The following is a 978,896-nucleotide window of genomic DNA, read 5'->3' as shown; positions in this document are numbered from 1 at the left end:
AGAATCAGGCCCTAAAAATTACATCCCATCTCAGCGGAACTAGTGCTACTGAAAAGATTTGTCTCCATTTCAGTTTGGCCACAGGGTCTTTTATTCATCTGTGGAATCCCACTTGCATACCTAGGTGTACTGAGGCATGCAAGCGTTCCAGTTCCTATGGTGAAGCAAAGGTCTGGCCTTTGCCTAGCAATGCACACCTGCCCCAGAGTGAAACAGAGCGGAGATCACCGTGATCTCCTGCTCACATTGCAGTGAGAACAGAGACCAATTTAGGATTAGCCTCTTATTTACAGCGCTTGTCCTGAGAGATTACCTTCACCGATGGTTTTTAATCTATAAATATAACAGAAAGGGGTGGCTATAGTGCCAGGATCTGAACATAAAGTCATTATACCTGAGTTTTACTAAATATATACATGTTTTTTCAAAGTTGCTCCACACGTTTTTTTAGTATGATTACCCAGGATATAATTAGCGTATACCAACAACACTAGTAATAATCCATGGATTGATTGCATATGCTTTACTGCCAATTCAAGCCTTTCAGATGCAAGTAAGCTGAAGGCTGATTCACGAAGATTGATAGGGTCTGAAAGCTGATAAGCTTTGTGTTCCAGCCAAGGCATTTAAAGCTGAGCGTGGCTGACCCCAAGCACCCATGCTGACACCCCCATCTGTCATGGTGCACAGCAGAGGTAGTTGGACCTTACTCTAGGCCTCATGAAAACATCACTTCTAACTCGTAAAACACTGCTTTGTGATTTCAGGGAAGCAAAGAAGAAAATATCCTATTAAAGTCAGTGCCTTTAGAAGAGATAAGTGCTGGCAAAAGTCTCAGTTCTCTTCATCTCCTTTCAGTACTCCACAGCAATAGTTCTGCTATCTGCCTGTTTCTCAGATTCTGGCCCTGCCCGTGCCATCTCTCCCAGCCCAATTCAAATACAAGTGTACTCTGAATCCAACACTTACCCGACTGTAATTAGTTAGGTGAGGGATGAGATCATTTCCACATATTCTCCCTTGCCCTTTCCCCCCTCCCCTTTGGCTTTTATTAATTGACAAAAATAATCAGGAAGTAGCCACTGCTGTAGTGATTAAAGTATTAAGATACTTGAAAAGCCCCCTAAGAGTGCATTTAATTCAATGTGGGGAAAAAAAAAAAGGATTTAAATTCATACATAGATTTGCATGCAGACTTCACTGGTAATTAACTTTAACACTGAACCTCATTCTGCCTGTTAAGAAGAGCGAGTTTTATCAGCCCTTTACACAAAAAGCATCATTTGCTGGGAGCATCTAAGAAAAAAAATACTTCATAATAACTTCTTGCTACCAGTAACATCTGCTACACATAAAGGGGTGTGTGTATGTTTTTGTAATCAACCAGCCTGTAACATACAATCATAAATGACACAGGAGCAAGAAAAATAGGATAGCTACTTTGTGAAGAGTTGTATGTATCATTAATTGGCTAACGGGCAGGGCCCAAAGGGTTATGGTAAATGGGGCTGCGTCAGGCTGGCGGGCGGTCACCAGTGGGGTCCCTCAAGGCTCCATTTTAGGGCCGGTACTTTTCAATATTTTTATAAACGATCTGGATGTAGGAATAGAAGGTATTTTGAGCACGTTTGCTGATGACACCAAACTTGGAGGAGTTGTGGACTCTGTTGAGGGTGGAAAGGCCTTGCAGAGGGATCTGGATAGGTTGGAGAGCTGGGCGATCACCGACCGCATGAAGTTCAATAAGAGCAAGTGCCGGGTCCTGCACCTGGGACGGGGAAACCCTGGCTGCACGTACAGACTGGGCGATGAGACGCTGGAGAGCAGCCTAGAAGAGAGGGATCTGGGGGTCGTGGTAGACAACAAGTTGAATATGAGCCGGCAGTGTGCCCTGGCAGCCAGGAGGGCCAACCGTGTCCTGGGGTGCATCAAGCACGGCATCGCTAGTAGGTCAAGGGAGGTGATTGTCCCGCTCTACTCTGCGCTGGTGCGGCCTCACCTCGAGTACTGTGTGCAGTTCTGGGCACCACAGTATAAAAAGGACATGAAACTGTTGGAGAGTGTCCAGAGGAGGGCTACGAAGATGGTGAAAGGCCTGGAGGGGAAGACGTACGAGGAACGTCTGAGGGCACTGGGCCTCTTCAGCCTGGAAAAGAGGAGGCTGAGGGGAGACCTCATCGCAGTCTACAACTTCCTCGTAAGGGGGTGTCGAGAGGCAGGAGACCTTTTCTCCATTAACACCAGCGACAGGACCCGCGGGAACGGGGTTAAGCTGAGGCAGGGGAAATTTAGGCTTGACATCAGGAGGAAGTTCTTCACAGAGAGGGTCGTTGCACACTGGAACAGGCTCCCCAGGGAAGTGGTCACTGCACCGAGCCTGACTGAATTTAAGAAGAGATTGGACTGTGCACTTAGTCACATGGTCTGAACTTTTGGGTAGACCTGTGCGGTGTCAAGAGTTGGACTTGATGATCCTTAAGGGTCCCTTCCAACTCAGGATATTCTATGATTCTATGATTAATTATTATAAAAAGATGGATGTAGAAAAGTCAAGCTTTACACAGTCACCGTACAGCTAGGGCAGAGTTCTCTCTGATGTTTCCACAGATTTAGGGGTGAGGGAAAGTTGTTCTTCTGTTTATTTCGTATTTATTTTTTAAAATTTGTTTACAATCTTGAAATACAATTTGGAAACTCAAAACAACAGTGCTTATCTCTTCCCTACTGCCATTGTTATGTCATCTGCTGGTAACAGCTGGAAAAGCGTTTGTGGTCTCTGCTTACTCCCATTGCAAAGACTTCCCCTACAAAGAAGGGCTCTGATACCTCACTTGATATTTTCATTCATTAAAAAAAAAAAAAAAAAAAAAAAAAAGACGTTGGTGCAATTGATGCATACTCATCCAGAACTTTTTCTCTCAGAAAGAAATGCATATGTTGTTACAAGAAAACTTAAATAGCTCACACCAGAAGCAGAAGTCCCTTCCAGCTGTCTGTGCCTGTTAGGAAGCCATGCTAAATGCTATGCATGTGCATCTCCTGTCTTTTCAGCTCTCACTGAAGCATCTCCTGAAGATGCAATGCAACTGAAGCAAGAACACACAGAAACAAAACAACCAGACCAAGCAAAATCCCATTGAAGTAGACCTTTTTTTTTTTTTTGGCTGACTTAGGTTTATTTAGTCCTGACCCTTTAATACATTGCAGAAAGCATTAAACCTTCCATAAACAAACACTTTGAACATCTCTCAGAAACCCAACTGCATATATATGGCAATCATAAAACACAAATATTGAATGACCAAACTCTGCGTGGACAAATAAGCAAAGAGCATAAAAAAAAAAATCTTAGAGTTGCCATTTGTTTTTCCGCAAGGCCGTGTTTTGGTGCAAGACCATCAATTACCCAGTCCAATCTTTTAAAAAGTTGTTTCAGTAGCAGCTGGAAAAACACATATAGGTCTTTCTCAGATCTGTTATTTGAAGCCCAAGGCTTCAGCCTTTGCAGATTTATTTCAAAAGCCATTCTTACCATTGTCTTACAGAAAGATTCGTTGTGACAGAGCAGATCAAAAAGGCAAGTATATTGGTGATAACCATTTCTGCATGCAGCAGCTGCATTATCCAGGTAAAAGGGAATCAATGACAAGATACAAAGTACATCTTTTTGATTTCTTCCAGACCCAACAGCATGAAGCATGCCTGAAGATTGGACAGACTGATCTGATTCTCTAGGTAATAGGGTGGGGGGCATGGGCTAAAGGGCCTCAAAAAGGTACAGGCAAGACAGTCTGAAAAATCAAGAGCGATTCTGGTCAGAGTGGTCCTTGCCCCTTGCATGAAGATGTTCAATGCCAACAGGTAACTTTCTGGCTGTACTTCATAATAGAAGTAATTGACAATGTGTATTTGTACCCTAGATGCCATTTGTTGTGGGATGGTGGGTGTCTGTCCCCCCCCACCCCCAATTATCAGACTGGAGTTTTGTTCCATTATCAATGCAGTTCCATCCTCCCACCCATTCAAACTCCTTCCTAACCTTACCTCTAACAGAAGAAAAAAGCTACTGCCAGCTTGTGCTTTTTGATCAACGTGTCAACATTTTCAAAGAAAAGTGATAGACTACAGTCTTCTGCATCTAAAGGGGACTCGGACGTTCAAGAAAATATTGTTTGGGCACACAGCACTGGACAATCAGTGGTATCACCTGAAATAAGCAGGAGGGAACGGGAGCAATATACTTTTAGAAGTTCTTGCGTCAGTGGAATGAGAAGTGAGCGAGTGGTGACTTGGAAAGTTCCTCCACATTCTGGCTCTTGTGCAAGCAGCGAGAGTGAAGCTACCATGGCACTGGCATCAACATCACCATCTGCTTTGAGGGTTTAATCTGGTATTGAGCATTCTTCAGGACAAGACATGAAGGGTGAAGGTACCCTTCCTAAATTTAATATAGCTTCATACAAAACACGATTGATTCTGTCTACCAAGCTGGCAGCCATACTGCAAGAAACATACAACATTACAGCTGTTATTCCAGTTTTCTTACATGTATCAAAAGTTTTTCCTCGCTGCAATAAAGGGATCTGTTTGTAAATATTTCATGAGCTCCTCAGTGGTTTTGTCAGCCAAGTTTCTCTCACAATGTGTTGCAAAAAGACAAGACAAACGTCTAGAAGTATGTCACTTTTCAAGTAGGAAATTCTGTGAGTATGATGTAAGAAGAGATTTTTCCAGTCTTTTGACATTTGAACAAGTGCCTTCAAAGCTGCTGCACAGCCTGCTCCAGAGCCCTAGTTTTCTATGATTTCATGAATTACATTTTCATATTAAGGTCTAACATTTTAAAAATCATAATTAAGGTGCAACTATTTACAAATCTGAAACAATTTCAGTTCATGTCATTTTTGCAGATTGGCATTAATTCAACATGTACTCAGCGTACTTTATGTGAGCATCTGAGTGCTCAGGTTGCTTACCCTGTGGCATTCACAGGGCTGTGGTCACAGTAGCTGGATGAGGAGTGCAAGTCATCAACCCAATAGGACAAATAAGGCAATTCTGAAACTGAATTAAGTGCTACTATGGGATTATTTTTTCTAAGGATATGAGGGGAAAAAGAAGTTATGCCAAGAAAGTCATCATTGTCATCTGACCTCACCAGTGACAGGAGTTATAATGGAAAAGTTGCACAAACAATGAAGGAAACAAGCAATCCAACACTGGCCAAGTACTGGGCTGAATGACATCGTGGTTTGCAGGCAGAGGGAGAGACATACATTTTGTGGCTGTCAGCAGAGTTTCACTGAGTCTAAAATGCTGATTGACTGAGACGAAACCCTGTGGAACTAATCCAGCTGCTGAAATGACACTGGGGATCAATGAGGTTTCCTTTGCTAGAAAGGAGAACACATACACCACCCCCAGCCCCAAAAAAGAAAAAAAAAAAAAAGAGAGGGAGGGGTGGGATTTTGTTTACTGAATGGGTCTGTTTCCAATTGCAGACTTCTACTGCTACAGAAGGTTAATCTCAACCCCTGCTTTATAGCAGAGGACAGAAAAACCTCTCACAAAGGTCTCAGAAATTTTTAGATAGCACGTACGCTGTATGAAAGAGCCCCTAGATAAGCAAGAGTTAAACATACCACTGGCCAAGCAGGGCAAGTTCTAACGTTTGTTGTTCTTTTTCTGTGCCACTTTTGCCCTTCCTCCTGGATCCCAGTGCAGGGACCATGCCTTCCTTGCTACATGTCACTTGCACATGCATTACACTATGCTCAAGATTTTTTCCAGCAATCTGTGAACCCTTAGCAGTTCCAACAACATTCAGGCTGGATGGATAAAATGGAATCCTATGAATTGTAACAAAAAATCCATTTGGTTGGAAGGACCCAGTCTAAATACAGTACAATAGTGGGTGACATTAAATATTTAAACAGTGACTAAGTCTTTCATAAACAAAGTAGTGAAAATGAAAAAGGCCATTACACTTCTATCTTTCCACTCTGTAAGGTAGTTTTTAAGCAGCATTGTGTTTCTTTCATCCCAAATCCACTTGAGTAGCTGATGCAGCACAGAAGGCCATTTTGCAGGAAGTAAAGACCTGCTGCAGATGGGCCCAAGGAAGCAGATCAGAACTGGATATTGTGCATTAAGAAAATGCTCAGGGATGATGTTAAAAGAAAAAAAAAAAAAATCACACTGTTGAGATGCTTTTTGAGCTGTTCTCAAGCTCCATATTAGTTTAAAATAACCAAGCAGATCTTTGGTGTTGCTGCCACTTGGATGCAGTCTTGGATACAGTCTAGTTTTCCACTGTCAGCAGCATACCGACTTAGGTTTTTTTGTTTGGTTTTGCCTTTATTTCAAAACAAACAAACAAACAAAAAAAAAAACACAGATGGGGATGAAGGGATGGTATAATGTTTAATCAACTTAGAGATCTCACCTTTACACCTGCTGTTCTAATTCCCTACAAGAAAAGTCAGGGGTAAGAAAAAAGTTTATGAACAATTAGCCAACTACTTCTTTTCTTACAAGGAATTTTCAGCAGCCCTTTTGCCTGGCAAATGAGGTGTGAGTCCTCATGAAGCACATGCCCAAGTTATACTTCATGAGCTTTCTGAAGACACAGACATTGGGCACAAAGCAAGAAATTTACAGCACACACTAATTTTAGCTTCCTGTTTGCACCCAAGAGGTATATCTAGGATCACATGCAATGTGAATGATTTCCCTCCTGTGTATTTTGAGTCACTTTATTTGCAATATGACCCCCCACAAGATGACCATAAGCAAGCAGCAATAGAAGATGAAATCACGTGTAGAGAGGTCACCAGGGGAAACAGCCTTGGCCTGCCTGCACTGAATCAAGCAGAACTGATCAGGAGCTTCGCAACTTCTTTAGTGCCTTCTGCCGGTAAAGCCATTGCTGCTGCTACTTCTGATAAACCTTAACTAAGGACCAGACTGCCTTGCACCTTTTCCTGAAAAAACCCACAGTGGTAGGAAATAACCTCTCCCAGAAGATGAACTGACAGATCTCCAGCTGAAAGCAAGCAAAGTCTGAATTTCTGGTGCCACTGCTAACACAGCAGTCACTCACATACACTTAGTTACAGGGCTGAGCAGGACAGAAAAAACAGTTTAGTGGAGATTTGCTTTTAAAAAGAGAAACGTTAGGAAGCTACAAATAGGAAAAGGTTGGCAATGTGCTACCGCTGAGTGGTAGCGAGTGTCTGGTCTCTCTCAAGAGGCAGTAATAAGCTGTATGACTGCAGCGTGCTGTTTTCTCTGCAGACAGACACAGAATACTGCCTCAGTGAAAGTGCTCTGCAGCAAGCAGCGTTATCCATCAAAGAGAGGAGAGAATTAGATAAAAAAACTAGCAGTCTAGTAAAAGAACTGATGCTGAAGATACGGCAACATTTTACATACACGTAAAAGGGAAAGAGCCTTTATTTTAACTAACAGGATGGCCAAACTCTCTCCTACTCAGGAAGAGGGTGTGGAAACAGGGGGACAGCAAGAGAGATTAAACTGATATAAACTCTCTAGAAGACTTGAGAGAGAATATTGGCTGTAAAAGATAAGGATACCCCACCAAAAAGGAGAAAAACAAAGGCTAAGTCCTTAAGTAGCTCTTCTCAGATGGGGAAAAGAGCCAAGACGCTTAATGCACAAATTGAGAGCTTTCTCCCCTAGCGTAAATGCAACTAGACTAAACATGGGGGTTGGTTTGTTAGTTATTTCTACACCTATGACTTTTTAAAGAAAGCAAACTGCTTACTCTGAGCACTATGGTTAAACACTGTATTCACAATCTAAATCACACTTAACTCTGGCTAGATAAAGTAATCTGGATAACAGCAAGGCATCCCTTGTCCTAACACGCGGTGGATCTATGAACTGGGACTTCAGCAAGTGGCCTGGTTCCCCAGTACTTCACCCACTTACTTAACAGTAACAAAGTGTGTTCCCATTCAAGCAGCACTGCCCGGAGAAGAGTTGACAGCACAAGGGCCACAGGCACAAAAATAACTTCCAGTAACTACTGGCCACACTGGAGGCTCTGTGCTGGGAGCATATTGAACCCCATAGCTCACAGGATACAGAACATCACAGAGTTGAATAAGCTTTAGTAAAATGAACAAAGAGGTCTTAGGATTTGCTAATTTTTCAGTATCACTGTAACTTAGCTTGTTTTAAAAAACACTTTGCAATATCAATTATTTCAAATACATGCAGAAAATGCATGTAAGTCACCAAGGAGACAACCATCACTAAGGTAGATTGCAGCAAGTGTTTAATAGTAACCACAGGAAGTCAAGAGATTAAGAAATATAATTTCTTCTAGCTGAAATACCAATGAGTCTCAGGTAGGTGCTACATAATTACCTGAGTTTGTGCAGACCACTAAGGTAAATGCGTTCTTAAGTAGCATCAAGCAATCACCATTTGAACTCCATCAAGTTATTTTCTGCTGCGTCCCACTGAGATAGCATAAAATCTCTTAAGTACCGATCCCCACTTCCAAGAACTCGATATTTGGTTGACAGTTCAGGTCATGTATTTAAAGCATTTTGGAGCCTCATCAGTTATGACGAACACCTTTTACAGTCTCAGAAGTTGTCAGCATACCGCATATCGATCATGAGCTGTTTCATCATAAACCTTTCCCGTAACTCAAACTTCTAAACCACTGACCGTTTTATCAAGGGTGTCCCTCCCCATCCTAGATAGATTCGCCATTTAAAGTCAGTCTAAAACTAGAGGAAATTTAAGGTACTAATGAAAGGATAATCACTTCTCATGCCACATAGTGAATTCATACCAGATTCCCCTCAGGAGACGAAGAAAAGGACCAGTGACATGCAGATCCTCCCAGTTAGGAACCCTAACCCAGGAGCCAGCATTAGACAGGTTAGGACGAGGCACTGGCCACAAGTCCCCAGCCCTCCCTGTACTCACAAGGGAAGTAAGCTGCTAAGCAGCAAATGTGTGGGGATGACTAAGCTGGGGGCAGGATAGGGCTATTCAAGTACTTCTGTTATCTGCGGCATAAATCTACAATGGCACTAATGTCTGCAGTTAGAGCTGTTTGTGTTATCTCACTCCATTCTGTTGCTGTTATTTCATGTTTACAGTCATCTTCTTCGGCTCTTTTTTTTTTTTTTTTTTTTTTGCTGTTACCAAAAGATACTCAGGTTCATCTAATGCCTTATTTATATCCCACCAGCAAATTCACTGAAGTAACAGATGGTGGTTGATGAACCCTAGACATTTTTAACATGTGTTGTTCTCGTGTTGGTTTCATTAATTTAAAACCAATCAATAATTTATATATAAACAATTGATTCAATGTTCCTGCAACAGTACAGAACCATCCGAACCACACGAAAGGACTGCCTCAAACACGGGGCCTGCTTAAATAACTTCTCAGAGAGTCCTCAGTCTCGCCCTGCCAGAAGAGGTCCTACCTGAAAGGCCGCATTGCACAACTGGCTGTTTGCACAAAAAAAAAGCAGACAACTAGAGGAAAGACCACATGAAGGTGCATTTATGAAAGACAACATTAAATCTTTCAGAATTGCCAGATTCCTGGCATCCCAAGATTTACCACAAAACAGGTCTCACGAAAAAATAAAAAATAAAGCAAGCCCATAGGAACCTCAACAGCCTCTTAGTACAGAATTTTGCATGGAGAAACCTCCCTTTTTAAGAAAAAAAGGGGCTGGACTTGGAGGCACAACCAGGTACAACTGGTGATTAAGTGATGACTATCAACAAGAGAAGCCATTCTGAAAGGAAAAAAAAAAATAAACTTGTCCTTCAGGAATAGGGTTTCCTGCTTTCATAGGGTTAAGAGGAAATCCTTGTTTGCTCGGTGTTGGGAACGTTTAAATTATTTTCTCTAAAAAGTCTGCATAATTAAGGCTGGCCTCGGTTGGCCTTCCAGCAACTACTGTAGCCACTCTGCTGGTTTCACACAGCTGGAGCAATGTTTACAAGAGCTGAAGAGCTGAGCTCTTCTCAGAACATGGTGGGTGGGCTGGGAACAGTGGGCACAAAGTGTGCTCACACCGCACAGCAGCAAACTGTGTACTCACCAACATCAACACCCCACTCTCTGCTCGGAGCTGGTAAGAAATACTTAAAAGCCAAACCACGCACCTCAGTTTGTCAGGCATCCCTTGATACTTCCTATAAATATCTTCCCATCAGCATGTCCTCCCAGAAATGCCCATTAAATTACTCTTACTGCAGTGCAGAAAGGATTATTTATAAAGCTCCACATTAGCAATCCTTTAGTGAATGCTACAGCAAGATAAATGTAAAGGCACTTTTTGAAAGGGAGGAATGTTTTCCCATCATGAAATATTATCAAGAGAACATTATCTTCAATACTTTAATACATTTGAGTCAAAAGGCTACATGTGTGGTTTGACCATTTGGTCTGAAATGGACTGCATTTACTGTATTCATGTAGAAAACATTTTTAAGAGAGTTATTTCTTTGTGCCTGTAAACGAAAGTCAATTTATGCAGGGGGAAAAATTCAAGAAATTGAGAAAAATCACAGGTTACCGATCTTATTCAGTGTTGAGATACCTTGTGAATAAACTCTTGATGTGCATGTAAACAAAGGTAACTCTAACCTAAATGTTAATGTGATGCTTCAAACATACCAGACTGCTGAAGTGAGAACTAGATGAGCTCCTTTTACAAATGAAGCTCAGATGTGGGGAATATCAGAGGAAACCAGGGCCATGATGTCTCTCTTGCTTTGGGCTGAAACCTGGCCCAGACTGCTTGCGCAATCCCTTCCGAGAAAGGTTCGAGAAAATCACGCAGCAGATAACCTGATATAAAACTGCTTGCTGTGCAGAGGTTACCAAGCATCCACCGCACAGAAGTGGGACGTATTCTAAAGAGGGAATATACAAAGAACAGGTCAGAGAAACACAAGACCCTTAGATCTGAAACATAGTCTAGGCTGTGCCACAAGGAAGTTCTGCAAACACAATTTGAGGAGCTACTCATGAGCATCAAAGGTAGAACAAAAGCTTTCCCTTTGCAATGATTGTATTATATTATCCTTGGTATAAACTGCCACTTCCATTTTCTTTTCCAAACAAACAAACCCCCCACCATCTTTACTCCTTTTAGCACTGAAAAGCTACCCCAGTGAGAGGGAGTAGTTCGGACTGTCATCCAAATCATTCATGCCAACTACTTGCAAACCTTACCACTGGTGAGGAAGAAGAGAGGTCAAGTTCCAGATCCTAAGATTTCATTTATGATTTGTGAAAAACACCTTGTCATAAACATATCAGACTTGAAGTGATTGAAGGGCAGCAACCATGAAACTTTATATAATTTCTGTAGGATATCAGCAGAACCCATTTAAGAGAGAAGAGTGGATAACTGGTATTCTAACTGCACCTTCCAGCAAAGCAGATTCTCATACTGGTTACCCTTCCATGTAGCACAGCTACTCACTCACAACAACAACATGCATCTGAAGAGCACTATTTGTTACTTATATCACAAAATTGCTGAAAAGCTGATCTCTTTGGTATCAATGCTCACCAGTTGATTTGGGGCACTAAGGATGGAGTGTTTCTAATAAAAACACTGAAAAACACCCCATGGTTTATTGTGTGTAAAAAATAAAAACGAATGATAAACCACAGAGTCTTATTTTTCCTGGGTACACTGAACAATAGAGAAAAACATTCAAGTGTGTGGGGGGAGGGCAGTGGTTTTGAGCATTCAGGAAAAAATGCAAGTCCTCTTACACAAAGAGTTCATAGAGTTTGATTTTTAGTGGTATAGTCTGTTAAACTGCAGTCAAGTTCATCCTATGTGCTTCACACAGTTGATACCTATACCTAATATGATGCTGAATATTTCTGAAATCAGTAACAATAGGTAGGAACAAGAAGAATTTCTGGAAAGACATGTTGTGCTTGCTAAATAGAATTCAAAACTTACTTGTTAATTGCGGTAGCATTTCTAAGGAATTTCCAACTCCAATGCCAGCATTAGAAATTCAAGGGTGCTTAAGGGTGTCTTGTTTTGTGTTTTTTTTTTTGTTTTGTTTTGTTTCTTTTTACCAACTCCATAATTATACCTCAAGCAAAACTACGTGCTTTTACAGTGACATCAATACAAATATTAAATGCTCCCTCTTACTAGATAAACATTGTCTGACAGGGATGAAAGCCGAGGTGCTGGCACAAGCAAAGTGATTCCTTGTCCCTTTCTTCAGATCCCAAATCCAGTTTCCTATCCTATATCTAAAGGCTAAACCTTCTTTTATGCTCAATAACATACATGCAACCAACAAACTGTAATTGTATTCAGCAAACTATTTTACACTCTGTTGTGACTGCAGGTCATGAGACCAGCAACACGAGCAGAATGGCCGCTGTCCTGTACCTGTCTCCCTGTCTGTCCAGCTTTTTGACATAATCAGTGCTGCTAAGGCCCGGAGCTAGCAGTTCCAGAGCTACCTGGCTCAAAGCTACATTAGTTACACCTATCACCTATCAACTGCTTTGATGAATTTGTCTCCTCACCTTCCTGCTCCACCTTCCTCTTCTGGCCTGTCCGGAATTATCCCAAGAACAGCCTCCTAGCAGTAATGCACTTTGCCTCCACCTCAACCCATCCTACCCAGAGTATCGTCTAACACCACCGACTGCCTCTTCAGCATATTTCCAACCTGCTTTTCCTGTTCAAAACAGGTCAGGAAATCATACCACCTTCTCAATCCTTAGCAGAGCGATATTAATCTCTATACCACTAGCCAAACTGGTCTAGTCATTGCAAACCTTCTGAAAGCCACAAGAGCCAAAACTGAACTTCCCCTGTAGCTGAAAGGTCTTGAGGTCCACTTCAGTTGCAAGCCAGCATTCTTGTTTCTCAAACTTGCTACATTTAAGAAAGAACAATTAGATCCTCTTGTGGTGCAATGAACAGAGTAGGAAAAAACCCTCTATCTTGCTTTTACTGTATTCTGAATTTCCCTTTGTTAGCAAACTGACTATGGGATTACACGAGCAGCATCTAGGCCCATGGCACTGCGATATAACTTTCTTCTCTGTACCAGCCTCAAAACCGTCCCCATAATATGAAAATTCAGAGACCCTTATTTTCCAGGGATTTACTTCTTACCCAGTAAAATCAGGTGAATGCTCTAAGGAAAACATCACCATGCTGTAATCTCTCAGTTGCCAATATCTTTTAACTGAACAAAGAGAGATTAAACTTAAAGATAAGCAGAAGTTGCATTTCACTGAACACCTGGAAGCTGCCATCACTGCAAGACTTCTACTTACAAGTGAGAGAAATGGTCTGTTATTCACAGGAGCATAAACTGGCATAATTCTACCTTTTTACTGCTTGTTCAGGTCATGTCTGCTTACGTCCTGCAGGTCATCATTTAACCTCCTCTCCAGACTGCATCACCAGTACAATGTACTTGACTTGATGAGTCATTTTAAAAGGATTTAAGAGGTAAATAACACACATAATTAATAAGATTGATAATAAGATTTAAGATGTAAATACCATGTGTAAAACATGCAGCATTGTAAGTGATCACGCAACTTTATCCTCATCAGGCATGGATTATTTCACTCTAAAGTAAAAACTGAGCAAAATCATCAAGGCCATTGTAATGCTTTTGCTAGAATTAATATTAGATGTAACGTGTGGATTTTCACAGTAAAATTTTGATTGCTGAAGGACTTCATTGCAACAAACAGAAGAGAGAGACACTTAATCCAACAGGAATAAGGCCCATGCTCTCAGAGCACATTTAAAGATCTCCGTGGGTTAAGCTGTAGCAACAAGTGGTACACGTGAGCTGAGGCTGAGTCTGTCCTGCCCTGCCAAGAGACAGGAAGCACCTTCTGCAGCCTGCCTCTTGCTTCTGTTCAGTTACACCACACCTTTACTTTCCTCCCCACAGCTGGTCTTTGTGTTTATCTGCCCTCCACACTGAAGGCAGTGCACACCTGGGCCTAGGAAGACACATCCCTAACAGTGACATAGTACAAAAACTTTAGGAACAGCTCTTCCTCTTTCTGACACGCATGCTAGTGCTAGCTTTCAATGCATCAAAGTCAAATTTTAATGCTACTCCGTGACATGGAAATAGTTTTCCTTCATTTTACCCTTGGTTACTTTTAAATATTTCTCATTTAAAAGCATCCAGACTAAAGATTCTGAAGCTTTTTGCACATAAAGATGTAGTCCAAAAGCTACAGTTGCAAGTATCCTAAATTACTTTAAAAGGGAATATACACTTACAAGTGACTCATGGCAATAGCAAATTGGCTTCACTCACTCCCAGAAAGCAGAAAATTAAGTGTTGATAACAGATGATCATTAAAGCAAACAAACATACAGCAACAAAACTTTCAAAAGTTACACTGCTTTAACAGTTGAGGCAGAAGTCAGGTACAAGTAGAAGAAATTGATATAAAACTGGAATAACTGCACATTAAGCAGGTCTATTATAAAAGATGCTCTACCAAAATAAAAACAATGCAACATGTTGTTGTTGCCATTGCTTCTTATTGCAAAATTATTGAGAAAAAATAAATATATATACATTGTAAAAGCAGTAAAATGCCCTGCTGAACATTCCCAGGCTTTGGACACAACGTGAGTTGCATTCTCCTAAGTCTAAATTTGTGTTACAGTGGTATAGACTCAACCCGGCTAAGTTGTCTCTAAACTCTGTTACTAACAATTCCTTTGTATTTTCTGCTGACTCAACATCCTTAGTTCACAATCAGAAATTTGAGTAAAGTACATACTAATTATATTTACAGAGGGGCTTGGGGAAGGTGACACAGAACTGGACACCTCAGCACTTTAAAACTAGAATTTCTAATGACAAAGATTATGGCTTTCTATGCTTTTACTTAAAAACACACCTGGCAAATGAGTTTACTGTAGTTTTCTTAAAAATTAAACACAAGGTTCTTTATAAACTTCCCACTCCAAGAGCTAATGTTTTCTTTCTAGTTCTATTGCTATATTCACAACTGAAAAGCATTTAAAATACCTCATTTATTCTGAAGCTCTGCAGAAAACAATCTTTCCATCATGACAAGGATATTCCTAAATACATGGAGTGTTTCAAAACAACAAAAGAGTCTAGACAACTCAGGTGTTAAAAGGTTAAGGGATGTGGGAAAGGGTGTTTGCCTTTTTTATTTTTTATTTTTAGCAGAACTATTGTTATACAACTGCCCTTTCTCCCCCCCTTCCCCATGATTCCTGTTTTCACAAAATTCTCTCTTGAACAAGTGAGGCAGTCCCAAAGTGCTGGAGCAAGGATATCCAACACTAAAACCCCTTCTGATGTTTATGAACCCTCTTTCTACACTATGTACACACTGCACTGAGTGATTACTGTGCACAAGGTCCTCTACAAAGACAATTTCTGAAGACTGTCAGTTCGTGGTGCTCAACCAAAGGAAACAACTGGAGATGTATTTGTACATTTCAAAGCAGCTCTAACAAATACCAATAAACAAACCATTGTAGGCAGAAAGCATTTAAATTTGAAGATCATGGACAAAATAATAATTTTAAAAGTTAACTGCTTTTTTTTTTTTTTTTTTTGAGAGGTAATTACCTCCGATTTTAAGACACTAAATTATTTAACAAGATTTGCACGCCTCTTCTACTGCAGTTGCTAACATCGAAGCTCTGTCCCGAAGTATTTGTATTTCGTTTGCTATTTGCAACCCCTGGTCGAAAGGGGACATCTACTGGTATCAAGGATTAGTGCAGGCATGAAACACCAAACTGCCAGTTTAATAAAATTACAGTACCAACCTAGAACCCACTGAGGCACTTAAGAAATCTAGAAGCTTCTGCTCCTATCACTTAAGTAAAGGTCTTTAAAAAACTGTCAAAGACACAGACAACATTAAAGACAAATTATAACTACACTTTAGTAGTGTTTGCAGAAAAGAAGACATTTTAATTAAACTGTAATTTTTATGATTAGCAGAAACAAATAGCTTTTTTTTTTGGACTCATATAGATAAAATGAAATATGATCGCAATAATATACACCAATGTAAGAAACAGCAATTGACTGGGTTATTCAAAACAAGCCTAGATGAACCTGTCATCATTTTTATCTGAATAGTTACATTGTCCACCTGGATATCCATCTAAATAATACAGTGGCCATCACCTAATTCTATAGGAAGAAGAAAATTATGCTCCTGTTTCATTTTAGTTTTGCATTTTGTCTTTCTTTTTTAATATATGTATCTATATGACAAGTAAATCTAAATAGCCGAAGTTTTAGATTGGCCTCAGACAAACCTTGGCACGCATGAGGAGAGATTTCTGCTTTATACTATTTCAAGCCAACTTTAGATGCAATCAGTTTTTAGATGACACTAAGCGTGAGCCTCAAAACCTATCAGCATGGACTCTGGCAAACGTATGTCTATACAACACAGAATGCAACTGGTTAAACCATAACACTTGAAACTTATTTTAATGGACCAAGGAGATACAGATGGACCAAAGAAGATACAAATACCATTTCAAAAGTCAGGAAGGTTTTTTTCTTAAAAATATATAAATAAAAAATCAGGAATTGATAACCACTGACAAAAGTTTGTTGAAAATATTTTACTTCACATAAACAAGCAAAACTTATCAACCTGTCTAGGGTGAGAATTAGGTCTGCTGATGAAGCAATTCCAACACTAAACACCTGATCCAAAAGCACAGCTGTAACTATTAAAACAGGGAACAAGAGGCTTTTGCAAGCTTTTAAGTCTCATCTCACCCCAATCTCAAGTAACAAAAATAAACTACCTTATTTTAGAACTGGGAAGAAACACAACATGAGATAAACAACACAGAAATAATTCCTAGGTAAAATTATCAATGTCAAGAGAATGGGAAGAGGGATGGTCCAGTTGAGGGGCTATTGCAAAGCCACCACCATCAGAAGTATTAAACCAAGAGACAAATAAATACAAACAATGTTAATTCCATACTTCAGTTATATAATAATTTTTGAGAAACACTTCTTGTGGCTGAACACAGAGGGCAAGGACTCTTTCTCAAACAACAGTAACAGTCTAATCACAGTTCTTTCCCAAGCTTCACATCTTTCTCTTTGGTGAAACAATTCACGTTTAACATTTTCTGTACTTATTTTTCTTATTACAACAGTAATCCACTTCAAAGTCCTCCACAACACAGCAGGTCTAGAAGTTCAATTACAAAAAAATAAACACATGCATCAAATAGAAGAAAACAGATTTAGGCCTTACCCTAAGTTCCCAGCCTTCTCCAGTGACATAGGCCATTTGAAGGTATGATGAAGGCATTTGGGGATCAAGTCTGAGCTGAGATAAAGACCTTTTTCCACAGTCCTGACACTACTTCTGGTGCATGCTGCTTCCAGAAGCACAGCCAAACCATGAGCCCACCTCAGCTTCTAGCAGTTACCTGCTATACTTGAGGTCTCCAGCACCCAAATTACACGACCCCTCCCTCCCCTTCCACAGGTGAGGCACATAAACCCTCAGGGGCAGCCTGCTGGGTGGCATCCACCAGGCCAGGAAGGGAGGCCTTAGTCACACGGGGGTTTTATTCCTAAACGTGTCACAAGAACACTTCAAATGACAGAGGCAAATGTGCAGTCTTGTTGGGCGTACGGCGGGAGGGGGCACACGACGACCACCAGACGGGGACACGGCTGAAGGAGGCTGACATGGCTGAGGAAGGCTCCCCGCACTCTCCCACCACTCCTCTGCCTCCCCCAGCCCTACAGTCAACCCCTCCAGCAAAAAAATCATTCTTCATTAATTTCATTTCGGTGGCCGCCGAGAAGGAGTCGGGCACAGCGGGGCGCCACAGGGGCCTGAGGGGACCAAACGCTCCCAGGGCCCGCCCTGAGGGGGCGGTGGCGGGAGCCCTGCCGGGGCAGCCCGCAGCAAGGCCCCGAGCACAGCGCTGCTGGCCCTGAGGGGTGAAGGAGCGTGAGGCCACAGGGGGGAACCAAAGTTTGTTAGCATCTTTATATTAACCGCTGGATGAAGATACGTTTTACTCAAATGCACCATTGTTAATTCCTTTGTTGCTTTCTGCTACACGACCAACAAGGCTCCAGGGTGGGGCTGGTGTCAGGCCCCTCGTGAGGGTGTCTGTGCTGGCAGCGCCCCGGTATTCAGTGTAGCTTATAAAAGTGAAAAATGTATAGAATATTTTCCTAAATTTATACAACTCCAAGCCCCCATGTTATGTTTTATGCATACACACAGCCACAAAGCATGAAACAGCTGAGTTCAATTTTGGTAACTTGTTTCTAGCATCTCCTTCTAAACAGGGATTAGAACAACAGCATTATCTAAATCTCCTTTTTTTCTTATTTTTAATAATTTTTATTTTTAAAAAGCTCAATACAGCCTTTAGGGCTGTAACTTCTGTTCAGGTAAGCACAGGACTGCAGACTTCCAAATCTTGCAGCCTGCCAAGGAAGGAAGAGAGCATGTATAAACAACAGTAGAAGGAGCTATAAAAAAAATTAAAAAATAAAAATAAATAAGTGATGTTTTAAAGTAGATTGGTAGATTAAGCATCGTTTTAGCTAACAGACAAGCACAAGTCCTAGACAGGCTGGCTGTTATAAGAAAAATAAGACTTTTCAACTCAACACAAAGCCACAAGCAAGCTATCATCAACTAGATGGTGGCAGAACATAACAGTGTAAAAAATGGCCTGGTAGGTCCCTCTGTATTGCTCAAAATAGGGATTCCCAAAATTTTTTTTAGGAGGGAGAACTGAGAACTATTCTCCACAAAGGCACAAAGACTGCACCATTGTAATTAACATTCTCCTGTCTAGCGTGCAGGATACTTTAACAGTAATATTTTTGTAGACTTAAGACAAATCTTGGAAACAGATTAATGCATTCCCACATTAAAATTCCAAAGTAAAATATCTTTGTAGTCCCAACCAACTGCAGTAACACTTCAAGCAGGAGATTTTAGTGATGAAGTGGCATCTGCCATGGGATGGTTCTTACCAGAAACAAACCCAATTATCTTAGTCAGATATCCCCATCCATTTTTGCTACAGAAAGGTTATCTGGCTCTGCCATGACAGAAATGTAGCATTTCGGGTTCTGCAGAGAAGAGAGAATGACCCATTTAGTCAATGAAATTTTGAAGTGAACACAATTTCAAGTTCAATACTCATTTTTCTCTGGCACCAGAATGAGAGCGCTAAGCATATAACAGTTGCATTGCTCTGCCTGAGAAGTGTTCCACTGCAAGGGAAATATTTATCATGTACATTTCAGGCTTGCCAGAACATACAAAAAAAAAGAAAAACCATACCATCTCACAAGACATATGTGCCCATCTAAGTCTATGGGGAAGAAAAAAATAGGTAAAACTTACTTAGCAGAAAGTGATTGCCCATGAAATTGCATTAAAACAAAGTATAAGTTGCTCTCAAAAGCCAATACACATCGTAAGCATCTCTTTTATTTGTTGTAATATAAAGAAGCATACATCATTCAGTTCTTTTAAGTACAACTCAAATTGTACACTAACAAAAAAGATCAATCCAGACATCCATGAACATGTCACAACAGGATTCATTACATTTTGCTCTGCTGGTATTGCACTTGGAATAGTTTTGAAGTAAGGCACAGTAAAAACAAAGTCATTTAGTGCTTCTACAGCAGATGTCTTTTTTTAAACACATGCTACATGACGTAAAAGTACTTCTAGCTTATGTATATACACACAGGGAAAAAGAAAGAAGCATGCACTAGAGGATTTAGATTTCAACATATCTTGTTGTTTCATAATATACAAATAAAGTAGTTTAAAGATGTAAACAAATTGCATGCACATAAACTAGAGCAAAATCTTTAATACAGTATCTGAAAGCTATTATGCTTAAATAAAAAAATATAACTTATTAGTACTCCGGTTTATGTGCCATTTTTGTCCTGTAGAGATTAAAAATTTGTGTTGGGGTCAGGGAGTTATGGTTGGGAAGAGAGCATTTTGCTGGTTTTGCCTTTGTTTTTATTTTTTTGCTGTACACATTGGCAGCAGTACACTGGTAGGAAAGACAAATATGGCTTTTGCAAAACATAATGAAAACATGAGAAAGCACAATTGCATTTGGGGTCCAGTATCCTGGTATTTTCCAGTCCAGAACAACAACAACAAAAAACAATTGGATCTATGCTTTGAATTGGGAATGCTACACATTCCAAAAGCCCTATCTAAAGACTTTTAAACTCTACAAAAACCAGACACTTTGCCAAGTGTAAACTCCTAAAAACTAAACAAAGAAGAATCTGAATGACTTGAGCTTCGCTTTCCACTTCAAATGCTACTAAACAGGCAATAGGTTTCTCCCATGGCTGTGATAGCTGAAGTGCTATTAGATTGTCTTCAGAATTAACTAGATGCCAAGAGGGGGGTTGCCTATTTTCAAACAAGTACATTAGAGATTAAGTAAATTAACTGCATAATTTTTCTTTTCACTTTATCTTTGGCATACATTATGCCATTTTTCTAATTAAATACAGGACATGTACCACTCTACATTCCAACATATCATGCTGAAAAGGCACATTTGCTGCTGCGTGGGTGGCAAGGGAAGACTCCTTATTTTGTAAAGGGCACGGTGTTCAGTGCGACATTCTTTCCCATCCCCCAGAGAGTGTTTGGTTAGACCAGGTACAGTTCTACACAGTGGCCTCCCAGAAGCTGTCCATTTTTCTCAGCCACTGCTTTCTTAGCTAGATCCAGGCTTGGAAAAGTCACCAGTGCCTCTCCGCTGGGCTGGCCACTGAAGTTGTAAAGCACGAGGATGGAATCTGTGTGGAGCTGCAAAGGTACAAGAAGACAAAAGGAAATAAACTATTAAGGCCGAAGATGACACCTGGAAATGCAGTTTTTAAATGCTGTGCACCAGGTTCACTCCGCTCCTGTGTTTGTGGAAAGAGATTCCGGATGCAAGAACAGTAAAGAAGATGGACCAAAGATCAACAGAATCAGCAGCTCTTATTCTGCTGGAACAAAATGATGTAGACAATTCCATGCAGAGATTTTGCTAGACAAGTAACTGAGTTTAGAGGTTGACCAGAAAGAACTTAGTTGTTAATAAAGGGTAAATTGAGCAAGAAAGACCAGGCATTCAGTGAATAATTCTTGTACTATGGGGACTACCAGCAAGTGACAAAGGCTATGAACGCATGCAGATACTCGCATGCAAAGTTTAAAAAAAAAAAAAATGGATAGAGATGTATTAGAGTTCTGTGTTGGGAGGATTATCTGAACTTAAAACACAGATATACAGAGCAAGAAAGATTGCTCAGTGAAAGTCGAAGCACTACACCAGGTCTTACTGAATCAAAGAAATGTTTATTATAATTTCAAGGATGATAAGAAAAACAAGATAGAAAATTAGATTATTTAGTCATTGGATTTGATTTACTGTGGAGAGCATTTGCCCTCCTAAATTCTTAAAAGACAGTTTCAAAATACTGAGTTTAAAGCAGATGTGTCTGTATTCCCTATGGTACCCCAGCCATTTCTTACAACATACTGGAAGTCCTTCCAGGCTAAGCTTAGAAGTGCCATTTGTACGTTGGATAGAAATGAATCTGCGTGTAATTCCAAAATCAAAAGGTTGGAGGATCAAAAAAGCTCAGCATACAAGATTAGTACCAGACAAAACAAAATCTTTGCTGGAAAACCAACTATTTTATGAGTAGCAGCCTGATTCGAGTTAAGTTCATGTGACATATGTCCTCATGAGTTTATGAAGTTCTAAAATATTTAAGATTTTTAAAATAGAATTTGTGCATGCCTAGTATACCACAATACTAGACTTAGTTATTATCAGTAGTAGTTTCTGATCAGCTTTGCATTCAAACATACAAAAATAAAGCAATACATGCCAGAGCTTCAACCACCCAAACACTTAGCATGCAGTAGAGGTATTCTTAAGATATAAGCATCAGTACACTTTAGAAACTAGAAGAATGTATAGAGACATTTAGCACTGGCTTCACACAGAATTAAAGTTAATCAAGCATGCAGAAAGAAATTCATAGACAAATAAATACATCATGTCTGAAGCCCAGTTCAGGTTTAGAAATAAATTTAGTTTATTTCAGAAAAACGCTGTGCTCAAAGAGAAAGTTGTACGCAGTTCAGTTTGGGCCACAATCTGAGCAAAAAGACAGCCTGCTCTAAAATAGCTCTTTAATGTTAATCTTTATAATATCAGTCATGAATTAAGTTCAATATTGAAGTTCAAAGTTGAAAACACACACGAAGCACAATCAGCCTGTTGAGCACATATGACCGCTTTAAAAACTAGTTTAAAAAGCAGCATTAGTATAACGCTAGTGCCAGGACCCAGAAATTAATTTTATTTTAGTAAATCAGAGTTGTATAGAAAGCTAACAGAGAAGACCACATATTCCAGAAGCAACATAGGCATTAAACAAAAAAACCTTCATGTTCTTTAATACCTATGTAACAGCTTTATATTCTGATTTACATTGAGAGAAACGTGATTTCTTTATGTACCTATATTAAAAAAATAGATTCAAATCTGTACAAATCCTTTTTTTTTCCTGAATAGTTTGCTAGTAGAAGAGTGGTATCTATAATGCTACTTTGGACTGCACAGAGTTGAGCTACTCCATGAATTACTTTCTAGCCAAAGCCTGTTTCCAACTAATACATTGTAGAACCCTGTAGCTGAACTGGATTTCCAGATAATCTGAGTAAAACAAGAGAGACAAACAGATTGTCCAACGCCACATAAATGTAAAAATGCTCAGAATATTGCCAGGTATTATTCTGTGCACCACCAGGCCATGCAGCCTCTACTCTATATTCTCCTTAGTAGATCTAATAGTGGCATGAGAACCCAACTAATTTGAAAACAACTGAGTGGATGTTGATTTTGTGCAAGTTGTCTATGCTATCTATGAAGATACTGCTGTTAACATGTATTATTTGGTTATCTTTTTATTTTTTTATTTTTTGAAAAAAGTTTCAGTACAAAAAAATGGTAAAAAAAAAAAAACACAGTACTTAATCAGTAGCATTTTGAATGGAATACAATAGCATCTGGAAGTGATGAACTCCACCTAGGTCACAATGATATGCCTTTAAGAAGTATATGGTAGTGCTATCAGCAATTTTAGTTTGTTGTATTAGAAAGCCACTATACTAAAGAAGCCTCTCCTAAAAAAGAAAGTATGTAGTTCACTTTTTACTAGTGAGATCAAGAAACAGAAAAAAATAACCTCTACACAGCTATACAGTATAGAAAAGAAAGCCAGAAGTCTGTTGTTTGTTTTGTGCACACATTTTGTAGCTGTAGCAAGAAAAACGTATCTTCCACTGACATGTTAAAAGAAAAATACTGAACTGAAAGCTTCACATGAAAATAAGCACTAATCAGCTCTTCTGGAAGTCTAGCACACCATCTGAGCAAAACCAGGCACACTACCTCCACCACCACTATCCCAACAACTACAGATCACACTTGACCTATTTGCTTAGGTTAGTTGATTTTTTAATAGGACAAAAGCAGAAAGATTAAAGCAAAGATCCCAATGCAAGCTAAGAAGGGAAAAAAAAAAAAAAAAAAAAACACCAAGAAAGCTCTGCATCAACAAGCCCTTCTTTCCCTTCCCATTCACCACTGGAGGTCCAGTTTCTGCCAGTTGCATCTTACCTTCTTCGGAAGTTACAAAGAGTTACAAACAGACCCACTCTTTCGGTGCTTGTAACACACTCCTTGCTTGATCGCTCAGCTGAATAAGGCCATTGTAGTCATCGGGTGCATACTACAGTACAAGTGTGATATATGATAAATCAACAAGAGAAGGAACAGTTCTGGTACAGCAAGCCACACAGACCATCATTTGCAACCAAAATTAAGAGCATCAGCTACAACAACTGGCAGGAGACAGTGAGTTTGACAGACACCATTTTTAAGCAAGATGAAAAAAAAAATACATCAAATGAATTGGTTGTAGGAATAGATTTACAGTAAAGGCACGTGGGGAATATTCTGAACTGTGTATTTGAGCAGCTCCTATTTAAGGATGGAAACAGTTTAGACCATGAAGTATTCCTTTTTTTTTGTTGTACTTATGACTCTTAAGTATCAGCTAACAAAACTCTTAAGTTTGCATGATCTTGCTTCCAGTAATGACTCATTGGGACAGCTGACCATCTTCCAGCATGCACACTGAAGTGGAGGATTAGAAGAAGTATACAGATCTCATTGAGATTTTTTTTTTTTTTTTTTGCAGTCATGGAAATAAACTGCATCTTCTCTAGCATAGAGTGATATGCGTTTCAGCTGCATACAATACTTGCATTACAACTATACTGTAAAGTCTATAAAGAAAAACAATGTCCCAGCATGAATGCACTTGAAATATAAAAGCATTTATACTAATATAGCTTATTTCCATACTGAATAGAAAAAGGAATAAACTATACAGTATAACTGCATCATGACAGGTTTGTGGTAGAATATTTCAAATAAAAACAGTGACTGTACAGTACAGTTGCACCAATGAAACAAGACAAAACCCTCCTCACTTGTGGGTTAGATCTAACAAAAATTTGAGATCCTGCATCTGAACAGTAATCATGTATACTATTGGAGGGCCTATTACAAATATGAAATCTATACTCAGAAAATAGATCGTGAGGAATACAACACACTGTTTTTTATCTATATCTTATCGCTCCAAAATGACATATCCCAGAAGGGGACTGAGCATATTCACACATGCTACAAACACATGCTACTGCAACAGTTCCTGTAATCCAGAAGACAAAAAGTCTAGTATGACTCAAGCTCTAGAATATCCTTTCAGTTCTCCCATCTCCCTAAAATGGCTGTTTTGCATTAACATTTTAGAGGATTGCCAGAAGCATACAATGTACACATACTATGCTGGCTTCTTTGATATTCCTATAGTACAAAGAAGTCTCCTGCCAGCTTGGGGAAAAATTATATCATATTTGGGTGTACAGGACACATTGTATCCATCCAAAGTGAAGTTGAAAAGGAGATAAAAAAAAAGAAAAGCCACAACAAAACCACCATCACAGTACACACCTTCCACAGAGAGCAACCAAGAGCCCAGAGAACATTAAAGAAAAGAACCTCCCAGAATTTTTACTACTGGATTCTAGCCACCTTCACATCTAGACCCATGCCATTAAGTAAAAGACAAATATAAGAAGTATTTTCTAGATAACCTCTGCCAGGGCAACCAGACCGTGCAAATATTAGATTTATCAGTTCCCAGACCTGCCCTTGAAACAAGTCTACAAAATGTAAGTTTACTCTTTGGAAGGAATGTCTCAAGATAGTACATACTTTAGATTATCAATAGATGTACAGTATGTAAAGGTCTATAGTCTCTAGTAAGGGAGAGTGTTCAAACACATAAGCAATGAGGAAAACATGAAAGTGGGAAAATTACCCTGCACAGAAATGTCAAAGTTGTCGGACCTTAGGCCTAGGCCTAAAAAAGAAACAGAAAAAGGAATAATAATAAAAACTAGAAGTCAGTTCCAATCACAAGAAAAAAAAAAAAAGTAAGAGACAAAATGTAATTAAAACAGAAGTTGCAGGATAGTAAAGTCTTCAGACTTACGGATTACAAAGAGTAGTACTGTAGACCAAGATAGGAAATAAAAGTGGGGGAATTCTTATTCCCTGTGAATGAAATAGGAACTACCCTACCTTGCCTGAGGAAATACACCAACATGAATACTTCCAGTTCTGTCTGCTTTTTATAAATCCATAGAAACAAAACAAAATTAAATGACCCAGGGTAAACAGTGTAAAGTCAAGGGTGATTCTACAATCCCATTGCTCAGAACGGAGATACTGTTCTGGTGGTGGGCTCAATTCTGTTTCCATTTAGATATGAAAAACGCCACCTAGTGATTTAACTCCCTATATGACCAGTTACAAGTTCACCGAGCTAGATTTTGGCTGTTTCTGGTATAAATGTTGCTGAGCCCTGAGACAACACACAGCTTCATACTGTACTTCAAAGTTCCACCCTTAACAGACAAGTAACTGGTAAGAAGCTACCATCCACTGCAATAGTTCCCCCGTTAACTTAAATTCAAATAAAATTAAAAGCAGACCTCCCTGTTCCTACCTCCACTACCCTCATCATCACCTTATTCCCATCTTCCTTGCTTCTCTGAGCTGAAACACAGCCTCTTTCCTCAGACCTGCTGCTTTCTCACCTCCCCTCCTTCTGAGTTCACAGCTCTTGGAGGGCTGGACTAGATGGTCCAAAGAGGTCCTTTTGAGCCTGAAAGATTCTGTGATTCAGAAGCTTTTACTCAAACATTCTTTACTCTGAGGGTGGTGAGGCACTGGCACAGGCTGCCCAGAGAAGCTATGGATGGTGGTGTTCAGGGCCAGGCTGGATGGGGCTTGGAGCAGCCTGGGCTGGTGGGAGGTGTCCCTGCCCATGGCAGGGGGTTGGAGCTGGATGGGCTTTAAGGTCCCTTTCAACTCAAACTGTTCTGTGATTCTATGTCAAATGCAGTGTTAAATCTAGTGGTCTACTGGAATGATACAGTAGCAAAACTAAGTTTTTAAGCCATTACTTTTATCTATGAAATACATGTCTACCAAAGTTTTCTTCATCATACCCTATTAAACTGGATATTCTCATATGTTCACAGAAGATGAACAGGAGTGACCTATTTCCTAGAATTACTTAAGGAGAATGCAGAAACAAATTGAGACAAACTGAAGAAAATTTTCTTTCCTTCCCCCCCCCCTTTTTTTTCTTTTTTTTTTTTTTTTGCTTAGTCTAGTAAGGAAGAATACACAGAATACCACTGTTAAATAAAATGCTCCATTACAAAGGTCAACTTCAGATGCTAAGGACATCAACACTGAGTTACCAGAATGTGCCTGGTGCTATACTGACCCCTTTCAGTGGTTTTTAGAGATGTGAGCTAAGATAAAGAAAGATGAAAGCTACATAGGGAAGCCAGGTGTAGGAAACTAACCTAGGAGAAAGAAACAGAACAGAACCTTTGTAAGCAGTTAGCAAATAAGGTCCTGGGGTCAATAATTAATTCTACAGCAAGATGCCAGAAGGAATATGCATACATAACAACCAAAAAAAATGCAGCAGACTAGGAGAGATACTGCTGAATAGCAAAGACTGTTTCCCCATTTCCTACATTTTTCCCTTGTCAGCTCCCCTGTGGCCGTAGGGATTTTCATAGCTTAAGACATACAGTGACAAGACCATTATTGACAGACATACAGTGTCACAGCTAAAGCAAAATATTTTTTCCTGAAGGACATGGCGCTTCTTCATAGAGCCAGTGATTTACTTTACAAATGTCAAATATTAAAGTCTTCACTCGGAGGGTGGTAAGGCACTAGAACAAGTTGCCCAGAGAAGTTGTAAATGCCCTATCCCTGGAGGTGTTCAAGACCAGGTTGGATGGGGTCCTGGGCAATCCGATCTAGTAGGTGGCATCCCTTGCCATGGCAGGAGGGTTGGAAATAGATGATCCTTAAGGTCCCTTCCAACCCAAGCCATTCTCTGATTCTATATCTACCCTTCTAGGTGTTAACATTTGAAATGGCAGAGAGTTTTCAACTCATGTATATTAAATAACACCATTATTTTAATATTAAATAGTATGTATTTCAACAGACTAAAATTATACTAAATGACAGATGTATATTAAAAAACACTAACTCCTCTTTTACTAGAGTAGATGACCAACCAATACAGAAATACCAGAAAGACTATCTGCTATGCTTTCTGTAGTGCAAAGCTTTTTCAGATAAGAACCAAGGATACATTGGCTAACAAAGAAATAGAATACTACACTTTCTCCTTGCATACACTTTTTTAGTACAGCCATTTTTCCAAGGCTTTGGAAAAAAAATCTAGAAAAAATAAATCTAGATACAGTAAGTCTGGAACATAAAGAATCCAATCTGATGGCTAGGTGTTTGCAACCTTTGGCAAAAAAGTTGGCAGAAATAGCAAGAAATACCAGGCAGAAGAACTATAACTGCTAATTTACTAGTCCCGTTCTGACAGATGCTTTCTCCATACAGACAGTATTTCCAGATGGAAGACTTTTAGGAACAAAGTAAAACAAGTAACACTCTATATTCCAGCTGCATGGGAGTGACCATAACACATCTGTGTTGTCAGCTGACTTAAAGAATTCCCACTTACTATTATTTTATCACATCCTCTTTCTTTTCCCTTCCCTAGGCAGAAGGTTCTACACTAAGAATTGGCACACAGACAATGGGGTATCCCTCTCAGACTGTGAAGCATCAGATTTCAAAAGGAACCCACTGGAAAGAGAACACCTCTTTGTTCAAGCATGCATTTCATAGGGGGAGAAAAAAAAAAACTAATCCTTAAACAAGTCCATACCAAAGAAGCCTGCTATTCTAATACAAGGGAGAAAGGTTAATGCTCTTGGAACTTAGTGATCTACCTGTTCCCCTACACCTCCTTATTCCTGTTTTAAGCACAGCTCCCCACCCCAGCAAGCTTTGAATTTGGGGTCTCCAAAGATTTGGAGGATTAATATACTGCAAATATTTTATTTTTTTTTAGCCAAACATAAAAGGCACTTAGGTCTACTACAGGTTTAAATATTGATTTTAAGCCTGTTCTACACAAAAATACTTTCACAAAGGAGTCCTTACGTTTCCAGCCTAGCCTTTTCTTCAGCAAATTCAGAAGGCTTTAAATAATGTCCATATGGTGATCAGCTTTGTTCTGACAAATGACTTCACATAAAACCATCACCCAACACTTAGTTCCTTCCTTAGGTGCTCAATTTTTCTCGCTGCACTTACTGATGTGCAGAGTGATGGCCAAAACCAACACTGATGAGTCCTTTGCATGTTATTACTATTCTGCCCCACATTTTCCTCAAGCTTTTCCCAATAGGATCTGAAAGACAAATTATTTTTTTCTCAACTTTAAAATAGTGTCTACACAATTAAAGCCTTTGAACAATAAAGGAAGTTTCTGGTAAACATCCATAAATCCCTTATTTCAAATTAATGCCCAAAGACCAGCAAACCTGCTGAGAAGCTGGTGTTTTAGGACTTGTCAGGGCAACAGCTACTGTTATGTCCTATTTCGATTTTAAGGGTTGTGTGGTTGTGTGTTTTTTTTGTCCCCCACTCCACCCCGGAGTATCCTTTAGCTACGCAATCAGTCAAATAATTGACCCAGTTACATTACAATATAACTAAAAAGCAGTTTAAACATGGAAAAATTACTAAATGAGAAAGTATTATTAGCAATTTTGAATGTTACAGTGCGCTACAACATTATGAAAGGTGATGGGGAAAATACCCATCTCCAAGATTAACTATTAAAATTTCACAGATTTTTCAAGGTTGTTTAATGCTAGATACATTACACACATACAAACTGGAAGTGATTTTTAACAATAAAAATAAGAATGCATAACTTCAAGAAGAAAACAAGCTCCTGGATCACTAAACAAGAGCCTACTGCTGATAAAATAAATGAAAATTAAAATAAGTGATAAAGTGCTGATCTGCAGATTCTTAAATAATTTAAGATTAGAAGCATGTACTAATATTGAGACCAGCTTGTTGAAGCCCATAATAAGCAAACTCTCTCTCTTAACAGGCAGGTCTGGTATGAAAAGTGTTTTCACTTAAATAACAACATGTGAATACATGCAATATATGGAGCCCATGAAGACTGAAGGAAGAACACAGAAGAGCATAAAGCAGGAACTGAAACTTAAAACTTGCTCCTTTCAGACAAGGACATACAAAGACAAAAAAAATCACCCTTTAATCTCAGATTTTCCGATCTATTTCCCAAGCCCATTGAATACCAACATCAATTAGTTATGCAGAGATTAAAACCATGCCCAAAACCACTGACGATTATTAAGGGCTCACTTTATAAATGACCAGAAGCATCGTGCAATGCATCCTTGGGCAGCAGCAGAAAATGAAAAAATAATGTGAGGAGAGAGGGAAGGGGGGAAAAAAGAAAAAAAAAAAGATTAGTTATTCCTCCAGAGACATAATATTGTCCCAGTACAGTAAGTCACCACCTCTGTTTTCCCCTAAAGGAATGAGGGAGTATAAAACCAGTATTACCACATGCGGGATTCCAAGAACAATTCAAAATAATTCCTTGGCTCCTTTATAAGATATTGAACCCGATCTCATTTGGACAACATCTTCTGAAGAAATCAAAGAGGTGACCAATTTAATCACAGTAACTAATGATGTCAAGAGGCTGCAGCAGAAGAATATGAATAGCTTTCACACTGTGGTAAAATTTCCATTCATTTGAAACATTTAACCGCTTAACACAAAGGCTAGAAACTACTCTTTAAATTCAGAAAATAAGGAAAAGCTCTAATTTAACACCAGACCCGGAGTCCCGCTTCGCTAAATTGAAGATCTAGTGGATGCCAGGGCTACTAGATGTTGGAAGTCACTGACCTGCTCCATGCATAGACAGACTCATGTAATTTTTCAACAGCACACTTACACTTATAGCTGAATTTCAGTTTAGGAAGTAAGCTATCCCCACACTTAAGGTTTTAATACAACCACCATCCATACATCCATCCACCAAAAAGCAGTCAGTTAGAAAAAGGTAAACTGTAAATGGTTAAGAAATGGATCATTACTGCTGCAACGTTTGGGGGGAAAAAAATTGCTTCTTTGCATGAAAAAAAAAAAAAAGAAAAAAAATCTGCATCTCAGCCTTCAGCAATACCACTGTTAACCAACTTATATAAGTTTGAAGAACAAACTCATGCAAAAATTGCCTTCTTTTCACTTGAAGAGTGGTTTGAGACCCACCAAGAAATTCTAAATAAAGGCTTCTGAGTAGTACTAGGACAGATTTGGTATTCATGTAAATGCTGTTATCCAAAGAGGTTAAATACTCACCAGAACACACCATACTCAATTATCTTTCCTTTTAGCAAATATGTGATGGCAAAACATGGATATAGATACAGTATCTTCTGAGATGAAAGGAAGAAGACATGGAAAGACCCATCCATGAATTCAAATATGTGCTGCTGAATTCAAATATGGTGCTTTTCTTTCTTTAAATGTTCCTCTAGAAGATAAGTTTCTATGTGTTTGCCTACTGATAGAGTATCAAATCAGTAGATACTGACCAAAGTTATCTATAAGCACTTAACATACTTGCTATCAGTATCCCATGGATTGGAGAATACATTTTTTTCTTTAGGTTACAGCATAATGCAAAATGTTCCTTCCTGTAACCAAAATAAATAGTCCATGCAAGAGTGTCTGACACCAGTGTCTCTCTCCTTTTGTAACGTAGGTGTGGTGAGTTGCACTGCAGCCTACTGTACTAGAACTTTGTTCTCAGCAGTCTTTAACACGTCTTATATCCACGCATTAGATCACTGCTTTCAAATTTGGACATGCTTATTATAAGTATGAAGGCAAATGTTAATTCTAAACTACAGTGTGCTGTGAATATGTTCATCAATTTCCAAGAGCATAGGCTTGTTCAGTTTGATCTCTGCTGATCAAATAAATTCAAATAAAACATCAGGGAGAGAGACTGCATACTAACCTGGTATCCCTGGAAGAAACTGAGAATCTCCTTCATTCCTGTGTTATATGGCAAGCCCTGCATACGGACTAATGCTCCAGGCTGGGGCAGAATTGGAGTGTGGGTGGCAGTGGCAGCAGCAGCTACAGCTCCTGGAGGAGCTGCGATATACCCCACTGTGGTAGGGGATACTGGAGGACTGAAAGAGAAACAGGGGCAAAATTGTTATGAAAACCAGTAACTGATTTTAGTAGCTGGAACACACAAAGATGAAACTGAAAAAATTGAGAATAAGACGAAAAAGGCATGCGCGCACAAAAAAAAACAAAACATGAGGAAACAGCCTTGATATGGACTGCTCTGCTGACTTCCCTTATTTTTCTTCAGCGTTTGACAATTTTTGGGGAAGAGATGTAGAGGAAAATAGCTAGCATTTGCAGTCGAAGAGGTTAAGAGTGGTACTTGTTACTTCACTGTGGAGGAGAAAACCAGAAGCTACAAATGACTTGTTCTAAGATCATTAATAAAACCATACAGACAGGAGGAAATCATAGTAAGAAAAGCAGCCAAGAGCCCAAATATGGTGCTTTTAGGCCACAAAAGACGTAATATCTCCAGTCAAGACCTGTCTAGCAATTTACTATGTAGTCAGGTTAGTGTCACAAGCCTAGGAAATGTCAATGAACAAACTCTTCCCCCACAGACTCAAGCACCAGACTTCAGTAAGCCATGTTGATAATATCAATGGGAAGGGAAAAGGTAGAGATACCTGCTTTGCTTATACATGTTAAGAAGTTCTTTGGTCTCACTGATACAAGATATCTAGCAGACTTACCAGAGGTACTAAGCGTAGTATTAGTATAGAAACGGTACTGTAAGTACAAGATCAAACCAAGAGGAGGACAGAGGCATGTATTTACACAGTTTCTCATTTGGTCAAGAAATAGAATTGCCTTGATATCACCCCAATGCCAAAAATGCTGTTAAACAATACACCAACATTATCACGAGATGCAACCAAATCCTATAGAAAAGCTGAACTTCATTATAAGGCCACAGAAAAGTAGTCAAAAGGGTTACTTTCCCCGCTTATTAATGTCAACAAATTCCTAAGACTGTCTACACCTTAAGTACAAATTTCAGACCAAATGCACAGTTGCTTACTCCACTGAGATAAAATGGCAAGAGAAGCAGTTAAGTCTAGAGGGTACCTGGGATAGTAAGCTGTGTAATTCATATAAAGCTGAGCTGCCTGAGCTGGGTAGTAGGTAACAGTTGGAGGAGCAGCAGCTGATGCCTGGGGAGTCCTGGCGGCTGGCAAGAGGGCTTGTGGCTGGTAGAGCGCTGCTTCTGCTGGGATCACAGCTGCTGTTTGGAAAGCAGCATAAGCTGGTGGAGAAAGACCTAAAAACAAATGAGGACACAAGAACAACAACAACAAAACAAAACAAAAAAAAAACAATTAGAATGGAGATCTCTGCAGTAGGAAAGGAACTGTTCATCCTAATGTGACTGACTGCTCTCTAACCCCTCTCCAGGATACCCCTGTGCATTACCCTGAATGACAACTGGTGCATTTGAAATGAGCAATTCCTAAGAGATCACAACTCCTCAAGCTGAGCAGCCGTGTCCATATGTATATGGAAAGCAGGTAACTTCAGAGTTATTTAAAGAAAGCATAAAGCCATATGCATAGAGAAAGCAGGCGTGCACACCAACACACCCCTTTTTTCTTTCTAACAGAAGTTGTACTCTGTGGGACAAAAGAACCATAACATTAGCTACATGTGGGCATCTACAACTGCTGACCACAAGTTTTCATATGTAAGCCTACTGCAGCTTCAAAAAGTATTTTTAGGATACGGCAAAAGTTTTTAAGAAACACAACAGGGAAAAAAAACACTAAATCACTAGTCTGAGGCATTCTGACACAAATACCTGACTTGCATAAGAACACGAAGCTTAGTGTGCAGTCAAATTGTTTTTAAATAGTACATTTGGCTGCTTTTTACCATTTTGCAAATACACATCGTTATCTGCTTTGTGATTTGGTAGTGAGACTAATTAGAATGGTACAGTGAAGTTCCATTATAGTTCCACAATAAAGTTCACTACAATTTAATAAAAAGAAAAATAGAAAAACTAAATATCCTTCCAACTAACATATCATCCCAGTGGGTGCTTTCCTTCAAAAATAAGCCCAAAGAGTACCTTCTCAATGCTCTAAGGCAAGATAGCAGGAGCACTCATTGGCAGCTAGAATATAAAATTTCTCCCCCTTTTAAAAAATGCCTCTAATTCCAAGTAGGTTTCACTACAGGCGAGTCTACTGCAGAGCTCAGAAGAACAGTACACCCATAAAAAGCAAAGTGTGCAACAATTTCACTGGCAAGGCCTTGCTGCCCTCTATTCACCACCGAAAATACAATAAAAATGGCTCCAATCAGTCCCATTATTGCCCAAAGGGAACAATTCCAATCTCAGCATGTATACAGATGAATGATTATTGATCATGGCAAAACCCAAGTCAAAAGGTGAAAGGCCACAAAGCTTCAGCACCTACCACATATCAGCCTTTAGCAGCAGAGAGCAGAAGAATTGCAGACTTACATGGTAACTTACATGGCGGTGGGGATAAGCCACTACGATTTAAAGTGCCACCCATTAAAACAAAGTTCATCTCCTCTCCCGAACACTGGAATACTTCCACATAACGGTCCTTCATCATTTTTTTGTGACATTTTTGAGCCACCATAAAGGCTTTGTCAGCAGATTTCATTTGGATAAAAGCATCACCTGATGGTCGTCCCTATGAAAAAGAAAAATCTTAAATCAAAGTGCTTTTAGAACAACAAGAGCAAAAGAAACATAGAAAGTATTAAGATTTTGTTCTTAGAGAAGCAAATTAGTGTTCTTCCTCATGTCAACAATTATTTTTAGAAGCAAAGGCAAGACTTGTGTAGCCAACACCCTTAACTTAATACTACTTCCTTTTTCCAGAAGGAAACGTAGAATAATTTGGTATGGAAACAGAATTTGAAGGCCTCTTATCCAAACCAAAGCAGAGCTAGCTAACATATTCAGGTTACATCAGGCCAATCGTGGTCTTCTCCATTTGAATTTTAAGCATCTTCAGAGGGTAGAGAGGTACATGTAGTAGATCTCCCTCATTTGTTTCCTTTAAGGATAATACCTCAATGTTTCTGTGACCAATAGTATATTTTTTACACAAGATGACAAGAACAAAAGAAATCCTCATGGTTACATCATTAAAATATATCCAAAACATAACTTTAATTATCAGATTCCTTTAAACTCTGATAAGTCTCTAATGAAGTTAGAAAAAAAATGATTTTTCCACAAATGGGCTTATAGAACACAGCTGTGATTGAGCACAAACTGTGAACAAGGCAGATATGCCATCTTACTTGAGCCATTTCCATCTTGTGTATTTCTAGAATTTGACTGAAACACAAGGGAATATTTAAGGCAGCCTCAAGGACAAAGCTATTAGTCAAAGAAAACATGCCACAAGCTTCAACCTCCTCCCATTTTAGGCATACGGATGTTATAGAAAGAAAAGCAAGCATGTATGGGGGAAGGTAGGGAGAAGTGCTGGGGAAGAAAGGAAAAAGTCAAGCAGAAGATAGTATTTTGTCAAGGTTATGGAAGACCTAAAGCATAGCAAATAAGATACCATGACTTCTAATTTGGTTCAGTAACTGGAAAGTCAGCTCTCCTGTGCAAAATGCTGTTACCTGTTGATTAAGGACCATGTGAACCCCATGGGGCTTGATATCAGCTGTGGCATCTCCCATAAATTCCAGGATGTCATCAATGCCAGCAGTGTAAGGAAGGCCTCTGAGCCGGACACAGTCACGTATGCTACCCGTGGCAATTGTGTATGGTGGGGGTATGACAGGAATGATGGGAGTTGGGAGGGTGGGAATAAGAGGTGTTGACATGTATCGATTGAGTACCTGTAGGGAATAAAAAAAAAGACACTGATAGAGATTTACACATCATCTGGTTGAGCACAAATCAGTTCTCACAATAGTATTTCATATGTTTAAATAAATCCATTTCCAATACCAGAGAAAATGCCTTCTTGAACCAAATTACTGTGGACAGCTTCCCAGAAAGGAACATCTGAAAACAATGTTCACACTAATACACCAGTCTTGTCACTTACACTTCATACTTAAATTACAGTAAATTAAAAACATCTAGTTTAAAAGAACTGAGATCTGAAATAAATAATAAGTAAAAAGACTAATTCATAGACCTGATAGGTCAATAAACAAACACCTTAATTAATCAAAACAACCATGCTGAAGTACAGGGCTTCTGGAAAAAAAAAAAAAAAAAGAAAAAAAGAAAAGCTACAGGAGACCTTGGTCTCAACATTTTATTTTCTCTTGACTCATCCCCTTGTGACAGAGGGAACATAACTTGCTGTTGGGGTTTATTGCTGAAAGACATATTTAGCAGTGATTATCAGAAATAAACACTTTCCACTGAAAGAAGCACCAATGCAAAGATAATAAAGCTTTAGTATTGTCAATAACGATCAAGCCTATTGAGTTTGTCTTGATAGAAGCTTTTTTTCAAGAATCTATTCTTGTAGCACATTTCAGGCCAGAAATCTCCCCTCATTGCGTATAGAATATTGCAATCACTTTGTGTTAATTTAAATAGATGAAAGCTGTCTTTACACAAACAAGTTGCCTTTAATTCCCTAAGAATCATCTCTTGCTCAAGCAGTAAAAAACTAGGGTGTCACCTTAGAAAACTGACCTAGAGGAAGAAGTAATGACATATTGAAAGAGCATGGGTTTTACCCAGGTCTCCCTAACAGAAACAAGAACAAAGATCCGGTCACTGTGAACACAGTGGCTTTGTTCCTTTGAGGACTTTGCCTCATTTTTTCAGCAAAGCAGAATTGAGAAAATAAGTTTCACCATGGCATTTTGCTTAGTCTTCATAATATTCATTATCAGATTCTTGACTGTTGTATTCTCCATGCAACAGTACTATAGGTAAATGGCAGGTCTGCGTGTGTGGATATTTATTCCCATGCCCCATCACTTTTATGGAAAAAGCTTCTCATTTCAGATAGTAACAAACAGTAACTGTATGCAAGCTTTATAGCCAATGTTTATGCAAAGGCCAGATGAAATCTCATAATGGTTCCCACAATTTTGGCATTATCAGTATAGAAATATTATGTCACGAAGAAAAATTTAGTATGTGATGTTTTATAAGGGTTCAAGTTGCGGGTGCCAAAACGAAATGGTGGTTTACCAGTTTAAGAAGATGATCATGATTAAGAACTGGTCAAGAAAAGGAGAAAAAAAATGAAATACATTATCTTAGGAAGAGAGATATCTCACTTCCCTTCACCAAATATCAGATACATCCTAGTAATTCTTAGTGTCCAACAAAAGAACTGTAGGAAAAGCTCTTTTGATGTAGCCAGATTTGAATTTCATGTTAAATTCTGTGCATAGGAAACAGATTTTAAAGACATTACTGCAGACTACAAATCAGTATTACTGAAATACTATTAATCTAGTACATTTTTAGAATTATTTTTGAGATTTCAGTCAATCTTTAAGTGGAAGAAAATTATCCAATGGTTTTTACTTCATGATCTGGGGAATGTTAAAAAAAAAAAAGTGGCAGTAAATGCAAAAAAAAAAAAAACACACACACACAAAACAATGCTGTACCCTTTTCCATGCCAAGCAGTAAGCACATGTTGCCCTATCTAGAGCTTGACATCTTTAATATAGACAACTTACATGATTGTCTACAATATGTGCATGTGATCATTTAAATAAATATTTAACTGTTTTGAGTTTCACAGCCAATAGTTACAACCTGCTGGACTTCTGCTGCTGTGCTCCGGAAGAGTTCAATGTAACGTTTTCCAAGGATTTCTTTGTGCTTTTTAAGTGCATTCTGTGCATATTCTTCACAGGAAAACAATACAAATGCATCTCCTGTGGGCCTGCCATCTGGGTACTTGACAAAGAGAAGTCCCTCTTTCCCTCCTGTGACCGGGCACTCTGGCCCCAGGAACCCCAACACATCCTCCTGAGTAGCAGTGAATGGAAGGCCTCTCATCCGGATGATAACTTGATTCTCTTTAGATAAAAACTGGGCAACTTCATTGGAGGTACCTGGTAGGAAGGTATTAACATACAGTCAGCCAATTCCATATGACAGAGGAACAGAAAAGCATTAAGGAGCAACACAGGGGGTAAGTAGCTAGCAACAAACACACACAAGACCTGAGACAATATGAACTCACAGTAATTTATTTTGAAGTGAGACCCCCCTTACCCTTAAAGTCTTACACATTTTAATGAAATTGTAACAAAGAAGAGATTAGTGAGGTACATAGACACTTCTGCCGCAAAGGTTCCCCTTCCTCCCAAACACCAAGCCCAGCCTACAAACATCACAGCTCAAATGCAACCACATGAAACCAAAACTTCACAGGGTCAAGGATTCTTAGAAAGCAAAACAGGAAAAGCTACTTCATTAGTTGTGTCCTCAGCCAAGAGAGTGTCCTGGTTTCAGTTAGGACAGAGTTAATTTTCTTCCTAGTAGTTGGTAGGGTGCTATGTTTTGGCTTAGGATGAGAAGAGTGTTGATAACATGCTGATGTTTTAATTGTTGCAGAGCAGTGCTTACACCAAGCCAAGGACATTTCAGCTTCTCACTCTGTCCTGCCAGTGGGCAGGCTGGGGGTGCAGCAGGAGCTGGGAGGGGACAGACCCAGGACAGCTGACCCAAACTGGCCAAAGGGGTATTCCATACCATATGTCATGCTGCTGAACTATCTATAGGGGTGGCTAGCTGGGGTCGGGGGGCTGGACTGCTCAGGGATAGGCTGGGCATCGGTCAGCAGGTGGTGAGCAATTGCATTGTGCATCACTTGTTTGTATGCATTATTAGTAGCAGTACTATTATCATCATTGTTATTATTATTATTGTTGTTATTATTTTTCTGTCTTAATAAACTGACTTTATCTCAACTCAAAGGCTTCACTTTCCCTTTTCTCCCCTATCCCAGAGAGGGAGGGGGGAGCGTGAGTGAATGGCTGTGTGGTGTTTAGCTGCCAGCTGGGTTAAACCACAACAGAGAGGTATCAGAACTAGAACGTGCCTATGAACTTGAATAATTATACTGAACTCCAGCATCACTTACCTCCTGCAATTTTTAAGAATTCTTCCCCAGTTGCTTTGTAAACCTTAAAGAAAACAAAATCCATACATGAAAATTACAGTATTCAACTATTTCACGTATGAGCGTATTTTTGTTATTTAGAGCAATACAGGAGCATGCATAGTTCTCATTCAAAACCATACTCTTTGCTCTCCAAAGATTTGCTTCAAGTCATTACTTTTTACCTCAATGTATCTGCTACCCATGTGATGCTTATGTCTTTCCAGTGCCAAATCTCTCTGTTCAGAATTGACAAACCGAACTAATGCTTCACCATTTCTTCTTCCTTGAGCATTCAGACAAAGGGCCACACCACCTCTGGAATGTAAAGCCAATAAAATAAAAAGTGAGATGTTGGATCTCATGCTGTTTGTCACTTTCTCAATGTCCATGCAGGTGTATTTCTGTAACCCCTTCCTATCATCTCAGATTCAGGTTTGAATTTCCTCATACACCTACAGGAACAAATCAATCATATTTACTCTGCATTGAATACCTGGAATATATATTGGCAGGTACGTTACATTAGAATCACTTCACATGTACACACCCACACAAAACAATCATATGAAAATTTCTTCTGAAGAACACTTGGAAGTTTCTGAATCTGGCCTGCTTAGGAGTTATACTAGAATACTGATATGTTAGCACAAAACTAAAGCTTCTGTTATGCCTTGGACTCTTCCTTGACTGACGCAGTAGGAGTTTCTCTCTGTAGTTACTAGCAATAAATGAATGTATCCTGGTTTTCAAATCATATCTCCTTTCTTTTTCACACACTTCAAAAAACATTTATTTGGCTTTTAAGTCTTGCAAGTAGGCAACAAGATTATTCTAGAAAATATTCATATTAAAAAAAAGAAAACTTACAACAGGCTTCTGAAACCCCTCCAAGCCTTAGTGTACTCATTTGTAAATCAAAAAAAAAATTATCTTCTACCCTCTCTGACACAGAAATTTCACAGAGAAATCAATTTTTATCTGAGGTTCTAAGGATCAAAAGAGCTGATATCATCCTAAAATGCAATGTTAGCAAGCTAGAAATAACATACAATAGAAACACAGGAACATCTTTTTCCAGAACTGGCAGGACTGAATTTGGGGGGGGGGGTGCATAATAAGAGGTCTTTTTGTACAGTTGTCATTGTATGTATGATAGAGCATTATCTAAATAGTAAGGTATTTTGCATGCACATCTTCCTAAAAGTAACATGGGACAAATACAGTCTCAAAGCTTGAATCATCTTTCAACATGTTACTATCTGACTGATTGGTTCTAACTATTTTATTTTTTAAATAAGCTAAGGCCATCACATCTCCAGCCTTAGTTTACCCAGGAACTGTGAACTGCACAGCTAAGAGCCTGAGAACCTTTGTTCTCAATTCAATTCTTTCTTGCACAGTTAAGCTGGTAAACCTACTCAGTTATCATGAACATGAGGTGGGAAGGTGCTGGAGGTGGGAAAGATATAAGAAAGCACTTCTGTGCATGCATGTGTGTGAGAGAGAATGCACACACTAAATATTAAACACATTTGATGTTAAACACCAAGCGATAAAGGCAAGACAAATTCTTATTCTCTTACTTAGCAATATTCAGTCCTTTGAAAAATCGGGCAATATCTTGGTCTGAAGACTGCCATGGCAAACCTCTGGCACGTATTACTGTCTCATTGTCCACTGTTTCAGATTTACTACTGCACAGAAAGAAAAAAAGAAGCAAAATTAAGCTTTAATCTAGGTTTTCCATTATCTTTCCAAGTTTCAATTTACAAGTCATTTAACTTGAAAAAACAGAGCATATTTGTAGTTGAGACTCTTCTAATTCTGCTACTCATTTCAGTAAAGAAAAGAAAGATAACTAGGGTAATTCCTTTATATACACAATACCTAAGATGCAGTGTATTATCATCACATAGCAGTTCCTTAAGAAAAATAAGAAGGTTGTTTCAAAGTGAAGAAATAAGGAACTTCCAAATTTAATCTAATCTAATGTAGATGATTACAAGGAAGCCTTAAATATGAATATACATTACTTATGCTTCAGATGTGTAATTCTCCAGTTCCTGAAATGTATTTGAAAATAAAGAACTATTCTGTTTCTTGTCTCCCAAAATCCAAAGTCAATTTAGATTAGAAGAAAAAAAAAAAAAAAAAAGAAAAAAAACATGGAAAAACTGAGCTTCTCTCTGTTAAATATGAGAAATCTACTTCATGTGAGGAATAGTTCCCATCTATCTAAAAACCAAGTTCTCAGCAAGAAATCTGTATAAAATCAAAGTGTCTCCTAAATTGTAATACAGATCAAGATAGGGTAGAGACATGCCCATTTTAATGAGCACACTGAAAAGACAAAACACCTGCAGTTGGGTAAGGAACATGTCTGCTAATCAACAGCTTCCATTTTGTCACTTGCACAAAGCAGAAACCTAGGAATCTGTTTAAAAAGATGTCCAACTACACTTTGTCTAGACAGCAAATAATTAACATCAAGACTTTCACAGAAGCATAAGGGATCCACTTGTGTAATACAAAAAGATCCCTTAAGCAGGATCTCAAAACAATTAAAAAAAATAATTTGCTTCAACCACAGCCTTGTAAGACAGTCTGCAATACAGCATATTAGACAACTCTTCAAAAGCACCATGTAATGTAGTTCAGCTCCATATAGGGTGTGCCAGCCATTACCCCTGTTGACTTAGGGAAAGTTCACAAATATTTCTTCACCATTGGGTAAGATAAGTCAGCCTCACTGCCATTCAAAACAGAAGCTAGTGAGCAAAGAGCGTTTTACTTGCAGTGACTTTTAAGACAGACTAACGTACAGCATTCAATGTACCAGCTACGGTCTGTCTGCACTAGACCTCCAAACATGCTGTAATTGTTCTCAGGAATCAACCTAGTTTCACAGAGATGGAAGGAAGGATTTGGAATCTTTCCTTGCTATAGACAAAACTCAGCTTTGGTTGTAATGAACTATAACAACAGCACTTACCATGGACCTGTTTCGTATTTGTATTTCACAGTTTCAGGCTCAGTAAATATGTGATCTGCAACAAAACAGGACATTGAAATATAACCAGGGTCACAGATTACTTAAGAATGACAGTACCACTGTCGATTCACACAGAAAGGAATAATTTCAACATTCTGAATAAACAGGTCACTTACTACAACTTTCAGAGAGCATGCTGAAAATGATAGCCACCATTGTTTTCACTTGCCACACGCCGAAGTCCTCCTCTGTTTCATCTGTCCCTAAGCCTAGATCTAAATAGGTGATTATAGAAAATAACAGACTTGCACAATCATTTGTAAACAAGCCATAAGGCTTCCCTGTTATTAACATGGAATTGGTAATCAAATCACCCTGGTCTTAGCAGGGACACGTGACCATTAGGCATTTGTAACTCTGCTCATAAACTGGTTAATATTCACTTTAACAGTCAACATTCTGAAAACTATCGATAGCTTACATCATTTAAGCTTTAACAGTTTTAAAAAAAAAAAAAAAAACAGAATAAATTCCTATTACTTCAAACATAACTGAACTTTAACCAAATTCTTCTGGGCCATAGCAATACTCCTAAAATTTAGATGTAGAGGTGGGTTTTGTTTTGTTTAGATCAGAGAACAATTGTCTGCAAACAGTGGAAACTTGCAGGCTACTTGACCCTGAAGAAGCTCACTGATAGCCAAGCCTTTCCTTTAAGGATCAAATATAAATAAAAACGCTGTGTGTTTTTTTTTCCTCTTGTTTTGTAATGGATTTATTACATATGGTTTAGATCTCATTATTAGAGTCAAAATAGAAAAATATTACAAACAGACACTCCTCCCTCCCCCCCACATACACTCACTTGAATAATTTTACCTAGGAGATTTTTAAAATTCACATCATAGCTCAGTAGAATAAAACCCATAACAATCACAGGGGTAAAACCTAAAAAATCATAACTGCTTCAGTTGCAAAAGCTGCAGCAAAAGGATACATTCTGCCATGGTCTTGATAGTCTGGTCCTTCACGGCGGCTGAACTAGGGTAGCATGTGTGAAATTCTTTGCGCAGATCATAAAAGGAATAGAAGCAGTCTGATAGCAGGAAGTTCTACAAAGAAGGCAAAATGATTTTGTATACATTCCTTTAAAATTCCAATTAATACTTTTGGACTGAATGAGGTTATCTCAAGAACTACATAGTTGCATGTCATCATCATCTGTCTATGATAGACCAGTGTTTTTTTTTCCTTTTTAATAGCTCAAATTCCATAGTCTTCCAAAATTACTGCTTTCATGGTATTATAGGGTTGCTCTATTTTGTTTGTTTCAGTCCATTTTTTTCAAGTGGGAAGGAGAAAGAGTTACCCACACAACCCATATTGCAGGATGGCAGCATGTGGCCTGATTTAAAAACAAAATCAAATAAAAAATAGTACTATCACATTTGAATGCTAAACACCATTGTTTCCTTTCTTGCTTCATCCCTACATAAGTATTTGCTTTTATTAAAAGTCACAGAGCTAAATTTTAACACAACCCAAATGCCAGATGAATATTTGTAGAAACTCAGCATGACTACCGCCCTTATATAGAAAAGAAAAAAAATACAATTGATCCGTCAACTCCTTAAATGTCAGCAGCTCCCATTCCTGCAGGGTTCCTCCAGACCCTGCCAAGCAGGCTAACTCGGGAGCCACCACCCTGCACAAAGGCAAGATTCTTCTCCCTGCGCAAGACAGGCCTGAGAGGAAATTGCTGCTTCATATGGGAGTAGCAAATAAGCTGTAGTACTGCTTCCTGCTGAATAAATGCAGATGGGAAACAACTGCCATTCTCCAGGGCAAGTCATTGCATGTTTACTCTCTATAGGACACTGACACGTGGCTTCTACCAATTTTAGGTTTTGGTACAAACCCATAGCTCTGCACAGAACCAATGACTTAAGCCTAAACAAAGCAGCACTTCTCTACCACCTCTGCTGAGGTTAGACCTTTTCCCTATGACACTGAATTCAAACAACTTGTATTGTTCTTTATCCTGCCTTTCTTTATTTTCCTCATTATGCTTATCTGGGGGTCCTCAAGTACTGCATCTGACTTCCAAGAGCAATCGCCAGGGACTATTTCCGATGATGCCTTCCCTTTTACATCCCTTAGAAGCACAGAGCTGTTCTTGGAGCACTACAGTTGCCAAGGTTGAATTGTGTTGCTCATCTCAAACTCAGGTAAACCGTTCTCCTTCTTCATCAGTTCTGATCTCGTACCTTCTTAGATGTTTCTGGGTGGAGGACTTGTCGAATGAGTAACTGGCCATCACTGCAGAGTGTGTAAGAACTCCTTCCAAGTACTTTCAAATCACTGGATACCAGCTGAATAAACTAGAGAAGAAAAAAAACATTTGACTGACTAATACACATACGCCAAAAAAAATGAGCATTTACCATTAAAAATAAAATTAGTAAAGAGAAAAAAATTGACACTTCATAACAGATGTGGGCTTCTGATAAAAGGCAGGAATAGAAATGGTATGCTTTTACAGAATAAAATATAAGATGACCAGCAGTACGGCAAAAAGAACTAGGACAGAATGGCAGAATTATGACTTCATATGAAAGGCAATGGTATTGTAATGGTAAGGTTCAAAATCTGAAGTAATTACTAAAAAAAATGCTGTGAAATATTTTAAATAAAAAAACCACAATGTTTCAAGATAAACCACAGTACCGATTGCGCAATAGTCTTTCTTCACCTATGCCACCTTTGACCTCAGTTCTGTCCTTAAAATTTCATTTTGATTTCTACTTCTAAAAGGAAAAAAAAAACACCTACCCATCTGGATTTACTAATGTTTTGGAAGCTGTATGTCAAGAAAAGCCAAACAAATTGTGGTCTGATACCTTCAAAAGTGAAATTATAATGAAGTCAGATCTAGGAAAATGAAAGTCTTTGCAGCGATACAGCATTACTAACATTAGCTAAAACAAAGTTATTCCCTGCCTGTAGGATAGATAATCCCCAACAGATTAATTCTCAAGAGAAAAGGGCTCCACCTGTATCTTGCCCAAAGTTGTTTTCCATCCTTGGACAACAGTTTCTAGTCTTTTATTAGCCCATAACAGTTGACTATTATAAGCAGAGAATTTAACACTAATACAGTATAGTAGCTACACTTTTCAAATCAGTAAATAGCAACTTGTTAGCTAACCTTCAAGGGGACAAATATAATTATTCTAAGCTTCTCTCTTGATGCTACTCCCTCCCAGGAAAGCATCTGATCACAAACAAAGCAACAATTAACAACATGATGCAGTAGACATCCATTGAAAAATAACCTCCCCTCATCTCCTCCTAACAAATTAGAACAAATTTGCAATTCCTAAGATATGTTTCTACCTTTTAACCTGTATATGAGGAAAAATAGAGTTGTTTTTTTTTTTCCCCGCTATCAACACATGCAACATGTTAACATTCCCTGCTTAGAGAGGCAACATCCTAATGACCTGCTCCCACAGCTACACAGCTTTAACTCTGAACAACTGTTGTAGCATTTATGTCTCAAAGGTAAGGTTCACAAGGGAGCAATCTTGCATTGGACACGGATTAGCAGCAGAGACAAGACTACCCAGGCTTTAATTCAAAGTAACTACTCAAATCCAATTCTGGCCCTTGTTAATGCTAACAGCATTCCACTGCCGCTTGGGGTAATGTTGTAGTAGTGGTTCCTAAATCCCCCTAGACAGAGAACTGAGGGGGCAACACTGAATAAGGAGAGGCACTTCCATCAGCATCTTGTGCGAGTCGCTTAATTTGCATATATTACATTAAACTATATTAAACTTCATTTTATATAGGAACAGAAGGTATTTGATACTTTTAAAGGGATGAAATATTCCCCCTGATCCTTTTTAATGCAGTTCTTTGCACACTATCAAAGCACACAAACCCACCAAAATAAATAATTATATACGTATATTTATATTTTCTCATTCTTGCAGATTCAGAAAGCCAGTTTCCTCCCAGTTGCTCCTTCAGGTTCCTACCACAAGCTGAAGGCTTGGAGAACCTGAGGCCATAAAGCAAGTCATTGTTTAGGAATAATTAAAAAAAAAAAAAAAATCAGAAAATTGAGATCTGAGAGTGCTCCAAATACCTCAGCTGATGTGTAAACACCACAAAAAGAAGAAAATTCCACATGAACCACTTCAGAAAAGCAGTTACAGGGCCTTCCACAGTCACAGAGCAGCAACAAATATTCTCACCATAACAGACAGGAGGAGAACTGTCTTTTTACTAAATGCAACACCTTCATGCTTTAACTTCTGGGCACAATAAAAAGCAAATATTTGTAAGAAGGGATTGGAAATAGGTATAGGCATTAATTAGCCTCCCAAAGGTGTACAGGGATTCTTGCCAAAAGGAAGCAGAGCCTTACTGATGAGCAGTAATAAAACACTCCACAAACCTTCAACTTTGTACCCTGTGCTTCTGAAGATGTGGAAGAGCCCACATAACAAAAGTGCAATTAGAGAGCTGTTTTAATAAGATGCAAGAAGAAATCCCCCATACACATTTCGAGAGATGCAGGAAATGCATGCAGCCTCATTTGATTTGTACAGCATAACAACTGTAGTTCAAAAAGCCTTCAAATTAGAAAACAAAAGCAGAAAAAAATGTTTGAACAAGAGAGGGAGTGCTCAGGCCAAATGGCATCAGATAAACCGGCAAAAAAAAAATCAAGACTGCTGCACTGAAATATTCACATTATTTTCTTCAGATCATTTCCCATACAATGTACAGCTGAAAAGACAGATATACAGCACAACTATTTTCAGAAGCCCCTGGTGAGAAGACATCAAGTGTAACATTACACAAGTACACAGATAAACCAAATACTCAAGGTGTACTAAGTTTTAAAAAAAACATGAGGCAGCAGTTGTTTTTATTTTTAACTGAGCCAGATTATTTGCACTGCATATGTAACAAGTGTTAGTGATAAATTTCAACATTGCAAACTCCTAATATGGGACAATCTACTTGTGAAAACAATTATCTACTCTTATTAGTAGATGTTAACGTTTTAGAGTGCCCCAGATAAAATGCCATAGGACTGGCAGGCCTTGCTGAATGCTTATTTAGAAACTTCTATTTTGAAAACAATCTTTTCCAAACTTTGGGGTATGCTCCTCAAACTAGGCCAAAAGGAATATGGGAAGAATAGTTAGGAGTCACGATCAACCCTTCCCATCCAAACCAGCCTCGCTATCACACAGGTTAACCACGAAGAGGAATGAGGCAGAGGATTGTGAAAGGGAAAATTCACCTAGGAAAAAAGCACGAGGCAAAATAGCAGGCATAATTCTACCACTGAGGAACGAGAGATTTTTCAGATTAGTCTGAACTGGCTTCTTTCATCTACATGAGATGTCTTTAATTCTGGAAAGGTTTAGTATAAAAGCATAGCTGGAGACCAGCTCTCGTTACTATAGGTTACACCAGACCCCTAAGGCTTTCAGGCAGCAGATACATGTACAGCCTATCACATATGCTCAGAAGGAGTTAAAGCAACCAGTGCACATGCATTCATAAAGCTGTGTTAAAATGTAACTTCAGTGATTACAAGTTCCTGCTGAAAAGCCATCTTCAGCTTTTTTTTTTTTTTTTTTTGCACACCATAAATACAAGGCAGTACCTCAGAAGGCAACCCAGAACAGTCATACACCAACATATAGCAAGCTCAGGACAAGTTAAGACCAGTGCCAGATTTACATTACAGTTTTCTGTCTCACACGTTCAGCAACCTGTCCACAAGTCTGTCACTTTATAAATTCCATCCACGTCTCCTTAACTCCACTAATAAAACCCATCTCAGCTATTTACCTCCCGTCATTCACCTTCATGCTGTTCTCCATAGAGCTGCCCCACTTTAGCATGCAAAGCTGCCCCACCTTAAGGCTTCCTCCACCAAGCTCACACACCCTATGGCTCCTGTTGATCTAGTCATTTCATAGGAACTGAGTTATACAGCGTTAATTACCACTCTTTGCATCTTGCAGCCAGCCCTCATTTAGCCTGCAAGAGCCACAGTGCAGAGGCATCACCCTGTGCTGCTTATTCCAGCAGGTCAGCCTCTGCTAGGGCTCTGATGAATCATTCCACGTTTAAAGGAACACGTTCAATAATTCACCACGCAGATTAAAAACTGAACAAAGAAGAAAGAATCGAGCAGGCTGCTCTGTACGTTTACCTCCCTGAAAGCTAAAACAGTTCTTAGGGAAAAGGTGGTGAGAGGGAAGGAGAGAGTCAGAGCACTGTCTGAAAAACTGGCTCTACAGGATTTGGGGCTTGTAGCTGGGAGTACAAAGAGAGCAAAGAGACATGTTTCGCCAGCAGCAAAGCTGGAGGAAAGCCAGCACAAGCTGCTGTGTTTTCTGCAAATGAATCCCCAGTGGCTGAAACGACACGGCCCCCTTCTCCGTGTAGCCTTAACTGAACAAAGCTGGGGATGGCAGGGAAACTTTAAGATTCCTCAGTAAGCTCTTTCAATAGCTATGATGCACGAAGCACTAAAATAAACCGCTGGCTATTTGGATATTCCCATTTCCCTAACTAAAAATAGCTCTCATCCTTGAGAAAGGCCGCTGCCTCTGAGCTGTGGCTGGCATGGCAGTGAAGCAGGGAGCAGGCAGCTGCAGAACCCAGCCATGCTGTCAGCTAAGCCGTATCTGAACCCAAGATACCCTGGGGGGCTCTCTCTTTCGTCCACCTCTGAGAAATAACAGAAAACTTGGCTGCTTCTTACTCATCTGACCTGCTCCTAGTGCTTCTTCAGAACTGGATCCTCTGTTAATAAGGCACAAAAGTTTCTCTGTTTTGCTTCTGTTAGCCCTGCTAACCCGTCACAGCTATAACAGCACCAGGCTACACACAAAATCATTCACAAAGCCTCAGAATTAAAGGCATCTTTGCAATTTAACTCTGGACAGAAACAGCTTCCAGATAGTAGCTTAGCTTTTGTGCCATGCTCAGGCTAGACATGCCTCTATATCCCCACACAGGTATTACATGGTGCTCGCTGTGTGGGGACATGGGTTCAGATCAGTGATATCAACAGGCATGCTAGTGAATTACCCAGAGGTTACATTTTGGTTACACGTGGATACACAATCAAGTTTCTGCCAAATTAATTTCCAACAAATGACCAAACAGGTCATTTGTGATTCTGTATAAAGCCTGTCAAAAAAAAAAAAACTGTAACCATGTCTTCTAGATCAGTCCTTTGCAAAACAGGCGTGGAGCCTTGTTTTTATACACACGTACATTCTACTGTCAGGGCTTTCTATTTGTAGAGGAGATTAACTTCTGCTTTGCAAGAATGTCTAATGAAAAAAAAAAAAACTTATGCAGGAGTGACATCTTTTGGTCATTATTAAAAGGAACAGTTTCAGAAATTACTTAGAAAAGTTATTTTGGCTCACCTAAGTTCATATATTCCAATATACTCCCTGGAGCTTAAGAAATTCACATGACTGATATGCAATGGTCCTAGAGAAACAGCAAAGATATAATCCACAGATTTTTAAAATACACTGTTTGAAATAAAAACTTCTATCTTAGGTACACACATTTGAGCTGTTCCCTTTTGCTAAAACCTGGAAAGTTAGCTAAGCATGTTACAACCACCCCCCATTCATTTGAAGGAATTAAGAATAAGTTTCCACTCTGATAAGCATGCATCTCTATGCAAAGCTGAATCTAGAGAACTACTTTAGATCTCTTTCACAAACAAATTATTTTACCTACATAAGAGACCTCCTCCAGCAATGAATTACTAGGGAGTGTAGGACAGCAAGGACTCCATTACAGATAGGTGACTCCTATATACAGATGTATGCACCTGCATGTGGTTATGTACAGAATTATGCAGTGACACAAGTTATAATATAAAAGTCAGATCAGCTGAACTTTTGTGTTTGCATGTCTAATCATTCAGGCAGTCTAAAGTTATGAAGTTATAATGTTTCTAAATTCTAGTTCACAATATCTCTCAAGGCTTCGCTTTAGGTCCTGAAAATAGTTGCATTTTCATTTTATTAGTATAATGAATTCTGAGAACTACAGTTCAGTCTATCAGACAGATTCCCAAATGGAATTTGTCTACCAGAACATGCCATTAACACTAAAATCCCCAGACTCACACACATATAGCATTTTTACAGAAACAACTTCAGTAGCGACTACACAAAGCATTTTTCTCAATTCAGAAGCACAAGTTCACTTCCATGCATACCCTCCCTACTTTGCAATCAATGAATTGTCAGTTGAAGGTATTCAAGTTGCTTCCTAATTGTAGCTCTCCTAGCAAAGAAACCACATGCCTTGCATATTAAGACTACATACCGGCACTTCGCAATAAGCATCCCAGATGCCTCAACTAAAGCCATACTATTTACCACCACGTTTGATATCCAAATTCATTTATATCCAAAAAAAATCATTACTTATTACACATCACTGAAAGTCATTACATTAGAGCTTTACACTGTCTTTTAGGCTTTGGCATGGATTGTTCTTTGCTTGCAGCACAGACCATATAGCAATGAACTGTCTTTCTGCTGGTAAGAGAAGCATAAAACACCAATGGCAACTCAAAACACACATCACCTCTCTGAAGATGCTCTGCTTCAACAGGCAAAGATATTTCAAGTCTTACCTCAGAGCCTGATTTTACTGACAGCCCTCTACAATTCATTGCTAGAGAACAGACAAAAAAAAAAGCATATAGTTGCAGAGGTGCTGTTCCTGAAAAAAAGGATTGAAAGTGTCTGAAAACTGAAACAGGCTGCCCAGAGTAGTTGCAGAGTCTCCATCTCTGGAGATATACAAGACCCAACTGGACATGGTCCTGGGCAACCTGCTCTAACTGCATCTGCTTTAAGGGGTTGCACTGGGAACCATCCATAGGTACCTTCCAACTGCAGCCGTTCTGTGATTCTCCCATCTCTTTGCACTCTTTGTATTGCCCATTCCACAGCTGCACTAAGGCCACCACAGTGTATAAATGGAGGTTTGTGTGTCTTGAGGGCAGGGGTGAGATGCAACCAAATTTGATGAAAAGAAATTTTCTGCCACCAAAAAAAAGCAAGATTGGAGCACCACTGAAAAACAAATATCCAGCAGCCCTGAAGCCTCCCTTAAACTTATGGGCATAAGAAATTTCAAGAGTAACAAATCATTGGTTTGGTATACAAAGCTTGGACACACACACAACATACCCCAACAATGGCAACTTTGGAAAATAATTTCACCTCAACATTGTGCCTCAGATCCTACACCTTCAAGAGTTTCACATTTATTTACAATAGTCTCCATGGGCAGTTTTCTGCTCCTTCCCTCTTCAAGCCCTATTGATAATGCCAGCCTTACCCATGCAATGGTGGAATTTAAAGCATGTCAATACTACTGGGGAAGTGTGTAGACTGCATTTCAGCACTATTTACAAGTATGATAACCCTTTATTGTTCTAGGTAACTTTTTAAACAGAGAATCCTATAGTAAGCCCTTGCCTTTGTTGACCTGTTAGCTGCTATTCCACATGGCTGATAATGGATACATGGTGACCTTGTACTGAAACCGCTGGAAGAAAAAAAAAAAGTGTAAGCCAACAAGCTCCAGGTAAGTTTTTTCTTTTCTTTTTCTTTTTTTTTTTTCCCCTCCTCCCCTAGAAACATAGGAAAAGGTACTGTGCTTAGACACTATTCAAACACAAAAAAGAAGTTGCGCCTTGTCTTATTTCTCTGCAGAGGAAACTTGCATAAGTGACACAGGCAGCTCAGGCCCACTCACTAAAAATGCTAGAAAACAATATTGCCAGTTTGATTTCTTCTATTAGAAGAAAAGCAATTTTTTGCTCTGCTGAACACTAATGCCTGAGATTACTTAGTGAGTTAAAACTACCCTGGACAAAGGCATGGGTTTCATTTCCAGCATGCCAAAGACGGTATAACAGTGCTCAGTATGATCAGTCAAGTAACACATCACCAACAGTATAAAGGTACTCGAACTGCATTTAATAACGGAGTAATCAATCAGAATGGCCACAGTAAGTGTACCTGAGATAGTCCAGTATATTTACACGTGACCAATCCAGCAGTTTCCATCCACCTTTGGAATTTGAAAGCGTAAGAACAGATTTGCTCACCTTGATCTCAAGGAGCTGCAGGATACAGCACTTCTCACTACCTACTATCTTGTCATTTTATATCCTTTCCTGCAAAAAGCTTCAAGAGCAAGCCAGGCACCACATATCCTGCTGCTTCTGATGTTCTCTCAAAACAGTTTCATCTACATTAGGTGGCTGCATAGACACAAACTCGTATCTTACAAAGAAACTGGTTAACCACAAATGGCACAAGCTTGGTAGCAACAAAAATAGCCAAGTCAGTCTCAAATATCATCTGACTGTGGAGTTCTGCCATAAAATTCCAAACATTACAAACCTTCAAAACAACCAGAACAGAAAAAGACAGGATATATATTTTTAAAGCTATTCGAAGACATCCATTTTTTATCTTTTGCTTTGGTGCTGGGAAGTTGAAATTTCAGGAAATAACTGTCCTCATTGCCATCATACCGGTCACCACAGAGTGGTGAGGGAGATGTGCAGCTCATATATAGTTCTTATAATGGCAGTTCAGGTTCAAGGGAGAAAACCAGAAGGTACTCAAGTTTATTACATCCTTCCCATTCAACGAGTACTTTAAAATAGGTCTTCCCCCCTCCCTTCCCCCCTCTCCCCATACATGAAGGGGCCGTACATTCAGCTTAGATGAGGCTAACCTACCATTAATTTTCTACATGAAAGCTTTTTTTTTTCCCAAGCATGGTTCAGCAACAGGTAGAATATGAAAGACAAGCAATGGTTGTCATGCTTTGTCCATTGCCAGTCTGTAGAGCATAGAAAACACTATTATAGTTTTGAGTAACAAAGTGTGTTAAGTGTGGAGTTGCTCCATTATTTACATGTATTTCTTTGAGTCATTTTAATTGGGCCTGGGTCTCTCTACTACAACAGAAACAGCTGCTTAAAAGTTTTAGTTTTTCCTTGGAAAGAATACAAAAACCTAACCTTCTGTCAAGACAAAGATCTGTCCAAAGCCATGCCACTTGAGCATTTTGTGACCATTTTTGATTAATTATTTCTGACATAGAAGTTTGCGACACCAGATTATTTGCATGCTTTTCAGCTATCATATCTACAGCATCTCATTCAGGTAATGCATTAAGCCTAAAAAGTAAGACCATGGTTCAGGCCACCTAAATGTCACAGCAATCAGGTCACAGCTTTTATCTTCAAAAGCACAATCTGTTTTAATAAGAGAGTGCTGAAATGTGCACAGAACTCCACAAACAAGCTACTAGAAGTCAGCCTTGTTTGAGACAAAAGAAGCCCATTCCTGCAGTATAGGAACTGCACAGTTTCTATACTTACTTTACTTCTGCATTATGTGTCAGGGAACTGAACAACAAGGAAACACTGAGAAAAAGTAAGCAGTTTTCAAGTTTAAATTAACCTGTAAGAAAGAGGCAATTAGGCAGCGAAAACAAACAACATGCAAAAAAGATGTATATCTTACAAATCACACATTTGTTTGTGTAGGTTATTCACAAGTCTGTCTTTAAACGAAAGATAACTCTTACAGGAAACTTCTAATATTTGCAAAAAAAATCCATATTCTGTCAACCTTTTACCTATATTTCAAGTAGGACTACAATGGCCTCACACTCCTCATTGGCTGCTTGCTATCAGTTCAACTCCCAGAGCAAGTCACTGCAGCCTGAAATAAAAGGTTGAACAGACTTTCCTAACTCTAGGTTTTAATTCATATACTCTGACTGTAATATTTCCTAAAATCTTAGTTTAAACACGAGTTTTCTCTGCGTTCTATACCTCCCCCACTCCCTCTTACCTCTGTTTCAAGGACAAACTTTCATTAGCAATGTGATCTTTAGCACCGGCTCTATTGACTGTAATGCATGGTACCGCTCTATTTACTCAACACTACCTCATTGTTTGTAGTGCAAGCTTAACCAGTTGTAGGAGAACTGACAATGCCTTAAAAATTAAAACTTCTTCCCTCACTCCCCCTTTTTCTTTGGTTTTGTTTTTCGGGTTGTTTTTGCAGTAATGTCCATGGAAACAGGAATTATAAGACGGTATACATACTATCCACATTTCTGTTTCCTTTGAATGAGATTCTCTCTCATTCCTTTAACTGAATACAGTAAAATACCATAAGCATGGACCGCCCTGAATGGACTTGAGATCCAGTAAGCATCTTATCTTATAATGGAATCCAAGTGATCCTTGCTCGTGCCCTTATACATATCAGCAGAAAAGGCAAGCTTTCATAAAAGTGCTCTGAGTTTTCCCTTTCTTGTTCAACATGCTTTCGTGGAAATAAAATAAGTGGATCCCTAGGCCAACTTGCCTTTAAACTCTGAAATTTGAAGTCACAGATTAGAGCAGCAACCCCACACATCAAGAACTGGTTGTTTGAGAAAAGGAAAAATGAAAGTTAGTGAAGTGATTATCTGTAATTGTAGTAGTCTACTACTGAGTAGGATCAGAACTTCCATTTGGCCTTCCAAGGGATTCAGACCCGCCCAATACAGAACTAGAACACTATCAGAGGCATTATTTAGGTGTTGCTTCCTCTTAGAGAATTGCATTCTCTTTTCCGCAGTGCCTTGTTTTCAAAGCATTATGACTGACAAAGCATCATGTGAGCTGCATAGAATACAAAGTAAAGCAAATCACATGGTTCCTTGTGATCAATTCTTTGTGTCTGATATTTGAAGGGAGGAGCGGGAGGTGATTCATAGTTTCTTTTGTTTCTGTAAGTATGCCACAGGAGCAGCAGTTCTCTTCTGACGTGCACATTTACCTGGTGTCCTTTCACGAGCCTTACAATAAGCAAGAGTTCATCCTGTCACAGTTTGTGCTGTAAGGAGTGACAGTGGCTAGCACACTAAACACAAGGAAACTCCCAAGCTCTTTCATTGTTTCAGTCATTCTTGCAACTGTAACATATTTTCCAGTTCTCAAACTTGTGCATCTTCTCCCAGTCTGATAGTTACTTCATTCGAGATATTTGATGTATTATACACTGTTTTGTGATTCTCTTCACCTCGAATGACTCCTAAACTAACTTTTAGGTATTCAGGAACACACTTACAACATTATCTACTTACAAAGAAAAACCTCCACGATGTTTTTTGCACTTTTACTTTCCTGGTTGCATAACTTAGCTCTACTTCAGTTTTAGTGGAATTCACTGCAGAGTTACTTGTCAGGGAAGTAATTGTGTCTTAATTTATGTAAACACATTTGTTTTCACACACTACAAATGTCTATACAATTCATTTAAATGATAAAGAACATGCTTAAATTTCTCTGGAATTAGAACCAGAGAAGGAAAACACCACTACTTAGCTTTGGTTTCAACTCAGTAAGAATGATAATACAGACAAGTTCAGCACCCCAGAAAGACTGAAGGATAGAAAACCCACTCACGTTCATAAACTTTGGATGCCACAGATACCATTGTAGGGGAGAGAGACATTACTATATTTCTAACTGAAAGATACGGAAGTTCCAATTTTAACCACAGGAAGCATAAAATGAAACAGGGCTGGCATTATTTAAGTTGTTGGTTACAAATAAATCAAATTCCAATCAGCATTTTTATAGCTTTGGCCACAACACTGCTTTGCTGGCAATATCAGTTCCTGTCAGCATCCGTGTGTCACTCTTAAACCAGGCTGTTCAGCAAAGAAGTGCTGCAACATATTGACAGAGGTGTTGTCCTCGTTGGGCAGCACTTACCTATGCAAGACCTTCTGCATATAACTTAAGGGTGTTTTGTTTTTCTTGTTTGTTTTTTTGTTTTTGAAACTCTGAGCAAAACAACGCACTGATGCAAGAACTGTGCAGCCCTTTCAAAAACTGACAAGAATCAGATTAATTGTTACCAAAGGAAGAGAGAAACAGTGAAGGTTTGCAGGCAACACAGCATCCGCACCAAATTTTGTAAACTGCTTCCCTGCTAACATGTAAGAACTGGTGGAGGCATCGCATGCATTTTTATTATTAAAATGGTAGAATCCAAATCCTTTATTCCTCATTATAATTCCTTATTATTGCTTAGCCACTTTTGAAACCCCCAAAACACTTCATTAACACGTTTCCAGGGACTTTTTCCAGTAACTATTTACAACAAGTCATAAGAAAAAAGTTCAAAAACTTTGAGGATCATGTATTCACCAGCAGCAATCTTTGTAGTAAAAGGCTTCTACCCTTTGTTTTACCATCTTCCAGTGACTTATATAAAAAGTATTTTAAGTTCAATTTCAAGAGAAATTAAAGTATTCAGGTATAATAGCATAGCAGTGAGAACACTGCAATGTGTCAGCGACACAGCTTTAAACACTGCACAACCTCACATTGTATGAAGACAGGTATTTCAAGCTTTCAAGCTGTTCTGAACATGTCATAGGAACGTTTATTTTTCTATGTATGCTAGTCCATCCAGCCTTAGTAAGAGGCTTCATGCTAATGTTTTAACTTCACCGGAAGAAGCAGCAGCATCCACTACCATAAAAAGCCTACTCCAGCTCATCCTCAAACCACTGGGCCAAATTATTCACTTCTAATGAATATAGTGCTTCCCTTAAAATTAAGAGGAGAAAAAAGTAGCACAGATAAATGGGAATACCACATTTTTATGCTTTCAGAGAAAGTAATATGCAGCTTTAGACAAATGCCTTTAATTCTCTAGTGATTGTAAAGAGAAATGTACCTAAATATAGGAACAAAGCAAGGTTTAAATAAATACTTAAGGAGTTCTGACGAAAGCACTGCAGCCTTCAGAGAAACTACAGTTATATTGTTTTTCCATAAAAGCTAACAGAACATAAATGCTGCCCAAAACAAATGCATTCATATTATACATAAGTATGTATAATATAACAGAGGGACTGTTTCTGGTATTAACTCTATAGTTTTTGAGAACAGATGTGTGTTATCATCATTACATAGGGGGAGCTGAGTAGCACAGAGGATTTGTAATGGTTAAAAAAAAATCCTATGCTATCATCAACAGAATTACAACTAGAGCTTTTAGTGAGAGTTTGCCATCCATTTTCATTGCTAAACAGAAAAATTCCATATTGCAACATCCTGCAGTTACAGGAGGCATTACCATACCCTTGCTTCCCTACCATATAGACTGACAATAATCCAATATTAGGTATCAAACATTTTAACTGGTGTTAAGCTAGGTTTATTAATGGAAACGGGAAGTTATTAGATGCTTATAATAAGAACCCTGAATAAGACAGCTCACAGCCCTCTCAGCCCTCCTGTAAGTGGTGTTTATGTCTCACCTGCCCTGACAACCTGAAGGCCACCTTGTGTGTGCCAGGGGATCCTCATCACTTACTTGGTGCCAAACCAAGGCCACAGTTTCACAATACAAGCTGTTTGGTAGCCAGGCTGCCTTAAAACACTTCTCTCATTTCAAACGCAGTGCATGTCCACACCTTGGTGCCACGGCTGCCCTCAGCAGCTAACCACCTAATCTGCCTTGCTGCACATCAAACAGAACTGCTCCAGACCAGAGCTCTTTTTGAACTCAGCACTGGGCCTTGCTCCAGTTTAACGTGCAGCCCCCAAAACCTTTGTATTGGCAGAAAGCAGGGGAAGGAGGTCCATGTAAGCACCACCTTAGTGAAAGGTGCTACTGAAAAGTTTTTGTTTTTTTTTCCACATCTGCAGCTTGAGAGCATGATGTGGGGGCAGAAATACTTTAAGCTGGTATCACCATCAAACATGTTGGATCATGAAAACACAACCAAAGGGTGTAGTTTCATGGGACGTGAGCTTGGACAGCGAAGCAGCTTACAAGTTCCCACCCTACCTGCTCATTTCAGCGATCCTGTTTACAGCACAGCCTCACAAAGAACTTTACTGAGGCAACAGAAAGAATGATAAAGCATGGTGCAGGGGCAAGAAGCTGGCTTCGCTGCTGAAGCCAAATCTTGTGAAACTACACCCTAAATATTTGCTGTGGAAAGAACAGCCTGCTCAGTAACACTTGCCAAAGGTTTGCCAAACACCTGCTCCAAAACTTCAGAACTCAGACCCAGCCAACACTCCAAAACTCCAAACAGACTCTGCCAAGAGTTATATTGGGCTGATCTAGTCACCAAACAACCTCAGACTGGAAGACCAACCACAGTCCCAATAAATAAATAAAATTCAGGTTGTGATCAGTTTCAATAAATGCCTTTGACCAAAGATAATTTACATGCTGCTTAGTTCCCTTGAGTTAGGGAAACTTAAGTCAGTAACTAAAGTAACAAAACAGTAAGAATTAGCTTTCTGTTCCAGGAAAAAAGCCCAGCATTACCACTAATATACATTTGAACATCCTTTTCTACATTTTTGGGGGGTTGCATTTGTCTGTCTTATGATTAACAGCTCGAGACAAAAAAGAAATCAGCGTGTGTTTTTAGGCTTTTTTTCCTCCAGTCTGAAAATTCAGAAGTATATTAAAAAAACCATTTCAGAAGTCATTTACCCAAAATGAAGGTGTGACAGCTGGAAAGGGAGAGCCAAGAAAACTTTCTGCTAGCACTTTGTGAAGAGGAGGCTGCAGAACAAGTTTCTCTTTAAAAAAAAAAAAAGGTTGCAACCGGTTTATCAGGTTAGAGGAATTCACTGGTTCTTCCACCTCTTCCCTGCCCGCCCCCCTTTCTTTCCAAATGCTCATCTAATCAGCTTGTTTCTTGCCGAATTTGTTGATACCTGAGGAAATAAACTGCTCTTGCAGCTCACATAAACAATCAATAGGCATTTGAACATGCTTTAGAGAAGTGGTAATCTGCTATCACCTGAAGAAGTGGCAACCTCTCAGTATTTTCAATTTGAGCATGGTTTAGCCAAGAGGGAAAACTCTTGGCTAAACCTGCCTAACCTAAAAATGCCTGGGTTAGCCTATGAAGAATATGAATTAAATTTATCACTAATGTATTGCATCCAATGTAAAGTTTGATGAAAGACCAGCAAGACTAGGACAGTCTTACAAACAGGTTTTTCATACTTATATGTCACTCCACAGACAAAATTTGGGTGCTTTCAATAGGTCCAGAAGCAGACCCAGCTCTCATGAGAACCTCTCCCTTTTCATGTACATCGTTCAAAGAAGGATGGTAATTACAGCTAAACACTGCAGACACCTCTCCAAAGTTATTAGCTCTTCTTAGACTGCATCTTTTGTCAGGGAGACATGCAAATATTGCCTTGCAAAAGGAAAGCAACATGTCTCAAGGCAAATCATACTGATTTAGCCAGGTTTTCTGTATGGGAAGGATTAAGAAATCCACAACACTTTCAACTTAGCATTAGATCTTTAGCTTAAGAATCCCTATGGCTATAATCAAAGAAGCACATGAAGATGTCAGCTTTTTAATGACAGTGTAATGGGGATGAAAGAAAGGTAAAGTTCATTCTGCTCTTTTAAAACAAGCTTCCATTCCTGCAAGGTTTCAGATAGCAACTTGAAAACATTTTTTCCCTTAAAAGTTTGGAAACTGGGAAACCATAAAGCTCTAAAAAGAAAAGGAAACTCTGGAAAAGAAAACACTAAATCACATGCTAAATAAGGCAGTCCCATGATTTGAGGATCTGACCAAAGAAACGTATCGAGGATGTCCTAGTGCTGTAGGAAGAAATGCAGGACGCTGTTCCCTTTAGTAAGTATTACAGGTAATGCATGCTTAGAGGCTTACATCACAGGTTCAAAACAGTTCCAAACATACACTTGAACTTGAGATTTCCTGCTTGTTTTGTTTAAAAAAAAAAAAAAAAAAAAAAAAGCCCTCACATGTTTTCTACTCAGTAGCATTCTTCAATTACAACACTACATCTCAGTCAGCAGTTTTATGTTCATCATTAATGGCCCTACAACAGAGACAAGTTATTACTGCCATTTTGAACTAAATACATTAAGCAAACTGCTTCCAAAAGGCATACACTTTATGACTTGTGGTAGTTATTTCCCTAATATTTGTACATGTACAGGATCTTTCCTACCCACCCAAAACATAGCCAGCAAAACATTGCACATCAGCTACAGGAAAATCCAGCCGGATCCCATAAATGAACTAGAACATGTGGAATCGGATGCTTGTTAGCCTAGACAAATACAGTAAGAAAAACCTTGTAAAAAAATGTACTAAACATACACTACAACAAAATAAGCTTGATTACTTAGGGGACACTGTACTTCAGAACCTCTCTTTGTAAAAATCACACAGCAAAAATATATTAGGGAAAACAGAAGTGTTTTAGAATACTTGAGACAAACCCAAGTAATGAGTCGTCTGAGGTGCAATGCTATGAGAATATGAAGTACAATTGAAATGATGCAACATCGGTTGAAGAGTTTTGTTACAAGCATAGTGAAGATTTATCCACAGACTATAGGTTTTTGGTAGAATATCATTCCTAGAAAGTGACCCTAAAAGTAACAGGAGGTTTTCTGCTGTCAGTGGGAAAACTCCAGGCCCACAGCTGCTGATCTACCATGTATCAGTTATGAATTGCCAAATCAAAATCAAAGAACGGTTGATGTTGGAAGAGACCTCTGAAGCACAGGTAAAACTTACAACGGCTTTATGGTTGGGGATTTTCACTTCCCTCTACGTGTAGAGACTGAGAACCCAAGGCAAAAGCCAGAAGCAGGTACTGAAACTTTCATTTATAAGATTAAGATGAGTGCTAAAGTGAGCAATTTTCAGCTGCATCATCAGATTCTCTACCACAATCCAAGCAGGGTGGGGAAAGCTAATTTCACATACTCTACAACATTATCTCAAATCAAGGTACACGTCTACTTCCTTTTCAAATAACCACTTCGCCCACCAGTACTTTTGCTAATCAAAATACTTTACTGAGGGAAAAACATCTGTATGTGTCAATAAGTACCTGACATCCTTAAAATATACAATACACTTAAATCGTTTAATGGATTTATCTTTAAAAATGCAGAAAAAGAGTCTACTGTAAAAGAATACAGACTTCTACCTTTTGCTGACATTGCAAGTAAGAGGGTGAATTAATTCTCCCCAACTCCCATGGAATCAGGAAGTATGGAGGCGCAGGGAGACAAGCTTAGGTAAAGGGTGTTCCAGCACATCTATGACAGAATTGGCCACATCACAACTGGCATCCAACAATTAACAGCAAAATCATTATTTGGTTGCATAGATATGTCAAACAAAAAGGGTAAAATTGTTGTTTTTCAAGAGTCTCTACCACACCTACACACAAAGGTAGTATTTCCTTTTATTTGCTAAATCAGACCCACCTACAGTGCAATTTACAGCAATAAGATACAATCTCTCATAAAGTATTGAGTGTAATTAAAGTGTGTCTGTTATAAAGGTAAACAGAGTGTACTAGGCTAAGCTGTTCCAGATGTCTTTAGTGCAAGATCTGGGACAAGATCAAACCTGCAGCTGCACATTTTCTCAGGGGTTATTCTGAAGCATTAAAAAAAAAAAAAAAAAAAAAAAAAAAAAAAAAAAGCCTCTTGGTCTTAGAGTCTAGCAAAACTTGTGCAAGTAGAATAAATGCCATCCACAGCTGATGTTGAGAGATTTTAAAACACAAGTTACATATTTCTGTTTTTAAAGGTACCCACTCCAGAGTAAAATGTTAACCATTCAATATCAAAGAGGGTTAGGACCTAGTCTGCCAAGTTATCTCTGTGTCACCAGAAGTTACAGCAACATGAACCTGTTCTACTGCCTAAGCAAGTTTCTTGCTGAAACACACCTACAAGTGATTCAGACAAGGTGTGGAAAGCCAGTTTTATATGTTCCACAAAAACGCACTATTGTATTTTTCCACTCAAGCACATTTTGCATGCATAAAAGAGAAATAAAGCAAAATTTCATGAACTGAGTACATATACAGTACTTGCATTAGAAGTTTTAAAGTAATTTATGACATCTTGAAGTGCAAGAATCATATAAATTTACAGATTTATTGTTAGTGCAATACTAAATTAGTCAAATAGTATAATACAAAAGTTGTAGAAACAATCACTTCATTATCCACTGAATCTACTATTTGGAAGAATGATATATGACAAACACAGCTGATGTTTTATGTAAGCATAGTTTTGAAGAATTCAACTGATTTCAAGAAAAACAACCAAGAAAAGGTTAATATTTTAATACACATCATAGCAGAGAACCCGTGGATTAAAACATGACACCTATATTTTGAAAGTTTGATCAGTACTGCATTTATCATGTTTATCACCCTATTTATTTATAAATATATATATAAGTCTGGAGTAAGAGAAACTTGGAATAAAGGGAGGCCTACCAACATAATCAGAAGCCAAAACTTTCAAGAGCCATAGCACGAGCTCACATACTCTGGTGCTGTACATAACTTTCAGAATTACATGGCTCCCAGTTCAAATGCTTCAGGTCTCTTTTTGGTCAGTTTTAAACACAAGAACTTGCTAGTGATTTCACAGTGAAAGACAAAATGAAAGTGTATTTCTTTTATAGGACAGTTGAGTCTTGCCCCCAGATCCCCCTACATTGCCCCTGTTGCAAAGAGCAGTGCCTCACCTGTTGAAGAACCCGGTCCAGAGGCTCTGCTTTGCCCAGTCCCTCTGGTGTTAAACCACTCACTTCACGACATTGATCACTTAACTCCAAATTGTCTGCTTTCACCAGGGATTTGTGCAGTGTCCCTACCTAAAAACATTGAAGAAATGATGGACAGAATGAGGAGCGATCGAAAACAAGCTCTGTTTAACAACGCGTTTACAATGCAGAAAAAAATCAGGAAGGTGCAGTATCACTACCTCAATGACTATCGTGATGAACAAAAAAAAGGCATTTTTTGGTAAAGGTTTCAGAAATGGAGACCCTTGGCCTAGGTTTCCTTCCCTCCCACCCGGGAGAGCCGCAGGAGAGCCGTGCTCTCTGCTGAGGGCCACAGGAGCGGCTTCAGGCCTCGCCGCTTGGGCTTGGAGCTGTGTTTCGGGGGAATTTTTTGTTGAAAAAGGAAGACCACCAAAAGTTAAGGCGCTTTCCCGAATCTGTTCACGAAATTGATAGCCACATTTGTTTTGTTACAGCCCTTCATTTCTGAGGGATTATTATTCACGAGAGGGCTTTGGGAGGGAGGTCAAAAAAAAAAAAACAAAACAACTTTTTTTCAGATCAGCCTCAAAATTAGAGGAATTTAAGATTCTCTGAAAAGTTATCCAAACAGTGGGCTATTTTTCTGTATAAAAGAAGAATAAAGGCGCCCAGCGTGTGCCGTGAGGCGGCTGAGGAGGGGCACCCAGCCCCAGCCTGCCCCGGGCACCTCCAGGAGCCCCGAGGAACCCTCAGGTTTAGGGCCACCGATGGTCCAAGGGGGCCGGGGAGGTGAAGGGGGTGGGAAGAGGCCTGGCTTTCTTTCAAAGTTGCTTCTGCCCTTCAAACAGAAGGGAAATAACTTAAAGAAACAAAAAGGCTGCGCCCGGGGAACGCGCCCTCGGACCGGGTGTCGAAGCCATACCTTCTTGCCGGGGAGATCCACAACTTGCCACACCAAGAGAATTAGTTCCCTCTCATCCGAACCCAGTTTAGCCCCATATGCACCAGCTGTTGCCCCAAACAACACCACCAAAGAGTCACTGCGCGAAGCCGTCATGACCACAGGGGGGAAACAACTACAATCAAAAGCAGAGGTCAAAAAAAAAGAGGAAAAAAAAAGAAAAAAAAGACACACAAACAGACAAAAAAAAAAAGGAACAACAAAAAAATCCCGCAAAGGTTCACCCCCTACCTCCAAGTGATCAAAGGGGAAAGGAGAGAACGAGGAGTCACAATATTAAAAGGAGAAGAAAGAGCTACTTAGGAGGTAGGGTTTCTGAGAGAAAAATGAAAAAAATAACTAAAATGGAGAAAACTTGCATCTCTACCTGTTCCCGGTGATCTCCTTCTTCCCGGGGCTGATTGGGAGGTAAAATTAGCAAGCTGTGGGGTTCTTTCCCTCTGACATCATGGCAGAAGCCCAGCCTGAGCTTGGCCTTTTTTTTTTTTTCTTTTTTTTTTTTTTTTCCTCCCCTTCCCCTTCTCCTCTCCTGAGTTACCTGCCCTTGGTGCAGCTCATGTGACTCTAGTCAATCTCCCGGAGGGACAAGGCCATTGGGTCTCTGGGAAAGGTGTAGGAGGGACGGAGGGCGCCTCAACGCCTGGCTGATCCGGCCTGATTGGTTTTTGAGGGAGATGAGAGGCAAACTCCCTTTCTCTCCCTTTCTCCACCCCGCAGGAAGTGTCCCTCTACCTGCTTTCGGTTCGGCGGGGGCGCTGGGGGCTTGAACCGGCCCCCTGCTCGCACCGACTTTTTGGGTTTGGGGGCTTCTTTTTTTTTTTTTTGCTTTTTAAATCTGAAGAGTGTGCACGTGCGGTTAGGAAAACAGAGCCTTGGGTCTGAAAGGCACAAAACGAAAGCCTTCACCTGCTCCGAATTAATGGCATTTGCCGAGGTCGCCGTGCACGGCCCGGGCCGGCGGTGCCAGAGCTCACCTGTACGAGGAGGGCGGTGTAACCTGCGGGATAGCTGGCAGGTTTAGGCCCTGTTCTCCACGAGGTTTCAAAGGTGAAATAACTTGTGAAATAACTTTCGGTTTTGAGAAAGAGTGGATCTAGGACGTTTTCCAAAGCAGGCATGTGAAGCCCTGCGTTTTCTGTCCTGTACGTACTCAGTAAAGAACTATCGCCCCGGCATTAACCACCGTGCAGATGAGCAGTTTTTCTCTGTACCTCCTCCCTTTTCTGTCTCACAGGTGAGACTGCACTGGCAAAACACTGTCTGGTTCACAAAAACCCTCCTCTAAGCGTTTCTGCTGGATGGCAGCAGTAGGGAAATCTATAACATCGTGGCTCCAGACATTTTTAGAGACGCTGTCAAACTCAAATCTATTTTCAAGCAGAAGTAATAATAAAAAAGCTAAAAAAAAAATGCTTTGACCACCTTACTATTTATTCCTGTTACCACAATTAATAAGTTACTCATGATTTTTAAAGGGCAAATATTGCAAATTAGATCGATCATATGTATATTTATTTTATTAGATCTTAAACTTGCAATTCAATAACAGTGCTGAGTTGAAATATAGTTTTCACTGACTGAAAAAGGGTGCTGCTTTTTAGCTGCTGATGCCTACCGTGGGGAAACTGCAGAGGTGGACATTTAACTGTGAATATCTGAAGGGTTTAAATATTAACATCCCATTTTCTTTATTCTTTTAACATGCTAATTTTTTTAATTGGTTATTTTTTTATGCTCTTTTTAAAGTCTTATGAAACAGCAGTTACTAAGGACTTAGTTCAGCAAACACCAATTCACAAGCTAACAGCATCACCAAAACTATTTCTATTTATTTCAATGAAAGTAACCTACAGTTCAAGGATACCATCTCATAGGAAGATGGTAGAGTTCTTAGAGTTCACAAATTGCAAGTATTTACCTGGCAGGGACTGCAGAGAAGTCACAGTACGGAGGTGTAGCTCACTGAGCGTTACAAGATAGCTGTTAAATGCCTTTCAGCTGTCATCTCTGCTGCTCACGTGTGCAGCTGCCTGAAAAGTAGTCCTGACGATACATCATCGTTATAGAAAGGGCAAATTCCCAAACACTTCAGATGACAACTTTATTCTGTAACATACATGGATTTACATATTCAAAATGTTTTCAGTAGTTTATTTTCTGGCACTGTTGCTACAATATAGCTACCTTCATGAGGGTGCCATTTCATAGCCCTAATATGTACCTATTACATATAAAATTCTGATTATAATTATCAGATTTGTATAAGGGACCATACACTTGATATATTCTTGTCCAGCCTGACAGATATGCTCATAGGCCTTTGTGAACTGTCACAAAGAACGCCAATCCCCCTGCACCTGTCTTTCAGGATCTAATATGAAAGAGTCGAGCATTACAATTTACTTTAACAACATGCCAAGTTAATGAAATCCTACTCGTGTCAATGCCAAAGACCCTTGATACATTTTCAGGTTTTGTAATTGTCTTCCTATTCCCCTTCTACCCACAAACTTTCATCTCTCTGTATGCAATCCTTAATTACACCAGTCCCTGCAATGTTATGGATTTAAAAAATGCGAAGGAATGACATCGCATGTCTCCAGAGAACAGCACCAGGATCCACTTCCTGAAACACTGTGTGGGATAAGCCCATGTACACTGAGCATTAGCAAAGTTAATTTGTAACCAAGATCTTGCTGAAATAAAGACTTTATTGCTCACCTTTAGCTTTAATCCTGGCAGTCATGTTTACAGAGGTTCTTGTTTGTTTGTAGGCTCCATACAAGAATAATGTCTTGCAAATTTAACTGGATGGAGACTAGAAGTTCTAAAGATGCACATTAATTGTTATCCGAGTTTAGTATTGTGATTATCTTGTTCACTTCTGTTTTTAATCAAACAAAACTGGAAAATAAAACTGTCTTATAGTTAGATCACATAAGAATGCTGAAGAAGCTAATTAAATGCATTGTGCTTGAAATGGATAAATCTGTGGTGCCAATTTAATTTTTCCTATACATACTCCACAGACCACTAAATCAAGACACACTAAGATAAAACAAAAACAAAACTCCCTTTTACTACAGCATTATTAAAAACACCACTGACTGAATGTCCTGATCACAGAAGTCCTTTTGCAATAGCCAATAAAAGGAGTGTGAAAAATGGGGACACAAGATCCAGAGCGATGTCCTTACCACATTCAGAGCTACAGCAAAACTTTGATCATCTTTCAGAGAAACTAAAAGATTATTTGCTGTTCCAAACTTGTAGAATACCAAAAAGTTGTTTGTCTTCCTTATTGGTACTTTAATCATCAGTTAGAAGGAAGACAATGATCTTGTAAAACAGTTTGAAATACCCTGAGCAACGTGAACTAACTTTGAAGTTGGGTCTAACTTCAAAATTGGCCATGCTGGTGTGTGGAAAGGACAAAATGTCCTCCAGCAGTCTCTTCTAGCCAAAACTGGTCTGTTTCTGAGAAACAGAGATGCTAAATTAAGTAAGTACGGAGCCTTGTTGTTTACCTGCACAATACGGATAGAAGCATTTTTTTTTCTCTATGCCTCTGCCTCTCCAAAATAAATTGGCACAGAAAATAACATGTGATTTATAAGTAAATGTGAAAAGACACTTAGGTTTCATACCCATTCAGTCCTTGGCTCCTGGATGGAACTATAAGCAACTGTGACAATGTCTTCTGAAGGAGGAGCTTACTGTAACTACTGAAACATAAATGCATATGTAAAGAATTTTTTGGCATCTTTTCTTTAACAGCAAATGAGTGGGAAAGGGCATGGGAACAACTGCTTAGCAGTGTTCTTTGATTGCTGTCCAGATGTTTTCAGAGATCTGATTTTTTGGTCTGCCAGGTAGGTCTTGTCATGATTATAATGCAGTGTAGAGGCCTCAAAATAATTTCCATTGGGATATTCACAAAAGCTTGGCAATATGCAAAATTGCTTCAGAAAGGTGGTTTCCGACGGATTGTTGCCTTGCAGATACTAGCCCCACCAAGCCCTACGGAAATCGGTCACCCAGAATCCTGCACCAGCTGGAATTCCAATTCTACTGACTCAAAGGTAAACTAAAACATAAAAACAGTGACTAGGCTAAATAAATAAAAATGAAGTTGCTTTCACTGTTATGTTACATAGCTTCTCTCCTTTATGGGATGACAATCAATCTGGTGTCTTAATCCTACAAAAGTTTTATACATGCTCAGCTCCTCCCCCTGAATCCCAGTGAATATATGCATGTTGTTCAGTAGAAGTTCTCCAAAAAACAGGTATCAGGCTTCTGAAGATAAAAGACTTTATTTTTCTATGAAATTTATGGACAGATCAAATGTGTATGCACATTAATGTCCTTCATTAATATTCTAGATTTACACTAAGGTTAGCAATTTAAGCAAATATTAAGTGAATTTAGATTTTTGGATATCATGCTCTTCTTTAAATAAATCTCTAAACAGGTTTTTTTGGAATTAGAATTGTTGAAATGCTAGCTGGTGGGCAGCTCTCTAAGTCCTCTTGTCCAAAACCATGGTCAGAGATGGACTACTGCCAACACCAAACTGAGCCTGCCAATGATTTGTCTTGGTGAGACTTTAAGACCTCTGAGGACAGCAATTCCAAACCTCCACAGATAACCTGCTCCAATGCTGCACTACGTTGCTGATGAGAAATATTTTCCTAGGAAACTTTTTCCTAGTATCCAATCTGATCTCTCTGCTAAGCTTTCAAATAATTCACTGAAACTAGTTGAGACAGGATCTTTAAGCTGTGGTAAACTAGACAAGCCATGTGATATGATTTGTTACCTAATGAGATGAATATGCAAGTACTTCCTAAACCTTTCAATCTACCTTACCTGTGACTGAAAATTCACTTTCTGTGGAGCTTTATTGCCCCTAAAATCTGCCAAATAAATTCTCATTGCAATTGGTAACATTCTTGATAGTCTCGGGTACAATATGCAAATGGAAATTCAACAGGATATATTATTTCTGTGGCAGTTCTTAAGCAAACTAATGGTTGGTCTTAGATTAAAACACACTGGTAATCCATTCTCTCTTTGTCTATTGAAAGTATATAGCAGTTTACAAGTCCATCAGTGTGACAACGTAACTAACAGTAAAAAAAAACCTGCTTTATAATGATTAAATTTAGTATAATGAGTCATTTGTTACTTCAGCTATAATGCCAAGAAATACACTACCGCCTTCCTTGGTACCACCACCACCACACTTTAGTGAAAAGAGGAAGTACATACACTGATAATTCAATTCACTGTAATGGCTAAAAGCCAAAAAAAAAAAAAAAAAAGCTAAAAAAAAAAAAGTTGCTTTCATTCACTACCATATAAATACAATGCAACAGAATCATCCTATTATCTTTATAAGGAATAAAATATTTAATGACTTCATGTGTTTGATTTCAACAGGACAAACTTTATATCCTGTTGCAAAAAGATCAAGTTGTTAGCTCCTCTTAACAGAAAATGAGAATGACCTGATGTCTCCATTAAACATTTAGCATGGGGGTATTTTATGCTTTATTTTTCATGGATCAGCTCAAAGACTTCCAGCCATGGGAAAAGCAAGACAGGAAATCCAGTAGCCCTCTAACTTTTTGAAAGAAATTTTTCATAGTCACTCCTTCAATGAATTGGTGTTCAACCCACCATATGCCTCATGTAAATACAATCACACTGTAGGTCTAGAAAGTTCTCAGAAGTTCACTGAAAAATGAAATCACTGATGTTTCAAAGTGGGACAGCCAAAGCCACCTGGAACTTTGTATATCCAACTCCAATTGCCTTGCATGCAAAAAAAAAAAAAATATTTAGACAACGTATGAAATGTAAATGTTACTACCTACATCAAAACACCTGCATGCTATACACTACTCTCACATACTGAGATTTGCTTATCAATTCTGCAAGATAGCGGTGATGAAAGAATTGATCACCAACAGAATACAAAAGACTGTATACTGAAAGTCCAAATTGCTTAATGAAAAACTGACCAAATTACACAACTAACAATGACTTCATGCAAGTTACACTTTCTGAAGCTTTACTGACTGATACCAGCCTTACGAAAGTATCTTGGCAGAGATTAGTAAGGTGTATAGCTTTGGCTTTTTATTCAGATTATACCACAAGAACTCAGTTGACTTAAAAACCCTGATAAACGAGGGTGTGTCCCTATAATGTTTCATTCCCATTTGATTTAGCTGCTCTGACACTTGTTTCTTCATTATAATTTAATTAAACTTATTCCACAAAAAGATATGCTAATACACACCTTTTTCTCACCATAGTATAAATAGAAGTAAAATATAAATGCAAAACTTAGGCAAAGCTTAACCAGATGTTGAAGCACTTAAATTTTAAAAACATTTCATCAATGAATTCTGTATAATAAACTGATAAATGCAATTATGTGCATCCAAAGTAAACATGATAGGAGACCTATCATTCAATGATTTCTTCATCTTTCATCTTCTTTATGTTTACTTTATTTCATTCAACTCCACCACCAATTACTACATATTCAGGAAGTGACACTGGGATTTCATACACACTCCATGTCTTATTACATCCAATTACAAGGACAGAACAATTTCCCCAGAGAAATAGGTCTCTGAAATAACTTTTGCATTTTTGTTTTTACTGTCTTTGTGTTGAGCATGGGTGAGTAAATACCTTTGCCCCTTTGGCTTGATCATGGATTTTATATCCTGTAGAACATACAGTGGAAGTAGATAGTAGTGTCCTTACTGATACATCTGGTTGATATTAGAGTGATGTGAATTTCTGAGAAGAAACATTGTGAATGAAACATATTGCACAGTCAGTAAGTGTATTCAAGTAAAAGGCAACAGTAACAAAAGAATATGTATGTACATGTATATAGGCACACATATATGAAGGATAGCTCTAAATAGACTCTTCCCTTTGGCACACTGCAGAAATTTTAAATTTAAGATGACATCTGATGCAATTCAGTCCATTTTATCACTTAATAACCACAGAATTGCTTTATAAACATAGATAATATGTAAGTACACGGCAAGCAGGTGCTATGAGTTCTGCCCTTTCCCTTCCCAATACTTTGGAGTTGTGATAAAGTACTATGACAGAGCTGTTTTTATAAGTGCCAATACTACCACACCTCCTTTCCAATGCAGTCTGTTAATGTGGCACACACCCTTGTTTGACAGGAAATACCACCTTATGTTCAGTCGTTCTTCAGTTTTCTTGAGTAACTATTTCAATCAGTGTGACATAGTTACCATATATTAAGATTTTGTCCTTTTTACACAGAACTATACTGCGGTGAGGAAAAGGGAAGGAGCCCTAGAACACACACAAGAGAAACTTGCCTGGCACAAACTGGGAGTGGCTACGCAGTGAGTAGAGTCGATGTGCTGATAATGCTCTGGGTGAAGTAGTAACATTTACTTACCATCATTCAACTGCTGTTTTCTGTGGTCTATTGCTTTGCTTTGTGTGAACAGGGAAGCAGAGGAGGCTGACCTCCTCCTTCACTATTTTTTCAGATAGATTAAATCCTAATATGCACTATAAGCAAACATGCCCTCACTGAAGAAGTGGGAATAGTTAGGAGCTGGTTGGTCTGCCATAATATGTGACAAATTGTACTCTTAAGCTGTGGGTTTTATAATAAAAGATGTTTGACATAAATACCAATTTCAGGCACACTTTACTCATCCAGTCTCAGCTCTTCATTCACAGGCTGCCATTGGCTTGTTGTCCTCTCTAACCCTTCAGCACTACTATTTGTGAGGCTACACTCTGAATCAGCTTTGAAATATTGATCCTGATTTAGAAAGTCGGATCTGATTCAGTTAAAACCTAACAGAATGCCACAAAACCTCATTTTTGCAGTGCATTCCTTAAGATCAATCCATTCCTTCATTTTGTTCAGAGGTTGGTCCCACACATAGTTATCCTGGCAAAAACAGTGACTCATGGGAATAGGAAAACAACAAGGATACCGATGTCTTATAGTATCATGAATCCATAGCCTTAAGGCACATCAAGCGTTTTCGTGGCCAGTTGCTACTGAACACCTGCAGCTGTCACTAAAGGTGGCCAGACTGGCTATCACTGTTACAGATGAGTCACAGGTTGGGTAGCATTTTACACCTACTTTGCACAGACATAAATTGGAAGGCTCTGAAGATCAGATCTTCTTGTCTCTTCAGATCTCTGAATTACTTTCTATCTATGCAGGAATCCATGCCTGAGAATGTATCTACAGTAGGCAAAAGTGTATTTTCGCTGTGTAGATTTCTGTAGAAGGGAACATCGTAAAGCAAATTTTTGTCAGCAACATGCCTCACCTGTAAGATTTAAGCTTATGCTGGTCAGCTCCTGGTAAGAACACATCTATTCTCCTGGGGAGCAAGGCAAAAAGACTCAATAAAAGAGGGTGTCGATCTTGTTTAGTACGCAGGGTTCTGTTCTGTACCTCTCACTGTCAGATGAGCCATTCTGTACAGGATGAGATTTTTAGTAAATAATATAGGGCTTTTCCCTTCATTTAACCATATTTTTGTAGTTGTATAAATGTAACCTATTTTTCCTCACAACTTATCTTACAAAAGTGACTTTAAAAAACATTCCTTTGCATTAGTATTGAAAGCGCAAGACTCAGTGCATCCAACCCCTGTGAACCTTCCGGGCGCAGGGAAACAAGGTGGAGCCCACCGCCTACAATCAAAGATTAGCTGCTTTAATCAAAGAGACAGCTTGCATTCTCAGCTTTTGATTTCCACAAAGCCTGTTTGTTTTACTTAAGGCTAGTTTACTACGCCCCTGTTACCATGGAATTGCTAGGGAGCTAAGCCACACCTTTATGAACATACTTAGCACTTCCTGCACAGGGCAGCCTTAAGAGCAGTCTCCTATACACCAAAGAGATAATTGGAAGCAAGAGAGCATAAACAGCTAGATCTTAAGATCTTGGCTGGCTGGCTGGCTAAGCCACTGCATGTCGCCTGTGTGCTCTTGTTACATAGTTCACATAAGGTTTTGGGGAAGTGTTTACCAGGAGATGTATTTTTCAAAAGGATTCCATGCTCATTGATAATATGTTTCCTACCCTTTCATCAGTTTGAATCCAGCTCTTCTGTTGGTGGCTGCTTTGTGACTAGAAGAAAATGAATGGTGGGTTCCTCTCAAATCCCTCTGGGCTGATGTATATTCTGTATTAACAGTAATGGTAGGTTGACTGGCAGTTCCAACCGACAGGATGAGGGTTCATTATATGTAAACAACCCTCCTTCTCTGTCCTTTGAGGCAGCATGGTGTAATTGCTAGATCGCTTACATCCTCCTTTTTCTGGTTCACCTGTAATTTAAATATCAAAATATTTGCCACTTCTGACTGATGCTTAGTATTTATGAGTCTCAGGATTGTTTATTACATAGAAAACTTACAGAAACAATTTTTAAACACTTCTTCAGTATGATAACAATCAACACACAACGAACATTCATATTAGAAACCTCTGCTTACTGATTAATCATTCCAGTAGTTTCACTGATTCTTCCTTTCTCCTTCCTTCTGATTCACGATATAAAACCATATTTTATTATTATTATTATATAATATTTATTTATTTATTTCCACTCTGTACTGCAAATGGGCTAGCAGTAGAGTTTGTGTGACAGTAAAGAAAAAAATAACACCATATAAAAGACCGGGATGTCAGGTTACCATTATGTCTTTCTTAGAGTTCTTGTGACACGCTACAAATTACAGTAGCTTCTAATGCTTGGGTGGATAGCATGATGATTAATAAGATAGTTACTAGCATAGCAGTAAGGTGGAATAGGTGTGAGTAATTGTGTTCTGTGGGAACTTGATCAACATCCTCCAGCTCATGGGCATGAAAGTATTTCGTAATCACAACAGCTAAAAGAACTGACAGAAAATCAACAGTATTTTAATGCAAGATTCCTTCAGTATTTCTTAAAGCTTAGAATATTTACAGGTGGACAGCTACAGAAACTTAAGAGCTGGGAAACAGTTGCTTTGCTATCTTAAGGATGAAACTTGCAGTATATGTTACCATGATACAGGATCAAATGTAATGGGGAAAGATTCATACTTTAACAGTTAAAATTATGTTGTGCAGGTATATATCACATTGTATGCCTAAAGGCATACAATGCATCTTGGGATGCATCTTCACTGCCTCAAAGCAACAGCACTCTCTACAACATATAGTCACAATATACTACTGAGAAGTGGCAAGGGAAGGGATTGTGAACATATACATACTGGAATGAGACTAGTAGGTGTAAAATATCAGCCAGTTTCATTTATTTGCGCAGTTTATCTGTAGCAGCACAGCCAAAACCCTGTATGCAAACAGCCTTGGCAGTTGGGGGTGGAGGTATATACTCTGCAAAGACTTCATATGAAGCAATACCCTTTTACTGGGATTAGTTGCCTTTCTCAAGTCTAGGCTCAAAGGGATTTACAAAACCACTATATACACACAGTCATAGAGCAACTTCTTCATTGTTGTATGGACAATATGCTGTGTAAGGTAGAAAGTTTTTTGTTGTTGTACTCGTTTGTTGTTTTTTTCTTTCTCAGAGGTAGAATATAAAACATCCCTTTCTTAGAAGAATTCTGTGGGACTGGTAACACACAGATTAAGCAGGCAAGATTAAACAGTCTCAGTTAAATCATATGATCACTAACAAAAAAGTTAAGTGTGTTTCAGGAAAAGGGATAATAAAGTCAACAGTTCTGCAAGTCAGGACCACAGGTTCCTTGTTCTTGGGCAACAAATATTCATTGCCAAGTGCTGTTATTGAATATCAGATTTGCTTTTCAGTCTTCTTGTCTTTCCACAATGCAATCAAGGCTAGATTACAAGCTTGTCACATTTAAACAGTGACCTTCGTTTAGCATTGGGTGTGGTGGTTTACACAATGTATGAGAAATACTGAGGCAAAGGATATGTAGTGAAATGTTCTCAAACTTATAAAGCCTCAGTTGGTGCCCTCATTTATTTAAGTTGAAACAACTTTTAGAATGTATCAAGAAGAAGTAGTATGGAGATGAAATACTGAGCAGCTTATTGAGACAAAAAACAGTAATTTTAACAGCATGTTTCATATATGCAGGAAAAAAAAATCAGAATCGTGTATCTTCTATAGAGCTAAAAGGATAGAAAAAGACATGCAAAGCTAACTAATTTTTGTTTCAAACACTTCAATAGCTTTAACACTGAATTTCAGAAAGACAAAATACAGCAACGGTTCAGTTTTCTAACCTATTTCCTAGATCAAAAAACATTATTTCAAACAATGTAATGTTAACATTTGGATAACAAGCTCACCAAAATGCACAATCCTGTATTATATACAAATATGTATGTATATCTACATGCACATAAACATGGAGTCTTTGTTATATATTTGTTTACATTCCTCACCTTTGCACTCTGTCAGAGTCTGAGGGAGAACTGAGGGATCTGTCTCCTTTTAGCCTTTTTGGCTTCCTAAGATCTTCCTTTAGTTTATATTTCTCTATACTTCCTCTCAAGCATCTGCAAATGCTAAATATAAGCTAAGCATAAAGAAACACAAAGATTAAATGTACAGAGCACAACTTTCCCATCCGAGTACTACAACTATAATTACAAGTATAAATTGAATACATATTTAATACATTAAGACATATAGTCAGTACTGCCTGTCCCTCCCCTCCAGTGAAGGGAAATGACACTTCAAAGAAAAACTGTTTTAATGGGGTGAAATTCACTCCTGCTACAATGCCATTATATACTTAATATTTTTACATTTGATTTGAACATGGCTTTTCTACCAGCAGTGCATAGAAACTTATTTATTTCTTTAGAATGATTGCCTAGAAGAGAAACACTCCTTCCACAAAAAATGCTTCTGTAGGGTACATTTCCTCCTTTCCTTCTAGCAATACCTTCATCTTTAAGCAGTATCACTCAAAAGTTGTTATTCCTTTGCAACAGTTGCTCCTTACATAGCCCTTAATAATTGTTTTCCTTTTAGATTGGGCTATTGTTATGTACTCAACACAAAGCTGTTGTGTTCAACTCAACCTTAGATCACCACCACAGTCATAGTCAGTATGCCTCACTTTGGTATCCTTGCTATAACAAAAGGAGTGACTAGCAGAATATCATCTGTGAGATCTGGGAACTCAGGATATCTGTTGCTACTTTGAAAGAACCTAGAATTGTATTTTAGCCACAATCCAAGAGGCATCTGCTTGACAGGACCTTTGGAAGCAGATAGAGATATGCTGTTGTTAAGAGTATAAAGGAACTCTATGGCAGGCTTTAGTCCAAAGTTGGATCATGACTGATTATTTTCCATGGACTTCAAAGATGCCAAATGTGATACAATTCACATTCCTACTAAATATTTTTTTTTCTTACCATTGACTCAGTTTCTCAAGAAGTTTGGGTGATGTGACAGATGTCAGTTGTGAGGGCAGCATTCTGCACAGAGCTAGCTTGTTGTGTTGGAATCCCACTATTGCTTCCTGCTGAGTAAACTCAGTAGAAGTTAAAAGATAAAAGACTTCAGCAGGCCTTACAACAATTCATTTCACAATCCTGAACAGTAAAAGGGTGATTTCCTGTTGAAATGTAAATCAAAAAATGAAAAGCTTTATTGCTAGTTTTATATATATATTAGCTATATTCTAGTTACTGGACTCTGGATCCATCTGAATAGAGAATGCATTGTTACTGTTGCACTTGCTCGTTGTTCCCTATTCCTATGCACTATTCGGATGCCTTTATTCTGCCACTGAAGACGCAATGAATGCAGATTTTAGGGTTATTCATAATAATGATCATCATCTTGAAGATTCCAAACTTTGTCCTTTGCCCATTGCTGAGGAGCAGAATTATATTAATGGAACATAACTGTCATTTAACCTCTACAAGGCCACACATTGGTTTAGGCAGGCAGAGAATTACGCCCTATAAAGCTGAAATTAATGGGGAAGGCCTTTAGGCAAACACAGTATGGTAATGCATTTGTTTCCTCATGAAAAAAATAATGTCTCATGAGAAATTCACTGAAAGATGGTAGTGGCATAGTATCCTACACTAGTGCTCTGCAGTTACTGTCTCACCTTCTAATCAAATAGTAGGTGCTATCATCTGAACCAAAACCTCAACATGGATTTTCTCCTATGGCTTCATATTTAAATATGAATTTGCATTAATTTGCATGAAATAAACATGTGACATTAAGCTGCACTTAGACTACTTCTGCTTTTGGACCACTCTACTGACTAACACCTTCAGATTAGCAAAGTCAACCTTAAATGACTCACTTGACATAAAAACATTCTTGTTTTTGTTTGGAAGAAAACTGTTCAACACTTGTGTGCACAGTTTAGCCTTCTGTTTCTCATGCTTCCCTCATCTTAATTCTAACAATTCTCCTTAATGTCTTGGGAAGATGACAATTGAATACCTCCCAATGATCAGACTTTTCCCCCCAGGTTTATATGGTCTCTGGCTTTGATTTTTTTTTTTTTTTTACCTTGAAGAAGTGTATCAAAACATGTAGCTGTATCTAAAAACATACAGGAGGCATGTTCAAACAGTAATAAGTCTCACACTTCATATGCACTACAAAGAAAACCACAGGATAATAGACATATCCAATTTTAAATACAAAATAGGTATGTTTATATACATATAAAATGACGTGGGAATCAGATATGAGACTTTCATAACATAAGGGTGATAGACACAAACCTTGAAGAGGCCATGGATATTCTCTTTCCTGTTTTAAACAAGTGTTTTTGTTTATAGCCCACCCAGAATTAGGTCACCTTTGAAAGTGTTCTTAGGCAGTGCATGCACAATACACCCAAGCCAAGAGGACAAATGTACTTCTGCTGCTGTAGCACTGCTGAATAGCTTGTCTCAAGGAGGAAGGAGGCAAAAAGGAGAATTTAAACTTCTTAGAAAAAAAATGAATCTTTTATCTTGAGTTGTAGTTCTGGAAAGAATTTATAGTCCATAGGAACAATCAGTAGTAGCAGTGTTTGTTAATAGAAACACTGCATCACATATGGTAAATGGCAAATGTCCATTTGTTTGCTCAGTTTAACTTTCATCGTCAGGGCATTAACCCTCACAGCTGAGTAACATGGCATCCTCTGCTTGAATGTGTTCTACTAATGTAGGTCAGGGTAGTCAAGCTATGACCCAGAAGGTGAACACAATTCACAACTTAATCCAGTTCTTGTGGGACCTACAGCCAATCACTTTTTCATAGCGCAAATTGTTACTAGTTAATACAGAAGTATGTACTAATATTTGGCCTGCCAAAAGCATTTTGAAGATCTATTCAGCCTTAGAGTAAGGCATAGGTTTCCTGACCTGCTATAGATTACTTTGAACAGTTTTGTCAGCTGAAACCAATAAATCCCATTTGCTTATCTGAGCTTCCACAGAAGAAAGTACAGTCCTATGGGTTTGTCAGACCAGGGCATGTACATCCCATCTAATTTCCTTCAAAGTCATCTGCTTTACTTTCAACAGCCAACAAAAGTGTTTTAAGACATTTGAGATGATTTTTCCTGTACAGTGCTGGGGAGCATTCACATGATCTTTTCTGCTGTTCAGAAGTACTCCAGATGACAGGACACAAACAGGTTATAGGTGGTAGCATATTTAAAAGTGTCAGCAGCGTTGCAAAGAGAATACTGGGCTACAGTTTACTATGATCTTAGCAGTTCCTTAAACTGATACACTGCTCTGTGACTTTTCATCTTAGTGTACATGGTAAGATTACTGCGTACTTGACTGAGGGCATTTGCATTTTGTATGTATTGTTTCATTGCATGATATTAGCAAGAGAAACTTTAAGATAGGTATTCATACCTAAATCTGAAACTTTAATGGTTTGAACAGGCTCACATAACCTGTTCAATGTTATGAACACCATCTGCAAGCTTGAATTGAATTCTGAACTTAAACTCTGATCAGGAAGTTTTAGTTTGACATTTACCTTTTCAAGCAAAACTTTTCTAAGCAATTTTTGAAATTACCACCAGCAAAAGTGGGAAGTCCTTCTTGTTTCCCCATTCTTTTCTTTCCCAGCTTCACATATCCCATTTCTGTATACCTGCTGTGGTCAGACTCAAGCTCAGCCAGTGCAACTTGTTAAATCACCAGTAAAACACCTTTTGGTCACCAACTTGACTTTGTTCTACAGTGATGCAACATCCCTTTCATTACCTGTTTAAAAAAAAAAAAAAAAAAGGATGATTTTGTCTTTGTAACCACGAGTATAAAACTGTTTTATTAAGACTTCGAGACTCCCAAACTATCTTTTAGTTAAATTAAGTTGCAGTTTCACATCCTTTTTCTTTTTTTGGGGGGGCAGGCTGCGTTTAGAAATGCTGCTGCTTTTGCAAGTACTGCTGCCCAGAAGAACGATCATGGAATTGTGCCCTTATAGGGTCCTTCAAACAAATATGTTAGTATGAGAGGTGCCATAAAGAACAGACTTCCTTAAGATTTCCTAACTAGAATATTATGGCACACATCCTAATCAGTGCCTCCTACAGACTATGCCTCCATACTGGTCTAAAGACGTAAAAGTTACTTTATAGATGCATGTAGGGAAGGAGGCAAAGCAATAAAATGAGATTAAGCAGTAAGAAGCCAACTCTCCATTAATGAGTCATGCACTCATAGCTGCTTAGCAGTATTATTTTAAATATCCATAGCAACCAATTAGCCTCTGTGTAGTCTTTACATTACTTTTTGAATCTTACATTTTCAAATCTTTTTAGAGTGAGAACACACACATGTAACAGCTGGAGAAGTAGAACAGAACAGCACTGTCCTTAAACTTTCTATAAAAATCAAAATATGAGAAAGAAAATGATCTTGGACAAGACTGTCAGTGTTTGTTTCCCAGAATATCACAAAAGCTTGATGGTATGGAGACAGATCTTTTCAACACATCAGATGCACAAGCACATGCATTCTGCTTGTCCTCCTTAGGTACTTCCAAACAGATTTATTTATAGCAGTGTGCATAGACAAACCCTTTAAACAGTTGCTGTAAGCATAATTTTAGTCTGCTATAAAGAAATTCAGGTTTTTGAGAAGGGGCTCCAATCTGACGACTGCTATAGTCATTTTAGGAACATCCTGTCCCTATTTGCTAGCAAGCTTTGCTCATGAATAAATACTGTGCAGCCAGGATTTTTCTTCCCCATCCCACCTTTTAATAACAAAAGCAGCCTCAGGCCATTAAGCCTTCCCCATCACCCGTTAATCTCCAGGAAACAGCTTCTTTCTCAATTGTTGCTTAACTGATGCAACATTTAACACCCCAGATGAATCAGCACTGTGCTACTAGTAAGCTTCTGACTTCACCGTTCTTTCGACTCCACAGTACTAAATTTGCTGATGTGTATTTCGGGATATTCAGATTACCACCGTTTTGGGAGGCCATTTTAGAGCCCACATTTGCCTCTGATACTTTCTTTGTTCTTCCATTGTATCTGTCTCTAGATTCTGGTACATGCAACTTACTCCTATTGTCTGATCCATTCTGGTTAACAGAACTCATGTCTACATTGTTTTAGATGTTTTTCTGATGTATATATATAATTTAAGTTCAGGGATTCAGGCTTTTTTTTTTTCCTTTTTCTTTTTTTTCCCCCAATTTAATTAAGCAGAGTAGCCTATGAGTAATAGAAATAGCATTAGTCAGCAAGATCTTGTCTTCAGCTTTTAAAGCTCATAGCTAGCAAATAAAATAACCCAGAAATCAAAAACGGAAATCTCCACTTTTTTTTTTTTCTTCTTCTATTCCTGTAACTCCTTACTGTCCCAATGGGAAGAATACATTGTCTTTCAGGCAACTTCTCTAGTAATATTTTTTTCCTCAGTTGTACCCATGATCTCATCCGTCTTCCTTAAGGACTGAGGCTGTGGGCTGCGTTTATTTAGCAGCCTCTAGCGGTTCGCCACAGCAGTTACCAAAGGCTGTATCTTCGTGTGCTGTAGCTGCAGCACATACCTGCTCATACCTTGCACAGAGCTTTCCAGGATGCTCTTTCCAGGATGATGTAGTTACATGCTGGTCTATGAACACGGATGAAAAATACAGTAGAAAGATAAGACAATATTATTCAGCTCTGTGCCACACAAGTTGATTTGACCCTGAAATATTTACATTGGGGTAGTGACTTAAAGGAACTGCATACAATCAAAGAGAAGAAAGAGAAGCAATAACCACAGGATGCCTGATTTGTCCCAAGTGCACTATGTTCGGGGATGTTTCTTACAGTGATTTATCTTGTACTTTATGTAGCTGTTCTTAAAAGATGCTACAAATTTCACATGCTAAATAGGTGTAAGATTTCCAAGATACCTCACATTTTAATGACAGTCTTCTAGGAGAAGATTGTCACAACACTAGGAGATGACTTTCACAACTGCAAAAAAAATGTCTACAATTTGTGAACTTTCAACAACACTCTAGTAAACACAGCGATTGGTGGTTCATGACATATTTGACATACAGAGGCAATATAAGAATTTTGCTGGCCTCACTGTGAGAGCTAACTTGGGGTCTGAAGGAGGTGATGCACTTAACAATATCTGCCTTTTTACCTTTGTCATCACATAGCTTAAGAGAGCAAGAGACCACAGAAATGCTCTGAAAGAGACGTCTTGCCTGGAATATTGAAAAGACTTGAAAGACTTTCTTTAGCCTTCTCCAATTCAACAGAGAATTTCTTCTGGCAATGAAAAATCATTATTAGAAATCAATAATTGAAATAACACTTCGTGCTTCAAAATAACAAATTTGGTGCATGAAAAGAATTACTTAATAAAGTGAACTGGACCTTCATCAATGACTGGAGTGGAGGGAAAGCTTCAAATGTGTTTATAGTCAAGGTGCCAAATATATCTATGTTACTTTAACTACAAAGAAAGGCTTCAACTGTAGCTAGATAAATAATCACTTCAGAAAGACAGGGATTTCAATTAGTGCCTTATATAAGTCACACACTTTATAAAACACAGTTAATCATTTACAAAATACATTCAACACGTAAAATACATTAATATATATGAATCATGTAAAAATATAATTATAAATTTAATTATAAGGACCTTTTAATTGTTGCCATTGTTTATAATCACAAAATTAATTATAATGACCTTTTAGTTGTTGCCATTGTTTATGTTTCCTTATGTAAACCTGGTAATCTTTTTGTTATATTAAGTTGGTAATCTAATATAAGGACTTCATGTTTACAAAGAAATTTTGGGTTCTGAAACTCACAAAACCACGACACTTGATTATTGTGTGACAGATAGACATTAATATGACTCAATTTTTCACACTAAGTTTTTCCACTGAAGAGCAAAAAAACAAGGGTCATGGACAGCAGGGCTTTGGGTTCAAGGACAGCCTTTACATTTTGTTCTGCACTGCTTGAGGATGTGTTGATCCCCACATATCGCTAAAAGAATAAGGATCTTGTCCTTCAGTGGACAAATTCAACTGATTTGTTTATTTACTAGTTACTTTGCAATATACAAAATGTCATTATTTGCTTACAAAAAAAAAAAAAAAAACAGTTATGAAAGTAGAGAGCTTGTGGGGCAGTATCTGTAATGCTGCGGTTTGGAATCCAACACTCTGAAGATAAATATCACAGATTTTGATGTCAACACTGCAGACTGTAAATGGAAAAATATTCCAAAAAACAACATCAAACAAAACACCCAGCAACTGCAGCATGAACAACTGCAGCATCCCCAAAGAGCAGCAAGTGGGACAGCAGGGGTGTGAACCACTGCAGTTATTCAAAGTGAAGTGTCCCTGCTTGTGAATCCGAGTTCAGACATCCTATTCAAGGATGTCCAAGGACAGACAGTAGCAGGTACACAAGTCTAGAGATGTCAGGAGCCAGCCTAAGCTTGGACCAACTCATTAATCCACCTCCTGAGGCAAAACTAAAAACAGAACTAAGTTATTTTCTTTTCATTTTATGCCCAAATGCACTAGTTCACATGTAAAAACTAGTGATTGTGACAGTGAAAACGGTACCTACTTAAGGCATTTAAGGTACCTACTTAATAATTTCTCTGGTGACCTGAAACTTTAAACTCTCAAAGTTCTAAACATTCTGCTCAGTCTGTTTAGGATCCTTAATTTTTTTTTTTTTCAGTTGATTCTTTCAATTTTCATCAGAAACAGATACAAAGGGAAGAGCCAGCTTCACTGTCAGCCTGGCTAAAAAAGACTATTGAAGCAAGCTCTTCCCAGCAGCAATTACTCAGCGCAACAGACATGTTTTTACCTACTACTGAAGATCTACCAACCCTGCCCCAAGGGGAGAATAGCTACCCCACCTGTCAGCATGCAAGTATGTTTGGTATGTTTGGTCACATTCAATGGAAAACCTGTGAACCCACTTACAAGAAGATGAAGGTTTCTCATTACATTGAGAGGCATGTGTTTTCAAGAGATCAAAACAGTTGGCTAAAGAGATGCTTTAATACTGGGAAACAAAATGTGCAAGGTTTTACACTTCTATAAAAGATACTAGGAACACCCAAGAAAACTTCTGTGAGCTCTGGTGTAATCTCAGTGCAGCCTCAGGCTGTTAACTCTCCCTCATCCAAAACGCAAAATTGTTTTTGGGTGACACAAGCTTCATTATTTTTAGATCACTTCATAATGCTCTGAGATAATTTCTCATAAATCCAGAATCATTAAACCATTTGAAGGTATTATTTGTGGTACATTAAAGAATATTTCTTTTGTCATTATTGCTGTGTGCTTCAAATTTCCTGATATCCCAGGCTGGTAAGGCTGGGACACTCTAGCAAGGCAGGAAGTGCTAAAAAAGTCTGCTGTACCAGGTCTGTGAAACCAAAGTCTTAAATATCTGGACTCATATAAAATTGTGCAAATGTAACCATGGAAGAAAACTGTTTCATTGCTTTTTCAACAAAGCTGTGTTACCAAGGTGTTGTATCTTTCTAGTTTTCTAGTTCAGGCAATGCAAGAGTTTATGCACCAGAGCTGTGTGTCCTGGCATACCAAACAAATAAGCTTGTGTCCTTTTTTTATTATTATTTTTTTATTTATTTTTTATTTTTTTTTAATAAGTATTTTTGGGATTTATCCCCAGTAAAAGAGTACATCTGTTTCCATTCTTCTCCCTTTTTTCCCCAGTAAAGATGACTGGGTAGAGCAGTGGGGTAAGACAATTCACACTGTGCCTGCATCCATTAGTGTTTTTTGTACTTTAACATAGTAATCCTGCCTCCCAGATACTGCAAAGCTTTGTGAGTGTGTATTCATAACCATCACTATCAAAAGAATACAATGTAACTGAGTTTTATAATACATATTTTCCATCCTATCCTGGACACCTAAATAATACAGTTATTTTAAAAGATATAAAATTACAGCCTTGTAGGCTGAAACTGTCTACAGAGGAAATGAAACAATCTATAATAGTCTAGGCTAGATTTAACTTCCACATCACTGAAGCTCTATTTCTCTGCTGGTGCTGAAAATCAGGGGGATGGTTCAAACAGAGATATGTTTTTCAATGAGAGCACTTAGGGATAAGCAAAATCTATGAAAAATCAGAGAGACACAAAACAAATTGTAATCTACTTCCTATTTTAAGATGGACTGACAAATTTCCAATTACATCAACTTTTGCACTAGCAATGATTTGTTCTTAGGCCTCCTGCCTTTTAAACCAGTGACATGTTATTTGTGATGACACTTAAGCATTACTTAAATTTGTGAATGACCTAGCTATAATTCTGGTGGTCACAGAAAAGAAATAACCTGCAGAACTACACCTGAAAATGTGTACTGTCTATTTGCAATTACACCAAGAAAACAAACAGCATGTATCTGTAGGAAAATCAGGCAAGTAGTGTCCCATTCTGCTTCTTTTAGTATAATTACCAGACTGATGATCTTGATGTCAATTCTCCAGTTACATTTACAACTGACCACTCTAGAGGTTCTCTAGTGGCTTCCATAGAAACAATGAGGCACATCTGTATTCTGAAAAAGAAAAAAAAAAAAAAAAAAGTGAAAATGAAAACTTACTTTTCAAGTGCTTGAAGGAAGGGACTGTCTTGACATTTTGTGTTTTCTGTAGCTAAGTCCGTTTAAAGAGTTCCCTGCCCCTCTTCTGGGGTTTGGTACAATGGTTTGTACACTTATGGGGCTGCACGATGAAATGAATCAAGGAACTGATCTGAGAGAAAATGAATAACCCTGAGAGACAGGGTTATTTTTAACACTGATCCCTTCCTCAAACATAGTCCCACAGACAGTAGTACTCTCAACACCAAGGAGCATTCATGAGGATACAGGTGCAAAGTGAGCAAGTGCTGTAAAAGTGCCTTTGCCACTGAGAGAAAAAAAGTGCCTCTGTGCTCCAAATTCCTGATTTCCAAAACATTTCTGTGGACTGACTGTGCACAATCAGCTCTTGCTTTGGAAATAAACAGAGTGCTACTAAAACTAATTAGAACTTGTGCAAAATAGTATATACATTAGTCATACAGGTTATGTTTTACATTGTGTCTTACCAAAATGATGTTAAAATCAGCCTTTTCTTTTTTTTTGTCCCCAACTCATCATTGTATTTATAGGCCTCAATCAGGTTTATCCTTCACAATGGTTTTCATCTGTTATCCCAATATTTCCAGCCAGATGCCACTTTTTGCTCCTTGTTTATTTACATCAAAACTGTCTTTGACATTATCCCTTAAACGTAGAAAACCCTGCCCAAATTAATTAGCATTCAGCTTAAAACTCACCTTGAAGACACGTTTTTACTTTGATGTTTACAGTAAACTGCCAATTAACAGTGGATAGGAAGATTGCAGACAGGGAATTTTGATACTGTAAACATTGTTTACTTCCAGCTTCAGGAAGTCTACTAGGTACGCAAATAACTAATCTTGTTGTTCTGTCTTCTTTCATATTTTTTCCATTAAGTCGCTTTGCTACAGCTATTAAAATATAATAAATGAAACCTATGTGTACTGTATTAATAGCATCAGAAAGCTGACTATTGCTATATGTCTTCTGTTTGATACTGTGGTTGTATTGAGTGATATCAGTGTGTCAAGAGCAACGTTGCTTAATTTACATTTTTATGCATGGTAGCATTGTTTTTTTTTTTTCAAGATCCATACTGATTTTTAATTAAATTTATTTAAATTTAGAAGCAAAATGTTTCTTTCTTTAAAGCTGTTACTGAGATATAATAAATTTTACTTTTATCTTGCCTTACTTTGGAGAAGGAGTTGAGGGACCAAAGCCAGCTCTCTTACTTCAATCCTTGCCCCATATCCCAAGGGAAAAATTCAGTTATCTGTAAAACAGGAAAAGGAATGCAATAGACTAAACTGGATCAGATCAACTTAGCTTCACCACAATAAACTAATCTAGTTCTCTATTACACTATTCAAGAATTAAAAAATAGATAAATCAATTACCAGTCCCTGAATCCCTGAAAGCTGAAATTCAGTTTATTCCTAACTTCTGACATATTTTGTGTGTGTACACATATACACGTGCACTGGAAAAGTGCTGCTCCTTATCTTGTAAATGCATGCTGTTTTTACTATAGATTCAGAGGAATCTATAGATCTGCAGAGTGTAGCATGTTCATGCATTAAAACTCTTCTAAACGTCAACAGATCAAAACAATTTATTTAATACTATCTTGGCAATGATTAACAATGGAAGCATTACCTATGTACACAGGCCTAGAAAACACTGGCACAAAAAAAAAGCTAACACTTTATGCTTTGTTATGTGAATACATAGCTCATTATGAGGTCCTCTGGAATTCTGGTCTTACTATGTCAGGGATATAAAGGGTATACATTTAAAAAGTCAATAGATATGAAAGCTTCCATAAAACAACAACAACAAAAGAACTTTTCCAAAAGCAGTTTTGTTATGGTCTACTCAGCAATATGGAGAGAGATTAAAACTTCATTATTACAGCAGTAGCTCACACAGTGTTAAAGGGTGATTCACAGTCAGTCACAAAGCCAATTCATTTTGTAGTTAGAAAGTCTTTTCCATCTGTGCATGATGTCATGCATTTATGAGGACAAGAGGCAAGAAAATAGACATACAAAATACTGAGCAGAATTAATCAGCTCTGTGTCATAGTGTAGCCTCTGTTTTCAAATACTGTGTGAATCTGCTTTCATTTACACATTCAAGTTCTGACAGAAGGAAAATTTATGGTATAGCTTTATAAGAGACAGGCTTAACAGTACTTATATTATTGCGCCACTGACTCAACAGTTCAAACTGATCCTTTTTATCCCTCTTCCAATATTTTATATTGTGAGCATCCTTCTTTTAGCACCAACATGATGAAGGTAGTGTAAAACAGTTGGTAGAATGGACTTGAATGACTCAAAGATGCAGCTACAGAAACAAAGGAGAGAGGAAATGAGAATGGATGCAGGAGAATCAAGGTAAAAAAAAAAATGTTATAACTGACAGGAGAGAGATATAAAAAGAACATGTGGATACAAATAGCAAGTATAATGAGAGTACCAGCAGAGTAGCATGATGTATGTAAGAAAGATAATCTAAAAGGAAAAGCAGCTGTTATAGAATCAGAAAGTCTTGACTCTATTTCCAAGTTCCTATTATGGTTCTAAGAAATCCTAAAGAGGATATGTGATCCACTAGGTTCTCTGTCAGTAAAATCAAGAAGAGTACTTATCTGATAGGAAACACAGGAATATAAAAATCTATAAGTAACTTTCAGACCTATTAAGTTTCATGCAATGAAAATGAAATTTACACAATTGCTACCAAACGCATTTTCTCCTAAAGCCAGGCCACCATGTATTTGCTGTGCTGTGCTCCTGCTTCTCTTCCCTTCTAGCACTGGAAGAGAGATGCTTCTCAGCACAGTCCTACCCTGAAATCCTCCAGACTACAGTTCCATCACTTTCCCACAACATGTGAACTGGAACACCTGTGCTACCTGACCTATGGCTTCAGGACATGCCGCTGTTTGTTGGAGAGGGTCTCCTGTTTATGGAAAAGAGCTGAGAAGTCTGATCTGTAAGATGCTACAGAGCTGGAGAAATTAAAATCCTTAGGTTGATGGAAGTAGCTTTTGAATCAGATATTTGACTAGACTGGTAACATCAGGAAAAAGTAAAATCCCTGACTCATCCTTTTTGACAGAGGTTAAACAAATACGAGAACAAGTTTGGCGTATTAGGAAGTATTATCTCTTACTTTTCCTAAGGCTTTTTTCCTATTTGCTAGTGATGTCTTGCTCTGTTACAACTTACTGCATTTTTATGGAAAAGTAAGACTGAAAGAGAAAAAAAAATCATTGAAAGAATAATACAAATTAAATATTATACAGAACATAAGCAAATGTAGAGACAACTATGCTATGAAATAGTAAACAATATTAACAGCAGAAAATTCAAATGGATGTAGCCAGAGCAACTGCAGAAGAATGCAAACACTAAGCAATTACATAGCCAGAAGTGGAGTAATAATGAGAACAAAAGATACAAATGATGGAGTAGGAAGAACTATAAACAAACTCACATCGTGAAAGAAAACATTAAAATGAGTACACAGTGAATGAGTTCAATATGAAAAAAGAAAAGAAAAGAAAAGAAAAGAAAAGAAAAGAAAAGAAAAGAAAAGAAAAGAAAAGAAAAGAAAAGAAAAGAAAAGAAAAGAAAAGAAAAGAAAAGAAAAGAAAAGAAAAGAAAAGAAAAGAAAAGAAAAGAAAAGAAAAGCCCCATATCTGGAAATGTAAACAAGGAGTATTGAGAGGAGAAAATATCACCAGAAAGATGAAAGAGATGTCAAGTAGAAAAGATTAACAATGGAAAAAAAAAAAAGTCATTGGGGTCCAAAGAGTATTTTCCAGCTTGCTTTGGAGGTTGAATTTGGAACAGGGAAGATGAAGGTGGGGTATTTATATCACATAAAATTGAACCTCTCATTTAAGAAGATAATTTGGAATGCTTATTCCCCCCCCCCCCCCCCTTTTTTTTAATAAATAGTTGATAGTGGAATACAATCCTTCTCTAAGCTGTTTCAGAAGGTACTTACTTCTTTCTACAAGGTAAACAGGGAGTCCAGAGGTTGACAAGTGGCTGAGCCACACTGACAGCTCTCAGAGGGAGGGCATTCAGTTCCTTTACCTCTTTCCAGCTTCTTTTACTTTTCTCCCACATTTTTCTGCATTGCATCTGGAGCTTATCTGGTTGTTCTCAAGGTCAGGCAACTAAACTCAGTAACATTGTAAAAACATACACTTTTGGGTAAAACAGTTTCTGCTGTTTTATTCTGCTGTTCTGCAGTCAAATGAGTTCCGGGGTGGCACACGGTAAGTAGTGGGATCACACACAAGAGCAGACAGAGTTATGGAAGGACAGGGAGGGAACAGAGAAGGCCTTTTTGTCAGTATTAAACTTTTAATTTAACCCAAAGCATCTCCTGAAGCCACAGTTTCATGACATAACCACCTCAGTTAAATACCCTAAGTTAGATGATGAGAACGGTGCCACTGCCAGCACTTAGGTACAGAGAAAAGGGACTATGAGGAGTCTTGCATGCTTTTCAAACAGGTAGCTTCAGATTCTCATGTCTTTTGTACCTACGTTAACCAATTCATCCTGCAAAAGTTTGAGGAAAGTAACATTTGTAATGTCTCCAATTTCCAGCCTCTACTTTCCTATATGGCTCCATAGCACTGATGTTTTATGATAGTACCCAAAGTACTGCATGCTTTGAAGAGGAAGGCAGCAATAGATTTGCGTACTTGTGGTTTTTATTGCAAATCTCATTATGCCTGATGGGTTTCATTTTTAGCCTTATAGACTTACGTTATGCAAATCAATCAGAATCTCAGTTTTCAAATTTTTGTTTCTCAGTGATGTTCACCTTTTTTTTTTTTTTTATTACTTACAGAAATTTTCATTATGTATAAAATAATTCCCTGCTTTTTTGATAGTTCTCTATATACTTGGTATACACAAGTCAGGAAGGCTTTGTATAGTATTCAGACTAAATTTAGCCTAATTTAATTCTTAATTATTTCTTTCTACTATCCTGGCTGCTTGCACCTACTAAATTAAGTTTGAGCAAAAGGTGAAACAAGGCTTCTACTGCCTGTAGGTAGATGTACAAACAAGCCACTACAGGGTGAGCTAGGGTGTGAACACACAGCACATCACATGTTCTACAGAAACTGTCTGCAACCTGTTCTTTCTTTAGTTTATTACGTGCTATTACTACACAAAAGCTGACTTTATGACAGTTTGTTAGCCAATACAAACTTTACAACTTTTAAGTATCTTTAGATAATAAATGGATTTTTTTAACTTCACTTTGTAAATATATGAATATTTCATTTATTTTAGTATTTTGTTAAAATTGCCAAATCCTCATCTCAAAAATTGAATCTTTTCTAGGAAAAGGAGTTATCTTCTACATTGCTTTTGACTGTCAACATATTCCTACTGGTATGGTAGTCAAAACCAGTCCTTGACAAAAGATCTCATTTCAAACACACATACACATAGCAATAGACTGCAGGTGATGGAACTAGCAGATATCAGAAAAAACCATCAGGCAAAGTAGATACATCCTAGGAATATTCTTCCAAAACAACAAAAACAAAAGAAAACAAAACTTGGAACTAGTTTTCTGTAAAAAAACATTTTTACATTCTGGTTCCTCTGAAAACCTAAGCATTGAACACATACTTAGTTTTAAGCTTTGGAATGCTCATATGAAAGCCAATAAGAGTAAATAGTGCATGCAACATTATGCAGGAACAAACTCGTTGTACAATTAGGGATTTTCCTTGCTTTTGTAACATATATATAGTTGGTAGGCTCCATATGTATTTTATACACTTACAGCTTTTCTAAGAAGAATTTATTTATCCAGTGAAAAAACATGGCTCTGCATATGCACCCTCTGTATATAGAGCCGTATATGTGTACACATACAGATGTGCACATACAAACACAAACTTCATTGATTGTTACTGTTATTGATTGCTACTTACTGGTTCTTTGTGCTACTTATTGCATTCCTTGTGAGCAAAGGGTAAAATGACAATTCATTAGCTCATTAAAACTGCTAAATATTTATCATCTTCCCTGTATTCTAGTGAATATGCGAATAATGCAGGTTATAAAAGAAATAAGAGCCAGAGGCCATGAGATAGGTGTGTTACATAAAACTAAAAGCTGAGGGCTGTGTGTCATCTGCAGTATCCACCCAGTTCAACATACTGAGCAACAGGGTGAAAAATGGAGAGCTGTGAAGGCATGAATAATACGTCAGCTAAATTAGCTTCCCACCAAATTTTTTTTTTTTCTAAATGGAGTGATTCATACTAGGAAAATCAACTTGGAGACAATGCTTACAATCCTGAAGAAAGCTGTAATACCTAAGATAAATACCTTGTAATCTAAGCTGAGAAGGAAATCCATTATAGACAGATGTATAAAGAGATGCAGCCTTCTTGTTCTCTGGCTTTTCTGAAGTGTAAACTGCCCCAAATTAAATTAATCTACAAAAAAATCTGACCTGTACTACAGAGATTATTAGGTCTAAACAGAAAATACGTACCTAACTTGAAATAGAATTTCAGAGGTTTGATATTAAAACAGCACATCACCTTACAGCACAACAGAAAAGATGATTTCAGAACGTAACAGTCAGGGATGATACAAAAAAGGTCATTGATATATTCTTAATTTTAAAAAACAAAGCTTGTATTATTACTGAATATCATTAGGCTTTAAAGTGCTTTTCTAATTTGTTACATGTCTGAGTCTACAGTACTTGGAAAAAAGAACAAAAACAATCCCTTTTGTTCCACAGGCTTCTAAGACATCTTCATTTAGCCTCTGGGTTCATTTCTAAAAGGAGGGATTGTTCATGATGGACATAAACATCTATTTATGTATAATCTTCTCTGTAAGTGCAAGAAGTAATAACCTAGGATTCCACCCTATGCTCTGAGACATAATGAAATCAAATGTCTAAAGAGTAGCTGTTCATTCTGAAGAGTTCTTTTTAGTTGTTGTTTGAGATTGCTTTGTGACTATGTATTCCTTGCTATTGTTAAAACTTTATTAGAGACTTTTGCAATCAAAAGTTAAAATTTTTGCATTAATTAGTTTTAGATGTGGGAAACTTTGTCTGTAAGGGCATTTTTTTATGGACTTAATATATACTTTATATACTTAACTCTTTGTTCATCCTAACCATACCCTGAGAAAATTTTAACTTTTAATGTATCACTTTAATGTAACTTTCACCATTATTATTTTTCCCTTATTCTTGATCCAGGAAGCTGCATGCAGAACCTTATTACGTTTAATTTCATGTTAGCTTAAACAGTCTACCTTCTTGACATACCAACTCCATAAAAAAACAGCAGTCTTATTAACAGTAAAAGTTTTGAAATATTTTGCCTACCTGTGCTGTTGATACTTTTCCTTGACCTATACTTAACACATAGTAATATATTATTACACTTTTCTAACTCTTACCCTGCTACTTCTGTAACCTTAGGTACCTCCACTTACCTTCTATTTTCATATCTTTAAACTGGGAGTAATAATAGCGCAGACTAGTATCACAAATAGCACAGCTTCTGTCAGCTGTATGGACGACTTCTGCCTGCACTCAGGTCATCAAGGCAGCATCTCTTCTTACTTTTGGCTTGCTTTTGAGGCATGATGAAATTTCTGCAGAAACATCCTACATTAAAAACAGAACTCTTTGTCCAGAGTCATCAGGAAATCATCTTTTAAAACTGGTCATAAAATTACAGCATCTTAAAACTCCTGCCACACCAGTTGTTCCTATGACCACCTGCAGCCCTGTTTCCATAGGCCAGTTATAAATTGAAAGGTATTTCTTTACTTTCACCGCCTTTTTTAGTATGACATCCCCCTATTTTCTTTTTGATAGAATGGATTGTCCTGAGTTCTAATTCTTACAGCTGTAAAGATGGAATTTTTCCGTTTCCTGAGCCTCTTTTTATACAAGTTAAAATCCTTCTTCCTTAGAGGAAAAAATATTATGGTTGTAATGGATTATTTGGTATCACGTAAGCATTAATTACACATCCTGAGTTAGTGTTTAAACCACGTATTTTAGAGAGAGATAATTAACTGTTTGAAGCAGTTAAGGTACTATAGAAATGAGATAAATCTTTAGGTTTTCCTGTCATTAAATTCTTTATTAATTACTATTCCTTTAACAGATCTCTTTGAAGAACTGAGTAAATTATAATGTTAATCAAAATATGGGAAGTTGCTACTTAAGGGGCTAATCTTTTATCTTCTGATTCAAACAAATCAAATTGGTGTGTCACCCCCTCCTCCTTTTTTTTTGTGGCCCACTTTACAAAAAAATGCTAACTCAGGCATGTTTCAACACCACAGTTGGAGCCTATAGCCAGGGATCAGAGACGCCATTGTACTTATCCTCAACCAACAATGATGGTGAGTGTGTGGAAAAGGGGAGAAGTTAAAAGAAGAAGTAGTGGTTTGGGCTAAAGCAGCAAAGGTGAAAAGCAAGCCTATTTTTACACTTAGCCTACAAGTATGGAAATTCACTTACCCAACTTAAACCATTGCATAAAATAGCAATTGAGGATAAACAAATATTAATCAATGAATAATTTGAATTATTCTGTGTTTGTTCTTTGGTGTTTTAACTATTGCTGAGAATCAATTGGGTTTGCACTTACAGCCCTTAATGACCTTAATTAGCCCAACCTGAGAGCTCAAGCCCACAGGCCCAAGAGTCCATATAAACTCAGTCTTGGGCATTAATTTGTAGAGCTTGAGCTCTGTTGTTGGGTTGCTTGTTTCCAGGTTTGTTTGTAGTTAGCCATGTAACTTGTTGATCAGGGATCTGACCTGGGGCCTGACTACCTGGTTTTACCTTGGCCCTGACTAATTGCTACAGTCCTGCTGTGTGATTGTTGGACTGTATTTGACCCTGGTTACACTTGGTAGACCCCACCCTGAACCTTATGTGCAAGCTGACTTTCCAGCTTGGCCCTCGAACTGACCCTGTTTATGTAACAGTGAACTACAGGAGCACTGAGTGAATCTGCAGAGATAGAAAATCTCAATTTCATATTTTCCTTTGGCTTTCACAGTACAGGTGAACTAAGTTGCCTAATATAAAATGGTAATGGTAGCAATGCTATTTCTTTAGTGTAATGTACAATGCAAGTCTTGGGATGATCTAATATTTAAGGAAAGACATTCCTCAGAATGCTAGAAGTTCTTTAGCAAAACCTGTTTCTTCTGATTCTGATCTTTGTAAGAGAAGGATTAGTCAATTAGTGCAATGCTATTCAATGTGACAAATGTAAGAGGATTAAGCTGAGCCTTGTTCATAGACTCTAAAAGCATTACATACAGAAACCAAGCATTACAACAAAGAAAAAAGGAATTTAGAACCAAATCTTTGTTTTCCACTTCATTCTTAGTGCTTCTCCTTTCTTCTGAAAGGTAAAAATGTTGTGGTTTTCTTATTGTGGGTATCTTCAAGAATGCAAAAACTATTCCTGCATTTATCACAATGAACTCAAGGCCTTACAAAACTTCTTGGGAGCATCTCAAAATAATAAAAAACACTGAAAGTCAATACACTCACTTGGGATGAAATGTGAGCTACTCAAGTTCAAGTGTCAGCATCTAGCTCAACGTGCTTAATAATGGTTTTGTTGAAAATAAGTTGTTTTCAACATCGTTTTTTCAAAATAGCATTTTTTGAGGAAATTGTATTCTGTCAAAAACTCTCAGGCAACTTAACGTGTTCAATGCTTAAACAAATAAATGTGGGCTTGGGTTCCTAAAGGAGTAAGAGAAGAAAAAACTCAACCACTAAGAAATGAATGGGACTTGGATCCTTAATGTATTGTTGTGCTTTCTGTGAGCCTTTCTGCCTCAAAGATTTGAGTTGTAAAATATGGTTCATAACTGAAACAATGGGCAAAGTACCTAACTAGTTCTTTCAGTGACTTTATGAGTATTGAAATTAGTCCCAACTTTCAAAATGAGAGCCACATGGTGGCAGGAGAGAACAAGGGATGTAAGAAGATTACTGTGACAAATGTTTCCTTCAGTTTTAACTACGTAATACTTCTCAGTCCTACAGCACTGCTGAAGGTTCATGGCTATGTTTTAAAATCAAATGGACATAAACCTAATTCATTAGTTACGATGTTTTAAAGAAGTCCACAGCTTTTCTAATATTACTCACTGAACTCAATAGGGAATTCTACAGTGAATGTTAATATTGCAATAACAGCTTAAGTTAGGTAGTATAGTTAGGATATGAAACCTGCAAGATGTTGGTAGATAGATTGTATTGCATCCCCTTATCATAATATGAGGTGTCTATGACTAGAAGTGATTTTCTGATAGCTCTTTTCCTATTGCTACTCTTCTGGTGGCATACGTAGAATGCTACTGAGTGATACGACTGGCTAGAAATGGTAGTTCAAATTCATAATTCTCTGAAAGAAATATTTAGCCCTTCAATTTTTCATGTAATGTGTTACATTGTGAATATATCTGCTATTCAAATAAATAAAAATCTAGAACTTTCACTTTAAGTTCTACTAAGAACAGTCCAAAATACTAATCCTCTGGTTTAAGACCATCTAGGCATGTTACTTCATGGACATCCATAATTACATTACATTAACGTTTCTAGATATCTCAATGAAGTTAACACAATTATCTAGTTAATTGCCAATGGTAACAGTGATGTATTTAGTTGTAAGCTCTCTTAGTACTTACATAACTGCAGCCCAAACTGGGATGTGACCAGTCACTTTTCCGATCAAGATGCAGTTCAGGCAGCTGACTTCTATTAAATTAAGAATATTGTAAATTTGGCAGTTCTCGAAGAGTATAATCTTACTAACTCTTACAGACTTGTGACTGTTTAATTTACACTGTAAGACCTTACAGTATCCTTTCCATTAATTCTATCACTTAAATCACTTAAACTTTGCATATTCCATAAAAATAGCTTTCCTTTAATCTGAATCTTTAATTTATTTTAACCTAAATCGATAGAGTTAAAAATATTGAATTCTTACTAAGAACCACCAGCATGACTTCTAAAATAACTGATTTAAGGCGAAAGAAGACATGAAGTAATCAAACAGGATATGGAGTCTATTATCTCTAAACCTATCGGTACAAGAATTTTTAGTACTTTTCTTAGCAATAGTGTTGTAAAGCTTCTGAGATCTCAGAGGCCATCATTGCAGCACTGGTCACACCCAAATCTTCATGCTAACAGGAGCAGCATAAACTACTCATCCTCTCAAAAGACAGGGTTATGACTTCAAACTGTATTTTATTGGGATATTTTTCTTTAACCTATTAACAAACAGTGGAGCTCAAACATGAATTTTCTGATAATGCACAATTTTAGTGATTAATTGAACTGACAAACATTTACGAAAACCTGAAACTGCCTTACAATGCTTATTTCAATTACTTCTCTATTCTTGCTGTGCACTCTTGAACTTCTCAATTTCATTCTACGATCATATGCTTCTTTATAATCCAAATTGACTTATTTCTCTTGTTCTCCCACTCCAGTCAATTATAAACCTTCACTTATTCTTCCCCCCTTCGTCATACATGCAGGAAAAGGAGTCCTAGAACAGTTGTAGGGTATAAAGCCAGAGGAAAACTTCACCACTGTTAATAGTCTCTAATTATGTATCTTCTAAAGTATTTATTATTGATCAGACAGTTTCTTGAATGTGAGAACATTTGCACACCTATGTAGTCTCCATGCCATCTGTTAGCTTCCAGGTTCCTTAATTCCTTTCATTCCACACCTGCATACAATTCCTTCTCTTTTAGTCATGTTAATAGTAATCCTAATAGAGATCCATAACTGCACTCTCAACTGTCTTTCAAATGTCTCTTAACTTTTGTTCTACTTCTTTCTTCCCAGTCAGTGTTCTGCCAATTTCATTAAATAAACAATTTTGTTTCTTTAGTACAATGCAGTTGCCTGATTTTTACCTGAATACAAGGATCTTTGATTTCTTGTGTCACCTCTTAAATTGTGTTGCCTCTGAATATCCACAAAGCTCCACTGTTTTAATGCAGGCCTCTAGAACTATTTTACCATAATGCTTAGAAAAAAACTTTTGATGTCAGCAGGCAATAAAAGTAAGACCTGTTAGACTGATATTTTCCTTTTTTTTTTTTTTTTTTTTTTTATCCTTATTGTATACTGGCTATGCATGAATTAAAAATGCTTCACTGTCTCCTTCAATTCTGCTAATACATAATGAATTCCCTTTATGCAGCACAATCCTACTGCAGTATAAGTAATAAATTCCTGCTGTATACCCATGGAATGTTTACACCATGTTTCAGGCTGGGTAAAACTTTCAAGTTAGAGATTAATGTTAAAAGATTATTAATTTTGACAAACAAATGAGAAACTCAAAGCATCTGGAATCTTTTTGTGCCTCCCAGCACACAATGTTCTGAGCAGTGTTGCATTGATTCCACATAATGTTCCCTGTATCTCAGGGTAATTTGAGGTGATTTGACTCAGGTGACTGAAGTGGCCCTCTCTTAGCACAGCCTTCCCCCTTGCTGTGTCATGAGAAATAACTGGACGCTGAAATCACAGTGACAGACTTCAAAAACACAGAATTGGGAAGTAAGAAAACAACGAGGAACTCAAGTGAGATGAAACCTCATTTTTCTCAGATGGAACCAGAACTGCGTATTGCAAGATTTTACCAGTACCCCAGCTATATTTGGAGACTGCTTCAAGTCACTACTTAGAACTCTCTTAAGCAATCAAAGAAAGCATTTTCTATCAACCTTCCAATACAATTTCCAGCATGGATATGTAATGTAGTTGACAGGAGTCATGAGGTATCACTATCATAAGATGTAGTGTTTCAGACCAAATCTATGCCAGGTCTTAGGGTTTGGCTGGAATTCAGTGTTTTAGGAGTCAAGAATATCCAATGTTTGTTGGCTGAATGGGCCTGTTGGAATCCCTGTAGTTCTGTGATAGCGCATGTTAGCATAGATGGAGTGGTAAATATTGCTGCATAGACAGACCTGTTGTGTATCTGTTAAAGAATGAAGCAGTCAGCCAGGTCATCACCTTATATATCTACACCAACTCATGGATCTAGTTACAGCATTCTATTTAGAACTGTCTTACCTAATCATCTCCCTAGAATGCATTTACTGATCTGGGGATGTTACTTGTTCCCTTTATAAGATTTACAGATGTTGTGGAGGATGCAGCTTGAGCAATAAAGTTCACTTGTGTGAGTGACAAGTAAAAAAAACAACCAACCAAACAACCAAAAAACACTCTAAGCCATACCTCTTGATTAAAAAATAAGCCCACTGCAGTAGGTAGCGTTGCACAGATTATGTGATCTCCTTATAGTTTGTCCTGGGTAAGGCATAGTTGGCATTAGGCACTTGATATGCAGTGAATGCTCCTGGAAGGCTTATTTAAGAGGAAATGGCACTAAAATAAATGACTTCATTCATGAGACGGATGATGCACACACACAGATAACTAAAGGTTTTGCCCATTTCCTAAGATTTATGATAACTAGATGTAGGACAATCTGAGAGAAAGTTCCAGTCAAGTAGCTTGTACTGAAGCTTGTCTGGGCCTTTTCCCATCTCTAAGTTGCAAAGTGCTTGGTTTCTTGTGGCCTAGGACTCTAGCTCAGTTATGTTATTTGTGTGCTTATTACCTCTTCACTTGTTCGGTGCTATTATGAAATAGTGGGTGACTGTTCAAGAACATACTGGGAAATATAGCTTTGCTTTTTTATACAGTAGTTAACTAAAGTTATTGTTTTTATTGTGAGATACTCTTACTTTGCTATATTTAATATGCTAACAGCAATTAAGGAGTCATTATTAGGGTGAAAAAGTGGCAGGTGGGTGGGGTATAGTTCTAAGGGATTTCACCTTCTTACTCTTCTGTAAACAAGGTCTTGCTAAAGTTTTTATTTCCTTTTACTTCAGTGAAGGAGCCCTATTAATGAGAAGTCCTCTGTGGTGTGGACTTTCCTTCTACTGAGAAGAAGACAAGACTTTTTCATAACAAGCAGGAATAATAAATACATATGCATAGTGTCAGGAAACATTTTAATAATAGCAGGTAAGGATTTTTACTTCCCTGTCTTTATTCCTGTTTACAAACAGAAGTAATACAACTCACGTATCCTTGATTGTTATGAAATCAGTTCTTGAAAATGAAGTTCTAGTTAGTCTCTTGTATTTTCTTTGTAAATATGAGTTACAATAGCTATTAGCAACTGTTCATAACACAATGTACAGGATATTACAATAGTAATACAGTAAGTCTTAGTAATCAGTAGTTATATTCATCTTATTACAAATCATTGATTTAAAAATAAGCAAAAGTAAGTATAAAAAATGTCAAGCATGATTGAAATTAAAACAAAACAAAAAAACAGCAAAACTTCAAAAGCAAATACTTGGTGTCATGCAATTTTTTCACAGTGAGTTTGCATGCATTCACAAAACTAAAACAAGTTCCTTGCAAGCCCTAATTTTTTCTTTGTTTATTAAAAGAAAAATACGCTATTCCAAAAGAGAAGACAAAATAATGCTTTTATGTGCAAGATGAAATTCTTAAGATACTAGGCACTTTGTACTGCTCCCGTAACTTTCTCACAGGTTACAAAAATATCAAGGATCTCTACTTCCCTTCCCCTGGGATCTGATCCAATTCATCCATAATTTAATAGACATATTGGGAGCTTAACTAAATCAGACACTTTGAGGATACGTGAGTATGTATGTTTGATATATCAGTAGTTGCCAGTAACATATGCAATATATTTGAAATCAAATATAGCATGAGGTCTCCATTTGTCATAAACCACAGAATTCTTGTACCTTTTTTTCTGAAAGGGAACGTCACACTTCATATTTTACTTCAGATCCATTAGCATAAGATATTTCAGTAAATGAGTTTTTGTAAACAACCCTTGCTATTCTCAAATCTAAATAAAGTCCTGAATAAAAATAGTTTTGTTTTCCATCTACACAAAAGTTTTTATGTGCTGTAAATATTCTTAAAATCCATGCTTCCCCATATCAAGAATCTAAGCATGCTCATTTAGAACTTTGGGTTATATTTATGGATTTTTTGAGCATTTCAAATCTTCTTCCAGACAAACTTTTTAAGTTTTAAATTTCCAAATCTTGTTTTCCACATAAATGTCTTTTCTAGAAATCACAAATAATTGTAATGGAAAATAAAAATGTTGTATTCCCTATACTTTAAGCTTCTAGCCATCTTGCTTCTCAGCACCGGTGAAACTGATTTGGTGACATGGATACAAGGTCAGGAGCCAAACAAGGTTGTCACTGCCGATTGTTTTGTAACACACACAACCTGAATTGTCTCTAGCATCCGCTGGACTACTTGGAAAACCAAACTGACTACTAGGTGAAAGGACTACTGAATGAATGCCCCAGAAATCCATTGCTCACTAAGTCTATGCTCTTTGTTAGAGAATCTCTGTGCCTGCTACAGTAGTTTCTTGCTTGGTAACAGGAGAAATCTTTTTCTTGTCTTCCTCTGTTACAGTCTGACTCAACTGTTCAAACAGTTTTGATATCTTGGTAAATCTCAGGTGATTCTGGAATTTTCGTGCAGCAAAAGCATAAAGTAGAGGGTTAATACAGCTACTGATAAATACAAGTGCTCCGGAGACGTACTCTCCTTTGTCTATAATCTTTTCCAGTGTCTCATTAGAGTCTTCTATCTGAACTGAAATAATATCTAAGATGTTAAAGAGATGATGTGGGAACCAGCATAAAATGAATGCCACCACGATGCTGGTAATGAGCCGTTCTGATCGCTGCTTTGATCGGTAAGTCATTTGTCTTATTCTTTTTGCAACACACACATAGCAAGTGCATATAATTAAAAAAGGAATTACAAAACCTGCAAGAGTCTCCAACAAAAGATATGACACTCTCTGTCCAGTAGTAGAGTAGTTGCGACATGTGCACTGTAGTCCACCGTTGATTTCATCTGTCTCTTGGAATGGAATAATAGTAACGCCAAAAGCAATGGACAGGAACCAAATGAGGAACATGATTACAAAAATATTTTCTTTTTTTTTGTACCTTTGCATTGTGAAAGGGTAAAACACAGCCATTAGTCTCTCCAAGCTCAGTGCTGTAATTAGAAATATACTTGCATACATGCTGCAGTAAATCATGAAGACCAGTATTTTGCAGAACACAATTCCAAAAACCCATGAGTCAGCAAAGGAGTAAATCCAGATTGGCAAAGTGATCAGTACGAGGATATCCGCAATGGCCAGGTTCAAGATCAGCAGGACTGAAGGAGATACTTGCTTCATTTTTGTACAAACAGTCCAGATGACAACGCAATTTCCAGGGGTCCCAATAATAAATGACAAGCTCAGTATCATGCAGACTACAAACTTCACAGCGTTCCATGTCAAGTCGGTGCTGACTTCCTCAGCTTCACTCATTCCAGAAATTTTTCAGTTCTTTTCAGGTGCTAATATCCTTGGTGCTTTGCACTCTGAAAGTTTTGATTCTGAAACTGTCAGCAAACAACTTGAGAGAAACTTCCCTAACTGATATTCTGCAGACTTGTCTGGCATGTGACCTCACATCCTAATGCTCACAAACGTCTGACCGCATGTGTTCTTCCTGTTGTTTAGGAAAACAGTGTCTTTTTGCATGCAGAGCACAGATAAAAATAGTATTGTCCCTGACTTTGCTCTTAATTACATATGCATCACAGCAGATTTTAAAGCATGGAGGTGATCTTTCAAAAGTCTCCCTCTTTTAAGAAGCCTGCTACTTGGTTAAAGCTACTGGTCTAACCAACAGCTATGAGGAGGAAAAAAGTTGTCCTTTTGCTACTTCACTTTTGTTTGTGTGAATATGTCAACATTCTATTTTAAGTATTTTAAAACAAAAAGATAGAAGGGTGGCAGATAAACCAAAAGTGTGCATTAAATGTTTGACATGACATTGCATTCTAGAGCATGAAACATTATTATACTCTCTACCTTCATATAATCTTTTTTTTGGTTGTTGTTGTTGTTAATTCAGCAGAAGACAGTTGATCTTGAACATGCTTTAGAAATATGCTGGCACAGAGGAAATCATCTTTTGTAGTGAGATTGTACCAGTACAATGAAGTTGGATAGAGTTGTAATTCTAATCATAGAATCATTCAGGTTGGAAAAGACCTTCATGGTTATCTGGTTCAATCATCACCCTACTACCAATATCACCCAATGCTCTGGGAAAATGCAGTTCTTTAGCTAAACAACCACCATCAGAATAGTCTGGGTGTAATGTTGGGAGGAAATGGTCTGTGTCTCAGAAAATATATGATTAGGTTGTCCTGCTGTGACAGCAATGTGCTATGACTTTATCTCCTAGGAAACCCAGTAGTTAGTGCAGTATTCAAATCCTGTGTGAATCAAAAGTTCTTAAAATAAATAAATAAATAAATCTTTGTCTGGCCAAAGATTATGGAAGCACTGTTTTACTCTAGTGTCAGAACATTTTAAGTCTGGTTCCAAATAATTAAAGGAGGAACCAAAACAGCAGCACCAACAAAAATTATTAAGAGTCACAGAAGTGAAACTAGAAGAGTATTTTTATGTAAAATAAGCACAGATTATGCATAATGCATAGCACAATCTATTAAATTTTAAATCGTGGTACAGATTATTTCATTAAATGTTGAGGTAGATTTTTTACAAACCTGGCAAATGTAGTACATAACGTTAAGAAGTATCTTCCAAAATGGGAAAAGGATTGCAACACCTATTCCCAACCCCAAATCGGCTTAGCCGTTTTTGATCTCGTAAGAGTATAATGAGATCAACTGCAAATCCAGAATAACTCCACTGAAGTCAAGAATATTTTTTTCAAAACGCTCTTTGTGTAATTGATATTTTAATTTGGGTTTCATCGTATGATTCCAGTTCCTTTTATTTTTTACTGCATTTAGTACCAATTGGGTAGGGGAAAACCCAAATCAATTGTGTATATTCTAAAGGGAATTTCTGAAAATCCACTAATAAAAGGAAGTGGTGGGCAATGTCTCTTCTTCTAATGAAATCACCTTCGTACACATTATTTGCCCAGAAGTAACTTTGGGAGGGCTTTTTATTTACTTATTGCCAGTGGTACATCCAGACTGAACTACATTGCAGATACTTAAAAAAAAAAATAAAAAAAAAAATCAAGGAGAGATGCTCAGTACCTCTGTAAGATTTTCTTCTTCAAAACTTTATTTTTGGTGGCAAAAAAACAATTGTCTATAAAAATAGATTGGAATCAGAATTAGTATAGTTCTAATCCAGTGACATGTGGATCTGGTTGTACTTCTGAAGCACCTGTCCTTATGTTTTTCAGAAACATATTTCCCCCACTTCAGTTGAAGCTTGCTTGCCAGATGGTCTCTGCCTCAGGCTGTATCTTTCATTTAAACAAGAAACCAGATGAATCTCAACATTGCAGGAACAGTCTGGGATTTTTCTCTCCAAACAGATCCCAGACAGGTATTGAAATTCTGAGATTGCCTGAGTAACATTCTGAAGACAGGCTTTTAGATTTAATAATACAGATATTGGGGATAACATTAGCTAAGGACTGTGTTTTTGAAGTGCTCTATGTGGTTGTTGGATCACTGCAAAAAGTTCAGACTCATTTTAGGAGGTCTTTAATGATCTCTAAAAGTGACTGCTATTTGTTGAATTTACCCTAGTAGGACACAAACCTTATGGGAAATTTAACAGGTACTTCCATTAGCAATACAGTATGTTCAACAACATGCTGAACACAACAGTGATTAAACAAGTCAGTATCTCAGTCATTCTAGTGACCACGTGTGGTGGAGTTTGTCATGTATAAACATGCTGCTGGAATTCCGCCCAATTCTGCCCTCATAAACACTGGCCCAATTGTATTAACAGTAGTGAAGTTAGGCTGCATTTCTGTGTTTAAAAGATAAAAGTCTAAATATGAAAGTTTTGTGTACATGTATGTTATATATGCTTTCCATATGTAATGCAATAGTGCAGTCATGAACATGAGAAACTTTCTGTTAAGTGTGTTACCTTTAGATTGGCATATAATTTCTGAAAACATTCCAAAATTGAGAAAGTCTGTGCTATTGCTAAGGAACATTCTGAACTGAATTTGCTGTGGTTTAAGTACAAGGGAGGTGTTTCATTCATCCACGTTATGTTTCTTCATATGCATGAGCTTCCCTCTGGTGGATAGTCTGTAGTTTGCACCACCATTGAGCATTTTTAGACTGCTAATGTGTTTGGGCTGCTACACTGAAATGATAATTGATACTTCCAGCTTTTGCTGAGAATTATACTGAGAATCAGAATTATACTGAGAATTATACTGAGAATCAGAATTTCACTCTGAGATGCTGAATCTTTGGGTTAACATCCTTTGCTCAAAGCACTGCCACCATTCCATGCATTAAGAGCATGTCTGTAACAATTTACAGAATAGCTGATGCATGGGAAATCCATATTATGAGTAACTTGTATGAAGAACAGTCCCAAAAATGCTTTTAAAATTCTTTCCAACTGTTGTCTTCAGAAAGATCCAGCGGATGTTTGGCGATAAAGCAATTGCTGGTGAAAGCATAGCAAGTATCATGTTTCTGCTGAGAGGCAGGAAACCAATGCCAGCAACCTTGTTTGCCTGATGATTCTGAAAGAAGTTCCTAGTCTAAACCCTTTAGTTCTTCAGCCACTGAAAGAAGATAGCATTTGCAGGATAGATACAGTTGCCCTACAACTACTGCAGTTCAATGCTGTTATAAATGACAGTGGGGAAGTCACACGATGCCTTGATCAGAAACTTATGGGCTACTCCATTCTCTAAGCTAGGGTAAATTGATATGGTTTGCCAGTGCAAAGCTGATCTACATGTTGCTTTCCTGATTACAGGAGGGTCTTCTATATAAATGGGATCCCATGGTGCGCAGCATGTCTCCACTCTGTAATTACTATAAAGGAAAGCGTAATGCAGTAAAAGACACTTTTTAGACATTTCTAAGCTCTTGCAAACAGTGCTTGCAATAGCAGTCCATGATGCAGCAAGTACAAATGAGAACACTCTCAGTGCTTCATCACCAGGCAAAATACCTTAATGAAGAGCTACCCTGGGATCAGCTCCAGAATGTAATGAAAGATATGTACCTTGCACTATAAATAGAGAGTTTGTTACATTCTGTGCTGTGTTGTTAACTGGTCTTTTAATAACGATATTACAAAATGATAACTCCTACCCAGCTCTGTAGCAAATAACAATGGTTTAATACAACTGGCCAGAGAAAAGAATTCCTGCGCATTGTATTCAGGAAAACTGCTGTAGAGCTCGTGATAAGAGGAGTGGTTATTGAGGCACACTGTACGTGCATTCACACATGCTTACATATTAGTACCTTTCTTACTGTAACAGAACAATCATGAACAATCTGAATATGTTGCCAACGATTGTGAAACTATCAAATTAAATGCTGAAATATTATCCTTGTACAACCAGACATACTAGGCTCATGAGAGTAGAGGCCCTAATTAAGGAGGTAGTGAAGGTCTATATTTATAAGTCTGAGTACAAGCAGGAATATGAATAAACAATTATGTAGAGGTTTTGGAAAAACGTAGAGTATCTTTTCTCAGTATTATGAATGTATATTCTTTAATTTTCTATTATTCAGAGTACAAGCTCTCAAACAGTAAAAGTACGGTTTCGCTATACTCAAAGGTAAGACTTTGGTCTGCGTTTACATCAGCAGTCATTAAATTGCTATGTACGTAAAATGTTGCTATCCAAAATCCTTATCTATCTGAGCGTATATAGCACCACAATTGCTACCGAGTAAATCAAATGCAAATGCATTCTTTACACAATCCTCCTTTTATGAGTAATAAATTACCGATTACAAATACTGCTTAGATGACTTGCTACCAAAGTTACTTGATTTTTCTCTATCTAAATGTACGGTAATTTCTAACTTGTTTGGGGTTTCATGTAAATGTTGCATTACTGTAGCATTCATGTCTCTGAAATTCAGCAATGCAATTAAAGTGCTCAGAGCATCTTAGTTAATTTTAACAATGCCGTATTTTGCTGTACATGTGGTGCAGCAACAGATGGTAGCTGTTGTTCTGCATGCAGGCTAGGTATATATTATTTCATACAGTATACTCTTTTGTAAAGGGATCTGTCCATGTAGTTATGTATTTTCAACAGAGGGTGGCATTGAAGAACCATTTATTGTTTCATTGCCTAATACTGCAGATGTGGAGGGTGTAGCCATTGTCTGTAAACAGGGCAGACAACGTACAAGTTCAAGGCTGAGACCCGTAGAACTGACTCCGGCATGAAAAAGTTAGATGATTGCAACTTAACATTTTCTAGATAAGCTTCCTACTTGTTTCTATCTCGCAGATGTTTTTTATATATATTCTTAAAATTCTAGCTCTTAGTGCTGTTTTGAACTACATGACCATTTCCAATTGTGTAATATGTAACAAATACCAGGTCAGCTCTGCCATGAAAATAACTTGGCATCTTATTTAATTTTCTATGTCTCTGAAGCAACAAACTTGCAAAGTTTAGCAATGATTTAAACAATACTGTCTTTAGTGTAATTTACATTAGCGTGTTCCTTGTCTTTTTGAAAAGCAGTCCAAACTGTGTTCTCTCATGTTGTGAAACAACCCTGCTCAGCAGATCTGAACAGCTTAAGAGCCTTAACTCCTTTAATACATTAAGCGTTGAGCCATTACCTCTAGTACGATACAAAGCCCTGGTTTTGTGGCCTTTTGTCAGGAATCTGGTCAACTGTGCTGAAAGTGTAAAGACGACACTCATTTTATGAGAAACACAAGAATTTTCTCCTGCCCTGTAGCAGCTGCCATAGGTGTATTAGACACTTGTAGAGCAATACTTAAACCCTAAGTCACTTAGTAATTAACATACCTGGCATGTTGTTCTGCATGGCCAGAGAGAAGCTAGTGCATTGTACTGTGCTACTGTTCAGAATGATCTTGTCCAAGCATTCTTATTCTGAAATAAAAAGCAGCAAGGATTGATTCTGAGATGTTACACACAGCTACAGTTACAGATATTTACTAAGCTTACACATCATATATTGAATGGAAAACATATAAAATATGCCATGTTTAGGCACTGGCAACTTGCTATCATTCTGCAATGTGATCTATTCCCCCTGTAGGACTTTAATTTAATATTAGAAATGTCTGTGAATAACGATGGCTTTTCCAGTGTTTTCACTGGCAGAAAGTGCTGGCGTTCTGGCACTTATAATAAAGCTATTCACTCAGAGTTATGATCAGTAGAACAGAGGGTATTTTCTTGGTTAAAAATCTAATTATTCATAGATTTTAATAGAACGTAAGGCTATATTAGACTCCAAAGTCATCTGACCTCATATTTGACTTGAGCCTAATAACATGATCTTGATTTAGGTATGCATATTATGTTCTAGTGTTGAGTTAGATCAAAAAGTCCTTTTAGCCCAGTGCTTTGTCTCTGACAGCAGCAAAAAGGAGGTATGCGGGGAAGCCTCTAAGAACAAGCCAAGTTTGACTATACTTGTCCCACACTCTCTTGCTTTTAGCTGATTAGAGTTGAGAAATTTCCTGAGCCAGATATGGTTTTTACGCATTTAAAAGCTTTGTGGTCAACTCCTCTGTAGACTTGCAAAGTGTATGCTTGAACTCGTGTACTTTTAGCATCAACAATATACAGCAGCAAGAAATTCTGCAGTTTTGATATACTTCGTGAAGAATAACCTCCTTTTATTTGCTAGTCTCCTGTTAGCTTCATCTGGTTTCCCACATTTTATGTCAGAAGAAACAGCCAATAGCTGATCCCATTCATCCTCTCTATAGCCCTTATTTGACTGAACCCCCAAATCTACCATTTCTTCCAGATTGAAGAGTTATTTCATACACAATAAAGCCCTACATAGAAACCATTCCATACTTTTCATTGTCTCTGTTGCTTTCCTCCCTTAATCCAGGTGTTTTATATTCCCTTTGAAACAGGTGAACAGACTAGTTCTGAAATGTAAGAGTTTAGCAGACTGAACTCCAGTGTGTAGAAGAATGAGAGAAACCAAGCTATGCAGGGGTCCCAGATCCCTCTTCTCAACCCTGTTGTTTTCACCGTTACTCTGTAAAAAGGAATCTAGTTTGGCTGTCTATACTTAAACTGTCAACGTTTTCTTTTTCTTTCCTTTTTTTTTTTTTTAAAAAAATTTGCATTTAGTTTAGTTCATGGGAATCTCAGACACGATCACTGTCTTTTTGTTTTTCCCCAGTGCCAGTCTGTACTCCAGCATTTAGAAAACTTCATTCCAAAGGTCACTGTCATTCTCTCTTCAGTTACTCCAGATGCTCCATGGTCATACAGGTCCTGGTGCGATACAATTACCTTGTCATCTGTAAACCATTGACTGTCCCCTGTCTAGCAGATCTTTGTACCTTGCTTTGCTGTGTGTTCTAGTCTGTACTTAAACCAGTAAAGGTCAAGTATTTTTTAAATGTGCCATTATTCTGCACTGCATGAAAGATGCTTTTAACTTTGTATGCTAGTTTTCTTGTCAGCTCTGTGTTTTGAGTCATGCCTGTATAGGACGCATTTAGTCCTCTATGGTATTGAATAGTATCTCTTTAAAATCTGTTTTTTTTTTTGTTTTTTTTTTTTTTCTCCCCACAGCAACTTACATGTGACTACTTTTATCATGATTGCTGTTTTCCTGTCTTTTGAGTTGCTGCGTATTTACCACATTGTGTGGTATCTGACCACATAATTGCTCAAACTATTGCTATAGCTCTGCTGTATTGGTTCCCCTCTGTATTAGCTCGATGTTCTTCATGCTGGTATAGCGACATATCCCCATACAGAGTTCTGGTCCTTGGCATGTTCTGAGGTCTGTTACTGAGTGAACAACAGAGCACGTTATAGGGACACCACGGCTATGGATCTTGCTAGACTGCTAGACTTGCTAGCTCTGGCTTCAGGGGGGTTGTCCCCCATCAGCTTCCATTTGCAATTTAAATTGCAAATCACAGATACAGTCAGAAACATCCAAGTTCTAGTCCTCAGATTCAAGTTTTGAATAATGTTAGGCTGAATTCCTAGTTTAGTAGATTGGCTAGGCTATCACTGATAATAATGTAATCCTATATTCTATATGAGGTTACACAGACATCAAGAAATTGACTCTCCAAAGAAAATAAAAACAGAATTTAAACAGACATTTGAACAGAACTTACATTTTGAAAATTGATAACCCATGTTATTTGAGAACAGTCATCTTCTGTGAGCACAGAAGAAAAAAATCAGTACTGTTTAGCAACTTGCCATAATGAGGAAATATCTAAGACACAAAGATAGAAGCTTTGAGAGAATTGTTTTCCTCAGCTAATCAAGGCATCTTTGCAGCCTGCAAACACAGCAAAGCTTAAAGCTTTTTTCAGAAGCTATGCTAGGATGAGACTCAAGTAGAAGAGTTCACATTCCCTCATAATGCTCTATCTTTTAACAGGAAATCATGAGGCCAACTTATCTGCCACATGAAAGCTCAGATATTTTTTGCTTTCAGTAGAAAAATTGTTTTTATGTCACATGATAGCAGTATCCATTTTCTACCACTTCTTCAGCTTGTAATTTGAATTCTCTGGCTTCTCTGCTTTCAGCTGCCAAACATTGATAGTCAAATGACTTCCACCATACCATGAAGAAACTCTTTGGAGTGTTTGTTATTCTAGTGACATATTTAAAACTTAGTATGGTAGCAACATTTAAAGCATCTCAAGCTGTTTATAGTATATTCATTAAAACGTTGTCCTAGCACATCTATTTTCTCAAAGTCCTATGACAAGGCAGTCTTTGGCAAGCTTCTCCTTTCTTTTTAACACGTCCACAAATGGCTCTAAAATACCATTTGAAGCTTAAAACATGACAGGTTAGTTCCCTGACCCCTGCTCAAAATGCACTTCATTCACTGTTAATCTCCCTTAAAAGGGGGATTAAATGTAATGGTGGAATTTTATTAAAATTGTCTGCTGTTGAAGTCTTGAAGTTTGAGATACTGAACAGCCCTGTAAAACTCAAGCTTGAAATTGGAATTGTGCATTATTGGCTATAATCTTTCCTACATTGAGGGTATTGTTGAGAAGAGAGAATGTTATTCTGTGGATGGACCAGCATTGTGATGTGAAGTATCAGCACTTTGGCTTCTAAGGTTTATGCATATAGAGCATTCCATGATAGAAGTTTAACCTATGTTTGTGTTTGATGCTAACTAACACCTGTGACCAAAAATCCAGAGAAGTGAAGTTTTCATGGGACAGGAGACTGTAAGATTGGGTCATTTTTTATTCTTTGATCATTGATCTTGACCATTTGATTAAGAGAACTATCAAGATAACTGTCCTGATATGATTTTGATAATAATTATGGTCTGAGCTGGATTAGAATAACCTTCCCCAGTCCCTCCAACCTTAATTTTCCTACGATTGTATTTTTTGCAATGACACAGACAAAGCCTGTCACACAATGCTACTCACAATGCTGTTGATTAAACCAGTTTCCCATGATTAATCATTCCCAATTCCTCTGTCCCTCCGTCCAGAAGGGAACTACGCTCTTACACGAATCAACAGGCAATACTTTTTAACTTAGCATGCCAAGGGATGGGAGAGTAAGTGTCTGTGCATAATTTAGATGCATTTGTAGGTTGTTATCTCCTGGGAAAGTGGCATCAGCCAAACATATCAGGCATTTATTTTTACAGGCTGATAATACAAAGTCACATCTGAACAGCTCATTTTGTTATTCCTGTTAGTTTTGTTTGTTTTAATATTACTTAAAGAAGTATTGTGTCCAGTTCTGGGCTCCCCAGTACAAAACAGACAGGGATCTCCTGGAAAGAGTCCAGTGAAGGGCCACAAAGATGATGTGGGGCCTTGAGCATCTTCCCTGTGAAGAAAGGCTGAGAGACCTGGGTCTGTTCAGCATGGAGAAAAGAAGACTGAGAGGGGATCTCATCAATGTGTATAAATACCTGAGGTGTTTACACAGAGGGATTTGGCCAACCTCTTTTCAGTGGTTTGCGAGGACTGGACAAGGGGCAATGGCCACAAAATGGAGCACAGGAAGTTCCGCACCAACACGTGAAAGAACTTCTTCACGGTGAGGGTGACGGAGCACTGGAACAGGCTGCCCAGGGAGGTTGTGGAGTCTCCTTCTCTGGAGATATTCAAGGCCTGTCTGGATGCCTACCTGGGCAGCCTGCTCTAAGGAACCTGCTTTGACAGGGGGGTTGGACCCAATGATCTTTCGAGGTCCCTTCCAACCCCTTCAATTCTGTGATTCTGTGAAAGAACCTTGGTAAAATTTGGATCTTTTTTATTTGGTTCCTAACTGTAGTCAGTTTTCCTACTCATATCTTATTTTTAAGGTGCTAATCTGGATTTAAAGAATAGGAAATAAGTGGGTAGTCTACACACCTTGCGTCTCATATCTAAAACTGTTTTATAGATTCATCTTTTACTGGTAGTATGTCTTTCAGACCCAAATAGCTGTAATATAAAATGAAGAGGAAAAGATATCTTTAAAATAGCTCTTAAAATCTGAGTTACAAAATACCCTCTTCAGTACATTTTTTAAATACCCACTAAAGAGGAACTCTCAAACTGTTTCCTAGAGGAAATATTGAAGTCTCAACAAATGTGATCAGTCAGATGTTTTTCCATCCTTCACTGGTTTTACAATTTAGCACTGAAAATGAGTAAATGAAACCTTAGTGAGGTCAGATAAAAACCAGCATATCCCTCATTAAGTTACTAAATGACTAATGGACACCAGTTTCAATTCTTCTGGATACACTTGTGTTCCAGAACTGGATTCACTTCTGTCAGGAGTCAGTTGGATGTAATAGTAGCATTGTTTTTTCTTCTTAGAAGTAACTTCAAGCTAGCAAATTTCCTGAGCCCTGTATTTCTTAGCAACTTCCATGACTCCCAGCCCAACTGGGCCACCAAACAATGTGTGACACTGGATGAGATTGCTTATTAAATACAAGAACAATGGTCCCCAAGCCTTTTCATTATGTGTGTGCTAGAATCCTGAAGTGTTCCTGCTTGACTCATGCCACATGACAAACAAGATTTCTTTTGCTTTCTTTGGCAGGTATGTCACTATGCCCTAGCCAATCTTACAGCCTTTAAAAACATGCTAGCCCTTAAAATAGCAGCATGCTGAACTTCTGCTTTGTCTTTCTCCAAATCCTCTCTTCATCTAAAAGTATCTTACCTGCAGATCAAAACTGCTTTGTTAAACTTTTTAGCTTTTTCCTCAGAGCACAAAGAGTTTCTCTGCACAGCAAAAAATTTCAGGCTCTATCATTCATGCAACATGTGCTGGGAAGTTGCTGAAATTTATGAGAACTTGTGCAAGACATAAGCTGTCCCTGAGGGTTCAACCTACTCAGTTTTCATCACAACATAGATCATATTTAAACTTTTTCTCATATATTCCTCCTACACTTAGCTGTACCTCCAATTTCAAAATTCTACAGTGGTTCAATCTGAAGCAACAACTGAGTAAATCTCAAGTAAAGCTCCCAGTATCTTAAATCCCAGCATTCTTGATAAGAATTTCTCACTCTTTGATTCTAACAAAATTCTCTTTGACTCAGCAAGTATTTTACCATTCAGTATCTTTGGGTTTCTTTTGCTGTCTTGACTGGAATGAAGAATTTAGCAACCAAAGGACTGAACTGTAAAAGTCATCCACACTTTATGATGGAATGAATATAATCTATGCATTTATTGGATCTTAGCAAATTTTAAAAATCATTTAAATCATTAAATGGGTGTTTTTGTAGAAAGTATAATCTCTAGGTCCTGTACTAACATCTTATAGCCTAAAACACTGAAAGATTCAAAGACCAAGAAGGTGGGCATGCATTATGCGTCCGTATTGTAAAACTATTTTATAGATATGGTTTTCCAGGACAGCAATTTCTTGGTGGTCCCAAAGGCGAGTGAAATCAGATTAGAATACAAGCCTAGTTTTTGTTTGTGTTGTTGTTTTTAAACTGGTGTGTGTGTGTGTTCCCCCAGGTATTTACTAGAAATAGAAGTTCTGAAGTTCTTTGGCTTTCACTGGTACATACATGTCTGCGAATATTAATTTTCCTTACTGCTAAAATTTAGTAAGGAAGTTTGTGGATTAGAACACCAAAAGATGATCTGTTTCTTGCACTTCACCTGATATAATGGCATAGATCTTTAGATCTCTCCATAACAGGTACACAAATCAATAATATTTATTTTTCTTCCGAAAGAAAACATACTGTTTGATTCTAAATATGGAGAATGAGTATTTCAAGTTAAAATGTTTCTATTTTAAATGTTGGTTTTTTTTTTTTTTTTTTTAGTCGAACAACTGTTTTAGAGTACCTGCTACACTGGGCCAAACACTAGGGTTAGATTGGGAAATCCAAAAATCAACCTTAAAAGTGGAAGACGAGTATAATAGGAGTAGACTACAGAATGTATTAATCAAGTTCTCTACCACCTTCTACCTTAAAACTTCAAATCGTTTATAACTTTTCCAGACCAGTAACATATAGTCCATTCAGTCCTAAATCACTTGTGTTGTTATAGACATAATGGACAGAATTACTACTGACACGATCATGCTGTTTTTGTCCCTGCTTAAGAGGAATGTTGGCTTATTTTATATACAACTTCTCAAACTTATTCTCCCTGGTCTGTGCATGTCCTTACACTGTCTTATTGCAGGCTGCTCAGAACTTGAGATCTTTGCAGGCTTATTAGTCATTGGGTGCTCACAACTTACTGTGAAGCTCGATTACGTGGATCATTTACAAGCAGTAATTGATTCACTTTAGCGAAACGTGAGCCAAAAGAGCAATATGATCTCCTTTATACAGATTAAAGGCTTGAAGATAGGAGAGATGATAGTGACAGGCTCTATTAATTGCGGATATCCTACCATGGCAGATGGCTAGGCTCTCATGTTCTAGATTGATATCCATGTAAGCCTGCATTGTGCAACTGCACCGTCCAATTGCCCCCTGTCCTTCTTTCTGGCCCTGTTCTGCACCATAAACAAATTCAGCTTGAAGGAGACTGAGGAACTGACCTCAGGTCTTGTCTTCTGTCCTGACACCAGCAAGCAGCAGCATGGGGTACAATACAGAAGTGAATGTGAAGTGCTGAGGAAGCAGGAGAGAGGAGAAGGAAGGGAAAGCAACTTTGCAGCCTGGGTTCAAATGCATGTCACACTGTTCTGGGACTATGTGTCTGTGCTTATATTTACTGCATGAGTTTAAAAAGTGTTGTATTTAGTTGGGAGGGGGCTTTCTAAAATGCGTGAACCTGTCTAACAATGAATTAAAAAAAAAACTTTGTTAAAGGCAAGAAACCAATGTCTTCTCCAGGCAGATGAGAAATTGAACTCTACTCTGGCAGATTTAATAAAAAAGGGCTACAAATTGAACTGAATGTCTGAGATATTTATGGGATCTTGTAGATGTAAAGTTTCATTCTGAAGAAATGTTACTGAAAAACCCTGTGTTACTATAATAATAATAATTAAATAACACAGAGGCAGCCTCTTTCCAGTGCACACTGAGCTCTTCAGAAAATGTATGCTTATGACTGTCCCCCATTCAGGTCAGCTGCAACACGTAAGTATTATTACAGGTCAGTCACACCTGTGCTAAAAGCAGAAAACATTGTACAGGTATGACTGACTTCAACTAGACCTCAAAGTATTCTTGAGAAGGAAAGGATTAAGCTTGCTTTTTTACCTCCTGAGCTGAGCTCTAAGGGCTGATATTTGTTTAAAGAAAAAGACTATTACCTTGCTCCACAGACAGTGAAGAAAGAGCATATCAATGTTGTGTAATGCTATTTTTTGCGCTGCTTTTTCAAAATAAAGTCACATTCAAGCAAGGGTGAGGATTCCTACCAATGCAGAAAAAATTAGGAGGGTAAATCTTGTGCCAAGGAGCACTGGAAAACTTGGTACTACAGAGAGTATTACTGGGGGAAAAATCCTTGGCAGCTTCTTAAAAAAAAACAGCATATGTATTCTCTAATGAAACTTAAAGTTGAACATGTGTGCTGTTCCAAAATTGAACTTTATGGAATATAACTACTTGTGGCAAACTATTGCAAAATTTACCATCCTAATCTTCATATGTTCCTTATACCAGTGTAAATGTTAGGTTCTATCAATGTGTACGTTTCAGGTCTCACTTCTCAATACTGATCTCGGTTCCTTCCTGGCCTTAGGCATGAATTCAGATTGTGCGTACGAATATAACTAATTTAAAGCTGAATACCTGGTCTGGTGTGTGATGTTTGTGGGGCACTGAAAAAGAAATGCCAGAGATCATATTACAATACAAAGAAAATTTTTGGGAATTCAGGAGATGTCACAGTGATTTCTGCAGGAAAAAATGAAATAAGCAGATGTTGTTTGTACATTCAATAACAAGGAATATGATTAAAATTCCTATAAATCAAATATTGGTTGTTTATGTATGTGATAATAGACATCTTACTCACTACATCTTTTGTCTTCTTTCTTGTCTAAGAGGCTTCCGTGAGTGTCTATGTTCCACTACTATCATTTTCATTGAGGTTATATTCTGGATCTTGGGGTAATTCTTATTGTTGAAAATCTTGTGAGGCAGTAGAGATCAGAATAGCAAGTTTCTAAAAGATATGAATGGTGAACATTGTGTTAACATATTCTGAACTTGGTAATTCCCTGAATGAAAAAGAGCAACAATGGGGCAATCACTGCATGGGCCTCTGCCTACAGTGCAGACCTGTGCCAATGCTTTGGTTGTCATCACATCTTTCTTTTAAACTTGCCTCAGCTGTGAAACATGTACTGCTACTACAAACACCAGTGCTTAATCAGTAGTCAGTATATGATACAGTTGCTTAAACGTTTATTAAACGTTTGTTCCACATACTGTTTTTTCTCCTGTTGTGTATTATCCTTATTTGCTAAGAATGCACATCTTTGGGACAAAGCTGCTTTTCTAGTAGTGTGTCTAGCTCAGCACAATCATGTTTGGGGATATTTGAGCCAATACAAACACTACTTAAATGGCAAGGATCGGAGGCAAACAGAGAATTCTGTTCAACCAACTAAAAGATGTTTAAGCAAATACTAGATTTCTGGAAAGGATCATTTATTTTAAATAACAAGTCTGCATACTCATGTCTAATTCATGGTTTTTGTCAAGTTGCCAGTGCAAGCCCTCAAGGAGTCTTAAACAAAGATAATGCTACTGATATTCTAATTTCTGCTGTTTAATATAGTTTAGTTCTGATGCTTGTTTGGAAAGAAGTAAAGAATATTTACCTCGGATACTGATTATACACATTAAAAAAATATCTCTACAATGGTAACAAAGTGGACTTCTTATTTTTTTATTATTATTATTATTATTATTTTCTTCTTCTCATATATAACCATGAAAAAGGCATGGTACTGCTTTCATCAGTAGTTTCAACTGTAACAAATTCCTTTTTCTTGTCCAGATAGTTTTTGATATGAAGCACGTGAAGGGAAGTAGCACATAGCATTGTACCTTTTACAGAAATAAGCTTTTTACTGGCAGTTTCAGACTTGTAGTTGGTTCTGCTATTTCTTGGATTTTCCCTGGATGATGACAAGTACAATTCTGTCAAGAGGATGTACATGATCATGGTCCTGAACTAAGGGTAATCTGTAAATGCCCTGCTGTCAAAAGTCATTCTTTGTAGAGACAGAGGTGGATTGCCTTTCTAACAGCACACTACTTGGAAATACATTGTATTGAGTTGGTTATTTGCAGAGCAACAACTGGAAAACAGTGCCAAGGGGCTCCACAGTGTCACGGTTCCTCTTGTTTTTCAGTGTAAATGGTACCAGGCACTCAATAAGAAAACAGAAATTTGCTGTTAATATTTAAACAACCTTACAAAGGCAAAGAGCTTAGTTTACTTTGTTTTCTAGTATGAATAGTCCTGATCTCCCAAAAGGAGGCAACAAAAGAAAGAACTAATAGACACAACTTGATTCATCAGCTGAAAGACTTATCTAAAGAACCAGGACTTGCATAGCAGAAGGAATAGGAATTATGTGCTTAACAGGCTTTATCTGGAGAAGAATAAGAGGAAAAGGTGTTTATGAAGAGTGAAGATATTCCCAACTGTCAGAATAGTGCAGAGATTCATAACAGAAATATTAAGATTGGTCTGACTGAGTATGGAAATGTGTGTGTGATATCATGAGAAGAAATAAAAAAGTAAAGGTTACAAAAATGACACACATTTGATAACCAAAGACATAAATAATAGCAAACTGGCAAACACTGAGGAATACGGTGTTTACATCTGTACAGACCAAAAGGCCTTTGTGGTCAGAGGCCTATAGCAGAAATGTCTTACCAGCAGAAAAGCAACCCCCAGTAAAAGGAAGATGGTAGCAAGGTTACAGTAAGTCATATGTCCCATTCCTCTGTTGGTTAGCTCAGCAATGAAAAGGATAATTCATAAAGACATTTTAAAAGAAAAAAACAAAGACAGCAAACAGTGAGCTTGCCTAAAATTTAGAGGGTGAAATAAAAGACTAAGACAAAAAAAAAAAAAGACAAAAAAATAAACCCAAACCAAAACAGCTCAATAAAAAACCCACATCATAATAACAGTACTACTAAAAAGCACAGAAAATATGTTCAAAAACTGCTTTGCTGCTGTCCAAGGGAATCCAAGAGGCATAGCAATGACTTGATAGTTGGTATTCCTTGAACCTCATATCGCAAAACAAGTGATCTTGGCCTGTCTACTTGGGCATGAACATTTTGGTGCTTTTTAGTATATAGCGGTATGAGAGAATGACTGAGTGACTGATTTTTTTTTTTTTTAAACATAGCTTTACCCTTCCATAAGGTCTTTCACTGCATTTTGTAACATTTAATTCCTACACAAGGATCAGTGTTGCAACCACTTTTACAGACAGTCATACTTGCACACCCTGTCGTTTGCTTTAGTAGGAGGTCATTTCAAGTCAACACTTGTGTGGTGACTAAGCACCTGTCTTTGGGACGGAGGCAGGCCTTTGGTTTTGCTGGATGTTGTCACCTTTCCACTTAGTGTAAATATAACAGGTGTGGCACCTGCCTGGAGAAAGACAATCCTAGATTTAGACTTAGGGTTGCCTGCCTTGAGTGCTTTGTTACATTTTCTTCTTCTAATTTCAGAAGGATACATCCTCCTCCTTCCATATTAATGCCACAACATCCCCCTCACATTTTTCTGAATTCCAGTCAACAGGTTGTGTGCCTGTTTTTCCAGATTCTGCTTTCATGTGTAAATATTTTTATGTGCCTTTCTGCAGAACTACAAATCTTGAATAATGAAGTCAGTGTGGCAATAACAGCTACATTTTTATATCTTATGGTGTATACATAGCTGGTTGAAACACGTAAATCAATGAAAAGTAGTTTTCTCCTTTTAGCATCTCACTCTGATGTTGAGATACTGTTTGTGCTGGTGTGTAACCCATTCAAGGCAGGCATATTTCTGCAAATTAGCAGGCACGCCAAAGGACGTAGGAAGCTCTAAAGCAGATAGAAAGGTACCCTTGTTGCAAAGTAAACCCATCAGAAATAGTTTTACCCTGAGCATGAAGCAGTAACACCTGGCTCAGTGTATGTTCTCAGTAGGACTGGATGCAGAAGTGAACCAAGGAAGCCTTGCTTTGCCCATTGACGTGATCATGGCTAGTCACGAGATGGGATTACACTGGTTCCAAGTACCATTTTATCTTCCCCCTTGTAGTTCATGCTTCTATGGATACCTTTCCTTGGCCCCTCTGCAACTCCCCACCACGCTTCAGGCTGAGCAAACCACTTCTAGTAACCAGCACTGCCAAAGCATGAAGGTTCATGTCCCTTTGGGTTTTAAAATCTTGTCATTACACGTCTACCTGTTCCTGTTATGTGGATAAAGATCTTTTTTTTTTTTTTTTTTGAATATTGCCAAACACCCGGCCTCAATGATACCGTGTACCAACTAGCTGTCACACTAGTCAGTACACCAGAGTAACATGAAGTACGGCATCGCCTGTAACCTTTGATACTGGATGTGTTTGCGAATTTGTAATATGAAAATTCACAGCTGTGGGACGGTGCGTTTCTCCCTAACCTACCCAGACCTCACCCCTCATGCGCTACCTGCCTTTCCGCCCTACTTTTACACGCAAACACCCCTTACTTCGGCTTCGGGCCCCGTCACGATCTCACGACCGTGGCTGCAGCCGCGTGAGGCGCTCCCCTCCTCACGGCGCGGCTGAGGCGACGGCCGGGAGCCGCCACCGGAGCCCGGGGAGGGGGAAAGGAGGAGCTCGGCAATCCGCGCTCGGGCTCTCCGCGCTCGGCTGGTGACTCCTCGCGGGGGCGGGCACCGTGCCGGGGCCGGGCCGGGGCGGAGCGAGCCCTTTTCAGCCCGGGCGGCCCCGCTGGGCGAGAGGGACGGGACGGGACCGGGAGGGGGACGGGGCGCCGCCGGCTCCCGGCCGCGGGGTTATGCGCTGGGGTAATGGTGCCGCCGGCCGGCGCTAGGCTCCTCCCGCGCTCGGGAGGGAGCTTTGTCCTCAGCATCCTCCTCCTGCTGCTGCTCTGCCCCGGTGGCGACTGCCTGCCGAGACGCCGGCCCGTGGGGCCGCCCGTGGTGCTGGGTAAGAGCCGGGCTGGGTCCCCTGGGGGGTGGTGGTGGGGGTTTTGGGGTCCTCGCCGTGAGCCGGGGCTGGGGCCCGGCCCTGCGCTGCTCCCCGCCTGGCCGCTGGCTCCTGGGGGCTGCTTTGTGCCCATGGCTCCCCTCGGGGTTTGACAGGAGCGAGAGGTGGGGCTGGGGGCAGCCGTGTTGCGTCTGGTGGCACAGAGACTGGTGGGGAGTGCTGGCCTGGGGGTGCCAAGTCGCTGCTAACAGATACGTAGAAAGCCTTCTTGTAAGTCTGGAGTAATTACGTTAGCTGCCCTCTGTGTCCATTGGTAAGAATTGTGAGTAAACGTTAGAGTAATTTGCCTACTGATAGTGCAGTTCCTAAACATCCCCACTGATCAGGTGCATGTGGTGATATTAATGGCAGTAGTCAGTCCTGTAAGCGGATGGTCTGATGATGATAAGGAGGAGAAGAAAATGGGAAAACATTGAGAGACAGAGGCATCCTGTTTGGTTTAACCTCTATTTACACACAATGGCTTAGGTCCTATTGACTTTTTTTTTTTTTTTTTTTAACTACTGTTACAAATTCCTGATGGAAAAGGGTAAATGCTGAACAAGAACTTCAGAAGGCATTGTTTATCTGCCAAGCCCATCACGTACAAACTCACAGTTCTTCACAGGCAGGCGGCTGAGCTAACTGAGAGGATGCAGAGTTGCCGCAAGAAGAAGCGGCAAAAGGATTTCATAAGAGTCTGGAGTTAAAATCTGAACACAAGTCCTCTGACTGCTGTTTCTGAAGGCTAGAAGCAATCTTCTGTCTCTAGAAGCAATCTTCAATGCTGTCTCTCCACTCTGTAACACTGGGTTTCAGCAATAAGCTTTGGCACTTCAGTGCAAGCTTCCTGATGAAGAGGACAATTTTAGTTGCCCAATATTCAACTCTAGGTATGAAGGAATCAAGGAAGATTTAAAAGTGGTTGGGATAAGGGATACTGAACATAGTAGCGTCAAGTTCTAGCTGATGGATCTATCATATGCATATACATTACCTAAGAATGTTTAAAAAAAAAAAAAATGGTTGACCTATTTTTCTCTTCATAAGAGCAACTCTGGGTAAACTATGTGTGGCTGACCATGGACTTATCAGTGAGTCCAGATTTTCTTGCTGTTAATTTTTATCAAACATTATAGAACTTTTATATTTTACTATTCTAGTGTCTGTTCTAAAATTTACGCTTTTCTGCTGTCCAGTCCTTATCTGTCCACAAAGTGAAGATTCAGTTGGTGTTAACGTAATTTTTCAGGCTTGTTGGTATGTTTGGGAAGATAGGTGCTCTTAGGCAATCGCTTGCTGTAACTTATGTTTGCAAAATACCATGGGGTTTTTGATGCATATAAATCAACATCTTTGTGAAAACACCTGCACCAAGAGCTTAGCTTCAATTAGACATGACATGGCAAGTGAAGGTCAAGCAAATAAAGGAGGAGAGGAAGGAGTGACTCTCGGTCACTCGCTGGCCCCGTATGAAATGTTGCCATCCTGATTCTAGTTAACTTTTCATGACCTTTTCTTCACCCTTCTTGTGTATGTGACATGTTAAGATAAGCTTTTTAGGAATTACTGCCATGAGGATGGTAGGGAGATTTAGGACAGTCATTTAGGGAGGCGTTCTAAGTGCTGGCTTAGCAGAGGTGTTTGGGAGAAAGAAGGGTGGAACAAAAAACACACATTGCCCTGGAATCACAAATGCAGGAGACTAAGGTGTATGCAGGCTGCATTATATGGGTTGTACAAACCCGGGGTGGTTTTGGAATCTCTATAAGATGATTCTTCTGATTTATTAGGCTGGTATCTAGACCCTCAATTCTTCACATGCCTTCAATTTTGAACGTATTTTTATTTCGTAGTAAGTGTGGTGTCATGATCTGCACGTTCGCTCTTGGTCTGTTTTTATTTATTTATTTATTTTATTTTTTAAGTCCTCTAAGCAGAAAAAGGAGTTGGAAGTTTTGTCTTATTCTGTTCATGGCAAGTTGACCATCTGGTCTGAAGGAATGCGTTTAAAGGAAGGTTGTTAACATAATGATCGTTTCATAAATGTTTTAGACCAGTGGTGGTCATAAGACCCAGTGTAACTTGTTTTCAAAACTTTCCGGTAATGACCAAACTTGCTGCAGCAGCTTGAGCTTACTCAAGTAATGGAGAAGGAAGCAGAGCAGTAGTCTGCAAATATGGGACATTGCTTTTATGTGGGTAATGTCATTCTGCTCCCCAAAAAATAGCAAATAACTCTTCAGGAAATCTCTCAAATCTTCAAATAGATTAGCTGCTTGGATACAACCTTGTAGATACCCTCAGATGGCTGCTAAGATTTTCTTTCTGCGTTGATGACAGATCTCAAATTTGTGGAGCTACCCAACTGGCCTAAGTGTGGGTCTGAGAAACAGCCAAGCCAATCTAATAGGTTCATTAGTGTTCTTTCTGCTTTTATTGTGCCAATGTATTGGCCACTTTGTAGAGTCATTTGTCTGCTAAAGCAGGAGAACACTAACCTGTTGAGGAAGAAATGAGTAATTTTTGTAGCTGAATTGCCTTAATGAAGGAGCTAGCACAAGGAATGGGGAGAGTGGCAACTCTCTTTTTAGATTAAGATGTTTTCTAAAGCTGGTCTGTGCAGCATCAAATGGTGTCTTGGTAGCAGGAGTTATTGTCTGAACATGAAATATGTCTTAAGATCATGTTTGTACATATGAAAGAAGTAAGACTAGGAACCAAACAGATGTTGGTAGTAATTGATTGCAAAAAATCTCCAATGCAATTGGCTCAGCTTTCCCTGAGATTTAAAATAACACACCAAAGTGTATTCATATTGTAGTGAAACCAGGGAAGAATAAGGTAAAAGTCAAAACTCAAAACTTTACTTCCCAAACCCTGCCTGAAAGTGTGGTATCAAAGACAATGTTTGCTAAAATCTAAGACGACTGTCTTGGAGTTACTCCCTCAAGTGTTTTGGGGGAAGAGAGATCTACTTAGGCTACTGAATTCTTTTTTCTTTTTCCCAAGTGTTCCTATTCAGCCAGGCCGATATATTCATCCACAAAAATCTCCTGTAACAATGAGGACAGCCTACTTAATACCTTTGCTGTATTGACAACATCGATCTCTGAAAATAATAATTTATTCTGTGCCAATGTTTCTAGATACCTGCTTCATGTTCACACACAATTATAATAATCTTGCACTCTTTTATCAGCTGGGTTATGTATTCAACCCGCTTGTCTTCTAGTAAGACGTTCCTTTTTTTCTTTATTACTGTTCTTCCCACCTCATTTTCTCACATAGTCTATCCACAGTCACTATGTACTATGCCTTATCAATTTTGGGGTCGATAACCTGTCCTTATAAGATCAGCAGTGGATTCACTGAACTCTTTACCTTTTACAGCTGACTCAACACAATTACTATATCAATGTTCTGATACCTTCTGCAAACAATTTGTTAGGTACTTGGCTAAAGTTTTCTAGAAAGATGCCTAAATGAAGTTCGTTAATAATTGATTTACATGCAAAAGAGGTTTGTCTGAATTTCTGCTGACTGCTAATTAAGGGGCGTGTGTTTGTATGGTCAGCTGCCTAATGTCAAGAGTGATTTAACTGTTCATGCCTCATGTGATCTGAGGTATCTAGAAGTATCATGTGAGATCTTGTTTGCTTTCTTGTTCCTAATTTTAAACACAAGCCTTTTTTTTGTGGAAGTCTATCACTGAGTCTATAAGCAACTTTGAGGCATTCTCCCTAGAGAACTGTAGTCAGTTTCAAACGAGTTTTCCAGATAACTTGTTTTGAAGGAAGGCTAATTTCTGGAACTAAAAACTTCTCAGTTATTTGAGGAAATATTAGCTAGTAAGTTCTGGTATTTATCCAAAGGCATATCCACTTAGCTAAATGCAGTAAAAAAAAAAAAAAGTACCAGCTGATAGCCTCTTTGTTCAAAGCTGACTTCTCAAATTTTTCAAATTTTCTAGTTACCAGATTGGAAAATTTGGGGAAAAAGAAGTATCAAGGAAATTTAAAATCATAAAGGATTATTCCTTTTCTTTATGGTTTTGTTGACTGTTCTGTTTCCTGAGGGGTACTGAGGCACATCACTTTCCAGAGTGCAATTTATTTATTGCCTTCTACTGGGAAGTCATTTAGCACTAACTCTTTAGCAGTGTTATAGATGGGAGTATCAATATTTCCTAAGGTGGTTGTTAGAATTCTCAGATTTGGAGAAGTTGTATCCTCTTAAGCTCTCGTATTTGTGAATGTGCTTTCCATAAAACTTAAACAAATACACATCACGGAAGGAGATCTACTAGTTTCCTCAAGGAAGTTGAGGCAAAAATCAATGAAGGATATCATAACATTGGAAGTTAATTAGATTCATAAATGTATTAGAATGAGTTCTGTTGGGATTATAGCCTTTGCGAAAAGTGAGAGTAATGCTAAACCTTACAGATCATCAAATCTAATGGAAACTTTTTTTCTGCCCAATGTGAAATCCCTGTTTGTTTCCAAGTGTTGCAGTTTATTAGTTAATACCTGCAAATTAGGGAAGCAGTGGTACTGCTTGAGATCTTTTTCCGAATGTTCAGTTTTAACTAGTGCCAATGTATTTTGCAGGACTTCACTTGCCAGTTACCTTATAAATTTATGGAGTCGGTCTGTGGGCCTTAAAAAGTAAGAACAGTCAGCAATAATTCTAGCTAAAAGGCCTGGAAATGCTACTTATTGGTAGGTACGAGGATGATGACAAAAAAAAATACTTATTCTGCCCACAGTATTTTGTGTATGATCTGAAAGCAAAGGGGATTATTTTTTTTTTCTTTCCTCTGACTGCTTTCAAATTCCATTTCAGAAAAATCAGAAAGGTATGTCCTTATCCTACAGAATTTGCCTTGTGTGAGCTTTCCAACCTGTTACTTATCAAAAAGTCATGAAGTGGTTTTCCAGCCAACTGTAAATCATTAACACTGTTAAATTGTGTGGGGTGAAGACTGAAGGTATTATACACTTCTCTTCGTAATTTGGAAAGTCAGAATTTGTCTTCTGTTCCCCATAGCTTTACTACAAACCCTTTTTAGCTTGCAGGATATACTTTTGAAAACAAAACACCAGTTGTGAATGTAGTGATTAGCAGATCGACAATATGAAAGCATAAACCTGAAAGGAGACTGTGTTAATACCTGCTTTATAAAAAAACAGACATCATACCTTCGTGTGATACTTCAGCTGCAGTACTGTAGCCTGGCACACATAGAACATGTCCATTAGCTTTTGTTTAGGATTACATAAAATTACCATGTCTGTTAACTCATCTGTTCCCTGCCATCTTGTGAGCAAAAACCAGTATGTAATGATTCTCATCTTTGTGGTGGACACAAGAGCGCAGCCTGTTTCATCAAGAAGCTCGAGGATAAAATATTCTAACCAAATTAAACTTGCAGTTAATCTAAAAGCACTCTGATAACTCCAAGGGAGACTTTATGCAGTTTACTGCTTTCAGTATTCGTGTTTGTAAATGTATCTCTATTTTAATCTTTGGAGTTGTGAGTCTTGCTACTCCAAATGGGTGCACTTATGACTATTTAAGTGCTGTTTGGAAAAGTTCTTAAAACTCTAAATAACATTCCAGGTGTTTGCCTAAGCTTTTGAAAGGTATCTTTGCTGGAAGAACTTGATTTTTACTAAAGGAAAGGAGGTTCCAGGATAGAACAGAATGTGACTCGTGTACTTTGTTTTGCTTCAGAACTGAACACAAAATCAACCTGTTTTGTCCTTGGCAGGTTTGCTGGTGAAACTGGCCAGCCATGAACGATTGATTATAAATAGAACTACATTCCATTCTGTTTGTAATTGAGAGCACTGATACAGCAGCCAGAACAGGCACGAGATTGTTGAACTGGCTGTTGCCTTATACTTCTATAAGTAATAACTAGACAGTGTTTTGTGAGGTTACAAGACTGAACTGCAGTAAACTTTTTCTAGGGTGTGATGCAATGCTACAATCTTCCTTATTATGCTTTCCAGTAAATCAGTGTCCTTGAAATATGACCTAAATATAACTGTAGTCAGTTACTGGATTTTTTAACATTTCACTTAAGAGTACAGAAATAAAGACACAAAACACCTAATGAGAAAGCGGGGGCAGGCAATAAAGAAATCCTTACGTATATATTGTGGTGGGCCACAACCTGTGGTGGCTGAAGGTAGGAAGAGTGTGGTTGTCACCGTCTGTACTTAACCTGAAGTTCCATTCTTTTTCAGTTTTGCAGTGAATGTCATTGAAACCATATCTTGCTTTCTAGCTAACCTGAATGTTCCCCTAAGAGATACAAAGCCCTGGCTAAATATCAGTGTTCTGTAAGCCTTAATTGTTTTTGATAAAATTCCTTACTAAAGGAGAGAGAGGAGGGAGAGCAACTGTATGGATAGACCTGTATATAAATCATCAAAATGAAATATTGACATGTACATAGGATCCTGCTGTGTAAACCCACAAAAGGTACATGTTGGGGGAGGGGTGGGAGAGGGGAAGAAAGGAGCTGAAAAGGTGGAAAAAATCGTAAGAAGTACCCAGCTTTTCAGTTAATGCAGTATTTTCCCCTTCCCAGTCGGGGGGTGGCGGTGGGGCGGGGTTTATCATAAAATATATGTTTATCTCTGGGGACTGGTTGCTGAAATTTTCAGCGGTACTTTTAAGCTTAGGAAATTCTTACTTTAAAATTAGAACTGTATTTATTTTGTGTTTAAAATAAAGGAAAACAAAACTTCAAGGAGTATGGGCATTTAGCATATGCTAAATTAAGAATAGTGTACTTTGGAGAAGGTGCAAATATAAGATCCTTCCCTCCAAGTATTCCTCCCTTACATCAGTAGTGCTTTGAAACACTTAAAAAGACCAAAACTGTGGCATCCAAACCTGACTCATAACAACATGTAACTACACATTTGGATTAGCATACTAGCCAACTAAATTTAGTGTAATAGAAGTGCTGTAGGAGGTGATAATTCCATTTAAGTTTTACTTTCGCTTTTGTGTCAAATTCAGTTTGCAGACAACTCATTAGAAAGAACAGAAAGATGTTCAATTGTATTACCTGCAGGAAAAAAAATCCTTCTGACTCAGTTTTCATTTTTAAACATGGACAATTCTGGCGATGTCTGAGATAATGTGTTTTTCATACCTGTGGCTTAAGCTAACCTGTTCCTATACTGTCTGTTCTTTGAAGTTAGGAACTATTCATCCAGAGTTATCGTACATGGTGGCTCCCCGGCTCATGTTTTCATGCTTTTATTTTTTGTGTGAGAAACTAAATTTCTTCTGTGGAAAATATGTATGCAATACTTCCTTTAACTGAATAAAAATAATTACGTAACTGTTACATCAGAATGCAGTGACATTGGATGTGAGGACTGCAGCATTACAATGTTATAACCAAAAATGTTATACCCTTTCATTTTACTGTCTCCTTATATCTTTCAGTTCCGGGGGACTTAGGTAATCAGCTGGAGGCAAAATTAGATAAGCCATCAGTAGTGCACTATCTCTGCTCTAAGAAGACCGACAGCTATTTTACACTGTGGCTGAATTTAGAATTGCTCCTGCCTGTCATCATTGACTGCTGGATTGATAATATCAGGTAAGGCCAGATCTGTTGCTCTTTGCAGTTATCCCCTTTCCCTAAGCTGATCTGCTTTGTACAGAACTGCCACCGTAAGTTTCTTTCATTGATTCAGTGAGAGAAATGACTTGGATTTCTGCTAGGCAGAGTAACAGGCTGAACTGGAGGATGTGGCTCTGCATGTGCAGTAACTCATCATCCCTGAAAGAAAATGAGGTTCTCTTAGTTTCTGCCACCTCCCTGTACTACCAGTTACCACATGTTGGCTTGGGCACTTACCGGGCTTCTGTAGGCTTATCTAAAGCAGAACATTTGCTGCTGATTTGATGAGTTACTTAAGTTTTGATGAGTAAGTGGGAAGGAGGTTCATCGGGCAGCTGAGAGAGGCAAGATAGGAATGTGAGCTTGCACTTTTCCTGGCAGTATGTCATCAGAGCAGTTTTGTGGGCAGCTGAGATGCCTGGGATCCTTTAAGTGCAGTCTAGAAGTTTTACCAGAATTACTTTAAGTATTGACAATTTGTAGAGCCAAAGTTTATGGGATATTTTATCATTTATTGCTTCATTAATGTTAATGTAAAAATCATAAATATCTATAAGGAAAAGAAATATTTAGCTTGTGCAATTAAAAAATACTATATTGGCATGTTCCTCTTACGTGAATGTATTGAGCTTGTTGGCAGTATAACTTTAACATAGCTTTATAGGGTTGATCACTGTAACTATAAGTTATGGATTTGACAGAAACTCATTGCATGTGAAAGGCCCTGACATGGGACTGAAATCCAAAATCCCTTTCTCCTTTTTGGGATGATGAAAATCACAGTATTGCAACTAGCGATTAAATCTTTCTCCATAATGAAATTACTGCAACTTCTTATGCTATGGAAAGACAGCTTTGCAGTGCCTCCTCAATAAATATTTTTTGCTTCTCTTGGCTAGGCAGAATACCCTGTCTTTTCTATGGTTTTATGGGTGGTAACACTGGGTATTCAAGGAAAGAGGAGTATGAAAAATGTGAAGGCTTCCAAGAGTAGTGTATGAATGCATTCAAGAATGCAACACCATGTGAATGTGTATCAGCACTTTAAGTTGCAATTAGGAATTCAGGAGCCAAAGCATGACTGCATTTGTTTGGAGTGTGCTAAAACTGATAAGCTAGAGTACTTGCTGGAGGTCCCGGGTTGTGTACATTGCAGTATTAACTTTGACATAAAAGGACATAAATTTTTTAAAGATGCAGAGCAGAAATTGACATAGAGGCTCAGTTTCTATCTTCTGTTTTGAAATCCATTTGCAAGAATGGGAGGAAGGGCATCTTGCCACTGTGTTGTGACATCTTAAAAATAATCTGTTGCTCATTTTCCATTTTGAACTTTGTGTGGCTTCAGAGTAATTTTTGATCTTAGCCTCTTCCAAGTAATGTTATGTCTCCAGCAAATCTCTGCCTGTAGCTTTGTGAGTACTATAAACATATGGACCCAAATATATTCTATAATGTAAATACAATGCCAGAGGGATAAGTCACTTGGTTTCTTAGCTGAAAACTTGGATTTAAAAATCTTTCTAAACTCAATGTTCCTTCTGTCAAAAATAACACTTTGTATCTTTCCTAACTAGCTTTCATCATGTTACTTGTACATAGAAAATTGATTCTGCATAGCTAATTAGTAGCAGCTTAGCACTTTCTTTTGAAAGACTAAACAGATCTACCACACAAAGCAACAAAGGGGAAAAACAAGAACAGTGATTGCAGAATTTCAATTTTTGTGGGCCACTGGAAAATCAATGTGAAGTTTTAAATTTGATGCTTTACATTCTGTAGCCTGGGGAGAGGGAATTATCTAAAAACCACTTCGTGCCTACATGTGTTACCTGAGTTATCAATCGTTGTTAGTCAAAAAATATCAAATGCTTCCTTATGTTGGTAATTAAACACAATGAATTATTTTTAACTAGGGGAATTCTTGTTATCTGATTTTTTTTAAAGGTATTTTATCTTCTACTGCCGCACCTTTTGTTCTTACATTCTTGACAAGTTTTCTCCATTTTGTGGCTTGATGCAAGGTGAAATGGTATAGAGCTATACTAAGAAGCTTATGTTGTTCTGAAATAGAAGTCTAGGCATAATTCTGTATTCCAAGATTAAAAGAGAAGATATGCCTTATATGCTGAATCTAAAACTAAAAACTAATTAGAATAATTGTTTACATTGTAAAACCACTTAGCCATTAGAGTACTCTTATGTTTGCCTGTGTTTTTTTTTTTTTTTTTTTACTTCTGGGTAATAGCACTTAAAGTTCTTGTTACTGCACTCAGTGAAAGACCTAACGTAGCTGAGAGCTGTCATGTGGTAATACGACATGCTTCATGTTTCTGTTTTTTTTTTTTTCTTCCAGGCTGGTGTATAACAGAACGAGTAAGGTAACGGAACCACCAGATGGAGTGGATATCAGAGTCCCAGGCTTTGGGCAGACGTTTTCTTTGGAATTTCTTGACCCAAGTAAAAGGAGTGTTGGTATGTAGAAGCATATTTGAAATGCTTTGTCACTTGTAGGATTTCTAGTATGTCTTTATATAACAAACCACTGAAATTTGACTTCAAATTGAGTTCTATTTACAGGTAGAAATACTTTTTTTTTTTTTTTTTTTTTTGTAGTAGAGTAGCACATGGTTCACTTGGCTTTTCAATGTTTTTGTCTACTGTTTGGTCTGATGGGTTGAGACAAGAAAACTTATTTAGTCTTGTGCCAGATTGAAGATCTCTGGATAAAACTTGAGTAGGCATCTTGAAGACACTTTTAGAAAATGAGATGGATTGATTAGAAAATTTTGGGAGTGAAGCTTGACAAGCAAGCAAAATACAAAATAAACATTTCTTCAGCTTGGTTTTGAGCATAGTGTTCTTCTTGTATCAAGAATGAGATAATGGACTTGGGGGAGGTGGGATTACTTTGCAGCTCCCTGTCTCTTGTCAGTGCCAGAATAACTAAAGTCATGCTGCAAAAGATTGCTGCATTACTGTGTTTGGTTGCAGTTTCTTTTTTTTTTTTCCCAGGACTCTTTCAGAAAATACTGGTAACATTATGTGAGAAGTTGTTAGCTGTGGCTAATGGCTTAAGTAATTTAATAGCCAGTAATGTACTGAGCTTCACTGTAGAATGGTCCCTGTTAAATTGCATGCATTTCTTTTTCTTTTCCATAGTGAGCTGTCTCCAAAAGGGCACTACTGTGCTTGGTGATCGTCACTTCATAAACCTTATAACTAGAACAGGACCATATTTAAAACTGCCTCTGTCTGTTTCAGGGACAATCAAGCATTCCAGACTAAGGATTGAGGCATTGCTCAAAATGTAAATATGGCTGTGATATTCAACAGGATGTTTTGACATATCACTTCCTAAAGTGTTACTAGGTTCCCTTAATTGTGGTAATACTTGCATCCTATGTTTCAAAACCTGTAATACATAACATCTTAACACAGATACTTGCAGGCAGTCTGCGAGTGTTTCCCTTCTTTGCTTTTGAAGCTTTATGTTCTGTCTCAGTCTGCTAACTGATGGATAGGAAAATAACTTTGGGTAGTTTCTAGTTTTGCCCTGGGGTATGCTGTGAGCTTTTTGTTTCTAATAATAAAAATTGATACAGAATTTGCCAACATTTATGAACGTATTATATGCCATAACTGAAGTCCATCTGCAATCAACATAAGATAGAACTGTAATGTAGTAATTTCCCTTCTAAACAGTTCAAGGGCCAGTTATGCTGAGGGAAAAGTTGTCCCTGCTGTGTATGACATCTTTTGCTGTGGCCAACTACGAAGAATTTTTTAAGAAGAGTAGTTTTTCTTTTGGGGGACAGTAAGCATAAATCATTTTGCTTAATATGCAGCTTTTTAGATTGTCAGCTTGATTAAAGTTAGGGTTTTAATGTCTATCAGTCTATAGAGTCGTAGGTAATGCATCCAGAACTCACATTGTAATTGTATGATGGCTGCTTCTGATGCTGATCTCTTCACTGTTACATTTCCCTGATTTTATGTCTACAGGCAGCTACTTCTATATGCTGGTGCAGAGTTTAGTAGACTGGGGCTACACACGTGATGAAGATGTAAGAGGAGCACCTTACGACTGGCGAAAGGCACCAAGTAAATTTCTTGTTTGTTCAAACTTTCTTGACTCTCCAAGCAAGCAAAGAGTTTTGGGTCGTGTCCCCCCATGATAGTTATAGTATTATACTTAAAACCTTATTTTTAACTAGTTCTTAGGGCCTTAGTACCCCTAGACTCCGATGAAAGCTCTGTGGTATGGTCTTTTTTTTTTCCTCTAAATGATTTGCTACTTAAGATTTGCCTAAAAAAAAATGAACAACCAAAACCCACCAAATTCCACAAAACCACCCCTCCCCATGGTGCATTAATAGTGGAATTTCTAAACTCTACATTATCAGTCTTCAGAAAGAACTTTGCTAAGGGTATCACTTTGCTGATGCTGGTGTCATACCAAAACTAGCAGAACTGCCTTAACTATATCCTGAGGAATAAATTGTATTTAGTGTCCTTAAAACTGAACAATGAGGGGTGCTGCCTACATTTTAAAGTTTGTTTTTATGTAAGTGTTAGAACATAGTACTTTTCATCTTATTCTGTTCCACATTAGCACAAGTGGTTTGTAGATTTCTTCACAGCTTGTGAAGCATATTGAAGAAATAGTATATATGTTTTATTAATACTAATATTCTAGTATCAAGTTCACTTTGGCCCACAAAACTGAAGCATGTAACCCTGGCATCCAGGAATACTGCCTGAAGGAAAATCAATAACAATGACTTTTGTTTCTGATGTGACTGCTTTAAATTTCTGTTGCAATTGACACATAGAATTGGTATCTTATTACAAGGTTATAGAAAGGTATTATTGATTTTTTTTTTTCCCTCTTCATTTTAAAGCTCGTTTAATTACATCTAATAGAAATCAAGTATACTGTGCCAGCAGGAATCTGCAAGGACTCTTATTTAGGGATAACTTTGCTTATAGAAGATGTGTTGTTAAAAGGTTCATGCATACTTTAAAAGACTGATCTGACCTTTATTTGTACTTTCATGAAATGATGAATCTTCCTGGACCTACAAAACTGTTACATTTTTGGGGAAGAAAAAAAATATAATTCATAGGAACTTCAGATTTTTTTTCCAAAACTCTGCATTAGCACAATTATTTTAGACTCCAAATGAATTCCACTGTTGATTTTTTGTGGGAGGAAAATTAGCATTCCATCAGCATGGGATATTTCCCAGAAAATCTCATCTTAAATGTATTTTAAAGGTAGGAAAAAATGGAGTAATGTTCTAAAATATATTAGTTTCTTCCTACTTCTATGAAACAGTCTTAAAGCATCAGCCTTTCATAAAATACTGATGTAAAGATGCACTGGTTTTGATTTGCTTCAAAATATTACCTTTTAAATAATTGTGGCAACGACAATTAGTGATTATAACTGTGTGACCTGTGTATTTCTCATTTAGATGAGAATGGAGACTATTTTGTGGCCCTTCGCAAGATGATAGAGTTAATGTATGAGCAGTATGGAAGTCCTGTTGTTTTAATTGCCCACAGTATGGGTAACATGTACACCCTGTACTTCCTAAACCATCAGACTCAGGAATGGAAAGACAAGTACATAAAGGACTACGTGTCATTAGGTGCTCCCTGGGGAGGAGTGGCTAAAACTCTCCGTGTGCTGGCTTCAGGTAGGTAATTTGAGGGTTTGCGGTGCATTTCGTAAGTAGCATGAAATACACTAAATAGTTTACTGTAAGACGAGAGGATGAAAGTAGAAGGTACTATGAAGTTAAAATATTTTTTGTAAGTGGTGGCAAGTTGATGTCTCAAGTTCTGTGGCCAGACTGTCTTTCCATTCATGGGAATAGACCAAGTTTGTACATCTCTTAACTAGGAGCTGCATCCCCTCTTAACTTTTCAGCAGATGACACAAGCAGCTGCTGTTTGACCTGCTGCCTGTTATTTCTGTCACTTCTGCCCGCAGCCTGCCTGTTCTCTGTCCAGTATTGCTAAGCCAACATGGACTCTAGAGCATTCAGTAGTTGCCTTTGATTAAATATCATACAGCTGCTTGATATGAACATGAAGGGGAACTGGTACTTGCAATGAAGTGGTGTGGTGCCCGGAGCACAGATGCCTGCTGAAGTTATAGCTTGGTTTAAAAAAAAAAGTCTTTCACTATGCAACTGCAAACAACTGAGAGAAAGCTCAGTTACCACATCATGTTACACCATTACTATTTCACAGCAAAACAACATTATTGTGTTTTTAGCATTTAATTTGTGGTGTTTCTGTCCTGCTGTTTCCTTGCTTTTGTTTGGCTAGCTTTGGTTATTAGCTGCTTCCCAAACAAAGCTGACGTCAGAAATGGGCTTCATCAAAATGCAGAGCACACAGCAACTGCCAGCCATGCATGGACAAATCAAAAGAATTCTTTGCTTAGCAAAGGAATTTGATTCTGAACAGGAATGCACAACTCAGTTATTTAAAATATATATGTATAGATATATTAAATCAGATGTTCGTATTGAGTTGTACATTGTTTACTCTATTGCAGTGGCACTGTAAGATATGATAAAAAAATAAATCGACTTCCTTCTTTCCACAGGCTTTGTCTGACAAGTTTGTATGCTATAGAAAGGGCAGAAAGTGAGCAATGTTAAGAATAGCTTCATAAAATTTGAAAAGACTACACAATTTGTCTTGGATTCCCTTTGAATTAAATTTCAGTGCTTCATATTTTGTCTATCCATTATAATGCATCTAATCCAAATTACCTAGCTACATACATCTAATGAATAGATTCTTACTAAAACATAATCATCTCTTAATTTGTATGTCTGTAGTATTGAACTTCATGGTTTGGAGCAGAAAAGTCAAGATGTAGGAAACTTAAGAGGCATAGTATAGTATCATACTATACTATCAGTATAGCCCATTCTTAGGCTAGTTCTGTCTCCTAAACATTTGTAGGTAAAAAAAAAAATCACCATCAGGTGTTAATGTTTTGATTACATTAGTCTGGCTTGTTTCTGAAACTATCAGGATACTGGCATGCAGAAGAATTGTTGCTTTAGCAGAAATACTGCATTCCTGGAGGAAACATCAGGCAAGCTTTCTTCAAGCAAAAATGCATTCTGTCTGTTCCCATTCCTGTTTATAGTATGTTAATGCCTAGGACTAGATATTAAATCCATGGTTGTTATCCAAGTGGCAAGCAGCACTCGAGTGGAAATTTACTGTCTCTAGATCTTCTGTGTTGCTTACTGCTACATATTTAAGTGCTTCACAGGATCGGTATTTTTATTATAACAATTATATTGCCAATAAAATGAGGATGCTCTTCCTGTTTTACATATGGCAAGCATAGATGCAAAGTTCACTTGTTCTTTTTTCTGATTGTCAGCTTGAAATGCTGACAACGTTGTCTTTAGACCTAATATTTTATATACCATAATGTCGGCGCCTGCTCTGGTGTTAAGTGTGGTCTTGACCTTATAGTACTTCTGCACTTCAGGAAAAAGTGTAAGATTTGATAAGCAGTTCTGAAAGAAAAGGCTGGAGTAGAGTGTCAGGTTCTGTACTTGTTTATTTCAAGTAGAATAAACAACTTGGTAGACTTGTCTAATTTTTAGGTTTGGAACTCAGGATTTCATTGCTGAAAACTTACAAGTAGTATTTGGTATCTTAGTGGTGAGTGTGCACAGCTAAGTATTTACAGCACACAGTAATGTGAAATGCATTTAAGGACTTCTGTAATTCTTGCTGTGCTCTCTTGAGTTTCCTTTCTATCTGTTTCCCAGGATTATTCTCGTAATGTCTCCATGCAATCCTCCTGAAAATGGCTGTAAATACTGTGCTTTAGCTTGTCTTCCTGAACTGACAGTGCCACCTTATGGAATTGAAAAATACATGCTTTGGTGCTGTTTCAGGAACAGCAGTTGGGTATTTCGCTTTTTAAGGTTCTGTTGACATGAATAACAACACGCTGTAACTACTTGAACCTAATAATAAAAAATCAGATTCAAGTTTCAGCTGACAAAAGAATTGAGATGTGCTAGCAACTGTGATAGAAAATAGGTCAGAACAGTCACCATAAAAAAAAACAAACAACTCTGATCTCAGAACTGTTTCAAAAAAAAAAATTCCAAAAATAAATGCATACTATTTATTAAGTGGCTTTTAATTTGGGGGGAAAAAGACACAAGTAGTGGTTACAATCTGAAGAAAGCACATAAGTTATAACTTAATCCCATGTTAATTTGATCCATCTTTAGAACAGACTGCCAAGAAAAATGTATAGTCTTGATGTCAACAACAAAAAAATTATTCTTCAAATGTTTTGATCAAACACTAATATACTGTATTAAACCTAAATGGGATAAAATGGAATCATTTTGAGGCTTATTGGGTGTATGATAATTTAAGACCTTTAAGGTAGCAGTGCTCTTGGTTTGTCAGTCATTCATAGTCATTAACTTGTATGTGAATCTGTAAGTTATTGGAAGTTTGCAGAAGTTGATTGCTGAGACAATCAAAAAATGAAAAACTTCTTCAATTTTCAGTGTATGCAAAGGGAATATTTTTTGATTTATCACTGAGTGGTACTAATTGCTTCTGGTTATGAGATCATGCACTGTCTTATGTATAATGTAATTTTACCTCTTTTTATTTTAAGGCGACAACAACAGAATACCTGTCATCAGTTCACTCAAGATTAGAGATCAGCAGCGATCAGCGGTTTCCACAAATTGGATGCTCCCCTACAACTACACATGGCCTCCAGATAAGGTCTTCGTAACCACACCTACGGCCAACTATACCCTTCGGGATTACCAAAAATTCTACAGGGACATCAATTTTGAAGATGGCTGGCTCATGAGACAAGACACTGAACCCTTGGTCTACCAGATGAAACCACCTGGTGTGCGCATACACTGTCTTTATGGTACTGGCGTAGAAACACCGGATTCCTTCCATTATGAAAGTTTTCCTGACAAAGAGCCCAAGATCATTTACAGCGATGGGGATGGTACAGTAAACTTGCAGAGTGCCTTGCAATGTCAAAAGTGGGTGGACATGCAAAAACAGGAAGTGGTGGTATTTGAGCTTTCAGGAAATGAGCACATTCAAATGCTATCAAATGATACTACTATCTCTTATGTGAAAAAGCTGCTTTTTAATTTGTGATACCTTGTGTTGACAATTATTTTCCTCACCTGTGATGCCTTCCCTTAAGTAAGGGAAATGCCTTTTAATCCCTTGGTATTTAGTTATTTGAATTATTTATTTTGTTTTTTTTTTAAGGTTGTGTTCAAGAAGTTGGTTCGTGTCCTAAATGGTTGTCTCTGATGTATGTTCATGATGCTTCATGGTGTTTTCATATTCTGAAAACCTGGTCAAATATGCATTTTGGTGCCTCCAGTATTGTGTCCAGTATTCATACAGACCTTCATTTGGAGATTGTGCAGCCCCTTGCACGTACTACATGATTTCTCCTTTGTGTGGCCTTCTAGGGTTAGGAGTAGGAGGGCTGGGAAGGATTGCAATCTGACTCCCATGAAACAAGGAAAGGATATTAATAACTTGAGAAGCACAGCAAATTCCTTCTAAAGGGTCTTGCATATTCTGATCCATAGTTCCCACTGCCTTAGTTTGTAAATGTACATATCTACTAGGTAAGATAGACAAGAGGTCTGCCAGGTACTGGATGACCTTTTGTCATATCCAGCCTTTCTTTTGTTACAGCTTCTTGGGGAAAGATAATGTGTTAATTATTTTAAGGTTCTCATCAGGTACCTTTTTTCTTAAGAAAGAGGAAAAAGTTGTTTGCTTATTGAGTTCTAGAGCCTAATGATTTAATCAGGAATCTGAGGATTATTATCCTGGTGCATTATTATCCATGAAGGAAAGAAGTTCAGCTGTGGCTGGGGCTTGCAATACCCTTCTTTAGCTGTGTAAATTCTTTAGCATGTAAAGTAAAGCTAATACAATTGAGTGCAGGCAAACAATACATACAGTGCAGAATTGCACTTCAGGTTGCAAAAGATCTCCAGTAGTGGAAATGATAATGGATGGTGGGCATTCATTAAAATGGAAGATGAAATAGGGCATGGAGTGGAAGCCAGTGTAGCACTAGTATAAAATACAAGACTTGTTCTCAAATACTTAAGCTCCTATTCAGTTACTGGACAAGCAGTGGTTGGATCAATGTTGCCCTCAGTTGAAAAGGAACTTCAAACTTCAAAACACAATCTATGGGAACTGAATTTGAGTTATATAATTGCTGTTTTAAGAAGTTGAGATCTCAATTTCTGTTCCTTAACTGTTTAGATAATTGCCAAACATGCAACTCTGTTACTACAGTACTGTTTTATTCAGTGTTTAGAAAAAATATTTCAGCTTTGAACTACACAAATGATGGCGTAAAGGCCATGGTATTTATAACCTTGGTTATAGAAGTCCCACTGGAAAAATGTCACTGGAAGATTCTTCTTGCTTGCTTTAAAACTAGCCACCCAGTTAGACTCTATTTAGTTCTCAGAAAACAACTTTGAATGCTTTCAAAATGCTACGTCTTCCAGGAAAAAGGAGTTCTAAAAACTCATGAGAAGCATTAAGGATTCACTACTTATGAAACTGAAGTTCTCTGAAGGGTAAACTTTAACTATTTTTGTAGCATGCATAAAATGCTTACTACCATCAAATATAAGAAGGTATGTTGAAATGACAGGTTTGAACTCTTATTACCGTAGGAAATATTTTTGGCACAGGAAATAGGTTTAAAGCTTTAAATTTAATTTCTGAAATGATTTGTAAATCCAGAACAACTCCAGCTAGGGTCATGGATAAGCTAAATATCTTCCTAGGTTTCTAACTTGCTTCTGTAGCTTCACTTTTCCCCTGCGTTTTTCCCTATTACTTTGGTTGAGGGAGAAGACACTTTTCTGATGTTAAAAATGGAACGTGTATCTTGTCATCAGTTGCCTGGGAACCTATATTTCAGCAGCTATATTGTCTGGACTTCTCCAGAGAAACTACTGTGCTGTCCCGAGCCACTTAAAATTGGTTACTGCTGAAATGAGGAGGGGTGGGAAGCAGGCAGCACACAAGTCCTTCAGCCAAGTGTTCTACTTTGTGCAGGGCTGTCAGCTGGTTAAGCTTCAGGCTTGTGTTCCAAGACTGCTCAAAGATGAAGCTCTTCCTTGTGGTCTGACTCAATTTGTGAATAAATTGATATGTTACTGATTTGCAACAGAAAGAAATTAGGCAACAGTTTTTCACAATTTATTTCTTGCTGAAGTAGAATGCCTGTCAATAAGCACTTGAATGAGTGGAGCTGGAGGCTGTATTGCAGGCCACCAACATCAGCATCAAGGGCTGAGAAATGAGAAAGGAACGTAGGCAGACAGTTCTTAACCTCATCTGGAGAATGTATCTAAGTTTCATTTAGCTCCTTACCTGTTTAGTTAATCACACTCTCAGTCTCATACGAAGAGTTTAGCTTGAAGTTCCAAAATATGTTGTTCTAGAAGATGCTTTTCAAATTTTAATTTCCCTTTTGGGTACAAAATTCTTTTCTAGTTTTTGGGATCTAGTATTGTTTCTGAAATCAGTTGACTACATCTCTTGACCTGAAGACTTGTAAACCATTGATCTATATCCTTAGCTTTCCATTAGTGGACAAGTCCAATAGTGTCTGTGCTTGTGTCTTGTTAGCTATTCTGGTAAAAATGATAAATATGAAAGTTTTTCAGGCCTTGGTTTTGGCTTTCTATTTGTTACTATGAAATATTGTCTGAGAATGTGCAGACTTAGCACAAGCACAGTGCTTCTGAGTTTGATCTGATGGTTCTGCAGACTGTAGCTCCGTCTTACGTTCAGAACCTCTGATTTTTTTCTGCCAAACTATCTTCAGCCCTTTAATTTTCTGTTTCTTGCATATTGGGATAGACTTGTGGCTGTGAAATTAATGCAGCAAGCTACATTACTCTAATCACTGAAACTGAACAACTTCACTCAGCCCTTTGAGAAGTGCTTACTCAGGCATATTCCTCTACAAGGCAAGAGTATTCAGCATTCTTCATAGGCTTGCTACCGCCATGTAGCACTTGAGCATTCTAGATTTTTGTAAGAAGAATTACATCTTAAAGGGAAGAGGGGAATGTGAAAGTTCCTTAAGAGGAGTAATTCTGGTGCTTTGCCACATTGCACAGTTGAAAACTTTGATTCTATTGACATGTCTTTGTTATACTGAACACATATGGATCATGTCTCTCTCTTTCCATAACTTCTACTAGGTTTTATTCTTCCAGAATATTTTCAGAAACCAAAAATAGTCTTGAGGACCAAATGTGTTTATTTTTGACAATGTATAGAAAATGCTGAAGGGACTTTCAGCTGTCGTTGTAATACTTCTGAAGTGGCTCAGAGTCACTATGTGATTCTGTTTAAAACACAGAAGGCTTCAACAACTAGCAATAATTGCAAAGGACTTGCAGACCAAAGGAAGGAATGTTTGATATTAAGGTAGTTCTTGGAGCACAGTGTGTTCGAGGCCCTTGTAAATTCAGGGAATGTTTGGCAATGACTTTGCTGCTCTACATTTAACAGTATTTTGTATGGAACATATTCTGAGACCTAATATTTTATATGCCCTTTTTGTGTATGAATGCGGTCAATAGATTTTGAATATTTTACTGTTATACTTTGATAACATAATAAAGTTGATCTAATACAGCCTGTGTTCTGTTGTGAATGTCTCGCCTCTCAGATGCAAGGTTAAATTGCTGTAGTTCTTTTATTCAAGAGATTCTCCAGGTGTCTCACTTTCTCACAATTGTTTCTTGGCTCGTCTTCCAAATACACCTATTGTCTTCTGATGTTATGTCTTCCCCCCAGTACATTTAAAGCTCTCTTGTTAATTGTTCTTTTGAGATATGGGGCTGAAATTACTCAATTCCTTTTTGCTTGCTTCTTTCTTGTTCATCTTCTAAGCAATAGAAGTTCTCAGGATGCTCCATGCTTCTTTTCAGGTCACCATTTTGAGCTTAGTCCCTCAAACTTGAAATGTCCTAGATGCTAGCAATTGTCTTTATACTGTTGGCTTCCAAACTGATGCACAAATCCATGCAAATTGCCCACATGGCTTCACAGTTGCATAAAACCTTTTTTTGCAATTAAAAGAAGCGCACTGTGGTTCAGTTGTTAAGTTTTAAGCATAGGGAATAATTCAGCAGGGCAAAAACAAAAATAATCAGAAGTTAATTATCTATGTTGTTGAAGTGTTCTAAAAGTTTGTTGGGCAAGCATAAGTCTGCTGCTGGCTTGTCAGGATGCCTCACTGCCCTGTGGTATAAGGAGATGGGGGAAAAAAGATAGTCCTAAAATTTGCCTTATTAGGGCTTTTTTCATGTGGTAAAGCCTAGTACGAGATGAATATTAGGAAGTGATGCTCCTCTCAGTGCCCTAGTCCCTGGGAATTGGACATCTCATCCCATTCCAATTTGTTTGTTTATGCCTATGTTATCTTCAAGATAAGGTGATGTCACATGACTTCAGGAGGAAGGGGAATGTGGCCTTCTTCCAGCTCCCCATTAAAATGTGGAAAATCCTGTATTACAGCACTTCGTTAATTCTTAGAAGCTGGAAAGTAGAAGCAGAGGCTGAACCTACGGGGGGTGGTAACAGAATATTGATGCAAGACCAGTGCTAGGTTGTCACACATCTTTTAAATCAAAACCTTGTATTTACAGATTACCTGATGCTATTCTGTTGTGCAATCTCACAATCTCAAATACTTGCTTTGAGGGAAAAACAGTTTTCAAAATTATGCTGAATTTCTCATTTGCTTCACCTAGTTTAATGAGAATTAAATCAAAATGTTCTGCTCCTGAATCAGCATCCTTCAGGCAAAAGTGCAATGCAGTATGAGCCAAGGAAATCAAAGAAGTCTGTAAGTTATGTTTGACCTAAAATAATGGTGTTAAGCTTGTCTTAATGATTTGTCTACATTTAAGTCACTTGCCAAGGTGTAACACCAGAGTTCCTGAGGAGAATCTTCTAATACTGATCCTCCACTACTGTTCACACTTTGTGACCACTTAAAGGTACTCAATGTAGCTCAGTTTTACCTCCAGCTAGCAATCATAGAATATAATTTGTTATTTTTAGAAGTGTTTCTGAGTATGGTGGCAAATTCCTAAATTTAGGGTTTTAACTGAAGACTGCATAATAAGTTATAGGGGCTATGAAGAGCTACTGCTAAAAACAAAACAATAAAAAAAAAAGGTCACTTTAAATGTAAGGGTTCTAGAAAGCTAAACTATAAATAAAATATTCCTGTGGCTTTGTAAGATGTTAGTGGCTATTGTTATTTTACTGAATTAATCCATTTTTGCACTTTGTTATGCGGGTGCATAAATACTTGACCCAGTTTAAAGAAAAAAGTCAAGAAAAGCAAGTGGAAGAAAAAGTGAGCAGTCTCCTTGTGGAGAAAGGATGTTTAGCATGAAATAGTATGTGTGTTAATCAGGGCTCAGAAGCTGCGTAAGTGGAAAAGTACACTAAGATATAACACGACAAATAGCATTAACAAAACCAAGTCCTTAAAGAAACTTGAAAAATAAAATCTATCCACTGAAATGAATTCAAAATGCAAACAAAATACATTTTATTGCCTTAAAGGCAATCCAACTAGAAATTTAACTGTTTCTCTTGCTGGTTAAATATTCCAACAGCCCAATTTATGCAATGACTATTAGTTTTGATAGAGTTAATGAATTTGAGGAAGTTGCATGTTATGCATATCCTTGTCCAGTCTTTACAACCACCGTTAAATGGCCTATTCCTGCAGTGCAGCTACAGATGGTTGAACCTGTTTAATTGTGCCTTTTCTTTACGCTCAGCTATTTCAGTTTCTCATTCTGCTTTTGACTTACTCCTCAACAGTAACGTGCTCTTTGTCAAAGATGAACATGGATTTTACTAATGCAATGGCCATCCAAAAACAGACTTTAAAGGCAAACAGACAGATTTCAAGGCAAATTACCTTTTCTCAAAAAAGTGATAAATATTAAAGTTTGGGTGCATGTTCTGAGCCTATGAATCTCTTAGCTAACTAAGACTTGAAACAAATAAGTAAAAAAGTAACTATTCTGAACAGTAAAGCTAAATCACAATCTATTTTGTCTGTAATCAAAGCTTGCAGGGAAAAAGGCTGAGAGGCTGCTTCTAGTCATTTCCACAACAGTCATAATCCTGTCTTTGCTGGTAACTTGCTACAGTGCTTTGAGAAGAACCTGACGGTCAGTTTTATTTTTTTTTGGTTTTCTGTTTGTTTCAGGTCTACATTAAATTTAGGTGATGTTTATACAATGCTTTAGAACATGCTACTATACTGACTCCTAAATGTTCAAAAACTACTCTGTATTTCTTTCTCTAACCGCATGCAATTGTGAAGCTTGCTTACAAAGGCTGAATTTGTAACAGAAGAAAATGGGATGTTCTCAGTAGACAATAGCTTTTGAGCCTTTTGTTTGTTCATTTAAATCTGTTTTAACTACAAGGACATAGAAACATAATGGATTTTAATTGGGGAGCAGGAGGGGGATTTACAGAATACTCAATGATACCGTGATTCTGAGGCTGTAGCTGCTTTAATGAAGTCTCATGGAAATTTTTAGAAAACAGTTCTACTTTGTATGGAAATACCTGGGAAACTTGGTGTTCAAACACTGTATGTAGAATCACAGCTTTCCTCCTGGGATATGCTGCTGCCTCAGTTAAAATTCTGTGTGCCAGGGATTCTTAGGCCATCAAAATCAGTATTTATTTCATTCCTGGGGAATAACAATAGGATTTAAAGATGAATGGAATGCTGTCTGGAATGCAAACCTTGGCTATGGCTTTGCAGTACAGATATTAATGGAGCCACTAGAGGGAGGAGTATCTCAAAGAATGGTCAGTGGGGTGTCCTGGCTATGGATGGCAAAGCTTGGTCACGGCAGTGAAAGTGAAGGAAGTAAAACATTACCTTCTCAAGCATGATGGAACCAAGGAACTTATCACTTATCACCTGACCTGAATCTATTTTATTTAATGACAGATTTATAGCATTTTGTCTTGCTTCTTCAATTTCCCTGTTCTCTGTTAGAAAGGGGTGATGTAGGATATGCAGAAAACTTTGTAATATTGGGGGATGTAAGCAGAGCTGAAGTGTCTTATGTCCTGCAGAAATCTTTCCTATACTGAAAAAAAAATCGGTTCCTAAGAAACTGTATTAGGAGGATTAATGCTTAATTTGTTCTAATGTCATTTCTTTCAAGACTGGATGTAAGTGAGGTTCGCTAATAAGACACACACAGTTCTTTTCCATGAACTGAGGGTACAGCTTGAAGGCAGCAATACTTGGTTCATTTCACATCTGCTAGTTGTTTGCTAGAAGTGACTAGAGTGTGCTTTTAAGTCTGAGCGTGACGTGATGATGTTTTTTGAAGTAGTTGGGAGCTAAAATATGGGAGAATTCATGCATACAGATGCTTGGCTTTCTGGTGTTCTGGCTCAGATATATTGTGATTTTCTTCCAGAGACTTTTGAATACCTTTTGTTTTATAGTTTTGCTGTACAGATGGGCTGTTTTAAAGATAAAAATAAATGATCCTCATAAACATAAGAAGAATTAGGACTTTACAGTTTGGGTTGAATTTACTTGCTTTTGGGTGGCTTTCTGGTAGACCTGTGGGCAAATTACTTAAAAATGAAACCATGACTCGGCTTGGGAAATATGTCATTATATGCAGAAAAGTTCAAATTATCCAGTTTTTCTGCATGAATATCAACTCTTTCCAATTTACATTTTTGTCTGTGAAAGCTCTGCAGATTTCTCAGGATGACATAATGCAGCCTTTAATGGCTTATATTAAAAATTCAGTAGAGGGCACTAGTATATAACAGTTACAGGATTTGTTGGTGGTAATGTTGAAGAGCATGTGTGCTACTTTCACCTGAGAAGTCCAGGCAGGATTACATTGAAGATCTGAGATCTGTAAAATATGTCCTGGTTTTGAGCATTTCTATGCAGATTCTACTTTTAGAAGAACTCCAAATAGACAAGGATTGTTCTATCTAGATGTAAAAGGCAAGAAACTTCAGCTTGATTCAAACTCTGAGTGAAAGAACCTGAGACAACAACTATATGTCCACTCCACTCTACATGCTTGGATTAAATCTGAAATTGAACGTTGCTGCTGGAAGTCCAAGCAGAAGCATGGCAGCTGTTCACCAACAACAGAACATACATCTAAGCTGTTAAATTTTAAAGATTTGTTATCTATCTATTGGGCACATACTTCTCTATCAACATATATTCTTTTTTCAACAACTAGACAGAGTATCTATATAAAGGTATTTCACAGTACTGTATACTGAGTATAAGGGAAAATATTAAATCTGTGAATGCAGCTGGATCTGTTTTCTTACTGCACAGCTGAACAATGGATAAATCTCAAGTACCTCTAAGTTTTCACTTAACTTTTTACCACTGACTCATACTTAGTAACATTTCTGGGAAGGCAGAATTATTGACCATACTGTAATTGTGTATATAACTAAAAATGACACCTTATGTGAGTAAAGTGTAAGGATCCACAAAGTCATCAAGCCAGATGGCAAATTGAGCTGCATGAAAATGCTCTGCCTACAGGCTAGGTATTTTCATTGCTATCTTTGAAACTCTGTTTTGTCTGAGATGGTCAAACAAGAATTCTTGTATAGGTCTAAGCAGTTTGAATAAGCTGAGCCAGGAAGAGGAAGACTGCTATTATATCTTTGCTTGCCAGCAGATTCTTTGTACCTGTATAAAAAAGACAGGATGGAATATAGAAAGTTTCATTAAATACTTAACCTTAGCCCAAATGAGAAGACATTTTTCTTCTAGCGAGTAACTTGGTATTTTTCTTTTCTCTTTTTTTTCCTAAGATAATGGCAGCCAAAAACTAGCCAGTCTTTTACTGTGTACATATTTCAACAGGTAGCCTTCATTCTAGGTAAGTCACATCAGCTCTTCTGCTGTAAAGTGCATGAGGCACATAAACTGAGGCGAGTGCTTTTTTTTTTTTTTTTTAAAGCATCTGGATGTACATGTAGATCCAAATCTGTGTCCACATGATGTTTTGGAAGGTTTATTAATTCGGTTGTGGATGTAACAATGTTTATTATAACTTAGTAAGGCTCCTTTCTAAAGAAAATAATTTTTTTTTTCCCCTCCCACCGTTCTTGGCCCAGAGAATGGAGGAACTTCCTGAATCTGTGGTTCTTTGGCCTTTGAGTGCAATTTTCATAATTCAGTGGTAACAGATCTTGTCTTCTGCAGGTGCCATTCTTAAGCTTTGGCCAACTCAATGGATGTTTTTCCTATGCTGCTTTGTATTTCAGTCACACCTTTGGTGTTTCTGCTAGTAAATCTCATCCTCAACCTCATTCTCATATTGGAGATTGAATTCTCATTTGCTTTAGTTTTGGTGATCTTAGAAATCTAGTATTTGAGCCTTTTAACATTATGGCATATTGGTGCTTTTTTACTAGCTGTTTCCTTGATCCACATCCTGCCTCCAGCTTAAGACACTGAAATGCCTCCAAACCACAACAAAGGGTGGCAACATTGCTGCTGTTGCTAGTATTTTTTTTTAAAATGCTATTTGAGGCTGGCTTTGAGGTGTTATGTGTGCAAATCTATGTGGATAATAAATGAAGAGGAAGAAATGGCTGTAAAGACATCAAAACAAGAACCAGCAAGATTCACAGCCATTACTTGTAACAGATTTTATGTGCCTGATATATTTCCTTGTGCCCCACTGAAGAAACTGTAGGGAGTATATTAAGTGTGCTAATGAAATTAGAAGAACTATAATTCCAATGGAAGGCTAAGAAATACTTTAGAGCTGAAATATGATTCTCACTGAACTGAGCATGTGCCTTCACTCTTCAGAGACTTCTTGTTAATATCTCCTATGTCTCTTATTTAAATAAGTACTAGTAGTTATCTTTTTCATTGACATCATGACCCAGCAGACTAAAGATGACAGCACAATCTGAAAACAGATCTGAGAGAGAACGTGGGCAAGGGGCAATGATAAAGGGTCCCTGCCTATCCACATGACCAGGACATAGTTTCATGGACCAAATATGCACAAAACAGAAACACGCACCTGTAGGTCCCCAGACACGGATTGGCACCCCCTTTACACAATTCAGGTATTTGTAAGGACCTTTGGAAGGTGAGATTGTGTAGTGAAATGTTAAAGAGGTTTGAGTGAGGGCAAAATGATAAAGCAAAGAATGCCGTAATCTGCCCCGTGTGTGAGATCCTCACTTCTGTTGTACCTGCTTAAGTTTTGAGCTCTTGTAACATCTCTAGATGCAGGACAGTATTGTTCAAAATCCTTTAGTCAGAATCTAGTTGTGTACCTTTAACTCCAAAGTTACTGTCTTATAATTGATCTACAGAATAAATCACCCACAAAAAGACAAAGCTAGCATACTATTTCTTTTACAAGAAAGAATACTTGAGAAAAATGTAGCGTGTGAACAAATGCATTTTCTGTATAGCATTCCTTGTTGGTAATTCTGTCCTGTTCAACTAACTAATCCTAGTTAAAGATACTGCATTTTTTTTTTTTCATCTATTTGTAGCTATTGCAGTATATGCCACATCACACTTTCACAGAAACATAGAATGGTTTGTCTAGTCCAACCACCCTGACACAGGGTGATTCATTAGATCAGCTTGCTCAAAGCCCCATCCAGCCTGGCCTTGAATCACTTTCAGGGATGGGGCATCCACAAACTCTTTGGGTAACCTGTTCCAGTGCCTCACCACACTCATAGTAAAGGATTTCTTCTTTATATCTATCTAATCTACATCTACCTTTTTAAAATTTAAAACCATTAGCCCTTGCCCTATCGGTACAGGCCCTAGTAAAAAAATATTTCCCCAGCTTTGTTTTAAGCTACCTTTAATAATTGAAAGGCTGCCATCAGACATCCCCAGAGCCTTCATTTCTCCAAGCTAAACACCCCCAGCTTTCTCAGCAGTTTTTCATAACAGGTGTTCACACATTTTGTATGTTACTATACGTAGTTGTATGTTTCATTTGTACCTCTATTACAGACTAGAAACAATGAAGAAAAATATAACTAAAATATGTCATCTGGAATATAAGTAACAAAGCTAAAAAAAAAAATACACCCCCAATTTTTAAATCCTTCAATTTAAGGATTTTTAAGGATTTATCGGAAGGATTTAAAAATCCTTCAATCTAGTTTTGACTCCCCTAAGCCAGTCATCCAAACCCTCCTCCCTGCCGTTGAATCTAGCCTTTCCAACCTGGTTCCTGTCATCGAGCCCTAGCTTTTTTCCCCCCTACTTAAATGGTTAATGATATTTCAACACTTTAAGCTTAAATAAGCCTTCCAAAGCCAAATGCTGCATGAAAATCTTCCATACAGACAGAAGCAAATTGATAGCAATTAAATGTTATGCACAGTTTCTTTTTGGAAAGAAACCAAATGCTTCAATAATGGCAAACTGAGTTCAAGAAGCCTATTCTTTCTTAGCAGGGAAAAATAGAAATACGAAAGAAAAACATATAGAAAGACAGAATTTAGCTTGGATCTGAAGGGTGTAAGGCAATCAGAAGAGAAAGAAATGAAATGTTATTTCATGTCAGAAAGGCAGGAGGAGGAAGTGGGAGGCTGGGCTGGTAGAATGATGTCTGTCAGGGTACAATGCATTTACATTTGCTTTTAAAATGTACTTCATCAAAGCCAAAAAATTCTGACTCTGGGTGAGATAAGGAAAAAACTAGTAGCTAGCTGGACTGCAGTTACTGGAATTTGACTAAACTACATCAAAATCTGCCTAGCAAGTGCTAATTTAAAGCTCTCTGGACTCTCAACTAGAAAGCCCTGGCAAGCAGAGACTCATGTTGGATTGATGAACAGTAAGGAAACCTTGAGTTATCAAATACTTTGATATAAATCAAAATGAAGCTGAAACTTCATTCTGGAATTTTGGTTACCTTCAGAGCTTGCAGTTTTAAAAATACTGGCTTTTTTTTTTTTAATAAAGTTGCCTTAAGATCTGAATTCTAACAAGTTGCTGTCCACAGCTCTGCAGTGGCCAGACTATTGACGGTCTCTGTGCAGGAGATCAAAGTCTTCCAGCTCAATGGCTTATTAAATTCACTATGTAACGGTGTTTTGAAAGAATTCATCTTTGAGACTATCTTTTCTGGACACAAGAAGAGCTTCTCCTAACTTTTGAGAACAGAGCTCAACCATAAACCACTGTTCCTGTTGTCTTCTCAAAAGTTACCAAAATGACAAATATTTTAATGGATGTAGTATTATTTTCTATTAGAATCGTTGCAAATCAGTAGCTGGATACTTGTAGCTGTGCTACAGGGCTGTAAAAACCATTCCAAATTGCCATTTGCTATTCAACAAGCATTTGCAGAGAAATCACTGTTTTCTACTAAGCCGTGTGTAACCTATGCAGGCAGTGAATCAGCACAGAACACGTTTAACTTCACTGGGCAGCCTCCTTTGCAAGGTACTTGTTTCAACACATAGCATCCATCTTTCCAGTCCTCTCTGCACAATATCACCTTTCTGTAAGTAACTGACTACTTGTAATCGGTGAAAACTTGTCTCAGTAACAAAGTTAAAAAACATAATTATGAAATGCCAAGTAATTTTAAATGGCTGTAACAGGTAATTGTCAACCCACTGCATTTGCAGTTCAGGACAGATCTATAATACTCATTAACTTTTCTAAATAAGGGACCCTATTTCAAAAGGTATGTGGGAAGCTATGCACAAATGCAGTCAGTAGGAATTTGTATGCTAACCTCCCACATTGCATTAAAATGTCCTGGACCACAGGAGGTGGCATGTAGGAGTGGGTGGGCAAACTTCAGAATAGAGGAAGGTACTGAATCACTTGAAAATTCTCCTTGCTCTTTATTTATGTATTCAATTACTTGTTCCATTTTTTACCTCCCAAGCATTCATACTTCACAGAGTTATTTCAAGGCTGAATAAAAGTGCTACATTCTTGATGTAAACCTGTCTTTACTCCCACTTCCTCTTCACTTTAAATTTAACAAACAAAATTGTGCTGAAAAATGATGAACCAAATCCCAAAACAAGGCAACTCAAAGGCTGCGGTTGTCAGTTGGGATCCAGGATTCAAAAAAATGTACAATTCTGCTACAGCTGAATTGGAAGACATCTGTATTTTATGGTACACCAACATGTGCTGTTGTGCTACAGATCACAGAACAGGAGAGAGAATCAAGAGCATGAAGGGCTTATATATCTGAAAGAAAAGCAAAAATGAGAAGGTAGGGGCCAGCACAGAAAATGTAATTAAAGGTGGAAAAATGGGTATGCCTTTAGTGTTTTAAAGCAAGCTGTAATAACTATAATTGGAAAAGCTTTGGTTCTGATAAAGAGAGTAGAAAAGAGCACCATAGGATTGGAGTCTTGAGGCGGTACCAATGACTTAGATTTTATCAGGGAGATTTACCTATGCATAAAGGCAGACATGCCATGCAGAGCTTTAAAATCACACCTCTCTCCTAGAAATGCAGCAGCAACCTATCATTTTCACTAATGTACAAAAAAGATTGCTTCATACAAGGAGCATTATTACAGCCCCTTTTGCCTGCTTATCTCAACTAATTGCTATTCATATTAATTTATAATGTAATCTATAGATCATGTGTAATACATACTGTCATATAAGCTTTCAGTGGATGAGGCAAAAGGCACAACTCTTCCTCATTCAGACAGGTGTTAGAGAGACTTGCCTGAGAATCTGCAAGTGAATTACTTGTTGGTTAAAAGCCCATCCTATTAAAAAAGGATGTGTTTTTTAACAAAGGTCAGCTATAAAAGAGGAAAACAGCTATGTGGCTGCATGATCCTAGAGCAACAAAGCATCAGGGCTAGCTCTTTGGACAGACTGTATTCATACTCCGACTAGTGACTGTAATTTTAAGCAGTCACAATTGACTGCAAACTTTGGTGTTTATGCATTTTTATGCATATTTTACACAAAATTCAAACTTCATTTAAGTCTTCTCATTAGCTTTACTGTCAATTCTACTCACTGTGTTAGACTTGCATTGAAATAATAGCCCAAATATTGAAGAAAACATATCTTATCATTTGTTACTGAATTGTCTATTTCTAGTAATCTGCAAAATTCTGCCTTAGAAAATTACATTTATCTCAGAGACTTATTAGATAATGTTTTAAAATTAGCTTGTGTCTTTAAATTGCAGTTCCAGAATGGCGCTGTCTAGTTATAGATGTTTCCCAAACTAGTACTTATCCTCTTAATGAGCCTTGATGATAGTGTATAATTAGATGTACAGGGGCGGCTCAATTACTACAAATACATTTGGGTGCGTGGATGCAGTCAATTGATTTGAACGTCCAGTCAGATGCAACTGCCTTTTATCAAAGACCACTGAGAATCAGCTTCTTACAGTCTACAAAGCTAATGAGACTATCACAGCTTTTCATATTCCACCAGAAAAAAAGTTCATCCCTGCCAGAGGAAAAAATATTATTATTTATTTATTTATTTATTTTAAATCGAGCTGTCTTTCATTTGTGTTGCTTCTCAGCTCAAGAATATTTTTGATTAGTTGGGATTCTGGGGAAAGGGGTTGTCTCTACTTGGAAAACAGCTGACCAAGTTGCTGACACACAAGGAAGAAACAAGACAGGGGTCTTCCCATCCCTGTTCCTTCATTCAGAGCTGCTGAAACCAGCGTATGAGCCCATGAACTGACAGAAACTTTCTAACCCTACACCTGATTTCCAGTGTTTTATTTCCATGTTACTAATAACAAGCAATGTCTTGACTCTTCATGGATAAAACCCAAAGAGGTTAAGAATAGAGAAACATTTACCTACCTGACAAGGCTGACATGAGGATAACTTGACTTTTATCTATCTGTATTTACCTGTGAAGAGCTAAATGCTAAGTATTCTTTATTGTTTAATTTTTCTTCTCTAAAATGTTTTCATACAGCCTTTCCCCTTCCCATTTATTTCAGTGCTGCTTTTGCTAACTATAGTACAGTTCTAACCTACAACACATCCATGAAGACCTGAGCAGCTCCATGGAAACTAAAATATGCCTTCTGAGACTGACATTTTTTTCTTCATCTAACTGCCAGTTACCAGATGATCTGGAATAGCTAAAGCATTGACTCAGGCTGAGTATGCAGACATGAATGTATTTTGCTAGTTTGTTTTACAAATTATTTTCCATATTTAAGTGCTACTATTATCTTCTGCAGTTGGAAAATAGGAAAGCTGCCAATTATATATTTTTTCTATTACAGCAAAACATGCTCATGAAGCAAACATGCTCACTGTTTTTGCTGCAGAACAGAATGCAGAGTGATAAAATTCTTAATATTCTTATTTACTCTAGAAGTTAACATAGGACTCCTAAGGCTGACTTATGATCAGATTCTTCCCTTCGTCTTTAGATAAAAATAATTTATGTACTGGAAAAATTAAAAATTGCTTCCCACCATGAAACCCCCAAAGACAAAAATGACTAATAAAGCATCTGAGATTGACCTAAACAATACCACCTGGTACTCACATCCAAATTCAAAACATCACACAAAAGACTTCAATCAGACACAGGCAAGGCTTGTCTTAAGAAAGCTTGTATTCTTAAGTAGTAATATTATCACACAAATACCACTTAAGTGAAGAAATTAATTTAGTTACTTAAAATAGATTCCTATAAAAAGGTTTTGCATGTGGAAGATATCAGTTCTGCATACCGTGTAATTAATTGTTTATTATGCAAATATTTTTTGGAATATCCATTTAAAAACACTGCAAACAAAAAATATTTATGAAAAATTTAAAGAGCAAGGAGGGAAATTTTCTTTCATTTACAAAGCCACTTCCAGTTCAGCAGTGGTCTAAACATTGAAAGCAGAAAATGTAAATATTTTAATGTATATCTTATAAAATTATTCAATTAATTTTTCAGTATGACATTGAACTTCTATCACTGAGAGACATCAAAACAGTATTAGACATTATTGTGGTAAAGCCCTTTGAGATTTAGGAATACATTATTTTTGCAGAAGAAATATTTAAACAAATGCTCTAAAGGAAAACTAGAAAATCATCAGTTTGTAAAGTACTCTTGCAGTACAGTCATATCTGGGGTGCAGGTGGGGGAATGGAATGCCTTCTGAAACCAGTGGGTATATCAGGTGTAAACCCAGGTAAAAAAACAAACAAACAAACAAACAAAATTTTTTGTTAGATAATGGAATTACTCCATATCATACACTTCATGTTATGTCAGTATAAAGCCTGTAGAAATTACCACTAAATTCTATACATCTAAGCATGGTCCTTCTTAATTAATGTCCTCTTTGGGTCAAAAAGCCCACCTGTTTACATCTTTAGTTGTCCTAGATTAGCTCTGACAGTAAGCTCGTGGTAACTAATGTCACTGTGGCCTTTGCACTTGCTGGTTTACAAAGCAATTCCTGAGAACACAAATGAAAAACTGATCTTTAACCCAGCTGTCAAAGATTTATGACACACAGTGAGGTTAAACTTAAATAAATACTGATGTACAAATATAACTCTGATAAGAACTGAAAACCTGCCTAGATGTTCTTGGGCCTTTTGAGGCACATCCTCTCACTGGGGCATGCATAGCAGTTATAGGAGCAGATGTTTTATTTGTGCATGTTTATTGTACAGTTATCAGGTTTCAGGGAAATTATATTGATGAAGGCTAGTGCCCAAAACTTCCTGCCTTTCTAGACATGTGCAGCAATATCAGACAAGCGAAGTGGAAAAACCTGAAGTATGTGTTTTGTTTATACAAAGGTAATTCTATCTTTTTCACTATGAATACTCGTATTTTCTGATTCAGCAGTGAATCATTTATCAAGACACGCAAAAAGTGAAAGGTGAATAAGCTAACTCGAACCAGCTTTCATTCTCCTGAAAGTTAAAACCACATCAACAGTAAACACAAACAGGTTACATTTTTTTTTTTGAACACCAGAAATCATTACTGCAAAGCCAACTTTGCTGCCTCTTAGCATCAGTTATGCAAAGGATTCTATTAAAACAATTCATGAGAGTATTAGAGCTTCCTGTATCTAGTAGGAACATCACTACAGCATCCTGTAAGATACAGTGATTTTCTTTTTTTATTCTTAAACACATTGTAGGCAGGTTTGAAGCTTGCTAAAGAGAGCTTGCAACTCCTGAAAATATAGAAGTAAAAAAAAATGGTTCTTTACCATCAAATATTTAAGGGAAAGTATAGCAGATACATGCTTTGACAAATGAAACTGCGTATCACAGATTTTAGACTTTATACTTGTCACATAGCTGAAGCAGTGCGTTAACATTCAATAGACTCCATTACTATAGCAACATGTGCTTGTTAGATCAGAGCTGATTTCATGCAGACACCTCCCATGCAGAAACAATGTGCTAACCCATTAATACAAATCTCCACAATTCAACAGGATTTTCATCTATTTTCTTGTACTGAGCAATAACATTAACTTTCTAAAAAGTATCTAGCTCAAGGTAAGCTCTCTGACCTGGATCTGTGCATCTTGCTCTTTACTAAAGCAATGTTCTGAGGCATTTAATGCAACTAGACACAGAAGAGGATGATCGTGGATACAAGTTTTTCATATGGGAATTTTTAAGTGAAATAATCAGATACTGACACCTAATTAGTGTTTATACAACAGTACAGAAACACTGGATATTATTCTGTTTCCACTGGGGTCAACAGAGACCCCCTTGTCCACCCCCCTTTATTTCAGCAAGAACAAAAGTTTGTTTAATTTTGACTTACAGTCACAGTCTTAAGACACTGAAGTAGTATTATGTTAATATACAGATGGATTAAGTGAGGGAGGGGTGCAGAGCTAAGTGATCTGAGCATGTTTACATATAAATTGGCATGAGAAATATTGCTTTGCAGCTTTAAGTTATTAATACATTATTATTACTATATTTGCAATCATTTACATTTTCCTTATTATTTGATTAAAAGAAAAAAATGGCAATACAAAAATCTCAGTTACTGTGGCACACTAACTGTTTCCAGGAATTCATCACATGCACCTAAGCCTGGTTTTCCACTGCAGGATGCTGTGGTTTGGAACCTTTGCATATTTTTAGTTAGTCACATGTTGCTACATTCAAAAACGTACGCAGATTGAAATATTAATGGCTCTAGAAAGTGTAAGTTAAGTTATACTCAATACTGCATTATTCATAATTTTAGATTTTACTTTCTTTTTCCTACCAAAGTTAGCTCATTCCTTTACTGCAGGACAGAGAGAGAACTATGGCTCAGAAACACAACAGTATCTTCAAAAGTTGCTAGAATCAACTTATACATACTTGTTTATTTTGTAGAATAATCTCTGTTAGAGCAGATTACTCAAAGGACCAGGTCATTTCTAACAATTTATGGAATAAAAGCTTCCTGCAGTTAGAGTTCTTTAAATTTATCCCATACAGCATCTAGTTTACAATGACATTAAGATTCAAAAAATTATGCTGATTTATTACCGATCTTCAAACATGAATAGTCACTGTTGTTTGTTTGAAATAAAGCATCCTTAAAAAATTATCCTTCTTGCAAATACAGTTAAATACTTGTTACTATGTTCAAACCTCTTTGGTGGGCTCAAAAAACCTCCCTGTAGCATTTTTGCTGAAAGACTTATCTATGCATCAGGTTAAGTCACTAGCAATACACATTTCTTATGAGACACTTACACAGACACATATCCCACAGAGAACAGCAAACGAGGTAACTTAGTAAGTTATCGTAGGCTCTTTTCACTTTATATAAAGTGGCACAACTCATTTTATTGTTACTTATTGATATAAAGACTCATGATATGCTTAGATTCCGAATGACTTAAAATATTTTACAATGTTTATTCATATCAGGTAGTTTGCAGAGTCTGGTGAGTATTGGTTGCTCGGGGCAATATGAAAGCAAAAAGGTTCTAGTGAGATGACTGTAATTTTCCACATCCAATGTTTTCTGGATTCTTTTCAATAAAACCTGCCAGCCACATCATTTTTTTTTTAAAGTGAGGCATTAGACAGGTGTAGAATTCAAACTAACCATGCTCTTTAATCACAGTTGACTTTTTAAAAAATCTAAGCTGTTATTTAGAACAGTAATTCCTTATACATTTCAATTTGTAGCCCAATTGCAATTAGGTTTGTAACCATGAATAAATTAAAATCTGTTGGATTTATGAATATAAAAGTATGTTCACTGTATTCTTTCATCTTGGAAACAAGTTTTTATGAGAGGAATCTCATACCATAGTCAACGTGCTTTTTTAGAAATGTGAAGTTACCTTGAAATGTCAAGTTATCTTGAAAATGCTTTGCAACACATCAATCACCACTTCTTCCTTTATTCGTAACTCTGATACACTCCACCTCATGTTTTCTTTTTCTTGGTCAATGTCTAAAAAATGAACATATGTACAGTTAAAAAAACAAAAACAAACAAAAAACACAACACAACCATCACCACATAATGCTCTTGACTCACGTAAATTTTTTTCCTCAAAAATAGAAATTCATGAAAAAATTATTAACTCACTACTTCAAGAAAAGCACCCAGATAGAGAATAGTATTGCACCAGCATTATTAAGTACTACAGCTAGTGTGGCTGGCATTAAAAAGTGGTGGTTAGAACCAGTCTAAAGCTGCATTTTGGAAAATATGTCAGAACAACAAAAAATCAGAGCTAAGAAAATGACAGGAAATATGCATCTACTGCATCCCCCAGCAACGCAGCTAGATCACATATACCTAAAGCATCTTCAGCAGTTACTTATATGATTTTTTTTTTTAAGGTCTCTATCAATAGGGATTCCAGTTCTTTCAAGAGCCTAATGTTTAGTTACAAAGAAAGAAGCAGCCTTATACCCAACCCATAGCTATCTGCTACAGAAGTACACAGAAGTCTATCTTCTCTTCAGTAGATATATGAAAACAATTTATCACCCTTGCCTGGTACATACCGAAAGAATGTTACCACATCATCTGAAGCTTGAAGCAAAGAACAATTGATTCCTATTCTTGCTAGTTTTCTTTGTGAGAGTGCAGTTTCTTAAATGATACTGATGACAGCAGGAGGGAAAAGAGTAACAGCAGTACTAGTCACAAAGCCATTTAATCTGCTAAATATGTATTAGCATGACTGCTATCAATCGTAACAGTCAGCACTGATTAGATGCAGAAAGCCCTAATAAACTCATATATACTGTGATTTTGTAATTTTACCCTATCTTTCTACAAATGTAATACCATGTACATTTCAAAGTACTGTAAGGAGTATAGAGCATTTAAAACATCCAAAACTGTTATTTAAGATCACATACAAGGCAAGAAATTGAAAAGCCACATTAAAGATTAGTTGATTACTCCCCTGATTCACCTGGGAGAAAATAACTTTTTATTTTTATTTATTTTTTTTTTCCCCTCTGCAGCCGCTGAAAAACAACTGTCTATTTTGCATGGTAAAACTGAGAATTAGCAGAAACAAGCTGTTTCTGGGCAGCTGCTACACTTGCAGGAAAACACTCAGCTTTTTGAAAGAGCTGGAAAAAAATGTAAAACTACAGCTGCACTGTATTCAAGTGAATTCAAGTATGAGGTGACTGCAGCATACAACATTTCCCATAAATACACGAAGGAAAGAGAGCTGAAAGCTGGTATAATTCCTCCCCCCCCCCCCCCCCAACATACTGTGTATATTATTTTATTACTTCTTATTTGCTGATTTTGCACCCTAGTATTTGGACCAGGAATTGTTAAACACACTTGTATTTGCAGTAACACCAGACCCTCTCATCAGAATTCTGCTTCCAAAATCTAGTCGTTGTAATTACCTTTTAAAATACCCAATTTAACTCTCTCGACTAGGTACAATGACAAAGGTCTCTATACCTACCATAGAGAGAACCGTGATTAGATTATTTAGAAGTAAACATAATTATAATGTTTACAAGGCATGATCACAGAACAGCTTAGTCCTCCATTAAAGCAATCCAATGTGCGGAATAATGTGTCGCAACATTTACTCTCAGATGTAGCTTATACCTATACAAGTTATATGTAAATTTTTAAAACAGGAAGAATTTCAGGTTTTCAGTAGAATAGAATCATAGAATCTCCTGAGTTGGAAGGGACCCTTAAGGATCATCAAGTCCAACTCTTGACACCGCACAGGTCTACCCAAAAGTTCAGACCATGTGACTAAGTGCACAGTCCAATCTCTTCTTAAATTCAGTCAGGCTCGGTGCAGTGACCACTTCCCTGGGGAGCCTGTTCCAGTGTGCAACCACCCTCTCTGTGAAGAACCCCCTCCTGATGTCAAGCCTAAATTTCCCCTGCCTCAGCTTAACCCCGTTCCCGCGGGTCCTGTCACTGGTGTGACGTAATCTACTTCTACAGAATACCACTTCTTTTCAAAAATATGTTTCAAAAATATTTCAAAATATATAAAATTAACCTATAGTTTTAGATCTTCCAACATTAAGGTCCGTGGTATTACTTCAGTGCATTTCTGCATTAAACTATAGAACACACTTATTTTGGGGTGAGAAAAGATTCCAACCAAGTGTCCTGCACTCCAAAAGCTACTTACAGTATGCAATCCAAATACCCACATAACATGTGTGCGTGTTTATTCAGACGATGGAAGTACGTACACACACACAAATGTAATTGTAACTTGCTATACTTCTGCACCTAGGCTATAATAGGATAGCAATGTTGCCATGGGAACAGGTTCCCAACAGGAGTAGATCAGTAAGCGATGACACATGACAAGCAGCATATTTCTGGATCCTTTCTGTATGTTGTGCCAGGGTGGATAGCAAACACGTCAGTGCTTAAGGCTACCTGACCTACAATGAGATTCCATTGATCATTTTGCATTACACTTGAAGGCTTCTATAAAGCACTACTTGCTCCCAGTACAGCCTTCCAGGTGTGTACGAACTCTTTTCCCTCATCTTTATATTTACCTTTCATCCATAGTCTCCTGCCTTATTATCAAGTCCTCCCTTTTTGCTTTGTTTTCCCATAAGGGTACTTACAATGCTCATACATTCTTTCCGTCCACAGAAATTCCTCCTTTTCTTTCCTTCTCTTTCTCTCTATGTGTAAGATTTTTTCAGGACCAATCCCCCTTTGTGCATCATGCAACCTACCTTTCCTCCTAGTGTTGTCCCCTGACAAAACACACAGCACTACACATGGCTCCTCCAATGAGGAGACCTACATACATGCAGAGCCACAGCAGTAACACTGGAGCAGTATTTTCATTCAACAAAACTGAATGCGGATCTCTTCCTCCCATCTCCTCATGTACTTCTCCCAACAAAAGGGCATCTACAGACAAAGTGAGACTGGGTATTTGAAGAAGATAACCTAATGCAAGTTTGGTTTGGGATACATTTATATCTATTATTAACTAGTTCTGTCAGCTCAATTTGTGTGTCAATTGAAAAAAAAAAGTGAAAATCTGCCCTGGACATCATCCCAAACCCTTAAAACATGCATTTACTGAAGGCTGTAGACAAGGCTTCAGCCTTCTTAGCAGCATATTACAAAGCTATATTCAACACTATACATTTTTCCAAATAGATACCATCACTGCTTCTTGTCCTATACAATAAACGAACTATAGCAAAATGAGGTACGTTTTCATTTGTTCTTTCAAAAATCCTCAACAGACCCTTTCCACATTTTTTTCCCCACTGTGTGTGGTAGCAGGTATTTTTACATAAACTGATATGACTTAACCTTTACATCCTAGTATAGTGTTTCAAAAGCTTACATCCCCATAGGCTTTTAAACTGAAAGGTACACAGACACACAAGATGTTAATAGCTAAAACACAGCACCAGCGCAGCAGTGTTAGAGAAATCTGCTTGCTCAATTCCTTCTTTTTATATGTCCGTTAACATTTTACTATAGACTTCTGTAGGTCTTGACATAAGAGATTTCATGCCTTTTTTTTTTTTTCTTTTGAAGACTCAATATGTATTGAAGAAGTCTGTAAACTACTAACTTGCAGGAATAGCATTCCGTCCTCAGGTCTAGAAGCCTTACTGTGCACTGCTGGACATACCAAACCATTAGTCAGGCATTGGCAGTGTCAAGAAAACTTCAGCTGAACTGGAAGGCAATATATGCAGTTGAGTTTTACTTTTCCAGTTTTCTGATTACTTCTTGTTCCATGATTATTTCTCTGCATCAACGTTTGCAGGAATTTCTAAGTCAAATATAGAATTTGTAAATTGCCAGCAGTTCAAGTTCCATCTGGGATCTGAACAGTCAAGCTGAGCTCCGTCTGCTCCACACTATGCTTACACTGCCATTACCAATAAATATTGTGAAATTAAAATTCTACAGACAGATTTCCTAATGATGTACAGGCAGAACAGAACAATTTGCTCTTTCACACTTCTACTATTATTCCAATTATAAATCTAATAAAAACTAATTTTGTAAGGTCATTTTTAAGTCTCAGTGAAGCAAAATTATACTGAGATTACTAAATTCAAATGCATACACAATAATTATTTAATAACTCTGAGTATAATGGCATGTCTATAGGAATATCCACTGAACAGGCACATAAGAGTATTGGTAGAGTGATAGCCACCAGCATTTATGATTCACTTTTTGGCTTTGTACTATGAAGCAAATAATAGCTTCTGGAAAGGTGTCCCTGCAGTTTGCAAAATTCACTTTTCTATGACTTAGGGACAGTAATGCAGTGGCCCCTAGCTAGACTGGAGTACATTACAAGTGAAACAGCCTTCCGCTGTGAGGAAGTGTCAAATTCTTTTTATTAAACAGAGGTAAAGTTGATGCCTCCCAACAAGGTCAGCACTACCTTCAGCCTAAAATTATGAAGGATCTAAACTGGATCAGTCACATCTGATATCCACATACCCACATTCAGCTGTGGTCAAAAGTCTACTAATGGGTATAGCTTTTTCCACAAACTCCAGCACAGTTTACAGAAATCCAGAAGACAACTTTTTTTTTTTCCCCACAAAATTTATCACGTGACAAGAGTTACACTGTTTACGCTTAACACGTTCAATTACCAGAAAAAGCAAGATCTGCAGTTTTCTACTGCATTTTAAGTGACATTCATTTTCAAATAAAATAGAGAAATGAAATGCATTTTTGTAAGAGATACCATTTAATCTTTTTTCATTTATACTCTAGTACTTCAGCTGCTGCTAACTCGTAAATATAGTGATGCTGAAGTTTGCCATCATAGTAAGATTTCTCAGTGTAAGAGTCGTTTCCTTTCTCCAACTATACTCAAGATAAAGTTATATTTGTCTGACAAGTACTTTAAATAGTTCCCATTTCACATTGAGATGGGTGCCAGACCACAAACCAAGCTGTTTCTACACTGCTTCTCCTGGAACTGTTAAAAAAAACTAGGCTAATTTAGAAAAAAATGATGCAACACAGGAAAAAGAAAACATCAGAAAGGCAAAGAACTTGGACATACAGAGTTTCCTCATATCTCCCTGCTTGTTTTGATAAATAAAATGTCATATCCTCGTGTCAGTTATCATGTGAGGAGGGGAAAAAATAACAGGTATTACTGAAAAATCAGTTTAAAGGACTCAAGCACCAAACAGCTTTTAAGGATGTTCCAAGATGCTAACAGCCTGACATACCTGTCTACCTATGAAAATAGGGAATGTCCTTTCCTGCTATGAATTCAGATTCTTTGAAAAGTGTTTTGGTTTTTTTTTTTTCTTCTGAAGTATATATTTGCGAAGCAGCAAGACTTTTTTTAAGATTTTTTTGAAAGCTTTTTAATTTATGAATCTTAACAGTTGCCTCAGAAGCTCATATGAATGAAAAGTAGTTTTCAACCTAGAGTCTAGCTTAACATTACTTGCACACTGGAGCTGCCCTTAGAATAAAAATGGAGGGATTTAGAAAGAAGATTCTCTTTTCTTTTCAAGGAAACAAGATTTATAAGATGGAGGTAACTGGGGAGTGTTTCCAAGTTTATTCAGAATTTCAAAACTACTGCAGAACATGGGGGTATATTTAAATCCATCTGTTTTGAATATGTCAATCTGTAATCTCCTCAACCTGTTACCATTGTTACTTATAACTGAAAATTCTATGTAATTTGAAATGGATGCTTATCAAATTACTATTTTTTAAAATAAAAATTCATGATGTGGGTAGGTGACAAAAATCTGTACGTTACTCATTTACTGACCACTTTTGAGGATACATGGCATAGCATGCAATAATGGAAAAGACACTTCATGACTCTGATTCAGCAAATAAAATGATTTTTTAAAAAATTACTGAAATAGGACTCCTGAAATCTTATATTTGAATGAATTTTGCTCTTGGTTCTATCCCCCAGTTGAGATGTAAGCATGTCCCTCAATTTCTATTACCTTAATCAGAGAGAATCAATTCATCTGCTCAATTTGCTCTCAAGTATGAAAAGTTAATTTCCAAACATTGGAATAATATTTTGGACATTCAAGAAAATTCCATTCAACAAATAAAGGAAATAAAATTGCTCACTATGGCACTATTAGCCTTAGTTTTTCAAATTTTTGAAAAAGACAAATACAGGAGCTTTTTTTTTTTTTCTTTTCCCTCAGAACACACTTTCTAAACAAGTCTCACCTCTGTATGACAGAGTAAGAGTAAGTCAGTATTGTCATATTTGGCTTATTACAAGGGTATTCCTCTGCATTATATAACATTTTCTATGACCACTCCCCAGAAAATCTCTGGGGTTATTTCATTTTTTTCCTTACTGTATTAGATGCATTTAGAACCAATTAGAAAACTGCTTCTTTCTACAATTTATCTTTTGTAAATATAACATAAATCTTGCACTCTTACAAAGGACAGTGCAGGTATCAACACCACCTGAGGCATAGACATCGAACTGCACTGTTGTACATGGGAAGAGTTTGTGAACAGACAGGTATCCACAAACAACAAGTTACTGAACAGAGTACTAGATGGAAAATACTGAAGAGAAATAAACATTGTCTCTCTGCTCCACTGTAAATACACAGTATGTCCTGAGCAATTAATATTTCTGAAAGTTAGTACTAACTATCAAGCGTACCGTTGAGAAAACTAGTGTAATAATTTTGCAGTGTTTTGCTGCATTTGGGGGACTTAACACTAGATGGCATATCACACCACAAAATGTGTAACAAAGTATAAGCAGATGTACTAGACCAGACTTGTCATTTAAAGAGCTCCTTATACCAACAGAATAAAACTTCCATATCTGCTCCTTCTCTTATTTTTTATAAGGTATGCTTCAATTGTGTTTTTCACCTGTGGCTGAAGGGTACAGAGGCAATACAATACGCTAGGTCAGTTTCTGAAAAAGGTCCTTGAAGAATAAGTTTCATACAATATTCACACATTTCTCTTCAGCTTACTACTGAATGAATTCTACCGGGTTTTATCATGGATTAAACATCTACTACATAAGCTGATACTAAAATATAGGTCGATATCCACAGGAGAGTCATACGTTTAAAAGTTATGCTTTGCCTTCACAACTTCTCCCAAAATAATACCACTGTGCTATAGTTTTACTGCTGATGTATCCCTATATAAAACACTATTTTAACTCAGCTTATAACATTGAACGTAATTATGAAGTTGGGAACTCAGAACTGATAGCTACACAGTGCTTTTTTCATACTAAAAATAAGACCATAACGTTAAGCTGTAGTTCTCCAGATTTTTTTTTTTTTTCATAAATACCGTGAGGTTGCTTACAGACCAAATGAACCACAAAGCTCAGAAGCTAAGCATGCATTATTTTCAACTGATGCTGCAACCAATTCATGTAATGTAAGTTTTCATATACTTACTATCGGTAAAGGCGTGCAAACCAAGTAAAATGTTATATAAATTAGAAGCACATTAATTTTGGCATACTAAGTAAGATTTTGACTTTATTAAATAGAAAACACATCAGAAACTATCTGTATTTAATGAACCTGTAATAAACATATTGTTTTCCTCACTTACAGCAATAGAATTTTTTCTAAAGATATTTATTATTTAAGAGAGATTTTACTGCAGTGGAGCTACTTCCCTCATACCTCACATGACTTGGTCTTAATTTTTTGATTCTGCAAGAACCTTTTCCTTAAAATAAAACTGCTGGTAGAATTCCTATATTTTTTTTTGTGTGTGTGTATGTGTGAGATAGCCAGTTATCAAAGAATTTACACAAAGATAAGCCTTCATCCTATCACTCAGCCTTCATTCACAAGCTTCTCCCACAGTCCTTGACAGAACAGCTGGATTTCATGAATATGGCAAAAAAAAAAACAAACATAATAATGAACTCTGGTTTAAGGATATATTAATAACTATTTTTACTTTACCATGAGTAGTCCTTAGCCATTCTCAAGCCTGTTTTATGCTCCAGGCAAGACTACCATGCCAAACAATGTAGGTAAGGAAGAGAGTTAAGGGTTCAACTTAACTAGCATTATGTAGAACTTCAACATCAGTCCAACAAGATATCAATATCCTTTCAAAGTTCAGAATTCATAGACTACAAACCCACTAAGATCTACTCAAACACTTTGATATCTTACTGTACTTTGTCCTTTACACGATTCATATTTCTGTATGCTATACCATTGAATCTGCAGTGCAGGATACAATTTAGGTATTCAAGCATCTATCTAAGAAATGTTATGATCAGATGTATCCATTAAATGCATCAGATGTATCATGAGAGACACACAGTGATTTCCTCTACCAAATTATCATCTGATGCAAACTCCTTAACTAACTGGTCTCTTCTAACCTTCTTTCTCCATGAAAGAGCTGAGATTTCACCTAAAAATGCAAATTTATTTGTGCAGTTACACTCCAGACGTTGTGGCTGTGCACTGCAAGCATAACTTTTAACAGTAACTTTTTCAAATCACAATGGTTCCTATGGTGAAAGCTTTACTGCTCAAGATTTGGAGCTTTCTAGGCAACCAGTATGTTTTATTCACAAGGCAACCACTAAGTGTATTTTTAGATCTCTAAATAAATATCTATGATTCACCTACGTATTGTATTTGTGATACATGCTTGCATCACAAGAAATTTTAAATTAGACCTGTATTTCATATGCTCTGCAACAGCTTGGAATCATTAAAGCAGGAATCTAGCGGGTGGAGTATTTTTAAGCTACGCTGGTGTCTGATGCGTGAATCCTGCAATAAAATGCAGGATAATCCTGACTAAGAATTTACATGTATTTCTTTTAAAAATCTACCCCAAGGAATAAAAGAGAGTCACTCTCCTTTCAAAATGGGCACAGGATCAAGATCCAGTCAGTAGAAAACAATCCTTACAGATGCCTTCATATAAAGTCAAGGAAATGAGATTCGGGATATAAAACAAAATGTAACTTTTTTTCCGGAGAAGAAGAATAAATTTTGAGAGCTCAATTCCATGTAAACTGAGATTGAAGCCTAAAATGTTTTAAATAACATTGTAATTGCAAGAGAGAGAAGTTATATTGTTGCCATGACTGCCTTCCAATGCCTTTATATGCCTTCATTTCTTTATACTTAATTGTAACTCTGAACTAACTCTGAATTTATCTGTGTTACTGCCATATCAGCCATTTTTCTTCAGAAGTCTATTCTTCTTAATCTTCTACACTGGTAAAGCCTGATAATCTTGTTATAATAAATCTCACTGATCAACATTTCAATTCAACATTTTACTCTTTTCCAGCCTGGTTTTTAACATGTACTTTAACACCTCCATTTGCTATGCAAAAATAACTGTGGTTAAACAATTACAGCTCTATTGATTTACCTAGCTTGTTTTTTCTTCTCTCTGGGTAGTTACGCAGCCAAGGCTCTAGCTGTATAAAAGTTTTCTCCACTAACATAGGCAAAAAAATAAGCCCATGGTGTTCAAAGTACAGTTAGGCAACCAACATGCTAACCATAGCTATTTTGGTAGCAGCAGCATCTTACAGAGACGTAAACTCCGCAAACATAATGTGGTTAAAATTGTATCACTCAAGGAGGTCAGACAGTCAAGAATAACTTACCCTCAAACACAATAATCAGGCTTGTATTTGATGTTGAAATTACAGGTGGTTTTGCATTGCAACCAACTTTGTGGCAAACAGAAAATACAGGCTTTTCCCCTCCAATACACACATGCTGATTTATGTTGTTTTGGAATAAGGGTTTTCCTATGTATTTAAAACAAAATGATTCCTTATTAAAGTGTACCAAGACTTTGAAATGACAAAGCAGTAGCTGGGATAATGTCATCTAAAGACAACCTTAGTCCTGTCATACTTCTGTGGCTATAACCAGTGTAATCACTTGAGTTCCACTATTTTTAAAGAAAGATGCTTGGTTTGTACTACCCATTTCCAACATAATTACACCTTTGTTCAGACAGATTAGTGTAGGCTATTTTCCCCTTGTAACATAAAAGGCAAAATGGAATTTTTGAGGACTGGTCAGGTTCTTCATGTGTATCTGATGCTTAAAAGGTTATTAATGGAAGAGCAACGTTCGCTGTTGTGTCGTCACAGTGTTACAGTGCTTTTAGCATATTTTACATATAAATCATGTTTCAATTGTAGCTTTATGTCCTAGGATTGCTTACAAGAAATCATGAATAAATAATAGTTATTAGGGAGATCTACCTCTAATCTTAGCCAGCATCCATAAGGAGCCATACATATGGCTCCATAAACTGACAGCAGTCACTCAGTTTGGGACGTCTTCATTTTACTTGTGTTATTCTAGTTAGTGATCAAGTTAAATGTATAGCACTGTGACAGTATCATGAAGCATGAAATATAAGGATGCAGAAAGATTCAGAAATAAAACCATAGCCCTGGGTTACTGACACACTCCTCTACTATAAGGACAGCAGTCTAGATTTAGAGAATAACTACTGTTAACTGTTCTAAGGTCGCTACAGTATCCTACAGTGCAACCGTATGTGCAAACTTTAAATAGCTAAGAACAAAGAACATGAAATCAAGCATGACCAACTGAAAAACAGACTTTCAAATATCACCGAAATTGTGTGCTTTGTACTTCACCGTTTCAAGCCCAGATTTTCAGCCTTCTGTTAGCAATCAAAGTATACAATTATATGGGGAGATTTCTCAAAGAAGTCAACAGTTTCCATTTAGGATAGAAAAAAAAGTAGCTACATTTCCTAAAGTGCTGATCAACCAGCAAGTACAAATCAGTTTAAGCATTTAAAAAAAAACACTGTTTAAGTTCAGGGTCTAAACATGAATTAAGCTATTATGAAATATGCTCCTTGATGCAGTGTGGAGAATAGCTAACTTAATATATTTTCCTTTAAAACAGTTGCAAAAAACAAACAAACAAACAAAAAAACAGGACTAATTTGAGCAAGTAGTCATCTCGTCTCTTACTGCAACTACTGTATTGCAATCCCTGTACTGCACTACATTATTTGTAGCAACAAAAGCCCTACAGATTTGCCAACTTAAAAACAGAGATTTGTGGCATGCAAATTACATGCAATCATTACTTTGCACCCTTAATAAAATACTAGTTAGCTAAAAAGCTGGTGGATTTATTCTGACAATGCTGATTTATGACTTACATTTTCAATATAAAGGGTGTATTTCTCTTTAACATTCCAAGTGTATAAATCAGCAAAAAGCAAAAGCTAGAAAGTTGAATCACAGCGCAAAGCTGATTAATGAGGGAATAAAAGAAGGCAATGTACTTGACTGGTGAGGAACCTGTTCACAGTAGTAGAATGATTTTCATTGAATAAACTCCAGTTGAACAAAGCTGACATGCCTGAAGTCTTTTCTTTCCTAATAATTAAGTAATCCTTCTTTGCAAAATGCTATGGAACCAAAGAGCAGATCTTAGGTGAATATATTTTCAGCAGGTATATGCATGAACAGATGAACAAACAGTATTTGGATTGTACAGGAATATGGAGAAAATGAGCTCCTAACCAGCCTTTTGCTATATCACATCCTAGGGATAATGCTGCCCTGAAAATTTTGTCTAGATCAAAGTATCTCAAACTCGTGGCATTAGTTCAAGCTTCCTACCATGCTGAAGCTTCTTACTATCCTATGCTGAACAACACAGTTTTAATTTCAACAGGTCTCCTCTATCCTATACAAATTTATTGTAGTCTTCTAAAGAAATAAAACCAGGAGCAGATAGTTGCTATCACTCAAGAGTATACTCCATGCAGCTATAAAATTACTATTTGCTTTTAGTGTGCTTCAGTTTAACGTTACAAATGGTGTTCTTGATTTCTGCACGCATTGCACACTATGTATTTAAAACACATTATACCCTCGCACTAAAGAATAATTTGTTCTCCTTTCTTGTAAAATAAATTCAAACTAAAGTACATTGTTATTAGGAATGTCTAGAAAAGTACAATGTGCAGATCTAGAACTTTAAAGCACTCTTTTCCTATTTAGGTTATTCACAGTAAGTTAAAAAAAATTCACTAAGGAATTTGCTGAACAAGAATTTTATGGCAACATTAGAGAATTTAGTCATTTTTTTGGAAAGTTTCCATTATCCAGACTTTCTGCAGTATGACAAGCTAGCAGTTCAGTTCTGAGACAGGGTGTTGCTTATTACAATCAGAAAGGATTAAAAGAACTATGCAAGGCTCTCTGCTGGGCACTGTGGATGTTCACAGACTGAATACTGGCCTAGAAACAAAAGAAAAATCAAAGCTAACACTTCATATCACAATGAGCAAACTGCCAATACCTTTTCAAAAACAGATGTCTGTGAACTCCCTTAGTTTATAACAGCATGCAGTAGCAGCAGAGGATGGGAACACTGAAGAAAGGAAGTCAGACTGGATTTCAGTTGATTGCAAATTGAGTTCATTGGCAATAGTAGAGATCTGGGATTTTCATTCTGCATAGCAAAAATTTTCTAGTAACTCTCTCTTAAGGTTTAAGTATAGAAAATCCATTAGCTAAGGAAGAAAGATATCTAGGTGCCATAAATGCCCAGTATCATCTTATCCTCCGCAAAACGCAAATGAATAAATTTAAATATAAAATACCAGAAGGATAGTTTACTTAAACATATGTCAAATATGACAGGCTTAACTGCATAGCATATGCCATGAAGACATGCTTTGCATTCATACGCATGTGCAAGTAGTGTGATATTTTGTTTTTACATCAAATTAATATTTTTAAAGGATGTTGCAGAAATGGTGGAGTAAGGCTGAAAATTCAGATTATTAATTAGTATTTGGCATTCTCATTACTTACCATTTAAAAATCTTTACTACTTTTATAGGTCTTTAAATACAATTTAAAGAATAGAAGGCAGAACTGTAGATAAACAAAGTTACCAGGGAGATTTATAAATGGCATCTATTTCAAAAAATCCTGCCAGAACAAAGCTAACCTAGCCTTCATCTGAAATTCATGTTTAAAACCACAGAATGGAAACTTCCAGTTATATTGAAAGCCATGATATCCCATGGCTACTGGGACTCAAAGGAGGCTGTAAATCTCTACTCCTACATGTACATTTTAGAAGTTGGCACAGCTGTCTTGCATATAGACTTCCCCTCCTACACTTTGAGAAACAGGAACCACAATCTTGCACTTTATTTACTGAACTTTCACTGTACTTACTCATCACTGAAGGCTGTTGTTACAGACTCTCCCTGCACAGGTCCATGCCAAAAGGCAGAACTATTTATGAACCTTCATAGAAGCAGAGGTCAAACAGGGATACCAAAAGGAATTCAAGGTGTCTCAGAATTCATGATTTTAAGCAGAATTTATTAGACAGGCTGGTAAACATACTGTGTATGTTAGTCCTACATGATCACATCCAGCAGAATAAAATAAGCTGTGATTCATTCACTTTAATTTTTTGTTTTCTTTCCCAAGCGTACATCTGGTTTAAAAGCAGATCCCATTCTCTGATCCCCTTTTTTTCCACAACTAACAGACCTGCTTGAGGTCTTTCAAGAAGAAAAGCATAGCTTAATTTTTCCCTGATGTTTCTTTTTGAAGGATCAGCAAGTAAAAGATAACGTATTTGCTTATCTACCAATATGGAAAGAAATCTCTGGAGTATCTATTTATGATGGTATTGTAGCTGTGATGATATCGGGATTAAGGAAGAATGATTTTATGTGACAATTATTTAACTAGATGACCTGACAGCTGGAGAGAAAAAAAACACAACCAAGTTAAGATTTCATGTAGTGCAGACATGCATTTGTTGGCCTGTTATGATTTTTCCTATTATGGACCTTCTACTTCCCTAGATCCACTGTTGTCTGCTTAGACATATATGGTGTCCCACTCTAGCCTCCTTCCTTACAGGACTGCAGTCCCACTGTTCCACTTGCAATCTACCTTTACCTTTAAATTCAACTGATTCCGTACTTAGGTAAACTCTGAGCAACTTCTATCTGTCTTTGTTTTGTATCTGAGGTACCACACCCAAACCCCGTCTTTTTCCCTAATCATAAATATTTCCATATAATATTTATGTATAAAATATATAATAGATATATTTTCTGAGTATATACTTTTAATAAATATTTTGGTAGCAGTATACTGCAGATTTGTGAGGTTTTTTAGTATCTTCTGAGAAGCTACTTGGTCCAGGTTTTCTGTTAGAGCCTTGTTTTGCCCAAAGATAGGATACACTGACAAGGCAAAAGACTAAGAAATTTACCAGAAGTGTTGACTTGGTGAACAGTTCAGTAGCAAGCAAAAACTGCTCCTGTGGTGAACTGCATTCACAGGTTAGAGCTCTCCTTCTTCGTACTCTGGGCAGATTATGAGAAGACTAGATTACAAACCTGCAAAGATAAATGCAATTCTGCATGGATGCAATAACAAACTTGTAAAATATGTAATTAAAATCACATTAAGTTTCCCCTTATAAATTTAATTCTGTAAAATGTGCTTAACATGACAATATATACTTCATTAGAATGTTGCCTTTACATAGTCAAACATTAAACGAACAAAAAGATGCTCAACAAATAGAGAACACTAAAATATAAAGCAGACCTGGCATGCAAGTATGATCTACAATCAGACATAACTAGCTATTAATTTTGCATTCATAAAACACAAGAATTACCTATCCTTACCATGACTTCTCTTCTTCAGCTTACTGCTCCTTACTACACACTGCTTGTTAACGCAAAGCAATAAATCTCTCTACAATATTGTATTGATGCATAGCAGTATGTGGGAACAGAATCTACTGGTTAACCCATCAGTATGATCTTTCAGTGTTAGGAAAATATCTGGCTTAAAATGCAAAGTGTACTCATGAGTATTTGCAACTTAACTGTATTTAATCTGATATATTCTTTTAAGGATCTAATTATTAGCTGCATTATGATGTGCTAAATTCTAAATTTAATTGGAATTTGGAAGACTTATATCATGCTTGCATGCCAGCTGTAGCCTTTTCTTTCAAAAAGTTCTTCTTTTGGTCTCTCGTGCCTTTTCATTAGGCAGCCAATTCAAGAAATCAAACACCAAACTAACTGGGAAAGACATGGTTTGAGCAGAATATATCAGATTTTGTAATTACAAAAAGGCAGAAGTACAAATGAACATTCCTACAGGTTTTCTACAAACAATCAATCTAATATAACTAAAATAATAAGTAACTATGAAAACATAATCCCATCACTGGAATTTTGAGAACAGCATAAGCTACCAGTATTTCTATTTTTCTCCCCTCCACGCAGATCATCTTGCTAATCTTCCATGATCCTCCCATCTCGAGAGGAATTCTCACAGCAATACAGGGCATGCACGGTAATCTTCAAAATCAGAATGAAGAATGTACAGGTAGCATAATGAGATTTCTCCATTTTTCTGACCATCAGATCTCACCAAGTTACAAACTGAAGTGTCATTCTGTCCCTTAAAGAAGGTTCTTCAACTTATGCTTCAGAAAAGGATCTGTGTTATGTGAATTTAAATTATTGATCTTTTTTACATGAAAAAAACAGCTTTCTCCTTTCTTCCTGTTCTGTTTAAGCAGTTTCCTTTCTTACTTTGCTGAAAGTCAAATAACCTCCCATTTCATATACAGTGTATGATCTGGTTCATAAACTACGAGATTTATTTTGATATAACTGACTATATATTTAACGTGTAAATCTAGATGTAAGAAATACTTAGCATTTTTGCTCTTACTTAACTTTTCTGATAAGCTCAGTTGGATCCTCTTAGAAATCGAGATAATATTACTTGCATATTTCACACTTTGAATGAAGTATTTACTTTGTTGATTAAAATTAATTTATTTCCTTTTTTTAAAGTAGAATGTCTGTGTTTATTACTGTAACAGCAGGTACAGAAGACCTATTTCTAAGTTTGGCATGCATAATATCAAAAAATTTAAATCATCCATACATTTTAGAAAATACAGTTAAATCAGCAGACTAAGCCTGGGCTTAGAAAGGGATGTTAAGATATAGTCCGATGTCATGTTTTGTCCTCTAAAGCAGTGAAATACATTTTGAAAAAGAGATGGAGGTTAAAAACTTTTCTAAAAGGCATTGATATAGATGCCCTGGAATTACAATCAATGATGATCATTAACTTTATGAAAAAATTACTCTGAATTCAGGATAGTCATTAATTACTACATCTAAAGAAAGAATATCATGTGACTGAATATGATTTTTTAACACTGAGTTAGAATTAAGTTCTTCCTTCTTTATCTGATTATGTCTGCCACATGCAAGGAAAGGCCAATAGGCAGTGGATTACTGTCACACATTGAAGCGTTAGGTAACTTAAAGAGAGATTCTATAATCCTTTACTTGTAGCAGAGATGATCCTAGCTTCAGCATTGCTCATAGGAGCGCTCTTTATGCAGCACGTATTGAAGAAAAAAGTTTTGGGGAAGACGAATATGTGGGGAGGAGAAAGGCTGTGAATTATTAAATGCTTCTGGATATTCTGGTCTCTTACTGAATAACAGCACAATTAAACGTGCCATACCTTTTGTATAGGGAGGTACGCTGGAAGTAAAGCAACATTCAAACAGAATGTCTAAATCAGTCTGAAGAACTCAGGAACTCTATTCCCTTGATCAATCTATAAAGTAATAGTCTACTTCATTAGTATCCATAAAGACACATCCTCCAAATCCCAGAAGGGACTGCTCAAAATTTTGCCAGAGCTTTCTTACTAATAAACACACTAACTAGACTAATATTAGTTTGGATAGGCCTAAAAGTGCTTCAGTATAATAACAGCATCCACTGAGCAATCTTTTGCAGTTTCATCAGTGTAAGTGCTGAAGTGTTCTGAGGATATCTCAACTCTGAGGATATCTCTTCTGAAGACAAAAGCTCAGAATGTAAGACTGTTTTTCATACAGTACTATAAAAACAATTTTAAAATTTTGACTTGCTTAAGCCCTCACACGTTTTCTCACTCCTGTTTTTTTGTTTTGTTTGTTTTTGTTAAGGTTCTATTAAAAGATTATCTGTAATAAACAGAAAAAGAATCTACTTCAAACAGCACTGAACTGGATATGCTTCTGTGTAACAATACTTAAAAGTCAAAAGCAACACTCCAACTTGAATCTATATTGTGCATTTTTTTGCTTCTCATCACACATCTTACTTTTGTCAGTTATGTGACATCATCTCAAATGCTATTTTCTGTGAATTGCTGCTCCTTGTAAAACTGTAAAAAATAATAAAAAAATAAATGGTCACATTCTACTTTCTTAAGGTCATAGTATAAATTGTCACTCATGTTACTATAGAAACAGAGTGGATTTCGTCATTATAATGCATGCGGCGATAATTGTTTTTATTTTAGTCCATGGATAGGTAGTTAATGGTGCCAGCTGCAGTTAGCACAGACACAGACTCTTGTCATCTAAGCACAAAGCTGCTGTCTCCTGTCACTGTGAGCTTCCCTAACCATCAGCAATTCATAGGAGAACTTTCACACAGAAAGAAGAGCCTTTCACATGCCTTAGTTCTGTGTCTGAAACAGAATTCCCTGCAGGAATTATGTTTTCATATGAAAAAGAAATAAACAAGCTACAGCACAGAGTGCTTCTTCACATTGTCTTGTCAGGTCATTGCAGAAAATCTGGTTTCTATGTGGCAGCTTATAAAATTTGGATTGTATTGAAAAGAGGTTCAGCTGCCATCCTATCCTCAATACAAGCTTTCTCTAGAAAGTACAGCAGGATATTATGAGCTTGAGATTAACACAGATCCCTGTGAAACTGCATATTTTAACCTTGATATTATAAACAGATCAACAGGTATTAAATGAAAATATTGCAGTTCTGTCAGATTAAAGTTATTAGATGCATGCTCAAATTTAGGCTCATTTAAAATACAAAAGTGGATACTAACATACAACAAAATCATAAATGAAAGCAATATAGGAAAAGGGATAATATAGGATATGGGATAATCCAGGGTCATCCAAACTCTATTCAAAATCAGGTGTAAATCAGTTCTAAAACAGATGCATCTAAAATAAGCAGTTAATGGCCCCACTGAACATTACAACAGGTACCACATCCAAGGCAAAGATGTGAGAACAGGATCTGTTCAGCTTTAAGAAGGGAAGGCTCGGGGAGAGTTCAGCTACTCTGTGGCAAGGTACAGAGAAAACGAAACCAGACTCTTCTTGGAGGTGTACATGATAGGTGGACAAGGGGCAATGGGCCCAGCCTGGTATGCGCAAAGTTTCAAGCAGATCAGAATGGTTTTTTTCACCACAAAGGTGGTCAAACAGTGGGGGACAGGGACACTTTACTGAGAATATGACAGAACACTGGAACAGGTTGCCTAGAAAGGCTGGGCAATCTCCGTACACGAAGCTCTTCAAAACTCTTCTGACTGTGATCCTGGGCAACAAGCTCTGGGTGACCGTGCTTGAGTAGGGGTGGTTGGACAAGAAGACCTCCAATGGTCCCTTCCAACCTCAACCATCTGTTTTGCCCAAACATAAGCTAAGCATCATGAAAAACAACAGTAAAACAAGGTCTATTGTAATCTGTGCTTTATGAGAAAAACTGCTTTTCATAATATATGAAAGTTAATTCTCTAAACTGGCTTATGTCATTTTCAAGATTATTTGAAGAATAGAAAGTCACATGTGAATGGATATTACGCAGGTCTTGACATTGTACCAATTTGCTTTTACTTCAGTTATGTTCAACACAATTTGCTGAGCTGATCAACATATAGAGTGCTCTTTCCTACTGTACAGTTATTGTGGAACACCTATCAAAGCTGTTATTTTATATTAAAACTACCTTTATTACATTTGCTCAGATTTGGCTTGAACTACAGAAGATTTATTACCAGTTATTCTCAGTTCATGTTAATTTGGTTATAATTAATAATAGTTGTGTGGAATATTATCCTTGTAAGAGATGCAGCTAATGTGTAGTTTAAATATTAATAAGCTTATTCTTTAAAAGGATAACTGCAAAGCTTAATGTAGATTATTAGCCAAGCAGACCATTGCTTTTCCTAAAGTGCAGATGCTTCAAATCAATAGGTTTACAGGTTAACTATGAAGCACCATTTTCTGTACTTCCTTCCCTTGCTCAACATCATGAAGTGCATAAATTGTACACAGAATTGTATTTCCCTCCGATGTATGCCTGTGCAACTTGGTTCTGAAAAGTCTCCTAGAATCCAATAATACTGTATGAAAAGCAACTGTTTTTTCTGTCAAATTTCCCAATTTAGAACTGACAAAATGCTGTAATAAATTAGAGCAGAGCTTCATCAAAAATAGACATTTATGCAAGGCATTCTGAAAACTGAATTAGGGCTAGAATTATACTTGGAAATGTCTGCTTAGAGGTCCCATCTGTGAACACAGCAAATTATAACAGACAAAATGTTGATGGTGGTATAATTTGTGAATACCAATAATGACATTAGACGTTGCTGGACAGATAATATACAGCAGTCACTGTGTTAATGCAGTTCTTCCACTAATCACTTCTCCTAAGATCCTAGGAGTGCTAATACATGTTTTCTTAGTCATAAAGTTTTATGTAGCATATCCCTGCATGCTTCCAACCAGTGAGGTTTTCCCAGCTCCTTCGGGATTCCTCACTCTGTACATACGTACCCTACTTATTTTGTATTTAGGTCACATCAACTATGCACACAACAGCAAACAGGTCACCATATGTCCAATAATTCCAGATATGTTTGTTATAGATGTACATTCTGAAGCATGTTTGATGTACCACAAATGAGTATACGCATGTTCAGAAATACAGCAATCATAATTATAACTGTAACGATACATCTGACACACAATACAACCTGTTTTGGGGAAACATTAGGCTTACTTCATGTACACTCCACAGTGTGTATATGCATACAGCTTCCTAGTAAATCTCAGGCAAAAGTGACAGCCCTATATTTTCTGAACCTTTTCCAGGCGGACAGCCAGGCTGGAAAGATTCTGCTGCAGCCCTCTAAGCTATATTTGGTAATAACTTACTTCCCCGCAAGTATATATAACAACTATGTGAGAGGAAAAACAAGGTTCTAATACCCACCCATTTGAAAAGAACCCAGTGGAAAGAAAACAGAGTTCTGTGCAAACTTGGGTTGCTGTATGAAGCTGGAAAGTGCTCTGACTACGATCCCTGTTCTTCTGACCTTGGCACATTTGCCCACAACCTGGCTCTTTTGCTCGGGCCCAACGCTGAGCTGTGACTTGGAACAGAAACAAAATATGATCAGTGAAGTGGTGTTGGCTTGTTTTATTTTTACATGTATGCTTTGAGCAAGCATAGCTCAAGTAAATGGACCATAACAAGAAAAGAGCAATTTAGACATATTTCAGCAGTCAGCTTGACACCCATTATATTTTGTTATGGGTAGCTCTTAAGTACTTCACCTTCTGTAATAATTCTGTAGTGTGACACAGCATACTGTTTCCTAAGCTGAACTTAATCAGCATGCATAGAGTGGTAAATACACATATGAAAGCTTGGTAAGAACAGACAATGTACAGTGATATGAAGCACAGTAGTACAATAAGAATTTGGACAGCAATAGGTATCAAAAATGGTATTATTTTTCTTTTTACATTCCAAACACTTAGTAGTGAGTTTCCCTCATGTTTCCTTAGGACTCTGCTTCACTACAGTTGTAACCAAGCATGCATATTTTACAACTAACAATACAAGAACAGCAGGAAAAGCAACCTTTCTCCCCAAAGCAACAGAACTGAAATGTAAAAAAAAAACAAACAAACACCAAAACCCAAGTAATCTATATAATTAAAGGTATTTTTTGATGAATATATATTTTTTTTTCAATCATGTAAGGCTGAATGAACTCAAAGACAAGGCACTTGGAAAAGAGTCCCTAAAAAATACTTTTGTAGCTCATTTCTGAACTGCTTACATTAGGCTTCATGTCTTAATTCCAGAGAAAGAAGGCGAGAGGGTCTTGGTCTCTAACAGGGTTAATCAAGTAACTTGAGAGATTATCCAGACATATGTTACTGGCTCCCTTCTGCTACATGGAACATGTCTAACAGGTAGGGAGAATTGTTATGCTCTATCTTTTATGTTCATAACAGCACAGAGTAATGATTTAAGGTCCTGACTGGGATAGAATTAGAAGTAACTAAATCACTCTTGTTAAGTCAAACAACTATTCAACAAATTTATGGTATTTACATACAGATTACTTTATGAACAGTGACAACTTGAATTCCTTCTTGAACCTTCTTAGGACTCGTGAGTAAGCCCTTCACACAGCAATGCAGATGATTATCAGCAAAGTCAGTTCTCTGTGAAATCCAGAAAACCAGACAAAAATCTTGCATGTAAAAAAGTTTGATTTCTTCCATGTGCCTTTTCTTGATAGCTGCTAGTTTTCTTGACAGCTTTTGTGCTTTCACTGAATTTCACTATTCTTTGCAGGGTAGTGAATCACAACCATGAACAGAAAGAGCCCCACATGCATCAAATTCATCCAGCTGTGCAGAAAAACTGCCAGCCTTTTATTTAGGACCTGCTATATGGTACAGCCCTGTCCCTTAGATCTCTGCCACCTTAATTTCAAGCTGTTTTCTTTTTTCACTCATCCTCCTACCAATGTTAGCAATAGATGAGCTTTGGTTACCAGCACATTTATACTTTATCACTAAGCATGCAAGAGCAACCATGAGCAATTGCCTGTGACTTCGGTACAGTTACTACATTAATCTGCCAATACCTGGAAATTGATCTGGAAAATTGCACTTATGACCAGAGTGATCGATTTTCATGGGCTCCTGAAATAAATAAAAATGCAACATCTGCAAAAATATCCAAGGATTTGGGGGGTTGCAGGGGGGAGTATGAAGGATAGGGAGATAACCATACACTTCACTCATCAAGATAAAATACAGAACAGCCAGGCTGTTTCAAGTTTTATTGTTTAAATCAATCTAGTTCTTCTGAGCAGTTCTTCTGTATTTTATATGCAATGAATTTCTAAAAATAAAAATAAAAAAATCCACAAAAACAAAAAAAGCAGTAATCTATAAAGTTACAGATTTAAATAAGATCCACCAAAAATAATTATTCTTTATTTCAAGCTTTTCTGCTACATTTTTAGTCATCAATAGCTTAGTGAATAAACATTAAAAACTATTGTACGTAAGTAAAACAGAACCAGGAATGTAATAGAGCTTCAAATGGAAAGCTAAACGCAGAGCATTTGGATAAGATCTTTTTCCATTAAGTTGGTACAAACAGATTAAGACCACAAGTACACCTGTTTATATGATCAGCCTGCAGTTCAACATGCCGATGTACATTTTTCCACACCACAAATGTAACTGCACAAAGATATTTTACATCTCTAAACAAGGTCAAACAATTTCATATTTGTCCACAGCTACCCCAAAATTATGGTCAATATATTCAGAGTTCTACTAATAAATACCCTATGTGGTATTAAAAATCAAATTTGGGTATCACTAAAGGCAGAATCTGAAAAACACTCAGCACACATTTGTTGTAGGAGACATAGATAATCAGATTTTTAGTCTTGAGTAATTTTTTTTGACAAGAAAAATTTTTCTATAATTGTACACAAGAACTGATCGGGATTACTGTGTTGCTGCATCAGGTACTTTTGTACACTTCCTATGCCAAACTTCTGTTCTCTCTGCATCATAAAGCTCAATGAGACATGGTGCAGTACAGACAATGTAAAGAAGTCTCACCAGATAATGAAATAAGGATGCCTGATGTACTGAGGATGACAGGCTGTCAGCTTAAAAGAGCATGCACCATTACCTGCAACAATCCTAACAGAGTGCAGAGAGAAACCTTTCTCTTACAGAATCACAGAACGTTTGAGGTTGGAAAAGGTTTCTGGAGGCATCTGGTCCAACCCCCTGCTCAAGCAGGGTGACAGAGAGCAGGCCGCCCAGGACCACATCCAGACAAGATTTGAGTGTCTTCATGCATGGAGATTCCACTGCTTCCCTGGCCAACCTGTGCCGGTGCTCAGTCACCATCACAGTAAAAAACAAACAAACAAACAAGCTACTGTTTCCTAATTTTCAGAGGAAGCCTCCCATGCTTCTGTCTGTGCCCTCTTCCTCCTGTTACTTGACACCAGTGAAGGGAGCCTGGCTCCATCTTTACACCTTCCCTTTATGTACTTACACCAACTGATGAGATCCCCTTGAGCCTTCTACGCTGGACAGTCCCAGTTTTCACAGGAGCCCTTCCTCACAGGAAGAGATGCTCCAGCCCTGTAACCATCTTTGAAGCCTTTTGCTGGACTCTCCTGTATCTCCACCTCTCTTGTACTGGGCAGCCCTTAACAGCACATAGTACTCGAGGTGGGGCGTCACCAGCCCTGAGTACAGAAACTCAGTAATCATTATTAAATTCCCAACATACAGTTCAATGTGGGATAAAATAATCTATATACTCCTCTTTTCCATTCTATAAGTAAACTTCGAGGGCTCACAGTACACTCAATAGAAAATTTTCAACACTAATATGGAATACTTCCAAGCCACTCTCCCTTAGGACATAAGTGCTGCTATTAAAGATGGTTTGGAGAGACAGGGTATTATTTATTAACAACATTTTAATGTAGGCTGCCTCAGTCAGCAAAGCAAATTTGGTGTGAGGAATAGAAAATCTCTCCCATCAGCTCTTAAAATGATTCAGGTAATATACTGTCTGATCAAAAGACTAGCCAATTTCCTCCTGACCACATTCTTCTCTGTTCTGACAGAGAATGCAATGAAATACAAGCCTGCAGGCACGTGCTGGAGTAAAAATATTTTTAGATTTTTAATCCCCTGGCTGGATACAGACATATTAAATATAGATTACCTTTTATGACTACAGATAAAACTGAATGAAAGAAGGGAAAAAGTCACTGAGTAAGAGAAAAGATTAGCAATGTAGGTATATGACGCGCTATAAATACAGTACAGAGAAAGCTAAGGTATACGTTCATCCTATGAAGCAGAAAAATGAAGGCTCTATTGCTGGTATATATAATTCAGTGTAAGAATACATTTATAAATGAATAATACTAATCACATTAATGAACCATCCTTGACTTTACAAGGACTTGTTTGTAAAAGTCCTCTATAAAAAAGAAGTTTAAACCCAGCAACTTAAACTTATATAGCTGTGTCTTGAGATATAGAGAATACCTAACGCATTTTTCAGTTAGAAGTTGTTATATTCCTAATTTTGAGAACTCAATGGTATTTTCACTAAATATGCAAAGCTTTGGTTCCCTTCGGTCGCCTTGTAAAATGAAATCATACTATTTTGATAGAGGATTCTGAACACAGACTATTATTTTAAGCAGTATGACAAGCCGATGTTTCAATTCAGTTTTCATTGCATTGGTATGATCAATAAATTAAGAGTCTCCCTGTTATGATTTTACATATGTTTATTTGACTTTTCATTGAGACCTTTTCATGACACCTTCCTTTGCTACGGATAAGATTTGTATTTTTAGCAGTGCATTTGCCTTTAGTATGGAACTACATATCAAGCTAACAACGCAACTTTCACTGGGAAGTAGTTAGTCATATGCCATGAAATAAGTGAGATGAAACTGTTCTGCTTTAGTGAGTAAGTGATTGCTAGGAAGGACTAGAGTGCAATTTGTTGGACTATACACTGAACAGTTCAGCAGGAAGCAGGAAAAAAGCAAAATCCTATGTTTTAAAAGACTACCTTCAGCTTTTCCCACTTAAACCAAGATTAATACAGCCAAACATTTCTGTCCAGAGCTGACTGCATGTAGGACGGAGCGAGGAAAATGAAACTGTGCCAAGCAATGGGTCACAACATTCATGTCACTCTTAATAGAAGTAGCAAGCCTTCCCTGTGAAAATGCTTGTTTGACTAGTCCAGAATCCAAATTTACTGAGGTAATCTGGAAGCTTCCTTTCGTTTATAAATCCAAATCACTTCTTGGAATGTATTAATGACACAAATTTAAACGAAAGGGCAGAGAAAAAAAAGAAAATAGACTCCGCACCCTTTACACAATTCATCTGCAATACAGACATCAAGCATCTCTTACAGAAAGAAAAAGAACTATGGCTTTTACTTCCAACACAGCAGTAATAACAAGGTGCTAACTAGACAGCTATAAGGATGACAAAAGTATTGTACATGGGAAAAAAAAAAAAAAAGAAATATATAAAGAAATTACCTTTTTTTTTTTTTTTTTTTTTTTAAATAGATTTAAAAACAAACACAAATAGATCTTTCCCCAAAATGGCATGGCTACTCAGATGGCATGGCCATCTGAAACACAGATCAACTGGGAAACTGGTAAAGTTCCCAGTGGACACAGCACTAGCTAGAATTTTCTACAGAATCAATGCCATCATTTAGCAGTTACTGAAAGAATTTAAGGGCTCTGCTCCAAAAATAATGCAGTTTATATATTACATAGAAGCAAAAAAAACATTCATGTTCAACATCCTTTTGCTGATGGAGAAGCGTTGTTCGGGTTGAAACTCCTTATTAAAGTGCAATGATCATTATTATAAAGTAAGAGTCATTAAACAGTACTAACATCTACTGCTGAAGTCACTAGCACCACAGTGTTTAAAGTACTTTTAACTCATGGTTCTAATTCTGGCTACTTTTTTTTTTTTTCTTTCCCCTTGCATGAAAATTTGGAACTGTTCACAACCAAACGAGGAACTGAAGTAAGTTTTTAAATTATCTGCTTAGAAGAGAGATGGCTAACTTCTGAAGATCTAAGGAGTTAAGAGCGTCGTAAGCATACAAAGCCCGTTTGATTACAGAGGGCCCGAACTTCCTGTGATTGATCAAGTGTTATACTTTTTCTAAAAATAAAAAGACACACAACAACTCTCAAACTTATGGAAACTTTCAGTGCTTTATAGCTTTACAGTATATAGCACAGAGCATAATTCTTCAGTTCTTTTATAAAGCTGCCTTTGCAGTATTCCTCACTCAGAATGTCTGAAGACTGCACATTGGCTAAACGAGCATGTCAGAAGCATTCCCCCAGCTTTATCACTCTTCCTAAGAAACGGGTCTCAGCATAGTAAAATCCTGTTTGCAGCGGTTCCTGCCCAGCTCTGAGCTCTTGGTTTTTGTTTTGCTCCCCTCACTGATAAGTTGTCCCTTCTCTTACTGTTAGAGGATCTTCCACCAATGTCTGGTGGAAGGAAGGTTCATCTGAAAACCTTGCTGATTATAGGGGATGATCCTGCTCATCTTCAACGCTGGTATAAACCACCTGGAGTCAGTACATAGGCACTGGCTCCTTCCAGAACTGAATTTGTTATGTTTACATTAATTGTTTCACCATTTGAAACAAATGTTTATTTAAAGCTGATCAAGGTAAGAGCTGACCAGTGTGCCATTTATATCATCAGCGACTTTGCCACTCCATCACAGCAGGTTTTACTTTGAAGAAGCAAAAATAGCTTCATCAGACACAGAAGGAAAATTTTAAAGCTGCGGCTAATCAGCAGCAGTCTGTGGAGAAAACAGCGAAGTAATGAAATCTCCACTTCTGAATAATTTTACTTGGGAAGCAGTCAGACTTCAGCATAAATTAACTCTGAGCATCCAGCTCTGTTTTCAGCTAGAATGAGTCAATCAAGTGCTGAAGCTAAATTCACGGCTTTTCATGCCATACTCTTTAGGGGAGGGTACAGTGAGATCATTTTTTTAGGCACTAAATATTTTTCCCACTACATAGGAGATCCATTACTTGTAAAATACAAGTCACAGTTACCGACATATGGTCTTTCATTAACTTTATGCTCTCAATATTCCACATACTAGTAATCAATAACACTGGAATGCTTAAACAGACACTTGGCCTGTAAACACACACAGACATATTTTTTTTTTCTTTTTTTACTTCCTCCCTCTTTACTTATTTAGTATACATTATAGACTTTGGTCTAGTTTTTATCACTTTCTTTTTATCACTTTTTTATCACTTAATTACAGTTTTAATTACATCTCATGTCTCTAGTACTACCTTAAAGGGTTATGTCTGAGCAGATAATTAAGTCTGTTTCACAAATCTTTTTAAAGTTTTCGCTAACTTTTTTTTATTACAGCAACTTATTTATTTATTTTTACCAGATAGGCAGCATATGGCTTCAGTATGGACTAATATTTAATGAATGCTTTTAAATTAATTTGATCCTTTTCCTACTCTGTCATGATCACATCATTTTTTCTTTAAATAATCCGTTATTCAAAATTAATTTGAGGATCTAAAGTTAAAATTTTAAAGTTACATTTTGACTAGGAACTTGTATGCAAAATATTTATGGCAATAATTCAATCTTAAACTAGCTTGACTTACAAAGCATTCTGAAACCTCCCAACCTGGATTTCCAGAAGTAGGTAGAGTGATCTATACTTGGGTACCTCAATTAATGGTCTGTTTTTTCAAAGATGCTAAGTAAAATTATTTTATTCCCTACTAAGATTTAACTAGTTACAGTCTGCACATATTTAGTACTTTTGAAGGGCTATAAGAGTGGCAAATACTACGTTTTCATTTCCCAAACAGTTTACAAAAAGAATGGTATTTTAATATTCTTCTGTTAAGTAGTAATACAGTAAGTGGCCTTGTACTCCAAAATAAACAAACATTAAATAAAAAACAGAAGCTCTTTTGCTCTACCCATAACAATGAAGTTTTCTCCTAAAAATAAATAAATAAATAAATAAATAATATCCAATTCAAATGAATAATGGAAGACTGCAGTTTTTATGCTGTCAGTATTTACTTACTGATCATTAAATTTCCTACTAGAGCTAATGTGGAAGCTACTACCATACACAATCAATAATCTTCCTAGAAGATCAAGACTCAGACATTGGTAATAGTCAGCCAGAAATTAAATACTTTTTTTTTTTTGGTGGTCATGGTATGGAGAAAGCAATACAAACATTCCCAGCAACCCTTATTTAGCTTACTGACTTCCTGCTGAAGGATGATGTTCTAATCTTCAGAAGCTTTGTTTGACTGGACAAGTTTGACTGGCTGAAACTTATTAGCACACTTCAACTTGGAAAAGAAGCAACAAAATTTACTATTTTTATCAAGTTTTATGAAGTGCTTGTCACAACAGATAGGGCAAGTTTGGATAATCAGTTCTTATTACTATTAAATATGTTTTGCTCCCAGAAGAAGGATGAGTCATTTTGTCCAAGTGGTAAAAAAAAAATTATCTGGTTGCTTTAGCAAGTGGAATTCCAATAAAAGATGGCACTTGATAGGAGGAACACACATTCTTACTAGGAACAGCAAGAACCAGAAACATGAAATTCAGATATACAAGATGTTGCACATTTTAACTAGCGCTGTTCTTTGATGACATGACAAGCATCAATGAATCAATCAATTTAACTTGACCTCTGTGAAATATTAACTGTGGAGTCCAGCCAATATTTTCCAGTTTGCGTTCAAGTCAAGCTTAGAGTTATTCTGGAAGTGATCCAGCCTGACCCCTTAAAAAAGGCTGATCCTTTAGCAAAAAATCAGCCCCACCCCCCAAAAAAGTTGCTCTAAGACATGAGGCACCCCCAACAATTAAAGCATCCAAAATCTTGAAATTACAACTGGAAATTTAGCTCTAAGTCCATTTTAGGTACACAAACACAACTGGTTTAGGCATCCATCCAAATAAAAACAGTTTTCAGATGTAAAAAGTTTGGACTAGATGATCTCAGAGGCCTTTTCCAACTTAAGTGATTCTATGATTTTGGTCTTCATACGCAACTAGAGCATTGTTGGTATCTGATGGATAAATTAAATTTTAGTGATAATTATTTTCCTGTTATTCTATGGATTAGTTCAGTTCATCCATATTAAATATTTGCCCCCCTTAAGGCTACTAGCAGATTAAAAATTCTCCTTGGTACATTTACAAGTTGCCTGAAAATCTTTAAACATTCTCTTTGGATCTCTTTTTTATGCAGTATTTCCCTACTATGCTCCCATTCTGTTCTCTGACAGCCAAGTCTCTTCGGACACAGTCATTGCCTAGATTTTATTCTGCCCCTCAAAGTGTTTTTGCATTCTAGGCATTTTGCCTTATTTATTCTTACCTGTTTAAATAATGGTTTTCCCTCCTGTGTTCTATAACATAACTTACGTCTGTCCAGCATGGACAGCACTGTGCAACAAACATAGGACTGTTTCTCTGCTTCGCCTGCCTGTCTGCTCTCCTTTTCTCTTTCTCTTGAAAGCAGCCCTGCTGCACAACACTATCTGCTACACAGCTCCAAACACAAAGAAAAAGGTAAACCACCACAGAAATTTTGGGTATATATGAAGGGAGGTAAAAGTTATTCCACAATCAGATGACAGGGAAGGGACACGTCTTTCAAATGGTTTTGATGACGAGTCACAAACTCTATCTCAGTATTCTTCAGTTTTCTGAGCAAAAGTCTTTTAGAAGTCATATGTCTTTCATACTGTTCAGATATCCACACCATGAAAAAACCTTTCTGAAATTGGTCATTCACCCAGTATAACTTTGAAAAGCTTCCCATCCGGTTACTCATGTTACAGGACATTAATCGTATCAAACTATGATACAATTTAAATATTTCCTCTCTATGATATCATCTTAAATAAAAGATCTGGGCAGACTTGAATAAAAAAGGAAATTTTTAATTCAGCCATGCTTTCTCACTAACTTCTTGGAACTGAGTAACTTTCATGAAGGTTTTTAATGGAGATTTTGCTGAACCACCTAAGAAAAATCACCTCAAAATGAACACTCGTCATTTAAATGCTTACCCAGAGAAGTATTTTAAACTGGACCAAGTACTAACATATTTTAACTGGATCTTTTATCAATGAATGAGGGAGGACTAGTTGGAGATGTGAGAGTAGGGGGCAGCCTTGGCTGCAGTGGCCATGATATGGTGGAGTTGAGGATCCTGCAAGGAAGAAGCAGGGCAGAAAGTAGGATTGTGACCCTGGACTTCAGGAGAGCAGACTTTGTCTTCTTCAGGGATTTACTCGGAAGAATTCCCTGAGTTCGGGCCCTAGAAGGAAGAGGGGTCCAAAACAGCTGGTCAGTATGCAAGTATCACTTCCTCCAAGCTCAAGATCAGTGTATCCCTATGAGCAAGAAGGCAAGCAAAGGGGGCAGGAGACCTGCACGGATGAACAAGGGAGCTCCTGGAGAAGCTCAGACAGAAGGAAGTTTACAGCATGTGGAAAAAGGGACGGGTCACTTGGAAGGAATTTAGGGACACTGTCAGAGTATGCAGGGATGCAACAAGGAAGGCCAAGGCCCAACTGGAATTAGATCTGGGAAGGAATTAGATCTGGGAAGAAGGGTTTCTTCAAATACATCAGTAGAAAAGGGAAGACTGGGGAAAATATTGACCCACTGCTGAATGGGGTGGGTGCCCTGGTGACAAAGGATATGGAGAAGGCAGAGTTCCTGAATGCCTTTTTTGCTTCTGTATGTGAAATGTGTTCATCTGATTCGTCTCAGTATGGAACAATGCCATGGCCGCATGGTATGATGAATGTGACCTTCTGTCTTACATACCCTTGTATAACCACAAGTCTAAGAAAAACAGAGTTGTTAATGTATATAGTTCTTGTATCTTGCAAAGGAATAGTCCAGCAATTTGTGTCAATAAGGGATAAGAGAACAAAGAGGTTTCAGTATAACTGCTAACTATTATGACTATTGCATGGGACACTATGCAAGTCTCTGATATCTGGCCAAGAGATTAAGGAGAAGGGGAAAGCTGAAGGATGACTAAAAGACAAAGCTTGCAGGGGACACTGTACAAGTCTCTGACATCCAGCCAAGATGGACAAAGGAGAAAGACAAGAAAAAAAGCCTGGGAGGAAGACTACGAGCCTTCAGCTCGAGAGACCCCCAAAGGACCACCAGAGACTGATACGCATGCACCAGTAGGAGGGTTTGGATTCCGGAAACTAATTACAATAACTCTGCCTTTTCTAGAAGTAATAATGAGTATGTAGGAGCCTAGGAGCATAAAAACCAGCCACCTGATGTAACTTGTGTGCGTCTTGGTGGAGCAGAGACTCCCGGTGCACCCAGCGCTGTTTGCTTACCTCTATTCATTTAATAAATTGTAAACTTTGATTGTAACCCTATTTGGGACTTAGCCATTTATTACATGTATTTACTGCTAAGATCAGCCCTCAGGAATCTCAGATGCTGAAGACAAGAGAGGAAGTCCAGATAAAGGACGGCTTTCCCTTGGTCAAAGAAGATCAGGTCAGAGATCAGCTAAGCAAACTTGATATCCACAAATCCATTGGCCCCGATAAGAATGCACCCATGGGTGCTGAAGGAGCCGGCCAATATTAGCCCGATTAAATGTTGAGCCCAAAATGCTAGAACAGGTAGGCAATTTAAAGAACCATCCTAAACTAATAAACATTCAGAAGTAGAAAAATCCCTAGGTTTTGTAACTGAGCTGTAAGCAACTGTTTGTGGTACCAGGCATGTGCTGATTCTGCTTTTTATTTGTTTAATAAAGAGGAAGGCCTGAACTGTTATTTAAATCCAAAAATGAAGAACCTGTCTGTATCCCAAAAATGGACAGTGAACAAGAAGGAATACAGATGAGTGTATGCAGTTCAGAATAGGAGGGCAAAAGACCTGAAAATGATAAAAAGGTCATGGTAGCATTTATTCCTATAGTTGTTCTCTAGCTGTCTCCAATAAATATTCTTGCCACCTTTATGCAAATAACTTAATTCATCTCATCCTAAAAAAATATTAATAGAAGAAATATTCACTTATGCATAGAACTTAGTCAAACAATTTGTATGTAAAAAGGTTTTGACTTAAGCCATTTTTATTTAGCCAGTGAAACCAGGTTTGTAGTACCTATTACAATTCATTAAAGCTGTTCACAGGAAAAGGCCATGAGATGCCTGCTGTTTCTGATTATCAGAACAGAGCTAAAAGCTATCTACCTCTTCTGTTGCTCCCTTGGATGCTACAATTATCCTGGCCAATTGGACATGAAAAAGAACATCCATTCTTTCAGAAATCCGAAGCATAATCTACTAGCCTGGATAACTACACTGCTTAAAAACACTGTAGACAGATTCAACTGTAACTGTTCATCGGACAGTTTGCTGAGCAGCAAAATGTCAAAAATGGTCTCAGATAACTATTTCTTTTTTCTTTCCTGCCAAAGAAAAATAATTCTCATCCATAGACAGAAAAAAAAATAAAAATCTCCCCATAAATTATAGGTAGCCTCAAGCTAACTTCATGTAACAGGAACACTAAATAAGAATACTAACTGTTAAGCTCTAGATGTCTTCATGTCTTAATCTACAGTTATTTGCCTTCAGGTTGTACAATCCAGTAAGTGATTTGGAATCAGTGTAACAAGGCTACAATAGTGCCTTCGTAAACTACAAGCTTTCAGTTCTTGATGACAACTGCTATTCTGTTGCCATTCAAATTTAAGTTATATTGAAATAATCAAGGTTTACTAGCATTATTTTGACTGCATACTTAAACTATATTAAAATAAATTTTTTATTCTTACTAATTTGGCATTTAATTGGCACTTTTTTTTTAACTAAGCTTAATTATAGGGTCATATTTGCTTGCCTTTCAGACTGAGATGTCGCTCCACTAAAGTTAAACTAAACATGGAACAGAAGACTACGTAGATTTACTATTTTGGACTTTGACAGTAAAATACTCGTTTATCAGTGCAACGCTATGAATGGAAAAAGTAACCCCACTTTATTCACTTGATCAACTTTTACCTCCTAATAATTGCAAATATTGTTTAGTCATTATGAGTCATCCTATCCTTCCTTACCACCAGCAGGACGGTTAGCGTAATCAATTTTTTTTTATTTACACACAGGACAGCTCCTATATCATGAACAAGGCACAGGCTTTTCTTGACTATCAAAAATATTTCTGACTTGAGTTTTGCATTCTTCATGCAAGGCTCCACAATAAGGGTATCAGAAGCCATGGCATAAAGATAAACAGGGACGTTAGTTTCCCACTGTGGGTACTAGTTACTAATATATGAAAGGATACGTTTAAATCATACTATTAGTAAAAAAATCTCTATAGCGATGACAGAACCCACAGGCAATAATTCCAATACCTACTCCAGGGCCTTAGTCTTCAGTATACACTGCTTTCCCTGCTTCTTCCATTTTCTGTTTTCTTGAATTCCCTTACCTGCCTGCTTTCCAACAATATGGCACAATTAGAGGTAACACATCATGCTCTGTTTTATTTCTGGTAACACAACAGCTGAAGTCTCTTTCTGTGAAGCGCCAACCTGATCATCTTCCTGGATTCCCTGTAGCTTTGAGGATTACCAGAAAAGGGTGGACCGTCTAATTAACACCTCTAAGCATTGTCTAACACAACCCCTATAATAGTTGTGAAATCTCCCACACCTACAACTATTTTGCACATTTTTTTGCTCATTTGTTAACAGTCCCCCATAAAAAAAACACATCTCTAGATATTCTAAAATGACCTGCTTTCTCAGTTCAGCCTACTTTTTCTGTGCATTTAATATCTATCCTTGAACAGTTATAAACAGACTGTTACAATGACATACAGAGTACCATGCCGTGGAATCTCTTAGTGATAAATCATTTACCTTCAAATGAAGAATCATGAAAAAGTTATGCAGGACATCTCAAAGCAATTTTCAGTACTCTATGTGAACTAGAAGGTCTAAAAATAGTTTCAAAAATGTATTTAGATAGTGACTATTTAAGGGCAGATCAAGGCTGCCTCTAAGAAGCACTTATTAGAGAGTTTATTGCATTTTTGAATACTTAAATACTTTATATTTATTTCATATATCCTTTCAATTATACAAGACTTAACTGTACCTGGCTGCGTCATGTATTTTAGCTACACCATTTGGCACAAGCTCTGCTTTTCTATTCCAGTATCAATGAAACAGAACTTCTTCCTCTATTTTAATTTTTAGTCTATTTCTTTGCAAGGCAAAGGAAGCATTGATGCTACATGGTTATAATTTAATGAGGATGAGAAAATGGAGGTAGTGAGGAGGAATCATGACATCTGCTGTTCTTTAACATAGTAAGAGAAAACCTTTGGAAGCATAGCTGGGTAAACCCTTAGATAGAACGATCAGTGATCCTTCAGTAATGTCTGATTAAATGTTTGCTAAGCCCATCAATAAGAATTTGGACATACAACAAACTGAAAACAAGTAATACATTGAGGTATCCTTAGAAAATAAAATTAGTAATCTTTTTCTTCCTTTCTTTCCTAAGATTTCTTCTTCCAGTCCTTCTGCTGAGATAAATGCAGGGATGCCACTGAAATTGGAAAGAAATTTGTTCTCCTATCTGGCTTTCCCTGAATTCATTTTACTTGTGCAGGAAAATGGGAGTCTCTGTCTGCAGGGTAAGCAGGCTGGTTGCTGCTGACAACAGCACACTACAGCTGCTGTTAGCAGAAAGCAGGATCCATGAATCCAGTTATTCAGCTGTACTCAAATGGTTGAAGATTGCCTATGCAAGACCTTAAAGAACTTTTCATACTTGATATGATAAAGTCATTCTACTTTTACTTCTGTCCAAAACTATTTGGAACTCTAATAAACTTACTTAATATAGGCAGAGCTAATTCCAGCTTCAAAAGTAGTGCTCAAGAATTTTTATGTGAATTTGGGAGCAAAGTGATGCTTATTCTTCTTCCATTTCAGTGCCCAAAAAGTTAGAATAAGGACTAGGTGTATGAAATAAAAAATGAGAGTAAGAAAGATGTGAGATCTGGGACATGAATTATTGTTATCTGCATTTTATAAAGAACTGTTGTTCTCACTAAGTCCTTTAATTGAATGATAATGTGTGTTAATAATAATCTGTGAGTTTGAATTATCATATTTAGATTATTCACAAGTATTTTGACTATATTTTGGTTGCGTCTCATTTTTTTTTCCAAAGCAGAAAATGGCTACTGGTGTGCTTTCAGCTAAAAAAAGAACTTGGCCTCATCGTGATTATGGGGTGAGGACAAAATGCAAAGAGAAGGGAGTTGTGACTCTTCCACACAAGCAAACCCTGTGCTAATTTCTGGTTTTGTAATTTGGGATACCCCACAGCTATATATACTCCTGAAAGCTTTTCTCAACTACACCATTTACCTCAGCTAGGCTCTCTATCATTTCAAGTTCCCTGCTATTTCAGATGTAGAATCCCTCTACCCCACACTACCACACCAAAGTTCCAATTTTGAGGATGTACATTCTATTGTTACTTGAACGTGTAGGAAATGACAAAAGGAAGAAATTCTGTTTTTCATTATTTGTTTTTGACTATACCCAGAACTCATTTTTAATAACTCTGAGTCATTATTCAGAGAACAGCATTTGCCTTGTAGTCTCATAAACATGTAGTCTTCCTACACCTACAATTTCAGTCAAATAAAAATTCGAATGTAGTAAATACTATTGTAAGCTTCTCTACTGTAGTTTGCTCAAACTGTATAATGATGAAAAGTTCAGGTATGGCACTAAGAATACAGAATTCTGACTTAAGTAAGCTGTGAAATACTCTGGGGAAGGTACTTTAGGAAGTGATTTGATGGTTGTCATGTAGCCAGGATTAGAATAACTATAAGACAGCTGTATGTATTCCACAGACTTCACTTACACTGTGATCAAGTTAGTATGCTGGTGGCATATAATGTAGAATCAGAGCAGGAACCTTTTGAATCAACACAAATCCAATAGTGGATAAAACCAAAAATCACTACGCAGTATGTAATATCAGAATCTGTGTCATTTTCTCACCTTTTCAGGAGAGCTGCAGAAGTGAGCTTGCTCAGTAGAGTGTGGCTGCATGATCCAGCTGCTATCAAGGAAGCCTGTTACGCTGACATTTAAGAACTATCCAAAAAACATCTGAAAGAGGAAGAGAAACCATTGCAATATCAACCTATTGAAAAAGTAACAGTAAGCCTTACTTCTTCTGCATCATTAGTATAGATAAACCATGCAGGGATAAGGATGATCCAAATGAAAGATTTGCTAACATCATGTAAATAAAATATTCTGCTTAGTTTAATTTGGTTGTCCAGGTTTCCCTGTAATGTTACTTGCTAGCTTGCAGTGCAATTGCTAGAAAACATCTCCTGGGCACTGGGGTTCCAAAGCAGCAACACCAGGGCCATGCATAGGATCCTAACATAGAATCTAAGTTCCTCTCTACAAAGAGAAAGCTAAAGCACCATTTAACACTCACCATCTAACAATACGAAATTCCAGAAGGAAAACAAAAAGCTTGCAGAGCAGAAACACACAGCTTTTCAATATCCTGAATACCACGTATCTCACAGGGAGAGATGGCATAGTGCTCAAACTTCTGAATTAAGTTGCAAGCATTTAGCTCCTTGTATTAAACAACTCTTGAGAAACCTTCCTTTAATGGTCGTTACCAAAATCATAAGTTTACTTATACACTGAAAAAAAAAACACAATTCTTTTGACAAGGAGCTACATAGAATTAGTTTGGAAATACTGTGTCAGTTCATTTGTAAGGTAAATAATGACACTCTGCTTCATAATTATCTGAAGAGCCCCGCAGAGACATTGGTATGTCTTTGATTTACCCTTGCAACAAGAAGGACATAGAGGTGCTTGAAAGAGTCCAGAGAAGGGCAACGAAACTGGTGAGGGGTCTGGAGAACAAGTGCTATGAGGAATGGCTGAGGGAGCTGGGCTTGTTCAGCCTGGAGAAAAGGAGGCTCAGGGGCGACCTTACTGCTCTCTACAGGTACCTTAAAGGAAGCTGTAGTGAGGTGGGGGTTGGTCTGTTCTCCCACGTGCCTGGTGACAGGACGAGGGGGAATGGGCTGAAGTTGCACTAGGGGAGTTTTAGGTTGGATGTTAGGAAGAACTTCTTTACAGAAAAGGTTGTTAGACATTGGAATGGGCTGCCCAGGGAAGTGGTGGAGTCACCATCCCTGGAGGTCTTTAAAAGACGTTTAGATGTAGAGCTTAGTGATATGGTTTAGTGGAGGACTGTTAGTGTTAGGTCAGAGGTTGGACTCGATGATCTTGAGGTCTCTTCCAACCTAGAAATTCTGTGATTCTGTGATTTATGTCTGATGCCTTTTTGAAAGGCAGCTGCAATCGGGCTACAGCATTTTTTTGCAGTGCTTTGCTTTTCATTAGGAAGGTGGCGTCCTGACTTCATTTAGTTGCTTTTATGTATGTTTTATCTTCTAAATCTCGGTGACAGGGAGGAAGGGTGCACAGGGACAGGGCACACCTTTCAGGACTTTCTCCAAGACCTTAACAACTGTATCATCTCTTTGTCTCTAATTACGCCCACAAAATTACGGAAGAACTGCAGGATCTTAGCCTTTTGTTAATAAATAAATAAATTAATTAAAAATGTTGACTCCTCCACCCCAAGCAAAAGGCGCAAGCCACCCCCTGACAACACCCCAGCGAGGGGGGATCATCCGAGCACGGCGCCCAGCGGGGCGGGAGGAGGCAGCGACCTCCAGCGCCTCTCCCCACAGCGGGGCCGGGTCCCCAGGGGGCAGCACCACCCAGCCCCGCGCCCCGCGCCTACAACTCCCGGCGTGCAGCAGGAGCAGAGCCTCGCCCCCCCCAGGCCGCGGGGAGGACCGGGAAGGGCGCTCGGTCCCCCGCGGGGCGGGGCGCGGCGGCGGGGCCCTCCCGCGCCCAGGGGCGGGGAGCGCGGCTCGGCCCCGCCCGCGGCGCCCGGCGGAGCTGTTCAGCGCCCGGTGCTGAGCCTGAGCCTGCCCCCGGCGCACGGAGCCTCCGGCGCCGCTCCCTGCCCGCCGCTCGCATGGCTCCGGGGCTTTGAGCTCCCCACCCGCCCGCCGTGGATGCTGCAGCTGCAGGCGGCCCCGGCTCCGCGGCAGGTAAAGCTCCCGTCCACCTCCTCCTCCTCCCCGCCCAGCCCCAGCCCCGCGAGGGGAGCACGAGGAACAAAGCGGGGCAGAGCGCCTGCTGCTGAAGGAGTTTCGGGATTTTAATTGCCGGGAGGTGGGGAAGGGAAAGGGCTGGTTGATCGCAAAGAGCTCTGCCTCGTTGTTCAGGGAGAAAAGGGAGGCGTGATGCTGCCCCGGGAATCGTGTTCTCGTGGTTCAGCAGGGTTTGGCGTACAGGTAGTGCTATAGGCAAGACTGCAAAATGGTTTCCTTGAATACCCTCCTTAGCTGTGGTGCTCAGATGGGTTTTGCACAGCACTAATTTCTTGCTCATTTCTGTATGGATTACTACTGCCCCAGCAGAGCCGGGGCGCACAGCTGAAGGTTAGAGACACAGCAGCGTGGAGAGGGGTCCTGTGGCAGAAGTGGGAGGAAAAAATGCCTCTGTATTTAAGGCCAAATGACAAGTTACATTCTAAATGAAGTCGGTTACAGCCACGCATGGTGCTGCTATGCCTGATGCTCCAGGCTTCCTCTTAGTGCTGGGTGATGAGTAAGGACTGGAGCAAGCAGATTAAACATGCACAATCAAGCAGCAAGTGTTCTCAGCTGTGCCTATGTGGAGTAGCTTCCCTTGTCAGTGGAGTGGTGAGTATTTCTTAACTACCCAGGAACCGCGTGTCTTACTCTAGAGTAGGCTGCAGTTGTATTTGTTGTTGTATTTTTTGTGCTGGTAACTGACCAGCTTAAAGTGTTTAAGTGGCATGGGAAAGGAGAGGCTGGAAAAAGAACAGTCTGCATTCTTCTCAGGTGTAGATGGTAAGAAGTTTAACCTGGGAGATCTCAGGAACCTGCATAGGTTGTGCTGATTTCAACAAGAAACCAGGGAATCAAACTAAGGTAAAAAAAACTACTTCCTTTAGAGAACCAAATACAATCTAATTGGCATATTCTGCACATTTTACTTCTGCCCTGTATCAAGATTTTCTTTGTTTAAGGTAACCACCGCTCCCCACATTACCATATCAGGTATTAAACCAGAAAGGAATTGCTGGGTTCAGTAAGACAGGCATTTAAAAGCAAGTTGATGAGACATCAGTTCCCATGTTAAAGATTTTCTCAGTCTGGATTGAAACTTAACACTTCTCATTTTTCATTACTTTTCCTTGAATCAATGATTTTAATAGGTCCAGGTGTGTAATTAATTTTCAGGAGATAATGCATTTGATTCATCTTATCTAGGCTGCAGTTTCAATTTTTGTGCTTTATCTTACTAAGAAGATTTGAACAGATTGGGTACTATCTCTCAGTCCTCACATATCCAGAAAAACTCTCCTCCCAGTAAGAATCCTGGATACACAGGGCAGAACATCAGGCCCTTAAAGGTAGCCTTTCAAGTTAACAATTACAACAGCACATTACTGTAAAATTAAAAAATCAATTTGTGCTTATGACAAGGCAGGCTTCCCCCCAGCAGAAATAAAATGTTTCCTGACATGGCTCCTCCCTACTTCTGGCTTTTAGTCTCAGTGCCACAGAAGCCTCAGAGCATGTGATCAGCTATATGTGACTTAAGCTATGCTATTGATTTTTTCTTACAATGAACGATTACTATGGAGTGACAAGTCAACCATTTTGATGTTAACAGATCTAGCTCTGTTCAGTGCTGGTAACCATAGCACACAGCCTAACCCACTCTGTACACCTCACTGTAGCAGCTTGCTTTAAATTAAAGGACACAAACCTTAAAATAGGTTCTCTTTTTGGGTAGGAATGAAAGAGGCTTAATACTAGAATGGCACTGTAGACATTTCAGTTGCTGCCTGCAATAGTCCTTGAGGAGCCACTGAAATCTCAGAGGGGCTAAGCTGCATGCTCTGACCACACCCCTACATTGCCATAATTCATAAACCGAGACTGCTTGCTGCCACATCGGCATTTGTACCTGGTCAGTTAGGACAAAGACAAAGCTCTTTTGTGGTAATAAAGCTCGTACAGCATGCCTTTAATAAGATCTATGATCTTAGTCTTCAAGATATTTTAAAAAGTACATTTCTGTTACCCCAACATTACTTATACTAAAGGCTATTGCAATTAGAACATTTTTTAATTGCTTACATGGCAGCTTGGACAATAAAGTAGTATTTTTCTAATATAGATCCACAGTGACTTTCCCTGTCCAGTTATCATGAATTCGGCACAGTACAATAAATCTCAAGTTGCAAGCTCTTCATGGAAATGTTTATCCTCTATAGTAGACTGCTGAAGTCATGGAAATATTTCCATTACACTTAAGCAAAAGTCTATTTTTCAGGAAGACTTGTGCAAAAACAGTATTTGAGAGCCACTGCTATGATCCCACTATGCAGCAAGACTTTTTTAAAAATCAAAATCCTTATAAGCATAATTGGTATAAAAATGCTAAAGTTAAAAATCAACATGTCATTGAAAAGCAGAGTCACATTTTTTCCTGCTAATTATATGTGGGAGTGAAGAGACATACTTTCATGAAAGAGAGACCAAGTACCCTACATCACGATAAAATCTTTTAACATGCTGTTTTGTTCCCTGGATTGCGGCCGAGACTGTCTATGTACTTTATAGAACCTAAAGAAAAAAAATGTACCATATAGTGCCAGTTTTCTGCTCAAATTCTAGCAACGTTTGCCATTACCTATAACTAATTGTACTTATCCCCATGAATGGCATTAAATTGTTGGTATGACGCCCCCAACTCTGCTCTTTGAAAGCTATTTAAACACACAGTGCATTAAAGTCACTGAACTGCTTCATTTAAGAGGGTCTGCAAGCTTTAAGCAAGTCACCAGGATTATGCCTTTCAAATAGCAAGTAATGGTCTCAGTAATTTTTGAAGGTATAGCTCCTAACTTGAAGACTTACCTGTGGATTCTAAATATTTGTAGTAAATTTTCCACAACGCTCAACAGTAAAGAAAATTACATCTGCTCTCCAAGCATGACTGCTAAAATCATGTACTTTTATGTACTGCAGTTCAAAGTCACTGTAAAAAACCTGTGAAAACAGACTACAGTTGAACTGTGACACTGTGCAGAGGAACAGTACAAGGTGACTACATAATGCTGGCAAGATTTTGCACGGGAATACTCATTTCCATTTTATTTTGAATTACACAAAAAATTTGGGCATTAGCTTGCAGACAAGTATCCATGCTGAATTGCAGTCAGGAAGAAAATGTTGTACTCACTAAGTTCTACTGAACTTTTTTTCTAGTACTTGGGGTGGGAGTAAGAAACGAAGCTGGGTTAGAGGACAAGCCCTGCATGTTACAGTTGTATTTATCCAAATCACCAGATTTCAGCAATTCCTGACTTAGTCATGACAGTTCTGCCCTTTGATGGCCATCCTGTCATGGTCACCACAGCAGCAGGCAGAATGCTGCCATACCTTAATAAGAGGATGTTTGCTGGTCACTTTAAGCAGGAAGAGATAGCTTCATGATTACAGAGAATCTCAGTGAAGATGAAGGAGACAGAAATTTCTCAGTCTTGATTCTTGTGCTACAAGTCTGAGGTTTAGCAAGTATATTTGAAGAACTCAACGGAAGCACTCGTGTGAACTGAGCCCCATCTCCTCGCTGGGAATGGATGCCTGGGCAGCATGCCTGCTGCTCCTGTCTGTACGATCATTCCCTCTGGCTGCTGGCCTACTGAGCTTCAGGTTAAATGGCACTTCATAGTTTATGCTCTCCATTCACCTGCTATTCTACAGCTAGCATAGATGTGCTTGGACGAGCATCAATTCATAAGAACTGCATGAAATAGAAACCCGAAGGATGACAGAATAAGCCATTTCATTTTAAGACTTGTTTGATACTGATATCAAAGAGTTAGATTTTTGTTTTAAACTCCTGCTACTCAAGCAAATTTGCCCCTCTCCCCCCCAGTTTTCCTTAAACAATACAACTTGACAAAGTTTGCAAATACAGCCATCTTAAGCATCCCAATGAAACATACAGGACTGAAATCTTTAAAGCTTTTGAAACAGCCGTAGTTCTCATTAGCTTCAGTTTGAAATAGTTACACAGTCCTCTACAGATTTGGACCCAAGACATCTCTCATATTACAACCAGAAGATCCATCCATGAATCTTCCACCCCTTAGAAGTTTAACCTCAGCCTGTCTGCTTATTTTTTTGCCTGTAAACAGGGACTATTCTTGCTTAGATTTGCAGGTAGACAGCAACTCAGTCGACATTGTTATTTTTGCTTTGGAAGTGCATTCATTTACTGCACCTCAAATACAGAGCAGGCAAACATTTATCTGGCATTCTTAAAATGTGGGGAAACTGAAAAGTGCCCTACCATCACAACTTCTATGTTACCTTGCACTTTAGAAACTAGCATGTGACCTATGAAAGAGCTCTACCATAGAACAAGGCTTGTCTTACAAGACTATACAGTTTTGAGGTCATCCAAAACGCATATACTTCAAATAATTAAAAGCATATGTTATCCAGTGATACATTGCCAGAGAACAGGTTACAGTTGGACAACATAAACCAGGAGATTCTGACTTAAATATGAAGAACATCAAGGCTTAGACTTGTATCGCTGTCTCATAGGAAATATACCACAAGAAGTACTACAAACAAGTTCAGCACAAGCTTCACAGAGCACATCCTAAGCATTGCTTTGGGTAGCTAGGCATTGTCTTGAAAAACACACTTAGGAAAAGGTATAGCAGGTGATTAGCATACAGTGACACCACTTCCCCTCTACTCCGAAATCCTTTGTTACTAAAGGACATCAACTTGAACAGTATTCTATTACTGTTTAAACTATGAAGTGATGCAACATACACAGCTCCTTGCATCTGAAATAATAAATGCAAGACAAGTACAAGACAACTATTTTCTCTGTGGTACTTGACTTCTGTCAACTACTGTAAATCAAGCACGATCTATTTTGGTATTAACAATAGCAAAAATAACCTCAAAAGTGACAAGCCATATCTGCCACTTGAAAGTATACAAGCTTTTAATATATTTAAAACTTGACTCAGGGTGAAGAGATAGCATCACAGGATTCCATCTGTCCCTCGACTATTTCTAAACAGGTTAACATTTGATTCCCCCTTCTACACGCTGACAAAGGAACAGTTTGCTGCTAATATTAGAAATGTACAGTTTCTTCTATTCCTTAAGATGAAGTTTGCTTCCAAAAATCACGTTTCAGAACCAAGTCTTACTTGTCTCTTTGTTTTTTTAAGCTGTCAGTGGGAAAAGGGCCCGCTTTAATGCTTCTTGAGAGAAAAGGAAGCATTGTGGAGCAGGTGGTAAGATCCACTGGTAGAGGAGAAAAACAAATGAAGTCTACATACGAATGAAGGGGAAAGCTGCTTGGTGCCTGGATGACACTTGGGAAGCTTAGAAATTAAGAGCAAAATAAAGGAGAAAATACAGGACAAATGGGAACACAGGACTCTAACGGAGACAAATCAATACAGAACACAGGGTAAATAGGGAGTTAAGTTTGCAAGGACTAAAGATCCTGTGTGGTCCATAATCAAGATGATCCTCGCTATACGAAGACCATGTCTGACCCCCTATTGCTAAACTCCAACACATGCACATACCTGTGGAGGAATGTGAAATCTTTCCTCATTGAAGCATCATAGCACATTACACCCCAGGCCAAAAGTGAAAGACTATTCAGCTGGAGCATAGCAACATTTGATTAGGCAAAAAGTATATTTAACCTAGGAGACTGGTTTGAACTCCGCTACTCTCATGTGCCTTACTTTGCACTGTACCATAGGAAGGTGCAAAGGTTGTTGTCAGAAAGGTACTGACCCTGCATCAAAATAACTTCGATAACTAAGAAAAAACTAATCATTTTTCCTCCTAATATTTTAAGTCACCATTACCATGTTACAATAGTATTACAGTTAACCCCCAGCCTTTCAAATCAGACTTTCACATAACAGTTGAATCCATGAATGACCCTAGCCTTCCTTATCTCTTCAATTGTCCATCTGATCACAAATAAGAATGGCCAATGCAGTTATTCCAGAGACAATGTGGTTCACTGAGTGGGCACCCAACTCAATGCCCCCAGTACATTTTCTAACTTGCCATGCACCTCTGGAAGGACACTTCAAGCTCTAACTACTCACTATTACCAAAGTCATTCTACTCCAGTCAACAGCACAAGTCCCCAGCTGGCCAAGTTAAGCCCCACAGAGCCTTATGTTGTATCATCAAATAAAGAAATGGCAAAAAAAGGGCCATGAATCCCACTGCATTGCTGGACCCTTGTTCCATTTCCTCCCTGCTGTTACCTCCTTTATAGGGAATGTACATTATTTATTAAACTGTCAAGACTAATGATATTAATTCCTTTCATCAGCTTTAACTAGGTCAACATTTTGTCTACTTTTTGACCCCAGACGTTCATTAATCAAGTGACCTTTTACAACATTTAAAACTTCTTTTAATATAGGTTTTTAGGTTAGACTTCAGTAGTTTATCTAATAAGCCAAAGTATGATTCATTGAACTTATCTGTTGAGGAAACTTCCCAGCAAGAGTGGTTGAGTTTTATTGCTATTACCTTGTATTTCACAAAGAAGTTTCCTTATTTCTTTGAAGCTAATTTCACACAGAGCCAGAAACCCAGAGATGAGAGTAGAAGAGACTTCTTATCAAGATGCAACTACCATAGTACCACAACATGCACATTTTAAAGTCACTGTAAATTCATAGTGTAGCCTAATAGTGGAGAACAGCTAGCCATCAGTTGTGTCAATGTAGTTTCACATTTGCACCAATGCAGGGTAAATCTGACACAGTACATCAGAAGTCAAGTCAATACTAAGTTCTTAAGTTAATTGACACACCTGCTCTGGGTTTGGGATCTACATTTCATTCATTGTCTGAACTTCACTTCAGCCATTTCTATAAACTAAAACAAAAAAAAACTAATGGAGTGTTCAGTATTTGATCTTTAGAATACACCTTCTGAAAAAGTACTGGTAGCTTGTAACACTTGTTCCTAAAACAGAAAGATGTCTGAACAGCATGATCACTAGTGCCTGCGGATCTTCTACCTCTTTGAAATGCCTCTTGAAAGGAGTATACTGTTTCACCATAGGAAGCCATTTTCTTCCCCTTATTCTGCTTTTCTTCCCTAAAGGCTGGTAAGAGTCAGCCTTTCACCTGGCTAGAAATTAATGAAGTTTCAATGACAGAAGGGAGCAAATGCAAGGACTCAATATATATCTGAATCATGGCTTTTGACACTACCGTTCACCTTCATTGAGTAGTTGCTAAGTATTAAGCAGAGAATAAGATTCAGTGTCACTGTGAACCAGACTTCTGTATGCTTCAAGTGTGCCTACATTAACTAGTACAGCCTATATGCAAACAGTGAATCTGCATGCTTCTTTTTGTTGAGTACCCTACCCAAAGTCAGAAGTCTGATTCCAGCTTCTTGCACTTGAGAATACTGCCCTCAAAAAGTTATCCTTCAAATTTTAACTGCTTGTCTTTTACAATTTGCATTTTCCCCACATTTATGCAGTATTACATATCCTTAGGATACTTATAACATGCTGTAATATAATGTAGGAGACTTTGTTATTACACAAGTTACTGTTTTATGTACCTCTGAGCACTGCATCCATGTCCAAAGTCGGAAGATTTTTACACATACAAAGTCACCTTATGAAATTGCAAAAAATTTTTGAGATGACATGAACATTTGCAGTGTCTAGACCAATCTTGCTCTAACTGTTTATATCTACACATCTTCCATAACTTAGTTGTCCTTTATCACAAATTTTGAAGAGCTTCCTATCACATCATGTATCTGAATAACCCAATGTGTACCTTTCCATATCTACATGCAAACTGAAGCTGAAGATAAGCAGACAGAGTTCTTCCTCCCTCCTCACAACATCAGCAAGAATTCCAATTATTTATGAGGGTAAGATTTTTGATTGTTTCTACAGATAACATTTTCTTGACTTTTCCAAGAAAACTGCTTGATAGCAAGCCTGCATTCAAGTTCACATTTATCATCACTATCCAATCAACATGAAAGTTTTCTAGTTGTTATGTACTAATTACTACTATCAACTAAAGAAATTGCGGTTAACATCAAAATAACCCACAGTTTATAAACACTCAGGTCTGAATTTGGAGAGCTTGTACACATGAAGATGTTAAGATTTGTTTTGGTCATGCATTAAGTTCACCTAAATTGAGAGCATTTTTTCCAGATCTACAGAATTAGAATAAGTCACATAAAACTGTTATAGAACTATTCAAGAAATCCATATCTGAACCAGTCCTTTATTGAATTACTTTATGCTTTTGAAGGAAACATGAACCACAGCTTTGCAATAGTTTCAGTCACAGGTCTGCTTCCAAACACTGTAACCAACTCGGCTCAGTGAGTTAGCCTAGAAAGCCAATTCCTCTTTCATTAAAGAACAAAGTAGTAAAACAACCGAAACTTGTGTTGAAATAAAACTGTTACTTTGTTCTTTACCACTTACACTACACTTCCAGTACAGTGAAAGGAATTCACTTTTAAACAGAGTAACTTGCTTTAATCTTTGTCAAACATAGTCACTTTACTCCAATTACCCATTCCAATATTCAGAAAGGTGTGGTGGAAAGAGGGCTAAAAAAAAAAACAACAAAAAAAACAAACACATAAAATCCTTTAATGTCACCAAAAAGTAGCTAATAGAAAGATGCCTGATCCCACTCCTCAGCAAATAGTACAACTTTGTCTTTTATTTACTTTTCTAGATGGAAAAGAGACAGTATAACCCTACCAGGGAAGAGATCTATGAGTTCAAAAGAATTAGCAGCTAGCAGTTGAGTGGTTGTAGTTTTCCTTATAGACTACTCCACCGTTCACATATTGCTAAGCAAAACCGTTTCTTGTTGCTATTGGAAGTGGTAATAAAATCTTAATGAAAAATAAGTGAAGAGAAGATACATTAAAATATGAGTGCACCTTAAAACATTTCAAAATTTCAGAGGCTGAAGAAAAACAATTTAGTTCCTGGCCCCTCTGCACAGTTATGTGAAATCCATACTGCTTTGCCACACAGATGAGAGAACAGTTTCAGAACAACTTCTACTTGTGTCTAATCCAACACAAAGCTGAATGCTACCACAGATGACAGTACCAGCAGCAGGGCAAGACAGGGAGACTCTAGACAACAGATAGGATTCTCTTATGCAAGCTAAGAAACTGGCAGAGACCAGTGAAGAAAGATAAGAATCTTGATCATTTAAAATTTCTCCGCGGGCTGGGATATGTCAGCAAACCTAGTCTAAGGTTAAAGACAAATTTAATGGGGCAACATAGTTAAGTATTATGTCCTCTTATCACTGAGAGTGAGAGGAAAGAAGGACACAGGTCATGCTGTGCCTCCCTTAGGGCCTGAGACAGAAGAGAAACCCTGACAATTAGCACCTGTAATTCAATCCTGAGCATAAAGACAAGTGTTTTGCTGTATACACACCAGAGATGAAAATTCTCACTGGCCAAAGGATGCACACACCCATCACTTTTTTGTAATAACAGGTAAAGCTCAGAGCTTTGTTTCATCTTTTAACACAGAAGTTAAAGATGACAATATAATCCAAAAATAGCACTCCATTGTTTCTAAATCTGGGGAAACTTTTCTTATGCCCACACCAAAGGTGGAAAAATTACTGAAAAGAGGCCTGTCCTGATAAGGTGCAATTATGCAGATGATTTCATTTGCTGCCAGGGTATCAGCTATGTGATAAGCATTCCTTTGCAAGAGCGATGTACAATAGAAGTGAAGCATGAGAAGTTGGCTACCACAGACTGGCAGACAATTCCAAATCCAGACTGCTGCAAATGGACAGGCATATCTTAGGTATGAAATGATTTTTATTCACCACAAGGGCACTGAATTAGTCATTTCAGGTTCTTGTCAATCTTCAGATAACGCAAGTAACAGAAATAATTGGAACTTTTTAAAAGCCTGTCTTCTCATCACTCCTCAGAACCTCCAGCCTTTTACTGCCCTATTATAGCTGTTCACCACAAAACAGAAACATAATCAAGATAAGGTGAAAAGGTACAGGCATAGCTAAGTCTTTACTGAACAGAAGTACATTGAAACTGTTACTGAAAGTTCCTCCAACAGCACACAAGCTGATAATGCACACAAATATAGCACCTAATACATTACTCTGCATTTTGCTCCTGCACTCATGTGTCCTATAGGTACAGAACGCTACCTTGCTAGATCACTAAGGCACCATGACATATTCCTCCACATTAACCTATACTTATACTTACCAGCTTTCCCATAGTCTCTAAAAGTAGAGTGTTACAGTTATTAAGAGTTCTTCTGGCAGCTGTACTTGTGGCAGATTGAGAGGCACAGACTCTGATATGCAGGACCAAAATCCAAATTTATTAGGCAAGTATGCTGCTTATGTACGCTAGGCACAGAGGCCGGTAATTTTCTGCTTGTCCTTGCAGCAGGTTTCCCAGTACTCCTCCTTCTCCTTCTTATCTCATACTTAACTTCTCTTTACACTTCCCATGGCTTTTGTCCCACGGTTAACCCTTCATATGCTTCAGTCCCTACACCTAACTTTTTACTTCCTTGCAGTAGAATGTTCTCAATGAAAGCTTGAGGGCAGCATTCCATGTTATTGCCCCTCCAACAGCTAAAGGCAACAAGTCCCCAAAATCCTGTGCTTTCTGCAGAGCAAGCCCGCACTGAGGAGTGCTGGGAAGCAATCTTCCAGCTGTGCTCCATCGCTTCAACACATACCACCTGCTTGTTTTTGTCACCACCCCCACAGTAATGATGCACAATTGCATTACTTCACAGTGGTCCTTCAAGTTTAGTTTATACATTGACCATGCAGAATTTACATACCAAATAACACCCTCAAAGAAAAAGCAAAAAACAGTCCTAAAGGAAAACAGCAACAAAAAATCTAAGCTTCCATTCAGCCCTACTACCTCCCTCAAGTCTTAATGCTTTCCACTATTATTTTCCCTCATGCAAGCAAGTTTCAAGCATCACAACAAAATGGAGTTTTTAATTTCTGTAAATAACTTTCCATTACATCCATTTACTCCTTCATTTGGTGGTCTGCCAGCAGCTCCTGAGTACCTACAACTCCTAAAAGGGATCTATTAGGTAGCCACAAAGAAAGGCTTCCTCTGTGCAGTCAGGTTTTCAAACATATGCATGGCTTTCCCAAAGCCCAGAAAATCCTGACAGATGGAAGAACCAGTAGGCAGCTTCATCCCTGGAAAGGCTACACATCAACTCTGTCAAGCAGAGATTATATTTCAGATTCCATAATCTGCTTCTGAATAGCTACTTCTGGCAATGCTATAGGGCCCAGCTCCATGTGTCTCCATTCAGACCTTACCGATACAGTCTCTGCACCTGTGCCACAACAGAATTTCCATCATATAATTCATTTCAACAGAATGTGAAAAGTTACTTGACCTAACTTCTTACTGAACCCATTATAATTAAATAGAACAGCCTCGTTTTAGTAAGTGTGAAAAAGATTAATAGGCTCTATGCAGTGATTTTTCTATTACCTTAGGATGTTGCAAAGGAGTACTTAATGTTTTTGCAAATAGAAATATTACTTATTCAGATGATTTTAACATTGTATTCTAATACATTTAGGTTAAAAACTGAACCAAAAGCTTCTATACCTTTCACAATGGAAAGATTTTTATCAACCAAATGCAAAAGTTTAGTTCGTACTTCTTTCATTTTATCAAATTTATTTAACTATATTATTCAAGTTTTGACTGGTTTGTTGACAGGAATTTTCTTTGGTAACCGAGGTTAAAGCCCTAAATTTATAAGTCTTCTGAGGTCTAACTTTTTTTTTTTTTCCAGTGGGTATGGAGAGATTCCTTTGAGTTTATTGGGTGCTAAGTAACAGCTAACACTTTATAGCCTAGCATGTAAGTGGATTTTGTCTGCTCTTAAAATACCCTTCAAAACCACACCCTACTGAATAGTTTTATTTCAGTGTAGTAAGTTTACTGGTTATTTTCAGTTCAATAAGTAAATGCAGGCATGATGTTTACCTAACAGTGTTTCTTAATACCAATCAGACTATGATCGGTTTGAACCCAGGCTACAGAACACAGCCTGCCCAGTAACAAGGAGGGAAGATGAACCACAGTTCACTAGCTCCTGTCTACAGCTTTCTTTAGTTTGACTGCTCGTTCTTTTTAGAATTAGATATCTGCACCTTCACTAAATGAGAGGAAAAGCTTATTAGTTACCAACTCACAGGTGCAGACCACTGGGCATCTTCAATTTTCCTCTGCCTCTCATGGTCATACTTAAACGTAAGGCTTGTCTTGAGAAACTCATTTAATGGTGTTCTGGAGAGAGCTTTTATGCCTCAAATGCCACCTCCAATTTGAAAGTCAGACCCTGGGGCAGGAAGCTGCCTGACAGAAAGACATACAAGAAATTAATTATATACCCTTACTATCTGCCATGTTGCTGTCTTACTTGGTTATTTTTTACTTTCTATAATACTGTACAAGAAAGACCCAGTCAGTGCCAGAAATACAATACTATCCATCTTTTACATAGCCTAAGAGCTTTTCTATACCACCGGAATTAAACTGAATTCCATTACCAATATAGTGCTACAGCTTCAGCTTCCCAGCCCAGAAAAGACTAATCTATTAAACATATCCTGCATGTTGTCATACAGGTAGAGGTAACACTGTTGTAGCTGCAATGGTTTAGTTTGGAAGCGAGTCTTCCTAGTACAACCTGTCCCTCAGCAGAGGTGTAGTACATGACAGACCTACGTTTATCCTGGGGATCACAGGTACAGAGGAGATACAAAACCCAAGTTTACTAATTATTAGTCTTGCAAGCACACTTGGTTTTCCTTACCATTAGAGAAACAACATGTAAGGAAGATCCTTAGAAGATGACAAACTAACATCTAATCTGCAAGTCACCATCCCAGGAGTTTTAATCTTCTGGGGCCTTCTTCATGAGGACAGCTGCCAGCTACGGATGCTTGGCTGACTAATTGGCATTAGCAATAAACAATATTTGTATTTGTCCAGGAAAATATCAGAGAATCCGTGAAAGGCTTAACATACATTAAAAAATCTGATAAGCCTCCATCTTTATTGAAATTACCGTGCAGTTCATTTTACCTATGAAAATTGCATTGATACCAAGTAGTGGTTTATAATGCTTTAGACACAATCTAGATGAACCTTAGCTATTGACAGATTATGAAACAAGTGTAGTGTACAAAAAGAGGATCTGCTACTATAATAAGTAAGGGTACTATGCACTTGGGGCTTCATAAAGCAATTTTGTATCCAGGCTTGACTGGCTTACAAGCAAATAAAAATTACAAAAAAGTCTGCTAGATTGTTTAGCAATATGCCAGTCCCCGAGCTACAATACAATCTATCCTACCTTTAACACAGATACTACTACAGAGAAATTGTTCTCTAAGTTCTTGACAATAAAGGCATCATCAATCTTAAGTTTTCTGGAGCTATAACTTGACTTGTATAATATCTGAAAGTATTTAGATGCTTCTTTCCGGGTTTTTAAAGAATGCAGTTGCTGGAAAACAATGAACAAAAAGCAGACTAGACTGTCCTTGCATTCTGACATGCACTTTCCAGACTGAATTCAGAGACAAGCTAGGCTGTCAAGGTGAAGAGAATTAACATAAGAATTTCAGGAAAATAAATGAAGTGGTAGACAACAAGCAAAAGAACTGGGACGAAGGCTGGAGGCTGAAGAAAGCAACTGTAAATGATACACATGAAATAGAAGATTGAAATATAGGATGTGTGTGTGCAGCAGCAGTTCTGAAACCTTCTGAATAAAGAATTAACAGCTGATGCTGTACTCAGTAGGACTTCAATCTAGCCTGAGAAAGGGAGCTGAGCCAGCAAGACAGATGGCTGGTGAAGGAACTGACATTGCAAGAGCTGGAACATTCAGTAGAGAGGAAAAACAACAGCTATACCCATAAATGAACTGCTGCCAAGCATGTAACTGAGGTGAGAGGAATCATGCGATTTCAACAGTTCTGGAGAACTGTGGATGATGCACTGAACTGCAGGCAACAGACAAGGTCCTGAGCTGGGCAGTCCAGCATCAATGCAGAAAGCAAAGAGACAATGCAGTGATTAAAAGGTCAAGCAGTACTTGAAAAACAGCTGCAAATAGTAATATTGCATAAGCGATTTCAAAAGCAAGTACTGAAAATGCTCTATCAACATAAACACTGTAAAGATAAATCTATCACCTAGAATTAATTTGCAAAAAGACAGCTCATTATTCAGATGATAAGATGTGTGAAAAAGAAACCAGATTTAAAGCCTGGCTACTAAGAAGAAAATAATTTCCACAAACCTTTAGTTTCTCACAGCTACTCACAGGTGTTCAAACACTTAATACAATTCTCTTTCCTTTATACTTACCAGAAAAAAACACTTCTGAATATTTGACCATACAAATTCTCAGAAATAGAGCAACTAAGATGTATAGGGGGTGTGGGCTGCAGGAACAAGAAGTTCAATAATTTTACAGTTTAGCAATACAAAGGGAGGTGTCCTGAGGTCTCATGAAAATTGCAATCAAATTTATTAACACTTGTTGCTAATCAGAAGTAAGAGTTCTGATAGAAATGGGAAGTATAATAATATCCCAAATGGGCATCTAATAAAAACATTTCTACTGATTAGACGATTTACTTTTTAATTACTTTTCCAACTCATTACAAGCTGCCAATCACTGATGACAAGCAAAACTGCATCTTCCTTTTGATTTCTGTGAAGGTGTTTATGGATTTAATATTACTAGAGATATACACTTCAGTAAATGTTGTTTTCATTAAATGCATTTGTACTGCATAACATTACAACTGTTTAAGACATACAGTTAAAGAAAGTCCGCTGTTGAAAACAGCTCTTCCAAAATTCTTAGTTTTGCTGAAATTTTAACTACGATCGCAGAATGGCTGTGGCATGGACAAAGAGTATTAGAAATCCCGTCAAATTTATTATAGAATAAGATTATCTTTCTGGTATTCAGAAAATTAAATTACTTTCCAAGATGCAGAAAGATTTTTAATACACAGGCCAGGCAACCTAATTAAATAACAGTATGGGATGGCTCCAAAACATTATAGATCACACGTTAATGCAAAAAGCCAACATAATTATCAAGTTACCCATCCCAGACTTTTGGGTACATAAAACAGATTTAAATGAGTTGCTAATGTAATTATGAGCATAAAAATCAACATCTGAATGACAGAAATAAGTCAATGCAACTGATAAAGCTAATTAATATGCTTACAGTTCAGAGAAAAAAATTGCAGTACTGGAGTCATCATCAGTAAGACTCCATAAGTCTTTAAAGAAGCAGGTAGTATGAGCCTTACATGAAACTGTTCTTTCTGAAAAATAGAACACTTGAGTATTCAAGGGAAGCCTCTTCCACTGAGTGGAAATAGGCCTACAGTGAGGTCAACCACAACACTCTCTCCCCCCAAAATACCTACATCCAAACAAACAAAAAAGGTTCTATTTAGTGATAAATCAGAAGTTAAAATACTCTTCTGTTGAATCTTCCTTCTTCAGCCCATCTTAAGTTCTATTTCCCTACACTTTTGTTGCACCCCAATTATTCAGGAAAGCATTAACATGAGTCTGCAGTAAGAAAGCCATCTCTGTTACAAAGTGATGCCAGGAGGCTCCACATAAAAATGCCAGAAGTTCAATCAGGTAACATGAACTTCTGTATCCCAGAGAGGATTACTCACTTAATGCAGTCAAGTTCTGCCAGGCTTACCCTCAACCCACTTACTCCACACCTCAGACACTTGCAACTTTGAGAAATGGGAAGAGCAGGGTAGCAGTTAGTACACCAGGCAAGCAGTTGGCCTGCAATAGAGATGGCAAGATTTACTCATCATCATCAGTTAAAACACCAAGGCTAATATGCTTTTTTTCCTGATTTAAAAACCGACTAGGATACTAACAGGCTTGCTACATAACATTGGAAAGATATATAAGGTAAAACAAGACTAATCCTCCAGAGGGCACTGATATTTTACTTCAGAAACTAACATTAAACACCTGCAAACAAATATAACGTAGTGAAGAGCAACATGTGGTTTATACCTTATCTGGAGAGCACAGGTGATACACAACTCTTCACTAAAGCGAGGCAAAGGGCACAGATATGCACAGCAGCTGTTTATCTAACCCCCAGCCTTGCCTTCTTGTTGAGGAAAGGGGCCAGGGCCTGCTCCACCTCGCTTTTACCACCAGAACATGCCCATCAATTCTCCAGTTGACTTTACAACACCCAACTAGGCCAAAGTGACTTTACCGAGAACAAAACATGTAGGGATAACAACCGAAATCCAGCAGCCACAAACTCACTTGCCCCTCAGGAACAGGGCACCCTCCGCATGCCGCCTCCCGCCGCCCCTCCGCCATTTTGTGCTCCTCTCAGCCTCGCAGCCCCTTCAGCGCTGCCCTCGCCGCCGCGGGCACCTTTCCCTCGTGCGGGCGCCTCTGCCGCCCAGCAGCCAATCAGGGCGCGGGTGGCGGGAAAACTGCTCCCTCATCGCCTCACCTGGTGGAGGGCGGCCGCCATTACAGCTTCGTGTGAGGGCTGTGGTCGTTGGTACATCAGAAGGCTTGAGGTCGTAGGCAGTAACCCAAAGCTGCCTTCTCTCGTTTCTACCGTTTTTTTTTAAGCTTGTCTTGTAAAAGGAGGGAAAAAGTAAGGGAGAACTAAAGCCTCAACAACTATGGGAGCAGTGGCAGCTGAAGGAGAGGCAGCTGACAGGACTGGGAGGTGTGAGGAGGGGAGGAGCCGGGAAGGTGAGGGCTGCGGCTGCTGAGGTTTATGGGGTGTCCTGCCTGTCAGAGGGGCAGGTTTCTCTTCCTTAAGCTCTGTTGGTTCTCTTTCTCCAGTGTCATCTGTGCAATTACCTGTGCTGGGCAGCATAGAGCAAAGGTATTTCAGTGGCAGGTGCTTTATCATTGTTATAATTAAAATATAAACATGTTTGCTCCTTTACTAAGTAACTAAGTGTTGTTTCAGGTGAGAGGTTCTGTAGAACATGAAGGCTTTGTTTTTATCCACGAGCAGCTCCCCATCTAGCTGTACAAAGCTGAGGTCGGTTACTGCTATGCTAGCAAGAGAAAGTCTGAGGCTAGAAGCAGGGCAGGTGTGCCTGCCTGCAGTGCACCTCTTGAATGAACAGCCTATCTCACAGAACATGAGTAAGTCTTACAGGGCGATTTCTTTCTGCAGAATTCACTGAAAAAATAAAGAAGCACAGCTTATCTGTCCTTCCCCTGTAAGTGGTCAACCTGTAAGTCAAGTAAGTACCTTGAATCTTGAGGGAGGGCTGGGGTGGAGCTCTCCCATATGAGTTTCTGTTGGAGATTTTGCCCAGACAGTGGAATTTAGGGGCTTGGGATCAAATTGATTAATTATTCTGTGTTTTGTTTGCTCAAGGGGCAGGAAGGAAATGTTAAATTACACCCACTTGAAGTTACTTGCTAATGAATAAGTTAATTATACGCTAGGGTGTTAGAAAGATTTTACATTAAGTCCCTGATGTTTTTGTTGTCTCATAAGGATCACCTTTGTTTAAATAAGCTAGAATTAACATCTCTTCTTTAAAAGCCTATATTTAAAGCGGAGCAAAGAGAGGATTTCTTAAGAAAATAACATGTTTAAATTTGGGGGGCAAGGGATAGCAGTAAAAATTCAAACATCTATACATCGGTTTTCACGCACATCTTTTAAAGGCCAGAGTTTCTTCAACCAATGCTTGTAGACTTTTTATAATGTTATGCAAAGACATCTGATGTTTCTGCTTTTTCTGTAGAGTAGTTCAGAGAACTAATGGAAATATAACTTTCCAGTTTAGTAACTGTGAATTAGACAAAACTGTCATTTCAGTTTTTCATTTGAATGCAACTATAAGCCATCGCTGTAAGTTCAAGTATCCTCAGTCTGAAACAAAGAAACAATGAAGGCAACTGCAGTAATGAAGCAACTTTTATTGATGTCTTTGGGACTAAGAGTTTTGCTGAAGGCAGAACTTGAGCCTTGGTATTCCATATTTGATGTGAAATTTCAAAAGTGTAAAAGCTTCAACATGTACAACTCAATCTCATTTTGCATAACAATTTATTTTAGGAAGTGAATCCTGGAGTGTGCATTAAAGATAAGTGATACCAGCCTAGTGCACTTAAATTGCAAATGGCTGTGTTCTTTGGCAAGACATTGTATAAATTATCGGTTGGATGAGTATTCTATTGTTGTACCTATTGCCAGTGTCTTGTAAGCTCAACTCCTTTACGTTGATTCAACCTGGTTTGATTACAAAAGGAGAAAGGTGTGAGGAAATGCTGCATTTTCTTTCAAGCCAGCTCACTGTTCTCTCACTGTTCAGCTCATTGTCTAGCAACATGCTAGGCTGACATCAGTGAGGAACTAGCAAAAGGAAAAGGTGCTCAGTACTGGCCCAGAAACAATAATATGCAAATAAAACGGTCTAAAGCCAAATCTGTCTAACGGACAGAGTCATTAAACACAGCAGTAGTGAACTTTGTAATTTAAAGTAGGCTTATTCTGTTAAAGATTGCCTCTTGCTTAGCTCCATCCCGGGTAGAAACAGCATCCCCGGAAGTCCCCAAAACCTTCAGTGCCTGCAGTGTTGTTTTTGAGTGTATGACATCAGATTTTTAAAGGAAGCACACAGGATTTTGAGTACTTGGCATCTATAATTGGGGACAGATTTTCCAAAGAGGCTATCACTGATTGTGCTGAGCTCTAGTGAAGATTTGTCCATTTTGATTTTGTGCCTAACTGAGCTGATCTGTTGAAAATCTGCTCCCTATATCTAAGCATGACATTCTTAGAATGCTGTGAGGGCAGTAATAACAGGTAAACAACAAACAGAAAAAAAAAAAAAATAAAACAGACAAAAAAATTTCAACTGCCATCCATTTCAGTAGCTCAGTGCTGCCCCCCTTCCCAGAATAGGACAGGGATTTGGGTTTTGTTCTCTGGCAAAAGAGAAAACAGAAAAAAAAGAGAAAAAGTTTTGTTTTCTGTGTTGAGACCAAATTTAACACTGAATGTATCTTTACTGTTTTGCCACCGCCACTCTGGCTGTGCATTTATCTAAAGTATAAGCTATTGTGAAAGGAAAGCTGCTGGTTATAAGAGTGTGAAATGTCTTATGTTATTGGGATAGCACAGGAATGAAATGCTTTAATGAAAATTTACCTAAGTAAGCATTAATACTGTGCGTTTTGAGATACCACCACTATTTCTAGAGCTGTACTGCCTTCTGGCCTATAAAATATTTTATAAATATTTTATCTTAGATTCTTTTTCTCTGTAATCAACAGTGCAATTTCTTCTGAGTTTGATTTAGACTGTTTGATTTAGCAGTATTGAGCCCTGTATAAAAATAGTTGCATCACTGGTAAAATTCATGTTTCATGTTGGAAAAAAATTGCTTCAATTGTTCAACATTTCTACTGGCAGAGCAGCTACAGGGTCTTGATATTGAATTGTGTGGTCTTTTTGGCTTACTGCAGATTCAAGCACTTTAAAAGATTTCTAGTTCCACTTTTGAATAATTCCCTTCGTTCAAAAACTAATTTAGTTGTCCGTTCACACGTTTTTTTGGCCTTGTCTGTTAAAAAATCGCTGTCTGATATATATATTGAATAGTTAAATAAATTTTACATGTTTGATGGTTAGTTTGTATTTATGACAAATAGTGTCTGCAGTCATTGTGATTTGCATGAAAGGATTTAATATTTTACTTAATATTATGACATGACTGATAATTATGAATTTACAAAGCTTTTTGTAAGTAATTTCTGTGCCAATTTGAGCCACAGAAAGATAGCTCCTTGAAGTTTAGGTATATTTTTATTCTTTACTTTGCAGTCCCGTGCACCTTGCAATGCCTAATTAGTGAATAGAAGCTGTGTGCAATGTGCTTATTTCCCAAGTGGGAATGTAATATGAAATTTCTTGTAAAATTTTCTAGTCTTGCTTGCTTGGAAGCATAAAAATACTGATCAAATTTATTTGATAGAAAATAATTTGTTACGGAAAAAGTAAATCCTCTGTGTTTTAAATGCAGAGGAACTTAGCACGGCTTTTTAGTTATAATTTAATGTGCCTTTAGACAGAACTTTTTTATACACAGTCTCTATCACTTGATGCTTGCATAAACCCTGAGAAAATGAATTATTATTTGTTGCAATGGTAGAAACAAACCAATATTTTTTTTTTCTGTGGACTTCTGAGAGGCAAAAAAAATTTCTTGCAATGAATTAAGATGTTTTCCTTCATTATAGTGTGGTAGTATAAAAGACAAAACAAATCAAAGTTCCACTGTGTTTTCACCTATATTGTAGTTGTTTTGTGCTGTGCTTGCACAGTTTAAAAATGGACTCTAAATAACCTAGATTAAGCAGTCTATAATACCATAATTCTTGTGGATGGGATACCTGCATGTATGCTGTTGTTGTGCTGATAGAGTAGCTGAGAGAATCCTTAGAAAAACATGAAAATGAACACAAAATGGCTACACTTTAGTCAATAACTGTCAGAGATTCCGAAACATACAAATAAAGGGTAATAAGGTTAAAGAAAGGGTGATAAGCGTAAATAAATTAATTGTTGAGATAACTGTTTTACAAACTTTTCATTAAATTGAACTAGAAATCTAGGATATCTAACCTGTCCGTGTTAGCTGGAACAAATAGTAGGCTTTTATTAAAACTTGGTAAATTAGAATAGTATGATGGCAGTACAGATTGAGAAAACTAGCATGAAGAGAACTGCCCATGAAAACTGTCACCTTTGAGCTCCAGGAACAGGTCCTTCTGTTTTGCTTTGGGAGAGTCTATTCAACTTGTAACTTCTTAACTGAGATGATACAATGTTATCCTGTTTAATTAGTGTCAAGAACAAACAAATTTAATTTACGTCTTTTGATAGGGCTTGGAGGAATATTCTTGTGTTCATTGTTAGCATGGACACAAAGTTCTGGAATTTTAGTGTTGTATCCTAATAAACAAAAGTAATATGTGCCATGGAGTCAATATGAAATGCAGAGTCTAAAATTTTCATTATCAATTTCATATAGCTAGTGCTAATGCTTTTCTTTCTTTTTTCTTTCTTCCTTTCTTTCTGCGTAGAACTTGAACATTAAACTGTTCTTTCATGTAGAACTTCAAAATTAAACTCTCTAGACTCTTGCATAGCTAAGTTCACAGCAGTCACAAGCCTTATTTTGTACAAAGAATTCTTCATGTACTTCTGATGAGATGCAGCTTCCTTTGTCACGCTTTTGGGAGGGGGGATAATTTAGCTTTATTCTACATCTGTAGTTTATTCTCTTGAATGTCTTTCTGCACATGAAGATTTAATTTGCTGAGGCTAATACCGTGAATCTGATTCAACTCGCACCTCACTGACATTGTGAGCCTATTATGGCATTATTAGTCTCCAGTTTTAGACATGAAGGTAAGAAGTGACCTAGTAATGAAGGGTACGTGCCCAGCATGGTGTGACAAGAATTTTAAATGAGGCAAAACGACAAAAATATATATTTATGATGCTGATATCGGAAGGCCGCTTTTGTAAGTGGCTACTCTGAAAGCGTCCCCAAGAAGTAGTAAGTTCCCAAGAAATACTGTGCCATCACCTGTTCATCCAGGCTGCAGGCCAGAACTTGTTACAAAAGCAGACGTGTACAATGTGTGTAGTTCGATGTACTACATAACATTTGTACTGAAGTAATGTAAAGCAGTTTGATATTACAATGTTTATTTCATTTGTCAGAATAATGTGTAAGTTACACTTTACAAAAAAAATCACCATGGAAGCTTATTTTCTTCTTTGGTGTTTGATGTGCTTTCAGTTTTGAAAATCAAATATTGCTTATTAGATGGTTTATTTGTGATCTAGAAATCTCAAATATTTACTATCATTAGTATAAAATCAATGTAAATGTCTTCTGTGATTTAAGATATTAGAAACTATCTTTGTGCATTTCCAAAACATCTTTCTCTGGTATGAGTAGAATTTTGTGAGACTGATTGTTACAGGATCCTATAGGATTTACTTTTAGAGAAGCTCCTGCCTGCTTTAGGATCACTTCACTGTGAGACTACTGAATGTGCCCCAGTAAACTAAAAGGATTAGAGGAAGCAGGGGGGTAATAACTGTCAATAGGAGGCAGAGTCCATATAAATTACATGTGTAGTATCAAATGTTTTAATCAGTTGCTTTAAAAGTACAAGTATTTATAATCTGAAGGAAAAAACAGACCCACAGTGGACTGGTGGCCCAAGAAATGGAATGAACCTCAGAAGCAAGGAAATATCTCTTTTGGTTGAGTAAATAGTGAAATCTAAGAAAAATATCAGAAATAGAGGCAGAAACTGCACATTCTCTTCAGATAATGCATATTAAACTTGAAATATGCTGAGTAAGTTGTTTTGACAGAGGAAAGGATCCAGTGCAAAGCGAATAGTAAAACTGTTGACTTGCAGAATAGCAAGTAATAGCCAGTCTCATCTTAGATACCATTTTTGTGCTTTTTCCTAGTTTATCTTCAAATATTCACATAAACCTTTTAAAGCTGTCAGCTGTAGTAATGTGCCATGACACAAAATAGTATTTGGGGGATGCAGATCGTACTCAGTTTTAAGATGATGTGAATCAGTGCTGCTACACAGATTTTAGAGGGTTGATTCCTTGGCTTAGTTGACAGTGCAGGGCTGCTTGAGGTGCAAGTATCAGTGCAAGGGGTACAGGGAAAAAGCATGAAATGAGGGAGGAAGTGCAAGACAATCCTTTCTGGTGGCTGTGCAAGTTCACATTGGCTGAGTTAAACTTTCTGCAAACATGTGAAAAATGGACTTGCACAGAGTTACTCCTTGCCATTTGGAGTAGTTTATTAAATTATTAAATGTCATGATGCATTTAAATCTGTCCAGTTTTCTGCTCTGGTTTGCTTTAAAACCGGAAAAAAAAATCCCTTAAGTGTTCTAGGTGCTATGGAGACAGTGCTGATGTCAGAAATGTTTGCAGTAGGGGCCTGGAAAAGGGAAACAGATGTCTGCAGTTACAGTGGTTGGCTGCTGGTGCATAATATAGAGCATTGGACTGCAGTTCAGAAGTGCTGAGCTAGTGATGGATGTGATAGACTGTTGGGAAGTAGTAGAGCTTGTGGAGAGACAGCGGTTGTTAGCTTACCCCAGTGCTGTGTCACTGAAACTGCTGCGTGGTGTCATGCTGTGTCCACACAGAGCTGAGCAGCACCATATGGCTGCATTAGCTTGAATTGGTGCCAGCTCAGGTGTCTGTATTATTTGCAGACCTGGGCCAGATTAAACTGCCTGTTCAACTCATTCCTTGTGTCCTACTATATGATGAAGTACCTTTCTAGTACTTTGCTTATCTTGACCTTTAGAAATCTTTTTCTAGGTGGCCCATCAACTCACGGGGCTTTTCAGAAACCTGAGGAGTCTGGGGGTAAAGAGAAGGGATGGAGGTGGCTTGAAGTGCCACTTTTGATAGAGGGGGGGAAAAACAGGATGTTTTATCTTAAGCATTGAATTCTATGGGAAATTCTACGTTGTTGCCATTAATATCTTGCCACGGTATCTTACACTGAACTGGGCCAAAACCAGGAACAGAACCCCCCAAAAGCTTTCCAAACCCCAGACTTTAAAATCTCTGTCACTCAGAGAAATCCCCTCCTCTACACACCCTGAATCCTGTTTTGTGTAGATAAAATCAGTGCAGAACTCTGTCACAAAGGTCATTAGCTTGGATATTGAGTTAGCCACCCTGCATGATTTCTCTACATGTCTCTTTAAGTACAGCTGTGACAGAACCTTTCCTGCCAAAACCAAGCTGCTTAGTTGTGGTCTGCTCTGCCGTATCTATTGCCTCACTTGGTGTTAGTTTTTATTCTGAACAATAAATGAGCAAAGTGTCTTTATTGCTTATTTGTCAAGCTTTCTAACAAGCCTTTTCTGTTTCACTTTCCCTTGTGGTTAGGAGAAGCTGCCTCTAAAAATCCCTTGAGTCATCTTCCTTCCTTTCAAATCCATCTTTTAAAGCTTTCATTTGCTGTGATATCTATAAAGTTTTTACAGCAATTAAACAGTGCTTGTCATAATGTTCAAAATTATCTTGTTTCATGTACTTTCCAGTCAGTCTGTGCTGTTCTCTAAAAAATAAAATGATAGATTCTATAAGCTCCCTTCTAAAAGCAGCGTCCAGGCATTGAGGCAGAGGCCTGTAGTATCAGCTCACTTTTAAATAATGAATGAGATTTTAGAGTCGTTTATATGTCAATCTCATTTCCATATTGTCTTCTGCATATATTTGTCCATATTCACGTACACAAGAAGTATCTGCGTGAGACCTGTGCTCATTGTCCTAACAGTATTTCTGCATCTGGACTTTTTTCACCCGTCAATATTCTAGTTATTTTACTGTAAAAAGGGAATATACTTTAAAAAAAAAAAAAAAGTAGGTAGACTTTTTATAGACTGTCAAGTACAAATAGGTTCAAGGCAAAACCAATAATAATTTGCATGTAGTATAAGCTCATCTAAATATGTAGTATGGAAATCACATGCTGCTAAGTGAATGTGAAAGTACAACCCTGATTAGAATTATACTGAACTGTTGAAAAGAAAAGCTGATGGAGAGGAGGGTGAGAGAGAAGGAAGAAAGGTTTCTAGTTGTAAATTATCCTTTGATAGGAAGGTAAGAGTAAGGTGCCTTCAGGGATCATTTCTTCATAATGAAATGTGCATTAACATTAAAAATATGCAATCATTTTTAATTAGGCTGACGTGTCTACACTGCAAAGTACAAGTGTGGTTGGGGTTTTTTGTTGTTGTTAATGGTATTTAGAGCACCAGTAGCATTTACCTAGGGTGGAATGGGTTGTGTGACAAAATGATTCTGTGCTCAAAAGCTGCAATTATTCTGTAAAATTCAAAATCCAGAATTCAAGATTAGAAGAGGCCGAGAATTTCTGCATTTGATTGGCTCAGTTTGAAAGCTAGAGGAAAAAGTGGTTTGCCTTTTATGCATTCTGTCAGCTACAACAATGCTAACCAAGGAAAGTGTCATCTCCCTAGAGTCTCTTTTCAGACTGAAGTACTGTAGGGCAATAATGAATCTCATAAGAAATTCACGATTGGAAAAAGCAGTGTTTTGCATATAAATGTTTCTAATGGAGCTATGAACATCAGACTTCTGCTGTATTACTTTGAAAAATACCATGTGAATCCCTGTAGCTTTTAGTGATTCAAGATATGAAAGGTGTTATTTATTTTAATTTTTATTATATTCCTTATAAAATATTAAATAATTCCTTGGCATCAAAATGTACTGTTAGGTCTTTAAGGCTGTACAGAAATAGTTTTTATAACTTCAAAAGCTTAAGTTGCTAATAGATAACGTAGAAACCATCATTAGTGGAGAACAATGCCTACTGGTTTCCTGCACAGAAGCATCTACAGGTTAAGTAGGTTAAAATGCGAGAAATACATACTTCTAGCAGTAATGTCGAACTGATTAAATTTTCAAAACCAAAATCATACGTTAGAGCCCCAAGTGCATGCATGGCAATTTTGTGTTTTGTTTTTAGTTTACTCTTATTTTTTCCCAATTTATCCTGTGTCACTATCATTTGGTCCTATACCACACATAAATCCAAGCATCTCTGCAGCCATCAGGAGTACTCTCTGACTATTTGTTACTTGAAGAGAATTGAGATTCATATAACTGCTGGAGCTTTATAAGATAAGTGTTTCAGGGCTTTGTAATGGTAAGTCTCCAAACTTTGTTCACAAAGTTTACTCTTACAAAGTCAAAGCTGGGCTGAGATTCTAAGACTACATAAAACTGAAACAAAATGTTTATGTTCTGTGGAAATTTCAGGAGCTGAGTTTGTGCATAGATTTTTTTCAAATCAAGGAAATGTTTTTAGTGTTTATATATACATATATATATTTTTTTCAAATCCTACTATTACAAAAAGCTACTATAATACTTGGTTTAGTAAAGCAGGAATAAATGGTAACGTGTACCTGTGTGTTTTTGTTCATTGTGTCTGTGTGACCCTGTCCCTCAGCCTGGAAAATCAGCCTTGGTGATACAAAAAAGGATTGCTATCTGCTGCAGGGAAAGACTACTGAGAATAAAAGAACTGACTGTGGAAAAGCCTGTTGTGTTCCATTAGAGCATTGGTAGAATTAGCAATCCAACCTATTTTGCAAATAGAAACATCATCCCAGCATGTTGTCTTAATGTTCCAGTGATGTTGCCTGAGTAACTTATGACAAAATACAGTGGGATTTGCATTCTCATAAATGGACGTATTGTCTATAGGCTGTTTTCTATGGTTCTGTCAAATATTGGCAACAAAAAGTTTCTCATCTTCTCGGGCATAACTGTATATCATGCATTTTGCATAATTTTTTTTTTCGGTTAGTTTTTCATTGGAAATCGACTGTCAGTTGAAATGTCAGTTGCTTAGGAGTCCATGGCACTTGTTGCAACAGCAAGGGGCTGAGGACCTCAAGTGAAAAGCACTAATTGCTTTCTGCAGCATATTTTCATTTGCTATTAGAAAGTACTGTAGTGATGTCTGCATTTTACTAAATGCTGTAGTTGGCTTTTTTTTCCCTTTTTCCTTAGATAGCTGGGCTCCATCAGAGACTGAAAATGTTTTTGCCTCAAGTCAGAACAGATTCTGACATGGCTTGCGTTAGTTAGCACTTATTTTACTAGTATTTGGTGGCAAATAGAACCTAGTTACTAGTTAAAAATAGTGTAGAATTCTTTGAGGTGATATTGTTGCTTTAAAACTAAGAAGATTGTGATTTCAAGGTTTGATGCAAGTCTGAAACTGGAGGAAGTGGTAAATGGATAAGATGGGCAGGTAGCCCTGAATTTCTGAAGTGTGCAGGTGTCATCTGTTTTGCCATATGCAACACATTTATCAGAGATCTGGATTCCAAAATAGAGTTTCTTTTGGGTTTTTCTCCTGGACTGTTTTGATGACTTCTTTATATGAAGTTCTAAATAAGGGAAATGATAAAGTCACATCTGACCTAAATCTGCCTTTTTCTTTCAAACTGTCAATGGCAAATAGTCAGCTAAAGAAAACCTGTGCGTAAGCTGGAGTAGCGCTTTGGCTTTCAGAACCAGAAGAATTTACAAAAGGTTAAAGGTCACAAATACTCATAAAAACGTTTACTGTTAGGCTCTACTTGTTGCTGCTAAGATTTAAGTGTTCTTTGAAATGGCTGTGGTACAATTGGGAGCTCCCCTTTGCATGATAAATCTCTTTCATGCTTTTATCAGAAAAATTGGTGGAGATTACCAAGTACTCATGTGGAGGTGTGGAGAGAACACATAGAGAAACAAGATACATACTTAGCTTGAAAGACCGTTGTTGGTGTTGTGGGTGGGTTTTTGTTTGTTTTTGGCATATAAGGAAGTTTAGTTACGACTCTGTCTCAAGCATAACCAGCATGTCACATTATTTCATTTTTGGCCACTGATGCTCATCATTGTATCCTTCACTCTTCACTGATGAAAACTGAAAGAGAAACAAACGAGATGGAGTTAAAACTGTCCTTACTAGTTTTAGTGACTTTAGTGTCCTGTTTATCAACTAGAGAAGTCAGGTGTTTCCAAGTGTCAGATCACCAGCTTAGTGTTCTTCTGTGTGACAGTATACTTTTTCTCCCTGTAATGGTGACATCTCTTGAAACTAGCAGACTTCTAGTTACTGTTCCTTCCATCTGTCTGGGAAGAAAAGGGAAATTTACATGAGAGCTTCCTATTTCTAATTGCTATTTCAGATAGCATTCTGTGTATTATGCATTCTTTTCCTTATTAAATCCCATTTAAAAGATGTTGCTGGTTTCAGAAATTATTTCTGTTCTACCGTTCACTTCACAGTCCCTCGCTTTGCTTTTATATAAATCTGACTTCTGAAAAAGTCTGTTGTTTTTCAGACTGAGGCAAAATAAATTTTTAATCTCTGCAGCTTTTTCCCCCTCATATCTGTCTGGAGTCTTAATTCTTCGTCTTAATCCTTGGTGTAAAGAAATAGTGATATTTTATTTTAATTAATGAGAATGGTTGAAATTCACATAATTTACACTGTCATTATATTTAGATGTGGTTCCAGGAAACACAGAAGAGGCTTAATGGACTGAATGTAAGATTTAGGAGTTGAGAGATCTGGGTTCTTTCCCTGATGTTACCACACATTTTCTTTGTGTGACATTTTGCAAGCTTGTTCTTTGCTGCCTTTAGAAATGCTCAAGAATTATCTGTGGAAAATGTACCAATTTATAGAGGATAATTAGAAAGCATATCTATTGTTTAGCTTTATTTTCAAGTATATCTGAGTTATGTGAGGCCTTGTGCTATCCTTCTGTATGAAAACTTCATGTTCTTAACTTCTATTGCTTGCTGTGAATATGAAGTTCTTTAAATACCATCATAGTATTTTTCTACAGTTGAACTACAGTTAAAATGTTAAAACTAGCATGGATTAATTAGGAGAGCTGACATTTTCTGCTAATATCTTCAAGAGGACAAGGACAAAGAAACAGGTGTTCTGGCAAGGCAAAAGGTTCAAAATAAAGTAGTTCAAAGTAGTTTCAAAGGCCAGAGAAAACACAGAGGTTATATTTTGGGTGGAAGTGATGTTATTATTCAACTTATCTAGCTTTATCAAACTACAGTATAAAGACATCGTCTACATAGCACTTGAGTTAATCATCTGAGCAACCTTTATGGTGAATGGAAAGACATAAGCACTTCTGTGTGCAGTTCATTTAAGCTTTGTAAATCTGAGTGAAAAATCCTACTTTATTGAGATCAGACCAGTCTGCCCTACTATGCTCATAAAACTTCCTGGGTATATTTGTAGGGGAAAAAGAGCACAATGCATTTGGCTGTGGCTTACATCACTTCAGTCAGTGTTTAAACTACGTACTTGTGTCCTGAGTATGCTTAAACATAGAACGGGTTCACTTTGACTAAGTTCTGTCCAAAAATGAATTGTTTGTAACAGCCTGCAGTAACTAACATATAGCATAGCTAAATAAATGGCTGTCACTTTATCGTAATCAAGGATTTGTGGTACTGGCAGGATAGGGTTGTTTTATCAAGTATGTAATGTAATTCTTTGATTATTAAAGGTGAAGCACTTGGTTAGTGATTTGCTGTATTTACACTTTCTTCTTTGCTGTCAGATGGATGTTGATGTGTTGTGTTGTTAATTCTAATGCTTGTGCTAAAGGCAACAATTAATCAAAGTAAATCAGGACTAAAAAAAAAAAAAAGAAGAAACAAAATGTCTAGGGAAAGAGGGCTTTATAGCAGTACTTAAAAGCTATAGCAGACATATGATTTCTGCAACTATTTTATATCAGTTTCCAAACAGTTGGTTACTCTTGTCTTGTTCTGCTGAGCTGAACTTTGATAGGAAGTGTAAAATACTAAAGGAATCAATGGTTTCTGAATCTTTAAAGACAGGTACCTGTCAGGTTATGAATACTGAAAATTTGGAATGATGGTTATGAATAATTTCCAATTCATGGGTCCAGTTTGTATCATCAACATTAAATCCTTTTTGTAGATTTCTTTAGCCCTAATCCAAAAGCAGCGCTACGTGGGACTGAGATAGCTCTTGTCCCACAACAAATCATGTTCACTTTGCAGAAGGGAAATAAATGTATGAGCCCTTTATTTATTATGGTCTCTCCTCCTCCACAAGTTGTTGTTAAACCTGTTAATATGAGTAATGTCCAATGATGGTGAAACCTTAAAGAAACCTTAAAGACATTAATTTCCTACCTCTGTTTTTCAGCTGGCATAACATTAAGATCTTCTCATAAAAATAAATACAAATTGCTGTGTTCTGTCTGCTAAGTGTTAGGGAAATAAAATAACTTCATATTTAACTCAGTTTGCATAAACACCGAAAATGATAAATGGCTGGATCTTCAAGCACTTTTTTTTTTTTTAACTGATATTAATGTGATATTACAAATGTGGCCTCACTAAGGACAGGTGAAACTCAACATTTAGTGTTGGATCGAATGAAGGGAAAATATTCTGTGAAGGGCCACGCACATGTGCAGTTACAGAGAAGTACTCTAGATTGGCAAAGCAACACTGTCCCGCTGGTACTAATGTGATGCTGAAGATGATTACAGTGCTGTGTATTTGTGTACGTGTACAGAATTACTCAGTAAGGTCTGACTACACCCCAAAAAAATGTCAGGTATCTCTGTATCTGACATGACTTAAAAGCTACTTCAGCAAGCTGGTTTAAAACAAACAAACAGAAAGGTGTGATCTAGCTACACCTCTAGAATTCTGCTGTCACATGCCAAATGATGACTCAGTGAAATTAGTGTGCTATGGAAATGTGCTCTGATACGTGGTCATCCATCACTATGAGCCTTGTCTTTTATTGTCTTTTTTTATGGGATCACATCCCATAATAATAAGTACAGATTAAATTTTTATTAAAGCAAGGTAGCTTTTACCATTACATATGTAATGGGAGACGGAGCAGGTTGATTGAAAAGCTTCCATCTTTCTGTAATTAATATGGAATTCAAATGACCTAAAAATGAAGAACATTATCATCCTGGAAAAATTAGCTGTCTTAAGTTTCATTCTTCCCCCTGTCATGGTTCGTTAATGAGGAAAATCCTTCCCATTGCTATTTTCTGCAAAATGATATTCAGCAAGAACAGAGAGTGCTCATTATCTCCTGGATGGTACTTAACCATACTAACAACCATACAGAACAATTTTATCTCTGCAGTGAAATATAATGTATGTAGTGTACACTATGGCTTATAATAATGAGATATCACCTTTAAGTAGATGTTAGAATACAAACAAAGAGCCAACCTACTCTTGGGAAATGACTTGCAAGTTGTGAAGAATAACACTAGGTCTGCTTGGCTTTGCTCTCTGTCCTGTTCTTGCCCTTTCCAAAATCTACTTCGAGAAACATACAGCTTCACGAGCATGGTCTGGTATAGCAGATGATGACTCCAAAGAATGTTACTGTTCTCTTTTGTAGTTTGCAGTTAAGACTGGTGGGCAAGATGTATTGTCATCTACATGTTCATTCTCTCAAATTTATCACAGTAAAAACAGTTTTGATCTGAATATTAGAGAAGAGCAAGGTAAGAAACTGTACCCATAGTGACTGGAGTCATTCTGTTGTCTGCTTCTAATCCAGCATCGGTTCCTCATGTTGTGATGGCTCAGAAAAGGAGCCACGGATTTAACAGTGTATACTTCACAACGGGGTAATGGTTATGTAAAGCTACAAGATGGAATTATGTATCTGATTATGTTTGATTTAGACAGTAACACAATCATCAATTTCTGGAGATGCAATAAGAGAACTAACAGCCTGCTACCCATTCTGTAGTTGTCTCCTGAAATGGTAAAAGATCAATAGGTGTGTAAGGGCAGGGGGTGGGGAAATTGAAAAACACAAGAACAACTTGTATTGAAAAGGGGTGATGGAAAGGAAGGAGAAGATGATGAGCTAGCTAGCATCCCAGCTTATCAAGGACACAATACTAATGCAGCTGATCCATGTAAACCTATTATAGCTAGCAACTAGCAATGGGGGGAAAAGCCATGCTCCTGAAACCTGAGAATAAGGAGAAATCCACCTAGTACATTCATTATGAATGGTGCTTATGGATGTGTGCACACCTCAGTCGGGTTGAAGGCAGGTCTTAAGTTATTGCTGACTTCCTTTAAGGGTTAGAATGGGGGGATGGGGGAGGGGGAGGGGGAGAAAGGCAAAACAGAAAATAAAGTAAATCCTAAGAATGCTATACTTGCAAAAAATACTCCATACAAAAGTCAATATAAGTAAAGAAAGAAGATAGGCATGATGTGTTCTCATCGGATTGGACCACAAATAAGGAATTAAATACTATCGTGAAAGACCTTTAATATTCATCGCTAATATTTACCAACCCAAAGAGAAAACAATGATTAACTTCTGGCAGCAAAACAAACTTTTGTTTTTCTGAGCATCTTTATTTACATGCTTCCCTTTTGCCTTGCTTTACAGCATTACTAGAACATTACCTTCTGTAGACTTTACCATGTTAGAAAACAGAATCCACATCTGTTGGATAACTGGATGGGTACTTTGCTGGTTTTATATCTAGCCATTAGGAACTGGGCACAGCAGCAGTAATGCTACTGTCTGTTGTGTGTAATTTGTTCAGGAAAAGTGTTGACCTCTTCTCGTGAAGTATTGTGCAGTGTAATAGGAATATGATTTAGAGAACAGTCCTAAACTTACTGAGATTGATAGGTATGTTGTCCATCTGCTAATTTGCACTCACGGTAAGAGTCCTATTTTGTAAAGCAATAAAACATTCTTTAGCTGTCTTCAAGCTTGTTGTCTTCCTCCATTTGACCACTTGTCAGGAAAAAAAAAAAAAAAAACACCAACCTAGTGTATGTTTCTCATTGGCAGAATTAATAAAACAGAATGCTGACAGGATACAGAACGATCATAATTTCAGAACTGCTGTTCTGCATCGTTCTTCAGCAGCAACACAGGAGACAAGTACAAGCTGATATCCTGCAACACCCTCAAGGTGAATTCCTTTGAGTAAAGCTGTCAATTTGTTCTTATATGTCAAGTTTGTATCAAAAGTTCTAACAAAACTTTAAGCATCTTTTGTTAACTGTTACCTCACTTTAAGAAAAGAAAGAATTGCTGGAGTGGTGTCAGTTACCTGTTTTAGTTCAGAGATTTGGTTACTTGGTTTCCTGCCTGCCCTTACGCTTAACTGAGCTTTGCAAAGCTTTAAAGTGTTAAATTCTGGAGATGGACTTGTAGGTTTTATAGCATTATTTTATCCTTTTTTTTACCATTGTTTTGCTGTATGCTAATAGGTAAAGTACGTAGGTGCCTAGCTTGAACCATCTGTTAAATGGGCTTAATGTTAAGTTACAGAGCTAACTGAACAAATGTTCAAATTAACAGATAATCTTTTGAATGGAGGCAAAAAACATTTCCAGGCCCAGGAGTAAGAACTGAAGGATGTATGGGTTAGAGACTTGAGTTTCTGTCTTTTATTTAAAACAAAACACGTAATTTTAAAATTAAGCCAGCTAACATTAGTTATTGTCTTACCATTAAATCAGTTTTCTTGAGTCAGAATCAAACTCTATGGGAGCTGGATATGAAGCATTTCAATTTCCACTTGAAATTCTGCTTTAGTAGAGATTTTAAGGTAATGATTTTAAAATAACTGGAGATATTTAGGGGAATAGTTCCATAAAAAGCATAACTGGACTTTCTGCTTTTTTATTAATAAAATTTAATTATTGTCTTACCATCATAAAATGTATTAAAATATTACTTAAAATATCTCAGTAACATCTGAGCAATCCTACTTATTTTTATGCAGAGAAATTGACGTTGGTTGAGAGTAAATATAATCCTCAAGTCAGAAAGAGCTTATAGAGAGTTAAAGCCATGCATGATCGTTTTTCATCCAGTTTTCTTTTTTACCACAGTAATTAGGCACAATGCCAGGCAGCAGAATAGAAAAGAAAGTTTCTTTAACAGAGCTTTTTTTTTTTTCTTTTTTTTTTTTTTGACAAGCATTGCTGAAGACATTCTGAGATTATTTTACTTTCTTGTGAAGCTCTCTTCATGGTCATTTCTTCTAAGGGGAAAACTTCTGGTCATGAGAGTTAATATATTTCAAAGGTATTTTCATGTTGTTTGAGCTTGGAGCCATTTCAGTTAGGAAAGTGATTGCTCATGCTTGCCATAATGTTTTTGTTTGTTTGTTTGTTTTGTTTGTATGGTGTTTGTGTGTAGATTTTTTTATTTTATTTTATTTTTTTTTGTCTTCAGGAAACGTTGAGGGTGTTTGATGTGGAGTAATGCTGAGTAATATGCTGCACAAAGAATGTTTGGAAAGTAACGTCAGTCAGTCATGCATTTTTTTAGTAGAATTATCTGGGGAGTAGAAAGCTGGAAACAAAATTTTCAGTCCTTTACATTACTATAAGAATGATTCTGCTGCTTAGACACTTAGTAATCAGACACTCTGTAGCTTCTGATTTCCAGCATGATCCTATGTAAAGAAAAATATGCTTTACTGCAGTAGCTCCTTGAGTTAGTATTTGGGTTTTATGATGGTTTTTGTGTGTCTGTAGGAGTGACTGTGCTTGGCAGAAAATTTTCTTTGGCTGAAGTTTTAAGAGTCATTTGCAGATATCCAAGCTGTAGAGAGTGGATTTTTTGAGCTCTCTCTGAACTGGAAGGCAGTATCACAATTTCATTCCAGTTACTGGCTTGTGGTATATGAGACTTCTAAACCCTTCAATTTGATTTTCTGGCTTTTCAGATTTTATTTAAATCTAGTCTACATGTTGTGTTGGTCTGGTAGTGTCTGTTTTTCATTCTACTGCTGTAATCCAACTATTAGAGTATGAATAATCAAGACTGGAGTTGATTTGAAAATGAAAGAATCACTGCCTCTCAGTATTAGCAATTCACTCATGAATTGGAGGTATACCTGTTTTCCTTTAAATACTACTCAAGGTCTAAATTAAAGCTTTCATCTATAAAATTTGAGGTGTTTGGAACTAAAATGATAATAAATAGATAAAGTTTAGCCAGATTGCTTTTCATGGGTTTGAAATGCATGACCTTGAAGGGATTTTTATACTCTGTTTTAGGTTTGTATAAACCCTAGTGTGCTATATAGCAAGAGGGGACCTCCTCTCTTCCCAAATGTATTGTGAAGTCAAAAGGCAGTCCTCTTTTCAGTGCTGTAAATTTTTTTAGTACAGCTTAGTGAGTTACTTAACAAAAATATACTTCTTTTATTGCCGAGGCATCTATCTTTTTAAGTTTATTGTGGCTGTTAATAATAAACTTCAGTCCCAGTTTATGTTAATTTAGCCTTTTGAGGAGCATAAAATACTGAATTTAAATATTATTGTGTTAGGTTTTAAGACTTAACGCGCTTATTTTGGACTGAGCAAATTTGGTAGCTGCCTTGAGATACTAATTGCATCCATAGAAACTGTGAGAGAGCTAGAGAGCTCCTTCTTTACCTTCTGTTTCTACAAGTAAAATGCAGAAATTGCCTTTTTATTGTTGTTGTTGTTGGGTGAGTTGAGTGGTTTTGACTGTTTTACAAAAGCTATAAAGCATTTCAAATCTTTTAGGCATAGCACAGTAATAACTGCATGTTAGATTCAACTTCTGTACAGTCTCTCTCTCTGAATTAAATTGTATAATTGGTGCCTGAACGATATAAGGAGTGCGTATCTATATGTTATGCACTAATACATGTCATTGTAATAATATATGAATAATAAGTTATGTAGCTTGGTCTCTAAACTAAGGGGAACTAATTTAAGGAAAATAAGGGGACCGCTTTCCCATGTTTCTAAATTTATATTCAATTGATACCTTGACTAATGTGCTTACATCTGTTTTACTATGAGAGTGCCATGGCCTCATAAAAGATTCACAAAATTAGAATAACAAAATGTAATGAGAGGGAAGGGAGTGCCTCCCTTACAGAGATGGTACTGCTTCTGCCCAGTGCTTCCAAGGCAATCTTAACCCTTATGCATGTTGCATCAATAAAGACTTCTGGGAAAAAAGGGAATCTGTAATTCCAGATTGTGTTCTCACACTGTTCCTTTCTACTTACATTCTGATTTCAGCTGGTAGACTTAGATCTGGGAGAATGGAATCAAATATTTTTTTTTTCACAATTACGTAATTCCATAATTTTGGATTCATGTCATAGTTTTCCTTGCATGAATTTATGATGTATATTAGAATTCAAAGCCACTGAATGGTGAAATTTAGGGCACTTCTGTGTGCTAAAGGAAGTGACTTCAGTATCATTGTTTCTAAGAGGAGGAAAAGACGTACAGTCCCAAATGAATTTCATATAGAAAGAAAACTACACTTGAAGGTGCAAGTAAAGATATATTTAAGGTTTTGGTCATGGAAAATATAGTACATCTTGCACTACTTAGCCTCATGTGTATAATATACAATCTCACTTGAAGTTCTGTGTTGGGGTGGAACAATTTCTCTTAGAGTATACAAAGCTTAATGTTATTGTCTGGCATGCATCCTGCTGAAGGACCTGGGGAGTGTCAGAAGTCTGGTTTCTCAGGCTAAAGTTTCTTCTGCTTCTTGCTTTGTTTGTATGAGCACGTTATATACCTATATGCATTTTCGTACATGCTATATATTTGCAGACATCATTCTTTAATGTATTGTCTCTTCATTTCTCTAAAGTGATCCTCGTGGTTACAGAAAAGTAAAATATAGCCCATGAGTCATGTTACTTCAGTGAAAGAACATTTGATATATGTTCATTGTGCACATATTGTAATCACAAAGGTTTGCCTTTACTGAAAAATAGGACTAATGTTTGAACACTTGTTACATCTCAATTCTTCCCTCCCATCTTTATCAAATTTATGAATGTGTGTTTTGCAGTGTGAATATGAGTTTTTAATCAAGTTCGGTGATCCCATAACGAAGCTGTTCAAGAATCTTGAATGTCTGACTTCTGTTTGTGTGGTTGGTAATTGGGTGGAAGCCACTGTAAGTTTGAGCAGAAACTGCCTAATTTTCTTTGCTGGTTTCTTCTCAGAAGTGGGCCAAGAACTAACCACTGAAGAGATACAACAGTAGTAACAGCTATTGTTCTTGCATTCATTAGTACCGATGGAAATCGTGTGAGGCTCCCTCAATGGGAAAAAGACTGACTAATAACATGGTAATAAGCTTTTTAATTTGAAGCGACGGAATGCATGTAGATGTCTTAAAAAGTAATCAGAAATTGAAATTAAAGACAGAGGTGAGTACTCAGTCCTTGATAGGCAGCTGATGCTCTGCTTCTTTGCTGTTTCTGTCTTCCTCTGCCTCTGGCTAAAAAAAATGCTGCAGAGAAAGTTCAGAGGCCAGTTTTACTTCAGACGGTAGGCTGAAGTAGTAGCTGCACTGAAACAGTTCCTTAGCTGTAGTGTCTGAACTATATGGTTCAGGGTTGTTGGATTCTCTTGTTTTGCTGTTAGGTAGAAGTTGGTTGCTCAGACTTGGTACAAATAGGAGGGAACTATCTAGCATGGGTGCTTTATTATGTAACTTTTTATAACTTTTTCTCTCTAAAATAGGCAGTCAACTAAAAATTATATACAGGAGAACTTTGTTATTTTAACATGTAATATACAGTTGGATTATTTCAGTCAGACATATAAACCAATTTAAAATAGAAAGCTAAGAACTGCTTTCCTCCCTATATAAATATCTATTAATATTTATTGACTGATAACTGTGAATTCTTGCATTTAAAGTAGATTTTTTTATGCTTTCATTTATTAAAAAGACATTTAATAGTCTCCATTTGTTCAACACAAAGTTGGCTCTATTTTTATCAGAGATTTGCTGTCTTATTTTTATGAAGCCCATTGTTTGCCTTTGAAAGGTTCTGAATAGAGCTTTAACAGGAGACTAAATTTGAACAGCCAGAAAGATTTGAATATAAACTTCTCTTATTCTCTCTCTGGATTGCTTAGATTTTAATTTTGTGAACTGCAGCAAGAAATTTAAAGACCTTTCCCTATCTTCTGCAACTTTAGCCACTGAATTTATTCACTACTGGCAAAATCCTGTATGTTTGCTGGTTCTCTATCAGCATCACTATAATTTGTCTTACAGACATCAGAGTTTACTTCTACATCTGTTTAAGGAAATCTAATATCTTTTGACCTATAGGGAGAAAAAGATTGTCTTTTTCTACAAAAGTCTACAAATAGACTGATTAAAAAACAGATTCAATTTTTATGATTCTTTTATTTAATAAAGATAACTTTTTGATGAGTTACTTAAAATTATGTAGCTGGAACAGTGTATAAAAATGAAATTGAGTGAGACATTTGAATATTGTTGTGTATTTAAATAGATGTGGACAATTTGAATGCCTCCATTATGAGCAGTTACAACAAGTTTATTTACCTGGTAATTGTTCTTGTAAAAGATGCTCATACCAAGTTAAGCTGTATAGTATTGTTTGCAAATTCTCACTGTGTAGTAGTTTAACTCACAAGTACTCATAACTTCTGCTTAAAAAAAAATTGCTATGTTATTACTTATTCATGTCATTTTGAGTGATATCAATCAGGTTAGGAAACTGTAATCTTATTTATGCAGAAACAGGGAGGACTGAAAGTTAAGGAAGTTTGAAACATCAGTCAGTAATCTACGTCTTATTTAGGTCTATTTTTTTTCTTCTCCTTTTCCTGGTCTTTCAGTGTTAACAGTGCATTAAGAACTGGTCTTGGAAGCAGGCTTGGTTAACTGTTTTTTTTTTTTTTTTTTTTTTTTTTTTTTTTTTTTTTTAAATAAATTGTACTTTCATTTTGTTTGTAAATAATAATAAAAAACAACAACAAAGATAAGTACTTTTCTTGGCAGCCCTTGCTCAAAGGACAGGGAGCAAATGCCAAAGGACAGTGCATGCTTCTTAGTTTTATGCTCCAGCAGGAATATAGTCATTTCATTGTGAATTGAAACTAATCAGCTCAGCCCACAGCAGTTTTTCTGAATGAACCTGGGTCATGCGGATCCAGCTCAGATTTCTCTGCACTACACTCCTGGTACTGGGATTTGCTTCTACTGTGCTAGCTCAGAGTGGCTACGTGGGCTAAATACACTGGTGTTTATCCTTGTTTTCATTAATGAAAGAAGAACTTGAGACTAGATAAAGCCCTGGGTAACCTGGTCTGACCTCATGGCTGACCCTACATTGTACAGGAGATTGGACTACAGAGCATGTGAGGTCCCTTCCAACCTGAATTCCCCATGATCCTATGAGTATAGAGAAGGAAATAAGGCCTTTGACATGTTAATGTGTGGTGAAACCTATTTGGGGGTCAATTCTTTGCTTAATCTTAAAATGAGTTAAGCTTTTTTAACTGAATAATTCAAGTGTGGCATATGCAAAGTAAATTAGGTTACTTAATTCAGGCGGGTGCAGTATCTTCTGAACAGAGTCGGTGCTGAACAGTCCTCTTGCTCAACCTAAATGAAGGTAAATGGTTCTGAATAATCAAATTCTGAGAACTGCCAGCAGTAATGTGGCTCATTAGTATGCTACAATCACTGTTTCGTGGAGGTGGCTCGATGCATGGACAGTACAACCAGAGTCCCCATCCATAAAAATGATGATTCGATAACTGTTCAGTACTAATCCAAGGGGCTGGCAGCTGTCATCATACCAAGTAACAAGTGGACTGCATAGCCTATACATCTTTAAAGAAATGAAATTTGTTATTGCTTACTAAGTTAAATTGAATGTGCAAGGAACTTCCACGCTGTACAAACCAGTGATAACAGTTAAAACAATGTAATCAATATCCATGTAAAATAAAAATGTGGTTGTATGGCTAATTGTATGTTTGAAGTATAAATCCCGACTGGATCTGTTGGTCCAAATATTTGACTGTTCACCTGCTGATAATGACCAGGTACTTCATAGCTGTGTCTTCCTAGCCTTTGTTTAGTTGAGTGTCAGTTGAGAAAAGTAACAATTACCATTTCTTCCTAAATCCAGTTCTTATTTTTTTTTCCTGAAGAGTTTGAAGTCTCTGTAAATTAAAGATCTGAGTGTGCAAACGGTGAATCATCATCAGTTCCTACTGAACAATACTGCAGACAGAAAATAGGCCTTCCTGGTGAATTTTTCTGCATAGTTCTTGTATGTCAAAAATGGAGTAATTGAAAACAAAATATATTTCCAAATAGGATTGTTTACTCTTACTCTACTACCTTAAGAAAAAAGAATTTTGAATAAAAGTGAATGTAATTTAGCACTTTCGTATTTTCGAAGTGAAGCGTTTAGGTTTTTATTGAAAACTAATTTTAAAATTATTTTCTGGAGAACAGAAAATATCATAAAATCAACCTACAATTATTTAAAATTAAGCAAATGATTTTTAAACAAGATTAAGATCTGAAGGGTGTTCAGTTGAAGATTTTTCACTTTTGAGGAAAATATTTCACTATTTTGAGCTTATTACTGACATAGGAAAACAATTTCATACATAGCTTTTTGCAGGAGTAAACCCAGATGTATTTTCAGATGACTGTATTCATGACGAAAGTGAGATCAGTGTCCACAGTAATACTGAACGGTGCCAAATACTTGGTACTGAACATTCTGTTAGTATTAAGATCTTTATAGTTCTAGTAATTTTGGCCATATATTGTAGGAAAAACAACAACAACAACAACAACAACAACAACAACAACAAAAAAAAAAAAAAAAAGAAGATGGTGCCTGCTCCCCAAAATTCTCTTTTCTGTTCAGATTTGTAAGAACACGTGGCAAAGCAGAAGGAGAGGGGAAAATGACCTGCCAAAATCTCGGAGAGGGCCATGAGCAAGAGGCACAGACAGAACTAGAATCTAGGCATCAGTCTAGGCATGTCAGCAAGCAGTTCTATCTGAGCAATAGCAAGACTCAAAGTGGGGAGGGGGGAGCAGATTTCTTTCCCACAGGCTTTACGCTGCATGTTTTAGCTCTCCTGTCACTTATGTGGAGAATTCTCTCATCTTTCTTGCATCACTTTTTTGTGCTTTATTTAGTACAGCCTGTCTTCTGAATCTAGTAGTGCAGTGGTTTTTTTTTTTTGTTTTGTTTTTTTTTTTTGGGGGGGGGGGAAGGGATATGCATATTCTACTTCTTTTGGAAAATGCTGTCTTTTTATAATGATTTTTTTTTTTTTTTTTTGCATTTCATTTCTCTTACAGTTCCTACTGTTCTTTACCTGGTACTTTCTAGCTGCTGCTGGGCCAGTATAATTCCTGATAACTTTTATGAAGCCATTTACGGATGTGCTAAAGACAGGATATGTTGCAAAGACTTCACAGTTTGATGAGGCGCTTTCCAAGGGGACAGAGATCAAAATGGTCCAAACAGCAAACTTGGAGGCCAAAACCTGATCTTATATCAGTGTTGTGTCCCAGCAGCTGTACACAACCAGGCACACAGAAAAGAAAAAAATGTACTTAGAGGCATACCTTGTCCTGAATAGGGTGCTTATGGTGGGGCATAGAGGCACTGTCACCAGAGAGTAGAGAGTACATAATGAGGATCAGTCTCTGGACAAGTCTGATCCCTTCTGAAATAAAACCTGGAAAGGAAATCTAGTCTTCTCAATGAAGCGCTGTGATGATGCTTTTAGGACTATAATAACATAGAGCTACTATTTTTCCCTTTATTAGCATGAAAGGGAGAGAAGTTTGAAGCTAGTTTCCAGAAAATATAGAAAAAGATTAAAGCAATTTCTAGATATTTCTGTAAATAACGTAATCGATTTAGCATGTAAATTTCCTTTATATTGTTGGGGGAGATTACCACTAGGTTGCTTTCTTTTTCTTTTGTGTTGAAGTTTTCCAGAGAGCTTTCCAGTGATCCTCACAGTAGGCTTACAGTTTTTGTTTGTAAAATTTTGTTTTGCAAAACGTAACATTTGAGTGTATGGGATTTTTGTTTGAATCTTTCAAGAACTCACAGACAGTGTGGGTTCAAGTAAAAATAAGCAGCTCAGTCATACTCACAGTCATGCTGTAAAATTTGTACTTGCAGGTATTGCTCATACAAAGCCAAATGTAATTGCTAGAGAAGGCAGCAGGGGATCAGACTTGCTTGTATGTGAACCAGGTTCACAAACGGCTGCAGCGATTATCAGCATGACTTTTGTATGTACCACTGTTCCACTGCAGAAAGCCTTAGAATGATTCTAGAACCTGTCATCAAAAATTTGTCCTTCTATTACAGAGATTGAACTTGTCTTATGTAGAATGGTACTTAAATCACAGTTAGTAGTTCCAAGCTTCTTATTTTCTTTAAAGTCAGGTTTGACCAAAATATTAGCAACCAGCAGGTCTTTTTCCTTTACTAACCACAGGGTACAAATCTGAGGTTTTTAACTGCTGCTAATCTGTTGTTGAATCCCACTGAGGAGAAAAGGTTGCTGCATAATGATTTGCAGATAGGTCTTTTAAAATTGGAAAGCAATGTTTATTGGAAAATACACAAAGTTCTTGTTGGTTTATATTAAATTATACAAGTTTTTCATTTGAAATAGTTTGTAGAGCACAAGGATGAATATGCAGTACCAATTAGCATCTGAAATTTATTGTTTTGGGGGACCAAAGCAATATTTATTTATTTATTTATTTTTTCTTCAGGTAGTACCCAAGTATTAGGTTTGAGATTGTCATTTGATTTTGATTTGTTTCTTAAATCTTCTCAAGCATTTGATAATGGAAGGTGTTCTGGAATGTTTACGGTTATTGCAAAATAAAAGTAGGCTACCAGGAAGACTTTTTCCTGTTTTGTTTTTGTTTTCATGAAAGCTGTTTACAGCTCTGTTTACAAAGGTTTGTGCATATGACCTACTAAAGTGGAGATGGGTACTTGTAAGAAAAAAGTCAGTATTAACAGTTGATCATTATATATGATTTCTCCTTCCACACTTTGATTAGGAAACTATTCTTATCTTTGACATGTTAGTATCAGATGTTACAATCAGAAATGTATGGATGCAGGACTTGATGTGAGAGTTCATCTTTGTTTCCTATTGGCATTAATAGAATAATGTAGGAAACTTTTTACGTTGCACATTAGGAGCCACATTCTTCAGTCCAGGAAAGCTGGTATATGGTGTTCCTTGGTACCCTGGGAAGATTCTGGTTTTGATGTAATCAGTGTTCATCGAGAGTTGTATGTAATCTGTCTCCATCAGTATAGCAGGAACTGGTTACAGTCAAGATCTCTCTGCAAAGCTGCAGTAATTATCTGCAGGTTTTCCACCAGTGTCATGATTATACCGTGTGCTGAACACAGCTGCTGAGAAAAGAAGGTGCTGAGCCCAATGCTGGAAAACAGCCATAGTTGGCTGCTGAATGCAGGAGGACAAAATGGATATTATTTAATTACAAAAAAAGGCCTGAAACTTCTGATGTGTTGTAGTACATTAAACATCTATTACAGATATTCATATAAAGTAAACTTTGGAAGCAAAGGGTATTAATATTGTAAATAAATTGAACTTCCCAGAGGCTTCCAAATATTATGTGTTCTACTGATACCTGCAGGTTTCAAATGCAGCTGCAGTTAACTTTTTTCTATATGCTCATACAAAAAGTTGAATCAGTGTCTCTGAAAAATTATAAGAGAACAGTATGTCTGTCTTTCTGGCTGGCTGCTTCAGAATGAAGTAGTTCAGAGACACAAGAAAGCAGTCATTGTTTTGTCTTATCACTTCTTCACCGTATGTTCAGTTACACAATTCAAATGGTGACTGTAAGGCATCCAGTATTCAGTAAAGGGTGCTGTGGAACCATGTGGAGGGTGTTAGACAGGAGTTTCTAAGTGTTTAACTTGCAGTTCATTCTGTTTTGCTTATCCCTTTCCCCCTCCCCCTCCTTTTTTTTTTTTTTTTTTTTTTTTTTTTTTTTTTTTACAAGTTACTCAAGTAATTAGAGCAAATTTTGTTTTGGAAATAGTCATTGTAAAGCCATGATTACCACAGAATGTGCATGCAGTACTTAGTAATTCCTTCTAGGATTTGTGGAACTTGGTGGAAGAACAAAACCATAGAGGTAAACATCAAGACTGATGCATTAATATAAAGTAAAACCCTTGATTAACTGGTTACTGAAAACTAATTTAACGACTCTGCTTTACCGCATACATCTCTGATGTTTTGTTTAGCAAATATAAATAACAATGCAGAAAATACCATGCTTGTTTTATTGTTCTTTACCAGCAAAAATCTGTTGTGTGTTTTTTTTTTAATCTTTCCTCTTCAGCAGGCATTGCTAGAATTTGTGAAAGGGTAATAAGTAGGTTATGATAACAAGGGAAAAGTATTGTTGGTTAAAATGTGTTTTTTGTTTGATTGTTTGGTGGTGTTTTAGTTTGTGAGGTTTGTTTGTTTTAAGAATATTGTACCTGGGAAGCGTGAAATGTCTCAGTCGTGACAGCAATGAATGGCAGTGTTGAATGAGCAATGCAGATGGAAGTACAAAAGAAATGTAATACAATTTATTTAGCTGTTGTCACTCATCAGCAAAATGTAAGATAGTGTTCTGTATGACAAATGTGCTGGTGAATCCAGGACTGAAACATAACTTCTGATTATTGGTGGGAATACTGTGCTTGATGTGATAGAGGAGATTTGCTAAGAGCATGCTGAGAATTGCAATGCCATTTAATAGATACTTAGAAGATGCAGTGGGTTATGTTGAGAAGTGAGGGAACTCTATTAGGGAAGTGGTTACTGAGAGCCTCAGTGCTGCTAGACTGCTAATACCATCTGCCTCTTTATCACGGGATTGTCTTATTTGCACGATTTCTGTTTACATAGCTTTAGAAACTGCAGTGCTTCAATGTGCAGGATTCTGTAGCTATAATAGGCTTTTACAGTATGGATGGGAAAATTATCTGTGTAAAGTTAGCCAGATGACTTTAAAACATCATAAAAACTGACAATTATTTTTTCCAGTACAGAAGGTAGTAGAAGTCTCTTACAGTGCATCTGATGTATGTTTACCAACTGGTATCAGTGGCAGCATTTTCTGATTATGTGCATCCCTTCTGAGGCTGTGTGATGAAAAGGCATCAGATATTAGAGCTACTGATGGAGCATGTATGCAGAAGATATTAAATAAGTTTTCTATGTCAAATTCTGAAGCTTGTTATTGGATTTCTTTTAATTATAGTGCTGGATTTGCTGTTTATTCTTATTTACAGTATACTCTGTTGTATCTATGGCAGCTACCCATATTTTTTCTGGTAGCATCTGATGCACTGTCAGGAAGAGTTATAACCTCCAGTCCTAAGTGCCATCTTGATATTAAGGCTGCAAAACCGGCACTTTGAATCCCGAAGAGATCACCTCTATTTCTTTACCTGATTCTCTGCAACAGTTATTGCCTTAGTAGAAGAGGATTTTGTCCCCCATTGTAATTAAAGTAAAAAAAAAAAAAGTAAAATTTGGATATTGTGTTCCAATTGAAAGGGAAGTGCGACGTTAGAAGGCAGGAGAGCATTTCTCAAAGTGAAAGTAACTATCTATAAAGAAGACTGGCAAATTGCCAAAGAGCAGCATGTACAGAGGCGACAAATAATAACTAAAAGACTTAATAAAATATTTAATTAAGCAAGATTAAAGGGATAAAATACCTAATGTGAGGGACTGGTGGTTTCTTTTAGCCATGTTGGCAATAATAACAACAACAAATTTCTCATGGGAATCTCAGTCAAATTTAGACATAGACATTGCTGTTCTTTAAGTAGAATTTGTTAGGTACAGGAACAAATCAGATTATTATTGTAAGCCTGAAGGTCTACAGATATGTAAATGAGATATTTTTAATTCTAAGGAATTTCATATCTAGGATGCTCTATCTTAGAATTCTCTGGTTTGAGAATAAACAAGTGAATTCAGCATTTGCTCATGAGTGAGAAGCATTCTCTCTGTTCTTGAAGCAGTCAGTAGGCTGACTACAACTATTATGGCCTATCAACTTTCACAGCAAATATTCCTCTGAAGCAGAAGGGAAGAGGGACTGGGGACACAGGACTTCTTATCTTGCTCTGGCAGTTTAGTTATGGGTGATTACAGACAGACACGGTACTGGATGATATACTTTATGGAGCTGATGTATACTCCATTTCCTTGGTTGGAAAATACATTTTATTTTTATAAACTTGACATTCCTATAGATAAATACAGTGCATTCACATTTGAAAATAAAACCAAGTAGTTTGCTGAGAATTCAATTAGAAGGGAATTACTTTCCACCGTGAGGGTGATCAAATACATGGAACAGGAGTCCAGAGAAGTTCAGGCATCTCCGTGCATGGGGGATATTCAAAGCTTCAACTGAAGAAGGCCCCGAGCAACCTGCTGAAAATTGCCCTTGCTTTGAGCAGTAGTTGTGTGTGGGTGTTGGACTAAATCGATCTAGAGTTCCCCTCTCAACAATTTTTTTCTGCAGTTGTATATCCTTCTTCCACTTCCTTGCTGAATGCAAGGCTCCCCACAGTGACTTCATATTCGTGCCATCTCTGTTCTGTCATTTTCTGGGAGGACAGGAAGAGTACTGCCAATTGTGAGGCTGGGAATAGGAATGTTCTCTCTTTCCAGTTCCTTCCCGTCTCTGCTACAGAAGTAAAAAGGCAAACCAGAAGGTAACTGTTAGTAAAGAGGGGAAGAAGAGGCAGAGGAACAATTTTGAGCCAGGTGCAAATCTGACATTATGCCTGTTGCTCTGCTGCAATGGTGTTTCGATGCTGATTATTTGACACTAATTTCAGAATGATGTGTTTACCTATTTCAATATCCCACTCTTTTTGCTTTGGCACTTTGTTACCCACTTGTGAGGATGGGCTTCCTCGTAACTTTGTTTGAGGCACAGAAATAAGTTCTGGAAAAGAGCACCCCTTTCCAGCTTGTTGCATTTGACCTTTCTGAAGTTGAGTTTCCAATTTCCTGATCCAGATGGTTGAGGAAATCTTTCTAATAGAGCAAATCTCTACAGATGCAAACAGTTCATTAATAATTCAAATTGCCTGAATTAAGACAGTCATTCCATTCTTTATTCAGTGTTTGAATTAGTGTAATCCTATTTCCTTTATTTCCTGTACTGCCTTTACTAAATCTTATTTTGATATAGCATATGATTAGGTCATTCTATGAAATAACATGTTGTAAGGGGCTCTATGGAATGATTTGGGTCATATTAATTTAGACAGTAAAGACAAGAATTTATATGAAAAAAAATCTTTTCATGTAAAGACCAGAAATGCTTCACATGAAAAGTAGCTCATGGCATTGTATGATTACATCCAGTCATTTGTACTGAAATCTGTGTGAGGATAAAACTGCTCTAACTGTAATTTGGATAAGAAACTTCCAGAGAAGTTAGGTCTTCTATTTGGTATATTCTCTGTATCTACTTTTATGTAATTTGAGCACTTCCTGAATATCAACAGTAAGGATTCAGTATGAGAAGGGTACATCTTAAAAATGAGGTGAAGTTACTGTTTCAGAGATTAGGGTTTTTTTTCTTAGTTATAGAAATAAATGGTTTTATATGAGAAAGATGAGAACACTCTGTCCAGTTCCCTACATGTGGTAGAAATATCTGGATTTTCTAATGATTCAGAGGAAGGAAATAAAAAAGCAATGCAGGTAACAGAGCCAATGATATGCAGAACGGGATCTTTGTTTTGAATTTTTTTAAGTATGTGGCTATGTAGTACAAGCTTCGTTACTTGACTGGTCCCAGGCTTCCTTCATAACAAGAGGACAGTTTTATGTTGCTAGTCAGAATCTTAGCATGGGCAATAAGCTGATGAATATGCCTGGTGAATATGCCTGAACAAGGTTTGATTTTTTTTTTTTATAGTAGTTTTTGGAAGTTTATGGATCATCTTGCATTAAAACATGGATTCTGTACTTACTTGACATTCTGTCATTCAGATGTTTCAGTGACTGTTCCAAAGTGAATCTGAAGAAATTGTATCTTATTTATGATTCATGCTCACTTGCCATTGTGTATTTTTTATTAACACTGATTTTCAGATTTATCTTATTACTCCTCATGTGTGACTACAGTAGCTATGGAAGCGAGTGAACACTTAAACGTTGTGCAAAAGTAATTCTAATTTGTTTTTTCATTCCCAATGCCTGTATAAGAGATTACATTTTTTAGAAGTTAAATTTGTTCCAAAGCTGCCATGCAGAACTTGGTACCAGTGAGTCACAAGTATTGCTTAACCCACACTGAACAAGTCTGGACTTTAACACTAGGAGAAACAGCAGAGTCCTGCAGAGCGAAGCTTATGAAGCTGAACTGAGCTGAAGTGGAGGTGAAGGACCTTATTGTTCAATCAGGAAGAAAAGCTCTTAAGTAGTAGGTTGGATTCCTAGCTGGCTTTTGGCCGTACCTGCTGACTCAGTATTTTGACAAAAAACCTTCACTAGTGCGAATTGGGCTCTTCAGGAAAGTGGGGATTGTAGGTACTAATCAGAATGAGTTTGCACATTTTTTTTCCTGCTAGTAGAAGTGTATTTGTTGCACTGAGCCACTTCAGTTGTTTCTCTCATAAATGCTGCTTTGAAACACAGATAGTGTCCCTCTCCTTCTTAGGTTTTCTTTGGGAGGGGGAGAATTATTTGTTTTAAAGTATGTATTGTTCTAGTGGACAGGAAGTGTAATACTTAACTGCTTCCATTGGTTTACAATTGGTTGCATTTTCTTTGAGTTTTATAAAGTTGACCAGTGAAGTAACAGTATTATAGCATGAAAACTCCAGACCCAGCCCTCCTCCTCCCTCGCTTGCAATAAATACTATTTCTGCAAATATTAGGCACATAGCAGTATGGATAACCAGACATCATGGCTTCTCCTTTGTCAGAGAGCAATTCTTACGTTGGGTGAACCCAAACAAGGAGGTATATCCACAACCACTTGTGCCCAGTGGTATTGGCCAAAGCACCCAGAATTATCTGGGGGAGACCAATTTTACTGCTGCATAACATTTGAGAGAATGGGGGAGGTAAAGTGGAAGCAATGAGAACTGGGAGAGATCTTAAAGGCAGCCAAGACTAAGATACTTCTTTTAATTATATTGCTTCCCTTTTTTTTTTTTTTTATGTAAGGAGCTGGGAAAGAATGAAGCTGAGATGTGATTAATGGTCTCCTAGACTGCAATATGAAAGAAACGGATAAAATGCTTTTGAAATAGATTTGACTTTTTTAAAAGAAAGAGAATCTGTTATTGCTCTGTTTCTTACATCATCATCTGGAGAAAGAGATACACTTTGGCAGAACAAACTGTAGTTGAGATACTGCTGTGACAGCACATCTAACTCACGGTGACAGAAATTTCCAGAAGGTGTCAGAGCCATGTTCTCCATTTGCTTCTGCAAGAAGAGGTGGGGGTATTACTACAGGGTGGTGCAAAGAGGCTTCACATCTTATAGGTGCCTGGAACGCCTAGAGAGTAATTTTAGTCAGCATATTTTCGAATTACTGAATAAATCCTGGCATGTATAAATTACAGTTATATAAACCTTTGGATTGACAAGATTACTTGATTCACTTGATGCTTGCCACAAGGATGCATTGCAGCCCCTTACCAGCAGGGTGTTCTCTGCAGGCATTGTTTCATGAATTCTTACATTGTTTCTTACACAGCATGGGCCATTGGGTCGAACTGGTGCATGTGGTACAAGCAGAGTAGAAAAGAACAGCACTGGCAGTCATTGGGGGAATCTTTCAGACCGTTATGGATAAGGTTAAGCTGTATGCATTGTGATTTCCAGGCCTTTCTTTCTGATAATCTTCTAATATGTCATGTTTTGTTAGTCTGTAAACTCCTCTGTGATAAAATAGTGGGAGCCTGGTTTGACGCACTCTTTGTTTTAAAAATATTAAAATTGATTGGCATACATTTTTGTCCTGTACATGTTTCATCTACAAATACAATGGCTATTAAAGTCACTTAAGGTCAAACTTATTTGAGAAGCCTCTTCATTTTACACAAAGAATTTTTAAGTGTACTTGTAGATCTTTAAAAGGCTTTTTGTAATTTTGCCTGATCTTCCGATTTTCTACTAAAATGGATAGTGAAGTCACCCAAGTAAAACTGAAATTCTGTCCTTAATGTGACTGTTGTCAGACTGACAAAATTTTTGATGCTTTCTTTTGACATTATTTTGAGGAGTATGGCCACATGTAACTTTTCATGATTTATTTATTTAGTTAGTTTAATCTAAGCTGTGTTATGTATCTTCCTCCTGCAAGGTTGCTTTTGTTTCCAGACAAACCCCATCTTCTCCTTTTTTGCCCCCAATAAACAGTGCTATCATTCTGAATTTATGTGAATTTGAAGCTAACAAAATCCATGTGTGACTGCTAATAGGAGAAGAAAGACAGCCGTAGAGCCTGCAGTTACCATGCCAACAATGTTCCCTGGGGTGTAGCCACACAGAGATGAATGCTGTGAAATTAAGCTTTGTGTGATAGGTAGGGAGGTACCTTCCCATGCGGCTGTGCTCTATTTGAAGCTTTTGAATATGTTATCTTCTACCATTTGTATGTTTTAATGTTATGTGTTAATCTGGTCTTTCTGTTGTTCCCTTCTCCCTCTGTGCACCTTCAGTTTCTTTCTTTTATGTAGCATGGAGGAACCTGACATTTCAAAATGTCTATAGTAACTTCCCTGAAAAGGGGATTACAAAATGGTTGTGGTACTATGAAGAACGAGGGTATTCCAAACCAAATTCTGCCTGCCAGTTGCCCCTGTAAAGTTGCTAGAGTTGTACTGTGCTTTCATTTACTTTATACTTGCAGTCTGTTTGTGGTGGCAACCAAGGAACAAACAAAATGTTTCACAAGAGGCCACTAGCAAAACTCATGGATGAGATGTTGGTGCAAGACAAAATTTTCTTTAAGAAACTTTTGTGTTGCATGTGATTTTTCTACGTTTGCCAGAAGCTGGTCCTAGATACTTGACAAACGCCAAAGACAGACATCCTTTTTCTTAGTATTCTAGAGATGCTTACCTAATGCTTCATCCCCCTTTGGAGTCACTGCTTACTCTTACACCACAAACACACCTTCCATAAATTCAGGCAAAGGGGCACTGTTCCATATTCTTTTTTCCCACCTTGTGTTTGTGCTTTCTGTGGTTGGGAGAGATGACAAGATTAGGATTCCTCATTCTCAGTAGATTTTTAAGCAGGTCATAAATTTCTAAGGCCATCACAGAGCTTGATTAGAATTATATGCTAAAATTTTAATGTTGGCCCCTTGAATGTTTTGAAATGGTGACTGTGCTTTGGAAAGCACCTGTTAATACCTTCACCAGCTTACTCAGTTCTTGAAACAAATCCTGTTAATGAGTTGAGCAGGTCAATTTTCTAATGCTTTATTTTTTCCCTAAATGCTCCACTCACAAATACATGCAAAGTACAGACAGAGCTGTTTATAACATGGTGAGCTTGCCAGGTTTACTTACTTGAACTTTCCTGGAAACCATGGATTGGTTATGTAAGTGGAAATTCTGTGGGATATTTTACTAAGTTTTTCAACTCCCTGAGAGGTTAACTTTGTGCACTAGAAATGCCAGTCCAGGAGATTTGGAATGAAAGCATCATGAAGCTTGTGCAGCTCCAAAATTCAGTAGTCTGTTTAGATTTTTTTTGAGTCATGTTAAAGAAAGCAGTCTTCAGCTCAATTGCAGCTAATTTAAATATCTAGATTGCCATGTTTCTACATATCACTTTTGGTAAGGGAATAAAGCAACAGAGTGGAATTAATGTTAACTGCACTTATATAAGATCCCAGTGAGGTGTCCTTACTTCTGAACCACAGTTGCACTAAGGAATATTCAACACAGCAGCAAATGCACTTAGTGTTTAATAATAAACACTGCAAATGCATCTAAAACATAAAATCTCAGCCAAAGAGGTAACTAAATGTATTACTGTTAGTTATGTGGAATTATAAAAGGATTAATGCATAATGTAACTGAGTTCAAAAAGTTGTTCTGCTAGTAGATATTCAGCAACTTATCAAACCAAAGCAAGTGGAACATGGTTTAGGTCTACTGGGTGCAGCTGTGTAAACTGGAGACTTACAAATTAAAGTTTAAAGATAGCTAAGATGCTAACACATCTGAGTCTTTCCTGTCAACCAGTGATTTCTTCTGAGTGTTCTTCTGAGGCTGCAGACAGAACTTCAAGTATTTAAGTCTTTATATTGTACCAGGCTCAACAAGGTTATTCTTGACATCCATAAACATCGTGTTAATGAGGCCTGAACTATAGAAAGAGGGATGAGTGCAGAACGTCTAATTAGGAGCTGCTGCCTAACAGCTGTTATGTTGAGACATAGTCCATGCAGAGATGATGGACTCTAATTTTGTATGATATACATATATTTTATGTGATACGCATAATTGTCTGTCTTGTATATATATCTGATAGCTACCATCTGTTATGGATTGCCTCATTTGTACGGTAAGCTATCTTCCTGTGACTCAGTACAATGCATGAATCCTCGAGCAGTTGAGGCTGGCTCCTTATTAATCTACAAAACTTTACTGTGAAAACACAGAAGTTGTAATTCTGGCTTAACAAAGATTTTCATAGCCCCAGTCCTTTCCTGTAAAACTATAAATTAATTAAGCTGAAGGGAAGGATCTGGAGCTATAACTTAATAAAACTTGCCTTTTTCATATTTTTATAGAATCCCCTTGGACAGATTATATTTTTTAGGTGGTAGGCTGTAGGGCTTGTGTGCTGACCAACTCTGTAGATGTAATGAACTTTTCATTTGATAAAAACATCCATAAGCACATCCAAACTTTGCAGGATTTTTCCTTTAAGTAAAGAAGACTGTCGCTAATACTATGTCATCAACTTTGGATTTCTGTTGGTCTTTTAAGTGCTGAACTGCTGCTTTTAAGGCCAAATTCTGCAGCTGATTCACAAATTAAACTTTTGTTATCCAATGGAATGACCACATGACACTATTCTTGGATGCCTGCTGTTACTCTATTAAAAAATTCTGATATTATGTTTGTAGCTTAAAGGAAGGCTGCTTTTTGGAAAACATTCATTTGGTCATATTAGCTAATGAACTGAGCAGGCCTCAAATGTAATAATTTTGTAAAATACATTGTGTAAATTTACTTACTGCAAAAAGTAATACATCTACACTTGCAGTTACTTAAATGGGAGAAACCAGGCAGTAGCAAGACATGACAGCTAGATGAGTTGTGTGTTCCTGAAATTTATCAGAAATATTTCACCCTAACTAGCGGCTAGCGCAAAGCCTTTAATTATGAAACATGGGAAATAAGCTCACAGAAAATGCTTTAATCTTTGCATCATGCATTATCAGACAGAACACCTGAAAACATGATTTAAGAAGTAACCCTATGCACTGCATCTGTCTACCTTCCACTATGCAGGAAATGAACTTGGTATTCTGATGCATAAGCAAAGCCATGCCTCTGAATTAAAACACGTTGGATTGTCTGAATGCGGAAATTAACCACCTGATTGAAAGTGTGTCTCATAAATATTAACTCTAACTGCACTGTAAAAATAGTAAGTGTATTACAACATCTGGTTAATAAACAGACTCCTTTTTAGTGTGTCTTACCCTTTATCCACTCCTGCTTTCTTCAGGAATGCTTTCAGAAGATTGTCACTTGACTTTTCCTGTAGTGGATTCATTTGTCAAAAACCAGAGCTGTGGAGCTAGCAGCTTGATCATAGGGTTTGCTCATGTGCTAATCTTTATGTGCTGAGCTGCTTTCAAGCTTAAATCCTGAAAGATGTACTTAAAATGGAGATTGTGTATTGCTAAATAAGCCTTCGTTTGTGAAGGAAGAGTGAAGGAGAAAACCAAAGTCAAAGAATGGGCTAAAATGGAGCAGGACACAGTTAATTCTAATCCTGTGCTGGCAGTAGAAATTATAATAAAAATGTTAGCAGTCATATTAAACTGGCAGTGGGTTGCTCTCAGAGGAATCTCTCTGAATATTTAAAGCCAGTGCAGCAGAGTTCTGTGATTAGAACTTCCCAGGACGATAGTAAAGTCTGTTGAGTATCCCCCTGCAATTCTAAAATCTAAGAATAAAATTTACCTCACTTAATTACTGCCCAAGCAAAATAGCTTGTGTTGAACTATATATCTGAGAAAATAATTAAGACCTCTATAATGTGCTTGTAATTGCTGATATTAGAAGAAAGTAGTTCCAGGTTTTCCTATGATACTGCCTGGCAGGTCTCAGTGCTGCTTGATTCCTTTCATTGGCTGTTAGGAAAGCTGGCTGCTACATGCCTGCTAGCAGATCTTGCTAGCTATTGACATAATGAAAGAAAAGAAACACTAAATTGCCTAAATAGCTTATGTTGATAAGGGTAATAAGATAGGAGTACTTAAAAACAGACAAACAACAACAACCAAACACACCAAATTCGTCAAAAGAATGATCTATTTTTTCTTTTGGGGGTTTTGTCTTAATGCGGATAGTTAAAATTTCATTTTGGTAACATTAGTTGTCAGAGTACTTCAAAATTGTATGTTTTTGTCACTCTTCAATGTGTTTTACAGTAATGCTGCTAAACATACTTAGCTATGAAGAGTGTACAGCACGTAGGAGTTAGAATACAGGATGTTTATACAGCTCATCTTGGGAAAAAATGAATATACATCAATATCAGCATAATCCATTGACATGTTGGGCAGGGTTGCTATTAATATATCTGTAATTTTTAGCATGTTAGCTATTCACTAAATGTTTATATACTAGACTTATTAAACTGGAGCTTTATGTAACAGTCCATCAAAATATTCAGGATTATTAAATATGAGTTGTAACAGAGAGAAGGAACAATATAAATAATGAAAATTAGTGGAAGTAATAGTAATATTAAATTTGAATGGGAGAGCTGATGAGATAAAAGGATACAGTGTAGAAGGTGGTCGGTGTAAAGAGATGAGCAATTCAAGTGCATTTTACGTCTTTATCATAAAAAGACTACCAGAAATGTGCGAGATGTTATTAAACATTTGCCATTTTGTTTAGGAATTCTCCACTGCAAAACAATTCAATATGAATGGATAGCAACTAGGGAGTCTATGCTGGTGACTTCTTAAATGAAAGACAAAAATTGAGCTGGAAACTCTATTCCAGATTCGTATTTCCTTGTATTTCTGTTGTATTCTAAGCTACCAAGGAGAGCAGATGCTGTGAAGTTTTTTGTTATTTGTTTGTTTATGCATTTATGTTATAGTTTATGCTTATGCTTTTGTAGTTACATTTTTCTTAAAGCTTATGCTGTGCGTGTGTTTGCTTGCGCAAAGAGGCACCCAAGCATGCGGAGTTTAGTAATAACAAATAATAATAGTGTTCACCTCCTTTGTCTGTACGCTGATGGCAACCTGTGCTCCATTAGCGCTCTGATTGCAGTGCTCTTGTCAAGATTCCTGGTTTTTGCTGCTGGATTCTGAAAGCACTTGATCAATTGATCTTGGAAACGTGCTGAGCTTTTTCCTAAAGCCTTTCAGACTCACTATCAGCAGGGGAAATTTTTAACAGTTTTATTCTATCAGTAAATCACTGAAGTAGAGAGATGGGGGAATCTATAAATGTTTAACAATTTTTGTTGAACCAAGAACCTATATGTAAACAGAAATTTCCTCTTTCTGCACTATTTGTTTTCAAAACTAGGTGAAAAATACAAGAATCTCAATAGGACACTATATGTTTTTCCTTGCAGCCAGTGAATGAAGGTATCTTTCTTATTTTCTGGAAAACTCCCTCTATCATATGCCCTTAACCCATCAAATTTTTTAACTTTTTATTTTACTTGGTGTATTTTACAACATTCTGTGATGACTGTAGCTGTCTAAATGGATTCTGATGGGCAATGTTATTACTGTAGGATACTAGACTGTTTGTGGCTTGTAATGATGTGTGTAAGCAGGACAGTGTGTCATACAAAGACATTTGTTGTTTACTGCTGTTTTCAAAAACTCGAATCCAGATTGTTGTTTCTGCAGTGCTATATTGTCCCCTAGGTACCTATGTCAGACTTCATTGTTTTATTTTTATTTTTAAAACTCTTCTGTACTTATCAATGTGTTTGAATAATTACATGATCTGAAGTTCAAGCTTTGCTGCATGTTTGATAAGTCATGAACTACAGCATTGAGAGAATAAATAGGAAGCTTTGTGGTGAGAGAAACTTGCTAACTTCCAGCTAGGTTTTGAGTCTTCGGCTGTTATGCACATCGGTGTATGTTCTATGCCAACATATGTCATGCAGGACCTGAACAAGACCTTGACTTCTTGGGACTGCTCGTTGTGATTTCTTTTACATCGTTTTTCTTGTAAGTCTTCCCTCCTTTTAACAACACTGCTCAGAGAAAAATTATAAAAGTTAGTCTTTTTTGCAACACACCTTCATCCCTTCACAAATGTGTTTTCTTTCCAAGTATACATGTAAATAGCAGACTTGTACTACATGAATCACCTTTTATTTCATGTTTTTACATTTTAATAAGTTATATCGTAGAGGTGCTTGTAAACACACAAACATACATTCTATATAACCACTTTCTTCTATATAACCATTTGCACTTTTGTATTTATGGTATCAACGTAGCAGAAAATATTAAAAAGGAGAACAAATATGACAGGAAAGTATAGTAAATATTAGAAAGTTGGAACTAAACACATGAAAGGTTCGTAGTAAAGACAGATCCAACTCTGTATCTGTAGTTGAACGTGACAGTTCCAAACTTAGCATCTGGTGCTTATCTGTATGGTTGACAGAGCAAAGTTTTTACTTCGGTAATACATATTCCAATAATTCAAATATTACTTAGTTTATATATGCATTAGGAAAGGCTCTTTGCAGTCAAAGTCATGACTTTGTAATCCTTCGAAGGCAAACTGTGTACTTGTTGGTCCTCTAACCTTTATCCTAGGCTATTGGAGCAAGTGTGGTTGGGTAAATGACAGCAAAAGCTTGCTAGCAGCTTTAGGAAAATCTCTACTGTTTCCAAAACCAGGGATTTTGCTTTCCCTTTGCATATTTCTTGAAGGGATTTTGCTGTCTTCTGCTGTAGCTTGGAGGAGTTTGTGCTAGTATTGTCTACACACGGTGCTGTATACTGGAGCAGTTTGACCTAGTATTTCCCAGACTGTGGCATGAACACCTACCTTCATGTCTAAATGGCATGGTAGCCATTGATTCTATCAAGTACTGACTGTGCTGATAAATCTATGGGAAAAGTGGATAAACCGTTAGTTAGATGGGCTGATACTAGAAGATTTAAACATGAAATGCATAAAAGATTGTTTGAAAATACAGTGGTAGAAACTAGCTGAAGTTGCTTAAAGAAAGTAAATGCTGTACGCGAACATCGTACTGGCATTATAGCCCTGACCAATACTACTTTTTGGGTAGTGTTTCTGCTCTGTTTTCTCCCACTGATTCTTCAGAGAGTGTTTAAGACCTATGGTGGGAACAGCGCAATGTCTTGAAGACAGAGAACAGGACTCTCGTCTGTCTTCCAATTCCTACTTCCAGCACTATTTTTTATTTATTACTTATTCTCAACTGTACAGTTTCTGAACTAGCCTGCTAGGTGAGTGTTTCTGAAAAGCCTTTGGCTGAGCTCTGCTCAGTTCCGTTGAAAGTAAGTATATCAACGCCTGCCTGCATTGGAAAACGAAGCCTGTGGAGGCCAACAGGCTGACCAGGTTTGTGCAGACTTGTGAGACAATTGTCAGAGTTTTAACCAAGTAATGGAATATCTTTAAGCCTCTTTCCAGGTTATTTCTTGCTCACATTTCCTGCTCAGTTATTTTGAGTTCTAAATTGTAAAGGTAGCTCTCAGTATGAACTGCCTTGGAAACCTAGGTGTCTAGTTCAGAGCTTTCCTTTCTGCTTCACATTCAGACACCTGGACTTCAATGAGATGGATTTTAGGTGTCTGTTAGAATGGAATATTTCCCTTAGATCACAGTCAGGTGCTTTACTTGTCCTAGGACATCCTCAGAAAGTAGCCTTTCATCTCTCTTCCTTTCCCCATAGTCCCTTACCATGCATTGCTTTAGGTGGTAGAATAATACAGCTTTAAAGCCTTTCAAATTAGATACCCTTCTGAGAGCACATGTAAGAGACTAAGATATGAAAATGAATCACAACTCATTGCATTCCTATAATTAGGCATAAGAGAGCACAGTGTGTCTCAGAACACGGAAAGATTGGTGAACGTGATGATTTCTTCCCCCTCCCCCCCCCTTTTTTTCTTTCTTTTTTTAAGGGAAGATGTGGCAACAATATGATAATGATCTTGTATTCAGATATGCTGCAAGAACTGCCATTGTAAAGGAGATTAATGTCACAAAAAGGTAGTGTCAAACGCATTACCTCTCTCTTTTCATACCTGTTTAAAAAACTGATTTCACCCAAGCTTGTGTACTTTTTGTAATTGTTATTCTGTGCAAACTTCATTTTAATGAAGTGTAAAGTTGAGGAATAGTTCACGCTTTCGTTTGAATGAAAGCTGATCTTTAATGCAGCTGGAATGCCCATTTAAAAAACATTCAGAATGTGTAGTCTTTGATTGTTGCAAATTAAACACTCCTTCAGTAGATATGGTTCTCTACAGGATCCAGTAGGCTTTACCTTAACAGTAAAGCAAAATTTTTCTTATGTTTTGTTTCAGGATCCTACTTGAAAAGTAATCTACTGCTTATTGCTGTAGAGTCAGTTTATAGAATAACCTCAGCCTATGTAAAAGGGTTGCATTATCAGGCTTAAATCAGAAGAAAATCAAAAATGAAAAAGTATCTTCCTGTGTGTATATGTATACACGTGTGTTTGTATTTAAGTTTATATAAAATCCATTTAAAAGGTAAAAACCTACATGTAAAACTTTTATTTGCACACATGAAAACTGAACTGCAAGTGCTTCTCCTGTCTCTTTATTGAAGCCTCCTGAGATTCCAAAAAAAAACAACTGTTGGTCATGCTTTTTCTTCATATTTGTATCACATGGTATTTAGCAGAAGCTATATTCCTAGCACCCTGTGAGGATCCTCCAGAAACTGATTTCAGCAAATAATTGTGAAAATGGTTTTACTTAACAAAGCTCAGCTGGCAAGTGATGACTGGTAAGAATGGAACAGATTTTTGACAGAGGTGATTGCTGTAAAATGTTTCCAGCTCTGTAGTTACCTCAAAGAATAAAGTGGATCAGTTTTCAAAGGCTGATACTGAAAATGGATTTTGGGATGCTGTCCATATCTCTTGCAAATTATGTTTGGTCTCCATACAAAGGGGATATTAAACCTTGAAAATAAATTCCAGACTACTAATATAGATTATATAAAACTATTATATAAAACTTGCATTACTGTTTTATATAAAATCTGTTTCCCCAAAGATAGAACTGGCACGCAGAAACGTGAATTCTGATGTATGCTTACGTACACACACCCCTCTAGTGGAAAGATCCATACTTCAGATCCTTAAGGCTTGCATATTATTGCCCCCCTAGTTGGAAACACTTATTTTAAAATTGAATATTCTCTTGAAAAATGTTGATTCTGCTGAAAATTTCTTGAAGGTAGTAAAATGCTTGGGAATTTTTTAAGCTTATATTTAATGAGATTTTTTTTTTTTCAGAAATACTTTTTTTTTTTTTTTTATGAGAACTTTAATTTCCAGATTTTTAGCTAAATCGACAATGGTACTAACTTGGAAAAATCAAACCAGCATGTTTGTATAAAACGTTGGTAGTTTAATTCCTCATTGTCTTGCTGTTTACTCACTTAAGTGTGCACAGCCAGTGGATTCAAGACCATTAAAAAGGAGTCATGTTCATAAATAGTTGTTTTGCTGTATCTTTTTAAAATTATTTGGCTTTTAATCATAATTCTCCAGCATTTGTGCTTTTGTTCTTGTGATGACAGGAAAATAATTTTACTGTAAAAGTAATTCGCTAGACTGTTCAATGCATTTCGGCATGTATAAGATGAATGCTTCATCTTGATCTTTCTTTAGTTAGCAGAAGCAGTTGAAATGCTTTCTTTTGGTTGTCATTTTCAGTGGCTTGTGTAGCAGTAGCATTTTGATGTAAGTGATATTGATTGTTTTACCATAAGTTACTTACTGAGTTATAAACAGACAACCTAATTATTCTCTTGTAAATCCCATCCTGGACCAGTCACTGAATTTCACAACAGGCAGTATTCTAGTGAGCAAATTTGGGAAAAAAAGTGACCCAACCGCTACCTAATTATTATTCTTCAGCAGCTGTTCCCAGTGGGTGTGACAGCCTGTTAATTTCTTTGCTATATAAGCTTGCAAAGAATTCTCTTATTGGTGCAAAGTTTTCTTTTGCTGATTCCCATGTTTTCACCTTTCACTGCCAGTTATTACATATACTTTTCAAGATTTTTTTCATTTTCCTTTTGATTATTTCTCTTGGTCTTGCTGAACTTGCTGAATTGGAGCTGTCTGCATCTGGACAGGAGGGATAGGTTGTTACTTTTGCTGCAAACTGTCATTGAGTAGAGTTCTCTGAACACTACGAAGTAAGATGGAGGCTTAGTGATTTGAGATGCTGAATTCTAAGGAGGCCAGAAAATCCCCCCTTTGATGCTTTGTGTGTGAGGAGGGTTACGTTTCATTCTTAATTCTGAGAAACTGCATAAATCTGTGTTGCTGTTTTTGTAGAGGGGAAACAAAGCACTGATTTGTAGTGATGGAAAATGAGCTGTAACACTGAATGACTTCCCTGGTGGCATTCCGTCAAAGACATTTTTAAAGGTATTTGGGCACCAAAGTGTTCTTTGTGGCTTTCAAAAATCCCTTAAGCGAAAACAAAGGTGGTTTAGAAAGGCTTTTCAATAGGAAAGTCTTTTTGATAAGACTTCATACTGGTTTCACGTGTTCAGGACAAACATTCTTAATCTAATAGCTACTTGCTTACAAACAAAATCCTGCTCTCCGAAATGCATTTTTAGTAATAAAGAAACCATATTCAACGTTTGGATACCTGAAAAGGATGAGTTGTGGGCAGTGTATTCTGAAAGAGATGTGTAACAGACAGTGGAGCTTTAGTTCCGTGTTGACTACTATGTAAATGCATATTAAATTTTTCAGTCTGCATCTCCATTCTTATTGCAAATGGGATTTGATGATGCTTCCTTACTAGTTTATTCTTAGCTTCTCAACCCTGCTGGCTTGGGACATATGGAATTTAGTTACGTTTTGTTGATACCATTCATGTGAATGGTGTTCTTAGTGGTCAGGGTTATCTGTCTGAAAGTTCTTAGCAGTCTTGAGCTAACCATGAACAATTAAAGCATGCAGAGGAACAAATGCTACTCTTGGGCCTACCACCTTTCCTTCCTAATTTTTAAAATAAGTTATGTTGATCATTTATGTTGCGCACTTTGCAAGGGGTTCCCATGATGTCAGAACGTCATAATAACACCATAATAACAGTGATGGAAGGTTGAGTTTTCTGTATTTGTCAAATATACCATATAAAAATACATCTCAGTGAGTATTTTAGTATTGTCATGTCAAAAACAAACAAACAAACAAAACTTGCTTTCTTGTATTGTCAGGGTTGCATTATTTTCAATAATCATATTACTTCTCCTGCAGATCTGGGGGAAGAGAGAGGCTATATTCATATTTTTGTTGCTTAATTGTTAGAGGTAGCTTTTCTGATATTTTTTTTTTCTGATTTCAGAGCTTACCTTATTAATGCAAACTTCATACAGAAATGGTGTTTTTCACCTACTGATGCATTAATGGGTCTAAGGCTTGCACAATAACTGCATGACATTTAAAAAAAAAAAACAACATAGTGATTTCTTTGTGCCATTTGGCATCAGTGTACAGTACTTGGAGTCCTTTCTAAGGAATGTAAGACTAGAAGGGACCATCTGGGTTATCGAATACAAAGCCTTCGCGGTTACAAGCAACAGATCGAGAAACAGTGCAAAAAGTTCCCCAGAGTACCCTTGCTCACTAAAGGCAATAAAGATAAAGCACTTCCCAAAGCCTTAAAACAAAGTCAAAAATACTTTTAATTGAGAAGAAAATGAAGTAAGGGACTGTTTGAGGTTTTCTCGTGGCCAAGAAGAAAGGCTGAAGTGTACTAAATTCTGTACAAATGGTGAGAAAAAGAAAGTGCTCGCAATTAACTGAGAACAGGATTCAGCAGACTGAGGCTCATCACCAACTACATTTCTGAAGGCAAAATGAGCCATGAGTTGGCACATAGACTGCATGCAAACCTCCTACCAATTTTTGGAAGAGATTGATAGACTGTTGAAGAACAGCTATCCAAAGCACACCTCTTATCTTTGTGAGCTGCAAGCAATGTCTCTTTGCATATTATAATTTATCTTTACCATGGATAAAAACTGACAATTATGAAAAGATAGCCTAGTAATGCAACTATACATTGTGAGCAACATTCACTGGGCAGATCTCAGTTAATTTTGGAAAAACAGCATCTTTTGTTCAGAGAAAGAAACTGTGTGTTTCTATAACATTATGTAGATAGCACCCATTACATGTAAGCTGATTTTAGTAGGAGAAGGATTTTCAGAGCCATAAAGGGGGCAGTCAGTTGTTTATTTCCTTCATGTGTTGAAAAAAGTGAGGTTTTTGTTTCTGTCCTAGTGTATGTGTGTCTTTTTTCATATGTGGGAGAAAATGACCAGGGAAATACATACTTACATGTATTGGAGTTTCTTAATCCACAGGGGTGCACGCTATATCGTATTCAGCACCAGAAGAGGGAATTACTCATGAGGGAATTTCCTCTTCCCCTGGCCCTTTCTCCCTTGGCATCTCTACACACAGTAGATAGATTCCTACTGATTCTGTGTGTATTATCTGTGATTATTTTTAATTCCTTTCTGTTGTTTTTAGGATTATTTTATATCATTAAGTAAAAATAATTTGCTAGTGTCTGAATGAAGAAGTCACTCACAGGAACATTTAATATGATGGAAAAGGATGGACTGGCAGTATTAACATGCACAACTATGCAAAAATAAAGCCACCAGTTCTTTCCTACTGCTATTATCTGCACGATTATAAAACACCTTAATAGTTTTTCTAGTCAACGTTAATATATGCAAGTACATAAATGAAAGTTCATGCACGCCTACGCACTTATTGCTTCATATAGATGAAGTCTTAGGTGAGGAAAGTCACGAGCATGGTTAGCATGGTACAGAGTAAGTTCTTTCTTGAAGACAAAAACTTGTGCTCCTGCCTGTTCTGTGACAAGTGTCCCAGCTCCTGCCCTCAGTCCTCTTGGTTTCATTAGTGTATGGTCTAGGTGTCATGATCTGCTCCTGTGGAAAATGTAGTTAGGACTAGCGGACAAATTCTGTCTTTGGATTTATACAGCTGCTGCTTGCTCAAATGTGAGCTGCTCACAGAAATGGATGGATAAAAGCTGGTCTACAAGAGTTAAACAGCACAAGGAAAGACTCAAACTGTGGCTGTTGGTCTGCAGTTGGCTAGAACTGTGTACTTGCCAGTAAGGATGCCAGATCTACTGAGGTGTGAGCATATTGTGCTCAAGTAATAGAAAATTTATAAGTCAATTTAGGTTGTTTATCATAAATATAATCTTAACACTCTTAAGCATATTAATTTTAAGTACTTAAATTTCTTGCTGTGTTCTTGCTTGCTCTATAGATTATTCAGCTAGTACTGGTACATCTTCAAGTGAATCTAAGTGTTACCTTCAAATGGTTTTCAGTGATGCCTAGAGAAGTTAGTTGATCCTGGCAGTAAAAAAGGGTATATGCATTAGAAGAACATGGTATTTATTTATTTCTAGTTATTATTTATTGTTAAGGATCTCTGGCTGGTAACTTACTGTTTTCTCTAGCTCTTATTTAGATATAGCTCGGGTAAAGCTTTATTAATTTGTTTGGGAATTTGGGAATGTAGTAGTTTTGGCTGGGACAGAGTTAATTTTCTTTGTAGAGGCTGCGTGTGTGCGTGTATTGTCAGAAAAATGTTTTGGTGGGTGGCAAAATTTAATGTAAAATTAAGTAGATACCAGCATACGACTTGAATGCTAAATAGTTGTGGCTACCTTTGGTATGAGCTTTCTCCGTGAGCCAAGTATAGCACATATATATTTCATGTACTCCGCATTTGTACTGACATAGTGATTCTGAACGTGGAATCAATAAGCTGAGAGTGTATTAGTCATTATGTATGAGTATCGTGTCCTTTCCCAGTGAATTTAATCAGTAACACCGTATGCAATTAATTTGAGCAAATCTAAACAGGATACAACAGGACCAGGAGCAAGCATATATTCATAACAATCAGGCAACACCTATATTAACTGTTCAGATTAAAATTGTAACTTGAATTAAAATTCAAGTGAGGCCCATTTGCCTTTAACCAGTTTCTTGGAAATAATCGCTGCTGAAGTACATATTGAGCCATTTCATTAACCTTTAAAAGAATGCCTTTAAGTGTTGCTCCTTGGCTGAGATGTTAATATGCTAGTCAGGCTGATGACCTGTTCACAAAAGCTGAATTACCAGCTGCATTTGCATTGATCTGCAGATGAAGAGGGCTATTTTAGAGCTGAGTGTTGTTCTCAAATCACAACTGTATGTACTTATTTGAGTGATAATACAACAAACATTAATTATGTTGATGAAAATGTGTCAGTTTTTAATGTGATCAGTATGAAATAGAACTTTGTATGTATATGATGGCAAATCTTATATAAGGAGTAATAGTTCGTACATCAAAGACACCAAGATAGATGGTTACTGCCCTCCTAAAAGCTTGTGGTGCTAGTGGGTGAGACAGAGGGCACGAGATTAAGTGATCTCAGTGGAGAAAGTTGCTGAATAGCATTTCACATTTGATTATTATCTTAAAGAATAACATTCTTGGCTGTTTTCAGAGGGCAACTTGTCTTCTGATATGCTGACTGGCTGTGGGTTTACTAGCTAATGGAGCTTCTGATCAGTGAGGTGCCTGTCTAAGAAGCCTAAATTCAAGGATTAATACAGCACAGAACTCAAGCAAGTAAATCAGCTTGGACTGGGTAACTGGGCAGCAGATGAGGTGGTTCACACAGAGGTTCAAAAGCTCACTTAAGGACAGGTGACATATACAAGCAGGAGTGCTCTTTGTTTTGTGTTTCTGCACCAGCTCAGCAGTTTCTGGATCATACTGGCTCAGCTGCTTACGTTGTGCACTGGGAAGGAGGCAGAGGCAGGGCTGCATTTGTGTTGGGACCATGGATGTTGCAGAGAAGTCAGAAACAGTGAAACATGTCTAGAGGTTTGTGAGTCAGTGCTTTGTCCTATATCGGTCATAACCTGGTCCTTGTCCTGGTCATCAACTTTTTTCCTACTGATGCACTAAAGAAATATAATGAAAGTTATTTCGAGTTTCAATATTAGGATGTTGCAGAGGTCATCCTTCAGTCCTGGCCTGACAGTTCAGTTAATTTTTAATTCTGCCATTATCACTATCTCTTTGAGATGAAAACTGGTGACAAGACACCCCTCTGGTTCACTGCTGTGATGGTTCTCTTTATTTTAGCAAGTCTTGAAGGTAGGGCTTAAAATCTAGAAGTAGGTAAAGTACTACCTTGAAAGCTCTAGTATGCTGTATAACTACAAATGGATGGCAAAAAGATGGATTAGCAGTACTTACACGTCAGTCTGCATTAAAGGAAAACTAAAAAAAAAAAAAAAAAAAAAAAGGAATAAAAAACAAGGTACACTGTAAAATTCATGTTTTCTACTGCGTAAATGGCAAAGTCTTTTGTTGATGATGATCTTCCTGGATAGTAGGTGCACCTAATCTATTTTGGGAATTTTCTTGATGTAATAATAGTAACAGTTACACTCCCAAAATAAGAAGAAATAGAAGTGATTATTAATTTTTCTGAAGGGAAGAAAGATACGGTTAGAGACCCCGGGAAAAAAAAAAAAGGGGAACAAATATGTCCAATAGCAGCTAGTAAATCAGCAAATGAGGGCTAAAGGGTTCTTATCGGAAAGCAAAACAGAAAGTTAAGTCACACATCTTCTATTATATTTATTTTGAATATTCAATAGGAACTTTGCCTGGATTATCCATTCATAAATAATTTTTTTTTTTATTGAATTAAGTCTGTCCTAGCCTCACCATGTGCAACTGAAATTACGATAGTTAAACCTCATCAGCTTGCAAGCCTCCTTATATGAGGCACAATATCAAATAATCCTCAGCTGTTTTCCCTGTGGTTGCTAGAGTTACGGCTGATGATTGTTCTTGTATGTTGTGCTTCCTGCGAAGTCTCAAGTGTGTTGCTTCAGACAGAGACCAGCTCTTTTATAGGTAACTGGAGAGTTCAGACCGAGGGTATTCAGAATACAAATAAATGTTAATAAATGTTTTGTTTTTGAAAATGAGCGTGTATGCTGATGGCAGTGGATTTTGATGTGGGAAGGCTTGACTGCTGAGTGCCTGTCTGGGAAATTTGCTGTAGTCTGTATCAGCTTGTAGAGAAATACGATTTTTCTTTATTGTAAAAATTATTTAATGGTCACAGATTTCTTTTTGATCCTCCTGTTGTGATGGCATTTTAACGTGAGGTGTTGTGTGTTTTGTAAAAGAAAGCAAATATATAGTTAGAGAACTCACTGAAGCTCCCTTCTCTTTACACTGTAGTGTGAACAGATGACTGAATTTAAAAGAAAAAAAAAAAAAAGGAAAGAAAAAAAGTCCAGTAAAGTGCCAAACAACCAAGCTATCAGTACAGTTGGTATCCAAAGTATGTGTGGTTTATTGATTATTCTGTTTGCTCTAGAGATTATTCTCTTTTGAAAAAATGTATTTTTTTTCTGGTAACTATTTAAAGAATTTTGGTCACTGGTCACTTACACAGCAAGCTCACAGAGCATGGTCAGTGGCATTCTAAACTTTCTTTTAACTGTGCAATCACTCAGTGCTCCAAATAACGCCGGAGGTTTTGTATGTTTGTAGTAACAAGTGGTTCTTTGAGCCAAATGTATGCATACAGATGTCGTTTGTTTTCAGATGTCCTGTTTCCATTGAGGAGTCTGCCCAGAATGATAAACACAGTGTATAAAATAGATGACCAGTCTTTGGATTGGTCTCTTTTGAAATCTAACACTGAGATCTGTTAGTGTCAGCAAGCGGATGTCCGTGTAGATGATTGCCACAGCGACGGGATCTAAGAAAGGGTCATTCAATGCAATGGAATACAGTCACTAAAGTTATCTCTAATGCCTTTCAAGTGCCTTGCTGAGGACAACCTTTATTTCTTTCTGTTTGCAGTACTTCACATTAAAACCTAGATTTTTATAGGAGAATACTTCAGATTCATCCTAGTTGTCCCTGTACTTCAAAACTCCAGTGAAGTAAGGATTGAATCATTCACCTCAATGCTTCCTTGTGTTTGGGCCTGCAGGTGCTATGTGCAGGCTGTCATAACTGAATCTTTTTTTTTAAGTTCTCTGCATGCTACTCTGCTAACCTTTTCAATATTGCTTTTTACAGTGGTGGTTGTTGTTGTTTGTTTTTGTTTGTTTGTTTTGAAAAGTTATGAAATTAAGGAAAAAAAAAAAGGACAGTAATAGAAGATCTCCCTTGGAGGAGTTCATGGCGTCTGACACCCGTGTCCAGATCCTTTGTGTGCCAGTGACAGAAGCTGGCATTCAGCTGCTGTGGTACTAATATATATATATAGTGTGCAGGTAGTGATATCTTTTGTGTTTGGTAATAAAAGGGAAAATGAGCGTTGTGCTTTCAGCATTATTCAACTCCTTGACTCTGACATGTATTTTCAAATATAGCACAGGTACTGATGAAGTATGTTTCTAGAAGATAATCTATCCCTAGATTACAAAAGAAGGTATCATTCTGAGCCCTAGTGGGGAGTTGCTTAGATTCTCATGTGGGTAGACGGTCAGAAATTTGTTTTTGTTTTGTTTAGTCCCCTAGAAAGCCCAGCAAGCCACCTGTTATATTTCAGCTTTCCAAATATTCCACTGGCAGCAACACATTAGAGAAATGTTTTGGGCTGAACTCTGTCCTATAAGATAATCAGAGGCTGTGCTGTTTGAGGTTCCTCATCTTTTTTCCTCTACCAAGTTTTACATCAGACTCCTTTGTCACATGGCTCCTGCTACAAGTGTGTGAATTTCTTCCAAGACACTGACTGGAAAGTAAGTGCTTGGAATGGCATGCTTAAAAAGACACAGCTACAGTTTGAAGAAGGTTTAGACCTGACTGAATTATTTGCTTCACTGTGTGCATTTATAACTGTGAGCCAGGGTAGGTGGGCTGACTGAAGGACTTTAAAAACTGGATCTTAAAACAAATATTTAATAGTTCCCAGTGTGTAGTTGTTATATAAGTGTAACATTATAAATGTGTGTGTTACAAATCTACAACAGGTAGCCTAAATGTAGCTGGTGAATGTAAATAGCTTACCAGAGGCTTAAGATGTAGTGAACAGACATACAAATTGCCTTTAGAAATGAATGTTGATAATAAAAGCAGTTATTGGAACAGGCTCCCCAGGGAAGTGGTCACTGCACCGAGCCTCACTGAATTTAAGAAGAGATTGGACTGTGCACTTAGTCACATGGTCTGAACTTGGGTAGACCTGTGCGGTGTCAAGAGTTGGACTTGATGATCCTTAAGGGTCCCTTCCAACTCAGGATATTCTATGATTCTATGATTCTATTTCCCCGAAACTTGTTTGTCAGAGTGCTTGCAATTGAAGAGGGAAGAATGTGATAAAGAAATTTACCTGTTTGGCGTCTGAGAAATACTCACAAACATAGGAATAGTGCTTTTGTTTGTTGTTGTTCTGTTCATTTTTAGATAATGCTGCAGCACAGAAAACCCTGTGTTGTAGGACAACAACAACAACAAAATCAGTAGACCTGCATTTAAATATCTAACTTGACTTCAGAGATGATCTTTTGTACTGGAGAGGTGGCTTTGGAACTTAGACAAATTTGCTTTGAATTAACCTAGATTGTATTCATACCTTCCTTCTAACAATTCTTTGTAATTTCATTGATATATGCATCAATTATACATTTAAAAATGTGGTATAATTATGGCATAATATGCCAAGAAGTCTGTCGAAGAACCTTGACAAGTTTGTGGTTTACTAATGACAGCTTTACTAGCTTTGGCAGGAGGTCAAAACTGACCTGTGTGAGTTGTTCACGTAGGTCTTAATGCTGAGGTCCATAGGAATGTAAATGAACACATTTCTCTTAATGCTGGAAGTTGGGTTGTAATTCCAGAAGGGTGGAGCTGCTTCACTGCTTGCCGCTTGGGCCTCTCTGTCTTGCTGGAATCAGTCACAATTGTCAGTTAATTCAGGATAACAACTTAGTAATTTTAGTATTATCTCAGCCACAGAATGACTTGTTTGAATGCATAAGACAGTCTAAGATACAAAGAAAAACATTGTCATTAAGAAAAACAAAACATAAAACAACAACAAAAACAGCACAAAGACTTTTTTTTTTTTTTAGTAGAAGTGTTTCTTGTCTTTGGGAGGATGCAATGCGTTCATCTTCCATATATCAGCCATATGGCTTTCCACCTGTAATTATTCCTACTGAAGCACATTAATAATCCTTTTAATGAGGATGAAGAGTGTAAGCAGCTGGTACCTGCTTTCACCAGGTATCGTGTGTGAGTTCAGTGGTCTCAGCCCTGACCCTGACCCAGACCCATCTGACAACACGTAGTACAGAACACATCAACATACTTCCTGGTTGATTTGGCCATAAGGCATCAGGAATTTCCTGGTGGTTTTGGCCATAGGGCTCAAAAGTGAATGAATGGGGCTTGTAGGTAAATGCCTTCTCTTCCCTAGGGAAAGGTCATCCACATCGGGGTAACTGTGTAGCTTGTCGATTATGCTGGTCCATTGGTATCTCTGTGATAGCAGTCTGCTATTCATAGCTAAGGTAGTTATTTCTCTAATCATATTACAATAAGTTCTCCTTTTAGTATGGAAAGTTTGACACATAATTCCATAGACACAAGTGGTTCCTTGTTATCTGTAACCAAGGCACACTGGAATTTGAAATTCTGCTTCCTGTGCTCTACTGTATAGCTCTGTGTCAATACATGAGGCTTTAGTCTCTCATCTCCTGATTTATCAGTCTAACACCTGTCTGATTCATATAATAAATTGAGAATAAAAATGAAAGTTCTCTTTTGTGAATTTCCTTCTCTAGAGGTAATCCTGAATTTCACCAGTTTTACTGGTGCATTTACTGCACATAGCAATAATTACCTGAGATAAAAATCTACTGTACTTTGACTCCTGTTGATAGTGAAGCTCATTACACCCCCATTATAATTATTACCCTCTTTATGTATACCTCATGAAATTTCAAAAGCTGGTATCCAGGGGATGCTGTTTAAAGAAACTATTTAAGTTATCAGGATGAATTATGTAAGACACTAACAGTATGTTCCCGCTACATCACTTCAAATCTTATAAAATTCAGGATGCATAATGATCAGAATTTTATAAATAATATTATTCTGTCTAACAGGGTTCTGATACTTCCCCAGGATGCTTTTTTTTTTTTTTTTCTTCTTCCCTCCACTAATGCAAATTTATCTCAGGGGTTAGCCATATTAAAGGCAACATAGGCTTGCGACACATGGCCAACAAACACATGGCATCTCTACCAGCGGTACTCAGGTAAGTGCATGTCCTGCAGAAGGTAGCATAGGCAAGGGGCAGTTTGCAGAGGTGGAAATGCAACTCATAGCTAATAAAGATCACTTTGTCTTTCAAGTTATGATAGTTGCTGTTTGGTCACTGAAGGTGTACCATTCCTAACAGTCAGATATCAATCAGTATGGGACAATTCAGGTCTGTAGTGGTGATGAGGTAGCTCAGAGCCAAGGAGGTGCAATGTATCATAAATGTAGCATCCTGGGACTTCCACCTTTTTCTTTGGCACCATCCTGTTGCATGCGGGAGATAATATAAACTAAGGCTAGATTATGAATCTCATTTTAGTGCTGAAGAGCTTCACCTCTAAGATAACAACATTCAACATACAAAAGCCTGCTTTTCTAGGGAAGACAACTGAAATTTTTAGGGATGTATTTCCGGCCATAGGAATGTATTTCTACAAAATACAATCTTAAAATAAAATACTGGATCCTGAAGTGAATCACAGCTCAAAATTGAGTTTATTTAATGGCAGGACAAGATTCTTTTCAGCTGTAGGCATCCATTTTTACAGAAATTGTGCTGTGAAAATCACAGAATGGTTGAGGTTGTAAGGGACCTCTGGAGATCATCTAGTCCAGTGTCCCTGCTCAAGCAGGATCCCTTAAAGCACATTACCCAGCATTGTGGCCAGTCAGATTTTGAGTGCCTCTAGGGAAGGAAACTCCACAACTTCTCTGGGCAACCTGTTCCAGTGCTCTGTCACTCTCATGGTAGAGAAGTTTTTCCTTATGTTCAGACTCCTCCCTCAGCCTGCTGGCAGTGCTCTTAATGATGTACCCCAGGATCCCATTGGCCTTCACAGCCACAAAGGCACAATGCTGCCTCACGGTCAACTTGTGCATCGGGACCACCAGGTCCTTCCCCACACAGCTGCTTTCCAGCCCCCTGCCTGTGCTGGTGCTTGGGGTTATTCCTCCTCGGGTGCAGGACCCCAAATGATGTACTTTGCACTATTACAACCCTAATAATTTAAATAGGAATTGCACATGGCTGAGGGTGCTCTTCAAAAATAACACACCGCACAGTTGGTCCAGGAAGTGGAACAAACTTGACAAATACATTGATGCAGATCTTATAAAACCAGAACTCCATTTACATGTAACTTGCAGTGGTAGAACTGGCTGTATAGAGGCTGCTAAAAGCAAATTTTTGGAAGTTAAAATGAGTTGCTTGCGTTCTGATCATGCCTCAGAGACCTGGTGAGGACAAAAGTATTTCGACCAGATTTTAATGCACTCAGGTTGTTTGTTTGTTACACTCCCCTCTTCCCCCCCCGCACCCGCACAGCAGCATTTATGTGTGGCGTCTTGCCCTCTTGCTCAGCAGTGAGAACAGTAACGCCCATCTGCCTGAGTGAAGGCAGGAGGGAGGATCTGGGATGCTTGCTTTGCATCTGAAATGGGCTACTGAGCTCAAGTTGTTTGTAGGGCGATAGGCCCAGGCCTACTTAGCAGTCAAGACTTCTGATTCTCAAAAGTTTTATTACATGTACAAACTGGAAATATTGTGCATTTGTGCACACAGCCTCTGGTGATTTATTAAGTAACAAATATTTCAATTAGGCACTTAAGGACTTTCATTGTTCCTGAAAGTAAAATGTTTGTGATAGTTCGCCTCAGCAGAAATTTTTAGAAAGCCTATTAAATATTTAAACTTTTTTTTCCTTCTACTGATGGCTGAGAGAGGCATCTAGTGCGCATCGTCTGCTGGTGATCATACAAGAACACTGCAGGGATTCCTCTTAAATATGTAAATAAAGCACCCTGTCCCTCCTGCTCATTCTGGGTGGAGAAAAAATGTTGATTTCATCGTTGCAAGAGTAATTTTAAAAAAATGGCAGTGGGAAGTGTAAAATGAAATATCGGTAGGTTGTCCTGGTCTTTACAACTGCATTTAATAACAGAAAAAACATAAACAGTTACCATGTTGTTCAGGAAAATGTAAAAGTCCATAGAAAGTAAGGTGAGCTTTGTATGCAGACATGTATAAACAAGTAGAGTACCTGTTCAGTCTCACTAGTTCATTACCCTTTGCTTTTAAAATCTTGTGTGTTTTTTTGTTTTGTTTTGTTTTGTGTTTTTAACTCTTTCATGCTAATCTCCAGTTAGAGGTAGAAGTGATATGACATTTCATATGTAGTACAGATTCTCATTTCTATTCTAAACGTATAAACACAGACCTGTTTAACAACAGCACAGTTTTGATGTTTTAGGGTGTGGTATGGATTAAGCATCATTTTGCCTATGCTCCAAAAATTAGATTTCCCTTAATTCTTAAAATATTTTTGCTCCAAAATAAGATCCACACCCCCTTAAGTGTTACTTCCATTTTCTTCTACCAGATCCTCACCAACCAGTACACACAAGCATGCCGAAGCATGCAAGTAGGAATCTCAGAAACGTGGATCCTGCAAGGTTGGGAGCATCCTGGCATGAGCTGGGATGTGTTCTACCAGCAGAAAACATGGGAGAGTTTTAGACAATTCAGTGGAGAGTGCCAGGAGCCCACTTCTTGTCAGTCAGCGTTAGGAGTCTTTAAAGGCTGATGACTGAACACGGCTTCCTGTGTTGTACCAGTAGGGTGTCCAGGACGTGCTGAGCGTGTTTCCTGGTTTGTTAAGATGTCTCAGAAGGCAAAGAGGAGGCATAAGCATCTTCTGTATAACCCAATGATTAATAAAAAGTAAATAAGTTTTAGGATTAGTGGGAAACATACTGGAATCCTTCTGTTTTGCCTTCCTGTGAGCCTAGAATATTTTATTTTCAAAAAATAACATTGCGGTGACAAATAACATTTAAAAATTGCTGTGGAGTGTCTCTACAATTGTGTAGAAGCAGAGTTATCTAGGTGGACACTAAGTGGATTCTTGGCATGTGTCCTACCTAGGTACAACTTACTGTTCTTTCCCCAGTTACCCAGTGTGACGTACAGTGGTGTATTACTCTGCTGTAGGCAGGGAACAATTGAACCAGCTCTGTGCTACTATTCTGTGATGTGTTTTGTAGCTATAACAGGGAGTGAAGCTTCCTCCAATAAACTTGTGAAAAATCCTCTCACTGCTTAGGAATGGCTTTAACGCAAATCACCAAATAGATCTTGTGGATTTAAATATTTTATTCATAAGTGCTTGAGAGATGAATAGCTTTGGAATATCTGAACCAAATTTATTCGTGCTTTACGTAAAGGCAACAAGAAATGAACGTGTTCTCTTAGACAAAGTACAAACTTATTGGATGGGATATTTAAAAACAATCATGAATTGCTAACAGTCTTTACTTCTTACTCTATAACATGAAATGAAAAGTATGAGAGGATTGGTGCACCTCAGTCTTAACATTATATTACAGAGAAGTAGATTTACAGAGAAGTAAAAATATTTTTTGCTTCATTTTGGACCATATTCAGAAAGTCAGGTATAGAGTCCTGTTTTTATTTATTTTTATTTTTTTATTAATTTTGTTTGGAAGCAGAATTTTAATAGATTTGTATTTAACATTTATATTCAATTGCTTGAGAAAGGTTGGTACTTTTTGTTATGTATCTCAAAACTATTTAAGCTTAAAAACCCCTTGTGTTGGAATTCTTGTGCAGTAATTCTTGCATTTTGTCAGAAAGGCTGATACAGTAACAGGTTTTTGGAGGACAATTTAGTATTTGTTGAGTTTTGACCAATGCTGATTCTTTTTATGACCATCCACCATACAATTAGATCTCTGTGAATCCTGAGGAAATACAACTTTGTCAGTAGAGCGGGAAAGCAAGCATTAGTTAAGGAGTCTAATCTCAGGCTTTTTGTGAAAATTTGCTTACCATAGAAATACTGTTTTTTCAATTTTCCATATGTAGAACATGAACAAATAAACTTAAATTTTTCTTCATAGGGATGTCTGTGTTTTAATTTAGTTGTATTGTATTTTAATTTTCTTTATAAACTATTCTGACAATTCTAGGTGAGCTTTTTTTTAGAACAGATATTTATTAGCATGGATTCGTGTTGGACTTACTGTAGGCTAAAGTAACTTTTCTTTGCCAGCTGGTAAGAACAACTTAGACAGTATAAAAATATCCACTCAGGGGGAAATTGATTACTTTATAATTCTATCTGATGAGCCATATTTAACTAACCAGAAGCCTGAAGGCTTAAAGTGCTGCTTGAGAAAGAACAGCTTTTCATTTTCAAGGCAGCACATACCCCCTGACAATTTATGCACACTAGACACTGCTGTAGTTAGGCCTCTGTAGGTTTTAGATGGTGAAAGATGAGTAGGAAAAATTTTATCTCCAATTTTTTCTTGGGCAGCCAAAGCTAATATTGTTTCATCTCACTAAGAATTGTTAAACAAACCATCTACAAAGATCAGATTTATTTAGCCATTATTGAATTATGCCAACTCCTATAAAATACAAGGATAAAGCACACCAAAAGGTGATTTTGTAAATAGAGCCCATTCCATTTCTATTGTATAAACAGAGCTTAGTGTCACAGATTCATGCATTTGTATGCTGCAGTTGTCTCACTACCAAAGTACACCAAATAAGGGCTCAAAATAGAGAGTGTTTAGCTTTCCAGGTACTGAGTGAGATCACCAGTGGTCAGATGAATTTATTTGTCTAATTCTTGCCTGATAACAAGGCTTTCCGGAAAACTTCAAGCCGTAGGAAGTGTTCACTGTTACTTTTCAACCGTTAGTGGATATGCTGTGGATTCGAATTCTTACTGGCTCCTAAGGCCATAAATACGAATCGGTAATTTGGAAACAGGTGATTGTCTCCTATATGAAAAGAGGCGGTTTTGCTGGTTATGATTTTGTGTGTGCGTGAAGTCCTGAGTTACTTGAATGACTTAAATTTGCATTTCAAAGTAATGTCCTTGCTGGTTGCAGCTGGCACTAGTTACTGCCTTAGGCAACTGGGTCCGTTGGTGGCATTGGCCCTTTCAAAATGCTGCATAAAAGGTGTGTTTGCTGAAACCAAAATAACTGTCAAAAGTTTCTGCAGTCCAGCTTTTAAGAAGAACCTCTCTGCTTGCAGAGAAGCAGAACTGAGTGCCCTATGACAAAGTTCCCACACAGCACCTCACGAGTCAGCCTGTGCTCAGTCTGGTATTGGCGCACTCACCTTCAAGTAGCAGAATGCACAGGGGTCTGGAGGTGTAACTTAGAATTCGGAATTGGATTGCTGAGGTTTTCTGGCTTTGGGTCAGGCCTGCTGGGATTCATTAGTGAAGTCGGTGTATAGCTTTGTGTAGACACCCTGATTGTCTCTTCATTGGTGGGACTGCAGTTTATCCACATAAAGGAAAAAAAAAAAAAAAAAAAAAAACAGAAACAACAAACATTTCTTACATGTTTGTAAGATATGATGCGTCCTATCTGCATTTTTTGACTCCAAAAGGAAGTTTTAAGCAAGTAACATCTGTTGGGGTAAGTGGGAATCCAGGTTGCTCTCAGGAATGTAAATGCTGGTTGTCTTCTACAATATCCAGTTCAGCTCCAATTTTCTACCTATTTTGAGTTAAAAAAGAGATAAAAATGTAATGTTTCTCAATCAGCTATATTTGTTTAGGTATGTAATGTGTTCCCATACACTGATGTAGTTGATTTTCTATTTTAAGTATAAAGCCTAATCCCATTTAATTTAGGTAGCAGAAGGTGTGTGGGTATGCTTTTTGGCCTGGCAATGTGATCTGGGACTACCACACTGAGATGATTTGCTTTTGGAGAAAGAATGTATTTCCATGCCGCACTACAGAGCAAGTTTTGCAGTCTGATCACAAGCAGATCTTCAGCTCAGCGGTAGAGAAACTCCTGTTTGGGCTGAGGAGGTACACAGGACACCACGCCAGTAAGAAGCTTGGTTTCTCTGCTGAGGTCTCTAAGCAGGAGGCCAGCCACAGTCAATCTGTCAAGTGAGCAGGATTATTTCCTCCCACTGGTTGTATGCAGGTAACTGTTGACAAGAGCTACTTCTGTTGCTGCCGGTTCAGGTTGGCTGCTACACAAGAGCTGATTTGCTCTGAGAAGGCCATTGGCTTCCCAAGCCTTTTTCAGGTCCCATAAACCACTAAGGCTGTGATTAACAGCTCCTTAGATGCTTAAATGTACAGCTCCTATGTCTTTCACTGAATTTCAGCAAATGTTCCAAAAGCTCCATTTGAAAACTCAGCCCCAGTATTTGGTCTTTTTTATTTTTATTTTTTTTTATTTTTTTGGGGAATAGATCTTGCATCGTACCCTGCTCCTAAGTATGCTGGAGGCTGTAGGTTCTGTGAACTGTTGGGGATCGTTGATTTCTTTTTCTTGCAAACACATACTTAACTGCTGACACCGCTGGCATTCGATGAGACATTTAAAATCACACTTCTTAATACTTTATTTTTTACAGGTTATTTCAATTAAGCTAGACGCCTTGTTTGTAGTGGCTTTTTGCCTGATGGCAGCTTTTAGATACAAAAGAGATAAGGTGCAGAGTAGCCAGGAAATGTTTGAATACCTTCTTTAGAAAGAAGGAAGAAAGTTCAGGCAAAAACTATTATATATCAATGTTGCAATGGCAAGCCTGCTAAAATACCTTCTTCCCTTCTCCTTCTCCTGACAAATCCTTGGGTTGAGTGGATACTGCATCAGCAATGGACCAAGTTCGGATTCTCATGTCAAAGCAAATCCACATTTTCACTAAGTTTTTACTAAGAGTTTCATAAGCTGTAACATTATATTGATTTAAGTTGAAGTTAAGGTGAGCCAGTAAGTGCTGCTAAAATTCCTTGTAATGTACATCTTGAACTGCATCAGAGTGAGGACTTCTGTTAAAATCCTGTTAAATCAACAGGATTTTAGTTAAAACATCAGGCTGTGAAGTGACCACAAGGGAAAAAGAAAGCATCTCCATTAGAGCCATTAGCACCTTGAGATAGCTGCATCTCTAATTACAGTTATGCAATCAAGCATGGACAATTCAGGTGTATTTTGCTTTATTTTTTTTTCCAAAAAGGAAGTTAGTCGTTAAACTAGACCCCACGTAAAAGCATGCATAATAATTAGAAAGAGAATGTAAATGAAGAGAGAGTATTTATGAAGTCTGGGGAGAGCAAAAGCAGACAAGACCATGGAGGAAAGTACAGATGAGGCTGTGGTGGGTCTAATAAGGAACAACAAGAGCCTGAGTGGAGATCACTCAGTTCTCTGTTTTGGTCTGTTCCCTCAAAGCTGTGTGGGAGTTCTGATTTTGACTTCCCTATGACCTGTGTTTGCTGTGATACTGAAGAGATGTGGAAAAGCAAACAGGCACAGGTCTTACCTTGCCTATTCTCACTGTCAAACACTGAATTTTGCAGTTTTGTGTGGTGTAGCAGTAGCATTGTTGTAAGCTGTATTTCTCTACTTCAAATAACAACCAATTGACAATAATGAAGTAAAACTAAAAAAAAAAAAAAAAAAAGTTAACACATTCTAAACAATCTGTTTTTCTATAATCCAATTTTAGAAATGTATTTGTACAGCTTTCACTGAAGATCAAGCAATTGTCATGATTCCAGAAAAACAAGTTTAAATGAATTTATGTAAACATTTCATGAATAAAAACAGCACCCACAGAGCAACTTTCCAAATCAGTTACACAGTTCAGCCATTTATTTTTTTAAAGCTATGTTCTTGCAGTGATTCAAGTGTATTTTAAAACTAGTTGAGATATTAATAGCAAATTTGAAGAAATTTGAATTATCTGAATTTGAAAGTGTTAATTTTCTAAGAAAAAGGAGTTAAAAACTTTCCGCCCATTTCTAGACTGTCCGCATAACCTCATTATTGCAGCTTTTGTTTTTCTTCTCGTTCTCTGTCATTTGATGACTTGTATTGTCCTTCATCTAGTTTGTAAGCTACGTTGGAGCTAGGAACATCTTTTGATCTATGATGTCTCTAGTGCACTTCTGGGCATAATTATAATCGTAAAAATCTTTGAAACCTTTCCACTTGTTGTCTTTATCACTAAAGTTGAAATGTTCTATATTGGCATCATAAAAAAAATTAAATAAAGTCTTTTTTTAGCCTTCAAACACTTAGAAAATAATAAAAACAATGAAGCAAGACTGCTGTTTACCTCTTTGTAGCATATAAAAATATCTGTTTCATTGCAGTATCTTAAATTCTCCCTTAATCTCTCAAGCCCCTATGAATAAAGCATTGGATTACCAAGTAATACCCATCATCACAAGGAATTAGGCGCTTTAGCTCTGGGCTCCATCTAAACCATTGCATTAGGAGAGATGTTACTGACGTCATGTTTTCCAAATTGCAGCTGACTTGCGTGGTGCCTTCCCACCGGCCTTTAAGATCTTGCAAGAGATGAAAAATGTCTCTTATGCCTCTTCCTTTCTCTTTTTGGGTTGCTTCGGGGCACTAGCACACATATGGTTTTGCAGCTAAGAGACGAGTAGGAAACTAAGTTCCTGTTTGTGTGTGCCAGTAAGTCTGTAACAGAGCCTTGACAAATTGTGCGATTTCCTTCATCTATAAAATTAATAAATTAGAATACTATTCTACTTCCAAGCAGAGTGTTTTTTAATTAGGGCCCTGATGTGCTAATGTCGTCTGTCTGCAATATGTAAAAATGAAAGGACATCCAGATCACGATTCCCTCCTTCCTTTTCTCCAACTATCTCCAACTATCATGTTTTAAAATTTGCTGTGGTGCCAGAGTTTTTATAGTTCTGTACCGTTAGCTGTGAGAATACTACTAGAATTCAGAGAAGAAAATCGATGGAATGCATCCATGCACTCAGCTCCCCGTTGCCTCCCCACTTCAACTGGGCCAGCAGTGAATGTAGCTGGCACCTGTTAAAAAACCATCCAGCCAATCTTCGTGATTTTCAAAGGTACCATCCTTGTTTAGGGCACGGGAAGGGTAGGAGTCACCACGCTGTCTTAAGCCATCATTCAGTCCTTACTGTTTACAAGAAATTACATTCTTGCTAAATGTTTTTGAAACAGACTTCAGTCTTAACCAGTTTTCTTTATGGTACTTGCTGCATGATTTCAGCCGGTAAAAGGATTTCTGATTACATTCATTTTTCTTCCTTTTTAACTAATACTTATGATAGTATGTGTTATCTGCAGGAAACGCGAATCCCTTAGATCTACTATGTTCCCATAATGTGGATAATTGCTTTTGTGAAGCCATTTTAGTTGAACATTTTATGGGTTGCTGGACAGCTGTTTATCTTGTAACTTACTGATGCTGCAGTCCGTGATAGAACCTGCCTGAGTTATCTGGGCTTGATCTCTACTTCACCACACTGTAGCGCAGGTGTTGACTGCTCTATTTACAAAACTGTCGCTTGGCATCATGTCTCCCGAGGAGCTATAACACCCTGTCATCATACACTTAAGAAAATATTTATCTGTAGAAGACCTAATTAGACAAATTGTTATGAATCTGTTGTACTTCTGCACTTCCTTCTGGCATGTGATTTTAGAATAGTAAAGGTCAAATTGCAGTGGGGTTGCAGAGTATAATGTCACTTTTTACCATAAATATGGTTCATTAGCCTTGAAAGTTGAAATGTCGTGTACCAGGTTGGCAGTCCATCCTTACTTCACATACCCTAAACCACAGTGTTCTCTTTATCCTTGGGACTGCTGTAAAGAAGAATCTTTCTATCTGTGATTATGTAAATCAATGTGGATTTTATAAAGCATTTTAAGCATCAAGAAAAAGAGAATAACTTCTTCACAGTTTTTCTTGTCTAACAGTAATAATGTAATTGGACAGGGTTAAAGTTATCTTTTAATTTATGATTTGTAGATGCCAGAGTGTCTTTCGAGAGAGTCATACTGAAGAGTCCTAAAAATCCTTCAGGAAAACTAATCTGCTAGGCTTCTCCCCATTATCAACATCCCAAAATGCCTCTGGCAAGTAGTAAATGCCAAGTGTTTGTTATTTGGCACTTGACTAGTCACTCATTTATTTAAACTCAAACATTATGTGTAAGATTGTATAAGTTTTGCTAAGCTAACTATTAAAAATTTCCATGGAAATTGCACCATCAGGGGAAAAAAAAAAAAAAAAAACAAACAAAAAACACACACACAAAAAAAAACAGGACCATGTATTGCAGTAAACATAGCTGACTGCCCTACTCCTAGCAGTTGCAATTGGCTGTGAGCTATTATTTTGCTTCTCTGTAAGAACTAGTATTTGGGTACCAGTTACTTACTTGGTTTTACTTTCAAAGTCTTTCATAATCTTGTTCCCACACAACCTGATTTTTCTCATTATATTTTAGGATTGATTCCTGTCTCCAATTAGTTTTTGTTATGAGCTATCTCATCTGCTTCTTTAATAAAATTCTCTTTTTACCCAAGCTGTCTACTAAAAATGTATGTCTGCAGATCTGATGTGCCATGACTACGCTCAGTGCTGCTGATCAGGAATTTAGGTTGAAGAAAGAATTTTCTTATCATTAATAAACAAAAATGTGTGTGGTAAAAAGAGAGCTAGCTAAGCTATGTATTTTAATACCTTATTTATCACTTCTGACCTCTATAGTATACTCTGAGTAGGCAGTGTGGTATTGCATGTGTGCCACAATTAAAAACATGCTGCCAGGAGGAATGTAAATCAGTTGCAAGGGCTTGGTTTGTAGGAGCAAAAATCTAAATGGTGATAGAAAATTGAAGAATTGCATTTTTATTTTGGTATTGAGGCACTGTTGCTTTGTAAAACTCTTTCTCTCTTCTGTGCTCCATATATTGTTTTACTTGCTGTTAAATAGAAATAGAAATGTCCACCTGTCTGTGTGTGCCCTGCAGAATATTTAAAATATGCATCAACGTACTATTTCCCTAAGTTTGGCTTTCCAGGAATCACAAATTTTAATTGAATTTATGCCAATAAATATTCTTCTGTAATTTTTATCAGAGATATCAAAATTAGAGTTTTGAAGCATGGTCCAACATACATCCTCTCTCTTACGTGTTGAATGTTTTTTATTCAGTACTGCTCAATATTATTTACATTCTAGGTTTAAACTTGAAATATTATAAATGGGAATTCTGCCTTCATCAGTTAGATAGCTTTGCTGATGAAGAGATTAATTGTAAAACTCCCTTTCTAACCTTCTCACTTTCTTTTATTACTTCTTCAGAGTGCTTGATAAGTGACATGATTGCTTTGCTTTACTTATTTCCATTCTTTCCATTTCTTGTTCTTCTTATTGGGTAGTATCAAAATTTCAGTTTGAAGAGAGTGATATCACATCCATTGGTGATACCATTGCCAAGGCTGATAAAGTTTGATTTACAGGAGTGTTTATTAAAAAATCATTTACATTTCCTATTATCAAAACCTGTGATAAAACCTGAACTTACTATAAATTGTTAAGATTAAATGACTTTAAAAAGATATGTAAGCTGTACATACCATATCTCTACCAATTTGTGTCTTTTTTTAATGATGACATTTGATAAATTCCTCAGATGTGAATTTCACAACTGGTAAGACAACGTTTCAAAGATATGCTCTGTCTTCAGAGGAAATTTCTTATTTTATATATTCTATTAGTGTTGTTTTATTCAAAGCTGAAAATTGAAATGTATAAATAATAATATTAACTACGATGACTTCATGTTTTGCTTAAGCATGCACCATATAGAATCATAGAATATATAAGAAGTCTTTTATAGAAAATCTTAAGATTTTTTTGTGGGCTGTTGCAATGAAATTGATCTACAGCTTGAATTAAATTATGAGTACTAAATACCTTAATATTAAAGCAAAGCAGTTTGATTTACTGTTTTTAATAAAGTGAAAATTAAAAATTTGAAGCCATTTTTAACCATAAGAAGGGTGTTGTAATTAATGTAAGTCAACCCATTTTGTTTTGAAGTGCAGCAAAGCAAACCATTTTTTAGTAAGCACGGGTTTTGCTCTGAATACAAGGTGCCTTTGCCATTATACTTTCATTGCACTGCTTTTTTTTTTCCTTCTGTTAAAAGCCTTGGCAATTCAAGTTTAACTTCAGTGATAAAATATTAGATGCCTAGAGGTAGCTGCTTCACGCTGTTTGTGAAGATTTGAAAGCAGCTAATATAAATAAATGAATATTAAAGTGTCCAACATGTATTTCTGAATGTAAGGCTTGAACTTTGTAGTAGAAATGTCTTCCATGACAACATTTGTCACGTGCATTAAGTGGCTGATGTTCTGAATTAATTTGCCGAAATACCAGTCTCTTGTAGTTGGAGTTGATCTAGATGCATGATCTGTAAAAGACTGTCAAAAATATTAAATTAAACAGAACAGGGAAATATTATGAAGGCAAAATCAGCATGAGCAAACCTGCTTTAAACTTCTAGTAACTGTTATATGTGTTTTGTGTCTTCTGTTTTTACAGATTTTCTCTTTGCCTCTGGAGTGTTTCGTTATGGCAGCCTCCAGTGAACAATGACATCCTTTGACAAATACAAATGCCAAAAAGCCAAATGAAAACAGTGGCCTTCTTTTCTTTTTACTCCAACACAGTGAAATGGTGCTCTTACAGTTTTCTTATTGACTCTTACTGGAAGAAACAAACTCCTGATTGGACCTTTTTTCCCCAACCCCCTGCCAGTGTTATTATGGATGCTTGACACAGTGACATCATGTAGTAGGCCCTGAAGTGTTGTCATAATTAAGTTGCAATGGTTTTATACACTTCCCCATTTCCCAACAGCTTTCTGTCAGTCCTGCATTCCTTTTCCTGGGGCCTAATTTTCCCATGTTATTGGTTTGCAGATAGGCTTGTGGCCTCTTTTGTTCCAACCACCTATGAAAAACGTCAAAGAGCAGATGATCCGTGCTACTTTCATGCACTTTGCATCATTATTACCACTCCCATCTACTTGGCGCTGCTGGTAGCCTCTCTTCCTTTTGCTCTGATAGGCTTCTTGTTGTGGTCCCCGCTCCAGTCAGCCAGGAGGCCATACATCTACTCCAGACTAGAAGACAAGAGCCATGCCAATGGAGCCACGCTGCTCACTGAATGGAAGGCTGCAGGGAATGGGAAAAGCTTCTGCTTTGGCAGTGCCAATGTTTGCCTGCTGCCAGATTCTCTGGCAAGATTTAATAATGTTTTCAATACACAGGCTAGGGCTAAGGAGATTGGCCGGAGGATCCGAAATGGGGCAAGCAGACCACAGATCAAAATATATATAGATTCTCCTACCAACACGTCCATCAGTGCAGCAAGTTTTAGCAGCTTGGTTTCCCCACAGGGTGGAGATAGCACTAATCGTACTGTTAATGTTGGCATCAAAAGGACAACATCAATGGAGTATAAAGGAGACAACTCTGGCTCGAACAACAGTGAGGACAGCAGAGAAGATAAGGGTGGAAATGGAGAGCCAAATGAAGGAGAGGAAAACACCTGCATCGTCCGCATAAACGGAGAGGATAACGGCCACATGTCAGACATAGAAACAGATACCGTCAATGGGCAGGCTAATGCTAGTGGCCCCGCAGAGCACTCGCTGGAAGGTGACGCAGAGATCTCAAAAACACCTAACCACAAACAGAAGGAAGGAGATTCTGGGAGCTTAGACAGCTACTCGGCCTCAAGAGAGTCATTAGTTAAGGTTCGTGTAGGAGATGGCACAGTGGACCAAAGCACTGTTAACAACAAGCTCCTCTACAAGGCTTCGGTCATGAAGAAGACTTCAGTGCGGAAAAAGAAACATACGGATGAGACCTTTGATCATGAGATCTCTGCTTTCTTCCCTGCCAACTTGGACTTTCTGTGTTTGCAGGAAGTGTTTGACAAAAGAGCTGCAGAGAAATTGAAAGAGCAGCTTCATCACTATTTTGAATACATTGTCTATGATGTTGGGGTCTACAGTTGCCATGCCTGCTGTAGCTTTAAGTTTGTGAACAGTGGTCTCCTTTTTGCCAGCCGCTATCCTGTTATGGATGCTGCCTATCACTGTTACCCTAATGGAAAAGGAACAGACTCCTTGGCTTCCAAGGGAGCCTTGTTTCTCAAGGTAAGAGCCTTTCTTTTTGAACCTGTAAATATTGACAAGTTATAAAATTAAGCTATTCACTATGTCATTTCTGTTAAGAATTCAGAGAAGCAATTTTTGAGTCTATATTAGCTGATCTAACTTTTTTATATATATTTGTGTGTGTGTGTGTGTATATAAATATATATTGGTTTTGTGGCCTAGATAATGTGTTGAAGTGTTGGATGTGCATGAATTAATAAGGAATTTTTGGAGGTAAGACAACTATAATTTTAAGTGCTGAAATGTGAAGTTGTTTACGTGGAATTTTAGTTTCTTTTTACAGAAATCTCATTAATAAAAGGCATACATTCTAAACTTCTTAACACAAGTACAGTACTATGGCCATTACAGTTGGACACCAGCTTATTCAGGCTACATGTTTATAAAGGAATCGAAAGACAATCAAGTCTAAATGCCAGTAAAATAAAACTGAAAGGATTGCAATGAACTGTGTGGCTATTCCTCTCTCTTATTTGCAAAACAATCGCTATGGAGAGATATGAAGAAGAGCAAACAAAAATGCATGGGACACTGGGGAGCACAGAGTTTTTTCCCTTTATTAACACAGTTTACTTAAATTAGCTAATGGTAGTGGGAACAGGAAGCCTGGGGTTACACTTCTGTAAATCACAAACAGCAGAAATACAAGTCTGCATGCAATGATTTGCTTTTCCAAGACTAATAGCTGTTCATGCTGAATTCTCAGGAGAATCTGGCAGTGCTCTTCATGAACTGGAATGTGGGCCCTTTTAATTTGGAATTAACTACAAACAAAAACTTCGTGCAGAGGTCCACATCTGTGGACCCAAACCTACATGGATCTGAAAATCTCCTAGGATACTGGATTTCAGGTTTTTCTGTCACAGCTTTTAGTTAATGAAATGCATTACAAATGGATTTTTTTTTCCTAATGCTAGCAAAATATATCAACTGAAATTTTAGGTATTTTCTAGTGCAAATTGGTCACTAGTCCTCTGAATGAGCTATTATTAACCATTAAAAATATGGACCCTTAATAAGAATCAATAGTGTTTCATACTTGTTTGTAAACAAAGAGAAAATTGATACTGCGTTGCATAAAGAAGCAAATATTAGATCTTGCAGTCTGATAATACTCCAGTATTTCAAATATATTTGGCAAAAACAAAAATTCCATATTTGCATACAGGTTTTTCAAAAAATGCATCTGTATATTCTTATGTGTACTCTTAAGTGTTTATTAACAGCTGGAGTTTATTCTTTCATCATAAAGTGCTGTTTGCAAAAAAATGAACATGCATATTGTTCAACATAAAAATTACCAGGGTCACAAAGACTGCCCTTCAGCATATGCGTATATTAGGGACTAAGAGATTAAAAACAATCTGCTTTCAACTGCCTATTGCTGAGTCATTGATTTGTTACCTTGCTAGGAACACAGCAATGTCTCCATTTCTCTTGCAGAAAATTAAACCTCCTTTCAAATTTCCACTGGGATGATGAACTTAATTATGGATTCAAGTTGTTAAATAATGTTACAGTTGAGCAGGGAATAGGGACCAATTAATATGAAGATTCAAAGATGACTACATTCTTTTAAATATTACAGAACTCTGGCCCAACTAAAAGACCCTTTTACCTCACATCTGTGTCATTCTGACATACTGCATGTTATACCTAAAATGTTTTTAATTTGAAGTCTACTTTGATAATGAAATGACTTTGTCCCGCTTCTGCATTAAGTGGTCAATGCTCAGTTCTTTCTTAGACCAAAAAAGTGTGGGAATGATCTATTTAATTTGAGCACTGAAACAAAATAGGTTTGAAGGTTGATTACTTAATTAGTAACTGCATGCGTGTGGAGTCCTGTGACAAAAGCTATAGTAAGTAAAAAGCCTGGTGTGGTTTTGAAGTCATTGAGAATCAATTTGTTCACTTCAGAATTCTTCAGGTCTTATGCTGGAGTAGCAGCAAGTAACAAAGCGTACAGTAACTGGTTAGAAGGGGTCTTTCTAGCCAATTTGAACGGCACAGTACTACTTACATCTTAATTAGTACTTATATCTCTGGTTTTACATCATTTCTTTTACTGATTGAGGGCAGCTCTTGTTTTACTTTCTGTGCATACGACATAATCCAATCTGACGTTAGAGTTTATCTCCGCATGATTTCAAAGACAGCAATAATACACCCTTGCAGAAGTGTCCTCCTAACGGCCTCGCATCCAGTGCTGCCGTGGACTTAGGAAGAAAGTGTCTCTGTCCTGTGCAAATTCTTTTTAAGTTTATGACTCCTGTGAAAAGCACAGTGCTCCTATTTTTGGAGTTGGAAACATGTCGCTTAAGTTTTGTTTTTGAAGTTTGCTTTAGAAGCTTGTTCCCCTTGCATAGATTCCATCTCTGAGTAAAGGGCCAATAGCTTTCCATGCCGTTAAAAAAAAAAAAGTAAAAAAAAAAAAGTGTGAAAAGCAAGTGAAGGGAGAAGACTTGCAAATTCTAACAATACAGATAAAATCACTGTAGTTTCACTCACTGGGAGGATGAAGCCTTTATTGAAATCTTTCAGATCCATGGGGAAGACCCAATATCCAAATGCCGAGGAACATTTGGAGAAGGAAATCAGTTCTCATTCAAAGAGCACTATTTGTCTCCTTGCTACAAACTTAACTATTGAGATAAACTGAAGGTCTCAGAACTAAACCTTTAATGCAAGTTAAATTATTTGGAATCAAAAGGCAAAACTGTTCTGGGGGAGTTGTGTCACATGACAGATCCCTGCTGTCAGGGTGAAGCATTTCATGCATTTTGTTTTTGTTTCTGTTTAAAGTGAATTGGAAATTTTCTATTGCCTCTTTCCTCCACTGCCTTCACCATCTAGATTGTAAAGTTCAGGTGGAGATTTGGAAGGATTTGAAAGATTTGCTTAGTTACACAGAATTATTTTACCTGAGAGACTTAGACAGCTCAAGGGTTATTATTAGTAGCTATAACAATAATCAGCTCTTACATACAGCTTTTCATTTGTGTGTCTCAAAGTGCATAATAAAGGAAGGTCAACATCTGCTTAATAGAAGGAGAAACTAGAGCACAAGAAGGTAATGGGATTTGATTGTGGTTTTAACACCTGGGGTGTCACAGCTAAAGAAAGAAGATGTAAGTAAATTATAGGGACTTTTAACACAGCCTCATGCTACCTAAGCTACCTGGAGACCTGTGCAAAGGAATTTGGCTAGTCTTGGTCTGTTTTCTTCCTGAAGTTGTCTGCCACAAAAGGTGCTGCTGCTGGCATTTTGCTGACAAAGATCACAGGCAATTCTCATCTGGATAGGCTGGTGCTTTCCAGCTCAGGATGAAGGCATGAGGATGAGAGTTGTGAGAAGCTATTGTGTAAGTCCGTTTTCTGCATTAGTGGAGAACTAATTTACATTCAGCACTTCGATCTCTTCAAACTCTAGCAGTGTTTTTGTGTCCAGTGTAATAGGCCCTCATTGGGACATAAGAGAGACGCAGTCACGGAAAAAAATAGTGCATAGGGAGGGGGGAAATGTCACCTGCATCTAAGTGACAATTTCTTGTCTGAAGTGTTAAACCACTGTTCTTTGCTGCTGGTAAGGACTCAGAGGAGAAGTTAGCAAATATATAAATCAGACGATCCATTTTCATACTTTGACAGTCAGAACCCTTGGGAGACTCTGCCGTGACTCTGTGTTCTGGTGTTGCATTTCACATTAATTTAAAATGCCTAAGAAAAGAACCCTTGAGTCTGCTTTGTAGGTTTTATATCTCTGTTGTCTCTTATTGCTGCTCTGCTCCAGATAGAGGAGGAAAGTGTAACTGACACAGGTGCTATCCTGTGCTGGTGATTCTAGCTAATAAGCTAGCTTGCATGTACTTGTACATAACACGATGCAGTTTTCTCAGGTGTTCTGCAGCTGTTGGTTTGACAAGTACATAATTTCAATTCATAGTATTTTTAATGAATTTAAAGGGAGTTAAAAAATGCAAGTCCCTTGCAGAAACTGGATTATAATACTGCAGGCAAATCAATTTTAAAAGTTACCAGTGAGGGCACCAGTTTGTAAATTACTAGAAGGCTTCAAAAATCATTCATCTTTAGATATAGGGGTATTAGTATATATCAATATGCTTAGTTGTACTGTTTTTCTTTTTTTTTTTTTTGTTTTCTGTTCAAATTTTGGACACTAGTGTAGTAAAACCAGAAAACTCACCCTTAACTTGACCTGATGAGTTCCTGAGTTGGAGAGTCTGTCCAGCTCTGTTGGCAAATTATGCCCTTCTAGCCTTAAAATGTAATAGCTATAACTGTAATGTGAACCTAAGCCAACAAGATATGTAAATGCAAAGTTAGGGTAGGGAGGTCAATGAAAGAGGTACTCTCAAACTGGTTATTTACTGAGCAGAGCTTTTGGAGTGGTTTTCTTCCCACTGAGACTGGGAGAAGTGGAATTACACTGAATCAATGCTATTCTTCGTAGTGTTCTTGGTAGTAGGCTTCTACTCTTTGGCATCTTCTAAGAGAGATACTTTCAGCAAAAATAAGAATTCTTGTTTAAAACGCAGTATTTGAACATAAAGCAAAAGCAAAACCACAGTCTGATGTGGGTAGTTTGAACGGATAATACTACTCTAACACAAAGACTGTAGGAATTAAAAAGAAAAAATTATAAGTCTTGTGGGTTTTGCTAAATTTCTGAAAGAACCTGTGTTTAATTAGCATTAATTCCTAAGCTTATTAACAGATTTACTTTTCAAATTCTCTGAAAATTAATGCTGTTCTCAGGAAGTACAGTAATTGTGCAGAGAACATGTTATTATTCATTGTTTTAAAGGAAACCTAGCAACCTTTGCTTTAAGTGCAAACCTAACCTTGTTCTCAGAAGAGCTGGAGTGGTTGTAACAGATGGTATAAGAGCACTAGCTCCAACTGCAAAACTGCTTCCAAGCAGTTTCTACTTATTTGCTACTCTCTGAGTGTCTGCTTTTTATGATAAAATGAGGGTCCCCTGAATTACCTTCTCTCATTCTTTTTTGTATTACAGATGCAGTTAAATTTTGCTTGGGTAATTTAAGCTGTCTTTATGGCTGAGAATGAAGGGGTAACTTACGCTATGCAGTTGGACAACATATTGGGAACCTTTTTTACCTAAGGATTACAGAGAAAAGCAGAATGGCTGCTTTCTGAGGCCAGTAAGAGATTTCAGACTCTTTTCCTTGATCAGTTGTCCCGTACCTACGTTATCCCAAAATGTTAAAAGAAACGTCTAGTGCTGCTCATGATTTTGTTTAGATAACTCTAAAGCTGTCCTGTTTAACTCAGGAGGGTAACCTAAACATTTTCCACATGTTCAGTTTCTGCTTTAAAATGTTAATGTAAGAATTGGACAGAGTCCAGTAAACTGGCTGAGGCTTTTTTCTTTTTTTTTTTTTTTAAAGGACAACCCTACCCATGAAACTTTACCATGTTTACTTCACCTTGATATAATTGAAGTTATTAATCCCAACCTTTTTCTCCTTCATTAGTGGGACACATTACAACTGTTGTGGAGGATGAAATACAGGACTGAGATCAAATTGTGGGCTTTATCCTTTTCAGAAAACAGAGAGCCCTTCATTCATGGCACCAATTTACAGTCAAACACTTTCCCTCACATATAAACTTAATGAAGCTTTCCCAAATAACTAATTCTCTGAGCTCATGAAGCAGCAGTCGTTGTCACATGGTAGGTGCAGAGAAATAGAATTCTGAAAAAATCACATGCTATTGTGGCTAAAAAGAATCGCATAGCACCAAAAAGAATTTTGTGCTGATCTCTAACATTTAAAACTTTCAAATTTTATTTAATATGCTTAGATTAAATTACTAATTTATTACAAATATATTAACTAATGCCTCTTCTTTAGCAGCTGTTACATATCCCTGTACTAGCATAAGATGCCTGTTTTTAAAATGGGTCTAACCAAAAAACTGCTACAAAGAAATCAATGTACAGGAATAAAATAAATCGTTCTTGGAAGTTACCTCTACTCTAAATCATCTGTGTGAGACAGGAATGTTTGAACTGTGTGAGTCACAGCAAGTCTTTGGCATCATCTCTTACCAGGAACAGGAATTAGCACTTGGGTACACAGTTTGATTGGTTCTTCCATTAGTTTCTTGGTGCTGACTCTCCCGCTAGCCTTGGAAAACAGATAAAATGGAGGGGGGAAAAAAAAGTCCATGAGGAATTGATAAAATTTCAGACTACAGAAAAGTTGAAAGAGAGAATCTGTATCGTACATTTGTTTCTTTTCTTGTCCTTCACTGTTATTGTCTTCTCATTGTACTAAAGTAGACAGGATGTCTACATGATACTCTCCTAGTGCTTGAAATAGGGAGGAGGTACAAACTGTGTGCTGTTACCAGGATCTGAGAGCATCAAAGCCGGTGCAAACCATGAGCGTGTGGAGATACCGCTAGTGGGGTGTCATGCAGCTCTTTGTCTTGTGCTCACGGATTTTGAGCTCCCTTGAACTTCATCGGCTACACAAAGCAGGATGAGTATTTCTGTGGGAGCAAGATGCTACCACTTCTCCTGTCACCCTGTCTATGTACCTTGCTCCTATTGTCTGTCTGGAATGTTTTATTTCAAAGACAAACAGTAACTCCAGCCCTTTGCTGAGATGATGTTCTTTGCAAATGCAATCCTCATGCTTTTGTTTTTAGGGAAAGGGCCTTTTTGTTGTTGTTTTTCTTCCCCACAGAGCGTGCAGGTGTGCTTTTCAGCTTGGCTAGTTTTCCTTCATAGTGTAATCATTAGCTTGGTTCTTGTCATGAAAATTTGTTTGCCACGGAGCTATATTGTACTTCGGATGCATACCTTCTTCAAAGAGTAATGCAGGCACCACTACAACTCGTATTTACTCCAGTGACAAAACTGACACCTTAATGATAATTAATCTGATGAAATGAATGGTTTGACTCATTTACAGTCTAAGATGTAATTAAGCCATAATGGTGGAAGTTACAACTATTCTGTGTAATATCCCATCTCCCTGAAGGATTCTTAATGTTACATTGAGATTATTTACCTTCCCCAGCTTTGGGTTTATTGCCTGCATGCAGACTGTGGGGTGATGAATTCTGTGGAGCTCCTTCTTCAGGAGTATGACAAAATTTTATCTCTTTTCTGGTTTGCACACCTGGATTTCCTTCCCACGGAAGAGAAGGCAATGGCATATCCTTTGAACTTGTGTGTATTTGAACACTTCGTACTAGAGAGTGCACATTTCAGTTGAGAAATTGTCTACCTTGCTTAGGATTTTTTTAGAATAGCTACCTCCAGGCAATAAGAAGCTTCTACAAAATACCACTAAAGATTAAATTTTCCTCTTAATAATCTTTTTGTTTCTGTCTACACATTATTGGTCAGTTGGTTTGATTCTTTAACTGAGTGTCATTTGTTATGAATGGCACAGCCCAAATTTTTAAACATAATAGAATGTTTCTTTCCAAGTAGTTGATTTTCTAACATAACAAAGGACAGACTTGAAGCTGTTTATTGAGGTGGTATTGAAATACCCCTGGTATTTAGGCAGTATTTCTGGTTTTTTGTTTATGTATCTATTGATGCTTTTCTTGAGATCCAGATAGAACAGAACTGTTTTGCACTACTGGGACAAATGTGTGTAAATATAAACTGTTAAAGACAAGATATTTGTCATGTTTACAGCTTTGTATACTTACTGTACTGGAGTATGATAAACATGTGATGTGCAAGATTTTCCAGTTAGCTCTGAAAATTCCCATGATAGCAAGTAATGTGATTGAATTTAAAGTTATTTCTTTCACTCTAGCTGTAAAATTTCAACTCTTGCTACTTGTGAATTTTTTTACTTGTCAACAGGAATCTTTCCACTGTAGCCCTGTTGGCTTGATTTCTTTCATGCTCATTGTTTATTATCTGATACGCGTCTAACTGTACTACTTAGTCTGTATTGGACAAGCTTTTGATACACAATTTAGCACTGTATAGCCTAATGCCAGCATGGTATTTCCAATATATTCTAGTAATGTTCTGGGACATAAGGTGAGAAGGAATCTTTTAAAAGAAAGTACCTGATGTCAGTCTCCTGTGCTTGAAAATAAAAAATTGGAGCTGTCAGTTTTGCACTTACTAAATTCACAGGTAGGTGATGAATGTAAATATGTAGTGGTAGCAACTGCCATTTTGATTTCCAAGCAAAAATCGCTTGAGCAAACTTTCCTCTTTATAAAAAAAGCTTTTTTTTTTTTTTTATCTCCAACAAGCTTCCCTTCTCCCCCAACACATAACAAAATGTAGATGTTTAATGTTGTAGCAGGGATCAGAATGCTCTCCTAGCTTTTACTTTTCCAGATGTTTGACTAGTTTGATTACTTAACCTTTGCAAATGTACTAAGAGTTGGAATATATTTTGCATATTTCAGCATAATAATGAAAAAAGTAACTTTGTTTCTATCAACTTAGAATTATATAACAGGGACACTTTGTGAAACAACAAGTTATGTTCTCTCCACTGTAATTTTACCTCTAGATAACATACGACTTTTTCCTCATGCCATGATTATTCTATTTTACAAGATTGGGAACTTATATTTGGATACCGCTTTTCTACGTCTACAGAAATTTTTAGTAAAGTGGTCCGTAATACATGTAAGACTTCAGAATGCAGTATCTGAAGGAACTTCCCTATAAAAGTAATTCAATGGCTGTTATTGATTCACAGAGCTAATAGACCATCTGAAATGAACATAAGTCAGGCTTATGATGAAGCCTGGCTTATTTACCTACATACATTTATGTGATTACATTACTTACATGCGTCACTTACATTAAGTGATTGTCCCCCTGTACTCGGCTCTGGTGAGGCCGCACCTTGAGTACAGTTTTGGGCCCCTCGCTAAAAGAAGGACATGGAGGTGCTTGAGCAAGTCCAGAGAAGGGCGACGAAGCTGGTGAGGGGTCTGGAGAACAAGTCCTACGAGGAGCGGCTGAGCTGGGCTTGTTCAGCCTGGAGAAGAGCAGGCTCAGGTGAAACCTTATCGCTCTTTATAAGTGCATTAAAGGAGGCTGTAGCGAGGTGGGGGTTGGTCTGTTCTCCCACGTGCCTGGTGACAGGATGAGGGGGAACAGGTTAAAGTTGCGCCAGGGGTGTTTTACGTTGAATATTAGGAAGAACTCCTTTACTGAGAGGGTTGTGAGGCATTGGAATGGGCTGCCCAGGGAAGTGGTGGAGTCACCATTCCTGGAGGTCTTTAAAAGATGTTTAGATGTTGAACTTAGTGTTATGGTTTAGTGGAGGACTTGTTAGTGTTAGGTCAGAGGTTGGACTTGATGATCTTGAGGTCTCTTCCAACCTAGACAATTCTGTGATTTTCTGGATAAATGTGAATTTAAATGTTTTTTTTTTCTGTTCTAAGCAGCAAGAAGTACATTTTACTTGTGAAGTGCTCACTTGGTTTGGTGGAAGTGGAACCTTTCTGCCAAGATCCACGTTGCAGGCTGAAATGAACATTCCGAGTTCTCTTCCTGCAGCAGTGCCACTAAACTGGTCAGGCTCAGTCACCACAGTGTAATATAGCCTTGAAAATGGAACAGTCTAAAAGTAGCTACAGTATTTGACCACACAAAGGAACGTTTCTGTGCAGAATTACAGGGCTTGTAATATTTGGGAGGTCAAGTAGTTTTCCTCTCTGCACATCCCATAGTTCTTTTCCATCTGTGAAATACCAAATTAGACTGAATAATCAGATTTATTTTTTTTTTAATATACTAGTGCTTTTCTGTAGCTGGAAAATACACCAAGAGGCTGGAAGGATATTTATTTTCTCTCTTAGTAGTTGTCACAGTTTGTATTTATTTTCTCTCCTAGTAGTTGTCACGTATATGACAGAAATCAAAAAAGTTGGAGGAAACGTGAACTCTGGGAGATGATCTGCTTTGGATGTACTTCCATGCTGGCACTTTCCAAAGAAATTCCGATTATGTTAATGTCTTCGGCTCTTGCTTTGGGCTTCTTCCTTTTTTGGGAGCTATGGGGGCACTATCCCACTGTAGTGGCAACCTGGGGTGGCATTTGTTGTGCAGCACATAGCAGCAGTCAGTGTTTCCTCTAGGCCACTTCTTGTCATTCTTTGAGAGCTAGAGATCCCAAGTCCATTACAGTACAGATATGTGCATGCAGGGACAGTATGATAAATATTTATTTCTGATTAATGGGTGTGAGTGTGATCCTATGTATAAATTAGTTTATGAGGTCTTGTCAGGCACTCCATTAAGGCTGCACAGGAAATTCTAAAGCAAATTTGAGCTCACTTTTTTTTCTCAACTGACTATAACTTGTATTTGGATGTTTAGCTTTTAGATTTAATCTTTTGTGCTTTTTTAGATAATGATTCCATCTGTTTTAGGCAATAAGAGGATTATAAGAAGCACATTCTTGCTATAAGAAAGAAAACTTTTTGTGCAGTATTTTCAGCATGATTATGGTAGGTATGGTCTTATTTTATGATTAGGTAGGTATGGTTTATGGTAGGTATGGTCTTATTTTATGATTATATTGATTATTGGAAGATGGATCACATGCATGCTTTTGCACTGCAGCAGGAGTAACTGAAAATTTGTAATTCTATAAAAAATATATATTGTAAACTTTAAAATATATAGTTTTTGGTGTTGAAGTCAAAATCTGATTCTGAATTCAGAAAATATTATTCATCCACCTGCCGCCCTAGATAGTACAGGATTTAAACTAATGGTTTCCCAGTTTTCTCTTGGAACTGCATATGTTATGTAAGAAATTTGAGAGAACACCCCTTTTAGTTTACCTGTGACCCTGGGATACATTCAGACCAAGGCAGTCTGAGGGAGGAAGAAAGAGGTCTGCATACCTAAACTCCTGCAGTAGTCGGCATCCATCCAGCAGATCGCCATATCTTTAGAGACCCTGCTACAGTCTCGTGTGTTTAGGAGAATCCTCTGGTGTGGGGTAAAATCAACAGTGATGTATTTTCCTCATCTTCCTCTGCCTTCAGGCTCCCTGGAGGAGGTAACTGTTTGGGAACAGCAGTAAGAACCCCATCAATATTCATTTGAAATCTGTCTAAAAGAGGACTGAAGAGACTGAGGACAAAATAATGCAAGATAGTTATTGTATGCTCTTCTAGCTGGAACAAAAACTGGAAGTTAACAAGGTGTTGTTGAGTGCAAGTGACATAAATTCATTTACTGCAAATATGAGACGGTCAATTATTGGAACAGGATCTTGGAGAGGTGGTAAATCTTCATCCTTGGAGCTAACGCAAAACTTGACAAAGGTCTTTGCAACCTCATCTAGTTGGGCCTGTTTGAGCAGGGGGTACGCTAGAGGACCCCCAGATGTCCTCTCCATTCTATGATGGTATGACTGATGCAAGTTGAGTCTTATGACAGAAACCTGAATTAATTCTTCTCTAAATGAGCTTGGACAGAATGATCTTGCAGTAGTATGCAAATAACATCACACTGCCTGAAAATTTCCAGATACTTTGGCAAGAGGGGTGCTGTATGATGATGGGATACAGTGTGCAGTAATGGCCTCATTCTGTACTAAGAGAGAATCCTGCCTCAAGAGCAAACTAAAAACATGATCTGCTTCTCTAATTATTTACTTTTTATTTTAAATTTTGTCACCATTGCTAAGCAACTGCGGAAAGCCTGAACTGCCTGAATCTTCAATAAAATTGAAAACCTGAACTAGAACTTGATTTTCATTTGCTTGTGTGTCCACCAGCAAATACATTTTTTAAAAAATGCTGTAGTATATGATACACAGGAGCAGTTACATTACATTCCAGTTTCCCTGGAAGCCCTGCTTCTTCTGTGCATAAAAGCAGGGGTGCATGTCATATTTTAATCTGGTTGACAGACATGGGGGCTGCCGCTGTGAAATTATGGAATGGAGGAATGTAAATCCTTTGCTGAGACACAGCAAAAATCCCCCAAACTTTTGCATAAGAATGTAAAAGAATAACCAATCAAAATCCAAAATGTGCTAGAGATTGGAGGAAATGTGGTCAAAACCAGTATTTATTTCATGTTTCATCCTTTTTCCCAGGGTCTCTTGCCATTTTTCCTTCTCCATTCTAACCTTACATAGAGATGTAGAATTTAGACTGCTGATAATGTAAGTGTCAGATGGCACGAGTGGTGGGATTTAACTGGTATATGAACAAGAGCTGGGATACAAAATGGTGGCAAATAACCAGCACTGAGAACCAGCAAGACTGTGAGGAGCTGGAGAAAGTCAGAATCATCAGAATCTTTGATGTAGTGGTGAGCAGGAAGGAGCGAGTGTGCTAGCAGCAAGGTGGGACCCTGCGAAGGCCAAACGTGACGATCAGGTGTCTCCAATGGAAGCGTGTGTGTATTCAAAATGGAGCTAGATAGAAAGAATGGTAAAAAAGGCTAATGGTGAGCACAAAGACTGCACAGCTGGGGTTGGAAGCGGGACTGTGTGAGCTCCTCTACTAATGACCGTTAATGAAATAAAGTATTTCTTCCTTTCTTTCCAGGTGCAAGTGGGAAGTACACCTCAGGACCAAAGAATTGTGGGATACATTTCCTGCACTCACTTGCAAGCTATTGCAGGTACTGTCCATGTTTGCTTCTCTTAATTTCTCACTGTTTCTAAGTGTGGGAATTCTCGTGCAAAAGTTGGCCAGCATTGCTCCTCCAGTGTTTCTCACACAGTGCAGTGTGCATTGCAAATAGCAGTGAAATAGTGAAGAAAGGGGTAGACAAATACATCACAAAGTCTTTCCATTTTCAGTCTTAGAATAATTAAGCATTATAAGATATGCAGTATTAAAAATCCCTTGAGAACTCTTCTTCCCTTTGCTCCCTCTTAAGTAAATACTCTTATTTTAGCAAATACATTACTATCAGCATTATTTGCACTTGTGGATCCATACTGTATCAGCTTATGAACTAAAATTTTACAAGTTGGACCAGTTTTTCCCATCGGAAATCAGTGGCTGGAGTAAGCCTAAATTCTCTGCATTTACTTGCCAACTTTGTGCATAAATGGTTGGCAAATTAATACTACCGCTTAAAAATTTCCTAGGTCATGTATTAAAAACAGTCCCACAGCTATGTTTACAACAGCATGAAACAGCATACTGTGTGTCCTTTTTCAACAGTACCTTCTAAGACCATTAGAGATAAATGAAATACAAAAACTCTTATCAGGGTGTAGAAGGATTTGTTTTAAATTTTCTCTGAATTATCAAAAACAGAATGAGGAGATGTTCTCTAATAGTGTGTGCTGTGTCTGTGAGATGCATGGACTCTACTGTCCACTATAACTAGACTGGAATTCCAGGTAGGTCTGTCATGTTGTGTCTGGGTTTTTTCCTCCTCAACAATCATAGGAACTTTCATGACTTTTTTTTTTTTTTTTTTTTTAATTTTTTATGATAGTAACTCAACATTCAGCTCTCCTTTTAATATCAGTATTCAGAACCAGACTGGGTGGTCTTATCTCCATTTTAGAAATCAACTCCAGAAATGGCGGGGAAGAAAAGCTAGTAACTTGAAGTCATTCTGTTTTAGCGTTCCTATGTATACGTCTTGGAATCATGAAGTTTCTCCATTTTAGCTGCTAGCCTGAACGCTCCTCAATTAAAATTGACAAATACTAGAAATACTTGGAGATGTCTATGGAAATGTCTGTCTCCTATCTTTTGCATCAAAACTACCAGTTCTAGATTTAAAATAGGTATAGTAATAAAGTGAAAGTCAAATCTACAAACCTTTACTTTGTGTAAGCTCAAAATTTAGTTTAGCCAGAGGGGTACACATCCTTAGTTTGTTTTACTTGATGTGACTGTGACTCCTGGGCTCCTGAGAGCTGGAGAGCACCACACAGCTGTCCTAGACTCGTTGAAGACAGCATGTGTGCTGCAGGCTGAGGCAAGACAGAAATGCAATGTAAACAGCAAAACTCTGAACCTATGCTGTACAGCATGTCTAGGTTAACCCAGTCAGACAGCTAGCATTCCTTTTACTTTGCCAGTGCTTCAATTGCAGAGACAGAATTGGGAACAAAACTGCCAGTCCCTAAAGTACATTAGAGAGACTGGATAGTTCTAAAGAAGGTTCATGAATTTTTCAAATGCATTTTAACAGTGTAACATTCTTTAGTTTTCTATTTCTAACTCTGGAATTATATAGTAATGTACTGTGTGATTGCTGCTGTGGAGCTGACATTTCTTGCTGTTCCAGTTCAGGTTATAAACCTCTGGTTTTAGTCCTTTTCCTTTTTAATCACCTAGTCATGTATTCTCCAAGGGTAAAAACACAACCTTCCATTTTCCTATTTATGTTCTTGCTTCATATTTTTAGGCTTATCTGGTTCAAGCAACATTCAAATAGAGCAGACAAGGATCTAAGAGTCTAAATGTCTTTTGATAAATTATATTAGTTAATGTAATGAAATAGAAAACTAAACTTCATAACAGTATGGCAGTGCTGTGCTTTCTGATTTGTATCATCTGATTCAAACCATTTCACACATTTAAAAAACTGACAAAAAACAGTATGAGTGTGTAAAGATGTGTTATCTATAAAAACAAGCACTGTTTAAAAGGTTAACCATTTAAACCATCTTGTCATTCATGGCTAAGTGCAATTTGGCTTCTCTTCTAGGATACACAAACTTGCACTTGATAGTTCTGGTACTTACATGAGTATAAAATGAAGGGATCCAACTGTTTACGGTCAATGAACTCCTAATACTTTTTTCAAGAGATGTGCTAGCTAAATTCCATTCTGAGCTTTTTTTTTTTTTTTTTTCAGAGCTAACTTTCACTTTTTTTCAGTATCACTTCAGAAATAGATGCGGATTATTCTCTCAATAGCTATTCCTGAATCTTGATACCTGTTTAAGAAATGTTGCTATGAAGCAAGTTTCCATTATGGAAGTAGCTGCATTTTCTGTGACAAATGAGGGGGTCCTCTAATGAGACCTGAATGTAATTGTTTTTCAGGGGGCTGTTAAGTTTACATGTTTCTTTTATGTCTGTCAGTTAGTCAGTGATTGATGTTCTGGAAAAGCTTTGCTTTGTAGAATCCACGTACTTCCCAAGTCCCCCCCCCCCCCTTTAAGACACCCAACCAAGCCACCAAAACAGAGTAAGCCTCAAGCTGTTCCAGCCCAGGTCCAGATGATGTAGTATGCTGGATGCTGTCTCATAACCCAGTCATGCCCCTTTTTTTTTGCATTTATTGTGAATCTGGTCATCAGTAATCAAGGTACCAGCAACTCCCGAGCTCACCAGCACTTCTTTCAAGCTCTACCAACAAACACACAGCTTAAGTAGAATTTACTTTGGGAGTGAGAGAGATCCCCCAGTGTCTAAAATCCCAGCTGTAAAATCAGGAGTATCTTTGGTGTTCAGCATCCTCCAGCAGTAATTCTACATAAATTGCTGAAGTAGCAAAGCTAGCTTATCCACACCACGGCAGTCTGCCCTTGCCCCCTCCTCTCAGCTATGCTAACACAGCTGTTGTAAGCTGCGTTGTGCTTGACTGGGGACCTGACCTAGCTGAAAAGTAACTCAGCAGAACCCAGCAAAAGGTTTTTTTGTTGGTGGTGTTTGGTGTGGTAGTCCTTTTTTTTTTTTCCTTTGTTTTGCTCCAGCCTACCCTTGCTTAGATATATTACACAGGTCTGCTTAATCCATCACCTAGTCAGGCATGACACTCAGGGCTGAACTGGATCCTTTGGTTGTGACTTGGAAGCAATGTTCCCTTTTGACTAGGCTTTATCCCTTACACTTTAGTTTTTGCTCATCTTCCCTAGGTTCCTTCCAATATATCCCCTAGCACAGATCAGCGCTGAGAACTCTGGCTTTAAGAACTTCCACTGCAAGTGTTTCTTTCCAGCCCCTGACAAGGCCTGTGAGCTGCTTTGTTTGATACCTAGCACTCCTCTTAACAGCTTTCCGGGGAGAACAAAGCAGTCCTCCTATCGTACCTACCTGCAGTTCTAACTAAAGCCAGGATTTCACTTAAGCATTTCAAAAGTGAATGAAAAGGGTGGCTCTGACTACCCTATAATGAACAGAGGTGAAGTATTTGTTTATGTTGGCAGAGGCTTCCCATAATACCTTTTCATCCTTGTATGAAATTTGAAGCTGAAGGGAACCACACAGAACTTGGAAATGCTGACTGCAGGAACCAGTCACAACATGATTACTTGCAGTTTTCCAGCCCAGTTACTGAGGAAAAGAGTGCAAAGCAATTAGCACAAATCTGTATTTTCTGGTTAATCACTGGTGGCAGTCAATCAGATCAGTGATTCTATCTGAACATTTAGTTAGAGCTGCAGGCTGGAAGAAGATGTTGAACGTTATAGTTGGGAGTTATTACCTAGCTCCCTTCTGTTAATATCAACTGATGTTATTTCGTTTCAGCAGCAGACAGCTGAAATGTCTGCTTCACTGGTTGCTCTGGATTCAGGCTTAGGTTCCCCTCTACTTTGATGTCTAATTAGTTCAGTTACCTTCACCTCCAACGCTATGGATCACTGGGAGGTGCTAAAACTATGCATTGCTAAGAACTTTTGCATCCAGTTGCATACAGTACCTGCTGTGTAGCTACAGGAAGCTGCATAACAATAATATTAATCTCAGAAAACAGTTACATCTAGGTTGCGTTAGAGGATTTCTTTGTCATGGAAATGTAGCTCACTTGATTGCACACACTCCATTTAGTGTGCAATTGCTTCCATGACCTCTAGTGGGGAGAACCAGAGATGCCAGACTACCACAGGTTCTGCACCTTTTCTAAAAGGAAGTGACAGGTACCTGCTTCTCAAGCTCCAAGGCTCCTATTTTTCTGAGATTTTCTGCTGTGCAGTGCTGCTACAAAGGCTCACAATTCTCACTGAGGGAGATGTATATCACTATGTAGTTAATGCTTTTTTAATAGTGGCAATGCATGTTACCCATCACTTTTTAAAACATCCTCCTAAAAGCTTTTGCCCATCTTTTTTTTTTTTTTTTTTTAATGTTTTTATAAGTAGTTTTCTGTTTTTGGAGAATTTTACCTTTGTGCGTTTAGTTAGTGGGTTTGCTGTGTTGTTTCAGGTTGCTGTCAGAGTTTTATGTTCTCACAGGTAATGGCTGTATTATATTATCACTCATCCTAACTGAAACCATGCCAGATACATACTTCCCAGAAAACACATACAGTATCTTGACACTTCAAGGATAAATAAGTCTGTCTTAGACAGTTAAGCAATAATCCGGACTTTGTGGGGAGCAAGATAAATTACTTGACAATAGGCACCATGCTAAAAGTTGCAAGGAAACAAAGGCAGGCCAGAAGAATGTGGTGGCCTAAGGTGATAAGCCAGGATAGAAAGATACAGATAATGCAAAAGGAGGAGGCTCTGAAAGGATCTTTGACCAAAGTGTATAAATACCTGATGGGAGGCTGTACGGAAGTTAGAGGCAGACTCTCCTTGGTGGTGCTCAGTAACAGAACAAGAGGCAATGGGCACAAACTGAAATGCATGAAGTGGTATTTTAACAAAGAAGGTTTTGTTTTGTTTCTAATAGAAAGGGTGACTGAGCACTGGAGCAGGTTGCCCAGAGGCTGTGGACTCTCCATCCATGGAGACAGTCAAAGCCCAACTGGACATGGTCAACAGCAACCTGCATGAGGTGACCTTGCTTGAGCAAAGGGGATGAACCAGATGATTGCCAGAGGCCCCCTGGAACGTCATGCTTTCCCTGATGCTGTAATTTCATCCGTGTCTTTAGTTAAGCAGAATGTATATGTTAGTCACACACCGTTTGTAGTTAGTATCACCTGCTCCAGGCTGTATTTATTCCATGTGACCTATTTCTTGTGCTTTTCTCTAACTGCAAAGCTTTCTTGTGCTGTCTAGTATATCAGTATGCATAATCAGTAAATACGTGCAGTGCACTTCTGCACTTCACGTGCACTGTGGTAGTGAGGGTTTTTTCCAAGAATACAGGACTGGATTTGTGTCAAGCTGTGTGATTAGGGTATTATCTAAACGTGACGTACAAGCACTAGAAACTGTAGATTTGGGAAGAGATTCAAAGAGCACTTGTACAAGCTTGTATATTACAGCCCAACTGTTACAGAGTTGTGGGGAATAACTGATGAGTAGAAGAAAAAAAATCAGTTTACTTGCAGTTTGAATTAACAGTCTGAAGAGATGAGTCAGTGTCAGGACCTACTTAAAGGTCTCTTTTCCTGGTCATGTTCTTTTCAATATTTCATTTAATTGTTTAGGATTGTAGCAAATCACGCATGGTTGAACATTTCTGATTCAGTTTCTATTTAGCTGGAGCTTTCTTGGGCTAAGCATTATGTACTGAGCATGCTATTATCCGTGCCATTTCTTAATTTTGCACCCTTTTTTCAAGATGTCTAGTAATAGCATAGCTAATAATATGACTACATTTTATTTATGACAGTAATTATTCCACATTTAAACAACTACAGAAGTTCACCCCTTAGTATTAATTTCAAAATTTTGCCATTTTTGCCAGAGCATTTACAAAGGCTTTTAATGACTTTTATCCACTCATTCTGTATCAGGTATCCCATAGAAAAAAATGGTTAAAACCATGCCACTAAAGAAACTTTCTTCTGTATATACAACTTGAGATGCAGTATTTCTTAACTGAAAAGCTGGACTTTCACCTAGTGTCATTCTATGTATGAATTTTTAATATAGCTAATTATCTAGATGAAATTTCTCCATGTGCAGTCAAGGCCGCATAAGACTAAGGTACCACTTAGAGCTCTTATAAATCTGGCTTCAAGGCTTAATTTGGCCTTGTGCAGACTTAGCACTGTGTGTGCTAAGGGTTTTTTTTTTTCATTGTTATTTTAAAGAAATGGTAGGCCTTTAATTTTGTTGCCTGCATGTGCTCTGTTGAAGGGATTATGTTTGATGGATAAGGGGAAAGAAAATGAGATTGGAATGGCTCTTATTTTTTATTTGATTTTTATAAATTTTATTTATTCCTAGTTTGCTTTAATCTCTACATTCTCTGACTGAAACAACTGAGGTGCAGACGCAGCTCTACAGAGACCTCGCACCAATGGAACAGCACTGGCACTAGTGATTTTGCTGGACTCACGCCGGCATGCAGTGATCTGAACATCATCCTAAAACAAGATCTTATTTCTTGGTATTTCTTTTTTTCTGTGCTACAGGAGACACTACTGTTCGGTGTGAGCAACTGGATATGCTTCAAGATTGGCTGTCTGAATTCAGAAAATCTACCTCCTCCTCCAGCACAGCCAATCCAGAGGAGCTGGTGGCTTTTGATGTAATCTGTGGAGATCTCAATTTCGATAACTGCTCCTCTGGTAAGACAAACTTTGTCTTTTCCTAGTGTGTACTGACTTGAACAAGAAATAGGAAAGTTCTTGATCTGTTCATCTTGCGGGTTATAGTAGTATACGAAATTGTGACTGACTTGTGCAAGGGAGGACTTGATACAGAAAATTCTAAACTAGGTACCAGCCTTGTGATGAGCCAAGGATACGCAACCTCAGGCTCTACGTAAATATGATGTTTTTTTAAGGCACAGAGAGCAGTAGTTAGTGCTGTGCAGTAATAACAAGGAAGATGAATCCAGTGGTTTTACTTGAGTGAATTTACTTAATATTACTATAGTGTGCTAAAAGACACCTATTGTCATAGAATTTTATTTACTCACTTAAGAGGCGTATGCTATGGGATTATAGTGGAGAAAAAGTACTGAATTCATGCAGTTATAAAAGTAATTTGATAGTGCATATACATATGCATGGGAGATTAATGCTACAGAGAGAACTCAACATTGCTAAATCAATCTTGGAAAAAAATAACTGATGCTGTGTAATTTTTTTTTTTTTTAAACGTTAATGAGTTTATTTTTCTGTATTTGGGTGCTGTGGACACTAGAAGAATTCCACAGAATCATAACTAATGAGTGATAGATTTACAAATGGTAGCCTTTTCCAAACATAGATATTTTGCTCTGTTAAGAGTTACACTGCCAACTCAGAGTGCAGGGCTGTGTTTTTGTATCATCTCTGCCTTCCCACTTGGTACAGTTCATGCATCCAGCAGAGATCCTTGCTGGCTTTATATGATGCTCACCAGCTCTGCTGGTTTGGAGCTGGCAAATGGATCAGCAGTGTCTAGCAACCAACCTCCTGCAAAGCTGATGGCTGAGAGGCCTTTTGTGTGACTGGGCCAAAACTGCAGTACTGGGATAAAGTGCACAAGCCAGGTACAATGAGGGGTGAGTTTAATTATAGGGATTTCACCTCTGCTGTGTTACCAGAGAGAATGTGTGAAGTGCAGGTGAGTTCAAGCTGCAGCATTCAAACTGGGATTCAGCAATTCAGACCAGTGAGTTTGTGGATTTAACAGGTAAACGTGTGAAGAATATCACATGTGAATTCTGTAGTCTTCGTAAGAAGCCTAAGTAATTGAGACTGACAGCAACAACTGCACCAATAATAAAGCAAAGCAAAGCAAAACAAGCATTGTCTGATCTCAAAAAAAAATCGCATTCTCTAATCTCATGGTTTGTATCAGACACTTGTAATGGAAGATTATAGCAAAGCTAGAGAAACATTTAATTGAGTAGAAAAGACCAGCAACCCAAAACAGCCCTTCTCTTCATTTCTAGCTCATTTCTACAAAAGGTAAAATCTATCAACTACGTGATCTGAAGTAAACTCAGAAGGGCCAGAAAAGGTGCTGGCAAGTGCTCTGCCTGGTAGAAGAATCCATTATGCACTGAGGAGATGAACAGTAAGCAGTAATGACTACATAATACTGTAGTGAAAAAAAAAACAAATTAGGACAAAATACAAGGGTGGTAGTGGTAGTGAGTTTTTAGGGAAGGAAAGACGGATGTGTAGTTAATAGCAGGTCTTGAGCTGCTACACAAACAGGCTGAGGCAATTCCAGCAGTCCCAGTGAAGGGAGGAGACAGGAGCTGGGGGATCCAGACAGACACATCCATTGCTAGGTGACTGTTCACTGTTGGATGGATGGAGTGGCCTGAAGGCAAGTATGCCCTTCAAGGAAATAAGTAATTCACTACATGCCAAAGGGGAGACTGCCCCATCAGGGTGTGCAGCTGAATGGGTTTACGCAGCATGAACACACACAGGAGTGAAGCTCTGAGGTAGCACATACAGTCAGCATTCTCTGTCTGGGAGGTTTTGGCACTCTAACCAGTATATTGAACGAAAAGTACAGAGTATAATTAATGCTGTTGTGACCTGTCTTTTTAAAGCAAACCCAACTATTTGCTTTCTTAAGTAATAGATGCAAATGCTGCAACTAATACTAAAGATGATTAAAAAGTAGGTTATAAAAATACATTTTATTCTTGCTATCTCTGTAACTTATTTACACTCTACTCCCTTTTAAAATTCACTCAGCCTAGGAACTGCAATTAAGCTGACTATTTGTTATGTGTAGATTGCTTTGTTTTCTTATGCACTAAGCAAGATTAATGCACTGTTTTAAAGTTGTCAAGTTGTCTTGTCCATTTTACATTACTCATTGTTTTAGGGACATTTGTTAGGATTGCAACAATTTAACTGGTTTGGCCCACCCCCCTCAATAATCAGCTTTCTATAATTCTTTGTACATTTTTTTGTGTTCTTTCCTATTCCACAGACTGATACAGCAAATAATTAATATTGTGGCAGTAAATACCAAGCTTCTATTCTTAGATGTATTTACAGTACAGTTTTCAAAGATCTCCTGGTCCATGAGTAACCTTATGCTTATGACAGATTTTCTGAAACTCAGCTCCCTCCCTCCCCGCTTTAGAGAACATTAACCCAACATTAACACAGTAAATTCTCACCATGGGCAACATCATTAGAAAGTTGTCTTACTGTCAAGTTGATTTGGACTCAGTTGTGTAAAACGTGATTGTTTTTAAACCTTTTGGTATAACGTAAAAAGCATTCCGATCAGATGGGTTGAAGTTTGCCTCATCAGCTCTGAACTGTAAACTACCAGCACCACAGTGGCAAATTAATCATGACAAATTTTGATCTGTCTTGGTTTTGAGGTAAGTTTTGTAGCCATATGACATACCAAGGGAAAGCCTGAAGAAATGGAGAACTGCACAGATTACATCTTAGACTCTACCACAAACATTAAAGAATCCAGCTGGATGTTCAGACAAAGAGCAATTCTCTGCATTGCATACCTGGCAAATTTTAGGGAGCTCAGTCCTCCAGTCCTCTGCCACAGCCCCAGGATACCCTGGAAAATTCATTTTTCAGTCTCCTTGCTATTATGAAGATGTTCTCAAGGTAAAGGGCTGGTTAGAGAGTGGGGATAAAGCTGAAATCACATAGTGAGGTAGATCAGCTGGTGCAGATGCAGTAGCTGAAAGAAAATTGGCTTTATTAATCACTATTAATGACAAAATGGCCAGGTGCCCTGGTCTCTTATAACTACTGTACTCCACATTACCGTTTATGTTGTGCTTCCTCCATAACAGGGAGAGGTTAACAACTCCTTTACTCAGCAAGAACACTATTTTGCACTAGGAGAATCAGTTCAATCCCTACAGTGCGTGAGCTGCATTGTCACGCATACAGCTTACAGTTCAAAGTTTGGCTTCTGACTTTAGAGAAGTCCATTTTCATGCCTACTTACATATTCTGTTGCCTTGACAATAGACAGTGATAAATAACAGCAGCAGGTCCAAATGCAGGTGAATATTCCATTGATCCCAAGAGAAAAGTTCAAGTGTTGCTAAGAAGTTTTACCCTTGTAAAAGGTACAAGTGCTGCAAGAAAGAAAGTTATCAGGAGCTATTGCCAGTTTCCTTGCCATTTAACGAAAAGGGAACTGGAGCAGCTGGTATTTTCAAGTTCTAATTGTACTCGCTCCTACATAAAATGATCGCTATGTTAAGCGGCGTGCACAGAACTAGAATTTGCTTATTTGTGTGTTCTGCATCTGAAACTGTGATGTATATGTTTTTGTAGGATATCTGTTATAATAAATAATCCTAGGAGCTTGATGCACTGTTAGGCTTTAAATGCAAGGAGAACAGTAACAATTAGGAAGAAATTAATTTGAAAGCTGAGAGATCATGACAATTATATTTAGAATGTCTGTAATGCTGTAGATAATATCTCAAACAAATTACCAATTGCCTGTCCTTTGTCTTACCTATTACAGCTTGAAAAGCATTCAGTGAATTCTTCTGAAACAAAGTACTAGCTCTTATCTTCAAATTCACTGCAATGTGTATATATGCCCCCAAACAGCCATTTCTGGTGCCATTTTGAAGTCAGTCCAAATCTCCATCATGTGATCTCAACAAAAGTTTTGTCTAAGTGTAAGCAATGCCAACGTGAATGGCAGGGTAAGTCAGTATGTTAGAAAACCTTCAGTTTACAGCTAGAAACTTCCCCATCTGTCTTTCATAGAAACACTTTGTAGGAAAAAGCACTGTTATTAGCAAGCATTAGTTGGAATTTCTGGTTAAGACATGATACAGCTGTGCAGTAAAACCACTGAACCAGTTCGCATCAGTCCTCTAAAAAATACATGAACACTGAGTAGGAAGGAGGAGTTTACCTTTTCTTTTTGTGGCAGAACATACAGTTATCCACAGGTTTAACAATGTATGGCTGATGTGCTTTTTCTTGGCCTTGTTCTTTCCCTGCAGAGGACAAGCTGGAGCAACAGCATTCTCTGTTTACACACTACAAAGACCCATGTCGAATTGGTCCTGGAGAGGATAAACCATGGGCAATCGGTAAGACCCTCTCTGGCCATCATTGTATGAACATGTTCTTGTCTGTCACTCAGAGAACACCCACAAGCAGCTAACTGGCAGTGACAGTCTGTGGAGACCAAATATTTGCAAGGGGTATTTCTCTAATGTAGTAACAATATTGTTTGTGAATCTTAACAATGTTTTGAATTTTAATCAAGAAGCAGACATCTCAAACTCAGGTCCATATTCTAGAGTTTATGCATTAAGCTATTGAATGCCTTTCCACACTTAACTGTACTTCTTAAATAACCTCTAGATTACTTTGCAAAAAAAGAGAGCCAAGTTATTGTTTCTGTGCTTTCTTCCTGCAACAAAAACATGCAGCTTTTAATCAGTGTTCCATTTGGCATTACAGAAATACTGTAAGTGAGGATTTACCAGTATTTTAACGTTATTGTGAATTTGCGGAGTTCATCTTATATCAGATTTCACAGAACTCAGATCTGATGAAACTCATTTGAGCTCAGTAAAGTTCTAGATCAGGAACTAGTTTTTCTTCAGAGGAGCAGTTACAACGGTGAAGATGCTAAATTTAAGAATTTTGAACTACTTAAGAATGTGGCTTTACTCTGTCATAGCAGGGGAAAAAACGTTTCTCTGCTCCTGAGGAAAATCAAAGGGCAGAGACAACATTTTGAAAGGTGGTTTTAGGGAGGCTGGGATAGAGGAGTTGCTTGTGAAGACTAAACGAAGGTTGCTCATCTAGACCGGCAGGAACACACGGGCTAGTTCCCTGCCACTAGAAGAACCTACTACCTTTTGCTAATATCCTGTGCATATAGGTTGAAAATGAAAGAAACGGTTAAGTCAAGAATTATTAAGGAACAAGAGAGCATTCAGAGTATAGAAAAGAGAAGCAACAGAAAACACGAAGCTCAAATTTAGGTTGGAACATCTGCTGGGAAAACCTAAGAGGCTTAGGGTAGGGACTGTGCTTAGGTAAAATGGAACAGAAATCATATGGAGGGAGACAGCAAAGGAACAGCTGAGGTACTAAGGCCACGTATCCTCATCAGCACTGTTACCATTATACCATTATGTTACTACATTTGTTCTGAAAATAAAGAATCCCTCAGACTAAAAGCCTCACTTAGTCAGGTGTGAGATGCAGGCACTGTAAGAAGTACTCCCATGGTTACTATTTCTGTGAATTCACAGAAGTGAGTATCAAGAGCTTTCAAATCAGAACAGCGGCGTGTCCCACCCCTGCCACGTACGCAGTCTTCACATACCTGTGTCCCAAGAAGTTTTCTGAGAGGCCAGTAACAGACTGCATGCTGGGACAGTCACATTTCCCTTTCTGTTCACAGGTACCTTGCTGGATCCTGAAGGATTATATGATGATGAAGTGTGCACTCCAGATAACCTACAGAAGTATGCAACTCCTGATCCTCCCACATGCTCTAAGTGATTCTTTAAAAAGCCAGTTAATTGCTTGCTATTTAACATTTCACAAATTGAGAGGTGTTTCAAGGACTGTAAAAAACAAATTATTTTTTCCTCGGGGTGTCTTGGGGCAGAGGGAAAAACGGGAAGGAAAAGCGTCTGTTTCTCAACAGTCTGTTGAAATTGGCTTCAGTGGGTGAAAAGTTGAGAGCAACTGCAGTCAGTGTTTTTGCCTCTAGAGTTGGTCCTACCTGGACAGGCTCCCAGGCCAAGAACTCTGAGCATGACTGAAAAGGGTACGCAGTCTGAAAACCCCTCGCCAGGCAGCCAGTTCCACAGTGATGGCTCTGCAAAGGACAGAAACAAAAGGAAACATACTTTTATTCAAATGAAAAAAATCATGAGGTTTAAAACACACCCCCCAACCAAACAACCCATGCTAGAAAGCTTGCAAAACTTGATGAATATGAAAAAAGCAAACTCACAAGTAGAGGAATTAATTAAAATAGCACATCACACATAACTAGGAATGGCTGATCATCGTTCAGTGATGCTAGTATGGCAATGATTGAAAGAGGATTTGATACTGAGAAACAGTATTTTTGTTTTGAGCTAGTGGACTTATGGCAAATACAAAAGTTATTAATTTGTAAGAGCATTTTTACTCACCAAGTGCAGTACAGGCTACCCCTGGTGGTCTTGGTATGTTTTGAACACATCTACGATCTTAATCTAAGGTCTAGGACGTTCAGCATTTAGGATCTTACTTAAACTCTAAGGTCTAGGTTTAGTTTATATTCAAAATATAAGGATTTGTTGCAGCAAGTCACACTTTGCACATTCAAAAGCCTGCAAATTTTCTAGGCATTTCTATTCACGTGTTGAAAAACATGAATTTAGTACATGTGAAGAGGATTTTTGGGAAGCAAAAGTAAGGTAATTTGGCCTCTGCAATCAAGTTTGCAAATGCAAATCTGTATGTGGGTGTAACATTCTATTTTATGGTTCCAAGAGCAAGCTTGGAGCTCTTTAAAAAATAAAATCTGTGTTTTCAAGCAGCCTTTTGAGACAATCTGTCACCAAATTAATTTGGGGGGTATCGTTTTATTCCCTGAAGAGTTGCTTGTATTTAGCAATTAACTTCCACTGACAAATAACATGAATGATAAATAGCCATTAAATGATCAATTGTTAGAATATTACTCATGCTACCTATGTATATGCACAGCACCTCAGTTATGAGGTAACTCAAGAATATTCTTGAATTTTGGTAGCAGAATATACACAAGAATTTTTTGCCTATTAAAAGTGGCTTACATTTTCTCCAATGTGTTTTTCTTTTAAACCAATGAAAAAAATACTTAACAGGAATTTCAACTAGCTTTTTATACACATCTGCAGGGAAGCTAGGAGCTGAACATGTAAATTATGTAAAGGTGCTTTTATATTAGAGAAACCATCACTTCCACAAGAGGCCAGGAGAGCCAATCCTCCCACCTCTGCAAGGGACTGGTAAACGTAATTGTAGAAATTACCAATCAATTCAGTAAAATTCAAAGTCGTTAATGGCATCTGGGCTTTAAAGATTTTTTGAAGCATTTTTAAAAAGCATTTTTCCTAACATACATAAGTGAAGTATTGAGGGACTATGGAGGGCTATTGAGCACTTTCCAGCTCACAAGGGTTGTCCATATATGCAGCAAAACAGAGTACAGCCTAAAATCGAATAGCTCTTAAATTTTTCAGTAAAACTTTGATCAGGCTTTACAGATATTTAAAGCAGACATTGAAATTGGCAACGTAAGCTCTTCAGAGAATTATTTCTCCATCAGCACTCTTCTGTAGTTTATAAATAAAATTAAGTAGTTCACATTATCAAACTAATTAGGCCATGAAAGCACTAGAACAACTAGTTCTTAAGTATCTCTTTAATGTTAAGTACAGCATACGTAAAACATTGGAATAGACAAACCTACTTGATACAAATAATGAGCAAGCCATTTATAATTATAGAACAATTAATAAGCTAGATGTAATCATCTGGGGCCCTCCAGCAATGCTGGGAGCTGCACAAGGTTCTATTCAGAGAGGCTTCGTGAAATGTACGCAACTGATCGTGTGTCACAAAGATAACGCTCACCTTCAGGCAAGGACTGGAATAAGCCACTTGTCTCTAAACTCTGAACGGTCTGGCACAGAAGAGCACCTTACAAGACAGCTAAGAAACATGATTTAAAAGCAAATTTTTCTAGACTCCACAAAACTGCCTGTCTCCGCTGCCAGGTAGTGGCTCCCCATCCTGGGCTACAGGCAGAACCACCACTAAGAGCTATCCTTAACTCGGGCGCTGCCCACCTGGCTGAGAGATGCTCCCTTACGGAGTAAGTTTATGGCTCCCTTACAAACACCACTCTTCATGTTCCTCTGTTCATGGCAGCTGCAGGCAGTACTACAAAACCAGTGTCCAGAGAAATACAACTTTCACATTTAAACTGAAGAGCTTCAGTCCCAAGTAACTCCAAAAAGGAAAAACTGAAGTTCCAACTACCTTTCTAGCTTGCCTTTCTTTGTGTCCTAGGAGATAAGGCAATTGTTCTGAAAAAAGTAAAATAAATCAGATTTAGTTGTGCAACAGTCATAATTAGTTATGTTCACTTAAGTTGTTAGTACTTAACCATTAGTATGGCATAGATGAATGTTTGGCAGATACAAAAAGTAAACTGTTATGTGTACGTGATAGCAGTTTTAGTCAGAAGCACGTGCATGCCCAAGTATAATAAATTCTCCCCAGGTATTTGAGATTAACATTTCTCTTCCATGAGCAATTGTGAAAGTTAAGTGAATACCTAGTGTTCACAGACATTCAAAGAGAAAGAGATGAAGCTAAAACAAATTCATCTTTCAAATTAATGCATGCACATTTTTGTGCACAGTACTGCAGCAGTAATCAGCAGTTTCTTCTACTTTGTTTCTTAATTGGCTTTGCCAAATATAAATACAATTTTTGAAAGAGGTCAGTTCCATCAAAGAGCTTGCTTTCTTGGATCAAGAAAAAGGATTTCAGGAAGTCAATCATTTGCAGTAGCTCTTTGTAAAATCAGCTTGCAATTGGGGTGCAGGGAGTAAGCTAATTTAACATGAGTTATTAGATGACAGTCTGAAATTGAATAATACATAAAAGGAAGCTTACTTTTATAAATTGGTTACAATAAACTCTAAGAACCTTCAATACTTCACTAAGTCCAAAGGGAGTTAGAAACACTGTGATTAAATAACCAGCTATATGACCGTAATTTTGTCACTGTTATTTTCTGAAGGCACATAAAGTACTAGCAGGCATCAATTGACCCAATCTTACTGATTATAACGTTAATGAGACCTAATCAACTGTAACAAGTGCTATGTTCCCTGTCACCATCCGGAGCTTTCCAAAGAGACAAAGCTTGACAAAGAAACCATGTGAATCTAAACCACTAAGACATCATGACAATCTCACATTTTTTCTCTTGTTTTTCCTTCGTTCTGTACGCTCACATGCATAAAAAAAACAACCAAAGAAAAACAATCATCAAAAAGTCATCCAAAGTCAGAAACCTGGTGACCAAAAATATTTTATTTTTTTTTCCCCAAGGTGAAATTAAAGGCTTTACACCTGCTAGAACCCAAGTTCATGGCTCAGTGGTTCTCCTGCAACAGTTGATGATGTAGCCTAATGGCATCATCAACTCTTACACAGGAAATCACAGAACCTTGAGCTCAGGGCTTGGCAGGTAAATAAAGGAAAATGATTTTCAGGGAAGAGACTTTGAAAAACATTTGCGTTCTTATTTTGAAACAGAAGAAACACGACCTCATCTGGCTCTCTCTTTGGCACAGTTACCATGCAAAACAGCTGTGATTGTACTTGATATAAACTATTGGCATGTTACCCTGTGCATGCAGTTACTGCATGCAGCTCCACTTTCACGTGCACAACTGTCTGTTGTCTAGTGCTACTTCGGAAGATCTTTTAAATAGAACACGAGATAGTAACATGAGTTTTCTTTTACATCCAATAAAACAGCAAAAATATACTGCAAACATACTGCATAGCACCACAGAATTATTGTACAAGACAAAGGGGGACCTTCAGGCGTTTCTACTCTTTACTACAGGATACTACACACAGCGGGCGGACAGGTGCCTGCTCTCACATTTTTATTCTCCTGGCTATAAGGGTAGGTGTGCAGGCCCACTGTATGGCATCAGCGATGCCAAACCCACCACGAGGCTGTAAGAGCACTGTTAGCAGAGGTACAACATCATATTGAGACACACCTGGGAGGTGTGCTTCACGTTGTGTATTTAGCAGTTCTGGACAGGCATTCTTGCCCTTACCAGGGATTCAGCAAGCTAGCGTAATGCACTAAGGGACAGAACAAGCCAATATCTAATGCCTTTTTTTTATGTAATAGGGTGCTGGAAAGTGAAGAAGGAAGGAAAGGATACTTAGTCTATCCCACCAGCAAGAACCACAATTCCAGTCAAAAGGGGAGGAAGGCATCATTGAAAGGAAACGGGAGGAGGATTGATTATATGCTTTATACAGAAGAAGGTCTCTACCTGGAATGGAAAGTGGTGAGTTTTACAGCTAACAAAAACAACCATAACTCACAAAACAAACTTGTCTGGATAGTTCTACAGCCCCTTCTGGGTGGGTTCCAGTTTATATTCCAAGCAGAACCTGGTGCTTTGCTATCTTCTACAGTTTGCATGCAAGTACTGAATGTGAAAGCCTATTAGATAAATTTTAGATAGAGTTGTAGCAATCCTTATAGATGTGCTGCCCTCTATAAAGAACAAGTTTTTTTGTTTTGTTAATCTTTTGCCAGAGTAAGTGTTTCCACTGACGTTTTCCATACCAGCAGACTGAATACTTTTTAATCCTTTCAACCATCTGGATGTGCTTTTGTTATGCCTATGAAAATCAACCTAAGTTACAAGTCTCCAGTACAAAGGCAGAACTTGACACGGGCCAACTACAACAAGAACTTGCCTTGCACTGTCTGCTGCTTCACACAGGACATTACCTTAAACGGAATTCCACGATGAAAAAAAAAGTAGTCCACCATAACCCACTGCAATTACCACAGAAGGGCAGGCAGTCAAGCATTTCAGTACAGCTTAGCAGATCATACCTCGATCTGTCTGTGCACTCTGTGAACATGGCTGCTGAGCAGCTAAATTCTGAGGCTTCCTGTTTCAGATGCAAAAATGCCTGTGGTGCATCTGTATAGTAAACCCATCTAATATTCACACAAGCAGCAAGTCAAACCAATATCTGAATAGTTTTGACCCAGATTAGGTCCTTGATAAGTCTCATGCTGACAGTAAAATGAGAAATGAGTGGCTAGGAAGAGACTCTTTCCCCTCAGGCCATGCTAGTTAATGCTAGCCAGAAAGCAGAACTACAGCATCCACACTTCCTGCAAGCAATTCCCAAAGTACTGGCAAAGTAAGTAATTGGCCCACAGGAGGGGGCAAACAAATCGTGTGAAGAGAACATTAAGGTTGCTACATCCAGCTTTTGGAAGCTGGGAAGCAAGCAGTATTTCCTACAGAAATTTAATTTGGTCCCACACAATCTTGCCAGGACAAAGGCTGGAATTGTGACACAAGGAGCAGGGCTCCTGATCACTTGTTAGCATCTCAGTCTAATGAAAGCAAACTTTCTTTTAAGCTGCATGCCATGCCTTGTACAGTACAGACCCCCAAATGTCTTTTTACTTTTGTTTCCTTCTGCAGGAAGTGGAAGAGTTCAGCTTTATTACCCAGCTAGCAGGCTTGACAGACCACCTACCAGTAGCAATGCGTCTCATGGTGTCTACAGGAGAAGATGACCCTTAAAACTGACCAGCTTTGAGAGCTTAGAAGAGGGAAATGTTAATGATATTAAGAAAATATCGCAAGTTAAGGACGAACTATTCTGGTGCCACGTTAGGAAAGATGACCAGATCTGACCCAGGCTACTCCCCAGAACGTACCAACAATGCAGGATACAAAAAGGGAAGAAATTGAAGGGGTTGTGGCCAAAAGCCACTGTCACAAGTTGCTCAGGCAACAGGGCAGGCCTGTACTACAATGCTTTCACTGTGGACTGAACGGAACCAAGATGGAAGTCCTAATTCCTTCTGAACCAGTGCCATTCTTACTAAAACATGTTTTTATACTAATATATAGCACAATTTAGTTTGTAATTAGTCTGTGAGTTAGTGCTGCTCAATGGTTTTTTGCATAATTTCTTTGTATAACTACGAAGCTAACGCTTTTTTTCTTTTCTTTAGCCTGTTGAAGTTGTAGTAGCGTGCTTGCATCAGTAGCATGCGCCCGCACTGCATGCCACTCTGAGATAAACTAGTCAGTAAGATACCATGGGGAATATCAGAATGGAAGCTAATTCAAAAATCAGATACCAGCCAAAGCAAGGCATTCTGGGACTGGCAAACCCTTCTGTCATAACACAAAGATCTTAAAGAAAACAAAAACTGATTTGCAGAACAGTAGTCTCCTCTCCAATTTAAGGGTATTTAAAAAAAACAAAAAACAAAACTGAATCAAGGCATTAAGAACACAGCTGTACTACCCTTCTTCCAGCTGTGATGCCACTGAAATTGTGAAGTGTTTTATCTGAATAACGACTCCAGAATTGGACTGTTAGTTTTCTAAGAGCAAGTTATTCCCTTAAGAAATATAGTTCCCCTGTAATGTCTTTTCTTTATCTCCCACATGTGGGGCAGTTCTGAATTATGGTATGGGATGATGTATGTGTTACAGTAGAGTGAATAGATTTCTGTAGTACCAGAGGTAACACCAGAGCCAACATTCTGCCTTAGCTAGAAAGAGTAAAATGGGCAATAGCTTGTAAAATGCATGCTAGATATAGGGTTAACATAAACATAAGTGACATTTGGGAGAAAAAGTGTAGACCAGCTTATGACTGGTAAGGCAGGATTCACTTAATTTTCCGAAGGAATCAGTACACTTAAAGGGAAAGCACAGCATGGGCAGCTAGAGTAACTACAGAACTGTGACTCTCAGTGTTCAGTAACTACTTCTTTGAGCAGACCGTAGATGCACGTCTGTGAGACACAACTCTTCATTTGTTACATGCTCACAGACTTAATAGGGGTCTTGCCATCTAATTAATATGTTCTTTCCACTGCAACTCTTTCAAAGTGGGACTACCCCCACTTTGCCATCTTATCCCCATGACCTGACTTCCTTAGCCTCTGTAACCTTAATGGGAAAAATAATAATAATAATAAAAAGACAAAAGAAAAGCTGAGAATCGGGTCTATAACTGGGTTTCTTGGCTTTTCTAGGGCTTTAAATTCAGAAGGGTTTATGTTGCTGGAAGAACAATTAGACCCCTTACATTTTAACCAATACTTAGTTTCTTCTGCCTAATTCCTCTTCAGTATTAGAGGTATTTCCTCTACATTGCAAATTCCCTGTGTTGAGAAGAATTAATCTAATAGTTATACTTACTCCATTAAGTAAGCTTTTTTAGTTCTGCTGGCCACAAACTCCTGAAGATCTTGTTATAGTTTAGTTTCTACCTACTAGGAATCAGCTTGAGCTAAATCAGAATAAACTAGACTTACATTAGAAATCCTAGTCTGCGCAGCCTCTTGTACTGGCTTTACTACAGCAAACAGCAGAATTTATACTTAGATCAGCCTGATTTTGCAAGTGGAGAAACTTCATAGTAAATGAAAGTAATGGACTGACAGTATTGGCTAATTCCCAGTAGGCGTTAGGCCACTGCTCACACTCCCAATGCACCCGATGTTGACACGTTTTATGCCTCACTCCCAGTCCTGGCATCCCTTCAGCAGAGACTGCCTCTTGCAAGTGTACTGTGCCAAACCATGTGGTAATCTGCAAACTGTAACCCATGGGGACTCAAAAATGGAACCAGACTCAAATCCCCTTTTTGATAAAATTAGGAATTCAAGTTTACAGCATCAGAGACTTCAGTGTACTACCCCAGTGCACCATCAGTTTCCCACTTTGTATGTTTCTCTTTATACAGAGGGTGCACGTAAGTGCAATGTGTTTTTCTTGTTTCTTATCTTTCCATCCAATTCAGAAAGACTTGTACCTGAAACAATGCTTTTAATCCTATTTTCTACCTTGCTTGTATTTTATTAACCTTTTTAAAAAAGAAAAAACAAACAGTATCAATAGCAATTTGTGTGCTGTCCAGCAGCTATTTCTCAGTAGTAAGATTAAATATAAGGTACAGTATTTTTAATAGCTTTCCTAACAATGTAAATTACAATTTGATATCAGTTTCACTAAGCATCAGTTGCAGGAGCTGAATTTGACACTGTGTGGGATATAATTATAAAACTACTGCCAAACAATGTTACCTTATTTACAGTAAAACTAACATTGTCTAAATTACTTCTAAATTAGTTCCATGGCTTTGTGCTGACTTAAAACAAGGCACTTTTGTCAACTTTTTGAGATACGTTGAGGAATATTTTTTCAAATTTCAGGTGAACTGTTTTAGATTTTGATGTTCTGAAGTTTTTCAGTGATCAAGAAAAGGACAGTTGTAAAATGTTCTCTTTAAACTGTACACATACATTTAGCTAGTCTAGGTAGGTCTTACCGATTTACTGTCTTACAGATCTAACTTTGCAAGAGACTGATGGTGGGAGGTACAGCTTCATGGCACCACTGTACAGATGCTCCTTGCTTTTTTTGCATTGATCCTGTGCCTTCTGATGCCTTGATATGCTTGCAGGAGTTAGAGAGCATATGTACCAGTAAACTGTAAAGAACAGACCTTTTTTTTCCAGAAGAGTAACATCCTGGAGAAAAATGAGTTTGTCTACACAACTACTACAGTTCCATATCCTATCTCACAAAGAATCATTCAGACAATGACTGTGCTGGCAGGATATCAATCATTACAAGCCTTAGACAGATATTATGTAATAGCATATTTGCATACAAAAAAAGAAAAAAGAAAAAAAAAGGCAGAACATGCCCAGGAAATTAAAGCCTGGACAGCTTTTTTAGATGTCAATCCTACCTTGCTGAAGGACAGCATGACCCAATTTATTAGTAGGATGTTATTTATAAGAAATTTGAGTTAAGCTTACTCTACTGCTGCTTACCCCACTTTGTACAGGAGTTTTAGGTATCTTCAAGAAGTGGGTGATAATGCTGTAATTGGTTTAATAACTGCCACTCAACATGGATACTGTAGATGATGTGTCATCTGTTTTTATAAAAGCTAGGTAACATCTTCTGTTTCTCATGTTCAATTTGCATTTTACAACAGCAGTTCTAGAACAAGTGAACAAAAGACATGAACGAGGACAGCTGAAAACTAAGAACTTCCAGAAGATTCAAGGATGTCAGGTCGTTACAAAGTTGGTACCTTTAGATTACTTCAAAAACCCAAGGAACAGAAAACACTCCATACGTAGCCTTTCAGGCTTTCAGATCCAGCTGTTTGTCTGAGGGCCTGAAAGGGATACACAGTCCACCTGCTTTGCACCACAGCTCAGCCACTCAGGACTAGGATAGTAATGTTTATGTACAGCTTCATGCTACGTGAAAAAGTGTTTACTATAAACAATTCAGCTGGTGGCCAGCTAGTTGTTATCACCACAAACCGGATGCTTAATAGAAGCAATCTAAAGCAACTAAACATAAACTGTACCACAAAATGGCTCCGACAAGCCTGAAGGCCTCAGAGGTGTGGCCTGCTTTAAGAAACCCTTGAGGAAGCTGTCTTGTGTAATGAGTTTACCTGTTCTGTGCTAGAATTATTACAAGGTTTTGTCCCAGAAGCATTCTCAGCTAGTCTGGCTAGACCCTCAGTCCTACATGTTGGACAAGACAGTAAGAAACTTCTAATTCCAGTAAAGATTTTTTTTTAAACGGCCTTTGTTTGGTGGTCCAGATTAAGCAGATCTTACTGTCTCCAGTTTGGTCTCCGAGCCACCCTCAGATCACAGCAGCACATCAGTGTCAGCACATATCATCAGCTCCAAAACAGTGTTTTTACCTACTCCTGGCACTACAGGATGAGAACAGAAATAACTACCATCCAAGCACTTTGAAAAAATCCCAATTTTACCATTCATTATGATGAGGGTCAAATTGTTACTGAAGGTCTCATTTTTCCATGCCATCTTGTTTTAAATATAACCTTGATGCTTTTAAAAACTTGTATTATTGCTGAGGTTTAGAAATCCTTTAACAAGAATAACCTTTTTTATTTCGATAATTTTTCGGTATTGTATCCTTCTGGGACCTAATGTTTTTATATGGTAAGCACACACCTTCTGACATTTTGTTATAAATGTATTAAAAAAATAAAAAATTAAGTATTTTCATTGGTTTCTTTGCCTGTAAGAAAACCACAATCTTGGACCTGATAAAAACAAGGTATTTTGAACAACAGGGAGAGGTTTTTTTGTCCTTTATTGGTGCTGAAAGGAATAACTGGTTGATGCAAACAAGATAATAAAATTTCAAGGCTCAAATGTTTCTTTGCAGTCCCCTTCTTCTGGTTTTGTGGTGTAGAGTCTGATATCACTAACGGAAATGTGACTCTAACATGCAGTGGCATTATTACACATTTGCCTGCTTTCTCATGCGGGTATTGAGCATGGTCTCACTGTGCTACGCCTGTTCTAGAGAAGCTGCAGAAAATAACAGGTGAAAGACCCAAGTGCTTTTAACTCGGCAGCCACTCTAGCTTCTGCAGCTCAGCTATCCCCAGCGCTTACCCCACTGTTTTCAAGCCGTGCAGCATTCACACACGCATGCACAGCGCCTGCCACAGGCTGCAAAACCGAACCCTGCACCTCACAAGTTCACACTTTGAGTACAAGGACACGCATTCTACATTGTGTTCCTCTCATGTTTCATGGAACACTTCATGAGAACAGCCTATTCTGCAGTTGTACATCTCGCCATCTCAACAGTTATCTAGTCCCTGAACTAACTGAAGCATATATTGAAATCTATACACTGTATGAAGTTAATCACAAAACAAAACCAAGATGTGTACATGTTCTTAAGAAATCTAGTGATTTCACAGAACAGCATCAAGGGAAAAGAATCCTTCCTAGGATTCTTAGTAATTCTGGCTTTTTGAACAGCCCCCAAAGTCTTTTATAAAGCTGGCAGGGAATCCCACCCCAAAGGATTATTCCCTCCACAAGCAGAAAGGAGGAAGTAAGTAGAATGCAAGTGATTAAGGAAGGAGACAGCGCACACCCATCTTGTTACTAGCTCAGGAAGGAACCACTCCATCTTGCGAGACAGGATGTTAGAGGGATCTCTGCAACTTTACTGCTGTGCAGTTGAGTGTCTGCACCTGACGCCACCACCGCATTACAATTTTGCAGCAGCAGACTCCTAGCATGTGGCTCTCCTGCAACACCGAATCCGTTTTTCCATCGAACGAGTTTGCATTATTATGTCAGCACCTTCCGAGTGGGCTCCCCTGTGCCAAGTGCTACAGAACCACGAAGCTTACAGAACACAGTCATTTCTGAGCGTTTGCACCTTCCAGACGTTTCACTAAGAACAAGTACGGAAAGGCATAGGTCTTTCTCCCTGCTCCTCCTGCCCTGTGAGTTTTAGTGTAGTTTATTATGGACCGCCGCCTGCAGCTGCCTGTTGGTCAGCCCTGTAACTCCAATGCCATCTGCCTCTTTGGCTATCATACAGATTATCTTGGCAGAGCACCCATTAAAATACAAACCTCCCCATCCCACTGAAAATTCTGCTCAGAGTGCTGCTGAAACCATTATTTTCCTAGCCCTTTTCTTTGATGATTTAATACTTTGATGTACTAATCCTCCTTCCCCGTTGCAAATAATTCAAGTTGCTCATCCACATTTTCATGGCCTTTCAAAACACACGCTCTTACCCTCTCCTGTTGTTTATGACTAACCCAGATCTACCACCTCCTATGTTTGTAAGCCCTCCACATTTCCTTCCATACTTTCCCTGACATTTAGGGAAGGTTCCAGGCAGCCATTAGAGAAATCAGTGAACTGGGCTTGTGGGGATGACTGGCAGGAAAACAGCAATTCTGATTCCCATCTTCTACATAATATCAGATTTAATAACTGTTCCTTATAACTGTGAGATGTGGACAAGGATAAATATGCCTTAATTGCAGCTAAAAGTAGAAGGAAGAGAGCAGAGGAAAAAGTATGTGAGGGCAGTTAGACTTTGGATCACGGAATCACCGTCAACATTTAATCTGAGCCTTAAATTCATTCCTCTTCTTTCCCTCCCCAACCCTTTACATGTCTGAGAAATGTGTCATACTACTGCAAGTAGCATGAGCTCCTGAAGTTGTGCTCAGCCCTACGCGCCTCAGTGCCTATGCCAATACTGTTGCCTCTCACAATGACGCTTTTCCCATCTTTGGACTCAACTCAACTGCCTTCCCCTGTTCATTACGTCCTGCCCCCTCTTTCTGTCTCGCTCACAGACCCTTTGGGTCAGAAGACCACGTCACTGCCCGTTTACACAGCACCCTGCATTACCTTGTCAAGGAAAGCACCAAGAAACATCAAAACATTAAAGAATAATCAAAAGAGGGAATTAACTGTAGTAGAAATGTTTCAGCCTTCCTGTGTGCTTTAAATGATCATATTAATTGAAAATGATTCCATACACAGACATTTCCCTCTACCTTCCTATTAACATACTAGTTTTTAGCTTCCTGGCTGTCAATACTCAACTGTACATTGCATAATTCTTAGAGAACAACACCTGCTTACTCTGGTTCTCTGGCATTGTTCATAAACAAGCTGGCACGTCACCTTCCCTCAGTTCCCACATGAGAACGTCAGTCACCAACACACGCCTGCAGTTTTTCCTCTGCTGCCAAGGTCTCCCTTTCCCTTCTGTAAGCAAACCTTTGATGTCTGCAAAGCCCAACCTGGCAGAACAACTCCAACTGCTTGAAGTGCTGAGGCACACTTAGTAGGCCATGTGTGTCAGAATACCCTTTATCCTTACAAACACTGCAATAAAAGCCTACAGCTTCACACATCAAGTGGTTGCCACTGTTATACTATATTTTTAAGAGCATCTCCATCTTTGTCGAATTTTAAAAAATACTTTGAGCCTCTCCAACCTCATACAAATCAAAAAAGGTTAAAATAAAGTTAACTTCACTCACTTTATTGTTACAGAGTTGTTGAGTAACACTGGCAGAGGCTTCGGTAGCTTTGAACAGATCTCAGTCTCACATTGGGCATAATGTCACCATACACAAACCTAAAACATTATTTCTTTCACTGTCTTTATTTAGGAGACAAGACACCTGCTGCAGTTCCTGATTCCAATACTTTACATACAATTACACATGGCTGTGCTATTATTGGATCTCAAGAGCAAAAATAACACAAAAAAGCCATCATTTACGAAGCTCTGATCCCTACCGTTCAAATTCTTATTTTTTAAAACGTGTTTTTAAAGTAATCTGCTCACACCTTCAATATTAAAATTCCCCACCCAACATAAAGATGTGGAAGTACATAGTTATGCCAGTATTTAAAATAAAATCATCGCTGTCCATCCCCTATCCCAGACAGATATATATAGATACCTATTAAACTGAAGGAACCTAACTCACCCACAAAACCCAAACAGAAACGCCAACAGAAACCCAGTTAGCTCAAACCAAACCCAGAAGAATTCAAACATAAAACCCTCCAACTATCACAATGATTTTATTATTGCACTTCATAATTGTCTGATAAAAGCTCCGCGTGACCATTGCTTAGAATACATCAGATTTTTTGCAAAGCTCTGATGAAGCTCCTCAAGCCATAGCAATGTGTGTCAAAAGCAGCCAGAAGCCTTTTAAGTCCCACTCCTATTTGCAAATGTTTGCAATGTTTCAAATCACAACAACGCTGCCATGAGTAGACTGAAAATTGATCTCTGACCACTTTTCACCCAGCTAAAATGGAATTTGCCTCTCAGATACACACATGAAACACTGTATTAGCCAGTAATTGATATAAAGTCTTCTGCCTTAATGATATAAAATGCAGGACAATTACTAAGGCACTGCGGTGTTATGCCAGAGAAACACAGCTGTTTGGAGAACGGACAGTAACATCTCAAACTCAAGGGCAGGGGAGGGGGGCCCTGCCCATTTACCTGTGAGCTGTGATTCTCACAGAGGCCTGGCATAAGGACTCGCACAGTGGAGGTTGGGATAAAGCTAAGAGCTGCCCTATTCCACAATAATACTGCTGCAATTCTAAGATTTGGGCAAATGCAGTAAAAACAAACAACGGGATTTTCAGCACTGCACACTAGAGCAGACAGCTCTGCATGGGCAGCCTCCAAAGAACCCTGCTTCTTTCCAGTGCCGAGACATGGGAGTTTGTGACCTGAAGTCACCCAAAGGCAGGATATTCTGAATGGATCCCACTGCACTGAGGGGGTAGAGATGGCCATGCAGAGGGGGAAGGTGGTGTCTTTCCACATCAGATGTAATTAGGAACCCTTGTTCTCGTCAAAGAGGTTTTAAATTAGCAGAAGACTTAGCTTCAACACTCTGGCCCTGCTGCAGTTTGGGTAGGTTCCTCACTCCTTCTAATCTAACTAGGTATAACCCAAAACATTCTTTGTCTTTGCATGCAACAGGTTCTTAAATACCTTTCAAATGCCAATCCCAAGTTTTGAATACCCAGCAAAATCCAGCTAGGTCTTCCTCTACAATTAAAAATTTATCCTGAAGTCAATAGCAATGTTGTCAGCGACTGCAAAGCCAACATTTACTGTTATGTTTGGCTCGGTAAGGACCTGCAGGCTATCAAGGAACAACAGGCAGTTGCAAGTCCTGCAAGGTGGCAAATGTAAAAAAATTCCTAGGCCTAGTACAGTGCCAAGCACTATGCTAAATATATTTCTAATGAAAGGTGTATCACACAAGACAAACTGATCCTCAGTATGCAGCCTAGTCCATTATCTCAGCCCCAAATTAAGGGGCTGTTATGAAACAGGTATTTAAACTCTATTTGCTGTTTCTCCTTAGTTACATATAATTTCCCTTTTCCACATTTGCTGAGAAAGCTATTTATAGCTGCCACAAACTCAGACTTTTAACAAACTGTGTCTTTTATCTCAAAATAAGCACATAAGAAGGACTTCATGCTGTAGCTACTTCATTAATTATGAGATTGGTGTTCTTGGAACTCTGCGGCACACACAAACTATCGGTGCTTACACTGGTGAGATCCCTCTTACCCACAGCTGACCTCGCGTGTGCTTCCACTTCAAGGCAGAACCCTCGGGTTACCATTCTGCAGCTGTTTGTTCCAGGGTTAGGGCAAATTAGAAGCTGTAAACATAGCATTTATGATACACCGACAGAAACAAATGCTGAGTCTGGTGAAATGCTGAGCAATGGCCCCCTGTCCAGGATAAAAAGCCCTTGTCCATGACTGGACGCCCAGAGGCTGACAATTAGAAGGTTTCTGACCACAAGACCAGTGAAGTTCAAAAGCAGCTTCCAAATGACCACAGTGGAATGCAAAAAAAAAAAAAAAAAAAAAAAAAAGTAACTGCTTGCTTTTAAAACAAGAGGGTGGTGTATCTGTAAAGAGAAGAAAGATTATATGCATGAGGCTTACCCCAGGCAGGGACCAGACAGAGCAAACCAGAAGGTCCCACTCAGTCCTGCGTTTGGTTTAAGGACAGGAGAAAATTACAGAATTTCTTTTGCTTCTGGGCAGTCATTATTTACAAGTGTATGCATAATTATCTGTTTGGGACCTTGCTTGTTCCCAAAAAAATAAAAAATAAAAAATCATGTTTTAAACATAAGCAGAACTGCCTTTTGCTACCAGAAACTCTTCAGCTATGAATAACTCCCTGTCAAGGCGCTGGGTAAGAAGATCATACTTCTAGCTCCCCTCCAGCATGGGGAAGGCAGAGGGCAAGGGGATGGGAGAGGGGGACACTGGCTCGGCAGGTGTACTACAGAGACACAGGAGCATCACAAAAGGAAAAAAATGTTAAGAACATGAAAAAATATTAAATGGCCCTTAGTTTTTGATGGCATTCCATCAGAATATACAGTTGTGGATAGTTTTATTTCTAAGAAGCAAGGTTATACACCAAGCTTGCCTTTAGTTTTATGTAAGCTTTTATATTAAACCTTATTTGAAATGTAATTCTATGATTAGCTGTTGCCCAGCCAACCTAGGGAATGCAAATACAGACTGTGTCAAAAAGAGTCTCATAGCTCTCAGCTTTCAAGGGAAGGTAAAGAATGGAGCAGTGTATCTTAGTTCTCAGCTAGAGGCTGAGACACAAGCAGAATATTCTTCCTTTCAGCAAAGGGATATAGGCAGCAGCATCCAAGAAAGCAGCAGGAAGCTGGCAGTGGATATAAGGCATTGCATCGATCTGAACAGATGATCTCCTGTGAGAAAATACCTTTATTTATTCAGGCAGACTACACGACTTGGCTGACTGGCACCATGACAAACACAAAAATGGCAGCATTCTAAATGGGACATGTTCTCCCATTGAGTGAGGCTTCAAAGGAGGGAAAGAAAAAAAAGAGAGAAAAAAAAGGGCTAAACAGCACTTAGAAGCACCGCATCGTTTCCTTATCACAAAACTCCTGTTGATAACTCAGTGACTTCCACTGTGGAACAAGGAACCTGCTGCCAACCACATCTGTACATTAGCATAGCTACAAGGGATAATTAGAGGAGTTCTCCCTCCTCAGAACAACCCTGACACTAACCTGTTGTGGGAAGAATTGCTTGGATCATGCAAGGTGCTGGTGCCCTTTTGGAAGGCAAATGCTACTTATAGCCCCATGCTGCTGTTTCATTCACATGATCTTTAAACCTCAAAAAAAAACATAGCCCAACAGCACAGGCAGTGCATACGAACACAACAGGAAACTGACCTTGAAGGGAGCCCTCTCTGTGACAAGCACAAAAGAAAACAGAGAAATTGTATGTATTGTCAATACATACCCATGAAACCTGTGGAGTTGAGTGCCCTAGTGAACTAGGCAAAGAGACTGTTTTATACTGAAATATGAAGACACAATCCTTCCTAGATCTTTTCCTGCTTTTTTCCCTTTTTTGGAGACTTATTCGATGCATCTTGCAGAGTGTGTGTCAAGGTAATGCAAGTGAGGGTGAAAAATCATTTAACATGGAAGTTGACCTTACTATTCTTTTAGTCTGCTGTGCAACATAAAGGGAACTGCTAGTTTTTGCTGAACACTAGTCATGTACTATGCAAAAAGAGAAAGGAGGATAGGTAATAGAAGAGAGACAACTTCCCTGCCAAGTTTCGTGCAAAGCAGAACATGTAAGAAGCACTGATCTGTAAACAGAAGTACAGTTAGAATCACCCTTGATCTACCATGGAAACAAACAGATGTCACTGTGCTTTCCAAGGACCTTTCTCTACGTATCCCTTGTGTCCTGTGAAGATAAAATTGAGTCAATTAAATAAACTAACAGAATGCAGAAACTTTTAATAGAAAATAACCTAAAAATACGAACACCAGGACACATGCAGTTAAACCTAAAAAAAATGAGCTTCTGATGTCCTCTTGAGAAAACGGCTGCAAAGACACATCCTAGCTTAATACATTAGCACAGTTTTCAGCACAAGACCATAGAACATTAACATGCCTCCACAAGACCTTCATCCTTCCGTACGCTATGTCTAGAGCCTCAGGAATAATGCTCCCTAATGCAACAGAGGCCAAATGAGATACATTTTGTTGTCATCTTACCACATTTTCCACACGCCTTGTCAGTCAGTACCTTCAGATAAAGTTTTTTTTGGTTCTTTTTCCTAGCCTGGCACAGCTTCAGAAGCATAAACTTTAGATGAGACCTTACTGAAGGGAGAAACACCTTTTGATTAAGAGAAGTCCCCCTAACTCTGGGAGACTTTTGGCTTGCTTTTGTGTTAGCCTCTTGAAACCTCTGCATTGCTCTCAGGACGGACAGACTGGTCCTCATGGCACAAAGGAGGCAGGAGGAATGAGAGTTTTGCCATTGATTTTGGCAAGGCCAAGTCTCAATGAGAAGTGAGCCATCAAGTGAACTCTGTGAACTTTACGACACTGACAGATTGACAGTCCAAAGGCCATTCTAATCACTAGGATGGGAGCACATTACCTGAGATGCCTCATCACAGAGACAGGTAGGCACCTGAGGTTAATCTGTATCAGCTCCTTCACTTAACACAGGTGCTATGATAAATATGTATTTTTTTTAATGGCAAGCGATTTTCTGTTTTAAAAGAAGCAGGGATGACTAGCTTTTAGCATAACGAACCCTCCCCTGAGCGTTCAGCCTTGCTTGTATAAACTACGACAAAATTAGGACTGAAGTTAATCCAAACCTGAAATCTGTGACCAACGTTTTCTTTTGATGCTTTCCACCCTCCCACCTCTTTCACCTACAGTAAGGAAAGGTATGATGTAAATGCAAGCCGTAACACAGAAAGGGTCCTTAAAGGGGAGCAGAAACACAAAACAAACAAACAAACAAAAAAAACTACTGCCTTCTGCTTTTTTGTCAGCATGTCTTGAAAAATTGCTGTTTGGCGATATTTTATTACTCGTAAAGAAAAATGAAAGTTTCTCAGCAAACTGGACATAAAAGCATCTAAGTCTAGTGATAAAGGAATTAAGCCTTTTGCTTTATATCTCTACAGAGAGAGTTCAAAGTATTTTTTCCTCTTCAAAAGATTTCCACTAAAAGGCCATAGGACAGAGGCTTCACTCAACGAGAAGTATCATGGAGAACTCTTGGACATCAACTAAGGAGATAAAGAGACCCTAATTGCTACTGCTGTTTTAAAAGACCAGAGGCAAAAGCATGCAATACTAAAGCCACTGTCTTGTCGTCAGCTGACTTGGTACAAAGTCCCAGCATGCCAGGACACACATGTGGCAAGAGAGCAAGCAAAATTATATGGTAGGAGTATTTTTGTCGCACCAGTTTATTAGCCATATGTGTGCTTGGTTTTCTGAGTCTCCAAGTCTCACAGACGGCACTCGACACGTAAAGTTTCACTTCTGAAGTCCCACTGTTCTCCTAACGCCAAGAAACCAGGCCTCTGACCTACCACCCCACCACAGCCGCCCCCTCGGCGGTTTTACGCCTCAGGACCAGACCTGTCCCCATCCCCCCTCCTCCCCTCCCTGTCCCGTCAGCACAAACGCCTCCCCGGCCCTGCTTACGGCTGCCTCGCCCAGCCGCCGTCCCTCGCCGCCTCGTCTGCCACAGCGGGGAGAGCCGGGGGGTGCGAGGAGAAAATGGCCACCCCCTGCCCTCAGGCGGCAGGAGGCCAAAATGGCGGCCGGCCTGAGGAGGGGGCTCGGCCAATCAGGAGCGGGCCCGGGCCCGGGCAGGTGCTGGGGCTGAGGGGAGCGGGAACGCGGCTGAGGCGGCCCCAATGCGACGCCCCCCGACCCCAAACCGGCGGCCCTGCGGGGTCAGCACAGTGAAATTCCAGTGGGATCCCAAGCTAAACTTGCTCCTGGCTGCCTCTCCCATCCCCTTTCCCGGCTGGAGGCTCCGGGAGAGTCGCTTCGTTGCTAATTAGTTCCGCATGCTTTCACAGCCCTTTCTGACTAGAGACAGGGCTGATCATCAATCCTTCAGTGTAAATGACTTTGCAGTTGTCTGCAAAGTGGTTATGAGATTATGTATGTAGGCCTACAGCACAGTCACTTCAATGTTTCCTAGAAATATTACAGTTGAGGAGAAATATGACACATTCAAGTGCTGTAACGAATGCTGTTTGTCTCTCTCCCAACGCCATTCATCGCAGCAGCTTGATTTATTTGCTGATTCTCAGGGTTGTGAATAATTGGTTTCTTAGATACTCTTTAACATGAAGCAAGTAGTTGCTTTATTGGAGTACATATATAGCAGGATCCATCAGCCTTGAGAAGCAGGAGCCCAATAAATTGCAGTGCCCATTATTTCTTCCACTGCACAACTGCCACTCTCCACCTCGGAGAGTGATGTACAAGGCATGAAAAAGCAGAGGTTGCAGAAAATGAGAGGAACAAGAGACAACATCCACAAAAAACACACTGCTGCTGCAGTACATTAGGCAGTTGCACTTGAGCAAAACCCTTAGGAAGGAGAAAAGGCTGCTTGTCCAGTCTCCAGGGTGCACGTCAGAGCTAACATACCCCAGGACCCACACAACTGCGAAGAATACCCTCCAGTGTAGGGCTTTCCCTTCCCATACATGAAGATAATCAGCTCTCATTCTTTCATTAGTGCCCTTGTCCACGAAAGAGGCATCCTTAGGGTTCTCAAATCCTAGATAAGAATCCTGCTGGGGAAAAAAAAAAACTGGGTCAGCTTTGTGACAGCCTTTCAAAACAAAAACAAAACCCTATGGCCTTATATGTATATACACTTTTTTTTTTTTTAAAACCATGGTTTTAATTACTGAAGTATCCAAGGATTTGCTGCCTCTGAGCCTTTATCTGCTGTATCTCGGTCAAACCTCATAAGGCTGCACTTGAAATCACACTGCACTAAGAAAACAAATGATTAAAGCAGAGCAAGGGAGTCAGGGGATTAGTTTACTCTGCATGGCCTTGAGCAAGACATTTTTAGCTCTCGAGGCCCTAATCTTACAGTGATCTCTGGGCAGATGAAACACTTTAACGCCTCCACAAAGCACTCTTGCTTTTTCCTCATCTGAAAAATGTGGATAATTATACATACCTCTCTCTGAGAAAAAGCGTCTTAATCATTAATCCACATTAAATGACTGGACACATTGAGTTTGAAAACAAGTACCAAACCAAATTAACAGTTTGCAATGTCTCCAGAGTCAATAAGGTAAAATGGTGTTGCAAGCTCACAATCATCACTAGAAAAAAATATCTAACATTAAGAAGCTGTAAGTCTCTTCCCCTCCTAACAACCAGCTGTAACTACAAATAGAATACAAAAGATGAGTGCCTAAATGAATTAGTCTTGAACTGCATCCTCTATCTTGTTAAATGCAGGAAGCCTACACAGAGCAGTTTCAAAGGGACTAATGAAGGAGAAAAGCAAGCTCCTTGATCCCAGTTCTTGAACTGTCCAGCCCTTAGACAAAAAGTAACCTTTCTGCAAACACAGGAAGAAAACTTGCAGCTGCCATGGCTTAAAATACCCTTTAAATAAAATGCAAGACTTGTCCTTCATCAGGACTAAGACAATCTCACTTCCATAAAGTATTATTCATTCGGTGTACTTAACATGAGACATCTCACCTGCCTTTTTATTGTAGGTGCAAGTCCGTATTAGTCTTACTAGCAGTTATCACTGGTTTTGTACTAGTTTTCTATTTCAGTACATGTATGTGTATGTATCTTATAAAATCACAAGCATTTTATTTGTACAGAAAATGAGATAGCTGCACTGAAAGTCTGTGCACCTTTCCTTGTAGGATGTAAATAGGTATGAACTGAAAATACATTAAAAAAATAAAAGTGGGTTTTCAGCACCCTCTTGTGGATTAGTGGTGTGATAACCACACAGTAACAACCACCCAAGTTTTACTAAAACTTTCATCACAATTCAATGCTACAGAAAAGTTACTGTTGCAGCAGAACCACAATAGGGAATTTAAACGTGAATGGCAAAACTTTCTGATTGATGATCATTCTTAATACCTAAATAAAACCTGTGTCTTCATTGCAAGCATCTCTTGTGCCACAAAAAAAAAAAAAAATCATGCAGATACACACTGGCTCTCATGTAATATACAAGCTATAATACTATTAGTTCAGTGGTGGCAGGGGGATTGTGTTTCTTTTAAAACATGCATCTATGCCTGCAGGCCTAGTCAGGATCAAACCTGTTGTCATTTAGCGAAAAAAAAATGCCTCTGGTGGCAGCACAGAGTAAGTTTCCTTCCAAGAGTAAACAGGATGTTCTGCTTAGCAAGATGCCAACAGCCAGAAGCTCTTCAACTCAGAACATCATGGCAATGCTTCTGTCGGGTCTGGGAACAAATAGAAGTCTAAATGTTGCTGCTGGGTAGATGTGTTTTTCTGATAAAATGGCTTTTTTTTTTCTTCCTGTGTGCCTGCAGTAAAATGCCTTGTGGAAGAGGACAGATGAAAGTATTTTGTTTTGTTTTGCTTTAAAAGCACACATATGTAAAGAATGCCAGTATCCCCTATAAGAAGCTGTTTTCCACACAATTTACATATCACACTAGATTTTAAATTTTACCCTGAAGAATTTACAAAAGCCAAGGAATACTGATACATATGCTAACTCCTCCTAATTACAGGTGAACAAAGCTTCCCCTCATTCACCCAGATTCTTATCAACACAATCATCTTTTGTATGTACCAGAATTTGATGAATGATGTGACCTTTGTGAAAATGTTCCAACTGTAAGGGTTTGCTTCAACATAACAGCTTCCAGCATGTTCTAATCAAATCCCCAAAGCAGTTTCAGTGCCTGTCTGAATGCATAACTGTAACCAGAAACCATTCACAATGTTGATAGCCCTCACAGAGGATTAATACATGCACAAGGTTTCCCAAGCACATCTATCAGACAGTTTTTCCCTCTAAGGAACCCACAGGTGCTAAAATATGCACAGTGCTCCAGCTTTCCAGCTTTGCCTTCCCCCCCCTTTTGGACAGCAGCAGTGTAATACTGCTCCAGGCATTTTGAAGCTTAAGATGTTTTTCATCACATGAAGATAATGTGATTCATACTAATTGCCATAGTTCAGTTCTGGAAGCAGAATTCTGCAGATATGCCACTTATGGCTCCTTATGGCTTTCGCTTTCACTACACCAACCTATGAGTCTCAATAATGTCAAGTCTCTCATTATCAAGGTGGTTTAAGAATACCTCTAGGTCACCATGCCTAATATCTACTGCAGTGACCACACATCTCCCACATATAATACTAATAACAAACTACAAATTCCCATCAACACGGATTTCTTCCATTTTGCACATCAGCAAATTATGTTGATTTTTTTTTTCCTTAAGTAGTATGATTCAGGCACATATGTACACAGTTATCTTTGAGAAGGTTAACATGGTGAACATTAGACATTAAAATACTGTAACCTCAGTTGTGGTTTTAATTTTGTTTTTTTTTTAAACATATAAATTCTCATATATTTCTGTCTTTTCATTCTGTGTTCCCTTCAGAATACTGTAAGCTTCTGTTACAACCTGCATCATTTGAGAAGTAAGTGTAAAGCACCTTCAGAAGCCTTTTGTACAGCAGAACAGCAGTTCAAGCTTTCTGTGTCAGGCCACAGGAGGCAGTATCTAGCTGTTTTCTGCTGCATTCTCCCCCAAGAGACTAGAAGCTACACAATACATTCAGATTTGCACAACTGTCTTTTATTGATGTTACATATAAATATGATATTAATATAAAAATGCAGAATTTTCGAAAGTATGGTAATAACTACTGGGTCTAAAATGTCTGTCAGGAAAACAGTTCTGAAAAATTTAGCAATATTTTAGATGGCTTCCAGGTCTATAAATATGATCACGCTCTTAGGAATTAAAATTCTTACTCACCAGAATTACATTTCTTGGTGACAAGGCAAAGTAGAGTAGGCTCCTGCTCCCTCATGGCTTCTTTCCACCATTCCTATCACTTGACAGAAGTTGCTGTGCAGAGGAAACAGGAGTAGCTCTGGCAAGCAGTTATCCCTGCAGCTGGCTGACATAATTTAGGACAGAGAGTACATTGATTTTCTATTTCACTTAATAGATCACACGCACAAAACAGATACAGCAATTGATTGTCCATCTAAATCAAAATTAATTGCACACACGTGGTCACACACTGCAACCTCTGCCAATATGATTTAGAATGGAACTAAGAAAACCTCAGCTGTGGAAAACATCTATTGCAGAACAACACACAACTTACCTGAACTTGCAGATATCATTCAGACCACTGAGAGAATGAGTATAAGCCAAAACTTTGATCATGTACACGAATTACATATATCCTACAATATGCAAGTTTTGAGACTCTGGCTCTTTTTCTTTTGTTTCTGGTCAGACGATTATCAGTTTGTCATTTTGAAATAACCTGATTATGTACATATTCTAATCTCCAGGTATATCCTTCCAAACTTGGGCCACTGTCTCTTCAGAAATGCAGCATATCAGACTCTAGCAGAATGTCAGTCCAACATACTTCAATTTACCAAACATTTCAATCTAATACTAACCACAATGTACATTGCTTTTCCTTAATATGTGTACTAACACGTACTGCTACACCTGTGTAGCTTGACTTGGGGTTTCTTTTTGTGCATTCTCACAATTAGTTTCCATTTTACAGTGGCAAAAGCAAGCCTAGAAACAGGTGTGTTTAACTTATTTCTATCTAATGTCAGTGTAAAGATTAGTGTCTTCATCCACTGATACACCATGTAATAGCCAGTACATCCATTGTTTTTTATCCCCTTAACATTTAAAACCCCGAAATACCACGTAGTTTCACAATGAAACAGATGGCAATAACTAGGTGTACAGATATAATATAAATCCTGTTGGGAATACAGGTCCTTAAAACATTTCTCTCTGCCTCCCCAGCTATACATTTTGAAAACAAGAAAGTTTTAAAAATATTTTTCAGAATGGTTTGTTTGCTTTCTGAGCACAAAACCAACCAACCAAACAAACAAAAACCCTCTGCCATACAAAGAATACTGTATCAGTTTATTATAATTTAGAAATAAAAGGAAAGTACTTTATAATAGTTTAAAATCCATTGCAATATCTCCTGTCTTTGTGTCAAAATTTATAGCATACGTGACAGCACTAGGAAGGTCTGCCAGAGTTTCTGATTCAATAACAGAACTGAAGAAATAGACAGCTTGCTTGCAGTGGGGATTCCATTCACAGTTTCCCTACAGAAAAGAGTTAAAAGTGAAAGTAGTTACAACCGTAGGATATTATTACTGGACTATTAGTGGATATTAGTATTATTATTATAATGCAATGAGAGCACAAGAGTTCTTGTTCTCAGTTCAGTATAAAAAGACCAGATAAAAGTTATCACTTTCATTGCCAACCATTCATTACAGGAGTGCATAACTTGCAATCTAAAATGCCACACTCTGCACTGAAGTTGTAGACAACAGACAGACTTGGTCAAAGAACATTTACATAGAGTACCAAAAATACTCCTTCCCCTCCATTTTTTTGCTTTTGTTAAACTGAGAAAAGAAAGTTGTATAAAAGGAGTTGTATGTAACTTGTAAAAATGCTACGTTGAACTAGCATCCTGAGTTCTGCATGTAGTTCCAAACTACAGCTCAGACTCTCTTAAAGTTCATCTCCCGCTCCCCCCAAAAGTATAAACACATAGCTCTACTAGTTCTGCCTATATAATATTCAAAGAGTGTAACAAAGAGCACTATATAAACCAAGCATAGCCAGCAGAGACCCATTTTTTAGCACTGTAATCCTACAGACTCTGAGAGATAATAAAAGTAGATTGAAGGAGTACCTTTTCATTTGAAATCTGCGTCAGTCCTGTACTAACTGAGATGTCAGCAGTAAGATGATATTCCATCCACAAAACTGCTCCATGGCTTTTTCCCTTCCTGAGGAGAGGTAGGGGATCAAAACCCATCATCATAACATTATCTTTATATAATACTGTATCTTAAACACTGAACCTATTCCTCACACAGCCTGGGTGAGAGCATGAATAACTTGTTTCTGTGTATAAAAGTTGAAGAGCAGAATAAATAAAATAGATAAATAGGTACATCTGGTAAATAGGTAGCAACTTTTTAAATACTTGCAGATAAGAAATCTAAAAAATAAAATGAAGAGGAACATAAGTCATAACTAATCTTTTAAGAAACACGGTCATTTAACAAGCAGTCAAGATTACACAGCATATATTATACAGTGTATTTGGGGAGTACATCCTTCAGAGACCCCGGTTTATATTGTTTTTGCATTCTGGGGAAAACCACACATCCCGTCTCACTTAAAGTCTCTGCTCCACAAGGGGCAAAGGTCATGCTAGCATGTTGCCTCTAAAATACAACCAGTGCAAAGGCACAGATACCCTATATGCAGATGGTTCTGGAGTTTGTGAAATCGTTCATTTGGTTTCACAAAGAGAAACATACAACTGCAATAGTGTTTAAGTTATGTAAACTAGATAGACAAAAGTACCTTCTTCCTATTTTTTAATTCTTAACTGCATTTCATTCTTAAATAGAAATAACTACAAACTGTAGTTAGATTATAGTTAAAAGTATCTCAGATGATGTAAAAAATATCAAGATTGTTAAAATATTGTTAAAGGGAAAGATAATGGACACTTCAAAGCTGTTAAACAGAGTAATATGGAAAGGTAAGTAGAAGCCTTATCTGCAAGAACTCAGCAACAAGGAACAAATTTCATAATTAAAACCTTCTAGACAATAGTTTGTTTTCTATAAACTATACATTAACCTGCTTATGTTTTAAATCATGGTAAAAGCTGACAAAATGTTATTTATGAAATAAGGGTATATTATCTGAGAAACTACCCTTACTGTTACAGCCCATTGTGAGTAACCATAGGAAATTCATGTCAGAGTGAATTCCACAACTTTAGGTTACATTTTTAAAAACTGTAAAGTACAATCCCGGTAGCTAACCATAACAAACACACAGTTTAAAGATGAGGTTAAAAAAAAAAAAAAAAAGAATTATGGTGAGAACATTTATTGCAATGAGAAAACTCACCGTAAAAGATTTACAGAACCCTCTGTGCTGAGACAGTGTTGTGGTACAGTCTCTCTGAAGTCGAACACCAAAACTTCCAGGGGGTCAGAGAGTGATTTGCAAGGATATTCCCACAGAGGGTGAGGTTCTGCTTCCTTAGATTCTCTAAAATCGAGAGAACTCTGAAGGAAAAAAAAAAGTAAAAAAAACTATCTGAAAACAACTCAAAGGCAACTAGTCCTTGTTTTCAAGTTAACTTTGTATCCCGAACCCAGAATATTTAAACAATAAAGTTCCAAGAGAACAGGACTGTACTTCTTAAGCACAAGGGAAAAAATATAGTACATATATGAATTAATTGCTAGGACTACAGTTCTCAGTAGTCAGACAAAAACATGCACTTTGAAGATATAATGCATTTAAGCTTCTCTTCTCCCTTGAGATAACTCTACTCTAGAACAACCTGTACTCCTCCACAAAGACTAGAAAGGCAATCTAAATGGCTACCTCAAATATGGAGATAAAAATCTTGTCCATCATACCTGTTTCTTGGACACCAAAGAGCCTTTTTTTCTCAAAAGTACCTGCAAGGGCAAGTAAGTCCTGCAGGATTCATTTACAAACAACTCCCACCTGATTTTATTTCAAGCACAGGATTTTTCTTTTTGTATAATGGAAGCATTTTCAAAGCAAACTGAAAACCGAACAGCTTGACAAATGACAAGAAATGCACAATCCCAACACCCTTTTTACAAGAACTAAAGAGCCACAATATTTATGAGAAACTGAAACAATGCTATTCTGTCTAACATTCATGGTTTTAAACAGTCACTAGATACATTTCTCCTTAAGCCAAGGTTAGTTTTGTTCTCTTTTGCTAAGACTTGTGCTGAAATTATTTTCAGTCTTCTTACTTTAATCATATCATCCATAGTCCGGACATCAAAACCTTCACAGATGCCACAAGGGCTCCGGATTCTCCATAAGTCCTAAAAAGGAAAATAGGATATACTTCAGCTCTGTTACTGGAAATAGCTTTATCTGTGAACTCAGAACAACTGTTAGTAAACTGCATACACCTACTTAAAAACATTGATTGATTTGTCCTTAAACACCTGCTTCCTATTATATGATGATTCAGATTTACATTATTTTCTCATTTCATATTCTCTACACTTCTGCAGAAAACCGTGACAGGCATGTAAATGTACTCCGTGTGGGTGATTAGTCCCCCAGGAAAAAAGAACATACATGTTCTGAGATGCACAAATTAAAGGTGAAAGTGAGGCAACAAGGCTAAAGAGTACTAGAACAAGGAAACTACTAAGAGAAACAAGGCTCAGACACAAAACTACACAGTTGATGAAATCAGAAGGAAGAAAAGAGAGATTAAAGAGCTGGAATCTTGAAAAGATTAACTGAAGATTATGTTTATGTGAATATACCATGTTTTGTTTCATATTTTAGTGAATTTCAGACTAAATAATTCCCTCGCTTTTGCTATTGGACAGAAAATTTGCATATTAAGTACTTCTGTAATTTCCATTGTCATTGTAAGCAAACTCTCAATAACCTTTACTGACCATCTTAGGGCCCTTAATAAAAAAAAAGTGTACCTTTGTAAAACTTCTGAAAGATTACTTTTCAAAGTAGTATGACCCCTATTATGCCCAAGTTTAGAACTGTGTGCAGTCTCCAGTCATTCAAAGAAAATGAACATGCAATTATGAATCCTGCTTACAGTCTTACACTAAAAAAAAATCATTTTAAAAATTGTTATTTTACGGAATGTAACATTTTATGAATAACCACAGTTCTGACACGCTTCAGTGATAACCTAAAGAACTACTTTAAAACGTTCAGTCTTTTCAATGAAAATGGCAAAAAAATTCAAGGTAATTTTCTGATAAGGGATTGTTGATTTGGCAAAACTTATTTTTTCAAGATGTTCCTTATTCTTTCCTCAGGTGGTAAGTGCAAAGCATATCAAAGTGAACAGTATGAAGATAAGATAAACTTGGCATTAAAAACCCCTGAAAGAGTACTCAGTTTTAAGTGAATTCATATTAATATCAAGTGGTTCTGAACAACCTCACCTGAAACTCCACAATCATCATGTGTAAAGAGGCAGACTGAGGGAGGATGGTGACATTGCTGGCAAGATGCTTGGACACAGCTGTCCTAGCATACCAGAAATACAGGTTATGCCACGGCAACAAACTTGTAGTGAAAAACGGCTCTCCAACAAGAACGGAAATCTTGGCAAACAAAGGAAGAGATAAAAAGCATTATCATAAAGAACAACAGCTCCAACAACAACACAGGCTGTTTATAACTTCACTAGATGACAATGCTATACAGCAAGCACAGACACCTAGATAAAAACTTCTCCAAACAGATTTAATTACTGCATACACTGCATAACATAAATCTTTTTAGGGTTCTAGTCAGTGAATTCTGAAATGAAATTTCATGCAACAAAGTCCAATAAAAAAAAAGTTGCAGTTTTCAGTTGGAAAGCTTTGGAAGAAGAGTCAGAGAGCTCTGAAAATTTTCATTTAAGGATGCTGGTACATCCTGATTGCGATCTATTGATTGGCTTCAGGAAGAACTACAGACTAGCAACACATACACAGTTAAACTGGTTTAACTGCTGTTAAAACTGGTATAGATTATGCAAGAAAGCAAAGTCATATCCTTTGGAAAACAAAGCAAAAAAATGAAAACCAACCCAAAGCCTTTAGATTAAGCTTTATTTAGTTTCAGTAAGACAAAGTCTTAACTGTCAGCTCGCTACACTTAGTATGAACTGTGGTTCATTGTGGTTACAGTAGCACACAAGGAAAATAAAAGTCATTTTCACTCTCCCCTCCCTGCCAGGCCACTGAAATTCAGTACAGGACAACTATTACATACCTTTTTATCTTCCAAATGAGATGACGTCAGTGACTCAGGACGTGCTTCTAGTATTTTAATTTTATCTTCAAGATGATTTGCCTTAAAAAACTAAAATAAAAGTAATATTCTGTCTTTATCAAAATCTACACTTGAAATTCAAACCTGTATCAAAATAATAATTTAACAAAGAAAAAAATAAACAAGAAAGAAATACCTATAAGAAATTTTAAGAAAATGCCTTCCTTAACTCAGCCCTGAGGATGATACAAGCCTGTTCCTGAAGGGTGCACACTTAGTGCCAAAATGTCACACCTAGTGAGCTAAAGTACATGACTCTCCTATTCCTTCAGTTAAGTACATAAAAGGCAGATGTTGCAACATTTGCCTCACCTTCACTCAGAAGCATATAGGAAGGACAGTCAAGAAAGAGAAATATTACTGGAACTATGAATACACTGAATAATTGGCTTGCGATTGAAACCAGATTTGCATCCTAAATTGCCTACGTTTTTATAATCTTTAGGACTATATAGTGCCATCTGAAACAGACACAGATGACCAGGCACTTCAAGAAACTGTTTCTAATCATTTCTTAGATATTAGCTGCCTCTTCTGAATAGTCTGCACTTCACCAGAGGTGCTCTACCTGAACTCTACCTGAAGGAGCAGCTGAAAAATCACCTGCAGTTTGGACTCACTGTCTACTTTCTCTTAAAAGCAGTACAGATTGGACTGGTACAAACTACATGATGCCCTCACAATCCACTAAACTTCAGAAACAAACAGCTTGGTTTTTATCAGCAACACAATGAGAGCAGCAGAGCAGAAGCTCAGGCAGGTATCTGCAAGGAGAGATCAAGCACTTGCAGCTTTAACTCCCTCTGCTCGGGTTGACATACCCAGTGACCTATTCGGCTTGTTATAGCTGTGAGATCAGACATCTCTCAGATGGGATACATGTATATTCCCCCAAGTATTTGCACACAGCTCTGTACAACTTATTAAAAAACATGAACAACACCTCCCCCCCAGTATCCTTTTGCCTCCCACTGTTGTGTCAAACTGTATGATCAAACACATTCACTTATCTTATTTAACTCCCAAGCAATTATGTAAGGACAATCCAAATCATCAGCTTTGTCATTAGAAATGCCAAGAGCTCATTTACCACTTCAAGACAAAATTGAAACTCACTTTCTCCATGACAGAACGGGACACAGCAGAGTTTTCTACTGTAAATACCTAAAGAAAATACATAACAGTTAAAAGATTACATAGTAAACAGCAAGGGAAATATTTTGTTGCCCTAATGATCTACATGTCCATTCTACAGCCCATTGTCACATGCTTCTTAAACAGTAACAAAATACACTCAATAGCTACAGGTTAAATAATGTGTTTTCACAGTTGCACAAGAAAAAAAAAACATACACAATAGACTGCAACTATTTATTTTCCATTTTCAAGATGCACATAACATTGTTTGCTCTAGGCACGTATTACCCCTGCATAAATACAAGGATATTGCTAAAAAGGAAGCTCTTACAGCAAAATCCTCAAACCCAGGCTGCAGTCAGTTAGATGTTCAAATTTTTCTGACAGCAGTTTGGGGATTTAGGCTCATCCTGATGGGATCTTTAGGAAGAACTGATTTCTGCCTAGAAGTATGTGTATAAGGAGTGCATCACCCTGACTTCAGCTCAGCAGAGAAAGAAAACAGGTCACTTACAACTGACCCCATCACCAGTGTAACAAATCAACCCCCATCAGGTTCTTACCAGTTTTAAGTGTGGTTTAACACGATCTGATCATGCTAGCTGGAGAGAGCTCTGATGTGCACTGCAGACACCAGCCTTTTGAAGCAGCTAGTATCTCTATCCTTTATTCTATTTGATCTTTTAAAGCTCCTTTACCCACACTGTATTTTACAGTGTCAGTTCTACTGGTACCTTTCTGCCGAGAGAAGCTTTCCCAAAGCTAAGTATTTCAGAGGTTATCCAGAGTATATCCATTCATCTGCTCTTTCAAACGCAGAATAGATTTTTACTTCAAACTATGTATCAGACATTAGATATTCCTGTATATTCAGTCCAATTGATTTTTCAGATTTTAGTCTGAAGGCCCTCTGCAAGCCCACATCACGTAAGGTATGTATGTAAGGGAGCCAGCCAGGCAATGCTCAGTCTTACATCTACACAGATTCAGTATTCTTAAAGCCTCTTATCTTGCTGTTACAGCCCTTTCACTTCAGAGTAGATAATAAATGTAATTATAGAATGGTGAACAGAAAAGAAAAAAACTGCCAGACATTTTGGTCGGTAGAAAGAGTATTTTTGAAAGCACCAAGATATAAGAAGGTAAACAGCAATCAACGAGAAATGAAAAACAGCACTTCCATTCAAGGCTATGCACTGGTAAACATCAAAATTGGTTACTGTTATCTCCCTAGACTTCAGCTTGAACAGACAAATTTAGCCTGCATTTCAACACAATTGGAGCCTCCTTCCCATTTTGCACTGAAGAGGCTCTGGAAATAATTAAATAATGGGCCGTGGTATGACAGAACCCAAAACACCAAGCTAAAATGAAAAGATCAGGAAAAAAATAAACAGGAGGAAGTAATATACCTGCTTTGCTCCAAGATAGTGAGCCAGCACAGGCAGCAGACTGCCATCACTGATGCAAAGGCAAACACTATCTGTTCTCAGAACCTACAGGAAAATAAATTGCCATTGTTATTCCTATTCCAGATGAAAGAGTTCGAGTTCTAGACATTTTGAAGACATTCTTCCCCACTTCACACAGTTCCATAGGAAATAAGGACTAAGGGACACAATGATTAATACAAGCACTTCAACCAGAACAGATTACTCTAAGAAATGTTCATATAACCCCTTGCTTTAGGTCTGAAAAAGTCTGCACAAACACATAATGGGCGTTTAGAAGAATGTATGTTCTGACTTCCACATGTGATCATAAAAAGCCTGACTTCATCCAACCACCGATGCTGCTTTTCACAAGTAGACAGAGCTGCTACAAATTCCTCTCCAAAAATGGCTGCTTGATATTAAAGCAAAAAACGAATAATGAAAAAAAAAAAACCACCACTGAAAGGTCATACCATGACAAAATCCAACTTACATTTGGTGATGTAAATAAAATATACTTTATGAGCAAACTCCTTAGCAAGGGAGAAAGAGATTACAAAAATAATCAGCACAAACAAAATAATACACGCATCTGTCACAGAAGCCAGAAAACCTACAGGTAACATGCACTCACATTCATCAAAGACTTGATGTACTGGCGTGTTCTGTTCTGATCATTTAATTCTCCAAATCGTGGTCTATTCCAAAGAAGGTGAGCCTGACATCTACAAATTGGACTCTCAACACAAACATCTGCTTTATTGTCTTCTCCTCTGGAAGTACGTGTGGGGGAAGCAGAAATTAAATGAAAGATTAACTACAGCATCAGAGATTTGTTTTCCCAAACAGGTAAATTCATGCATTTTAACTAGCATGCACATTAATGCATATAGACTCCACTGGTACTTGTCCAAATTTACTAGCTCCCCAGTGACACTTTTTTAGACTTTGCATTTCAAAATAAAAGGAAGCAAAAAGGCCAATTTTTGCCTTTACAGAAAAAAATAAAATCCCACTGGACTGGTCTCTGGTAGTTAAATATTTTACGCTTTGAACTTCTAGAAAAATAGTTGCTTGTTTGGACTCCTAATTGAACCCTTTTTTTTTTTTAAAAAAAAAAAAAAGTTAAAAAAAAAAAGTCTTAGCTGCTACTGTCATCACAACCAACACGATTAAGCTCCTTTTGAGAGCTTAATCCTTATGCCTTTTTCTCAAGTTAAAAAGACGATGCTGACTGGGAATATAGGAAATGAAAAGATAAAATGGCAATTCCTTCACTCTCCTACCTACATTCCAGCTCAGCTAAGTTACATTTTAGGAGTTCCAGGAACCAACTACAAGTAGTTTTTATTTCTCTGCTACACACCACCTCCAGGGATAATGCTGCAGTCCAAAGCTCAATTGTGTTTCTATGAATCACTTTTTTATTTTTTTCACTCGTTCATTTAAACAAGTTTTAGTTCATTTAGATTTTTAGTAATTTTTGTAGTCTCTTGTTTTTTGTCTTCCTCTTCCACAAAACAGCACAGCTCTAAGAGCAAATAGTGCAGCTTAGAATAAGGTGTCACCCTTTTTTTTTTCCTACATATCTTTACCTGGCTTTCTGCAGCTTATACCACACAGAGTACTCATCACGACAGGCAGTCAGGTACACCTTCTCACCCTGGAGAATTGGCTCCTCGTTTGGCAGAAAATACACACACTGCATCCAATGATCTCTCCACTGAAAAGGAGTTGAGAGACAAAACATTAGGGATTAACTCATAAATAGTACATGAGAAGCAAACAAATGACAGGAAATCAATCAGTAAGAATGCGCTTGACTTCAAAGCACTGATATATGACTAGTTGAAAGAACCCTGTTTATGTTAGCAGGGCTGACTAAGGCCTAATACTGGGTACTGAAGGCACTTGATACAGATTTCTTACAACAGAATAAGCCAGAGACCACAAGCTTACTGAGTGACTAAGTTCGTGTTTTATGAAATGAAAAACAAATTAAAAAAAATAATTTATTAATGCTGGTTTGCCTACACAGTTCACTTACATTAGAAACCCATATTGAATTAAAGACAGCGACCAATGTCTGCAGCTTCACGTATCAAATGAGCTCAGTTAGTGTCATTTTGATATGACATCACCACTGTTTTGTGTTTCAAGAAGTTGTTTTCTGCACTGCAAGTGTTTTAAGCTGAAGTTTGATAGTCTTGAATTTTATTCTCAAACACAGTAAGTGCAAGTGTAGTTTCTGTTTGACTAAGTTTATCCTACATGTCAATACAAAAACACAGGAGTCTGATTTAATAGTGATCTCCCATTCCTCTAAATATCCAGTATCAACTCATCATTTTTCCACACCAGCCTTCTTCTTTATGGAAATATAAATATATTACCATAAAGCTAACACATATTTGGAAATTTAATACAATAACTACATGAAAGCACAACCCAAACTAACATTTTGACTAGGGATGGAGACTATTTAATGAAAAATATGTGGAAGTCTTTGTTTTATTTCTTGGAAGTAACAGAAAGAAATTAAGAATTGTACATCTAGAAGATAGCTTCAGTTTTTAAGTTCTACATTAAAGCAAACCTAAAATGGGTGAATAATAAAGTTAGCATTTCTGTGTTTTATTTATCATTTTCCAATATGTAAAATAGTAGCAAAGTTCCTATACAGTTTACAAGACAGCTGCTTAAATCACCCAGTATGACCTTTACTTAAAATAATTACTGCAAGTCATTTGCTGAAAGTATCTGAAGGCTCAGCATTACCTGGAAAGCAGAAGTGGATTTTACCCAGTATGGAGCCATTGTGCAATTTATCGTCCCGGAGGGGTCCATGTCAATATCCCACCAAGAAAGGACGATTTGTGCCTTGCCAGATTTTACAGGCTCCAGCTGCACTCTGTAGTAGGTAGAAGCACTCCTTACGGGCTTACTGAAATCCACACTGCAGAGAAGCATCGAAATTATAAAAATAAATACTCAGCACTCTTCAGAAATTCTCACCTGCTTCCTAAGCCAAATGCACAATTTATATCAAAAGCACAACAGGAAAATTTTGCTTTGAACAGAACAATGCCTAGCTTACCTGAACATTGTCACCACATCACTAAGGATAGTGAAGTCACTTGAAGGCATCTGGTTCAGTTGGATATCACAAACAGAAGGAACACCTGGACAGTTCTCCATTTCTGAAGGGGAAACAACAATTTTTTCACCGTCCTCTGCTTCAACACGAACAGGAAACAGTTTGTTCCAGGACCACATTCTTTTGGATTCCACTAACTGGACATACACTGTTGCCCTGTGAGGCACTGCCTCACATCCTTCCTGAGTGTTCAAAACAAAGGGTAGAAGCATTCAGTAAACTGACTTCTTAACACACACGAGAATTAGATCAGCTGAAACATGAAACAATTTAAAGAAAAAGTAGTTGGACTGGAAACTCTGAAATCTTAAACTCCAAATATTTCAGAGACATTTCTCTTTACCTCTCTGTGAAATTTTATACTTATCCATCCTGTCAGATGTCTTTCAGAAGGCCAGATCACTTTGTTATATTAATGACACAATAGAACGGTTTATTTGCTGAGTTAAACTTGCATTGCAGTTCTCATACTGAGATGAGGAATCTATTTGGAGCTTCTCCAGGCACATAATTTTTAAGCTATCAACATTAACACAGAATTTGTGTTTTCAATGAGTAAATCAGAAAAATAATGGCTTAAATATTTATTTAATGACAACTTTTTGACCTTGATTAAAGGGCAAAAAACATAACAATTGTTCTAGGAAAAACAATGTGAACTATGAGCTAACTGAATTGCAAGAACAATGCTTTTGCAAAACACACTAATTACAATTTAGAGTTAAACATGGGAAGCTGTACAGAGTTATGGAGTGACATTGTCTTTATATGTAAAACACGTGAAATGAAGTCTAGACAGCTAAATTGTCATCTACCTTTTAACTAAAGGGAAAAATTGAAAAGGGTAGAGGAGAAAGCCATAAAATTATACCCACGGATTACATGTCAAACAAAAAAACACTGGCTGTTAATTTAAATACACTGTTTAAACTACCTCCACGGGCAAAAAAACACTGGGCAGCAAGTGCCTCCTCTTACAAGGAAAATGAATGCCTAGGACGTGAAGTCCATCAAATTTATGAGGAGAAAAAAATTGCTTTTGAAAACATCTTGGAACCTATTTGCCATTGGAACCAACTACTAAGGAAAGCTCCAAAGTAGAACTAGATACCTTTCTGAAAGACATTTGCTAAGCAGCAAGTTATTAGTTTTAATATAAAATTAGGCATAATTTCACAGATGGTAATTTATGATACGTAGCCCAACAGCTTTATTCTAGGAATGAAGGTAGTGAATTATTATCTGAATAAGAAATTAGCACAGCTGCTGCATTATTTACAAACGCTACAGAAGCCTAAATAAAATATAACCTCCATCCTACTCCAAAAAAGACAAGAGTTTCCCTAGGAATAAATAACAGACTGTATTTTCTTACCTGTACAAGGTATTTGTGCGCATGCTCATATGTTGGTAAGGCACCTTCTCCTATCAGCTCTGTGTCAAATAATTCTGTTACCAGGATATTCGCACGACACTGCATATCTCCATCTAAAAGACATAATTTAATATTGTAATACTAAGACCGTATAAGCCTTTCAAGATGTTATGCTGAAAAGACAAGTCATTCAAAAATTTATTCCTGCCAGAGAACCTGCTGAAGAATGCAAAGTAATTCCCTATGGAAGTTTACTAAGAAATTAAAATGACTACTTAAATATTACTAAAAACACTTCCTTTCGAAGTAACCTCTCAATATTACTTTATAGCGAAAAAAGAATTTCCTTTTTTATAAATTAATAACATTCAGAAAATAAGAAAAAGTCATATTCCTTCACAGTTTTGAGGTAGTTGCCAATGATTTTTAACCTAGCCTTGTATTTCTCACCTGGTCCAACTGTGACTTCAGTGGAGTGCTTGTTGATTACCTTGATCTTGTCACGAAAACCATTTTTCTCCACTATCTTCACAGCTGCATTAGCCATGGGCTTGAAAACCTGTAAATAGCAAGAGTATAACAAACCGGTAAGCTGACATTAGCTTTCAAAAGTACAACACAAAATACAGCATGTTTAGCCCTGCAAAAATTCAACTGTATATTTTCCTGCAGTTGAAGTTCATTACCATGAAACAAGACAGCAAGCCTCATTTGAAAAGTTCATAGACTTCCAGTGTCACCGTTACCAACCCAGTTATCAGCTGTCCCCAAAAGCTACACCAATTTAGCTTTTGAAAACCAAAAAAAAAAATCTTACGATTTTTTAACATTTACATTAAACAGACTCATTATTTTTAAAAATTAAGATGCATATGCCTTATAAAAGGCTCTGTCTCAATAATAATAATAAAAGTAAAAAAAGCAACCAGCACTCAAATGGTCACTAGAACATTCCAAAAATGTGCTCTTACTGACACTGAAGAGAAGTTCTCTTTCCTTCAGAGTGAAGAGAATAATAAAGAAAGGAGATAGCTTGCAATCATAATGATGAAGAGTGTGTTGGAAGGGCTTAATGACCAGATTGTTTTTAAACTAAAAAAAATTAAATATTCTACCCAGCCACACAATTTGACTACTTAGGATAAGAAATTTGTGACCACCTTGGAACCTAACCCAAGTTCCAAAGCAGGAATAATACATTGCTATTAGAACTTATGCACCAACAGCTCTAAAGACTGTGACCTAGGGACAAGCGAATGCTCTCTGTTTCTTCATATACATTAAAAAAAAAAAGAGAACTTAAACTGGTCAAAATGTTCCTGTTGTTATCCTTAACATAAGTAAGAGCATCGTAGTCCGTAACAGCCATATCTAATCACAGAAATGGTATGATCAGTTTGTGAGACAGTTATTTTATTAAGATGTCATCCACATTTTAGTGGCCTTAGAAGCTACCTACAAGAGTTGAAACTTACAAAGATCAGCAATATGGTTTGAAAATACTCAAAATTTTCAAAAACATTAATCAGCGTTGAGGCTTGTTAAGTAGAAAAGTCAGAACACTGTAAAATTTGACTTAGATGATCTCTACATTTACAAAAGCTGTCCCAAAAATGAAAAATGTTTTATGCCTTTCCAACTACATTCTTGTAAGATTTACCTTTTTCACACACATAAAAAGGCATCAAATTTGCACTTCAGAAAGCAAAGTACAGAAAAGCAAATGCACCCATGACTGATCATGAAGACACAACAACTGTAGTTAGACGTTATAAACATGGATGCAAGCACGTGTAGCCAGTAACAACTGCTTACCTCAATTGCATAGCAGAAATCTGCACCTGCTGAAGCTGCCATCATAGACAGGAGTCCTGTGCCAGTCCCTATGTCGAGAACAATTGCTTTTTCACCTCTTTCTTTTACTCGGCTCACTGCAGCACGAATACCTTGGTAATATTTCATGTTCTGTGGAAATAAAATTTTAAAAAAAAGGGGGGGGGGTGTCAGCGACCTCTCAGCTTCATATTTTTGTGCAGAAATTTTGACTTCTCAGACTATATGAGTTTACAATCAGAAAAAGGCCTACAGACATTCTTTATGCTATACAGTCGTACCATCATACCAAAGCCATTGTCAGCACAGGCAAGCGTTTTTGGAGGGAGAAGTTCATTTACAGCAAAACAATCTTATCATACCATTCTCCTCATCACCAATCAGTCATACATTTACACTGCATGCATAATTTACAAATTCATACAATTCATTTTTTGAAGGCAATAATAATAATACCCAAGTAAGATGCTACTGGTTTTGGTTTTGATTTTTTTTTCCCCTGAAGAATCACTAAAATACTCATATAGGGCCTACACCAGGGCAAGAGCTGAAGTATCTTGGATTTAGATTCCTCTCTACATCTACTGGAAGACATTTGTACATGAGAAACAACATATCTAAATAGCAGCTTTTGGTTATGTGCCATTAAGAGGGGTTACAAACACAGCAGTGTAAAACAGCTACTGAGTTTACACAGCTACTGAGTGTAAATATCATATTCTGCAGTAAACAGCAGTGTACTAGAGTCAGACATAAGAAGGCACCTCCTGATCCAGCAGCAGGTCTTGAAGAGTACAAATCCGAACACTTCATCTTTCAAAGAAACCTGTACAGTCATGCAGTGACAGCTTCTCAAGAAAAGAAAAATTAGTATTTTCTCACCGTTCAATAGTTTCTTGCTTCTATACTTACTCTGTCTTTATCATGAAGCATGTCTGCATAGCGTGATCTACAATAAATAAAATTGCAATCAAAATACTACATAGTGCAAAACACTACAGAACTGCACATATAACCTCCTTGGTTTTCACCTACTAATGCAAATAGACTCAGGGCCCATGAGCATGTAGATAACCATGACACACACTTTAAGGACTCAAGTGATTTCTCAGATCTAAGGAATTAAGTCTGTTCACTGGTCTGGTCATCAGCATATAAGTGAACTAATTAACTGCTGGCATGGCTCTTCAGCATTGGATCCAGTACATAGATCAGACAGCTGTGAAATAACAGCTGGGACACATGCAAGTTCATACAAAGCCAAACAAAGCAATGAAAGGCTGTCTAATAATGGTCTATCATTTGTTACCAAGATCCTCTCACTAAAGCTAGTATTTGTTGTAACTTAGGCCACAATGCAATGTAATTCTCAAGCTAAATTAATAACCACTTGAGCCAGGAACAGGTGATCATCAATTATTTGTTGTGTTATGTATTTTAAATAAATTTAGCCAACACACTTTGCCACAATTGGGTGAGTATTGGTATAAAAATCAGAACCTCAGAAAGTGTTTTTAAAAAATTTAAACTATTTGGGGAATACTTTACAAAAATCTACATCTATAGTTCTGCACCATAAAACCCTGGGCACTGTAACATTTAGACTGTTGTACAGTCTGCTCATCTCATGCCCCTGGAATTTCTGCAGAGATAAAACAAAAAACTGACAGCAAAGCAAGTGGTGTGGTTATTTGCCAGCATACCTTGCAATTTCCTGATGGTAGTCATAGTTCTCATCCTCTTCTAACCACTCCATGGCACCAGTGGTCGGGTTAGCTCTTCCACAAAAGGTCTTCATGATCAACCTCTATTTAGATATCATGCAGTTTTGCTGAACTGGCTTCAATATAACACTCAAAATAGCGTCTGTAAACAAGGAAACAAACAAACCCAGTGAAAACAGACATTACTTTCACTCTGGGTGCAAACACACACTTTCCCTCATACACCCGCTTCTGCCAGCACGCTGATCGCTGCTTCGAAGAGGATAAACGCTTTTTAAGCTCAAACTTAGATTCAGCACAGAAAAATATGCGATCAAACGGCGTTGTCTGAAAGCAAAACGCCTCCCCACGCGGCGAAGCACCTCATGCCGGGGGAACCCCACAGCCTGAGGGCGGGCCCACAAGCTGACAGCAAACCGCTCCAGCGAGAAAGCAGCGTTTACCCACCTCAGAAATGAGCTGCGGGGGGAGACGACGACCCTCCTTTCCCTCCTCCCCGTCCTCAACCAGCCTCGGGCTCGCCTCCCCTCAACGCACCGAGCAGCCGCCACCACGGCTCCCCCTCAGCCCGCCCCTTCCCGCCGTGCCCCGCGCGGTGCCATGGAGCCCGCGGCCAGCGGCCGCCCTCTTCCCGGCCTGCCCCGCGCGGCGCCATGGAGGCGGCCGCTGTGCTGCGCGTCCAGAGGAAGCGCGGCGGCCCCGAGCCGGCCGAGGCGCTGCTGCTCGCCTGCAAGCGGCCCCGCACCGAGCCCGGCGGGGCCCCCGAGGTGGAGAGGAGCCTCTTCAAGCTGGTGGCCACCGTCTCCTCCAAGGTAGAGGCGCGGCTGATGCGAGGGGCTCTGGCGGGCGCCCTGAGCGGGGCTGCCGTGAGGAGCTGTGGGAGGGCTGGGGCTGGGGGCTGCCAGCTCGCTGTGCCGGGGGTCAGCTACGCAGCATGAGCCACCCACAGCTTGTTTTTTTCTTTTTTTTTTTTTTTTTTTTTTTTTTTTGTTTGTTTGTTTGTTTGTTTTTTTTCTTGGAGCTGTTTTTCACAGGCGAGGGTGTAAAGGATGTTGTGGTTTAAAGTTAGGGCCGTCACAGTTTTTTAAAGGCAGGTGTTTTCATTTGCAGAGTTCTTCTATACCATAAAGTATATGTGTCCTTAAATAATATAAGAACAGGCTTACAGATTGCAAATATCTTGTATCTTCTTCCTATATCTGGAGAACAGGCTGGCAGTTCCATTACTTGAAGCAGTAGGAGTGACCTGGATGTTGTGATGAGCACTAGCACTGCAGCCCTCAGATAGGATGTGCCAGCAATAGCTGCTGCTCGCCTCCAGTGAGGGGCACGAGGGGTGTGCCTTACTGTGTTGACCGTGTCATTGCATCTATTCCTTCTCCTTCTTGTTCCTCTACCCAGAACGAGCCAGTTCAGAAGTACGTTCAAGAAGTGATCGCTCGAGACAAAGCAGCGCAAAGCCTGCGGCCCTCCTTAGGAAGCACTCAGCGGATCGCTCAGGAGCTCCGTTCTTCCAAGGAAGCGAAGAGGAAGGAAAATCGGTACCGTGTAATAGCCAGCCATCGGCCCAACGCACCCACTGCAGATGGCAAGGCATCGACTGACGGTGACAGACCAGGCTCTGAAGCTACAGAAGATGCTTCGCAAAAGGAAACGAGTGCTGTTGATGAGAGTTCAGACTGTGGTGGGAAATTCCAGCTGTTTGATATTGTACAAGAAGATGAGGTGATAGAAGACCCCAGTGCAACTGCAGCAAACCCACAGGTCAGCAGATAGACTTAAGTGTACTTGGAGTACTTTTATGTCGCTGTTGACTGGTACATGTGGGCAAACTGACGGTTGTGGAAGTTTTTTTGCATAGTAAGTATTCCAGTGTTTAACAGGAGCTTTAACTAGGTATTTGTAAGTTGGAATAGTTAATACATTGTACGAGAAGCAACTTCTATGAGGACCCTAAAGTGCAGTAATGTTGTTGAAGAAGCCATATGGAGTTGGCCTCTACAGGAAAGACTTGTACTACTGTTTTTTCTGCACTCTGTTCAGATGCATTAATGCTCATGTTCATCTGTTAGGTGGATTAATGAGTGTGTGTTTTTTTTTTTTTTAACTTTTGTACTTGCTAGAAAAGAAAAAAAAAAACACAACAACCACCTAATTCAATGTATTCTTATCCATCCAGATGCCTAGGAATGTCACTTATAGGCAAGATTTACCAAAGAAAAAATAGCTTTGAATGTCCCCTTCTTGTAATTCCAATATACTTTTTTTTCTTTAGTATATGTTGTTTCTAGCAGTATTCCAGGTGTTTGATAGGCTACTTAGCCCCTGTTTTCATCAGTTAAGTATGTCTTTGGTTGGACAAATATCTAGCTCAGTATCTACAATGGCTTCAAGTATGCAGAAGCTCTGCCTTCTGTGTAATGTTTCCATGTATACAGAATATTAAGATTTTGTATTTAAAAGACTCTTCTCCATACAGAAAAGGAGGTAAAAGGGCTGTGTATGCATTCTTTAGTAGTTGTTCCACTGTAAGTGAAGGATGGTTGCTTGACTTATGCAGCCCATCACAGCTCTGAGGAAAACACAAATGCTTTGTTTTAAAGTAGAAAATATTCTGGTGAGCCAGTGCAGAACCAGCTATCATCCTTTAGCATTTCTTGTAGATCATTTTAGAGCTTTGCCATCAAATTTCAGTATGAATTCTTGCTTTAGACGCCTGAGATTTGTTAGTTGAACTGTTACTTATCACTCTGCTGTTCAGAAAACCACAGTTAAAATTGAGTAGCATCAGAGCTTTGTTCTTACTCTGTTAGAGCTAGCAGTAAGTGTTGAAAGGAAGAAGAAAAGCTTTCTCTTTGATTCTGTAAGTATTTGGAAGTGAATGAAAGGCCAGTCTGTAGCTCCTCCTCGAAATACTTAAGCAGTTTGGGGGATACCACTGGTGTGGCAAAAAATATTCTGAAAAAGTTCTAGCAGAGAAAAAATGGCAGCAAACATCAGCCTGTAGACTTTTAAAGGCAGGTCGCTAAAGCAAAGATATTGCAAATGATTTGTTAGGAAGGAGAAGGCATGAATAAATTTCTTCTGTTTTAATGAGGAGATAAAGGAAATAAAAGGCCTCTCTGCAGGGCCTGTCAGTCTTTTCCTGTTGATTTGTCACATCTTCATTATTCATCCTATAGACTTGCATTGTGTCAGTGCTGCTGTATGCACACCTTTCCTGCAGTGTTGCAAGCATAATGCTCTACAAAGCACAGGCTATCTTAAGGCATGGGTTTTCAACCCATACATCTTCAGAAGCAGATTAACAGTTGTACAGGATTATTCATATTCCTTCAGCAGCTTCTGATGAACTTGTCCCCGTTTTTCCTATTATCTGAAATGAGGCATAGCTGCACAGTACTACAGTAACTCGAAATTTCTTTGGGGTCTTTCTGTTTTAAATTGCTAATGTTCGAAATATCAGTGTTCCAATGGGAAAATGTTTCGGTGTAAGATTTCAGAATGTCATCCTTAGCTAGCTGTTGGCTACAGTAACAAACACAGAAGTAAAAATATATTAAAAATAAAGATTTTGTGTTTGGCTTCAGGAGAAATCTGCTTCTTTTTTTTTCCAGCAGAAAAGTGGTGATCCAGATGTGATTCTCTGCAATGCAGTAGAGATGATCCGTGAGCGTTTACATGTTTCTGAAGATGATAAAAAAGTGGAACACCGTGAGAAAGAAGATGAGTACGTTTATGACATCTACTGCATGGAAACATCAGTTCCTGTCTGGATCCATAATATCCTCTCTGTACAGCCTTATAAAGAAGAATATGAACTGGTAAGGGTATGAAAAATAGACCCTTCTTAAGTAGAAAGGTTGTGAATAAATGTACTTAAGAGTCCTACGACAAAAAGTTGCTGTGCCAACAAAGATAGTTTGAGATACTACGCTTATGCTCAGTGACTTGTGTAGTAGTGTTTCTGGAATTGCCACTTTTGTGCTCATTCATGTTACTGTCAACAAGCAAATAATATGACAATGAAAACTGAAGGGATGAAGCTCAGGTACTAAGAAGAATTCAGCAGGCTTCAAAGTGCCAAATTTTGACATGGAAACATAAACTTAAGTAATTCACATCTCATTTTTAAGTAGGAGGCAGTAATTGGTGTGTTGTTGGAGACACATTTGGGTGGGAAAAGGAGCAAGGGAGGATGTTTTCAATTTTTGAGGACCTGACTTTATAATATTAATACAAACTATTTTCTTGTGATAAAGAAATGTCCTTCAGTGACTGGAGTTACTTAGTTAAATATAAGCTTTATTTTTTCAATTCATGGATACTGTAATCAGACTTGCATATCAGGAGCCTGCAGCTGCTTTTTCTTGACCTATTAAAGAACTGTTGAAGTGAGTATGAATAATTTAATGTCTAAGTTTAGCATTTAAATGCTGAAAAAGAACACTGAAATGCATGACTTAACTGACTTTTCACCTAAAGCAAATCGCCATTGCAACACATTTTTCTACAGTGTGCTTTATGCAACTGTTGAATAATTGCTTGCAATAGATAAGTATCTCCTGGCTCTTTAAAATTGTTGTAGAGGTAGATGAAAAACTGCTCACTTCAAAGTAGCTGTATTAATAATGAATGTTGTGTTCTGTGTTGATATGCAGGTAGATGATGATCATGTTCCAGGGGAAATATATGAAGACGAAGATGATGAGAACGATGAAAATAACTGGCGTAACGATTATCCTGATGAAGATGAATTCTTAGCAGAGGAAGATGATGATGATGGAGAAAAAGGTATGCCTCTCTTAAATATTGGGGTGCATGCTGAAGGAAGACGGTAGGGGGAGCTGAGGCGAACAGTTAAATTGTTCCATTGTGTTTTGCAGAGCTAACGTGTAAGATAGTACCTGGCTTTAAAATATATAAATCTTACTTTTCTGGATGCACAGGATTTAAGATCAGAGGTTTTGGAAACTTTTTTTTTTTTTTTTTTTTATAAACAGAGATTTATCTTTCTTTGAACTACAATGGATCTTGGTGTTTTTGCAGTCAGAATTAAGAAGTCCATTTCAGGCTGCTGCAATTGCAAAGGATTGCTTATTTCGAGAAGGAACAGATGACTTGGTTCCACACGCTTGTGAAACGGTCTTCGCTTTCTTAACTCCCCATTGCAGCACACAAGTAGAATCAAATCTCACCTAATACACATTAATACAAAGTTTGAACAACTTCTGTATCACTTAAGAAGTTCCAGTAGCCTGATAAACCTAATTGTTGAACTGAAACCAAGAAATAACATAAATGTGTTGATGCACTTTTCCTTAGAGTCTGAAGACAGTTCCAGTGATGACGACCAATGTTACAGACGAAGAACATGGAGCAAATACCGTCAGGAAGTCCTACAGGAATTTGGATACGATGAGATCCAGGATGTGGATTCAGACTAATAGCGTTTTTTTGAAGATGAGATGTACAGAACTGGTGCAGTAGGACTGAAAATCCAGACAGCTGCTGATGGCTATTCATAAACATTTTGAAGGGAAAAAAAACCAAAACACCTGGGAACGCACTTTCTGCTAGAAGTTGTGCTTGTTGGGACAGTAGGAAACCAGTCTTCATGTAGATGAGCTAAATTTTTGTGTGGCTGGCTTTAAGATAACATCGTGAAACAACTGGTGACTGGCATGGTTCACCCTGATACTTACTGCCTAGGTATGACTATTAGATTCTAAAAGCTTTTTTTTTTTTTTTTTTTTACACTATCTGAGCTGTCACCAATGTTCAGTCAGCATCAGCTGATAGATACTAAATAAGTGGGTATAAATTGGGACACTTGATAATACAAACTTTCTTTCCAAGCAGAAGATACTACGTGATTTAAAAGAGATTGTTCCACCAATGCTGCGATGCTGGGGTTGTGACAGGAAGGAAGCCTTCCTGTCATGACTAATCATGCGGATATGAACAGATCTGCCACGAGGGCACGTAGGAGTGCCAGAAAAGGCACTCTCTCCTATTGCTTTCTACTGTACTTGTTCCTACGTTTCAAGTAACCTTATTTACTTGAGCATGCAAAATGCCTTTGAGTGTCTGTTTTATTGCTGGATCTCTCCGAAACCCAGTAACTAGGGTAGAAAAATAGATGTGCATTTGGATTGTAAAATAAAGAATCTTTGACTAAGTTTTCTTCACTTATTTAAAGATCAGGGAAGCTGGTTCAGCTGAAGCAATATTAGCATTAGAACAGGTTCATCTTTCTTTAACTTTGCACAGGTCTTATTTTCTGTAACCTGGGTTTTGACTGCTGATACTGACCGATGTTGTGATGTTGCCTAGCAGAATCAACACCTCTCAAGCTTTTGGTTTTTACCTTTGTAAGAGAAACAGACTGCAGATTATTTTTTTTAGTCTGGATAGCTGAATTTTTATGTTGACTTCTTAGTGTACCTGCTCCAGTCCGTAATAAATCTGAGACTATTTCTTACCTTAATCATACATCTACTTAAATTAGATGATTGACATAAACCTCTATCTTACTCCATTTTCTTTGCTTCTAGCAAGAAGTTTCAGGAATTGCATTTGCCCTTTTTTTCAGCATTACATTGTCTTAGTGCCTTTGCAAAGGGAAAGCCTCCAACCATCTTCTTCGGAGACAAGTGATCACTGTCTGGCATCTGAATCTTAATACACAGAACAAGCAAAATCTAAGCCACAGCAACCACCAAAGCCTACCGAAACCGTACTGAGTGCCATGTTCTGTTGTGTAACAGTTATTGAAAATGCAGGTATTGTCATTCCTTGTTGATGTGTGCAGAATTAAAGCCTGCAAGAATTCTTATTATCTTACGCTGCTTCCAGGCATAGTTAAACTTCCTTTGAGTCCAGAAGAAAGCAGGATACTGAATGCTAGTCTCTCTTTGGTTTAAGTTTCTGGAAAGGTACAGCTTGTTTCCTTTGTTAGATCCGCAGTACAGCTTTTGCTATACTGCAGATACCAGCTGATAACCTGGTACCATCACCTTTGTAATTTTACATGCAGAGTGTATAAAAATGTAACTTGTCCATCTGGCTGGTCTTTAAATATTTGAGGACTCTTACAATACTGAATCTCTCCTCCAGTATTGAGTCACTTCTGCAAGAAGGATCCCCCTGCCCTGACAGTTACCCACTGAGGCACTAAAACTATTTCAACACCCTCCTACTTAAGTCTGTAATAAATGGCTCATAGCATGTTAAATTAACATCTGTCATGAGCTGTAGGTTGTAGCCGGGACTTTAAGGTCAATTAATTCTGACTGGTGATGTTGAGGTAGTGGAGGCAAGTTTGTTTGTTTTCTTGTCAGGAAGGTTACTATGACTATTAACCTATACCCCAACCCTAGCCTGTTAAAGCTATGCTGCTCCCTGGACAGATGTCTCAACCTAGTTACTGTGAATTAACTCTAGTTATATCCAAGGCTAAAAAGCTGCAGTAGAATAGCTGAATGCTTATATTAAATAGCAAGAAGTTCTTACATGTTTATATTCCAACTGTGCACAACTCCTCAGCTCACATTTAACAATTAAATTCCAACGCTGCTTCATAAGCGTAGCTCAAGACTCCATTATGTGTCAGTTTTTAACATCTTCTGCAACTTCCAATTATCTGCAGTTTTTTGTTCAAGATAACCTTGGTCAAGAAGTCAGTACAAGATTTCACATATTCCGTTATTCAAATGAACAATGCAAACATGCAGCACTTAAAGCATGCATGGATTCAGCCATAATCTTGTGGTTATGAGATTTAGTTCACCTTAAATGCACACATTTACTAACTGCCCTACATTAAACTAAGCTCAGCTGAGATCAACATTCTGAATTAAGTTAAAAATCCAAGGAATGCTTTTGAAGTTGAAGTTGAGTGTTTTCTTGGTTTGTGGGCCGAAGAGGCTGGCTTCATGTTACCTTTTGCTACACTAAGATTCAGTATCAGAGCGTCCTGCTGTTAGCATTACAGCTTTGGAATTCCAAATACTACTAATTAGCATCAGTCCATATGGCAGTATTATTTATTCTCGGTTTTATTGTTATCTTCTCTCCCTGCTACTTAGCTTTCAGGATAGAAGTGCTGCCATGGATCATTACTTCTGCTGAAGAAGAAAAAAAGTGGTTTGTTCTGTGAGTTTATGGATGTCATTTTCAAATAAAAAGCAAATTCAGAAAGGAAAGCTTCTGCCTGTTGAAGAAATACTGCTGTGTTCACTGAAACAGTTGAAAAACAAATGCTTACAAGCTTCAGACTGAACATTTTAATTTTTGAAACGTATGTAAACTGTCAGAGGATGACCAAGTACTAACAAGATAGCAGGAAAGAATTAGCACATAATCATTAAATCCTAAATCAAATCTTCAGTGCCAAGGAATCCAGATGTTGTGAAAGGTGCTTTGTTGATTAAATCCTTGCCAGAGACACATACTACATTTCTATGAAGCATATAGAAATAATATGTTCCTCTTCAAGGGAGAAAGTCTTTAAATAATGTAGCATAACTTTATTAATTTTTCTGCTACTAATGACAAATTATGGGGGTTGTGACCAGTTGTCTTCTGGGATAAGAACTGAGCACAGCAAATCATTTCATGCAAACAACCATCAGAATTAAGTTGGAAACAGCCTTCAGTCTTTTGCCTCAAAGTGGTTTTCAGTTTAACTTAAAAATGCATTACTGGCTGGTTCTGCAGACATCTGATTTGATCCATTAGCTCTTACCATTGTACTACCAATTCTGAAGAAAATTCAGAACGAACAGTATTGACGCATAGCTTGTGTGCTTGAAATGAGCAGGTAATTATCTAATGAAAACAGGCCATGAAAATATGCCACAGTTGAGGAGGATGACATGAGGACAAGATCTATGCAGGAATCCAATTGCAAATAAGTACACTTTCAGTATTTCTGAAAGACCACTGGAAATAGTTTTCATGTTTTCTCCGGTTCCATTCTCTTCCCTTTCTTGTTGTAATTGCTTTAGCCTCCCTCCTGTTCTTGTAATGGCTTTGAGATTTTAGTTAGATTTGATTTCTAGTTTCTTTTCTTCACTTGTGTCCATCTCTGTTAAAACACAGCAACAGAGCAGCTGCATGTTTCGCGTGACTGTACCTGTATAGGAAATCAAAGATAAATCAGAAAAATAACCACTTCCCTCAACTTACACAAAATATATCTGACTAACAAAAGTTAATTGTCAAGACTGCTGGCTCACTTCTATTACGGGAAACACTAACCAGAAAAATTAGCACAGAAAATATTTTCCACTCAGTATTTTTAAACAATGTTTAAAGCTGTTATGGTAATTTTGCTGATCTCTTGCCTAGGGTGTTTTTCCTCCCAAAAGCTCTGCCAAATAACTGAAGGAAAATCCTTTTTCTCCTTAACTAAGAGTGTAGAATTGGTAGAATAAAAAAAATTAAAACCACAAGAACTTGAAATAGCACACAGTAGTGACAATATTACTGTGTATTTATATATTCACTAACTGCTACAGCACCACATCCTGTTGCATTCTAAGATTATGCTATAAATCTTCGTTTCCACATCCCTTAGCAGGGTTTTCTCAGCAATGATGACAACAGTACACTGCTAGGGAGAAATGGATAATTTAGCTGTGGACATTCAATGGAAGGAAAATTCAACCTGTGACTGACATAAGATCTAAATTCAAACAGCTGATTCAGTACAGTAAGACAGCTCACTTGCATTGCCAAGAATGCCTGGCCCTTTTACAAAGATCAACCTTGGTTAAGAAAAAGACTTTTCAGCTGCTAGTCTAGAGAGAAATGTAGAAAAAAAATAGGACAGTATCTGTAGAAAGCAAGTAGTATTTTAAATATATAGTGAATAAAAATTGGGTGCATAGGCATGTATAAAATCAGTATGCCCTTCCACTGGGTCTTCCTGGGATACAGTTAATATTCTTCACAGCAGCCCGTATGGTGCAAGTGCTTTGGATGCATGGCTAAAATAGTGTTGGTGACAACCAGTTAGTTTTCTCACTTCTGTTCTTCCTATCCTTTCCCCCATCTTGCTGGGGGTGGAGAGGTAGGGAACGAATGAGTGGCTCTGTGGGTGCTTAGCTACTGAGTGCTGCTGCAGTGTTCAGTCCACCACAATCCTTTCCACCAAAAACCAGAATCACCTTATTTTCAGCTTTTTTTTTTTTTTTAAACAACATCTACATCTTCAAACAGACTTACCTAAAATCTTGTTGATAAACTGAGGTCTCCTTGACGCAGGTAAATAGACTCCCAAGAAAAAGACTGGAATTCCAGATAAAGCGATGGCAATTCCAATCAATGAATTTATGGTGTCACTATAGAGTGGCACTACCACCAGAAATACTGAACATATACAGAATATTATCGGGAAAACCACACTCAGCTGGAGAAAAAAAAAAGAACAAAATGTTACTGAGAGACTGATTTTCTACAGTTGCATATATTCTGGTGAGAATTACAGCCTCTTCTCTCTGAACCCCAATTTGTGAAGTTATCTGCTCTTTTTCTTATGCATCTGACTATTTAGCTCTGTAAGGATAGTAGAATTACTCTTCAATAGAACTACTACTAAAAATTACAAGACCAATGAAATATGGTAGGTCTGCCGTGTTGAAAGAAACTGTAGCAGAATGAAGTGTTTTTAGACAAATCCAATTAATCTCAGGAAACATGAATGACATTTTCATGAAGCTTATCCACTTAAAGTAAGAGAAAGTGATAAGAGGATAAGATATTGAACTGAAAACACCAGCAGAGCTAAATGTGTTCTACTGTAACAGAATTAACGTAAGCATTCCTAACTTCAGATTTCTAATCCAAAAAAAAAAAAAAAAAAGTTCACTACTATGTTAACCTATTGAGCTCCCTAGCTGACAGAGAGCTCACTAAACTCACATTAAAAAAAAGGAATATGCTATTATAATACTCACGTCTTCTCTAGTACACAAACTAGCTTTCATGGGACACCATGGAATGGAAGCCATGTTTTATGTCCTTATCAATTTGTAAGCTTCAGGAATAACATGTATGGTCCAGATTTCAGGTAGTTAATTGTAGGGAAGAGGGATTTTAAGTAATGTATTAAGTAAATTTTACCTTAAGAGGTCTGGGTCGGTCTGGTTCCTTCCACCGTAGATATAATTGGCCAGCAATAGACAGACCAACAAAAAACCAGTAACTGAAACTGAAGTAATTAATAAGCTTGAAGACATCTTCCACAGCCAGGTAAATAAGGGTCATAGCACACTGTCAGAAAAGAACATGACTGCGATGAACAACAAATTTACTGTTTATGTGGCTTTTTTCATTACAGCAACACCATCTTTCACTCCCTGGTGGTTTGGTGTAACTTTTTGCCGATCTCAAAATTCACTCTCTCAGAACTCACCCTGATAATAGTAAATCTGAAGTTCTTATGTTATCAACTAAACAACTACTTCCACTGTAGAGATTTACTGATACTTCCCATGGAGACAGGAGTACAAGCATAATGCTTCTTACAATTTGGCAATAAGTAAGAAATAATTTCCTTTAGTTAAGTCTTTAGTAATTCTTCAATATCCATTAAGGGTTTGTGTCAGTATGCAAGTTTATATAATAGCTGGATTTTAACTATTCATAGTGCCACCATACTAATTTTATTTAGCATACAGAAGCCATATACAGATTTTATGAATTGTTTTAATCTGCATTTAACTTAGAGGAAACAAAAGTCTGATAACCGATCTTACACAGCAGTAGCCCAATAGAATAATTCAATCATCTTAATTCAGCTTCAACTTTCTTTATTGTTAGGAGTGTAGCAGGTTGTTTCCATAGGTGGGTGTTCATGAATTCAGCCAACGAAACTCTTTGGAGACTGTTCTATGTTTTAAACAGAATTTCCTCTACTACCTCCTTCCAGCCTCTTTAAAGTTTTCCTTTAAATAATTCATATAGTCACATCTGGACAGCCTAAAAGAAAAGGAAAAATAACTTACATTGAAAAGCAGTGCTGGCACAGGTGTAAACCTCTCTATGTGGATCATAGACAACAGATCAGGAAGGTGACCTTCTCGAGATCCTACAAAAAATAGCCTGAAAAAAATTGCAAAGCAGACGTTGATGCCACAGGTGAAAGAGAATGCATTTAAAAACAAAACAAAACAAAACACTACCTGTCAGAATAACTGTTTATATCACTGAATTTTGATCCTTTGAAGATCCTTTAAACTAGAACATGGATTCAAGACTCTACAAAGATATACTTTACTACAACCATTTAGAAGACATATAAGCTTTTAGAAACATGCTGTTAACAACTATTCTTTAGAAAACAACCCTATGGGCAAAATAGAAAACTTCTACAGCAATTGAAATACATTTCTATCAATATAAAAAAAATATCTAAAAGCTAGTACTGGAAACATTGCAGCTTTCAGTGACAGTTTTCAACAACAACCAGAAGAAATTGCCATATGCTCAAAGAACAAGCACTTACAATTTTGTTATCAACTGTAACTTGTTCTGTATCGCCTAGTTCACCAGATCACATTCATTTTTGTTCTCAGTAGAGACACTGTGCATACATTCAATGAACAGGAAGCACGGCTGAATAAACCTACTTATAATTTTCACTAGTCAGGTCTCTAATCAATGCTCAGAGGAAAGGTTCTATACCATATTCTGATTTTTTTTTTTTTGACTGAAGCTTAATAGCAGCAGCTTTTAAAACTTTGTACTTGGAGAAAAAAAAAGCTTATGATTCACAATTAAGTTCTAAGTAAATGCATTAAAACAAGAACTTGCTATAATTATTGTATCAACTAAAATAGACGGTAACTCAATCCAAATAATCAGAAGGCGTGAAGACTCACAAGACAGACAACATTCATTTTATCTTTAATTGTATTTTGCATGCAGCTAGGACAGTTGTGGGGAAGTAAGGCAGTGTGTAGGATGAGGTTTATTTAGATCTGTTATTTTAGTATGGCTATTTGTTATAGGTTCAGATACAGAAGTGCTTTTGCCTCTCTCCTAACAGATGACCGTAATACTAACACCTAAGTACACTTATGAACAATTTTTAAACAGGATGATACCTTGATGATGCTAGAATTGAAGCATTAAGTCCACCGAAACAAGAAAAGGCTACAGCAATGGGAATTGTCCAACTGAAGATGCCAAATACCTCGTCAGCAAATGTCTGATGAAAGGAAAAAGAAAAAAACACACATGAAAATAACTGCAACAAAGCTTATGCAAAACAATGATATCAAAATTTTTGTAGTAAGTTTATATGGAAAAATTAAAACATAGTGGGGATATGCAGCACAAAGCAGCACACAGCATTTCTAATTATTTATTGATTCTAAACAAGAGCAGGCTTCTAAACCCAAGTGCCTAGACTCACATTTTCTGCTCACAAAATAATTCTCACAAAAGACAAATTGTTTTTAGAATTTTCTTACCAATCCCATTACATTTCATTATGTGTAACATAGTCTGTTACACTTGAATTCATAAATATTGACTACAAAGACTAAATGATAAAAATATCATTACATATCCAAAAAGAAAGTGCCGTAATGCAGATAATAACCACAGCCACTATCACACCCACCATTTATGGACACTACACTAGCAATGTATTCTATTTTCCTTCTTTTCTAACTTCCAAAGCAAATCCTTTTTGCCCTTTAGCTCCACCAGCAGAGCCTCTGGGCTCTAGCCTGACAACATGGCAACTGACAGAGGAAGCTTTTTTTCAGGCAGTCATTTGTTAGTGTTCCTAGACAATACTGTACACCAGCTGTGGCGTGACCTCCCACAAGAGTTCTGAAAACAAGAAGTCAGGAGCCTCAATGTTTCACAGCAAGGGATAAGAGTAATTGAATACCATTAATTGTTTAAAAATGTAAATGGATAATAATTTGCAAGGTACTGGTCAATTCTGTTCCTGTGTAGAAAAAAAAGGATAGACTCTTAGAATACCAAGTAAAATGTTTGAAAAAAAAAAAAATAATAAATCAAGAAGTTTTAATACTTGAAGACTGACAGCTATTCAAAAACTCATCTCAGTCTGAGCAGTGTACCTTTTCCAAGCTTGAAGTTAAGCAGAAATCTGCTTGTGCTGCATTCAGAGGATGCTGGCAGAAGCCTTCCTGTCCCAGTCCTACCTACTAACACTCGTTACTTCTACAGTTTCTTTTACTGGTGTAAACTAACAGTCATGGTAGCACAAGTATCATGTCTGCATTAGCACAAAATTGTTATTTATAGAAGCAGGAAGTATTACTTGTGTGTAAGTGGTATCCAAAGAAACTACAAAAATTTTGTTACAAAGATTTTGTGGGTATTGGAAAACACAGAATAAACATTTTACATCTTAATCATCTGAATGTTTTATGGACCTTTCTCTAAATCACCTTCTGAGCTTTCTCTTGCTTCACCATTTTCAAGATAATCAGACACAAAAAGCATCTAAGCTCTTTCAGCTTTCCGTAGGTCTGTCTTTTCTACTACAAAATCTTTAAATCAGTTTTCAATACCCTGATATTTTGAACTACCTCCCCCTTGACTTCCCCTTTTAACTACCAGTCTTCATCATAACTTTTATGAAGTTCAATCAAAGTGGATTAACATTGAGAGCTGGCCCTTGTTTGTAGAATGGCCTTAACAGCAGCCAAATTTTGATTTAACTACTCCAGGAAGAAGATCACCAAAAGCAGTGCATTGAGCTCTAATTTCTGAATGTTTGTAGGTTCAATAAAGCCTACACGAATTTTAATTGATTTTTTCAGGAAATGAGTGATTGATTTTTATGAGGCAAAACCCTGGATATAGCTTCAATCTTTAAATCATAAAACATGGAAAATTTTAGTGACATAATACAAATCATGGCTGGTTTCCCATTCTGGGTTGACAAAGTACTTTGTCCAGCACATAATCCGGGTTAAGGCTCACTATCCAACTGTGCTTAGCTGTACAACATAATCTATGTTAAAAAGCAAAATTTATTGCATCCTTTTGTGTAAGTTAGTTGAGCCTGAGCAACAGCAGATGGGATTTCCTGATGCTAAGATACAGAGCAGAAAAGTGTATAATTACTTCAATGGGAATCTTACTAAAAGGTTCAAAAGTAACACATCAACTCTGTTAGTCACCCTGATTCTTACTAAACTGCGTCTTTTAAGGTCTTTCTTTCTACGTGTTAGTAAAGGTTCCTGCAAAATGAAGCATCAACACAGGGTGGGAGGGAAAAAAATGTGCACACACAAACACCCACGTTAGTTATAAAAACTAATAGGAGAAAAGTATAAAAGAACTAAACCATGTAAAAATTCTGTTTTTGTGTTTAAGCAGAATATCAAATTGGCAAAAAAGAGCATGCCATAAGAAATGTGTTTTATGTACCATGGATGATCCATTTTCAGTCCATTGAAACTGAAAAAGCAATGAATAATTTACATTACTGTATATAAAAGATTTTTGCTGCTCAAGAACATTTACCAGAACTCACAGTGCTTTAAGATCTTTATCACATCTAAATGCAGCTTTGAGGAAACTCATCACCCAAAGCAGAATACAATTTGTAATGACCCAGGGAAAGAATTATGACTTTTCCAGAACAAGTAAAAGCGAAGACAAGATGAAAGTTCTAGTAGACAACTGTTATAAATTTTAAAAGATGATTTAAGCCTGGAGTGTCTCATTTCCAAAGCCAAACAGCAAATGAAATTAGACACCAAACTTAAAACTCTCAGAGGATTTCTTTACAAATGCAAAGCTATGATACAGAACTCACTGAACAAGAAGTTAGAGAATTAAGATGTTTAGTAAGGTTTCTTAAACAATAAGCGTTTAGATAAGTAATATTAACAGCTCAAAGTTATAGAAGAGAAGGGAAATACACGGATTTAATCTTATGCTGCAAGATGCAAATTAGCTAGCATGTCATTTGGAGAATCTTCTTCCCCATAGGACAGGTTTGTGTTTGTTTTCTGTAACCATTTTCCAATTCCTTTTGAAACATCTAATAATGGGCCCCTGCGGAATGCCAGATGTGAAACTAACTCAACGCCCATTTCCATCCTATCACATATATCTAAGATATGCTAATGTTCCACTCATCCTGAAAAACAGAAATCAGTCACGTGAGCAGTAAAATATAGAAAGAGTTAAGGCAAAGCCATGGTATCACTTCCACAAATTACATACAGATGAAGATGTTATAGATTCAATGTATTCTGGATGCAGGCCTGTGACTCTAAGATGTGTAACACTACTGATCCTGCTCAAATACAACAATTCATTTTCCTAGATCTGTACCACTCAGCCCTTTGAAAGACAGAGTAACCTAGTAAGAGCCTTTACCAAACACTGTCATTTCTGGTGTGCTTTCTAATCCTGTAGTCAGGATTCCTGAGAGAGCAAAGGGTGCAGCATTAACTTCAAGAGCTTAACTTTACCCTAGTAAGATACAACATAACAGTATTTTAATTTGGAATGATCTATTAAGTTCAGCTTGGTAGACCTGTCTGCAAAACGATCTGTCAGCAAAACAGTTAACAGTTGAAAGGTACCTGAAGTTCAGTTAAACTTTCTAGTCACATTACCTAGCTTCATATGACAAGTATTGACCCAAAGCCTTTGTGCAAGTGTTTTCTAACTGGGTTTCACCCTCACTTCCAAAGTAAAAAATAAAAAAAATCAGCCAGGTTCTTGTATTACTATTAAGACAAAAAACACACTTTTATCCTTCAGAGTCCATATTAGTAAATCCTCCAAAACTCTCATTTTGACAGATGTGAAGAAACGTCTTCTCCAAGGCTATGCTCTAATATTTCTTTTACAGGAAGTGTTACTGAAGTGTAAGTAAAAGTGGCCACGATAAGCATTCAAGTGTGCATGTGTCAGAGGGTTATCTAGCATAAGAAAGAAGGGCAGAGAAAAATATAAAAAGCAAGTCAAGTTATCAAGCATATACCTCGTGCACTGTACCAAGAGAAAATAAAAGGGGAGGGAGAAGAGTTAGTGGCTGCCTTCTGTTCAAACTGTAATTGTACAACCACGAATCCTCCACAAACAAGCTAGACCTGGGCTCTGACCTAAGCACCTGACCAATTCCACTTTAACTACCACTACTTCTGGGAGCAGTGAAGTGCATTTATAAAAACAAATCAGCTGGCAACAGGGGAAAGAATGGAGCATTTGCAGGGGTATGCGGAGGATGACAGAGGAGCCTACCTGGAGGCAGCTATAGCAGAAGCATTTAGTCCACCATAACAGGAGAAAGCCACCACTAGGGGGATGGATTTCTTCTCAGGTTTCTTCTGAGAAAGTCTAAAGAGCAAGAAGGATTAAGAGATTAAATTGTCATCTCTGCTACAGTCTGTCAAGTCCTGTAGTCCAGACTTGAACTACAACTGCTTCTAATAGCTAGGAAACAGTAAAAGAATTCAGTGGCTTATACAGCACTTGCAATTTTAAGTCCTTTTATGCCCTCCCATCCACTGGACACATAAGATACACACATATACACGCACACTGTAGAAAGACATGCACCTGGAATCATTTCCCTCCGTTCTGATTTATTTCCAAACCATCAATGGGGAACAGTTACGGAAGACATCAGGAGCTTCCAGCCTTGCACTTCTCAGCTGAACTGCCCTTCTTTCTCCACAACTAAATGTTACATTACTCCCAGAAGAAGGATCAAAAACTGAATGACAGCTTTGTTTCAAGACATGAATGACTAATTTAACTACATTTTTGTTTTTGTCCTGGCTTAGTTTGATCTCATGATCACCAGCTGGTACTTTGTGAATGAACAAGAATGTGTAAGAACACTTTTTGTTCTTTGAAATATCCAGGCAACAGTTTTGTATGAATACGTTGAACTAAATGCAGCAGGAATTATCCCATATGAAGAGCTGCCACAACAAAATACACAGGATACATCTCACACCGAGTAATTCAGGCATACCAGACAATCAGAAAGACCCACATTTATTTTATGAACCACAAGATGAGAACTCTTTCATCACACTTGCTGCACATAAAAAGTGAATGTAGAGGCATGTGAAAAATGTCAGACTACACTGAGAGCATATGGAACTGCAAACAATGCTGGCAAAGCAGACAACCAGTATTGATCAGATGCATAAATGCAAAGAGAATGTACTGTAACGTGAGCCATAAACTTAAACAAAGCTATGCCCAAAGATTAGGATGTATTTTGATTAGGAAGTCATCCACAGAGCCTCTTTAAATAGTTCATTTCAAGATCCTATCACACACATGAGCTTTTCCAGTTTCAGTTCTACAACATTCTTACACTGAAAGACATATAAAGTGGTAAAGAGATTATGATATGAGAGCAATCTCACTAGTATTTAGGAAGTGCAATTAATTTCTCTGAAGTATAAAAACATTCCTACATTACAAGAAGATCTGTCAGTCTGAACTACAGCCTGTTTTTTTTGTTTGTTTTTTTCTTCCCCTTTAAGCTTCTCAGGCCTTTAAGGAGCTACTTCCTAAAGGAAACAAAGACAGAAGGATTTATGGCAATCATGGAGCTGCACAAGCAAAAAAGCTAGTGAGTACATGAAGTTTCTTCTACTACCATAGCTCCCATTCATCAAGACACTGTATGACATATGTTTATTTTGACCAAATAAGATTTAATGTCACATATATTAAAGACAGGACAGAGGGTAAACATCAACTGAAAACAGAGCCAGAAAATTGTAAAGGTGAAATAGAAAGCAGTGTAAGAAAACTGTTCAGGTCTTCTGTAATTCTTGTTTCATCTGCTATTCTGTTGATTGATTTATTCAAACAGGCAAAATTATCTCCTTGTATTATTGGCAATGCCTTTCCTTACAGGGAGAAAAGTGTACTAGTGCAGTGCAAGGTCCAACATGAAACTCTCTCCATCTTCAGGTCACTCAATCCAATCATATGGTAGCAGAAACCATCACTATTCATTGCATTAATATATTACAAGTATACTGGATGTATAAAGATGTCTCTTCTGTATGGCCCACGTTAAGAATACCCCTGCCAGCTCCAACAGTAGAAATTTAGTTTGTGTCTTCATGGTAGTGCCGAAGATACTTGACCTAAACCTACCCTGGTGTTTATCCTGTTCTGAACCCTTTTTGTTTGTGTGTTTGTTTACTAGCTAGCTGTAGAATAAGGTTTCAACACTTTCCAAAAAAGTCCCTTGCTTTTCTCGTATTGAAAATATTATGCAGCACTCTTCCAAGTTCTGGCTCAACTTTCCAGCTTGACCTCCAAAGCCAGAGAACTCGTACCACACTTGGCAGTAAAAGTGCTGCATTGGTAATGAATTATGGCTAGCTACAAGAAAAGAAGGCAAATGAATTGTACTCAACAGCCCTAGTCCAAAAGTACCTGCCTGTCTCTAATGAAGAGTTTGGCCATTTTAAGGTACAGAACGTATATTTCATCCAAAGAAACTCTACTAGGAGGTGTCAGTGCAGCAAGAGAAGGTAGACGTGATACCGGCAGGCGAAGACAAGCGGATTTCCCTGTTCAGGAAAGAAGCCAGTGACTGGCAGATGAAGAATGACAAGCAATATCCAAAGCTCTAAGAGTAACTTAAGAATTTTTGGCTGAATTCAGTTAGAAGTAAAGTGTTTCATAATTTGTACAACTATACACCAAAGAAGCATAAAACAGCTAAGACATACGGACTCCCACATTCTTGTATCACTGGAGGGGAGAGCATGCCTAACCAGAGCTAGGCTCTTCTAGAATATGAGCACACCAGGGTAAATTGGATTCATCAATGCTGGATGTGTAAGATGAGATTCAAAGCTGCTTAAGTGATCATCTTTATCCCAAATCTACAGACAAAGCTGTACGTACAGCTCCAGGAAAGATGACAGCCAGCTATGGAGGGCAACCAACTGCTTGCTTCCATCAGAAAGCATTTTTAGCTCTTCTGAGCAAAAGCAAGCTGCCAAGTATTAACCATTGAATGACTTCAACCAACTAGACAAAAAAAAAACAAAAAAACGTGACCACACACAGGAAGCAGGTAACAGGCTATGCATTAACAGGTAGTATGCTCTTTCCTGCTGGAAGACAAAGTAACCAAGAAAGATCAAGTGCTTGTGGAGCCAGCTGCCAACTTCACAAACATGAGGGCACTCTCAGATGCAAAAAATAGTTGTTCGGGGACAGCGGAAGCTGAAAAAAAGTTGTGCTTTTTTTTTTTTTTTTTTTGGTAAAGTGTTGGTGCTACAAAGTAACTGCTTCACACCCATAAAACTTAACAGCAAGGGTTGCGATGGTTTGCATGCAGAAGAAAAACAGCAGTGAGAACTGTAAAACACTGAAGGAATCTATGGGAAAGGAAGTGAGTTTTACATGATCAGTGAATGACTGAAGAGCATTTGCAGAATTTCTAAGCTAGCTGTTGCTGCATTACTTCAATTATTTCAACAAAATAAAAAACAGCACTTAAGAAACAGTTTCATAGTCCTGACAGTGGGGTTATACGAGAAGTGAAGCTAATACTGAACTGAAGGAAGGACATCAGCACTTAAGTTTCATATAAACCCTTGTTGAGATCTTTTTCACCTTTCAGCCACTAAGAAAAACAGTATGCAAGGTGATGTGCAAAGATACAGTACTGCTAATATTTCTTTTACTTACAACTTTTCCTCTCCTCACTTGGAAATGGCATGCTGCTCCCCCCCAGGCCCTCCTTCCAGCTCAAAGCTACTTGCCTGAAATGAACAGGAGAAAGCCACTCCTTCCCAAAATAGACACCGGCAGAGATTAAATTTAGCTGCTGCTTTAGTGCACAAAGGGCTCTGAGATGCAGCAACATTACTGCTTTGTTTCTTTAAAAATTCATTATTGTAATTTTCATCTTCTAAGAAATCAATAAGGAAATTTCAGAAGTCCCTATCACAAATTGCATGTAGAATATGTGAGCAGACCAAAGCAGCTCATTTTCACCAGGTTACTTTTTGGGCTGGCTTAATTCTTGTCTCTTCTTCATTCAGATGTTGACCACAGTCTTGTGGTGGAAGTCTCACAAAAGATTCCACTGAGGATACAATTCTCTTCCACCCCTCAGAGGAACTTCTCTACCATGAAGATTTTTCAATTTCTGCATTATAGGAGGGTTTTCACATTCAGGCTATTACAGACTATTACCTTTTTTTTTTCTCCTTCTCTATTTACTAGAAAACTATAGATGCATTGCATTACACGAGTGTTTTCAATTGGACCACAAGTGCACTTGTGCAGCAATTCTCCTAGTTACTGCCACTTATGCTTTATGGTTCATGCTGTTCAGCAATCTCAGAGCTAAGGGGAAGTTCCCTGTTAGAACGGGCTAAATTGGACAGTACACTCCAAGAGCATACCTACTGTATTTGTCTACCATGTATATATATGTGTGTATTATATATAACGTGCACGTCAGATCATCAGCATCAACTGCTGCACCCTACTACAGTTCTTCCAGAGATCCACATTAATTGCTAACATATTAGTAGATCAAGCTTAAAGCTGGTTTCTTAAAACTGGACAATTAAATTCTTATCAGCGACAAGAAGGATTTTTTTAATGAGTCATGTGTCAAGTAATAATCTTCAGCTGACCTTCCACCTTTTCATCCTAAAATGGTTATAAGCAGTAGCACTCAGCAAAACGTTGTCTGACAGCTGATATGGCTTGGCAAGAACACCGTTACAGAGAATGTTAGCTAAACTTTGAAGTACAAGTTTTTGACAGTCCTGAAATCTAGTGAAAAAGCATAATGTTAGACTTCTAAAGTTGATTATTAAGTTCCATTAAAATTAAACCAGACATAAACCCCCTAAAAACCCCGGGAATCTCAAGCATTTTCTCATTCACATCCTGTTCAGCCAATATTACTGCAAGCAGTTACATTGGCTAAGGATTTATGTTGCAGCTAGGCCTTTCTTTACATCCCATGAGAGAGAAAGACCTGATCTGTCCAGTTCTGCGTGTTGCAGTTTCATGTAAAATTACAAAGAAATGTATACACACACAACTAAATACATACCTTCAATCCAGAACCACATCAAATAACTAAGTGAAGTATAGATAAAATCATACAAGATTTGGCTTGGGTTTCACCTGTATAGTAAGGTTCAGGCATCCCTGATCCCTTCTTTATCCAGGTACCCGTGCCTGCTGCAGTGCAACACATGCTGCAGTACCACCACAAAGACTATACAGGACCCTGAGTGAATTACTTCCCCCAAATCCCAAGGTGAACCAGTCTGCCTGATCCCCTTTACCAAATGGCCATGTACACCTGTGATGAGAATAGCCAGGAGCTGTGGAGTAGGCACAGTGTACTCCTGGGGGATAGGCTGGACTGGAGAATGTCACTGCTGTCAAAGGAAAGTATTTTCCAAGCCTGCTAGAAAAAACAATAGTGTATTGCTTTCCAGAAGTCAAGATGGACAACAGACTTTGTACTGTCTTTTAGTTTTGTCTGGACAAGAATTAAAAATACCATTGTGAGTCATTTGAAGGTAATACACATGGGATACCATAGCCTACAACAGAAATACGTATTCCTGCAGACCCCACTGCATATGCTGATTCAAAATTAAAATATTTTCCATCCTTGTCTTCTTGTGTTTAATTCTGAAGTGTTTTATCAAGCTTTCAACAACATAATGACAACTTTGCATTTCCATGTTCCAGCTAAAAAGAGGCCAAGAATTAAAATGTATATTTACTTTCAATACACTTTGAAATAAACATCTGCATAATTACTTTTCGAATAACAAGTTACAGCTCACATTTACCATACGCTATTTTGAAAGCTTACGTTAAATACAAATATTTATCTAGTTTGAAAGAAAGTCAAATAAGTGTTCTTGCTGATTCGTCTGCCTAAATACTTGAAAAAAAGACTTCATTGATTGGCTAAGCCAGTTTTTATCATAGCAAACCTTTCCTGGAACAGAATGGAGATTTCCTTCATTTTGATGTATTTAACTCTCTCTGTTCATTGCTTGGTTCCTTAAATTTTAGAAGCCAATTGGAAATCTAAACGGGAAGAAAGCTACTTCTTTTCCTCCAATTTAAATAACCAAAAAGAGGAAGAGATTCTGTGTCTCAAATCTAAATGACATAGTAATCAGAACCATCCCATTAAGCTACAGGGAAAAAAAAGGCACAAAAAACAACAACAAAAAACTTCACTTTTGTTTATTGACTAACTTTAAGTATTATGCATATTTTGACCAGCTTTTGTTTTAAGAAGGTTATGTATTTTAACTGGATTTGAACTCTCAGTGCATATAAAAAATAATGCATTTAAAAATACTTCAAGTTGTTGGAGTTAATATATTGTTAGGAAGACTGATGTAAGTTGCTGAATAGGGGACAGAAAGCTAAATTTTGTCATAGCTAAGATGCAACATATCGCTCTATAGATATGCATCACACCAATGACTACCTCAACAGAACACTGAACTTACCAAATACTGTAGCATGAAGGAACAGAGTCAACTATTACACACTAGTAAGTCTAATTTATAATCAGCTCTAAGTGCACAAGTTTAGTTAATGTATTATGCAAACAATCTAACAAGTCATATCTGTGCTATTTTAATAAATCTGATAATACATTATTATTATATATAATTTCATTAGCTACTTTTCTATTTAAAATTAAATTATTTATGGTGAGTCTCTGTTCTTCTGTATTTGGTGAAGTACTATAAGAAATTAAGGATTTTTTCCCTGCTTTGTTCCTCTTTGAGGAACACATCTCTAAAATAGGAAAAGTGAATTATATAGCAAAATGCTACATGCTCAACTTACCACTGCCACAGCATCACTAGAAAGAACAGCTCGAACATCCAGCACTGTATAGTAAGCAACATTGGTCATGATGTAGATAACAGTCACAATTGGCATAGACACTGCAATGGCCAGCGGCAAGTTCCTGTAAAACACGTAAGAAAAGAAAACCCACAACCCAGGAAAAATATCCATTAATAATAGAACTGCCTTATTTACTTGCTTCCTTTATCTCAGAGATGAAATATACGAAGACAGAATAAAGATTTCAAAATAGGTATCTCGGGAAGGCTTGGGTTTCTTTCAAAACTGGAAATTCTAATACAGAATACCAGAACAAAATAGAAATCTATTGCAATAACTCTAAACCTAAGTTATCTGTAAAAGGGGATTCTAAATAAATGCTCTTCAAGGCCCTGTCTTCAGAGTTTCCAGATCAGTGACTATTGCCTTCAGATTCACATGCCTTACATTATTTCCTATACTGTTAATCACCATAGCACCACAGAACCCAAAGGCTCAGAGCTTCAAGCCTCTGCCCTTATTCACCCTGGAGAATGCTGCTCTTGTTCTACCAGGGAGACCTAAAATCAGAGCATAACCATGATCATCTCATCTGCACTCATCACAACAGAAAATAAATGAATTGGGATGCTTATTATTGGTGCAAAGGTACATGGTTTAGCAGTGGACTTGTAGTGTCCGGTGAATGGTTAGTTAATGATCTTGAAGGTCTTCTCCGACCTAAATGATTCTATCATTACCTGCAGAAGGCTGAGATCCAAAATTGCTGCAGTGTTGTGAATCTCTATATGTGGTATATTTTTCTATGTTTGCTAGTAATATAAAAAAAAAAACTACAGAGTGATGTGAAAACCAAACTTTAGCTGTAAATAGGTAAGGTTTAATCCAAAGCTGGGAGTTTATAAATCACAGGCAAATCTCTGAGAACACCCAGATATTTCCTGAGAAATGAGAGTTCTTGAAAGAACATACTTTAAACTTTTGCTTAAATTTGTTTGAATTTCTCTTCCAAAAAGCCATCTGGTCTCTTCCTGCATGCTCATTCCTCCCTTGTATGAAAAACCACTTCCCTTTCTTTTGAACCTGGCTCTTGCTAGCTTCACGCAACAGCTTCAGTTTGTGTGGGATGGGTTGGGGTGATTTTTTCATACTTTCTCTGTGCCTCTCTTGTTTTGCTTGTTTTTGTTTGTTCTAAATACCTCTATCATGCTCCTCTTTCCCCAATTAATCTCTTTCCCAGGCTGAAGATCACTGCCTGTTCAGTTTTTCCTCATGGAAAAGACATCAATTTTTTCTGTGGAAACAGTAAAGTCCTCCTCCCCCTATCACCACCACCATCACCCCCAACAAATAAACCTGTAAATTTGTAATAGGGAGTTCTGGACAATTTCAGATTTAACCTGTGGATTACAGCTTTGACAGGACAAGCATGAGGAGACTATGGATCAATGGGAGAAAGCGGTGGTTTTGAAAATATTTCCACCGAAGTCTGGAATATCTCATTATTCCCAAAAATACAAGAGTAACGTAGAAAGCTGGAATTTGAACTTCACTGTTACGAAGAATGAAGGTTGTGTAAGGAACTAATGCTTATAAATAGCAAATGGGAATGGGAAGCCCTTTCTGCAGAGAAAACAAACAAGCAAACATTTTAAGGACTAAATGACTGATGCAAACAACACGTACATATATCTTCTGATTACAAGTACAACAAACCTTTACATGGCAATCAGAGGGAACACCATCAACCTGAAATTCAGTCTGACTAAAAATTGCTATTTTTGGAGTGAAAAATACTTGAATTTTATCTTTTTAATAGACAACCATACTGGTTAAATAAATGTATAGCACAGAAGAAAATGCAAAAGCCAAATCACAGGGGAGAATTAAAAAAACACTCTCTTCCATCCTTTATCTTTCTCTTGTAGCAATCTGAGCTGTTGCTTATAATAGGAAGCAAAAATAATCAAATGGGATTCTATTTTTAACATAAAGGTGTCTGCTTACAGGCTCACTACTGAAGAAGATAAGTGTAGTCAGTCACACTTTTACAGCATAAATTCATGGAAAAGATAACCTTCTTAAATATGAGACAGAGTTATTCCACCGATAAGCACTGCACGGACTACATTTATGGAAATGCTACACGGCAATATTAACACCTTTTGCAATGGGTAGTATGCAATAACTTGAACTGAAAGCTTATCAAGCACTGAACATGGCATCCTGCAATCAGCTAGACTCGTCTATTCTTACAACTTTTTTTAATCTCTTAATGGAGTTTAAAGCTATTAATTCTTGACTGATGATCGTTCATGGCCTTGCCATCTGAGTATGGAGTACTTTTAATTATTTCTGTGTAGGTTCAGAACTCACTAGCAAAAGACAAAGACAAAATGAGCAACTGGGAACTATCCAAGTTCAGAAAGCTCACATCTTTTACCTTTCTGGGTTTTTGATCTCTTCAGTTACAAAATTGAGCGTATCCCAACCAGAGTAAGAGAACAATGCAGAATAGAGTGCGAGGGAAATGTCCCCGATATCAAAAGAGGATCCTTCAAAAGAGTTCTCGAAGTGCGATGAATATCCTGTATGTGGAGGAGACACAATGAAATACAGGAAAATAAAACAGAGCAAGTAATTCTTTCCAGTGTGACACACAAACACAAGAACCCAGAAGCCTTAAATCCTACAAAGCTGCTTATTAATCCCTTTTTCTGTTTCTGCTCTGTGCTTCAGCGATGACAATAAGCACAGTACTTAAACTACTAAAAGTTACGCTCTCTGGATGATACTGATCTACCTAAACACCTTTCCGCCAATAATGGCACAAAAATTCAGGAACATTAAGTTCAGACTGAGCTACAAACAGCTGGCAGCGACTATCCTCACGCTAAGGATGGTTTTGAGTAACATTCATGAAATAATCCTTTCATTCCTGCTATATAGCCATCTAAGTTTTCAATCATTTAGCTTATGCATAGAAAAAAGATTATAGTGGATTTTAGATAACTATGACTAAATACACATAAAAGCAGGTATCTAAGCTTTAGCTACCGAAAATAGACAATAAACAGAACATAAAGTATTGTTGAGATTAAATTTTGCCAAGCTAGGAGGGAAAGTGTATTTTTTGCACCGGTATTTGTGAGAATGTATGTTATCTTTTGACTACAGGTACCTTAAAGGTACCTTTTACAGGTACCTTAAAGGAGGCTGTAGTGAGGTGGGGGTTGGTCTGTTCTCCCACGTGCCTGGTGACAGGACGAGGGGGAATGGGCTTAAGTTGTGCCAGGGGAGTTTTAGGTTGGATCTTAGGAAGAACTTCTTTACCGAAAGGGTTGTTAGACATTGGAACGGGCTGCCCAGGGAGGTGGTGGAGTTACCATCCCTGGAGGTATTTAAAAGACATTTAGATGTAGAGCTTAGGGATATGGTTTAGTGAGGACTGTTAGTGTTAGGTCAGAGCTTGGACTCAATGATCTTGAGGTCTCTTCCAACCTAGAAATTCTGTGATTCTGTGACTATTAGCAAGTCAATCTGTTGACTTCAAGCAGGTCAAAATATACTCATTGAGGCAGTTTTATACATTCAGTTTATTTTACATAATAAGGTGACTTATTAAGCAATTCGAAAATGTGCCCTGCGCTATGCATCCTGAAATGTTTAGACTTCATCAAAGCTGAAGAGGCAAGTATTTGAGGCCTCTAGCCTATCTTTTCATCTTTCTCTTCCCTGCTTTTTATCCTAACTGGACATTGCTATTCCCTTGGCACAGATGTAGGCAGAGTAACTGCTGACTCAGGAACAGAGAATGGTGACACTGTCAAGGAAGTAGGCAGGGAAACAAGCTCAGTATCTAGAAAACAAGAGATGGGGCAGACCTGCTGAGGGATGAGGTGCTCACGTATGCATGTTCTTGTTCCATTCACAGTAATTACTTTGTTCGTGGACTTTCAACAATAACTGCTTAGAGCAAAGGACACAAATTGCCAGATAGACAGGAAAAATAAAAGCGTGGCAGCTTTAAAAGCAGGATAATTTTTATTTTTAAGCTAGCACACCAATAAATCCTCCCCAAAGAAAAGGGTAAGAATAAAACTTAGTATTCTGAACTCTTCTCCTTGAACGTGAAGGCACAATGCCTAACACACAAAATCCTCAACGACAGCAACTTTTTAATTTTCAAAAGCTGTAACAGAGCTCAGGATTTGAGGAGGAAGAAGAAAAAGGGGGGGTGGGGCAGCTCCTGTTACACAAATCTGCTTACACCTTCTTAAAAATCTATTTTTACTTTAGGTTCAATCACTTTCAGACGTGCACAAAATTCATTTTGCAAAAACAACGCTCAGTTGACCTTAGAGATTTCTTTCATAGGAATTTACAGCTCTCTCCTCACATGTCTTATTTTGCTAGCGCTGTGCTTTGCTGCTTTCATTTCCCTTATTATTCCATACTCTGGGCAATAAATTGCACAACATGGCTGAGCAATCACTTTTCTTTTACTTAGCTCAAAGTCAACTGAGATAGGATTGCTACCTGTGATATAAAATCAGGATAATACTTAACATTAATGGTTTCATAGTGGCTGTATTATGCTTGTACTAAGACATCTGATAACACATATAAAGAGGTGTTTTACAGTCTCTAGACCCCTGTTTCAGTTTAACTGATAAGCACGAACCTTTGCTTTAAGTTTAGATGCTTACCCTGGCATATTTTAACAACTCCAGTTACGATGATGGCAATAAGAGCAGCAACTTTAGCGTAAGTAAATATATCCTGCACTCGTGTTCCCCATTTAACGTAGGCACAGTTTATAAACGTTAGAAGACCTAGAGGGAAGGTGGGGGGAGGGGAGGAGGGTGGAAAAGAAAAAAAGAGAAAAATGAGAAGACAATTGGAACAATATTCAATTTAATTCATTTTCCAGAGATTTTCAAGGATAATCCTAATGTGCACTTACCTGTTACACTAATAGTTTGGTTAACCTAAGCAGTGTCACGGTACACTGGTAGTGAAAACTGGTTCAAACAGAACAGCAGGAAATTGATATGCTGAAGGCTCATAATACATACCATTTCAAAAGAGGGAAGGAAAGACCTCCCCCACATCAGTGGTCCTCTGATTACAAAAACATTTTCTCATGTTACCCCTCAACAGATGCATTCTGCAGCTATACCAAAGCTAAAGAAACTACTAATATGAAACTATTAGGTTCAATTTACCAATACTGTTCTGCTAAATGAAAGATTACCTAGAAATCTCTTTAGGTAAACATTTTAAATAGTGCTTTAAAAGGTTTTTTCCTCTTCCTTGTTAGTCTGGGGATCAGTTCAACATCCACAGATTATTTAAAATACTGCACAGGGTCCCAAACAACTCATTATTCTTGTCCAGTTCGATTATACTGTATTAACACGAGGCTAGAACGGATCTGACCAGACAACATGGCCTAAATCTAACGCAACATTATGGCAGGGGTTTGGAACTAGATGTTCCTTTAATTTCAACCCAAACCATGCTAGGATTCTATGATTTTTAAAAATTGGTGGTAACATGTATTTAAAGTACATTCCTCCCTCTAGCCCCAAATAGATCAGTGTCAGACCTATTTCACAAGACTGAAATGGGAACTGAAGGGAGACTACCAGATTTCACAAGCATTTGCCTAATGGGCTGACTAAACTTACTCATATGATCAACTTCCCCTAGAAAGACTTTTCAAGCTACTGTTCAAATACATTGTTCCTGTGACTCTCAACACTTTGCATTATCAAGTGGAGAGGCAGCCAGACAATCTTTGCCTGTACTCAAATACTGAATATTCACCAGGATTCAGTACCTTCAGCGTCATTTATTCTATGAAACACTTAGTGAAGGAATATTTCTCTTATCTAGATTATCATTACAGTATTGATTTCAATCCCAAAGCTTAACTATTTTCTCCAATTCTCAATGCTTCCACTAGCTAGTAAAAGTGTGGTTATCTTGCACTGTAGTTTTCATTTCTGTACAAGTTTCTTGTACTATGTATTATTAAAGTGCATACACGTAAAAATTCAACTTGAGTAAGAAGATATTAGCAAATCAAAATTAAATGAAGAGACGTGATGAATTATTTCCTCTCCCATAATCCAAGAAAAATGTGGTACTATTAAGATATAAATGCACTTAACACAGTTACCAAAAAAAAGAGTAATCATTTAAACGATAACAAAAGGAAGGTAATGATCTCATTACTGCTACTAGCATACTAGAAAATCTGGCTAAGTCGAACGGCTGAACAAGATTCCACAGACCTTGGCAAGATGAGGGGAACAAAAACAGTTGTATCAAATTTCAAAAGTCAGGACTGCCAGCTCCCAAAGAACCCTTGGGAAAAAAACAACTCTGCTTGGTCTCTGCTGTTCAGTGGTAATGACCGGTATTATCCATGGAGTAGTTGCTCACAGGGTGTATCTGAACATTAAAATAATTTTAAGCAACTTTCAATTGGGAGCAACTGTTATTAACTCTTACTTCACTGAGTTAGTGTTTGGTCTCCAGGTGAAATGCTATGCTGTCTCTGGTATCTTTGAAAATGAAATCAACAAAAGAAGACAAACAAGAATCTGAATAAGCGATGTCCTCTCTCTTACTAAAAATATACTTTCATGTTTCCCTCAATTTTTTAGAATATCAAATTAAAATATAAATTTATTATTAATCCTCAAAAATTACGTAATTTAGCTTCTTGAAGTTGCTGAGAACTCCCAAGTTTAGGTCTGCAGTGCCAGGTGCTACCCCTGTTTCCAAAATGAATGACAAAGCCGTGCTGTGTAACACCAAGATGGATCTCACGTAAGATCTAGTATTATCACTACAGTTAAAAACAACAACAAAAAAATAACACCACAACAATCCCGGGTTTGGTATATAAGCTATACCTAACCAGTGTTCAGGTTTCTACTCCCAGCAGCTTCATTAATAAAGTTTTAACCTTATCCATGGGTGAGGACTGACACAGCCCTGCCAGGGAGAAGCGTAGGTTTTAGCAGCAACAGCTACATGAAGTTGAAGAGCAGGGGTGAGTCTCAGCACTGAAGCCTAAAGAGGGCAGAACAGGCATTTAAACCACAAAACAAACTGTTGAAGTCAGTCTTTCATCCCCATGGTGGTGACCTTGCCTCCACTTAGAAAAAAAAAAAAAAAGTGCTAAATTTCCTCTATTAGCAACAAACCTGTGCCAGGACACCTTGGGACAGTATCTGGTTAAGGAATGTGAACATGATGTTACAGGTCCCTCATTTCTGCCCTGAAGCTGTCACAACAAAATGTGGTCCACATTTGGGACGGGGGGAGGAGAGCAAAGGAGTAGAGCTGAGTAAGCTCACACATATTTTTGGAAGAAGTCTGTGACTGTTCTCCCCGCTACTTGGACCCTTTTGCCCACATTAGTGCTTTCCCAACAATAACAAATTAATCCACAAAATTGAAAGGGGAGCTATAGTGTTTACAACTAATTATAGAGGTCAAATATTTGAAGCACACACAGACAACTGCACAAGGAACATTACAGCTACTTTACAGGCTCCCTGTTGCCTCAGAAAGGAGGCAAGTAGGAGCAGCACATCACCCTTCTGTAGCATGTAAGTGACCTATTAGCTTTATAATAATAACTCCTCAAGTTGACAGCGTGGGCAGGCTCCACAGCACATGATGAGACTGCACAATACCTGATGAAGGACTGCCTTGTAGACTTGCTGAAAGATATTTTTGACTGTGTACTGGAAATTAAAAATATGTATAGAAACACTCTCGATAGAAATACCTAAAATCAAGACACACGCAGCACAATCATAGATTTTCATTCCTTCAATGGAGAACAGTCCTGATCTGAAGCACACGGACAGTTTGATGTTGTTCGTCTTTGTTGACAGCCCAAGAAGGTATCTGATTACAAACATTTCCTCCTCAAAACTCTTCACAACAGGTACAGCTTCTTGGTGCTATTGTTAATCACAGGCATGAAGAATAATCTTGACCTAATGATCTCCTGAAACCCTATGAGAGTAATTACTTCAGCATGTCTACATTGAGGAGTTATTGAAAAATACGTTACAGCAGAATTCATAGCATAAGAGCTATTCTGCAACAACTCTTAGACCACACCAAGAGTACCTTGGGGTTGGATTTAACCTACCTCTCGAAGGAAAACCAACTTTTTTTCTTTGTTTTTCCCATGTTAAGTCAACTTGGAAGAGTTAAACACTGGTTCTGAATGAGAAAATGTCAATTCACAGAATAATACTTTTAAATTATTCATCGACTGGAAATTGTTGTTTTCGTTACTGTAACTCAAATTGTTTCAGTATGTAACAAAATAAAGCTCAACTGTAGATAAAAAAAATAGCATAATAAGTTTCAAGAAATACTTACATTCACAAGCAGCTGCTATGAGCCGACAAGCAATGTACGGAGGATCACAAGATGGGAAGAAAGGTTGAACTATGTAGTTAGCAAAAGTGATTGCAATAACCGCCTGGCTCGTTGGCTCAACAATTAGGAGTGAGGTCCACAAACGAATAAAAGCAATGAAGCTCCCAAAAGACTCCAAGATGTATGCATAGCTGGCTCCTGACTTTGTAATAGTGGTTCCAAGTTCAGCATAGCAGAGAGCTCCAAAGACTGAAAAGATCCCTCCAATTGCCCAAATTACTAGAGACAATCCATAAGATTTGCTGTAGATGAGAACTCCTTTGGGAGAGACAAAGATACCTGAACCAATCATGTTGCCTACTATAAGGCTTATCCCATTTATCAGAGATATTTCTTTCTTCAGTTGCATTGTATTTTGGTTTCCATCCTGCATTTCAGAGTTGTCATTGGGATCGGTCTTGTCTGATTTATTGATGGGGCTGTATTCAGCCAGTGAGCTATGAGACTTAGCACAATCTGTCCTTTCTCCCATTGTGGAAAGGCTATGAATTCTCCACCACTCCAAATCACAATCTAAAGCAAAACAGACAGATGAAATCATTATAAATTTTTTTATCCTATAACTTTATCATCAAAGCTTCTTTTCACCTTTTACCCGATGTGAAACCCCCTTTTGTTATTTCATATGTTTTTCCACAAAGGGAAATCCATGCATAGTTAAACAAACAAACAAAAAAAAACAATATACAGACAGTAAGACACAAATTCCAGTATAACTTAAACAAAGAAAGGAATTTCTGCCTTTCAGAAAAACAGAGGGGGAAAAAAGGTAGGAAGAACAGAATTTGGGAACTGTGAGGTTGAAAAAGGACAAAAGAACAGACAGAACCAAAATGAGGTAACATAAAAAAGAAAAAGCATTTTAAGACCAAGCTGGAAGTTTGAAGCATGAACATAGGTTTGCTGCAGTACTAACAAACTAATCAAATCATTATTCCTCCACAGGTAAGTTATGAGTGATCCGGTAACATGACTGCATGTTCTATTAACACACTGTGGACTCTTAACCAAGGGCAATACGAAGACATACTTACTCCAAAATCCCCTTCATCTAACTGCTGGTTTATATTTCATAATACAGTTTGACTTCCCACCCATCTGCTCCAAGAAACTCTGTTCCCATTTCCCACTGCCTCATTTCTTGGCATTATCTAAGAGTGCAAGCTGTCCATGAAAAAACACAGTAGTTCCAGTCCAAATTTCTCCACTAGTGAGTGTATTTAGGAGTACCTAAGAGAACAGAAGCAAAGCAAACATTCTCCTTTGCTTCAGAATTGACTTTTTGGAAAAGAACCACCTGCTTCTCAAGGGTCCAGGAAGTTCTCCCATGCCTCTCAAAAAGTTACTGCTCATAACATTTACTAGTACAAGAATAAACTGTTAATAGCAGTAATTCAGGATGAGGCACGTTATATAGCGTATATTATTATACAGTGTATATTATAAGAAATCTATTCACAGAGCAGTCCTATATGGAAGCCAACCTACACTGCAAACTCATTAAACCTCCAGCGTATGCTTCAGCCATTTATGATAGAACAGTATGCAATTAATGTATCTCTGCATCTAGTAACATACAAACACACAAAGTTTTGTTCATGCAGTTAGAGGAACACTCTCCTGGATGGAAAACTTAATAATCATACTCCTCCTTTATTAATTAGCTGACATCCGTATACTGCAGTATAGGAAACCTGGCTTGACACTGCCTAACTTCAATAGTTTTAAATATTTTAAAAGGATAAAGGTTATTTTCAACCAATAGAAAAGTATCTTCTACAGAAATGGCACACAAATCATTTACCAAACCGTATTACATCATTTACCTCCAACTCCTATTAATGTTTTAGCTTTTTTCATACTGAAATAGAGACTGTGTTCTTTTAAATAATATGAGATCCTCAATCCATTTAGCTGAATGCCTTCTGATTTATTTTCCCCTCAGTATTTCAGAAAAAACACACTCTAAAGATGTTTAGCCACTATGTATTTTATCAAGTTTATACATGAGCCAACATCTTATCTCGTGTCATATCACATGCCCTCAAATTTCACACTTCTAGTTGGACTAAAACTTTCCAACTTTCTAGAAACTGCTATTTCTGAGCTTAACTGGAGTGCTATGAGGCATCCCCACCTGAATTAAAGTAATTAGCAGAGAGGGATCCACACAGTTTTCACAGATGAGCGTGCCCCAAACTGCAAGGAAAAATGAAAGCAAGTTCAGCTCCCCAGTTGTTGCCGGTCCTCCTTGTTATTTACTCTTCTACTTGGTTACTCTCCATACCTACCCACCTACCTTCCACTGCTTCCGCCAAACACATTCGCAACCACAGGCTGATTGTTTTTCTGTTACTGGTGTAACAGTTAAGCCTTCAAAAAGCCATGTGGCCTGTAAACCGGTGAGATTATTTGGTTTGCTTTAAAAGAGAAGGTTCAGTTATAACTGTGTAACGCAAATTATTAGTATCATAACCAAATACAAATCTGACTCAATCATCAGAAAGTATAAATTTGTAAAACAGCAAGGCGAGTAATCAAAGCAGGTGTCTTGATGACTAACTTGACCAGAAGCAGATTTAACAAGCACTTGTCACCAGCAAAAATAGCATTTCACTTGAGGCTTTTCATTTCTGCTTTGACTCACACAGGACACTAGCTGCGAATGTATTCCCGAAGGCAAATCACTGGAGAAATCCTGGTGGGAAAAATAAAAGTACTATAGCTATTGTTACGGTATCTGACTGCTATTTTGAAAATTTTCCAGTCATCACCAAGCTATCCAGCTAGAGAATAAAATCAAGAATTACGTTAAGAACTGACTCACTGATATAAAATCTCATCTTGGTGATAAGTGCACAGCTTTATGGTTTCTTACACCACATACCCTAATCATCACTCTCATATCTTCCCGGAATACCTTTCACAGTACAACTTGTTCAGGAGCAGACACTACTCTGAATTCTCAGACATTCTGAGGATTTGATTCTAACGCATCCATCTCAATTAGCAGCACATGACTGCAGTTCTATACAGTTTTGTTACTGATGACCTTGACAGTTGTTTGTCCTATTTTACCCTACCCATGAAGGAGCAACCACAATATCCTCCCAGTTTTACATACTTTTCCCCCCAAGTACTCCCTCTCCCTCTCTGAATCTGCTTTTGTTATTCCTAGCTTTGGGTCTCTGCCAACAACAACTCAGGTTTTTATGAAGGTGTGCACAACAGCTCACTTAGGATTTGGCATTTCATTCTCTTCTCTAACCTTGCTTGTTTTAGCCTTAAAGCCTTCAGGGCAGGAATTGCTTATTTGCCTGAGTCACATGTCTTATTGCACTACCTCTATGACAGAAACAGAACTACTGGCAGGGTTTTTGTTTGTTTGTTTTGTTTTCCTCTACAAATACTTCACTTAACTGGAACTAAAACCACCTAAAAAGAAGAGAGAGGGCAGAAGAAACTGGAGAAAACTGAAGTTACATCAAGATTTGAAACTTTAAAAACAACTACAGAAAAACTGAATCCATGATTCTGGCAAAAGGCTGATGGTTTTGTGCAAACAGAAGATAGGCTTGGAAGTGAAGAACCAGGGAGGAATAGCATAATATCTTTTCACATGCAACAATTCTGAAATATTCCAGCTCGAAACAGTTAGAACTCTAATGCTGCCAAAGCCCTGCCATAGGACTGCTAAGGCTAATGCGAGCTTATGACTTCACACAAGCTAACACGTGTGTTTCCTCATCACTCACCCTTGTGCAATACAAAGTCTTAACCTCTTGTTTTTGCTGATGGTTGCAGCTGTGAGGAATCTTTTTGCTGATATGCATAGGATTTCTACTGAAATGACACTGCTGTTGATATAGACAGCTTCAGTATAAGACCAGGACAGAGTGACCTGAAGCTAAGATCACTTCATTGTCTCACCAAAAATACATACACTGATAAGGTCTACACCACATGGCCCACATAGCAAAGGAACTACTGAAAGTTAATGTGCGCTTATAATGAAATACTAACACTGCATTACAAGGTGGCCTTCCTTTAAGTAGAGGGAAAGAGGAAGATCCCCTCTCCTTTCCTCAGCAAGGACAGCAGCTGGTCTGGCATTTGCTCAGCAGGGACTGAACCTGTGAGCAGATGTCAAATACCAAATACTCACATACAACATCTGCTCATTAGCAGAAATTTCCAGTATTCCTGCCTCTGTCTTCTGCAGTAGTCTTGTCTGCATGCAGCAACCCTTGTTATAACACAACCTCACATAAATACTTTGACTATTCACTTATCCCAGCTGTAAAACTCCTTTTTCTTAACGATTGGTCCTTTGAGTAAGAGTCAAGACTGCCCTACACAGGCAAACAGCATAAATGTCTTCAGAGAGTTAAGCACCAACAGAGCAAAGGTTGTAAGTACCAGAAATGCCTATTCCTTGCAGTGTATGTATTTAGGCACCTCATAGTCTAACAATCTAGATGGGAAAGGTTTAGTCTGTCTAGTATGGCTCTTGTTTCTGGTGAGAGAAAAATCACTTCCCTGTCACACATAGTTAGCAGACAGGAAGCCCTTGCACCAAAAGCAGTTCCCAATGCAAAGATTTAACCTGTTCAGCCAAGTCTTGCATGCTCCCCTATGCAAATCATCTTTATCACTGTAAAAAACAGCATAAACCTTTGATCAAATGAAACTGCCTGTAACATCCATTTGTAAGAAAGGTTGAGGTGTGTTTATCATATGAACAGATATGAAAGAGAAGTTTCTAGGTCAATTATCCACTTAACCTTCTATCAGTGATGGCAGTAAGTCCTGACTGTACGCACGTGAGACACACCTGCACAGGAGAAATTCAGCAACACTGCACACATGTTCTGACAAATCCTGAAAAAGGCTTCAAACATTATATGAGGGTAAACTCACAACCTGCTCGCAAGCAGGTATCCTTGTACAACATCTTAGCAACTTTTCAAAATTTACTGAAGTACTATTAATCCTAGTCAAATCCACCTCAGTAATAGACTTTAAGCCAAGTTACTTTGAAGGTAAGGAACTGTGCTAGCTACAAGTGAAAAATAACATGCCACTATATCCCTCACACACTTCTAGTTTATTTGATATTTCCAAGGGAAAAATTAGAATTAAGCTTACAAGTAGGGACTTTCTGGTAAACTGTCTTCAGATAGAAGTGAGCACTCAAGGCAGCTACAACTGGAGAAAGATCTAGAGAAACGCATAGAATCAGCCTCAGGTAAAGCCAGGCCATGACCGAGCCTGTTTGAATCATTTATCTGATTTTTATGGTGGTGCACAAAAGTGGAAACCTCTCAAAACAGGGAGAGTAAAGTCAGATGGCACACAACTACGCATCTACACACACACTCTTTAGCTGTAACTTAGTCACCTAAGGCATTTCTTAATTCACACCTTAAAGCACTTTTCTTCAAAAATAATAATTTCAAAAATAATAACAATAATCACACAAACAAGCAAACCCAGTACCTTACACATGCTTGCCCGGGGGCATTACACTATGACACCTAAGTTCCTGTGGCGGCTGGCTGCAGAGCAGCCATTATCACATGTGCCTGTCCCAAAAACACCCTATTCTGACCCAACCTGAGCTCTGAGCCCGGTGTTCGCCTGCAGCCAAACGAAATATAAAAATAAAACCAACTCGGGGCTCGGCAAAGCCACCTCGGGGGCTGTCCACGGCTGGCGTGACGAGCCCGGCTCAGAGCCGCTTCGTCTCGGTCGCTCCTTCCTCCCCCAGCAGCTGTTTTTTTGATAAAATAAGACAAATTCTTTTTTATTTATTTATTTTTCCTTCTTCCCGCGGCCACGCGCCTCAGGGCAGAGGCGCCTCATGACAGAGGCGCCGGCCGGCTCCGGAACCGGAGGCCAAGCGGAGCTGAGGGCACCCCTCACACACACGCACACCCCTCAGGTGCTGCCGTTAAAAATAATTATAATTAATAACAAGAAACACGGGGCAGCTTCCCACCACCACACACCTGCAGCCGACCGCGGGTGCTGCCAGCGAGGCCCCCACCCTCACCACGCTGCCTCCCAAGGCGGGAGGGAGCCGGCGCCTCCCCACCGTGCCTACCCCGGGGGTCTCCCGGCTCGTCCCCCGCCGGCTCCGGGCGGCTGTAGCGGTGCTGCTGCCCCCGTTACCTCCTCTCCTGCCGGCCCCGCTGCGGCGTGCCCCGGGGATGCTCGCTCCTTGCCACACTCCGCTTGATGGCGGCCGCTCCGCCCCGCGGCCCCGCGCCCTCCGCCGCCGCCACCGCCTTCCTCCCCTCCCCGGCAGGAAACCGCGGCTGCTTCCCTCCCTCTTCACTTCGCCTCCCCTCGCCTCGCCTCGCCCAGGGGAGCCGCCGGAGGGCCCGGCCTCCCCCTCCGACCCCTTTCAGCAGCGCCGCGCCCTGCGGCTGAGGAGCGTGGCGAGCCCTCCTCGCCCCCGCGCGAAATGGGCGACGGCTTCTCCTTGCCTCGGGGCTGGAAGCCATCCTTCCTTCCCCTCAGGCGCAAGATGGAGAAGAGGTTTAGGGCTGACGCTGTGAAAGCGGTGCTTTTTGCAAACCCCGGGGCTCGCTGGAGGAGCCTTGCGGCTGCCGCCTCTCCCCCCGGGCAGGTGGAGGTGGGCCCGGGCCCGCCCCGCAGCCCCTGAGGTGACACAGCACCGGGGCGCAGTCTCGTGAGATTGACCCAAAATGAGGCGCCTGCGGCAGCCGAAGGTTTTAAACCTGGCATTAGTTTGGGGGACAGCTGCTACGAGCCATTGTGGCTCTGGGTATAAGAAGGAAAACATTAAAATTATGCCGTTTACGTGTTGGTGTCCTCAAGTGGAGCACAGCCGCACCTAAAATTTGTCTCCAGTGAAGTACATCTAGGTGGATCTCTCAAAATTGTCATTAAATAATGCCCCGCAGCTTCTGAAAATGACAGTAAGTAAGCGATTTGCCATTTAGCAGACTTATCTAGGTTCGTGTAATGAAATCTTTGCCTTCCTCTATCAGGTTAATAGTTTTAGCATGTCTGAGTCCGTGAACTCCAGGCTACTGCCCCCTCCTGATGTCCTTCGCTGCCCCTTCAGCTGTTCCTTGCCAGGCAAGGAGAAGGTCAGTGCCTGAAAAGACAACAGGGCTCTGGAGACGTGATGGTCTTTGTCTCCATCATAACAATCTCATTATCCCTCCCCCAGCCGATGATTATTATCTGCAATCTCAAGCAGATGAGTCAGAGGTAGATTTTTTTCAGTCGAACATACCAGGATAAAAACTGTTCAGCCAAATAAAAATTACAAGGCTGTAAAAGGACTGGGAAAAGCAAGCTATGTACTGCAATATCCATAAGCAGTAAATGCAATGGTGGAGTCCAGCTCAGTTACCATGAGGCTTACGTTTCTAATTTTCATGCTACTTCCTCTCAAGGCTCCCTTGTTTGACAGAGGCGTTTTTTTTTTTCTTTTTTGTCACATATATAATTAGCATACAAAGGCACTGCTGCCCTCTTATATCTCCAGATATTCATTACATTGTGTTTCAACAGCAATGAACAAAGAAAATCTCTTCCTAGTTGGCTTTTTATGTGCGCATATTGGTGAAAAGCTTCTTGGTTGCTACAGTAGACTTGATTTCCAAACTATACAGCACTATGGCAAAGCAAACTCTCATTTGCAGGTTGTAATCTGAAGGAGTTTGATAATCTCAACTCTTTCATTACCTTTGATTCAACTCTTTGTTTGGCTTTTGTTGGTTTTTGATCTTGTGCGAGTACATGTAGAGATAGCTACACTAAATGGGTTACCTCCTAAACTACTGACAATGTTGTAAAGCAGCAAACAAAACCAGTCTACCTTCTTCTGAAGTTTAACAGCCCTGATAAATGACTTCTTTGTTTTCAATCCTCTTATACAGAACTGATATAAAACAAGAAGTCCTAGAAGCCATCCCTGGAATATAACTGAAATTTGTACAATATGAAACTTAATAATTACAGTTAGAAAGATAATATGACCCTGAAAGCAATTCTTAGCTTTAAATAGTGTTTAGTCATTAATTACAAATATTGATAGTGCTCTATTTGTAGTACTAACAATATCTTCCAGGTAGACATACTTGACGTCAGTCTTGCACATTAATCAGCAATGAACTGTGAGAATGTAAAAGATGCAGCTGATTTCAATTGATGCTAGACTGCATTTTAAAGCTCTCTCGTAAATTGAATCTGCTGGAGACAACATTCATTCCTTCAGAAAATGGACTTAAAGTGTTGGCTAATTAGAATGTTGCCTTTGCCTTTAGGAACAAGAAGTAGAAGGGAGCTGAAAATACATAGAAAATAAATTATTAGACATTTGCTGGCAACACAGAGGATGACATTTTATTCTATAATTGTGAAAAAAAAATATTGGAAAACTTGCCCATTTAAGGATTTCAAATTAGAACTACACCCTTTGAATTGTGAAAACTTGTAATAACTGTAGAGGTTGGTATCAGAGACCTAAGGACACTATTTTCAGTGAAGACCATTGCAAGTACTCCTGAAGTGTTTGCAAGTGACCAGAAGCAAACTTCACAATAATCATAGAATGGCTTGGGTTGGAAGGGACCTTAAAGATCATCAAATTCTAACCCCCCTGCCATGGGCAGAGACACCTTCCACCAGACCAGGTTGCTCAAAGCCCCATCCAACCTGGCTGTAAACACTTCCAGGGATGGAGCATCCACAGCTTCTCCGGGCAACCTGTTCCAATGCCTCACCACCCTGGCATTAAATAATTTCTTCTTCATATGTAATCTAAATCTACCTTCTTTTAGTTTAAAGGCATTACTCCTTGTATTACCACTAAACTCCCTGATAAAGAGTCCCTCTCCAACTTCCTTTCAGGCCCTCCTTGGGTACTGAAATCTGCTATAATCAAATAAGTATAATCAAATATTTGATTTTCCATTTTGGCAAAGTAGGTTCATAATTTTATAAATTAGTCCTTCAATGTTACTGTATAAGCCAAATGTAAATCTGGACTCTTTACTTTATACGTTCTTCTCTTCTTGCTACAGATTACATCTACAGTGTGCCTGATTCTTGATCCTCCATAAACAGCCTTTGGTAAGTTATATCTGTATCTGCACATTCTTTAAGTGCTAGCAGAGAAAACCTGAAACAAACAAAAAAAAAAACAAACACAACCAAACCTACTTTGTTTTCACTGTGATTTTTATCTGATATCAATTTACTAAAGATCACATCTCTTAGCTAGTGAGGATTAAATCAAACAGTTTTTTTATGTCTGTGAGTTTTGCCATGTCTGCTTTTTTTTGTCTAACTAATATTGCCATTAAATGTGATGTAGGAAATGTAATTCAACCACCCCAAAAAACTTGAAGAATGAACAGATTAAATATCCCTAAACAAACCAAAATTGAATTTGCATCAGACTAAAGAAAACCCAATCTACAGGATAATCATTAAATGGTTTTAGAACATGACAGAGACAAGTTAAAAACTGCTGTTAAATCTAATTGATCTGAAGTCTGATCGTCGGCTTTCTGCTTATTATGAAATTAATCCTGGAGCACAGAGTGAATTTAAGCACGTCCATACTGTATAAGTCCCCCAAAAATGTTTTCCTGGTGCACTTCATTCATGGAAGGACAAGTGTGAACAAGCATGTACTGAGCTTTAAGGTCAGTGTTGAAACTGTTGTCTGAGTAAGTAGTACTTACATGGAATTTATGCTGTTAACTTTCATTAAGGTATTGTATCTAGCCACACATTTTAAGGCTTATGATGGTTCCTTTTAACTTTTGCCATACCAAATGAGACTTGAGACCACATCTGTGCTTCCTTTGAAATGTACATTCTGTGGATATCTGAGTTATCTGTAGGGATCATAAAATGATTTGTGACAGTAAATCTGTGGCTTCAGCCAGAGCCTAAGAAATGGCAATGTTTGTAAGTGCTAAAAGGAAGTATTCTTTTTAATCTCCATCAGCACAGGGTCAGCCATATACTCTGTATTCTTTCAGGAGAGCAACAGAAACAGTTCCAAAAATGAATTTAATCGCCTCTGTTTCTTTTCTTTGGTTAAAGTTGAATAACTTTGTTCACAAAATCAAATTAGCTGATCCTTTGCCACTTTCTTCTTCCATCACACAAACTTTTTCTATAGGTGTTTTAAGCAAAGTGACTATTGTTTACAAATCAGAGGGACCAAATCAGAAGTACCAAAATGCTAGGCAATTAAAAAAAAAAAAAGTCTAAATTTAGGCTTCTAAATTTATCTTTCCATGCTCCCAACAGCATAGCTCCTCCTACTCATTTCACTGTCTTTTAGCATTTGACTGGCTCTGGCACTTGTCTGGCCCCTTTGGTGAGGCTCTTCTGCTCACTAAACTGGTAAAATCCAATACTTTTTTGGGTTATTTTTTTGCTGGCATAATCACAAGGGTACAATTGTGGAGTAGAGGAGCAGAGAGAAAAGGAAGTGACACAGATAATGGAAAATGTCCCTTCTAGCAACAGAAGCAGAGAGATGGCTCAGATGGCTTTGTCTTAACCAACTGTACTCTGATTTAAATACTTTAAAGATTTACATTAGGCCTTCTTTTACGGAAATCTTGTGTTCTCAATATTGCAATTTCTATAAACAGATTTTAACATAAGGGTCAACATCTCTCTCTCTCTCTTTTTTTTTTTTTTTTTTTTAAATAATTTCTGTCTGCTTCCATTGCCTTACAGGTACCTTGTCTTTTTGACTGCCTCATCTGCTCTCATCAAAATTTTAGTGCTTACTTAAGTTACATTTTTATTTTATTATTTGGTCATACACATCATTGTTGCACATAATTGCAAGCTCTTTTTCTTTAGTGCTTTCCATGCTGTGAGGCAGAAGTAGAGATGGATATCTTCTAAAGTATGGACATTTTTTCAAATGTTATCGATAAAACCTTACAAGGAGAAAAAAGAAACAAACAAACAAAAAAATCCGAATCATCAGAAAAAGAAGGATTCCATTATTTACTGAACATTCTTTAGATCAATGCCCCAAGCTATTTTTTTTTTCTTTGCTACTATAATCTTCTCTATAATAAATGGAATGTTCAGTATTTCCTGTTTTCCCCAGTTAATTTGGGGGATTTATTTGGAAAAAGTGATCCTTCATAGTTATATATATTTTTGAAGAAGTAGATTGACTTTATTTGTTAGACAACTAAAGCATTCAAATCTGAGACCCTAGCCAGATTGTCTCATCTATGCTAAAATGCATTTTTAAAGATCTGGCTATTTACTGGAGTAAGTGGGTGAATCACTGGCTTCATTTTCTTAGAAAATAACATCGGTGTTAGAATCACAGTTTCACTAGGATTTAAAAAGCTGTAAGGATTTTTAAAGGTAATGTTCTTTGTCCTTGTCTGTTTTAAAGGCTAGTAAAAATAATTATTTATAAAAACAAGCTACAGGGGATTTGTAGCCTTGCGAAGTTTCTTAAAAATAAATACTTATTTCTTGTTTTAGGACCCAAATTGCCGTGTGATTATGTTTGGTTTATGAAGCCCTAAGTGGTAGCATTTATAACCCAATTGCACAGTGTTTAGGTAATTTTTTTTTTTGGATATGAGTTTGAAGAAATCTGTGGTTTATATCAAATGCAACTTTTACCCTTCTAATATGTGCGCTCAGTCTTTCTTCAAACAGCAAAATTTCTCGGTGTTACAACCTCCCTTGTGTTATTGCCAATCCTTTTCTAACGTACTTTCTTCCCTTGTGGTATCTGCCTATCTCTCTGATAAAAAGGAGGACACTATGGAGGCTTGGAAGAGTCTAATAGTAGTAGTTAAATTGATAGCCTGTTTGCAGGCAGCTTGTTACTAGTGTCTGAAGCCAAAGTCATCATTTTGTTTGTCTTAACATGCTGAGTACAAACTTCGCAATTTAAATTCAACCAGATGTTCCTTAGCAGAGCTACTCTGAATTCACTATTCTACAGTACAACTCCATCAGTTCTGAGCCTACTGGCGCATCTTTGCTTTCAGTTTTACTCTTCTCCTTATTACTGAATTATCTTGAAATGTTTGTATAATACAAATAATTTTGTATGTTTTATAAAATGTTCCCTCTCGTTTTATTTAGAGAAGTTAAAGTAGCACACACCCAGCATACTTTTCAGCACTGGGAAAAATTCTTGAGTGAACTGATCGTAAGGAAGGCACTTATTCCCAAGACTTTTCTGAAGGATCGTGTAGTTAGATTTGCTCCAAATTTGGTCTGTATTTAAAAGTAAAGTTTCCTAAAAAGTAAATCCAAAGACTTTTCTGTATAGATTTCCATGCAATTTGTACAAATTAACTATTATGCCTATGCATACGGACCTGGATTAAGTACATTTTATATGTAAACACAAGTGAACAGACTAAAGTGTGCTCCTTTAAATATCTGGAAACAGTGACAACTATACAAGTTCTAATTCATAAGTTTACATAGTATAGGCTTTCCTTGTAAAATAAACAAAACCCTGTTGTTTCACAAATATGAGATCAGAGCCCCTTTGAAGTTTTACTGAGTACTTGTCCAAGACTGCATGCTCCATGAGATTTTCAGAATATGCCTCGATATTCAAAAGTAAGCCTTAAAAATTGAATGCAAACCATTTAAACATTAAGAGAGTCTTGAAGATTAAGGAAATTGCATTTTATTGAAACACAGGAGGATTTATTGCCCGTCCATTTGCCTTTGCAATAAGTAGGATAGTCCTATTAATGGGTTTAGTCTTTTGTCTGCCAGCACAGTTCCAATTTCTAATTTGTTCTTTGATAATATTAGAAGGTATTCAGCCCTAAAGTTAAAATTATGGTTGGCTTTGCTAACTTCTCAGAAATGATTTCTCAGCAGTCTATTTGTGTGTGTTTTGCACTTTGCTCCTTTGTTCTACGCTTGGCTCTTGACTACTTGATGCATAGTGTCCCACTGAGCAAATTGTAGTGGACTAATTAAGAACTACCAAGACTTTCCCAAGTTATGCAAGATCCCCACAGCTACGAAAAGCCTTTTCAGCCCCCCTGATCACCTACTGCAGTCTGTTAAACTTTACTGCTGTTTTTTTTTTTTTTTTTCTCCAGCATTTTTCAGTATGTTTTTTCTTAGCGTAAATCCCACAAGCTAAGAGCACGTTGAATACCAGTAACCTTGATTTAATGAGACATGATCACTGATAACGCAGCATTGGTGATGTGCTCTTTACTTTGACATGAATCTGTAAAAAGTGAAATGAGAGCAAGCACTTGGTCGTATATGTCAGAGCTCAGGCTGGATGATAACAGAGACTGAAACTCCTGGTCCTGGGTGTCACGTTACTGCTTGTGGCGTCAGGCAGATATTTTTACCTCAGTGTCACTGGTGTGGGAAAACTTGGAAGACCTCAGCTTGTGTTGAAAGTACAAGAGGTGGCCAGGTTAATTGTTAGGATGGGTCATTGGTGTCATCTCGTGCAACAAACTTTATGGTTAGAGTCCTGTAAGCGTCCTCACTTCACACTTAGATTGATCATGTAGGTTGCTCAGTGTCACACTACATCAACAGCTCTCTGTTTGTCCTTATTGCAGTTTGTTGCTGACATGTTGTAGCACTGGAGAAATTGTTCTTCTGGGTTATCCTATACTGGAACAATGCATAGCATGAATGCCCATAAAGTTTTGTCATTAGAAAAAAAAAAAAGTTTTGCATTTGGTGGTTGTACTGAAACAAGCAGAAGACAGCTGTATCGTATGCTCTTGCAGTCGAATCCAGGATATACTGCATAGTAAGATTACAGCTGTGAAATCCTGATAGTTATATTTTATTTTGTTCTTTAAACAGACTTCCTTTGTTCAACAGAAAATGCCTGTCTATTAAATAGCAAGTCTGTGAAAACCAAAGCCAAGTATACCTCAAAGCAACAAATCCTCAGTGACCTCTGCAGATATCAGTGTGCACAGTGACTGGTACAGCTGATTGGCACTGTCAGAAGCTGGAGAGGCCCAGCTGCCCTGTGTGTATCTTCTCGTGATGAATCTGTGGATTACCAGGCAAGAAAGGACAGCTTTTATTTCTTGTGGCCAGTCTGGGCAAAGAGAACAAGAGTTGCTATCAGATTTTAAAAGAGAAATGCCCTAGCCCAGCTAAAAGTGAATGAAATTGCTGCACTGACATAGTAATGATGAAATAACCCAAACTGTCCTTACTAAACACATTAAGATAAAGTATACCAGCTGAGCTCATCACACTTTTAACCCTATTATTTATTTCATACAGAAAATGAAATCGAAGACTATCTAGTTTTGATTTTGAATGACGTGATAAATGAAAACAGAATCCATATCTCTCTTCTCTTGAATACTTAGAGGATGGGAATAAGTTCAGGGCTCTTTCTTTGTTATTGCTTAAAAAATGCAAGACAAAACTAGCTTTTCCGTATTCCGACTTCCTGATAGATGAGTTGCAAAGAGGCATGTGAATTCCCGGGTAGGTTGTAGTGAAGTCAATGCTGATTGAGTTACAGTGTAGTTGTGAATATTCATGTTATATAGCTCCCAGCAAAAAGACCTTCGCTTCTTCTGAAATCACTTTAGTTAAGCACTTGTGATTTGCGTAAATAGGTCCCTAAATAACTAATGGGCACATGGAGGGAAAATGCTTAGCATGTCATTGTTGTTTATGTTAAGTCCATCTAGGGAAGAGCTCTTGTGTGGATTAAAAAAAAAAATGATCCCCGAATATTGCTGACTGTGCTGGGTGTGGGAGGGGAGGAGATTGTCTTCCTTCCCAATGTCCTTTAAATCTGCCTGAATACCAGCTCGAGAACCGCTCCTGCATCATAAAGCCATAAGAACAGAGGAGTGCGTTGGTGCCAGCCCTGCTGTTGCATTACTGGATGTTCGCTACCTCTGCTCCAGACTGTTCTGGCTTCTCTGGTCTCCTCTTTGCTAGACCAAACAAACACAATTTTATCAACTTGTCCTTACATGTCAGGTTTCCTCACTGCTTATCAATCTTCCTCTCCTGTCTGGGCTCTCCTCAGCCCATGCTTGGAGCTGAATACTGTTTTGCAGATTAAATGTTGCCAGCATGGAATGGAAAACACTGCCTAGTTCAGTGACTTACACAAGTAAATGTGGCAGGCTATTAAAAAACAGCATTTTCCTTCTTGTTTCCTGTTGTTTTGTGACAGGACGCTATCACAACATGTGTAAGTGGCATACAGACAATTCTGTTGGGAACATATTTTGCAGCTAGTCCAAGGTCAAAAGTCTCATACGTTTGTTTTTTAGTTTCCAGATGTGTTCCTTAGTTACTTATCTCAGCATTTTTCCCCAGGTAACATTCTACTGATTTTTCTAGATGAAAAAAAAATACATAGTGCCCTTTTGGTCAACAAAGGAAAACAAATATAATTTTGGTAGTCATTCTGTTACCTAATATGAATACTTTTATTTGAAACCTAAAGAAAGAACGAACTGTACAGAACTTCCTGGAGCACAGCCAGATCACTTCTGAAAGGGTGAAATTCAGCTGTGTTTTCTGCTCATGTGGGCATTGCTTTTGCTACGTGGAAAGTTCAAGACCAACAGTTGGAAATATGTGTTGAAATACTTCAGAAGGCTATCATATTTCAAAGGGTGAAGTTTTTGTTCTTCATTTAATTCAGCCTGCTTGAAAGAGCCCACAGTTCCTTCAACTGATGTGTCTCTTCTGTGGAACAGGAAAGGTCAACAGAAAAGCATGATCAAGATGTCAGTTTGGGAATATAGATCTCTCTAAATCTTATGTGACACGTATTCTTGTGTAGAGAAGGGAAGTAAAGGTAGGAAGTAGTAAAATACTGATCACAAATTGTTTCCTATCAGCACAGGAGCTGGAAATAGTACATCTGAGGGTCTTGTTCACCATTTTTCTTGCACTGTGATTAAGCAAAATGCAATTCTGCAATTACCAGATTCCCTTTTTTAATACATACTGAATTTACAGTTAATGCATTCTTGCAGCTACACTAACTTAAATTTAACACAACTCATTACATATGTTCTTTGCAGACCCTGGCAGGTAGTTTAATTCATGGTGGACTTCAAAATCCAGGAGTTTTAACTTGGCTGACAAACCACCTGTCAAGCCAACCGTGTGCTCAGTAAAGGGTATATCAGGCAAGGCAAGCAAAGGATTACTTCTTTTGATGAGGAACAAAATCAAAACTCCACTAAGACCTCTTGAGCTCCAATATAATATTTTGCAGAGAAGGCAGGGGGGTAGGAAAAAAAGAGAGGAAATATAGCACAATACAAGATTTCTTCATGCATAAAAAATGCAGCAGTCTTAGAGACAACATATACTACTAGGGGAAAGCACAGTTAATAGCTGCATAGTATCATAATCAAAAAAGTGGTAGTGAAGAAACCTAAATTCTCTATAGCAGCCTTGAAGATGGTTGAGTCTTTTCCAAAGAAAGCAGTCCCACGAGTATTTATGTATGTACTTAAAATCACACAGATAGCTCAAGATACTAAAGTTGTGCAAACATGAAAATGTTTGCAAGACCACGCGGAATTCAAACTCGAAATGATATCATAAAAATACTTGAGGTTAGTACTTTAGTTTTTGTACATTTTATACTACCTAACTGGTGTAAAATTATTTGGTGTACACTACTAGTCCATTAATGCATTATTAAAAATTTTTTAGACAAGTATTTTACGGGTACATACTTGCCTTTGTCGGTTGTTCTCTGGAACTCTGTTTTTAGCAGGTACTGGTGACAACTATCAAGTGGTATTTATAGCTTTGTTTTGCTCCCTACTGGAAGGACTAATCTCTTAGAAGCTTCATTCCAGTATCTCAGATTAATTTTCCACAAATTAACCTCAACAAATTCTAGTGCAGATGTTCTTTCATTGCAGGAAGTATCCCAGCTGAGATAAAGGTGCTGTATAGATAGGAAAAAGGGCAAGGGACAGTCATCTTTTTACCAGTCAGCAAAAGATAGGTGCAGCCAGCTTCAAGAAAAATAGATTCCGATTAATGATTCCAATTCCAATAAATTTAAGTCCAAAAAAAATAAACATTTGCCTACTTCAGTTACTTTTCCTTTAATAAAACTAAATGGAATTTAAATGTGGTTCATCAGTTTTAAGATCTATTAGTTGTAGTTTTGTCTTTTTTGAGTAACTGCAAAAGGGAGTTTTACTAATCATTTTGTATGTTCACTCCCGAAATGCCTTTTTTGATCCCTTTGCTCTTTTCCAGTTACCTACGTTGTATTTCCTTATACACGTATATTTCTTTTCTAGGACACTAAACATTCATCAGGTTCAAGCTTTGTTTCTTCCCACAGATATTAAAGAACAGTTTGACTCTGCTCTCTTTTCTCTTGCTCAGTGTTATTAATTCTATATTTTTTGTGATATAAAAACTGTGGAAAAGAGGGGCAAGGACAGTAGAAATCTTTGCTAATAAACGTAGTTTAGGTAGAAGGATAGTGATCACAAAATCAGTGATCAACCCATCAATATTAATGTCTTTGTTATATCACCAAATAGTACAGGCCTTATAAGTAGTATCTGGTGAGACAAAATAAAAGTATTCTAATTTCAGGTTTCTATGTCAACAGCAGTTTGATTTCAGTGAAGTAAAAGCATCCCTCCAAAACACCGTGCTTAGGAAAAAAAATATTCCCAACAGCTTCAACCGTCAACAAACCCAAAAGTTTAATCGTTTATATTGCACAGGGAAGATTTATGAGGCAGTCTATGCATTTGCCTATATTAAGACAAAACTGCATTAGCTTATGTGTGTCAATAACAAGGCTTGGGCAGTGGCACAGTTGGTTTATGGCAATGCTTTTAGCCAAGGTTATCAATTCAAAAGGCTCAGTAAAGCCACATACTGATTTCAGCTGAGTAGGTGTCAAAAATCTGAATATGGATTAGACTTCATTATTGAATAACATACTTAAAGAATTCTGTTCAGGCTCAGTTGAAGATGAAATAACAGATTTGCCTTTGGTTTGTAATTAGTTACAAACTGTCTTTTTGGATTATCTTGACAAAAATCTGTGTAAACACAATGGTAATAGATCAGTAATTCTGCAAGGTCACATCCTATTACAGATACTTAAATTGGAAAGCCAAATATGAGAGCAAAAATTTGTCTGTAAAAACAGATAACTTCTGCTCCAACTTGTTTCATGCCAATTCTGCAATTAAAAATTAAGACTGAGATTAAGTCTGACATCAAATGATATTCTCAAGTAGAAAGCTGTTTCAGAGTAAGAAAGCCAGAGAGCCAAAAAACTGTTTCTATGTCAAAAAAAATAATGACAAGAAAATTAAGTCTGCCAGCTGGCACACATCAGAATTATAAAAACATCCAGCAGGAGAACTGAATGGAATGACTTTTTGAAAGCTGGTAACTAAGTTTCAATAATATTGTTACCTTCCCTCTTAAAAGTCTATAAATAATTCACAAATGATTATCTCTTTTACTCTGATTATCTTATGCCTTCTAAACAAGGCAAACACCATGGCAGCAGTAGTTTTCCCTCAGGAAAAAGACATCCTTACCTAGTAAAAGAAAATCTGGTCTGTTGAGGGTTCCCATTTAAAGCGTGGATTGAAAAAAAAACAAAACAAAAAACAACACAGCAGCAAAGGTAGTGTTTAGTTCCTTTAATAGACAAAATTATTTTCAACACTCGACATTGATTTTAAGTGTAACAATATAGCATCTCAAGGCTGTCTTAAAGCTTAATGAATGTGCATAAAAAATGATAGCTAAAGTTTACGGTTCCAGCAGTATTATAGTCTGATGTAACAAGTCTCTTATTTGAAGCATGCCTAGAAAACACATTATTACTAAATTTAATATTACAACCTGCCAAACTACTGAAGTAGATCAGCAGTTTGAAACTGCAGAGAGAACAAATGCAATGTAGGGAAACAGAGTTTTGCATCTGAAATACTTGTAGAACGTATAACAAGTTCTCATGTTAATCTAGTGCCTTGCAGTTTGAAGGAGTCCCATTGTGCCTTCAAAAACCAGCACCTTTTACAATCTCATTTTCATTATAATTTCATTATAGTTTTCTACTTTCCTTTACAGTTCAACAGAACCACCATTTCAGAAGTGATCAGCTTGGTACCTCTTCTGCTTGGTTTAATTTTGCATTTGAGCTATAGTCATAGAGAGAACAACATGGATGTAAGGCATTAACATTTTTCTATTTACCAAATGCTTTAGGCCCACCTCTCTGAAGCACTACTATCAGTGCCCTGTTTTCAGACCATATGACCATTTGTGAGTGAAAATAATTTATATGCACGATGTAAGTTTTCCTAGAGTTACTTAAGGTGCTATGTAGTATTTCTTAATTCTCTTAAGACTTTCACAGTAACACCTGTCCTTCACAGAGCTTCACTTTTCTCTTCATCCAGTACTCTGTTCTTCAGTGTGCTTAGCTGGAAGGATTTAGTAATAGCTGTTCTTCTATAGTGTGATCTCCAAAAAACTCATAATCCATTTTCCAGTCTTCCAAAATCAACGAAATAAGGTGTCATCTGACTTGAACAATATTTTCTCTGGCACACATTACACTCCTCCAGTCTCTGAGGTCCAAATTAGAATTTGTTATACCAGTCTCGTTAATTTCTGCAGACAGTTGGTTGACTTGACCTTTTAATCCAGCTAGCTTTTTCCATTAGAGGACTAAAATCATGGGCTGCAGGCAGAATTGACTTCAGTCAACAGGTTGTGAGGAATGAATGTGAATCATTACCATTCCAAATTACCAGTGCTCTGATCCATGTAACAAACCTCAAAAAAGTCACAGCAGCAGCCTATTTTTCTCAGCAGGACAGTCTGTGCAATGTCCTCGTCCCAGAGGACGGCATTTGGTCTCTGTAAGTACAGTCACTACAGCCTGTGCTGCCCTCTCTCCAAGGCAAAGGCAAACATCTAACAATGCCCGAGCACGGCCAGTCACTGTGGGGTAAGAGACGATTGTTTCATAATCCATTCGAGACAGCATTTGCTGTGAGCGAAGGACATCAAGGATGTGGTTGAGGCGTCCTTCTGTCATGCAGCTCAGTATGGTTCCTCTCTGGCAGGTTAATATTTGACAGCAGTTTCCTTTGCAGCAAGGACCTTGAGTAAAAAAAGGAAACAAAACAAGATCCACTAAGTGCTCATTTCTTCCAGAAGTTGTTAGCAAGTGGTAGTATCAACACCGATAAATGTAGCTACTAGAAATATAAACTTAGTAGAGAAAGAAAGGAAGAGTTAGTTTGTGTTCTTTGTTTATAACAACTACAATGTATTTCCATCTTTTGTTTAAAACTCATGAAGAACATATTACAGAAGATAAGCATTTTTAAAGATTGTTTGGATTGTGTGAAGGGAGGAGATTTTCAGGTCTGGCCCTATTCTAGATCAAAATTTGCACAATGCAGTTTGGCTGAAAACTTTCCTGTAGAAAGTAGAAGAACAGCCAATAGGTAGTTCAGGACAGCAGTGCTATTTGAAATGTATTGTGGAAGTGGGAAATCAAATATATATCTCCAAGCTGAACTAGTAGCAAAACTAATACTTCTTGCAAAAATGATCAAGAGCACTATGCTCTGCCTCCTCACAGACAGTTTAGGCTTATGCCTATTAAAATACTCCGTACCAACATTAAGGTTTTTGATGTCCAGTAAATACCATACACCAAGAGAAAATTAATAGCTGCAGGCCACTGTTATTTGGAAAACATGCCTCTGTCCTCCTTATTTCTGAGTCTGGACAGTAGAGTTATGCAATGAACTTTTCCTGTATGGACAAGTCTGCTGCTTTATCCTGAATTTATGCCATCTCTCAGTAATAAATGGAAGTGGAGAAGAATGGCCAGCCAGACGTAGGAGCTATCATAGGCCAATTTGAAAGCAAAAAAAACACGGAACAGCTTTTCACCTATAAGTAGAACAGGCTTCACAAGTCAGAAGCTTTCCTACTAGGCAGTTTCCAGCTCAGTAGGAAAGTCCCAAACCACATAAGAAAGGAAATGAATGTTTCCTCCCCCTTCTCTGTAGTCACCCCCCCCCTTTTTTTTTTTGTCAATATCTACTTTTGTAGCACTGTAGAACACCTTAAAACTCCCCCCCAATTGTTTTTTTTTCCTGACTTTAACAAACAATGTATTTCATATCTTATGTGCTATATTTTCTGTGGTTTTTTTTTTTTTTTTTTTTACTATTTTTTTTTTCAAGCCTGTTCTCAGCCTGAATATGAACCTGGAAAACAATAAGTTAATGTTCACAGTAGCCAATGCCTGAACTTCTGAGGACAGGAGTAGCCATGTACCAATAGCTTCATTAGACATTTGTGTTGTTTTTGGCAGTTATTACTCTAAAAATACTGGCAAGTGTGCAAGAGAATTCAGGAAAAAAAAACAACCTGTTTCTACCAATCTCTAAACAATCTGATCATCAATTAAAGTCTGATCTGGGAGAATATTGTCCTCTCAACTGGAAATGGAGTCTTACCTGTCACTGCTTGTTCAGGGTGCATAGTTTGTTGTTTTTGCTTAAGTGCCAGTGGTGGGTCCTTATGCTGACTGTTTTCTTTGCCTGCCATTGGACCAGATAATGGAGGAGTACCAAAAGATTTTCTACAGTCAGAGCCTGGGTGAGCTAGAAAAAAAAAAAAAAAAGAATAAGATGCAACCCTTGGATTGCAACAGCAATTGAACAGTAACAGGAACCTAACTAACTCCTTTTCTGATTAGCTGATAAGAAAATATGGTTATTCCTTCTAACACAGGGCAATGGATTCCAGAACGTACTTGTTCTGGAAAATTTGACAGGCAATATTTGATGTGTCAAGGAATTGCAGATGTATGTTATGGGTCAGGTTTCTGAAGTTTTTCAGAGAGGCTTTATGATCTACACACTTAACCAAAAGATACTCACAAAAGTGTCTCTGCTTTTCTGCAGTGAGCTCATGCTTCAGATGATACCAGTAGGTGGCAAAGCTCTGAGAATGGACAATTGTACTTGGAAAATGCATGTGTCTATGGAACAACTAGTAATGTTTATCCTTTTCTTAGAATAGTTGGAGCTGAATATGTACATTAAGGTAAAGACCTTTCTTTGTTGTGTTCCGTGGGGTGAAGTTGGCTGGATCCATCTCGAGAATATTTTCTCTTCCTGCATGATTTATATTGCTATCAAGTAGAATAGTTGACAAGCTTGGTAGTACAAGAGGGATTTTCTTGCTCATTTCTTTGTTGTTCTTTTGTGGACATATGACCTGAAAGAGATAGGGAAGAATTATCCTCTTGGAAGCTCTTCCAAAACCTTTTCTAAACAGTTTCCTCTTGAAATCTAAGGCTGTTTCACAGGGCAGAGTAAGGTAGTTATGAACCTGTAGACATGCTTAACTCGACTTCAGCTAGTTGCCTGTGATGCTGTGGCAGCACAGATCTGTCGGCTACCTGTCCTGGATTTTACTTCTGTCCTATCCAGTTCTTTTGGTATTGGCAAGCCTGCAACAAGTGCCAAAATCACTTTGAAAATGGGAGTTAACAGTATTTTGGAGTGATCACAGAACTGTTGTCATTGCTCTTTAAGAAAATTAGTTGCAGATGCTAGAGTTCAGCCTCAGGCTTTTTTCCCAGTTGACATTTTGAAAACACCACAAGAAAGGCTAGATTTTTGCCATTTCATTAGGACATTTTCAAGGAGTGGTTCAAAGTAACTCTTAAGTGGATAAGGTTGTTTTTGCAAGAGCAGAGTCTGCTGCTTAAAAAGGTAAAACAGGGTTTTGTTGGTTAACTGGATGTAGTTGTCCTGGCTAGGGATAGGGTTAGGACATTTAGCTGTAGAGTGTTTTTATTATGTGGTGTCAGCACTGTCAGGAGAAACAAGAAGCTCATGAAGCACTCTTGTAAAACTATCAGATGCATGCCACGTACTCACCTCCGAATTGCGTATGCCTGTCTGCAATGTGTAGATTTCTGAACCTTTGCATGCATTAAGTGCTGTCTCCTAGAAAAAGTAGTACAAGAATGCCAATAAGAATACCCAATGTTTGCTCAATTCACAGTTGTCAGGAGCAGGAATTTACATTGACACTATATATTATGTTCTTGGGTATGCTGATACATGGTGATAGTGAACTGCATAGAGCAGCTTCACATTTTAACACATGTAGAGTTGAATTGTGGAATCTGACTTAAATCTACTCTGTTACTCTTTCTACTTTAAAATCCAGTTCGGGATCATGCAGGAAAAGGTGAGAATAGCCCTATAGTGAAATACTTATATTGGGCTAGCTATAACATGTCCTTCAAGTATCCAAACAGCAGGACCATCTTGTGTTTCATATGCCAAACTGTCTGCAATAAGGATGTGTTTACACTTGTAACTTTTTTCAGTGTTGTATGTCTGCAACAGATTTGTTCCAGCTCTTCACAATTCACCAGTTAATGAATCGAGCCGTTTTCAAGAATTTCCAGTAGCTTTTTCCCAGTCATTTTGGATATATTATTTGTTTAGTTACTTGAACAATAAATAATGCTCATTGCTAATTTAGCAAAGAGAAAAGCAGTCTTGCTCAATGGAGACTGAAGTATTATTTAGGAACATGTTGCCAAGTATTCCATAAATATAAATGGTAATAAAGTGACGTGAAGTATAGCTATGCCACTTATTAAAGCATTGATCAAGTCTGTTTTATAATCCCAGTATGTGATTGCAACACATAGAAATAATTTAGCATGCAGTAACGTAGGTAGCTCACATAAACACAGCAACAAAATCAGTGATACAGAACGGGTTTTGTAAGTCCAGATGGAGTTGGAATACTTGGTCAAGGGCTGAAATGTGCCAGTGTAGTTTCTCTACTGTACCTAAGTTAACTAGATAGGCTATAGCAATTCTTGTGGCAGTCAGATTTGTGCCAGATTTCCTATGGCAGCATAAGCAAACATGGAGTTAGCTGTGTCCCTCAGTTGTTTCCCCATTCCCCTTCCATTCAGGAGGTATCAGAGAACCCTCTTAGACCTGAGGACATGCAGTGTTTTACATTTGAAACATGCCAACTTAGAAACAGTGAAGCAGACAGAAGAGTGTATTGCTGGAACAGGTATTAACACTGTCCAGGTTTTGGAATAAGTATCTTTAACCAGTACATACAAGAAAAATTGGCCTTGATCCTAGACTTAGTGTGTTCTGCTTGAAGCTGATATTTGATCTCACTCATGTTTTCCAGTCTGATTACAGCTGGTGACTGGCAAGAAGCTATCATTTTTATAATCTCTGTAGCAATTGACAGTAAGGCTTTCTGGCTGGTCTTCTCTATAAACTTTTTTTTTTTTTTACAAAACAAACAAATAAAAAAAACAATTCCCAAATGAACTTGAAGTGCCAAAAGGTGGTCTCTGGCATGTCCAGTAAAGCACTAAAGATAAAGCCTTTTTCCATTTTGGACCACAAAGACTAATTGAAGAATCAAGTAACATCCTTATACAGGAACGAAACGTAATTTTGCACTAACCTTTGCATCCATCAGATTGTAGATTGCATTAGAAATTGCCTCCTTATTTATAGTAGTCAAAATTCCATTTAGAAGGGCTATGCATTCTGCAGGAAGAATAAAGCATTTAAAAATAGCATGTTGCATATTAAAGTGTATATATATTTAGGCAGCGTATTGCAACTAACCTCACTAAGCATGCTATTGAGCATTAATTTCATTATGTTGAGCAGCTAGATGAACTAAGTGAAATCAGTTCAAATACAGCTTGTACCTCATGCATCCTTTACTTTCCTTTTAGAACTGATTCTAAGGAACTGTCAGAGAATCTATTTTTCTTAACTGTTTATACAGATGTGCCCTTGCAGAAGGCTTAGACACAAATATATAAATTTAACACAGTAAAGCTATATGCAAGTGCTGAGGAAACAATTTGCATTATGTCTAGCTTTGAAAATTTGCTTAATAGTCCTCAAGTACCACAGTCTTAATATTTCTTGGCTTTTTTCCCCCCCCAATAGAGACAGGGTAAACATAACAGTTCAACTAACAAACAACAGTAGCACACCTCATAGGGAACTGTTTAAACACTGGAAATAAGCAGTGCTTAAGACAGGTCAGTCTGTTAGAATAATGCATTTAGCTAATATCCCCTTCTTTAGCTCCCCCCCCCCCACGCATTATACTAAAATACAATCTCAGATCAGTAAGCCACCTCTGGTAGGAAGCTTCAGATAGAAATCAACAGGACTGTGAGGGTGATGTAAAGGCTGCTTTGCCCTCCACTTCTGTCACTAATTTGGAGTGCCAGAGCAATGTTCCCAGCGAGACCATCTCAAGTACAGACCCTGTAAAGAAAGCCAACCCTGAACGTTACCTGCAGTATGTGGTCTGTAATCTGGTTCTTGATGCCAGCAAAGAGTGATAAAGTGCAACAGCATGTTCCTCTGGGGAAAATTGCTTGGTATAAACTCCTCCGAAATTCCAGGCCGCAAGCCGTTGCCAATTCCCATCAGAACTTCCAGCAGGGTTGTTTGACCTGCAATGGATAGGAAAGTGTCACCACAAAAAGACATTAAAGAAATCAGAACTTTTAAAGTGATATTCAGCATAAACTATATCAGGTATATTAAAACAAAGGCTACTTTTAGAAGCAAAAATAAATATTTACTCTGCAGTTAATGGATGTTAGCCTTTAACAATAACTGTAACTAGTTATTGCAACAGGACATTTCAGGAGAGAGAACTGTCCTAACAGGAAATGACAGATGAATGTACCCATGCATTGTAAACTACATGCACAGACCCCTCAGATATACATCTAATTATTTAGGGTATATCCTAAGCACACAGTTTATATAAAGCTTTACACCTTATAAGAACATCTATCCTACTGTACAGAAAAAATACTTCGGGCAACCACAAGATGGCAGGCATAAGTGAAAGCTGGGTGAATGAATACTAACCTACTATTCCTATACAATATTTTTGAAAGGTTCTTCTCAGCCTACTAAATGTAGGAGTCCGTTAATCAGCAAGCCATGCAGAACTGAGCCCATAGCAAAGAGGTCACTTTGGCATCAACCTGCATAAAATAGGGATCATCCTTCTCCACTGACCATTATTGCATAGTGCTTTACAAACCATGTTCTTTAAAACTGCTTGCTATTGTCTAAGAAGGTAAGATTCTCTCCTTTAAGAGAATTTAGCACAAACTGGCATTTCTTGATCAGGGATTTGAAATTCATGGCAACTCTAAAATGAGCATACTGCACATTCTGTTAACTACTTGTCACCAAAACATTGTCTGGTTTTGAAGTGACAGTGAAAAATAAGGGTATTATTTGTGTTTCCTGATTACCTTTAGGGAGAAACGAGTAACAGAGTGCTTCAACAAGCACAGAGAAATGCCACAAGTTGCGTAAGAAGCTACAGTTTTCACCTGCAGAAAAGGTCATCCTCCTGGAGACACAGAGGATCTGCTGAGGGATTCTGATCTTTAGCTCTAACAGTAATAGAAGGCAAAGGGACATCCAAAAAAACAATGCTGTTTGTGATAAAATGATACACAAACAATAGAAATGACTACCTTCAAAAGGTTTCCGTCTGCTTAGGCTCTCCCAACACATTATTCCAAAACTGAAAAACATGAAGGAACATTCATTAACTTGGAATCCATATTTATGTTCTCATTACTCCCAAGAGCAAGTTTATTGGTTTAAGACAGGAATTTTCTAAGACAAAGCCTATAAAAGTTTTTCCTAATTTGAAGAGATATTTCTCTGCATTAAGCTTTGATTTTCAAACAAGCAGTTCTTACAATAAATCTAGTTGGAACTATATACACACACACGTTTTTTGAATAGGATCAGTTAGAATCACATTTCAGGTTAGTACCTTCAATACATTTACTCTTGAAGATTTCAGAACCTTCTGTTGCCCTCTGTCACTTTTGTTTTGTTTTCAAGTAATTTAAATAGCAAGAAGGGGACATAATAGCAGGTACTGACAGGCTTGTCAGTTAGCCTACCAAAAACTTGATCTTCATCCCCTGCATGTCTGTTTTCTTCAGCAAGTTTTGCTGGAGATCCATATACTTTTTTCCTTTTCTAATGAACTAGGAAGTATTCCAGTGATACCACGGCTCTGCATGTACAACCCACATCTAAGGTGGTCTAAAATACAGTTAAACCCTCAATCTGAAAAATTAGAGGCAGAAGCAAGAAGCCTGCAGGAGGAGAAAAAGCAGGCTACAGTGGAGGAAGCAATTCTAGAATAAACTTAATTGTATATTCATATATCTTGCTGTACTGCTAAATTACATGTGTAAGAGAATCCCCTATTCTGTTGTATTTCCACAAAGTCTGAAAGTGCTTTTACTTAAATACCCCTTAATAAAATACAGTGTAACATGGATGTGCATGTAGCTTACATGCAACTAAGCCATACTTCATATGACACTCTTTTCTGTATTACACCACTATCTAGATGTGCACTTCTCATGCACCGAGTTATATCTGACCATCTAAAATTAAATAAGAATGACATGTTGGAAATTAATTATGGCACTTGAAATAAGCCTTCTCTCTTCCTGCGCAAAAGTCTTGTGTTTATGAAAAATCGGATCAGTTGCATCATTTATAGGTCTCAAGCATATGTGTTGTTTGACTCATCTTAGAGCCTGTCTCTGTGGCAATAAAGCAGGAGTTTTATCTGCTTAAAAGTTACCTGTAGCGTTAGTTCACAGGCTCCATAATATAAGGATGCATGTCCATACAGAAAATAGTTGCAGTCTGAGGTTGTCTCATTTTTCAGGACAGCTACAAAATATTTTACAGTTCCAAAACAGATGTGAAAATAGATAGTCTTCCTCGTTTGCATAAACTACTAAAGTTAAGAAGAATGAATGTTTGAGTGGCTCAGTGAATTATCTGAGCAGGTTGCTTGGGACCTTAGTGGGACACTTAAGGTCTGGATTTTTATCTGGGCATGAACAGTTCTTCCTGAAATTAAGTCCAGTAACAGTTCACACTTAGAAAACACATGAATTGTGGTCACTAGGTTCCTGAAGGTGTCGGAAAATATTCTGGCAGCTACATTACTCTTAAAAATTTGGGTCCATTTGTAAGTACTTTACTTAAGAACTTGTAGAACAGTTTTTAACTATAGGATATTATTCACCAAATGTGGGGAATTTCACATTTAATTCACTGCTGTAATCAGCCTCACATGGAATACTGTCTGATTGCATTATATAAATCTGGCATTTTTATTGTAGTGTCTTTGCAAAGAAGTATTTCAACAACATTATAGAATCTAGTAAGGACCAGGTATGACCTGCCCTTAGAAATCCCATTTACCTGTAAATATCGCCTTCCTGTGAAGGAAGGCCACCTCTGAGTATTTCAGGAGGGATATACACTAAATCCTGGCATTTTCTCTGATTGCAGTTCTGCAGGTCTGACCTCAGCTGCTGTTTCCTCCAGTTTGTTAGACCATAATCTGCTATCTACAGAGACAGGAGAAAAGATTTTATAACAATTACTTCCATCTCAGAGCTAAGTGTTGGTTGTTAGAATAAATACATGCAACTATAGGGCAGTCACTGGACTTCACACAAACAGGCTATAGGCTAGAAGTTCCCACCTTGGCTCTGTACTGCATATCCAAAAGGACATTGGAAGGTTTAAGGCTGCAGTGGCAAAAAGCAGGCTCGAGGCTGTGAAGATGATGCAACCCTTCAGCCACGTCTGACAAGATCCTTATGAGCAAGGGAAACGGAAGATCTGGGTATAGCTGATGCTAAAGAACACAAAGTACAGGTTTTGCTAGAGTGAAACTTCTACTATTCACATTTTCATTTTGACAGTAAACAAAAGTACAATGCAGAAGTTGAATAGCAGACATGACTACTGTCCATAATTTACATGCCGGTTGCTCCCTTTTGGCTTAGCTTGTAATTAGCTTTGTCACAAAAGATTACTTCTCCTACGTACCTCATGGATGAGCGAGTGGAGGGATCCATTGCTCATCCACTCAGTCACTATCCCCACAAGTCCATGGTACTGGTAAATCCCAAGAGCAGGCAGGAGACGTTCAGACTTACAGCACCTGACAATTGCTATATCTTGAAGCAGCAGCTTCCTCTCCCTGTAAAAAGAGAGCTAAGGTTAGAGGCCGGGTAGACTGAAGGGAATTTCAGCAAGACATCAGATCATGTATATGATGGAAATGAGAAAGAACCATATAGTTGACATAAGACTGGTTTTATTGGTAGAATTACATTGGCTTGTGCCATCTTCCGAACTACTGTAAGAAAATTAAGCAATATCTTGTGTAGTGTATTTTTCTAACTTAGTGTCAAAGAACCCTGGATAGATTAGCATGAACACAGGAGCACAGTTTGAAGCAGCATTTGAAATGCTAAAACGGGAAAAAGCTGATACATGAGGTGCTAGATTATGAAAAATCAAGTTTTCCCTCGTGAACTTGTATCCTTTTGCTTTTAGCGAGACCCACGTATACAAGGAAATTAAGAGCTTCCATGTATATCTGATGGCCATGTCAAAGCATGACATAAACTGAATTCATATCTGATAAAAGCAATATTACTCTAATAACTTTGTCATATTTAAGTTCAGCTTCAGTTGGATTGCATACCTGAATTCAAGTAGCCTGCATTTACAGGATGTAATGAAGCCTTGCTTTGATCATGAGAAGAGTAAGATTTTGCCAGGAACTCCAGGCAGTTAGTTCCTTGTGCACAAGAAACACTGCATTGTTGATTAAATTGGGCATTCTTAGGGAAAAGAACTCCTGCCACACTTTCAGCTTTTGTTGTATATTTGTTTGTAATTATCTGATTATGTTACTTTTGAGCTGAAAATCCATTGGAATTCATTCAAAATTCAGTTGATTTCAACAGACCTGGAGCTCATTCTCATTATCCTAAGTCATCAGACTTCAGTTTCTGTTTCTCATATTTGCAGTACTGATTCACAAGCCTGTAAGCCAATCTCTGTTAGTAATTTATGGCCCCACCTGTTTTAGCACTTATTTCCACAAATCTAAGCATTTATCATCAGCACACAGTTGAAAGTTTTACGGGCAGAGTAGACTGTAATTTATTCTCCTAGTTTTCCTATACGTAGTGTGATGTAAACAAGGGATCAGAATGGTAGCAGAGAGAAAAGCAGGGCACAGGCTTTAGTCTTAGGGAAAAAGTTTAAGTGACAAAATGCCACCAAATCAGCATAGCATGTTAAATTCAAAGAGGAGCAAGATGTTGATTACTGTGAGTTGATTTAATTACAGCTTATGTTTTAAAGAAAATGTGAACAGGACATGGAGAGTTGTTATTTGTTTAGTAGCTAGTTTAAAGAATAATCATTAGATCAGATTACAAAATTGCTAGACTTCTACTGCCTAAAAACCAAGCAGCTCCCTAGAAACAAAACAAAACCTTACATATTTAAGTTTTCAGTTTAAATTGACAGTGATACTGTCAAAATGGCAGTAAATGCTGCCAGAATTCAGGAACAAATAATTTTATTTTTTTAAATCTAAAATACTGTTTTTCCTCCCGTCTTCATAATGGAAGAAGTTAAACACTATATATTCCACTAATACATCTGAATTTTACTTTTAACAAAAGTTACCTCAGTTGCGATGTTCTCAGTTAACAAATGAGTTGTACCTAGTCCATTGTTGCACATCAGACTCTTTTCCTGATAAATAATCAGGTCAGTGATTTCCCCTAAAATGCTTGTGTCTTGCTTCATCCAAAATATCTTGGAATTATTCTCAGAAACTTTCTGTGCCTTTGTCACCCCACTGGAATTTTGTGGCAGATAGACGGATGCCCATCAGCTACTAGTGGTGTGGTTTTGTAATTGGGACATATATACACATCTCACTGCTCCGCAACCCTGACCCTTATCCTTCCCTCCTTCCACTGCTCTATTTCCTCACATGTACTTGCTGGTTTAGATGAAAATCAGCTGAGGTCTCTTTCTCCAGAAAACGTAATGCCATACATGGCATGCTCAATATTACTGGTCAGGGTCTGAAGACATTATTGTAATAGAGATAATGAATGATTTCAGGATTAATCTCTACTTTTCTAAAACTCATAAAAGGAAAAAAAAAAGAAGTAGAGCTTGTTTTTTAGTATTATTGCGTCTGATTTGCCTCTTGGCAAGTTGGGATTTCTAGGAACGGAGAGATGTTTGGGGATCAGATGATGTGGGCATGCCATGATTCATTCCAGTACTATCAGTGCAGTTTTGTGTTGCCAGACTGCATGGATAATAGACCAAAGACACGTACCTCTCTGTAGCATTCTGGCTGGTCAGCAGCCTCACGGAGATCTGTGTGTTCCATGAAACATGGAAGGCTTTCAGTGCAAAGCCTGAGCCTGCCCTGGTCAAGGTAAAGCTATCCAAATCCTCCTGGGCTACTACAGGCAATGGATTGGCCATTTCTAGATGGCTGCCTTGGGAGAAAAAATAGCAGAAATAAGTTTTTAGGCCTACTTTTTGTCACTACCAATAAAGCATGGTGAAGTTGCACCACCCCTTCCCAAATAACCACTATCCTAATCCTAAAAGGTAATTCCTTTTACCACTCTGTATCAGACTTTCCTTAAAAGGACAGTGAAAATGTGCTAATTGCAGAGGACTGTCCAGACCATAACTTACCATCCCAGGCCACAGGGTGCTAATTAATTTTTTTTTTTTTTCATATTTCCATCTGATCACTTGGAAATGCAGGGCCATTATTTATAATATAAAATGTGGCTTTAAAGTGATACTGATTTATGTAGACAACAAGTCAGTATCCATCAGTTGTATGCTGGATAGAAATGTAGTTTCATGGAATATCTTGAGTTGGAAGGGACCCACAAGTACCATGTATATAATAACGCAAACAAACATTTAAGTAATCAAAATGATTTATTCAGAACTCCAAAGATAGTACAAAGAGGCTAAAATAATGAATATGGGATCTAAACTGTTCTTGAACTTATGTATTTCTATTTAAAATGGAATTAAGTACAGCTATAACACTTCTTTAAACTCTCGCTAGTTTGCTATTTCGATTAAAAGGAAGAGATAGCAACCAGCTCCTTTTTGGATTTGCAAAACCTTGTTTAACTAGAGATTCTGTAAAAATAAATGAAAAACAATTCAGTTGTTCTGTTACAAACCATGACATGCTGAGGAGTATTGTCCCTATATTCAGGTTTCTACTTCTTTTTCCACACCTGGACTTAGAGTTGTTAGCTGGTAGTCTCCAAAAGAATTTGACCCTAAAATGAGAGATCTTATTTAGGCAGCACTTCACCAAGGCTGCTAAAGTTGTTGGAAGTACTAATCACAGAAAATGACATGGTTTAATGAAATTACAGAGAAAGTTTCCCTAACTTGGAAGTATGGTACTAAAGCCATTTTTCCAATAGATCTACTCTTTTTAATGCTTTTCCTCCTACACCCATTTCAAAGCTCACTGAAAAGTCACAAAATCAGTGTTTCTTCAGCAACTTCTGCAATAAAGGACATTAAAAGCCTCAGCCAAGTTTGTCATCTTCCCCTAGCTGGGGTGGGCAGGAGGGAGATTGTTATAAAGCTATTCATTTCACGTTCCTAATTTTAAAGGCAATTTTTCAGAGCAATTTGTAGCAAAGATGTTTTCCTTGGGACAAGAGAAACTTTTCTAAGTTAAGCTAATATTCAAATGTCCAAGTAAAAGAAATTGCAAGCTAGAGTTCACTTACCTCCAAAAATACAGGCATAAAAACTACAAACACCGTAGTGAAACTGCTGCAGATACCCGGTGCGAGTCTGTTTCATACAGCACTCAAAGACAGCTGGAGCTTTGCTGCCTGTGAGTCAGCTGCATTGTTTATCTCTCCTTTTATTGGCTGCCTGCAAACATCTAAAATTTCCTGGTAGGTTATCTACGCTGTAACTCTTTAGTGACCACAGCTGTGTTTTCACAGGCTGATTTGTTAGTTGCCTATAATCGAGAGAGATTATGGAAAAATATTATGGATAACTGCTTTTTTCCCCACACACAATGAAGAATCCCAACAGGGAAAGAAAGCTCGGACAACACTGAAAAACACTGTATTGGATCCAAGCCAAATATAGATGTGTTTGGAGCTGTACACAGATTTTGTAGCCGGTACTTATCTCTGCAGTACATCAACCCTACAGCCCAAGTACAAAAACCCCTTAAACTTTGTAAGTCAAGTAGAGCTTAAAACAGGCTTCAAATTGTCATTTGTTTGGTTAGAAGGGAGGTAAGCATGGGGGTTATGTTAGTCTGCAAAGAAATCAGGATCCATTCGCTGACAGTAGTCTAGCTGAAAGGGATATGGGGGTTATGGTGGGTTACGGTTGATGATGAACCCACAGCATGCTCTCATTGCAGATGGGGAAATTGTGGACCAGGCTGTGTTAGAAGTACAGTTAAAGTGAGAGAACTCGTTATGCCTCTACAATGGTGTAAAAAAAATTGTGCCTCAGCAATGGTGTGGCAGCATCTAGAATCCTACAGTCAGTTTGAGGGCCTTTGGTTCAAAGAAAAATGTTGAGAAACTGGAGAGGATGCGGTAGATAACAACCAAGATTGTCTGGGCCCTAGGGCACATAACTTAGAAGCAGAGATTGAGGGAGCTAGGCTTATTTAGTCAGGCAAAGAAGGAGGTTAAGGGATGGTCTTCTAGAGGTCTGCAACCACTTAGAAACCCGCTATGAAAATAGAGCCAAGGGGCAGGTAACAGCCAGCGGCATAGGGACATGTTTCAATTTCTGAGGTTGAGGCCAGATGCTAGAAAAATCTTTTCCACCAGGTGGGTAATGCAGCAATGGGCCACTCAGGCTGTGGGGTCTCCGTCCTGTAAGATTTTCTAGATTTAGCTGGGCAAAGCCACAACTGACCTGATCCAGCACTGCCACTGGTCCTGCTTTGAGCAGGAGACTGGGCTAGAAATCACCAGAGGAATACAATATCTGTAGCTTTGTGACAACTTTGCAAGGCCTAATAGTGTTCCTGCTAGGCTTATACTTTCACTCTGAAGGGTGGGATTGCTGGATGCAGGGCAGAGACTCTAGGAAAAAGCAGTCATTTGGGTTGATCAGGTTTATTCAGCTTTCCACTCCTTGCAGTGTGTCTTTATTTATAGTCCAACTCCAAAACCAGCTTCAGTCAATGAAATTGTCCACAGACTTCTGTGGGTTTGGGGTCAAATTCTAACCCCAAGCAGGGAGGGAACAAGTGGTAGGACAGTTACCTAATCCTCCTATGATGCTGGGAAAGCCCCGTGTATCTAAAAATCATGTGGCTGGGGCTCTGCAGCTTGAGAGGAAGCATGCAGCAAGCAGGAAGCGTGGAGTGCACCTTCATGCGCAGTGAGTTATTTCCTGAAAGCTATCTAAACAGCTTCAGCTTTCCCTGCTCAGCACACCACTCCAAAAGTGAAATTAGTACAAGGGAGATGAGCCAGCAAGGTTAAACAAGTGGGCAGTAACAGTCCTGCAGAAAGCAGGAAATGGGGTAAGTTGCTGGAGCTCCAGGATCCACTTTGTCTTTGACTTCAATTTATCAACAGTGCATTCATTGTTGTCTACAGTTCTACAAAACACACACTGTTAATGTTTTCCCTTCTTTAAGGTACTAGCCTGTCAGGCAGGCTCTACTACAGGAGAATCACTGCTGCTAGGAGTCCTTACAACTAGTTAAAGAAGCTTCATAGAGGAATCTTTGTAGAGAATTTAAAGGACTTAATTTTTACAAGTTCTTTGACAGAAGTAGTGTGAGTTACTTCTGTATTTTTAGAGGGTCACGTGCTGGGGAAGCTGAGTACTGGAACAATCCCACATTTGATTACCCCTCTTGACTATTGTTTTCAGCTTAAAAAAAAATAAGCTTCTAAAGCTTACTTTTAATCCATGTTTGCAGAAACCAGAAACAGGCAGGCCAATTTTTAGTGTGGGTCTGAACTAACTAAATATTTATTACTGATTAACATGTTCAGTAATAGCAAGAAAATTGATTGGTGTTTTAGCTACACATCGTTTATTCAGGGAAATATAAAGCCTCTCACTTACTATGGAAATGTATAAATACTTAGCAAGGAAAAAAAAATCCCTGTAGGGCCATCACACAAGGGCCACAAGGGCCATCTTATACAGTAAATAGACAAATTTAACAAAAAATAAAGATTGGTTTGACTGTCAGAAGTAGTTTCTAGTTTATTTTATTTTTTTATTTTCAGTTAAGGAAAATAGCCAGAATAAAGCATTCCAGAAAGGATTAATGTATACAACAGACTTACTGAACCTTTCTAACCTATGCATCTCTCAATGCAAACTGTTTTTTTCATCATTTGCAAGCTAATGCAGTACAGGGGAAATGCAAACACGTGGATGGTCTTAACATCCTGAAAGTAGAAATAATGGTGATGCCTAAAGGATATCACGGTTTAAGACAGGAGTGGTTTGTAGGCCTCCACCCCTATAATAAGAGTGAACCCAGTTCCATTCAAATGTAAAATTAAGTGGGAACTTGACAAGTAGCAGCATTAAAGGAGGACCACAGCATAAGACAAAGCATTAATAGAGCAAGGATGCACAATGAAAGAATGACACAGTATCAGAAGACTAAAGCATTCAGATGACCCAAATACCAAGACGTCTGACACATGTTCAGTAAATACTGCACTTTGATATTTGATGGGAGAGTTCCCATCATCATTTCTCAATCTGGTTATTCCAGTTGAGCATCCGTACAGGATAACTTGTGGAAAGATGGGTTCTAAGGTGCTATTTCTTTTTTGCTCCTAGTGTATTTCATGAGCTCTTGCAAGAAGTGAATATTAAACTGTTTGTTACGCTTCAGATGTGTAGGATTCAAATGCTCTTTATTTCACTTTTATAAAAAGTAAGCTGAAGTGCATGAGTGCAGCCAATGATATAATCGTACTGCTTTAGAAGATAGGACTCCAAACAGGCACAAATTTTACCTGCTGTAATGCAAGGTACCTCTTCAAGGTGCAAAATTATGCTGTCCATTCCATGGATTTGCAGTTGAACTTACGCTTCCAGTTTCTTCTACTGTTTTTTTTTTTTTTTTTTTTAAAGAAAGTTTCTTCAACCACCCATCCCATGCTATTTTGGAAAACAGTCATAAATTCACCCTGACAGTAATGATATGACTAAACAAAAGTATCACGGCTGCTGGCCTTAGGCAGTTTCCATAACATAAAGATTGCCAAGCACCCCTGCTAATTAATGGCACCATAGAAATTTATTAATGCTTTACCCAACTATTTTAAATAGTGGAATCTTAAACGGGTGTGCCATAATTTATCTTATTCACAATTACAGGAATTACGAAGTTTTCCTAGACTACAGAAAACTATCGTCTTAGGGTACCATATAGGAATCTGTTAAATGCTTTGTAAAACAAAAGGCACACTAGTCCACATCCCAAGAGTTTGTGATCTGTTTTGGAACATGGTGTACTAAGCAGTGTTAAGACAGGGTGGAGAAATGCTAAACCTCCAGATCAATTACGTACCTGCAGATAAATAGTTCCAGTAAGGCTAATGGTGAAATGGCAGAGCCCTAGATCGGGTGACCTTTCCGTGAATGTGTAGCACTGGTATGCAAGAAAACATAAGCAGACTTTCAAAGCCTTTACAAATACTAAGCAAAACAAGCCCTTTAATTTGCTTGACCCTAAGTGTTTTGGTTTTCTACCTGAAAAGCCTGAAATATGAAAATGTGAGCACAAATAATCAATTAAAAAAAAATCTCTACCAAATTAGTACCAACTCTTTTTTTTTTTTTTTTTTAAATCAGCATAAGGCATAAGTAAATTTCAAGTCAGAATTAGATTCATTATGGTCCCAAAGTAGGAGATGATTCTACATTTAATGGAAAGGTTAGAATATTGCACTATATGCCCTTCACCTTTAGTAAATAGTCAAGGGTTTGGTGTCTGAGGGAGGATTAGCAGTCAGCAGCTTTAAACAAATGGGCACAGCGCACAAACCATTTGAATGGAAACTGAGACTTGGGCTTGAGGGATGAGGGAACAGGATGAAGCTTGAGGAGACCTGGTTGTGCTCTCTGCTTTCTTACTGACCTACTGCCCTATCTTAGTCACTTTGTGCCTTTCTTTCCTGCTTTATTCTCCCATTTTTGCTTGTATGGCAATTAGCATATTATGTTTGGGTCTCAAGGCAATGATAGAATCTAGTTGGAAAACTAGATTTTATCCTTGTCCTTTCACCTCTTTCTTTCCCCCTCATTTCTTCCTTCACTTTCTCCTCTTCAAACCTTCATTTCATTCATATTCCTATACCTTTTTCTACCCATTTCTTTTTATATCAGTCTGTCCGTTAACCTACTTGTCCTGTCAGGATAAGTCAGCTCCTCACACAATTTTTTCTATCATTAGATGCATCTCCACGTGGAGTTCAGCAGGAGAAACAATTTGTCAGTAGGCCAGGTTTTTCTTATCTTCCCTATATCTTCTACCTTCTCCTTTGCCCGGTGAATGCATCACAACTAAAGTACTTTCTCTGGAGAGATGTTGGCTTTCATTTGTATTTTTCCATTTTGGGGCTTTGCTTCCCCTCCCTTTCAAGTTATCACCAATAGATACATTAAAGGCATCTGAAAAATGCAAATTGCTATTGACTTCCTTTTAAATGTTTATATAATCAAGTCTACTTGCATTCGCTATTTGCGGTGCCATAGAGAGAGAATTGTGAAAGTCCACTGACGTTTGCTGGAGCAATTCATTCATCTAGCAAAACACCCTGCTTATAGTGAAACTCTGCCCTACTGAAATGGACTTCTGTTGAGTTCACACTGTTTGAATTTGGTTATTAACATACTAAAATGGAATCTAGTCCCACGCTCCAGGAGATGAGTACTTCCTCCTCTCCTGTGGAAGTCAGCCCAAGTATGTAAAAAAAAGAATTTACCTTGGTTTCCCAACAGTCTTTCGAACCACAAGTGTCACTGCCCTGTGCAGATCAAAGCCGCCTTTGTCAACGTGTGAAATTTTTAACTGGGCTAGAATTCATCAGTTGCATAAGTAGTGAGATGAGACAGTGCTTAAAGGAGGAGAAAAGCAGCTCTTCTGTGGCAAAAATCTACTTAAGGGACTTCAATCCTGTTAAAAAAAAAATTACTTAAAACATCAGTTCTTTGCAGTTCTGACAGATCTTGCAATGATCATTTGGAAATTGCCAAAGCAAAACCCTCTGAAACCATTTTTGTTACAGACCCAGGAGTTTGGAAGAAAATTAAGAGCACAAGGCTGCTTTTTTTTTTTTTAATTTTCTTTTTTTATTAATAACAGTTCCATAGCAGACAAGTAGTTTGAGGGGCTGAATTTGAGTGTTTGAGATGCAACATTGCATATGAACTCCTCCACTCTTGCTAAACATTATAATCTTTAGCTTTTATTTAGCACTTTCCACATGTTAACTTTTATTTGCTTAGTCCATAGAAATCACTGTAATTTCTCCCATGGAAGTGGTAACAGGCACAGTGAGAGACATGTAGGCAGCTTCCAGACAGGCTGGAGAACCCAAGCACTGTCTGTCCTTGCTACCGTGTCACCTGTTCAGCAGTCTTGCTAGCTCTCTTCAGAAGGCAGCATTGATCTACAAAGATGCTTGGGCCAAAAATAGTACTGAATAGTCAGATGCTTTAGAAAATCCATATTTGCATTAATCCATATATGCTTTACTGTGTTGATATCATGGTAATGCAGCATAATCTTCTTTTGGGACTGGTATCCTGACTTTTCATCCTCTCAGTTATTTAACTATCCACTTCAATATGGCAGATAACTGAAGAGTAGACTGTTCTTGTAATATAACCTTTAATTACTTGGTCTTCTGATTTTTAAGCTGAAAATATGTGGCATGAGTGAAAAGTGGGATTGTTATGGTGGGCTTTTTTGTGTTATGTTCCTTTCAGGAAGTAGCAACAAAAGTGACCCATCTCAAATTCCCCCTTTGTATTGTGAGACAAAAAAAACACTGAGGCTTATCAATTTCAACTGACTTACTCACCCACTTCCTCTTGGCTTCCATTGTACATGAAAACAGGTAGCAAAAAAAACCATTTGTTTGGAAAAAAAAAAAAAAAAAGAGAAGCATTTAGAAATTGTGAAAGAGAATCTGCAGACAGGCTCTGGGAAAAACTGGGATTTTTCCAGGTTACGTAGATGCTAGACGTAAGCTCAGATTCATAACAAAGAAGCAGTTGGCATTAAATGAATATTGCCACAGCAGTATACACATCTCCAGACAATATTTTAAAGCAAAATGCAACAGTATGCACTTAGTAGTCTGTACACCAAATTTAGCGAGTCACTGGATTAATGGGTAGTGGTTGTACAGCCAGGCAGAAGCAAAACAAACAGGTAAAGTGAGCAAAGAGGATCCCATGAAGTTCAAAGGAAAACACCAGGTTCCACACACAGCAGGAATAACCTTGTACCAGCACATGCTGGGGCCAACCAGCTGGAAAGCAGCACTGCGGAAGAGACCTTGGGGTACCTGGTAGATAAGCAGCTGAATGTGATCCAGCAATGTGCCCTTGTGGCAGAGCAGGACCAGAAGCATCCCAGGCTGCATCAGGAAGAGTATTGCCACCAGGTCAAGAGACGTCTCCCACAGTACTGAGGAGACCACATCTGGAGTTGTATCCCCGCTTCTGGGCTTCCCAGAACCAGAAAGACACGGACGTGTTGTGGTGAGTCTGGCAAAGGGTCAGGAAGATGTTTAAGGAATTGGATTATCTGGCATAGGAGGAGAAGGTGAGAGAGTCAGGTCTGTTCAGCTTCAAGATAGATCTCAGAGGGATCTTATTGATGTATAGCCCTGTGCCTACTGGTGGCACAGACATCATTGTTACTCAGTGAAAGGACAAGAGGCAATGAGCAGAAAACAAAATACAGGCAACAATTTCTCGATTCCCAGTCTATTGAGGGAATAAAATATAGCATTTAACTCTGTACCATAAAACATGAGACACTTTCAACAAAAGTAGCCAGTCATCCATGTGGATATGACCCTGCTAATGAATATAAATATTTTAAAACATTTCCCTTGAACTGGTCTCTTGACTAATTGCTTAACTGCATGAGCTGTAGTCATATGTAGCAATATTCTTTGATGTTAGGGTACACAGAAAAGGCTGTTTTACATCAAGCTGATTAAACAAAGTCAAAACTGACAGGCTGTATAAGCACAGCTCTCGGGTTTTTGGAAAAAACCTTTCTGAACAATAATTGAGCTGTAGTTCTGAGAATGGAGGTGACATGGTAAATAGTTTCAACTGTTTAACACTGTTATTAGCTTTGAATTGTTGAAAAAAATTATGAGAAAACTTCACTAAGAAGAATGAGCCACAGGATTTGCTCCCTCCCCTTTGCTAGGGCTGCCACAAAGCTGTCAAGTATGTTAAAACTTCACATGGAAAACATTTACTACAATCTAGTGCATCTTATTATATAAATGAGGGACTTCTAGCAAGTCTGGTTAGCTACCTACACATTCGGGTAAGAAAGTCAGTGGAGATGAAACTCATCTTGAAGCATCAAGAGGAGACAAGGCCTGTTTGAGATTTTCTCTATGGAAATTTTTATCGTGTAGCTTTCAAATAGTAGGGAGAGTAGCATTGCCTAAGTTGTTTGTGTTTTTGCTCAGGCTGCCTATTTTCAGAGACCTGTCATTGCTTCCTGAGTGGGAAGTGAGACAAGGAAACAACATTATAATAAAAATAATAAAAAACAAATATGGAGATATTCATGGTTGAGCAACTATGTTTTTGCTTTGCCTTCTAGCCACAACTCTAAAGGCTTAACATCATCTAAAATGGGGATTTCCACAGTTTGCTAAGGATTGCATATGCACTTGTATCACTAGAAGCTGGCTTAATTTAAGAAGGCAGAGTCCTCAAAAAGACCCCACAAATACCATATCATATACTAAATATTATATGTTATGTTCACATATTTAAAGAAATATTATACTAGTATCCTGAAGTGTGTCTAGTTTCGTGCTTTTGACTCTAGGGATGTGGTGTTGTCCAGAACAGAGATAAAAATTCTTTTCCAGTGCCTGTTTTCTCCAGACTCTAGAGTAAGATGCAGAGAGCCAGCATGGAAATCTTCAGCTAAACTTTGACATTGTCAGATGTTAAATGTTTAAGTTTTAAGTTATATACAATAGCTGTTGTCATAACTATAATAGGTAAATTAAGCCTGGCAGCCTGTTGTGGTTTACCTCCAACAGGTAGCTCAGTACCATCCTCCCCAGGTAGGAAGGAGAGAATCAGAAAGGTAAAAGTGTGAGAACTTGTGGGTTGAGATGAAGACAGTTCACCAGGTAAAGCAAAAGCTGTGCGTGCAAGCAAATGAATTTGCTGCTTCCCATCAGTAGGCAGGTGTTCAGCCACTTCCAGGAAAGCAGGGCTCATCACACGCAACAGTTTCTTGGGAAGAAACAACATCACTCCAAACATCCCCCCTTCCTCCTTCTTTACCCCAGCTTTTTTTACTGAGCATGGTATCACACGGCATGGAGTATCTCTTTGGCCAGGTGTTCCCTCCCAGCCCCTTGTGCACCCCCAGCTTCATCACTGGCAGGACAGCATGAGAAGCTAAGAAGTCCTGGCCTCTGCGTAAGCAAGCACTGCTCTGCAACAACTAAAACATCAGTGTGTTATCATCCCTATTTTCATCAAATATCCAAAACACTGCATCATATGAGCCTCTATGAAGAAAAATAACTCTTATCCCAACCAAAACCATGATACAGTCCAATTTGTGTTGTTACATGTGGCTTCCAAAAATTAAAGTTATCTAATTTTGTATGTTTTTTCCCCTGTAGGTCCCTCCTTCCCCCTTCCCCTCTCCCCCCCCCAAATGTAATCAAGAAGATGAAGTCAGAAGTTCATGTGCTTTTTCGAAGAGCAATTGCTCAACTTTCCTGTCCTACATCTTATATGGAATCAATCAATAAATAAATAAATAAATAAGGAACTGTGTTCTTACTCAGATCAGGTATAGCACAACTCAAAACCTCACCATGCTCCTGTAGTTGTGGTGAAGACTCAGTTCCTGATGCTTTCAGAAAGCATGGTAGAGTCTCTTTGTGGTATCATGTTGTGATGCCTGTGTTGCTAGCACACAACAGATGGAAATAAAAGTAAGTGAAGCAATCAGACAGGCTGACAGCAGTGAAAGACAACATTAACTACAACCATTATGTCACAGTTTATTAATAACAATTCTAAGTCTAATTGAATTTAAGACTTTACAAGCAAAGGTTTATGAGCTTCCTAAAGCTTGGTGTACAAGGAACACAGTGCTGAGCCATCATTACACACTTAGTCCATACCCTTTCTATTGTATTGTAATAACTTCAAAAGTCTGAACTATGTTTTATTCAGGAAGAAGATTCCCAAAGAAAGTGACTTCTCAGAAGCTGTTTGGAAATAAGGAGCTCAGCAGAGGAGAGAGAGTGCATATACATGTATGAAGATGAAAGAGTGGTGCAATAGGAAGAGGTAAGTTCTTTTGAGACACTAAAGAACTGTCTTGTCATTAGGTTCAAGTTTCATGCTGCAGCTGTAATACACTTGAGTTTAAAATGCTAGATGCAAGTCAAAATTCTTTAAGAAGTCATACTCTTTTAGTTTCATCACTGCTGGAGCTACTTATAATTCAAATAAGCTTTTAATCCAATATATCCCAGCTGTTCTTTGTCTTACCTAAGTTCAGCTGTGCTTGACTCCACTTTTTTTGTTTACAGAGCAAAACCAAACAATAAGAGAAAGTCTGCCATAATGATTTAACCTATATTCCCATTCTTCTTTGCCAAAAAGATTATCTATTTAACCAAAAAATGTACTACGTTCCTTCTTTTTGTCAGTGTTCACAATTACCAATATCAGAGCGCAGCAAGAACAGGTTACTCTGCAAGGGAAGGTGAGCAGGGATCCACAGGGGACAGGGTGCAGGCAGGAGCAGTGCACTTACCAGCAAAGGCTGCTGTACCTGAACACGGGGAGCAGAGCAGGCTTGGGGTTTACCATGCAAGTTCTGAGCAAAGAGGCAGGTCTGAGGGCAAATCCAGATCAGCTCAGCACAAATAAGCCAACAATGTAGTACAGAGGAGCAAGAAGAAAACAAACCAAAACAAAAAACACCAAAGCCATAAGCTTAAACATGGTTCCTGGGCCAGTGGACCAACAGCACATGGGTGGAGGCCCCAGATAGTGCTGATAAGGATAATTGGGGGGCTGTTGGTGTTCTCAGGGCCCTGACAGAAGATAAATTCATGTAGCCATAACTTTTCTTAATAGGTTGGTCCTTTAAAAGTAGTGGTTATATAAAGGGGTTTAACCTGGATTTGTTAGGTTGGAATGAGTTTTCTATTTGTAGTTGTTTGGTAGGATCTACTTCTGAATGTTTAATACTCTAAGCTTAAGAATAATAGGTTTAATAACATTGTGTTGCTTTTACATTTCTGACTGGCAATTGGTCAGAGTAACCTATAGAGTTTAATATCATTGTCTCTTCTTAAAAGTCTCTAATTTTAATACTCAGCTTATCTTCTCCTTTATCTTTTTGGTGGTAGTACCCAAAAATTGTGTTATGATATACTGGTAAATAGTGTTTGTTCCCTCCCCCCAGTACAGGGACTATTTTTGCAGATTCTGCATGTTTCCTGTCTGTGATATCTTCCTAGAGGAAACACTCATAAGTTATTTAGAGGAACTTCATCAGCATGTGAAAAGCCATGAGGGAAGAACCAGATGAAAACAGGCTTCTTTAAATGGTTTCTAATAGGTTTCATATGACTTATATTCTTCGTAAACTAGGAGTTAATGTGTTGCAGTCTGCTAGAGACTTCTGAAGATGGAGGCTTTGTTCTTGTGTAACAGTAAGTCTGATCAGTGTGTAGAATCACAAAAAGGATGAATGGAATCAGGTTTGACGTGAGAATGGTGTTCAGACAACACCGTGTCTTCCTACAAAACTGTCTACAGGCCTCTGTGCTGGTTGGCAGATGGAGGAGATTAATCCTGTTCAAGAAGCTTCCTATTCAGTGAGTTAAACAGTGACCCCTCACAAGTCTGCTGACTACTGCTTGATTTGCGGTGGTAGAAGCTAATACTCCATGCACAGGGTGAGTGTAATGAAATGAGCAGAAATATATAAAGCAAATGAAGATGTCAAAAAATAACTTATTTCTCTTATGAATTCGTATATTGATATTGTAACACATTACATACCATTTGGAAAACACAATCTTTCAAGGAAATACTAAACATATTTTGAAAAATCAGTGTGTATGCTGAATCACATAGACAATGATGCTTGGTTTCCTGAGGTCACATGCTAGTTTGAGCATTCTAATCTAGGAACTGAAAAACTTATCTTATTTTTAAATAAATGAAGTTCATGGTACTATATGCAAAAAAATAAAAAGGTACTAGAGAAAAACTATTTTTGTTTTACTTCCCTGTATCCCATCATTACTCTAATTTTGTCCAGCTCACCACATTACCACTACTCTCTCTCATCTTTCCCATATTGTGAAAAATGTCCTTGAATTTTCTTCCTGCTGTCTCATCAGTGGGGTTTTCTGGTAAATTTTTGTAGCCTTACTTGCAAAACATCCACTTTCATTCTGAGAACGTGGGACCTATTTTTAGATTTAGCTAACAGGGAAAACCGTCCGTTTCAGCATTAATTAAGAGTGTGTACTGTAGCAACTGTTTTTCTTTTATATAGGTTCTTCTTACGAGTTTAAACGCGAGAGGCTTGGTAGTATTTCATACATATGGCAGAAAATAAGGTATAATACAGATTAAAAAATAGGGTGGAAAACTCTTTCTGGCCCTAGCCTTGCTGGGCTGTATCGTGTAGCTGCTATTTTCTCTTGCTGCCTTTTCTGCAAGTTTGTTCTCTCTTCCCTTGTATTACCTCATTGCTCGGAAGAACTGTTAACTGTGGCTGAAGCAAAGCTGAGGTGCAGTTACAGTGCTTAGTGCGAAAAGATTCTGCTGGTAGGTTAGGGATTCTCTGTAGCAGCGGAGAACAGATTGGTATAAAGTGAAATGATACAGAGAAATACAAAAGTTTGAAGTAAAAAGTGCTACCAAACCAGTGGTAACAACAGTGATATAGTAGGGCAACAGTAGCAGGTGAGTAGCAGTAGCATAGTGAGTAAGAAGATAGCATTTCCTAGAATTATCTATGGCAAGTTTCAAACACTTGATCTGGATTTTGAGATTACTTCAGCATTGTAAGCTGAGGAAGGGAACAGAAACCCTTGGTTCTAGGACCAGAAGAAGTTTTTTAAGGCCATAGGAGGCAGAAAGGTTAGAGGATGCCAGCAGGCATCTGGGAATGTGATGGACAAAGCATCAGGATCCTTACAGAACTGCAAAACTGTGGGACCAGCTTACAGGAAGGGTCAGTTCTTTAGTTTATGTGTTTACAGATGATTCTCTTCAGCTTTCTATCAGATACAGCTTTCGTTGATGTATTTATGCAAATCTCACAAGTGAAGTGCACTGTTCAATGAAAGGCTGGGAATTATCTGAGTGTGCCTGCAGTAGAGATAATAATTGTCTTGAGGACTCGGCTGTGACTTGAACTGAAAGGACTACAGTCAGGTTGGTTAAAATAAACCCGATGGGCTGGAGAGTTGGATGGGACTACTGGAGAGGGCAGTTTGAACCTGAATGGATATGGTGGGAACTGTAGATGAAGGTGGTGTATTTGTGTTGTCCAGCATATAAAACTGGGGAGAAAAAAAAAAAAAAGTGGATAAATGGTAGGAGCAGGAGAACATGCCTCTCATTTTAACAATGGTAATGACCCATTCTCAGATGGTGATAGTAAAATTATTTGTGACTCAGAAATCAATACTAGAACTTCAGTACAAATCAATAATTTGACAAAACAATTTTGTCAAGTTATTTTGACAAAAACAGGTTTCGGAATGCTTGCATAAACTGTGGATTAAAATACTTTCTAACCCTAAAGTAACCAATGAGACTCTTAAATATATTTCATTCAACTGTGAATTGTTTGCAACCAAAAGTTCTCAAAAAGCAGCTGAAGAGATCTCTTGTCTTTGCCAAGTACTTTTTTTAGAGTACTGGTGGTAATCCATTCTTTGGATCCAGAAAGATTTTTTTTTTTTTTTTTTTCCAAAAAGTCAACTAGACAAAACTTACTGAATTTATCAACTAAAGATAAAATAAGTTGAAAATGTAGCAACTTCCATATTGCTTCTAGAGGGGGGGATGATATCACACCAGTCACGATAGGCAAATGTTCCATGGATCTAGTAAGTTTGAATCCCATTTAAAGGAAAACATTCAGGAATGCTAAGTGAATGTATGTACTTACTGGTACGGAGTATGCATTTGCTGGGTGTTGGTAAGGTAATCTATTTATCCCAGCTTTCTGGAATATTTTTACACTTAGCTTTACACTTAGCTCTGAGGAATGTTATGAATATAGTGCCAAGATGGCAGAAGTACAAAGTGTTGTACAAGTATAAATTTGGATTATATTACTTGGCTCAAACATGAAATATTTTGCAGGCATTAAATGTTTTGTAAAACTTGCAGAATTCTGTGAAACCAAAACAGCATTGGTCTTTGTGCCAGGTTTCAAAGAGCAAATGAAGATGTAACTACAGATGAGTCTGCTTGACATAAGTTTTGAGTTAAATCATTGGAAAGTGTGGAAAAGGTTCAGCTGAGAAAGAATCAGAATATATTGTCAGCTGACATTTTGACAGAAAATATTTATTTAGGAGAAAATTAACTTCATTCTTGGAGATTGTAGTGTCGGGGGCAGCTGCATAGCTAGAACAGTTTTGTGAAAACCTTTAGTTTGACATGGCATTTCGAATAAGAAGTTTTAAAAAGGTAAACATATTTTACAAATGTTAAGCAGAGATGAAGTTGATCTTTATGGAAAAATCTAAGAACATAGCTGGAGAGAACTGCCATTTATTAGATGCTTCTCTAGTAGGGCCTCATAGGGCTTGTAGAAGACCTAAGACCCTTACCATAATCCGAGAGTAAATGTGAAATATAATAAATTTGTGACTGATGCAAAGAATGGTGGATTATTAAAGGGCAACACAGAAGAAATCTGGATTGTTTGCTTGCTGGGCTCATTCCAGCAAAGTGAATTTTTCGTAAAGGTAGGGCTGAATGAAACTAATGTACCATGGAGCAAAACATGAGCCAGCCCAGAAAATGAGACTTCTGGAGAGCAGTACCTCCAAAAATGAAATGCAGGAAAGGGAGATAGAAATAGGGCAGTGATGTTTGTACAAAGAGCACTAGTGAGATGGGATTTTGCACACAGCTCCAGCAGGTCTCCTAAAGAATGCTGAAAAATTGGCAAGAGCTAAGTAATTCACGGGAAAGCTTGAGCACCGCAGAAAATACCTTGCAGCAGGAAAGTAGGGAGTGTTGTATGTTTCACTTATCAAAAAGAGACAGAGAAATTACTTCTTTGCAGGCCAACAGTTCTTCAATGAGGGGGGAGGATGGGCAGATGTGCTTTTATGAAAAAAGGGACACTGTAATGAACAGATGGCTGGAGACAGAAAGAGGCAATGTGGGACAGAGGTGCACCTTTTAAACACCAGGTGTGATCAGTCAGGGGAGAAAACAATCAGGCATGGGAGTTCAGTGTCTGCCATTTGATTTATTCAGACAATAACTAGATGCCTTTTAGAAGAGGTACTTTACTTAGGTGAAGTTTTCAAATGCAATATAGGAAACAGGAGAAGAAGCTCGAAGATATACAGAGGTCTCAACCTAAAACACCACAGATACGTGTGTATACACAGCACCAATGAAAATACAGCTAGATTATGCAAAAATGAGCTGTTGAGATAAGTTTTACTACATCTGGTTCTTTTTAAATTGTCATAACTAAGTAGCCCGTAGTCATCCCATCTGATTAGACACTTCTACATACCTTTACTCCATGGTAGGGTGACTGAGCTTTTTTGCTTGTCACTCAGTATATCTTGTAGTTCTTCTTTCTTTCTTTCAGCAAAGCCTGGTTTGGGGACAGAGCAGTTTGTGACATTCTTCTCAACAGAACTTCTGGAATTTGTGTGTTAAGTATTTTGAGAACAACTGCATCTGGTCAGCAAAACAGTATATTCTAGCCTTCATTTTTACATTCTTTAAAAAAAATTGTATTTTTTTTTTTTTCCATAATGTCCTGATAGAGAAGAATATATAGGGATCATAGCATTCCTGGATGCTCAGTAATAAAATTTTAGAGGTCCAAACCCTCAGAATTTATAAGTCATACCCTCCCATGCTCTTCTGAGGAGATCCGTAGCTGCAGTGTCAATCCACAGCTGGCTTCAGTGTTCCACTGACACTACCAGCAAAGCAGCTTGCCACATTCACGCACTGTCTCTGCACAGCTGAGACTGAAATTTGATTTCAGAGCATTTTATCTATTTTTATTTCTCCTTTAGAAATGTTTTTACTCCTGTTATTACAAGCTGAACTGAAGTCACTGGCAGTGGTAAATGACTAATTACTTCACTACGCTGCAGAAAACTTTTGCTTATGGCTGGAGGGATTGAGTGAAAGTTTGCAGCTTGCTCCAGCCTTGTCTCACCACGCTGCGGCAGTGTGGGATCGCACAGCAACACCCTGTGCCCCCTTTAACCTGTTTGGTTGCTGGGCTGTTACAGGAGCCAGGCACAAATTGCTCCTCTGTGCAGCACAGGGACAGGTCCCGTGGAGGACTGAATGGAAAGAGAAGAGTTAGAGGTGCGAGGGAAGGGCAAGGACAGAGGTTTTTACATGTTGCTGCTGTTGACTTGGCAGAATTTTTGGTTGCTTAGTGCTTCAGTGAGATCAAACCCAGAAGCTTAGGAGTGTCCTACGGGCTTTGTGCTCTCCTGTAATCAAAGAGGCAGTAGCTGAAAACAAGTGTCGTGTCTTTGTTCTAGTTTGCGTTGCTTTTCCATGTCACATAGATGGTGTGGAGAATAACATACCGGCGTGACAAGTACCACTTATAGCTGGTTGATATTCTGCTGATGCCGCAGAGGGAGGGATGATCTTGTGATTAAAGAGCAGGGCTTGAAATCCTGAGTTCCTCTAACCTCGATTCCTCTGCCAGTGATTTTGGGTGTGACTTTGGGCAAGTCACCCAGTGGCTTATGCCTCAGGTTCCTTCCTAGTCAAATTACAAGAATAATTTTATGAGGGTGGTTCAAGGGTCATTTAATGCTAATAATGGTTTTGATATCTAGCGAAAGCATTAAAACTAGGTTGTGATATGTTCGTGCCAGTAACTTGAAAAATGTTCTGTGGTTTGAATCTCTCCTATTAGTATAAAGAGGAATGCTCTTCCCTTGAGGCAAATATTCTTACTCTTGAAAGAATTCTTGTTTTGACTTATCTGTAAGGATATTATCAGCAAATTTAATGTAGCAGAACAAATACAAAGCAGCAGCAGCAGCTGTACAGCAGAGGTCACTGTTGCATTAGCTGGGTAAATGTTGCTCAGTGGCTGACAGGTCTGACCAAAAGGATTTCTCATTCACAGGAATTATTGGGATTTCAAGCAAATAAACATTTTTCCTGACTTTTTTTGTTCCTTGCAAACAGAGAAGAAGCACCAGGTGAGCTATATACACACAGCTTGTACTCCAAACAGCTGCAGAATCTTAGAAAAACTTAGTCTTGACAGTTTCATGGGAAACTCACAGAGATAGAGGGAGCTATTTTCACATCATGTCTTTCACTCAACACCTGGAGAGTTGACAAAAATTGATTTTACAGAGAAGTCAGACCAGGTTTGTGTGTTTCGTTGAAAACAGGGAACCCAAAAAGCTCAGGCTCCCAGTTCCTTGCTGGAGATCCTCAGATGTGCCCTGGGGGTGTGCCTATAACTGCCCTGCACAGGATGGGGCTGCTTCATCTGCTAAGGCACTAAAGGGAGTCACGTGCATACCTGGTGCCTGATCCTGGAGCACTTCAGGTCATAATGTTGGGGAGAGTCCAGCTGACAGGTCTGTTTTGGAGAAGTCTAGAAGTCTGTCGGGGAAGTGTATGCTTCAGAGGGTTAAAAATGATGCTGGTGAGAGCTGCTTAGAGGGAAAGAGATCCAGATCTGGAGTACTGGATGAGGAACAAAGGCAGATTTCAGGCAGACCTTTCTTGGATTTGATGGAAATTCATCTTATCACAGGTGCTTGAATCATTTTAGGTTTAACATCAGCATTTTCAGGTATAGCCAAACTACATGTTCTATATAGAAAGCTACACTTTGTGCAAAACAGCAAATATAATCTGGAAGAGCAACAGTCTTCTAGGGTTTCCAACAAGAGGGTTCTATTCACATACAAATTTTTTGCTCTATCCTATTTAAAAATGCACAGCAGCAGCAGTAGTAAATGGGACATGTAAAGAATGTTCAGGACAAATTAGTGATACCCTTTTGAGCATTTTGAAAAAATATTAATAAGGGAAAAAACTATGCGCACAACGTCTTGCCTTTCAAATCAAATAATTCTGGCTATGCAAATTGCATATTGTAAATGAATAATGCAAAAAAGCCCTTCTTCTCTTTGTACACACTATATATTAAATAATACATTAATAGCAAAGAGCTCAGGTGCCATAAATTCACAGTTCAGTTACTCCCTACATATTAGGCCTTTTAAGGGTACTTATCCATTTCACCCCACTGGTCAGCTTACAGATTGCTGCAATATCTCAGCACCTTTCTGAAATGAGGTGGGATAGAGCAAGCCCAAAATGGGAAGTCAGATCTGGTGATGTTGACTCAATATCTGAAAGTTTTTCAGGATGCTTGTCAAGATAACAAATAATTTCACCCAGTGCAAATTATTGAACAATGAAGAAACGTGGCTTTTTGTCTGGACTTTTTTTTTTTTCCTATTTAAACAGAAGGATTCATTAGTAACTTTAGATTCAACTCTGTAAATCAGTATTTTTATTCTGTCCTAAAAAAGTGAACCCTTTGTGCTTCAGTAATTTTGGAGTATTATCAAGGTTATTTATCAGTTTAATCATGGTTTTAGAAGGCTTTTGGAATTGTCGTGATCTTCCTCAATAGAAAAGTGCAATGAATGGCCTTTATCCATTAAAAGGAACAATAATGAAAACACAGAACCAGATCTCTCTGTTCCCAGGCATAATCCTGTAAGAACAGTGATCAAGGGATAAGCAAAGGAAAAGAACAGGGACCCAGTGATTATAATTTTTAAAATGTTAAAGACTGCACTTAGGTCAGTCAGGATGCCATAGACCTAGGAGAGAGGGTGGGGTGGAAGGCAGGGCAAAACTCCAGTGACCTGAAAAAACATGCCAAAAGCAGAGCACAGGTGCAAATAGAAGAGTTTTGTTACCCTCCTTTGTTCCTAGAGAACAATGCAAAAAGGATTTAAAACCAGAATTTGGGCTGCAAGACACAAGTGGTGGAGCCTCTCTAAAACAGATGGGGTGTTGTCTAGAGAAGCATTTCACCTCCCAAACAGCTAGCAGGGCCCAAATCCATTTTTATGCAGAGGTTATCTCCAATCATAACTGAGCCAGGTTAGCATTGAAATACATTTCTGGGTTTGATTATATAGTGCTGAGCACTCTGGCTCCAACCCAGTACATGTGTCCTGAACCTCATTTGCCTTAGGAGGGCTGTAGAATTAATTGCCTGCCCCAGATTTGGGAGGTACATTGCGAGACCAATCTCTTCTGAGATTCAGCTACTCTGAATTCAGCTACTCTTGGCACCCCATGCTCAGCCCACCAAGCAAGGCAGCCTTCACATGACTGATTAGATTAATTGCTACTTCAGATTTTTAGGTCATATTTTGCAACAGGGACTTCTGGATTCTTACATCCTTAGCTCTTCATTTCAAAGCAAGTCACAAGTTCACTCTTCTCTTTGTAGGTAACTGTTTTCATCTCTGTTAGGTGTCGTGAGCCCTCAGGCTGTCTGAAAAGCCAATGCAATCTATTTATCAAGCTGAGATACAAGCAAAAGTGCAGAAAAATATAAAAGCAAAGCTTTAGCAAACATCTGTCTATACTGGCTGCAGTTCTCCGATGGATACTGAGGGTAAACTCCAGTCATTCCAGACCCTGCTGAATTCAGTGCTAGCTGAACATTTTTAAAGACAGACTGAATATTGGTTCCATCAATAAGAACTTTATACACAGAGCTTGTACAACTCTTTCCTGGAACTTTACCAAATTTTTAGATCGTAGATTTTTGCATATTATGATCACACGTCAGTGTTGGCATGAGAAAAAAAATCCTGCAGTTAATAAATAAAACCAAACTGTCTGAGAAAATCTTAACATGAGCACTCTTCGTGCTCATATTAAAAGCGCAGAGGGGTTTTGGCACTCTTCCCTGGCATTGAAGTCCTTTATATTGTTCCATTATAGTCTGTTCTGTTCCTAATTATTTAAGAAACTAAGCACCTTGGATAAATTCCCACCTGATGCTATCAGGCAAGAGCTGTGGAATCCTTTATATAACTTATGTAAGTTATGAAAGACAGCACACCATTAATAACACAGGCTGGAGAGCAGCAGTAACAGAGCAAGATTTAGTCAGGAATGGAAAAATGCACAAAAACCTGCCAGTGTTTTCAAGTGAGGTGCACCTGAGAAGTGCCACAGTTGTGGTTTCTATTAGCCAGGAATGTCTGGATGAGATTAAGTGTTCAGCTGTCTGCAGTACTGACGATACATGCAATGGAGAGATGAGCTTTGGGAAAGCATCCAAGTGACTTACATGCTTTCAGAAACTTTACCCAAAAACTTGCATGTAGGAATAATTTGAGTTACAAAAGATCAGTGATCTTTATTTATTTTTTTTTCTAATAAATAAAGCATTGTTTTAATATTTTAGTCACTGCTTAAGTAAGGCAAAAAATGTGAGCTATTTTTTCAGTTGATAGTTGTTCCTGCCAAAGTTTGCAATGAACTCTCGGTCAAGAGTAGTACTTCATCCTCAAGATCCCTGACCATGCTGACACTGTTTGGAAACCTCCAGCTTCTTTGACTCCAGTGACTTTCTGGTTGTCCACCCTCCTGATCATTCTCCATGGTGCATCTTCAGAAGTTCTTCCAAATCTTCTCTCCAGTGGTGTGTACGTGGGAGGCCCAAATGCGTCTATTTTCTGCTGCATTTTTTGCTATGATTCCTGTACAAAATTATCTACCACCATTTCTTAGGGAATAAAAGTCTACTTTTTTTTTATTTCTGTCTTCTATCCAGATGAGAGCCTGGCTGAAATTTACTTGTGGATAATTTAATATTGTGTTCAATTCAGTGTGATTTAAAAGTATAGTTGAGGTGGAAAGGGACCTCTGGAGAGCATCTAGTCCAATCCCCCTTTCTTCCCCCCTTAAAGCATGGTCAGCTAGAGCAGGTTGCTCTGAGCCGTGTCTGGTTAGGTTTTAAACCTATCCAAGGATGGAGACTTCACAACTTTTCTGCACAACCTGTTCTGTTCCACTGCTCAACCACCTTCACAGTAAAACCAGGGCTCGATGTTCTCCCTACTTCTGCAAGGCATTTTATCCACATCCCTGTGGAGATCTTTCTGTTCTGCTTGTCACAGAACTGCCTTTACGTTTAGACATGTCTCTAGGTTCTCAGTTTCTAATTCTTGTTGCAGAATGAATACAATAGCTCAGCTGTTACTAAGACTTATCTTGTCATTGAGTTTTCCCAGCCTGAAAGATTTTCTTCCTTTACCCTCCCAAGATAACTCTTACCAATTCAGACATTTATGGAAGGGTATTTCTTTTAGGTCTTCCTAGCCTGCTGTGTTGACTCGTCTCACTTAGATCATTATGGTAATTCTACAGCACCACATCCTGCCTCATAACGCACTGCGCAGAGCTCTGCAGCAGCCTTTTATGTTTTTAAGTTCATTATCATGCTTCAACGCCTTCTTTTCTGGAATAAGCAATCTTAATTCCTTCAACCATTGTGTGGGTCACAGTGTTCAGTTTCTCCGATTTTCTATGGACTGTACAATTTTCTCTATATTCATTACCTAGGAACAGTATGTGGGATGGTTCTTGGAACTGGGAATGAATCACTGTTTGATTCCTCTTCTGGTTTCTGGGTAGGCTCTGGGCAGGATCTGAAAGCAACTTTTAGAAACCATAAGAAATTGTGGTAGAGAAGTCTTGGGGTGAAGTTTGATACATCATTACGTTATTTTTCAATCCACAGTAAGCATACTGGGACTACTCAACTAAGTGATGTTATTTAGCACAGAAATGACCTTTTTATTGCTGTTGGGAGCTTGTGGTGTTTTGCTTTGAAACCAGCCTATATTGCAGTCTTTGTGGTATCCTGTGCATATCGTATCGGATGGGAAAAAGTCTGCACTGGCATTGTGGTTAAGGTCACATGTGTATTTAACATGCTACGTTCATGTTGTGAGCTGTAAGCACTAGTAACAAAGTGCATCTATGGACAGCCTTATTTAAGCTACTTTGGACAGGGTTTTTTAGTTTAGCTGTTGTCTGCAAGTTGCTACATGCCTAAATTATAAACTAGAATGATTTTTTATTTTTATTTTTATATATATATATTTTTTACAGGACAACATCCCTTTATATCCTTTATGTTCTGGCTTGCAGAAAGCAATCAAATTCTGGTGATAAAGCCTACGTGCTGGAAGGTGATTTTTGGAGACTGCTTAAAAGGATGGCAGTTAAAGAACAATACATACAGTGAAAGATTGCATCTTTCATGTTTGTTAGTGACATTTTACACATACATATGGAACTAACAGTGTGTCCTGACCTATTACAGGTAAGTAAATGCAGTGACATTAGAAAAGCACTTTAAAATTTACATTGTGCATTAGTGGAAAAGAGGGCCAAACTGAGTAACACAGAACCATAGTAAAATAACAGTTGCCTAATGGATCGAGAAACTCTGCTGTTCAGATTCAGGTGTTTTATTAAGCAACTGCTTCCTCTCATAATATAGCAGCAGGTATGTCTTGGATAGCTGGAATTGTGATTGCATAGAGCAGAGCCTGCTGAAGGACTCTACATCTGGCTTTAGTTCCACCAACAAGCAAATTGGTGGCCCTGGGTAGGTTCTTCCTGTTCTCATTGTTCAAGTTACACAGAGAAATCTGTGGTTACATCTTTTCCTCAGCTCCCTTTCCTTTGGGAGACCTCCATTATTTTTCCCCTCAGTCCCTTTGTAACAACTTATGTTGCTTATCATTTATTCACCAGCTTGCTATCACAGAGGAGTAAGAGTGAGCTGTTCTGCAAGGGAAGGTAAGAAGGCAGGAGAAGTGTCCTCACCAACAAAGGTAACAGTCCTGCAGCATCTGAATGAGGTTCACAGAGCAGGTCTGGTGATCATCAGACAAGCCATAAGCAAGGTGGTAGGTCTGAGGTCTGAGATAGAGCCAGTAAGGCACTAAAACAAGCACAGTTCAGACAAAGACCAGCAACAAGGCCTGGAGCTTAAATGCAGTTCCTGGGCCAGTGGGGTGATGTGGGGTGGAGGCTCCAGATGAAGCTGATGAGGGCAATTAGGGTCTCTTGGTGTTCTCAATGTCCTGATGCATTCCAGCAGGTAGAAAAAATCACAAAGATTTTGCTTTTGTAAATGTAAGTCAGATGTTTAGCAATGTGAGGGGCTAGAAGAATGTAAGTCACGAAAGAGCTGTCAGTCGAAGCTGAGAGAGCAGAAGCAGATCTGGACCAGGATGCCAGAAAAATTTTGTACAAGGGGGATTTGTTATTTGGACTGTTCCAAGGATGAATGGTTTTGGAATGCCTTGGAACAAGAAAACTGTTTTTTTGTTTTATTTTTCTCCTTTTTTCCCCAATCACTTGCCTCCAGTTACCTAACACTGGCATGGATAGACAGACTTAAGTTACCTTTTTCATTATCTAAATTTCTGCAGGAAGCTTTTTGCTCCACATTTCCTTCATCCACGTTGTTATTAGTATGTCTTCAACTTAATTCTGAAGTACTTGCATTTGGACACTGATCTTTGAAAACAATGAGGACATTGACTGTTATTTAGCTCAGCACACTAATCTGGGAGTATTTTAGCTTCCAGTACAGTAAATATTTATTGGGCAGTAAATGCAATTCCTAAATAAATGGATATTTGCTAAGAGGAGGATGGAGAAAGAAAGAGGAGCCAATCTGAGCAGAGATAGGAATTTCAGTTAGTTATTTAAATGTTTGCGTGATGTGGGAAAACAGCTTTTTCACCTAATGGCTTTTATGTTTACAAATATCTTTGCATCTTCTTTAAAGGGACTGTCTCACAAAGAATGAAGGCTTAAAACTCTTCTATATCAAAAATTTGTGATTTCACCAGTCACTGGCAGGTACAAATACATCTCCATATAATACTGTGTTCAAGTTAGTAGACTAGAAGTTTAAGAAGCTGGTTACTGATTTTCCCTAAATTAAAGGCAGAGGTCATTATAAAGCTACCCTTTGAAGAAAAGTCACTTAAGCTTATTTGAACCCAGAACAGACACAGCCATTCTCAGGCTAACTTGTTTTCCATTTTTATTAAAACATGTGCCTGGCAGCAGTACTGTCATATGAATCATGGTTAAAGAATCCAGTGGAAATAAGATATCTCTTGAAGCCTTTTCTGCCTGTAACACTTACACTGGAATATAAACGACAGAGTGAAAATTTTTTCCTTTTCTCTCTAATGAGATGAAGTGAGTGTTTAAGTGTTGATTAATGAACTTTTTCTATCTCCTGTAAATACAAATTAATAAAGTTTTTGGTCTCTCTAGGAATATGGACTTCTGTATGCTCTTCCATTTCCCTTTCAAAGGCAAGCAAGTATCTTGGCCCTCCTGAGGGTATTCTGATGGAGGTGGAGGAGTATTCTCCTTGAGAGCAGAGAATTGCCAACCAGTGTTACACTGTGTGTCTTCACAAAGAGTTAACATTGTCCCTTGGATTTACACCCTATTTAAAGGTTCAGAAGAGCAAAAGAAAAGTCCCAGAAAGTACAGAAATGAATCTGGGACATTCTGAAATGATTGGGTCTCAGAGTCAATGCCTGTGGGAAGATTTTGCTCTGGGACTCCAAGCTGTGCATCCCATGGCACTGCTGCTACCACCACTAACTTGCACACCCTGTATATTGCTACTAGAAAAGGGAGATTATTTGAGGCACCAGTGGCATAACAGAGCCATAGGAATTCATCGTGCCAGAAGTGGTGCAGAGGGTCAGCCAAAGTGATAGGGAACAGTTCATTCTCACAAGAGGCTTGAGGCATTTTCTCTCATTTTTTCTCTCTTGAGAATGATTGAGAGATTAGTGTTTGGTAGCCTTGTCATGTGCTCTCTGCAACTGCTTTGCCTAAAGGACACATCAATGAGAAACTTGTGGGAACTTCGTTTTCTATGTTTTATTACAGGAAGCTACACAACTAAAGTCAGTCTCCCCTTGCCCAGAGAAAGATCAAATGTTCTGCAACAAGAGGCCAGTTTCTGCTTAACTCTTATGAGTGTGGTGTAATGAAGTGGTCAATGCTAACCTGCTGTTTACAGCAAATGGGATCTAGCTCCTGTGATTCAGGTAACTCTTCTACCTGTAACTTGAGTCCATATTTCAGAGCTGCCAGTGTCCAATTTCTATTTTAATTTTTTTAAAAACAAAAATAACAGATTACACTGGTCAGTGCACTGGCAGGAGAGCAGAAAGGACCAAACAGAGATCCTATTCCATGCAAAAGAAAACTGTCTCTGAGTGACATGGGATGAACACGGGATAAACTGATCTTGATGCATACTGTCATAGCCAAATTTTTCCATTAGATCCAGAGCTGTTCTGGAGGCGGTTTGGTTTGGCTGAATTAAATGTTAAATATCACAAGTTGTTCCTGAAGCCACCTCCAGCATGCTCTATTCCCCGGTGTAGTCATTCCTTTAATAATTCCTACTAATTTCTTCCATTTTCTCCTTTTAGCTGTGTTTAGTATATTGGGGTATGAGACTATCAAATTGAGTGAAAAGACTGCTGATTTCACTGTCCCTTCAATTAGGGTATGAGATGCCAGTTATTTTGTATACATATATGTATGTATAAAATGACTACCAAAAGCTTAGAGTGAACAGTAGTGCTTACAAGCAATTCAGGCTAATAACCACAGAGATGGAATTCACTTATTTATCCATAAAGGAAGCAGGAAGAGGAGCAAAGGAGCCTTGTTTTCCTGAATTTTTGATGTAGAGACATGAGTTTCAGTATTAGGGTAGTCGTACTGATGTGCTTTAGTTCTTTGTCTCCCTGGACATTCCTCTCTCAACCTTGGACCTTCCTCGTCACCATGAGCTTGCGGGGTGGTCTGGACTCTCAGCTGACCCTGGCTGTGCTTCCTGGCCTGCCCTGCTCCATCGTTTGGTGGCGGTGAAATGAGTCAAGTCTGCTCATAGGAGCCTTCAGACAAAGCTTCAAGGCTGTTTTTTCAATATAACTATTGATTTTCTTGAGCTGTCTTGCTCTTTCACTATTCTTAATCAAATTGGAAGCAATGAAATATTAATCAGGAGATAAAAAAGAAGAGCGAGAACCTAATTTGTGCTATGATGACTGATACCATGATTGGAGCCACAAGGCAAAGTGGATTAGCAGGCAAAGCAGATTGGATTGAGGAAGAAGCCAGTTTTTATGGCATTTTAAAAGTTTTTCTTTCTCAAAAGTGTTTTGATCCTATTTGACCATCACCACAGTGTGTTGGCACAGCTGAGGGGCAGGGAGCGGGTAGGATGAGCAAGCAGTGGAGGGAAGGTGGGCAGAAGGAACTGGGCTGTTTGTGCTGCTTATGGTTTATCTTCCAGCCCTGTTCTGAGTTTCCTAGGACCAGGCAGTGGAAAGCAGTCTATAGTAATGGTCATTGTGTTGAGATTGTTCAAAGTGGGTCCAGACATGTGCAATGAGATTTAATACGCTGAACAAGCACAAAGGCGATGTTAAGCTTGCTTCCCCTCCACGCCAAGGCTTCTTCACTTTAACTGCAGTGCTGACTTAATTTTAAAATAAATTAATTGAATATTTCTTGATTTTGATTCTGATAGGTTTACAGTACAAGATCAAATATGGGTTAAATGATTCTTGAAACTAACCTGGAATATATATATTAGTGATGTTTGTGAGAGTGTACTTGGATCTGAATCTTCTGCTGAGTGTTCCTCTTTCTTTATTTCAGTTCTCTGGCTCGTGGTGGGCATCTAGCATGCATAACCCTTTTCTATAGAGCTGCCAAAGAGGGAACTCACAGGAGCTGAAATCACTTAGGTAACAGTGTTTGGTACAGTAACGTCTAATCCTCCTGCAGTAAACGTTGTGCAATTCTATAGGTTGAGACAAAACCTTTCTTTCTGTGGCAACATTTGAGGCAATAATCTTCAAAGTAATGCTAAGCAGCTGTTGTGAAAAAGGTTTTGATTTTCTTGGTGTTATCATTCTGATGTAAAATTTGGAAGTTTGAAATATTAGCAATTTCTGCCTCTTGGACTGGGAATGCCTTATGACAGGCTCTTAAGTTGGGTTTGGGGTCATTTTGAAAAAAACATTTAGTGGTTCTCCAGGTACAGATTCTACTGATATACATGCCAGCAAGCCCTCTGAAATTAGGGCTTCATGGTTAAGTCACCTGTTTGTAAAAATACTGCTGTTGAATTGTTTTTATGCATTTACAAACAATACAAAGACAAGCATTTCTAGCATTTGAGAAGTAAAATGCTAGTAACAAATGCTGTAATGTAAAGTGTACTTTGGACTTTCTAATAAGTGCTTTAATATCAGTAATAAACTAGTTAGATATGTTTGGAATAACTTGTGGTATATATATTTTGAAATCAATAGAGGATGCCTTATCATGCTGCATAAACAGTACTGGTATCAGTTACCTGACCAGTTTTGATATCGGAACTGGAATGTTGTAGGGTTTCTGTAAGCTCAGTCTTGTAGTAGGGAAAAGTGGGTGTGATATGTAAAATAGAAAAATATTAACTTTTTTGCTGGAATTTTCTTACTTTCTTTGCAGCGTGTAGCTTTTTAATTGTAAATGTAACTGTTATTGTCTTCCTGAGACAGTATTAGCTAGGGGTTTTCTCCTTGTCTCAAAGTGCATCATATTAAACGTGTGAAAGTTTAAGCTCAGATAATATTTCTGCTATGTAATGCCTGATGGTATTTATTAGCTGTGTAATAATAGTGTTCTTTCCTCTCCACCTTCTGCAGGAGCAGCAGTGTTTAGTGCAGCCACTGGTAGAACACAGTGTGCTGTGCCACCAAGAGTTTGGTGGTATCTTGTTCTGTTTTGTTGCCTCCTTGAAAAGAAAGTACTTAATCTCAAAACATAATTCTGCACTTCAAATATGGGAAGAAGCATACATGCTTCAGGATATCAGGGGAGAACAAATCTACAAACTTTCTAAATGAAAACTGATCAAAATGCCAATATGGTAAGTGACAATGGCATATATTTGAGTACTGTTAAAAATAAAAGTTTGTATAGTTCTGTGGTGAACAACTCTTGGCGTTTCATGAGGCCAGTTTTATCCTAACTTATCTTGGCTTATGCTGCGTGACTATATTATATCTTGTTACAGGGCCAAAACCTGTATCTTTCTTGTTGACTTGGGGGTGAGGGGAGTGTTAGCACAGGATTCATTCCATCATTGTAATTTACAGCTACTTTATTTCAGAAGCAAAGTCTCCTATTTAGTACCTCACTTCCAGAAAGTAGTTCAAACATATATAGAACCACTTTTTCCTCTTTTTTCCACACCAACTATTGTTTCTTTAGTGTTTTGTCTACAGTGGAAGGGTTTCTGATCAAGCCATACACTACTTTCACAATATTCATATTGTGAAATAATATATTATTTGCGTAATGCAAATAATAGCAGACTAAGAGCCAGCATCTTGTTGAATGCTATTACCTTGCTAATTCCACAGTGGACAAGCTCTAATGATAAAACCTGAATTGGACCACAATCTGCAACTAGACTTAATGTTTTCGGTGTTGTTCATTTACTGATATTGCTCAGTAGTTCAGGCTGACCTTCCACAAGATGGCACTTCAAGTATCCTGATGGAATCTGTTCAGTACTAACGTCCAGGAAAACATACTGCATTGTTTATCTCCATTTGTAACATGCTGCCTTTGATTTGTTTATTTTTTTCAGCATCTTAAGACTGGTATCAGAATGGAGACCTGTATCTCCAGGTACAGACCCTCTGAAGGCACTCACATTAAATGTTCCCACTTCACCTTAATGCTTGTTCAGCTGTTTTCCTTGGACATCTCCATCTAAATCTAGCAGGTCAGTCCTGTTGTGAAGCTGTACCAGATCAAAGCTGTAGGAGGTATGGCTGCAGGCCATTTAGTACAGACTTGTGGCCAGAAATTTTCTGAGCATGTCAGTTGGAGTTCACAAGGACCATGCTTGGTTTAGAGACATGACAATGAAATACCCACAGGAAGACAGGCAGTGTTTTTATGGAGAGGAACATATTTTATTGATTCAATACAAATGTAACTGTATACAACTTTAAAAGCCCTCAGGAAACCATGAAAATATAATACCGGAATATGTTAAATTTCTATTCTGGTGTTAATATACCAAGTGCTGGGATTTTCAGATTACTCATCTGGAGTCATGAAAGGTATACTTACGTATTTGGAAAAGAAGGTCTCTAATTATGTGGTAAAAAAATCACATGTTAATCATTACAGGTCTCTAGAAATGATCTGTTTAAACTGTTTGTATTAGCTTTTGAAGATGTAAAAGGGATTGCAATCTGTTTTTTTTTCAATACTGTATAAACATACTTTGAAAAGTATTCCATGCCCATGCAATATAACTACAATCAGAGCAGAAGTTCAGAGAACTCAAGTGACCTATCAAATGTCACTCAAGTCTGGAGATAACCCAAGTATCTGAGTTGCTTTTTATCTATCAGGTCATGTTTTTGTTAAACAACAATGTAAACTTTGTTTCAAATAGATGTGCTCTTCTGTTATTCTACTGTATCTTTCCCACTTTTCATAGAAAGACCAGGAAAAGAGACTTATTTTAGAATTATTGTGTTAAGACACAACTTCTAAATCTTTCTACCCATTGCTTTTAAAATCAGATGTCAAATTTAAATTAACACTTTTAATATATAGGCATGGCTGAAAAGTGCTCTGAGAGGCATGGCCTGACTGAAGTAAAGCTCTGTGTGCTACTGTAAGGTGACGATGGTGCTGCCATGAGTTGACAAACGGTGCTTTTGGGACTGTTGGACAGTAAACAGAGAACATTTAGGGAGCTATAAACAAAGTTTATAACTGAGTTCATCCATGACAAGAATGAAAGCTTTTTAATTCCTCCTAGGATTCCCTGCTTACAACTGATCTTGCTGGGGAATGAGTAGATCAATGAGAGATCATGTCCCTGGGCAGATCAGGTGCCAATGCTTTCTGAACTAGTATAAATCATTATTTCAGGAAGCTTGGATGTCTTTGCAGAGTAACAGGTTTCTGGCTTCTCTGGGAGTCTTTAACAGCATCTCAGACTTGTTCAGATTGGGTGTTTCCTTCTACTTCAGCAAAATATTGGAACACCTTCTACTCAGATCAGAGTCTTTGTTATTCTTTGAACAGGCAGTGCAACTAACTCAAACGTAATTTGGAAGTGAGGGGAGTGTGCTTGTTATCCTGTGGGTGCTACTGTCCTGATTCCTGTACTTCTTGCAGCTGAGCTTCATATTGAGAGTCATCTTGAACAAGTTCTTGGGCGACGTGAATTGTAGGAAATAGCAGACTGTTACTTACCCATGACAAGGAGACTTTCATCTGCATATTCCTTGTCTGATCACTGTGTGTGAGATGCAGTTAAAATCTGCCTTATAATATAAACATGATTTTTCAGACACTGCTTGGTATTTTGAAGTCTAATAAAACACCCTGAATGGGGCAGTTAGAATAAGGGCAAAGGTAAAGTGAACATGCTGGTAGACTAATAAGATGAGTCAGGGAGAAGGAAGTTGAGGCAAGTGATCAGTGTGGCCTTGTCACCATGGATAAGGGCAGCACAGTGGCTTTGTCAGCATGAACAGGAGTAATCTAAAACCTCAGAGCTGAAAGGTTAAAAATGTACCTGACAGTCTTCTGGCACTTCAGGAGTAGCCTGCCCATCTTTTGTAAGGGGCTAAAAATGTGCAGATGTTTGACTGGAGAAACTAGAGCCCATCTGTGTTGCTCTCAGCAGCACTTAGGGAATTGAAAGAGCAGCTGAAAATGTTTTGAAAGGAATCTCTGAACTCCTCTTTTCACATATATGGAAGCAGCTTGAAGCAGACTTGTCTCAGGATTAACTCTTGATTATTTATGCAGGCTACTGCTGTGAGCCAGGTGAAGAAGTTATACTTGTGAGTATAATTTAAAGAAACTACTACCATAAATACAACTGCAAGCAAGTTAAGGTTTGTAGAGTCTGTTTACATTTATTAACTCAATGTTTTGCACAAACATTTAATGCTCATAAACTAATTGCATCACATGGGATTAATTACTGTATGAGTAGTCATGCACCTTCTTTCAGGTCTCTTGTCTGAATAAATGTCTTTGGTGTAGTGATTGGCCCAGACACTAGTTAGGAACACATCCCCAGGAAATGGAGAGAGATGGACAGCCCACAGAGCCATAAGCTTATATTTACATATTTAACAGGTTAGTGCTAATTGTGTTTTACTTCAGTACATGAATTGGAAGACAAGTTTCTGGGCTTTCCTTTGATAGGAGAATGGCGGGAGATTGGTCTAATGCAAAGCTCTAGAAAAACCTTGCATGCTCACTTGTAATTTAGTATTAATTTGTCTTTTTCCACACTTACAACAAATGTTTTCTAGGAAAATACAAAAGCCTCCTAGAAAGGAAGCAAATCTGATCTTAGTTTGATTAATATTCTCTTTGCCAGGTTTGTTCCTGAGACTTTGAGATTACTGCCTTGGTGTATGAAAAGCCTTTTCCTATATTACAAACATCAGAATATACCAATTACAGACAAAGGCTGTTCCAAATGTCCTTGGAATTAATTGGAGCACTTACCTATGCTTCAACAGGCCTTCCCATTTAATGTGGTATGATTTGGTTCAGACCTCCCTTAAAAACAAAACACAAGATGTTCCAAAAGTAAGTTTTCAGGAATGCTGGCAGGCATCTTTTCCACCAACAGCCTCATTCTTGGTAATGTTTCAGATGAGGAGATTGAACTGGGTAATTAACATGTTAGAGCTGTATTTACAAGTTGAAAAAAATCTTTTATTCCTTAAAGACTGCCTTGCTGAACATTATACAGAGAAAAACAAGAAGGAAAACAATACTAGTTTTCATGAAAAATGTGAAAGTAAGGAACTAACTGGCTGTGGCTGTATGCAATTGTGGCAGCTATCTTTTGGTATCACAGCTACCAAATTCCCTTTCATCCATCACTGATACTGAGCCACTCCACATTCTTTCGAACTCCTTCATGTTACCTGATACAAGACTTTGTTATAATGAAGCTCTATAAACCTGAATTTCAGGCTTGTTTTAATGTATTACTCTTTAAGCAGGTCTTGGGCCTCTTTCAAAACAGGAGTTTAAAAAAACAAAGCTGCTAGGTTTTGTTTTGGAGTTAGATGGATGTGAGGGTCCTGCTGACTTCCCAACAGGCAACTTCATTGAATGTAATGCACTGTGATCTACATTCCTGGCTGGTTTAGAGCAATTCCGTAGAGAGCAATGTCTAGCAGAATAGGATGTGTTGTGACACCTCCCTCCACCAGCTGAAGCTGGTTGCTGCTGAAGCTAGCAAGTTTCCTCTGAAGAGTTGCTGCATCTAATCAACTAGAGTTGGAGTTACTTTCCTCTTTTTTCTCCCTCTGCCAGCTGTAACTGGTGAGCCTGCCTTCCTTCGCTAGGCACGTTCTTACAATGCACCAAACACTCAGCTGCAGGCTGCTTGAAGTATCTGCTCTGCTCCAATGAATATACCGGTATTATTCCCAAAGTGTGGTATTAGGCAATTGATTTCCAAAGACTTTGGCTAAATCTTTAAAGGATTGGAGTCGATATTAAGCCAAAGAGGTTTGGCATGGAGTTCTGCCTGACTCAGTTGTTCTCTTTCCCAATGGAGTCCTAAATGTAAGCTCTCTGCTTTGTGGCATGTTGCTTTTGACGGGCTCATACCTGCACAAGAGCACAAAGCCTGCTTTTGCAAGTTTTAGAAATGTATATTGCTCCTTTGCTGAAGAAATAAGTTGGTAAGTTTGAGTAAGGATTTTTGTAGGGGAAAAACTCTTGGAGGCAGCATAGTAGCAGCATATGAGTCATCTGAAATATATAACGTGAATTGGATAGTAAAGTCACCATCCCCTTCCCAGCAAATTCAGTTAATTATTATTTCTAGATGATTAGGAGGAGTGGGGGAGAGTGGATAGATGTTTAACAAGATGACCTTCTAAAGTTCATGGAAGTCATTTCTCAGTACAGGCTAAAGATAAGATCAGAACCGGTGGGACAAACATGCCTCCGGAATAAATGCAGCATACAAATAGTTTTAACACAAAGTTCAACCAACTTGCTTTGATAGACTGCTTGTTTTAGTTATCCACATACATTCTGAGAAATAAATACTTGTATATTGGAAAAATATGCAGAGTTTCTGGTGAAACTGCTGAAGAGAATTGCAACATTCAGAAGAGGTGTGAAACTGAAAAGTAAGGTATCTATACAGGTGCAGGAATACCCAGGTGATAGGTTGTTCCCATATTGTCCTATTACATAGCAGTAAAGGTTTTTGTTTGTTTGTTTGTTTTTGTTTTGTTGATTTTTATTTTTATTTTTTTTAGCAAGAATGACTGATACAAGATGTACTCTATCCTGGTGATCCTGGAGGGTTTAGCAGCTGTAGTAGAAGAGATGCCTGTTTACTACAGAACATGCCCGAGCAGTGCTTTGGTATATTGCAGGATGCTGCATGGCTGAGGAGGCATCTTGGGTCAAAACCAAACCAAACCAAAAGCAAACAAACAAACAAAACCAAAACCAACCAAACAAAAAAACACCACTCAGTGTACAAATGTGAATTTATTCCTGGGGGGATCATGTTCTATAGCTAAGAATGAGCTGGGATTTCAAATAAATATGAAATCAATTAACTTGCTGTATTAGAAAGCTTTTACACTTAATAAGCTGCTCAGTATTTATGATCAGGCACAGAAAGGCATGACACAAGTTGTTCTCGAATCCTAGCAGAGTACCAGTTCTGAATAATTTTTGTGCTGGTGACCCAGTAGCTGAAGCACAAGCCAGGACATCCAGGTTCACTCCTTGGCTCTGTTTAAGAGCTTTTAAGAACTTTAATAACTTCTCTTTAAGAACTTTTTGGGTTCTTAAATGATTAAAAGCATTAATTTCATACGTAGTCACACACATGATACTTATGACAGACTTGGCACCATCTTAAGATTAGAATTTTTCCTTATATGTGAAATTCTCCTATTGTCTTGTAAGAAGATTTCTGCTATTATTCATTCACTTGGTTGCCACTTGTTTATTTGATTGGACTTTTTTTCTTTTCTGCTACATATTTATGTATTTGTGATGAACTGTACAATCTTTGAGTGCTCTCTCAGGACAAAGCTTAATAATGACATTTATTTTAAAGATGTTTCAAGGCTAACAGCAGTACTGTGACAGCAGGACAAGTTTGCTACCTTTTGTCAAATGACAGAAAATGGAGAGAAAGATCAAGACCTCATACCGGATGCGTTTTACTTTCAAGGTATGAAAGCATTCCAAGGCTGAGTGGTACTCAGAATCCTGTAGCAAAGTTTTGTGGTGAGAAAAAACATGATTTTCTGAAATTGTTTCATTATAATGACTTTCATTAATAATACAGGTGGAAAACCTCATATAGTAGCAGGGAATTTGGCAAGCTTGCATGATTCTGTAGTTGCATGTAAGTCAAAACATTTTGCTAAAGCTACTGTTGTCTCACTATATTTTAAGGTCACAGAGCACTCTGACATTTGACCTAAAGTATGAAGCTTTGATTCAGCAATGAACTTGAGGAAATTCTCAATACTAAGCATTGTAACAAATCTTTTCCTCAGCAGAAGTACTTGATCACATGCTTACCCTTAAACATGAGCTCTTTTGTAATCACATGTACACTTGAATTAAAATTAAAGTCCTTAAAGCAGAAAAGGAATGTAATTCAAGATAACTTTTCAAGATTAATAGTGGTAGTTCTTGTTACTTTGCTTCTGCGAAGTGCACTTTTTTATTTTCTGTAGCTGTGCTCATAGTTGATATTTATATTCACAGGCTGGTTTGAACAGTTAAATATAAAAAATATAAAGTGTCGGATATATTTTTGTACACTAATGGTAGTGGTTTTGTTACAGGATCTGAGAAAATGAAATTTCCTTTTAGAAACAAAGCATATTTCTTTGCTTTTTAATTGTAAGTTTAAATGCTTAGCATTTTTAAAAAAAAAAAAAAAAGTTATTTTAGTGTTTAAATATCATAATATTTGGATGTATCTGAAATTGTTGCATATTTTCCACTGAATTTATAAATTCTCTCAATGGTATTTTCAGTAGGAAACACTTGCCAAGAATTTAATTTCTCAACTCTGAAATCTTAATCCTTTTCTACTACAAATAAAAAGCCTCTGGTGAAACTTTAAGTCTCAGCTGTTGTTTAGAGATGCATTTTTGTAGAGCCAGTCAGCACTCTGGTGTGATTCTGGGCCAGAAGCTGAACTCCTAACCACCACAGGACATGCTGATTGCATGGGTGTGCAACTTGATTTTCACAGGCACTGACTTTGTAATGCAATTTTATGCTGGGCACCAAAAATCTAGGAGTTAAGGCTTCTATTATAGTGTTCCTTATCTGGGGTATCAAACACAAACAAGCTGACAACTGCCACAGGGCTTATTTTTGCTGCTGAGACATTTATATATGTGTCTGGCTGGCCCTTTTTCCACGGTCACAAGCAGAAAAGCCTTTAATGTAGCTCAGTGGGCTTTATAGAGGTGAGAAGAAGGTAGGGAAAGACTGTAAGGAGAGCAGAAGGAAAACATAATGTAGTCCACAATGGAAGACGTGATAAAAGGCAATAGGTGGAGACTGATGCAGAACCCCAGTGACTTAGCCATATGTTGTCATTGTTGGCTTGAAATGGAGAAGCAAGACTCAGCGGAAGGTCATTAGAAAATATTACTTTTCTAGGGAGCCTGCATACAAAATGGGGTTAACATTTAACATGAACTGCAGCACATCAGCTGCTGTGTGGGCAGCAGATGTGGAAAATTTGTCACTCTCAGGCTCAACAGCTTTGGCTGCATTTTGCCAGTTGCAGTAAGGGTAGAGAGTATTTCAGAGGTCCTGTGTGTTACCTTGGTGCTGTTTAGTATCTATTGTGTCTATTCTGGATAAGCTCAGGGTTCAGTACATTCACTGGATGTGTGTGTGTTTCATCTCTTTCAAATGTGCATAAAAAACAGCCACTGATGCAAACCTAGGAGTGACCTTGCATAAGCTCTTCTTACTGTCTGCTTTATTCCAGGTGAGAGAATGAGAGCAGATCAAGATCAGACCAGGGCATGGAGTGCAGTATTAGCTCTCTGGGCTTTTCTGCTGTGTTTACCTAAGGCCACCTCCCTCTTGAGGTTTAAGGTGAGAACATGCTTCCTCCCACACACTAGCCCTTCAATTTTGTTGAGGTTTCTTTGTGAACAAGAAGGATCCAGAAAGTCTCCAAGGCTTTCCACTCTGCTTTTTATTAGGCATATGGGTGAATGCATTGGTTTGAAGAACAAGCTGTACGCTTCTTTTGTATTATCATATTACTTCATACTTTTGCACAATTCCTATGTGATGTCTCACACTATGGCACAAATCCAGGTAAGTAAGCTCAGTCAGAGCTATCTTGAACTTGAATCTGAGGTCATGGTAGATAGTCCTATGGAAACATCAGCCCAGTGCTTGCAGGTAGCAAAGCAAATCAAGTGCTAGGAAAGGTTGGAGGCCAAACCAGAAGGCTGCTGCATAACCCTAGGGCTCATCTATGCCTAGAGTACCACTGTATGATGTGCTCTTTCTCTCATATCAGGATATGATAGATCTGGAAAAGGTCTCCAGGAAGCAAACCAGGTTGATATAAGGTATAGAACAGTTTCTGTGTTGGGAATAAGTCAGAAAACTGAGAGCAATATAATAAAGTCTATAGAGCTGAGTGGCATAGAAAGGGATCAGTTGTGTAATCTCCCTTCTGATACAAGGAGTATAGGCCATGTGAAATTACTAGGAGCCAGATGAAAATAACCTCAAGAAAGGGGCTAGCAAGTGAACAAAGCTCATCAGGTTTCAGCTGGTTGTCCAGCTGCAAATAGTTGAAGGCAAGGGAAGATAAAAGACAAGCATCACATGCTTGTCCAATTCTTTATCTTCAGCAGGTGTCAGATAATGCCTGATGCTGAGGATGGGATACTAGGCTGGTTGGGCCCTCGTGCCTGTCTGGCCTGGTTACCAGTTGAAAACTCACGTGCGTATACAGGCACAGCTAGCTAAGATGGCAGTAATAGGACATAAGCTGCCTGTTACTTGATCTGTGGTTACTGCTGATAGCCTTGAAGGTTAACCTTCAGAGTGTCAGGAGTGCAAAAGAAAGCTTTAGATAAAACACTGGTCAGTGCTCCCAGGGAACTGATATCAAACTGATAGCCTATGCTACTGGTCATCTTGGTGCCATGCTATTCTGCCCTCATGCCACATCCCTCTGCCCTACTGAGCATGTTATCAGTCTGCATTGTTGAACTGTGCAAGTCAGGTGCTTCAATGCTGCGTGGCTTCAGCCTTGAGGTAAGGGGTCACCTAATTACAGGGTTCATTTTTTTTGGTAGAGGTTTTACTCAATGATTCAAACTTAGTATTTTCACAATCAAGATAAATATTGACAGGGGAATCAGAAATACCTCCATTTCATGCCTGCTTGGGGCAATTTCTCTGTAGACAAGCAGAAAAATTGGGCATGCTGCAGCCAGTCAGGCAGCTGACAAAAACATGAGTGGATCATTAAGTTATTTTCTCTAGAATCATTGTTGACAAGGGTGTAGGACTAATCTAGTGTGTCTCATCTCTAGTAAGGAAAAGTAAAAAAAGAAAAGTAAAATAGCTTTGGAGGAGAAACAAGAATACCTTTATTGAGATCTCCTAGGAAAACAACTTCAATGAGATTTTTAGGGGATTGTGGTTCATATTGTGCTAGGGGCTGGATACATACATAGATAATTCTTGCTACAGAAGATTTTTTTTTTTCATTGACTTATTTTCATCGTTGAGCTTTGACATATGTGGAAATGGATGACTATCAGATAAATGTGGAATTACACAGATCATTAAGTATTTCTAACACACATGCATTGGAGAATTAGTTACTGAATAGCTTTATTCTTGTGCAGTAATCCTGCCTTTTTCCTGCAAATTCACTGTGCCAAATCTTTTCAGAGTTCATAGTGGATATTTCATGTTTCTGAAGCACAGAAATGACTCCAGAATACATGCAGGTATTTCAAAACAGCACATGCTATTTTACAGGAAATGGCAGCTCCTTTCACATTCCAGCTTCCTTAAACTAGTCTAGAGACAGAGCTGTCAATTACAGTGAGAAGCCTTGACCTATGAAATATTTTTGTTACACTTTAATGCATTACTGTTATACTGTGACTAAGTGATAAGATTCTCTTTGGAAAAGATACTGGTTCATCCAGTTTTATGCAGAGCAGTTCCAATGGACTTTAAATTTCACTCCTGGCAGTCAGTGTTGCAGTAAGTGGTGCTATTGTAAGAGGGAAATTGGGGTCTAAAACTTAATTTGAGTGTATCACTTCAGCTGATCGTTCAGTTTGCCTCAGAGCCATGTTTAAAGGAAGGGGCTTGCATGCTAAAGGCTCTTCGAATTTCCCTCAGACTTTTAAAAAGTTACAGGGGAAGGAAAATGCTGCAAGTCAAGAACATCAGAATTAGTGAACTGGATCTGACTAGCTTCAACCTATGAGCCAGTATCAGCTGCTTTAGAGGATGAGGAAAATAAACCCTGAGGCTAGTTGTGGGATCACTCTAACACAGTCCTTTTCTAATCCTCGCCATCCCCCCCCCCCCCCCCCCCCCCCCCAACTAAAGACTAGTGTGTTCTGCTGCAGAAATGCTTATTTTAATTTATGGAAACCCTACCCCTGTTGGGTATATTAGCTCTGGATAACCTTAGCTGTGCACATTTCTAAGCCCTTCAGGAAAGCTACTAAATTCTTTGTCTTGATTAAGTAATTCTTGATGTTGATAAAGAATCTTGATGTTGTTAAGAATTTTATTAAGTCAGGCTAAAGAACTACAGAATGGCTTAAGCTGTGGCAAAGAAACAAATCCAAGAATCTTTGAAGGCTTTCTGCAGCCCTGTTTATGAACTGCGTAATGGAGTTAAATGCATTTTAATACACACTCCTTTTCTAGTTCTGAATTGCCCACTTGTATTTGATAATCATTGTTTTTGCCTTAAGAGAAAATGTACAGCAAAGATGCCCAGTGCTCACAGGCTGCATCTGTGTCCCCTGTACTTTGAGGGTTCTTCTCTGTTGGTTATTCCAGTAAGGAAATCATGAATGTTAGCTTCTGTGGGATGTTTTGTGCTTTGGGGCATTTGCTTTCCAAGTTGCTCAGTCTGGCACATCATAATATAATGCAACAGTTATTTTATTAAGCTATTAGTTGCCAAGTGCCAGTAGAGATAGAAAAAGCATAGCTGAATACTGACTACAGGACTGTAGAAATTAGAGGCTATGTCTTCCGATCATTCTCTTATCCTGAACTCTTGTAAATATTTATGATTATATTGACATTAAGATAAGAAGAGGAAAATTCCCTACCAGGTTCTTTTGCAGTTTAATCTTTGACTAGGTCATAGCTGCTGTTTGTTAGAAGTGAAAGTGCACAACTTTACTTTTTCCCCAAAACCACATCAATGTTGAGATCATCACGGAGGCCCGAGGGCAGTGAATGTGTGCTGAGGTTTCCTCTGCATCTTGTATCTGGAGGACAAGGAACACACAAAGGCCTGGTCCTGGGAAACATGCATGGCCATAGCCCCTTGAGCCAAAGGCCAAAGGATTGCACCTCTTTGCATCATACTAGTTTTTGGAAGGAGCTTATGTGCTGGCAAGTATAAAATGCACTGGATTTGGCTATCGTCCCCATACACTGATCTGAGGAGGGGATCCTGGCCCCTTTCATAAGGTGGGCCAGGAAAAATGCATGTGCAGCCGTCTCCTTCTCTGCATGGACACTTTGTATGTGAACTCAGTGCCTGTATTTTTGTGAGATACCCGCTGCTATTTCACAGTATAGTAGGCTACTTTGTATGTAATGGGAATGTATTTTTCAGGGAGTTTATATGGACTAGCTATATCTCTGCTAACACTCTCTATTATTGCTCCCTTAATTAGCTTGGAGAGAGAAGATGTACAAGATGTCCCAATAAGGCGTTCTCAGTCAGCACTGGAGTGCCCATACAAGGTTTTACTGCAGATTAGCTGAAGATACAGCTCTGTGAATGCAGTGGAGCTCCATAGTCCTCCTGGGTGGTATGATTGGTTCTCACTTCCCCAAGTTTATTTCTTAACAGATGTTAAGAGGCATTGGTGGAAGTGGCGAATGCCTCTGGTCAGTAAAAATTGGTGAAAATCTTTGCTTTGACCTCATGGTTTTAGGAAGACCACCCTCTGAGAACAGACAGGGAGAGAATGACTTCAAGGTAATGAGATAAGGGTGGGAGAAAACAAAAGTCATTATTTTTTTTATAATAGTTCCAGCAAAATATAAGGTTTTGTTCTCTATTTTCCTCAAACAATATTCAAGGGCACTAAAAAAAACACATTTCAATCATTTATCAGACTGGGAGGTCAATGTCCTTTTGAATAACAAGTGAATTGGGTGAACCTTTACTTCTCTCCTCTTGGATGCAGCTGCCTAAATGCTGAAAAAAAAAGTATGAACACGGGACACATGTGGCCTTGGCAGGGACACAGGGAAGTAGGACACAAGCTCTGGGCCAAATTTTTCTTTAGAGGAAGCCATGTGAATGCACAAACACATGTAGGAAGTCATGAGCAGAACTTGGTCTCTCACTTGTAAAGTTTCCTAAGCAGCTTTTTTTTTTTTTTTTTTTTTTTTTTTTGTCAAGCCAAGCAATCCTTTGGCTTCCTCAAGGCTTCCTTACTCTAGTTATTTAGCAAAGCAGTGTACTTGAGGGATCCAGTTGCTGTCAGAAGTGGTGTGGCCACAGCCTGCCCCTTCTGATTTGGAGAGTGCCACGACATCTTCAGGGAACGTCTTGCTGACATGATTTTTTAAAGTTCCAAACTGGGGTCCATGTTGTGGTGTTGGTGCCAAATGTGGGTTTTGTTTGATTGGAGCTTAAAAAAAATGGCAAGTAAAATATTTCAGTGTTGATTTTGAACCATTTATTTTCATTAAATATACAGGTTCTAATTTGGTGGATAAGTTAACATACGGTTTCTTCACAGAGAGAGTGGTTGCACACTGGAACAGGCTCCCCAGGGAAGTGGTCACTGCACCGAGCCTGACTGAATTTAAGAAGAGATTGGACTGTGCACTTAGTCACATGGTCTGAACTTTTGGGTAGACCTGTGCGTTGTCAAGAGTTGGACTTGATGATCCTTAAGGGTCCCTTCCAACTCAGGATATTCTATGATTCTATGATTCTATGATACGGTTATGTAAGTGGAAACTTGCCTGTGTAAAAAGGTGAATATCATTTTGGCAGCAGCAAAGCTGGATTTCAGATTCTGAACAGACATAATATAGATAGATGGTCAAATGTTTTAATGCTTATTTGAGACTTTGCCTTAGATTAAATGATCTGCACTAGAGGAACTAGTGGGAGATACTGAAGCACTTAGAAAGATCCCCTAGATGGAAAACATGCAGAATTTATTTATTTTTGTTGTAATTGAAAGAAATAACTAAGTGTCAAAGCACTATTGTGGCCCACGAGATCATACTGGGAGTGTTCCTCTGATTATTAATACCCAGCAGAACATGAAGTTTTAATGTCTGAAACAATGCAGTGTGCTGTGATAAACTGGCATGGCGTGATGGTGTACCTTAACATCTGGCTAGTGGAGAGGATGGGTGTGAGAGCAACTGAGACAAGTGTCACAAGTGAGCTGTCAGAATCACAGGTAAGAGCAAAGAATTCTGACACTGGGCAGGCATTGTTCTTTAGGCTCCCCCTGGATGAGAAGACAGCAGAAACAGGGCTATCTAACAGGTTTCACAAGTAGGATATGGGTGGGTATAACTTCTCAGTGACATGAAGTGTTGAGTCATTTGACAGAAGGAAATTTCTTGCAATGGGGAATGGTTCAGGTGCAAAATGTTCATTCTGAACAGTGCTACAGTCTGTCCGTGCTTTTTGGCATATTCTTCAGATTTTACCTTGGTAAAACACGATATTGACTTGTTTAATTTCTGGGAACTGTATCATGGCTGACCAAAAGGAAAACAAATAGACCTTGGCAACAAATGCACCCGGAATTGCCAATACCATGAACTATAGGGTATGACTTGAAGGTGAAGTGAGTGGCTACCAGCGAAGTCTGTCCCTCTTTTCTGCAGCCCCAAACCTTCTCCGGTTGGGATTGATACACGAGGTGGTGTGTTTTGAATTCCCCTCTGCACGTCAATAGGGAATGGTTTGCCTTGCTGCTGTTATAGTATGCACAAGGCTTGTTGGTATGAAAGCAAATTTAGCCCTCTACTGCTGTGTCCTGTGTTTCTGCCAGTACAAGGGAAGGTGGAATTGATCCTTTACATTATCTGAAGGCAATTTGTAATGTCATGAGTTCTCTTTCCCAAAAAATGACTTTAAGAAGCTTTTCACAAAGTGTAGCATAAGCATTATATTGGTCTTGCCAGATCACTTCACGTTTTAATCTGGATTAGTATATTTCCTGGATTGTTTGCTAGAAGCTAAGCTTTTCTATTTTATTTTTTGAAAGGGAAGAAGAGAAGCCCGTGCAAAATAAGCTTTGAGTTTCTACTTTTCTGATAAATCTATATGTACCTTGTGATACAGAGATATGAAATCCTCATATCTCAGCTGCCTAGAGTGCAATGCACCTCAGTGAAAGAGCCTACAGACTAGTAGCTTGGAAGAGGTTTTTCCCTGGAAGCCTTCTAAAGACCTCTAAGTCTGTGCACCAAATGTTTGTCAGTTTGTGCAAAGGAGTTAGTACCACTGATGAGTACATACTCATAGACAGCTTATGTATAGAGATAATGCAAAGCCATGCTGGAGACCCATATGTAAACTTAATTCTTGGGCACTTTTTTATCTGGATGAAACTGCTTGCAGTGAATCAAGAAGAAAAGACAACTGAATCACATACCTTTGCCAGTCAGAGGCTGGCTGCCAGGTAAAGTACAGATTACACAATTACTTCCTCTTCTGGAAAGTTTGAGCAGACAGTGCATTAGGCTGAATTATTTGTTTCCAAACAAAGTACACAAGGAGAAACAGAAACACTGATACATAGGCTATGTAGTGTTTGTTAGGATAGTTTTAAAAAAAAAGTCTCTAACTTGCTAGATTTAATGGTCCTATTGTACAAGCAAAGAAAGGACAGTGAAATGTCATATTTGAACACATTCCTGTGAAGAACTCTATTGTGTGCAACAATGAGGTAGAACTGGTGGCTTTGGAAAGACATCCTGGCCTTTCTTGCACAGTGGTAATATTAAAGAAATTCTAATTTTCCTAAACCTAGTGGGAAATTAAGAGAGGACCTCATCTTGTACATAGAGGTCAATTTTTATTTCTGCAGATGTGTACACTGTTTTTCCTGTTGATAAAGCCTGCTAAGCCATCGTATGGTTTCCTATTGTGTCTATGCCATAAGCAAGTGTTGACTAGAACATCTTTCTTCTAAAATGTTTGATGTGCAATATTGCATTATATTAAAGATAGCTTTTGAAAAACCTACAAACAGGACAGTTTTAAGTCACCTAACCAAGCAAATGCCTTAATTTCTCTGGAAGTTTAATTTTTCTTGACTGATACTGATCACGTTTGTTACCAGCCAACAAACATATATCTAGGTAATACATCTGAAAGCCTTTGCTCATGTCTAAAAATTAGTATGAGTTACATAAGTGCACTGTGAAAATATTACCTTGGATAAAGGCCCAGACAACTTGAAAGAAACCTTAAAAACAAATAAAAACCCCCTTCATTTTGACATATGGATTTAGTGATTTGGATTTCTAGAGGGATCATTTGGTTAAAATTTAAATGAAACAATAGTTTTATTTAAAATGTGATTCTGGTGTAATTAAAATAGATTGCACTCTATCCTACTTTGATGTGGATCTTGAGAGTGTAGAATTTTCTCAAGAGCTGTTTTCTTCTTTTGTATCATATGTTGAAAGTACCTCTTAACTGAGTACCAGCAGTCCTCCTGGCTCCCTGGAGATCATAGCTTCAAAATAGATGGTCTCAGAGATAAAGATACACAGTACTTACTACTTGAAGTGAGCTACCTACTTCAGCACAAACTTGTTTAATTTGTACTTCAAATTTAGCGAGCTTGATTATTCCACTGAATTGACTACGACGCCTCAGATGAAAATCCTAGTATGTTGTGGTTTTGTAGTCTTTGCTGTAGTTTTACTCAGGAGGCTCTTAGCCATTTTACTGCTATTATAACTATTATAAACTGCAGGCTTATAAGAATATGTCACTGAAGGAAAAAATATACACACACCTGAGCTCTATATTTTCAGGCCCAATATATCTACAAGGTATAGGAGAAACTTCTTAGGAGTAAGGCAATTTAATTCCCATATTTACATGAAAAATAAAAGTTATGATTAGGGATTTCTGTTATAGAAGAGGTCATGGTTGGAGGACCAAGAACAGGAGATACTCTTCTGTTGAATAAACAACTCTTGCATGTCTGTCCTTATTTAGCACTTTATACTTAAGCTCAATATGTGTTGAGTGTGAAATGAATTTTGAATTCTATAAGGTGATACAGTTTTAATTCTGTGTAGAGCTAAGCAGTGACTCCTCATTTTAAGAGCCACTGATGGATAGGAATCCTTAGAATAAGATCTAGTCTCTAAACTTGTTTTCTTTGAACTAGAAGAACTTAAGCAATTCTATTTTGCTTTCAAGATGGTAATTTGCAGCTGGATTTTTACCAGATCACAATTTACAGCAAGGCCTCTTGTGTGTCCAGTTCAAGTTCTTCTTGTCCTGGTCCTGTCAGCAGCTGGCTTTTTTTCTTCCCATAGAAGTTAGCACAAAAAAAAAAAAAAAAAAAAAAAAAAAAAAAAAAAAAAAAAATGAACAACCCTGTGGGAAGTTGATGATTGGCAGTATGTAGGATCAGGTTCCCCAGAGATGCTGATGAAGTTACCTTGGTTGTAATTTTATTTCCACTAAAAACCTTGGAGGGAGAATAACTGCTATTTAGAAACTTGTCTGATACAGGAAATGCATTGTGACATTAAATACTAGAGAAAAATGGAAAAAGTAGAAGGAATTGAGTAAGAAATTTACTGTGCCATTTAATCTCCTTGATTTTGGTTGGTGTGACTGAATACAGCAGTGCCTGGTGGCTCTGGGTGACTTAACACTGCTGAGCACAGCCATCCAGGTGACAGGATCTCTACAGAGACACCCTGCTCTGCCAGTGCTCTCAGGGGTCTCATACATGTCCCCGGGTGTGTTAACTGTTTTGTGTTGATAAGGTGAAACTAAAACCCCAAACACTGTCTAAAGTGGGTAGAAAGTAATCACAGAAGTTCTTTCAATTTATTTCCAGTTCTAAAGCAAGCACTCAGTGGTATCCTATCGCTCCTGTTCCCTCCATGAGCTGCCACTCTAGCAGCTTTCTTTTTTGCTATAAAGGAAAAACCTAGTTCTGCCATAGGAAGTGTTGCATTTTATGAAATGTCAGATTTTCATTTGCCCTGAGGATTAAAAATGAGTGCATTTGTTCATTGTAGTGCTTCCACCATACATGGCTCCTATAAACCTGCATTTCCTGTGGTCATGGAATCAGCTGAGCATCACTAAGGAAAGTTACTCTGCATCATTCATTCACAAGCCGGGAAGGGAACTATTCCTGCTGACTCATGCTTATAAGTATTTTCCTTGCTCCGCCTCCATTCATTTCGGCTCCACCTCTCATTTAGTACTGGTAGCCTACTATATTTAAGCAGCTGTCTTAGAGCAGAGGCAGTATTCAAGGCTTGGAGTCTGGTTGGCTTTCCTGGCTGTACAGGCATTTTCACAAAGATCTCACTTCTCATCAGACCTGCTGCTAAAGGTAAGAAGGCTATAAGTGAATACAGAGAGTTCTGTTTGTCCTGCATATTGTAACATTGCTTTCAGAATATCACAGGGGTGTTTGTAGAAAGAGGTACAATTTTTATGTACCGTAAAGTTGAATTTTTCCACAGACATTGCTTTTATGGGGTACTCTGGCTTTGCATATGAGAGTGATAGCACAAGTGGTGGGAAAAAAACTCCTGAAACTTGTGGGAAAGTGAACAACTTAAAAGCTATTGGGAAAGTGTAAACTTCAAAAACTATTAGGATTTCTGTTTCTTAAAAGCACTAATGAATTAAGTTTAAATAGTTGCTGATGAAGTGGATGGGTTGATGAAGAAATCAAGCTGAAGGAAACTGTTGCATTTCTACATTAGCATTGTTCTTGTTTAAACCCAAGTGTCACAGTAGCACTTTCAGTCTCTTCTATTATTTATGTGCTGACTGCACTGCTCTTTTGAACTCTCCCCATGTACTATAGAGGCCCTGCTTAGTGGTCCTTACTTGAGCAAAAGTCCCACTGATGTTCTAGGGAGAGCTGCTTGCAAATGACTGATGTAACTTGGCCTTTTACTTCTACTAAAGATTATTTAGCTTCATTGCCTTGTTAATTCGTCTTTGCTTTTTTTCTGCTTGCTTAAAACCTGTTTCAATTGTGCAGCCTGGAGCCAGTAGGGGCCATACTGACCGGCTTTGTGAGTTATAGTCCCTCCAGGCTTAAGGCTGTGTCAGGAAGGTATGCGGAGTCTGGTCCAGGATGAGCTGGGTGCTTTTCCAAGCCAGAATGATTATGTAACATCACATCATTGCTGAAATGCTTTGGAAGCAGTGAGGAGTTGAATTGTGGAGCTTGCAGCATGCTCTCAAATGAAGAGGAGGAAAGATTCAGCCATTTAAAGTAGGAAACCTAAAGCAGGAGCCAAAGCAGTGATCAATGTCACTAAACTGACTAAACGTGAGTGCCCAGCAGCCTGCCGTACATGAAAGAAGCATGAGGAGATGAGTCTTGGGTTCCATCCTAGGCTTTCTCTTGTTGCATTTAGTTAACCACCTCTCTCTGAATGTGAAATGAACTTCAGCCTTCTGTACACTTTCCAGTAGTCTCTGCAAGAGCAGGCTGTCATATGCTGCACTGAATTAACTGTGTGGTGATTGAGGTGTATGTGATCTCTTGATTCTGCAACTGAAAAAATAATCCACTTGTACTTATAATGGCAGGGAAAGCGAACACTTGGCCTGAAACTGAAAAGCCTGTGACACTCTGAGCACAGTTTTGCCCCCTGAAGTCAAACAGCTAGCCTACAGGATGGGAACAGCTGTTAACAGGTTTAGCATCTGGTTCATTTTCTCCTAAGCAGTGGATTAATTAATTACAAATTATAGAAATGCCAGCTTTGGGATGTGGATGGGGCTTTTCATTTATAGAGACATGCTAGGATAAACAGAAGCATCTGACAGTTAATCTTGTGTTGATAGAATTGTCTGGTGTCAAAACTTGGGGAAACAAAGCATGTAGCATTGAAATGGTCACAATGGGGTTTTGTGAACCCAGATCTTGAGTAAAACCATGGCTAAAAAGTGTCATGTATGTGCACAGAACTAAGAATTTTCTCAGAGTAACAATTGTGCTCCTCTAGCCATTACTGTTCAGTTTAATTGCAGCGAATGCTCCCTTTTCATGCATCAAAAGGTACAGAAGGAGGAGGAGGGTGGGAGTTATCGCTCAGCCTGAGGCTGCTGGCTTTGTACTCTATCAGGGTGGGGTAGGGTGGCATGGAGCAGTGGCCGGGAGCCAAGGCAACCTTTCGGCACTGCAAACAAGGCTGCCAGACTGACTTCTACTGCCTTGTGCCTCTTTTGTCCCCTTTGGGATCCCCCAGGAAAGCACTGGCATGCAACAGCATGACCTTGTGCCCAGGTTTTACGAAGAGGCTCACAGGCTCGTTCTCTCTCATATTGGCTTTGCTCTCCTGGACCTGTTTCCTTGTGCAGGATTGGGTTGGCTCCGCAGCCCTTGCTTCCAGCAAAAATCCCACGGATGTTGCTGGGTTACCGCTGCCTGCAGCGTGCATGTAAACTTTCTGTGCATGCTGCTGCAGCCTGCTACGGAGCAGAGACATGGAACAGCCCTTCCAGAGATCTTTCTTCTTGCTTTCAGGTTCCCAGTAGTTTCACAGAGATAAAAGTTGTTGGGAAAAATTAATAAAAACTTGTCTTATGTAGTGCAGCTGTGGAGAGGGAATTATTTGTTACCATGGAAAAGTAAGATAAGTACTGTGATTTATGCTGGTTTGAGTGGGTGCCTTACTGGTCGCACTGGTAAGTGATCTGTACCTTTGATGTCGTAGGACATCATGGGTGCTAGTGCTGAATTCTGGAGCTTTGTGGTGGGGAACTATTTGCAGGCAGATTTACACCTCAATCTGCTGATGGTAGTGCAGGTTTTGGCTCATATGGCAGAACTTAACCCAAAAGGCTGGGGAAATACTTGGCCAGTTAGGCTGGGCTCCTGCTGCTATTGGGGTTGGGGTAAGTATGCCTTAAGGCGTGGATGCCTGCCTCCACATGGATGCAACATATGGAAGAGTTCGTCTTCTGCGTGTGTGCATCTACCTTTGGGTCACAGCTAACCTGGGAAATGAAATTTCCAACTCTCCTTAAAGCTAGATGCCCGAAATGACTTGAATTAAAGACATGGCTATTATGTCTTTTATGTGGTTCACGCAAAACACATGAGAAAGATTTAGTGAAGTGGTAGTAGGCAACTAGTAGGTGGTATTAAACTGTAATACACACTTTGGACAAAGCTGCTAGTTTTAAATTCCACATGTAGGCCTTATTATGTGCCTCTCTACTAAAATGAACCCAGTTTGAAGTAGTTCTCAGTCTAGCCCAGTGCCCCTTTGTCTTGGTGCACAAAGGAGGTGTCACATCCTTGCAGGTGAATGCACTCAGAAGTCTCCTCCTGGAATTCTTCAAATCCTAAATTTAACTGTGGTCCTGCCTGCTCATTCAATCACTGGGGTCTTACGGCATTAACGTAACTGCTGGGGATATAAATGTCAGGCTTAAAGGGGAGCATTGCGCTCGTAGGATGGCATCTGCTTGTGTCAGAGGCGGTGATGTGCCAGACCTTATGGGAGTGTGCGGTGCGTTTGCCAAATATTTTGCTGTGCTTAGGAAGGGTGTGGAGAGCATGCCCTGCTGAGCAAAGTCGTACCATTCAGTGGATTCTGACTTAACTTTCCCAGCTGAGAATAATATTTCTAAAGGCTGTATTCTCAGTAGAATAACATAAAAGCTTCTGGTGGATTTTGAAAATCTCCATTTTACTGTGGTAGAAGTAACTTTTGACTTCCATGGACTGGTGACAGTGTAGTTTAATTCCCTGGAAAACTGAAGTAGTTATTTAACATGGTGGGATCCCTGCAGGAGTGGCAAAAACAACAACAAAGAAGAAAACCATCAAGAACAAAACCACAACAAACCTTTGATTCACTACTCATTGAATATTTGCATGACAAAATCAGGTGTTTTGTAGGTTCTCTAATGACAACCTAGCCTCTAAGATAATGTTACATATTTTGTTTAAAGAATTGTTGCTATTTACTTATTCAAACTTAGAACTCTGTGTTCTGGAAGACAAATAAAGAGGGCATCCTCAGGTTCAGGAACTGTATTAGCACTTCTCCAAAAGCCCTCTAGCCATTGAGCAGCACGCGTTTGAAAATGCAGCCAAGAGATTTCCAGCCTTTGGGCAGAAGTCTTGAGTGAGATTTGCTTACCCTCATAATAAATGCACAAGCTACTTTAAAAAATAAAAAGCACTCACAAATGGGTTTACGATAATTTTTTTGGCAAGCTGCAACATGTCAGTTACTGTAGTCAGAGGGTTACCGATGTTGCCAGCTGTTCTGAAGGGACCGAAACTCGTGTGGTAGGGAAAGATAAGGGCCCTTTCCTTTTCCTGTGATATAATCAGGGAATCATCCTTCAGCTTCTAGGGAGGGAAAAGGGTGAAAAGAAGAGTAGGCCTGTCCTGAGGGTGGAAGTATAACGTGACGGTGTACAGTGCAAGGAAATAATTTGGATCAGCCCTCTTCTGTGGGCTATAGACAGTAATGTAGTTTTGTCAAGCGAATGTTTCAGAACTTCTTTGTTTTAACAGGTTTGATTCCTGGGCCTAAATGCTTTCAAACAGGAAGATGTATTCAATATTGAACAGGCATCAGAAAAAGACTGGGTTCAAGCCGCTTCCTGTGGTGATCATAGGTAAGTTTTCTCCTGTCTGCGTTCTCTGATGCTGTTGTTGCTTTGGGCTTGCTGTCTTCAGCTTTTGTTCCGTGTGTTGGACGTTCAAACCAGAAATTTCTGGCTAATATTTCTGCCTCCTTTGCCTGACAGTCAAACTTCCTGTAGTACCAAAAATGAACGGTAGGAAGTAGGGAACCAGATATTCAATAACCTGAAGCACACCCTTTTTTAAAAAAATAAAAGGAAAAGGTAGCCTTTTGGATATGAGTTCAGTGGGTCTGGTTTTTCTGTTGGGTGTTTAGAGGGGTTAGCAACCATTCCACTGAGATAACCATTTCACAGAAAGTTGATTAATGTTCTGTAGTGATTGATTTGGGGGATGAGTGTGATCTTTCTTGTTGTGCCTGATTTACTTAGGAAGTGCTCCAGATGCTGTTAATGTTTCTGTAAACTTTTTTTTAGATTTTTTTTTTTAATGCATGAGAAATCTCTTGGCATGTATAAGTCAGGTACATCGACTTTATGCAGAATTGAATAGAATGGTGTCTTTTCACCAGTTTAGAAAGCAAGTTATGTAGTAACTTTACTATGTCCTTTGTGAGAGGGGAGGTCCCTAGTGTGGCTAAACAGGGACCCAGTGTGGAGATGTCCCTAAAGCCTCTGAAGAACTGGTGTGAAGATGTGCAGGACGGGGAGGCTGTCGGACTGAAGCAGCACAGCTATTTCACTGCAGCTGGACATTACATACAGGTTCCAGCTGCTTCCCCAGAGCCCTCTCTGCGAAACCCATAGGCTCCTGCTGCTGCACTGGCAGGCTCACAAAAGCAGTTGCTTTCTGGAATAGCAGCTCTGCTTGTGACCATCCATGTCAAACTTAACTGGGGTTCAGAAAATAAATTCTCTGCATCAATTGCTCAATGTTGTGCACTTGAGTGCTTAATCTCGGTTCAGGAACCTCCTCGTACATTCCAAAGCAAAGGAGTAAGTTCAAAAGTGTTATGTTCTACCACAGCTGCAGCTTAGTTTTTGTTTAATTTCCGTGGGTTTTGGAAAACTTTCCTGTGAGTGGAATATTCCGAATGCTGACCCACAGCTGCCGGTCCTCACTCAGTACAGCAGACTTTGTCCCCAGCTGTGGCACATGCTGCCCTTCACATAGCTCAGCTCGTTGTTAGCTTTCCAGCCCGAGCCTCCTTCTATCTCAAATGTCCCAAGTGGCCTTTGCTCCAGTGATTCATGCACGCAGCACGGGCACTGTGTCAACACAACCTGCTGCAGGCTGCTCTGTCACTTCAGCTCTCCTCCCCAACATCGTCACTGCATTATGTAATGGTGGTTAGTCACATAGCGAGCAGCAGAGCTGAGCCAGAGAGGCTGACGGCTAGTTATGCAGACACTGTAAACTATTAAACATACTGGAGAACGGCCATGTGAAATCTTTCCACAGGCTACTCTTGCTGGGCTTTGGAGTCGCACAGATCAAGTCTTTCCACTGTCTGTCGGGTGGCTGGCAAGAGGAGTTCAGCTCTCCAGCAATCTGTTCAAAGTCCTGTATTCTGAGAGGCTGTCTTGGCATGGCAGAGAGACTTTTCTTCCTTAACACACTGCCTGCAATACCACGGTAGAGCTGGTTCCAATCTGCAAGTGTCCTCAAGATCTGTCAGTCAAATCACTATTGCCAGCTATCCCTTATTATACGGCTTTTCACACTGAACAGAGCAGAGCTGTTTTAGTCACTGTTTCTGGACATCCTGTATATCCTGTCCACAGTGAACCACTCTACACAGATGGGAAATGTATATCCAGGACAGCTGAGGCCCCCAGTCAGTATGTGACCAGTTTGCAGACCCTTAAAGAAGTCGATGAGCAGTAACTCAATTTGTCAGCAGGACAGAGACCTCAGCCTTCAGGTGAGGTTAGCCTGTGGCTTGTGTAAGCAAATTCATAACCTTGCAATGCAAATGTATGTAATTAAAGAGTAAAAGGGGACACGAGGGTAAAATGATTTCCCCAACTGCATCCAGTAGGTCAGTCACTGGTATTCTGACAATAGAAAATATCCTGTATACATAGCAGTGATTTTGATGTGATCTGGATATTAGAAACACTTTTTAAAGGGCTGCTCTGTCTGCAGGACTAAAAAATCTCCTCTATTTTGTCTTTTTAGGGAATGGACCTTCAGGAATCTGTCTCTCGTATTTGCTGTCAGGCTACACCCCTTATTTCAAAAGAGAGTCTCTTCATCCTCATCCTATTCTTCAGAAGAAACTAGAAGAGGCTCCACATGTCTCCATTTTGGACCAGGTTTGTGTAAAGAAAATACTTTTTTTAGCAGAAGCTTTCAGTGTATCATTATAGTGAAGCACCCTAGGGGTAAATTACAAGTGATGAACTCATTTGAGTTTTTGAAGTACATAGGCAGAAATTTCAAAGTACGCAGACAGAATAAGCCTTAAACAAAGTATTAAAAGATTATTAAAAGATTTATCCAAATCTCCCTTGTATGGAGTGCCTGCATTGCTAAGATCCTCGAGGTAGTCCTCAGGCAGTAACAGGCTGCACGCAAGTAAATGAACTTCACAGAACACCGAAAGCACTAACTGGAAGTGCTGCAGTTACAGGCAGTCTGCTGCCTGCCAGGACACTTGTTCTGAGCGTGTGATTTGTCTCTCTTCAGGATTTGGAGTATCTGTCTGAAGGTCTGGAGGGACGATCCCACAGCCCTGTGTCTCTTCTGTTTGATACTCTTCTGCGTCCAGACACAGACTTTGGTGGAACAGCAGAATCTGTCCTCACTTGGTGGCACGAGACTGACAGAGCCATTCCCCACCTGGTCCTTGGCAGAAACCCTCCTGGAGGTGCCTGGCATGTAAGTGAATCAAAGCCTAACTGCTTAGGTCTGCATGCTATAGGTCTGCATGCTATAGGATAGCCAGAGGTGTTGACTGGGGAGTCAAAAGGTGCTCCAATGTGCTGGTCACCCACGTTTGACTCTTATGTGCACAAGGAAATGAGTTTAAAAGGGGTAAGAGGGAATGAGAGTTTTTTCTCTTTGGAGAACATGGATGGCTTCATCCATGCTAGTGGATCAGATGAAATCACTGGCTTCTCATGTTCTGAGATTATTGAAACTTGAGTTACATTTCACTTTGTACATTAAATAACTGAAAGCTGTTTAACTCTCTTGTTCCAGTCTATTGAGGGCTCTATGGTTACCCTGAGCAGAGGGGAATGGATGGGACTCCCAGATCTCCAGTTCAAAGACTGGCTGAGGCAAAAGAAAAGGTGAGATATCTATGGCCTGTTTATTTTTTCCCCTCAAACATCCAGAGGTTATTTGGGAACCTAGAGCGGACTCCTCGAATGCAACTGCCCATCTGTCATGGGTGATTCTGCTAACAGAAAGGTCACTCTCCCCATCAAAAGTCCATTCTGCATTAAGTGACTCCAGATAAAGCTGGAGTGCTGGTTGCCATGTGTCCTCAACACACACTGGCATGATGTGTGACCATGAGGTTGTCTGAAAACATTTGCAAAAGGCATGGTTCTCTGACTTCTGTGACTACTACTGCTGTCCCTTATGACAAGCATAATCATCTGAGCTGCTTCACAGTCTCTCAGGTGCTTCTGCTCTTGATAAGTAACAGTTGAAACCTTAAAGGAGTTTAAAATGGAATAAAAGTGAAACACGTGAGAGGAAGACACAATTGAGTGACTGTGCTTTTAGAGATGGGGACTTTTTGGAATGGGATTCATGTTAGTAATTTGCCTCTATCCAACAGCTTGCAGATTTGACTGCTAGCTCCATGTACCAGAAAAAACTTTGCTGAAGTCAGGGAAACTAGATAAGTGTCCTCCGATACTGCCAGGATAGATGGCTCTAGGATACATTCAGTGGAAGAGGGGAGAAATTCCAGGCTCTTAGTTAACTGCTGCTTGACCTTTGCTTGCAATATATTACAGAGGCCTCAGAAACAACAGAGCCACAGCAGAAGACATTGCTCAATACTACCAACATTATGTGATGAAGAAAGGGCTGCAGAAGAACTTTAGAAGTGGGACTGTTGTAACCTCTGTGAGGAAAGTGAGTGCAGAGAGCATCTCCAACCACGTGCAGGAAGATCTGCAGAAGAGCGACTCCCTCTGGAACTTCACTGAGGAGGGTATGGAGGTCTTTCAGGTGGATGGATTTGTCAAAACTGTCCAAGGTGATAAGGAGCCCTTCTCTATCTATGCAGAAAATGTAGTCTTGGCTACTGGAACATATGATAGCCCCACTTGGCTGGGGGTCAAGGGAGAGAACCTTTCCTATGTCCATCACCAGCTCTCTGCCCTAGAGGAAGCAGTGAAGAACAACAGTATTGGTATCACATCAGACCCAGTCTTGATTGTAGGTGCTGGTTTGACAGCTGCTGATGCGATTCTCTTTGCTCACCACTGCAATATTCCAGTAATTCATGTTTTCCGGAGGCGAGTCAGTGATCCAGGTCTTATTTTTAACCAGCTACCCAAAATGATGTATCCTGAATACCACAAAGTCCATCAGATGATGAAAGAACAGTCAGCTGCATGTGCTGGGCCATATGAGTGTTACGTTAGCCTACCTGAACATCATGTACTGTCTTTTGGCAAGGACAAGAAATGCATCTTTCAAGACAAGAATGGCTACCAGAAAGCTTATAAAGTTTCCATGGCTCTTGTTCTAACTGGTTCAAACCCCAACCTCTCGTTTCTGCCAAATAATGGCATTGATTTGGCAATGGACAGCGACCAACCAGTCAATCCCAAGAGGAATCCCATAGATGTTGACCCATTCACCTATGAATGCACTCAGGAGAAAGGGCTTTATGCCCTAGGACCTCTAGCTGGGGATAATTTTGTACGCTTTGTGCAGGGAGGGGCTCTGGCTGCTGCCAGCTCTCTCTTAAAGAAAGCAAACAAAAATCCTCCCTAACAAAAAAGCCCCCCTGTGCTAACAGTGTGAATGGGTTACTGCTGTTTTCGTAGAGAATCTGATATGTACATCCTCAAATGTGAAGCCCACTCCTGGTATTCTCCAAGGTCCTGTGGAGAGTTACTAAGTTCTTGCTGAGTTATTTGGGAAGCCCAAGTCACCAAATGGACTTGGGAAGGTTAAGTCCCCAAATGGAGTGGGTTTCGTGGCAGTATCTTCAGTCTGTGGGGATTCAGCTCCTTTCCTGCACAGCTGTGCAGGGAGGCAGCAGGGGCATTGAATCTTGTGCCTGGAGAAGCAGGGGGCAAGCTAGTGATTGCTCTTCTATGTTAACACCTTCCAGGTAGCTGAAAATTGAATTGGGAAACAATCAAAGTCAATTATTTCCAGCCAGCCTGCTGACAGCCCTGAGTCTGTCAGTCTTGCTGTGTTTGTGATGAAACAAAACAAGCCAATGTGGTTCTGGTTGCTCCTGTGGCTCAGCTATATGTTCTTATTAGACCAGAATTCACTGAAAGAAGTGGTATTCTGCAAATAAACTGGCACAGAAACACAGTCAAAACTGTATTATCTCACTGACAACACCAGCAAAATGTAATATCTAGTATCTTTTTATTCAAAAGATTCCTGTGATTTTTTTTTTTTTTTTTTTCCTTCGGCGAAGTGATGGTACTGAATTACAAAAATCCAGTTTGCCATCTTGCAGCTTTTTACTAACTCCTAAAATGCGATGGCCAAATTCCTGGCAGCTGCTGTAGGGTCAGCAGGACTGAAGGAGAGCTACTGCTCTGCTGAGGTGCTTGTGTGGGGCTTCTGCTGCACAGAAGATTTCAGAGAGAAGCAATAAGTTGTGTACTGTAATGTGAATTTCTAACGTAATGTCATCTTCTAATAATGTTGTGTATTAAGGGGAAACGGCACAGTCACTTTTTGTTGGTTTATGGTAAATAGTATGATTTTTATACTGATTTTATAATAGATTTTTCTAGCAAAGCATCTTGCTACAGGCTTTCAGTCAGTGTTTTGAATGAGCAGGGATGGGTGGAAATGATGCCTTATGTTGCCAGCAGCATTCTCAACAGACCTACAAGGCCTTGTGTACCTCTCCTAGGAGTTACAGCTAATCTTATTCAATGTAAAGACACTCTGCTCCTTGTGTTGTACTGAAACTTGCTGATGTGACAGGATACTGCACATATCTCTGGAGAGCTTTGTATGTGGCTGTTCTTAAAAGAATCCTCTTCAAATTGTGCAGGGAGATGTGCAAGGAGCTTGTCTGTAGTGTTGCTGTATCGCACCTAAATGTTGTTGCCACTGACTTGTATGAAATGTTTTTCAATAAAGTGATTTCAGACTTATTAAAGCTTGTTTGTTTTTAACTCTGACTTTAAAACTCCGACCAAGACAAAATCTAATGAACTATTCCTCATCAGCTTCCTGGCAGACACCAGAATGTGGTTTGTGCCTGTTGAACCTTGCCTCATTCCCCTCCCTCAGAGCTCAACACGGGATTTGTTTTCTGTGTATCTTTGCCCAACAGGTTGGAGTACCTTTGTAGACACTACCCTAAAGCATCCTCTCCCTCTTTGTGAGTCTAAACGATGCTACAAAAGCAAGCTATTTGCCAAGCAATTTGTTCTTGCCAAGGAGATTTCAGATCTTTCCTGTTACCTAGTATCTTCTCTTGGGAGAGATCCCAAATCATGGCCTAGTCAAGTAAGTTATGATTGTTTAGGTTGGAAGGGACATTTAAAGGGCTCACTTCCAACCCTACTAACACAGGCTAAGGTTTGGAGTTGGACACATTTGCTCAGTGCCTCATCAGGGAAAGGTTTCCATGTCTCCCAGGATGGAGACTCCATCTCTTTGGGTCCCCCATTCAACATTTGACTACTTTTTTTGAGATATTTTTTATTTATTTAAATATGTTAGCACCATTTATTTTAATGGTGCTAATCTAATTGCCTCATCCTACTGCGGTTAAAGGAGAGGTGCCCTCATGGTCCTCCTGAGCCATGTGGGAAGCTGCCCATCTTCCTCACCTTGTACTTGTACTTCATGATGCTAGGGCACTGAGCTTCCAGGATTGTGCTATTCCTTCCCAGCAGCTGACCTTTGCTCCTTTGCTAGGAAAAAAAAAAAATCAATAAACAATCAATGTCCACCTTTCTAAAAATAACATTTGGGGTCAGGCCTCAAATTCCTGCATCAGAAGTGAATGAACCAGAGAACAGAAGCCAAAGGGCAGCTTAAAACCATCAAGGGGCATCAGAGCATACTGGGAATAAGGGAGTTAAGGCTGGTTTTGAGTGTGTTGCTGCTCTTCCCATCACTGGAGTCAAAGTCAGTGCTCATGCTGATCGTTCCTGTACCCAGCATCGTGTTACTGTGATCTAATTTGCCCGCACAGGGGAACTCCTATCTAGGGCAGCAGCCAGTGCCTACGTCAGGGGACTTGGGTTACCGTGTCTTAAATAGCTGGCTCTCTTGCCCTGTGTAGGACTGGAAAGGGAAGTGGTTTTTCATAACTGGTGCTTAGAAAATATCCTATGTTCTGCCCTGGAGGGCTGTCAGAGCAGCAGAACTCAGGAATGAAGTAGTGGTTCACTCATCAGCCATAAAAAGATGTCAGGGCAGGAGTGCACGGTGCTAATCCGGGCTGCCATTCAGCTCCCTGTAGCCAGGGAGACAAATATGAATTATTGTTCCAAAACACCAGCCATGAGAGTCAATAGATAGCTGCTTTGTTATGTGTGGCCTTCATCCGTGCGTTATAACCTTGACCTGCAGCATGTGACAGGACCAGAAAAATAAAAGTGTCTTCCTGGGCCTCCTGCACATCTCGCTCCTCCTGCAGCAGTGGCACAGCTTTGTGAGGTGCTAAATGCTTTCAGTGCTGTTTCCATTGCTGCATGCACAGCCCAGCCTGGAGGTTACCTCGGTGAGTTATCTGAAGTTGGAGACTGCTCTGCTTGTCCTTCAGTGTCCTCTCTGTGCTGCCCAGCAGAAGCCTGCTGGAGCTGGTCAGGCTGGGAAGCCTCAAGTAGCTCCCTCGCTCAGCTCAGACAGAGCAGGTTTCTGGGGCTTTATTCACACCTCTGGTTGCCACCAAGAGGGGATCTCAAGAAAACCCAGGCCATCAGAAAGCCCTCAATGTCAGGCACACATTTTCTGTCCTTTGGGGCTGCTCAGCTTCCTTTAGTTCCTTCCACAATCCTACTCCATCCCCAGCTTTTGTCCCTGCAGAGCAAGCTCTGGAGACCCACTGGAACAATGGAAACTTCTGTTGCCAGAACAGAAACAAGGATTTGAAGACTTTATCAACACGATAAAAAAGAGAACTGTGGGGTTTTTGTTTATTTTTTGTTTATTTTTTATTTATTATTATTATTTTTTAATAATTGTGCTGGTGAGCCCTTGTAGTCAAGGCTGGTGTGTTTTAAACAAACACACTTGCGGGTGTGGCAGAAATGACTGTACAAGTCTGAACCCAGGTACCTCATTGTGCAATTTGCTTTGTACTAACAAACTGACTGCTTCGACTTCTTGCTTTGGTGGAGGACTTAGGAGATGTTGGAGCATGTTCATTGTGAGCTTTTGCTTTTGAGAAGGGCCCATTTCTTTAAAAAGAGCCACCTTATATGTACATGGATTGAAATTATTTCAGTGGAATAGTCTTAGGGAAAAAATGGGTTGTTCAGCCTTCACTTTTTGGCCACATTTCTGTCTTTCGTTGAGTACAGGACTAAATCCAGCCAAGTCCTGGCCAGACCACTCTGTTTAAAAGGTCTTTAGAGCATTAGGACAGATGGCAAGCCCGACGACTGCGTAAGTCTCAGACTTACCGAGAGCCTTAGGGAGCTGTTGGACTATTGCAGATCGTGGTGGCTTGGAAGAAGCTGAGTTATTTCCCAGCTGGGCAGGCCACCAGCCAGAGCACTGCTGATCACTGCAGCTCAGCTGACAGCTGCTGGGGTTGTGCTAAGCTATGTGCCATGGGGGGGACATGGGGACAGAGCATGGGGGGCTATGCTAGCATGAGGGGTTTCAAGCTGGAACCAAGCCTGCCTCTACCTTGCAGGGCTCTGAAGCAAGCCATGAGGGTAAAAGCAAGCTCCTGGCTAGAGAGTGGCCAAGTGAGGAATAACAGAAGGGAAAGCAAATTTTGTTATTATTATTATTTTGCTGTTGAGCAAGTCCTGCCTCCTGCCAGAGCCACGAAATCTGCACAGATCTGCTGTGCAGGAAGGGTCACTTTGCTCTGGGAACAAGCCCCGAGGACCAAACCTGGGTCCTTGCAGAGCTCAGAGGCAGAGAAATTCTTCTCCAAGTGAGAAGCAAAACGCCTCAGGGCATTTTGCCACATGAACATGCCCTCCTGCTCCATACAGACACCCCTCCAGCACCTTGCCCAAAGCCCCACTAGCACAGAGGAGAGGGGCTGCACAGACAGCGTCCCTGCCTTTCTGCAAAAGAAGCAGCATGGATTTCGTTTTCCAGCCCAATTTCTGCAGTCACGACTTGGAAGCGCTGCTGTTGGCTCTGTCTGATTTTACGGCCACGCTGGAGCAGAGGGAAAGGGGGGGAAATCCTGAGTCAGGCAGCACGCACGGGGAGTGTGACCCTGCTCAGTAACCAGCACCACCGCCAGCCGGGGAACCCTGCCTGCGAGGTGAAAGCACTGTTTATTTAAGATATTTCCCCTGCAGGTGAATTTCCACATCTCGGGCTCACTGGAAAGGGGCTGGTGAAATAACCGCAGGAGCCACTTTTGGGAAGCGGGACGCATCCAGGCCGCTTGGTTGCAGCCCAGCGACCTGCGGCAGGTAAATACAGGCTGCGGTGTCAGAGCAGGGCCAGGTCAGGGGGATTTGCGGGGTGAAATAGTGGTTAAAGGCGAGCTGGGGGTGGCGAGGTGCTGCAATAGGTCTGGAAAGGGGTTGCGAGGGTGTAAAGTTACTGCTGGCGGCAAGCTGTGGATTTTGGGGTATTAATATTGGGTAAGGCTCCAAGCTGGAGATGCACTTTTATAGCCCACTGAGCGCTTTGCCAGGGAGGCAAACACAGAGCAGAGGACGAGCAAAGGGCAGGACGAAATCACTCCTTTAATGGCAACGAAATAGAAAACTGGTGAACCAGGAGAGCCGCGCTTTTTTATGAGACCACAGGCACAGTTTCAGGCCTAAAACACACATTTCTTCTGGAGAGCTGGCCCAGCAGAGCAAACCTCATTTGCAACTTGGCATTAATACCCCAGTATCCAGTGTTACCGTAACTCGAAGTCAGCAGAGGTCTCAGAGGGAGGGATAGCTTTCAAGGCTAGTGAACTGACCCATATATCTTTCAACTGGAAAAGCCAGGAACTTGTAAGTCAGGAAAAAAAAAATAAAAAAAAATCCTGGCTGTTCTTCTGGGGTAATAAATGGACTTTACAGTTTAAACGTGCTGGGAGTACCAGACTCAGCCCGTCCCTTGCAGCCCCTGGGGCATCCACCTTCAGCATCCCCTTGCTTTTATTAGATCCTAATGTTTAAATTGAAACATATATTACCATTTATTACCCCAGAAAAAACACCAAATTCAGCCCATCCCTTGCAGGACCATCCTGTCTGGGGACCAAAGACGACACAGGGGCTATGCTCCCTCATCCAGCAAGGAGAAAATGGCAAGAAAAGGTGCATGAGGGGCATCATGACAGGCCAGAGAGGGGTGGAGAAGGTGGGGGGAGAAGTTTGTCTTCCCATTTGCTCTGAAATTTGGCTGGGCCAGGTGGTAACGCTCCACTCTGCCTGGAAGCTGGAGGTCTTTGGAAATAGAGGCAAAAAGCAAAAGGCAGCAACTGCCCTCCTGCCTCGGGACTGGTGGCATGCAGGGGGAGGATTTGCCTTTTGGCCTCACAGGTGCAGAGCGTCTTTCATGCTCCTTTGGGCTGAAAAAATCCTGATGTTGCATCTCAAAGGCAGCAAAAGAGGTTTCGCCTCGCTCCACCAGGCAGGGGCATTGCCCCCAGTGCAAGGTGCTCAGGGCTGCACGTGGGATGCTGCCGCCCTCGCAGGGCTGCAAAAAGAAGGGACAGCGAGCCAAGCTGCACAAAGGTAACTTATCAGTGTTGTTTCTAAGCAAATATGAACTGGTGGCAAGTTTATACCATGTGAATCCCTTGTGCTGTGCAGCTGCGTTTTATTTTCTTTTTGGTAATTATTTATTTTAATCTGCTCATTGGGATGCCAGGGCTGGATTTGCTGCTCTATCAAACCACAGCCTGGGAAACAAGGTGGCTGCAGCAGATGTTGATGTGCTGTAGCTCGAGGCTAAGGGGATTTTGTGGCTGATGCTTGATGCTTTCTGCACAGCTTGGCAGGGCGATGCCCACCCCGGGCACCGCTTGCGTGCTCCTCTGTGCCTGATCGCCCCTTTGGGGCTGAACCTTGCACAGCCACCATGGAGTGTGCCATTTCTGTACAGCCTCTAGCCAGAAGTCACTTAAAAATAGCTCATGTCCACAAGCTTCCCCTAATTGTAAGCCCAAATGTTGCAATCAAAGTTTTCCTTGAGCCCTTTCCAGCACCTGTTTGCCAAACTCCTCTTCACAGGGGCTGCTCTATCAGCTTTCCTGTAAAGGCTGCTCTCATCACAGCATCTCTGGCAGCTGCCCAGGGAATTAAGGTGACTAACGAGCAATGAGGCACAGGAGCTGGGAGAGGGAATTGTTTGATATGAATGGATTACACGTGATTCACACCATCCCAAGTGACCTGACTGCAAAAATGCCGCATCCCCCATACCGTACTTTTGCAAAGTTTGAGCAAAGGGAAATTTCTCACGAGTGTGAACAACTTGGCAGCAGTTTTGCTGGCTGGAATACAACTGAGCTGGCTTAGGAAGCTGAATTAAGGCAACATGTTAAACCAGGCACCAGGCAATACAGTGACCTGATCAAATGCATTATAGTAAGAAGTATACAGCTCAGTGCTTTCCCACCTGGAAAATACAGCTTTAAAGTACTCCCTCTGTCATACACAGAGATGGAAGTAAGAAATTTCAGAAACTTTCCAGTAGAAATGGAGGAAATTTCCAATAAAAATAGAAAACCGGTGTTTGATCTGGGATTTATGCCAGAGTCTCAGTCTCAGTGTTCTGACACCGTGGGAAATGCTGTGACCTCTGGGATTTTGGAGCAGACTTTTGGTTCCCTTTTTTTGGCTAACGTTTCCCCTTCCAGATTTGTGTTTTGCTAGATCTGGTTTCTTGCCTGCATAATCCTGGTTTTGATGAAACCATGTTTTTAAGAAGCAAAGAAAGTCCCCAGTGAGTGGTGCTGAGTCCGCTCATGGCTGTGGTTCCCCAGGGGCACGCCGAGCAGCAGGTGGCCGCATGGGAATGGCAAAGCCTCCATCTGATCTTCTGCCTCTCTCCAACAACAGACCTGGTGAGCGAATTTGAGAAAGCATTTCCCCTTTTTCAATAAAATTTTCAGCAAACTTCCCCAAATTTGGCTGGCATTGTCCCCCAAGGGAAAATGGAAATCCCAAATTTATAATGCTTCAAATGGATGCTGTGAAGCAGGTGGCTGACTTCTGCTCCTGATTTCCCAGGGCACTGCATAGAGGTGGTGGGTTTTAGGTACAGGGGTGAGCTGCTATGAGCCAGCCCTTTCATCACCCCTTGGTTTCTATCCTTTTAACACAAACCCTTATTCTTTTAAAGAAAGGAGCACAGAGAGCGATGTGGGTCTCCAGCACTCCCCATGCGTGATCCTCTCAGCTTTGCAAAAGGCAGCCCAAGGCCACTCCAAGGAGCTCTGGACGGATGGACATGCCATTATGTACGTCGTGTGGCTGTCATCTGGAGGCTAACATAAGTAAGTTCCTGTTCCTGAAAATATAAATACACATAAATAAACTGTTTTCAGGAAGATGCAGAAGCAGGTGTCTGAGAAAAAGATAAAGCTATATAAACAAACACTGCCTGCTGTAGTACTCCAAAGGTCTCATCTACTGAATAATCTGGATATGACATCACTGGAGAGCTGGACGAGACCTGGCAAAAAGAAATGTTCTCACCTCGAAACAAAGGCGAGCAAATCCAAGGGCTTGGAACCAGTTCGTTCCCAGGCTGCCTGGCCCTTGTGACCTTCCTTGCTCTCTGTTACATCCATTTCCAACAAAACTTTTTTTTTTTCTTTTTTTTTTTCTTTCTTCCCTTGCCTTTAAACAATATAATGGATTCCCCTCCATCCGAATTTCAGGAAATGGCTCACTGGAGAGGAAGCGCCACGGCTCTGCTGGAGCAGATTCCTGCCTGCAAGCCGAGCGTGCGCGAGAAAATCATTGGGCTTTGAAAGCAACCCCCCAGCTGGAACAACACGTTGCTGCTCCGGTCGAATGTCATCATGGATGAACTGTCTTTCCCCCTGAAATCATGTGAGTAGTCCCAATGGTCCTCAGATAGTGCACTGATAAAGGAAATGGAAAAGCACAGGACAAAAAGTGCTCATTCTGCTAGGAGCTGAGTGTTTGAGCCCCAGACCCTCCCTCTTCCCAGGGCCAGGAAGGACCGATGGCTCCTGCCTGCTGAAGGACCTAACGTTAAGCACTTTCCATACAGAAATGTAATTTCCATTTTCCTCTGATCCCCTAACACTCAGATTTATTGGGATAATATTTCATAAATCGTTTACTTTGAGGATTATATTAGATGGAAAAAGCCCAGCAAGAATGGTGGTGGCTAGAGATGTGAGTTCAAGAAAACACATGGAAGAGGTGAATGGGAATGTCACTGCTGAGATGGGATATTTATTTTTTTAAGGTCGTCTTGGTCCCCATAAACCAGGGCTGGTCCAAGGCAGCAGATGATGGGGACATTTTATCAGGGATAAAAGTGATAGGACAAGGAGTACTGGCTTTAAACTAAAGGAGGGTAGATTTAGATTAGATATAAGGAAGAAATTCTTTACTCTGAGGGTGGTGAGGCACTGGCACAGGTTGCCCAGAGAAGCTGTGGATGCCCCATCCCTGAAGACGTTCAGGACCAGGCGGGATGGGGCTGTGGGCAGCCTGGTGTGGCAGGAGGTGTCCCTGCCCATGGCAGGGAGTTGGAATTAGATGATCCTTAAGGTCCCTTCCAACCTAAACCATTCTGTGATTCTATTATGGGATGGATCCTGCAAATCATACAACTATTTCATAATGGGTAGCAGCAGGTTCTTGCTGATGGAAATTCAGCATCACTCAGGTTTGAGGTCAGAGCATAGCTATTCATGCACAGAGACGTGGTTTGCCGGTGATGGTTACCTCATGCTGACAGCCTTTAATTTAATAAATTCAAACCAGGCTGACTGAACACATAATGGTGGAGACTCAACAGGCTCACTTTCTCAATGCCATTTCTCAGCTCAGATCTTCTTGTTCCTCCCTAGCTCTCACAGGGCTCTTGTCTTCAACTGTGGTTTGCAACAACTTTGAATCTGTATCAAGTCATTCCCCTTGCCGTCCCCAAATATCTTTCTCCTGAGGCATTTGATCACGCCCCGAAACCACTATCTGAACATGGTTTATTTATTTTTGTTTCTTTTCTGATTGCTCTTAAAATAATAAATGGGAATTACATTTTCAATCAACAGTCCACCCTAGGAAATCTGGCTGCCGGACAAGTTTGGCTTTGAAATCCTTACAGAGGCAGCAGGTAGCAGCCACCCTGCCCGATAAGAAGGCTCTGACGTATTGTAGAGCAGCTCAGCAAACAGGAGGCTCAGAGTGGGGAGATGAAGGAAAGCCTTCAAAAGTGTAAAAGGCCAAAAGAGGATGAGCCTGGATCTAATGAGCTGTTTGAGCAAATGTCCTCGGGGGTTCATCATAGGTGGGCTGGGGGATTTTAGGGGTGCTGGTGTGTCCCATGTGGTCCTGCAGCAGCTGAACACACTCTGAGGGCTGTTTCCATTCTACAGGTCTTGTTCTCCTTTATATAGGGTGTTCAGCACATTCATGAGTGAGATTATTACAGTGAGCTGGGAAAAGACCTCGCTTTTTGTTAAAAATGCATTTTCCTACAGCTGCCCAACCTCTCCTCTCCAGCCCCAGGGGAAGGGCTCGGGCTGGTCCCTGCTGAATTTTCAGCCTTTTTTCACACACCTTTTTTCTTTCCAGCTCTTCTCTCCATTTCCCTTACTGTGAACTTTACTTCTGTGGTGCTTTTACTCAGGTGGGCAGCCAAGCTCCACCTCAGCTGCTCTCTCACTCCCCCTCCTCAAAGGGAAAGGGGGAGAAAAATACAATGCAAAAGGCTCGAGGGTTGAGATGAGGATGGGGAGATAGCTCAACAATTATTGTGACAGGCAAAACAGACTCAGAGTAGGGAGATAGAAAGATTTATTGCTTATTACTAACAAGCTAGAGAAGTGAGAAACAAAGGAAAGAAACTCAAAACGCCTTCCCCTCATCCACCCTTTTCCACCTCCTCCCCCCGAGCGGTGCAGGGAAATGGGGGAATGGGGGCTATGGTCATTCTATAGCGCTTCATCTCCACTGCTCCTTCTCTGTCACTCTCATCCCCTGTGCCGTGGGGTCCCTCCCACAGGATGCCATCCTTGCTGAACTGATCCGCGTGGGCTGCCCACAGGCAGCAGCTCTTCAAGAACTGCTCCCACACGGCTCCGTACCACAGGGTCCATCCCCCAGGAGCAAACTGCTCCAACCTGCGTCCCCCTCAGGCAGCAGCTCCCCCTAAAACCCCCTGCTCCTGCGTGGGCTCCTCATGGGCTGCAGCTCCGGTCTGGGGCCTGCTCCAGCGGGGATCCTCCACAGGCGGCAGCCTCCGTCGGTGCAGGGCCACCTGCTCCACCGTGGTCTCCTCCATGGGCTGCAGCGTGGAACCCTGCTCCTCCGTGGTACTCCATGGGCTGCAGGGGGACAGCCTGCTTCACCATGGTCCTCACCACAGGCCGCAGGGGACTTCTGCTCTGAGGTCTGGAGCACCTCTCCCCCTCCTTCTGCACTGACCTTGGCACCTGCAGAGCTGTTTCTCACTCCTCTCACTCTCCCAGCTGCTGTGTAGCAGCGTTTCTTTTTTTTTTTTTTTTTTTCCCTTTCTTAACTCTGTTCTCACAGAGGCGCAAACAGCATCACTTACTGGCTCGGCTCTGGTCCTTACCTAACACGGGGCAGCTTCTAGATTCTTCTCACAGAAGTCACCGGTATAGCCCCCTGCTACCAAAACCTTGCCATGTAAACCCACTACAACTTCCATAATGGTTATTCAGCACAGGGCATAGGCGAAAAGCCTTGAGCTAATTCAGGCTGGGTGTTTATTGATCCCCTGCCCAGGGCAGTGGAGGAGTCCCCATCCCTGGACGTATTTAAGAGACGTGTGGATGTGGCAGTGGGGGACATGGTTTAGTGCTGGGTCTCGGTAGACCAGGTTGGCCTGATGATCTAGAAGGTCTTTTGCAACCTCTCTGATGCTGTAATTCTGTGTTTCTATTGCTGCCTATTTACACAGGCTGGGACCGTGCACCCCAGGCCTGCCAGCTTACCTCAGTGGCACAGCTGGAAACTGAAAAACTTCCTGAAGTGAGCTCATACTTTTATTTCAGCAAAGATTAAAAGAAAACTTGGTTTATTTATTGAAGGAACAGACCCAATCACAGCGTCCTGGCCACTGTATCTAATCTGCCTGTCAGTGGCGGAGGGCACTGCCCATGCTTCTAGAAAGGTTGCTGCTGGTCCTGGGCCAGACTCTGACTGAAACGTGTTGTATGGGGAGCTGGGTTCAGGACATTGCCGTGTGAGCCTCCACGACAGGCTGAGCACACGTAGCCATTCTTTCAGAAGGAGGGTGGACATATGATGACTTTATGCTGTCATAACCCCAGAAGTCATCCAGAGAACCTCTTCTTGGCAGGTGGACCTAGAAAAGCACCAGGCTATTCTGTCAGCTAAGGTTTTTGTATTCTGTTTTTAAAATGGACGATTCAGTACTTTCTGCAGCCTGCTAGAGCACTGGTGTCTCCAGCAGGGGTTGTAGGAGACAGTTTTGCTATCAGGGTTATTGTGATTGCCAGCCTGGAGGTTGCCAGCACCAAAGAACATGAATAAGAGCCATAAACAAGGGCTGGAAAAGGGAATAAGGGAATGGTTTAGTAGGACAGCACTACCCCTATGGCTATCCCCCCCAAAAAAAAGAAAAAAAAAGCCTCAAAAGAAATGACCAACTTTGCCGGTACAAAAGGGAGCCACCTCCCTTGAAAGCATCAAGTCTGTCCCATTTTGTTTTTACAAGTTTGAGACAAATAGCTAGAAATGCTTCACAGGCATGAAGGACACACGGTGAGATGGGGAGTGTTGCACCGAGAATTTGTGTGCTGGAGGTCAAATGGGTTTTAAGGTTATGATGAGCTTCTGGAGTCGCTTGCTATAAACCTAGAGACAAAGGTGAAATATTACATCTTCTGTGCATTGGGGAATTCCCTCTGAAATTCCCCAGAGATGAAGGGAATCCCTTTATCCCTTTGGAGTTATAAAAATGTTTATTTATTTATTTTTATGGTTTGTTTTGTTTTTCCATGATCTTCCAGAAGCTTTGCAGAGCTGATGGCTGCACACAGTGACCCTGCAGCAGGAACAGCCAGCGGGGCTTTGCCAAGATGCACTCAGTGTTTGCAGTGAGGTGATGTGGAGATGTTCACTGCCAGGTTTTTTGGGCATCACATTATGTAATTACCTGGGCATGGGCTGTGCAGACACGTCTTCAAGGAGATTACCAGATGTCTTGCAAAAACCAAAGCACCAATCTAGACTTGCACGGGGTGGGAACGCTGTCAGGGCAGGTTTTTGCCAGGAAATAGTTTGGGGCTTCTGAAGGTGTGACTCAAACCCTAATTAAAAGCATAAAAACCTGTGTGCTTGATATGGGGTGGATCTGGCAGTGAGGTTAGAGTTGGGATCCTGCGTTTTGGCCAACAGAGGGGGACAGCAGTGGGATGGGAGCAGGGGCAGGTAACAGCATATAATTTTCGTGGAGTTATTTAGAAACTTGTAACAATTTTGTCAATACCTATGCTTTTAATAAGTTTCCAAAAAGAGAAGGAAAGACAACTTTAAAAATACTGTTTTATTTAATTAAAAACTCCTTAAATCAACGTTTGTTTTTTGAAACATAAATGTACTTTTCCTTGTTTTTTTTCTTTTTTTTTTTTAAGTATTTTGACTTTTCCTTTTGATAAGTTGGACCTGCCCTCAAACAGAAGCAAAAAGAGCACTAGAAGCATAAGCAGTCTGCAAAGAGAAGTGAAGCGTTTGGCTGTGGGTTGCACAAAGTGCCTGGGGCCAGCCCAGAAGCACTGGAAGGACTGGGTCACCCCAACCCGCACCTATACACGTTTTTATCTTGGTTTTAAGCCCGGCCATATTTTGTTGCTGTTGTTGCTGATTCCTGCCCTCCTCGCCCCCCTCAAACCAAAAAATGGGCTCTTTGCCCAAATCCCATGCAGCCTAAGTGGGCTCCTGAAGCACCGAGAGCTGCAGAGCAGTTTCACTGCTGCCCAGCTTGGTGGGTTCCCGTCCATGTGTCCGTCCTGAGCAGCCCAGCACCGCAGGGATGGACACACAGCCTCTGCAGGAGCACAGCTCCCTCTCATGACTGCAGAGCACACCAGCACTGCAATGAATATTATACTAAATCTGAGTGGGGTTGACTGATACACCTGTGTGTCAGCCACCAAGACTCTGACTTTATATCGCTGCAAGATGGTTTTGAAATCTTCATTGTCCACCTGCCCCAGCTGCAGGTGTCTCAGATTAACCTCAGAAATACCTTATTTCTCAGGAATAGCCCCACTTGCATTGCCCAAGCAGCTTTAATATGTGAGTTTGGGTACAGACAGATTGTATGGAAGCACAATCAGATGAATTTCTTCTGCTCTGTGGTCACCTCCAACCTCAGAAGTCACTTTCAGCTGCTGCTGGATTTGTGCTGGGCTTTGGGATGATCCCAAAACACCTCCAGAAAGAGGAAGGTGGGCACTGCAAGCAGGTGAGGACACAGATCTCCCATTGCCATCAGCCCCACTGCATCGCCCCATGTGCGATTTAGGCTGGGGAAAGATCCTAAAACTGCCCCCATGGAGACTTTGTGTTGCTGCATGGACATAAAAATCCAAGAAAAGGTTCCTCACCCCAACCCAGTGTGTCTGTGCAGCATCAGCGCTCAGCACTAGATGTCCTTGCGGTGCCGTGCAAGGATGTGACAGAGGGGATCCTTATCGACGGATTGAGGGTCACTTAGTGGGGATGCTGCTAAAAATATCCAGAGCTGCCCTTTGGGGTGGGAAAGCCAAAGCTGCCACACAGGCCTGTTGATGTCTTGTGGTGAAACACATTAAGTTACAGGGATTATATTAAAATGGTGTAAATTAACGGGTTTATGTTGCACTAAGGACAGGCTAGAAAACAGATGAGGTCAGTTATAAAAAGGTAGTAATTTATTTGGATGTAATAACTCCAATGGGTTGTTTAATTAGTGTTTGTGACCACACACAGGCTTATGTAAAGCTATCAATTTTAAAGTCCACCATCCTTCTTTCTTTGCTTTTTCTACTGTTATATATGATCCCATATCAGGTGTAACAGACATGAGAAGCAGGGGGGAACTGAAAGATCATCAAGAATGGATTCATTTTTTCCAAGGGTTTTTGATAGTTCTGGCATAAATTACATGTTGATGGGAAAATATTTTGCTCTGCTTTATGTGAATGTTATCATAAGTAATAAACTTGCAGAAACAATGCTGAAATATTTATTGCCTACAACGAAGCAATTACAAGCTCTAGCAAGTCAGTGGCCTGCAACTTTAAGCAAGGGCAATTAGTTTTGCTGTTAAATGCTAATTTTCTCAATTACCAATGTAACAAAGCTGTGTAATGCTCCCTTAATACTCAAAGCAGTGTGGGAAAAAAAAAAGACTAATTTATTTCACAGCCCCCAGTAGGAGAATTTTCCCTACTGTTCAGCTGCAGGCTTTTTGCCTTCCTGCTAGAAATCCTCTTTGTTTGCCTCCATCCCTTCTCCTTGAAATAACAAAACAAAATAAAACAAAAAAAGCAACTTATTTTGAAATATAATGTACAAATATATTTGAAATTTAAATGAATTTTTACTTTTTTTTACTTTTTTATTTTTTCTTATGACGGTAATTATTTGTACTGCTCTGGAGAAACACCCCAGAGCTCTGAGGGAGTCTGGGATATGAGAAGTAGGATCTCCTGGTGCTGCAGGAATTTTGTTCAGCCATGAGGTTAGTCCAGCTAATCTATGTATTTTATATAATTTAAGAAGCTTCAGAGAGGTCTGTGGGTTGCCTTTAGGAATAACACCAGCACAACCTGAGCTCCTGCACTGTGTTTGGGCTCCACCTGCAGCAACCTGGTGCCTTGGGTGGGCTGAGCAAATTCTCAAAAAAACTTCTTTGGAGTTATCCCACATCTTGGGATAAATCCAGCTGCTTCCCATCTCAGCTGCTGCACTGGTCCTGTTGCAGGAGGTGATATCTGAGTGAGAGCAGTGCTTTGGAAGAGTTTATTGGGTTGTTTGGTTTCTTTGGTCATGAGCATAACCGTGTCATAAACGTTCACCTTTCCATTGCACTGTAGTCTTATCGATGCTCTGCACTCACCATAAATCAGTTCAGGGGCTAAAGGAGCACCTCGGGCTCCAGCTTCGTGCCTGGACCTTTGCAGGGTGGGCAGTGCTGCTCTGCTGAGCTCCCCCCACTGCCCCAAGCAGCAGGGTCACTCCTTCCCCCTCCCTCCATTGAGCAGCCAGATCAAGCCCACTCCAGCAGTCATTAGGACATTTTGCACCAAGCGAGGTCGTGGGACCTGCCTGCTGGAAGATTTTAATTAACTAAAACTCCCAGTGGTGCAGAGAGGGGCAGGGGGAAAGGCAAAATCCAAAGCGGGGATGAAAGCTGCCCGTGCACAGGGGTCTGGCACGGCCTCTGCTCTGCCTTGGACCTTCTTTTAGAGGAGTCCCTGCATATGCCAGGTGGCCTCTAGTCTGGAGCTTTGCCAGCACCCTCTGCCAGGATTTATTGGTGCTTTCTGCCCTCGCTTCTCTCCACCTGTTCCTCTGCCCCCTGCCAGCTCCTCCAGCCCTTGAGTGCCCGGGCTTGGGGCTGACTTCCCCCTGCTCTGAGTGTCTGAGAAGTCTCCTGTCTAGATCCACTTAAGAAGAAAAATGAGAATTTAAATGAGGTAGAGCTGGGTTTGACATTAATGAGAAATGATTTGGGTGAAAGGAGAGAAACAGCCCCGGACTTCCAAGCCAAGTTATGAATCTTCATGGCAAGGAGCAGTCTGCTGCTGGGTCCCAGCTCAAACTGGGGGGAACCTGAGCGTGGAGGGGGAGATGAAGTGGTCGAGTGGCATTTGGGCAAAGTGGTTTCTTGGCTGAAAGAAGGGATCTTGACCTGTGCAGGTTAACACACGCCTATCACTATCACAGTGAATATCTTCCCAGCATGGAGTTGTGGGGTTAACATCTTTGTCCAGCTGAGTGCCGTGGGTAGCTCTGTAGCCATAAATGCTGCAGTAGCCAAGCTGATTCATCCTATAGGGGCTTTTGGGGGTATGGGGTTGGGGCCACATTTTATTTACCAGCAAGACTTCTTCGGTCTGCTGTCCTTACAAAGAGCTGCTAAAATTTAGGCGGGCTACAGCCATGCTGTGAGAACACTCCTTTTAGTCTAATAATATTATTATTAATAATAATAATAAAAACTGAAAGGATGCTTTGCGTTGGGGAAGGGGTGAGGGCTGTAGGGGGATGGGGTGACCTCCCCCACCCCCAAATTCCCCCCCTCTTCGGGCAGGGCAGGGAAAGGAGCGGGGAGCCCGCCCCCGCCCGCGGTGCGGAGGAGGAGGAAGAGGAGGAGGAGGAGGAGGAGGAGGAGGGAGTCCCAGCTCCGGCATGAGGCCGGGCTGAGCGATGTGCGAGCAGGCAGCGCGGTCGTGCCGGGCCGGCGTGCACAGGCTGCTGCGCAAACCTCCGCCGGCGCTGCGCGGGCTGGACGGGCTCCTGCGCTGGGTGGTGGCCAGGATGAGCGACAAGGGCGTCGCCGACAGGGAGCTGCTCACCCCCGGAGCCTCTTCGCAGAGGAAGGGCACCTCCGTCATCCTCGATGTGAGTGCTCCTGCAGCCCCTCGGCTCGGGGGAGGGGGTATTTGCCCAGCCACCCGCATCCCACATCGCCGCCGCTGTCCCTTACCCCAAGTCCCGCTGCATCCCTCCCCGGCTCCGGAGTCCCCTTTGCATGGGTCCTGCAACCCCAAGCTCGGTTTGGGCGTGGGAGTGCACATCCCCCTGCATCCCCCCACATCCTCCCCGACCGGATCCTGCACCCCAAAGACCGGTTTGGCATCAGGGCTTTTCCCCGGGTCCCACATCCCCGGTTGGTTGGAGATTTGGGGTGCATCCCGCATCGCTTTGCCCTGTACACCTCGGGATGATTAGGGGTAGGGAGAGCCTCGGTCCTGCATTTCCTGGACCAGCTGGGCAAGGGGTCCTGCACCCCACCTCCCGGGTCCTGCATCTCATTACCTGGGTCCTGCACTCCCGATCTGTCTGGGCTTGGGGTCCTGCATCCATTTCCTTGGATCCTGCACTCTGTGAACAGTTTGGGATTGGGGATCAGGATTATTCCCCGCGTCCTGCACCCCGTGGGCTGGCTGAGGATGGGGGTGAAGCTCGAATCCTGTAACTCCTTGCTGTGCATCCCTCACATTAACGGGGTCTGGGGGTGCATGCTGGGTCCTGCACCCTCCCTTTTCTCTGAGCGTGGGGGTGCACCCCAGGTCTTGCATCCTCTTTCACCAGTCCTACAGCCCCTGGGCCACCTGGGGATGCACCTTGGGTCCTTAATCCTGGTGTCAGCTCAACGTGATGGGGATGCAGGACTCAGATCCTACAAATGCCCCTAGTCTTGCAGCAGGGATCCCCCAGGCTCCCTGGGCATGGGGTGCACCTCAGCCCCTGCACCCTAATGCCCAGCGGGGCTGCAGCATGGTCCCACCTGCCTGCAAGGGACTCGGACCCAGGGCTCCACTTCCCAGGTCTGGGGGTACACAGGGGGGTGCCTGGTGCCTCTACTGTGATATTTATGGACTTTCTGATTTGGGGGCTAATGAGGCTATTTGCACACAAATGAATTAGGAGACTGGGGGGGAATCAGCCAGAGCGCAATGGAGTAATTACACAGCCTTTCCGAATGCAGCATCTAGTAATTAAACACAGGCATCCTCGGCTTTACTGTCCCCTAGCTTTAACAATAAAATGTAGTAAATGCAAAAATAAGCCACCGAGGCATGGGCTGTAGTAAAGGACAGCTTGTGCTCTCCCCCAACCCCTCTTAGGCAGGTGTAGCTCTGCCAGGTGAGCCCTTGGTGCTTTCTCAGCAATTCACTGAGTCCTTTTCTGCATCCCCAGCATGGGCTAGTGAGGCTGAACCTTGTTACACATGTGACAGGCATCTCGGTTCCCTGAATGAACCAATTTGAGTGTTTCTTGAGCTGCCAAAAGCAGCTCGGAGAGCAGAGCCTGATGGATGGCCGTGCTGGTGAAGCGGGGCTGGGCAGCTGCAGAGAAATGCTGCTGCAAGGAGAAGCTGAAAGAAGATATGTAACTAATATCCTTGGGTCTTCTATGGGAGCTTTTTTCCCCTCCTGTCCTGAGATTGCTGAAATCCTACACCACTCTGGGCTCCAGAGCATGAATGCAATGGGGAAGCAACGTTAGCTTTATACTTAAAGAGTCCCGAGTTAGAACTGTATTTCCAGCAAAATGGTACTTTAGCTGTTCAACTTTACTTTTTTTAAATAGATTTTTGTTTGTTTGTTTTGCTTGCTTTACATTTTGAGGTTTGAGCTGGGAAAATGAGCCATAAACTCTCAGGATGGTTTAACCATTAGCAATGTTAGTTCAATAAGCTCCTGAGCCTTTTTCTTGTTCACAGCAGGACTCAGAGCCCCTTTACACCTGCTGAAAGTAGAAATGGCTGCTGGGAGTGTTAGGTTTGAGGTTTCTTTCTTTTTCCTTCTCCTCCCTTAGATCCCGTTTCTCCCTTTTCTTCTGTTACAATAGAAACTGCAATTTAAGCAGTGGCTTTATTGTAACAGGCTCCTCAAACACACCGTGAGAGCCTGCTTTAATACATAGAGTGAACAACCTGGGGAATGTGCATTTAGGTTAATTTTCACACATTAACAGGAAAGTAACAAAGATCATGCTCGAACCATCAGGGATGAGAGCAGATTTTTCCAATTAACCCATTCCTGCTCCTGTGCTATGTGGATGTGCTCGGGAGGCAGCAGGTCCCAGCTCCAGGGCTGTGCCACTCCTCGAGGGCTGGAGTAAAGACCTGGGAGATTTTATGGTTTAATCAGTATCCACATCAGCTGGGGGTGCTCTGCAGGTAGTTCATCAAGGCTGGGGAAGGTGGATTAAGCTTGGTTTTGGTTATGGAGTGGGTAAGATGGATCTGGTGCTTGTGGTACCTTTGTTACTTCTTCCTCATCTGTTCCGGCTTTCTTCTGACTTGAGTAACCCCAAAGAATTTGTTCTGATTCCTCTGGACCATGGGGGAGACTGATGCTCAGTGGAAGTTTCCTTCTCCCTTTGCACCAAAGAAACAGAACTGGGATGCTGTGGGGTGAAAGCAAGGGCTGAGGAAGAAGGAGATAGAAGAAGAGGGTCTGATGTCTTCTGCCACCAGCTTGGAATGTGAATCCTAGCTTAGGGTTACTTCAACATTTTTCTTTTGCTTGTGTCCTTTCAGGTGAATGTTTAAAAAATAAAAATAAAAAAGGTTTAATAGTTCAGCTCAAAGTCATAGATTTCCAAGTGCAAAAATAGATAAAACTGCAGACTAACAAAAGCCTAGTAACAAACTAATGGAGAAGATAATTTAAGTCCTCAGCACTTCCTAAAGCAGGCAGCAAGTAAAACCAGGAGTGGCAGATGTTCTTCAAGGGTGGTGGTGGATAAAGCTGAGGTTGTGTTTAGTGGAGAGCTCATAGTGTCCCTGGGTCCGTCCCCATCCCAATCTCACCCACGGGTGATTTTCACTGGTGTTTGCATCCCACGTCGGGATCACACGTAGCTGCCCCATCCACAAGAACCAAACGCTCTGGATTTGCAGCGTGCAGTTTGCTGTGGGTTACTGGGGTCTGTCCCCAGCTTCTGAGACAAGACCACAGTGATGCTGTGGTCTGCACCAGCTTTCTGGGCTGCTTGAAGACGTTCTCCATGGGCTTGGAGCTTCTGTCCTGCTTCACGAGGACAAAACCCCTTTTGAGAGGAAGCTGACTTTGCCACGGTGCTACTCGTGCCGCCGTGACCACGCATGGGTTTTTCTAGTCCAGAACAAATCTGCAAATATCCTAAGACTGATAAAATGGAAAACATGGGTTGGAGGTTGGAAAAACCTATATCAGATCTTATTTGCTGTGTGTGAATAAGTATACATGTACATGCAATATAGGGCTGAGGTTTTTGGCTCCCAAGGCGTGGGAAACATCTAGACAGGTATTGCTCTGCCTGGGAGTACTTCGGTTCTTATTTACAGACTGCTCTTACTCATCTCTTCCTGCCTTTCCAGTGGAAACCAGCACTGGTAACACTGTGACCCACAGCGGGTGTCAGGGCTGGGCGGCATCACTGAGCTGCCCCTTCTGATTTCTGCTGGAAAGAGCTTGTGTCTCCCCCTGGCTTCGCCAGCGGTGACTGAATGTCTTGTGGCCAGCAGTTTTAGGTTTTAATTTAAAAGCCCCTGAGGAAAGCAACGCCATTGCTTTCAGGTCAGGTGAAGCTATTTCTTGGAGAGGTTCACTGAGAACTAATTCTGACCCTCATCTGTCCCCTTCTTTCTCCAGCAAGGTCATAAAGACTGCTTCAAACCCAGCTCTCCTCTTCTGCCCTCACTTACGTAGCCAGAGCTGATTTACACTTTGGCCCCATTCGAGGTGTTTGGATAGTACATACCAAGATAATACATACCAGGCTTGTGCCAGGTGTGTGTTTCCAGATGTAGACCCCCAAATTGGCATCGTTTTCCAACTGTTTTGTCAATGGTGCAGAAGTAGCATCCAGTGCTGGATATCTGATAACATCAGCCGCAGCTCCTGCCCCTCTCTTGTAACCTTGATTTATGAAGCTAGGTGGTAAACACAAAGGAGGAGGTAAGAGGGAGAAGTGAAAATGGTGTTAGCTGCCCTTCTTGTGGATGTAAAAAAGCCTGTGAGCAACACAGAGGCTGTTGGAGAGGAATTTCCTTCCATGAGGATGTAAAACCTTGCCTCAGCTTCGAATGAGGAGTCAAGACCTGTAGGGAAGGGAAAAGAAAGGAAGAACAGGGGTGTGGGAGCACGGTGAAAAAATTAATCAGGCTTTTACATCTCTCTGGGTGTCTGGATGCTCTCTCATCCGTAGGTTTACCTCTCCAAGGAGGCTTGGATTCTGTTTGTGCTCGATTCTGCACTGAGATTATCAGGGAAAACAGAATTCTAGCTCAGCTGCACTCTTTATTTTAAATCAACAGCATATTAACCTGCTGAAGGAATAATAAACTCTACAAACCCTGTAATAATTCCTGGGCTTGTTAGGGGAGTGCCTGTGTGTGAATTTAATAAAATTGCCAAGAAAACCTCCCTCAAGTAGCCTCCAGTGTAGCTTTTTCTAATCCAAGAGCTCAGAGAAGGCAGAGCTGAATGTTTAAATTTGAAACCATCAATTTTACTTCAAGTTTATTATTACCACCAGCAGCTTGAATTGCTTACTTCTGCCAGATATCTGCAGTAACCAGTTGAGAGCACAGCAGAAATAAAGACAGCCATAGGAACTCCTGAAAGATGCTGCTGCCTCAAAATCTTGTAGGGTTTTTATCCATCTAAACAGCTCGGAAATGGACCAAGCATGCTGCAGACAGAGCTCTGCGTGCACTGCAGGAGTAAATCCTATAACATGGGCTAATCTGGCCCATGCTATGGGATTCCTCACCGTGCAATGTAGCTTGTGTTCCAGAAACCTTGTTTAATAGATCTAAAGCACGGCTGATGGGGAGATGCCTGGTGTAGTAGATTTGGGACTGGATCATTTCTTGTAGTGCATTACCCCGGCGATGGGAGAACTGGGGGTGATGGAGCAGAAAGAGCATCCCAGGCCAGGCTTGGTGGTGTTGCTGCTCCTCCACTGACTCTGAGCAACTTCATTGCTGGGCAAAAAACAGCACCAATGGGGTCACTGGGTGCTGCTGCTTGCTTTAGTTTTGCCCTTTAGTGTAAATCTGGCGTCTTCACAGAAGCAGCATTTTTGGCAGCACCAGCAAGCTATCACAGAGCGTGTTATATCTTTATCAGCCTCCCGATGCTCATTCATACCTTGATGCTGCCTGCCTGTGTTGACAGATGGCTTTGTCTTAAATTGCTTTCTCTCCTCGTGTCCTATTTTAATTTTTGTGCGTGTAAAATTTTCGTAGTCCAATTAAGCTGGAAGAATAAATCTTGTTCATTAACAGTAAAAGCTGAACAGTTTGATCCTGTAGATAAAGCTTGGTAGCTGATGTGGTCTTCCCTTAACAGGTTTGGCCATGAAATCTTGGTGCTTTTGCCTTAGATGTAGTTTAGCACATCAACTTACCGCCAGGCTGATTCCCTATTAGTAGACAACTTATATATATATATTTTTTCCCCCTCTTTCTCCAAGAGTTCGTTGTGAGGTTGGTGGCTCCACAGGACACAGCACCATGGGTTGAGCTGTTCTCCCACTTTAAGCCATGTTTTACTTTTGTTCTTGCTTTCCTTTTCTCCCTCTGACTGTTGTGCTTAGCGGGGTGGTGATCTCCCACAGCACCTTAAAATAGACGTTGCTGCTTCTGTGTTAGAATTTATGTAATGCCTTTGTCTCCGAACAGTGGGAGCAGTAACAAAAGGATGTGGCGATGAAATAGAAAACCCTGAAATAATCAGCATCCAGAAAGCAAAGTGCCGTGTCTGGAGGTGTTCACTGGGAGTGAGGAAATGGGGTGTCCAAGCCTGGAAAAGAGGAATGTTTCACAGTCCAGGCAGGGCATAGTGCTCATGGCCGAGTGAGGTGTGCCAAAACCCTGGGAATGCGTGAGGTCCTGCTTGCCCAGCCCTAAAGAAGGATTCTTTATTCTTCCATCTCATAGACAAGCCATGACTGATCCTACAAATCCCATATCTAATCTCAATGAGGCCCATAAGCGTGGGGACAGGTAGGATTTTCCCCCTGGACTTCTCAGAAATGGGCAGCCCAAGAGCTGTGGTGACAAGCCCTAATCCTTGTAGGGCCCTTAGGGCTCTCCTGAAGGCTGGCACCCAGCTGCTTCCACCACATGCCTCAAGCAGAGGGCATCTGCTCCTGCCCAAGTGTGCCAGAAAGTACAGCTTCGACTTTGCCCTGTCCAGCCTAGGACTTCTGGCAAAAGAATGATTAATGTTGCTTAATTAAACCATACTCGTTTAACTAGCACATTCTGCAATGCAATTTGTCTCTTGGGTTTCTTGTGCACAGCAGTTTCTTCTCTGGCTTTTTTTTTTTTTTTTTTTTTGGAGTGATTCTATGACCCAGAAAAGAAGAGATTGCATTTTACGGCTGCCTCTGATCTGTCCTGCTGGTGCTTTTATTCCCTCTGCAGGGAATTTTCTTTGTGCAGCCAAAAATCTCTGCTCTGGCTCAAATTAATAGGGTCAGGTCTGAAGAGATGATAATAAAGTTTTTCCTTTTCTGTCCAATTTATGAGCATCTTAATTTTTCGGTAATTTATGGCCAAGCTTGCACTAGCAGCCATTTTTAGCAGCAGCCTGTAAGATCTCAGCCCTTGCACAAGGCTTTTGCTGTTAATCGTGTTGTGTCAGGGGACTTGTCCTAAGATTAGACTAGTCAGAAATGCAGCAGTTGTTTTTGCTGCCTTCTTCCCTGGCAAATTCCACTGTACTACACCTTCTTGCAGTTTTTCCTTCTGAAAAGTCTATCTCCTTCCTCTCTCTGGGCTGTTCCTCCACACAGGAGTTTTAAGCCAAAGTATAATCTCCTTCTCATGCAGGAAACTTGCTTAAAAAAATAAAATAAATAAAAGCCAGTTAAATAATTTGACAAGTGCAGAACTGTGACACTTGGTTTAAGTGATATTATTGATGCTAGAGAAATTGGCTGCGCTGCTGGTGTCGCTGTGTGTGTGTGTGTTGGACCCATGCTTTTGGCTTTCTTCTGCACAGGGGATGGGAAATGAATGAACTGCTGGAGCACTCACTGATTATTTCCAAAGCTGACCATGCCGATACTGTCCCCAGGTGGTGGTTGACCATTTTATAGGGCCAGGGGCTGGGTCTTGAAAGGGGTGGGCTCCACAAGGAATCTGAGATGGCTTGGGGGGGAGTGGGGCTTAACTGCAACCCCAAACCCTTCCAGCTGACCCACATAGTAAACACTCCTCTCTTTCTCTTTCAATTCTAGATTTTCAGAAGAGCTGACAAAAATGGTAAGTCTGAACGTTCATGTTTTGCTTTTTTTTTTTTTTCCATTTAACTTCTGTCATTATTACTTTTTTTTTTTTTTTTTTTTCCCAGATGGTAACATCCAACTGTTTAAATGCCGTTTGGTTTCCTGGGTCTGACACTGATGCTGTTTAAGCTTTGGAAGAGATTTTGTCATTTCTTTGGCTGAGGTATTCTTAGAGCAGACGTGATACTAGTGTGCAAGTCTGCGTGGCGATATCTGCCAAATTTGGGGCAGCTTTACAAGCCTGAAAAGAACATTTAAAAAACTAAACCACAGCTAAGTGATAAGCGAGGATCCTTCTCTTTGTAATCTTGGAGTAGCTTTGTAAAACGGGCCTAACCTGTGAATATTTGTAGTTTGGTTCTTGTTGGACTGGCCACACACATCAAGGGACAATATGCATTTATGTTTTTGGTTTATGCCTGTTGAAACCTGAACAACTTAGCCGAAGCCTGGTCTTGCCCTAGGGTGGGGAGTAGCACAGAGATGTCTCCATTAAATGGTTTGGGATCAAGAAAGAAGAGAGTGGGTCTGCTGTGAGATAACACGGTTACAAGAAAAACAGGCAGTGGGGTCCCATTCAGCCCTGCTCCTAGCTAAATCCCAAGGGCCTAACTTTATTCTTTCCCTTTTGCACAAAGAGAAAATCAGATATACATTGAGACCGTGTGTGTTTGCAGAGGGATGTGTGGGAGGCTGTGCAAGGAGCACGGAGGGGAGCAGGGTTTTTCCCCTACCAGATTTAAACAGGAGACTCTCGATTTCAGAAAGAGCTGGTGAGGATTATCACTGCCACTGGCCTGTAAGCAATGTCCCGACACCACAATAAGATCCTGAAATGTATTACTCGACTAAGCTGAGCAATAACACAGTACAAGGAGATGCTGAGGGGGCTGACATGGGGGGAGCACCCTAAGTGATGCTTGCAGGGAAAAATGAACTCCTGCTCTTGCCACCCACGCTGCCATACTTCACGGCCTCCTGAGCACTTAACTGTTGCAGTGATTTATTACTGGAATAAAAAATAATAAAAATGTTACTCTGCTGAACACAGCTCAAAAGGATGCATCTTAACATACCGGTCTTGATGCAGTTATTTCCAGTGGCTGCTTTTCAAACTCAGCCAAACGAGGCTGTGCGTTTATTTTAGACACAGTTCAATTTATAACAGCTGTGATAGGACTGGAGAACCAGAACTCAGAGTGCAATGTTTTGTCTTGGCTCTTTTACCAAGGCAAAGAAGGACGAGGTACCCGGATGCTTCTCCCTTTGTAAGGTTCGAGCAAGTGAACCACAGATAACAGGCGGGATTGCTCGGGCTGTGTGGGGAAGGCAGACAGCGAGCTGCTCAGATGCAGCCTAGTGCTTAAAAGCATTTTCTTGTCCTGCTCATCTGACCGGAGGGAGTCTAGGTTTGGGCAAAGAGGCAGAGATTAGCACCCCAGAGCCGACCCTGGGGAGTCCATCAGCTACCCTCAGTACTGAAATGCCCCTCCATGGTGACTTGCATGGGCTGCCCTGCCCAGCAGATGTACCCAATGCTGCTTTTCAGCAGGTTTTCCCCATGTAAACCCATGTGCGGAGTGAGGGAGCCTGCACACGTGGCGAGACAGCTTTCGTAATAAGCGTTTCACACAACAGGAGAAAAAAACCAACTGTTAATACTTCCCTTGATTTCCAGCTTATTGCTTGCCATCTGCAACATCTGCTGCAGAAATATGGGGCACACCGTGTAGTGGAGAAGAACTTCTGGCTCAGCAGGGAGATGCAGTTTTGGGGATGCTGAGCATCCAAGCATCTGTTCACCCCAACACGGGTGCTCCCCTGGGTGCTGTTTGCCTTAGCATTGGACAGGGATGATTGCGTGGCTCAGAAATGGAGCGTTTCTTGTCTAGATCGCAAAATATTAAAACAAATGTGGGTCTCCAGTGACGTATCTGCCACCTGGTCACTGTTAGTGCTGTGGGTGTAATGGGGGTGGGATGATGTCCCAGCACCCAGTCGCTTTGCTGAGATCTGCAGCCTTCTCTTGCTGCCATTGTAAGTCCCCCTAGGGCTGGCTGATGCCAGAGGCATCTCCCACCTTAGTATATTTTAAAAAATCACTGAGCTCAGAGGTGCATTAGGCATTGCAATATGGTCTGGGGAGGTAGCTGAGGCTCTGGGGAGCCCACCTCGTGCTCCATCAGCTCCAGCATCACAGCTGGATGCAGAGTCAGTGTCTAGAAGACAAAGACATGCAAACAGCTAGTAGGAAAGAAGAAACTGGTGTTAAAATGAATAATTCAAATGTGTAATATTAGTGTGTGACATGTCCCCACCTTACAAGGGTGCTTCAAGGAGAGAGATGCTAAACGTGGTACATTCCTGTGCTGTTCACAAAGCCAGGAGATCTCTGAGGAAGGAGTTTTCTGTATCTTGGCTTCTATTCCCATTCCTTTCAGTGCAGTCGGCCTCCAGCTTCATTGCTGGCCAACAGAGCGTGGTTCTCCCCGTGGAGAGAGGCCAACGGGATGTATCTTTTCTTTTCCATGACCTGCTGTCACCACGTAGTCTCAATTCAGCTGGCAGCCCTATCCCTCTGCTGGCTCCTCGAGGTGAGGGGCCAGCACCTGCCACTCCTGGTGCCCTGCTTTGGCAGCTATTCATATTTGCCTACCTCTTGGCAATGGGGCTTGCTTCACTCCGTAATTAGCCCAGCATCTTCCTCTGCAGCCTTCGGGGGTCACGGCTCCCCGCAGACACCCCTCCAGCACCCCATGGCTCACAGCAGCTGCTGCAGGAGGCGTGCAGGGATATTTCTCTCCCTGTGCCTTCCCTGCAAACCCTGGCTCAGAGGTTTCCAGAGGTAGCAGTAATTTCTCTGTGTTTTGTATCCCAAGGGATAGCCTTTTCATAACTTCCTCTGACATCCTGGCCTTTAATTTATTGATTTGTTGAAACTCAGCTTTCTTTTTCAGCAACTTCATTGCTTTATCATTTACAGCTCCAAGGATCAATGGGAGCATCAGCTGACTGCTTTCATGTCCCACCAAGGGCTGCCCATGTGACATACACAGACTTCTGCTGAAAAAATGAAAGTCTTGCATTTTAGGTTTTTCTCTGAATCCCAGGAAGGGGTCCTGAGCTCTAGACAGGCTGCAAAAAACAAAAGCTCCCAGGTTCTTGAAATATCATACCCTGTTACCAGGCTTTGGCTGCCTCCACACCTGCGGAGGCTCTTGTCTAGCAAGGACTTTGCTCCCTTTAATTAACCATCTGTGACAAATCATTAGCAAGCACCATGTGACAGCAGCACCCCAGGGATGGAACTCCCAGGGTAGGCAGTGCTGGCAGCTCCATCCTAAAGCAGCAGCTTTTGCTTTCCTCAGTTGTGCTAAAGCTACTCTTGGAGATGAGACCTATAGAAACAGCAGGGAAGAGCTCAACTTTTGCCTTCTGCTTTAACTGCAGCAACTCATTTAACTCTTTCCATTCAGAGATTAGGTGCGTAAAGGGTTGGCTCAAGTTCAAAGTTGTTGTGGTGCCCACAGGTGATGATCTTTGCAGAGTTATGGCCCTGCTGGTGCATGCCTGCTGGTCCTGACAGCAGTGTGAGATGAGTTTTGGGTGCTCAGCTATGCTGCTGAGTTTGTTCCCATCTGCAGAATGTAAAAGATTTGCTCCATAACTGCCTCTCCAATTGAAATTGCAATATAGAAGTTCCCATGCTACTTCTTTGTGTTATAGGCTTAAGGAGTTGTTTTATTTAATGTGCAGCCTCCGACAGTCAGGAGGTCTTGCATTTGGAAGTCTTTTCGGTGTCTTGACACTTTTCAGCCTGGTAAAAGCGGTGTGTGTGTGGTGTTAATGCAACATGGCTAGTTCAGGCATGGTAATTATGGAGCCTGGCCATGTGAACCCAGAGCTTCTCCTCCCTCTTCTTCCTTCCAAAGCTCCTCGGCATAAATTATTAATTTGTGTGAAATAGGATGTTCTTGGTGCAAGACGCTAAAACATATTATTGTTCCTGCCATGTTTAGGTACTTGTACAAAGGTGATTTCACCCAGTGCCTACATGTACTGGGAGACCTCTAAGGAAGCAGCTCTTGCTCACTGAAGGACATCTTGGTCTCCTGCCCCAGAGGAGGACTGAGACTGTGATGAATACGAGTTGTCCCCGACCTTTTCCCCATCAACAATACCAAGCAGCTGAATTTGCAGCTTATCTGTGTGATAAACTGAGCAGTCTGGGTAGCACACCTTGAAACAATGAACACATTGGAGATGTCTGGATAAACTGGCAAACGGCCTGACAAAAGGGAGAAGGGCTGGGACGTAACCTTCTGACTGAATAATTTAGCTATCTCCAGTCGTGCTTTGCAGGGGCATGGCTGTCAGTCACTCGAAATAATCTTTTTTCTTCCATGTAGGAGTGTTTTTCCTTTCCCTGCTAATAAATCCACCTACTGTCTTGTAATCCTTCTAGTCCCAGTAAACAATACTTAATCATTTAATTGGCATGTGGTGGGAAAAAGGAGGCAACTTGTTTTAGGCTCGTGAAGCTGAGCTGTCCATCATCTGAGGTATCTACTGTGTACTTTAATCCTCTCTTCCGAAAGCTGTTAATCAATTATAAGTTAAATAGCCCAGCATTCACTTTGAAAGATTAAGATGGTTTTATTTTGACAGACCAGCCTAATTGCTAACGATCAGTTATAAAAATGTTCCTCCACGGAAGCAGGAGTTTTGTTATCTGGAAATCTCCAGTCCCTGCAGCTACCCAGATCCCGTGGCTGGGGTAACTGAACGTGACGTGCATCCCATACAAGGTTTTAAATGCTGGCTATGTAGCAGCTGGCTGAGAAGATGTTGAGAGGGCAAGAAGCTGCCATTAGCCATGGTAATCAGAACTGCTGATCAATGAGCTGACTGGACGTTTTGCTGCAAATAAGGCCAAGGCTATGTCACCCTTAGCAAATAAATCCTGTCCCCAGTAGCTCTGCTGGAAAGCACCTTTTCCTCAGAACGTGCAATCTGTTATGTTCACAGCATATTCAGCGTGTAATTTGGCAAAGCTACGGTTGTGAATCATCAAGCCATTTTCCAAAGGGCGTTGTTACCTGTATTGGATGCGTTGTCAGTGTAATTATCTGTAACCATGGTCTTGGAAAGTGGCTCAGATATTGACCCTGATAAGGGACATGGCACTACAGTGTGGATCAAGATGTTGTCATTCTAGGGACACAGCCACAACACGGCATTAATTCCTTGTAATGACAGGTAATTCTTTGTAATGACAGGTAAGATTGCTGCCTCCACCCAGCTGCTCTTGGCTGTAAATAGGATAAGGCCAGCAAGGAACGATGTGAAGCTGGAGTGTGCTCAGTTGTGTGTTTGAAGGTGTGGATAGGAACGAAACCATTCAACGTGTACTCTCTTGGATAGCTTCTGCTCCTGTTGGTAATTAAATACAAAAAAAAAAAAGTCTGAATGTGAATTAAAATAATTTCATTTATCAGTTGAACACAGACATCTGGCGTTCAAGTGCTGGGGGAAGGGTTCAGAGTTGAGCTGATCTGGATGATCAGCTCGGGGCCTCAAGGGGACGTAGCAAACTAATAAAAGAAGAGCAGAAGCATGATTGCACCAGGAGTGGTGGCTGGAAAGGGCTTCTTGGTTAAGAGCCACTGAGGGCAATGGAGTTGTGCCCATTCCTGTCCCAGGAGGGCTCATCCTTTAAACAGTTGCGCACAGATATCTGTTAGAGTCACTTAGGAGCTCATAAAAGCTGATTTATGCTGTTGGACAGACCTTTGCTTACAAAGAATATCCCAGTGTTACAAATTTGCACTTTAAATGATGGTGGCATGTATACAGCTCACAAGCAGGGAATGTAAATTGCTTTGGACATCAGACTGACTGAGGAGCCCAGTTATCTGGCAGTAGGATCGTGCCCTTGTGGATGCAGTGAGCTCCTCTTCTCACCAGCAGAGCAGCAGCATTGCTCTGTCTGATGGCTTTGTGATGGTGCCAGTAATGCCCCTTGTCACCGCTGTCCCCTTGGTCTGTGGAGATACCAAGCTTTAAAGGCTGGAAAAAGGCAGAGAAAGAGAAAAGAGCAGGTAAAAGAAAAGCACCAACTTCATCTCTCAGCCCCAGTTTGATATATTAAAGAACTGAGGCATATCATAAATGTCAGGTTAGAGAAAGGATTTCTTGGTCAAGAAAATGGGATGGAGGTCCCAGCACAACACTGCACTTTCCCTGACATGTGCCAAATGTCCTGTATTGCTAGCTTGATGTCCTGCCTGCCGTGGTGGTTGTACCTTAGTCCTTTCTGTATTTCAGAAATCCAAGGAACTGTCACCTTTCAGCTTGCTTGCCCTGCCTGGACCCACCCCTTTTTATGGCATCTAACTGCTGGGCAGTTCGATAACATTTTTTCTGGCACTGTTCTGAGTTTAAAAATAGCAGGCATCTATTACTTATTACCTTGTTAATTTATTGAAATGCTTTTAGAAAATTACTCAATGGGAATTTAGCATGGTAATCATCCACAATGTTGTTACAGGACTTGGAGTGCTTATCTCTCCACCCTTCCCCATCAGCTTCAGGCCCTTTAGGAAAATGCATTAGCACAGGGCTTGAATGGTGGTAAGCAGCTGGAACTTCAGTAGCATGGCACCTGAGACATCGAGGAAGGAAAATGAAGACATCGTGGCTTTGGCTTTGGCTGCTTTTGTCAGATCTTAAAAAGATGCCAGGCTAGGGTTGCAATACCTCCATGTTTCATATCAGAACAAATAACCAGCAGCACCTACCTAATAAGCCTCCTGTTGCACACCCAGCTCTTCCTTCCACAGCCATAACTGTGTGCCTATTTTTGAAATTTGCTCTTACTGTGAGCTCCCAGGAGCCTCGTGGTCCATGTTCCTAATGAGTTACTCATCAAAAGCCACTTATCTTCCAGACCAGGGTAATTACCTTCTGCTTGGCTACTGCTCCTCACACACAGGGAAAACCTTGAGCTATTCATATCTCTCTGGTGCGTCCAAAGTAATTCATTAGTTTGAAGTGAGAATATTTATAATTCTTGCATAACAAAAACAGTGTTAGCAGCCACCCACATCTAAGTGGAAAAATGCAATGATGAATCAGGTTTTAAAAGTATGGATAAATCTGTTAGGTTCTTCCATGACCAAGCAAACAGCCTAAATTTATTTATCTTTTTTAAAAATAAAAAACACTTTTGTATTTAGATGGTCTAGATTTCATGTGACAGTCAAAAAGCATCTTGTAAAACTGTGTGATGGCCTTTATTTCCAAGGGGAAAGTTTGGATCTGTTTTCAGTTATTCAGATTCCTGTATATTATAATTTTTTCCTTGTTCTCTCTCTTGTATACTCAGTTATCCTTCCAAGTCCTTGTTGAGTTCACAGCACAGGGCTTTGAAGAGATGACATCTGTTTAAATTGGAACATGCTGTTCCCAAAATAATAAACAAACCTATCAACAGATGAATTTTGAGATGATGCAGAAATTGTGAAAGATGGTGGCTGTCCTTCCCTACAAGCTGTCATTAGATGCATCTAGCTCTTCTGTCCACCCTTTATACCCTTGAAATTAGTGTACTGAATCAAGGTTTGACTTCTGTTGTTGATTAGGTTGGTGTAGGTATCTGTGGGGCTCGTTTCTATTCTCTCATCACCTCTGCTTAGCAAATGCATGTTAGAATCATGTTGGTTTTTGTTTGTTTGTTTTTAATACTTTTTTAGCTGGACCACCTTCACTTTGCAAAACAGGCGTTGAATTGGGTGCACAGGATTAGAACATTAACTGCTATATCCTCCTATGGTATTAGCTGCCAATTATGTAGCAGTCCAGCTTTAACCTGGGCCTATGTGTGGTTTATCTAGTGAGAGGTTTGTGCTGCACAAGGCTTGGATCCAGCCCAGAAACTCCCCCAAGAACTGAAGCCAATGGAGTGGCCAGCACAAGAAATTTAATTTCTGCAACAGAAACATTTCTATCCTGCCTATTTCTGCAGAGCAAAATTTTACAGCCCATCGCTCTCTTAAATTCTTCCTCCTGTCCTATTCCTAAAGCTGCTCCCTGCTGAGAGAGGCAGGCTACCAAAATGGAAGATACCATGAAAGCCTGTGAAGCAAAAGCTGCTCTATTTAGAAAGAGCACTTGGCCTTCCAGGCAACTGGCTTGCTGGCACTCCAGTTAATATCTGACAGCTCAGGTGCCTAATTGGTGTCACGCAGAGCGCCCTTTCTCATTACTCAAGGTACAAATCAGCTGAGAGGATGTTTTCTGTTAATTGCCAGGTGGACTTTTTTTTTTTTTTTTTTTTTAATGAATGATCCACAGAAATGAGTCTGTGTGTCTTTCTGGTGCCCACTGCCCTGCACATCCATGAAACAAGAGAGCAGAGAAGTTTGGCATCGTAGCGGGGTTGGTAGCAGTCACCTGTGTCATCATCCTTTTGCTGTAAAGCCTGCAGCTAGAACATCAAACCAGATGCAAAGAAAAAAATATCATCATCCCCTGATGCTCTGGGTAGATCTGCTTGGGCAGGGGGGACTTGGTTGAGGTGACCTCCAAAAGTCCCTGCCATACTCAGCCATTGTGTGAGGCCTGCCAGCCCGCAGTACAGGCTGCCCAGTGGCCTGAAAGCCGTGTCCATGTCCCTTCGTGCTGGCCACCCAAGCACCTTCCCTCCTCATGACTGCCAAAATTTCCTCTCCGCCCTCTCTAAAATCCATCTGCTTTGCAAAACCCATGGTAAAATCAGTAACTGCTGTAACCTTCAAGGCTTCCTGACATTTCTATATTGACAGCAAATGGGTTAGAACCTCAGAGACAGTCAGATACCTCACCTCGTGGCCTCACGCTTTCTTACTAGGCTAAGTCTCTGTCCACTGAAGGCTCAGGTGGTGATGCTGACCCCAAAAGCCGTCTTCCTGCGAGTGTTGCCTGGGCAGAAGCACCAGCCCTTGGGCCATTGTTGCTCTCTGCTCCTGGCCGAGCCGCCCCTGACAGACCAGGCATGGGGGAGCAGGCTGGAGAAAAGCTTCTGCCTTGGAAACCTCTCTCTAATCTCCACAATACCCAGGTTTTTGTCCTGCCCCATTGATCCAGCCTTCTTGCTGCTGGTATTTATCGCTGGTGGAGGTTCAGAGTGGTCTAAAACCTCCCTGCCCAGTTGCTCCCCATGCTGTGAAGCATCTTTGCTTGGGCTCCAACCAGTTTGTGCAATCGTATTGCTTAGGGGAGTGGGGCAAGGCAGCTGTATTCAGCCTGTAAGGTCTTTGTGTGTGTGATGTGTTTCTGTGCATGATGTAGTTTTTATGTGGCACCATATCTCTTGATTGGCTCCTCTTTGTCCTTTTCTGGCTCCTGCTGGTATTTCTTTGGTCTTTTGGGGGTTGAACAGGAACTAAGTATGAAAGATCTTGCAGAGAGAGGCAAGGAGCCTTGAATGTTGCTGAGTTTCAGTCTCTGCTGCTCTGGTTGGTGTTTCAATTCCTTTAATACACAAACGCCAGCGTTTGGGTGTCTGTGACAGATGCAGACAGAAGACGTTGAGCAGGGGTTACTGTTTCATCCTACCATTTCGGGGCAGAATATTACATCTGGAGGCCAGTGTTTTCCAACACTCCCTGCCTGCTTTGAAGCACACCAATTACGGTCTGACACACCGTGCAACCCAGAGAAGACGGGCTTTATTTTCCTCTTCTCTCCATGGGCTGGGAGTTGTGGGTTTTCTTCTGTAACCCTCATTAGAGACTTCAGGCTGAAAAGAAGTGAATGGGATACATTATGGTGACAGATTTAATGGCCTTGTTACAGGTTGTGAAAGGTGGGAATAAGAGATTGTGGTTTCTGAAGCAGGCTTTGAAAAGCTGCTCAATTAGTCAGGAGGACTTTTAAAAGAATTTTATTTTATTTTTTTTTTCTGGAGCCAAAGTTGAGAAATTTAATTGGGCACTGCATAGCAAATATAGCTACATGGCCTGATGACAGCCAGCAAAGGGCACTATGAAACATTTACAGAGCTATTACGTCCTTGCCATCTCTCTAGCTAAAACCCACAAGTTATATTGTCAGTGTCTTAAAAGTGGTGGATTTTGTGCTGAATTTTGCAGAGTGTGGGCATCCCTGGATGCTGTAGCTACCTTACTGGTCATTTCAGCTGAAACAATATTCCTGTGTTCAGATGGGTCAGTCTTTGTGCAAAACTGCCCTGACATCTCACCTCACAGAGTTTATGACACAAGTCCTAGACCTGCTCCAGGAGGGAGGGTATTTATACGAAGGTCTTTTTGGCTTAGAAACAGCAGCACAAGGTAGGGCAAAGGCTCCAGCTACAGCAGAAAGTGGGGGCATTGGACATCAGTAGCTTAGCACCTCAGGCACTTTTTGATCTGTCTCATTAATATCTCATGTTGCTGTATCCAGGAAGCTTTTCAGGGTAGATCCAGCAAATCAATATTCCTACTGCTAAAATTTTCATGTTGTGGTGATGTTTTTTAATTATTACTTTTTGGCAGGAATGAAATTTTAAAATGCCTAGAAAGGACTTTTTCTACTTGGATGGCTGATAGTGGTCTGGCAGATGAAGTGGGTGGTGCAGGCTTTGGGGACCTGGCTGGTGCGTGGCCCTGAGACACGTCTGTCCCAGCAGATACTGCCCAGGTGCTGGAGTGGGGCTGGCCTGGGTGCAGGAACAAGCTCCCAGGATGAGTGTTCTCATTTTTAATGTCTGGAGTCAAACCCTGCAAAGCAGGGGGCTCTGGCTGCCATGTAGCTCATGTCTTCTTTGCCAAACAGTGTGTTTATCCATCATGCAGGAGAACCAAAGAGCTTTCTGTCTTCTGGTGCTTCAAAACCACTTTGGAAGCATGCCTTTAACAGGCTCAGCGATGTGGTTTGTGAGTGCTCCTGGTGTATTACGAGTGAGTGACAGTTTTTGGGGTGCCAATGGCAAGATGCACCCCAGTAGAGGTGACTGGCACATAGGAACCCCTTAAAATGCATTCACCACTTTAGTAGGCACCTTGTTGTCCCCCAGCCTGTGTTGTTCCTCTTGCCATCCCACCCAAATCCCACTTACAGCTTCCAACGCTTCTTTCTCTTGGTAGCTGGGCTTTCCTCCACCTGCCTCCCAGTTTCATCCCAGTTTGGGGGGCTCTGCCTTCTCTTTTCATTAGCTTCTGTTGCAGATCCACCATGTTTATCGAAGGTGTCGATCATAGCTGTTAGAATTAAATAAGGTAAAAATGGAATCCAGAGCAAATACACTGCTGCAAATAATCCTTATAATTCCCAAGCAAATTTTGCCAGACAATTGTGAGAAAATATGTTCTGGCAGCCTACGTTCAGGCAATTGGCCAGGAACAACTATAAATCACGGGGATCTGTTTTTTCCTATTATCTTTCTGACTCTTTTAAGATTACTAGGGTTACTAGATAATAAAGATCAGAGAGAGGGGAATAACTACCTCACTGCTTGCAGTGGAGAGAGAAATCTCTGAAGGTAAAACAATGATATGTCTAGATCTGTAATTTCCAGCCAGGGAGACCTGGGGATCAGGAATCGCTGGATTTCTCCCTGGAAAGCTGTGATAGCAAAGAGTGAAAAGTGATTTTTGTGGAAATGCAGGAGCCCAAGTGCCTCTGGCTTTGTGCTTGGTGCCTGCATTTGCATGGTAGCATTTCACTCTGGAGAAAGCCTTCAGTGCTTTCAGGGACTTTCACAGGTGGGCATTTGTTTTAGAGTGGAAATTTCTCTTCCGTGACCCTGCTGCAGCCTCAGGAAGTATTTTTGTGTGCGGGCTTGAGCTCAGTGGCGAGGGAAGATGCTCTGGCTGCAGCCCAGCTGCACAGGAGGGCCGGTGCAGGCTGCGCTCTGGGGTTGGACCCAAGCTCGGTTCCTGCTGCCAAGATTTTGCCTTAATTAGATGCTGATACACAGACACCCAGCCTGATACAGTGCAGACGCAGATGCTTTCAGCCCTGCTGTTATTCATCGCCTCCATCTGTGAAAGGAGCCAGATTTTAGGGCGCTGCTCTCTGTAATGATTTGAGTGGGTGGCTTTTGGGGCACTTCTGGTGCCGGGCCTGTAAACACGGGATTTCTTTTCCTTGAGCCAAAATAATTAGCTGCAGAAGGCCACAGCGCCTGCATGTTGTTTCGGCACGTGGTTGCTCAGTTAAGTGATGCTCGGTTGTCTCAGCACACAGACGCAGCTTTGCACCTAGCCTGCTAACAGACGTATGCTGAGACTTGTTTTCCTTTCCAGAGGGCTTTCTGCTCATCACGGAGATGTTACTTTTCCAGCTGACTGCTTTGCTGGCTTTCAAACATGCTACCCTCCATTAAACAAAGCTGATTTTCCTTCCTTACCTTTTTAGGCTGAATTTATAAGAGCAAACAGTCCTAAATTAACCAAAATCAGTGTAGTTACCCCCAACAAGCTCCTTAATATAATACATATTTTGCTTTTTATATTAGGAACAAACACCTGTTTGCTGTGGTTTGCTGTTCTTAACAGAGACCAGGAGTCAGGTCCTTGTGCCTGGGCATTGTGGAACCCAGCTCCTGGCTCCGTGCAAGCTCAGCCACATGCCCAGTGGGTCTTTTTAGTGCTTTTGTAGCCAGAGTAATAGTAATATTAATTAATATGCTTGGTACGTGTTAAACAGGGGCGGGAGTGTGTACTATAATTGGAAGTACTTGCACAAGACAGTAAAAACAAGCTGAAATATTTATGATTTTCAGAGAAAGGAGCCAGACTTGTTTTCTCTCCCCTGCATCCTCTCATTTAGTTGTCGGAGAACTGCAGCATGCAGATCTTGCAGGAGGAATTTCCAAGTTGGAAACCAGAGGGGGAAACGTTTTTTTAGCATTTAACTGGAAGAATAGTTAAGAGAAAGAAGTTATAAAAGGGCTGTACATAGCAGGGAATACTAAAATTGTGTATAATGAGGACTGTGAGCAGATGATAAATTCTGAGACTCCTGGGGAAAAGAGGGGAAAGGAAAACTGAGCAGGGGGAGATGTTCATGCAACATACCACCTGCAAATATAACTCAGGCAAGACACGGACACTTGAAGCTCTTCAGAACCAGTTGTTACTTCCTAAATGAGGAGCCTGACATTTTGCAGGTCAGCAGCCGGGGAGAAGGTTGCCCCCTGTGAAACAAACACCTTCAGAGGCTGTGCTGACCAGGCTGGAGCATGCTTCATGCCAGGGCACCTTGCTGCCTAATCAGCTTGGGAAGACCATTTCTGCAGGTATTTTTTTCCTAAAAGGATAGATTTGCAATACATTGAATTTGGATACCTGACATTTTCCCTTCTCTTTTCCCTCTTAATGAACTGGTAAGGGGGAAGCGGGCAAAGAGAGACCCCATGGGAGCTGGAGCACAGGTTTGGGTAGATGAAAAGGGTGCAACCAGTAGCACTGGGGGCCTGACCCTGCCTTGCTGGCAGTGGTGTCTCCCATGGTGGCTTCCCCACATGTCCCTGTCCTGTCCCAGTCCTCTGCAGCTGTGTCTTCTCTTGACTGGAGGCTGGGGATCTTCAGCTAGGGGCTGACTACAAAAATTAGCTGAGCAAAGAGATTTACCTTTGTTTAAAGACACCATGCCATAAATTATGGGTAGCTGGAGCCGGTGTCTTCCTTTCCATGTGCTTTCTCTGAGAGCCCTGCACCGAGACAAGCAAATTTATTCATACAGCGAATGACTGGATAACCAAGGCAACATAAAAGCAAGCAGCTTTCTTATACCGTAAATCACTACAGAGAAAGACTGGCCCCTTGTAGAATAGCATGAGCATTTTTATATTTTTTTTTACCTCCTGCCTTCTACAATTTTAATATTCAAGTTTAAGCCCTCAGCGTGTATTTTATTTTATTTTTTGCTCTGATATGTGGAGGTTGGAGGCTAAACCTTTGAATTACCAACCTGCTGAGCATTTTGATCCTTTTATACAAGAATGGGGATTAAGTGCTGCTTGCAGCTCTGCTCAGCTCAGGTTTGTGCAGGCTGACCTGGCATAGGAGTGGGGCTGTTCTGTGGCACAAGCAGCCCATGGGATGGCCACAGGTAGGAAACCAGTGGGCTGAGCATCTGCAAGTGCCTTTCTGCAGAAAAATGCCAGTGTGCTCTGTGAGAGAGGTAGATGACTTTTGGAATCAACATCTCTTTAATTAGGGTGGAAATATGTTATGACCTGTGGTAGAATGTCATCTGAGCCCCCCATCAAAGGTTTCCTGTGGAGGAGTGGTACCAAACCCTGCAGTCACCAGACCTCAGCTTGCCTCATGTCTTCCCTGGGAGGTTTGCTGAGGTTTCCCTAAAATGGAAAAGATCCCAAAAGCACCAAAAAGCATCCTCAAAAGTGCTTGGTGGGGGCTTGCTGAGACAAACAGGCAGTGGAACATCAGTGGTCTACTTGGCCAGTGCTTGAGGTCTTGCCATGGGTCTGTACAGAACCATGGCCCTCTATAACACCAACATTTTTGTAAAGATTGTTGTGTTTGCTATACCCTAGCTTATTCTTACGTTATTTTCTTCATATATAAATAAGACACAAATATTTCAAGCTCAGGTATGTGCAACTCGGTCACTGAGGTCAGTGGAGGGAGAGGGGCTGGCTCCCAAATCCTGCCAACATCACCCATAGCTCTACGCGTTGAACCAATCTAGAAATGCAATCTTTGCTAACAGTTTGGAAATATGTCTAGGTTTAAAGGGTTTCCTGCAGGCAGAGGCGAGAGCTGTGCTCCTTGGAGGCTGTGATGAGGTCTGTCTTGCTTTTGAAAAGCTTTCCCATGATGGGTTTGGTGGCAACATGTGAGCTGTTAATGCTGCTTTACTCAGGACAGAAAACATCCATGCAAATTGCTCCTTTGATGAAGCGTAGCTGAGCCTTCTCCTGCACCAAGGAGCTGATTTCTTCAAGCGGGTCTGATCTCTGTTAATAAATCACCTCCTCCACAGGAGTGTTTGATCTAACATCACAGGAGATGTCATCAGGGCTGAATCTAGCTTTTCTATTTCATTAGCTAAAGCTAGTAGCGTTGAGTATTTCGAAGAAATACAACATTCCCAGAAACTTGGGTAACCCGTATAACACTGCCAGCTGAACAGCAGCACAGCTGGTCCAGCTGTGGTGCTCCAGGGCATGGATCACCACAGATTTGTGTGTCCTGATGTTGTGAAGCCCGTGAGTGAGTTTTGCAGCAGGTCTGTGCAGCACTGTGACCCTCCACAATGGCAATGTTTTTGAGAAAGCAGCATTCTGTTTGCTCTAGCCTAAATTATTCTACTATCCTCATTTTTTATGTGAATAAGATGCACACACAAGCAATCGAAGCCCCTGTCTTCACTATTACTTGCTTTTAGGTGGAGCCATTCCTGGTCTCTGCTGAAAACCCCTGGGATCACATTTTTGTGAATTGCTGCTGGCTTTTTCTTTGCTGTTTGTTTGCTTTTGTTTAACTACAAAGAGCCTAATGATTTTCTTAGCAGAGCTGGAGGAAAGAGAAGAAAGCTCAAACAAGTGTTTTTATCTTGTAAACTACCCAGCATCACAGTGCTGGAGGCCCTCGGTGCCACCACGCTCCTGTGATAATTCAGTTCTGCTGAAAGCAGAGGTGGTTCACGCTTCACCCTTCTACCAAATAAGCCACCAGCCTTGACTTTCATGTTCCGTGCTCCCCCTTTTCTCCTAATTCAGTGCAATAGAGTACATCTCCTGCCCTGCTTGGGTGTGCTCCTGTGGGACCTGCTGGCCTTGGGTGACCGGTCACACCAGGACGGGCTGCGGGGTGCGTGGCCGCAGGGGACGGGAGAGATGCTGCCGGTTCTGAGGAGATGGCACAGAGGAAATGTGGATTCAGCAAAAGCGAAGTAGCACAGGGCATTAAAAATTCACGAAGGCTTCGCTGAAACTCGTTCTCCAGGAGAAGCATTTTAACGAGCAGCAGCAGATAACCGAGTGCTCAAAAAGCAGGGTGGGGAGGGACCTGTGCTAGCGCAGGAGTTGTGCTGGAGGTTTGGGGAAAAAAAGCACATTTTTTTGTTCTTTTTGCATTTTCTTTGGAGCTGGCAGGAAATTTATTGGGGTTTGCTGTGGAAAAAAAAAATAAAAGTGGAGAGGCTGTTGTGAGTCTTCAGGGGAATATGATAGGATTAAAATGGAGCAAAACTGAAATGCTTTGGGCTTGCAATTTTCAGAGATTCTTTTCCAAAGCCTTGTTTAATTAAGGAAGGCAGCAAGGTGACCCTGTTTGCTGCTGGAAGGAAAGCTCGTGGGCACTTTTCCAATGGCTTGGTCCTTCATATGCTTTTTTCCCTCTCATTTTAGATTTACCCAAATTAAAGAGCTGGATGCTGGGGACTCAGGAGGTGAGCTGGCATGTGCTGGGGGTGTTTCAAACCAAGAGCAGTGAGCTGGTCTGCTACTCCCCTGTGCCTTTTGTGCTGGCACTGAGGGCTTTCGGTTGCTTTTGCATTTAAACCTAAGTGTAGATCACGTTGGCAGACCTGCACCGTGACCTACTTGTTACCCCAGCACCAGTTTGGGGTGGTTTGGGGTTTTCTAGCACAGTTTGATGCTGTGCTGATTCTTGCTCATTGATGTGGCATGCCATTTTATGTGTAATTGTGGAAAACACACCAAAACACTTTTCCGTGTCCTTAAAACTGAAAAGCCTGACAATAGTCCTGTTTTTTTCCTTTACCTACTTTGAAATGGACAGCTAGAAAAATAAAGGGAAAAGATACAAATGCTGCAGTTTTGTTAAAAGCTTGTTACAAAAGTGTGTGATTAAAGATGCGCTTGTTTAATTTGCTGGAGCAAATACATATTTGTTTTCTTTCTATTTTTTTTTTCTTTGCAATCTTTCCAGAGCAGATGCGCCTTCCCTGCAGGGATGCTCTACTTCTGTGGTGCTCAGCTGTTTTGCAAAGCAAACAGATGAAAGAGCATGGCAAAGATCTGCACTGCTTGGTTCAGAGACATTAAATACCTCTGGCAGGGCTGAGACACCCACCCTGCCCTGGACGAATCGCAGGAGACACTGAGCATAGGGCTGACATTTTCCTGTGAAAATAAACAGGAGGGGTGGAAGCTTTATTAAGCAGGAGCATAAAATTATGAGCGAGTTCCCTGGAAACCCATGGGACCATGGGAGGGAGCTCTGCTGAGTCCTAGAGCAAAGAAAACTCCCCCAAAGATGCTTCTGAAGAAGATCCAACCATTGAGACAGAAGTTTCTGGGAGAGGGACCATCGAACAGGAGCAGTAGTTTGGGTTAGAGTCTGGAACAATTTTAATGGGAATTTTGGGACCATTGACTTTCAAGAGATGAAGTGTTCCTGTTGGAGGTTTGCAGCTGGACTTCATGCTTCAGGGGTTAAGAGGTGGAAGCAAGTTATTAATTATGCAAGTTGCAATTTGCTATTCGAGCAATTCCTTCTTGCCAGCACTGGCACAAGGAGCTGGATGTCCTATCTGCTGCAAACTGTAACACAGGAGGGTAGCTTCTGCCTTCTGAGCATGCAAATGAGATATCTGCTTTTTGGCTTAGTTTAATTCACTGTCTTCATCTCTGCACCGCTTGTTAGCTGGGTAGAAAACTGGAGATGCTGCCAATGCAATCTGGATATTGTTTCATGGGGCCATGGGAAGTGATGAGTTTGTAGCTCTCTAATCCTCAGTAATTTGCTGCTAATTTGTCAACAGCCAACAGCTCCAGCATTTCATCTGCACGTTCGAGAAGACAAAACACGTGAGGGCGGCCAGTTAATGAGGAGCAGGGTGAGGCACTGGGGGCCCACGTGGTGTCCGTGCTGAGCTTTCGGAGAAATCTGGATTTAAAAAGATATAGGGGTGCTGGGATCGGAGGTGTTGGCCTCTTCTTCAGGCTGGGTGACACATCTGGGGATGCCACAGGTCTGGGCTGGGTCTTCTTCCTTGTGCAGCTGAGCAAACTGCAGGGAAATGGTGTTGGCAAATGGTGAGTGTGGTGCCCTGGTGTAGAGCTGGAGGGCTCCTCGTCCTTCTCTGTTCCCCAAACCATCACGTCCAACACGTCCCATGTGGTAAAGGCAGAGAGGTTTTTGAGGACCTGAGCAGAAAGAAGTTGGCAGCACACCACATCTGCTGGAGGTCTCTGGCACCATCGCGGGTACCTTCCTCCGGCCATCCTACACCAGGGCCCTGCAACAGCCTGAAAGCACTTGCAGGTTTTGATATGTATGGGGGGGAATGGCTAAAAAGCCCCCCAGATAAACCCAATCCTCTGCCTTGAGCTCAGGACCAATTTTAAATGTGTCCTTGTGATTCCCAGACCACCTCCTTCACAAATATAAAGCAATACTTAGCCTTGCAGAGAATTCCTTACAACACCCAGGTTTGCCAAGGCATAAAAATGAACCATTAGTTGAATAAGTAAAAAAAACTAGTTACTTAACATTTTAATACATGTATCCAAATATTAGTTCTCCCACTGTTTATTTTTAGTATATTTTGAATGGTTTGCAGAGCACCTTTTTCAGGTGTGGCAGGGGCAACAGAGTGTGGGGCAACAGAAATTTGGGGCCGGGTAGGGGTGGAGAAAATGAGGCAGATGTTGGAATACGTAGAGAATCCAGCCTTTGGGAGAGGGATGGGATGCTGAAAGCCCTGCACAGAAACCTGCTGCTTTGCCACGGAGGCTCGTGCTTGTGTATCTCACGGGGGAAACAGCTTGAACGGACAACTAATAAAATCAGAGGTGATGAAAAGCTGTGCTTGTCCAAAGTCACTCAGCCTTTTAATAGCACCCAATATAAAGGAGACAGGCCGAGGACAAATAAGATGAAAAATAACTCGGAGAAAGAGGCAGTGGTGTGTCTGGAGCTAAGCTGTGTCTGCAGCAGCTGTCCTGGGGGCCAGCTCACCTGCAGTTTTCCCAAATTATTACAAAGCAGCAGCACATGGAGGGGCTGGCACCATCTTTTTCTCGTGCCACCCAACGTGTGGGGCAAATGTTGACATTAATTTCCTTTTTTTTTTTTTTTTTTTTTTTTAATTGAAAGAAAAGCATTCAAATAACTGAAAAGAGAACTGAAATAGGTTACCTCTTGTTTCTCTATAGGAAAATGGTAAAGGCAGCTTTGTAGATTACTGGTATCTTTGTCTGCATCCTCTTCTAAATGCTTGGGTAGCATTTGTCATGGGCTCAGGTAAGCAGCAATTGCATCGTGCCTGGCCAGGCTATTTATACCCTGGAAAAGTCTGATCCCAGCACAGAGTTTATGAAGGAGTGGGAATTGCTGGGGAAGACGTTCAGAAATAGCCTTGATGTGAGACCCAAAGCCAATGTACTGGGGTGGGGGAGAGAAGAAAAAATAAATAAATAAATAAATATATATATATATATATATAAGGCTTGACATCAGGAGGGGGTTCTTCACAGAGAGAGTGGTTGCACACTGGAACAGGCTCCCCAGGGAAGTGGTCACTGCACCGAGCCTGACTGAATTTAAGAAGAGATTGGACTGTGCACTTAGTCACATGGTCTGAACTTTTGGGTAGACCTGTGCGGTGTCAAGAGTTGGACTTGATGATCCTTAAGGGTCCCTTCCAACTCAGGATATTCTATGATTCTATAACAGCTCATTACAGCAGGACAAGGATTATCTGGAAAACTGAAAGAAGTAAAACCTTCAGAAAAGGCAGTGGGAGAAAATGTGCTGAATCCCTCCTGAAAGTCTCCCTGCCTACCAGCCTACATTTGATATCTATGTATAGCTGCTAAAATAATTTCAGAATTACTTCTAATTCTAGGATGACAAAAGGCTTGATTTGAAGACAAAAGCTGAGCAGCTTAGTGACAATTCTGGCATGCTAATGGACGTTGCTGGATGCCAGGCTATTTCTGGTGAGGACAAGGTCCAGGTTTCTGACTACAGCAGCAATCCTCATTTTTCCCCAAGCCAAGTCCCAAAGGGACGATGGCCAGACATAGACTGTGGGGTGAGTGCAGCATTACTTGTCATCCTGGATAAGAATTGGGCTTTAAGTTATGGCTCAATCTTTTCTGCTGATTGCTGCAGTCATTTTGAAGTGGCGGTCACTTTTCTCCATTTTTAATGGAAAATGAAAGGGTTAAGCCTTGTACAAAATTTGTACATGCACCTCTTCCAGTCTCAGCACAAAACTGCATCATTGGCTGCCAGGCAGAAAGAAAAAGTAAAACTGTTTGAATGTGGGTTATGATTTTATATATATATATATATATATATATATATATATATATATATATATTTATATTTATATTTATATTTATATTTATATATATTTTTATATATATATATATGTATGTATGTATTTGAATGTGGGTTTTGATTTTTTATTTTTTTATGAAGTCTGTTTTGATACAGAGAGAAATACCTTGAATTACTGAAGAAGAGCTGATCTTTGCTGTTGGGATAAATGACCTGGGAGGGTACGCGCTGACTATTTAGGGGATGTCCTTTAATGTGCTATGTGCAACTTACATCTCTGTATGGTCTGGTGTGAGTGTGGGATGAGAAGATGTGATGTAGGAAGATAAAAATCCCAAATTTGAGGGATTTTGTATGGCATTAACCTGTCGGTCCATCAGCAGCCACAGCTGGTGTTAGGAAATGCAATGAGTGCTTCAGACAGACTCAGCCGTGATGGAAGCGCTGTTTGTCTGCAGGTCATCGGGGTGGATCACTTGGCACCACACCAACCCTTGCTAAGACATCTGGGCTGGGTGTTAGTTAACTTCCATGAAAAAAAAAGGCGATTTTGGAGTCATTCAGTGCAGTTGGGTGATGCTGGGGATGTGGCCTGTGAGCTTGCTGGGATGTCCCCACTGGGGACAGCTCAAATCAGGCCCAACTGCCTGAACTTGGAGGGCGTCTGGCTCTCGAGGCAGGTTTCCCAGTGCAAAAACTCTGTAGAAAGACATCATTTGGGGTCCCACGTTTAGTGTCCTATCTACGTCTTTCGCATCCGTGGCAGATCTGGAGGTCATTTTTCATAACAGCTCAGTCTGTAAGCCCAGGTCCGTACCCAGCTTCGTCTACATGAGTAAAGCCACTCCTGCTGACCTCACACGGACCAAGGGTCTGCGACTGAAGCCAGACCACATTCTCCCTGGCCCCTGTATCTGCACATACCCCAGAGACAAATAAAAATCTGGTTGTTATTTTTATTCACAGGCCACAATAATCCGATTTGCTTACCCATAGCTCTGTCGGTGCTTGGACACTAGGCAGGGCTAGAAGTATTTCAGAGCTCAGACAGTAATGACAGTAAGTAACAAAATATGCCCCTAATGTACCCAGGTAATATATGAGCAGCCCCAACCTGAGGTAATTCAAATTGGGCTTAGCAAACAGACTCAGGACAATGACTTTATTTTGTAGATGCTTTAAGCTGTTTGTATCTCTGAGTAAATTTCCAAATACTCAGCCTTCAGATTTATCAGATTTCCTATACTTTGGGTGATTTAGGGCCCTGTCTTGATGTTCCCTCTTGCATTAGCAGGTGGGAAGAGCCTGATTGCAGGAGTTAGGAGGCATCAAAGCCTCCTCCAGACTCATCAGATTGTTACAGTGGCAAATGGAGTGATAATAAAATCCCAGTCGAGGCTGACCAATGTTCTCCATCACATCCTCCCCTCCTTGGTTCGCTTTAACTTTGACAGCTCTGTTTGGCAGGAAATTCTCTTTGGTTTTTGCCTGTGATTGAATTATTTTGAAAAGCTGGACTGAGATGAAGATGATGCTCTCAGGAAGGAATGATTGTGGGATAGCAGCAGCCTGATTATCTCTTTTTTCAGCCCATCGGCGACTGTGCAGGCAGTTGCACTTGGTGACATTTGTCTTGGCTGCCAGCTTGGGTGTTTACTTAAAGTACTGGGTTTAACCCTTTGAAGCCATCGAGTTTAAAGGGGTGGTGAGTAGGTGAGCACAAATTGCCTGCCTTTAACACACTGCTCCAGAAGAAAAAGTTTTGGTGGCTTCTCTAAGATCTTAAAACAGCTGGAAGCTTTATTTAATGAGATTTGGTACAGAATCTCAGGGTTTTTTTTCCTATTATCCTTCGTATCCAAAGCAGGAGCAGGGACATAAGACTGAAATGTCTCCAAGGGAGCTCCTTGGAGGGTGGGCTGTGGGTGAGGCTGAGCTGGGATCAACGATGCCCCTTGATAAGGTGAGTGGCACTTCATTGGGAGAGTTTGTATCTCTCACACCCAGCAGCTGTCAGCAAAAAGAAGGTTTCTGGAAGTCTTATCCATCCCTTGACGGGTGCGGACACTTCAGGAAAATCTTACTTTTCTGTGACTTTACTGATAAGGCTGTTCCTGGAGCGCAGCATCTCCATCTGCTCTTATCAGGACGCACACGGGCTGCAGAACTCGTGTGTCCGTAATGCTGTGGACAATCCTCTCCTCTTCACCACCCAAGATTTTTCTATCATTTTAATTTTAACTTCCACATCCCAGCCTGGTCTGCTTCCTCTTATCGCTCGAGTTCCCTGAAGCCTGCCCTGCCTGCAGGGCTCCAGCAGCGTGCCGCTTTCAGGCTGTTGTACAATTATAGATACGAAGCCCCAGGATTATCTCGTTACTCTGCCATGCTTTTACTTTGTGTGTTTGCAGGCAAGTCAGTCAGGCTGGTATTAAATAGCGATCAGCTTTAAGCTGACTGCTGCTTTATGGTGATATCTAGTGGGGAACGAAGGTCTCAAGCACTGCTTGCCAGTAAAAATTGCACCTCTCGCTATTCAAATTATAGCCAGGAACCAACCAGTTCTGTGAAGTCTCAAATAAATAAAATTAATTGTGATCTCCTCCTTCAGCTAGATCCTTCACTCATCCTTTATTACTCTGTGCTCTTAAATGCTACAGGACTATTCCTACACCAGGTGCACCTGCAAGCCTTCTGCACATGAATTTGTGCCGAGTTTCTTATAATGTGTCACCAGAATGTTGCCGTTTGGTGCTGGTGGAGGTCTGTGCTGTTCTGTGTCTCCTCCTCATAGATCTGTTTTTGCAGCCAGATGAAGCATAGAATCACAGACTAACAGAATAAGTAAAGAAGTTAAGCAAGAGTAAAGTGACAGAGGCAAGCTATAAGGTGCAAGCGAGGTAAAGGAAAATGCCTTTTCCGTAATCCTCTAAACACCTTTTGCAGTTTCTTTCAGAGGAGAGTGAACTGGAAACTCAGCTTAAAGTACTTTACTGAAAATACTCGCTTGTTTCTCTAGTTTTTCTTTCCAAGTAAGTTGATTTAACTGATGTCCCTAGGAAATTAATTCCTCCATGTGGAAGGACAACCTTGCGGTGAGCAAGCACTGACTTTAGGTTTGCAGAAAAAGTGCATCAGAGATACAGGAGTGTTCAGACCTAGTGCAACAGAAATGCTATCATTAAACAAAGTATTTTTCTCTTGGCACTCACAATTCTGAGTCTTTTCTTGACGATGAGCATCCTAGGGTTGGAATGAAGCCGATCACCCAGTGCTGTGGGGCATGACTTGGTTGCAGTCGTGAGCCCTGATCCCGTGGGATGTGTTAGGGGATGGTGCTTTGTTATTCCACAACCTTTCAGCAGAGAAGGGCTCCTGTTCTGGGGAAGTAACACAGGAAAACAATACGGACAGCTGGGCGCTCTCTATAGCCACTGTGCTGCTCTGAAAATTATACCCTTTTCACCCATTGTTGTCTGCGATTTTGTTCTCCTGCTGCGTTCCTTTTGTAATTGCCAATTAAATAGATATCTGAGACTCCATTCATCACTGCTCTAACTTCATCTCTGTCAGGCAGGGGAAACTGGGTTAGCATTTGGCAATGCAGATATGTTTTAGGAGCAGCAGACTGATTTAGTTCAAGGAAGAAATATTGATGTTCATGTGGTACGTTGGCTAATTTTGTCCTCTAGCATCATTTCCTGAAAGAGAAGCAACCAGGGTTTATAATTGATTTGATTAAATAATAAATAATACGTTCGCCTGCTGCAAAGTTGGCAGCGTTTCCAGTCTGCAAACTTCTCTTGTGTGGCTGTGGAGCCTCGGCATCCACAGCCTCCGATGCAGCAGCAATGGGCTGAGGCAGATATTTCCACCCAAGGCACTGCCATCCGCCACAGCACAATGGCAGTGCCTTGAACAAGAAACTTCAGGTAAATCACAATTTCTTTCAAGTTTCTTTTGCCTCTTGCCTGTTGCTTTATGGCTGAAATTCTTTGTAAGAGCTTCCTCCAGCTGTGGCTTTGAAGCCTTTATGTGCTTGTCCACAGCACACAATCAGAGGCTCCCAAGTCAACAATTAAATGCAATTAGTTTTGGGTGGAATTGCTGTGAGCTTGTCTCTTTGTGCCAAGAACGTGGTTAAACCTCTGCCTTGTGATCCCTCCACGTGCTGCTAGACTTGCCAAGAGGCACCCGGCAAGCTGTGTCCCGTATGGCCGGGCAGATGGGCTCTGTGCCTCCTCATGTCCCTCTCGAAGCAGAGGCACAACATTGAGGTGACACACTCCTTGTGCATTTAAACGCTTGGCAGCTGAAGCAAAATGCGTCTCTTGTTGCCTCGTGGCTGCTTCCTTACATTTCTGTCCAGCACTGGGAGACGCGTGGTGGTGGGGAAGATGGAGATGGCAAAGGGCACTGCGGGGTCTGTTGTTAGCTCCAGCCCTGAGACATTTTGTGTGTGTTCAATGTCCCTTAATGAGCATCCTGCATCACTTGAGCATACGGTAGACAAAATGCTCCTTAATTTCTTCAAAGTAATTAGTTTTTATGATGGAGCTTGCAGGCTGTTCCTCTTCAGGCTTCAGGCTTGCTTTGGTTTAATTAACCCAATTAGTTGCTAATGGTCAGTGTGTCTGCACCCAGGAGCAATGCTGCTTGGCCTGGCGAGCCACCAGATCCCACCGGTGTAGCTGGCATCACTTGCAGGGCTGGTCCTACAGCAGCACTTGGGGTTTTGGTCCAAACCTTAGGAACCCAACTCCTAGTTTTCTGGTTGCTCTGCCCCCGCTTTGCCCTAACACCAGCCGTGTTGCTCTTTGCAGATGACGGGAAGCTGTCCCTGGAGGAGTTCCAGGCCTTTTTTTCAGATGGGACACTCAACGAGGAAGAACTTGAGAAGCTTTTCCACACCATTGATTCAGACAACACCAAGTAAGTTCCTCCCGTTTGGCAGAGCCAGGAGCTGTGGCGCTCAGGTGCAGCACTGCTTGGGGAGCTGAGACCCCTAGGACATGGCCGTGCAGCTCCTTTTGCCAAACTTTGCCAAAAAAAAAAAACAACCCACTTGTGCTGGGTTTATGTCTTGATGTGGTGGCTGCTGTGAGTCCTTTTCTCTCTCTGTTTTTTTGTTCAGGCTGTTTTCTTTCGTGCAACCTGATCTTTACGATGTCTGAAGTGATGCTTAATTTTACCCGTGAGGGCATTTAAATAGCTCTTTAGCTTTTCCACTCTACCTAAAAGCTTCGCTGTGCTATAAATGGTAACTGTGTGAATCTGTGAGTGTTGTCCTATCCAGCTATTTCACAGACAGCAACCTGGGGAGGATTTGTGCTTCGTGCTGCTTGCTTTGCCTCCCTCCCCAAACGTCCCCTGGCAAGCACTCATTGCTCCAGAGCTTGCTAGAAAGGAGCCCCCTTCTCTCCAAGGGGAAATGCGGCTGCTGGAGGCAAGCCTAAGCCCTGAAGCCCTTGCTGTGGGTGCTTTGTCTCTGCTCTGTCCCCAGCAGACGGATGTGGCTGTACTTCTGTCTGTAAAAAGCCCAGGCAAGGCAGCAATAGCAAGGGGCCGGAGCCAGAAGCAGCACCGTGACGTCTGCATCCTGCTGGAACAGCAGCAGGGGAAAACGATGGGAGAGGAGGCATCAAGGCACACCTCAGTTTCCTGGTGTAACAAAGGTGAAGCTAAATGTAGCACCTGAATGCTCTCACCGGGGCACAGAGGATGTGCCCCGCCGGGTTTTTTTCCCCTTCCAAGGGGAAAGAGTTTTCAGAAGCCTGCCTGGTTGAGGCTGTTGGAAATGGAAATGAAAGGCAGCATTGAGTCATATTTCAGTGTGACTCCTGTTCCTCCAGAGAGAAAAAAATCCAGCCAAAAAAGCAGATGAAAAGAGAATCCAATTTAAAATGAGGAGTTGAGCAGCAAATGCTTAAAAAAATAATAATAGTCTGGTTAATTATAAAGCCTTTGGAGCTGCAAAATCCCACCTTTCCAATATGTGGAGTGGCCACCGTTTATCCTGAGATCAGAAATGTCAGATACCAGCTTGGTACCTACTATTCATCCAATAATTAATCAAAGGATCTGAAGTGGCTTCGTTACCAAGATCCGCTGGGAACGCTCCATCCTTTCCCACGCTTCCCCCTCAGTGGGAAGCTGCTATGAGAGGGGCCGGGTGCCTTGGGGTTAAAATCAAAAATAAAAAAATAACAGGAGAGTCGTGGGAATGGAAAGGGAATTGCTGAAAGGAAGATGGGATGTGCTGCCTTGTGCTTTGTGGGGATATTTATCGAGCTGCAGGTGGTGTATGGATGAGCTCTCCGTGGACCCTGGGAGCCAGGAGCTCACCTGCCCCTCTTCTGAAATACTTTAGAGCATTGTCCTGAAATACCAGATGTGTTGTCTTTAATATTTTTCCATTTTGCACTGAAATGTAGGGACAATATGAAATTTATCTTTCCCAAAGGCAATTTAAATTAAAGTTATTAGCTATTTGACAGGACAATGTAATTTATTTTTAAAGCTGTTTTTTAAATTTTCCATTTTATCCATGTTTATCTTATATCGCCCATCGAATTTGCTTAGCGTGCAAAGCAAAGTTTGCTATTGAAATTACATTACAGCTAGAGTAGAAAATGAAGAAAGTTATGTTCCTGCTGATTATTAGTAATTGCTGTTACCGGCTAAATTGCAAAATGTTGATTCGATTTTCCGGAGTATTTTTAGGAGCAGGGGAACCGCCTCACATATGCATAGACAAAATTAATGTCTGTATTGGTCTCTTGGCTTGCTTTAGCTGGGAAGGTGGTGGAAAGGAGAGAAGTTGGGTGGCTGGGTGGAGGGATGAGGTTGGTCGATGATGCTGGAGCACCCATTCTGCTGCGGGGAGCTGGTGGCATCGTGCCACGGGGTGGAGGAGTGTGGGCTCCTGTTTGGGGAACCACAGCCCCTGGCAAAAGCCATGGTTGGCAGCAAGGTGTGGTTAGAAGTCTGAACTGGGATGGGAAACACACCAAAAAAAAAGGGGTGGGGGGGCTTTATTGAGGTTTCTTTCTTCCTGACTACCTAGATTGCTATTGCACTCTTGGTGCTCAGTGTTTGCAGAGGGTGAAAAGTCCCACACCTGCCCCAAAGCCAGGACGTCCCCTTTCTGTGCGGGGGAGCTGGTGGATGCTCGTCCCCTCCTGCTGTCCCCATCCTTGCTGGTTATTTCAGCTGGCAGCAAAATATGTTGTGTATTTCAATTGCTTTTGGCAACATTACATTCAAAAACCTGCTGCTGCTGAGAAGTGGTGATCAAGTGACATTTTCCTCTCCGTGGCTAACAAAAGCAAGATGCTGCTCGGTGCTTTTCCATCGCTGGTGTTGGCTGCTGTTCCAGGACTCAGCAGTGCTTTACGGGGAGCTGCCTGAAGATTAATGGGACTGTAATGACACGGTACTGCTGATATCAATGCTACCTGAATTGCACAAATTATGTGTATAATATGTAAACTTGTGCACACATATTTAAATATATATTCATATGTGTATATATATATATGATTTAGTGGCAAAATAGGGCTTTAGAAAACATTGGATTAGTTCTCATATGAGAAACCCTGTTAGATTTGCAGTTATTTAGGCCTTTTGGTGCTCCCTGAGCTGCAGGGTGGTTGTAGGGCCAAGCCTCCAGGACAACAGCGTGTCCGTGCTGCATCGCACGCCTCTCATTGACCTGGCTCTGAGCAAGATGCCCTCAGCATCCCCTCGGAGCTGCCTGCCAGCCCTTGCGGAAGGGGAGCTCAGACATGGCTGTTGACCAAACTCATTTAGTCGTCCTGGCAGGGGATTTTAAAAATTCCTTTTGTATCTCATATATTTTTCATCGCTGCAGAGGGCAATCCTTTGGGGAGAGATCTGCTCGCTGGAGCAGGACGTCTCTGATGAGCTGTACGCGTCCATTCACAAGGAGCCAGAACATGGCATTAGCATTCTGCTGCACTGTCATTTATTATCTCCTCGCTAGGCTTATAGCTATTCTTTTAATTGCTATATTCCCCACTTCCCCCAAATGAGCTCTTCTCTCCAGTGGCAGGCACTAGAGAAGATGGGAGCGTGCATGCAGTGTAATTAACAGAAGCGCTGTCTCTTCTCACAAGCCCTTAGCAGCTTCCCCAGACTGCCGCTTTTCCTGGAGGGCTGGGACAGATGCAGAACCCAAACCGGTTGGGTTTTCCAGCATGTACCAAATTCCAGGTGTGGAACAGATGGGAAAATGCAATTGCACAGAGAGCAGCAAGATTTGGTGGAATGGGGAGGCACCTTCCTCCTGCAGCCCCCGCTGCCCCATAAACTGACCCCACACCTGCAGGACCTCCAGAAACCCCACCACAAGGTACCAGGAGGAACCTGGAGAGCCAAAGCCACCTGAGATATGGTCAGGCCCAGCTGGGCAGCTGCTCCACAACTCATTTCAGGCTGAGTTATGCAGAGCAAACGAGGAGGAACAAGTCTGTATCTCACTCACGGGTAATTGTGCAGGAGCTGATAGCATTGTGTTAGTGCTAATGAGCAGGAGCTGGCTGCCTCATGCACCTGTGACTTTCTGGTTACAGCTGTGTGCATGTAGCAGGTCACCACAGCTGTGTCCTGCAAGACACGGAGGAGCAGGGGTGCCAGGCGCTGGCTGGGCAGCTCCCTGAGCTCTGAAAACTCCCAGTTTTGGGATGCATATGAGAAATATGGTGTCTGGTGGGGACAGAGACGAAGGCAAAGGAGCCCAAAATGTGTTCCTGAGTGTTAAGCAGGGAACACCTTGCAAGGGAGTTTGGTGTGCACAAGGTAAAGCTGTGCTTGTGCTTCAGCCGATGGACAACCAGGGCAGAAATAGAGCTTGGCATCACCACAGGGGCAATCCTCATGTGAACGTGAAGTTCCTGACGTATCCTTCCAGCACACAACCCTGGCCCGGACCTGGACAACCCCAGTACCGTTGATAATCCTGCAGCCTGCATTGCAGGATTATCTTCTGCTCCAGGAATTATTTTCCTCTGGTGGAAAGGGTCTGTTGTCACCACTTTGTTACCCATGTCTGGATGCCACAGTGCCCTCCCATGCTCCCTGAGATGCTTTGCCTTCCCAAATCCTACATCAGGTCTGGTGTCCACTCAATAGAGTCCATCGTGGGCAGGGAAGGGTTAGCAGCAGTGCTCTGCTGCTGCTGGTTTTCTCCAGTCCTCTCAAATCTGAACAGAAAGTACTTCTTGGGCAAGGAACAATGATGATTATGATTAAGTGTTTTTTCCTTTTTTTTTTTTTTTTTTTTTTTCCCTCCCTAATCTTGGTTGTTTGCATTGCAAACCTGATTCAGTGTGGTGGCAGCTTCATCTGGGAGCCGAAGCCCACATTACGGAGATGGATGTGCCCATTGGAAGCAATGTAATTTCTGAATTTTGAATGTTCTCAATTAGCTCTCTGGGAAACAAACTACGGATCATGTAATCAGCTGAGATTTTGATTAACCTATTCAAGAGACAGTTCTAGTCCCTTCTGAAAGGGATGGAATGATTGCATGAAAATTATATGTCTGGCTCTAATTTCTGGCTCTCAGGAGCATGGACACTTAGAGAGGGTTGTGGAAAATGTTTTCTGAGCCCCAGGTTGTTCTTCTCTGTGTCTACATCTTGCTTAGGCTACATGATGCTGCACTTTTCCTTGAAGCAAAGAAACACTTGGTGCCAAAGCTGGTGCTCAGCAGCTGTGCTGGTGGAGCTACAAAGCATCTCGGTCTGTTGCTGTGGCTCTCTGGTGTTATCTTTTCATTTATGGCTCCGCGAGCACACATCTCAGATTGGCTCCAAGCTCCAGCAAAGAAAAAGTGTTCTTAGGAAAAAAAATAAATCTCACTGGGAAGGTCATCAGGAGGAAGGGGAAAGCTGGAAAAAATGCACAGAAGCTCATGTAAGCAAACATCTGAGGAGGTGTTCCCAGATGCTGTCCCCTGGTGCTTCCCTGCCAGCCTTTGTGCGGGATCCCCGAGGCAGGGGGGAGCTGGGCGCAGCAGGAGTGATGTGGCTGCAAAGGGTAAGGGCTGGGGAAGGTTTTTCTGAGCCAGCACCATGAGGATTGTCACGGCCCAGGGGTTCCCAGCTGGAGCTGGGTCTTGGCTTCTTATTTCTTATATTGTGCAGGGTTGCTTTGCATCAGGCTTTTTCTTTCCCAGGGAACAGAACACCACCGGGATCTTGCATTAAAAACACAAGTGACGGAGATACCTAATTCCAACCAGCTGCTTCTGTCTGAGTCACGGAGGCATTCAAAGAGATTGTAGCTTTTTGGTGTAAGCTTCAGCCTCACAAACGTATCCATGTGCTTTTTCTGAATGAGTAAACGTGCCCTGTGCACCACGATCAAGCAGTGAAGGCACCAGCTGCTGCCGGGTGGGCAGCACAAGCTTTCTGTCCTGAGGCTGAATTAGGGGAGAGGGGTTTCAGATCACTGATAAGCAGCAGGAGAACACATGAGAAATAAAGGTATGAGTAAAAAGCAAGCAGCAGAGAGAAGGAATTTTTGCTTTGCTCTTCCTCTGTTAGCTCCCCACCAGCAGCTATCACCGACCCTGCACCCTGAAGCTTTGAGTCCTTCCCCTCCTTTTTGGTGGGGACCAAGACGTGCACGAAACCTCCCAGGAGAGGGGAGCTGATTTCATTTTACCTCATGCTCTCAGTGCCTTAGCATTTACTTCTGGCGATTAGCACATCACTCGGCTTTGCTTACAGCAATTAGTTTTTCTGGTCTCTGGTGCAGCCAAGGATTACAGAGCAGCCAAATCCATCCCAAGCTGCTGTAAAGCAGAACCTTCCTCCAGCGTGGGCAGTGAGCTGGGTGCGAGAGAGAAAGAGCTGAAAGATTCAGGACAGTTGTGTTTTATTATGAGCACAAGGCTGGAGACAGCCCAGCCGAGGAGAAGGTAGGGTGTTGGTGATGGACTGCTCGGGTGGCTGGCACTGAGTTAGTTACTTGACGAGACTTATATTTTACTCACCCAAATAAAACAAATCAGGTGAGCCCAGGCTTACATATCAATCAGACACAGGCAAAGTGTTGTATGTTCCTTCATCCAAAAAAGCTGTTTCTGAATGACTAATACCATTGGCAGTTTATGGGGGGGGGGAAAGAAAGAGAGAGACCCTCTTTCCCCAAAAAGGGAAGAGTATTTTATTGCTTTTCTTTTAATGGCTTGGTTGGAAAATTGAGCTAAAATAAATAATGAGAAGATAAAAACATAAATAAGTAACCTGCTGTCATGGTGGGCACATTGTGGGTGCCCTCGGGTTCCCTGAAGCAGTGTGTGGTGGGGCAGTGATGGGGATGGTGAGACTTTCTCTTTCCTTCCTGATGCTTTTTGGGAGGTGAAGGGCTTGGTTTACAAGCAGGTTGAAATGCAGGACACAGACTGAAGCTCTCTGTGGCACTGGGGTGCCAAAATGAAGGAATTCAATGTCTCTGTGTGACATTTGGGAACTGTCACAAAATTCATGCTGTGATCCAGAAGCAGAGCTGGAGGGAATACCCTGCGAGCACACGGGTCCCTGCTTCATGTCTGCCCTGGCCAGGCTCCTGTGCCCAATGCTCTGCCAAAAAAATTGGAGAATAATCAATGACTTAATCAATTTGGAAGTGCCACCCCTCGTAGAAGGTACTTGTAGGCTGTGATTAAACCTGCCTCTTAGCTTTGATCTACTGGTGGGCAGAGTGATATTTTCAAGATCAAGTCATCCAGAAAAAAAAAAAAAAAAAAAGTAAAAAAAAGTTGAGGGTTTAGATGCAATTTATTAGGGATTTGGCACACAGCGAGACTTGGAAAGGTTTAGTACTGTACTAAATGTCTGTTTTATTTAAGGTGATGACTGTGCTCAGGAACCAACTGTTGGATCAGGCTCAGTAAATCAGCGTGCGGTATTGATCTGTTTTTTCATGCTATCAATTGCACGGTAAGCAGGCGTTTTATTGTGTTGCCTTCCTCTTGCGCAGAGTTTTTATGAGCTCTTTGAGAGATTTTCTTTTGCAAGTGGGTGGTTAGAGGTTCTGGCCACCTGTGGCAAAGCGGAGACAGAAGTTGTTGGTTATTTTTAAGAGACCATGAAAAGACCTCGCGAAGAAACTACTAAAACCCCGAGATGAGCAGCACACTGTGGTTCCGTACAGGATGGTCTCTGCTTGGGCTTCACAGACTTTGGGGGGGGTCAGATTCATGATTGACACTTTCCAGAACATCCCACCTTTTGGCTGAGTTCTTGATGTTCATTTATAGAAGCAACAGGGAGGGAAGAGCGGATCCTTACAGCCCTGCAGCACCCAGCCCCTGTCTCCGGAGCTGTGCATCCGAGCACGGCTGGCAGCCTGACGTGCCATATTGCACTTGCTGATGAATGAACAAACAAATGTCTGCTGCTCTGCAGGTGCCAGCTTGTTGCCCCTGCCTTTTTGTAAAAGTGACATTTATTTCTCTTTCAACCAAAGAGAACTCAAAGGCGTGCTTTCCGACAGCATCCAGAACATTTGTTTCATTTGCATCCGTGCTTCGGTCTCTTTTCTTGGTGCCCTTGATGCCTGGAGCTGGGTGTTTTGTTCTGTCACATAATTCACAGCTGAACCAGCCTGGAAATGCACCAGCAGGTAGGAGTCCTTAAAAATGACGTGGCCATGGACAGGGAACAGGGCCTGTGGTCTGCATGGACCCCAGGAAGGCACCAGCAATCCTCATAGAAGACTTTTCCCTTTCCAGACCCAGGAAAACCCAAATCACACCCAGCCGTGATGGTTTTGAACTTCGGAGAGCCTCTTTAAAAAGTTTAATAGCCTCGTCACTTCATTTTTACGAGGTTTATTACTGCTACAAGCGAAATGTAATTGCACGGCGGGTTGTTGTCTGCAGGAGATATCTTCCCGTCACATCCGCAATTACTGCTGGCAGCAAGTGCTATGGCAACTGCCTCCGGGTGCTGTGCTGCGAGGTAGGACACCTGCACATCACTCTATCAGGCTTTCTGGGCCAGGTCCGGGCATTTTGGACCTGTTGCTCTCCTAAGAGTGCTGCCTAACTGTGGATTCAGCATCACCAAGAGTCCTTTACTGGTTTGTATTCAATACTAACCATCCCCCTATTTTCCCCCCTCTGTTTTTTCCCTCTCTCTTCTTTCCCATCAAAGCTGAAGTAGCCTTCATAACACAAATTTTAATGCTCTGAGGCATTAACACTGCCCCAAACATATCTCACCAACTTATGGATGCTGGTGAGCAGCTCTGCTTGTCCAGCCTCCCCCCTTGGCTGCTCAGTGGCCACAAACCAGGTGGGACTTTGCTGTGTGCCTGTCCCCACCAACAACACCCATGGGCAGGAGGAGGAGAAGTGCTGGTGGGCTGATCTTCCTCATCGTGCCAGAAGGTCCCCTCCAGGAGCATCTTTGTTGGTGCTGAAACAGGGTACGTGCAATGCTTTTAGATGGATTTCAGCAGCAAGAGCCCTCTTTGCTCGGCAGGGGAGGTTTTCAGCATGAGTTAGGTTGTTCAAGGTGAGTGGGCAGGTGAAGAGAGTACTTTAACAGGTCTCGGGAAGGATTTAGCAGAGTTCTCCAGAAGTGTCAGACGATGGGCTTGGAAAGTTGCTGGGAATTAAAGTCATTTAGCTCCTGGCTGGCGTCCAGAATTTGGTATTTCTGTTGCTCTGCCTGGAATAACTTCAATTTCTTCGGGGTTTGTGTAAATATGTTTCTTTGCGTTCAGAAACTCATGGCCAAAGGTGGCCATCTGTGACCTCTTACATCTGGATGTACCTTTTCTACTTCTGAGGTGTTGAGACAGCTCAGTGCTGCTGGGACTAGGAGGTGTATCATCGGATGTAGCAATACTTTCCTGCTGCACATGTTGTTCTTTGGGCTCTCCTAAATGCGAATCGGATTTGCAGGTGGCAAACACTAGAGGATAATTTGTTTCCACGCTCGTTTGAAGCCTTGCAGCACACCCAAAGCTGGGAATTGAAGATGGAAATAAAAGCAGGCTGTGATTTCAGCAAATCTCCATTGTCAGTACCGGTGAAGCAGCTAAGCCATGTGGCTGCTGATGCAACCCTTTCATCTGCCCAAGCAAAAGGGTTTTTATCTTCAGCAGAAGATGCTCAGGTGTTGAGAGGAGCTTGAGCAGCCTATCCCTGTGGCTATTTGCATGAGAAATGCACTGGGAAGATGAGACTTTGATGTATTTGCAACTTATGATTTCCCATTCTGCTTCTGATTGTGCTGCCTGTTCGGGTAGCCTGGCACATCTTTCTGCTGGCTGAGCTGAAAGTGAGGAAGGGAGGAGTATCACAGTTTGGGGACTTTTCCTTTTCTTTGAAACAGCAGCAGGGAAAACTCTCTCCTTACTGCCAGTACATTCATCTGGTCAAATTATCACAGCATGTTTAAGTGGAGGCGTGTGGGGAGCAATAAACACTCCCTTTTGTGGCCAAATTAGTTTACAGCTTGGATTTTTTTCAGGAGATGCTCAAGGCTGGCATCTGAGCTCTCAGGTTTGCTTCCTATTTCCATTGGAGAAATTAGGTCCCACGGACACGGAGCTTCTCCCAGGTACAGCTTTGCTTTGGAAAGAGACCTCAAAGGGTGGACATCCCCCTGAGCTTGGGGGTGCAAGGCTGTTCCGCTCCTGGCTGCAGATTTTCTGGTTGGAAAATGAAGGGAAAAGCCTGAAACCAGACTTAGGTTTTCCTGACTTTTCTGTTGCAAAGAAAGGAAGACTTTTGTTTTGGAAAGGAACCAGATAGAGGTGGCCAACAGTGTGGGGGAAAAGCTGTGTGACACAGAAGTTTTTAATGATTTCATTTGAAGCTCTACTTGAACGTTATTATATTTGGCTTATTTAGTTGGGTTATGGCTTCAATAAGTCTTTAATTAGTCATACCATTAATGTCAGAAGGCTTAAAATTCAAAGCAGATTCCCAGCCAAGTGTTCTGGTAGCTGAGAAAGATTATTATTTTTTTCTTCTGTAAAGAATGAGAACAACTTGTTGTGGTTTTTATCTTTTTAGCTTATTGGGGTTTCACCAGGCTTCAAACCCAGATCCTGAGTATTTGCATCCTAAAACATCCCCGTGGCATAGCTGGGGGACTTAATACTGAAGCACTAAACTACAGGAGCACCTTGTAAATCTGCAGAGCTGTGCAGGGCTCATGTTGGTGATAAACCCCCCAAAACAGCAACCAGGATGTGGCTGTGATGGTCCTGGTGTGTGCGCTGCTGGGGGATGGAAATGCCCTGGGAAATGCCATGGGCCATGCTCAAGCATCCATTAATTTCTCCTTCATTGAAGCATTACCATATTTTTAAAGTCTGCAGTAATTTCTTTAATTAGGCTTATTCTTAATACGAGATTGCTTAAAATTAAAAGCAGCATCTTGGCCGACTTAACATTGAAGCGCAATTAAGTTAAATAAAATGATGGCAGGAGGCAAGGAAGTAAAAGGCCATTTTTGGAAGCAGGAGATAATTATTGCAATGCAAAACAGTGGGGGATGGAATAATAGATTATTTTTTTTCACAGTAACGTGCTCCAGTTTGGGACATGTGGTTTGTGGGGGTGAGCCTGAGGCCACAGAGGGTAGGAAGAGCCCAGACACATCGCTCCAGGAGGATTTTGGGAGGCTGTGGTTAACAAGAGCAGGATTTAGAGCATCTCTTTCCATAATCCACTTATGTTGACAGGTCAGAGCAGGGATGAGTTAGAGCTAGCTTCCCAGGATGTAAATGGATTGATAAAATATAATTCTATTATGAGATCGTTCCAGGCACCTCTGCAGCCTGAGTGGCATAAATAATTGTGTGGGAATCGGAGGCGCAAATAGATTGCAGCTAATCTTTATTTCCCAAGGAGGCTGTCTGTTGAGATGTCATTAAGTGAGCTAAATGCTCTGATATTAAGTAACTGTGCCCTGGATGGGAGCTGGGCACTGCCCCGCCGCTGCTCTGTAGGGGCAGGACCAGGAGAATAGATCACTTAGAAAAGTAAAATTGGTGATTTTTCTTTCCAAGCACATGGGACTGCAGGACCAGTCTGCTACCGGTGGCTTTAGTTTAGCAGACTGGGGCCAGGTTACGTTGCTCCATTTCTATGCTCAACCCAAAAGAAATCCCGAGTGCATCCCTTGTCTGTCCTGTATCTTAAATTCTTCTCTCTCTTTTTTCCTGCTTCCTCCCCTGCCTCATCCTCCCCTCCTCCAGCAACGTGGACACCAAGGAGCTGTGTGGTGAGTACAGCCCTTCACGTGGGCACAGTGTTTTGGAAGGATGCTTGACAAATCATAAAAAGCAGCATTAACTCCTGTCTCAGTGGGATAAACAGCTTCTTAGGCTGGACCACAAGTTTAAAAAATAAAAAGTAACTATGTTTTTGTGTGAGAGTTGCAAATAATGGAGAAATTGGGACTCAGCACAGCCTCTGCCACCTCCCTTATTCAGCAGGAAAGTTGGGAATGCTTCCCTTTGCTTTCTTGCAGCATAAATGGGGTCAGAGCTGAGCACAGCACCTGGATCAACTCAATAACGAGATAGGTTTCATTTCTGGCAATGTCACGGCTTCCAGCTCCACTCCCAACTTCAATAAACCAGTGTCCTTTCATAGCAGCAATAAGGTGTTTATCCTTAGGCAAACTTCTGCATTTCACAGCAGGCTGCCAAATGCATCGAGCATCTCTGGTGCACCTCCCACGGCTCACAAATTAAAGACTAAAAAGAAAACCTGTAATAAGATTTTGTCCCACACCTCCGTTGGAAGGGGGTCATTTCCCAGAGGGATTGCTCAGGGGTCATTGCCTGCTATTTCAGATTCACTAACTATTATTCTAAGAATTATTTTAAGTATAAAACCTCTTTTTGTTGACAAGGGAAGCTGTGGGCTCTCTCTTGGAGTTGGTTGTGAGTCGTGTATCTCGTGTAGCTCCTTACCCCAACAGAGCTCCTTGGTCACAGGGCAGCTTGTAGAACTGAATGTGCCTAGAAAACACAAATGGAGTTACCAAACTACATGACACTCTCCAATTTAAATAAAATACACTGATACTGGGTGCAACAAGTTGACCAGCAACCTGAACTGGGCTTTGGGAAGGGGAGAAGCACCTTGGCTACTGGTGGGCTTTGCTGGAGAGAGGTGGGCTGAGGAACTGGGGTCCCCTCGCTGCCCACAGATGGGTGGGAGCCATGAGCAGCAAGGTGGAAGATGGAAAGAGCTGACCTCAGGCGTTCATGCCAATAAATAAAGCTAAAGCTGTATAATTGCATATTGGGAGGTTGCAAAAGTCAACACCCTTCTCCTCGCACAGTGGTGGTGGTCTCAAGAGCCCTGATCTGCCCACAGAACCTCATTTCTCCCAAAATGTATGGGCCCAGCTTTTTATTTCAGGACTTTTGGAAAGGGTTTTCCTCTGCCTCTAAAGTCTATTTTTTTTTCCCCGAGTAAACTACTAATAAGAGGAACAACAAAAATAAACACACTGCAGTGAGAATGAGCTGTTTGGCTTGCAGAGAAACAGCAAACAGCTGCTGTCAGTCAAGTTGTGACATTCCTGTCTCTGCCAAAATCTCCTTCCCCTCGGATATGTTCTAGGGCTGTAAATAGCTATAAGCACTGCTAATTAAGCCAAGAGAACCTAATTAGTGGGATCGTTTTCTGCAGTTTATTTCTTGTTGCCTTCAGGAGAGATGTCACCTCAGCCTGAATCTTCAGTCTGGGTGCCAAGGAGCAGCTCTGGTGGCTTCTAAGGAACAGCTTTTAGCTGTATTTGTGTCAATCACACCAAAAGTGGTTAACTCGGCAGCCACGCTGCCAGCTCACTGCACACCTCGCTGCACTGCTCACCATTTCCATCACAAATATTGGTTTTTGGCACCCTAGCTTGCCCACAAAACCACGCCAGGGCTAAAATGCGTATTGGAAACACTGCCTGCATGGGGACACACCATGCAGCCTGTGGTCGTGGGCTAAGATGCGCACAGGTGGGGATGTAGGGGAAGACGTAAGGCTAGAGGCTGAGCTGGGGTGAATCTGGCTGATATTTGGCCTGAAATCAGTCTTTGATTTCCCCTTCCACCAATAATGCCACACAGCCCTGAAACGTTGTTACCTCAGCTATTCTCATTGTGTCCTTCTTGGTTTCCCCAGACTATTTTGCTGATCATATGGGAGACTACGAAGATGTCTTGGCCTCGCTGGAGACCCTGAACCTCTCCATCCTGAAGGCGATGGACTACACCAAGCGGGTGAGTCCTAACTCTGCCTCGTGCCCCATGGGCTCAGAGCAGTCAGTGCAAATACTACACGAACAGAGCAAATAAATCCGGATGTCTGCAGCCTGTTCAGCAGTCTCCTCGTGCTGTTGCATTTCCGTGGTAAGTAGATCATTGCAGCAACATGATGACAGTGGAAATTTTGCATTAACTGTGGGAAAAGTCTTGAGAGCCTTGTCCAGATTGTGAAAACCAGGTGCAAAGTGCACATGCAGCAGATGGTGGCAGAGAGGCGTTGTGGCAGAGCTCTGGATGGTCTCAGCACACTTCCTAAGCCTGGAAAATGGTCTTGGCTGTGTCAGGGATTATAAAGCTGCTATTAAGTAGACCTTCTGGGTTAGGAGGCATCCTGAGTTCCAGAAATATGGTTGTTCAGATATTCATATACAAATGAAAGTAATGTTCATGTATATTCATATATGAATAACTTAGATTAGAAACTAGAAGGCTGTATGTTTGAAGGAGCAGGGGTTAAAGAACAAGGGCTGCTTGTACATGCAAACACAAAACCAGAGACAAAATGACATGTACACTCTGATCACCATGGCTTCATAAAAAAAGCCACCATATACCTTAATGATACTGTAAATAATGGACTACTAGAAAACAGCACACAACAGGAAGCATATTGAAGTTTGTTTATCTGAGCTGCTGTGCCAGGTAAACATCCTCACTGAGAAGTGAACCATTAATTTTGTGTCTTTCACTGAGGAGAAATGTATTTACGGAGCCCCCATTCCTCTGAAACAACTTTCCTGTGCTTTCCCTATCATTTAATAAAATAACTGGGATGTATCAGTGATATTTTGCTGCCTCCGAATCATTAGTTCTTCCTCTCCTTCCACTCCCAAGCATATTTGCATCATTCATTAGTGCCACCACCAGAGACAAGCAGCATTCCTCTTCACCGATGAGTGGTAATTCAGAGCACTGAGAATTGAGCCAAGTGATGAGGATTTGCTTTTTCCAAGCATCTTTCAGTGCTTCCAGATTCAATTCCAGGCTTCCTCCAAGCAATCCAGATTGAAATCTCCCTTCCATTTATCTCTGAAGCTCAAGAAAAAAGCTCAGATTGCTCCACTGTAAAGATGTGGTAATGATAAGAAGTTTTAGGAGTTAATGACCAGAGGGGAGAGAAATTTTCTGTTTCTCATTCGGAGTAAAGAATCTGATTTCCTTGCTTTATTGAAATCCATCTATTTGGGGGGCAGAATAGGAAAGGAAGATCCGTATTTCATTTGTTAATATATTTCTATAATAAACTGAAGACAAAAGTTTTTGACCAAGCACTGATCTGTCCAAAATGTTTGTGAATTTTTATCAGACATCATGAGAAAATTAAAAAAAAAAAAAAAAAAAAAAAAAAAAAAAAGAGAGAGAGAAACAGCTTTAACAGTTCTTTACCTTTTTTTTTTTTTTCCTAATTAAGTTACTAACTCTGCTCACGCATCATTTATATTCATTATTAGCAAATTTTCTGGCAGTCGGATCTGATACAATATTTTAAATACATGTTAACATGCTAATAGAAATCTCAGTAATTCATGATGCTTTCCACCATCACTTTTGAATGAGTTTAATATATATGACTAATCCTTCCAAGCCTTTTCCAACAGGAGAATGTCTCATCCTCTCTTTATAAATTAGGATCCGAGCATAAGTGTATCAACTTGCTTAAGAGATCTGTAACAGAACCTTATTCATAATCCTGGTCCACTGCTTTCATAAGATTCATCCTTCTCCCTCCTTGACTCAGTAACTTGTGGCAGGATTCATCTGCCTTAATTTGTGATGTTTGGTGGTTATCTGCCTTAACCTGAGCTGGACATCTCCATCATGGTCTTGTAGATTGGGAGAGAGAAATGGGGAGGTCTCTGAGTCTGGCGTGAAGCCTCCTTGGAGGTGTTTTCCTCCTGTGGCTCTGAAGGATGCTGCTCTCAGATGCAGACATCTCACTTCTCGATGTCTAAAGCCAGGGGAGAGGAGTGCTGCCCCCGCACCTCGTCATCACCTTTAGTTAATCAAGCCATGAGCTCTGCTGTTCCTCACTGCCCAGCAGGCTTCTGGCAAGGAAGCAAATGAAGCGAGAACCCTTCAGAAAAAGGAGCTGGCAAATCAGGACTTCACTGAAAGGATCAGTCCCTGCTGTGGTTTTGTGAACAAAGTGGTACAAAGTTTATCAATGAATTATTTAGAAAACAGGCGCTTTGTTCAAAGAAAGAACTGAATAAAAATAAAAATAAAAGGAAAATAAAAGGAAAATAAACTCTTTCAGGTGGTTGTGAAACTCATCTTCAGTATTCAGATCGGATAGACTTCCAGGCAGCATCAGTGCATCCTGACAACTTTAATTACATACATCACCTTAATTCTGGAGGCCTATTTATAGAAACATTCAAGACTGTAGGGACTTTTTAACAGCCCCCACCTGCCTCTAAAGCCCTTTAGTTGCAAATTTCTCAGGGTAACTCTTTCACAAGCGTGCAGCCTGACCCCTGCAAGCAGCAGACGCCTGCTGGAGCCATGCCCAAGAGGTGCTTGCGTGTGGGTGGTGACTGCACGCAGCTCAGCGTGCAGGTTTGTTCCTGTAGATATGTGGTTTCTCGGCACTTAGTGCCTGAGGACCAGCAAATTCCAGCTGTAAATCCCTGTCGTGCTGTCAGGCAGTCTCCAGGTTGGTGCTGTAGAGGGATGGAGCTGGTACAACATGCTCCTGCTCCTCCAAATGAAAATAAACATTTATTTAGCTGAAGAAAATGACTGATCTTTTGGGAATGGTCCTTATTCCCTCCCTCTCTCTCCCTGTTAAAAAAAAAAAAAAAAAAAAAAAAGTACTTTGCAAATGATAAATGAAACCTGGCTGCCTTTTGTGTTGCCTTTCTGACAAGAGGTGCCTTGTGCTCTCTGGAGGGGCCGGATAACCGTGGCATTTAATTGCTGTTTGTATTTCTCACCTTAAAAGACAACTGATTATTTCTTGTTCATAAAAAGAAAAAGCAGCAATTATCTTGTGCTGGAGGAGCTCATAAAGTATCAGCAGTAATTAGATTCGGTAGTGGAAGGTCTCGTATGGCAAAACAAAATCTGTCATCGTAATTATTTTCCAATACAGCGCTGCCCGTGCTGCCTTCAAATGACTGCCAATGACTGTGCGAAATACAGTTAAATTGGAAAGAAGGGAAATGAACTTTCTGTGTCTAAAAAAAGCCGGTGGTAGGATATGTTCTCATATAACCCCCAGTGAACGTTTCATTGTGCAGTCGGTAAATAGGAAAACCAGTGCGACCAGGGAGGAGGCAGTTTCGTGTGGGATGGGGCACGGGACTGGAGCTGGGGTGATTTAATGCACCAGGGCTGGAAATATGGCCAAGCATTGATACATCACGCACCTCTCTTGTCAGGGTGGCACGTATTTTGTGGACAGGCATTGTACCCAAATGAGCTGCAAACACCTTTTTCCCACAAGAATCCTTATTTAGATGGGAGAATTTGTGAATCATAAAGGGAAAACTGAAGCTGCTCTGAGCATGCTGGCTGCAGTACCAGCTGATGATGCTCCAGTAGCTATAGGGACCGCAGGTATATATATATATGTGAGGGTGAAGAGGTTCCCATACATTATTTATGAGTTAAATTATTTCACCCTTCTTGCCTCTGCCTTGGGACGTGTCAGCACAGCAGCCATCATGTGCCAAACCCTGCTGCCTTTCTGCTGGATATTTCCACCTTTGAAGGTCACGCTGGTGTTTCCCCACTTCTTTTGGGCAGCTTTTCCTTGGACAGGTTTTAATGCTGTGTGTTGGATGCAGTCAGTAAGTTCAGGAGCAGTGCTTAAAGAGATGTGCTCATTGACCTAGGTGGTCCAGGGGAATGATGCCTTCCAGGCTCGCTCCTCTCTACCTCCGCGTGGTATTTGCTGCTCTGGTGTCCATCCCACAGCAATTTCTCACCTCTGCTTTATCTAGCAGATAGCATTCATCAACAGCAGATTGCAATGTTGATAGACTGGCCAACAGGACTTAGACTAAATTATGTTAATTTATTCAAATGCAATGCATTCTCTGTCCAGCCCCAATTACTGCAATTGATCGGTGTGGTATTTATTGTGATTCTGTGAGAAATGAGACTTTCCACTCTTCGTTTTTCTTCATGTTCCTTGTTAAAGTAGTAGCGTTTGCCTGATTTCTACCAGTCTTTCAGCAGACAGAGGCTCTCCAGCAGCCTTCCACCTAGGACAGAGAAGCTTTTCTCACCTCCTGCACTAAGACCCATCTCCAAAGCCAGCAGGCTCACAGCCCCAATTAATGCCTCCTTCTGCCTCGCAAATTGAGTTCAATACCTAGAAAAGAAACAGTGCTCAGCAGCTGTGGTGGCTCACCCTTATTGCTTTCTGTAGCAGGTGGTAAAGGTGAGGGTAATGAGATAAACGGGTGGAAAGGAGGTGGAAAAGCCGAGCAGCTGCCTGCTGGGTTACACCACCGAGTGGGGCTGTCACACGTTCTTTTTTTTTCGGTGATGACACCCCTTAAAACGATCCTTTCCCTCCCACCCTCATTTCTGAAGAGGCTTCACCCTATGTGGTTTCTCAGGGGGTGAACAGGATGGTTTCCCCGTTGGTGTATGTTAGCCAAATCCTGGGTTTATGTTCTGTGTAAAACACGGCCCGGCAAATGACATCTGGTGAATGGTTTGGGCTGAAAAAAGCCCAAAGTCATCTGTCCACGTAAAACACTTTTGGTCAGGAATACTGAAAGATTTCAATATCAATTTTTATAGCAAGGCCGATAACCGATGTGGATTTCTGTAAAAGTCACACGACTGTATTTTTTCAGGAATAACCTAAGAAGTTTTGTCGCCAGCCCCACGGGGCTGAGTGTGACATCCAGCCAGGCTGCCAGGAGCACAGCGGGGAGGCACAGCCTGAGAAGGTCTCTCTTGGAGCTTATTTTTAGACAGAGATGTTTATTCACTGCTCTTCTGCCAGTCTGTCACTGCAAAATTCATGTTCCCCCCCCTCTTGCTGTGAGAGGGAAGAGCAGCTTCCCCAGAGATCCTGCTCACGGTGCCCTTCTCCAGCTCCTGCAGACCTCCTGTGGGGTCAGGTCTTCTCCTTCCCTCCCCTCCCAGCTCAAGGCTGTTGCTCCTGGCATTAAAAGGAAGAGATTGTGGAGCTGAGAGCAGCTTGGAAGGGAAAGGCAAGTTGGCAGGAATGGGTTGACACAACTGGGCTGAGCCTTCAGCAGCTGGAGCCCGTCCACCCCTCGTCCCTCCATCTGCGGGGCCGTGCGAGTACGTCCTGCTTGGAAAACAGAAGCTGCACCACTTTCCTTGGGAAAATAAATAAATAAATAAATAAAGCCTATATTAATTGACTGTCTTGTGGGTAGCAAATAATGCTAATTAGGGATTTGTGTGAAGACAAACGCTAATTATAGTCAGGGTGTTCAGGAGTGGGAGGCCACATTTTGCTTTCCGAGTCTGTTCCTTCCCTACCAAGTGGACAGGGCATAAAAATGCCAGTTTTCCATTCCCCATGGACTGAGGGGGGCATGCTGCGTGCAGGAGGATTTTCCAGCATGCGAAGAAGGAAGTCCTGCAATAATTTGCCTGGGAAGGGCACTGCAGGAGGACTTGGGGACCAGATAAAGCAAACATGGGTCAGAAAGGGCCGACCCTGAGCTGTCTTCACAAGGGTCCTGCCTCCATCTGGGAGCCCTCTTCCCTCCCAGACTGCTGTGGTGGCCCCAAAATGCAGCTGAGGAGAGAAACTTGTGCAGTTTGAAAGCAGTCCCGAGCAACATTTGATGGGATTTATAGAGGAGGAATGTATAATGAAAGATTTTTAAAATCCATGTGGTGCCGTAGTTCTTCTTTTTATCCGAACAGGTGCCTCATTTGTGTTTTTTTTTTGTTTTTTTTTTTTTCCGAGACGTTTCAGGAAGGCTGAGGGTCTTTCATATGGTAATGCTCTCATTTATCAAATATTTAAGTGTCTGTTCTCCTCAGGTTTCGGCTGCTGATTGCGTGCCAGGCAATCAGTTGTGGGCCGCCGCTTCTGGAGGGATTTAAGAGCGTGGAGCGGGGAAGGAGCAAGGGGAAGGTCTGGGTGCTATTCTAATTATAAGGAAAGATCTCTCGGAAGAAAACAGGCAATTATGAGCAAGGGATTTGAATCAGCCCCTCCAAGGCAACACCGCAGCACATGCCTGAGCCGTAAAGTGTTGAGGGGGTGGAAGTGGGCACTGCCGGGGCTGCGGGGGGCCTGTCCTCATTTATATCTCACGTCCTGTAGTCCTAATGAGCTGAATAGTGACCTTTAAAAATGCCAGCAGAGAAGCTCTGAGATGCTGATCAGAGTCAAAAAAAATCTCCTTTTTCAGTCTTTCAGTACTCACAGAAGCGCAGTGATGAGAGCCCACTTTTAGGTGCTGGCACCAGGCACAGCCTCGGTTTCCACAGGCAAAGCGTGGGAAAGTGTTTTCTTTAACCTGAATTTCAAGCTCCTGAGGAAATGTGCTTTAATGGTGAGTCTCAGGAGACACTGAAACCTGTGGCACACCCATCATCACACGAAGCAGAGCTCCTGGAAGTCTTTTGCCTCTTAAATTCGCTCCTCTAATACAAACACCGATTTTTTTTTTTGGTTAATTAGCATGATCAAACCAGGCTCGCTAGTGAAATGCTCTGTGGCAGGGTAGCAGCTGCGGTGTCAAAGTCTTTCTAGTGTTGAACTAATGAACTAGCTGGATGAAAAAGGGAAGCCTTTCGAGATACACCCCTCCAAGGTCTGCTGTCACAGAGCGACTTCAATGAGCAGCAATTATTATATTATCCCCATAAATATTTTAACTTCTCAAGCACAACAAGGAGGAAATATCTCTTTGGGGTGGAATTAATAAGACCAAACCTCATTAAATCTCCCTAGGACAGGCTGACAAATGTTTTAATAAGAGCATGGGAAGGATTCCTCTGGAGCTGGTCCTCTTAATGACTTGTTTTTGCAACGCCAAAGGAGACATTTGCTACAGCAGGGCCTGGGGGATTGCTGAAGAGCATCTGAGCACACACATTTCTGATGCTGCTCCTGAGTGCAAATGTCATGGGCTGGCTGGCAAACAGCCACACTTAGTTAAGCAGGGAGGAAAAAAAAAATCATTTATTTTCGTTGCAGAACAATTGGGCTCAAGCCGTCCGAGGCTCCTGCTTGCATTTGTGGTGACCTTAAAAAAAAAAGAAAAGCACTGAGATGTTATCAGAGGGGATGGATTGATTTTTGGGGAGGAAACAAGGATGGTGGTGAAGGAATTTGTGCAGATCTATCTGTGCACATGACCATGTGCGAGCTCTTATCAGGACCTTCCAGCTCTGCTTTCTGAGCCCTTTACCCCTTGTATCAGGGCCAGCTGGAAGGAGGCAATACTGCACCAGCTGAAGGAGGGCTGCTGTTCAGTTATTCAGGCTGCTTTTTTACAGGCAGTAACTGGAGCTTTATAATTATATATCAGGTTTTCAAAAACACAGTTCGAGAAAGTAATCTTGAAGTGGCTTTCAGTGCACGGGGTTTTTAATAGCTCTGCAATCAGCTGTTTACATCAGCATCAAGCATCGCCTTTTTCAAGCTCTTCGATTTTAACCTGATGGCTTGCCTGTATCCATGGGCTGCCTGAAAGTGGTCAAAATTAAAAAATAATATAAAAATAAGTTGGGACCCTGAGCAGGAGCCTGCTAGCTCTCATGGCCAGCCCCACAAAAGCCCCTTTGTTTCTTGCTTGTGCCTGTGCCATGGGGAGCAGCAGCATCACACGGCATCTCACAGAATTATAGGAGAGGAGCGAGAGGCTTTTCAGGATGAACACTGCCACAAGCAAAACCTATAAAAACTCTGCAGCAAGGCGATTTATGTCCCAATACGAACTGAGCATTACTTTTGTACTTCTACACTGGACAATAAAGTTCACCCGATGTCCCAGGGCAGAGAACAAAAGTGTATGCATGGCCTGCCTCTTCATAAATACATTTTATTTTCTGAAAGGAGCAGGCTCATCTGCCTGGGCTGATCAGAAATCATGTGCAGACGTTGGTAGGAGGTAGGTGATGGAGTCCTGGAGAGCCTCAGTGAATGGGGCAAACAACAGCATGTCACCCCATTTATTTCATTGATTCCCTCCCAACCTCATCTAACACACTGGATAACACTGCAGCGGTGCTCGTCGCTGCTCCGCTGATGCCCTGGCACCAGCAATCAGAGCAGGGGTGGGAGCCAGGGCTTAATCAAAACCTGTCTGTAATTACAGCCGAGCCTGTTCCAGCACCTGATTAATGTATTTACGCCTCGGTTTTGTGCAGGCTCTGGTGCACGGGGCCCTGGGGAGGCAAGCAGCGAGGGGGGGGGAGTGCTGAAGAAATGGGTTCAGATCCCAAATGTAATTATACGCCTTTGCCGAGGAGATTTATCGGTGTAATACCCGCTCCTTATCAAGAGTGCAACCAGTGGGAGATCATCCAGATATTCAGGAATATTTGGGAATGCAGCCCTGTTTCCCCAGCCTGAATAATCAGTGAATGTGCTCACGGCATGTCCTTGCTGGTCCCACACCAGTGCAAGGTGGTGTTGGGCAAGGTGGTGTTGGACTGGTGTCACCAGTTGGGCTGGGGTAAGCCCAGTTGGACTGGTGTGGGATTGGTTAGGGTGGTGTTGGACTGGTGGACAGGTTGTATTGGTGTTGCTCTGGTTGTGCTGGTATTGGTCTGGTTGTGCTGGTGTGGGTCTGGTTGTGCCAGTGCTGGTCTGGTTGTGCTGGTCACTCATGGGAGGTGGAAGGAGCCGGACATGCCATGGGCAAGGGAGCAGTAAGGCTGTCCTGGGAAAGACGACCCGAGTGCATTAAGCAGATCAGTTCTGCTGGTAAAGCATTATTTTTAATTATCGCCTCTCTCAAGAGAGGTTTGCACTACCCCAGGAGCTTCTACACAAAAATACAACAATAACACAACCTGCTCATTCGACCCAAAGGGGACAAACCTCTTTGAAAACTACTCTGAGGCTGCCCAAGGTGAGGTCAAACTCCGTTTGGAGTAGGGATGAAGTAAAGCTAGCCTCGTTACCCCACCTGGGTTAATTTAACAGCAATTACCACAGGACTGGCACTGTCTCTCACCACGCTGTCCCCACCCACAGGTCTACGAGAGCGGCAGCAACGTGGACCAGTTCGTCACCCGCTTCCTGCTGAAGGAGACGGCCAACCAGACCCAGTCGCTGCTCAGCTCGGTGGAGAGCGCCGTGGATGCCATCGACGAGCAGACCAACCCTGCCAGGTCCTCAGAGCCTTCCTTCTCACCGTCTGCTTCAGGGCTGACCCCACTGCGAGGGGTGGAGGGGAAGGAGGATGCTGTTGTATGGCTTGTGTGGATGTTGTGTCCCCATCCCTGTCCCTGTCCCCGTCCCTGCATCCCAGTACTGGGGGGAGCCTGCGGAAGGTGGAGGAGATGACTTTGAGGTAGATGGCTTTGAGGTTTTTATTTTCTGAAGCACAGCCAGGGCTACAGCACCGGGGGTCTCCGCAGCAATGCCCAAACCGCAGCGCAGCCGTGGCGGTGTCACAGTGTCACCCGTGTCCCCAGCGTGCAGGAACAAGGACAGGTTGCCACGGAAACCATTTCGGGACACTATCGGCTGCTCACAAAGCGAATCTGCCTCTGACCATATCTAAAACCAGAAAGCCCCGGGTGCTGGGGTGACATCCCACTGGGTGTCCTCCACCCTCCCCCCCAACATAATCGGCTCCTTCGCCCCAATTTTGAAGGCTCCCACCAGCCTGTGAGTGCGTGGGGAGAACAGGGAGGGCAGGAGCTCGTCAGGAATGCCGAGGAGGAAACGAGCCCAGCTTCATGCAGAGCTCAGGAAAGGCTTCCCTCTCTGTTACGTGCTGGTGTGTGGGCACAGCTCATAATGAAAAAGTATTGTGGCTGTTTTCTCATGGTGATAATAGCAAGAAAAAAAAAAAAAAAAAGAACCCAACAAAACTATGATTTCTTGCATTAGCATTAATACAAAGCGGTGGCCTGAAAAGCAGAAGAATAGAGGGCTGTAAAACAACATCAGAGCAGAGCATCCAAACCGAAGACTCCTTAATAAATTGGGATTAAAAGGCAGCGACCCCCTGCCCCTTCTCAATTCCCACCTGCCGACGGGGCCACTCGCTGCCCACCGGAGTCACTGCAGCACCTTCACCGTGCGGGGTGGCTCCCACCCACCGAGGGCAAGAAAAGGGTGGGGAGAAGCAGCCCTTAGCTCTGAGACGCTCTGCTCTCTGCAGGCACTACCCCAGCCAGGCTGGCCACGCACTGGTGGAGCCCTGGTACGACAGCCCCGTGCCCAGCTACGCGCCCCCTGCCCGCATGGTGCCCAGGGACCACGGGAAGGGCAGCCAGACCGGTAAGCAGGGGACCTGTCCCGTCCTCTCCAGCTGCCCAGAGACACCCTGGCACGTTCCCAGCTCCCTGCCAGGCTCCCACAGGTGCCCCTTGTTGTGTTTTTTTCTTCAATATCCCTGCAGGTCCCTCTGACCCCAAGGAGGATGGGCTGGAGGGGCAGATCAGCAGGCTGGCCGCGCTCATCGGCAGGCTGGAGGACAAGGTGAGGGGTCCTGCACACCTACCCCAGTGCAGTGGTGGCAGTGAGGGATGCCATGAGCCTTAATTAAGCAAGGAATAAACCTATAAAGAAGGCAAAGCCTCTTGCAGAGGCAGCCTTACTCCGTCTAGGGACTGACAGCTATCGAGGTGCTGGAGATGTTTCCAAAATCCTCATGGTTTGTCATCCTCATGGTTTTGTGTTTTGTTTTTTTTTTTTTTTCCAGACCCTCTGGTTCGACCTGCACCAGCGGCTGTCAGACAGCGAGAGCACGGCATGCACGGTGAGCGTGTGGCCATGCTGGCCTCACCATCATCCCTGGGGTGTCCCTGCATGGGGACAGGGGTGTCACCGCATGTGTTGGGTCTCACATGCCCTCTGCTCCCCTCTCCAGTACCTCCTCCTGGTGCGGGACGAGATGACGGTGTCGCACAAGCACCTGGGCGAGTTCTGCAGCTCCCTGAAGCAGTATCTGAAGAGCGTGGCCGGGGAGAGGGACTGCTTCCAGTGGGTGCCCCGTGGGGGATATTTGGGGACAGGGCTGCGGGAAGGGGGTCACCAGGAGGCTTGGGTGCCAGGAGGTGGGCTGCTGGGGCCACCACGCAGAGGACAAGGGCTGGGGGTGCTCTATGGGGTGCCCCCAGTGCAGCCCCCCCCCAGGGGCTCACCCCTCTCCCCACCACCACCAGTGTCACCGCGGTCAAGCTGCCCGACGGGGTCACCTTCATCGTCTACGAGTTTTGGGAGACTGAGGAGGACTGGAAGAGGTAGGACGGGGTGGGGAGGTGATGCTTTCGGGGTTGGGTGGGAAATCTGGCTGAGGGGGTGTGGGATGGCTGGCGGGGAGGGGGCTGGGGTCAGGAGAGTGATTTGGGGCTGTCACCCCCCCACCCTCCCCTGGACACAGGCACCTGCAGAGTGCCACCTGCAAGGGCTTCCAGCACGTCAAGGTGGACACCCTGAGCCAGCCGGAGGCCATCTCCAGCGTGGCTGTGCCAGGTACGACATGGACACCCCTCAGGGTGTCCCCTTGGGACAGCCAGCACCCATCATGGGGCTGGGGTGTCCATCAGAGGGGGGGTGACATCGAGTGACATTCCCCTGCAGCCGCCTGGTGCACCCTGAGCCGAGAGTGACAGCGCCGAGGGCCTGGCCGTGTCCCCCCCCCTCCTGACAGCCCCGGGAGGGTGGGAGGTGTGAGTGTCACCTGCCTGCGCTGAAGGAACCCGCTGTGACCCCCCCCAGAACCCCTAAACCTCCCGCATCCCACCCCTGGCTACCCCATCCCTGGGGGCACCCCTCCAAGGGGGTGGGGGCATGATGAGGATGGGGTGGGTATGAGGGGGGGCTGACCCCCCCCAAAATGGGTGTTGGGATCCCTGTAGGGCCCTGATGGGGTCTACAGGAGAGGGAGTGGGGCTGTGGGGTGGCAGGGATGGAAATCTCGGGTTGCGGGGGTCCCCAGGGTTTTCCTTCACCTATCGGGGCGGCAGTGGGTGCCCCGCAGGCTTGGGGGGTGGCTGTGTCCTGCCCCCTCTTCCCCAAACCCTGGGGTCTGTCCGTCCATGCGTGCCTGTCTGTCTGTCTGTCTGTGCACACCCTGCCCGACCCCATGGGCTGCCCGAGGGGGGATTGGTGGGGTGTGTGTGGGGGGGGCCCTCACCAGGTCCCTTCCTCACCCAAATGTTTATTAACAGTAGAGCAATGGAGACAACGATACCGAATAAAATCGTGATGGGAGACAGCGGTGGTGTGGCTGTGTTCGGGGTTGGGGTGGTGGGACCGAGTGGTTCTTTTTGGGGGGGGGGGGGCACAGAACAGGGGTGGAGGGACGGCCCCTCAGTGCAGCAGCCCCATCACGGCCAGGGCAGCGCTCTGCCCGCACACGAAGGTGCCCCCCAGCACCGAGAGGATGCCCCAGGCGACGAGAGCGGCCCTGCGGGGACATGAGTTTGGGGGGGACCTGGTGGGACACAGCCCTCTCCATGCAGGGGGGGGTCTCTGTGGGGTCCTCCGTGCTGCTCCTGGGTCTGGGGGATCCCTTCCAGCCCCTGTGGCAATGACACAAGGTGTCCAGTAAAAAGCCACCCCCCATGGCACGTTGTCCCCCCTACCCTACTGCCATCATCCCCCCCGCCCCACCACTGGGGCACAGCCCCACAGCTCCTTCTGCCACCCCCGTCCCTCCTACCTATGGGTCTGTGCCCCCAATTCCTCATCACCCCACCCCATTCTCACCTCCCCAATGCCCCCTCAAGCCCCCCAGATGTGTCACTCACCCCCAAACCATGCCACTGCTCCATTGCGGGGTCGCCAGCACCTCCCCAAACCATCCCAGACACCAACGAGGCACAACAATCAATAGGGACACACCACCCCAGTGATGGACACCAAGCAAACAACAGCACCCAGTCCCCCCACCTCCAAACCCCAAGGCTCTGGGGTCACAGCCCCATGGTCCCCTCCTTCCTTCCCTCCCAGCCACCCCACCTGGGAAGGGTCCTGGTACTCGGGCACCTCCCCAGAGCCTGGGCACAACCCTGGGACATGGGACCTGGACACATCCCTGGGATATGGTACCTGAGCACATCCCCGATACCTGTTTACATCCCTCCTCACTCCCCCATCCACATCCCCCCCTCATCCCACAGCATCCCATTCCTTGCAGCCCCCACCATGCCCCAAATCCCCCTCCCACCTCACAGGGCTCCCCACACACCCCCTGGGGACCCGGTGCCCTCACACACTCACTTTTTGCGCGGCCCGATGCTTTGGCTCCCCGTCATGCACACCAGGCACAGCCCTGCCACCAGCGCGGATGCTTAGCACCACCACGGGCACCAAACCCACAGGAACGGGTCCAAAATTAACCCCACAACCCACCCCCTTCCTCCCTCCCCGCCTCCTCCTCCTGCCTGGGAAGATGAAGATGAAGAAGGCGCTGATGCCACCGATGAGCTCGATGACCTTGCCGATGTCGGGGACGAACAAGGCGATGGCGAGCGTGGCGGCCATCCAGGAGATGGTCAGCGCCACCCGGCTCCGCCGCTCAGGGCCATCAGCCAGTGGGGCCGCCCCGCGCTTGGGGTGCGCCCACAGGTCCCGCACCACCGACCTGCAGGCGGGGATGGCTCAGGGACTGGGGACACGGGATTTTGGGGAGGGGACAGGACAAGGATGCTGCCGTGGTGCCCCCTCACCTGCCCAGCAGCACCACGATGGGGTAGATGGTGACGATGGAGACGCCGAAGAGCAGGCGGGCGACAATGACGACGGGGTCATTCCCTGGGTAGGACATGAGGACATCGGCCGCCACGGCATCGCCGAAGGTGAGGTAGCCGTACAGCCCTGCAGGCGGGGAGGTGACAACAGGCTGTCCCCAGGGAGGGGACAGGGCATAGGGACGGGGAGGAGCCCCCCTGCCTAACCCCACAAGGACTGGAGGGGACAGGAGGCTCCGGCGTTACCCGTGAGGGAGTAGATGAGGAGGCAGATGAGCATGGACAGCACGGAGACGGCAACCCAGTGGGAGAAGCTCTGGTTGCGCATGCTGCTGTAGATGGCCACGCAGGCCTCGTGGCACTGCAAGGGGGACAACGCTGGCCACCTGCCCTCCTCCAACAGCCCAGAGCCCATGACAGCCCCAGGGCCTCATGTCCGGCCCCATCCCCTCAGAGCCTCCAGGCGGGGCCGTGGGGGACGTACCTGGAAGCCGAAGCAGATGGTGGGGATGACGCTGAACATGGAGGCCCAGGAGGAGGCCCTGCGACATTAGAAGGGGAAGGGGGAGAGGAAGAGCAAAGGCCATGAGGCCCCTGGTGACCCTGTGAAGCACGGATGCCACTGCAGGGACCTCCCGCCACATGATTTTGGGGCTGGAGGCTGCCACCCCTCACCCCGGGCTGTCCCCACCTCACCCCCTGCACCCATCCCTGTGTCACCACAGGGGACATGGTGCTGGCCTTACCTGGGGGGCCAGGGAGGCCGGGGTGAGCTGAGGCTCCCTTCCTGCAGGTGGTACTTGAGGACGATGACCAGGGTGAGGTAGCAGGCAGCCAGCGTGCCCAGGATGCTGCCAGGACATGGGGTGGGGGCTGTGAGTGGGCAGACGTGGGGGTCCCATAGTCCCTAAGGGGACACTGGTGGAAGGGACAAGCCCGGTTCCCCCAGAGAGAGACCTTGGGGCTAACACGGGGTGACCATGGGGGTACCTGGAGTACTTCTGGAAGCCGATCTCCCTGGGGACGGAGAGTGGGAAGATGACGAGGACGCAGAGAGCCGGGAGGGTGAAGCGCTGGTCCGCGTACCAGGGGGGGCCCCCGCTCAGCGTGCCGGCAGGGTACAGGGAGTCACACACTGCGTGGTGGGTGGCAGGCGGTCAGAGGTACCCACCCCAAAAAAAACAACAAAATAACACCCCACCAGGCTGAGAGCTTCACCTCCCTGGAGGGGGGGACACAGGAACACATCCCCTCACCCCCAACACTGGGGACACTCACGTTTCTCCAGCTGGTCGCCCACCACCCTGAGGAGGGCCACGGCGATCATGAAGAGGTTGAGGAGGAAGCAGAGCTCGCAGAGCTTCCCCGCTGCCGGCCCGCACACTGCCCGCACGACCCCCTGGTAGGTGGGCTGGGCGCTGAGCGCCGCCGCGTAGCCCAGCACCGCCAGCCCGCTCACCAGGAACACCAGCGAGCCCTGTGGGGACAGGAGCCGGCGAGGTGCACCCTGTCCCCTCTTCTGGGGACACCAGCTCAGCCCACCAGGTCCTCTTTGTGGTGGCCCCAGGGAAAAGGAAGGGGGAGAAACACTTCTACGCGAGCCTTTGGGTTTAGATTTGGGTTGTGGGGGCACGCAGGAGAGCAGCAGCCAAAACTATTCTTTAGGTTGAGATTAAAAGCTTGAAGTCTAAAGGATGTTAAAGGCAATTTTTGCAGCCGGTGTCCTGGCTGGTTTTAGCATCGGTCAGGACATGGGCTCTGCATGCCTTGCATTGGGAAGGGTCCTGGAGCCCCAGTGCCAAATGCTGCATGAAAGGCAAAGCCCCTGCACCTCCCACCCCAATTCAACTACAGCCTCAGTTCCATTTTGGGAAACTGCTGCCAAGACTGGAGCAGAGCCAGGGGATGCCTGGGGGGGGCTCTGCCACCACTTCAACCTCCCCATCCCCATCCCTGCCCGTTTGGGCACCCCATTCCCCCTTACCAGCTCCACCAGGATGGCAGGCACGGCCCCCCCGGCCTTGCTGAACGCCCAGGGGAAGCTGAGCAGCCCGGCACCCAGCGCCGACTTGAGCATGATGAAGACGGCACCGGCGGAGGAGAGCCCAGCACTGCCCGTGCTCGGTGGTCCCAGCAGTGGCCGCCCCTCACCCCCCTCCATCTCCCAGTGGCCCGGCAGGAGACTGGGCTGGGGCTGTGGTCAGGGAGCGCGTCCCCCTCTGGTGGTCCCCACCCCCATGGGAGGCACCGTGGGAGCCCCCCGAGCCCACCCAAGGGCTGAATGGGCATCGCCCTGAAGCTGGGGACCTGGGGGCAAGGGGCCCATCCCCTATGGGGAGGGGGGAACACGCTGAGGCTCCACACAAATGATCCCCTGGGACTGGCGCATGTCAGCGTCCGTGGACTCAACGCATGGGGCCCCCAGCCCCAGCTGACAGCCCCTAATGCATTTTTGATTTCCCAAATATGTGCCCTTCTGATCTCAGTAAGGCGGATAAAGAGACTTTAATCAGCTGCTCGGAGGAATTAGGGATGGCTAATTGTGCCTGCCACCTCCATTACATCTCTGCTGCCTGCGGGGCTTATAACCATTTAAAAGGGCCCTCCCAGGCCTTCATTAGCTGCACACCAAAGGCTCTGGGAATAATTGGCCTCTATGATTTAGAAATTGGCCACTGGGCTGTAAAATACCAGCCACTGGGAAAGGCTCTTAATTCGGAATGGCGCTTTGATACAAGTTGACTCTGGTTTCAAGGCTGCACTGGGGCTGTAATCTCTCATTAGCGCTGTGACGAGAGGAGTGAGACTCCTCATTAGCACCGGCCAGAGCAGAGGCACCAAAGCTTTCCAGGCTCCCTCCAAGAAGACAGCTACAAACCAAAGGCCCTGTTAGGGTGCTTCCCTGGGGGCTTTGGGTCTTCCTCACTGGCATTTTTCTGCCTTTCTCCCATTTACTGGGGTGTTCAGCCCCCAGGCTGCAAGTCCCTGTGGGCTGGCTGCTTTACCCACTGCTGAGCCCTATAGCTCATCCCCTCCCCCTTTTTTGATGGAAGAAGGGCTGTTGATATATTTTCTGCAGTTAGCTTTTTTTGAAGACAGTCAAACACACAAATAGAGAGCCCTTACTGTGGATTGTCAAAGCCCCATTTCCCTGGTAAGTGAACATTTGTTTTAAGGATAAAGATATGGGGGGAGAAGTGGACACAAGAAAGTTTTCTCTACTCACCAGCCTGTTCCCTCTGACTGGCAGCGGAAAGAAAAGCCACGTAGCACGTTGTCTCAGCTTCATATAGATAACATATTTATTGAAAATCTGCTTCACCAACAATGGTGAAATCATGACCAAAAATTACAAAACATCATGGTAGTTGGCTTTATAAAAATAAACTGCAGGACTATGTCTCACCGATTTGTACTAGTCCCTCCTGCCCCCTCCCTCCTTTACCAATGTAAGTTGCACTCTTCAGCGTTAGAGCATTCTAGAAAATTGCATCCCATCCAAAAAATGCACTTGCGTTCCCTTAGCAGAGGTTCTTAAAGTGACTCTTCCCCCCGCCCTCCCCAACAATAAATATAGAAAATAGCCTCTAAACAAATAAATTTTAGTTTGGTCAGCTTACAAAAAAAAGGTCCATTTTCCCCTTCGTGGGTTATGTAGTGACTAAGCAGCCTTCTGAACAGTATTCAAGTCTTTGGTGGGTTTGGCTGCTTAAAGCTGCAGTTTTATGTACAGATGATCAACTGAGGTCCTGTTATTTTCTCTCCAGAAACCAAAGACTATGAGATGATGTCAGATGCGTAGCGCCAGCACGATCACCGCATTCGCTGCTCCTTCACTGGGAGTGACCGACCATCCAGGAAAGCAACTGGTAGAAGGAGGTCATCTTTGGCAAGCGAGAGCTCTCACACAGAAGGCGTCTTTGGTGGATGAACCTGTTGCATAAGCTGCGGTCGCTTCACTCGCGGTTTCCGTCTCTTTGGCCTGCTCTTCGCTTTGTTGATCTGCACCACAAAGAACGCCAGAACCACCATGGCACCAAGGAAAGCAAAGACTGGAATGGTCTGTCCCACATCCTGGTTGTACCGTCCGGGCATTATACCTGGAAAGGCAGAGCAGGGAGGTTTGGAAGTGACAAGCGACCACAGGAGCTGCAACTTCTTAGCAGCATTAACGCTATCTAGCAAAGTGATCCGATGGCAGTTCTTATTCCGAGACAAAACAGCCATAATCAGATTACATTTCAGACAGGAAGATTAACAACTGCAGACCAATTAACGAAAATAAGACAGGATGCTAACTAACTTCACAGAAAAGCACCAGCATTTCCACCTTGACCTACTTCGGAACATCAAAGCATAACCCAGATTTCCCCTGCAACAGCCACCTTCTGTTCTGCATTACAAGTGAAGAGATGCAAGCACTTGATCGTAACTTTACCACTAAATGTTTTCTATAAATGCCAACAAACCCTCACGCCATGAGAAAAGGGATTTTGTTTTGCTCCAGAGACTGCACGTGCACGCAGCGAGGATGAGCTGCACAGCCCTTCCTTTTTAAAGGCACCATTTGGTCGCACAGCTCGGCTGGGAAAAGAGCATGCGTGAGGCTTTTAGACAGCTTCCAGCTGGGCTCACGGTGCCGAGCTGACAAGAAGAGCACCATTACACTAAAGCTGTTTCAAGTGCTCTACATCATTTGTTAGCCTAACACCTTCCCCAAAGCACCGTTCAGGAAAAACCCTTCTGGACTCTGCTTTTACATCTGTGCACTCACAGAAGGAATTTTAATTAGGAGGTTTTGCATTACCAGGCCACAGCGCCCAAGGACAGAGCTGCTGCTGCTGCCTACCACAGGTCTGAACAGCGCCAAAATAAGCCTGGACTGGCCAAAAAAGCACCCAGCAAAAAACTTACTCCCTGTATGCCATATGACTCCTTCTGAATAAACTATTCATATGTAAATATATTTATCTTTGGCCCCATCAGTCTCTTACAACACAACCCTACTTGTATTTGCATGATTTTCACAACTGAAAGGAAACACGTGTCCTCCCTCGGTCTGCTCGGTGTTTGTTTGTTTTGAAGACTGTATAAAAAGCAAGCAAGACAATATCGTTCCAGCTTTTCAACCCTTACCTCCAGGAATGTCCCATGCTCCGCTTTCGCCAGGGGACAAAGGTCTCACTTGGGGTCGGTTCTGTCGAAAACTGGGCAGGGCCACTTTATCAAGGTCAATTGATAGTAATTTCTGATGTTTCCAAAGGTTGCTAGAAGAAATGCAAAGACAAACGTCCGCCCATGTACTTCAGTAACACAAGGAACTTTGTAGAAACATCCGTAGAAACCTTGCTGAAACCTGCATCTTACTCACTAATTCAGACCCAAACCACAATCCTGTCCATTCTTTATGTTTTGCAGCTTGCAGGCCTCCAAAGTTCACTGCAGATGTCACAGGGACACTTTTAGACCAACAACTATTTACCAGCAATTCTTTCTTGCACGCAGACTACCAAAAGCTACCATTAGGAGCTTAACAGACAAGCATGCTGACGCATTTGCTTTTGAGTGACTGACAAAAAATACACCACAAGGCAGAGTTGGGCTAGCTATCCAAGAAAGTGCTTCAGAAAAGTATTTCAAAAGCACGTGGTGATGATGTATTTACGCAAGCCCTTTAAGTTGGGATCACTCAATCATAACAGTGTGTTGACCTGTGAAGCTATTTTTAAAATCAGCCGGTTTCGTACAATACAGTGTAACCATCAGGTGAGTCAGAATTACTCACTGAGGAGGCATTCATCATCATTTCCTCTCTACAATCTGGTGTTTCTCTAGGAAAAGAATTCCAGCTGTCCATTGTAAAAGCAGACGGAACAAATGACTCTTCTGCCGAACTTAGAAGCAAGACTCCGTACAGAAATGAGAGACAAACCTGGGAGCAGTTTCATTCAAAGGCTGTGGTTTGGCCCAGGAGAGGTGAGGACAAGCAGGAAGGGAACGGGGTTTAGGGTCTCCCAAGTGAGCCTCGAGCACCTTTGAGTATCGATGCAGATGGTTACCTGCGATTCACAGTAGAGACAGACTGGGTTACCAAGAGACTGGGAGGATAAGAGAGTTCCCAACATCTCCCTCTGCCTAACCAGAGCTGCTGTAAAACCAGGAGCTTGTTACGGTACTGACTCACCACTAACTCTCCCGGTTAGAATTACAGAGCTCACCCCAAGCTGGCCCTAGTGGCATGTAATTCAAGGGTCTGCCTTGGTCTGCCTCAAATTCTACCCTGACAGCCCATTGGGTGCTGGCTCTGCTCGGTAAGTGAGGCTCTCACCTTCCATCCGCTCCGGGAGAGAGGCGCCCACTCCTGACGGCGGTCGCTGGCGGTTTTCGGAATGGCTGAGACTTGGCGGCGTCACCCCGTAGGAGGTGTACTGCAGGAGGGAATCCAGGAGCCAGAAGCAATCTGTGGATTTCACAGCCCCGGGCCCCAGCACAAAATAGGCATTATGCTACACTTCAAATGGCTTATCTTTCTGTTAAACAGGATATGGCGGCATTCAGAAGCACAAGGAATTTCTCACTGTTGTTATTCTCCTTTTGAAGTCCTAAGCCTGATTTTGGAAAGATGCAACTTTCAACCCCTCCTCCTCCAACTCTACACAAACACAAAATTAATATGTTCAGTCTGAAAATTTCTTGTCTTGTGTACCAAATCAGGCTCTTTTGGGGGAGGAAGTCATAAAATCACATCTTAAATATGGGAATTCCAGTTTGGACAGAACCAGTCAAGCTCCTGCAAAAAATTACCATTTTTTTTCACAGGGAGCTCTAGGCTTCTGATATTATTTCTATGAGGGAAAGAGAAGCAACTATTTATTTATTTATTTATTTTTAAGATGACATAATAAATACGTTGCAAATAAAATTAAAAACAAGGTAGTTCCCCCCCCCCCCAGTGGAAAGCTCTGACTCATTTGCTTTCCCAAGCTTAAAAAAAAACCAAAAAAGCACATAACAAAGGAACGGGAGAGGTTCTGGCTACATCCCAGCTGAAGGAAAAGGAGTACCGACAAAAGCTGTTGGTCCCCAGCCTGTTGTGGACCACACCACAACATACTTCATCATGGTTTTCCTTTGCACTTCAACAACATACAAAACCTTGTGTTGATTCTCTCCTGATTTACTGCTGCCTTAAGCCGGAGCTACCTCTAACGCACGTGCACTCCACCTGGTTAACACCACAGTCCCCCGAAATTTCCATTTTCAGGAGTGGGACAGTGTCTTTCCAGCCATTTCCACCATACAGCAAAACTACTTTTCTCAGAACTTCTCAACCCAGGGAAAAGTTGGCTGGGAATGGGGATTAATCTTCATAATCCTGGTGTCCCTTAAACCTTCACCTTTGATTGTTAAAGAGGTCAATCAGATTTTAAGGATTTATATTCACAAATGCTAGGAATTTACCTCAGTTAAAGCTACTGATGTCTCTGCGGGAGACACAGCTGCTGATTCGCAACTCAAAAGCTAACTTTAAAGGATTTTTTAGGAGCCTTCCACTTTTTCCTTGCTTCATAGGTCACAATGAATTTGCCAGCATTAGGAGGTCACAGAGCATTACTCTATTACTTAATTTAAAGCTGCACAAAAGGCACCAATCTGTTAGTGTTACAGCAAGTCACTGGAACCCATCCAAAGACAGACAAGGAGAAACCAGAAAAACTTTAAAGATGATGTTTGGAAAAGACAGAAATCAGCTAAAGATGGAAAGCTCACTTTGGCAGTAAGTTCCTTTAAACTCAAATAAATTAGGCAAGGGATGGAAGCCCAACATTTTAAAGTATCAGTGACAAAGACCTAAATAAATAAATAAATAGATATCTTAGGTCTCATATATACATATATATATATATATATATATATATATATATATATATATATAAATATAAAATTTATGGGGCACACTCTAGTTACAACTGCACCTGACAGCATTTTCAATAGAGTTCCACAGAAATGAAGCTAAATCTCACACAGGAATTTTTAGAGTTTCCCTAGAAAGCAGCTGTTTCTAGGGGGAGCTGTAAGAAACCCAGAGGACATTTGCTAAGAGAGTAATTCTTTCTGCGTGTCAAATGTACACACCTTTCTGTCGATGGCTGTCATCCAAGCAATTAGAGTCACCATACAGAACAATTCTGCCACCACCTTCAGAAGGAACTTGGTAAAGTCCCAAAATAGGGACATTTTCAATTACAGCAGTCTCCTGTTTTAAAACTTCAAGACCTAAAAGAAAGCACAAAAATTTCAGAGCCTGCAAAACGTCAGGTTTTCTACAGATCAACACAGTCTACATTGCAAACTTACAAACGCAGCTATGCCAGTCTTTGTGTCACAGATATAGGCAAAATGTTTAAAAAAAAAAAAAAAAAAACAACAGACATGGTGTTAAGATAAAAATCAAACTGCTCCAAGACCCTGATTGTGAAGTTTTCTGCTGACATTAATGTTTTCCTTCTTTCGCACAGAAGCAAATAAGAGACATCAAATCCTGGATGAACTTCAACATTCCAAAATCAAAAATCCTAATATTTTCAGCACCAAGTTTTAAATCAAGCTGATCTACCTTAAAAATCACATTACGTTGTTTTAGTCCTGCAAAAGTCTACAGAACAAGGTAACTTAAAAATCAGCCATCACAACGCATACTGCTCTTTGCCAACATACTGCTGTCATGCCTACCTTCTCCTACAAGAAAGCTTACTATGGAACAAAAAAGAGAATAGGGAAGTTCCATGAAACAACATCTGTCTCTCTGCAAGCAGCAGCTGCAAGACAAGGACTTTGACTTAAATCAGTCAAAGCCTATCTTGAAGACTGCTGGGCTTGCATCTCTCTGCAACTCTGCAGTACCCACTTCCCTTGTACTTCACCTGCTCAGCTTTCAATTTAGGAACAAATAGAAGTATTGTTTAGTGAGGATACATATGCCAAAAGGAAAAAAAAAAAAAAGTAACATGAATTTTCCCACCTTTGCCTCTACAGCAACCTTTGGCAAACTGCACTCCCTCTTTACCCCAGCTGCTCTTTGAATTGGCAGGTAGAGCCAGGTTTTGTTACATCCAGCCCTGCCACGGTTCAGAGATAAGCCTTTTCTGAAACACTTGCACCAGTATCACAAAGAGCAATTTGGAAGTATCATTTAAAAGCCTGCATCCAAAAGCACTGCGCATGACTGAATAAACTGGCAACTTCAAACACATTTCCAAAATATTTACAATTTTAATCAGTGAATGAAAAACATGGAAAAAGCAACCAAAGGAAGGTCTCGTGGCATAAATGGGTACGTGCAGCAAAACCCAGTGGACACGTGGCTGTAAATCTGCCCTTTGCATCTGACAAATCTATCCAATTGCTTTTATCTCCAGTAAACTTGAAGGCTGCCATAAACAGCAAGAAAGAAAACACCCCAATTCATTAAGATACTAAAATGAGTTCTGTAGAAAACTGATTTTTAGTTTAGCTTCCCACCTCTAACACCCATTTCGAAAAACAAAGTAAGATGACCAACCTCAGAGTATTTGAGTCAAGTATTTAGTCTCCTTTACTTTAGATGCTGCCTTCAGAGAACAGAAGCAAAACATCGAGCTCTTTTGTTTCATGAATTGAAATGAAAAGGATTCAGAGAAAGCAGGTGCAGCAGGCTACTTGTCAAATGCTGTCTCCCTCCCTCTCTCACACAGAAATACCTAAGCCATCAGCACATAGCTTTTCAGGGGTACCACCTGGTCTCCCAAAGGCTGACATGGATGAGCTCCTTACTGCTCCAGAACATTTCTCTATTAAGTAATCACATGTGCCTATTGCACACTAAGTCACACAAAACTCCAGTGCACTTCATCTCCTCTGACAGCTTCTGGCTCGTAGCAGAAGCTATGCACGCAGTTCTGCTCCCACATTCAAATCCTCTACATCCATAGACACAAACCTGACCCATGATAGCTTTAAGAGTACTGGTCAGCTAGTCCTACACAGCATTTCCTAAAGGCTCTTAAAAACAGGTCTTTGTTGCCTGCTGCTCTTACAGCTCTGAATCAGTACCTCAAACTCAAAGGTATTGAGTTTGAGTACCTCATCAACTCAAAGGTATTACGATAAAACTTAAGGGAATGGATGTGCACAGGGAACAGATCACTCCTGTCTGAAAGCTCAGGCTTCCTGTGTGCCTAAAATGCTTCCCTTGTGAGAATCTAGTAAGTAGTAGGCAAAACTTTGTCTAACAAAATCCTTACCTACACCCTTAGATCACAGCTACCATAACACTTAAACCAATTTTGTCAATGATTAGAGTAATTCTGTGTACAAATATATTTTGGTATCACTTGCAAGGTGTGAGAAGCATGGACATGGAACACAATCTCCTCCCCTAAAGCCACACACATCTGCAGATGTGTTGACATACAGCAAACAACAGAAGACTGCACATATACACTTGAATATTGCTGTACTATATAAAAACTGTGTATACAGTCACACTGCAGCTTCCTCTAGATATCCAACTGCACATTTTACACAAAATGAAAAAATACCCAGCCTTTTAATGCATTTTTCACTCCAGTTTTTGCACCTTTAGGCTTTGTAACTTTGCTTTGCACTAACAGGTTCTACTTAAAACGCAAAGAAGAAAAAGCATACCTTGATCCTTAAAGGTCTGTGCAATGACGATGCCATCTTCTGGAAACTTTGCAATACTGCATCCCGATGCGTAATTCACTGAAAGACATCACAGAATTGCATTTACAGACTGAAAGTGATGCTTCCCCCTTCCCACCTAATCCAGTGAGCTGGCAAAACAAGCACAGAAGAAAATATTCCCAGGAACATTTAACATTTATCTGAATTTGTGTATTTTGACCAGTACATATAGATTAGGCGTTTATTTTTAAGTGCACGTTTTCCAGGTTCACCTCTATGTACTGCTTTTAAGCTTTTCCATTTATGAGACTGACACTGCCTTTTTTAAGCTGAAAAGTTTCATCAAAGGCAGTAGCTTGCACTAAGAGTCATTATTTATAGAGAGAACCTGTCTCCTTCGGTCAGTGCTGGGGAGCGTACAGAGCCCCCCCTGTGCCTTCTCTTTTCACATACACATTCCAAACGAACCAGTCGGAAGGCAGAGATTTAGAAACAAAGCATTAAAACATCAAGTGACTCAGTCAGAAAAAAATATAATAAAGACTGGCTAGACCTAGACAGTCTGAAAGCAATCAGGTCATGGACCTGTGCCCTAACCACAAAGTCTGAACTTGAAACTAGTAAAACACACTCATTTCAGGGAAATCGATTCAAAAGATCACAAGAACAGGGATTTACAAAGCTTCTTAGGATGCTTTGATGTACATCTAAATTGGAGTATCCCAAGGAAAGACTCCCAATCGATTTTCTTTCTTCAAAATCTAAGATTTCCACTTAACTGCAAAACTAAGATTAACCCAAGGCTTCATCTCGGCAAGCAGTATTTATAGTACAGACAAATACGGACGCCCCAAGAATATCCTTCACCTGGAATTCAACCATAAACTCAGGACATTTGTTACCTTGTCTGAAAATTTATTGGATGCAGGAAACAATCACATAAGCATGCTTATCACTCTCTTCACTCAATTTCAGAGCAGTTCCCTCGACTCTCACTCAAGCTGATCCTCACAGAAACTATTTTCCAAACAAGCAACCTGCTGTTCACAGCCTGTTTTAGGCAAGGGACTCCAGTACTCACTTTCATGGTTTGCCAGGGTGAAGTCGCCTTCGTAGAGCCCGTCACTAAAGGCCATGTTCCAGACAGACAGCAAGTCGTTCAGAGCCGGTATGTTCGCACCTCCAGTATCAGGCATCCACCACTGTCTATAAAAGTAAGTGTAACATAGTGAATTAGTATAAAAAAGGTACTCCTAGTCTGTATTATGAAAAATCAGGTCTCTCCACACACGAACTTTTTCAAGTCACTAAAATAATGAACTCAAAACTCTCAAAGCCTCATTTAACTCCGGGGCACGTGAGCAGCTGTCTCTCTGACACCTATCCTTCTGAGCAGAAGTAACATAATATTAATGTTGTAAAGTTCTCACTACATTCCAGTTCCATAGAAAACTTTGTTTTGCTACAAAGAAATTCAGTCTTTGGTTTGGTGTTTGGCTATGATGAGGCCAAAGTCACAGTCATGTCATTTGCTTCTAGCTTTTTCTAATGAAGCAGCGTTACTTGCTCCCAAGTTGCAGAAAGATCTTTCTAGCTTAACATAAAACAGGCTGAAACTACAGTAATTAGAAAGGTCTTTACCATTACCATTGGTATTAATTTATTTTCCCTTTATAAAGCACACTGGAATAATTTCAACATTGGCTGCACATCCCAGTGATACAGTCTGCAAGCTACATTTCTTTTTTATTCTGCTGTCCAAAGTAAAAACGTCTCAATTTTTCTTTGCCAGTCTCCAATTTTTTACTTCTTTCTATTGTAAACATTTTCCTGGGCTTTAAAAACAAGATTACATTACCAAGGGTGGTTTCAAGATCACGGGAAAATAGGAAGCTATTCTCCTTAAGCTCTGCAGCTTAAGGTCAGTTTTGCTCTTGAGGTACTCCCTTCTTAGAGGCAGCTTGAGAAGTGCCGCAGGTACTAAGGCACACTGTATCCCCTTTGGGGTTTTTAGGACAGTCATGTCCATAAAACACCAGTTCTATGACATTGTATTTCCTACAGAAACTAAAGAAACAGCTACCTTGTGTTTTCATCATAGAACTTGACCTTTCTCATCACAGATGTGTTGTACCAGTCACTGAACACTATAAGCGACAGGCCGTTATCAACATCCCTCCTCAGTTTGGTGATCTCCTCTGGAAAATACTCTTCCTCGCTGTCCACCATCAGTAAAGTCCCTGCATGTAAAAGCAAAAGCAGAGCTCACCAGCCTGTTCATTGTCACGTTATCAGTATTAACACAACCCATGCAAAAATTAACACAAGTGGGTATTTTGCACAACTGTCTCTGCACGACTCATGACTGAAAAGCACGAACAGGAAAAGAAATACTTTATTCCCTAAAAATATGGTTGTGCTTTTAGATTACTCCTAAATATTAACCCATCTTGCTTCTTCACTTTCTGATTGCTCGGTGGGGTGGTGGAATCTCCATCCTCAGAGGTGGCACAAACCTCAGCAGGACGATACCCTGAGCAATCTGATTAAGTCCTGTGGTCCTTGCAACCCAGCCAATTCTGTAACAGTCAGTGTTTATGAAGTTTAGAAAGCCTTCTGATAAATGTCCTGCAGAAACCAGGTTAAAGATCTGGATGACAGGACAGTGTGCACCCTCAGCAAGTTTGCACACAAAAGAAATTGAAGAGAAGTGGGCCACGGTGTTAAGCTGCTCCACGGAGGGACCTTGACAGGCTGGAGAAATGGGATGGCAGGAACCCTGCACAGCTCAATGCAGGGAAATGCAAAGTCCTGCACCTGGGAAGGAATGATCCCATACACCAGTACCTGTATGGGCTGACCCTCTGGGATGCTGCTGTGCAGAGAAGGACCTGGGAGACCTGCTGGGTAACAAATGGGAGCGTGAGCCACTGATGCACCTTTGTGGCAAAGGCCAACAGCACTGTAAGCTGAATTAGGAAGAACACCACCAGCAGGGTGTGGGAGGTTCTTCGGTTCTTCCCTCTGCCCAGCAGTGGTCAGACAGTTCTGTGGTGCTGTATCCAGTACAACAACCGTGGACATGTGGAGGAAGACAGAGCTGGGATCGTTTAGGCTTGAGAAAAGAAGGCTGCTGAAGAATCTTACTGACGCATATAAATAAATGTCTGATGGGAGGGAGCAAAGATGATAAAGCCAGGCTATTCTCAGTGGAGACCAGTGAAAGGCAAGTGGCGATGGGTGCAAACTAGAATACAGGAAACGCCATTTAGACTTAAGACAAAACCGGAATGGGTTGCCCAGAGAAGTCACGAGGTCTCCATCCTCGGAGATGCTCAAAACCTGGCTGGACACAGTCCTCAGAAACCTGCTTTGAGTAAGGGATGGGACTAGATATCTCTACTGAACCCTTGCAACCTCAGCCATCCTGCCACTGTGCACTACCAACAACACATCTATGTTCAGAGGTGCCAGCAAATGCCAGGATCACATGAAGTCCTGCTACCTCTTCCAATTCCAAAGCAACTTCATTCAACGTGGGTTGCAAGATTGGAAGAGATGTCTCTGCTTCAAGTCTATTCCCCTGAAAGCACACCTGTCATGTAGCTATTTATAAACAGATTTAGACTGTTTCTGAGCCACATTATTTGCCCCCCACTGCTTCTACTGCAGAGCTTCACCAGAGTTATTAGAAGACTATTTCAGCCATTTCCTCATTTCATGTACCAAATTTATTCCACTTGCATATTTCTGTTCCATTCCCTCCTTAAGTGCTTTCTCCTTCACCTCTACCTACTTGCATTTTTCAGGCGCAGAAAGCACTCATCTCCCACCTTAATCTATTTTGGCAATCTAAAAGCCAATCTCCAAGCTTTTCCATCTTCCTAAGGAGAAACACGAGCTGTAGCTGACAAATCTGTGCACGCAAAGCAGACCTGCCCTTGTAATAAATCTAGAGGTCTCAGAGCAAACTATTTTATTATGCTTTTAAGGGCTACCACTTCTGTCTCCAGTTGCACATCTGCTGAGCTCAAAAAACAGCAGTGCGATATTTACTGAAGAATCAAGAAAAACAGAAGATGACTAGAGACCACATTTCCAGAACTACAAAACTGTCAAGAAAACACACCCTCTTCTCTTTACAATCCACTGGAGAAATGAGAAACACCCCAGACCAAAGAAGAAGAGGGCCTTGTCGGAGCCTGTCAGGGTTAACTAGAAGGGCATACTGAAGCAGAAAAGACCATGGACAGCTCAGTTTGCCTCCTGACTAGCAAATCTATCAAACCCCCAAATCCAACACAGAAGAAACGAACCACACTGGTCTGCAAGCATGCAGGGCTGTAGAGAATACTTTGCCCCGTTTTATCTATCCACAAAGACCAAAGTTTCAAAAACACCACTGCTGAGAAAACAGAATGGACACTTTCAATTCGAGTCTGCAGTTCACCCGTGCTTCATTCTGACTGTGCAAAAACCCGGCAAATTCAGTTCTACCTCTGTGGGACTGAATGCAGAGGGGCTTTTAACCTACTCTGAGGTGTTTTCCTTCTCGTTTTTTCAAGATCAGGATACAGAACTGCACTAATTCTACTAGACTTTGCACAATTTAGTATTAGCATATAAATAACAGATACACCCACTGCTGTAATATTTTTCTATCTAGCATTCTATTTCAGTTCCCCACAACATTTTCGGTCTTCTAAAACACAGGCCATTTTAGGAAGAAGTTAACAGTGCTGAGAACAAGGCAATTAGCACGTGCTTACCATACTGACTTGCATCGAAACATGTAAACGGGGAACCAAGAACTTCAACAAAGTAACCCATGCTTCTTAGGTGCTGGTACATGTCCCTGAAGTTTGTGTGGATGTGGTCTCCATTCCTTAGGACAAGAGAAAAGATTGTTGAAAACATTTTAATTTGGCATAGAGGAATAGGATTTGCATCCTGTAATTACAGATTAGTTCCTAGTTTAGCTTCTGAACGGTCCATTTGTTTCAAATGATAACCAGTGGTTTTCCAACTACCATCCCTTCTTTGCAAACTTTTTCCACAAATGAGACTGGTTCTGAGCGCTACAAAGCTGGGTAATACAGTCAAAGCCAGAGGCTGAGAACATCCCTTACAAAGCACAGTTCTGTATATTTACAGCACGTCACGGAGAAGCACTGCTGCATTAAAACCAGATCCTCTTCACAGGACTTCCTCCTCCATGAAGAACCAGTAAGAGCAGTTTTAACCACTAACTAGAAGAAGTGCACAGGAAAACCTGCAAATAATTGCTGAACCTCAGCAGAGAAGTTCCTAGACAACTGGTCAGCCATTCCTTGCTTCAATCTTTCCAATTTCTCTTTTTTTTTTTTTATTTTAAATAAGTGAAAAAAAAAAAAAAAAAAAGCAAGTAATAAAGTGTCTCCCTCAGTTCCATGGGAGAAATCTCAGAATCATCATAGATTCAGGGCAGAAAGGAACTATGCCTTGAAAACAAACCAAAAAAAACACAAAACAAAAAAAAAAAAAAAAAAAGGGGAAAAAAACAACAAAGTGTCTTAAATGGGTATTTAAAAAGGTTTTCATTTCATATGAAACAAAAACCAGATAGAATAACAACAAAAACCTGCACAAAAAAAGCATGCAGAATCTAAGAGATTTTCTTGGCATGCTGAAAAGGGCCAGGGACCTCTGGCATTCAGTGAAGTTATTCTCTATCGTTAATACACAATCAAGAAATACTGATTTAATAGAAGCTGAGATAAATACCAATCCAACGGATCATTCTTCATCCTCAAATTATCCCTGGGGAAGTATCCTGGTGGATAACGGAGATTATGATATTGATCCCAAAGGACTCGCTTGCTACGAGGCGGAGTAGGAATAATCTTCACTTTTATTGGAAGCTTCACCGTTGACGTCTGCTCTGCACCGTTCTTAGACTGAAGGACAGAACAAACCACAGTGAAATTCATTTCCCCCACTTAAACATTCACCAGTTAACTGTGGAGTGTAAAAGACTGAAAAAACAGAAGTATCAAGTCTATTTTTAGTAACCAGTACCAGCTTTGGAAACCAAGAGCTGACATTTGCTTTGTATTACCGTTGTGTTTTCTGCACTCAACAGCTTATATTTCTGCTCAGAATGTAAAGTACTTGAAATACATTACAACTGTTATTTGATTTAAACATTCAAAACCTTAAAATTTTCTCGGGAAGTTCTCAGGAACTTAAGGATGGTTCTGTGAGAAAGACACTTAAATTGTCTCTTTTTCAAAACATGTTACGTAGAATTCATAATAAAAAAAATAACATTAAGAAGATCATTATTTGTACTCCTCAATTCCTTGACCCCAATTTAACTCATGCATCAAATTACAGGACCAGACTAATCCCATAAAAGTAAGTTATCTGTATACTGTGAAGCAGTTTTAATAATTAACACCACTTCACACACACACACAAACAAAACATAGAACTCACTTTATTTTCTGCAGGAGATGATACTGTGATCATGACGTGACCTTGAGCGATGCCTTCCCACGATGCTGCTTTCTTCGCTACCGAGATAGAAATTGCTAAGTATCCAGACCAAGGCCACAACACAGGGGAATAGGAGAAAGCCACTTCAATATTATCCCCATTTTGCGGGAGGTAGGGCTGCCAGTCTGGCTGTGAAATGAAGACAGGACATTGGTAAGACAGAACTTGAAGTTACTAATTTTTGTGCACACAGCCCTCCTCCTCTGCCCACAGGAATAACCCATCTTAGCTTTTCTGAAGATAATGCCAAATTACAAAAAGTCCAAAAAGATACATGTTGTGCCAACAAATTAACGTAACCATGACAGCCTTAATGATCCAAAGCGTACACTTTTCAGAGGCAGGACTCTAGGCAGCTCTATGGACAGCATGCTAAGTGCACCCAATTTAATGTTTTGGGGTCCTATGCAAAAATGTATTGGCAAAGACATTAGATTTCCTTTCTGTAACAAAACAGGTTATGGCTCTAAGAGATTCAAGCAGATCACACTAGGTGTGTCTGAACATTATAATTAGCTAACAATATTGGATAAGAGCTTCTATACCCTTTAGTGTAAAGCTCAAATACAAAACAGGCTTTGGGATTCACACTACCATATTGAAATTAAGCTCATTTATACTGGCTAAATTTTTGAGATATGGGCCTTATGTAACTTGGGACAAGTTACCTATCTGTTCTATATTTAACCTTACTTAAAGCTTAATAAAAAAAAAAAAAAGTTTAATCCTCTCTTTTCAACAAAGATGTTCAGCATTACTGGTATAAAATAACAGATCTTGCAACAGGCCTTGATAACCCAACACATTCAGGTTGTTTTGACCACATAAGAGGCACAATTAGTAACACCAGGATCCTTTACTGAGATTTCTTATGCTCCAGACCAAAGAGATGAGGAAAGAATATCCAGAAGATCTTAAATGCTATCAGAACACAAAGAAATCTCTAAGTGGAATCAATCCAAACTGGTTTTACGAAGACAAAGTACTACACGCCCCTGAAACCAGCACACTGTTGGAAAATCTGCAGATAGTTCATGGTGACAAGTCTTACTAATCTGGGTGCGTCCTTTAAAACCAAACACTCCGCATCTCTTGCTCTCACCAGTAAAAAAGTTTATTTGTTCTATCAAATGTATAGCTAAAATAATCCTTTCTGGGAAACTTGTAGTGATGTTAATAGTCAGGACTTGGAACAATGTTGACTCTTACCTTGTCCACAATTCTCCCAGTGACTCCCATGCCATTAAGGATAGTAACATTAACAATGGTTGGCATCCCTCCGTAATATATGGGCTGAGAACAATAGGGCCACATGTAGGGACATTCTGTCAAGTCAATATAGCTTGGACTCAAACTAAAAGCAAAGAGACAGGAGGCAAAATTAAAAAAAAATACAGTAGGGGTACAGGCTGCTATACAAAACTGATGTATGAAAAAATTATAGCTAAAACATGCCAGTCATAGTTACTGTTTCAAGCACTTCCCAAATATGTCCGAATCTTCCTTTCCCCTCTATTTTTTATTTTATTTTTTTTAAAGTTTCGTGGTGTTTTTTTCTCCACAAAGCAAAAGAAACTTTTCAGCACAGTGAGAACATTCTCATTCTGGTAAACTAAAATTGGACTACTGTCCCATTTTGTTCTAGGTGGCATTATTCATAACATCTGAGAGCTTAAATTGAGCCTAGAAGAGAAAGTAAATTCATCTTTCAAAGACACTTCAAGCCCCTACACTACTCTACCCTGAGTAGAATACAATGACTTTTTATCCCCTCTCCTGTCAAAATCCATGCTTCAGGATTACGTAAGATCTATGCAAGTTCTTTGTTGCATAAGCATGGGTTGCTTAACTGAATTTCTGGCATATCACCTGCTCTCTTAACAGAAATATAGCAGATTATAGTACGTAGTTGATTAATTGAGGATTAAAATTAACCTGGCCTGTGGTTTATAGCTGTTGAGGATCTGATAAGCTCTCAGGAGATCCAACTTGCCATGTCCTTGTTCAAACATGTTGACTCCGGGAAGTCTCCGTGCCGATGCAATAAGTGCCTGCTTCATACTTGCTGGATTCACCATTTCACGCTTCTGAACTGTGCTGAAATAGGAAACAATAGATCACATTAGGTGGCCTTTATTATTCTAATTTCTTGCTTGTCTTGCTTACTGTTCTGCCTGAAGTTGTCATTTCATTTAAAGCAAATGCAAACAAAAATTAGGTCGTTGTGAACATCTACAGTTCCTACTTGTCCATTATTAATTGATTTCTCACTGGCATTGCTGAAGATGAAAATAGAAGTGACAATTTTCTGACAAATTTCTCTTGAAAACCAGTATTATTACATCAATTACATCCTTACAATGTGCTCTATAACCAGCTGTCATTATAACCAGGGTAGTATTTTCACATGCTAAATAGAATATTCTGAAAATCCAACCCTTTGTAACTGGCAACTTGCTGGGATGTTCCTCTGCATAGCTCTTTCAGGGGTGGGAGGTGGGCAGAAATAGCTTTGTTGTCCAAAGAAAAATGCATCATTTTACAGAGGAAATACAACGATTACTTCAAATTTTGGACATAGGAGTTCCGTATTTGAAAAACTCTTCTCTCATCTTTAGGTAGTCACAGTGACAAGTATAAAGTAGAGACTTGCAACTCCTATCTTCCTCTTAAATTCTTCCACGTGCAACAGATAACTTACGCAACCGGATAATAATCATAAAAGCCCACACAATAAAATTTACGAGTATTTAGATAGCTACCTGCTGTAGGTGCCTCTTCTGAGTAGCTGTTCTTCTACACAAGCAACAAAAGCAATTCAAAATGATCAAACACTTAATGAATTCACTTTGTAAAGTGAATTTTTGTTCCTAACTATATTTTCCTAACCTAACCCTAACTATATTTTCAAATACATAATTATTCAAAACAGTCCCAGAAAGGTTAGAGCCAATCAGACAAAGTAATGCCTCAGGTAGGAGAAAACCAGTTCTATGCTTTGAGATCGTTTTTGTAAATGTAAACACCATTTAGTTTCATTTGGAGGGTTCCTTCAAGGTTGTTTGTGGTTTGTTTTTGTTTGGTTGTGTGTTTTTTTGTTGTTGTTGTTGTTTTGTTTTTTAAATGACCCTCCTGTATTGGAATCTTTTAAGGGACTCTTATTTAAGCCTTACCTTACTAACAAGGTAACAGCTCCTGCTACGACAGGAGATGCTACACTTGTCCCAGAGAGAGAGCGGCATCCGCCTTTCATACCAGACCCTCTCACGCCAGAGCCGTAGGTAACAATATCAGGCTTCACTCTACCATAACCTCCAGGCAGCTCCTGTGAAAAGAGAACGAATGGATTGGTGCCCTAATACATTTGGAACACTGCTTGCTTCATTTGGACATTTAAACTAACTAATGCAGGTAATTCAGCAGTAAAATGATTTACTAAATCAGCTATGGTTCAACTAAGAGAATGTCATCTAACACTTAAAGAAGGGCTCAAACTGCGTATGGCAAATCCTCAATTCAGGAAAGGGACATCAACATTACTGCCAGATCCTCCAGTATCTGAGCTGAGCATGAAACTACCAACTAAACAATAACCACTTTGCTACCTGGCTAATGATAAGCGGTACAAACAGAAAATAGTACATAATAGTGTCCTTAATCAAGATCACAAAGCAACCTAATCTGAAATCACGTGTGTGGTACCAGTCACCCCAGTTCAACGGTCAACTGCAAACGGAAAGGATATGAAGTAAGCACAATGTTACACATAGCACCCGGGAAGCCTAGGATTTAAGGAAAAGTGCTGGCTTCATTTCTGCAGTGATTTGTCCTCACAAGAAACTCCACACTGTGATTCAGAAGGCACTGGGCATTTTAGAAATACCTCAGAAATGTCAAAAGCAGCCAACATTAATGATGAGTACTCCCAGATAGAGTATTAAGCTTCTTGCTTCAGGTCTTACATCATTCTCTTACAAGTCCTAGCTTCCATGAAATCTTCTATCACTGTTCACTCCACACAAACCAGCTGCACGAGATTACCCCTCTAAAAAAGGCTCCCTTTTGAAAGCACTTATTTTGGTTGCACATGTGGCTGGCCACAATTAAAGTATCTTACCCAAGTGGTCATTCCCCGAGATGAAAAGCGAGCTATATTGTCTTCAAAGTCAATGCCGCCTACTCCAATCACATCCATCTGGTCAGCCGGGTTATTCAGAGTCCTAGAACAAGATGGGAGTTAGCAAGACAATAAAAAGAAAAAAAAAACACACACACATTACCATAGCCATAAGTTTATACAGATAGAGGGCACGTTGCCATCAGATTTTTGTCAGGCCTTCTTTCTATCTAAACTGCACAGAAACAAGTTTTGGTCCTGCCTAAGACAGTTATGCTCTATGACTAAAAGCAACTTCGCAAGCACTTAATAACTCACATGTAACTTACACCAAACCATGTATCTTCAAGACAAAAAAAATAAAATCAAATCTGTTCTTAGGCATCTATTTTACAAATACTCTGCAAATAATTCTTGCTTGATCCTTCTGTGTTCTTCAAGTCTGAGATCTGTTCTCAAAGATGTCTGCTTCTACTACTGCGGCAGTATCAGTTGGAAGCCCTGCTGTTCTTTTACTAACTTTTCACTGTCTGAATGAAAAATATTCACCTAAGTAATTCGCAAATGTATTACTAAGGCAAATGATAGAGACAGAGGTGGGAGTCTAATTTTGGTCACTTTCTATAAACACATTACAGCAAAAAGGAGGAGACAAAACCCTCCAGTACAAGCACAACTACTTCCAAAACCATGTAAGAACTTATTTGCCTTTTTTTCCTCTTGCCATGGGCAGGGCTGTCACCCACTAACTCAAGTTGCCAAGAGTCCCGTCCAACCTGGCTTTGAACACCTCCAGGGATGGGGCATCCACAACCCTTCTGGGCAGCCTGTTGCAGTGCCTCACCACTCCCTGAGATACGAATTTCCTAACATCTAATTTTTAGTTTAAAACCATTCCCCCTTGTCCTACCACCATCTGGCCATGTAAAAAGTTGTTCTCCATCTTTTTTATAAGCCTCCTTTAAGTACTGAAAGGCTGCAGTGAGGTCTCTCCAGAGCCTTCTCTCCTCCAAGCTAAACAACCTTATCTCTCTCTGCCTTTCTTCATAGCACAGATGCTCCAGCCCTCTGATCATTTTCATTGTCCCGCCCCTGGACCAGCTCTAACAAATCCTTGTCCACCAGAACCCAAGAGATCACCAGAACTTACCCATACAGAGGGCCGTCATTGCCAATAGCAGAGACCATGATCACGTTGTTGGCAGTCAGCTCCCATACCTACACACAAACAGCATTTACAACAAGGCTCTGCCACCAAAAACCATTTTGAACAAACAAGAAGACTATTTCCTCATATTAACCTTGTCAACAAATGGATGATCCATGAAGTCTGGCCCACCAATACTTAGATTCAGTACGTCTATCTTCTTTAAAATTGCGTAATTAAAGGCATCCAGAAACCAAGATGTATATGAGACCTGTATAAGACAGCAGAAAACAAAAGCTATCAATGGAAAAATCTAGTGATTCCATGACAACACAGACTTCAGAAAGATGATGTGAAACAACACAAATAGAAAGCACGAAACTAACAGCAGTTTCCTAGTATTTCTAGTGCTCAATATGCGTTTTTATTTTCAACATTATACAGATAAAACTTTAACACATTATTTCTGAAAAATATACCAGATTTGGAAATTAAGACATCTTGTACTAAGCTTCTTTTAACTAGAAATATGTTTCCTTCTCACTTAAAGAACATATATCAACATTTACAAGTACTTGCAGTATTCCCAAAGAAAAGGATTAAAACAGCATTAATCTTAAAAGGCAGAAATTAAAACACCTGTAAAGATGCTACCTGGTTATTGGTGAACACTCTGAAGATGTGCAGTTCTGCATTTGGAGCAAATCCCTGGCACTCTCTCATGCTGGCTATCACACCTGCTACAAAAGTCCCGTGGCCTAAACCTATCACAGACAGAAGGGAACAAAATAAGATGTTAGAAGACAAAACATTTCATTGTTAAGGATTTTCATTGTTAAACAACACCTATACTATAAATCACATTGATCCAACAGACTTCACAACAAACTGCTAACACTGGGTTCACTCCTCATCTTCTTAAATTGCATTTTGCTATTGAATTCAGAGGGGCCAGAATTTCCAGCTGATGAAACCTGGAGCAACGCACACTCCACAGTCTGTTCCTAGACCTAATTGCTATCAACGACACCAAGAGCCACACAAGGGAATCACAACAGATTATTTTGGGAAATGCAAGTCACCAGGCTAGCATATGCATATGTAAACTTCTTAAAAGAGGTTTATCCTGCCTCTGCAAGAATCATATTTGGTTAAGGGTGAAAAATATGACAAGAAAACATTTTTTTCCTCTCCTCACAAAATAATGTGTTTTTTTCTTTAGGGGACTGCCTGCTCTATATTTACACGCTCAAAATCTGCCTGTGCAGCAACCATCTGGCCACAGCACTAAGAGGAAGTGTGACCAAAAGCAGGTGCCACAATGCAAAGAAATACTGTGCTTAATAAAACCATGGAGGTGCACAGAACACTGAGCAAGACACATATACACATTGAATTCTGATTGCATTAAATTGCCAGCTGACTCACTGACCCAGACCGTATGAAATGAGTAACTGTGAAAGCACACGGTCAGAGCAAGTTAGGGCCAACACATGAAAAAGGAACACAAATACACTGCAGAAAATAAAATGTTCTTTGGAATGTCAACGGCTATGAGCCAGCATTGACAAATGCTGTGAAAACTATATAGACTAGAAAAAAAATACAGAAAGCTCGCGAATCTTGAATTAGTTTCAGACTGCACAGTAAAGAAGGAACATACTCCCCCTCCTAAGTATGGAAACACACATGCACTGTGAAACGGCAGAACACAATGTTTTCGTCCCCTGACATTTTCCAAAACCTATGATGAAACACCACATATGATTAAAGGAGGCACACGCAACACCTTCTTGGAATCTTAATGCTATTTGTTGAATTTGGCAAGAGTACAAAGCACTCAGGATACTGAAAAATTAAGCATAAAATCTCAAGACATGTAGTTTCAACAGATGTTAACAGATGTGTTGCCACCACAGCAGCAACAGCAGCTTTGCAACACAAAATAGCACTCATCACCTTCAGAAAGGGTCTCCCAGCTGTGCACAGTAACTCACCGTCATCCAAGGTTCTCTCATTTGTCCAGTTTGTTCTCTCCTTTACATTTTTGAAATGGGGATGTTTCTCACTCAGCCCGGTGTCAAATACAGCTACTCTTACGCCAGCACCTAATAAAAGAAAAGGATTGTTTTTTATTCAGCTTCATAACAAATGTGTTCTGCCAAGTGAATGAATACTTTCATGTTTAATCTGCACGTTCACTAAGTTGTGGATTTAAAACAAAACTCTTACTCCATTACAGAAATTGAGCCACAGATCAGAAACCACGACTACTTCCTCGTAAGAACAGTACACACACACACACACACACACACAAGTGCTCTGTAAGCATACAGGGCACCTCAAAACAAAGCATTGCTCAACCTTTCCGGAACTGGCATCCAACGAGATTAATACTTATCAGCCAATTGACATTTCCTTGCGCTTCACTTGCTTCTCAAAGGAAGTTATTCTAAATCAACAAACGGCATACCCGTGTAACCCATTTGCCAGAGGACATCCGCCTGCAGAGTCTGAGCAACTTGGCGTGGGATAGCTCTCAACAAACGCCTGCTCGAATGGCGACCTGTGGCATGCCAGAAGCCAGAACCTAAAGAAAGACTTGCTCTTCTCAAGGGACGAGACGACTGCCATTTTTGAGTCCATCTGGTTTCATTGCAGTGCAACATAGGATCAGCTATGTAGGATTCAGACAAGAAAAAAAAAGTATGAGGAAAAACAAAAGATTTGCTGTTTATGCAAATATCCACATCACATCATTACAGATCTCTTTTTTTCTAGATATGTTAATGGTGTCAAAGTGAAAGCTTCCATTTTATCCACTAGGGATACACTGGTCCACAATGTTTGTTAACTGACTGCTGCAAAAGAAACGTTTCTACGTTGGAGATGGATTCACTGCCATGCTTTAGGAAAGTTATGGCAAGACCCCGATAATTCATAGGCAAACACACAGATTGCTCTAAGTTAAAGAAAAACCATAAGACACTTCTCATTTATGCAACAGTCCTAATTTTTCCCAAAGCAGATCTCATGCAATCACACATAGCATTACTTACAGTCTGAATATTTGAGTGATCGGAAGACCTTCCGCTGAGGTGTTACTCGCTTGATGTTTGGATGATCTTCTAGTGTCAGTACTCCATCCTTCTGTTTCTCGTTGATCTGGATCACTTCAAAATCACTGGGATAGTCACTGGCTGGGTTGTTGCGGGGTACAATCCTCCAGTTCTCGATATCACTGCTTTTTAGTGCACTTGAAATAAACTTACTTCTAGCTTTAGCTGTGAAGTATCCATTAAAAGCCACAATATACTCTGGAACAAGAACACAGATCATCAGAACTGATGTTTAAAGTAGCTTACTTATGCATGCACTTCTTAAAGATCTCAACATTTCTTTATCCAGAATTAATAATCACAACTTGAGGCACTTTTTTTTTTTTTTTTGCTTTTACAGGTCTGCAATTTATTTGTGCACTACGTAAAATTTTTGCATGATGAGATCTGTAAAATATTATAAAGACCTTTGAAAGGAAGGCAGAATTGTAAATAGCATGGAAAGGTGAAACAAGTGGGGTAAGCAGGGGAGAAGGAACAAGTTTGCTGTCACATCCAGCAGTACAAGTTGACGTTTATATCGGCATATCTACTCATATATACGTCAATTTGATACGCCAATTCAATATGCTTCCTCACATGCATGAATTAAAATCATCCAGCCTCCACACAGTATTGAGTTTTAGAGGAAATTACTGGCACCATCTATGACTCACACAAAAAACAAAGCTGTCCCCAAGAGCCCAGTCCTTGACCTGGATTAGGGACTCGTGGGTGCACTGCAGCGCCAGCATGCACAGCCACATTTACCTCAGTAAGCCCCTGGCTAACAAACGCACAAGATGTCATTGCTGGTCTCTTGTGCATGTGTAGGTACATAGCTTTGCTGGGGGCACATTATGGGCACCCAAGGGAATAACCAGACACAGGGTCGAGGGATAAATTAAGGACAACTCAGCTACTGACTTCTGATACTGAATCAGGTGAGTCAGCACATTACGTGACCCCACAGTTTCAGATACAGCAGAGATGCTGTCCTAAATGGCAGCTGTGCACCCTGCAAGCACTGCAAACGATATGAGCTCATTGCTCATCCTTCCTCCACAACCTGTTGCCATTCATAGACCACACGTTCATTAAATTCATCCTGCAGTTCTGCAGGCACAGAGCTGCCCATGCCAACAGACCGCATTCTGCACCCTGTTACTGTTTGTTCCCCCTGCCTCTTCACTGGCTGGCTTTGTCCAGCCTCACAGACCTTCCCCAATTCAGCACCCACCTTTGCTCTGCTGCTCCCCTTTGCCATTTCAGGAGCGGTATCAGCCTTAGTTTGCCTTTCATCAGCTCCCTTTGCACTTATCTTTCTTATTTCTTCACAAACATACTATCACTTTCAATCTTTTTCTTGACAAACCCACATATTTCTCGTCTTTCTCATTCCTTTGTGGCCCTCTTACAGACATGAGAGCCTTAACCATACCACCAAGCAGGTCAGTGAACAACTACTAAGCACACCAAAGTGACTAGACCAGACCTGCCCATCAGAGCCTTCACACTCTGTTTTCACTTTTAACCTACTCTTTACTTCCCCCCTCTTCCTCTTCATGTTCAAATTTTGTGCCAGGTTAAACCAAGAACCTTCGAAAAAAAATTCTCAATTTAAATGCAGATAAGTTAGCAGATCTACTCATATAGTCTCTGAATATTACAACTGCACAAACACCACAGCCCAGTAACATGCCCCTGAACTTCACATGGATTTTTTTTTAATGCTTAACTCTATTACCATGTTCCACGACTGTTGAAGTGAATTCCACTTTTAGAGTAAGGCGAGAACATCCAGGACATATGTGAGCCTCATGGGAAGAATTCCCTAGCCTGGTACTGAAGTGTTGTTTGCCACAGAGTAAAATAACAACCAGAACAAACCAGATGTTTGCAAACTTCATGGTCATAGAAGAAAATGGTCTCATTCCAAAAATTCCATATAATCAAATCACACTTTTCTTCTTTATAAACTAGTTCATTTTTGTTTCAGTAAACGCTGCTTTCACTGTGCTGCTCAACTGGATATTCTTAAAGCTGTGTCCAAAGTATCGATTTCATGGTCTTTTGAGGTAAAGCCTAATAAACAGGCTCATTTCTTTCTACGCTTCTTCTCCATTTTGTCCTGAAAGATGTGGTCACTCGGGATATGGTAGCTGAGTCCTGTACTCCATTGCTGATGGCAAAGTTAACTCCCTAGAAGAACTGGCAAAGTTGTTTACAAGCCAACCTGCAAGGCAAGATAGAAAATAGTTAGCTTCAAGTTTGTGTAAACATATAGCACGGAAATCACAAAAGATCATTTGTCAGCTAGCATTAGAAATAGCAAGGAAAAAGTCGCGTGCGTGTTTCAGTTAGCAATTTTTCAAGAATGCTCGAGTCTCTTCCTGGCTCACACCAGAGCATCTGTGAAATACACAGGTATTAACCTGGCAACAGAACAGACAGCAGTGACAACCAAACTCTACCACCCTTTGCGTAGGTGGAATACGAAGAACAAAATGACACGTAAGGCCTATTAAAACAAAAAAAAATAAAAAGCAAAATAAAGTACTAGCATGATAAAAAGCATCCATAGACACCCAAAATAAGCGTGGCTTTTTTTTCCCTTCGCATCAGGAATGTTGTTGATGGAAGTACTGCTACAGTACATAATTTGACACAAGGAGAATCAGGTTTAAACACTATTTCAGGAGCTGGTGAGGACAAGAAATACTGTTATAGGAAGCAAATCTGCAGTCCCTATACTTGAAAAGAGATTACCAGCATGAAAGAATCCTTTCACGTTTTCTTGAGGTGCATTACCACAACCTGAGAACATCACGGCAGAGCTTAGAAACGTAGTAATGTGAAGTTAAACATTTAAAGTGTTTTCCAAATGGAAGGGAAGCTGCCTCCCTTTGCGCTCCAAAGCAGAATAAATAATCAAGAAAAAAAAAAAATCCTAATGTTTAACCACCAACAGATAATTAAAAAGCCATTAAAATATGAAGGAAGAGAAACATTTTTGTCTGGTCTGCCAGACCACATGGAAAAGCCACAGAGAACAACACAGCCCCACGGCGACCGGGACTGAAAAGCAGGAGCCTTATTAAGGACCTCACACCGTTTAGGAGAATGTGGGACCAATCCCAGAGCAAATCCTTGCACAAAATGCATCAAGTCTCCATGTGACAGCTGCCGCTTCCCTCTTTCTTAAAACCCTGAAGTGTTTCTTTGTCACAGCAGCAGCATTTCCCTCTCTTTCCACCTGAGGGATAACACCAAGCTGCGCTTACAAACTTTTCTCTTCATCCCGAAGCTGAAGGCGGTCATGGGACTCTACCAGCTGATCTCTGCACACCTTATCGCCTCACGGGCTAACAACCCAGGCGGCAATAAAAACAAAAACCAACTGCAGGAATTAATAAAATAAAATAAACACAACTATGGCATCTGAGGGAGAGCCGAGCGAAGGAGCAGCGCGCTGACAACCCGGAGCGTGTGACTCCCTCGTAACACACAGGGAGATGGGGACATGTCCGTGCCCCCAAAAGCAGCCCCCGGAGCCGCCCTCCCCCCCCAAAATTTTTGGGACCCCCAGCGGAGCCCGGAGGTGCCGGCCGGCCCCGGGGGCGCTCTGCCCGCGGCTCTCTCCGCTATTTACAGCCCGTTACCGCCTGCCCGAGGCCTCGCAGGGAGCCCCCGGCCGCTGCAGGGGGGCAGCTGCCGGCCTGAGGTGCGGAAGACCCCGGGAGAGCCCCGGGTAGCAGCCCCCGGAGCGCGGCTGCGGGCTCCGCAGCGAAGCAGGGGTGCAAACACCGAGGGGTGCAGACACCGGGAGCGCAAGCAGCAGCTACCCCCGGCCCGGTTACCGCTCGCTCTGAGGGCGCGGCGCTCCCCACACGCACGGAGGGAGCGCAGAGTACGCGAGAGCCCCGCAGGGAGCGACCGCCGCCCGCCCGCCGCCCTCACCGTGCCTCCGCCGCCGCCCCGAGCCCCGCCGCCGCCATTTTGTGCCCTGTTTACCCCCCAGCTCTCGCGAGAGCCCGGCGCATGCGCGGCGCGGGGCCGCTGAGGCGATCCCGCTCCGCCCTCAGGGCTGGGGAGATTTCCATCAGTTTTGGTTAAAAATCGCTGGGGGGAAAGGGAAAGACGGGTCCTACCGCCCACCTGCTCCTGAAATACCAAGAGTACAGTTTGAGAGGGAAATACGTTCGATTAGCTGAAGAATTTTTTGTTCTTCTGATCCGTTTTTCAGTGGGTCAGAGCTTCAGATGGTTACATTACAAATAGCTGCTGGGCGATTATTTAACAGTGTGCGCGTTTAATACCCCTGTAGCTGACTAACTGCTCTTAGCTGTATAACATGATTGCTTTTGGGAAGAGTAATTTTAAATACATAGGCTGTGTTCTCCTGCATGCTTAAAAATGAAAGGAGTTGCTGCTCTGCATTACTCCGGAGAACAGTTCTTTGAAAAGTAGATTACTTAGATATAACTGAATGGACTTTAACTCCTGTGAGGAAATGTGAAGATACAATACCGTTAATAGGGAGTGACAAAGCCAAACACAAAGTACAGCAATAGAAGTGTTATCCAGTTTCATAGCAGTATTTAAGCCTTTGCTAAAAATAAATGCATTTTTCACCCAGCCTCTTTTAAATCCCCTTTCTGAATGCATGTAAGTCATTCTTACACACACCTAATGCATAATTTTGAAACAAACAGCTGTCAGGGCCAGCTGAGTGTGGTCTGCTAACCAGAGATCACGCAAACCAAACACACTAACGAGTTCCTGCCCTGATCCCTCCTTGCCTGCTCCGCTCCCTCCTTCCCCCCAGAAATGAGTACTCTGGGTTGCAGGAGCACAACAGGAACAAATGTCAAGGGAGAGAGCTCCCTTGACACAAAAAATTGCAGTTGTACAGTAAACCAACAATCATTTTTCTTCCTTTGCAACCCAGCAGCTATACTAGGCATTTTCACCCTCATGAAAGGGGGGGGGGGGGCTGGTTTCACTGTATTAAGAATCAAGATTTTTAAGAGTTTTAGTCAAGATTTCATATGGCACAACTTCAAATCAATTATTTAGAAACTGAGTCACCTCAGCTGAGAATATCTCACTGGATAGGAAAAAGTATTAGATTATTCTGTATTAAATCACACCCTTCTTTTAGATAGGACAGCTCTCAGATTTAGAGACAAGCAGTGTAATACCAGATAACTTGTAACAAATATATATACACACACACTTTTTTTTAATATATAAATAAGAAGTCATACAGCATCAAAACAAGTGTTTTTTATTATCATAGGAAACCAACCACTGTTTTTAAATCAAAGCATTTATTTCCTCATTATTTTGCTTTAGCTAATATGGTTTTACATTCTTTATTCTCCAGCCACACTTCAGCTTGCTGAAGGAACACTTGATGCATGACCCAGATCATTCACGCTTAAAATAAGAAAGAAAACCAAGCTTATTTTCCAATTCATTTACAGCTCTGTATGACCTTCTTAGTCATTTAAACAACTCACTACGACCTTTCCATATGTTTCAATTTTGAGAAGTACCTCAAATAACATCATTCAAAACCAACAACATTTGCACTTAAAACACACATATCTGCCAATTAAAAAAAAAAAGTTCCACAAAACTGTGTATTAATGAGACTTAATTCAGTGACTGTTCATCTTTTGATGAACTAAAAAGATCATCTTTTTAGATGGCATCATTTGTTTGGGCCCATTTCTGCCACAGCTGGAGAATTCTCAAATCCTTTCACCATTAACAGTTGATGTTATGTAGCACTATACAAAAGGCAGTTATTTACTGGCAGAATGACAGTTATACCCACTCCTATACAATTACCTTAAAGACAAAGTGATCTGAGCTTAACCACCACAAGATCAGCCCTTTGTCCTGGAGGAATGCAGAGGAGGAGCTATTTAACACCAAGGTGCAGGGAGGATCCAGACTTCTGATGTCTAGGTTACACACTACTTGTTTAACAAGGTATTGATATATTACAGTAAATACATGGTTCAAGTAAGATTTTTGCAGCACTCTGATCAGAATATAGTACTCATCTATGCTGGACATCTAGATATTCCTATTTCAGTTTGCACGTTAAAGCTTCCTTGCGTATTATTCTTAAGAAGTACTGTGCAAACCACGCCCAGATCCATTCTGGTATACGCTCACCCACTGCGAACTGTGAAGAGAAACAGGGAGACAAGAAGAAAAAAAAAGAGGAAGGAGCTGGTTAAGATATATTCTATTAAACAGTTTCTCAAATTCTTAATGATGTGTTTCTCGAAGCACAACAGTACCTGTTCAAACATGAGCAACTAAACCTTAAATTCCACCCCACGCTCCCCTCCCCCACCAAAGTTTATTCAGCCCTTTTGGAAGGAGTGAATACAGCACAATAGTTAAGTTCTTCAAATAAATATCAGAGTGGTTGGTTTGTTCAATAGCAATGCTGTCTACTTCCTTTAATTTCCACATCTTGCCAGAATCCCTCCCCTTTCTGGTCTTTGCTTTGGAGTAATCCACATTTCTTCAGCTCCTTCTTCTCTACTTGATGCTATAGAGCTAATAGTTTTGACACATGACATGCAAGCAGCAAGTACAATAAGGTGGCCTTCTTTTGAATAAAACGTTGTCTCTTTCCCATTTCTGTTGCATATTTCAACTAGGAATTGGATTCACTGTCTCATTCTACAAACAAGCATGGCTGAGCATTTTTTTAAAAGCAGAATTAGTGAGATAAGATGGCACAATGCCTTTAAATCTTATGGTATATGCTGTACTCTTTCAGAATACTGAGATGTTTTTTGTTTGGACTCTTGAGGAAGTAAACAGCTTGCTTTTTTTCTACTGACAAGCACTAAATAGTTGGATGAATTTTCTTACCTTTATTGAATGCTTCCAGTAACCAGGAGTCCTTTTGGATAACCCAAGGGTAGAAATAGCTTGACTTGCATATTCTTCAGCAGAAGGAAAAAAGAAAGATCTCTTTGATGTAACGCTACTGCACGATACCATTTTTGTAGCGATGACAAATGGGGTTAAGCTCTGAACAAAAATTCCTTTTGAGGCATATTCGTAATACAGCGCTCTACTGAAATAGTCCAAGTAGGTCTAGGAAGACAAAAGCAGAAGACATTCAATGTTGTTTGTTTTTACAATCAAGTTTCACTGCAAAGTTTTAGTAAAATCATAGAAAAGTTGTAGCATACTTGGAACATTAGCTTTAAAAGATGAGACCATCAAATATACATTTCTAAAGCTTGACCAATATTTCTATTTGCTGCTGTTTGTTTGCTGGGACCTAAAACAATACAGTACCTTGCAGGAGAAAGTGACAGCTTAGCTTTCTGATGTGAATTTAGCAATCCATGAATTTCTGCCTAAAACCAATACAGAAAGTACAGAAGTTTTTATATAACTTTCATATTGTTCAGTCTGAGGGCACTGAAGAAGACATTCCTAAGCTAACTACTGTCAAAAGGACAAAAAAAAAAGTCCTATTCTTTAAAACATTTACAGGTGAACAACACACTCAACCGATCTTCCACAAGTTAATTACTTGCTGGGACTCCCTTGTGCAAAATTAAGCATGCATTTGTTCATATGCATCTGCATCATCTCCTTTAGCTTATTTTACTTTTACCAAATTGCAGGAGAAAGCACAAGCCTGAAAACCAAAGTTACAGGAATCAGAATGAAAAATGAGCATGACTTAGTCTTATCACGGGAGCACGCCTGATGCCATGCTGAAGCTGCGGCTGTGCTGCCTGGCTAGTTAAATCGGAGAGAACATTTTAGACTCTGCTTGTGAGTGAAGGGATTTTTTTTTTTTTTAATTCCCAATGGCCTTCCAAAAGCATGGCTCCCAAACAACTGTTGGAACAGCATCTTCTACTGATGCTCTTACACCTGCTTTAGGAAAACAAACAAACCAAACCCAAGCAAACCAACCACTCTAACACTCCATGCTGCTAGTGCACAAGGAAGCTTAAGATGCCAGAACAGCTTGTTCCCACTTTCATGCCAAACCAGAGACCATGCTTTAAACTGGATTGCTCATCTAGGATCCAGATTAATTATGTTGGTTAAAGCAAGAAGTTTTAGTAGACCTTTGGTTTCATTCTGTTCTTTTTCATTCAGGCCATTTCACTGATACAGCTCAGAGTGCAGTTCCACATACACTTAGCATAACCAAGAGACAGATGCTCTGCAACAAGAATCTTGAACCAGTTTCCACACTGAAGACAACCTACAAGGAGTTATACTTTGGGGTAATATAGTTGGTTTTGCTCCAGGCAGAAGGAACGACTTGCAAGAGCTATCCTGCAACAAGGCTGTGTGGAGGTTAGGCTCCAGCAGAGGGCAGCAACCAACAGCCAGAAGCAATCAACACTTTGGGTTTAGACAACTGGGTCTGGAAGAGATCTTTCTACTTTCTCGGTTGCTTCTCAGTGGGATTAAGCAGCAAATTATCCAGCACAAATCTGCATCCCTGCATGCTTCAGGGGTAACTTCAGCATCATCTAGTTATCCCATCCAATTCAGCAATGTCAGGATCTCCTGAGGAAGAAAAATTATGGGGAAGTTCTTTTTGCTTCTAAGTGTGGTACAGGACAGAGGTGTAAGAAGCCCTCTACTCCACCTAGCCCCTTGGTGTTTGCTGAAGCACCATGTTGGTTTTTTTTGTTTGTTTGTTTGTTTGTTTTGCCACAGCTCTTGTTGCAGTGACTGCTTGTGCACGACTGTAATACCTTTTTCTACCAAATAACCAGCCTGCAAGTACCATGAGATGTCCCTGCACACTTTTCAGCTACAGAAAAGAAATTCCTCTGCCTTTCAATGGGTCATAGAATTGCCACTATTGGTTTGAACATCATTCCTCTGAGGAAGATGACACTTCTGCTAGGAGTACTCTTATGCTGCAGTTCACACGAAATCCACATAGCAGACCTTGTCCCAAAGCCCATTAATGGGGAGGAAAAAAAGCGCAGCATAATACGTGAAACATGAACAAATCCCTAGAAAACTTTCAAGTGATTTGATATCTTTGCTGAACATGTTAAAAAACCACCTATAATGCTTTTACTTTTCAGTGCATACCATCAAATACCACATCCTAACTTACTTTAGAGGCTCCATAGATTGTTAACATCGGTGTGGGCTGACAGCAGGATGCAGACGAGACGTTCACAATTGCACCTCTCTTCTTCTCTACCATGCCTGGCAGCACAATGTGCACCATCATGTTAGCAGAAGCAATATTTATGTTGATCATGTCCCACAGCATATCCTCAGACAGGTTAGTGAAATAGTCTGGGTAGGTGTAAAACAGTCCTACATTATTCACCAAGATCCCAATTTCTCTGTCTTTCAGGCCCTCCTTAATGGCTTGGTAAGCCTCACGCCCCTTACTGAAGTCAGCTACTATGAAATCTGTTTCCACTTTGTATGTTTCAGATATGCTTCGAGATACAGCCTGCAGCTTCTCCTTGCTTCGGCTGATTAAGATGATGTTGACACCACGCTTTGCCAGTTCTTCAGCATACGCCTTCCCGATACCATCGGTGCTACCTGTTATTAATAGAAAATAGAACAGCAGTGTGAAAATCAGAACAGGTGCCGTCTTCTATTTCGACAGTTGTTTTAATTGCAGCTTTATTCCCTTCTCTGAATATGACGTGGCACTGAATATGCTGATCTCAAAACCGTAACACTAAAGATAACAATGTCAGTAGCAACCTTCTGCAATGGCACCTCACACAAGTTTCTTATTTCTGTGACAACAGCAGAGAGCTTAGAGTAGAACCTTTATAAGAGGATGTTAAAGGTGCATGACTTAAACCTTACTGAAGAACTTGAGCACATGTGAAAATCCCACAGCAAAAATATGTTGGCTGCACCTCTCTCTGAGGTTGCTTATGGAGTCTCATGCTCCCTTACACATGCCTGGGGTGGAGCTTACAATTTCTGGGAAAAGTTGTTCTGGGATTCTTTTTCAGTCAGTCAACTGAGGACTTGAATTACTAAGGCACTGTACAAGTATTGCTGTCCGTGACTGACTACAGTATCACTGCTCAAGCAATTTAACTTGTATTCACCAACCCAAGTCAATACAGGCCCCAGCTTGTGCCACAAGGCTCACCCAGTGATGTACGCCAGCAAGTTTTTACAGGACTGGTACAACACATTATATAAGCACAAGCAAACACGCTGCTCCAGTCTCTTACCAGTGACCACTGCCCATCTTCCATACCGCTTGACAAGATCAATCTCACCAACCAGCTTTGGAACAACGTGAAGCCTGAGGATGCTGTAGGTGTTGAAGGCAAGAGTCATGCACTTCCTGACTGTGTACCAAGCTCCAATTAAAGCCAGGGCCTCTACATAAGAGCTGCAAGAACGACTGATCTCTCTGTATAGGAGGTAGAAACAATCCACTGCAGCCATGGTGACCAAAAGCCTAAGGAAAACAAGAAAAAGCAGGCAATTATAATCTCTTCAGCCACATAAACTGTTCAAACCTTTGAGATTTGGCAGCTTCAGTTACGTGCTACATCAGGGAGTGGTAACTGGAAAATGTCTTTCCACATATTCCCACTAAAAGTGATGCAACACTAGAAACAATAGAAGCAGTGCATCTTTAGGAACCTATCTGCAATATGTTCCAGAAAAGCAAACAAAAACCTTGGTAATTAAAATAACACCAAATCGTGTAGGTATGAGAATATAACAAAGTTTCCATGGAGGACATCAACAGCAGCTGTTTAGCCTATGCTCAAGGCTTACTCATCCGTTGGGCTGTAAAGACCTGGGTCTACGATCCTGTGAACAACACTATCCAAGCCCAAGCAGAAAAGGGAAACTCAACGTGCAAAAACTGCCCTTGGACGCCTAAAATCACCTATGAAAGCGGGGATAAGCAGCAGGGGAGGGCTCAGCACACGGCAACAAGCTCCCTCCAGCACAGCCAGCCAGGCTGAGGGCCCTTCCCTCCTCCTCCAGCCTCCCAAACGCCTCAGGAGCCTTTCCTGGCCTTTCACGCACCTCTCGGCGCTTTTAGCAGTTAAATACACTTTAAAACACGCACCCGCAGCCTGCCACCGCCGTACCCACACACGCACCGCGCTCCCCCCCGCAGCACCCCGGACCCCCACGCTCCCCTCCCGACCCTAACGGGCTGCACCGGAGGGAAACCAACTCCCAGACCGCGGCCTGCCCGCCGGGGCCGCCTCCCTTAGGAGCCGCCTCCCTCAGGGGCCGCCTCTCGCCCTGCCTCTCCCTCAGGCGCCGCCGCCGCCATTACCGGGCTCAGGCCGCGGGGCCGTGTGGGCCTGCGCGGCGTCGCCATGGCGACAGCGGCGGTTGGGGCGGGGAGCGCGCGGCCGCCCGTTCCTCAGCGGCCCCCCAGGGTCCCCGGTTCGAATCCCCGGCCCGGAACCCCAAGCCGGGCTTTGGGGTCAGGTAAAGGGAATCGGGGGGGTAATTTGGGGTCTTCTCTGACCTCAGGGACTTTGGGGGTGAAGTGTAACAGCACCCGCAGTCCTCGCCAGGTGACAGCTCGCTGGCAGGCAGCGGAATGCAGTGTGGTGGAGGAGCAGCATCCCTGCCCCCTTGCGCTGCCAGCCCTGAGGGGAAAAAAGCGACTTGCTCCACTTTCGGGGTCTTCACTGTGTGCTTCAGTGCTCTGAGGGAGATCTGCAATGGGCAGGATGTGTTGCATGTCCCCCCCACACACCTTTCAGGGTCTCCACAGTGAGAGGTTGCCACAGGGCAGGCTGGATAATCTTGTCCTGTCTTTTATCTGCAACAGGTTCTCCTGCTAAAGCCGTTAGACAGCTTGTCTGGCAGTTGGATTTTAAGTCAAACACCGACTTGAGTTGATTTTGTCTAAATCACATCTCATAAAATGCAAGCGCAAAATGGAGATTCGGACGCAGGCCTCGGAGGGGAGGTCGTTGCCCAAGGCGTGGTGGGAGAGTCCCCAAACAGCACAGGGCACGACACGACCCACACAGAACATGAAGGAAATGCTGTCAGCACAGGTCAGCTCTTCCACTTGGCTTGCTAGGGTAAATTTTGGGATTTTTTTTTTTTTCCAGTTTCTTTAATTTTCTTTTTCTGGAGGTGTACCTTTTGTATTGGAGTCATACATCTAGCCTGACCTCTAGAAGTTTTAATTACAGCTATATGTAAATGACCTGGTACAATCATTTTGTTGGCACTGTCTCTTTCACTGTCAGGACTACAAGCACAACTAGACGGTGAAGAGCAAGAATCTGAAAAGACGATTGGAAATGCAATTACTCAAACACAGTCTAAAGACAATTTGAATGAGTATAGCACTGGAGACACCCTCGAAAGAGTGCAAAAAGGTAACTTTGTGGGAGCTAGACAAAAAAAACAGTGTTTGCCATGACTCAGATAAGCCCACTATCATGGTCTCTTTATATGCAAATTTAGCAGTCATCTTAAAGTCAAATTATTGTAAATTAAATGTAATATTCTGTAGACGTCTAAGACCATAAGAGCACTGGTGCCAGTACTTTATTATCATTGTACATTGCAATAATCCTTCTTAAGAATAGTGGGTACTACCTCACTTCCAGATTTAAACAAACGCAATACTTTAACAGTTTATTTTGCTACTAGTTGTTTTACTACTTTTGTTCTATAGAAAATTAAGCCTCCCCCCATCAAAAAGGTCATCAAATGTTGTGGTTAGAAAACATCTTTTCTTGAAATTCACATTCAAGTGTTCTTTGGTATTTCTCTGAAGTAATTGGAAACATGACACTTTTTCCCCAACTTATATTCTTAACTGCAACTTTTTTTTTTTTTTTTTTTTTTTTTACTTACAATAAAGATGTTAAAACTCAAGAGAAAGCCTTCAACTGTATGTCCAGAGCAGATCAACAGAATGAACAAAAATCAGATGGTGATCACAAGTCAGTAACCAGTTCATTCAGTCAAAGGGCAGAAGAAAAGGGGGGCTGTGTAAGGTAATATATTGGTTAGTGATTTTTTTTTTTTTTTTAATTTTAAATCATGGCATCATTGAAGTCAATAGAGTTTCACTATTTTACATATTAATCTTACCTCAGGAGAATGATTTCTTTGAAGATGAACTTGAGACTAATTGATAAATCAGGAATTGTTGGTATTGCTAGTATCTGTACTGCTTTTTTATGGCTGCAGTAGCAAACTGCCTTTTAAATACATGATGTAATCTATTTAATGGATCCGAAAAAAATTGTGCAAACTCTTCTGGGGGTCTTTTGTCAGATTTGACCACTTCTCAATATGAATTCAGACAGTGCATTGTATTAATTCATCTCAATGTAAATATTATAGTTGTCAAGATAATTTTTAGCAGAGGGAATTCAGATACCTGAACATGCCTGTTCTGTTTAACATGCTTGTTCTATAGGAGACAATTACAGTCCTTTAAAGCCAAGGGAAAGACTCTCTCTGAGTTATCAGGAAGTAGATCAGACTGTGCAGACATAGAAAACTTCATCATCACTGGCTAATCAGGTTACCATGCTTCAAAATTAAATTTTTATGAAGAATGATGTCAGAGAGCAACAAGTGCACATAAGATAATTAGTATTCTTATGGAATATATTTTATGATCCTATAATTGCCTGAGGATGCTGATCATTTGATTAAGTGCTACTGTAAATAGCACAATGAAAGTCATTGTAATACATTGCAGCTACATAGCATTCAATAATGTTCCTGGGCTCACAATGCAAGAAAATGGTACATATTTAGAGATTTGGTTTAAAGTTTATAAACTCCAAGATTTATGGAGCAGTAACTGGCTGACAATCATATTTTATATTGCCCCAAGAACTCAATTGACTAGTTAGATGACTGTATTAGAGTTTTGGTTACTCAGCAGTATCAAGGTTTTCAGTGTGGTAAGCAACAATATTTAAAAGAAAATAAATTAAATTAAAAAAAAAAAAAAAGGTACACCTTCACTGCTTTTATTCATTATTTTTTTTCTTGTCCATTTTGAAAATATTTTCTTGCCAAGAAAATCTTGCAGTTGTAAGTCTTAGTCCGATAAATATTTATGGCCGCAAATGCAAAGTTCATTTCATTAATATGAGATTGAGAAATGGAAAGTAATCTGGGGTCATATAACAGCAAAGAGTGGAGAAAAGAGAATAGGCGAGGAAGGAACCAGAATCTTAACAAAAATCATACTGATTTTTTCAGGAAGATTCCCTACCTATTTTATTTTTTTATAGTAGAAATAGAAAGAACCTGGTAACATACTTCTGACAGGCAGAAATGGAAAGACACTAAAAAAAATCAACAGCTTTTTTGCTCTGAGTATAGTCCTGAAAGCTGTAGCTATTATTCTTGCATAAAAGAGCTATTAACTATGTTGCATTAGAATGTGTTTAAAAAACAAAGATTTCAGAATGTGCACTGAAATACATTTTGTTCGTTTCTGCTTCCTATTTTTATTTTAGAATGACAAAAAAGATTCTGCGAGACATTTGTAAGCAGCAGAAATTGTACTTGACCCCATCCTTAAATGATATACTTTACTTGCATTATAAAGGTAAGGTGTGGACAAGAGTGTATAGATTTATTATTCTTAGTTTTCTAGCATATTCTAATATCTAGTTTATGGCTAACCGAGGTAAGGTATAAAACATTCTTTTAAATTACAAACATAATTTAATTTGATAAAACAATGTAATTTAGAAAAAAAAATAATTCAATATGAAGGTGGATAAGTGAACTGATTATACATGTAGACTTAATTCATTTTGGGGACTCATTCAAAGGATTAATAGGAGTCAAGAAAGACTATTTTTTCAAAACAGAAGCCTCTGAAAAAATTATATATTAACGTGCTGGTCTAGGTTGCATTCAGAAGAAAATATATGCATTTTTTCTTTTTAAATATGCTTGCATAAAAAAGTTTTTAATTAGCTTTTGAGACATAAAAGTGGTCAGGAAGAAAACAAACAGTAAACAAACTGCATGTTCTCAAATACTACTGAAAGAAAGAGCAGTTGCTAGAATGAACATGGATCATCCAGTTTTGATCTTTGAGCAGTTTTTTTGCTTTATACTGCTAGATCATAGAATATCCTGAGTTGGAAGGGACCCATAAGGATCATCGAGTCCAAATCCTGATTATTCATGATAGCATTAAAAATGTTTTAAATAAATACAGCATGCTAGACCTACCTTCTACATTTGGCCTTGTGTTTACTATTTTCTCATTATTTATTGAGAATCTAGAGGGTTGCACAAGGTACAGACCAAAATAGGTACCTTGTAGGTACATTTTCTTCCTTTATGGACCAATTGGATCAGCAGATATATTGCCATCAATTTGAATATAACAGTTCAGAGGCTGTTTCAGCAGCACTGGTTTAAATATATTAAATAAATGTATTTTTCCAAAGACTTATTTTTAGCCAATATAGTTCATTTTGAAATATCTTTCTCTGTAGGATTTGACCGACTGGAGAACCTTGAAGAGTATACTGGATTGAGGTGTTTATGGCTGGAATGCAATGGCTTAAGAAAAATAGAGAATTTGGAGGCTCTGACAGAGTTGCGCTGCCTCTATTTGCAACTCAATTTAATTAACAGAATTGAAAATCTCGAATCCTTAGAAAAGCTGGATTCCCTCAACATCAGTAACAACTATGTCAAGACCATTGAGAATCTCTGTAAGAACTGTTGGTGCAAGATATTTTAACTTATAAGGAGCTAATATTTAAATTATAAGCAGCTAAGCTTTGACAGTTACTATTAGTGGCAGTAGATTTAAGATTTTTTTAAAATCATGTTAAAATGTTGTACACTATCCAATACCAAAGTCCACAAGGTTTCCACTGAAGTCAAACCTATGTATTATGCAGTGTAAATAGATGAGAAGACATATAATAACTACTTAAATGCAGATACCCAGAACAATATAGTATTTCCTCACTTCATAATACCATCTCAGTACTGAGCTGTTTTGCAGAGAGGCTGACGATCCAGTTTTCACTATTTACTTTACAGTTGGGATGTGCTGGCAGTTGCAGACATGATTACCAAATCTTTTGTCTGTTGAAAGGATTTATTCCATCTTCAGCAGAAAATTAAATAAAAATATCCTCTATATTATCATTTGTGTACATTAAGGGTAATTTGAAACATAAGCTCTTGCTCTTGTGTAACTGACTAGTTCAAAAGGTGAATTGAAAACAACCAACCATCCTTAAAACAAACAATTATGTCTTGAGGTGAAGAAAGGATCTGTGGAGGCATAGCCAAAAAGCACATATAAGCAAAACAACAAATACAGAAAAAAGGTCTCCAGAATTCAATATAAACAATAGTGTTGAAAGTGCAGTATTCTACTTGCTCCAGAAAATCATTGTGAAGCAGTGACTCTTACCTTTCCTTTCATTGCACTGTTCTTGTCTGACAGCTTGTCTGAAAGTCCTGAACACTCTGCAGATTGCTCACAACAAGTTAGAAACAGTGGAAGACATACAGCACTTGCAAGAATGCCCAAGTATTTCTGTTCTCGATCTTTCCCACAACAACTTAAGTGATCCAAATATTATAACTGTTCTGGAGGCAATGCCTAATTTGGTAAGCTGAATACAGCTGAGGGTTTGTATCATGTGTATGGGTGAATACTATTAAAAAGCTTTGTCAGGTAGTCCAGTGCATAATGGCTGCTGGTGTAAAATGTTATTAAACGTGATTAATTTTTTAGTAGATTGCCTGTAACAACCAGGATGTTTTATTTACCACTGATTTTTGAAATGATAGGGAAACTGCATATCCAAATTGTTGTGTGTATTTTTGTTATTTTTTTTAATCTGAACTTTGGAATTTGTTTCCCTTGTTTCTCTAGCGTGTGCTGAATTTAATGGGAAACCAAGTGATCAAGAAAATCACTAATTATAGAAAAACACTTACTGTTCGACTGAAACAGCTAACATATCTGGATGACAGACCAGTTTTCCCAAAGGATAGGTAAGAAACAGAGACATCTTTACACAGCAGCAAGCCTCAAATACTAATGATCTTACATGCAGTTTTTAGCAATACTGTCATGCAAGGAAAGGAAGATTGACTGGTAAAATTTATTGAGGGTGGGTAACTTTCATTACAATAGAATTACACTACAGAGGTCTACATACCTAAAAGAAACTAAGCCTTTTTTTTTTTTTTTTTCCTCAAGATAATTAATTATTGACCAGAATTGTTTTATGCAAAGTCCGTAGGCCACAGAAGCAAATCCTGATTTCAACAGAAACTGAACAGGTGTCAGGGAAAGCAGAGCCACGATCAGCAGTCCTGATGGATCTTTGGTGTTGTAATCACTGGCATTTGGATATCTTTGTTTTTTTTTGTTGCAGTTCCACATGCAAGATAAGATAGATGTGCAGCCCTGTTGCATAAGGGATTGGTATTGCTATATGATGGTTTGTTGTGGTTTTTTGTTTGTTTGTTTCTGTTGATGATACTTTATGCTGCTGTGAATTATTTCAAACTTCTCTTTTGTTAGAGAAATAACATTTATGACTATATTGCAGTGAGCTCTTTTGTTTTCATTAGAGCCTGTGCAGAAGCCTGGGCTGTTGGAGGGCTTGAAGCTGAGAAAGCAGAAAGGGAAAAATGGGAAACCAGAGAGAGAAAAAAAATCCAAGATAGCATCGATGCTTTAGCAGCAATCAGACAAAAAGCAGAGGAAAAGAAAAGACAGAAGTATATGGAAGAAAGAGACACAGGTGCAAAATGTGAAAACGAAGACGCAACAGCCACCCTAGAAGGTTTGTGGTTAATATTTTGGAAAAGTTTGTGTCTGCTTTGATTTGAATGTTTACAATACATTAATAGTTCCCAAGCATTCAGAAACAATTTTTGAAATGTACTTATGAATCTTCTTTTCCCATACTAACTGCTTTATTTATCTTACTGCATTTTAGACTAACCAGCAAGCTTTTAAGCAATCATCACCTTTCTCACTGCTGATAAAATAAACAAAACAATAGCAAAACACGTACTGTCTCAGCTTTTCAAGCTGTTGTGCTCTACACCAGAGCAACCAGGTGCTAATCAGGGCAGTAGTGGTTCCAGCACGTATTCACGCCCTGACTTACTGCTCTATTTTATGCCAGAAATTCTTCTGTCACAGTATTCAAGATGACATAAAGTCCTGAGCAATAGTAATCCCCAGCCTAGCCTTTTCTAGAACAGTATGCATGTTTTAGGATAAACAAGACTGAAGCCAATAACAAAGAAGTACTGCAGTGCAGAAGAGTATTTGTGTGGTGTGTTTTGGCTTTTCAGAGGCTCTGAAGTCAAACAGTTGACTAGCAAGTAAAACTTTTCCAGCAACGCAGTAGATTGCATAAAGTAGAGGATAACTTTGGCAATTGATCCGTCAAAATACTCAAGCATCTATTTAAATGTAGTCACTTGTGAGTCCCCTAAAGGTTAACTATAGATACCAGACAATTATTTACTACAGTGTGTTCTCTAGATGAGATTTTGCTGGGGAACTATAGATGCTGGGGAGTTGAGATGGGAAAACATCGCTGCACTGCTAGGAGGACTGCCGAATCCTGAATAGCTGCTTAAACGAAGTAGGAGCTTTTGATGCATATTTTGGGATAAGCTACTAAGGCTTTGTACAGTTTGGATATCTAGAATAAGTGATGGCAGGTTAACTCAGTAGGTTAAATGAATTCATTTCTTCTGTAGGAGGATCTGCAAATTCAGATAACAACGATGGAAATTATAATACATCAGAGACATCAGATCTATCAGAAGAGCAAGAAACTCAAGAGAAGACTGAGAAATTTAGAAAGGAAAGTTTTGATGCTCATGATGAAGTGATAACACTTATACCAGACAGGGGAGATAACACAGACTTCCCACCTGAAAGTATTCCTGCAAGAATTCAAGAGGATTCATGCAAGACAAGTTCTTACAAACACTTAAACTTCAACAAGGAGCTAGATGGTAACGTACCCAGCAAAGAATGAAACCAAACTGGGGAAGTACAGACGATATGCCAAACTCTGTCTCAGTGTAGCTCCCCTCTGCTGTGATTCAAAACTGCTAATTCATAGCTGAAAATGTCCCATTAAATTTCCATAGCAGTGAGTTGAAAAGCAAGTAATTCTGGATAAAATATTCTTTTAATACAAGAACAAAAAACAAATCTGAATGTCCAGCTTGCAGCTTCTGACATGTAAAAGTGGAATTCCACTTCTCAAACATGCTAGGTTCAGTGACAGCACAGTATAGCTTACAGGCTTCCCGTGCTCCCACAAACTGTGTGTTCTGTCTGGCAGCAAAAGCTGGATGTAACACAAGAAGCAGTTCTGTGCCTTCACACATGGAAGAATGTTTTTCTTTTGTAGATACATGGAATATAGTATTAAAAAGTGCAAATATTAATTTATAAATTTTAAGGGAGACAAAGGTTATGATGGATAGATAAAGCACTGGATTCAGCAGTGAATTCTGCAACAGTAGTCAGATCCCTAGCAATCTGGTTCTACAGTGTTGCAACATACAAAGCCTTTTATGCAGTTAGTTTTCTGCAACTACCTATTTTTTATTCTTCAGATTTACCAAGAGAGAATACAGTTGCTGAAAGGACTGTGGTTCCTGAACTGGATGAATATGCTGAAATCAAACAGATCAAGCCAGAGACACCAGAAAAACTTCGTCTTGATGTATGTATTAGATTCAGATTTTGAGAAACTAAGATTTGGGTATTGTCTACTCCCAAATTAATTCCTGTAACATCCTGGCTGAATAAAGCATACGGCTAGACTTATAATAAAGGTCCATGATTAGGAAAAGTAGAAGGAAACAAAGGAAAAATAACAATAAAGTTATAGGGTATTAATTCTTTCCAGCATGTGGAAAGGATTTACCACTGCTACCAAATTCTGGTTTGTCCTTTGGCCATAGATCACCTGAAGCTGACCTTTTAGCTCTGTGATTTCTCTGTGGAGAGAGTTAATGGGGGCTTTTATTTGAAAAATAGAAATCACAATAAAAAGAATCCAGTGAATAAATGTGTCCCTTTAGGTAAAACTCAAGTGAAATATTCATTGGAAAAGGTAAATGATTGTGGAAAAAGCATAAGGAAGAAATAGCCAGCCACTTATTGTAAATGCTCACTAGCAATATTAGATAATATAATTAGTTCTCAAGATAAAACTTTCAGGCATATTTTCAAGAAATGCTGAATTTTCGTTTTCCACATATATATTAAGTGATTAACATTTTTAATATATTCATCTATTTTCTGAGATTTCAATCTGATGATTTAAACATTTAAGCATGAGGGCATGTGTAATACCACTGAAAAATACAATATGAGTGCAAAGGAATACTATTTGATATGTTCTAATTGCAACCCTACTGCTAAACAAACAGGGTCAGATTATGACACAACTAGCAACAGCAAACTTTTGAGCTTATGATTTTCCAGAGCATTTAATGTACTGTTTAATCCCTTATACAGAGACAGTTAACTAAATTCTTTCTGGAATGTTTTAGAAAGGTCAGTTATATCTATGCCCTTAATTTCCCAGGAAAAAAAATCCATCCTATTATTGAAGGACCCAACTCACTGCTTTAGTAGAGGGCTTATTGCATTGCTGCATCTTCCTGTTCAGCTATTTTTAATAATCAGTTTAACAAGGACAGTGGAGAGAACTGGCAGCAACTCTAAGTACATACAATATTATGTTTCAAAGAAGATCTTGCAGGGCTGAAACAAAAGCTTTAAATACATAGCAATACTGTAGGTCCCCATGAGGTGAAGATCTCAAAGATTCAGTGGAACTTTTCTTCTTCATGCTGTATGGCACCACTGTGTAACATGGTATAAAAAGAACTCTTCACCATACATGTATGTACATGGGATTTCTTTCAACACTTAAGACCTGCAAATATTCTAAGGATAAAATTAAGGATAAAATTAAACAAATTGCATACTAATACACATTTCAGTGTTCTGTGCTACTCTGTTCTCCAACTGATGTTTAGTAATGGCAAGAGCTGCTGGCAACAGCCTCCAATACTTACGCTACTACAGATTTTCCAGAGACAGCTAGCATTGACATGGTGGAGAATGGCTGAGAAGATGCTGTGAGTGAGAAGCTTGGAAGCAGCACTGTAGACAGTGTTCGTATCCTCGAGCCTGTAGATGGTCTCAGTAGTAATATAAGGGAGAAGAGTGGAGGAGGATTTGTAATGCAGTGGTTATGACATCCCTCTGTCAAGCAGAAGCAAGCCAAACGTGCAAGAACTGGTCTTTGTGCATAATCCTTGGCAGTGGTTGAGCTACATACCATGTACCTAAACCAGGATAACTTTCACCAACAAAATGAATAGCTATTTCATGTCCCTATTTACATCAAATTCTGCTCATTAATCTTGGTGTGCAAATCTTAATTTGTACACTTTTCATCACATTCTTCTAACACTAATTGAATTCAGGACATGCTGCACTAGCCACAGCCACATCAGGAAACACATTTTATTTGTTGATTTTAATTCTGTAATAGTCTTCACACACCAAACATACAGATTAGATGTTCCCGATGCTGCTATGCCAAGCAACTTGCTACACAAAACCAGTGAGCCCTAAAAACACCTTCCTAAAGGAGATGCTTTTACCAGTATTAGCCTGCATTAAAAATTTGGTGAAGAGGTATTACATTCTACTTGTAATTTTGTATTTCCACCCCCCATTTTTGCTTTCATGTCAGTAATTTACATTTGTCTTAGATAATATTTTTTTAATATAAATATGAAATTATTGGGCTTGTCTGAGGAAAAATAATTCTCTGCAAGTTTACCATTCCACTTCCTTGATTACAAGGCTTCCACAGTAAAACACTATTTTATTAGTTGTGTTTAGATTATCAGAATTTACTGATAAATGGTTTCAAATAGACGGCAGATTTTATTTTGGCTGTTACCCATAAAGATGGATTACAGTTGAGATTAAGTATACTGAATGAGTAAGAAACAGCTAAGAGACATAAACCACATCTCCTCTAAAAATCTTTGTAGTGTCATTTTGTTTACCCATTTTCCTTCCTTCCTTTTTGTTTTTGTTCTTGTTTTTGTTTTTAACCTCCTAGTCACACAGCAGAGTAGAAAAGACCATTCCAATGACATTTAGGTTATTGCCTTCCCATCTGCTACATGTATTTCTGGAGACAGATGAATTGTACTTTTCCCACATATGCTTAACAGAGAAAGATGTCATCCTGGAGAAGATGACAGCCCAGTATTTCTAGTTGTGGCCTCTTATCTGGAAAAGCATCGTGTTGATTCCCAATGAGATAGGGATGACATATTTTATTGATTAGAGCTAACTTTTCCCACTGGTTTTGTGACTCTCTTCAGGAACTGCCTGATTTAGAAGACATAGATGTAAATGAATTTCCCCCAGAAGAGGAAATCTTTGTTCAAAAGGTAAGATTCTTAATTAATTCCAGTGACGAAGCTTCCCTTATGAATGTTTTGCAAAATAAGAGCAATCTGAGTTGTGAAATGCTGTCTTGGAAGATACAATCAGTTCTGCACTTATAAACTAAAATGGATGTTTCGTCAGATCTTGTATATCCATTTGTAAATCTTCTTTCAATTTGATTTTTTTATATATATTTTTGCATTGTAAAAATAGGAAAATGAAAAACTAAGGTCAAATAATGCAACAGTTACATAAAATTAACTTCTTAGTGGTATACAGCTTTTCAATGAAGATTACTGATAAAATATACTTTACTAGTACTAATATGCTGCAAAGGACTGAGTAGATAGCACAATAGCCTACTACTGAATAAAATCAGACTTTTCAACTGAAAATACAGAGACCAAAACTCCTCTGCTTCACTTAATACTACTGATATACAACGCATTCCAGCCCCACTGGTTCGTGCTCCCAACAGCATCATGCTATGCTCAGACTAAGCTGCTAGACAAGACTATAAACAGAAACAAAAGAGGAAAAAGAAAAAAAAAAAAAAGAGAGAGAGAGATTAAAAGGACAGCTTTGATTCTAGTGTTGCTGATGGCTCATTCTTGCCCTGCTGGAGACAGGCTGATACAGTACACATTTTTGCAACAGCTTGGAGGAACTTGTAAAGTTTTCCTACAGTCCATTTGTGTAAGGCATGGGTTTTATTTGCTCATCTTGTCACATCATCACAAAAATGTTGCAAAATGTCTTGGCCAACAAATCCTCCACTTAGAAGATAAGAGAAGGAATAGGACAGGGAACAAAAAGGATTAATAAAGGAACATGTGTTAGCAACTCTCACGCTCCTAAGGGTGTTCGGTTCTTAAATGAAGTCAGATTAGATGTTATATGAGACACTGGGTAGAGTCTATTAAGTAATATTTTTAAAAAAGCACTAGTAAGACTCAGTGTATTGTGAGAGATCCTGGAAGATGAGAACGTGTCAGTCACAGTGGTGAAATGTCAACCTCTCAGTCATGGTCGTGTTGCATCACTGCCCAAACCTTCCACTTTATATGAAATACCATTGGTTCTTTAGCAGAAATGCAGCCTTGAATTCCTGTAGCCTCCTAGTTAAGGATATTTCTTGAACAGTGGAAGAGTCGAGGTTAAATTCCTGCTGTGACAAAGGTAAAATAATACATCTGAGCCCATGAATCCTCTTGCTCTTGTCAGTGGCTTGCTCTTGAGGCATGCGGTTTCGGGAAACTGGGGCTTTGTTTTTATTTTGTCTGATATAAAAATAAATTTATTTTCAGGTTGGATCGAAACTAACCAGTAAGTTGTAAATCAAAGAGCCAGACTACTCTGATCTAGTCTACACAATTATGATGGCTGTCATTTTTTTAAATGTGTTTGTACTCATTTTGATAAAATGATCAAAAAAAAAAGTATTAGAGGCTATACGTTGCTGAATTGCTGAAATATTCCCTTTTTTTCTTTTTTGAACTGTTAGTAGTTCATGGTCAGCTCATGGTTTATGTCTGCCATGCAGTTAACCCAAGATCAATCTGCAAAGGAGAAGAGCTGTGGGTGTGAAGCAGCTCTTCCATACATTTGAGGAGAAAAGCACATCAAGGATGACAATTGTACCGATTCAGGAGATAGTTACCTATCTTTCATTTGTTATATCTAGAAGGATATATTTTCAATTACATTTTCTGCCTTTACAGCAACGTCACCCAAATATTGAAATAATTTCTGAAATGACAAACGACAGCGATTCTGCCTTAGAGGAAAACACTAAAACCACATTTGAGCATTCAGTAGGAGAAGTTCCAACAACAATTTTTTCAAATGTGTCTAAGACACATAGAGCACAAGAAAATGAGCGCCTAAGACCCTTTGTTGAAGGTTTCTTTATGGAGCCCTCTAATTCAGGAAGATACTTGGAGACCAAAGACAAACAAGCTAACCCCCAGAAAGCCTTGATACAAGAGGTTATCTCTGAACCTACTGATAAGCTACTCTTGTCATCAGCCTGCAATCAACCAGATGACCCAAGCCTGTGGGAAGGGGACAGCAAGATTACAGTTGCTTGCCCTGGTAAGATTACAGCATACATTTAATCACAGAGTAAAAGGCAGGTGGCTTACATACACTAACATTAAGGATTTGTTGAGATCTTGTCAAAAAGCTGTAAAATCCACCATGTTAGTTAACAACCACCTTTTCCTTTTATTTATGTGGGAAGCCTAATAAATTAAGAATTAAACGCTTCTCTCTTTTTTACACAGAATTCCTTGTTTTGTATCACTTAAATTGGGCTCTACATTTCTTTTTCCAGTATTAAAGACTATCAGTGAGTTTCACTTGCCTTTTACTTGCTTTTTAACAGGGAATGGCAGTGATGGAGAAGTACAGACCCTGGCTGAAGGAAAAGAGTGTCCTCGTGAACCACAAGATGACAATGACAGTAAGAGGGGATTAGATTAATCACTTTGAATAAAACAAACCAAATCTGGAACACTGTGCCTGCCTGACTGCTTAGAGTTGTTCTCCAAATGCAAAGTTCAGCAGTGGGACCATCAGTTAAAACTGACCTAACACTTTGTGGTATAAAAAATCACTGCCTTCACCATGAGGATTTCCGTGTTTCAGTCAGAGGCAATGCAGCCTCCAATGTACGACCTTCAGGGTAGAACATACGGTGATGCCAACATGAAAGCAGCACATAACCCTCTGTAACCTGCAGGTAGCAAGTGCCTTGTGTTCCCACTGACAGAAGTGCTAGAAATCCCTCATTTCTTCAGGGCAGCTGGGAACGTTTACTACCACAAAAAATGAGGGCACTAGTGTTTTAAGGTTAAATTCCACTCTCCCACATCCTTTCTTTTTCCTTGCCTCTTTCTAGAAATGTTTGTATCTTATGGTTTCATTACCTACATAGTTTCAATTCATAATGTAATACGTTTCTGTCACTTTAACTAAATAAAGATTCTACTTGTAACCCGATATATTTTTAACTTTTATCAGCTCACAAATATTTGTCATACCACATAGACCTCAATGACAGATCACAATTGCTTCTAATGACATTTTAAGAATCTAATATTCATAGACGTAATGGCTTATGCAAAAATAGATGTGTAAATAGCATCCATGAATGAAAAACGTTTTTACCTTTTAGGGCAATCTGTGGTGAAGCATCTACTTATGTCTGGCATTTTCCTTATTTTTCTGTGTGATACACGTCTCAGGATCTGGATTTCAAATATAAAAATAGCCGGCCAGTCAGTAGTAGACAGTTTTGCTATTAATAAGCAGACCAAAGGAATTCGCTTTCATTAGCTTCTCTTTTATTTTCCCATGGCAGTTTTGTGCCAAAGTGAAATGGAAGATGACAGCAGTGACTCCTGAACTGGCTTCCTTCTCCTTGCTCCCCCACCTTTTTGTTCTTTCCTTCTGCCCCTTCTGAAGTAGAGAACAGGTTTGTCTTAAAGTGTCTTCACAAGAATCTTTTCTTTATAAAGCTGTAAATTATTCCAACAAAATTTGTGATCGCAGTCCTCAAAAATTTCTGCTTCCCTTCTCTGACAGAAGGATGGATAAACTCTACTCTGAGGCCGTTGCCTTGTGTATTTTTGTGCTGTTTCCACAGTGCTTTCAAAATGTATTTGTACATTGTGCGTGCACAGAGGATTTCACATCACAGTGTGAACTGCAAGGTCAGCACGTGCAGGATGCAATTTCACTAAGCATGATGATCACCTTCTGCATTGCCTGCACGTGCAGCAGCCTGGGGGAGGCTCCTGACTGCCTGTGCTGGTGCCGAGCCCCCTCAAACATGGGGCCTCAGCTCCAGGGCTTGTGCCTTTGACACCTCTGTCAGCACAGGCTGAAATCATGCCAGGCATCACACAGGGGACCTGTCGCAGCCTGCCTCATCGCCAGGTCAGGATGGGAGAAGAGCACGGTGACCCATTTTCAGATACCGCTCCAACAGCGCCACATTGCTGAGCCCAAGAGAGCAGAGCAGTGAACTGCGGACTCACAGTGCGATGAGGAAACCCATCTTCTTGTTGAGCTGTCACATCAAGTTTGTGTCTTTTACTGCCTGTCTTGACATTCCCTGCTTTACTAAGATGAAATAAGCAGGAAGGAGCCTATTGTCAAAACACACTGAAACAAACAAATGAACAAAAAAGGTAAGTTTGAGCTTTTACTATCACTGAAATCAAGACAAAAAAATATTCAAAATTGCTGGTCAGATTTCAGGAACTACAGATTTCTTTACTCTGAGCCTGACCTTATGTCAAATATACCCACACTGACCAGCGTTTTTGACTAAAAACTTCATCTGCTTGCTCATTTGACATGCTAGGTCTCTCCAGCTCCTGTTTTTTAACATAGGCGATCTCAGTCCATCAGTGGGCCCTACTTTATCTCACAAATGAATCTCTTCCATTTCTGGAAGTTGTTATCACTTACCAGTGAGGACTTGGGAAGGAGGAGAGGAGTAAGGGGTAGGGAGAAAGTAGTGAGAGAAATGCCAGAACAGGACTAAATGAGAAAAAGGAAACATATTTAATTAGTGTTTTCTGTAAAACTTTACAAATGTACAGCATAGTGCAAAAACACAGTCTCAGCACATCACCTTCAAGTAAAATTAACAATGTAAAAAGCCAAGGAACACAAGCCTGCTTCTTCACAGGAGTGGTTCTTGAATGCTGCTCCTGGAGGTTACCCTCACTCCACCAATCTCCGATCTCATGTTTATAGCAGAGCAAAAAGCTTAAAGAAAAACCCAGGAACCATCCAGGAGTGGCTGCTCGCAGTGAGTACAGCCTGCCACTTACCCCTATAAAAATGCTGCAGTCTAAGATGGTGCCAGGCCCCCTCGTTGACTGAGCTTTGCCTTTGTCTACTCACAAGTAGCTCTCCTAAATGGTTCATTTTTCACCCACAACTAGACAATCCAGTAAGACACCCAAGCACATGTCCAACTTCAGGCATATGACAGACTTGATAAAAATGAGGAAAACTGCTCAAAAGCTTGAAGTTATACATCTGCTCAAAATACCTTATGGAATCAATACATTCAGCATTAACATTAAGGCAATCTAGTGTCTGAAGGTTCAAAGAAGGATGTAAAACTGAACAGGGATAACATACTCCATCTGGCGATAAGAGACACCAGAGAGTTTTCAATTTCCTTTGAGAAAAGAAGCAAACAGACTGCAACTGAACACGTTTCCATTGCTGGAAATGACAAAATACAGTGGCAAATGGGCTGATCTAGATGAGCTTCCTAAGCAAAATCTGTCAAAAAGGAAACCTTGTCCATGCTACACTCAAGAACATCATCTAAATACTAGGCCAATGGGGCTGCCAGAATTTTCCCTTAGTCCTGAACACAAAAACAGTGGATGGAATTAATTCAGAAGCTCTCACAACATCACTTCTGCAAAGTCTGTCCCACTACAGTGGTGACAGAGCTCCCAGCACACAGTAGCTAGCTGGGAAGAAATGGGCTCAGAAGTGAGTGTTTCTGAACTTTTCACACACTGAGAAATGGATGGAGAAATGGGCTGTGACAGGGAAGTCTATTTAAAACATGCATCTCTTATTAAGGAGAATTTGAGCTTGCATTCATCCTACATTTTTGCGTGGATGCTGCTTGACCATTCTAGATGCTCAGAAATACGATTTAGTACCAAGAATCACCATGGCAATGGAAGTTAGCAGAACATTTATTCAAATGACATTGGCATGGTTTATACTTCCCTGTCCAAGCCCTTAGAAGGCCTGAGTTAGGTGAATTTCCTGGGTCTAACTGCATTTGGGTGGCTTTCTTAAGGAAAAGCAACTCAATTAGAGGATACTGAGATAAATAATATGTTCTCATTAGAACTACAGCATAAAAAAACAAAGCTCTGCTTTGTTGAGAAACTCAGTCGTCAGAAACCACATGGAAGAGGAAGATTCATTCAACCTTTGGAGGCTGGTCTCAAATGCACAAAGGCCAGAAGAAAAGGTAGTGGGACGTGGTGGACTAACCCTTCTGCCTCTGTCCTACACTAAGCAGGTACCTGCAGCTGAGAGTCCTCCTAAAAAGGGGCTCCAATCAATTAAACTGCTTCATCAGATTTCAAACGTTAATAAACCAACAGGCACATCTTCAGGGGAAATAGAACAGGTCAAGGCCAAGGAAAAATGTCATCAGACTGGACATGAAATACTCAGCCATCATTAAACCAGGACTGCGCCCTCTCAGTCCTGTTTGAAAATGGAAAACTGCATGTACAGAAGAGTCTACCCCTTATTCTGTCTTAAAGAATGGAGTGCCCTGCCTTTATGTTAGAGAAAATAAACTGGGGGAAAAACAACCCTCTCAACTCAGGATGGGATGTTTGTGGGGTCTGCAATGGTCTGTAGCTCCCCTAGGGCCAGAGACACGTTCTTGCAGAGGTCACTCACAAAACTATCTTCTGCACACCCTGAGGGATCTTCATTTTCCTAGCTCATCCCAGGAAGATAAGGGAGAGGCACAAGCACATCCCATCAAAAACTGAAAATGGATAATAAGAGAATAATTTCAGAGCATTGATCTGGCACATAGAATTAATTTCCTACTTATAAAAAAACACATTCAGAAGGGTCATGCATCTCTTAGCTGATCTGTGCTGCCGCAGTAAAATCCAACAGTATGCCATTGCAGACACTAATAGGGATTACTTTATTATAGGATTTCCTCGATGGACTTTCAAGCTACTTGTCACCCAAATTTTCGTAGAAGGTTTGAAATTTGTAAAAGCATTTTCAAGAAAAACAGCTCCTACCGAGTTCTCGCCCCAAATAGGAGCAAGCACCAGGAGCAGCATTTTGTTTCAAAATCATTATCCCGGACAAACACTGAAGTCCAGGGGCAGAGCAGGTAATGCAACAACTACTGACCATTTCCATCTACTCAAAAAGAAAGGTCACAATAACTCTCTTGTGGGTTTCTGAGTCACTTTTGTTTCTTTACATTCAAACCTGTGGATGCTTGGATGGGTGGGAGGGAGATGATGTCTTGGAAGCTACGTCACTGGTTGTTGTCAGTGGAAGAGCTCAGGTTTAAGGGGATATCCCCTTGGACGCCCACAGAGGACAGGTAGGAAGCCATATTTTCAGGTGGAACATAAAGTGATGAATTTTCAGGCAAACTGATGATGTCACTTCCAAAGACGGACTGACGATCAGTGAGAAACTGCTGGGCACTTTCCAGAACGACATCTTTCCCTAGGAATGCAAACAGATAACAAAAAGCTCAGTTTCTGGAAGGCATACTACCAGCTCTTATGGAAGGAGAACCGAAAAGTGGCAAACCACAGCTGCAAGAGGAGGTGAGGGACCTCATTCAAGGCAAAAAGTGCTTGGAAACATTTGAGTCAAAGACAGACTCACTCTGAAGCCCATGGAAATCAGTGGGAGTCCCTGTGGGTCACCTAGCTGGGTTCTGCCTGAATAGTGAGGTGCCTCACAAGAGGTGAAAGAGGTGTGACCAAATAGCTGGAGGCATGGAGAAGTGGGCAAAAGCAGCTTCTCTTCGCCTTCACTCAAGAACTGTCTGGTTTTCCTCACCTCTGCAGAAGGAGACACCTGCTGATTGCTCCATTATTCCAGCACTGTACCACTGCATGGAAAAGAAAGGCTTTGCAAAGAGGGGATGCACCCCTTGTGCATTTCAGCCCCAACATGCTGAATAATTCCCTCCAGTATTGCTGGGCTTTAAAGCCTTTGTTGCTCATGCGAGATGCTGAGCTTAAGGCAGAGACTGGAAGTCCCTGAACTATACTTTAAAACTCTGGGGTGGGATCAGGTGGCTATGCATAAGAATAAGGCTCTCAAAAGCTTCTCTTCCAGGTCTAGTCCAGATTAATACACGTGAAAATAATAATATATCACTATTCCAAGACCAGGCAAACACTTCTAGGTTCATACTTAAGGTCACTGACACACTTCATCAGTCACTAAGGGGGAAAAAGATCAGCTGAACGTTTCCCTTCAGGCCTGGTGAAACTGAGAAATAAGCATTCCTCTGGCTGCTGGCAGCTCTGAGATCACCTCTGCATCAGAAGCTAGAGGAAATACAGGACCCGTACAGCTACTGGCATGTTTAACACCCTAATTACATCCCTATTCCCGCCTCTGCAAGAGCTGCCAGTGCTCCTACCTGTGCAGGTGTTGTTAAAGGATGGGTTGAACACTTTTGATGACAGCTCAGTCGCATTCTTCTCCAGATCCACCGTGAGTCGCTGCATCTTGATGCAAAAATATAAACTACAATGTACAATTATACAAAGACAGGGGAGCTTGTTAGAACTAGGCCACTTCTGAAAATCAGCACTTCATCAATGCTGCATCACATCCACCAGCAATGCCAGTTGTCCTCCCAAACTCATCTGCACGTTGTAGAAACAGTCAGCAGCACGTGCTCAAAGGCAGATACATCTGACAGGGAGAGAGCTAATGGAGATGTAATCCTAGGGGCAGACTGCACCACATGCTGTGAAATTCAGTGGACTCAGTGATTGAACTATTCAGCGCTGCAGCAGCCTCTCAGCCTTTTTTGTTTTCATTTTAAAAGAGACCTATCCATGCTTCCAAGACTTGCAAATATTATCTGACCCTTTAGAGAATCTCCTTCCTAACCCTCAGGAAATGCAACAGCCTATTAAAATCAAAATTATTAAATCAAAACCTAAAAAGGAGAGTGTTATCGTGAGGAATGTTCATAGAAATTTGGCACTTCATTAGAATAGAGTGCACTTGGCTTGCACTTCTGTAAAAGTGGCAGAAACATCCAAGTCTTTATCCCACACAGTTAGCAGTGAGGGCTTTGAAAAATCACCCCCAGTCAAGCCAGGAAAAAGAAAAAAAATCCTTTTTTATCTAATCATTATATGCTCCTTAGAAGTGCCTGTTTCAATGTCAATTCCAAACAAAACCCATCAAACTGAATTCCTCCTAGTTTCTTCTGTGTGGGTGCGTAGGAGCTTCTGTTCTAATGATGTGTGGTTTTCCTGCTCCTGAAACGTTCGGGGATGGCTTTGCTTTGTAAAGGCACAGTCCATAAAGGACTTCAGCAAAAGGCACTTTATGAATCTGTGATATTATTAGGAAGTAACATCCAGACTGAGAGGGCCTGGAGCAGCCAGCTTCAATCAAGGACTCCAGGACATCATCAACACACGTCTCTTAAACCAGCTCTCTGGCTGAGTGGGAAAGACAGGTGAGAAGTACAAGGCAGCACCCTCAGCCTAACCCCAGGGGATGCTTTACTCACACTGCTTTACCACACTCTGCCCTCTGGCTATAAAGAAATGAGCTTTCTTCAGTTAAGTTCAAGCTCTGCCTACAGGAAACACTGCTTCAGATTTACATAACTATTATCTCAGAAATACGTGTCTCTTACCGGGGACAGACTGGCTTCCATTTCAGCCAAATTCCACTCACTCATAGATAAATTGGGATTAAAGACCTGTTGGGAGAAAAACACAATTAGGGCACTGAAAGGACCACCAATTTCGTGAGAAGCCCAAGCAATCTGGGAAAAACAGCTCTTGAGCTGGGGTACAGTTTTATGATTCATTCTCGCTCTTGTGGCGTTCAGTTGCACAGAGAGAGAAAAGTGTGTCAGTGACAGGAAAACACCTCCTAATAAGAAATAAGAAACAGAAAGCAGCAGAGCCAGTGACAGAGCAGGCCATTAGGAAAGCTTTCTGTAAGCTCAAAATCAATCACAGGTGCTTTAGAACTGGCTTTAAGCAAGTTAGATTGATTTTTTTTAGGATTTTTCATCCCTGTTTATCCATGCAAGTTTGCCGTGTGCCTGCATCTGAAGCGTCTTCTCAATGGATAGATTCTTTCACTACATACAGAGTTATTTGATTACTGGCAAAAACCTTTCATATGCTAACTGTATGTACAAGAGATAGAGTGAAAGAGAATTAAATCTTTACGTATCTGCATACACACTTCAGAAAAAAAGTCACCATCCATTTCTAGACAAAATTGACCTGAGAACTGCAGACAGAAGAAGATCTTAGCAGAGAGAACTTGACACTGGCTGCGTTTCCCAGAATGTGAGGAAAAGGGGAATGTAGTAAAGATGAGCACGATCTAGAAGTATCTAAGATGCAGAATATGTAAAAAATAAACTAACCCAGCCAAAGCAATTACCAATTGGATTGGATGTGGGTCTCATGATGTTACCTTTACCAAATGCACCATTTCGTGCTCCTAAAAGTTCAAATATATGCATTTCCACAAGAAATTTCCAAAGTATCATTTAAAGCCTGAAATCCTGCCATTTCCTATGAGCAGCTCAAAGAAGAGCTCTGTTTCTTTGGCAGCCTGGGACAGTTAGAGTGCCACCCAAGGCTGCGCAAGACTAAGCCTCACGGTCCATCTGTTTTACAGCCTGAAGGTACCGCTGGGTACTGCGAAGGTACCGCTGGCTCCCTCCCAACTCTTCTCGTTGCTGCCCGGGCAGAGGGGCTGGCACTCACGTCCAGGAGGCTGGCAGGCTCCAGGCCGTACTGCTGGCTCCGTAGCAGCAGCTGCACCCCTTCCAAACTCCAGTCGGTGCCCTCCAAGGGGTCTGAAATATCTGTTCTGAGAAAAGACAAGGGAAAACATTGCCACGCATGAGTCTTGCATAGATACATAGAGAAAGCAGGACTGAGAAGCCTTCCTACGTGAGGTTTATGTTTAAACCACAGTTAGAAAAACAAGAGCCCACTGTCAGCCTGGGTTTATGCCATTTCACTTGGATTAATCTCAGAAATATAACCCAAAAGAGCATGCAGGAGACTGGGCTGATGGTCAATGAGTGAGACTACTCCTGTCCTGGGTGATGTATGTGGTTTGGGGACGGGCAGTCTGCACAAATCTCCTTAAGATTAGGAAAACTAAAGCTTTCCTTAGAGGAAATCCCTCGAGAGAGGTGGTTGGGATCCAGAACCAGCTACATGCCCATCATCCTGGGTCCAAGATGGCTAAATTATTGTTAACTAAAGGCTTTTAACGGAGTGACTTCTACCAGCAGGCATGTACCTGAGACATTCAGCTAAAGGAGCAACCATGAGACCCCGCTGTGTTTAATCCCCCAAAACTATAAACATTTCTCTTCAAATCCAGACTCTTTAAAATAAAAAAGAAGTGATTTTTCTTCTAATAAAATGTTTTTAAGCGGCCAATGGGGTTCAGAAAGAGGAATTTGGTTCTCTGTAGGTCCCAAAGGAAAGCAGACACCTTTCTGATAACTTTTGTTTTGTTTTGTTTTGCTTTTTCCTCCCAATTCTCCTTACACCGTATGCAGATGCTATCAGGAACATATTCTGTAGTTAACTAATTTCATCCACCACGGTGCTAATCCCCCTTGCAAGAGGGCATCATTCTCTCCGCTCTTCATATGCAAGATACGTACATGCCCTGGCTTCAAAATAACAAAACTTCTGTCCCTTTGTAACAGACTTCTGCACTCAGTGAACACAAGCTCCCAGCTCTCCATCCCTGTGTGTGACCTCACTTGCTATTTCCTGATTTTATTATTTTTATGATTTTTTTATTATTTTTTTTCCTGAATAAAGGCATGCCTTGGAATGCCTAGCACTTTACTGAGCCTCTCCACCTCAAGCAGACAAGCCCAGAAAACCCAGCTAAATTTCACAGGTTTTTACTCTCAGTCAGAGATGGGGAAGCTGCAGTTTCTCACAGTGTCAGCCTTCCAGTACCTCCCCAGAACCACATGGCCCATGGGATGGTGCCAAAAGGACTGGCTGCCCCCTTAAGGCAGATCTAGCACTGACTGAGGAAAGGCACCTTGGAAAGGTGACAGGAGATGCAAAGGGAGAGCAGACTAAAAAGAAGAGCCCCTATCTGGTTGCCCAGCATAGAATAGGAAAAGAAAGGGTGCAAGGGAGCAAAGGATTTCCTTCTTAAGCCCACATCTGGGGCAAATTCTTTGCTGCTTTATCACCTATACACCCTACGATAGTATAGGTGATGGTGAACTGTACCCTAACATCGCTGCCTGTGTATCGGTATGCCAGACACAAATATTTCTGTGAGAGTTTCCATAACTGAAGACTCAGCAAGGCAAACGAGAGGCATCGTGAGCTGTTGGGGATGTCATGGGGCCCAGTGGCCTGCAATTCAGCAGACATGGATGCTGGTCTGGGCTCCAGTTTTCACACAGACCTGGGGCAAATGCCCCTCACTGCAGAAAGCCTCTTCCTGTTCCCGTGGCTGATGTGCATGCTCTGACAGCTCTCACTCTCCTGGGGCCTTCAAGCAAGCCATCCACAGGCCCCCTATCCCTGTGAACTGTCCCCTGGGCTTCAAGAGCCCCCTAAGCAGGTGCCATGGGGCCAGGAAGGAGCTCACAAGGTTGCACGAGGTGACAAAATCAACCTCCTTAGAATTTCGTTGATTTACCCAACTCCCTGGTAATGGGAAGAGGGGGCCACGAAACACCCAGGGCCACAGCTCTCCCTCGCTCCCCTCACCTGTCCAGCAGTGCTCTTCTGCCTCTTCTCTCCGGTGGCTGCGAGGTCCCTGGGGGCACTGCCCCACAGCTGCCTTTGCCTTCCAGCACAGACTGAACCATGGCGACTGGGAGCACAGGGGGCTCGGGGCAGGCCCTGCAGCCTGGCACGTCAGGCTCGGTGCTGGCTTTCACTCCAGGGCTCACTGGCTCTTCCTTGATCAGCATGAGGCACTTCTCCCTGCATCAGAGACAAGACAGCACCGCACACGTCTGCTCCACAAAGGCCTCGCTCTACTGGGAAGGGCAACAGCACGAGGGCTTGTCTCCCCTTCTCAAACTGCCCCGTGAAGTCTTTCCATTCCTCAGACAGACAAATAAACTCTCCCAGCAACCCTGTTTTCCCTTTTGCAATCTCCAAGGCAGGTCAGTGTTGGTGGAAAATCTCCAAGGAGCATGGGATCAGCAGCTATATTTTACCAAGCTTCCAGCATGTGCATGCACAGGGCTCTGTTGGAGTGAAGCAGGTTTTTGGGGCACAGCCAGAAGCAGCAGACAAACACAAGCTTGGAAGACTAAAACTACCAGATCAAGGCTGGGCATCCACCCACAGAAGTGCTAGAAGGGGCCCATCCTGGGGTCCGTTTTACAGCAGAGCTGTAAAGAGGCATATCAGAAAGATGCTCAGCTGGAATACTTTCACTCATTTCATCCGTCATGGTTATAATCAATTTACTCAATTAGACTGTCTTGAAAATATGGAAAATACACTTTCATGTGTTCATCATTCCTCAGGTAAGTGTTAGACTTGATACAGGTAAATGGTCACTGGGCTACAGAGTGACCCAAGAAAAGCAGAAGCCTTCACCCTAAAGACAGGAATGGGATCAGAAAGACCTCCCCATGCTGGGGTTGGTACTGGACCAGAAAGCTCCCTAAAGATCCTAGTGACACAGGAGAGGATCTTGTGGCCTGGAAGCATTTGGGACAGAGGCTATCAAAATCTGACAGTCCCAGCCAGATCATTTACTTGTTTGGAAGCAGAGGTTTGCCTTCTTTCAGTGGGAGAAGCACTCTATGTTATTCCTAGAAGGTCATGTTATATCAAAGGTTTGAACATTCCAATTTTGTGTGTAAAAATCTACCCTGTGCCACCTGCAGGAAACTTTACAGCTCCCTATGAAGCTGCACAACTGGAGCCAAAATGACAATGGCATGCAGATAAAGAGGCGCTGTGCACAGGAAGCCACATTGAGAAAATATTTTACAGCACTTATGGACTAGCTTTGCTGTAAGACAACACGTGGACATGTCCCACATGTGGGAGGTATGTGACACTACAAAGCCCTCCTGGGATTTTTTTTTAGATCATCTTTTCATCTTATGAATCCTAAACTCCTACCAGAAGCTCATATTGATTTAGCAAGTACCACACTCCTGAACTCATTATGGCTCAGATTCTCTTCACGAGCCTCGCAGACAGCACAGATCAGAGGCCACCAGGTGGCACTCAGTAATTAGCTGAAATAAGCAAATTGAAGATTATATTAAAAAAAAATCTGCTTTAGAAATGGCTTTCGGCATGCTCTTTTTTCTTTTTTTCTTTTTTTTTTTTTCTTTTTATCTGGAGCTCCTTATATGCTTCAAGCTAATTTTATGACTGTGGTTTCAATTATTAGGTAGATTTACAGACAATTTCTACGGTATAGCTGCCTTGCCTCTACGCCTGAGAAACTGTTTCCATGATTCATCTGTCTACTTACTTTCCACTGACATAGTTGTAGCTATTCTGCTACTAGCCCTAAGTACACTGAATGTGCGTGGCAGGAAGAGATAAGCACTAAAATACCTCTGCATTCAATTCTTAAGTTACTGGGACCTTTTCACAGAAAAGTTGTCAAACATCGGAAGTTGTGATGCAACCTTTCTGTTCTCATTAGCAGAAAGATGTACAGTTTGATTCTGTTTCTTTGTCAAAGAAAAGAGAAAACTTCCTCCCTCTCTTTCTCTCAACAAACCCAACAAATTTGGTATCTCATTCTTTGAGAAAGTCCAGACAGTCACTGTCTTGAGAACAAAAATATAAAGAAACATGGAATACTTCCCAAGGAAGGGAGTAGAAGTTCTCAGAATGAAACCCATCAGCATGAAACCCATGACTTTGTTTTAAACGTCATGCTGTTATTAAGCCTACCTAGTTCTGAAAATCTGATTCACATTCCGAACTGGAGGTCATTAAAAGACATTTAGATGTAGAGCTTAGTGATGTGGTTTAGTACAGGACTTGTTAATGTTAGGTCAGAGGTTGGACTAGGTGATCTTGGAGGTCTCTTCCAACCTAGATGATTCTGTGATTCTGTTTAAAGTATTCCATTCCATCACATCCACAGAATTTTGCACCTTAGACACAATCTTGTAGAATTAGAGCCAGGAAACACTCTTCTGAAGTTACTCTTGTCCACACCCAATTCTGCCCGTTTTAAAACCCAAAGATGTTTACCTGTCGTTATCAGAAGGGGACTGCATATTTATGATGTTGGATGGTGATGTTTCCGTAACATCAGATATGATGGGTCCTCCAACAATTGCAGGGCTGTTTAAGCAAGAGGCAGGTTCTGTCGATGGCTAAGAGGAAAGCAAAAATAATACAGACTTATCCTTCTGTGGTGGTAAAGAGCACTAATAAGTCAGCTGGTTCTCCGCTTGCCCAAGAAGGAAGAGAGGCAGCTTACTGATTTGTAAGAGAAAACTTTTCACCCAGCCCTGTCCTCCAAAAGTCTTGGCCAAGAGCTCTGGATGGTAGTATGCACCCTGTCCTGGAACCCTGTCTGAAAGCAGTGCCATTCCCTTGCTTGCTACAGGGCTGCAGCTCACTGGAAAAAAAAGCAGCCCAAGTTATCACTGATTTCTGTGGCAACAGGCAAAATACAGGGCCCTATCTCAGGGAGAGTTCACGCCTTTGCTTTTGAGCCCTCCCTGTACAGGAACGCAGAAAGCTCTTACCCACTGTACAACCTTATAAGTTCCTCTGGTCTCTCCTCCAACTACACAGAGGTGCAGGTGTAAAACAAGCACTGTGACTGAAATGTCAGCTACTGAGAGGTTCTGCCATGCCTGACATTTTGCCTAGACTGCTCTGCTCTCATACTGCACCAGCCACAGAATATGGCAGCATGAGCATGTGCAAGCACCCTTCTCTCCCTGGAAATGAGGAGCTAAAGGAATAATAAATGTCACTGCACCTTGCAGACCTCTTCTCTCCTCTTCTTCACTGCCAGACTCTTGCAAACTCTTTACTCTGAAGTCTTTATTACTGCCTCATACATTTTCCCATCCTTGGCCAAAGAAATTCCCTGAAGCCTGGAGGTTGGAATAAACCTACCGACTGTATGAAATAGGGGTCGTGGAGGGGGTCCGTAGGCAAATGTCGGCTGAACTTGGACACTTGTGGAGCTGCCAACCCATTGTCGAGCATCAGAGGCCTGCAAAGAGAAACAAGAGGTTTGTTTTCCCAGCTTGTACTGACTGACTGGTCAATGACTGCCCAGACAAGAAACATCTTTCAGCCAAGGGCTGTTTCCCCCTGGGTACTGTGTTTTTCCTCAGGTGTAAGGTATGCTCTTGTTCAGTGTTACAGTGAAGGAAGGGAAGCAGCGGTCTTGGAGGAGGTCACCATTAAAAAGGGTCTTTAACAGCCATGCAGAGAAGAGAAGATCTGGGTTTTTTAGACCTTACTTGAAAGAGGCAAGTCCAATAACATACATTGAGCACTACTTGTTTCCCAGATAAGGTGGCAATACCTGGACCCACAATCCAAAAAAAAAAAAAAAAAGTTTTAGTAAAAATCTGAAACCAGGAGAAGCCTCAAAATGGCACCGCCCTTCCTCATACTTGTTATTGTGATAGAGATGTTACCAGCACTGCAAGATGGTCCCAGAGAAACTGGGAACTGGTGGATTTTGCTTCACACCCACTGTTGTTACTGCTGTGCTGATCCTATAAAGCAGCCCAGCACATCCCTCTCCTCCTCCCACTGACCCACAGTCAGGAAAAGCACCCTCAGCGCCCATTTAGAAGACAGCACTTTGGCTGAGGGCATCAGGGAAAGTCAGCAGGTTTTTTCTATAGTCACGTCTAACAGGTGTGATGGAAAAACATCCTAATTCTCTTCATCCTACAGACACTGGAACCAGGTACGTTGGGAGAAATTACGGGTTTGCTCAGACTGCAATTAGATCCCACAGCAAAGGGATTATACATTACACAGCAGGACTCAGTGCTGATTAACAGCGTTCTTCTATCCCATAACATTAACCAAAGATAAAGAATGAGAAAGAATATTTGAATCATCCTGACACTGACCTTGTTATGGCATAAGCTACTCTTCAGCACAAACCAAGGTATCGTAGCCAGCTCTGTGACAATTACTTCGCAAGTGCCCAGCTCTCTGCTCCATGCGCAGCAAATGAACCTCCCTGTCCAACATTTGTTACCAAAATACTTTGGTGCCTAACCCAGCTAACAGCCTCCCAGGTCAGGAGTGCCTGTAGGACCTACTGACCAAGCCATCTTGTCCAAAGCTACCAGCTGGCACTCCTCTGGTCTGTGCCCAGCTGCTCTGGGCTGCATGATACAACTTCCTGGTGGCATTTAAAAGAGAAGCAGGAAAGCAAGACTGTGAAAGATAAAGCACTAACGGTGCAGATATAGACATAAGAACTAAGGTGCCTTGAGGACAGCCCTTCACGCTTCCAAGGAAGCAGAAACTCAATTAACAGGCACAACACTGTGCAAATTGCAGCGGGGTTGTATCAGCAGGATCCCTCTTTATAAGGAGGCCAATGTATTTGCTGTGCAAGTAGTTCTGTGCTCTTCTGCTCCTTTCAGCCCAGTCTCTCACTAATGATTTACTTTTTTTCCTCACAGCAGTGGTCTATGATGTTTCTTGGGCTGCAAAGCTCTTGCATGGCACTGACCATGGAAATCAGAGATCAGATCTAGCATCTCATTTCTCTGCTCTCCCCATTCTACAGGACGAAAATCTCTTCACTCATGAACCTCAGCGAGCCAGAGCAGTTGATGTTCTCCCCTTGACCCTCCTTCTTTGCTACCATTCTCTGAGCAGTGTATATTCCTTCCAGAAGGCTTGGTAGAGTGCACAGGCAGAGGTGAGTGTATCCAGCTTACTTGTACAGACAGACTACAGGCTCCTTCATCAAATCCTTTGTTTCCTTTACAATCCTGACATGAAATTTCAGCAAAGAATGAGGACACTGATTAAAGAAAAGCAACCCCCTAGAGCAGCAATTCTTGGGATGTCTCCTTTGGGGCATGGAGAAGTTTCTGACTTGCCTAAGGCCACAAAGTAATAAAGGTGGAACTGGAGGCAGGTTCCTGAAGGTCACCAAGCCTGTGTCAGATACACACCTCATTCAGTGACTGTGGGCCAAACTAAAGGTGCCTGTGGTCTGGCCAGGCCCAGCCCTGCTCCTGCTGATGACAAGTGGCAAAACTGGTGCCTGTGGGACCAGCACTGGGGTCCTGCCCTTTCTTCCCCCACTAATGAGTGTTCCCATCTCCCATCCCACACTGTATTCCCCAAAGAAAGGTCACGAGCTGACACGGTGCTTCTCTAAAGACCACTGAATGGGGCATGTCAGCAGGTCTGACTCGGCAGTTCAGCCCATTCATTCCCCATTACCATGGTGCCCTGGTCCGGTGACCGCCTGCCTGGCCGAGCTGAGCTTGTGCTTTTAGCGAGGGGGCAGCATTATGCACCCGTGAGCGTGTGCGCACCACACAAGGGTACTTACAGCTTCCTCTTTATCCCAGCGCCGCTAGGGTTTGATTGGAGCTGGCCAAACAGAAACTGAATCAGCTGTCAGGAGAGATCACAGTCCGGTGTTAATCAGCAGAGTGATTCAGCACTCCTCGCTCTCATCTCACACATTCCTCCCTCCTGACACCACCCCAAAGCTGGGAGCAGCCACGAAATATGGGAGCCAAACTGCAGGAGGTACCGGAGCCTGAAACAGGACTCTCGAATGAGCACAGCCCCTTGTGTGAAGGCAGCTAGATGCACATGATCAGCGCTTGCTCTCTCCACTCTTGTGCGTGCAGAACACCAACAAGCACTATCCAACCTGGGAACACGTCTGTAAAGTACCCAACCAAACATTCCTAGGCCTGGATTTAGACTTGGCCTTCGTAAAAGTTTTCAGAGCCTTTTATAAAAAGCTTTAGAAAATGTAATAAAGACTTTGCAAGTTAAAACAGAAACTTCTAGGGGAGACCCTGGATGGGGGTCTCAGCTCTTTTGCTTGAGTTTTTCAGCCCTGTGAAGGTCAGTGCTGATAAAACCAGACAACAAACACGATGCAGGATGGCTTTGGAGAGGAATCACTTAGCAACATATTCCTGGGTCAGCTTGAACTCTGCTTTGACCTCCTAACAAAGAGAGCATTAATATAATATACCACAGCTGCCTCTTACTCACTGCTAAATGTAACAAAATAGAGTTGCATAAATGCCTCTGCAATGAGTGGTGTGGCTGGTCCAGCCTCAGAGCTGGAGGAAGCTTTGATAGCCTCATGCATTTCTATCCAGTCCTATGACTGTGATGCCACGTGAAGGTCAGGACATGGCTCTCAGAGGGACTGGGAAATGTGACGTGCTCAGTCACATCAGCACCATCTGGGAATCACTGGAGAGGCCTCTTCTGTGCAGGTCATGCTAGAGATCAAGGGAGATGGCTCCCTTAAAATGCCACAGTTGCTGGAGGTTCCCCCTGGGGAAATGGCTAGCCAGTTCTGCGGCCTGCAGCCTCAGTGCTGGCAGCACAGGGAGGCTCCTCTGTTGTACAAAAGGTTAGAGAAAGGTTAGGGAAGCCAAAAGGCATTGGTACCACCACAACAAGGGTGGTCTCATACAGGATAAACAGTGAGAGCTGTGCTCTCTTGCTCAGGGCTTGGACAGAGAAGTGATTACTAACATCACAGCATGGTCTGACAGGGAAATTAAAATCTTTTGCTCTAGGGTGTAATTTATGCTTTGTGACCCATGGGACAAGCAGGAGCATCATGCAATTAGAAAAAGGGAAAACACATATACTGCAGTATCAGAGCATGGAGAAGACTACGGGACAAGACGAATCAGAGGAGGACATATATTGTGCAGTACAAGTGAGTTTTGAATTTATACAACCACTACCTTGTTGATCACCTTCTGCTGCTGTGAGTGGTTCTGCCGGAGAGAAACAACTTCTCGCCAAAGAACTTCATTTTGCCTGAAAGTGAAACAGAAACTTTATCTGAGCACAGAAACCGCCCAACAGCCCATGGTGCTGCCATGATACACGGTAGGCCCAACTCGGCAAAGTTGGTCTCAAGTTGGTCTCACTTTGGGACCATTGCAGCACTTGGCAGCACTTTCCAGATATCCCACCCAGGGTCACAGGATTGCTTTCCTTGTTCTTCCTCCATTTCAGAACTACAGAGCAAAGCTTGGAGGAGAAACAAATAAAGAGAAGTCAGCATAAATAGGGGAGGGTAACGGGAGGACGCATGTTGGGTGGAACGTTTAGGCCAAACTCAGAATTTCAACAGGGCCAAATTTGTGATTTTGGATGATTTGGATCATCACAACTGTTCTTCCTAGTGGGGCAAAGAAAGCCCAGCCTCTCTGCTATTGTTCCCAAAGACCAAGAGATCCTACACATAGAGAATGTGTATTCTGTGTATTCTGCCTGCTCGGACCTCATGCATGTGGAGGTACAAAGGCACGTCTGGGTGTCACCAGAGTAGCTAAAGGGATGCTTCCATATCTAAGAGCCTTGAACTAGGACGCATGTAGTGACTTTATCAATGGGAGTCACCAATTTCCTCTAGCACATTTTATGTCCAGTTTGCAATTGCACAGAGCATATACAGGCCCAGGTTTCTGTCTGCAAATGCAGCACCCATGGGAGTTATGGGCTGCCTTGAACGTTTAGTCCCAGGAGGTGGGATGAGGGAGATGCAGCATTTATTTGCTGTGCTGCCTCTAAACCTGGATTCCAGCCAAGTCTGTGCTGCAAAAGGTTTTGCCAGTGAATTTATCTCAAGAGTGTATGGATGTACCAAAACTGACAGGTCAGCAAAACCTCCCATATACGTGCAATTTATAAAGCCTTTTGCTACATATCTGTTAGGTGGTAATACTCTTTATTGCCGCTGTACCTGGATTTCACAATGTGATTTCACACATATGCTAAGTGTGGAATGCATCTGTCCTGGTTTCAGCTAGCATAGTTAATTTTCCTCCTAGTAGCTGGTAGGGTGCTATGTTTTGGCTTAGAATGAGAAGAGTGTTGATAACAAGCTGATGTTTTAATTGTTGCAGAGCAGTGCTTACACTAAGTGGAGGACAGGCTGGGGGTGCAGCGGGAGCTGGGTGGGGACAGACCCAGGACAGCTGACCCAAACTGGCCAAAAAGGTATTCCATACCATCTGGGGTCAGGCTGAACAATATATAGGGTTGGCTGGCTGGGATGGGGGGGCCAGCTGCTCGGGGATAGGCTGGGCATCGGTCAGCGGGTGGTGAGCAACTGCATTGTGCATCACTTGTTTCATACACATTATTATTAGTAGTACTATTATCGATATTATTATTATCATTATTATTATTATTATCATTATTATTTTCCCATCTTAATAAACTGTCTTTATCTCAACCCAGAGGCTTCACTGTCCCGTTTCTCTCCCCCATCCCAAAGAGGGAGAGGGGAGGGTGAGCGAACGGCTGTGTGGTGCTTAGCTGCCAGCTGGGTTAAACTACAACAGCATTAAAAACTGAGGAAGGATTAAAATATTTAGCTATTGCACTTAAGGTGCTGGACTGCAATGAAGTTTTGCAGTATCTGATGTTCTCTCAAGGTCTGGGATGTTGGGTTCATCTAACAACACACAAATCTCAGATTTCATTATAAAAAAACACTTCTGAACCCTGTTGTTTAAATTCTTTTTTTTTGAAAAAAAAAAAAAAATCTAAGTGTTTTATAAGAATTAAAATTCTCGATGCAAACAAAAACCTCTCCAGATGTATGATTTATAAATCGCTATCCATTTCATAAATTCCTAGTGACCGTGTCTGACTCAGAAAATCCCAGCCTCAGACAGCTGGAGGGTCAGGTGACTGCATGCTAGAAGTACTGCATATGCCTGGTCTTGCTCTTACACAACAATTTTGGCCTTGTCAGAAGATGCAGTCTTCAGAGAGAGAGGGGTCCAGTGATCTAAACTACAACCACTCTAGTATTCTTATATTCTTTAGGTCAGGCCTATATTTTGGATGTTGAGGATGACAGATAGATTTCTGCCTTTTAAACAGTTGAATAGAGCACCACTGCAAATCTGCCACTGCTCTCTCTCCTAGGGGTGAGAAAGAGTTATATATCTCTTTTTACCATCATTTCTATCTGGAGGAAACACAGTTATCTAAGTCCCCAGAATATGCATATACTTCCTGTATGGCCTTCTCTGTGCTCACCTCATCTATAAAGGGAAAATATGGATGTCTACCTTCCACAGAAGACAGAGAGGCTGAGGATGAATTTGCATTTTGTACCTCGTTGGGAACTCTGCACTGAAATCCTACATGTTGTCGTGTCAACAGATCTAGTCCCTATGACTAAAACGAAGGTCAGCTGTTTAGATACATCAGGCGCTAGCACAACAGTCTTAAGATATATGCCTGCGTCAGCATTTGCTCTGTTCATGCTTACTGCTAAGAGGATACATAAATAACAAAAACTCATGTTTTCAAAGTTAGGACGAAGCAAAGAGGAGATTCTTAGTTAAAGATTGTTCTGACTCAGTATATGCTCTGTGGGAGGGAGGTGTGTAAGGCTCCTCCTTTCAAGCATTCCCCAAGACCAACATCTCTCGAGAAGCAAATGCCCAAAAAGAAGCAGCCTGAGTAGGATTCAACTCACTGCTTCATGTCCTGCACTTGACACTCCATGTTCTCCTGCTGACTTCTCAGTATCTGTACCTCATATAGCAACCTGCTGAGGTCCTCCTGGCGCATCTTGGTCTCCTCACTTTTCACTACTGACACCTGAGGAAGAAACAGTCCAAAGTGAATTTTACCAACACAGGAAGGGCTGTGGACAGACACAGTCATTGCTGTGGCTTGAGTGCAGGACTTCTACCAGCCAGGCTCTGATGTGCTGAAACACTGGGACAAGCAATACATTCACAAGTGTCTGGGTATTACTGCACGGGCCAATGGAATAAAACACAGAAAAGAGCAGGAAAAATGCTTTCATATGGAGAGTTGGAAGCAGGATATTCTCCACTAGGGATGTATTTCAAGTCAACTCGGAAAAAATGGCATTATGGGGAACAGGGAAAAATTGAACTAGGTCATTTGATTAATTATTTCCTTTTAATCTATAGAGATCCTGAATTCAGTCTTGTGCTTTATAGGAATAAACAGGAGAAACTGTTTCAAACTGGTATATTATGGTTGGATTACCAGAATGCTTTTTCTGAAGTTCCTTTCTGAAGTCAATGTGCTAATTCAGTAAGAGAACAGTTCCTTAGGAGAGGGTTAATAACCTGTTAAAAGGCAGCAAGCAGATGGCAGAAGTAGATTACTGCTTCTAAAACAACAAGAGATGGGTGTTGGGAGACCCAGGAGATACGTTGTACTTATCTAGAAAAGAGGATAATGATTCAAATCCAGAGAGTGGTGCAAAGCAAGCCTGTCTGGAGCACTACACAAAGATCTCGTGACACTAAGCAATGCAGAGAAAAATCCAACAAACAAACCAAAACCAAAACCATAACCAACCAAAAGAAAAACTGATGAAAATCACGTTAGAAACCAGATCACAAGGTGATCTTGCAGTTGTGCTGAGCAGTCTACAGCATGCCGGCCCGTGGTGCAAGAGCAAACAAGTATTTTAGGTATCATCAAGAGAGCAAAGCAGTTGTGGTAATAGAAATCCATGTAATGACCACGTGTTAATTATAGCATGCTGTTCTGGTCAATCTCCCCCAAAAAAACGGATGTAGGAGGGTTAGGTGCAGGGTGGAGAGCCACCGTGACAGCCACAAAAAGGCTCTTGCTTGGGAAGATGCATGGCATTTTCTGCTCAAGACATCTGGGGAACAGGACGCAAGTATTCGCTGCTTCTCTCCTAGCAGAAAGCCAAGGGGAAACCAAATTAGAAGAGACAGTAGGTTTAAAAATGAACCAAGGGAGTTACATCTCCACACAGAGCATTAATTAAGTTTTGGGGCATACTGTTAGGAGATGTTTTGACATCCCAAATGTTTGGGTGTTTCAAAAACCACCACATTGCTCTTCTGGAACCTTCCAGAAAGGGTATGGGGGGGCACTGCTGCTGCCTCAGCCTTCCCGCCTTGAGCCTTCCCGCCTCAGCCTTTAAAGCACCATTTGAGGGGCTCACTGGATGTTTTGATGTCCCAAATGTTTGGGTGTTTCAAAAAGCACCGCACAGCCTTTCTGGAATCTTCTGGAAGGGTGGGGTCGCTGCTGCTGCCTCAGCTTTCCCGCCTTGAGCCTTCCTGCCTCAGCCCCCAAGGCACCATTTGAGGGGCTCTCAGGGGGTCCCACCCTATGTGTCCCTCCACCCGGCATCCCCTCACCTTCCTCTTGATGTGCTCCAGGAGGTGCTCGTGGCCCTGCAGGAAGCAGAGGTGCTGGAACTCGGTGTCGTCCCGCTCAGGCTTGACGAGCCCCCCTTGCTCGATGTTCACCACCTTCCTGAAGCCATCTGCATAGAGAGCATGTGGGTGAATGTCTCCCTGCCTCCTGCCCCATCAAGGGTGATGGAAATCTACTTTGGATACTTCTCTGAAGTCCTAAAAGGCTTTCTACACCACTAAACTGCCTCATTTACATCACTGCTATTGTGTGCTTAAATAGCAAAGAGAAAACTTTACCAAGGAACTTAGTGAATTAGTCATCAATAGAAAACTGTACTTCGGAAAACTATCAGAAAAGAACCAAGTTTAATACAAATATGGTCTAGATGTGTCTGACAGCTACACCTAAACCTCCATTAAGGGATGAAAATACCTCATTAGTGAGGTTTGCAGGGAGAAATACTGCCTGGTCTTAGTTCAGCCATAGGGCCGGGAGAACAGATAAGCTCTGGGCATGCTACACTCAAGAAAAGCAGTTTCTGAAGTAGGTTTCACAGTATCAGGCTGCTAGATAAAGTCCTATACAGCATGAAATGGTAAAGAAATAATAATGGGTGATCAAATTGATGGAAGGGAAGCAGAAAACCCAGTAGCTGAAATTTCTTAGCCACAATTTATGATGGAATCTAACAGAAATTTCATACAGAAGGACATTGCTCTCCTGGGATCTAAGTGAAAGGTCCTCTTTGGCAAAATCTGCAACATATACGTGTATATGTGAACTCTCAGCATTTCTATCTACAATTCTCTTCCATGCTTCCTGTACTACCCCAGCTTTCTATCACTTTCCCTGTGTCTTGTGGGACCTACATGGACGAGGAAGTGGGGTTTGAACTTACACATGTTCAGCTGCCGGACGAAACTGGCCATGTTGTTGTGTTTGAAATACTTGGGCAGCACCTCTTTGGCAAACCGTCCCTGGTCGAACACATGGAAGCTGGTGCCATTCTGCAAAGGCGAGAAGGATGGGGGAAGTCAGAACACCTCGACCACAAGGGGAGACCAGGAGGAGGTGATTCCCTTGAGGCCTACAGCAGGACATGCTCTGAATTGTCACCTTGAAGGTGAGAAGACTGACAACAACTTCTAGTGAATGATGTGCTTCTTTCAGTCCTTGTACAGCCAGTCCTCTATGACCACATTTCTGATCCTTTTTGAATGAGCTTTGCCACTGCTTGGTTCAGGGCCTTGGATGAGAGAACGAAACTAAAGACTTTACATCCAAAATGCTCATAGCTCATGCCCCTTCTTGTGTGGGCCTCATAGAAAGACTGGTGTCTGAAGAAGGTCCTAGAAAGTGGAAATTACCATCACAAACCCTCAGTCTGCTCGCACAGGTCTGACCCTTCTGCTTCAGAGCACAGCAGTCGTCGAGGGAGCACTGCCCGGAGACACAGCACAAGAAACACAGCAAGGCAAGAAAGCAAATCATCCCTGGACATACTGCACTGATGCAGAAGCTCTACAGACTTCTCCTGGTTATTTTTGAAACATACAGCCACAAGTGCAACCCCAAACTTGGCTGAGCATAGCATACAAGTTATAACTGTCATACTTTACAGCTCAAGCTAGCAACATGCATTTTAACTGGATAAAATATCCTTTTTTTAGGTTGCATCACCAGGAGTTGTGATTGCAAAACAACACAAAGCAAACTGGGATCACTGACAGGGGCAGGCACGCTGCAGTCCATGTGCTTTCCTTGCTGGCCTGTGAGACACAGTGCACTGAAGCTGTCCCAAAACGTTTTGCAAACAAAAATCCACATGGCCTTTTCAAGGGACAGAAGAATTGGCAATTAATTTTCATCTGCAATTGACACTTAGAGACAGTCTTTTCTGAAGCCCTGACCTTAACAGCATGAGTGTCTCCAGGATATGGGGACAGGAGGACTTCCTTAAATCCCATCTCTGCTCTGGATGGATGGGGACAACCAGGGGAGTTTGGAGGAACTATGATATCGAACATGGAGTTTGGGGTGCACGTAACATTTTGTAAACTTGCAGAGAACCGTATCTTCTAGGGGCTTACATTGGCTTTGGTGAACCAATGAAGAGCTGCTCAGAGCTGCCTGCGGAGCCCAGCTGTGCAGCCCGAGCCCATCACTGCTTCAGGTAAGGACGGGCAAGATGCAGAAGCCTTTGCCAGGGCAAAGACAGCAACACATATTTGAGCTGGATTTACCAACTCAGCTGCAGCTGAGTTTTAAGGGGTAGCTAGCTAAAGATGCCAGGGTGTGTGTGGTGTTGGCAGAGCCCAGTACAGCCACTGTCACCCTCCTGCTGTGTCCGGTGTCATTACCTGCAGCCAAGTGATGTGTCAGCTTGGGGTTGTTTCACATCGGACTGTTTTTTGATAGAGGAGGAGAGTGGAAAGGCCCTACAGGCAAAGAGACTTTGGAGATGCTGCGTGTTCACTGACACACTGTGCACGTGCCAGCATGTTCCCGTACGGCAGCCGTGCCCTGGTTGTCTTACATCGTAAGAGCACAAGCTGGGAGACACTTCAACAGTTTTCTCTGTCCAAGGCAAAACTGTCTCTACAGCCTGTCAGCCTTGGCAGATGCTTGTCTTACCTGGTTTTGGCAGACCCATGGGCCACAGACCCTCTGGGAATTACCTAGGAGTTTTTCCTAACTGAATCTGCCACTTCAAAAATTAATGTCATTACTTCTTGTCCCCATGTCTGCCATGGACACGGAAGGCAGACTTTTCTTTTTAGCCTTAAACCAGCTTTTACTTTACATATAAAGCATTATCATGTTTTCCCTCCATGTCTGCTCCTTCAGGCTATAAGACCCACAGTTTACTCAGTTGCTCTTTACACATCCTATTTGCCAAGAGCTCTGATTACATCCAGAAATCTCAGACACATACAACTCCTCAGCTCCAACACCACTGATGGGTCGAAGGCTGCAACGTGGGAGCCTTAGATCTAAAAGCTTCACCCAAGCAGGTAGCTATAAGCCTGTGTAAGGCTGCAGGAAAGCAGAGCATAGTGTGGGAGGTGAGAAATAACTCTCAACCTAACACCAACATGTGGAATAATGTGCGTGTAACAGAGAAGGGGCTATTTATACATGTTAGGTAATCTTTGCTAGTTTGAAAGTCCTTGTTTTAAACACAGTATGAAAACTTAGGGGTTCTGGGAAGTATGGACATGCGATACCAGCTTTGGAAAGCAGACATTCCCTTGGATAAAAATGTAGCTTAAATTCCAGCCCAAGTTTTATTCGAAAACCATATTTGACAAAAACACATGGCAAAAAGACTGCTTTAGACTTTTTTTTTTCCCTCCCTTTAAATCTCCTCTTGTTATAGATACTTATTTTTGGAGAACAAGTTTATGCACACTTATTTTCTCTAAGTCCCTGCTGAAGACAAATCATGACATTATTTGCAGCAAGTCTTACTCAGGTCAAAAATACAATGTGGTTTCAAAATGCTGTACCAGGGGAACAGATAAATCATTTTTATTCTCTGATTTCACTCAGTATATTAAAACCCCTGTGACAAATAAGAAGCCAAAACAAAGCAATCTATCACTATGGAGCTATACAGACAAAACACACCACAACCATCACACAGCCTAGATGAAAAGTTGAGTAAAGCCCTTGAAAAATGCTAAATAATTTAAGGGGCAAACCTGAGATCTGGTTAAGCCATAGGCTTCAGACTGCGGTCTGAAGGCTGGATGTGGCAATTTGCTGCCTACTTCCAAGGCACTTGAGAGAGGCTGCTAAGAAATCCTGGTGAAGTAACACAAACATCAGCTAAATCCTTTAAGGGCTCTGCATCTTTTCTAGAAAACTTTGGGGACCACAGATTGAAGCAAGGTGAAAAACTTTTCACTCTTAAAGAGCCTGGATTTTTATAGGGTTCGGTTCTAGACACCTTTTAAGGCACTTCAAGTGGCAACCGGCACTCGCTGCACTTACCGTACTCCAGCAGATGAGGTGATTCGTTTCGGGATCTTCCACCAGCGTCCAGAGCTTGGTGAGGAAGGCCGGCACATTGCTGGAGTACCCATCCATCACCAGAGAGCTGGGTGAATCCTGCATAGCTCCGCAGTGTCCCAGCTATACTAACCCCATCGCTGTTGGCGTGCCTGTCTCCCTGCACGCGTGTACGTCCGACAGAGAACGAACCACTGAATTTTATCCCGGGCTAGTGGAAAGTAGGCTCCCAGGGAGTCACATCAGCAGTGCTGCTCGCACTCTTAAAAACTCAGCACAATGCGATGGCATCACCAGCCCCAGAGAACAATACACAGAATGAAAATGCACTGCAGCCGATCTCACAGGGCTGTGAATAAATACGCAGCGTCATGCAGAGGGAACACGTGCCGCACACCTTGTGCTGGGAGGTTTGCAAGTCACCGGAGTGAATCCACCTGCTGAGAGCCTGTGGGATGCCCGGCACAGCAGCATCGGGTTTGTCAAAGCACTTGACGTGTTATTTTGGAATATTCTTGCCCCAAAAGCCGGCCAGCACAGATGAACAAGGCCTGGCCAGACCTCAGGGCTGCACATCGTTGGCAAGGTTTTGAAAAGTCAAAACCGTAAGTTGGCTTGGCTACAGATTTCATGTTATTTGCCAGGAGAAACGATCTGGCTCTTCAGTGAGATGAGAGGCTGATGAAAACAGCTACACATATAATCTGCCAGGCAATATACTTTATTATTATTATTGTTATTATTATTATTAATAATAATAATATATTTTTTTAGGTCTAAATAGGTGCTTGCAATGTAGCTTTATGCCAGGATTATTTCCATGGATAAACTGCTCTTCAAATAACAATTCACCAAAATCTTTGGCACGACAGGCAAACACACACATCCAAATTCAGGTTCAAGGTACCTTTGCTGTTAGTTGTTGAGTGCAAGGTGGTACCAAAATCTGTAAATGCTCTTGCTTCTCCTAAGACACATAAACAATTTAATGAAAGCATTGCCTTTTATTACTACCTTGCCAGTGTTTTTCCTTAAGTGCTTTTTTTCCTGCTTGCATCTTCTAACATAATTCACATCCTATTTAGATCCTTCCAAACTGGAGTTACCTGACATCTGGATACTGGGTGAGCTCACGATCACAAAAATTCCAGAAGAGGAATTATCAAATTTAGGGTGGATTTTCCATCAGATGACCACAGTTTGTTGCTATCGCCCACGGCTAAGTACCCCAGGGAACACAAAATGGCTGCACTGAAGCTGTTACTTCTTTAACTGTCTATCTAAGTAGTTGCTGGACACCTGACACAATATACTTGACTGAGGTTCTCTTAAAACTTAAAATCAAAACTAAATTTCACTGGGTTCCTCTGTAAAACTCCATGACGGATGTCTGGCATTCCTGCTATTGCTAAATAAAGAAGCAGATAAGAAAATAGACTTGTTCTCCATATTCCAATTAAAAAAAAAAAAAAAAAAAAAAAGTTTAAAATAGGCAACTCTATTTCTCTGTATAACCCTTTATCTATCACTTTTGAGCACAAACGTTCAGTCTGCTGAATGGGCGTGCATCATATTGAACAGTCAGTGATAGTGAAATAGCATGGTCTCAGCAAGCTCAGAGGGCATTTTACAGCATTTTCCTCATAGCCCTAAAGCTTCTCTCACTGTACTCCCGCAGTTCCCCACAGTTTCCCCAGGAAGGCAGGAGGTCACTGAACTGTCACTGGTTTCCAGGGGTGCCGCTCCTTGGTGATCTTGAGAGTGTATTGTTTCAGGCTGGGGCAGTGTGTGAGGAACGCTTCCACCACCTCCTGGCTCACCACACAGTAGCAGTGGATCTCCAGCAGCTTCTGGCAGTGCCTAGCCAGATCTATTAGCGAGGAATTTAACTCCTCCGAGGACGTGGTCTGTAGTGTTAGCTTTTTTAAAGTACTGCTGTAGCTCTGGGTGACAAACCTAATCTGATTTACCATGTAATTAAAGGTGTTCAGTTGCAGCGTGCTCACAGGTATGTTCAGCTTTAGGATCCGTGGTATTTTGCAGGCAGGGACTGTATGATCAAATTCTAGGTCTACGCAGAGCTGAGGATGCTTTTGACTTACAGCAGCCCAGAGCTCTTCTGAGATGACAGGTATATATTTGTCCAGGCGCTCACAGAAAATGTCTAAATGCGTGAAAGCTGCTCTTTCTGGCTTGAGCAGTTCCAGAAATACATCATCAGACAAACTGGCATAGTAAACCCCCAAGGCTGAGAGTTTGGGACACGCTCTGAGAACTTTCCTAATGGTGTCTGGCGCCACGTTGCATACCAGGGTGCGGTTGTTGATGAACAAACTGTGCAAGTTTGGGTTGGTGGTAGCTATGAGTTCGACAAGCTCGTCATCAAGGGTAAAGGGCATTTTTCGGAAATCAATATGCTGCAGATCTATCTGGTTTCTAGCATCACATATATTCCGTATGCTCTGTAGGATGTCCTGGCCAGAGTAGAAATAGGGGTTTTCCCCATGGCACACGATGCACAGCTGCTGCAGTTTGTGACTCTGTTTTGCCAACAGATCTAAGATGCGCCTCACATTCTGCCGGTTGCCCTCTTTGGACTGGTCAAACACAATCTTCAGGTGTTTGATTTGGCTGAGGAACTGGACCAGGCTCTGCAGCATGCTTTCCTCATCCTCTGAATCACATCTGAAAAGGTAAAACAAACTGTTAGAGGAGGCGAGAGGAGCCAGTCTCCAAAAAGCCCCATCAGAGAAGTAGGTGTCATGATGAGGATGATTATTCAATAACTTTGTTTCTTGCCATTTTTAAACAGCAACTTAAAGGAACTTACCTGAGAATGTAATACTACCCCCAACACCTAAACCATCAGCAGCATTTCAAAAAAGCAAACAAAATAACAGAACAGCATAACACAATTTCCTCTATTATAAAAAGACGTGCTAGTTATGAACTGTACTATCACACACAAGTCAAAATTAATGTCAATAATGTCACAGTCTAGGGGTGGATGTTATAGTATATGGGGTGTAGATATTCAACGTGCACTGATACATAATGAGCTTGTTCTTCCTGCAGATGCTCAGACTTCAGAAAACTGCTCCTCTTACCTGATCTCTGTGAAATGCCAAACAGAGCTAGAAGAAACAGCTCTAGCCCACTGTTTGCACACCTGGAAGACTGTGTATCTGTCTTGAAGGGAAAGGTAATAGAAAATTTGGATGAGGATTTCCTCTGGGATGTAGTTCCACAGTTCTGGGACTGGAGCAAGCATTTTGCTGAGTCAGTCAAGTTTAAAAATTGGAGAAACTTCCAAAATGGCAATTAATTTTCAAAGCTCCCTGTTCAAAAAAAAGAAAGACACATTAGGATTTATCAAACCAACATGACTAGATCACAGAGAAGGTCAATACTTTTTCAAACTTGAAACTTTATCAAATTTTGAAATTCAACATAAAAACAGGGAAAATTCACTGGCCAATTGTTTTACACATTTTTTTCAACCAAGCCTAGGAAGCTCGTGATACCTGTTAAGAATTAAAGATGTAAGATCAAACCTTTGGAAAAAAAAAGTTTATTTTTCCTGCAGCAAGGTTTTGCTACTCTAAGTAGTAAAAATGCAAGGGAATTTTCTAGCACTGTTGCCCTGGTATTCAAAAAGCTGAGACAGATTTCTCAAACTGTAGGGGAAAAAAAAAAAAACAAACAAAAAACTCTTTGCAAGCAGAAGCTCTGCACAGAAAACAGCCCTACACATCCATTTTTTACTGATTGCAAAACAAAAGGCTTATAGCAGAACCCGGTAGCTTAATTACAGTGACCCTTGCCGGAAATAAGACGTGGCAGTTTGACAGAAATATTTTATTACAGTTAATCCACTTCTTATAAATTGCATTTACACAAGTCTGACTTAGAAATGCAAAAGCACATTTTGATTAACCCTTCACGTGAGCTACAAGGCAAAAGAATAAACACCTGGGATGAAGGCTGAGGTTGACGGCATTGTATGGAATTCTTTCATCCATCTTCTACATTTCTGCTCAAATAAAACCACCAATATGAGAGTTTTTCATTGCTCTCATAAGGAAGCAAGGAATTTTTAAATGACAGAGCTTTACAGCCTGCAAACATTCCCCTTCCTGGGCTAGCACTGAAGACTGGGCAAGGTCTCACGACCTCACTATGAATTTTGGGCATGCCCTCTTGCTTTTGAAGGCCCAGGTCCAGGAGTCACAGCGTTATCTCAGCACCACAGTTTTCTTTGAACTGAAAGCCTACACTTGTAGAGGTACTTTAGGTAGGGAACGAGTTGAAAAACATGAAGCAAGCACAGGGCAGCAATGCAAAAAACAATGCAGAGAGAAAAAGAACTAAATATTTTTCTAGAATTCACTGCTTTGAAGTGTGACTCATTATTTTGTGTGACAGCAGCAGCATAGCAGCTATTTTATCTTATCTACCATCGTATCAGCGACAACCCCCTTTCCACCCACCACTGAGAGCTACAGCGGCCAAATAATACAGTCCTGCTTCCTTCCTGGGAACTTGCTATCTTCTGTCATTTTCTCTGACAGTTGCCTGACAGCTTGGACCCTGCTTTTAGCTGCATTTAATCCCTCCAATAGACATTTGCCAGAATGCTGAACCACTCCTAAAATCTCACATGTGCAGCTCCTTTTATTTTCGTGATGTATTTTTACCTAAAGCCTAAGCCCTTGGAGTCATGTGAAAAGACTGCAAACCTCTGAGAAAGTAGAAAAACATTTCTAGTCATGGCAGTCATTTGGAAAAGCTTCAAAACACGGCCTGAGAGAGCAGGAAGGCAGAGAGCAACAAATAATTAGCGATAGTTTAAGTAATTGCGTGGCTTTCAGAGTGGCTCATGGCCTGCGGACGCAGGGTTGGCCCGGGTCCACCTGGTGAGGACAGCGGGGTCTGGGCTGGCTCACGTGAGCCACCGAGATATCAGAGGTGTCGACCGCATGAAGCAGAGGCTCTGCCCACTGTTGTGTCAAGTTTTGTCAGCCCTCAGCGGGCAGGGCTCAACCAGGGCAGCCCTGGCCCCAGCAGGAGCAGGAGAGCACGGGGAAGCCGCCGGCAGCCTCCTCGGCCCGAGCGGGAAGCAGCGTTACCTCTGAGCAGAGCCCGGCCTCCTCCATGCTCTGCAGCTCCCCAGCCTGCGCCCCAGAGGGAGGAGCGGAGGAGGAGATGCCAAAAATAACAGCCAAGAGGCGGCTTCCCTGCCCACGGGGTGGGAGCTGGGATGCTGCGACATGCTTTATGGGAATGCACGCGTTAAAAGGCCTGCCTGGCTCCTTCTTCAGCACAAGCCCTCCTCCTGGGGTTTAATACACAACGCTGGAGCTGCCAGGCTCGGTGGGAGCCCTCATCCTCCCCCAGCCCGGCCTTCCCCACCAAATCCAGACCCCCAAAATCTTGTACTGGCCAAGTCTCAGCCTCTCCCCTCAGCGACAGATTCACTCCCCAGACAGGGAACTGTGGGGTGGGACTCGGAGTGCTTATCGAGCACTTTGATTTCACCACACGGGATGCTCGCTCAGCACCGCTCGGCAAGGGCTGGCGGAAGAGAAACTTGCTATCAGCGACCTTTTCCTCTTTCACTCCCTTGGCACGCTGCACAGAGGTTAACTTCAAAGGGAAGATGTTTAGGGGACAGAAACGGGTGACAGCCCCTCACTGCAAGCCACCTGGTTGTCCCCACCTGGCCCTGGCAGGCAACTCCTGGTCTTTTATAGGGGAAGCTTGGGATCAGCCCCTGCTGCCATTTAACCCCACAAACCCTTGGGTACCTGGCCTCACCACTGTCTCAAGCTGGCAGCAGGAAAACACCTGGCTGAGGGCCCTGGGTGCTGCCTGCGCCTGGGGGCATCAGCATCCAGGAGAGCCCGCCTGCATTAACCCCTTCTAGGATTTATTTCATGCAGATTTTTCCTTTAGCTAAGAAATGAGCTCCTGGCATGGAAATGTTGTTGTAAAATGGCATGAAATAGGTGTATTTTATATGTGTATACACATTTTATACGTGATAATGCTTCCCCCTCGCTCAGAGGAGGACACCTACACCAGACCTGGGCAGGATGCTCTTACCTGAGGCTGAGGATCCAAATCCAGCTCCTTGCTTTGCGTGCCACAGAACCAGGGGATTTGCACAAAAGCTGCTTTGCTCTTGGTGGAGTTCGCACAGCTTTGCCTGGCTCAGAGACGGGCGATCTATCACAGATTCCTGCGGGAAGGAGCAAACCAGAGCGTCAGCTGAACTCAGCACCTCTATGGACCCCGCTGCCTGACCCATCCCGCAGGAGACGCGAGGACCAGGCTGATGTCCCTGCATCCTCACCGAGCTCAGCACCACACTGGTCTGCCCCTACTAAGTGGGGTCCCGAAGGTTCCCTCTCACAAATGGCGCTGGGCTCCTGCTCATTTATTTTGGCAGCTCTCTTCCTTCTCCCACCATGCTGGGACCCACGGAGCCCGCTGGATCTGCCTGCAGCGGAAACCCCACACAATTAACCCCAAGCAAACAGCGCTCCTTAGGGCGGCTGTACCAGGCTGTGGGGTTGCTGCCTTCCCAACGAAACGATCCCAGGACACCTCATTAAAATGAGCTGTAGGGAAGGGAGGGGGTGAGAGCTGAACTTCGCTAATTACCGACCCAGCCAATCTTCCCACTCGCTCTCCTCAGAAGCATCAGGGGGGAAAGCTGACGAGTGCCAGCCGGGACCCGCCAGCCTCAAGCCACGCTGGGGGCTCGAGCGACCGCTGTCACCACCTACGGGACCAGGACCCCAGTCCCGGACATGGGCAGCTTCCCGAGCTACCTGAAGGGAGCCGTTTGTGCCTTACACGTCCTTGCGCACACGAGTGGCTGCAGGGTGGGCACCCTCCTGCCACCAGAGCCCCCGGCCGCCCTGCGGCACCCAGCCCAGTGGCGCGAAGGTGAGGGAGGCCCAGAGCCTCTCTTCTTCCCCTTCGGCTGCTGCCGGCCTTGGCGCAGCACCAACGCTCGCTTGGGCTGCGGAGGGGCCGGAGGAAAGGGGAAAGCGCTGGGGGAACCTCGGCTGCCCTCAGGGCTTAGCCCAAGGGCTCTGGCTGCCCTCAGGGCTTAGCCCCAGGCCCCCGCCCGCCATCCCGGCAGCGCTGCAGCAGCGGGCGGTGCCGCGGCCCTGCAGGAGCGCAGAGGCGGAAGCAGCGGCGCCGAGGCCGGGCGGCAGCGGCTGCAGGAGGTAAAGAACCCGCCTGGAGCTGCTGGAGGGGCCGGGGGAATGCCCTGCAGGCACGCAGAGGGGGCTGGGGTTGGGGCCGAGCATGGCAGGGACCCCTGTGTCCCAGCTCCTGAGACATGCCTGGGCAGCGGGGGAAATCGCGGCGGTGTTTTCTTGCCTTGACACGAAGGCGGCCCCCTTGCAGCTCGCCATTGAGTAGCCGGCCGTGCGCCAGAAGCGGGCAAAAAGGGAGCTAGGGATGGGCAGGCGTGGTGCTTGGGGCTTCGGGCTGGGCTTGGCAAAGCATCCTGCTATGGGGTAAGCGCTTGGCAAGCCACCCGCTGCCCCCCGAGGCTTTGGGAATGACAGCCAGGGGCCCCTTCCCGCTGCTGGGGGTAATTTGCAGGCCTCCTGGTGCTGCCCGGGTGGTTGCAGAGGGGTGAGAGCCTGCCCTGGGCAGGGAAATGGGGTCTGTGTTGCAGTGGTGGGAGCAGGACCAAGCCGGGTCTTGTACTCGTGTGCCCCACAGGGCTGGCAGGCGGCAGCCGGGTGGCTGCACTGGAAGAGATGATGAATTAAGGGGTTAAATTGTTTAAATATCCCCCATCTGCTGTTTTCTAAGGTGCTGCTGAGCTTTCTGTTACCTTTTTTCTGTGAGATGGAAGGAGATGGGAGCCCCAGTCCCACACTTCCCTCTGTTCGGAGGTTCAGACCAGACCATCTCACCTCTGTGAGATGCTTTTCTACAAGGGCTGTGTGTCTTGGGAGACCATGACCCAGAAACACTCGCTCCCCATCCCACAGGCATTTCTTGAACTCCTGGAGTTTCAGTATGAACTTCATGATTCACTTGTTATTTCCTGGAGTTTCTGAACCAGTAAAAGGCTCCATGCTGGGCTCAGTTCAAGTTATAGTAAGGAAACGGGGTGGGTCCCCGTTTACATCCTGGTGCACTTGTCATGCTGCAAGGGATGGCAATGGCTTGCAGGCCACTCTGGTGGTCAGTCCCAGTGACCAAAGATGTGGCCACCTTCACACCCACAATCTGAAGGACAGCAGGCTGGGGGACACTGCCAGGTCACCACAACACAGCAGAAGGCAGGAAGGGATGAAGGCAGGAGGCAGGAGGGAAGGGATGCCTGTGGGGAAGCAGCTGGTGGTGTGACAGAGGTGTAAGCAAATAGTCAGAAAGAGTGGGCAGGACTTGGGAACAGGGCTGAGCCAGAAGTCCCCAAATTACTCGTCACTGTGACGTGCGGGAAGGGCTGGCTGCGAGCTCCACTCTGTGTGGGAGCAGCTCCTGGGGGCTTGCAGTAACCAGCTCGTGGACGTGCTCAGGCAGCGTGGATGCACCTGGAAGGAGCGGTGCTGTGCCCATCTCCTGCGGTGCTGTGGCCATCCTCTGCATGCTCTCTGGCAGCCACAGCCTCCACCTGGCACTGCCCAGTGTCAGCATCACTGAGCAGCCGGAGTCTGGGAGGTGTTTCGGTTCATCTTTGCCTTGGGAAGCAGAGCTGGGTGCAGCTGCAGCAGATGCAGTGTTGTGTTAGCTGGCCAGCGAGGGACAGGCACGATGAAGATGGAGGGCTGGATGCGCTGTTGTCCAGGAGTGTTGCTGAAAGAGGCAAATAATGGGAGAAGAATCATAAATGAGCTAGGATGTAAAATGAAAGGGTATGGCTGAGTGTCCACAAGTCAAAGCTCACCAGTGCAGAGAGATCTGAGACACCTTTTTGATGTAAACTCTCAGGGAAATCAACCTTCAGTTTGCCTTCTGCAGTCTTTGGTCCCAGAGTACAGCTTGGTTGTAACGTGGCTCTGTGCTGGGGAGAAATTAGGCCGTGCACTGATCCCTCAGGTACGCAGTTTTCCCTCCTGAGGGGCCACAAGCACGTGGCAGCAAGGGAGTTGTGGGCACTGTAATGTATCCCTCAGCGAGGACAGCCAGGGGACCTCTGAGTGCAGCAGGGATTCAGGTGATGGTGAACATGCCAGAACCAGGACTGCTGGGTGCCCCTGGAGCATCCCAACCATCCTTCCTTAGCTGAGGAATGAAACTCTTTGCTTTGGAGTCTCTTTGGGCTAGAAATGAATGAGATCCAGTGGAGAATGAACTCAGAGCTTTGTGAGCTGCCAAGTCTTAATGACACCATGTCACACTGTGCTGTGCTTTACAGAACAGCAATGAACTCCTTAAAGGTTACGCTTGCTTGACAACATTGCTACCTCCTCTAAAAGTCAGGGTGGATCCCTGCAATCCCTTCGTGCTTGTGCTTACTGCTTGCTGTACTCACCCAGTGTCAGGCCACTGTCTCTATTGTCTCTCAGCCCAGCTGTGTGATTCTGTAGGGTGCTGAAGATGGCAGGCAGCTCGGCTCCCTGGATCGGCAGCGCTTACCTCTTCCTGCAGTCAACGTGCAAGACTATCGCTCTGCCGTCTCTCTACGAAAGCTCCCAGAAGAAACCCAGCGTGTTCAAGGCACTGAAGCTGGCATTAGCAGGTACCCGTCCTCTCTGATATCTTGGCAAACTGACCGTCTCGCCTCTTCACGTAGAGGCAATGCCATGCCTTTCTTTAATCTCACACATAGGGGTAAGGAAATCTGGTGCCAGATTGAGGGGAGCGCCGAGGTTTGGGCTGGGATTTGAGTTTGGACACACAACAGGATATAAAACCTTTGCTGTCATTCTTGCTAATATATCTTCCTTGCAAATGAGATGGGCTACCGGAACGGCCACCTATTGCCCTCCAGCTGGTGAACCCATTGCTGCTGTAGCACTCAGGTGTGTTCAGCTGTGTGCCCATTTCCTGGAGCTATTAATCTGTCTAGATGGGCTGTAGTCAGGAGAAGGTTTCTTCTTTTGGCTAAGGTGTAATTCTGCAGGTCTCACCTCAGTTTACCCCAGGATTCTGTGTCAGCCTTGGATTGTGCTTGTCTATTCCTTAGGAGGCTACAGAGGAGCCTCTCCAAGGATTTACAGCCCGTTTATGTTTCAGAGATTTCTGCTTCTATGCAGAGCAGTCTCACACAGCCTGTTTGCTGGTGAGCCAGAGAGCGAGCAGGAGATGAACTGACAAAAAGAAGAAAGAGATTCATTATCAGCAGCACTGTGGGGCTTAGCATCTATCCTGATGCTCAGAAGCATCTGCCAGTGCTGTGCTCAGGTGCCCTGCAGTACAAGATGCTTGGTGGCTGCAGTTGCTTGCCAGGTGAGGAGATGCTGAGGGAGCTGGACTTGTTCAGCCTGGAGAAGAAAAGGATACAGGGGGACCTAGCACCAGCCTTCCCTTACCTCCAGGGAGGGAGTGCCACACTCTCTGTTGTGGTGCATGGGAGATGAGAGACAACAGGCATAAACTGCAAGAAGGAAGGCAGACCCTGGATATAAGGACAAACATTTTCCCCTCAAGGACAGTCAAGAAGTTTCCCTGAAAAACCGTGCATTCTCCATCCTTGGAGGGTTCCGGAATGGATAAAGCCCGGAGCCTGATCTCAGGGCTGATCCTGCTTCGCAAAGGAGGTTGGGCCAGAGACTTGCTAGGCTTCCTTCCAACTTGAACAATCCTGTGAATTATCCTGCTTTGTGAATGTTTATTTAAACACATTTATGTGGGAGGGGAGAAGATAGCAACTAGTATGAAAAAATCTTTAATTTCTGCTAGAGAAACATGATTTCTTCTTTGAGAAGCCTACTTTTTAAATGAGTGATAGCCAGTAGAAGCTCTTTTCTGATACAAACAACCACAATTACATTAACTTCAACTGCACTTAACAGTATTTACATCAAAAAAAGCCTTGAGATGCAGATGGCGATGGAAATACATTTCTGTATCTACTCTTGCACCAATCTGACTGCAGACTAATTTGAAGAGTTTATCATATTTACCTAGAACAGCTCTCACAGTGCTCTTTACCTGTCATACAGTTGAGCCTATATTGATTAGCTGGGATTGTGCGGTTATCCTGTAATTTCTTCTGGCAGACATCAGTCTAGCAAAGTTAGCTAGTTTATCCAGTACAGCCCAGCTCGTCTTGCAGCTTGATCCCAAGATTTGAAACAGCAGGAAGCTCAACACAGTTGTCCAGTTAGGCTCGATTTATGCTTGCTTCGTTTCACTGGAATGTGAATCTGCTCGCACATTTAAAGGAAAGCCCACAGAAACGTTAAATGCTACCATGCCATTCAGACCTAAAAAGGACATGAAGTCTGATGCTGTCAGAAGCTTCATGAAGAAATGAGTGCAAAATCCTCTCTCTTTTGAAATAGCTGTCTTGTACACCATTCATAAAGGTTTCCATGTCTGTACAGCTTTTTTTTTGCAGCTTTTTTTTTGTACAGCTCTTGCCCCGTTGCATAAGCTTTTGTTTGCTCAGCACTTCCAAAACAAAACAAAACAACAACAACAAAAAAACATGAAGGAACCAATAAAAACAAAAGGACATTTCTGATCAGCAATTACAATCAGAATTAAAATCTCTCTCCTAGGTGCAGAGTCCCAGACACACATCTAGTCCAAACTAAAACTGATGCAACCAGCCCTGTGTAAACCCCGTAAAGCCACCATTAGCACAGACTTTTAAACGCCAGGTCACTTGTCCCAGCCAATGCAGAGCACACAGGTCTGCTTTGCCTTAAGTCTCCCCTGGGCACATCTAAATAATGCCTTAATGTGTGGTTTAGAAATACCTGATATATTGCCAGTCTGCGCTGATATAGCCGAACTGCCCTGTGCAATGACAGGCCAGAGGTTAATTCAGGTCTGGAAGTGGTACAGCCGCAGCCAGCCTCCCACGGGACTCTGCTAAAAAAAAAAAAAAAAAAAAAAAAAAAAGAAAAACACATACTTTAAACTTTCATCATCAGCATATAAAATCCCTGGGCAGACAAGGTCAGGGTACATGGCTAATCCAAATTAAACTTTGCTGGGAGAAGGGAGGACAAAGCCCTGACCTCTCTCTCTCATCCATGTCTCTCATGCTCCCCCTGCACTAATGTTAGAGGGTGCAACCCTGCCTTGTCCTTGCTGACATTTTACCATGAATTAATTCCCTGTGCAAAGAAGCTAAACTAGTCAAGGTCCACTCTCAAGCAACCAAAATTCTTGTGGCTGGGTCTGTCATGTGTAGCTGGGTCTGTTGTTTGCCATTTGTGAGATGCATCGAAGGCTCCAAGCCAGCCAGAAGCTACCACGTGTTACGGGGTGGGGAAGAAACACTAGGTCTCTTTCCAGAGCCTTTATCACTGCACACAACTCCAGTCACAGGGACTGGAACCTGGCTCAGCACCGAGCTGAACTCTGCATTTTCATCTATAAGATGCACGCCTCTGTTGTGCTACCTGCTTAGTGTAGCCATTTCTGTCCTAGAAATGGAAAGTTGAACTTAAAAGCTCTCCCAATAAACTGTTTTGGGATAATTACCTGGGCTGTAGTACCACCTGGACACCATGCTTCAGGGGATTTGCGGTAGCAGGGCAGCAAAAACTTAATCCTTTCCTCTTGGTTTTGCATACAGGTTTTCCATCCCCGAGGACTTTATCACAGAGAGAAGACGATTCAAAAGCTGCTCCCTTGCAGGCTTGGTGGTGGATGGGAGTGGGTCTGGGTTGTCTGTCTCATGCCTGGATAGTGACTCTGCTCGCTTCTCCCTGCCAGACTCCACCGGCAGCGTGAATGGTGTGGACATGCTCAAAGTGCACTGCAGCCACCCGCACCTGATCGTGCAGCTCAAGTTCTGCAAGCAGGAGAACTGCCGCCGCTTCCTGCAGAGCTACCGGGAAGGGGTGCTCCAGGAGTCCCTGCAGAACCACCTCCAGCTCGCCCTGGCCATGACTACGGTGCCTCTAGAGATGGAGCTGAAGGCTGGCAACGAGCACCTCGACAACATGCTGAAGGATGAGGATCGCTGCCTGGAGTGCATCTACAGAGAAAAGGTGAATGGGAGAGGGAGGGAAGCAAGGCAGCAATGAGGAGCACAGGAGGTAAGAAGGGGGTTGCAAATCCTGCTCTGCTGCAGCATGCTGGGCTGTTGAATTCTCCATCCTTCAGCTCTCAGCTGTACTATGGAGAAACAGCTCTGCCCTTCCCCAGAAATGATCTGTGCACTTACCTGGAAGAGCCACAGCCTTACCTAAATTGGCCAACAGTGATTCTGTGAAACCACTGCAGTCTCTGTGTGGCTCAGTTACTGTGGCTGTTATCACCACTCAGATGAGGAATTGCAGAAGGCACAACGTGTCTCGACACACCCGTGAGGCTGGCAGGGAGGAGAGCAGTCCTGTGTGGAGCAATCGCTGCCCAGCACCTTCCTCCCCCGCCTCGCACACCTCCTCCTCTGAGCAGCAGTGGCACCTGCTCCTAGAAACGAGCACGATACACACTGCACGTTGCACCAAGGGCTTGTGACAGAGCGGGGACAGGCAGCATCTGCTGCCAGCAGGAAGGCTGTCGTTCTGAGGGCGATGGCTCTCTCTCAGGGACGACGTCTAACATCTTGCTCATCTCATGCTTTGGCACTGGCACGCTAATCCTGCTAGCAAGAACAGTGGGATCTTGTCATTTCAGCACAAAACCAAGGCGCTTGATGTGATTAAACTCCTTGCCTTTCTTGTCTCCTTTTTTATTTACCACCTGGAACTAGCAATACCTGACAGTTCTGGTTCCCTCTCAGTGATCCCCAAAAATAGATGGTCACCAACTCCTTGGGACGATTAGGCACAAGAGGGTGTTTGGGCAGGGTGCTTCTCTGCAAGCACGGAGATGAAATGCAAACCATTCAGCCCAGGACCAAACACGTATCACAAACCCTGTCAAGTTCTACTTGCTGCTCCCTCCCTCTGCTGAATTAGCTGACTGGACAAAGAGATGGGCTTATTTTTGTTCCCCACAACTGATTCAGTCTGACTGCTGCCCAACAGCAGGGCAGTGAGAAAGCTCAGTCACTGGCTGGGGACAGTGCTGGGAACCAACCTCTTATACGTGAGCTAAACACTGAACCAAGTCACAGCACTCACCCACTTTTACTCTTCCCATGTGCTTTGACTTATTTCTTTACCCCCTTTCTCCTGTCTTGACCTCTTTGGAGGTCAGATTATTTTGGAGGTCGTAATTAGCAAGAAAAATTGGCTTGTGGAGAATGTAGAAAGTGCTAGGAACAAAACTTATGCAATGGAGGGGCAGACAGAGAGAAAGGGAGTAGCAGGAGCTGCCTGCTTTGGTGGCCATGAGCTGTTTGATCAGACCACCCTATTCTGTGGGTCTGACCCTCATGTGGAGTAAATCAGAGAACCCCACCACCTGTGGTGCACCCTATTTCTTGCAGAGGGCTGCTGAAAATAAACCCAGCCTAGGAGCAGTTCAGTGCAACCTGTGAGCAGTGAGAAACCCAGGGGAGACTGCCTATTTCATATCCCATTACAGGTTCAAATTCACACATTTATGGTCAGAACTCCTTTAGATTATCTCACTCGATTCCCGATTTACAACTCAAGCTGCAGCCAACTCACTGCTTCTCTCTCAACACCATCACCATAAGCTGCGCCAACAAGGTGCCTTCCAGCTAAACCCCGAGGGCTTTGCACAGCGGCGATTCCAGCCCCAAACACTGATGCTGTTTGTGTTACAGCCTGACCGCCTGCGGGATGAGGAGATCACCGAGCTCGAGGAGTATCTCCAGAGCCTGATCCTTCACCAGAACATCAACAACAACCTGCCTGAAAAGGACTGCGCGTCCCTTAACTCCCCGTCTCTACCGTCCCCAGGCAGCTCTCCTTCCCCGCAAGTCACCTTCCTCTTTCAGGGACAGCAGTTTGGTGAGTGGCTGGGACTGAGCCAAAGAGCCCTCAGTTTTCCTTGCCTCAAGGCAAAAAGGGAGGATGAATGTTCATGTTGGGGTCTACCTCAGGTAAATCAAGGATCTGCAGCACCCTGTAAGGAAGGAGGTCAAATAGTATTAAGATATTGCAACACACCTCAGCCCTTTTCTTCCTGGGGTGACTCAGAGCCAGATGTTTCAGAGGCTGTGTCCCTTTCCAGCCTCCTCACATTTTAAAGCTCCTTCATACTGAAACAAAAATCACAGAGTAGTTTTCTTTCCCTCCACATCACTTGGTCGAGGTGAGTCAACAGCACAGGGTTAGATCAGACTGGGAAGGCTGCTGTGGAAGTCACCAGCCCCACTTCCAGCCAGGACTGCTTAAGCCCAGGCTCTCTGAGGCACACTGTCTGTCTGTCTGTCTCTGGTGTCTGTCCACTGTAGACAGCTTTGAGATAGTCTCACACTGCAATTTTAGCTTGAGATCACCTTTTTTTTTTTTTTTTTTTTTTTTTTCTGAGTGTGCTTAAACTGTTTATACAGCTTCCAGTGTTAAACAGCTGAGCTCCTGCTCTGTGTTTCAGTATTTTAAGGATGCTTAGGTAGGGAAGGGGGCCTTGGTCAGAAAAGCCTGGCTGAGTTGCTTTTGAAAGATTGAAACAAATAAAGAGGATGAACAAATAAAGAGGATGTCCATGAGAGAAAAGCAAGCTCTGGCAAACTACGAGGCATTTTCATCCCAGGGGAGAAAACGAGAAAATAGACAGTGACAAGCTTGTGGGGTGGGGACAAGCCCATATGCCCTGGTATCATGGGAGGACTTCAGAAGGAGAATGACCTGAGCCAGGCAGGGAGCCCAGAGGTGCCAGGGCAGGTGGCTGGGAGCAGGTAAGTTGCCACCCAAGCCACCACCACTGCCGCTGGGGATCACAGACCAATGTGAACAGCGCCTTGCTTCCCGCCTGCTCCTTGCACAAGTACTGCAGGGCGTCCCCAGGGGCCTTGAGGGGACACGTCCAGCTCGTACATGCAGAGCAGTGAGACTACGTGGGGACACGGACTCTGGTTTATTCTCCCTTTCCAGCAGAGGAGGATTGCTGTCTGAGGGCACGAGCCCCTGCCCACAGTGGGTTGGTCCCTTTAGCCTCCCTGCTCCCACTTCTGCTCCCAACTCAGTGCTCTCCTGGTGTTAAAACACCAGCGGACAAGCAGAGCAGCTCCACAGCTGTTTAATAACACACTGTGCATGCCAAACACACTCCCTGCTCCACCAAAACCCAAGTAAACTTTGGCCAGGCCCTGGCTACATCACATCAGCCACGAAACCTTATATTTTATCTGCCTTCTGTTCCTTTCAGCCAACAGAACACTCACCCCAGACGACCACCAGAAATTTGCCAAGCTTGTGTCCAAGAAATGGAAGCAAGTGGGTCGCTCTTTGCAGAGGAACTGCCGGGCCCTGCGAGATCCTGTCATCGATAACCTGGCCCTCGAGTACGACCGAGAGGGACTTTACGAACAAGCCTATCAGCTGCTGCTCAGATTTATCCAGTCGGAGGGGAAGAAGGCCACAATAGCACGACTGATCGCAGCCCTGGAAGAAAATGGTCTCACCAGCTTGGCCGAGGAGCTCTTGGGCCTCCATTCCCATGAGGACTCCTAGAGCCCAAAGGGCGGTGGCATTGTTGAGGGCTTCCTTGCTTTAGCTAGTGTCTGAGACTGCTGCCAGTGTCTGGGAATGTAAAGCCCTAAAAATCACCACAGGTTTCTGTGTCGGTGGCAGTGCCGTGGAGGAGAAGTTCTGTGCTCACAGAGGCCAGCACAAGGCTCTGACGTTCCTTATTTCACTCTGTTTCCAGAAGTCAGCTTTCCCTTCCTATGAACTGGCGAGAGAGGCTTTCAGCCTGACTTCCTTCCTTCACAGTGAAGCAGCCAGACAAGTTAAAGGGCCCGAGGGGAGGGAAAGGAGAAAAGCAAGGAAGGCATCTCGGAGAATTCCTATGGGAAGCAGACACCACCGGTGTTTGTCAGATGTGGCCCAGGGCCATCACCTGGAAAGCTGCAATATATAGATATATTTTTATACTGAAGACATTTATGCCCTCAGGCATGACACTGAGCAAAGACAAAGGAAAAGTAATTTTTTTTAAATCGTTTTCCTTCTTTGCTCTTCAAACAAGGAACATCTGTGGCACGTGCATCTGTGCTGCCCTACCCCAGCACAGCTCCTTCCCACATCTCGCCACCAGAGGATTCCCCTTTACCTGGGACAGTTGTAATCTTCCACAGGGCACAACATCACTGCTGTAGAACACATTTCCAGCACTGAGCAAGCAATATGGATAGGCTTAAATTCAGAGAACCATTCCCAGCTCCTTCTGGACCATGGTGAATGATAATATACTGACCAGATCTCATTCAGCTCTTCCCACCAATCTGAAGAAGCCTGCATCTGTGAAAATGAAAACAGAGTTGGAAGAAAAAATACACAGTCAGCAAGTTCCCTACGGGCTGCAGATTGGAACTGCTCTGCTACTGTGTGTTACAGCATCAAATACCACCCTGAGCCCAGCCCACAGAGCCGAGCCAGCCCCTCTGAGCAGCTGGCTGCCAGTGCCTTCGTTCCCTTCTTAAAAACCTGCCCTCAGCCTGCTAAGTTCACCAGAGGGGATTCCTCGCTCCTCGTGTGTCCCAAGGGTCAGGATTTGCACCGAGCCTTTCCCTGCTGCGTTGTCACTGTGTGACAATTGGGCATCAGCTCCTGGGCCTGTTTTTACCTGCCCTGCTTTTGAGGGGAAAATACCGCTTGCCAGAGAAGGCACCCAAAACCCAGGGCCGACTCGTGCATTCAGTTCCAGAGGGATAAGCCTGCTGTCTCCTGGTGTGTTGATGCAGACTGCAACAGAGCAGAGTTTTACCTTTGCCTATAAGAAAGCACAGAGCAAAAAGTTTCTAGTGCGACATGGCTCCCATGAAGCACAGCAAACAGACTGACTACCTTTGACATATTCCTTATGCTTTCCTGATTTTTTTTTACATACATTTCTGTTAATTCTCTCCCTCTTTGACCTTCCCAGCCATGGGAACAACCAGTGGAAGTTATGCCAGGTGTAGAAAGTGGCTCTGCAGCACATGCAAAGCCTGTGCATACACACAAGTATCAGGCCACTGGCAGTCAAGACAGCACCAGCTTTTAGATAGACAAGCCCCGATGGCCTTATAAACCACAACTCACCTCTTAATCCTTCGCTGGAGTCAAAGCTGTGACTTGGTAAAGAGAAAAGCAAACTTGGATTCAGGTGTGGGCTCAGATCTGGGCTCATGGGGCTGGTGTTGCTCCCTTACCTTCTCCTAAATGCATGCTGAGAGCATCAGCTCCCTGAAGACTCATATCAGCAGGATTTAGGTGACCAGTTTCTATCCAGTCTGGGTCCGCATGCTTCAAACAACCTGAACATAACCTGAGGAATCTGGCATTTGTCTGCAGGTTTTGGAGCCCCAAGGTTACAGACACTGTGTAGAAAACAAATGGAAGGGGTCAGAGAAGGGGAGAATGTTTTCAGGGTGTCAACCCGTCTCCATCTTGCCCTTAGCTTCAAAGAAAGCATGACTTCGTGCATTTCTACAAAGACTGTAGCCCCGTGGCATTTTATTACGTCATTCTAAGTTAGTGCTGCTGCAGCCTCATCTTCCCCGTTCCCACTGTGTCCTGTCCTCTCCCTTCCAGCAGTACCAGTGCTCCCCCCAAAAGGAAGCAAGTGCCTCTGCCAGGTTTTGTTAGGGACCAGCACAGTGATGCTGAAACTTCATTAATTTAGGCTGCTATGGGACCCTACCTCAAAGCATGTAGCTTGCCCTGGCTGGGAAACTCTGCTTGGCAGCAACCCAGCCAGCCAATGGTATGAACAAAAAAAGAACTCCTCGCCCCAAAACCAAACCAAGCCAAACAACAACAAAAGCAACAACTTTAACACAAAGACACATCAGAAACTTGAAAACTATTTTAAAGGGCAAGAGGATTTGCTCGATTTTGCAAAAAATATTTTTAGAAAACAAGATCATATGCACAGCCTGCTGTCTCATTTGTAACAACTCCTTCTAAGCTTGCAGTCTACAGCTATTCATGTGCACATTTATATATGGTTATAAGGCAGCGACCCACTGGTGTGAGCTGCTGGCTTTTATATCATCTGTTAATGCTCAAAATGAGAGTTATTCTTCAGCATCTATTTCAAGTCCAAAAACTTTCTTTGCTGCTATTGCTGTATTACAGAGGACTAAGCATGAATGCTCTTTTTTTCTTAATGCAAACCTTGTGCATTTTATTACCCTGCAAGCACTTGGCATATGTGTTTCCTCTTACTCACAGATTCCCTCTCAAAAGTGCCATTAAGTGCTGGAGCTCCTGGCAACCTTTCTGGAATATCATCATCTCTAACAGCATTCACAGGTACCTTCATTGCAGAGATGCAAAGGAAAAGGGTTTTCCAGTGATATTCCATAGTGGAATCGTGCTGAGCACGTGGCATGGTTTAGGATCGTTAGCAGGGGCCGTTTTATACCTTCTTTTCAGTGATCAGCCATCATCAGCAGCAGCCATATGTAAGATGCTACGTAAACTTGATTCTGGTCTCCGGCAGAGTCCTTCCTGCTAAAAGAGATATATATATTTTTAAAGTATTATTCAGCACAAGCATAGATAAAGACAATTTTCACAAGTGCCTTCAGATGAAATTGGTAAATTGGATTGCAAATACCTAGTGTTGTTTGCATTGATTTGACAGCTTGTTATGGCTTGACTCCTGAGCTTATGCCTGTTTAATCCAGAGGACTGGACTGCTTTACACCACCGTGCCTGCACCTGATCTTACACCATGCAGGACAGGAAGAAGCACTCACAAACAAAAAAAGATTAGCAGAGATTTGTCGAAGAAATTAGAAGCACGTCTTCTTTACCTCTGATAGTAAAGCAATGTGCAGAACTGGAGAGAGTTGAATGCTGAGGATTACTGGCTACTACATCAGGAAACTCAGTGCTTAATGCTGGACCCAAGGGCTCTAGTAAGCATCTCAGGTGGCTACCTGGCTGCCAGACTGTTGATAGAAGAGCACACTTGTGCAGACCACATTTCCCATCTCAATTATCTTCCTTCTTGTCCAGTGTGTGAGATAAGCTATGAGCAGTGCTGCAGCTGAATTTGGCCTCATCCCATAACAGCTCTTCTCTATGTATTGAGATGTGCCTGAAAAAATATTAGGTAGTGGAGAGGCTGGGGAGGAAGCAGAATCAAACATGCATCAAACCATCACACAACATTAAAAGCAAGTAAAGATACGAATAGGTTCTACGTAAAAAAATGAAATAGACAAAACATAAAACAAACAGCAGAAACCAGGCCAAAACACGCTCACAGGAAGAGATCCAAGAGGGCTTTTTTGTGGCAGAGATTGTTTTTGTAGCTTTAGCAGTGTTTCATATTCGAAGGAGGCTCCTTTCAGTCTGCCAGAAGGAATAAAAGATGCATCCAAAGGAGAATTTGAATGACTTGCTTTGGCATAGCTGAGCTAGCGTTCAACTGGACAGAGGAGAGTGAAAGTCAAAGTGCTCACCGCATAGACTTTGATAGGTGGTTTCTGATAAAGAAAACTCAGAGAACACCTTGATCCAAAATTGTCACAAAAAAGATCAGAGCGCCCTGGAGGGCAGTCAGTAAAACATCAGCCCTCTTTGATGCCTGTTAAAACTAAACCATGGATTTTCATTTACCTGCTGCAGATGGCGATGCACACTCACAGCAGATTAATCAAGAGGGGTGGAGAAGGTGCTCGCTCCCAGCAGCTTCACTTCTCATAAGCAACAACTGCTTGCAGTGGACGAGCTGACTCGAAAACAAGGGAAGGGTTTCAGCATTATTGATCGGAAGCACTTAAAAATCATGAGCCAGAACTTAAAGGAATCATAAAATTTACTTCCAGATTTTCGTAGCAAGTCAAATTAAGAACGAATGTCAAGTGACAGCTTGCGGCAATGCTTTCCAGGTTTCTGTTTTCAGTTTCAGCCCTACAGTTGAAGAGAGATACACGGATTATTTTTAATGCAGAATGGGATGCTGATGTCAGAGCACTGCAGGTTACCGAGCTTTATGAAAAAACATGAGCCTCCAAGTAAAACAGAGTTTGCTGAAGTTTCATAGCTAGGAAGTCTCAGAACTGTCTCTGTTTCAAGATTTGGGGGAAACTGAGGCAGAAAACTTTACACCGCTGTCAAGATATAAAAAACATTAAGGCCAAAGAGTGCGTAGGCTGAGGGAAAATACTTGTTCAGAGAAGTCATTGGTGCTTGGCGTTGAAGATGCTCCAGGCAAAGATTTTTTTTCCCAGGGTGAGGAAATTGTGTTTTTTTTTCCTAAGCTGTTAATTTTGCCATTCACTTCGAAATCTTCTTCAGCACTGAGAAGACATCCCGCTGCCTGGGTGACCGTGTTGTCTCACCTCTGCCATTTCCAAAGGGATCTTAATGCCACCCCTGCGTTGCACCGCAGCAGCTCCCCACTGACTCAGAACCTAAAGTAGCTCCTGCAGCATCATGGAGCTCCAGATTCAATTACTTAAACTCAAAATTTTGGTATAGCTGTGAACTTCTGCTATTGTACAGCCGAAACCAAGGGAATACCGGAATGGATTTCTTCAGTCTGACCCACATTGGAGTGGATAAATGGAAAGGGTGAGGCACGCTGCTTTCTGCTGGCTGAGGGTCTGGCCGTTTGTCTTTTGCATAGAGATGGGCCCAATTGGTGAGGCAATTTAAGGCCTGGAGTCAAAAAATTATATATTTTTCTTCTCTGGATTTAACTGGGCTTGAACTTTGAAAGCCAGTGAAGGGATTTGGCCATACATCTCTAATTGAAATCAGTAGGAGATGTGTGGTTAAGTCCTTTAGTCATCAGTGGAAAAATCCTTTGCTGACCTTTCTAATTCCAAATTTCCGTGATATTCAGCACCAGATCTGGATCAGCCACATCCAGCTCTGGGCTGCAATGCCATGGATACTCAGGTCTAAGGCATTCGACCTCCACGGTATTGTCTTTTATAGAACAAAGCACTTTGGTCTATTTTTTTTCCATTCTCTTTTATAAATAAACATATAGTTTTGATGAAAAGAGCCTTGGAAATTTTCTTTTCTAACACTTAATGGAGTCATAAGAAGAAAGGGGCTCGCTAAAGTTCTGACCACGTCGGGTATCATCAGCTGTGTGAGGAGCATCCAGCTGAAGCTGCTGGGTGTACAACAGGATCCTGCCCAAAGTCGCACGTTTCTAGGGACACCTCAAGGCTGGTGGCCCCCCTACAAATTCATGGCTCCGATTTCAAGTCAAAACCAAGCTAATCCACCTTGTTTTTTTCAGTTTCCAGCTACAGCCTAGATGAAGCTTTTCAGCAAATACAGCCAGGAGGAGAGCTCTGTCCCAAACCTGATGTGTGGCAGAAGTCCCCGTGTTTCTTTCAGTGCCGTGATGTCCCTGGGGCTCCTCCAGGCCCACACCATCACTGTAATCCCACTGTAATCCCACTGTAATCCTCGCTCTTAGTGAGCTTTCTCACAAGTTGCCAGCCCTGTGGGTGGGGAGGTAATGAACTTGGACTTCATGTGTTCTCCAGTGGGTTAGTATAGGAAGCTGCTGGCTGACCCGACGGCTGAACTCGGGGAAATTCCTTCTGCTACAAACTTGAGCAGAGCACTAATTCACCCTAAAACCCTTAAGTCTCAGGCAGTACTTTAATCATGAGATCAGCCCTTCTTTAACTACAACGCTGTGCCCCAACTGCGTGGCTTGGCACCTCCAGGAATACGATGATACAGTGGGTGGGAAGACATCTGGTGCGTGGTGCACTTAAGGAGCACAACACCACGTGGAAAGGGCAGGAAGTCCCAAAACCTGCGTGGGGGAATGCGGTGGAAACAGGGGCTGTGAGAGCCCGATGGTTTGAGGGAACGGTTCCCCTGGCTCCATGGCTCTGAGTAGAAGAGGACAGCCCTTACCTCCGTGACTGTCACACAGGGGAGGGATGGAAAATAGCCTGCTACAGAGGAGACTGAGACATGTACCTTGAGCTGGCACGGGGAAAGTGCAAACGTGTGTTAACGTTTATGGCCGAGGTTTCTCATCAGCTGCACTACTCAGCAAGGAGCAGCTACGTGTCAGACAGCTGCAGATCGGGAGGAAATAGCTTTCCCAGCCTGGAGCACCCAAACGCCGGGGCTGAGGGCTGCTCTCCGGAAACTTGTTCACATCGTGGCTTTTCCCAGTGACATCGTGTTCAATAAAGCAAAACATGTGAGCTGGAATTAAAAAAAAAATACAGACACTTATTAAAAAAAGCATTATTACATTGAGTTTGAAAAACCATCAGGTAACTGTGAAAACAACCAAGTAGATCAAAACCCGTTTTTATGACAAGTTTGGTGTAAATGAAAAAATCTACGTACTAAAGGGGCAGCTATGTAGAAGGGGAAGAAGGGCTGGTGCTTCCATTGCAGAGAAACCAAGAGATAGGGAACGGTGCAAATGCAGTCAGGTTGGTAGCGACAGCTACATTTGGCTCCAAAAAAAGTTTTGTATTGAAGTAATTCAAATTAATTGAAAAAAAAAAAGAAAGTGGGGTTTTTGGTTCAGTCTTTTGGGAGGAACCCTCAAATCTCTCTTCAGCCTCCTCACCTCCTGTTGCTTTCCTACTAGAAGGAAGAAACAACCCCGGTGTGGATTTTCCTTCCGACCTGAACCAAACCTGTTTCTAATTCTGAGCCTTTACAAGGTAATTAATCACAATGGGATTAACAATTAACAAACGCCAAATTGCTAAAGGAAAAAAAACTGACAACAAAACTATTATTAGAATAAAAAAACACTACCCGTTCCTCGGGTTGTTTTAAGGAGCAAAGGAGAGGAATTACGGGGAGCCCCCAGCCCGGCACCACGTCCGATCCCTCTCCGTCCGTGCCGCGGGGCTGGAGGCCATCCAGGCTCCCCAGGCCACGTCACGTGTCGGTGCTGGAACCAGCCCCAGCTCCTTCCCCAGCGCTCTCGCTCCATCGCCCCGTGACGCTCGGCCGGTGCCCGTGGGGAGGGAACCCCGTGGGCTGAGCCCCCGCCAGCCCCACACAGGCGTGGGGAGCCGTCGGGGCTTTTGGGGTGAAAACGGGAGCCCCAGCCCCGCTCTGCTCGGCGAGGATTTCCTCGGTTTCGCTTGAAGGCTGAGGAATGTCTCCCGCTAACGGCATCCAGATGTGCCTGCTTGGCAGCCCGCTGCCGGGACACAACCGGGGGGACGCGGGATCGGCGCGATCGTGGGGGATGTAAGTATCTGCCGGGGGCTGCGGGGAGCTGGGCTGCGAGCGGGGGGATTCTCCCACCTCCTCCTTGCCACGCTGCCCTCTGCATCCGTCTTTTCCTTTTGCACCGCGGGTCTGGAGATGTTTTTAAGTGCAGAAGCCCCCATTAAAATCGCTAACACGCAGCAGAGCTGCTGCAGCCCTGAACATGCCCTCCCCCAGGCTGCACGGGTTGAGCTTTACTTTAAGAACTTTCTGTGCGTGTTTTCAGTTGCTTTTACAGGAGAAAGTTTGGTTTTTTTTTAGAGAATGGCTGTCTCCCAGCCCCGAGCAGCACGTTACGTCTGCAAATTGTCTCCCTCCAGCAAGGGGACATGAAGCCTTCCCTGGGGTTTCAGCCGTGTGCTTAGAGCAAAACATGGGAATGTTGCAGGAAAAAGGGACAGAAAAACAAAGTTCAGTCCCAGCGAGGCAGGAAATCACTGAGCAGGACTTGGAGCAGCTTTTGGCTGATTCTGATAAGCTCACGCCCTGGGAATCGGCTTTAAATTCGTGGAGCAGATCAGCGTGAAGTCCCTCTGGCAGCTGTGCCCAGGTGTAACAGCGGAGCCACGCTAAGGCGCTGGCATCGCTGGTTGGTGGTGCCACATCAGGGGAAGGATCTGTCAGAGGCGAAGGGCGGGGAGAGGAGGGTGGTTGCTTTGATGTGGCTCTTCCTTACCCCACCATGAGCCTGCAAGGCGTTATTCTCCTCCTGCGCTGCTTAAATGAGCAGAGGTGCCCTTCCCAAACCACGCCACGTGGACCCGAGTGATTTAGGGTCGTGGGACCGCGCCGTTCCCCACGGGGATGCTGCAGGTCCCTCAGCTTCCAATGCCAGCCTTCAAGCACCGAGCAGGAGCTCCAACGTTTCTCTACTGTTTCGGTTTTAGTACCTGACAAAAAGCTTCCCCCAAGCAGGTAGAAGCTAAGAGGAGGGAACCGAGCAGCTGTCTGCAAGGCCAACACGAGACGGGTGTCGCAAAGCGAGGAGAGGCTGCGATAAAATGGGGCCGGCCAGCTGGGAGGCTGTTGAAACCACACGTTTCAGGACTGGGGCAAAGCAGGGAGATAAATAAGGGCTCCTGTCTTGCAACAGCAGGGAGCCCATCTGCTCATTCGCAGCTCTGCCAGGAAAGCTGCAAGAGGCCTTTGCAGTGAGACCCGTCCTCTGCCACCAGCAGAGCTTTTGCCTCCAGGTGCTGCGATGGCAGCGGTGACGCTGCACGGGGCAGGAGCAGCCGTGGCACTGACCAAAAACCTTCCAGCAGCTCCAGCATGCAGCCGGACACCCAGAGACCCAGCACTGGGCTCCAGGGGGGCTGGTGCCTGCTCCGGGGGCTGCAGAGAGATGGGCGGCCCTGTGCTGCTTTCACCCGGCTCTGGCTCTCACTCCTGAGCCCTGGGAAAGCTCTGCTAAGACATTCAGCTAATTAAATCCTCCAGCCTGGTTTTGGTTTGTTTATAGCCTTTAAAATTGAACGAGACAGGCTCTTTTTTCTGGTTAGGCAGCTTAGCGATTGTTTTTCTTACTTCATTTTTCTGGGGCTTTGCACTAACCCACACGCCAAGGGGCAGCTCTTCCCTTCCAGCCCGCCCTGTCTTCTAGGCACGACCAAATCATTCAGCATCCCTCCTGCGAGGCAAGGGATGTGTCCAGCACCAAACCCACATAAAGCATCAACGTTGAGGGTTTTGTTGTTTCTTTTGCCTGTGGAAAACAAACAAGAACAAAGAAGAACCCATGCAAGACAAAAGCTGGTTACGTGACACCCAGGCACAGAAACTGAACTGTAGACTGCAAGCTAACACAGAACCGTATTTTTTTTTCACTTTAAAGGCTACAAAACCAGCTCAAACTGTTAAACCCGAATTGTTTCATGCATGTTTTGATGCACTGGATGCTGACATTTCCCTGCAGGCACCCATGGGATGAAAAATGCAGGCAAGCCCTGCACCGAGATAACTCAGCTGAGATTTTGAAACCTTTGTGTTTGCACTTCACTTCTGATTTCTTTACAAGAGGAGGACGGCAGCCTGGCACAGCTCAAAGGGAACAAAACAACTAACTGTCGTGCAAAAACACACGCTCGTTGCATTGCCTGTTCAGCAATGTATTTAATTTAATCCGGTGCTGTGGATTTCTAATAGGAGCATAAGCTGGAGCAGCAGGAGGCTGAAGGAGCCTGGGATGCTCCTGGCACCCTGAGGGGCTGTCGGAGGCCAGAGCGGTTGCCAGCAGGAGGGGAAGGTCTGGAGGAAACCCAGCATCACCTGGGAGCAGCGCTGGTGAATGGCAGCTCTGTTTCTCTGCCCAGCACGGAGGCTGCGGAGGGGGAGCCTGGTCCCAGAGCTGGGCAGCAGCTGCGCCAAGGGGAGGGACAGCACGGAGAGCGAGGCTTAAAGAAGAAAGAAAATCTAATAACCTGCTGCTGAAGTCCCAGTAGCTGTCAGACAGCCTGGAAATTGCAGAAACCTGTTTGCAGCAAGGAGCAGATTTCTTCTGGGGGACCAGGAGGTCCTCAGTGCCCGCAGGACCTGATGCACAGGGCAGTTGGTGACGTGGTCACGAGGACATGTGGTTTCCCAGCACAAGAGCCAGTCAGTGTCACTTTGGCAGGGAAGGCAGGGTTGCAAAACAGCTGAGCACAGCCTCTTGCCACCAGTTTCACTGTGAGGTCCTCCAGGACCTGCCCCAGGAGCTCACAGCAGGATGGGAGCAGCAGGGCTGAGCGAAGCAGTAGCACTTTGTGCAGGGAGGTGAGCAGCAGCATGTGGATTTAACGTGGGGAGATGCTGCACAGAAACGATTCCGCTTCTGCTGAGAGCAGAGCTGATGGAGGAGATGGAACAGGGATGCAGAGAAAGTTTCACAACTCTCCTGTTCTGCTAGAGGCCCAATCTAGCTTCTGCTGGCAGCTAGCAGGCACAGCCAGGATGGAAAAACCTCTGGAAACAAGCTGGGACTGGGACATGCACACAGCCCTCCTGCCGCCTGCAGGGCCCCAGTGTTGGGTTTTGAGCCTTGTTCGCATGAAACAGGTTCAACAAACACAAAGCAGAAGTAGCCAAAACCTGAAGTGCTGTCTCAAAGCACCCCCGACGCCCCCAGTTTTCCAGGTTCCCCTGAGGACTGCAGAAACTCATAGAAGCCAGTGGTGGTGGATCCCCAACACTTTCTTTAGCTCATCTTACAGAGAAACGGGTCAAACACCTCCGTCAGCAACCACAGCCCCTTTGGTGCACAACCCAAACCTACCAGCAGCCGCTCCAGCTTCAGGAAGGAGAAGAGGACCTGGGTGGGAACGCTTGGCAGGGCAACAAGCTGCTCTGGGGCCAAACACAGCCTCGCTTTGCTGTTTTGGACCCTCTTCCTTGACGTTTGCAGTTTGCTTTGATACCACAGCTGCTTTTCCCGAGGCTGAGCAGGTTGAGTCACCACGCTCCCAGGCACAAAGCAACGTGCCAGAATCACCAAGGCGTCTTGACCGAAATCCAAGAACGGGATCCAGAGGCTTTTCCCCACGTGTGAGCAGGACTGCCAAGTAACGGAGACATGACAGCTGCTGCAAGAGAAGGAAATTTCCAGGATGAGCCCAAAGCTTCATGGCATTCAGCTGAGAATGAAGGATTAGCAGGTTTTTATTCATTTTTTTTTTTTAAATCATCATTTAACTGCTTTTATAGCAGCACCTCTTGGCTGTCATTCAGAATCCTTCTCTTAAATAAATGAAAGCCAGGAGGCTGGTTTGACCAGACGAGGAGGGACGGCTTTGGACTTGAGGCTGCTCACCTCTGCTTTGCACTACCTGTGGAACAAGGTGCTCTGGGTCACCTAGGGCTCCTCCACCTCGTCCCACCATCACACCAGCCTCCCCCGAGGCACCGTTTGATGCAGCAGCTTTGTAAGCTCAGCGATGCTTCCCAAGCTGGACAGAGACCCCCAGAACATCCCAGCACAGGGGCACCCACGCTGGATGTAGACGGGTGGCAAGATGCTGTGCTGAGAAACGCTCTGCTGTGCTCTTTTATCTGGCATCAAATATTTGCCGAAAGCCCCATAAATTTGTCTTTTTTTCTCCCCAGTGTCAAGGAGGATGAATAATCTTTTTGGCTCAAGGACATGCCAGAGTCATCAATCGCTCTCGAGCGAGGGACAGGACAGCTTTTCCCACACTGACGTCCATGGGTAGAGCCGACACCTGTGTTAGGATTGAGGACATTTCCTCCAGAAGAAGGAAATACATAACCTTGACGGGAAAACCCATATAATTCAATCAAGGATTCACATCAAAGGCTGGCAACTCCTTTTGAAAATTCGATGTCTATATTCAGCGCTGAACTGCTTCATTTCAGCATGAAAATTGCTATTTCAGATTCTTTTCTTTCAATAAATGAAAACACAGAAGAAAATCTGGGCTATCAGCCCAGGCGTGTAACAATTTAGGGCTTTTCTTGGCTTTTTGGAGGGCCCTTATTGCCAGATCCTGAGATGCTGGCAGGATAAATCTGTAAGTCATGGAAATCATGAGTTTCATGACACACACGTTTTATTCCAAACCCTAGCTGATAAAATTAAACACGGGAAAGAGCCAGGACTTTTATCCAGCTCCTTAATTACCATCTGGAGCCTGGCAGCTGAAATAAGATCAAACTTTTGTATAGAAAAGGGAAGAAAAGATTAAAAAGGGGAAAGAGAGGAGACTTTACAAAGAGCTTGAGCAGAGACACCCAGACATCCCAGCACTGCCAGGATCCATCCTGCCAGGGGCTGCACATCTCCTGCTCACTATAGAGCGCCGTGGTTGCCTATCCCATTACAGCAGAAGTAGGAAAAAATCCTCAGTTTTAGCTTCCAGGAGTCTTTTTGAGAAAAGCTCCCTCTTTCAGGTAGCTGAATATCACCCAGCAAAACTTGTTGCTTCTGATGTGCGCCCACGTAAGAGGGACAGCACCGCTTTCTGTCTCCTTAGCAGGTCCAATTCAGTGGCATGCCCTGGGTGTAGTGGGACCTGCCTTTCATTTCCTGCAGCTCCTGGACAATTATTGAAGGTAATTTGAAAAAAAAGCCTGCTGGGAACTGTGTGGTGACAGATAAAGGATGATTTAGCACACGAGACACACAGCAGGCTGCTGCAGAGACCACAATCAGGACTCACCAAGGGTAACGGATGTAAAATGCAAACAGCTTGTAGGCATTTGAAGGGACTCTTTCACCAGGCTGAAGATAATGATAATTTGAAAGCTGGACTGGTTAAAACATCTGCCTGGCCTAGGAGGGAAGCAGAAGGTACAGCAAAGTTATGCTTGGAAAAGAGAGAGCTGGTACCATGTGGCAGCACGCTGCTCTGCATTTCAACAGCAACTTGGAGAGGGGGGTTAAATAGCGATGGAAAAAACAAAATATTTTCAAATACGGAGATCCAAGAAATGTGCATCTAACAATTTTAAATGTGCTGGCCAAGAAATCAACTGCTTTAATAGCTTTAATTTTTCATAAATCTTGAAATGCTGCATCCATCCCTGGGGGTAAGGCTATGCCACACTTTAATGCTTCGGCATTCCAGGCTTGTCAATCGCATTTTGAGCTACAAAAAGCTTATCTTATGCCTGATACAGAAATCGTGGTTAATAAACAATTAGCAGGGGACACAACCTGTGACACTGAAGAAAGATTTGCTGGAAAAGGGTGCCACTGAGCTAAAGAGGGTCCTGGTTTAGGTCGGAATACACGATTCTGACAAGTCCGTAGCTGCCTGGGAGCTGTGAGTCAGCCTGATGGCAACGGGGCTTGATTGGAGGCTGAGAATCCACCCGCGTGCTCTCGAGTTTAACAATGCTGAAAACAGTTAAGTACAGGAAAAATTGTGTAGAAAACCACAAGTCCTGGCTCCTCCACCCTCTTCTGTCCTGCCTCAGTTTTTCAGTCCCTTAAGCGAAGATAGACTGCGGTGCAAGCAGACGGCTTTGGCTTGAGAAGTTTTTGGATAACATCTTCCCAGCTTGTTCAAAGACAATGACAGCAAACTGTAATACCTTCAGACATATCTTCTACTAATACGGAACAGGCAAGACAGATTTGTAAATCACATAGGAGTGTAAAAGATTGCTGGCGTGGCCACAGCCAGCTCCCTCCCTGAACTAGATTTACGTCCTGCTTTCTGCCTTCTTGTAACTCTCCTTTTTTTTTTTTTTTTTTGTTTGCAGCTGAAGAACTGATGGAATGAGACAGATCATCTCTGGGAAAAGTGTAAGTGGAGAATCAAATCTTGTATTTCAAAAGGCAGCTTCACCTCTCATATGTGAATAAAACACTCCTAATGCTAGTCTCTGCCTTGCTTCTGTGTTTTGGGATTTATTTGTGCATCTCTTGCTTAGTGGTTAGGAGCGGGTTGGCAGAGGCAACGTGCCTGTACTCTTTCTAACCTTATTAATGGAAGAGAAGTTATTTATAACAATTTAATATTTTATAAAGATTACTGGCAGCAAAAGGGCCCTATGTGCATTCAAGAGCGTGCCTAATGTATTCATGTTGAAGGCATAAATCACAGTTGGTTTGAGAGTTCACTTTGGGTTTGGGGAAAACTCCAGTGATTGCCCAGCTACTGAAAACCTGCTTGTCAGCAGCCAGTTACCAAGTCAGAAGGAATTAAAACCCAACGATTTATGGAAGTACGGCACTGTCCATCAGTCCCTGCTTTGGGAAGAGCAAGGTCAAAAAGCCTCTGAAATGGCAAAATGCATTCCTGAGGGAGGGACATGGGAGGAAGGACGGATTAGTGGTGTATTTTGGGAGTGGGTGTATTTTGGGATTGGTTTTCAGGACGTTGGATGACTTCTTGGTGACTTACACCTAAGCAAGTCACAGAGCCAGATCACTGGGATCTGTGTTAGGCTTGGGACCTCTGCATCTCTTAGCGAGTTCCTTACCATGTCTTGGTGTTTCCATGAGTAAAATGTATTTGCTGGCTAGCTTTCTAAATCCTGCTTGGTGACATGCTGCACATTTATTTACAGATGGGCATTGGTGCCAGGCAGCTCAGACACAGCTTTTAGCAGTCCCAGGAAGACCGCGGGGACAATGAGAGTTCGTCTCAAAGGGGACGCGATCTGTACCCTTCTCCTGGTGGTCGCACTTTGCTCTTTACTCTACACCCAGCTGGAGCATTTTGCCCCAAAAGGGCACAAGGAGCCGACGCAGAAGCAGCCCTCAGTAACACAGCGAATACTCTCTGACCCCAGAGCACCTGGGAGACCCACACCAGCAGAGGCTACAGTACTCAGACCCCAGTTAATTCCCACTGTTAGACGAGCAGAAGCAGCTAACACCAGGGGCCAAACTACAACCCCAGCCCCAGCCGCCGATTCTGCTTTCAACTTCAAGCTCTATCTCCTCAACAAGGACAACAGGAACTTCAACCTCCTCATCAACCAGCCCAAGAAATGCAAGAGAACACCCGGAGGTCCCTTTCTGCTCATCGCTATCAAATCGGTAGTTGAAGACTTCGACAGACGAGAGATCGTCCGGAAAACTTGGGGCAGGGAGGGTTTGGTGAACGGGGAGCAGATTCAGCGAGTGTTCCTGCTGGGAACACCAAGGAATAGGACAGCACTGGCCACATGGGAGACCCTGATGCACCAGGAGAGCCAGACGTACCGCGACATTTTACTTTGGGACTTCATGGACACTTTCTTCAACCTGACCCTGAAGGAGATCCACTTCCTGAACTGGGCTGCTGAATTCTGCCACAACGTGAAGTTTATTTTTAAAGGCGATGCTGACGTTTTTGTTAACATCGAGAACATTGTTGACTTCCTCGAGAGACACAACCCCGCCGAGGACCTCTTTGTTGGGGACATCATCTACAACGCCCGGCCCATCCGCGTTCGGAAGAGTAAATATTATATCCCAGAGACCATGTACGGGCTCAGCATCTACCCTGCCTACGCAGGAGGAGGAGGTTTTCTGCTCTCCAGCTGCACCATGAGGAAGCTCTCCAGGGCTTGCAGAGAGGTGGAACTCTTCCCCATCGACGATGTCTTCTTGGGCATGTGCTTACAGAGAATCAACCTCAAACCCATTCTGCATGAAGGTTTCAAGACCTTTGGGATCGTCAAGCCTTCTGCTGCCCCGCACCTACAGACGTTTGAGCCCTGTTTTTACAAAGATCTCATGGTAGTTCACAGCCTGAAAGTTGCTGAGATCTGGCTGATGTGGAACCTGCTGCACAGCCCGAGGCTTTCCTGTACTCAGAAGAAGCAAGTGAAGAAGCCTTTCCAATGGAAGAGGAAAGCTCAAACAGCAACACAGGCATCGCCCCTCAGATAATGCAGGCAGACTGCAATAAAAGCACAAGGAAAAACAGCTGAGAAAGGGAACGTCAAGTTTTTGCAACCAAATAAACAGACTTTAGAAGAGGGCTTTAGCACAGCCTATTTATGAGCAGACGACAAAAACTATTGCAGAAATGTGCCAAAATTCCCCATTTGCACACACATACCACGTAGGCCCTTCTCCAGTAATGTGCCCAAATAATCCTAACAGTATCTTTAATTTATTATTATTTATTAGAGTAACATTAGTGCTTAGCAGGCCAATGTGTACAGACACATTGCAAAACGCAGTCTGGGGAGATGTTTCAGCATTGTTAGACGTGCAAAATGGAAGGAGAAAGAAGAGATGAGGCCAAGAAGCACAGGGATCGCTGTCAACTTGTTCCTTTGATTAGGACTGCAATTACTCAGACTCAATGAGAAACAAGCAAACTACACAATTAACTAGAGCAAAGGAAATCAGGTGTCCTCAGAGGGTGCTCAAATGAAATCACCACTGCCTGGTTGGCTTTCTGTGAGCCTCAGAGGAGAAGAAAAGAACAGCTTTGAATTGGAGTCCCGTATGTTGCAGAACTACAAGAAAACAAGTGTGGGGGCTAGGGCTGACACAGCTGGCTGAGCAGAAGCCGTATGAGTAGGTAACTGGGGAGGGGGCAAGATCATTGAAGGGCCTTTAAAAAAAGGCAAAGAACTTTCAGTTGATCCATTTTCATGTCTTGATTTTTCATTAATTGTAGCAACACACGAGTTCAAAGACATGCTCCACTGACACGCTGTCAGGACTCAGGGAGCAGTTTATGGCACTTTAGCGAGCTCAGACTCTACATTACGCTGACTGGCACTCAGTGAAGACTCAGAGCTGTCCAACAGCATCCAACCTCTCTTACCACGTAATCCAGCTCTTCCAAAAGCTATCTGGAGAGATCCTTTTGGCCTTTTGCTTGTGAGAATGAAATCACAGAGCTGCTGCTTGCATCACTTTTGAGAGCTCCTTCAGACCACAGGAAAACTTGTCAATGGACTGGGCTGGTTCCTCCAGACCTCGGTGCTCTTCCTGGCACACAGTCAGCTGCAAAGAGCAGCCAAGACTTTCAACATTGCTGTGGGTGTCATGGGAAGGAAGAAAGCAGTCTTCAGACAAAAGGGCTTCAGAATAAAAGCCTTTCTAAACTTATTGCAAAAAAGCAGCAGCAGAGCAATTTTTCTGTTGGTAGATGACTTTCCATGTTTCAGTTAGTCTGTAACTTCATAAATATTTTAAACATCCGACAAGAACACTGGACTGCTTCGTTTTTCAAAGAACTGTCAATACTTCAGAGCACTTTGTTTTTCCAGCAGCAGATTACCATAACAGAACATCCTTTTCTTGGATATCAAAGAGGAAGCAAATCTCTCCAAATCAGGGTTAAAAAGCAATGGTATACTTGAGGCAAAGAGCCTGGACTCGCTTTTGATACTGGATTTGCTAATCCTTTTGCAATTTTTCCCCCCCCTCAACAAAACATCTATTCATCAGAGTATCCCAGATGCCATCCCCCTTCAGGAGGACACATCCACACAGCTTCAAAGGCAATCACAGTGTCATGAACCTTCAGGAAGCTGCTTTCCCTTAAACAGAGCCTGCAGCACAGCTGCACTTCAAGACCTGGGTGTGGCCTTCCTCCCATCCAGCTGCAGGCTGGACTTTGCTCTTGACTTAACTATGCACAGAACGTGAAGGAAAATATGCTGGTAGTATCTATCAACAGACTATTGAAAAGAGCCTTAGATGTTATCATAATCTTCAGAGTTTCAGCCCTAACGTATTTCCATGGAAAGGCTGGCCATGTAGAGATCAAAGAACCAAAAGCTGATTTCGGATATTTTCAGGACAAGAGCCTGAAACCCAAAATTCTCATGCAAGCCTCGCAAGTTGCTCTGTAAAGTGTGGGAATAAGCCAGAGCCTCAATGGTGGGAGAAAGCTGTGCCCATCTGCTAAAGTGTGTGATATGTTATGTATTTATGAGTTTGTACAGAAACGTATTACCTGAGATTAGTTTACAGTTTGGGAAGTTATTTATACCATAATTAAAAGATAGCATGCAGGCATGCCTCCAGTTGTCAGAGTGAGTCTGTCGAATGCATCTGCATACGCACAAGACTAACACCAAATGTATTTTTCATGAAGACAGCAACTTGAAAATGCATTATTCATTGTTTTGGATAACTTGGTAAGTCTTTCCTTATGCTGGACTTAATTTAATGGTAACAATAGAAAAACAAACACAGCTTACCTAACGATTTCTTACAAAGCAGCGGGTCAGGTTCAGCAGTCTTTATTAAGATCTTCCTTTTACGTTTAGAGATGCATTAAGGTTTGGCTCCTCCCTCTATAACATCTTCAGATCTGCAATCTACCCACAACACAGCATTAATGAGTACATTTTATCCCAGATTAAAGTAGCAGTTCAACATCCTCCTGTGCCAGCACACATCCTGGTGGCTGGCAGAAACAGAACTAGGGCAAACTGCTCACTTCTTTGCCTAAGTCTGTGGAATAGCTCATTTCTCTGTCCAATTAATATGAATCTAACATCTATTAACGAAAGATACATCTGCTTTTATTTGTCAGTCTTTGCTGTGCGGCCTGTTTCATCTGGTTTTAAAAGTTTCCATTTGCTTCTGCAGTTGAAGTGGAAGTTTGCAGACCCCAAATGACAGCATAACGTGCTGTGAAAACACTGGAGGGCAGAGCTGTACCCACTGCAGTTTATTAATCTCTTACTGCTACAGCAGGCAAAAAGTCTTTGACTGAAGATTATTTCCAAAATAATGCGTTGCTTTTCCCCCCAAAAAATCTTAGGTGCTCATTAGAATGAGTAGAAAAAACCCTCTACTGACCTCCTTTTGAAGCAAACTGCTAGAGGTGGATCCAACTCAGCTCTGAACGCTCTCGTACAGCTTGTTACAGAAATAAAAAGCATGCAAATTATTTTATAGAGATAGATCAGTTATGGTAATGATTACACAGATTGCAGGATGTGTAAAAACAGCATTTCTGCCCAGCTTACACATCAAGAAGGAAAGGGAAAACTGACATACCTAGAGAAAGCATAATGCTAAAAATATATATAATAGGCTAACAGGCAAACCTGTATTTAAAAGCTTACATTTGGCTCCATTTTTGGCAACAGAGACTACTGAGAAAACACTGAAATGCTTGAAACGCCACTCTGAAATGAAGCTGTTTGCTTCAGATGCTCAGACGTGGACTTCAGTACCTAATTTCAGGAGTGGCAATGGAACCAACGATGCATTTCCTATGGAGGGCCTTACTTCCCATATGAATTTGTTTTCCCTGCAAGGAAGAGAGCACAGAAGCACATTAACTTATGCATTAAGCATGTCAAAAGCAGATACCAACCACTCCACTTTACCTCTGTAAGCACAGCAAAATTCACAGATTAAACATAATCTACTCAGATTTTGTAAGGCCTCACGATGCCTCCCAGAACACCCAAAACATCCATTACAGAAGGAAATTCTGGGCAGCTTTTATTAACTGTCTAGTGGGGCTTTGCTACAAAGCTTTGCTTGGTCATTTTGTTTATTACTATATTTTTTACATGTTAGTTACTATAAACCACGATGAGAAAAAACAAAAACGTCCTGTGTGGGTACCACCAGTTGCAAGCAGACACCCTCAAGACAGACATAAATATCCGAAGCTAATAGAGCATAGTAGGTTTTCTTGAATCCCAAGGATCCACACACAGGCAATTTGTTCCCTACTGTATGTAAGTAGCCAGATTTGGTCATTCTAACGAGCTGAGCTGGCCTGAACCTCACATTCAGCACCTCTGAATGCATCTCCGAACTTATAAACCGCTGGTGAATGCCAAGATCTCTCATTAGGTCAGGCCACTGCTGACTTAGACACCATAAAAAAGAAAGCCAAGACGGCTCTGAAGTAATGGAGTGCTAAAATACTGAGCTTCCTGTCTGCAGTTTAATTATTCATCTTTTGCAGTGGGTTCTCGGAAGCGAGCCCCAACTGCAGAAATCAAACAGCACAAAGTAATCGAACGCCTTGGAGAACCCTCGCTAATATGAGAGCCAAGAACATTCCCCAGAGTGCTGAGACCCCAGTAGACCCAGAGAGGAGAGTCTGAACCCAGGCCTGGCCTGGTTTAAAGAATTGTTGAGCTCCCGATAGAGCTGGAGGTCTCAGCAGCCCTGAAAATCAGCCCGACACATTTCCCTAACGATGCTGCTATCTTCACTGAGGTTTGTCAGAAGCAGTAACGCTTTAAAATTCAGCTTGCCATGATTTTTCCAGGCTTACAGTCAGTATGGAAATCAGACTGAGAAGTGAGGAAAAACTAAAACCCGAAGTATGAGTGCATTTGAGTCCCTCCAAGAGCAGCAAACAGCCTCCCCCACCAGCCCTGGCCAGTTTTCCCTGAAACTCACCCAAACTGAGCTCACCCCTCTCTCTCCCTTCCCTTTCCATCCTTTGACAATTTGACAAATCCTGGGAAAAACACACAACTACGCAGGTCCTCAGTGATTGCCTTGTCCTCTGGGGGCCAACGGAGCTTGATGGGAAGAAAGCCGTGATATTTCAGGGGTTCAGGTTTCCAAGAGAGACCAACCGAGGTGCAAAGGCACAGTAGCGATGATTCAGGCTGTTTTGATTACTTTCCTGATTGGACTGCGTGTTCATAATCATGCAGAGTGAGAAAGACTGGTATTTAAAATAAACACCTCTCTGAAAGATACTAATAATGGAACAGAAGTTAAGCACTAATCTGAACCTGTGATGTAGATTTGAAACACTAAGACATTTAAAACCAGCTTCCAAAATCGCAATATGAATACTGTAAAATGACCAAACTAGTAGCATTTAAAGGGGAATAAGATAGGGTATGCAAGAGAAAAAGTTGTATTAAAGCATAAAAGGCTGATCCAGAATTAAAGTTGTCATAACACTACCTTATAGCGCAGTGCACAACCTCATCTGCAGACTCCAGCTCACCTTTCCCACTAGGTCAAGCAGCAAGCCTTCCCAGATCACGAAGAGGAGCAATTCTGCCTGCTGGAAAAAGAAACATCCCCACAAACCAACCCGAATGCTTAGATACAAAGTTTATCAGATAAACACTTTTAGTAGTTTAATTAACTGCAGCTAAAGAATACGGTATTTAAGTTCAACCCCACTTCCTTAACTCCAGATCCTATTTTAACACTTACTGAAGATGTAACTCTCATGCATCGTTTTTTGTTTTCCTTCAGCCTTACCTCTGAAGCATCCCAGGCCACAACTTCCATGAGGAAACCCAGCCAGAGCTGAGTGGCATTTTACCAACTCCTCAACCACACAGCGATGTATTTGTTTGGCTACACGTGCTGTAGCAAGCTGGCTGACCAGACGAGTTGTAGAAGAGAGTGCCTTTGTGTTGGTGCAGTTGTGATATAGGGGTTAAATAGTAACAAAAGTGTCTATGGGACAAGAGATGACATGAAACAACTGTATGAGCTAGCTCAGAGCACTTCCTGCTTCACAACACCGAAGTTTAGCCTCTAACAACCTTTAAGTCAGTGTGAACCAGGCACTAGCACCCCTGGTTTCCCTCAGGAAAAGCCAGCTGGAGCATCCAGCCTGCCCCTGTTAAGGCTGAATCCCCACCTTGCTGTGATGCTGAGCCCTGGGATAGACTTTGTTTTATGGTTTTGATGGAAAGTCTGGATCATGAACCATCATAAGCACATGAATCAGACCTCATCCACCACCTGCTAGCTCTTTCAGCAAAAAGATCTGTTTAGAATGAGAAGTGTAAGGGTTCCTGGCAACAGAAAATTGGGTTTTCTTGACAGGAACTGCATTTTTGGGAACAGAGGCTTCTAGTGTTACCCAGCAGCACCGATCAATACAGCACTGCTTGCAGCACTCGTGGGAGCCCAGGGACTGTGTGCAGGCCTGTGAGTACGGGAAGACAGTCAGCTTCACCTCCAGGGGAAGGGCTCACAGCTCTGTTTTATTACCCGTAGGTAAATGAAATACTGTGGACAACATTGTGATATTCAAAGCTAAGCAGGCAAGCACACGCACATATTCTCATTACTGTACGCAGCAAGAAGGCACACATCACAAAGGGACTGGATGCACGTGCTTTATTAAAAATGCACTTGTACTGAATGCTGTGTCAAGGAAACAGTTGTTTCATGTGAAACCAAAATGACGGCCCCATGCACATGTGGCAAACATGCAGGATCTGTATAAAACAGTACCCAACCCTGTGCACACACTTAAATGGGATCAGACACTGCCCAGATATCTTGGTTCCTTTGGGAGGGGAAGGTGATGCAGCTAGCATCACACCAACTCCCCTAACACATCAGCACCAGCTTGGCTTAGTCCAAATAGGAGCAAACAAAAAATCTCAGAGAAGCGAGCTCTATGAACAGCTGCAGCTACAGAGGGTGAGTGGGGAAAACCCAAAAGAGCTGGTCCACATTACCTACCCCGTCCTTTCTGTAAAGGAAGCTGCAGACTGGCCAAAAAAACAAACAAACAAACAAAAAAACAAAAACAAACAAAAAACATATAGCAAAAGAGCGAAGCAAACCCAAGAAGTGGGGGAAAGTGCTTTCACTCCTCACTGATAAATTGAAAGCACTCTCATCTGAGTCTTTGAAGGCTCCTTCTTTCCTCCTGCCCAGCTCTGCAGAGCAGCAACGTGCTCTATACAGATTTTAAGCAAAGGACAGAAGTACCAGGGTGAGCTTCTAACAGACAAAATGTTCTCTTCTCTTACAGAAGAGATTGCTGACAAACTGAAAGGCTGCAATTGGGAACAAAGCAGTTCAGAACAAGTCACAGGGATGTAACGAGCTGTTTTTCTTAGCAACAGAGCAATAGGTTTTTCAAGCAAAGCCACTGATCTTCCACATCTCAGGACTGACCTTGAGAAGTACCTGAGTTGTTAAGAGTACATTTAATTATCTACAACAGACATTGTTTGACTCACCGAAATACTGTAAGTGAAGGCAGGAGCCACTGAAACTGTTACACACCTTTGGCTAGCTGCTGCTATCCTGTCCTAAATCTCAAGGTCCGTGCTACAAGCAGCAGTCCTGACCTGCAGCTGAATATGCTTGAAAGCTGGATTTTGGTAGCACTTGTGTAGCTGTTACTCAAATCGTCCTGTCAAGAATTCATCTCCTCTGGTAGCTAAATTGGAGTTATTGTTAGAAAAGGATTAGTTAAAATTAAGTGAAATTAATGTATGATCATCATATTTCAGTAACAAGCATACATCTCCACACACCTCAAGTCACAGTGAAGTTCTGAGAGCACACTGAGCCAAACCCACTGAGCAAGGTCGCTTTGTATCCCCAAACCAAAGGGCACTGTAGCACTGGTGGCTGAGGGTTTTACCACACGTAGGCAGGCAGGGCAGGAGAAATGCCTACACCTGCACCGAGCTCTGAGCTGCTTCAGGGGAAGCACACTTTCAGTGCTTTGCTGCTTGAACACCTCAAGGCACAAGTCAGCAGCATGAGAAATCACATTTGCTGCTCTTACTGCACGCACACATTTCTTTTGTCCTGTTGTGCAATATTCAAACTCCCTGAAACTCGATCAATTTTAATAAAATACCTAAGGGCTGACGTGGGTGTAAACAATTCTGTTCTTTAAAGACGATACAAAAGCCAGTGTTATTTACCATACCTTAACAATTTCCTTCCCTGCTGCAGTGGAAAAAATTATACCTACGTGCCTACTCTGAAACAGGCTGTAAATTATGTTAGTTTTTGTACTGCTTCTCTGGAGAACATACAATACTGGCTGTGAAAGGAGGGACGCTAACACGGTACTTCAAATACAATGCTGGAAAAACATTAAAACAAAAAGGACTGACTGATAAGAAAAAAGGCAAGAACATCCATGGTTTTATTACAAAAACACCCAGTAACTGTATTTAACACAAAACAGTAACTGAGAGTCTCGTTTTATTTTGCTTTCAGTGTACATGCTCATTATTATTCCATTTAATTTACAGAAGGGCTATGTAAAATGAAATTAAAATTAGAGAGGAAACAAAAGGAAGGTTGAGGCATAGAATTTTCTTAGCAAGCAATGATCACAGGAGACAGCACAGATTGAACAGGGGTTCAACAGGAGTGACACCTAGGGATAAAGGTAAACAGTAACTTTTTCCTTATCCATTAGATTCTCCGTGGGGCTTTTTTTGTTTGTTTTAGCAAAACAGTTTAGAGTATCACAGTATACAGGAAGACTAAATGGCAAAGAACGTCTCACACACGCACCACATTTATCCCTGCTACTGGTCCAGGATCCAAAACTTCAGTTAACATTCAACTTCCTAGCTCTCATTCATTGATAAACTATACAGGATTACACTGTACATGGAGTTAAAATTACAAAAATGTCATATTTACAAAATCTGTACACACATAGTAAAACTCACAAAATTGTCATCTATGTATCACAAGTTGCTACACCAAAATATTAAAAATGGGATAAAATTATACATTTCTCTTGTCCATTTTTAAAAAGGGTTCAATATTTCAAAGACAGACCACCTATTTCCCCCAAATAAGACTGATAAGAGAACTAGAAACCTAAAGTATCCTCCTGGGATAAAATGTTGCGAGCAGCATCTCCCAACTAGAAAGAAGCCTATATCCTGTCTGCTGGGGTGGGGTGTGCAGTTAGCATCTATGTACAGAAATGGTGAAACTACAACGAGGATGTCTTTGGCTAAACCTTTGGCATAAATTAAAATCACACATCAAAAGTTACAGAAAAGGTTTTCTTGGTGATGGCAGAGCTCGGGGATTTCTTTCTGAGATACTGTTATATACAGTTTTTCTTTCTCTAAGGAAAGAGGGTAGGAAAAAAGGATTCAGGGAACAGATGAAAATGAGGCAACGCTAGTTCTTCATCAAATTTTTCCATTGTAAGAAACATCGTATCAAACCTTTTCACTAAAGCATAATTCAATCATAGAAATAACCTCGTCCAGAATTTCTTTGTCTGAAACCGCGTATGAAAAAATTAGTAAACCAGCCATGGCAGAAAAAAATTGTTTCAGCACATCAAGTACATATTAGTGCAGGAAGGTGGATTAACTCGATCCACTGTATAAATAAGCTTTATGCACAGCGTACATTAAATAACCATCACACCCCACTCACACCCAGTACACAGATGCTCCTCAGTGAAGATAAACGTTTATCAAGTAATTAAAGTGTATGTAGTGCAAATGTTACAACCAAGTATTATGCACATGCTACTTGCTTGGTTTAAAGTTACACGAAGATGTGGTGCCTGAAATCATGGACATATATACATCCTTGTCACACTTGGTACAATGTCCTAAGCCACAGAAATACCGATGTGTTTTTATCTATATATATACACACACACGTTTTCTTAAAATGTGACCACCACATCAATACAGTAACACAAACAGACTAAAAATCAATACCTGCTTCCAGATGCTCCAAGGCTCAGAAAGTTTGTGCTTCTAACTCTTGCAGTCATTACGTGCCCCCCTTCCACGCTCCCCCCTCGCCAGCTGGGACGGGGGGGACAGTCTTCAGGTCTGTGCTGCATAGGATGAGGGCAACTGAGAGGAATAAATGACGGCACAGGCACCTAAGCTGCTTTCCTCCATCAACAGTTCCATGCCCCATGACGAAGGGTTGAGAGAATTTCCCCTCCACACCGTTCCTGGGTGGAGGCTTATTGAAAAAACAAAAATCATAACGTGCTTTCCATATTATAAGTGGCAGCAAATCAAGGCACGCTGTACTAATTCTGTAGCATTTAGATTAGCTGACTTTGCAGGGGATGCTCACTGGGGAAGGTCCGATGTTCTCAACTGGCTGCTGGGCCGCGTCGGGCCATACAGAGTAACAGAAGCTATATGATTATTCTGCATCACCTGCAAAAAGATGGCAGGGAAAAAGGAAAATTAGAAGAACTGTAGACCAAACAGGAACTTGAAGAGTGAAAACAGAAAATATGGAACTGATCTGCCTGCAAAAAGAAATCCCACCAACAAAATAAAGCAACCAACGTGTTCAGCAAACAGCTCGTGGCTGGTCCCTAACAGCAGTCTCTAGATTTCCATGACATTTAAACATCAGCACCTGGAGCTGAGCTCATGCATCTCCTGCTAGTGCAAGCCCTAGGTGACAGACCTGAAGTGCCAGCTTCAACACGCAAATGTACAGCCTGACAGAAGAGGCTGGAAAGTTGCCTGCTCTGCCAATCATCTCTAAAAGGATAGCCCCTCCCAAATGCTGGCTTTTGATGAAATAGGAAATAAGAGGCCGGTAAAAAGTAATAACAGCAAAGTCCTCGTCATCTTTGCTCAAATATATCAAGCTTTTTTTTTTTTTTTTTTTTCCCCCTTACCTCAAAGATCATTCGTTGCAGTCCAAAGCAAAAGGTTGACCCAAAGGGGTTAGTGTTGTTCGGAGATGATGACCTGAACGGAAGAGAGGGGGAAGAAATTGGACATGTGAGGACTGGGAATTTCTTGGGAATAACAAGCAGTTAATACAGGGTAAGTTATGGCATCTTTATCATGTTAAATAGCTTTCATAATAAGAAAGTAAATCTACGTTACACAACACCATTGCTAGTTTCCAAGTGAGCCAGAGGAAACCTCTGGTTAACATCCCAGAAGGGTTCCTAATGCCAGGGAAGAAAGGAACCAAAGCTAACAACGACCTCTACAGGAGAGCTTTCTTTCACTGAACTTGGACAGGAAGAATCCTGAAAATAAGCAGCGAAGACAGAAGTGCCATATCAGTTATTACAAATAATTTTTGTCCAAGATCTTTTGCCATTCTTCACTTTTTATCTCTCAGCCCCTTTCAAGTGTATTTACTATAAACTACTTAAAAATACTTCTTAACATGGATTCAATTTCATCATCTTACAGACTAATCTAAATTTTATTAAACAGTACTTTTCAAGATCACTTATCCTTTAAATAATTTGGATTTTTTTGATCATATATGTGATGATAGCAGACTCCTGCTGACTGTAATGCATTTTAGATTGTGGCCCCAAAACATTAGGGAACAGTTGGCTTTTGGCCTTTCTTGTAACTGGTTTGTTTCTCTAAATGTATGTCAGAGACATTTAGAGATGTGCTCAGTAAAGCAAGCTCTGATTGATTTAGAACACAGGAAAAAAAATAATGTAAAGGACCCTATGTAATCACTACTCACTCCAGCTTTATTTTACATGGCTTCAGCTCAAGCTGATCTCACTGGCATAAAACAGGAGAAGGGGGGACAAAGCACAATACTTCAAAGGAAGAAAAGAAAAAAATTGAACATATGAAAGCTTGATAAAATACCTTGTTTGATACATCTGAAAATGGTAAAGAATTTTCACAGTCCCCATAAGCTAACATTTCTCCTGACCTAAATCAGTTGCATATCATATCATATAGCACGGTAGCTCTGCAAACAGGTGGTGCCTGTTTTACCCAACAACCAGCTCAAGCCCTGTAGGAACAGAGCAAAATTAAGCTTACTGTTCTGATTTCAGCCTTCAGGAACTATAGAACAACCACACACATACATAAAAGCAAAATTCCTTCAGTCTGCTGCCATATGTTCCAGACACTGCAATGCATGATGTCATGCTGCTGAAATGCATGTGCCTACAGCATAAGCAATCTGCACTATTTATTATATGTAAATAGAGATAGTTCTTTGGGATCTGCTGCTTCACTCTTCTCTGGATTTTACAGTTCAACGAACTTTGGAAATGTTTTCATTCTGCACGTCAGCCTTTAACTCTGAGAACAGTTATTTAGTATCGTTAGTGGCCAAAAGGTATGAAACTTAAATAAAGAATCCCCAAAGTAATTAGTGTAATAAATACTCTTCCTCTACATAAACTCATCCTGTTATCAGCTCCTGTTGCCAAGCAAAAGAAAGACTTTACCTGTGAAGTACCACTGGCTTCTCTACAGGGTGCCCCAGAAGGTCCTGAATACTGTCCCACTGCAAGGATGTCAAAGACCTTGTGTTAAAATCAGTCACAGGAGATTATTATTTTAAAAAAACTAGAAAGACAGTCACGTATATTTTTACAACATGCTCCTTTGCCAAATAACAAACTGCATTTACTCAAGTATTTTGTGACTAGAGACATACTCAATAATGGAAACTATCAGGCCTAGGAAATGCTCTTAGGGTTTTTTTTCCTCATTTTTGTCTCAAACTAGCTTTAAATTAGAATTGCTATGAAAAATTCTACAGGTCTTATGGCAAAAACGTACCTAGAAAACTTGGTAACATTTCTGAGACACCTTAGAGAAAAAGTATTCTCTAAGCAGCTGTGGGAAACCTCAGCTAAATATCCTTTCACATACCTTTGCCGAGGGAAAAATAGCATCCCCGCCACCTCTCCCAAAAACCTTTCCTTCATTTAACAGGCAGGTTTGGAAAAGAGGAGGAAAACTGCGCTATTTAATGATAGGGAATTTCAAGCAATTTTCATCACTGTAAATAGACTTCTAAAAAGCTGAAATTTCGCATACAAGATTTAAGTTAAAACACTGATGGATATTAGTAACTCAAATAAAAAAATGGCAGCTTCCAATTTCCTGACCACTTTTACCCCCTCCAGCTTGGGACCCAGAATCCAACAAGGAAATTAAACCCCATGAGCCAAGAGAGCAGCACTGACCCTGGCTGAAGGTTAACTGTAGAGGCACTTCTGAGACAAATTTCTTCAGAATTTTCAACTTACAGAAGCTCTTAGGCAGCAGCAAGTGCCCAATTGGGAATTTCACCTAGAGTCTGCTGCCCCCAGGAGGTGTCACATTGGCAGTGACATTTTGGTGAGCCCTGCTGCTACCAGAAAAGCATCTTATTATTGGCACCCTTCAGAAGAAAGGACCACCAGACCTCCTTGGTTAGTTACTGCATGTCTTCAAGAGCTACATTAGACAGGAAAGCCCTGTGAAAGTTTTAAGAATGTCTCTACCAGTTTGCATTCAGCCACCACTTCTGTCGCTTCCCTGTATCACTATACTGTTGTATTTCTTCCTGCAGCTATCTTAGAATGCAGGGTATGCAGTAATTAAGTTTACTCAAACTGTGCTGTTACAAACGCCCTCAATCCCTACAAGACAACTAAACATTTGAACTACTAAACATGCTCACATTAAGCTTTGGCTTTTGACTTTTCTATTTTAAAACAACATAACACCACTGCTACCATTTCTTCAAATGGCGGCGTTGCAAATCTAATAAAGATCATTTAGGAGGTTTAAGGAAAAAAGGAGAGCATTCAGTTCTGTACAGACTTACCTTGCTGTACGTTGTACACGTTTCGGTCTGTGAATCAGCACTATCTATGAAAGAAAAACAGAACAGCCTTTGTAATTCATGCTCGAACAGTCTCCTGTATAATCCTTTATTTAGGGGCGTTAGTTTAGATAGAGAGAGACATACAAGCAATACATCAGTTCATATATGAATTTACCAGCATTTACTAGCAACCAAGAGTTGTCTGTCATCAGCATTGATTAAATGCTAGATAATGGGATTAAACTTGCCTATTTACAAGTTCCAAGTCCTAATGCTGCCTATGTTTGCATTGTAGTGTTGCATATAAGAACGTCAGCATGAAAGAAACTACTTCCCTGCGCTAAGTGAACACACCTAGCACGAACACTCATCAAGATAACACAGCGTGCCATGCATCTAGTCCAAACACTGCTGCGTTTGGAAAGGAGGCTGGCAAAACCGACACCTTGAAGATAAAGAAACACTCTCTTAAAGACAAAGAAAGCAGAGAGCTTGGGATTTACAGTCCCCAGAATCATTCCTGGGGAAAGAAAAAAAACACCCTGTATCCATTAAAGAGCAGCAACCACCTGCAGGTAAGGACAGCACCATATTTATGCTTACAGTTTGGTAGTTTCAGAACTGTTTTATACATACATTTTGGGAGTTCTGAATACTGAAAACATCTTCCTGAAGCAGTAGGGATGAAGCTACACACTAAAGAAGCCAAACATAGCAAATGGTATTTAATTTGATTGAAAGCTCCTCTGTATTTTCCACCCGCTAAATAAACGTGGTCTGCTTATGGTGAAAGTTCAGTGTCTGTGCAACTGAACTCTGTCAAGTTACTGTCTGCAGCTGAGGCACAGAAGGGAGTAAATAAAGCTGCATCATGCGCTGCCACCAGATGGAAAAACACGGTTCTTCCTAAGTCTTGTAACATTCGTTTTTAATCAACCCTTCTGGTCTCTAGCTTATATTCAGGATGCATAATAAGTACAAGACAAAAGACAAAACAAGAAGAAAAAAGAAACAGATGCATTCAGGAGAGCTTCATGGTGATACTTGAGCTGAATAACAACAATCAGAAACAAACACCTTTGAGGTACTGCACAATAACATCAGGGAAAACAATTTTAAAAGTGAGCAGAACTTTCATGCTCATCCTCCTGGCTGAACTGCAAGTGAGTCTTCATGTCAGCCTGCACAAACAAATGTAGTTTTTCCAGGTTTTTATTCCTTTATGTGCTCACACTGCTGTGACATCCACAGAATTACAGTTAACTGCTTTCCGTGAAAACCACTCAAAGGAAGAGAGCATCCCCTGCCAAACCCTTGCAAGCATTCAGTGTTCCATGAGCAGTCAAAACACACATTTTCATAGCATACCTGTTAATTCTTACATTAAAGAAGGCTACCTTGATCACAATCATCCTCAAAGTTCCCCATGCTTTCTTTAGATCACTTCCATGCACACAGCTGTGCACATCTAAGTGTCTTGCTGAATCAGCACCACTGTATCTTAACAGAACTTGGGAGGAGTATATAATGCTATTTTCTGAGTAGGCACTAAAAGACATGCTTTGACCACAGCATGTAGGTATATTTTGAATGTTTGTTCTCATTCCCAGCTATACTGCTTTTTATTGAGTATCAGTTTATATTGAATACTATCAATAAACCTTTCAAGAGTGAGTAGCACATCATTGAAAAATTAACAGTGGAACAGACTGACCAGCTCAGACTAACACTGCCTTACACAGCTTCTGAGTCCCTTGGTACAAGGTAACTGATTTGAGCAAAGCAGAGTGGCAGCATCACAGAAAATTAGTCATGTTGCCACTAAATACCCGTATGATCCATGTAAGTGAGCAAGGTAGCATAAATAAAAATCAGAAAATTGCTGAACTCTTCCTGAAGCATTTTTCACTTTAAAAACAAGAAAACACACCCCAAAACCTAAAATGTCTCCTTTGTCTCACTATTGACATCCTCTGATAATCAAGAACGCATTAAAAATGAGAACTGATCGTATCTCCCCCTTTGTTTTGTGGCACACGTCCTGAGGCTGGACAGCAGCTGGCCTACTCACCTCGCTTAATGACTAGCGGAATCTTGAATTCACAGCGGTGGTAGCTAGAAAGAACAAATCATAAAGCTGTCAGAAAGCAGAAAAGCCAACACAAACTACAAAGCACATACTTGGAGCTCTTAATAACCAGCTAAATTAAAAGTCACATGCGTAATAAAATGAAAAGGAGAGTCAAGAGTATCAGATTAAGAAGAAAAACTGACATTTTTATTTTCTACATCAAAAAAGCCATCAGCCTGGGAACGTCCTAGCACAATTTTCTAAGGATACAAAAGGTCCTTCAGCACAAATTGCTCTCGTTACACAGACTTGATGGACAAGTACTCAGCTTAGAAAAAGTACTGCAGATTTCTCTAACACTAATGCTCAACTGCCTGAGAATACGTTCTCTTTGTTCAGGCATCCAATCACTTATTCCTTAACTCATATGCCTCTTATAAAGAGTTTTCATTTGAGAAGAACCAAAAATATGCTGGTCAGATGCATAAGAGGGGAAAAAGAACTTGAAAACTCAGAGCACTGACTGGAACAACGTCAAGAAAAAAAAAACACACTACCTACCAGTAATAATAGACACTATAGTTCAATCAAGAAGTACTTGAGAACATACTTGGCAACAAACACATTTAAATATAAGAAAGAAAATAGTAGTAAGAACATGGAAATAATGATGGCTGAAAACCCCGCTGGTTACCAAGTATACCAAAGACACTGAGGCAAAAATACAGGACCTCTCTAAAATGAGTATAAAGTTTCCTTTCCTGATGTTAAAACACTCTTGAACAGATCAGTTCTTTACACTCACATGTTGAAGTTGTAATGACCAGGATAATTCGTATGCAGGACAAATTTCTTCACCTTGTGAGTGTTTGCATCAAAGAGAATATCCTGTTGAAGAAAAAGGCAGACAAACGTGAAGCAAGTTGGAGAGAAGAAGTTGGCTTTCCCCAAACTACCCTGAGATGAGTTACAATAGCATCTGCATACAGTGGTAAATATCAATCCTACTTGAACCAAATGGAATTGTGAAAAGTAGAATTTGGGAATGAGACTTTTTATAAATTCAAATAAACACACACTTCTTTCAGTACTCAATCACAACTGCAGTTTCATTTGCTCATGTTGGCAATTCTTCTAAGGAGGTCTTGTCTTTCTGCTTATTATTTACACCAATGTATACTAAAGCAAAAAATAGCTGTGCTACTACAGTAAGAAGGGAAATAAAGGTTGAGCTATGTCCTACAGCTCTGCAAGCTTTCAAAGGTGGCATTCTGGCACACCTAACTCAGTTCTACAGGACAAGAGCGTGCCTTTCAGAAACAAGAACTGAGCTACCTATACATCAAGCATGGCAGAAGGAGAAAACCAGAAGAGAACACCAAAGCACAAGCACAAAGAGCCCTCCACCCACTGCTGGATACAACAAGATGTTACTGATTGAATTCACAAGCACTAGAAAAAAATGGTGGTGTTTTTTTAATTCAGAGATTCCTACTGCAGCAAGAGTTTGAGTTTCCCAATAGCTTTTGGCACTCTGAAACGATTGCTGTGTAGCAGAATCAAAAACGTTGCATGCATTTGTTTAGGGAAGCTTCCCACTCACCACTCCAAGTGTGAAGTAATTGAAGAAGTAGTCATTGCACTTTGATGGGACCTGCTTATGGGGCGAGGGTGAATGGATTTTCATCTGCAAGAAACATTTTTCAGATATATTTAAGAAGGCCCACAAATCTAAACGCCACTAGCAATACCCCTACACCCAAACAATTGCCATAGCCTCATTTCAACGCTGAAGCCCTTGTTCAAAAATATGATACTGTGCTTCATGATAAGGCCACTGGCTGCTTGCAGAAGCACACCACATCAGATTTTTGTTTTTAGTTATCAGAAATAAAAGGCTTACTTATATGTTATCATAAAAACATCAGGAAACGATCAAAATATATGCTAAAGTTATTTTAAATGAAATGGTTAAAAATAAACCACACACTGCTATGGCTTATTTAGATAGAAAAGTTTCCATTTTTATCAATTTTCAAATCAGTTAAAATGTTGCATTGACAGATTATGTATTTGATTTTTAAAATGTAAACAGATTTGCAATGATTTAGCTTAAAATGCTTTTTAATACCAAGTCGTGTAAACGTTCACTCTGGTCTATTACACGTCAAATGAATTGCTCAGAGTCTGCGCTGCATGGCAATTTAACATCACTGGCCTTGCAAAACCCAGGCCCTGTGACTAAACAGACATTACTGAACGGAGACAAAGTCCTCTCTCTGCGTGAATGAATCTCCTTACCTTATCTTCGGACTTGTAGAAGACTTTGTGCGGAGACCCCAGAGTGCTCAGCACATCCTGGCACGAATCACCGAAGTACACGCACCGCTCAAATACCCGCATCTTGGCATCGGCTAAAACACCAGGGCCACAACCTGGGGAGCAGAAAGTGACTCAGAAGTCATCCTGCCTGCTCACAGAACGCATCAACAGATCAACAATAAAAGCTTAACATTATTTTAACACAAACCAAACAGCTGCATTCTTTAAACAATGTTGTTAAAGTAAGTGTAACCCTTTATTTTACAAGGGCTCAAACACAGCAAAGTATTTCTTATCACAGTCATGTATTTGCTGACTGCTGCACAGATCCTCTTCTGCCCTGCTTTCACCTAGGACTGAGTTAATTTTCCTCAACATAGGGTGCTATGTTTTGGCCTAGGATGAGACGAGTGTTTGATAACATGCTGATGTTTTAATTGTTTCAGAGCAGTGCTTACACTAAGTGGAAGACTTTCCAGCTTCTCCCTCTGTCCTGCCAGCAGGCAGGCTGGGGTGCAGCAGGCGCTGGGAGGGGACAGACCCAGGACAGCTGACCCAAACTGGCCAAAAAGGTATTCCATCCCATCTGGGGTCATGCTGAACAATATATAGGGGTGGCTGGCCAGGGTGGGGGGACTGGCTGCTCAGGGATAGGCTGGGCATTGGTCAGCAGGTGGTGAGCAACTGCATTGTGCATCACTTGTTTCGTACACATTATTACTAGCAGTACTATTACCATCATTACTGTTATTATTTTCCTGTCTCAATACGGAGTCTATCTCAACCCACAGGCTTCACTTTCCCATTTCTCTCCCCCATCCCTGAGAGGGAGGGTGAGTGAACGGCTGTGTGGTGCTTAGCTGCCAGCTAGGTTAAACCATAACATCTTTTTAACCTCCAGTTGTCTTCACTTCCCTGCCATTCAAACACTGACTTTTCATAATCAGTCAGTCTCAATGTCATTATCTGGTTATTAGCAGTAAGTACCAAGAATTATTTTTATCTCCTCACAACACTGAATGTTAGCAGCCAGAGTTGTGTTCCCAAAGCCATAAAGTGGCGTGTAATCTAAGCACCTTCCCTAGTAGCTAAGAAAGCCCATAAAATGAAATTCCTCATCCATATCGACTGCATAAGTGAACAGACATTCTTTACTGAAGGTCCCCATAGCTCATTAACCCAATATCAAGTGTGTTCCTACACAAATGATGTGTTAAGAATAGACCTTACTGAACTGCCATTCCATAGATGAACAGCTGACATACGTTGCTAGATGTTAAGAAATGGGAAGACCTTACAGTTTGCGACCACATTTGCTTTCAGGAACATAGCATCATATTAGAATGCACATACAAGTACGCAGCAATTAATGCAAAATACAGGATGTGCTCTCAATACACATTGAGCTTTTCTTGCTATACATTATTCATGTAGCTATTTCCCAAATACAATAAATCAGAAAAATGTGACTGAGTCATCCTTGAATTTCTAAGCAAGAGTTACTTCAAATGAAAGTATTTCCAGAGAAGCTTATGGTAGGACAGGTGTGGCATGTTCTACAAAGGGGTTCCTGCAAACTTTCCCAAGACAGGAACAGCACCTGCCAAAATGGTCTCATTTGTATTTTTACTCTCAGCATTGGTGTCATATTTTAGCAATCACACTGTTCAATGACAACATTTCCTTAAAGTTGCACGTGTATACATGTATGTGAACAAAACTTGACTCTCTACCTTAGAACCGGTCCAATTTCTGAAAAAGCATTTACATCATTACAATATTATAGCTAACTCCTGCCCTAGCACATGAGGATAGATGCTCCCTTTTCTTCGAAAAACATTGCCAAGTCTCAAGTTACAGTCACCGAACAAGGCTCCCTTGCAGGCCTTATGCCTTTCCCTAATTTTGAAGGCCCGCCAGCCCCTAGAAGCACATACAAGGACAAGCTACTCATCAGCCTGTCACTCTCACTGCTGTCTCCTACAGCTAATGAAAACTGAATTGAATTCACAGAATCACAGAATTTCTAGGTTGGAAGAGACCTCAAGATCATCGAGTCCAACCTCTGACCTAACACTAACAGTCCCCACTAAACCATATCCCTAAGCTCTACATCTAAACGTCTTTTGAAGACCTCCAGGGATGGTGACTCCACCACCTCCCTGGGCAGCCCATTCCAGCGCCTAACAACCCTTTCAGTAAAGAAATTCTTCCTAACATCTAACCTAAAACTCCCCTGGCGTAACTTTAGCCCATTCCCCCTCGTCCTGTCACCAGGCACATGGGAGAACAGGCCAACCCCCACCTCACTACAGCCTCCTTTAATGTACTTATACAGAGCAATAAGGTCACCCCTGAGCCTCCTCTTCCCCAGGCTGAACAAGCCCAGCTCCTTCAGCCGCTCCTCATAGGACTTGCTCTCCAGGCCCCTCACCAGCTTCGTCGCCCTTCTTTGGACCCGCTCAAGCACCTCGATGTCCTTCTTGTAGCGAGGGGCCCAAAACTGAACACAGTACTCGAGGTGCGGCCTCACCAGAGCCGAGTACAGGGGGACGATCACCTCCCTAGCCCTGCTGGTCACAGTGTTTCTGATACAAGCCAGGATGCCGTTGGCCTTCTTGGCCACCAGAGCACACTGCTGGCTCATATTCAGCCGACTGTCCACCATCACTCCCAGGTCCTTCTCTGCCTGGCAGCTCTCCAACCACTCATCTCCCAGCCTGTAGCTCTGCTTGGGGTTATTGCGCCCCAGGTGCAGGACCCGGCACTTGGCCTTGTTGAACTTCATACAGTTGACCTCAGCCCATCGGTGCAGCCTATCCAGATCCTCCTGCAGAGCCTTCCTACCCTCGAGCAGATCGACACATGCACCTAACTTGGTGTCATCTGCAAACTTACTGAGGGTGCACTCAATGCCGTCATCCAGATCATTGATGAAGATGTTAAAGAGGACCGGCCCCAGCACCGAGCCCTGGGGGACGCCACTAGTGACTGGCCTCCAACTGGACTTGGCTCCATTTACCACAACTCTTTGGGCCCGGCTATCCAGCCAGTTTCTAACCCAACAAAGCGTATTCAAAGTGCAGTCTAAGGCTGCGGCATCAATACGCCTCTCGCTGGCATTTTTAAAAGCCTTCCAAAATTAATCACAAAAATATCCACATATACAGCGCAGTGGAACCTCAGAAGATGCACGTATACACAAGGTTTCTTCACTTCTAAAGGTTTTTCCAGTGATGTGCTTGCATTTTTCATTCTTCATGTACACTTGGAGACCACCACGGTGAACAGACACTAATGACCAGGGCTCAGGACACATCTCAGCAGGCAAACCCATCTCCACAGAGTTTTGTTTTGTTTCCAAGAGTTCAGAATTAAGTATATAAGAACACTTTGAAACCACCCATGGGAATACCACAAATATCCTATGCTTAACCACTCTTTTCCTTAGGGGAGGAAGCAGCTCCACGTTCTGAGTGTACCTGCAGTGAGTAGGCGAAGCCGTAAACCTGAGGGTCCAGTCCCATCTCTCAGCACATCGACGTTCTCGGCGTACACATTACCAAGGAAACAGCTGAGGGGCATCAAGGGAGCCCTGAAACCAATTGCACAAAGATGCAGATAAGACTCCATCTTCAAATTTTCCATTAACAAGCTGATGAGGGTTCACTGGAACAGAGCACGTTAATTTTGACAAAATTGCATTTAACTCAGACTGAAGATGACAAGTTATATTAAACACAAGGATCAGAAATCCTGGACCAAGAAGGACTACTACCAGGCAGGATTCAAATACAGAACCTTTACATTTGATGGAAAAAAACCAGCAAGTTTCAAAGACTCCGGAAATTACAGAAACTATACCTAGACTTTGGAGAGCCCCCACAAAGATGTGTCATTTCAGACTTTTCTCAGGAAAACAGAAGTTCCCTAGTGTGTTGTTTGTTTTTTAATACCTATTGCTTGAAGTAGGCCCGTGACCCAAACGTGGCAGAAGCCCCTTCACCACAGAGGTCTCGCTGCACTTGGCAAGGTACTTCACAGCCCAGAAGGCGAAAGCAGCTTGTGCAGATAACCCTAAATAATCACGTTGCTTTACTGGGACAGTTCTCATTTTAATTCAACTACAATAACATCTGAGAAAACTGTCACAGCAACGAGCGAGTTTGACATGACTTTCTCCTCTACATGAATGAATGACCTGGCCAGAAGGCAGGCTTGGAGCTCGCAGACACCAGCGCTCCTGTCAGTGCTTGCACAAAAGCCCAGCGTGGCATGGATGAGCACAGACAACATTTTTCTGAAGTGCACTTGTCTCATTAGTAGACTCTGTCTGTGTAAATAAGGTTCCCTCCCTCCTTAGCAGTCATCTGCTGATGTGCTAACCTTCTCTTGCCTTTAAATCACAACCATCTCTCAAAATGTATACCACCATAACACTTCAGGTATTGTAAACTCTTCATTTTGGTTTATAAAAAGTGCTTCAGTAAGAAACCCCAGGAACATTGTTTTTAGAGAGAGCAAAACATCAAATACCGTACCATAAATTACTGCTTAGAAGAAGGCAGAATGCCTTCAAAATATTAACTGTGTTCAAATGCAAACACTCCATTAGCATTAAGGCACGAAGGTTAATCTCAGAACAGTAAGCTCAGTCAGGTAGTGGCAAAGATATAGAATATATGGCAAAGACATGAAATATACAGATTACACATATGCCTTCAGTCTGAAGACACAATTTATTTTTATATAGCAAGAGAGTTTTACCTGTGGCAGGACACTGCCAGGAGTTGGACCTGATGAACCTTATGGGTCCCTTCCAACTCGGGATATTCTATGATTCTATGACAAACCCAGTACCAATACACCACAAAGCAACTCACACCTACCACACAGGTTTGATTTGTCCAGGGATAGGTCATAAGCATGCAAACAAAACACAGAGCAAGAATAATCTAGCCTCATCGCTTACTGGATTTACTGCATTTCCTCCTTTGCCTCACGAACTGATTTTCAGTTCAGCTTGGTTAGCCTACAGTAGCTGAGCCAAGCTGGTATTACAGCACCAAAAATCAAACCAGCACTTGATTAAAAGGCTGGAGGACAATCCCTGTGGAAATTAGAAATACACTGGTATCTAAAGGCATTCTGCATGCTACAGAATTCATACGAGACCTAAACTGAACTAAGGATGTAGTTACATTTAGCGTTTGCAAAACCCTAGCTCAATGAAGAAGAAAGAACACACTGCAAGTGTCCCAAACAACACGAGCAGCTGTACATACTTGGTGTCCTGCAGGCTGTTCCCGTTGTAGATGTACATCCGTTTCACAGTCGCACCGTGCGGAATTTGCAGAGATGCCAGACCATGGGCAAAGTTAGGCTGCAGATACAGAAAATGATTCTTGTTGCGTGACACGTTAGATAAAATTCAGCTCAAATATCACCTTGGAACTACAGTATACGCTTACCAACTCAGATAAGTCCCTAGCCAAAGACACGGGGGTTAAAAAAATAAAAGATTCAGCCTTCTACAACACAGTGTTAGTTGACATTACACTATTTCTGGATTCCTAAACTGGGGTGAAATGCTCGCTACATTGATCCACCAAGAGATGGCACTAGTTTGTCAGTTAGCCATCTGTGCACCAAGAATTCAAAGTTTTCTTGGTTTTATCACTGGCAACTAGCAATAGAAAAGTATTTGTACTGATCGGCTGTATTTAAGTTCTGAGAAATAAGCTCTTACAGGTAGAGCTTCTTTTTTCTCTCCCACTACATTAATTTCATCCTTTTAACATTTTTACTGTTTTGCAAAATGCTTCGACCTAATGAACACTCACTCTTTATGCAGATTTTCCACTCTCATCATCACCCCATTCTTATATACACCATTTTAATAGGGATTTAGAGTGCTCTCATCAAATAGGAAGAGCCCCCAAGAAGTCAGATTCGTTCTGCCAGTGCAGAACAAACTGATTTTGTCCCAAGAGACAACAAAAATAACATGCATGAGATGGAAACCATTACTCTGGTCAATTTTAGCAGGACATCATGTAAGGATAACGTAAAAATTTATTCCTAGAGAAAAAAAATAACCCAGAGGAATGAGTTTCACTGCTGTAGGTATTTAGAAGGGAACCTCCAACACCTATCAGATCTAGAGATGCTCTGAATTCAATCCTCTGAATTTGCTCTGAATACAGCCACCTCAAAACATACTAACAGCTTTCTGAAGTAGCTGACTGCTAGATACAGGGCTCATTTCTTAACAGAAACAGTGAGCAGGCTTTCCATCATCTCCTCACCTGCAGATTGTTACTAATTATATCAAAACCCCAAAGTTTTCTCCAGATTTTTTCTTTTACATAGGCAAAGACTTCGCTGCTTTAACTCGTTTTGAATTCCTACGTGACCCTCTCTAAACTTGAAAGATTTTTACATCTGCAAATCTCATCTCACTCTTTATTCAGCCTGCCCTAACTGTTGTCTCTGAAGAGCTCTACACATCGTCTTCTTCCCTGTGGACTGTTTTATACTATCCTGTTTTCAAAACTATTCTATCCAACTATTTCTATGTTTTTAATCTTGAGAATTTTGTTTTTCACTGTGTGAACATTTTTACTAACCACATTTAAATGACTGGATAAATAATTTTCCTCCAATATTTTGACAGGTAGAAAGAACTGAATCATCCCCAAGCACCACATCACATCCCCCTCAAAGAATATTTGTACCATGCTTTCTTTCTGTAACCGTCCTTCATCATTTTCTTAGTCAATTGAAGCACCCAACACATCAAGATGCAGATATGCAATGGCTAGAATTGATTCTTGTAACTTTTTTAGACATCTTTTCGAATCTTTGATGTAACAGCTGACTGTCTTCACAGCTCAGCCATTTCACTCAGAGATGCCCCTGCAAGTCTTGAGTGAAAGGCTTCTACTTGGTTGGGATGTTCCTTCTTTTTGGTTTATCACTAGGTTTCAGCTTACCTTCTAGAACTTCTGAACCCAACCGACCTTTACTACTGCTAAATGGTAACTTTCCCTAGACATCTCCCTGCTCTCTGGTATGCTGAAACAAGTTCTAAAGCACCAGGCTGTGACATGAGACCACATGCCACCATGTTGCTTGATTTCCCCCACTTGGTTTTGACTCTTTTAGTGTTCCTTTTTATTAGTAGTACCACACTGCAAGCATTCTTTTTAAACTGATGACCATAGATATTACAACTCAAAGTGTTTCCAGACTCATACAGAACAAATTATATACACTTTTTCATTAGCACAGGTGGAAATCACAGAAGACCTGACCTTGTTTCCACTATAGACAGCGATCTGCGAAGATTTCAGAGAGCACAGTAGCATGTTCAATCATTCAGTAACTCATCCAAACATTTGGTGAACATACAAACAGGCATTACAAATAAAGCTTATGGCTTTCTAAAAGCACTCGTACTGAAGGACACTTAAGATGAAGATAGATTTTATGAACTCTACCCTAGTTTTGTTGCATAATCACTTTGATGAGATTCAAAAATATCTGATAAAAGAACAGCCCTCGATTAGATTGCTTAATATTTATGTATTTGCATAGCGAGTGCTCGTATTTTTAGAAGGCTCCTTTCAACAACAGAATTGCTAGTCCCAGCGCATGATGCAAGCAAAACCTCTAAGCATATGCCTCCTGCTAAAGAAGGAAAACGTTTAACTTCAAAATGATCACACAGCATGAATAAGAGCACAACTGAGGAGTTAAATTCCTTCTGAATTACTGGCTTCTTTTGCTCGCAGGCTAGACACGCTGTAGGTGATGTTTTGCAAGTCACACAGAGGCAAAAAGACTACCCATTAACCAAGAATGATTGCTGACCTCGTACTTCGGAGTTTCAGTCCAGGAGTCTAACTGAAAAGAAAACGATAGTCCTCTGAAATTGAGGTGAAAGAGCTGTTCAGCTGAATTATACACTAAAAAGGAAAAAGAAAGGAAAAGCAGAGTTACGAAAATAAACAAAAAATCCCCCAGTTCAGATTTAACAGTGCTTTCATCAGGTCAATGAATTTACCAGATCTCAACACGTGGGAGGAACACAGTTACACAGGACAATAGCTGGTTTGCTTCTAATCTGCTGCAGTAGAAACACAGCTATACGAACCTTAAATTCATTAAAATAAGAGTTGCCTATGTAAGCCCGTGGGCATTAGTGTGTCTCCAACAATTCAGTTATACAATGCAACATAATTAATCATACCTTAACATCCCTAAAATAGTTTAAGCAGCTAAACAACTCTGTTTGCTGTGGTGCGAAACACTTGTACAACACTGACCAAGAGGTCTCTCAGACAGATGTGCCCAGAGCATGGAGAAATTCAGGATTTCACATCACTGGGAAGCAAGGTGCTGGGGAAAGCGAGCTCACAGGTACCTGTCCCACAGGGAGCTCCAGGTCCCGTGCCCCAGTTCAGCTAGCTGTCTTCCCCAGTAAGACAGCACTGGGAGGAAGTGCTTCTGACACACAGGTCCTAGGCCATTTACGACGATAATTAAAAATAGCATCATCAGAAACACCCGCCAATAGGCCAGCTTTTACAGAGAACAGTAATAAATTAGAACACACAGGCTCCCAGCTGTCATCACATCATGAGACGTCCCAATTTACTGCAATAAATTGCTCAACATCATCTATAAACAGCAAAGAAAGTCACCCCAGTGTTTACTTTAAGAAGACATGCTGTCTTGTGAGACTGGAAAACTGAGAGATGATCCCAGGGGACTGGGAGCTTGGGAACAGATTTGGGGTTGATGCTACACAAACTTCAACCTGTCCCTGGCAGCCGCTGGGAGGGACACAGCACTCTTCTGACACACGAGCCGGTTCATTTGCAAAACAATTTGAAAACAGAGGCAAAAAAAAAGAAACAAAACAAACAAAACACTCCAAGAGAAGCTCCTTTCTTCCACTTTACCAAAGGAAATTGGTTCGCTATTCTTTTTTCCCCCCCTTTTTTTTCACATTTAAGAAAACACAGCAGTTCGTCATTTACAGAGAAAATTCATTCCACTGTGGCTTTTTTATTATTATTTTTAAACAAAGTGGCTTTTAAATGTTCAGCTTCAGAGACATGTCACAAGATATCTGGATGATGCCAGACTGCCCAGATAGAAACATAATGGTTAGGCAATAGGCATTAAGCTTTCAGAAGTCATCATTTGCCTTTTCTGCAGAATGTGCTGGTTAAGAGCATTTTCCCTGCCTGTCATTCCCATCAAAACGTGTGGGGAGAGGGAAATGTTTTGATCTGCAGGAAAATTACACAAATCTCTCATGTGATAAATTATGATGCATCTTTTCCAAAGCCCACAGCCAGCTGGAGAAGTGTTTTTCCCCTAGTCATGCCAAGTGTGATATCTGATTATACAAATCACATCGGTTCCCATCCCCTGCCATGTTTGTTGATGTTTGGGTTTAAAGGGCAAGGAACTTCTTAATCCCTAAGATGTTCTCTCATGTGTCCCTCAAGACCTTATGTCACAACTACCTATGTGGTTTTTTTTGTTGTTGTTGGGGTTTTTGGACTTACTGCACAGGTCCCCCGCAGCCTAGTTCTGCTAAAAATAGCTGATGGAAGCAAAAGGCCCTGCTGCTTCGCTGCTGCACTCCAGGCAGCGAAGGGGAGGGAGTTTGCCTTCCAGGAAAGCAGCAGAGTGTGAGCAGCTGGAAAAAGTTTCCGTGGAGCTGGATGGGACAAACAACAGCTATCAGCAAGCCTGAGGATCAGAGACAGTCCCGATAAAAGCAGAGGTAGATCCCACAGCCAAGTCTCAGTGGTGTCAAGCACAAGGCTTTTCTGGCACCCCAGGAGAGCCCGGGCAACCTCTGAAGTTTTTGTGAGGTTTACAGAGCTGGAAATCGGGACCTCCTGCTCCTTACGAGGCCGCAGCAGCAGGAGGGAAGGATGTTTTCTTTCTCCTCATGACTTCGGCTCAATCCCACAGCCCTTACACATGCTGAACAGCGCTCGGGCGAGGAGCCACCTCCACGAGGACGCAGAACAGGATGTGATTTCAACAGAGCCACTGGCAAGAGCGACTGCTCCCCAGCAGGAGCTCAGGTCAGAAGACCACGGAAGGAAGATGGAAAAGTGGGATAAAGTCTTGGCTTTGATGGAGCTCTCGACCTCCAGAGTGCTCGTATTTCAGTCAGCTCCATGGCAAAGACACCACAAAGTTTCATACTAACATAATCCAAAAGGTAACAAAGGCGGCTACAATTTTTCTGACGACTTTTCTTTTTTTTAAAACCACTGATTTGGCAAAACCAAAACTGCTCACTAAAGGTTTCAACACAAAACTGTTGCTAACCTTTTGAAATGTGTTTTGAAACCATCACTGTGTCCTGTGGCAGGAAAGTTCTGCCGCAACCACTTGGGTTTTAAGTGAGAGACGACATTTTGTTATGAAATTCTAGTGGATGTTAATGCACAGAGATAAACAGTGAAATGCTTTCAAAGTTAAATTATTTTTTTTGGGGGCGGGATGAAGAACACATTTGAGGGGAGTAACAGTACAAAGAAGAGAGAGGTGGCTATGCCATGAAGACTGATGTTTCGTATTTGTGTCACATTAAGATGGGGGTAAGTTTCTCTTCCCACCTTTCTCCCCAAACCAACTCTAGTTTTTTGGGGGCATCAAAACAACCATCATCTTTCCCACATGCTGAAAACTATTGTTTGTTTTGTCTTGCTTCTCTTTTTATGTTTTAGAAAACAGAGGAAAAAAATTACCAGAAATTCATTGTACATGATACAGTTCAAACACTGTTCATTGCCAGAATGCTTACTCCAGAGCACTTACTCCAGCTAAGTAGGTTGTTAATAAAATACTGAATTTCCAGAGAGACATAGAATAAGCCTTTGCACTAGTGACATGGTACTTGAGGCCAACAGCTCAAACACATATGGCCATATAGCTACAGATATAGCTACATATGGCCAGATAAAGAGCACCAACTGATGAAGTACTTTTAATTGAATACGACAGGTGTACAAGATCTGACAAACTCTAATGTAGGACACATGATGCCAAACTACCTGTTTAAGTGCTTATATACTATTTTAATGCAGTAATAAAATGTATTATTCCTATCATAAACAATGCTTACAGCTGGGGAAAGCTGTGTGTTTTTTTTTTTTAAATTCTTAATATCACAATTTTGCAAGCGCTTTCTCCTCTAAGTATTTGCAAATGAATCATTGACAGATTATAATTTTAATTTGTTCTCTGACAAAGAAAAGGAGCTGCTTTTACCCTGCCTCAACTCCACCTAAGTTCTCATACATGCTGTCTCCATAATAGCTGACTGTAGCTCTGAGTTTCTGCCCAAGAGGAAACACTAAGATCACAACTGAAGTGAAATTCAAAAAGGCTGACTCTGGTCCTTGGAGTATTATGCCCTGCCATCTTCCAAACTTCATTTATCTCAATTTGATATTCAACTACTACTGCAGGCTTTTATGCAGTGATATTACTTGAGCCACATGACTCTCCACAGTTATTAAACCCTGTTCTGTGATGTGCAAGAACTGCCTACAGAGTACAGGCACAGGCTGGCTATGCAGCTGCCATCAATCAGAAGGAATGCCAGCCTATTTGGGGTCACATCAGCTACTGCAGATGGACCCAGTTCAGCTAAAAATAGGAAAAAATGCTCTAAAAAGGGTATCTCAACTACATGGAGTTAATCTTTCTTGTCACGCCAGTTTGACTCCATTTCTTGAAGGATCCCAAGCAGTTTAATTGCAAATATCCTCTTCTTCAGAGTTTCACCATTTATTTTCATCACCAAACAAAGCCCTGAAACAAACTCAATCTTCACACGTGAACAGGGAGCTTAAAGAAAGCACTTTTCCTGCTACAGACATGGCAAAAAGCCAAATATCTCTGCAAGAGCCACTGTATGTTCAAGTCAGGTTAACCAAACTTGTCCTCATTCTGGTCATGCTGCACCTAGGCTGGCTGCAAAACTCCCCAGTGCTCCCAGTAACAGGAAAGATGTGCAGGGAGACACAAACCAGTTACACACAGGCTCAGATTTGATCCCAGCCTAGCAGGAATATCACCACGTTGTCAGAACACAGAGCCTGAGCAAGCAGTCCTGGCCAGCTCTGCATGGAGATTAGCTCACGTGTCTGTATGTTCATGGTATTCTAAATCCCTAAGGCCACTGGAGAGCAGACCACACATAATGTGCAAAAACAGCTCTGAATTTTCTGATACTGGCAGTTCAAGAGGAATCATTAGCGGTATCTGAGAGCAGCCCTGTGTGCCAATGACTCTCTGCCTCACCATTCCACTTAAATATATTGTATGTTGAATTGTGACTCATTTTATATGGTAAGAATGTGACTGCTCTGGAACGCAGCTTCAAGTCTTTTGGCAGCTGAAGTCTCCACACATTTCTCCAGGCAGACTTACAGGCAAGACTTTATAGGAGGAGGTCTGTCGATGCAGGTGTACTTCTCATTCTCAGAAATGTTTTGGCTTACCTCCTGGATGCGTTGCTCCAAATGACTGATCAATTTGTTCTATGGTTGGAGCAATTGCCTGAGAGTTAAAATGGACACCACTGAAAAAGAAAACAAAACAAAACTGTCTTAAGAGTATGAAATGGATGCTCTAAGCATTTACTAATGGTAATACCACGTTTAAATGGGAGGAAGGCTCCAAGACTGAATGAAAAGAGTAAGCTAGTAATTTAACTTTCTCAAACACAGCACTTGGTTATCTGCACTTTGACAGTTGCTTTGTTTTCCTAACAAGAGTGATCGACAAAAATTTAGGATGAGAAAAGGAGGGAAACTAGTCACTGTAATTAAAAATAGATCACAGGAAGTTTTAAATCGCTTACCAGTATTTTAACTTCACCTTAGTCAAGTCATAAACTTCAATCACCTGAAACAGGAAACAGAAACGTTACTGTGTTTGCAAATTGTAAGGGGGCAAATAGGCAAGATTGGCTAAAAACTCTGCTAGGATCAATCCCATTGACAGACACAAGACTCCAAAACCTGATTTAGCAACTGCACCTCTGACACAAGCCCTGAAGAACAACTACAGGCTCAGTGCAGTCTGTCTGGACCCTGGGCAGATCAGTGTTGATTCGCAGACAGCAGTTTTTTCACTAGCATAGCAGCATCTTGATTTCTGCACAGATTTCTCTTATGCAAGATCAGAGGTGAGTGAATTAGGGGGATCCTCAAATTCGGGGATTCTATAAGAAATTCCAAGCAGTAGGCCGTTCTTAATATTCTTATTATTCATAATATTCTTAGCACCCCAAAGAATACCTGTACCAGGTAAGTGCTAGTGCTGACTGCACTGTTTCAGCTTGCCCCCTCCTTTTCTTTAGAGGACAATGAACCCAGCAAAGCCAAGTGGCCACATTCCATTTCAGCACTAGGCAAAGAAATACCCAGCAATCTCCCCAAGCATCGCAAAAAAATCCAGAGATCAGCCCATAAGCAACCAAAAGACACAATACCCACTTCTGAACTTTATTAAATATTTTACTCTCTATTGAATATGCCAGAGTGCTCCCCTGGAGACAGTATCAGGAACGTCAATAGTGTGTATGGATCTTAGGTGCTGAATACATTAGTGCTAACTTGCATCTGAGATTGATTTCACGGGATTTTTATGTGACTGTTACTGAGTCCTGAGGCTAGACTGGGCTTTAGGCAGATGATTTTCAGTGAGTAATCACCGCCAAGCACAAGCTCCTTCCACCCTACATCTGTGTTCCTGTGTCAGCAGGAACAGGAGAAGAGGTGGAGCACATCATAATTGCTGTAAAGAAAAGGTAGAGAGATTTTTATTGCTTTGGAAGGATGCACTCTTCAGCTGGACATGAAGCAGAATTCCCCAGGGAGCTTGCTACCAAGCAGGGCTAAAAATATCACCAGCTAGGAAGGAAGTCTTGGTTCTGGGAGATGCCTGGCAAATACCCCCCCGTCTCCCCTAGGGGAAAAAAATAAAAAGATACTATTTGCAATGCCCAAACCACTGTATAAAAATAAACAACAAAAATCCACATTTAGTGGTATGCTGTTCACTCAACAAGTTGGAAGAGTTCTCCAAAGCATTTCTAGCTTGCTCGGCAAGCCCACACGTTGCAGGATACAAGCAACAAGTACAGCACGAGGAGAGTAATATTAACACTCTGGCAAAGCCAACTGAAAGAAGAGCAAGCTAATTTTTCTTCTTAATAAATACACTTTAAATTATGCTTCTTGGAAAAAAAAAAGGTTAATCCAGTATTTCAAGTCAAATGCAGTTTGACACATCCAGATGTCCTTACTGAGCAGTTTGTTAAAAACAGACTGCTTTTTTTTTTTGGAAAAACTAGGCATGATTTTACTCATTTTTTTCCCCCTGCCACTAGAAAAGGCTTCTGGAAATAGAGAAAACCACCCCACAGACAGACCGAGCTTTGCAGGAGCTATTGGAGGGCACCAGGCACTCCCCAGAAGTTCAGCTGAACCACGCTGCCATGGTGGAACACGAGTCAAACAGCAATGAGAGAACAGTCGATTAGGACCTGGTATGTTGCTCAAAGCTCCCCCTCCCCGAGATGAAAGCACTGACAGCAGCCAGCAGGCACCAATTTGCCATCAGCCTCTTCCCCCAATTCAGACAGAAGATCTTCTCGTGTCAACATTTCTTTTTGCTAACCGCAAAGGAAGAAACAAGCAAAACTCAGCAAAATGTAAATATAGTCAGAAGAGCTTGTACAAGCCATGAAAGGCACACGGATTGAAGAAACACCACAACAGGCCACAGCACTAGAGTTACTTTTTAAGCACCAGAAGCTGTTTTGGCAGAAGGATTAATGTGATTCTTTCTGTGTGCAGAGGAAAAAACGTTGGGAAGACCAAGGACTGTTCAGTGACAGGGTTTCTACAGAACCATAAGGCAGTTGTCTTAGCCGAGTCCAAGCTGGTGTACTGTCACACTCACTGCTTGTGAATTATTTCTGATAAGACTCATAGAGACATCCAGGTGTCTGCCAACCACCAATAAAGGGACAACGTTGTATAACCAAAGTTTTTCTCCCCCTGAAAAGGAGCCTGAGCAGGAGATGCTGTTGACATTCACAGTAGAAGAATGCCTTCAGAACCTGGTCCAGGATTTACTCTTTCATGATACCTCACAACTCCTGTAGTAACACCTCCTTTGGCTCCTGAAGGTGAGCAGAGACAACGCATAGACCTTCCAACACTCCCTGAAGGAAGAGAGGGAGCTTTTGAGGAACACTGGCTCCACTCCTTTACCACCAAATTCTTTGTGTCTGTCAAGGCTTTCAGTTTTAGAAGCTTATTTCAACTTCTCACAACCAAATCCAGCAGCAAGGCTGTATTTAAAACAAAACAACACAGAGCAAAGCAAGAAAAAAAGCCCCGTGATTTTTCCAATTTTGCTGCTGCCGAGCAACACCGAGAGCAGTCTGCCATCTCAGAAATAGGCAGCACTTATTCTACACCTACACCACTCTTAAACAAGCTCACTTCTGAGGTGATCCCGCAGCTTTTCTTCTACAAAGCTTCCAGGCCAGTTCCACAAGCAGCGTTCATAGCTCTGTAAGCATTCACACAGCTTTACTCTCCATAGACAAACACAAACCAGACAGATAGCACTAGACCACTAAGCAACTATACGATGGGGAGAAAGACAAGACAAAAACCTCTTGCATGTTTCCTAGAACGCTGGGTGTTGAAGTGACACCAAAGCCAGCCCCTCAAAAATCTCTTGGCAATGAAGAGCCATGGCATACACTATCTTTATCTGAAAACATCACAGGATAGTGATATTTAAATAAACAGAAAGGAGCAAGCTATGCACTTGAAGTCAATCAGTTTTGAGTTCAGACTCCTCATTATTTTGGAAAGATTTCCTACAAGTATAGCTTACACTGACAAAGATCTATCTGACAAAGAATCTGTAAAATATCTTAAAAACTTCGAATTCAAATAAGCAAACTGGAAGTTCCAACCCTAACAAAAATGAAAATCATGCTATTACAGGAATGAATTTACAAACAAACTTCTGTAAGGCAAATACAAACTGAAGTCTGGCACACTGCTGCATCCCACCAGAGTTTTTTGCGATGGAGAAGCACCAGACTGACAGTTTGGAGAGTGATGTCCTGCTGCTGGTTTTACTGGAGGTGTGCGGAAAGGGAACAGGGCTCCACCTAACGCTGTTCCAAAGCTGGGCACTATGGATGTGAGCACCATATTCCTAAAGGGTAAGTGTTGATTTTTTCAGCTGTACATTTAGCAGCACATTTCTGCTTTCAAACGCTAAATAGCTTGGCAGTGAGAGCGCTGCACTCTCACACAATTACCCCCATCTGTCCCTGGGCACGGAGCAGGTTAAGCACACCACATGGGAACCCTGCTCAACGCAGCTGGTTGTTTGCCAAAAACCTGAATTTTTGACCATCCTGCTAAGAAGTCACTTTTTAAATGCTGCAGTTAGGAAAGCTTTTTAAAATTTCCTACTGATTTCAGCTCTGAAGGCTCACAGCAACTCATTTTACATCATTTTCAAAACAGATTTTTGGAGAACATAAATGCCATGGGAGGTTAGCAACCAGCCTGCCCTTTATTTTGCATCTTAACTACACAGAGCATCCTAGAGGGGCACAGCAACACCCAGCCACCTAAAAGCACCAATGTAGATTTGCTGGGCTGAGGACTCTGATCACAGAGATAAAAAATAATCCAGAACAAACTGAAGCCAGTACAGGAGGCTGCTCACAACAGGCCAGAATTTGGCCTGCTGAGGGAAGTGAGGCACTCACAGCCACGCAATCGTTCTGTGCATGTAACAACTGAAAACTAAGAATAGGAAGAAGTTTACTCTGAAAAACAAAATGGCAGCACAAATAAAGGAACAACTTGGAAAAAAATAAACACACTATCTGGTTTGCATAAACTAATGATCTGATTTCAAATCTCAGGCTTAACTACAGTAACAGCCTTTCCTGGCTTTTGCTGCAACTTGAGACCTGATGGACAAGTGAGATCCTGCTGGGCTGTTGTCTTCTTACACTCCCTGGTAGAACGTTGTCTTAATCCTATAAACCAAGGTTTAACCCACAAACCAAAAAATGCAGTTCATTATCACACAACAGCACTAAATATGGCACATTAAAAGTGTAAAAGGCCCACATACTTATTTACACTATTTTAAGTGTCAATATATCCTAGGGTTTTTGTCCTGCACTGCTTTCTTTACAGGAAGGATTCTTTATTACCTTAAGTCTCTGATTGAAAGCATCAAACAGCAGTTTGATTCCATCCTGAGTCAGGTTAAGGATGAGGTCATGGCTAAGAGGTGACTGTAAAACAAAAAAAAAGTTGTTAGGCTTTGCATTTCAAGGCTTCTTTGTTGAGATACACATCATTGAATTAATTGCCTCAGAAGACAACTGTTCAATGAATAAGCATAACACAAATACATTTGGCCAAACCTCTTAATCCCTTCAGTTGTCTTACAACAAGAAATAGGATCTGAACCTTGCAAGAGCTCCCGAAAGAGCAGCTGCCCATTACTTTAAGTTGGGGAAGAAAGAAAAGCTTGGAAGTTAACATTCCAAGTTTAGCATCACACAGAGACATCGTGCAGGGACAGGCTGCTGCAGCCCTGGCACACAAAATCACAGCCTGTCTCACAAAGCCTCGCATCAGAACCATGAAAATACTCGACAGAACGACGGTGAGAGGGCTCTCCACTTCAAAAACCAGGAGTGTCACAGTCTTTTTCCGGCCTGAAAAGGAAGGCTTCAGACTCTGATGTTGTGAATTTCGGTTTCCTTAGTTACTGTGAATCATAATAACTCAAGGCTTAATTTGCAGTCTGCTGGAGTCAATAGGAGACATTCCACTGGCTTCACGGTGTCTGGATAGGCTCCGTGCCACCTCCGTCTGCTGCAAAGCTCTGGAAGCTGCTCGCTCCTGGGCTGGTCCAAGCCATGCACACACAGTCAGCTAAATAGGGACCAACTATCTGATCGTCTACCATTTAAAACACCTGCTTCAAAAAGCTCTGCCCTCTGCAACTGTCCCTGAGGAGGAGGAAAGAGGCTGAGTGACAGGCAGGTGACAGCACTCCTGCCCCAGAACTGCACCAAGCGATTATTTAGCAAAAAAACAAAACTAGAACGGGACATTCTGGGCACGTTCGGGGTTCTAGTGTGAGCAGCCGCATGGCACAGCCCTTTTTATGAATTAAGCATAAGCTATCTTAAAGCTGCTACTCCCCTCCTTTGCTCTTCTGGGAGGACGCCTGTGTTTTGACTGCCAGAATTCTTATTTTCATCCCAAATTTTCTCTTCGCTCTCATGTCAGCACTGTCACCTAACCTGGATACTTTTCGTGCATTCTCATGTGCCTCTCCATCCCTTCCCAAATTGTCTATTTAAGCAACCAGATGCTAGATGTCTCGTTCCTAGATCCAAAGGAGCCAGAGATCTTCCAATCTCATGCGGTGTGGATTTCCCATTCCACTTGGTGACTCCAGCAGCTTTCCCTGATGCAGCTTCAGTTCCCTTGCACAGTGGCACCGATACTTCACTACTGCTGGCAAACCTGTTTATGATACAGCCTAGAATTGAAGCAGCACAGCTTCATATAGCCATGAGCCTGAGAAAGAAGGTCTAATGTCAATCCTGACCATTTTTTTAAATCCCTCATAAAACTAATTTAGAAAGGCTACAGCTATAGCAACAAACAAAACAAGCGCAGGATTACATTTAAAATAAACCAACATGGCTTTTCTGATATTGGATGTGCTCTGTGGATCTCACTGGTTCCTAAGCATAATTTTTATAAGGTTATTCCAAAACTAATAAGAGCATTATAAGTACTTTAGAGTGGATGAGAGAAAAAAAATACATCTGAGGAAGAGCTTGATAATTATTTTAGACAAAAGCTTCTATTCTATACTGGCATATCTTCTTTCTTAACAAAAGACAAGTTTCAAGGGCACAAATTTAGTTCATGTGACTTTTGATGTGCAAAACAGATCCTCAGGTACGAAGGGAGATGTTAGGAAACAATGGGAAAGACGTTCCTAGAGGAAGAAGTTCAAACATGCAGTCACACTCCTAACACACAAAAAGCTGCAGGAAAAACCCTCGTCACTACGCAACCCCTCCAACACAAACCCAGAGGAGGAGATGGAGGAAAAGGCATGTAAGCACCCTACTTAACCCGAGCAAAAAGGAGTTAAAATCCTTTAGTCACAGAGAAGTGTTCATCGAGATGTTTTTGGCACCATTTGGGCATCCCATTTGTGTCAAGTTAAAAGGAAAGCTGTGGGCAGATCTAATTGCATTTAATTGTCAATAAATTTTTGAAAGGAAATACTTGCTGCTGGAGTTCCAGGATCAGAAACTAGATGCCACAACTTGAAGAAACATTTGATCACTGCGCTCAAAGACATTATTTCAGAGAGGAAAGAGATGAAGGCTGCTCAGGTATAGCTTAGGCAGATAAAAGCTGTGCTAGGTGAAGCTTGTTTAAAGCTCTGAACCTCCTAAGCACTGCCCCAGCAGGTCTCAGTGCCCAGCTGCAGAAGAATTACACGATGTCCTGCACAAGGGCAAGGGGACAGCCACTCAGCTGCACGCCTGGAGTGGCAGGTGGAAAAAAAAAAAGTACCGATATCAGCCACAGACTCCAAAATATATATGGATATTGAAAAACGATTACAGTTTGGACAGCAAAACCTATAAAAAAAATCCCTGCAGATACAGTGAAAATTCAGTATATGTGGTCAAGCACAACACAGCTTTTGGACATAAAAGACCTACAAGACATGCAAGCGCACCACGCTTTCTAGCACAGGGCTGCTAATCTGATTCTGCAGAACTGAGAGGAAAGGGAATCTCATCATTTAGCTAAATAAACCTCAAAATAATCATGGAATGCACTGTAGGAAGAAAAGCTAAAAAACCTTCAGAGTATACAAAAAAAAAAAAAGGAATGCATTTGCTGCCAAATGGATGCCCCCATGCCTTATATACAAGGAGCTAAGTTTTCAATGTGCAAAGTAAATATTCTGTCAGCATGAAAGCCAGAAATCTGCATAATCTGAAACAAAAAAGGATAACTCATCTAATTACATCAGATATGTATCCAGCAGCAAACCACCAGAGCTGAGCTTGCTCCTTAGTCATTCAGTGCTCGCTGCAAATGCATGAGGCCTCCATCAGTACTCCCGATATAAAAGGAACTGTTGGCAGCCTTTCCCTTTTCCCTGATGCAGAGATCTACAGCACATGCATAAAGTCTCCTGATTAACACACATTTCACACAACGCACATCTGGAGAGCCACAGACCTCCGCAGCCCCCATCTCCTCTCCTCTCACGCATTCTTCAAAGCAAAGGTGGGCATACAAAACTTTTTTTTTTTTTTTTTTCTGTCTAGGAGAACCGTTTCACCTCCAGCCCCCTTTTTGATGGAAGCCAAGCATATTAGGAACTAATGACTCTTCAATTATGGACAACAATTAAAACATCTAGCTGGTGTAAATGACCACATTCCCTTTCTGCAGACAGAACTGCAGATCCAGAGAAGCATGGAGGCATTTTCAGCGGCTTCATCACCCCCAAACCAAACAGGAGAGTGAAAAGTAATGAGTGGCTGGGTACTTTAAAGTGTTGCCACACTAGATGACAATGGAAAAAAAGACTAGGATTATCCAGCAGAACATTTCCTTTTACGAAGTAAAACCAATACTGCTCCACCACCACATCTACAAGAGTGGCATCTGTTAAATCTTGGCACTGTGTGGAGATTAAGGTTGATGTGAAGCTGTTGTAAGATTGGGCAGCCATGCATGGACTATGCACATTGATGTGACACGGTATCAGTTTGCCCCATTACACCCTAATTCTGGGGCACAAGGAGGTAAGAGATGCAGGAAGCCCGCTCGCTACTCACCTGCTCACTGTAGAGAACCTGGACATTCTTGATAATGCGACAGTGTTTCTGAAGAATTGCTACAGCCTGAGCCAAGGGCATTCCTGTAAGTAAAAAACAGAGGATTTCTCCAGCTCAGACATGGGGTAACAGCATTTTTGGACAGAAAGGTTGCAGATGAGATAAGAAGTCATTGTCAGCAAACAGTACATTACAACACCCAGGTATGCAATATACAAACAAGTCTACCTGACTCACTGTATCGGCACAAACCTGTTTTCTGGAACAGAAAAGTCATTATTTACCCACCAGCTTGTCATGCACGAAAGAAAGAAGAGTACCTCTACCCACAAAATTAAACAGCAAAGGTTAGGCGGACGAGAGCACGTATCTTTCTACAAGCCACGTGCAAAATTCTCAGCTTTGACAGTCCTGTGAATGACACAGCAGCCTGGAGTGAGCTCCACGAGAGCTGACGGGTCATCTCGGGATCAGCCCGCAGGCTCCTGGCTGCGTTTTAGTGCACATCCTCCAGTCAGCTTGATAAGCTATCGAGTAGCTGCATGAGGAAGACTGAAAACACTGAAAGAAAATTGAGCCATGAAAAAAGAAAACACCAGAATATTCGTAGCTGGTGGTACAGCCAGAGGAGTGCCGAGGAAGGAACTCCAACTCCTCAGTTTGCAGTTCCTTCAACACGCACCATTTCCTATCAAAGCGGGCAGCAGATTTGACAAAGAAAAGGAAGTTAAAAACACTACACCTGGTTCAGCCGCAGTAACCAGTGTCACCATTCACACTGACACCATTTCCAGGGCTATTTTTACAGCGTCCCTCACTCCAGCAATAAATTTTGGAAGTGCAGCAGGACAGCTGAACCTGCAGCAGGCTCCGCACGGTGCCACCTGCCCCTGCACCGCACTTCGGACCTTGGCTGTCCTTCCAAACGAAACGCCATCGGGTCCCAGGATTCTCGTTATAAATGCCACATTTGAGCATGAGCTCATCATTCTGAGGTTTTATTCCTTCCTAATTGCTGCAAGTCAATTGTGATTTAGTTATCTGACACTTTATTCACACTCCTTGGCCCTTTCTTCTCTACTTCTGGTTCTTAAGCTTGAAGAAAATTGCCTCAAATAGGAAAATTGACCACGGGACCTGCACTTTTATTTAGGTAACAGCTCGGGAATTTCGATTTAGAGATACCAGCTACATCCTTCAAGCAGCCTGTGCATGGTGTTACAGAGTACTTCCTAGCCACTATCTACCAAAAGAAGAAAACTCTTCAAATATAAGTTACGCACCCCTAGATCACCACAGGTACTGCTTTAATGCAACACCAGCATAATACCAGAACAATTTTTTTTCCTGTGTAGCACTAAGTTACGTGTCTGTTGCTCGTACACTGCAGCTTTTCTGCAATTACAAAATCTAATTTGGGCAAAACAGTTTTATAGATGAGAACTACCATGGTTGGGTTTGTAAATACCACATAGAAATGGTTTTGGTACAAGTTTTTTGCAAGAGCGTGGGCTAACATGAAAAGCAATTTTGTGATTGGAAGTTTTACACCAGAAAATGACAAATTGAAGAAGAACACTGATTATTTTAATAACGGCAACAAAATTTAAATGCACAGAGGGACACAACAAAGCAGCACTGTTTCCTATTATCCAGGAAATAGCAGTTGCCTTGTAGGCTAGGCAGCTGAACCTTGGAGTGTGTTTGGAGAAGAGAGTTATGCAGTAGATAATATTTTCAAAATGGCACAGAAACATAAGGGAAAGCAAGAAGCTAGGATCAAAACTGCTGCTGTAAGAGTCACCCATCTCTTAACCCAGCAGAAGCTATAATCCCCCAAAAAGCATAAAGGCTGTTTTCAAAGCCCAGGTTTCTGGGAGACACACAGGGAATGACCATTAAACCTCCTGAAAGAGATGCCCACGGCTCAGCAAAGCCAGCAAGTGAGCTGAAGGAACCTGGACGCTGACAGCAAGTGCCAGTGGTCGGTAAGGTGTCAATAAAACACGCGGGGAGAAGCAGCAAACACAAACTGGAGTGGGGTTTGGAGCCCGGTGTAAACTGATGCAATCCTGGGGCCGTGAGTGTGCAAACAGATAGCTCATGTGACTCTTACTCACAGCTTTCTCACGCTGGAAGCAAACGGACAAGGGCTGATTTCAGGCACTTTTCGCTGACTGGGAAGCGAGCGGGTTTTGCCATGCAACTGTCGAGCAAAGCTACAAACAGGAATTGAAGTTCTCTGGGAGCAGTCCCAGAACCTGAACTGCACACGGAGGAGCCAGTACCCTCCCTTCGCAGAGAGCCAAGGAGGGAGCGAAGAAACTAGGCTGTTTTTCTCCACCCTTCTCACACAGACACGCAAACACCCCTTTTCCTCCCCAGCCTGCAGCCGTTGCAGTCAGAGAGGAAAACAAAGAATCCTTTTTCCCCCCCCGCTCACCAGCGTGGAACTGGGAAGCTCGCAGGGCTTCCAGCGCATCAGATGGGCGACCAAAGCGAGCCCTGGCAAATAAAGTGCACAAAGCTCAGCACTAGGACTCTCCTGGCACAGACTTTCCCCTTCTCTTAATGCCAGGGGGGACACAAGATACAGATACTCCTTGCGGGTACGCTGCTGGCCAACAACACGGCTTGAAGGTGAGCAGCCCTCCAACGCTGGGGCTTGAAGGGGCAGGGAGTGGAGGAGCAAACACAAATGGTAAAAAGACACCAGAAAATGCACAAGTCAGCAAGTCATAATCCCTAAACAAAGGGAAGTGAATCTTTGTAGGCAAAGAAAGTCTAAAAAGCAAAAGAAATAGAAGTGGGCCTGAGAAATTATAAGTGTCTAACAGTAATAACACAGCTACAGGCGCTGCAAAATCAGTAGTTAATTGTTCTCTCTTAAAAAGGCAGGAATGTGGCCCGAGAGGAGCAGTGACCCAGGTACCCAACTGAACACAAAACTCAGCCTCACTCAGATTTTTTAGCGCTCTGCTCACACCGTGAGTCAACGCTGGAGCCAGAAACAGCATCCAAAAACTCACGTAGAAAATTTTCCTGGCATTTCCCCTCTGTCATCTCCACTGTGGGTACAGGAGGGGAAGCCAGAGGCAGCGGCAGGTCAGGAGGGCTGCCGTGAGCGCTGCAAAGAGCAGCTCTGAACCAGCCCTGAGTGGAAGGAGCAGCAAGAAGCCCCTTTACACGAACCCTTCCAGCCCTGATACCGCTCCCACAGTCCAGCCAGAGGTATCAGAGACAGCTCTAGGACAGGAGCGCTCGAGCAGGACAAAGTTAAGTGTCTCAATGCCTAGTCAGCCTCCTGCTCCGCACCAGCAGGTCGTGCTAATTATATATGAGACGCATCACGTGGTGGCTATGTTTACTCCAAGAATTACAGCCGGGTTTCCTCCCTCTCACATCTATGCGTGTGTACACACAGACGGAGACTCAGCATGTAATTTTAGCCATGGGATTGTGTTAACGGGCTTCTTTGGGGGCGCTTGGGAAAATGAAAACAAATCTTATTTATAAAAAGAAAAAGGAGAACCGGGGAGGAGGAGTCAGCAGCATATCTTTACGAGCACTGCCAGGGGATATAATTTGAGATCACATTTATTTTCAGGTAACACAGGCACTAAGGGATCACAGAAGGTCACGCAGAGCAGCGAGAACACGGGAACACGTCAGCGGTATGAGGAGATCAACGAGGTTTCAGAAGGGTGGGACTGAGGTACTGCTATAATTAGCCCCCAAAGCCATTCTAACGCTCCCTAACCACCACGCTCTGAGCCCGCAGAGGCACAAACGGCCCTTTGTGTCCCATGGCTTCCCCATCAGCAGCTCCACACACCACAGCACCGCTCCCTTGGTGTAACCGAAGTTCATGGAAGCTGCGTGCTGCTCTTTTAAGCCTGTCCCCCTGCTGTCACAGGTGACAACAGCAGCGGTGTTGTAACTCAAGTTCTGGCCAACACGCAGAGCCCTGTTTACCTCAGCCAAACTACAGCTACCGCTAACAAACACCAGCAACAAAGGCAGAGAGCTCTGACAAAAAGAGCCCTGCGCTGGCACCTCCAACAAGCCCTTGAAAAACACAACAGCTGCGGTGTTTTCTGAGAACTTCAGGGACTGCCACAGCTCGCCTCAAGGCACGAGTCACCTGAGGACGCTACAGCTCTGTGCCTAAGCGCCCCGGGCTAGCACCAGCCAAATTTGTATCGGCTGGGGGAAATTCTCCCTCCTCATTGCAGCACCGGGAGGATCGGCTGGTGGGCAAGAGCCTCCCAGATGAGAAATGAGAGCTGCCGGAAGGGCAAGCACTTATTATCTAACCCTGAAAAAGCCTCTCAAAAGTTTGCAGTCCCTGCTCCGATGTCGCAACCCAGCAACAACACAAAGGAACTGTGAAACCCAGCTCATGTTTAGGGTCTGGAGAGAGGCACAACACTTGGGCTGAGCATTCCCAAAGTGCTGCTATCACCTGGCAGGCGACACCAGCCCGCAACCAGCACATCCCTGCCTTCTTTTTGGGGCCAGGGTGAGCCTGGTCTAAGCAGAGCAAGACAAAAGAAGGCGAAGGGCTGGAGGAAAGCCTGGCAGCTGGTAAACAAAGCAGGGGGCGGCGTGTGGAGCTGGAGAGGCGCCCCACAGCAGCTCAGGGGGTCAGCTCACCCAAAAGAGAAACGTGAGGTGCTGCTCTGAGCCGGGGACGGACTGAGGGGGGGGTGTGAAGCCCCCTGAGGCGGCCGGGGGGCACTTACCGAGGGTGAACTCCCATTGCTCGTTGCCCAGGGAGCGCTCGGGCACCACCTCCAGGTCCAGCATTGGCGCGGAGGCCCCGGCTCACGGGCAGCGGCGGCGCCGGACCCCTGCGGGGAGGCGAGGAAGGGAAAAAGGGGGGTGAGAGAAAGGCGGAGACCCCCTCAGAGCCCCCTCAGGGCCCCCCGACCCCCTCAGGGCCCCCTCCGCCCCAGCGCTATCACCATAGCAACCGCCCCCACCCCTCCAAAAAGCCGCCCTCCCCCCCTTCCTCGCCGCCCCCCCGGGGCTATGGGGGGCCGCCCGGTCCCACAGCACCGGGGGTGGGCGGGGGGCGAAGGGGTAAAAAGGGGAGTGAGGGGGGGATAAAGGCCGCCCCCCCCTCCCTTCAACCCCCCCCCCTCGCCCCGGGCCGCCGCTCACCTCACTTGCGGCTGCTGAAAAAGCGCCGGGCGGCGGCCGTCAGGCGAGGCCGCGCCGGGGGAGGGAGGGGAGGGAGGGGAGGGAGGGGCAAGGGGAGCCCCGCCCCAAGCTGAGGGGAGGGGAGGGGAGAGGGGGTGGGGAGGGGGAGGCCGCGGGTTCGAGACCCGCCTCGGGATGGACTGGGGGTATGGGGGAGAGGGGACATGGGGCAGGGGACACAGAGAGCAGGAGATATGGAGAGCACGGGACAGAAAGGGGAGGGGACATGGAGAATTAGGGACATGGAGGGCAAGGGACATGAAGGACAGGCGACATGGAGGGGAGGGGATGCTGAGGGCAAAGGACATGGAGGACAGGGGACGTGGAGGGTAGGGGACATGGGGTAGGGGATGTGGAGGGTAGGGGACGTGGGGGACAGAGGATGTGAAGAGAAGGGGGTGTGGAGGGTGAGGAACATGAGGTAGGGGAATGTGGAGGGCAAGGGAAATGGAGGGGAGGGGACGCAGAGGGCGGTGGGTGTGGAGGATAGGGGATGTGGAGGACAGGGGACAGTAAGGGTAGGGGATGTGGAGGGTAGGGGATGTGGATAGCTGAGGATATTGAGGGTAAAGGACATGGAGGGGACGTGGATGGAGGGAACATGGAGGGTAGGGGACAGCGCGGCCCCAGAGGGCACCGCGGACCACGGCCTGTGGAGCAGGACAGGCTGCGTGGCCAAGCCCCGATCCGCCTTCCCCTTCTGCTCAGAGGCTGGCACACCACGAACGGAGCTCCTCAAAGCAAGGGCGCATCTTTAAATAAATAAATAATAAAAATAAAACTTCCTTGAAAAGCATACCTGTGATCCCATATGTCCACCGACCTCACGCCAGCCGGGGCCGCCAGGGCCTGAGGCAGCCCTTCATCCCGGAGTTTTCCACCGGGGATGAAAAGATGCTTTCATGCAGCGGGGAAGTGAGCGGCTGCAAGACCTCCGCCCAGGAAAAAAAAACATCCACCCGAGTGCCAGCAGGGCCTGCACCCAGAAGGAAAACCTCATTTGTGTTCCACAATGGGCAGGCATTAAAAGAATAAGTGTTTTCTCTGAGATTTTTTGAGATAGGTGTAAGCAGAGCTGCTTGCTCACCTTTTTGGCCAGAGGAGTGGTTTTCTATCCAACAAAAAACCATCTCACGTAATTAAATGGGACTGTGCTGATCAGTACTGGGGTGAGGATTTATTGAAGAATTTATTTTGGTACGTCCAAAAATGTATTGTTTCTTATACAGCACAAGCCCCCACTGATTTCTTGTTGCCCACGCAGCCGATGCAATAACCTCCAAGGGAAATATGTCAGAAATTTGTAATGAGAAACTGCTGTTATTTGCCAATTTCTCACTTTTTCCCAAATTAATGCCCGACCCCAGAGCTGGGGATGGGGCTGGGCACTGCCGAGCTCTCCCCAGAAAGCACCAGGCCCAAAACACGAGCCCTAAATGACACCGTGCTGGTAAACCCAGGGAAAAAACAAGAACAAAAAAATAAAAACCACCAACCCCAAATCTCGTTTTTCCGGTCGAAACACAAAAGGGTGGGGAACAAAGGCTTAGGTAGAAATTAGTAAGTAGCACAAGGCAGGTTAGTGAGACGAGCTCGTGCGTGACTCATTCAGGAAGAAAGAAGCAACGAGGCCACCAGCGCAGTGATGCTGTGAGAAGATGTGGGCATCTCCACCAGTCCTGCTCCGAGCCACAGCGGATCCAATAAAAATAAAAATAAAAATAAAAATAAAAATAAAAATAAAAATAAAAATAAAAATAAAAATAAAAATAAAAATAAAAATAAAAATAAAAATAAAAATAAAAATAAAAATAAAAATAGGCACCAACAACAGGAACCCACAGCCAGACCAAAAACCCTGGGCCACTTCACCCTCACCACTGCCTTTCCCATTGCTACACTGGGTTTGTGACCCCAAGGAAGAGGAAAACAACACCAAGGGTACCAGGAGGGACCAAAAGCTCACCGGGGATCCTTTGCTTCATGCGAGCGATTGCTGGTCTTGAAGGCGAGCTGCCCTCTCCTGATGAGATGTGATAACGCAAATCGTTTCTGCAAGGAGAGCTTCTCTGCAGCTGCCCAGCAAAATGCTTTGGAAACCAGTCCCCAAAGGCGGCAGTGATATTTGGGCTGAGAGAAAGATTTCTGCTACAGAGCTCTATATTTTCTTTTTTCATTTTATTATTTTTATTTTTTTTAAGGTGCATTTCCTGCTAAAAAACTGCTTTTACAGCTCAAAACGTTTCAAAGCAGCATCTGCTGACGCTCCCTGGGACCCCTGGCTGTGGTTTTCCCATCTTGGCACTGAGCACAGGAGGTTTTCTATCACCCAGGAACCCTCCTGAGCCTCCTGAGGTGGGCAGGGGCTGACGAGTTTGGCTGCGTCGGGGACCTCTGTGGCCACCAGCATCACTCCCCAAACCTGGGCTCTCCCCATCCTTGCCCACACGACTCTGTGCATTTCACAGCCCTCAGCCCCTCCAGATGTATTTGAAGCCATGATTCATGCAGGGTGAGATCTAAATTGGTTTCGGCTTCATTAGGACCAGATGTGTCCTGCTTCTCTTTTATCCCAGAGGTGGTTCAGCCTCAGGGGCAATGCATGGTGCAGCACATTGAGATTCTGCTGTGGGCTCTAACATTTTGAGGTGATAATTTGGTTCTTCCCAGGTTATTTGGCGTGATGCCATGGCCAGCACAAGGAAGGCAATGCTCCGTTCTCCCTTCTTGGGCAAAGTAATGGTTTTGAATGTAGGTCCATGCCCACCCCAGAAGAACAAGAAGCTCCTTCCAGTCCAGGACGGAGCAAGGTGCTGCAAAACCTCAGCCCATCCAACACTGTTTGCTGAGCTAACCCTAAAACTGGAGGTTTCTTCAGCACTTAGTTGTGCTGGAGGCCAAGCCCTGGGATGCTCACCCCAGCCAGGGCAGGAGCACAACAGGACCACACAGTCTCACCCTGCCCGGACAGACGCAGACGGCAAAATGCCGCAAAGGTCTGAAGAAGTGGGTGACGGATGCACCTTCATGGGGATGGGTGGTTTGAGGGAGTCACGCGCCCCATGGGCCCGCTGAGACCGCATCCCAGTGGCCACGAGCCAGCGGCACGCTGCAGAGCAGAACTGAAAGCAGAACCAAAAAGAGGATCTGTCCTCGGTGTGGGAGCACCCGCCCCAGCAAGAAGGGGACAAGGAGTCCCAGGGGCTACTCGGCAGCACGTCTAGCTCTGGACCAAGCAGGTGGCCAAGAGGGACAAAGGATGCTCAGAAAGGTGGTGAGGAGCAAGCGACCTGGAGCTGCCTCTCACGGCTGGCCCCTGTGCAGGGCTGAGCCTCCCCAGATGTCCTCCCCTCTTTTTTTGCAGGGTGCAACAGGCTCCCCAGCAGCTTTGTGGCAGCTGTGCCCCATTGCAGGGGCCACCAGAGCGGTGCAGGGTGCTGCAGAGCAGGCGGTGGGGTGGGAGGGGACCTCCGGGCCCTTTCTGGGTAAGTGACACCTCATTCTGGGAACCGAGATGCTCAGCGGCCGTCCCGCCGCAGAGGTGATGGTTAGTCTGGTGTTTCTGGATGGACCCGCTCGTTTCTGAAGAACCGTCTTCTGATGAGACAGAAGTTAGTCACCCCTGTGGCTTTGCTCACAGCCTGACAGCAATTCAGTGCTCCCCCTGCCAACTGCCCCGCCATGCCCCAAGCTTACAGCCACCAGGGCTTCACCGGGTCACCCCCACCCAGGCAACTCCATGCAGACACACAGGAGAGACCCTGGTCCTAAAAGCAGACCCCAAACCTGCCTGAGCCAGGGCAAGTGGAACAACAGCAGCACCTCCTTACTGCTGTCCCCTCATCCCTCTGAGGGTCTCTACCAATTCCCCCAGCTGAAAAAGACCAAGGCCCTTGCTTGGGGGCAGAGCCTCAACATCAGCACAGGGAGGGTTTTAGAACAGGCATCTGCAAATACTGTAGAAGAAAACACAAAGAATAAATAGAGTAGTTCAGTTGGAAGGGAGCTACAAAGTCCAGCTGCCAGGTCCAAATGCTGAGAAAGGAAACCTGCAGATGTCCATCAAGCTGATGACCTTTCCTGCTCAACTGCCATGAAACAGGCCTGCAGTGCCAAAATTGCATGAAATACTAACTTGAGTGTTGCACATTTGAGTTAAAATGATAATCAAGTGAGGAAACCCAGCAATAAGTCTTGACAACGTGTTCCTAAATGAGCAAAGCTGAATTATGTGAGCTTCAGGCACATTTTACACAATGAAGCAGGAGGAGCTCAATGACAGGCCCATGGGTGTCTGTGGGATGGCAGAGGTCATGCTCCCCAAAGTATGGACAGCAGCACGGATTTACTGCAGGTTGAAAGCCCTCTGCAGCAGGACACACTCAAGAATTACAATGATAAAGCCACAAACAAACACAAAGATTCACCATGAGGACCAGGGAGGCTGCCTGCTCCCCCGGGCCCATGACCCGCACCACATGCTTCAACCCTCCAAACAAGCAGCGCTTTGTCAACCCTATGCACCTCCACGAGGAGAAGGAATTCACCCATGTGTATTTCCCTTTGTGGAAAGATCCTGGAAGCATTTACCCACAATTACAAACAAGATCTCAACATAGCGCTGCAAAGAGACAGAGACGCACACTTCACAGGGCTCAACTCTGCAGCAGCAAGAAGACAAGGACAGGAACTTGAGATCCTAATCTGCAGCCAAAGGCAGAGGAAGCAGGCAGGTCCCATAGAGGGCTCAGACAGGCCACGGGTTGGTTTGGCACCAAAATCCTTGCTACAGGAGGGGTATCCCTCCCGCTTCCAAGATCCATAGGCTGGAACAAATTCACTGCTGTGCACCCAGACCTGATGCTGGCCTGGTGTAACCGCTCCTCTGCCTGCTCTCCTTTTTGCCACGGCTGGTCCCAGATGTCCACCCATCTGCCTGCTAATTTCTTCCACCTGCTAAATGGCAGCTTGGGAGATGTCTGCAAGAGAAAAGCAGGCACAGCACAGATGTCCAAAAACAGGGTGCGTTAAACTGCGCTAATTCCGATCCCTCAGAGCCATGTGCTCCCTTTTTTCCTCAAGCCAAGGCCATGAACGTTTTGACCAACCCGAAGTGAAGGGAAACAGCACTACCTGCTGGGCTGGGCCCATGAAAGGCGCAGAGCTAAACAGCATTGGGAAGGAGTGGCTGTGGGCCCGCCTGCCATTTTCTCTTCTCACCTGAGGCGCTTGGCCACCATCTCACCTCTCCTCCTGGAGAGGCCGGAGGGCAGCCCGGCCACCAGCCTCTGTGCTTCAACCCACCCTCGCAAGGCCTCTGCCCTGAGCCACCTTGCTTCCTCCCACGTTAACCTCAGCTCCTCAAGGCTGAGACCTCCCCGAGGAGCACAGCGTGAGGAGCCATCATCTGTGTCACTGCCACCGAGGGCCAAAGCCCCGAAACACCCCAGCAGTCACTGGAGCATCACTCCAGCTACGTGCTGCAATAATATTTGTATATCAGTAGCTATGAAGGCCACAAGCAGTCCAACTTGCAGCCTGAAAGTTACTCTGTGCCACTTGCTTCCCCAGGCCTACACTTTGCTGGACTTTGGCACGGCGTGAACAGCAAAAACAGCAGAGTTATAGCTGGAACTGTCCAAGGAGACGAGGAGGCAAGGCCCACAGGGACAGCCTCTTTCAGCAGACCAGCCCCTGACAGGTGGAAAAGAGAGAGGAGCTTCTAGGAAAAGCCTTTCTCCAGCTCTGCAACAATTTTCTTTTCTCAAGCTCAATGGAACGGTAGCAGAGAAAAAGCTAAGAAATGTGGTCAGAACCCACAAGAGAGGGAGAAAAGTCATCACCTGTTTCACAAAAGTGAGGGGAAAAGGAGGAAAGTGGCTTAAGTGACTGGTTTCTATGAAACACAGGAAATTGGTGCCTATGGAACAACAGAAACCCACTTTCCCTTAAGACAGCACCATCAAGTCTCACAGACTGGAAAGCACAGTCACTAACCAGGAGAATTAGGGGAACCAGCAAAGATTTAGCAGAAGCCTCACCAGCTTTGACAAGCTGTGGACTAGACTGAGCAAGAAACATTCCCGTTTTCAGCTTCTTCCCTTCTTGCAGGTGCCTGGGTTTTCCAGGGCCGCCTACTGGGAGATCACAGCAGTGACCGAGTTAGCACACGGCTTCTCTGCGTTATTTTTTTTCCCCACTCACGAGCTTTAAGAAATGAGCCTGAGGCAATTCTGGAAACTCACTTATCTCAATCTGTAACTAAGATGTTTAATAAAGTTACTTAAACCGTGAGCCTGAGCAGCTGTGAGCTGTGCAGCAGCTGATGAATATGCATGCACCGGGATTTACATGTTGTTGCAGCGTGCAGACAGGATGCAAGGCAAATGAGTTATGAGAAATGTTGCCTATGCAAATGTACAACTCTGCTGTAACTTCTTGCTGTAATTCTCATCCTCGAAGCCACTTTTGTAATTCGCTCATTTGCATTGGAAATGTGCTAACAAACTAACGTACTTTAAATAAATCAGTCCTATTTTGGTGCAGACAGGACGGATTCCTAAATGCATCTGTAATAAAGTGGTGGCCTGAACTAATGGTGGGCAAAGAAAGGTGACAGTCTTGTTGAGATCCTGTCAAGCCATGACATTTTGACTTCTCTGAAACCAAGTCTCCTTTACTTAACTTCTAGCCCTTACCTAACCAGGGCTTCTTATTAGACAAACCACCACAAACCTGCAGGAACAGAAAAGCTGCTGTTTCCACCAGCAGTCTCAGTTTTGTCATTGCCTGCTAGAAAATGAGGAGCCGAGAGCCCAGTCCAGGACAGCTGATAGTTATGTCATTAAAGAGACCAGGAAACCTTCATTCAGGTTTTGAAAACCTAATGTAAAATGGGCTGAACAGTTAACATGATGGATTCTCTTAGGTGAGGAAGAAGCCACGTAACTGCAAGAGGTTAAAAAAAAAAAGAGTCAGAAGTTACCAGACTTCACACGCTCTGGTTGCCCTATAGGTCACGGGCATCTTTCTCCAGTCCAAGAAGCTCCAATGTTTCCAGGGCCTTCACTCCCAAACCAAGCACAGACATCCCCAAGGAAAAGATGGCAATGGCTTAAAAAAACCCTTTGGCTGTAGGTGTCTCATGCCAGAGGCTGTTCAGATTCCCTCTGCTGCTCAGGGTGACTGCGAAGCAAGCTCACGGTGAGAGAAACAAGGGGACAAACCACCACTGCCCTTCACGTGCCTCCACACAAGTAAAGGCTTTAGGAATAAAGTAGCCATCCACTCATGATGTACCCTGGGCAGAAAAGTGGATCATTTTATGAACTTGCAAGTAAACGGCCAGGTTATCTAATGGCTTTACGAACAGCTCTTTAAAGATGCATTGCGATCTAAGCTACTGCACGCTCTTCCTATAAGAGCGGCAATTGGAAGCTTCAGGAAGCCAAAGTAACGCTGCGTGGCAGCTGGTTTTGTTTTCAGAGCTGCCACACTTCCGAAGTACAGAATATCTTCTGAAGAACCACAGGCAACGGACATTAGGCACTACTCAGATCCACTTAGAGTCAGCTTTTAGAAGCACAAATTAAAATCATACTTGGCCCTTTTGCATGGAAACACTTCCAAAGCAGTCTTCAGGTCTGGTTACTAAAAACCAGCAACCCCCTGTACATGATTTCAGTCCATTAGCAGCATTATCAGTCAGCACTAGCTGCTTTAAGTTACACCATCTAAAATTTCAGCAGCCTCAGAAGAAGCTTTCAGGTGTAGCACGTAACATCCGTATCTTCCCCGCAGCGCTTCACCACATTTCCTCATTTCCTCAATTTCAACATGCAAACTACCTTTTGGTTTGTCTCCACGTCCAAAGAGCACAACTACAAAGGTTTAATGGCTGTTATGAAAATGCAAAGATGAAAGATGCTCTTTGTGTGTGCGCACAACCCTGGGGGTTGAATTAACACTGGACAAGGTGCATCGGGCTTGGTTCAAGTGACCACTGGATGTCACTATTGCCTCAAGCATGGCCATCAAGACCTGGTCAGGGTGGGATGGAGGCATTGCCCAGCATCCTGCTCCTCTCCCACCAACACGTAATGCACCAGCTTGAAGTACCAGGATGTCAGAAATGACTTTACAGCGACTTGTTTTCACTACACAGAAGTTTATTATGAAAGTTAAACATACAACACAAAAAGTAGCAAAAGCAATCCTGTAGCTTAAGGCAACTCTTACAGGAGATGAATTCGAGAAAGATGATGCAACTTCAGTTTAAATAGAAATTATGAAAAATATCAAATTGCATCAATAACTTAAAATGCACTTTAAAAAGTCTGCACTAACCAGCAGAGGGTAAGGGCTTGTGATCTTAATGCCAGCATTAAGATATCGTAAGCAGCAGAATGCTAAATGATGATAGGGAAAAGTTCAGTATTTACACAAAGATAGCGACGTTAATATCTGATAGCATAATTTCCTGTGTACTTATGGTTTAAAACCACTGAACCGTTAGGAAAACCTTTTAAAATAAATCTTCAGACTATTCCATCAAAAATACACAGATGGCAGAGAAGATCCAAGGCTAGGGATGCGTGCGGATGCATGCGTGTGTCCCTTAAAATAATTCATTGCAGAAACTTTAGAAAAATTATTTCTTTGGGGGCAGGAGAGCAAGAAGAATACGTGGCCACGGAGTGAAAAAAGTTATTTTTTAGGTGAATCACATTTAAATTGAAGTATCAAAATATTTCTATTTGATGACATTCTCACAGTTTACAGTTACTGACATGATTGAGTGTTAAATATTCATATCATTAACATACAAAGATTCTCCTTCACATGGAGATCTGCTTACATTTTTGCAAGACCTCTTTTTACATCGATTCTTTTGCCATTAATGAGGAATGTAGTTATCTTAATTATAGAATTTCATAAAGATTTAAAGCGTTCTTATCATACAGAGTTTTGACCTTCAAAATCATTTTTTAAAACACTGAGATTAAGTCACTTATTTTAAAAAGGTATCCACATGACATTTTAATTAATCAGGCTGTACAGGAAGCACCACATTTTGACAACGCCAGATGACATCACATTTCCAATCAGTTTTTGTCAAATATTGGATACGATGAAAAATTGGGAACAAATCCATTTGCCACCACCCCAAACAAAACAGAAACAATTCACACAAATTAACTCACCCCAAATCTTACCCTGTTAGAAAATGCAATATTTACTGCAATGTAGTCTTAATTTGCATAAGATTTGATAGAAGTGTCCTATGCACAGTATGAGATTTGCTGCGCACCACCTCATCTCTTCACCATTCAGCACAACTTTACAAAAAGCATAAGATATAAAATATACTTAAAGCAGCTATCTTAAACATGATTTAATACATATCACCTTGGCAGCTGATCACTTTTATTCCCAGTTTAACACGCTGTTGAATCTGATTGTAGAGTTGCAGTATCCCTTTTTTTAAGAACTATTTAAAAAAATCCCTGAATAAAACAGAAGCCAGCCTGCGACTTCCTATGAGTTTCAGTAAGGTACTATATACAGGGGTATAATAACCGCCCAAACTCACTTAATAGAGAATAAAATCTAAGACAGATATTGGGGCAGAATGCATTAATGCATGAAAATATACATTTTAAGATTTTATCATTTAAAAAGTGGAACCAATGGATTGTTAGCAGTTAAAAGAATACTGCAACTGTAACATTTACAGACCCGGAGGTTGAAACCTGATTCCAACAGCACTGATCCACTGGGTTTAAGCTTGGAAATAATGCAAAAATAATGTCAGCAGTTTTTAGAAGGTCTTACAAATTTAGAAAAAAAGAAAACTGAAAGATAGATAAGAATGCATATCTAAAATAAAGCAGGAGCACAATAAAGACGATCAAAATTCCAAAAAGCCCATATTAAAAAAATTAAGCTTGGAATGCATTGGCTTCCAGCAGTTTACAAAAAAAACAACAAAAAAAGTTTTTAATCTGTAATATCTTGACCTATTTTTAAGTGACAATTTTTATTACATTGAGAAAAAAATGTTTTTATAGCTGCATAAGTTTCCATTTCACTAAAATAGTGCCAACAAAAATAAGTTTGCATAGAAAAACAAAATTTCAAATTGCCACTGGCTACATGCTTAAAATGGGAAATGCAGGTATCGTAACATAAACATAGTGCAAACCATGGCAGTTCATGGTGATTTTGACTGCCGCAGGTCAGGAAACAGACCATAGTATACCCAGTTATCACAGTTTCTGGTCTTTTATTAAATCCTTTGCCAAGTAGAAGCAATGTGTGCAGACCCATGGCACGCCTGCTGCTGTTGATTAACGTAGTTTGAGATCATCACCACTTCCTAGGTTCGATCCAGGACTAGGGTCTTGTTGCCTTCTTGCCTGCATTAAAAAACACACCTTTTAGCACCAAGAAGTGATTTCAAAGTAATCAGTTCATTTCTTACTTATTAAGCACATGACAACAACCATAAACAATTTTAAATCAGAAACTGCTAGTTTGAAGCAGTAACCAATGCATTTGTTGTTAACAAGAGAATCATTCCTTCCCCCTCAATTCAACAGCCCCCCAGCAGGCAGGGCTCCCTGAGGAGCAGTCCCACACCACCCCCCTCTGCAGAGGGGCTCCAAACTTTGGCTCTGCTCTGAGCCCAGCCTCAGAAACCCTCCCGCAGCCAAGCTGAGGCTCGTCTCAGCACAGTAAGGCAATGGGGTTTCATGTCTCTTCATCTGAAACACATGTTCTTTGGTGTGAAATTCCCTTCTGTTAACCTTTCCTGTGAGCATTCGCAGGATTGAGATTTTTGGGGGAAGAGCTACAGTGCCAAGATGGCAGAGTACATTACATCATTCCCAAATAAACCTCCCCTCTGGATATTCATGCAGTCAACATTTACTTTAGCTTTTCCTGGAACAAAGGTTTATAACAACACAGCAGTACAATTTAATCTATACACAAACATTTTAACAGCTCTTAATTAAGATTTTGAGTTTTACTGCAGCATGTTTTTTTTTCTTCCTTTGGTACACCTGTAAAGTTAGCAATAACAAAACTTGAGAAGACTTTGGTACTTATGATTGAGCCCCTGTGTAAAAAAAAAGTGATATCAGTTCTCCTTTAAGTAAATGACTCTGTTAAACAGTTTGAATTGATGGCAATTTAAAGAGGAAATTAAAGATGGTCAGTAGTAATATCAGTTCTCATAGAGGACCCATACTTTACCTGAAAAGCAGACATAGATGCCTGCTTCTCCCAGCACCACCAATCCCCAGACACACACTCTGCATCCCAAGTGTGCTGCATTTCCTCTAAGGCAGCAGGCATTCAACTGTCAGCCACTAAGGTCTGCAGCTGAACACAAAAAAGAGGGCCCAAGCTGCCCCCACAGCCAGCGACCTCATGCGTCACCTCTTCTGCAACCGAACAGTACATTCCTCCTCTGGTTTGGGTTCATAACCCGAGTATTTTGATTTTTCTCTTTCATATGCACGCAGGCTGCTTTCAAGTAGCACACACAAATGCAGGTAAATACTTGAAACCCATTTATGTACTTCAATTTTAAAGCAGTACGTCTATTCTGGGAGCGTTCAATAGATGCGAGCTGTACTTTAAGACATGTTAGCATGGACACTTTGGTTTAATTTACAGGGTGCACAGCTGGCACCTTGGCCTCAAAGTACCACTGCAGCCCCAGCAGTGCCAGGTTTTCAGCTGGGGGAGCCATCGCTGCAGAAGCATTATCTGGCATAGCTCTGAGTTTCGCCAGCTGCAGCAACCTGCTGCACTCAGGGCTTCAAAATAGCATTCTTAAAAAAAAGCTGAAAAATAACCACTAAAAACAATAAAGAAACAACCTAACCCAAAAAACAAACAAATGACCGTTCCCTCCTTCAGAAAGCTCTTTGTGCTGTGGTGGAAGGGGCAGGACAGGCTCAGTGCGGGCAGCAGTACCGGGATATGCGCGGCTTAGGCAATTATCGGGTTCACACGATGCCACCAAACAATACGGGCATTTCAGCTAAGCAGTGACTAACAGCGACACGCCGGCTGCTCCGCGATGCTCCCTGGGCTCTTCTGAGTCACATTTACTGACACAGAGGAAGCCCTGCCGCCGCAGGGCGGTTAGCCCAGTTCACAGCACGCTGCTGCTTCCCTCCCATGCTCAACTGCAAGCGAGCCGCGTCTGCCAGCTCCCAAACCCGCCGGCCTGGGCTGCCAGCACCATTTTCTGCAGCTTTCCATGCTCAATTCTTGCTCACTTCTTCCTCCCTTACCTACCGTTCCTCTCATCTGGCTAAGTTTACACTGCCAGCACAATTGGCTGGCTTCACCCACAAGGAGTCGTGCTTCCTTCCACTATTTAAATGCTGATTTCAAGTCACATTTGCCTTTCCCGTGCAATGATCCCGTTCTGATGGGCACCACGTCCATTAATAAACCCCTCTACTTGTCAGCATGCTTCCAAAGAGGACGCTCCCTCCTGCACCTCTTGGTGGCCGTGCTGCCACTGCTGATTTGGAAACACGGTCACTATTTTCAATACCACAAGCAGTACCTGGTAAGTTTATGTGTCCAGTACATAAATAGGATTGCTGTTGGATTTTAGACATCCATGGGTTAGATCTTCTCCCTCTGTTCCACTGACGCAGGCTGTACCCTGACTGAAGGAAGCAGCTTTTTGCCTACGCACAGAACACCGAAAACAACCACCGCCATCCCTGTTGGGGCACAAACCCACAGACTTCTCAGTAATCGGAGGGATCACTGTAGCACAAGCAGGTGCACTCATGTACAGCGCTCGAGATTTTGAATGCTAATGAGCACACTCCTTCCAGCCACTCAAGCAACTTTCGCAAACTGCTTTCTTAGCAGAGATGCAGAATTGTAGGAAACCGCATTTAATTGCGATTTTCGTGTTATTTTCAAAACCCAGATCATTCACCTTATCCAGTGATACCAATAGGCAAAGTTAACAATGAATGCCACGCTTTAGCTTTATTTTTATTTTTGTCAGAAAACCAAACTGGGATGTAATGATTTTTCTGAACACAAGATGGTTGTTCTGCAAGTCCAAACAGATGCTTCCGCACCAACTTAAGAGCTGCACTAAAAGTAACAAAAGGATAACAGTTCCACTTTGCATACACTTCTCCCACTGACCAGATCGTGCCAAGGTTTCTTCTCATTTTAACTGCCTCCCGTTTCTTCTGAGAAATAAAGGCACACAGTCCTTACACGTTACCATAATCCTAGTTATATTCATTTATTTAGTTATCAATTTCGTAATCAAGCATATTTTACACTTACTAAAGAAGGACAGCAAGTTAATTGCTGCTGTCTCTCTGCCTTGAAAGCAACAGAGCTGCTTCTTCAGCAAAGTAATCATAAACACAGCAATTTTATTGTCAAAATTCAGCAAAGACTCCAAGGTAAGGGCATATGGTTGCATTTATGCTGTGCCTAAAGGGGCCTTTACTTTCAAACCGTATGAAAGAATTCACATGATTCAAGCGATCGCTGCTACTTGAAGGGTTCAGTAGTGGCTTCTGCAAACAACTACCAGATTTGCCCTTTCAAGCGATATGCAAAAGGCATGACAAATTACCCTCAAATGTACTGAAAGCAGTCATTACAATGTCTTAGAGCAGCACATGTGGATAAAGGTGTAATTTTGCATTTCAGTAAGTGGGGATTTACATGTGCAGCTCCTATGTGTTGGAATGACAGTTCTGTCTCTCTCAGAAGCCCTCAACTACTTGCACTGTACCACTGTGCAGGAATGCACATGAAACATGCTCCTTCTGCCAGACACTGCCCCGCCAAGGCACACGGGCACAGTATGAATGACTACAGGAGTGCTTTACATGTTAAAAGCACCATGAATCTATTTCAAAGTTACAAATACTCATGAAGAGGAGGAGGATTCACCACGTACGCAGACAGCAAGCACACTGTAGAGCATCAGGAATTAGGTGATGTTTTTGGCCACGGACAAAGGGCAAAATACAGCTTTCATAAGAAATGCCCCCAAATTCTTAACACCCACCTGCATGGCAGTACCTGGTAGGTCACCTCAGCCTGTCGAAGGAAGCTGACCGTTCTTTTTACGGACATAAAACTAGCAATTTCCAGAAATCTCTCATTTTGGGTCCCCCACACTCTAATCAATCCTCTGAATTGCAGCATTCGCTGTAATTTTTGAAATGCATATCTTATGAAGCCCTGCAGAAGCAGGAGAATTGCTCTCTATGAATAATGAGCTCAGCTCCTCAAAGACTGAGACTTGTTTCAATTAAAAAAGATGCATCTATCTTTGCCACGAGGAAATGGAGTACGCTGCCATGAGTCATGCGTAATGAGTCATGAGAAAACAGTAGTTATTCATCTTATCTCAGCGTATTTCAATTTTCAGTCAAATACTGATTTTAAGTTTGAAGGAAGACTACTCTGAACGTTACTCAGCTGAAAGGGTCACAACTATTGGCAGGATAAACTTGTAAATACTACACGGACCCCACGGCAGTTGGGATTTTCCTGAAAATGAATGCATTTTAACCAGTTTTGCCAGCTTCCTTCCAAATATCCTGAAATTGAATGGTTAAGACAAAGGACATGTCGGGAGTTTCAATACCCAAAAATACTTCGTGCTCAGCTTTCAGCGCATGAAGCCATGCAAATCTTCTGCAATACGGAAGGAATTACGACTGGCCACGAGCCATTTAAAACCTCTAAAGTAGGAGACGGCATGACGACTGACTGCAAGAATTGCAGGAACTTGTTTGGCAAAAGAACACGTTTCAAAGCGTCCTATAGTGTGCTATTCTAGATTTATTTACGCCGAATTCATCTGCTGATACCACAGGGGGAAAAACATCCTAATAAACAAGGTAGAAGTTACTAACAAGAGCAGTATGAGTTGATGGTAAACAACGGCAAGAAGCACCCACGATGCTACTTTTGCACCTCAGCTCTCTTCAACCCTGCATCTTTGAGCTCTTCCCAAGCCTAAGTATGGGCTAAAAGTCATTTCAGGAGTATGATGTAGTAGGGTCTGTATTTTATTAATTTTCTTCTCATTAAATTAGATAGCTTGAAGCCATCAAAACATCAGCTTACAGTTGAGTCTTTTGGACAGGGATCATGCTGGAGCATCTACAATAGTACACTTGGGTAAAACAGATCTAAGAGTAATGACAACTCCGGAGGAAGGCACACACACCAACAGTTCCTCCAGCAGCCAAGGCAGTCGGACACCATACTCCTCCTGCTGTTGGTCATGCTTTCAGTACTGCCAGTAGAACTGCTTAAGCTGCCTTTGAGTCTGTAACTACACCCTACTCATGAAAATAATGGAACAATGCAACTGAATACTCCTATTAGTCCTGTTTGCACCAGCTCTCGATTCCTCCATGCTTAATATTGTTCACTCCCCTCTGTCAGCCTGAAACCCTGCAGCAAGCCCTCTGCAAATCCTCAGATATGACTTGTCAAGCACAAGTCACATTGTGTGTTGGGTGGCAGTCACTGATGAGAGCCAATTCATACCCACAAGTTTCTCCCTCCCTTGGGCATCCTGACTCTCTGGAGGTTTTGGGGCACAGATCTTCACCTCTCTTTACCAGCAGTTCAGCAGGAACAGATAATGGGACACTTGTGTAGGGGAAGGGAGGAAGGGAAGAAGAAACTGGGAGATAATTTGAAGAAGGGCTGCCACAAAGAGTAGCCTAAATAAAGCCATTCCATGTACAACCCCATTGCAATTCTTTAATTGCATTCTGGCAGCTCCATCCTGCTGAAGCAGACGGTGCAGATGCATTATGTGCCTTGGCATCCATCATCTATAATTTACTAAATAAGTGAAAAATCAGGCTACGTTATGAAAAACTAAACAGTGAACATTTGGATTCTCTTAGAAGGTCTGTTAACCTCCTGAAAAGGATTTAAAAAAAAATTTGAGAACACATTGCAGATACTTTTCTAAAAAGCATACAACCGCAAGACCAAAAGGAAAAAAAAAAAAAACAACAAACCAAAAGAAACAACCAACACCCAAACAAAGAACCAGAAGCAGAGAGAAAAATACTTAGAGAAATACTTAGAGACTCCACAGCCTAGATCCAGCATCAGCAGTTCTTTGTTTGCCGGCCCTAGCTGGTTCCACCTAAACCTGAGATGAAGTAGTCATCTTGATCTTTTTTTTTTTTAAACTATGTCAAGTACCGCTTAAATTACTCCAATAATGGAAAATTCTTTCAAATTTGGTAAGAGATGTGGACATTTGGAGTCCTTACAGAACCATTACTGTTACAACCTCTGTACCCAATGCGCTATTTTATTCTTGATACGTATCAAGTTTCATTGCTTTTTCTGCTCACCGAAAGGCAAAATACAGTTTTCCTGACAAAGATCAAAATCATTTAGCACCTACCTCAGTCGAGACTTCATTTCAAGCTTCTAGAGATCTACTTCCTAGAACCTAAAAGCGCACAGCAGTTGTGTTACATGCTGAGCCTGCTCTCACCAGCAACTACTACAGGGTTACAGAGCACGACTAGACCAAGTACACGCAGTTTAATAACGAATTCCAAATTCACTTGCCTGAAGTCCTTGCAACTGTTTTATCTTTGTTTAAAATCGATGACAATGCTACTGATTTTAGTACTCCATACCAGTAACTGGACTGAAAAAAACATGTGAACAGAGTAAGCCCTTAAGAGCTGCAAGTACAGCCTAGTAAAATTTAAACTTTTGCTTGAAAACTAGAAAAAAAGCTTAAAATGCTTCCTTTTAGAAAGTACTGTTTGAAGGCTGGTATAAAGGTTATAAATTTATAATTAACATTGATTGCCTCCAGACAGTATTCCTCTGTTGCTCAGCCCCTTTCTAACCTTCATTGACTGAAGGAAGATGCTTATATTACACTATTCCCTGATTTGCAAAATTGATCTCCTCCGTACTATACCCAGCATTGATTCTGTACAGCACAAATTGTTTTTTTCCAATATATGCATTCCCTAGCACTTTTACAGAAATCTCAGCTGTTTAGAAGTTCTTGAGAAACGATCTAGTCATAACGTTACCAGCCTACTGGTACTGCATGCACATCACAGGACCCTTTCGGGCAACGTATATTCACACGCACACATGCTTTAATGCCTTTTTTCTCCTCAGTTGTGCTGCATGCATCTTGAATATCAACAACATTTTCTCTATACACACACACACACACATATATATATATACATACACATACATAAGGCTGTACTCCCCACTGTTACCAAGTAACGGTTTGGGTTCCTTTCACGACCAAAAAGCTTTGTTAAAGTTTAGACTACATGACGTAATTTTATGTCATTTTAGAGAGTACACAATTATTACTAATTAAGTTAATTCCAGATTATTTTTTTTAAAGGAAAAACTCAAGTCGGAGTTTGATGAGGAACAAATAGGAAAGAAGAAAACTGACTGGAATACTGCATTTTCTACTGAAGCAAGTTGCACCCTAACAAGATACCTATAATTAGGGCAGTTGTTTACACTGGTAGTTTCATCTTGCTGCTTCTCCTTTAAGCAGGGAGAATAACTTCGCTTCCTAGAAGCCTGGACAACAATGAGGCCTACTACTAGATTTTGTTTCAATTGTGAACTGCTTGCTTTAAAAAATACAGTGCTTTGAATTGAGAGGGATTTCTAGTGGAAGAAACAACAAAAAGTTTCAAAACATTTTTTTCCCCCAACAAAATGTGAAGGTTTTTTAAATGAGAATTTCATGCAGTTTCCTAAAATGGCTCTGCTTCGCCATTAATGTTATTTATATTTAGCACAAGACCACAAACAGACAAATTGCTAGACTACGCTGTTTCAGGGACGAGCAGATCACTCTGCCTCTACTTGCATTGTTGTTAAAACAAAAAGCATGGCAGTAAGATGGGAAATGAACACAAAATAGACAAATACTACATTTCAAAAATGCCTGCTAAACAAATTACATCCGAAAACCGACAACAGATCCAACCCACCCCCAAATAAACCAAACTGTAGAACACATTTGGCTAAGCAAAAGAGAAAGAGTGGGGCACACTGCGCACTCAAGTAACTTTTTGTTTCTGTTTTAAAGCTATCGTTTGCCCTACCTAAACAGTCATAAGAAGTATCTGAAAGTATAACAACAGACAGGATACCCTCTACTCCTTATTCATTGCTGAAAATTCATGGCTTGATTATTTTTTCTTGATACTTTTCTCTCCAGCTGGCAGGAGGCGCTGAGGGCTACTCCTCCTGGACTGGCTGTTACTTTCAGGGTATCCCAGCTTCACCAAACGGGGGCTGTTTAAATCTCTCAAAGTCATTCTGGACACATTTTGCTTCACATTACTACAGTCAGAATGCTGAATAAAAAGCAATAAGTTTTTACTGGAAGACTCAAGCATTTTTAGACAGCAACCTCATGGTAATTTCCAGCAAGCATTTCTTATCGTGAGGCTGCACTCTGGTCATTCATACCGAAACCACACCAAACAGAAGGGAACGCAGGTATTGACTCTCTTGTCCAAGAAAAAGGGATAAAGAGATGATGAAAATCATCATCTGCCTTGCTGCCATCCCTGCTATCTCTTCAGTCTCTTCTGTTTGCCCCGCTCTGCCAAACTAAGTACAAATATTTCAAGTTCATGTACCTGCTTAATGGCATCAGTTCCTGAATACAGGGCTAAAAGGATGGCCTTGGACCAAGTTCACCATGGTGTGGTGCTCGCTTATGGAGAGAGAACTTGGCCTTCAGCTGGTGTGAAGTCACTGAACAGCATGAATTTGCCAAGTAGCTCGGTGCTCCCAAGCTTATGAAACTTCAGACAGTTATTTCTTACAGTAGGCTTCACCTGGGGATAAGGTCTTCCTTCATGTGTATTATTAAATCCTTACTGTCTCAGCATGCTGACATTTTTGTAAAAAGTGAAAGTCATTAGAATATATTATTAATTCTGAAGGCAGTAATTAAAAACACTCTCTGACTTCAGAAGCATCTTTGAAACAAAGGAGTTCTGAATGCAGTGAGGCAGGATTTGTGGTATCCGATGTGACCAACCTACATAAGCTGACAAAAACCAAAACCATCTCAGATTCAGAACTGAAACATGTCGCAAGTATAACAGGACACATTGCAACTCATTTTAAACACATTTTGCTTAAAACCTTAAAGCAAAATTCCTGAAGCCATTCACACCCAAGAGTAATACATCCTACTTATATTAGGACGAATGCTATAACCGGACCAAAATATGATCACGTTTGGAAAACAAATCAAGCATAACCTAGCAGCCACTACTAATTCTGAGAGGACACTTAAGGAATGATTAGTATTCTACTTTTCATTATTAAGTGTTACTGCACTTGCTATTTTTTCCCTTTCAAAATACAACCATACAAATCTCTCCAGCTGCCCCACACAACTGTTTTAAACTGCTCAGGAACTTTCGCTGGGATTGCTCCTAGGCAAGAATATACCACTTTGCTTTAAAAGTCTACAGACAGACTTCAGATAGGGAATTTTTTCTACACAAAGCTGTATAAATAAAGAATTGAGTCTGATCATTTTCATATGCTGCCAGGCTTTGGACGGATGAATGTTTCCAAAGAGCTGGCGCCTCTGTTTTGGGTAGGAGTGGGTGGAATACTGCAGGATTCTCCTTCCCTCCCCCACTGCAGCAGAATCTGGTCTCTATTAAAGGCATTTCAGCTCTAATTCTACAGTCAAAAATCTGCTTTTATACAGACAGTGTCGCAATTCCTCAAGCAATCCCTAATGCTGATGCAATCCTGGTCCAAGTCTGGCAATTCCAAGTTTCACTGTCCATGCCATGCTTAGCAGGAAAAAAAAAATCTGAAGTTTTATTAACAATGAGATGTGCAGATAACATCAGAAAGTCTATGCTGTGGGGAACTCCATCTGTATGTAGTGTAACAAAAAGGCACTCATAATGCTTAGAACTACCTTTTGTAACTGCCCTCTAAAATCTTCAAGTACCATCTCTGTAGTGCAACCAAAGATACAGTGTGAACTACTGAAATTACACAAACAGTCCACAATACAGTTTGGGCTAACATTTTGTAACTGTCAAACCATAATTCTGAGCTGACCAAGACTGTAAGCACTGGAAAATTCAGAGGCCATAAATACAACAAACACAGCAACACTAATTTTTTTTCATTCTGCTGAAAAGCTGCATTAGAATACAACTGCAAAGAAGTCACCCAGACAATGATTTGGAAACCTGATTACTCCTGAGGAATGCATTATTGCAAGTCTGTTATTCCCCAGCCCCCAGATCCCAATTTTTATGGGAGTTTTGACACCCAGAGTGAAAAACCTCATCTGTAAACATTCTAGGTATGTAGCCAGGAAGTCTTCCCCCAAACATACAAATAAGAAAATGTAAATACAAAAAAAAAAAGTCAGACCTACAAGTAACTGAGGAAAAATTGCTTGGTTAAACATATTAAACATGCACAGTAAAATAAAAATAAAAACACACATAGCAAAATGTATTGCAATTAATTAAAAAAAAATATCTCTATTTGGTATCAAATAAATTTGAAGTTAATTTGGCAATTCATTTTTATTCTGCTTAAGCACATTTCAAATCCTTTATTTTTCCTTTTCTTCCTTTTTGTAGGTGATCCATGCCAGGGTTTCCGAGATGGACAACGGCTGTTCTTGTTTTAATAGAAAATGGGTATTGGAAGCTAATTAAGGGCATCACTGATTAACAACTGGCTGCTATGTTATTAAAAGCAAGAGTATTTTCATAAGTTATTGAGTCCAGTTCCTGCAGATGGCCAGGGATGTTGATTTTTGTGTACCTCGGTGTCACAAGCTTTGATGTCTGTTGTGAAGCCACAGATGCTTGGTATTCCCTCAATCTCGCTGTCAGTTGAAAGTTTCTGTGCATCTTAGATGCAGATAAGGGGTTTCTACACTTGGAGGAAAGAACAAGTCCCACAGAACTGCAAGAGTTATTCTAGGAAGCCTTTTGATATTCTAAAGCTTCAGCATTCAGCAAGAAGAGTAACAGGAATAGGTAAGAAGGGCACGGTAGAGGAAAATGAATCAAGCAAAACTTGATATATAAATTAAGATCAAAGATTTAAAGCTGGTCTTAAAGTTCCTATTGTGTTATTAAAATTAAGGCAGGCTGCCTCAAATCTGCATGACAAGCTTCAAGATTAACTTCCTTCTAAACTCAACTTACAAGCAGGTTTCAGCTACGGTGTGACTGGAGACAAAATGATCCAGGTAGTCTTGCTCTTATAAGGATCTGGGGGTAGAGAAGCTTTAAAGGCAAGGATTTTAGTTTTGCAACAGCTGACATCTGACCTAGTCACATCTGCATCTGTAAAAGAACACTGGCCACCTCTTCAAAGTGATGGTTATTCTTCTCTGCATCTCTTCCCTCTCATTGTCACGCTCAATGCCTTCCACTCTCAGTTGGAAGGAAGGAAAGCCTGCCCAACCACCTCAATTATCAGTGAAGATGCCAGAAAAAAAGCAGTTTAGCAGTATAACAACAACACAGCTTTCAAAACCCTGAGGAGCAGCAGATTGGTCATGTTTGATTAAGGTCAGACCATACTGATAAGGCAGGGAGTAAGAAGGGAAGTTAGCAAAGGAAATAAATTCAAACTCCTTCTGTCTTATCCTTTCCTCTGCTTGACTGACAGGCTGCCTTAACTTGCCTTGGAAGCTCTCCTTATGTACTACTCATCCTCTTCCAGCTCCTGCCTTACTGACATCTTAGAGCAGCTGGTTTCCATTCCTGTTTCTGGCTCCTCTTTTCTAGATCCCAGTAATTTCTGCTCTCATTGAGGGGGAAAAAAAAAAGAACATTTAAGACTGCAGGGCAAAGCACAAGGTAGTGGGAACTACCCCACTCTCCTGCCACTGAAAGGAAGGAGAGGAGTAAGACTCCCCACCAGCAAGAACAAAGTGAGAAGAAAACTAGAGTTTGACTAGTATCTGATTAAGTTAATTGGTTATGTATTCTGCAACATGGAACAGCCAGCTAGCTACAAAGTTATCTGCCAGCAGCTCCCCAAGCCTTTTCTGCACCCATAGGAAACGCATGGGAGGCAAAAGATGCCTGTAGCTGCCATCAAAGCATCCTTTGACAGTGAGATGGCAGCTCTGCGAACACAAGTGTAGCCTCGCACCTTAAGTACCCACCAAAAAAACCCATAGATCATCTACAGAAAGGAATAAAGTGTTAGAAATTGGAGATTTCTTGTCAACTTTGAACATTTGGAACTCCTTCTTAGGAGAGTTTAAAGCAACACATTTTGCGATTTTTACACGACAAAAATTGAACAAACAAAATCCACAACATTGTACACACAGACAAATCAATGCAAACAATCTAAAGTTTGGGAAAGTACTAACCAGTTACTGACAGCAGCTGTGAAACCCTCACCTCCATTTCCTCCCGATGAGACCTGTCTCTATCCTCGAATTCGCGAGTTCTTCTCCGAGCTTCTTCAAAGGCTTGCTGTGCCAATGCATCCTCCTGCTACCAAAACAGATGACAGAGAGTGACACAAAAAGCAACCCTAACTTTCACCACACTACATTTTGTTTGAATATCGGGAATCATTTGACAGCGGCCAAGACTAGTGTCCCCTGAGGAACCTGCTAGAACACAGATGAGTTCAGGAATTGCTCATATAGGTTAATGAATTACTACCTACCTTCATCACTATGGCAGAGGCAACCAAAGCTGCAACACACCTACTACTTAACTGCATTTCCAAAGGAGAACCGATTTTCAACAGTAGTTTAAAATGCTGCTTAATCGTCTGAAAGCTAGAAATTCTCAGAAGTTATAGGAAAGAGGCAATACATTTTATCCTCCTTATAAAAGTCATTTTGAAGACAGTATTCACAAGTATATCGAGACAGTTCACTGGCATCATGATATACATAATGGCAATTTAATTATCTTCCTTTGAAAAAAAGAAAAAAGGTATTACCCAAGCTACAGACCAATTTAATCTTTCGTTTTTATCAAAAGCTGCTGAAGGTGCGCCAGTACAAACATACTTCATAATCCTTACATAGTGTTTAAATTGTTCAGGTTTAGCTGCAAAATGCAAAGCAGAAGTTACTCTTTCACTAATTTGTACGTATGCACATAAAACGTAGAGGAATCCTACAGCAACCCTATTGTTTATTTTTAGCAGTGGCTTATGCATGGGAATATGTTTAATTAATGCTCAAAGGATCAACAGAACAGTAAGTGATAAGCTGTATTGTCTTTCCTCCCTCATAACTTTCCACCTGTAATTAGTGCTAACTCTGCTTATCACTCCCACATACACACAAATGTTATTTTCAAGTCTACAATTCTTTAAAAAAAAAAAAAAACAAACAGAAAAAACCCTAACCTTGACTGGGAGAGGACAAAAACATTGTGAGAACTCGAAGTTTTAATACACCAAGGGATTAAGTGCATAAATTTTTTAATTTCAGATAAAACATCTCTAGTCTGAGAGAATGTTAAATTGCTTTTTTTGCCAACGGCACAATCATGCACCCTGAAGCTACTTTGTGAAGTGATGTGAATGAGTGCCCCTCGTGGCCTAACACAGTTAAATACAAACAGCTGTCAGTCAATAACTGCACAGCCAGCTCCCCTGAAAGCTATGCTGAAAGGCAACATTTAAAGCTGCCCATAAGGTAGGTTTGACACTACTATTTTTAAAAGTAGAATTCAGTCCTTTTTAGCTATATCTTAATGCTTATGCAACACGTAACAACCAATGTCAGACAGCAGGAAGTTTGCTCTTAATGACACACAAGGATAGAGATAAAATAGGTAGGTTTGTGTCTCTGATGACTACAGAAAAGTTGCCTTGTTTCTAATTTATAAAGCTACATAAAATGTCATTAGTACTTCTTTTTTGGAGGGAAGAGGTAGATTTAAATAAAAAAGGATTTTTCTGTACAAGATTTCTACATTTTTACCATCATTTGAAGCGTAATAAGAAGCTAAAACAGCCTCAGCCAGGATATTTAAAAAAAATGTTTGTAACCAAAAAAATACTAAGTTAAAATTTCAGAGAATAATCAGCGTGGTAGTGCGTTGACAACTGAAAAACTGGTTTACTAAAGTCTAAGAAAGAAGTTACATTTTGATGCTTTATGGTTAAGTTAAAAAAAAAAAAAAAAAGATCTGCTCTGGTCTTGGTGATGTGTTATGAGAGAAGTTAAATGTCTCAGAATCTCATACAACACGAGTTTAACAACCCTTTTTCAAATGTCACCCAAATCTAGTAACTACAGCCTCGCAAATTTTGCGGTACGAAGCCTATAAATATTACTTTTATTCAGTAAAAATGCTCCTGCTATGAATCTACTAATAAAATGAATATGCAAGCATGAACCATATCAATGTGAGAACAGAGTAAAACAGCCCCCAAATCAGAAAAAAAAATAAACTCCAGAGACTTACCCATATCCCCACCTACCAATCACCAGAGTCCAGAAGGAAAAGCCTTTCTAAGGACAATAATTTATAACTACAGAAACTATATAGCAAGAATGTGGTATTACGGAAGAGATACAAAAGTACTGAGGATGTAAACAGCCTTTTAGTGAGGCTCCAGACAAAGACCAAATTTAGAGAAGTTTCAGACCCAGGTGGGGAAGATATCCAAGCACCTACGTGGAGCTTTATGTTCATTAGCCCAGCGAAGCCTCAAAAAGCAGCTGTGAATCAGGGCCTCCAGTAACAAAAGGTAAGGTTGCTTAGCAGGAATAGATGAATGGATTAAACAGAAAGAGCACTAGCTTAGAAGTTACAATTGAAGTACTTTATTATGCATGCAGCTTTCCTTCCTGAGGTATTTTTTGACCTGCTGAAGGATAGTATCATTCCAAAACTGTGGCAGCAAGGAAAAAAAGTAGCTGACCCAGTATCAGTTATTAAGTAGCGGTAAGAGACTGGAAAATGCAAGAGCATTAGATTTGTGTAAGGCAAGCTTACCCAAAACTGGCAGGGGTGGGGGGAGCAACGAACACTGGTAGGACCTCACATGACAAAACAACGGGCACCACTGATACTACGCCACGTATCACGAAGCACTTGAACCACTTCTGACACCAGTGTTATTTTGGGATCAACATCAACAGTTAGATCAATTGTCACTAGCAGTATTAAAACAGTTCTAGGAGAGGAAACAAATGGCAGATACAGGAAAAGGGAAACTAAAGAATGTAAAAGATTGTTAGCACTGCAAACCTTGGGGAAACGTGTAGAAAAATAATTGAAGTTTTTACATCTTTTACATTTTCAGTATTTTTTTCCTCTGACTTGAACTTAACATACCCTTAACTAGTTATGCTAAGAACCATGAATTGAAAATTGATTACACACTTGTAGCTAAGTGCAAGTGTATCTCTGCAGATACCCTGTGCAATACCTCCAGCTCAGCACCCTGAACATGAAATACAAGAAAGCACTGGCATCTGAGAGTGTGCATGCTTTTTTTTTTTGGTGAGGGAATATAAAAAAATAAATAAATCATATGCTCAGTGCACAAATACCCTCTGAAGACAACAATAAGGAATTCTTAAGTGTACTTGAAACCAAGCATGCATGTCAGGGAACTAAAATAATCCAAGAGCATGCAAAAACATGTCATGAAATTAGATGAGAAGCACTGAACCCACAGGTCACTTGACCACCCTTTCTTGCTGGAAGGCTGCCCATGTTTTTCAGGAGCTATCTAGTTCTGGAGAAGGGTGACGCTACCTCCTCCTGAGCACACGTCCCTGTCGCTCTCAGTTCTGACATGACAGGCACAGACCAAGAAACGTGGGATTTTTCTTGCACAATCCTCAGGGGTCTGCATCTGACCTTGCTGTATAAACCATAAAATCAAAAAGAGTTCTAACCCATAGAGCCTATGGCAGTTACTCTCTTTTTAAAGAAAACTCTGCTGCAGCAGAAATGTAGCTATCTCAAATGCTGACACCCAGCTCAGAAGAGAAGGCTGCTATAACGCTAATAGCAGCACTCAAGAGAAAGCTTCGTTCTGCAGCTTCTCCCCCAGATTAACAAAAGGTGGCATACTGATCTGAGAACAGTGCTACCAGCTACTCTAGACATCCTGAAGAAAGCACACAGGGCTGTGACTATTTGAAAGACACGGTTTTGACACGAAGTACTTGTATTTAAGCCAGGACACAGTCCCAATAACATGATCTCACTAATGTGTTAATTGGTTTCTGAAGTCTGGGAGAGGCAAGGCACAGCAAAGCGTGCAACTACACATCTTCACATAAAATCTGATTTACATACTTCGAACTCGTGAACGGAAACTAATTAATTAATTAATATGGCCTCCAGTTCTGCGCATCTGGAACAGAGGAGCGCTCCTTGCATTTAATTGGAACTACAGGGTCGCTATTTATTAAGTAGTGACCAAGTGTGGCTTCAGAATGACTAAAAGGGAAGCCCTGAGGACAGCTGAGAACAAGATGCACACAGCAGAAACAGAAAATGCATCCTTATTTAAAGCATCTCTAGTGCACAACTGCCAGAAGCAGCCCCCGGAGAGCTACAAACCCCAAAAAGAAACAGCGAAAGCACAGTTGGTCAGAAGCATTTAGACAGACATCGCCCAGGTTCACGTGTTCACGTCAAAATCATTATTCTAAGGATAATTTGACTGGAGTCATGAGTGAGCATATCATACACACACATCTTTGCCTGGATTATTTCCTTCACAGAGAAAAGGCTACAGCTAACAGCTGCAATAAATGTGGTGCAGCTCACCAGGAGAGGACCTATAAAGTCAAGTGAGAACCTGACATCCACATTGTGCTCACTGTAAAAGGTTTTGCTTTGGACTTTACTTCCTAGCCTGACCTGTTAGAGGTCAAAGTGCATGTGATGTGGTTCTGAAGGATGTCCTTCTGTTCAGTTCCCTCCAGAACAAATCCAAATCATGCTCCCAAACTCTTCTACCATGTGAACCAATGTTTGCAAGAGAAAATACAAAGACTACTTCAGGTGTAGATGTTTCTGCAATTATTTACCTTGCAATTTTTATTATGTAAATGTATTCCCATTGATCAGAATGAAAGGGGATGGGTGCACTAAAAGAAAGTAAAGGTAATTCGTACTTAGAAGCACTTTAAGCCATGCTTTTGTGTTATCCTAACACTTCTAAACTCTCAAAATACAAGACGAACTACAGAGTTCACCATAAACTATAGATTCTAAGTCACAAGCCTGGTAACTGATGTATCCAGCTTACTGTCAAGTGCAAAGACATGTTGAAGTATATCCTGATCTTTGTGGAGGCCCACACAGAATGGAACAGCAGCTTTTAATATCAGTTAAGTAACTTTGTTACCAAGGTTCACTTAAGACAGACATTATTTGCTTTTTAAGTCTACATAAATTAAGGATTCCTACAGCTGTGCAAGTGATATTATATAGACTTAAAAAGTTATTTCCTCTGTGTTTGCTTTCTTCTTGCACATGTCCAAAGATCCAGCTGCTAAAAGTCACTTCAGTGGTAGGAAGCAGGTTTCTTAAAAGCTGCCATACCTTAAAGCAGCTTCCCACTGTTACAGAGAGCAGATGAAAAAGCTCTATTCATCCCTGCCCCTCTTGTTCTGAGTCCCTGATCTCCTCTCCTCACTACAACACCATGTAATAAAACAAAAAAGCTACTTAGGAAAAAAAAGTAATGAACTGGAAAAGACTTGCCAGTTAAATTGCTTCATGTTACAGTAATAGCTTTCCCAATACTTTAAGATTTACTACTCTGTAGCATAGTAATAGCACTAAGCCACTCCACAAAGCTGTAAGCTACAGCTGTAAGCTGTAAGATTCCTGCCTCTAATGTTTTAATGTAATTAAAACACTGATTTAGCTACAAGCACATTTCTGAACTTCTGTACTGTGAGTATTCTTTGGAATTGTACTCAAAGAGAAGGCAGAAAGCAAGCAAATTACCACGTGTGATTGCTACCTGACTGCACGTTGTCTTCCAGGAGAAGAAATATCTGAGGCAGAGCAGCCCAGGCGTGCTGTCTTACCTGTGCTCTCTCTTCGTCAAATTCCAGGCAGCCCATACCATCCAGTCTCTGTAAGTCTATCCAGCCTTTCCAGATTACACAGACACCATTCAGAATCATAGGTGCCTTCAAGTACACCTGAAATAAAAGCAAAGCACACGCTGTAAGTTTGAAGGCATTAAACACATGCCTGCAAAATGAAAATAGCGATGCGGGAAGCTTCTATATGTATTCTTAGAAGAACACCCAGGCCAGCTGGTAACATGAGACTCCACTTAACAGCTTCTCCTGCCTCCTTTCCAAGAACTCGTTTTAATCAAGCGAATGCTAAAACTTTTGCCTGCTGTACTCGATGGAATAAATTTGAGCTGTGTTCTCATTTTATAAACTGGTGTGCACAAGGATTTGGTTAGAACTCTATTACCGCTTCCAGTTAAAGTGACTGTTTTTCTTGTCAGCTTACCATTGCATCACAGGGAAAGTGGCATGCTGCCAGACTGGAAGATCCTTCACAGAGCATTTAAATGGTTAAACGAACATTTTTACTCTTCCCCAAAAGCACTGCATTTTACCCCATATGTGAGTTCTTTCAACAAAGAGCAAGCACCAGTTTCAGTCCTCCTCAATTCACAAAACAGAATGTAGCAAAATACATCACACACACACACCAGGCTGAAAATAAAGTCGTCCCTTGTCTTCTTTAGCATTTATGAAAGTCTTCTCAAAAGAAGCAACACCAGATGATCAAAACCCATCTCCTGCATCAATCTGTGCTTCGAACAGCAGCAAGGAATTACGCGCGAGCTTAAGGCCCTACAGCTAGATAAGGGTGGATGATACAGTAATTTAAAACAGAAGCATTTCCCCCTTCTAAAGGCCAAGATTAATCTCCACAAAGAAACTGAACAAGAAGCAAACACAGCACTAAACAAGTCTGACACCCTACGGTTAATGAGATCTGTCTTAAAAAAAAAACCTCACGCAGCAAAATTACCCAAGTCATGAAGAAAAAAAAAAGTCATCCTCTAGTAGTTATTTCAGCCTACTTGGCAAGCCAAACCACTTGCAGAACAGAAGTTTGTCTATGCTGAATTGCCAGGGAGGCAAACCCTACGCGCAGGCCAGCACCCGTTCCAGATGTAAGGCTGCCGAGACATTCAAAATGCCAGTCTTCAGGAGCAGCCCGGCTCACCAGGGGAAATTTCACACAGTGTCTCCTCTAATCGCTCTGAATTCATCCTCTGGCAAACCCTCATCAGCAGACTGTAATTGATGTTTAGTGCTACGGTGCACTTCAAAGCACCCTGGCTGTGCCTGCCCGCTCAGCTCCACGCTCAGCAGCTAAGGGCACTCGAGCAGAAAAAGGGCAGGCCAGGAGGTGCAGCGGGACGGGAAGCCTGCCTTCCTCCTGCAGAGGCTGTCCGGGTAAAATAAAGCACTTCACGACATAAAAAGGAAGAAGAAATGCAACAGACAAATAACACGAATCCAAATGGCAAACAAGCAACAATATTCACCAATAAAATGCAGCACTTTGCTCACTGAGCTTAATTTTTACAACTCGCCACACTTCAGTATGGAACGCTCTAGATGTTTTAATTAGCACTGCATGCAGCAGTAGCAGAATAACGAAGAAACAAAGGTGATTTCAAGCACATCATCTCGGTATCGGCTCCTACTGCAGGCTCTCCACAAAGAACATGGACTGGTTTTCTGTCCCTGTGCTCTCAGTCCAGCTGTCCCACCTACCCCTGCTGCAGGGACCCGCCAGCCAAGGCCCTGGGAGCTGGGGAGGCAGAACCAGCATGAGTAAGACGTGGACTGCCAGGAAACCACCTCCTGCAGCCCTCCTTTCAAGATTAATCATTTCGTACATGCTAAATACAACATCACTCCCTTTCAGCACAGTCTTGGCTCATTCATCCCGCAAGAAATACAATGATGGTACGCACATCATCTAAGCGATGCATTTAATTGGTTTAGAAGTGGAAGGCAAAGAGAGGGGGGCCACTAAAATTGAGAGCCATCCTCTTCTAAGAATGCAGAGTAATTGAATGAGAAAAAAGCAGCATAAACCCAGCTACAGGTCTTGACAGACCTGACAACCTGTACTCTAACACTGCTTGTTTTTTTCTAAAAAAATTGCTGATCTCAGTTTAGAGTTTACCTTTCACTTACTTTCCCCAAACTTTTGGCCCAAAGCAGAAACCTGGAATTTTTTGATTTCCCATCAACATTCCCAGAAATGACAACATTTAGCTCTGCAAATTGCCCAGAAAGGCTTTTTTGTTTGTTTGTTTGCTCGTTTATTCGACTAGGAATATCATGCTGTCACTCCTGCCATGTTTCAACAGCGTTGTCCAATTACCCTGCAGCTGCTCACGCAGTCCATGCAAGCTTTGGGTAGCTCAGAGCAAGCAGAGGTAGCTCAGGTGCAGCTGCGAGGGCTCAGTGCCTCAAAGCCAGTACCCAGAGCGTCACCTGAAGCCCAAGCACTGCTGGAAGTTTTCAGAAGTCAAGGGGGCACACGGGGAAGGAGCTGACAGAAGGGATGTGATTCCTGATGCCTGCTATCTGCTCAAGGCACGCCGAACAGCAGCTGATAAAGCAGCTCGCAAGCCACAGGCAAGCAGCCTGACCTCTTGAGATAAAGCATAAGGTACCCTGCCCTTGCTCCTCAATCAGAGCCCTGAAAGCTTTACACCACTGGTTTCAGCGGGGCTTCGCTTCTACTAGCATCAAACCCCAGATAATGAATGTTTTTCACTTCTGACAGGGTGAATTTCTTAGCAAGCTATTTGAGTTGGAAGTTACCATATAATCACTCAAATTTAGTGTAATTCACACTGAAAGCTGCATGTGCCTGCGCATGAACTCTCTCATTACTACACACAATAAAACAAACCGGCGCTTTTTTCCTTTATTGTAGAGAAAGGAATTTAGACTCCTTTCCCCCCCTCTCTTCTTTCTGGGGAATGGAAACCACCTAAGACTGAAGCCAAAACCGTTTAACCACACATTTCCTTCTTTTCAGATAAAGCCATGCTGGTTCCCTCTCCATTTCCAAACTTAACAGAACATTAATAAATTACTGCCCTTGTCTACGATCGCGTGATGTTAGCACACCTCAAAATCCAGCACAAAGTTATCTTTTAAGAACTTTCAGAGCTCGGTTCTGAAAATTGCCTGATGGCAACCACAGCAAGATGGCAAACGAAAAAAGCCACCTGATTTCTATAAAGACCCCGATTCCCCCCCTTAATATTACTGAACTATAAGACTTGGATTAAAACCAGATAAAAGGATGACTTTGCTAGAAAAACTCTTTCAAGGCTTTGTTGCTAACCCCAGATTAACTGCATTTATATAATCTTATAAACCATTCCCGACCCATCTGGTGCGTTCAATAAGAGCATTTAGGAGCCAGGCTTGTAAGACTCAGACTGCTAGATTTGGAGACCTAGGTAAACTGTCACATATTGAAATCCGCACTTCTTACTAGCTTAAAGCAGCTGATTTTTTGTTCTGGTGGCTGTTACGCAAAAATTTCATTTCACTTCAAGATACAGTTTCCACTTACAACTCCCACTATAAACCACCGTGGCATTAGATTTTACTTTTTTTTTTTTTTTTTTTTAAAAAAAAGAGAAAAGCAGATGTGTTACTTTGATGCTGGAAACAGGTTGGCTCTCAGAGTTCAAACAAATGCTGTTTGCTGCCCTAAAAGCCAGGAGGAGTAAACACTCTTATCTCAGGGCAGATTACCTGGCTTGAGTATGAGCAACACCACAAACACACGTGAACTTGGGAAGATGCTGCACAAATCCATTAGGCTCAACATAGCTGAGCTGTGCTTGTGCTTTCTCAACACACCAGCAGACCTCTGTGCCATGCTTTCAACATGCAGCATCTCACCTCACCTTCCCTTTGGTGCTCTTTGAAATGTTTTACGTTATTTTTCTTCACCTGAATTTGAATTAGTAACCTTCGCCTCCAACTGCAACTGAGAGTTAACTTTGCTGTTCCAAGAAAAAAAAAAAAAAAAAGCAAGGGCTTGGCTCAAGTAACACCGCTCGTTCATACCGTAGAAGCCAGACTTGATTTGAATAAAGTGAAGCAGACAAACACCTTTTTTCTTGTCATTGAGAACAGTTGAGCACAAGACGTAAAACCTCAGTTTCACATCCTATTTTTGTCCTCTAGTAAATCCTTATCTCACAACACCAGGGTATTTAACTGATGCGATGCAGATACGCTATCTGAACACTCCATCCACACATCCTGCAGTTAGAGAAAATGTTCCTTCTCCCTAAAGCACCCTGGCCATTTCCTCCCCCAGACAGCACTCGGTTCTCACCACCCACTGACTAATGAATCAGCACCGTACCGCTGCCGGGACGGACTTGACCCCCCCCCAGGAAGCACCAGTCCCCAGCCAAGTGGTGCCGTCCCCTCCCTTCTGTTTTCATTTTCCCAGCAGGCTGGAGCAAAAGGCATTCTTTCAGAAGCCACTGGGTCCTGACTCACCCTCTGCCTCGTCACACGGCTGCCCATTCATAACCGCTCACACGAGCCACGTACGTACGCTCCAGTCCTGCTCCTTCCCCTGAATCATACCCCACTTCGAAATATTTCAACAGCAGCCTCCCCGGTGACTTCACGTATGAAACACTGACCACTAAGAAAGAAACAGCTGTAAACATTTACTCCGAGTATGAAAGATGTTAAATGGGTTAAAGCTAACCTCATCGTTTCAGCTTCTCACACCACCACCACCTCTGGACACTGCTGAGTAAAAGGAGACTACCTAGTCAAAGAGGAAACCGTACATTCATCTTTTTCCTTTAACAGAAGTCTCAAAGGAGTACACAGACGTTTTCGTAAATAAAAGGCTGTGGTCTTGCCATAGCAATTTGGCATGGCTGTTGAGTCAGCCTGCCCTCCCCAGACACCGTGACTCTCGCGTGAGCATCCTGATCAGAGGGCTTCAGAGAGGGAGCAGGGCAGGAGGGGAGCAACAGCTGATGAAAGGCCAAGAAAACACCATCTGAAGTTTTGCAACAGAACATAGACACTAAAACCCTTAGCTATTTATTTAGGGAAAAAGAACAGTTCCAATTTAGGAGCTAAATTACTTGAGAACATCTGAAGTTGCAGTAGAAGCTGACACCTCCATGCAAGGCTTCAGACTTAAAACATGAGATCAATAAATAAAAGAAACTAACAAAAAATAACCAAGTCAATGTAGTTTACAGCAAGCGTCAGAGCATCAGTTCCTTCTGAAACAGAACCTCTGTGACAGAGCCCTGGGGCCAAAACAGTGAATGGAAATGGAGGAAAAAATCCCATTTAAAATCACCAGGAAAACAACACTTTTTGGTGCTTTTAATCTGAGAACTACAGACGCATCACTACAAACTGGAAGAGCTCATAAAAGCCAACAAATTTATATCAATCCTTACATCTATCTCACTTCAAAGTGTACAATTATCATGCCTTTAAACACAAAAGAAAAACGTTTTCAAGTTACTTGGAAAGCTACATCTTGAAACGGTTTCCACCCTACAAAACCAAGGTTCTGTTCGAGTTCAGACTTCACACCCTTCTGTAAAAACGCAAAGGAAGTGATACTTCCTGACAAAACACGACTCTTTCCTAAAGAGCCGTATGTGGATGACCGAGCTGTGGCTTTCACGATGAATACAGCCCGTAGGTCCCTCAAGGGTGGCACCCAAATCACCGCAGGCCCTCAGCAGCTCATGCACAGATGCTGATGAGGGACCACAGGGCAGGGCGGTGGGCGCAGGACACCCCGCACACCACCATCATCTCTCCACCTGCAGCGTGCTCCGATGGCTCAGCTCTTCCTCATCGTGCTTGTGCAGGATTTCTCTTGTAGCATCTGGCTGGGTAATGAACCTGGGAAGAGGCTGGTAAGACTGGGAATGATCAGCCTACGGTAGGGCATGAAATGTTCTCTGTAAAAAGCCCTTTTCAACTTAGCTTTCCTCCGTGTTAGCTACACACACCATAAAAACAGACAAAATGCAAGAAAGCCATCCCAAACGTTTTTAGAATCTTTCCTTCCAGAAATTCTTAACATTCAAAATGAAATAGAGCAACCCTATTTCATCAGCTAGGACAAAGGTCAGTTCCTTAAGCAAAGCAGAAATATTCATACCACTATGCTTGCTGAATCTTAATCTAAACTACTATGCTTGGAAAAAAAATAAAATAGATTTCTAAATGCAGCCTTTCACACTTTTTTTTGTTTGTTTTAAGAACAAAAAGCAGTAGAAATACAAATACACCCACTATCAAGAACAAATCATCTTGAAGAAAAGAATTTGCTGAACTACAAACTATCCCATGGATTGCTAACAGTCTGTATGAGAATTTTAATAGCAACGAGAAAGAAGTAAAAATAGCTGAGCACAGGGCTAATTCATTTATTATTTGCATGGCTGCATTGCACATAAGCAATTAAAATTGTTGCTAAGATATTAAACCCCTGTATTTCCCCTTTTAGGGCAACATTTATTTTAGTTTGACAGTTACCGAAATATTGTTCATGCTAAGTTCAGGATTCAGAAGAATACAGCTTCTTTGGTGGTGTTGGTTGTGGGATTGTTTTAGCACAAGTTTTAGACTCATAAATGTATTCCCCCCCCCAGAGAAACTTATGAATTTACACATGCTAATGGCAAAGATGATTCAAGATGCAACCTGAAATATTAGCTTGAGGCATTTTGCAATCAAGAAAAAAAATATCTCAAAAAACACTCAGTAAGTTCCACCAAAGAACACCCCAAGTACTTATTTTAGCTGTCCGGCTATAGCAGATGCATTTGGACAACAAGCAACAGCATTCCCTTAGCGTACTCCCTCAGGAAAGCAGGCACTCGGATTCAGAGCTGCAGAACCAGCTCAGAAAATGCTCACTGCAATTGCCAGTTTCAGAGCAAAGCCCGATTGCCTGGCAGGATGCACCTGGGTCGGTTCTAAGGTGTGCATACAGAAATCACCTGGGCTTTATCATAAACAGAATTCAAGTTTTGGGGTACGCCTGTCTAGATACAATTACAAGCACAGCACCATCCGTTTTTCCAAGCAAATTCAGGTAAAGAAATTCGGGTACAGACCCCTGCTAAAACCATCTTGGGAGCAGTGTCAAGAGCTGTGACAAAGCCTCTCTCAACACGCTTTCTATAGCACCAAAATGCTACAGTGATGATTTTTGGTTTGGTTTCTCTAAGTTAGAAAAATAAAAGTAGAAAATTGGTTTTTCAACTTTACTGGGGAGCTAGGATTTACAAGTCACTTCAAGTCATTTCTATAAAAATTATCTTTTTCTTGTTTTGTTTTGTGTAATTAGCTAAACTATGGAACCATGACTCTGTTTCCAAAGCAGATCAACACTTCATTAAATGATGCAGGTTACTATTTCAGCTAACTAAATAACAAGTTGTAACTAAAAACAGGCATGAATCATTAATGATGTCAGAACAACAAATGTGATTAAAATCTGTGGAGACCTCAGCATTTTTTCCCTGGATTAAGATGACTGGTCAGTACTTATGCTTAAAAGTTAGCATAGAAAAATCTAACACGCTATTGTACAGAAACAATACCTGTTTAATAAACATCTGCAGACACAGTTCATCTTTCCAAAATATTGTAGTTGCTGGACTGAGCAGGAAATACACACTACACTTGACCAAAACTACCCCCAAAAAACACCCTAACACAAAGCAAAGAACAGGTGGCTTGTTTTTTTTTTTTTTTTTTGGAAGTGTTGCTACAAAAAAGCCCCAGTGCTTCCCAACATTAAATGTTTCATGCTCAGACTGTGTGCCTTCAAATAGGAAAAACCAACCACAGAGCTAGAACTCAGAATCAGCAAAAATGCAAGGAGAAGAACATCGGGATAATCTGAAAGGCAAATACGTGGTGGGGTTTTCCCCTGTGAAAATTTACAGGGTCTTTCATCATTACATCTGGATTTTACATCTCCTCTCCCAAAAGGGCACATATTTCAAAAGTCCCATTTTTCTAAGAGCAACATTTAACAAGAATGCTGTTGCAGCAAAATACTGCAAAGAGACCACTGCTGTTCTGTTTCTCCAAGAATGCACACACGTAACTGAGAAACTCTCCTGCTCACAAAACCAGTTCACTAACAGGGACACACACTGTTCTCTGCCACGTTGACAGAACATATTTTCCAGACACAAATTTCAAAATTGGTAGGGAAATTAGTTCTTTTCAAGCTTTCAGAAAATATTATAACAAAAGCCAGTTATAGCTAGAAACTCCAAAGAAGGTTTAGAAAGAGAGGTTTATCTAAAACACAGTATTTACATCATGCTACTTGTGTGCAAATAAACAGTCTCTTAAACCTGTGTTTTTAAACTGAGAATTTGAAACGTGTAATGAGAGTGTACTCAACCAGAAAAATACCTGATTTTGACAATATGGCCAAGCAACTAATAAAAACCACCTGGGAGCTGACCTGAGCAAGAGAGGAGAAAGAAAAATTGCCCTTTCTGCCTTCATTTTGTTCTCGAGCACTTTGACAGCCTCCCCCTTAAGCAGGATCTAAGTCTGGAAAAACTGAAAAAGGCCCACAAGCTGTACAAATAAACTGCATTAAACCAGAATTTACTGGGAAAAGAAAGGAAAAAAGCACAAAGACAGACCAGATGTCCCCTTTTAAAAATAATTAAACAATAGAAGAACTGGCACACCCACAAAAAAGAACTTGAACAGGAGTAAGAGGTACTCCTGATCCTTTCCAGCTAAAGCTAACATGCAAAGCGAGAAGCGCAAGGCTATCTGACAGACAAGACATAAGACCTTCTTGTGTTGGGTGAGGTTGTCCTTTAGCCCTTATCCTTCAAAGCTCTTCTGAAAGAGCTGCAGCATCCACAGCACTTGAAATCCTTGGCTTTTTTTTTTTTCCTGAAACTAATCCAAGTATCAAAACACAGTAACAATGATGACACTTACTATCTGGCCTTTCTCCTACCCCCAAAATTGGCTTGAGAAACGTTCATCATTTCCAAAGGGGAAAAGACAAAAAAGGAGGAAAGATGGGCACAAACTGGTAGGTGAAGAAAAAAAAGTTATTCATTTTTCTGTACTTTTACATTTGATTCGTTTTGCTGTACTTTCCTAACCACAAACATAACTGAATCAGGTTCTTTCACAGAAAGTAGGCACATACAGTAAGAAGTGCAGTCAAGGACTAGTGCATGAATATTTATTCAACAAGTAGTACAGCATCAAGCCGTAAAACAATCCGAGCTAGTCATTTTTGTTTTTTTGCATAACATAACTACTTAGCGCTCATCACCCAATAAAATTTTATAGTGTCAAAGTTACTCTGTAGAAAATTATCAGCTTCTGCAGAGAATCATCGTTAGCAATGGCTTGGAATTTCCTTTAGTGAAGTAACATTTGCAGATATATTCTCAATAGCAAGTTCTCCAAACAGCAAAATCCTTTGGAAATCTATAAAACTCAGTTAAAGATGGTGAATAATGTAACCATACCTTTGCTAAGTCAAAATGCATGACCAAGCAAGGACAGAACCAACAGAACCAACATGGTCCGTGGGAGAGGGGAACTGATTCAAACCCTTATGCACTATTTATTTTTTTCTCCCTATAGGCCACCTACTGATTCTTTTTAAGTTCAAAAAACAAAAAGAAATCATAGCTGACATGAGTTATACTTCCTCAAAAGCCTGAGCCTCAAGTTCCAGATACCAGAACAGAGCTAAAAAAAATAATTACTACTGCTTCTTTGACTGCTTTGTCAAGAAAGTGCCATCCTGTGTGTTCCACAAATTTTGTTGCAAGCTCTTTTGAAGTGATTAGAAACACCAGCTTTCTGGTCTGCTGTAACTAAACACCCGAGTTTTCCTTGATGGAAACCCACCAGGCTACCAGGTTTTACAGTCGCATCGCAGGGTACTGTGCTCTGCTTCCCCTTGTTGGAAGCATCCGGATACAAGATGATTGCCTGCTGCTCCCATACCCAAGGGGAAGTAGTTGCCCTCAACATCCAAAAAAAATCGTAGTAATAACAACCAGAGAAGCATGCAGGCTTTATGAAGAAATCCCCAAACGCTCTTTAGCAGCATGAGAAAAATACACTACCGTAGTTGTTTTATTTTGTCTAGACGCTTTCCTGCTTGAGCTTTCCCATTCTTAAGCATTCTCTAGGCTTATATTAGTTTTCCAAAAAGAAAACAAAAAAAGCCCAATATTGCCTCTACCAAAGAATGTGGGCTTTCCTTTTTTTTTTTTCTCCCCTTCCATTTTTTTTTTTTTTTAAAGGAATACACTATCTGGAAGCAAGCTATAATTTCTTCTCATCACCTCTGAACGGTTTCATCAATATTCACTGCTTCTTGGTCGCTATCAAGAGGATTTCATGAGGACATCACAATTCTGTGACGCTATGACATAAAGCCTCCCACGTACTCTCCCACAGCTGCTTTCTTCCCTAGATTTCAGACCTTGAATTGAGATCTGTGACAGACATCATTCTGTCCTCAGTCACTCTATTTCAACAGAAAATTGATGTTTCATGACCCTTACTTGAAAAGTTATGACAGATTTAAAAACTTTTCATGACACTTTCCATAGATTTTATGCTCTGCATTTATACCACAGGAACAGATAAAACAAGTTGCAAGAAGTCCCACAAGGTAGAGCTGCGGCCTGCAACAGTTTAAGCACAGTATCTCAAATACAAAAAGAATGCAGAATTTATGCACGGACTCCTCAAATAGCTGCAATTTGGATTTAATGTACAAGCCTAGTCATTAACGTGACACAGAAAATATATGGATAAAACATCTGCAGATCAACTATTCCCCAGAATATGACCTGCTCATTAATACTCGTACGTGCTTGGAACAGCAACCTTGCACGAGAAGTCCTTATTTTATCTATATTATTGTCACAGTACATATTTCACCAGGCCAACTTGCTAAACATCAAATATGCAATTAAGCAAGCTAATTAGCTCATTTTGTTACTTGTGCTTAGGACAATAAAGCTTGAAGAAACACTTCAGTAACTTTGAAAAAAATGAGTTTCTCATAGCTAGCGTTTAATCGCCTTATTGAGTATTTCTTTGAGACTGAGGTATTAAGTGATTTTTCACAAAGAAACAGACATCTTCAACAGCGATGCTCGTCTTTTTCTCATTCATTTAAAAGAAGAGCAAAGAAGCATAATGTTAACAGCTTTGTTTAGTAAGTGGAGACTGATATGCAAACAAGAGGATTCAACAATCCAAATGTCTGGATTTCTTCCAAAGTCTATGCTGCAGGGATCTTAAGTACTGCTTTCATCCACGCTACACTCATCTGTCCTTATGTATCATCACCGGTTCCCAAATGCAAAATTTAGCTCACTAACTTGCCCCGGTTTTGTTTCTCTTCTGGGAAACTCTAGGAGGATGGGTATGAGTAATTTTAATGTCTTGTCTATACAACTCTAATGGATGCATTTAGACCTCTGGAAAAAGCTTGAGGTTATATATAAAGTATGACTGAATAACTGCTTCTACAACATGTAATAAAAGCTAATCAAAAAAAGGTTTACTGATGGCAGATCTTAAGGACTTGGGACCTACAGTGAGAGCCGATAGGCAGGCACCACAAATGGCACAAACATGTTTTAAGTGCGGTTCATAAGCATTGCTTCAAAATGGCACAAGCGTGTCATGTACCAGAAAGGATGAACAAGGCTGTGTGCGGTGACAGAAGTATTTGGAGGACAGGGGATAGAACGGGTTAAGGGGAAAAGGCTGTGGATACTTGTCACATGAGAGATGCCCGCTGTGACTCATGCTCTAATGGAGGAGAGCACCCTAGGATAAATCAGTCTTCAGGAACAACTGTCCAAACCTCAGTCCATGGCTGCCTGCCAGCACAGGACAATATGTACCTAGCAAGCTAGGAGCTCTAAAGATTTCTCTTCCCCCCAACAACAAGCTCCTAACTCTTAACAGTGTATGAACAGGATGTAAATAGAGGAATTTCCCAGTTTTGAAGGAAAATAAAGAGCAAATATGGATGCTGTGATAACTCAGCTTCAACAAGAGTCTCAATTTGGTAGCTCTGCTGGAAGCAACAGCAGGTCATAAAGAATACCACCTCGAAGTATCTAGTTAAAACAAGCAAGCTTCACTCTCTGCTAAAGAAAAAGGCTATAGACACATAAACAAAGTGACATATCTCGGGAGGAAGAAAGAGAGGAACCTGAGCAGTCTCTGCTAAAATAAAAGAGATCTTAAACACACCATCATAAAATGTAAAAACACAAGCATCTACTCGAAATATTTATGCAGACCATACACACAATCCTGTATGAAAATTGATCAAGGGGACCGTGTAGGAAAGTGGATTCTTACCTACTAAGGCTTTAGAGGACCCCTGACACACAACTCCAATAAATAAGCAAAGAAATGAGCAAGCTGTTTTGTCAGGCTGAACATGAACTGGTTACAAGATCAACCCCATATACCTGCTGTCAGAACAAACACACACTGACTTTCTTCTTCAACACCTACAGAAGGAGCCTGAGAGCCACAAGTGAGCATCAGTGATGGGGCTTCGTCAGGGCTCCACTCAGATGCCCCCTGCTCAGTGTTCCTGTGCTAAACTGAAAATAAGCCAGAAGAGTAATCCTGTGTTATTCTGCTAAAACAAAGGGAGAGATCAGCAGCTGAAGAGGCTCGATATTTGGCCCTAAAATACTGCTACCCTAATCCACTGGGGCATTAGCAGCTAGCCTCAAGATCAGTTAGGGACCGTACAAAGCCACGCAAGGATCCTCACCTCCTGAGCTTTCATCTGTGAAGCAGCAAGGCTGCTCTGCAGTCCTGCAGGACAGCTCCTGGGAAGCTGACCATCCTCAGCAGATGGCCTCACATACAAAGAGACGAGCCACACAAATGTACACAGCACTGCTTAAAAGTTGGCATTTGCTTCGTTTTTATCTGTCACACCTTACATGCCCCCACGTAGAAATGACAAAGTCTTGGTGACTTATCTCATGGCTGAGACGGTGGCACACCGTCAAAGCTCCTTTCTTTCAGGGAACACATACAGTAACTCCACCAGCAGTGAGAACATTTTAGAATGGAAAAATTCCCCAGGTCCCAGCTACTGGTGGGCTGAAAATAGAGCAATGTAAAGAAAATAGCTCTTTGGCACTACAGCGGTGTAAGAACTGAGAGCTGAAACCGTAAGTTAGATTCTCTTATTTGTTCAAAAGCGTACCAAAAAAACCTGCTACTCCAACTTGGTTTGGATGAAGTAATATTTCAGCTAAATTCTTCAAATAGAGGTGTGAACCAAAGAAACCTCTGATTCAACGCAGGTTAGCGGAGGTATTCAGGCATTACTCATAAATTAAGCTTTCGTTTTCCAAGCAAATCCTGCTGGGTACACCACGATCCTATGTTTGACTAGAAACTGCATTTGCTCAAGAAACAGAGCGGTCAATATGTCATCCCAATCACCCGCCAAAGTTTATTGCTGACGTCAGAAGAAAAAGTTGCTGTGGGGACAAGTGCTATTCATCAAGCCACATAACTAATTCTCGTGAGAGAAGGGGACAAGTGCAAAACGAGCGCTGTTGACTGCCATTTAAATTTAGTTTTTACTCAAATACACCACCTCTCTCACTCATTATATTTCTGTAACTGCTGTGGTGTCTGCAGTGTGACAGAAATCCCAGGTTTTATGATTCATCGAAGCAATTAAAATCAACTTCAAGCTACGTAAATTTCCTACTTAGGACAGAAAAATGGCACATGGGGAGAAACTCAGCACTACCAGGAAGAAAACTGAAGTCCAGTATTCTTTACTTATGGCTGGAACAGAGATAATGGCCTAGGGAGCAGAAAGCCCAGCTACACCTCATGTGTGGTGTACCTGTTACCCCAAATCGATTTCAAGCCTCCCTGACGCGCTGTGCTCCGGAATCGTGGAGTTCACTGTGTATGGCACTAAAATAAGCCTGTGCTGAAGATTCTGGTTTATGAGCAGCTGCTGCTGAGCAGCAGACAGGAAGTTCAGCTGCATTAGAAATGAGATGGAGAAGAGTATTAGAAAGGGGAGGGGAAGTAGAACAACTTCACACACTTCATCGGCGCAGTAACCGATATTTAAACAATAAAAGAACATCTGAGAACTAACATGCTTTGAGGCAAGAAAGACCAGAGCTATATATAAGACTTAGAAAAATGAAAGAAAAAACAGAGGTATTTTATCTTACTGTAAAAAGAATACAAAATGAATGATGAAAAAAATTGATCTCACAGTTCTTAACAGAACAAGGGGACAATGAGATTTCAGCCAACAGATGATGCTACTACACCACCTGCCTCTGGGTTTCTTAAAAACATTTATTTGTGTGTTCTTAAAGGAAAAGAAAGAAACAGACACTACCTGACAATACAAAGGACCAGGAAGCCTCAGCACAATTCAGGTATCCAGAGGACACACTCTCAATTTGGCACTCCCCACCCCACACAAGGCTGCAATGAAATAGCATCCTACAATTCCTACAGTCCAGGAATCTAGGGAGCAAGTTTTACTGCTCTGTATTCTTTTGCTATGACAAACCTAAAAAAAAAAAACAAAACACACTAAAATACACAATTACTTTTGCTAATAAACAAAGAGAACACACGATATTAAAAGGTTCAGTTCAATATTTCTATTCATTTTAAACTCAAGTGAACACTTTGCTGTTCTATTTTTGAATTAATGAAGACTGGGTATCCACTAGTGGCCTACCCAACCATCATGAACACCAGAAACATTAAAAGTCAAATAAAGCATAGGAAAAATCCCCGCGTTAAGAAATACCAGGCTGAAAAACCTCAAGCCTACAAAGGAAATATTTACAGAGTCCTGACTTTTCACGTGGATTCACAAGGGTGTTTCTCTTTCTAAAATTCAGTCATTTAAGAAGGCAATCCCAGCAGATGCCACGCTGGTAACTTCGTCAATATGTACAAAGCTCCTTGGGCACAACAGTGACACGCTCAAACTCTGGATAAACTATTTTGGGCCATCACTTACTTGGCCAAACAGTGAAACAGAATTCCAGAATATAAATATTCTAGCGCTGGTAAGTTTATCTGCATTCTAGATCTCAAACTAATGCCTAAAATAATAATTAACTGACAGCTCCCCCCATAGCCTTTTTTTATTCATATAATTAAAAACATGCCTTGCTGGCTTAGCTCCAGTGATGAACAAACACACATTATGCACTGCCTCAAGAATCAAAGCTCATAAAACAATGTTGCACAGAGCTACAGAAATCACATGGCGTTAAGAGACTGCCGAAGCCTATGAAAGAAATTCTTAATAAAGCCAGGCTACAGAAATCTACAGAGAACAAAAAAATCTCAGACCATTCAACTGATAAAACACTTAACTGTTTCTGTTGATAACGTAAGCAGCTCTCTCCCGTTCTGCTTGCTCCTCTTCTGAAGTTATGGGAGTGGCTTACTTTCAGGCGAGTTTAATTTTGTGCAGAGCCTGCGTTCACACGTGATTTACAATAGTAAAGCCTGATTACAATGGCAAATTTGTGATTTGCTTGTCCTGGAGCATAACGCTAATCCCATTTATTAGTGTGTCCACCTCCAGCCTCTTTTTGGATGAAAGACTGAACAATCTAGTGAAGCACTCTAGAATTTACTGTAAACAGACATAAAACAGGGAGTGGCACACATGAAGAGACTCCTGCTCTATTCTAATACGCAGCTTATCTGCTCGGTTCTTACCTGATTAAGCCAACACAAGGAAATGGATGAAATAGTTCAGTACTTTAAGAATTCATTCAGGGAAAATAAAGTTAAAAAATATATAGGAGTAAATAAAATTATTTTTGAACTGGCAAGAAGAAAGACCTCAGTCTTCTTACACATTACAAGAAAAATTCCTCATTCAATTGTGAGCCAGAATCAATATTTTTCAGTAAGAGCCAGATTCGATTCAGCTTCCTTAGCAAAGCAGTCAGTGCCCAGCATAGCCAACTTCACTCCTTCTCCCCCGGTTTGTCAAACTTCTGGAAGCCTCACAGGACTGAACGGAAAACAATTTTTTCCAAAAAAACTCGTTAAGTTGAATTCCAAATACCATATCTGCCCTCAGGAATTTTTTTTTTTCTTCCAACCAGGTTTTCCCCACTATAGGAAATATTTATCTTCCTACCTAGCAGCAGTTAAAAGATGCAATATATCGTCAACCCTGAACACGCTTCAAATATTTCCTCCAGCCTGTTAGATCTGGTAACGTTAACTGCTACTCATTATGAGATTGGGCAAAAACTTTTAGGCAGAAGCCAGAACTTTATAGTCTATTAAAATCTTTAAAGTCAAAGAGCTGTAGAGAAATTAGCCTGAACCTGAAAGGCCGAGGGGCCTTAAGTGCTGGTCCAAACCTACTGAGGTCAGCAGAAAGTCTCCTATTGACTTCAGTGATCTTTGGATCAGTTCCAAGGCATCTAGAGCAGCATAGGTAAGAGACAGCATCTACATTTCTAAAAGGTATGTTTTTCCTGTAAAACAAAACCAGTTATAAGCGATTTCAGTAACTTCATTTTAACTGACCAGACTAAGCAAGGTTTCTGGCTTTAATTCTAACACAGCTTCACAGTAATATCACTGTCATTAACGAACTCCTGCTTTCAGTGTCAGTCCACGGGACAACAACCTCAGAAAGAAATAAAATGTCACAAATCAATTTTGAAAGTAATGCTTATTCTGTATTACCACTTATGGTGAAAGTGAGGGGGGAAAAAAAAAAAGACTCATTCCACTCGACACCACGTTGACTGCTTGCTGTGTCAACTGGCAACCTAAGACCCAATGAAGTAATGAGGTCAGAAAGCAAATGTTCGTTAGCCCATCACAACTGGGCAGCCAACCTCTGATTTCTCTACCACTCTAGAAATACACCATTAACAATTTAAGCTGCTCCCAAAATTCTAACGTAGCATGACTGAAGAAAGTTCTGTTCTTCAAAATAATGAAGAGCCACCAGGACCAGCCACGTGTTTCCCTCCAAAAATATTAACACGCTTCAAAACAACGTTAATATTTACACCACTATTATACTGGCTTGCAGTTGCACTCGCAAACTACCTACATGCACCAAGATGGGAATTATTAGTAATTTCGCATCATACACGCAGCCCATACTAATCAGACCACAGGCACAGCATAAACATTTCTTTCAGTTGCAGCAATTTCCTTCTTACCTTGCCTCCTTCTCTTTCAAAGTCGACATACTCCCGGGTCGGTGTCTGTCGCTGCTCCCCCTGCCAGCTGGCCGGAAAAAACTGGAGAGACAGATTGGTTCCTGTGGCCACAAAAGCCTTTTAGAAAAATCAATACAAACAGGATCAGGGAGCAAGACATTACATAAATTATGCAGGCAGTCATTTATTTTTACATCAGTTTATGTCTTAAGCCAGGCAGCATAGAGAATACTTAAAGTCAAAAACATGCACTCATCATTTTTCTTAAGTATTAAGTTACAAACATCTGATTCCATTTTGACAACATTTGCCATTGGCTGCTTCGGATATAAAATACAACATGGAATCAATACTTCTTTCAAATCAGTTTTGCTGACATTAGAATCTGTCATTTCAGTTCTGTCTGGATACCCTACACCAACTTAGTATCTAAAACATTAAAAATTGCCTACGCTTTTTAAAGAGCTTGCATATCCCTAAAAAGAAGTCGTTCTGGAGGAAAATGAACTCCAGAGACCTGTTACCAGGGACAACTTTTTTTGCGAGGAAAGGAGTTGTTTCTTCTCAGAAGACACTTGCACCTCGACGGTTATCTGACCTGAAAAGCAGATATCCCTATTGCATTGTCTGCAAGCAAGCATCAGTTCAGCTCTGTTAAACCTCCCAGGACAAAGTCCTGCTGTCACATTAAGAAAGTGGTGAGATCCAGGATGCTGCATCAGGGAGAACACCTTGGAATAGGAATTCAGGAATTCCTCCCAGCTGCAGCCCTTTGTAAAGTCATTAGAGGGACTAACTTAACCGTACTGGAAAAAGCATACACTGCACTCAAGTAAATATTTCCTACGGCTTCCAATGAAAATAAGATTGTTTTCTTTAGGAACTCTGTATTTATTTGTACATCTTATCAGCACCAAGCAGCATGCCAACTTCTAGATGGGGAAAAAAATATTTTTGCTTCCACAATCTGATTCACGGTGTCTCCCTTCTCTGATACACTACAGTGCATCCTTCAAGAATGCGAATACTGGAACACACCGCCAGAACACAACTCTGCTCAAAATCTCAGGGTCAAACGTGTTTTGTTGCAATCAAATCACACTGTATTGATTACCATGATCACTTAGATTTAAATGGTCATTAATCCAGAATACATTTTTTTTTTCTTTAAAAGCTACACAGATACTACCCAAATAGTTGGATTTTCCCGACAAGCAGATTCCTTTCAAGCAAGCCAGAATAGAGCAGCTCCGTGGTATAAATATAACCGTGCTGCTGCCTATGACACAATAGCTCTACATGTTATTTAAGATAGTTCCGGTCATGTACTGCAACACTGTCACAGGATTAATACCTCCCATTTTGAAAGTAGAAGTGCTTTGTCTTGACTTTCCTCCCCCCCACCACGGGAGACCAATGCTCTGCAATCAAGTTCCATCCCAGGCTATTTTTTTTTTTAATATATATTTTTTAAATCGTCTGCTAAACCCATTCTTGACATTATTAAAAATGAAGAATCAGTCCTACTCATACTGAAGGGATACTATACCAGTGCGTTAACACTTCTTTGCAGTATGATTCCCTGAGACATTTCCATCTAGGTAACAGAAGCTTCATCAGGGATACACTTGCACAAAAAGCACCAAAACTGCCAGGGGCTGCAGATCATTAGCATCCAGCTTGCTTCTCCTACCCCCTTTGCTACTCTAAGTTACTACTCTACACACAAACTACCTTCCCATCTCCCAGCATCTTTAGCAAATGCGTCTTTTGCACTCCTCAATTTATGCCAGGTGCCCGGGAGCGCAACCTCTGCAGCCCTCTGGACCGCTCCAGCACCCATAGGTCCCGGGGATACTGGGCCAGAACTTCCCTTGCTTTCTGGGAATCTGAGCGAGGCAGAGAAGCACCTGATTCTTCCCACCCCCTGTATGTGCTGGAGGAACATGAAAAAGCATGGGAATAATATTAGCAAAAAAAAGAGAAAAGAAAATGAAAGCAGACAAATTCCCACATCCTCATGGAGTCATGCAGGCAACATTTAGGCCACCAGCTCTTTAAAAGCTGCGTGGAAAACTTACTCTCTTGATTTCTGAAGCCTGCTTTCTCCCTTTGTAAAGATAAAACCACCCGATTAAAATGCCATGTGAGAAAATCATCGGTCAATACTGAAAATTTGAAGAACGGTCTCACTAGTAACCACAGAGAACTACCCTGGACCCAGAATTTTCCTTAAGGTAAGGAATAAAATAGCAATTATCATCACATTATTATCAAAGTAGTAAACTTGAAATTAGCGAAATTGTAATTTGCTATACAGAGCCTTTTAAAGCTCTGTCTGAAATGCTAAAAAGCTTATCAGGTAGCACCAGGGTGATCTGACCTACATCTAGGCAACGTAAACACAAGCAAGTGCCTTCCAACCAAGCGCAGTTAGGAAGCCTCCGAAAACAAACTGCAAATGCAAAGTTATTTTCAAGTTATCAAAGCAATTTAACACCAGTGAAACAGCAATCTCAGTTACTTTTTCCATTAATACTGGTCATTATTTTCCTTGCTCAATCAAGAGCTATTTAATCGAAGTAACCAGCAACCTATCGCTAGTTCTACGTTAAATCCTTAAGCTGTTCTCTGCCTTTTTTTTTTTTTTTTGTCTGCTTAAAAATATGTAAGGTCATTTGCAAAGGCTCCCTTTGGAGATAAAAGAATAAATCCTTGATGTCTGGAAAAACATTCAAGACTGAAAAAAAAAAGTACAACTGCTAGCTCTTTTTAACATCAGTCATTACACACACTACGTTTCCAAATAAACCCGACTGCTTGTGCCCTGTTCACAGAACAAAACCAGATGTTTCAGATCAAGAAATGTAGAGGCTGTTTTATAATTAAGTAGATGAAAAAATATGTAGAACAGACATTGCTGGTGGCTTCCAAGGGATGAAGTTCTGGCAGGGAAAGACAGCAGGCTTAGAAGTACAAAGGTGAACCTACAGCGATTTCCCATTTATAGAAATAACTGCGTATGTGGCATTAGAAAGCGAGTTCTAAGCTAAACGTCCTTTGTTTGTTTGTTTTCTAAGGGAAGGAATCAGGTATACGCTGCACTTTCACCTGTTCAGGAACTTCAAATGCTTGCAGATAATTGTTTTCCTTACCTACCCATTGTTTCCCTGGTGACTTTTTAAAGGGAGCAAACAATGAAAAATGAATGCAAAAACATACTAAAATAAGGGAGACTGACAACAGGAGGCCTCTCATAAAATAGTATTACAGGTTCAAAACCCACAGATGGGTAAGATCTAGGTAAAACAAAGTTACTTAGTACAAGGTAAGGATATCCTTTTACACAGAAATGCAAATAAACAGGATCGGCTGTGGTAATTACTATTCAATTATATTTCGGTACGGTTGTGCATAAAGGATTTGACTGTGAGCTGACTAGTAATACCTAGGTGACCTCTGAGGTCTTCTCCAACCTAGCCGACACTACGAGCCATGCTGAGGGAAATGACAGAATCGCCATAAAACCAAACTAGGTGAAAGTAGGGGTCGCTTCTGCGGGAAGGGAACTTTTACCTTCTTTTCTCACTATCTTGTAAACGAAAAAAGAGGTTACTTCTGCATTTGGGGAGCAGTTAAGAGTTAACAGCCTCGCAGAAACACTACACCACGCCGATCTTACAGAAGGAACATATAGCAGCAAGCAAACCAGGAAATAGCCAGTCACTTCTCGGCTGCTGCGAGCCGCACTTCGCCTCACGCTTTAATTCAGCAGAGCCCGGGCTAACCCTAATGAATGAGGGAAAACAGGGCTCAAGTTGCCACTTCCAAAGCCTGATTTTGAAGAGCGCTCGCTTGAGCTCACGGACACATCACGCAGCCCATTCGGGGACTTTTAGCTAGCGCCTGTGGACGATTTCAGCTCCGAAAATTACTGTTTCCTCAGAGAATAAGCATTAAAATCTGAAAGTGAAGGCTCGGCGGGCTCCTCGCCTGCGTCCCCTGAGGGGAATCCTCGCTCTGCTGCGAAGCCCGCGCCGCAGCGTTTGTTATTTAGAGGAAAAAGGGGGGGAAAAGGAGGGGAAAAAACAACCCAAACACAACTTTCGGGCAAAGGGCCGGCCGAGGAGCAGCCAGAGCCCCGCCACACCCAGCAAGGAACCTTTGGGCTTAATTGCTTCGGCGCCTTCCTCCTCTCCTCCTCCTCCTCGGAGCTCACCCAAACTTTTCGGGGAGGCAGCGCCGCGGTCCCAGCCCGGGGGGAGCCCCGGGGACCCCCACAACGCCCAGAGGGGGCCCCAAACCCACCCCGGGGACCCCCCCAAGCGCCCCCCGGCCCCACTTACGATCTCGGAGCGGCCGTCCCGGCAGGCGTTTTGGAAGCGGGCCTGCCTCTCCTCGTGGGGCCGGTCCCTGAAGCCGGTGTATTTAATCTGCGGGGCACAGGGCGCTCAATCAGGGGGGTGAGATAAGGGGCAGCGCGGCGCACAGACTGCGCTACCCCCCCCACACACCCCCTCCAGGTCCCCATGAGGAAAGTTTCCCCTCTGCGAGGCCAGCCTGCCCCCCTCAGCCTTCCTCCCTCCCTCCCTCCCTCCTCTGCCTCACCTCGCACTCGCGGCTCAGCTTCCTGAAGAACTCCTCGTTCTCGAACTTGCTCCGCTGGTCGGGGACGACCCGCGGCATGGTGGTGGGGCCGCCGGCTGCCCTTCCTCCCCCCTCCTCCTCCTCCTCCTCCTCCCTTCGTCCCTCCTCCTCCTCCCTGTCCCAGCCCCGGCGCTACGCCTCGCCCTTTGTTAGCCCCCAGCCGGCGCCCCCCCCTCCCTTCTTCTTCTCCTCCTCCTCCTCCTCCTCCTCCTCCTCCCCCCGCCGCGCGCGCACAGCCGCCGCCCGCCCCCGCCCCCTCCCCTCCGACTTCCTCCCCGCCCCGCCAACTCCGGCCGGGCACAGCCGCGCCATTCACAACTCCGCCGCTATCACTGCGCTTGCGCTGCTGCTGCTGCTGCTGCTGGTACTGCTGCTACTGCTGCTACTGCTGCCGCTAGTGCTGCTGCTGCTGCTCCTGCTCCTGCTGCTGCTGCGCCTCGGGGGCTCGCGCGCCGCCCGCTGAGGCGGGAAAGAGGGGAGGGGGGGGGGGCGATGGCGCCCCCCCCGCCTCATGGTGAGGGGAGCCGCCTCGCTCCCCTCTTTTTCGCTAACGCGGCTCGTTCAGATGGTTTCCGGCTTCCTGCTTCGAGGGGAGCAGCAGCAGAGCTGCTGAGGGAGGGCGGGATGGCACCCTCAGCGCCCTTCAGCCCCCTCAGCCCTCCTCAGCTCCACTCAGTCACCTCCAGTCCCCTCAACCGCCCCCAGCCCCCTTCAGTCACCTCCAGTCCCCCTCAGCCCTTCTAAGTCCCTTTCCGCCTCCCTCAGTCCTCCCTCAACCCCATGGTGGGTGCTGTCCACTCAGGTACACCAGGAATCCTGGAATCATTAAGGTTGGAAGAGCCCTCCAAGATCACTTGATCCAACGACCAACATCACCCACCAAACTGTGTCCCCAAGCACCGTGTCCAACCTTGAACACCCCCAGGGACAGTGACGCCACCACCTCCCTGGGCAACCCGTCCCAACGCCTGACTGCTCTTTCTGAGCAGAAATGTCTCCTTATTTTCAACCTGAACCTCCCCTGGCACAACTTGAACCCATTCCCTCTGGTCCTGTCACTGGGTACCTGCAAGAAGAGGCTGGAGCTCCCCACAGCTTCACTTCAGGCAGTTGCAGAGAGCAACGAGGGCTGCCCTGAGCCTCTGCTCCCAACCAACCACCCCCAGTGCCCTCAGCCGCTCCTCACAGGACTTGAGCTCCAAATCCCTCACCAGCTTCGTAGCCCTTCTCTGTGCATGCTTCATGGCCTCGATGTCCTTCTGGTAGTGAGATGCCCAAAGCTGAACACAGTGCTCGAGGTGCGGCATCACCAGAGCAGAGTACAGGGGGACGATCGCCTCCCTGGTCCTGCTGGCTGCACTATTCCTGATACAAGCCAGGGAGCGCCAAGCAGGTCTGTGCCCTGCACCTGCTGTCCCATTTGGGTCAGAAGAAGGGAGAGGTGGCCATGTCACAGCCCTGGGGGTGAATGTGGAGGGGGTACCCCTCAACCTCACCCCATGAGGGGGCTCCCCTCATGGCCGCTGAGAGCCCAACAGCCAGCACAAGAGCCCGTTGGCACCTGGCTTGGTCAAAAGGGTGGCCCCGAGGCCGTACCCCACCACTGCCAAAGGAAACAAACCCTTTCCTGCTTCCTTGCTGCTTTACAAAACACAAAATTGCGGGGGCTGCATCAGACCCCTTGCCTGTGCAAGAGCAATAGGGAACGAGCACTGCCTGAGCAGGGCATGGCCGTGGGTGAGGGGGTGCCCTAAGAGAGGAGGTGCCCACTGCTCGACAGCCCACAGCGGGGATGCTCAGTGCCTTTGAAATCCTGGCATCGACCTAGAGCAAAAAGCCCAGCATTTCACCTCACATACACATCAAAAACACAGCACTGAGACTGCAACTTAACTTCTCTTCCTCCCAAACAGGCGTTCTGCAGGACCTGATTCAATCAGGGAGCCTGGCTGGACGTGCATCACCTATCCCTAAACCTTTTTATTCCATCCATATCCTAATGATTATTTTTTTCCTACAATCCTTCCTTGCTCTTTAGCAGTGTCGTAAGGGTAGGTGCACACGCCAAAAAACAATTGGATCGTACACTGCCTATTGCCAGCATAAAAATATTAGAGCGTATTAGATCTTTTGATAAAGAAATGAGGTTTTCTAATCTCTCAGCATTACAAGCTTAACTTTACACGTACTCATGCAAATTGAAAGAGGGCAATACTAAGGTTAGCCAGAAGGCATGATGTGAATCAAGTACTAGCAAATTAACAAAAAATGAGGGAAGCGTCTCTATTCCTTAACTATTTTGTATACAGACTTCATAAAAAAAATGAAGTTGTTTTTTTTTTTTTTTTTTTTCTAAATGGAGAAAATATTCTTCAGGAAGTTTAATACATTTGTGATCAGTGGAACCTGCAGATTTAGGCAATAACTCCAGATGTGTTAAAGCTGTATCTTCCCATTTTCACTTTGTCACTGTAATGCAGATATGCATGTACATTCAGAAGTTAAAAGCGCTAAAAGAACTGTTTAAAAATATTTCTTCAATAATAACCTAATCTGAAAAGAAGCTGCACTGAGACCGAAAACATAGAAATGTTATGTATTATCTTGATTAATTTAGATTAATACCAACCCTTAAGCAAAATTCTCATGAATGTCAGGCATATTTAGAGGTCCCCCCAAAAGATTTTTTTTTAAAAAAATCCATATCTATTCATCTTACAGCAAGATCAATACCAAGTGCGTAGACCTGCAGGAGAGCTGCCAAGTTCATAAAGTAGAAATCTGCTTCCTTAACCTCTAGTAATCTTTCATTACTCGCTAGTACATCGCACAGCTCCTGCCCCCCCCAACACCAACTGAACATGCCTTTTTCCAAACAACATTAAAAAAAAAAAAGTTATGAAGGTCAAAAGCAAGAGGAGTGTTTGTAAAACCCTAAAATAAGAAATAGGAGTCATAATCACTTAGCAAGCTGGTTTTTTTTTCTTTTTTCCTTTTTCCTTTTTTTTTTTTTTTTCTTTCTTGGTCCATATTTTTTAAGACTTTGTTTGGAAAAAACATAAATTTGCTTTCCTTCCCACAGCCTTTTGTTTGGCATTTGTCATCCTGGAGTTTTCATCTGTCCCCTGCTAAGTTTTTGTTTTAAATAAAGTGAGTCAATATTATTGGAAAGTCTGTACCAGATCAGTCGCTGCCTCTGTCTGTTGCCTCCCTTGGTCTGGTGCAGAAAGAGGATAGCAGGAAGGGGTGAGATAGAAAACAGTCATACAGCCTCATATTATTCTTCTGAATTTATCCAGTTTCTCTAGGCTAAGATGACTTGAAAAAATGAACTCTGAAGAATACCTCCTTGGTGAAGAGATCTGATTCCTTTACATAATAAGAGATATAACTGGAAAAAAAGAAAAAAAAAAAAAAGCCTGTTTTCTCATCATGGGAAGCTTACAAAATTGCCCAGCTGTTCCCTTCACTACCCCATGCAGCCCCAAGCAATTACTAAGGCAACTCAGGTCTTAAAGATAGAAAAGTTCCTAATTTATTTATTTTTTAATTCCCAGACAGATATAGGAGAGGCACACAAATGAACGCCTTCACTGCACGACAGGCTACAGCAGAATTTCGATCGTTATTTACCCTGCTTGGCCACAGCTGCTGGCGCCTGGCCAGACATACAACATCCATGCAGATCAGAAGCAGCTTTGCAGGTGGTAGCTGGGGGACACGGGAGGGAAAGCTGAGGTTATCGCGTTGGAGATGGGATACAAACTCGTGGGCATTCTGCAGCTCACCGCACCATTTTTTGCTTTTACTTTTTAGTGCTGTATCGTCTACGCGCCAAAACAAGCTAGAATCTTCCTCCTCGTGCATTGCCTTATGTGTTATTGGTCTCAACAACATTGCTGCAAACCCTTTCAGTGCAGCTCAGGCTGCTGAAGTGTTAGTAGTCGTACCTTGGTCTGTAGATCCTTGTGCTGTTGGTTCACAAGCTGAGAACTTAGCCTGCTCGTTGGGCCTCAGGGTGAGTCACCTTCAGAAAATAGAAATGGTCAGACTCGTAGACATGCTACTTTCAGAGCTATTTCTCAGAAGATATCCCTTTTCGAAATAAGATCTAAAGTGTTTACAGTGCACGGACAATTAGGGAAGAATACCTCTTAAAGGTTTACAGAGCGGACATTTCTGAGAAAAGGAATTTTCTTCAAGTGGCAGGTCTCGTATGTACTGATGTTACTACAGCCCTTCTCTACCATGTCTTTAAACTTTCTGGTTTCCCCTATGTAGCAGTATTTGATGAACAACCATGTGGTACCGATGTTGAATTACTCTCTAGACTTTGTGCATGCGAGACGCTAATAAGCAAGACTCCTGTGTATCCATTGATCTATGGCATCTGCAGCATAATCAAACACCAGTGTTATGTATATACAAGCTACTCTGTGATTATATATCCATTAATAAACTGTTTGCAAGATATAATTATGCGCATTAAGTGTGAAATGCGATCTCCTTACGCAAGGTCTATGCTTATGAGTTACACAAAATTCAGGGGGAGACAGAGAGGGAGAAAAAGAGCAGATGAATCGATAGCTCTCTTCGCTTCAGACTGATTTTTGTTTCCCTGCAACTACAACCAATGCTCCCAACTGGGATATCCTCACTGAAGGCTTCCCACCAGCGACCTGGGGCATTGCTGATCAGTTTTTGGACTTGCAGACACAAACAGAAACCATCCTGAAGGTTTCTAATTCATCTACAGAGCAGCCTTTCATGCCTAGCCTGCATAAATCAGCATATGGTTCTATCTTATCTCATGTCTCTGTGGTGTACACCAGTACAGTCTCCCAGACTAACCCTAATGAGGCATATGGGCAGTGCTGAGGGCCACAATCTGAAGTCAATTCGTGTCTGTGGAAGCACGGTACATGGAGATGTATGTAGGTAAAAGCAACGATACACAGCTTTTCTGGACTTGGTTAAGTCCAAAGTTAATACCTAAACGTCTTAAATAGCACAGAGAAAGAGATAAGAGCAATACCACAACAGCTAAACAAAACCTAATGTTGCATTCTGAGTGGGAAGCTGCCTACCAGTACAAAAATGCTAAGCACGGCAGGTATGAGCGAGGAAGCAGCACCTGATCTCTCTTTTCTCTAAACCAGGCTCCAGGAGAGATGCATCTGTCCAATCCAGATACCGAACCCAGAACCTTTCTCCTAAAAGATGCCTGCAGGTGCTACTTGAAGTAACTGAACGGGCCTTTCCCTCATGGGAACATGGCTCCTCATGAGCCCTTGTTGCTCCCAAGCATTTGGAGTACTCAGCCAGGGTGCAGGAGACCCTTCCCTCTCTGAAGCACCCTACTGACCATGACCCCAGTGCAGGAGCAGCTGGGCTGACACCTCTGCTTCCACTTGGGATGTGACCACAGTGCAACAAGGGACCTAAGACTTCATAGACAAGCCTGAATGGAAAGTCAGTTAAAAAAACAACACACCATCTTGGCCACTTTTCTTGGCCTAGCGATCTGGATGCTTTCAAGGGCCTGGTGTGCTTCATAAAGAAACACACTTTAATACGTGTATCATATCTACCACGGGATGCACAGCCTGTGACATCCACCTGAACACACTTTTCTGACATTCTCATACCAACAACTAACCACAAAAAGGTGGAGATGTGTGCGACAGCAGAAGTACACCAGGTACACGTGGCTGATGCAGCAAAGGCAGCCTCTGATTTTTTCGAGCTTGGCACCGTCTTAGGAAAACACAACGTCATAATGAATTGAAAATCTGTTTAAATTTTTCAATTAACCCGGGGAATATGAGCGTTTTTCTGGAAACCAACATGAAATGAAATTTGAGAACATCAGAACCAATTAATCCTCCGATGAGGCAATGGGGGCTGAACTACACAATCAGTTGGAGAACTAAAACAGATTATCCCAGAAGGCTACTTGACTTTTGTACTGGTTAATAGGAATAGTGACGATGAGTGAAGTAGACATACTTTTCTAGGATCCTGTGCAATCTATGTATGTTTTGGCAGAGGAGCTATGTAGCTTTCATGTTAAAAGCTTTCGTGTTAAAACCCTTTTTCCATTTTACCAATTGCATCACAATGTGGAAAGTAGCATGCGAAGTCTGCGTCTCCATAGTCTGGTGAGCAGAGGGCAGGACTGAGCGCCTTGTCCTGCTCTGTCTGCAGCCTGCTAAGTGACTTTGGGCATCTCTCTTCACCTCTCATTCCTCCATTCCCCTCCTATCAAACAACTCGACATCCCCAGATGAAGATATCGAAATCTCTATGTAAATACCCAGACACTGTCATTATCTGTGATGTTGAGCAACGAGGAGAAAGTTTAACTGAGCTCAAGGCATGACTCACCCAAGCCCACATACATAAAAGGAAGTGTTTAAAAACTGCCTTCGTGAAATTACTTCTGAAGATGCTGCTATCGCCATGCACACCGTCCTTACAGCACTCAGTCGTGTGTTGTTCAGGCATGGCTTGTCCTGTGTATTATCTACTGTGCTTCTATCTGCGACGTTGTCTCATCACATTGGATTTCTTAATCCAGTCAAAACTTCAGCAGCCTTGCGGGCATTTTAAAGAACATTTAAGCCCAAGACATAGATGTTGGACAAGATCTGTAATCTTGTCGCCGTTCAAAGCAGCATGAGAATGGACGGTGCAGACAGTTTCAGTTCCTTGGGGCCAGCACGACCCAGCTGCAGCAGTCTGGCAGCATGGAGGGGATGAAAAGTTGCACACACAGGACATCTGAGGTTTTCTTCCACATGAAAGACCCAGTGACACTACGTGGTCACAAGCAGTGAGCTTAAAAACCAGTAAAAAAAACAGTAAAAAACCCGTGTGTTTGCTCTAGAAGCCTCCACCAGCCAAATCTCTGTCTGATAAGCTAAAGCTAAATCCGTCTCCCTGGGTTAATTACATTTGCTTGTCTTCTCTTTCTATCTTCAGTTTTGTTGTTGTTGTTTTTCTGCTCGCCTGCATGGAGCTGTTAAAAACTGCTCGACGCCAAGCTTGTGGCTGATGGAAGAGCAGCTTGCGTGCAGGACAGCACGAGCACCTGGTCCTGCAGCCATCCCTTCCTCCTCCTGTGTGAGCAGCACTGGGCTTGTGCTAACTCAAGGCATGGATGACAAACCCTTGTAGGGATAGCTATTTCAGGGCTGAAATGGAGATGGTGGGGGAGAAGGCTAAACAGGGACTGACTCAAAGTCCCATTCTTGCTTCTCATGTGAATGTTTATCACTGAGTGAGCTCAGAGCTATAATCTGCAATACATTTGATTTATAAACAGTGCAACTGTTAGAGGTGATTCAGTCTTGGTACAGATAATATCCAAGGGACTCTTTGGATTCCAGCGAGGGTATTCTTGTAAGCTTTGAGCTGAACATCTCTACTTCCACAGATCCAGTGGTGGAAAGCCATGGCATTCATGAAGCCTTTTTCTTTTTAAATCTTGTCTGTAGTCAAAGCAGAAATGAACTCCCAACTCTAATCTAAGATCTAAGACCTTGCCCTGCTGAAATACAAATCCTGGCAAACTGCGTGGTAGGAGAGATTTGCCACAAATGCATTGAAGCTGAAAGTGTTTTGTTAGTGAGAAACAATGCACAAAAAACCTTCTCTTCCAAAGTTCCGTGTGTGTTGTCTGACACGACTCCAGAGGAGTTATCGGCACAATTTACATTAATCTTAATGAGAGTTTTGTTTAACCCCCCTATTCTCTTCTCAGGAAGTTACCCTAAACATAGCTGGGTTAAAGTTTTCTACTGTCATTCAGTCTTCTTGCTTTCTCTGCCTTTCAAAGTGTGCCCAACTTTAAATGTGCCTCATAAAAGGCAGCAAAACCACCAACCTTCAAACCACCAGGTTACTAGAAAAATCTTTTTTCTAAAAGAATGAATTTCATTTGCAAGGGGGAAGTGGCATTTCAGAACCGAGCTGAGCTCTGCTGACTTATTGCACACTAATTACTTCACAAAAACATACGTTTCCATACACCTGACACACCAGGCAGCCACATCGTATTGTAACAAGTGGATCACAGGCTGTCTCCCTATGATTTTGGAGAAATCGGTGCTTCACAGAGACTGGGATTTGAAGCCACGCAGTGTGTTGTCTAAGCAGACTTCAGGGCAGGAAGAGCTGCCACCATTTACACACGGATCCCAGGGCGGCGATTTCTCTTGCTGAGGCTGATACTGAAAATTAGCAATATTTAAATTTGCGTCTCAGACCAAGTCCGCAAGGAAATTTTCCTCTTTATCAGCACATTCCATCACGGGCAGGTTTGGAGCACTCCGGCACAGGGGGACGCAGACCGCTGCTTTCATTACGGAGTCTGCAAAGAAAGTTAAAAAAAGAATTTAAATACCTGGCTGCTGCTCTGGGGCTCTACCTAACCCTGCCTGCCTCCTGCCAGCTCAGAGAAAGCAAAGCAAAACCCATTTGTTGGGTGTGTGCTGCTGAGGGAGCTGCCTTTTCACCTTCTTTTAATACAGCGCTGTTATTGTTTTTGTTCGCATTGATCTTATCCTTTGAGAATTTGGAAGGGATTTCAAAGAGTCGAGGGTGTTGATAGTAACTTTGTTTTCAGGCTTCTCCTCCGCTGCCCCAGCTATTTGTTTTTACTGCCTAGAAATGAGGATGGCCCCGGTTCCCCCGGCTCGATCCAAGCGGGCGCGCCCTGAGCCCGAGCGAAGCCTCGCAAACTTCCCTTCGGCTTCGTAAGGGCCCAAGAATTTCCCCGTGCAGATTTGATTGCATGTCCCAGGTTGAAGGCTGTATTTACAGCTACCCCTCTGCCTTCTTTACGGCCCAAGACAGATTCCTCGGCACTCTCTACCCTAGGATTTTCCTATTAGATGTGGATTTTCCCCTCCGAGTCTTTAGCACTGTAATTTCTCCGCCGCATATTTGTGCTCTGCTCCCCCTGCCCAGGAAGGAGACCAGCGAGACGTCTCTGAGCCAGCAGCAAAGGAAACGAGGCAGCAGAGCAGCGAGAGGTTGTTCTTCACCTCTCGGTCACCTCTGTGGTCTCCATCAGCAGCTGCAGCGTTTGGAGACGTCCAGCAAAGCTCGAGACTGACCCACGGCACGGGGAGAAGCAAAGGTCACTTCCACAGTTTCACTAGAAAGAAATTCCAGTGGCTGCTCAAACCCCGTAATCCAGACATGATTAATGTGTATCGAAGGCAGATCTGGTTTCATCGGAGATCCTGGATTGTGAGCAGTCTTAGCTGTTGGGGGAGAAAAAAAAATTGAAAGCCAAAGAAGGAAAACAAGAGCTCAAATACAAAGTTGGATCCCGTCGCAGGAGCGTTAACAAATGACAGTGTTATTCTACACAAAGACAAGCTGCTCTGGGGAGCGTGAAAACAAAGGCAGGCTGCCTTCATTAGGATTTGCACCTCCACTCTCCCATACCACCTAGGTTTAAGCTTTTCACAGGAATTTCTCTGAAACCCTCTTTCCCTCCCACTCTCAAATTTTCTTGAATTTGACCTGCAGACTCAGCGATTTGCGATGTAGGAGGATGGAGAGGGGGGATAAAAAGCACACAGGCAGAGTGATCTCCCACACCTTGCTTCGCTGTGAAGCCAGCGCCAAGCTGAGCCGTGGCAGGGTGAGGCTTTTAGGACAGAAAGTCCTTTCAGGACAAGGAGAACGGCTCCTGGCACCTCTCACGGGAAGCATCTTGGTACAAACCCGACAGTCTCTGACCCGTGTCTGCCACGGAGAGCTGTCGCTGTACCTGGCCAGCTGATCTCCAAGTCCCAGCCCTGCTCCCACTTTCCAGATCCCTCTTCCAGAGCTCTCAAGGCTTCCAAAAATAGCCCCACCACCAAGGTTCTCCCATTCAGCCATAACCTCGCTCTCTGAAACAGCTGAGATTTTTGGCTGCATTTTAAAACACAAAAAAAAGGCAAAGAGGAGGAAAAAAAAAAAAAGAAGGGGGTGGAAAACAGCTTGAGGGAAATGCCTGGCGTGGAAAAGCTTTAGCCTAAATAGCTTTGGCAAGGCTGTAAGCAGTCAGACTGCTTCTTACAATGAAAACCACTCGACACTCCTGATCCATGCGTGCCCACTCAGAAAAACGCAGACACCGCTTGTCCCTACAGAAACCACCGCTCCACAGCAGATAAGGCCGAGCTGTAATGAACGGCTTCAAGTCACAGCAGCAGGATCAAGATTAGGGAGGAGGAGAACATTTAGCTGTAAAGGTACTCGAGGCCTGGGATGGATACCCTGGGAGAAATCGGCTTCCATCGCAGGAGGTGGTTAGAAGCAGATGGAGCGCAACCGTCCCTGCCGCGGCAAGGAGCCAAGAAGAGAACAAGGTGACATGGCCAAACTCTCGACACACAATCATCGAAGCACGCTAGCAGTGAACAATGCTTTTCCCTCTGTAGAAGGGTTTTGTAACTGTTGAAGTGATCCATTGCTCCCTGCTTTAACTGTGGTGATATTTCTACCCCCACCCAAAAGACGTGATGAAGTGGAGGCGCATGGGGGCTGCGCGCCTTGGACCGTGCTTATCCAAAAAACCAGCTCGGGTAGGGCTGATGACACCAGTACTGAGAGTTCTGCATTCATCGCTTCTCAACCCGAATCATTCTTCTCCCTGGGAATTTCAGAAAAGTTCACACACACATTTTCACAGCCACTGATTGATGGGGTTCCTTTTTTTTTTTGGCTGCTGCTTCTGCTCTAGGGTTTATCTGAGCCCAGTGCCCTAGGATCTCCTTACAGCTACCTCATCCTCTCTTTCTTCTTTTCTCCAGCCAGGGGATTTCCACTCTGTTGTCAGATCCAAGGTTACAGACATCCCTTTTATCTAGCAGTCTGCTCTAACTCCATCTTTTGGAGGAAGAAATCTGGTCACAGTTTTTCCTCCCCATTTTCATCATTGACTTTTCAACTCCTTCCCTCCACTTCCAACCTGGCGGGTCTTCACTGGATGTCTAACAGCTTCATAAAACAGGAATTCCTGTTCGTTTGCAGTTCCTGTTCCTTCTCTCTCCAAGTCACATTTTAATTGCAGAAGCTCACAGAGGAATCCTTTGGGAAAGGGAGGAAGCCTCTTGAGAGTGTCAGAAGATTGAACAGCAAACGTCCTACTGCTGCCAGCCAAGGAAGTCTGGTGGGCAGCTTGCGGCCCTGGGAACGGCTTGGTTCCTCACCACTTCTCTTTTGCTCTTAACAGCAGCTTCCTTGATGTTATCTTGTGCCGACAAATCTATGAATATCAGTTTTGAGCTTCACAGATCTTTCGAGATCCAGAGGTGTTGTGTTTCTCCCACCCTGCTCTCTTTCAGGCCTGGTTTTCACATCCTTCCTATTTACGGTAATTTTCTCAGTAGCACCAAACTGTTCACCTGTTTTTCTTTCGTTTCCCTCTAGATGGGAAACAGCCACAATTTGTTCAGGATCCGGTCCCTCTGAGCTCTCTGCAGACTGATTTCCCACAGCGCTGGATCCCGGCCTCTATCACATCTGCTCTCACTCAGTTTGGCAACGCGCTCCTTTTCCACCCTGGTATCTTAATGGCTCTTTCTGCTTGGGTAAGAAGTCTGCTGCCATTTCTGAGTCGTGCCCTTTAGTATCTCTTTATCTGGTAGGAAACTGCAGCAACCTTCATTTCCCAGGATGAAAACCATGTGCGTCTCGTGCGCTACGGCTTTAGGGTCAAGGAGGTGATGTGTGGCCGCTCGGTTCTGCCTTCTGCCTACAGCAAAAACCAGGCAGGGATTTAGGGGATCTGCACCTTTGGCTCCTCTCTCAGCCAGACTGAACAAGGACAACCCACAGCAGCAGTCGGGAATTACCTCCCCGACAGATCTGCCCCCGGGCCGCGCAGTCCTTCATCAACTCCACGGTAAGCTTGCAGAATCCTATAAAGGGAAAAACAAGCTTACCTAACTCTTATTTGCAGCTCTCTTTCTCTACTGAAAGCCACAGCCTGGGCACCACTCAGCTGTGAGGCAATGGCCAGGGAAATTGTTCCTAGAAGAAGAGAGCGAGTCAAGCTCTCCGGACTTACTGGTAAGAGCTGCCAATAAAGCACTTCAGAGCAGAGCCCTAAGGTCCTACTCTCTGTTTCGAGGTGTGTCATTACCCACTGCACTGTACATCTTGGCAGCAAAAGGCTGAATTTCAGCAGGTTTTCTCCCCTGTGCATGGCTGGAGATATTTTTTTCCCTGTAGAAGAAGCCGCAAATATCTGAAAGCGTCTCCCTGAACCGAATTTCCCCCAAAACCACAAAGCTGGGAAAAGCCCCCACTTTCTTTTCACTGCAAAAATCCCTCAGCACCTAAAATTCAATTAGCTGCTGACCCCAAAAACGCTCAGCAATGACTTTTGAGCTCAATGAAATTAAAGCTGGTTGAGTCAGCCTGCTCTTTAGGTAAGCAGAGCTTGGTGTCAAAGCCACACGCCACTGCTGTCCCCACCCAGAGAACAGAAAGTCCCGGCGGTGCCCTCCCGTGGGTCCGTCTCCCAGCATTTGTCACTAGCAGTGTGTTTATCAATCCTGACATCAATGCCAGCAAACATCTCCCAAAAACCCCGGGAGCAGCACAACGTGGATGTGCTCACTGCTCGCTCCTGCTGCCTGTGCACGGTTTCATGCAAAGAGCATGCAAAGTGCTTTGAAAGTCAGCTCTGCACATTGTCTTTCTTTCTTTTTTTTTTTTTTTTTCCTCTGAAGCCACCTGCAATCCACCTTTTTTTATGCTTATGTAGGCAAAACCGAGGGGTGGATCGCCGCAGTCCCGAGTGCAGAGGCAGGCTGCTCGACTCTTGGTGTGAAAACTGCAGCCTCCTCCGCTTTGTTGCCCAAACACCAGTATTTAACGACAAACAAGAGCTTTTCTCCAAGGAAAGCAAAGCTACCACCACCCAAAAGTGAGAAAACAGGCTCGCCGAGCCTCGGTTATTAAGCAGAAGGAGCTGCACTTAAAGCACAAGCAAAGCAGAGGTGTGCATGAATATGGACATGAAGTCGGGTCTCTCGATCTCAAATCCTCTGCGCTGCCTTTGAACTGAAGAGGAAGTGCTCGTGGCGATGCAGGATGCAAAGCTGATTACGCTTCTCTCTGTAAGAAAACACATGTAGCCGAGGAACACATGACCGCGCTGGAAGATGAAAAGGAGGCTCAAATTCAGCACTTTGTCTTCTTAGACAAAATGCTCGCTCTTTTTTTTTTTAAAAAAAATCATCTTACTTTCTGTTCAAGGACTTCAGAAAACACAAAAGATGATTTAAAAAAACAACAAACCCACCTAACATTCTGCAAACAGAGGCTGGAGAACACTGCAGGTCCGTGAAACTGCCTGGCAGCGAGCTCCTCTCCATGCAGTCCCAGCTCTGTCCTCTCCTTGTTTCACCCCATCTTTCATGTCTTGGACCCTCCCAGAGAGCATCTCCCCTCCGCTGCTTTCTCTCATTTTTCCATGAATGTACTCAAACTATTTGAATTCCTCAATGGTCTTTTGGATTCTCTAATTCTCATTTTAGGTGCACGAAGCCTCTGCCAGGGCAGGCACCCCTTGCAGCACACCCGTTTAGAGGTAGTGCCCAGCACCTGGGAGCAGGTACAGGTCCCCAGGGACAACGACAGGGACACGGAGGGAGCAGTCACCGGGTCAGACACTGCTCCAGGTGCTGGGGACTCAGGAGCCCGAGGGCCACGTTTCCCTTCTTGCAGAAGGTGCATGCACTTTGCATGTAACTCAGAGGGACTTCAACAGCAGCAGAACAAACTGCAGCCTGATCCTTCGGCCAAGGTTTCATTACCCTCGTGGGATTTTCTTGCAAGATGCCCTGTCCTAGCCCCGAGGGGAGGGCTTGTCATGAGTGGCTTTGTCACAACTTGCAAGGACAGCAAGGACAGACCAAGAGAAGCTGCTCTGTTTAAATCACCAATATGTTTCCAATGACCAGTGCTCACCAGCACAGCCCCAGTTCAGGAAGACTTTTATTCCGCACGTGAATGAGATGCAAGCTTGTGCTTCAAATTTGTTCTGAATCAAGGCTGAAAGACTTGATTTTTTTTTATTTTTTTCCTTCATTTAAACACTGAAACCTGAGACTGCAGCCCAGTACATGGAAACGTCCCTCCACACTGCTCCATCAGCTCATGAATCTCGTGGAAAGGACATCAGTTACAGGTTGCTGCAACGGCGGGGAAAGCTGAGCCTTCCATTCATCTTCCCACCGCACGTATTAATGGCTAAGACGTATGGCGCTCTCCTGCTATCAGATTTAGAGAAGTTTTGGAAGCCTGTGGTGTGTGATGGACTCTGACATGCTTTCCTTGGACTGAGCATCAGGTTGCATTTTGATTAGGAGAAATGTATGCTGGGGGAAGCCAGGCAATGATGAATTAACAATTTCCTATCGCTTCCTCAAACTGGCTATTTATTTTAGGTGGAACAAATTTACGTCAATTGAACGATTCCATGGAGGCATTGATTTACTGGGAATTTAAAAGTACAGCAAAGAAAGCATTCAAAGAGTTTTAATCAGAAAGGGTACAGTTCTGATTAACTCCAGGATTTTCAAGCAGCTACAAAAAAAAAAAAAAAAAAAAGACCAACTATTTCCCAAGCTGTGGCAATTTCCCAAAAATCTCTCTTTATATCAGCACAGTTTAGATTGAGGCACATTCTTAAAACCCAGGACTCTCTGGCTCTCTACCATACACAACTAACACCAAACCAGCTCCCTCTGCCACTGTCCACTGCCATTTGCTAGGGGCAAATTAATTAATTAAAACAGCCACGGAGAGGCCAACATCGGCCCCAAACCATGCTGAAACAGGGAAGCTTAAGGCAAAAACCGGGCTGTGCTGCCGACAGTGGCCCTGCAGCCATGTATGGATGGGAGGATTTAGGGCCGGAGATGTTTCAGGAGCTCTGTGGGTTGGGAGCAGCTCTCGCAGGCAGAGCTCAGCCCGCCGGGTCGTCCCGCAGTAATTCAAGGTTGGGGTTAATGCTCTTTGCCTTTGTTCCCCGTGTGCTGCCGGAGAACAGATACGCCAGAACACAGATTTACATGGGGAAGGAGGTTGTGGATCTTTGAGATTTAAGCAAAGAATTGAATCATCTGCAGTAATTACAGCCTTAGCAGGCAGCAAAGGCTTCAGTTAAGTTCACACTCCTTTAATTAAAAAAGGCTGTATCTTCTTCCGTGTTAAATACCCTCATATAAATAATGAACTTTCAATACACACGGCCCAATAAATACCACCTCAGGATTACATATTTATTACCCTCAGTAAATAAAGCCATAATTTCCACTACTAACCAGTTCTGAATAGCCATTTACAATAACAAAACGACCAGGTGCTGGTATCCCAATGAAAAGCAAAAAGAGCATTTCAAGCCCTGGTTTTGTTATAAATTATCACCACCAGCAGCCATCCTCCTCTGGTCACCAGGCTGCTGTCCCAGAGCCTCCCACCTCTCTGGAAAACCAGGCAAAATCCTGCTTTTGGGTCTAAGCTGATGGAGCAGCGACGGGCAGCCGGAGCACGACGGCTGTGTTGGCAGAGGCAGCTCCTCTCGTTAGGGAGCTGGACGGGTCTGTGCAGCGCTGGGGGATGGATATGTGGACTTTCACTCGCAGGTCAGCAGTTCAGATCTGCTGGGGATGAGTAACGACAAGCTAATTGATCTCAGATGGCCGCTTGGTGGTCTCCGTGAAGTGACTGCGGTGGTCTCGGTTCGGTTCCCCAGGGGATTGAGCGTCCTCGTCATCGGGAACTGGCACGGGGCAGCTTCCCAGCAGGGGCAGGAACCCAAAAACACCCTCCTGGCGGAGGCAGCCCCGTGCCAGCAAGGCTGGGGCTCGCTGACAGCTCCACTCGAGGAGCTGGCTCTCGCCAAGAAACTTCACAGCGGGCCTGGACAGACAGACAGATGGACAGACGGCCTCTTCCCAGCCCGTCCCTCGGCTCCCAGGCAGGAGGAGGTTTGCTAACTCCCTGTGCGAGCTGGGGAATGTGATGCCTGGGCCTAATTGGAGCAGTGCTGCTGATGGTCGCTTCTAATCAGGAGCTACTGTTTGCGTTACGGCTCTCTAATAATATATCCACTGTCCTTGGAACGCACGAGGAAAAATATGACCCTTTGCAACTCATCTGCTGGCTAAAATTAGTGATTTCTCGTGGTAATGCATTTCTTAAATTATGTCCAGTGGGGCAGAAAGAGCCTCAAAAATACTTCTCTCAGGAGGGTCATTTATTCTGACAGCAATGCTAAAGCAATAGATCTTTCTGTCAAGGCTCTGGGCCTCAGAAGAGTTTCTAGATACAGCATTGCTGTTTTATTTCTTTCGCTTAAACACCATTAATTGCCTCCACAGCCCTCTTTGCTGAAAACAATTGTCTGGGGTCAGCCCGGAGGGCTGCTGTTTCCATTCCCGCTCGGCGCACAAAGGACGGGCTCATTACGGAGCCTGGCTGCAGGAGACGCGGGCGGACGGATCCTGCTCTCCCGCGGCCTCATCCTGGAGGAGCTGTGCTCGAGGCCAGGCTGCTCGGAAAGCTGTGCTCCCTCCCCGTGTGCAGGGACGGGCAAATCTCCCCCCTCCGACAGGGAGAGGGGGAAGCTGAGGTCCTGGCTCGGTGGTGCCACGCCATGGGGTACACCAGGAGGGCAGCTCCTCGCGGGGAAAAATAGAAAATAGCAGAGGGAAAGCCCGCTGGGGGCTGTGGGATGGGGGAGAGGTGAAGTTCTGGCTTCGTTCTCCATCCCGAATGTGGCCCTGGGGAAAAAGAGGGTAGGCACGGGGATGGGGACACCTGGCACAGGGTGGGACAGCCTGAGCTGCCCTGCTCCTCACCCGGCCCCCTTTGCACCTGTGTGACAACAGCCGGGGGGATAAGGAGCCGTCAGCGGTGGGAAAATACACGGGGGCGCGCGGAGGGAAGCACGGGAGAACCAGGAGCACGGAATTTGCATGCATAATGGCCACGGTTGCTTCTTGCTCCCCGACTCCCCCTCAGCGTCCCCTCCCTGCCATAAATTAGGGAGCAGGCACGAGGCGCGCTGCGGGTTTGGTTGGGGCAGGGCGAGGCCGTGGTGGCATGCAAATGGGCTCCTGCTTCCTCCTCTGCCCTGAAGGAGCTCTGCTGGGGGCTGTGCACCCCGAGCCAGCCCCCCCCAATTCAGGAGCATCGCAGGTACCTTCAACAGACCCAAAAGGCCCTCGCTTTGGGTGCAGGCACGGCCAGAGGCAGAAGCCCAGCCCGGCTGCAGACTTTTATAGCCCCCCAGGGGATGGGGATGAGCCCTTCCCCATGCCAAAACAACTGCCCCTGGCACTAACCCCATGGCCATGCTCCCACCACCCTCTCCCCTGGCCCCAAAGGGCTCCCTTGGCCCCAGCTGCCCCATGTGGGAAATGGAGCTGCGCTCACCGGTGTTCATGTTCTGTGTGGTCATCCGCCTCGTAACCTGGCCATAAAAAAAAAGCCATTTTCCCTAGGAAACTGCAACTTTGCTCCCGTAAAGCAAGCACGTTAACAGCGAAGGAGGACGAGCAGCATTTAGTGAGGGCACCATGGCCAAAAACACACCCCTGAAGGGTCCCAGGAGAAAGGTGCCGGGCAGGTGATGGCGGTGCAGCAGGGATGCGGGTCCCTACGAGCTGCAGGTGAGGACCGTGAGCTCCCTTTTTTTGCATTAAATAGAAGGAATAAAAATAAACCCCAAAACAACAAAACCCCTCCACGCAAAGCTGCCTGGGCCGAGCCTTGGCAGGAGCGAACAGCTCTGCCCTTTGCTCCAGCACCCTCGCCCAGACTGGGAGCGCGGCGGCGTGCCTTTGCAGGCTCAGCAGCCGGCTTTTAGCCTCGGATAAAGATCGATTGCTATTTTATATCAACCCCCCCTCCGGGCTGCAGCTCGCTCCTTTATTGCACGCCATGCATTTGCCTTCCTTGCATGTCTGGGTGCATTTTGGAGCAAGCCGGAGGGTACGCTGAGCTGCGTTCAGCCCCCGACGGCGCCTCCGAAACCCTTTTTGCACGTGGGGCATGAATGCAGCCGCAGCAGCAGCAGCTTGCCGGGCAGCCGGCAGCAACGCCTGCTTGCTCAGTGCCAGTTGCAATTAAAACACCAACACCAGCAGCCGCCTCATCCCCGGGAGGTGCTCTGCTCGTCCCGAGGCTGCTGCATGCTCAGAGAGGGGCAGCGCCGGGCGCTTCGGTGAGGGGTGCGCGTTGAGCAAGCTTTGCAGCCCTTCGGAGGGCGTCTGGAGAAAGCCAAAAATACGAGTGTGTGACTTGGAAGAAGACGCCGAGTTGCATCACGGGCCAGGCCAGCTATGTCTTGTGAAACTGCGCGGCGATTAAAACAACAGACGTGTTTTGGTTTGTCTTCTTTCTTTTTTTTTTTTTTTTTTTTTTTTCCCAAAAGCGCTTCAGATCTCTCATTGAGGAAAGCTGGGAGATGACTCATCCCTCCTCTTTCAGAGCCGGGAGGGGGGAAACAACAACAACAAAAACAACAACCGAGCAACAAAACCCATTTTCTAACCAAAATTTCAAGCCATTTGCTGTCTGGCTGCCTGCGGGCAGGCTGCAGGAGCAGCCCTGTGCTGCCTGTGTGCCTGCTGCCGCCAGCCCTCCTAGCACCCGGGGAGCTGCTGGATGTGCTCCTGCCCGGCTTCTGGATGTGCTTCTGCCCGGCGAGGAACCGAGCAGGTCCAGGAGGACCTCTTGCTTCCCATCCACACATGGTTTTGCCCCCCGTCCTCTGGGCATCGCAATGCTGTGGAGCCGGGGAGCTGCGCCCGCTGCCCCAGACCTGCCCCGGGAAGCGGAGGAGAGGTGGATTCAGGATTTGTTTGAAGCTCTCGGGGAGGCGAGCGCAGGAGTAAACACGTCCCGTGGTTGTTTGCGACGTGCCCCGGAGCGTCGCGGAGGCTTGGATGGTGCAGAGCCGGGGCGGGGTGCGCGGGGGGGACCCCGAAATCAGCGTCTGCGGGTTGGTGCGCGGCAGGGCAAGCAGAGAAAAGCTGCCCGGCTTCCAGAGCCTCTGCGAGGCTTCTGAGCATCCCAGACCAGCAATCTAATAGAAAATTACAGGAATTACCTCCAGTAATGGGTTGATCTTGGCGCTGACTTTGCTTCTAGCCTTGAGCTCTGTATTAAAGCGGGCCAAAGCCCACAGAGGCGTTCTTAATAGATTATTGCTTAATAAAGCAACCAAACGTATTTTCTCTGTAGGTTTTTGTCGTCATCGCCTCCAGACGGCGTTCCTGCAGGGAACAGGGCTGGGAGCAACCCCAAAGCCACCCGTGAGCTCACATCAACAGGGACCTGGGGAGAAGGGCGATGCTCGAGGGCAGCCGGGGACTTTTTAGCCCGTTTTGCCCATTTTTCAGTCCCTTTTTTGCATTAATGCCTCGGTGCCAGCAGACCCCGAATGGCAGGTTTAGTAACTTTTCCACGGGGCCTTAAGAATTCAATTTTGCTTTGAAATCTGCTGCCTCCAGGCAAGATGTAGCAAGTTTTGATGCGTGCGGTGCCTCTTTGTCTGCGCAGTGGTCTCATGCATAACGAGGAGGAGAAAAACAAAACTCTATCTCTATAAAGGATGCCATTGTGTGAAATTATTAAGTAAACAGGGCAGCCGGGGCTGTGTTTACTCACACCCACACACTGCCATCGCCTGGGTTGTGCTATTATTTTTATCCCCCCCCCCCCACCAGTTTTCCAGGGACATTGTTTGCCAGCCCTGGGTTGCTTTTCGGTGCTGCGCGGGGAGGTTTTGGCACGAGCTCCCCAGCTCGCTGCTCTCTTTACCGATAAACAGCGGCGGGTGCCTTTTAATTAACATCCTCGTTCGAGGCAACATATTATTTTCATTAAAATCAATAAATGCTCTCTGCTTGGACTTTCCTATGCCTTGTATTGAGAGCAAAGCAAGCACTGTTCCTGCCATCTGGCTCCCATAGCTCCTGGGCGGGATGCCTGTGCCCTGGAGCCATACCTGGACGAGACACAGCATGGGTTGGGGGCTCGGGGATGGAGCCCCCCACATCCCCAGCCCACCCTGTAGCCCTGCGTAGTGATAACTGGGCTGGGAATGAAGAGCTGCGCTCTCCGAGAGGGTTTGATTTGCGCTGGAGGCATTATACACCATGGGCACCTGCAGCAGAGCATTCCTGCCGGCGCTCTGCCCCGCAGACTCCTCCATGTCCCGCCACAGTGCCGGCATTTTGGGGAGAGCCCCAAAACTTGCCCTGAAAAAAGCAGGTGTGGGTGAGAAAGGTGTTGGCAGGCTGGGTGCAGGGCTGCAGGTGGGTGCAGCAGGCATGCATGGGGGGAGCTGCCCTTCGCCGAGCAGGAGCAGGGCTGAGCAAAGCTCGATCCCGCCACCACCCAGGCACCGCCGCTCTCTGCTCAGAGCGCAGCACCGCATCCCCACCAAAACACCATCTGCTCGCACCGACAAAATCCCAGCTCATCCTCCGAGCTCCCGGACCCCCAGGACTGCTGTCCTTGCCCACAGCACATCCTTGTGCCCATGCCACCGCAGCGTTCGCGCCCAGATGCAGGCAGCCGGAGAGAGGCGGCTCTGTTGCAGCGGGTTTGGCAGCGGCTTTGATCCCGATGAGTTTTCCAGGAGGCCCGGGTGAATGGGATGTTTGTCTCCTGGTTCTTCACAGTTTATCCAGCGAGGTTTATTCTCCGGGAGTGGCCAAGGCTCGCGCTGCCCGAGCCAGCTCTGAGGGATGCAGTTCCCGAAGACAAAATAAATCCACGGCTTGAACACCGTCCGAGCGCACCGCGGCACCGCTGGACTCCACCCAGGGCAGAATTTTCCTTCGCTTTGGGGCTTTATTACAAATCTACGACAAAGCTGGGATTTGTCAGACAATTAGCTTCAATTCCAGTACCAAAACCAAGACAAAATAAAACACCCCAAGCCCCCAAGCCCTGAGCTGATCTCCAGGGCAGTCCTGGAGCCGTGCAGACGTTGATTTAACGAACCCAGGCTCCGAAGCCCAGTGAATGGCATTTATTCTTCGCAGGGCAGGTGCTGCCGGAGCCAACTTTTGGGGTGCATGTGTGGCTTTTGATGGAGAGGGCGAAAAATCAGCACTGAAAGTCCCCAGCCCATCAGTGATGAGGCCTCGTGCCCCCACAGAGCTGAACCCCCTGCTCGGTGGCTGGGGCATGGGGAAAGCCCTCGGCCCTTGGAGCGTTTCCAGCAGCAGCGACGTTTGCCCCCATAGGGCTGATGTCTCCGAGAGGGGTCTCCCTGGGTGGCAGCCCAAACCTGAGCGCTCCTCTGGTTTAATACTCTGATCATACAATAAATAAATAAATAAGTACAGGAAGCCTGAGCCTGGCAGCTACAAAATCTGCCCCTCCATCATTTTCTTGGACTGGTGAGGGAGCTGAAGGGGCATTTGTCACTGCCCTGCTGTCCCCAACGTGGGGACCCGTCCCGGAGCACGCAGGAGCACTCTTAGGGACTCAGCTCTTGCTTCCTGCTGGCTGGGGCGACGATGCTTTATATAGCAGCGAAATAAACTTTATCTGATGTTCAAAACAAAATCTGGAGTTCATTAGAGGAGAAATCCGCAGATTGGGAACCAGGCACTTCTGAGGGACTGCACAAAGGCACTTCGTGTGGGTGTTAGCTGAGTTTTCTCCGCGGCCCGAATTATTAGAGGCTCCAGATGTGCTCGCAGGCTCCTCTGCCTGAACGCAAGCTGGGCTCCGCGCAGCACCTCGCCACCACGTTTACAGCCAGGGCTCCCGACACGCTTCCCACCAGGAGCAAAGGCCCTTGAATATTTTACATGGCTTGGGGCAGGATTCCATCACCCCGTCCTTGGGCTGTCCCATATGCTGGGGGCAGCCACGGGGTCCCCGCACACCTGACGATGCTCACACAACGAGGGCTGAGCGCGTCCCCGCGCTGCCAGCAGGTTAAGTTACGAGCGACGCAGCGATGCCGGAAAAGAGCTTCTGGGGAGCACGGCCCCGCCAGATTCGTCCAAACACAACACATGTGACGGATTAAAAATAAAAACGCCATTAAATGCTTCCAGGATGTGAAATTTAACAAAAGGACCGTTGTGCGCACAGCGGAGGGGAAACGCCGGAGAGGGGAGCGCGCGTAGCCAGGAGTTTTTGGAAGGACCACCTCGTTTTTGGAAGGACCACCTTGGATTCCTCCCACCTCACTGCTTTTGGCCGGCGCAGGCGGCTTTCGGCTGGTGTCAAAAACGGGAAATCAGCTTTCTATCGATTGCCGCTTCCCTGAACGTCTTCTCGCAAGCGCTCATTAAATTTTCATTCAATTATCCCAGGCCGCGTGGCGTTGGTTGCTTCTTCGCCCCCATCCTTTTCAGCGTGAGTGCGTGCTAATGGCCGCGTCCCATCCCGCTGATTTCATCCTCATAACAGAGGAGGGAAGGGAGGGAAGGGAAGGAAGAGAAGGGAAGGCCGCCGAGCGGGATGTCTGCTGCTGGAAGGACCCTTCTGGATGCGCCCCGTGGTGGGAGCTCTCCCCGTGCCATTTGCGTCCCCGTGTCAGAGCTGGCGGTACCAGGCAGAGGAAAACGGCGTCATTAAGCAGGACGCTCGCAGGCTGGGAGGGGAGGCACATTTGTATCCTGACGGGGGATTAGCTAGGCAGCTATAGTAATAGCAGGGGTAATAATAATAATAATAAATCATGATCGCTTGGCGTTTCTGTCTGGAGTGGGACCCAAGGGTGTGAGGCGGCTCTGGCGGAGCTGAGGGCAGACAGGAGGGTCGGCGGGAGGGGAGAGCTTGTAGGGTGGCTGGGGGCAGGTCCCGGCCTCAGTTTCCCCACCTGCAAGGCCAGCAGTGATGCTGGGGCCCTCAGCAGGCATCTCCATTCAGACCCACAGGAATATGTGTGGGAGGGCTTGTGACAGCACCTCCCACACCTGCGATGCTTGCAAAGCTCGGGTTTTGTCCCCAGCCTTGCAGCCGGCTGCGATGCAGACCGGGGGCACCTGGCTGGAGAAACGAGAACTGGTGCCATGCACGTTGTGGGATAACGGATAATGCAGGGTAATAAAGGTGCCCCCTTTGCTTTCCTTACACCAGAGCATCTCCACCTGCACAGAACCGGGCACTATGCCCCTACCCTGGGATTTAGCAAGCGGCACGCTGTGCCATTTTAAAGCTAAAAGAGCAAATTCCACGCAACCCCTCAAGCCAAGGCTGCTTTCTCGCCCTGTGATGCTGCAGCCCCCAACAAAAACCTGCCTGGGAGAGGAGGGAATGGGCAGAGGGAGGAATTCAGCCCAGGCTCAACGCGAGCAAGCTTGTTAGCAGGGCTAAGAGCTCTTTTCCTGAGTGCTTGCGGTCAGCTCCATTACCGCTCCGCGCCACGCTCTGCACCTTCGCGAAGACGCGCGCCTTAATGCGAAATTGTAGCTGTCTTCCGTAATGCAATTATATTGCAATAATCTTGAAATGGAATATAATTAGGAAGTGTTGGGGGGAGAGGAGGGGGGAAGGACGGGTGATTACAGCGGGTGGCTGCACTGCTCAGGATGTTGCGGTGGGGCTGGATGTGGCCCCAGCCAGAGCCTGTGCTCTGCCCCCAGCGCAGGCTGATGTTTTCACCTTCAACATGAGTAAATAGGAGGATTTTTTTTATTATTTTTCCCCTTTTCCCTTTTGTCTTGAAAAATAATTAGCCTGAGTAGTGCTTAGGAAGAGCTCGCAAGCTCTCGATAGCTGTTTTTACCCCGTTTTGCTGGGCAGGCGCTGCGGCTGGGCTCGCTGCATCCCTCCCCGCCTGCCCGCAGCCACGCTGGGGGTTCACCCATTTCTGGGAACTCTCGGCCGTGGGAAAAAATAAATAAATTAGTAGTGCTCTGAGTGACTCACGGGGGAGATAATTGGACATGGCGCTTAGTTTCCGTCCTACTGATGGCTAACAAAGCCTCCGTCTGCCCTGCCCGGAGATGCTGAGGCTTCCTCTGTCCCCTCGGTGCTGGCTTCTCCCCTCCTGGGATGTGCTCCTCTTGCTGCAACAGCTCCAAAATCCCCTCCAGGGGCAGGAGCTGTGCTCTGCTCTGCTTGGAAGAGCTGAGATCCAGCTCATTTGGGTCATTTTCTGCAGGAACAAGGCCAAAACCCCCCCAAAACTTTACAAGTATCCAAGAGCATCCATGTGCCACCCCCTCTGGGGCTCTCCAGCGGCTGCCCCCAGCGCCCAGCCACTGCTACAAACCCTCCGCTGAATCAGACCTAACCCAGGCCTGTAAATTCCTTTAGTGTGAGCCGGGCTCGTTAATGCCGCTCAATTAATACATCTTGCCCTTCTGGCCAGCGGTGTTGGGTTTTCCCTCCCTTCCCCATCCATTTATTGTGTCCCAGCACATATCCTGCTCAAATGAAGGGCTCAGGACCCCACCACCTTGGTTTTGCAGGATGAAATCTTCCCCGTGCTGGGGCACACAGTGGCTCCAGCGCCATCAAATCTCATTTTCTAGGGCGGGATGAAGTGAAAACAAGAAATCCCCATCCCATCCCCCCTGTGCCGACAGCCTGCGATGAAGAACACCTCGGTGAGGGAGCTGGGAGCTTTTAATAGAAAACCCCAAGTTTAAATTGGCACGGCAGCAGCCAGAGCAGCGCTTAAAGCCACGCTGCGCCAACCATTTATTTAACGGAGGAAAAAAAAAAAAAGAAAAAGAAAAACAGCAATGAAAATATTGTACATGCAGAACGGAGTGGGGCTGCTCTGGCAAGGCTTCCACCTCCAGTTGCAGAGACCACGGCGACACCGCTACTGGGCTCGGAGGAAGCATCGCATTTAATGCTTAAATTGAATTTTGGGGCTGTTGGGGTGCAGGGAGCTGGTTTAACATCGATTTATCTTATGAAAAAATAAAAATAAAAAAAGGGAGGGGAACAACATGGGGAAAAGGGGGAATTGCAGCAGTGCTCCGCCAGCACGAGGTCTCCTTGCTGATGGAAATGCGGCTGCCGCAGGCCTGCTGTACCCGCTCCCTGCTGCGTGGAAGGAGCCTTCAAAGGGATTTTTTTTGGGGGATACGGGCTGTAATTACCTGGGTAGGGTCAGGATTATTTCCTACCCTCCCCTGCAGTCCTGCTCGGAGGTCTCCATCCCAAATATTTACCATCCAGCCACTTTTCTGGTAGTGAATTCCTCTGGAAATCTCCCCTGTAATTTGTGGCGGGCAAACCTTGTTTGAGTTTGAGGATTTCGCGCATTTTTGTCACACCGTTCTTTGGGGGGGGAGGAAGGGGAGAGGGGGACACGGAGACTTTGTGTGGTCCAGCCACCTCCAAGCATGGGGCCAGAGGCACCACTGAAGGACTGTCCCCGCTGCTGTCCCCTCCTGCTGCCGTCAGACCCAAGGCTGCCGATCAGTTTTATTTTTTTGCTTGTTTCTTTTTGCATTTTGAACAGTTTGTGGGCGTATAATGGAAGGTGGATTCTTAAGGATTTTGTGCTCTTGCCAGCGTGAATTATTTATTCGTCTGGGCTTTTTTTTTTTTTTTTGGTAATTTCAGGGGGATTTTATTTTAGGCTAAGGTACAGTCAGGGGCTGGCCGTGCCTGCCGACAGCGTCGCTCCCCATAGCGATGGCCAGCCACAGGCTGCAACCCCCTAGGACCCTCAGAGGGGACACCCCAGCCTTTTGGGGGATCCAAGGGGCACCGAGGGGTGCTCATCCTCGGGCTTGGGTCCCCAAAGCAGGGGCTGCCCTTCCTTCGCTGGTGCTCCCGATGCTGAAACACCCTGCGTGGCCCTGGGCCGGGGCGGCTGCAGGCACACACCACAGCCCCTCCGAGACACCCCGGGGAGAGCAAAAGCTGCTTGTTTCAGGGATATTTCCACAAAATATGTGTTATAAATCCTCTGTGTGTTATAAATCCTGGGGGTATTATAAATTTTGGGGGTGTTGCAAGTCCTGTGGGTGTTATAAACACAACACCAGGGGTAAGGCCTGGCGGGAGGCCGAGCAGCAGCCCGGGGACACCACACTCAGCGCAGCCACCTCGCGCCTCGCCCTGTGGCCGCCACCTCCTGCTGGCCCCTTTTTGAGGCCAGAAACCACCATTTTGGCTGCACGAGCACTTCTCTGCCGCCACCAAGCACGGCCGCGGCGCTCACAGCTTCCCCACTGAGCGCTGGCGCCGTCGGGAGGTTGGTGCGGACCTCGAGACAGCGCTGGCGGTGAGAGCCTCAAAAATGGCTGGAGGAGGCCTGGAGGAACCCCATCGGGCGAGGGCAGGCTGGTAGCGAGGCCATAAATACACGAGGCCGGCTGCTGCCTGTGGGGCACCTCCCTTGGGGACACCTGCCCAGGCCTTCACTCTGTCCCCTCCGTGTCACGGCCTTGGAGGCTGAGCTCATGGCCAGACCACGGTCACTGCCGCCCCGCTGTGTGCTGGCTGTGGGGCAACGCAGAAAATAGAAATAAAGACTTGTTAATGAAAATAACAATAGTAAAGTGGGTATACTAAAGGGTTAGGTAATGAAATAAGAATAGGGAAAAATAAAATAATAGGAGTGCTAAAAAAAATAGCAACAAAATGAGATAATAAACCCACTAAAAATGAAATAAAATTAATAAAATAATATTAATAAATTAAAATTAACAAAATAAAAATAATAATAAAAAATAATAAATAAAATAGAAAAGATATTATTAATAAAAATAAAAATATAAATACAAAAATATTAAAATAATATAAAATAAATATCAAAATTTAAAATAAATATTAAAATTTAAAATAAATATTAAAATAAATAAAATATGAATATTTGAATAAAATAAAATACTAACAATTAAGGAAAAAATAGTGAAATAGGAATGTTAAAACAAAAATATAGTAAGAGAGTAATAATAAACCAAAAATAATAGCAAAATAGTTAAAATAAATCAAAAATCCTAAAAATAAAAACAATAAGAATGAAAATAGTAAAAAATAGAATAAAAATACTAAAATGAGAATGCTGAAAAGAAAAAATGCTAAAAGAAAAATGCTTTAAAATACTGACAAGAAAAAATACTTTAAAATACTGAAAAGAAAAATACTTTAAAATACTAAAAATAAAGAATAATAACAATAATAATAGTAAACCAAAAATACTAAAAATAATAAAAATGAAAACAATAACGATAAAAATGCTAAAATGAAAATGCTGAAAAGAAGAAAAATACTATAAAAGTACTGGAAAGAAAAAAATATTAATAAAATAAAAAGAATAAACCAGAAATACTAAAAATGAAAATACCAAAAATGAAAATAATAGAAATAACAATATTAAATGAGCGTGCCCACAATAAAACACTGAAGTCAAGCGAGGCCGCGGGGCCCCCCCGGGTTCCCCCCCAGCCCCGCGCCCTCCCCGGCCCCGCGGCGCCCCCTGGCGGCCGCTGCGCTGCCGAGGCTGCGGCTGCGAGAGCCGGGAGCGCTTTGGGCCAGAAAAGCCCAAAATGCAAAATATCCAGGTACCTCGGACATAAAATGCACAGAATATGTACAATGCAAGACCTGCGCAACATACACATAGTGCACAAAATACACAGAATACACGAAATACGCAGCATTCACAGCAGGCACAGAATTACCCAAATTTCACAAATTACACCAAATACCCCATACAAACCCCTCAGGACGCACACCGAGCTGGTGCCCCACCACCAAGGCACCCTCGCCCAGCCGCCGGGCTTCCCTCCTGTGCCCTGGCTCAAGTCAGTGCCTTCCAGCCCCCCAGGCTGGTACAAAAAGCGCCGTTTTCTGCTTGGTCCCACAGCATTTCAAAGCTATTTAGTGTCTGGGCTACTCCCCGCTGAGTTTTAAGTATTTTTTCCAGCACTGGAAATTGTTTATTTTTTTTAAAATTTTTTTTTCAAGGGTTTATTTTCCAGAGAAGGCAGGAGGTTTGGAGGCGGGTGGGGAGCAGCTCGGACTGGACCCCGTGCCTCACACATCACCCCGAGCCCCATCCATCCCCACCCTCGTGCATCCAAACCTCGCTGGGGTGCATCGTGCTGTCCCTAAACCCCTCGTGGTCTCACACTGGGGCTCGGGAGCATCTGGGTGACCGTGGCCAGCAGGGAAAATGATGCTGGTGGGCCACCAAAGGACCTGGGAAAGCCACTGGAGCCCCTGGTGCTGCAGGGAGGAGGGCACACGCGTGGGATAGCATCAGGGAGAAAGCCCCAAAGGACCATCAACAAGTGTGCGTCGATGGACCAGCCCCATGAAGCCCAGGGGAAGCCCCTGGAGGTGATTTGGGTTTTTTTCCTGGTGCCAGTCCCCGGGAGGCGGCGGGGAAGTAGCAGGGATGCGACGCGAAGCTGGGAAATTACACAGTTAACGGAGCCTCTCTAATGAGAAAACGAGCCAGACGTCATCTGGTGTTGATTTAGCGCTCGGCTCTGAAGAATAGGGAGAAGGGAGGCAAACGAAGCCAAGCAAACCTCAAACCCCCGCGAGTTTATAAAGGAGCTTTGTGCAAACACGCTGCCTTCGTCTGCAGGAGCGAGCAGCGCTCCTCCCGGGGCGCGCTCCGGGCTGTAATTAATCTTGTTTCAGCTAAACAACATCCCTGCTCTGGGAAGAGCCTCCTCCACCAGAGCGAAGGAGGCTGGCAGAGGAAGAGGAGGAGGAGGGCACGGCTCGGGGGCCCCATCAGCTTCTCCTCATCAGGGGGAAAAGAGGTCGCAGAGCCCTGAGGGGCGATGCCGATGTTGGGCACCGTTGGGACCCCGCATGGTTCTGCCCCACGTAGCCCTAAGAGGCTCGGCCAGTGGACAGGATGCTCCATATAATATATCTAATAATCCCTATTACTCTGGTAATGTCCAAAAAATCTCCTTGGGAGATGTATTTGTGTATATATTTATTTTTTTATTTTTTGTGCTGTGCCTCTCATCCACCAACTCTGCCCTCGGATGTGTGCTGTCCCCCAGCTCCTGCTCCTTCTCCTCCCACGCTCCGTCCCCACCGTGTGCAGCCCCATCCTGGGGGGATTTCATCTTTAATGGATGAATTTACATCCCAGCAGCTCCGGGGGAACCAGCGAGCCACGGGTGCTGGCCGGCTCCAGGCAGCTCCTCCTGCGAGATGCTGCAGATGGCAGTGTGCGCTGGCAAACCGGCCCCGCCGGCCCTAAACCTGCAAAAAAAAACCTTCAGAATTTATGTATTTGTCTTGCTATGGGCCAGGGTAAGAAATAAACCCAAATTTAGGAATGCTGAAAAGACCATATGTAAAATTGTGGAATTGAAGTTGGAAATAGACCTTCAAAATCATCAAGTCCAGCCATCAGCCTGACCTAACGAGTCCCATCACCGAACCTCATCTGGTGCCTGGAGCTCATGTCCACACTCACCGGGGTGGTTTTGGGCTTGCTCTGTGCCCCAAATATTTTATTCACCCAGATCCCAGACTCGTATCATCCCAACTATTCCATCCCTCGCCCAAGCGCAGTGACACGGATGGGGAGGTTTCCCCAAAAGTGGGACCTGGGACAGGTCCATAAATCAGAGCTGCTCATAGAGCTTTGAACCCCCAGAGATGAGAAATCAGCCTAAAAAACACCCCCCAAAGTACGACCCCGCAAAGAGGTGCTTGGGGAATGCTTCAAATGCTCCCAGTGATTGTGCAGCGCACAATGAGGGAGAAAGGAAGGAAGCCGGACTCAATAAACTGGAAGCAAATAACGGGTTTCCTGCAGAGGGAAGGGCTTCAGCGGGACGTGGTGGGACATGGCCCTATTGGGTGCGGGGCAGGATTTAGCTGGAAGATGCACCTGAGCTGCCCCAAGGAGCTTTCTTCCCGAAGGGGTAAAAGAAACACAAAGCAGATGATGATTTCCCCCAATTTAGGGGATTGGGATGGGGATGGGGATGGGGATGGGGATGGGGATGGGGATGGGGATGGGGACGGGGATGGGGATGGGGATGGGGATGGGGATGGGGATGGGGATGGGGATGGGGATAGGGATGGGAATAGGATGAGGATAGGGATGGTATGGGAATGGGAGTGGGATTGGGATGGGGATGCACAGTACCGGTGGTAGGAGAGGGGTGAGACCCGGGGAGGAAACCCAGCTCCGAGGGGACGCCGTCCCAGCCCCGCACATTGTTCCCGGATCCGGCCGGGGCCGCAGGATATCCTGGAGGAGCTCCTGGCCCCACTGCCACAGGGAGGGGGAAAAGAGAGAGTTTGCTCACAGCCGGCAGCCAGCAGGAGGGCGAAGGTCTGTGGGGAAGCTTCCCAAGGCCTGATAAGCCCTGGGGACACCGTGGTCCCTCTCCATCTGCCCAACCGATAAATGGGGCACAGCAAGCACCCGCCGAGCCCCCGCAAGGCCACCCAGCCCCAGAACCAGGGGGGTGCACCACAAATGTATTTTTTACCCCAAATATGCCCACTGAGGAGCAGCAGTAAGAAGGGTTTCTGCAGGCGGTGGCCCAAGAAAAGTCATCAGGAAAGGATTTGGGCTTGGGAGAAGCGGGATTGGAAAATTCATCCCGCCCTGGTGCTAGGGATGGGCAAGTGGCTCGGGTGACAGGTTTGATGTCAGAGCCTGAGTTGGTTCTCTAGGCACCAAGGGACATAGGGTATGAAAACGTCAGTTCAAAAAAAGGAAAAAATCCTCTTAGGCAACCGGTGTGAAAGTTACCGACCTGGAAAAAAAGTATGTCGTGTTTTTTTTCCCCTTTGCTAACAAGTTTGATGAATAAAACAGGAATTCACAATACATTTCACCTGACATGGCTCTTCCTACTTCTGTGCAAGAAAAAAAAATAATAAAAAAGAGATGTTGTGACTCAAAAATACCACCCAGTCCCCTCTACATCTCCTGTACCTGCATTGGATGAGATGCCATCCATCGCCCAACTGTAGGGCTGATGGTGACAAAATCAGCAATTGCCAGGCATCCCACAGCATCACCCCAAAAATAAACCCTGGCACAGCATAAGCCTGAGCTGGAGGAGCAGTGCAGGGCTCTGCGCTGCCAAACCAATGCAGCAGCTGTTTTTTTTTTATCCCTTTTTCCCATAAAAAAGCTTAAAACGAACACAAAAAATGTAAAAAAATAAAATAAAAATGCGTTTAGCTTTTCCTCCCTGAATAATTTGGGTCCGTGGTGTGCTGGGATAAGGCGATGCCCGTGGGGATGCTATGGGGACAGCACCACCTCCGTGCGGCATTAACCGCCGTGCCCCAGGGCCGTGCTGGGGATAACGCAGAGCTTTTAAGGGATGAAGCGCTGGGCAGGGGGCCCGATCCTGCTGCAGGAGCCTTTCCTCACCAGCATCTGTCGGGGCGGATTAAGGCGCGAGTGGGCTGCAGGCTGGCTGCCGGCGGCAGTTTCCATCAGCGGGTGCTGCTCTGCCTTGGAGCAGCCTGCAGAAATGAAGTGGTAATAGTAAGAGTAAGAGGAGTAGTAGTTGTAGCAGTTGTAGCAGTTGTAGCAGTCGTAGCAGTCGTAGTAGTCGTAGTCATAATAATAATAATAATAATAAGTGGATGTGATGTACTGCATCCGCTGGGGATGCTCAACCTGGTGACATCCCCAATTCTCTCCTGGCATGCTGGGGGTGCCCCCCAGCCCTCTCCCATCTGCCCGGCACAGGGGATGCCAAGAGCATCCCAGTGCTCTAAAAAAATGTTGGTAATGTCCCGTCTGCTGCTCATGAGGCCTTGCAGATAAAAAAGGGCAAATTCCTGGGCTGGGTGCTGGGTTCTGCCCCAAACCCGCGACCCTGACCCAGCAGGCACAGCCCTGGGGTTGCAGCAGCAGGAACTGATGTCTTCATTATTTTTTTTTCCTAAGTTTGCATTTTTCTTTTTGTGACCCAAGTGCCTGAACACAGCTGCAAAATGGTGAATTAACGGTGGAATATTGACTTCATTGGCCACGGGAGCAGGACTGCAACCCTGTGCCTTAAACAGCGCCGTCTGCCACCGCACAGCCGGGCCTTTTGTGCTGCTCTCGCTCAGCCCTTTAAATCCCCTCGGCTGACTTGTTGATATTTTGGGTCATTTGGGGATATTTATCTCAAACTGATTGCTCGTCATCATCATCCAGCCGGCTGCTGCCCTGAAATCCGGCACCACGAGGGCCTGCCAGGAGATGGTGCTGCTTTTTGCAGCACAGGCAGGGAAGGTCCCATAGTCCACGTAGCGAAGAGATGCACAAATAAACCCATCCCCAACCCCAAAAGGGAAGGTTTAACACAAAAAGCAGAACCATCAGCTCAGTGCATCCTAGGAGCTGCTCTGGTCATATCTGAAGCCAGTCCCTAATTACCTCCAGCAATAAGGGGAACCCACGTCGGCACGTGTGTCTGCTTGGGGACGGTGTTTCACACAGCAGAGAAGAATTATTTTGTAACTCGTTGTCTTTTATACCCCAGCCTACCGCAATCGGGATATTAAACCTGACACAGCTCAGAGCTTTTCCCAAATATCACCCAGAAGCTGATTAGTTTTGCATCAGTAAAGAGCAACCCACTGAAATATTTAATCGCCACGAGACCTTTTTTCATATAAATGCTAACATCTGATTTATTTATTTATTTATTTATTTATTTATTTATTTATTTTCTCCCTGTAATCACTTGGGCTTTGCTTCCACATCCACACGCACAAATTATCGGAGCAATTTCCCTTACCAAAGTGATCAGCAATTAGCACCTGGAACACCCCGTGGCTCGGAGCCTGGGCGCGCCGTAGGGATGCTCGGAGCCCCGCTGGGGACCAGCACCGTGGGGACCCCCCCTTGGGGGAAGCCTGGCTCAAAACACAAGGGGTGATGGCATGCAAAATCCGACAGGAGATCCCACTCCATGCCAGTCATCGGGAATGATGCGCTCGTTGTAAAATTAAGCCAGAAGAGTAGCACCGAGAGCTTTGTTTCAGCACGCCTTACAACAGCCAGAACGTTTTTTTTTTTCTGGAGGCAGCGAAATCCTTACACGTTTCGGCTGAGTGATCAGGATAATGTCTCTGGCTTGGGAAAAAACACTGCCAACAACAGCAAAGGCGAAACGTGCATTTAAATTTATAATTTTAAGTTACAAGTTTGCATGCAAATGTATATTTACAAATTTGAAAGAGCAAAGCCGTGCATTTTTGGAAGGCTTTTAAAGATAACACGCAGAAGAAATTTACGGCAAGGATATGAATTTATATTAAATCCCATTACGTTGTTTAGAAAATCATACAAGGTTCAGAAAAGCCTCAGATTTGGGGTCGCAATCTGGGAGATGGAGCCTTGCTGGCAAATGCAGCGGTGCCCCAAAACTCCTTGCAGAAATCCCAGGGTTTAGGGTGGAAGCCACACTGGAAAATCCTCAATAATTAATTTCCCTGCATTTTTCCCTTTGAAACAATACTGGGACAGTTTTCGCAATATCTGACCTGCAGGGCCCCAAAACATTTGTACTCACCAGAGCTTTATTTATTTTCCCCGTGGAAAGCATTCGCCCCCGTGACCCAAACACGCAAAGCCCGGCGGCCCAAAGCCGCGATTTCCAGCAAAACGCCACCAAAAGCAGCAAACACGCAGAGTTTTGCCCTGGCACTGCAAGAGGAACATTTTGTTAGAGAAATTCAATGCTGGGCGCAGAGGTGGGGGGAAGCTCCCACACTCCTTGAGCCTTGCAAACCTTGATGTTTCCAGCCCGAAGAGAAGCCGCAACGCAAAGGAAAGCCAACATTTTTTATGCCCAGCTCCTGCCCCATGGCTTTGCATGGTGGAGAGAAGATAAAATGGGGCTAACACATCTCCACTTTGCACAAAAAATGGGGGGAAAAAAGCAAAAACACATGAAAATCAGGATGGTCCCTTCCAACATCATCTGTGCTTCGTGCAGAGCTGCTCTGTGGGGTGGCTCGCTCCCCACCACGCTCTCAGCAGCCTCTCCGCAGCCTGCCAAACGTTTCCCAAACTCGTCCTGGTGAGCAATTTGCTGAAACTAATCTTCCCGCTAACCCTGCAGAAAGGCGCGCATAACCACTCTTAAATCACTTCAAACACACCGTTGAAATTCTTCCCCTCCTTGTCCAAGCACGTAATTGTTTTCGCTCGTGGTAATCTTCTCCTAGGTGTGCACGGCTGGCTCATCGAGCAAATCCTCCGCTGCGTGTTGGAAATCCCCCGCTTGCTGCATCGCCTGTAACCCAACAGGCATCCCCCTGTGAGCACCCGGTGCCCACGGGGCTCTGGGGACACCCTGTGGGACACGCTCAGGGGTGCCGTTTGTCCCCAAAACCAGGAGTTTGGGGCTTGTGCTGGGCATGATGCCCAAAGGACTCCCCCAGAAGGGAGAACGTGAGGGTGAGCGGTGTTGCTAGGGAACTGGAGCGAGTCGGCTCCGTTTTCCTCCGAAGGAGGCTGGGAGAAAGCCCTGGATTTTGGGTCAGAGGAGGGCAGGGACGGAGGATGGGGATGGCAGGGGTGGAGAGGGCAGGGATGGAGATGGAGAGGGCAGGGATGGGATGAGGAGGGCAATGGTGGAGATGGAAAGCGAAATGATGGAGTTGGAGAGGGCAACGATGGAGATGGAAGTGGTGGAGATGGCGAGGGCAGAGATGGAGGATGCAGCCTGTGGTCAAGACTCGCCCGACCCAGGAGGAAGTTCGTTAAGCTTTAATGCAGCCTTGCACCAGCCGACATTATTTATGAGCCTACAGCGTTCCTGCATCATTAGCCTTGAAAAAGGGATAAAATATGAATGGCCTGAATGAGAAACACACGGCTGATGGCAAGGAGCATCCCCCAACACCCCTGGCATGCAGCTGCCTGTGCCTCCTGCCCTGTGCTCTGCTGGGTGTCCCCACCACCACGGCCACCATGTCCCCGCTGTCCCCCCCGTGGGCTGGCAGGGAGCTCCTGTCCTCACTGGGCTCATCCCTGAGTCCTGTCCGGCGACTGTCTGTGATTTTGTGGCCTGGAAATTATATTTACCCCTGCCATTTTCCAGCTCGGGAGCCAGCCGGCTTCTGCTACTAAACATAACTCCGAGTTTTCCTATTCTTTTTTTTCTAAAAATATTCCAAATATTTTCCAAAGCAGAGCCCCAGAGGATGCTATTTTCATCTCCCCAGTGGGCTGAGGAGCGAGCTCGCTTTCTGCCAACCCAAATAGCCACTGTTTCACATGGATTCGTCATTTCTTTTCAGGTTGCTTCCAGTCGGGATCCCCGAGCAGCACAAGGAGGCTCTGCTGGTGCTGCCTGGTGCTGGGGCTAACACCCCTAGCTGCTGCTGCAATGCTTCCCATCAGCAGCAGGTTTGGAAATCCAAAAGGAAGGGCAAATCCTGCCCTAATGGCCAGGTCTGCATCCCTTCATGTCATAAACAATACCCGGGGTGTAAATAAATATTTGGGTATAGGTGCCAGAGTGCTCAGAGGACAGAGAATATTTGCTCAGCACCCTCGGTGCTCACATTCCCGCAGGATGCCAGGGCTTGGAGCATTTCTATAAGGCAGCTGCAGACCTGACACGCTGCCTCCTCCACCCTGGGTTTCCCCATCACCACCCAGCTCCGAGCCCCCAGCATCAGGGGGACGGATCCAGTCCCCTCACAGCGACACCAGCTCTTCGTCCCCGCTCCCACCACCCTGCGCATCCTCCCCGTGCCAGGCACCATCCCCGGGGATGCTGGCTGAGCCGTGCCAGGGGATTAGGATTACACACGCTGACAGGCAAAAGCAGGCCCGTGGAAGAAAGCACTTAGCGTTGTATTATTTTTTCTAAGTAGGTGAATATCCATGTTGAGTGAAATATGAATATCCATCTTCAGGGTCAGGATGGGATTTGGTGCTTTAAATATCTCTCTGGGCCAGCTTGCTTGGTTGGGTTTAACCTGGTGTGACCCGGGCTGGAACGTGAGATCCACCTCTCAGGTGCAGGCAAGGCCATCCAAACCATGGCACATCCATCCCATGGCACATCCATCCCATGGCACATCCATCCCATGGCACATCCATCCCATGGCACGTCCATCCCATCCACCCCATCCATCCTATGCCACATCCATCCCATGCCACATCCATCCCATGGCACGTCCATCTCATCCATCCTGTCCCATCCCTGCTCCGGGTACAGAGATGCATTTTTATCCCTGCAGAAACCAGGATCCCATAAAAATAGCCGTGGGGAGAGATTCCTGGACACTGAAATCTGGGTCTGACTAACGCTGCTGGTGGGAAGTGGCAGGAAGCCATACGCTCGACAGCAGCGAAGGGAGACAGAAATAGCCGGCGTATCATCGCCGCTATAATTAGTGCCAGCCACGTTTGGCGTATTTGCACGGGAAAAAGAAGCCTACCTGCAGGGCAGGCGGCTCCAGAGGGGTGCAGAGAGAAACGGGAAGCCCCACAGGTCTCCGAAATGCAGAGTGGATGAGGGGAAGGAGAAAGCAGGATGGAAAATGGATGTGCCACACCTGCAGGGGGCTGTGAGCCTTGTGAGAGAGCGGCGTGGGCTCCTTCACCCAGGGCTTTGGTGCCTGGGAGATGAGTCCAGGTCCTCGGAGATGACATCTGGGAAACAAAACAAGGATGTATGCAGTGAGGTAGACAAAGACCAGGGAACAGCAAGGATTTGGCTCACTGTGGCCATGGGACCTTCCTAGCAGCAGCACATCACTGCTCAGAGATCCTTGGAACCTCTTTCTGTGCTTGTGCATTGGCACCTCAGCTTTTACATTTTTCTATTTGCTTGCAGACCTGATGGTATTTCTTCTTTGATTTTTTTTTTTTCCTTTTAAACTTGACTGTGAAACTGTAAAAACTAAGAGCAGAAACGAAGAGAAATAAGAGAATATTATCTTTTAAATCACCTGGCCCCAAGAGCTCCCTGCAGGAGATGCTGCAATGTCCTCCTTATTCGGGGCTGTGACTCTGGTCCAGCACCACAGCACCCAGAAAACCACCAATAACCACCAGTAACCCCACGGCAGCCCACGGGGACCCCAAGTTATGTCCAAGGAAAAGGGAGATCTTTTTGGAAACCCTCTGGGCACGCGAGGCTCCCAGGAGAGACGGGGAGCTGCGCGCCCGCTTGGTGTTGCCTCGATGTCACAAAAATGCTCTTCCCGTAATTGCTGCCTTCCACTCGCTGGCGTTTAATGATGAGAAGCTGAAGTAAAGTCACTTCAGGGTGAGCCAAGGTGACTTTGTGCTTTCAGTGTTTCCACTGCAGTCCAAAAAAAAAAACCCAAACCCCAACACCTCCATAGGTGGAAGGAAATTCACCCCACATTCTGCATTTTTTGTTTGCTTTCATTATTTATTTGAGGAGAGGTAATTTTGTGGCCAAAGGTCAGCTCCAGGTCAACATTTGAAGCCTGTTTCATTTAGAGAATGGTGAAACAACCAGCTCTGGCATTTTGGGAAGGCGCGTTGAGCTTTTCTGTTGGGTTTGGTGACAGGAGCTGCCCTCTGCCTCCTCCTGCCCTAACACAGAAATAATTTTATGCCAAATTGAGTAAAAAAAATGAAAAATAAAAAATCTATTTTGATCCAGCCAGGGATGCCTGAGCCCTGCAGTAATGTACACTGGGAGACATCACCCCAAAGCACACGGGAAATAATCCTAACCCTTATTTTCAGCATGGCCCCCCAATGCCCTAAAGCATCCACCTTGAGGACGCCCGTGCCGGAGTTCCAGGGGCCGTGTGTCCGCCCTATATCCAGTTGCCTAAAGTACCCGCTCACCGGAAAAGAAGGACATTTTAGAGGCAATTAATATCCAGGGAATATATTTCTCTGCTTCCTACGCTTGTACATCGGTAATTTGAGTCTCACCGATCCCTTCTTTTCCTCCCTTGCAATGCCCTTTGCAGGCAGCTGTGAGCACGGGGCCGTGGCATCGCTGCCCCATGTCCCCAGCGAGCCCCCGTGCCCCAGACATGTCCTTGTGTGGGACGGGGTGGCCCCAAAACCAGGAGATGAACTTTTTGGCTAATTAGCCCCGTGGCTTGGGTTATATTTGGACTCCAAAGCACACAAGGGATGAGGAGGTCTCCTGCACACCACGTGCCACTCGCCCTCCTTGCGACGAAGGCAGAGAGAGAAGATCCCTCCCCACCCAGAAAGCACTTAAATTAAATTACTCCTCAACGACCCGTAATTTAACGCTGGCACAGGGCTTCTGCTGCCCACCACGACCTTGAAGAGCATCCTCGCTCTGTGCTGGGGCAGGGAGGCAGCGAGCTGCGGGTCCCCGTCCCAGTGCAATGTGATTTAATGACAGGTTAAAAGCTGAGCAGCCCGGCTTCTCCTCCTTGGGAGCCGGGGTCTGAGCATCCCGAGGCGTGCCAGGGCTTCCTGCATGTCCCCAATGTGTCCCCATGGGACCCCACTGGCCGTTCCCTCGTGCTCCCCAAGAAATTGTGGCCATGTCCCTCTCCCCTGAACGCAGCAGCCCTAAAGGGTGTGCGTGCATGGTCCTGGGTGGCTTCACCACCACCAGCTGGGCAAGACCCAAACCTGGAGCAGGTCCACATGTCTCCCACATCCCATCACCGCATCACTGCCAGAAGGATCTTTAAAGCCTCTCACAAACCCTGTGGGTTCCCCTGGGTAAGTGTTACCTCTAGGATGGACATCTGAATTCAAGAAACAGCCTGAAATGAAGGGTCCTAAAATGTCCAAAAAGGAGCTCTTGTTCCCAGCTGCAAGCTGCTGTGTGCCTATTTTCATCCGACACTGAAGTAGTGAGGCTTTGTTGGGCGATGCAGAAAGCGATGCTTTAGGTGAAGTATCCACACATTCAATATAATAAAAGGAAAATTGTTTTAACTCGTGCACGGCCGCTCTGTGAGCCCCACGCCCCGAGGCAGAGGTGTGCGTGCTCATCCAGCCACACCAATGCTGGAACGGGACTCAGGAAAGTCTGCTTCTAAGTGCTCGCTTCCTCCTGCAAGGGCAAAAATACTCCGGCTCCAAAGGCAGGCGCAGATTTTCATTTTTTTAATGCTGCCTTGCACCGACGAGCTCCCGAAATGCAGACCTTTCACTGCTCTCCCTGCTTCCTGGCTTAGCAGCATGCAGTAAGGATGCCACGTCCTTGTCCCCGCAAGCATCCAACCTCATATTTATCTCCCCCAAACTGCTCTGCAATGCAAATTGCTCCATTTTCCGAGCACGCCGTGTGGCTGGAGCACATTTTCAATGCACAGGGCATGGGATTGGGAACAGCCTCTCGCTCAGAAGCGCTCCGTGCCACGCAGGAGTGGAAGTTTCACACGGAATTAGAAGCAGGGCTCCCTTCCTGCGCGCATGCCTGTGTTCTGTCAGCTCAGCCAAGGAGAAAAAAGAAACTTGGCAAGCGCTCATCCCCTCTGCATGGATGTGCTGTGACCGGCTGCAGGCTCAAGCACTCCGGGCTGTGTGTGTGCCGATATTTTCGGGCATTTTCTGCTTCTCCAGCACGAGCCCCCCGTATCCATCAGCTGGGCTGCTTTGTGCACAGATTGCGGACTCCCAGAACAGTGGGATGCTCAAATTACCAGTGCTGTGGAAAGCCAAAGTTTTGGGATCTTATCTCAATGTATCAATTGTGGCACACTCTGGAGTGATTCCTCCATTTGAACAGCACGAGTCAAAACCCTTCATGTGTCTTGAATTTTTCTGTTGGCTATCGCTAATGAACTTGCTCCTGCGTTTCCCCACAGTTCAGAAATTGCCTCCTGGAGGGAATGGTAACTTCTTCCCTGCAGCTCACAGGGAGGAAAAGGAAGAGCTTCATCACATGAATGATTCATTACCCAGCCTCTTCCCAGGTGAAGCTCCTCCTGGGGGCAAACCTCCCCTGCGGACACCAGCAAGGTGCCAGAGCACCAGAGCCACCCTCCTGCCTGGGTCCCAGCTGTGGGGATGCAGAGGGCAGGCGGGGGATTCCTGCTCGTGGCTTTGCTGGCACCAGGAGTAGAAAAAGGACTTGGGGCAGTGAGGCAGCAGCCAGCAATCTTCCTTTGTGAGCAGTGAGATTGGAGGAGTGGTCGTCTGCCAAATGGCAGTCGGTGAGCAGAGCTCCTCAATACTACGGCGATGGGCTCCGGAGGCAGAAGGGACAGCGTTGGGTTGTGCGACACCAAGGTCCGCACACCCAGCTGGGGACGTCAGCAAGCCAGGGGCAGAGCTCGTCCGCACGAAGGACAAAGGACACAACGCCATTTGGTGTAGTTTTGTTCCATCCTGAGCTGCAGGGAAAAATAAAAAGGCCCTGCAAAGCCTCCCGGCAGCACGGCAACAAGCGCCGCGGTAATGACGGCCCAGAAAAGCCACACGAGCATCACAGACCCGAGGCAGCAGCCACATCAAAGAAATGCAGCGGCAACTTCTAACTAGAACTAAAAGGAGCAGGATACACAGGCAGGGTGTGCAGGGCAGGGAAACAACAGGAAGGATTATAATTTCAAATCGGCGTGCTCTGCATACGCAGCACAGCGAGTGCAAGGGAGCGGATTTGCCCTTCTTGCTGCTGTCTGCGAGGCCAGATCCGAAAGATGTCAAGCTGCAGATAAAAACCAGCGTGTCGGCATAGCGATAAGGTACGAGCATGAAAGGGATGTCTCCTATGGCTATGCCCATGAGTCAGATCCAAGCGTTCTGCTCTAAAAATAATCCAGAAAATCAAGTTTGAGAAAAATTTGCCTTTTTTTTTTTTGCCTCCCTTTTCCCCTCCAAGCTCGGTGTCTGACCACAGCAGCCTGGGCAGTTTTTCCTTTGAAAGGCTTCCTGCTGTCCACCAATTTGTTACCAGACTTAATTAAGTTGCTGTTGTTGCCACCAACTTTCTGCTCCTGCTCCAGACGTGGACAAAGGAGATGGATGGATGGGTGGTGGGATGGACGGACGGACGGACGGATGGATGGCATCTGCATACACTGCAAACTTCATGCCCCAAAGAGGAAGGCAGAGGGACAGAGATGGTTTGACCCGAGTTTTTGACCCAATATTCACAATATTCTGACACCAAAAAGGAGAGCTATGGAGCACTGAGTGATCCACACAGCATGCAATGAAATATTTCTCTTCCGAAACAACACCTCAAGATCATTTTCTCTAAATGTTGGCATCACTGGCTGGAACATAATGCATATGTTAGTGTTTGGCTGGTCTGGGGAGGGAGAAGCATGAGTTTAGAGAAAAACACTTTATTTTCTATGCATTTAATTTATTGAGACAAAGAGCATCCTGTGTGCTCCTCCACAGCAGGCAGACCCTTTTCCACAAACATTTTCAGCCCCCCAAAAACCCAACCCAACACCCAACAGTGATGCTTGGTGGGTACTGCTGGAGCCGGGAGAAACAACCACGACTCTGGAAATATTTTTTGTTCATGGGGCTGGTGAGAGGTCCCAGGGCTCCACTTTGCTCTCTCCCATCTCCACTCTTCCTCGCTTTGGGTCCAGCCCCAGCACCAGGGGTGCAGGGTGGAGACGTTCCTGGGGGCTCCAAAGAGCCAGCAAACACCTCGTGCCCATGGGGAGAAAAAATATTGAGAAATGGGTGTTTCAAGGGCATTCACAGAAAGGAAAAAACGAAAATAAAAAAACATCTGAATGCTGCAAGGGTGGGTTTGTACATCCACACCCTGCCTGCGGACAGGGAGCTCACGCTGCTCTTCTGCCAAGCGAGACACAGGAATCAGCTCCGCTTCCACTGAGCCGCGAGCTGCTCTGGGGACAAACGCTAATTTTAGCGCATTCTTGTTTTTGTGGGATTCTGGATGAAGCCCTGCTGTGCCCAACGCTGTGCAAAAGTCGAAGCAAGAAGGTGAGGTTGCGTCCTGCAAGGGAAATATGAGACGGGAGCCAGTGGGAGGGCACACGGGACCCAACCTGCTAATTTAGGTCAAGAAATAGTCTCTGCTCCAGCTGGGATCCAAGCCACGGCCCTCTCGGTGGTGGAAAAAGCGTTAGATCAGCCCAAAATAACCCCTTGCCTCTGTGGTGGTGCCAAATGGGGCTGGAGCAGCGCGGCCAGCCCCAGGCTGAGCACAGCAAGGTACGTGGACACTGCTCATGGGTTCATTGAGGCTGGAGAAGACCTGACCGACCTGACCGCTGCTGGGGAGCTCCATTCATTGAGGGTTTTGAAACTGGCAGCTGGAAGGTGCTCCCGGCACACAGAGCGGTTTTTAGGATAGATGTACAGTGAAAATTTGCACCTGGTTTTCCTAAAAGAGCTTTCTCCTGGGATGGAGAGGCTGCTGGGGCGCTCTGAGCTGCTCTGTCTGTGGCAAAACCTCAGTGTAAGGGGAGGGAAAACTAGAGGAAAACGGAAAGGGAAAAGAAAATAAATACAAGGCAAGATGGAAAAAGTGTTATTTTTTTCTCCTTTTTATTAAGAAGGATGATACTAAATGCTGAAAGCTATTACTGGGGCCACACAGCAAGGTGAGCACCTCCTCCATGTGCTCAGGGAGGAAAATCCTCCTGGTCCCTTGCCCCGTGGCCAGGCTGTATCACCTCCCCATGGCCACGGGCTGGGGATGCAACACGGGGCACTCAGCGCAATTGGATTGTCTCCTGATGGCAGGAGCCAAACCTCAGCTTGCAGAATCCACGATGTGAACCCCGCTCAGGAAGATTCCTTCCTCCCAACCCGGGAGCTGCAGCCTCCATCCCGCAGCTCCCAGCAGGGAGGAAGGAAGCGGAGCTGAACAATGCCTGCAGGAAGCACGGCGAGGCCCTGATCCAGCCCCACGCAGCACCCACGTCCCACCGTCCCCATGCAAAGCTCCCTCAGATGCCCACGGCTGGGCCCCTGCCTCGTTCGGCTCCAGAAGGCAGAACTTTTTTTTCTGTTCTGTGAATTTTCCCTGAAACACGGCAGAGAACAGCCCGGGGCTGGGATCAGCTCTCACAACTCACCAACCTGCCTTGGTCACCCTGCCAAAATCCATCACGTGCCGAATGCCAGGTCTCTGTTTGGGGCAGGGAAGTGTCCTGAGCTCACGCCATTCCCCTGGAGAACTTCTTCACCACCTTCACACACGAAACCTGTCCCCGCGTAGATGGACACAGCTACAGGACACTGCTAGAGGAAGGCAGCTCTCAGGAGAGGTGGATGCGGGAGACCTGCAAGCAAAATACAGCTGCAGCTCAGAGGCTGCAGGAGGAAATGTAGGGCAATAAATTTATGGAGTGAAAGCAGCTTGAACATTGATCAAAAGTACAGAGAAAGCACCAGGGAGACAGGGAAATAACAGAAACGTTAATTCAGGGTCCTACCTGCCAGCGCAATAAATATTAATGGGGTAACTTGGAGAATGGGGAGGCTTCCTTGGAAAAGCAATAGCAAAAGCACCGAGATTGATTTCCCATCAAACAAAAGTTGACAAAGTAAAGCAATTAAGGGCAGAGAAACCAAACCCAACTTTAGGGGGGCGATGCACAGGGTAAGTTGCTTTCCAAAGGACCGATAATCGAAGCTGCTGGGTTCACTTCAGGCCCTCTCCTGCTGGCTGGAACTGAAGTGCCCAGCGCCTCGCCAGGCTGTGCCCAGCTCCTGCTGGCACCTGGCATGTTTCTGACCTCCAGCCCTGCACCAGCTCTGACCTCCCCTTTGCTCTTTCCCTTCTCACAGGTGAAATTTCCCCATTCCCACCTCTCCTCATGCCCAAAGCCACCCTCTGCCTGCCTCTCTCCCGGCTCTCCCCATCCCTAGCAAACATCCAGCTCCCTCGCTCCTCCTACCCAAAGCCTTTGCTCTGTTACACTCCGGAGAGGCTCAGTAACACTAAAACCCTTCCTGCCCATGAAAAAACTCCTTCTTTTGACTCCCAGTGAGCCCGAGTGGGGGCACGGGAAGGTTTCTGCTCAGTGTGATGGCTGCTGATACATCCTGTGACCCCCCTGGCACCAATGATGCTCTAAGTAACGGGTTCGTGCAGCGATGCCGCTCGTCAGAGCAGCCTGCTAATTGCTCAAGCAATGACTTGGATGTGCAAAAAACTCAAGCAATATCCACATGGCTAATTAAATAATCAAGCTCCGCCTGACAGCAGAGGAACCCGAAGGGTTAAGCGGCGTTGTTTTGCAGCGAGCAGGCCATCTCTCCCCCCCTCCTCCAGCACGGCTTTTCCAGCAAGCTTATAAAATCCACTTAAAATATTAATACCGAGCTGGTCAGAACTGTACGGGCTAAAGGGCAATTGGAAAAGATTAATTCCCTATTACAACCCCGGCCTTGATTTCATAACCCGAGCGAGCAGATTGCCCGCAGCTGCCCCGGGCTGTGGCGCAGCATCCCGCCAGCTCGCCGGGCTGGGGCCGGCGGCTTTGGGTGTCCCCAAAAGAGCAGCGGGGCTGGGGAAGGAGGGAGAGGAGAGGGGAAATCCAGCCCCAGCCGCAAGGCCTGGGATGCCGCCAGCGCTCTGCATTCCTTGCGACGTGGTTTGCTTGAAAGCAAAGCTCTGCTACCCATGCAAATAATTCCTGGGCAGCACCCGTGGATGTGTACAGGGGAGAGGAATGGAGGGTAATGTGTGCATCTAGTTTCCTGAAGGAGCTGAGAAGCAATTTAGCAACAATTCAAGCTTCAGTTCTGTCCATCTCTAAATTGTTAATTATTTCTGGCTGTCTTTACTTATCCAGGCAGCAGCCCCCTAGCAAGGCAGATCCATCTGCCCTCTGTACCAGCAGCGTGTTGGGGACTCGCAGCACACGGAGGGGACCCCTGCACTTGGCAGAACCAGAGCTCCCTGGGCTCCGCGCCCTGATAGCCAGATGGAAAAAAGCACCCAAAAAACCCCACTTCCAGCCTCGCACAGCCACTTGTCCTGGCCATGAAGCAGGAGCCAGCACGAGCTGTGGGCACAAAAGAGACCAGCAGTGGAGAGCTGCAGCTGCAAAGGCGACAATCGCCGTGTTAATAATTAGCACCCAGCACAGCAAAGTGTTATGGAGGGGAGGGGAGAGGAGGATTTCAGCTCCAGCCCTGGAAGCGGGGTGCCCGAGCAACGCGTGCTGGCTGCCGCGGGGCTCTCCAGCCCTGAGAGATGCCCACACCTGCGCCAGGTTCGCTCGGCAGCGTAATCCCGAACAGATGGCAGCCCCGGCCCCGCCGCCGCAGAAAGGCACTTCTAAAAGTAAATAGCAACAAATGTTTTGGTGCGTAATGCGTTGAAATCCTGATCTCACACAGGGCTTTTTTCTTGTTTTCTTTTTTTTTTTTTTTTTCCCTCTCTTCCAGCAGCGGCAAATGGCTGGGGACAAGCGCCGCTGAAAAGAAGGAAGGAGGAAAAAACATCGCAATCAATTAAATGTTTTAGAAACAATTGTGCTTCAAAATCACCAAGAAGAATTCATGAAAATCAATCCTAATTCAAGAGAGTTGTACTGATTTGCTCGTCTCTCCCTCTCCCTGCCTAAGCAACCAAAGCAATAAAAATGATAGCTCCATCTCAGGCGAGGAAGCAATTGAAACTTCAGAAGCGTTCGACGTCGGCTGATGAAGCTTGATGCGGTCTCCATGGCCTGAAAGTTAAATATTCTGCAAGAGAAGCAATGTTCCAGGCGGGTGGGAGTTTCAGATAACCCCGACCCCTCCAGCTTCCAACAGAGGCAGGGCTGTCCTGCTGCAGGGGAAAGGCAGGATCGCTGCTGTCAGCAGAGGAGCTGCACGGACGGAGCCGTCTCGGTTGCCGCTAGGAAATAGCTGATGTGCTCTAACGCCGTGCCCACCCAGGGCCGTCACCGCCGGGCGAATTTCCTGGCAAGGATGTGTAATGCAGACCTCACAACCTCCCCGAAGGTTTTGCCATGCTCGGAGCTGGCCCGAAGTCATGTGAAGGCGATCGTGCCCGGCCTTGTGCAAACAGCCCGTGTCGAAGCGTGGCCAGATTGCTGCCCGGCAGCGCGGGAGGCGAGCAGAGCGCGGGCAGCGCCCGAGTTTTGTCTCAGGGCTGGCGAGCTCAGACCAAAGCGAAAGGTATTCAGAAGATAAAAGCTTCCCAGGTAGCGAGGTCGCGCTCCGATAGCAGGGTTTCTGCTTACCAGCAGTCGCAGCACCCCGTGCCACCCTGGGGCCACAGCTGAAGTAGGAACTTGCAGGCGGGTTCCTTATCTGTGGGTTGCAGGCTCGCCCCAGCCTTGCACAGAAAGGACACGGGTTGCAAACTCCAGCCCAAGCATTTCCCCCGTCTGCTCTCTAAAGCTGAACAGGAATCTGACCCAGAAACCAAACCAGGGAATAAGAGCGTGGAGCGAAATGAGGAAGGGCAGTAGCAGCAAAGGAAGCAGCTGGAGAAAGAACACAGCATGGAGAAAGGAGGAAATGTAGAACAAGATCTGAAGAAGGATCTAAGGCATCTGAGATTTGCTCAGGTTAAGGTTTCCTTTGGATAAGGCTTTTCCAGTTCTCCCTACATAGCGAGGAATTTTGTTAGACTTTATCTGCCCAGTACAACCACAAATGTTCCTGGGAGGCTCTCCTGCCCACCTGCGTGTCTGATGGCACCAGGCAGAGATTTAGGGGGAGCCAGCAGGGACTTCAATGTCCCACTATGGTGAAATCCAAGAGAAGACATGGTTAACCAGGCAGAGATGTCTGCTCGGAGCAGCCCAGCTCCATGAGTATGCCTTTGTGCTGCTGGGCAGCGCAGGACCCCCGGGGTCAGCATGAGGATACACATGGCTGATGAGAGGGGAAGCCTGAATTTCCTCTCCGTACCTTCATCCAAGCAACTTCTGACTTTGTACATGGAGATGAAATCCTGCCACATTTATCTTCTGCACTAAACAAACTCTCGTTGCCCTAACTTGTTCTTCATGTGAAGAAAAGCAGAGAAGAGAGGGTAGAAAGAAACATCATTTCGGTGTATATGCTCAGGGATGCAACATTTTCCTGAAGGTTGCCTAGTGAAAATTCAAGAAGCTGTTAATACCTTATGACCAAACTATGTTCTTCATCCCAAATGGAAACAGGGAAATGCAGGCCTGCATGTCTCAAGTCATCCCCTGCTCGTACGCCTTGGTGGTGTATGGCAGATCTTTAACAGCTCCGAGTAATTCTCCCCAGCAGTGCAAGGCGTGAAGAAAAGAACGGGCTATTCCATGAAAAATTCAAGGAGAGAGAAAGCAAGGGGTAGCCAGCTTAATCCTCACATCAGTGCAGGTTGCCAGAGCTCCCACGTGGCATCAAAAGATCCTGGGCACAATTCTGTTGGAGGTCAGGACATTCACACGGTACCTTTGAAAAGCAGTTTTTTGGCCATGGGATACCCATTTTCAGCCAAACTTGGGATTTTCTGGTCCGGGCAGCTGTCAACTATATGAGTAAGCTGGGCTACCACAGACCTGTGTGGTCATTGTGCTGTGATGCTGCATTTTGCCACGTCTGAATCACTAATGCAGAACTCTGGGGCTGACCAGGCTCTAAGTTTCTGACACCACCGAAATCAGGAGGAGTTTCACTGCTGGTGAAGAAAGAGAGACGGCCAACAGCAGACATCCAGAGAAACGCTCTCCTCTTGGCAGGCGTTAAGGGACTTGCTGGCTGCGGGTAAGGACGGCTCCACCACCCAACCTCTGATGTGCCCAGCCCAGTTTCCTTGACTGGGAGTCAACCCTGCTGACCAGAGGTGGCGGTAGGAGGGTGCACGGCAGCAGGAGGGTGCAAGGCACGCGTTGGGCACCCTCTCTCTTTGTGCTCGTGGCTCCTGGCAGCCTGCCACCCGGGGACATCTTCAGGCAGCACCAGTAACTCTGTGTATGCAATAGCCTTTGGCGGACGCTTTCTCCGTGACTTTTTTTTTCCCTGCTGCTTTTTGAATCTGGATCAATTTTAGCATCCAGCCAATATTTTGGTGTTCGCTGAGTGCACTGATACTCCAGATAGGGTGTTTGCTCGAGGTACGGTTTCATCCTTGCTTGAGATGGCATTTCCCCCAGTGTGACCTTCTCAGAATAACACCGCCTGTTTCGCCTGTGCAGGATCTGCTCTCCCCCCTTGCCTTCCAGCCAAAGCAAGTCCTTGGTTCAGAGCGTTGTGAGGGATGCGCACGAAGGTTAACTCCAGCCAAGGACAGCCAGTCTCTGTAGGCTCTCTTCAAAATCAGAGGTGAGAGATGATTCCCATTACTCATCCTCCGCTGGAGGAGTGTCTCTTTTTGTACACTGATTATAGCCTCTGTCAGCTAAAGCTAGCCGTCGTGAATCACATCGGTACTTACAATCAGGAAGCATCGCATGACTCTGAAATAACACTTGGTAAAGCAGATGCTTATTTTAAATATTGTAACACATAATTCTAATGGAAGAACAATGTGATGATTCCGTACAAAAAATACCGAAAGGGTTCTGCAGAGAAAAATGGTAGGAGTTGCATTTAACTAACGGTATATTTGGACTTAGAGCTAGCTTCTGAGAGCTGTGAAGCAAGTATACACTCATATTTTTAGGGACTGAATTAGCATTCCTCCATAAGATCACTCATCAGGACTACTTGTGTGAATGAGAGCTGCAAGGTTTCTGGATAGCATTTATATAAAAACAGGAATGTTCCTGAAGTGCTGTAAGCAGAGCTGCTCGAATTGCCTGCCCAAATCCTGCACCTGATGGCAGTACTGGATGAACTGACACTCGCAGGCAATCAGCTGCAGGTTTGAGCTCGAATGCTTAATGCAGCAGGTTAAACCTGGCTTCTCCTGGAGCACTCAGAAAGTTCAACTCGGTTTCAGCAGGACCAAGCACTGACTGATTTTTCCATAGGGAGGAATCACGGCTACATCTCTATCCAGCTGTCCTGGATCACAGCAGATTTTTTTCCACTCCTGTGAAGTCACCATCCTTAACACCGAGGAAATAGGAATGGCAAAGGGCTGACAGGGCCCTCGTCCGCTCTAAGCCCCAAGCCAAGGTCAGCCACCCTGTCTCTTTCTTGGCACTGTCTCTCCCTCGCCCGAAGGACAACACCGTGTAGCTTCCATTTCGCAGCCTTTCAAGGTTACTTGTGCACCTGCTGAACCATTCACGCTATTATTATACGTTCTATCTGCAGAGAGCAGATGGAAATAAGTTTCTTCCCCGCTTTTAGTCCTGTACCATTTAGGTGCTTGCATCACCACCCAGGTATGTATAGCCACGGTGCCACCCGGGCATAAACTGGATCGGATGAAGGGACAGAAAATAGCGCATCTCTATGAAACCCTGTCCCAGGAATGGAAATACCCACAGGGGGATCTGTTCTGATTTCCCCTCTGATGATCAGCAGCGCAGCAGTTAATTATTCAGCTTCTGATTTTTTTTTCTTAGGCCTACAAGCTCTTCTCTTTATCTGCCATGTGTCCCTGAACCACCAAAAAACAGAAAACACTGACACTGAAAAGTCTCCTTAGAGCTGGGAGTTGAAAGTCACTGCAGGAAAGGGAGAGGAGTTCACACCTCCCTGGGGGTCATTGACAAGTTCGTCCTCACTTTGAGAACCAGAACTTGGGGCTCTCCGCAGACTTAAGTAAGAAGTAGTAGAAACTTTTAGTTTTATGTAAAACCCTTGATTGTGCAGAAACTGATCTGGATCCTTGGGAAATCATTGGTGTGAGCCACAGCACTGAGCAGTGCTTCATTCAGCTGCTGTCTCGTGGGACAGGTAGACAGCCCTTTCTTGCGAGGGCTCCTCCACCCCACTTCATGCAGTTCTGCTTCCCCAGCAGATCTTTTACCTGGCATTTGTTCCTTTCCTCTGAACACATCCCAGGCTCTCTTGCTTCTCCTCATCTCTGTGGCGTGAACAATTTTGTCTGAGATTAGTTCTAAGTAATTCAGAGATGAGCCATTTTATCTCTGCGTGCTAATGTACAAATGCACTGATCACTGCTGCTCCAGATGGCAAACATTTCCAGCCCCATGTGCCCCAGCCCCAAAACTTCACCTAATTCCAACACAGGAGCTGTCAGTGGCTCCCACGTCCTGTAGTTACCATTGCCCACCTGGATAGCCTTGAAAAAGTAACAACAAAAGAAGGCTTTTCAGTGTTTTTCTAAATGTGGTCAGGCTGCCTAACTTCTTTGGGACTGGTAGTCACTAGTCAAATTCTGCAGTGCCTCCTCATTCAATTTGCTGGAGTAGCACATACTTGTGGAGTATGGAGTGAGTAAGAATGAAGTAAGGATATTTGCAATTTGACCTAGTATCTGTGCATTTCATTAATCCTTCCTCCATCAACCACTTAACCTTTATGGGCATTCTTATTGCCTCTCATTGTATTGATTTCAGTCCATTTCTCCAATTTAGTGAGATCATGCAGTATTTTAAACCTGTCTTCCACTGCATAACTAGGTTTAGCTGGGGGGTAATTGACATCAATTTAAAGAATGAAAAATTAGGCTGAATATCCGGGGAAAACTTCCTAATGGTGAGATCTGCCAGAATGCATTGCTGCCTCTCCATGGGATCGGTGGCAGTTCCATTAGCATGTGCATTAAAACCATCCTGAAGAACCATAAGATTACAGGTTGTCCAGAACAACGCTGAAGTAGGAGAGGAAGGACAAGCCGCAAAGCCCTGCAGCTCGCCTCCTATGGTCACCTTACGCCGGGTTTGCTCCACTCCCTCTTCACACCGCCCACCAGTGCACTGCAGAAGGAGCAGTATCAGCTGATTACAGGGACGGGATCCGATGCGATGCTCCCTCTGACATTAGTGCAGCTTCACTTGCCACGTGTGGCCATGGTTTGTAATGCTCCCTGAGGCCAAGTCCACACTGTGACACCCAGGAGGGCTTCCTATGACCTGGGTGCAGATGTATTCCGTGGCATCCACCTCATCATGCTGTGTTGCTGTGAGAAGAAGGAGAAGATGCTGGGCTGGAAGAAATCCAGAGCACCTGCGTGCTGGAGGACATCTCTCTCCCACCGTCTGGATGCAGCCAGGACCTTCAGAGACACCGGATCACCTGCAGGAGCACAGCACGCCAAGAAAACCAAGTCCCCATTTATACAGCAACGTCATGCTGGTGCAGGAGGTTTTAAATGCATCCATCAATTCTGCTACCAATCCTTCACTTCTTAAAGAAATAAATATCTAATTTATTTATTTATTTATTTATTTATTTCTAGCAGGATGGTTGAAAACTGATTGCAGAAGGCTTGCTCACGCTGAGGCCAGATCAGAGATATAGAACAAAGACTGTTTTAAAATGATGACTCTGATGACTCTTATGTTTGCAAAGATAATAGTCCAAGCAGACAGAAGCATGTTCTTCACACACCTCTGGTGAGATAGGTTAATTGCAGGACTGGACAGAGAAATAGGGCTCTCATCCCCACCTTTTATGGAGAGGTTCTGTCATATTTAAGTAAAAAATAAATAAGTAAAATAAAATGAGCCTGTTTTTATCTGAAGTTGTTACTGACAGCAACCACTTTTTTATTAGAAGAGGACTTCTGTCAGCTCCTGAAAAATGGAAACATCATTTTCAGCAACAAAACCCAACATATTTATCTCAAAAGCCAAGTAGGCTGGTACATATTTTGATTGTTTGGTGGGGGAGGCAGGCTTTTTTTCTTTTCATGTTCTCGAAATTCATCTGCCACAAAAAAGCAGATTTGTCAAAAAATGAAATTTCCCACTACAAAAATTTCAAAAGAAACATTTCCATCAGCTCTGCTCAATTAGCAGCTGCATAAAAATGGCTCGTTTTCGCAGCTGCTCCCCTGAATCTTTCTGAGAGCGGAGAGAAAAAGCAGAAGACTTGACCACTTCCAATTTTCCCTTAAGGAAGAACTCAGCAGATACCGGTGGAGAGACTGGGAGTGCATGTGGGACAAAAGGCCGAGTGCAGACTTTGCTCTGGTCAAGCAGAAGAGAAATAATTTTCTCCATGGCAGGAGGTGTAGGCTACAAATTTGCCCAATAACGAGTAGCCAGAGGCTGATACAAAAGACTAATTCTCTTACTAAAATCCTCGGAGAGCATCCCAATATGACTCCAAGGCTGGCAAGCTGCTGGAGAAGATGGGAAGTAAATGCAGCCATCTCATGAGGACACTGCCTCTGGACTTCTTGATTGTGCTTTTCCTATACTGCACTTCTCATAATGCCCTCCGGCTGGTACCATTGAAATGAAACCTATTGATTGAAATTCTGATCCTATTGATTTTACACAAGAGATTTGCGCGAATATGAAAGAGCAGGAACTGCTCTGTAACCACTCCCATCTCCGCTTATTCCCCGCTGAACGCATGCGGTAGGCTTGCTTGTCCATGCAGGCATCGCCTCCGTCCCCTGAGCTTCCAGAAATAAATTACCCCAAATTCAGATATTCAGTACCTATTAGCTCACAAATGTGTGGTAAATATTACCGGTCCCTGAATACACTAACGTTATTTATGAGTTCCCTTTTGCTTTCTTTTGTCTGCTCCTGCTTCACGTCTCTTCTTTACCTCGTTAACCACACACCGTGTTTTCCCCCTTCATGGCAGGGGTGTGGAGGCAAAATGGAAACCACATTTTACGGGAGGGGAGGAGGGATGGGAAGCAGCGCTGGAAGGAGGTGATGTTTGCCTGGAAGGAAAGCGCTAGGGAAGTTGTGCTCAAAACAGAGTGCTGTCAGAAATCACATTTCCACCCCTAGAGGAAGGGTGTGTGGATATGGGAGGTGAGGAACTCGGGAGAGCAGCTCCCAGAAAAGCCCAGAGGAGGAAAGGCCAATGTTGCTTGAGCCCCCCATGGGGCTGCCCTGGCCCTGTCTGGAGCCAGTGTTTGCTTATGGGTCCCTCACACCACAAAGTGATGCTCACAGCACACCTCGTGCCTCCTTTTCCCGATCTGTAGGGAGGTGGAGCAGGGTTTAGAGGAAAAACCAGCTGCCCGTTCACTCACACCTTCCCTTCCTTCTCGTTTATGGAAGGCATGGGGCGTCCTTTCCACACATCAGCCAGTACACCTTGATTTTGCTCATTTTTCCTTAATGCATTTTAGTTCGCTGCGCTCAACGCTTCCTCCTTTTCCCTCTAAATCTTTTTATAGTCGGGCTGCCACATATCAATCAATGGTATGGATTAAAGTTGCATATATCGTGACTTGTTTGGTCCAGCAGGAACGCATTTAAAACAAAGCCCTATCAGCTTTATTTTCCCCATTGACATTTTTTCTTTCCTTCTTTATTCCCAGCCAGGAAAATCGCAGGATTTTAACCCGCTGGAGTTCCTAGATTATAGCACGGAGTGGCGGCGACATGGAGGCAGGTTCTGTGGCGGCAGGAAACCCCTGATCACCCTGCAAGCCACGCCAAACGAACCCAAAAGGCTCGTTTGAGGGAAAACATAATGTATGTTTGAGGGAAAACATAACCCTAAGGGTTTGTTCAGCAGGCTGAGGGAGAACACAGCCCAAAATGGTCCGGGCTGAGGGAAAACATAACCCTCAGGGCCCGTTCGGCAGGCTGACGGAGAGCACAGCCCAAAATGGTGGCTGCACTTCGACGTCTCACACGCAGCGTGCCAAGGATTCGCGTGACAAGCGGTGACAGAAACAAGCCGGCGGCCACACGGCCAGCTCCCAGCCGCGGTTACAGCGGGAAGAGAGGAACCAGGAACCGGGGGCAGCGGGCAGGAGGGCCGGGGAAAGGGGTAAGGAGCCGCGTTCGGAGGGTGTGTGGGGGGGCTCCATGGCCGCGGCGCCTCCCTGAGGAGCCCCCCGAGCTGCGGGCTCCCCTCAGGCGGGCGGCGCTGAGGCGGGGCCGCCGCGAGCATGCGCGGGCCGCGCGCGTCACGGGAGCGGGCGCGGCCGGCGGGAGCGCGGAGCCCCGGCGCGCCCCCTCCCCTCCCGTCCCCTCCCCTCCCCTCCCCGCCTCCCGTCACAGCCCCGCCGCCCGCTCGGAGCGGAGAGCGCCACAGCCGGGAGCGGCGAGGAGTCCTTCCTCCTCCTCCTCCTCCTCCTCCTCCTCCTCCTCCTCCTCCTTCTCCTCCTCCTCCTCCTCCTCCGCCCCCGCCTCCGCCTCCCGGCCGGGAAGAGCTCGCCGTGCCCGCAGCCCCGCTGGATGCGCTGAGCCGCGGGGAGAGGGGCAGGAGGCAGCCGCCAGCCCCGCTGCGGTGCCCGGAGCCCGATCGCCGCCTCCCTTCCATCCCTCCCCGCCGCACGACCGCGGTGTGTGCGCGCCCCCGGCCTCCTCTCTGCAGCCCAGGCGGCGGCGGCGGCGGCGGGGGCTGCTTTTTTTTTTTTTTTTTTTTTTTTTATCCTTCCCCCCCCTACCTTTTTTTTTTTTTTTTTTTTAATCTTTACGGGGCCGCCATGGGATGTACCCTGAGCGCCGAGGAGCGGGCCGCCCTGGAGCGGAGCAAGGCCATCGAGAAGAACCTCAAGGAGGACGGGATCAGCGCCGCCAAAGACGTGAAACTCCTCCTGCTCGGTGAGCCCCGCTCCCCGAAACTCGGCCGCCTGCCTCCCCCCCACCCCCCCCCCACCCCTCCCTTATTCGCTCACCGCCTTTTCTCTGTCCCGACAGGGGCCGGGGAGTCGGGGAAGAGCACGATCGTGAAGCAGATGAAGTAAGTGCGGGGCCGGGCGGGGCGCGGCGGGGCGGGGGCTCGCTGAGGTGAGCGAGGGCCGCGGGCGCCATGTTTACCTGAGGGGACCGCCGCGGCGGGAAGGCGGCGCCCGGCCCCTGCCGCTGCTGTTCGGGGCCGCCGTGGTGCTGAAAGGGCCGCCGGGGCCCGAAAAAGGGAGGCGAAGTGCCGGAGCCGGGCTTGGGGGGCTCCGGGGGGATGCTGAAAGGGTTCTAAGGGGCCCTAAAGGGGCGCTGAGGGGATGGGAAGGGCCCTGAGGGGGCGCTGAGGGGCCGGGAGGGAGCCCCTGAGGGGGCTCTGAAGGGCTCTGAGGGGCCGGGAGGGGCTCTGAGAGGTTCTGAGGGGCCCCGAGGGGGTTTTCAGGGGCTCTGAGGGGCCCTGAGGGGGTTTTCAGGGGCCCTGAGGGGGTTCTGAAGGGGCTCTGAGGGGTTCTGAGAGGCCCTGAGGGGGTTCTGAGAAGGCTCTGAGGGGGCCTTGAGGGGCTCTAAAGGCCCCTGATGGGTCTGTGAGGGGGCTCTGAGGGGCCCAGAGGAGGCTCTGAAGGTCCGTGAGGGGGCTCTGAGGGGCCCTAAGGGGGGCCAGAGGGTCCGTGAGGGGGCCCTGGGGGGGCTCTGAGGGGCTTTGAGGGGGCCCTGAGGGGGCTCCTTGCAGCGGGGGGGGTCGCAGCCGCCCCGCAGCCCTGTGAGGGGGGCCGCTGTGTGGTCAAATCCTCCCGTAATGCGGATTTAAAGCCAGGCGCCCTGCCACTCCGAGCCCCTTTGAAGGGAGATTTTTTTTTTTATTTTTTTTTTTAGCGTTTTAATTAACGGAGGGGTTGAATTTGGCCGCCGACCGGCAATTAGATTGAAAGCGGGGTATTAAAAAAAAAAAAAAAAAAAAGAAAAAAAAAAAAGGAGGGGGAGCAAATAAACAAAAAAAAAAAAAAGGCGACAATATGGAGAAGAACCAGCTCCTTCCTACGCCCCGGGCTGCCCCTCGCTGAGGCCCGGGCCCCGTTCGCCGGCCTCTCCCCGTGCTTAATTACAATTAAGCACCGGGCCATAAACGAGGGCTTGGAGCCCCGTTCCCTGCGGGAACGCCTCCCGTGGGGCAGCAGGTGCAGCGAGGAGCCTGGGGAGCCGCTCTTCTTCCCTTCCCTTTCCCCTTTCTTTTTTTTTTTTTTTTTTTTTTAATCCCAACACGCCGAAAATCCCCCCCAGATCCCCCGGCACACGGCGGGGCGAGGCGGCGCCATCGCGGGGGGCTCAGAGGGATGGCTGGCCCCCGGGGAACCGGCTCCGGTACCCGAGGATGGAGGGGGGGGGGACACACGGGGAGGGCTCCGCCGCTGCCATCCGCAGTCCCGGCACGGCTGCGGCTTTCAGGCGGTTCCCGTGGTGGACAGCGCCCAGCGGGGCCTCGAACCGCCGGCAGCGCTGCCCGGCTTCGGCTCCGCTCGGCTCCTCCCGCCGCCGGCTCGGCCGCCTTCGGAGGCGGGCGGGGAGAAGCCGAGCAGGCTCGGAAATAGCCGAAGGGGTTCGGAGCCGCTCGGCAACACCCCCCCCCCTTCCCCAAAACCACCTCCCCTAAGGGTGTGTGCTCGTCCTCGCCAAACCCTGGGGGTGACCCAAAGGGGTGACCCCCGTGTTTCTGCCCCACTCCTGCGGCCGCCGTGTCCAGCCCCAGGGGACCAAACCGCCAGCCCCACCCGAGGCAACCCTCCGGCGCTGCAGGGCTGGCGGAGAGGAACCTCCCTTCGGCGCACGGTGGGCACAGCGGCCTCACCCACGGAGATTTGTGCACCCTATTTCTGTCAAGCCCCCTTTGGAAAGGAGGTTTTCCACCCCGACACTTGGCTGTGGGGCCAGGAGGATGGGTTTGGTTTGTGCTCATTTGCGTGTGAGAGATGGATCGGGAGAGATGTTACTGCGGATGAATGGCAATAAATTATTTAATCTCTAGGAATCGCTTCTGCAGAAGCGTGCTGGAATGGCGGGCGGTGGGGTTTGGCTGGGGGGAGAAGCTGTAGCACCATCATCACGGCGCACCGGGGCAGATGTGTGGAGTCGGGAGCGGGCTGTGGCCGTGGTGGCTTACACAATGAGCGCCCAGGGATTCCTCTTTCCCAGAGAGCACAGCTCTTGTTTCTTAAAGCACGTTGGATCAAGCTAACAACCGGTTTGCTGGACTAGCCCGGAATACTAAGGCCTGAAAAACACCCTGTAGTATATCTCCCCAACAAAACACTCTGGGAGTAACGCGCGGTAGCTGGCGGGTTTGTACCCAGCTCGAAAATGCGGCGGCGGCTGCCATGGTGGAAGCTCGCAGCGCGGGGAGCGGGGAGGCGGCCGCCAGCCTGCGAACTCCAGCGAACTGTGCAGAGGCTGGGGTGGGGACAGCGGTGTTGCTAGGAGCACGGCGGCAGGAGCTGGAGGGAGCCGCGCAGCCGCGGGCGCCGGGGGGGAGAGCGATGTGCAGGGAGCGACTGGGGGAAATTAACATTTCTGAAAATTAATTTAAATATAATGCAGGCATTAGCATTTCACCTGGTCAAGCTCCATTAGACAGGCTTGCTGAGAACCTAATGAATTCTTAATAAAGATTAAATTGCACGTTCATTAGATTTTGATGAAAGAGACTGCTATTTTATTTTTTTAATACTGTGTTATTGGTGTGCTTCTAGATCATAAATCTCCTCCTTGTGAATGGCTAAAGCAGTTTCACACTTGGATATCGCCTTGCAGAGAAGCGCAGGAATGTATAGACAGATGAGAATATGCTTAGACAAAGGAACAGGGAGCAGACATTGTTAGCGGAGGACTGAGAAGAGGCTACGCGCTGTCCAGTTAATCCGTGAAATTTTAGGTAGTGGGAGAAGGGACAGGTAGAAACCGCTGTAATTTGGGAGTTTAGCCAGGGTGGGCAGTAGGATTTATCAAATGAATGCAGGATGTTTTCCTCAAGTGTTCGGGGCTGCCTTTCAGCTGGGGAGCAGGGAGTTCCCCAGTGCAGGAAGAGGAGTGGGTGCACGATGGGCAGCTGGGACTGGAGGCTAGCGTGTGCCTCGGGCAGCAGCAGCATGGGCTGGGAATGGCACTGTCCTGAGCAGCCGTGGTGCTGTAGGCACCCTCAGCCCTTGTGCTTTGGCTGCACCCATCTTGGCTGATGACGTTTGCTCGTTATTGCTTCACGACTTTGCCTGTGCTGTAAAATGTGGGGTTGGGGCCATGCTGCTGGGGGGAGCAGTCCTGAGAGGTGTGAGGCCAGTGCGGCCCCAGGGCGTGCTTTCGTGCTCAGAATCAGTGATCGGGCTCGGTTTTCCCTCAGCTTAAACTAAAAACCAGCTTTAACCAAGCGAATCTGGGGCTCCTTTGAATATCCAAGCCAGGGGGCGAGAGATATTGTACAGGAGAAATTTGTCTTCCAGCACCCAGCCTCAGCGGGTTCACACTGACGTAGAACTGCAATGACTGTCAACATCTCTTTAGCTCTTATATCTTGAAATAAACACTGAGTGCATGCAGAATTTAGAATACGTGATATTTTCTGGAATGGTTGGATCATAGCACCAAGGCAAGACCTGTTGTTTGCCCGGGGGGGTTTTGCGGGGTCTTACAACTCTGCTGAATGTTTGTTCATCAAACGGCCCCGGGCAAGGCAGATGCCCAGCACACCTCGCTCTGTCCCTGCCCAGCAGAATACTGAGGTGCATACAGCGGTCCTGTGGTGGGAACGGGTGTGCTACTGCAAGGGGAACACCCTCTGCTGCCATCAGCATGAAGCTTCTGGGGAATTCAGTGTTTAAATGCAAATGTAGAGGCTGAGTTAGCTGGCATGGCTTCAAACCCAGCATCCTGCCACCTTTCCGGGTGCGGAGCCGGGGCACTATTCCACCTTCCAAATGAGGGGATAGATGGTGATGGCTACGGCGTTTGGGAGGATGCAGGGCTGGCAGGACCTCACTCATCAGGCTTCTTGCAGTTCCGTTTTTTCGTAAATTGTTTTTAAGTTATGACAAGGATGGGAATGTGTGATCGGGAGGAGAATAGGTGGCCGTACAGCGCTTATCTTTCCCTACCTGCTGCCTTCTCCCCAACGGCCGTCAGTCCCAATAGCCACCTGATCTATCGGTTTGACCTTTTTCAGAGAGCCCCTCAAAACAGCCCCGGGCTCTGCTTGCTCTCCGGGTAACTGAATTACTTCTAATCTGATGAACTTCTTTGGAGTGAGAAGCAGTCCCCACCCACTGCTTTTACAGCCCGTCTCAGCAACGTGGTGGTAAATGCCACCAAAACGAAATGATGTCTTGTGAACACCCACTCGAGGCCTCGCTCTTCGCGGCGTGTCTGTCTCCAGCCGTAGCGATTTCCCACTCGCGGCCCCTTCCCCGGGAGCACCTCGCCCTGCGGGGGCTTCGCCTCCGTGTCGGCTGCGTCTGTCCCACCCCTCGGGGCCAGCAGGATTTGAGCTGGGCACCAGTAAGCAGGGGAAGGAGCTGCAGCCTTCCGGCTGGTCTGCTCACCTCCTGCCACCTGCTCCGCTGCATCCTGACCTGGGCGTTGAGGCTCTTGTTATTAGCCTGGGAGAGATTTCAGAGAAGAGCAGTAACTGTATTAGCAGGCAAGACGGAATACATTTTGGGTTTGGGTTTTTCTTTTTCCTTGACAGTTCTTAATTTGTTTCTTGTTTTAGGAATTCATAACAGTAAAAATATCTTGCAGTGACAGCAGTGAACTGCATAGCTTCTCCTCTTTCAACCTAGTTTTAAAACCTTAAAAGAAATTTGCCTGTCATATTCTGACATGACACATCTAGTCCTGTTGGAAATGTTTTAGCAGTCTAACGAGATGAAAGCGGTTCTTCTAATGAGCTCTGAAGAAAGAGACAAATCTGCACAAATGTAGCCAGGGATGTTTTATTTTATGTTTGGCTAACCCAGAAGTTTTAAGAAACGTTCAATTGAGTCATGACACTTGAAAAGAAGTTGTGGTTTTCCTCCTCAGTCTGTCCTTTTCTGTCTGTCTGGGATGCAGCTTCATCCCAGATGTGAGTTCCCCAGCATGCTTACCTGGGGCAGATCATGAAAAGAATGGAGAGGAGGAGCTGAAAAGAGACAGAGTGATGGAGGTAGAGGCAGCTCCTTGGCTCTTCTACTTACTCTGGTCAAGAGAAAGCATGAAATGAAGCAAAGAGTCACTGCTGGCAAGAGCCAGGGAGTGAGCAATGTCTCAGAGCCATCACGAGTTACCTGTGGGAGCGTTTCTTCTGCCACTTTGCAGAGTTACAGCCTGCCCCGTAAGCATCAAGCCCCCCTGGTTTCTCCTGGATTTATTTGCAAGATAAAAAGTCATGACTGACTGCTGAAGCTGGTGGTTTGCAGCTAGAAAGCCTGTCGCCAGTGCAGGGTGCAAGAGCTTGATTTTGCAAACTTCAGAGCTCGTTCACCTCCTGCTCAAGCTGTGAGGGAGGTGAAAAGCTTTTCGTGTGAGCCAGCAGCAGTTCACAGCACAACGATGGAGAAAGGCTGTGCCGTGAGGTCCGTGGTGAAACTGAGCACAACTGAGTGCAGAAGGCAGGGTCTGGTCCTGTATTCATAATGAGAGGCTGAAGGAAGAGAAGCTTAGGCAGGAGAGAATCGGCAAAAACTTCTCGTAGCTGGTCAGATTCAGGTGGTGTGGGTATTTAAGAGTGGTGTCTCTCTTCCTGGTGCAACTGCAAATTTCACGAGATTTGGGGCTTTCTGGAGAGCCTCAAATTGCCTCTGTGGGACCTGGGCTTGCATAACGAGGGGGTGAGCTCTGTTTCAGGGATTCTTTGCTTTTGTGTTTGCTTTGGTTTTGAAAGAAAACTTCCAGTTCTCCTCACTTTAGAGACAAGATAAGAAATAAATGTCCTTAGTCTAGCCCAGGGACTTGAGAATTGGGAGCACAATAAAATCAGCCCAAATGAAGACAAGGAAACCAAATACATCTCAACTGCTAGATTTTTGTTTTCATTAGTGGTACAGAAACCAGTGGCCACACTTATTTCAAGTCAATTTGATTGTTCTCGTCCCCAAATCCTCTCTTTGACCTCACTGGACTTTGGACCAAATTCTTCTAGATGATGTCTGTCCAATGTGTAATTTTTAGGAGATCTGATGAATCTCAGCTGTTGCATGGCACTTGGTGGGGTACAGGAGATGGCCAAGCTTCATCCACAAAAACAGGAAACCAAAAATTCTGGAACTGACATTTTTTAAAGCGTCGGCACCTTAAAACCTAAGGTCATTTTTCTTGCCTCAAAAACTCTTTGATACCATTCTTAGAGGGAAATACTAATTATTTTTGCCATGATTTTCCTAATGCTGAAGGAGCGCTGCGCATAATGCAAAAATCCCCCTTAACTGTTAATTGAATCACTCTCGTTTTATTTTCAAGGCCATTCATGCCAATGGCAGATGTATGGAGGCTGGAGGATTACAGTCCTGATTATAAGATGCTCTTAGGATTCTGCCTCAAATCAGGGAATGCAAAGGGCTGAAAAATGCTGCTGGATAACACGAAGCAAAGATACTGATGCTTTTCTAGTGCTGAGCAAAAAGGAGAAATTTAATCCAAAGCTCAATCATTGTCTGCTTATGGTGATAATATAATAAAACTCTTGATGGAGGCATTTCTTAGCTCACCAATAAAACTGCTTATCTCCCCCAACTTTCAAGTTAATTGAGAAAGAACCGAGGAGCGCTCTCTCAGGAAGGAGCCCGGGGAATTGTATAGTAAGCTGACATCACATCTGTTTTCAAATTGCTAATCGATAACAGTTTTGACATTGAAAGAGAAGAGCTTAAATTGCTTTGGTTTTCTTTATTCTCGGGCACGTCCTGCTCTGCTTGGTCACTGGAAATTATATCAGTGCATCAGCAGACCTTCCATCCAAGTATAACGTTCGTAAGGTTAAAGTAAGGGAGCTGAAGTACAACAGCTAGAAAGAGAGAAAGAGAATGTGGATAACGGAGGGACCTCCCCAGGGCTTGAGATTTTGTGCTGTGGCTGTTAGTTATCCCCCTCACCCCTGGTCTGAGGGGTTTGTGTCCTCAGGAACCAAAGGTGATTTTATCCTGGATCCTGCCTGTAGCCTTTGAACGGGAATTCGGCTTGGCTAACAATGCAGGAGCTGCTTTTGTAGAAAGCTTGGAGACGAGGCATCCCGGGAAGCGTGCTGAGGTGCTCGTCACCATTCCCTGCGGCTGCCTGGGGATGTGCTGCTCAGGGCAACCCAGAGCAGGCTGGGCAGAAGCAGGATCCAATGCTGGTACTAAATGCAGGGCTTAATAACAAGGAAAGGGATTTTCTCCCCTTCGGCACCTGGCAGCCCCTCCATACACATTTTGAAGTACACGTTTCACATCAGGAGGCCGTGGGGTGGCTCTCGGAGCAGCTTTGGTGAATGGAGAGGGGCTCAGCAGGGTTTTGCTGGTCTGGAAGGAAACCCTACTCCCAAAATACCCAACTCAGAGAATTCATCACTTGGCTGTTAGCACTTTGACAGGGAAGCTGAGCATGGGCGCCTCACCTCTGTGTGTGCCCCTGCTCCGAAACGTCACCCCCAGTGCTTAAATCAGCCTGAAGGGCAGAGCAGTGACTCAACGTGCTCCGAGGCTCTCCAGCAACTTTAAACCTGTATTAAATGCTCTTGTCTACAAGAGCATCATCGACAGCGACTTGTACACACCCTAACAGTCTGGTACGAGACTTGGAGGGTTTCTGCATTACCTGTGAATTGTTACTGAAGGGGATGAGATAAGAACGGGCCGGTATTGAGGAAAATATCACTCAAATGATAAAAAATGCGTAGCGTCTCCTAGCAGAGTGCTGTGGTTTATCCTCTCCCTGGAAGAGGCGATTGGAGTTAGGAGCTCCAATTCTGAAGCACCAGGCGCCGACAGCGCATAGGAGAGGCTGAGCACACAAAATGGATGTTAGGCACAATAATCTAGATAGCACATGAGAGGTTTTACTGCCGGCTCTGTGGAGCTGTGGTACGTGGCCACAGCAACATGGAGCTGTTTTCCCACCGCCGGTGCAGCTCTGTGTGCTCATCACAGCCCTGTTCTGCGCTGCCTCGGCGGCCTGGGACTTGCTGGCATCGGGCTCCTGGCCCCCAGCACCTCGTCTTGGTGGCTGGCATGAAGCAGTGCCACCTCTGTGCTGCCGAGGGAGCTCGGCGAGGAGCTGCTGGCCAGCTCTGCCTCTCGCTGAAGCTACCGGTGAGATTTTCAGATCGCTGCAGGGGCACCACACGGCAGATCTACGTGTTCCAACTGGAGGCAGCAAGAGCTAAGCCTACGTGAGTCCATCCTCCTCCCTCCTGCACCTCTGCGGCAGCAGGGCACGTGCTACTCCAGAGCCTGGGGTTCTGCTTAGCTGTGCCCACAGGAGGCACACGCCATCCTCATGTTGGGTTTTGTGTGGGACAGCGTCCGTTTGGCCACTAAAGCCTTGATTCAGTAGATTTGGGGAAACTGTGCTTGCTTACACAGAGCCTCTTTGCACCTGTAGGTACTGCAGGAGGGTGTTAGAGGAAGGGCACTTACAGCTTGCTGCAGCTGGAGAGCCCTTCCCGTTGACCAGAGAGGTCTAAACGCCTGATTTGGGGCCAGGTGGGAAAGGCACATTGACATCGGGGGCAGTGTCTCCTTTCCGAGGTCGGGCAAGGTGGCCTGACCTCCTAGCTGATAAATTCTAAGAGGTGCTCGTCACCGGAGTGCCCGTGCCCGTGTCACAGGCGTGCCCTGTCCTCACACTTCACCAGTGACACCAGCACAGACCGTAGGATGCAGGAGAGCGACTGTGATGAGCATACGCCTCGCAACGGCGTCGTGCTGTTCATTAATCACCAGTCACCCTTCGGTGATTAATTATTGAGCCAAATTGGACAATTTTTTCCACATGAATGAGGAGATAGTTACTTAATAAAGCGGAAAGCTCCTGGTAGCGTGCCCTTGTTTTCCTCAGTTTAGCTGTAGGATAAATTTATCTCCTCCTGATTTACAGCTCAGCAGAAAGCCCAAAGTGCTGCATCAACTCCCAGGTGGCTGCTGCCCGGCCACATCCCACACGGGAAACCCGCTGCTGCTCCGTGGGCGCCTTTGGGATGGTTCAGTCGGGCTGCAGGTGTATGGGCGGGTGGGCTGTGCTTTGTTACCCCATCTCTGGGGTGCTGAGGGCACAAGGAGGAAGGGGGCAGGGGATCAGCGTTTTGCCAGACACAAGCTCAAGGCTCGGCAGCGCTTTCTGCTGGCATCAGGCATGTTCATCTCCTTTTTCTCCTTTCATATCTTTTCAAGAAATAGGTTTATTTCTCATTCCTACTTGCATAAATAACCATTTGTAATGTTTTCTTTCCTACGTGACAGGGCATGAAAATTGATTATTACACTGGTACTTTTAGTTCTGACTCGAGAGATCAAACTGTAGGTGTTTTTTTCCATTTGTGGTGGTCAAATAAATAGGTGAGGCCTTCAGATATTCAGGATTAAATTTACGTTCTGATTTTTTAAGTGCTCCTACATAGGACTTTGAAATATTTTTTGGGGGTTTCCAGTAAAATGCAGAAAAAACATCTTACACATAACAAGGATATAAACCCAGCCAGACTGGTGTATTTAAATTCCGTAACAAGTGGGGGATAAATATACCGAGATTTTTAAAATAACGAAGATTATTTTATTGGCCCCCTCATTCACTTGGGCACAGCGCCTGTGTGAAGCTCTCCAGCACATCCTGCTCCGTCTGTTCTCGAGGACAATCCTCCTCGTTCAGCAAAACCATCGCCTCCGTCCTCCCGAGGACGTGCTCGGTGCTTCGCTCTGCTGTGGGCTTGCAGCAGCGTTGACCCCTCAGCTGGCTGGTTTCGAGACAGAACCAACTGCTCACCGCGCTGACGGCGAGGCCACAGGACTTGCAGTGCTGCCAAGTTGGAGATGCTACTAATCTGCACGCAGTGAAGTCCCAGCGCTGGCCGTAGCTCATGTTTCATTCACGCTCAGGTCCCAAACCTCAGCACAATGGGGTTTTCTAATCATGTGCCCATCAATAGCCATGGGCTTGCGGAGAAGTGGGTGATTGCACGCGAACAGCCTTCATCCAAATACTTACCCTGTGTTTCTCACACCTCTTGGAAAATGCAGATCGAGAAACAAAGGCTTCTTTTGTCACGGCCTTTTTCATGCATCCTTTGTTTCCTTTTTGCCTCAGGTACCAGCTCTCAAATTTATTCCTTCTGCAGTTATTTGCAAGTGTTGTTTGCGCCAAGAGAAGAAGCAATACTGTCTGTCTGTAGGAGATTTTCAAACCTCGGCAGGGCAAGGACCGGAGCAACCCGTTCAATGCGAGACAGTACATCTGCTCTGGGCAGCAACCTCTAGCCTCGGTTATTCAAAGATTCTGTAGCAAGAAAACCCAAATCAGTCTCCTGTTGAAGGTTTCTAACTTCTTCTTCAACTAACTATGTTCTGGAAACAAACTGGTAGTTTGGAAACCAGCTGAGGGGCAACCTTATGCAGTGTTACCAGAGCTTTCCCCTGGAATACACAAACAGCCAGGCTCAGCGAGGAATAGTTGATTGCTGATTTTAATTCACACCACTTTGGCTTGTTTCTTTGCTTCTGGGTGCGGTTTTCTTGGATTGATTCCATGCAGTATTTCACAGGCAGCCTTCTGAAATCCTAAGCTGGGGGTTGATTAACATCTCTTTTCCTTGGTGGCATGGGTTTAAGTCACCCCTGTCTGTCCCTGCTCTTTGTTACCCAGGGGACTGCTGTGGATATGGTGCTGCAGTGAACCAGGCTCTGGCACTGCTCTGGGTTAACGTAACTCAAAAAACAGAGCAGGCAGCAGAATGATCTGTCCATCAAATGCGCCCACGTAAGGCAGGAATGCATTGCAGGTTGAGATGTGAGATTGTACTGAAAGATTCAGTCACTCCTGGCTGCTTGGCTGTACCGGGGCTTAATTTTTTGAAGGTAAATCGGTCACTTTCAAAGACTTTGAGATGTAGTTTTTGAAAAGTCCTTCTGTATCCTTAGGTATTTAAATGATGCAGTGGTGTTTTTCCAAGGCAGCCTTATTTTCTCCTATTAGTTCCTGTAAGAGCACTGCAAGTCTTCCACTGGCTTGAAATTGTGTTGTTTTAAATAAACTTCCCGTGACCCTCGGTGCAATGAAAAGGAAAGTGCAACTGTTTGTTGCTGCTTCAGCTTAGTTAGGCCATCTTTTATGCTTGCAGAGGTCAAATCCATTCCATCTGGTTATGCTTTTTCAATCACATTTACATTTTTAATGCAAAGCTCAGGTTTGCTTCACACTAGAATGATCTGCCTGGTTTTGTAACAAGCCATAGTTGTCCTGGGGTTTGGAGACTTCTCTTTTATTTTGCCTCAGCCTTAGACAGATTTTTGTAAGTTATAAGGTAACATTACTCCAGTGGACTGCCCATATGCCACAGAACGCCGACTATACAGGTGCTGAGCAGCATTTTCAAATTCTGTTTTACCCAGAGCTGATTCTGAAGCCTGCATTACCAGCCTGGCGTTGCTGTGGTTGGTGCAGGGGAGGTTCGCACAGCTCTGCTGTGCCACAGCCCTTCCAAGGGGAGAGCACTGCATACAGAACTGCTGGCCCCACCACCTCTCCCCTCCAGCCACGAGCTGTCCCAATGCTCCCTCACCTCACAGGGGCTTCACTCAGACACCTTTCCTGCTCTTTCCATAAGTAAGCCAGGCTAGGAAGTCCTTCTCGTGAGAGATATTTGTCACATCCATAGCCTCACAAAAGCTTCGGGGGGATTCTGCCACATCTCTGGCAGGCCAGCTTTCCTCCAGGAGCCTGGTGTTTCCTCTTTTCCTTAAGAGAGGCATTTGCACAATCAGCCTTTTGCCCAAGAAGAAGAGCCACGTGTTAAGTAACGTAGGAAATAACAAAATCCACACCAGACGGTTTGGGGTTCTCTGAATTGCTTCTGAATGTGAATGAACCGCCTCTCCCACTGCATTTACACCAGTCACTTTCAGTCTCCAGCCAAGTTCCTTCATTTTTCTGTGGGGAATTAGAAATGAAGGCCCTAAGTACTTAGTTTGTTGGCTTGTAACATCACTCATAACCGAGCAGGAGAGAAATGACCAGCCTGGCAGAGGTTTGGTGCTGCCAGTCAAGGCAAGAACGTGATTCTGACAGTGAGGAGCATACGGGAGGCAGAAAGAGGCAGAGCCTGATCTCCAAAACCAGGAGCCAGAAGAGGGATGGTGATCAAGTTCTGGCCCTGGCTAACAAAACAAGGTTGCTTCCTAAGCAGTCACCCACAGGACTGCCAACAGCTCGGTACACCGCTGCACGGGCTGGCCACGGACACCTTGTGAACCTTGCATGAACCTTGCTTGAAGCAAGTGCCAAGAGTAAGTGGATCAGAGCTGTCAGAGCTGGTAAGAAGGGCAAAGGCTGGCAGGAGAAATGGTAACCCCCCATTCCTGGTGTTAAATGCCTGCGGTAGGATTTGATAGTAAGGGAGTGCCGACATGACAGATCCTAGAAAGCTCCGTGTGCATGCTAAGTCCTGGAGTCTAATTTCCTAAATGAAAGGACCCCCACCTCTGCAAGCTAAAAGACAAAATGGTACCACGTGCTTTTCCTTTCTGAACGTACAGCCTTCCCTGAGCAGCCCAAAAGCACAGAGAAAAGGAAGAGAAAGTGTTTCAGTTCAGCTTCACTTACGAGCAAGCCTTCTCCAATGTGATTTAGTCTCTCCTGGAAGACCCCTCGGTGTAAGTCGGTAAGCAAAGAGGCACTGGAGCACTTCCCCAGAGTCCATGCAGTGTGCACCCAACAGCAGTGGAAGAATACGTGCAAACGTACATAGAAACTAACCCAGATCTTCGCTCCAGCAGCAGAGCCACCCTTAATTATTAATGGCTGGAGTGCCGGAGCCTTTCACTTGGTAGCAGAACATACCCTGAACGGCTCCCGGGTTATGGCAGACTGACAGAGCGTCACTGTCACAGCGAGTGCCAGCTTCGCAGTGATGAATGGAGTGCCCTGCATAGGAGCGAGAAAGGTGAATATTCAAATAAGTGTCTTTGTTTCCTCCGAATGCTATTTGGATAAGGGGCTGGGAATTCCAGGTTCAAGAACTGATTGATGGAAGTTGACCTTGTCGTGGACAAAATGGTAAACAGCTTCAGAATAATGAATTACAAGCAGAAATTGTACTCGTCTGTGATGAAGTAGGTCATGGAAAGGTCATTTTGTCCAGCTCTGTCCTAATGTAGAGCTCTCCTTGATCGCGTATCGCTCAGTGTTTCATGTGATTTACTTGTAAATGAAGCAGGCCCTGAGATTTCCACAGTTGTGCACCAGTCCTCTCTGCAGTGGTTAAGCATCTAATAGATTTCACATGAAAGAACTTTCTCCAATAGCTTGAAATTTTTCTCTGACGTTTCCTCTTGCTTCTTCTAATCACTTCCCAGCTCAGGAGAGCTTGTAACGATGTCAGTTGTTGGAGCAGAAATACAGACCGGGCAGTCTCTGGGCTAGTCTTTAGCTTTCTAGCCTTTTGGGGCAAGGTTTGGCAGAGTAGCTAGCAGGGCTTTTTTTTCTCCTGTACCGAGGATTTCCAGTGAAAGAGAAGCTGCCCTCAGCTGGGAATTGTTTGCACAGTGAGCACAGTGATGGGAAACGAATCAAAAATAGACAGGCCGTGGCTAGGCTGCCTTTGGAGTGTTGGCCTGCCACGAGCTCAGGGCAGCTTTTGGAGGATGTGGAGGAGAAGTGCAGGGCCCCTGCGACTTTTCAGTGCACCTCCTTTCAGCCTGGAGACAGTGTGCGCAGACCTTGACCTTCCTCTCTTTGCCATTCTCACCCTTCCTGTAAAATCCAAAAATCCTTTGCAGGAAGGATTCGAGGGCATCACAAACCAACGCAGCACATTCCCAAACCGCAGAAGTCCCAGGGGAGGTCAGACTTCCAGACCACTAAGTGGAACGTAATCCCAAATAAGCTGTGTGAGTCCATGGTACGAAAATTACTCAGCACAGAGCTACTTCCAGCTGAAGAAAAAACAAAACCCTATGGCTTTTTGTCCTCTGTCGACAGACGCGTGGCTCTGCAGTCCTGCGAGTCTCGCCACGTGTTTCGCAGGGAGCAGTACAGCTAATAAAGTGACTGGTCTTTCTGAAAAGCAGGCTTCAAGCTTCACGGAACAAGTGCTGGTGTTATTTGGCCTCTTGGTGGTTTTCTAAAAGTAGAAGATGCCCAAGATCTCTCAGTATCTGCAGCTGGTGCTTGCCAGAAACGCTTGCATGATCTGTATGGATGAGTGGAGAACAGGGGGGCAGGGAGGGAAAGGCCTCCGAGGGGAACAGCTGAGGAGATACAAATGAAAATTCAATTAAACAGAAGACAAGGAAAATTCAAACCAGCATTGACGCCCTGCTCAAGGCTGCTGCTGAGTCTTGATTTCAGCCTTAAATGCAGCAAATGAAGAAGGCAACAGTGGAGAAAATAAATGACCACCCTGCAAGGAGCTAAATTGCATGGCCAGGAAGATAAAAACATTCAAATAAGACACTGTTTTTATTATGTGCCTAGGGCTGGTGACAAATTCAACGAGGACGATAGATCTTGTGTTTGTAACCATTCCAAAACCTGTCCAGTGGCAGACAGGCATTTCTCCTGAAGGCCTGGGTTTATTTGCAACTGGAAGACTTCAAAGGGACAAGAAACACGTTCCCCTGTTGCTTTCCACTCTACATAGCCATCAAAATGAAGTGAAGTGGGTACATTAAATCAGAATGGTGGCGTTGTGCACTCACTTCACCTTCTGCCCTCAGTTACATCGGTATGGGATCGAGGAAGTGATCTGTTCTGGTTGCTCTGGTTGCTTCTTCCTCGTGTTTTGTGGGAGAGGTGTGCGAATGCTCAGTTAATAACCTGCTGTAACTTAGAAGCTGAGGAGTCTTCTCTCTGCTGAGATAAGCCATCGCTCCTCTAGAAAGTGGTTGTCATCAGTTTATTGCAGCTTTGTTTTGCTCTTTGCCAGCTGCGTGAGGAGCACGTTCAACACCACCAGTCATTCCAGTGGCTTAATTTCTCCCATAAATATTTTGCTTCTTTGGAGATGTCAGCACAATCCCCTTTCAAACCCCGCTAATCGTAATTGAAAGCCATTTTAAGCTAGCATGTAGTAGCAGGGCTTGAGCTGTGCTGTATTTCTGCAAAACAAATACGAGGTGGCTATCAGACACCGGGAAGGCAAGCAGCAGCCGGGGTTACCCCACTTTGGGAAGCCCACGTTGCCAGAAGAAGCTCCCAGCATGTACAGGCTGATCCAGCACCCCATGAAATTGGTGTGGGACTAACCTGGGCTCAGATTTAAGGAGCTCCTGGGCTGCTTGCAAACAGGTACCATTTTTTTTTGGAAGGAGAAGCTGGCCAATGCTATCTGTTCCTCGTTCTTAATTATCGCAGCCGATACCATCTATATGCGAAGTCAATCACAGCGAATGGCGTTTGAAACATCGAGACCGAAGTCATTACATTATCACATCCCGGCCAGCCTTTAAGTAAAAGAGATTTGGCTTGTTCTTTATGCTGCTTGGCCCCCGTCCCGAACGTACTGCCGCTATAATGGGGGATTATCTGCGCTGGAGGTTTTCTTCATTTCCATTAGGAGAAAAAAAAAATCATGCTCGGCGCGGCGAGGGCAGCCCGCGATGGCAGGAGGAGATTGGCCGCGGGCTCGCGCCTTTGTTAGCCCGCTGGGCAGAGCCTGACACCCCCTGACACTGCCGGGGCTCGCCAAGGGGCCGGTGTTTGTGTCAGTGTGTGGAACACATTGTTTCCTGAAAGGGAGGAGAATCGGCCCTTTATTGACCGGGGGCGCTGGGCAGCCCGGTCACCGAGCTGCGGGAGCTGGGGCTTGTTGATACAGGCGGCTTTGCAGCAGGAGCCTTTGTGGGGCTTATCTTTGCCTTTAGCCTGTGTCTTCTGTTGGGGGCGAGGTGGGGCCAGGCTCTCCCAACCCCACTGCTTTTTGTAACCTGAAAGCACAGGGGTGGAAGCAGAGGGACCCCAAGTTTTGGGATCTCCACGAGTCCCCCTCGCTGAGCTATATAGCATAGCTCTTATACAGGGCTGCCGTCTGCCCTGCTGCAGCCAGTCCTAGCTCAGCAGGGCTCTGCGGTAGATTTGCAGACCACCAGTGGTCCGTCCTGCTCCAGCAGGCAGTGCAGGCTGCTTTGGGGATTGCTCTACACCCACACAAAAGGGCTGCTGCTCGGGCGCTGGCACCGGTGATCCTTTCTTCATCATATAACCCCGTGTCCCAGCCCCCGTGCCATATTGCATGGGAGAGCCGGCTGGTATAGTTCCTGGAGCCCAGACACTGCACACGCAGTGCCCCTATAGTGACACAGGACAAACCATAGGAATGCTATGGAGGAGAGACCTGTTGGCACTGAATTCACTCAGAATTGAGAAAAATCAGGCTTTTGGTTTGGGCGTTTAGCGCTCCCCCAGCAGCAGTGCAGGTGTGTAACCCAGGAGGAGTTCTCCCGTTGGTGTCAGGGCAGCGTGCACCGAGCCGTGTGTGACAAATCCATCACAGTCATCCTGCCCTGGCTTCCAGGGAGCGCTGTGCGGGGGCTCCATCATCCTAGGAGAGGCTTTGGGCTGCAGCTGGAGACATGGCTCTGCCTGACGCTTGTGGAAATACAAACCCGGAGGTGAGTTGAGAGGCACAAGCCCCAGATTCTGGACCAGTGGCTTTCAGGGCAGTTCCTCCGAATCCCAAAGGGAAGAACAACTGCTTTTCTCTGCCAGAAGAGATGGAAACCAGCCGACGGTACTTCCCCAGCAGCGGCACCCCTGAGCCCAGCTGCCCCTATCCGCTCACTCAGCTCCGGGTGCAGGCAGCCCCAGGATCAGCCCCCAGGACTGGGTGCGCTCTGCGGGCCTGCGCCACGTTTCAGGGCAGGGTTTATCACCTGTGTCTGTGCCCAAACTCATTCCAGCTCCCTGCCTTGTCCGTGTGGCTGCTGAGGTAAAGATCCAGAGGGCCAGTGGCTCACAGATCTCCACGTGCTCTGAGGTCCTCAGCTGGGGAGGTCTGCTCTAAGTGTGTTTTTGTGTGGAGCAGAGAACACAAAAGCATGCAGATGGCTTTTACTTCTCTTTCTTATCCTGCAGCTGTGGCACAGCAAAGCAGAAGGGCAGAGCATTTTCTCATGAGGCCGTAAGGAGTAGCAGTAAAACGCAGGGTGCTGACCGGGATGGAAGTGTGACTTCAAACCCCAAATGAGAGAGTTTATGATCTGTAGATTTGTGTTAAGATAACTGATTCCATGCTTCAGGTCGTTGGGAACCTATTAGATGAATAAGCCATCTCGCAGATACCCCAAACAATTTCATCTGGTATCGAACTCTCCATCTCCAGTTGATTTCTTACAGCTTCTACACAAATCTGTCTGCGGGTACTGCAGAAAGGGGAACAGAGCTCGGACCACAGCTGAGGAAGGCGAATAACCTGGGGCTGTGGTGCCAGCAGAGAAAAAAATGAAAGCATCCGAGGCCTGTCCAGGCTAGCTGAGAGGTGGAGGAGCAGAAAGGAAGCGTGTCCCAAGGGCTGGAAGCGTGTCCCAAGGGCTGGAAGCGTGCCAGCACGCGGTGCTGCCCCCAGGGCCGCACGCCGCAGAGCTGTTCCTCGCTCCAGGAAAGCCAGGTCGGGCCCCAGCATCTCAGCAAATTCCTTAGGTATCAAGGAAGATTTGATCCGAAGGTGCCGTCGGATTATTTCTTGGCATTGCTCTGCTCAAATTTGCTTTGTTGCCATAATAGTAAACATAAGTGCATGTGAAACGCGGGGCCGCGAGCCAGTGTAAAGGGATAAGATAATGACTGCTGCTGGAGCCTCTTCCTGTCTTTGTAGTCCGAGCAGTTATTGGAAGGCACTAATCCCTCTCTGCTGATTATTGACTTTTGAATGAATCCTCGTGCACTCCAACAGCAAAACTTGTGGGTTTTCAAGGCTCGGTAAAGCTCAATAGAACCGAGACCTTGTCATTTGTTTTCACTGTTACTATTATTTTTCTATTTCAAAGCAGAATTTTCTACTACGAATTCCCCACTGTTTGACCACAAAAGCGAGTGGGGGAAATTGTTATTTTTCATCCTGAGCCTTTTGTGCTTTTTATGTTTATAATCCACGTGAGGTGACTTGGCCGGTCATTAGCCGACTTGGTAAAGCGAGCTGCCTTTGTTGGGCGATGGCAGGGAAACAGCAAATGGCTGGTTCCACGGTAGCAATTTGCCCTCGAAATAAAGCGAGCGTTGATAAGCTGCAACCCTCAGCTATATTTGTCCTAGTAAATAAACATCACCGGGATCTGAGCACAAATACACGTTGTTTTGCCCCGTTTAGCCGTTCTGAGATCGTGTCAGGCTAACGAAGCCTCCCCACGTCAGATCCCCTCGTGGCATCGCTCGCTCGTTCTGCAGAAGGGTGGGCGCTGGAGGCATCGATGGGCACGGCAGATACCCCTGGAAAGGCATCCCATTAGGGCAGGGCTTTTATTGGGCTTGCTTTCCAGAGGGCTTCCATCAGTGAATATTTGCCCCCGTGCTGCCTTGGGACTGGAAATTGGCTCAGAGGTAACGGCAGTTCGGCAGCACAGGGCACGCAGGGGCCAGCACCCCCGCAGTGCCACGCTGCCTGTCCAGCTCGAGGACAGCGACTGATCCGTGCTGGCTTAAGCAGGCCAGACAAGGCCCCGAAGATCTCTTTCCAAGGGGAAGATTCAGTTTTTCTCCATAAAAAAAAGCCCGTTACCCATTTAGCACTGGGCTGTTTGGCTCAAAATTGAAACTCCCTGGTTGAACCTCCCAAAAGCAGGATTGCGCTCCTGCCCTGACAGCCAGCAGGACCCAAAATAAAAGCAGACAGCAGCAGGAGACGATGCGAAACACGGCGGTGACATTTGTTCCACTTGGAGCAGCGGAGACGCCGCTACGTCGGGCTGGAGGAGCGGAGCACGCAGCAGGAGGTGACGCGGTCGGTGCAGCACGTAGACATCCCGGGTCAGCCCCGAGCTGCAGGGGCAGCGAGCTCTGCAGCGAGGCAAATCCCTGTGGAAACAGGTGATGGAGGGACCCCGTCCTTCACAGAGAACCAGCCTGTGGAAGTCAGGAAGGGAGCAGGAGCTGTTCCTGCGATTAAATCAGGGTTTTGCTGGAGCACACGCAAGCTGTAAGTCGATCAAGATCCCATCGTGCCAGGAACTGTACATCCAGCACAGAAAGCTGGTCCCTGCTGCACAGAAGCATATGTTCTGGCTGATGCTCTCCTCTCCTTTCAAACCTCCGGATTAATCAAATCATGCCGTGAGCAGAGGGAGCAATGAATTCCAGCTCCAGGTAGCATTTTCTCAGGAGCAAGCCCTGATCTGGCTTTGCTGGTGTGTGAGGAGGGTTTCTGTCCTCTGCCTTCTGCTTCCGTGGCACTGCCAGGAGCTCAGTGCCTTCAAAGCTGCAACAAAATTGGCCAAGAAACTGAAATACTTCTGAGAGGGGGGCAGCAGGACCCCACTTACTGACTGTGCTTATTAACCAGCTTCAGGAGAATAACGCTGATGAGCAGCCACTTCCTAATTGCCTGCTGCAGCACAGCTGGAGGAGTGGGGAACACGAGCCGAGGTTCCTGCCTCGCAGCCCCCTCCTTGGTGCTTCCCCCTCCGTTTGCTCTGAAAAACAATCTAAAAAGATGCGATCCCCGGTGCACACACCTCCTGGCGGAGGTAATAAAGTGCAGGTTTTTAGCAGGGCTGCAGGATGTTATTCTCCGATTCAGGCCAAATCCAGAAGTGATTCTGGAGACGGCGGAGACGCGTGTCAGAAGGAAATTGGTCAGAAAATGGATGGCGGGTGGGCGGGAATAGCACGGCGCAGCGCGACTCGCAACACTTCGGCACTCAGTGGGAGAGCAAAATGGGTTTAAGTGAGAATAACTTACAGGGATTTGGGGCGGGGGCGGATGGAGAAGTACAAACTCTGCAAACGGCCTTTTTCTTAGAGGGAAAGGAAAAAGTGGGAGCGGGGCTGGTTGTAGGAGGGGCGTAGCAGCCCTCCAGGCCCCTGTTCTCAGGGTTTGCCCGGGGAGGTGCAGAGCTGTGCCAGCCTCGCCGTGGGCTCCGTCCTCCCGCTCAGCTTCTTCCAGCTGCCAGCGCTGCGAGCCCCAACAGCCCCGGCCGGGCGCACGAGCATCCCTTCGGAGCTCCTCAAGGTAAACCAGAGCCACCGAGGAGCTCTGCCAGCCCCCTCGATGGCTGCTCTGCATTTCCTGAGACAGGGCCTAGCGTTCAGTGCCTACTGCTTTGTAGTAAAGGGGAAAAAAATGCTGTAGTAACAAAAAACTGCGGAGCTTAGCTTTTGCGTGGATGTCTTATTAGGTCAGAGCTGAGCCACAGTTTGATTTGTATTCCCCGTGATTGTACACAGGCACTAATTGGCCAAAGAAGCAAGGGATCTTTGTTGCTTTTGTAGTTTAATGAGGAGAAATATTGTGTAATGTGATGATTACTTTCTAATCAAAAACCAGAGTAACAGAGCGGGAAAGAAAACCCGTGACTGACTGAAGACTGGATTTTAATTAGTATGTCCTTACGTTACTCACTTGCTCTGATCTATAACCAGTTGTTAGCCCTACATATACCCCAACGTTATATAAACATCACTTAAATTAGTGTTTAACATTACATTTTGTTTCCTGTTGTCTAAATATTTCCCTTAATACGCTAAGCATTTTGTCCTGGCTTTACTTGTACTCACATCTAAACCTCCAGGACTGCTCAGGGACTAAAATGAGGCATTGATGTTTGTAGGATTGGGGTCTTCCGTGTCCTGTGCTTGAATACCAGCAAACCACAGCTTAGGTGTGCGAAGGGAAACGCATTTGGAGGAGAGCCCTGTGCCGGGGCTGGCTCTGGAAGGTAAGGCAGGGACGTTTGGTGGAGGCAGCCCCTGTCCTGCCACCGGTGCCATTCCTGCAGCACAGTGGGGCCATGCCAGTAGCCAAGGGCAGGGTGTTTCGTTTCACGTATTTGAAACAAATCAGAAGCAGTAAAACTCCAGTGATCTCTGCGGCATTTGGAAGAACAGGTTGGTGCCTCCCTGGGCTGGAAGGACTCTTTGTCACGGTCACTTATTTTCTCGGGAAATATCCAGCATGGCTCGTTGCTACCTTTGGGTCTTGGAGGAAATGAATCTGATTCACTGAGCTTGCTCACTGCGTAGTGCTGTGGAGCTGGGGCTGGCTTGGGAGCCCCTTAGCTGATTGCCTGCTGGGTTTTAAGTATCAAAAAAAACACAACAGTCCCGCTTCGAAGCATAATCTAAGCATTTATTATTTGAAAAGAAGAAGCAATGTTGGTCATCTTTAAAGCAGTCGTAAGGTATTATGCATCTCAGTTTGACAGCCAAACTCTTGGAGCAGTCAGTGAATGTAACTGGACCTTTACTTTAGCAAATAATTGTGTCCATTAATCAATTTGAGCTTGGTGATTCGATTCTTTGAAAAAATAAGTAGTAGTGATGGGATTCTGTGGCTCTACTGTCGTAATTTCAGTGCCTGCTGTGCTCAGGTTTCCCATACCTGCCCTTGCAGCTCTCGTGATGCCTTCTGGATTTGCCTCAAAGCCCCTTAAGTCAAGGGAGTTTGAGAAACCTCAGTTTGGGGGAAAATAATCTCCTCTATAGTAGCCCAGAAGTTGAAGGTGGATCCATAAACCTTAAAAATCCAATTATAACTAGAAAGAAGCTTGTGTGATCATTATGCTTTAAAAAAACAGATGAATAGTGCATTTCTTGTATGCTTCAGAGTATAAATTTAATTCCTGACATCTTCTTGAGCACATGAATATCTGCAAAACATCTAATAATCAATATTCTTTTTTTTTTTTTTGCCAACTTTTGTACGTAGCCTTGCCAGTGATGGTGGCTGCATGGTCATTTTGTGTCTCGTCCCTCCCTGGAAGCCTTTTACCTTTACCTGGCACCGGTCCTGGGGAAAAGGGCTTTTTGGTAACCCTGCTGAAGGAGGAGACCCCTCCTGCCTCTTTTCTGCCTTGGTCTGCAGGAGGCAAAATTTCCTTTTTGGTCCTAAAGCGGAGCCGAGCAGAGCTGCACGCCGCCGCTGGCACGCAGCCGTTGCATAAGCGTGCGCCATTTGTAGACAGGCATTGCTTCAAATTGCTCTTTCTGAGGATGATTTCTTCCCCGTAGCCTCTAAATCGCTGAAGTAGGAGGAGTGCCTGCCAAAAAAAAAAAGTGTTTTAAAGAAGAAGGGAGGCGAAGGGGAAGGCACATCACCCCCTTTGCTGGTGCTGCATATGGAGCCTGCCTTGGGAGAGGCAGAGCCGGGCACGGTGCTGCTTACGCTCGCAGAAAGGGGCGCCCTGGCCCCCCGCGCTCCCAGCAACAACACACCATTTTCCTCGTAAAATCGCAGAAGTGTTAATTACCCAGCTCCAGTAATAGCACCAGCTAGTTACTGAGGCTTGCTGCTTTCCCGAAAGAGCGGGGTCTGGATCCCCGGTGGAACCATTCAGCCCCGGCTCTGACAATGCCGCTGTGCTGCGGGGCTTGCAGAGCGCCAACAAAGATTTCTTCTCAGCCCTGGAGCCGCCTCCCGCCATGGTACAGACCTGACAAAGGCGAGAAGGAAACAGAGTCAATTGCCACCACACATTGCTCCTTCTGTACTCTATTCCTTTCTCTTCATTCCTCAGAGAGCTTCACGCAGAGAGGGGAGCGGCGTTGCCTGCGTTTTGCAGCCCGGCGGGGGAAAGGGACTGGTGCAGACTTTGGTGGCTGAGGGCGGTCAGAGCAAGGAGCAGGAGCACTGCCCAAGCCCTCGTTTCCTGGAAAACCCACACGTTCACCCACCTGTAGTGAAAGCCACGGCATTTCCATGCGCTTAAACTCCGAGTTAGAGCAGAGGGGGAAATACAGAGGGTGATGCAAAATTTTACACCCCTATTTTTGTATCCTCCTCGCCTCTACGTTCTTCCTCCTCCGCTGCATCGCTTACGTTGGGGACCGGCTGCACGCATGCTAATGCAGCGTCCTTTGGGCTCCATGCATATTCATGCGGACCAGGCTCCAGTTTCACTTCACGTAGGCTTTTCTCCAAGCAATTTTTGCTGTTGTTGTTGTCGCAAAACATTTTAATTAATAGGGAATTTTAATTAATTGTAACCCCACTGAAAATGCCGACACAACAGCACTAATAAAAGGAGACAGTTGCTCAGGTCAGAGCCGCGCAGCTTCACTTAGCCGTGCTCTGCGGTCCCGCAGTGCGATTACAGGCACGGGGAAAATCCCAAATTGTGTGCGGCACCTGGATGTCACAGAGGAAGGTGGGGGTGTGGGCAGGTCAGGACGCCTGCTTTGAAGCTCTCCAGATGCTCCAAGCGAGCAGGTTCTCCAAAGCACTCTGAATATGCCCTGTGTGTCCAGGAAGCCGATCATGGGGTCATTTCTGGATTAATTTCCCTTGCAGTGACTGAATGAGCAGCGCTGCGTATTCCTTTGGCTAAGCCCCCTCACAGGGACACTTGGCACATGGCTGAGAGATCCCCTCTTTGCTCAGCATCTCGGGAAAAGGAAACATCTCCTCCTGGCCTCCGTCCTGGTCGTTTGGCCCCAATGCTCAGGAAATTGGGGCTCCTTTGGTGGTGAGTTGAGGCTTGTCTGGCCGGTGGCAGAGGGCCTGGAGCAGCTCTCAGCACACACTGATAACGTTCTGAGCCTGATATTAATCTTCTGCTCTCTTAAAATGCGTTTGTGCTTTGGTGTACAGGCTGGACAGCCCCCCAGCACAGCGTGAAGAACAGATTCTGGAAGTATGTGAAAGCTTCATTTATTTAAACACCTCAATGTTTAGAACCTGTTCATATCACTGGCATAATTCCTCACTAGCCCTGCAGTAAAAGGTTGCAGCAGGGTTTACACCTTGCAGACCTGCCGCGAGCAGTGTTTACAGCCTCGTGGCTGGTGAGAGCTTAAGAGAAGCAAACAGGATTTCATCCTGGTGAGTTTGCAGCTGTACCCCCTGTCTTTCTGGAGAGTCAGATTGTTTTTATGGGCTGGATGGATTTTTTTGTCATAAAACGCCCAGCGCAGCGCGCTGGGACCTGCTACAGAGCAAGCACACCTGCAGGGGAGGCCTCACTGTGCCTCCCATTGCTCTCTCTGGATCAAAGCCACCTTCTCCCTTCCCACTGCACCACTGGGACCCTGCCCCTGCCCCCAGACAATTTCTTCTCCCTCTTACCCACCGAACTCCTCAGAGCACCACCGGCCTCAGCAGCGCTGCGTGGCAGGGCGAAGCCAAGGAGAGCCACGCGCTGTAGCCCGAGGCTGAAGCTTTACTCAAATTGATGAGCTCCTCGGAAGGATTGCTCTAAGTGACTCAGCTCTCAATCTGGTTAGCCCAACTTCATGGACTGCAGCAGACATTTACCCTGAGTAACTCCTCGTCCCCCAGGTTATGCCTGGAAAGCGGCGCTGCCTGTGCGCAGGAGTGCCCTGCGTGCCCGTACTGTCCCCGCTCTGCCCTTGCATTTTTGTATTTGCTCATGGTGACTTCTCCTCTTTCTCTTCTTCCATGTCATCTCCACTCATTTGCTCTTCTTAGTACGTTCTTAATCTTTTTGTTTGTTTGTTTGTTTTGGGGGGGTTCTTTTTGTAAACAAGTGCTTTTGTTTTTTGTTTTTCTCTACACCGAACTATTTTCTTCCTCTAAAAAGTACCTCTAAAAGTAAATGGAAATTGTCCCAGAGATTTGGGGCTTTCAGTATTTTTCCTCATTAACAGCTTCTTTCCCTTCTCTCCTCCTTCCTGTGTCCTTTAGTCCCCACTTTTCCTCCCGTCTGCAGCTCTTACAGCTCCCCTGTCCCCTCCCGGCCGGCGCGCACATCCCGCTTGCTTTCCAAATGTTGACAAGAATGTTTTGGAGGACGAGTGACTGACAGACAAACACCAGCCTCAAATACTCCGAATGCTCAGTCACTAATAGCTTTATTCCTGTCTGCACCGTAAGCAAAGTAACCCCTGGAAGGGATAGGCCATATTTTTAGCCAACCTTAAACTCAGCTTCTAAAAAACGGGTTTGTGCTCAGCTGTCTGTCTCACTCCTTGGACTGGCTGTCCCAAAACAGATATTTAGGGGAGTGCTTTCCACTTTGTAGGGATGCCTGAATAAACTCTTGGGGGCGAGTTTCCTGCAGACACCTGGCAGTGCTGCACAGGACAGGGGAAGGCAGGAGGCACTCGCCTGGAGCTTTGCATTATGTCTGTTCCCGTGCCTTGCACAGCACCAGGAACCAAACAGGGTGAAATTCAGACTGCACCAAAAATAACAACGGGGTACAGACAGCCGGGACCTGTCCAACGGTCCCAGTCACCGCCCAATTCTGGTCTTGATTACTCCAATATATCTCGAAGGAGATAAAATTTAGAACAGCTTAGGGAAGATAAATAAGGATGTTTCAGCTCTGTGCTGGCCTCGGATGTGCGTGACCTTGCCTTCCTCCTCTCCTATTGGTCTCAGGACAAGCCAGATTAAGGGGTGATCTCTTTCAAACAGTCTTCAGTTTGTTAAGCTGGTAAACAACGGCAAGGCAGGAAACCATGGCAAGATGGATAAAGCTTAGAAATCCCGGCTGGGATTTCCCTCCCATGTGCCTGTAGGGAGCGGGTGTCCTTAGCAGGGCCGATGCCTTGTGCGGCGCTCCTCTCCCTCTTCTCTCTTCCAGCCTGGCAGCTCCAGTCCCAAACCACTCACCAAAAAAAACACAACCTCCAGACACAGCCTCGCTCCCCTGCCGCCACTTTGTCACCCCTCCAAGGTGACAGCGCCCCAGTTGCACCTTCCTGCAGCTCTCGGTGTCATCACAGCCTTCTCTCAGCGCAGGGTGGAGGCTCGCTGCTCTTCGAGGCTGGAAAGAGGCTGGAGATTTTCGGGGCCGAGGGGCTGAGTTGCTGCTTGGTTGGGATTTTTTCTCCCTTTCTCCTGCACTGGCAGTGGTCCAGCACTGGTCCCTGTGCTGGGCAGGATTCTCATTCACTGGGGCTGCAGGATAAGAAGAGCTGGATAAGTTGTGGCTCCAAAATACTGGGGAGGAGCTGCAAGGGCTGAGAAATTCAGCAACAGAATCAGTTCTGCTGTGACAGCCCACGAAAACCAGTGAGGGAAAGTTGGGAAACAGCTATCAAGGTGCTGCATTCAGGGAGAAGTTAGGCTGTCCCAGAGCTGCAGCTGTGCTGTGGGGGCATAACTCAAGGTAAGGCAGGTTCTTGTTGGGACAGGGACGCTCTGCACCAGCCAGGTGTCCCCCAGGAAACAACCCCAGAGTTTGGAGCCCCAGCTCCACAGCCAAGTGAATATTGCAGAGGAAATGCAAGGCACGGGAGCTGCGCAGTCCCTCCCTGGGAAATACCTTCTCCGTGCAGCAGCAGAGCAGCATCCTTCCCCCCCTGCTCAAAGATGCTTCGGTTGCACTTCCACCCCGGGGAGGATGGCAAACTGCCTCGATCGGTTGCACGCAAACTGCTGGGAAAGGTTTTTCTTTCCAAAGCGAGCGGCAGCTTTTCTGCTACCCCAGCTTTTTCTGTTCCTTTGGCAGTTCCAGCTGTATACGGAAAATCCAGACCAGCTGCAGACTCTAAGACATTGTTTCAGGACAGGACCTGTCAGGAGGAATGAGGCAGCTGACGGCGACTTGCTGGTGCTGTGACTGTCACATGCGCAGGAGGGGCTGTGTTTGCCTTTGTGCTCTGTCCTTTCTGTGTCTGCAAGAAGCGAGAGCCAGAGCAGCGCTGCCCTGTGCTCAGCATCGCGTGCACCAATAACAGCACGGTCACACACCCCGAGTTTAGGGGCAGGGACAGTGATCTTCACGAGGGAAGAGGCCGAGCATGCTGGGGATAATGCTGCTACCCACACAAGCAGAAGAGTGACGGTCCTCAGCAAGTTCCTCCTGCAAGCTTGTGTTTGGTTGTGGTGGTTCCAGGTTTTGGTACGCTCCTGTCTCATGGGAACCCGTCCCATTTGCAGCACCCGCAGGGGGATGGGACCCACTGCCCAGGCCTTTAAAGAAAAGCAAGTCAGAAGATGGTGGGGCCAACTTCTCTGCTACAGCTTGGCTGACATCCCTGCTGCAGTCTTGCAGCCAAATTCTCAGCTGAAAGGACCAGATTAACAAATCCACCGAACCAGGTCTTTATGCGGGTGAGAGTTAGCAGGAGTCCTTGGAAGCCAATTGCTGGAAGTTTACCCCAGTGGAGAATTTTGCCACAGTGGATTTTTACTTGCCACAGGAATTATTTAATTTCCCTGACCACTCTCTGGTCTTCGCCCCCACTCTGCTTGTATTCCCCATCTGTTCTCTCCCCCTATTGTTTTCCCGAGTGTTTTCTAAGCCTGCTGCAAATCCAACAACACTCAAGTTCTCGTTGAACTCCTGAACCCACCCTGGTGGAGTGGGTGCTAAATCGGGCAGGACAAGTCAAGCCAGCTCAAATTCTGATGACAGCAATTGCGCTTTTGGAAAATAATCGCCAAACACGCTGCCTTTCGACAAAGCTCGGCTGAGGGAGAGAGCCCGCTCGCGTTCTGCGCCTCTGGCCTGCAGAGCGCCAGTGTTCAAGTAGGACATTTTAATAACATCCTTCATGGACAAGTGTTTTGCTTGGAACCCTTTTTTCCTCCCTCCACTCAGACAATTGTCAGCGAAGGGACTCGCCGGGAACAAAATGGAATTAAATCTATTCAGAAAATTAGAACGTTCTGCATTTCTTTCTCTCTGTGCTGGATTCATTACTAGCGGGGCTATAATCTGCGTTTTTTTGCCTGAAGCACACTCCCACTCTTACCTCTTAACAGCAGTGCTGCTATTCTCACAGATAAACAGGTCCTCCCTGAATGGATTGTAGCTCTCAGCCAAAGGCAGCCTGATGACAAGGGAAAAACAAACAAATGCATTCCCGGGGCCTGATCCGACTCCTGGGGAAGAGAAGGAAACCCTCGTGGGTTTCAGGAGGGTGGAAACCCGAGCTGTTACGGGCCCTCTGCCTCGCAGCAACGCATCCAGAGGAGCCCAGCCCTGGGTGATGGAGCGGAGCCTCCCGCTCCTCTCAGGCTCTTCCTCTGTTCTTTTTGGGACCTGGCTTCTCCTACAGCCTCTTTCTTGATGAAACCCAGAAGGACACACATTCATTGTTTCAACCCATAGCTATTCCAAGCGGGTTTGTTCCCATCCGTCTAATTCTCGTGGGCCCTGGGGGCATGACGGAGTTTTACCTGTCTGAGTGCTGGCTGCCAAGGCTGTGCCAATATCACTATTTCTGGCCCCCGTTACCTCGTGCCCTCAGCACATCTGGGTTCGTTTTGACTCAGCCACGTTTGCTTTCCACGTGCCGCAATCCCTTCTGCTGCAGCAGCTCTGCAGGGGGTTAGGAAACAATCCTGGGGCTGTGCACCACGAGCCCTGGCTGCCCCCGGTACCTGTGTGACCACCACTAGAACCGCTGCGTCTTCCCATCCTAACTGCCCCGACAGCTTGCTCCTGGTTACATCCCCTGCTCGCTTCTTGCACGCCTCTACAGCCCGGACCAGTGCTTTCAGTGACAGCAGGCTCACCGTTGCTTTAAGTTAGAGGACTTTTATCAACCACCATTCACGTAATTTACTGGGGTTTGGAGTGGTAATGAGGATTTGGGTATGCAAAGAACCCCAATGTACACAGGGAAATGAACTGAAGGGAGTGCAACCCCAAGCCTTGGGCACTAGTGACTAGGAGCAGGAGAGACAAAAGCCACACGTAGCCCTGCTGGGCTGGCAAATGCCATTTATCTGATTTGGTTAAATGCCTGGGAACAGAAAGCTTTTCTTCCTTTTTGTTGCCGTGGCAGTGCACGGTGCTCACCCGGCTTGGGCGAGGAGCTCTGCTGGCTGCCCTGCCACGGGAAGCCCAGGAGCCACGGGCAAGAGTCCAGCGCTGCACCGCACAAACCCAAAAACCTGATGGCTCCTCTGGGCACGACTGAGCCCACAGAGCCACACAGGAAAGCCACGGGAGCGGGGAGGAGTTCTCCAAGATCTTTTGGGATAAAAAGCATGAAACGCATCCTTGCCGGGGACAGTTTCCAGCACCAAGCAGCGACTGTGGTGGCGAATGATCCCGCGAGGACGTGTGCCTGCTTGCTGTGCGCATGCAAAGGGGGGAGAAGCGTGGTGATCTGCGACCCGACGTCCTCGCCGTCACAGCATTCTTGGCGCTCGCTTAGCGCTCCCGTCTATAATTTCGGAAGCCTCATTCTGCAGGGGGAAAAAATGCACCAGGCCTATTATTTCTGCTGGCAGCGCTGGCCCTAAAAATAGCCGCTTGAATGACATTAAGGAAGCTGCATTTGAGTTCGTCAATAGATAAATCGTGAGTGGACAGCAGGAAATATTTCTAATGATGAGATGTGTTGCTCTGGCTCACTGTTCCTGGAGAAGAGGTGAAAGCCTCGCTGCCCGGGAGCTTTCAATGCAGGCTTTAGGAATAAAGAGAAAGGAACGGCCCTGATACTGGGAGCATTTGGGGATGAGTTTCAACACGCACCACCTCACCAAAGTCCCCAAGAGGCCAGGACACGGGGGGAATAGCAGCTGCCCCCCAGCCACACCTGGGATCCCCGGAGAACACTTTCCGCTCTGCGCTCCATCCATCTCCTTCCCTTCTTCCCTGTTCCCTTGCCCCTTTCTCAGGCTCTTGCTCAGACACCAGCAGGGAACAGAGCACCAGGGACAAAAGTGTGCAGCCCTCCAGCCTTCTCCCAGGGCCGTGGCCATCCTGCATGTGCAGGGAGCAGCCGGGCTTCCAGCTGGGCTTCCAGCCTGTGTAGCCGAGCAGCATTTTGTGTGAGTTATTGCATTTAACCCGATCGATTGATTGGTTAATGAGCCACTTGTTTGCCTCGGGTTACTCAGCAGTATTGCCTCTGCTTATAGATTAGGGGCTGCTTTTTGTCACACGTTTCCCCGTATCCCGTCGGCTGTAAATCTATCCTATAGATATTAGGAATTTACAATCAGCGCCGTTTAAAGGGGACGCCGGCAGCACTATTAAATACTAAATCAGAGCTCCCTTCTCTGTTTCCAAAGCCCAGATATTCTTGGCATTTGTTGGCTTCCCCTCCCCGCTGTGGCCCAGCAGCCTACCTCGCCAGACCCTGTGGCCGCACAGGCTGTCAGGGGCTGGAAGGGACCCTGAGAGATCATCTGAAGATCGCTGAAAAATCATCCCAGCTGCGGGCTGCTCATGGGGATGCAGGTGAAGGAGGGACGTGGGGCAGCAAGACACGCACAGACACCACCTGCCAGGGCTCAGGTCGGGCTGTGAGGTAAACAAGTTGGTCTGCAATTGTGTGTGCTGCCCTCTCAAATGCGATAGAGGCTTCTGCAGCGTGCGTGGTCACAAGGAAGCGAGCAGAGACCTCCTCGTGCTCACCACAGCCCCATTTCCCCAGGCAGGGCAAAGAGCTCACGGAGAGCTCTCGGCCCTGGCTGAACCCGGCTCCTCGTGCTGGGCAGCAGCCAGGGAGGAAGGGGAAGGTTTGTGCTGTCGGAAACCTCAAATGCTTTGAGGTCTCCGAAGTTTCCTAGATGCTTTCTGGAAAAATAAAAGCTTCCCCCCTCCAAAAGTTGCATCATCCAAATGCCAGCAGCGCACCGACTACGTGGGTGGGAAGAGCGAGTCGGAGTAGTGTAAGCTAATTAAACATCAGCCTCTGCGAATCCAATCAAAGCTCTCCATACAGCAGGAATGTTTTACACCAGGGATGGTTAAATAATGCTAGGGGTGCGCCTCAACTCCGACTCTCAGATGCGGAGTGGATTTATTACAAGGCAGATTTACGGAATCTCGCCAGACGCTTTGGAAGGAGCTGCGGGCACTTTGCGCTGCGTCCCGCTCGCCAGTACTGCCAGGGAAGATGCACGGGCATTTGCGACTGAAATCAGTGAGGAGTTTTGCAGTTGGAGATAAGGACGAGGGGGATGACAAGGATTGATGAGAGTGGGAGGAGGAATACACTGATTTTTGGAGATGTTTGTCACCGTGCTCACTTCCCAGCATGATGGCAAATCCGTTCACCCATGGATTTGTGTGTGGGGCTGCTCTCCATTACAGCTGTGTCCACCTCGGAAGCTGGTGTTGGCTTCCTGAGCCAGGACTGGTACGTACACCCGCTGAGAGCTGCTTGTACCTTGCCATTTGCTGCTTCTGCCTGGGTCTGGCGGCCACCACGCAGCGAAATGGGGTGGAGGAAGAGGTGCCAAGCGGGCTCTCTGGTGGCTGGCCCGAGGGGCTCGCTTCCCAGCAGTCTCCGGGTTATTTCTTGGTAGAGCAGAGCTCCTGGGACTCCCATTAACAGAACCGGGGCCTGGCGAGGAGAACTTAAGTGCAGGTCTGGCTCTGCACCAGGCTTTCAGATGCAGGAGAGTCTGGCCAGGGTACCCCAGGCACTCTGTTCTCGATCCCTCTCCTCCGCTGGCAGGAGCTGCCGTGCCAGGAGCCACACAGGGAGCTGGTGAGGCTGATGTGGCCACCGAAGGACACCACCGAGCTGCTCTGAACCCACTGCAGGGCCACACGTGGCCTGAGGAGCGATGTTCTCACAGCCATCTGCACCGGGGCACGCACCTCCTCCTGGCTGCACCTCCTGCTCCATGACGTGGCAGCCGCAGCAGCCTGGGGAGAGGAGAGGAGGCAGAGGAGAGGGAAAAGAGGTGGAGGAGAGGGAGAGGAGGCAGAAGAGAAAAGGAGGAGGTGAAGGAGAGGATGAGGAGGTGGAGGGGAAGGAGAGGAGCCTCTGCACGCAGCAAGTCCCAGGAGCAGAGCCCCTGGTGCCAGGACATGCCACAAGGCACTGAGGATGCCCCAGGTCTTCCAGTGCTTTCTCAAACCGTAGCAGTTGGGATACCTTGGCTCAAAGGATGGGGAAACCTTGGGGAAAGGCTGTTCCCTCTCTCGGAGCTGTGGCAGGGGAGATGTGGAGCAGAGGCAGGGCCCCTCGCTGGGTGTGTGTGCAGAGTTGGACCAGTCCAGGGCTTGTCCCCCCCCGGTGTTTTCTAAGCCCCAGCTGCAGGTGAGAACTAAAAGGTTGATGCTGTTTGACTGACTACTTGCGGCCGGTGTCAGGGAAAGGCTGTGCTTTTGTCTTCCCTTCGGATGACCTGTGCTCCGAGTATAGGTGTAGAAAGTTCGGATTTAAATACCTCCAAACACATGGCATTAATTCCGAGCGCAGCATAACCAACCTCCTTCCTGCTGTGGGACCGTACTAACCATGTGGGTGGCATCCTCAAATGCCAAATCTGCCACGTTTTGGCTCAAACTCATCAGCTTGGGAAGTGTCAGCGCACGGAGCACAGCGAGCAGCGGCTCCGGAGGACGGGGCATCCCCCATGTCCTTATCTCCACAGCAGAAACTGCACCCACACTGCAAGAAAAAACCCAGTTACGCAGATGAGATGCTCCTGGGGGCTCGTGGCAAGCACAGTGCTCGGAGATAGAGCCCCTGAGCTGTAATCATGCCAGGAAGGAGGGCCAGGGTGCAAGGAACAGCAGAAGCACTCCTGCCGGAATCGATTCCTTCTCAGCCCAGCTTGTTAAAGCACCAAATGCACTGAAAAACACAGATCTGCTACCAGAGCTAATCAAACCCATCAGCCAGGGCTTCAGAAAGACAGACGCTGCAAGGTTTGATATCCCGAAAAAGCAAAGCTGCTTTACAGCATGTTTTTATTTTAGCTTAGCGTTTTCATGGCAGCACATGATTCCTAAGGAGCAACAGCACGGCTACGACACGCGAATGTTTCAGCTCTGCGAGATCAGCCCTAGGCACGGGGGAAGTAGCTTTGGCTCCCAAGGGATTTTGGTAGACTGGGGGGCTTCGGAAGGCAGGGTTTGCTTCATGAGGAGCCACGTACATCCCACCAAACCCATCACTGGTATGCGGAGAGAATCACGCACTGCTGAACTGCAGGCTCTGGGCAGCTGGGCAAAATATTAAAAAAAAAAAAAAAAAAAAAAAAAAAAAAAAAAAAAGCAATATGCTTTATTTTTGGTGTGGGATTTGGGATTTGGCGGTGATTGTGAGGATGGGCTCCACGGGCAGATAAAGAGGCTGAATACTTCTCCCGTTTCCTCCGTTGTCCACGGGGTGTTTGGTTATGGAGACCAAAATCTGGAAAGGGTTTGAAAGGCAAAGTCACCTTCCAGCTATCAAAACACTTCAGATGAGGCAGATGGGAAACCAAAAATATTATTTAGGTTTGGGCAGTAAAACTGACATTGAACCCATTTGCCTCATTTTTCAGGCTCTGATGATAGTTAATGACAGCTTACAGAAGTTGTAAGTGATCTAAAAAAGCCATAAAAAGCTGCTTTGTGTCCTTGTTCAGGGGATGAATTTAACAAAACCATTACGGGGCTTTAAAACACTGTTTTGACTTTCTAGAACCAGCTGCGGGATGATCCAGCTGCGCTTGGATCCCCCGTGCATCTAAGAGAACATTTAAGAGGATTAATCCCAATAATTTTAATTCAACAAAATGACCTTATGTAACACGACCGAGGAATTAATGAGAATTCGCGCATGTGGGTCATCACCGGCCCCGTGGATTTTTTTTCCCGGGGGGATCTCATTGGTCCCAGGCAGAGCGTGGACAAAGGAGACTGACAGCGTAGCCCGTCGCATGGCATCAGAAACCGAGTCACTGCGAGCAGGAACCCTCCGTCCCTCGCTGCATTATTATTTGGGAGCACACCAAGAAGACGAGCGTGGCCGTCAGCCTCCGCTGGTGCTATTCGAAACCCTCCTGGCCCCGAGGCGTTTTCCCCAGAAAAATGCAATCTCATCTAATGCAAGCGCTGCTGCAGGACTCTCTGCTGCCCAGCTGTCTTTTTTTTAATCAAAAGAAAGCCTGAGCTAATGGGTTTTGACTGTGTTTCTTCGCTGGTCGCACTGAGCAGAGCAGGATGCATATTACAGCTAATTAGGTGCATGGAGGGTAGGCAGGATTTGATCTCGATATTCAAGGCCCCCGGAGAGGGCATGTTAGCAAAGTTACACAACTCCAAATTTCACTGAAACCAAACCGTGCCAGTGCCCTGACCTTACATAAAGCCCAAGCCTGCTCCCTGCCCGGGGCTGGTTGAGGACAGCCTCGCCTGTGCCCCTCCTTGCTCTTTTTCCTTCCCCTTCGGGCAGGTTTTTGGTTTGGCTTTTAGCAGCGCATGAAAGTGACTTCAGGCAGCAAGGAGGAGAGATTCGTGCTTCTCCTATCTTAGCAGATGGGGTGGATTTTTTCCTCTAACACCTCCCAGCAGCACCCACCCGTCTGCGTGCTGCCAGGAAGGGGCTGAGGTCGGGCTGTGCCCTGGAGCAGTGCCGTGGTGCTGGGGGCCTGTCCTCGGCATGCACGAAGGAGCCACCTCCAGCATCGTTTGCCTTTTGGAAAGGGGCTAAATATATTAAGGGGCAACACCGAATTACAGGAGGTCGAAAGAGATGCTCTGAATTTGGGGTAGGGTTCCTCCATCGCTGCTGGGGTCTTCCCCTTGGTGTCTACGGAGGAATGCTATCAGTAGGGTGAACTGTGCAAGTACAGCCAAGCTTTTTGCTGCCCCTGGGCACAAAGAGGCTTGGTGTGGGTGCTGCTTCTTCCCCAGGGTGCTTCCTTTTCCTGGCTCTGTGTTGTTAAGTGCCAAAGGGCGGCCACGTTCCTGTCAGGTCTGGCAGGAGCACTCGTGCGCCAGCTGGCTGTGCCCTGCCTGCTCGGCGTTGCCTTCTGGTGAAGCAGCAGTAGTGGCGTCTTCCATTTATCATCAGCAATTCGTTGCTTTCAGGATGTAGTAGGCTATTTACACTCTTATTTTGTGTACACACACTTAAAAACAGAGCATTTCACTGCCCTGCTTCCTGCTAGGAAATGGCAATACTGAAACAGCCTCATGGAGCAAGCCAAGGAAGGGTTGTTGGTGCATCCCAAAAGCATGGTGCAAAAAACACCACCCAGTGAAAGGCACGTGGCAGGGAACTGAGAACACGGCCCAGGAAACCCCTCAAGGTATCCCAGAGCCAAAATGAAGCATTAATGCAGACCTCAGTTAGGAAATAATCTGACTAGAGCTGCTTCAGAAAAGCCATAGGACCTCAGGGACACAGCACCATGTTGGCAGCGCTCATTGGCGTGTTTGTTTCTAGTTCTGGGCTGTAATAAACTGGAAATGGTGACTATTCTGTAGGTTTAATACAAGCAAACAAGCTGAAAGGAACGGCTTTCAGGTAGATCAGGGTATGGCCCTTACCTGCCTAGAAGCCAGTCACTGCTAGCTCAACAGCACTTCAGCTACAGGCAAAAATAAGGCATACAAGAGTTTCTCATAACATCAATTTTAGCTTTCTGGCCAGCAGTTAAGGTACAGAAGCACATGGCTAGCTTGAACTAGACCTCGTGAAGGCATTAGAGTCACTTACACACATCGATATTGGACACAAATTTTGCCTTAGAGGAGCACGAATGCTGCTGCCCGGTGCAGGTCCACGAAACTTTTGCAGTTCATCTGAGGAGGGATAAACTCAAACGTGTCCAGGGCCGTAGGTTTTGGCAGCATATTTTCAATCCCCTGATGGATTTGCTTATTTTTTAACAGGAACCAGCTGGTCGGTAACAATAACATTTTTGCATGCAAGAAATACTTCGGTGGTAGGAATTCAGTTTTGAGTGACCCGAAGGTATTTCCTCCACGAAGGAGATTTCCCCCAGCTGGGATCCTGTCACGGGGCTCCATCCGTATTTCTTGCACGGGCGTTAAAAATCCAGGTTGAAAATGTTAAACTCTTTAAAACGAGCTCCGTCTGCAGCTCCCAGGTCACCCTGACTAAGGAAGTTGTTTTTCTTTGCAGAAAGCAGGCATCTTAATCTCTGCCTCGGCAAATTTCTTGCAGGAATAGGATGTACGATGTGTCATGCAAGCATGGCCCGAGTGGAAGAAGTCTGAGAGTTTTGAGGGATTTTCATCCTGTCCCGAAGGTCTGAATGGGGCTTTTGCAGCCTTTGAGACACAAGGTCATGGGCATCTGCGTTGATTTAGTTTAACATAATCCAGGAGTTTTTAATCGCATTTCAAGCTATTAAACGAGTGAGAACAAAATCACTGGAATTTAGCTTCAGAACTCTCCCATAAACAAACTTTTTAGCCTCGCATGGAGATAAAAATAATTCTAAAAAATAACTGATTATGTCTGGCAGAAAATTTTCCATCAAAATTTGATCAACCGTTTCCTTTCCCTGCGTATTAAAGTAAGGGCTTTTGCATGTTTCTTTCCTCCCGTTTGCAAGCAGAGCCCACAGAGCTTTTGGAGTTTTTCCTTGCAGGACCTCGGGGTGCATTTGCGAGCTCCCCTGGGCTGCTGAGGATGTAGGGGACAATCCCGAGCCCAGCTGAGCGGTGCTCAGCATCTTCCCTCCCCGCACCCACAGCCCTGGGAGGTGAAATTCATTTCCGCCCAAAAGCTGTGCCTTCAGTCCCTTAATTTGTGAAGATGAAGGTGAGGAGCAAGGACTGCTTTTACAGGAGCTGGGCCGTTTGCTTGCGAAGTGTTTGCTGGCGGTGCGCTCCTGGTGTAATCATCTCCCGGCGCCGTCGTGCCCAGTTTTATTCAAGCAAATCGCTGCAGTCCCAGAGATGTGCACTGATACGGAAAAACTTCATTCGGCTGGAAACATCCTGCTGATTGAAAGTAAATCATCTTAGGTAGAGCAGGAACAGTATGGGATTTATTGTCTCTGCTAGGTAATTGGAAGTCTCCACGTACGTCTTTCACGGCGCTGCCAACAGCTTGAAGCCACACAAGGTTCCCTGAATTTGGGAAACGTTTCAGAGGCTGTGGCTGGAGGCTTGGGAGCAGTAAGAAGGTGCAGGAGATGAGCAGGGCTGTGTCAGTCCAGAGGAGGTGCCTGCATGCACAGCTACAAAAAGGATGGAGCATGCTGGAGAAGGGGACAGAGGTGTTGGCAGCAGCCCCGCTGCTAATCGCTGAGCACTTCTTGAGGGCACTGGGAGGACTGGAGAGGTACCATGAGACAGGAAAAATGCATGCATGGTGCTCGTCTTCTGATGCAGAGGGAGAAAAGAGGAGTCAAAGAGATACAGACCAGTGAACTTCCAGAAGTTTTCAAAGGAGCTGAACTATCAAATAGTTTGTAAGCACCTAGGATATAAAAAGGGAGATGGGGGACATCCAGCATGGCTTATTCAGAAACCGAGGCATGTTAAATTAATCTCATTTCCTTCCTGGGCAGGAAGGAGGAGAGCAATAGTTGATGCCAGGTCTACATTTTGGGAATGGCCCCACCTGACTTTCGCAAAGTGACCTGGAGGGACAGCCTGGCTAAAGTTACCCCACATCTGATGTAAAAATGGGCGGGTAGCACCGCTTCCTCCTGGAGCACAGGGTGCCAGCGGTTTGGGGGCAGACCCCGAGGTCTGGCAGGGAGGTTTTGGGGACAGATGGACAAGTTTTCCCCCTGGGCAAGCTGAGATCAGCGTGAAGGTTGAGACCCAGCCCTACTGTGTTGGAGCCGTGGTGTGTTTCGCACAGAAAACCATTTCCCAATGGCCAGGGCACCGCGTGGCAGCGTGGACGTGCAGCGGAGCGATCCGGGGCTTTGCTTTTTGTATATGCTCAATTTCTAAGCGAAAGGCTGAAGGCACCTAAGTGCTTTGCTGAATGGAAGCCAAAGCGAGCTGCTACGCGGAATGCAACCCCTGCTTCCAAGGATTTCATTTATTTGGTAATTAAGCAATAATCACCGAGGCACTGGGCACTTCTTCGGGATTAATGCCTTGCTGGGGGATGGCAGAAGATCTGCCCTGCAGCAGAGCCCTTCTCAGCAAATACCTGTCTGCTAACACCACCCTAAAAGGGGTAATGACAGTATGAGATGCAAGCACATGGACTTGGTGGTGATGGGCAGGAAGCAGGCACGAAGGGGGCCGGTAGGCAGTCAGCTCGTTTCAGTCATCTCGCACCATCCCATTCAGAGCACGGCGGTTCATTAATCACTCGGTGAATGAAATGGCTTTTTAATTGCTTAGAATCGCTTTAAAAAATTACAGCATTGTCTCTCCCCCCTCCGCAGCCCCCGGGATCCTCTTAAATCCCTTTTCTTCCTCTGCCCTGGGAAGAACCAGCTCCAGCGCGGCAGAGCATGGATTTCAGGCAGAAACAAATGCAAGCCCTTTGGAAAACAGGACCCAACTTTTTAGTGCTGAAAACCCTCTGTTCCCATGAATTTGCAAGCTGCTTAAGGAGCAGCCCACCCTGCCTGAATCTTTAAAGGCTTCCCAGCCTTGACACACTGCTCTATTCCTTCCTACACGCTTTGCATTTCTAATGGCCACAGCCGCCTGTAGGGTCTGAAACCCACCGCTGCTCGTGTCCTGGGGCTGTTCCCCTAGCAGAGCACCTCCCGGGCGCTGCTGGAGCTTTGGAGGTAACGTCGTGAGGGTCTATCCCCGTAAAATGAAGCACAGCAGCCGTCCTGCAGGCAAGGAGACGGGCACATCCCAGCAGGGTGAGTGGCAGCAGGAACATTCCCAAAGAACCACGGAAGAGGCTGCCAGAAGGGCTCAGCGAGCAGCTCACCAAGGCGAGCAAGAAGGGAAGCGTTTTGCTGAAAGCATATAGGACAATAAACCAGTTCACGGTGTCCTAGCAGCCTTTGGAACAGCACTAGTCAGTGGGGATTTGCTCGCTCAAATCTTAGGTAATGTGCTAACTGCGTGATTGATTAATCCGTAGGTACTTCCTACAGCAAAACTTCAATACTGGCATCTGCAGCGCTGCTTTCAGCCGCGGTGGCTGCCTTCCCAGAGAAATTTCACAGAAGAACAATCGGGTTGTTTTTTTTTTTTTTTTTCCTCCGTGTTCTTTTATGCCCCGTTTCAAAGCAACGCTTTTATGTCCGCGCTCTGAAGGACGTCAGCGTGCTGCCCCGTCAGCAGGATGTTTGCTGAGGGACACCGGAGCTGCCCTCCATCGCTTAGCTCTGCCCCTGCATGGCAGGGGGCTCACTGCCTTGGAGGGTTTGGAAACGCCGAGGGTTTGCACTTAGACATGGAAGTGTTGGGCAACAACTTCATGGCTGGGGGATGGAGATGTTTTAAAGGAGGGCAGAGCTCACCTCTTCCTGCTGAGCCCTGTCCCTAGCTGATGCCTGTCAGTGACGGACACAACCCAAACCAGCCCAAGGTTTCCTTGCTCCCCTTTCCCCTAGTGCAGCAGGGTCTCAGGACCAGACACATCCCCCCTGCGTCCTGAAGCCCTTACACTGCCCCTTGTGCCTGCTCCTCTTCTCACCCCTTCCATATTCCCCTGTTCCCTTCTCTTCATTGCCCTGAACACCATTCAGTGCCCCCTGACCCCAGCTCCCACCCCAAACCGTGCAGCCGAGAGGGATGAGTTATTTCAGGAGATGCTGGTGCCAGCCCCCTGCCTCCCCAGGACCCCCGCCCTGCTGTGCTTGTGGCTGCCGTGCTGCCTGCTGGGGAACTGGTGCCGAAGGGGCTGAATTCAGCAGATTCCTGTGCTTCATGCCAGCCGTAACTCTTCAGGTTTCACTGCAGCTCTTGGCCAAGCATTTCCCAGCGCTTCAGCAGCTCGTCCAGGCAACGCTCACTGAGCCGTGCGACGTGCTGCTCACACCCGGCTCCGGGCCCCGCTCCTTCCCCGTTACCCAGCCATGAGCACTGGGTGCTGTCCGTAAGTCTTCTTAAAAACCCAGACTAGCTCTAAGCGGGGTCTCTGCGCAGAGACTCAGATCAGCAGCTTCAAAATGCCCCGGACTGTTAATCTGAGCTGCCCCACATCCTCTGCTTGCAGCCATATTTCTGCAGGACTCGAGGTGTGTTGGAGCGAGTCCTGCCAGGAGGCCGGAGTTCAGTGTCGTGCTGGAGAGGGCAGAGAGTTTCCACTTGCCTTAAAACACCTTGTTGTGAGGTTCACATCGTGGGAAGCGGAGCTGTGCTGTGCTCAGCGCGTTCGTGTCGCCCTGCTCTGGGTGTAGCCATCCAGCAGTAACACGAGGCTGGCTGCCGGCCCCCCTCTCCGCTGCCACCCTGGCGCTGTCTCCATTGCAAGCTCACATACGGTCCCTGCTAGACCTCCCTGTCCTGGGGGGAGATGCCAGTGTTGCTCAGGACCTTGGTTTGTGATGCAGCAAAGATGAAAAAATAAAGTCCTGTTATGGACAGGCTGCTTGGTTTTATCAGTGGCAAATCTGTTACCGAATCTTATCTGGTGTCCGGTGAGATCTGAGGCTGAGCAAGGAAGGAGTGCGTTTGGGCTAAGCGGATCATCTGCTCTGCTAGTATTTAAGAGACGGGATCATAACTTATGTCTTCACCGGGAAGAATGGTTGTCAAACTCAATTAGCTCTGGGAACGCTGGCTGTGCTCTGCACACACCCTGCCGTAGCTCTCCAGTCCCTGAGAGATGGAGAAATCTCAGGGGCCAGGCTGCTGCCCAGGCAAGTGCAGGATTTTGTGTCCTGCTATGGGCCTCTGAGGAGGATCTGGACTGGGAGAAGCACTGTGAGGCTGCCCCCCAGGTGTGGGGCCATGGCAGGGTCTCACTCCATCGGATATTTCCTTTTGTAGGGTCTGAGGGCCCAAAACCTCTCAGCATGGCTTGGGAAGGAGGTGTGTGAAGGGCTGTAAGCACTTGGTGTGCTACACAGCTAAATCTCTTCCTTTATCCATGCCTGTGTCCGCGTGCACATGGGGGATTTCGACTCGGACTCCTTTTGTAGGCACCCCAGGAATTACTGTGAAAAGGGCCAGCCACGACTTAAGGTTTTCCATCACCTGTTTGCGCTCATTTAGATCTGATCTGTGGGCGTAATTCCGTAGACATGGACAGCAAAAATCAGCTGGGATGTGGAAACCTCCTCCTTGGGACCGGCACAGATGTGAGCAGGGGGCTGACCAGGCTCCAAGTCGGACACCAGACCTCAGCAAAGAGCGGAAGGGGCGGGCTGGGATGCCCTCGTGGTGAACAACCAGGGAGGTGTAAAAAGAAATGTGGCCTAAATGACCTGGGTCAGGCTGGCAGGTGTGCTCTACAAAGGAACACAGCACTGTTTGAAATGCTTCCCCTGCTGAAATGCCATTCTCAACAGGTTTTTGTCCTCTGCTTTTTCTCCAGGATCATCCACGAGGATGGCTTCTCGGGAGAGGACGTGAAGCAGTACAAGCCGGTGGTCTACAGCAACACCATACAGTCACTGGCAGCTATCGTGCGCGCCATGGATACCTTGGGCATCGAGTATGGAGATAAGGAGCGACGGGTGAGTTAAAGTCACCGCTGCTTGCGCACAGCCTGCGGAGTGCCGGGGTGCTCCAGAGCACAAACAGGATGTGTTAGTGTGATCTGAATGTCTTGGGGGGAAAAGGGGGGAGGGGGACAGATTCGCGTTGCTGTTTGTTGCCTACTGTGTGGGTTTGTGTAACAAATAGGTGCGTCGCTGCAATTGCACATGACATACCCACTACGTTCGGAAGCATGGCCCTGGGGAGCTCTGTGTCACAACAGCCACAATCTCTCGTGCCCTGGCACTGGCCAGGCAACGTGAAAAATAATTCTGTTCATCTCGGGACAGCCTAAAGAGAGAGGTACTGACAGTCCTGGGGCAACAGTGAGGAGATTTGTCCTGTCCACTGCGTGTGTGCTGGGTGCTGAGCTGCAAGAAGCGATGTCTCGGGGAGAAGCCTTGCTGATCCCTTCCACCAGCCTGCTAATGGAGGAAGGCTTTTAGGATGAACTGCACTTTTGCAGGGGCTTGACTGGCTTTTACTCACGTCCCCCATCCAAGCGTGCCCAAGCAGCAGTTTCACTTGCAAACAGGAAGGTGTGTATTGATCCACTGGGGCTATTACAGACAGGGTCTTGGGTAGCAGCATTGGTGTGTTTCTGCCAGAATAACAAGTGGATGTCTGGCAGTTTCCTCAGGCCACACACCTAAGCTAGCCTGTCCTTCTGCAGTTGCTCCTGTGTTGTTACTTTAACCAGCTCCCTATTTTTAAATAGTGGCTCCTTTGCCGGGTGACTCTGCTATCCTGTCTCTCCTTTTTGCCTTTGTGGATCAAAGCAAGCCCACATGAAGAAAAACAGAGCTCTAGGGAAGTCAAGACCACTCATTTTGCAGAAAGTAAAACTACTTGGTTTCACTGGAAATTATTTCAGATTTAAGACCTGGTAGAGGCGAAGTCCTGTATGCCGCTGAGTTTATCATGACTATTTTTAGGTAGCTATCAAATGACAGATGTATTACATACCCCAAACTCCTTATCTAAGGGTTGATAATAAAAGCATTCGGTGGAAAGGATGCCAAAATCCTGCTGTGGTGTTCCTGCATAAAGAGGTACTTTATGTCTCCCAGTCGCAAAGGGGCATTTGGATTTCTTTGCATCTAGGGATCTTTCCCTCAGGAACTCTAAATCCTGGAGACTTTTTCATCCCAAATGTAGTGATGATACAATAATGGAGTTCTTGTGAGCTTGCCGAGAACTAATGCTGATGGCTTTCAAACTGACTACATTAATCTGTTGATTACTCAGTGACTCAGCTCTCAGCAAGGCAACGTATCTTGTCTCAGCTAAAAACCTATGTCCAGGAAAACAGAAACAAATCATTCTCCATGTCTGATAAACAGTCTGTGGCAGACAGCTTGAAATTGTAAATTTTCTTTTCTTTTTGTAATACCCTAAGCACTAATTCTAAGGAAGGAAACTCAGCATTGCTTCAGTGTCAGGCCTGGCGAAGCAGGGGGCACGGAGCGGGAGGGCTGTTATCAGGGCTGCCAGGAATGAGAGATGGAGTTCTGGGCTGCATGAAATGTCACCTCCATTCATATTCCTATGGAAAAGATGCCAAATGCCCTAGGATCATAAAGGAACTCAGGCTAGAGAGGACCTCAGGAGGCATCTGGCCCGAGCTCCTGAGCAGGCAAGGTGAGCTCTGAGGTCCAAGTTTGCTCAGGGCTTTATCCAGTCGGGTCCGAAATCCCCCAAGGATGGAGACTCTTTGGGCAGCCTGCACCACTGTTTTAGTGTCCCCGTGATGTTTTGCCATGTATCTGGCATGAACCACTCATGTTTCAACTTCAGCTTTATGGCAGTACAGATCTTCAGATCTTCACTATCAGGGAGGTGTGACTCAGTGTCTTCTCCCTCCGTAGGCTTAGCACTCCTTCATCCAGCAGCAGATGGAAGGGAAAGAAACCAAGAAATGGCCTCTCAGGCTGGGGGCTTCCACTTGCTCCTTTCTCTTAGCCAACCTCCGCAGAAAGTTGCTGGTATTAGTAGGAAATGCCATTTATTTTAATCTTGCAAAGAAATGCATGGCTTCTGCTCCCCTGCTTTTGTTATTAATACACAGCTGCTATAAAGAGAGGCCATTAAACAGGCGATTTGTTGAGTATTACGCTACACAGTTCATCCCTTTTCAAGCAGAGCTTTTCTATTTTAAAAGTCATTCCCCGGCCAAGGGTTTCCAATGCAAATCTTTTTGTGGGGGATTTTCCCTGCTCATCACTTAAGCCCCCAGGAGAAAGGGCTTCAGTAAAGGGGAGCTGGAACTGGGCTGCTCCGACCCCTGTTCAGCAGCAGGGAAGGAGGGGACATGGCCCCGGGACAGGTTTTCTCCAGGCTTTGCTTAGCTTTTACAGCTTTCCGACCCCAGACTCCACGGGAGATGCTTCTCCTCCGTTATTCCTTCAGAATGGCACGCTGACAATGTTCAGAGTGAGGGAAAAAGCCACCTCAGCCTCCCCTACGTAAGAAGTGTGAATTGGACGGTTTGTACTTTTGTTATTGAGGTAAAATAACCAAATCCTCTCTCGCTCGTCTCCTTTTTCTGCTGCCCTTAATTATGCCTCCAGTATTTAGTCTGATGGACGTGAAAGGCTGGGGGAAGAGTCCAGGCTAAATCTCTTTGCTCCTGTCCGTCAAAAGGCGATCAAGATAGGAAATACGAGCTAAAAAGACAAAATTAATCACAAAAAGCAGACGCTTCAGGTCTCGCTGACCTGCTCTGCCGATAAGGACCTGTCCCCAGGTTAGGGACAAAACAGTCTGCGTGTAGGATTTCACTTCTATACGTGGTGCTTGCTCCGGGAACAGGCTTTCTGTCTGCCTGGCGAAAGGTTCATGGTCTGCAGGCAGCTCCCGGGTCACCGTTCCTTGCCCTGTGCGGGCAGATGGAGCACATCTCGCCGTCACACATCACATTGCCACCGGCACACAGCCCAGAGGGTCCGTCTGAAACTCCAGAAGAGCGGTGTCAGTGCGATGCCACCAACCTTTTCACATGCCACAAGCAGTCGGGGGGGAAAAGAGCAGTCCCTGAGGGGATGGAGCCTGCAGGAGGCTTGGAGGTGTCCTTCAACTTCTGGGCCATCGGCGCTCCATCCTCCCTCCCTGGCTAACACAGAAAAAATGAACCCACGAAGGCTACAAAACCAGCTGTCGAGTGTTGATATTAGCATAAACCAGACAGAAATAGGCTGAAATCGTTCCATAATTACTCAACAGAGAATCCCAGTATCAGGCGCAGGGATCAGATACAAACACCTGGGGTGGTGGCAGGTTCACAGGCCCAGGGTTTGGGAGGTGGCAGGAAATGGCCTTAAAATTGATTTTTTTTTTCCCAGTGGGAGTCTGGAAATGGCTCTGCTTCAGCAATGAAAGGGAAAACTACAAAGTGGCTGAAGTGTTAAAAATTTTCTACGGGGATTTTTTTTCCCTTTCAGGCTTTGTAGCAAAATGTGTCTGCGGCAGCCTGATGTTTTGTACAACATCTAACTCCTGTGCTGAGGAGCTAAAGAGGGACATAGAGGTGTGACAATTTAAAATACCAGCTGGTGATGTAAAAAAGTAAATAAATGGTTTGTTTTTAATCTGTTTAATGCAATCAAACAACCCAGTGGAGCGGGCTGGCATGGGGGGCACTGTGTGTGAGAGCTGCCTCCAGTCTGCACCCAGGCAGCTGATGGCAGCGATGGGAACGTAACCGAAGTGTTAATTGGGTCTGGTCATCAGCGTTAGCCTGGATGTCCAGCAGCAGCTGCAGCCTGCTTGCTTGCTGCATGCCCTGCAGTTCCTGCAGTGCTGGGTGCAATGGGCTCACCGCTGGGACAGCACCAGGCAAATGCTTCAGCCCGTCCTTCACCAACGCCCAAAGATCTGTCAGGTTCCCCTGTTAAGGCCAAAGCCAGCTTCCTCGCTCGCCCCCTCTTCGTCCCTCCACAATGTGCATTTCAGCTCCCAGCGTTCAGGTTTTGGAGCAGTGGGGCCAAATAAAAGGCAGGGCATTGCTCGAGAGGTGGGCAAAATGAAACGAAAAGGAAAGCACTTGTTATGTTCGCAGCCTGCCTTGTTGCCGGGGAGATGGTTGGCTCAGTCAAGGCAGGCTTCTTGTTGTTGGCCGAGGTGGCCCATGTGTTGGGAACCAGCGCTGCAAAACGAGGGTGGGGGAGAAAGAAAAGAGAGCACAAAGCCCAGCTCAAGCTCTGCTGGAGGCTCTGTAGCCAGAAGCTCTCTCTTCCATATCCCTCTGATGTATTTTCGTCTTTCACCACCTTCCAGTCCCTTGAGCCCCTGAAAATACAAAATCTTCCTGTAGTTAATGATCACAGTAAAGTAAGAGCAGAGTATGAAGACAGTTTATGATAGCCCTTTGCACCAAAAGAGCCTGAAGCCGTCTACTTCCATGGCTCCCCTCTGCCTCTTAGGGGGTCAGACCCACTGCAGGAGCCCGGCCACACCGGCGGGGACATGTGGCTGGACCCAGGAGACTTTGCTTTGCTTTGCTTCACTTCGCTTTGCTTCACTTCGCTTCGCTTCACTTTGTTTCACTTCACTTCCCTTTGCTTTGCTGCAGCAGCACAGCTTGGCCCCGTGGCCGTGCAGTCACTCCGTGATGCTCTCCGTACAGCACCAAGGCTCGCCCCAGCAGCGGTGTCTGTTTCTCTGCAGTCATGCTCCTAATAGATAGCATTTAGCGTGGAGACAAAATAAGCTTGTGCCATGGCTATAAACACATCACGGGGCGCGCTCGCAGACAGGATTTGGCCTAGAAGAGCCCTCCAATTAAATAAGCAGGTTGTAGAGGCGGAGGTTGCCAAGTCTTCTCGGAGAGTTTACTTAGGCTAAGTTTGTCAATCCGTCCTCCCTTCCAACCTGGGTAATTACAATAGCAAACTGGCAATTCATTCAGGGCTGAAATGTGACCTGAGGTCTGGCACCGCCTGCCTTGCAGCTATTTATAGGGCAATAAACGAGAGTCGGAACCCTGCTCTGCCACAGACAGGGGAAGAAATCCTGAGTTTGTGCGGGAGGGTGATGGTACCAGCGCTGAGGAGAAGGGGAGGGATGGGGACTGGAGCAGAAACAGCCTCGAAGATGCAATGGCAGAGCAAACAGCCAGGTGCTCGGGGCAAGCAAGAAGCTGCTACACCCAGCAGCATCAACCCACCTCCCTGCCCCTACAAGACAACCGATCACCACCGGAGCCCTAAAACCCAAAATTTCCTTTCCCCTTTACTCCCTCAGAGTGGCCCAGCACGTGTATTTTTAGTTAAAATTCCTAAAGAGGGAAAAAAGGCCGTGCGAAATGGAGCCGGCAGGAGGCAGGGGGAGTGGGCGGCCGTCGCGTAGCGCGTTGGGAATGTGCTGGGCGCCCGGTGCCATGGTGTGGGGCCTGTTTCGGGATGGTTCCTGTCGTGTTGTCAAGGCAACGTGTGCATCCTCACGCAAACGTAAGCACCGTGTCTGTTTTTTGGAGTTTCCCTGACGCCGTGGGCTGGTGCAGTGGTGGTGAATGGGCAGCAGGCGGGGGACGGGATGGGAGAGGTGTTCACCCCTTCTGCCAATCCCTCCGCACTTGGAAACCTGTTCCTAAGAAACACATTTCAAGGGGGAAAAAAAAGTGTTTTGATCCACTTCAGCATCCTGTCTGAGTGAGGCAGATGAGAAGAATTGCTGCAGTCACACCTCAAAATGCCATTCAGATCTGCTTCTTTGGTGAGTGCTTGGCACTGCACGCTGCCGACACTTTCTCCCAAGCTGCATTCCAATCTGAGCTTGGCTTTATGGCTCATGCTATCAAACCAGTGACCAGAACAGATGCCATCAATTAAAATTAGCCTTTAAATTCTCTTTTGAAGAAAAACAGAGGGAAAGAGATGTCTCAGCGGATCGCTGATAAGAAAGAGACCACGGTTGTCTAGCTCCAACACCAACCTCTAGATTGCATCTGATCACATCTCTCACCACCTAGAGAGGGTTTTAAAGGAAAGGGTGCCCGAGTCTTCCCAGGGATACACGGCGAGACAGTGAGAGGACAAGGCAGTGGTCACAGATGCCAGGAAAGGGAATTCCAGCCGGACACAGGCTCGGACACGCAGTACTTCCCCTCTTCTGTCCGTGCCATCAGCAGAGGTCAGGACAACCCGCTCTCGAAGGGCCGCCCAGCCTTGGGGAATTAAAATGTGGAGGGCTAAGAATGGCCTGAGGACATTTGTGGGGGAGAATAAAAACAAGAAATACCCAAAAGGTGGTTTTTAAATTATGAGTAATTGCCTTCCTCTTCAGCCAGCCAGCAGGGGACAACGTTCAGGTGGAGTCACCCGGCGCTGTTTGGTCCCTGGCTGGTGGAAACACCAAGCCTTCAGGTGCAAGCCCATCCTCGGAGCTGTTTTGTTTCTGGTGCTTCAGCTTTCAGCTGCCGTTTAAGGCGTGATTTCTGGGTAGTGAGGAGCAGTAGTGCTCCGTGGGGTGTAACTGAGGAGCCCCGTGTCCCCCAGCGCTGTGCAGCATCCCCAAACCCTGGGGACACGCAGAGCCCGTGCTGCAGGGAGGCTGGTCGCTCCTGCTCCCTGCCTGCAGGCTCTCTTTTCACCAAGAGGGTGATGTATTTTTCCCCTTGAGCTTTGTGTGTTTGATAGGTTTTTTTTGGATGATGCAGGGAGTATTTTTAGTTTGAAAAGGGGAAAAAAAAAAAAAAAGCTGTTCCCTTGGAAGAAGGGCTGCCAGCCTTCCCTTGTGAGATTTGTTATTCAAATGCGGCCGCAGTCAGAGCTGCCACCAGGGTTATGTGGCAGGGAAGCGCTCGTGGCACGGGAGAGGCTGAAGGAGCTGTGGGACTGACACAGGCGCTGGGTGCTGCTTCCCATTTCCACGGGGTGCTGCCTGGAGATGGCTCCTCTGAGAGCCCTTGCAGGGGGTCACGATGGGACAGCATGAAACTGCCAGCGAGCGCCGTCAGATGCTGTCTGGCCTTCTCTACAGCCTCTCTGTCCATAAAGGGATTGAAAGACCAGCACAAAAAATCCGGGTAGCTATTTCGTGTAGTGCAGAGCTGAGGCACCGAGGTTTAACGTGCACCACGGTAGCAGCTTTGGAGATGCTCTGTGTGTTTCTGACCTGACGGGTGATGAAGCACTCGCTCAAAGCCTTCCAGATGCCGCCCCCGTGTTTGAGACTGAAGTTCAGGCTGCATCTGGCCGTGGCCTCTGCATGCCCCACGCGGGCAGGCTGCTCCCTTCAGGTGTGTTTGCAAGTCACCTCTCCCAGCAGCAGCCCCAGAGAGCTACGAACTACTCAGCACATTTCCAATGCGTGTCAGTTATTAGGTGGATTTATTTCCATCTCTTCTGGGAAGTGTTGGGAAGCGCTGCTGAGTCACGCTGCTTACTCACTGGTTTTAGAGCACCATTTAAAATATTTGTTTTCCGAATGCTTTCTATGATGTTCCTATTATTTGAATGTCTCCAGATGTAAAACGAAAACATTTATGCAGGGCATCCCTGGCCTTTAAGAGCTCTCTGGCGCGTAACTCACAAAAAGGCACACGGCAAACGTCTTGGGAAGGGACCTCTCCCTCGGCTCTGCCATTTGATGTTTATTCAGGGAACGCAGCGAGGGGTGGCACAGGCTTTGCTCCGAAACAGCTTGGGGCTTCTCAGCAGCACGGGCAGGCTGGGCTTGGGACGGGAGGGGAAAGGAGGAGGGAGGAGAGCCTGGGCAGCCACCCTGCCGTGCCTGCAGTAACCCCGGGCATCCTGCTCCTTCTTGCCAGTGCCACCGGGACAGGGAGGTCGGGCACCATGCCCTGTCCTGTCCCCTGCAGAGTCCCCAGGCAGCCCAGCTGAGCCAGGAGCCAGCCGTGGCCGTCCCCGTGCAAGTCCCTGCAGAAGGCAGAGGGAACTGCACCGAGCCATTGAGGCAAAGAGACAGGAGCCCCAGCTCTGCCCTTGAGCACGCAGGAAATTAAAATGTGCATCCACACCCCACCCTGCTCCTGCTCAAGGGGAAACCTGTCCCTGCCAGGGCAAACGGGCAGGGGCTCGTACAGCCACTGCGGGGACGGCTGCTGGCCCCTGGGAGGAGGCGCTGGGACCTCAAACTGCACCATGTCCGTCTTGTGGGAGGTGGAAAATGATGCCCGGGGCCTGCCGCACGTGAGGAGTTCATTGCCTGCACACAGGTTTTCCTGAGCTGTTAATCAGCGCTGTGTACATTGGCAATAAGTGATTAAAGACACCATACGGGAGCTCACTTCACAGCTAATGTTACTGCTTTGACACAAGCCTCGTCTGCTGAGTGAAGCGTGAAGACTTCTGGCTGGCTGGAAGGGAACAGGACCCGCACGGCTCCCAGATACGCCGTTCACCTGGGCAGGACCGACTCAGCACGAGGCAAGGCAGGAGTCCCCCGCCTTTCATTCAAGGGAAGGGAAGAATCCATCTCCAGACGGAGACCAGAAACAACAAAGCCCCCAGAGCTGCAGTGAGACAGTGTCATTCTGCACCGTGGCGATGTTTAACCTTGTGGTCAAAGACACAGCTAGAAACTGTGCAAAAACAGACACAGCAGACAGAAATCAGCCCCTGTCCGCTTCGGTTTTTTGATAGCTGGTGGCTGGGGGCAGAGGACGCCCCATCCTTCTGCAGCCACGGCGCTTGGGGCAAGGCAGCACATCCCCCTGCATGTCCCAGCCCTCTCAGGAGCTGACGCTGGCAGTGCCTTACGGCCACAGAGAGTCAAAACCCCAGCTTTAAACCCATTTCCTTCATTTTCCAGGGCTGTAGGAGCCTCTGGTTTGCAGCACATTATGTCTGTTTTGATGGCTGTTGCTAGATCCTTTCCCTCCCGTAACAAATAATTCCCCTAGGTCAGCCATTTACCATTAACTCTTCCTTTTCCTGGTGTAAGGCGAGATTAACTCCATTGATTGCAGAGCAATTACTCCTCATTTATGCCAAGATCACAGGAATGGAGAACCAAGTCATGCACAGAAGCTCCCCCGGGAGACCTCGTGTGCTCCAGTTAGCTCGGTGGTCGCCCTCCTGGAAGCCCAGCTGTTCCCACCCACCTCTTCTCAGTGTGAAACCATCCTGAGATGTGTGCTCGTTGTCAGGAAGGGGGGTTATTTGTCCCGTTTTTCTTGCTGGATATGCATTCCAGATGGTGGCCAGGTCTCTGGGCTGTTGGGCCATGCGTTGAACACAATTTTGTTGTTTGGCTCCCCGTGGGGCACGGCTCATCCCAGGTCCCCACCCGTGCGTGGCCGTGCAACAGGAGGCAGCGGTGGAGAAGGAGAGAGCATTTTCTGAGGCCAGGAGAATGTTTCGTTTGCCAATTTTATTGAGTTTTTATTTAAAATAATGAGAGCTTTTAGGACTGGTACATGATATTCCAGGCAACAATGGAATTTTTTTTTTCTGAGAAGGAAGAGATCCCAGCGGTCTCAGTCCAGCAAGTTTGATTTCAGCCTGTGAAGTTAGGAATTAGTTTCTTCCAAGGGAGAACCAGGTCTTGTCTCCGTTCCTTCCTCCTTCATTTCATAACATTTCTGCTTTTTTTTTTTCCTTGTAGGCAGCACAGGTTTTGGCAACACAACCTGTCTGGAGGCGCAGCGTGACATTTTTGTGGATGCCAAAACCAGGGGATTTTTGGGTTAGGTTTTCCTCCCCGAATTTCAGTTTCAGTAATCGCTATTCATGCAGCAAACTCTCCTCGGGCACTGTTGGATTCATGTCTTCTGCTCTCCGGCCTCATCTGCAGCGTGGAGCCAGATAGCTGCTCCGTGGTGTTCCTCCTCTGCTGGGGGAACGGCCTCCCTCCAGCCCTGGTTCAAAGAGCGTTAGCACCTGAGCCAAAGATCTCGGAGCCATTTTTCTTCTGGCCTTTGTTTGCCTTAATTACTGCCATTGGTACGATCGGCTTAGTGCAGCCTTTCTCTTGCCAAGACCCACTGCTGTATTTATGAGCATGCAGAGGTTTCCATGCGGCGATATTTGGGCTGCCCTTGCTCGAGTCCCTGGGATTTAGATTTACACACCCCTTTGTTTTGCTGCAGCCTCGCTTATTTTCCTTGCTGGTGACCCCTCACAAGCCACCCGGGTTTTGTCGACGAGTTCAAGCTCTGCTTCTCTCCACTGCTGCCTCGTTGCAGGGTCTTCCCTTGCTCGCTTCTACCCCTGAGCTCCTTTACCTGGGAAGCTGCAGGGGGTTAAAGCTGCTGCCCGAGGGTGGTGTCCGTGTGCTGCTACTGCGGGCTGCTTTATTTAATGCGCTCCAGAGGCAAAAAATGTACCAAGGCTCAAAAAAACCTATTCAGCGTGATGGTGGAGCATGAGCCAAGCTCAGGCTGGTCTTGTGATGAGTGAGTAGGCAAAAATCCTCGTTTCTTCAACTTCCACTCCAAAAGCAAAGTCTCTGGGAAGGCGATGGGATGATTTGCAGCAGCACGTGGGGCTCTGCGGAGCTGTCTTTGGCTCAGCTGCTCTTCAGGGCGCTGCGGACTAAGAGATGAGCATCTCATGTGTCTTTGTTGGGTCCAGGCAAAAAGTGTGCGTGCACAAGAAAACCCCGACCCCAGAGCCCTGAATTGTGTGCCAGCAGCTCGATGCCAGCCCCCAGCATCAGCACTCGCAGCAATTTCAGCAGCAGGGCCAAAAACCGAGGCGGGCTCTTGGCCATGAGGTTTCAGAAACCAAGAGCAGCTGGGCCCAAACTACACCTCTGCTTGTTTCACGGCCGTGGGCTGCTGGCACAGCTGTTTCAGCACACTGAATCACCTCGAGGGCCACCTCTCAGGCAGGCAGCCTCTTCTGGCTCCCTTCTTCCCAGAGGAGCTGCCGGGTGTGCAAGGCTGGCCCCGGGCAGACATCCCTGGCAGTCCTTCCCTCGGCACCACTGCTCCGTGAGGCAAGGAGCAAGCTGATGGCTCTGTCTGGAAAAAGCACGATGGCAAGGACAGAGCTGGCAGCAGGAATCCCCTCCGTGCTGCAAGCTGCCTTTCCTCCGCTGATCTGCAGGGTCCCAAAATCCTGGGCGGGCGAGACCCCACAGTTTTTGGTCATGCTGCCTGTCAGCACACATTTTCAGCTGTGTTTATCCAGGCTGGTCTAAGAGCAGTGAGGATTGAAGGAGTGGACAGGCTATTGCACAGCGCCCCTTTTCTCCTCTGCCGTCAACTTGGCGTTGGGCAAGTGTGAAGGAAATAAACAGCGAGGGCTGGTGGGGAGGGGAGGCCTATCGCTGTACACTATCATTATCTAACTCGCCTTGAAACCCTCCAGGATGTCCCTGGGAATTTGTTCCAGTGCCAGTGAGTCTTCAGTGAGCCTTTAGGAAGAGAAAGATGTGCTCCCCAGCAGCCCTTCCCGGCCCTGTAAGACAACCAGGCAGAACCAGCACACTGCTATCAGCCCTCTCCTGTAAGGAGCTGTGGTGTGGTGCCTGGGATCAGGCAGAATTAGTCCTGCAAGTTGCCTGAGCCAGAAAAATCAGATTTCCCTTCGTAGTGGTTATGCAATTCCTGGTTCAGCGCCTGTCCCAGCTGCCAGCAGTCACTGGTCAGGCTGCGGTGAACGCCACGAAGGAGGCTGAGTGGTACCAGGGCCGTTCCCAGCTGAGCTGGGTTCTTTGTGTGCTGGTCTAGCAGAGGGGGAACATTGTCAGGCTAAAGGCTGGGATCCGCTTGGGTCGGGCAGGGTGCTGCTGGCTTTGCTTTGTTTCTTCCTCACCATTTTTCCCTTGGCTCCTGTGGTGGCTTACTCGAAGGCACAGCTGGGCTGGAAGCGGGCAGCAGGACGGCCAGCACCTTTGTGCACACACCCGGAGGTACAGCTGGAAAGCCAGGGTACCTGAGGCAGTGCCTCGGACCGAAATCCAAATGGCCATATTCTAGAGGTGGTCAGGAATGAAGTGTTTGATGTGTGGAAGGAGAAGAGGTTTGGTTTCACATGCAGGACCACCACCAAAGCTCCTCAGACGGCTCTTTCCAGCTCTTACGGGAAAGCAAGGGGCAGTAACTTCTGGCTGAATGCTAAAAAGGATATCAAGTAATGGCACGATAAAAGTAGCATCTCCACAACTGCAAAAGGTTGTTCTAAAGGTCAGATCTGCATGTACTCTCCTCGCTCTGCGAATAGCTATTGCTTTCATCCACGGGTTGAGCTTTTGACTGGGACAGGCCGAAATAACCAGGGCTAAAGCTGTCCCGTCCAAAAGGCAGCGACTTATCTCTGGGCATGGCGTGCTTCCAAGAGCAGGCTCTGCCTCTGCAGATATGACATCCAGCGTGGCAGAGAGCAACCCAAGAGGGCAGATGGCTCACGTGGACCATCCTCACCACCAAGCCTTCATCATCCCCGGGCTTCAAAACGCTGCAGTGCCCCTCTGCGGAGAGACAGCGGCGCCGTAGCGCTCCCTGCAGCACGGCCTGAGCGCACGGGCTTCGTGGCCAACACCTCTTGTAAAGAGGTGTGAAGAGTTTTTCATTCAGAATACACTGCCCAAGGCTTTTTATCTGGAGTTATGCTTCCTTTTCCATCCCTTAAGGTGAGCTGTCAGGAAGGAGACCCCAGCAGCCCTGCCGGTGCTTTTTCTCTCTCTCGTACTGGTTAAAACAGAAGGGCCCTCGTGGCACAGCCAGACAGACCGACGGAGTCACCCCGCACAGAAGGGGCAAGCGGGACCCTGCTCTTTTTGCCACCTGGGTTCCTGGGTGTCACACAAATCTGTTGTTTGCATTCTTTTATTGATGTCCTTCCGTTCCCATGGCAGCCAGGCGCTTTAATGGGCGAGCAAGAAACAAAATTAAAAATAGAGCAGTTTATTAAATGTCAAAGCAAATTGGTGTGTCTCGCAGAAGTGCCCTCGGGGGACTGAGATGGGAGCACGGAGGAACTCTCAGGGCGTCCACTCCAAAGCAGACCTCCTTGGGCAGAGAGACAGCGGGGCCAGAAGGGCTGGGGGCAGCGCCTCGGTGTCTGCACGTGGCCGTCGTGTTGGGCCAGCGAGGCTGCAGCCATGCGGAGCCCAGGAGCCTCACCAGAGCCATTCCCACACCGACGTGTACGTGGAAGAAGGCAGGCTGTGTCTGGAGGCTGCACCAAACCTCTGTCATCTACACGGTGAGCTCCTGCTGCTGCCACCGGCTCCGTTTGCCCCATTTTGCTCAAACTCCTGCTCAGGCCCCATCCTTTGGTACAGCACCAGATCTCAAGAAGCAACTTACTCCTGGCCTACCCAGCTGTCCTATTTATAACCAAAAAAGTGTGTAATTCACAGTGCTTTCTAATTAGACACTGGAACTACAGTCCTCCTTCGCTCCACTCTAATTTGCTGCATCCCAGGCCTTTCAAGTTGTGCGTTACCTATGTCACGTAGGAAGAGCTCTTCGAGGGTTTGAAGCCAGCAATTATGTGCAGCCCTCATTTGTCCTTAGAGCTGCTGTGGGTTCACATGGAATCATCCCAACAGCTAGGATTAAAAGACACTGTTCAAGCTCTGGCCAACGTCAGGGGTCACTTGGTCCAAAGCATGGCAACTTGGAGCCAGATTGCCAGGCTAGAAAAGTTTTTTGCAATCCCAGTCCCTCCTGACCTTTGCGAAAGGCCTGAATTTTCAGGAGTCCATATTTGGTAGATCTCCATAGCAATCTGCATCTCAGTTTGTGGCTGGCATTCAGATCTCTAAAAATGGAAATGGGTCCTCACCACTTCGACTTGGAGATTATTCATTACAGAGGGCAAGATCCGGAGAGTAACTGGACGGTGGCAAAGCAAACAGCCACTGGAGGAGCACGGGGCAGGACGAGACATCCCCCAGCACCACACTGACACAGGCACTTGCAGAGGAGGAGTGGGCCGATTCTGTGTGTTCCTGGGACTGACCACGTGCATACAGCTGCTCGCCTTGTGTGTACAGATCAGGTACCCAGGCTGACTTGTTAAAAGCCAACTTAATAGGTGTGAACTCTAAGAAGTTGTTAAACACGCTGGCAGTATCCACTGCAGAAGGGTCTCCCATGTGCGTTTAACTGCGGCGCTGTTATACTTCTTGAATGTGTTTATTACAATCAAAACCAAAAACATTTCCTTGGTATTCGTAGGGGAAAAACAGAGTAGGACTACAGAGTCCCTCTGATGCTTTCAGGGAGCTCTTCTCAGCTAACTGTGCAGCTTAAGAGCTCCAATCTGGGGAGGAAAGTTTCTGAAAGTGCTCCGTGTCTGCCGTTGCCTCCACCTCTCCCTTAACGACTGAATGAAGCCTTTCAGGTCCTGCGGATGTGCGTTAACACGGCAGGATTTGTCTTGCCAAGCCCCTCCATAAAGAGAGCAGCAGCCCCAAGTTAGGGCCTTCCTTTGTGGAGCTGTCTGGAGAGAAGCAAAGAGCAAGGAGCTGCCAGGGGATCTTCTTCCCTCCCTCTTCCAGCAGCCCTCCCCGCTGCGGCCGCTCGGCACAAGCATCCCCGCCGAGGTCAGATCCTCAGCCTGTGGAAATCCAGCCGGCTCCGCCGAAGTCAACCTGGCCCCAAGGCTTGTTTTGCTACTTTAGCAGAGAACAAATAGAGCAACATTTCATAACGGCCTAATGAGGCACATTGAAGAATGCCCAGGAGACAGAGACAATATCAGTGTTCCTTGGCACAGGGAGGAAATCAAAGGCATTTGTTTGTTATCTGAAATGTCGATCTCTGTTCCTTTCAGTGGTGGGCAGACATTTTTATAGTGTGCGTTCCTGGAAATACTCAGATGTCACTGCTAGCGTGTTCCAAGAGCACTATTTATTTCCAGATACACCTATAAAAACGGAGACTGAAGCAAGGAAATATTCAAAGCCATTACGGGTTATTAGGTTTGAAGTGGCGCTTTGCACTCCGCATGGCCCCAAAAGGCCCAACACTTCCAGCCCCATTCCTTCCTACTGAATGGAAAGCAGCTCCTGGACTTGAGAAAGCCCGGTAGGAGAGGAGCCGCTGCCCACTAGGCTGTAAATCAGCTGGGATGAAAGCCAGCAGCACCCCAGTATGGAAATGGGATTGCAAAGACTCCGACCACGTGGCTTACTGGGTGACACTGCTAGTAGGGGGGTGGTTGGACCTGCTGATCTTGAAGGTCTTTTCTAACCAGGATGATTCTAGGATTCCACATCTGGCCAGGCATTAAGGGAACCCATCAGTGCTGTAAGAGTAAGCGTGGGCAGCAGCTGATCTCAGCCTCTGCTTGATGTGTGCATCCAGGTGGGCTGGTCAGAGGGAAGGGCTGAGCCATTTCCCAGAACACCTGCAAAAGCTCTCTTTAAACCCCCGAACAGCAAAGGCTGCTGTATAGTTCAGTTGCCGGGTGACTGGAAGGGGTTATCCCATCCAAGGAAGCCCATCTCCTGCAAAAAGGGTTTCCCAGGCAAGCGATGCTGTTCTGCTAAAGCTGCCTTTGACAGAGATTTCTCCATTCCAAGCTGGATATGGGAGGCAAGTACGTTAATACACTGCCTGCCAAGCAATTCAATGCCATTCCTTTCACTCTGCTCACTCTGGAAGCCCAGTTAGGCATAAGGAAGCAATGAATTTTGCTTATTTAGTGACATTTTTTCCTGAATGTCACTTAAAAAAAATAAAAATAGAGCAGATGTAATAGTTCCCCACCTCTCACCCCCTACACCCAAAGCCAGAAGTGTTTTGACTACGTCAGGTGTGCTCAGTGTGGTTTCTGCAGCTAAAAACCTCTCATCTGGCAGGGCTGTAATCAGCCATCCATCCATCAGGGCTGTATCAGCCAGCCTGTGAGTGAACACCGTTCTGCTGTTTTTGAGGACACACAGCCTGTTCCACAAGATCATCTCATGCCCACTGTTTCAGAATGCCTCTGCAAGAGATTGAGAAAAAAAAAAAAAAAAAAAAGAAGAGCGGTTAAAAAAAGCAATTCAGACATTAACAATGTCATGGCAACAGCAAATTAGTGCCTCAAAAGCAGATCTCAGATCACTAAAGGTTTAGGGAGTCACTGCACTGCAGGACTGAATGAAATATTCAGCACACAAAAGAAGTCCCCGCATGGTTTTGTATTTGTGATAATGACGCCAAGCAAACTGCTATTTAAATACATTTTTTGCCTAAGCATGGATTTTTCTTTCCTGCAAAAGATTTTAAAATAGCCTGCTTCCCAGGTAAACGCGGGCCTGTGCTGATTCTTGGAGAACTTTGACATTTGCAAGCGTGATCGTAAGCATCAGTTTTAGCTCATGGGGAAAGCAGTTGATGTAGCAAAAAATGATGGAAAAAATAAGTGTTTCGTGAAAGTTACCCCCAAGAGAGGTTTTGTATGTTGAGTAAGATGATCTAACGTGAGGCAGCAGCCTGATAATGAAGAGTGAGGCAGACAAACTTAAGTTCTGTGTTTTCACCTAAGCCTTGCACGTGCATAAGCAGACAATAAACTTCCCTTGCTAATTCTTTTCCCTTCCTGCCCTGTAGGATCTCTTTTCTCAGTCAGCTTCTTCCCAGAGAGGTCAACCACATCAGGCTGCCCATGTACCCAGTGGCCATCCCCATCTGCCATAAGCTTTGCTTGCCTGAACTCTGCTTCCAGCTTCATGCCAGCGCTTTTTCTCTTGCTTATATTAGGTGTCTGTGCCTGATACCTGTAACATCTCATGGGGTGGGTTCAGAGGAAAAACACTGCATCGCAAAAAATATTCTCTAGTTTTAACTTGGTCTTATGCCAGGCTGGCAGAGAGAGAACAACTGCAGCAGAGTGTTACTGACGCTCAGGGGACTGAGAAGTCAGACAGTACTCAGCTCTGACTTGTCTTGTGCCTGGATCCATCTCTCTGTCTCATGCTCCCCACCTCATAACCTTTTCCCTTCCCCTTTTGCCTTTACTGTTCTAGTTTGGGAACTTGAAACGTGTTTTTCAGACCAGAAATGTGGGATTTTCTGTCCGCGTGTGAGGTCTATGTGGGACATTCCACGCTGGTGGTGGTCCACAGGGTCACTGCTAACATCTTCAAGCTCCTCTGCTTGATGTTGGATGCCCACGTCTCTGAGCATCCAAACAGACAACTGGCAGGCCCAGGGTATCAAGAGCTTCGTTAGTACACTAGGAAATCTGTCTGTACTCCAAACCTTGCCAGCTCAGCACCTCCATTTCATTATATGAGTAGAAATTAGGCCTGTCAGGGAGAATCCTAAGATTCTCCCACTTTTGAAGATGTCGGGCATCTTTCAGCCAAGACCCAGCTTCCCGTTACTCCTCTGAACTCTTTCAAGTCATTTATTTTAATGCTGGAACCTTCTGTTTCTGAACTTGACCTTAATGTGAAATTTTGTGCAGTGCTTACACGCAGCCTGAGTCACGGGTCAGGGCGGTTTGGAGCTGTGAACTTTCCCAGTGTTTCAGAACACATCCTGCCTTCCCGTGACTCAGTGCCGAGTCTTCAAGCCTCACTTGGCTGATACACAGGCATCAGGAGAGCAACCTCGCAAACTTTAAAAGTTACGAGCTTTGGGAACTCCTGGTGCATGGATTTCAAATCCACCAGGCTGTGTAATGCTGCGCGGGCTGGGGCTTGGAATCAGCCAGTACCAGCTCTGCCCCTGAACAAACCTGGAAGCTTTTGATGCTTCATGCAATTAGGCTGAATTTTGTGGCTTTCACCCCAAAACAACACCTTAAGGTAGGGCACAGTAGGGTTGGAAATCTCCTATTTCTTGCACACTCCCCATAGCACTTACGGGCACTCTCGGGCTCTGTAGCAGGGTTGTCTGATGAGGGTTTTTTTGGCTAGATCTGGCCGGTAGGTTGCTGAACAGCTTTAGAGCACAGCAGGGACACCTTGCAGGATGGTACGACAGGTTCACATGTCCAGAAGGTGAGCGGGGAAATTGCACATACACAAAGCAAGACAGAAATAGTGTAACTAAGAGCAAAACCCAGCTGCAAAGAGAAGTAAAGGTGTTCAGAAGTCAAATTTGATGGAGCCTCCAAGGCTCCAGCCTCCAGTTTACAGTACCCTTTGTCGTTTTCCTCTTCTTTAAGAACCTTAGTAAAAAACCTAAGGCTTAGATTTCACACCTCCTGGATTCCCTCTCCTGCCTGTCTGAGTTACACTTAACTGCTCTCAGTTACGGGAACCCTAAAATCAGAAGGACCTCCTACATTGCTGCTACTCCCAAGCAGTTGAGCCAGAGCCAGGGAGAGCCTTTATTGTGAAGGTGGTGGAAATCCTTTCCCTCTCAAAGTGTCAAAGGCTTAAAATTAGTTCTGTATTCTCAAAGCTGTGGCCTGGGTCTGCTTTGAGAGACGGTGCAAAGCCCGGCATGGCTGGTGGCTTCAGCTATGGGACAGATCCCAGCCCATGAGCCCTGCTGGGAACTGAGGGCACGGCTCAGGAAACTTTGATGTGCCTGCGGCCATCAACAAGTAGAAAATTACACAGTCACTCGTGTGGATAAACCATCCGCTGCTTCCCAGAAAAGTTTTCCCCTTGAGGGGAGGTCTGTCTGCTGTTCAATTTGCTGTCTTCTGACGTGTTGGAGGGAGTTGCTGGAGCTGTTTTTTGAGGCAGAGCAGGTGTTTGTAGCCTCCAGGCAAACAGCTGGCTGGAGAAGAGTCGTCAGGTTGCAGGGAGAATCAGCTGGGGGCTGACAGCTTGTGTAACACTTGGGCAATGGGCATTTTTTCCTCTCCAGACCTAGGCAGAGGACTATTTTGGAGGGTCTGTTGAATGCAGATAGAGCCTCAGAGGGTCAAAAGAGAAAGATGAGAGTGAAAAGAAGGAGAGGAGACATCAGCTGCAACCCTCCATCTCTTGCTTGCATATCAACAGCCCCGTTGTAAAGAAAATACCTGCTGTTGGGAGCCCTGGTGAGTTCTGCTAACCTCCTGGTAGAAGCTCCTTAAAGCAGAGCACGAATTTTCTTACAGACGCCCTAATTGCTGCATTTTAACACGACTTATTGTCTTGAGCACATCAAGCCCTCGAGTTAAGGGAGGCACAGAGCTGCCTCCCAGAGCATCCCCCCCAGCTCAGCACTCCCACATCCCGCCCTCCCCAGTCCCCAGTGCAAAAGCCCTTCGGGTGCACCGGTGCCTCCGTTTACGTGGCTCCGCTCACCATCATTAGCAGAAGATCATTAGCAGGTGAGTAGTACTGGCTGTGTAATCACCTGAAGAAGAGCTCCCTGCTAAGGCTGGGCCCCAAATATCTGTCAGCAGCTTTCAGCAGAGACCAGCTGCAGCTGTTCCTGCTCGGGAGCCTGATGATGCTTGGAGTGATAATTCCTAAATCCCACCCTCGCTGTCCAGCTTGCTTCTGCTGCCCTGTCAGCAGGCATCTGTGTGGTTAACCCTTGTTCTTCTGCTTTTTCCATTGCAAAACCACGCTATTCCTTCCAATAAGCCTTAAGGGTGCACCCAGTAGCACCCCCTGGGATGTGCACTGCCCAGTAACTTGGAGAGTTTCTCGCTGTCAAGCCCCACAGCAGTCAGAGGAACGGCAACAACTTGGGCTATCGCAGCCCATTCCCCTGACGTTTTCTTGGAAAAGAAAATCTCTGTGGGAACCGCGTGGGGGAAGAGCTGGCTCGGGGCGCAGCTACATCCCTGGTGCTGCCCGGGGTGTGATGTTTCACATCTCACTGCGGGAAGTTAGGTGCCACCGGGAGCCCCCTTCCCCTCCAATGCTTCTTCGTCATCGCCTCCAAACCTCCCACATGTCGGTCGCTTTCTCAGCTCTTTTGGAGCTTCCTCTGGGGCTGGGTTTCCGGCAGTGCTCCTGAGCAGAAGGGGCCGCCACCCTCGCTGTGCCCCCACGCAGTGCTCAGATCGACGTGACCACCCCTTTCCTCTCCGCACAGCCTGGCACCGACAGGGAGCTGGGGGCTCTCCGGCCCTGTGCCCCGGCTCTGTTCCTTCGAGGAGGACTGGGAGCCCACCAGAGTCCTTTCATTTCTCCCGTCCCATGCCTGAGATGCAGTAGAAGCAGCTTGTTGTGTCCTTTCTTGCGTTGGCTGAGCCTCTTAGGAACTGCAGACATTTGTCTAGCTTGGACCCATTGAGAAAGATCTGATGGTGATGCTTTGACCTTTCTGAAGCTGCAGTATGGGGGGAGAGTAATTTTCTGGAGTTTTGCTCAAAAAGGAGTCACCCGTGCTGCCTTCAGGAGAACTGCTGTGCCAACACAATGGTTTCAGAGGACTCAGGTTTCAGGTCCACCCGCACTCCCAGCAGCGCAGAGCAGGAGCGACTCCAGTGACGCGAAACCTCACCAAATAATGGGGAAGTTACAGGAACATCTGGACAACTGGCTTAAAAATTTAGAAGCATCAGACCTGCCTGGCCTTGAGTTTGTGCGTGCATGTGAGAGGGTGAAAGACTGACTCCTGTCCTCTCTGCAATGGGGGCTGCCTTCAGTCTGGTGTCCAGGCACTGCTCTGGTCCCTGAGGGAGGGAGGCAGGAGCTGGTTCCTTCCCAGTGACACACTAGGAGGCATCGCCACCACAAAAGGATGAAGCCAGGGGTTGCTTCTTGTCCCCACAGCAACACCACACAGGTGCTGCACTTGGACTTCCACCATCGGGGCGAGAGTACCCGAGATCCTTGTGGCTGCTTCCACATGTGTTGGCGGGCAGAAGCCGCCTCGTGGATCAATTAGCGCATAACTTCTGCTCTTCTGAACACAAGGAGCTAATAACAAACAGCTTCCTACAGGAAACAAAGGCATTTATGGACCTGAAGATGAATGTGCCCACAAATATAACCAACCCTTCCACCTCGCCGTGGCTCTTGTGCTCAGGGTGGGAATGACCACCAAGCCCGGCGGTGGCAAGCAGCCCTTGCAGCTGGAGGTTTCAAGGATAAACTTTCCCTCCTGTTGCCGTCTGACATGAACATGCTCTGAATGATGGGCAGGAGACTGATATTTTGGAGGGTTTAATCATCAAAGCAAATCAAAGCCTTTTTTTTTTCCCCCTGCGCATTCAAACGAGTGATCTTAAGATCTACTCCCCTTCCCCGAGATGGAAGGAGCTGAATGCCAGCACGCACGCTCTGGGCAATTTTCTTTCTTTCCCTGGAAGTAATTTTCTTTCTAAAAATGCAGCTTTCTCAAAATCCCCCAATTTTCAGGGAAATTGAGTCTGCGGGAATTTCTGACAGTGACAAGCTGAGCAGAGCGCTCCGCGTGTCTTCCTTCCTGCTGCACGGCACGGAGCACTGCTAGCTGATAAGTGGAGGTGAGAGGAAAATTAAAGCGCAAGGAAGAAATTAAAGGCGAATATTTTGTCATTACTGTAATGAAAACATTTGATACTGCTCAAGTGACAGAATTTGATCCTGCCTAAATGAGACAGGGAGAGAACCACCTGCCAAAATCTGGTGACACATTTGTTTTGCGAAAACCGATGCAAATTCTACTTGTCACGGCACAGAGGAGAAACTCAAGCCTCCCGTTGGCTCTGATGGACACAGGATTGGCAAAGCTGAATAGACATCTAGTGTCAAAAAAAAAAAAAGGTGAAAGAAAGCTGAATTAGCATGAGCATCTCTCCCACAGGAAGGTGGGTACCTTCATCTGGCACCCGAGGATCTCAGAGGGCTGCACGCCTGCTTCCTACCAAGCAGCTGTCTCCCAGTCCTGTGGGTGGGCAGGGCACGCTCAGCCCTCACCTCGCCTAGCCTTTTTCATTATAATTATATATATTTTTTATTTTTATTGAATGGCTCAGGTTGGGAGGGCCCTTAAAGACCACCCAGTTCCAACCCCCTGCCATAGCAGGGATGCCACCCTCCAGATCAGGTTGGCCAAGGCCCCATCCAGCCTGGCCTTGGACACCTCCAGGGATGGGGCATCCACAGCCTCTCTGGGCAACCTGCCCCAGTGCCTTTTGGCCTTGCCTTGGTGGAGGAGAGGTGCCACAGGGAAGCAGGAGGAGCAGATGAGCAGATTCCTGGTCTCTCCTTCTCCTCTGCTGCATGCCAGTGGAAATGGGAGCAATTTCACCAGGGCCACTGGAGAGGCAGACTCAGAGAGACGAAGCAGGACCCTCGCCTCCAAATACTCTTCAGTGTTGGAGATGCTCAGCTTTGACTGGAGAGATGGAGAACAAGGCAGAAAACATCAGTGCAAAGACAAGAAACATGCTGAGGAGAAAAAGGAAAAATCAAGCAAGGACTAAAAGCAGGCATTTAATGTACTTCTGGAAAGACTTCTGAGCTTGAAAGCATCTGAAGGACAGGAAAAACTGAGTGTCATAGTCCCAGGAGACAGGGGCACAGCTCTTGAAGTATGTGAACTTCAGAGAGACACGGTCATGTGTTATGGCCGTGAGGCCTCAATTTTATTATATTTTTAATTAAAAGGATGCTTAGAATTTTTCCCACTAGCTGCTTCATGTTTTGATCTAGTCAGAAGGCAACTTCTGAAAAGGACTAGACCTGGAGAGCAACCCAACGGGGAAACGCTAACGAGTCCCTGCAACAGAGCGCTCTGCCAGAGACACGGGGAAAATGCAGCACTTTGGGACTCAGGCACGGCGGAGGCGCACCTGAAGGAGCACAGGATGCCTCTGCAGAAGGCGAGATCCTCCCTCCTGCCTTCTTGGGTGCTTGGAAGACACCCTGAGCGCATCATGCGGGAGGGAGAAGGCTGACACGTCTCTGCGGCGTAAAGCGCAGCCCGGTCTGTTGGGCCCGCTGGGACCGGCGTGCCTGTGCTGGGCCGTCAGGAGCTTTCCACTTCAGCTCCGTGAACACGATTCCTGTGCAGAACTGTCTGAGCATCTTTACTCTCTGAAGATCTCTGTGATTTCAACCGCTTCCTTTGACGATATAAATAATACGGTCTATTCTTAGCTCTACAGCAGTATACTCGCATCTTTATCTAAATTCTGCAGAATTTTCCATTTCAGATGTTTGGGCTTCCAGAGGCAGACTGCTGCTTATCCCATGCATGACATTATTCCTTTGATACATGATCTGAAAATTCAATTACCAGACCAATTACTGACTTTTTCTGAAATTTACAAGGAAAACATTAAAGTTTGATTAAGTCAGAATTCCCACTGGGCTGATCAGCAGTGAGACCAAAATTAAATTGTGTTTTTAAGAGCTTTGCCACCTTGCGACGCACACGAATTATCGGAATCTGAAAGCCTGCTGCCAAAAGTCAAAACAGAGAGTGCTGAGCAGGGGGAGACATATTTCACTCCTCGTAAAAGTGAGTACGTGCTGCTCTAGTTCCAGGGCTTGGGAAGGCCAGGTGGAGTCAAAGGTGCCTGTACAAGAGCTGCAGAGCGCGCTGGAACCAAGCACCCCATTAATTACACGTGCAGCTGGACTGAGGTGGAAGTAAGACGGGCCCTAATCCCCAAGTGTCCAAGGGGCTGAGCAGCATCAGAGGCAGACAGGCAACAAGAAGACAACGCCTTACCCGGAGCTTGGTGAAGAGCCACGCCATGTGGCATTGCCATCCCCGGGCTGCTCCAGGAGCAGGCAGAGCACCAAATGTTTCTTGCATCAGACAAACCGTGTAGAACTGAGTCGGGCTGTCCTCTGAGCTTGCAAACACGGCAGCTTCTCGTCACTACACATCTGTAGAGATCACGTACCTCTGTGTCATCTGCAGTGCTTTGCTTCCTCGGCTGAGGTCCCTGCATTAAGCTAGGGTGGATGAGGGCAGAGGCGAGCCGCAGGTGGCTAGGTCAGCCTTAGACACATTGCTCCGGAGCCAGGACAATGATGTCCCTTGTGGGAGGCTCTGAAATGCAGGGGGGGTTACTGGAGGATGTACAGAGTGGGCAGGTTTAGCCCTTACGGCTCGCTGCTGTGTGAGCCCAACTCGTTAGGGGCAGATAAACATCTGCCTAATTATGCCCTCCCAGAGACGGGGCTGGCATCTTAAAATACAGCACTTGCGCAGGCAGCTCGTTTGCTTCTGCAATTTGCAGGTGTAAAAAAAGCAAATTCATTTTCAGCATTTGCTTGGGGAACGGATGAATCAGTAAAGGACAGAGATGCAGATACACACGGCTGCATCACCAATTAAGTGACTGAAAACAGCTCAGAAACTCGGGGCTCCGAGTTTTTTAGCCGCTTTACGAGCTGGGTGAGGGATGGCAGTGTCTGTGCGAGGCTCCTCTTGGAGCCGGTGAGGGCTCTGAAGCCCTCGCAGTTCCTAGAATTACAGCCCGTTACTTCACAGCATGGAAGATGAGGATTTGGGTGCTTTCACATACTGATGACACAGAACTTCTTGGGGAAAAGTGGGGAATTTGCTAAATGAGGGCCGAAATGCTGGAATTTGCTGAGAGCTGTTAAGGTGCTGTGCTGGGATGGACGTCAGGGGAGCACACGTCTGTCAGGGGCTCTCTCCATCCACACTCAGGCACTCAGAGTCTGGGTGCAGAAGCTGTCAACCCCCAATTTTCCCCACCCCACAACCTCGCTCCCTCTCCCGGCATGACACCGAGGAGTGGCAAACAGCTCAGAACTGCCTCTGTTAACCTCCAGCCCCCATCCAGTCGGCGCTTCGCCATGCAGCGCGCTAATGCCTGGTGCACGAGCACTCAGCTCCTGCCTCCTCCTCGTGTGGAGGGGTTAAGGAGCGAAACGAGCGGTGCCGTGCTGGGGCTGCATTTCTTCGGAAGGCTCTGCTCCCCTCCCAGAGCCTCCGGATTCATCTTTCTTAAATAAACACACTTCAGAAATCTTTCGGAGTGTAAATAAGTCCGGGCAGCGGCAAGAAAGCAATTGCCAGTGCATAATTTGTGGAGCTGCTTGCAGCTGGCCCATCCTCACGGGGCCAGCCCTGCTGGTTGGCAGTGCCCTGTTGAGCCCTCGTTGATCTCAGCTCCTTCATTTAGAGAGGTTTCCATGAGCCCCGCTCATCCCTTCCTCCGCCTCCCTCCGCTTTTTTGGAGCTGTGATAGCCGAGACGCTTGTTGACTGCGCGCACTTCAAACAATAACCTTCTGAATGATTTAGCGACGCCGCTCCTCCGCTAACAGGTCCCACCTCGGATGAAATACGCCCGCGTTTATGTAGGGCAGAGGTTTCGGAACGCTATTAAATTTACATGGCGAGCTGGCAGCGCAGCCATCTTCAGACGCGAATGCAGAAAGGCAAAACCAGCCCGCACGCAGCAGCAGGGAAATATTTACGAACACAGGAAAATCCTGCCAGCGCTCATTGCCCTTTCGGGGGCTGAGGACAGTTAAGATGAAAATGGAAGAGCTTATTAGATCACGAGCCCAGCAGGCTGGCCTGGCAGGCTGGCGGGGGGAGCTTGCTGCTTCTGGGTTTTTTGCAGCTGGTTGTTGGACAGGCCCTGGTGTCGGAGGGCTTTCTCTGCGGCTTTTCGTAAAAATAAAGAGAGAAAAAGGAGGAAAAAACGTGCTGAGGTGCAGCAAGGGCCAGGAAATGCCACAAACCCGGTGCAGATACAGGCGTGCGTTGTCGGCCTGAGGGATCAGGCAGAGAAGGGTGCTGGGACTTGGAGGGACCCGGAATCGCAGGAGGGAAGCTGGGTTAGGCTGGGTTGCACAGAAGTTTCTTATCCCCACCCCAGCCTCACACAGAGCCTGCAGGTGGATTTTGCAGCCAGAAGGCCGATGTGCCACCTCTGCTCATGGTGAGGTCCCATTGCCACAGGCCCAGTCCCTCAGCACTCGGTGTTGGCTTCAGCCTTCCTGAGGGGAACCGTGTGGGTGTGAGGGACACCAAACCCATCAGCCGAGCTCCCGTGACCTTTGCAAGGCCCACGGCACTTGCAAAAGAGGAGAAGCGTTTACAGTGGCACCCTGGCTGAAATCCAGAGCGTGCAGATTACTTTTTCGCCTCCTTAAATATTCTGCGCGGTTCCTGAGAGCACCAGGAGAGCCAAAAGCACTGGAGCGACTCCAGCTGAAAGGGAGAGCTTGGTGCTGTTGGTTTGGCAAAGCCGTCTTCTCGCTTCTTGTCCTAAACCTTTCGGCGTGGTATCGAGGCCCTGCCTCGATATCCTCAGCCCCTGCCCTTAATCCGTGTCCCAGCCACTTGCACAGTGATCGCTCCGTGGCAAATAGGCGGTTTGTGTGAAGTTATTTGGGCTACGAAGGGCCTCGGAAACGTAAGATCTCTTTAATAAACTCACTGGGCTGTAGGTGGCAAAGAACCTCAGCAATTCCCAAACGGCCTCAAAACGCAGCGGCTGCAGAGAGGCAAATTAGTCATTTTATGCTCTAAATACTTAATGCCAGTGCTAAAAATGAAGAGATGGAAGAATGTCCCGGGGAAGCAGCCGAAAACAAACCCCATCCTCAGCTGGTGGAGATGAGTGCCCAGCAGCAGCGGAGGCGGCGCGGCGATGCTGGTTTCATCAGGTAGCAGCGGGCCTCTCGCCCGGCAGCGTTGGGAACGAGGGACGTGAAAGGCCCAGCGTGAGGCTTTTCTCTCCGATGTGGGAAATAAGGGGAGGGGGCGCAGGGAGAGATAGGAAGCTGGCACTGCAGCAAGGGATTTTGTGAAAAGGACTCACAAACATGAGCATGGTGTGCCTCCGGGATCAGCACAGCAGCGCTCCCAACGGGGGATAACCCAGGCAGGGATGGGGCCGGTGAGGCCGTGACTGTCCCCAGCTCCTCCCCGGTGTCCGTGCCGGGATGGGGTGAGGATGGAGCCACTCGGAGCCGGCCGTGAGCCCCGAGCTGCCGGCCTGGGGTCAGCGAGCTGCGAGCTGGGGCTCCCGGCCCGGCGCTTTCATTCGTTTGATTAGCTGCTGCTCCTCTGGCAGCTGAAAGGACACTTGGCAGCACCGGGCTTTTTGCATCTTGTGGAGCTGAATAGGAGGGAGTGGGGTTTTGGCAGGGACAGAGGAACATAGCGCTGCTCCAGCAACGGCCTCATTACCAAACGGGGTGGCTCACAAGAAGCGGCGAGGAGCTCTGGAGAGCTTTATTCTGGTCGGCCAACACCTACTGGAAACGCGTTTCCAGCTTGACCTGAAGATAGCAGCTGAAAGGGAGGTGGAAAAACTTGACAATTTGTATCTGCAGAGGGGATCTGAGCGCTGTGCATCGCTGTGCCGCGGGTCTGGACGCCAAGCTGTGCGCGTGTCTGTCAAGAGCGAGCAGGCGAGCTAAGCCAGAGGAAGGATGCCACGAGGGGGGCACAGAAAATTGGGCAGGTTTTGCGGAAGGGACTGGTGTGCTCCAGGCTGTCCAACAGGAGCTCAGCTCCTGGTTGTGTTAGGACCAAGTTTAACAGCTGCACTGTCACCTGCTTGAGGGCTCTTGAAGTAAAACAAGGTGAGAAATCAGCCAGCAAACCGTGAGCAGGAGCTGGTCACCCAGCTGGCCGTACCACCAGCTCTGACCACGCTTATTCATTCAGACATAATGGCAAGCCTGTCCGTCTGCAGATACCATGAAAGATTTGAGCTGGTTCATTTTAAGAGAAGTCTAGATGAGAATTTTTAACAAGCCAGGAAAAATCCATCCTGAAATTTTCTCTATTATGCCTAAGCAATGGGATTTTCAGGAGCCTTCATTTTGCCCTGTTGATAGCAGTCTCCTGTTGGGCTCAGCGTGGCTCAGGTTAGGTCAATAGCAAGTGCTATAGAAAACCCCAACCCAGGTATTAATATTATGAGCTATTTTGAGAGCTGGTTGGACGGAGGGTGGTGCCAACAAAGAAGCACACGGCGCGTTTAAGTGTGGCTGGGAGCCTCGAGAGTGGCCTGGAGTATTTGCAAGTGAAAACTGGATCTGGTCTGTAGGAATCGTTTCCTCTAGGAATGAAGTTCAGGCACGTCAGGATGGAAGTTACAGCTGGGGAATGGGGTCTGGGAGCGCTGCAGAGGAGATTAAGGTAGCTCGTCAAGTGGGCAATGCTCACAGCTGGTACCCCCGTTTCAGGGCTGCTCACAGGGATGCTTTTTGTGATTCTTAAAACTGAGTCTTGTCCCTACCGGTCCCAAGCCCCAAGAGCTCCCCGTTGTCCAGGTTTGCTCCCTGCTGGGGCGGTTTGGGAGGAATTCCCTGGCACTAAGCTGCAATAAAACCATTCCAGGGAGAGGGAGCGAGAAGCAAACCCGCTCGGTCTCAAGACTTGCTCAGCTAGAGCTCCACATAGCATACCACGATGAATAATAAACAGCAGTCATCCAGCCGTGCAGAGCTGCTCTGCCCACAGTAGAGGGTGCAAAAAAAAAAAAAAAACAGCACGGGGGGAGCATTTCCCATGTCGGGCTGAGGCAGTGGCTCTGCCTTCCCCAACCTTTTGCTCGCGTGGTATTGATTGAGAGGAGGTACAAAGGAAAGACATCCGTTAAGTAAAATGTCTCAGCGTCAGGCAGGACATCAATGGGCAAGTCGTTCATCATCCAAAAGAGCCTCTGAGGAAAAGGAGGGGGAGGAAAGGGGGTGAAGGAAAGCAGGGGCAGGAGGAGATCCCGTCCTGCTCCTGCTGCTGGGCTGGGGAGAGCCCACACTGCCAGGGCCGCCTTGTGCTGTGCCGACCCGAGGCTGGCTCCAGCCTGGGGAAAAGCTCACGCTTCTTCCTCCTCCTCCTTCTTCTCCTCCTCCTCCTTCTCCTCCTCCGAGCCTGACCCAAGGATCCAGCAGCTGGCTTGGCATTCACCACCCCAAGCTTTTAGGCGTTCCCGTGAGACGGCAGGGAAGGGAAAGCAAGAGCAGGGCATCTGCAGGCAAGGTCTGTGCGCTCCCAGTCTGATATAAATCCCATAAACAATCCCAGGGACATTTACCACTGCAGCCACTCACTTAAGGGCGAGGAGCACAATAAATGGCACTGCAGCCTTTCCTCATCCAGGCGGGGTGCTGTGGGACAGGGACACGGGTGTCACAGGCTTCACCCACAGCCCACTTCCAGCCTTAGCACAACCAAACCGGGTTAGTTCTGCAGCTCGGGTTGACATGGATATTCAGGGTAACGTGCTGTACAGCTCTGGAAGCCTCCAAAATGAGGGGAAAAGGGTTTCCTTTGTAATGGGGAGGTTGTGAGGGATGTCCTGCGGCATGTCCCGTCCCGCTGCCCCGCGGCGCAGGGCCAGGAGGCAGCGGGGACCCAGCGCGGTTCCCAGCGGTGCCGCAGAGCTCCCGGGCCCCGGCAAGGCTCTGCCTCGGACAATGGATTATTTTTAACTAGCTCGGATCTTCAAACACTGTAGCTTAAAAAAGGGGAAAGAAAAGAATAGCTGATTTGTGCAAGCTCCCCTGCTCCCATGAAGGCGATGGAAGCGGCGCTGTGCATTTCAATGGGGGCAGGACCGGGCTTCTCGGGGGATAAATCGCACCCTGTCCATTCCCCTGCTCTGTGCAGCCACTCCTGGCTCTTTCCTGCCCCCCCCCAAGGACACCCCTCTCTCCCTCCCTTCCCGATACGCTCCCCGGCAGATTTTTGTTGTTGTTGTCACCGAGCTATTCATTTTCCATAGGCTGCCTTCATTCCCGTGGCCTTTTGCAGCTAGGAGACAAGATGTCGCCTTGGAAACAAAGCCCCTGCAATGGCTGGAGTCTCTGGGATCGCTCTGTCTGCTCCCGACTACTTGTAGGTTATTTTGGTTAACCACACAACGGTGCAGTGGGCTCGTAGCCAGCGCAGAAAGTAGCCACGGGCTCCATGGCATCGCTCGCCCCGCTGGGGATGTGCCCTGCATCTCCGGGGAGCACCGCGCATGCAGGGGCGTTGCTAGAGGCTGGTGGTGGTGGCAGAGGCAGCTTTCCAAGCCCAGCTCCGAGTTTTCCTGCCCTGTGCCACGGGGCGAGGCGGGGAGCAGCACGAGGAGCCCCCCAGCTCGGAGCTGTGCGGCTCCTCCTGCCCCGAGCGCGGCCGTGGGAGAGGTGTGGGGCTGCTGCAGGGCCCCCACGGGGTGAAAGCTTCCTTGTAGGCTGCTGCAAAGGTGGATATAAAAGAAAAAAGAAACAAAAGCTGATTAAAAGAAGCTCCCCAATCCCCTGCTGGTAGCTGAAATATTTCCAAACCAGCAAAAGATTAGATATATATTTTTATTTTATTTTTAAATCAGCGTCTAGGCCTTGCCCCTCGTGCCAGCGCCATCCTCTGCTCCGTGGGACGCGAGGGGGCTCCCAGCTGCAGCAGCTGGATGCCTGGCACAGCCGGGCTGGCTCCTGCAAAGAACGGGGGAAGCAGCGGAGGGGAAGGAGGAGAGCACAGAAGGAGGATGCTGCGGAGCTGAGCACTGCCCGGCCGCAGCTGCACAGGGGTGTGAGGGGCCGGAGATGGGCAACGCTGTGCCTTAGGGGGATTCCCCACCTGTAGCACAGAGGGATACGCAGGGATGAGCACTTTTGCTGTTTCATGCGTTTTTCCATCGTTGCTGAGACTCGGGATGCTCCGAAATTTTCCTATCCCTTCTTGTACATCCTCACCGGAGCGATTGGCACCCTTGCCAATACTACATGACGCTGTGGGCACGGAGATGTAGGACTAATCCAGCTACGGCAGGTTATGGGCCTTTTGGTTTTGACACTCTTTGATGCTATATTCGTGCCAGAAGAATAAATAATAAATAAACACAACAGCATCAAAGATTTCTTCTGGGCCCCCAGCCTATTTCTGCCTATCCTTGTTAAGCCGTTCCAAAGATGTTTCTCTGCTGGCATCTTATTTTACGGACTAACCTGTCATCCAGTGCTGCACCTGAAGTCCCATTTATCCACCCTCTCTGAAAATAAAAGTCCTTGCTAATAGCCCTGAGCACAGATTCCCCTGGAGTGGAAACACTCGCCCCTGGCTCCCCAGAAGTGGCCTTTCTGTGCCATTTCTCAGCCTGGCAGGAAACCAAGGCCGAGCCCTGCGCCCAGCCACGGGCACAGACGAGACAGAGGTGACCAGAGATGCCCCAAGGCCACCAGGTTTCCCTCCTGCCCTCCTTCCCCTTCTCCCATCCATGCCCTGCCAGAGGTTTGGGGAACTTTCTTGCTGCTCCTGTAAGGAAAATATAGGACAATGTTTCTCTGCAGCAATGCGGAACCACGTATAAGCAAGTCTGTGAGCGTGGACTTGGCTCTGCTAAGCAGAAACTTGCTGAGGGTGAGTCTCTGTAAGCCCTGCTGATCAAAGGCACAGCTCCTCCGAACCTCCTGCAGGCACTGGGGGCTCGATTTTACTGGAGATAGAGCAGCGCAGGAGAGATTTAGCTGCAAATTTGTCCTTCATCCCCTATAAACTGGGGCTCGTAGGCAGCCACAAACACCTCCAACAGCCACTTCTGCACCCATGTCCTCAGCAGGCCTACGGACCCCACCAGATGCCTCTTCTCCTCCCAGCAGGACCACATCCAAATGCTTCTCATTCCCCATTTCCTAGGCTTCTTGGTCTTCCCTGCAAAGAAAGTCTGTGAGCAGCTGGAAATGAAGAGGTAGGGAAGGTAAATGAAGGCTGTAGGAATAATAAGTCATGGGGGAAACCTTCTGACCAGCAAATGGCATCTTGTCTCATCTCAGCCCATCCCCTGCACCACGTTAACGTGAGCACGGAGACCTCCAGCATCTCCGTGTGGCTCCATCGCTGCCTGTGTGCAGCTGGAGACTGAAAAGAAAAAAAAAAGAAAAAGAAAAAGGAATGAACCCAGCGTAGTCAGAGGCAGTAGGTGTGTGCGTTACTGGGGCAGCTGCCTTCGTTAGCTGCATCGGGAGCCGCTGCCAGGGAACATCTTGGAGCAACTGCAGGTTTGCACACAACGAGGAGCAGATTTTCCATCTTCTCTTTTTATAGCGGCTCCCCAGAAGATCATCGTGCTTGGGAGGGAAAGCTGTGTAAAGCAGAGCGCTGCCGTTTTTCTGGGGGCCCTCTTCCCCACGTACTTTTTAAACAAACAGAGGAAGCCGAGGCGAGTTTGCAGAAGTGACTCAGTTCCCCAAGTGCCCTCGCTGCCGTATGTGATGCCCTGGTAGTTAATGTTCAGCCGACTGCCAGGACAGCTATAAAACCCCAGTGCCATCCTGTCTCTCACCATGCGTACGTGCATCCTGACCATAAATCCTCCTCGGAGCTTTTTCCTTCCTCTGGAACTGGAAAAAAATTGTCTACAACGTTAATCCTGCCACGCTGTGCTTCCACTGTACCCTAGGTCCACACGCTCTTGCTCTTCTCCAGAAGCTGTGGAGGAAGGGCTTACTTCACTGGGATTTACTCTGGGGGCTTGCAGACATCCCCAAAGCTTTAAGAACGGCAGTTTCAAACGTTTCCCAGGGGTACGTGCAGCCTCGCTGAATTTCGGAAGCTGTTTCTGGCACAATTTCCTGGGGCGTGGAGATGTCAGGCTTCGCGAGCCCCGTTTTGCTCATGTGAAGCTCAAGTCGAACACGAGCAAAACCCTTTCATCTGCACCCAGCCGTGATCATCTTGTGAGGCATTTGATGAAGGAATACAAGATGGAAAGACAGAAAATTGTGGGTCGAATCCAAATTAAAACTGTAAATAAGTGGCGAACAAAGAACAAAAGATGCCTGATAAGCAGGGTCCTGATATGCTTATTGCTAGACCTGGACAGAAATATTTGATGAATTTACTGAAAAACAGACTAGAAGAAAACAAAAAGACTTGTTAAATGAGGTCAAAATCTAGAGGTAGTCATGGCCAAGATGAGGTTCTTTGAAAATTTGAAGAATTTTTCAAAAGGAAGAAAATAAATTTTCAGTCCTGGAAGGCCGGAGTGATTTGATGATTTTTTTCCAACTTTTCATTTGGAAACAGATTTTTTGCTTGAAAATTGGCCTGCATTGCAGACAATAACCTCCCACCCCCTGAAAAACCAAAACCAAGATGAAGTATATTGGTAGGGCTCAAGGAAAGTGCTTTGACTGGGTGTGAAATGAAATTTTCAGAGGTTTGGGGGGCTTTACAGAAGGCGGCAGGGGGAAATGTTTGATCCAAGCTGATTTTTCACATCATCTAATTTTAAGTTCTGCTGTCAAGTAGAAAATCCATTATTATTTGGCATCTGTGATAGCTGCTCTCCCACCATCGGTGTAAGAAATAATTTTGGGACACCCTGTCAGGCAGACGGCGTGGGCAGTGGACACCCCACCGACCCCCTGCTGTGGCTATTTCAGTGGAGAGCAGGAAGAAATCCCTAAGCAGATATCCCAAGTGCAAGTACGGCTTACAGCAAAGAAAAAAAGGCAACTAGGATGCCACAAGGAGCTGAAATTTGGTAGGAAAGCTGAAATTTTGGTGTGTGTGGATTTTTTTCTGTCCACCTTGTCCTCTAAGTACGTATCTTCAATACAGATCTCCAAGTGAAACAGGACCATAAAGTGAAACAAGGCTCTTTCTGGTCGAGACACCAGCAGTTCTTTCAGGGCGCTGCAACCTACAGACTTGGTCCCTCATCATATGACGCGCTGATAAATCTGCGGGATTAATTGTGGAGTGGATATGAGCACCCAGCGTTCAGCATCGAGCCCTGAACATTTCGCTAATTACTGGGTTCCCGCACCGCACGGCTTCCCAGCAGGAGGACGCTGCCCTATAAATCATCATACAAGAGCGGCATTTAGCCAGAGATTTTAAAAAATCCTGCTTTGTACTGAGAATGCTCCCAGCACCGGGGCTCTTTTCCCGTTCTGCCCCTTCCCCTTTGTGGCTAGGAGAGCTCTCAGGACAGAGTGGGCGCCCCCCCTGCCCTGCCACCCTGCAGCGGGCGGGATGCTGATGTGGAAAATCTTCAAGACATCCAAAGAGTGGAAAACATGCAGGCTAAAGCCATGGCTAATTCCTGAGCCCAGCAGAGGCTCCATGGGGCCCCGGTGTGTTCCCAGAGCCCCCGGCCCGTGTTCAGCCCCTCGCTTGGCAGGGACTGCAGGACAGTTCATTTATTTTGCACATCGCGGGAGCCGATGCGGTTTCCCCAGCTGCTCTCCCACCGGGGGATATCAGACATTCCCCTGCCGTTTACTGCACCATAAGCACTCCGCTGCTGCTTAATTTTATGGACTTTCACCCAGCAGAGATGATTTTGGAGAGAGGAGAAGGGCAGAGCAGCGAGAGCAACGCACTGTGAGGATTTCGCTCCCTCGCCTTTCCCTGCTCCCAGTCCCCTCCTCGCCGCCACGTCAGAGCACTTCCCTGCCGAGCAGGAAGCCATGCGGGTAATGTCCCCCATCTGCGCTCCCTCGCTCATCCTCTCCCTGGTGGGCAGCGCTGTGTGTGCCTGAAGGTACCGCCAGCCCTTTCCGTGAGCACGGGATCAGGTTTGGGCTCGCGGGTCCCTTACCCAGGCCCTCTGCTCGGTGCCTGTAGGTCCGAGGAGCCACCGAAGCGTCTGTCCCCAGAGGGATGCTGACATGGTGCCACTTTTTCACCTGTTAGCCTCCACCTGCTCCCTCGCTAAGGGATATGAGGATATAATATGAAGGAGGAGGTTTCCTGCGACAGAAGAAAGAAATTGGTTCTGAGGGGCATTTCCGTACCCTTCAGTGCAGCTGGTGGTTCAGGACCTATTTTGAGACCATTTCACACATGCTTCCCGGTGTTCCCATCCTTGTGTGGAAAACCAGCTCCTCTCTCTGCTGTGTTCCCCTTCGTCAGCTCCCAGGATTGCCAGGCACAGTCAGCGGGGCCAAGCAAACAGGGAAGGGGGAACGAGGCTTGTACCCACATAGAGGCTTGCTGGTTTTATCTGGCTGCGGTATCACACAGAATGGCTGGGAACCAAAGTAGTACCGAAGACAAAGCTGCCTTGGAGCCACGATAACCTCCGCTATCAGCCCTGCTCGGTGTCTCCCCAGGCCGAGCAGCGGGCAGAAAGCACAGCAGCAGCGGCGTTTCGGGAGGAAGGGAGCTCCTAGACCAAACAGCAGGCACACACACCTTGCTCGGCCAGGGCAGTCCGAGGTGAAGGGCCCGTCCTGGCTCCAGCAGGATATAAAAACCAGGGTTTGCTAATTGTGAGCCAGACAGCACGGCCTCAGGAGATCTGTGCACGTCAGGGCTGTCGGGCTGCTCCCTGCACACCACTGCCTGCCAGCAGCCCTGCACCCGAGCCACCCAGCCTTTCCGTGAGCCCTGGGACACGGGCAGGGTGAAAGACAGGCTGGCGTGACGTTGTGGAAAGGCAGCCAGAGCTAACTGAATTTGGTGGGCTCGGCTTGGCTGCCTGCAGGTCGTTAGAGAGCACCACGGGCCTTGCCTTGGTGTGAAAGCACCGCAGGCCCCGCAGGCTGCAGGCACCGCCAGGGCCTGCACTGAGCGTGGAGGCGGGTGGGTGTCTGAAGGAGGGGAAGGCCATCCCTGCCGTGGTGCACGGCGATGGCCTCGTGCCAGATTTCCACAGATTCGGGGGTCAGCGCTGAGACACAGATGTGTGAGAGAGGGGGAGAGTGAGGGGGAGAGTCACACGTGTGGCTGTTTGCTCAGTGCCTGCAGAAACTCCTATGGACTTGGCCCCGGGCCCTGAGTGCCTCTGGAAGAGGCGTATTCCCAAGCTTTGCTTTGTTTCCAGAATTCATTCAGGCTGCAAAGAGTGTGAAAATAACCAGCTTTTGCTGTGCTGCAGCCACACTTCAGCTGTGAAACACGGTCCAGATTCCCGAGCTGCTGCCTAAGGAGGAGGTTTTTGGTTTATGAGCCACCTTCTGCCCCCGAGTTACAGGCCCTCGTTTCTCTCCCTGATGCAGCAGAGATGCACACAGCTGTGCCTCGAGGCCAGGATCTGGTCCCCAAAAAAAGTCCCCCCTCCAGGGACATCCTTTGCAGCTGCTGGATGCTTTCAGTAAATCAGTTCGATTTCACCCAGGTTCCTGGCTGGCCACAGCCACTCCTCTTTTTTTTTTTTGGGTTACACAAGACTGGCTTGCTGATGGCAAGCACCATGTCTCTGATTTTTCTTGCACCACCAGGAAGATTTAATGCTGCTCTTTTGCTCTTTTTCTGCAATGTTGAGATGCAGCTTGGAGTACAACACGCCACCAGAGGAAATTGCCCCAGTGTTAACCTTTGAGATGGGCTGAGTGGCATGTATGATTAATCAGAGTAAATAACAGCAAAAAAATGATATTTACTGAGATTTAGTTCTCCAAAGAAAGCGCCATGCAGTATGGCACAGCGGGGTCAGCTCTCCTGTGAGCCTAAGTCAGTGCAGCTGTGTGAGGTTTAGCAGATTTGTACCACATAGCTCCACATAAGTCTCTACAAGTCTCTCCTAAAAGTCTCCCTTTCCCCTGAAGTCTCTCCATCCAGAAGACTGTTGCTTAATGGGAAAAAACGTCCCCTAATTAATGTCCAGACAGCTTCAAAGGGTGGCAGCCGGATGGTCGGAGAGATGGGGACCTCGGAGCCCCACTTCGATGCAATACTGCGGCGGCGGGGGCACGAGCAGCGCCGCTGACATTTGCAGGCACAGATCGTAGCTGGGTGAGGAACAAATAATTAGGAGTGATTTATATCTGCATGATGAAAAATAATGGCTTGCAGAGACAAACATGACTGCCGGTAATGTCTGCCTGCTATGGGGAGCCCCTCTTCCTTCCAGCAAGGTAACAAATTAATTGGGGTGTGTGGCTGCTGCAAGCGAAGTCGTAAGTTTGCTTGCTGCACATCCCCTGTGTGCTGGGTGACAATGACATATGGGAGACAATTAAATAACCGTAGTTACGGCCAGGTTAGTGAGGAAGCAGCTCCCCGTGTGAACTGGCTTTATACCGCGTGTCTGATGCCCGGATAGATGCAGGGTGAAGAGAAAAGTCTCGGTGGCTTCCCAGAAAGTTACCAAGCTGCTTCTTCACCTCTGTCCAGGGACTTCACTGCCTCGTAAAACCCCACCTCGTCCCGGCCATACCGAACCCTCCCCAGTTCCTCCCCAGGAGCGTAGGTTTGCTTTTTAACAAGGGGCCATTTGGTCTCTTAGCTTGATCGTTAGAGACCCAGCGTGTAATTTGCAGTCCCACGGTTTGGGAGCTCAGCTCTTTCTCACAGCCAATGCCCAGCCAGCCAGCTGCGATTTTCCTGCTGTAGGTGGACACATTGAGCACTCGGGAGTGACACGGAGCTGAACGAGTCCTGCTCTCGGTAATGAATAACCCAAAGACAATCAGCTTGAGGTCAGGGTCTGACCCGCAGTGACAAAACGCCAGCCCCTTGATGTAGCAGCAGGATGCCGGGGGTCACGCTCCTCCCGGATCAGAACCAGCCTGAAGGAGACCGGCACCAACCCCAAAACCCGTCAGCTCCACATTAAATCACCCCAGCCCTCGCCGCGACACCCAGCTAAGGAGGCAGTGAGCCGAGCGAGCTTCTCCCAGCCTCCCAAGACTCAACTGAGCGGATGAGACCTCTCCAGAGGCATGAAAATCGTGCCCACCAGCCTGGAAATCACAGCACCCTTCTCAGCATCGCCCCAGAGACGAGATGGCGAGTGCTGTCCGCCCCGAGAGCACAGAGGGGAGGCTCTGGGGACGTGCAGGGGCAGGGCTGGAGGAGGAAGCACCGCACCATTTTGTGCCTCCTTCCAGCGGTCCCAGGGGCAGGCGGCTGCTTATTTTTAGCTCCGGAGGTAGCTGAAATACCACCGTGATATTCATTAACTCAATCCCCGTCGGATGGGAGCTGCGAGGCGGGGCGGGAGGCGGGGGGGGGGGGCGCTTGGTCTGGTTTGTTTTGCTTTATTTAATTGCTCGCTTCGGCACAGCCGCAAAGCGTGGCAGGAGGCTCAGCGCCTCTCACCTCGGGAGAAGAGGGAGCGCCAGGCCCGGGGGAGGCGGGAGGAGAAAAGTCAATCAGGCAGTATTTAAAAACCTACCTGCTGGGCCCGGAGGGGGCTGCAGATTTTAATGTCATTCCCAGCTTGAGATGCAGCCTGGAGAGCGAGAAGAGAAAGGGGGATCTGCTCTTCCTGGCTCCTTAATTGCTCGTTAAAGCATCTAACAAATGCATGGACTCGTGGATGGCCCCACACTCCTTGACAGAGGGGTTTTATCCTTGGTAGGGGGGAGAAGTATTTTTAAAGCTGCTCCTTTCCCCTGCTTCTGCTGGGTGTACAAAATCGAGAGTGGAATGTTTCTCTGGGCAAAACAAAACCCAGTCTGGGACAGGGCTGCTCCCGTTCAGCAGGAGCAAGGAGCCCTCCTGCCCCAGCTGCAGCTCCTGCAGGGAGCTTGGCCATCCCCAAAAGAGACTCCCAGGGACTGCAGGGTTGCTGCAGCTTCTCTCTGCTGGCATCAACCAAAATAATGCCCTGCCCTGTGAGCTGAGCCCCACGGCCAGCCCGAGCAGACGTGATACCTGTGGCCTGGGATGCTTGTCCCCGCAAGGGGACACCAAGGCCAAGAGGCCATCAGAGATGAGCAGATGAGACTTAGGCCTGTAAATCCCCCCCTACCTTATTGCAGGTAACATAAGAGAGGCTTCCTACCCCCCTAACCGAAAGCATCTCTCTGCAGAGCAGTTTGGGCAGCTTGCTAAGCACACAGCTGAAGTCAGCAGCGTGTCCGTGAGCTGGACGGCAGCCCCGAGCCCGCTGGCCTTTAGCAGCTCTCCTGTTATTTAGAACCTGGGGAAGGAGGAGAATTACAGCTGCAGCAGGGCAGGGAAGCCATACCGATGATTTATGAATATTCACTGAGCTCACGAAGCCCTCCGGGGCAGAAAACAAGCTTTTGAAATGAAGTGAACTCTTCAAGGTTCTTCGTTTGCCTTGGCTTTGAGGCGTGAGTCACCAATACTATTTCTCGAAAATGAGCAGAGGCTGTTCGGAGGGCTGGAAGGATTTCTGGGCACTACAAAATGAAGTTAAGCATTCTGTGAAAAAAAGACTTCATGTTCATAAAGTCTTCAAAGCGTAGAGACTCCCCCCCATTAAGTTTTATGGGATGATGTCTCCATACAGTACTGAGCCTTCAGCCCGTAAGGACCTGATGTTCTGGGGAACTGAAGCTCTTCGAGTGTTGAAATCTCCAGCAGCTTCTGTCTCCAGTGCTAGCAGCTCGGTGCCCTGTGATTTTTCATCGGTTTCATTAAACTGAGGCTGCAGAAGGGTTTTGATCCCGGCTGTGCAGTCTGTGCCATACACGTTGTCTTTCCTAGCCATGCAACCAGGTTCTCGTGGTGCTCCCCCACATCTAATCATCACAGTGACCGAAGGAACAGTCCCTAGGGCAGCTCGGTTTGTTTTCCATCTCTTCATACAGCAGAGACACAGGAGCACAGGACTGGGGACATCCCGGGCTCATGTTTTGGTAGCCTGGACCCCAGGGGGCTGATTCCCCAGCGGGCTGGGGAGGTGACACCGTCCCGATGCCCTTGGGAACCCTACAGCTGCCCAAAGAGATCCAGCCCAGGGGGAAACAGGGATGGGGATGTACAGGGATGGCAACAGGGATATACAAATGGGATGTGAGTAAAGGTAATGAAACAAGGAGGTCGTCTGCACCAGCTTGCTGTAAGCACAAATGCAGGATAAGAGCTCCTCTTTGCCAATTAATTATAGTAATAATAATTGGTTTTGTGTCAGCTGGCAGAAATGTGAGACTTCGCCAATTTTTTCAATTAACAAAGCTATGAAAGAAAACCTCTGCGGATTAGCCGGCACCCCTGGGCTTCCAGGAGCCTGGGGGGGGGGGGATGCGGGAGGGTTCCTTACTGCAACGCGAGCAGAGGTGGCCACGAATTCGGGTGTCCTGCTTCACAAACGAGGGAAGCACCAGCCCCTGCGGGCCGTCACAGGAGGGCTGCGCTCAGCTGTTCCGAGCCTGTCTAGACGTTCCCATCCCAAATCTGAGACATCTTCCAGACCCGGGCTGTGTCAGAGCAATATCCTGCAGGAGAAGTTGCGGTTCCAGTGAATCAGATTTTTCTCACCGAAAAAAGATTCCATCCGAAAACCACCAGCTGGCCCTGCCCGCCCTGCCATACTCCTTAACCACAGGAGATTCCTCTCCATCTGAGTCACAAAGCGGCACAGACAGCCAAGGTGTTATGTTAACAGGAGTTAGCCCCCGTCGCAGAGACAGGCTGGTAGGAAAGAACAGGAATTCAAAAAAAAAGCAATAAACCAGCAGCTGAAAAGCACTGTTTTTGGAGCCTTTTTGCTGCCCGTTCTGCTGCAGATGGTCCCTGCTTCAGCAAGGTCACGAACCTGGTAAAACGGGGATCATTGCAGGGGATGCAGCACTCCGATAGGTGTAGGATGTATTTGTGCATACCTGGATTTCTTCCTGCTACCGAGAGGCTCTGCCCATATGTGGTGCCAACTCAGTTGTCTGCGGATGAGCAATATGTGTTGGCACGAGGTGGGCTGCACAAGGACCCGATCCTGCTCCGGCAGGAAGGGCAAAAGGAGGACGAGAAGGGCAAAAGGAGGACAAGATTTCCAAGGAAATCTTGCTTCGTCCTCCTTTTGCCCTTCCTGCTGGAGCATACGGTGTGGATCCCGAAGCCCCATCCCGAATACACAGCCCCCTGCCCCTGAAGGCCTGGTGCACTGTTTCTGAAATCTGCCTTCAGCATCCGTCTGACCTCTCCTTTCTTCCCTCTGCAGGCTGATGCCAAGATGGTCTGCGACGTCGTAAGTCGGATGGAGGACACAGAGCCCTTCTCTCCAGAGCTGCTGTCGGCTATGATGAGACTCTGGGCAGACTCCGGGATCCAGGAATGCTTCAACAGGTCCCGGGAATATCAACTTAACGACTCGGCCCAATAGTGAGTACTCCCATTGATACATTTTTGTGTTAAGCAGCTGCATTTGGACTTGTTAAAATTTTAACCAAAATGACCCCAAAGGTGTTAGCTGCCTCCCAGCACTGGATCTGATCATGGCTTTGCTTACAGAGGAGGGTCTGTGATGTGTCACAGGCTGCTGCAAGGTAGGAAGGTGCAGGCAGGACTTTCCTGTCCCCTTCTGGCCAGTCTGGGGTCCAGGACCCTGAGGCCAGGTGCTCAGACTGCTTCAAAACTGTTTGAGGTAGGTTTCTACAAACCGAGACAGACCAACCCATGTCTGTGGCTGATGGCTTCTTCATTTGTCTGACAGATAACAGGAGGGTGTGGTGCCCTGCTTTGTATAGCAGTACAGCTCTCGGGTTTGTTTTTCTGATAGTCCTACAGAAGGGTAGGGGAAGTATTTGCATTTACGGCGGCGGCACATTATTCTTGTAATACCATCGGTGGCATCCATACCATTAGGGACCATGGCCAGAGGTTTTCTTCATGGTGATGGAGTCCATGGCTTTGGTTCACCCCATTATAAAAACAGGACATTTGCCCATAAACAGCTGCTCTGGCTCTGAAGAAACACTGAGTGTTCCCCCTGTTCCAGCTCAGACCCATTCCTAATGGTAATTCTTCCAACGTGCTCGCCTCTACCTAGGCAGGGAGACAAAGCATTTCATGCCATAATTTCAGTCCCAGCAGCTGTTGCAGGCAGGCAAAAAGTCCCTGTGGCCCTGTACTGTGTCTTGGACAGTAGTCAGTAAATCGTGGTGAAGTATGAGGAACGAGCAAGCACAGAGTGATCCTTTTCCCAGTTACTCCCCAGCAGTCTGCTTCGATAGCCACAGCAGTAGAGGTTTCCCAGAGTGGTGACAGGGGAATGCTCTGTCCATGCTTCTGGCTTTCGCAGTGTCCCGTGTCAACAAGCCCAGCAGCTGACTCATGCTCTTCGGGAGCTGCTGCCTGCTTGGATTGTCTGGCACCTCTGCTTAGACTTTTCCTGGATGTCGATCAAAACACGGACCCAAACGCCGGGGTGGCTGATGATTTTGCTCCGCGCGGTGGCCCTGATTGTCACCAGCCTGCACCAGCTCCTCCCATCCAAGCTGGCAGGGCACTTCGGGAGCGCAGAATTATTTCTGCTCTTGCGGCGCTGCAGCAGAACGCGAGCGGCGATGACACATCGCTTGGCACCGCCTGAAACCCAAACGGGAGCTCTGCAGATGTGTGCCTGGTGTCACAGCATCCCACCCGACCGTTCCACACCACGAACCACTACAGCCGAGTGACGATCCCAACATTATGCTGACTTTTAATCACGACTGGGTGGACAGCTCTGCTTAATCTATATTGCATTGCCGGTAACAGCAAAATCTGCCTTTTCTTGCCAGTTTTTTTTTTTCGCACAAAATAAGGATCTGATGGCAAAAGCATACCATTAGAGAGATAAATTGTAGAGAATGCCAGTCCTAATTGCATTACAACCTTGTGGAAAATTCTTCAATTGTTTTAGAGCCAATTACCTTGAGGAAAGCATTTTGATTTTCCTTCCGTGCACTACAGCAGTTGAAAATAACAAGCGTAGCCCTCCCAATGTGACCAGATGCTGGGCAATTCATCAGCAAGGGCTCTGAAACCACAAGCAGCTTCTAGGCTCTGTGCTGTGGTATTCACAACAATATCAACGCGTAGTTGCAGCCCAGTGCAATTATTTTCGGTGTCTAACAAAGTCTCTTGTGCTGCACTGGGATTCTCAAGCCAGTCAACGCAAAAAGAGAGGAGATAATAGGAGAAAGGATGGAAGGAGAGGAGAAATTCAGGCTTGCTGGAGCAAGCAGGAGTTTCGCTGCTCCTTCTGCAATCAGTTGAATCAGGGAACCATCTAGGTTGGAAAAGGCCTTCAAGATCACCAAGTCCAACTATCAGGCTGACCTGCTGGGTCCCATCACTAAGCTGTGTCTCTTGTTTGGTTAAAGATCGATGCTATCTTTTATAATAGGGCAGACAAATGATGGATTCAGCCGTGTGAATGAAGAATGGGAGCACACAGACCCACATTCCCAGGGAGCTGGTGGCAGGGTGCATTGCTGTTCACCCTCTTGGATGCACCCAAGGCAGAGATCTGCCACATGAAGCTGGCAAAATGGCTTTTGGAGCATTTCCCACTTCTCAAAACTGGGGACCCAAAAAGAAAAAACACCTTTCAAGGGGGTGGCGATGCCACAAATCTGTCACAAGAAGAGGACCCAGACCTTTCCCTAGAAGAGCGCTCCCATTTCCTACCCACGGGCTGAGAAAACCCCAGCCTCTCCTGCTCCAGGCTGCTGGTTCTGCTGTGGCTGGACAACAATTTGTGTGCTGAAGGTACCAAAGCCCTTCGCATCCCGTTCAGGAGCCTCTGGGGGCTCAGCCACCACGGGCAGCGGGGCCTCCAGGCGTCCCGCTGCACCTCCAGGCCCTGGTGCCTCGCACCAGATGGCGATGGAAGCAAGAGCTCACTTGGCACTTATTCACGCCCAGTGGACACCCAGTGGAAAGAGGCACATTTCTCATTTAATCTTGCAGTGCTTCGGGGTTGTTTTCTTCTGCATGAGAAAAAGAAAAAAAAAAAAGAGAGAGACAGATTTCTGTTTTTTGTTCTTCTCTCTTGGGGAAGGACTTCTCTTTATTGACACTGATACAGGCTTTGAAACACCAGCAACTACAAAACGGGTTTTCATTAGGGCTGAGAAAAATAAGTCCCTGAAAAAAAGCTGAATGTGGAGTTCTGCAGAGGTTGAAAACCAGTGATGGAGGTGAGCTGGGCTGCTGGCGTACCGGCACCTCTCTTATTTCAGGCTCCTCTTGGTGCTGGGCCTGGCACTTTTGGCAGGAGGGAAGTTTGGGAAGTTTGCTGCTGGGGCCAGGGCTCATGGCTGCTTGGCGTGTGCCACATAGCCTGAAGGTGGTCGGGTGACCTGCGAGCTGGTGGCCAGCACCAGGGGAGCATCAGGAGCAGCTCAGGCACCTCCCCTCGTCCCCAGGTGCCGCACACCCCTGGCTATGCTGCGAGCTTTTCAGAAACATTTTCAAGGAACCGCTGCTTGGGCTTTGCTCCGAGGTCAGCCCTGGCCTGGGGCATTAGTGTCTGCTTTATTTAATGAAGGGACACGGGCCAGACACTGTGACTGTCCCCTGCGTCCTGCAGCTTCCGCAGTGACGGCCTCCAACGAGACAGAGCAGCCAGACAAAGCCAGCCCTGCTCTGTCACCAGCCTCGCTCCCCTGGCCAGCGCAGCAGTGATCCTGCGGTGCTCTTCCAGGGCTTTACCTTGATTTTTTTTTTAATGGCTCAAACAACAGGCCTTCTGCTCTGTGCCCTGGGAGACCAAGGCACAGGCTAATCAACAACCTCCGAGAGCTAGCAGCATGGTTCTTATTAGTCTGTCGTTAATTTCTCTGAAAATAGATGTAATATTTCTTATTAGCCTAAACACGGAGTGATTAATAACATCCCTCCTATCAAAGATGGGCAGGAGCACATCGCTGTCTGCTCTCCCGTGCATGCCTGCCTAACAGCGTGGACTTTCCTGCAACTCTTACTTCTTTTAGGCTCTAAATTCAGCTTGTCTTTAGCATGGTTTTTATACCTGCTGCAAAGGAAAAGTAGAAAATAGCACTTCTGCAAAGCAAAAATGAGACAGAGGGAAAGGGGAGGTTCCATAAGAGGCCTCCTGCGTCTTGTACAGCAAAAAGTAAAACAATACGGACAGGAAGAGAAGGGAAGAGAGCAAGAAGTAGCAGTGGGTTTCATCATTTTTCATTACTGCATTTTTTCATCATTCCCTAAGGCAAATTTACGGGTGGGTTGAGTTCTACATTCCTAATCTCTTGATTATGTTTTTATTCCTACTTCGTCTCCTCTTCCTTTCTTGTCTCCGTGCCTGGGAGCTAAATCTACCTCTGATCATCAAAAAGTCTGGGCATTGCTGATGCCTTTTCTTGTCCAGCCAATTTCTGTCTGTGGAAGCACATCTGTGACCCACATTTTGCTTTCAAAATCAGCAAAATGGAGGTTTCCAGCTGGTTTCCTTAATCTTCTGCTTTTGTTCGGATGTAAAAACCGCCTTGTGTTTCCCGTCCTCGAGTTCCTCACTAGCCTGGTCAGTGGAGGACAGTGCAGAGGGCAGCTGGGATCTGAAGCACCCAGGGCCAGGGACCTGCCTTGAAAAGCCCCAAACTTGAGGGGAACGGAGCAGACGGAGCCACACGAGCACCGGTTTGCCATGTGCCTATCCACACAGGCAAGTTGTGTAGGCAGAGCCAGTTTGCACGTCCACACACACAAGAAAGCCAGAATCCATCTCAAGTTATTCTCCTCCTGCTTCCAAGTACATTGAAAGATCATTCGGTAATGCCAGGGCTGTGAAACTACCGTGAAACTGCAAAGCATTCTAGGCCTGCGTTCAACCCATCCGTCTTCACACGTCTGAGGTGTCAGGGCTGGGAAGCTCGCTGCTGCCTTTGGCTCTCGGTGCTGGGAGCAGAGGGAGGGAGAGCTGCCTCCAAGGAGGGATTCAGACCTCGCTGTGCCCAGAGAGGGGGAGAGATGCGATTGTGTCGGCTGCCCTGGCACAGCTAGCTGCAGCCCTGACATCTCCGGGCTGTGCCAAAAACCAAGCCCAATCCGGACACCGCTTCGGTTGCTCCATCTCCAGGAGCTGCTCTGGCAGTGCCTTGTGGAAATGTGGCACCGAACGCAGGATAAAATACCTCTGCCTTCCCCCTCGCCCTGCCTCACGTGGGGCTGCTTTCTGATCTCTTTACTTTGCAGAGGAATTGTCTTTGCGTGCTGGTATCGCCTTCCTTGCCAAAGCTCATTGCATCCCACATGCCAACGCGCACTTTACCTCGCAAAAAAAGAGCTAAGAAATTAGAGCCAGACGTTGTCGTGATGTAGGGACTGCTTCTAGGCTGAGCCCCAGCACGGTGCCATCGGAACAGGTTGCCCAGAGAGGCTGTAAAATCTCCGTCCTTGGCACTGCTCACAGCTCAGCCCCCTGAGTCTCAAACTGAAGTTAGCTTTGAAGTTGGTGCTGCGTTGAATGAGGGGACGGGGCTGGCTGAAATCCCAAGGTCCATCGAAACCAGCACTTCTGGGTTTGCTTGCTGGCTTTTTTCCCCGTCATAACCCCGTGTTCAGAAGGGAGAAGGGGTGTTCAGGGTTGGGGCTGTTGCCACAGACCCCATGAGCTGAGAGCACCACGGGCGGTGACCCTCCCTCCAGCTCCAAAGGCACCTCGTGTGCGGGTGTCCCCAAGTCACTGGGACACCTCTGGCCGAGATGGGGCTGGAGAGCAGTGCAGCTTTCCTAGGGACTCTGGAGAAGAGGCTACGCACGGCCAGGCAGTGGATAGCAGATCCTATTTAGCCCACCAGCCCTAATTTAGTACTTGTGCAAGCGATCCGCCCAGGCTTCATTACCCCAGGCGAGTGCTCTGTGCTTCAGGACCGTGCAGCTCTGCGAAATTGCTTTTGGCAGCAAGGTAAGCGTTCGGATCATGGGACTTGTGGGACGTGGGCATTACGCACAGCTATCAGGACACGGTCCGTTTTAATGAGCTGCAATTGTTGCTGGCGCTCTCAGACTGAAGAAAGAAGAATTATAGGTCAAGGTTTTGCATTAATATTCCCATCAGGTGCATAGATTTCATTTTCTTATCACAGCTTTTGCATTAGAATATGGTTTTCTGTCCGCCCTTCTTATTCGTGCCTGTCACTTGAGCTCATTTGTGTTTAATTGGGGGGAGTAGCGGCGTAAATGGAACAATCCAATTAATTGGGATGACTGCATTGCACTGTTTATTGAACAATCCACCTTTGTGTCTTAGAGCCCAAGCAGACAGGGAAAATACATCACGGGCAGAGATGTAGATACATTTGTCTGAATTTATGGTTTAATTTACCCCTGTAAGTAAATATGCCCACCAGCTTTGAATAATGAAGTTCCCCCTGCGATAAGCAGAACAAAAGAGCTGCTAAGGGCCGGAGCTGGCTGCCTGGAGTCGCCAAGGTGGCGCAGATCCCCCCAAATGAGATGCAAATGGGATTTGCAGGGAGGAGCAGCTCCGCCACGTCTGGGGGTGCCAGGTCTGCAGTGGGGCTGGCTCTGGTAGCGAGGCCTCCGTTATCCCAGCCAGGAGGCGAAATTGCAGCCTCGCAGAACTGAGGGCTCGCTGGAGGTCCCAGGCTCCAAGGTTTGACTCGGAAGTTAAGGGATCAGGATTGTTACGTGGCTGCATCTGAGTGTCAGCTGGAGCAACAGCACAACGGGAAGGATGTGCTCTTGGAAAGCAGCTCGATGGTTTCCAGCATCCCAACCCCAGTCTTTGTTCATCTGGAGAGCCAATTTCACCAAAATCAGGTGCAGCCTCTCCCAGGGATGCTTCTTTTGGCCCAAAGCAGGGTGGAGGCCATGTGGTGGTGTTTCCAACGTGGCTGTGAGGCAACGCTCGCCTCCCCAGCCCACCAAATGCTGCCCGGAGGCTGTGAGGACTGAGTTTCCTCACCAGCAAACCCACCTGCAAGCTGGAGTGCAAATTCTGCAGCCAGCTCCTCCAAAAGCTCAGCACCTCCTTGGCTATGGAGGCCAAAACTGGTGGCACAGCACTGTCACTTCTCCCCTCCTAATCCACTTTTACCCCAAAAAATCTCTCTAAGACCCGTGGGAACAGACCCAGGGGACAGCCCAGACTGCGCTGCGGGCAGGAGTTTGCTCCCCAAGGGCCAGGGCTCAGCAGCACCTTCCCCCTCCATCCCTTTCTGCACTGCCACGTGGCATCGTAACAATGCTGCGTTTGGCCTGGGGCTTTGTAAAACCTCTCCTGACTAAATAAATCGCTGTTTAATGACCCGCAGTACCAGTCGGGGCTGTCCCAGTGTTGGTGAAGCTCCCACCCAGAGGGGTAGGACAAGGGCAGCAGCTCGTGCTGGTTCTCCCGTTTGCACCAGGGGCTCTGTCAGAGCAGGAGGTGGTCTGGCACTAGCAGAAAATATCCTGGTTATCATTTTGTCCCCTTCCCAAACCTGGGAACCACCCCTGTTGAATCAAAAATGATGCCAGCAGGCTCCTTCGGGTGCCACGGCTTGGCTAAGGGGAGTTGGCAGCCAGAGTTCATTTGTGCAGAAATCAGCTCGTGGCCTGGAAAGAAAGAAAATAAAAGGTTTTTTTTTAGTGAAGTTTGGATTCTGTTGGCCTGGACAGACACCAGGCAATGGCTTGTCCAGGGTACGAGGCTGCAGGAACCGGGTGGCAAACACTGAGCCCTGCGTGGCCACTTTGCCTGGAGAAGGAGATGCTGCCAGGGTTTGGCAGCAAACTCTTCCCTTCCCATGGCTGGTTCGGGGAGCAGGAACAGCCAGCACCACCAGTAACCTCGCTTCGATTTCCCCCCAAAGGCGACCTGTTGAACCGTAGCCTTGCACCCTGCCTAATCTGTTCCATCGCTGCCTGACAGCTCTGACAGAAACGGCTCCTTCCTCGCAGAGGGCGGGGGGTGACAGATTCGGTGCAGAAAGATCCGACTTTTTTTTGGCCGACTCTTTGTGTATTTTTAGGCTGCGATGTCCTTACGAAACCAGCTGGAACTGGCAGGCTGCCACCATGGGCTGGGGTGGGTTGGGTTGGGGTTTTTTTGTGTGTGTGTGTTTTTTTTTTCCTTTTGTTTGTTTCGCTCCAGTCGTTTTCTCACTGATACCCATCTCCTACCCCCTTTCCCACCGGCTCCGTGGGCTCGCAGCCCCCAGCCACGCAGCAGGATGGCAGCTCCAGGGCCGGGGTGTCCCCTGCAAGCCCCCAGCTCTTACCCCAAAACCCTGAGATCCTCGAGATCCAGGCAGCTCCAGCCTGGCCCCGGAGGAGCCCAAATTTCCCTCTCCTTTTTCACACCTTGCAGTTGGCACCGCGTGCGCTCAGCTGCGCTGTCACAGACCCCGCAAAGCGAAGGGCATTGCTCGCACAGGGATGCTCTCAGGGGTCTCGGGGCCAGGTTGGGACCCGGCTGCTCCCCGCGGTGCTGCAGGTCTGTGGTGCATCAGCCAGCAGAGCTGGCAGGAGCCTGCTGCTTTCCAGGGCTCTTCTTCACATGCCCGGCGTCAGGTCTGGCACCGGCTGCTCCGGGAGGCGAGCGCGGAGGTCGTGCCTGCTTCCCGAAGGATTTGCTGTTCATTTAAATCCTTAAATGGCAAAGAATGGCAGGAACGCAGGGATTTCTTTGGAGGCAGGCTCCGGGACAGCGCAAAGCATCTTCCACGTGGGGCTGCAGACACCGGTGGCGACGCAGTGACGGGGTGGCCCCCGGCTCCTGGCCCAGAAATCGTCCTGGCTTGGAAGGAAAGGGAGATGAATGGCTCAGGAGGAGCCACGCTGAGGCCAGGATGGGCAGGACGGGGCAGGGCAGAGCAGCCCTGCTCACACGGGATGGGTTTATCTCCCTTTTCCCCTCCTTCCCACTCTGGCTGCCCCCAAGCAGCAAGAAGCTCAGCATCGCCACGCGCAGGTGTTTGAGGTTATGAGTAAAATCCGAAACCAATCATGAGCTTAGCTTAAAAAGCCCACGTTTTTCAATATATATTAAGACAACCATTGGAAAATTGCTTTTATCTGCTGCTTCCTAAGCCCCCTGGCTTAGGCTGTAAAGCCTTTTGTCTGTGAACAGGAGGGCTGGAAAGTCCTTTTTTATTTCCTTAAGCAAATAGTCCATCTAATATCCAGCCTTGCGGGGCCAGGGCTTTAAGAGAGAACAAAAATGAAAAAAACAAAAGTAGCAAACGCCGTGACGGCAGCAGGGAAACCACAGGAGCAGGCAGGGATGGGGATGCAGCACCCGTGAAGGGCAGAGCAGGGTTGGGGGGCGCAGGTTCAAGCTCCTCACGATACCCCTGAGCTCTGGGGCACGTTGACAATAAATACACATATTTATGAGATGCGGAAGCCCACGGTGGTGAGGACAGTGAAGGATGAAGCAAAGCAAGGCAGCAGCCCTCAGCCTGGCACGGGTGGGCAGGGGAAGAGCTCGGGACGTTTTGGTGTCCACCTCCACGGCCGGAGAGTCCCAGCGCTCAGCCCAGGCGGTCGTGTGGGAGTCAGGATTCACCTCGTGGAGCCCCGGGCAGCGATCGTTTCACCCACTAATTGATCTAATGGCCCTAATCAGCCCTGCAGCAAGCACCGCTTTATTTCTTGCTTACCCAGGCTAAGCGCTGAGCCAGTTTTCAACCCGCACCCACTGACTTCCAGCTGCTTTTTCGGCGGTCCCCTCGGACCACGTTTCTTGGTGCTGCCACACTGATGGCCGCGGCTGGGGACAGGGCTCGGTGACACGCACGTGGCCGATGCCGCAGGCTGTGCCAGGCTCTGCTTTCCCCCAGGATTTCATTCACAGCCCCGCAGAGCTCTGCACGCCCGGCTGCTCCGTCAGCCCCCGCGGCTCCACCAAGGCAGCAGGAGCGGGGTGATGAGCATTGCCCAGATCTGGGGCTGGGTCTGTGCCAGGTATGGCCTTCCTGCCTCCTCCTTCTCCTGGAGAGGTGACAAGAGCTCCCTATCTTCTTTTTTTTTTCCCCCCAAAGCCCGAGATGCACCCGCCGATGAGACGATCATTGATCTGGGCAGGCAGCCAGCCACGACCAGCCCGCGTGCTGCTCTCCCATTCCCCAGCCCAGCGGGCCAGATGCACTTGAGGCTGACTTTTTGACCTTTTCCCATCACTACAGACACCCAAACCCCCAGCTCCTATTTTCCTGAGCCTACAGCCATGCGCAGGCTCCAGGAAGGGCCGATGGGTTCGATGATGATGGCACAGCTCAGTGCCCAAGGAGGCTGGAGTATGGGCAGAGCAAACGCCCGTCCTTGTGCCAAACCCCCCTGCCTGCACCTTCCCCACCTCCAGCACGTACAATGCATTGAAGTGTTTGAATGAACGGAGCAGGCACCTCCTCAGAGGTCCCCCGGGGTCTCTTCTGGGGCTGAAGGTGTTGGGAAAGGAGGGGAGAAATGCTCCGGAGCCTGGCTTTTAGGCAGAGCCTTCTCCGAGCTGTTGGGAGCGGAGGGAAGAGATACAGAGGAAAAGAAAGCAGGCACAAACCGCACCGTGGAGCCACGCCAAGGAAGTGTCAGCTCTGATTTTGGCACGGAGTCCCAGCCTCCCTCTTGCTGGGATTTATGATGCACTCTGCCTTGCTGTAACCCCTTCCCTGCCGGCTGCACTGTCACCCGGGGCTGAGCAGCAGGTTTGCGGGGAGCACCAGCGCTGAAAAGAGAGGCAGTGCCCCAAACCCCCCAGCCCAGGTCACAAAACACCCCATGAGCTGTCAGCGAGACTCTGACAGCACTTCTAGGGGCACACATCGGCATTTCCCAGCCCATCAGTGTTGCACGGGGTACCCAGGGTTTTACAATAACCATCTCCAAAGCCTCACTCAGGAAAATCCAGGGCATGGCTTGCTCCTGAGCAGCAGCACTGTCAGTCTGAGCATTTCCAGCCAAACAGTCCTGTGGGTTTGCAACCCACAACATGAGAAATAGTGAACTGGGGATGTGCTGGGCAGCGAGGCCAAATCTGCAAGGTACAGGAATAGGAGAAAGTCCACAGAAACACGGGACTGACACCAGTAAGCATCTGTTGAGAGCTGGGCGTTGATAAAGGAGTCCAGGTAAAAACCTTCACTCGAATTAAAGTAATGGAACCAGCAACTTGGCATTAAACAAATCCCTTGAGGAACAGCTCATTGAGAAAAAAGACATTAACAAAGAAATGACACAAATAGAGAAGCTACAAAGAAACTCATCAAAATAAGAAGAAGATAAGTATTTCTGAAGGCTGCACATTTCTACCCAGGAACCCAACTCCTGTGTCCCACCCAGGAGAGCCACCCTTAGGGCTGCCTGTGCACCCAGCATGGGTGGAGCTGGGTGCTACAACTGAGGCTGAGCAGGGAACTGAGGCTCAGCCCTGCTGCCTTGATTCAGACATCTGTGAGACCCAAGAGCATCTGCTTAAAATAGCTGCTAGTAAATAGAAGATGTGCTAAATGCACAGAGGTCACCCGCACGTCCTGTTTATCTTACCAAAGGCTTCTCTGACTGCGCTGCCTGGCAATCAGCACGCACCTGGGAGCTTTCTGGCCTCTTTCCCTGCTCTCCATCCCCGAGCAGAGCGTGGTCTCTGCCCCAAGAGCAGCAGCACCGGCCGTGGTGCTCAGCCAGATGTGGGCTGGGAGCCCCTCGGGCTGCTGGGGTTGGGCATGAGGCTGTGGGAGCTTTGGGAGCATCTCAGCAAGCAGCCCATGGCTGTGGTCAGCCCTGCTCATGCCATTCATCGTCCTTTTTGTCTTCCCTTTCCCCCAGAACCACGGGAGGCTGTGGATTTTGCTTTGCCCCTGCTGCCTCTGCTTCTGCCTTAATTCCCACCAGCCCAACCCTCAGCCCCAAGGCCACGCAGTGAGACCATGAAGACCCAACACGAACGAGGCGTCGGTGTGCGATGGCAAGGCTGAGCACGAGCAATGGGGCAGAGATGTGGGGAGGAGGTGACCCAGACCCATCCCACAGTGCCCCCTGTGAGGACACGAGGGGCTCCTCCTGGGACTCAGGGGTTATTTTCCATTTTCACTTTGCTTTGGGAGCCAAAAGGCTCTTTATTCTGAGAAGCTTCAAACATTGATTGGACACGGCCAATCCTCCCATCAGCTGGTGCAGTGCCACCAAATAAATAACTCTTGCATGCATCTGTAATTACCGCTTAGCTTGTGTTTAAATGCAGCATCATTGATCTGCAGAACTCATCAAAACCCATACAGGAATGCATGAAATTACACTGGTCGGAGCAGCGGAGTACACAACAGCATCCATTTTCAGCCTTCTTCGTTCACCAAAAAAGCAAAGAACAAAACAAGCATTTCTGTTATCGCTCTTCAAATCCCCGACCTAAAATTTATTCATCAATTTTAACATCGTTTTATGGGTTGCTCTTAATGCGGGGAATATAAATTTCTAACAGCTCGACGCTATCTGCCCCTACATGGGCAGGATCCCTGTGAGGAGCAGGAAGGATCACTGTGTTACAACACTCAGTGCTACAAGTTCCTGTGGTTGAAGCTCCTGCCCGTGATTTAGGAAACCCAAAGCGGCTTCCAAGCGCTGCCACAAGCTTCCTGTTGTGTCCTCGGGTGAGCCATCCATCCCCTTAATACTTGTATTCCTCCCCAAGCACGTGTGAGTAACAACATCCCCCTGCTCGGGCGGGAGGCCGGGCGGACACATCCATCATGCCCAGCGGGAATCGCGGGGCTCCAGCGGCAGCGAGGGCGATGCTGTGCTGCCCAGCTGCCTGCTCGAGCTGCTCTCCTCCCGTTCCGCAGCCAAGAGGAAGCTCGACACCAGCTTTTAGATTTTCTGGCAGCGATGTCGGCGTTGTCTGGCAGGATTGCTGATGGTTTCCAGACCTCACGCTGCTCCGGGCCAGCTCCGTGCTGCCGGTGAAGGTGAAGCACCCCGGGGGCAGCTCAAAGCCCTCGCACCGAGCTGACCGCTCGTGGTCAGATGCCTGGCGGGCTGCGGCACCGTGGCCTGCAGCCCCCTCAGGCTGTCCATACAGAGCATCCCAAGTGAATTTTGTCATGTGCACATCTTAACCTGAACAGAGGGGTCACCCCGCTCCTGCAGGGACCTCGAGCAAGCCGCTACCAGCTGGGCTGCAGGCACCTACCCCTGGGGTGGTTATATGGACGCAAGGGGTGCTCTGAGGTTGCTCGTGCCATAAGAGAAGGAGAGGAGAAGTGTGGGGTCAGTGCCTGGCCCAGGTGGCAGCCCTGCCTGGAGGGACCCAGCGAGTTGTTCCGACACCCGGCGAGGACGAGCCTCCTGCCTGCACAGCTGAGTGCTGTCTGACAGAATGAGAAACTCCATGCATTTTCCCCTACATGTCTCTGCTTCTGGATCCGGCCTGGACTGAAACCAAGATGCTGCAATCCCACGAGCCGAGCCGTTCTCAGAGGAGCCTCAGGCTGACAGCCGCTGAGAAGTACCAGAGAGCCCATGTGCACAGCACGGATTGCACATGCCCACGAGCCCCACGTACGTCTGGGATAACGAAGACATCCTCGGTGCACAGCCGGGAGTAAACTGCCCGGGTTTTGCCCTTGCTGGCTGTGGCTCACATGGCAGAGCACTGGCTGCGTTCGGTACCCGCAGCTTCTGGCAGGGATGCTTCCATGGGGTTTGGGAGGAGCAGGCCCTATGGCTTGCTAACAGGCCAGGAAAACAGACAGGTGAGATCCAGAGGCCTGATTCCCACTCCATCACCAGAACCCAACTTCCTCAGGTGCACAACGAGTGTTTCAGTGAGGTCCCTGACCACAGGTCTCTTCCAACCTAGACAATTCTGGGATTCTGGGATTCATTGAAACCCGCCCCGCTCTGCAAAGCCACGCCATCGCCTCACTGTGGACATCCTCTGTCCACTCGATGCAGGAGCTCAGATCTCATTAACTAATGCTTCCCTTTGGCATATTAGACCTAAATCCCTCACCAGGGCCATCCCTGCAACAGACAGACACTACACGAACACAACAGCTCAATTTTATTTCATTTTGTTTTATTTCCTGCTTAGAAATGAAGATGTTAATGCTGCATTCCCTGCTGCCACAAGTGTCTGTATGGATGTCCCAGGCCTTCCTTCACACCCCGATGAATCTCTCTGGCCGGTGGCTGATCAAACAGGGAACGTCTGCAGGCCTGGTTTCGTGGGTGGCCACAGCTGTTTGCTTTCCAGGGTTGCAGTAATTAGCTTGTGAGATGGCCCCGGGGCAATGAAGTGAGCCGCAGTGCGATGTGATGAGGGTGGCGGTGAGGAAGCCTTTGTGACTTCCTGCATTTGCTCATCCAGGGACCTGGGTTCGTTTGTGTCCCCCTGTGTCTGGGCACAGAGGCTTTGGTCTTCTGACTGGGGCTCCAGATCAGCACAAGCCCTTCATTATCCCAAATTCCCTTTCCTTTTCTCTCCTTTCTTCCTTTTTATTTCTTTTCTTCCCTTTTTATTTTACAGTATAGAAAGCCATCAGCTCCAGCCTCAGTAGGTTTACAACAGCAGTCCCTGGAGCAAAAGAAAGCATCAAACCCTATTGCTTAAGGATTTAAATCCTTAAGCATAAATCCTGCTCACGCCCCAGGTACCAAACCCCACCACGCTTCATCCCCACTCCAGCTCAACTCTTTTCCTGCCGAGCTGGCCACAAGAAATAAGGGGAGGCTCGCGTGAAGGAAAAGGGAGGCTGGAGCCTTTTGGGGCTTCTGCTGATGCCTGGCCAGCACCCGTGTCTGTGCTGGCGTACGAGGCCACCGGGACAGCAAGGGCCCCCGGAGAAGTTGTGCAGCCGGAGCCGTGCGTCATCCCGGCGTGCCAGGATTGACGTAGCCCCGCTGGAAAGGTCCACCCGGCCCCCGGACAAATCCTTCGCTTATGAAAACAAACGCGAGGGTGTCCAGTGGTCAGCGGCTCTGCGCTAAACAACGATTTCAATCACCGAGGCTTTATCTAAACAGCGACAATGCCGAGATGAGTAAACTTCTCGAAGGAATTACACCACTGCTAGCAAACCGTGCCCGTGCAGCAGCTCCAGGAGGGCAGCTGCTAAGCTGTCTCGATCTTCCAGTAGCATTGTGTTAAGGGACTGCAAAGGGACTGCAAAGCAGTCGGTTCCATGGAGATAAGGCATTTGTGGCTCCCTCCTTTTCCCATCTCAGATTAGAAACCCCCTGTCCTGGTGTGATGAAAGGTTCAGAAATGCTTCCATGCAGGAATGTCTCAGCAGAAGGGGCCTCACCCTGCCGGAGCAGGGATGCTCTGCAGGGGATGTGTGGAGGTCTAGGGAGAAACAGGTGGAGAACGGGGAGGAGGCAGAGGACAGCTGTTCCCATACAGGCACTAACAATGTTAAAACCTGACATAGCAGTTTAAAAAGGCAAGAAAGTGGCAGTTTTTCACACACAGGGTAGCTGAGCTGTGAAATTCCTTCTTGCAGATGTGTCTGTTAGAGGTTTGCCTTGCTTCTTAAAGTGCCTGGAGAAATTTCTGGAAGAAAAATCATTGATGGTTAATAAGTACATGAAGGTATCACCCTTCTCTTTGAAACTGCATTACCCGTAAAGTATTAGGGTCTGGAAAAAGAGTCTGATTATGGCATGCTTGCCCTGTATTTGTACTCAGCTCTCAACATCTGCTCTTGGACACTGCTTAAGCTAGGTGGGTCTTTGATCTGATCCAGACACATGGCTTTTTTCTTTAGAAAGGGCTCCAGTACATTAAAAAAAAAGTCTTTATCATCTCTCCTTACATACCTTTCAATTTTCAAATTTCATTGCAGAAAGATGAGCCCACATCTGCTTTCCCAGGGCTGCTCCTAAAACATCTCTGACACAGCACTAGGTTGTTCACGTTGGCTTTTCCTGCAACGCCCACCACCCCCCCCAGCCAGAGCTCTCTGAGCATGAACTCAAGCCATACCCGTGTCTTTTTATTCCAGCAGCAACAAGACCTTGCTGTATCGCTGGCCAAAGCAGCACTGGTGAGCAAAGCCAGCCAGCAGCTCACCCTGGGGACCAGGAGCTCCGACTCCCTTTATGTCCTGAAAAGCCTTTGTTATACGGTTGCTATTTAGTGACACTGCTCATCCACATGCGATGCTAAAAATTGTTCTGGATCCAGTCATGCTTTGGAAAGCTGAAAGTCTAACTAGGACAGCTAAGCTCCAACCTGCTTTTGTTCACTCCTCCTGTCTATCATTAGTTTAATATCAACTTGCCAAGCTGAACTTGATGTACAAGCTCTGTACAGTCGCCTGCACGATTCCTTTCCCCTTTTTGTGGATGCATCCTCACACCTGCAGCCAGCAAGGTCTGAGCAAACAGCCTGTGATCCAGACCAGCAGCAGGGTTCCACTTCTGTGCAGGTTAAAAAATGCACTGCAACACAGCATCCCTCCTGTCAAGATCTGGCAGCATCCTTTCACAGCAGGGAACATCCTCCTCATTTCCCGAGGGAGGGTAGTGAGATCCCAGCACCATCCAGCAGAGCTCATGCAGGAAAACGACCCCAGTGTGTGGTCCTGGTGAGCATCACCGCTGCTGCTAGCAGCCAGCAAAGAGCTTGGCTCCCATTCGTGGTGCATTGGCTCTCTGCTAGCAGGCCTGAAAGCGTGTGGCTAGCCACATTCCCCGCCTGGCACCCACATGGTGTGCTGGAGAAAGGCAGCCCAACACCTCACAGCCTTCTCTTTGCTGTGCATCCATGGGCCACAGCAGTGCTGGCCACGACATTTTCATTTTGTGGCTGAAGCTGCCTGGATGTTCCCATGCAGCAGGCAGTCACCAGAAGGGCCATGGTGCTGGTTGGATTTCGGGGTGGGAGTCTGGGGAGTATCTTGTGTTGGTGTCTCGTCTGGTTGGACATAGGATAATTTCTGGTCAGAAGCAGTGGCAGGACAGCAGAGCCTGCCATGTAGGGGAGGGGACTTTCTAGTTAAGGAAGAACGAGGGGCAGGTCCTGTTTATCTAATGTCCTTTTACGACAAGGTTACCCACCTAGTTGGCCCAGGGAAGCCAGTTTTGGGTTTCGGCAAAGATTTTGATACTGCTTCTTACGGTACCCTTCTGGACAAGGTCCAGCATACAGCTAGCCAAGTGCACAATACGATGGGTGAACAACAGGTTGGTGGGGCAGGCTCAAAGGGTTCCAGTAAATAGGGTTTCATCAGTAACTAGTCACTAGTGGGGATCCCCAGAGCTCCATTTTAGGGCCTCTTAGGCCCTAAATCAATTTTAGAGATTAATTCTCTTTAATGTTTCTATAAATAACTTGGCTGTAGGACTAGAATGTGTTTTGAGCAAGTTTTCAGAGGATTCTAGATTGGGAGGAGCTGTTGACTCCCTTGAGGGTTAGAGAGGCCTTGAAGAGAGATGTTGACAAGTTGGACAGCTGGGCCATCACCAACAATACGACGTTTAACAAGGGCAAATGCCAGATTCGGCACCTGGGAGGGGGCAGCACTGGCTGTATGTACAGATTATGGGGCGAGAGGCTGGAGAGCAGCCCCGTGGAAAGGGATCTGGGGGTTCTGGTTGCCAGCAAGTGGAACGTGAGCCAGCAGCAGGCCCTGGCAGCCGTGAGGCCAAACATGGCCCCGGGTGCCTCAGGCCCGGCATGGCCGGCCAAGGGAAGGGACTGTCCCGCTCTGCTCTGCCTCCTGTGACCTCCCCGTGAAGACAGTGTGGTTTGGGGTGAAACGATAAAGGACATGAAACTATTCAAGTGTCCAAAGGAGGGCTACAAAGACAGTGGTGTGTAGAGGAGAAGACATGTGAGGAGTGGCTGTCCCTTGGTTTGCTCAGCCCCAAGCAGAGCAGGCCGAGGGGAGGCCTCATGGCGGCCTGCAGCTCCCTCAGGAGGGGAGCGGAGGGGCAGGCGCTGAGCTCTGCTCTCTGGGGACAACGACAGGACCTGAGGGAATGGCATGGAGCTGGGGCAGGGGAGGGGCAGGCTGGGGGTTAGGGAAAGGTTCTGCACCCAGAGGGTGCTCGGGCACTGGGACAGGCCCCCCAGGGCAGCAATCACAGCACCGAGCCTGCTGGAGTTCAAGAAGCTTTTGGACAGCGCTCTCAGGCATATGGTCTGATTTTGGGGCGGTCCTGTGTGGAGCCAGGAGTTGGATACGGTCCTCGTGGGTCCCTTCCAACTCAGGATATTCGGTGCTTCTGTGACAGCGCGCTCTGTGCACGTGTGCGAGCGCTGTGCTTCCTGCGCCTAGGTGCTATTGATTTCTGAAGGGACACAATACAACTGCCTGGCGACGTTTCAAGCATTTCATAACTGATGATTATTTAAGACATGTTACATCACTGCTGTGTGTGCTGGAGGAGCACTGGCTCTGAGGGTGGACTGTGGGGTTTTCTTTCCCTCACCCTAAAATAATATAGCCGATACGGCTGGGCACGGTTTCTGCAGGAAAAATACTGTGGTGCCACAACCTCGGGGTGTTTGCCCAGAGCCAGCTGGTCTGGGCAGCCGTGCTGTCGTATCACACCTTCTGGAAGCAGCACCCACACATTTTTTCTCTCCTGGTGGAAGATACTATGAGTTTACTACACTGACACTCTCCAAGCCCAGTGATTTTCCTCTGTCTCCTTGCTCTGCAGCTACTAAATATTAAATGGTTTAATGCTAAATATACATTGAGCTATTGGTTCATTGTCAAATGAAAGGAAGAAGTTAGGGTACAAGGTAATGTCAGAAGCAGACAGCAGACATTTGAAATGCCCTTTTCCATCCATGAGCTGTGAAGGAGTTCAGTGCAACCAGCCTGGGTGGAGACGTCTCCACAATAACATCTGGAGTGAGATGAATTGAATTCTGCTCATGACAACCTTGATTAAAAAGTCAGCATTTGCCAGCAGCTACCATGCCATCATGTTGGAGCTAACCCTCAAGCGCCTCTGTACAAGGAGCAGAAAATAACCCATCAGTGACTCAGCTGCTTCTGCTGACAAATGGTGCTCTGATTTCCCAATCGAATGCAACCCAAGCCAGCGCAGCAACGCTGGAGTATCCCACACGTGGCCTTTCATTCAGGGAGGAGACATGGACAGAGGCCAGGACCAGGACCACAAAGGAATATCTGAGAAGATTCCACCGCCTGCAGGCTTGTTTTCTTGCCTTCCTACCCCTCTGTCCCCAGTTCTGCCCCAGACCAGCACACGAGCTGGGGCTGCCCTTTCACCACGGCTTGGTGAGCACTGAGGCCGTGGGCTTGGAGCTGCGTTAGCACCATGGGTGCACGTAGTGCCTGGGGCACAACGATCTGGATGCTGCTAGCAAAAAGATTGCCAAGATGCTGCCTTCGAGGCAACCAAAGAGAATGAACTATTTTACTGCTATTAACCTCAACCCATGTGAATGTTCACGTCTGTGTAAGCCATGCCACAGGTATCCAGCTCTGACCACAGCCGGGGACCTCAGCTACGCTTCTTCATTGCAAATAGCAGCCTGCAGAGCCTTTGGCACAGACGCAGACCCAGGAGGAGTTTCCATGGTGGCAGGGTGCCTGGGGAAGGGTCCCCGTCCACGCCGTGCACGTAGGCCGTCACCACTCTGTTCCCAGAGGTAACTCCCACAACAGCCCTTCCTACACGCAGCGTCTCTGGCATCAGCAGTGCTGCTACCACATGCCGTTAGAAACTATATTTACTCCCAATTTTCAACATTACCCTGTGAGGAGACTCAGTATCAGCTAGTCCTTACAGAGCGTCTGCCTTTCGTAGCCTCACACCGATCTGCTCCTCTCCCTGTCTTTGGGAAATGCCACTCCTTGTGCATTTTGCTTTTGGCAGTGTAACGTAGTTGGGCTTCACGTCCCTGAGCCTGATAAACCGAGTGACTCAGAAACCTGCAATCTGCTTCAAAACAAAGCATTTAAGATAAAAGATATAAGCAGTAATGGAGCTGCTCAGCTCGGGAGCGTAAATGCTAGAGGGTTACTTATGTACTCAAAAACCTCCTAACCTTTCTGCAGCTTTTTTTTAACCCCTGCAAGCCCTGGGCAACGCAGGCAGCAAGTAAGAGCCGATGTGTCATTTCAGATACGCTTCCACTCCAGTTTGCAAACCCCCCGAGCCTGGGAGCAGAAGATGCTCTGGTGCCAGCACAAAGCAACAACGGGGATGACGTAGAGCGGGGAGAGCTGAGCGCTCGCTCCCCAGCCTCCAAAGTGCTCTTATTTCTGCTAGTTAAACAGATGCCGGCTTCTGAGGGGATTATGTGTCATCGAGCCAGTTGGCTGCGACAACCGATTGTCTCCAGCAACAGTTTGGCCTTCAGATTTGCAGTTCAAAGGGTGTACCGGGAGTGCTGCCATCCAACGCCATGTGCAGCAATTTGTCCCCACCTGGATGTCCCTCTTCCCGAGCAGGTGGCTCCTCGAACACGCTGCACCCTCAGCTCGCACCACCAGGTCCTGCCAAGCCACGCGGGTGTTCCTTTGAAGCCTCGGAGATGCCTCCAGCAGGAACAGGAGATGCCCCTAGGCAACAAGGAGCTAAAATCAGCTTGGCAGATGAACAGCAGCCTGCCCGAGCCTCCCATTCCTGCAGCTGGGTGTGCAGTGGCACACTCCTCCGGCAGGGCTTTTGGCAGAGCTGGGAGACACAGAGCTCACACCAATGGAGCCCAGCTCAGCTGTGGTCAAGTCTGGGGGAAAAATCTGCTGCAGACAGGGGAGATTCCTGGTGGGAGCAGCCAGGAGAGTGAACAGTTTTGGAATGCAGCCTCGAAAACGGCACTGAAGGTGTTACATAGCCTCCTATAAACTGATGGCTGACCCTCACAGGACTACCAGGATAGGTGAAAAGCAGACCCAGGAAACAAATAATTTCAGGCATTGAAAAATATAGAAAGAATGGTGGAAAAGACTAGAAATGAGGAAAGAGACAGAGAGGAGAGGCATTAATAGGAAAGGCAAAGGATGTGTGGGGAAGCTTGGATTGGAGCTGGGGTCTGTGAGTGACCCCGAGCCACCAGACTCACAGAATTCAGCTCACCAAAGCCAGGGGAGGCTGCGTGCTGGGGATGTTGAGTTGTCCTCCATCACAGCACCAGTTCAGCACTGGGAAGCAGCGCCCTGACAGCCCACAGCATCGCTGCTGCTCACTGGACAGATGCCAGAGACCCTCCCAGCCCCGCTTCCTAAGGAGATACCCCAGGCTGGGACCAGGAGCTGGACACTGTCCGGGAGGAGAGGGTGGATGGGGTGGATCCTGCTCAGCTCTCCTCCCTCTCCTGCAATCGTCCTGCCCCCTCTAGAGGCTGCCTCTGCTCCCACCAGCCCCTGAGGGATGGAGGCACCAGGAGCTGCATCACTGCTGTGGACAGGGGTGGGCAAGGGAAGCCACAGAGCCAGATTTTTTGCAGGTTCACATAAAATCTGGAGCTCGTTTGCTGCTGGGCACCAAGGGGCATGCCGTGTGGCAGAGCTATGAGCTGCACGTGCACCGCTGTACGTAACCACTGCTGGTGGGGACAGTGACAGCCACCTGATGATGTCCCACCACCGGGACTGCTGTATTGCTGCAATGCTGAGTCCTTTGGACAGTTCACAGCGGAGTTCTTCATCTGCTGCACTCCCAGCATGAAAGGAGGGTCTCCAAGGCAAGAGTAATTAATAGGGAATAGGTTAAAATGAAAAGTCTTGCTCTTTCCCATCCACTTTCTACCCTCACCACGAAGCATTTAAGGGCTTGTTCCTTAGCACTGGGGATAGCTTGAGTCTCTCAATAACAGCCCCGCAGAGCTGTCTCCAGCTGTGGGGATGCAGAAATGTGGCTGTCTTAAATAACAGAAGTTGACAACAGGTTGTGAATAGAGGAGTGCTCGTGGCTTCAGCCGTCACAGCGAAGGGCCTTATTTCAAGCACAAGCCAATGAAGCCCCATTCGTCTACCCAGGGCCCATCACAAGGCTATTAAGGGAGCAGCTGTCACAAAGCCACAGTATCTTTAAGTGCTTGAAAAAAAGGCAGAGTAAAAACCACCGTGCTTAGCTTATGTACTTTTCTTTGGGTGACGCAATTCTTGCAATTCTTTAGCAAAAATAAAGGGTGATAAAAACGGTGGGTAGCCAAAATATGGGATATGAGTAGGATAAAGCTTGGTTTTCACCTTAGCCTAGAGTTTGTCTGGTTTTCCCAGCTAGCAGGGTGGGCATGAAAGACTGTGAAAATGAGTGCAGAGAGTTCGTGGCTCCAGTGCAGCAGGCGTTGTACTCAGCGCCCTCCTCCAGCACACAAACCCTTCTCCTGCCCCCTGGTGCAGCAGGGGAACCATCTCGAGCAGCAGGACGGGGTGTTGGCAGAGCAGCTTTGTAGGCAGGGCTGGGGAACAGCACGGAGGACAGGGGACAGGAGTACAGGGACACGGCACAGCCCTGCCAGCTGCCCGCTGGGCTTTCCTCTACTCCCCGGTAAGCTCATACTCACCGGCTCGACAGTACGTCGAGAGCATCTCACACGCATGACATTGATGCTCCTGGAGCTAGAGGCAGGCGTTTGGGCTCTGCAATGCACATCAGTGCCCTTCGAGAGGAACGGGAGTGTCCGTGTCCAGCTTGACAGTGGTGGGAAAGACTTTGCAGTGCGATGCAACCAGGTGTTCATAATTCATATTGAATTCTAGTCCAAAACAAATTCCTCTTTTCTTTATAAATTCTATTTCATTGGCCTAGGTTGTTTTAAAAATTATCTTGAATGTGGATGAAAAAATGGATTGTGGTGATATTTACACAGCTCCTGGGTTCCTCTACAAACACACCCAAAGATAGGACTTCATACCCAAGGTTTCAGTATATAAAAGTTATGCTTGCATTCACAGATTTCAAGCCAGGACCAGAATAAGGGTAAATATTTTTAAACTATCCAAGTGTGTTAGAAAGCTAAATCTCCCTTCCACCCCCCCAAAAAAAACCCTGATGTAAACTCCCAGATTACCACCATCTGAGCTGGCCCCTGGATGTGGTCCAAGTGGTGTATCTCCCGCAGTCACAGCCCCGTGTTCGATTTCAGGCTGAGGCAGTGACTCACTCGGGCGGCTTCATCTCACTTAATTCGAGCTGACTGAAAGCACAGCATCTCGTCCCAGCAAGCTGCCCGGGCTCCCTCCCTTCCCAGCGGAGAGCAGCATCTCCCAAAGGTGGCTCGACCTGCCTGTTCCAGCAGCGAGACCTCTCTGCTCCAGCTTCTTATCTGGAGAGCCTGTGACGTTGTGAATAAGTCCTTACAGAAAAGCCTGCGCTGGGGACAGCACCCAGCACAATGGCCCGACTGGGACTTTCGTCCCTCAGGGAATAAAAATAGCAAGTAATATTAAAACTATGTATTTTCACAGATTGCCATCAGGGCTCACAACACACAAACACTTAATTTCGTGCTTTCAGTTCACTATCAGATTTTATTCTTAGGATAGTGGGGTTTGTAACGTTTCTTTCTCCCCAGCATAGGAGAAGGGTTTTCTTCTTTAGCCATGATATGTTCAGCCATGAAAAATGAGATTGAAAATGATTAATAGGAAGCTGAAGGATTCATCTGAGATTGACAAAGATTAATGTGAGTCTTATCTGCTTTTGTTTTCTTTTCTCCTTCTCTCTTTCTTTTAGCTACCTAGACAGCTTAGATCGAATCGGAGCTGCAGACTACCAGCCCACGGAGCAGGATATCCTTCGAACCAGGGTCAAAACAACTGGCATCGTAGAAACCCACTTCACATTCAAAAACCTCCACTTCAGGTTAGTCTGAAACTGCACGCAGCAGGAAATTTTCAGAGTGTTCATTTGTCACAGTGTTCCCCCGTGGTTCCCCAAAGAGAAGGTATTAGCCTGCCAGTTAATGCACTGATGGCTCCCACTGCAGAGGATGCAGCATTTCTGGGGTACAGCAACATGAAAAGTTTGTAAATCCTGTTTTGAAAATCACTGCCTTTAAGTTATGAGCTCATGGTACCTTCTTCTAACCCAACCGCCACCTCTTTGTTTAGAAAAACAATATGAGTTGGCCCCAGGTCTGATAAAGCCTTGTAAATATACACATATTTTCTCCAAAATGAGTTAAATCACGTCTGGCTGACACTATTTATCGATGGTTGTGATGTCAGCCAGCAAAGAGACTGAGACAGTGGTTAACAACCTGGTGCTTTGTGTTCGGAGCCTCCCAGGGACATTACAGCCAGAAAACGCCCACGCTGTTAAAGTTTCCTCTTATCTAACAAAGAGCAAGCGCTGACGGTCCCCCCTGTGCCACAGGCTCTTTGATGTCGGAGGCCAGAGGTCAGAACGCAAGAAGTGGATCCACTGCTTTGAGGATGTCACAGCGATCATTTTCTGCGTCGCGCTGAGCGGCTACGACCAGGTGCTCCATGAAGACGAAACCACGGTGAGTGCCAGCCGGGTCTTGGAGGCCCCGACGCTTCTTTACGGGACACTGCGTGGCCAGCAACTGCTCGGAGATGGCCTTATGCTGGCTGTGGCGCTACAGCAATGTGCTTTGGTCGGTCGTTCCCCCTTTCACTGACATCCTGGGGAGACTTGTCCTCCTCCACACTCCTCAGAACCAAGTCCTGCACTCCCAGGTAACGGTTCCTTGCGCTGGGGAAGTCACGGTGTTGTATTTCTCTTTTCTAGCTGATCTGTGTGTTTTCAAAGCGTGTTAACAGGACTCAATATCCAGAAGCAGAGGGGATGCAGATAGGTGGGCTTTTAAAACAAATTGAAGGAATTGGTCACACCGTGGTGATGAGAGGCGTGGGAAGGCCATGCCCTCCTGAGGCAGGCTCAGGCTAGGAGTTTAACCTATTTCTTCAGGCTACAGAAATTCATTTTTTCATGAGTGAAACTGGAACTGTTTGATTCTTTAGGTAATTTGCTCTAGGAGTGCTTTTATAACTTCCCACTGTGACATTAGGCTCAAAATACCATCTGGAAACAAAGTTAGCAAGGACCTGCGTGCTCCCTGGTATTAGAAGGAGTGCAATTAATACAAATGATTTAAATACACAGAAAGGATGCAGGAAGACTCATTATTGAATTCTAGCCATTCATTCAGCGTGATGGAAATGAAAGCTTTAAGGACCAACAAGTGAGGCAAGCACGTGGTTGCATTTGTCTAACAAAAAGGAGTCAAAGGCCATACCCCAGCTAAGGAAATTATTTCGTCTGTGCCCGGTCTACAGCATCGTGAAGGGCTTGCTCCAGCCAGCCCCGTCTGTCTGAAGTTCTTTATTCTTCTGCTTGTAAGGATGTTAGTCCTGCAGGAGGCTGCTGATGAGGAAGGAACTGAGGCAGTGGTTGCTATTCGTTATCAGGTGTCTCTTCCCAAAAAGATTGGTGGAGCTGTGGTTTGCAGCCTCTTCCGAGCTAGATATTTGAACTCTGGCAGACTGTTGGATAAAGTCACCTATTTGTGTAGGTCATACTGATGCTGGAATTCAGGATGGTATTAACATCCCACCTGTGGCCCTCCAGGTGGCTAGAGACTGACTGAGATACCCGACATGAGATACCCTACATGAGATACCCTACATGAGATACCCTACATCCTCAGTTCTCACCTCCCTCTGCTTCCAGCCCCGATATGCTCCAGGATGCTCAGTCCTGTAGGATTCACTGGGGAGGAATCAAAACCTCCCGATGTGATATGAAAAACCCAGCCATTAACTCAATGCCATAGAGCTGGTCAGGGCAAGCACACCAAGGACATGAAGAATACACAGGGAGAGGACAGACGTGCAGGGCAGTGAGCAAACGTGTGGCGTGAGAAGAGAACAAGGTGTTCTGTAGGTATGACCCAAACCGTGAAGCCAAGGGCCACTACCAGTTCCCTCCTGGCACAGAAAGGCCCTGAGCAGGGTGTCTCAGCCTCCTCTCTCAAGTGCCCCGCTGCAGAAGCCAGGATTTGTGCAGCGCTGACTTTGCTTTTGCATCAGGAAGGCTCTGCCGCAGCGCTGACATTCGCTCGCTGCTTCAAACCCTTTTCACAAAGCATTTCTGGGGATGCAGAGCAACAGGAGGGCAGAGGCAGCTGCTGTTCATTTACACATTCAGTGTAAATGGGGAGAGGATTCGGCACCAACTCTGCCACGCTGCAGGACGCCCCCGCCTAACCCAAATAAACAACCCTGAGCGAGGCCGATGCAAATCAGAGGAGCGACGGTGTCGCATCTTGTCTGCCCTGCTGGACCCGCTGCGCAAAGGGCAGGTGGGAAACTCGGCACCCACAGACCTCGGTCCTCTCTCAGCTTCACCCCCTAGCACCCTCTCTCCCCCCCGATAACGTGGTTGCCGTCCAAAAACCAGCAGTAAAAGCAGCATCTCTTCAGTCAGCTGATCTGCCGGCTGCCTGCATCCGTCACATCTGCTGCCTCTAATGACGTAAATCAGCTTTTATTGCTTCTCACTTAGAAAACACAAAAGAGGAGGCAGCTAAGAGCTGGATGCTGTTCCTCCATCTTCATTTCCCATAGAAATGTGCACTGTGGTGCAGGCACTTCCAGCTTCAGTAAGCCACTGGAGGTCGGGGGCTGTCCAGATGTGAAAAGACCTGTAGTGCTCTCGTTGCTGGCACGGAGCTGTGAGAAGGAAGGAGCCCTGCTACATGCTGGGTGCCCAAAAGCCACTTGAAAAGCTGGCACGTGGAGGGAACAGCGTTTCCTGGTGCATTCAGTGTCCAGGTGACAATAATCATGGGATTTCACAATGGCTTTTTTATGCTTCTGTAAGCCAGGCCACACTTCGGGCAGATGAAGCTGCAGTGCAGACGTGTTCAAAGACTTCACCACGGAGCAAGGGCTCACCTTGCTCAGCTCTGGTTAACATCAGAGCACTGGGATCAGTGTAGTGGTAGGGTCAGCTTGTGACATGGAAATAAGCCCACAAACAACAGGTTTGCCCTAAATCCTTTCAAACAGGACTGAGCAAAGAGCTGGTTAAAGGGGGCCAAGTGAAATGCCCGCTGACCTGCCCCTTCCCTTAAATGTAAAGCACATCTATAAGCTGGTAAGGGTTTTTTTGAAGTTTTTTGCACTCTTTGTTCTGAAAGACTCGGCACCCGTCCTCCTGCAGCAGCTAACAAGAGCTGTTGTGTGCAGAGCCCTCTCTCAGCAAGACCAGATCGTCTTTTAAGGGATGTGTTTTCGCTCCAATTCCCTGCCACAAAGAGCAACACCATGGGAGTCACGGAAGGCAAGTACTTCTCTGCATCCAGATCAGAAGGAAATCTCTCTGCACCCGTGATTTAGATGCCCGTTTGCGCCCAGAGACCACATTCTGCACAGGAGCACCCAGCCCTGTTGAGTCCAGCCACCCACATTGCCCCAAACACCACTCACGCCACTTCTCCTGCAGCACCACGTCCCACGGCCAGGCTGCTGGGCACTGTGCGTGCCCGGCTCACAAGCAGAGAGGAGCAAACCCGCAGGGAAATTCAGGCAGTGCCACAGCTGCCAGACACAGCCTGAGCTCAGCAGCCAAAATTGCACACTGCCCAACCCACTGCAATGGACAAGACGCTGCCTTCAAGGTATTACACCTCCCCTGCAGCTACTGATGCAAGGACTTGCGTGGCTGTCTGCTTGTCTGCTGTGGGGTTTTTGTACACAGTGGCAACATCTCCCTGTAACTGGCTGAGCAGCTCAGTAGATTTTGTTTTTGCCTAATGATGCTATTTTGTCTCATTTGTGGCTTATCTTTGTGTTTGATAAGACGAGGCTGGAGAAGAAAAAGACTCAGACTTGTAACTAAGAGGAGGGGAGAGGGACATCAGTCATAATAACCAGCAAAAGAGGAGTAGCTGATTAACAAAGGCAGATGCACGTTGTTCCTTTTAAATGTTTTAAAGCCTGCAGTGGCATGGGACCTGTCATGGGAACCTCTACTGTCCTCTTTGGTTCCTCCTCACAAATGCAACGGAGCCGTGGCAAGAGAAGGAGATGCTGCATATTGCTGCCTCTGAAACGGAGATATTTAGGTCATCCATATCTGGCTAAGATATGAAGGTATTGTTTGTGTTCCCGTTGCTGAACGTGTAATGAGTAGAAGGCACGGTGCTGGTGACCCTTGGTGTGCATTAGTGGCGGCCTGTTAGTTCGTATTTCATTGCCTGACCTGGTTAGCGTGCTCTCCCTGCTGCCATTGGGCACTGAAAATTGAATTGCAGCACTTGGACATTTCCTCAGCAGTGACGAAGCAAGTGGCAGCAGCTTGGGCATCTTAGGAGATCAGCCAGGAGGGGGATGTGGAGTTTCTGTGCTGAGGATAATGGTCAGTGGCCTCACGGTTTGCATGGCAGTTGGCTCTTAGTCGTGGAGGAGAACAAAAAAGATTGCAGCAGCTGTGTTGCAGAAACAACCGGCTCTGCTCCTGAGCTCTGGGGAAAAAAATAAGAGGGGTTGTGTTCCTGGAGGGCAGGCAGGGAGCTGTTCCTGGAGTGAGGTGGTACAGCACAGCTTGTGGAAACGGGGAGCTGCTCTGGTGGGTTCCCAGGAGCCCTCTGCGACACGAGAGCATTCCCCGTGGGGCAGTAGGAAAAGGAAAAGGTGGGTTTTAGGACCAGAACCTCTCCTGAGTGAATAAGGAAGAGTGAGCAGAGCCGTGGTGGTGTTTGCCCAGCTAAGCAACAGAGGTAGGGCAAAAATCTCCCAATACAGAGCAGGCAGCCAGGTCAGCAGTCTCACGGAGCTTCAAAACTCACCTCAGGAATTTGAAAGGAAAGGGGATTTTTATCCTGACTGTCATTCCCTCCAGGGATGCACTGCTTTGTGTTGCATATATATTCTGGCTGAGACTGAATGCTAAGAGTCACTGTTTCTTGGGGAAACGCTGTCATGTCCTAACAGGTATCAATGCAAACTAATCGAGCCGTAGAAGAGGAGCAGAAGGATTTTGTAGGGTCCTTACGTAGCCTTGCTGCTGTAGGAGAGTAAGCTTCACCTAATCGTGAAGCTCCTGGGAACCATCCCAGGAGAAGGCTTCGGCTTCTCTCTCCTACCCAAACCCGATGCCCCGCTGGCATGGGGCCAGCGAGGTGCGGCACGGTAAGTACAGTGACACCGAGGCCGAAGGCTGCTGCGAACGAGGTTATTCGCTTAAACCACGGCGAGCACTCGTCTGTTTCTCTCTGCTTTTATTTTACATCAGTGAGAATGATAAAAAATGTTCTTAAAAATGTTCTCTGAGGGACCCTGCTTGAAAACAGTTGATTATATTTGCTTTCTGTTCCCCTGACCACCCTCCGCTTTCTTCTCTCCTCCCGAAGGGCTGTGGGTAGCCAAGGACCTCCTGTACAAAATGTCTGTGGGTTCCTACGCGGTTACAATTTTGAGACCACGAGTAACAGAGGAGCGTTGCTCTGTGGCTCCCACAGCAGCCCGCACACAGTGAGTTAGCAGAAAAACAGCACACAAACGTGGGATGATCCAGATATGCGAACATCTTCCAACCGAGGCACATAAATAAATGCATTTCTCCAGCTGTACACGACCGCGGCCTCCCCGTGCGCCGCTGCTGGGCGGAGAGGCGCTCGCTCACCGCGAGCTCTGCAAAGCACCCGGCGGCAGCGTCCCCTTTCCCTCCGGGCTGCGTCGGCTGCTTCTTTCCACAGGGCCTCTTGCATCTAACTAAAACGTTCAGCAGCAGCTGACGCGTGTCGGTGAAAAGGAAGGCGTTAATCAATAACGCACCGGGCTCAATTAAGCTGCCGGCGCGCGCAGCCCTGTTCTCTCTAGCGTGTCTCCTGCGTTGGCTGTAACATCTTGTGTGTGCACTAGCGGGTTTGGGGAGTGCTGTCCCAAGGAGCTGCCGCGGGGACGAGCCGAGGAGCCGGCCTGTAACCCGATTTGCCTTTGGTAACCCCGTCCTCACGGCGCCTGCTCTCTCTGCTGCCCCGCTCCCGGTGGAGAGACGGCCACGCGACCGGCGTGCACACTCCGGCGGCGGCCTCTCGCGCCAAACAGCACCAAGCCTCAGCACCTTCACAACTTTTCCTCGGCCGCCCGACCTTATCTAGCCAAACAAAGGCCAAAAAATGAGCATTTGAGAGACCAACCAAATTTGGCAGGTATGGAGCTTCTCTTGAACCAAGAAAAAAAAAAAAAAGAAACTGAGTTGAGAGTTGAAAGCAGCGGGGAACATGACTCTTGGTTGACTTTGCCGTGAGCTCTTTCCACCACCATGAAACCACGTGGCGGACTTTGCAGCTCTCTAACTGGTCTTTTTTTCATTCCTTTTTATCTCTCTCTTCTTTCCTGTGTCGATTTTTGCATGAACCATAACCAAAAAGCTGACCTCTTGCTGTGCGTGCATTTGAACTCACGGCTCTCCTCCTGGCGAGCAGCTAACGTTCTTCCTAGAGGCATGTGCTAACATCAGTGCTAGCTGGCTGACATGTAGTCTGGTCCTTCTGAGATGCCCTTCCTTCCTTTTTTCTTTTTTATACTTTTTCCTCTTCCTTTTTCTCCTTTTTTTCCTCTCTTTGCCAGACACTTCTTGTTGAGCCACTTTCAAAGAGAACTAAAAATACAAATTTAAAAAAAAATGAAAAGCACAACAGACAACAGCACTAAACAAAATAACAAAACCAGGCAAAGGTCACGGCAAGGTCATTTCCAAACTTATGTCACCTGGGTGTCTGCTTCCAACTCTAGATTAATTCAAGGATCTCCCAGTCCTTGGTTAATGTACCCAACCAATTGTGTGCCACACACTCAAGAAAGTTTAAAAAAAAAAAAAAAAGTTTTAGAAAATCTGCATGAGCTACACCGACACATGAATCTGATCAAAAAGGGCAAAAATAACTTCCCATCCATGCATGGTGCATGATGATTTCTATGAGCTGGGATCCAGTAAATTATATGCTATGCAAAATCAAAACAGCTCTGTATAGTTAAATGCCCTTAAGTTACTAACTGTACGTCCAGTGTCCTAGGGATTGCATCTGTGTATGTATACGTTCAGCTGTATGTATACATAATTTATTATGTATATTGTAGCTGTTCTTTTTTTTGTTTTGTTTTCCTCCTTAATTTAGTTTTTTTAGACTTCCTTACATGTTGAACATCCCCGAGTCGCTGCCTTCGGCCTGATGTGATCTCTCCTTTCTATTGCAGAACCGCATGCACGAATCACTGAAGCTGTTTGACAGCATCTGCAACAACAAGTGGTTCACAGATACATCTATCATCCTCTTTCTAAACAAGAAGGACATATTTGAGGAGAAAATTAAGAAATCTCCACTGACTATCTGCTTTCCTGAGTACACAGGTAATGAGAATGCTGGATGTACAGGACTGCATAGCAGAGAGCGAGTGGCTGCACAGAGCATGCCCCATCCAGGGCGTTACTGGGCTGTGTTGCAGGCAGTGAGGCTAAAGATTTCGGGATGCACAGCTAGGGTTCCCATCGGCCTTACTGCACAAGTTTTATCTCAATAAATGCCCCCACCATCTGCTTGGGGCTGTTCAGTGGCCCACGTAAAGCACAAGGATGGCTTAGATCCAGGAGCTGTGCCCTGGTTTCCAGCCCCAGCTCTGATCCCTCTTGCAGATCTGGCAGAAAGGCCCAGTGAGCTCAACCATCACAAACAGGGACTTGGTCTCGGGGACAGGGTTTGTGAGGCTGCCCACGGACAGAGTCCAAGTTTTGCTGGTTCAGAACCCATCACTGCCCCCTGTGGGTCCTTGGTGACACAGGATCCGGGTGTGACTCCCGACCACTACCAAAGGGCCACAAGTTCACAGCCAGCAGGTCCCACAGCTTCCTTTCTTCAGCCCAAGTTGTAGAAGTTTTGTCCCATTAGTTTGGGAGACCCCCAGTTTCACTCTCAGTCTTGCTAACATCAAGCATCCGGACATGAAAACTCTTCCAGTTAAATGCAAGTTCAAACAAGGTGCTTGATTTCCTTGTGCCACGCACACCTCATAACCCATAGCGCAGGCACAGAGGAGCCATGGCAAGCCATGCCCTGAGCCTTGCTGGGGAGAAAGAGGCTGTGATGATGCTCGGAGATCAGAGCCGGGGCTCTGCAACAGGGCAGCGTGCAAGAAGCCCTGGCTCCTGCTGGCCGCCTGGCATCTGACCCGCTAATGATGAGCATACATCACCCATGTGAAGTCTGCAGCTGCACCCCGCTGCTTCCCGCTGCATCGCGCCAGCTTCCACAAACCCTCATTACCATTCCGAGAGAGCATAAAAATAAACTTTTATCGTCATGAATTATTTAAGCTCACCGGAGACATCCAGATGAATCAAGCTGACAGACAGAGAACCAGATCTCTTTGTCAGAAAACGTAGCTGAGAGCCGGGAGTACCAAGAGTGTCACATTTCTGGGCAGGCCAGCAAATTATGAACCAGAGCTTCTTATCACTAAGCACTGGATTTTCCCTACGAACAGGCAGGAGCGATCCACCCTTGCTCCTTCGGGCTGAATGGGAGATGAACGTGGAGCTGAATGACTCTGATTGAGTTCAGAAGAACATCTGTAGGCTTCTTCTCTGGGGAAGGTTTGGAATTTTGGCCAGCTAATTGTCCCCTTGGTCCAGACAGAACCAAAATATTCCTGGCACGTTTGTCTTAAAGATCTAATAATGGAAATTTCAGTCTTTACAGTTCACAATAGTGCCAGCCCCAAATTTTTCTTGGTTGCAGAGGAGGTTGTTGCTTGCCCTCTTTTGGATGACTTGTAGAGCAGCTGCACACCACCTTCTTTATAGCTGCACTTTTTATACTGGAAGGTTTTTTCTTATACCCTCTTCCTTTTTTCCCTTTTCCCAATGAAGCGAACCTGCACCTTTCACTCTTTCTTCTTCACATTTTGTGGACCTGATTTTGTTGATCTTTGCTGCAGTCTCCCAGTAACCCTGCACTGAAATGATATTCTTACAAGCTTCGGATGGTCGAGATACAAGAACAGCAGGGATTGTAGTCTCAGATTTAACTTTTCATCCCTAAATTATTCCAGCCCAAGAGATGAGTTCAGTGTGGGAGGCAGACCCTGGTACACATGTGGCTACATTCTCAGCAGAGGAAAACAAACATAAAGCTCTTCAGTACAAGGCTGTGAACCAAAGCAGTCCTCCTCAGTTCTCAGAGTACCCCAAACTTGCATTAAATTCCCTCGAGGTGCCGTTCTGTAAGCTGGGACTCATCACAGTGACCAGCCCCAGAGCTCTTTTATCTCATATACTGCTGCAGAGGGCTGGGCTGGGGCACGGGGCAGTGGTGGAGAAGGAGGTGACTCCCCAGCAGCATTCCTCTTCAGAAAAGTGAGAGCTGAGCTGCAAGTTTAACCCTCAGCCTTTTAAAACGCCCCACAAGATCCCCTCCCATTCTTCACCAAGGCACTGAAAGTCCTGGTTCTGCTCCAACAGGGAGGTGAGCCAGCGGTGAGGAATGCCTCACCCAGAGGCGCCCAGCAGTCCTGTCACAAGACAGAGGTCAGCACGTGCTAACATTAAGTCCAGACTTTAGACCCAGGCAGATCCCTTCAGCTCTCTCCCTCGTGCTTTGCTGACCATGGCTCCTCGGCCACGAAGGAATCAGCCAGGGGAGGCTCGGAGGATGAGGCCCTCAGAAGTCTGCTTCGTACATATCAAAGAAAGCCCACCAAGAAACGCCTGCAGTTGGCCTGGTGGCCTGGTGGAAAAGCAGCATTAAGGGCACAGTTGCCCTGGAGCTAAAAAGAAATATTTGATGAAAGCCCATAAATCAAACAGGCGGGCTTCTAACATCAAAAGTCGGTTACACAAAATGCTTTTAATAAAATGAAGTTTCTAATGTCCATTAGTTCTGCTGACAGAGAATTATTAGAAGACTGCATTCACAAATTCGCTCGCTGCGTGCTTGAGCACTGACTGTTTCCATCCCCTTAATTCACCCATGCTTTTAACTAATCCACAATACTAAGCAAAGCAGCAGCAGAATCCAGGACACATTTTAAACCAAGCTGGCATTAGTGATTCCCTGCTAGCTCAGAAGGGATCTAAACCCTCAGATTTTTAAGAGCCCAACTTCCCTTTCATAAAATGCCTCCCGTTTGCATACTGTGTGTGGATCTAGTCCCAAATTCTTTACACTGATCCTCGTGCAACAGCCTGCTCCTGGTATTTTGCTCATCTCACTTCCAGCATGTTCCCTCCAGCCCCTACCAACATTTCCCACCACTAAAGCACCATCGAGGGGCCCTCCAGCCTGGGGCCCTCTGAGGGCCAGGAGAAGTTAGGTCGACCAGGTCTAAGCACGTGCCCTGGGGAGCTGTGTGTGTGTTAGCCAGTGTCGAGTCTGCCCAGATGAGAAAGGATCTTCTCTGTTGTGTAGCCACTCATTTTGTAGCTTTTCAACACCAAACCTGATGTGTAAGAGCTGTGGTTTGGCACAGACACCTGCGTACATCAAAACAAGCCACTCTTCGTGGCATGATTTTAGCCACAGTTTTAGCAGAGGGTGTTGCAATCCTGGTTCATGAAAAAAAAAAAAAAAAAAAAAAAAAAAAAAGGATATTTTGAGTTAGCATTTTTGGTTTTGGGGGAAAAAAAGGAAAGAAAAATACCACTTTTCTCTGTAACACAGGTTAGTTCTTTTCATATCCTTTTCTCTTAGCAGTTCAGGGAAAGGAGGACACGGTTACCATTGCTGTCCCCAATTCGTGGATGTTTTAACTGCTCTTTTCCATTTAAAACAAATTTTAATCAAAAAAAAAGTCTAAAAAAGGCAAAAAATGACAACCTTTTCACCAGGCCAAGTACTTACCACATTCCTGGCAGGTTTTTTTTAACTCCTTTTTTTGTCACCATCGTGAGGAGTTTATTTTGGGTTTCTCATCACAGGCTGCCCAAGAGCCAACCCCTCTCCCTCACCCATTTCACCTCCGTGCGTGACGAACAGCAGCCCCGCACAAAGCCAGGGCTGAAATGGCCGAGGTAGAGCCATCCTCCTCCTCGCAGCACCGGGCTGTTAGCAGTGCCCATCCCTGGGACCAGTTCCCTGCACATGGTGGCAGCTGGACCCCCACAAGCCCTGTGAGCCCCCCTCATTCCTACACAGCGTGCTGCTCATGGTGTCAGCAGCTGCTGACCCTCCCCCTGCAGACACAGGGCTATGGGACTGCTTTAACCTGCTCTTTTTTCCTTTCCTCTCGGCTCTCTCACAGGCCCCAACTCTTTCACCGAGGCAGTGGCTTACATCCAGGCTCAGTACGAGAGCAAGAACAAGTCCCCCAACAAGGAGATCTACACGCACATCACCTGCGCCACCGACACCAACAACATCCAGTTCGTCTTCGACGCCGTCACGGATGTCATCATCGCCAACAACCTGCGGGGATGCGGACTCTACTAAAGCCCTCTCCTCCCCTCCTCTCCTCGCAGCCGCCAGGAGCGCCCGCAGCCCCGCGGACAGGTCCTCTCTCTTTCTTCTCCTCCTCCTCGGAAGGCGATGAGGAAGGAGTACGTAAACCCCTCCTTCTGCCCCAGGAAACTCTGCAGCAAGTTCTGCCTCCCCCCAGCCCCGTTTGATTTTGTTTTGGTTTATTTTGGGTGAATTCCCCGCGCTGCCTCTTTCTACTCTTCCGTTCCAGTTCACAGTGCTGTAGAGGGAGCTAATACATTTCCCACAAAGTGCATTTCAACTGCCAAAAACCAGAAATACTCCATTTACAAAAAAAGAAAAACTCAAAGCCTTAAAATATTTGTCAGCAACAGCATAGTTTGGAACCAAAACCTCTTTTTTTTTCCCTTGAAATTAAGGGATATTTGTAATTCTCCTTATTTATCTTTTTTCACAATTACTATTTGTTTGAGAAGTACTAGACACGTGACCATTTTGAAGGTACCCTGTGGCTCCAGTTCCCACCCCAAAGCCAGAGGGGGTGCTGAACGCAGCCCCAGCAGCCTGGCTTTGTACATTCTCCCTTTTTTCAGCCAGCTCTTTGAACAAGTGAAACAGCCATACTGAGTTGTGCTGGTGTCTAAGACGGACGCAGTAACAAAACCTACTAAGCATTGCCTAAAAGCATTCATTACCAGTAACAGTTTTACCTCCAGTTTTCCAAAATTAACGTTAAAATCTGCCTAGTGTTCTCAGTAACCCGGATCTTACTCCCGTCCCGCGGAGCTGCTGCACGGAGCAGGCTGGGCTGTAACAAGGATGGTGACCTTGGAGGGCTCTTCCAACCTAGATGATTCCGTGAGGATGCCCGTGGCCAGCAGGTGACGGGGATTTCCCTGTGTGCCACGCAGTTGAGGCAGGATGTGTCCCATTTGGGGCTGTGTGTGCACCACAGTCAGCACCAGGGATGCTCATGGCAAGGCACAGCCCTCGCCGTCCCCACAAAGCCAGGGTTTGACCTTCACGTACCTAAAATGCAGAGGGGTGATTTTGGAAACCTCACCAGGTTTGGGTGATGGTGGGGTGCGAGGGATTCCTTCAGCTCATGTAAATGCCCCTAGGCCTCCAACCGGAGCCTCCTGGCTGAGCAGAAGCAGGTGGCTCGTGTCACCTCCTCCCTGAGCATCCAGGAGGGGTGGCTCCAGGTTTGGTGCCCCCACCGGGTCACCTCTTTACCCGTATCCAAAGCACGAGGGATGGTTTGTTAACAGGGAGGGAAGGCTCAGGGAGCTGATTTGTGCCAAGTGATGGAGCAGGAAGGATAAGTGCAAGGGAGAGAGGAGAGGAAGGAAGGAAAGGCAGGGGGGAAGGTGTGGAAAGGACGAGAGCAGCACCCAGCATGACAGAAGGTGTGGGCACAGAGGGAAGGATGAGCAAGGCTGGGCGGGGGCACGTGTGGCCTGCCATCACCACAAGCTCCAGGTGAAGTTGGAGGGGGAGCCTGAGAGGTCAGGTGTGACTTCTGGGAACACAGAGGGACCCTTAACAGTCCACCCCAGAAGTGAGACAGCCACCTCCCAGCTCCTTCCCTGCCTCTCGTGGAAGTCCACAAGCCTGAGTCTTTCCAGGACAGCCACGAGTCCAGCTGCCCTCTCCTCAGAGCCCCCACCAGGGCTTGCTTTCAGCTCTCGAGAGGTCAGGGACTCCTCCAGTGCCACGTCTGAGCAGGAGAATGGCTGTTTTCTTGCTGTGCCCACCCAGGAGAGGCGACGTGAGAGCAGGCCAAAGCAGCACAGCCCAAAGGCGAGGGGCCAGGTGAGCGGGGCTGCGGGAGGCAGGGTGAGGAGCAGGTGGGAAGGGATGGAGGGGACAGGAGCTGGGAGTCTGGGGGGCTCGGTTTGGGGCAGAAGTTGCAGAAGGGCGATGAGGCAGGTTGAGGCAGCAGGGAGGAAGGGAAGATGGGAAGAGAAGCGTTCCCGGGAGGCTGGAGGGGTTTTGCCATCCGAGGCTGTGCTCTGCCAGGAACGGTGCTGGCGGGGGTCTGACAGAACCCCAGGATGCAGGGCAGGAGGAAAGCAGGGTGGTGCTCACCCACCTCACCCCATCGCGTGGCTCACAGCTGTGCCAGCACCCCCTTAATTAGCATGTAATTATAGAACTGTTTCACATTGCACAGGGAGGGCTCGCTGCTCCTCTGCTAGATGCTCCCAGCCATAACACCAGGTCTCTGCTCCGGCACAAGCCACCTTTCTCTTCACCATCTCAGCCTTAAATTCCTCTGGCAGAGTCAGAGGAATCTCAGCCTTAAAGTCCTCTGGCAGCCCCCAGCCCCTCCACAGTGCCAGCACGGTGCTGCACAGCCATCAGCCCAAAGGAGCCCTGAACACGAGGCACCTGCACGTAGCTTTGTTTTAGCCCAGGAGTTTCAGAGTCAGGGGGAAGGATCCTCAAATAAAGGGTTTTCAACACGTGCCCAGTTCTCTCTAGTTCCCTAGGAGGTACCAGCTGCCTGCCCCATCCTCGGAAAGATTTCTAGGCGTGCTGAGCTCTCATCCCCAGAGACTAAAGCCAAGGGAATGACAGTAAAATGCCACCAGCCTGCTGCTTCTTGCAGGAAGAGGAGCTGAGTGCCTAAACAGGCACTGAATAGGACAGAGAAATATGCAGGACTCAGGTCTCCCCCCACAAACTTCCCCTCTGCCCGATGCAGAGCCCTCTTCTTGCTCAGCACTCTGAGGTTATCAAATTAACTCATCTCCATGCTTTGCTTTTCAAGGCAGCGCACAACAGCAGCGGGACGGTGCTCCTGGCGTGGAAGGAGGCAGGAAATTAGCTGGAAGGACCCAGGTCGACAGGGATGCTCCTGGAGCTTGCTCGGGTGATGTACACCTGCACTGAGCATCAAGATAAGGGCTAGAAAGCTGCACGTTAGTTACATTTAATACCTGAAGTGCACATTATTGCCAGACCCGGGGTGAAGCTGTGCACAGCAGTGCACTGGTGCCTACACGGGCAGCAGAGCAGCGCTTTAGGAAGCTCCATCAGAATAATTTGATCAGCAGCTCTAGGAGCTGGGAGGCTTTCTATTTCCACCCCTCGCTGTGCGTGACATTTCCTCCGATCCAGCACATAACAGAAGCTGTCCCCACTGAAGGCAAAACCAAGCCAAAGCTCCAGGAGTTTCCAGCATAAAGCATGCAGGAATATTTTGGGGAAGAAAATCTGAATTAGCCCTGAACTCTGCTAAATGCAGCTGTGCCACCCGTCCTGCCAGGTGCTCTCACACCCTGCGCTGGGCTGGATTCGGGCACCCCAAAAGGGGACCGGGAGGTGCAAAGCCACCCAGCCCCAGCAGCATCCCCAGGCAGTTGGTTATCATCCCCAGCTGGCACTCTGCAGGGACGCAGGGGAGAAAAAGAGGAGGAAATGTTGACACACTGAGCCTTTTCTTTCATTTTCTTTGGCATATTGTACATCTAAAGCTTCATTTCAGCTGCTGCTGCTGACATTCCCTCCCTCACAGAAGTGTCGTGAGGATTAACTGACAAAGGCTTGAAACGGTGTTTGAAAGATGAAATGCTTTCAGCGTTAAACACTACTATTTTTCCCACTTGATGGCCTTGTATAGTGTTTTTTTTTTTTGTCTCCAAGAACGCCTGCCAAAGCATTACTCACCGCTGGGTTCCTGCATCCCTCCCAGGCCCTTTCTGACAGATGTGCCTTTTGCAGGCAATTTTTTTGCCCGGTGCTTTTTCTCAGTCCTCAACCCCAGCAGTCCTTGCAGGAATTGCCTAGAGATGTTGCGTGTACCCTTCAGAGCTAATAGGGGAACGTGCAAATGGTGCCTGATTTTGGCACGCCTGCTGGTGGCTCAGTGGATGCAGGTTTTAATGACCCGGTCCAGCAGCAGCATCCACGTGGCACCGCGTTCAGAGCAGCTCTGACAAGTCACGGTGAGCTTCGGGCAGCAGCAGACAGACAGAAACCCTCCTCGTGCTCCATCAGCAACAAGAGGGTCGGGTGTGTGGATACACAGGATGAAAAAAATTCCCATAGGACCCGTATTTAAAAAGCAATTTCAACAGAATAGAGAAACCCGTGGGAGGAAAAGCTTGCAATGAACCCCTAGATGAGGCACTGGGATGTGCCACCACCTCGCATAGGAGGCAGCAGTAGCGGGGCTTACAGCAATAAATAGAGGCCAGGGGAGCACAGCTGCACACACAGCTCCCTATCCCAAAGGCCAGCTTTTTCGTATCATGCTCTGGCTTTCTCGGGTGGCCCAGGGAAGTGCAAGCTCTCTGCAGGGCCTTCTGGCCGCCCGTCTGCTAGCGTGGGCACATCCCTGCTGCCACTGCCTCCTGCAGTGCCCCAGCAGCCTCCAAAAGACACTTCCCAGTAATCCCACCTCCATCAGGAGTTTGTGAGAATTTGCTGCTCACCCTCACCCTGGATCAGGGCTCTCCTTACTTTCCCAGCAAGGCCCAGGGTCCAGGTGCAGCACAATGTGGACAAATCCCAGGCTCCAGAGCTGGACCACAGCCTGGACCTCCACGGAGGGGAGGACATCCTCAGAGGACGTCCTCAGGACACACAATTTTGTTTTAAAGGACACTAGAGGTATTAACAAGAGCAGCTGTGCCATGTGCTAAAATATATCCAGTGCCTTTAATTGATCGTGGCATGGAACGGGCTTTGCTTCCAGGCCAGGAGTGGTCCTCAAGAGGTGAGGGTTAGCCCCATAAGATGTCCTTTTGCCAGAACACCCCAGTTTGCCAGACCCTGCACCATGGCACGCAAGGTATTTGTGGGAGAGCTCCTGGGAACGGGGCTGAGCATCAGCTCTGTTAGGCAAGAGCAGCTCTGGTACGTCCATGTCTTTGTCATGGGCCAGGTTTGGCTTCAGGCTTATGACCAAAAGCTCCCCAACTACGTCCAAGGAGCCTGAAATACCCATTAGTGGAAGCATGCAGGTCAGCAGGGATGGTGCAGCACAGCAGCACCCCAAAACAGCCAGGAAACGCTCCCAACCCCATCGGGCACAGCCCAGCACAGGCTGCCCAGAAGGGCAGACCATAGTCTCGCCTCCATTTCCCCTGAGGAAAGAGCAGCCAGAAACACGCCCCTAAAGCCCTGAGACTCAAGTGTAGATGGTAATTTCTGAGCGCCTGCGATGCCACAGTGTAATTGATGCTGACAGACAGAGGTACGTGACCTATATAGGAGGCTGTGCTGAGAACGTGGCCATGGAGAGGGACTTCTCCCAGGACTTCTCATGTCCGAGCCAGCAGCCTGTGGGCTCTCTGGGGAGATCTTGATCCATGCTGCCCCTGGCAGGGCACACATGCTGGCCCTTGAAGGCCAACGCATCTGCTGGAGAAGGACCAGAGGCTCCCAGCTGGCACGCCGCAGCCGGGAGAAGCCAACTCAGGTCCCCTGCTGAGACCTTCTCCCTCTGCAATTTGCAATGTTGCACCCCCCAAAACAAAAAAAAAAAGCCACAGCTGCATCACCCACCCTGACAGAGCCTTAATGTCAGTCTCACAACCAAACCCTGGCTGTCCCATGGCGCTGGCAGGAGGCTCTGCCTCCGAACACCAGGCTCCAGGTGGGGAGAGGAGAGTACAGCAGGTACCAGCACGAGGTCCTCACCACCCTCTCCCCAGGGCCATTCCAACCCCTCTCATTTTCTAGGATCCCCACATCCTCCCAAACCCTCCCCAGCCCAGCTCCAGGACCGCAGCTCACCCAGGACAGCCTCACCCTCTCTGCCTCACACGCACATCATGTTTCAATACAAAGCACCACCCCATTAAAACCCCATTTAACACCCTCAGCCCTCTCCCTCCACCTCCCTTTCCCCTCCCTCCAGCTCAACAAGGGAACAGTGACCGTCACCGTGCCTCGGGGCCGCCCTGCCCGCTGTCCCCTCTCCGCCACCGACCTCTTCCCGACGGATCGCCGGGGGCCCCCTCATGCCGCCCCCCCGCCGAGCCGTTCCTCCTGCATGTTCGATGGCCCAGCCTGTATTAACTGTAATTTTGTACGAAGAGTGACTGTCCGTTGGTTTCATAGAGCGTTAGCGATTGTAATAATTTATTGGCTGTCGGTAATGTATTTATTAGTTACAAAATGTTAATAAAGTGCCAGCTCTTTTCTAGCGTGAGAGGGTTTTATTGTGTCTCCCTTGAGCGTGCGCTGCTTTTTCTCGGCCCTGCTGCTCCGTGCTGTCTGTCACCATCCTGCGGCACTGCCGAAGCCATGGCAGAGCATCAGTCTGTCCGTCCAGCCCGTGGCAGCTGTCCGTCCCAGCCTCACTCACCTGGCCATAAGAAATTTGAGAAGGATCAGCCCAAAAGGTGAGTGATCGCCTTTGTATCCATGCCACTCGCTGCCAAGTGCGGCAACACCGGGGCATGAGAGCAGCCACCTCCACCCTGACCCCTTCTGCCTTAAAGATCTGCCATTTGGCTGTGATCTTTTATCTGATCCAAGCTTGTCTGTGGTGTTTATCTGATCCAAGCACCTGCATGAAAGCCATTTGAGTAAAGCGGGGTGATGTGGGCAGCATGGCTGGTGTCCTTTGCTTGTTGGCAGCGTCCTCGCTTCCCCGAGCTTTCCTCTCATGTCGTGGTTGCAAATTGTGACAAGCAGCAAGTTTTGCATTGCTTCTCCTCCATCAATCAGCACAGCGACAAAAGAGCTATTTCTGGTTCGTTTCAGTAAGTCGTGCTTTCTCCCCATTGCAGTGACACAATACTTGGAGCACCTCTCGGTCCCTTCAAAGTAACTCGTGTCAGTTTGTTCTTTTGTGTCTGAACCAAAGGGCTTCCATCACTGGAGGCAAAGAACAGAACACAAAAACAAACTCGAAGACAGCAAGGGAAAATTTTCCGTCAGCCCGAACATGGGAAGTTAGATGTTATTCCTGTTGACTACCGGTTTTCAGCGGTGTAACTTCAGCTGGACCTGGCCTCAGCAGCTCCCGAACCTCCCAGCCAGCAGCCCGGGCAGGATCTCAGGCCAGCTCTGAAGATGACGACTGGCTCATGGAGAAGGGGTTTGCCTTTGGTATTTGTATGGAGGATCCCGTAAGGTCTCCGCCAGGATGCCATCCTGCTCAGATATCCAGGGCTCAGAAGTTACCAGGGTAATCTTTGCATTGGGGCTTGGATTCCCCCAGGCACAGCCTTTGTTTGTTACAGCTGCTCCTCCAGCAGCACTCCTTTCTTTAACACGCATTTATGGAACAAAACAGGATGAACAAAGAGCTGAAACCAACTAAAACCCACCCAGCTACTTGCCACCAAAACCTCAAGACCCAGTGTTTTTTGCAAAGGCCATTCAATCAAGGCAAGAAGAGCCACATCCATCTGCCGTGGTTTTCCTGCTTTCCCATGAAAAAAGTTCCTTAAAAAAGAGAAAAGATAAGGATCAAATGAGGTCCAGAAGCTTTGGAAAGCGACTACTTGGCATTCACAGCTACTCCTTGCCAAGGAAACAACAGCGTAATCTCAAAGCCTTTCAAGATGAAATCAGACATCTGCTAAATTTTGCATGCAAAAGCTGCAGTCAGAGTGTAGCTAAGAAAATGACTCACTAATAAAACATTCATGGAAAACTCCAAAATGTGTAATTGGGTCATCATTTCATTAGCAAACACGTGTGCTCTCATGAATCCAGGCAAGCCCGAGCCACCCTGGCTGTGCTGGGTGTCCGCGAGCACTGCGGTGGCTGTGGCCTCTCCTGGATTTTGCTGTGGAGCGGCTGGGCATGGCTTTGTGTTAATTTCCAGAGTAAGTTAATGATGGAGGTGGATCTGAGAGCTGTGCCCTGCCTTCCCTCCCCTCTCACTACCAGCAGTGTGTGGCTGCCCCCAAGCCTGCACCGAGCTGGCGGAGGAGCCTCACCTCACCCCACCTCGCCTCCTTCTCTCCTCTCCCTCTGTCCACTCTGCCTCCTCTCTGCCAACAGCTCCTGTAGCTTGGGGAAAACAGGCTCCAAGTGGAGCTTCGGAAAGGATAATTAAAAAGAAAAGAGGTCTTAGCAGTTGCCTCCATGTCCCTGCTAAGGCTCCTCCATGGCACAGTTCCTGGGCTCCTTGGTGCCCCCCGGCCTCCACCATGGTGTCTGTGGAGGTGGAAGGCCTCACAAGGGGCAGAAGGGCCCAGCAGGGACAGGACATCTCTTTAAAGGGATGAGTGAATGATTTTCTCCCCCCCACTAACCTGAAACCCCAGCACCAGCCCCTGCTGGAGCAGCCGGCAGGGAGGCCCAGCACAGGCCGCGGCCTCCACACCCGGCCTCCCCTTCCCGTGCCCCCAGCTCAGTCCAGCCCTGTCTCACTGAGGTTTTGCTTTCTAACCATGTCAGTGCAGGGGAAGAAGAAGTCCTCCTCTCCTCTAACTCTTTCTCTCTCTTTGCCTTTCTCTCCTGTCTCTCCTCCCCGCGTGCTCCCTGCTGCAGAACCGCATGCACGAATCTCTCATGCTCTTCGACTCCATCTGTAACAACAAATTCTTCATTGATACCTCCATCATTCTCTTCCTCAACAAGAAAGACCTATTTGCCGAGAAGATCAAGAAGTCTCCTCTGACCATCTGCTTCCCCGAATACACAGGTACGTGCCGGGGCCGCGCCGCACCACGGGGTGGGGGGGACAGGGACACCACCACCTTCACAGGGCAGCGATCGCACTGCCCACCTCCAATCCATGGCCCCAGCACCCCAAGGGGCACCTCTTGGGGTTTAGCCATGGCTTGTGTTTGGGGAATTATTCTGGCAAAGGCACGAGAGCAGCCATCAGGGCAGAGAGCTCCTGGTGCATCCCCAGAGGAACGGCAGCTCTCCGGAGCATGATCCCTGCGGTCCCACCAAGGGGAGTGAGAAAAGCAAGAGAAGCCAGCGAAAGGAAAGCACTGGGCATGGAAGGAGAGGAAAACCAAGACCATGAGGCCCACAGGACGCTCGGCCTTCCCTAGGGTTTGCTGATGGGGCCTGGAGCGCGGCTGCAGGAGCGGAGATGAGAGGGCCTTGAAGATGGGGCTCCCGCCTGCGTCCCCTCACACAGGGCACACTGCTGGAAGGGAGGAGCCCCGTCACAACAGAAATGGGTGAAATCACTCGGGAATTATACCAGCTTGTGAGTGAAACCAACTCAGCTTGGAGGAAATGGAATCAAGACAGCGCTGTAGAAAGAAATCCACTCTGAGTGGTTTTTTTCTGAGGAAAAAATAAGTTCCAGCTGAGAGATTCCAGCACCCCTCCCTACACCTGATGGCAGCAGCTTTGCCCAGCACCCACAGTGGCCACCAGCACCCGGGGACTGGCCCCGGCCCCCAGCAGCATCCCCTGGAGGCTTCACAGCACTGCCAGCACGCAGAAGCTTTTCCCCTGCCCCTTCTCCTTCCCCAGCCACATGCTGGGATGTCCAAAGCCACCCGGGAGCTTTTTGTCACCTCCCAGCTCCTGCTGCCCTAACGGGGGCAGCCTGGTGGCACCCGGTCACCTCCCTGTGCCTTCAGCCCCCACCTGCACCAGGAAGGAGGGGAAGCATCGAGCTGGAAAAGGAAAATCTCCAGATAATAGCTGCTCTTCCAAAGGCGCTTTCAGGAGCATAATTCAGGCTTTGTGGCTCTCCGCGAGGGGCCGGGCGCAGCCACTCTGCCGTAAGCAGCTTAATGCAATAATGCACATTTTGGGACTCAAACAGCTGCCCCCCACCTCCAGCCCACGATGCAAAAGCAAAACTCCCCAAGGGGCCAAGCCAACAGGCAGCGACACATCCCCGAGGGGCCCCAGCCCCACCAGCTGCCCCTCACCCATCCCAAATTCCTGGATCAAGCTCCTGTTCAGCCCCGGCTTCTCCCTGAGGGCACCCACGGGTGATGCTGGAGAGGGCACCCAGTGCTCCCAGCCCCTGCCTGCCTGACCGGGGGGCATGCAGCCCCCCGGCCTTTCACCCCTGTGCACCGCGGATGTGCTGCAGGGACTTACCCTGGGGCCAGGACGAGCATCCCTCAGGGACCACCAAGCATCCCTCCAGCCCAGGCAGGGGCAGCTGGGGGCTGCCTGCCTTCACCGGGGGGAAATAGAGGAGTGGGGTGAGGAGGGCAAAGCAGCAACACCTGGGGAGGGAGGTGGTGGAGGCAGAGCCCAGGTGCTCGTGATTTGGGGGGAAAAGAAAGGGAAAAGGGGGAAAAATGGGGAAATGCGGGAGGAAAAGGGGTAGATTGTGGGGGAAATAGGGGAAAAAATTGGGAAAGGGGAGGGATAAGGGGGAAAGGGTAACCCCTGCTCCCAGCTTGTGGTGGCAGCACCATGGGTGTTGTGCCTGCTTGTGCCGGGGGGGCTCGGTGTGGTGCCCCTCAGATGCTGGGGAGCAAGGCTGAGGCCCAGGGCCACACTGATGGGCTGCTGGAAAAAAATCTCACCTGGGTTAAAAAAAAAAAAAAAAGGACTAAAAGGGGTTTTGCCTGCTCTTTTCGAGACAAAATACCTTTCCAGCAGCATGGCAGGGGGGTGGCGGTGCCTGTCCCTGACGCCCCCCGCGCTGTCCCCCCCTGTGCCCGCAGGTCCCAACACCTACGAGGACGCGGCCGCCTACATCCAAGCACAATTCGAGAGCAAAAACCGCTCGCCCAACAAGGAGATTTACTGCCACATGACGTGCGCCACGGACACGAACAACATCCAGGTGGTCTTCGACGCCGTCACCGACATCATCATCGCCAACAACCTGCGGGGCTGCGGCTTGTACTGAGCCCCCGCGGCCGCGGCGGCGCGGGGAGAGGGGCGAAGCAGAAGAGAAGCGACGCGGCCACGCGCACGCACACACACACACACACACTTACACACACCAAGCGAAACGAAAGAAACAACCAAACTGAACGAGAGGAAAAAAAAAAAGAAAAATAAAAAAAAATAAAATTAAAAAAAAAATCGTAATCATAATCATGCAAGTTGGTAAATAAAAAGGCATAAGGAAAATTATATATATACGTATATATATATATAAAAAAAACAAATCCACGACCACCTTTTTAGTTTGTCTCGAAGAACTGCGGGCAGAAGGGGGGTCCCTGGCCTCAGCTGGGGGCGCCCTGGGGGTTTTGGGGCACCTCCAGCTCTGGCCACCCCCCGGTGGGGCTGGGGCCGGATCCTGCCCGCGGCCCCGTGCCGGTGCTCTCGGGGGGGAGCGTCTCCTCCCGGCGCGTCTTTGAGCGGGTTTGGGTTATTTTCGGTAGTTTTGGTTCGTTTGTTTGTTTTTTTCTCTTTTTTGACTTCTTCTTCTTACGATGAACCGGTTTTATTTCCAGTGCCCCGCGGCCAGGGTCAGCCGCTGCGGCGGGAAGCTCAAGGATGTTATTTTTAATAAAAAAAAAAAGAAAAAAAAAAAAGAGGGAAATAGGATAAAAAGAAAAAAAAAATAAAAAAAAAGAACTCCCTCCTCGCCGTGCGTCCTAGCTAAAAAGGGAAACAAACAAACAAAAGATCTTTTCCCATTTCCCTTTTCCCGGCTGTTTTGGGCAGAAAGCGCGGCGGCGCATCCTCCGTGCGGGCAGGGACGAGCTGGCGTTCGCTCCCCTTTTGGGGCTTTTTGGTTTCGTTTCGTTTTTTAAATTTTCCACCTCACTTTAGGTAAATCCCTCCCCAGCCGGGAGCCAGGGGTGCGGCCGGCGGCGCTCTCCATTCCGGGGTTTTTTCCCCCATTTTTTCCATCCCCTCCTGGCTCCAGCGCCTCGTTCAGCCTCCGGCCCGTATCCAGAAGCACAGCCCTGCCCGGCCTCCACCTCCGCTCCCAAAAACCCCGTGTTTCACACCAGATCGGCTTCCGCGTCTTTATTTTCCCGTTTGGGGTTGATTTGGGGGCTTCGGGGAGGGGTTATACATATATACATATTTTTTTCTTTTTTTTTTTCTTTTTTTTTTCTTTTTATTCATTTTATTCATTTTTAACACTTTCCAGTGAATGCTTTTTTGTGCTGCTTTTTTCTCCCCCCCTTCCCTCTCTCCCCCCACCCCATGTCCTCCCTTTTAGTGAATGGTGTTTTTTCTCTCATGTGGGGATGTTTGTGCTGCAAAAAAAAAGAAAAAAAAGAAAAAAAAGAAAAAAACTTTAAAAACAAACAAAAAAAGACAAAAATACAAAAAAGAGAGAATGAAAATAATTTAAAAATTTTAAAAAACACACAAAACCACAAAAAGTAAAAAAAAAAAAAAATCGAATGTAGTGTTTACATTAAAGCCACAGTTTTCATGACCAATCCTTCACCATTTCTACTTTGATTAGTAACCAGACGTCTTCACGGTTTCACTTTTAAGAGTTATCTTTGCTGAAGAAGAGCAGTCACACCTGTTTAAAAGAAAATGAATAAATAAAGAGGAAACTAAAAATATTATATATATATATATATAAAGCGCCAGGTCTTTCTAAGCCTTTCTATTACCAATCAGTGAGGTTTCTGTGATATATTACACACTGCCAATCTCTTTCTCTGACTAATGGAAAATTCATGTGTAGCTCAATAAAGAGAATGTTTGTCTGTACCCCGGGCTCTCCCCTCCCGCGTCTCCGGCTGCTTCTTTCGCCACGCTCCCGCTTCGCTTTGCCTTTCTAAGGGAAGGAAAAAAATGGAAAAAAAGAATTAAAAATCACCTTTTTTTTTGCAATGCTGAAAGAACCAACCCACACCGATGCTGCTTGGTGCAGGGTGGTCAGGAAAAATCAGGCTTTTTGTGGGGTGGGGGTGTGGGACCTGCCTGGTTGTTGCTCCCACCCCATGCGAACAGTAATTTTGTCCAAAATCGCCTTCACCCTGCTGCCAGGGTGGCCAGGAGGCCAAGGGAACAGAGCCTGACCCCTGCGAGGCTTTGGGCAGCTTTGGGCCGAGGGCAGGCCCCAGGACTGAGCTCGAGGGCACTTTTTGGGGTTGTTTCGCTCGCTCCCCACAAACTGCCCGAGAGAAGCCAGCAGAAGGCATCTGCTGGGACTAGGAGCACGCCTTGGGGGACAATCGCAGCAAAGCCATTTTCACCTGCTAAAGCTGCTGTTTGTGCATGCGAGGCTGAACCGCCTGGGGCTGGCACGGGGAGGAGGAGAAATGCAGCAACCCAAGCCCTGGCTGTTTGTGCGGGCTGCGAAAAGCCCCCGGAGGTCTGGTGCAGGGCAGAGCCTGCGGACAGCCCGGCCGGCTTCAGCGCTTCGCTTGTGCCTGGGACAGCAGCGGACACGGTTCCGAAGCAGAGATGGGCTTCCCTGTGCCAGCAGGGACACCCGGCACACCCCAACATCTCCACACACAGCGGGACGGCCTCACCACGCTGCCTGCAGCTGCGGCCAGGTGTGAGGGGGCTCTTCGCGGCCTCAGGCCCTCACACCTCACCCAGGCCCCAGCCGCGTTCATCCCGGGGCAGGATGCGGGTTCTCAGCGGGTTCTCAGCTCTCAGCCAGAGCAGAAAGCCTGGCGAGGGGCAGGGAGCACCGAGAGCCACCGAGCTCATGGCCCAAGGGGCGCCAGAGGCCGGGCACCCTGCAGGGCCCTGGTAGCAGGCAGCGGGCGCTGGGGGCTTGGCTGGAGCAGGGCTGGAGCTGCACAGGAGGTGAAGGAACACTTTCGAACCCCACTGGGCCATGGGGAGGGCGTCACCGCTGCCTCGGGTGCACCCCGAGCTGCCCAGGACACAGAACTGGATGGAGCAGGGGAAGCTGGGCTAGGTCAGGTGCTCGGTCCCACACTGGTGAAGTTATTTCTTCATGGTTCCTGCTGGTTGTGGTGCTCTGGTGGGACAGATGCGGCTCGTATCGATGCAGGGAAAGCCAAGCGAGCTTCTCCCTTTCCAGGGAAGCGGAGCCAAGAGACCACCACTGACCCCTGCCCTAATGCACCCTCAGCACCAACATCACTCGGATGCCATCCCACAGCCGGCCAGGGCCAGCACCAGAGGGAGCCACCAGGGAGCAGGATGAAGGGGAAAGCCGCCCGCAGGCGGTCAGGAACACAACAGGAGGAGATGAATCCATGAGGAATTGCCCAGGGGTCTCTGAAGCTCTCCCTCCGCTCCTGGTTTCAGCTCCAGGACGCTCGCCTCCACCCCACAAACTGGGCACCCCCCTTGCTCATCCCCACTCCAAGCTCAGCCACTGAAGGCTCCACAGCAAGAGGGGTTTGTGCAAGACCAGCTCACCTCCTGCTTCGGAGCAGCCGCGGGATGATGATGAAGGGATCAAAGCTGCCACCAGCTTCACACAACCCACAGCAGGGCCCTCAGCACAAAGGGAGAAGGGTGCTGGCCATGGGCAGCCGCTTTGCTGGTACCTTCCCAGACCAGCACGGGCATCAGAAGTCAGGGAACAGTTTTTGTGAGTGTGTGGTGATAAATGCTGGGGCGGTCAATCAGACAGTTCAAAACCCCCCTTCATTTTTACAGTCCTCCAGATACTATTTCTCTTCCAACTTCACGCTCACAGCATGGCTGGATTCCAGGCCCAGTAACTGGTTGACAACCAAGGGCTTGGAAAAACCTTCCCTAAACCCACTGTGTTCCCTTTGATCCCCCTTCCTGTCACGACAAAAGTGCAAGTGCTGCATTTACAAACCAAACACATGCCAGGAACATAAGACACACTACAGAAATTTCCAAACAATTTCCAACACTGACCAAGATTTTATTTTTTTTTTAAACAATAAAAACAAACAGCTGTGCTCTGAGCAAAACCAATGATCTCAAAAAAATTCTTTGAAGTTTACTAACAGCATTGCAAGGTAAGGCTTCCCAAAAAGTTTTATTGAAATAAATTATTTTCACCTAAACATCGATGCAACTCCTTTCATTAAGTTCACCTTTAAATGTCCCTAAAAACCAACAGTAAAAAAAGTTACCAACAATTCTAGATAATACTGGGCTCCTTCTAAAGGGCAGTGATGCTAGAAGTCACTCATCAGGAATTTAAGAATTAAGTCGCTGCCATGTAAAATTCAACTATGCAAGCTAGCATTGCCGGTTCCAAGTGCATCTCGTGTCAAAAGTTCTTTAGAAAAATCACAGGTTAGCAGATTGGATTGCAGCCTGCCTAAGGCCCAGCTGCCCCAATTCTTCTAGTCTCATGGTGAAGTCGTGGGGTTAAAAATGAAATAAAAAAGCAAGATATCAGAGCTATCTCCAGCCTCTTCCTTGAAGTCCATCCATGTTGCTCTGAAGTCCGAAACAGGCAGGCTTTTCGATTGTACTCCATCGGCTTAACGTAACACTGAATGCCAGGGGCTACAGCCTCCCCTCGTGCCCCTTCATCACTCGCTTCCTCCCAGTCTCTCGCTTCTTTCTGGCCATAAAAGACAAGGGAAAATAGCGCAGCCCCAGGGAGTGAGCAGAACTACAAGTCTGCCAGTGCAGAAGAGCCCAGCAATGGTAAACAAACTAGTTTATGCTGGAATCAATGCGAATTAGCACTTTGCTGCACAATTCATGATTTCATTTTTTTCTACATTATGTAGCTAGACAGCTTCCATCCAGCCTAAGCCCTGATTTCCCAGCGATACCACTCCAGCCCTTCCAGCTGGCCTGCAGAGCACCCTTCCTTCACTCTCGATACGAGCAGGAACCTAAGAGCAGGGACCTGCTCATCTAATGCAGGGTTTGCTGCAAATTTCTAAGCTTTCTTCCCCTCTTGGAATAACTCTCCCTGGTCTCAAGCTGAACTTGCTAGTGCCCTCTGTGACCTGCACCCAGAGCTGCTCATTTCAAACACACTTTCCCCAGCTTCTGTGGTGCAGTCAGCCTCACACCTCACGCTAGCTGCAGAAATCATGCCCGAGGTTTACAAATCGCCTTTGTTTGTGGAGGGGATCAATGTCACATAGAAAATATTACAAAAAAGGTTAATTTGTCAGCTGTCCAAACATTATTAGACCACATGCTTTATACAGCAGAGAGGCAGCCAGCTCACTCGGCAGCACAGCTAGCTGAACTCTGAAGTGACACTTTCCTGCTGGTATAGAAAGCGCAGGGTTTTTTTTGTATTTCATTTATTTATTCAACATTGCTCACGAGGAGGAGGAGGAAGGAGAAGCAGCGAGCGCTAAGAGTTTTGCTGCATCTGAAGTCTCCGTTCGGCGGCGGCAGCTAGCGTCCTGCGGCGCAGGGTGACGGGATCGGCGGAGGCTCCCTCGGGCAGTGAGGGCTTCTCTGTGGTCAGCTCCTCGTCAGAGGTTTTGTTTAAGTAACGCCTACAAGAGGAAAAAGGAAGATGGGTGAGCAGAGCCCACCAAATTTGGCTCTGGAAAATACTCAGCTGGTACATCCAGGAAGCAAGGTGGGGGTTAAGGCATACTGAAAGCTGGAAAATACCATGCAAGCACGCACAGGCTCTGTACTCAAAGACAGCCCATGGCACACTGCACAGAGTGGGAGAAACCCAGTGTAAGATCCTTGTGCATATGAGTGGGAGGCGGTTCTAGAGGTCTGGGCTCTACTCTTAACCCAGAGCAGCTCACTGAGACTTCAGGTGACTTACTGAATCTCTGTGTCTCCATTATTCCACCAGCACACTCCAGGTGCAGCTGGTGTCTACCCCAAGCAGTCAGTCACTGACAAGAAGTGAGCCTTCGACAGGAAGGGCACTTCAGCTGCAAAGCCTCAGGTAATAGAGAAATACAGGGAAGCAGCATCCAGAGTTACTAGCCCAACCCATTTTTGCAGGTAGTGACAAAATACAGCAGTTTGCACTTCCACAGCTCTTCAACACAAATAAGGAACTAGTGATCACAACATCAAAAATGCTTTTGTTTCTCTAAAAAAAACATTTTTCAAAGAAAAAAAATGTTTTGGGAGAAAGCCTACTTAGAGATAAACAGTTCAAAGCCATCATACCCCCAGTTATTCACATGATTCACATGACAGCATTTCAATATGAGAGAGGGACAACTCAATGTACTTTTTGTAGACCCTTTCTATGGCCTTCCTGAGATAGAACGGCAGGGACAAAGCTTGTTACAAATGCTAAAAAATTTTATCTGCAGCTCCAAAGTGTTTTTCCTTTTTTTTTTTTTTTTTTTTTTTAAATCAGCAACTAGATGTTAGCAGAACTCACCAACACGACTAACTCATGCTCATGTGAAATCGGACTCTACATACAAGACCTATTACTAACTGAGCTGGAAGGGAGTCGGTCATGCCCCCTTCAACAGCGCTGACTGGTTAATCATGAGCTCCTCTGGCATGTTTTAGTTAGTGGCAGTCTGTCATCTTTGTGCTGCTTACTGCTTAGGGCTCTTGCTCTGCATTTGCAAAGAGCAGTGCCAGACAGTAAACTCAGCTGCAACACACACAGTGCTGGCTGACACCTAAGCTAGGAGGTAAACTAAGGTGCACAAGAGGGCTCAGTACAAAGAATGTTCTCTCGCTTACTACAGGCTCACACTAAAGCTCACTGAAGCTGAAGAAATCATCCCATGATTTCAAAGAGCTTTGGATCACCACTTAGGAAGCTGTGTGCCTGTTGTGACACATGATGCTATTTCAAAACGGGAATTATCAGTCACAGTTGTCTTAAACAGCAACCTGAGCCTGCTGTAGCAACGTTATTTGTTCCTCTTAATACATTTTGCACCAACCCAATCTTTCAGTGGTCATAATCCATTCAAAAAACATTCTGGGGGAAGTGTAACTGAGAGGCCAGGCTGGAGTTTTAGGGAGGAACATACTTTCGAGCTTGCTGCAACAAGTCCTCCTTCCGCTGAACCAACATGCGCTGCCTTTCGTCAGCTGACTTTGAAAAGCGACTCCCCCTGGCTTCAAAATCTTCTGCCTCACTGGGTTCTGCTTCCATTTCGCTGAATTCTACCATTTCTTCCAGTCTCGAGTTCAGTTCAAGTGGTACTCTCTCCGTCTAAAAGAAAAAGGGGAAGGAGGAGAGAGGAAAAGTTTATAGAAAAAAAGTCGCAAGTCTGTGCAAAATTTGCTACCAGGGCTTCTTTGCATCAAAATAACGAGCTACAAAGAACTGTCATTTTCTGAGGCACTGGAAGAAGCTAGAGTCTCCCTTGGTTTCCTTTGAAAGCCCCAGCCAAAGTACAGAACAAAGCTAATTCAAAGCACGTTCAAAGCGCCTGCATTCTGTAATGCTCTATCTCGTAGCCATGTTTGAAAGTGATCTCAAAGACATAAACATTAATTACTCATAATTAATGCTGTCTGAAAACGGGGCATTTGATACAGCCAGATTCTGGGGCTGACTTGATAAGCAGCGTAACAGTAAAGAAGCTAAAAGGCAGAAATCCACACAGCAAGGGAAAAACAGCAAATGTGCTTGCAAAGAGGACGTGGGAGTGAGAAGGGATTTTAGGAGACCTCGGTAGCAGGATCTGCAGCACCCGAATTACCGCGGGTTGGGACCACTGGAGCGAGGCTGGCAACTGTCCTGAGCCCAGCGTGTCAATAAAAGAAGCTGGTGGCCCTGCACATCCACCTCTTCCCCCTGGACAGCTGGCAGGCATCACTGATGTGAAAATTGAGCTGCTGACGCCGGCACAGCAGCGCAGGTGAAGCGGCGGATCCTGAGCACGTCCTGTCGCACGCAATCAGATCAGCTCTGCCGGGGAAAACAAGATGCTGCTGAGCGCGGCAGCTTCAAGGAACAAATCGCCTCGATGGAAGGCTTGAGAGCTGAGCTATCATTTGGCATCCCAGAGGATTTCTGAAACAAGGAGGGTGCAGCAGAGAGCTACCAGCCAAGCCAGCTCCTAGGTTTGGGTCTCTCAGCTGCCACAGGAGCCACAACAGCGGGGAAGGTGGGTACAGAGGGACCACTGCTCAAATCCCAGCAGCATGGGCACAGCGTACAGTGCATGGATTTTAACATATGATGTGCATGGCAAGCTGAGTCACCCCAAAACCCTAGAGATGTCCCCAAAGTGCCAGCTCACTCACACAACACCTTCAGAGGGTGCCCAGCAAGACAGCACTTACAGGAGGGCTCCCTGCAGCAGACAGATTAATGCTGGGGTAAGGAGATGGGGATACTGCTGGCCTGCCTCGAGCAAGGGGAGGACAGCAGAGCTCCCCTGAAAGATCTGATCCTGTTTATCCAGGGCAGGATGACCTCAGCAGATCCAGAAGAGCAGGCACAGAGCACCCCAAGCGCTGCTTCTCATCACCACATCCGTCAATGACAAGGAACAGGGGAGCTCGGTCAGGTAGGGCAGCAAGGAGGGCACTCGTTATGGCCAAAGCCCAGACAAGCTCATGTTTTTCCCCCATTAGAAGATGGAACTGCACTTCTTTCTTGTAAAGCTACAAAGACACAAAATCGATCCCCTGAGCATTGTTCTGTAAGAACACGAGAGAGCCCTGAGGAGTTTTGAAGACAAAAGGATCAAAACTAATTGCAGGAGGAGTTATGACAAGGCTCAGTATCAGAGCAGGTGTCAGATGCAGAAACCTTCACGCTACAGAACCCACTCCCCCAAGATAAAATCAGTAAGTGCATGAAAACCATGGGATGCCTTGGAAGTGTTTCTGCACAGAGCCACCAAGCATTTAAGCAATGACAATAAACAGGATTCTCAAGGAGGGGCAGCACCAGGAAAGCTTCTGCCTCATAATGACAGCTTACTAGGTAGGTCTGAACAGCCCTACCCAAACTCAGGATTAACAGATAAACACACACACAAAAAAAAATTAAAGGATAATCTTCAAATACATTTCAGCACGTGAAAATACAAGCTTGCAGGAAGCAGCTGTAGCTGCTCACGGACCCGTTCTTACAGGGAGTTAACAACAGAGTCAGAAAAAAGGGAGGGCAAATACGATAGGGATAGAGAGGGAGCACATCGAGCTTTATGCATGCTGCTGGAAGCATTAACATTTCAATATACAGCAGGAGAAAAGTATGTGCACAGCATCTTATTAAGTGCACAGGCCAACACTGGTAGAGGTAGGCAATGTTCAGAGCATTATCTCACAAATTGCTTTTAACAATTTATATTGTGCTGATGCTCAGAAATGTCTCCGAGCTACCCTTATGGCAGCGCTGACACCCCAAAACCACAAGGTACGTATTATGGGGGGAGGGGAAATGTCATTATCTCTATCTTAAGATCATAGAATTCTAGACTGAATTAAGTTGTAACACGACACACAGAGGAAAACCTACCGTGGCCATGAAGAAGGGTGCTTTTATTTGAGCATGTGAGCTCCCCTAATGGGTTTGCCATGATGTTGGAGATGTACAAAGACTACCAGTGGGCATATTCATTTAAAAAAAGAGAAGATAAGATTGAAAGCTTGTAAAATCTACTGTAAAGCTGCAACACAAAGGAACTAGAGCTGCCAGGCTCTCTCTTGGGGGCTGTGTCATAAGGTGTGAAGTTACATTTTTCCACTATTTGGAAATGTAAGTCTCGCCCACGTGTGATGATGAGGGCTCCTAATGTCCCTCCCCTCTTGCATTCAAAAAGCTTCTTAAAAATCAAGTGCAATCTGCTGAAGTAGCTTGTTTGCTGCTAGATCTTTCCACACAGACAAGAGCTTGACTGACTACAGCAAAATATTCTCCTGGCAAAAAGTCTTTAATATGCCAAGTACTCGGTTAAAAACTGAAATCAGAACTGAAGAGAGAGAAAAATAGACTGGAGTTTCCTAGGGGATGGCCCTGAGCTCCCAAGTCTTCCCTCAGCAACAGAAAAAGTATCAGCAGAACGGAGGTGAGCAAGCTTGTCTCCCAGGCAGACCCCTGTGGCTACCTAACAAGAGTGGTCAGTTTGTTCTGAGCCAGCCTAAATAAAAGCTAAAGGCACAGAGCAATCAGTCTGGCCTCACATCCTTGGAAAAGCACTCGTCTCCTGTCCTGCCAGGGAATGTGCCTCCCAGCACAGCCCTCCTGTGGCAAGGTTCGCAGAGGGGCATTTCTGTAAAGTCCACCTGCAGTACAACCAGAGGATGGTGTGGATGCAGCAGGAAGGAGAAAACATGGACCAAAACAGGCAGGCAGGCAGCGAGCCAGGTCTAAAACACAGAAGTTAAAGCCTTTAGCAGCAAGCCTATTTGTTTTAATTGCATGCCCCCAACTTAAATGCAAGCAACTGGAGCAGAGGGACTGGCTGAGCTGCCCCGTTCAGACACTGGCCTGTGACCCTCATGCACGCAGGAGGCAGGGGAGGGAGAGCAGCAATGGGCACATCCCCTGCTGCACCCAGCAGCAAATTCCTCAGCACATGGTCAGGGTCAGGCCCCCTCCTCTTCAGCCTTTGCCTGCAAGTCCAATTTGGGGCAGCAAAAACCATCCAGTTAGCAGGTTTAGTTTGCTCCAACTACAACACTTCATGTGAACAAAGGCCTGAGCTGTAACTCACACCAAGCACACCTTCAAGGTCACCACATCTGAAGTCCCCTCCCAGGTTTTTAAAGTTCAGTAGCAGGACAGAGACACAGGTGAAGCCAGGCAGGAAGAAAGGGACAGCAACACAAACACACAAGCAGGATCTGAAGCCAGCTCCCAGCTAACACAAACTAGTTCAGTGCTGTTTGTAGAAACAGAGATTTTACTCACAAGGAACAGAGAAAGCACTACCAAAACATACTAGTTAACTCAAAAAGTTACACCAGAGTTGTTAGATCCAGGCCAAGATTTGCATTCCTACAGTTCTGTATCTCCTACCGCAGGTCTTTATCAACCACCTGTACCCACCCCTCACCACCTCTTCTTCAGCCTCAGCAGCAGAACCACAGCAAAGCTTCCTGCATCTCGCTCCCTGCTCACGAGGGAGCTGCTGCTCTTCAATTCCAAGCGAGTGGCAGGTTGGCTACTTAGGCTAATAAAGGCTGCAGGGTCAGAAAGTTGCCCACCTTACAAATCCACTCTCTTTCTAACCCATCTGAAAGGAAGGTTCATAGAACAGAAACCCTAATGGTTTTATTACTCCAGGCAGGGGAAAACAAAAGTGCAATGTGACCTCACTCTACTTGCAAGCTATTTTTCTTCTTCCCATCTCATTTTAGCTAGGCCATGCTGCTTTAAATCCTTGGAGAGGAAAAGCAAAAAGTCATTCCCGTGCTTTGCATGTAAAAGGGCTACTGTCTCCTGGCCCTGTTTGTATCCCGCTCCACTCACAGCAAAGCTCCCCAGGTCTGCAGCGCTTCCTCCAGATCACAAAGAATTCGTATACCCAGAAGAGAAACACTACTCATTTTCAGGGAAGTCTCTGGAGACCTACAGGATGGGAATGGGAACACGAAGAGCAAAGCATCTGCTGTCTTGCTCTTCCCACTCCATAGACGGGGTGGGCCTGACAGACACAAAGATGTGATCATCTGTTCTCTGCATCACTTGAGAGCACTTTCATTGAAGAAACGAAGAAAAGCTTAGTAAAAAGAAATATACAGAGAATCAAGCATGGCTGAGGTTAGAAGGGATCTGTGGAGATCATCTGGTCCAACTCCCCTGCCAGGCAGGGTCCCCTAGTGAATGTTGCACAGGATGGCATCCAGGAGGGTTTTGAACATCTCCAGAGAAGGAGACCGGGCAATCTGGTCCAGTGCTCTGTCACCCTCATGGTAAAGACGTGTTTTATTATATTCAGATGGAAAAATAAGAATTCTTTACAAGACTACCACGCTGAAGTCATCAGAGATTACAGCACTTCAGTTGCCTGTGAAATGCAGAGGAGGGCGGCCACCAGCCTGATCTGATACTGAACCGAATGTGCTTCTCTGTCCATACAATTTCTAACTGTGCTTTTTGGCCATTTTTATGCCAAGTTACCTGAGTGACAGTTTCAGTATCCTCCTGATCCGTACTGTGCCGTTCCACAGGGTTGTTTGTTGCAGGTCTAACGTTTTCTACACGCTGAAACGCAAGCATCATGGGTTTAATACAGCGTGTGAAATGACAAAACAAAAACAAGCCCTTCGAACACATTCAGACTCTGCCTTCTGCCACATCATGTGTTGTGTTCAATTTAGAAACAGATAAGTAAGCAATAAACAGAATGCACTGTGTTGAAAGAGAATTCTCTCTGCTTCCCCACACACAGACTGGAACTGCACTCCAGATAACAGCACTATCTGATGAGCACACAACCAGAATTCAATATTCTTATTAGCACAAATTTTGTCCCCAGACTGCTTTACTGAAATCTGCTATCGCTAATTAAGAACACGGCATCATTTTGCCGTATACTTTCTTTGCAGAAAACCTTCCTAAATAGTACAATTCAATTACGTGTCAGCAGAGAAATCAACTGGAAATGTTCTAAAGGCTCTGCACACGAGCAACGGGAAAGAGCTGCTGTAACTGAACAAATATTTGTCTCTAGTCTAGCTAGGACATTTTCAATATATTTTTGGTACATGACTGAATATACTGCATTTACGGAGCTTTAAACAAAGGAAAAACAAATCCCAAGGTTTTTTATTTATTTATTTATTTTTGTTTGTTTTTAACTAGAATTTGGTACTCTGTAGCACATTTGAGATGGTAGAGACAAGCACTGGATGCACCCAGCAGTCCAATCGTATTGATCAGGGGCATCCTGCATGCGTGGGTGATAGATTTCTAGCTTTCCTACATAAAGAAAGCGTCCTGTATTGCACATGGGTAATGCTAAAGCACGACTAACTGAGACAACAGTTATTATCCTAACATATCAGAAGGCCTTCCAAGTGCTACAGCAAGGACTGGATGTGTATACTTGAATCATACACAACAGTGAGGAATTCTGATTAAGTCAGACATGGCAATGTGAGAACACATCATATACCAGACAGCCAAAACTGGTTTGGCTCTTCTGACTGCAACACCTTCATGCAGGTAAAATCTGAAGAATAACATTGCGTTAAACTAAGCTGGATTCAGTGCTTTGACTTATCCCATACCCACCCCAACAAGCTCAGTTCTGTGATACGACAAACATTTTAGGTACATGGTCTGGTGACTTACCTGTGTGGGGAAAGGTACCTGGATGCGCCCTTCTAAGATGTTGTCAGTGGTTATCTCTACGGAGCGAGTTAGCTGCAGATCCTGTAGAACTAAGTGATAAGGAACCTGAGGGAACATCTCCTGAATCTGATGAGCCTGGAGAAAGCAAGGTTTATACAGTTAGTATCAGGGATAATTAGAAGTTAGCTGGTTAAGTATCTTACCAGGAAAAAAAAAAAAAAAAAAAAAAGAGCAGTTCAAAGATGCTGTTTAGGATATCTTAACCCACATATGAAACAAAAATTAAAAAAAAAAAATAAAAAAAAAAGAAGGAAAACCCATGCTGGCAGTGACTTACAGGGCAGTATTTTGACTCCACTGAAGCCAACAGCAAAACTGCAACTCCTATGGAGACATCACGTGGTCCTGAAAATTTAGGTTCCTGTTCCTTTGCGCTTGTAGATGCACAAAGGCTTCACAAGCTTCCCATCCCTTATTTTATGACAGCCCTTTTAACAAAGATCTGTACAAAAATCAGGTGTGACTGAAAGTTAGCTCAATATTAAAAAATATAAATATCATTTTGCTCTGTCCCAGACAGGTTTCCAAAATGGTAAGGACAAGCAGAATAAGCTTTAATCGCCTATTCTCTCCAGCCATCCTGCCTACAAACCAGCTTTAATACAGTCTGAAAGCTCAAGCAAATTAAACCAGAGTTGTCAGGGCATTGTTATTGGATTTCAAGTTACTTAAATGGTATCTGAATGAAACAGATAAAAGTAAGAGGGCAGACAAAGAATATGCTTTTAGAGTCCAACAGACGGGCTTTATTAAATATTAAAATCTGTATTTTAACTAACGCTGAAAGTTAGAAGGAAAAAAAATGAGAACACAAATAAGAGTAGAAAGTGTATGGAATGCAAAGCAAAAACTGTGCACCAGCTGACAGTGAGTTCAAACACACACAACTACAGCAAACTTAACTCTCCATTGTACTTATCTGTGACCAGAACAACTGACCTAGCATTTCAGCCTCTGGTCTTTCCCTCGAAACACTCCCCTAAGGTTTTATTCAGTAACACAACAGAATTTCACTTAGCTTCTATTAAAAACATGTAACACTTCAACAGAAAGGCCCAGGTTAGCAAACTACTAAAGCAGGGATTTTAATATAAGTTGTTGCTACTTTTAATAATGCACAGCGATAGAAAATCATTCCTTATCCTGCATAAAAGCCCATTTGTGTCACTCTGTCCTGTAAAAGAAAACTAAGCTGACCTTCGAGGGAGAGTTCCTGAATATTTAACACACCAAATCATCTCCCAACACCTTTCAAGTCCCTGACCCCAAGCCCCCTAAAATTTGCGGCCTTATCCTATTGAGGATTAAACAATCACAAAGGCTATGGAGAGATCTCATATTCAGAAAACTTCATTGCCTTCAGGAGGCCCCTCACTGAACACATATTACCTTAGGGCACAAAACAGCTTGAAGAACTTAAAGGAAATGGCACTTCTCAAACTAAATGAACTTAAATATTTATATTGTATGATGTCATATCCTTCTCTTTTTGTTCTACGCTGGAGTGTTTATTAATGAAGTCATCAAACCTGGGACTTCATCCTCAACACTCCTACTATCATCATGAATCAGCAAGTCGACTGTGCTACAGAGAGCCCCATCCCACACTGACAATACTTTCCAACAGATACAGCTATCTTGGAGCTTAGTGCTATTAAAAATAAATATATATAAAAAAAAAAAAAAAAAACAGAGAAAGGGGTTGACCAGTTGCTACTTGGCCAACAACTACATTTTCTGGTTGCAGACTCTGACCTTTCACTACTGGAAGCTGTTAGTGAAGCCAAGTAGTGAAAAAAAAACTGGAGTCACACCAAGCAATTTGATAAAAGGTCTGCGCCTATACCCCACAAAAGTACATGCAACTTTTCTCCATCACTTTCTTACCTCCAGCCCTGTCCATTAGCGTTTGCACGCCTGAACCAACCTACAGCCCTAGCTTCAATGAAATAAAGCTTTTCTCACTCCTAAGTACTGTTCTGATTTCCTTCCTCCTTCTGTTCTCTAACTATATGCAACTCTTTCCCTCCTCGCACAAATAGGAGGGCTGAGGTCCAAAACATTGAAGTAGTCTTACCATAGCGTTGAGCTGGGAGTTGCTGGCTTGTGCAATACCAAGGATGTTTGTAGTGTGCATCACTTCTACTGAAAAACTGGGCAGCCAGCTGGCAATTCGAGAACCTGCGAACAAGAAATCACCAAGGAATGAAGCAGGAATATAAGAGGTTCTAAGCAGGTGAAGTACTCCTATGTGTATTCAATCCAAGTCATCATATTTCCCCAAGGTACATATGAGGAGTTCTGCATTGCAATCCATCCGTAAGGTTTCTCAAAGATGGAGATGGCTGGTGTGAGTCAGTACCTGCCGGCCTCCCAACAGACAGGACAATCTCTTGAAACACACTGTCACAGTGGCTTAACAATCTCAAAGCCTGAAGAGGATCAAGAAAACAGGAACACCTCGTTTTCTTGCTTTAATGTTCCCATTAGAGAGAAAATTAAAATAATCCAGAACCAAATTCAGTTCTGGAACACACGAATAACTCCAGCAATTATACTAAAAACAGGCCTGCTTCTAAACAACCTCAAAGTAGTCCCAAAATGGGTCAGATAATAAGTGGCTGGCATCACTGAGAAAACATCACCACGTGGGGACAGAGGAACTTCAAGCGACTGCTGTAGTTATGTGCTCAGGCTCAGAGAAGGGCATGTGGCTGACTCCCTCCTCCTTCCCCGTTTCCATTTAAATCAATGCGTGGTTTGAGCTACGCAATTTCTCCTCCTGTCTTCACAGTAATTTTGTGGGTCTTCAAGCCACAGGAGAGCACTGGGGAGGACAGCTATCACAACACAGAATGGTATTCTAAATATAAATGTCTCTCGGAGACCTAAAACACCCCAAAAGTGGGAGCCATGCAAGAAGCTATCAGCAAGTCTCAATACTTAGAAGTGCCTGACCCTCTCTGCTCGTTATTCTCCCCCACAATCTCCAAAGGCTACAAAAACAAAGAACAGCTCACTGTGCAAGCTTGCAGCATCTCAGCTATACACATTAACAGGAGCTCCACAAGGACAGAGCCCAGAGATGAATATTTGAACTAGTGAAACCTACTGAGAAGCAACAAGACTCCCAGCAAAACCCTAGGAAACTGTGGCAGACAAGCACACACTGTAAAAAAATAAAAAGGAGGATATTCCTTATAAATTGTCTCTTGCAGAGAAAGTTTGTCTGCACACACACAGCTCATCATGGCCTAAGATGCACAGGTTTTGTGAGAACTTGTAATAGGCTACTGAACTCCCTGGAACTAGTATGTGGAACTGTTCCAGTTACAGGACTCCTAAGAAGCAGCTTCTGCAGACTTCTGTACCTGACCAACCACTACAAGGTTACTGCAGATTGAGTGGCAAATGGAATTGTGAGAACTTCACGTTACCCAGGGATAGGGGAAAGGTTCAGTTCTAGACTGTCCCACACAGACTCCCTTCCCAGCTGTCAGTGATTAACCAGCCACCTGGTGGCAAAACAAGACACAGGAGTTTCCCATTCTATTGGTCAGCAGGGCATGCAATGGATAAATGCCAGTAGTGAAACTGTTAACCTGAACAAATCAAGAAAAAGGAAGCACTTATCGGCATGAAATCTTTCAAGAAATCCCTATAGCTCTGGACAACTTCAGAGACAAAAGAGCAGTAAGAAACACGAACAGAATTGACTCCTATGCAATGCTGTTCCCTCCGTTTATTTGGGCAACAGCAGAGGATGTCAGACGTGCTCAACTCACCATCGAAGTGGAAGAAATGATTGTGCTGGTTCAAGCGTGGTCTGCCTTCTGCTACTGCCACAGGGCCCAGGTTCTCCTCCAGATTTTCCCTTTGGTGATCCTCCCTCACGTGATGGCTGTCAGTGATATTAAGAGACATTCTGCAGGTTGGGCAAGATGTATCTTGTTCGAGCCAGGACCGCAGGCATGAGCTGAGAGGAAAACAGTAATATTGTAGTGAGTTTGCAGCAATGTTCCGAGACGTCAGTATCAGAAGTACATCAAGTAGCTGTAGTGTGTTCTGTACAGAACACCAACAAGTCCACATGAACTGCTTTGAGATGATTTGCGAGATACACCTGATGAGCTCCTGACAACTGGCACAGGCTTCTTACTTCTTCCAGATGAAAACGCTCTAGTGTTCACTTTTTATAAACGAGCTTGGAGATTTATCCCAAACTTCAACACTCTGCCAGCCTGCTGACCCTCTACTCTCAGAGAGAGTAAGTTTTGCCTTGAAGATAATACAAAACGTGTCTTTTGTCTCACAATCCTGCTGAAAAATCCAGCTGAAAAAGGACAAAAAGCAACTGGACAAATATTTCTTCAAATGGTTTGGATTGGAGGGGACCTTAAAACTCATCCAACTCCAACCCCCTGCCACAGGCAGGGACACATCCCACCAAACTGAGTACAACTCAGGGCACTTTCTCAATCGATAAATATAAACCAGTGCTGTGCCATGGCAATGCTCACTTAATTCTGAGCATTCACTGTCTTGCACAAAGTGAGAAATGTTTGAAATGCAGGTTTCAACACGCAGAGCTGTGCCTACTTTTTGATTCAGACTGCTATGACCCACTAGAGGAAATTTTTTTTGCACATAAAACCAGATTTTCAGCATGGAAGACTGAATTTCACAGAACCGAACACAACACACATTTCAGGACTACAACACATACTTCACACTTGGAGGGTGTGTTGGTTTTGTTTTGTTTTTCCAGCAGGAGATCTCAAAGCATTTTGGAAACGTAGAGACACAAAAAATGGTCAAATAAACCCAGCCACTGAGGTGCTGGAAGCCCCAGGGACCCTTCCAGCCTGCACCAGCACCCAAAGGGTTGATCACCTCCAGGAGGATGGCTATAACCAGGTCAGGCTGGCAAGGTTTCAGGGCAACAACCGTTTTGAAATTGGCTGAGTGCTTCCTAAAAGATGAAGAGAGTTTCTACAGAGCCTAAAAGATTGAGACACCCACTCCCATTAAACTTCAGCTGTTTATCTCCGTATTAATGATCTCAGCAACGTGAATCATCCCTGCCATCTTCTACTCCAAATACACAGCTGTGACAGAATTCACATGACATTGAGAATGGACACAAAAGCTCCATGTTGGCGAAATCACCAGGCTTTTGTGAGGAGAGAAGCCATTTTTAGCTGGTATATAGGGTTATTAATTATGCCTATTTTTATATGCAAGCCTAAGTCATTCACTGCAATATGTTCCCTCCCTAAATGCACCAAGGAGGTAAGGGAACTTATTCAGGAAAGAGGCAGATGGGTCATTTTAGACATAGAGAAAACAACTTTCTGAAGAGGAGACCCTGGGCTTCTCAAGTGCTCAGGAGGTGATTAAATATTCACACGATTCAGTAGCACTGCAAGAGGAGTCTCTGCTACCGAGGCAAATTATCTCATTAGAGACTTCTTGGAACACAGATAAATATTTATGGCAAGGTTTGTCACAAATGACAACAAATTAGCACACAGATTATAACCTCTGCTCTGACAGCTACCAGAAAAGTAAAAAGCTATTTGTGGAAAGGAATCTGCTCACATGACACCGCAGGGAGAATTTAACTGACCGTGCACAGTAACCCACCAGGCACCTCAGAAATTCCCGATTCAAGCCCCATATCTCTTTTTGTCACTAAGCACCTTCTCGTCAAGAAACTGGCTGCTCATGGCTTGGACTGGCGTACAATGACACCAAGTTAGGTGTGTGTCGATCTGCTCGAGGGTAGGAAGGCTCTGCAGGAGGATCTGGATAGGCTGCACCGATGGGCTGAGGTCAACTGTATGAAGTTCAACAAGGCCAAGTGCCGGGTCCTGCACCTGGGGCGCAATAACCCCAAGCAGAGCTGCAGGCTGGGAGAGGAGTGGTTGGAGAGCTGCCTGGTGGAGAAGGACCTGGGAGTGATGGTGGATAGTCGGCTGAATATGAGCCAGCAGTGTGCTCAGGTGGCCAAGAAGGCCAACGGCATCCTGGCTTGTATCAGAAACAGTGTGACCAGCAGGGCTAGGGAGGTGATCGTCCCCCTGTACTCGGCTCTGGTGAGGCCGCACCTCGAGTACTGTGTTCAGTTTTGGGCCCCTCGCTACAAGAAGGACATCGAGGTGCTTGAGCAGGTCCAGAGAAGGGCGACAAAGCTGGTGAGGGGCCTGGAGAACAAGTCCTACGAGGAGCGGCTGAGGGAGCTGGGCTTGTTCAGCCTGGAGAAGAGGAGGCTCAGGGGTGACCTTATCGCTCTCTACAGGTACCTTAAAGGAGGCTGTAGTGAGGTGGGGGTTGGTCTGTTCTCCCACGTGCCTGATGGGCCTCCACCATCCCTGGAGGTCTTTAAAAGATGTTTACATGTAGAGCTCAGTGATCTGGTTTAGCAGAGGACTGGTTAGTGTTAGGTCAGAGGTTGGACTAGGTGATCTTGGAGGTCTCTTCCAACCTAGACGATTCTGTGATCTAAGAAAAGGTGCATTTAAGGTGCATCCTGCCTTCACAAGCATCTACTGTGGTTCACTGCTGAGTGAGTGCAAGAAACAGAATGCAGATCATTCCTCTGGTCAAGAGCTTTCCCATTCCAGTCACCAGCTGCCTGGAGACCTCTTGAGCTAGTTTGTTTAACCTCCTTCACAGCCCCACGCAATCACATAATCAGACCTGACCTTCACAAGCATCCTGGAGCATTCATCACCATGTCTGGATGTGCTATACAGAAAAATATTTGCTGGTTTTCTCTTTAAAGTAGGTATCTGAAAAGCACAGAGGGGTCTAACTATTTTTTTTCAATCACCTGAAAACCAACACACCCTTATGGAAGAAGAAAAGCCTGGGATAAACTAAAGGTGGGAAAAAAAGAGTCTGTTTTACTTAGCATTTACACAGCAAAGCAGGGTACAGACTTGCGATTGAGATAACATTTTATCATTATCTGCCCATCAGCTGAGAAGACACAATTGTTAGTCTGAGGGAAAATAGAATGGGCCTAGTGAAACAACCAGAACATGAAAATGACAGAAGTGAGCGTGACCCTTACTTTGTAATTAGAAACAGACCAAGCGAGCCCAGGCAGGAAGCAATCCCAGCTTTGTCAACAACTGGTTGGTTGTCAACCTGCTGTAACTTTCAGACATGCCCACATAACCCTTCCTTTCTATGGTCAGTTCCACTCCCCCCAGCCCCAGCAACCTACTTGTGGAAGAGATGGCCACAAGGGAGTTTACGTGCAGACTGCATGGAGTCCCAGCAAATGGCACAGTCGTCATTATTGACTGCAAGCTCCTCTGGTGTTGCAACTGCAAACCTGCGAAGAAAAAGGAAGAGACAGAAATCATGATTACCCCATCTCAGCACAGCCTCCTGTGTAGAGAATCCTGCACTGAGAAAGACTTACTCTCGGTGTTAACTTTCCCTTGGATGAGGTGTGCCAGAATATTTATTTTTTCCATAACTAGAACTCATGCTGCAAAGGAAGTTTCTCACACACATCCCTTCCATGCCTTCTTACAGACATTTTTGGCACATCTCTGACTATGTCCTAAGTTCAAATAGCTTTGACTTATTATCTTCCAAGGAGTACGATCATTAGGTAGAGAACCTCAAGTTATAACCTGTATAGATTTCACTTACGTCATTTTTCTAAGTGAATTTTAATAGCTGTACCCATTAAGATGCTTTCTCGGGATCATAAGCATTTACGGTCTGACTGATTCTGCCCTCAGATTTTACCAACCCCCACTTGTCTTTGAATTAAAATAGCACATTTTTTAAACTACAGTGCCATGCAAGGAGGTACTACATAATACCCCAAAACAGACAGTATAGAGATGAGTGTTATAACAACAGTATTATGTGTATATATACACATAATATATGTACATATACACATATATAGTATATATTTCACAGTACTGCTAGTGTGGAATATATGTGAAAACCAACTACACAAATGCATGAAGCCAGCTTCCACTGACAACTTCAGCAAGAAGCTAGAATGTGGTTCTGCCAGGACAATCAGGATGACAAAACCATGTTAAATGACTCAGATAAGATGTCTCAGATAAGACACTTGCAACTCGAACAGCTTTGTGAGTAACTTCGAGGAGTTTAGCAATTGCATCTTACTGAAAAGAAATAATGCACTGGGGATGAACTTTGTGCTGCAGCTCTTAGCCTGCTATTACAGACACTAGATAACCTTTCACAAAGAAAACCAAAAAAAAAAAAGAAAAAAAGAAAAACAAAGCACCTGGCACAACCCTAGGTTTTAGCAGGCCTCTCCATTTCTCTACACTGCCACACTGCCAGAGTACAGAGGAATGGCCTGAAGTAATCCTGAGGGGCTCTCAGCTCCACTCCGAGTACAGAACTAGTTTGGAGTCGGTTTAATAAACTCATACTTAAAGGCTGAACAGATCTTTTTTAATTAATATTTTGATTAAATTTCAGGCAGTAACTGAATGGCATGGCCTAAGGAAATTAAAAGCATTTATTTCTATCCCAGCCAAAGTCAATATGTGACAACTGAACCAGGCAGAGCTCTGCAGAGCTTGCGCCACCCCTACCGCTCAGGGCAGTAGACAAGGGAGAAGAGAAGAAATACTGGACAGGGGAGTTCACTTGTGACCAATAATACTTGTTACCTGACATACTGCTTTTATATAACTCACTCCTACATATCCCTAGAGTGTGAAGATTTAAGAGTTGGATTTGGAAGACTGTATCTCTCCAGATCACAACATGTCATCATGTTTCAAAGCAACACAAGAGAACCCCGACTTCTTGACTGGGATTCTCCATCCAAGATAAAAGCCAGTACCCCAGAGCAAGTAAGAAGCTCACCTAGCCTCCATGTTTCCAACCACACGCAGGTAGTTCTTGTGCCGCCGAATTCTTCGTTGAACCTCATGGAACAGGTAGCGCAGCTGCATGAAAATCACCAGGCTTGCCATTGACAGCCAGATATTGCCAAACAGCTTTGGGAAAGAAAGGAGAAAAGACAGAAAAGTGATCAGAAACAAACACTGTGGGAACCAGGAGGCAGTCACAAGAAACTGCTGCTCTTTACATCCTTAAACATGAGCAGCACAGCATTTGTAATGAGGATAAACTGTATTCAAGTGTCATTCATTTTAAGATCCACTGCTACCAGTGAAAATAATTCAGTCTGATTACTCAATAACAGAGCTAATTAAACACCTATTAAATAGGTAAGTATGCAGTAGTTAATACTCCATAACAAAATTATTTGTGAGGACTTCAAACTGCACAGGAGGAAGGAATGACAGAATCCCCTGCACTACATTTTCCTTTTAATTTAAAGACTTCTATGGTTGGTTCATAAAATAAGCAAAACAATAATTATATATATTTAAAATACATATACCCAGCACTCTATTTTAAGGCAAGTTTATTTGCTCAACATTATCTCCAATATTTCATACCAGCATGTGAATGTGATGCATCAAGTCCAGCGAAAGCAGGGTGAGCTCCATGATAAAATCTGTGTAGTACACATAAGTGCCTTTGCCTTCCCATGTTCCTTCATGGTTGAGATCCCAGAGATGAATTACGTATCTGCGAGAGCAGAGAGAGTAACATTATTTTATGTTTTTCATTAACTAAAGACCCACATTTTTCAGCTTCTGAAGTGCTTCTCAGGCAAGATTTTGGAGCTTCATGACAGACCTGAAAGGCCAACGGTGACCAGAACAAAGAGGTTCTGCCCTACACATCATGTCCTACATGTGCCTTACAGATACACATGCATGCTACTTCCTTAAGGCAAAAGTTATAGAGATCAGGATCTTAAAAGAAAACCAGTAAAATAACATTAAATAGCATAAATCAATCCCCAAGCAGCAGCGTTTTAATCCATACCTTAGCTCAGTACTACGAGCACCCACTAAAGCTATCCATGCATTGCAGAAATTGTATTTAAAAAGCAGTAGGGGCAGAAGTTAACTGCCTTTGCCCATCTCAAAATGTACATTTGCAATTTAGCAAGTTAACTACACACAGCTCTTAAATGCACAAGCCGTGTCCACTACCTTCTTGAACAACCATCACACAAAACGCGGGCTACTCACCGTAAAATCACGTGAGCAGTTCTGACCGTCACAAGCAGAGACTGCAAAAGAGGAAAAAAATGACACGTTAACAACATCCTGGCATGGGCAGTGGTACTGAGGCAGGGGCTGAGGGCTCAAACACAATGTATTTAGTGCAGCTGAACAAATTCCTGTGAAACAACGGTCATTACAGATGACTGCATGTGTGCAATGTACCTGTAATAAACATGAAGATTATACATAAATAGAAATTTCTTCCACCTAGAGAAGAAATTGATCCTTGCAGAGCTCAAACAAGCAATGCTCACAGAGCAGCCACGAGCATCACAGCCTCTAAGCCCCTCTTTCCCCCCCCCATTTATGTGACATTATCATTTCCAATTCTCATCACTCGGCGTCGATACCACAATCCCACCCGTTACCTCCTGGTGAGGGCAGCAGGCCCCTCCTCATCCCACCACTAAAGAAAATGCTGAACCAGACAGCAGCAGCAACTGGAGGAAGAACCAGAGAAGCACTTTCAAGTCATTCCCACCTTTTGCTAAGATGTGAACAAGGGCTAAATAACTTCTCTCCCCAGCGACACTTACTTCTGTAGGTTGAGCACAGAGAAAAAACCTGAGCGCATCATGAAGTGTAAGCAGACCAGAAGTCTGAAGACACGTCACCACAAAGGTGTGTTTCTAGACCTCTGTAGAGGTTTCTAGGTCACCTCTCTCTCTGTCTCACCTGTCTGGCCCCAGTGTCCCCTCCCTTTGCTGTACCATCCCAGTGAGAGATCAGGCAGGACGAGCCCCCTGCACACTGCCCATGCCACCCCACGGCTGGCAACTGCCAAGAGACACCAAGATGCAAAGGATTTGTGAGGAGCAACTGCAAACCACCTCTCTAAAGCTGCCTGATGGCACACCTTCAGCGTAAGCAGTCATGAAAAACAGTCCAAAACGCTACCTTCCTGGTACAGCACTAAAACAGTTGTTCTGAATACTTTTTCCATTTGTAAAAAGTGTTCTTAAAATGCTTCTCTAAGCATATTTAACCCTCAGTAATATCCAGCATACCTGCCAACTATTTACTAGGTGGCTTTAAGTAATTTTCTTTCTGTGCCTATCACACCAGTCAACTTTTGTCCTAACAAGGGCTTCAGGATGAGACACACAAATCGTTCAAATAACACAGAAACAACCAAGAATGTAACAGCGAGTCACCTAGCACCCTGTTCTGTTCTCAAGACAAACATCTTTCATAAAAATCTCAATCAACACATCAGCTGCTCCTGTGGGGCATGTCATGAGACCCCCTCCTGTCTCCATTACCCCGTCTGTGGGTAACAGAAAGAGGCTGCACTTTGTTCTCAGGAGGTTTCTGGCTACAGAGAAGCTTTGAGCAGACCACAGAAAAAAGTAAATATGTCCAAATTCTAACCATGCAAGTGGTAAACCAGAACCTGAGCTGCTGGATGGATATGCCATTGAGCACAAACCAGCCTGCACAGCATCGTCTCCAATAAGGAAGACATCAGGTAGAAAGCTGAAGACTCCAACTCTGAAACTTTCCAGAGAGGTTAAAATGTAAGTCAGCATTTGGAATCTACAGAATTTCAGTAATCCTCTTTAAAATTTCAAGGTTTTGTTGCCAAGACATGATTTGTACCAGTTAGTGCTGAGGCAACGAGAGCATCAGCACCAGAACAACAAGGACTGGGTCACGGCGATGGTCTCCAGTTCCTCCAGTGTTTCCAGTAACGCCTTTCAGCACGCTGAGATACTTTGCAGAGTGCGTAACGTTGCATCACCAGTTACACAACTGGGCAGCCTGAGCTCTGAGGCATGGCAGGATGCTGTCAGTGACGACACTCACACAGCTCTCGCTCTGCTCAAACTGCCTCGCTGCACACACTCCTGTCCCCGGGGGGCTCTGTGCCAGGAGGCAGCTGACAGGTACTGGTCCTGTACGTGAACACGTGGCTGGGAGGCAGTAAGATGATGGGTGTGGGACAAGAAGTTATGCAGAAAAATACACCATTACCTGGAAGGTATGATGCTGAGATCTAAACACCACTATTATTAATTCTGTGGGCTTAACTGAGACGTACGGAACTGGATTAGAGTACGTTTGCTGCAGGAATGGAGAAATCGTTTCTTAAAACAAGAAAGGTGCGAAGAGGGACAGGATGGTCATTATTACACTAATTCTCCAGTGGCAGACATTACAGCAAAACAATCCTCAGTGTTCACATACAGAAAAAGAAGAAACAACCAGACTGTCCTTATTCAGCCTTCTCTGGGCACTTCCACATTTCACATCCGCCCTTTGCAGGAAGGAAAACACTGACCAACACCACAGAACAAGGGGACGCCTAGCTAAAGCCCAAGGAAAACATCCGTATTGCTCTACTGAAAACCCTCGGGCATCAAGCTAAAAATCAATGCTTGCAGAGTCAGGAGAGAGATGAATAGCTTAATGCAACTTAATGTAATTAAACACACACTAATGGAACACATTTGGCAGGGTCCCTCTTGAACAGCGTCACCTGAGCCACCACCAAGAAAACATTTCAGCCTTCAAGCTTTGATGCAAAAAGTGCTGAGAGCTCGAGGACCACGAGGTGTCACTGCTAGTACCTGTACGGAAAGAAGCCTGAATGCTTTACTCCATTGACATGAGTGCTGGCTACTGAAACCAAGGAAACTCCCCATGGCCACCCATACTAAAAAGGTGCAGGAAAGAACAAGGTTGGACAATTTCACACGAGGCAAGATTAAACAGACTAGATTTCTTCTGCTGGAAGGAGAATCAGAAGGGAAACAGGTGAAAGGTCTATAAAATTGCAAACGGGACGAAGAGTAAAGAGGGAATGGTTCTGTGCCGTAGTTCATCACAAACTATGAGAAACCAGCCAGGGCCGTTATCAGGGAGGTGAGTCACAACAGCCAGAAGGGCTCATTTGCGTACACAAAGCAGAGACTTGGAGCTGACTGCTTTTGGGTACTGCAGAGGCCAAAGTATCAGTGAGGTCAGTGAACGATCAGGCAGCTTTGTGGAGTCAACCTGTGGCTATCAAATCCAGCAGCAAATCTCAGCTCCAAATGGCCTCAAAGACCAGGAGACCTTTTCCTACACATTCTCCACAAACCTCCTCTGCTGCACACCTACAGCTTGGCTGAGGACCACATGCTTATGCTCTCCTTCATTAATAAGCAGGCAGAACAGAACCCACTGGAACAAATACCTGGGCCCCATCCTGCAGCCCAAAACACGTCCACCAAGACATTGTTCAGAGCCAAGAAGCAACACTTCAGAACCATGACCCTCCCTGATAAACCTGCCCCAGGCGGGTACAAGGCAGATACATCCTGCCAAAACAAGATAAGAGATGCACCATGAATGAGACCCCAGCTGTTAGAGACAGATGGAAATCTTCAGTATTCTTCCATCACATAACTGCAAACCCAGCCCCACAGCATATTCTTGTATTTAAGGGAAAGTAAATCGATGTGTTAAATAACTGAGCTGTGGTGTGAACAGCACAGTACCCTAAGATGTACCAGCTGATTGTTCTCTGTCCCCCTCACTAACTCCGAGTATGAATTCAAGATAGTGGAGAAGAAAAATAAATCACATGTGCTACTTGCTATCTGAACTAAGGATGTGCCTGTGTGACTTAATTGCAGCTACACTGGTTGCCACCCCTGTAAGACTGTCACTTCCTCAGGCAGAGTGCAACAACCACCGTGTCACAAGCATGCCGATCTTTGCCCCACAAACACATTGATGCTTGCCCCACAAACGTATTGACGTTTAGAGGAGTGCACAAACATGAGCTGCTCAGCTCACCCAAGATGCAACTTTTCACACAAACAGAAGCAAACCCCATGAGCATGCCTTAGGGGAAGGATGTTAGTCATGCTCCTTTCTGGGAGAAATGAAATAGAAAATACCACCTCAGAGAAACAGGCTGAAGTGCACATTACATGTTCGTGTACACCCTCTCTCTCTCTCTCTAATGGCCATTTCAACTAACCCTTCTTGCAATGTTCATGAAGCACAACCATTATTTTTTCATACCCTGCCACTTGATTTCAGCATCATCTTACAGATTGAGCTTCTCATCCTTTTCTTCAGACAAAGAGTATTTGTGGGTTTAAGCTCTAAGCAGGGAAAGCACGCAGAACTGGCAACTACTCTAAAACAAAGAGGAGGGGATTTTATGCATCTTCTGAATTTCTTCCTTGTGGGAAGCTGAAAGAAAACCCGCCAAGGAGTGTCATACACCCCAAAGAAGGGATGAAAAGCATGGCAGAAACAAAGACACCCAAAGGTAGCCTCACCTCTGCTGCCATGAAAGCCAAGGTGTGCATGCCATGGGTGTAGCCAATAACTGCACAGACGACGGCCAGGCCGCAGCAGGACAGGAGCATGGCGATGAGCAGGGTCAGCACTCTGATGTGGCTGCTCATGGGTGTCGTAGGAGAAAAGGAGAGCTGCAATACAAAAACATAAGTAACAGGTTTAAAGAAGCACTTCATCCACCCTGCCCTCCATACTCGCCTCATAGTTCAGGAAAATCTTTTGCTTTCCAGGATAAAACCATGAGGTTTTGCAACCTCAACCATGCAGAGTAGCAGTAAGTGATGTGGAATAAAGCTAAAACCATGCACCATCCCAAAGCATTGCTCATCTCCCTGTCATTTACATTCACGGGGTGTTTTTTTCAAGCCAGAAGGGATCATTATGATTATCTGATATAATGTTCAGGTCACCTGTGTGAGAAAAACACGGGCACTTTCTCACCCCGTAGTTTCTGTATCAAACCCACAGCATCTGCTTCAGATGAACATGTGCTTTAGAAAGACACCTAACCTTGATTTAAGGGCTTTGAGCAATGGGAATAATTACGCTGTGTGTTTTTTCTTTTACCTCACAGCTACCCTGAATTTGTCCAGCTTTATCTTCCACAACTTAACGACATTGATAAAACTAGAGATCTCCCCCCAAAACTCACTTGCAGCTAGAGACTGCTGGACAGAGCCTACTGAAAATAGTTTTCTGTCGCATTCAATAGCATGTATAACATATTAATTACCTAAACTACTTTAACAGTAGGCTACTGTATAAATCAAATATGACACAAGAGGTGATGGATTTTAACATTACATCCCCTTATTTTCAGGGTAGGAAAGGGAAGAATGGGACGAGGAAAGGAGTTGCCCAAAGCTTCATTCTGGTCTGACTGAAGTTGACTCCCTTTGTTTTTAAATTGGTTCTTTCTTCCTTGTTTTATATACATGCTTTGAAGGCAGAGGGGTATAATAAGGACTCTTTCCCACATGAGCTTTGTTCTTTTACAGCTTTCTGAACTACACCAAGACTACTGTATGTCTGCCTCGTTCATTTCTGCCTCGATTTTCCTAACCCCAACCAATCTAATTTCAAGCTTAGTGCTTAGCTACTTGTGAATTAACAGGCCTTACTGGATATTAATAAAAATAATAATAAATTGCAAAGCTACCAAAAGGAAATTCATGGATTCAATTTAGTTCAAAGGGTTATCCAGGACAGAGGAGCTGAGGAATATGTATGTGCATTATAAACGTTTAAAGAGCAAGATTTATTGTTCAAATTCTAGTTCCCTCTTCCTTGCCTAGCTTTCTTGTGTCTCTCAACCAAAATTATTCCTGGTATTAACAGAAACTGGATATATCTTATGAAGAATGTTGTGCTGTGTATTATACAGACATTGGCAGTCAACACTGGGTAGATGTAAATGAGCTTGAAACATGAGCACGGAATTCACGGAAGGAGGTTTTATGGACCACTCCTGAAGGGCACTGTTCTACGGGATGTTCTGTTGTCAAGATTTCTTCACAGAGAAGAGCTACGAAAACATCGCACAGCATTATGTAACAGTAATTACAGGGCACATGCAAGGAGCAATTTATTAAAGAAAATAAACCTCTTCGGCTCTATTTATCTGCTGGGAAAACTGAAGGAGTAAGATTGACGTGGCACCTATTTGAAGCTAATGGAAGGTGCACATGTTCAGCACCTCAGGTGGGGAAAAGGTCTCAATGATCTGTTTGCAACCTATAATGAGCCAGTGCCTAAACCAGAAGTGGAATTTGCATAACCCAAAAGATAGCCCTTAATCAAAACTTACATATTCAAAGCGATCCTTGCAGAGCTGAACCATGAGATGAAGAAACACGAGCCCAGAGAACCAGAGGCACCACATGACCACTTCTTCCACTGTCTGAACATTCAGCACGCCAAAAATAAAGATGAACTTATAGAAGATGAAATTCCAGAACTTATCCTTGAGATGCTGAAAAGGAAGATGTTTGGTTACTGCCATGAAAGCACTGATAATCCACATGCATAAAACTCCCTGTGCAAAGTAAATAATATTTAGGGGAGGGAGGGAGGAGAAGCGAGAAAGAAGATGGAAACATGACAATGTGTTAGCAAAAGCCAGATGCATACACATCTATAATAGTTATTTGTTACCATTACTGAATTAAAAAAAAATACTAAAAACATTAGAAGTCCCTAATATTTGATTTTCTGCACCCAAGCAACACAGCTACTGGGCCTCAGATACAAAGTTCTCCCTGCTGTGCTGACCAGAAGAACAGCCACATTAAGCTAGACAAAATGTCCAAATAGCCTAGCACCACACTCCCAAAAGTACCTGTCAAAAGTAGAGATAAAGATAAGAAAGTCAGCTCTTAAAAAGCACAATGCCTACGGTGGAGAATAAAATGGATGAGCAAAAAAAAAAAAAAAAAAAAAAACTATTCCCCCGCACATGCAGCATGAAAGAAAAAGTATGATTTCTCAAGCAGCAGACAGAAAGCCAGTTTGTTGAGGAGAGAAAAATGTTATGGGATAGAATGCTTGGTTAAGGAACACGATGAAATCACCAGGACAAGAGTTAAGACACGCCCAGAATTCCTTCCCAATGCTGCTAGTTTTGGCTCACCAATATTAATAACCTCTAAATGAGGATTGAAGCTTATCCCACTGTCCAAAAGCAAATGGATCCACAGTTATTGCCTGCCACTTCCCGTTTTAAGAGGGTGGAGAACGTCTTGGAAATTATCACTGGTTACAATTCCACATCCTCACAGTCAACACAGATGGGAAAAAAAGTTTTCAGAGTGCCCTGTTTGTAAAACACCTCACTTGGAGGCTGTAAGGGGAGGGAATCACAAGCACAATACGCTGTGAGGGATCCACGGTTATTCATGAAGATTTAGGTGCCTCGGCTCTGCGTGTCAAAAATAATCATGGCCTGATTTTTCCTAGAGCACTGCAATTACACGATTATTTTTAAAATATATACTATTCCAACCACTGCTGCCACTTTCATCTTTTGCAGGATCCTGCTTTAAAAATAAAATGGGTCTTCATTGGTCCTCTTGCTGTATTTTTAAAAACATTCTCACCTAGCCTCAGAGCAGGACAAGCAGTATGAGCCTTCAGACCTGATCACCTCCCTTCTCTGGGCACATGCCTACCTACTGCCTCTTACACCTGGGGTGAATCAGCCATCCGCTCAGTGCCTGGGGCTGGAGAGCACGTGCACTTCTCGAGCAGTCAAGGCAAAAATCAAAGTACAAGAGGGAACTCCAGCTGCCAGTGCTGATAACTAACTACGAAATGTAATGGAGAAATGGTGCCAAATGCAATCAGACTAGGGAAGAATATATGGATGTTATAAATACCATGAGGCAAGGTGGACTTGTAAGAAATCTGACCAAGTTTATATTAAGGAAGCAGGATTTTCAAGCTGACCATAGGCTTATAAAATATAATTAGGACAATGAAAAAGAAAGGTTCGCTCCAGACATGAACTGGAAGTTTGTAAGTGCAGATATACTGGCTAACTATGAGGGGTTTCTTGGGTGGATTGTTTTCTGTATGGTGTCACTGGATATCACTTTCAGAAGTGAGAATTCCAAGTAGAAGGAATTAAATTTGTTTTAAAATTTATTGTGTAACTTAAGCAGTTCCCTATAGAAAACCACACCAGTCACACACACCATGAAATTATTCAACACCAGAGACACCAGGGCAATCCATTGCTCTCTTACCTGCCTCTCGCTGACACGAAGAGGACCAAACACCACATACTGGATTAATTTAGCAACCAACATCAGAAAACAGCAGGCAGTGTTCACTAGTACCTGCAAGGAAATAAAGCAGTCAGTAACGAATACTTTTGCCCTACTCAAAAAGGGAGGGAGAGAAGGGGAAAGAACAAGTCTAACAGAGCCTTCCTTTGTTTATTAAATAGTTTTGGCTGCCTTTTTTTTTTTTTTTGGTGAAATTTAAGCCTGGCCTCTTCTAAGATAGGGACAGTAGCTGATAAGTCACAACTCCTTTCTAGAAATACTAACACTTGATATACCAGTAAATCCAACAAACCCAACGCTTTGTGATAAACTGTTTTATGCAGATGAGCAAACTTTAGCACTAAGGAGCATGGGGTCAAAACCTACAGCTCGCCAGGACGCTTATTTTGCTTCAGGTGCAGGAGCTGCATGTTAAGCATACATCTTAAACAACTCCACCTTGAATCTGTTGTTACTTGAAACACACAGTAGCAGGCAAGGTTTCTGTAACAACCCTGCTCACATCCTTCCTGGGAGCCTGCTTTAAAGCAAAGCAGTAAGGAGCCGAACATGCGGGCCTGGAAAACTGCTTGTCAGATCTGACGAAGAAATTTGCAATTAACTGTTGACCTACCCAAAGCACTAAGAGGCGGGGGGAGGCGATGATGCAGCATCGCCCTGTCATGCCTAAGGCACACAATCAACTTTTCCAGGGCTCTTAATTTAAGCTCCTAACGCCAAGTTTCCGAACAGCCTCAGCAGACCGAATGTGCTCAGCATTCTCAAATCCTAAGCCTCGGCCAAGCGAGGAAGCCAGACACCTGCATTACAGCAAACACCACCTTTCACTGACAAACACCAGAAAGTTCAGCAGCAAGATTTCAGCCGGGCATTTCTGACATCCCCCTGCCGAGCCTTAACTCCAGCCAGACCACAGGGAAATCAGCAAAGCGAGAAATTTACTCTTACGCTATCGTCTCTGAAACTCATTGGGGCTTCTAGAGGTATATAAGTATTTTTTTTAAAGATGGTGTGGATGTTTCCTCTTATCTATGTGACTTTAAGTGTTAATTCTTGAAAAAAATCAAGAAAGAGTGGGCTCAAAGCGCTGATACCACCTCGCAAAGATCCCCACCGAGCCACCTGAGCGCTTCCAGGGCTGTAAGTGCCCAGGGCCCCGCAGCACCCCCTCCGCAGTGCCGATTTCCCCCGATTTTCCCCCAAACCTCCCACCGGGGAGGGCTCGGGCCCCGCTGCCCCCCTCACCCTCAGCCCGGGCTCCCAAGCAGGGCTGCAGCCGAGCCCCCCCGCCCACCACCACAGGCCCCGGCCCCGCCACAGCACCCGGGAGGAGGAGCCCGGGGGAGCCCGGGGGAGCCCCGGGGCGCTGAGGGCCGAGCCCCCTGCGGCCATCCCGGGCCTCACCCAGACGCAGAGGCTGTCGGCGAGCAGGAAGGAGGCGACGTCCAGGGCCCGCGGCCCGCCCCGCGCCTGCAGCTCGGCGGTGGAGCCGGCGGCGGCTTCGGGGGCCCGTCCGAGGGCTCGGTAGGCGCTGAGGGCGGCTGCCAGCAGCGCCAGGGCGCTGAGCGCGGTGTAGGTGCGGAGGCTGGGCCAGGGGAAGCGCTCCAGGAACAGCAGCGGCATCGCGGAGCCCCCCTGCGGGCCGCGGGCCCGCTTCCTGCGGCCTACAGCCCGCCCGCCCGGCCCCCGGTACCGCCCCTCGCCGGGGCCGGGCCGCGCCGCCCCCGCCGGGGCCGGGGAAGGGGAAGGAGAAAGAGAAGGGGAAGGCCCCGGGGAGCGGCCCCGGCTCCCCGCTCGGGGTGTGGGGCGCTGAGGAGCGGCCCCCGGGCGGCCGTTGGGGCTCCCCCCGAGCCGGGGAGGGGCGGTTCCGCCGCCCAGCGCAGGGCACGAGCGGGATCCGGAGCAAAGCTGCGGCAGAAGGGTGCAGGCAGCGGCTCAGCACGCTCAATATGGGAATAAAAACGCGTGGAGATGTGTGGGCTGCTGCAACCTGCAGGAGGCTGAAGCGTTAAGAGGGAGCTGGGGTGCTGGGATCCCTCGCACCATGACACAGCACCAGGAGGTCGGCGTCATGCAGAACTGCCTGCGCGCAGCTTTGGCACACTTCAACATGAGCCAAGCTCAGTCCTGTGGCTACAAATATATACAAAGAATCTCACTTCTGTATTTAATCGGCTCTCAGGCCTGTCCAGCAGAATTGACTTGCGTTAGTCTGTTGCTTTCTTCAGGGGACAGAGAGGGCAAAGATGCAGGTTTTATTTAGTGAAAGCCCTGTACAAACAGCAATCCCTACAGATTATTTTGAATAAATTTTTTAAAATGGCTTTAATTATTTATACTCTCTCTCAAAACAGAAACTCAGTTCTTCAAATTAAAGAAAGGCTCAAAATTATATTGCACCTAGTTAAATTTCTGAATCTCTCCCTCAGACTGTCTCTGCTCAGAGATGAAAATTAGGGCACAATCGGATGTGCCCTGAATGGTCAGATCCTCCTCTTGTTCTCGAGGTTTTCTGTATTGCTCAAGGAATGTAACAAATTTTAAAATACGTTCTTAAAAGTAGAAGACAACCACAGCAAAAAAAAAAAACACACTGGAAGACAAACAGAATCAGACCCATTTTGTTTAATGTTGTACAAAAAAAAGGTGAGTATTACAATGAAAAGTGATTAAAACACTGATATCTATCACATTGCCATCCCACTACTTAAACAGTTGAGATTCACTTCTCTATTCATACAATAGAAAGTTCAGTGGACTTCAGGTAAAGAACAACATAAAAAAAATCCTTGTCACACACATTCTTTTTTCTACATTTTAAAGCTGTGCTCACAGAGACGGCTTCTTCTGTCACTCTTCGGGTATATGGGAGCTCAGTTGTAGATAAAGTTGAACCTAAAATTAAAAGGGTTATACCACGTGAGAGACTTTTGTTGTTTTTATTTAACTGACATTTTGGAATGAATAAGCAAATGTTTTGTTTTTGCTCTTGATAAGACTCCATCTGACAGAGGAAAAGTGATTTTTTTTTCCATAAGACAACTTTAGCATAGCAAGAAGCGTTATTTTTAACGGCCAATGCTATGCTAGCATTGCACATTTGTCTCTTAAGGCTGCAAAAGAAATAATTATTTCATTTCTTAAGAGAGCTTCACGGATATGAAAATACCAGTGAGAGTTAATATAACCCATCGGCAACTCTTTCACAGCATTTCTGTCATCAGAGCCGGCTTTACACACTCAAAAGGCAGCAGACAGACTCAGCAGAAGCGCTAATTCTTGTCAACTACATTTCCCAGCAGACAGAAGAGCACTGTGCACACACTCACAAAGTGAAAGGAAGCCTCCATCTCAGCTTCCTGATGTCCTTTGTTGGGATGCAGCCATTGCTCTGGTGCCAAACTGGAGTTTGGCTGCGTAATAGCCTGTGCTTCCCTGGTACTTTAGACAGAGCAGGGAGGGGGAAAGGCCCTGAGCAACAAGTACCAAAATTGGGACTAGACGGAGGAAAACACAGAGCACATAACTCAGTGCTTCAAATAAGCATCTTGGCTTTTCCTCTCACACTGTCCCAAACACTTGTAAGAAGCTGGTACTTAGTGCATGCGCAGCTTTGCCCCTGCTATCTTTCACGTTTTCCTCTGCTAAAATTTCCAAATGGGATTTTGGTGCTGGCAAGATGCAACCACTGCCTCTGAAGTGTCCACACCATCTAATATGTCCTCGTGCCCCTCAGCTCTTCACCTGACATTAAGCATCCACCACAACTTGTACGAGACAGACTCTAAGCTCTTTGGGATAGCTGCAACCTTTTCACAATTTGCTTCTGTAGTGCCTAGCCTTGCTTTGGCATCAAAGTTCCCCAAAACTAGCTCACGTATGAACATAATATACCTGCTCAAAAGTTGAGGAAGGCTGGAAATAATAGGTCCGTATCCCGGTGCGTTGTCATAGAGCTCAAACAACGGTGCAGCGACCAGTTTGTAATTTTTGGGGACTGCAAACAAAGCTACAAATAAAGGTGAGTTGATTAATATTAAACAAAAAAGACATCCACCAAGCATTCAGACAAGGTATCACCCCCCCCAATCTCTAAGCAAGATTGCTACATACAGCACTGTAGTGCTAGAGCAGGTTTATTCCCTTCACAGTTAAATACAGAGTTGTACACATGGTGTGGGAGCAGGAATGGGAATTTACTAGGACCTTGTGTTCAAAGGATCACCTACCTTCAAAACTGATACCAGAATTTATTTATTTTTTAATGCTTAACTATAAACAACTGCAAGCATATGAAAATTAACTTGCTACCACATTCCCTTGCATGAAGTGCGAGCATTTAGAGTTTTATAAATACAATATTCTATAGCAAACACTTACCCTTTTCTTGAAGCTGGACCAAGAAAAGCTTTTTGTGCTCTTTTGGTTTCGTAATATGAGCTGGGATATAGGGATACTGGAAGAAAAATAAAAAGTTTGGTTGTACAGAGCTTTGAAAATACTGTGTGTTCTTAAATGCTCGTGTATAAGTTATTAAGCACTGTCTGAGTTTTCAGCACATCCTACGTTGTTTTTTCATGGCAACAAATAATGAAAACAGCTTTTGTGAGGAAGGATCAAGAAGGAATCCTGTTGCCTTAACAACTCTCCGGAGGATCTCAAGAGGTACCAATACTCGTTACTAGTTAACACAACCCAACAGAACAGAAATGTGTAATAGCAAACTGAGCAAGTACTCTCAGGATTGAAGCATTCAGAACTGGAGCAGTCAGACCATTTTATTCACAGGGCATCTGCTCCATCAGTACCAGTGAATGAGTTTCCACTGTGGTTAAAATAGCTTAAATGAGTTTAAATGGAGTGCCTAGCTTAGCAAGGGACTGGAAACTATTATATCCATGCTTTCTCATCCATCAGGACAGCTGTGACGAGGCAGAGGCAGTTTCCAGAAGAAAAACTTTGGAGTTTGTCCTCAGTCACAGAAAGTAGATGAAATAGATTTTAAAAAAAAAACACTAATGGCTCATGTAGCAGGTAGTCTAAAAGCCCAACTGGCAGGTGGAAGACTTTTAGAAAAAATGATCAATATTTAAGAAAATGAAAGCCAAGAGAAGTGCTCACCTGCGGAGGTTCAAAGTTCGGTCTCCACCAGTTACCAATGCAGTCATCGATCACCCAGTCTTGCTGAACACCATCCTGACGGCCCAGTATCTATCAAATACCCAGTCACAGTCAAAAATTAAATATCCCAAGCAAAAATTTCAGAAAACATACACTGGAAGCACAAAGACTTTTTGTAATAAGGGATGTAGATCAGGACTACTCTGGAACAGCTTTTTTATTTATTTTTTTTAAAGAATATTTGTGTAAAGTGACATTTTATCATAGAAACCTCTCTTGACAGGACAAGGACACTTTAGAAAACATTCCAAATTCCATGCTACGTTCAGTTGTACTACCACAGGAAGAACGAAATGCCACGTTATACTACCTGACAGTATTAACTGAGGTTCAGCAGAGCGCATTTAAGCCATTAATCGGTGTGTTGTGAAAACTGTCTCAAAAACTAGTCCTCAGTCATGCTCAGCATCATAGTTTACAGCCCACCTACACACTCACTTGCCTGAAGCCAGCCCAAAAGCAAAGCTGCAAACGAGCACAGGACTTGAGTGGTAGGTAGGGGGGGCTGCCACTGGACCGCTCGGTCACCCTCTCACCATGCAGGTGAACGAGAACCGACTGCTTTACTTTGTTAGCTGCCCAAGAACATTTTACAACCAAACACAAAGGCATCAGAATAACAGAAGTGATAAGGAGACTACTTTAATTCTTTGGCTATTCTACTAACTCTAGAATAATTCAACATTCTATAACATTCCAGAATTGCAACGTAACGAAAGAAAACAGACCTCTGTCATTAAGCGTTTGAGCCCCTCTACCTCATCTTCTCCTGGATTGAGTTCACCACCAGGTCTGTTAAAATAATCAATGATTAAAGCTAGGTTTACGCGTTACAGTATTGACAGACTTTCACAGGTAAGTTCGGACATGCTTCCAGGCGGGGAGCTACGAATTCACTCAAGGCTCTTGCACCTGAACTTCCACATCTAACCTTGTTAAAGCTGAAGACAAAAGGATAGCCTTCACCAAAACTAAAAGGGCTACCACATGTCCCTTTGAAAAATAAAACTGCACACAAGACTTTAACGTCAATGGGACAAAAGGATGACAATACACTTGTTAATGAACAGAGCATTTAAAAGGTAAAACTTAAACAGCAATACAAAACCATCAGAAATTAAAGAAAAGGTTGTAAGTATCAACTGTAGTTGTTCTAATCTCAAAAGCAGCCCTTAGTGAAGCATACAGAAGCATAAAAATCAAGTGGGGAACCATCCTGCATTTAATGCAAGATTAATGAAAGAATAAAAGGACATTCACATCACAAGTTTTTCTGAAAAATGGTCAGAGTCCAGCCTACTTAGTCCACACACACATCCCACATCAAAATGTCTAAAAAGCACCTGGATACCAAGTTAGATTTTTCCCCCTCACTTCAGAGCAAACACCGCAAGCGTTAAGAACATCCACTGCGTGTGTTACTGGTTATAACTCAAGTCCAGTCCACCCAGTTTAAAACAAGAAAACAAGCTCCACCACCACAATCGTATGATTCAAACTAAAATTTCACTCCAGTAGCAATAACTATTAAACTAACTGATACATTTTTCCTCACACATTCAAATGCCTTTCTTATTGCCTCCAGCCTACCCAGCAGTTTTGTAAACGGATCCTGTTCCGTGTTTATCAGGGTTTATGCCTCGAGCTTCACTTTACCATTTCTGCAGCCACACCACAGGGGTATTTAAGCATAACAGCTTTCCTAACAGTGTGAGAACAAAAGGCTGTCTCTGATAAGAGCGTTAAACAGGGCTGCTGATGCACTGTAACTAAGATTTCCAGCTGGTCCAAACCCAAAGTGACCCCGCTCATTTGTCAAACACACATTTCAGAAGAAAACTTTGTCATCCAAAAAACCTTTTCCCAGATTATGTCCTCACAACAAATGAATCCCCTTCAGAACTCCTAACAGAGCCGGCCACATTTTAGCTTCTAATAAGCACATTTAGAGGTCTGGGATGTTAAGGTTGGATTAGGAAGGTCGGCACAATAAGCAGAGACTTACAGCTTGAAGAAAGTTGTCCCCAGCTGCAGTAACAGCACATGGGGCAGTCTATGCTCGTGTACGATCAGGACCCCTTCCACGGTCCGCCTCATGCCGATTTTGTCAAATTCTTCTCTCATGCGTTGAAAGCGAGCTGCCACTGAGCTGTCCTTCTCATAGAGGGGCTCCTTTGTACCAAAGGTATAGTTGGTAAGAGGATACCTATGAAGAAAAGAAATAGGTTACAGCATGACAAGAAGGCTGGATTTAAATCACAAGCACGCAGCATTTGCCCCGTGGCAGAACAGTCCCTGCTTGAGCAAACGGTAACTCCGTTGCTCTCACAGGGAGGTGGCAAGCTGAGTTGCAGCACCCGCATGACACCAAGATCTGCTCGAGGAGACACAAGCACAGGAAGCCAGGCTGACTGGACACACTTATGGGGCCAATTCAGAAGCAGGCAGGGAATTCCAGACGTGCCAGCAGCCCGCTTGGACCTGCACACCGCAGAGCAAAGGCAGCTGAGGCTCTGAGAGGAGATGGGAAAGGGATGAGAGAGAACTGCTGGGAAGGATGGAAGCTGCATGGGACAGCTCCCGTTTCTGCAGGAGTGATGAAGAGCCTGAGAACTGAACTGTTAGAAGAGGTTTTGCTTTGAAGGGGAAAATGAGATGCCTGGATCATGGAAGGGGAACACTGAGCGTCAAGGGCAGGGCTGGGGGCCTGGGGTAAGAAGAGCTTGAGCAGATCACGCAGGTGGCTTTGGTGCTGGACCTCTGCTTCCTCTAGGAACAACGCAGAGTACCCTGAAGGGATTTCTATAGGCAACAGGGACCAAGTAGAGAGAGAAGAATCAGAAGAAAGAAAAAATTAAGAAATTAAATAGTCCAAGAAGGCACAGAGGGCAACAGGAAAGCATTATTGTACAACTAAATGCAAGTAACAAAGAAATCACAAGCCACTTCCAGTTGCTGGAGCCATTCTCAGGCACACAAGTGAACCAAAATTCGTTTCCTAGCTGCTGATACCTTCATGAGCAAGCTTCTCCCCTGCACTTAGAACCACCTACGTTTCCATTCATTTCCTTTCTTTTTGATTCCCAGAGAGCCATACTAACAACCCACTGTGTTACCCTGTAACACCCTATACTGTGTGTGTGGGTACATTAGTTCCTACCTCAGAACTGTTAGCTCCTGCTTTACAAAAAAAGTTGGTAATAGTTTCCTGCTGATTCTTCTCTTCAGAAACACCACAAAAATATCCCAACCTTTGAAACTAACATTTAAACTTCTGCAATAAGACTCTAACTGTGAATAAACCCAGCTGTACCAAGCCATACACACTAATTTGTTTGATTAAGGGCTAATAGTGAATATGGACTACTGCAGTTCACATTTACTGCTTTGCAGCTTGACAGGTGTATTCCCCAAAGAATGCATCAGAGTTTACTCAGAGAAGGCAGCAGAAATAGATGCCTTCTCATGCAATAAAAGTACGTGCAGCAAATAATTGCTCTAATTGCCACAGATATGAACTTTGTCAGGTAGCAACCAAAGTGAAGTTGAATTAAAACACCTGGCTCACTCAGGGGCAGCAGGGGGATCTAACCACACGCTGCTGCCCATGCTGGGTGAGCCCAAAGGCAGCAGAGCCCCGCTGCTCTCCCAGGAGTCACCCTGAAAGCTGCAGGAGGGGCAGAGGGGCCACCCTTCACTCCGTGCCACCTCTCCCTGACCCCCTAGAAACATAGAACCATAGATTCATAAAGGTTGGAAGAGACCTCTAAGATCACCTGGTCCAACCACTTCTGTCCCCCACTAACCCTGTCCCCAGGCACCACGTCCAATCTCTCCCTGAACACCCCCAGGCACAGTGACTCCACCACCGCCCTGGGCAACCCATCCCAACACCTGACCGCCCTTCCTGAGCAGCAATGTCTCCTCATTTCCAACCTGAGCCTCCCCTGGGGCACCCTGAGCCCATTCCCTCTGCTCCTATCACTGGTTACCTGTGAGAAGAGGCCGAGCCCAGCTCCCCACAGCTTCACTTCAGGCAGTTGCAGAGAGCAATGAGCTCTGCCCTGAGCCTCTGCTCCTGCCTCAAAGACCCCCTTGCTGCACCCAGAACCCCTCAGAAACCCCCAGAACCTCTCAGAAGCCCCTCAGAGCCCCTCAGAGCCCCCCAGGGCCCCTCACAGCCTCCCCCCGGCGCGGGCCGAGCGCTGTCGGGGCTCTCACAGGTTGATGGTCCTCTCGAGGGTGAGCGGCTTGGTCTGCTGGATGTACTTATTGCCGAACTGGTTGACCCCGCGGGGCCAGCCGGTCTGCGAGCGGTTGGGCGGCACCACCGACATGGCGGCGAGGGCAGCAGGCCGGCGGGAGCGCCGTCCGCCATCAACCACCCGGAAGCCGCCTCAGGAGCCGCGCTTCCGACCATAGAGACGAGGTCCTCCCGCGCGCGCGGGGGACGCTGGGAGTTGTAGTCCCCGCCTCAGCCTCGGCGGCGCCATGGGGGCGAAGCGGCGCGGAGCGGCGGCGGCGGGGGGCGGCGGCGAGGAGAAGCGGGGGCGGCGGGCGGCCAGTGCCCAGCTCTGCGCTGCCCTCGGCGATGCGGCGCTGAGGGAGCGGGCGGCGGCGGCTTGGGCCCGCGGGGAGCCGCTGCGGGACGGTAGGAGCCCGGTTGTGCCCCCCCCACCCCTTTAACCCCCGGTGTCCCCCCCCCCCCGGTCCCCTCAGCGCCGTTTGTGCCCCCTCAGAGGCGGTGTCGGTGGAGCCGGCGCCGTTCCGGCACGGGGTGCTGCCCCGCTTCCTGCGCAGCCCGGCCTTCGCGGCGGAGCTGAGCGATGAGCTGCTGGGCCTCGGCTTCACAACGCGCCGCAACGACCTCGTCTCCGTGCGGCAGGTGCGGGGACGGGGGGGGCGGGGTTTGGGGTCAGGGGATGGGGAACGGGGGGGGTTTGGGGGCAGGGAGTGGGGATCGGGAAGGTCTGGGGTTAGGGAGTGGGGAATGGGGGTGTTTGGGGTAAAGGGATGGGGAGCGGGCGGTTCTGGGGGATGGGGATGGGGACCCGGGGTGTTTGGGGTCAGGGGATGGGGAACGGGGAGGTCTGGGGTTAGGGAATAGGGAACGGGGGGGTTCTGAGGGATGGGGATGGGGAATGGGGGGTTCTGGCATCAGGGAGTGGGGACCGGGGTGTGTCTGGGGTCAGGGGATGGGGGACGGGGGGCATCTGCGGTCAAGGAACAAGGAACGGGGGGGTTCTGGCAGATGGGGATGGGAACCGGGGGTGTTTGGGGTCAGGGGATGGGGAATGGGGGACGTCTGGGGTCAAGGGATGGGGAACAGGAAGGTTCTGGGGGATGGGGATGGGAAGCGGGGGGTCTGGGGTCAGGGAGTGGGGAATGGGGGGTGCTTGGGGTCAGGGGATGGGAAACGGGGGTTGATCTGTGGTCAGGGGATGGGGACCAGGGGGTGTCTGGGGTCAGGGGATGGGGAACGGAGGGGTTCTGTGGTCAGGGAGTGGAGAATGGGGGGTTCTGGGGTCAGGGGATGGGGATTGGAGGGTGTTTGGGGTCAGGGAGTGGGGAATGGGGGGGTTCTAGGGTCAGGAAGTGGGGACCAGGGCGTGCCTGGGGTGAAGGGATGGGGACCAGGGGGTGCCTGGGGTCAGGGGATGGGGAACAGGGTGTCTGGGGTTAGAGAGTGAGGAATGGGGGGTGTCTGGGGTCAGGGAACGAGTAGCGGGGGCATCTGGGGTGAAGGGATGGGGGTATCTGGGGTTAGGGGGGCCCAGGAAGTGGGAGCCAGGGAGCAGGGAGTGGTGGGGGAGAGTCTGGGGTGAAGGGGTCTGGGGAGCAGGGGTCGTGGGTTGGAGGGGATATGGGGGGGGACTGGGGAGCAGGGGAAACGGACCGGGGGATCTGGGGATGGGGGCTCCGGGAGCGAGGCCTGGGGCAGCTGGGGAGCAGGGACTGGGGTTTTGGGGGCCAGGGGGTGTCTGGGAGCAGGGCTGCCCTAACCGCTTCCCTCCTGCCCATCCTTGGGGTGCCACAGTCTGAGGAACTGGGGGCCCGGCCGGAGCCGCACGTCGCCGCGCTGAGGTAAAGGCCCGGGGATCCTCGGGTAGGAGCTGGGGCTGGCCCCGAGCCTGCCCTACACCTCATGCTTCGCTCCGCAGGCGAGCGCTGAGCGGAGAAGTCCGAGCGTGGCTGTCTGCTGTCACCCAGATCGAGCTGGAGCCCACCATCGACATCTCCTGCGCTAAATACGAGTGTACCGGTCAGTCTGCCAGCAGCCCTGCCCCTGATGCTGCTGTGGGGGTGCAGGGAGCTGTGTTTCTGCAGAAGACCCTCCAAACCCCCCTGCTAGCCCCTTCTAATGCCAGGAAGGTCCAAGAAACTGGCAAAAGTCACGATCAGGGAGAAGAAACACGTGTGAGGTCCAGATTACGGAAAAGCTATCGCTGCAGTCACCTCACCTGGCCTTTTCGTCATGAAAAATGACCTCAGGCTGGGGATATTTGTACTGCTCTTAACTCAAAGGTTTTCTGCACAACCAACTGTTGGCCTTTTCTTAGAGATCCACCCCCCTCCAGCAACAAACCTCCTCAAAGAGCAGTGATGCATTAAAGAATCAGACCTTGAATCACCGATTAATGTAGGAATCTCTGTCCACAGTACCCAGCAATAGCTGCAGAGGGTGGGTGACAAGAATTGTAACCGTGTGCGTCGTCAGAGTGGGCTAATCCATCACTTACAGCAAAACCCCACAGCGTTACTCTTGCTGTGCTGGTGATGCTGACAGGTGACACTACAGTTCTTGGGCAGGGCACACTTATTCTTGTATCTGTGTGGGGACAAAGCTGAGAAGGAGCCACTGAAATTAATTGTATGTATAATAGGTTCTAGTGCAGCAAAATGTGTGTAATTGCAGATGTCTTACTGTGCCACGATGATGAGCTGGAGGGTCGGAGGATTGCTTTCATCCTGTACCTCGTCCCACCCTGGGAGAAGAGCGACGGGGGGACGCTGGACCTGTTTAGCACAGATGGTAAGGGCTTGGAGCTCAGCCTCGGGGGGCTGGAAAAGATGAAGCTTATGTGGCCCTTGCAGCAGCTCTGCCCTCAAGCAGTACAAGGAAGATAAATAATTTATTCTTAATTCAGAAAAGCTGACATATGGATAAAATTTGCACCTTGGAGAGGGGCTGTAGTAGTCTTTGCAGACAAAGCCAGGGGGTGACAGCAGAGGAAAAAGGCCAATAAAGAGGGGAATCCTTTTTTTTCCCTGCTTTTTTGAAGGAGCCAAGAGTGGAGGCAGGATAGAAGTGAAGCCGGTAACTGTGCTTGGAACTTTAATGTGACGAAGATAACTTTCCTTTCCAGCAATAAAAGCTCACTGATTGCTCATCAGGCTCTTGCTCTGAGCTCCATACCTTACACCCAGGTGTCTCACCTGTCACAATATCATGTAGGCAGAGAGAAACGTCAGTTCCTTGCAAGCACCAGTTCTTATCTTAATCAGAGTATGCTTTCTTCCTCCTCAGAACACTTTCAGCCGCAGAAAATCATGAAGTCATTAATGCCTTCGTGGAACACGCTGGTTTTCTTTGAAGTGTCTCCAGTCTCTTTCCACCAGGCAAGGAGCTGCCTTTTATTCATTTTGATTTTTCTCACTGTTGTGGTTATTCATTCCGTGTGTAATAACAGTCCTGGTGGGTTGGGGAGAAGGAAAAGGGAGAAATGTACGCAGTCAGGACAGATACTTATGCAAAGTGCTGTGTTTTAAAGGCTAGTGACTTTGAGGAGAAAGGAACTGACAAAGCCAGCTTTAAACCATCCATGTAGCTTCATCATCTTGGGGAAGAAATTCCAAAGTCTTCATGTGCTATTTAGAAATTCATGACAGTTGGTGGCTAGCAACCAGTCGTAAGGGGATGGCTCTCTCTTCACACTGCTATTACAGTTCAGCACTCTCGAATCTGCAGCTGTTCAGTTTAGCCCAATTTATGTCTGTGCACAATTCAATTAAATCAATGTTTAACGGTGGCTATCGCTGTGAAAAACAAGGGTTTCCACAGACCAGTTTAAATGCCAGGATAAAAGACTAGCTCTTAGTCTGAAAGGTTTAATCCAGAGCCAAAGGCATCAGGCAAGTGCCCTTCGTGATGGCTTGTTTTACAGCACTTTTTAAAAAGTAAAAGACAAAAGTGAGACCAGTATAGCCTGCTGTGGCCCACATGCTCATCTGTATTCTGAGTATCCAGATTAACCTGTGGCAGCTGAGTTTTGCAGCCTGTGCTGGCTGGTTCTTCAACAGGACAAGTGGTAGAAAACTGACGTTACCTTTAATAATAAAGTGACTCAACCTTTGCTCAAGCTATCAGAGAGGGGGAGTGGGTTCTGCTGGGTGCTTAAAGTGAAAGCTCAGGAACGGATTTTGGAAATCTACAATGGATTTGAACATCAGAGTTTCCTTTCGCCCTCTCTGTGTGAACAGGGAATAACCCAGTTTGCTCTAGCCCTTGTCTGACTCCTGTCTGCATCTAGTAAGCTCTCTGGAGTCAAGTCTGTGTCTTATGACAACCTGTCTATGTAGCCTGTTACGTGGTCTGAACAGTAACGTTCTGCTCAACATTGTTACAGGTGTCAGAGATCCTGTCGGAGGAGAAGTGCCGCCTGTCAGTGAGCGGCTGGTTTCACGGCCCACCAATAGACAGACCTGCACCCTACATTGAAGCTCCCTTGCCCAGGAGCCCACACATCCCTTACGATGTGAGTAGCAAGCCTAGATGTGCTTAACGGCATTTCCATTTCTTTCATTTCAGCTGGAGTACCTGCTTGGGACACACCAGTGCTTGGGGATGCTTTAATCTTTAACTTATCCCATTCTTTTTGTTTCTGTCCATACATTTGTGTTTCCCTCTTGTATATCTCTTTTTACTCTGTCCATTGTGCATGCCAACAACAGCACAGAGAATGCAGCTAATACTCCTTGTGCAATTAAAAAAAAGAAATAAATGGAGTCTTGGGGGTGGAATCTAGCTCTGTGACCAGTTGGGCAAAGAGGAACTGGGGAATCATTCTTACTTTTGCAAATACTGTTTAAATCCATTTCCCTTCCAGCATGAAATCTTGTACGAGTGGATCAATGTAGTTTATTTGGACATGGACTCCCAAGCTCAAATCCAGGAGGAATTTGAAGAGCGATCAGAAATTCTCCTGAAGGATTTTCTTAAGGTGAGCCCTGTGGTTCCATCTGATGTGGCCTGCCAGAATGGGTCTCGGGGCTAGTAGTGACCACACATCACGCAGGCCGGGAAAGGCCTTGCTTGTACAGCAACTAAAACACCTAATTTCACACCCTGAAGGGGGCTGGACAAGGTGACCTCAACAAGTCCCTTCCAACCTCAACCATTCTGTGATTCTGTGGTTGGATCACCTGCTCGCTGCCTGTACACTGCTGTGTAGGGACACATCAAAACCCACAAACTTTGCTTTACCATTCTTTTTTCCTACTAGAAGCAAAGCAGAAGGATGGAAACACGTCATCCTTCCTGTGGTGACCGGAGTGTCCTTACCTGTCCCTCAAGCTCTCGCAGCTAAGGAGCACTCAGGGAACTCGACCTGTATGTAAAACAAATACCCACAATGGTTTTGTCTTTCTTGAAAGGCTTTGCTTCTCAGGGCTGACTTACCCCTGCTTTACTGAGCATCCATATCTCAGTGAAATTACGTTTTCACCCAGAAGAAAATCAAGTAATGCCTTATATATTAGTCACTGGCATTGAAAATTCACTATGCCTGCCCAGCCTGTGCCCTTCAGCTCAGCAGTCCTTAGGAGCCACAGACAAGTTAAAGTGCCTTATGTATGAGTGTAGGATGGCTGCTTGTAATACACCAAGAGAGACCTGGAGGGTAAACATTCAAGTTTCTGCACTATCTTTCTCTTGTAGAAAGAGAAATTTCAACTACTGTGTGAAGCTTTGGAGAACAAAGACATCCAGTGGAATACCCGGGGGCCTCCCAACAAAAGGTAGGAAATAACAGCATCCTGCTTCTACTGACCATGCCAAGCAGGAGCTGCCGTGAGGCTGCACTGACCGACGTGGCCATCGGTTCCCCACTGCTGATACCTCTGCTATCTTTCAGACTCTACGAGGCAGCAGAGGAGGACAGCCTCCCTGACATCCTGAAGAACTTCCTGCAGTTCTTACGCTCAGAGGCTTTGTTTTTACTGCTTTCCAACTTCACTGGCCTAAAGCTGCACTTCTTGGCGCCTTCCGATGAGGATGAAGATGCTGGGGAAGGAAGAGCAGCAGACAGTGCTGGGCACAGCAGTCCCAAACCCAGGCAGGATGGGACTGAGCAACACGCTGATGGCAGTGCCCATCAGCCTGACCAGCCTGACGACATCCCCGAAGCACAAGACAGCGAGACACAGAACGGTAAGTGGAGCAGCAGCAGCATGAAAGGACTAGAGCAGAATCCTGACTTCAAGGGTTTTGGTAGCAGAATTCCCAGAGATTCTCATGGAAGTAGAATTTCACCTGCAGCAAACGCAGGGCACAAACATGGGATTTGGAGCATGTCAGATGGGGTATCCAAAAAAAAAACGACCATTGCAGAAGAATTTGGACTAAAATAATGCATTGGAGCAGCATTTTGAACAGACCTTGTCAGCCCCAAGTCTATAGGACAAGACTTCTGCAGGAGTTAAAGCATGGGTGAGGAGGGAAGGGTGTTGATTGCCCGATAATCCTTTGCCAATAGTTACATGGTTTCTACATCCACATGTTCCTGCTTCATATAAAATAGATTTTTATGAGAGACCAAACCAAATAGAAAGAAGTGAAGAGATTAGAAGTAAAGGTAATTTTGGATTTAGAAAACTTAATACCTAAAAATTAAGATTTAACCTTTCAGAAAATGTTGCCAGCCTAAACAGCCACTTAATTGCCAGCAATAAGATATCATATATAAACAATAATATTAATTTTGGAATCATGGACTGGTGCTGTTTATTTAAGGCAGTAGCTTTGAAGTTTAAGGGTAGAATATTTTAAAATGTTCATCTTTTATGGACATTGGAAGAAAAAGGGATCAAAAACCGAGTCCTACTGAAAATCCCACCCAAATACTTAAGTGGTACAAAAGCTTTGTTGTTGTTTTTTTTTCTGATTTCCACAGCTAGACATTTGCTTTTTCTATCTACAATGCTCCTGCTGTGTAATTTTGAACTTGTGTAGGAGGAGGGCATAGTTTGAGGCTGCATGGATTGAAAACTGAGCTGGGGCCATGAGAAAAGAAAGGCTTTCCCAAATTCTGATGTACCTGCCTGGGATTCACATGAAGAGTGAGTTCAGAGCACTATCTTCCCTGAAGCATCGGCTGGTTTCGCAGTGTACTTGCAGAGCAGACAGGTTGTTGCTGGCTTTTGAAGTTCAGAGCTGTACTGTAAATCTGGGGTGGTGCGGGGGGACAACTACAAAACACAAGGAAGAACTGGTTAAACCAAACCACGTCGCCTCTTGGACCTGTCAGAGAGCAAATCTCGTCATCCGCCACATTGTACAAAGGGCATAACTAAGAGTCACCTCTGAAAAAGAAGTTAACATGGGATGTTTTACTTTTTCTTCCCTTTATGTTTTGCCAGGGCCAGCAAAGAGGGCTTCACAGCAGTGTGAAGAGTGCAGGGGTTTGCTCCCCACATACCTAGAGCTTAGCAGGAGTTAACTACTGGTCAACTTCATTGTTTTCCCTGGCATTTGTTCCCTCCCATAGGCTCAAGTACCCCTGTGTGCGCAGGGGAGCTGCGACGCTGGACCAACGGGCACTACACTCTAGTCCATGATGCTCAAGCAACTGAATTTGCTCTCGACCTTCTCTTCTTCTGTGGCTGTGAAGGTAAGCAGACAAAAGAGAAAGGTAACTCATTCTCCTTGACAAGGTTTGCCTAAAGGGAAGACTTTGAATTCTGAGCATTGCTACAGCAGCAGAAATTTCCATGCTTTTCTTACCTGAAGGGGCTTTGTAGATTTTATCCTCAAAGTTTCTTTTGCATAAGCACTGGTTTCAGTGGTCCTTACGCAGAGATTTGGAAGTGTGGCCATGGGATCAGCTTTGACTCTGCTTCCCCATGACCTCTCCTCTTCCAGCCGGGAGGTGGCGCCTGGGGGGCTCGCTGGGGCAGAGGGAAAGGACGGGACCTTGGGGGCTTTCCTCTCACTGGGGGAGGTCCAGGTAGCCAGAATGCCTGCTGAAAGTGTTCCTTTTGGCTTTTTTTGCTCATCAAAACCATCAGTGTCTCCAATTCACAAAGCCTAGGGGTTTTTAAAGTTTCTTTAGGCATGTTGAGGCATTTTAGATTGATTGCTAGTTGGATAACGGTGAAAACAAAAATATAAACATAAGCATTTTTGACAAGATAAGCCCAGAATGCATGGCTGAAGCCACCTGGCACATGCTTGAATTGAAATCCTTTTGCATATCTGCTAAGGCAAAACTGTTCTGCACGTGGGGTGCAGAGAGCCAAACAACCTTAAATGGCCTGCCTGTGCTAAAAGGCAAATTTTGCATGGTTGCTTCAAGTCATTTCTGAATGTAAAGGGGAAAAAATAGCCTGTCAGGAGGTAAATCAGGGATAATCCTGGATCTAGTCACTCTGCTGAGTGGGGTAAGAAAACTGCATCTCCAAGAACGCTGCGTGGAGTCTGGACGGTGTTCAACTCTTTCAGAATCTTTCTGTTCTGTTTTCAGACTGGGATCCAGAATATGGTGGCTTTACTTCCTACATTGCTAAAGGTGAAGATGAAGAGGTAAGGAGCTCAGTTACTAGTTGCAAAGTAGATGAAAAATGTTTAGAGTTGAGGGGCACAATTACACTTTGTCGTAATGATAATATAATGTTGGGGGTGCTTGGTATCACATGGGAGTTTCATGTCTACTCTCGAGCTTCCTGCCTGAATTACAGCTCATGGGTGTAGCTCTGGGTTCAGCTTTGAGAGGCAAGCGTTCACTATAAACCTTAAGACTCTGGCAAAGCAATTTTTTGAAACTAATTTTTTCCCTTACTCTTGTGCCTTCTAGCTCTTGACAGTGAACCCAGAGGACAACTGCTTGGCCCTGGTATATAGAGACAAAGAAACTATGAAGTTTGTGAAATACATCAATCACCGCAGCTTGGCACGCCTGAAAAAGCATCCAAACAGAAAAGGATTTTGGGATTTTTCATTTGTCTATTATGAGTGATGGTTGAGTGACCCTTGTCACTGAAAATAGTGGCTTTGGGCAGGTTTCTGTCCAAGCTGGGGCCTGCCTAAGCCCAGACAAACTTTGATGTTAGGTTAGCATCAACAAACTTAGTTTGACTTAGCTAACTTGATCTCCTTGTATACGAACTGTACCCTTCAAAGAGGGTCCAGGTGACTTTTTTAATTAACTGTACACACGGAAATCCAGTCTCCTGACTTGGTTATAACACGTGCTCTTCACTGCTTTTAATGGTATGTGGAAGGGAGCATCCCCATGCAACTGATAACTACTGTATCACAGCTTTCCAGCTGTTCTCTCATGGAAATAGCATGGTGGGATGAGTCTCTCATCCGTCAGGATGAAAATTACAACCGTGCATGTCCCTAGGATGATGACTTTTATTAAAAAAAAAAAATTAAAAAAAAAGTGTCAGTTGAATGCTTCAACCTGTAGCTGAGTAAGTTCTGTTACAAAATACCCAAGACATTTTCTGGAGCTTAACTGTTCACCTTTTGTAGTGTCAGAAGTAATGGAACTGCCCTGGGAAATAAGAGGTTTTTCCAGCTGTACAGCTTTAGGGAATTGCAAAGGAAGAAAGCGAGGCTCTAAAGCCACTGGCATTGACAAGGCCTTGGCCCTGTAATAGGGAGCTGGACTTTATTATGCTAAATGTTGTGCAGGCAGACTCTGATGCAGCCCCTGCTCCAAAGAATTTACAAGTCAAGCAGTAAGTGAAAGGAGAGACCTGCTCCTATGTATTTCTCTACTTGTGAGCATGTACTGGGACAGCTTTGTGCTTCTGGTATGAAAGAGTTGTGGCTCCAGTCTCAGGAGAGGTTGGGCTGGGAACAGGAAGGTGTCAACTCACCTCTTTCGGCTCATTGTCCCCAGGGAGCAGGAGGATCACCTACAGCATAGCCTCTTGTCACTTTGACAGTTCTGTCTCAGGGTCTGCTAGGCTCCAGCGTGGCTTCTGTCATTGGAGAGAGGGTGCTCAGATCTTTCCAGGTAGCAGGTATGCAATTCTTGTGGTAGACAGTACCTGGTAGGCAGCTAACTGCTGTAAGAAACGTTGTGGTCTTGGTGCCATACCTTCCCTGGGTACGCACTTTCACTAATTGTAGCCTGCCTGCCATGTTAATTGCAAGCAGGGCTGTGCAGGACATGTCACCCCTGGGGTGCTGTCAGCCCACTAAGAGGTGCTGTTGCAGAATGCATGCTGAGCACTTAGGGAGGCCAGCCAGCTGGGCAGCAGAACACCACGCTGTAGTCTTGGCCCTGGCATGCACATGCTTGCCTAAAGCTTTTCTGCACTGGAGAGACGCAGGTGTACTCTCAGATCAGCCAGGTGTACTTGCAGATCAGCCAAGCCAATGTAGGCTACGGGCCTGCAGCAAGCTGGGAAGTGTGCACATTTGTTTCCTCCTGAATCTTCTGGGTCAGGAGAGGGACTTTGGTTTAGCCTGCTACATCTCCAGCTCCAGGTGTTTTCTCCCTGCAGACACCTGGGGTGGTGTAAGACCACAGCTAGCAGCAGAGGAACAGCAAGCTCAAAGTAAGGCAAGTTGTGTTGGCACAAATACTCCACACCCTCAGTGCAGAAGCAGCAAGGGCTTCGGGCGTGACTTTATTCTGAAATGGATTAGGAGAGAGTTGGACACGGTCTTGTTCACACTATGATTTGTTTTCCTAAACTGGCTTCTGTGTGCACTGCAGACACGTTCAGTTTTAGTGTCCCTCTGCTACTGTTTAAGCTGCTTACAAAGACAAGGGCATGAAGCTAGGAACAAATAC

At 43.1% G+C, this 978,896-nt stretch overlaps 24 protein-coding genes and 9 long non-coding RNA genes across 82 annotated transcripts; 13 read left to right on the top strand and 20 right to left on the bottom strand.

Moving 5' to 3' along the window:
* Positions 1-19,529: 19,529 nt before the first annotated feature.
* On the bottom strand, positions 19,530-64,402 carry ESRP2 (epithelial splicing regulatory protein 2). 7 transcript variants are annotated; one of them, XM_068693472.1, is made up of 18 exons: positions 64,175-64,401; positions 64,004-64,033; positions 63,598-63,751; positions 62,655-62,783; positions 44,207-44,320; positions 42,937-43,051; positions 42,116-42,214; positions 41,940-41,994; positions 40,531-40,641; positions 39,130-39,262; positions 38,927-38,969; positions 37,591-37,892; positions 35,466-35,687; positions 34,330-34,516; positions 32,919-33,111; positions 31,729-31,906; positions 23,790-23,901; positions 20,775-20,914 (listed from the first exon to the last, which is right to left on the bottom strand). In XM_068693472.1, exons 1-17 carry the CDS (start codon positions 64,192-64,194, stop codon positions 23,812-23,814), a joined length of 2,175 nt encoding a protein of 724 aa, XP_068549573.1. In that variant the 5' UTR covers positions 64,195-64,401; the 3' UTR covers positions 20,775-20,914; positions 23,790-23,811. The 7 variants fall into 7 exon arrangements, with proteins under 7 accessions (XP_068549568.1, XP_068549567.1, XP_068549569.1 ...); XM_068693469.1 differs by having other exon boundaries at positions 34,318-34,516; positions 64,175-64,398; XM_068693467.1 differs by lacking the exon at positions 23,790-23,901 and having other exon boundaries at positions 19,530-20,914; positions 64,175-64,402.
* Positions 64,403-73,558: 9,156 nt separating this feature from the next.
* LOC137861889 (uncharacterized) lies at positions 73,559-210,782 on the bottom strand. 5 transcript variants are annotated; one of them, XR_011099907.1, is made up of 10 exons: positions 210,540-210,781; positions 209,997-210,088; positions 191,997-192,107; positions 170,340-170,466; positions 155,897-156,009; positions 106,871-106,957; positions 92,348-92,509; positions 86,020-86,100; positions 84,675-84,776; positions 73,559-78,940 (listed from the first exon to the last, which is right to left on the bottom strand). It is a non-coding gene; the product is annotated as an uncharacterized lncRNA (long non-coding RNA). The 5 variants fall into 5 exon arrangements; XR_011099910.1 differs by having other exon boundaries at positions 86,060-86,100; XR_011099909.1 differs by lacking the exon at positions 73,559-78,940 and having other exon boundaries at positions 78,953-84,776; positions 209,968-210,088; positions 210,540-210,782.
* On the bottom strand, positions 98,949-101,526 carry LOC137861886 (leukotriene B4 receptor 1-like). The gene has a single exon (XM_068693486.1). It carries the CDS (start codon positions 101,356-101,358, stop codon positions 100,360-100,362), a length of 999 nt encoding a protein of 332 aa, XP_068549587.1. The 5' UTR covers positions 101,359-101,526; the 3' UTR covers positions 98,949-100,359.
* Positions 119,455-140,153, top strand: PLA2G15 (phospholipase A2 group XV). 2 transcript variants are annotated; one of them, XM_068693187.1, is made up of 7 exons: positions 119,561-119,701; positions 120,369-120,633; positions 127,217-127,373; positions 129,754-129,872; positions 131,403-131,501; positions 132,878-133,102; positions 136,093-140,153. In XM_068693187.1, the coding sequence occupies exons 2-7, from the start codon at positions 120,525-120,527 to the stop codon at positions 136,602-136,604; spliced, it is 1,221 nt and encodes a 406-aa protein (XP_068549288.1). In that variant the 5' UTR covers positions 119,561-119,701; positions 120,369-120,524; the 3' UTR covers positions 136,605-140,153. The 2 variants fall into 2 exon arrangements, with proteins under 2 accessions (XP_068549287.1, XP_068549288.1); XM_068693186.1 differs by lacking the exon at positions 120,369-120,633 and having other exon boundaries at positions 119,455-119,701.
* On the top strand, positions 193,863-314,621 carry SMPD3 (sphingomyelin phosphodiesterase 3). 3 transcript variants are annotated; one of them, XM_068693476.1, is made up of 9 exons: positions 210,810-211,039; positions 211,476-211,545; positions 277,166-278,789; positions 291,381-291,456; positions 298,072-298,227; positions 302,571-302,660; positions 303,992-304,055; positions 308,522-308,684; positions 309,852-314,621. In XM_068693476.1, the coding sequence occupies exons 3-9, from the start codon at positions 277,452-277,454 to the stop codon at positions 309,951-309,953; spliced, it is 1,989 nt and encodes a 662-aa protein (XP_068549577.1). In that variant the 5' UTR covers positions 210,810-211,039; positions 211,476-211,545; positions 277,166-277,451; the 3' UTR covers positions 309,954-314,621. The 3 variants fall into 3 exon arrangements, with proteins under 3 accessions (XP_068549576.1, XP_068549577.1, XP_068549578.1); XM_068693475.1 differs by lacking the exons at positions 210,810-211,039; positions 211,476-211,545 and adding an exon at positions 193,863-194,101; XM_068693477.1 differs by lacking the exons at positions 210,810-211,039; positions 211,476-211,545 and adding an exon at positions 211,156-211,175.
* Positions 279,347-345,113, bottom strand: PRMT7 (protein arginine methyltransferase 7). 2 transcript variants are annotated; one of them, XR_011099904.1, is made up of 25 exons: positions 344,946-345,113; positions 344,478-344,640; positions 343,687-343,723; positions 342,757-342,906; positions 341,392-341,500; positions 340,942-341,054; positions 339,507-339,748; positions 339,188-339,365; positions 338,005-338,132; positions 337,044-337,182; positions 336,389-336,472; positions 334,956-335,003; positions 333,780-333,869; positions 332,960-333,121; positions 331,778-331,852; positions 330,885-331,045; positions 329,644-329,740; positions 328,882-329,041; positions 327,693-327,837; positions 323,353-324,461; positions 304,319-304,414; positions 303,914-304,006; positions 301,092-302,633; positions 289,719-289,880; positions 279,347-284,986 (listed from the first exon to the last, which is right to left on the bottom strand). XR_011099904.1 is itself a non-coding variant. In XM_068693474.1 (18 exons), the coding sequence occupies exons 2-18, from the start codon at positions 344,570-344,572 to the stop codon at positions 328,883-328,885; spliced, it is 2,067 nt and encodes a 688-aa protein (XP_068549575.1). In that variant the 5' UTR covers positions 344,573-344,640; positions 344,946-345,113; the 3' UTR covers positions 328,825-328,882. The 2 variants fall into 2 exon arrangements, 1 of the variants encoding a protein (XP_068549575.1); XM_068693474.1 differs by lacking the exons at positions 279,347-284,986; positions 289,719-289,880; positions 301,092-302,633; ... (2 more) ...; positions 323,353-324,461; positions 327,693-327,837 and having other exon boundaries at positions 328,825-329,041.
* Positions 345,114-345,119: 6 nt separating this feature from the next.
* Positions 345,120-350,679, top strand: SLC7A6OS (solute carrier family 7 member 6 opposite strand). 2 transcript variants are annotated; one of them, XM_068693487.1, is made up of 5 exons: positions 345,120-345,310; positions 345,900-346,262; positions 348,116-348,322; positions 349,160-349,292; positions 349,824-350,679. In XM_068693487.1, exons 1-5 carry the CDS (start codon positions 345,152-345,154, stop codon positions 349,943-349,945), a joined length of 984 nt encoding a protein of 327 aa, XP_068549588.1. In that variant the 5' UTR covers positions 345,120-345,151; the 3' UTR covers positions 349,946-350,679. The 2 variants fall into 2 exon arrangements, with proteins under 2 accessions (XP_068549588.1, XP_068549589.1); XM_068693488.1 differs by having other exon boundaries at positions 345,121-345,310; positions 348,119-348,322.
* Positions 350,680-353,008: 2,329 nt separating this feature from the next.
* SLC7A6 (solute carrier family 7 member 6) lies at positions 353,009-383,621 on the bottom strand. Of its 5 annotated transcripts, XM_068693483.1 has the most exons (11): positions 382,960-383,110; positions 378,991-379,052; positions 376,794-377,366; positions 373,082-373,207; positions 370,816-370,960; positions 368,370-368,493; positions 357,614-357,717; positions 356,513-356,609; positions 355,629-355,778; positions 354,732-354,915; positions 353,009-353,637 (listed from the first exon to the last, which is right to left on the bottom strand). In XM_068693483.1, the coding sequence occupies exons 3-11, from the start codon at positions 377,323-377,325 to the stop codon at positions 353,543-353,545; spliced, it is 1,557 nt and encodes a 518-aa protein (XP_068549584.1). In that variant the 5' UTR covers positions 377,326-377,366; positions 378,991-379,052; positions 382,960-383,110; the 3' UTR covers positions 353,009-353,542. The 5 variants fall into 5 exon arrangements, with proteins under 5 accessions (XP_068549584.1, XP_068549579.1, XP_068549583.1 ...); XM_068693478.1 differs by lacking the exons at positions 378,991-379,052; positions 382,960-383,110 and adding an exon at positions 383,345-383,621; XM_068693482.1 differs by lacking the exon at positions 378,991-379,052 and having other exon boundaries at positions 383,028-383,163.
* A 42-nt stretch (positions 383,622-383,663) lies between these two features.
* Positions 383,664-437,260, top strand: LOC137861888 (uncharacterized). The gene is made up of 6 exons (XR_011099905.1): positions 383,664-383,800; positions 385,919-385,967; positions 419,384-419,500; positions 429,942-430,136; positions 431,612-434,601; positions 436,232-437,260. It is a non-coding gene; the product is annotated as an uncharacterized lncRNA (long non-coding RNA).
* On the bottom strand, positions 395,537-409,816 carry LOC137861902 (receptor-interacting serine/threonine-protein kinase 2-like). Of its 3 annotated transcripts, XM_068693501.1 has the most exons (13): positions 409,669-409,806; positions 409,102-409,203; positions 408,222-408,387; positions 405,890-406,043; positions 405,540-405,695; positions 405,254-405,402; positions 403,483-403,532; positions 402,271-402,432; positions 401,415-401,500; positions 399,836-399,904; positions 399,002-399,167; positions 398,402-398,548; positions 395,537-397,025 (listed from the first exon to the last, which is right to left on the bottom strand). In XM_068693501.1, exons 3-13 carry the CDS (start codon positions 408,371-408,373, stop codon positions 396,706-396,708), a joined length of 1,611 nt encoding a protein of 536 aa, XP_068549602.1. In that variant the 5' UTR covers positions 408,374-408,387; positions 409,102-409,203; positions 409,669-409,806; the 3' UTR covers positions 395,537-396,705. The 3 variants fall into 3 exon arrangements, with proteins under 3 accessions (XP_068549602.1, XP_068549600.1, XP_068549601.1); XM_068693499.1 differs by lacking the exon at positions 409,102-409,203 and having other exon boundaries at positions 409,669-409,816; XM_068693500.1 differs by lacking the exon at positions 409,102-409,203 and having other exon boundaries at positions 398,402-398,539; positions 409,669-409,816.
* On the top strand, positions 420,798-429,929 carry LOC137861890 (uncharacterized). Its single transcript, XR_011099911.1, has 3 exons — positions 420,798-420,879; positions 420,986-421,125; positions 428,931-429,929. It is a non-coding gene; the product is annotated as an uncharacterized lncRNA (long non-coding RNA).
* Positions 437,261-443,740: 6,480 nt separating the features above from the next.
* OSGIN1 (oxidative stress induced growth inhibitor 1) lies at positions 443,741-466,057 on the top strand. Of its 2 annotated transcripts, XM_068693485.1 has the most exons (7): positions 443,741-443,846; positions 445,641-445,750; positions 459,655-459,758; positions 461,908-462,044; positions 462,418-462,609; positions 462,934-463,025; positions 463,704-466,057. In XM_068693485.1, exons 3-7 carry the CDS (start codon positions 459,674-459,676, stop codon positions 464,692-464,694), a joined length of 1,497 nt encoding a protein of 498 aa, XP_068549586.1. In that variant the 5' UTR covers positions 443,741-443,846; positions 445,641-445,750; positions 459,655-459,673; the 3' UTR covers positions 464,695-466,057. The 2 variants fall into 2 exon arrangements, with proteins under 2 accessions (XP_068549586.1, XP_068549585.1); XM_068693484.1 differs by lacking the exons at positions 443,741-443,846; positions 445,641-445,750 and adding an exon at positions 455,327-455,484.
* A 3,086-nt stretch (positions 466,058-469,143) lies between these two features.
* LOC137861935 (uncharacterized) lies at positions 469,144-479,850 on the top strand. Its single transcript, XR_011099933.1, has 5 exons — positions 469,144-469,520; positions 471,917-472,123; positions 472,402-472,555; positions 472,943-473,117; positions 477,266-479,850. It is a non-coding gene; the product is annotated as an uncharacterized lncRNA (long non-coding RNA).
* Positions 479,851-481,616: 1,766 nt separating this feature from the next.
* Positions 481,617-540,228, top strand: NECAB2 (N-terminal EF-hand calcium binding protein 2). The gene is made up of 13 exons (XM_068693557.1): positions 481,617-481,868; positions 489,216-489,240; positions 514,360-514,468; positions 525,791-525,816; positions 527,727-527,824; positions 537,030-537,166; positions 538,168-538,286; positions 538,408-538,487; positions 538,711-538,767; positions 538,879-538,991; positions 539,174-539,251; positions 539,392-539,483; positions 539,592-540,228. Exons 1-13 carry the CDS (start codon positions 481,674-481,676, stop codon positions 539,618-539,620), a joined length of 1,158 nt encoding a protein of 385 aa, XP_068549658.1. The 5' UTR covers positions 481,617-481,673; the 3' UTR covers positions 539,621-540,228.
* A 58-nt stretch (positions 540,229-540,286) lies between these two features.
* Positions 540,287-543,969, bottom strand: SLC38A8 (solute carrier family 38 member 8). Its single transcript, XM_068693555.1, has 10 exons — positions 543,690-543,969; positions 542,984-543,182; positions 542,696-542,840; positions 542,452-542,556; positions 542,190-542,247; positions 541,952-542,066; positions 541,685-541,832; positions 541,402-541,599; positions 541,236-541,292; positions 540,287-540,420 (listed from the first exon to the last, which is right to left on the bottom strand). The coding sequence occupies exons 1-10, from the start codon at positions 543,864-543,866 to the stop codon at positions 540,324-540,326; spliced, it is 1,299 nt and encodes a 432-aa protein (XP_068549656.1). The 5' UTR covers positions 543,867-543,969; the 3' UTR covers positions 540,287-540,323.
* Positions 543,970-544,979: 1,010 nt separating this feature from the next.
* On the bottom strand, positions 544,980-571,387 carry MBTPS1 (membrane bound transcription factor peptidase, site 1). Of its 2 annotated transcripts, none has more exons than XM_068693508.1 (23): positions 571,251-571,387; positions 569,038-569,526; positions 567,252-567,509; positions 566,666-566,869; positions 566,190-566,300; positions 564,847-564,956; positions 564,347-564,463; positions 564,196-564,263; positions 563,046-563,148; positions 562,102-562,253; positions 560,864-561,025; positions 560,138-560,282; positions 558,869-559,057; positions 558,155-558,327; positions 557,161-557,276; positions 554,475-554,631; positions 553,473-553,597; positions 552,392-552,469; positions 549,842-549,982; positions 548,034-548,165; positions 547,638-547,764; positions 546,842-546,972; positions 544,980-545,805 (listed from the first exon to the last, which is right to left on the bottom strand). In XM_068693508.1, exons 2-23 carry the CDS (start codon positions 569,222-569,224, stop codon positions 545,609-545,611), a joined length of 3,183 nt encoding a protein of 1,060 aa, XP_068549609.1. In that variant the 5' UTR covers positions 569,225-569,526; positions 571,251-571,387; the 3' UTR covers positions 544,980-545,608. The 2 variants fall into 2 exon arrangements, with proteins under 2 accessions (XP_068549609.1, XP_068549610.1); XM_068693509.1 differs by having other exon boundaries at positions 571,151-571,290.
* Positions 571,388-572,564: 1,177 nt separating this feature from the next.
* Positions 572,565-583,762, bottom strand: HSDL1 (hydroxysteroid dehydrogenase like 1). 8 transcript variants are annotated; one of them, XM_068693530.1, is made up of 6 exons: positions 578,512-578,535; positions 578,100-578,214; positions 577,541-577,773; positions 576,439-576,884; positions 574,197-574,424; positions 572,565-573,492 (listed from the first exon to the last, which is right to left on the bottom strand). In XM_068693530.1, exons 3-6 carry the CDS (start codon positions 577,758-577,760, stop codon positions 573,391-573,393), a joined length of 996 nt encoding a protein of 331 aa, XP_068549631.1. In that variant the 5' UTR covers positions 577,761-577,773; positions 578,100-578,214; positions 578,512-578,535; the 3' UTR covers positions 572,565-573,390. The 8 variants fall into 8 exon arrangements, with proteins under 8 accessions (XP_068549631.1, XP_068549630.1, XP_068549635.1 ...); XM_068693529.1 differs by lacking the exon at positions 578,512-578,535 and adding an exon at positions 578,482-578,498; XM_068693534.1 differs by lacking the exons at positions 578,100-578,214; positions 578,512-578,535 and adding an exon at positions 583,738-583,762.
* Positions 578,620-592,812, top strand: DNAAF1 (dynein axonemal assembly factor 1). Of its 3 annotated transcripts, none has more exons than XM_068693511.1 (14): positions 578,634-578,769; positions 579,124-579,355; positions 579,554-579,685; positions 580,177-580,312; positions 581,801-581,892; positions 582,800-583,021; positions 583,771-583,937; positions 584,206-584,327; positions 584,913-585,127; positions 586,062-586,322; positions 586,935-587,044; positions 589,743-589,811; positions 591,531-591,903; positions 592,196-592,812. In XM_068693511.1, exons 2-14 carry the CDS (start codon positions 579,220-579,222, stop codon positions 592,291-592,293), a joined length of 2,133 nt encoding a protein of 710 aa, XP_068549612.1. In that variant the 5' UTR covers positions 578,634-578,769; positions 579,124-579,219; the 3' UTR covers positions 592,294-592,812. The 3 variants fall into 3 exon arrangements, with proteins under 3 accessions (XP_068549613.1, XP_068549612.1, XP_068549611.1); XM_068693510.1 differs by having other exon boundaries at positions 578,637-578,774; XM_068693512.1 differs by lacking the exon at positions 579,124-579,355 and having other exon boundaries at positions 578,620-578,774.
* A 220-nt stretch (positions 592,813-593,032) lies between these two features.
* On the bottom strand, positions 593,033-618,560 carry HSF4 (heat shock transcription factor 4). Of its 2 annotated transcripts, none has more exons than XM_068693513.1 (13): positions 617,985-618,560; positions 614,887-614,995; positions 613,988-614,115; positions 612,304-612,428; positions 609,542-609,617; positions 608,146-608,210; positions 605,715-605,814; positions 604,833-604,957; positions 602,355-602,573; positions 600,354-600,459; positions 599,258-599,323; positions 598,016-598,103; positions 593,033-597,081 (listed from the first exon to the last, which is right to left on the bottom strand). In XM_068693513.1, exons 1-13 carry the CDS (start codon positions 618,105-618,107, stop codon positions 596,885-596,887), a joined length of 1,527 nt encoding a protein of 508 aa, XP_068549614.1. In that variant the 5' UTR covers positions 618,108-618,560; the 3' UTR covers positions 593,033-596,884. The 2 variants fall into 2 exon arrangements, with proteins under 2 accessions (XP_068549614.1, XP_068549615.1); XM_068693514.1 differs by having other exon boundaries at positions 596,944-597,081; positions 598,016-598,122.
* Positions 618,561-618,709: 149 nt separating this feature from the next.
* Positions 618,710-627,523, bottom strand: FBXL8 (F-box and leucine rich repeat protein 8). 7 transcript variants are annotated; one of them, XM_068693520.1, is made up of 5 exons: positions 626,929-627,523; positions 625,867-626,837; positions 624,108-624,243; positions 621,110-621,340; positions 618,710-620,687 (listed from the first exon to the last, which is right to left on the bottom strand). In XM_068693520.1, exons 4-5 carry the CDS (start codon positions 621,271-621,273, stop codon positions 619,712-619,714), a joined length of 1,140 nt encoding a protein of 379 aa, XP_068549621.1. In that variant the 5' UTR covers positions 621,274-621,340; positions 624,108-624,243; positions 625,867-626,837; positions 626,929-627,523; the 3' UTR covers positions 618,710-619,711. The 7 variants fall into 7 exon arrangements, with proteins under 7 accessions (XP_068549621.1, XP_068549620.1, XP_068549623.1 ...); XM_068693519.1 differs by having other exon boundaries at positions 625,867-627,523; XM_068693522.1 differs by having other exon boundaries at positions 626,463-627,523.
* TRADD (TNFRSF1A associated via death domain) lies at positions 625,114-640,198 on the top strand. 2 transcript variants are annotated; one of them, XM_068693536.1, is made up of 5 exons: positions 625,114-625,243; positions 627,572-627,723; positions 630,879-631,156; positions 632,848-633,034; positions 634,395-640,198. In XM_068693536.1, the coding sequence occupies exons 2-5, from the start codon at positions 627,582-627,584 to the stop codon at positions 634,697-634,699; spliced, it is 912 nt and encodes a 303-aa protein (XP_068549637.1). In that variant the 5' UTR covers positions 625,114-625,243; positions 627,572-627,581; the 3' UTR covers positions 634,700-640,198. The 2 variants fall into 2 exon arrangements, with proteins under 2 accessions (XP_068549637.1, XP_068549638.1); XM_068693537.1 differs by having other exon boundaries at positions 625,148-625,243; positions 627,551-627,723.
* Positions 640,199-640,461: 263 nt separating this feature from the next.
* On the bottom strand, positions 640,462-645,843 carry LOC137861918 (uncharacterized). Its single transcript, XR_011099924.1, has 3 exons — positions 645,666-645,843; positions 643,940-644,117; positions 640,462-641,377 (listed from the first exon to the last, which is right to left on the bottom strand). It is a non-coding gene; the product is annotated as an uncharacterized lncRNA (long non-coding RNA).
* Positions 642,059-652,837, top strand: B3GNT9 (UDP-GlcNAc:betaGal beta-1,3-N-acetylglucosaminyltransferase 9). 2 transcript variants are annotated; one of them, XM_068693517.1, is made up of 3 exons: positions 642,064-642,391; positions 648,614-648,656; positions 649,424-652,837. In XM_068693517.1, the coding sequence occupies exon 3, from the start codon at positions 649,488-649,490 to the stop codon at positions 650,733-650,735; it is 1,248 nt and encodes a 415-aa protein (XP_068549618.1). In that variant the 5' UTR covers positions 642,064-642,391; positions 648,614-648,656; positions 649,424-649,487; the 3' UTR covers positions 650,736-652,837. The 2 variants fall into 2 exon arrangements, with proteins under 2 accessions (XP_068549619.1, XP_068549618.1); XM_068693518.1 differs by lacking the exon at positions 648,614-648,656 and having other exon boundaries at positions 642,059-642,391.
* Positions 652,838-658,675: 5,838 nt separating this feature from the next.
* Positions 658,676-694,778, bottom strand: PHAF1 (phagophore assembly factor 1). 3 transcript variants are annotated; one of them, XR_011099923.1, is made up of 17 exons: positions 694,249-694,642; positions 689,504-689,586; positions 685,811-685,894; positions 681,401-681,444; positions 681,039-681,118; positions 676,366-676,460; positions 673,776-673,873; positions 671,973-672,085; positions 668,470-668,603; positions 667,772-667,855; positions 666,974-667,056; positions 666,169-666,212; positions 664,098-664,141; positions 662,725-662,783; positions 661,174-661,246; positions 660,239-660,697; positions 658,676-658,914 (listed from the first exon to the last, which is right to left on the bottom strand). XR_011099923.1 is itself a non-coding variant. In XM_068693516.1 (17 exons), the coding sequence occupies exons 2-17, from the start codon at positions 694,310-694,312 to the stop codon at positions 660,608-660,610; spliced, it is 1,272 nt and encodes a 423-aa protein (XP_068549617.1). In that variant the 5' UTR covers positions 694,313-694,356; positions 694,670-694,778; the 3' UTR covers positions 658,676-660,607. The 3 variants fall into 3 exon arrangements, 2 of the variants coding, with proteins under 2 accessions (XP_068549617.1, XP_068549616.1); XM_068693516.1 differs by adding an exon at positions 694,670-694,778 and having other exon boundaries at positions 658,676-660,697; positions 694,249-694,356; XM_068693515.1 differs by having other exon boundaries at positions 658,676-660,697.
* A 9,755-nt stretch (positions 694,779-704,533) lies between these two features.
* Positions 704,534-744,948, bottom strand: CBFB (core-binding factor subunit beta). 4 transcript variants are annotated; one of them, XM_068693177.1, is made up of 7 exons: positions 744,740-744,948; positions 744,478-744,564; positions 740,132-740,248; positions 722,847-722,963; positions 717,208-717,303; positions 711,174-711,221; positions 704,534-705,126 (listed from the first exon to the last, which is right to left on the bottom strand). In XM_068693177.1, the coding sequence occupies exons 1-6, from the start codon at positions 744,815-744,817 to the stop codon at positions 711,192-711,194; spliced, it is 525 nt and encodes a 174-aa protein (XP_068549278.1). In that variant the 5' UTR covers positions 744,818-744,948; the 3' UTR covers positions 704,534-705,126; positions 711,174-711,191. The 4 variants fall into 4 exon arrangements, with proteins under 4 accessions (XP_068549278.1, XP_068549276.1, XP_068549274.1 ...); XM_068693175.1 differs by having other exon boundaries at positions 717,177-717,303; positions 744,740-744,947; XM_068693173.1 differs by lacking the exon at positions 711,174-711,221 and having other exon boundaries at positions 744,740-744,945.
* Positions 744,949-798,647: 53,699 nt separating this feature from the next.
* On the top strand, positions 798,648-928,990 carry GNAO1 (G protein subunit alpha o1). Of its 3 annotated transcripts, none has more exons than XM_068693113.1 (8): positions 798,648-799,201; positions 799,298-799,340; positions 840,686-840,827; positions 881,333-881,493; positions 904,732-904,860; positions 905,374-905,503; positions 912,228-912,381; positions 916,266-923,305. In XM_068693113.1, exons 1-8 carry the CDS (start codon positions 799,084-799,086, stop codon positions 916,451-916,453), a joined length of 1,065 nt encoding a protein of 354 aa, XP_068549214.1. In that variant the 5' UTR covers positions 798,648-799,083; the 3' UTR covers positions 916,454-923,305. The 3 variants fall into 3 exon arrangements, with proteins under 3 accessions (XP_068549214.1, XP_068549213.1, XP_068549215.1); XM_068693112.1 differs by lacking the exons at positions 912,228-912,381; positions 916,266-923,305 and adding exons at positions 924,908-925,061; positions 927,016-927,382 and having other exon boundaries at positions 798,654-799,201; XM_068693114.1 differs by lacking the exons at positions 798,648-799,201; positions 799,298-799,340; positions 840,686-840,827; positions 912,228-912,381; positions 916,266-923,305 and adding exons at positions 878,021-878,350; positions 924,908-925,061; positions 927,016-928,990.
* LOC137861718 (uncharacterized) lies at positions 819,404-822,731 on the bottom strand. The gene is made up of 3 exons (XR_011099797.1): positions 822,305-822,731; positions 821,881-822,063; positions 819,404-821,670 (listed from the first exon to the last, which is right to left on the bottom strand). It is a non-coding gene; the product is annotated as an uncharacterized lncRNA (long non-coding RNA).
* On the bottom strand, positions 857,551-859,907 carry LOC137861716 (uncharacterized). The gene is made up of 2 exons (XR_011099795.1): positions 859,683-859,907; positions 857,551-859,573 (listed from the first exon to the last, which is right to left on the bottom strand). It is a non-coding gene; the product is annotated as an uncharacterized lncRNA (long non-coding RNA).
* LOC137861717 (uncharacterized) lies at positions 922,521-927,019 on the bottom strand. Its single transcript, XR_011099796.1, has 2 exons — positions 926,438-927,019; positions 922,521-923,851 (listed from the first exon to the last, which is right to left on the bottom strand). It is a non-coding gene; the product is annotated as an uncharacterized lncRNA (long non-coding RNA).
* A 2,098-nt stretch (positions 928,991-931,088) lies between the features above and the next one.
* Positions 931,089-960,392, bottom strand: AMFR (autocrine motility factor receptor). The gene is made up of 14 exons (XM_068693831.1): positions 960,091-960,392; positions 958,645-958,737; positions 956,709-956,873; positions 954,880-955,032; positions 950,567-950,607; positions 949,922-950,054; positions 949,320-949,453; positions 947,671-947,781; positions 944,222-944,412; positions 942,514-942,617; positions 940,377-940,511; positions 939,201-939,284; positions 934,144-934,328; positions 931,089-932,667 (listed from the first exon to the last, which is right to left on the bottom strand). The coding sequence occupies exons 1-14, from the start codon at positions 960,307-960,309 to the stop codon at positions 932,520-932,522; spliced, it is 1,896 nt and encodes a 631-aa protein (XP_068549932.1). The 5' UTR covers positions 960,310-960,392; the 3' UTR covers positions 931,089-932,519.
* A 904-nt stretch (positions 960,393-961,296) lies between these two features.
* Positions 961,297-968,222, bottom strand: NUDT21 (nudix hydrolase 21). Its single transcript, XM_068693833.1, has 7 exons — positions 968,089-968,222; positions 965,873-966,073; positions 964,596-964,659; positions 963,808-963,897; positions 963,067-963,142; positions 962,581-962,695; positions 961,297-961,581 (listed from the first exon to the last, which is right to left on the bottom strand). The coding sequence occupies exons 1-7, from the start codon at positions 968,202-968,204 to the stop codon at positions 961,560-961,562; spliced, it is 684 nt and encodes a 227-aa protein (XP_068549934.1). The 5' UTR covers positions 968,205-968,222; the 3' UTR covers positions 961,297-961,559.
* A 136-nt stretch (positions 968,223-968,358) lies between these two features.
* Positions 968,359-977,528, top strand: OGFOD1 (2-oxoglutarate and iron dependent oxygenase domain containing 1). Its single transcript, XM_068693832.1, has 13 exons — positions 968,359-968,518; positions 968,607-968,752; positions 969,905-969,951; positions 970,029-970,129; positions 970,784-970,900; positions 971,396-971,487; positions 972,495-972,623; positions 972,975-973,088; positions 973,805-973,884; positions 974,001-974,296; positions 975,633-975,755; positions 976,608-976,666; positions 976,938-977,528. Exons 1-13 carry the CDS (start codon positions 968,359-968,361, stop codon positions 977,097-977,099), a joined length of 1,626 nt encoding a protein of 541 aa, XP_068549933.1. The 3' UTR covers positions 977,100-977,528.
* Positions 970,982-978,288, bottom strand: LOC137862136 (uncharacterized). 2 transcript variants are annotated; one of them, XR_011100065.1, is made up of 5 exons: positions 977,971-978,288; positions 975,564-976,171; positions 973,917-975,333; positions 973,430-973,475; positions 970,982-971,560 (listed from the first exon to the last, which is right to left on the bottom strand). It is a non-coding gene; the product is annotated as an uncharacterized lncRNA (long non-coding RNA). The 2 variants fall into 2 exon arrangements; XR_011100066.1 differs by having other exon boundaries at positions 975,564-976,104.
* Between the last annotated feature and the right edge of the window lie 608 nt (positions 978,289-978,896).

Source organism: Anas acuta, chromosome 10 (assembly GCF_963932015.1).
Source record: "Anas acuta chromosome 10, bAnaAcu1.1, whole genome shotgun sequence".
NCBI classification, from domain to species: Eukaryota; Metazoa; Chordata; class Aves; order Anseriformes; family Anatidae; genus Anas; species Anas acuta.
The sequence above is the reverse complement of the archived record's forward strand: the minus strand, read 5'-3'. Positions and strand labels throughout refer to the sequence as shown.

Bases quoted from the DNA above. Each gene is read 5' to 3' on its own strand.
- ESRP2 (XM_068693466.1), bottom strand. From the start codon at position 64,194: ATGAGCTGCACCAAGGGCAG. The intron at 44,321-62,654 runs GTGAGGCACTGC...TTTCTTCTCTAG, and splicing joins TGGACCGGGTTCTTCAACAG to TTTATTCAGCTGGTATCCAG. The intron at 37,893-38,926 runs GTAAGTGATGCT...CCTTCCTACCAG, and splicing joins ATTCTTAAAAATTGCAGGAG to GTACCTCCAATGAAGTTGCC.
- LOC137861886 (XM_068693486.1), bottom strand. From the start codon at position 101,358: ATGAGTGAAGCTGAGGAAGTCAGCACCGACTTGACATGGAACGCTGTG.
- PLA2G15 (XM_068693186.1), top strand. From the start codon at position 119,563: ATGGTGCCGCCGGCCGGCGCTAGGCTCCTCCCGCGCTCGGGAGGGAGC. The intron at 127,374-129,753 runs GTAAGGCCAGAT...TTTTTCTTCCAG, and splicing joins TGCTGGATTGATAATATCAG to GCTGGTGTATAACAGAACGA. The intron at 133,103-136,092 runs GTAGGTAATTTG...TTTTATTTTAAG, and splicing joins TCTCCGTGTGCTGGCTTCAG to GCGACAACAACAGAATACCT.
- SMPD3 (XM_068693475.1), top strand. From the start codon at position 277,452: ATGGTTTTATACACTTCCCCATTTCCCAACAGCTTTCTGTCAGTCCTG. The intron at 302,661-303,991 runs GTAAGACCCTCT...TTCTGTTCACAG, and splicing joins GGATAAACCATGGGCAATCG to GTACCTTGCTGGATCCTGAA. The intron at 304,056-308,521 runs GTATGCAACTCC...TTTATGTAATAG, and splicing joins ACTCCAGATAACCTACAGAA to GGTGCTGGAAAGTGAAGAAG.
- PRMT7 (XM_068693474.1), bottom strand. From the start codon at position 344,572: ATGAAGACCTTTTGTGGAAGAGCTAACCCGACCACTGGTGCCATGGAG. The intron at 343,724-344,477 runs GTATGCTGGCAA...TATTTATTGTAG, and splicing joins TACCATCAGGAAATTGCAAG to ATCACGCTATGCAGACATGC. The intron at 333,870-334,955 runs GTGAGTTTCAAT...CTTTTATTTTAG, and splicing joins CCCGTTCTGTCATGGAGAAA to TTTTTTAAGGCAAATCATCT.
- SLC7A6OS (XM_068693487.1), top strand. From the start codon at position 345,152: ATGGAGGCGGCCGCTGTGCTGCGCGTCCAGAGGAAGCGCGGCGGCCCC. The intron at 346,263-348,115 runs GTCAGCAGATAG...TTTTTTTTCCAG, and splicing joins CAACTGCAGCAAACCCACAG to CAGAAAAGTGGTGATCCAGA. The intron at 348,323-349,159 runs GTAAGGGTATGA...GTTGATATGCAG, and splicing joins ATAAAGAAGAATATGAACTG to GTAGATGATGATCATGTTCC.
- SLC7A6 (XM_068693478.1), bottom strand. From the start codon at position 383,606: ATGCCAGGTTTAAAACCTTCGGCTGCCGCAGGCGCCTCATTTTGGGTC. The intron at 357,718-368,369 runs GTAAGTTGAGCA...TCCTTTCATCAG, and splicing joins CTAGTGATGCTGTGGCAGTG to ACATTTGCTGACGAGGTATT. The intron at 354,916-355,628 runs GTAAAATTTACT...TTTTTTCTCCAG, and splicing joins ACCGACCCAGACCTCTTAAG to CTGAGTGTGGTTTTCCCGAT.
- LOC137861902 (XM_068693499.1), bottom strand. From the start codon at position 409,744: ATGAAACAGACTCGCACCGGGTATCTGCAGCAGTTTCACTACGGTGTT. The intron at 406,044-408,221 runs GTACGTGTCTTT...CTCTTTTTACAG, and splicing joins AGCCAGAATGCTACAGAGAG to GGAGAGGAAGCTGCTGCTTC. The intron at 399,168-399,835 runs GTGAGTACGTGG...TATCTCTTTCAG, and splicing joins CAGGCATACGCAATTCGGAG to GTCATATGTCCACAAAAGAA.
- OSGIN1 (XM_068693485.1), top strand. From the start codon at position 459,674: ATGCTTTCAAACAGGAAGATGTATTCAATATTGAACAGGCATCAGAAA. The intron at 459,759-461,907 runs GTAAGTTTTCTC...TTGTCTTTTTAG, and splicing joins GCTTCCTGTGGTGATCATAG to GGAATGGACCTTCAGGAATC. The intron at 463,026-463,703 runs GTGAGATATCTA...AATATATTACAG, and splicing joins TGGCTGAGGCAAAAGAAAAG to AGGCCTCAGAAACAACAGAG.
- NECAB2 (XM_068693557.1), top strand. From the start codon at position 481,674: ATGTGCGAGCAGGCAGCGCGGTCGTGCCGGGCCGGCGTGCACAGGCTG. The intron at 538,488-538,710 runs GTGAGGGGTCCT...TTTTTTTTCCAG, and splicing joins TCGGCAGGCTGGAGGACAAG to ACCCTCTGGTTCGACCTGCA. The intron at 539,252-539,391 runs GTAGGACGGGGT...CCCTGGACACAG, and splicing joins ACTGAGGAGGACTGGAAGAG to GCACCTGCAGAGTGCCACCT.
- SLC38A8 (XM_068693555.1), bottom strand. From the start codon at position 543,866: ATGGAGGGGGGTGAGGGGCGGCCACTGCTGGGACCACCGAGCACGGGC. The intron at 542,841-542,983 runs GTGAGTGTCCCC...CCCACCACGCAG, and splicing joins GGGCGACCAGCTGGAGAAAC to TGTGTGACTCCCTGTACCCT. The intron at 542,067-542,189 runs GTACGTCCCCCA...TCCCCCTTGCAG, and splicing joins CCATCTGCTTCGGCTTCCAG to TGCCACGAGGCCTGCGTGGC.
- MBTPS1 (XM_068693508.1), bottom strand. From the start codon at position 569,224: ATGAGACCATTTTCTTCTATGACCATGAAGTTTGCAAACATCTGGTTT. The intron at 563,149-564,195 runs GTAAGTTCTGGT...ATCTTGTTCTAG, and splicing joins AATGACGGCCCTCTGTATGG to GACTCTGAATAACCCGGCTG. The intron at 549,983-552,391 runs GTATGCTTTTTC...GCTTTCTTTTAG, and splicing joins ACAGACCTTTAAGGATCAAG to GTCTTGAAGTTTTAAAACAG.
- HSDL1 (XM_068693534.1), bottom strand. From the start codon at position 577,760: ATGGCTGCAGTGGATTGTTTCTACCTCCTATACAGAGAGATCAGTCGT. The intron at 576,885-577,540 runs GTAAGAGACTGG...TATTAATAACAG, and splicing joins AAGATGGGCAGTGGTCACTG to GTAGCACCGATGGTATCGGG. The intron at 574,425-576,438 runs GTAAGTTAGGAT...TTGTCTTCCTAG, and splicing joins CAATCTATGGAGCCTCTAAA to ACCTACTTGGACTATTTCAG.
- DNAAF1 (XM_068693511.1), top strand. From the start codon at position 579,220: ATGCAAGCGCAAAATGGAGATTCGGACGCAGGCCTCGGAGGGGAGGTC. The intron at 579,356-579,553 runs GTCAGCTCTTCC...TTTCACTGTCAG, and splicing joins AGGAAATGCTGTCAGCACAG to GACTACAAGCACAACTAGAC. The intron at 587,045-589,742 runs GTATGTATTAGA...GACTCTCTTCAG, and splicing joins CAGAAAAACTTCGTCTTGAT to GAACTGCCTGATTTAGAAGA.
- HSF4 (XM_068693513.1), bottom strand. From the start codon at position 618,107: ATGCAGGATTCACCCAGCTCTCTGGTGATGGATGGGTACTCCAGCAAT. The intron at 608,211-609,541 runs GTAGTGGTTGTA...CTCTCCTGACAG, and splicing joins AGCAGAAGGTGATCAACAAG to CTGATTCAGTTTCTGTTTGG. The intron at 605,815-608,145 runs GTAAGTACCCTT...TTCTCTTTGCAG, and splicing joins GCTGGGATAAAGAGGAAGCT to GCCTCTGATGCTCGACAATG.
- FBXL8 (XM_068693519.1), bottom strand. From the start codon at position 621,273: ATGCTTGCTCCAGTCCCAGAACTGTGGAACTACATCCCAGAGGAAATC. The intron at 620,688-621,109 runs GTAAGAGGAGCA...TTACCTTTTCAG, and splicing joins TGGCATTTCACAGAGATCAG to ATGTGATTCAGAGGATGAGG.
- TRADD (XM_068693536.1), top strand. From the start codon at position 627,582: ATGGCAGGCAGCTCGGCTCCCTGGATCGGCAGCGCTTACCTCTTCCTG. The intron at 627,724-630,878 runs GTACCCGTCCTC...TCTCCCTGCCAG, and splicing joins ACTGAAGCTGGCATTAGCAG to ACTCCACCGGCAGCGTGAAT. The intron at 631,157-632,847 runs GTGAATGGGAGA...TTTGTGTTACAG, and splicing joins AGTGCATCTACAGAGAAAAG to CCTGACCGCCTGCGGGATGA.
- B3GNT9 (XM_068693518.1), top strand. From the start codon at position 642,297: ATGTCTCCCGCTAACGGCATCCAGATGTGCCTGCTTGGCAGCCCGCTG. The intron at 642,392-649,423 runs GTAAGTATCTGC...ATTTATTTACAG, and splicing joins TCGGCGCGATCGTGGGGGAT to ATGGGCATTGGTGCCAGGCA.
- PHAF1 (XM_068693516.1), bottom strand. From the start codon at position 694,312: ATGCTGGACCTGGAGGTGGTGCCCGAGCGCTCCCTGGGCAACGAGCAA. The intron at 681,445-685,810 runs GTAATAAAGAAT...TTCCTGTTTCAG, and splicing joins CTTTCAATCAGAGACTTAAG to GTGATTGAAGTTTATGACTT. The intron at 667,057-667,771 runs GTGAGTGGGAAG...TTTCTTCAACAG, and splicing joins ATTACTTCACACTTGGAGTG to GATATTCTCTTTGATGCAAA.
- CBFB (XM_068693173.1), bottom strand. From the start codon at position 744,817: ATGCCGCGGGTCGTCCCCGACCAGCGGAGCAAGTTCGAGAACGAGGAG. The intron at 717,304-722,846 runs GTAAGACAGCAC...CTGTTTTGGTAG, and splicing joins TTGACGAAGAGAGAGCACAG to CAGGAGGATGCATTGGCACA. The intron at 705,127-717,207 runs GTGAGGGTTTCA...TTTTTAATGCAG, and splicing joins CTCATCGGGAGGAAATGGAG to GCAAGAAGGCAACAAGACCC.
- GNAO1 (XM_068693112.1), top strand. From the start codon at position 799,084: ATGGGATGTACCCTGAGCGCCGAGGAGCGGGCCGCCCTGGAGCGGAGC. The intron at 799,202-799,297 runs GTGAGCCCCGCT...CTGTCCCGACAG, and splicing joins CGTGAAACTCCTCCTGCTCG to GGGCCGGGGAGTCGGGGAAG. The intron at 840,828-881,332 runs GTGAGTTAAAGT...TTCCCTCTGCAG, and splicing joins ATGGAGATAAGGAGCGACGG to GCTGATGCCAAGATGGTCTG.
- AMFR (XM_068693831.1), bottom strand. From the start codon at position 960,309: ATGCCGCTGCTGTTCCTGGAGCGCTTCCCCTGGCCCAGCCTCCGCACC. The intron at 949,454-949,921 runs GTATGAAATATT...TCTTTCCCAAAG, and splicing joins TGCATCACATTCACATGCTG to CTGTTTGGCAATATCTGGCT. The intron at 939,285-940,376 runs GTAAGTCACCAG...CTTGCGTTTCAG, and splicing joins AGGTACCTTTCCCCACACAG to CGTGTAGAAAACGTTAGACC.
- NUDT21 (XM_068693833.1), bottom strand. From the start codon at position 968,204: ATGTCGGTGGTGCCGCCCAACCGCTCGCAGACCGGCTGGCCCCGCGGG. The intron at 964,660-965,872 runs GTAAGTCTCTGC...TTATTTTAACAG, and splicing joins GGGACAACTTTCTTCAAGCT to ACCTGGTGGTGAACTCAATC. The intron at 963,898-964,595 runs GTCTGTTTTCTT...GGTATTTGATAG, and splicing joins TCAAACGCTTAATGACAGAG to ATACTGGGCCGTCAGGATGG.
- OGFOD1 (XM_068693832.1), top strand. From the start codon at position 968,359: ATGGGGGCGAAGCGGCGCGGAGCGGCGGCGGCGGGGGGCGGCGGCGAG. The intron at 971,488-972,494 runs GCAAGGAGCTGC...ACATTGTTACAG, and splicing joins CTCCAGTCTCTTTCCACCAG to GTGTCAGAGATCCTGTCGGA. The intron at 976,667-976,937 runs GTAAGGAGCTCA...TGTGCCTTCTAG, and splicing joins CTAAAGGTGAAGATGAAGAG to CTCTTGACAGTGAACCCAGA.